Genomic DNA, 1,066,089 nt, shown 5'->3' on the forward strand with positions numbered 1-1,066,089 from the left:
ACCCTGGGCTGAATTTCATCAGAAATTGGCTAAGTGTCAAGTTTGGCAAGTTTCATGGAGGATTTCTCTCTGCTAGATCTAGTGATTTTCTCACACAATCTTCCTAACATGATCTCACTGATTATCTACCACACCACGTGTCATATTCTCCCACATGTCATAGGCATAAGCCACCACTGTCAGGGTATCCAATGGTAGAGGTGTAGAGTCATACAGGACAGAAGATTCTCTTTGGCCCCACAAGTCTGCATTGACCTATCCATCACTTTCCAACCCTTGGCTCATAGCCTTGAATGTTATGACATTTCAAATGCTCAGCCACATTTCATATGGTCATTGAATCTCTACAGTGTGGAAGCAGGCCATTCTGTCCATTGAGTCTAACCGAACCCCCAAAGAGCTACCCACCTGCACATCTTTGGACTGTGGGAGGAAACCAGATCACCCGGACAAAACCCACTCAGACATGGGAGAATACACAAACTCCATACAGACAGTAGCTCGAAGGTGGAATCGAACTCGAGTCCCTGGTGCCGTGAGGCAGCAGTGCTAACCACTGGCTGGCTCAGACATAATGAGGGGCTTGCTGTGTTATGGAATTGGCCAAACCCCTGAACTAGATCCTAACTTTTCTTATTTTAAAGCATAAGGTGTTTTCTTCTGGAGGAAATTTGATTGATTGAAGTCCCAGATTTGAAGCACTTTATTCATAATCTTTAGATAAAATACAAGAAAAGAAAGAGGAAATTCAAATAACATAACTATTGGAAAACTTGACAGAAAAATAGATTATTTTACTGTTCCAAAAATACAGACTTGGCAAAGGCAAAGTAATAAAATAGATTGTCTTACATGTAATTGTAGCAGCCCAGGAGGAAAAACATCATGTTACAACTCTGAGACGGTGTAACAGGAAGGGATATATTATAACTCCCAAACCCTGCCTCGACCCCAGCAACAACTGCTGTTACCGAGAAACTTAAAAGAAAGAAAATCCTGGTTCTCTGAGAGCTTGATCACATCCATTCAGGCTCCTTCTATTGTTCCAACATTTTTGAAAAAACCCAAAGTCTCACAAGCCGTTTATCTTAGGAGTTTTCAATAGACAATCCAGTGCCTCTACCTTAAAACCTCTCAGAACAACCACCAAAACAAAACACACCTCTTAAAGTTGTAGAGATAGTAGGAACTGCAGATGCTGGAGAATCTGAGGTAACAAGGTGTAGAGCTGGATGAACGCAGCTGGCCAGGCAGCATCAGAGGAGCAGGAAAGCTGAAATGTGTATTTGGGGTGGCAGGTTGTGTTGGTGTGTTGGGTGTTTGGAGTTTAAGAGTGACTTGAGGAAAGTTGTTGCAGACAATAACGAGCGTGGCAGATCATGAGTCTTTGTGGGACCTGGGAGCAGTTGCAGACATAGAATGAATGTGAGCCAAGTGTAATACTTATACTGGCACAATGGGAAGGTCACTGCTAGCTGTTCCTCCATGCCATTGATCCAGGTGTTGACCTCAGACCAGGCTGGTGGCATAGCTTCCTCTGTCAATCCTCTGGGAAGAGAAGGGCCTCCTTTGTACCACCTCATCCACCAGGATCTCCACATCACTGTTGGAAAATCATGACATCATCTTGCTCTTCTCCAACATCTTCTCACATTGTGCTGTGACCAAGAAGGCAACTCCAGAATACTGGTGCTTTTCTGTGTGCACAGTGGCTTTTTGATGAAGATACAGACACCAAGGGTGACAGTCCTTTTGGCAAATATCTACCAAGTGACAAGTTCTCCTGGGAATGGTGTATGGTGAGATGAGGCCAGCACTTGATGTGAGGGATCACATGGGACAGGGTAGATACTATTGATATATTGGTGTTCATCCAGCCTCACATTTTATTATCTTGGATTCTCCAGCATCTGCAGTTCCCATTATCATAGATACTATTGAGGTGAGTTTAGTAAGATACAGTGAGCAATATCACTAAGGCCCTGTGATGGACAAAACTCAAGGCAACTCACACGTCACCAAAAATACGTAAAATTTTGCCAAACATGTCTGTCTTCATCAGCAAATCGTGACATCATTAGATTGGGTGAAACTTAATGTAAATTCACAATAAGCTTTCCAACCTAGGGAAAAGATCTTTGCTATTCACCTAATCTTTGCCCCTTTTGATTTTATACACTTTTATAACATCACCACTCAACCCCCTCATTCCAGTGAGAAAAAGGCCAGCCTATCCATCTACATAACTCAAACCCTCCATTCCTGTCAACGTTGTGGAAAATCTTTGCTGAATCCTCTGCAATTTATAGCAGGGCCATCAGATCCACACACTGTATCCAGAAGAGGCCTCACCACTGTCAACATGATGTCACAAGTCTTTTACTCAAAATATGTGCAAAGAAGGCAAGCATGCTAAGTGCCTTCCCAAACATCCTGTCTCCCTGGGAATTTTTCAAAAAATTATGTACCTGAACACGATGAAGTGGTGGATACAGGTATAGTTACAACATTTAAAAGACATTTGGATAAGGACATGATTAGGAAAGATTTTGATGAACATGGGCCAAGTTGCAAGCAGGTGAGACTAGGTGAGTTTGGGGACACTGTCAGTGTGGAAGAATTTGACTGAAGGGTCTCTTTCCATGCTGTATGACTTTATGACATCCTACAGACCTATAGCATCCTTCAAATTCTTAGTTCGTCAGTCTTTAGGCCAGTTTGGAACACCACTTTAACAGAATGGTAAGTTACCTCCAGCCACTAGTTGACCATTTCCTTAAAACCATGCCAGTCACAGAAGTAGATTGGGGGTGTGATCAGGACTCAGAAATATTCCTGCTGTCAGACGTTGGATAGCTAAATGGAAATTCAGCTAATGAGTGCCAGAAAATCGTCAAAAAAACCACAAAGCTCATACTTCATGTGTCAATTGTCATGACCATTTGTGAACTAGTGAATCAGTCCTTCTACTTTGTAACTCTCTTGGATGGTCCGTAACAAAGATTTTTCAATCTTTTAGCACCCAGTTACATCGTACTTTAATTAAAATGCTTCTTTCCAGTTCAATACTACAGAGTAAACGTACATGTTTTAAGGAATGAAAATTCAAGGAATTTTAATACTTTTTGATGAGGAAAAGTAATTAAATACAAATGTGCATAAATATGGATAATTAATTTTAGAAGCGTAGGTTGTCTGGCACTAAAAGGAAGATCAGGAACATACAATTTATATGGTCATTGGAGTCATTGACCACCTATCCCAAATTATCCTTAAGAAAGTAGCGGGGAGCAGATTTCCTAAACTGCAATAGCCCTTAGGGTGTAGGTATAGCTAGAGTGCTGTAAGTAGTGAGTTCCAGGATGCCAATGATTGCAAAGGAACAGAGGTATCAACCAAGAAAGCATGGCATATGACTTTGAAGAGAATACAAATGTGCATAAACGTAGATAATTAATTTTAAAAGCGTAGGTTGATGGTACTAAAAGTAGGATCAAGAACATACAGTTTATATGGTCATTAGAGTCATTGAGGCGTTGATCTTTTAACCTGAGACCAGAATTGCTTAATGAATCTACAGTCGCAAGACAGTAGATATCTTTGAGTTCACAGTGAATGCTTATTTCTTCACTTTGCTTATCGCTGGACGCTGCCTTTCAAGGAGCTAAGAAATTACAAGGAGAGAGAAAGAGTCTATATTGATTCTATTGTTACAAATTGGTTTTTCCCTCCCTTCTCAATACCAAAGCAGTTAACTGTAGTGCAACTTATTTGTGATTTTCTGAGTCTAGACTCATTTTTTTCCCCTCAAGTTGGATATTCTACAGTTTACTTTCATCAGAATGCCTAAAGCTTCTCAAAATTTATATATTAAACAGGGGATACATTTGTGAGTGACTGATTTCAGTTAATTTGATGACATTTTAATTACAATTCAGACTGACCCTTATGTATTGATTGTCTCATGCAATTTGTTTCAACTAGTTATGTGATCACAACAACCATCTTAAGTTAGTGTGTTTATTTATCAAAACAAATCTTTAGACCATTGAAGGTCTCAGGTATTAAAATCAAATGATGGAAATCAAAAACAGATAGTCCATTGCTATTACTTTTGTAACATGTCTGTATTTTTGTCAACTCTGCTCCTTCATTCACTTGCATAGTACAAAATCCCATTATCATTCATTTTCAATTTATTTTTTGAAATTTTTTTTTACACCATACAAAATGTGGCTAATTCAAGATTTCCTGTTAAAGTTTAGAAAAATCAGAAGGCAAAATAACATGGGCCTTCCATTTCTCACCATAGACCCTTCTTGTTTATGATGGTCGAGATGCTTTTCAACATGACAAAGGTCAAATTAGAAAATAATAGGGAGGATAGCACCCTGTATTGACATAGTAAGAATCAGTACTCTCCCATTGTGTGTGCTCCCCTGTCCCAAACCTACTCTTCACCACACATCCCCTGCCATCTCCATCACATTACAGCCAGTGCTTCCAGCATTGCAGTAAAGCAGAATTGACTGTTATATTCCAACAGGAACATGAGCGAGTGCCTTCCATCTCATGTTCTGATATTTCAATTTTCCATAACAAACTTCTTCATGGCCCCTCATTGTATTTGAGATTGACCCATTATACCAGCTGTTTTCTAATTCTGTAAGGTTATGCATTCTGGAGTCATATCTATTTATACCAGATTAAGGTTGACATGAGCTTATTTGACCTTATTTATTTATTAGTAGCTGACAGCAAAAGAATTTTTGTATTTTCAGTATATGCAGGGCTGGCTGTGACCCAAGGTAAAAGCTGAGTTTTCAATTTTAGCTAAAATCACATTGAATTCATTGTCTACAATGTTAAGGGTTAGCTCAAGTGAATGATTATTCTGCTAAACTTTCATCTTGGTGCAAGGAACCAGCCTAATGGGATGTGAAAATGATCTAGCCAGCAACTTGGATTCAAAGAGATGTACGCACATGAAGACGTGACTGGTATGGGAGAAAATATTGTTGAGCCAGAATAAAGTTTCAACATTTGTTTAAAATACTTATCAGCTTTGATTGCTGCAAATTACATCCTAAGTGACTGTGACAGAGGTAAACTTTGCTGCTTTAAACTTCTAAACCCATCTGCAGTTTGTGACATTGTTGACCACATCATCTCCTTCCAACGCCTCTCCACTGACATACAATTTGGTGGTACTGCTCCCATCTGATTCTAATCATTTCTGTCTAATCTTATTCAGAGTGTCATTTGCAATAGCTTCTCCTCCTGCTCTTGTACTGTTGCATTTATCCTTAGCACTTTTTCACATCTCCATTCTCCCTCTGACAAAAGCATCTGAAAGAACGGTAGATCAGGGGACGTAGGCATCACTGACAAGGCCAGCATTGATCACCTATCCCAGAATACCTTTGAGAAAGTGGTGGGGAGCAGATTTCCTAAACTGCAATAGCCCTTAGGGTGTAGGTATAGCCGGAGTGCTATAAGTAGTGAGTTCCAGGATGCCAATGACAGCAAAGGAACAGAGTTATCTTCCAAGAAAGCATGGTATATGACTTCAAAGAGAATTTATAGGTTCCATGCAACAGCTGCCTTTGTATTTCTGGTCATAGAGGTAGAGGCCACACATTTAGAAGATGCTGTTGAAAGTGCCTGGCTCAGTTGTTGCAGTTTGTCTTGTAGATGGTACACACTGCTGCCACTGTGCATTAGTAGTAAAAGGGCAGAATGTTGAAGGTAATGAATGTTGTCCCAAGACAGCTGCTTTGTGTTGGATGGGTGTCAAGTGTCTTAAGCATTGTTGGAATAGCAGTCTTCCAGGCAGCTGGGGACTATTCCATCACATTGCTAATTTGTGCCATACAGATGCCGGACAAACATTGGGGAGACAGCAAGTGAGTTATCCGCTGTACAATTCTTAGCCTCTGACCTGCTCTTGAAGCCATATGATCCATTTTTCAGGTCAATGGTAACCCACAGAATATTGATTCAGGGGGAATCATGATGGTAATGCCATTGAATGTCAAGGATAGATGGTTGTATTCTCTCCTTCTAGTTCAAACATGGACATAAATCTGAACTCCAAAAGTGAGGTGAAAGCAAGTACCTTGATTCAAGAAAGATTTAAGCAAATTTGGCATCAAGGAACCCTAGCAGAATGAGAGACAATTAAAATCCTGGGAAAATTCTTCTCTGGTTTGAGCCATATCTAGTTTAAAAGAAGTTGTTTGTGGATGGTGGAGGTCAATCACTTTAGCCCAAGGACATCTGTGCAGGAGTTCCGCAGGATAGTGTCTTAGTCTCAACCATCTTCAGGTCCTTCATTAATGACTTTCCTTTCGCTGTGAAGTCAGAAATGGAGATGCTTGTGATAATCACACAATATTCAGTACCATTCAAGATGACTCAGATACTGAAGTAGTCTGTGTCCAATGCAGCAAGAACTGTCAATTATTTGCCCACTAAACAAGTTTAACAATGTTCTTTTGTAATTTATTAAAGTCCTCCTCAGTATTGACCAATTCTCCATTCCACTCTGCCCGAAACTTAACGTCATCTGTAAATTTAGAAATTGTAATTTTGACTTTAAAACATTAATGTAAGTCATGAACTCCAGCGATTTCAGAACTCATCCCCGTGGAATAAGATATATCGCCTTCTGAAACTCTGATTAACTAATTTTTACTCTGCTCTCTGTCCTGGAACCAGTTAGTGACTATTCTACTACATGCCTCCATATTTTCTGACCTGGTTCATCAGCCTACTACTGGACAAATTATCAAAGGGCTTTTGGAAATCCAGAAAATTATATATACTCCATTGTCATTGCCTCATGTCCGTAAAAAAGCTATATAAAGTTGACTTAACAGTATTTCCTTTTTTGAAATCCATGCTGACTATATGTTATTGCACTCTTGCTTCAAAATTTTTTTCTTTTAATAAAGATTCCAATATTTTTCTAACCAATGGAAAATTCTTCCCCCAAAGAACAGATAACATACAACATTTTAGCATGTCCAAGTAATCGAGAAACACTTTTGTGATCATTGCTATATTGGTAAGCTTTTGATTTCTAACTGGAAACATAAATTTTAAGGAAGGAATAATGAATGGGAATATTGCAATTGCAGAGCTCTTAACAAGAAAGCTGTGAAGGATTTTGCACATGCACAGAGTTTTGATATGTTGAAGGAAAATTAGAAGGTATCCTGTTTAAGTTAAATAAGATAATTGGCTTCAGAGATGGTAGGAACTACAGATGCTGGAGAATCTGAGATAACAAGGTGTAGAGTTGGATGAACACAGTAAGCCAAGTAGCATCAGAAGAGCAGGAAGGCTGATGTTTTGGGCCGAGACCCTTCTTCAGAAATGGGTCTGAAGAAGGGTCTAGACCTGAAATGTCAGCCTTCCTGCTCCTCTGATGCTGCTTGGCCTGCTGTGTTCATCCAGCTCTACACCTTGTTATCTATGATAAATGGCTGATGTGGGACAGTGCAGCATATTCTTCAATTTGTATCGCATGCAAATGAAAAGGATGTCATGACATAACCTTTGCAGTGTGGATTCAGCTTGGTGTGGAATAAAGGATCTTACTAATTTCTATCAGTCCTCTCACCGAATCCTCGCTCAGTCTATCTTCAGAGAAATTGAAGAAGTACATAAGAATAGCATTCAGCCGGGTTATTTAGAAATACTATTATTAGAGGTCTAGTTATCCTGTTTTACAAGCAGATGTCATGTGATTTTATGCGTGAGCACCAAAGTTAAGATATAAAGGTTTCTAGGAAGAATGACTGACACCATCACAGTTGAGGAAGTATCTAAAGCAGGCCTAAATCTGTAACACTAGCATACCCTGAGTTATGCATGTGATTTACTGTGCAAATTTTCTTTCAATTTCCTGCACCTCAATGTTAGAGGGTGTGGGAAGAATAGACAGTGTTGTTGGCTAGAATTTTGGAAGCTCATTTTATTGTCCTTTATAACTTCACTAAAGTAAATAAGCTACCATCAAATAAAAGCAAAATACTGCAGATGCTGGAAACCTGAAATAAACACAGAAAAGTGCTTGAAAAATTCAACAGGATTAGCATCTGTGCAGAAAGAAACAGAGTTAGCTTTTCAAGTCCACTATGACTGTTCTGAGTTCTATGGAGTTGTATCAGAAGTGAAACGTGAGTTCTATTTCTCTCTCCACAGGTGTTTCCAGACCTGTTTAGTTCTTTCAGTATTTTCAATGTTGTTTAAGTTATCATCAGGCTGGTGAAGTTAACGTTATTCCCCATTTTTTGATATGTTAAGCTAACATTTGTGATTGAAAAACCTCTAAGGTGATGAACAGATGGGTGAAGGTGCATCTCCTACTGAATGCCAAATTTGCTTTGACAAGACCATGGAAAATAATATGGGACATCACCCTTGCAGCATACTCTGATTATACAGGCCTCTGTGTCTCCTCCTAATCCACAAGATGGCTCAAAACAGAGAAACAGACAAAAGATGGAACTTGTTAGCATCTATTTGAAAGCAACAAGCAAATTCAAAGGAAGCAGAAATGTCAGAAAAAATCAAAGGAATAGCAGTAGAACTCAAAGTTGCTAAATTGTTAAAATTTCCATTTTGATAGGAACAATCTTGAGTCAGCATTTTTTAAAGAAAGGATACATAATTGTTAAAGGCCTTTTTTTGGTGATCTAGAATGCTTCATTCAACATTAGAAAATTGAAGGCTTGGGATATCTGTTATATTAAAGGCTTTGATGAGACTCTTGAGCAACTGGGTTCAGAAAAGAAATATCTGTACATGATATTTGGGAGGTGGGAAACATGTTGTAAATATCAGGAGGTGGGGGCACATTGCATTCACAATTACCACAATTCCTTGCCAATCCACCTAGCTTCTTGACACTATCCGCCAAGATAAACTTATTCAATCGACCCCTGAGCCAGACTTCCACTGATACTGCTGAAAAGTATACCTCAAAGGGAATAATCAAGGATGGTAATTAGTGTTCAGAAGCATAGTGTGCCGTGTGAGAATGACAATAGCCAAGTTCATGGCACCATGCATTTGTTCAGGGCCATTGCTTCCCATATCCCAACTATACTCAGGTACAGGAAAAGCTAAGTGTAAATACAGATGTATTTGGTTTGAGACTTTTAGGCTGCATGTTTTGTTGTGTAAGAACTTTAGGACCCTGGGGCAAACTTGTGATGATGCTCTACATTGAGACGGAATGGCATGATGTAAGCAGAGTTAATTCGAAGTGTTTGTGAGATTGATAGGGAGAAGCACATGAAGCAAAAAATCCTTCAATAATGTGACGGTATGTTTGGACCTGGTATATCTCAGGTTGGCATGTTTGGCCACATTTAATATCAAATGCAATAAAGCAGAATTCTAAAAACAAAGGTCCAAATCTAAAGACAGCTCTTGACATTGCCTTATCTTTGATTAGTTTGTCTTTCATTCAGATTTTTAGATGTGAGCATGAAACCATTTGAAAATATATGCCTTACAGTCCTAAGCTCTGAAGAAGGGCCACTGGTCCCGTAACATTAACTCTGCATTTTCTCCACAGATATTGCCAGACCTGTTGAATTTTTCCAGCAATTTCTGTTTTTATTTCTGATAAGTCCAACATCCGTAGTCCCCATCTGTTTGAAATTTGAACTGTCAGAATGTCACACAGAGTTGAAGTATAAAAGGAATGGAATGTTCAGCTCCCAAACTTGGCAATGAAGACGTCCATGGTTTGGTGGAGGAAGTGCAGAGGAGAAGAGATTCAACTGTATCTTTTGGCCAGTCTAATCTTCCACAAATACAAAAAAGACATGGATAGAAATCCCAACAGTGGCGAGTATAGACAGCAATGGATACAGTACTGGCATAGGATCCAAGATCTGTAACAGTGGGAATATTAAATTGTTCAGCACAACACACAGGTCCAAATGAAGGTTTGCACTTACATACTGGAGCAAAGGAGCAAGATCCAATACATACCTCTGCAGCAGCATAGAGTACTTACATCTAAGTAAATGCCAAAGGAATACACAGTAAACAAGTGAATGACCCCCCGTGATGTACAGGCACATACAAGAGATTTCTCCTTGACAATACTCTGGAACAATCTAATATTACTTCATGTTCACTTAATTGTTTAAGATGGTCCAGGACACTGGAGAGCTGGCCCAGATTGGAGGTGAGTCAACAAGGAGAGAATGTCCATGATATCAAGCAGGAAGCCATGGAACTAGTCAGGCCTGTCCAGCTGACTGTCAGTGATGGGTAATCATCTAAATCAGGTGATGGAGATGGTGATAAAGGCCTCAGAATATGGTGGATGTCATTCTGTCAGGTTACTGAACTCAGGGAGATGTTGACATGAAAGTGAGTTCAAAGAAGGGGTTGTGTCATAAGGGCAGTACGAATATGATGAAAGTGCTTTCACAATGCGAAGGGGACTCTAAATAACCACTTTTCTGTCTCTCACAGGTCTCAGTTCTGCTTGCTGACACCCCTCCTGGATCAGCTCATTCAATGTGCATCAGGGTTGAAGAGTAAGAGATGTCCAAAGAGACAGCATTATTTCAGACTAGTCCTCGGGCTGGTATTGCATGTACCAGGATATGGAAGGATATTGTTTGCTTGTAGAGTCCGTGGCACAGGGTGAAGGGCAATATCCCAGAATACATGGGGAAATGTAACAGCCAGAAACATTCAGGCATAGTCCCCCTCAAAGAAGTGAGGAAAATCATGATGATGCTCTAGTGGGCATAAATGTGGATTTTTGGGAGTCACCTTTTGGGTGACAGTATTTAGACTTCCAGCAGTATTGTGTGGACACCCAACGAGTTTCCAGAGGCAATGCAGGCTCATATACTGAGTGGAGGAGACCACCTATAGTGAACAAAGGTTTCATCCTCATGAGCTCCAAGCATTAGGGATTGACCACTCTGCTGAAGTGACACATGCGCAGTTACCCACTTCTGCAAAATTAGCTACCGTGCAATCACTCCCTCATCTCTTAGAATTATAGAATCATAGAATCCCGACAGTGTGCAAACAGACCCTTTAGCATTTTCTGAACCTAGGAAGCTCTAGAAAATTAACACCAATGCAACTATCATCAGCTATAACCTCATTAGCCAATTTTTAAGACCCTTAAGATTAATACCATCAATACCTGGAGACTTGTCAGTACACAGTTTCATCAGTTTGCTTGGTACCACTTCCCTAATAACAACAATTTTACTGAGAGCCTCTCTCGTTTCTACCTTTGATTTGCAGCTATTACTATTCTGTATAGTAAAGACACAAACAAAATATTAATATATTCCATGTTTCATTCTTTATTTTTCATTGTAAATCTCACAATTAAGAGGAACAACATTCACTTTAATTATTGTTTTTCTTTGAGCATATCTGTAGAAGCTCTTACTGTCCATGTTAGTATTTCTAGGAAACATCCACTCATACCTTATTTATTTTTCCTTTTCAACCTTGTAATCATTCTCTGCCATATTTACAATTTTTACAATCATTTGACCTGCAACTCAATTTTGTGCAATCACGTACTTTTTCCTTTGATGTTTTACTTAACTGCTTTTAGTTAATCATGGATGTTGGGTCCTCCCCTCAATATATTTCTTTAAAGTATAAACCAACTTATTTGGCATATTCTGAAAAAGCTGCCAGAATTTCTGCATTGATTCAACCCTTCTTCGAGAACTCCAGTTTACTTCAGCTAACTCAGATTCCATATTCTCACAGTTCTCCTTATTTAGTTTTAAATACTTACCTTAATCCGTCTCTTTCTTTTAAACTTGAAGTAAAATTCAATCATAATTTTACATTTATCATTTGCTGAGATCAATAATCAAAAAGAACTATCAAAGCCTCAGGATGCCATCCAGCCCTTTCTTCTCTTCAGCCTGCAACACTGTGAGATAGTTACAGTCCTCACTTAATTCTGGTCTTATGAGCATCACTGATATGAACTGCTACACCCTCGGCGGCAGTCCCTTCAAAAGCCAGCATCCTCAGCTCTGGAATTCCTTCTTTAAACTGATACCATTAGTTTTGCATTGTATATATATCATCATAGAATCCCTACAGTGTGGAAACAGGCCCTTCAGCCCAGCAAGTCCACACTGACTGTTGGAGCATCCCACCAAGACCCATCCCCCTATAACCCACTTAAAGTGCACATCCCTGAACACTACAGGCAATTTAGCATGGCCAATCCACCTCATCTGCACATCTTTGGACTGTGGGAGGAAACCAGTGCATCTGGAAGAAATGCATGCAGACAAGTTGAGAGTGTGCAAACTCCACGCAGACAGTCGCCCGAAGGTGGATTCAAACCTGAGTCCCTGGCACTGTCAGGCAGCAGTGCTAACCACTGAGCTACTGATTTCCTGCAAAGCAACTTGTGATGTGCTGTTATTCACAAATACAGCTTCTTGATGTTAGAGAATTTGGAGTTTTTCTGTAAACAGAGAATGTTTAGAGGTGATTCGTTCAAGGTTTTCAAAGTGATGAACAAATAAAGAGATAACAAGGTATGGAGCTGGATGAACACATCAGGCCAAGCAGCATCTTAGAAGCACAGAAACTTACAATTTGGGCCTAGGCCCTTCATCAAAAAAGGGGTCTAGGCCCGAAACGTCAGCTTTTGTGCTCCTCCGATGCTGCTTGGCCTGCTGTGTTCATCCAGCCTCACATTTTATTATCCAGTAACCAAAGGATGCAGGTTTAGGTTATTTGGCAAAAGATCTGAAGGGGGCATGAGAAAACATTGTTTACAGGGCAAAGTGTTATGATGTAGACAGCCTGAAAGGGTGGTGGAAGCAGGGTAAGCAGGAATGCACAAACAAAATTGGATAAATTCATAAAGAGAAACAGTTTAGGTAGAGTTCCAGGGAAAAAAAGCATGGGGGATGAATGCTTCAAAGAGCAAGCCATGGTAAAAGTTTTGTACTGCATCAGTTAGAGATTCTCGGTTCCTGTGGAAGTCAGTTTACATTGACAACAGACTTCAATGATTAAGTCTTCTACAGTCATTTAACCAAGGTTTTCAACAGACTTCAGTCACAGTGTGAGCTTTTTTTTTGTATTACTGCAAAATTCCTTTCGTCCTGTCTATCTTTTTTCTTGTACATTCACTTATTATCAAGTGACATCAGCAATGCCTTATACCTCTCAGTCCACGTTCCAGATCAGTGGAAATTCATATAACTGCTTCTCCATGGACAGATCAGGATACGAGAGTGTAAAGCCTTCACCACACTCCAGGTATGCCCACTATGGATCAGATGATGCATCAGCATTATCCAGAAATCTCAGGATTAGGCCTTTGTTCAATTATACAGTTTGCTAGACCACAGGAGGCCACATGTCAGTGTCGCTTTTAAAACACATTTAATAAAGCATATTACAATACAGAATGAGCAGTTATTTTACAGAGAGAATCAGCCAGAAAAAAGATCTAACTTCACACAATAGCTTGATAGCATTAGTATTGACACCCATGGCATACGTGAGAAGCTATGTGCCCTTAACTGAATGGTTGCACTGTTGGCACAGCAGTTACTGGAATGGTCTGCTGTACAGGAAGACCCAGCAATCCGTGGCTGAAGACCAACACAGGTCTCTGGAATTTACTGAGGTGGGTAAAGCAACTGAACACTTCTCAGAGCCCTCATCATCTATCTCCCCAACTCTGCTGCCAAGGTTCTAATCTGTTTCAAAGGTACCCATGATGAGGGATCCCTTTGGATAAATGCAGAGGTCTAAGGTAGTTTCCCAACTGTCCAACCATGATGAAGCTAGCATCTAAGTTCCAAGAAGTGAGCAGCCTGCCTCTATCTAATCTGAGGCAATATCAGAGGGGTGGGGATAGGATGTGTGCACTTCAAGTGACTGTGCACAAGCGCAGGACACCACCTGACCCACAACACTAAAGGGTTCATCTTTCAGTTTCTAAGTATCACAAGAAAGTAGTTTTCCTCACATGTCAAGAAACTTAGGTGGCTCCTGAATATTTTCAGGAAGGAAATTGTACAAAACTCAATGAGAATATTAATATAATTAAAGACATTCTTACTAGAGACACTGAAAACTTCATGCTGATATCTATTTTGCAGTGATATCATAGGAACAAGGAATGACTATACTTGATTGACAATAGAAGACTGTTTCTAATTTTTGACCATTACTTAAGATAGTATCGAATGAAGAGTTAAGGATTGCAATTGTCCTTACATCGCTCATTGTCTATCCATGAATGACTTTAAGGGACAATGTGTAATTAGACTCAATGATCGGATGGAGTTTATAAAGTGCACATCAAGCATGACGACTGAGTGCAAGGTAGTCTTTTGCACATGAGTATGCACTGTTAATAACTGGAGGCTCCATTACTCCTGATACCATATGTTGAGTGTTTTCTCAATGTACCCTTCTCTTAATGACTTCCCAAAATGCATCATCTTGCACTTATTAGGATTAAATTCCCTCCTTGATGGCATTGTTGGTCAATCTACAGCACGTGGACTGCAGCAGTTCAAGAAGGCAGTTCACCAACACCTTCCCAAGGGTAACTATGAATGGGCAAGAAATACTGACCCAGCCAGTGAAGTTCACATCCCATGAATGCATAAAATAAATGTTGAGGCCAATACCATGGGTATTTCCCAATGTAACTATGGCTTCCATGTGAAAAGCATTATAGGTGGAAGCCGCTCACCAGGACTGAGCTAAGTGTGAGATTTCAGGACTACAGGCCAGTTCCCTTTGATTAGTATGTGTCTGGTGATGATTCCCTTTTGCACAGTTTCAGCCACGATTACACAAGTTTCATCATTGCAGCCCTGAAATCACGTCCCTGAGATTGGACAGGGGCATCCTTGTCCTCAGATATTCCAGTCCTTGGCAAGCTTCTTGTATTGCCAGTTTTGGGGCCCCCTGCTGTGCAATGCTGTGCAGCAAGTAACACATTGCTGCTGTTCAAGACATTGGGACAGATCAATACAACAAGGCACCACTTGAGCTGTAAAGCTTATTGTAGTTCGCTGTTGCTTTTCCCAGAGCCTGAAGGCTATCACTACTGTCATATTGATATATTAATTTGCTCAGACATTCAGATAAGATGCATGTCATACATTAGTAGGGATCTTATGGGAAACATATTGCTGTATGGCACGCCAATATGTTTATCTTACACCAAATCATGTGCCAGCTACTGGCACAGAGAATGCAGTGCATGGTTAGTCAACCAAATAGCTGCATCACAAAGTAGGTGAGAGCTAATCCTTAGTCCAAACAAGGAAATACCACTGTCATAGAGAAACATAAGAAGTAGGAACAGGAGTAGGCCATTTGGCTCTTTGAGCCTGTTCTGCCATTCAAAATGATCATGGTTGATCGTTCAACTCAAAACCCTATACCTGTTTTCTCCCCATACCCTTAGATATAGTTATAATTGCTAAAAGGGTCAATTTCCTTCCTGAAAACATTCAATGTTTTGGCCTCAACTGCTTTTTGTGGCAGAGAATTCCACAGGCGCATCACCCTCTGAGTGAAGAAATTCCTCCTCATCTCAATCCAAAATGCCTTACCCAGTATCCTTAGACTGTGAGCACCAGTCTAGTCAATATTGTTCTAACCGCTCCAGCCTATCTTTGTGCAATAGTTCTACGTTCCCAGAAATCAGTCTGTTAAACTTCTTTTTTAGTCCGTCAAACATCCAGTTACTGTCAGCCTTCACATAGTTCCAATGATTTGGCCACGGTCAGACATCCATTTGGATGAAGCAGAGCCTGGGGCTATCCTTGGGGAATGGGCAACAGTCAGTCCTGTTGGGCCGTCACAGGCAGGCAGGGGAATTGCATCTCGTCAGTCAAGAATTGCAAAAAGAGCACTCAAGGTTCTGGTCGGCCATATCTAGAGGCTGCTCATTGGATCTGGAAGGGTTACATGAGTTAAGCTTTAGCCATATAGTCAGTAATAACCAATGGTAGCAAGGTGTAGGGGGTTCTACAAATGTACAGAAATAAATAACTAACAAAGCATTCAGAAGTTCAAGGTTAGTAGCTAGAAACAGTATGATCAGAAGCCTTGGGTGAAAGAACAGACAATGTCTATAAAGGCAATGAGAAATAGAGATAATATGGGACACATGGATGTTGAAATGTGACAATTGTAACATGCATATTGGAATCTATGCAAAGCTTGGAAGTGTTCTGTAATCCAGCAGTATGAGCTTTAGCCTTCAGTATTGAAAGTATCTCTCCATACATGTGTTTATTATTACCTGTTCTCCTGAAGTTGCTCATCAAATCGCCAAGTACACTTGACAATGGTCCATCATTGCTGGCAGATTCTCAGGTCACAAAGTTAGGGCAGCACTGCATTTGGGTGAGTATGTTCTAAATCACCACCCGTAGTTAGGACAGAGAGCTGCACCAGAACGGTGTGGGCAAGATACAGGGATGTGAGTGAGGATTTGGTGCTGGGTGAGGAGGTTGCAGTGTACTGATGGGGCAGGAGAGCATTTGGTGACTAAAACCAAAGAGCTACCAGAGAACTGAGATAATGGGAACTGCAGATGCTGGAGAATCCAAGATAACAAAGTGTGGGGCTGGATGAACGCAGCAGGGCCAGCAGCATCTTAGGAGCACCAGAGCTGATGTTTCAGGCCCCGCCCTTCATCAGAAAAGGGGGATGGGGAGAGGATTCTGAAATAAATAGGGAGAGAGGGGGAGGCGGACTGAAAAAATGGATAGAGGAGAAGATAGGTGGAGAGCAGAGTATGGGTGGGGAGGTAGGGAGGTGATAGGTCAGTCCGGGGAGGACGGACAGGACAAGGGGGCGGGATGAGGTTAGTAGGTGGGAAATGGATGTGCGGCTTGAGGTGGGAGGAGGGGATAGGTGAGAGGAAGAATAGGTTAGGGAGGCGGGGACGAGCTGGGCTGGTTTTTGGGGTGCAGTGGGGGGAGGGGAGATTTTGAAGCTGGTGAAATCCACATTGATACCATTGGATTGCAGGGTTCCCAAGTGGAATATGAGTTGCTGTTCCTGCAACCTACGGGTGGCATCATTATGGCACTGCAGGAGGCCCAGGATGGACATGTCGACTAAGGAATGGGAGGGGGAGTTGAAATGGTTCGCGACTGGGAGGTGCAGTTGTTTACTGCGGACCGAGCGTAGGTGTTCTGCAAAGCGGTCCCCAAGCCTCCTCTTGGTTTCCCCAATATAAATGAAGCCACACCGGGTACAATGGATACAGTATACCACATTGGCGGATGTGCAGGTGAACATCAGCTTGATGTGGAAAGTCATCCTGGTGCCTGGAATGGGGATGAGGGAGGAGGTGTGGTGCAAAATCTCCCCTCCCCCCACTGCATCCCAAAACCAGCCCAGCTTGTCCCCACCTGCCTAACCTGTTCTCCCTCTCACCTATCTCCTCCTCCCACCTCAATCTGCACCTCCATTTCCTGCCTACTAACATCATCCTGCCCCCCCTTGACCTGTCTGTCCTCTCCGGACTGACTATCTCCTCCCTATCTCCCCACCCATACTCTCCTCTCCACCTATCTTCTCCACTACCCATCTTCAGTCTGCCTCCCCCTTTCTCCCTATTTATTTCAGAATCCTCTCCCCATCCCCCTTTTCTGATGAAGGGCCTAGGCTCGAAACGTCAGCTTTTGTGTTCCTAAGGTGCTGCTTGGCCTGCTGTGTTCCTCCAGCCCCACACTTTGTTATCTTAGCTACCAGAGAACCATCAGGAATTATTAGTGAAACAGGGAGGCTGAGGCGTGCTGGTGAGAAGGGTGAGTAGGCAGGCAAAAATAAACCGACCACGGGAGACAGTAAAAGGCGTAAGTATTACTTGGAATATTGTGTTCAGTTCTGGCCACCTCATTATTGGAAAGATGTGGAAGTTTTAGAGAGGGTGCAGGGGAGGTTTACCAGGATGCTGCCTGGACTGGAAGGCAGGTCTTATAAGGAAAGCAGAGGAGCGGAAAAGCTTGATGTTTCAAATCAGGACCCTTCTTCATTTCTGAAGAAGGGTCCCGACCCGAAATGTCAAGCTTTCCTGCTCCTCTGACGCTGCTTGGTCCTCTGTGTTCACCCAGCTTCACACCGTGTTATCTCAGATATTCCAGCATCGGCAGTTCCTACTATCTCTTATAAAGAAAGGTTGAAGGAACTAGAGCTTTTCTCATTGAAGCAAAGAACGGTGACAGGTGACTTGATAGAGATGTACAAGATGATGAGAGGCATAGGTAGGGTGGATAGCCAGAGACATTTTCCCCAGGGTGGAAATGATTATTACAAGGGGGCATAATTTTAAGATGATTGGAGGAAGGTATAGGGGAGATGTCAGAGGGAGGCTCTTTACACTGAAAGTGGTGGGTGCATGGAATGTGCTGCCAGCAGTGGAAATGGAGTCAGATGCATTAGAGACATTTAAGCGATTGTTGGATCAGCACATGGATGATAGTAAAATGTAGGGTATGCAGAGTAATTTGATCTGAGAGTAGGACAATTGGTCAGTACAACATCATGGGCCAAAGAACACTGCAGGCCTTATGTTCTGTAAGCAATAGAAATCAATTGGGGGCCACTGGGCACCATAGCAGAACACCATGGGAAAACTATTCAAGGGCGTACTGAAGGATGGGTGCAACTCACAGGTACACCCACAGATTTGGAAGAATCAGAGAAGGATAAAGAACAGAATGGAAAAATGATCAACATCGCCTTTATATTTGTAATTGTGCAAGTGGATTAATACTAATCTGAGAAGAAACTGTGAGTCAGTGGCAGCAGCAGACATCAAGTCAGATGAGGATAAGTGGAGGCAACTGAAAAATGGGGGAAGATGAGGCCACCACTGTTAAACAAATGACAACTGCCCAATGTACCACACGATGAAGTGACAATAATTTATTTTACAGTTAGAGGTGCAAGTAAAAATGAAGGCATCGTTCACAAACATTAGTTTCAAAACTGGGTTGACAAAAACTTGGATAAACTACTTCTCAATTTGAAAACAAGCTCGAGTTGTTCCCAAAACAGGGTTGAACTGTAGTTGTGGCAGACATCTGATTTAAACACAGTGCTTGGAAAATATTTAAGAGGGAAAATTAGTAAAATATAAGAAATATGTTTCTACTGTGAAGGTGAACCCAAAAAAAGTCAAAGAAAAAACTATCAAATTTAAATGATCAGTTTGAAGCGATTACATTTTGGCAGTTTCTTAAAAAACAAGAAAAAGTTCAACGTGATGTCAACTGGTGATTGGGCCCCACCATTCTCGAACTAGCACAGAATGAAATCCTTCCAATGACAGCTTTCTTTCAAGTTCACCATACACCTTTGGTATTGCTAAGTGTATGGTTTTATTCATTTACAGACTTTCCATTTGGGTTAAAGTGTTTGCTTTTTCGAGACTTGGTCTTAACCAGTCTGGGCATGTGCTATCTTCTGAGACAAAGTGTTTGAGAACAGGACAGCTCTAAACTGACTCCAGCCACTTATATCTCTAATCTGAAAAGAACTGCATAAACCATCAAGCCGGGAGATTTTTTTTTCTGAAATTGGGGTTGGTAAAAATCATAGAATCCCGACAGCATGGAAACAAGTTCACATTGACCCTCTGAAGAGCATCCCACCCAAACGCATCACCCCTAATCCTGCATTTCCCATGGTTAATGCACCTAACTTACGTATCCCTGAACACCATAGATAATTTAGGATGGCCAATCCACCTAACTTGCACATCTTTGGACTATGGAAGGAAACTGAAGCACCCAGTAGAAACCCACACAGACATGGGGTAAATGTGCAAAGTCCACATGGACAGTAGCCCGAAGCTGGAATCAAACCCAGGTCCCTGGTGCTGGGAAGTAATTGTGCTAGCCACTGAGTCAACATACCACCCCAAAAAGAAGTTGATAAAATTTGCTATTTCATTCACTCAATGAGAAAATTAAATGAAATTTAACAAACAGTAGTGCGATCTAATCTATGCATGATCTCCTAACTGCTTCAGGAACCGTTAAAGAACAAATGAGACTTTACTGCATCGCCTCGAGGTATTGGAAGCAGCTGAGTTTGGAACTAGCCTGAATAAAAAATGGAAATGTCCCTGCAATTGGAAGGTGACAATTGAGAAATGGGCAAAGCTTGTGGAGGTCATGGGATTGTTTATGTATTATAGGATTCTTTGTGAAGGACTTCATTAAAATATCTACATCTACACAAAGATTAAGCTAAAGGGGTAGTATTATTTGTAGTTGATTCAGCTTCAAATCCTCCATCAAGAGCAAAAATGAGTATATACAGAAGTAATTTCTAGGGAATTAACAAGTTCTTAAGAAAAAAAGCATTAAAGGGATTCTGTCAGTGTGAATCTGGAATATCTTGAGACACAAAATGTCTACAGGAATTTAGCAAATTTCCCATCAAAATGGAGAAAACTTAACATGAACATGCAAGTACCTAGATTCAGCTGAGAATGTCTGATTTCTCTTGTTAAGAATATTGTAAAGATGTTTCTAAAATTCAGGAGGAGAAGGAAACACTAAGTGTATTTTGTTTTGAGAGCATTGGACAATTTATAGGAACAATCATAAGTGACAGCAAGTTGGATGCAGGATGCCCATTTAAGAGTGCCATCGCATCTTTTAATAGTTCATTTGATTTGGTTAAAACATTTGTGTCTAAATTCCAATAATTAAGAATTAACAACAATTTTTGTTAGGGAATATTATCAAGCAAGATAATCTGTAGGTGGTTAATAACATCACAGGCAATAACCCTACACTTCTTCAGGAAAAACCCATCTGGTTCACTAAAGTCCTTTAGGGAAAGAAACTGCTATCCTCACCTGGTCTGGCCTACATGTGACTCTAGACTCACCGCGATGTATTGACTCTGAACTTCCCTGTGGGCAATTAGGGATGGGTAATAGATGCTGCCTGGCCAGTGATGCCCTCGTCCCATTAAGAATAAAAAAAGGTGGCACAAAGGGAAGAAATAGGACCTTTGAAAACAAGCTGACTGTCGGCTACAGATTAGCAGACAGTCGGCTACAATTTCCATATAGCGTATGGAAGCCTTGAGGTTTTACATGATTATACAGAGTTGAATGGACTATGTTTATCAAGAGGGGACATGAACAACATGAAGAAATAATCACAGAATTAATGGAGGCTGCAAAACTACTGTTAGAGGCAGAGTAATAAAAGTAAAAGCCCAGGCTGACATTTTTCTTTCCCTGGCACACAGGAGGCTGAGAGGTTCCCTTGTAGAGGTTTATAAAACACGAGCAGCATTGATAGCATGAATAACCAAGGTCTTTTACCCAGGATAGGAGAGTCCAAAACTAAAGGGCGTAGGTTTAAAGTGACTGGGGAAAGATTTAAAAGAGAGCTGTGGTGCAACTTTTTCACACAGAGGGTGTTATGTATATGGAACAAGCTGCCAGAGAAAGCGGTTGAGGTGGGTACAATTACAATATTTAAAAGCCATTTAGACAAGTATTTGAATAGGAAAGGTTTAGAGGGATATGGGCCAAAAACTGGCAAATGGGACTACTTTAGTTTAGAAAACTTGGCCTTCATGTTGGGCCATAAGATCTGTTTCAGTGCTCTATGACTTTATGACAGAATCTATGACCAAAGCTGAACAGCCCATTGAAGTGGGCAATAAGTGGACAGATAGAAACCTCTAAGGAGGTTGCAGCAACTGGTCAATTTTATGTGGCAATGTTTCATTGAAGAAAGAGGACACTAAGAAAAACGAGGGCAGTTATAGGCAGTGATGGAATTTAGCAAAAAGATGGGAAGGTAACCACGCCCTGATGCCTATGGCAGAATCTGCTGAAATTATATCAGGGAGCCGCCCAGCATTGGAGAGAAACTATGTTAGGCAGAATGGTCATGTGCTGGTGATGGAAAGGAATGGAAAGAGAAATGTTGTCAGTAATGTCTGACATGTATATTATGTACGCCAGGTAGACCTATCAAATCCCATGTATCACAACAACCGTGACCAAGGGGGCAATGAGAGCAGATACAGATAGATTCCACAGGCCCTCTTCCATCAAGTAGTGATAAACAATACTTAGTTTTTGTGCTCCTAAGATGCTGCTTGGCCTGCTGTGTTCATCCAGCCCCACGCTTTGTTCATTTGAAGCCAGTTTACAAGGCAAATGGAGACTTCTCCCACATGGGACACTTACCACTGTCGTTCGAATAATGGCAGAAGAAGTCTGATGGGGAATATCACTGCATAGAATCCTTACAGCGTGAGAGCAGGCCATTCAGCCCAATTGAGTCTGATGGGCATCCTGTCCAAAGGTACCCCATCTGCCTCCCCCCACAACCTTCCCCCTCACTGTAACCCTGCATTTCCATGGCTAATCCACATCGCCTGCAAGTTCCTGGACATTATGAGCAATTTAACATGGCTAAGTCACCTAACCTGCACATCGTTGGACTGTGGGAGGAAACAAAAGTACCCTGAGGAAACCCGTACAAGCACAGGGAGAATGTGCAAACTCCACACAGACAGTTACCTGAGACTGGAATCATACTCAGGTCCCTGGGGCACTGTGAGGCAACAGTGCTAACGACTGAGCCACCATGCCACCCATTGAATATAATTAGATTTGGACTAGGGAATACATTTCACACGAAGGCTGATCACAGACATTGCTGAGGATTAAACAAAATTCCACATTCCTCACTGCCACTTCCATCTAGAAAGACAAGGGTGGCAGATACATGGGAAGACCATCACCATGGTTCCACTCCAAGCCACTCACCATCCTCACTTGGAAATATATTGCTGTTCCTTCACTGTCACTGGGTTAAAATTCTGGAATTCTCTCCCTAATGGCATTGTGGGTCTACCTACACAGCACATGGACTGCAGCAGTTCAAGAACGTAGCTCACCAGCACCTTCTGAAGGGCAATTAGATATGGGCAATAAATGTTGGTCCAACCAACTATACTCAGGTCACACAAGTGAATCAAGGAAATCTATAGAGTTCAAACATGGTAAAAAAAAGGGGGCATCAGAGAAAGCATTAGCTAAAGCCATGCAAGAAATCACATGGGGTGAGCAGATTTGTTGCTTAGCATCCTAATAAGACTTGGGGTCCAACCCAGCAGAATAACTGGATTAGATAAAGTAGGAACTGTAGATGGTGGAGCATCTGAGATAACAAGGTGTAGAGCTGGATGAACACAGCAGGCCAAGCAGCATTAGAGGAGCAGGAAAGCTGACGTTTCAGGTTTAGAACCTTCTTCAGAAAAAACAGTTTCCAAAGAAGGGTCTGGACCCAAAACGTCAGCTTTCCTGCTCCTGAGATGCTGCTTGGCCTGCTGTGTTCATCCAGCCCCACACCTTGTTATCTCTGAATAGCTAGATTGACTACATGGATGATGATGGGATAGTGTAGGGGGAGGGGCTTAGATTAGTTCACAGGTCAGCGCAACATCTAGGGCTGAAGGGCCTGTTCTGCACTGTATGGTTCTATGTTCTATGTTCTGTGTTGACTCCATACAAGTTGATGATAAGAACGGTGATAAGACTGCCGGGAAATGTTGAGACTGATTGGCGAGCAGGTAGAATTTGCAAGCGAAGGGGTAAACTGATTTGTGAGAAAGCAGTTCAGCAGCATTTGACAGGATACTGGAGGTCAGCAATTTCAGTGTCACTTACGGGCAAAGGCAAAAGCAGAACAGGCTTAGGTACTGGTATAGGTGATAAGGTATGCACCTAGATGTGTGGGACCATACAAGGTAGGTGGGACCAGTAATATGTGTGCATGCATGGACATTAAAAATAAAAAGGCACTGGAAACACTGGTCACTGGTGAAGTATAAAATGTTTCATTTTTGTCTTGCACATCTAATTCTGACTGAGCAGTGATACTGGACAAAATATTTACTTAATTTACAGAACGTTGTTTGTCATGCTGATACTCATAGAAGAGGTGTTTGCAGCAGATGAAAAGAGGAGTAGGACGTAACAAACACCCATACTATAGATTAGACTAGACTGCACATAAACAACAGAATGCAGATACAAACAAAAGGATTGAACAAGTGGGAAAGCAAGTAACCATGTATTTGACATATGGATGATAATTGGGGACTTTTTGGAAAGCCTGTGTCATTTGTTAAATTTTCTGATCGTAATCCAACTATGTTTTAGATTACCGGAAAATTGATTTATGCTAATTAATGATGATGAGATATTGTAGATTATGTATGCCATTAGCTATCCAACAGTTTGACTTAACCCTGCTCTAATGTTGTTCGGCATATACGCAAGCTGTGCATACAATCTTCCCACGTCAGTTTATGATAGAAGTAACTCAGTTGAATTGTGGAACCAGAAAAAGAATTAATCAAAGAGTGATCTGATAAATGATGCCACTTAAGTTTTCACTATAAGAACATCTATCGCAAATTTCAGTGATTTAGTTACTATGGATCAAAAGGCTTGATCCCTAAGTTCTCAACTTCACGAAACTTTAGAAAAGGAGCAAAGGTTTCAAAACACCCAATTGGTTACAGATTGGGTCCTTGCAGAAGTAGTTCAGATCTTCATCAATGTCATGGAAGTGCTATAAACAAACTGATCGAGTAGGGCAAACTCATTTTAGATTATGCAAATTGGGATAATTTTTGCAGCACATATTGGTCATGGATACTTAGATAAATGTAGAAAAAATTGATTTGCCCTCTTGAGGGCATAGTTCCTTTGTGGATAACAATTGCACTTCTTTTCAATCTTTTATGACACAGCCACGGTCCCACTGGTTGAGGCTCACATCTATATAGAAATGATACTGAAAACAGTTATATCTAAAACAACATAGAACAGGTCATTATGTAGAAAATATAGGGGCAATTGGGGAAATTGTAAGTCAGATATCACAATATATTGCTATATACAGTAGATACAGAGTAGATATGATTTAGTTATTGCATAGCCAATAGTGTACTAGACAGATGTAATATAGGAGCCAATTATAACAGAAGAAGCAAGGTATAAATTTAATGCTGCAGTTGATACGATATGGGTAGCAAAAGAGCCAAAATATGTTTCATGCATGCGCAGTGGGAAATATCGTCTTACCACATGGCAGCAAGAGTTTTGATCTTGAAACAATCGATCGCGTCCCATCTACAACCATTCAGCATGCTTACACCTACATGCCAGCGAGAAAGGGAAGGTAAAAGTGGTACAAATACATGAAGAAGGAACAGTTAATAATCAAGCTGTGGAAAACATGAAAGGCAACCTGATGTAGTTCCTAAACCAGATCTCGATTTTAGTCTGACTGTTGGCCGAACACCTCACACGAATCCGAGCATGAGATGCAACGAGAGTATTATATACTCCAGCAACATGCCCAAGGCTCAGCATAAGACATTGAACATCTAGACTCTATCACCTGATGGGAGGAACTGCAAAATGAGGGAACAAATGTACAGATACACCATGGGTTTAAATCATGGCCCATGCCCTAGTTATTGCACAATTGGTATTAATTTTATATCCAACATGCCTGAGTTATTGCAACAAGAGGTCACATAGAAGATGGTGCTGTGGATTCAGAAATTAGGGCATTAGAATGTTAGGCCAAGGACTTAGACTGAAGGACCAAATAGTACAGATAGCTTGGCCTGTTGTCTTCACAACCCCAGCTGGATACCTGGCCATTATTGTTTGTTGGTGAAGCATAAAATAATGAGGTCTCTGCACTGGCTACTTTAGGTTAGGTCATCGGCCTAAAGCAACTCAAGCTGAAAGGGTTAAGTGAGTTAAGCTTTAGCCAAATGGTCAGTAATAAGCAGTGCTAGTAAAGTATAGGGAAACAGCAGATGTACAGAGAAATGAATAATCAAAAGGCATTCAGACTGTCAAGGTTAGTAGCTCGAAGCCATACTATCAGAGGCCTTGGGTAAAAGAACAGGCAATGCCTATAAAGCCTATGGGAAATAAAGATAAAGTTGTACACAAGGATATTGAGGTAGGAAAATTGTATGCTGTAATTTGTATAAAGCTTAAAGGTTTCATGTAACCCAACAATGAGCTTTAACATTCAGTATTGAGGCTTTCTCTTCATATGTGTACATTAAATAAACCTTCCCCTGAAGATCTCCTCTATCAATTTGTCAAGTAAATCTCCAACAAAGTCGATCAGAAATCTGGAGTGAATACAGTTCTGGGGATCATGAGTCGATCATTGATGGATTTCAAAGGGAGGCTGGAGAGGCCTAATGGCAGCTTATTGTCAGAAGGGGATGGGGCAGTCAAGACTGGGAGGGGAAATGGAGAGACATGGTTTGAAGTGGTGATGACAAGGACAGTGACAGGGGAAAAGTCAAGATATAAAAGGGGTTGCAGAACAGCATTAGAGGACATGGCAGACGTTGTGAAGGGTATTATTTATTTGCACTGTCCACCAGCATGGCCTCCAGAGAGGGAGCGTAAATGATCAGCTATCAGTAATGTGTAAAGCTGGGCTCAGGAGTCAATGAAGAAAGTTGAAGGCAAAACTCATGTGTTGGATCTCCACATGGGGAGGGGGATAGGTAGAAATGGGCTGTCAGGGTAATGGAAGATAAAACGGGGCATGAACCATCCAGGAGACAAGCTGATGATGAGGAGGAGTCCAGTGCTGATGGTTCCCATCATTAACTGCATTCCCTGCCATAACTTGCAGCTCACTAGATGCAAACTCCAATCGGAAAATCGCTGGCATAAGGCCCAGAGCGAATGTCGTCAGTAGCAGTTTGATGGTCAAAAACACAGGATCCTCATCTGCTGGATGTTTGGACTCTGAAAGGGCGATTGTATAAACCAGGCATTTGCAAACACCAGCTACATTTAATTTGCAGTCATTTCATTATCCATGTGCGCTCAGTGGACATGTTTAGCTTTGAAATGCTGGTCAAAGGCAATTTATGTCATGCCACTGAGGCACACAAATTGGATCTTTGCATCTCAATGATCCTGAAGTTAGTGGTAAACATTTATAAAGAGGAAAGCGCTGGTCAAAAGCAACCCATTACTTGTGACTTCTGCAAGGGTGCTGTCAAAGGTGGGGACAATCTGTCATCTGAATATTACGATGGATTTAGAACTAAATGCAATGATAAGTTTCACTATGCTTTAGGGTTAGGGTCTGAGATGGGATGGGAAGGTGTTTGGAGCGCAGCGGACACTCCCATTTTGATATAATGTGTTACTCCCTCAATCGCTGTTGCTGTACCTTCACCGAATTGCTGAACTCGCTGAGGCTGAGATTGAAGCCAAGTGAATGATGAAGATATGGCCCACATTGTCAAGACACTATATCTCTCACTGTCAGGAGGGGTGTGTGCAGCTCTTATCTTCAGGGTAGGCCACCACCAACTGTTTTCAAAGGAAAAAAAACAGTTTTTCGCCTTATATTCCCAACTTAGGCTATTGTGAGCACCCGGTTGCTGATGGGTTGTAGATCGCTGTGACATCGTTCCCAAGAAGATGAAGGTAGATGCAAAAAGATCAGGGCCAACAGCAATCCCAGCAGCAGGCTCCATTTCAAGATGGAGACCGAGGAACACTCTGCTCAGGTGCAGATCTCCTCAAGATGGATTATGATTCCCAAAGTACAAGACTCCATTTCCTGAGGATGACCAAGTAGAAGTGTCAACAAAGGTTTTGTAAGTCCTGGATACTGTGACGGAACTGTCCCAGAAGGAGGAGTGAGACCTGAGATCTGCAGGCATCAGCGGCCATCCTCTCCCAGTGCCTATGGAGATGACAACAGCTTTGACCTTCTATGTGACTGGCCCTTTGCACGGAGCAATGGGTGACCTGTGAGGGATCTCTCAGCTGTGCAAACACAATGCTGATAATAAATTTGCAAGATCACACTGGTTCATTTTGTTCTCAGATGACAAGACCAGTGCTGCAGCACAGGTTTTGAAAATATAGCATCCTTCCCCCAGATACAGGGTGCCATCGACTGAAGGCACAGATCACTGAGAGGGCCGTTTCACAACACCATGGAATTCATCAAAGGGAAGGGGTTTCATTCCATTAATGATCAGCTGATCTGTAATCACCTTTACCACCGAATGGGCCCACTATCCAGGCAGACACGCAGGCTCCTACATCCTGAAGTACTCTCCTGAAGTACTAGCGTGACCATGATTCATGACTCTATTAGATAACCCCCTAACTGATGCAGAGCACAGATACAATACTGTCCACTCTAATCAGGGCCATATTGAAGCAGAGTATGGGACAGCTGAAGATGTGATTCTGTTGGTTAGACCAACTCCATTACAGTCTGGACAGAGTGCATTGCATTATCCTGAATTGCTACGCACCTGCACAATTGGAGCGGGCAATGGAGCAGGATCCTGAGAAACTGGGAGAACAGAAACAGTTTTCTGATGTTTGATGAGGACACTGGGGAAGAGGAAGCTCTCCTTGCATATGACAGAGTTCAGCTACATCAGGTGCTACAAGCTAAACAGGGCCTGATTGACACCCAGTTCAGGTAGATGTGAGCCGGATGCAGCAATCATGGAATATAAACAGTTGCTGGTCATCATGCTACAATTTCGTTTGCATTGTGGAGGTAAACTGCAACCTGTATCGGTTTTGTTTTGTGTTCGGTTTTTCGGGCTGCAAATAAAACCTCAAGTTTAAGTATGTCTGATCACTTATCTGTATGTGGTACTCCCTCACTGGACAACGATAAGAAGCGGTTCTACAGTGGACATTTGGGACAGGGTGGTAGTGACTAGGAGAGGATGTTTAGGCAGGTTGTAGCTAAGGTCAGGTAAAGTATGTGATCTGGTGGTTGAACAGCCACCAGGATGTGGGTATGGGGTAGCATGTGCAATGAAATGGCAGCTAACCCAAGTGCCATGAACAGTGCTGTTTTGTTTTTGAAGTGCCAATACTTCGCTGGTAAGAGGTAACACCAGATTGCCAACACTCCTCCTTTTGCACAACGGCCTATTGAAAATAGTATGGGTGTGAGGGATGCCAGACTTGTAGCAGATACCTGGTGAGTGGTGAGTTATTCTGGGGATAATGGGTGGTACAATGAGATTAGAATGGGGCAAGCAGGGCACCGCAGGAGCCGAGTAGATAGTTAATGAGGCAAGTTTGGGAATGTGCTGCCAGAAATCTCATTTAGTGTCCTGGAGAGAAAATCTGCATGAAATCTGACAAAACTGACAAGCAGACAGGAAAGGAAAGATTTAACCCAATTTGTTTCAGTTAGAAGGGTAGTTTTATCTGATAGTTCCTCTGATGTGCCCTGCACCCTACACCATGACAGTCTCAAAAATTATTTTGTCAGTTTCTTCCTCCTTTCTCTCCATTTAATCATCAGTGTAATGAATGATGAGTATGCTAACATGCAATAGACCACACTTTGTTAACAATGAGGAAGTAGTTCTCCTATACCATACTGGACTAAGCAGTTTCCATACTTTCCTACATTTAAAGACAATAGTGGAACTAACCTTCATCAAATACAACAGTTCACACAGTGCAGTGAGCTGGCACCAGTAAGACACATAGAAGACGGAATAATAATGGCATGTTGGCCCACTAACTGGAGGCACTTGCAAATTAATTATTTCCAACTGATGGACACTTGTTGCCCCAGTTGGCATTTTCCCAATATTGGAACAGCCCCTTACCCATCTAGTTTGATTGGAGTACTATATACAGGTAGTCGCTGATTAATAGCATAACTCCCCCTTGTAGTGATTGGAACCAGGTGGATCTCTTTGGCTACAAGGTCCTTGATTGGGGTTGTTAATCTGAACCAATCAGGAAACCCTGGCTGACCAATATTAACTGGAGATTTAGAATCTCCCAGTTCAGGGACTGACTCCAAGTTGGCTGGGCACAGTTAGAGTACTGTCATATGCAAATAAAGGATGACATTAGAATTAGAATTCCTGCAGTGTGGAAACAGGCCCTTCAGCCCAATAAGTCCACACCAAACCTGAGAACATCCCACCAAGACCCATCCCCTATAACCCACCTAATCTACATCTCCCTGACCACTATGGGCAATTTTGGATGGCCAATCCACCTACCCTGCTCAACTCTGGACTGTGGAAAGAAACTGGAGCATCCAGAGGAAGCCCATGCAGACACAAGGAGAATGTGCAAACTCCCCACAGACAGTTGCCTGAGGCTGGAATTGAACCTGGGTCCCTGTTGCTGTGAGGCAGCGGTGCTAACCACTATACCACTGTGCTGCCCCGCTATTGTGATGGGATTCCAGCTTCTGTGCAGTTACATCAGTCCTGAACTAATTACAAACACTTTGGGGATTTAGAGAGGAATTTGAAAACTTTTTTTACCCTTAATTGACTGGTGAGGATATCCAAAGATCTTTTTATTCTCCTCCACCCCCCCCCCCCCCCCCAACCGCAGGAGTTTATATTTCTTCCACGTGAGGTGCATAAGGCATGGTACCTGTGCAAGGTAAGTGGTTAAATCAGTAGGTTTTTTTGGTCATTCAAATTGGAATAAAAGCAAAGTGCTGTGGATGCTGGAGACAAAACAATGGAGTGTGCTGGAGAAACTCAGCAGGTCTGACAGCAACTGTGGATGGAGAAACCAAGTTTTCACAGAGACATGCAGATTTTCTTCAAGATGGGCATACCTGCAAGACAGTGTCAGTGAAATTAACACCAAAATAAAAACAGAGTATACGCAGATACTGGAAATCTTAAATGAAAACAGAAGACATGCAGCAGGTCTAGCCTTGTTTCTCTTTCCACAGATACTGCCAGGCCTATTATTCTCCAGTACTTTGAGTTTATTTTAAATCACTACGATTCTTTTGTATTTCCTTAGGAATTTCTTCAGTTGCAAATCAACCATTTCAGTAGAAATCGCTGTTCCACACATAAACCATTTCAGCTGAAGCTAAAATGGCTGAGTGGGAACAGTCCAAGAACGTCCACTCATATTTTTAACTTTAGTGCTCATGGAGACTGCAGAAACGACCCACTATCTTTTGGGATTTAAGTGAAATTCAATGCGCATAAACTTTAAAAAGGAATTAAGATTCAATGAATGTGTAAGTGACAAGGGTACTGGAACGAACAAGATCCTTAAGAATGCATCAATGCATGATTTGACTCTTTCAGTATCCATTGAAATCCATTAGCTTTAATAAATTGTCTACTAATATCCAACTTATCAAGAAATATTCTACTGTGTTTTAATTCATATTTTGTAGCTAAATTTTTTAAAGGCACACATTAAAAATTATTTTAAGAGTTACAATTTTTGTGTAAAAACATTTGTTCAGCAATTACTTATATGACACAGTTACCATGTCAACCACAGATTGTTTCACCTTGCATTATATAGAGTGGTACCTTTTAACTCTCAACCAAGAGTGCATTGTGTAACTTTATAACTTGAGCAATACATATACCTGAATAAAATTTCTAGAATGGCTTAAATCTGCAAATTAACAATGTTTCTTTGCAGTTATATAACTACTGAGTTGGACACTGCATTTGTCTGGTTTAAGACACTGGCTGTTAAATTATGTCAATCCCAGACTTTCCAAGAAACACATTGAATACACCCAACAATGAGTGTAACACAAATGAAGTAATGTCAGCTTTTTCAGGAGAGATGTTAATGATGCCAATTTTCATCCTACAATTCAACTCTGTGGAATGGCTGCCAATATCTTTGGTTAGCTCTATCAGGAAAAATAAGTGATTTGGAGATGAGGATGCCATGTACTCCCTTGCATGTATACTTCTATATGACAGATTAAACCACCTAACAAATGGAAAAAACACTAAGTGCACTTAAATATACCCAGTCAATGTAATGCCAACAATACATTATTTCTAATCAAGACATCCATACAGTCAACTAAATTCTATCTGAACCATTAAAGTGTAAAGAAATGTTCAATGATTGCTTTTTAGCACTTATTATTCTTCCAAAATTCAGAATATTAAAGCTATATATCTGTACTGACAACTTTATTATAGAAAACACAAATTTGTTGAATATCAAGTAGTTGCAATGCTTCCTGCATCATTCAAGCCTGGTTCTTTTGTCCATTTATGAGTCATTCTATTCCTGCTATGTTCCGGACTCTCAGCTTTAACTAAAGTAACAAATTACTTCCACTGGAACCCTGTGGTGGGGAAGTTGCAATTGATTATCACTGGATATGTTTATGGACCACAAGGCATTTTTTAAATTTTTGAGTATTTATTTCTGCAGTTTAAATTTTTGACTGAATACTTTGTTAAGTCTAATATTAAGAAATTTACGTTTTGGTTATCAATTGTCAAAACTTGGGTGCTTAAAAGAAAATCACTGCCCTGCAAGGGTGCCCTCCCAATTTAAAACAGTGTTCTCTAGATCTGGACTGACCCACAAGAGGAAGCATCCTTTCCATGCCAAGATCAAGATCATTACACATCTTACATATAACAGGTTCAGCATATTGAATCGATAGCTACGCATTCACTTCAGTTATCAATTTAGTAAGCTAAAACACAAATTGCTGGAAAAGCTCAGCAGGTCTGGCAGAATCTGTGGAGAGAAATCAGAGTGAACATTTTAGATCCAGTAACCCTTCCTCAGAACCGTTCCGTAATTTAGTAAACCTCTTCTTAACTGCCTACAATGCATTTACATTGTTCCTAAATGAGATCAAAATTGCAGTGTTCTCGGAAGTGTATAAATGAAGCATAAAGCATTCATATTTTTGGGTACAATTCATCTCTTAAGAACAGAGAGCATCCCATAGCCCTTGTTGATTACATGCTGTTCCTGTGTACTAACTCACTTATGCACCAGACTCTAAATCGCTTTGCTCTCAGAATTAGAACATAGAACATAGAACAGTACAGCACAGAACAGGCCCTTCAGCCCACAATGTTGTGCCGACCATTGATCCTCATGGATGCACCCTCAAATTTCTGTGACCATATGCATGTCCAGCAGTCTCTTAAATGACCCCAATGACCTTGCTTCCACAACTGCTGCTGGCAACGCATTCCATGCTCTCACAACTCTCTGCGTAAAGAACCTGCCTCTGACATCCCCTCTATACTTTCCACCAACCAGCTTAAAACTATGACCCCTCGTGCTAGCCATTTCTGCCCTGGGAAATAGTCTCTGGCTATCGACTCTATCTATGCCTCTCATTATCTTGTATACCTCAATTAGGTCCCCTCTCCTCCTCCTTTTCTCCAATGAAAAGAGATCGAGCTCAGTCAACCTCTCTTCATAAGATAAGCCCTCCAGTCCAGGCAGCATCCTGGTAAACCTCCTCTGAACCCTCTCCAAAGCATCCACATCTTTCCTATAATAGGGCGCCCAGAACTGGACGCAGTATTCCAAGTGCGGTCTAACCAAAGTTTTATAGAGCTGCAACAAGATCTCACGACTCTTAAACTCAATCCCCCTGTTAATGAAAGCCAAAACACCATATGCTTTCTTAACAACCCTGTCCACTTGGGTGGCCATTTTAAGGGATCTATGTATCTGCACACCAAGATCCCTCTGTTCCTCCACGCTGCCAAGAATCCTATCCTTAATCCTGTACTCAGCTTTCAAATTCGACCTTCCAAAATGCAATCATTTTCCATTGAAGTAATATTCTGACTTTTTTATTCTTTCTGCCGAAGTGAACTAATCCAGATTTCCCCACATTACACTCTACCTACCAGATTTTTTGCCCAGCCACTCAACTTATCTGTAACCATGCACAATTTCCTTATATCTTTTCTTCACAGCAAGCTTTCCAACTTATCTTGGTGCCATTGGCAAATTTAGTTGTCATGCTTCTGTTCTCCTCAAGTAACTCACTGATGTTAATTGTAAAAGGTTGAGGTCCGAATGCAGACCCTGAACAATTATTTAAATTAGGCTTACATTCCCTAGTGTATAGAAGCCAGAAGGGTGATTTATTTGAGGTTTTTAAATATGAAAGAAAAATGAGGATATTAGATTAAGATAGTGGACTTAACCTCAAAGCCAGAATAAGCCCATTTATCATAAAAGTGAGAACCATCTCTTCTAAAGGAATTCTCCCACAAACAGTAGATGCAAGCCAAGTAATGTTAAAGGTGAAACCTAATATTGCCAAAGTTCCCTCTTTCTTCTTAGACAGTCTCTTAGAATTGAAGATCACTTTCCAATAAAACATACCAAGGATACACAACCAAGACGAGCATTCAAAGGGGGATATAGATTACGGACTGGCTCACTAAACCACAGAACAGCCTTAAAATGAATGGGCCATTCCTGGTCCTTAGGAAACTTAGGAAACTTCAAATAAATAAATCCACAAATGCATTAGAACTGATAGGAACCAGTTGTTAAAATAATAAAACTTGTGTGGCACAGTACTAATTAGCAGTCACAGGATCTAGCCACATAAACACCACCATATTAGCCATATTCAACAATTTTAAGAACTATCTCACAAACAGAAGTAACTGTCTCACAAATATCAACTTAAAAAACCATTGGAAATTTTTAGCTGTAGCAAGAAGTGATTGAGCACTGGTTTTGATGTCAGTGATGATGTGTCATAAATGTTCAGTTATTGCTAAGAGAGTAAGGGAGAGGTAGAAATGAGGCAAATAACTTTATTGCGGATTGGAGCCATATAAAACTGTACTGCAGATGGTGGCTGAAGTAAGGACTATTATATCGGAAAATTGGGTAAATATATAAAGCAGAAGTGGATACAAGTTTATGGGAATAGAGAAGGTCATTGAGCTTAGTTTTGATTTGTTGTAGCAAAGACCCATCAACAATACAAGTAATTTGCCCTTTTATAATGAAAATATAATGCTAAAGAAGCAATTAAGTTATTACACACAGGGAAATGCAGTCAATTTATTTTATATGGGTAATTTACTTATCAGTTTTCCAATAACTAATATCCAACAAATGAGTACTGCCTGTGTTCGGGCAGTCTCTGGCTAGGTCCTGTACGTCAGCAATGTTTTGCACTGTGTGGGAGGATGTCCCAGGATCTGGATTTAGGGGGAACACCTTACTTCAGGATCCCCTTCAAAAGATGAATCTGATGTTTGGCGCTAAGGTGAGCGGATAGGGTGGCGAATGGGGGAAGAGTGATGGCTGAGAAGGAACAAGGAGTCTGACATTACTGAATTAATAAGAGTCTAGCATCCTGTCAAATTATCAACAGAACAGGTTGTTGCGACTGACTGGGATAGCATGGACCAAGATTCTGTACGGAAGAGGATTGCTATATTTTTCAAGCAATTAGACTCTAACTACAGGTGAAGAGTTAGAAACAATCAGCATAGGATAACACAAATTGAAACTCTGAATCAGCAAGCCAGCAGATTGATATTCATACTTCCTTCACAATAAAGCATTCTCATTTTTGAGTATGAACACATGTTTTGACCCAAATCTTCTTAATCTGGGGGAAGGGGTAAAATATTGCCAGAAAAAAATCACTGATTAATGGAATAATTAGTCAAGGAACAGTCAGTTATGACCTGTCAAAGGACAGCTACTGAGGGACTTCATAGGACTCTTTAGATTCTTGCCATAAATTAAACAGAAGTCAGAATTCATTGAAATGAGTTATGAAATAAGAAATTTGTTTCATACTTGTTTGCAAGATGGAAATCTGTGACTATAATGGGTTGGACTTTTTTTTCCGATGCTATCAATGCTGACGAGATTCAGACTACAAGATCAGTGAAGCTTCTGAGCAAACACAAATGATGAGATAATCAACAGCCATGTACTCCACTGAGTTTATTGACGAATCTTCAATTGAGCTACTCCAATAGAGACACAGCTTGGTGAGAAAGTAAGCGATAGATTCAATACTGATAGTAGGTACTGAGAGAGAGACTTGAGCACAACAATTCATTTCTTTATTTTCCCAGGAAGAATCGCAAGTACTACAACAGAACACACTCAAAACAATAATCAACCTTCAAGTAGGATGACTAAGGAAGTGAAGGTGTTGATTTTATCAATATTACAGCCACAGGCTGAATGGAAATTCTAAGTTGATCATTGACTTAAAATAATGAGACTATTTAACTATGTAAATCAACAGAGATTTATGAGCAGCTTGAGGTTAAAAATCTGCTCTCACTGAAGAGATGGCACATTCAATCCCATGGAAGCCACTCTGAAATAGGATAACCAATGTCCCCAGCTTCAGGACATAGTCAAAAAGACATTGTATGGATCAGAGATCAAGAATGTGGCACAGAAAAAAATTGCCTAAATGAACCAGTCCACAATTCTGCAAAACGGAAATTGTTGAGCAAGAATCAGAACTGAGGAAGCAGACATGATTTCTCCAATATTAGAATCTGTGAGGCTGAATGAAAACATCCAAGCTAAGCAACATATTGAAGAGTTGACATGCTTCCCCATAAATTTATCAGTAAATTGGGGATGAGAATCTGCTAATACAGATTGAAGTTGTGGTGCAAAGCCGTTCTTAGAAGCTACTGCTGAGAAGGACGATCAATGTTTAGAGGTCCAGGACACAGTCAAGAAGAGATGACCTGGTTCAAAGATCCAGGATAGTGCACAAAAGAAACTGTCTGTTTCAACAGGACAGTCCAGACCACCAGAATTTGTGAAGTCAGGAACTTTTAGAGAAGGATATGGTAATTGTTACTGTGTAATTAAGTGAATGTATAAGCACTCATAACAGGGGAAAACGTCTTGAGAATGGCAGATATCACAAGTCTGTGTGAGAATCTGAAATGGCTTATGTTGAGAAATGCCTTAATCGCCACTTACTACGAGGAGCAGTGATTAAGATTCATCTTACAACATCCTCCCTCAGGCTCTCAGAATCCATAAATTTAAAATGTTTCCTGACTATTCTGCTCTCAACCTTCTGATTACTTATTCTTAGTTTTCTCACTGCTATTTTGCCATGGCCTTGCAATCAATTTTCTGCTATTTCAGCTATTGACATCATGGCTGTCGCTAAATCCCTCTCTACTTTTCCTCCTTCGTTTAATTATTGTCTCATTCTGAGCCCTGACTCTACCCACTGCTGGTTTTATACCACTGTTAACATCCTGCAATTATTAATTTTTGTATCACTCACAGCCTGTTCCCATTCTTCACTGTCTTAAAATTGTTCTTCGAACCTGCTATTGCTCTGTTCTTTTCATACTACGTGCTCTTAATCATTTTCCCATATTTTAAATCTAGCAAAATTTGAAAAAACTGCAGATGCTGAAAATCAGAAGCAAAAACGGAAATAGCTAGAAAAACACTGTAGGCCTGGCTGCATCTGTGGAGAGAAAGCAGAAGTTAACGTTTCAGGTCCAGTGAAGGTCCAAAGAAGGGTCACTGGACGCGAGACATTAACTCTGCTTTTTCTTCAGATTTTGACAGATTTGCTGAGCTTTATCAGCCACTTCTGTTTGTTGATTTTACATCTAGTATTTGCATTCTGTGCTCCTCCTGAGGCACTAGTAGTCTCCTACTCTCCTCTTAGCCATGCTTTTCTTTGCTCGTTTCTAGCATTAAGAATTCCAAAATACGATACATGTCATTTCTGCTGCGTGAATCTTTTACGTTGTTCCCTGTTGGATGAGCAATCCATACCATTCCTTATCATGTCATTTGAACTTGTTGCAATATGCTAATGAAAAAATAGTTCTTGTTGCCACTATCGTCTTTCAGAGTGAGGATTGACAATGTCGACTGCGCTAGAGTGGTGGAGGATAACCATCTGGTATTCTAAAGAAAGTAAACTTTAACTTGAAGCAGAATGTTGTTTATTTCATGATGATAACTATGTGAAAAGTTGCACTGTTCTGACAGACATTGTTACAGATGCAAAAGGAAGAGCCAGATGGTAGGTCTTACTTCTTCAAGATCTTAAGCTGTGTCCAACCAAGCTATAAAACAGCATCACAGCGAGTGTCAATAAGACACTCCTCATTATTAACCCTTCTGGACCTTCATTCAGTATGCTCTTTGTGGATTTATTGTGATGTCAGTTGTGACAAAATGTAATCCCCTCTTTTACTGTTCACCATAAGCCAGTACACTTGGAAAGATGGAAACATCACCATGGTAAGATTGTCACTTTGGGATAGTAAGGCATGATTTACTATATTGTTCCTGTTGCTACATCAGGAAAAAAAACTCCCTTTTTTTATTCTTTTTCACCAATTCCAAAGGACAGTTGTCCAAAATTGATCAAGTTTCAACTTACAGTATTCCTCAGAACTTTAGAACTGGACTTAAAAAAAACCTTGAAATAGAACAGACAATGAAATGACTTCTTAGAATATACTCACCATGAGATGGCAGATACAATTAGGTCACAACATGATATGTATCTATTCAAGACAAAATTGATTTGGCTCTATCTTTGAGATCGCATGGCCAAACTATAGAATTGAAAATAACACGTAAAGTTGTCAATTCCAGAATGCCTGCGTGTACACATTCATTTTAATTGAAAATTGTAATCCCAACATCAGTTAGTGTTATAAAGGAGAGGTCGACCCCCTTTGATAACTAAAATCAAAAGACCCAGAGAGGCGCATCTCACCTTATAATCTGTTAACAGAGCCCCAATCTGTTATAAAGGAGTGGTTAAATAAAAATAAACCCCTGACCCTCTCTTTATAACCAACAAGTAGCAATTGAGTTATCTATCGCTAACAGTGGATAATCTACCTCAATAATTTATACACCAAATACCCCTTCTAACTACTAACTATTCCTTAATAAAACAAGATCATAATAGTATGCTGTTCCAATAAATTGAAGTCCCACTTACCTAAAATAAAATTTTAAACATTAGAATTTAGATTCTCGAAATTTCAGTCAGGTTACGTCTTCTGGAACGTTTCAAGACTTCTCCAACAAATTTTTTTGCCAGGAACATCTTCTCAATGAATCTTTCTGTCAGGAACATCATCTCTGTTGAATTATTTTGTTAGGAATATTAACTACTTACGTCATAGGTTTATTTAATTTAGATGGAACTTACTCTGAGGCTTAGAGACTTCTATGAGAGCCAGTGATTCTTTCTTTTAGAGCTGAGGACTGTTCTCTTGGCAGAAGACAGCTGGCTGTCCCCCAATTTTCTAAACGTCCTCATAATTTACACTCTTGATGACATATCAATTTCTTACATAGGATTGGTTCTATGATGTCAAAACCATCAGATTTAAATTTGCTTGATTTTTGGTCCTTAAGGGCCTGGTTTAAATTAATCGACTAAATTTTAAAATCTGTTGTCTTGGTAAAAAATATTGTTTTGCCTGCTAACAGTATGCCCTTTCGATACAATGTTTCAATTCAGGTGCTCTGTACACCTGCAAAACCACAGACATCCTTTTTGAATCTCTAACCTTTGAAAAAGTACAACATCTTTTAAAGGGGCCACACTCTGCTTTCCCCATAGCATTTTACAAACACCAACATTTTACAAACACCAAATGTTAACTTCCTGCCTTCCAATTCACGAGTACTCTACCCAACTTCACAACAGTTAGTGCAATACTGATAGTGCTAATTAATAGAAATCATCTCCATTGAAATATTTTCAGATGAAAATAGACTATTCACAAGCCAGGATTATGAAGTGACAATCAAGTGTGGAAACAGTTTAGGTCAATCATTTCAGTGAATGTTGTTTGAACTTTAAGAAACATAGGTTTAGAGATAGGGACAGCAACTTGCAAGGGAATCTCAGTCAGATGATCTTTTATACCTGGGATAAAATATTCTTCTGAGCAACCAACAGCATGTATACAGTTCAAAAATAATGGGAGTGTGAATGGTGAGAATTGATTCACCTTGAAGAAAGTGAGGTACTGATTTTTGTACGTTATTGGAGGATACTGATGTTTTTAAGTTATTGGTGGTACAATAAACAGTTGATGGAGTCCAAAGAAATACTCATTTATACGCCGACACCATTCTCTCCAACTCAGCTGATTCATATCAGATTTCAGAGTGAAGAACTAAGAAGGGTAGTGCCAGTTCACCTCATTACGCCAATGAGATCCAGCCAAGGTGAAAATGGATATTTAGAGAAACTGTTCCCAAGTAACTCAAATTCCGAGATATCTTGAAGAATATGAATATGTGACAAACATATTTCTGTGATTGAGACTGACCTCTTGTGAATTCTAATTATATTATTTATAAGCATTGCTTTCAAGTTAGAGAGTTTTTAATACTTCATAGTACTGTGGCATTTAACCAGTCAATAGACTTTTCAAAATAATTTTAAGCTAGATGTATCAGTCATGAGGTTTAATTTCTATCTTTGGAAGTTGAAAAAATATTGTTGACACTCTACATATTATGTAGCATATGGAGAATGAGGAAAATCTGTTTGAACTTGTTTCTGTAAAGATTCGATAATTATGTAAGGTCATTACTGTAATTATTGTAAATAGATTCAATAAACAAATGGACACTCCTGGAGAAAGAGTTTGAGGAAAATCATAAGTGGGTATTCAAGTTGGATTTGACAAATCGAAAAATAAGCAAGTTTGCACACATATCACACCATTTTATTCTAGGCATTTTTCATCAACCTGTTTGGTCATGTTATGAAGCATCTCTGATGTAGATGGGACTTGAACTTAGGACTCCTGACCTACAGATAGTCACACGACCACTGTACCACATGAACTCTCACACTATTTTCTCTATGCTGCTTTTAAACATCTTGATTGCAGATGTGTTGATTTATTGGGGATAATTTTAGCTTTCATTGCCTATTGAATGACAACTGAAAGCAAATCAAAGCCCATTTTACACTTTGGATTATTCTCCTTTTAACTGAATTCAGACAAAACCAGTGAAGTGTAACATAGGCTGGCAATTTGCTATCATTTGTTCATCATCTGGCAAGAAAAGACAAATGTAACGCCATTTACAACGAAATCAGCAAACTAAATAATGTTCCTAGAAAATACTTGGGGTTAATAAGGCTGATAACATCTTTGCCAGGAGATTATTTTCACTGAGATCTGGTTTCATTAAACTTTTGTTTTCCAAACATCAATTATAATACTCATCTACCATTGTTTTTTGATAAATTGTCAAGTGTATTGCTCGTAATAGTTTCAGACATAAGAATGAACATTTTACTCAATTTTGTTAATAAATGGATATGTGTTGGGGAATTTCATTCTGAATACTTAAATGTAGTGTCCAGAGAAACAGCTGAATGACTATTCCACTTATTCACACACTGAGCAGATTGGAAATTTGCAAACCCAACAATAGGAACCCAAGTGATGACATACAGGGATATTGATTAGGATGTTCTGATAGTAGACAGCTGTTACTCCAGTGTTGAAAAGAGTTACGCATCGGGACCCTGCACAATCCTTTTCAGAGTACACTCTGCTGGCAATTTCTATATACCTGAAACCGTCTGAAAGTCACTTTCCAAATCAGAAACTTGAGGACTCTTGCCTGTTCTTCCAACAACACTTAAGAAGTTTAACATCATCCAGGGCAAAGCAGCCCACTTAGTTGGTATCACATCCACAAATACCCATTCCCCCCACCACCAATATTCAGTCGCAGCAGTGTGTCCTATCTACGAGATGGGGAGGTGTCAGTGTTGGACTGGGGCGGACAAGGTAAGAGTTCACATGACACCAGGGTATAGTCCAACAGGTTTATTTGAAAATACGAGTTTTCGGAGTCTTACTCAAGTATTAGTGAGAGGGGCAGTGTCAGACACAGAACTTATGTGTAAAAGATCAAAGGGTCACACCACTGATGAGGATGCACTAAACAAACCTAAGATACTGTTAAATATGAGGTTTTAATTGATTAAGATGTGTATGTAAACCCTCAAATTCCTTTGAAGTCACTGTCCTGAGACAACTAAAGGTTTTATCAGTGTAAAGAAGAGGTGACATTTTCGGTCAGCCAATGCATGTTAGGTTTGAGGCTTTGTTTAGAATCTGTTTGTGTTTTGACTCATCAGACTGGTTTTACTTCTAAAGTGTGAATTTGTAAAATGTCACATTGACTGTCTATAAATTGTGTGAAGATTTGCATACACATATTAGTAAATTAAAACCCTTCTAACTAATAAAAGAATTTACAGCATTTTAGGATTAACACTTTGAAAGCTTATGTTTTCAAGTAAGACTATAATCTGGTGTCATGTGGTTTCTGGCCTTATTTACAAGATGCACTGCAGTAATTCACAAAAGATCCATCAACAGCACCTCCCGAGCCCATGACCACATCGATCTAGAAGGGCAAGGGCAGGTGACTGATACGAACCCCACCATCTGCACATTTCCCCTCTGAGACACTCACTCTCCTGACTTGGAAATATGTTACAATTCATTCACTGTCACTGGGTCCAAATCCTGAAATTCCCACCGTAATGACATTGTGGATCTAACCATAGCACGTGGACTGTAGAGGCAAGGAGGCAGCTCACCACCACCTGACACCCTTTCACACCTGACCCCCTTCATTCCCCAACCTGCTAGACCCAACCTGATCACCCCTCCCTACCTCCAGGCCAGATTCCCTCTTTCATTCCCACTCCTCCTGGACCAGACCTGAAACCCTGGACACTCTAACCTACTCCAAACACTTGTTCACCTATCTTACCCCCTTGCACCCCAGCACATTATCCGCTTGGTACCCTATCACTGGTACCCTCTCCCTAATGAGCTGGCACCCTACATCTACCCATCTGGCATCTACCCCTGGCACCCTACCCATCCCGCAGAAGGCACTTTACCTACCTGGCAGCATATCCACATGATACAGCATCTTCCTAATCCATTGAGCACCCCGACTCCACATCAATCTTATGTACTCACAGTTTGACAGCAGCTGTCAAGGTGGCTGTTATGAACTTTACTTTTCACAACCCAGCAGCTGGCTGCTGTGAAAAGAAGACATGGTTTGCCTTCCTGTGACCATTCTGGGCTACAAAAGAGCTATCAGGAATTACAGCTGCATATTTCTGTGGGAGCACTGAGTGAAATCTCCTCTCAGAAATGGGATGCTTCTTCCGTTCATCAAAAAGAAGGACTGGGAGTTGTAATCTATATGAGGAAATCTGGCCCATTGATTGGCCTAGAAACCAATTCCCTAGCCAGAAGAATATGTTTTCCTTATATCACTGATATAAAATTGTTGCTGCAAAATATCTTCAATGAAAATATCTGTATTCCAAGTTGTCTCCTGTTTGATATGCACCAATTCATTTAGTTTTGACCTAATTTATCTAAGAAACTGACATGAAATGCAATAAAAATGGTAAAACACAAAGACATCAATAAATATGTTCAGAGATAATGGGAACTGCAGATGCTGGAGAATCCAAGATAATAAAATGTGAGGCTGGATGAACACAGCAGGCCCAGCAGCATCTCAGGAGCACAAAAGCTGACGTTTCGGGCCTAGACCCTTCGTCAGAGAGGGGGATGGGGTGAGGGTTCTGGAATAAATAGGGAGAGAGGGGGAGGCGGACCGAAGATGGAGAGAAAAGAAGATAGGTGGAGAGGAGAGTATAGGTGGGGAGGTAGGGAGGGGATAGGTCAGTCCAGGGAAGACGGACAGGTCAAGGAGGTGGGATGAGGTTAGTAGGTAGGAGATGGAGGTGCGGCTTGGTGTGGGAGGAAGGGATGGGTGAGAGGAAGAACAGGTTAGGGAGGCAGAGACAGGTTGGACTGGTTTTGGGATGCAGTGGGTGGAGGGGAAGAGCTGGGCTGGTTGTGTGGTGCAGTGGGGGGAGGGGACGAATTGGGCTGGTTTTGGGATGCGGTGGGGGAAGCGGAGATTTTGAAGCTGGTGAAGTCCACATTGCTACCATTAGGCTGCAGGGCTCCCAAGCGGAATATGAGTTGCTGTTCCTGCAACCTTCGGGTGGCATCATTGTGGCACTGCAGGAGGCCCATGATGGACATGTCATCTGAGGAATAGGAGGGGGAGTGGAAATGGTTTGCGACTGGGAGGTGCAGTTGTTTGTTGCGAACCGAGCGGAGGTGTTCTGCAAAGCGGTCCCCAAGCCTCCGCTTGGTTTCCCCAATGTAGAGGAAGCCACACCGGGTACAGTGGATGCAGTATACCACATTGGCAGATGTGCAGGTGAACCTCTGCTTAATGTGGAATGCCATCTTGGGGCCTGGGATAGGGGTGAGGGAGGAGGTGTGGGGGCAAGTGTAGCATTTCCTGCGGTTGCAGGGGAAGGTGCCGGGTGTGGTGGGGTTGGAGGGCAGTGTGGAGCGAACAAGGGAGTCACGGAGAGAGTGGTCTCTCCGGAAAGCAGACAGGGGTGGGGATGGAAAAATGTCTTGGGTGGTGGGGTCGGATTGTAGATGGCGGAAGTGTCGGAGGATGATGCGTTGTATCCGGAGGTTGGTGGGGTGGTGTGTTCAGTTCAGTTCAAATATGTTCAGTTTGTTTACATACATGTAGTGTCATACAATCATGCAACATGGAAACAGACTCTTCAGCCCACCTCATCCATGCCAACCCCATTCACTAGTCCCAGTTGCCTGCATTTGGCCCATATCTCTCTAACGTATTCCTATCCATGTACTTGTTCAAATATCTTTTAATTATTGTAATTGTACTCACCTCTACCACTTCCGCTGGCAGCTTGTTGCATATACACGCCACCCGCTGCATGAAAAAGTTGCCCCTCAGGTCCCTTTTAAATCTTTCCCTCTCACCTTAAATCTTTGCCCCCTAGTTTTGACTCCGCTATTCCGGGGAAAAGATCTTGGCTATTCACTTTATCTATGCTTCTCATGCAACAGCTTCTTTGTAGACACTCTCAGTAATTTATTAACAAATCCTAAAGGCCCTGAATGCATTCTGTTATCCATTTTGTATGTTGTTACTTTGATGTTTGGCATGCGTAGCTGATGGGTTACACTCAGAAAATTGAAAATTTTGATTATATTGGCAAGTGATCCAAACCCATGATGGAGCTTTTCCCATTTCTGTTTTTCCCTCTCCACATGAATTGTAAAATTGTTTTAAGCTCTGAGCTGTTCAAAGCCTCCAGTGCTGACGCTGATCCGTGAAAGAATGGAATATAGACATCATGATGGGTTTTCTGCTTCAGAGACTTGGCTGCCTGCCACGAGATGTTGTTAGCTCCACATAATGGGACTCTTAAAATGTAGAACATGGGGACCCTTCAGTAAAATGTCTCTACATTGTTCGTTGTTTTCAGAAGGGTAAAGAAACTGCCAGGAGCAAAATTGTGACCTTTATTTAAAAATGAACCCACACCAGTGAAATGAACATGACAAGAATGTGTTTGGAAAATGTTATCACTACAATAATTTCCTTAATCCATTTAAAATGGCTATCTGTCGTAGAAGTATGCATAGGTTAAAGACTTCTCATGTATTAACTGCTGCATGTTAATTAAACAGACACCTTTGGCTTGGTGTGGCCCAATTCCCATCGGTTAATGTATCAATCCCAAGATGTTATTACATACAAAAATTCAGATGTCGTTCATGTTGAGTAAAATTTGTTCAGTGTTCTGCTATTTGCATAATTTATTCAGGTGCATGAGATCGCCTTGATTTGCTACTGTGCTCAGTCTCTGAAATTCCCTCATTAATGCTCCAGAAATTATGCATTTTATTAATTCCTTTCATCGGAACACTCGTTTCATACATGCCTTTTATACTGGCGCTGAAAATATGTTTAGAACCAAAATGCTTGGAATAAATTGAGGTAATGAAGGTATTCACTTCCTGGTCATTGACAGTAAGTGATGACACAGATCTTGTGCTCTCCGCATCGTCAGAGACATATACTCATTTAAACCAAGTGAGTAAAGTGATCTGGCATGCCCATACTGAGTGTGGGGACAAGTCAAGAGATAAAGGATACATTTAATTACAATTGGCAACCATTAGGAGCAAATGGTTTGGGCAGAATCCTTCAAGTCAGAACTAAGTCTGGCAGCACGTGCCATGTCATATAAAATTCAGTAAGTTTAAACAACTGTAGAATCAGACATTAATGCAGTCCCAGCAACAATCAATGGAAATCAAACCAATTAGACTGAAAGTAGTTAGTGATTGCTGCTAATGATATTGATGTTTTCAGCCGCATATATCTAAGAGATGACATTAGCTTGAGAGTTGAGCTGTAACATTCAGTGCTGGTGTCAATTCAGCATTGCTTAAGAATTAACATCACACTCTTCTAATTTTGCATTCTTCTAGTGACCTATCCAGTGCACACATTTATTCAAATGGCAGCCAGAGGTGCACTTGTGTGCCAGAAACACATTTTGGAGGGAAAATAGTTCTCACTGTGCTGAAAACCTGTGTTGCACAGAGCTAAATCTTACGCCCTTGTTCTTCTAAGACGTACTTTCAACATGTGAATAAATATATCTCAGAATTGATTGTTCCCAAGTTCAAGTTTCATCCTTACTTTGCTACAGTTAAAGACATCCAGAGGAAAATCCATGCTTGGAAAGGTGAGAATGTTTCAACTTTCATCACCAAGTTAGAATATTTTTAGATAATACCAATCCGCCTTTTCAAAAGAACTTTATGATATTCCTAAAATGTTTATGCTTTCATTTCAATGACTAATACATTGTAGTGATACATATTTTGAAGTATATGTGGCCATTGTTATTCATATGTATGTTGTTTGTACAACCATCTGAGTAAAACGAGCTGATTTGGGATTCCAAAAACCCCACTGGCCAGAAAAATTGCAACAAGCTGCTCCAGGAAAACAAAATTATACAAAATTCATGTGGCTATCAGTATGAAAAAATAAAAATGAGTTGTACAACTAAACATCCATTTCACCACCTGTGGGCAATCAAAAATGTTTCACAGGTAACTGAATATATTTAAACGATAGTCACTGGAGTACTGCAAGGACTTATGTCGGTCAATTTTTACATACCGATCTAGCACAACAGGCAATGCTATTATGACCAGACCTGCTGTTTTAGTGTTGCTGGCTAATGGATAACCATTGGCCAGGACACTACAGAGACAGAGAAATCATTTACCTTTCATCAAATATTACCCAGCGCTAGTTTCCACCTGAGAGGCCATGGTTTCACATATGTGAAAGACAATTCTTCTAATATGCAAGTACCCTTTAATAGTAAGCCATAGAGTCAGTGAGATAGACAGCACTGAAACAAAGCCTTCAGTCCAACTCGGCCCTGCTGACCAGATATCCAATATAAATCCAGCCCCATTTGCCAACATTTGGCCCATATCCCTCTAAATCCTTTCAAATTATATACCCATCAGATGCCTTTTGAATATTACAATTGTACCAGCCTCCACCACTTCTTCTGGCAGCTCATTCCATGCACACACCACCTGCAGCATGAATAAGTTGCATCTTAGGCCCCTTTTATATCTTTTCCCTCTCACCTAAAACCTATGCCCTCTAGTTATGGACTCCCCCACACTGGGGAAAAGACCTTGCCTATTTACCCTTTCCATGCCCCTCATGATTTTAAAAGCTTATATGAAGTCACCCCTCAGCCTCCGATGCTCCAGGGAAAATAGCTCCAGACTATTCAGCCTCTCCATAGAGCTCAAAGCAGAATGTCAGCTCAGATTTTAAACACACCAATTTCGGACTCTGTGACAAAGCTGCCAAGTCAAATACAGCTGACAGAAAGTTTCTTTTTAATTTGGCTTTATCAGTTGGAAAAACTAAGGTCCAACTTCTGGCTTCAGCCAATCATAGTTGTGAGAATAGCATATGCATTGACAGCACAATAATTTATATCTATAACAACCCGTCCGATATAACATCTCCAGTGGTGAGTAAAGAAACAAATGAGGTTTATTCACTTTTTTCATCATGCTTGGTTGGGAACTACTGATGTACGGTCATGTTAGGTCACCATTTTTAAGTGCTAGTATGTGCTGTTGAACCTAGAGAATAGATGAGTTGAATTTCTCCAATTGTTGAATCATGAAGGGAAATGTAGTAAGACATGATGAATTTTCAGATATTAATACCTTATCTCACAGGTGTGTGCTCTACCAAAATCTTTATTTTTGCCTACATGAGGTAAATTATGAGAACTTGGAGATCATCCCACATGTCAATTATAGTTTATGTTGCTTAGCTTTAATTCTGGAAAACTCATTGGATGAAATGGATTGATTACATACAACAAACCCAGAATTTCCTATAAACTGGTGTTGAAATAAAAGGTGCAATGTACAAAGAACAAAGAACAAAGAAACCTACAGCACAGGAACAGGCCCTTCGGCCCTCCAAGCCTGCACTGATCGAAATCCTCTGTCTAACCTGTCATCTATTTTCTAACGGTCTGTGTCCATTCGCTCCCTGCCCATCCATGTACCTGTCCAAATATATCTTAAAAGAAGCTAACATGTCTGCGTCTACCACCTCCGCTGGCAATGCGTTCCAGCACCCACCACCCACTGTGTAAAGAACTTTCCATGCATATCTCCCTTAAAATTCCCTCCTCTTACTTTGAACTCATGACCCCTAGTAATTGAGTCCCCCACTCTGGGAAAAAGCTTTTTGCTATCCACCCTGTCTATATCCCTCATGCTTTTGTAGAACTCAATCAGGTCCCCCCTCAATCTCTGTCTTTCTAATGAAAATAATCCTAATCTACTCAACCTTTCTTCATAGCTAGCACCCTCCATACCAGGCAACATCCTGGTGAACCTCCTCTGCACCCTCTCCAAAGCATCCACATCCTTTTGGTAATGTGGCAACCAGAACTGTACACAGTACTCCAAATGTGGCCGAACCAAAGTCCTATACAACTGCAACATGACCTGCCACCTCTTGTACTCAGTACCCCGCCCAATGAAGGAAAGCATGCCATATGCCTTTTTGACCACCCTATTGACCTGCATTGCCACCTTCAGGAGCAATGGACCTGAACACCCAGATCTCTCTGTTCATCAATTTTCCCCAGGACTTTTCCATTTACTGTATAGTTCGCCCTTGAATTTGATCTTCCAAAATGCATCACCTCACATTTGCCTGGATTGAACTCCATCTGCCATTTATCTACCCAACTCTCCAGTCTATCTATATTCTGCTGTAATCTCTGACAGTCCCCTTCACTATCAGCTACTCCACAAATCTTAGTGTCATCAGCAAACTTGCTGATCAGACCACATACACCTTTCTCCAGATCATTTACATATATCACAAACAACAGTGGTCCCAGCACAGATCCCTTGGAACACCACTGGTCACAGGTCTCCAATTTGAGAAACTCCTTTCTACTACTACCCTCTGACTCCTGTTGCCTAGCCAGTTTTTTATCCATCTAGCTAGCACACCCTGGACCCCATGTGACTTCACTTTCTCCATCAGCCTGCCATGGGGAACCTTATCAAGAGCCTTACTAAAGTCCATGTATATGAGATCTACAGCCTTTCTCTCATCAATCAACTTTGTCACGTCCTCAAAGAATCCTATTAAGTTGGTAAGACATGACCTTCCCTGCACAAAACCATGTTGCGTATCACTGATAAGCCCATTTTCTTCCAAATGGGAATAGGTCCTATCCCTCAGTATCTTCTTCAGTAGCTTCCCTACCACTGACGTCAGGTTCACCGGTCAATAATTACCTAGATTATCGTTGCTGCCCTTCTTAAATTAGGGGACAACATTAGCAAGTCTCCAGTCCTCTGGGACCTCACCCATGTCTAAGGACGCTGCAAAGATATCTGTTAAGGCCCCGGCTATTTCCTCTCTCGCTTCCCTCATTAACCTGGAATAGATCCCATCCGAACCTGGGGACTTGTCCACCATAATGTCTTTTAGGATACCTAACACTTCCTCCTTCCTTATGTCAACTTGACCTAGAGTAAGCAAACATCTATCCCTAACCTCAACATCCGTCATGTTCCTCTCCTTGGTGAATATCGATGCAAAGTACTCGTTAAGAATGTCACCCATTTTCTCTGACTCAGCGCATAACTTCCCTTCTTTGCCCTTAAGTGGGCCAATCCTTTCTCTAGTTACCCTCTTGCTCTTTATATATGAATAAAAGGCTTTGGGATTTTCCTTAACCATGTTTGCCAGCAATATCTCATGTCCTCTCTGAGCCTTCTTAATCCCTTGTTTCAGATTCGCTCTACATTCCTGATATTCTTGCAAATTTTCGTCTGTCTTCAGTCACCTAGACCTCATGTATGCTTCCTTTTTTCTCTTGGCTAGTCTCACAATTTCACCTGTCATCCATGGTTCCCTAATCTTGCCTTTTCTATTCCTCATTTTCACAGGAACATGTCTCTCCTGCACGCTAATCAACCTCTCCTTAAAAGCCTCCCACATATCAAATGTGGATTTACCTTCAAACAGTTTCTCCCAATCTACATTCCTCAGATCCTGCCGAATCTTGGTATAGTCGGCCTTCTCTCAGTTTAGTACTCTTCCTTTAGGGCCACTCCTATCCTTGTCCATGAGTATTGTAAAACTTACGGAATTGTGGTCATTATTTCCAAAGTAGTCCCCTACTGTAATATCAACCACCTGGCCAGGTTCATTCCCCAGCACCAGGTCCAGTATGACCCCTTCCCGAGTTGGACTACATACATACTGCTCTAGAAAACCCTCATTGACACACCTTACAAATTCTTATCCGTCTTGACCCCTATCACTGAGTGAATCCCAGTCAACTTGGGAAAATTAAAATCTCCCATCACCACCACCCTGTTTCCCCTAACCTTACAATTATCTGTTTACATATTTGTACCTTTATCTCACGCTCGCTGTTGGGAGGCCTGTAGTACAGCCCCAACATTGTTACTGCATCCTTCCTATTTCTGAGTTCTACCCATATTGCCTCACTGCTTGAGTCCTCCATGGGGCCCTCCTTCAGTGCGGCTGTGATATCGTCTTTGACCATCACTGCAACTCCTCCACCCCTTTTACCTCCCTCTCTATCCCGCCTGAAGCATCGATTTCCTGGGACAACTAGTTGCCAATCATGCCCTTCCCTCAACCAAGTCTCAGTAATAGCAACAACATCATACTTCCAGGTACCAATCCAAGCCCTACGCTCATCTACCTTATCTACTACACTTCTTGCATTAAAACAAATGTACCTCAGACTACCTGTCCCTTTGTGTTCATCATCTGTTCCCCAACTACTATTCCCTTTAGTCACACTGATTCCATTATCTAGTTCCCTACAGGCTTTCGTTTCTATCTCTTTTCTGTCCAATATTTGGTTCCCATCCCCCTGCCACATTAGTTTAAACCCTCCCCCACAGCATTAGCAAAAGCACCCCCAAGGACATTGGTTCCAGTCCGGTTCAGGTGTAGACCGTCCAATTTGTAACAGTCCCACCTTCCCCAGAATCGGTTCCGATGTCCCAAAAATTATAGTATAATCCAAATATCTGGCATGCAAGTTTGAGGAAATTGGGGTCCAAGAGATATATACCCACAAGTAATGGATTTTTTTTCTGCTGATTCCTCAACACCTCCGTTTAAATCCTCTCCTAACCATTGACATAGTTTGGGTTATACAAAAATGCAGTTCAGCCTGAAGCCCTTTGGGAACCTAAAATTCTTAACAATGTAATTTTACTTGTTCTATCGCAAGTTTTTAGCTTTTTTTCTACTTCCTGTCACTGAGATCTACAATGTGCTTTCAATCCCACAACTGCATCTTAAGGACACAGTTTTTTTTTCTTAAAAGATTGCATTTCTTTTAAATTCCAACGTAGAATAGGTGCCACGCTGGGTACATTCAATAATCTGGGTAAGACTGACACAAAATTTACACCAGTTCCCCAAAATGGCTCAAACTCATTCACATAATCAAATCCAGACTCCTTCCACAGAACTTTCCAGTCATGAGCTATCAACTGCCTAGTACAAAAATGGCAGCAGGTTCATGGGAACACCACTGCATGGACATTCTCTTTGAAGCCACGTTCCATCCTGTCTTGGAACTGTACAGTTGTTCTTTCATTGTCACTGGTTCAACTCCCTCCCAAACACCTATGGGTGTTTATGTAGACCAGATGGACAACTGCAGTTCAAGAGGGCAGCTCACCATCACCTTCTCAAGGGCAATTTGAGATGGAGAATAAATACTGGCCCAGCCAGCCGCATGTACGTCATGTGAAAGATGTTTTTAAAAGCCTGAAGGCAAAATCCACAAATCAGAATGAATGTTTAAAATTAACAGTGTTTATTTTTTCTAGTATTCAAAACAACCCTTAATGTGTTTAAGTATGGAAAATTGGTGCATTTTTGTCAATGCCGACGAAGTTTGGGTTATCATTAAAAAAAATACATTTCACCGTGGGTGTCCAAGCGACTACAGCATGTATCCAGATTCTAAATGAATGAAAATGATGTCTTTAAAATTTACAGAATTTTCTGATTTCTCATGTTTACATTGGTCAGTTCCCTAGTAAATGTAATCACTTTTAAAAGGCTATTAAAAACTGTTACTTCTTTTTTAAATGAAAAACAAACTTAATCTGAAGAAGTCCCTTGAAAAGCAGCAAATGGGTGCACCTTCAGAAACACACCATGCCCATTAATTTGACTTGTGGTCCTTATCAGTTTTGTGCCACTTTGGCTTCTGGCAAAAATATTTTTAAACCAGAGCAAAGGGTGATGGAAAGTCAATTTGCACAGAAGGTATTGCACTTAAAATTCCTCAATATTTTTCCGCTGCTTTTAATGATTTTTTATACCAGTACAACCTAGCAAGAACTTGACCCCTCTCCTTTGATGCTTACATGATAGCTTCTAACTTTATATTTTATGCATAGTAAGTGAATTAACAAAGAAATATCATGTAAGTTTCTTTGGACTAATTGCTTCTGACTTGTTCATAGCCTGCTTTTTATGTTTCATCGTATTTTAGTGAGATTTCTAGGGAATGTCAGAATAAATTGCAAAAGGTAGATCAGCATAACTTTGGAGTATCTCGCTAGCGACAGTGTTTCAAGAAATTTCATTATCTAATCCTCTACTGAGAGGCAAACTTGACTGTTCTGCTATTAAGATGTCATTTGGGCAATAATTTTAAATTTATCATTGTTTGGTATCTTACTCCATCACTTTACTGTATATTCCTGTATATTTATTAACCTGTAAATAAATCACACTCAGCATGAACAAGTGACATGCATTATTCTTGAACTACCACAATGCACAACATGATTCTCAAGGCATGAAAAAAAATGTTAGAAATCTACTTTCTTAAACAGAAAGACCAAGGAAGGCTACTGGAATGAAATAATCACAGGATATTAAATAACATGTAATTATTATATCTGTAACTCGGGTGGCTTTTTACATGACATTGACCCAACAGTAAATAAATGCCATTAATTGGAAACAGAAAAAGCCACTAAAGATACAATACTCAGTGGAAGCTTCATTCTATGCTTCACATACAGAAGTAATTAATTATGTATATGTATATGAGCAATGGGAAGGTCTACTTCTGCTGACTTCAAACAAATGTAGGAAGTGTGGTGCCAGCTTCCTGTGTCATTTGTGCCACTCAGAAGCAACTCCACAACATTGTCTACAGTCTCCAAATCCCTCACCAGGGCTGACATTAAGCTCTAGCAAGACTTCTGAGGAGGGTCACTGGTCGCAAAACATTAACTCTGCCTTCTCTCCATAGATGCTGCCAGACCTGCGAGATTGTCCTGCAATTTCTGTTTTTGCCTGTGATTCTTAACATCTACAATTCTTTGATAACAAAGTGTGAAGCTGGATGAACACAGCAAGCCAAGCAGCATCTTGGGAGCACAAAAGCTGACGTTTCAGGCCTAGACCCTACAATTCTTTGCTTTATTTTTCTCTGGCTTAGACTGTAACACTGTAAGAAATTGGAAAAGTGGTAGGCCATTCACCCCCTCAGGCCTGTTCCACCATTCAATAGGATCATGGCCAATCTGATGCTACTCATGCCTACTTTTCTCCTTTTCCCCCGTAACCTGTCTGATGGAGAGCTGACGCTCACAAACCTATCTCTGCTCTGTTCTATAAATACATGGGCAGAGCCATCCTTGTGACAGGCAGCTGCCATTCTGTCACCTTGAGTAACATATCGCTGCAACAATACATTTATGTTCATGTTCAGTCGCTGTCCAACCTGACAGTGATGGGCATGATAAATGCATCTGTCTTAGAAACGGTTAGAAAGCTTTACAGACTGTGACAGTTTCAGAACTGAGCCATTGCAAAGACTAGAAGGGATTCTGGATGTTAGTATTCTGCAGTGCCTGAATCTGCAACCTGCTTGGTGAAAAACAAGAAGGTGCATGTATAGCAATGTGTGACATAATGGCACTGTAGTCACAGGAAGTAATCCATACATTGTTAAGTCATCTTACAGCTTTTGTAAGTAAAAGTTGTTTGTCAGTTTCAAATGTTACCTGTAAAACATTTAGGGAAATTATGCAAAATAATAATTTTCCAGTTTTGCGACCATAATGGAAATGACTTCCACTGTAAATGCTATTGCAAGGGCACACTTGGCCAAATGCAGCTGATATGTGACACATGTGCATTTTTGTACAAAATAGGTAATTTCAGATAATCAGCACTGTGCTTTTCACATAAATACTATAACATTACTTAAGTTGAAGTATTGATCACATAAAGTATTCAAACTGTGTTTGAATGTGAAAAGCATTGAAAAAGAAGAGAAACGAATTAAAATGAGGGTGGATTTAATATAGAAAATGAAAGGTGCTTCCTGAGAAATGCTGTCATTGTTTGTCTCATCTGATGTTGAATTATGCACTGAGTTTGTTTTTGTTGCTATGGTGATGTTTTCTAGAACCACTGAAGCTGCAATTAACAGTGTGATTGGGAATAATTTTAAGATACGTCTGTAGCATACTTTCTGGTTGCCTCTTTTCCTCTTGAAATCACAGTGGTGCAATCAGAAGCAGGCAGAGACACACTTGGACCACACCATAATAGCTAGAATTAACTAACCAGAAGAACAGAAGGTCAAACACAATCTTGGTTAATTATGTAACTACTAGTCCTGGTCCTATGGATGCAATTTTGTACATTGAATGGTTTATGTTGCTTTGTTCAGGACAGAAATTACAGAAAGTAATGAGCCTCAAACATATAGTGTAATATGGAGGCACATAATAGGCTTGTATTACATTAAAAAGGAAACAAAGATTTGGAAACACAGAAGGCCTGTCATGACTTCAGGACATATCAAACTGCTTTATAGTTAATAAAGCATTTTTAGTGTGTAATACATCGCAGCACTATTGTAAAGTTACAGCACATCAGGCTCAAAATTACACTATTGGACTATTACTCTCTGAACACATCTGTATAAATTTCCTTTCTTTGCTACTTTATGAAGGTTTCTTAGCCACTTTTGGGAATTTCATAAGTCACGTGTTAAATTTTTGCGCCTTTGTACTGAGTGTGATTTGCACCAGTTTTCTGTTGATTCCAATTGACTTGAATTTTACTAAGTATCCTGTCCTCTGCTGCCTTGATGTCAAGGGTAGTCATTCCCACATCACCTTTGGATTTCAACTTTGGTATTGGCATTTGCAGGCAATGCAACACTGCATTTCTGTGCATGTATGGTCACTGTGCCACCGGCAGCGATGGGCATGATAAATGGCCTTGGAAATGGTTAGAAAGCTTTGAAGACTGTGACCTTTTCAGAACTGAGCCAATTGTAAAGACTAGAAGGGATTTCTGGATGTTAAGCATTCTTCAGTGCCTGATTGTGCAACCTGCTTGGTGAAAAACAAGCAAGTGCATTTCTCACCATTTACACTTCCTCATTAGCTCACTCACTCACTTATACACTGTCATTCATAGTCACCCAGACTCTCCCACTCAATCTCGCATGCCTTCTATCACTCACCTGCTCAATCTGCCACATAATCACACAATCTCTCACTCACATGCAGACTCTCCTACACATTCTCTCACTTTTTCATTACTGTTGCTAACTTACTCATTACCCATTCATACTCATACACACTCTCTGTGTCGCTAATAATCTCACTCACACCGTCCCTCAAGCACCCACCCAGTCTCTCATTCACATGCTCTCAGCTTCTCACTTGCTCACATGCTTGTTCCGATTTCCGATTCACACTCTCACTCACATTCTCACTCATACACTCTCACTCACTCATATACTTGCCTAATCACTTCAACACACTCTCACAATTGCATGTGTGCGCGCACACTCAGAAAAGTGCAGAATGTAAATGTGTGAACAGTCTTTGGCTCATTGCCGTAAGAGTTTAATAATGCAAAATACAGATGTGTAATGCAAAATTGGATTGTGACATGTCAAAGGAAATCAAATAAAAATCTCCATTCAATGAACAAACCATGCAAGGAGGTAAACGAGTATCATGAAACAAGGTAGACTTATCTCTCATCCACGAAACATTGCAGAACCGAAAAACCGAAATTAAGAGCAAAAGACAAGCAGAAGAAGAGAGCAAATATGTGTTAGAACAACAGCACTTTACATAATCATGAAAGAAAACAAATATTTACGCACAAGAGAATTGACAATGATCCCAATTACATTGAGACTAGAACAAGAAAAAGTCACCAAATGTGTGTTCAGATGCTCATGAAATGATATCAGCAAGCAATTCAAAACTTAATTTAGCATAATTAGCTAATGTTGACATTGGGTCTGTAATGTCTTGACCAATAACCTGATGTAAATCTGGAGCTTGCCAAATGATTTCAATATGACCTGCGACAACAAGTGTTCTCCCCTTTGTCCCATCAACAGGTAATTAGCAAAAGTGAGAATAACTTTCATGCAACTGACTAAATTCTGTAGTAAGCTTGCTAAGTTTCATAGATGTTTATACATTGGGGTGACAAGAATTTCCACAGAACATGATTGCAATGGATAATATCCCAAAAGGCTGTTAACTGTCAAGTGGCAATAACCATAGTGACTGTGGTCAGAAAACCTGAGACTATAACCCTGATCCCAATTTCATTGAACTAATAAAGAACCGCTTCCACTAAAATTTGGGCACATAGTGGAAGAGAATGCATGATCCAAGGCACAGAACATCTCATGGGCATTGAGGAACATCATCCTATTTGACGAAAACTATAAAGGACTGATGTAAGGTATAGCTGCTCTATATCATCAGACTGGTGTAATGGGAAAGAAATGAATCTTTTTTAGGTCACCAGCAGGTATATGAAAACCTGGATTAGCAGATTTAAGATTGTACATCATGATATTCATTTATGTAGTCAGTCCATCCTCTCCTGAAGCAAATTTAATTTCCAGTTATCTTTCCAAAATTGTACTGTCAAACTTGGCTTGCTGCAGCTGATTGATTGAATCATGTTACAATACAAGTTGTTGAGGCTGAGTTATACCAAAAGGATGCAGTAGATGAAATAACATTGAGTATCATTGGAGATTTAGGGAAATGGCATCTACAAGTCAGAAGTTGCTGTCAAATTCCTCAACATTATGAGCTCACTTGTGACTCAGGGCTAAGTCATGGAGACCCTGGGGAAGTTACTTAATACAAAGCCAGTTATGGCCTCAGAGTCAATACGTTTTGATGGACATTCTTTTAGATTTGCTTTCATTGGATCTCCTCACTGAATCAGTTCCTTGACCTGATTAGCTGCCCATTCTGCTCCAGTGATCACAGTATCTGTGGCAGGTTCCTCGTGAGGGGGCATCATGCGAACAGATTCTTCAGTTTGTGAGTCTGCAAGATTATTGCCCTTTGAATGTACTGAATCAGCGGTGTGTCTGGGTACATGAATGACCTGATAATTACATTTCTCTGCCTGTAAACAAAAGGTGTTCTCTTTTATGTTTAGTGGGTTTACCCTTATGATTTATGAAGTCTGACTACTCCCAGAATACCTTGCTGTAATCCCAAATCCACTTCCTGTTTCCATACAAATTAGTGTGGATCTGCTTTATCATCATTGCCCTTTGAGCATTTTGTGTCATGCATTAGGCTAAGGGCACGGATAGTTAATCACAAAGAGTAGAAGTCCCTAAGGGTTCTCATTATTAAATCCACTCTACAGGAGGATTGTTGGGAGGTGCCTTTTTTATTGACATCATTGCTGATTCATCCCAGTAAACTGTATGATACCCTGTGAGTTGTCTAAAAGGCACTTGTTTGATCCCTTTCCCAAAGCCATCATCTTCCATACCAGGGAGATATTCTAAGACCACATCTAAAGAGAGAGATTTGAAAATAATTATGGAATCATTCAGAAAAGATGTTCATTGTCATGTCAAATTTGAGTTTCTCTCATTGGATCAGAAACCATTTGCTGTCTGGCACATTACTGCAAATGATCGGGAATAGGCCTCAAAGGAGACACTAAACCAGCATTGTTATTACCAATCTTCTTAATGCACCTGATTACAAATGGGCAAAAATGTAAGAATGAAATGTAAGAATTTCTGAAAATGGGTCCTGACTCAAAACTTAAACTTTCCTGCTCCTCTGATACTGCTTGAGCTACTGTGTTCCTTCACCTTCACACTGTATTGTCTAAGAATGAAACAGAACTGGCTCAATGTGTCAGTTATTGCAAAATACAGCAACTGCTCCTTTTTCTGATGTTTTAGCATGTATATTGACAGGAGCATGCAAATTTGTCTGTGCCAAGTTTATAGCCTTAGAATACCTCACAGGCCAGCTACTGCAGTTTCAAGTAAACTTCAGAACAAAAAGTGAACAGACCTATTGTGGCTGCGCCCAGTTCCTTCCTCTTGTATGCTATGCCCCTATTAAGTGTTATAAAGCAGAAGTCAACCCCTGTCAAATAACTTAAACTGAAACACCCAAAGAGGCTCACTTGACCTTATAACCTGTTAAAAGAAGTCTGAAAAGTGGCATAACCTGCCTCCTGCCCTTAAGCTTTTATGGAGGAGTGTTTAAGTGAAATGAACTCCTTTCATTCACCATATGAACAACAAGTGTCAATTTGTTTATCTGGCTCTAACAATGAGCAAATTAACTGAACCGTTGATAAACCGAACAATTCCCCTGGATCTACCAGCTATTCCCGAATACAACAAAATTCTAATGGTATGCTTTTCCAATAAATACAAGTCCCACTTATAAAAACCAAAATAATTTTTTTTAAATGTCAGAACATGGTCCCTCAAAATTACAGCCAGGCTATGTCTTCAGGAATGTTCTGTACCTTCTCTGCTGATCTTCAGGCAAGAACACCTTTCTCTATCAAATTCTTGTGTCAAGTCAGTAAGCTAAGAATGCCACTGTATCTCCAATTTAATGATGGCTACTCTGAGAGCTTCATGACTTCTGAGAGAGCCAGTGATTTTCTCTTTAGAGCTGATAGTTGTAAACTCTATCAGATGGCAGCTATTCTTATACTGATTTTCATTTCTACCCTTGATGACGTATCAATTTCTTACAATAAGATTGGTCCTATGTTGTCTGAACCATCAGATTTAAATTTAGTTGGTTTTTAGTCTCTAAGTGCTAACTGATTGGCTGATATTCAAACTGGTTGTTTTGCTAACAAAACAAAACTACTGCCTGGATTGCTAATCATACAGCCTTTGATACAAATGTTTCAATTTCAGGAGCTGTCTGTATCTTTGCAATCCACAAGCTGCCCTCAGAATTTTTTTTTGAATCTCTAAACACAGAAAAAGCACAGAAAAACCACATAATTTTCCCTCCTCCCCCACCATTTCATTGGCATCAAATTCTAAAGTCCCGCTACCAATCCATACATGCTCCACCCAACTTCGCAACAAAAGACAATTGACAGCAGTGTATGGTCTATCCAACTGTCCTGCCACCATCATGATCTGTGCACATATGCACATTGGCCCATCTGCATCAGTGCCTTCTTTAGAATTGCACCCTTTCTTTGATACTGTCTCTCCACTTCCCAGTAAAATGTTTCACCTCTCACTGAATTCCACGGTGTGTGGAATCAGGCCATTTAACCCTCTGAGTCCACACCAATCTTCCAGAGAGCAACCCACCCAGTCCCACCCTATCCTGTAACGCTGCATTTCCTGTGGCTAACCCACCCATCCTCATTTCTCTGAACAGTATGGGCAATTAATGTGGTCAGTCCACCTAACTTGCACATCTTTGGTCTGTGGGAGGAAACCAAGGCACCTGGAGGAAACCCATGCACACATGGTGAGAATGTGCAAACTGCACACAGTCACCCAAGGATGGAGTCAAACCCATGTTCCTGGTGCTGCAAGGCAGCAGTACTAACCACATCGTCGCCATGCTATGCCTGTCAGCATTAAACATTGTCTGCCACCTATCCATATGCCCCACTAACTTGTCAATGCCCTTTTGCAATTCCACATTATCCTCCTTACAGTGTATAGTGCTTCCAAGTTTCATATCACTTTGAAATTATCCCCTGTACGCTAAGATATTAATCATTAATATACATCAGGAAAAGCGATGCCCTAAAGACAATCCCTAAACACTCCAGCAAAACTTTCCTCCAAACCAAAAAAATCCCATTGTCCATTATTCCTGTTTTCTAACCCGCAAACAATTTTGTATTTGCATTGCTACATTCCCTTTTATTCCATGAGCTATAACTTTTCACACAAGTCCATCATGGCACCATATCAAACGCCTTTTGGAAGCCCATGTGCAGATCAATAGCATTACTCTCATTGACATTTTCTCTAACACTGTTAAAAATAGTGCCGCGATTTAAATCAACACAATTTCCTCTTTAAAAATCTCTACTGGGTCTTCCCAAAAAACCTACTCCTTTCCATGTGCCTATTAAATCTATCCTAAATAATTGTTTCTGGAAGTTTTCCCTTCAGTTAAGTAAACTGGCTGGTCTGCAATTTCTAGGTTTATCTTTGCAAGCTTATTTGAGTGTGTTGTTTTTCTTATTGTTGATCAAGTATCCAGCAGCAATGAGTCAAATTAAAACTTCATGAACAGCCAGAAAAGCTTTTGAGAGCATTATGTGAAGGATAAATGTCACTTACATAAGAGTAACATTGGGTAAGTTGCTTTAAGAGATCAGTGTCCTGAGCTGACAAAAGACTGCATGATATTTATACCTTCATATTAGTTGTGTCCATCAATACTTACAGAAATTTGGCACTATCATCGCTCTGTTTGGCCGCTCGAAATCTCAGCGGGTGAGAGGGTCAGTAGATTTCAATTTTTCCTGTTTAAGACTGAAGAGCATGACAGTCAAATTCTCCTATTAAGCAGTGTGTGGCATGGACACCTTACTCGGGGAGGTATAGTCAACAACTTGCCATTGGTTTGAGGTACAACAAGTAGAGGTGAATTAGTTTAGGAAGACAATTTACTATGAACATCTTGTTCCTCCAAAACATGGATAATGGTGAGAAGATTTAGTTTCCCTTTGTGATTATGAATAGTTCACAGATTCTGGCAGGTTGATTGTATTTAACGGAGGTGCCTGCATTAAGAGGATGAGGTTCGGTGTCCAACTTGCCACATTGATTTGGATGACATTGCAGAAAAAGGCAATATTGTACAGAAGCTGCTCCAGAAGAGCTTTATTATCCCCCTCTTGACAGGTACAATCTAACTGGGCTGAACATAAACCTATCTGTCATCCTGCTCTGTGGATGCCTCCTTAGGCTTGGATGTGATCACAAATAAGTGGTGTATGTCAGGCCTTCTTATAACAAAGCAGGAAACTAAATCTAGGACTAAAGTTTTAGTGAGAGTTGCTGTAAAGTTGTAAATAATAGAATTTCATAGAAATCAGTTTTTTTTTTGTCTTGTGTGTAACCCCCTGATGATAATTGAAACGTGCAGCTCCTCAAATCTGTCCACTTAAGAACATAAGAACATAAAAAATAGAAGTAGAATGTAGGTTATTTGGCCCCTCTAGATTAAGGTTTTAAAAGTTTAAATTCCCTTCCTCCCAAAGGCCTGGATTTTTTCCCTATTCATGCAATTTTCTTTTGTGTTTCCTACCATGAGGACAGATACAAATATGTGTTTCATTTTCCTGTTACCCATTATTAATTTTCTAGCATCATCCTCGAAGGAACCAACATTTATTAAAGCTACTCTTTTATAATCGCAGAAATTCTTACTATCTTCCTTAAACTGAAGAGGTGATTGCAGATGGTGGAATGTGAATTCATTAAAATCTGGATTAAAAGTCTTATGATAACTATAAAGCCATTGTTGATTGTTGTAAGAGCTCATTGTGTTCACTGATGGATGGAAATTTGCTATTCTTACCTTGTCTGGCCTACATGTGGTTGACTCTTAAGTGCACTCTGAAGTAGCCCTGTAAACCACTCAGTTGTGTCAACTGCTAGAAAGTCTCAAAAAGGAATGAAATCAGAATGACCAGCCCATTACCATAGGCACTAGAAACAACAATGGAAACAAGGTGGTGTTGAACCTGCAAAATCCTGCTTAACAACATGGACTGGTGCCAAAATTAGGGCGCCTGCCCAACAAACTAGTCAAGCAAAAGCCTGACATAGTCATAATGGCAGAACCATACTTTGCAGACAATATCCCAGAAAACATGATTCCTGGGCTGATCCAGCAGACATGCGCAAAAATGGTACACAGTAAGAAAGAGTCCTGGGAGACCTCAACAGTTGCTCCAGGCCACATGATGTATTGAGACACCAAACATGGGCTAGAAAATCGCCTGCTGGTTATTATGAACAGACATCCCCCTCCACCCCCATTCCCCCCCAACCAAGGAATCAGACCTTCTCCATACCAAACACCACTTTGAGGAAGCATTGAGGGTAGCAAGGGCACTGAATTTACTCTGGGTGGGGAACTTAGAGGTCCGTCACAAAGAGTGATTCAGCAAAAACACTGTTGACTGAGCTGGTTGGTTCCTAAAAAAAGATAACTATTAAACTGGGTCAGCGCCGAAAGTGAGGGAATAATATAGTTGACTTCACTAAAATTCTGCAACACATACATGAGGGCACCCAGATCTGTCTGCACTGAAGCACCTCAAAGTTTCTCATCATTTAGCTAATATTACCTAAAGATAATAGATAACCTCTCATTTGTCCCCATTAAGCTCTATCCGCCAATTTCTGGTCTATTCTCTTAACCTATCCAAATTTATTTGTAAATTTCTTGTTTCTTCATTGCAACATATTTTCCCACCTAATTTAGTGTTATCTGCAAATCTGACCACAATACAATCTTTCCCTGCATTAGTCGTTGATATAATTGTCAATAGTTGGGGCCCAATGATTGAACCATGTGGCACAGCACTAGCTGTAGCTTGCCAACAGAAAATGACCCCACTGTTTAAATGTTAAATCAGACAGGTTGACTGGGATTGGTTAGGGCATTGTCGCAAGAAATTGACCATGGAATAGCTATCATTATTATGTTGAGTAGAAACAGATGCTGCGCACGAACATGTTTTCTCTGCAAAGAAGAGCATTCATGTATCAATATACATAGTTTCTAGCACACTCGAAGGGGCCACATCCAATTCTGACTGACAAACCTGATTTGGTTGCCAGTGTAATTCTCTGCACTTTCAGGATTGCCCATTTGTGAAACCATAACAAGTGAGGTATAGATCATACCCAAGCATCCTGCATTTGCACATATTGAATACATTGCAGGAATTCTTCATTCACAGTATTGATGCTCTTTAGGTTTACCCAATCTTTATGTCAATTGACATTATCCGTAATTACAGCATTTACCCTAAGTCATGCACCTCTAATTTCCTAAATCAGATTATGCCCTGCATTTCTAGTTTTCAGTGACATATAAATCACATCTATCTTAATGCTTGCTGACAGTTGTAGCTTCTTAGCTCTAACCAAACAGATTCTTCATCCTTCGTCAGAGAGGGGGATGGGGAGAGGGAACTGGAATAAATAGGGAGAGACAGGGAGGTGGACCGAAGTTGGAGAGAAAACAAGATAGGTAGAGAGGAGAGTATGGGTGAGGAGGTAGGGAGGGGATAGGTCAGTCCAGGGAAGATGGACAGATCAAGGAGGCGGGATGAGGTGGTAGGTAGGAAATGGAGGTGCGGCTTGAGGTGAGAGGAAGGGATGGGTGAGAGGAAGAACAGGTTAGGGAAGCAGAGACAGGCTGGGCTGGTTTTGGGATGCAGTGGGGGGAGGGGAAGAGCTGGGCTGGTTTTGTGATGCAGTGGGGGGGGGGAAGAACTGGGCTGGTTGTGGGATGCAGTAGGGGAAGGGGAGATTTTGAAGCTTGTGAAGTCCACATTGATACCATTGGGCTGCAGGGTTCCCAAGCGGAATATGAGTTGCTGTTCCTACAACCTTCGGGTGGCATCATTGTGGCACTGCAGGATGCCCATGATGGACATGTCATCTGAGGAATGGGAGGGGGAGTTGAAATGGTTCGCGACTGGGAGGCGCAGTTGTTTGTTCCGAACTGAGCGGAGGTGTTCTGCAAAGCAGTCCCCAAGCCTCCACTTGGTTTCCCCAATGTAGACGAAGCCACACCGGGTGCAATGGATACAATATACCACATTGGCAGATGTGCAGGTGAACATCTGCTTGATATGGAAGGCCATCTTGGGGCCTGGGCTGGGGGTGAGGGAGGAGGTGTGGGGGCAAGTGTAGCACTTCCTGTGGTTGCAGGGGAAGGTGCCAGGTGTGGTGGGGTTGGAGGGGAGTGTGGAGCGGACAAGGGAGTCGTGGAGAGAGTGGTCTCTCCGGAAGGCAGACAAGGGTGGGGATGGAAAAATAGCTTGGGTAGTGGGGTCGGATTGTAGATGGCAGAAGTGTTGGAGGATGATACGTTGTATCCAGAGGTTGGTGGGGTGGTATGTGAGAATGAGGGGGATCCTCTGGGGGCAGTTGTGGCAGGGGCGGGGTGTGAGAGATGTGTTGCGGGAAATGCGGGAGACACGGTCAAGGGCGTTCTCGACCACTGCGGGGGGAAAGTTGTGGTCCCCTCTACCTATCTTGTTTTCTCTCCATCTTCGGTCCGCCTCCCCCTCTCTCCCTATTTATTCCAGTTCCCTCTCCCCATCCCCCTCTCTGATGAAGGGTCTAGGCCCGAAACGTCAGCTTTTGTGCTCCTAAGATGCTTCTTGGCCTGCTGTGTTCATCCAGCTCCACACTTTGTTATCTTGGATTCTCCAGCATCTGCAGTTCCCATTATCACAGATTCTTCATCTTGTTCTTCTGATCAGAGATCCTCTCTCACTAATACACTAATCACTTTCCTCCTCATTGACCTGACCTTACCTCCTTTTGATTTTTGCCAATCTCTTCTAATATTCAGTTCTCATTCTTGGTTACCCTGCAGCTATGTTCCTATAATAGCAACTATATTGTGAGCTTTATTTTGTACTAACACCAACAATTCGTCTATAGAATAACAGCAAAGAACAATATGGCGCAAGAACAGGCCCTTCGGTCCTCCAGACCTGGCTGATATATTTTACCCTTCCATACTAAAATTGCCTTCACTTATGTTGAGTAGAAACGGACGCTGCGCACGAACACGTTTTCTCTGCAAAGAACAGGACCCATGTATCAATATACATACATAGTTTCTAGCACACTCGAGTGGGCCACACCCAATTCTGACTGACAATCCTGAGTTGGTTGCCCGTGTAATTCTCTACACTTTCAGGATTGCCCATTTATGAAACCATAGCAAGTGAGGTATAGATCATACCCAAGCAGCCTCACAGGACCCGTATCCATCTATTGCCTTTCTATTCACATGCTGGTCCTGGAGCTTCTTGAAAGCTGCTATAGTGTCTGCTTCCACCGCCTGCTCTGGCAGCACGTTCTAGGCACTCACCACCCTTTGTGTGAAAAACATGCCTTGCACACCTCCTTTAAACTTCCCTCCCCACAACTTGAACCTGTGTCCCCTGGTAATTGACCCCTCCACCCTGGGAAAAAGCCTCATTCTTTCCAGTCTTTCCATACCATTCACAATCTTATAAACTTCTATCAGGCCACCCCTCATCTTCCTGTGTTCCAGTGTAAACAAACCTAGTCTATCCAACCTTCTTCATAGCTAAAATCCTCCATACCAAGCAATACCCTGGTAAACTTCATCTGTAAAATCTCCAACGCATCCACATCCTTCTGGTAGTGTGGTGACCAGAATCATATGCAATATTTCAAATGTGGCCGAACTAAAGTTTTGCCTTGTTCTGAATGTTGAAATTTACATTCCGATAGAGCTTCTTTTTAAAGTTTGTCAATTTTTTAATAGCATTCTTGTAATTTGACCCTTAATATTTTTAGGACTTATTTCTGCTTCTTTCTACATTTGTTTACAGGTTTACTACATCCTATAACATGTTTGCTTTTCTTTTAACTGAATTTTCTCATAGCTCCCCCTTCCTCCTGACCAGATATTTTAAACCCCTCTCAACTTGATTGATAAAGCTTGCCATGAGAATAATAGTCCACCTTCTACTAAGATATAAAGCACCTTTTCACAGAATCAGTGCAGAAAGAGGCCATTTGGCTCATCAAATCCACACCAACCCTCCGATGAGCATCCCTCCCAGACCCACCCCCATTCTATTCCTGTGACTATAACCAATTTCCCATGACCAAGCTTCACATTTTTGGACAGTGGGAGGAAGCCCGAGCATTGGAAGGAAACCCATGCTGACACAGAGAGAATGTGCTAACTCTACACAGTTGCCCGATGCTGGAATTGAACCTGGGTCCCTGGCAAACTAAGCAGCAGTGCAAGCCACTGAGCCACCATGCCACCCATGGTACAGGTCCCACCTGCTTACTACAGATTACCATGCTCCAAAGATCTAAAACCTTCCCTCCTGCAGCAATTTTCCAGCCACATGTTGATTCGCTCAATCTTCCTATTTCTACACTCACTTATTCTGGCAATAATCATGGGATTTCTGTCTTAGAGGTCCTGATTTTCGGTCTCCTGCCTAGCTCCCTAAATTCTACTTTCAGGTCCTCATCCCTTTTTCCACCTGTCATTCATGCAAAAATGGGCTTCTCTTCATCAAGAAGCAACATAGCATGCTTCTTCTTTCTCTTTACTTCTCAGAGTGTTATAATTTTGTGATCCATTCAAAACTGTTAGACCAAAGTTAGCATACATCCACTGTCTTCAACTGCTCAGGCAATTTTTTTCATTGATCACAGGATGTGGGCATTACTGGCTAGGCCATTATTTTTGCCCATCCCTAATTACCCAGAAGGCAGGTAAGAGTCAACCAAATTGCTGTGGGTCTAGAGTCACATGTAGGCCAGACCAGGTAAGGATGATAGATTTCCTTCCCTAAAGGGCATTAGTAAACCAGGTGGGTTCAATGATGTCATGAAATTCATTAGACCCTTAATCCCAGATTGTTTATTTTGATTCAAATTTCCCCACCTGCCATGGTGGAATATGAACTCAGGCCCCCAGAACATTACCTGGGTCTCTGCATTAATAGTCTAGTGATAATACTATTCGGCCACTGTCTCCCACTGTGCCTTCCAACGTTTTCATTCTTTTTCAGGGATAGATCAGGATGTAATATTAGTATGTCCATATTGTTCCACTTGATACAAATGCCCCATTGTATGTTGAGTTCTTTATTTAAACCAGAGGGTAGAAGCCCACCCTAATGTTATTGACTTTTCATGAGCTTCTAGAGCCTTCGCACATGCCTTTTCTGCTTGGTGACCCAGACCTTCACATTGCGTTATCAAATCCATGCATCATCATAATCACTCGAAACAGGGCTGACAAATTAATTTTCAACCACATCAGCATTTTTGTTTGTTCATGATAAGTTACTTCTCTTAGGGCTCCTCATAAGGCTGCAATTAAGTTGTTCCATGGGGCTATACAGAGCACTGGAGCCATTCATCAAAGCTTCAGATCTCCTTTAATCAAGTAAGTAACTTTTATATTTCAATATGCAATCAGCCTTCTATCCGTTGACTCCATCTACATTTCCTGCTGTCTCAGGAAAGCAGCCAACATAATCAAAGACTCCAGTTATACTTTCTTCTACCCTCTTTCATTGGCAGAAGATATGAGAGTTTGAATACCCGTATCAACAGATTCAAGAACACCTTTCTCCCCACTGTTTTCACACTTTTTAATTCACTTCTTAAATGCTAATGCTGATCTCTGTCTGCACCTTTTCTCCGGCTGTAACACTGTATTCTGCACTTTTTATGGTACAATCTGCCTAGGTAGTACCTAAAACAACACTGTTCACTGTACCTTGCTCATGTGACAACAATTAATCAATCAATGCAAAGGTAACTGAAAATCCTAACGGTTTTGAAATTTAGATGTTTATTTATCTTAACTATCTATGGAGTTTGTTCCCTGATATTGTGGGGGCAAATGGATGAGTCACATTGCTCTGAGTGAGCTGGGGAATGCAGAAACAAACCAAAAGTGCGGGAGCCATAGTGAGAAATACTGGGCATGGCAAAGCAAAACAAGGATTGGGACATGAGGCATGTGGTCCTTGGGATGGGGGTTGGGAAGAGGTTTTGAGAGCAAAGGAGCCAGGAGTTGGAGGGACAGGGTTTGTGAGTGAATTCCCTTGCAGAGAGAGCAGTGACTGTAGGTGGGGTATAGCAGAGCCAGTGATGCAAGGTGGGATAGGGCTGAGCAGTTCCAGAGGAGCTGAGGTGCAAAATTCATCCGACGTTTTTGCTGCTTTTGCTGCATGTCTGTAGGAAGCATTGCACCCACCAGAGGAAGCTCAAAAACAATCAAAGTGAATAACAGTGGTCACATTGCCAAAATGTATTGACATATCATTATTCGTAGGAACTATTCCTGATGAATGACGAGTTCCAGGTTCCAGTGTGACTAAGCTCACAAGAACCTTTGATGCCATTATAGAATCCCTACAGTGTAGAAGCAGACCATGCAGCCCATCGAGGTCCACACCACCCTCCTGAAGAGCATCTTACCCAGATCCACCCCCATTCCCCTACCCTACCTGATCCCTGTAGTCCTGCATTTCGCATGGTTAATCCTCCGAGCCTACACATCTTTGAAGTGTGGGAGAAAACTGGAGCACCGAGAGGAAACCTACACAGACACAGGGAGAATGTGCAAACTCTTCACAAACAGTCACCTGAGAGTGGAATCGAACCCAGGGCCCTGTAAAGTGCTGCAATGCAGCGCTGCTAACCATTGAGTCACTGTGCCGCTACATTGTCATACTTAGTGTGAACACCACAGCTTCCACTATTGTATTATATATTTGAACTACTTCAAGTTGTTTTCATGCTAATTTCCATATGTCCATATTGATATTATAACGCTCATGTTTGTGCAAAAGCAATACATATGAAACAATAATATTTATGGCTCTTTAATTCAAAGAAGGCAGCCACACAACACTCTAAATTTCAAATAGCCATAAGAATTACCATATGAGACACAATATTTGATGCAAAAGTCTCCCATTTTGCACTTCCTCTACCTGAGGGGGAGGGCAGCATGCTAGTCATTTTGTTCATTCAGTCAGATATGGAACCAAGCAGGACAATGTACTGAACTGTACTTGCTGGAATACTACCACTCCACTGCACTCTACTCAGGAGTGATTAGTGCTGTTACTGAAGCTTAACAGGTTCACGTTGAAGGGATTTCATAAAGCTTTGGCTAAGCTGTGCTGGGAGTGTGGTTTTCATGAATGATTGCTGTTATCAGAGTCGTCTTGTTTTCAGAACAGTGATTGTTAAAACAGGAACTATAGCTCTTTTTTAAAAAGGTTCAGGTCAAGCTGGCTAAGTGTCTTGCCATCCTATTACTTTAGAACTATTAGTCTCTCTAATCATGTAGTGTGTTTGCATAAGAATTTAATCATGCATGCACACAGAAATAAGGAAAGGAGCCAATGCAATCCCAAGATTAAGTACAAATCAATGTATTAATCTATTGTATTATTTTATACCAAATTAAAACAAGCTACAGATGGGGAATCAGATTTAAATGGATTTTATGGGGTAATAGGCATTTCAAGCAAGGGATCACATGTCAGAAGTCTTTTTTACTGACAGGATTCTATGAATTTTTTGAAAACATTTTGTACTACAATGAAGGAGCTGGTCATTGACATTAAGAAGTGAAGTGGAGGGCAAGCCCCTGTCAGTAGTGCTGAGGTGAAGGTGATCTAGTGCTTCAAGTTCGTAGAAGTATATATCACAAATGATCTATTCTGGTCCATCCACATCAATGCTACAATAAAGAAAGCACACCAACACCACTACTTCCTCAGAAGGCTAAGAAAATTCAGCATGTGCACAATGGCTCTTGCTAATTTTCAAAGATACACCATGGAATACATTCTATTCGGATAGCAACTGCTCTGCCCAGCACCACAAGAATTTACAAAGTTGGGAACACAGCCCAGTCCATCACAAAAACTAGTCTTCCTTCCATATACTCTGTGTACACTTCCCGCCACCTCAGGAAAGCAGCCAGCATATCAAAGACTCATCCCACCCCAGTTACACTCTCTTCCATCCTCTTCCATTGGGCAGAAGATACAAAAGTTTGAAAGCCCGCACCAGTAGATTTAAGAACATCTTCTTCTCTGCCATTATCAGACATTTTTCTCTTTACTCATTCACAGGATGAGGGTATCATTAGCTAGGCAGCATTTGTTGCCCATCCCTAATTGCCCAGAGTGCAGTTAAGAGTCAACCACATTGCTAAACCACTCATGAACAGATCTCTCATATATTAGTGTTGATCTTTCCCTGCACCTTATCTGTAGCTGTGGCATAATATTCTGCATTCGGTTCTATTACCCTGCTGCGCTTATGTAAGGTACAATTTGTCTGCTTCGCATGCAAACCAATACTCTTCACTGTATTTCGGTACATTTAACCATAATAAATCAAATCAAATCAAATCAGATCAGAGATTGCTTACAACATTATCTATATAACACTTGGAACTTCTCAGAGAAATATCCATAACAGTGATCTATCCCGTGCGTTGTCTTCAACAGAGTATTTTATCTGATGTAGCAATGTTTATGTCAACTCATGTAACATAGAAAACTGAGCATGGAGAATGTGGTATTGAAGAATCCAAGAGACATTTATTACAACTCTCTATTAAATGTTTGAGATATAAGTGTGAAATCTTTATACCATGAGAGCTCATGCTGTAATTGTGATTACATCACAAACATATGTCTTAAAGATGAACAGATGTACTGACCATGATTTATAACATATTCTACAACTTGCATTTTAAACTCCTTATTATATTTAACTAAATCTGTTGTAACTGAGGCAAAAGAAAAACTGGTTTATCAGAAACTTAAGCGATAAGAGGAGCTGCAGATGCTAGAGAATCCAGGACAGCAAGGTTGAACACAACAGGCCAAGCAGCATCATAAGGAACAGGAAGGCTGACGTTTCGGGCCTAGACCCTTCATCAGAAGGCCAAAGCCCAAAACATCAGCCTTCCTGCTCCTATGATGCTTCTTGGCCTGCTGTGCTCATCCAGCTCTACACCTTGTTATCTATTATCAGAAACATAGCTTGGTTATAAAAAGTCCTTTGATAACAGAAACAATTAAGATCAATTGAAGCTAAAACACTGATTAGTAAACAGAAGTTAATGTTTCAAGTCCAATATGAGCATTAAATACGAAATGTTAATTTTATTTCTCTCTCCACAGCTGCCGGCAGATTTGTTGATTTTCTCCAGCACTTTCTGTTTCGTCTCAGTTCTGAAGAGTTTTGCTTTTAAATTGATAGAGAGAACCGTTTAATCTCACTTCATAGATCTTGTGCAATCTCACATTTGCTGCCTCAAAACATGTTTTCAGAATTCAAGAGCAGCCTTAAACATGATATATCAAAATTTCTCCTAATTATTCCCAAATGAATCTACTCAGGGTCACAGACAGCCGATGTAATAAATACAAATATCACAACTTCAACCTGATCCAAACAAGGCAAATGTTCAGGATTAGTTTTGTAAATACTGGTAATGTACCCGAGACGCAACTGTAGCAACCACCAGATTCTCTTCTTCTGTAAGAATTCCATTTTGTTCTTAGTCTAGGTGGGAGGGTTTTTTTCCACAATGCAACATTGTTATTTTATTTTGTGTGTGAAGCTAATGGTGTGCACTATTCAAGGATTTGGCAAGAAGCTCTATTTTGTACTCAAATTAATTCGGCATTTTATTAAATATTCATGCCAATTAGTTTCTTGTGTAAGAACAGCATATTACAATTCACTTAACTTTATAAACTGAAGTGCAGACATTTACAGATGATTGAATTAGCATCAAATTTAACAAACATTTCTTCACATATTTGATTTCTTGTAAGAAATAACAATAGATGAAGATGGAAATGCAAAGGATAATGGTAGGATGACTTGCTTCCAGCTCAAGATATAGGTATATCTGTTCCATATTTAACCCTGAAGGCCCTTTCTGCAGAATAACTAATGTGACATTATGTGATTATACACAGCCATTTGGGGGAGAATGAAGGGATGTGTGGGAATTGAGCAGTAATTAATGTTCAATACTGAGGCTATTTTTTGTTTAGTTTGTAGTTAGGTCTTTTTGAAGATGTCACTCGCAAAATTGAGAAAGAAGAGCCAACAGGCATAGTAATATCACAAATCAAGCTACTCAGCATATGTCTAGGATGGATGGGACTTGAACCAAGACCTTTTAGCCAAGAGGTACAGATGTTGCAACTGCACCACAAGATTAACGTTAGTCTAACAGGCAGAAACAGAGAATAGGAATAAATGGGTCATTCATACACTAACAGGATGTAACAAGCAGCTTATTGCAAGGACCTGGATTTGGTCTTAGCTGTTCACTAAAATAGTTTGCCATCATAGGTACACAACAGAGATGCAGAGCAACAAACATCAATAAATGCTACATGTATGTATCTACTGCATATAGATTGAAAAACTCAGCTGTGAGTTCTGTTGAAAATTCATTAAGCATTTGCAGTTCCTATTATTCCTGTTGGTGGCGTTGGAGTAGCTGTTTTCAGTGTTCATGGTGTTCGGCCAGCTGAAATTTCAGTGTATCACCCCGAGAGTGCATAATCTGTTCCTCAAATTCCTAGACATTGGTCCAAAAGCTTTAATGATTATTTTTTGCTGCCACTTTGTTTCAATAACTGTAATTCCTTATATTTAAAGAGAACATTTCACCCAAAAAGTTGCATTTTACATGATTTTGTGGTTAATTTTATATTTTGAAGTGCTATTAAATGTCTCTTTGAAAGATTCATTAAAATAGAATGAGGTGGTAGAAGTAAAAGGACAAACAATGTGAATGAGAAGAGCAAATGATGAGGAGAGAGGGTGGAAAGGGAGGTTCTGAAGGCAATATGTTCACCACAAACACAGCTTTGCTGCTGTTACTGCTTTTCATCACATGATACCATACCACCCACGCTACCAAGAATGGAAAAAAAGTGAACAAAAAGACTTAGGAGTGAGAGAAAAAAAAAGCAATAACAGAAGGCAGTAGACAGAAAGGAAAGTAGCAACAAGTAACAGATGCATAAGAGAAACACATTTAATGTTTAACCATCTGAAATGCTGCAGGAGATGAATGGGTTACAGGCCAAATTTGGTTGGAGGGAAATACATTTCATTGCTTTCTGAAATGTTTGAGGTAAAGTTTTCATTTCTTCTGAATCTTCACTGAGCAAGTTTGTTACCTAAGCTAAAAGCAAAATATTTACATACGACTGTTGTGAAAAATATGGTTGTTCAGGAAAGCAAAGATTTTATTCAAGCATATGACATGGAGAAACTCAATCCAGTCAACCAAAGAAGATTTCAAAAATAGAGTATTATAAGGAAAGCAATAAATGGACATCTGGTTGATAGAGATCCGATTTGACATAGATTTTAGAATGGGAAATTGTGCTTGACGAACTTATCAGAGTTTATTTTTGAAGATGTTCCAACAAAATTGATAAAGGAGAGCCATCAGATACAGTGATATCACAAATCAACCTACTCAATATATGTCTAGGATAGGTGGGACTTGGGCCCAGATCTTCTAGCCCACAGGGATATTGTAACTGTGACACAAGATTAATGGTTGTCTTACAGACAGAAGACAGAGAATGGGAATAAATGGATCATTCCACATTTGCGGGATGTGACTAATGGGTAAGTGCAAGGTTCAGTACTTAGGCCTCAGCTGTTCATAGTATGTATCAATGATTTGGAGTTGGGGACCAATTCTAATATTTCAAAATTTGTGGATCATGCAAAGTGAAGTAGGAATGTTTTTTCTTAGGAAAACATAAATTGTGCATCAGAAGGATTTTGACAGCTAAGTGTATGGGCAAGACCCTGGCAAATGAAATATAATGTGGAAAAATTTGAGACTGTTCACTTTGGTAGGTGATGTGCAGAGTATCTTGTTTAAATGCTAAGAGGTTAGAAAGTATAGATGTACACAGTGACCTAGGTGTTCTTTCTGATAAGATACTGAAAGCTAACGTGCAGGTACATCAAGCTATTAGGATGGTTACTGGAATGTTTGTCTATATTACAAGAAGATTTGAGTGCAGGAGTAATGATTTCTTGCTTCAAATGTTTGGAAGCTGAGTTAATCTTCACAGCAGTTTTGGTGTCTTTATATCAGGAAGGATATTATTGCCACACAGGGAAAGCAACAAAGGTTCACCAGACTTCTTCCCAGTATGGAAGGATGGTGACATAAACTAGGATGAGGTAAACTGAGATAGTAGGAACTGCCGATGCTGGAGAATCTGAGATAACACTGTGTCAAGCTGGATGAACACAGCAGGCCAAGCAGCATCAGAGGAGCAGGAAAGCTTGGCATTTCAAGTTGGACCCTTCTTTAGAGGTAAACTGAGACCATTTTCTTTGGAGTTTCTCAGGTTGAGAGGTGATCTGATTGAAATCCACAAAGTACATAAAGGGATAGACGGTTGAGATGTAAGTAAGATGTTTCTCCTGTTTGAGAAGTTTAATACTAAGGGATACCATTTAAAAATCAGGTGGATGTCACTTAGGTCAGAGATGAAGAGATTTAGTTTTAACTCAGCAAGCTGTGAACCTTTGGAATTCTCTGTGATTGTGAACTGTGTAAGCTCAGTTTTTCAGCATGTTTAAGGTAGAGATTGACAGAATTCTGATTACCAATCATGTATATAATTATGGGAATAGAATAAGTTAACAGACATAGTGCAGAGGACTGCTGGGCATCTCATATATTCTTACATACGAAAAGGTAAATGATTCAAGTCCAGAGAACTATAAGCCAATTAACTAAATGCAGTGGTGCGAATGATAACATAAGAGAAAATGGCAAAAAATTGCTTTTGGAGAACGGGAAGATGTAATTTTAAAAAGCTAGGTACTCAAAATGTAATAAAAATAGTCAATATGGATTTCAGAAAGATAAGTGATGCTTCAAATTTATCGAATGAATTGAAGAAATAATAGAAAAAATACATAAGAAAAACATACTGGTTATATTTGGTTGTAGGTGAACTGTCACACACATTCTTAAGTGATTGAAAATAAAGTTACAGATTTATACAGTCATAAAATAAAGCAAATTGAGAATTAGGTTTCACTTAAAGGGGAATAAAGATAACAGCAGGGAGATTATGTTTAAATTGTACTGAATATTGATTGGGCCACCACATAAGGAACATTGAAAGCTCTTAATCCCCCTGTAAGATAATAAATATGGGGCATTAGAAAATATTGCACAAATATTCACAAGAATGATAAATGAAGAGGATATACTTGTCACGGAACAATGAACAGGCTCTGGTTCTTTTCTTAAAAATAGTGAAGGCCAAGGTCTCAGAGCTCTTTAAGATTATGAAAGGGTTTCATAAAGTAGATATTAAAAAATATTCCATTTAAGGATAGTCTAAACTTAGAGATCATAATTATAAGGTGGGCACTAATGGTTCCAGCAGGAAACTTAGGAGAAACCTCTGTGCACAAGGAGAAATTTAGGAGAAACCTCCGGCCTCAGTAAGTAGCTGTGGTAAATAGCACAAATGAATTCAAAGTGGAGCTAGAAAAGGCCATGAGCAACCACGGAATAGAAGGGTTGTGGATGCAATTACTTGAAAACAGGACCGACGAGGTTTCTGAGAAGCATAAATGCTAGTTGACTCTATGCATTAGGTTCTATGTGAATTGGTGTGTACAGAAACTATAATACATATCACCTGTAAAATTGGCCTGTCTTTTCCTGATAAATTTCTGTTTATCTTTGACTATTGACTCAAAGAAAATATCAGTTGAAGGGATAAGCAAAGTCTGAAATGAGAGCAAAGGAAGTATCTAGTAGTTGAGTTTACTTAAACCTAAGTTTTTTAAATGATCAATAAAATCTATTCGGGAGTAAAAAAAATTAATCACAAATGACTAATCAGGAGAACATGATCCATCAACAATCAGATATCATTAGGAAAAAATATTTAAATAATTGCTAGTAATTTAAAAGAGAAATTGTTATGATCCCAGCTGATGGCAATGGTGGGCAAATCATATACCAGAGCAAAACCTGACTTGATAGACCAGAAGTTACATTTTTGCAGTTTGGTTACTAAGTGTTCATCAGCCACAGGCAATGTTTTGTTAAACAAAAGAATATATGTTTAAGAGACAGAAGAAAAAATACAGCATGTAAGGCAATTTAGAAAGATCTTAACATAAACGTCGAAAAGAAAAAAACAACTCTTTTCCCAGCATTATCCTCAATGTTAGTGAAATATTCAGATTTAGATTACATATGTTTGTTTTATTGTTGTATATTCAAGTACAGACTATAAGTTAACAGTGAGAAGTATGCGCTATCATCACACATGGTGCTATCTTAGGTACAAAGTACTTCGTAACCTGAGTTACAGAAATAGGAAAATAAAGGAATAAGTTAAATATTTCATCACTAAAACTTCTTTAACATAAAAGTAGAAAAATAAAGAAATAAAGTTAAAATGTCAAGCATTACAATACCTTCTTGAGCCATGGGCCTGCAGGTGCTCCAAGCTGGGCTTTGCGCAAGAGTGTTGCCTCCTTCCATTGGGCTGGCTTTCACCCATACTGGGCTAAGACCCAGCTGGGCATGCCAGGCTTCGCTACTGCTTGCAAACCTTCGACCCTGACTGCTGCATCGCCACTAACCAACTCTGCTGCTACCCTTTACCATGACTGTCTCCTCACTGACTGCCATTACTGCCACCTTTTGCTGCCAATCACCATCTTGCCACTGCCACTATCTGGGCTCATGCTAGGCCCCAGCCACTGCCACGGTCTGTTCGTACAGCTGTCTTCATGGCCTCCAAAGTGTAAATAAGAAACAAAAAAAAACTAAAAAAAAACTGAGAAAATACAAAAAAGAAGAAAGAACAAGAGGAAAGCAGGTGGAATGGATGAGATCTGGGCTTAAGAGCCCAGACGCTGCCTACCTCACCATTGCCATCTTGTACACAGGCTTCGTATATCAATGTCAATATCAACCTCAATGTCAATATCAATATCAATATCAATATCAACATCAATATCAATGTCAATATCAATATCAATATCAACATCAATATCAATATCAATATCAATATCAATACCAAATATCACTCCTATCTCAGCTTTAAGATTTCTTACTCAACTAAATCTTTCCAGTTCTGATGTCCTACAGATTTCTTTTAGGGCTGAGGCCTAGAGACCTATTACCCATCCTGAAAGCCTGACATCTCTTCAGTTCTCACAACCTGCAGGCTTCCACCAAGTTCCTATTATCTGGAGATTTATACAAACTAAAAACACTCAGCCTGGAGGCTTTCAACAAACGAACTTGTTCTTTGACTGGAATGAAACTGTCCTGTTTGACAGAAAGCTGATTTTGGCTTCTATTCATCTCGTTGAGAACACAAAACTCAGCATTGTAAACATTCAGCAAGAAACCCTCCCAGATACTCGATCGAGGCATTTATGTTAAGTAGGTTAAGTTAAATTGTTTGTTCGGAAATGATGTATTTGGTTCACAGTTCCGGATAAGATGGTAATTTACTGTTATAATACAGAAACAAAAATGTTTTTCACCTCTGCAAAAAAATTCCAGTTTCCAAATGATGACAATATGTTATAAACCCTTTGACAAAACAAGGACAGGTTTCTTTCCTCAGAGGGTGATTGCAACTCCTTTACTGTAGCAGGCTTTTGAGGTAAAAAAACATTGATAATTTGAAAAGGAAGCCAGATGAGTGCAAGCAAGAAAATTGAATGTAAGGCTGGATATGCTGCAGTGTTCAGATCAATTAAGTGGAGAGGCAAGAGCAAAAATTACCAGCACCGACTGGATAGGTCAACTGTTCTGTTTCTGTGATAACAAGGTGTAGGCCTGGATGAACACAGCAGGCCAAGCAGCATCAGAGGAGCAGGAAGGCTGACGTTTTGGGCCCAGGCCCGTCTTCAGAAATGGGAGAGAGGAAGGGGGTTCTGAAATAAATAGGGAAAGAGGAGGAGGCGGATAGAAGATGGATAGAGGAGAAGATAGGTGGAGAGGAGACAAACAAGTTAAAGAGGCGGGGATGGAGTCAGTAAAGATGAGTGTAAGTAGGGAGGAGATAGGTTAGTCCATGGAGGACGGACAGTTCAAGGGGATGGGATGAGGTTAATAAGTAGAAGATGGTGGTGGGGCTTGAGGTGGGAGGAGGAGCTAGGTGGGAGGAAGGACAGGTTAGGGAGACGGGGATGAGATAGGCTGGTTTTGAGATGCGGTGGGGAGGGGAGATTTTGAAGCTTGTGAAGTCCACATTGAGACCATTGGGCTGCAGGGTTTCCAAGTGATGTATGAGTTGCTATTCCTGAAACCTTCAGGTAACACCGTTGTGTCACTGCAGGAGGCCCAGGATGGACATGACATCTGCGGAATGGGAGGGGGAGTTGAAATGGTTCACGACTGGGAGGTGCAGTTGTTTCGTGCAAACCGAGCATAGGTGATCTGCAAAGCAGTCCCTAAAGCTCAGTTTGGTTTCCCGATGTAGAGGACACCACAAAAGGAGCAGCAGATGCAGTATACCACATTAACAGATGTGCAGCTGAGCATCTGCTTGATGTGGAAAGTCTTCTGGGGGCCTGGGATGGGGGTGAGGGAGGAGGTGTGGGGACAGGTGTAGCATTTCCATCTTCTATCCGCCTCCCCTTCTCTCCCTATATATTTCAGAATCCCCTTCCCCCCATTTCTGACGAAGAGGACTCTTGGCCAGGCAGTGGGGGCCTGGTCTGACACTCCTGGCTGCAGTAGGCCTAGTGCAGGGACTCCCGGCATCGGCATGGCTGTGGCTGCAGTGATGGCAGTGTGGTATGCCCGGAGCTGGGATCCGTGGCATCATCATGGCAGCAGCCGAAAAGAAGCCTCCTGATTGCGGGGCAAGTGTGCATTCAGTGTGGGACCTGGCATCATCGGAGAGGCGGGTTGAGCGGCGAAGAGATGGCAGCTAAATAATGGCAACTCCTACATTGTTAGGTCTAGTGCCAGCAGTGGTAAGGTGGTGTGGCAGCCCATATGTTGTTGGTGAGCCAGATCGGAGCTCAGGACTCTGTTTTTGCTGTAACTTTTATCCTTTTTATTCTTAAAATATTCAAAATGGCGCCTGATTGTGGTGACTGTTGAAGCTTTTCACTGTATTTTACTACATTATATGCTGTAAAATGCAAGTGATAATCAATAAATCACTCATCGTTCATTCAGTCATTTTTCGGTTGCACAGTACAAAAAACATTTCAGCTTTTATTTTCTCACAAGAAAGCTTGACTCTGACTCCACATAAGCTCTTTATTTCAGTTTTTTTTGACAATCTCCTCTTAGAATGTTGGAATATGGAGATGGGAATGTCCAGCTGTACTGCTGATTCTATCCACAGTAAAACGAATTGTGTAAATGGGGGGAATTCTGAAATTGCTCAATAAGTTCCATAAGGGTAACAAACAATAGGCCAACAAATACATAAATTAATGTTAAAAATGTCTCAGTCACTATAGCACTCACAATCAATTTACAGCACAATTTTATGTTAACAAAATACACTCTGAATAGATGAAGAGTTGCCTGGAACACATTGTACTATTACAGAGACTACTTCTTGTTTCTATAGCAACACAGAGACATATAAATGTAGCATTCTGAAATAGTTCTCTGAAATGATATTCAAATCTTCACTGCAAAATTCAGAATAAAACTACAGAAAAATAAAGTATCTTCCAAATATTATTTCTCTTTGTACAGATATTGGAATAACAGTAATTAAAAAAGAATCACTTGAAAAATATTTGTGTCCTCTAATGTTGAGAAATACTAACAGCCTGTAGTTCTAAAACACTCAAGTAAGTTTGAAAAATTATTCAAAATGGAATTAGGGATTTACTTATTGTTACACAGTTAGAGAGCCTTACAGCATGCAAACAGACCTTTGATCCAACTAGTCCATGGCAAACATAATGCCAAACTAAACAAGTCCCATCTGCCCGCTCCAGGCTCATATCCCTCCAAACCCTTCTGATTGATATGTCCATCCAAATGTCTTTTAAATTTTGTAACTGTGCCTGCATTCACCACTTCATCAGGAATTTCACTCCACACACAAATCACTGCCTGTGTAAAAAATTTGTCTCGTATATCTTTTTTAAAACTCTCTCCTCTCGCTTAAAAATGTGCCCTCTAGTTTTGAAATTCCCATCATAGGAAAAAGGCAACTACTATCTGCCCTATCTATACCACTCATTATTTTATAAGCTTCTATCAAATTGCCTCTCAACCTCCTATGCTCCTGTGAAAAAAGTCCCAGCCTATCTAGCCTTTCCTTATAACTCAAACCATCCATACTTGGTGACATCCAGGTAAACCTCTTCTGAACCCTCTCTGGCTTGATAGTATCCTTCCCATAAATGGGCAACTAGAACTGGACGCAGTATTCTCGAAGAGCCCTCACCAATGTCCGAAAAGAAGGCAGTTCTGAAATATTGAGGGGTAGCGTGGTTTCTCAGTGGTTAGCACTACTGCCTCACAGTGCCAGGGACCTGGGTTTGATTCCACCCTTGAGCAACTGTCTGTGTGGAGTTTGCATGTTTTCCCAGTGTCTGTGTGGGTTTCCAGCAGGTTCACTCACTTCCTCTCACAGTCCAAAGATGTGCAGGTTAGGGGGATGGGTCTGGGTGGATGTTTCTCAGAGGGATGGCGTTATCTTGTTAGGTTGATTGATGTGATGTGCAGATATCGTCAGCCATTGTTTGCTGTGCATTGCCCTGTAATGCATTCATTTACAATCTGCTCTTGTCAAATGCAACAGAAATTCATTGCAAACACTCTCATTTCAGTTAGTTTTTTAAGTGGTCATGCTTTTAAAGATGGTTTTGCAAATAGCTGTTTATTACTTTTAACCTGAAATAGCTGCAGGTACAAATTGAACTAACCATTTGTACCTACCTCATATGATAATGCAGCAAGGGTTCTTTATCTATAATATGGCTAAAGTGGATTACCAAATCACAGTGAATCACTGAACCAATGACAAACTGTCTGAAATTCACTTTGCTCAAATTTATTTATTCAATTACTCAGAATATGTAGGGAAAATGCACTTTACTGCAATAAAAGGCAAAAATAATCTTGCACAATTAAATTGATTTAGTTAAGCAGTTGTCGATGGAGACTATTCACTGCACAAGATGAAAAAACTCCCTGTGTCTTATAAAACGGGTTCAGAATTATTTAAAAATAACTAAAATTGGAATAGTTATTCAAGAGTATGTGTCATTAAAATATCATCAATAATTTTATAAGAAGAATATATGGAGGATAACGTTAAAAGTTTTATAGAACAGTGAGATTTATCTACAACACTGTGACTCTATCTATGTTTGCTCTCTGTCTCTTTTTGGACAGCAATGAAAGATAATAAAATTCTAAGGGGCTACATAAAAATCCTCCAAAACAAACACTGAGATCACAATATGGGATTGACCTAGGCCCATTACTCTTGATGCAGACTAAAGGTTGACTTTAGCTGCTTGATGTTTCAAATGGGTTTAGCATCCAGCCAATGTTAATCTACAGTGTACAGAAAGTCATGTGAGGCCATCGCCTGCATTACTGAAAGTGCCTTCCTTTAAAGGGGAGCTGCATTGCAGCTACATCAAGTACTAAATCATTCCTTAACCTATTCTGACGAGGGAAACGTTGATTAACATGGGAGAGAACTGGCTCCACAATTTTCTGAAAGTGTACTGAAAGTCTTGATTAAACAGAGATGAGAAGTACCATTCGACAAACGCTCAGGGCCGTAGGACCAAAACTGTTGCTGTCCGTGCTTGGAGACAAACAATGAGAGGCTGCATGCAATGTTGAAAAAGTGCAATTAATTCATATTAGTAGTCCATTGAGCTTGGTCATACTGTCATGGTGCAAATTAGTACCATCACCTCATCACTTCTAAATCTCCAGCAGCTACTCAAATACCCTGCTGCAAGAATAAAAACAAGTGAACAATGTCAAGCAGCTTTTCTAGCCGGCCATAGTAACATTTTATAATAAAACTTTGTGGACAGACTCAATACTTTCTTCAACCAACAGCCTCTAAAGGGTCAATTTGGACTCACATGTGAATGAAGACTGGCAGAGGGCTATGGTCAGTCATATGATTACACAATCTATGGCAATATTTTCATAGCAATGAAAAAATAAGTTACATTCTCTAAGCTTGGCAGAATGTCTGTACGCTGCTCACATTTATTGCAACTAATGGATGGATGGTCAGGATTTGAGGAACAGTCATACTGGCAGCTTATCAAATATGCATGCCAACTTATGGCTACTCTTCTAAATCAATTAAATCAAAGAAAATTTAAGAAATTTATTATAGGCTTCAATTCCCAATGAGCACACACTGAAATATAATCGGTTCACTAATATTTGTCCATTAATTTTTTTTGGACATTTTGAAGAGTGACTTAGCTACAATATCTGACAAAATACTCACTAAGTTCAACATGGGATTTTCAATCCTGAAGCAATTTCCCTGACCCTAGTGTAAGATGCCCAAGGAACTTGGCGGCAGGAAGATTAACTGATCTTACAGTGTTGTATTTTGGTTGCATAACTAAGCCCATCCTCTGCAAAAATTCCTAGAATAGCACAGTGATCAGCATTGCTGTCTCACAGTGTCAGGTTGAATTCCAACCTCAGGTGACTGACTATGTGGATTTCCTCCCACAGTCCAAAGATGCGCAGGTCAGGTGGATTGGCCATGCTAAACTGCACATAGTGTCCAGAGAAGTGTAGGTTATGTCTATTAGCCATGTGAAATGCAAGGTTACATGGATAAGATAGTGGGGCGAATCTGGGTGAGATGCTATTTGCAGAGTTGGTGTGGACTTGTTCGACTGAATGAACTGTTTCTACACTGTAGGGATTCTATGAAAAAACAACACAGTAATTTGTTCAGGAGAATGACAGTTCCTAGATAAAAGTTTTCAAGCACATTATCTTCCTTTCTTTTAAAGACAGTGTCTATTTCTGACTAAAATGAGAACAGAACATCAGGAGGCAAACATTTATGACAATAACAGAAATTGCTGGAAAAGCTCATCAGCATCAGTAGAGAGAAATCTGAGTTAACATTTCAGGTCGAGTGACCTTTCTTCAGAACTTCCTCAGATATTTACAGCATCCGTAGTCCTTTTGGTTTTTATTTGGCAAAGATTTATGAGCCGACATCTTGCCCTTGACAATGAATCCCTCAGTCTTTTGTTTAAGGAGTTACAATAAACAAAACAAACTAAAATGGGCATTGGGCATCAGGAGTAATTGGCTCACAGTGTCACTGTTTTTTTCTCCACATTTCCATACATCACAGAAGCAAATGAGGAAGATATTATCTAACTTCAGGAAGTTTGGAATAGTAAGTGCTTCCAGGATCTGCTTATTCCATGTATGTTCCCTTACTTTGAGTATCACACAAATTTTAGTCTCACTGAAACCATCACTTTATGTAGTGCCATTTAGAATTTAATCTTTCTTTGATCAATCAATTTTGTAAATTGGAAACTGTCAGATTTTGAGGTGGAATTAAAAGTAGATATTGTTGAAAGGTTGCTTTGCATCTTTAACTAAGCGTGACAATCTTTAACTATGTGTAGACACAGTTTTCAAAAGACTACTGGTGAATTTCCTGTGACATGCGACTGATAAATGGTGTAATCCTGTTTAACAAGGGTCATACCACATAGGTACTATACTATGCTGAATGCATTATTCTGTTAGTGAAATTCTTTCTTCTATTAAGGAAAAACAGTAATTTAGTGTTCAAAATACAATGATTAAACTCATGTAGTTTGCTTGCTCTTAAGGTTACAGATTTGAGGCTTTGTTTGATATTTTTGAAATTACAATTAGGGCAATAACCCAAGTTAGAGATATTTTGGCTCCTTTATTTCTTCACACTTCATTAAAAATGAGATATGGAAGTCTGTGTGTGATACATGGACACTACATGATGGGGCATTGAGTTATTTTGATCAGGAAAAATTGATCATCTCAGAGTTCCCGAGCCATAACATTTAGTCAAAACTACTGAAGGTTTTTCCTTGTCACATATCGCAATTGTTAACTGTTTAATTGTAAGACAAGTTATTCGCCTGCTTTATTGACAATGATATGGAGGTCATGCTGGATAGAAGTATTATAGAGGAGGATGATCATCTTTCCTCAGGACCTCCAGAGGAGATCACACATCCAGACCCAGCCAACATGGTCCCAAATTGCCAGCCTGGACAATGAGGTAGCAGAGAGAAGATGATGGCACTAAATCTTGCAGAGCACAAAAAGTCATTGACCTTCTTATGGCATTCCTTCACATTTCTCTGAATCATGGAAGCAGCACTGAGCCAGCTGACTATCTCAGAGAAGGGCAAGAGTATATGGTGACGTGACACCTTCTGCCAGTCCTAAAGGAAGAGGGCAATCCTTCTCTGCACCAACCCACCCACCAGAAGTTTTAGGTCCCAGTTGGCAAAGCGGGGTACCAACGTGCCTTGTCGTCTACCTCTGGGCAATTCACACAAATGGTGCAGGGCAGTTCCAGACTGTCAGCACTGACTTGGTACACAACTCTACAGAAAACATGACACTTGTTGCACATTATGAGAATTGCTTACCCTTGCAAACAGAATCCCTGTATGAACTGACCAGGAAAGTTGATGAGGACAGGGCAATAGACGTAGTCTGTGCAGATTTCAGTTAGATCTTTGATGAGGTTCCACGTGATAGGCTGCTCTGGAACATTAGATCAAGGGAGAGCTGGCAAAATGAATATGCAATTGGCTTGGTGGTAGGAATCAGACAGTAATAGTTGAAAAATGTTTATGAGACTGGAGCCCTGTGACTAGTGGTGTGTCTCAGGGGTCGGTGCTGGGCTCATTGCTGTTTGTCATCTATATCAATGATTTGGATGAGAATATACGAGGCATGATTAGTAAGTTTGTAGATGACACTAAAATTGGCGGTATCATGGACAGTGAGAAAGTTTTCAGAAATTGCAGCAGGATCTTGATCAGCTGGGGAAGTGGGTCGAGAAATGGCAAATGGAGTTTAATATAGATAAATGTGAGGTGTTATGTTTTGGAAAGTCAAATCAAGGTAGGAGTTTCATGGTAAAAGGTAGGGCCTTAAGGAGTCGAGTGGAATAGAGGAGTGCAGGAGCACAGTTCTCTGAAAGTGAAGTCACACGTAGACAGGGCAGTGAAGAAGCCATTTCGTACACTGGCCTTCATTAATCAGGGCATCAAGAACAGAGGTTGGGAAGTTATGTCGCTGTTGTACAGGACATGGGTGAGGCTGCACTTGGAGTATTGTGTTCAGTTTTGGTCACCTTGCTAGCGGAAGGATATTATGAAACTCAAAAGAGTGCAGAAGAAACTTACAAGGCTGTTGCCAGTATTCAGGGGACAGAGTCATAGGGAGAGGTTGGACAGCAAGGGTTTTTTTCATTAGAGCATAGGAAACTGAGGGGGATCATATAGAAGTGTCTAAGAACATGAGAGGCATGGATTGACTGAATGCACTTAGTCTTTCTCCCAGGGTTGGGGAATTGAGGACAGGAGGGCATCAGTTTAAAGTAAAAGGAGAAAGAATACATGGGACATTGAGGGGCAACCTTTTTTACACAGAGGGTGGTAGGCTCATGGAATGAGTTGCCAGCGGAAGTGGTTGGAGTGGATATGTTAACAACATTTGAAAGATATTTGGACGAATACATGGATAGGAAAGGTTTAGAAAGATATAGGCCAAGTGTAGGGAAATGCGGTTAGCATGGATAGACATTTTGATCAGCATGGACCCATTTGGGCCAAAGAGCCTGTCTCTGTGCTGTAGGACTTTATGACCCATTGATATCCAGGAGGTCCGAGCAGTGGTGAGTACTTCCATCTACGGTGAGAAGGAAAATAAGACAAGCAGCACACTGTAGGGGTGTGGTCCGTAGGTAATGAGGCTTGTTTGAGAAAGCAGCATGAGAATTGCTTTCCCTTACAAACACAATCCCTGTATGAACCTTAACAAAATTAATGTCTAGCTGATTTCTGGCACAATGCATCCCTTGTATTCCCCGGACTGTAGAATATCAAAATGAAGTGCTTTAAGGCGACTAAATGATTTGATGGGGGTAATAGAGAAAAACTAGGTCTTCTTTAAGGCCTAAACAGAAGTTCACATCATATATATCGTGGTCACAAATCTGTAAAATTAATCTACACTCAAATTCCCAGACAATTCTCCAATCATACCAATCATGAGACAAGACCTATAACAAATTATACAAAAACCAAGTAACCCAACAAGGTTAATAACGCACAATGCAAAGAAACAAAGATCTGTTTCCCAAATCTCCAAAATGGGGTTAAGCTAGAATCCTGAAATAATTCCTAGATGCGCTAGAAAATGGGACAAAGCCTGCTGCTACCATGAATATAGTACAGGTTTTAGATAGTTGTTTCCTGGAGAACGAAGAATATTTGGGATAGTTCCTGAGCCTCTTTTGCATTTTTGCCAATGTAAAAATCTCAGCAGTTCTCTCAGGCTTTAGTCTTGCCAAGGTTTCAGGAAATGGCCACATCTGCATGATTCTGATGAAGAAGGAGTCCCATTAGAGGATCAATTACCTGCAACAAAGTTCTAGTTAATTCCTGAAAAGCCCACAAGTCTTTTTCCATTGGACCTTTCTACAACTTCCTCTGTTCCATCAGAGTAACATGGTACCATTCTGATATTTTAACCAGCTCATCAGGACAGCCACTACTGGAAGAGTCAATAACCTTACTGATTTGACACAACCATTACTGTATCCCTATCCCTCTATCCCATCACACCCACTTACCATTCTATCACATCCACTGTACATATATGTGTACTGTAATATGTAAATATACATTTGGAGGCTCTGCTATTTTTCTGATGACAATGTGTCAAGTGGAATTTCAGGATCCTAGTTTTTGAATGCACTCAAGGTCAAAAGATCATTTCCAATTTCAGCTAAGGCATTCTGTAATTCTGTCTGTTGTGGACTCGTGAATAATAGCTTCATTTGTCACTAGCGGAACTAAAACAACCTTTTCTGATATTGTTGCTATGTGTACGACACCTGAGGAGCAGAAATAGTCAGATGATAAACGAACCAGTTTGTCGGGTGAGTGTATGAAATTCTTTCCTTGATCTAACAGTGATTAATTGTGATTTGGTAGGCAGTGGTGCGCTTCCTCCCAGAAGTCGTTAAAAAGATTTTGTTTGAGCTTTCTACACTGGTGATTAACTCTTTCCCATGTGGAACTCCAGAAAGCACCTGTCATAGAGGTCAGCTGCTGATCTGGAACTCACATTCCATTTTACCAATTACATATTTAGTTTGAGTTCTTACACTTGCCAACTGGGTATTTTATCGGTTGATCTCAGTAAATCCCAACAGGATTTGAATGGTATAATATCATATACTTCCTCGACAAGGATGAAGTAAGCACAGTCGACTTGGACTAATTATCCTTTACTCCCACCAGGCAGGTACAGGAAAATGCCAGACTGAAATGAGCAACTTTGCAATTACCTTCCCAGTGACCAGCAGGTAGCCTTCATTTCCATTGATCCACAAAATGGGTAATCCCAGTGCCCTCCAGAAACTGCTAGGATGTTTATTAGCCCATTCGAATAGGATCGTATGACACTAAGGGGACCATGATGTAATTTTGAGATACTAGTGGGTGAAACATGAATCATGAATATTCGGCTTTCCACTCTATCTTTTGTATGCTCTACAAGCCTTGTAGTGTCTGCTGTAGAACATTGAAAGCATTTATATCAAATGTTTAAACAATGCTGCCAGAGAAATTGTCTTCCTATGCATGCTACTACGCAACCCTCTTCTGAGGCTAATCCCTCCACCCCACATCAAGCTTCCTGAATCTTCTGTGTTTAAGGTAATTGGCAAAAAGAAATAAGATGCATTTGGATTTGCGTGGAAAGCTGATATATGCTGGATTATATCTGCTTCTGAATGTTTGATTATCCACTGTCTGTATTTCATGGGGAAGGTGTTCACAGATCTCATCTGAAGTCCATAATAAACCTTTCATCATGTCAATCCACTGCATCTCTAAGCTAAAAGTGGTTTTCAGGTCCCAGTGACAATGATACGAATACTGCATTGTCGGCATAGGTATGGAAAACTGTTATGCGGCCTGTTGTTACCATTCACTCAATTATTACACTATTGCCCAGATGTCCATGAAGCACTTTTGGAAAATCAACTAACCCCGTGAGAACTCTTAGAGGACAGCAAGCCCATTTCTGCTTTAGAATGAGTTCCCTTCAATTTATTAATACGGCACCTCCCATACGTAGCTCAAATTGGAAACAACCAAAATCACCAGCATTGCGACCATTCTCTTGCATAGCAAAATATGTTGTGTTGGTTATTTTGCAACTATTCAACTTGATTCTGCAAAGAAATATCTAGCTGCGACCCTAAGCTCATTCTCTCCTACATCACAACTGACACCTCAACTTGTTCCTTATCTTTTCCTCTGTATAATTCATTTGCTACTCCCTATTAACTCTTGTTGTTTCTAAGGAGAGAGATGGATCTAATCGGATGTCCAGATTATTCAGAACACATGTCAACACGCATTGGATGGCCCTGACAGCTACTGGTTTCAGATGGCAAGAACATCTTCAGAGGCCCTACACAGATCAAGATGGCCTCTATATTAGCATATGCCTGCCTAAAATGTGTAAACATACAGGGCCAATAATTGTATATTAATTCTACATGCTGCTGCTGTGCAGATATGTGTGCTAGCTTAAAGATAAAGCAACAAAAAGTAATTTGTGAGCACTTGCCTTATTCTCTTGGTATTTCTTCACAGACAAAGATTTTAGGAAAGTTGTACTTATCAATTTCTGTTCTGCTGAAGGCTAGTCAGGCCTATGCATAAATAACTGTTTCTCTCAAAGTGGGTGAAAATGATGGTGTAGTCACTGCTGGAGCAATTAACCTGTCAGATTTTACCTTCATGCTGGCTTTTTGCTCCACCTCAAAGGAGTCTGTAGCACACCCAATGTAACATCATCCAGTACTATGATCTATGAACTGTAATTTCCACTATGATAGTCTTTGTTGCACACAGAAAGGACCTTCTTCAGAGAGTTCTTGAAGCACATGTAAGGGACAACACTATTTCATTTACAGCTTCCTGTTCAACATGATCTTGGGCAGGCATCTGTCGCCCATCTGAGAAACATTACCAACACAATGCAATTGGCTTTCCAGGAGGATGGTCCTGATGCTGGTGATTTTGGCTGAATCCAATGTTTCAGTGTTTGTGATGTGGATATTCCTGTGAATTCTGAGGATGCTGCAGAGGTAGTGCAAATGAAACTGTTGTAGAAGGTGGACATGACAGCACCATACAGAAAGGTGGTGAGGTCTGCCGTTTCATATATTTTTGAATTTGGTCAGTGCTCTGAGGCTGTGATTACTCCACACGTGCTTGCAGAGTCTGCTAAACGTACCTTTTGCTTTTGAAAATCTATTGCCCACTTCCTTGTTTATGGTGGCACCAAACGAGATAACAAGGTCCAAACTGCTAAGAGACTTGACGACGTTCAGCTCAGTTCGCTCAATGACAAAGCTTGGTGATCAGTATATGTCTTAGGCATTAAGTTGATGCAGGACTTCAATTTTCTTGAAACTGAAGGAACCAAGCAGAGGCTTTGCAGAACACCTACACTCAGTTCACACTAAACAACTGCACCTCCCAGTCGCGAACCATTTTAACTCACCCTCCCATTCCACAAATGACATGTCCATCCTGGGCCTCCTGCAGTGCCACAGCAATGTTACCCGAAGGTTGCAGAAACAGCAACTCATATTCCGTTTGGGAACCCTGCAGCCCAATAGTATCAATGCAGACTCCACAATGTTCAAAATCTCCCCTCCCCCCACCGCATCCCAAAACCAGCCCAGCTCGTCCCCACCTCCCTAACCTGTCCTTCCTCCCACCTATCCCCTCCTCCCACCTTAAGCCCCACCCCCATCTCCTACTTACTAACCTCATCCCGCCCCTTTGACCTGTCCATCCTCCCTGGACTGACCGATCTCCTCCCGAACTCACCAACTACATTCATCTTTACTGGCTCCATCCTTGCCTTTTTGATCTGGCTGCCTCCTCTCCACCTATCTTCTCCTCTATTCATTTTCTATCCGCCTCCCCCTCTATATCTATATATTTCAGAACCCCCTTCCCCTTCCTCATTTCTGAAGAAGGGTCTAGGCCCGAAACGTCAGCCTTCCTGCTCCTGTGATGCTGCTTGGCCTGCTGTGTTTATCCAGCTCTGCACCTTGTTATCTCTTTACTTCAAGGAGTTGTGTCTTGGAAAAATGCATTGTTATGTGTTATAGGTCTTACTGACTGTGGACCAGAAGAGCAGAGTTTTATCAGCAAAAATATGTTCATGGATGAGCTTTTCTTATGTCTTTGCGAGAGCCTGAGACGCCTTGAGGTCAAAAAGGTATTTATCCAGTTCCTTTTAAAGAATATCAGTCAACTGAGCTTTAGCTTGCCTCAGGCATGGAAAACAACTATTGTAGGGCTCAATAAAGAGGAATCGTTGGTACTTGTTGTTATACGAACATCTGTAGCTATAGCAACTACCTATCATCAAAGATATGTTGACTTATTGTGAAACAAATTAATTCAGGATGCAGCACATAGTGAACTGTCAGAGACATAGGAACTGTATGGCTGGCAATATTCTCACCAATATTTCAGTCATCAATGAATTTCCCAGTCTCAATTTAAAATGGTGAACCTACATGAGATTGTAGGTGGATTAAAAATTGCAAGGGGACCTGAGTAAAAGAATAAGCAGTCTTGCTCCAACTTATAGGGCTTTTGTGAGACAATGTGTGGAATACAGTGTGCAGTTTTAGGGTGCATATTTAGGGAAGAACATACATGCAGTGGAGGCAGAACAGTGAAGGTTCATTATATTAGATCGCCCCTAAGGTAAGAGAGCTATCATATGATGAAAAACTGAGTAAATTTGACATTTATTCTCATAATTTAGGACTAATCAGAAGAGAAATTATTTACTCAAAGTATTGTGAGCTTAGAGAATTCTGTACACCAGAAGTTTATGGATGCCCTATGGTTGAATAAATTTGAGGCTGGGAAAGAGAGATCAAAGAATCCTTACAGTGTGGAAACAAGCACTTCAGCCCAACAAGTCCACACCAACATTCAGAGCATCCCACCCAGACCTATCCCCCTATAAACCCACCCAACCTACACATACCTGAACACCATTGGCAACTTAGCATGAAAATTTCACCCTATCTGCGCATTTTTGGACCGTTAGAGGAAACCCACAAGGGCGCAGGGAGAATGTGCAAACTCCACACATATAGTCACCCGAGTGTAGAATCAAACCCAGGTCCCTGGTGCTGTGAGGCAACAGAGCTACGCACTGTGCCATTGTGTCACTTAAAATATTGTCACTTAGGGAATGAAAGGGTGTGGGGAGGAAGTGGGTAAATTGAATTGTAGCCCAAGTTCAGCTATGATCATATTAAAATGCAAAGCAAGCTTGTATGTCCCTTATCTACTCTTGCTCATATTTCTTGTGTTCTTGTTTACTTGTGTTATCATGAGTTGCTTTCAACAAAGTCTTATGTTTTGATTTGCACTGAACAATAATAAGAGGCAGGGAGTTCCAGCAGCCTTTAATATTGAATATACATATAAAAGCTATGAACATTTTAGGTAACGTAAATGACTTATTCTAACACAATTTGAATAATTAATAATTTGCATAGCATTCCTTATGCAACAACTGTTATTTGTGGATAGATTGTATAAGGATCGGCAATACATGCAGGGAGTATTCACATTGTGAGTTTACTGTAGTTGATATTTTAGCTGGGAACACTGAAAACATTCTAGATGCTGTAAATGATGTTTTCTAATACAATTTCCTTGAATAATGACATGTAGTGCACTCCTTACAGAATGGCTGTTCTTTCTAGATAGTTTATCTCAGGATACATAGAACATGTAGGAGTGTACTCACTCTGTGAAATTTACTGCGGTTGATATTTTAGTCAGGAACCCTGAACAAGTTTTTGTTTCTAACTCAGCTTCATCCTTGCTAAAAGTTCAGATAGTAAAGTGATGTAGTTATTTCTTATATTACTTTCCTGTAACCCACACAGCATTCCCTCAAAACTTTTTCCTTCCATTTGTTTGAACAATGAAGGCATGTACTATGATGGCAGCCAAGAATTAAATAGTTCCAAACTTCTAGCCTAGGTTTTCCACAGACAGTCATCTACTGTAGCTCCATAAAACCTATTGTCAATAATAGAAAATTGACAGGCATTTTGTCATCCCAAACAGTGTCCATTAGCACTTAGGATGTAATTGATTAAGAAGAAGATGACCATTGCAGAGTTCTTGTCTCAACCACTTCATGAACATATACACTTGGGGAAGGGATACTCCATATATTGTATTCCTGGTCAACATGGAACAATTGCCGCCATTTTTAAAAAACATAGGAAGCTAGCCTTTCATCAGTGGGAAATCAGTAAAGGGTACATTGAAATATTAGCACTTCAATCACATTGGGAACCATTTAGATTGGCACCTTGGTTGTTGAGGCTATTTACATCGACCGTTTGATGAAAAATCCCACCACCATCTCCTGTAAGTATATGGGTCAGACTATGACTGGATATATCAGAGCTACATCATCGACTACAGGAACATAAGTAGTTTCCAGGAAGCAATGGGCAAGAGAACATAAGCTTCATAGAAGGTGCTGAAAAAATCTCAGCAGGCCAGGTAGAATTGATGGAAAACAGCAAAATCAACGTTTCAAGTCGATTTTTCAGCAGGACTTTGCAGAAGTTTTTGAAAAGTTTTCAGAATATTTGTTCTCTTACTCTAACATAGTCCAACAATTCTACCTTGTAACTTCCTTTTCACATCATTGCTCCCTGTATCTGTTCAAATCTGGACCTGAATCTGTGCAAATGAGCCAATCTTGGAAAACTAATGTCATTGTCACTTGAGTTAGTCTAAAACTTGCAGATAGCAACTCATGACATCAAAGCGCCATCATTGAATCACAGAATCATTAAATTCTTATGGTGTAGAAGGAGACCATTCAGCTCATTGTCCTTATATTGGCTCACAGTGTAACTTTGATTTACTGTCAATCCCCTGCCTTTTGCCTGCATCCTTAGGCATTTACAATGCCATATTAATGACGCCTAGAATACTGTATGCTTTATTAGAAACTCTGTCTACCTGTCCTGTTCCCTTTAATGTCTTGTGCACATGTCTACCAAGGCCTCTCTAAACTCGATTTAGAACAGTATACTTCATTGCACACTGTCTCACCGTGTTCTTTGCACCATTTGAGTTTTAAAAGGCCATGCTCAACCAGTTTATTTATTTTATATGCAAGATTCTTCTTGCTGTTGGGGAAAATGCTGCACATTATGTACCTGATTAATAACTCTGACATTAGTTAGGATTTTCTTCAGTGTCTTCGCCAATTTAACAGTGGTACTGCAGTAACCGAGGTGCAGAAGACAAAACAACAAAATTCTTTTCATTCATTAGATTTTCTAGAATTGGCTAGGTCAGCAAAAAGATAAAATCACCTTACACAGGTAGGCAAATTTAATTGAGGCAATAATGTCATGTTGACATCCTGGATGATTTGTTTAATTTATAACACCAGATGCAATTAATTTGTCTATGAAACAACTAAGCAACATTGCAAGGCATTAGAAAAGATATAGGGGGACTTTAAGGGCAACAGTGGCAAATTCCCAAACAAAGGCAGATACACCAAAGAGATACTCACCCAAATTCAGCTAATCATGGGAAGGCAGAAATGTAGTGGTTATATCTGGCCAAGTAATCCAGGAACCCAGGCTAATATTCTGGAGACACGAGTTCGAAGCAGACCAAGCAGATGATAAAACCTGAATCTAATAAAAAAATTTGAATAAGAAGCTGGCCTGTTGACAATGATGTAACCATTGATGTAAAAACCCTCCTGGTGTTCAGCAATAATCTTTAGAGAAAGAAATCTGCCATTCTTACCTGGTCTGGCTTGCGTGGTGATAGCAATGCAGTTGACTCTGAAGTGTATTTTGAGCAATTTGAGATAAACAATAAATTCTAGTTGCCTAGCAATGCACACATTTCCTGAACAAATCTTTTAAAAAGCAGGAAATTCAATGGGGCCTGCACAGAAAATTCAGTTCTGCTGGTGAAAACAAATGAGACACCTGAATATAAAGGCTTTAATTTTGATTCTAACTACAATTTAATATCAGATTTGAAAGGATTAAAAATGAAACCTTGTTGATAATCGCAGGAGTAATGACAATCTCAATACAGAGGAGGATGTTGTAAAAAGTACACCTTCAAAATGTCATTAGGTGGTTACAAGTTATTTGTCATACTGAATGTGTTTTCAAGAAATGTACTCAATCAAATGTAAGAGACAGTCTAGAAGAAGTGGAGAATTAATGGAAAGGAACACCAAACCTTTTCACATCAGCTTCTGATTCCAAATATTTGAGACTGCATGACAGAAGGAGTCCTTTAAAGGTTCAGGGCATTGGAAGTGTCGTTGATGCTGTGCAGTCTGTTGCATGTTGACATTACATCCTTACATCACAGCATGCCGGATAGCCTGCCACAGCTGGTTGAACAGACTGCATCTCTCATCAATCTGCTGCCTGCACCAGCATGCCAGAACTGAAATTTCCTCCCTCTTTGAATTGCAATTCAGGATCATGAAATTTGCCGATGCAAGTTGTTCTGCTCAACATTTGATGTCTAGGCCCAGAATCACAGCTTTCCAAGGATCTGAAGAATTTCAGTGTCTCATACAAAGTGATCTTGAAAGTGACTTATATACCTTAATCTGATTGTAGAAATCCTTTACATTGAAAGCGTTCCTCCCTGGATATTTCTTTTATTTATGCCACTGTCCAACCAACCCAAGGGCCAGAAACAACAGAAGAAACTGCAGAAATTTGAGTCAGGAACCCTGCTTTATCTAAACAACACGATGGAATGACAAAACAGGAGGAACTGGGAAAAATCTTCTTTTGCCTTTTATTAAAACTAAAATGATAATCAGCTGGGGATATGTTCAAAGAATGAATCTAGTCAAGGGAAAACAGCTGATTCTCTGAACTGTGACTGAAACATGATGCAGTGTGCTGTTCATAGACTCTTTTTCCTGCAGATTTGGATTTGTTTCATCTGCTGCCAGCACCAAGTGTTGCTATTTATTCTGCATTTTCCAATCCTCTGGCCATGTTCTGTTGCCTAGAGTTGGCTCTCCCACAGTCACTGCAACACTGCAATATAAATATTGTCAAATGGAACACACCAAGTGACAAAAGCAGAAGGTCAGGCACTTATTCTTCACAGTACATTAGTCTAGCATGCATTTTCTTGGAAATCACATCAGCGAATTTAATTAACTTGATTTTGTCTTGTGCTATAACATATCCATTCTAAGGTGAAAAGTGAATGTTACTGCTGCCAAATGTAACTTAATTTCAATATGATTCCAACTCACTCACACTGGAAAGTTAAAATTACAGTCATGCCCCAAGAAGCTAAGAAATTATTACTCTTCAGTTGCAAAATTTGGTTTTTAATATTATGCAAAGGATGTTTGGTAAGAAATTATTTTTACGTCAAGAATGTCACAACACTTCACATACCAAGCAGCCATAGCAATCCTGTACTGTCATTAGTTGGAGGAATGAGAAAATAAAATATGGTTTAAATATCACATGCTAGAGTAATTATCCTGCTCAGAAGTGGTTTTGCTGCTATCACAATATTAAATCTGTGGCCCCAAGGAACTACATTCAAAATCTTTCAGTAATGCGGCATTATATTCAACATGAAGTTGAAATGGTTCTGTCAATAAGCTGGGATTTTACCTAGAATGCACAAAAAAGATAATATTATAATCTACTGTATTTGTAAACCACCATCAATGGAGATATCATAATGAAAACTAATGGAAATAGTAAACAAGCTAAGACTGAGATTGCAGGGTTTCTACCAATTCATTAATTTCTCGACAAGTCCTACTCCTGCATACCCATAAGGATTCCCATTTAGAAGCAGGCCTTCAGCACTAGAGCGTAACCAAATTTCATGCTTCCTCCATAACTCACTCCATACCAAGAACCCTAGACGTGACAGCATTAAATGTCTAGATCTGCGTCGACAGTAGGTTGGGATGTGTGGCAAGGGAGCAGTGCACAGTCAGGCAGCTGGGATGACCCCACCTCTGAAAAAAAACATTAGTTGACATCTCAATTAATCTGCATTAAAATCAAAAGAACTGCTGGATGCTGCAAATCAGAAACAAAAACAGAAGTTGCTGGAAGAGCTCAGTAGGCCTGACAGCATTTGTGAAGAAAAATCAGAGGTGATGTTTTGGATCGAGTGACCCTTCCTCAGATCTGATGGTTGCTAGAAAATTTTGGTTTATATATAGAAGATAGGGTGGGGGAGGGGGTATGGGGTAAATGATAGGTGAGGGTAGAGCCCAAAGAGAAAGAAGAACAGTTGGACAAAGGAGTGGATAATGATCTGTCTAGGAACGTGACAATCTGTTAATGGACACTGTTAGTGGCTAACAATGGGTAAAGGTACTTTGTAGTGGCAGACCAAGTGATAACAAGAGCAAAAACAGAAATTACTGGAATCTCAAGCAGGTCTGGCAGCATCTATGAGAGAAATCAGATTAAATGTTTCAGGTCTGGTGAACCTTCCTCAGAACTGGAACCAGCAGGGTCACTGGACCCAAAATGTTAACTCTGATTTCTCTTATTTACAAGATCTGCAGTACTTTTGGTTTTTATTTAGAATATGATAACGAGGCCCAGTGTGTGAGGGATTGGGGACCAGGACATGGGAGAGTTCAGCCCTAAAATTATTTAAATTATTATCAATATTGAATCCAAAGGGCTACAAAGTCTCCAAGTGAAAAATTAGATGTTGTTCCTTCAGCTTGTGCTGAGCTTCACAGGAACACTGCAGCAAGCCTGAGACAGAGATGTTGGCCAGGGAACTGGGTGGTCTGTTAAAGTGGCAGGCAACTCAAAGCTCAGGGTTCTGTTGTGGACAGATGTCAAGGCAGCCTGCTTCCACTGAAACTGGAGCATAATCATCATGGACTTCCTTCCCACTGAGCAAAAATCCTGGGCCCTGCTTTGTTACACTTCAGCAAAGAACATCTCAACAGAAGAGGGAGTACAAATGGAGGGGCTCAGTGCTCTGAATTTTGATTCTTTCAGTGGTTGTCACAAGTTAAATGTCATTGTGGCCAGACAATTTACTGGTAATGTGCAGGTGAGATGAAGGAGTTAAATTTACCTCAGCCTCAAGATACTGAGGGTGGATATGTTTGGCTCTCATCACTCCCAAAAAAATCACACTGTCAGTTAAAAGCATGCTCCCTTTGCAAGGAAACATTTACTATATTAACGTACTGCAAAACAAAGCAACTGTAACTGGAAAGATTCAAGAAGTGTCACTCACTCATTGGCATGCAAAGCACATGAAAGCATTATGTTGATAACATCTTTGTTCATTTAGAAAATGTATTAAACATGTTGGGATCTCTCCTTTTCTAGTTTCACTTGTCAGTTTCATTTGCACTCAGCTCAGCACTGATTGGTTTTATTACAGTCTGCTTCTTTACTGCAGAATTTTTATTTTGGTCCTGCTGATATCTTGGAGTAAATTCTATGAGACTCAACAGTTCTTCCTGATGGAATAAATTCCAGTTAATGTAATGTTAATGCAAAGGCTGTTAGATAATTTCAGCAGAACATGCTGAGCAATCCATGCTTGCTGTTTCGTCAAACAAATCAAAGTTGTAATTTCACTTTTATTTTGCCTGGCTTGTGATAGAGTATGAATATACACAGCTGCTATCTCACACATGGCTATTTTTTAAATCTATGATCTCATTCAATAGGTAGACATTCTTCACAGCAGTGCGGGTGGGAAGTAAGGCCTTGCTAAAGTAGAGGTTGGTATCCCAAGATGTGTCATGAGGTAAAATTTGAGATTTATGAGCTTTATGACAGTAATGACCACCATGAGACTCTGATACAGTTATAAGAGTTGTACTCCCACACTAATAGACAGGTCCCCACTTTTCCAACACCCTCACCCACACCCCTCCCAACACCATCACCACCACCTCAGCATTCTCAGTGAAGGGTCATGAATATTTTCCAGCCTCGAATTGGGGCCACAGTGAACAATGCAGATGGGAAACACTGAAGTGAAGGCTCCATGGCTGAGCATTGGATATTACTTTCCTAAGTGAATCATTAGAAAAGCGTCAGAAATGGGAACCTGACTGAATATCTCCTGCTTGTTCGCAACACCACTGATTAGTGGACAAACTATGATCAGAAGATACTTATGAATGAAGAAAGCCATTTAGCCTTTCTTGTTAGGCCAGAATTTACTCTAAAACTAATTATCTGGGTGGGGTCATCACTAACTATTTTTGCAAGGAATTCAATATCTGAGGAAATTTAAAAGTTTTGACTGTTTTTATGAATAGGGCTTCATTGTAACGTAATTAAAATTTCAATGGATATTAAGAACTTTTTTTTTCATTTCACCATGGCCTCTCATGTATGCCCATGGTGGATGCTGAGTAAGTTGGCAGGGAAGGTGTAAGTACAAATTGTGTTGGTTGGGCAAGCATGAGTTATCATTAAGTTTGTATTAGGGGTGATAAGGACATATGGGCTGTGCAATGGAGGCATGTGATCTCATGGAAGATATTTGGGTCCAATAATGTGGTTGGGAGACAGAAATTTGTATAAATTGGTATAGATTGAAACTGGAAGTTCATGATCCATGTGGGAGAGCGAGGGATGAGGGCTAGATGGTCCATGTTATGAGCAAACATGTGTATGTGTGCCTGTGTGTTTACTCACGTGTGTGTGTGTGTGTGTGTGTGTGTGTGTGTGTGTGTGTGTGTGTGTGTGTGTACAAATGCATGTGCATGCGTACATTTATGTATATGCATTGCAGGCGCAGTGAGCAAGCAAATTTTCCAACTTGCACTGTCCATGTTATTATTGCTGGACTGTTAATCCAGAGATCCAGGTAATGATTTGGGGAACTGCAGATGGTGGAATTTAAATTCAATAAAAATCTGGAATTAAGAGTCTAATGATGACTATGAATTCATTGTTAATTGTCAGAAGAACCTATCTACTTCATTAATGCCCTTCGGGGAAGGAAACTGCTGTCCTTGCTTGATCCAGCCTACATGTGAGTCCAGACCCACAGTAATGTGGCTGATTCTTGACTGCCCTCTGGGCAATAAGAGGCAAGCAATTAATGCTGGCCTAGCTAGCAATGCCCTCATCCTGTGACTGAATTAAAAATAACTCCACCTTTAAAGAAAATGTCTGGGCCTAAAATTTCAAATAATTTGACAAATGCAGACAGCAACTGCGAAGAGTTGGAGAATTTAGCTGTCATAAATATGGACAAAGATCTTCCATGGCACAAGAGATAATGGGAACTGCAGATGCTGGAGAATTCCAAGATAATAAAATGTGAGGCTGGATGAACACAGCAGGCCAAGCAGCATCTCAGGAGCACAAAAGCTGACGTTTCGGGCCTGGGCCCTTCATCAGAGAGGGGGATGGGGAGAGGGAGCTGGAATAAATAGGGAGAGAGGGGCGGCGGACCGAAGATGGAGAGTAAAGAAGATAGGTGGAGAGAGTATAGGTGGGGAGGTAGGGAGGGGATAGGTCAGTCCAGGGAAGACGGACAGGTCAAGGAGGTGGGATGAGGTTAGTAGGTAGCTGGGGGTGCGGCTTGGTGTGGGAGGAAGGGATGGGTGAGAGGAAGAACCGGTTAGGGAGGCAGAGACAGGTTGGACCGGTTTTGGGATGCAGTGGGTGGGGGAGAAGAGCTGGGCTGGTTGTGTGGTGCAGTGGGGGGAGGGGACGAACTAGGCTGGTTTAGGGATGCAGTAGGGGAAGGGGAGATTTTGAAACTGGTGAAGTCCACATTGATACCATATGGCTGCAGGGTTCCCAGGCAGAATATGAGTTGCTGTTCCTGCAACCTTCGGGTGGCATCATTGTGGCAGTGCAGGAGGCCCATGATGGACATGTCATCTAGAGAATGGGAGGGGGAGTGGAAATGGTTTGCGACTGGGAGGTGCAGTTGTTTGTTGTGAACTGAGCGGAGGTGCTTTGCAGAACACCTCCGCTCAGTTCGCAACAAACAACTGCACCTCCCAGTCGCAAACCATTTCCACTCCCCCTCCCATTCTCTAGATGACATGCCCATCATGGGCCTCCTGCACTGCCACAATGATGCCACCCGAAGGTTGCAGGAACAGCAACTCATATTCCGCCTGGGAACCCTGCAGCCATATAGTATCAATGTGGACTTCACCAGTTTCAAAATCTCCCCTTCCCCTACTGCATCCCTAAACCAGCCTAGTTCGTCCCCTCCCCCCACTGCACCACACAACCAGCCCAGCTCTTCTCCCCCACCCACTGCATCCCAAAACCGGTCCAACCTGTCTCTGCCTCCCTAACCGGTTCTTCCTCTCACCCATCCCTTCCTCCCACACCAAGCCGCACCCCCAGCTACCTACTAACCTCATCCCACCTCCTTGACCTGTCCGTCTTCCCTGGACTGACCTATCCTCTCCCTACCTCCCCACCTATACTCTCTCCACCTATCTTCTTTACTCTCCATCTTCGGTCCGCCTCCCCCTCTCTCCCTATTTATTCCAGCTCCCTCTCCCCATCCCCCTCTCTGATGAACGGTCTAGGCCCGAAACGTCAGCTTTTGTGCTCCTGAGATGCTGCTTGGCCTGCTGTGTTCATCCAGCCTCACATTTTATTATCTTCCATGGCACAATTCACCTTTGAATCTAAGTATCCTATCTCTGATTATTAAACATGGCTCATTTCATTTCCATATTGATGATTTTTTAGTTAGCAGCTAGCATTACTTCCACCGGGAAGATTCTGCAGTTAAATGTAATCTCAATTGATGAGCACTGTATTTAGTTCACAAATTAATTTATTGAATGAATGATGGAGAGTAGAAAGTACAGAGAACAGGAGCCCTTTGAGCTTTCCCCTTATCATCATTCTACAAGAAACCTGCACTGCTAGAAGAAGGCAAGTGGTGCCCTGATTTTCCTAAGGTCGTAAGATCATAAGAAATGGGAACAGGGTTAGGCTGTTCAACCCTTGAGCCTATGCTATTCAACAGGATTATGGCTGATCTGACATTCCTCACGTCTACTTTTCTGCATTTTCCCTGTAACCATTAATTCCCCGAATCAACAATCTATCTATCTCACACCTTAAATATACACATGGATTCTGCCCCCACAACTAACTGTGGCAATGCATTCCAATGACTCACAATCCTCTGGGAGAAGAAATTCCTCCTTATCGCAGTCTTAAATTGGTGCTCCTAAATTCTATGACATTGGTATCTGATCCTAGATTCTGAGGGGAGATTTCCTCTCAGCATTTATCCAGTCAAGGACCTTAAGAATCCCATGTGTTGCAATGCATTCTTCCAAACTCCAGTGAATAGAATTGGTCTCTAACTCTTCTCATTTGCTCCCTGCATTTTGTCATAATCGTGGTAATATTGCTGGCCTGTTAATCCAGAAACCCAGATAATGTTCTGGGTACCTGGGTTCGAATCCCACTATGGCAAGTGGTGGAATTTGAATTCAATAAATATCTGGAATTAAGAATCTAATGATGACCGTGATTCATTGTCATTTATTGGAAAAACCCATTTGGTTCACTAATGTCCCTTAGGGAAGGAAACTGCCATCCTTACCCAGTCTGGCCTACATGTGACTCCAGATCCATAGCAATTTGTCTGACTCTAAACTGCTCTCTGGGCAGTTAGGGATAGACAATATATGCGGCCTAGCCAATGACACTCTCACCCCATGAATGAATAAAATAATTTGAAATCTTAGACCCAGATGTTTGCTTTAAAAGTTTTATTTGTTCATCCACAGGATAAGGGCATTGCAGGCTATCCATCATCTATTGCCCATCCCTGATTGCCCAACCTGTTTAGCCTTTACTCATATGACAATACCAGGAGCCTCCCAGTGAACATTCTCTGATCTGCCTCCAATGAAATGATCTTCCCTTAAATAAGGGGAACAAAACTTTTCACAGTGCCCCAAATGTGAATTTACCAGCATCTTGTATAGTTGCAGTAAGACTTTTGTAATGTGATACTCCAACTCCCTTGAAACAAGGGCCAACATTCCATTAACCTGAGTTAACAAGGTGTAGAGCTGGATGAGCATAGCAGGCCAGGCAGCAGAGGAGCAGGAAAGCTGACATTTCAGGCCTAGACCCTTCTTCAGAAAAGGCCCGAAACATCAGCTTTCCTGTTCCTCTGATGCTGCTTGGCCTGCTGAGTTCATCCAGCTCTATACCTTCTATTCTCAGATTCTCCAGCATCTGCAGTTCCTACTATTTCTGATTCCATTGACCTTCCTGATTATCTGCAGCACCTGTGTGCTAGCTTTCTGTGTTTCGTGCACTGGTCCCCTTTGTGTTGCAACTTGCTACAGCATTTTTGCATTTAAATAATGCCCTTTTTTGGTCCATTCCAAAATGAATAACTTCACATTTTCCTATGCTGTACTCCCATTTGCCAACATTTAGCCCACTTACTTAGCCTATCAATATCTCTCTTTAAACTGTTTGAATTCCTCTCACAGCTTGCCTTTATTTTTGTATCTTCTTCAAATTTGGCTTCTTTCTCCCAAGTCATTAAATATATTGTCAACAGTTACAGTTCCAACACTTGTCCCTATGGAGCCCCACTAGTTACAGGTTAATAAACTGAAAAATAACCCTTTATCTCTATTAACGCAGCAGGCCAAGCAGCGTCTCAGGAGCACAAAAGCTGACGTTTCAGGCCTAGATCCTTCATCAGATGATGAAGGGTCTAGGCCCGAAACATCAGCTTTCGTGCTCCTGAGATGCTGCTTGGCCTGCTGTGTTCATCCAGCTCCGCACTTTGTTATCTTGGATTCTCCAGCATCTGCTGTTCCCATTATCACCTTTATCTCTATTTACTGTTTTATGCACCTTAGGTAATTCTCTATGCATGTGAATATACTGCCTCCAACAGCATGGGCTTTTTATCTTCTCTCATATAAGGTAAATTTTAATAATTAAATGTTCCTGCAAGTCTGATTTAAGAACTGACTAGAGGCACCTTTCTAAATGCCAAGTGCACATGAAAAGAAATGAACTCAATGGAATCAATTCAAGAACGTTCTCATGAGCGGGTATTAAATTCTCAGATTCAAAATGCTTAGCATTGTATTATCACTGAAACTAGGGACGACATTTAGTAGGGAAGAGCTACTTAGATTTAGTTCATTGTTCCAGAGTATTCACTGAATCCACATATCTGGTGATATTGGTAATGAATTAATGACTGATGATTTAATTATTAGACAATATCCTTTCTTCTATGTTCCAAGCAATCAAATCTTTGTTTTGCCAAGAATCACAGATGCTTGGCAGAATCTTCCCAGCTTTGAAGACATGAGCAAAAGGAAGAAAGTTGGAAAAATCAAATGAGAGGCCAAAGTAAAGATATCAGAGCAAAAATTCAATCTGGGTAAAGTATGTATCTCCTTCTATGAGGGATGGGACTTCACTTCCAAGTGACTGGAGCCCCTCCAAAGGGCAACAGCATTACACAGACACCCACTCAAAACAGATAAAAGACACTTGCGAGCAGAACATGCTATATGAACCTGAGGCATTAACAGACAGTGTAAACAAAGATATAGTAGCCCCAAGCAGTCTTGACCATATACAACGTCAGGAACATTACCAAGCTCTGAGCAATGTAGGCCATAGTGGGATGTGTGGCACAATCAAGCTAGATGTGAAGTGTAGGGGTAGTACGAACCATAGATGCTGGAGAATCTGAGACAACAAGGTGTAGAGCTGGATGAACACAGCAGGCCAAGCAGTATCAGAAGAGCAGGAAGGCTGACATTTCAGACCTGGACCCTTCTTTCGAAATGGGGGAGGGAATGGGGGTTCTGAAATAAATAGGGAGAGGGGGGAGGTGGATAGAAGATAGATAGAGGAGAAGATAGGTGGAGAGGAGACAGACAGGCCAAAGAGGTGGGAATGAAGCCAGTAAAGGTCAGTGTAGGTGGGGAGTTAGGGAGGAGATAGGTCAGTCCAGGGAGGATGTACAGGTCAAGGGGGCGGGATGAGATTAGTAGGTAGGAGATGAGGGTGGGGCTTGAGGTGGGAGGAGGGGCTGGGTGGGAGGAAGGACAGGTTAGCGAGGTGGGGACGAGATGGGCTGGTTTTAGGATGCAGTCGGGGGGAGGGGAGATTTTGAACCTTGTGAAGTCCACATTGATACTATTGGGCTGCACGGTTCCCAAGCGGAATATAAGTTGCTGTTCTTGCAACCTTCCAGTGGGATTATTGTGGCACCGCAGAAGGCCCATGATGAACATGTCGTCTAAGGAATGGGAGGGGGAGTTGAAATGGTTCTCGACTGGGAGGTGCAGTTTTTTAGTGCGAACCGAGCGTAGGCATTCTGCAAAGCAATCCCCACACCTCCACTTCGTTTCCCCAATGTAGAGGAGGCCACAACAGGAACAGCAGATACAGGCTACCACATTAGCAGATGTACAGGTGAACATCAGCTTGATTTGGAAAGTTTCCTTGGGGCCTGGGATGGGGGTGAGGGGGGAGGTGTAGGGGCAGGTGTAGCACTTCCTGCGGTTGCAGGGGAAAGCACCGGGTGTGGTGGGGCTGGAGGGGAGTGTGGAGCGGACAAGAGAGTCACAGAGAGAGTGGTCTCTCCAGAAAGCAGATAAGGGTGGGGATGGAAAAATATCTTTGGTGGTGGGGTCTAATTGCAGATGGCAGAAGTGTCAGAGGCTGATGTGTTGGATCCGGAGGTTGGTGGGGTGATACGTGAGGACGAGGGGGATGCTGTTTTGGTTGTTATTGTGGGAAGGGGGTGTGAGGGATGAGTTGTGGAAAATGCAGGAGACATGGTCAAGGGCGTTCTTGGCCACTGAGGGGGGAAGCTGCGCTCCTTGAAAAACGAGGATATCTAAGATGTACAGGAGTGGAATGCCTCATCCCGGGAGCAGATGTGGCAGAGGCAAAGGAATTGGAAATAGGGGATAGCATTTTTGCAGGAAGGTGGGTGGGAGGAGGTGTATTCTAGGTAGCTGTGGGAGTCGGTGGGATTGAAATGGACATCACTTTCAAGGTAGTTGCCAGAGATGGAAATAGAGAGGTCCAGGAAGGAAAGAGAGGTATCAGAGATGGTCCAGGTGAACTTAAGGTTGGGATGGAAGGGTTTAACTCAATGCCAGAGTAGTCAAACTCATATTACCTCAGTCTTGCTGGAGCATTTAATGTAGACATAAAGTAAGGAAGTTTGTTGTTGCCAAGCCTTAGTTCAGTCAAGGCAGTATCCAATGCTAGTCCAGGATCTCCTCAGGTCAGGTATGGTCAGGATTCTCTCCACGTAAGGGGTGGGGAGCTGAATGACAGACAGCACACCACCTGTCTTCACTCTTTTTGTTTCTTTATGAGGTCTCCTTGCTTTTCCTTCCCGAAACAAGAAACAGGCAGTTATTACAGAAGATGAAAGTGAGTGGCACAGCTATTATGTTAGTCAGGTCGGATGTGTCCCTTGTGAGTGAGTAGGCATCATAGAAGGCATACAGTTTGATGTTGTTGTGGCTAGAGCGAGTGAGACCAAGTCAGTGGTATGTATTGTCGGCAATAGTGAGAGCGGTGGAACATGAGCTTTGGCAGGAGGTGGGCAGAGTAGCAGAGATAGAGTGAGTGACAGTCACTGGACAGAAAATTGTGGCACTTGATCTGGCAAAGTGAAGAAGGACGTTGACATTCTTTGTATTGTGCAAGGCGTTCTTCCAGACACTGCTATATCCTTGCAATTTTACTCTCATTCTCTATTCTTTCATTCTTAATCAACTTCTTTATTCTCCTTTGCTGAATTCTAAACTTTTCCCAGCCCTCAGACTTGCTACTCTTTGAGCAACATTGTATGGTGCTTTTTTGGATTTAATATTACTCTTAATTTCTTTTGTTAATTGTTGTTGCGTCACCACTCATGATGTGCTCTCTTGTCCAAAAGGAAAGCATAACTACTGCAAAGCAAGCATTGTCATTAAAATTAACCATTTCCAGCCCAATGCCATGCCTTTAAATGAAGCTATCCAGCATATCGCAGTCAACCCAGCGTTCATACTTTCACTGTTTCCTTTGTTTAGACTTAGGATCTTAGTTTGGACCACTTCACGTTCTAGCCCAAAGAAGAATTCTATCACAATGTGGTCTCTTATTCCTTAAAGACCTCTTGCAATGAGATTACGACTTAACTCCCTCAACATTTCATGAAAGTAAATGTAGAACAATCTGCCCTCAGCTTGGTTTCTCAATGTACATGGTGATTTTGGATGACAGTGTAACACAGCCCATTCATCTCCACAAGGTGAAATCCTGCATGAAACTTGTCTAAATGGCAATTAGTTGATTTCTGGTAAGATTCAGCCCTCCATTCTCTTTTTTGATTATGATAGATATATTCAAAATTAACTTATGCTTAATTTGTGTTTGTTTTTAATAACAATGTGAATGTAATTTTAAACCATGTTTGTAAGGAAATCAAGACATTGAACATGGTTGGTACCATGTCCATTTTAAAGGCAGCCAGAAACCAGCACAAAGTAATTGTTAGGCCCTAAACTGTCTTATTCAGCACTGGCTCAAAGAAAATTCCATTTTGTTTCATCGAAAACCAGAGAAATTCAGTTGGAATCTCTCAAACCTCATTTTTACGGACTAATGTATATTTGCTTGCTGCACACTATAGCTTTTGAGGCTGAGACTGATAGTACATTTAAAATTACTATTTTACATTTGACCTTAATTCACTTGGAAGCCAAACTATACTAAACCACAAAATATCCCACTTCTAGTTTAACTTGCATATCTCTGAGCATGACCTTCAGATTCACTTCCAGAAGCTAATTGGAAATAAATACAGACAGACAGACCAGTATTAAACTTGTTTGTGAAACTGTTGACCAGATTGAATGCATCCTCTTTTACATTCAGTACATGATAGAATAACATTGTTCCAAGAATATGCAAAATGTTTCATTCATCAACTATAATTAGGAACAATAACAAATTCTTGACATCTCTGAGACCATAAATTGCCTAGTCTTGATTTTTTTCATTATGAGATAGGTTGCATTCCAAGTAAGTCGTAAACGTCACTTTGAAACATTGGTTAATAATTTTCTTTTTTTAAATAGCCAAGAAGCAATATATATGATTGAATTTCATTTATTTTGTTTAGTTAAATGATCATGTTATATTTATTGATTCAGGTGCAATGCCATGTGGTAAAGACTGGCAGAGGTGGAGAATCTCATCTCATGGCCGACCACATTAGTGCCTTTCTCATTGAATGTAGCTTTTATTGATGTAACTAAATAACTGTGTAGAGAATGGCCTTTTAGGTTATAGCTCTTGTAAGTAGTAGCTCTGAACTCTGCGCAATAGATTAATTGAAGTCAAATTGATTGTGTTTATTTGAGATCTGATTAGGTTTACTTTTTCAGCAATTCTCTGCTAAAAGGATGATTTACTGAGTTATGGTCAGTATTAGCTCCCCAACCCCTGACCATCCTCGTAAAGTTTATTCAAGTTGATGTGGAATTGTTTTTTATTCTGTTGCAATTGAACACAAAATATGATTTTGCTGTGTGAATTTCTGAATATTGCAAAAAGAAGTGGTTGGCAATAATTTCAATCCAAACTAATTATATGCTCAACCCTGCAAGTGAGAACTTTGTTGTGTTACGGTGAAGGTGATGAAAATGAATGATCCACCCAAGATCTATTATCTATCACCAAAGCTGCTTATTACAAATGGTGTTTACATGGAAATTAAACGACTGCAGGCCAGAGAACTGAAACACAAATCGACTTTGATTCCCCAACCCCTAATTATGTCATGACCTTATCAAGTGCTGGCTGCAAGCTAATGACTCTTAAACCAGTACAATATCAAGATAGATTAAAGTAGAGTGGCAACCCTTATTACCATAGTGATTAGAAGCCACATAGGAGTTGGTAGTATATTAAGTGGAGAAGTTAGGGCAATGATGAAAACGAGCAAAAACAATCGTCCCTTGAGGTGCTTTATTATTGTGTGAAACTGTAAAGGATTCAGAAAAGATTTATGAGGATGTTGCCAGGGTTGGAGGGTTTAAGCTATAGAGAGAGGCTGAATAGGATGGGGCTATTTTCCCTGGAGCATTGGAGCCTGAAGGTTGACCTTACAGAGATTTATAAAATCATGAGGGGCCCGGATAGGGTAAATAGACAAGGTCTTTTCTCCAGGGTAGGGGACTCCAACACTAGAGGGCATAGGTTTAAGGTGAGAGGGGACAGATATAAAAAGGACCTAAGGGTCAACTTTTTCACACAGAGGGTGCTGCATGTATGGAATTAGCTGCCAGAGGAAGTGGTGGAGGCTGGTGCAATTACAACATTTAAAAGGCATCTAAATGGGTATACAAATAGGAATGATTTAGAGGGAAATGGACTAAATGCTGGCAAATGGGACTAGGTTTCTATCGAATATCTAGTAAGCATGTAAGAGTTGGGCCGAAGGGTCTGTTTCCATGCTGTATGTCTCTATGACTCTCTATGACCTGGAAGTTGTTGAAGCTGTGAAGGAACTGAGCGAAAAGTCTGTGGTGAAATAAAATGTGTTGATAGTTTACCTGATGTACAAACACAAATTATCATGCAACATTTTAAAGTCTCTCTCTCTTTGACAGGTGAAGTGGTGGCTTGTTTCAGAAAATGTGATGGTGCAGAACTGATTATCTATTAAACATCCACCTGCAGCTTATCTTCGCTATATGTGATGTAAAGACTTTTGTCCTGGATGCAGTACGAACAATAAAGCAGTAAACATACAAAAGGTATGATGACAAGAAGAGGTAAAGCAGAATGCATAACAGAGCAGACCTATACAATAAGTTATGTGAACTGAAGCAGAACAGAAACTGAAGACAAGGTTAGAGCAAAAAGTATGAATTGTACAATTTTATTGCTCCAGATCAGTTTTATTAAAGCTAACCAGGCTTTTTTTTAGCAAAACACATTAAATGGGTAGGATCAAAGAGCCTCTGGCAAATCTGAACCATCAAGTCTATTGCAAACCTAGCTGAGATGGTTCTGCAGGAGTGTACCATCTGACCCAAGACCTCTGATGGACTAGCAGAGAATGTGACTTGAGGCTAAATCAATCAAGTGAGAGATCCTATTTGTCAGAGGCTGTATTAGAGAACTTGTTGCAAAGCATCATAGGTATGCGACAAGTAAGGCAGGTGCTTACGGTTCAGTAAGAAATTAAAAATGAAACATGCATCCGCTGAAGTATCATTTGTCTTATAAATCATATTTAGTTTGTGTGGTCCTGATTGGAACTAAAAGTTGTAAAATGAAATTGTGCTGTAAATTTTCTTCATTTGGGAGCTGTTTGGTCAATTTAGTTACTTTGTTTTGTGGTTCTCAGACAGAGATTGTAACCCTACACAATGTAATGGATTAAAGTGGTAACTGTTAAAAGTGCTACCAGGGCCATCTTATTAGGGATACGTGGCAAATGACACTCTAGACTCAACAGTTACATTAGTTCAATCATGTGCGCAATTTGTAATTTTCCTCGAGGGCTGTTGGTGTTTATAATCCCAGCTGCAGCGAATTTACTGTGAGAGGAGATTCTTCGTTATTAGAAAGTAGTAGCAGAAAAAAATTATCTTGTAAGTGTTTTAGATAAAATATTTCAGCACAAAATGTTGACTTATTATTATCAAAATTCAATTTCTATACAATTACACGAATGTATCACGCATGTCATCTTTAGCCTGAAATGCCAATTCACTGTCTCTGCTTCCTTCTGAGATTACCCACACTGTAGATGCCAGTTTTCACCCAATTTGATTCACAGCACATGCTATCCATAAATACCTGAGTACACTGAACACAGCATCATTTGTATAAATTAAGGTGTTGTTATAAATATGATGGAGTTAATTACTTGTGTATTTTTATGGCTGCTGGCCTGGGGGGATGTAGTTTGGGAAAAATGTCTTGTTGTGGTAAAACTGGAAGGAAAGGGCATGAGAAAGCAAAGATCTATCCCCCCAGAGTCAGGCCCAGTTTCCTGCTGACATCATCCATTGGCTATTGCCCAATGTATCAGGATACAGTCCCTATCTGTCTAGCCAAAAGACGGCCAGAAAAAGAAAAAGATCTGTACAATTCCTGCCACCTGCAACTTGCAATCTCCAAAGATTAGCAACTCAAGAATGTACTGCGAGGGGACAGCATAGCCTAACACGATGTGTTGTCCAACATTCAGTTCATACTACTGCCCAGGAGAACTGGACACCCGGCAATGATTGTGCTTGAATGGGCTGGATCATTAACTATCACATAGATAGGCACTTAGCTAGCCTGCTGTGTACATATGCATCATTAAAAATCTTTCTTTGATTCTGTTTATCTGTTCTATTTGCACTGTACCACCGCATTCTACTTCTGAGGGTTGTGGGAAAATATCGTTGTTCAGTTGGTGATTATTTCACTTGGTTAATAAACACCAAGTTAAATATTAAATGTATAGTAAAGAACCACTTGCCTGTCTATCTTTGGTGGTTACTCCCACAGGTCCTTGAAGAGGGAGCATGTGGTTTCCAACAGTGTATTTGAGGCCTACAGCAACTGGTGAACACTGGGAAATGTGGAGTACATCATCAACACTGGTAATCACATCTTAATTTGAATTTTCTCTAAATATTTTGTTTTAGTGGCACTGTGATAAAATAGAGTCCTTTTCACTTGAAATATTAATTTGGGTTGAAGCTATACATTTGTACCGCCTCACTCTGTGCATAAATTTAATGTTCAGTAACAATTGACATCTGGTTGCCTTCTTTAACAACTGGCTAAATTAAGTTCAGCACACAGAAAAGAGTGAAGGCATTACATCCCCAGTGGCACTGCTGAGGATTTCGATCTCAGACCTAGCCTCACCCCTCCTGTAAATTGCCAAAGTATATCTAATCTGCCAAAAAAAGCAGAACAATTACAATTGAGTCTCTTACTATCCCATCATTCTACTCTCGATCATCAGCAAAGTATCCAGGAGTATCTCTGGCAGTTTTATCAAGTAGCTGAATTCCAAAGATGAGTTGAAAGTGACTGAGAGTGATTAACTGACTGGAAATTAAGAAATCCTTGCCTACTCAAAGCCAATGAGAACCAAGGAAACACTGTCCACCAGGTTGTGTCATACCAGACATAAAAGACAATGGTTGTCTTTGCTGGAGACCAATCATTACATCTCTAGGACATTCCTGAAGGCATTGTTCATTGCAGTCTCCTTAATTTGACCAAATTCAAACACTTCATTCATGACCTCTCTCCGTCATAATGTAAGAAGCAGGAACGGTCTCTGAAGAAGGGTCTAGGCCTGAAATGTCAGCTTTCCTGCTCCTCTGATGCTGCTTGGCCTGCTGTGTTCATCCAGCTTTAGACCTTGTTATCTCAGATTCTCCAGCATCTGCAATTCCTACCATCTCTGAAACAATGTTCTCTGACAATTGTGCATTATACTATACCATTTGTAACTATTCAGATCATCAAGCAGTCATACCCATATGAAAGAAATCATGGACAATATCCAGGCTGTCAAGAAACATTTTATCACACTATTGACAGATGATAATCCCTCACCATTTACCATTCATTAGAACTTTAACTGGGCTAGCCATTTTAAATACTGTAGCTAAACATCTGTGGCGAGCATCCCGGATGCCTATCTACCAAACACACACCAGTAGTCTGGAATATAATGGAATACGTCCCACTTGAATTCAGCTCCAAAAACAGTTAAGGAGCTTGAAAATCACATATCCACCACCATATATATTTATTCCAGAGTGTAGTGTGAGGTGTAGAGCATTTACCATTTACTGAAAGAACTTGCCAAACTTCATTTGACAGCATCTTCCAAAGCAGTGGCCTCCGCAACCTAATAGAAAGACTATTTGAACTTGAACACTTGCAAATTCCCCTCAAAGAAAAGCAACATTTTGACTTGGACATATATTGTCAATTCTTGACCATTGTTAAGCCAATACCTGGAACTTGGTCCTTGACTTCACTCTGGATATCTATACCACAAGGATTGCAGCAGTTCAAGTTGCCACTCATCTCCAAATTCTTAAAGGTCTTACAGATGCTGGCCTTGCTGGAAATGTTTATATCTAATTGACAAATGCAAATGATACATAACATTAGACAACATCCCTTAAGTGGTACAGTTAACTGCCTAAGAATGAAAATAACGCTCCAACTATGTTTCAACAAACGTCTAGTTTGAATTCAACACTATTTATTTGCTTTTATGTGTAGTACTTCTACGTAGGGAATCCTATGTTACTTTCACTTCTCCTTCAATCAACCTAATGGGTAGTTCATGCAAGTAGTGAAGTTTAAATTGCCATATGACATTTTCTTCATAATTTTTTAATAAAACTTAAAGTTCCTCTTAATGACTTCAGTAAAGATAAGAGATGTTTGAGTTGAGAGAAGGTCTTATGAATATTAAAGATCATCATTTTACAAGTATAATTTTCCATCACAAATCCAAATACATTTTGAGTCACCCAAAAATTGTTATTTCTATCAAGATGTCTGGCAAATTATTCTAAATTTCAACGTTCATCAAGAAAGTCTTTTTTTAAAGGTTGGTGTTTGCTAGTTACTAGACGAATCCCAGGACCATTTGTTTTTTGGCTTAGCTTCAGTTCACGTAACAAATTAATGGATTGCATACTGTGAGCGGTGGCATATTGTGACTACCTACTTTCAAGACTCAAAGGCTTCATATTTTTTGTTCCACATACTTCCCTCCTAGACATTTGCAATCAATCCTATTACCCTTCCCAACATCCTTTCCAATTAATGTGCATCTTGTTCTTTCATGGTGACCAAAATTAAACACAGTACAATAACAGAGATAATGGGAACTGCAGATGCTGGAGAATCCAAGATAATAAAGCGTGAAGCTGGATGAACACAGCAGGCCAAGCAGCCTAGGCCCGAAACGTCAGCTTTTGTGCTCCTGAGATGCTGCTCGGCCTGCTGTGTTCATCCAGCTTCACACTTTATTATCACAGTACAATAACATATTGGTCTATCCATTTTATTGTGAAGCTTGAGCATAATTCTTCAAATGTCCATTTGACCTTGACAAATATATCTGCTTCTTTAATCATATCTTACTTTCTGAACTCTGAAAATGTTATATCTATCATTACTCTGAACATTTTTGTTTTCTAAATTTTCTGTTGTTGATTTGATTTGATTTATCATACACCTATAAATGACATGTTTTCAAACTGTATGCTTCACTTTATTTTTATACATGTTAAATTTCACCTGTGCTTCCGTGCCAAATTGCATTTTTTTTTTCTATTCATTTTGTGGGATGTGGGTGTTGCTGGCTGGCCAGCATTTCTTGCCTATCCCTAGCTTCCCTTGAGAAGGTGATAGTGCTGCCTTCTTGAACCGCTGCAGTCCTCCTGCTGTGAATTGACCCACAATGCTATTAGGGAGGGAATTCAAGGATTTTGGCCCAGCAACGGTGAAGGAACGTGACATATTTCCGAGCCAGAGTGGTGAATGACTCGGAAAGGAACTTGGGGGTGCTGGTGTTCCCATATGTTTGCTGCCCTTGTCCTTCTAGACAGAAGTGGTCGTGAGTTTGGATGGTGCTGTCTGAGGATCTTTGGTGAATTTCTGCAGTGCACCTTGTAGATGGTGTACACTGCTGCTATTGAGAGTCGGTGGTGGAGGGAGGGAATGCTTCTGGATGTGATGCCAGTCAAGTGGGCTGCCTTGTCCTGGATGGTGTAAAGCTTCTTGAGTGTTGTTGGGCTGCACTCGTCCAGGCAAGTGGTGAGTATTCCGTCATCATCCTGACTTGTGCTGTGTAAATGGTGGACAGGCTTTGAGGAGTCAGGAGATGAGTTACTTGCTGCAGTATTTCCAGCTTCTGGCCTGCTCTTGCAACCACTCCATTAATATAGTGAGTCCAGTTGAGTTTTTGGTCAATAGTAACTCCCAGGATGTTGACATTGAATGTCAAGGGGCGGTGGTTAGATTGTCTCTTATTGGTGATGGTCATAGCCATTTTTGTGACGTGAATGTTACTTACCACTTGTATAATCAGTTTAAATTCCTTTTGCAAATTGGGTCTCAACTTTTCTCCCTATCTTACAGTCATAGATATTATGCCTTACCCTTCGTTCATCTTAGAATGTGAATCAATCATTAATATTAAAAAGAAATCTAATGAAAATAAGTTAAAGATTTTAAAAGTCTCAACAATTAAGACACATTTACGGCAGAAACATTCCTAAAAGCCAGAGCTAGAGATTTTTATTTAAATAATTGTGTAGAGAAGGAGCTTGGTATCAGATTGTGAAAGGTGGGGTCACATCCATTGTAACTGAATCAAATTGGGAAAAACCCACCTTGGCTGCGGAAGGCTTGAAAATCCCAGAAAAAGTGGATAACCACCATTCCTATCATTAAAAAAAAGAGAAAGAAAGCCCTTGAAAAAGGCAGGGGAATGCCAAGCTATATAGAGAGACAGTATTGCAAAGAAACAGATTTTAAAATCTTGAAAGTGTGAACAGAACAGCCACTAATACAACTTAATGCTACAAAAAGAACCTAACACAGTCATACACTATTAAGGAGTGAAACAAACAAAGAGAATATGGCACAGAGTATAGTAAGCTCAGCAGGAATTCAATTTAAAACAGCATTGGTGAATACAAGCTTCAGGAACAGCAGGTTGATGCAGATTAAAAAGAGCTTTGAAGTAACAAAAAGTCATAATGTTAAAAAGAACTGGAAGAGAATATAATAATTGCTAGCAGGTTTAAGGTCAGAGATGAACCATACAGGGCACAGGGTCTAATTTTTTTTATGGCAATAGTTCTTAAAGGTACATCATTGCCTCAAATTAAAACACTTATGTACAGAAGTATACACAGCTAGAATTGCAGTGAAGGAGGAGATTGCATACATAAATGCCCAATTTATGCAACTCCTTTATAAGAGTCAAAATATAGCTATAAGAGAGATTGGTGATCCCAACAATCCAGGATTCACAGAACTCGTTTATGTCAATTGGCACCCCATGTAATTTAATCTTAGTTACAATATCATTATCCTACCAGAACAGCTAACATGTATAAAAAACCTACAGTCTAGAGAGTTAAGACTACATAGTGTGATTAAACGATCTCCCAGATGCATAGGAATGCTATAAGTTACATCACAAGCAACAGACATAAGAGAGTAGAAAGTATATACTTGTTCCTAAACAACCAATTACTATTTTGAGTGTGCACACATGTCACAATTTCAACTTCCTCTGGAGGCCAGAGAGTTTTTCAACTGCATCCGAGAGAAAATTGACTGTTAACCAACCTGTAAGAAACCTAATTCAGCTTCACAGATTCATGGCAGAACTGAAAAAGAAGAAACAATCTGTTGAGATCAACTATAATGGCATAAAAGAAATGAAGCACATGGCAAGAAGAAACAATGGTCAACAAGTCACCCAAATTCAATAGGATTAAAACATTGAAAATTTCATAGCTCGTTGTGCTATTTGCAATTATACAGGACTGTCAGTTTGGAAAGCAGCTCATGTCATGACTGAAGACAGATCATAAGATAAAATTCAACAAAGTTTGCCAGCAGAAACAAATACTCAGAACAAGAAGGAGCAATGCAGAGTTCATTCAGGGAACTTTTTCTGATGCCGTTCAAACAGAAGAACAGTCTGATGAACAAATTGATACAGCAGAGCAGTCAATGCCAGCTATAAAATAGCGCTGAATTAGCAGCCATCTTCCAGTAATATGAATGAGAGTGACAAAGTCTGCTTCATCAGTCAAACAACCATAAAGGGTGACAGAAGACATCCAACTTGATCAATGCGTTAAGGGAGACAAGCTGCGTATGGGAGCTAGACCATGTGCTTTATGAGTCTATGACTCTGTAATTGGTGTTAACATGCCTTTAGTGGCAGTTACGTCGATGAAGACTCATAGAGTCATAGTGTCATACATGACTAAAACAGATCCTTCAGGCCAAATAGTCCATGCCAACCATGTTCCCAAACTAAACTAGTCCCACCTGCCTGCATTTGGCCCATAACCCTTCCACTCTTTCCTATTCATGAACTTATTCAAAAGTCTTTAAAACATTGTAACTGCACCTGAATGCATGGTTTCCTCTGGCAGTTCATTCCACACACTAACCACTCTCCATATAAAAAAGTTGCCCCTCATGTTCTTTTTAAATCTTTCTCCTCTCTTAAAATTATGCCTCCTAGTTTTGAACGCCCCCACGCTAGAGAAAAGACCTTCGCTATTCACTATATCTGTGCCCCTCTGATTTTCTAAATCTCTATAAGCCACACCCCCGCCATCTCCTATGCTCCATTGAAAAATCTCCCAGCCAATCTAGCCTCTTCTCATAACTCAAAACCTCCATTTCTGGAAACATGCTGGGAAATCTTTTCTAATACCTCTCCGATTTAATAAAAATCTCCCTATAACAGGGTAATGGGCCAAAGAGCTTTTTCTATACTCTATACCTCTATGGCTGTAATATTCAGAAATACAGTAGTCAGTCAAAATGAAGAAGCTGCCTGAACTATCCATCCAGGTTATTATTTTAAAAAGCTGACCTCTTCCATTGAGAAAACGATTGCTTCATCCAGAAATCCACGACACTACAAGGATGATGTCTGTAGCTAACATAATAGAGCAACCACCTGGTTTCATACAGAAGAGCTGTTCTGCAAATCAAATTCAGGAAATTAAGGATCATCCAGCTAAGGTAATGGACCCAACAATAACTATATCTACAAAAGATAACATTGTCCAAAAAAGATATCCAATAGATAAACGATTATCAAACTGACAAATGGGCCACAGATCAAAACCAGGGTTAAAAATCTTCAAGCAAAAAATAGCATTCTTCCAAGTCCAAAAATTGTGCATTCTGAGAGCATTGGGAAACATGCTGTCCACTTACATCTCTGAAACAGAGACTTAGGGAGAGTGATCAGATTCTGCCTGCAGCTAATAGAGACTCCAAGCTACAAACTGGAAACTTCTTTTGTTTTTTTCACTGACTACTATTTGACCAATATATCCTTTCATCCTGTTTTGTCTGCATGAATTTTGATTGTGTGTATGTAGGGAATCCGAGCTGTATTGTATTAACTTACTTAGATCAGTTTAAGTAAGGGAAAATCAGACTATTTCTTGGCTAAGCTGAAGAAAATGTGTCTGATTGGTTCTTTGATCATCACAGTGAGTAATCAGTTAAGCACTGAATATGGGGAAGGCGATGATGTTGCTGGGCTAGTAAAACCTGAACTCATGTAATTGCTGAGGGGTCATGGATTGGAATCATACCACAGCAGATGGAAAAATTCTGGAATTAAATCTAATGATGATCATGGAACCATTGTTGTAAAAACCCACCTGGTTGACTGCTGCCATTTAGGGTAGGAAATCTGCCATCCTTGCATGGACTGGCCTATATGTGATTCTTGACCTCACAGCATTATGGCTGACTTTTAGCTGCCCTCTGAAATGGCCTAGCAGGCCACTGAGAGGTGCCCAAAACCACTAAAAATTCTCAAAGAACAAACAAAATTGGTAGTGATCAAGGTACCAGAAAAGTCCTCCTTATTAATGTTCGGGGGCTAGTGCCAAAGTTGAGACTGCTGCCTCACAGAATAGTCAAGCAACAACCTGACATAGTCATACTTACTGATCAAGACTCAGAGGACATCATCACCATTCCTGAATAAGTCGTACCTCATCGGCACAGCAGATGTGGACTGATAGTCATGTACAGTTAGGAAGGAGCTGACCTAGGTGTTTTCAGCATTGATTCCAGACTCTGATTTCTGCTGATCACCATGTACCACGCTCCCCACCCTATCCCTAGTCGGTTGATGAACCGTTTACGTTGAGTGCCACTTGAAGGAAGTACCAAATCTGGTAAGCGTGTGGAATGTATGTCCGATACGTCCATCACTGAGAGTGACTCAGCAGCACCAGGACAGGTGGAGCTGGTTAAATCCTAAAGGACATAGGTGCTAGACTGGGCAGGTAGTGAAGAGTCCAAAAAGGCATCGGTCCTTCCCACTCTCTCTGCCATAGATGCATCTGTCCACGATAGTGTAAGGAGGAGTAACTGCATGTGGAGGAGAGTTGTATGTTGTTGTTATCTTACTTTTAAGCCCAAATATCACGTGGTATTCCTAAAGTAATAAGGGTGTGTTCAACACAGAACCTTTCACTTCTTAATACATTAATATTAAAGTAAAAGCATTCTAAGCTATGCTTGAGTTATGCTCGCTTAACTTAAGTAACAGTTGAAATGTTAATTTATAATCCATACTAGGAAGGATGTTTAACATAGTGAAAGAGTTTCTTAGTTTCTTCTTATAATATCTCATAACTCCTCAGTAAAATTAATGATCAGCTTAGGGCTTTTATTATATATCTTTACTTTGAAATTTTATGGCTATTTTTCTTCTCCAACTGCTGATAACACAAAATCCTGACTGGTGCACAATTTGTGAGAAATCTTCACAGAGCAAACATCGAATCGGGTAGTCAGATGTGCCATTCACAGAAAGCTAGTGACAGTTAGCCTTGAGTCAGGTAAATGAGCAGCTCTGCCCAACCACTGCAGAATCAGTCCAATACTAACAAAGAAAATTGACGTGTCATTCAGACTGTACTTGGAACTGGACCAGATCTGAAAAAAGTGAAGGGAGTAAGCTTTGACTTCAGTACCTTGTTAGATCACCCCTTATAGGTTACATGTCATCAAGAATAGAAATAACCTTTGCCACTGAGAGTGTGTGCATATTCTATGACAAGCAGAGATGAAAGGGGCAATGTAATTTTTCCTTAATATTGGCAGCGGGCCAGTTGCTTGCTGTGTTGTGAAAGAAACGTGCAATGCTCAACCAAAGCCAATCCTGATTAACACATAATTAAGTGCTGCAATTGATTATTTTATATATCAGTCTATGAATCATGTTCCTGCAGTGCATTCAACGATTCATCATTCTGTTCATAAAAATAGCTAAATATACTTCGAATTAAAATTTAATCCCTTTCAGAGAAAGAGGTTTGATAATCTGAATTATTTTTGGCTCCTTTTTTGTTTTAATTCCTACATGGGATGTGTGTACCACTGGAACTGACAAAATTTATTTCCCATCATTAATTGTCTATAAGAAGATGCTGGTGAGCCACCTTCTTGAACTATTGCAGCCATGTGTTGTAGGGATGCCTACAGAGCTGCTAGGAAGAGAGTTTGAGGATTTTGACAAAAAGGCAATGAAATATTGACATAGTCTCAAGTCAGTATGGTGTATGACTTGGAGATAACTTGTATCTGGTGACATTTCTATGTGCCTTCTGGCCTCGCTGTTCTTGCAGTGCAAGACATGGATTTAGAGGTTGCTACCCAGAAAGCCTTGCTGATTTACTGCAATACATGGCACTTATGCGGCCAAGGTGAATTTTTGTTAGAGACAGCGAATGTGTTTCATGGTGGATGAAGTTGGAGGTAAGCAAATAGTTTTTCATTTAGACCATGTCAGGTTTCTTGAATATTGTTGGAGCTACACATAATTAATGAAAGAGAGAGTATTCCATTCCACGAGGGTCAGTTTAGCTCAGCTGGTTTGCACAACAGATTGATAGCAATAGTGTGGGTTCAATCCCACATTGGCTGAAGTTCCCATTCCCAAAATTGAATGACTTTTTATGCTTGTGTTTGATATAGGGATATTTCAATCCACTCAAGAGGCATTTATTTCATGTCTGAAAGATGACACCTCCAACAGTACACTCAACTAATAGCCTAAATTATGTTCAAGTCTATGGAGCAGGGCTTGATCCATTATAATACAGAAGAAGGAAAAAAACACTTGCATTTATGGAGTGGCTTTTATGAACACAGCATGGCACAAGCACTCTACAACCAACAGAGCACTTTTGAAATGCAGTTATAATGCTGCAAATGAGGCACCCAACTTGCATACAACATGCAAGAGTACTAAATATGGTAAATTGTGGCCCATCTGCCTGCTGGGTGGATGCAAAATATCCTATGACAATTTTTCATGCAAGACTCCCAGTAGCTTGGACAGTAGCAAGTAGCAAATATAATCCCACTACTTAAAAAAGGAGGGATGGACAAACAGGAAATTACAGGGTGATTAGTTAAATATCAGTCAGTAAAACGCTAGAGTACCAAGTACAAATGATATAACAGGATGCTTAGAAAATATTGACAGGATTAGACAAAGTCAACATGGATTTATGAAAGGGAAATTATGTTTAACCAGCCTGCTGGACTTTAGTAGAATAGATACAAGACAACCAGTGAATGACGTATATTAGGATTTTCAGAAAGCTTTTGATTGTCCCACATTGAAAGATAACGTGGTCTGCAGATTCTAAAAATAATTAAAAGGTAGAATCTAAAAGATAGGTATACCTGAAAAGTAACAATGTTTATGTTAATGCATGAACTTTTATGTAATATTTTAGTATATTTTCCATAATTGGGATATTGCATGATATGGATTTATAGTTATTTTTATTTTCTATAAAGAATAAACTTTTTTATTAGATTATGCCACATCTCACGGTGCCAATGCCATTGTACTTGATATGAAAATAACAAGATTTCTTTCAGCTTAACTGTGAGTACTTTATGAGTCAAGAGCTGTTGTTGCATTTTATTTGAAAAGTACTTCACCATTTCTGGAGAATGCACAGAGGTAATTTGTGATGCAATTATATCCACTTCACCAATCATGGTCATTGCTTCATGATAGTTCTTATTCAACTGTATTGTAAAACTAAGAATAAAATTTGAAAATTAGATTGGAGAAGAATGTGTTACAGATTATTGTATACTTTTCCCAACAATCAAAACATGATAAAGTAATTGGATTCTTAACACACCTTCTAAGGCTTTTGTCTGTCTGAAAATGCTCCAAAACATGGCAGCCATGTCCCTTTGAGCAAGAAAATCCTGTTTATAAACAGAATATATTGAAAGCAGTGTGATGGATACATATGAGTAATGACAGCGAGAATTAGTGTTAGCACCATTGCTATTTTGTCTCTATATTAATGACCTGGAGCAATGCATTGTGGGTGATCAGTTTGTAGCACTTACATTGGTGTGAGAATCTTGAATGAGAAAAAAAACACATGACTACAATCAAACCTAGAAGCAATGGGAAACGAGCCACTGTCTGGCAGTTCATATTTGATGTAGATAAACATAGCTTCATTCACTTGTATGGAACTAATGCCAAACGCATTTATACAACACAGGGTTTTGAGCATGAAAGGGACTTCAATGTGACATAACGTGCCCATAACAGGAGTAAGTAATGTGTTAAGATGTACTTTAGGATAACACAATATTAAACAAAAAGCGGTCTTGCATCAAGTACCTACTTAGCTTGATATAGAATAATGAATGCATGTTTAGTCTGCTGGGTGAAACAGAAGCCCTGGAAAAGGTTCAGTGAAAGTCTTATACCATGACTTATGCCATTAATATTTGTCTAATAGATGCTTAAACATGTTCACTGCATATAAAGCCACCCTCATGACATTGTTTATTGTGCCGCTCAATATCTCGCTGACCTTCTGATCCTCACTGCCTCCTCTTCATTTGCCACCCTGCTCCCACTCATACAGAATAGTAAACAGTGAGGTAATAAGGCAGAAAATGGAACAGATGCAGTGAGTGATTTGGATGGGGTGGCCAAGTGTTGGGCATCCGAGGGGTGTAGTCAATGCCCTTGCAATGCCAGTGCCTGTGTTGTCAATATTAACAAGACTAAAGACAGCTTCCTGCACCAAAGAAGAAGTTCATTGATAACATTGAGCAATATAACCATATCTTGGCAAATACAGCACAAATAAAACATATTTTTCTGAGTGTTTCAATTCAATCTATATCATTTTAAAACAGCTCAAATCTTGGGATTGCTTCCCAACCCCAGGACTTGGTATCACACTCCCAACCATTCACTACCTTCACTATTATCATTTCCCATGAGCTAGGGATGTAGACAGTGAAGATCAATGGGGAAAGTAGTGAATGGAGTGATGAGAAATGTGACAAGTGTGGGGCAGGGAGTGGGACTGTGCATTTATCTGGTACATGTCGACATTATCAGTGGCGCTCACCTATCCAGCTCCTACCCCAGTGAGATGGTAGAAGACACTCTGAAGTGAACTTCATTTGCAGACAATGAACATACATGGGGTTTTGAAGTCCTTTCCCACACTAATTCAAAGAATCAGGACAGATGACCCAAACATTTTCAATGTTTCCACAAAATTAGAACCAGGAAATGCTAGAATAAGTACACCAGAAGTGTTTTGCTTGCACTGTTACAACCTTCTCAAGTCCCTACTGGAACCCAGTATCTACTTATGCTCCATTTCATAATTTATAGAGAGGCATATCTATTATAAGCACTCTATTATGGGGAGTGATGGCCAAATGATATTATCATGTGACTACTAATCTTAAGACATAGAAAATACTCTGGATTTGTTGGTTCAAATCCCACCGTGGCAGATGATAGAGTTTGGATTCAATTTTTTAAACCAAAATCAGGAATTAAATTTTAATGATGACCATGAAGCCAACATTAATTGCTGGGGAAACCTACCTGGCTCACTGGTCCTTGAGGGAATGAAACTGTTGGTCTACATGTGATGCCATACTCACAGCAATGTGGTTGACTCTCAAATATCCTCTAGGATATCCAATAGGATTGGGCAATAAATGCTTCCCTGGCCTGCAAGACCCACATCTGTGAAGGAACAAAAAGAGGCAGAACATCACCCATAAAAACAGATAATTTTTGGCTTACTGCTTGCTGATCATCATACCATACAGCTTTAACAGCGGCACTAATTACCTGCTGCTGTCTCATAGTCATCATAGTTGTGTTCAAAATCGGAGCAGTACTATCAGAAAATAAACCTTCTGTTCTTCCTGGCACTATTGTCACAGCTAATTTCCTGGGGTTTCATTAAATTTGATGGACAGAGTGTTACTCATGAATAAATTCAAAGTGGGTTAGAATGATGTCATTGTAATGCCAAAGCTGTTTTACAAAATCTCTATGTGACCGATGCCATGATCCTGCTCACTAATAACGAGTGGTGCCATTTCAAATGCTGTTTGAAAGGAACTCTCAGCCGCTGCTAGGGAAAGCTGTACAAAGATTTTGGGGACATTTCCCAGTGTGTTTGCTCCAATCAGTACTGACCTGTTCGGGGGCATTTGGTGATCTTTCCTAATTACTGGCAGTTCACAAGACCAGAAGCTACAATAAGGCCCCTGTCAAATCTCCCAGACAATTTTGCTTCTCAACACACCTGCAACCTAAATATCTTGCATTTAGTAGTTAGGAAGAATCCCATGTCTTTATATCAGGTCTGTTTTTTTCATCAATCAGACCTTTATTATTAAACCACTGTCCTTGGAATGTCCCTCAGTGCAACTATGCTGTCAATATGCTTACAATTATAGTTTTTGAAGATGATACAAATGGGGATTCAAGGTTTTTAATTAAAAATATTTGCTCAACTTAATCACTATAGATGTGCTATTCTCTAGGTAAGGGCACTTTGCGTGTAATAAATGGTGATGCAATAAAATATCAGTGAAAATGTGCTATGCAGTTTTCAATTGAACAGAAACATAGGAACAGAAGTAGTCTATCCAGCCCCTTGAGCCTGCTCCACTGTTCAATTAGACCAGAGATGATCTGTGTTCTATTTACCTACCTTCACTTCACATCCCTTAGCACTTTAGGAATCTCAGCCTCAATAAGTTTTCCACAGGAAATATTCCAGATTTTCACTTTCTTAAATTAATTCATTGGATGTGGCTGGGCCAGCATTTCTTGACCATCCCTACTTGTGCTTGATAAGGTGGTGTTGAGCTACCATTTTAAACCACTGCTGTCCATGTGCAACATGTTGACCCAGAATGCCATTGACGAGGGAGAATTTAAAGTATGAAAAAACTGGCTTGAAATATAAAAACAGATTGAAAGGTTTCTACAGGTATTTGAAAGGGAAAAGAGTAACTGAAGTAAGCATTGATCACCCGGGGCTGAGTAAGAAAAATAAGGAAATAACAGGTAAATTGTACAGATGTTTTGCAACTTTCTACATTGTGGAGGATGCAAATAACACCTAAGAAATAGGAGGTGAAAGGGAAGGAGGAACCTTAAGCAATCACAATGGCTAGGGTGAGGTTACTCAGAACAGTAATGGAATTAAAAGGTGTTAAGTCCCCAGATCCAGAATAATTTTATTTGAAGTGCTTTATAGGAGGTGGCTGCTGAAATAGCAGAGGCATTAACTTTAATTTTCCAAAATCCCTCAGATTGTGGACCAGTGCCGCCAGATTAAAAAGCATCAAATGTACCTTCTCAATTCAAGAAAGGTAGGCAGAGATAGAAAGCAAGAAACTACATGCCTTTTAGTTGCACATTTGACATAAGGCAAATGCTGGAATCTAGTATTAAAGACGTTTTAGCAGGGCTCTTAGAAAACAAATGAAGTTATGACGCAAAGTCAATATTACATTACGAAACTGTTATTGTGCTTAACTAATTTGTTGGTGATCTTTGAGAAAGGAACAAATAAATGGATAAAGTAGGACCTGTTAATGTGCTGATATATTAGATTTCCAGAGGGCTTTGGGCAAAGTGCCACATCAGTATGTTATTGTACAAAAGTCATGTGGAGTTGGGACCAGTTAGCTAACAAGAAACAGAGAGAAGAAATAATTGACTCATTTTTGGGTTGGTAAGATGTGACACTTAAGAGTGTCTCAAGGATTGGTGCTGTGATCACAACTATTTACAATTATATCAATTAGTTGATTGAAGGGATCAATCAAATGGTTTCTGGATTTGCAAATGATACAAAGGTAAGTTCTGAAATGAACATAAGGAATCTCCAAAGAAATGTAAACAAGTGTGTGGGCAAAAATTGTCAAATGAAAGATAATATGAGAAAATGTGGCAGGAAAACAATATAAAGCAGCATAGCTATGAAAGTTGCTGGAGACTGTAGAATTCTGAAGAACACAGGATCTTGGTATTCTGGTATATAAATCACAAAATGTGCAGGCACAGCAAGTGATTAAGAAAATAAATGTTATGTTTTTGTTTATTGTGAGTGGAATGGAATATAAAAGTGGGGATTTTTTGCCATGGGTATTGGTGAAATCATGTCTGAGTTCTGAATAGGATTTCAGTCTCCATATTTAAGAAAGGATATAAAAGCATCAGTAGCAAATCAAAGAAAGTTTACTCAAATGATACCAAGGATAGGGGGTTGGGGTTGTTATCCTTTAAGGAAAAGTTGGGCAGACTAGGCCAGTATCTATTGATGATTTGAAGAATGACCGGTGATCTTACTGAAATATACATGATCCTGAGGGAATTCGACAGGGTAGATGCTGAAAGGCTGTGGGAGATTTGAACTAGAGAACGCAGTTCAAAAATAAGGATTCTCACAGTTTGATGGAAATCAGAGCACTTCTTTCTTGTGCATCATCAGAACTCTCCTCCCCAGATCAATGGAGATAAAGTCATTGAACATTTTTGGGCAAAGGTAGATAGATTCTCAATGAATAAGTGAGTAAAATGGTATCAGTGCAGGCAGGAAAATAAATCTGAGGCCACAATCTAATAAATTATGACGCTTTCAAGTAGTAAAGCAGGCCCTCTGCTCACATGAGACTTTAGCTTGTACGCATAGCTGATCACTTTAACTATTTAGCTAAGGAAAATACTTTTATTGGCAAATTTTAATTTCAGCATTCGCATCATGTACAAAGTTTCTGGTTCTTGAAAGCATATCCCATTTAATACAAATGAACAAATATCCGTTTCTCTTCTGAGACAACTCAATACCGTGCTTCATAGCCAGTAAAGCTTTTCATGTTTTAATTTACTTGTGACAGAAAAACTTGCTATCTCACTTGTTTTTGGCATTTACACAATGAAGAATACAATAGTACAGAATATATTTGCTTTATAGCCAATAATAAGAATCATGTTGATTGGATTTCTGGGTTAAATCTATGTTTTTTGCTTGTTATATCAGTGTGTTTTACCAAAGGAGTAATGCAAACTCTGGGCTTGAGTTACTTCTCCTTCTGATTCTGGGACTGACAGTGGTTAACGCCACATGGTTTCAGGAAAGTTGGACATTATTGTGATGTCTGTGACTTAAAATGAAAAAAAAATTCAAGGCCATGTTTATTGGTTCAATCAGAGAACATTATGTATTAAAACGTTAATCGGGGTTTTCTGTACATCTTGTTCTACTTTACAAAATTTTGCATGGAGATTATTGTGTGATTGCCCTTTCAACTATTTTATAAGGAATGAAAGGTCTAATCTTTAGTACCCTAACATTTTTACTTATGTAAGCCTTTGATTAATTAACATGTTGTCTGATAGTATGTGGTGGAGGAAGCAGAGTTTTAATTGGGAAAGTTAGTTTTGCTCTAGCAAATGAGTTATGAGATATCGGATGAAGAAATGTCCTCTGAAGGAAAGATAGCCAATTCTATAAATAATGATTATTGAATTTGGTGCAGTTTATACCATACTTATAGGTTTATTGATACTCCAACAAGAAAAATCATTTAGTGATTTAAAAGAAAAGTTGATGTTTTGATAATAATAAATGTTGCTGCATATATCTAATTTCCTGACTGAAAGAAGGAATTTTGGCTGTTTTCAAAGCAATGATTGTGCATCATCTTCCAAAAGAGTTAAACTAAAAAGTATTAGTTGTGTTAGTGTAGATGAGACAGCCTCACTTTTCCTATATTATTAAAATAAATAGATTTCAATTACAGCAGTATGTGTGGGTGAGAATGAATGATAACATACCTCTACTAAATGGACCAATCTGTGACAAAATCATTGCTTGCACAACACAGAAGTGTCTTAAGAAGACTACTTTCCTTGTAATTATCTTTATATAATTTGCATGAAATCATCACATCAGCTGTTTGGAGTGTTCTGCGTCAGATTAATTTCAACCTTTACTCAAATACTCATTTGGAATCATAATTCTGATTTGGCTAGCATTCTAAATACCCTTTAGCCCACTTAAGAGATTTCTGCTTAGACATTTCATCTGTTAATTCAGATTAACATGTTATTTTCTGCATTCATGTGTTTCTTGGTACACAACTATATTTGGTTTGTGATATAAACGATTAACATTATTATTGGGTAAAGTCAGTGTAAGTCAGAATGATAAGCAAGCACTGTTTAGAAAACTGCTTAAACGGCCTTCAATATGATTTTGTTCAAAACCAAAATACTGTAAGAGGGCAGTAAATGCTTAAGAGCAGCAGTGAGCTCAATACAATCATTCTACTTTTTACATATTGATACAAGCACAACACATCTTTATAAAATGTAACATTAGTCTATAATTTAGAAAAGTGAGGACAAGCATATTCTGCTCTGTCTTCTCACATTTCTCAGTCGGTATAGCCTTCTCGCAGCCAAATGAGCACAACAGGCCACGACATGGCTGATTATAGGCTAATAGAGATTCCCCTCCTCTTCCACTTAAGCGGGTGGCAGCTGCCTCCAGTCAGCATCTCTCCACGCAACACAGTTATAATCAGGAACTTAACAATAGTAGGTTGTCAAGCTTGCATCCCTTTATGTCATGGCACCACACATTGGCATCTCACTGACAGAATGACAGTACCAGCATTTTAAATGAACATTAAAAATAAGCGCAATCATTCTAGTTAATTATTAGCAGAATTATTCCATATTTTCTTTGATTGGCACAGAAGAAATAGTCACATCTATCAGTGCATTGACTGACTTAATATACTTACTAAAGTCTTAAATTTATTGTGCTTCAAAAATTTAGTCCTCACTGCTTTCTCCTGCACTTAGGACAATTAATATATGTTTGTCTGGCATGACCACAAGTACCTTAAGTACAATGTTGACATATGAAAACTGTCCTAATGGACTAATAAATAAACGCACTGCCTGATAATGTATTGAGTCACACAAACAGTCCCCATTGTGCTGAGTTAGCTGATCTCAGCTAAAGCAAGAAAATGCATCAACAACAAATGAAGACATGACTGCTTAGGTGATTAAGGCCTCCACTGCTAAATAATCTTCTGATGTTCACTCATAGTACTTAGTCATGAAGAATAGTCACTTGGGATGAAATGTCAAGACTTGACAATGACATAACCAAAGCCCACAATAACTCTTGCAGAGATTGGTAAAAAAAAGAAAAAAGGACATCTGAACAATTTTTTTTAGGAAACTCTGGATTGCAATAAAATGCTTCAGAGTTAATCAAAACAACAACATGTTTATTCTCAGTCCTCTATTGTAAGTTTAAACAGTTTGTAGCGTCTGAATGATCAATGGACCTTCCTTTTAAAGAGAGTGAAGTCACTGTCAAGAATAGAAAAGTGGTCAACAGTCTTCAAGCCAAATGTCTACCAGCCCTCTAAATGCAAAGAGCAGATTATTGAAACAATCATTGGGTGCTTGAGCACAGATCCCTTAGGGCAGCAGGGCAGTGTCAAAAGGGTAGTTAAGAAAACAGACATGACACTTTTCTTCATCAGTCAAGACACAGATTATAAGACCAGATGGTTATGTTGGAACTATACTGGAACTTGTTTAGACCGTAGCTGAAGTACTGTGCGTAATTCTGGTTACGGCACTGCAGGAAGGATATGATTGCAATGGAGTGGATGCAGAGGAAATTCACCAGTATGCTGCCTGGAAGGGAGCATTTTAGCTTGCAGAGAGGTTGGATAAGCTTGGGTCGTTTTATTTGAAGCAAAAATGATTGAGGGGAAGATGTGATACAGATTTATAATGTTATGAAGGTCATGGACGGTGTAGATAGAAAGTAGCTTCCCCCTTAGTTGAAGGATCAACAGCAAGGGGGCACAATTTTAGGGTGAAGGCAGGAGTTTTAAAGGGGATTTAAGGAAAACTTGAAAACAATGGTGGAAGCAGAGTTCTGTGGCCCTCAGAACTGCTCCTGAATTGGAGAACTTTGAGAGCTGTAATTGGATTTCCTCTGTACTCTAATGTAGAAAATATCTCCTTTAGGATTGTTTTTGGAACTTTTAAAGTTCCTCCCACAGTCTAAAGATATGCAGATTAGATGAATTGGCCATTCTAAATTGCCCTATAGTATACAGCGATGTGCAGTCTAGGTGGGTTCTCCATGGTAAATGCAAGGTTACAAGAAATGTATAGGGAGCTGGATCTGGGTGGAATGCACATTGGAGGGTTGATTCAAACTCAGTGGGCCAAATGGTCTCTTTCCACACTGTAGGGATTTTATGATACCATGATTCTCTTGCTAACAAAACAAAAAAGCGTGGAGCAAGATGATCGCAATACCAAAATGACCCTCATCAAGCTTATTTCACAATTCCACAACACATCTCTCCATCGCCCACATCATTCAGACCTCTATAAGATTCCACCCTTTGCAACAGTGTCTGTCATACCAATGTAAATTATACCTGACTGCTGTGATGCATAAGCTACACCTTGTTTAAGACATGAGCCTCTTCTTATTCGCCGCTATATTCATTTGCTTTCAGCAGTAGACTCAACCAGGCCTCTAGGTACTAATCTAAAAGAAGGATGTGACTGCAAATCCCGTGACCAATTAATCTAGCCTGTTGTTATAATAAAGCCTATTTGATTTTTCGCTTTTCATTTTTTAATACCGCCATCCATATTACTTTGTGCTAGAGTACAAACACTTAAAAAAGCTTCTGTCACATGTGGCCAAGCTACTACAAGACTTTGGCACTATGGCAGTTCATTGATTTAAATGATAAGATCACCTATAATGCATAAACAGCAAATAGTTGTTCAATTTTATGCTTTTTCATTCACTAAGGATTGTAGCCATTGTGATATTGTCCCATTAATAACTAATGCATAGCATCCAGAAATTATCAGACACTGCTTAAGCTGCCCCAATGTTTCTCATTTATTCTTCCTCAATACTTGGTAATGAACAGAACTCTCCCAATAGGAGAAATCTGTATTTAATTCCTAATATATTTAGTACTACTTCCTGCAATTCTCCTAACGAAATAGCAATCAGTCTTTAAAATTGAAGAATTCTAAAACTAAACTCATCAATTAAATGTTATTGGAAGAAAAACTGTAAGCAAAATGCAATAAATTGCCGTCTCAAGATATTGTTCCTTCACAAATATTTCTGAACAGATTTGCAGACCATTTATTTTCATTACAGTATCAGGAGTCATTGGACATTGGTAACCCCTTCTCAGTGGTGGCTTCTACGGAGTTGCATACACAGCATATTTAATCTGTGTCAGCAGATATTTATTCTCAATCCGTCTGTAGATCTGAGATGCAAAATGTAATTAAATAATTTTTAAGATTCTACTTTACATTGCTTGTTAATCTTACTTCATTCACTAGAACACATAAATGTGTCTTTTTTTTTAAGAATTCTTGAAGTACCAATGAGATACAATCAATATGTATGTTCGGTAAGTGTATTAAAGGGGAGGAAATCAAAGCAGCTTTGTGGGACTAAAGTGTAGATGAGCTTCAATGTAATGAATTTTCATTGATCTAATTGTTAGCACAAGCTGATAGACTGAATGGCCTTCTCCTACTATTCTTGTCACATGGCATGGGACATATGATATGACACAGAGGACAGAGCATCAGATCTGTTGGGAACCACAGTGACAGGTTGATGATTCCAGGTAGGGAAATCATCATTGACCCTTTGTCTTCACAGATGAAGTTGGTCAAGAACACAGTTGAGAGGATACAGATTTGTGAGAGAATGCCAAATCTGGCATTCCAGGTAAGGAAGGAGGAGAATATCCTGTATCAGGAGACTGGAGGGAGGAAGATCAGATGGACAAGAAAAGTCTGGAGTTAGTGTGAGTTGGCAAATAGAGTGGGGTGAGGGGACTGGTGGTTGTTGGTGAGCATCTAAGAGAAACTTTATTGGACAGAGGTCAGCATGAAGGACTGTGTGTGAGATGGAAGAAGCAAAGGTTATGTGTATGGCAGTGTCTGAGAAACAAATACCTCTGTGGAGGACATCTTCCCTGCTGAAACAGACCATTTATTTTCATTACAGTATCAGGAGTCATTGGACATTGGTAACCCCTTCTCAGTGGTGGCTTCTACGGAGTTGCATACACAACATATTTAATCTGTGTCAGCAGATATTTATTCTCAATCCATCTGTAGATCTGAGATGCAAAATGTAAACATTTCACTTTAATATGCAGATTGATTTGGACTCTTATTTGCCCTCCATGATTATGTTATTGGTGAAACCAACATGATCACTTCCTCAGTTCAGCTACTTAGGGTTTGCTTCTGCTTAATCTCAGTCACAGTTACAGAAGATTTTTCCTGGCGGACTAAAGAATTCAGTTATTCTAAGCATGTCTCTTCTGAGTGACCTCAGTAACTGACATCAGGCTTGAAAATGTTTGGTTTGTTTGATTTAATTTATTATTGTCACATACTTAAACAGAGTGAAAAGTTTTGTTTTGCATGCACTAACGGCAGATCAAAATATACAAAGATCGTAGGGTAATTGAGCAGACTGAGGAATACAAAGTTACACTGCAACCAATGTGCACAAACAGCAAGGTCAACGTTAGATTTGAAATTTGAGAGGTTCATTCAAAAGCCTAATAACAGTGGGGAAGAAGCTGTTCTTGAACCTATTGACACGTGTTTAAGTTTTTGTATCTTCTGCTTTACGGAAGAGGTTGAAAGAGATTATAACTGGGGTGGGAGAAGTCTTTGATGATGTTGGCTCCCTTTTCATAGTAATGGGAAGTGTGGATGGAGCCAATGGAAGGAAGGTTGGTTTGCAAGATGGTCTGAACCACGTTCACAACTTTCTGCAGTTTTTTACAGTCCTGGGCAGAGCTGCTGTTTTACTAAACCATGATGCATCCAGATAAAATGTTTTCTGTGGTGCATCTGTAAAAGTTGATGACTGTCCATCTGGATATATTGAATTTCCTTAGTCTCACGAAGAAGAAGAGATGTTGTTGTGCCTTCTTAACCATTGCATCAATGTTGACGGTCCAGGATAGATTGTTAGTGATCAGCATGCCGAGGAGTCTGATGCATTTGATCATCTGCATCTCAGCTCCATTGATGTAGACAGGGTCATGCCTTCCTCCATGCTTCCTGACATTGAGGGAGAGATTGCTATCTATGCACATGTCACCAAGCACTCTATCCCTTTCCTGTATTCTACCTCATCATTGTTTGATATCCGACCTACAACATTGGTGTTGTCATTAAACTTATAGATGGAGTTTGGATGAAATTTAACCACACAGTCATGAGCGTACAGGGAGTACAGTGGGAGGTTGAGTGTGTATCCTTGCAGCGCGCTGGTGTTGAGGATTGACATGCAGGTAGTGCTGTTGCCTGTCTTCACTGATTGCAGTCTGTGGGTCAGGAAGTCAAGAATCCAGTTTCAGAGGGCAGAACACGGACCTAGGTCTCGGTGTTTGGAGATTAGTTTGTTGGGATTATAATAGTGAAGGTGGAGCTGCAGTCAATAAGTAGATGTCATCATTGATGTCAAAATGTCATCATTATTTTTTACCAAGCTGTTATGCACTTGTGAGTTACACCAGTTATAGTTCTGTTAATTGGCTCGAGTGGGTATGCTATTCATTGACTATCTCTTGGCTTGTTTCCCCTCAGTCTGAGCACTCATGGCTATTGATAACAGTGGAAAACATATGTTCTTATCCAGTATAGTCAAGGGTTCCATCTTGTTGACAGTACAAAGCAAATTATTTAGGCCAACATAGGTAAAATAGATTTTTTTTTCTATAAGTCCTGACATAGGTCTAGGGGACTCTATGAAACCTTGTAACGGCTATCCATTGACCTGCTGTTCCTTTACAAGCTGTTCCTTAACTTTAACTCCTTACACCACCATTTCAAGAAGATTGGGGTCAAAACATTCTGCCCTACTCAAAAGTGAGAATTCTTGATTGCAAAGTATATATAGGTTTTCCACTGTTTGACATCCCTATATTGGAGAGTTGTCTGCATCATACTTTTAAGCTTATGTGATATGTCTCCTGGGCCATGCAGTTTCACTGCCGTAGCTGCAGACAGCATTTTGTTAATGATGGCCTACTATCTGATAATATAGTGACACTCTCCCTGGTGGAAACATTTAAATTTTTGAGATAATAATTGACATAAATAACAGCTTGTCAAAATGTAAATTCCAGGTTAACTGTTTTCCTTAGGACAGTAAACTGTTCTACATCTGTAACCTCTGGAGATATTTGAATTCTAGATTTTCTGAAACTATGTCCCTCTTCTGCACATTTTCTGAATGCAACCTATTCTGTAACAGTCACACCCTTCACACTTGATAGATAAACACTGTCTGTGATTGTGATGAAGGGTCTAGGCCCGAAACGTCAGCTTTTGTGCTCCTAAGATGCTGCTTGGCCTGCTGTGTTCATCCAGCTCCACACTTTACTATCTGTGATTGTATGGGTCCTTTGTCAGACAACACTGACAGGGATTTTTCACATGTCTTCCTTGTGGTTTTGTAGCTTAAGAATTGAATGGAATCTGCTGATCTCCTGTGACAATATAAATCTTCTTCTCTGGGCTTGATCTCTTTTGTTCCAGACTTGCCATTCAGTTACCACTTGATTGGCTTTCTCCAGAGACAGATTCTCTTCTAACTGCAACAACTCTGGCAAAAACTCTTTAGCACTTCCTACAACATTTCTGTCACTGATTATAAAATGTGAGGCTGGATGAACACAGCAGGCCAAGCAGCATCTCAGGAGCACAAAAGCTGACGTTTCGGGCCTAGACCCTTCATCAGAGAGGGGGATGGGGTGAGGGTTCTGGAACAAATAGAGAGAGAGGGGGAGGCGGACCGAAGATGGAGAGAAAAGAAGATAGGTGGAGAGAGTATAGGTGGGGAGGTAGGGAGTGGATAGGTCAGTCCAGGGAAGACGGACAGGTCAAGGAGGTGGGATGAGGTTAGTAGGTAGGAAATGGAGGTGCGGCTTGGGGTGGGAGGAAGGGATGGGTGAGAGGAAGAACAGGTTAGGGAGGCAGAGACAGGTTGGGCTGGTTTTGGGATGCAGTGGGTGGAGGGGAAGAGCTGGGCTGGTTGTGTGGTGCAGTGGGGGGAGGGGACGAACTGGGCTGGTTTAGGGATGCGGTGGGGAAAGGGGAGATTTTGAAACTGGTGAAGTCAACATTGATACCATTAGGCTGCAGGGTTCCCAGGCGGAATATGAGTTGCTGTTCCTGCAACCTTCGGGTGGCATCATTGTGGCACTGCAGGAGGCCCATGATGGACAAGTCATCTGAGGAATGGGAGGGGGAGTGGAAATGGTTTGCGACTGGGAGGTGCAGTTGTTTGTTGCGAACTGAGCGGAGGTGTTCTGCAAAGCGGTCCCCAAGCCTCCGCTTGGTTTCCCCAATGTAGAGGAAGCCACACCGGGTACAGTGGATGCAGTATAACATATTGGCAGATGTGCAGGTGAACCTCTGCTTAATGTGGAATGTCATCTTGGGGCCTGGGATAGGGGTGAGGGAGGAGGTGTGGGGGCAAGTGTAGCATTTCCTGCAGTTGCAGGGGAAGGTGCTGCATCCACTGTACCCGGCGTGGCTTCCTCTACATTGGGGAAACCAAGCGGAGGCTTGGAGACCGCTTTGCAGAACACCTCCGCTCAGTTCGCAACAAAAACTGCACCTCCCAGTCGCAAAACCATTTCCACCCCCCCTCCCATTCCTCAGATGACATGTCCATCATGGGCCTCCTGCACTGCCACAATGATGCCACCCGAAGGTTGCAGGAACAGCAACTCATATTCTGCTTGGGAACCCTGCAGCCTAATGGTATCAATGTTGACTTCACCAGTTTCAAAATCTCCCCTTCCCCCGCCGCATCCCTAAACCAGCCAGTTCGTCCCCTCCCCCCACTGCACCACACAACCAGCCCAGCTCTTCCCCTCCACCCACTGCATCCCAAAACCAGTCCAACCTGTCTCTGCCTCCCTAACCTGTTCTTCCTCTCACCCATCCCTTCCTCCCACCCCAAGCCGCACCCCCAGCTACCTACTAACCTCATCCCACCTCCTTGACCTGCCCGTCTTCCCTGGACTGACCTATCCCCTCCCTACCTCCCCACCTATACTCTCTCCACCTATCTTCTTTTCTCTACATCTTCGGCCCGCCTCCCCCTCTCTCCCTATTTATTCCAGAACCCCCACCCCATCCCCCTCTCTGATGAAGGGTCTAGGCCCGAAACGTCAGCTTTTGTGCTCCTGAGATGCTGCTTGGCCTGCTGTGTTCATCCAGCCTCACATTTTATTATCTTGGATTCTCCAGCATCTGTAGTTCCCATTATCTCTGATACATTTCTGTCACTTATGGGTTTTGATTTGAAGTTACTTTAACCACATTTCTTTACTCATATCCAGAGACCATTAAGTAAATCATCATTGGAATTACCTACATATTGAACTCTTGCATAAAATTTTGATCTTCACAGTTATATTTTTCTAACATTAAAAAAATTCAAAGGCTTTCAGTACCTTCTCAAAAGCGTACTTTTTCTTTTACTCCTTGGTAAGCTACATCATCATCAGCTATGCTCCAAATTGTGTATGGAAGTGTACATCCTTGTCCAGCTTCTGATATATTATCTAATTTGGAAGCTATTCTGTATCTCAAAATCATATTCTCCTAGATGACTAATACTGTGTTTTATTGATGAGGAAGAAGATGGTGCATTAGTGTTGTCACTGAAATGGTAAGCCACAGATCCAGACTAATACTCTAAGATTACAGGTTCAATTCCTACCAGGGCAGACAATGAAGTTTGAATCAATTAAAATGTGGTATGTAAAGCTAACCGAATTGCAGCCATGTAACTATTATCAATTGTTCTAAAATCCATCTGGTTTTTTAATATCCTTTAGGAAAGAAAAATCTGTCACCTTTGTCGAGTCTGGCCTACATGTGACTTCAGGCCCCTAGCAATATGGTTGATTCTTTACTGCCCCTGAAATAGCTGTAGAAAGTCAGTCAGTTCACGTGGCAATTAAGGATGGGAAATAAATGCCTGTTCAGCTGGCCGTGTCGACTTCCCATCATTGAATAAAATAAAAGAATGTCCAACTTTGTACTTAAGGCTTCCAAGCAATATTATTTTTGATGTTATGTCTTCCAAACGTGACTATACAGTTTCCTTTCTTAAAAGGATAAATTCCTAAAAATAGGATTTATGCTGATCTTTGCTGTCAAGGGTTTCCACATTTTTGCAACTAAAATAAAGGATTCCTATCTGCTCACACTTAAAATCAAAGATTCCCACTTTTTCTAGCTAAAACATAAGATTCTAGCCCTTCACAGGTAAACCAGTACATTCCAGTCTTTTTCTTCGCTTCACTGTTTCCACCTTAAATAAACAATTTTCACTTTGGCCATAATTTTAATGGATGATTCCCTCTACTTTTTGTTTAAGGAAATGGTCCCTACCTTTATTGCAACTTTTATGAAGAATCATTATCCTTTACTGACCTGAATAAAGACCCCCAAGTTTGCTGATCCTATTAGGCCAGGGTTGTTTAGGCTTTTGACCTGCCAAAAGTTATCATTGTAATTACTGCCTTTGTGGTGCCTTGAGGTCAGTGAGCTTGGATTACCACCCTTTTCATTGCCTTTTACTTACACTTCCATGGCCATGTTTCATGGTACCCACTTGCTATGGAGGCAGCATCACTCTGAGCTGGAAGGAATTTTTTTAACTACATTCATTTCCAGCATGGATTAGCATACGATTTCAAAGCTTCCTCCATCCTACCAGGGACCTCATAGTGGCTCCCATGTTTCCTAACTCATTGCTCAACTCTTTGTTAGGACTCCATCCATTTCCCACTGCCTCACCGCCTCACCATCTGTATCTGCTTTAGATTTACTTATCTTCACATGGGTTTTGTCAACTCTCCTATTGTAGCAAGTTTCTTAGGTGGTCAGAAATGCACTACTGCAGAAATCTTTCCTATTGAGTGCTTCCTTAAAGGGTTTATTCTGAAGGGGTTTAAACCTTCAGCTGCTGTCCGCTGTATAAGAACAGACAACTTAAAGTTGAGTCAAAAGATCTCTCACACTACTCATCATATGTTGCATAAGCAGTCAAAACATATCTGTACTGCTGTTTCCATGTTTTATAGCCAAATATAACTCACTACACTCGATGAGCCACTGCTCATGATGCAGGTCGCTCTCAGTTTCTTTAAGGAAACTACAATGCCTCGTGGTAGAAGAGTCTCTTGTACTTAACAAGACATAGTTTGTTGCATATTAACAGCTAGTTATAGGTTACACTGATACCCATGACATGATTTTGAGGAGGACCAAATGTTAGGTCTCAATCCTTCAAAGTTCTAAGCTGTTCTGCCCAGAATGCCACATGACAATCATAATGGGAGGTGGTAATGGCACTTCTCAGATTTAATCCTTTCAAATCTATTTACTACAGGTGCTGAATCTTACCACATCTCGGCAAAGTGTCATTTTTGTCAAGTTGCATGGAGGGTTAGTAAGTGGCGAACCACTTCAACTCCCCCTCCCACTCCCTGGACGACATGTCCATCCTGGGCCTCCTCCAGAGTCACAACAATGCCACACAGAAACTGGAGGAACAGCACCTCATATTCCATCTTGGAAGCCTACAACCCAATGGTCTCAATGGACTTTACAGCTTCAAAATCTTCCCACCACCAACCTCATCCCAAGACCAGCCCTCCTCTCATCCTCACCTCCTTGACCTGTCCGTCTTCTCTCTCACCTATCTGCTCCTCCCACTTCACTGACCAAACCCATCCCCACTTCCTATCTACCCTCACCTTTACTAGTTTCATCCCGCCTCCTTAACCTGTCTGTCTTCTCTCCCACCTATCCGCTCGACTATCCACCTGCTATCACCATACATCCCCCACTTATTTCAGAACCCCCTTCCCCTCTCCCATTTCTGAAGAAGGGTCCCCACCCAAAACATTAGCTTTCCTGCAACTTTGATGCTGCCTGGCCAGCTGTGCTCCTCCAGCTCCACACCCTGCATTGAGGGTTTCGCTTTATGATGCCTGGAGAGTTTCCTCAGGTCTCAAATTTCCCTCAGTAGCTACGCACCACACCCTTATTGCAACCAACTCATCTGATGCTGGCCTAATACTCCCACTTGCCGTAGCCAGGGGTACTTGCCATTGCTGGGATGCCTGGAACAAACACCATCTTTAAAAAGCCTTTATGCACCACTCAAGCAAAGTCTGCCCAGAGCTGCTTTATATGGTCCATAACATTTGACTTGGACATTGCTGATAAATAGAAATTGATCCTCCCCTAGAAAGGCACCAAGTCAGTGAGCACTAAGACAACAAACAAACGGCTCTGCGATGCAGCCGAGTCCAATCCATGAGCTCGGTGCCTGCCCATATGCACAAAGTGCCCTTACAGCAGCCTTTCAATGCTAATTGCTGAATTGCATTTCAAAGTACAGTATTGATCTGCAGAAACATACTGTTAGTGGATCGGAGAGGTGCCATGACATTGCAGAGAGGCTGGCATGTGTCAGATACCAATGTCCATAGATGTGGTTGCATGCTGCTGATACCCTGGACTATGTCCTCAGATATTGGCACCAGGTGTCCATGGTGGACGTCTGGAGAAGCAAGTGATGAGCTGGAGCCAGCAGGTACCTGCTCCAAATGGCATGACAGGAATTCCTGGTTTCTAGTGTCCATCTGGGGGGGCAGGTTGGCAGAATAAGAACCTATCTATTAATGGTATGAGATTATGTAGTAATGAAGTTAAAATTGAGCAATAATTCTGTTGAGAAGCCACGATCAAAAACCTCATCGTGATGGCCAGTATTCTGTTGTAATATGTGACAATTGCTCCCAGCATCAAGAAAGGCCATGCTCAGCTTCTCATATGATTCTCCCACATTTCTCGCCATACCCCACATGATTCATTCCACACATCGCACATTGGCTGGACCAGTTGTTGACCCCAGGCGGCAGTCCTCCCCTCCCTCCTTATGTCTTCATCACTTGAAGAGTTTCCATTTGTGTGTGCTATTCCCAGGCCCTATACTTTGTAATTTTCTCCTATCTGTGTGCTCTGTGAAGTTGCCTTCCTGATTGCAAGTGCTTTTTAAAATCACTCCCTTCCAGACGAACCCTTCAATGGATCCCCTTCAGAAGTGTGCATAAAGTTAACTTAACAATTCCTTCATCCCTCAAGCAGATTCAACTGCTGAATTGGTGTTGCTGTAAATCTCTTCCCCCCATATTCACAGAACCTCTACCATGGAGCTTGTGCTACCAGCATAAAATCACATGAGCTGCAACGACCTGCGGTTAAGAGATTCCTTAATCACCTGACTTTGCACCTTGCTCACATTCAACATTATTGTGGATAAAGTTGGGGACCAGGCTCAATATAACAACCAAAAAACCAAAGAATTGCAAATGCAGGAAATCAAAAACAAAAACTGGGAAAACTCAGCAGGTCTGGCAGCATCTGTGGAGAGAAAGAAGAAAGAAAGTAAGAAAGAAAAGAAAGTTTTGGGTCCAGTGCCCCTTCTTCAGAATCAATTCTGCAGAAGGGTCACTGAATCTGAATGTTAACTCTACTTTCTTTCCATAGAAGATACTAAATCTGCAAGAACTTTTCCAGCAATTTCTATTTTTATGTCAATGTAACAATCCCAGATTTTACAGGAGTGACAGCAACGGTATGGCAAGTGTAAAATTTGAGTCAAATGAATTCACATTGAAAAGAAGATACTGTTTCAGCAGCATTTCTTTAAACTAATTTATTTGTCTTATATTCTGTTTGTTGGTCTCCCCTATAATTTTGAAAAAACAATTAAATGTGCCTAGGTAACTGCTATTCTTCTGCTACTTTCTTTAATTCTTATTTCTTTTTTATGGATCTTATCCCTATTCTTTCTTATCCATCACTTAATTCAGTCAGGCCATCAGCTTAATGGCACTGGGAATGTTTGTTCTGCTTGTGAGCCAATGGTAACCTCTCAGCTGTTGTAGGAGAATGACCTTTGCTCAGAGATAGATAATAGGATCCCTTGGCTCTAATCCACCCCTTTTTGGCTTTTCCTCAATGGAATATATTCAGAAACAGACTTTCTGAAAAATGCATGAACAACTCAATGCCCTCTTTACACACATGCAATCACAGAGTTATTAATGATTACAAATTTGTTACTATAGTTTTCTGAAAAACACCTCTTTTTCTGTAATCAATTCATTGATGAATTATTGACAATTTTTTTAAAGATGTAGTCTTCTATCAGAACAGAGTTAGCAGTCATCAATGTTCTATAATTCTAGAGATCCATTAGCATTATTAGTTTCTTACTATACAATGCTGAAGGTACCTGAGTGATGAAATAAAGGCCACCTTTTGGTCCCTTATGTCTGTGAAGCTGGTTTTGTCATCCAGAATATAAGCTTAAGTGTACTGCCAGAACTTCATACTCCAAAACTGAAATACTCTGTCATGGCACCTATTGCTCAGCCATCACCAATTATGTTCGTCATCAGTGCTTCTGCTATGAACCTTGACTCCAATAAAGATGTTAAGAAGATATTCTATCCTGATTTCAATGATGTCCCCACTGCTATCCCAAAAAAGTAAGCAAGATAACCTTCTGGGGCTCTTTAACACCAGGACCCTGAACCAGTGTCACTGGAGAGAATAGGGTCCAAATAGCCAATGCAATTGGAAACCTCCTGCTGATAAAGTCTGCTCAGCGTAGCCTGTTTATAAGCAAACACCCTGCTGTCAGAAAGGCAAATACAAAAGCACATGGAGGCATCCCACATTATAGTATTAGCTCGTCCTAGATCATGTCAATGCTTAGATCAAAGATCTGGGCGACTCATGTGGAGCACTAATGCCTGCTAGACAGATCACTGAGTTATTTGATTCAGGATCAACATCCGTCTAAAACCAATCTATCACAAGGCCCAAACATCCAAATTAAAATGACCAATGTCTCACCCCTGAAGTAGCCTGACCCAAAGAGGGGAATGAAAAGTGCACCTACCAATAGTTTAGAAAATATTGACATAATCAACTCAATTCCAAAGCCGTGAGACCAAATATTTTACTACATTAGTTTACTAGGCCACAGATTTCAGCTGTTTGGACTTGAACAATGTCATTACCAAAACTGATCTAATAGCAATAATGTTCAAATACGTGATCTCCTGGAACAACAAAATGAGCAATTTTCATTACCTTGCAGAATAACCCAAGGTTGTAAATCAAGAAGGCAGCTCAAAGCTGATGCTCAAAGTCAAATCCAGAAGTTAAAGGACATTTTGTGAGTTTTTCCAATACAAATCAGAAACAGAGTGGACAAAAATACCATAGCCATCTGCAAATTATACATTGTGTATATCTATATTGGTCAGTTTGGTACAGAGGGAAGTGATGGTAAAGGGCAATAGATGCTTCAAAACTGCTCTTTAAATTGTCAATAAAGCAATGTGGCACTGATCTCAGCCGCTGGGCAGGGCTTGCCACCAATCATTCAGAATGACGACAAACTTGTCCACCAACTTACATTAAGCTTTGAGACCCAACACCTTAGTGATGAGGCGGAGCAACAGCAGAGAAGGAAGAAAGTCCTGCAGTCTGAATTCCACCATCTCTCACATAAAGACCCATAGCAGAATCTCATATCCCTCAGCAGTTGTGATCCTCAAACTGAGGAATTGTTGATGATGAACTCAATGATGGCAAATGCTAAAGAGATCAAAATTTGAGCAGAAAGTTATGGGAAATTTCTCTTAGTCAAATGTAATAACATTAACTCCAGTTGATTGACATTTCCAAATCTCTTGGAATATGTGGTTGTTTTCATCATCATTATCCCTCAAATTTGGGGGTGATGACTATTCAAGGTTCCTGTCATGGGTTTTTCTGTGATTTAACAAACTGATTTTCGATCCACAAATCTTTGGGTACTGGGTAGGACATCCCATATGGTAGTACATTATGGAGTGCAGGACTTGCTTCATTTATTTTCCTTCTCTGCCTTCGCTCTGCCTCAGGATCAATGTGTTGAGTCTCAAACCATGTTTCAGCTCAATGGACAAGTTGTTGGCATTTTGGAATAATTGATAGAAAATTCCTTCTAGTCATGAAGGTGAATTATACCATACTTCAAGAAAAGCTTCAGAGTATTCTGGAAGTTTTTTTATCCCCTGCCCTGAAATGATGACAATTTGTTAGTTGAGGCAATAGAACCTGGTAGGAGACAGTTCTTTTTCACAAATCAGACACTAAGGCCAATGGATGTTGCAAGAATTTTGTCTGAATGCTTGTGGGTCTGACTTCAAGAAGGACACTAGCGCTTGTTCAATGGTACACCCATTGATTCCAGAGGATGAGGCAGATGCATCACCAACATAATTTCTCTTGTGCTGTTATATATTACTAATATGCTTTCCAGGATTCTTTGCAGCACAGGAGTGTCATGATGACAACTGCTCAAGACACTAGGGCTAACCATTGTACACAATTAGAAGGACCCCAACTATTTGTTGGGAATCACAAAATTTTATTGCCCCCTTCAGTGTGTGCACATTGTAATAATAGTCTACCAAAAGGTATTTATCAACTTCATAAAATTTACAGCACCCTTTACTTCTGCTGTGTTCCAGAATAGGTTAGTCTGCAATTACAATTTGTCAAATACTCCATGCAATTTGGTAGCTCTTGTACTGTTGCAGGAGTGTCAGAGCAGTACATATTGTAGTTCAATGCCGCAAAGTTAAAGATAAATGAAAATCCTGAAGTTTTGTTCAATTACCTTTAAGGATAAGTAAATAACTTGCCAGAAATTTCTAAGCTGAATTAGAGACTGTGCATGATCTGTTAAGGTTTGGATTTACAGGACCAAATCTTTTCTTTTCAATGGTTTCTTTTATTTTTATGGAAGGGGCACAGGGCACTTTTCTAATTACAGACTTTGAAAAACAATTATTTTCAATAGTTGTAGTAATTGGTATTTTCTACCCAGAAGTGCTCTGAAGTCCCAACAATATACACTCGAGTTTCAACCCTGTATCACTTTACTTCTTGAAGATGGGCAGTAAATTCTGCTACAGTAATTGGCTCATACACACTTGGGTCTGAGATGTTGCTGTAAAGATGTTGCATTTAACAGATGTGCTTTACCTTCCATTAGTTATATATTAGACTCAGTAAAAAGGAAAGGACTTTTCTGTTTTACCGTAGTCCTCCATAATAAAACCTGAACAAGTCTTAGGTAAGTCCATTTTAAACAATCAACGAATTTCATAATTTTTTTTTGGTCTCCTGATCTCAACTCATTTTTATTGATTACTGTAGGCATGTTGTTCTCAATAAAGGAGCAAGTACACCCAATGAATCTTAAATGAAATTTAGAAATTTATTGCATTCTCCTTTTGCTAAAGATGTATCTATGTGAATTTTTTGCCACTATTATGAATCGTACTTAACAATGTGAGAATATTTTAACCGGCTTCATTCATCTGGGCATACCAGGCTGGTAATATTTACCAGAAATGTTGTGTTAAATACATAAAATAGTTTCCCATTTCAAAAACAAATATTTGGAAAGTATAAATACTAAAATGTAATGATAAATGCATGAGCATTTTTGCCATTGAGCATTTGTTGCTATCTCACTCTCCTCCTTCAACCAAAACATGACAATTTTTTTCATAACTATCTCCAGGAATGTTTCCATAGCAATAGTATGATCGAAAATTGGGTATTTTCAAGTGTTATAAAAACAAGCATTCTTTAAATAAATATGAATTGAGGAGGTCTACATAAGTTTTAACAATGCACTGAAATCTCCAGTAATACTTCTATTACATTCAAGATAGACAAAATCATCGCAGCATCTGTGAAGAAAATTCAAAAAACCTACAAAGACTGTTAAGTGAAAAAAGTGAATTTTGCTATGTCAACAGATTTCATATGCAGCAGACAACGGTAATACTAGTCACCGGTTAAAATTATCTCGCGGACTTCTGTGGCGAAGTGGTAATGTTTGTACGTCTGGGTTCAAGTGCTGGGTTCCAAATGTCCATGGAGTCATACAGCAGATTGAGTCTGTGCTGATGAATATACACTTACCACTTTCCAGCACTTGGCACAAGGTTCACCCACCTACATTATAAATGCGAGGTTTCCTGCCTCTACTAACTTCCTAGGTAGTGCATTCCAGATTCCCTCCACTATCTGTTCTCCCTGAAATCCCCACCAAACCTCTTGCCCTTTATCTTAAAATTATTAACCTTGTTAATGACCTTTCAAATAAGGGGAACAGTTGCTTCTTATCAAATTTGTCCATGTACCTCATAATCTTATATACATCAATCAAGTCTCCCCTCAGCCTTCTCTGCTATAAAGAAAATAACCTAAGCCTATCTAGCCTGTCTTCATTGTTAAATTGCTCCATCTCAGGCAATATCCTGGTGAATCTCCTTCGCACTCCATTCAGTGCAATCACATCTTTTCTCTAATGTGGTGACTGGAACTACACACATTATTCCAGTTGCAGCCTAACCAAAGTTTTGTACATCTCCAATATAACTTTTTCTGCTTATTCACTGGTGGGGCTGGTTAGACAGCATTTATTGCTTGTCCCTGATTGCCCTTGAGAAGGTGGTGGTGAGCTGCTTTCATTGACCACTGTAATCCATGTGCTCTAGGTACATCTGCAATGTCCTGAGGGAGAGAATTCCCAGTGACAGCAATACAGTAGGATGATGAATGGCTTGGAGGGGAGCTTACGGGTGGAGGTGTTCCCATGTATCTGCTGCCCTTGTTCTTCTAGATGGAAGTAGTCATAGGTTTGTTTTGTGCTTGGGTGTGGGGTCACATGAAGGCTCCACTCCCATCCTTGCATGAAATACAGTGAAAGCCCTTTTCCAAATTCACCCCTAAGTGTTTGTTATTTGTTTCTGAAAAATATAAAATATGAGTGAATGTTAGTTCTTAATTCTATTGCTAACATGTGATGAGCTGCTGCTCTTCGTAACTTGGCTCATGTCTTACACTTGGCATTTTTCTGAATGGACTTTACATACAAAAGATTTGCATCATAAGCAAACCACCGCTAGGAAGCAGCTTACATCTTATCATAAAAACATACTTATTCTTCATAGCTGATCCCTGAAAGGGAGAATTAACACCAACAAAGAATAGCGAGTGTAAATTAGCTTTGTTGTGTAAACAGCAAAGGAACTGTTTAATTTTGCTGAATTTTGTGCCAAAACCTCATTTTAACTATATTGAATTATTGTCCAAGTGAGATAAAACTAACTGTGCACTACATGTTTAACTATTTCAGAAAACCTGCATTAGTAATCAGTGGGGGTGGCATACTTGAAAACAAAGACTAAAGCTGTAGTATTTCTCTTCAACCTTTTTTTTCATTGTTATACGTATAGGAACTACCTGTACACCCTTCTTCTGGAATGTAAAGCACATTAGACATGATATCATCGGGTATTCTCTTTTGACACAACATATGCCAGCCAATTAAGTGTTGTATTAGGTGTTGTACAATATTTATCCTCAAAGTGTTGGGAAATGCTGAGAAGAGAATATGGTTACGAACTTCTGTGCGACATGAATGAAATGGGCATTGCTTTCAAGTTTGAATGTTTGGAAGAAATCAAAGGAGATCACAGAGAGTAAAAATATAACAATGCCACATTAGCTGAGTTATTAATTAACTAGTTCTGCTGAGACAGAGAATACCAGTCAAGCTCTCTATAAACAAAGAGATCGAGGGGTTCAAGTACATGGTTCCTTGAAAGTGGCTTCACAGGTAGGGTGGTGAAGAAGGCATTTGGCACAATTTTCTCCACTGGTCGGAGCATTGAGTACATAAGTTAGGATGTCCACATCGCAGCTATATAAGACATTGGTGAGGCCACTTTTGGAGTACAGCTTATAGTTTGGCTTACCCTGCCAGAAGGATATTATTAAATTGGAAAGGGTGCAGAAAAGATTCAGAGAGTGTGAGCCATAATAAGTGGCTGGTTAGGCTGAGAAAACAGATTGAAACATTTTTTTTAATATTAATGCATTTTTAAACTTGCCTTCCTGATCTTTTGCTAAAGATCATTTTGTAGCCTCATGTGATTATGTTCAGTGTTAAACCAATGCTGTAACTATTTGCAAATATTAAACTCAAGACTTATCAAACCATGTTTGACTCCCAGATGTGACATGTCCAGAATTACCACCAACTTGGATCAGAAAAGTTTCATCTTTCAATGATTTGGATAATGAAGAATAGTTAATTTACTGTAAGCACGATAATTGTCAAAATGTTTGTGTAATGAAGTAGAACTGTTAGGATACAACTATATATCTTTGAATACCTTTATTGGGCTGTTACTAGACTGATATTAATTGGGGAGCGGGGAAGGGTTGATGGTAGTATAATAGTAATATCACTGGACTAATAATCCTAATCTTCAGACTAATGCTCTGGGAACACTTGTTCAAATCTCATCATAGCTGTTGTTGGAATTTAAGCTTGGTGAATGAGTCTGGAATATCAAGCTTATCACAGTAATGATGACCATGAAACTATCATCATTTGGCATAAAATATCATTCAGAAAAGGAAATTTATCATCCTTGCCAAGCCTAGCCTACGTATGACTCTGGACCAGCAGGAGTCGAGGCCCATATTGAAATGGACCAGCAAACCACTCAGTTCAAGGCCAATTTGGGATTGGCAACAAATGTTGTCCTTGCAAGTGATGCCTATATGCCACGAAAGAAAAAATACAACAATTTAACATGAAAAAAGTTAAACTGTGCTGAATTTGCACATATTTTTATACTATTTCATGGACAGGTAAGCTTGAAGTGAATGCACGATTCTGCATAACCAACATAAATTTGAGAATTTCTTTAACAGGAGTGCATTGATGGCAGTGTGTTGACCATGTGACTCTGCATAAGTACTCAGAGGATGTCTGAGGTTATTCAAACAGGTTTGTGGAAATGTCAATGAATTACGACAACATCTGTTAATAAAATCATGCCTCATCAATCTGTCAACCATAATAATCAAATGCCTTTGTTTTTGTAACAAGGGTTTTATTAGCTAGATCTAGCCGAGTTGTATTTCAAAAGGAACACAATCCAACTTAGCCATACATAAAATATTAATACCAATAAGTCGGATCATTACACCAATCTCCAAAAGTTGTACGTTAATAACAATTAGTTAATCATTTCAATTTTATTATATTCCTAAATGGTTCTTATTTATACTAGAAGATGTCAGGCTGCCTATCACCGTAAATATCAGTGCGATAAAACAAATTTGGCTCCTGATGCAAAGGAAGTGGTATCACAGCAGCTCTTTAATATATTTTCTAACCAATCTGTTCAGTGATGTTATTGCACACCACTGGAGCAGTTGGAATTTGAACTGGACTCATGGTCCATCTAATATCTATTTACACTAACTTCAGTAGAAGGCATGTCGTTGGAATGGGTGATAAATGTGATTCTGCTTGTTTTGCATTTCAGCCAAAGTTCAATTTCACTCCCCTTTATATTTTTCAGCACTTGCAAATTTCAGTTTGTTCTTTCATTATTGTAGAAGTGCAACATCAGCAGGAGATGTTCTTATGGTGGAAGATCTCTGAAAAGTAATCTAAATCTCCATCCATGTGGAATCCATGCAAACATTCATTTTTGATGAGTTAGTCACCTTTTGAGCTTCATGAGCTTCATCCTGACTTTATTTAACAGTCACATAACACTGATGCTCTGAGATTGTGGGGTAAATATTAGCGCCAGTGATCCAGAGAAATTAACAGCCTAAACCACAAACCAAAGTACTTCAAAGCAGTTCATTGTATGAACAGTTACAAATTTTAACATTCTCAACATGACTTAAAATGAAGACAGCGGTTAATAAATATTCTCGCAGATTCAATGGTTTGTAGAAACTGTGGTGTTTCCCTCATTATTTAGTATGTGTTAGAGTAAGTGCTTTTTCTCTATGTAAGAATAAATAAGAATAAATTACTCACTTGGGTGGGGGAACATGGTATCTATATTTTTGGGTGGCATAGCAAGAAGCAGTTTGAATATTGTATCCAATTTTAAACACTCACTTCAGGAAACATGTCAAGGACATAGAAAGGCTAAAAAAAGTTTTCAAAGATTATACTAGAAGTAAGAGGTTTTAGATATTTAATTTATTTTTTAATTGACCCTTCCCAAGTTTAGGTGACCTGAAGGCAGTAAGATGTAGGAGCAAAAATATGCCATTCTACCCATCAAATCAGCTCTAACATTCAATGGCTGATCTAATAATTGTCAACCCTACTTCCCTGCCTTATCTCCATAATGCTGGATTCCTTTAATGATTAAAAATCTATTTCAGTCTTGAATATACTTAACAACCCAGCCGCCACAGCCATCTACAGTGAACATATGCCAGCCAATTAAATGTTGTATTAGGTGTTGTACAATATTTATCTTCAAAGTGTTGGGAAATACTGAGAAGGGAATATGGTTATGAGCTTCCATGTGACATGAATGAAATGGGCATCACTTTCAAGTCTGAATGTTTTGAATAAATCAAAGGCGATCGCAGAGAGTAAAAACAAAATATTGCCACATTGGGGGAGGTATTAATTAACTAGTTCTGCTGAGACAGGGAATACATATCCATTACCCTCTCAGAGAAGAAATTCCTCCTAATCTCTGCCTTAAAATGACAACCCATTATTCTGAGATTATGCCCCCATTCCAAGACTCTACCATTAAGTGATATATATACCCTGTCAATCCTCAAAATCTTGTACATTTGAAAAAAGTCGCTTCTCATTCTTCCAAACTCCAATGAATACAAATCCAACCCACTCAATTTCTCCTCATAAGAACATCACTCCATATCCAGAATCAGCTTAGTGAACCTTCTCTGCACTGTGTCCAATGCCAGTACATCTTTTGTTAGATAAGAAGAGCAAAATTGTTCACTGTATTCCAGGCATGATCTGATGCATTCTTTGTATAGTTTTCACAAGACCTCTTTATTTTTATACTCCATTCCCTTTACAATAAAAGTCACCAATTCATTTGCCTTCTCTATTACCCACTGAACTTTGATGCTAGCTTTTTGTAATGGATGCACAACGACTCTCAAATATTTCTGCTTTGTGGCTTTCTGCAGAAAGCTCCCCATTATGTAATATTCAGCTCCTCTAGTTGTGAGGGGAAGGTCATGCCTCACAAGCCTTATTGAATTCTTTGAGGATGTGACAAAACACTTTGATGAAGGCAGAGCAATGGATGTGGTGTATATGGATTTTAGCAAGGCATTTGATAAGGTTCTATATTGTAGGCTCATTCAAAAGTTAGGAGGCATGGGATTCAGGGAAATTGGCTGTTTGGATACAAAACTGGCTGTCCATTAGAAGACAGAGGGTGGTAGTAGATGGAAAATATTCAGCCAGGAGCTCGGTGACGCGTGGTGTTCCGCAGGGATCTGTTCTGGGACCTCTGCTCTTTGTGATCTTTATAAATGACTTGAATGAGGAAGTGGGAGGGTGGGTTAGTAAGTTTGCTGATGACACAAAGGTTAGTAGAGTTGTGGACAGTGTGGAAACCTGTTGTAGGTTGCAACAGGACATTGACAAGATGCAGAGCTGGGCAAAGAAGTGGCAGATGGAAGTCAACCTACAAAAGTATGAAGTGATTCATTTTGGAAGTTTGAATTTGAATGCAAAATATAGAGTTAATGGCAGGACGCTTGGCAGTGTGGAGGAACAGAGGGATTTTGAGGTCCACCTCCATAAATCCCTCAAAGTTGCCACCCAAGTTGGTAGGGTTGTAAAGAAGGCGCACGGTGTGTTGGATTTCATTGGCAGGGGAATTGAATTTAAGAGCTGTGAGGTTATGCTGCAGCTCAACAAAACTCTGGTTAGACCACACTTGAAATATTGTGTTCAGTTCTGGTCATCTCATTATAGGAAAGATGTGGAAGCTTTAGAGAGGATGCAGAGGAGATTTACCAGGATGTTGCCTGGACTGGAGGGCAGGTCTTATGAGGAAAGGTTGAGGGAGTGAGGGCTTTTCTCATTGGAGTGAAGAAGGATGAGAGGTGACTTGATACAGCTGTACAAGATAATGAGAGACATAGGTAGAGTGGATCGTCAGAGACTTTTTTCCCAGGGTGGAATTCGCAATTTTGAGGGGGCATAATTTTAAGGTGATTGGTGGAAGGTATAGGGGAGATGTCAGAGGTACGTTCTTCGCACAGAGAGTATTGGGCGTGTGAAATGCGCTGCCGGCAGTGCTAGTGGGGTCAGATACTTTAGACACTTTTAAGTGACTCTTGGATAGGCACATGGAGGATAGTAAAATGTAAGGCATGCAGGATAGATTGATCTCAGTAGGATAATAGGTCGGCGCAACATCTTGGGCCAAAGGGCCTGTACTGTGCTGTACTGTTCAGTGTTCTATTCTTCATGCTAAAATGCATAATGTCAGGTTTTTCACATTACATTCCATCTGCTAAGATTTTGTCCACTCACTTGACCTGTCTATTTCCTTCTGCTGGCCCTTTGTGCCATCCTTACCTCTTGCCTTCCCAAATATTTTTGCGACATCTACAAAATTAGTAACAGTGTGGCCTCTTCTCTAATCCAAGTTGACATCTTGGTAAGAAGGCCCTGAGTGCCTTCTGGCCAGTCATTATTGCAGTATAGATAGGAGTTCTGGAGACTGTGGAATCCCCATCTTAAGTCTATCCAAAGGAAGTACCCTGGGAATTGATTTTCCACTGGGCAAGTCCACTATAGTAGGAACCCTTCAAGTGTTTCCATTTAATTTGGATACTTCACAGGCCTCCAATGAAATTAAGTAAAAGTTACTCAGAAAAAGTTTGACTGTTAGATAGACAGTTGAACTCCTAAGTAAATATCCAACAGACCCCATACTTACCTCATGCATCCCTGATTACACTTCTTCAGACTCTATACACCCTCCAGACCCTTACCTGCTATCCTCCCAGGACCTAAACTCTAATTTCTCAACTCCCCATAGAGCAGAAGACCATTTGTCCTTCACAGAACCTGACCTGACCCAATTCAACCCCACCAGACTCTATTTCTTCCATACACTACCCTAAACATTAGCACCTTGCCATCTAACACACCTATCAAATGGCACTCTATACCCTTGCTACTTCATATCCTACCCAGTTGCCACCCTACACATCTAGTATGTTACTTTGGTGGTGCACCTTCCCCTAGCCAGCTGGCACTCTATCCTTCTTTTGTGACAAATAAAGAGCCAGAGTGGCAATCTGTATGAGATTGCCACCCCAGAACATCCAGTCCAATTGCTGCTTGGCCTGCTGTGTTCATCCAGCTTCACACTTTGTTATCTTTTGTTTGCTGCTCCAGGTTACATGCAATAGAAAAAGCAGTTATCTTCACAGAACTGAAACATCACACCTATTTTACCTCCACTTCAAAGTCTAAATTCTGAATAGCTAAAATATATTATATCTCTTTATCACAGAACAAACTTATGAGATATCAAAACTAAATCTTTATACTTGAACTTTGAAGTTGCTTCTTCAGTTAAACTGAATCCGGTGACTCAAGGACTTGCTGCATCTAAATGATTGAGGTAAAACTCTCTTCTGAGATGCCTGGGGATATTTTAGTTAATTTAAACCATTATATAAATGCAGAATTACAGAATCATGGAATTATACAGTAAATGAAGATTATACCTTTGACAAACATGGAGTACATAGCTCACTGTGACATTTTGATAATATGGCAGTGTTCGCTATTACTGTGCATAACTATTACATTTTGCAAATTTCACCTGTGCCATACATCACAAACTCCAGGAGGTCTTGTGGTGCAATGGGCAAAAATCGCTGTTGCTGAGTAAGAAACTGTAGGGTTTGTATCCTATTCTGCACCTTGATGGCCAGGGAAGACACATTCATAATGTGACCATGCATTTATCCAAGATTTATCATTCAAGATGGCACCGACACATGGCGATTCCATGCAAGCTTTCTACAGCAGATCTTTTTCTCACATTTCTTACAACCCATTCTGCTTTTGTAAACCTCAATTCTAAGCCTGCTCCTTAACATGGTATTCCTTGCCCTGTTCTATCACCCACTGAATTTTGTATAGTATAATCTGTCTATACTACATGCAAAACAAAACTTTTCACTGCAACTAGGTATATGTGATAATGATAAATCAAATCAAATCATTTTAATTGCCCATCTAAAGAATTCTTCTAACGTGTGAGGCATTTGACAGCCACAGACAAAACAGCCTTCCCACATTAAAAACTCCATTCACAAGCTCTTGTCATCAGTTGCACACCATGGCAACAATCCATTTCCCCTTGAGGGATTGCTGGTGACACTACCACAAGCATCTGTAAAGTTCTATAAATTAAAGCAAAGTATATGAATGCTGAAAATCTGAAATAAAAGCACAAGTTTGCGAGAGAAACTAAGCAGGTCTAGTAGCATCTTAGAAAGGAAACAACAAGTCCAAAATGACTCTTCTTTGGAAGTTCTGCTGAGTTTCCATACTGTTCTATTCCACTGTATTTGAGCAGTACTGTATTTAAAGAAATGAAATATATAAAATTGTCTGTGTAAATCAACATCTACTTTCTGGAGGAATTTTAAAACATTAGACTTCTGCACTATTTAAAATTCCAGAACTGTGTGATATGTGTGTCATAGAACATAGAACATAGAAAAGCACAGCATAGTACAGGCCCTTCGGCCCACGATGTTGTGCCATGGATTAATCCTAATCCAAAAATAAAATAACCTAACCTACATTCCCCTCAATTCACTGCTGTCCATGTGCATGTCCAGCAGTTGCTTAAATGTCACTAATGACTCTGCTTCCACGACTACCACTGGCAAAGTATTCCATGCGCTCACAACTCTCTGGGTGAAGAACCTCCCTCTGATGTCTCCTCTATACCTTCCACCTAACACCTTAAAACTATGACCCCTCGTGGCAGTCCATCCTGCCCTGGGGAAAAGTCTCTGGTTATTGACTCTATCCATGCCTCTCATTACTTTGTACACCTCCATCAGGTCACCTCTCTTCCTCCTTCTCTCCCAAGAGAAAAGTCCGAGCTCAGTCAACCTCTCCTCGTAAGACAAGCCCTCCAGTCCAGGCAGTATCCTGGCACACATCCTTTGCAGCCTCTCCAAAGCCTCCACATCTTTCCTATAATAGGGCGACCAGAACTGGACACAATATTCCAAGTGTGGTCTCACCAGGGTTTTGTAGAGCTACAGCAAAGCCTCGAGGTTCTTAAACTCGATCCCCCTGTTAATGAAAGCCAAAACACCATATGCTTTCTTAACAAGCTTACCCACTTGGGTGGCAACTTTGAGGGAGCTATGCACTTGAACACCAAGATCCTGCTGTTCCTCCACACTGTCAAGAATCCTGCCCTTAATCCTATATTCAGCATTTAAGTTCGACCTTCCAAAATGCATCACTTCGCATTTCGCCAGGTTGAACTCCATCTGCCATTTCTCAGCCCAGCTCTGCATACTGTCAATGTCTTGCTGAAGCCTGCAATAGCCCTCGATACTATCAATGGCATCTCCAACCTTTGTGTCATCAGCAAACATACTAACCCACCCCTCAACCTCCTCATCCAAGTCATTTATAAAAACTACAAAGAGTAGAGGCCCAAGAACAGAGCCCTGCGGGACACCACTCAGCACTGACCTCCAGGCAGAATACTTACCATCTACAACCACTCTCTGCCTCCTGTCAGCCACCCAATTCTGAATCCAGACAGCCAAATCACGCTGTATCCCATACCTCCTGCGTGTTCTTCACTTGTTTATTTGTCATATATATTGCTATTCTCTGTTTTAAAACTCTTGCTTCGTTTCATCCATCAAATTTCAAGAATGCTGGGACACCTGAAATGCTTCTGGTTCTAGAAGTTGTACTGGTAAAGCAAATAGACATCACTTTCCATATCAAAATCAATGACAGCATAGGATCGCTTCTTATCTGAAATTAATTCCTGTGGCTCTGCTGCTTTTCATTTTTAGATCACTTTATTTTTCAAGATTTTTTACACTGTTCCTCCATAATGAGCATACGTTAATGGAGTTTATAGGTCGTCAAACTGATTTTGAGAATGTGAATATATGAGCATGCTAATGAATGAAAATGTATATGGTGACAAACTTAATATATAATTGCCGAACTTGCTGACCGCATGATAGGCAGGAAAATAAGTTGTGACGAGGACATAAGAAGCCTTCAACAGAATGTCAACAGGACAAATGAGTAGCGTGTAAGATTGCTCTAGTCAGAAACCCCAACAGATTGATACCTTTGGAATTGCCCACAAAGTTCAAAATTCCAATGGGAAATTCCCAGCTTTTCAAGAAACTAATGTGAATATTTCTGACCCTGAGTTTGAGTTGGACACGACAGAGATGTTCAACTTAGTTATCTGTCTCCCAGGGAACATTAGATATATTTGAAAATATATCTAAATCCTGTTAAGTACACATCTGACGCCCGACTCTCTACAGTCTTGCTCAACTCCTTCTGCCCTGTGGACATCTCTCCTGACCCTTTGACCCTCTGGGCCCCTACAGCCCTCCAAGCTACTCCCATGACCATCTATTCCAAATCCTGACCCTCTGCCCACCCCGACCCTCCAACTCCACTCCAATTCTCTGTTCCCTTTGATCCTCTGACTATTGCCACCTTGAAATTCCCCTGACCCTCTAACCTCCTTCAACTACCCCTGATCCTTTGACTTCCCCATTGACCCTCCTATTCCCCCAATCCTCCAAACAGCTGTTGAATTCTGACAGCTTTCCTTGTACCCACAGATGCTGATGACCCAATAACTAACCTGACGAAAACCAATTTAACCAACCTGCCACCTCACCTGTTTCTCAACCAATCTGCTCTCCTACCACCCGAGCCAGTTAATAGAAGGGACTGGGGGCATTCTGGTGAAGTTTGTCGATGATACGAAGATGAGTGGACAGGCAGGTAGTACTGAGGAGGTGGGGAAGCTGCAGAAAGATTTAGACAGTTTAGGAGAGTGGTCCAGGAAATGGCTGATGATATTCAATGTGAGTAAATGTGAGGTTTTGCACTTTGACAAAAAGAATACAGGCATGGACTATTTTCTAAACAGTGAGAAAATTCACAAATCAGAAGTGCAAAGGGATCTGGGAGTGTTGGTCCAGGATTTTCTAAAGGTTAACTTGCAGGTAGAGTCCGTAATTATGAAAGCGAATGTAATGTTGTTGTTTACCTCAAGAGGGTTGCAATATAAAAGCAACGATATGCTTCTGAGGCTTTATAAGGCTCTAGTTAGGCCCTATTTAGAATACTGTGTCCAATTTTGGGCCCCAAGCCTCAGGAATGACATACTAGCCCTGGAGCGTGTCCTGCGGAGATTCACGCGGATGATCCCTGGAATGGTAGGTTTAGCGTATGATGAACGGCTAAGGATCCTGGGATTGTACTCATTAGAGTTTAGAAGGTTGAGGGGAGATCTAATAGAAACTTACAAGATAATGTATGGTTTAGAAGGGGTGGACACTAGGAAGTTGTTTCCGTTAGGCAGGGAGATTAGGACCCGTGGGTACAGCCTTAAAATTAGAGGGGGTAAATTTAAAACTGAAATGAGATGACATTTCTTCAGCCAGAGAGTGGTGGGCTTGTGAAATTCATTGCCGCAAAGTGCAGTGGAGGCCGGGACGTTGGATGCCTTCAAGGCAGAGATCGACAAATTCTCAAAAGGAATCAAGGGCTACGGGGAGAGTGCAGGGAAGTGGCGTTGAAATGCCCATCAGCCATGATTTAAATGGCGGAGTGGACTTGATGGGCCGAATGGCCTTACTTCCACTCCTATGCCTTATGGTCTTATGGTCTAATATCCACCCTAACGTCATATGACCATGATATCATAATGTTGCCCTTAACCGCTACTCTCATTCACTAACACAAGCAGTTTCAATACTTCAAAGCTTTCAGTTTTTTAGTGAACAAAGATTTATCAGAATACAACAGCTAATGCCATAAAAAGGGACAGCAGCGACAGTGTTTCAATGTTAAAAGGAACACCTCCATATCAGATATATTTCTGCGTTTCTGAAGAGGCTGGGAGTAGAAATCACAACTAGAAATGCAGAGCCCAGTCAGAGCTGATAATGGTAGGAACAGGAGCAGCAAAGTAATAGTGGTTTTGTTTCCTTTTAGCATTTACCATGTCAGGTCCCTTCAGGACCTTTTGGCTCAAACCCTCTGGGAATGGGAGAGAGAAAAAGAGATCTTATGGGGGAAGCAGGAAACGGCTGCGAAGAGGAGAATCATTATAAACCTATCACCGAGGGAACATTTAGCTAATGGGAAAATATAGTCACAGCATACAGTTGAGACTTTGGGCAGATCGACCATGATCTTATAGAACGTGGAGCAAGCTTGAGAGGGCAAATGGCCTACTCCAATGTCTTATGTTCTTATATGGTTATTTCTGATGCATCCTGGTCATTTTCTTTTTTGGTTTCCAAACTGTTATTGTTAATCTGCCAGTTTTCACCATATGCCTGTTACCAAATATGTTTGTTTGATAACTTTTCATGTTGTCTTACGTTGTTTGGATTTGCAACTGCAAATGTGTAGCTTCACAGCTGACGCTACGGCACACTTTGCTTAAGAATTTGCTTTTCAGGTGTTTCTGTTTGTCACAATATCCCACTTTATAAATAATTAAATTTCACAGAACTGAAAGAAGGCGTTGAGTCATCATGACTGTATAAACACTTCTCAAGAGTTATCCATGAGTCTTGTTATCCTGATTTTGTTGTGTAGCCTTTATCTTTCAATTCCCATCTTGATATTTACTTGAAGCAACGTCTTTCCTGGAGCCTAACATGGGCAAAGAGGCTTAGAATTCCAGACATTGTATTTCAAGCAGTAACCATCAGGTTTAAGACAAGGGAAGTCATCATTATGAGGATTATGGAGCTGCACACAGCAGAAGAAGTCACGAGGATCACTGGAAAGAAGGGTGACTAGAGAGGAGTGTTGGGAAGAGGAGTGGTCAGAAATATAGTCAAAAAATGAACACAATATTGGAATGGAAGGCAGTCAGGACTGCAGAATGAATAGTGACTGCCGTGGATTTAATGAAAAGTCAGAGAAACACTCCAGCTCCACCAGGTTCCTTCATTATTAATCCACTGGGCCACATGAGGTCTTAATTTTCCTGAATGCAGCTTAAATCTCCTGTTCTGCATCCCAGGCATTCCAATTTTGTGCCTTTGTCTTGAAACAGTCTTTTGATTCTTTATTCGTATCTGCAAATGACCTGTACCTGTCTTGGTCCCTGGAAATTGTTTTTATTACCCATACCAAAGTGATGCATGGCATATGTTTGGCTCAGACTGAAGGCACGATTCCAAGTGCAAGATTGGAAGTTTAGGTGCTGATTCAATTTCTCAGAAACATGTATAGTGCCATCAAATATCTTAGTTTCTATGTGTAAAGTGAAGTTTTCCAATGATTTTGCTCTTCGTTCATTTGGTGTTGAGTTTATGCTACCTTTAACTGTACTGTTTTCCTCTGTAGCATGTCCTTCAAGATTTCTCACACTGTATCAGTTTACTTTGGGGCAGCACGGTGGCTCAGTGGTTAGCACTGCAGCCTCACAGCAACAGGGACCCAGGTTCATTTCCAGCCTCAGGCAGCTGGCTGTGTGGAGCTTGTACATTCTCCCCATGTCTGTGTGGATTTCTTCCAGATGCTCTGGTTTCCTCCCACAGTCCAAAGATGTGCAGGCTAGGTAGATTGGCCATGCTAAGTTGCCTGAAGTGTTCAGGTATGTGTAGATTAGGTGGGTTTTAAGGGGATGGGTCTGGGTGGGATGCTCCAAGTGTTGGTGTAGACTTGTTGGGCTGAAGGGCCTGTTTCCATACTATAGAGATTCTATGATACTTTCTCCACATTACCCCATGAAACTTTGCATGCCCAGCCAATGCAAATTTTTGAATTGCTTACAGGTATTTATCTTGGAGTATGTTATTAAGCAATACTGAAACTAGTCAGGTTATCTATTGTTGCTGGTGGGATGTAAAAACTATAATTTTCATGCTATTAGAAGAGAATGCTCAATGTTCAATTCTGAGAAATTGTGAATAATATTATAGTTACAGATTGAAGAGCTCCACAAACTCAATCCAACATAAAATACATTTTTTTCACAAAAGGAAAGTACAGTGGATGGAGAACTGGATATCTAAAGAAGCTTTTGATGTGTATAAAAAAATTACGTAAACAAGATGCAAATTTTCATTTTGCTAAACAATCCTCTACATATATTCTTTGTCATGAAATACCTAACTAGCTGATAAATGACAAGCAAGATGATATAATGATCACAAATTAGGATAGTGTTGATATCTCCACACAGGTGGGAAAGCCATCTGGTAGACCATATGACCTAAAGATATGCTCAATGTTTTTTATGTAACTGTTCCATTATATCTCAAGATTACACCAAACAAGGTAGTAATTTTGAATTTCTTTTTGAGAAAAGTGATTTGATTACATTTTAACTATTATTGAAGAATGGCTACTAAATTGGATTAAAATTCACAAATTGTTCACCTTAGTTGTTTTTGGCATGATCAGGAAAACATAAATTAACATCAATTTCAGCTAATTCACTTTTTAGAACGATTGAGTTTCCAAATCGTGACAGCCTTCTACGTAGAAAATGTTATTTTTATCTCTCTGCTTCATTGATGTACATGTGCACAATTGACCATTAGTTTTTGAATCACAGTGTTATTGTCTTGTCATCATAACAGTCTTTCATCCTGTCTAAACCAACTGCAAAGAAAGTAGGAGTCATGTTTATCTTCATTTGCAAATCCTTGATAACTTCATGAGGTTTATGCATCTTCTGGCAAAACCTGAGATCTATTCTCTTTCGAGTGATAACATTTCCATCATATATCTACACTGAAAATTGTAATTTTGAATTTATTACTATCATGTACAATACAACTCTTCTTTTGTTCACTCTGCACAATTGTAGGGTTGTGGGTTAAAAAAATGTTAGGGATGCAAACACGGACACTAAAATGACACAAATTATGAAGGCTACATAAGAAACAATCCAAGAATGGAAGGTTTGTCTCCAAGTGGATAGAATTGTAAAACAGAGAATTCATGCTAAACTGGTGCCAATACTTAGTCAGGCCACACTTAGACCTCCATAAACAGTTCTCATTGCAATAAGGTAGGAGGAATTTTAGGAGCTGGAGAAGGTGCAAAAGTCATCAAACAATGCGGACATTAGAGAATAATCTGTCACAAAGATGTAATTATCCTTATATACAATAAATAAGTGTGTTCATACTTCAGCCCAAAGAATGAATGGAACAACTTGCGAATGTAAAATCTCCCTATACTGCTGCATTGCTACAATTGGCATGGCCTATGTGCACTGAATGTTCTCATTCACCCCCAACTAACACACAGATGCATGTGCTAGCTATCTTGAGCATTCAATACCCTGGTATAACATTTATGTGATATCTTGATGTAATTCCTTTTGCATTAGGGTATACTTGTCCTTGTAAATGACTTGGGATGATATGCCAAATTTGATGTTGTATGGGAAAAAGGAATAAATCTTCTCAAGTGCTTCACTAATACCATCAGTCTATCCCTGGACGCTGATATTTTACATTGCTCATCTTCACAAGTTGCCGATTGCAACTGTTCATGCTGGTTCTGGACAAAGTGCAACTTAATTAACCTTGACAACATCTTTAAAATCATAATCAAGAGCACCCACATGTAGGTGAAAAAGAATATCTTCATCCTTGAGTTGGGTAATCTTCTCAATATGTCAGATGTAAATATCCTGGTATCCAGCTTACATCTCACTTCAAAGTCACTTTGACTGATTCAATGGTTACATATGTAGTTGGGTCTGCCACGGGAAGTAGTAGCTTGAATCAATACCTAGATCAGTGCATGGCCAGTGCAAGACAGTTGGTATTTACCAGGTGGAAGATTCGGGAGACCAAGAAGAGCTTACACAGTAGCAATATAGTGTGATTCTGTCAAAGCATAAAATTGGTGCTCCATTATTTACTCGAAGATGGCTATAGACTGTACCATGATCACCACTTGCTCAGGTACATCTCTGCCAGGAAACGTTTACTGCAAAGCTTTTATTGCAAAAAAAAAGCCATTCAGCCTATAATGTCTGCACCATTCAGCCAAGATCTGACTGAACTAATCGTTTTCCCCAGCTTTTTTTTTTCATTCATTTGTAGATGTGGGCATCGCTGGATGGCCAATATTTATTGCCCATTCCTAGCTGTCATTAAGAATATGGTGATGAGCTGCCTTCTTGAAAGACTGCAGTCCACCTGCTGGAGGTAGACAATGCCATTCAGGAGGGAATTCCAGGATTTTGACCCAGCGACAATGAAAGCACAGACATAAATTTCCAAGACAGTATGGTGAGTGACTCAGAGAGGAACATGCAGGTGTTGATCTTCCCATGTATCTGCTGCCCTTGTCCTTCTAGATGGAGGTGGTCATGTGTTTGAATGGTGTTGTCTGAGGATATTTGGTGAGTTTCTGCAGTGCATCTTGCAGATAGTACATGATGCTGCTACTGAGTGTCGGTGGTGGAGGGAGTGGAGGCTTGTGGATGTTGTGCCAGTCAAGTGTTGTTGCACCCATCCAGGCAAGTTGGGAATATTTCATCACACTCCTGATTTGTGCTTTGTACATGATGGACAGGATTTAGGGAGTTAGGAGGTGCATTATTCACTGCAGTATTCTTAGCCCCTGACCTGGTGTTGTAGCCACTGTGTTTATTTGGTGAGTCCAGTTCAGTTTCTGTTCAATGATAGCCCTAAGGATGTTGATGGTTGGGGATTTAGAAATGGTAATACAACTGAGTATCAAGGGGCAATGGTTGGATTGTCTCTTATTGGTGATAGTCATAGTCTGGTATTTGTATGATGAGAATGTTATTGCAACTTGTCAGTCCATGTTGTCCAGATCTTGCTTCAGTTAGACATGGTCTGCTTCAGTATCTGAGGAATCATGCTTGATGCTGAACATTATGCAATCATCGGTGAACATCCCCATTTCTGACCTTATGTTGGAGGAAAGGTCATTTTTGAAAGGGCTAAAGATGGTTGGGATGAGGACACTACCCTGAGGAACTCCTACAGAGATATCCTGGCGGCGAGATGACTGACCTCCAACAACCACAACCATCTTCCTATGTGTCAGGTATGACTCTGAACACTGGAGAGATTTCCCCCAATACCCATTGATTCCAGTTTTGTTAGAGCTCCTCGATGCCACACTCAGTCGAATAAGCCTTGATATGAAGGGCTGTCAGTGTCACCTCACCTCTGGAATTCAGCTCTTTTGTCCATGTTTGAACCAAGGCTGTAATGAGGTCAGGCGCTGTGCAGCCCTGGAGAAACCCAAACTGGGCGTCACTGAGCAGGTTATTGCTGAACAAGTGTTACTTGATAGCAATGTTGATGGCAGCTTCCATCACACAGCTAATGATTGAGAGAAGGCTGATGGGATGGTAATTGGTGGGGTTGGATTTGTCCTGCTTTTTATATACAGGAAATATTTGGGCAATTTTCCACATTGTCGTGTTGATGACAGTGCTATAGTCCCAGGGGCTATACATATCTAAATACTGCTTTAATGTTACAAGCATTTCTGACTTAATGCTTTTAGGTAGTGAGTTTCAGACTGCCACCACCCTCTGAGTGAAAGCATTTCTCCTCAACTGCCATCTTAGACTTCTGCCTCTTACCTTAAATCTATGACCCTCATTATTGCGCATTGTACTGAAGAATAAAGTGTCTTCCTTTCCACTTCTATTTTTGACTTTTATAAGGACTCTATCAGGTGTTCCCTCGACCTTCACTGCACCAAGAAAAATCGTCACAACCTGCTTAAGGAGAATGTCGCAGCTGCACTAAGAGAGGACATCTTGGAGGGCTTATCCAGTGTGGCCCTATATGTAGAACTCAGCAATAGAAAGGTTCCATCACTGCGATGGTGTTATACTGTCAGTCTCCTAGTAGCCAGCAGGAGGTAGAGGAACGGAAATGTAGGCAGATCATGGAGAGGTATGTCGGATGATTTCAACTTCCCAATATTGAGTGAGACACCCTTTGTTCCAGGGGCTTAAATGGGGCAGAATTTATTTGGTTCATCCAGGATGATATCTTGAACAAAAGATAGATAGCCCAACCAAGAAAGGGTCCATACTGGAGTTTATATTTGGGAATGATCTGGGCAGGTGATCTAAGTTTTGGTGGGAGAGCATTTTAGTTATAAGATAGCTATGGGTAAGAATATAACTGATTTTCAGGTGAAAGTGCTAAACTCGGGGTAGGCTAATTAAACCAATATTAGGCAAGAGCTGGAGAAACTAGATTGGCGGGGGGAGTGTGACTGTTTGAGGGTAAATCCACATTTGATGTAAGCAAAATTTTAAAGGCCAATTGGTCAGAATTCAGGATCAGCATGTTCCTGTGAGGATGAAAGATTAGGATGACAAATTTGGGAATGTTGGATGACAATAGCTATTGAACATTTATTCAAAACCTAAAAGGGAGTCTTTGTAAGGTTTGGAAATCAGCTAAGGCCCTTGATGAATGTAAACAAAGCTGAAAAAATCTTAAATATGGAAGGATAAATGGGGGCATGAAGTCCTTGTCATTTAGGATTGAAGTGAATCCCAAGGAGCCAGGGGGTACCTAGGGAAACAATGGGTCCCCTCAATGACAATTGAGGGAATTAATGTGTGGAGCCAGAGGAAGTGGGTGAGGTCCTTAATGAGTAATTCACATTAGTGTACAATGAGCAGCAGGACATCGATGATGGTATGATTAGGAAGGGATTTGTTGATATTGCAGGACACATCAGTATTAAGAAGGAGGAAGTGTTTGGTGTCTTGAATAACATTAAGGTAGATAAGACCCAAGGTCTGATGGAATCTGTCCCAGGATACTGACAGAGGCAAGGGAGGAGATCACTGGAGCCTTGACAAAGATCTTTGTATCTTCATCAGCCACAGGCAAGGTCCCAGAAGACTGGAGAATAGTCAAAGTTTTGCCTTTTTTTTAAGAAGGTCAACAGGGAAAATCCAAGATTTTGCAGGCTGGTGAGCCTTACATCAGTGATAGGGAAATTATTGGAGAAGATTGGAGAAAAGGTCTTGTCTCACAAATCTGATTAAGTTTTTTGAGGAAGTGAAGAAGATGATTGATAAGGGGTAGGGGAACTATTGTCTACATGGATTTTACTAAACCACTTCATAAGGTACCTAATGGCTGGCTAGTCTGCAAGATTAAGTCATTTGAGATCCATAGTCAGTTGGTAAATTGAATACAAAATTGGCTTGGTCATAGAATAGACAATAGACAATAGGTGCTGGAGTAGGCCATTCGGCCCTTCGAGCCAGCACCACCATTCATTATGATCATGACTGATCATCCACAATCAGTATCCTGTTCCTGCCTTATCCCCATAACCCTTGATTCCCTTGAAGACAGAGGAATTTTGTGGAGGGGTATTTCACTGATTGGAAGTCTGTGGCCAGTGGTATTCCATTAACTATCAGGAAAACAGTGTTAATTTTCTTTTGATTGGAATGTTTTTTTTAATTTATTCACAGTTCGTGGGCATTCATGCTAGATCAGAATTTATTGCCAATCCCTAATTGCACAAGTATAGTTAAGAGTGAACCATATTGCTGCAGATGTGGATTCACACACAGGGCAGACCAGGTAAGATTGGCAGTTTCCTTCCCTGAAGGACGTTATTGAACCAGATAGGTTTTTCCAACAATTGACAATGTTGGACTCTGAATTCCAGATTTGTTTTCACTGAAATCAAGTTATACCAACCACCATGGGAGGACTTAATGTTGAGTCCCCAGAACATTAAGTAGGTCTCTGGATTAAAAGTCAAGCAATAATTTCACAAGGCCATTACCTCCTCCACATATTCTATGTATTCTCCTCTAGGTTTCTTAGATACCTATATATGTGGGCTAGTATTAAGTTAAAAGTTAAAACAGATCAATATTGAGCAATACATTTCCAGGAGCATATCATGCCTTTAGTGATCTGGGGTGAGATGGAGCATGTGATCTTTCTGTGCTTAAGACACATGCTATGATACAGTGATGTCATGACCATATCTTTTAAAGATAAGCTGACAAACTGATAGCGACTACATAAAACAATAGTGGAGTGTAAATGGTTCTAAAAAATACTTGGATGCTAGTATTTATGAGTATTTCTGAAAAGATACAAATTTTGTTGGACCATTCATCTTGCACTGAATAGCAATGGATAAAGTTGCCTGTTTCACTCTGCTGCTATGCAGTAACAACATAAGTGATATTCATCACTAACAGGCCACTGCATCAAGCCTAAAAGATGTTATGCCTCTCAAACAAATGAATAATTTTGTTATGAATTTCAGTGCCAGTGTGATGCTTGGCATGCAGATTGTACGTATCAAAGATTTGTGGATTATATCAACAGCATATTCCTTTAGCTGTTTGTAACAAACACAATACACAGTACTAACAATACACAACGAGCCTGAATTTACAAAACTCAAAATGCAGTGCCCAGTGTTAGACATGATTCTATAATTGGACAACATTTGCTACAGTAACCTGAGTATATGATGAATCATGCTGATAATGAAGAATCAATACATTGTCTCTAAACTATTAATCGGAGATCCAGGTAATGTTTGGAGATCCAGATTCAAATTCCACCACAGCAGATAGTGGAATTTGAATTCAATAAAAGTCTGATAGCACGAGTACAATGATGACCTTGAAACTGTTGATGGGAAAATTGTTTGGCTTATAATGTCCTTTAGGGAAGGAAAGTGCCATCTTTACCTAGTCTGTTCTACATGTAACTCCAGATGAACAGCAATGTGGTTGACTCTTAAATCCCCTCTGGGCAATTAATGATAAACAGTAAATGCTGGCCTGGCCAGTGATGCCCGTATCCCCATGAATTAATTGAAAAAAAACAATTTAGGATTGTCAATTAGGCTTGGTGTAATGCACATTTGCTTTGACCAGTGGCTACAGATATCATCACACAGCGTCTTGCTCTTTGCAGACAATGGGAACAAGTAAATGCAACAGAATAGGTGACAAATATTCTCTATTTTATTTCTCAGGACAATGCCTTGATCAATCAAATTCAACCACTTAGTTTAAAATTTAAACAAAACTACACAGTTAATGTCAATCATCATTACCTGGTGTATTATCCAATGTTTCTAATGACCAAAGGCCTCTCGAGAAGTGACCGGCATTTTCCTTTCACACAGTATAAATATTGTTTTCTATTTAATTTAAAACTTCTTGCACATTGTCCTGATGATTACAAGATAGAAAGCCTCAACAAACGTATATTTATTTTCAGTAATGCTCAGGTTCTGTACTACCAAATGGCTACTTGTACATATATAAAAGCAAAAGGCTAGAGGTGACCTTGAACCAAACACTAAGGGCAATTCTGAGTATTTTGTTTTCAACAGAATGTCTAGATCATGATCAGAAGTGATTTATTGACACCATTGCAATAATTTCATGAATAGCAAAATCCTGAGAAAACTGTGGAGCTGTGCATGAGAACTAAGAAGTTTAAAGATGAGGTGCCCAAAATTAGGAGTGATTTTGATCAGAAGATTATGGGAAAGTATTTACACTGATTGGTGGATCAGTAATGGGAAGACATAAATCTACAATCATACCGAAAGAATTAAACCAAAGGTCAGGATCAATTTTTAGGATTGTTGTTTGGACATGAGAACTGCTGTACACACAGTAACTGATTTAGAATGGCTATTGAAATTAAATGAATATTTCATCAAAAAAATACAATTAAAATGCCAAATTGCTATTAACTTTTATGATCATTTCTCTCCTGACTGAAATGTTTAATTGACTCAATGAAGTGTAAACTTGGCTCCAACCTGGTAACATTTTTGTTCCTGTGTCAGAACTCTTTGGTTTCAAGTCTCCCTTTAAAATTTAAGTATCTAATCCGGTTGACACTTCAGTGCAGTGCTGAGGGGATACTGTCTTTCAGACGGGATGTCGGATCATGACCCCATTTTCTTGTTAGGCTGGATTGAAAGTTCTATTTTGTTGAACATTTGGGACTCTCTTTCCAACATCATTCTGTCAGCTAACATCACTAGCATCAGTCTACGTCATTTCCATTCTTGGGGACTAGCTCTGTCTAAATTGGCTCTTGTGTAGAAAACAGCAGTGATTATAAGTTAAAAAATGGGTGTGAACAAGCTATGCAAATACAAAAATCATTCTCCTGGGCTATAGATAGCCAAATTATAGGGAATGGTTACTTTATTTTCTCAAGTCCAGACAGAATGATGTCAGAGAACACATGAAAGCATGCCAAATCATCATATTCAATGGTTCAGCTATATAAAAACAAATTCTCCAGTATACAGGCAGGTGCTTAGATTTGGAAATCAGCTAGACACATTATGCGCTATTCAAGGCTTATACAATGACGCATCACTAAGTCATTAATTGGGGATGACAAGCCTGGACACGATGTGAGCTACTAATCAAATGGTGAGTGTTCAACACGCTCCATTTTTTCTTTGAAATTGACTTGAATGCTAGCTTCCTGCTTCAAGGTCACCTTAGACTGTAATAAATGCAAGAAGTTGTGGCCTCCCCCTTTTCTTCATCGTGCTTATCCAATTATCTGAAGTGAGAACAGTGCTTTTTTTTCATCTACAATGCCATACATCTGCACAAGGGTTATTCTCAAGCTATTTTTTTTTCTATCTCTGAAAACTATTACGAGTTCTGAGAAAGAGGATTGTGTGCTAATAGCTTATATATTCTTCAGTAAATCTGCAAGGGCACTCTTCTGCATGGAGACTATTATACTGAGCTGTTGCCCCTCCTAAAATAAAAACTTCAGGTGAAACATAGCTTGAGAATAATTCTGTATGCCCTCATGGATGAATGCAAGTCATTTACATCTCTCTAAAATTGCACTACATGAAATAATGTATTTTGTGATGTGCATGCTGCAAAGGTCAGTGGTAGGTGAAAAGATAGTCAAAATTTTAGAAATCAGTAATGGATTATTTAAAAAGGGAGAAATTGAAATGAGAGAAAACTGGCATGAAAAACCACCTGTAAAGCTTTGACAGCACATAAAAAGGAGAGGAATAGTGCAAAACAGCCCTGGTTCCTGAGGGTGTAAGACAGAGGAATGAAATATCGGAAACAAAGAAAAGTCAGATTTTAAACATGTATTTAGTATCCACATTCACAGGTAAGATGCAAAGTGTATGTCAAAAATAGTAAAAGAGGAACTGGAAAAAGCAAGAGGGGGACTTAAAACAAATATGATTACTGGAGAATACGTGCCAGGAGAAGTAAAAGGAGTTAAGGTTGACAATTCCCTGCACCATAAGACCTTAAGATGTAGGAGCACAATGGTCATTCAGCCTGTTAAGTATGTTCCACCTTTCAATGAAATCATGGCTGATCTGATAACCTGCACTTTCCTGCCTTTTACCCATATTATTTGATTCAAAAATTTGATACAAAAGGAAAATCATTTTGACAAATGTATTTATAAATTTCTTTGAAAATGTTACAAACAAAATGGATTTTTCTTTTGTTTATTCATGGGTTAACGAGCAAGAAAAGAGAACTGGTTAATTTACAGGAAACAAAGAATCGGGATAAATGGTTTATTTCCACTTGGTAAACTGTATCTATTTGGCTGCCATAGGGTATTGCATCTCAGCTTTTAAATATTCTTTTATGGGATATGTGTATTGAGTGACATTTGACATCTGATCTGTAACTGTCCTTGAGAAGCTGATGGTAAGCCAACTCCTAGAATACCATCTTCTCAAACTAGGTGGCTTGTTTCAAAGCTCTGTGGTCTGCAAACACATGGAATTCAGACCAGGTAAGGACAACACACCTCTTTCCCTAAAAGACATAAGTGGCCAAAATGGGCTATTTTTTCAACACAATAATAGTTTCATGGCACCATCCTTGGGACTAGTTTTCAATTCCATAGTTTTTATGAATCAAGTGTTTTTTTAATAAATTAATTGAATTTACATTCCATCATTGCAGGATTTACATCTAAGAGAATTAGCTGCAAATTCTGGACTATTAGTCAGAGTCGGTTGGACAAGGCAATTAATGAGTTAAATGATGAGACTGACAGTACTGTAGCCAAATTATTGATGATACAAAGAAAATCAGAAAAGTCAATTGTGAGAAGCAAAGGGTCACAAACAGATGGAGTGAGAGGGAAAAGATTGCCAAATGGAATACAAAATAGAAAAAGATGGGGTTGCGCACTTTGGTGAAGACTTTGGTGAGAAACGTAAAATTATATAACTGGAGAAAGATTGAAAAATGCTGAATCTGTGTCATTATACAGTATGCACAGAAAATTAATAAGCAGGTACAACAATTAAGAAGGCAGATGGAATGCTGGGTTTAATTGGAGGAAGTATGGGGTGTAAAAGTAAGGAAGCTTGTGCAATGCATTAGTGAAACTACCCTGGAGTGCTTGTCGCACTTCTCATGCCCATACCTTTGGTCAAATATACCTAAATAAATACAAATACTACAGATGGTAGAAATTTGAAGCAGTAAACGTTGGACAAAACTCTGCAGATCTAGCAGAGTCTGTGGAGACAGAAAGAGAGTTAATGTTTCAAGCCCAGTGTGATTCTTCTTCAGAACTGCAGGAATATACTGGTATTGGAAGCAGTCCATTATAGGTTAGCGAGAGTAATTCATGGAATGAAGAGGTTGTCTTACAAGGGAAATTTGAGCAAGCTGGACCTATACTCATTGCAGTTCAGAAGAATGAAAGATGATTTTATTGAAACGTCAAAGATTCTTGGAGATCAACAAAGAGCCAAGAGTTATGGGTAGGGAAGAAGGTGGAGATAATGTCACCGCCATGATCTTGTTGAATGGCAGAACAGGTTCAATGGACTGAATAGCCTATCCCTCCTCTCATTTCTTATGATCTTATGGGACAAAGAAAGTTGAATGGAAATATGCATGAATGTTAAATTGGTCAAATGAAACAAATCTTCATTAAAGATAATAAGATGACAGGGAACAAATCTCATGATGGCTTTTTTTTGCTTCCTTCTCTGTTCAAGTGCATTTCCCTTTTTTCAATGCAGATAATCTCAAAGTGTCCATTATTGTACAGAAGCAATTGTGTACAATCATTTTAATAACACATTGTCAGTAAAATATTATAAAAGCAATTTAGTCCTTTTAAAAAGCGATGAATATCAAAATTTCAGCAATCGAACTTGTCATGATAATGATCTTGCAGTTAGTAGCTTGATTGTAACTCAGAGCAGTGACACAGTAGATCAAAGTACAAATGTATTGCAGCTTGCAATAGTTGGACATGTGTTCCCACCTCCGATTCCTTCACACATGATGTTTTTCTCTTATGGTGCAAACTATTACAAAAAATGTGAGGAAAACTGATAGTTTTCACACATTTTTACCAAGGTGCATTATTTACACCTGTAGCAGCTTTTCCCATTCATGGTGTGTTGAGATGTAAATAATGAAACCGGGGGGCTGTGTTGGAGGGGGTGTATTTTGTTAATTTCTCAGTGTACTGACTGGGTTGATTTGACTGAAAGCAGTTTATTTTCTATTGTTTATTCAGTTGGGGGTAGCAGATCTGAAGTTAATAAACTGACACACTGTCTAAATCTATCTTCTTACTTTCAGTGGATGTTAGTGATGATCCGATTGTCACACATGAACTGCCCTCCACTCAAGGTGCAGCCCTCCACATCAACAATTGTCTCTGCTAGAAATCTTGAAGATGCTTTTAAAGTTCACCTCGATAAAAGCTAACCCAGCTGATCCTCAATAGTTGGTATGTGAGATGATTTCTCAATAAGATGTCAACTGATATTCTTCTACAAAGACACTATAGTTCACCTGTATGGGCTGCCTAATAATTACTACCTTCTCATGTAATGTGTAGTCCAAAGGCATTGGTTTGTAAAACGCCATGAGCATTTGTAACATTATATAACATTACTCCTATGTACTGCTAAACTCTTGAATCCACTCAAGGCTCTGCTGAGTCATTAACTTCAGTAATGAGACAAATTACACTCGCTGTCCAATGTGTCAAACAGGCTTAACAGTTATTATAAATAGTAGAGTTAGTATTCCGAGTCCAACATAATTCTTCTTGAAGTCATATTGCATTCAAAATGTTAACTGTTTCTTTCTCCATAGATGCTCAGATCTGCTGAGTTTCTCCTGTATTTCCTGTTTTCTCCAGTATCTGCAGTATTTTGCTTCTATTTTAAAGGGTGACCTTGTGAATAAAGTGCTGCAATTGCTGGAGCTTAGGATAAAGAGTATTTAATTCAGTCAGCCAACATGCAGGATTTGGAGCTTTTTTTTGATGTGGGCACTGGGGCAGACTTCCTTCAGCTTATTTGAAACCCATTGATGCTGGCACAGAGTTTAACCAGGCATCCTGTCATTGAACAGCACTATTCCTAAAAGTTGCACAAATGGTACAGCTGGAGAGTAGCTTTTGTGTTCTGGTAGTCAATCATTTTGAATTCTGCAGGTACAATGTCACAGATCTCCACATGCTCTACATCTGCAATACATTACATTGTAACTACACTTCAAAAAAAAATTGGCTGTGAAGCATTTTAAGATGTCCTGGGCAATACAATAGGTTACATAAATGACATTCTTTACTCAGTAACCTTATCTGGGAGAAAGAATCTCAGCTCCATATAAATATCTAGCACAGGATTAGCCCTTACCTTGCCCTATCAATGCCTTCTTTGGCCCTTCTCCACTACAGCAATCTGAATCTTACTCTTTGTGCAATGAGGCAGACTTGATTACAGATCTTAACGTGAAAGAATCCATAGTGACCATAATATGATAGGATTTACCCTGCAGTTTGAGAGGGATAAGCTGGAATCAGATGTAATATTATTTCAAATGAATAAAGATAACTACAATGACATGAGGGAGGAGCTGGACAGAGTTGATTGGAAAGGGAGCCTAGCAGGGAAGACAGTGAAGCAGCAATGGCAGGAGTTTCTGGGGTTAATTCAGGAGGCACAGCAGAAAATCATCCGAAGGAAGAAGAGAGATACTAAGTGGGGAATGAGGCAAATATGGCTTACAAGAGAAGTCAGACACTGCAATAAAGCAAGAGAAACCAATGTGATGAAGAATAATGAGAAGCCAGACTATTGGGAAGCCTTCAAAAACCAGCAGAGGACAACTAAAGAAACAATGAGGGGGAAGAAGATGAAATAAGTTAACCAGTAATAATTTTTAAAAAACATATAAAACATAAGGGAGAGGCAAAAGAGGACATTGGACCACTGGAAAATGAGGCTGGAGAAACAATAATGGTGAACAAAGCAACAGCAGAGGAACTGAATTGATACGTTACATCGGTTTTCATGATGGAAGAGATCAGCAGCATACCAAAACGTCAAGACAGTCAGGAACAGAGGTGAATGTAGTAGGTATCACTAAGGAGAAGGGTCTGGGGAGGCTGAAAGGTCTGAAGCTGAATAAATCACCAGGACTGAATGGGCTACACCCCAGAGTTCTGAAGGAGATAGCCAATGGGATTGTGGAAGCATTGGTGGTTATTTTTCAAGGATCACCAGAGTCAAGGAGAATCCCGGAGGACTGTGACACGCCTGTTTAAAGAGTGAGGTTCAAGACAGGACACTATAGGCCAGTTAGCCTGGCTTCTTGGTAAGATTTTAGAGTCTATTATCAAGAATAAGATTTCAGAGTGATTGCAAGAGCATGGTAAAATAGGGCTACATCGGGGTTCAGACCTGCCTGACAACTTTGTTAGAATTCTTTGAGGAAGTAAAGAAAAAAATTAGATAAAAGAGAGCAATGGATTAGGTAATCTATTTTGAATTTCCATGTTATGCAACTTATGTTAATGGGTTGACAGATGTACTGTCTCACTTTGATTCTGGCTCCAGTTTGCTGTTTCCCGCACTTTCATCCATAAGGAGAGATGCACTCCTGCACATCTGAATACATTTTTTTTATATCTGTGCTTATTTTGAAATTACAAAGTAGCTAAACATATTCTCTGTGTTGAGAGTACAAGATATGTATGTTGTTGGCTCTGAAAATCAGAAATACTGTGAACTTTAGGATAATACTGTGTGGAGCTGGAGGAACACAGCAGGCCAGGCAGCATCAGAGGAGCAGGAAAGCTGGTGTTTCAGTTCTGAAGAAGGGTCTAGGCCCGAAACGTCAGCTTTTGTGCTCCTGAGATGCTGCTTGGCCTGCTGTGTTCATCCAGCTTCACACTTTATTATCTTGGATTCTCCAGCATCTACAGTTCCCATTATCCCTAGCCAAACCGTCAGCTTTCCTGCTCCTCTGATGCTGCCTGGCCTGCTGTGTTCCTCCAGCGCCACACTGTGTTATCTCTGGCTCCACCATTGTGTGCTGCAATCTCACCCCTTCAGGGGAAATACTTTTAACCATCACTGTGCCAATAAAAGTCATCAGTTGTGCTGAAATAATTTCAGGGTCTTCGATGACCAGAAGCCACCCTTAGTGCCAAAGTAGAGCATACTATAGGATGCCATCTCTTTTCTAAAGATAACAATAATTCAAATAAACTGAAAGTTATTACGGTAAGGCTGGTATTTTGCAGCATTACCGTTCCTGTTCTCTGTTGGCTGAGAAACACAGAATTTATACTGTTACAGAGTTGCAAGAGATTACAGCGATTTAATCCATCAAGGGCATGCCAACATTCTATAGAGCAATCCAATCAGTGCCATTCCCCTATTCCATTACCATAGCCCTGCAACTTCAATTCCCTAACTTTCCTTTTGAAAGCATTCATTATTTCCACTTCCAGTAGTCTTGAGAACATCTGGCTCCAAGTTATTACAAATCATTTCACAAAAATATATTTTTATATTCCCTCTGCATCTCTTCCACAAAATATTAAATCACCCTCCCCTGGTCCTTGTTTGGCTAGTAAAGAAAAGAGCATGCCTTCATTTATATGATCTAAAACTTAAAGTTCCCATAAAACTTAAAAACCAAAAGAACTGTGGATGCTGTAAATCAGGAACAAAACCAGAGTTTGCTGGAAAAGCTCAGCAGATCTGGTAGCATCTATGAAGAAAACAATCAAAGTTAACATTTCAGGCCAATGATCCTTCCCCAGAACTCTATTCTGAGGAAGGTTCACCGGACCCTAAACGTTAACTCTGATGTTTTTCTTCACAGATGCTGCCAGACTTGCTCAGCTTTTCCAGCAACTTCTGTTTTTGGTACTTAAAGTTCCTGTATCCTTCTGACCAATATTCCTTCAATTTCCTGTGCTCCCAGCTTCTCCAATCTAACCCTGTCACTAAAATTCCTCCATCTTGGAACCATTCTTGTAAATCCTGTCTGCACTTGCTCTGAGATTTATATCCTTCAAAAAGGATGTCAAAAATAATTGGATTCAGTACACAAGTTCTGAAGAAGGGTCATACTGGACTTGAAATATTAACTCTGTTTCTTTCTCACAGATGCTGCCAAGCCTACTGAGTTTCTCCAGTGTTTGCTCTTTTATGTAATACGCAAATGGTGGCTGAACAACAATCTTATAAAAGAGCAGCATAACATTCCTGCCTTTGTGCTTAAAACCTTTATCCATGAATCAGCCATCCATTGGTATCTAGACTACCTTTAAGAGTTGAGACTATTAAGGAAATAAAGGAAAAATGGTGGCAGCCCTTTCTTTATCTAACAGCTGGTGGCTAGTACAATAAATGTGAAATATGAAATAATTTGTAGCCAATAATCTAAACAGCTGTACACTTATCAAACTTCGTTTAAAGACTGACACCATGGAACTGTTGCTAAACAAGTTGATTGTGGGGAAAATGAAGCTGTCTGCCATACCAGGACACTCTACTTTAATAGGATAGCATCACAGTGGGCCTGAGAGTGAAGAGCTGTGAAACAGTAGTGTAGTAGCAACATGTACCCTTGCATGGAATGGGAACACTCCATATCTGTCAGTCTGCTGACAGTCTGCATTATAAATGCACTGAAAAAAGCCCCTTTGAGAATACAACTGACCCACCCATTGCATATAGATCTGTAGCTGATTTGTCTGGTTAACTGTCCAGTTTTGTCACTTTAATACTGATGTCTGACTTCTGAGAAGACCTGCTTGCTGAAGTCACATTTTTTTTGGCCAGTATTGAAACCGCTGTTTAGCATTGTCTTTGGGGCAGAAGGATCAGGAAAATAGCCAAAAAGACAGGTGATATCAGAACTAGCTGAATGAGAAACCATCACCTCCAGCAGCATCTCAGGAGCACGAAAGCTGACGATTAGGGCCTAGACCCTTCATCAGAGAGGGGGATGTGGTGAGGGTTCTGGAATTTTTTTTATACCAGAATCCTCACACCATCCCCCTCACTGATGAAGGGTCTGGGCCCTAAACGTCAGCTTTTGTGCTCCTGAGATGCTGCTGGGCCTGCTGTGTTCATCCAGCCTCACATTTTATTATCTTGGATTCTCCAGCATCTGCGGTTCCCATTATCACTCACCATCACCTCCAGTCTATTTTACTGACTTAAAAAATCTAGGCTGCTGGCCTTGAGAGGCTAATGCTGCTATAAAAATCTCTACCCTTTCATTCCTTGTCACTTTATATTCACTTCATTCAAACTTTAGCGTGAAACTGCCTTTGGGCTGATTCAATACATGCGAGCAACGGAGGTCAATGGTAAAGAGGTTGAGGAGCGCAATAAAATAGGATGGTACTTCAACATTGCCCATTTAGAGATATTGCTACAAAGACTACTAAAGGCCATATTGTTTAGGAAAAGTAACCTTGCTGGCTTTCAGTTTCTACAGGAATGGATATTATCACAAGAGTGATTATAGAATTTGACCATAAAATTTCAAAACAAAATCAGAAGTTGCTGGAAAAGCTCAGCCGGTCTGGCAACATTTGTGGAGTGCAAGTAGAGTTAGTATTTTGGATTTAGCAACTCTTCTTCGGAACTGGATTGATTCTCAAATTCCATCAGCTGACTGGACATTATGCCACAACTTTATTATTTTTCTTAGCATCAGCAGATAATAAATTTGTTTCTTCTTTGCCTCAATGAAAGTGGAGTCACGGGTAGACAGGGTAGTGTAGAAGGCATTTGATATGCATGTCTTCATTGATCAACGTTTTGTGTACAGGAGCTAGGAGGTTATGTTGCAGCTGTACGGAAAATTGGCTCGGCCACTCTTGGAATAGCGCGTTCAATTCTGGTATAGGAAAGAGGTTGTAAAACTTGAAAGGGTTCACAAAGGATTAACAAGGATGTTGCCAGGATTGGAAGGTTTGTGCTATGGAGAGAGACGGAATAGGCTGGGGCTATTTTTTGTTGAATGTTGGAGGATGAGGGGTGACCCAATATAGGTTTATAAAATCATGAGGGACATGAATAGGGTGAATAACTGAGGTCTTTTCCCCAGGGTAGGGGAGTCCAAAATTAGAGGGCATAGATTTAAGGTGAGAGGGGAAAGATTTAAAAGGGACCTAAGGGGAAACATTTTCACATAGAGGGTGGTGCATGAGCTTCCAGAGGAAATGGTGAAGGCCGGTACAATGGCAACATTTAAACAACATGTGGTCGAGTAAATGAATAGGAAGGGTTTAGATAGATATGGACCAAGTGCTGACAAATGGGACTATCTAGACGGCATGGACAAGTTGAGCTGAAGAGTTGGTTTCCATGCTGTAAATGTCTTCGACTCCATGACTCTAAGTGGCTATTTATTAATACAATAGACATTGGACACCTACATTTTGTTTTCTTAGTCTCCCTACAGTGTGGAAACAGGCCCTTCAGCCCAACATGTCTACGCCAACCCTTAGAGGATTCCACCCAGAATCACCTCCCTATAACTCACCTAAGCTACACATCCCTGAACACTACAGGTAATTAGCATGGCCAATCCATCTAGCCTGCATATCTTTGGACTGTGCGAGGAAACAGGAGCCCACCCAGAGGAAACACATGCAGACATGGGGAGAATGTGCAAACTCCACACAGGCAGTCGCCTGAGGTTGGAATCAAACCTGGGTCACTGACGCTGTGAGGCAGCAGTACTAATCACTGAGCCAATGTGCTGCCCATTGTAAGAGTGAGTCTCTTGCTAATAAGATCATACAATGTTTGTTGAGACCAACCAAGGAGTTTGAAAAAGACCATAAGACCCTAAAACAGTGGAGCAGAAATTAGGCCATTCAGCCCATCGAGCCTGCTCCACCATTCAATCATGGCTGCACTTTCTCCTCATAACCCATGATCCCCTTGAACATCAAGAAGCTATCTAGCTCAACCTTAAATGTACCCAATGACCTGGCCTCCATCGCCTTCTGTGGCAGTGAATTCTATCGAATCATCACTCTTTGGCTGAAGAAGTTTCTCCTTATCTCCATTCTAAAAGGTCTTCCCTTTGCGCTAAGGCTGTGCCCTTGGATCCTAGCCTCTCCTCCCAATGGAAGCTTCCAACATCCACTCTGCCCAGGCCATTCAGTATTTGATAAGTTTCAATTAGATCGCCCCTCATCCTTCTAAACTACAATGAGCATAGTCCCAGCATCCTCAAATGTCCCTCATTTGTTAAGCTTCTCATTCCTGGCAACATTCTCGTGAACCTCCTCTGAACCTGTTCCAGGCCCAGTACATCCTTCCTGAGATTTGGGGCCCAAGACTGCACACAATACTCCAAATATGGCCTGGCCAGTGCCTTATAAAGCCTCAGCAGTACATCCCTGCTTTTATATTCAAGGCCACACAAAATAAATGTCAACATTGCATTTGCCTTCCTGACTACTGATTCAACCTGCAAGTTTACCTTGAGAAAATCCTGGACTAGAACTCCCAAGTCTCTTTGCACTTTAGACGTTTGAATATTTTCCCCATTTAGAAAATAGTCCATGCTTTTATTCTTCTTACCAAAGTGCATGATCTCACACTTTCCCACGTTGTACTCCATCTGCGACCTTTCTGCCCACTCTCCTAATCTGACCAAATCCTGCAGCCTCTCCGTCTCCTCGATACTACCTCTCCCTCTACCTATCTTTGTATCATCTGCAAACTTGGCCAATGCCCACAGTACCTTCATCTAGATCAGTAATGTATAAAGTGAAAAGTTGTGGTCCCAACACTGACCCTTGTGGAATACCACTTGTCACCGACTGCCATCCTGAGAAAGACCCTTTTATCCCCACTCTCTGCTTTCTGCCAGACAACCGATCATCTACGCATGCGAGCACTTTGCCTTTAACACCATGTGTCCTTATCTTACTCAGCAACATCCTGTGTGGCACCTTGTCAAAGGCCTTCTTGAAGCCCAGGTAGATAACTTCCATCGGCTTCCTTGGTCTACCCTGCTCATTACCTCCTCAAAGAATTCTGGCAGATTTGTCAGGCATGACCTCCCCTTGCTGAAACCATGCTGAATTTGCCCTATTTTACCATACACTTCCAAATATTCGGAAATCTCAAAAAGGAGTCGTTCCACTCTTCCTCACTTGATTGTTGCAAAAGAAGATTGTTAATTTACTGTTGTTTTTAATTCTGCAGCGCTATGCAGTTTCCCAGCACAAGGCAATCTCTTTACCAGGAATCTATAATTAGATCAGAGTAACCACAGAAACTAATACATTGTCAGTCCACTATGCATCAGGTCAGTGCAAGTTACACAAAAGCCGACTACTGGACAATTCCATGCTCAGTTGGAAAATCTGGGTTAGAATTTTGAGGTACAAATGTAAATCATATGTTTCAGGCGTAGTTGTTGCAACTGTGTATTATTGAGCCCATGACCTTGAAGATACTGAAAGCTAAGTTATAGCTCTACAGTGATACTAATGTGGGTTCTGATATGGATAGGCTATTCACAACCAGTCCAGTGAGGCTGGAAACGTTGCTGAGACTAGGACCAAAAAAGAAAAGGGTTTGGCTATGTTACAGTGACCACATACTATAGTATTACATCAAAGGATAGATATCAGCATAATGTTCTATTGAGGTTTCTGATATCAAAGTGTTTTTAGTGATACCAAAGCCACTTGTTTTTGCAGCCAGGCTTTTAATAAGCTTGCACCAGATTATGGGGTGGTTTTGTGACAGAGATGGTATTGAATCTGAACAGCAGCCTCAAATTTTCCAATGCTCAAATAGAAATGGAACATCTTGTTCTATTTTTTTTTCTCAACAGAATGATGTGTTTGGTCTTCTGAAGGAAACATAAGTTCTGTGTACATTCCACCTACCAGATAACAGTCTGCCTCGTAGATAGCAACTAAACCACTCTGAAGATAAGAACTGCATAGTGTTTCAAAGGATCGAGCAGCTCACTACTGAAAACAGTTAAAAACATTTCTGCTATTGAATAGGAAGATGAATGTCCATTACCACCTGTGATATTTGTATCCTTGAAGGAAATTCAATAGCAGAATAAAATGGACACGAAACATTGACTACTTGCTGAGGCTGGGATGCTTTAGAAGTGACAAAAGGTGCTAATTAAACCTACACTGGTTATCAGGGCAATCACTCCATTTCTGACCCACCAAACTGCTAGTTGACACTACTCAAAATTGAAGCAGCTTGTCATCCACTGTGTTTTATAAACACATCGCTATTCCCAGTATTGGAGATACAGGTTTATCACTACTGAGGTCTGATTTTGACTCCTTCCTGTTTTGGAAAGTATATTGTTTTCTTTAAATGAATGGGATGTTGGTTGGCATGGGTAGTCAAAAGATTAACCAGGGTAGTAAGTGTTTGTAAGATGCATCCATGTGATTTAAGTCACTTCTGCAATGTGTACACATGATTTAAGTCACTTCTGCCATGTGTACACATTAAGTCACTTCTGCAATGTGTACACATTAAGTCACTTCTGCAATGTGTACACATGGCTGTTCTGGAATACAACTTTTGAAAAGAACACTGAATTAGATAAATGTCATCTAACACAAAAGATAAGTGATTATCAGAAGAGGAGGTATTTTTCCAAAAATTTTTGTTTTCTAAATATTGCTTTAGGATATGCACAATATAAATCAGCTATGACATATAAATTATATTGTTTCAGACAGATTTTGAGCCTTGATGCTAATCCGTCTCCCTATTCACACCACCTATCTTTGAACAGGTTGTGATTTAATTCTTCCCTTTTTTAAACAGTTGGGGCATATTTCCCTGCATATTTGTTTGCACTCTTACTTTGTAAGGATCACAATAATATCATTTCACAGTTAAAATAGAAGTAGGGCTTATTTCAAACATTTAGACTGGGGTTGGGGGGTAGGAGGCTGGTGGGTGGGAATTGGGGTGCATACTTCACAACGCAAGTATATTTGCAAGCACACACTGAAAGAGATAGATTTAAAACGGACAAAGAAACTATTCTAATTGCAACAATTTAAATTAAAAATAATCGAGGCCCTCAAGTTGATCAAAGTCCTGACATTTACAATGGAGGCCTGAAGTCCAAAGCTAGAGTTAGCAGTTTGAAATCTTTTGTTGGGATGATGGACTGACAGACCAATATCTTCTCTTCAAAATTTCTTTGAACATTGTCTCAGGAATACTGCTGAAATGTAATTTTTGATTCACTGTTTTTCAAAATTGTGCAGGTTTAGGTGGGTTGACCATGCTAATTGCGCATAGTGCCCAGGGATGTGGGGGTTGGGTGCATTCACATGATTAATGCAGGGTTGCAGTGATTGGGTGGGTTTGGGTGGGGTGCTCTTCAGAAAGTTGGTGTGGACCTGTTGGGCCACACTGTAGGGCTACTATAGTAGTATGGTATTTGATTCCTTGCAGAGTGCATGGATACGGGTTGTTGGTCAATTTTTACAGGCCAGAGGATGTTATTTGGCAGTCTGGAGTTAGGGGCTTTGATATTGCCAGTAATTGTTGTGTAGGCAACTTAGGCCCATTAACTGGCTACTATGTTAAAATTATGTGGTTAAAAGGCAGTTGAGTTCAGATCTCTGAAATTCATGCCACAAAACCTCTTTGTGGGCGATGGGAAACAGCAGTTATTATTGAGACAAAGACCTATTTTGCAGTTAAATAACTATCTATAACTGAACTCTGAGGTTAAATGGAAAGTCATCAGCACACCTACTCAGAGGATAGTGCTAGTTTACAATTGCATGAAATGGTTTATTTCTCTCTATCTTGGAGATAATTTTCTCCATAGCAGTTCATTACGCAATAATTAGCATTCCAGACTTATCATGAATGTCATGGAGCACGAATGATGTCCTCTAGTTATGTTCTGGAATGTCACTACAAAGTCCAGTCACATGATTATACCAGAGATAATGGGAACTGCAAATGCTGGAGAATCCAAGATAACAAAGTGTGGAGCTGGATGAACACTGCAGGCCAAGCAGCGTATTAGGAGCACAAAAGCTGACGTTTCGGGCCTACACCCTTCATCAGAAAAGGGGGATGGGGAGTGGATTCTGAAATAAATAGGGAGAGAGGGGGAGGCGAACTGAAGATACATAGAGGAGACCAACTATATTTATCGGGCTGCCAAATGTGCTTTTTGTAAACAGTCACTAAAACAATTATATGTACATGTGAATGAGTGAGAGAGAGAGAGAGAGAGAGAGAGGTAGTTTCTTCTTCAGAAAGGGTCTAGGCCCGAAACGTCAGCTTTCCTGCTCCTTTGATGCTGCTTTTGCTCCTCGTGGCTTTTTAAATCTTTTTCTTCTCACCTTAAAAATGTGCTCCCTAGTCTTGAAATTCCCCATCCAGCTCTACACCTTGTTATCTGACATGGAACTATATTGCCAATCCTTCACTGTTAATGTGACAAAATCCTGGAACTTTCTTCTTATTAGCACAATGGGTACCACCACACCCTAAAGAATGCAGCAATTCAAGAAATCAGCTCACTGCCACCTTCTCCATGGCCATTATGAGTGAACAATAAATGTTAGGCTAACCAGTGGTGCCAGTATAATGTCCCCTGAACAATTCAATTTAAAAAACAGGAATTAAATAATACTATTTTAAAAGTACCATGGATAGTTGACTGGGCAGTAAATCTGGTAAACATTATTATCAGAGATAACAAATGGCTGAAATATTTAAATGATAAAGGTCAAATTTAATGTGCATGTGATCAAGTCATTTAAATTTATATGTGAATATACAATTAGAAGTCATGTGTAGTAATCTAACAAGCCTCAAGCAAAATTAGAACAGAGAAATCTTGTTGTTCCAAAGAAGCCATTATAAATCTGCGTAATGAACCCCTAGCAAATGCACTTTGAATAATTACTTCAAGTAAGAACAGAATATGTAATATGCTTAAGAAAAGTATGGAAAATTTCTGAGGAGAAAGCGACTGTGTAGTGAATGTGACATGAGCCAGTTTGCAATATGGTCAGTCTCCAAGGATTTCCAGGATTAGCCCTGATTTTGTTGACAAACTCATGCGGCAGAACTCAGAGTTCACCAAAATAGTACAGTGAGAAGGTATGCACTGTCAGGAAACCTTAAGGGAGGGGGGAAAAAAGAAAGCAAGGAAGAGAGCAACAAAAAAAAACTTTAAAAAAAACAAAAGAACTGCTGATGCTGTAAATCAGGAACAAAAACAAAGTTGCTAGAAAAGCTCAACAGGTCTGGCAGCATCTGTGAAGGAGAAAACGGAGTTAACATTTCAGGTCTGGTGACCGAGGGCCCAGCAACTTTATTTTTGTACAAGAAAATAAACTTTTTGGGTTGTAAATTGCACTTCAAAAATTTGAGCACAAAAATTGAGGCTGACAGTTTATTGCAACATTGAGAAAACCATCTTTCATATAAGATATTAAGCTGTTACTCTCAAGGTGGATTTAAGCTACTCTGCTATTATTTTGAAGAGTGGGTAATGTATTCTCAATGCCCTTGTCAACATAATTGAAACAGATTATCTGCTCACGGAGTCATAGAATCACACAGCATGGAAACAGACCCTTCCGTCCAACCAGTCCTTGCCGGACATAATCCCAAAACAAACTAGTCCCATCTGCCTGCACTTGGCCCAGATCCCTCCAAACTTGTCCTATTTGTATACTTATCCAAACGTCTTTTGAATGTTGTAATTGTACCCACATTCAGCACTTCCTAAGGAAGTTTATTCCACACGCAAGCCACCCCTGAGTAAAAATTTTGCTCCTCATGACTTTTTAAATCTTTTTCTTCTCACCTTAAAAATGTGCTCCCTAGTCTTGAAATTCCCCATCCTAGGGAAAACACAATTCATGATCACATTAACAAAGTGTGGAGCTGGATGAAGCGTCTAGGCCCGAAACGTCAGCTTTTGTGCTCCTAAGATGCTGCTTGGCCTGCTGTGTTCAACCAACTCCATACTTTGTTATCTCGGATTCTCCAGCATCTGCAGTTCCCGTCATCACATGATCACATTGCTGTATCTGGAAGCTGATCGTACACAAAGTGGCTGTTGAATTTCCTATAATGCAGGAGTAACGACAGTTCAAAAGATATTTTAATTGCTGAGAAAGGGCTTTTGGAAGTCCTAAGACCATAAAAGGAGTCTTACAAATACAAGCTTGATATTTTTTTCTATGTATCTCATCACAGCTGATTTGCTTATTAAAAAAATCTTCTGCCTGAAACAAGCATTGTTCGTAATGTAATGTATTGCAGTGTACTGATGGCTATTTGCTTAATATATTCTGAGGGGCAAAAACAGAAATTGCTGAAAAAGCTCAGCACATCTGGCAGCACAGGAGGAGAGAAATCAGAGCTAACGTTTCTGGTTTGAGTGATCCTTCCTCAGAATAGAGAACATCACATCACATGTGATCAGGATCAGGAGTGAATTCTTGTTTTCAAGAAGGTGATAAATATAGCTCTTAGGTCTAAAGGTATCAAAGGGTACAGGAAAAAGTGGGAACATGGAATAGGATGATCAGCCATGATTATATTGAATGGAGGAATAGGCTCAAAAGATCAAGTGGCCTAGTTTGTTCCTATTTTCTATTTTTCTGTGTTAAGTGCAGAAACTGGGCTTATGCTTTCTGTCAACGTAAGTCTAAAAGGCAGATAAATTGTGGAATTTTGCATCATTTATAGAGTCCTTAACTTTTATGATGACTGCCAGAATAGTGGGACTTGATTTCCAGTGTACTTCTCCATTGAGGCATAACAATTCTCCTAAAAAAAACACTGTGAGCATTCATGAAGTTCTGGTGAACTCAGAAGAAGGTTTTAGACTGCAATTTACTACTGCAGTCAGCAGCTGGAAGAGCTAAGCATTCTGGAAGCCCACAGAAAAGCAACATATGGCAAGATTCAATGAGGCAGAATTCACAGTAAATGAAAAAAAGTAGTTTACAGTCTTTCTACCCGTGGGCCTATTGAGGTCCTGAAACAGGCTTATAGTGGCTAGTTACAGGCTTCAGCCCATTACCACCAATATTTTACCCATGATATGGCAAAGCTAACCACACAATAATCCAACAGCTTGGGTTGCATGGTCTAGCGTTAGAACAGGAGAGGGAGCACCCAACCTCAAGTAGTTTTCCCTAACGTGCTAAAGTCTGACACCCCTGTCTCTTGCACCTCTCATTGAGGCCATGTTGACCTGCCCTAGTGAGAACTGAAAATTACCTGAGCTCTTCAGAGCAGTGAAACCCCAGCAATGACCTCTGCTTCCAGCGGTGTAGCGGGGACTATGGAGCTGCTAGCTGTAATTTAGTGGCAACGCTGCAAAGTTGGAAAGCCTACAAGGAGAGAGGATGCAGCCTGACATTAAAGCAACCGACACTGTTTGAAGTGATAAATTTTTGCAGGGCAGTGTTCAGAGCATTCATTGGCTCCTGCTGAAATGTTAGGTCGGGAGCAAGGACCAGGGTGCCTTGTAAAATCTAATCTCATATCTCTGCAATGTTGGTTAGATATTAGCCATTTATCTCTATTTGTGCCATTAATTCAGCTAGCTTGGTGCAATTTTTTCATGTATTCACATAATGTACCAGTACAATTAAACTCATGACCTCTTCTGTTCCAATTTGTTGTTTCACTATTCTGCTCTTGACATTTTTTTTCAGATTTCTAAACGTCCCTTTATCTGAACATATCCCCACTGCCCATCCATTAATAAAATGAGTGTATCTATGTGTGTCAAGCATATGAGGACATCAGCTTCTTCATTGAAAGAGTGACCACCATCTTGGAGAGATCATTTCCACAATGAGGCTGTTTGCCAACCAGTTGTATGAACAACAAAATTGGTATGAACAGATTGTATCATAAGTTCTCAGTCCATTATAGTGAATGCCCATGCATTTTGTTTTATTCATTTGTTGGACAAGGGCGTTGCTCGTTAGCATGCACATCCATTGAAATGTTCTCCTGCTCTTGGTAAATAGAAACGAGTGAAGAGCTTCAAAAGGACTGAGACACAAAGGATGAAATAGATTGTTATGCAAGTCAAGGGACCCTGTCGCCTGAATCCAATCTCCTCTGAATTAGTGACATGACCAAGGCTGTCCCTCCGCAAATGCACCTGGCACAATCTGCATCAGTGCCATTACATGTGGACGAACTCTAAGGAGGGGCATGACAGGGCATCTTAATCACTAGGGCACCAGCATAAGCAGCCTGCCTCCACATCTGCTCCAGCCATAGGGATAGCACCAAGTAGGAACTCTTGAAAGAGGGAAGGGAAGTGGAGGTAGCATCACACTGGGGCTCACCTGCATTGTCGATGACAAATCCTTTCCTCAGTACATGAATTACAGTTTGATGAAAGGGACAATAGCTATATTATTTGTTCTGGGAAATTGTAACCTAACTATAAGGCGTTAACTGTAGGTGTAATCTGGACATCCTGAGATATGTATGCTTCCAGGAGGTTTGCAACATCATGTATGCTAAACCCCATGAGAAGTGAATCTGATTAGGAGGTTACTGTGTGTAAATTTGAGACACCAAAAGTCTGTCTATCCCAGCTATAAATACAGTCACTCATGGAACATCTGAACCCTTTGGACGAGAGAATTCTAAAGTACCCCAATCTTCAATCAAGTGATTTCTTCGTCTCAATTATAAATCCTTGTCACCTCCCGTACCCCCAGCCCCAGCCAAACTTTCCTGATGCTGGACCCCTGTGTTTTAGACGCCCTGGTGAGCGAAAATAATCTCAATGCATCCATTTTATTAATCCCTTCAGAATCTCATATATTTCATTTAGATCACCTCTCATTCTTCTCAACTCCAAAGAACAAAGGCATGAATTACTCAGCTTCTCTTCATAAAACGATCAATTTAATCCAGGGAAGATTTTATTGAATCTTAACTGTACTGCCTTCAGTGTTAGTATATCCTTTCTAGAACATCGAAACTAAAGCTCTTTACTGTATTAAGAATATAATCTTAGCAAAGTCCCGTACAATTGTTCAAGGCATTTTTTAAAAATTTCTATACTTCGAAAAACATTACTTGGTTCTATTCTTACAACCTAAGCAAACAACTTCATATTTCCCTGTATCATACTCCATTTGCCATCTGGTTGCCCATTCACTATGTCTCATTGCAGCTTCTGTATCTTCCTAACAGCTTACCAAAGCATCTTATCTTAGTATTATCTACAAATCTAGATTATTTCTCTCTATCTTCACACAATTTGTTAATGTAGATTGGAACTAGCTGAGGCCCCAGAAGTGATCCTTACAGTACTCCATCAGTCACAACTTACAAACTTGAAACCCTCTTGATCATCTCAGTAGAATAGTTATTAAAAGTGAGAAGTAGCAATGTTACTTAACACCAGTATGCTCCCACTAATTGGAAAGCCCCATCTGTCAATATTGTAGATTAATATTATTCTTATCAAAATTGTTAGAAAAATTGGACATCATTATCAAGGCCAAAACATAGTCATTTTATTTTTCTTACATTATTACAGTTGTTTAATATTGTGCCATGCATCTTCTTCGGTCATTAAAGTGAGAAAACAAAATATGCAAATTTTGAATGGAACAGTCAATAAATATCAGTTCCTAATAGCTCCTCACTTAAAATTGTTATCAGCGTGAAATATTATGTAACTATGAGGATGGGGAAGAAGAGAGCAGGCCTGGAAAATAATGTAGGAACCAAGTTTATCTATTTTCTTTAGCTTGATCACTACTGGAATTGGTCATGTGGGGCGTGAATTGGGTGAATAACCAAAGGTACTTTTCCTCGGGTGGGAGAGTACAAAACTAGAGGTCATAGGTTTAAGGTGAGAGGGGTAAGATGTAAAAAGGACATGAGGCATAGCTTGTTCACACCGACAGTGATGTTGAAATAACTTCACAGAGGTCAGGATCCCACCATCAAGTCACCCATGACTTATATGTGAAAAATCCTCAACACTGATCCAGCTCTCTCAGACCTATATCTCAGAGTGAACAGTATCTCTAACACTCCAGTTCTTATCATTCAGCCAGGGATCCTTGATTGAGGCTGTTAACTTGGTCCAATCAGGAAACTCATATTCTATGAACTTCTCCCGGCTGAGATCATTACAATCACAACAAGTGCGTGTATGGAACAAGCTGTCAGAGGAGGTGGTAGAGACGCATAAAACATTTAAATACATCCAGGTGGGTCAATCAAGTGACCATATTCTCATCAGAACATAGGGCTGCTCTATTATTAGCGAGAGATAATTGTTGGTAATTTAACCTGAGGGCCACCATACCTCAGGTGAGAGGGGAGGTTAAGAAGGAGAATCCAAAATGGTAACATCAGCTGGTAAGTGAATTGACTCCATGTTTTCAGCATGGCATTGGTTTGTGAACCAACCTTCTAGCCAACTGAGCTAAAAATATGAATATAAATGGTTTAGAGGGATATGGGCCAAATGGAACAAGGTCGAATTGGAATGTCTGGTCAATGCAGATGAGTTGGACTGAAGGGTCTTTTTCCATGCTGTATGACTCAGTGACTATGACTGTATGATTCCTATAAGCTGTAGTAATTTTCCACTCCTCAAAATTTCTTGAAATCTCTAAACGAAAATAAGACAAAAATGTTTAGGTTCAGTAGCTTGTCACAACATTTCTTGTTTCATTTGGAGAGTCACCCCTGGCAGACTCCCTCACTTTCTTGCCAGAAATCCCAATAATCGTGAAAAATGAGCTGTTTATCCAACTAATTGTCAATAAGGTGAATATTTCCAAACGCAATGAAAGAATCTAGAGAATTTGTTCCCATTAAATTGAATGAATATGCTGTTTATAAATGGCAGTAAATTATTCAGTGTAAAAGACCAACTTATTTTGCTGCAAAAATGAAACCATGGTAAAATTGTATCAGTGATAATGGGAACTGCAGGTGCTGGAGAATCCAAGATAACAAAGTGTGGAGCTGGATCAACACAGCAGGCCAAGCAGCATCTCAGGAGCACAAAAGCTGACGTTTCGGGCCTAGACCCCTCATCAGAGAGGGGGGTGGGGAGAAGGTTCTGGAATAAATAGGGAGAGAGGGGAGGTGGACTGAAGATGGAGAGAAAAGAAGATAGGTGGAGAGGAGAGGAGAGGTGGGGAGGTAGGGAGGGGATAGGTCAGTCCGGGGAAGACAGACAGGTCAAGGAGGTGGGATGAGGTTAGTAGGTAGGAAATGGAGGTGCGGCTTGGGGTGGGAGGAAGGGATGGGTGAGAGGAAGAAGAGGTTAGGGAGGCAGAGACAGGTTGGACTGGTTTTGGGATGCAGTGGGTGGAGGGGAAGAGCTGGGCTGGTTGTGTGGTGCAGTGGGGGGAGGGGATGAACTGGGCTGGTTTTGGGATGCGGTGGGGGAAGGGGAGATTTTGAAGCTGGTGAAGTCCACATTGATACCATTGGGTTGCAGGGGTCCCAAGCGGAATATGAGTTGCTGTTCCTGCAACCTTCGGGTGGCATCATTGTGGCACTGCAGGAGGCCCATGATGGACATGTCATCTAAAGAATGGGAGGGGGAGTGGAAATGGTTTGCGACTGGGAGGTGCAGTTGTTTATTGCAAACTGAGCCGAGGTGTTCTGCAAAGCGGTCCTCAAGCCTCCGCTTGGTTTCCCCAATGTAGGGGAAGCCACACCGGGTACAGTGGATGCAGTATACCACATTGGCCGATGTGCAGGTGAACCTCTGCTTAATATGGAAAGTCATCTTGGGGCCTGGGATGGAGGTGAGGGAGGAGGTGTGCGGGCAAGTGTAGCATTTCCTGCGGTTGCAGGGGAAGGTGCCGGGTGTGGTGGGGTTGGAGGGCAGTGCGGAGTGAACAAGGGAGTCACGGAGAGCGTGTTCTCTCCGGAAAGCAGACAAGGGTGGAGATGGAAAAATGTCTTGGGTGGTGGGGTCGGATTGTAGATGGCGGAAGTGTCGGAGGATGATGCGTTGTATCCGGAGGTTGGTGGGGTGGTGTGTGAGAACGAGGGGGATCCTCTTTGGGCGGTTGTGGCGGGGGCGGGGGGTGAGGGATGTGTTGCGGGAAATGCGGGAGACGCGGTCAAGGGCGTTCTCGACCACTGTGGGGGGAAATTTGCGGTCCTTGAAGAACTTGGACATCTGGGATGTGCGGGAGTGGAATGCCTCATCGTGGGAGCAGATGCGGCAGAGGCGAAGGAATTGGGAATAGGGGATGGAATTTTTGCAGGAGGGTGGGTGGGAGGAGGTGTATTCTAGGTAGCTGTGGGAGTCGGTGGGCTTGAAATGGACATCAGTTACAAGCTGGTTGCCTGAGATGGAGACTGAGAGGTCCAGGAAGGTGAGGGATGTGCTGGAGATGGCCCAGGTGAACTGAAGGTTGGGGTGGAAGGTGTTGGTGAAGTGGATGAACTGTTCGAGCTCCTCTGGGGAGCAAGAGGCGGTGCCGATACAGTCATCAATGTAATGGAGGAAGAGGTGGGGTTTGGGGCCTGTGTAGGTGCGGAAGAGGGACTGTCCTGTGTAGGTGTGGAAGAGGATATGGTCAAGGGGGGTTTTGATCACTGTTGGGTGTAAATTGCAGTCCTTGAAAAACAAGGACATCTGGGATGTCCAGGAGAGGAAAGCCTCATCTTGGGAGCAGATGCAGCGGCGTCGGAGGAATTGGGAATAGGGGATTGCATCCTTGCAGGAAGGTGGGTGAGAGGAGGAGTGTGAGTTAGTAAGCTTGACATAGATATCAGTTTCCAGGTGGCTACCAGAGATGGAAACAGAGAGGTCCAGGAAGGAGAGAGAGGTATCAGAGATGCTCCTAGTGAACTTAAGGTTGGGGTGGAAGGTGCCTGTAAAGTGGATGAACTCGTGGGAGCATGAGGCAGCGCCGATACAGTCATCAATGTAACAAAGGAAGAGCTGAGGCATGGGACCAGTCTACCTACGGAAGTGGGACTGCTCCACATAACCTACAAAGAGGCTGGCAAGCTTGGGCCCATGCAGTTACCCGTGGCCGCCCCTTTCATCTGTTGGAAGTGGGAGGAGATGAAGGAGAAGTTGCTAATGGTAGTACTGAGTTCGGTTAGGCAGAAAAGGGTGTCAGTGGAGGGGGACTGGACGGGCCTGTGGGAGAGGAAGAAGCCGAAGGCTTTCAGGTCATCTGCTTGGGGAATGCAAGTACACAGGGACATTCCATTTTGTGGCTTGTACATCCATTAACTGCCTTTCTGAATAACTTTAAGTTGAGGATACCTGTACAAGTGCTAGTTAAAGGCTTTGTGCTGGACTTCCAAGTAAGGTGCTTTTGAATTTTTTTTTGCTGGTGCAAAGATGAATAAGCACTGCTTTAAGTGGTTTTGGAGGAGATTAGAATAAAGGTTTTGGATTTCCAGGGATTTGTGTTGTACTTTGACAAGGAGGTCAGAGGGATTGCAAGGTCTGTCAGCAGGAAGATTGCTGTCAGTAATGAGAGCTATTTCTATGTGGCACTTGCAGGATTCCCAATGGTGCAGATTACTGTTAATTGCACACACATGGTCCCACTTGTTAACAAGAGCATGTACCACAACTGCAAGGCTCCCACTCTGTGCATGTACAATTAATATACAACCATGCACAAAATATTGCACCAGAGAAAGCCAATGATTAAGGCAACAGCAACAGCCATTTTATCCTTAGGCAGCCAGCCATACCTGCTGAGATCATTAAAACACATGGAATAGCTACTGGGTAACAAAGGTCAATACCTGACACATGACTGTCCTCTTCCACTCAACTAACTTTGGACAGCACCAACAATGATTGCTCTGCTTCCACCAAGCCATCGACATCTGCAATCAACAATTCCACTCTGTGAACTTCCCAGCAGGGTTTGAGATGGGGATGTGGTGCCCTCTAGCACTCAATGGGTAGGATTCCAAATTCATGATAGTCTGTGTGATCTTCATACCATTGTTCCTGATAGGCTACAGCTCTCGCTGCTAGACCAGGAAGAGAAGGAGGAAGAAGAAGAAGGGAGAAGGCATCCAGCACTCTTTCAATGCAGTCAGGTTGTTGGTGAGCAGATACTCAGACTTCACCACTCCCCTGAAATTCAATCGCCAGGTCTCAATTGTTCCACAATTTCCCATCTTTTCAGTCATCTGTATTGGCCCATCACAACACTGTCTTGGTTAAAATGCTTAAATAAAATCACCAATAGGAAAGCCATTCCATGAAAGCTTTAACACTAACATTTCCAACAATGCATACAAAGCAATATTGCTCACCTTTGTGCAATTCCATGGTGCCTGTCCGAGGGATACCATTTCCTGCCCACTTGCTCCTGCACAACATTACCTCTCTGGATCTGTAATTGTTGACTTTCAATAGTGAAAGTTTCAGATATCCTTGAGCAGTCCTGAGCCTTGAGGAGCCAACTACAGACTGCAGCACTTAACTATGGGAGTAGCAGTCTGGGTTGGCTGAGAGGCAACGGCAAGAACACTGGCAGAGTGGCTCTGGTGGGAACTAAAACACTGTCAGGCTGAGAGACCAGTAGGTGTATGTTGCATGGAACCACTGTCACATTTTCAGCACTTCTCAACAATCCTTGAGATATGCTGGAGTACTGATTGTTGGCCTTCTGTGTGTGACCGGACAAATTGCTTTACCCCCGTATAGCAGCAATCTGAGCTCACATGACAACAAGCATGGCTCTCACACTTTCAGTCCGAACTTCAACTGGAGCATTCAGACAGGTTGCTTCTGCCTGTACTGCACTAGAAACAGAAGCATTAGCTATGAGACACTGCATCACAGTTGAGTTTGAACACATAATTGGCAATGATCACACTCAAAGGCTGGACTCTAAACTTTGTGCAAAGTCCTGAGTCAAGTCTGAGCCCAATTCTACTGTGCTCCTGAGAAATGGACATAGTTAGAATCATAGAATCCCTACAGCATTGAAGCAGGCCTTCAGCCCAATGAGTCCACACCAACCCTTATCATCCCACCCAGACCCACCTCCCTACTCTATCACTGTAATCCTGCATTTCCCATCGCTAATTCACCTGGCCTACACCCAGGAACATTATGGGCAATTTAGCATGGCCAATGAATTCACATCTTTGGACTTTGGGAAGAAACTGGAGCACCCAGAGAAAACCCACAGAGACACAGAGAAAATATGCCAACTCCACATAGACAGGGTGGAGTTGAACCTGGGATCTCTGGTGCCATGAGGCAGCAGTGCTAACTACTGAGCCATTGTGCTGTCTTGCGCCTTCTATGGCAAACCGTTCATACGAGTGCCTGATGTGCATCTTGAGCAACTCTTTCCTGTGCATGCAACATTGAAGTCCTCATCTGAGTCTTCAATAGTAGAACCTGTCTGCAAACTCTCAATCTGTGAACTGAGGCAAGTGCTCCCTTCCTTGTTGGCCTGGATGCTGCAAATTAATATACAGTGACTCACTAGAAGATTATCTTAATTCTGTACAGAACTCAAATGCATGTACAGTGGCATTATCTGAATTGGTGGCTGACAGTGTCAGATCACATGATGACACTCCATCAAAGATCTGGTATAGCTTCCAACCTTCACAGTGAGCTGCACCAGATGGTCAGGCAGCATTTCCTGAGTATCAGAAAGCACAAATGCAGAAACAGGATGTTCAGCTGAAGAAGGTGGCTGGAGTAGAAACACAAGGTCCATTGTTAACTGGTAAACTGCCAGCAGCCTCCAATTCATGCCAGGAGCAGGATAAGGATAATGTGGAATTTCAGAATGCACACAAGGCAGGATAACACTGCCAATCTGACTGCTTTCAAGGTGTGGGAGCATGGGGAAAGGTAACGAAGGAGGTGTGGATCCAATGGGGATGGAGGGAGAGATCCCAAGCGAAGCTACATTCATGGCCTTGACCATGCATGTTAGAGGTCATTGAGCTTTTACTGACACTGTAGTCAGCTTCTCTTGACCAGGGTCTAGGAGTTAACTTCCCTTAATTTTTAAATTCACATTACGTGGGCTTCATTGGCTAAGCTAATATTTATTGCCATCCCTAAATGTTCAGCCAATCACATCGCTGTGGGTCTGGAGTCACATACAGCCAGATCAGATAAATACGGCAGATTTCCTTCCCAAAGGGACAGATGAAGTCCTCTTGACAATCAACTGTGGGTTCATGGTCATCTTTAGACTTTTGATTCCAGATTTCAGATCTAACTGTATCAATTGTTGTAAAAATCCATCCAGTTCACTGACGTCCTTTAGGGAAGGACATTGTTACCTGGTATACGGTACTAGATTAATTTAGGATATCTGGTTGCCTGGATGAGTTGGACCAAAAGGTACATTTCCGTGCTGTATTACTGTTATTGGCTGGCCTACATATGACTCCAAACCGACAACAATGTGAGTGACTCTTAACTGCCGACTAGCAAACCACTCTGTCCAATGGCATAAATGCTGGTGTTGCCAAAGATGCCCACATACCATGAAACAGTGATTTATTTTAAAAATCAGTTTAGCAGCAAATAGTGTGACATCTGAAGCAAGACAATTTGATGGTCAGTAGAAATGCCATAATCATTTATTAGGACAGAATTGTTTTATGTGTTATACCCAATATAACATTCTGCTAAAAGTTATGTCACCTATGGTTCAATGGTTGAACTCTCTCTCTAAGTCAGATTTTGTCTATTGTTGTTCCATCCAAGATATTTCAATACATAGTCTAGACTGTCACTTCAGTGCTGTTCCAACGGAATGGTGCCTAACTCAATGCATGATATTGGATGAGTTGTTAATCAAAGGCCACATCTGCCCTCTCAGGTGGATGTAACACTGGCATCTACCCAACAGTGTGGAAAATTGCCCAGGTTTGTCCTGAACACAAAATGCAGGAAAATCCAACTCAGCCAATTACCACCCCATCAGTCTACTTTTGATCATTATTAAACTGATGAAAGGAGTCATTAACAATGCTATCAAGCAGCATCTGCTCAGTAATAACCTGCTCAACGACACCCAGTTTGGGTTTCACCAGGGCCACTCAGATCCTGACCACATTACAACTTTGCTTCAAACATGAACAAGAAAGTGGAATTTAAGAGTTGAGATGAGAATGGCAGCCCAGGACATCAAGACCACACTCAATCAAATATAGCATCAAGGAGCCCAAGCAAAACTGGAGACAATAGTATCAGGAGCTAAACTCTCCATTGATTGAAGTCATACCTGGCACATAGGAAGAGTTGTGACTATCGGAGGTCTGTCATTTCAGCCCTAGGACTTCTCTGCAGAAATTCCTCAGAGTAAAGTCTTAGACCCAACCATCTTCAGCTGCTTCGGCAATGGCCTACCCTCCATCATAAGGTCGGAAATGGGGATATTGGCCAATGATTGCACAATGCTCAGCACCATTCATGACTCCTCAGATTCTGAAGCAGTCCATGTTCAAATACAACACAATCCGGGCAATATCCAGGCTTAGGTTGACAAGTGGCAAGTAACATTCACATCGTACAAATGCCAGGCCATGACCTTCTCCAACAAGAGAGAATCTAACCCCCATACTTGGACATTCAATGTCAGTATTATTGCAGAATATTCCGCTATCAAGACACTGGGGGTTACCATTGACCAGAAACTCAATCAGACGAGTTAAATAAATACTGCAGCTGCAAGTATAGGTCAGAGACTAGGGATTGTGCAGTGAGTAACTCACCTCCTGAGTTCCCAGATTCTGTCTATAAAGCACCAGCAGAAGTTTGATGAAATACTCCCCGCTTGACTCAATGGGTGCAGCTCCAATAACACTTAAAAAGCTTGGCATCATCCACAACAAAGCAGCTCACTTCATTGGCATTGTGCCCTCAAATATACATTCCCTCCATTACCATCATTCAGTCACAGCAGTGTGTACCATGTACAAGATGCATTATAATATTCACGAAAGATCCTTAGACAGCGCCTTCCAAATCCATGACCACTTCTATCTCATAGGAAAAGGGCAGGTTTTGGTGTTCCCATGTATCTGTTACATGGGAACACCATCACCTGTTAGCGCCACTCCATGCCGCTCTCAATCCTGATTTGGAAATGTATCATCATTCCTTCATTGTCGTTGGGTCAAAGTCCTGTAACTCCCTCCGTAATGGCATGGTAGGTCAACCTATAGCACATGGATGGCAGCACTTCAAGAAGGCAGCTAGCCACCATCTTCTCAACAGTAAGTAGGGACAGGCAATAAAGTTAATATAAAAGAAAAGATTGCACATCACTATTCAAAGAGCAACATAAAGGTTTTCCCATGTTCTGGCCAGCATATATTTTTCAATCAATATCAAAACAAATTATCGAGTTGTTTAGTTCATTGTTCTTTGGGAGAGCATTTCTTTCAGCCCAATAACTTAGAATTGCCTCATTAGGTGTAAATCACTTTGAGATGACCTGAACTCATGGAAGGTGTTACGTTAATACAATAATTTCACGAAGATGCACCCTTCACAGTAACTAAGTGCTGTTGTTGTTAAGCGTAGGTAAGGTCAGTTTAAGTTCAGGGAATATTATACGCACTGTTTGGGGAAACTTGAGAATTGGAACATGGTTGGCACTTTGATGTTAAAACTGATAAGCACTCAATATCTCAATTTTGTTTTTCATTTGCTGTGTCGTGTGATATCTATGATTGCTGGATGCACTTAAATGTTTTAGTTATACAGATTATCAAGTGTCAAAAAAAACAAAATTAATAAATGATTTATATAAATGATGTGGATGTGAGCATGGGAGGTATTGTTAGTAAGTTTGCAGAGAACACCAAAATTGGAGGTGGAATGGAGAGTGAAGAAGGTTATCTCAGATTACAATGTGACCTTGATTAAATGGGCCAATGGGCTGAGGAGTAGCGGAAGGTGTTTAATGTAGATAAATGTGAGGTGCTGCGTTTTGGAAAGGCAAATCAGGGCAGGACTTATACACTTAATGGTAAGGTCGTGGGGAGTGTTTCTGAACATAGAAACTTTTCAGCGCAGGTTCATAGTTCTTTGAAAGTGGAGTCAAAGGTAGGCAGGACAGTGAAAGCATTTGGCATGCTCGCCTTTGTAGATCAGTTCATTAAGCATAGGAGTTGGAGGTCAATGTGCAGCTGTACAGGGCATTGGTTAGGCCACTTTTGGAATACTGAGTGCAATGCTGGTCTCTCTGCTACAGGAAGAATGTTGTAAAGCTTGAAAGAGTTCCCAAATGTTTAAAAGGATGTTGCCAAAATTGGAGGGTTTGAGCTATAGGGAGAGGATGAATAGGCTGGGGCTATTATCTGTAGCATTGGAGCTGAGTGGTGATGTTACAGAAGCTTATAATAAACACAAGGGGCATGAATAGGGTGAATAGCCAAGGTTAGGGGTGTCCAAAGCTGGAGGGTATAGGTTTACGGTGAGAGGAGGAAAATCTTAAAGGGACCTAACAGGCAACCTTTTCACACAGAGGGTAGTGCATGAATGGAATGAGCTGCAGGAGGAAGTGGTGGAGGTTGGTACAATTATGACATGGGTATATGAAGACCAAGGGTTTAGAGGGATATAGGCCTAAATTAATTTGGGCTATCTGGTCAGCATGGACTGGTTGGACAGAAGGGCCTGTTTCTATCCTGTACAGTTCTATGACTCTATGAATAACTTTACAATGGTGCAAAGCCTAGAATTTAGCATAAACCTACTAATAAAGGTTTGTTACAAAATAACCAGTGACTCCTCAACATATCGATTTACGGCAGATTAACTGCTTGAAAATTTGCGTGTTTTAAAATTCTTTATGCAAAGATTTGTTTCAAAGTATTAATTTCCTTATCACAAAAATAGAAATTTGGTGCAACTCTATAGGCCGGGCAAAACGGAAGAAGAGTCACGGGACTAGAAACATCAGCTGTGGCTTTCTCCCCACAGATGCAGACAGACCTGCAAACAATTTCTAGTTCTGTTTCAGATCACCAGCATCCGCGCTTCTTTGTTTTAGTTTTTATAAATCCATGTAATTGGCTTTTGGTATCTGTTTGCAACAGTTGAAGTTACAGTACACACTGTCCTTACATCCGTAATGAGTCCAAGGAATACATTATGGTCCCCGCTCTTGAACTCGCATTAGGAGAGTGGTTTCTACTTGTTGATGGCTTTGGGCAGTTTCATATTTTTTCCAGGTATGCAGCATGACCGAGTGTCTGGCAATTGCAGAACTTCGCTGTGAACAGCGCTGGGACTGAAAGAGTGTGTGTGTTTCGACAATGTCAGAGTCCCAGTTGCTAATGCTCTTTCCCAAGTTTGCTGCGCGGTATTTCATGCAGTATTGACAATTAGCAATATAGCGGAGACCTCTGATGAGTCATGTCGAGCTGAATGACAGTTCACCCCTTTGCTCGGGCTCTGTTATATTACAGTCGCCCAGGTTCAGCACAGCCGATCCAGTTCGTCTGGCAGGACGAGCAACCGGTGAGACTACAGCAACGAGGACCAAACCGCCGAAACTTCATTGAAAGAACACCATGAAGCGGCTTTTCCTCGCCCTCATCAGCTTTGTTGCCATCAGTTATGTTTCCACTGCCGTGATTACTGGGGTAAGTTCAAGAATTTCCATTAAATCGATTTTGTGTGGGTTTGACCGTCGGCGTTTCAGCTTAAGGACTTGAAAACGCAGGTCATCCTGGAAGAGGTTGCCTGGAGTTGAAATACACAGACAAGCTTAAAAGTTTGCCATCTGCTCAACATTGCAATCTCTTGAACAGTGGCAATTCTCCAATGACCCTCGCATAGATTTTATTTAAAAGCAACGATTGATATCGAAAATTATAACAAATATTTGCCATTTGAAAAAGTAGGCTTTATTTTTCTGTAGTTTGGGGGCTGTGCTGAATAGATTTTATCCCCTTCAGAAAGTACCACAGCAGTCTGCTTTAATAACAATGCATGGTAGATCGTTTGGCAGGCGTTTCTGGTACATTTGCCCTTCAACCAGTGTCTGAGCTCCACAAACAGCAGAACTTCTGATTTCACTGCAGCTTAGAACAGTCCAGATTTCTGTCTGACTATTGTTTCTTGCAACGACACGGACCGCGCGCTGTTTTACTTCACCTGCCATCAGAAACCTCCAGATTACACACCAGGTAAAATCCTTAAAGCGGAAAAGAAAGTGAGTCAAGTGATATTATTTCGGTTCTGAAGTCACGGAATTCATTTACATCTGTGAAGTCAATCATTTCAATTAATTGTCTCACTGACCAACTAGTGAACTTAAAAGATCATTCCAAACTGCACATAAGTTGCACTGGCAGATAACATCCAGTGCTCAATATTTCACGAGACATTTTATTTTGACTAGAGTGCCTCTGAAATGTTATACGGCAAATGCAGTTGCTTGTCACAAGGCAGCACAACATTTCGGAGTTTCTGTGGTGCAACAGATAATTTGAAAGCGTATTCTATTGTCTCGCCTTCTGTCGCAACCACCTCTGTTGCAGTTCTTCAATGCACAGACAACTATCTAAGTGGAAAATACCTGAAATAACAAATGCTGTAGAATAAATTATAGTTATAAGGTTGCAGCAACTCGGAGATGTGAATTTATATCTAATGTGAATGAAGAATGTGCATTAATATCATGCCTCTCAATGTCAGGCTATTCCGAAGTGTTGTTCAGTACTGTGTCGTCACCGTTGTAACAAGGGATATGCGACAGGCCACAAGTCCCACAAATAACAATGTAATAAGGGCCAAATATTGCCCAAAATTTTGACACTTAGCACAGACCCTGAAGAAAATAGATCTAGCGACCTCTGAGATTTGCACCTTTTCCAAAAGCAGTTTAAAATTGGTGCCATGTCAAGGACATGTCTTGATGTGCGACAGCAGACGACTGTGAGCCAGCCGAGGAGCGACCAATCTCCTTGAAGTATTAGCAGCAAACCGGGGAGTTTGGGCATAAATGTTCTAGTGCAGGAGGCCATTCAGTGCAACATAATTTCACTAACTGCTGAGCATTTTAACTTTCTTCTCAGAGTGTAAGAGCCTTTGGAATTCTCTTCCTCAAAAGGCAATGGATACAGAATATTTAGATATTTGGAAAGCAGCGGTAGGTTGTTGAATACCAAGAGTAGAAGGATCATCAGGGATGTTCAGGAATGTAGAGTCCAGGTTAGAGATCATACCAAACGGCAGCTCAGACTTGAAGTGCTGAATGGCTTACTTTTATTCCTTGTTCTTACATTTGTAACTTTGTATCGTCTCCTGCCTTTTCTCCATAACCCAATATGTTGATTCTACTTAAATAATCAACCAATGTCTAGGTTAAATCTGCCTCCACGTAAAATTTATCATTCATTTCCAAATTTTGTTTTCAGATAGTGAAGTAAATGATTCTTACTGGATTAAGAAAATATCTTTTTAACAGGAAGTTTAAAAAAATCCACAGTAAATATAGCTTTTGAGAGCCAATAAGGATTTTAATAGTACCTATTATGGTAGCCATGAGTAAACCCATTTGCACTTCAGTATCTAATATTTGCAGCAAACTTAGCCATGTAAAAGTCAACATTTTCATCAAATTATGATTGCAATGGAGATTGCAGTCTGTGGAGATCTTTAGTCAAAAGCATCCACGTTCGATGGGTAATAAGGAAGATAAATGGACTGTTAGCCTCTATTTCATTAGGAATGGAATACAAAGGAAAGAAGGCTTTGCTAAAACAATGCGAGGCACTAGCCAGACCAGAGATGCAATACTGTGTACAGTTTTGTGCTCTTATCCGAGGAAATGTATATTGGCATTGGAAGCAGTCCAAAGATGGTTCATGAGGCTGATACCAAGTGTGGAAGGATTATTTTGTGAGGAGGTATTGAGTAGGTTGGGCTTGTCTTCATTGGAATTTAGAAAAAATGAGAGGCAACTTTATTCAACTGTACAAGATTGTAAAGGGACTTGATGTAAAGGATTCAAAAAAGTTGTTTTCCCTTGTGGGATAATCTAGAACCAGAGGGCATAATATCAGAATAAGGGGTTGCCTATTTAAGACAAACATGAAGAGGAATTCCATCTCTCAGAGGGTAATCAATCTGTGGAACTCTTGAGCGCTGTAAAGTTTGGGTCATTAAGTATATTCCAGGCTGACATCAACAGATTTTTAATTAATAAGGGAGTCAAGCGTTATGTAGAAAAGGCAATAAATTCTGAGGATTATCATATCAGCCATGATCTCATTGAATGGCAGTGCAGATTTGATGGGCTGAATAGCCTACTTCTGCTTCTCTGTCTTAAGGTCTAGAGTGCACTCTACTAAGAAGAATGAGTGTGACTAACTAACAACTTCTCCATCTGTAATGGCAATAAATGCTTAATGTTTCACCATTGTTACTATTGCAAACTGTGTGCCCATTTGTTTCTTGGTCATGCTAGTTGAGGAATAAATTTTGACCAGGTCACTGAGAAGATATTCTTCAACATTGTGTCATGGGATTTCTTATATTAACCTGGGATGAAGACAAGGGATCCATTTAACATCCCATCCAAGAGCTAGTGTTTCTGACAGGACAACACTTCCTCAGCACCAATACATCAAATTTGAGAGTTTGTGTTCAAGTCTTCAGACCACAAACCTCTACCTCTGATATTACATAGAACATAGAACATAGAACAATACAGCGCAGAACAGGCCCTTCAGCCCTTGATGTTGCACCGACCTGTGAAATAATCTAAGCCCCTCCCCCTACACTATCCCATCATTATCCATATGCTTATCCAAGGACTGTTTAAATCCCCCTAATGTGGCTGAGTTAACTTTTTAACATTGGCAGGCAGGGCATTCCACGCCCTTACCACTCTCTGAGTAAAGAACCTGCCTCTGACATCTGTCTTAAATCTATCACCCCTCAATTTGTAGCTATGCCCCCTTGTACAAGCTGAAGTCACCATCCTCGGAAAAAGACTCTCACAGTCCACCCTATCTAAGCCTCTGATCATCTTATATGTCTCCATTAAATCCCCTCTTTCCCTCCTTCTTTCCAATGAGAACAGACCCAAGTCCCTCAACCTTTCTTCATAGGGCCTGCTCTCCAGACCAGGCAACATCCTGGTAAATCTGTTCTGCACCTTTTCCAATGCTTGCATGTCCTTCCTGTAATGGAGCGGCCAGAACTGCACATAATATTCCAAGTGGGGCCTCACTAGCATTTTGTACTGTTGCAGCATGACATCACGGATCCGGAACTCAATCCCTCTACCAATAAAACCTAACGCATCGTAAGCCTTCTTAACAGCACTATCAACCTGGGTTGCAACTTTCAGGGATCTATGTTCATGGACACCAAGATCCATCTGCACATCCACACTACCAAGAATCTTTCCATTGACCCGGTATTCTGCCTTCCTATTATTCCATCCAAAGTGAATCACCTCACATTTATCTGTATTGAATTCCATTTGCCACCTTTCAGCCCAATTCTGCAGTTTATCCAAGTCTCCCTGCAACCTGCAACATTCTTCCACACTGCCCACCACTCCACCAACTGTAGTGTCATCTGCAAACTTACTAACCCGTCCACCTATGCCTACGCCTAAGTCATTTATAAAAATGACAAACAGCAGTGGTCCCAAAACAGGTCCTTGAGGCACACCACTAGTGACCTGACTCCAGTCTGAATATTTTCCATCAACCACCACTCGTTGCCTTCTTACAGAAAGCCAGTTTCTAATCCAAACTGCTAAATCTCCCTCAACCCCTTGCCTCTGTATTTTCTCCAATAGCCTACCATGTGGAACCTTATCAAAGGCTTTACTGAAGTCCATGTACACCACGTCAACTGCCCTACCCTCATCCACATGCTTGATCACCTCCTCAAAAAACTCAGTGAGGTTTGTGAGACACAACCTGCCCTTGACGAATCCATGCTGACGGTCTCCAATCAAATTGTTGCTTGCTAGATGATTATAAATCCTATCTCTTATAATCCTTTCCAAAACTTTTCCTACAACAGACATAAGGCTCACAGGTCTATAATTACCTGCGTCATCCCTACTGCCCTTCTTGAACAAGGGCACAACATTTGCAATCCTGCAGTCCTCGGGTACTAAACCTGTAGACAATGAGGACTCAAAGATCAAGGCCAAAGGCTCTGCCACCTCCTCCCTAGCTTCCCAGACAATCCTCGGAAAAATCCCATCGGGCCCAGGGGATTTATCTACCTTCACACCTTCTAGAATTGATAACACCTCCTTCTTACTAACCTCAATCCTTTCAATTCTCGTAGCCCGTAACTCAGTCATCTCCTCTACAATATTCTCCTGTTCCTCAGTGAAAACAGATGAGAAATAATCATTCAGCAAATATTAAAGTGAATTGCATCTAACTTCTTACTTCTAGGAGGGGAATTAAGAAGAAATAAAATAAAGCAGCAGCTGGAATTAAGAGTTATCAGAAAGTAGTATCAAAGACGGTGGAAGAGTCAAATGAGTGTAAACATACTGAAATGTAGCCACAATCCCAACATATTATGAGTCACATTCAACAGCATAGACCTGGATAAGATAGAAATATGACTAAAGCATCTAAAATAGAATGTAACAGAAGCGGAAGTGGTGAATTTCAGGTAACCACTTGGTGTTGCAGACAGTAAAACCTGGCCCAAAAAAGTAAGTGAAAAAAAATTTAGAAATTTAAGCCTAAAAGGAGCAGGAGTATTTCTCTATGCTCCACGAAAATAAAATTGATTGCCACACTGGCCATCATCCATTCCCAAAAACTACCTTTTTACCCAACCTGAGCAGACTGAGCAATGGTCACATTATAATGATACACACAATGAAATGGAATTAGATTTCCACGTAAGGATCCTGAAAACAGTCTGTCGGCTCCCTCAACCAGGCACCTTGTATCTAAAGTCTGTTCAGTGAAAGAAAAGAATCAGAAAAGACTCCCCCAACTTACCCCACCCCTCTACACCACACATCGTCACCACTGGCTCTAAAAAAACTTACATTTCATTAAATAAAAACCAAAAGAAATGTGGATGTTGTAAATCAGGAACAAAAACAAAGCTGCTGGAAAATCTCAGCAGGTTTGACAACATCTGTTGAGGAAAAAACACAATTAACGTTTTGTATCCAGTGACCCTTCCTCTCTGATGAAAGATCATCTGGGCCTGAAACATTAAATCTGTTAACAGAGCTGCTGAGGACGTCCCACGATTTTGTTTTTATATCAGAAATGACTGTACAATCCTTACGATGTTCCTAAAAACTAATATTTCAATTGACAAGATTATTCAAATGCCCATTTGAAAACAGGAATGGTAGCATCATGGTTATGTCATTTGAGCGTTAATACAGGTGCCCAGTCTCAGGATCGGGAGACATGATTTCAAATCACACCGTAGGAGTTGGGGGAATTCATATTCAATTAGCTAACAAAATGTTAAACTCAAAAATGACAATTTTAAAACTACTGGATTGTCAATAAAAGATAATACCACCATTTGGTTATCAATGTCCTTGAAGGAAATTTGCTTTCCTCACCCACTCTGCCCTATATGTGACTCCAGACACACAACTGACATAGTTTGTGTGATTGAATCTTAACTATTGTCTAAAGTCACCTAGCCACTGAGTTGTATCAACTGCTACATACGTTTGATTCAGAATGAAACTGGACAGGCCATCTAGCATCAATACAGACACTAGAAACAATAAAAAAAACCTTATGTATTTGACCCTGCAAAATCATCTTCACTAACATAGAGGGACTTATGTCAAAATCAGTGTCAGATTAGTCAATCAACAGCCTTACGTAAACACATTCATCAAATTATATCATACAACAAATCGTGCTTTCATTGAACTTTCATTTCTCTGTAGTAAATAATGTCAAATTCTCATCTCTTGTCTTGGTACAAATACCTTAAACTACACTTCATTTCATTTACTCTTTTTTGCACTACCAACAATGACTGGATAAGCACGCCGTTTGTTGAGCAGAACTTAAACAACAGTGTAGGCGTGGCCATGTCAGTGTCTTCATTCCCCTCCTTTGAGACTTTTCTTAAAACCTAACTCACAGACCAAGCTTTTGGTTATCTGTTCTAATATCCTTTACTGATTTAGTACCAATTTTGTTTTGTTTGATTAGGTGCCATAGGATGGTTCACTCGTTTAGAGGTACTATATCGATGCAAGCTATTGCTGTTAGACAGACTCATTACTGTGATTCTTGCACTATCCCTCTGGCTATAATAAAAGATTTCCTTACTGCTACAGCACACTGATACTAGGCTCAGTAAACAATTCAGCAATTTCCACAGATCTCGTCTTGCTTTGTGTTCTGCAGCCAAGAATCATTGACATTATATACCTCCTCTATTTCCCTTCTTCGGCAGCTTCATTATGCTGTCCTTGTATATAAGTATTATTTCTAAATCATCAGTTCACCTTTTCTGCCTATCTCCCTTGACTTTGTATTTACCTGTTCCCTAAGGCTCAAACACCAAAATTTAGCTTTGTTTCTGTTCCAATTACAAACATGCTCTGTAAACATCAAGATCTCCAGCATTGATCCCTGTGGCACTCATGAGTGATTTCTAGGCTGTCAAGTGAGTTTGTTTCATAATCACCCTCTGCATTCACTGATCTAGTCAATTTTCAATCCCCTTCAGGAGCTTGCCTGCTATTCCATTATCTTCCTGTCATGTTGACTAATTGAGACATTATACAATTGTGTATTAAAAGCCTTGCTGAAGACTAAATATATCACATTTCAGAATTTTCATTCGACCAAGTAAGTCGGTTAGTGCCACAAAGAACTTGAGAAAATTTTTTTGATAAATTGGTATATGTATAGCTCCATGTTGACTCCATCAAAGCTCATCAGACCTAGCCAGGCTTTTTTATAATTATTATTTTTTCATTTTAGCATTTCTTCTCATATTTTGCCCTTAGCAGATAGGCAACATATATTATGATAAAACAATATAAAGGGTGCAGCCTAGGAATCACACTGTGCAATTAACACTGGTCATTCCTTCCAAACCAGGCAGCATGAGGATCAGAAATTTACAACAGAAAGAAGGCATTCAGCGCATTTAATTTAGACTAGACGCCAATTAGCCATCTGGCCTAATCCTACTTTCCAGCTTTGTAGCCTTGTAAATTACAGCATTTCAAATGCAGAGGGTTTCTGCCACAACCTTTTTTTTTCAAACAAAGAGTTTCCAGATTACCATTCACCCTTTGGGTTAAAAAGTTTCCTTTTCAATCCCCTCTAACTTTCTACTTCTTACAATGAATCCATGCCTCCTAATTGCGGATCCATCATTAAAGGAGAATGGGACCTTCGAATCCACTCTACCTGGACCCCTCGTAAATTGATGTGCTCCAATTAGGTCTCCTCACAGAATCCTTTGTTCCAAAAAAAAGCATACTTGGCCAATCTAATCTTTCTTTGAATAAAAATTCTTCAGACCAGACAAAATGCTCAAAGATTTCCTCTGCACCTTGCCTAGTGCAATCGTGAGGTGGGTTTTGCAGGGGCATGTATTCCTCACTGTGTATGTGCGTGTATCTTGGATGGGAACTTGCAGATCATGTTTTCCCCATCATTCTAGGTGGTGGCGATTGCAGGTTTGGAAGGTGCTTAAAGACCCTGGGTGAGTTACTATAGTCCTTCTTGTATTGTTGGAACTGCATTCAACCAACCAAGTGAGGAATATTCCATCATACTCCTGACTTCTGCTTTCAAATGGTGGAAAGGCTTTGAGGGTCAGTAGGCAGGTTACTCACTATGCCTTTAACCTGCTCTTGTCATTACATCGTTTGTATGGCTGACAATTCTGTTTCTAGTTCAGGTCAACAGTAAGCCCCAGGGTGCTGATCGTGAGGCTTCAGCAATCATAAAGGAATCGAACAGTGAGTCTTGATGGTTAGATTCTAAATATAAGAAAACCAGAACTTAAGAAATAGGAGCAGGCATAGGCCATTTGACTCCTAAAGCCCCTCTCATCATTCAACATGAACATGGCTGATCTTCCTCATGTCTCGACGCTACGTTCAGGCCAGCTCATCATAGCCTTCAACTCACTGATACTCCAAAAATCTATCTACCTCCTCTTTAAGGGATCTAGTCTCCAAAATTCCCTGGAAAAGAGATGTCCAGACATACACCGATCCCTCGGAGAAAAAATTCCTTTGCATCTCAGTTTTAAATGTGTGTTCCCTTATTTTGTAACTATCCCCTTGTGTAAGACTCCCACACTAGTGGAAATATCTTTTCAACATGTACCCTTTCAAGCCTCTCAGAAACTTCTGTTTCAACAAGATCATTCTTCAGTTTTCTAAACTTTAATGAATAAAGGCCTAACCTGTTTAGTCATTCGTGAAAAATTAATCCCCTCATCCTGGGAATCAATAAAGTGAATCACTTTTGAACTGTTTCCAATGCCAGTTCATTCTTTTTTTAAATCTGGGGTTAAAAACTCCACACGGCTCTCCAGATGTGGTCTCACTGACGCCCCGTTTTGTTGTGAAAAGACTTCCCTATTTTTAAACTCCAACACCATAGTAAGAAATATCAAAATTCTATTGATCCATTGACACCTTTCTACAATATATGGCTTTATTCCTCAGTATCAGCCACACGGCCAATTTTTGTATCATCTGCAAACATCTCAGTCATGCTTCTTATATTAAAATTTAAATTATTCATATGTACCATAAAGACTAAATACTGAATGGTATGGAACCCCACTTCAAATAGCCTTCAGACCCAAAAAAAACCTACAAATAATTACCCTTCAATTCTAAGCCCACTTTGCATCGAACTTGACAGTTTACCTTATGTCTAAAGGGCTTTTAATGCCTTAACCATCTACCTTACTGAGACCTTACTGAAAGCGTCACTAAAATTCACATGGATTAAGTGAAGTACACCATGCTCAGCCTGTTTGTTACCTCGTCAAAAAAATTTAGTAATTTTTATTAAACATAACATTTTCTTCATTAATCCATGCTGACTGTCTTTAATTATTCCATATTCTTCAAAATTAAGATTTATCCTTTCCCTCAGCATTTCTTCCAAAACTTTTCCCCCAGCAATATATTCTGCCTGACCTGCAATTACTCCGCCTATTTCTTTCTCCCTTTCTAAAGAATGGCACAACTTTAGCAGTTCCCCATTCCTCTGGCATCATGCCTTAACTGCCTGCTGATTTTAATGGCAGTAATGTGCAGCTCAATGTTAAGTCCACTGCTGACTGGTTGAATGCTTCAGAATGTAGCCCAAGCTTATAGAAGCAAACGCCACTTAAAGCTAGTTTGTATCACTGAAAGCAAGTCTACACCTCCTAAAGGAGAAGCGCATTCTACTTGCAGCAGGGATGGCAAGTGGTTGTTAAGAGTGTCAAAGCAAATTGAGAATAATGGCCCGACAGGGCAGAATGTGTACTCCAAATTATCAGACACAGAACTTAAAAACTTGGGATAAATGGACAGGGTGAGTGTGGTCCTCTGTCTTCAAGAGACCAGGAGGTCCTCCAAACAGACGCTGAGAAAGCAGTGAGTGCAGATTGCTGTCAGTAGAAAAAGATAGCTGTTAATGAGAGTTGGGTAGCCATGAGGAACTAGATATGGCATTGGCAGAGATTAAATAACTTTACACAAGTCATCAAGATCAGTTAAATAATCTTCAAATGCGGTATCCCTTTAAATATGCTGCAAGCCTCATATAATTCTCAACTCACAACTCTCCCGTAGTTTATATTTCAACAATTCTGCCAGCCACGATTCATGCTTCTCATTCATAGCATCACTTTCTTCCACCTGGCACAGCCATAAACCTCATCGCCACATTTCACAGTGGGCGCAACCTGCCAATTCTTTGGCCAGAATGCAAACATCTTGCACCATACTCACTGATAAGTTTCCCTCTCTTTTGCAGGAGAGCATGATGTATTAATGGAAACAGCAGAAGCTAAAGGTAAGCATAAAGTTGCATAGTCCCAGAAGACTTTAGGCTGCTGTCTCATTAGAGAGAGACAACTGGTGTTGGTTTAACCTGAGGCTCATTACACCTCAGCTGAGAGGAGAGGTTGTGAACAAAAGACAATACAGCATAGGAGCAGGTCCTTTGGACCACCATGTCTGCTTTGACACATGATATCTTTCTAAACTAAAAATCTTTTCCCCCTACATGGTCCATATCCCTTTATTCCCTGCCTATTCACATATCTGTCAAGCTGCCTCTTAAAACTGCAACCGTATCTGTTTCTATCATCCCCTCTTGCAGTGCATCCCATGCTCTTAACCGTCTGTATGAAGTACTTACCTCTTACATCTCCTTTAGACTCCCTCCCCACCTCTTTTTGCTTAAACATATGACCCCAGTAATTGACATTTCAACCCCAGGAAAAAGACTGATTATCCATTCTATCCATGCTTCTCATAATTTTGTAAACTTCTTTCAGATCATCTCTCCTTCCCCAACGTTCAAGTGAAAGCATGCCAGGTTTGTCCAGTCTCTCCCTTTAAAACAGGCAAACCTTTGGTAAACCTTTTCTACACTTTCTGCAAAGCGTCCACATCCTTTTAGTAGTTTTGTGACCAGAACTGTACATAATATTCCAAATGTGGCCTAACTAAACATGTATATAACTGCAATGTGACTTTATACGCTATGCTTGAACCAATGAAAGCAACGATGCCGCACACATTCTTTACAAAGTTATGCACTGGTGTTGTCACTTTCAGGAAACTATGGACCTGTATGCCTATATCTCTCTATGGTAATGGTTCTAATGGTTCTACAATTTCCTTTATATTTCCCTTCTGCATCAGTCCTTCTAAAATGTATCACCTCACATTTGCCCGGGTAAAATTTTATTTGCCATTTCTCCAGCCTATCTATATTCTGCTTCATCCCCTGGCAGTCCTCATCATCTGCAACTGCCCTAACCTTTGTTCATCTGCAAACTTACTAATCAGACAACGTAGATTTTCCTCCAGATCATTTATATATAGTACAAACAACAGAGGTCCCATCACTAGTCACAAATCTCCACCCAGAAAAACACCTTTCCACTATTACTCTCTGTCTTCTATGACAAAGCCAGTTCAATATTATCTTATCAATTCACCACAGATCACATTGTGAACTCACTTCATGTATTAGCCTGCCATTAAGGACCTTGTCAATGGCCTTGCTAAAGTCCATGTAGCATCCACCAGACTGCCTCCAATCATCTTTGTCACTTTCTCCAAAACTCAATCAAGTTTATGAGACATGACATTCCCAATATGAAGCCATGTTGCCTCTCTTTAATAAGACCTTTTTTTTTCCAAATGTGAGTAAATCCTGACCTTAAGAATCTTCTCCAATAACTTCTCTATCCACCAACATAAGGCTCAATGGCCTATAATTTCCTGGATTATCACTGTTGGTCTTCTTAAACAAAGCAACAACATTGACTATTCTTCAGTGCTGTGTGAGTAAAGAGGATCAAAACAGAGGATATGATGGAAGGTGAGGCTAGGGAAGGAATATGAGGATATTCTAGGGCATGTTGATTTTTTAAAAAAAGTTGGTGTTGGTTGTTTTGAAAAGCATTTACATAGACAAGTCCCTAGGGGACTTATGGAATCCCCTTATGGGACCCATCCCAGAATAGCGAGGGACAAAATTGCTGGGCTATGTGCAAAATCATTGTATCCTCTTTAATCGCAGAACACTGGAGAGAAAGCTAATGTTGTTCCTTTGTTTAACAAGGGCAACAGGGATAATCCAGGAAACTATAGGTTATTGAACCTTAAGTCATCGGGTTGAAGGACAGTTCTTCATGGTAACCTCCCCAGTGCAGGAATTGAATCCACACTGTTGATATCACTGCATTGGAAACTAGCTGACCTATCTGACAGCCCTTTCACTCTTCTTTAAGGAGAAGCTAACTGATGAAGGACAAACACATCTGCTTTCCCACAGTCATTGGAGGAAGCAGATTTGGAGTGACTACAACTGCCTTCATGGCCAGTGGCAGGGCTAAAACCATTGATTGTGATGGCATTCCCCGACTTAATCCTCCTTCCCACATCTCATTTCCCCTTCAGCTCACAGTCTTTTCTTATATACAAGCTGAGGCTGGTCTAAGAATGCACATCTTACTTTCCCCCTCCAAGTGAGACAATGTAGCGCACTCCACAAATCCAATGCAAGTCAAATCAGTCAAAAAAATTTTTTTTGAAAGAAAATCTAAAAGGAGAAAATGTGAAGTTATTCACATATGCAGGAAGAATGAAAAAAAAACAGCCCATTAAACAGAAAATGATTGCAGAATTCTGAGGTGCAGAAGGATCTAAGTGTTCTAGGGCATGAGGCACAAGTAATGTTAGCATACAGGCAGAGCAAATGATAGGAAGGCTATTCTTTATTACAAGAGGAATGAAGCATAAAAGTAAGGAGGTTGTGCAGCTATACACGCTTCAAATACTGTGTGTAATTTTGGTCATTTTATTTAAGGAAGGCTGTAAGTGCCTTGGCAATGCTTTAGCGGTTTCCTAGATGATACCTGGAATGAGGGAGGTGTCTCATGAGGCAGGACAGGATAAGCAGATTGAATGCTAGAGGAGCTTGAAGAGCCAAATGACATTCTCCTGTTCCTAATACATATGTCCAGATGTTGTCCATGTTTAATTGGGTTATGCACCTGAGTCATGATCTAGATAGTGGGTAGGTAGCCTTGGTCTCCCAGGAGTCACTCTCTGGTTTGGCATGGTGGCTCAAATACTGATGGTACAATTAAAAAAACACAGAAAAAGGAGGCACAATAACTATGGCCGCAATAGTTATCATTGTGTCTTATGCTAAACATGGTCCAGTTGCATGATCAAGGACCACAATTAGTATACATCTCAGCATTTAGAAGCATCACCATAAAACAGTGTTTGTGCAGTGATTGGGACTCTACATCTAAAACTTGCTAACCAGTTAATGGCATTTACACACTCAACTTGGTTTTCTCTGGCCAAAGAGGTTGCAAGTCAGATCATGGGCAGCAGTAATTTGAATGAGTTCAAGTATATCGAGTGTAGAAAATAAGATGCCAGCCATAAAGAATAGAGGTGACAAAGATATACATGATGATTTCAGGAGCAGATGAGTTGAGACAAGAAACAGTTTATGGTTTAGAATACCATCTAAGCTCATTTGGTTCAACAGACTATTACTTTTATAAACTAATTTATGCTAAGTTAATTAATATGAAAAACTGCAGTTTTGAAGAGAGACAGCATTAGGAAATGATCATTCTTCTCATAAATGGTTTATCACATTCAGTAATACAATTTTAGTGATTTGTGCTTGTTTCAGTTTAAAAATAATGTATGTATTCTGACATTAATTTTATTGATTTTTGTTATGTCAAGATTGACAATGTTTTTATACAGTCTGTGAACATCTGTGAGATGGTTTCACCCTCTTGAAGACGCGGTAATGGTTACTTTTGAACTCTCCTGGGCCAAGCCGTTGATTAAAATCTACAATTATATTATGTATAAACATGAATAATTTGGCTTAATAGATAGCTGTCATTGTAATTGTATCAGAAATAATGGGAACTGCAGATGCTGGAGAATCCAAGATAACAAAGTGTGGAGCTGGATGAACGCAGCAGGCCAAGCGACATCTTAGGAGAACAAAAGCTGACGTTTTGGGCCTAGACATGTAATTGTAAAAACCTCATGGCATGTGGTCTGTTTCAATCCACAGTCAGTCAGATTCCATCATCTTGCAATTTTTGCAACTCAGTCAACCACTTCCCAATTACCATGTTTAACTATGCATGCATGGTCATGAATGTTGCAGGTTGATTTACTCTTTATTAGCGGTGCATACTCACAGTCTCAGCATTATTTTTATTGTAAAATACAGGTCAACTTTTCAAATAAGGTCTGCAAGAAACTTTGGAATATGCCACAGATTCTGAAAAGACAAATAGAAGTACAGTAGGATAGCATTAAAGTCGACTAATATACATCTGTTTCTTATGTTTTCCGTTCATGGAATAAAATATCAATGTTGCAAATTGGGAACACAAAGGCGACTGAGATAGCAATAGCTCATCTAGGGCAATGCATGTTGCAGTTAATGGTAATGGAGACGCAGGTAAATCTTCCTGCAAAAATATTAATGGAATAAAGCTCTCAACTCCCAACACACCGTGAAATTAGTCACATGCTTTATATTGGATCTTGAAGTAATTGAAAAGGCAAGATATCTAAATTGGAAATTTATAAAAAAAACTTGGCTAAGACTTATTAAGCCCAGATGGATTCTCAGTGGTGAAGTTGGCAAGCCCAAATCAAGATTCAATAATCTATTTGGGAACAGTACAGGATTGAAATATGTGGAGGGTACCCAAATAGATCAGTATTCTGAAGAAGCAAAGATGTTTGGAGTTGTGCTTCTAATGTTCAAGTAAATTCAAATAGAAGTGATGGAAATATGTGCTCTGCAGCTAAATTGGAAAGAACAAAAAGAAGAAGTGAACTCAATTTAAGAAAAAGTGAGCCAGCAATAAGTCAGAACTTAAGCCAGACAAGAACTGGTCACCTTTCTCTCTTCATCCAGGTGGAATGACATTGAGAAAAGAGGATGGGAAGTCAATTCATATATGCAAAGAGAAATCACACTGCAGTATGTGGATGCATACATTGATCCTAAAGCAGCAATGACCAGACAGACAATAACTCATCTCCAACCCCATTCATTGAACTCTCAACTCAGTGTTAAGCTATTCCTTCAGCTACCCATATAATTGTCAGAGAATTAAAACCCTCAATTCAAAACAATGTATCGGTTCAAAGGAAAAGCCAGACAACAGCAGTATACAACACTCCTAATTAACTTTCTGCTTGACACCTCAGTAATTATTATCCTGCTGGGATTCAGTGAATACAACAGTTTCTTTTTATTAAGGAGGCTGCATCCAGAAAACAATTATTCATCTTCCATTTGAAATAAAAGAATAAACAACTAAGCTTAATGTACTTGATGTAAAATTTAAAAAATTAAATCACTGCTTGTGAGCTTCTGTGAAGCTGAAGGGTGGGCTAATGTTTGGGTGGGCCCTTCAATAAAAGAGTATTAATTTTAACACAACTGCCTCAAGTCAAGGAGCTGTTTACTCTTTATTTGTTGACAATGAAGCAGATATTTACAGAAATATTGAATATCTCTGATGATAATATTTTAATCACTTGATCAGTTTATGACTAGTGATCAACTAAATCTCTTACTGAGTTTGGCATGGCAACACAGAAAAGCAGAAAAATACTGTAATGGTAGAGTTATCATTCCTTTCAAAGTTATGGGAATCATGCACAGATTCCAGAAAAATGCAAGAGAAAGAGTAACAAAAGTGAAAAATGTTTGCAACTGTTTAGTTTGCAACTTAAATATATATAATCAATAGATGAACTGTACGCAATGTTGCAGCAATTGGAAACTGTACTGAAGAGGAAACTTATTCAACTTGAAATGTTAACTGTTTCTCCTGCCATACATATGACCAAACCCAGTGAGTATTTCCAGTATTTTTTGCTTTCAATTCAAGTTTCCAAGTTCTGCTTTTATATTACTGTCATTTCCAAATTTAGTTGGAAATTAATTACTAATGAATTCTGAATCTTAATTGAAAATAAATTAAACAATATTCCAACAACTCAGCCAAAATCTTAATGGAATATCCTTTAGAAAGCCATACTTCTGAAAATAATCGTGCTGGCAGCAACTGGAAATGGACTTGTTTATGCAGCCGGTAGAGAATCCATTAATGTGAATTATGCAATCTAACAATAGATTGTACCTCTAAACAGGAGAGCTGAGATGCTGGACCAGTTGCAAGCTCTGTTGACATGTTGGCACCTAGTTATCTGGAAAATGGACAGAATAATGTAGCAAATATTCCGAAGTCACTGAATCTGATGCATCAACTTACATTCATATAGAACCTGTAAAAAGACGTTCCAAAATGATCCATACAGATGGAACTGCTAACTGATGCTGAGTCAAAGAAGAAGTTATTGTATATATTAGTCAATAGGCTTGTCAGAGGTAGAGTTTAACAATGGTTTTGAAGGAAGAGAGTGAGGAGTAGAAGTGGAGAGATTTAGGATAGAAATTCCAAAGCATAGGCCAATTATAGGTAATTGCACATTCATCAGAGATAAGGAAAGGCAAAAGAATGATACAGAGGAATGAGCAGTTAGAAGGGTGGGAACACTTTATAAAAGAGGATGAAAGTGCCATAAAAGTTGGATCATGTTATTTAAAATAAGATCAGATGAGGCCATGAAGATAAGAAAGGCTGAGGCAACTGCTGAAGATGTGCTGCCCATTTCACAGTGGAAAACAGTAAGGGTAGTAACTACAAATTATACAATCAGTGAAGGATGTTGAAGGATGGTTGTGTGACCACATTAGAAGTTACAGAGTGGTTTAGGCAGATGAAAAGGGATAATGGTATAGTCATAGAGGATTTCAATCGTGACATTGCATATACCATTTTACTGCTCAGTTGGAGAAGGATTCAAGCAGAGAAATGTGGAAACAATAGAGGTCATGTTCCCAGATACCACCATTAACCTATGTTAATCTAGTTTGGTTAGTTTGTTAGCACTAACCCTTCTTTCTCTATGTTGAGTCTAGGACCTGTCCATGACAATATGTTTCCAAGTCAAGATGATGAGTGGCTTGGAGGAGAACTTGCAAGTGGTGATGTTTCCATATATCTGTTGCCCTTGACCTTCCATATGGAAGTGGTCATGCGTTTGGAAGGAACCTTTGTGAATTTCTGCAGTGTATCTCATAGATAGTGCACAATTGAGTGTCAGTGGTGGAGGGAACAGATATTAATGGATGCAGTATCAATTTTGTTGCTGTAAAATTTGCTGGACTACAGCAAGGTTGCAGTGATTTCCTTAACTGCCAGTGTTTTTAAACTCCGCATTGCATTATTACTGTTTAAATTTAACAACAAAGCTTTAAATTTTATTAACGGGCTATTCTGTGATGATTTACTGCTTTAAAGCTTTCAAATTCTATTCCACTGAGATACTGCATTTCTATAATACCCTATGGGTGTTCTACCCTTTTGCAACAATCAAAATGGTTTATTTCCACCTTCTACTGCAAAGATGAAGTTTTCATATCTCTGCCCAAGCAAATTTTCCTGCATTTAATGGTACAAAACATGATACATTTTCTTTTGAACATGTTTTTAAGTAAAGCTGCCTGGATGCAGACTTTAGAAATCTTCTCCCAGAAATCCTGGCTTAATAACTGAACCCTGGTCCGATAAAATGTAAAGCTTTTTTTTCTATTTTTCCTTTTTGCTGTAGAATCTTCGCAAAAATTTGTCTAAATTTGTTCTTTTCCATCTTGAATAAATTCTGCAGCCTTCCTGACAGTGCAACACAGGCAAAAATTATTTTTCTGACTGTTCACTGCCCCTCTCCAATGTCTCTGCAGAGCTTACTCAAGATGGTGACTGTGTTTATTTTTGAGAGATGAGTACTTTCCGAAGAACGGTCCAGACCTGAAACATTAGTTTTCCTGCTCCTCTGATGCTGCCTGGCCTGCTGTGTTCATTCAGCTCTACACCTTGTTACCTCAGACTCCAGCATCGGCAGGTCCTACTATCTCTGACTATATTTTGTTGCTCTTTTTACCCCCTTGTCTTTTCTTTCTGGTCTTTGCCCTGTTTTCATAAAGCATTTTTCCTCTTTTTCCCTTAGGGATATCTAAATCCTGAAATCTTCCCCACTCCCTACAGATATCCCTTCACTAAGACCTCTGCCTTTTTCTTAGTGTGGCTGATTTTTTTTTAACTTTACCCACACCCAGTATGTCCCTGGGTCTCTTACCAGTTTCCTAGTGAAGATTTGTCGCTGTGATCACCTTGTCATATTTTCCTATATTCTGGATTAGCCATTTTACTGCCAGCAAACATTCTTTCCAAATGCTGAGTGCAGAACATGTCGATATATCAATGGTAACATATGGACAACTGGTGAATCTCAACAGAATCAGCACTTGTCTTACTTGAAAAGTTTTTGAGATAGGTACAGGCAGCAATCAGCAGGCTTAATTACTAAGGACTCTTAGGAGTATACAGAATATATCTGCTCTCTGGGTACTCATGCAAATTTAATTGTCTCCAAACAATGATTCTGTGGCATCATCAGATTGGGTGGAGCTTAATGCAACATGAACATTAACCCCTTTAGAACTATCACCCCATCAATTTTGGAGAGAAAAATGTGTCTGAAGATTAGGCTGAGGATGCGTTTTCTGAGCAGGAAAGAGCAGTTTTAAAAAGGAATGAGTCAATATTTGAGAATTCTTATTCAGTTTTCCGCCTGGAATCAGGTCCAATCCTTGGCACTGAATTTACACCATGGACAGGGAAATCAGGCCGATTTCAAATCTAGATGTTGTTGGAAAGCAACTTCTGAAGTAGTTCTGAGGAAGGATCACCAGATCCGAAACATTAGCTCTGATTTTTTTCTTCACAACTCCTGCCAGATCTGCTGAGCTTTTCCGCCAATTTCTGTTTTTGTTCCTGATTTACAGCATCCAGAGTTCTTTCAGATTTTAGATTTCAAATCTATCCCAACCTGAATGAGAATTGAATCACATGGAGTTTGTATTAATTTGTTCCAAATCTATTCAACCAAGTGAGCCAATGGGTTCCTGAAAGAGTCTGAGTTCTGTGGTGACATATATTTTTCCATTTGTATTCCTACTAGAGCCAAGAATAGTGATTGGACAGACTTCAATCAAATGACTGACTAGGAATCACTCCTTGTTTTACAGTGTGCCGTTATATAAGTTGGAAGGATTTGCAGCTTAGTATGCAACCTGTTTGGTCACATCATGAATGCACATTCCCTGGTCATCAGATCCCTAATATTTGCAAATAGAGAATCATTTATAATGTCAGCTTTTGTGGGAATTGTGGAAAGAAGGTGAATGGTGGTAATAGGGAACAATGTACATAAGAAAAAGAAATAGGATTAGACAATCAGTGCTGAAGTTTGGTCCATAATTCAATATAATCAAAGTATATTTTCTGTCTCAACTCCAATTTCCAGCCTGGTCCCCAAATCCCTTGGCATCCTGATACTTAAAAACTGTAAACAATACCTAACATGTGACCTCAAAGACCAATGAAAACATGGTAAGATTTTATAATTCTTCTACTATAATCCTATTGCAATAAAAGCCAACATGTCATTTATTTTCAACGTTGCTTGCAGTAACTGCTTAATAACTTTCAGAGTTCCTCATATGATGCACTCAATACTCTCCGAAAATTAACATCTTAAAGTTTCACACTTTAAGTAGTATTTTCTTGTTACTTTCTTAATACTCAAAATGAATAACCTCATACTTCCCCACATAATACTCTTTTTGCCTATCACTTAACCTGCTTTATCTCTGCCCTCTGCATCTTCCTCATGGCTTCCATTCCCATCAAGCTTTGTATTTGTCAGCAAACATATAAGTATTAATTCTGATCTCTTTCCCAAATGGTTTGTAAATTGCTGAGGGTTCAGCAGTAAGCTGTGCAACACTCCACTAATCACACACTAGCAACTTGATAATGCCTGGTCTATCCCTACTCTTTGCTTCAATCCACTGTCCATGTTAATATATTATTCCCAACTCCATGAACCCTCAAACTTGCATATTAACGTTTTATTTGACACCATGTTGAGTGTCTTTTAGAAATCCAAGAGTTGGATTTTATGGGGGTGCTTTACTATCACCTGCTGAAAAAGAGGTAAGGAGGCCACCCATGATCCTAACAGCTACCGCAGAGCAAATTAACATTTGCAACTATATTAGTTACTTTAACATTGGACTTCCACTCGTATCTTAGAAGCTTGAGACCAATTGAATTCATCGGCTCCTCTAATTCCAGAAGCACTGTGGTAATTTTTAGGATTACAGACAGTTCTGTGACACAAAGGCACCCAGGTAATTCAAGGGTCACAGGTCACAAATGCCATGTTGTGAGACCAGGTTCAAGAAGTAAAGGAGGAGGGCGAAATGGAGGATGCTGTCAATGGGGTTGCCACCAATGCAGCCAGCAGCTGGTAAAGGAGGTCTTCTCACTTTTACATGACACCAGCCTGCACTGCTAGGGACCTTCACCTGCCCAGGTGAAGTATGGCTAGTGGTGAGATGATACCTTTAAGAGGGACTCAATAGACCTATGAGATGACCAACATGGATCCTGCACCCCATCATAGTTCAGACAGGTCAGGAACTGGTTTTCATGTGCCCACAATTTTCAAACCCACCACAGGCCAGGGCAAAATCCAATCCCATGAACACTACATCTGTTGGCTCTCCTTTATCTACCTTCCCAGTTATACCTTCAAAAGCTTTAATAATTTTTTGAACATGATTTCCCTTTCATGTTGATTTTGCCTGAACAAACTGCTATGATTTTCTTAGTACATTATTAAAATAACTTTGAAATCAAGCTCCAGCACTTACTTGGTAAATGATGTAAAGTTAGCTGACCTGGAGTTTCCTCTTTCCCATCTCTCCCCTTTCTTGTATGGCAGTATTACATTTTCTAATTTCAAATCTGTCTTGGCAATTTTATCAAAATTATTACCTCTTTTTGTGTTGTTAGTTTATCTGCCTTGTTACGAATTCTTCATTTATTTAGATGAAGAAGCTTTACTTTTATTTTCTGCCACTATCATTAGCAGGATTTTGTTTGTTGATTTAGTATTGCTGTTAACCTTTGTATTTACCCAAATCTCAACATTGCACTATTGCACTGAAATTGTTCTTTAGACTTCCAAATTTACTTTCACTGAATCACTCTTTTAAGTGATTTGTCTCATGAATGAGATAAGCTTAGTGAGTTTAGGGGATAGAAGAAACATTAGATAGAGAGATTAATATTCTGGTAACAAAGGAAAACATGGGCTTGGTGGGCAAGAGAGCTGACTATGTATTCCCAGTTGTGGCGACAAAATAATCATTGAGACCCTTGACATGACTGTATAAGCTGAATCTGAAGGTAGAGAAACTAAAGGATTCGGAAGGTGGTGGTGCTGGAGAAAATAATCCCAAACTGATGCCCTTTGGGATAATCCTAAACTATTTAGCAGTATTCATTGGTAGGGCAGACTGAGACTCAGAGGTGCTTGATGTGATCCATATTTGGCTCAACTAGGTTTCTGCCACACACACCTAAACCCATTGGGCTTGAAAGGCAGAGACTGTGGCCATATCTGGTGGGGAGACTGAGACTGAAGACAACAAAGTCCTTACTGATTGCCAGTTTCAGAAGGGCCATGTCAAATAAACATCCATGGACTAGGATGATGGTGCAAGGCTCATGACTCAGACCAAAGAAGAAAGCATGGAAGTATTTTCCACAAATGGAAGTAAGCATACCCTGGCATTTGTCAATTAACATTGATGTACTTAAGTTAAACTTATCAAGATAATTTTTGTACAGATATAGGAAGAACCTTTATCCATTCTTGTTGTAATTTCAAGCTCAGTACTCCATGTCCATTTCAGTAATCTATTTTCATCAGACTTAAAACAGAGGAAAAAATTAGTTTTAGGTAGCACACCACTTAACATTATTCAGAAAACTTATTCCTTACCATGAGTTTACTTAAACATGTATCAGCACGTTCTTGAAGGAATATCCAGGAAGCATCAAGTCATGGCTTACAAAAGCTTGGAGTATGCTAATATCTGTTGTGGTGAAATCACATCTAGCCCACCTGAACTTTTTAAATGTGTGATAATAGATGTGCCTAAAAAAGCAGACCACTTATTCAATAATAAGATAATAAAATGTGAGGCTGGATGAACACAGCAGGCCAAGCAGCATCTCAGGAGCACAAAAGCTGATGTTTCGGGCCTAGACCCTTCATCAGAGAGGGTGATGATGAAGGGTCTAGGCCCGAAACGTCAGCTTTTGTGCTCCTGAGATGCTGCTTGGCCTGCTGTGTTCATCCAGCCTCACATTTTATTATCTTGGAATTCTCCAGCATCTGCAGTTCCCATTATCTCTCACTTATTCAATAATAGCAGCCAGTTTGGCAAAAACAGTTGAAGAGGTATCCAGCTCAAAGAGGCTGAGAGCCCCAAGGCCCAGTAACCAGGCAACAGACTTACTCCCATCCTGAAATAAATCCTAGTTTAGTAATTAGAATTTGTGCTACATTAGCCGTGAATAAAAATGTTTGGAGTTCGAAAGTAATTGTAGGGTAATAACCTGGTTATTCTGTATTTGATCATTGTCCAAAGATACCAGAATAGTAAACGATTGATAGCAATTCTTTAAGAGGAGAGGACAGCATTTATGTTGCTGCTTTGGTCACTCTATGTTCATGTGGACAGCAGGTTTCTTGAAATGACCAGCCAAGAAAATTCATTTTTGTGTTTTGTACCTTTTGTACTGGAGCTGTATAAATGTTTAATAAACATATATTGGCACGTGAGGTTTCATTTGCAAGTTGTCCATCTCTTGCAGGATTATGTATCTTTGTACCGCAGAGTGCTGCAGCAAGCTGTTAATTACCCACGATTTATATTGACATCTAAAGCAATGCTTCAAAATGAAACTGCATACTGTACAGTGGTCCTTATCATGCATGTACCTAATTATATCAATGGCCTACTTCTGCCCGGAGATGCAAAAGAATATCATTAGCCATGACTAAAGAGGATCTGTTTTCTATCCTAGAATCCATCCTTTAAATTTTCATTCTCCTGAGTGACCATCTTAAAATAAAGGAAAGCTTGCATTTATATAGCACTTTTCATGAAACTTTGGATATGTCAAAGTACTTTACAGACATTTGATACATTATGAAACGTAATCTTTGTGGTAAAGGTGGAAAAGCAGCAGCTAATTTTCACTAAGCGAACTCCTCACAAAGTGGTGTGATTAAAAAATACTGCCTTTTTTTGTAAGATTGATTGACAGAAAAATTTGGCCAGGAAACCAAGGATTATGCCACCAATATGCCTCAAAAAATTGCCATACAATCTTTTATGTCCGCTCAGGAAGGTGGAAGGGCCTGATGGATTTAAGGGCTAACCATACTTTTATAATGCTGTCAAAATATGTGGAACTGGAGCCTAGGTTTGCAGTGTTCCAGAAGATCTTAATATTCTCTGCATAAGTCTAACTTTAATAAAGCTTTTTAATATTCACTTACAAGAGTGTATACCTGATCTGTCTATACAGTGGCAGAAGCTGATTGGTTCCTTAGAACCGGAAGCAAATAGCTAGAAGAGTATGAAGTGAAGTCCGGAAACAGCTGGTGAAGGGTGAGGCAGTTCAGTGATCTTACCTGAACAGTGGTGAAAACATCTGAAGGGAAATGGAGCAGCAACAGAAAGCAGCAAGTGACCGACTTCAAGGCCTAGCTAGTCGCCAAACCATGGAAAGGGAAAGCCTGTACAAAAGCTGGAACAAAATGGAAGAAAACCCACAGCAGATAGCATGGCAAGCAACTAGGAAATTAGTCACCAAAAATGAGTAAGAAAATGAAGGGTCTAGGCCTGAAACATCAGCTTTTATGGTCCTAAGATGCTACTTGGCCCGCTGTACTTCTCAAGCTCCACACTGTTATCTCTGACTCCAGCATCAGCAATTCCTACTATCTGTGAATGAAGTGATGTTGTCTACTGCTTACACAGAACCCACCAAGGGCAGGCAGCAACTGCAACTGCAACCACAATCACAATCAGATGAAGAGATTCCTCCTTGTAAAGAAGATCAGTGAAGCAGGAAGAAGACCTTACGATATGATTGAACCAGTATAATTTAATTTCACACTGGGTGGCATGGTGGCTCAGTGGTTAGCACTGCTGCCTCATAATGCCACGGTCCCGAGTTCAATTCCAGCCTTGGGTGACAGTATGGGGATTGCACATTCTTCCCCATGTCTGTGCGAGTTTCCACTAGGTGCTCTGGTTCCTTCCAGAGATGTGTAGGTTAGGTGGATTGACTTTGCTAAATTGCCCATGGTGTCCAGTCTAGATGGGTCAATCATGGGAAATGCAGGGATAGGGTAGGATAGGGTGGTGGTTCTGAGTGGGATACTCTTCAGAGGGCCTGAGTGGATTGAATGGCTTGTTTCTTCACTGCAAGGATTCAACATGAAATGAAGTGAAGCTTCCTAAGTTCTACAACTAGCAAAGACATTTGAGATGTCACAGATTCTGGAGTTTGAAAAGCCTTTTCAATCGTATGACAAGGGCTATCACAGCTCCAACACAAAATCATTGACATTGAGGCTTTAGGCAGGAAGGATCATGTCTATCTTCAGTGGCAGAAACTAATTGTACATAACAAATCTTTATAATCATGCACAAAGACCATCAACGTAAACTTGACATGTAGAGAAAAAATATCAAACCTTGGAGACAGCTCGTCAAGTGATTGTTCAACAGTGTAAAACAAAACTATCCAGAGAAAAGGTCTACTTAAATCCAATTTGATCACCCCAGTATTCAATGTTGAGGAACTGTTGATGTGCACAAATAGAAACTGAAGGCTCCAATGGAATGCCACCGGCAGGCTATGAATAAACTCAAGGATATTTTTCAGTCCAAAACTAAAAGACAAAATTATAGGGCTGTCAGAAACACCGCATATCTGACAAAGCACAAATTTAATCACTTAAAGGAGCTAAAATTGATGAAGGGTTAACAATTGGTGCAGTCTAATTACCTCAAAGAAAACTTTGTCCTAAAAGTCTAGCTATTTGCAATCACACAATGCTATCAAGCCTTGAAAAAGAACAAATTTCAAATGCTTTCCAAAAATCTTGTGTAAGTAAGCTTCCAGCCCACTCCATGACAGCGCTGAGCTCTCATTAATAATGAGAGACACATTCAGAGAAAGTAAGAACTGCCGATACTGGAGTCAGAGATAACATAGTGTGGAGCTGGAGGAACACAGTGAGCAAGGGAGCATCAGAGGAGCAGGAAAGCCAATATTTCAGGTTGGGACCCTTCTCAGAAAAATGGACACATTCATCTGTTTCACCCTCCAAAACAACTGCGGATGCATTGCAGAGACTGGAGGGCGTTGGGGTGAAGAATAAAGAGTTAAATATTCATAGTTAAATGTTAAAGATTAAAGGAGCACCGTGAACAAAAACACGAGGAGGTGTGGAGTAAAGGTTCAGATATACCTTTATTATAAGATTGAGGGATTTAGTTAGCATGGATGGCTGATGAGTGATGCCAAAAGCATGGGCTCAGTTCCCATACTGGCTGAGGTTACCATAAAGGACTGTCATTCTCAACGTCTCCCCTTGCCTGAGGCATGGTGACTCTTACATCATCTCTCTTTGACCACAAAACAGCCCTATTGTCCAGTGGAACCATGATAACATTACCTATTTTATAAAGATATCAGAAATCATGTGAAATTGGCACCTGAGACTGTAGGGTTCCAGAAAATCCCCATTCTTAAGATTCCTTGGATACTGCTATCTTTAATAAAGGCTGTTAATGTTCACTTCATATGAGTACAGATCCAATCTTGCAACAGGTCTTGGTTTAATATCCCTTCTGTAAGATGGCTCTCTAACAGAGCAGTCTTCCCTCAGCATTGCACTGGATTATCAGCTTTGGTTTTTATAGTCAAGACCTATATGGGACTCAAACATTGGAATATTGTGATTCAAAGGCAACTGTGCTACCAACTTAACAATGGTTAACAGAAATAAAACAAAATAAAATAAATGGTGTTGTCATTACTGTAATAATACACATCTAAAAATTATTATGAACAAGTAATGATATAAACATTCTGGCAGCTTTTAAACTTTTTGTAACTATCAATGGAAATTTGGACTCAGCCAAGATCACCTCAGGATATCTGCTCTCTGTATAACGTAAACTGTGGAAATTATTTATTTTCTAGTTTGGTTCATTTTTGGTATCAATGTTCGTTCTAAAGTGACATGAAATGTATCGATCTTGAACAACAAATGATTAGATATGGCCATTGGACAAGAATAGGAGAATAAGAAAATAGTGCAATTTGTCACGAATACTGGGTATTTTGTTTTAAATTACACCCTCTAATTTAACGTGAAGTAGAAAATTCCAAAAAGAAGGGGAGTATGAATTCCAGCTTAATAACTCCACTCAACGATAAACCGAAGTCATTCTGCTGCCATGGAGAAACTCAATTTGAAATACATCAAAATAATGGCTGTTCATTTTAGCATCTTTACTCAGGATCTTGTAGAAGAAAAATGCTGCTGTTTTTAGAATGGGGGAGACAAAGAAGCTGCTGCTATAGGGAGGAAAGTGAATTGCTTCTTATTAACAACCAAGCACATTACTTGTGAGAGTTCAGTTTTGCTAAAAAGCAAGGTAAAAGAACATATGGGACTCTTAGAAATTTAAGGAATGGTAAAATGTCTTGCTGGTGATAACTGGTCTGGAAAAAGTGAATGACTGTCAGAAGGCACATGGATGTTTACATGTGGCATGGCCGCGAAAATTGACCATGCTGGAGAGCTAGGAATGACTGTGGAACTGTTTTTTAAGGCTACATTAATATCAGAAGCAATATCTTGCTTCAATTCATTTTGTAAGATGTATTTCAGCTGTATTAGTTAATGAAAAGGTAACTTTACATTATTTTGATGTATTAGTTACTTCTTAATTGTGTTTGATTCATGTTTATATCTGTTGATTTGTTGCAGTAAAAGCCTTAAATCTTCTCCTTTGTTTCTTTCAATCATTGGCTGGGAAAATCATCTCTTTTTAAAAGTTAATACACTTTGCAGGGAGTTTAGCAATTCGGTATATGCAAGAACTGTTTAATACAAGCTATTAAAAGGTAACAACTGTGGTTGGTATACCCCAAAGCATGATCAGGTACATTGGTTGGAATCTTCCATTCTGGAGTACAAGCTCACCAACGGTGGGTAACTGGGAGCAACTTCTGCTTGAGGACAGGTCCACCCTTCTCACTTAATTATGTGATTTTCAGGTTATTACATATGCGCAGATGATGAACGAATTTTGTGATAGGGAAGGGCAGGAAGTCAACATGACTCAGCATTATCTGATTGAGTCAAAGTTCATGACCCCATTGACAGGCTTTCATTCCCTGGAAGCCAAAAGCATCACCCAGTGGATATCAACAGCTAAATATTCAGGGTCTTCCACCCTGCCCTGATCAGCCTACCTCCCTTCCTCCAATCGACATCCACATTGGTCCAGACAGATTTCCACCCTTTGCCAGTCTTCTTGGCCTAAGATTTTTACACTCCAGTCTCCCTCCAACGATCATCTTCTGTCTCCTATAAGAGATAGACTATTGCCACACAATTTCAATAATGGCAAGGAAGGTACAAATGCTCTCCAGTGACTACTCACTTCAAAATCCAGGAGGATGACTATCTTGTCTGGTGCAATCCACTTTTGTGTAGTAGTGAATGTAGAGGAGTGTATTTCTCACTCGTATAGCTGTGAAGGGGAACTTAACTCTGCCAAGATAACACGCAACTAGCATACACGAAACACAAATGCATGCAAAATGGATTCTCAATATATGCCATCAGCAAGCACAAATGACTTTACAATTCCGAGGACTGAATTGCAATGTTTCATCCTTTATTTATTATACTAGTTGGAGTCATACCTGACAGAAAGGAAAACATTGTGGTGGTTGGAGGTCTGTCATCTCAGCTGTAGGACATGTCTGCAGGAGTTCCTCAGGGTAGTGTCTTTAGCCGAACTATCTTCAGCCTTTACATCAATGGCCTCCAATATAAAGCCCGAAGAGGGGATGTTCACCGAGGTTTGGACAATATTAAACACCATTCGCCACTCCTCTGTTACTGAAGCCATCCAGATGGCAAGATCTGGGTAATTTCCAAATTTGGGCTGACAACTTGCAAGTAACATTCATGCCACAAAAGTGCCAAGAAATAACCGTCTTCAACAGGAGAGAGACTACTGATTGCCCCTTGACATTCAATGGCATTACCAACATTAATTCCCAAACTACCAACATCCTAGGGGTTATCATTGACCAGAACCTGAACTGGACTAACCATGTAAAAATAGTGGTTACAAGTGTATGAATCCTGCAGCAAATACATTTAGCAGGTTGAATTTAACATAGGGTTATCCACTCTGGTCAACAAAATAGAAAGGCAACTTATTATCTAAATGTAGAGAAATTTCAGTGTGCTTCAGTGCAGAGGGATCTGGCCAAATAGGTTAATTATTAATCTAGAAATATTTCTAATAGCCTATTCTAAAATTTAAGAGAGAAGGCTTCCTAGAAAGTCATATTTGCCAATCAAGCTGTAGGTTCAGACTAGAAAGCTTCCAAGAAAAATATGTTACAGAAACAGGCACAAATATGCGTTTGTCAGAGATAATGGGAACTGCAGATGCTGGAGAATCCAAGATAACAAAGCGTGGAGCTGGATGAACACAGCAGGCCAAGCAGCATCTTAGGAGCACAAAAACTGATGTTTTGGGCCTAGACCCTTCATCAGAAAAGGCGGATAGGGAGAGGATTCTGAAATAAATAGGGAGAGAGGGGGAGGCAGATCGAAGGTGGATAGAGCTCCTCTATCCATCTTCGGTCCGCCTCCACCTCGCTCCCTATTTATTTCAAACATGTATTTGTGTCTGCCTTCTGCATCTCTAGACACAGGAGGATTCTAAGTCTATAGCATAATTAGTAATTTCACTGAGAAATGATATTAGCTGGTGAATTTAATAAGCATAACTTTGGACTGCCTTTATTATTTTATCTACGTCATTCAGCTTCCGCTGGCTTCCAGTTGGTTCACATTGACATTGCACTCACCGTTCAAGACTGCGTCTGTGTCAGCGAGGATCATTTATAGGGTCAAAATTCTGCGGATGCTGGAAATCTGAAAGAAACCCAGATGATGCTGGAGAAACTCAGCAGGTCTTGCAGCATCATGGAGACAGAAACAGAGTTATGGTCATAACTCTGCTGTGACACTTCTTCAGAGCTGAAAGGTGTTGGAAAATGTTTATTTTTATGCTATTATCATAGACAGAGGAGGAAAAGAAGGCAGATGGTGTAGGTGCCCAGAGCAAAAGATAAAGGCCTTCCTTTTGGTCTGATGTTGAACTCCCAATTGCATTACATTCAATAAATCGCCTTGACCTCATGCTAATATTTCTGCCTTGCTGCATTGTTTCCATGAAGCACAGCACAAGTCCTCTTAGTTGAGATGTCATTAATGTTGGGGCATCGTTTTAAGGTGAAATGGGAGAGATTTAGAGGGGATTTGAGGAATTTTGTTTTTACCCAGAGGGTAGTGGGAATCCAGAATGCATTGCTTGGGATGGTGGTTGAGGCAAGAAACCTGACAATCTTTAAAAAGTATATAGATGAATTCTTGAATTGTCAAGGTTAAGGATGAAGTGTTGAAAAGTGACACAAGTGTAGATAGGTCAGTGCAGACTTGATGGGCTGGAGAGGCCTCTTCAGTGCTGTGTGATTCAATCAATCAATGGCTGTATTTCCATCTAGGGACTTTTAAAGACTGGAGGCCTCAATATCACAGCGTTGTCTTGTTTGGGTCTTGCTTACTTTGCTCTTAGTAGAGAGGACCAACTTTCTCACTTTCATGCCTTAATTTACATGCATTTTACATCTCTTTTCCTCCATCACCACTGTGAACAACAATTTCATCTTTTACACTGGGTCTCTACACTATCTTCCCTTTATCCTTCTCTGCTACTCTCAAAAGTATATTAAAAAATATTTTCCAAAGCCTTTCAGTTTTGAAGACATCAGACCAGACGCAAAACGTTAACTTTGTTTCTCCTCTGATGCAGCCAGACCTGCTGAGTTTCTCCAGCATTCTCTGTGTCTGTTTCATGTGTGGTGAGATTTCTTCTTCAGACTAGACAGCCTGTCTTACCTAACAAGTCCCCAGAATATGTTACCATCCATGTCATCACATTGCTGATTAACTTGTAACCGTGTGAATCCTTGAGCTTATACAAGCCATTGTAGTACATACTATCTGGTCATTTATGTTTCTTAAGAGGAAATCTTGGTAAATCTTTGACAATAGATGTGACATCATTTTTCGCCTGGATGGTCTGTATTTAATAATAGCAATATTTGGACTGCAGCCATTTCACATTTTGGTTATATCATGATCAGTGAAAATCAATACTTATATACAAATGATAACGCTCAAAAGTTTTTCTGCTTCTTGCAAAGCTTAAACTTAAAGAGATAGAAGGAATTTCCGATGCTGGAGAATCTGAGATAACAAGGTGTAGAGCTGGATGAACAAAGCAGGCCAAGCAACATCAGAGGAGCAGGAAAGCTGACGTTTCAGGTCTAGACCTAAACATCAGCTTTCCTGCTCCTCTGATGCTGCTTGGCCTGCTGTGTTCATCCAGCTCTACGCCTTGTTGTCTTAAACTTAAAGGCCTTGGTTTTGACCATCTTGCCCATCTACTTGCCTAGTGGGAATGGTGTGAGTGAGAGGTTAAAATTAAGTTGAGTTGAATTACCAACCTGACAGCATTCTGTGGTCTAGGCCCATTTCATCTTCACTGAAGTTCAAATTAGCTGAGGCTCCTAGTTTAGATGGGCAGAAACTATATTTGCATTTTTTAAAAAATGATAAGATCACATTGTGACACTGGTGAAACAAAACTAAGGTCCATGACAATTCCATGCTACAAGCATCCTGACAGTTGAACCATGACAGGAGACAACAGCTGGCCAAAAGAGGCCAAGAACCTAGCTCTAAAAACATAATCTTATCAGAACTTCTTGTGAAATAAAAGGAACAGATGTGTGACCAGCAGGCTCCACAATAAGTTGTATGGTATCCTCAAACCCTCCCTGCCCCATTTTCCCAGCATCATTAGCAATGGGAACACCCTCCCCCCATGCATATCTGTATCATGATTTTTCCCCACCTACTCTTTCCCTCAATCACCATCACTTCCACATCCTCCAGTTCCTACTAACTGTTCCACAGATTGTTCTCATAGTTCCTGCAATCAAATTACCCATTCAGTGACTTAGCTGTGGATCTAATTGGATTTGAGCAAGGTTCCAGGAGCATTTTAAATCTCTTTTTTAATGGAAGATCATTTTCATCATGACACTTCAACATGAAGCAGTAATGTTAGCAAGGATCAAAGTACTGATCATGCAAATGCATATATAGAATATTTATTACAATATAGTAGAAGCAGGCACACAGATCCTGAAGTGCCTTAAATTTTAAGGAGTTCGAAAACTTACACATTTAAAAGCTTTACTTCTAACTAATTTATTCTACAGAAAGCTTTCTTCAACCCATAGTGTTACTCTGGTTGTGTTCATACCTGATAGGAAATATGTGAAAAATAGAAGCTTCTTGATTTGTTTATTTTCACCCTGAAGTTTGAATGTTGGTAAGCACTAAATTTTCTAAGCTCATTCTTAAAAACACGAATAGACTTTGTGCAAAACTGTCGAACGTGCTGTTAGAACATCTCATCATGCATGGTGTGATTGGTATTAATTAAACATGGTTTAATCCAACAAATGTACACATTTAAACATAGATAATATTTTCAGTGCTCTTATTCTGCTGATTTATGTATTTGGTTCCAGACCTGTGACAGAGACCGACAATGTGGAGGAGGCATGTGCTGTGCTGTCACTCTGTGGCTTAGGAGTCTACGAATATGCACACCAATGGGCAATGAAGGGGACGAATGCCATCCTCTGAGTCACAAAGTTAGCACTTTATATGCTTTGTATACTAAACAGGAGTTAACAAGTTAGAGAAATAATGCATAATGCAGAGTTACCAGTTCAAAGTCAAGTCTGCAATAATGATAGCATTTTCGTCAATTTACTTGCATCTTATATTTAACTATAAATATATGATGTACAGCACATTAGAAGAAATGTTGATTTTAAATAGCTGTAAAAATGCAAGTTAAACCAGTTAAGAGTGGACATCATTATTTATCTTACGCAAACCATTGCAATACTTTTAACCCTTGGACGACCAAGAAATTCTTATATCTTTGGATTAACCTGTTCTGTAATTTCTTTTAGCTTAACTACAATCTCAATGAACAAAACATTAATGTTATAGCAATAAAGCTACTTCAATACCAGGAATAGCTTTACTGCTGTGATATTAAAACTAAAGATGAAAATATCTTCTTAATATTAAACATGTTGCATGCAGCTCATACTTCATGTGGCTTTAGTCCTGTCACATTTGTCCGTTCCCTCTTCCAGTCCACCCTCTTCTTGACTCACAGTGAACAATGCCTCAGAAGAGTCTGCGGTCTATCATTCACAGTATAAACACTTAAGTTTGGTTGTTCCATGCCATTTGCTTCCAATTCTCACCAACCTTTTGCTTTTCAAGTTTAATTTTACTCACTTTTTGTTCATTTTAACATCTCTTTATTTAGTCATTCATGGGTGTGGGCATCATTGACAAGACACTGTTTATTGCCCATCCCTAACTGTCCATGAAAGGGTATAGTGAGCTGCTTTCTTAAACCACTGTAATCCATCTATTGTAGCTATGCCCGAGTGCTGTTAGGAAGGTAGTTTAAGGACTTTTACTATGAAGGAATGATGTTATTTCAAGTCAGGATGATATGTGGCTTGGAGGGGACCTTGCAGTTGGTGATGTTTTCATACATCTGTTAACTTGCCCTTCTAAATGATAGGAGGCCACAGCTTCAATGTCCTATGCATGCAGTTCATTGCTAGCTTCCAGAAACATAGTATACACAGAAGAGAGCTGTTCCATGTATAAATCTTCCACTATTAAATGTGAAAATATGGTTATATGAGATCCTTACTTCAAACATAAACATTATTCCATAAATTTTAAATGGCATAAAATAATTTATGTAAATATTTTCAATTTTGTCATTATTCAGCTGTGTGCCCAAAATGCTCCTTGCATCCTCAGTAAGTAAAATGAAGCACCTTAAATAAGGTCAGGTTTACTCACAGATTTGAGCCTATAGGTGGGAGTCTGGAAAAGCACAGCAGGTCAAACAGCATCCGAGGAGCAGGTAAGTCAATGTTTTGAGCGAACCCTTTGTCAAGACCTGAAATGGTAACTTTCCTGCTCCTTGGATGCTGCCTGACCTGATGTGCTCTTCCAGACTCACACCCGTAGACTCTGGCTTCCAGTGTCTGCAGTACTTATTGTCTTCTAACTCACAGATTTGGCTCTGTTTGGACTGTTTGAGACCACAGATATTTGGCTCCTCTGAAGAGTAAGAACCAAAACTCAAAAGAGAGAAAAGAAGACGGAAAAGGGATAAAAATTGTTTAAGAAAGATTTTTTTCTCTCTCTTTCTCTCTGGAGTGCAATTATGAATTTAAATACAGAGGTTACAATGACACATGCATGAAGACAAATGCTGGGAGCTGTTTTGTAATTTGCACCATCTTAAAGTGAATCATTCAGCTATTGTGTAGGAGGAAAGCTCAAATTTATTTTAACAGCTCCAGAATAAATGTAGGATTAGTTGCACCATTCCAAATAAACGCGTGCAAAATTCCAGTACATCTGTAATTCAAATTTGTGGAAACTTTTAACGATTTGTTTGAAATTTTGCTAACCTGAATAAATTCTAAAATCTGTTCCATTACTTTAAGCTAGATGCTTTTTAAAACCAAATTTAGGTTTTCAATTGTTGCTTGTTGTTTCACTTGCTTCAAACATTTGGCTATATGAAGCTCCTTTTCCTTCTAATGACTCATAGAGAAACAGCAAAGAGAAATGAGGAGAGATCAAGAATCCTAAGACCCAGGCCATTACAATTTTCTGCATTATTCATGGAAGCCATTTCTCTATCAAGGTCCTGCAAAGGCCTAATGTGGCACAAAGTACAACAACACTGTGTTGACAGAATGGTGACAATTACAATCCACTGACAGCTTCCTACATCATTCTTTGAACATCTTGCCTCATTTGTTTTCCATGCACTGCTACCTATGACAGCCATCCTTTGAACACATTTTTACTTTCTACAGCAGTGGAGCATATTTAGTGGAGTTAGCAGTTTGCGTAGGTTCAGAGATAACACATCAAAAGACATTAGGTGACTTTAGTAGGATTAAAATTAAAATTCATTTGTTAATTATCTACTCGTGACCACGTCCTGACAAAAGAAGAGAGACATGGTTGATGCTGCCAGCAGCCTGACCACTACCTCAAGCTGTTCAGGTCATCAGCATGAAATCAGCAAGTTGAAATTACTGTGATGCCTGTCATTGTTCTTTTCTGTTACACAAGTTCTATCAGTAATCAACTGCATCATTCATTCAACTGAAGGCAAGGTATTAACTTCACCTATTCCCATAATACTGAAGGCTAAATTTTCAGGAATATTCATGATAAATATGCAGGAATAATTGTAGATTACAGAATGAATTTTTACTTTTGAGAGTGCTACCTAAAGTTTCCTATCACATACTCTCCATAGGGAGTCATGTTCAAAGATAGTGTCAATCAGAACAAGGATTACAATTTTGTACTGCTGATTCCTTTAACCACGATTCTTTGAACTGATGTTTTGACTGTCCCTAACAGCTCCACTTTGCACTCTGTTTCTTAAGAAGTGCCAAACCAAAGCCTCCTGTGCTTATTTATCCAACCAAGTAATTCGGAATGCAATATGCATCACACCGCTGAGTTTTTCCAGCAACTTCTGTTCTTGATCCATCACACAAACTTGGTTTCACCAAACTAATTTACTTTTTAAATTGTGTAACACAGATTGCAATTCTACAAGGGATGTCTTTAACGATGAAAAAGTGTGAATCACACACCATTATCCAGACGATAGCTTTAGCAGCAGAATATTAAGCACCTCCATTAAAACAAGCTGTTAGCAATTAGTTTCAACTTAAGGTGCTGCCCTTAGCAGCCTCTTTGTACCTTGAAAGATTTTTTTTTCAACTTTAAAGATGAAAGCATGTGGTCAATAACTATGTATATTTATTTTGTAGCAGAAATCACTATCCAGTCATGTTTTTTTCCTGCTATCTTTGCTGAAATATAGAATCATAAAATCCCTACAGTGTAGAAGCAGGCCATTCAGCCCATCAAGTTCATACCAATCCTCCAGAAAACATCCCACCCAATCCCTGTGATGCTGCATTTCCCATGGTCAATCCACCCAACCTGCATATCTTTGGACTGTGGGAGGAAGCCCACACAAACTCAGGGAGGATAAGCAAACTGCATATGGACAATCGCCTGAGAGTGGAATCAAACCCAGGTCCCTCACCACCGAGCCACTGCTGCCCTGCTACAATCTTATCTGCTACAACTGTAGTCCAGGTTATGACTTATTTACTAAACAGCACGTGGCAAGGAAATACAAAATTTATTGAGCTAAGTAAATACCTTTTCATAAATCTGTTATTACCCAAAGTCTTTGTGTGGATGGTTTATGTATCCTCCTTTACTAGAAAACTTACGTAAATTAACATCACTTTTTATATGGCTGTTGAAGAGATGTTTAATAGAATCAGGCAAAAGAAACAACTCACTTCATCATTTCTGAAATGCAACAGTAGATCTTTTGTCTGACATAATATTTCTGGAAACATTTTGAATGATATCTTGGGGAAGAGAGAAAAATCACTTCCTGCACCTAGAGAGTTAAAGATTAATACTTTTGTTCACGCTTATAAGGATGACATAACATTAATCCTATTATTTTTACCTGGTTCACTGAGATGATCATTTTGCTTGCCAGGATCTTCTGTTCTGTTCTTCAATCTCTTGTCTCCAGGTACTTTTCACTTCCTTGCAGGAGGCATCAGCAAGCATGCAAAAATTCCAAAGTGTCTTAGTTACTGTGTAAAAACCACAGCTTGAAGCAATTGGTAAGGAAAATAAGTTTCCTTTCTTCAGGCTTTTGATATTTTACTTGATAGAAAGACACACCATCTACACCTTGCAACTGTCTGAAGGCTTTTGCCAAGCTATTCAAAGATGCAGAACCCAATCAGATGCTGTTGTCAGACTGATGACCTTCACCGTCTACAACAGATCACAACTTCACAAATCAATCAGGAACCTGTCGCTGGCCAAGTCTCACTTTGTACATATCCCCGAGTGCTAGCCAGTCTGCAAACCACCTCTCCCACTGTTTGAATGTGACTTAAGTGGTTCCATCAACTCACTTTTTAAAAGTGCAGTAATTCTTTCCATAATCCTTGGTTTTAACATAATCCTCAACCCATTTCAGTCCCTAATCAAAAAACACAGAAAAATATCAAGGTACAGTCTTTGCACACAATATAGGATTTCTTTACTTTTTGGTTCTATTCACCTGGAAATGATCCCAGGTATATGGTTTTCTTTTAAAAGGCTTCCTTAATGCTTGTTATTATTATTATTCATAATCACAGATCCTTTAATAACCAATTTAGATTTCTATTCTTAAGTAACATGCAACCTCTTTATTTTTATAACCAAAATGTTATGTTTCATATTTATATATTCTGAAGTACTCTTAACAATTATAAGGCAATCTATCATTCAGTAAGTATTTTCTTCTGATTTAGTGCAGTCCTCCTCAGTACCAAGTATCATCCCTAATTTTTTTGTTAGCTGCAGATGTAGTTGTATTTTGATTGCAATGTCTCTGGGTTGAATTTCATTAGAAACAGCTAAAAGTGATTTTGACGGAGTTTCATGGGGGGTTTCTTGCTTTGAGCTCCAGCAAGTTTATCTTGCTATTCTCTGGAGCTCATCTTATTTTGTATGGACTGTATCTCTATGGCAGCCAACTCATGCAATCACGTGTTCACCAGCAGCAGTTGTACTCTTCACTGCCAGTACATCCTGGAAGCACCATAATTAAACCACAGTGCATCTGGCCAAGAGCTGTCAGTCTGGAGCTGCCCTTTGAAGAATTGCACCAGGGATGCCCAACAGAGGCAAGTTAGCCCCCCACTTCGCAGACAGGGACCCGAAGGATGGTGTGATGCAGAGAAGGGCTGACAGTTTTGCTGTGGACCTCCAGAGGAGACTGTGGCACCACACCCTACCAGCGTGGTCTAAGGTCACCATCCAAGCTAGTGCCATTTCCATAGTCCAAAGAAATGCTCAACAATGCTGCACTAATGTATGCACCTACTGCACTCCATGAGGGTAAGTGCTAACTTCTCTCTATCATGTCCGACTCAAACTCTGCTATTACACCCACGTCCACTCCAGGTTCATGGCCTCACTATTGTGTTCAATGTCTTCCTTAAGTCATTCTCCCCCATCCCATCACCTTAGAACACTAAACCTGCATGCTCTTTGCTGTGCTTACTCACTCAGGATACCTCGCCTCATTTCTCCTACTGGAATCACCTCTGAAGGTAATGCCAGCCATATTTGCCAAACATGCTCTCTCTTTTTGTGGGCCAATAGGCACCTGACCAGAGGACGGCCTCCAGACAAATCCTCTCAGGCCAATCCAGAGGTGAATTATGCATGCACCATCAGCCCAGTCAAAGTTGGAGCTAACAAAAATTAACCTACTTCTGGGCAGAACACACTCAGCACGTTTGGGCCCTCTAGCCACAAATCTTTCCAGGGTCTTGCACCCAAAACTCTGTTGTAGGGTAGATTCCCTCTATTCCAACTGTGGAATCTGGGCCAGATTTTGACATGGAAAGAAAGGAAGAGCAATGTTTTCTGATGGCACATAGGTGGAACGGTTGGCATTTCATTGTAAATACATTATCACCTTTGTAAACATACGTCCACTGTTCATCATCAGCTGTGAGTGAATGTCCTTTAAGCTGTAGCTACAAGAATGAAGAGACTGAGTCTAACCATTCTTAGCTTAAATGATGTTCTAACAGTGTCTGTGTGCTATCTTTTCCATAGCATCCATACAGACTTGAAACTTGGTCATTTGAATGAGGGAGCATTGGATGTTGTAATGGTTTCCATTCATGCAGAATTTTAACTTCTATTAAATAACATGAGCTGGTTGGAAACGTCGCTGGTTCAGTCTCGCAATCTAGCTGACCTGAATGTTCAAGTTCCATTCTCCTTTGTTTTTCCTGTCAATTCTTCTACATATTCCAATCAAACATATCTATGTAATTGTTCATCTCCCCACTTTACCCCTGATCCCAAGATATACCATGTAGTCATGCCAAACATAGTAGCGCACTCTCCTCACATTAGAGCTAAGGTACTAATCACTGTTGATGACCCCTCCCCACGACCACACAAGACCCTTTGCCCACCAATGCTCTGTTGCCAGCCCCCACTCATATGTTCTATTGCACCACCCCTGTGCATGATAGTAATCACAGTCATTATTCTCCCTGTATCCCAGCATACTGCCTCCAATCCACACCACAGAGTCCTCCAGCATCCCACTTTCCGCAGGAGTCCTTGGTAGCCCCCTTTGACTTTCAGTGGACAGATCCTCCAGATCAATTTCAAGAGACAGCCTCAACTGATCAAAGCAGACCTCTGACTGCTGTCAGTGAAGCTCCCCAACTGACTTCTTGTAAAGCCCCAGATTGCTAAACTGGACCTGCAGTACTGGCCATACGCTCTCCAAACCACCCAACTCTGGATGTCCCAGTGGCTAAACGACCATGTTCCAGCTGCTCCACTGATGACGAATGACACACTGTGTTGGTACCCCCTGACTGAAGGCTGTCTCCCTGACCTGACTGAGGACTTCTTTCCTTAGACCTTGAGATATAGCCATTGTTTGATACACATGCAGTGTATTTGCTGTATATCTTTTGGCACATGGTGCAGATGTGATAGTAGTGTAGCATGTATCTAGCTGCAAAATGTCCACCCCCTTGTGTTTGCACTGAAAGGCAAGGTGAGATAGAAGGTCAGTGAGTGGAATGGTGGCTCAGTAGTTAGCACTGCTGCCTCACAGTGCCAGGGACCCGGATTCAACTCCACCCTTGGGAAATTGTTTGTGTGGAGTTTGCACAATCTCCCCATGTCTGTGAGGGTTTCCTCCAGGTGCTCCAGTTTCCTCCCATTGTCCAAAAATGTGCTAAATTGCCCATAGTGTCCAGGGATGTTCAGGCTAAGTAGATTGGTCATGGGAAATGTAAGGTTATAGGATAGGGAGAATGGGTCTGGATGGGATGCTCTTCAGAGCATTGGTGTAGTCTCAATGGACTGAATGGTCTGCTTCCTCACAGTAGGGATTCTATGATTTTAATGATTGTGGCAATGTGCGAAAGTGAAGACAGGGCAGAAATACAATGAACATCCAAGTGGGCACAATGTGAATGAGCAAACAACCAGCACTGAGATGCACTCCGGTCCAAACCATGAGATGGGTGTGCCTTGATTCCTGTGCACCAAGTGTTTGGCAACAGCATTAATATGCCAGTGCATTTCAAAGTGCAGCATTAAAATGGAGAACTGTATTGTAAGTGGATCAGAGATGTGCCATGAAAATGCAGAGAGCTTGGTACATGATCAATACCAACATCTGTGACCAGGTGGTCATGAGATATTGGTGATTGCTGTCCGAAATCAAAGCCTGAAGAGGCAAGTATCAGCTGGATTGTCGTAGTCTACTTTCTCTCTGATGTGTGGGAGAAAAAGAAAATACATGTCAATGAAGGTTGATTGGGTACCAAAGGCCTGCTCATAGGCCTCTCGTCATTCACTAGTGAGATCCTCAAAACTTGGTCACAGAATCAGATTCTTTCTTTCACCACGAGAATCTAATGTCTGCTGATCTCACCATCTCTTACAACAAATCCGCCAATTGCACAAATGTTCAGTAGATGGGAATATACTGCATGGGATCATAATATAAATTGTTAACAAAAACAGTTCCAGCGTTGACCCTTATGAAGTATGACTTCCACACTTACTGTTTGTTGAATAACTAGCCCTAAGTCCTACATTCTGTCTCTGCCTTGAAGCCAGTGAGCAATCCATTGTTTGATTTGGCCCAAACCATGCAAACTCTGCCCTTATTCATTAGTCTATTGTATGATTCCATATCTTTGAAGATTACATAGATAACAAATACTGCATCAACATTGTTTACTCACTTTGATACCTCTTCAAAACAATTCAACAGGGTTGGTTGAACAAGTAAGGCTTTTGATTTTAAAATTCATGGTGATTACGCATTATTCTACTTTTGGTTTCTAGGCTTTCTTCTGTTCTCTCCGATCATAGTAATTCCATTATTTTTCCTTCAACCTATGTTAAACTGATTGGTCAATTGTTTCTTTGATGTATCTCCCTCCTTAAGTTTAGATATAAATTTTATTATCCATCATTTTTTAAATGCACTTTTCCTTGATGAATTATTAAAAATGTGTGGTAATACCTGTCCTATATCTTACCTAAATTCTTAAAAAATGTATGAAAACTTCCAGACAAGATGTTCTCTTTAAGTTTTACTTAGGTACATTATGCTTCACTTCATTTTATAACATAGCATCATTTTAAATAAGAGCAGAAGAGTTTTTCCATGTGTCCTAGCCAATAATTAGCTCTTAATCAACATTGCAGAAACAGATTGTCTAGTCATTACTGCATTGTGTTTTCAGAGAGCTCACTGTATTTCCAACACCACAGCAGCAATCACATTTCAAAATACTTCATTATCTATAGTGCACTTTGAGAGATTTGCTTGTCAGGAAAGATGCTATGTAAATGCATATCTGTCTTTTCTCATTATTTTCTCATTACATATGTCATTATCCAGTCTATCATTATCTAGCCCTATTCCCAATACAATCTTCCCTATTTTATATGCCCAAAAGTGTTATACTATTTTGTTTTAAATTGCATAAAATCATGTAAATTAATTTCAAAGTTTTTCTTTGATCTCTTAATCTAATCACTTTTAATGATCATTTGTCATGTTTTCACTTGCTGTCTATGTTAATGTTATATGCCTCTTTACTTACCCTCAATTTCTTCCTACTATCTTTCATCAGTGAAGGTGATTCATTAGCATTTAGCATATTTGTATTAGTTTAACAGAGTTTCTTTTTGACACTTGGCACTGATTTAATAATCCCTATGTTTGCTAATATTGTTACGCATTTTTCCCTCCAAATTTTATTTTCAGTTCCTCAAAGTCACCTTTCTCCCAAACCATTTCCCTGGTCTTTAAATTGATGATCTCTTCAACTTTTGTTTTAAATGCAGTACAGGGAGGTGATAGTTGAGTGGTTATTGTCGCTCAACTGTTAATCCAGAGACCCTGGTAATGTTCTGGGGACTGGGATTTAATTCCCATTATGGCAGATGGTGGAATGTGAAATCAATAAATACCTGGAGTTAGGACCTTAATAATGACCATGAAGCCAATGCCAATTGTTGGAAAAACCCATCTGATTTACTAATGTCCTTGAGAGAAGGAAACTATCATCCTGACTTGGTCTGACCCATATGTGAATCCAGACCCAGAACAACGTGATTGACACTTAATTGCCTTCTGAGCAATTAGGGATGGGTAATAAATGTTGGCCTGGACAGTGGTGCCCACATGCTGTGAATGAAGAAAAAAGAAATGGTGATCACTATTGCTGAGATGTTCACCTACTCTTTTTTTACTGATCTTTCTTATTCTCCTTTCCTTGAAACAGTAGCAAATTTTCCCTCATTGGGCTTCTTACATGAGGGCATAATTGGAATCTTGTACACATTGCAGAAACTTTGTTCTTTATCCTTTCGCTCTTCTGGCCAATTAACACCAAATTGAATGAAATTGCACGTATTATTTTATGCTCTTTACTCTTTTCTCTCATTTATTTATGCATTTCTTCTCCCAGCATTAGGCATCTGTTCTACTATCCCCATCAGTATGCCTGGTTCTTGTTTCTTTCTTTTCATCTCTAGTTTGGGATAAAAGGCTCTTTTTCGGAATGGCAACCGATGACGAGTGGTGTCCCGCAGGGTTCAGTGTTGGGGCCACAGCTGTTCACCTTGTTTATTAATGATCTGGATGACGGGACCGGGGGCATTCTGGCGAAGTTTGCCGATGATACGAAGATGGGTGGACAGGCAGGTAGTACTGAGGAGGTGGGGAAGCAGCAGAAAGATTTAGACAGTTTAGGAAAGTGGCCCAGGAAATGGCTGATGAAATTCAATGTGAGTAAATGTGAGGTTTTGCACTTTGGGAAAAAGAATACAGGCATGGACTATTTTCAAAATGGTGAGAAAATTCGCAAAGCAGAAGTACAAAGGGATCTGGGAGTGTTGGTCCAGGATTCTCTAAAGGTTAACTTGCAGGTAGAGTCCGTAATTAAGAAAGCAAGTGTAATGTTGTCGTTTACCTCAAGAGGGTTGGAGTATAAAAGCAGCGATACATTTGTGAGGCTTTATAAAGCTCTAGTTAGGCCCCATTTAGAATACTGTGTCCAATTTTGGGCCCCACACCTCAGGAGGGACATACTAGCCCTGGAGCGTGTCCAGCGGAGATTCACACAGATGATCCCTGGAACAGTAGGTTTAACGTATGATGAACGGCTAACGATCCTGGGATTGTACTCATTAGAGTTTAGAAGGTTGAGGGGAGATCTAATAGAAACTTACAAGATAATGTATGGTTTAAAAGGGGTGGACACTAGGAAGTTGTTTCCGTTAGGCGGGGAGACTAGGATCCGTGGAGACAGCGTTAAAATTAGAGGGGGTAAATTTAAAACTGAAATGAGATGACATTTCTTCAGCCAGAGAGTGGTGGGCTTGTGGAATTCATTGCCACGGAGCGCAGTGGAGGCTGGGGCGTTGGATGCCTTCAAGGCAGAGATCGACAAATTCTTGATCTCAAAAGGAATCAAGGGCTATGGGGAGAGTGCAGGGAAGTGGTGTTGAAATGCCCCTCAGGCATGATTTAAATGGCGGAGTGGGCTTGATGGGCCGAATGGCCTTACTTCCACTCCTATATCTTATGGTCTTATGGTCTTATAGTGATGTGACTCCTATTTCTGCATTTCTGATAGCTAAGTCACTTTCTCCTACCACCATTATGTTATTCCCAAAAAGTGCAGCTACTCCAACTTACCCTTTCTTCTTCCCTATCTTCCACAAATATGTTGTAACGTACTACATTTAATTCTTAATCCTGGTTTTTCTTCAGATATGTGGCAGTCATCCCTGCAGTAGTGTCTAAACCCTCACAATGATTGATTGTCTCTAGTTACCCTCCTTTATTACAGACATGCCATTCCATTGCTTTTCAGTAAGCTACAAACTGTTTAACTCAATTTTAATCACAATTCCTTCAATTCCATAATTCTGTTTACCCAGGATACCTAAATCCTAATTTAGTTTTTTTTTAACTATGCACTTATTACATTTTTTATTTGCATTTGGCTGATTTCATTTCCTGCACCATCCATGGAACCTGATCAGATGTATCCCAGAACTTTGTGGGAAGCTAGGGAAGAGATTGTTGGACTCCTGCTGAGATGAGAAGGTGTTTGGTACACTTGTCTTTATTGGTCGATGCATTAAGTATAGGAGTTGGGATGTCATGCTATCGCTGTACAGGATATTTACTCGGCCATTTTTGGAATAATCCATTCAATTCCAGTTTCCCTGCTACAGGAAAGATGTTGGTAAACTTGAAATGGTTCAGAAAGGATATACAAGGGTGTTGCCAGAGTTGAAGGGTTTTAGGTAAAGGTAGAAGCTGAATAGGCTGGGGCTATTTTCCTTGGAGTGTCAGAGGCTGAAGCATGGCCATATAAAGGTTTACAAAATCATGAGGGGCATGGAGAGGGTGTATAGCCAAGGTCTATTTTCCAGGGTAGGGGACTTTCTGAGACAAAACTAGAGGGCATAGGTTTAAGGTGAGAGGAAAAAGATTTAAAAGGATCTAAGGGGCAATATGTTCATGCAGAGGGTGATGCGTGTATCAAATGAGCTGCCAGAGAAAGTGGAGGGGGCTGATAAAATTACAACATTTAAAAGGCATCTGAATGGGTACATGTATAGGAAGGATCTAGAGGGATATGGGCCAATACTGGCAAATGAAACTAGATTAATTTAGGATATCTGGTCAGAGCATACGAATTAGGCCAAAGGGCCTGTTTCCATGCTTTACAACTCTATGACTCTATGACATGGATTTTGCAGATCAGATTCAATCCTGATTATTCATTCATTTTTATTTATTGGTTTTTAATGCATTCCCAGATATTTCTAAAGTAAAAATTATCTCTCTCACTTATGTTTAACCTTTGAGCATGATTTCATATTTTTGTTTGCATTCTCTTTCTGGGCCGCAGCAATATCAATTCTTGTTGTCTTAGACCTCGCTCTTGACCCGTTAGGCAATCCGATTTTTCCCTAGGTTTTGAATGTAGTACCTCCAATAAAAACAAGGTTGGTTTTTTCAGAAAAAAAAGTCCTTTAAAAATGTGTTTATTTTCAGAATAATTTCAGAATCAGATAAGTTTGCTGTTTTCTGTCAGTATACTAATCTGAATACAGGAACCAAGCTGTAATAATCCATAATTATTGTAAGTGACAAAATTCACTCATTAAATCATGATGTGTAAGTGTCAGTGTTGGACTGGGGTGGACAAGGTCAGAAATCACATGACACCAGGTTATCGTCCAATAGGTTTATTTGGTGTGTGATTTCTGATATCTTTTATATAAGTGGAATTAACATAAATGAGCACATTTAGGCACATCTTTGATGTTCCATTTGATAACTCTGGGGTTTCACCTCATGACTCTTGTCAAAGAATTTGTTAACCAATCAATAATGCCAGATTCAGTGAAGGATAAAAGTGAACAAGGATCACAGGAACTTAACGATAGCATTAAAAGTAGAAGGCAAAGAAATTTGTGTTTAGAAATGATTGCAAGTAATGACAATTGATTTAATCAAGAATCGTTTTGAAAAAATGAGCCTTAAAGTACAAAAATAACTAAAAATAACTAATTAACTAAGTAATTGTTGATCTTTACCCTGAGTAAGCATCATCGTTTTTACGTGTAAAATCATAAAGCTGTCAGGCGCAGTCAAAGATTGCTGAAGATAGGGGAAACTGAGTCATTCTATGTCACATCCACCCCCACAGACATACAATTTTACCAAATTCCATTATACATTATACAAACTGTATCTTCCTTTGGGAAGACTTGATCCAATTCTTAATAGATATGGGCATGTAGTAGGAACCTCCCAAAGAGAAGTGGCAATATAGTCAGAAATGTAGAAATGTAAAAAGTGCTGTTTTAATTTGGGGGTGAAATAGAGTACCAAACAGTTTCACTTTATTATGTGTGGAATAATATCTGATCTTGTAGTGCTTGACATTGATACTGGACACCATAAAACAGAAAAACAATGCAAAAGTATTAGGTTAACTCAAAGCTACTATATTACAAGATTTATTTCACTCGCTTTTCAAACAAACTGGATGAAGCTGCATGTTTTATTTTTCATCATCGATTTTTCACACTGACCAAATTGAAAAATGTAAGAAATAATTCCTTTCAAAAATTTCTAAACACTCATTCTTTAGTTGAGCCATGCTTGATTGAAGTATAACTGAGGAAATGGTATATAATTTTTTTCATAAGTGTTAGTTTTTAAAGGCAAGTTACATCAAAAAGTTGTTTACTGCATTTGACAATATTGTTTCAATGATCCATTATTTATTCATTGTTGTGTTTCCTAGGTACCATATATTGGAAAACGAATGCACCACACCTGCCCTTGTTTGCCAAATCTCACTTGTGTGAGGTTTGAAGATGGCTACTACAGATGTTTACCACAGTTCAAAATTGAAAATGTCTTCTTTTAGCAAATATAAGCATCATTGTCACCTTCATTTTGTGAAATGGTAGTCAGGCTGATTGTTTAAATTTAAATAAAGACATGTTGTGCTGGAGTATTTTACGCATTTGTCCATCACCTTTTGGGAGTGTGTCCAAATATTCTTGCTGTTACAAACTTCTGTTCATAACAGAAGGAACTTTTCCCTTGTTTCTCATATAAAGCAAACACCAACACAAAACAAACATTCTTTGGGATTCTCTGGGAAGGAGGGCATCAATAATACAGTGCTATGGATCACACAAAACAGCCACACTCCCAGGTCAACATTGTGAGTGTGAAATTTCACAAAGACACTTCAACTGCTTTCATTTTCATCACCCATAGGTACTAGTAGACAAGTTGTCAAGCTTTTCCACTTCAGAGAGTATTGTAAAGGAACTAATTTGCAAGCAGTGTAATCTTTTACATCTTTTCCAGTGATTTGAAATCAAAATATCCGCAGGTGGAAAACTGGACCACTTCATTAAAAACACTTATTTTGATAATTCACTCATTTATTAATAAAACCAGATGAAGTTAAAACTTCTAAATACATCACCAAGTACTTTGCAACACAAGACTAAAGAAATGATTATATTCTATTACACTGCCTGGTTGGTCTGGTTCATAGAAGACTGTAAATTGTTCAAATGATTTTTATCAGAATACTGTACTGAAACTTAATCGGTGGGGAATTTTGAATGCATTTTCAGTGTTATTTCCTGTAAGAGATGGATGGGCAGCATTCCTTGTCTCCAAACATGCAATTCAATTGGAAGGGCTCCTGATAGTAACTTAGCCTACTTGCTTGTGAAAGCAAACACAAGGACATTGTCAAAAATCATGTTCAATCAGACGAGGAATCCACTTTACCTCTACTTTTCCATTATGTTTTATAAATAAAAAACAATTTTTTATAAATACAATCCTATGCTGGTGAGTGATGCATTTGCAGAAACAGGATTTTCCTGTTTCAACTACTCACATACCTTTCTTAAACAATAGTTTCCATCATGAATATAAGTCATACAAATGATGACATTGCCCTGTTACATCGCTTACACTGACTGCAAATTTAATAAATTTGGACAATTTCCCTTTGGTCCTCAATAGCTTATTTTCTCAATGATTATCCTGATAAAGTTATTTTGAGTGACAATCCCTGCAGAAAATCTGATATAAGAGGTACAACAAGTGTTCTTAGAGATAATGGGAACTGCAGATGCTGGAGAATCCAAGATAACAAAGTGTGAAGCTGGATGAACACAGCAGGCTAAGCAGCATCTCAGGAGCACAAGAGCCGACGTTTCGGGCCTGGACCCTTCATCAGAAAAGGTGGATGGGGAAAGGATTCCGAAATAAATAGGGAGAGAAGGGAGGCAGACTGAAGATGGACAGAGGAGAAGATAGGTGGAGAGGAGAGTAGAGGTGGAGAGGTAGGGAGGGGATAGATCAGTCCGGTGAGGACGGACAGGTCAAGGAGGCGGGATGAGGTAGTAGGTAGGAAATGGAGGTGCGGCTTGAGGTGGGAGGAGGGGATAGGTGAGAGGAAGAACAGGTTAGGTAGGCTGGGACGAGCTGGGCTGGTTTTGGGGTGCAGTGGGGGGAGCGGAGATTTTGAAGCTGGTGAAATCCACATTGATAACATTGGGCTGCATTCCCAAGCGGAATATGAGTAGCTGTTCCTGCAACCTATGGGTGGCATCATTATGGCACTGCAGAAGGCCCAGGCTGGACATGTCGTCTAAGGAATGGGAGGGGGAGTTGAAATGGTTCGCAACTGGGAGGTGCAGTTGTTTACTGCGAACCGAGCGTGGATGTTCTGCAAAGCGGTCCCCAAGCCTCCGCTTGGTTTCCCCAATGTAGAGGAAGCCATACCGTGTACAGCGGATACAGTATACCAAACTGGCGGATGTGCAGGTGAACATCTGCTTGATGTGGAAAGTCATCTGGCCTGACTTGGGATGGGGGTGAGGGAGATGGTGTGGGGGCAGGTGTAGCACTTCCTGCGGTTGTAGGGGAAAGTGCCGGGTGTGGTGGGGTTGGAGGGGAGTGTGGAGCAGACAAGGGAGTCGCAGAGAGAGTGGTCTCTCCGGAAGGCAGACAAGTGTTCTTGTCTTCTTCAGTTTTTAGTGTTATCAGAGACAGGAGGTTGTGATTGTGATTGGGGCACTATAGGGATTAACTAGATAGCGGTGATAGAACCTCAGGCTTTGTAATTGTCCAAGAGGTTAGAGCGGCTTGCAGCTGATGCAGAGGAAAGCTAGCTGCAAGGAGAATGAGCAAACTGACCATGATGGCAAAGCAAAGAGACTCAATATGAATGTTTTAGAATGTACAGGCACATTGGATTTGTTGCAAATGTAGCAGGAGGGAACAAAGTAGCCAGTGGAATAAACAGAATATATTGCACTCAAAGGCAAGAACCTGAAAGACTGCATTGCTCTCCAGTGACAAGATCCAAGATATCTGTCCTGGGTTGGGAAGAAAAACGGGAGGCGGAGAATCTAGTTGTCATGATTCACAGAGTACCAATGGAAGAGGTAATTTGAAGAAAGAGATCTAGCTAGGGACTAAATCAGAAAGAAGAACTACAAATGATTATTAACCTAGCCACAGGGTAACAGTTGGCTTTGGAAAGATATGACTAGAAATTTAAAAGTGTCTCAAAGATTGATGAAGGATGAATATATTTCAATTCATGCAGCACTGACATCAGTGCTGGGATGAGTAAGAGATGTAGTATTGGAATGGGAACTGTACAGCAGAGTGGTAGGGAGAGCTTAAACTCAATGTTGAGATCAAGTGAGGAAAAATGTGACAAATTAAAGTGAGAGGACAAGGCAAAAGATCAAAGTAACAGAGTGAAGGAGTCCTTAGGTGGCAGTAATCATAGCATGATTGAATTACAAATTCATTTTGAGGGAGGGAACAATGGATCCAAGATTTGTCTTTTAGACTAAGCAAAAGGCAATTTTGAGAACACAAGGCCAGAGTTGGCTAAGGTGAACATCACAGTTCTGGTAAGGAAAATATCAGTCTAGATACATTTGCGGATGCTTAAGGAAGTAATTCTGAATAATTAGCAAAGATACTTTCCTGTGATAAAGGAAGAGACCAGCCTAGGACATCCAATCTGTAGTTAACTAAAGCAGTTAAAGGTAATTTCACATTGAAGGAAAAAGAAAGTGTGTAAATATATGAAGATTAGTATCAGGCCAGATGAAGTGACAGATTTTGAAAAACAGCAAAGAATGGCCAAAAATAATGAGTGAGGCAAACTAAAGTGCAAAGAAAGCCAACCAGAAATATAAAACAGAAGTAAAAATCTTTGCGGACATTTAAAAAGGAAAATAAAGAGCTGAATAAAAACTGAAAGAATTAAGGGTGCTGTAAATCAGAAATAAAAACAGAAATTGCTCGAAAAGCTCAGCCAGTCTAGTAGCTTCTGTGGAAAGAAATCAGAGTTAACATTTTGACTTCTGAGGACGGGCCACTCGATCCGAAACCTTAACTCTGATTTCTTTCTACAGATGCTGCCAGACCTGCTGAGCTTTTCGAGCAATTACTATTTTTGTTTTAAGAAAAAGCTGAACTTTGGTCCTCCAGAGAGGGAAATTAAGAGTGGCAAGTCAGAAAATAGCAGATTAATCGAACCGATGCCTTAAATCTGTATTCATCTAAAGGATTCAAATAACATCCCAGAAATTTTGTAACCAAACATAAAAAGGTGGGAGAAACTTCAAACATTTACAAGTATCAAGTGAAAGATACTGAAAGCATTGTTTGAACTAAAAGCTATTTGAACTAAAAACTGACAAATCCCCTATTTTTACTATTCTTTTTTCAAAAAATACACGTGACAAAAAATTCCTATTCTATTCTAAACTGCTGTTCTGCTTTAGCAGAAAGAATAGAAAAGCAGCAAATTATTTAAATGAACAGAGATTACTGAACTCAGAAGCATAGAGGGGATCTGGGAGTTGTGGTACATGAATCATTAAGCGTTGGATGCAGGTACAGCAATTGATTAGAATTTTTGCTACAGTTGTACAGCGTATTGATAAAGTCACAGAGTATTGTGTATTGTTTTGGTCTCCAAATTTAAGAGATCACCTAATTACATCAGAAGCAATGCAATGCAGAGAAACTCCATTCAATTGATTCCTGGTTTCAGGGAGTTATCTCATGAGGAAAAGTTGGGTCTGCATTCATTGATGTTTTGAAGAATGACACATGATCTTATTGAAACATAGAACAAAAAACATAGAACATTACAGCATAGTACAGGCCTTCGGCCTTCGATGTTGTGCTGACCTGTCATACCGATCTCAAGCCCATTTAACCTACACTATTCCATGTACATTCATATGCTTGTCCAATGACGATATAAATGTACTTAAAGTTGGCGAATCTACTACCTTTACAGGCAAAGCGTTCCATTCCCTTACTACTCTCTGAGTAAAGAAACTACCTCTGACATCTGTCCTATATCTTTCACCCCTCAATTTAAAGCTATGCCCCCTCGTGCTCGCCGTCACCATCCTAGGAAAAAGGCTCTCCCTATCCACCCCATCTAACCCTCTGATTATTTTATATGTTTCAATTAAGTCACCTCTCAGCCTTCTTCTCTCTAACGAAAACAGCCTCAAGTCCCTCAGCCTTTCCTCGTAAGACCTTCCCTCCATACCAGGCAACATCCTAGTAAATCTCCTCTGCACCCTTTCCAAAGCTTCCACATTCTTCTTATAATGCGGTGACCAGAACTGTACACAATACCGCAATACATGCAAGGTTCTGAAGGAATCTGACAAGGTAGATGCTAAAAAGGTATTTCCCATGTTGAAAAGGCTGGAACTAGGGGGCACAGTTTAAAAATAAGGGGTCTCCCATTTAAGATGGAGGTGAGGAGAAGATTTTTTTTTCTCTCAGCAAATATTAGAAAATGGAATTCATTTTCCCAAACAGTAGTGGATGCAGTGACGCTGAATATTCTCAAGGCAGATGTAGATAGATTCTCAACTGGGAAAGGAGTCAAAGAGCAAGTTGGGCAGGCAGGAAAGTGGATTGATTTTATCGAATGGCAAAACAAATTTGAGGCAAGAAATGGCCCACTTATATGTTCTTATGCATGAATACATTCTCATAAAACCATAAGAGATATGAACAGGAAGAACTCATTCAACCCATTGAGATGACTCTACCATTCAATAGGAACATGGCTGGTCTGACATTCCTCACATCCAGTTTTCTGCCTGTTCCCTGTGACTCTTGATTTCCCTACTGATCAAGAATTTATCTCAACCTTAAATATACACAAGGACCCTGCCCCATTGTTCTATAGTGTAAGGAGCTCCAAAGACTCACAACCTCTGAGACAAGAAATTCCTCCTCTTCTCAATCTTAATTTGGCTTCCTTTTATTCCGAGAATATGCCATCTGATCCTAGACGGTCCCATGAGGGGAAACATCTTCTCAGCAGTCACCCTGTCAAGCCCCTTAAAGAATCCTATATGTTTCAATGAGATCAGCTGTCATTCATATAAACTCCAGAGAGTAGAGTCCTAGTCTATCTAGCCTTTTCTCAAAATCCCTCCATACCAGGATCATCCTACTGAAACTTCTTTGAACTGCCTCCAATGAAATTATATCTTTCCCTAAAAAAGGAGACCAAAATGGCGTGACGTACTCCAGATGGGTCCACTGCTTTTTGTCATTTATCTAACTGATTTGGGTACGAATATGGGAGGTACAGTTAGTAAGTTCATAGATGATAGCAAAATTGATAGTGTAATAGACAGCCGAGAAGGTTATTTCAGAGTGAGACCTTGATCAGATGGGTTGATAGGCAGAAGAGTGGCAGATGGAGTTTAATTTAGATAAATGTGAGGTGCTGCATTTTGGAAAGGCAAATCAGGGCAGGACTTATACACTTAATGGTAACATTCTGGGGAGTGTTGCTGAACAAAGAAACCTTGGAGTGCAGGTTCACAGTTCCTGAAAAGTAGGGTCCCAAGTCGACAGGATAGTCAAGAAGGCATTTGCCTTTATTGGTCAGTACATTGAGTATAGGACTTAGGAAGTCATGTTTTGGCTATACAGGACATTAGTTCGACCATTTTTGGATCACTGCATTCAAATCTGGTCTCCCTGCAATAGGAAGGATGTTGTGAAACTTGAAAGGGTTCAGAAAAGATTTACAAGCATGTTACCAGGTTTGGAGCATTTGAACTATAGGGATATGCTGTGGCTATCTTTCCTGGAGCATCAGAGGCTGAGGGGTGACCTTATAGACGTTTATAAAATCATAAGGGACAGGGATAGGATGACCAGCCAAGGTCTTTTCCACAGGGTAGCATTTTCCAAAGCTAGAGAGGTTGAAGGTGAGAGGGCATGGATTTAAAAGAGAGCTGAAGGGCAACTTGTTCATCAGAGGGTGGTTTGTGCATGGAATGAGCTGCCAGAGGAGGTGGTGGAGACTGGTAGGAATACAACATTAAAAGGCAGCTGGATGGGTATATAATTAAAAAGGGTTTATTGGAATAAGGGCCAAATGCTGGCAAATGGGGCTGGATTAGTTTAGGACATCTGGTCAGTATGGACGAGATGAACCAAAGGGTCTGTTTCCATGCTGTACAGCTCTACGACTCTATACAGTCATACCAGCACCTTGCAAAAGTGCAGTAAAAACTTCTCTATTCTCATGATCCAAGCGCTTTGAAATGAAATCAACATTTCATTAGTCTTCCAGATTACCTGCTTTCTTGTACAAGTCCCTTTGTGTTGCAGCTTTCTGCAGTTTCTTTCCATTTAATATAATATTCAGTTCTTTTGTTTACCCGGTCAAAATGACCACCTTTGTATCTTCCTACATTATACTCCCATTAGTCAGCTTTTTGTCCCCAACTTAACCTGTCTATATCTTTCTGTAAACTGTTTGTACCCATCTTACAGTCTGCCTACTTTTGTGCTGTCAGCAAATTTGGCAAAAGTACCTTCACTTCCTTCCTCCAAGCCATTAATATATATTGTAAACAATTGCAGTCTCAGCACTGATCCCTGCCGAACCCCACTGGTCACGGGCCATGAGCTTGAAAAAGAATCCCTTATCCCTACACGCTGTTTCTTGCTGATGGGCCAATTCTCAATCCATGCTAATATACTACCTCCAATATTGGCTCCTACCTTATGGCTTAACCTTTTGTGAGGTTCCTTATCAAACACTTTTTGGAAGTCCATCTACTGGTTGAGATTTCATCAGAAAACTACTAAATTTGTCAGATACGATTTTCCTTACATGAAGGCATGCTGACTCTGCTTGATTAGATTATGATATTCCAAATGTTCTGCTATTACTTTCCTTAATAATTGATACCAATAGCTTTCAAACAATAAATGTCAGCCTAACATCTAATGCCCATGGAAATACTCCATTGTCACATTATGTTCACTCAAACTTAATGATAAAGCCATTACTGAACTGCCTGATAGTTTTCAAACTTTTAACACCATAACAGCTAACTACAACAGAACAATTCCACTATATGAGGGCAATCCGTAATTCTCTTAATGCCAACTTGCTAATGTGCTAGTTGGAACTAAACAAGGCGAGTAAGCTTGCTGGTGAAAGTTGAAACTTGGCTGCATGAAAATTTGAATGAAGATTTTTTTTCCTTTATCCATTCACAGGATGAGGGCATTGCTGGCCAGGCAGCATTTATTGCCCTTCCCGAATTGCCCAAAGGGCAGTATGAGACAACCACATTGCAGCAGGTCTGGAGTCACATGTAGGCCAGACCAGGTAAGGACAGCAGATTTTCTCCCCTGAAGCACATTAGTGCGCCAGATGCGTTTTTCTGACAATTGACAATGGATTTGTGGCCATCATTAGACTCATAGGTCCAGATATTTATTGAATTCAAATTCCACCATCTGCTGTGGCAGGATTTGAACCTGAGTTCCCAACACATTACCTAGGTCTCTGGGTAAACATTCCAGCGATTATATCACTAGGCCATCACCTCCCCCTTGATTAACTATTATAACTTCTCGGTAAGGCTCCAACTGCAAACAAAAGCACTCCAAGTTACTATCCCAACTACTGTAAAGCTGTTTACATGCAACTTAATGGTAAAATTTACTTGCACCAATGAATAAATCACATCCTAAATCTTACAGCTCATGAAAATCCAGATTAATGTGTAACATAAAGTAAGTATTTTATGTGCTGCTTTGAGGATGAAAGATTTTTAAATCTTGTGTATGCAATAGGTCGTGTTCAATTTATTGCTGGGCCCAGGTTAGATTTACAGAATTCTTGAAACAAAAAGAGTAGAAAATTGGAGATAATGTTAATCGTGATATTAAATGTCTTGTTGACAGGACTTCTGATCTATCTCATGCTTTTTTTAAAATTCATTCTTGGAATTAGACAGTCATAGAAAAGAATGGCTTGAATGCTACTGGGCGCTTAAAATCCCACTGAATGTGGTCTGATAGGGCAAACATTGATTGGATTTGGTTTATCCTGTTTGTTCTAGGCAGGAGATTCCTGTTTAACTTCCCACATCATTGAAGAGAGTTGCCTACTTTAAAAAATGGAGAAGAGATTATTTATGTAATAAGAGATGTATTTGTCTGCATACAAATTGGCAATAAAAAGCTAACTCACTAAAACACAAAACAAATTCTAATACTTTTTAGCAATATAATTTTATATATTTCCAAATAACAGTTTCAAAGCTAAAATTATTTTTCCATAAAATTGTATTTTTTTCAAACAATTTCCATCAGAATAATATTACCAGGCAAAAAAAATGTATGATTACTAGTTTTTCTTTCTTTTTCGCCTACAAGCATATCTATAAATAACTGCGAATAATTGACCAATATTTCAAAATTACTCAATGAGAGTTAATTTGATATTAAGGAAACATTTCTGAAAATATTCACAATTCCAATTCTCTCTCTTGATTTAAGAGGAATCAAAATAATGTAAATTACTTTAGCCATAATAAATGTTCCAAAATTCTTTTAGTACAAAAGTAGTCGTACAGCTAATGGAAAAAAGTGCCATAGCTGAATGCTATACTTGGCTTGTGACCCTCAATTAGAGAACACTTGAATATAAGGTAGAATAAATAATGAACAATTGCTTTGAGCTTTTTGTTGAGATGTTGACTTTTATTGCTAATTAACACACGGCCTTTAAACAAGCAGAATTTGACTAATTACATATCATACCCACTAACTTTCATTAGCGCATGATTGTGTAAAACAAAAGACCATGATTGGCTGAACATCAGTAATTAATTTCTGATAAGAAGTCATAGAGTCATAGAAGAAATTTGAATTGGATTGAACACAATAGAAAGAGCCAGTATGAAAATATGAAAAAACTATGACATTGTTCACAAGAGAAACTTTTGAAATTGAGATTCGTCCCCCAATTGAGTCTGTCTTCTAAAAATGAAAAGGTTTTGTTTGCTATGAATGGACATTGCCAAATTGGGACTAGGCATTCAGTCATGCAAATGTTGTTGGATTAGCTCTCTTTTACAATTCCTAACCCACACAAAGACATACATCTCAGCTGCTGACTGCAGACAAACATTTTTATTCTGTCCCAGGAAATGTCTACTATGATTTGCATTGAATAAAGATGTTATGCAGGACATCAAATGCCACAAACAAAACTGTCAAATCTTTTTAGAACTATATAGCATGACATTTTGAGTGCTCTGGACAAGTAATATGCATTTTTAACATTCCAAGTAATTTCTATTGCATGTCAGGATGATCAATGAATTTGATTGCAGTGTTTTTCAACAAGGCAGCTAGGTTTAAACAGAACAATCATCATCAGTCATAGTTTCAGACCAAGAGCACGTTTGGTTTGTCATGTTTGTCTGAAGTCCGCCAAATATAAAATGTATCAACTGACAGAAACTTACTAACTGTAAAAGGCTTATGCAAATACTCTGAGCAAACCTTTCGATTCATACATATTCAGAACAGTGTAATTTATCTATTCCAGAAAGTGGACAGTAAACAATGACAGGGATGAAAGCATCATCAATGCTGCTTTGGAAAATAATGATCAGCCATAACAGACCTACTACTTCACACGCCTATCTTCATCACAGTTAAAGTAATTTTCCTTTTTGGGGGTGGGGTGAAGGAATTCTGTTCTCCTATTCAACAATTTGATATCAGTGGAAGATAGAGAGAGATCGATGCAGTGTGGAGCTGGAGGATCACAGCAGGTCAGGAAGCATCAAAGGAACAGGAGAGTCAACATTTTGGGCTTAGATTCAGGCCTTAAACAAAAATAATCAAAATTGTACTTTTGAGAAACAAAAATTAATTTGGACTAGATGTATACTGCTTGGAATGTATGCTTCTCGTCCTACCTTTTCACCACAATACTAATGGAAGGTTGGATAAAATCATTTGTTTTTTTAAAAAATGATGCTCACCCCCCATTACAGTAAAATTGAGAATTCGAGAAACGGAATCAAGTAGAACACAGCAGCCTAATAGTAAGTTTGCGTAGGCTCTGTCTGATTCTAATTGCTGAAATTAAGCTGTTCATTAAATTAAAGACTATTAAGATTCAAGAAACTGTCCTAATGTAATCATATTTTAAAATAGATTCTGAGTATGATCGTGCGTATACATTAAATGTTCTTCTGTAAATTCATTTGCTACTAATCCGTGGGACAAACATTGTCGAATTGTTTGTGTCCTTTAAGTTTTAAGATAAAATGAAGCCAAAGCTCTAATCTGTAATGTTTTCATTTTTGTTTTGCTTTTGCACTGACAAGGACAGCACTTATTGACCACCCCAAATTCTTGAAAACAGTCAACATATTGCCATGGGCCTGGAGCCACATGTAGGCCAGACTTGATAAGGATGGTGAATTTCTTCCTCTGAAGCACTTTAGTGAATGAGATGTGTATTTACAATGATGGTAACTTCATGGTCACCATTTCAAAGGTATTGATCTTAAAATTAAAAATAGATCAATTGAACCAGTTTGTAATAGTTAAATTCAGTGATGTTCAAAGATATAACTGATGACCCTTAAGACATTGAAACAAAACTCCTATCTGAATTATTAACTAGTTGTCTGGCAATGTAAAGTCTGCTAAATCATACACCACAAACTTACCAATTCATATGTCTTTTGAATATTTAAATTGCCTTAGCGATGTGTTAAAAATAATTCCAATTTCTCTCAGTACTTTAATCCATAAACATTCTCACCAAATTCCAGACACCGAGTTTTTGTTCCAGTATGGAGACTAAAGGCGCCTACAGGCACTAAACTTTGCACCAATGTCCATCATGCTGATATGCCAATACCCCAGATTGTTTTCCCAAAGACAGGATCAGGTGTGAAAAGACAAACCGCTTGAAGAAACAAGTCATCAGTTACAGTGAATAACAGACCTATTAAGATGACATGAATGAATGAATGAGCCTTATTGTCACACATACTCGAATGAGTACAGTGAAAAGTTTCTAGATCGCCACTTACAGTGCCATCTTAGTTGCAAAGGTACCCAAGTACAGCTTCCTAGTTACAAGTTTAGTTACGATGTAACAATGTCACCAACACTGCAATATCTTAGGTACAGAGCACTTAGGTGCAATCCTCAGTTACAGAATGGAGAAATGAAGAAAAAAGTTACATTACAGTTATACACAGTATAACCATAGGCCAGAAAAACAAGAAGCAAAGTAAAAGAAGGAGATTGAAATAATTTCATAGGCATGCAATCCCCTTTGACACAAGGAACAGGTGAGCTGCCTGAAGGCAGACTCCCCTCTCTGCCTACCTCATTATACTTGGAGGATTTTCCCCTCTAGGTTTGTGAACCAACAACTGTAACAATGTTTCAATCATAAGATTTAGAATGTGAAGAAGATTCCAAGTTGGAGACATCCTCTCTTTCTGTTAGTTGAACTGCAGACTGCAGCTCTGATCAAGCTGCATGGCCTCCTACTGGTTCTCCAAATTTGAGAACCTGTTCATTGTCTTTTGTTTGATGACAAGCTCAAGATCTTCCAGCATCAATGTGCATCAATTCTTTACAATTTGAGCTGAGATGGAAAATGTTGACAGACTGCTCAACTACTCAGAGGCATTATGCCTGAATTTCATATACTTTTGTCCAATGTACTCACATTCACATTCAATAAGGAATCATCAGATAGCAATCAGAAATTTAAAATTTGCAACATATGGCACCTTTAATTGTAATATAACATCTCAAGTTCTTCCAGACATAACTGGAGATGAAGCAACAGTTGAAGAATGATTATGAGCGATCTCCAACACACAGTCAGGGAGATCAAGTTAATGAGGGAGAAAGAGATCAAAAAGACAGGGAGAGAATTCCAGAGACAAAAACAGAGAATGCTTAAGAAAATCAGCCGGTCTGGCAGTATCTATGTAGAGAAAAACAGAGTTCTCATTTCAAGGCCAGTGTGACTCTTCTTCAAAACTGAAAACAGTGTTGAAAAATGGGCTTCTTTTATGTTTTAACAGAGAGGCATGGGACACAATGGGGAGAGATGATTTCAAGTGCAAAAGACTCTCTTTTTCTCTTTCATCCTCACTAACCACCCTTAACAGCACAATCTTAGTCATGATGCTAAGATGGGATCACACTAGGGATGGTAACGTGTAGTTTATTGTTGAAAAGCAATACATTTACTATTGTACGATTGTATTTGCAATGAGTTGCGAGCCATACTACCAGTGTGCCCTCAGAACTATTTCTTTTTGGTTCCCCTCCTACCACATGCATCATGATTGGCAATTCCTGGATGGTAGCTTTTGACTGGCTGCATGGGTGCACTTTAAAGCTGGCACTGTTGTCAGGAATCCAGGGAGCTCCCAGCAAAGGCAAGTACTTCCACTTATGGTGGGAATGTAGCTGGGACAAGTGGGGAGCCAAAGGGGCATTTGGGGTAGGTAATGAGTCATGTTGTACAGAATTGAGTGAGAAATCTCCCGAGAACTCATGTCAAACACTCTTCATGAAACATGCCAAAATTGACAATAACTGATTTGTGGTAAAATTTAACCATGTAACCAAGTTTCTCTCTCCTTAGCGTCTTTCCTGGTAGTGCACTGGAAATTAAGGCCCTACTATTCCTGGAGTTGTCACAGAAGCCTAAAAAGCTTATCAAAGTACACAAAATTCCCAGTCGACCTGCCAGAATGAATTAGGTTAACAGAAAACAAGGACCAGTATTCCAGCTTAACAAGAACTACTGTTTACTATAATTAAATACATTCTAACTGTGGGTAAACAACTAGGAACAGTTGACATTTAACTTGACTAGTTAGAACTGACACCTTTCTAAAACCCCCTCTACATACAGAGAGACTTGAAATCACTCTATGTCTCCTGTATGGAAGTGAAAAGTACTTTAAAGCAAGAGATCAGCAAACAACAAACCCTGATAAGCAATATGATCATCGCAGCAAACCGTGCAGACAGGAGCCATTGATCTGCTTTCCTGATTATGTATGCAACATTTGAGCCAAACAGTAAACAAAGCCATGAAAAGAAATTATATTTATATAGCATATCGCTTTGTTTCAGGATGTCCAAAAAAATTATAGTCAATGAAGTATCTCTGAAGTGGAATCACTGTTTTAATCTAGACAAAGCAATAATCAATTTGTGCACACATAAAGAACTATATTGTAATGATATACAATCTGGTTTAAGTTATGTTGACTAAGGGAAAAAAAAAATTCCTAGTATATTGGGAACCATTACCTTATGCTTCTTTAAATTACTTCAATGGAACTTTTGGATGGTCTTTGGTTTTCATATTATGTTGCAAATATGGCATTACCAGCACAGACATTCTCCCTAAATATTGCACTGAAGTATCACTTAAGTTTTCTGTATTCGGGTCTCTGGAGTGTGACTAGAATCTACAATATTGACAATTACTTTAACTAGAAAGATGGCTCAATAGTTAGTACTGCTGCCTTGCAGCACCAGGGCCTGAGTTCAATTCCAGCCTTGGATGGCTATCTATATGAAGCTTGTATATTCTCCCCATATCTGCATGGGTTTCTGTTGGGTGCTCCAGTTTCCTCCCATTGTCCAAAACACACAGAAACAAAACCTACCAATTACACAGTACTGAAGAGCTATGAACATGTGATCATAGAATCCCTACAGTGCGGAAGCAGGCCATTTGGCACAACAGATTTGCACCAACCCTTCCACCCAGACCAATTCCATCCCTAACTTTATTTGTTTTAATCCTGTGTTTCCTATGACTAATCCACCTAACCTACACATCCCTGGACACTATGGCCAATTTAGCATGGCCAATCCACCAAATCTGCACATCTTTGGACTGTGGGAGGAAACCAGAGCACACAGATGCAGCCCACACTGACAGGGGGAGAATGTGCAAACTCTATACAGTCACCTGAGGGTGGAATTGAACCCAGATCCCTGGTTCTGTGAGGCAGCAGTGCTAAGTACCAAGCCAATGTGCTCCCCTATACATATTCTAAATGGCAAGAATCTGGAAACTGTGGTGGATTTGAGATGTATAGGGCAAAAATTACAGATATACCGAAATATCTTTAAGGATGAATGGAATGTTAGCTATTATCTCAAGGAGGTTGGAATTTAAAAGAGTGAAAACTATTTAAAAGCTATGTAAAGCTCAATTAAAGTTTTATTTAAAGTACTTTCAATTTTGGGCACCGTACCTCATCCTAAGTATATAAAAGTGGAGTTGTGACATAGTGGTAGCAACCCACATCTGAAGCAGAATCTCTGGTTTCAAATCCCACTCCAGGATGCAACCAATTAACATTTTGGCTAAAATTCCTCCATCTGTGAAACCATTCTGGTAAATGCCCTTTGCACCCTCTCAAGGCCTCTCAAATTCTTCCTAAAATTAGTGAACTGGATGCAATATTCTAGCTATGGCCTAAATAGAGCATTGTACAGATTAAATATAATCTCCCTGCTTTTGTACTCAATACTAATATTAATGAAGCCAAAGGTCCCAAATGCCTTGCTAATTCCTCACTCATTATGTCCTGCCATCTTCAAAGATAAATATACATATATCCCCACTCTCTCTGTCCTTACACACCCTTTAGAACTGTAGCATTTAGTCTATATTTCAATGTTTTATTCTTAATCCTCCTTATTCCTTCTGCCAGGAGTTATCCGATAAGGCTCACATCTATCCTCTTTCCCCATAGCTGTGTAAGATTTATCCATATAACAATCTATCCTTCCTTAATCCTTCCTTAAAAGTTGATCTTTATCATAGGGTTGAATGAGAAATCACATGGGCAATGAATCATTACTTTCCAAACAGAAAACAACTTTGAAGCTCCTATGATATTAACATACAATGTTGTAGAACAAATGTATCTAATACCACACAAGAGGTTATTATATAAAATTAGGAATCAGCATTCTCTGTGAATAGCAGACAGAGAACAATCAGCCTGAATATACAGATCATTTTCAGGTCAGTAGTAACCAGCTCGGTAGCCAAATGAATTTGAGACTGATCTTAGCTATTTGCAAACTTTATCCTAAACTTACACAAGGAAACTGGGTGAAAGTTTCCAAGTTTGCTGATGCTCTAAAGTTAGGTGGGAAAACAATTGTGAGGAGGGTGCAAAGCCTTTAAAAACAGGTTAGTGAGTGTGCAAAATGAAGAAAGGTCTAGGCCCAAAACATCAGCCTTCCTCTGATGCTGCTTGGCCTGCTGTGCTCATCCAGCTCTACACCTTGTTATAACAGCAGAAATAAACTCAGCAGCAGCAGTAGCATTCTCCTCAGTCACCAGCCCCTCCTCAGTTGGCTGGAGGTGACACGTCCAACACAGCATCTATTGTAAAGAAGATCATCTCCCTTAGTGTATCTGGGCACCACTGTCTCACGAGACTCAGGATATCATGGTAGGTCATTATTGATAGCTGCAGCCTCGTTGAATAAAGACCTCCCTCCTAGTGCTGCAGCTAGACATGCGTTGCCAGTGGCTGACAAAATGCCAATGATGGGAGGCTCATCACTAACATGACTCCCTTTAACATCACTCAAGAGTCCCTTTTCTGAAGAAGGATTCAGACCTGAAACAACAGCGTTCCTGCTCCTCTGATGCTGCCTGGCTTGCTGTGTTCACCCAGCTCCATATCTTGTTATCCAAGAGTCTCTGATTCTTACTGCATTATGTGTTTTTTCCTTCTCCAGGGTGAGAAAACAAAGATGTTTGAGTGAGCACAGAGTAGTTATAGAGTGAAGCAGATCATTTGCTGAGTTGTGCTTATACCAACTCTCTGAATGAGCAATTCACTTAGAGCCATTCACCAACATTCTTCCTTTCATCCCATGCATTCTTCCTTTTCAGAAAGTAATCAATTTCCCTTTTTGAATGCTTCATTTGAACCTGCCTCCACCAAACTCTCAGGCAGTGCATCCCACAGTGTAAAAGGAGATTTCTTGTGTCATATTTGCTTCTTTTACCCATTACTTTGAATCTGCGCACTCTCACACTCAGCCTTTTCATGACTGGGAACAGCTTCTGCTCTAACTAAACCCTCCCCCTTAACAAGATAATAAAATGTGAGGCTGGATGAACACAGCAGGCCAAGCAGCATCTCAGGAGCACAAAAGCTGACGTTTCGGGCCTAGACCCTTCATCAGAGAGGGGGATGGGGGGAGGGAACTGGAATAAATAGGGAGAGAGGGGGAGGCGGACCGAAGATGGAGAGTAAAGAAGATAGGTGGAGAGAGTGTAGGTGGGGAGGTAGGGAGGGGATAGGTCAGTCCAGGGAAGACGGACAGGTCAAGGAGGTGGGATGAGGTTAGTAGGTAGCTGGGGGTGCGGCTTGGGGTGGGAGGAAGGGATGGGTGAGAGGAAGAACCGGTTAGGGAGGCAGAGACAGGTTGGACTGGTTTTGGGATGCAGTGGGTGGGGGGGAAGAGCTGGGCTGGTTGTGTGGTGCAGTGTGGGGAGGGGATGAACTGGGCTGGTTTAGGGATGCAGTAGGGGAAGGGGAGATTTTGAAACTGGTGAAGTCCACATTGATACCATATGGCTGCAGGGTTCCCAGGCGGAATATGAGTTGCTGTTCCTGCGACCTTCGGGTGGCATCATTGTGGCACCTCCTACACTGCCACAATGATGCCACCCGAAGGTTGCAGGAACAGCAACTCATATTCCGCTTGGGAACCCTGCAGCCATATGGTATCAATGTGGACTTCACCAGTTTCAAAATCTCCCCTTCCCCTACTGCATCCCTAAACCAGCCCAGTTCATCCCCTCCCCCCACTGCACCACACAACCAGCCCAGCTCTTCCCCCCCACCCACTGCATCCCAAAACCAGTCCAACCTGTCTCTGCCTCCCTAACCGGTTCTTCCTCTCACCCATCTCTTCCTCCCACCCCAAGCCGCACCCCCAGCTACCTACTAACCTCATCCCACCTCCTTGACCTGTCCGTCTTCCCTGGACTGACCTATCCCCTCCCTACCTCCCCACCTACACTCTCTCCACCTATCTTCTTTACTCTCCATCTTCGGTCCGCCTCCCCCTCTCTCCCTATTTATTCCAGTTCCCTCCCCCCATCCCCCTCTCTGATGAAGGGCCTAGGCCCGAAACGTCAGCTTTTGTGCTCCTGAGATGCTGCTTGGCCTGCTGTGTTCATCCAGCCTCACATTTTATTATCTTGGAATCTCCAGCATCTGCAGTTCCCATTATCCCTCCCCCTTAACATTTTGAATTGTCCATCAAATATCTATCAAATCACTTCCAAGCCCTCTATTTTGCATGGATAAAAGTTCCAACCTATCCAATATACCTTCATAGAACTGAGCACATAATGGCTTGTGTGGAAAAGACAGAAGGATGACGTTTGAGAAGATTGATCACAATGCACATGAGAGAGCAAAAGGCTGAGGGTGAGTTTGAGAGTTGGCTGTTTAGATGGAGTTGCCTAATGCCTTCAGAAAGATGACAGAGTGGAACTGCAAAGTAAGTTGACCTGAGGAGTACTAAGCAGGTAAACATTGGGCAAGTCAGAATATGGCAACTCAGAATATAATGCCACTCATCTTCCCAATGCTCCTCAGGACCATGATCTTCTTAGTTCACTGTGAACAGGCTGTATTAAGTGCATTTTTTACAATGGCTTCTTTGTCCTCTTCCATCTATCTTAGCTTGGTTTGAGAGGCTGGACTCCTCCTCTCATCTTTGTGAGATCATATCTTACAGCAGCCCCTTTGATTGTGCAGCAGGGCGTCAGCTAATTGTATAAGAAAGATCAGAGACTAGACTTCCTTGGTTTTCTTTCCAATCCTAATTTATGACATCGTCCATTGGATAGAAAGGATATGTCACCCCACCAACCCTTCTTAATTGTTCAGGAAGCCAATAGGTTAATTATTAATGTTATGGTTTTAGGAAAGTCCATCCATTATTAAATTGAGTTCACAGCCAGAAAATGGTTCCACCAGTCCAACAGGAACTAAGTCCATAAGGTTCATAGCAATATGTCAAACAGCTACCAAACAGTTGGCTCGGTGGCTATTTGTTGTCTAAATTACACTTCTACACTTTGGATTTTGTTTTTAAATTCACCCATGGGAAGTGAGCATCACAGGCTGGACTGGAATTTGGTGCCTGTCCCTAGTTGCCTTTGTTCAGGTGGTGGTGAGCTGCCTTCTTGAACTCTACAGTCTACAGGTAGTCCTAAAATGCCATTAGGAAGGGTATTCTGGCATTTTGAGTCAAACAACACCAAATGAACGGCTGTATATTTCCAGGCCAGGATTATTAGTGGCTTGGAGAAGCACTTGTAGATGGTGTTCTCATGTATTTGCTAACCTTGCCCTTCATGGGCAAGATCTCAAGTGGTCATGAGATCTATACTAACATTGGTGTTTAAATATACTTGCAGCAAAAAAATACATATCTAAAACAATGAAGTGTCTCAAAGACTTCAATGCATAATGCACGTCATTTACACTAATCCCAGTTCCACTTGTCATTATAATTGTAGCAGTGGTACTGCATCACCGCCTCCATGCTTGGTATGAGCCATTGTTCACTGATCATGATAAATGAAAGCATCCCAGAAGCTTAAACCAGGTGCACAGAAGTGCAATAGTTCAGATCCTTCTCGGTCAATACTGATGTCAGGAATAAAAATATTTGAACAACTCTGGCTGTACAATGTCTTTTTATTACATTGAAAGAAGACCATTCACCCAATTAAAGCTGATCCCTTAATTACCTTAAGAACCCATTGTGGCATCTAATTGTATTCTGACTACCAGGGATGATTACATTTTTCTGTACTTCCTGGATTTGTAGACATTCTCACACTGTAACAATTTGGAATAGAAAAGCTTTTAGAAAGAAGAAAATGCCGCTGAAAAGAGATTTAATGCCTTCTAACGAGTTCCTGCTGCCAGAGTTCTATGCCACAACATGTTGAATTCAATTGGTAAATAACATTCATACCAGAAAATGCAAATCACTAAGCATCCTGCTTCCTTTAAAAAGGGGTTTAGCTTTTCCTAGCACTTCTAAATGTCCCAACACTGAAAAGCGAAACGATATTTTGCAATGTAAAGAGTCACTAGGATCAATCCACTTCTTTCTCCATGGCACCATGAAGCACAAAGCCACATATCACTTCACCTTCCATATTATCATAGTCTGGTATTACATCTGGAAAAGGACTCTTTTAGTCACAATGTATTTCTTTTTTGTAATTTCTCTTGCATGGTGGTATGGCCTTTGTAAGCATTCAATAAGCCTGATCTACTCTGTTTTCTCAAATGATTTTCCTTTCATAAATATGCAAAACCACATGCACATTTCTGCTAAACCACTTACAATGTACAACCACATCTGAACTAAAGGTAAAAAGAAAAAAAAAAGCTGCAGATGCTGGGCCAAGGTAAACAAACAGGAGGCTGAAAGAACAGAGCAAGCCACGCAGAATCTGGAGGAAAGGAGCGGTCAACGTTTCGGGTATTATTCTTCTTCAGGACTGAAGAAGATAATACTCAAAACATTGACTGCTTCTTTCCTCCAAAAGCTGCCTGAACTAAAGGTAAACTTTAGTTTCCATGGCTACACAGCTGTTTAGTTAACTGAGATATTAAGTCTTAATCATGAATATATTGTCAGTCTATAAACCTACCCACTTAAGATGTTATCTTTTATCCAGGTTCAATTATAGAGAATACTTAAACTCAAGTAAATATATTACCACCTAAATTCACATAACAATACGCATTCTGAAGTGTAAACACCCAACATCCCACATATGCCTGAAAGGTAAGCACTAGCAAAATGGTGAGATATCTGAGGATGTTTCTCTTAGTTGACCTTGAATAACAGAAAAATAGGTATTTTCCTTCCTAAAATGAAAATAGATTTCATCTGCCGTGTTCCTTTTACCTGTTCCTATTGCCTCCTATGATTTCAGTCTATCTGTATGTTATACATGTCAGTATTCCATGTATCTTTCACTATTGCCTTTTCTTAATACTGTTCTCAAAGGAAAATTTGGTCTGAAACGTCAGCTTTTGTGCTCCTAAGATGCTGCTTCGCCTGCTGTGTTCATCCAGCTTACACTTAAGTGGACTATGTGTATGGCTAATTCCAAGTGTTCTTTTGTTATCCCTCATACTTGTGCTGTGCCTAATTAATAAATACCTGAAGAATCACTACATACGAGATTGATATATTTCTTAAAATGAATATACTAAATATAAAAGTTACAGAATATACCTAGATTAAGAGGAATGTGGAGTAAAAGGGCCAAAGCTCACTTGATCTCAACATTCAATATGAGTGCAGACTGTGAAAGTGGGGCCTCATGATCCTTCTGACCTCTTGGGTTTTAAGCAGGATTTTCTCTCTATAATGCTAAAATGAGCACTAAAATTTTGGGACTTCAGAACATTTGATTTTGAACACTATGATATTAATTCAGTAGAAGTATTAATTCCTCTTTTTGTTAAGGGAACTTGATCCATGTCTCTGATATCTGTATTGTTTATCTCTTGACATTGTACATTTTTATGAAGTGCCTTTTGTTCATTTAGCTCTGACATAATTGTAAGACAGAATTAAACTAGGTCTGAGACTGCATCATCTGTCAAGCTGTTACCAAATGTGTGCATGACACTGCTATTGAACGACATCAAGTTTGTCACATTATGTGTTTTCTCAATAGAGTGTAAAAGATATTATGGCCAACATCAAACAGTGGAAGACAAAACAGGCATGCACACTGTCACTACTGTTCTTTGAGAAAATCTGTAATACCTGTTCCCTCAGAGAGAAAATAGCCACCACTTCAGGTTATACCTCTGTAATCTGGCAGGCTCTCAGCTGGGGCTTTGCCAAACTGCAAAATTTGTCAGACAATAGGAGGTCACCTGTCAGGGTCAGCATTGAGATTATTTAAAACCTATTTAAATGTCACTTTGTAGCATAAGGTGAGAAACAAGAGCAGTTATTTTAGAATATAGATGATCTCTTTACCTGTCTGTACAATTTCAGAAAACTGGAAGCACAACAGGGTTCATGCCAACAGGGCTGGCCAGACTACAGAGTTTGCTGGATCAGAGGTTGCTGGATTTGTGAGCCACAAGTTATTGTTTATTAATTTATGGTCAATCCTTCAGCAGGTTTGAATTTTATTGTCAATTTTATGAACTATATCAACGTCACGAGACTGATCCAACATATTTTACTAAAAAAGAGATTGTACTAAACAGTGTGGTTTAATTTTATGCAATTTCCTTCATGATTCACAGGTTTAATTTATCAGCTCACAATATTTCCACCACTACATTCAAGTAGGCATTGAATGATCACTTTTGTTTGTTATGTAGGACTGGATTTTCCAAGGAGTGGCAATAATATTTAGATTGCTACTCTATTCCTTTTTTTAAGTTAGGAAAGTGCTTCATGTTTCTGGCAGGAGGTTATGATCACAGATCCTGCAGAACTGCAGAGTACAGCTTAACTATGCAATATAGTCAGCGAGAGGCAAACTGTGTCCCTTTATTCATGGTAACAGTTGCTATGTTCAGTGATCTAAGTAGCACAGACCACAACTTTGATAGCTCCTGTGAAAGGCTAAGTTTGAACGGTAAGGGTAATGTTAGAATATCAGGTAAGCAGCATGCCAGGCCACCGGGAGGAAAGGATGTCAGGTAAATGACTGAGTGATTAGATAAGACTGAGTAAAATGGAGGTATTGGCTCTGGCAGGGAGGTCACAGCAAAGTGCAGCTCTCTTTCAAAAGCACTCAGCACACACGTTATGGTTGTTGGGTGACTAGAGATACCGTGCATGACTGGCTGATGACACGTCTAAGAGGCTTCAGGCACTGAAGAGAGATATAATTCTGCCCATGCTTTGACGACAGCTTTGTCTATAATGGTCATTTTCACATTGCTGTTTGTGTGAGTTTGCTGTGCACAGGTTGACTGCCATGATTCCTACATTTCAATCAATATGGTGGGTAGGTGTCGAAAATGAGTAAGATAGTTTAATCAAAGTTAAAGATAAGCTAAAGCCAGAGTCTTTCACTTATCACTTTTCTTCAAAGATGGACAAAATAGACTATATACAGAATTAAACGCCCCAGGAAGGTTCACTTTATTAAAGAATACCCAATAAAATGTTATGTTTCTACCTTGAACCTTTGGGTAATAATACAATTTTAATGTTATCCGCCTACCATTAACTTCAGAGACTCTTTTTATCTATCTTCCAACTTTAATCAATTAAGTCTTTATTCCATTCTTTCCTTATCTCACCCAATGCTGTTCCTTATAACTTACTTTACAACTCTGTTCCATCTCTACTCTGGCCTTCATCTAACGTTCAGGGGTTGGTCTGTTATAATTTATTTATATTGTTCAGAAGTTCGTAATGACAATCTGAGCTAAGTAATCTAAATCCACATTAAATCATTGTACTAAAGGGCTGTTCATTTAACTAACTTCCATTCTACTTTAGCAAATCAGTTTACTTCCACATTTCAGCAAGTGATTTGATTAAACAGGGCAAACTGAAAGTCCTATCACAGTTTTGTAGCACAGTTTTAAGCGTATACTCTGTTGCTCTCTCATTACTGCAGAGGCCTCTTATGACAATGACCCCTTTTAAGGTTAACTAAACTGTCTTCACCAAAGAATAGTCATTCCATTAGTTTGTCTTTACGGAAACAAAGCCTAAAACTCTTTCCAGTAAAAAAAACCTTTCAGAACTAAACTATTACTTGGGGTTAACTCATCTTTAAAAATGTAACTGGACCATACAGTTTAAGTACAGTTTAAGGTATTCATATCTGCTTTTGAAATGTTCCACAGTTTATCTTTGGATAGTAATATTTTTCAGTTGCTGTATCAAACAACAAATGCATATTTATCAAGAATGTTGTACATGTGAACATAATAATAGATATCACTACTCGAAAATGCATCTTAATCCACTTATACACACACATTCTTAACAGTTTACGCTGTTGTCTAGCACTTGCATTGCTCTAAATTTGCCCTTCCAGTGTATTTGAAAGTGTTTCTGCTCATTACAGTGTGTTAATTAAAGTGTGAAAATATGGACTAATTTATGCTACCTAATGTGTGGCATTCCAAACTTCATAAAGTGGCACATTGTGGGTTCATGCTAAATCTCACTTATCAGGTTGGTTTGTAAATAGTTATCAGACAAAATCTGACAACAATTTGAATATAATAGCATAACATTTAATAGATTTAGAGAAAAAGTAGGTATGACTAGAAACTTGAAGAGAACATCATAAAAGTGCAAAATATTGCAGTTAAGGTATAACAGATAAAAAGAAATAAATTGGAAATTTTCAGACTTGTATTAATCATTCCCATTTAATAACTGTTATTTCAATTTCCTATTCGGATAATCTTTCTTACTACAGGTACAGACCTTTATGAAATCTGCCACAAGGTTTGGGGCACAGCCTGAAAAACTCTCCATGTGACTTTCCTGCCATCCATCAATCTGCACCAACCTTCCTAATTTTTCTGGGCACAATTTATATTTGGCAAGGACTAGGGCAGCCCATCTGTCGTATTCACAACTGAGGCCCTTAAACAGCCATTGAAGGGCATTTCCGTTCCAATTCAAAGGGACAAAGTCAGGAATATGGGGAATCATGGTAGGTTTCCCCACTCAGTTATTGGGTGGGAAAAGAGTGACAGCATTGCCTCACCTCCATCCCAATCTTCCTTTCCCAAAAAAAATCAAACTTAAACTCAAGCAACAGAATCTGCACACATCCTTACCTAACCACTGCCACCTGTCCCCACCCCCAGCTCTCAACCTTCTCTGTAGTTTCTCCCTGTTGTCCTTTATGCCTTGGAGGCAAGCAGATCGGACTCTAAGTTTTATTTCTGAACAGAATTTTAATCAATGCTTAAAATGCCTTCTCTCATGTTTATCCTTGATTTCAATTCAGGTTCTGTTTCTCTAATCACACCCAGGCTTGACTAACAGCACAAAGAACTGGAAAGATTCAATAGATCGACAGATTTAAAACTGTTAACCATTGAACTTCCCAGCTCCTAGCCTTTCCAGCCGACATCCCATGATCCTGAATCCTCTTCTATGTCCCACAGGATATCTGCATCTATCTAGTTCTGGCTTCCCCCACTTGTAAGATCCATGACATTCCATCTGATCCTTGTAATGTGCATTAATCCCAATGGAGCTTCAGGGACAACAAAGCTAACAGCCAATCAAATTGTCAAGCAGCTCTCTGAGGTAGGGCTTCCTCCTTAAAGTTGTTCCATCACCTGAAAAATGCTCTTTCAGGTATCTACTGTCTGCCATTGTTGCTCCTTTCTAGTTTTACCTCAAGCCAAGGCTTCTCCTAATGCTCTACGTCAGGGAATCAAGCAATAGTTGGCAACTTAATAAAATGTGAGGCTGGATGAACACAGCAGGCCCAGCAGCATCTCAGAAGCACAAAAGCTGACGTTTCGGGCCTAGACCCTTCATCAGAGAGGGGGATGGGGTGAGGGTTCCAGAATAAATAGGGAGAGAGGGGGAGGCGGACCGAAGATGGAGAGAAAAGAAGATAGGTGGAGAGGAGAGTATAGTTGGGGAGGTAGGGAGGGGATAGGTCAGTCCAGGGAAGACGGACAGGTCAAGGAGGCGGGATGAGGTAGTTGGTAGGAAATGGAGTTGCGGCTTGAGGTGGGAGCAAGGGATGGGTGACAGCAAGAACAGGTTAGGGAAGCGGAGACAGGCTGGGCTGGTTTTGGGATGCAGTGGGGGGAGGCGGGGACGAGCTGGGCTGGTTTTGTGATGCAGTGGGGGGAGGGGAAGAACTGGGCTGGTTTTGGAATGCAGGAGGTGTTCTGCAAAGCACTTCCTGTGGTTGCAGGGGAAGGTGCTGGGGGTGGTGGGGTTGGAGGGGAGTGTGAACCTTCCCCTGCAACCGCAGGAAGTGCTACACTTGCCCCCACACCTCCTCCCTCACCCCCATCCCAGGCCCCAAGGTGACTTTCCATATTAAGCAGAGGTTCACCTGCACATCTGCCAATGTGGTATACTGTATCCATTGTACCCGGTGTGGCTTCCTCTACATTGGGGAAACCAAGCGGAGGCTTGGGGACCGCTTTGCAGAACACCTCGGCTCAGTTCGCAATAAAGAACTGCACCTCCCCGTTGCGAACCATTTCCATTCCCCCTCCCATTCTTTAGATGACATGTCCATCATGGGCCTCCTGCAGTGCCACAATGATGCCACCCGAAAGTTGCAGGAACAGCAACTCATATTCTGCTTGGGAACCCTGCAGCCCAATGGTATCAATGTGGACTTCACCAGCTTCAAAATCTCCCCTTCCCTCACCGCATCCCAAAACCAGCCCAGTTCGTCCCCTCTCCCCACTGCACCACACAACCAGCCCAGCTCTTCCCCTCCACCCACTGCATCCCAAAACCAGTCCAGCCTGTCTCTGCCTCCCTAACCTGTTCTTCCTTTCACCCATCCCTTCCTCCCACCCCAAGCCGCACCTCCATTTCCTACCTACTAACCTCATCCCACCTCCTTGACCTGTCCGTCTTCCCTGGACTGACCTATCCCCTCCCTACCTCCCCACCTACACTCTCCTCTCCACCTATCTTCTTTTCTCTCCATCTTCGGTCCACCTCCCCATCTCTCCCTATTTATTCCAGAACCCTCACCCCATTCCCCTCTCTGATGTAGGGTCTAGGCCCGAAACATCAGCTTTTGTGCTCCTGAGATGCTGCTGGGCCTGCTGTGTTCATCCAGCCTCACATTTTATTATCTTGGATTCTCCAGCATCTGCAGTTCCCATTATCACTAATGGTTGGCAACTGGTCATTCTTCACAAACAGAGCTGTCAAATGTATTATGTGTTGAGCCGACCCTGCCCCTTTACAGCAGTGCATTGTGTGGTTCCAGGCTTTGATCCCATTAGTTGGGGCTCTTTGAGAAGTAATATATTGTGCTATCAGTCCACTGGCCTGCTCTGGTCTGCAACCATCTCAGTCCACAGAAACATCTATAAACTGATTTACTTATTTCACTATTGGCAAACACTACATAAAACACCAGCAAAACCGGTGAAAAGACGATCTGAGATGTCAGCCACAGGTTGCCTTTTTGTGAAAATCCCTTTTCCAAAAGCAAATGACAAGGCTGAAACATAAGCAACAGTCTTCAGCAGAACTGTTGAGTGGATGATCCACCTCAGTCTGAAGCACTCATCAGCCAATTCAATTATTTTTACGTCACTTCAAGAAATGGCTAAGTGCACAAATTAGAGCTAAGGCACGAACCACAAAATTTCCCAGCTGCAGCAGTAAACAATTGTGCTCCAGACTAGCTAAATCTCTCAGTAAGCTGTTCCAGTATTGTTACAACACTCACATCTACGTGATGATGTAAAATGTTTTCCAGATATATCTTGTTCACAAAAAGTATAAAAAGTTCAATCTGAACAATTACTGCCTCATCAGCTTATTCTCAATTATTGACAAAGTGATTGAGCATACCAAATAACCATAATCTACTCAACAATACTCTGTTTGGGTTCCGCCAAGATCATCTGGCTTAAAACCTCGTAACAGTTTTAGTCTGAATATAGACAAATGAGTTGAATTCCTAAGGTATGATGGGAGTGGGTACCTTTGATTGATTATGGTATTGAGATGTTTGAGTCACATTGAAGTCAATGTGAATTGGGGGAAATCTCACCCCTGGATGGAATCAGAACTAACACAAAGAAAATTGTTCATGATTACAGGACACCAATGCCTCATCCTTAGGACATTGCTACAAGAGTTCAATATGATAGTGCCCAAGGCTAACCATTTTCGGGTGCTTTATCAGTGATCCTCTCTCATCAGGTAAGTGACAAGGTTTTAAAACCCACTGAATCCAACCAGCCTGAAATGTGGAATATTATGCACACAACTAAAGACAATTACTGCATTTCCCAGGGTAGGCTTATTTTATATTGAATAATGTGTGCTCAGCTGAACTTATGAGAGCTGGTGGGAGCAGTGTAAGGATTAGCCTCCATATCTCCACGGGGAAGGAAACGGAAGGAAAGCAAATAAAGAAAACAAGGGAGCTACCAGCCCTGGTTGTTTATCTTTTCTTCCTGGTAGAATTTAAATTGTGAATGTTGTGCCTGGTGTCATATCCAACGGATGATCTAGGATAGAATATTTCAGCAAATAGACATATGCCAAACTACTGTCAATGGTTTCAGAATACAAAATGGGAGTTAATTTGATGAGAACATACAAGAGACAAATAGATATATTTGGGTACGATGCAGGATGCCATCAGCAATGTAATGTTGTTAGGGATTTACAGTTGTATAGTTGTTAGCTTCCACCAATTTTAGCAGATACAGTAAAACACTGGGCCCGCACAGAATTCTTCTGCCTGATGATAGTAAAATGTAGGGTATGCAGGGGAGTTTGATCTTAGAGTAGCATAATAGGTCGGCACAACATCGTGGGTCGAAGGGTCTGTACTGTGCTGTACTGTTCTATGTTCCAAGAAACTGGCAGTTTTCAGTTGAGGAAAAGCAGGCTACATCTCTTTGATGTCCTGATCAATATAACGCCTCAAAGAACATCACTAAAATGAAAGGGATTACCGAGAGATCGTCCAATTGCCCTTTTTTGTGGCCTTACTGTGTGCAATTTGACTTTTGCCTTTTTACAATGTTTCATTAGATACAGAGCCGCCTGAGAATGTCCTGAAGTCATGAAATGTACTAGATAAGCGCAAATGGTTTCTTTGCTGAACTATCGGAAAGAAGACAAAAACGTACACTATCAGTCAGGATTGCTTTCTTTAGACTGGCATCAAATTATATTTGTGAGGTTGGACAGAGGGGTTAATACTCTCAAGTTAGTTTCTTCAGTATCTGACTTGGGAGTTAGGGATGTGTTTTCTTCTGTGTAGGCCATACTGATGCCTTTCTCATGGTAAGCATTTACTCAAGTATAAACATTTTAAAACAATGTAAATTGAAAGATCATGTTGCAAACACACAGTTGAAGCAGAAGAAACATTCCCTGTAGTTAGGCTGACAGTCATCCAGCAGTTTTTTTTCCCAGAGGAGGCCACATATTTTAAACGTTTAAATGATTTTCATCCAGCACGGTGATATTACTTTTCCAATTAAAAAAAAATTGTGTTTATTGGCTTCCACACAATGAATCTCAGGATGTGTCCTCTGGAAGTTTCTTGTTTTAAACAGTTTAGCAAACAAAATAAGTCAGGGTAGAGACAGCCAATGTTTGTTTCTTCTCTAAAATTCCCTGAGCACCATGAAATATGTTAGTTGTGAGTGGAGGAAGTACCAGAGAATTGTCAGAACATTGCATAGAGTCATTTATTGTGAGCAAATTTAAGCAGGAATATTTAGCCTGGGTATTCACTGGGCGCAGAGGAAGAAAGGGTGTTGCATTTTGCAATAACCCTATCGCAGGAAATGCAGAAGAGCCGCTGCCGAATGGTAAAGGCGGGGTGTGGTGAACATGACCCTGTCTCCACTACCTGGCTATGTGGTGATGATAGACCTCCAACAGCAGGCCAAAAACTGGGGAGCAGACAGGAGTGAGGAAGAGTCTGGGACATGATAGACAATGGTGAGTTGACACAGTTTGTGGAGATATTGTATTGAATGGGTCACATTAGCTGCTGGAGTTATCAGGCACCATGAAGTCATGGGAGACTCAGGCACTGGCAACATAAGATAGTCAGGGATGTCGGGATGATCAAAGGGGATAGATATCAATGACTTGAGACTCTGCTAGAGGGAATTGGTATCAGTGACTGAAGACACTGGGGAAAAGACAGATATCAGTGACTGGAGACACTGGGGAAAAGGATAGATATCAGTGACTAGAGACACTAGGAAGGAAAGGAAACATCAGCGTGCCAATGAAATTAGAAAGCCAAAGAAAGCCAGGAGTCAGAAACGTTATCATGTCATAGAAAGTGGATGTAGAACACTTTAGGGAGATAACAGACATTAGAGATGCAGGTTGTAGTTGGAGAAATGAACATCAGCAATGTGATCACAGACATTGGAAAGGCAGCAGAAGGAAGAATGGAATAGAGTTTGGGAAATCAGAGCTGTAGCTGGTGTGTTTAAGAATGGTGGATCAGTGTTAGGACTACGTTAGTTTTCTATATATTTATAAACTGAATGTACTTTAGCTACGTTTGCGGATAACATGGAAATAGGTGGAAGGAAAGTGGTCAGAGTAACACAAAATGTGCTGCAGACCAATATGGACAGGTTAAGCAATGGGCAAGAACTTGGCAGATGGAATATAATGTGGGAAAATGTGAGGTTATGCACTTTGGCAGGAAGAAGAGGCGCTGAATATTATTTAAATGGAGAAAACTACCGAATTCCATGGAACAGAGGGATTGATGAGTCCTAGTGCATCAGGGAATTATCAAGTTCAGTAGGCAATAGGGAAGGCAAATGGAATATTAGCCTTTATTTCAAAGGAATATAAATGTTAAAACAAGACAAGGCACTCATCAGACCACTGCCTAAACTACTCAACTCCTCGTCATAAAACAGTCCTTCCATGCCTGGGATAGCCTAGTAAACCTGCTCTGGACTGCCTCCAATACTGTACATCATTCCCTTGATAGGGAATGTAAAACTCTTCACAATTTCCCAGCTGTGATCTGACTAATGCTGACCTTATTGAAACATACTAGATTCTTAGTGGGCTCAACAGGGTAGACACAGCTTGTTTCCCCTTATAGGAGAGGCTAGAACCAGAGAATATATTTTCAGAATAAAGGATTGTATGTTTAAGACACAGATGAAAAGAAGTTTCTTCTCTCAGAGGATAATGAATCTGTGGAATTCTTCACTGCAGAGGGCTGTCAAGGTTGTGCGGTAAAGTATATTCAAGACTGAGATAGAGAGATTGTTAATCAGTAAGGAATCAGAGTTTATGGAGAAAGGCAGGGAAGTGGAGTGAGGATTATCAGATCAACCATGATCTCATTGAATGCTGGGTCAAACTTGACAAATTGAATAGCCTACATCTGCTCCTACATCATTGGGTCAGACCATAAGTGTTGATGGGTGGCAGGCGCAGGATTGAAAGAGTTATGTTGTTGAGAATTTTAATGTGGCTGTTGCTTGATTGCACTGAGCTGGGGAGCAGGTAAGGTCCACCTAGCAGAGAGTCAAAGAACATTTACTAAATATTGGAAAATGAAGCCAACCAATGTGAAATATAAATGGAAATTACATCTTAATCAACATCCTGGTTACAACATTTAAGTGAGCAAATCACTTCCAGGGAATGTTTTGGTTGTTGACTTGTTGTCGGTCCTCCATCACTACTAGAAATGAGCAGTTTTCAGGAGCTATAGTTGATTTTGAGATTTTTTCTATTTTGAATCCAGTCCAAACCCAACTCAATCTTTCTGGTGGTTAAAATACCTCGTGTTGTTTTATTTTGTTGATCAATGGGAATTTATCTGACTTCAATTGAAGTTGCTGCATTTTTTTAAAAAAACACAACGTTTTATTAATTGGACAACAATTACAAATGACTTATTCTGAGCTGATTGATTGACACAGAACTGAGGGTTTTTTGAAGTAAAACACATATTCTGTTGTACAAAATTGCTTTGCTGCAGATTTCATGTAATGGCCAGTTGAAATGGGATTTATCAGTTCTAAGTTAAAAAAAAATTATGACAACACAGAATAAAGTCCTTCATCTGAGAAGTTGTCAGACAACTGGCAGCTAGTAAATGACCTTTGAAGATTCCAGGAGGAAGGAAAGAATGAACAAATGAAGTCCCACACATCTGACATCTGAGAAAAGAATAATTTTAAGCAAATTGATGGGAATTGAGTTTGGGATTTTGCACAGAGAGAACAGAAAGTATCCAAATAATCAGGCTTTGTCTGCAATTCATGGAAATTCAATTGTATACATCTCATTGACCCAGAATGACAAGAAAGCTAATGAATTTGCTTTGTAATTCTGATGCTTGATCACCTAGTTTATATTAATGTTTCTAAATATATTCATAACTTATAATGTTCATAGTTAATTGTTTCAGAACAAAATAGTAAATACGTAGGAAAAATACTCAAAGTTGAGCCTTTTTCATGATTCAAAGGCAGTTATTCCAAACTTTATTATTCACTAACTAAGTTCATGAACCTATTTCAATCCTGAGATTTACAAAAATCAGTGGTAAAAATTGGTTTCAGTCTCTTGAGCTCACTGCAGAAAACTCTGTAAATGCAAAACATCTGACATGGTATTGCTTTCAAAAAGATTACCCTAACTAAAATAGCCCAATTACAATTATATTAGGTAACTGACATCTCCTGCAATAAATTACTTGAGACTGACAAGACTGGATCTCTAAAGACCTAATTTGATTCAAGCTCGGGGATGATGGTCACAAATCACCAAAGGCTGTTACATGACACAAGATAAATGAGTTGTGGCAAATTCAGTCTACTCCCAGCAGATCCAAATGCACCACACATACATGTTCCTCATTTAGCACGTCAGCACTGAAGACGTAGGCTGGTAGTCTCCCAAAGTACAATGCCTGTTTGAAGATGTGATTCAGGAATTAATGTCTGTAGATGACCTACTTGCACTTTACCTGAACTGGAAAACTGTGCATAACTAAAGCAAAAGAAGAACAGCAAATCTGTTCACTATCAACTTTGCCTCCTGCTTAATTATGCAAAAATAATGAAAAATCTTCAAATTTTTCAACTTGTTTACAAGAAACAGAACTTATGCCAAAATATTCTAAGTATGTGCATATTCACATGCTGTGCTGACATAATATCAATAAAGCAACTCCATTCTGTGACTCTTAAATAGGCTACACGAGGAAGATTAAAGCTTACAAAAGTCATGTCATAATGTCATGTAAACAAAGTATATAGAGTAAAATGAAGATAAAATTCTGTACAATACAGCAGGAAAATCTTCATTTATGATTAAAAGACAATTAATGAGGTTGCATTGATAGATTAGATTGGGTCTAATGTACCATGTGATTTGAACATGAGACCATATTCATATGATCACTGGATGAACAGCAGTAAAAAAAAATTGAAATTACACATTGCTTTTATGACCCCAAGATATAACAAAGCACTCAACAGGCAATAATATTTTTGAAATGTAGTCATTTATATCGGAAAAGTGGCAGCTAATATGTGAGAACCCACAACCAGCAATACAATAATGACTTTATCATCCATTTTAGTGATACTGGCTGAAGAATTTACATCTACTAGAATATTTGGAGAGTTTCAATGCTGTTATTCACAATATTGCCAAGAAGTCACGTACATCCATCAGAAGAATCTTGATTTAACATCTTACCAAAGGACAAAATAAAGACTAATCAATATGATGTGTGGAGAACAATGACTTCTTGACTATTTTATTAGTTGGAAGTTATTTTATAAGTGGAAGTAAATAGAGCCAAACCTTGAGTTTCATTTAAGAAACTTCACACTTATCACAGTAGTTCAGCCATACTTATAAAATTCTCTCAAATGTACAACATGAAGACAGACTATTTAACCTCTATGATATATCTGATTGTAAAATGAACATTTTAATACTTCCCTTTACTCAGTTTGAATGATCAAAGTAAACATTTAATCAGTTACAAATCAATATCTACCACAAATGTAACAGTAAGAAAATAGGTTTCTTGATGTAAATCAAGAAAGTAGTTTGTGGTGCCTATTATTGGACCAACATAGAAAATAAATGGTACATTTTTTCAGGATCACATTTACCCATTGAGGCTCCTGTAAGCCCAGTTTCATTTCAATTATTTAATTGATTTCAAGCAAAAAAATGCTCAACACTGATTTCATCATTCATTTTGGGCTTATTGAAAATGCCTAGTTAGAAAATTGCATTTGTTTTCAAACATGAATTTCATATTTCGTATTACAGTATACAGTCTCTGATTTAGACACATAATCGCTTAACAATTTAACAACAAACATCTTGAACTGAACCAATAGCCTAAGGAAAACAGCCCCAAATAGTTTTCAATAACTGTCCTAAGATATAGAAAAGCCAAGTATGTGTCATAATGAGAGTTTGTAAACCTCAGACATTAAGGCCACATGCACGATGGTCATATATTTTGGGACTGACTCTAAACGAAGACACTTCTTTAACTGTGTTCAGTTTCTTTGCAATGAATTAAGTCAAAAATTTGTGGGGAAACACGAATCAAGTAGCAAGTCTACTTTTAAAATTGGTTCTTAAAAAAAACCTGTTTAAGGGAGTTGACAGCTAAACATTAATCCTTATAATGAGGTTAGTGAGATAATATGCAGGAGAATTTTGCTTCTGTAAATAGCAAGCTATAAATTAGATGTTTATAATATTGCTTAAAATATTGTTACAGATATTTCCCTTTCAATTTTAATTCATAAGTCAAAGATCAGAGAAACATGGAGATACCTGAAGAAGATTGCATTAGTTCACTCAGATATAGGCAAATGTTTAAAGATAAGAGACATTTTTGCTAAGAATAAAGGAATGAAGATCTGAATTTGAGGTGCACCATTTTGATATCATAGGCAGCCAACGTGAGCATGCCAGAAGTGATTCAGTCATCTATATTAGGCTGTCCTGGAAGGATGAGGTTGTATGACATCAAAGACTTATTGCTTTGGTTGGAAACTCATCAACAATGAGCTAAATAAACCAGTGTTCGAATACATCTAGTAGACATCTTATTGAAAACAGTTAATTAGTCAGTTGTAACGTCAAAGCAATACTAACATGATGACATTATTTCAGTCTTGGGGATTTTGCTTAATATCAGGTTGCAATTGCTAAGGCCTAGTTTGATGATGAATTAATTTGGTTCTTTACAAACTAAAGTTAGTTGTATCCATGCATTACTTGTTTACTCTGTGTCATGCCAAAATGTTGTCAATTGTCACCATAAGTCTTAAATAGGAAACAATAGTTCACCAATTAGATGGTGCTGTCGTAGTAATTTCACTACCTTTAAATTTACAGACTTAGGCTAATGCTTTGTGAACCTGGGCTTCAAATCCTACCGTGGTAGTTGATACCATTTAAATTCAATTGATATATGTGAAATATATTACTAATTCCTCCGGGGAAAGCAATCTGTCATCTTGTTGACCCACACGTAACTCCAGACTCACAGAAATATGGTTGATTCCTAAATGGCTGAGTAAACTACAGCGCAACGACAATTAGGAGTGAGTAAAAAGTTTTGCCAGTAATGTCTGCACCCCATGAAAAGAAAACAAATAATTTTGTCTGATTTATTTTCTTTAATAATTTGATAAAATGTTAACTTAATTCATTTAGCTTATTGGAGAAGGATCATTTATTGTGTATTATTTGATATAAATTTATCTGGCTATGAACTAGGAGTAAGAGTAGGTCGGCCTTCAATAAGTTCATGGTTGATCTAATCATGGTCATAACTCCATGGTTTAACCTACCCCAATACACATTGCTCCCTTGTTAGTCAAGAATACAAAATGTTTAGATATATAATAATTCCTTGGTGATAGCAGTGAATCCCCAGATGATTCTTTGACAAGAAGGTAAAGTGGAAGAGTTAAAGGTTCATCTGGATATTTTTCTTTTGACAATATACTTTGTAAAGATAATAAAATGTGAGGCTGGATGAACACAGCAGGCCCAGCAGCATCTCAGGAGAGATGCTGCTGGGCCTGCTGTGTCCATCCAGCCTCACATTTTATTATCTTGGATTCTCCAGCATCTGCAGTTCCCATTATCACTGATACTTTGTAAAGATTATAGGTTTACTAACCATTACATTCTTCTTACAAAAGAATTTGTTTTTGCCATTTCCATACCAGCAGCCTTGTGACCCGAGTAAGACAACCAATTAATACAAAAATAATACTGGCAGATTTGCACGCATGAATGCACCACCCTCACAGTCAGAAACACAGTCATTTCACATTGAAACACTGCAGTCACAAAAAAATGAAAAATTTCTGTTTGGGTGGGATTCGTTTCAATAAAAGAGTGAAACTTTAATCCACTGTAAAACTCATTCTCTAGAAAAGCAAAACTCACTTTTTCAAAATTCGTAAATTCTTGATAAGTTAGTCATTATTGGATCGAAATTATTTATACATTTAGCATCAGGATCGCTAATACAAGCTGCAAGGAAACACTCATAAATGGTTTTGCAAATGCAGATCAGAAATGGTATATTCATTACTGAGCAAAATCTATTATGACACAAGAAGTTCAGCATTATAATCATCCATGGTGTTGTCATTTTATTTTTGCTTTAATGTTTAATATTCCAAAATTTGCAATTACCTGAGGCTGTTGAATTTCCAAGTCACTAAGCCCATCCTTTTAAAGTCAACTTAGTGCATTCTCAGTCTAGTCATCAAACAATTTTGAGGCAAGTGAAAACTGTTTGGTGTAACCAATGAAAGTATTGAAGTTTTCTACATGATTCTGATGGTTCTCAGACAGCATTTATTATATTTTATTTAAAATTATGCAAATAATTTGCTCTGTATAAATGTGGAGCACAATATTAATCCCATTTGGGAAAAATGCATTCATAATTCACTCCTGGCATATGTAGATGTCCTAACTTAAGAACAGAATTACACAACATTCATTAGAATTCTCTCATTTCTTTAGTTTCAAGTCAAATCAAGAGTTTTGGATGTCTGAAATAGAAACTATGCTGATCAATTCACAATGGAACATGTGGAACTTGCCAATCATCATACATATTTGACCATATTCAATTATGTAATTCCAAAAACAGCAAACATTATTCCTACAGATAGTTTTTATTGTATCAAATCTAGTACCATAATAATACCAATCTACATCATAGGTACTTAATTTAAGTACGTCTTTGTGAGAACTAATCTTCATTTGAATTTCAAACACATCTGCAGCTTTTCGCTTTAACCCTTTAATTGAATTGCACGCTTTATATTTCAGCAGTTCCAAATGCTCTCATTTAATTACTTACTTAACAATTCTTTCCTGTTCTCCTTTATTTATTTTGTTATCCCATTTAATTATGTCTTTTCCAAACCATCACAATGCAGTAATCCACTTTATCGTCAAAATGTAGCTAATAAATTGGATGGGTAATAAAAGGCCTCCAGTATATTTACAAGTTATTTTCATAACCTTTATTTTTTCAACTTTGTGACAGGATTCCAACATGCCAAATAAAGAATTATAATTTTCATTTTAAAAGTGTTGTCTTTCATTTTCACATCAACAAAAGCAAACGATGAAGTGTTCTAACTTTTGGAAAAGAGTTGTATCATTCCAGAATAAGTTACACTGCAGTTTAGTAGGTTGTATATCCTAATTAAATACAGTACACCTTATTTCAAAAACAAAAACAAAACAGAAAGAGCTGGCAAAGCTCAGCAGGTTTGGCAGCATCTTTGGAGAGAAATCAGAATTAACATTTTGAGTTGAGTGACCCTTTCTCAGAATGGATGATTGCGAGGAAAATGTTGGTTTATGTGCAAAAGATACAGTTGCGGGAGGGTGTAAGGAGTAAACGATAGGTGGGGATAGAGCCCAAAGAGAGAAGAACAGATGGACAAACAAAGGAGTGGATAATGATCTGGCTAAGAGGGTGAATAGCCATTAATGTCTGTTGTACCAAGTGTTGGACTATTTGCAAGGATGTTGATCCAAGTCATTTATTCTATAAAGCATTTGTATTGCAATGTGTGCAACAGGCTAAACAAAGTAAGTATATTCTAGTAATATTTACCTGATAAGTGTAGACATTTTTGGCAGTTATTTCTTGCATAATAGTGTGAAAATGGCAAGACATTTGGTAGAATTTAATTTGCAGTTTACCAACCTTGCCAGTTTCTATTACATTTGGAAAGTTATAGGAACCAGAGTTGGCCATTCTGCCCCTCTAGTTAATTCTATCATTCAACTAAATCATTGTTGACAAAAGGTGAAATGATTTGTCAGCTCCAATCTGGTGCTTGACAAATTTCTGTGGATATCATGCCTTTCTTTCTGCAATTGCCACCTTTAATCAATATTGTCATTCCTCATGGATCAAGACAGAAAATGGGGCCTTAGCTTTGTCTTTTCAGCATAAATTATATCAGTAACCTTTGCCAAATGTTTTCTTTATTAAAATGCACCCCAAAGTATATTTAATCTGATATCTGTTAATTTAGTCCTCACTGTGGAGAGAAAAAAAAGTTCTTCTGCTCAATAAATTTATTTTCAAGTAAAAACAGTGGAAATGTACAATAGGAATAAAAGTTACCATCTTGAATCATTTATGAGCACAGTATAACTTACTAAGTTGTTAATTTGTATGACAATAACTACAGCTAACACTAAACAATTAGACTGTTATTTACATTCAGCTAGAGAAAGTAATGTAAAATTGACATCTGTTTTTCAAAGACAGTTTGTAAAACGCACATTAAGATATGAAATTGCAAAAAGTAACGTTTAAAGGTCAAAACATTTTTCCCAATATATTACAACGCAGATAAACAAGCTAAGAAAATATCAAAAGGGAAAGTATATCAGACAAAGTTCTTAACTGGAGAGGGGAAAATGCGTCACCGAATTTTTTTTTTACATTTTTTTACATTCCAGTTCCATTTGGTCTTCTGGATATTCGTGAATAATCTGCCGAGTTTATAGGGCAGCGCAGCTAGCGCACAAACATTAAAATCGTTTGGTGTAAAACGACATTCTGAGGTTGGGGAAAGTGCTTATTCGTGTTTAAATTCCCTGATCAATATGTTTTCGAGCACTCGGTAATACTTCTATCAAATCTGGGCCAACGTGGAGATGATGTTCGAGATCCCAACAAGTTGCCTCGATAAATTCGTATTCCAGAGAGGTTAAATTTGACACTCCACTCAGCGTCTCCCTTCTCTTCAATGTAAACAGAAACCACTGGACGTGACTGTCCTGTGATTAAGGTTAATCCACCAAATGACTGCATGAACATTATTAAGATTAAATTGGATTTTCGTGTGTTGTGCGCAGTGCGTGGGTTTTCAAGCTGTGGGAAGAAAGGGGGATGGGTCCCTGCTCTTCCAATGTCTTTAAATAACGCAGTAAGCTTCCCTAGGCGTCTGTGTGCTTTGAAAACAGGGGAAGTGGGTTCTGAAGCAAATCCTCAGCTCTTTGTTGAAGATAAAGCATAAGATAGGGTTGACCCCCGCTTGGGCGAATGTCATCCACACTGCAGCGGTCAGGTAGACCTGTGGGATGGTACTAGCCTTGACAAAGACCCGCAGGTAGCAGGCGACAATGTAGGGGGACCAGAGCAGCAGAAAGAGGACGGTGATGATGTAGAACATCCTGCCTATCCTCTTTTCCATTTTGAATTCGTCTAAGACGAGCAGTCTCTTGTTCTGGTTGTGCGCGGTCTGCCTGATGCCCACCAGGGTAGGGGGGGTCGGCCCTCTGCCGAAGCCGGCGATCCAGTTGGCAGCCGCTTGGCCGGTCGCCCCGGGGCCGTGAAACGTCCAGTTCTGGCTGATGGCGGGGACGAGCTGCGCCGGTTTCATCTTGCGGTGGTCGTAGACGAAGAAGATGAGCTTGACGTAGACCAGATGGGTGGCGGCGATGATAACCGCCAGCATCAGCATGAAGCCCAGGGTGTCGTTCGCCTTCACGTAGCGGTGCTCGAAGATGCACTGCTCCTCCTCCCGGATGAATTTGTAGGTGCCCACGTCGAAGACGGGCGGGAAGGCCATGGCCACCGACAGGGTCCACACCATGCAGATGACCGCCACGCAAGTCCACACGCTCATCCGCTTGGAGTAAAAGCGGTGGTGGGCGATCGCCATGTAGCGGGTGATGCTGATGCAGAACATCATGAAGGCGGCGTGGAAGCAGAAGAGCACGGCGGCGAACGCGATGATCTTGCAGCTGAGCAAGCTGTAGGTCCAGGCCGAGCCGCTGCTGATGGAGATCATGACGAACGGGAAGCAGAGCAGCGAGCGGACAATGTCAGCCAGGCACAGGTCCAGCAGGAAGTAGTAGGGAGCCCGGTGCAAGCTCGGCTCTTTGAAGATGAGGAAAGAGAGCAGCAGGTTCCCAGTCAGGCTGATGCAGATGATCAATCCCAGAGAAGCCAGTTTGACAGCGGAGGCGGTGATGGCGTAATTCTGAAGAGAACTGTTGGTCTCTTCGAGCTCACTGGCGTTCGCCATCGAGGTGGCGGCGGGCAGTGCTCAATTTCAACCCCCCCCCTCTCCTCCCTCCTCCTTCTGTCAGTGCCTCAAGCTTTCCATTTCCATCGGAAAACCACAAAGTTCGTTCTCATCCTCATCATCAGCGCCGCCGCCCAGGGAAGGACTGAACCAAAACGATGCCTTTCTCTCTCTCTTTTGTGTTGTTGCTCCTCTTTTTTTGGTGTAATATCTTCATCCACCCTGAAGACCGATCATTTCTGAAATAGGAACAGGAGACATTTGTTTAAAGGGATCGATCTGCTTTCTTCAAACGCCCCCAACCCCACTCCCCATCCCTTCCCACACCCCAACCTAACCACAGCAGCAGCCCTCCCTTTTGCACCGTGTTTACCAAACGAGGAACGGTTAAGCCACAGCGCACACGCACGCACACACACACACGAGAAGGTAATACTAGGTTAAAATCATTATCAATACTAATACCTCTTCTTTCCCAGCCATGGCAGGGAACTGAACTTCCGGTGAGTGCTCACAGAATGACTTTAGGGTTAGTGTGAGACTGCGCAGAAGACAAGGTAGCAGCTTTTTCCCCCAGCTTTATTTCCCTCTTTTAAAAAAATCCCTTTGTTTTTAGCCCAAAACATCCCCGACCCTGCTATCTGTCCAGCCCGGGCTCCGAGCTTTCTCTCGCCGAAAGCAAAAAAAATCCACTCCTCGTAGTCTCAACTGCGCAAGTTCCCTGCTGCACCGTGCAAGAATATCATCCCTCAGCTTTCCCCCTCCCTCCTGCCCACCCCCAAGGCAAAGCAGGGTCGCTCTGTTTCGTGATGCTGCTTCTATACGGTAGCCCAGAATGACTGGCTCTAACCACTGTGGATAAATACAAAGAGATGACAGGCTGTTGCCTCCTGTACTTTATTTTGCAGCCATTCTCAAGTATAAGCCATGCCCAGACTGATGACAGCAGAGTCCATTATACACTAGTGGAATTGGGAAATCCTCTTTTGTTGCTGATTTCATTTCGGATTTGAGCTTTTGGACACATTATACAGTTGTATGGTCCATGTGAGGATTACAGAGGTGAGAGAATGCCCCTGCATTTTTTTTTTCATTTCTGCTCCACATTCTCCAGAGTAGCTCAATAAATACAAAACACACACGCACACAACTAAAATCGCGAACTTGCATTCTCGGTTGACAAGAAAAAACACATTTATTTCAGTCAGAATATTGCTACCTTTTGCTTGTTTCAAATCGGGATGGAGGGGGTGGAAATAAGACTTCACAAAATAAAATCGTGTCACTGCCCACCTTATGTTAAATCCGACGCACGTTTTACACTGTACTCTCCTAGAGTACAAAATAATGATGCAACAAAGAATCCATTTTACATTATTGCGACAAAACAGGTTGTGTTTTTTTTCATTGTTTAGGTTGTGCAGCTGCCACTACAGAAGCAATATCAGAAACAAATGACAGGAGGAAGGATAAGTCATCTGCTCGCTCTGACACAAACAATTGGACCAAACCAACCTATTCAGTGCCAGCTTGGAAGAAGCTGTGACTCTCCTCTGCTTGCCTGTCATGTAGTTAATACTCATGCACCCCCTATGGTCACGTTCGCTGTAGCTCTGATCCTGTCAGAAGGCAGGCTTCACGCAGGTTCAAACAGTGAAGCTCCGATAAATTGGGCAAACCACGCTTGAACGTTATTTTGGTTTTTTTTCCCCGTTAAACTAACGGGTTACTATTCTGGATTAGATATTCAGACATAGTGATTGCCATGTGAGCATGTAACCCACTAAATCCCGGTATTTTAAATAGCAAGATGTTCAGAAGCCGTAGAGTTAATAGAATTTAATTCTTTCTAAGGACATCACACTTTCTATTTTATATAAGGCGCTTGACAATGTAAAAGGTTCGAAGACGAGTCACCGCAGCGTTGTCCAACAAAATTTGAGGTGGCGCCACATGAAATGTAAGGAAGATGGCCTTAGTGGGGGGGTGGGATTTAAGGAGAAAGGGAATTCCAGAGTTCAGAGGGTTTTTTTTAAACAGCCTGTTGTGGACTCCATAAACATCGACTATGCTCAAAGGGGCAACATTTGAACAGCATAGATATTAGGGAGGGCAATAGAGCTGCAGGTTACAGAGACAGGAAGGGGCGAGGTCTCAAAAGAATGTAATAGCAAGGACAGATTTACATTTTTGCATTGTTATTACAACTCGTAATTATAGTTTAACCATGAGACCAACTTTAGTGGCAAGAGGAAATAGCAAGATGTAGAGCTGGATGAACACAGCAGGCCAAGCAGGAAAGATAGTGGGAAGAGGGTGTTTTTTGCAGACACGGCTATAGACTGTAATGTAAGAGTCATAGAGGTATACAGCATAGAAACAGACCCTTCGTTCCAATTTGTCCATGCCACCTGGATATCCTAAATTAATCTAGTTCCATTTACCAGCATTTGGCCCATATCCCTGTAAACCCCCCCATTCATATACCCATCTAGATACCTTTTGAATACTGTAATTTCACCACCATCCACAGCTTCCTCTGGCAACTCATTCCAATCATGCACCATTTTCTGTGTGAAAATGTTGCCCCTTAGGTCCCATTTAAATCTCTCCCCACTCACCTTAAACTTGTGCCCTTTAGCTTTGGACTCTACTACCCTGGGAGAAAGTTCTTGGCTATTCACCCTATCCATGCCCATCATGATTTTATAAATCTTTATAAGGTCACCCTTCGGTCTACAGTGCTCCAGGGAAACTAGCCCCAGCCTATTCAGCCTCTCACTATAGTTTATAAACCCTCCAAACCTAGCAACCTCTTTGTAAATCTTTTCTGATCCCTTTCAAGTTTCACAACATCCTTCCAATAGCACGGAGGCCAGAATTGAATGTAGTAGTCCCAAAGTGGCCTAATGAAGGTCCTGTACTGCTAAAACATGACTTCCCATCTCCTATACTCAATGCACTGACCAATTAAGGCAAGCTCACCAAATGCCTTCTTGACTATCCTGTCTACCCATGACTCTACTTTCAAGGAACTATGAGCCAGCACTCCAAGGTCTCTTTGTTCAGCAACACTCCCCAGGACCTTACCATTAAGTGTATGAGTCCTGCCCTGATTTGCCTTTCCAAAATGCAGCACCTCACATTTGTCTAAATTGAACTCCATCTGCCACTCCTTGGCCCATTAGTCCATCTAATCAAGGGCCTGTTGTACTGAGATTTATTGGCTATCCACTTTTGATGTCATCTGCACACTTACTAACCAAACCTGCTATGTTCACATCCACATCATTTATACAAATGACAAAAAGTAGTGGACCCAGCACCATTGCTTGTTACACACCAGTCACAGGCCTCCGGCCTGAAAAGCAACCCTCCACCACCACCCTCTGTTTCCTACCTTGAAGCCAGTTCTACATCCAAATGTCTAGTTCTCGCTGTGTTCCGTGTGATCTAACCTTGCTAACCAGGCTATGATGCAGAACCTTTTCAACCCCCTTATGAAGTCCATATAGATCACATCCATCATTCTACCTTCATCAATTCTCTTCGTTACTTCTTCAAAAATCTCAATTAAGTTAGTGAGACACAATTTCCCACACACAAAGCCATGTTGACTATCCCTAATCAATCCTTCCCTTTCCAAATACATGTAAATGCTGTCCTGCAGGATCCTCTCCAACATCTTTCCCACCACTGATGTCACGCTCACCAGTCTGTAGTTCCCTGGCTTCTCCTTACCGCCAAGGATCGATGAGATTTATGCATATCAGCCTGGAGTTGCCATTTGATTTCTGTTCATATCTGCAGAAACCAGGTGTAATCCAATTAAATAACATAAATATTTGTCAATTTGAGCCTTATTAGCATTTCAAAAGTCATCAAATCCAAAGTAACACCTGCACACAAAACTGGTAATATGTCCAATTCAGAATGATGAGATACTGCTGATTGCCCTCATGTTAGAATTCTCCTGATCTCATACTGACAATCCCTTGTGCACGGACACTAGTATTATTCACCTTTACCTGGTGTTCAGCAGTCAAGTGAAGCCTGACCTGATTTTGTTTGGTTTTTAGTGCTGCTGCAATTACTTTAATTTCAATTAAAGTTAATTTAAATTTAGTCAATAATAGCAAAACAGGATACACCTATATGACCTCACTTAACTGCTGATCACAGATTTTATGCATTGCCTTTTCCCCATTTAACAATTGTAAAAATACATTACAAAACACTTCAACTTGAATATTACAGAATTTGCATTAAAGCTCAACTCATCTTCGTACTGAATATCCTACTCTGATTAATAGTTTTAATGTTTACAATATGCATGCCATGTCAGGTTTACAGGCCACCAGGAGAGCATTCAAAATTGGAAATTCATGAAAATGCAATAGAAATAACCTTTTCTCTGTACTCTATGTTCCACCCTAAGGTGTCTCACTACAATTTCAGTACTCCTGAACTTCATAGTGTACATTCTTTGCAAGGTCTACAGCCCAAGGGGTTCTTCTGTATCTCTCTCCACACATTCTTTACAAAGTCACATTCTACAAAGAGGTGGGCAGCAGTTTTTTCTCCGCCATAGCAAACTTAAGTGCAACATTCCGAGGGGGTAATGGTTGAAATTCTTGGTCAGTAAGATAGACCTGGTGGGAAAGGCCTTCCCCACCACTCGCCAAGCTATGTCTTGGTGCTTGATTTTTGATTCTGCTGATTAAGCATTCTGCCAAATTACTTTTACAGTCTATTGTCAAAGGAAGCCATTCAATTTGACCTACCACTTCATTTACCTGCAGGACGTCTAGGGTGTTATTTGCTGACCATTGTATGATGGAATGACGGCAAATGGAGCATTTATGCATAAATTTCTCATTGATGGACAGGTGATACAGCATCATGTAACTGTTTGGAAAATTCTAATGCAATGTGGTCATACACATCCTTTAAAAACGGTGGCATGGTGGCTCAGTGGGTCGCACTATTGCCTCACAGCACCAGCAACCCAGATTCAATTCCATCCTCAGGCAAATGTCTGTGTCGAGTTTGCATATTCTCCCTGTGTCTGGGTGGGTTTCCTCTCGCAGTCCAAAAATATGCAGGTTAGGTGGATTAGCCAAGTTAAATTGCCCATAGTGCCCAGGGACATGCAGGCTAGGTGTATTAGCAATGGGAAATGCAGAGTTACAGTTTGGGGGAAGAGTGTCTGGGTGGAGTCAATGGCCTGCTTCTACATTGTAAGGATTCTATGAACTGAGGAAAGGTTACTGGACCTGAAACATTAACTCTGATTTCTCTCCAAAGATGTTGCCAGACTTGCTGAGATTTTCCAGCAATTTCTGTTTTTGTTCCAGCCCCAACACTGGGGATAGGTAGAACCTCAACATGCAGTGACACTTTGTGCTTGCATATTGACAGTCTATGCACAGCTCAATGAAGCCATGCATTAAAAATGGCCATCAGGATGAGGACAGCATTGGGTACATTTCTTCCCCCTTCACCTAATGGTCTCTAGATGTGTTACTGTGAATACAGTCTAGTTTTGACCTCCAAATAAATTAATTTTGACTTGGGCGACTGCCATTGTGCAGAAACGAAGAATAGACCATGTCAAGCAATCCTTTACACCCGATGACCACAGAGAGGAAAAAAATGTTTTTTGTTTTATATTTCTCCTTCTGGATTTATCAAACACCCAGGACTCAGCACCTTCAGGTAATATGATCTGGAAATGAAGGAGATAAAGGATCTGTTAGCCCAGTTCTCAAATAACATCCGGATATGATTTACCTCAGCTCCTGAGGCTCATGCAAACTGATTGCAGGTGCTTAGTAGTTAGTTAGACTACAGCTGGAGTATTGTGTATAACCCAATCACCACATTAAGGCACTATTTAATTGCTGTGGAGAGAGTACAGAAGAGATTCACAAGAATGCTGCTGGGACTTTAAAGTTGCAGGTATGGGGAAAAGACTGGATAGCCTAGGGTTGTTTCCTTAAAGCAGAGGAGGGTGAAGATAACCTTACTGAGGTTACAAAGTAATGAGGGACTGAGACAAAGTGAAATGGGATGATAGATTCTCCTAGTAGACAGATAAACTACCAGTGGGCACAGATATAAGGCAATTGGTATATGGACTAGAGGGCCTGAGGATAGGTAGAATTTGTTCCTCAATTTGGTGTCTGAGGCAGAAACCCTCAAGACACTTACAAGAAACCTGGATTAGCACCTGAAGCAGGTCATGTAGCTGGTGCTAGAAAGTGGCTTTAGAATTGGCAGCTAGTTCAGCCATTGCAGACACTATGGTGGAAATACACTTTTGGTGCCATATGCTTTCTATGGTTCAGTGGTTCTGTGACTGACAGATCCAAACAGAAAATGGTGACATCATTCATGCTCTGACTTGATGGCTGTGGTGCCTGAGATAGTTATCCCTCTTATGCACACATCCTCCTGATGGACTCAGCAAGATCTTCTTTGCAATACACAAACAGGACAACGGTGAGAGAGCAGCCCTACCCGACTCTGGATTGTTCAAAAACTTTTCTCATTTCCAACCATTGATTGAAACAGTGCTATTCATGTTTGTGTACAATGTTTTGATCCAGCTGTGAATTTCTCCCCCAACTCCAATCTGGAGAGCTCATTCATCATGTAGGTGTGTAATATTCTGTCCAAGTTTCATACTGCTGATAGATCAAAGAAGACAAGTGAAATCAAATAGAAAGTAAGGCTGGGTATCAAATCAGTCAGTTCCTGGTAAGGCATCCTTCCGAGATAATGCAGAGTTCTAGCTATCAGAGGAGCAGAAAAGCTGATGTTTTGGGTCGGGACCCTGTGTTGTCTCTCACTCCAGCGTCTGGAGTTCTTGCTCTCTCAGACTTCTAGCTACATAATTGTTTGCAATGATTCATAAGCTTTGTTAATAAATTTGCTTAGAAACTTGCTGATAAATTTACTTCAGCAAAAGTGACAGCTTCAAATGCATTCTGGGCAGATTTTATTGATTGCTCCTCAGATGGAAACTCCACGCCATTTTTTAAAGTCATTATTTCATTTAGGCCCTGTATTGTTTTGTATCTGGATTGCATGAATCTCTGGGTCCCATGCAGATTCAATGAAAGATAGTCACTTGAAGGTTGTCTCATGTTAATTGACTTCAATTGACTCTAAAATCAGGTTTGGATTTATATCTGATACCAATGCACACCTGAAGAAAAACCCTTAAAGCATATATTGCAAAAGTGGAAGCAAAGCTGTAGTTTTAATTTAAATAATTTTACAAAGGAGTAAATAATGTACAAACTATGAGAACAAGATTTTAGTAGTGTCTTTCTCAGTATTCTCCAATTCAGTTCCCCAACCTCTGCCAGCTAGCTTGTTTAAAATCATTTTTACATTTTGCGAAACCCACTTTTTTCTAGATCTTTCATTTACAACATTTCACAGTGAGGTGTGTTTTTGCTCTGTTCTCCAGTGGAAAATCATTGACCTCATCTGAAAAATGCTGATATAAAATTCTTAAGATCTTCTTCATGGTCCAATTTGTCTTTAAGGCTCAGCTTTTCCCTGCTCCGTCCAGCGTTGAACTGGTTCGTTGTCTTAACTGCTGCAGTTTCCCAATCATCTACATTTGTAAAATGATTCCAATTACTTATTCACACTATACATATAATTTTAATTTAAGTCAGAATGCTACTTCTACGGCATCTCCACCTCAGACTCATTCTCTATTGTCCTCTCAATGCCCTGATTAAATTACTGGGCAATTCCACCACAGTTTTAATCAATCATAAACTTCTATTTCTCAGTTTCTTTCTAAATTCAGTAGAAACTGATAAAGGGTTTGTTCATAATGAGCTTAGTTTTGTTTTTTAAAGTAAGTATAATGCTTACTACTCACAGTTGAATTTTTTTCAATACTTCACCAAGGAAAACATTAAAAATAGAACAAACTTTTAAGAACAACAATTTGTTACTTTCTGAATAAAATTTTAAGTTTTATTTTGAAAGGCAAAGTAAATTCAATATCTATCATGAGAATCTCAACATTAGAATAATTAAAATATATAAAATTATATATTGACAGTTTTTGGTAGTTGAATCTCAGTAATTGTGTACACTCAACCTTTTATTGAAATGGAGAAGCACAGAAGTAAATATCTATTTGCCATTTCACCCTGTTGTCCATTTGCTAAGATTATATTATTCGTCATCATGTGTAGTATTGCCAAGGCAGGGCAGAGACAACTCTATCCAGATTTAATATTTTATTATGTGCTGATGTTAAATATTCTCTGGAGTTTAATTCACTCATCATATTCATTAGCTGTTAAGGTCCCACGGTGCACGTTTATTATAACTGTGGATTCTTACTCATGTTGAAAGCTCAGAGAGGCCATGAAGTAGGATATAAAAGACTGCACTGTACAGACATAGTCTTCATCTGAACTGAAGAAATATACATCAACTCTACCTTGATTAAGGATTGGAATTATGGGCAGCTGTAGATGAACAAAACTATGGTTGTATATAAGCAGACAATGTTGATACATGTCTTTGGGATCTAGCTTGAAAATATTGAAACATTTCATATGAAATTCCAAAAGCATAGAACTTGAAAAAACACAATTGTCTTTACATTGTATAATCTACAAAATAACAATTTCATGACAAATTATGTCTCATAAAAAAAATAAGGTATAGTATTTCATTTCATGGTTTTGCATTTGTTTGATTAGTTTACAAATTATATATGTTACATCATTTCGCTGTTCAAGTATACTGACATGTTTAATTTATGGTACAGGTTTAATACTGTGTGAAGTTGCCCCAGGTTCTCCATGATCATAAGACCATAAGATATTGAAGCAGATTTGGCCCATCAGTCTGTTCCACCATTACATCATGATGGATATGTCTCTCAATCCCATTCTCCTGCCCTCTCCCTATAACCTTTGATCCCTGCATTAATCAACAACGTATCTGCCTCTGTCTCAAATTCAATGACTACTTTGCAATCTTTCGTGGCAATAAATTCCACAGATTTACCACTCTCTAGCTGAAGAAATTACTCCTCATCTCTAAAGGGTCATTCCTACACTCTCAGGCCCTAGTTGTTCCTACTAGAAGAAACATCTTCTCCTTGACCACTTTATCCAGACCTCTTGGTATTCTGTAAATTCATTGCATAAATTTAGAACGGGGAGTCCACCATCACTTTGGTAAGAAGTGAAATAAAGAGCTCCCTTGAGGCAATAATATACAGGTTGACATTGCTTGAAGGGTTATTCCCACTCAGGGTCACACCTGGTCTGCAAGCTGAACAGGAGACCATTGACCTTAATTTAAGTGCTGAGAGAGCAAAAGGAGGCCTCTTCTCATTCTCGAAACATTGGAATATGTAACTTATGTGAAAGAACTCACTGGTCACATGTATCCAAGCATGTCTGAAGTCGGCTCTATACAAAGAAACTAAAGTTGCCAGGTAGGTGTTCCATGACATGAGCAGAATTTTGCTTGGTTGCGAGTGAATTCAGTACTGTAATCGCAGAACAAATGAACCATTAAAACCTTCTTAGTCTTTCTTTTAATCTGTAACAATTGTAGACACTTGCCTTAGCATGAGATATTTGTGGCTAATCCAAGGAGAAAAATATTGATATTGTTGCTTGTACGTGGTGAGTAAATTGGCCTGAACTGAAATAGTAACATTTGACACTGACAAGTAGACTAATCAACTGGAAAATGTTTTCAGACCTCAAGAGAAAGGCGATAGAGCAGAGGTTTCCTGTAAGAACTTTTCCATAAAAATAGACAGCAGGAATAGTTACAATATAGTCTACTCAGCCCAGCCTGCATTCTATACTCATTCCACAATGTTGAATAATAGCGAAAAGTGATGCCTTTAAGTGAAATTTAAGGGTATCTTTAAGAACTTTAGCTGTCATATCCCAAGGTTCGAATTACTGTCATAACAATTTGCACTTATATAGCTCTTTAAAATGCATTAATGTCTCAAAAGTACCCCACACAGACGTAACCAAAAATACCTGGGCTTCAAGTTAAAGACAAAGCTATTATGTGGAATAAACAAAAACGTGGACCAAGGTGGGTTTTAAAGAAAAGGACAGGGAAGTAGAGAAGCTAAGGCATGACAGATGAATTTAGTGTGTTCATTGTAACTTGATATCACATGGATTGAGTCGAATTAGCTGAAAGCTGGCATTTGTGACACTGAGGTATCTTAGGAAGAAGCTAAAATGGACCATTCACTTCTGGCTAACAATTGTTTAAATTATTTAATCATGTCTTTTAAAGTCAGCTGTTGGCTGGAGGTTTTCATTGAGCTCCCACCTCTTGTTAGCTGTTTAATTGTCTATCACCATTCACTGTTGGACACATCAGGAAGTACAGAGCTCTGATCTAGTCCATTGGATGTGCAATCACTTTGTTCTGACTATCTCATGCTGCTTCCACCATTTTGCAAACATATTGTCCAGCATTATAGCCTCACAAAGTTCTCATTTCATTTTTAGGTTTGTCTGAAGTGCACATGACACACTGACCCGCACATTCCTCATTGAATTGGGATTCTCCACCTTGATTGATAGTAATTGTGCAGTGATGGATATGTTGGACCAAGTGGTTACTGATTGTGATTGAATAAAATTCTGCTGCTGGCGGCCCAAAAATCTCATGGATGCCCAGTTTAGGCTTCTTTATCTATTCTGAATTTGATAAGCTAAATATATTTGATCATATGTTCAAAGAAATTCAGTGTAACTAAATGATATCTACTTGGCACAATGGTCCATATCATTTAAGAATATCTGAAAGGAAAAATGTTCAATCCAAGGGCGTGTTTAAAAAATTATTTGTTTGAATCATACGTGAGCCAAGCAATTGCAGTTAGCAGACACATAAAATTATATAGACAGGCCTGAAATTTTTATAATGATGGATAGTGTTCCTCAGGCAGCTAAAGTCCAGTTCCCAAACAAGAACCCATCATTTTGTCTGGGAGGTAAGGCATTCAAAAAAGTTCCTCATGGTGGCAAGGTTAGATCGCATGGAATATAGGGAGATCTAGCTATTTTGATAGAAAACTGGCTCGAAAGTAGAAGACAGAGGGTGATGGTGGAGGGTTGCTTTTCAGATTGAAGGCCTGTGACCAGTGGTGTGCCACAAGGATCGGTGCTGGGTCCACTGCTTTTCATCATTTATGTAAATGATTTGGATGTGAACATAGGAGGTACAGTTAGTAAGTGTGCTGATGACACCAAAATTGATGATGTAGTGGGCAGCCAAGAAGGTTATCCCAGAGCACTTGATCAGATGGGCCAACTGGCTGGGGAGTGTTGCTGAACATAAAGATCTTAGAGTGCTAGTCCATAGTTCCTTCAAAGTGAGTCACATGTGGATATGATAGTAAAGAAGGTTTGGTATGCTTGCCTTTATTGGTCAGTACATTGACTTTTGGAGTTGAGAGCTCGTGTTTCGGCTGAATAGTGCATTTGTTCAGCCACTTTTAGAACACCGTACGTTTCTGGTAGCTGTGCTACAGGAACAATGTTGTGAAACTTGAACGGATCCAGATAAGATTTACAAAGATGTTGCCAGGTTTGGAGAGTTGGAGCTCTAGGGAGATGCTGAATAGGCTGGAGCTGTTTTACCTGGAGCATCAGAGGCTGAGAGGTGACTTTATACAGGGGCAAGGATAGATTTAACAGACTAGGTCTTTTCCTTGGGGTGAGAGTGTCCTAAACTAGCAGGCATAGGTTTAAGGTGAGAGGGGAAAGATTTAAAAGGACCTAAGGGGCAACATTTTCATGCAGAGAGTCGTGCATGCATGGAATGAGCTGCCAGAGGAAGTGGTAACTTGCTTTAGAAAAGTGATAAGTCTTCCATGATGCTTAGTTTTAAAAATAGACTTTTCCCTAATTCAGTCCACAATTAGAAATACAGAAAATTAAAATTTAGTCTTTACAACTGCAAGGTCCTGTCAGATAGCAGATCTGAATCAAGGGTAACCCAGGTCATTGCCTTGATTCACTGAGCCAGAAGTCACACAACATCAGGTTATTGTCTGATGAAGTGTCTAGGCCCGAAACACCAGCTTTTGTGCTGCTGAGATGCTGTGTTCATCCAGCTTCACACTTTGTTATCTTAGATTCTCCAGCATCTGCAGTTCCCATTATCTCTGATCACCAGGTTATTGTCTGACAGGTTTCTTTGAAATCACAAGGTTTTGGAGTGCTGCTTCTGACTTTGTCTACCCCAGTCCAACACTAGCATGTCTACATCTTGATTCATTGAGGTCAGGCGTAGTTGGGTCAGAAGCAATGCAACTTCCTATCTACTGCACAGCTCCAGGGAAATTAGGGTGTGACAGTTATTCATAAAGTGCAGAAAACACTGCATATGGATTCCATAAGAAACCATATACAAAAAGTTAGAAAACAATAAAAAATGTCAAAAGGAGATAGTTGAGTCATGATAAAGGCATTCAGCCTGTGTTGACGAGCGCGTTAGCCCTATGCCTTTACCATTTCCCCACAATTTAACCTTATTTTTCCCTTCCGACCTGTTTTCAGAGATGTCATTACACAACTCTGGAACAGATGGTATTTTATCAGCAAAGATTTGTAGCTCAGGTTGTGGGTGAGGTTGTTGACTTGCTCACTGAGCTGGCTTGTTTTCATTAAGACATTTTGTCACCATGCTAGGTAACATCATCAGTGAGTTTTACGATGAAGCAATGTTGTTCTACTCTGCTTGGAATTTATACTGCCTGGTCTGTTATGGTGAGTTGTATCATTTCCAGCTTTGTTCTACATGGGTTTTTATATGGGGTCTAATTCCATATATTTGTTGATTGCATTATGGGTTGAGAACCATGCCTCTGGGAATTTCTGTGTGTGTCTATGTTTGGCTTGGGCTACAATGGTTACCTTGTCCAAGTTAAACTAAAGGCCTTCATTGACTGAGTGTACAGATATTAAGGAAAGTTCATTGTGTCGTTTTGCTGCTAGCTGACTTGACCTTGAACCCAAGTCTTCTGGTCTAGAGACACGACCACTGGACCACAAAAGGACTGAACAAATGCTGCTTATTTCACGAAAACCCAGAATCGGGCCACACACCTTTAAGTCTTCAGTCTACTGCTTTCCCAACTGAGCTATTTCAGTTTGGTTCCTTTGGCAAGTTACTTCTGAAACTGTTTCCATCATCAGCAGTGGATTCTAGATCATAACAACAAGCTGCTTAAACTAGTATTATGTTGTGTTCTTTTGTCAATTATTTTAAATCTCTGGTCACTGTTGCTACTACCAGTATAAATTGTCCTCACTAACCTTCAAAACTTTAATAATTCTGCATATACAAAAACAACTACATGAGGTATTTGAGCTGTGCAGAACAGACAAAAGGGGTGGGTAATGAATTCAGATAGGGACAAGGAAAGAACTAAAAAATGTAAGACAAACACACAAATTCCTAATGACTGAATTCTCAGGTATTTAGAATACTTCTTGTGAGATCAATGGCTACTCTGCCCATAGGTTTTATATTGCTGTCTGATTGAAATTGTTATCTCAGTATTCTCTTGCAGTGTTTGATTTTAAGTGTAAGATATTATAAGTGCTGTAACACAATTGTTGCGAATGAGAATTTAAACCAAGGATTAAAAGTAGTGTTGGGTGTTAAATAACTAGGCAGTTATCAACTGTAGGCATGCTATCTGACCTTTGTTTGATGCGATATTCTTTCTAATAGAAAAATGCAACCTCTAATGATGTATAGCACAATTGAAAATCAACACAGTTCCTCTCTTCAACTCACTGTTAACCAGATATTACTTTAAAATGTTATACAAATCAGGGCAAAATTTAATTCTCACTTGTCTAATTTGGGCCAGAACAACAGAAGTCAGGAGTTGAAAATCATGGAACCCATGGGAGGTGGAAAGGGGCATCAAGACTGCCCCATTGATATTTTGCTATAAGCAGTGAGTATCCAACATACCTGAAACAGATCTAAGCGCACGATGAAAATTAAATTTCAAAGGTGCAAAGTTAATACCTCAAGTTATGCTTATTTCTTGTGTTCTGTCACTAATACAGAACACTTATTTTCTACTGGCCTTAGCTCAACCTAATTTTTATTCAACCTGTTCAGACAAATCATGGCACATCTTTGGGGCAGGCAGGGCTTGAACCCAGATCTTCTGCTCCAGAGGTAAGGAACACTTCCACTGTACCTGGAGAGCCTTCACTGCGCTGAATGCTAACATAAATTGCAAACATATCTAGAATAGAAATCACCATGTGCTTGTTAATGAGCATGCAAGAAACCTGACTGGAAATCCTGTTGCTTAACATGTCACCTCAGTGATAATCTCTTGTAATAATACTTGGCAATTGTGATGTTCACAGCAGCTGAGTGATTCCGTGAAATACATCAGCCTTTGACTGGTCTCAGCGGATATTTAACTGTTTGCTATCACTCATTTTGTTTCTTTGATAATTATTCTTTCCAAAGTGGTTTTCATCAGTTTATTACTCTGTTGCGTTTTTTTCCTTTAATACCTCTACATGGTTCAAATTCACTGGCTGATCAGCCTAGTTTCATAAATGAGGTGGGGGGAACAGGCCAGGCAACAATGGCAGTCTAATGGATTAAGTTCCACTGTAGGTAACTGCATTCAGTATTTCCACGTACAGTGGGTGTATGAATGTCACAACAGGTTCAATATGTCCAGCAGCAGTTCTTAAAGAGACTGTATCTAATTAGAAACATGTTGGCAAATATGGAGTATGAAAACCTGCCAATTTATACTTCTGCATGGCTGGTGCCATCAGCAATCACTGTAGTAGATTTACATCATTGGTAGTTTGCAGTTCCCCGTTAACAACATATGCAACATGAGAGAATTAGTGACATTCCCATATAATGAGTTACTTGCTGACTACATTTCCTTCGATATCTTTCACCACTTCCTTGACTTCTCTTTGACTGTGAAGCAAAATACCTTTCTATATATCTCTGCTTTCCTGAAGGTAGCACGAACATTACAATATCAACTATGCACCCTCACCTTTCCAGACTTCCAAACAGTTGTTTTGGGTTCCATCCTTTTGCTTTTAATTACACTTTCATGCAATGGCTTCCAAATTTCATCTTTAATGGCAATTTGTATGCAACAAAATTTTACTGTTAAAATACACAGAAGGAAGAATGTAATGTTTGGTAGAATCAATGGGTAGGTCCACATCGGAAAATAAGAACAATAGACAGCGTATTTAATGACATTTATCCTGCTGCTTTACTGTGTAGAAGTGTCACATCGTTTCCCTTCTGTTTAACATTTCATTTGACACCAGGGCTTCAGAAACAATACCTGCATCCTCCTTCAGTCTCAGAGATGGGCACTCTTGTTAAATTTACCTGATTTGAAAGAGATAACATTTGTAGATATTGAGATTTCCTAGTATGGCTGAAGAGATAGCATCTGCATCTGCTGCACAGATGCTGTACACTTAATTCTGCAAAGGTTCAATATCGTATCATTGTGCTGGTCATGTGAGATTAATCAGGCACCGTACACCTTTGTTGCAGACCAAGTCCTTAAAAGGGTTTTTAAGCTCCGCTGAATACAACTTCATAGATGATTATGAAGCAACCTGTGCAGAGATGTTTTCTAGAGTAGATGGGACTTGAACCTGGGTCTCCTGGTTCATAAAACTTTGTATCCTTACCTGATATAGTACAGGAGATTATTTGGCCTATCCAGCCCATGCCACATGTCTAGAAGAACAATACTGCTTGCCTCACTCTCTTGTACTCCTGACTTTTTTTTTGTCAGTTGCTATTGCAATGCCTTTAAAAAACTACACTTGAATCTTCCTCCATCGTATTTTCGGGCGGTGCACCCCAAATCTTAAGAAATCTGTTCATTAAAAATGTTTTTGCATGTCAGCTTTGGTCTTTTCCAATCACCTTAAGTCTGTGCCCCCAGCTTTTAATTTCTCTATTTCAAGCAACGTTTCTCTTTGCCTAATCTGTTAAGGCATTTTGGATTTTGAAAACCAATATCAAATCTCCATTGAATCTTCTTTAAAGTGAACAATCTCAGCTTCTCTAATCAATCATAATAGAAGTCCCTCATCCCTGGTACCACTCTTCTGAATATTTTCTGCATTGTCTTTAAAATCTTCATACCTTTCCTAGAGTGCAATGCCCAGCATTGGACATAATACTCTAGTTGGTGCTGAATGAGTGTTTTTTAAAGGTTCACTATAACGGTTTTGTTTTCATATCCTATGCCTGGAATTATAATGTGCATCCCACATGATTTTTTTTAATAATGTCAAGCTTCTCTGCATCATTTCAACATTGGTGTCTGAAAAATAACATCACGCTGTTGTGGCTTCAGTAATACTGTAAGCATTTGCAGCACTACAAGACGTTCACTGCTAAAACTTCCGCTGTGAACATGGAATTCAAGACCAAAACCCTATCACTGAAGTTGTCATAAAACAATTGGTACAATGCACTGCACAGGTCTGTTACATTATAGCAGAACATCACTGATGATAAACTCTATCATGTCATTTTAAACTGCTGTTGTACAAAGAAATAAATAATAGTGCGGGCATGCTGGCAAGAGGGTATTATTACCGGATTAGTAAAACTAGATTAATAATCCTGAAAACATGAATACAACTGAACATTTGAGAATTTTAATTTTATTTACAAAGTCTGGAAAAAGATTTACAAATTGGCTCATTAACATAGAAAGAAAAAATATTTTGGATGCGAAAAGTCTGAACTACACGCAGAAATTACTGAAAATGTACAGCAGATCTGACAGATCTAAATGTTAATTCTGTTTATCTCCTCACAGATCCTGCCAGATCTGCCGTGTATTTTCAGCATTTTCTCTGTTTATTTTTATTTACTCATGTATTTTAAGAATCTGCCGTTATCTTGTCAGGCCTTAATGTGACTCTAGTCTCACAGTAATGTGGTTGTCTCCAAACTGCTTTGAAGTAGGAACTAATGGACTAAATATTACATTTTTTTGAGTAAGTATCAGTATTGTCAAGTTTCTTGGAGGATCTCTCACAGTATCTTACCAAACTCATCTCACGAATGGTGTCCGCACCATCCCCCACACCCATGGCATCCACCAGTTACTGGATTTCTACTGAAAGACTGGCATACATGACATCCATGCCATATTTAAAAGGCTGTTATGCACCCACACTGGCATTTGAAACTGCCCTGCTCAATGTTAGACTTCCAGTCAGAAGATATTGTGAAAGAGGAAGACAACACCACGATTCTCTGAAAGGGGACTAGAACTCACAGTAAATGAGTAATGCAGAGGAACTGTGTCTTCTTTCCAGACAACTAGCAGAGGAGGCAATGCCACCAGATCCTGGCAGCCTGGTCTAAGATTGCCACCCGGGCCAGTGTGATTTCTACAATCCTATGGATTGGCCAGCAACACCACAAGAATGTGTTTCATAGTCAATCTATCTCTGCTGCTGCATCCAATTCCTGCCAAGCCTCATGTTCTGTCACTCTCACTACTGCCTTCAACATCTTCCCTCATTCACCCTTGTTCCCCCTCAACTCCTCACATTGCTAATGCTGCACGGCCTTTGTGCTGCCTACTCAGTCATCTGGGCCACCTCACCAACTTTCAACCACTGGACCAGTTCTGACAGCCCACATCACCCACATTCATCTCACTTAATCTAACCCTTTCTCTCATTCCAGGAGAAGACAACACACAGCAGGGCAAAAAGTGCCCAGAGGGGAGGAGGAGTGCCCGATATTGTGCTCTTCACCCTTGGCAAGGAGAAAATTCTGTCTCTCACAGGAGTAGACTAGGACTACTCTTCCAGGGATGCTGTGACATCCATGTCCCACCAACCAAGTTGCAACTCTGACAGTAACCACACTTCCAGTATCAATTGTTGCACATCACTTTTGACTGTTGGCCACATCACCTTCTCTTCCTTTTGACTTTCAGATGTCAGTGGGGTGAGTCATGACCCTGGCAGAGAACAGTCCGCTCCCGCAGAAGCCACTTCCTCGATCTCTGAGGCAGAGAATACAGTAGCCTCTGAGAAAGCATCAGTAAAGCTGCATCCTGCACCCACTGCCAGCTTAGATACTGTCACCTTGGTGGGGACTTCATGTTTAGAAGGTTTGGGAGCACAATCTGATGCTCACCTCAGTGCAACAGCTCCACAGTTGGCCGAGAATGAAACACCTCAGGCTGCTGACACTCACAAGACTGCTGGAGACCAGGTACCTGCTCATAAGCAAGCAGGAGAGGATCCTGTTGAGTCAGTAATCAAGGACTTTGTCCATTTACACAGGAAGAGCAAATTTCTTTCTTCATGACTATTTTCCCGTTTGTATGTTTCTGTGCTCCCCTCATACAAACACAGTTGCCCCCACTTCACAATTGTCATCTCGCCATCCCCCCCGACCCCGTTCCTGCAGCAGTGGCCCTCCACCCTTGTTCCCCCCAAATACTCCTTTCTCCTTAGTTTCTCTGGATGGACCAGACCGTCTGATCCATCATCCTTGGAGGAGAAATGCCCAGACCCCCTGACTGATGCCTGTACATATCCTCGAGCATATTGGCCCTACTTGCTAGATTGACAGCTATGGAGCTACAAGACTGACAATAATCCCTCAGCTGCAGTGGATGTATCTCCTGACTGAGACCCCTCGGACCGGATGCCTGACCATGGCTAATCCCATGAACTAATAAAAGAGACTGCCCTTGACCTACCACGCCAGGAATTCCTCACTGACTTCAAAGAGGTCTACTCCCCTAAGACTTGAGGAATGGCTGCTTGCTTGCTGCACAATAAGTGTGTTTGCCATATAGGCTGCTGGCACATGGTGAAAGTGGAATACTGACACAGCTAACACAGTGTGGAGCTGGAGGAACGCATCAGGACTTCAACATTCCAATTATTGATTGGAAACTTTTCAGTTGTAATAGTTTACTTGGAGCAGATTTTGTCCAGTGCATTCAAGAAGGATTCCTGACACAGTATGTAGATAGACCAACACGAGGAGAGGCCACTTTGGATTTGGTGCTTGGCAATGAACCGGGCCAAGTATTTGACCTATTGGTAGGAGAGCGTTTTGGTGGTAGAGATCATAACTCTGTTACTTTTACAATAGCCATGGAAAAGAATAGGTCCATACAACAGAGTAAGGCTTATAGGGTAAATATAATTCTGTTAGCCAAGAACTGGGTAATATAAAATGGGAACAGATGATGTCAGGGAAGAACACTGTTGAAATGTGGAGATTGTTTCAGGAATGCATACTGTGTGTGCTAGGTATCTTTGTCCTGAGCAGGCATGCGGAAATGCGGTCGAGTGCGGGAGCCTTGGTTCTCAAGCGAGGTCAAATGATTGGTTAATAGGAGGAAAGATGCCCACACAAGGTTTTGGAAACAAGGATCGGAAAAGGTTCTAAAGGCATTCAAGTTAGCCACAAAGGAGCTGAAGAAAGGGCTTAGGAGAGATATAGGGGGGCATTGAGAAAGCCTTGGCAGATAGGATCAAGGAAAACCCCAAGGCTTTTTACACGTATGTGAGGAATAGGAGAATGACCTGAGAAAGGGCAGGGCCAATCAAGGATTGTAAAGGGAATTTGTGCACGGAGCCTGAAGAGATAGGAGAGGTCCTTATGAATACTTTTCTTCAGTATTCACAGTGAGAGGGAACTAGTTATAGAGGAGGACAGTGTGAAACAGGCTGGTAGGTTAGAGGAGGTCAATGTGAGTAAGGAAGATGTGCTAGGAATTTTGAGGAACTTGAAGATATATAAAACGCCCAGGCCTGATGGAATTTATGCAAGGATTCTATGGGAAGTGAGGAAAGAGAATCCAGGGCCTTTGGCAATGATCTTTTCGTCCTCACTTTCTACAGGCATAATGCCGGAAGATTAGAGAGAGGCAAACATCAATTCCCTTGTTCAAAAAAGGGAAGAGGGATAACCCTGGAAATTACAGGCCAGTTAGTCTTATGTCAGTGGTGGGCAAATTATTGGAAAGGGCTCTGAGAGATAAGATTTATGATCACTTGGATAGGTACAGTTTGATTCATGATAGTTAGCATGGACTTGTAAGGGGTAGATCAGGCCTCACAAAGCTTATTGAATTCTTTGAAGTGGGTACCAAATGCGTGGATGAAGGTAGAGTAGTGGATGTGGTATATGTGGATATAAGTAAGGTGTTTGATAAGGTTCCCCATGGTAGGCTCATGCAGAAAGTAAGGCGGCATGGGATAGGGGGAAATGTGGCAGATTGGATTCAGAATTGGCTGACCCTTAGAAGACAAAGGGCGCTGGTGGACGGAAAATATTCAACATTGTGCTCAGATACAAGTGATGTACCACAAGGATCCGTTCTGGGTACTCTTCTATTTGTGATTTTTGTAAATGATTTTGATGTAGGAGTGGAAGGGTGGATTAGTAAGTTCGTGGACGATACGAAGGTGGTTTGAATTGTGGATAGTGTGGAGGACTGTTCTAAGTATCAAAGCGACATTGATAGGGTGCATAGCTGGGCTGAGAAGTGGCAGATGGAGTTTAACCCTAAAAAGTGTGAGGTGGTTCATTTTGGAAGGAGAAATTTGAAAGCAGAATACGGGGTTCATGGAAAGATTCTTGGCAGTGTGGAGGAGCAGAGGGATCTCAGGGTTCATGTCCGCAGTTCCCTGAAAGCTGTCACCCAGGTGGATAGAGTTGTTAAGAAGGCGTATGGTGTTTCAGTTTTCATTAATAGAGGGATTTAGTTCAAGAGCCATGAAGTTATGCTCCAGCTATACAAAACCCTGGTTCGGCCACATCTGGAGTATTGTGTCCAGTTCTGGTTGCCTTATTACAGGAAAGACGTGGAAGTGTTGGAAAAGGTGCAGAAGAGATTTTACTAGGATGTTGCCTGGAATGGAGGGAAGGTCTTATGAGAAAAGATTGAGAGACCTAGGGCTTTTCTCTTTCGAACGATGAAGGATGAGAGGTGACTTGATAGAGGTGTACAAAATGATCAGAGGTACAGTTAGATTGGACAACCAGAGACTTTTTTCCTAGTGTAGACGTAGCTATTATGAGGAGGCATAGTTTAAAAGTGAGTGGAGGTAGATATAGGGGAGACATCAGAGGTAGGTTCTTTACTCAGAGAGTGGTAGGACCATGGAATGCATTGCTGGAGAGGGTGGTGGAGTTGGCCTCATTAGGTGCATTTAAGCAGCTATTAGATAGGCCTATGGATGACAGTATAAATTAGGGGTGGAAGTTAGATAGACCTTAGGTTTAGGGTCAAAGTTTGGCACAACATCATGGGCTGAAGGGTCTGTCCTGTGCTATACTGTTCTATGTTGTATATTCTAGGTCAGGCAGCATCAGAGGAACAGGGAAGTTGACATTGTGCGTCAGTACCCTTCTTCAGAAAATCGCTTCACAGTGGGGTTATAACTCATTTAGAACTGCAAATGCTGGACTCAGAGACAACTTTAGCAAGAACCGTAGATGATGGGGGCGGAGATAACTGTCTGCCTCCAGCATCTGCAGTTCTTACTATCTCATACTGACATAGCTGCCTGGTTGTTTAGCTGCACTATTTGGCAGGCAAAGCAAAGCAAAGCAGGGATGCTGCAACCACATATCTAAGCACTCAGTGAGCAAATGCTACGAGAGCTTGAGATGCAGCAAGGTTCAACCTATAGATGGGTGCCTATTCTTGCATACAAAATGTACTTGCAGCAGCCTTTCAATGCTAGTTGCTATTTTGTCCTAAACTACAGACCTGAGCTTCATTCATGTTTGAAAGTAGATCTGAGAGGATCTACTTTTTCTCTGAGAGAGAATATTGGATGCCGATGTCCACGGAAGAAGGTGCCCATTGATCATACCCTGAGATGCAGTTTGGTGGTGAGCAACATGAACCATGTCCTTGTGCACTAGTTGCTGAAGATAAGCATGCAGGTGCAATAGGTGGTAAAGAAGGCAAATGGTATGTTGGCCCTCATTGCGAATGTTTTAAGTACAGGAGCAGCATTGTGTTATTGCAGTTATACAGGGCCTTGGTGACGCCACAGCGAGAATATTGTGTGTAGTTTTGGTCTCCTTTTCTGAGGAAGGATGCTCTTGCTCTCAAGAGAGTGCAGTGAAAGTTTACCAGGCTGATCCTGGGGATGGTGGGACAGATATAGGAGCAGAGATTGATTGGGTTGGGATTGTTTACGCTGGTGTTCAGATGAATGAAGAGAAATCTCATAGAGACTTATAAAATTCTAACAGGACTAGACAGGGTAGATGCAGACAGGATGTTCCCAATGAGGGTGTGTTCAGAACCAGGGGTCACAGTCTGAGCATTCCGAGTAGATCATTTAGTACGGAGATGAGGAGACATTTCTTCACCCAAACAGTGGTGAGCCTGTGGAATTCATTGCCACAGGCAGTAGTTGCCAAAATATTGAATATATTCAAGAGGCATCTAAATATAGCACTTGGGGTGAATGGGATCAAAGGTTATGGGGTGAAAGCTGGAGTAGGCTATTGAGTTGATCAGCCATGATTGTGATTAATGTCTGAGCAGATTCAAAGGGCCAAATGGCCTCCTACTGTTCCTATCTTCTATGTTTCTATGTTCCAATGAAAGCTGTTCACAACCAATAGTAAGCTTCACCAGGTACATGCTCTGACTCCTATGTCAGGAATTCTCAGTATCTAGTTGGCTCAGTGGCTTTGTAAGATAGGGAGCTGCATATTAATGATGTGTGACGTACAGTTAAGAATATTAAACAAACAATAATCTCCCATAAGAGACAACTCTCCACTGCTAGTGAAAATTTGCCTTGATGAACAACAGTTGTGTGTAAGATGCAATGAGTTGCTCAGTACATCAAGATAACCCTCGCTGGATTTCTCACATGATCCTGATACTAGCCTAAAAAGACCCCATGCTAATCAGGACCTGAGAAGATTCCACCCATATTTCTTCATTCAGTCAAAATAAACTGCTTCAAACTGAAGCCCCACCACAATCTTCATAGGGAACCTGGGATAGCAGGAATAAATGTAGTCCTTGCCAGTTCTGTCAGCATCCCAAAGATGAAATTAAGTAATTTGTGCATGTATATGTAGGCCGCTACAAAGGTGGTCATATAAAGCCGTGTTAAAATCATTGGACATAAACATTTAAAACATCCATCCTGAGGTGTGTAGCATTCTTCTGCTACCAGCAACTCACGTTTACCACCAGCAATATTTTGTTTCACTTTTTCTCCAATTCTTCATTATGCAAAGACACCTTTTTCGAAATGGCTAGAGGACGGTGACGTGATACTATTAAGCAAAGACATCCCAGTTTTCCTATTGCACATTTCAGTCCCAAAATAAAAGAACAGTCCGACTCCACCAAGTACATTTAGCCTTGTTTTGATGATATTGCCATTTAGTGTCAACAGTTTAAAAGACTTAAAGGTTATGAACAAATTGGTGAAAGAGGAAGTAGTTCAGACATTCGTAGGATTTAAAACGATTGAGGGGATATTGGTATGTTGGTGAAATGGGCAAATTTCTAAAAGACATATTAAATTTAGCATGGAAAAACGTAAAGTGATTCATTTTGGTAGAAAGAATATGTAAAGAAAATGTAAAAGATATTCTACAATTACAAAGCAGTGAAGGGGTGAATATATTTGTGTACCTGGGTGTCAATGTGCATATGTCATTGTAGGTAGCAGGATAAATTGAGAGAATGTTTGATAAAATATCTTGGGCTTTATGAATAGTGGCATACAGCATAAAAGCAAGGAAGTTGTGAATAACTTTTATAAAACATTGTTCAGCCTCAACTCGGGTACATAATCCAGTTTTGACCATCTACTTTAGACAAAATGTAGAAGCGTTCGTAAGGGTGCAAAAAAAATCGAGTTTGGTTTCAGGGATGACAATTTCATAAAGTTTGGAGAGATTGGAGCCGAGGTCCTCCAGGAAAAAATTGAGACAAGATTTGGTAAGATTTGTTCGGCTGGAGTAGACAGGAACGATTCGTATTGGTGGAAGGATCGAAAGTGAGGGACAGATTTAAGGCAATTAATGAAACAAGTAACAGCAATGGCAATGTGAAGGAACACTTTTTCGCATAGGGAGTGGTCAAGATCTGGAATGGACTAACTAGTGGTGTATTGGAGACAGATTTCAATGAAGACATCGAGGTGCGAGTTGGAGTATGACCTGGAAAGGAAGAATGTGTGAGGCCACAGAGACAGAGAGGCGCTGACATTAACATTTCGGTGGTGCATGGGGCGAGTAGTTCCTTCAGTGAGACAGCATGGCCACAATGGGCTGAATGGCTTGCGACAGACCATTCTGGGATTCCATTCATTCCCCGCAGAGACCGCGGCCATGACGTAATCCGAATGACGCAATCGGCCCCAGGTGGCCAGCGCCGCGCATGCGTTTCGCTCCCTCTCAGGCAGTTGATATTGAAAATGGCGATCCCGGCGAGTCAGGATTTACAGCAGCAGTTGGAGAATCAGAGGGAGATTACAGAGGTTACCCCGCCGGCCGCCGAGCAGGATACCATTCACCTCAATCAGGGCCACATCGAGGAGATCGACAACCACGACAAGTCCGGCGTCCCCCTTAACTCGTCCTGGACTTTTTGGCTCGATAGGTGAGTGAGTTGGGCCGCGGTGACCGAGAAGGGCCTGGATTGTAGACCAGCGTCGGGCTGTTTGGGGATGGTGAGAGCGAGTCCCCTCGACGTGGAGCAACTCTCACTCCCACATCAGGAGTTCAAGGATATCTGATCCCTCGGCGGGTTTGAGGGCTGCGGTTGGCACGTAAAACGGTGATCCGCGATGATTGAGTTTGGGTCACGGTTTGGTGGTGGGATTGTAGACTGTATTGAATGTTCCCGGGTGCAAATAAAGCAGGAGAGTCGGTTTTCTGCTAAGTAAGTAGTGTTGCACTTTCCGCCATTTAGTTCTCTTGGTTCTGGTGGCCTGTGCCCGGACAGATGTCACATTTGGGCAGCAAAATACTTCATGGATCTTTTGACAAACTTGATTTTTTTTTGCTCTGTTGGAGCTAAAGGAAGATTGTAGTATTACGATGGCTGCTTTCAATGTCGGAACGTGCCTTGGAGCACTATTTTTAGGGGTTTTATGGGTACGTTGCGCAGTCTGCCGCTTCTGCGTTGAGTTTATATACAAACAGCTCTGAATTGTAGAGCGAACTGTCAAAAGCAAATTTTGACAACATGGCAGCGTTCTTGAACCTGAGGTCAGAAGGTTGTGAATTTAGTTCGTTGAGAATTGAGTGCATAATCGACCCTGGCACTTGTGTGCTGACTGCTAGGCGTGCTGTCTCTCAGATGAGAGATGAAATCGAAACTCTATCCAGCCGTTCAGGTGGGTATAAGAAATCCTCTAGTACTGTTTGAATAAAAGCGGAGAATTCCAGGCCAATATTTTTTAGTTCATCATGTCAGTGACAGCTAGGAAAAAAACCGAGCCAGTCTAATTTCACCTTCCACTCCATCAATCCATAACCTTGTAGGCTACAGCATTTCAAAGAATGAATAAGAAAAAAACTCCTGACTTTCCTCTAACCTGTTTACCAATTACTTTCAGTCCTTGCCCCTGTTTACAATCCACTCCAGTTAGCACTTTTGTAATGCTACACACCAGTTCGGTTTCCCTTCTGCTTCCTCTTTACCAAAAGAACCTCACCCTGTTCAATCCTTCCTGATAGTTAACACTCACTGTTGCTGACAACCTCCTCTTAAATTTCATCTGCATGCTCCCTAATGTGATCTCATCTTCCTGTAGTGCAGGCTGATTTCTCACTTCAGGTGAACTAGTCGTTTACAAAGCACTAGCATATACTCTAGCCCTCAATGAAGGAAAGTAGACTGTGTGCCATCTGGACCACCTGCCTGCCACTTTCAGCTCACCTAACCTAATGGATGTTTTCTTGCAGCCCGCGACTTTCCTCTTCACAGTCAACCTCATTGATTTTTGTACCTAATGCAATGTTCTTAATCATGCTTCTAACTTGTCTTACTGTTTAACATGAGCAAAAAAGAACTCAACACCAAGTCTTGTAGAACTCCACTCAGAACTGCTCTGCTGTTCATGCAGATCATAGCTAAACTGAGAGTTCTCAATCATACTTGCCTGGTTTTTCCTGTAACCCTGATTCCCTTACTGATTATCTGACTCTGTCTTGAATATACTTAACTATTAGCCATTACAGTTCTTTGTAGCAAAGAGGCCCAGTAATTCATTTCTCTCTGGGAGATGAAATTCCTCTCCACGTAACTGTCTTAACTGGATAACCCACAAGAAATAGCAGCAGAAACTAGGCCAACCAGCCCATCGGGTCTGCTCCACCATTCATTCATGGCTGATAAGTTTTCTCAACACCATTCTTCCGCTTATCCCCATAACCTTTGATCCCTTGACAATCAAGAACCTATCCATCTCTGTCTTAAATATACTCAATGACCTAGCTCCTACAGCCTTCCATGGCAATGAATTCCATAGATTCACGACACTCCAGCTGAAGAAGTTTCTCCTCATCTCTGTTCTAAAGGGTTTTGCTTTTACTCTGAATCTGTGCCCTCAGGTCCTAATCTCTCCTGCTAATGGAAAGATCTCTCCAACGTCCACTCTGTCCAGACCGTTCAGTATTCTGTAAGTTTCAATTAGATACCCCCCTTCTAAATTCCATCAAGCATAGATCCAAAGTTCTCCAACATTCCTTGTATATTAAGCCTTTTGTTTTTGGGATCATTCTCGTGAATCTCCTCTGGACCTGCACCACGGCCATTGCATCCTTCCTGAGATATAGGGCTCAAAATTGCTCACAAAGCCTCAGAAGTATATCCCTGCTTTTATATTCTAGCCTTCGCAAAATAACTGCTAATGTTGTATTTGCCTTCCTTACTACTGATTCAACCTACATGTTTACCTTAATGGAATCCTGGACGAGGACTCCCAAGTCCCTTTGCACCTCAGATTTCTGAATTTTCTCCTGTGGCTCCATTCTTCCTACAAACTGAATGACCTCACACTTTCCCACACTGTATTCCATCTGCCACTTCCTTGCCCACTCTCCTTACTTATCTAAATCCTTCTGCAGCCACCTTGCCGCCTCAATGCTACTTGTCTCTCCACCTGTGATTGCATCATCTGCAAACATAGCCCGAGTTCCCTCAGATCCTTCATTTAGACATTTAATGTATAAACTGAAAAGTGGTGGTCCCAACACTGACCCTTGCAGAACACCACTGGTCACCAGCTGCCATCTTGAAGGGCCTTTTTATCTCCACTCTCTGGTTTCTGCCACGTCGGCAGTTTTCTGTGCATTGTAATGCTTTGTCTCTAACACCATGGACTCTTACCTTACTCAGCAGCCTCCGGTGCGGCACCTTGTTAAAGATTCTGGAAGTCCAAGTAAATGACATCCATTCGCTCTCCTTGGTCCAACCTGCTTGTTACTGCCTCAAAGAGTTCCTACAGATTTGTCGGGCATGACCTCTCCTTGATGAAACCATGCTGACTTTGCCTTGTTTTAGCATGCACTTCAGGTATTCAGAAATCTTATCCTTCACAGTGGATTTCATAATCTTACCAATGTCAGAAGTCAACTCACTCCTATTAAGTAGCCAGTCCTCTGTCTACATTACTACCGCAAAACTATGGACTCTTGTCTTATTAATAGCCTAATCTGGAGTTTTTTTATTGTCTGCCTTCAGGAAATCCAAATAAATTAAATCTAATTGTTCTTCTTTATCCCTCTGGCTTGTTACCGCCTAAACAAATTTCCACTACATTTGGTCAGAGCCTAGAACCAGAACATAAATTTTAAAAATAAGCGGATGCGCCTTATGTCAGAAGAGTTTTTAACTTAGAGGCTTACGAACCTTTGGAGTTCACTACCACAGAGAGCTGTGGAAGTTCAATCTTCAGGTTTGTTTAAAGTAAGGATTAATAGCTTTCTTATTTACCAGTGACAGGATATGGGGTGGATAAAAGGCATTCTGTTCATTTGGCCATGATCACATTGAAGGAATGAGCAGGCTTTCTAGGCTGAATGGCCAACTCCTCCTCCTGTCTTGGAGTTTTCATATGGCATACAGTGGCACAGCAGTGTCTTTCCCTATGTTGATTTAAGATTAATTAAACTTGGCAGAAAAGCTAAAGACTTACTGAAATGTTTATTTTGGGTGAAAGGTGATCACCAGCTACTTACCAATCAGCAGTTTCTCTTGTGCTGATGCCACTTAGATGTTTGTTTACCTCACTCTTCAGGTTCCCTCTGAAACTGAACTGCACTCCAGTGTGGAGCTGGAAGAGCATCAGCGGAGCAGGAAAGTTGATGTTTCGGGTCAGGACCCTTCTTCGGAAATGTGGGAGGGAGAAGGAAGCTCAAATAAATAGGGAGGAGGGGTGGGGCTGAGGAAGGTAGGTGAGATGGTGACAAGTGAGTGCTGGTAGGCAGTGGTGGTGATTTGGGGATTGGTCAGTGAGGTGGGAGGGGGGGATAGGTGAGAGAGAAGATGGATAGGTGTGTCACGTCAAGGTGGTGGGGATGACAGGGAGGTTTGGTCATGGGATGAGGCCGAGAGTAGGGAGCTTTCAAAACTGGTAAAATCCACATTGAGATCATTGGATTGTTGGTGCCCAAGGAAGAATGAGGTGCTGCTCCCATTTCCAGGTGGCGTCGTTATGACACTGGAGGAGGCCCTGGATGGACATGTTGCCCAGGGAGTGGGAAGGGGAATTGAAATTGTTCGCGACTGGAAGGTGTTGTCGTTTGTCGGACAGGTGCTATACAAAGCAGTTTCTGAGCCTTCGCTTGGTCTCACCGATGTAGAGGAGGTGACAACAGGAGCAGCAGATGCAATAGACCACATTGGATGTGCAAATGAACCTCTGTCTGATGTGGAAGTTTTTGTTTTTGTTTTGGTTCCTTGGATGGAGGTGAGGGGGGAGGTGTATGCGCAGGTGTAGCACTTCCTGTAATTGCAGGGAAAGGTGCCGAGGGTTGTGGGGCTAGTGGAGAGTGTGGAGTGGCCGAGGGAGTCGTGGAGAGAGTGGTCCCTACAGAAGGCAGATAGGGTTAGGAAGGAAAATGTGTCTTTGGTTGGGAGGTCAAATTGCTGGTGGCGGAAGTGAAGTTGAATCCGGAGGTGAGTGGGGTGATACGCGAGGACAAGCTACCCAGACCTATTGCCTATTTCAAGCCCACTGACTCTGATAGCTGCATAGATTATACCTCCTCTCGCCCACCTTCCCACAAAAATGCGCTCCCCTACTCCCAATTCCTCTGCTGAGTCAGGTCCCAAAATGGGGCCTTCCACTCCTGAACATTCCCGATGTCCTCTTATTTCAAGGACCTCATCTTTCCCCCTTCGGTGGTCCAAAATGCTGTCAACTGCATTTATTGTGTTTTCTGCCCTCACATCTCCTCCCCGCAACAAAAACAAAGACAAAATCCCCTGCCGCCTCCAGTGTCACAGTGATGCCACCCAGAAACTGGAGGAGCAGCACCTCCTAATCTGTCTAGGGAGCCTGCAACCCAATGGTCTCAATGTGGACTTTACAAGTTTCAAAATCTCCCCACTCCCAGCCTCATCCCATGACCAACCCTCTGTCTCATCCCTGCCAGATTGATCTGACACAACCTGTCCATCTTCTCTTCCACCTATCCGTTCCTCCCACCTTACTGACCAGTTCCCACCACTGCTTACCAGCACTCACCTATCACCATCCCACCTACCTTCCCAGCCCCACCCCTCCTCTCTCTGTTTATTTCTGAGCCCCCTGCCCCCTTCCCCATTTCTGAAGAAACATCCCAACCCGAAACGTCAACTTTCCTGCTCCTGTGATGCTGCCTGCCATGCTGTGCTCCTCCAGTTCCACACTGTGTTATCTCTGACTCCAGCATCGGCAGTTCTTATTATTTCTGAACTCTGATACCTGTGTTCTTGTCCTCTGAGCTCTCTGAATTAATAAATAATGTGACCAGCTCTTTTTGTTTGACTATAATGTTCACCAACGAATGACTCGCTCACCTGCTGTGCTATGACATCACGTGATTTTTTAAAAAATTTTGCGCTCCTCATTTTGAATCTGCTTATAGTCCCATTCTTGTCACTGCTGTTACCTTTTGGCCTGAGTCACAGTTGTCCTGTAATCGCATCTCTGATTCAGATCCCTCAACATGTCGCACTAGACCTTGGCATGTGCCAGTCTGCAACATATAGTCCGTGTCAATTCCTTCTTCTGGAAGACCAACAAATTTTGAGCAGACCAGTGGGCGTAATTCACTAGGTTGATGGTTCTCCAAGTACAGTCAGTGTTTGTTTCTGTGTGCGTCCTGGGGAACAGACTACAGAGCACGGAGACCTGCATGACTCAGCTTCTGAGGACAAGCCTTGTGACAAACCACTACATCTCTTGCCAGACTTCCTTAGCGAAGGCACATTCCAGTAGGAGATGTGGCAGCCTCAGCCTTAGTCTCAGTCTCCCTTTGCCAGAGCTGCTTCAAGGACGGGGTACAGTGGTGCAGACCAACTTACATGGGCTTACGTGAAGGATCTTGCCACCGGCTGGGGAACACCTGGTGCTCTTGAGGCATTCTGCCTTCTGACTTTGACAGTGTTCAGGGTACCACATGACAAGATCCATTGTCTCCTTTTCCCGCAGGATCTCCAAGGACCCGATGTGCTGACTGTTTCCTGATGTAATTGTGGTCAAAGGTGGTTTTCTTTGCAAATTTTCTCCCCAAAGGACCACTGATAAGGAGCGGTCTAAATACTTGGAGTGTTCCTTGACAGCGAGGCAAGCCCCATCCTGCGCAACACCAGGGACAGTAGAGCATCAGTATGTAGTGACGATTGGTGTTTGCGTACTAAGGCTCTACATGCAGCTTGATGCAGCTGCACACAAAAGTGGCCATCAGGATGAGGGTCTCATTGGGTAGGTTGTTTGCCACCCCCTTACATGGAGTTCCTGCAGACATCTTAGGCCTCCAGGTGAAATGGAAGATTTCGACACTTGATGAGCTTTTATGATGTTCTCTGGCAATTTTATGGATGTGTGGATACCAGCATGTGAAATGACGTGCATGCATTGTGTGCACAGTTTGCTTGCTCATTGATTCAACGATGAGAGAACACGCACATATACGTAAGCTATTGTGTTTTAATTAGAATTACTTCTATAGAATAATTTAGTAACAAGGTGGCACGGTGGCTCTGTAGTTAGCATTGCTGCCTCACAGAGCCAGGGACCCGGGTTCAATTCCACCCTCGGGCGACTATATGGATTTTGCACAGTTCCCAGTGTCTGCGTTGGTTTCCTCTGGGTATTCTGGTTTCCTCCCACAGTCCAAAGATCTGCAAGTTAGGTGGATTGGCCAAGCTAAATTGCCTGTAGTGTTCAGGGACGTGTAGCTTAGGTGGGTTATTGGGGGGATGGGTCTGGGTGGGATTCTGCAAGGGTCAATGTGGACTTACTGGGCCGAAGGGCCTGTTTCCACACTGTAGGGATTCTGTGATCATATGAATAACCTTTTTTTAGTTTGAAACTATACATTTGATATTTTCAAAAAGTAAAGTAACTGCAGATATTAATATTCCCTGCACAATATAATGCAATATCACACTGAAATGCAAACCAGTAGCCAAATCTTGTTGCGCTATTGATATTTAAATAGAAAATCTCCTTGCCTGTGCCGAAATTGCCAAAGGGCCATCAAACTAAACTGAAGTTTTGAATCTTTCTGAACTGGTACAATAATTCATAGTTAACTAAGTGCTTGTCGAGAACAATCGATTGAAGTGAGGCCTGTTGTATGAGGCAAGTGGTTCATAAAGGGATGGGTACTAAAGTGTACTCATTGAAAGGCTTAAGATGCATTTTATATTTTAATCAATGAAACTTGCATTAAACTTCATTTTCCAGTTGCAATAATTCATCTGCATTTCAGTGATCTTCATGTGAATGCTTAACTTTTAAAGTGGAGAATTTTTCCTGAATTGTACATAGCAATTGTTATGTGCCTGTAAAAATTCAGTTTGATTAAAAAAATATAAATAATTCCCTTTCCCTGATTCTGAGATCTCTCTTTTATTTGAGTGCAATATCTAGTTTGTTAAATTATGAAAAAATTGTGACCTTTTAAACAAAAAAAAAGGACTGATGCTAACTTGGGGCCATCACAGGAAAGTTGTCTCACCAAGATTTAAACTATTGAGGTTGTTTCATAAGTTGCTAATTTTAGTGCGGTTGACTCGCACTGAACATTTCTTCTCAGTGTCTGTCTCCTAATCGTGTAGATTTTCGGCATAGACACAAATGGGTAGAATCAAAGAATCCCTATAGGGCTGATAGAGACCATTTGGCCCATTGAGTCAACACTGACCCTCCGAGGAGCATCTACCTAATTTGCTCCAACTAACCTGCACATGTTTGGACAGTGGTAAGTAGCTGGGTTTCCTCCAGGTGCTCCACAGAGACACAAGAAGAAAGTGCAAATTTCACTGTTACTCAAGGTTGGAATCAAGCCTGGGACCTTGGCACTGTGAGGCAACAGTGCTAGCTGCTAAGTCGCAGACTGGTGGTTCCGGAAGAATATAGCACAGATTCTTCTGTTAGTGTTGTTAAAGCTGATGACAATCCATTTTTGAAATGTGAAACAAATGCTTTATTGATGGATATTATATAAACGGCACAGCTGTTGACATTGTTAGTTACAATATTTGTTCAACAAACAGCCCGCATGTGATGGACCTACAGTTTCATGACTGATGTTATTTTGTCAAGCCCGATCAGGGCTTGGTGAATAGTGCCATTTGTGTCCTTGAAGTAACCTGTCGGTTCTGATATCTTGACACTATTTTCTATTAGCTGGGAAATTATATAGCAATGGACTCTTGGGCTCTTTTCATTCCTCCTTTGAACTAAGTTTACTTAATGTACTTTTCTTTCTTAATTTGCTGTAAAAATATTCTTTGCTTACAGTCTGTGATTTCTGTAAAAATAAAGTTAACCTGTTAGTCTTGGTCAATTTTTTAAAAAAAAAATCAAGGCAGCAGAAAACTGGTTTATTTAACAATGCGTCTAAGTTTACACCAATAGTTTTGTATCGTAATAATTGCAGGAAGTTTTCATGTACAACTGTTTTGTTATCGGCAAGGTGGAGCTATTATGCGCGCATGTTCAGGTGCAGAAGCCCAGAAACTTTAGCCCAATTTTGTGTAACATGTTTGTGCTTCAGTTTGATCATGTGTTAAAGATAACACACGCATCACATACCTTTTAGTTACTCAGCTGTTTTATTGTAGCTTCACATTGTCATACTCTGCAGAGTTGCATATTAAAACAGTTTTATTGGAAAAGTGCAATTTCTAATGTTGAGTGCATATTTCAGGTATTTCAATCATTACTTTATATTTAACTCTTTCATAAATTAACCTTATGAATATTTTAAGACTAAAGTCTCATTAGCAATTGCCCTGCACAGTTGCTAGTAATTGCTTCAAAGGTTTAAGGGATGTAGTGTATGCATCTACTAGTTTTTTTTCAGGTAGTAAATTTGGAACATTGAAAAATACCATGTTTTGAATAGTGGACAAGTTATCTTCGTGCCTTTTTGCACTAAGTTAACAGAAGCCTTGCTCCTGAATTTAAGTCCATCAGTCACTTGTTCAAATTACGATTGAGTCAAATTCTTTTACACTACATAGAATCCTCCTTACGCTGTTGAAGCAGGCTATTTAGCCCAACATGTCTGCACCCATTCCATGAAGAGCATCCCACCCAGATCTGACACCCCCCCCCCCCGCCCCAGTCTGTGTAACTCTGCATTTCCCATGGCTAATCTACTTAACCTACCCGTCGTTAGATACTATGGGCAATTTAGCATAGCCAATCCACCTAACCTGTCCATCTTTGAACTGAGAGGAAACTCACATGGACACAGGTCCTTTTTAAATCTTATCCCTCTCACCTTAAACCTATGCTGTCCAGTTTTGGAGTCTTTTGTACCTCCCCACTGCCTCCCCCCCCAACCCCACCCCATCCTAGGAAAAAGATCTTGGCCATTCACCCTATCTATGCACCTAATGATTTTATAAACCTTTATAAAGTCACCCCTCAGATTCTGATGTTCCAGGAGGACAAGTCCCCCAGCCTATTCAGCCTCTCCCTAAACCTCAAACCTCCTAATCCCATCCTGGCAATATCCCTGTAAATCTTTTCTGCACCCCCAAGTTTAACGATATCCTTCCTATAGAAGGTTTGGGGGGAAAAAAATCACTGCCCCGTGTTGTTGTTGTTATTGTTAATTTCTGTTCTTTTAATTTGAATTAAATAACAAGAAAATATTCACTCTTTGGTAAAATTCTGTAGCTGAAGATTAAATAACACATGAATTCAGTTGCAAGTATACTTTGTCATTTTCAAGTCAGAACCAATGTAGTTGAATAGTAACTGTTAAATTGATATGCTGCAGATTGCGAAATTACTTTTCTGTTGTTGTAGGGAAACCTTAGAACGCCGGCTCGGGTTATTGGCTTATACAGAGAAGAGTCAATTCTCATACACTAATAAAGCAATTTATGAGGTTATTCTTCAAGATGCGTGTTGCTTCAATATCTGTGTGGCTTTCCTCTGGGTGCTTCGGGTTTCCCCCCTCAGTCCAAAAATATGCAGGTTAAATGAATTGGCTATGCCTATAGTGTTCAGGGATGTGTAGGTTAGTTGCATTACAAGGGGATGGGTCTGGGTGGGATGCTCTGAGGGTCATTGTGGACTTGTTGGGCTGAAGGGCCTGTTTCCACTCTGTAGGAATTCTATGATTCTCTGTCTCTGTCAGCCAGAGGCTGCATAGAATGTGTGGTTGAATGACTACATTTAAAACAATTTGGCAAGATGCGCTTATTTTACAAACGGGCACTAAAATTGCCCTTGAGTAAAGAACTTTTTAATCCTCATACCATCTATTTTTATGTAATTCTGTGAACTTGATGGCACCTGAGGTCATAAATGAGAAGGCAAAATTATGGTTAAGTGTGATGTTTGATAAAGAGTCAGAAATATTTACACTTTGTCCAAGAAGAATGCGGCTGAATGTTCAAACACAAGTTAAGGAGAGAACAGTTTTTAAAAAATGCTACATTATTACTGTTGCTGTTATTGGCACTGGTTTGTGCTCCCTGGGCATTAGCAAAGAAGAAAATGTATAGAACATCAACATGAAACCAGGTGAACTAAAATTGAGTCATGCAACACGTGCAACAGATAAAGGCTCAATTATGGCAAAAGAGATGTCTTCTGTAGAATGAAATACAAGTTGAGTTTGTAGATATGTTGACAGAAGTCGTCACAAATAGACAAGGCAATGTTAGCCAGGTGACAGCATCTGTAGCTCTGAATCAACTGTAGGAATGCACCTTCTGAATCTGCTGACTTTGCAAACCTACTGCTTTGTATTGAAGCACAAATGCTCTTTTTTTTTAGTCCTTAAAGATGCACAAGGATATCTTTCATCTTATTGGTTGTTTGTGTTTTATGTTGCTTAGTTTAAATATGGAAACATTATGAGGACTTAAACAAGAACCAGCAGCAGTAAAATTGCTGAAAATCACTAATGGAATTGAGTAAGTTATGTACCCCACAAAAAGTTAAATATCATACATTCCAAATATAAATACATTTTCAAAGTACTAAAATCCAATAAAATATTATGGCCACCGACGAAGAAGAGAAAGCAATGAAGTTACATTACTTCCTGATATGTTTTTCATAAGTTTAACTGTATGAAAGCTCACATTTCTACTTGTGCATTACTTGCTTGGATAACTGCACACAGATTAGATTCAGATTCTTGTGTCCATCTGTGATGTGGTTTATTTTTGATATTTGTGCTCCAGTGCTGTGATTGGTATTACGACCTAGTTATCTTCAGAACCACTGGATTAAGCTCACTAATGACTGCCTGTTCAGTTTCTGCTGAAATCATCCCATTAATATTGCAGGGTGTATTTAGCATTTGAATAACTACATGTATTGTTGCTTGCATATACATTTTTGCTTTCTAAAGATAAGATTTTTTGATCCCAGTATTGGAGGAAGGATTGCACAGGCCAGTATTATAAAAAGTGTATATTTAGCATGTCTTCAACACTCTTGCTAAAACAGCGGGTTAACTCACTGAAAATCCCATTCTTTGGCTTATGTTAATCTGTTGCACTGGAAAGCCAATGAATCTGAATGATTCCTGATCCATAAAATTGTGCCGTCTGTCATTCTCATGCTGCTGTGTGCTTGAATCAGATTCTAGATAACCAAAATCCATACGTAGATTTCTGAGCAGAATACTAAGTTTTGCTGCCATATCCTTGTGGTGGAATCAATGTAAATGCTGGTGTCTGTGCAAGGGTGCCTATTTAAAACTGAAGCAGTATAGAAATGGCTGCTATATTTCATGAAATATTTTCATTTTTGTTCTGTTTTATAAAAGTCTGTGTTTCTTTTCTCAGCGCCAATTTTTACCATTACAATGTGTGATCCTGAGATTTAAATTAAGTTTTTTGCAGGAAAAAATCAAGTTGAGCTTGTTGGTTTAGTAGAATATATGCACACTGTAGACAGAAGCCATCTGGATTCCAACATTTCTTCACTTGGCAGTTTGGAAGTTGACTTCTGTGTTGTCTTGATGCTACAATCTGCTTAATAATAAGTGGTGACCTGCTGGTAGGGCTCTTGTGGTGCAGTGATAATGTTTCAACCTCTGAACTGAAGACCCAAGTTCCTGCCTTACCTGCTCCAGGAATGTTTAATATCATCTCTGAGCAAATTGATTTAAAAACTGTCTAAAAAGGAGTGGTACTAATGAAACATGTAGATTTTTATACAATTCTATATAGTTTGGCATTAGCTCAATTTGAATGAAAAACTACAACACTGGAAAGCAGGATTACCGACAGGTTACCTATAGTCTGTTCTGGTCTATTATTGGTAAACAATTTTAAGAAACAGCTTAGACTTGGCCATAAGGGGCAATAAAATAAAGTTTGCAATTGATACAAATATTGACAAAGTAATAATAATGACAATGGTTACAAGCTTCAAGATGACAGGGTGATGAAATAAACAGAAACATGGCAGATGAAGATCATGCAGAGAAGTGTGATTTTAGTATGCTTTTTGGAGGATTATCATGAAAAGAAACAAATGGCAGGATTTTGGAAACTGTGATGAGCATGTCTATAATCATAATCATTTAAATGGCATGGTAACCTAGTAAAGTGATATAGAAGAGAGAAGTGGTGGCATAACTGTATTGTCACTGACCTGGTAGTCCAGTGCCCTAGGCTAATAGTCATAGAGTCAAGGAGGTAGACATCACAGAAACAGGCACTTTGGCCCAATTCGTGTATGCTGATCAAGTTTCTTAAACTGAACTAGTCCCATTTGCCAGAGTTTGGCCCATATCCCTCTAAATGTTTCCTATCCGTGTACCTGCCCAAATGTCTTTTAAATATTGTAATTGTACCCGCTTCTGCCACTTCTGTGGCAGCTTGTTCCATATATGCATTATCCTCTGACTGAAAAGGTTGCTCCTGGATCCTTTTTAAATCTTTCCCCTCTCCCCTTAAACCTGTGCCCTCTAGTTTTGGACTCCCCTACCTTGGGGAAAAGATAATGTCTATGGACGTGGGTTTGAATCCCACCATGGCAGATTGTAGAATTGAAATTCCGTAAAATCTGGACTTAAAAGCTAGTCTAATGATGACCTCTAATTATTGTTTAAAAACCAACTTGCTTCAAGAATGTCCCTTATTACCTAGTTTGACTTCTGTGTGACATTGGGTATAATGTGTTTTTTTTTTAAATAACCTGAATCATTGTATACATTTTACTACTGCTTTCGTTGTTTTTAATGCTTGCTTTTTTTCTTTATTGTGTGTGTTTATCTGAATTTTTACTAAACAAAGAATTGTAACTAATTGTCAGTTCTGAATTGTCAACAAATCCAGTGCATCCATTAGGCTTTCTTACACCTGGACTAGGGTACAAAGGATAAAGGCTGATATTACAGTTGTTTCAATTTGTTGAATTCAGAAATTGACTAAATTACCTGAAGTATTTGCTTTAAAAAGTGTTAATCTTATTTGAAAGATACATCTCAATGGACAGTGTTACCGTTATCTCCAAAGAGTTTGATTAACTTTGAAGTTATTCTCAAAACCACGAGTGACTGAAAATACCATTTAATAAAGTGTGAAGCTGGATGAACACAGCAGGCTAAGCAGCATCTCAGGAGCACAAAAGCTGACGTTTCGGGCCTAGACCCCTCATCAGAGAGGGGGATGGGGTGAGGGTTCTGGAATAAATAGGGAGAGAGGGGGAGGCGGACCGAAGATGGAGAGAAAAGAAGATAGGTGGAGAGGAGAGTATAGGTGGGGAGGTAGGGAGGGGATAGGTCAGCCCAGGGAAGACGGACAGGTCAAGGAGGTGGGATGAGGTTAGTAGGTAGGAAATGGAGGTGCGGCTTGGGGTGGGAGGAAGGGATGGGTGAGAGGAAGAACAGGTTAGGGAGGCAGAGACAGGCTGGGCTGGTTTTGGGATGCAACGTGGGGAGGGGATGAGCTGGGCTGGTTGTGTGGTGCAGTAGGGGGAGGGGACGAACTGGGCTGGTTTTGGGATGCGGTGGGGGAAGGGGAGATTTTGAATCTGGTGAAGTTCACATTGATACCATTAGGCTGCAGGGTTCCCAAGCGGAATATGAGTTGTTGTTCCTGCGACCTTCGGGTGGCATCATTGTGGCACTGCAGGAGTCCCATGACGGACATGTCGTCTGAGGAATGGGGGGGGGAGTTGAAATGGTTCGCAACTGCGAGGTGCAGTTGTTTATTGCGAACTGAGCGGAGGTGTTCTGCAAAGCGGTCCCCAAGCCTCCGCTTGGTTTCCCCAATGTAGAGGAAGCCACACCGGGTACAATGGATACAGTGTACCACATTGGCAGATGTGCAGGTGAACCTCTGCTTAATATGCTTCACACTTTATTATCTTGGATTCTCCAGCATCTGCAGTTCCCATTATCCCTGAAAATACCATTTGACAGGATTTAAAGTTAACTTTTTCTCTGACAAATTATTGGAACGCTCATAGACTAAACACTTTCAATCAGCAGAAAACTACAGTAAAGATCCTCCATGCAACACTTAAAATAACTGAAATTCTCCCTCCACATAATGTGTTGCATCTTCAGGAGAGCTGTTTATTCCCTAGGGACCTGTCTTTGTCTTTGATATCAGTGAAAAATTTTGAGATCCTGTCCGGTCTCCCAAACTCTGAAATCTTTCACTTCATTACAACTCTCACAAGCATTGTCTTCACATCCAGGCATAAGCTCCCATTTACATTCTGCCTGGTGAACAGGCATGCTGCCCTCTTTATAGTTAGCTTTAATCAACCTGTTCAAATGTACTGTGATCCACCTCTGATAGAGGTTGAAGTTGAACATGGACCTGGTGATTGAGGCAGGCATACTACCACTGAACCACAAGACCCACTAACATGTGCCTTCATTCAAGGCAGGATTGTCGATCAACTGCCAATAGATACCCCAATGCCTGTCAATCTTGGAATTTTTGAGATTATAACTGCTTGCAAAACCTGACATTCCTAATACATCACTGGGACTCTGAGACTAAGTCTATCCATAGCTAACATTGTTGTTACTTTGTAACAATCAAACTTGTTGGCAGAATTTGGAAAAATGTCACATGATTCCCTCCATTTTTTTTCCTCATCTTACAGACTGTCATACATACAACAACTTCATAAATTTTCAAACAACCAGAAGGCTATTGATTTAAGTCCCTTTCTAAAATTGACATTTAAAACAATCTAGGCTGGCAAATCAATGAGAGATGCTCTAAGAGGTCTGTCTGATAAATTACATTAACATGTAGCTTTCCTATTAAATGGAAATAAAGAAGCTTCATTGCCCTGCTGTTCTTTGACAAAACTGTAAAACCAAAAGGTTTTGGTGTAAGTATTATCCTTCAATTAATGTAACTGAGAATAGATTAACGTCTTTTTCAGATCCTATGTGCACACATGAGTTAGTCCACAGCTATGGCTACTTGTATATTTTTGTCAGCTGTGGGGCAGTTTGGATGACTAGAAATATCTGTTCTTGTTTCAGTTTGGGTTTTTTTTATCATTTTAAATGAAGCATTATAATGTAATCTCCAAAACAAATTGATATGTTTAAGCTCGTAGTTCTTAGCAAGTTGCTGAGTGTCACTGGTAGAGTGCATGATTTGCTCATCGAATAAAAATATTTACTAAATTTGTAAAGTGTAGAAAAGTTATATCAAGCTAATTCAGATTTCTCACTTCTATACTTACTGAAATTTTGTATAGATTAAGATTGTCTTCACAAAATAGCTGAAAATTATTTTACGGTTGTTTTAATTTGGTGTCTGAAATTAGAAAAGGACTGAATTTCAATGATTGTGGAAGAAATTGACCTTTTTTTACCAACAGCAGGCTCATTGTAAGTCATATTCACACTGCTTTGTTCAAGCAGTGGGGAAAACTGTTTAGTCATGCTTGTAATAATTTACACACAACTACCTTTAATTGTGCAATTTCTTAATAAGTAGGCAATCAAATAGTGAAAGCATTATTTAATTTTTTTTCATTTTAGCAACTAAAATAAGATCCCTCCACTAAGCAAGTTAAGCCTCGCAAATCTGCTATTATCTGATTTCAAGGAGCAGTTTAGCTAAGATTCCAACCAACAGTGTCTGTCTCTGGATATGTCCAGGGTTCAATCCTTGTGCAATGTGGTTCGCAAGTTCTGCTGAAGAACCCTGAAGTTGAATTCTGAAGATTTCCTTTCTTGTTAAACTCATGATGTGACATTATTTATGACCCTTCTTAAGTCACCAAGTTTGTAGTTTCTGTATAAGGAATGAAAACTAGCAGATCTCAACCTAGCTTCTCTGTTCCTTGTTATATTCAGTGTTAACTGTCTGTTCGAAACACTGCCAGTCCAGCCACTAACTCCATTTGACCTTGTGGAATATGGGACTCGGTTACCAAGCAGTCGTTAAAACAATTTGAATTTTAAAAAAGGGGCATAAACATTCACAGGATGAGGACATTGCCAGCTAGGCCAATCCCAAATTGCCCAGAGGATAGTTTAAGTCAACCAGATTGTTGTGGGTCTGGAGTCGCATACAGGCCAGATCAGGCAAAATGCCGATTTCCTTCCGAAAAGAGCATTACTACACCAGATGTATTTTTCTGACAATTGACTGTGGTTTCACAGTCATCATTAGACTCCCAATTCTAGATTTCTTTTTCTTATGGAATTCAAATTCCATTATTCGCCATGGTAGGACTTGAACCCAGGTCTCCAGGACATTACTTAGCTCTTGGAATTAATAATGTAGTGATACTACCACAAGGGTATTGCCTCCCTTTGACTCATTTTCCCAAGGATGATTAATATACACTGGCAACAAGTAGCTTATTGCTTCATGGGTTGTGACCAGATGTGGATATTGAGGGCCATCAGCCTGACAACGTCTCTCTCATTAGCTCCCGGGAGGTTGAACAGCATCTGAGTATGAACAATACAGGCAGAAGCCTTTGGACAGCTATAAGGGCAATTGTTATGTTCCTCTCTAGCAAAATGCCTAAAATTTGAAGAAAACCACCCCTTTTCTCTCACCAGTGACTGTAAACTATGGACTTCAACCAGTAGCTTAAAAAACTTTGCAGTTTATATCCCAGTCTGCCTTTTGGAAGAGGTGAAAACTAACATGGGAAGAAGGAGATTGAAGAATAGCTAGCCCTGGCATTCAAAAAAACAAACTGTGAATCCTGTGTACTGGGACATTGAACTGCTCAGCTTGTTTTCTTCCCCTCCAGCTGCAATACCAACTTTTTTTTAATCTGTATATGTACATAGGCTAGTTTTTGAAGAGGTTGGGATTTGATAGATAGACAGGTAGTTACATGTCCACTATCCACAATTGTCTACTAAAAGTTAAAATATATTCATTTGTATTAAATAGTAGTTCTTAAGAACAGAAACCTTGTCTGTTAACCTCAGTAGCAAAGATGGTTAGATTGGGGAATTTTGTGTCCATTGATTAAAATCGTTAAGTTTTCTGTTGATTCTGGGAATAGTGGAGTGGCTGACTTCCAATTTACTATCCTTGTGAGGCAATGACAGCTTATTCTGGGAGCTTTTTTTTATAAAAAGCTTCTTGTAGCCTATTTCATAGTACCATGATGGCTATATTGGAAACTGGGCACAATTGTGAATCCTTTTTCTCAAATCAAAGGCATTGTTTCAAGTCATAATGATACCACGCACAGGTTCAGAGCACACTACTGCTTCATTAAACTTATAATTTCAAGTGCAGTGTAATAATTAAGTTTTTACCCACACACCAAGCATGTTTCTTTGTTTTAAAGGTTTTTTTGTTAATGCAATCCTACTAGAAAAGGTTGGTGGCTGCAGATGTTAGAGAACCATATTGTTGTAGGCCCCTCGACGAAATTATGTGCTAATTGCAATGTATTAATGCATTCTACTTGGTGGTGAACTAGAATGCTGAAATCGGAGCTTTTTCATGTAAATATATCATAATATTTTTCAATCCCAAAGTTGCCTCCAAGTATTTTGCAACCACTGTTGTTTGCCAAAGAATGCCACCCCACTCCTCTCATCCACTTGCAGCATCAGAACAAGTTTTAACGGCATCTGGGTCAATGCAGTCTTTCATCCTTGCTTTAAATGTTGATAATTGATAAAGTCAAGGGTGAGGACATCAGCAAATTCGAAACAGTTGTAGTGCCCAGGTAATGAACAGCTAATTTGAAGTATGCACGGGATTAAATTTCTCGAGCTCAGTCCTCTGTACTCACTGCTTTAGCTAGCTGAGTAATTAGAGGAACCCTGACCAATTATTGGACTGGTTCTTTTCATATTTGATTTTATTGCTTAGAGAAAGAAATGCCTGTCAAAGACTTCAACTGTCTAGCTGCAAATGGGATTTCTAATCCTTCTGTAATAACTGCTCAAAGTCTGTTTTTAAATATTTTACTGAAATCCACTTATCGTGCCCCTTCCCAGCTTGATGTTGCATATTGCATTGTGGTCGTGTGGAATTATACATCAAAGTCATTGTGTGAAACAGGCACGTAGCAATGTGTGATGCCTGCTCAGCAATAGAGGTCTGCTGCCATCTAGTGTAATTTTGATTTGGTCCATTCAATTTGTAGCTTCTCATTTGTGTTGCAGTAAAAGTTCAAACTGAGCTCTGAAACAAACAACTCGTAATTGAAGAAATATTGCCAGATTTTAGTCTGTGTTGTGTACTGTCTAAAGCTATTTTACATTTCTACAGAAGTAAGACTTTTAAATATAGTTTATTAATTTCTGAAGAAGAGTCTCGACCCAAAGCGTCAGCTTGCCGGCTCCTCTGATACTCCTTGGCCTGCTGTGTTCATCCAGCTCTACACCGTGTTATCTTAGTTTATTAATTATCACTTAAGCATTCTGGAAATTGCTTGAACCTGCTATCAATTGGCCTTTTTTTTTACAAATTCAGTCTGACTCGAGCTGAAATGCAACTTTTTTTTTGTAATTTTGATGGACGTGTTTAAAATAGGATGGTTAAGTGTATATGATTTACATATTTTCTGTCCTTGATTATGTGTCCAGGATGAGAAAGTTGAGTATACAGGCTCAGGAACATGGCATGGTGGGGATCAAGTAGCAGCTAATGGCCAAAGTTGACTTGCGGTGCAATTTCAAAGCAAGTAACAATCAAATCGAGAGAGATCACATTGTCCTGAACTTGTGTGAGACTGTATTTGTCTGCTGCACTGCTGTCCCAAGGCTCTGCTTAAGCTGGAAGAACAGCACTTCATTTTCTCTCACTCTAGCTTCTGCACAAAAAATGTTTTGCTAGTTACTATCAGTTCTCAAGAAGGGTCACTGGACCCAAAACATTAACTGATTTCTCTCCTCATACTGCCAGACCTGCTGCGATTTTCTAGTAATTTCTGTTTTTATATCTCCTTTTTCCAATTGTGGACCGTGTAGCCTTCAGCTCTTAAAATTGAGCTCAACCGTTTTAGAACCTGAACTCTGTCAAAAACATCCAACTGTTAACACTGATGTCATCCTTTATAACATCCTCAGTGCATAAAGATATAGATATTCTTTATCAGTTTGTATGTATGATGACATATCTCTGGACCAACTTAGATTTGAACCCAGACATTCTGACCCAGAGGTGGAGCCATTACCACTGTACTGAGAACCTTGTTTAGATCTTGAAATGCTGTTTCATTGGCTGTTCCATGTTCAGTTTTCTTTAGTCTCATCGCTCCATTTTAAGACAAAAATCTATTGATCACTGATAACTTCCTCTGCACTGTTTCAAGACTGAAATTATAAAGTTATCCGCTTTAATGAGAACATATAATCCCCCCAGTTAGTGAAAACTTCTGGCAACCACGTTAGTTTGTTTTGTCAGGTTCCCCCTTATAAGCCATATTGAGTGAAAATCTATTCTATCACTTATATGAATTGCAGATTCCTTCTGAACATGCGCTAGCTGTTCAGCTGGTCAGGAGCCAATCATTGTTTATTAAGCTGATAACCTCTTGCATTCACAACTGGACCTAATTGCACAAACTAATGAGCAATCTATTGCTGGCCAAATCTCATTTTGCAGAGCCACCCTTGGCACTGTGCTTTCTTGTATCCCCCTGTACCGCTGCTTGTATAGCAACATTATCAACTTGACTCTGGCAGTGAGCTCCAGTAATTGTTTTTTAAAATATGCAGCATTTCTTTTCCTCGTCCTTGGCTGTGAAAAGTTTCTTGTTTCCACTTTAGCCCACAATCAGTGTTTTTAAAAAAAAACATCTGCCAATGTAATTTCCCTCAGTGACAACCCTGTCTAAGAATTCAAGTCTCCAGCATGGGCTTTGAAGATCAGATGTGTAAATCACAGTATTTAGCTTTACACACAGTATGGACAATGGCATTTTAGACTGTAAAATCTGAAAATTATTGCTGCCACCATGGCACTTATTGCTAAAGGAGTGAAAAAGTAGGGAATGGTGCTTGCAACCACATTAAGCATTAGTGTACAATTTTGGTCCCGTTTAAACAAGGTCTAATGTAGTTGTATTGGATGCAGTTCAGAGGAGATTCACTAGATTGATCCCAGCAATATGGGATTTGGCTTATCCTGAGTGATGGAGTAGTTTGGGTCTATGCTATCTGGAGTGTAGAAGAACGAGAAGATCTAATCGGAAATATATAAGATGCTAAAGGAAGTTGACATAGAAAAGATGTTTTTCTGTGGGGTAATCTAGACGGAGAGTTCATAGCCTTAGGATAAAGGTAGCAGATTTAAAACAGACGAAAAATTGCTTCTCCCAAAGTATTACAAATCTATGCAATTCACTACCCCAGAGAGCAGTGGACTCTGAGACATTGGGTAAATTTAAGGAGGAGGTATGCATTTTTAATTATTAATGGGTGGAAGGATAATGGAGAGCAGACAGAAAAATAGTGGTGAGACCAATGTGAAATCAGCCATGATCATATTGGATTGCAAAGCAAGTTTGAACTTCTCAATTGCTTCTGCTGCTGGTGCCTATCTGTGGCATCTTCCCAATTCCTAGGGATTGTCCACAAGAGTTCTGTGTGTTCTTCACTGCTGGTTTTTCCAGTTTGCAACCCGTCTGTTCATTCAATCATTGGGTAGTGAGAAGAAAAGAAGTATAATTTTGGTTCAGTTATTGATTACAATGCTCTACCAAGTCTGTCCCACAAAAATAACGGCCCTCTTAATCTCTGCTAGCAGAGTACTGTAATTTATTCCTATGTTTCATATTGAGGTTGCCTTTAGTATTTTTCTTTACTTGCTCATAACTTCAAGCTTTAACTTTACTGTATCCTTCCGTTAAAACTTTCATTCTTCGATGCATCTGTGCTGATCCTTGAATCAGATTGTTTCAGTATGTTTTAATATGGTACAATTTGAGAAATGAAAGGCCATTTATAAATTTTCAGATTAAAACTGAAGCTGAGCACTGCATTCATGGAATTTGGCTGTGAGACTAATATTACCAGATTCTTCTCAAATCTAGTTTTAATTAAAAATCAACAAATTCATTGATCAAGCAGCTTTACTGCCCCACTGTATAGTCATTAGCTTGTCAAAGGAGACATCTGGTTTGATCTGCTAACCTATTGCTTTTCATCTGTTTCAATGTCATCCATGAAATATCCAAGATAATCCTATAATTGATAGATTTGTACTTTTTTTGGATAGGGAGAAACTGTTCCCTTTCATGAAACAATTGAAAACGAGAGAGCACAGATACAAAGAAGCAAATAAAAGAGGCAAAAAGGGTATGAGAGAGAACTTTTTCAAAGAGCACAGTCAGAATCTGGAATGCAGTAACTGAATCTGTGGTACAGGCTGTTTCAGTCAGGCCATTCGCAAGGCATGTGATTCTGATATTGGAACAAATTTATTAAATAATCCATACTGTGCTAAAAATTACACTGGAAATAAATGTAAGATCATTAGTTGGGCTTGCAGTGTAATTCATTTGCTTGTGCTTGAAGCTGCATGCTAATACACAGGACACTATTTTATGTAAGCATAAAGAAATTATACACTGGTCATGAGGAATATAATCTCTGCATTTCCATGGCAGCATCCTGACTAAAGCCTGCTGGCTTAGTCTGAGAACTAAAGATTGAGAGTTAACTGTTCTTGTTACATCTTTGTTAATGAAGGTCCAAATGATCAACACCACTTTCTCATGCTGCGTAAGTTGTTGTCTTTTTTTCCAAGTTTGCTTCTTGCATCCTAGCCCTGCTGAGTGCAAGACAAAAAGCTCCAACTCTTTGTTTCCTTGTAGCAATATTCAAAAAGGACTTGAGCTGCTGTTTGAACAAGAACGATATGCAGACTAATGGGGAGAAGGCAGGAGAATGGTATGAAATGAAATGTGTGTTTAGCGAACAGGTGCAGACCTGATGGCTGAATGATTGATTGTCTTGTACTGACAGTTCAGTAATTCTGTGATTCAAGAATTGCAACTAGCTCCTCTCCTCAAATAACGTATTGGGTAATTTGAAGCTTAAATCCTGTTTGTAGCTAACCATAAAAAAAATCAGACATTGTTTAATCTTGGCCTTTTTTTAAGCTCCGGTTATATATGAACAGGAAGTCATGATGCAAAACCTTGACAATAAAGCTTTTGTTATGAGACTTCATCTGAGCTATCAAAGTAGTATAGCATCCTCCAGTGTCAAAACATTGTATTGCAGGACTGGACATTTTGTATTTATAGTGTTAGGTACATTTAATTTTTGTATTTTATTTGTACATCATAAAGCTAAAGTGGAAGTTAATTTTAATGACCAGGTTAAGTTTCTCAGGGAACTGAATTGATTTTGGACTGGAAAGAAAGCTCAGCTTGGTAGCATGTTGCTGGACCAGAGCCTACATCTCCTGAGTTCATACTAGCTGTTTGTTGAATCAAAATGTATAACACAAATTCGAAATGTTAAACTCCTATTAACTACAACACAATTTTCTGAGTAGAGACACCAGAGTTAGTTTTACTTGTGTTTGTTTTTAGGTCAGTTCCTGGAACAACCGCAGCAGAGTGCGAATCCAACTTGAAAAAAATTTACACTGTGCAGACTGTCCAGGTGAGGTGAAAACATTGATATATTGAAGAAATCAATGAAATACTGTCATTTTGCAATTACTGTTCTCTGTACTGTTTCAAAAAGACTGTATATCTTAACACTGTGCAGCTTATTGAGAGAGAAGTGTATGTAACTCAGTGAAGTAGCTTAAGAACTAATGGACCATCATTCACTGTCCAGAAGACTGTAGTTAGAAAATTATGATTGTAACATTTAACTAATTTGGGAATTTTCGTATATATTTCTTGGTTTATTTTCCAAATTCCCTTTTCAGATACACCATTTTCAATTGTGAAAACATCAAACATCTTGCTTCACGCAAGCTATTTTAGGCACGTTTTAGGAGCACCTTGCCTTTCACTGAGTTTAACAAATGTTAGCTGCATTAGGATCTGTAAATAACTCTAATTGATAGGTGTTTTGTTTTGGGAGTTTATATTTCGGGAGTTTATACTTCCGTTTCCTGTATGGATATTTTAATTGTTCATCCCAGTTATGCCACACTGAGCAGTGAAAGTAATTAGCCACAATTATAAAGCACATACCGGCCTCTGAAATTAGGAGAAGTAGAGTTTCGTGCATTCAAACTGTGCAGATAAAACTTTACTGTGGTTGTCTTTAATTGCTGGCGAAGTTGCTAATGTTAGAATGGAGTGTAGTTATTTCTGATGAGAACAGAGCTAGCAACAGCAATAATTACTGTTAAAGAGCTCGGAGGAGGAACAGTGTTCCCGTTGATTAAGTATTGTTTCTTTTGGAGGAAAAATACTTCTTTGTGGCAACTTAGAAAAAATTCCAAGAAATGCTGATTAGGCTATAAATGCCAAGTTATGATGGGCAGACCAAACCCAGCACCTGCACCGTTGAGTACAATCAAATTATCAAAATAGATCCTATGAGAAGTATAGGATAAATAGTTGCTGGCAGAAATTCCTTCATCACCAGAACCAAGGTGTTTCCAAAGCTGATGGGACAGATGTCTCTTGTCCACATTGCATTCTCTATTTTCCAAAAAGGGAATAGATGTAATGCAATTTGATAAATTTCATTCTTGTTATTTAGCTCTTTCCCTTTTTGGAAAAAAACATACTCCTTGTCTTAAATCACTTGCCTCCATTTTAGGTCCCTTAAACTGAAAATTGTATTCACTCTTTACCAGCTTTTCCCTTTGTATGTCTGCCTGTATGTTTGCATTAAATTAGTGCTATCAACAGCTTTTTAAAATAGTTTTTCCACATTAATGCTTGCAGATACTGATTAGGATACTTTACAAACAGTCTCCCCATATAATTAATTGTCAACATAATGTGTTATTGTAATCCTTGAGTTTCCTTCATCTATTGCTTCTCTGCTCTTCTCCATCCTGCCTTTGATCTTTATCAACAGTACTCTTCTTCCCGATCCCGCAGTAGCCTTTCTGGTTTCCTAATGTACTTTCTACAAATCTTCCACTCATCTCTTGCTGCCATTGTAGGCCTGAAACTCACTGCCTTCAAACAATCACTCCCTTGGTAGCCAGGTTCGCCTCACACAAAGCATAATAGTGGATGACTGCTGATCTACTGAACCTGACCAAATCTGGTTTGGGTAGACACCCTTGCTAATGCTGAGGCAATTTTGGCTAAAAAGGCAATTACGCTTTAGCTGAGTTAGCTGATCATGAATGTAGGTTGGTACCGTTCTGATTCCCAGTTTTTACTTCTTATGGCAGAGATTTTAAACTTTAGGTCAAGAAGTAAACTTTGGACTTGTTTTTAGCAAAGTGAAAAAAAACAAGTGTTTTTTGCTGGATTATTTTAATTAAAGTTTGTCGTGGAACTGAAACCATGATGATGAAGATTAGTGGGCTTGTTGCAATCTCTATGCTAAACCGATTATTGCTGAACCTTGCTCAAAGCTGTTGATTTGCAATCCTGGTTAAACCAAAAATATATCAAAGCACATTGTCTCACATGATGTGGACATTGCTGGTAGGGCCATCATACATTGCCCATCCCTAAATGGGATTGAACTTATTGGCTGTCAAGGCCATTTGAAAACACTTCAGATTCACAGAAACATGGTTGAACTCAAGCTATAATATTAGTCTGCACGAGGCAAGGATGGTGGATTTCCTTTGGAAGAGCTTGCCTAACCTGAAGAAGTTACCCTCCTCCCTCCGGACCAACCTCAGGGAATCTCTCTCCCATTGACTGACCTATCCCCTCCCTACCTCCCCACCTATACTCTCTCCACCTATCTTCTTTTCTCTCCATCTTCGGTCCGCCGCCCCCTCTCTCCCTATTTATTCCAGAACCCTCACCCCATCCCCCTCTCTGATGAAGGGTCTAGGCCCGAAACGTCAGCTTTTGTGCTCCTGAGATGCTGCTTGGCCTGCTGTGTTCATCCAGCCTCACATTTTATTATCTTGGATTAATACTGTGGTAGGTTTAGTTATGTTCCACTTAGTATACTATCTTTTAATTCCAAATTTATTGCGTTCAAATGTCGTCATTACCAATAATGGAATTTGAACCTATAATCAGCACACAAGTCTGGGCCTCTGGATTGTGAGTCCAGTAACTTTAACACTCTGCCACTTCCTCCCCAGTACAAGCCAACTTATTGGAATAGTAAAAGCTCCCATTATCTCTTATTGAAATAGTAACCATATTTCGCATGAGACAGCTGTCTTAGTGTGTGTACTAGGTTTTAAATTACACATGTCCTGTTCAAGATCAGATAATTGGTACTGAGAGTTTGGGCCTCCTTAGTTTAAGCTTAGTAGTTTAGAAATTGATTAGCTCAGTCACATTAGGATCCATACCTCCAGCTTGCCCCTACATGCAATGGTACAGAAGCAGTATTGGGAGTGTATCGTCTAGGCAGCAGGAAGAAATTTAGCAAACTTAAAATTATGTGATGTTTAAACGGATAGCCCTTAGGAAAACAAATCTTGAACAAGTATCTGGTGCATTTGGTCAAGGAAGAGGTTAACGGATGGATCTAGCAACTGGGAAATTTTAGACATGAAAACAGATTAGAATCAGTAGCTTTGTCACCTTCTCTGACTCTCACTGGCATTTTACTAAGTAGTTGGCAGTGTGTTTGAAACTAAGTTTGAAATCAATTTCTTTCTTTTTTCTAAAAAATAAAGTTTAGCGTCCATTTAGTAACATTCAATACATTACAATTATCCTATCTTATAATTTTCTAAAAGAATTTGATTATTCGTAGTTTAGTAAAGGAGCTCAACCTGCAGAACAGATGTGCAGCAATAATATTGATAGTTTTAGACTTGACTATCATTCCTATGTCATGACATGTAAAATCCTTAAGCAAATAAAGCAGTGTGTGATAGCAAATAAGGCATAGTTTCAGGTGATTTGTATTTGTATATTTACATGTACTTGCAGAAAACCTGTACGTCTCCAGCAACCACAGAATTGTTTAATCTGTAACGGGCACAGAGCTCAACTTTTGACAACTCATCAGGATGGGATCAAATCCAATTTAAATGTAAACTGCAGAAGAGAGGAACAGAGTAGCACTGGCTACCATTCTGATCAATCTATCCTGTATTCCCTTCCAAGCTAGTATATTCTTCCCAGGGCCTGGTGTCCCGGTCTTTGCATCGTGCTTCACATGTGGTCTAATCCAGGATTTGTATTTTGTGATATTAACTGTCTGATATATATAAATACTTATCTTAAGTTTGGATTTTGAATTACTTGTAAGCAACACGGGTGTTTTGTGTCTTAAGTTAATAATTAGCTTTGTGAGTATTTATTTTAAAACAGTTGTGGTGATTTCTTTTAACACAGCTTGAGGGCTACTTTGGCAGCCTAATGGGTTTTTGTTTACTTTAGGATTTTATGACCTAGCAAAGTAGACTGTTGCACCACGAAGTTTCTGTTAGAAATTTCTGAACCAGGACTGTTCTTTTACTGTGTTTAAAATGCTTGGAATTTGTGTTGTAAGTAAATAGATTTATGATTTGTCTTAATTTCCTTTGCTTAGTAAACTTTTGTTTTAATGTTAGAACAAAATCTGCATAAAAATAAATTCACAATAGACTTCACACAGAAAATGGAAAGATGATCAAAATACTCATGTTCTTCTAGTACCTGTGAAGCTTTTTCTTAAAACAAAAATATGAACTTCTGTATTTTGAGATAACAAAGTGTGGAGCTGGATGAACACAGCAGGCCAAGCAGCATCTTAGGAGCACAGATGCTGCTTGGCCTGCTGTGTTCATCCAGCTCCACACTTTGTTATCTCGGATTCTCCAGCATCTGCAGTTCCCATTATCTCTACGAACTTCTCTAGTAGCTCACATTTTAAAATGTGCATGTTAAATTATGGAAACAGAAATGCCAGCTTTCATTACTGCTCTGTGCAGAGTTAGCTGATGTGAACACACCAACAGTTAGGGTTTTTCACTCGACCTCGGTAACTCTCAGCTAAGTTGTTCTTCCTGATCACTAGCAGTGATCCGTTCTGGACACACCTTGTGCCAACGTTCCGTGAGGTAAAGATGTTGCATCACCATGTAATAGTCTACCAGCATTATCATGCTGAGTTTATTCTTAATGATTTTCTGTCTTCTGCTCTACTTTTGTAATTTATTGATGATAATGCACAGAATATTTTTCTACTATTGCAGTTTTTCGTTACATTACTTCAAAATGAAATTTTTGCCATCACATTTCAACAAGGGGAAGTTTTCAAGTTACATCACTCGTGATGCACCCCTAAAAATAGTATTTTGTATGATGTAAATAAAAATCAAATCTACCCATAAGCGTGGCTCCAACTGTCCGAACATACTTGAGACTTGATCCGTAAGATTTCACATTCAGGGATGTCACCATCCCCCATCATTAGGATTACTTTGATTTCATGGTTTTTCCGACTGCACAATACTCCAGTGAGAGAATTCTTTTAAGATTAGCGCAACAATAATATGAGAATTTATTTATGGTTTTGTGCCTGCATTTTCCTTTACTTACTTCCTGACTCTCTTTTTGAAACATGCAAACTAAAGCATGAAGCCTCCTAACCCATCCTGTTGTGGGTAAAGAAACACAGTCATAACAAGTACTTCATCCAGCTTCACACTTTGTTATCTTGGATTCTCCAGCATCTGCAGTTCCTGTCACCTCTCTTCGGAAACATGGTAGCCACTTTTCATACATCAAGGTTGAGGGATAAATGATGGCTGAGAAATCAAATTGAACCCCTTTGCTCTGCTCTGAATAGTGCCCTGTGTTCTTTTACAAGCATGTAAGAGGGCGGGTAGCAATGTAACTTCAATATTTTGTCCAAAAGTCAACCATGAAGTACAGTATTCCATTTGTACTGTATTCTTAGCACAGATTATGTACTTGGGTATCTAGATGGAATTTGAAGATCAACCTTCTGATCCCAAAGGAGAACGTTACCACTGAACCAATATTCAGCATCCATGGATTATGGGAAATAAGTTGCTTGCTCCATCGCCAAGTTGGTAGTACCTGAAGATTCAGCCCAGATTTAGATTTAGTCCCAGAAATCTAGTCCGAGTTCCTCACGCCTGGTGCTTGGGGCCCTTCTGTTATTTAGTCCTGGGACTCATTATAATGGAGTTCATGTGGTAAGAGGGCTTTATTTGAGAGTAATAGATTATCACTTGTGTCAGAGCACCTCTCTTTGGGAAATGTATGGGGTTAGGTTGGGGCTCAGGAGAGTAACTGCCAAGAAACTGGCAGGCTGCACAGCCAAGTTTCTAATCCACTCCTTTCTTTTCCTTCTGCATTATCAGCTAACTCACCTATTCCATTCAACTAGCTGTAAATTTGCTGTGTATGCTTTAACAAATAGATGCAAAATAGAACTTCCAGTCTGATAAAATGGTTTATTATAATTAGTTTATTAGCACTGATATTATTCCGATGAGTGTGATTTTGATTGCAAAGCACGTCTTGAGATTTATGGCAATGTTTTTGAATATTGAATGTTTGATGCACGATGCATTGAAAACTTTAACAGGTTAGTTAATTTGTGATTACGTCATCCTATTGGACACCTGGGGATTTTTTGCAAGATGTTCCTATAGCATTATTTATTTTAATGGCTTAATAAAGTTGACTATATGAAAATGAAATTTCTTAAAGATTTGCTTCCTAACAACCAGTTAGTTGCTTAAAAATGTGACTGATGGCAGATCTGGCATCTGAGTAATGTAGTATCAGTAATCCGCTGGTGTTTTGTTATTTGATTTCTGATAAATAAAAAGTGTTGATAACTGACAAGTATCAAAAAGTGGACATCTGCTTATTGTCTGTCTAATGGAGGAAGCTGCACTTATAACAAAATATTTGGAAGTCTTTGTGAACCTGCACATTAATTGATCAGTTATAATTGGTGACATCCACTTTGATAGAATAAGGTACCACGCGTAGCTTTGAGCCATCTGCTGCATATCTAGGTTTCTACAAAACAGTGTGATCTAGACTCCGGCATGTGTCATTATGGGTTCACAAAGCAATATGCAGATTTTTGCGTTTTCTAGCTGAGACAACAATGGGGAGGCACAAATTACCTTGCGATCTCGGGCTAGGAGAGAAAAAGTACTGGCTGAGGTTCCTTCTCTCGTCCTGATTCCACAGGCACTCAGTGGAAAGCAAAGTTTCTTTGTATGAGAAGAACCACTGATTAGACCGCAATGTTCGCAATAAACTGGGAATATTTGGGCATCATGTCCAACTTGGGAATGCCCATACTCATGAGCGCGATTCCATTCAAGGGTGTAATTTTTAAAGATCCAATGTACAAATGTTTCCTGTACTTACAAATGGCTGTTTTATATTGTCCTTTATTGTATTTCAAATTGTGTACAGGTTGAGTTGTGAACAGAGTCAAGAACTGAACCGGTCTCAACCCGGGGACCGCCTGTAATCATATTTTAGCTTGGCACATGAAAAAGCTCCCCAAGTTGTCCGGTAGTTATTGCTACTTTTGAGATTGGTAAATGAGAATAAATGGAAGAAACCACTCAAAACTATTTTAGGAATGGGATTTAAGTTGAAATGTATTTCTGTTAAATACAACTTTATTAATAGAGCTGAATAATTGAGACCCAGCTAAGCTCTGAAGAGTCGCCTAGACTCAAAAACGCTAGTTTGCTGTCTCTCCATGGATGCTGCCTGACCCTTTTGAGATTTCCAGTATTTTTTGTTTTCAGTGCAGATTCCAGCATCTGCAGTAATTTGTTCCAAGATTATTTTGAAGTCTGTCTGTCTTCTAACTTTTGATTCACACTGCTGGTCTCAGGATAGTAAGGATGGTACAGCAGAACAATGCTGCTTCATTCTCTATCTATGCAGTTCCAAAATTGACTCGATCTGGAGGCTTGCAAGGCAATGTGCCCATAATAACTTGCGCAAAACAAGTAGATTTTGTCCCTTGAAAAGATCTGCTCAAGCATTGTAATACATTTTGCTCCCAAGTTTAAGACTAGTATATTGATTCTTATGAATCATAACAATTATGAGATTTCATCAGTGGTTTACAGATGGCTCTGCGAAAAGGAATATTAATTCTTCAGTAGACAGCACAGCATAGAGCTGGCTGAACACTGATGGCCAAGCAGCATCAGAGGAGTGGGAAATGATGTTTCGGGTCTAGACCCTTCTTCAGAAAAATGCTTCAGTAACTCTTCAGTGTTTTTGTTTAATCTCTTAGCATAAAAATATTTAATATTTGAATACCAAAACAATGTATGAAAAGTTCCAGATTGAGTGTTTTAAGACAGTAGATATTTGCATTGAAGTTCTGTTTTATCGTATCACATGTTGACCATCTGTTCAGTTACCAAGCACTGAGTGTCTCCTTGCTACTGATCATCTATATTACATAGGTTGTGCTGAAATGTGCGTTTTACAAGTCCTATGAATTTCAGACTTTCATGCCTCAATGAATATTAAAGTGTTGTAAAATCAGCCTTTGTTTTTCACAGTATGTTGGCATTTCCTGTTCCACTACTGTAAAGTATAGACAGATGGACCTACATGACAATTGTATTTAAATTTAAGTTTACAGAAGCTCAAGAGCACAGTGGATTTAATTACATGTTTCATTTGCTTCTTCCTGCATTCTGAGATTATTGCATAAAAAAACCCTGAATGGAATTTGTTTGTTTAGATTTGGGACATTTTCCAGTTAATAACAGATCTGTTATTTTAACATTTCATATGTATGCCGGTGTATGTCCAGAGGCATTTCTCAAAAGTGTGCAAGCTTTCACTTTGGAGGCAAGGAAGCATTGGATTTTGATTGTCTGAGGGGAAGGGTGTTGTGAAATGGATTATTAAAATATACTGACCGTATAATGGTTGATTGTGTTTCATCTCAGTCCAAACACAGTTGATGTACTTAATTACTCAAGACAAAGTTAACCTTTTATATTCTTCATCGCTGGACCCTCTGTGCCACCCTTACATTTGCTGGTAGATGTCTTTCTAAATTTGCTGTGAAATGCAACAGAGGAGTAAAAGCAGCTAAAAGTACATTCATGGTGCCTCCAACAGCAAATGTTTCTTGCTTAATTGCCATGAGCTGGCAGAAGCAACACAATTTATAATAGAGTAATTTATGAGCCCAATGTAGTCTCTAGCTCTGAGGTTGAATCAAGAAATGATAAACCAGCGAGATAAGTAGCTTGCCACATTGGTAACCAGAGTATGTGCTGCCATCCTAGTCCTTCAATTTCAGTGCCATTAGTCATTTAAGATTATTGCTGTCAATAAAAGTCAGGGGCAACCTGCCTGAAGTTTCAGATTTCAAACTATAAAGTAAATATAATTGTAAGGACCAAACTTCTATGTACAGGTCTAACAGGAGTCGTATTTGTAGTTTGAAAAAAAAGTTGTTGCATTTACTGCTATTTAGATCTCTAATAATGTGGGGAAAAAAGACATTTGACAAGATAGATAAACACCCCTCATCCTGAAGGCACCCTTTTAACCTATGTTACATGATCTATCTCTTTGTCATCATTTGGGCTTTCTAGTGTATAACTAAGTTCACGCCATTGTACCTGTTCCCTGATTTTGAGAACGGAGACTGGCTGACTAATATGGAAAATAATATGTAATGGTAAAAATATCTGACAGCTTAGAACTACTGCTAGGTGATGCAGCGATGATTCTGACTCTGACTGTTGTCCAAAGTATAAATAATCATTGTAAGAATGCCTTCAACACACTGTCTTATTATTTTAAGTTATTTTCATTAACACTTTAGTTATTCTGTGTTTGCTGGTGGATTTGTATATGCATTCTCACTCTGAAAAGATTTTTGAATATTTTTTGATAGGTAATACCAGATTTATTCAACCCTTCATATTTCAATTATTTTCTCTTTCAAAGATGTGATTTAGCATAAAGTAAAAGTGATTTTTTTTAAAAAAGTCAGAAGTAATAAATTGATAATTTAAATGAATGAGTAATAATAATGGCAATTAAAAGAGCAGAGCTAATGAATAAAGCCTTTTCTTTCCACCATCTTGGAGAAGAATTGTCCAGGTAGAGACAGATGAGGCCTCAGGCTATGAAAAGGGCACATGCTTCAACTTTATTATTCTCGCCTTTTGTATCCTGATCATAGTTTTACTCATTGCTAGGATGTGAGCATGGCAAATGAGACCAGCATTTGTTGCTCAATTGTAATTAAACTTAAAGGTTAATGAGCCTTCTTGAACTGTTGCAGTCCATCTGATATTGTTACACCCACAGTGCTGTTAGGAGGAGTGTTAGAGAATTTCTATCCGGCAAAACGAGCCGGGATGCCCTCAACCCATGAATGGATTAAAAAAAATGAATATACGTTTAAACATAGTATTGTTTATAATATGACATTAACTTGAGGGTACTTCATAGAGAGCTTTATCATGTAGTTTTTCACATTTAGTGCTGTTTGTTTTAAAATAAATTATCAATTGACATGGAAACTATGATACAATTAGTACTTTGTTTAAATGGCTTTTAAAATGTTTAGGTATCCAGGCTGTTCTAAAAGAAAAATGATCATCTGACAGTACTAAATCTGTTTCCACAGTGTTGTTTCTGTTCTTAGGCATCCCATAGAAACTGTTGCAGAAACCCTAAAACTAGCATATAACCATTAATTTGGAGATTAAAGTTAAATGAGCTGCATGTATATTAAATTCTAGGTTGTATGTAGCTTCCTAACATGTCAATATGTGTGATCAAATTTTGTTGTTTAGACGGTTGAGGTACAAAACGTTTTAATCTGTGAATCTTCAAACAATGATTTTAAATGCTGAAGTAAAGTATACCACAAATGCCTGAAATGTTTTTTTTTAGTTGGCCAATTATTAATGCAAAGGTGCTCAAGAAACCATAAACAAGGGAACTATTCAACAATACTGATCTGATATGCTGAGACTTTGATACACGAGATCTAGAAAATGAAAAATGTCTAAAATTGTCTGGAATTGATGCAAATCAAACTGCTGCTGTGTGAATAAACTATATAGTATATTGTCCCAAATCATTAACATCTAATTATTTTCTGTAACTGAACTCTCTACCCCTCTTAGTTTTCATGAACCACCTTCATCCCAATCATTTGCCCATTTAATTTATTGACTAAACTGTCTAATCTATATTTCACATTTTCTGTTTTAAGTTTAAAAAAAACTTCAATGTCCTTTTCTATGCTTCAATCTTTCAAAAATAGCTTTTTACCTGATAGTGTATATTGTCCCTTTTTTAAGAGACTTTACATGGAATAAACTGGAATTTCCACTAGGTATTATAGCAAAGTGCCACATTTGTCAGTTTTTAAATGTGTAAGCCTAAATCTATACGGGTTCACAATCATCTATTTTCATGACTAGGCTGCACAGTTTTTTGACAGTACTAAACTTGTGAATTTAAAGTGGAATATGGTTTGACTAATCTTTTATGTCTTTACAAGTTTTTTTGCTGGTTTGACTGTCTCCATCTGTTGGACACACATGTCGTAAAGATGTCAATAGCTTTGAAGTAAAAGAAACTCCGGTTGTTGCTGGAGGTAACTTAAGTGTTGTTTCTAGGGACACTAGGTTTGACTAAGTGTGTTGTATCACTGAAGTGTAAACCTAATCATATACTTCTTATTACCTTATTTGTATCTTTAAAGTTTACCTACGTGCATGCAGTTAAAGTTGTAATATCAAACATTTTTTTCTAGACTTTCTAATTTGAGTAAATGGGGCATTTGTAAACCGATATTTTTACTTGCATAGAATGAAAATACATCTGATTTTTAATCCATTAGCTGATTTGTGATTTAGAAATCTAATAAAACTACACTTATTTTAAAGTAAAAATTTAAATTAGATTGTGATTTAAGATTATTTTCCCCAATTATGTAGACCTTTAGATATATGAATTAATGTGGAAATTTTGTGGCAGTTTATTTAAAAAACTGTTAATATTGCTGTAAAGTTTAACAGATCACCTATAAAATGTACACAATTTATCTGTGAAATCTTGATGCAATAAAATGAATATTGTCCAATCCCTGTGATTTTTCTTTGTACCATTTTTATAGGAAAAGTTGTATCCATCCATTAAAATTCTTTACCATGTCTTTGCTCAAACTATGCTGATTAATCACAGTTTTACGTTTTAAAATCTGTTCTGCAACTGATGGGCAGTTGTTTCATGTGTGAAGAATATGTTAACAGCAATGGTATGAAATTTTATATAACTCCTTTAATCATAGTAAATGCTCTAAGGCACTCTGCAATAATAGTGCCAAAATTTGGCACAGAACCCAACAGAAAGTGATGTGACAGCACATTACCAAATGCTTTCTCAAGGTGATTGGTTTTGCTGACTTCGTTAAAAGAGGAAAGAGAGGCAGGAGTGTTGAAGCAGCATAGTTTTAAAGTTAAGGTTTTGGAAGCTAAAGGTATGTCCACCAAGGGAGAAATGATTAAAATCAGGAAGGGTCAAGAGGCCAATATTAGAGGAGTGCAGATATCTCAGATGGTGTGAGTAAAGTGTCACCAGCTGAAAAACATGTGAAGGGATGACCTATAATCCGATTAAATGAGGCAGATAGATAATTACAAAAAAATTACAAATAAAGTGGTGCTGGAAACAAACCAAATGACTGGAATAATATGCTAGGTCTAAGAGTTGTATGCTAAGTGTATAACCAAAGTAATAAGTAATCCAAATCTGTAAAAACTAGTAAAGGTGCAGAGATTATAACAATTTATCCAGGTGATTGATGTCCAAACAGGACAGTAAGGACAATTTTACAGATGCAGAACAGTGAGGTGGATCACCTGTAATGATACATAAACCCAAGGTCATGGTTGAGGCCATCGTCGTGGGTACACATCTTGGCTATTAGCTTCTGCTCAGTCATTCTGCATTGTTGTGTATCTCAAAGACTACCTTAGAGGATGCTTACCTGAAGATCGGAGGCAGAAAGTCCTTGACTGCTGAAGTATTCCCCAACTAGGAAGGAACATTCCTGTCCAGCGACTTGTTGCACAGTGTCCATTCATCCGTTGTCTTAGCGGCTGCATGGTCTGCATATGCCGTGCCTTGTCTGCAGCATGTGAAGTCAATAATGTTGGCCAAGTCACATGAGATATTTGCTGTGTACATGGTGGGTGGTGATCCCATGTGTGATAGTAGTATCCATGTCGATAATTTGACTCGTCTTGCAGAGGTTGCTGTGGCAGGGTTGTATGGTGTTGTGGTTGATATTGTCCTGAAGGCTGGGTAGTTTACTGCGAACACTGGCCTCTTTAAGATTTGGCTGTTGTTTAAAGGTGAGAAGTGGAAGTGTAGGGATGATCTTTGGGAGATGCTCTTCATCATCAATGACAAGTTGAAGACTGCAAAGAAGATAGCGTCATCTGTCCACTCCAGGGAAGTACTGGACAATGAAGAGTGCTCTTTTAGTCGTAACCTGTGTCTGTCCTCTGAGGAGGTCATTGCAGTTTTTCTCTTTGGCATGTCGTAACTGGCAGTCGATGAATTGAGCGTCGTATCCCTTTCTTATGAGGGTGTCCTTCAAAATCTGAGTTCAGGAATAGATTTGTTCAGTTTCAGATATTTCCTAGGAGGATGGATTGAAATAGTGGCCATGGAACATAGTTTAGTTGTGTTGGAAGACAATGGCTTCGGTCTGCCTCATTTAGTTCGATGAAATTTCTGTTGAACCAGTACTAGATGTTGGGCAGGCACTCTGATTTGGGACAGTTTAGGGATAAAGAAAGGTGATTGTGGTAATTTCGAGCTAGATACAATCAACAGACTTAATGTCTTATGGTCTTATTTTGTTTTGTCTTGATTGAGCATCATGTTCATTACTCACAGGCTTTCTAAGCATATATTCATTGCTGGTTATGTGTTACTTGACCCTAAAAATTTTATATATCTCCAGCATGTGTAGTTTTTCTGTATCTACGTTTTACTTCTGTAGAGATCACTTTGTTTTATTGTGGTTTCCAGCAATTCCATAACAAACCCCTCTTGCTGCCAAGCCTCATCTTTACAGATATTAATTTTTATTATGTAACTTAATTGCACTCAATCCAGAAATTGTATAAAGAGTATTTGTAAAAATATATTCTTTGTTCCAAGAATTTATTATTGCATTGCCTATAGTGCAACTTGTGGTTGACAGAACTGAAGATGATGCAATAATAAGATACTAAGTATTACCATCCTTAAGTCATAAGTTAGAAATTGTTTTCCGTAATCTTTCTTCCCTCCTCTTGCAAAGCTACTGACAAAGTTGTGTGGGTGGGCGCATTTTTGCACTAACTCTGTCAAATTACCATGCTACATTGGGCTCAAAATGTAGGAAGCATTACTGTCTAGCCTGATCGCTGTCGGCTCAAAGCTAACATCATTAGACTTTTTGGAAGGTGGTCATTTAAAAACTGTAGCATTGACTGAACTTTTATTTGCCTTTGCAAACACAAGATTTTGAGGCCATTGATGCCAGCCAAATTGCTGGATGTAAGCTTGGAATTCAAAACCAGAACTTTGGTCTACATTCACTAATCCCAGAAGTGTTTGAGACCTTCAGTATCTTGGATGGGAATATGATCACCCAAAAAATTATAAATAAGGTGGAACCACTCAGCAGGTCTGGCAGCATCTGTGAAGAAAAAGTCAGTTAATGTTTCTTAGTTGGTGACCCTTCCTCAGAACTTCAAATAAACCTGTTGGACTCTAACCTAGTGTCGTGTGACTTCTGACCTCAATAATTTTAGGAGCTAAGAGAATCCATTAGTGTAATTGTATGGCTAGGAAGTGCTCATAACCTAATGAACCAGATTTTTTTTGTATAAAACAATTTTTCACTTGCTTAAGTTCCAGTAAAATGAGATTAGTAATAAACTAAGACTAGAAGTGTTCGCTGCCCATAGAACTTCTGATTAGATGCCTTGACACCAGTTAACCCAATGGGGGGAGAGAAGAGAAATTGGAAGAAATTATTGATCCTCTTCTCCATCTTTTGCAGTCAAGAAGTCAACATGTTGAGACTTCTATTCTGCTTTCTGACATCATGGCACATGTTGCATTAAGTCTTGTACCAGTGCAATTTTAATAGTGGTTTTTCAACAAATTGTCTTCTCACTTATAGACATTTCTAAATCTTTCTTAAGTTTTCTTCAGTTAATTGACAGGCAGTCTTCCCTTAGCCTGTGCCCAGTACTCCATGCTCTTGCTCATAAGTGCACTAAAAATTAATATCAATTATGTACAAAGTGAATATGTATACAGGTATAAAAGTAATCTTGCAGACTTTGCACACAATTTTCAGATATCAATTCTGTTTAGCTGTTGATGAGGCAGTCCGCTGAGAATGCAAAGATTAAGTGCAGCATGACTAATGTTTGTAAACAGTTGCAAGTATAGATTCTCCCAGACCTGCTATGTCCATGTTTTACCTAAAGAATATGGAGTTTCATCTTCATCTAAATAATGAATCAAAGTGTTTATAGTATGGTATTATTACTTTTTTTAATGTTTGAATAAAATGTTATTCAGAATTAAGTGAATTCATTTTGTATAAATGCTGACAAGCATTTAGGGTTATAGGTTATTTACCATTCAAATTCTATGCTTTTCCTGTGTGAACATTATATTTTAACTTAGTTGTGTTTCCCATTCTCCCACTAGAGTTTTTGGAGTGTCTACAACAATATTCCTGCAGTGACCAGCCTGCCCCTCCGTTGTAGCTACCACCTAATGAGAGGAGAGAGGCGACCGTTGTGGTAAGTAACTAGGGGTAATATCAGACCTCTAAAGGAGAGCAGAGTTCTGAACAGATTGCATACACCTTCTCACTACTTTGAATTTGCATTTACTGGTTTCCATAGGGAAGATGAGAGTAATGCCAAAGGAGGATTGTGGAAAATGAAAATCTCAAAAGAACATACTGTAAGTATTTTTAAAAACAATAAATTATGTATGTTATTGGCCATACTTGGAAATAATCTGCTTTTGTGTGTTTTAAATGTGCAAGATAGTGACGGAATTATGAGAAATACTTCAGAAACTCCAATATAGTCAGTAACTTCAACCGCTTTCCTGATTTAGATTGAATTGAATTTTTTGCATCATTATTATATCCTAGTGAATGTCAGTGTTTTGACCAAAGGTGATAAGTATAGAAATTTAAAGTTTATGGAAATCAAGTTGATTGTGCATTGAATTATAAGCATGAAATGAAGACCAAGTCTAAACTCATGATTTTAAAAATAAATTAGAGGACAAGTGGTTGGAGCATGTTATGCAGATGTATTTTAGTTAAAGGAGACTGTGAATACATTGGAGGTTCTTCAGAGAACAAACTGGGCTTGTTTCCACCAGAGTTTAGAAGTTGTAAAGTGTTACTTAACTGAAGTATACAAGATCATGAATGGTCTTAACAAGGTGGACGTGCAAATGATTTTCATCTGGTGGGGAAGTCCAGGAGAGCACCATTTTAAAATTAGGGGTTATCCTTTCTGGATAGAGATTAGGCAAATTTAAAATAGATTGCATTCAGATCTTTCTGCAGGACTGGCTAAGCCAGTGGAATATAAACAAGGCAAGTCAATGCTTCCACCTGCCAAAGGGTATAACTATGTAGTGACAAGTTGTGTAGAAACTCTATATTATCAATCTAGGCATTTAAATGCAGCTTGTCTTCCCTCTTTGGCAGAGGTAAAAGATACTCTGGAGATGTTTTGAAGAAGAGCAGAGGGTTCACCTCAGTGCCATGGCTAATAATTATCCTGCAGCCAGAATCTTGAATCAGATTCAATACAGTGTGGAGCTGGAGGAACACAGCAGGTCAGGCAGTATCAGAAGAGCAGGAGAGTCGACGTTTCAAGTCAAGTCCCTTCATCAGGAATCTTGAATCAGATTATCTGATTAACATCATGCTCCTGGCTGTGGCACCTTGCTGTACACAAATTGGCTGCACAGATCCTACTTACAAATTTATCAATATTTCAAAAGTATTCATTATCTGCAAAGAACATAAGAAAATTAGAAATTGGAGCAGGAGTAGGCCATTCAGCCTGTAAAGCCTGACGTGCCATTCAACAAGATCATGGCTGATGCGTCCTCGGCCACAGGGTTTGTTTCATGCGAACTCATCATAGCCCTCAACTCCTTCGTTTTGAACATCTGTCCACCTATTTTTTTTAAATACATCCAATGATCTAACGTCCACACCGCTAATGGTGGCGAAAACCAGATGTTTACTGCCCTCTGGGAAAAGAAATCTCTTTGCCCCTCAGTTGTAAATCAGTGTTCCCTTATTCTTTAACTGTGTCCCCTACTTCAAGATTCCCCTACTAGTGGAATCTTCTTCTCAATATCTACCATGTCAACCCCTTCAGAATCTTTTATGTTCTATTAGGATCACGCCTTATTCTTCTAAGTCTAATGAATAAGGTCAAATCTGTTTCGCCATTCTTGATAAGTCAACCCTTAAGGCATGTCTGTCCATTTGATTAATAGTCTGCCTTTTGATTCTTCCTTCCAGTACATGACCTCATATTTCATACATTGAACCCCATCTGCCAAGATTTTACCACTCATTCAACCTACCTACATCCTTTTGCAGATTCCTTATGCCCTCATCTCAACATCCCTCCTATCTATGTTTTTGTATCAACAAAATTTGGGTGCATTACATTCTGTCCCCAACTCCAAGCCAATTAGTTACCTTTTCAACCTGAAAAAGATCCATTACTCTCAATTCTTTCTTCTGTGTGTTAACTGATCCATGCTAATAAGTTGCCACTAAATCTGAGTTCCTGTCTTGTAAGAATTCTTCATTGTATCTGAAAGGCTTGTAAATTGTGTGGAGGACAGTGTGAATCTTCCAGAGGACATTGACAAAGAACGTTGAGAGACAAGATAAGATAAAGGCTGCCGTCTTAAAGGGGTTACAGGAGTAGAGGGACCTAGGTATATGTGTGCATAGATGATCGAAAGATGACATGACAGGTGAAAAGAGCAGCTAATAAAGTATGAAATAACAAGGTGTAGAGCTGGATGAATGCAGCAGGCCAAGCAGCATCAGAGGAGCACGAAAGCTGACGATTTGGGCAAGACCCTCTTTCAGAAATTTCTGCTCCTGCTTTCCTACTCCTCTGATGCTGCTCAGCCTGCTGTGTTCATCTAGCTCGACACCTGACTATCTCAGATTCTCCAGCATCTGCAGTTCCTACTAGCTGAGAACCAGTTAAAGTATACTGTGTCCTCTGCTTTACTAATGGGAGCATAGAGTACAAAAAGCAAGGAAGTGATCTTGAACTTCAAGATACTTGTTAGACCTGAGCTGAAGTATTATGGACAATTGTTTATGCTATAAAATTTTCAAGAAGATTTGTAGCTTGGGTTGTGGATGAGGTTGCAGACAGGCTCGTCGAACCAGCGGGTTTGGTTACGAATGTTTTGTCACCCTGCAAGGTAACATTGTCAGTGTGCCTCCGGTGAGGCATCGGTATTCTGTCCCACTAGTTATTTATATGCCTCAGTTTGCTGGGGTGTTTGGTACCACTTCCGGTTCTGTTTCTCAGTGGGTTGTACACAGAATCTAATTCAATGTTTTTGTTGACGGAAGCCCGGTGAGAATACCAGGCCTCCGGGAATTCCCTGGCAGGTCTCTGTTTGGCTTGTGTGATTACGAATGTATTGTCCCCATGCCATATTATAGAAAAGGTATGAATGCATTGGAGACAGTTCACACGCAATTTACAAGAATGGCTCTGTGAATGAAGAAGTTCAGTTATGAAGATAGATTAAAGAAATTGGAACTGTTCTTCTTGGAGAGAATACTGAGAAATTTGATAGAGGTTTTCAAAACCAGGGGTGGACTATATAGATTAGATAAGGTAAAGCTGTTCCTGTTCATGAAAAGGACAATGATTTAAAGTGATGTGCCAAAGAAACAAGGATGATGTGAGGAAAACCTTTTGCATACAGTAAGTATATAAGATAGAGAGTTCACTGTCTAAAAATGTGATGGAGGCAGTTTCAGTTGAGCATTCAAGAGAGCATTAGATAATTAGTTAGAATAGAAATAATGTGCAAGGGCTTTGGAGGGGAAAAGGCAAAAGACTGGCACTAGGTAATGATGCTCATTTGAAGAGACAGTGCATGCACCAAAGGAGGCTGAATGGCCTCCATCTACACCGCAACAGTTCTGATCATGTAATAACCTTTTTGTGTGGTACCTAAGCAAATGCTTTCTGGGAATGCAAATATACTCTATCTACCAATTCCCCTTTATGAACACTGCTTGTTATATGCTGAAAGTACTCGAAACTAAATTTGTCAAACATGGGCTTCCCTTTTACAAAGCTGTATTGGTTTATTTGATTACAATAAGATTTCTAAATGTCCTGCTATTTCTTCCTTAATAACGGACTGTTACACTAACATCTGTCATTAGGAAATGCAACTGGCCTGTAGTTTCCTGCTTTCACAACCACGCCCCAACCTCATTGAGCAGGAGTGTGTCATCACAAAATAAGGGATGCACAAAGAGCAGCTTACAACTCTTGCATCCATTTATCCTTCCTTCATCCTTATGCAACCTTATAATTTCTTAAGCCTTTAGTTTATCACAACATTTTACGCTTGAGGCAATGCATTTCCAAGTGTGTTATCTTTTCCAGTAATGCGGATAAGCTTCATATCATATGTTTGAAATGAGATCCACTCAAATAGTCTTGATTTTTGAGTTCTGAACTTTACAAAAAAAGGCCAGTGGATTACGATCAGTGTAAATTAGTTTTCTTGTTACTGTTGTCAAACATAGACTTCAAGTAATAATAATCCCAAAGTATCTCTCTATATGTTGTGTACTGTTTCTGAAATTGGTTTGGTTTATTAGAGAATTGCCCAATTATCCCTAGCTCCTTATCCTGGAATAAGATTACATCGACATCTGAAGCTCCTCTCAGGCTGCTTTTTAAAAAAACATTCATAGGATTATGTGTATCACTTGCTAGGCCAGCATTTATTGTCCATCCCTAATTACTCAGAGGGCAGTTAAAGTATCATCCCCATTGCTATGAATCTGGTGTCACACATAGGCCAGACCAGGGAAGTATGACAGTTTCCTCTCAGAGTGACGCTTAGTGAAGCAAATAGGTTCTTCCAACAATTGAAAATGCTTTTATGGTCGTCATTAGATTCTTAATTCCAGTTTTTTTTAATTGGCTTCAAATTCTACCATCTACCATTTCACAAATTGAACCTTGGTCCCCAGAAAGTTATTTGGATCTTTAGATTAATAATTCAACAATCATACCATCACCTCCCCATCTGGCATTCTGCTGATTGCTGCACTTTTGCTTATTTCTGTAACAAATACGTTAAAGGTACAGCTATCATGCTGAAATATACTGACAAATTTCCAGTAAAATATACATGTTCCTGAAAATCTCATGATTTCTCATTTAGCTTTAGGAATAGCGATTTCTATCAGAGTCTTTATTTGGGCTGAACTTGGCAGCATTGTTATTATTTTATGATACGTCCGAGCTAAGTTACTCTTGTTCAGCAATTGTCTATTGGCTAAATTTATTACTTAGGCCAGCCAATTTTCATTGCTGAATCAGAACTCCTACTGATCTCACATGCTGTTCCCATGTATTACAATAAACTATGACAATTTATCAGTGTCACTGAGGTGTTCTTTAACACAAATGACATCACTTAAAATTGGTATAACACGTTTGGTCTGACAAAGCAGATATTTCTTTCTTCCTAGAAATTTGGAATATGCCAGTACTCCTTCAATAGGCCAATGTTGGAAAGGTATGAGGCACTGCCAACCCTATCAATATGGCGTTCTAACCATTGAATTGGGTCTGCATGTGTCTTTGTCACCGTGTTTGCCTTCTGTAGTCTATACAAAAACTTGTTGGTCCATCTTGTTTAGGAACTAACACCACCCGACTGAACTCCAGTTGCTTTGACTGGGTTCAGTCGAGTGGTTTTCCAGCATATATTGAATCTATTTCTACCCAAACTGGATTTTTAGGCTCAACTGATAAGACTGCTGTTTTATTGGTCCTGACCCTGCTGCATCCACATCATTCCTAGCTAATGTAGTACATCCAGATGGCTTTCTATACATAACCTTACACTTAATGTGTAGTCTTACTAGATCCTTCTTTGTCCTTGCTGTAAATATGAGAACACAGTATCTATCTGTCCCGGTATTTCTGTGTTAGCTAGTCAATAATAGAGATCTGTTCTGTGAATTCTCCATCCTCCATTCACCACGTTCTTATTGTTTCTGTCAACTTCTGTTACTCTTGCTGCCTAATACGATTGTTTCTCATTCATCTCTTCCTTAATGTAGTGGCTTTTCAGCATGTTAATAGGACCTGACTGATTCTGCTTCCTACAGTCAAGACACATACCAAATAAGTCTGTTTACTAACCCTGCTAACTACTTTGTATAGACCACAGAATTTTGCTTTTAGAGATTCACCTTGCAAAAGGAAGAACACTAATACTACTGCGTCTGCTAGAAGTGATTAAGTTGCTGAATGTTTATCTGCTCATTCTGTCACTTTTGCTTGTAAAACTTTAGTGTTCTTGTGCTACCCTATATGATTCTTTGAGTCTTTCTAGAAATGTAGACAAGTAATCCAACATTGAGGGTTTGTCTTTTTTTGTTCAAGTCCTTCCCACAATTCCGGTCTAATGGACTACATCTGGTGTATTCATTTACAGAATCTATGGCAGCCGTCCTGTGGGTATCCATGATAGTGTGCCTTAATTGTGGTTTTGAGCGTCTGATGTTATCTCTCCAAAGCTCCATGTGTTTGTGTGTGATATGAGGTTGATGTCAATTGTCTTATACCCAAAGTATTGTGATTTCCTGGAAAACTTCAGATGTAAAGTTAGAGCTCTAATCAGATTGTATGTAAGTTGCATTAGTTATAAAAACAACTGAACTAACCTTTCTGCTACTACATTAAATGTAATTGTTCTCAATAACTTTTGTGAGTCGGATTGTCATTTCCATAATTGTCATGATTTCGTGATGTCCTGCTTTCATTTTTAGTAATGGCACTATGCAATCCACTAATACTTGACTGAAGGGTTCTCCAAAAACTGATTAAAAGTTATCAAAGTTGCTGGTTTAATTATGTGTTGAGTTTTCCCATTCAGTCCATTGGGTGTAAGTTAATCCACTAGTCCAGACAACAGATCTCACTCTAATTGGACATTTGTACAATTGAACCACCTGTCCCATTCACCAACAGTTTATTTTTTCATTGAAGTCTCTGGAGGGAAAAATAAATCCTCCTCTAGCAAGAGAGTTTGAATAGTCTTTATATTCCTTTTGTGTTGTTAAGGGCTTGGATGCTTCCATTGAAGAAAAGGTGTTATTATCCTTTTAGACGATAGCCCTTCACCTCTCTCATCTACTGTATGTAATACTTCTGCACTCTTCGTAGTGTTTACTTCTAGTCTCTTAGTAGTAGTTATAGCTGCAATCTGAATTGTGCCCATTTCCCTGTTGAGTTGCATTTTCGGAATTTTTAGAAGCGTCAATTAAGTCTGTGATATTTCCTCAACTTCCAACATTCTGAATGAATATGTCCAAACTTGTTGCACCTTGGTTTCTGATTTACACTTGCATCCTCAGTACTTTCCCTTCAGATCTGAGGAGGCCATTACCAATTAGCCATTCTTTGCCTTGGCTATTTGTCTTCCCTTGACTCTCCCATTTCTTTTCTCTTTCGAATTTGAGTGTGACAGAGAAATTGTTGTCTTATGGATTAAGCTCATAATTATCAGCAATTACTGCTGCCTGTCCAGTAGTTGCATCCCTTTGGTCCTCAACATGGGTTCTTACAAAGGGTAATAAGTCCTTAAATTCATTTGAAAATAGTCTCTAATATTTGCATGCACCTGTCACAATTACTTTACTGACCCATTTCAAATTCAGTATGTCCAGGCTGTTTCCTAAGTATTGGAATCTTTGCCTATATGCTTCAGGCCTTAGCTCAGTATAGTTTTGTTTAAAACAGCATTATAATCTTAAGAAACTCCTTTGGTAGTGAAGCATGAACCTCCTGTGCTTTACCTGCCTACTTGCTCTGCATGAGCAGTGTCCAGACTTCTTTTGCCCAATTAATTTGTCTGGCTAGTTTCTCAAAAAACACAAGAGTTCCTCCACAACCACCTTCCTCGAATATTGGTCGGGCCTGTGCAAAATTAAATATTTCCTTAGGGGACTTCTATTCCGATTTTTTTGTAGCCTGGTGTAGTGAATTTAACAGATTCAGGACCCTATGAGAGAAGTAATTTCTCTTCATCTCAGTTTTAGGGTAAAGGGTAGCAGCTTTAAAATAATGACCTGTTGTTTTAGATTGCCCCACAAGAGAAAACATCCTCTGCCTGTCTGCTTTGTAAATCCCCTTTAGTACCTTTATGTGCCTCAATTGGATCTCATCCTTCTAAACTCTAGAGCATAGGCCAAAACTAGTTAACCTCTTTTTGTAAGACAAACCCTCATTTCTGGAATCAATCCAGTGAATCTCCTCTGAACTGCCTCCAATGCAATTGTGTTCCGCCTCAAGTAAGGGAACCAGAATTGTACATGCTTTTCTAGATGTGTTCTCACTAATGCCTTGTACAGCTGCAGCAATACTTCCCTACCTTTATACTCTATTCCTTTAGCAATAATTGCCAAAATTCTATTTGCCCTCCTTATTTCCTGCTGTGACTACATACAAGTTTTCTGCAATTCATACAAGAGGATCACTAAATCCTTCTGTATTGAAGCACTCTGAAGTTTCCCTCCGCTTACGTAATAAATTGCCTTTCTAATCTTCCAACAAAAATGGATACCTTATTCACATTAAGCTCCATTTGCCAAATTTTCGCCTGTTTCACCTAATGTATTCCTATCCATTTGTGAATTTCTTAGTTTTTTTATTACTGTTTACTTTCTCAATTATTTTAATGTCATAGAATATATATAAATGTACAATTTATACGAATAGTTTTTATTTTACCAATACTATCCTTAATAATATGATATTTATTTTGGCTGCATTGTATTCATTTTGACTCGGCGTATTCCTTTGCAGTCCAAGAAATTCAACCAAAATTGTAACTCTTTGCAATTTTCATTCTCTACTTATTAAAAAAAAAGTCTGTTTGACATTGTCTGATATAGTAGAGCATGTTTATGGAAGTTTCTTGATATTAAGGCGTAAAAAGGGATGTCTAATTTTTTTATTTGTTTCTTATGATAGTCTGCTGTTTGGAAAGAATTATTACTAGCCACGATTGGTGAACAGTTTGTAGATTGCTGTACAGAAGGTAAGACTAGTCTTAATGTTTTTTTTAAATTTGGTGTTTTTAGTCATTGTTTATTTAAGATTAGAGTTAGACATTCGAAGTATTGCATATTTGTTAGGGACCAACTTTCCTCTTCTTTTTACTTAGGAAATACAAAACATTATCCTGAGAAAGGAATACATTTTCAATAAAACAAAACTGAAAGTAGTAACTGCAATGTTTTCCATACGTGTTTCTGGATCATTTTACTTGCATTCTCATTGAAGAATACTCTTGGAAGGCGCATGTAAAACATGTAACTCTACCTGCCTTGTCAAGTTATTCTCCCCACCTCACCCTCCTCCCAAAAGATTTAAGAGTGGCGTAATTAACCACAGCTCCTACTTTTGCTTTTCCCCCATGAGTCTGTTCCCACCCAATTCCCACCCCAGCCTCCCTTCACCATCCCACCTAACTGCCACTACACCCCATTACCAACTCACCTCACCCATTCAAACCACTGACTACCTGTCTGACCCACTGACATAAATAGACATTCATCCATTTACTCACCCATTCACTGGCAAACTCATTTATTAACACATTGAAAAACCTTTCAAATATCCCAGAGCCTTTCATTGTATTAGGAAGCACTGGACATATCAACTAATGGCACAAAAGGGGAGCTTATCTTCTACATATGTTCCCGAAACTGATGTCTCCAAGATTTTCTGAGCTGTCTGAGGATCCTCCATCAGAAAATTGGCCATAAAAATCAGAGGAAGGCAAATACACTTTTTTCTCGTCCAACCAACATTGGTGAAAGAGATTCAAACCCTGGTTGGTAGACATTCAAACTCTTTCCTACACATTTCTTTCGGTTTGTAAATATATCTGACTGTACATGTCTTTCATTTGTGATCTTTCTGGTTCAGCTGAGGTTCCTATGAACACCATTTCTGGTTGGCTCAGAAAACTGATGATATTCTCAAGCAATTAAGATAGCTGCCTGCCTTAAGATGGCCCTGTAGATGTATAATAAAGTACCCTACATGATGAAGTAAACAAAGTTTTATTTATTCCAAGCAGCTTCCCTCTCTTTCCCAATCCCCTCCCAATTTTCCCCATTATTTCTATCACTAACATGCAGAAAGAACCTGGCATGGCATGCAGGCAAATGCTCACCCTTGCTCCTGATGCATGCCTCCAGCCCACTGTCTGAGTAGGTCTCCTAGCCACAGCCTTGCAGCATCAGACTTCCACTCCCCTGCTCCTGTCATGGCCCCAACCTCCATCTTGCCTCTCCAGCTCCTTGTCCGTGACGCATGCTGATGATGATCTCGCCATTCATGAAAGATGGTGGTATCACAGGCATGTGTGTAGCTGCTTCCTGTCAGATGCAGTCGCTGTGAATGTTCACTGCTGGGTCAGACAGCAGTGTAGGTTTCTTTCTCTGTTGATTCACTTACCACAATGTGATCGCTGCCTTTGCCTCCCTTCCTCCTTTTTTAAAGTGCTGTTGTTTTGATCATCTTTTGCCAAAGTTCCAAAACAATGCAACTTCTAAACTGCTCCTAGAATTCAAGGAAATCCGCTCCAATGCTGAAAATACCTCAAACGAAAAGGAGCAGCTCCTTACAGCCACAATTTTTTTTCCATCCTCCACCTGCATTTTGGAAAGTCAAATCAGGGCAGGACTTGTACAATAAATGGTAAAGCCCTGGGGAGTGTAGCTGAGCACAAAGACATTGGAGTGCAGGTTCATAGTTCTTGAAAGTGGAGTCGCAGGTAGACAAGATAGTGAAAAAGGCATTTAACATGCTTGCCTTTAATGGTCTGTACGTTGAGTTTGCAGTTGGGAGGTCATGTGGCTGTACAGGAAATTTGTTTGGTCACTTCTGGAGTATTGCTTTTAATTCTGGTTTGGCTGCTATAGGAAGGATATTGTGAAACTTGAAAAGATTGCGAAAACATTTACAAGGATGCTGCCAGGGCTGGAGGGTTTGAGCTATAGGGAGAGGCTGAATAGGCTGGGGCTGATTTCCCTGGAGCATTAGAGGCACTGAGGGGTTGACCTTTTTATAGAGGTTTATAAAATCAGGAGAGGCATGGATAGAGTAAATAGGCCAAATCCTTTACCCAGAGTCCAAAACTAGAGGGCATAGGTTTCAGGTGAGAGGGAAAGATATAAAAGGGACCTAAGGGACAACCTTTTCATGCAGAGGTTGGTGTGTGTACGGAATGAGCTGCCAGAGGAAGTGGTGAAGGCTGGTACAATTACAAAATTTAAAAGACATCTGGATGGGTACATGAATAGGAAGGGTTTGGAGGCATATAAGCCAAATGCTGGTAAATGGGACTAGATTTTTTGGAATATTTGGTGGCATTGTCAAGTTAGACCAAAGGCTTTGTTTCCCTGCTGTATTTGACTGTCACCGCCACCTGACTTTGTGGGCCGTGGCAGCCATATTGCATTGTTGATCATCACTTTGTTCTGGTTCAGTCTGCCATCATTTCTGTTTTATGATTAAAATTAGTTATCAAGTGAGAAAGAAAAGGTTTTTTTCCCTCCTTTCTTTTGTATAATGGCTGTTTTTTATAACAGATACATTAAATTCATGCTCATGTCTGATTTAACTCCCTCTTTGTAATCAGTCTTTTCAAAACAGGACCAGTTGCACAGATTGAAAAAAATGTAGTCTCTAAGTGCTTCCCGCATAAAACCCAGCAAAAGTACTAAAGCAAACAGCATAGTCATTTACGTAGCTTTTATAATGTTGCATGACATGCTGTCAACCCCATTGCCAGCAGCACCATCTGCTGTTCCATACTTGGGTATCCCATTGCTGTCCTTCAGCTCCTTTGCTGCTCTGTTGTATGCCTTGGTTGTTGAATACCATTTATCCCTCATCTGGTTTCATCCACACCCTCTTGTCCAGGCCTGTTCCTTTCCCTCACTCCCCACGTTTGCCTTGACTGATCACTCCTTTATTTACATTCATGGCCAATGATGAAACAGTATAGCATTCATAGTAGTCATCTTTTTAAATCTCATTTATCTGCTAGAGCAATTTAAATTTTCAGTGTTGATTTTAAACACTGTGGAAATCTTGTAATATTTCATCTAAGATCAATCATGGGTGATGTAACAAAGAGGCTAATTTTAAAAGAGACTTACGAAGCCATTGTCGCCAAGATGATCAGGATGCTCTTATTTTTGCTTTTTTGCTGGGCGAGAGGATTACCAACTTTGCTTGCATCTCACTTGCTAATGTTAGTGAGGACTTGGAAATGTGGCTTCTGAGATTTCAATAATGACAACGGTGTTCATGTTCAAGTAATATGCATCCTCCCTGCATCCATGCTAAATACTCTTTGATTTATGTATTTGTGCTCAAGTTAAAAGACTTCAGATATATAGGGATGCAAGCTTTAATTTTTACTTATAGTAGTCATTATTTTTCTGACCAGATGATGAGGTAGTCGGTGTCAGTGTCAGCGTCAGGGATCGTGAAGACATTGTTCAAGTTTGGAATGTAAATGCCGCTAGAACAAATGAAGTAACTATTATACAAAAGATTTATGAACTTCTCCCAAAAGTAACTTTTAAGGCAGTTTTCTACAAACGTAAGTATAAATGTCGAAGTACCTATTTATGAAATTCTGCTTTTAAGCTGATGCATGATGACAGTTTAAAGGTTGCTTTTTAAAATAAATAATGATTTGAATTTCAGGTTATGATTTTCAATCATCTGCTGAACATTCTTAATTTTTTTTCACCGACTGAATTATTTTAAATTACTTAAGTGAATGTTACCCAGAAAATATTTTGATCTAAGATGTACTGAGTATTAATGAAAATAAGTATTAGACCATAAGACATAGGAGTGGAAGTAAGGCCATCAAGTCCACTCTGCCATTTAAATCATGGCTGATGGGCATTTCAACTCCACTTCCCTGCACTCTCCCCGTAGCCCTTGATTCCTTGTGAGATCAAGAATTTGTCAATCTCTGCCTTGAAGGCATCCAACGTCCCGGCCTCCACTGCACTCCGTGGCAATGAATTCCACAAGCCCACCACTCTCTGGCTGAAGAAATGTTGTCTCGTTTCAGTTTTAAATTTACCCCCTCTAATTTTAAGGCTGTGTGCACAGGTCTCGATCTCCCCACCTAACGGAAACAACTTCCTAGCGTCCACCCCTTCTTGTATTATCTTGTAAGTTTCTATTAGATCTCCCCTCAACCTTCTAAACTCTAATGAGTACAATCCCAGGGTCCTTAGCCGTTCATCATACGTTAAACCTACCATTCCAGGGATCATCCGTGCGAATCTCTGCTGGACACGCTCCAGGGCTAGTATTTCCTTCCTGAGGTGTGGGGCCCAAAATTGGACACAGTATTAAGAGAAACTGTTGGCATTCCAAAAGTCATTACTTCAAATTCTGGCAAAACACATTCTTGATTGTTAAAGAAAATGGCTTCGTCACTTAAGGAGGAAATCTACCTCTTCCTCGTATATAGAGAAGTAAAATATTGCACATGCTGAAATAATAATAGAAAATGATAATAAATACTCAGCAGATCAGTCAACATCTGTGCAATTGACCTTTTAGCAATCGAAATGATGGGCCAAAGCCTTGCAGCTCCTGAACAATGTGGGCAGTGGTGATTCAATTGGTGACATCAGTAAAGTTATATTCTTGATGTACATATAAAGTCACAATTTTACACAAGGTTTTAACAGCAGTGTTTAACAGCAGCTAGTATTGGTCTGCTTCCATGCATTGACAACTCATTATTACCTAATCTGGCCTCACTTGTGTGCAGTTTGCTATTTTCCCAGGCAGTGGAGAGAAGCTATACAGCAGTAATTCCCAATATGAAGCACCCGAGTATCTAGCGCCTTGAGCTTGCCACTTGCTCCTCCGGGACTCCATCTTGGTTAGCATTCCCCAGTATCTCAGGGTGTGCTCCATGCACAGTTTCTACCTTCATCCTTTGTCCATGGAAGTTGGCATATGTGACATCCATCAGCCTCTCCACATAGAACATAGAACAGTACAGCACAGAACAGGCCCTTCAGCCCACAATGTTGTGCCGACCATTGATCCTCATGTATGCACCCTCAAATTTCTGTGACCATATACATGTCCAGCAGTCTCTTAAATGACCCCAATGACCTTGCTTCCACAACTGCTGCTGGCAACGCATTCCATGCTCTCGCAACTCTCTGCGTAAAGAACCTGCCTCTGACATCCCCTCTATACTTTCCACCAACCAGCTTAAAACTATGACCCCTCGTGCTAGCCATTTCTGCCCTGGGAAATAGTCTCTGGCTATCAACTCTATCTATACCTCTCATTATCTTGTTTACCTCAATTAGGTCCCCTCTCCTCCTCCTTTTCTCCAATGAACAGAGACCGAGCTCAGTCAACCTCTCTTCATAAGATAAGCCCTCCAGTCCAGGCAGCATCCTGGTAAACCTCCTCTGAACCCTCTCCAAAGCATCCACATCTTTCCTATAATAGGGCGCCCAGAACTGGACGCAGTATTCCAAGTGCGGTCTAACCAAAGTTTTATAGAGCTGCAACAAGATCTCACGACTCTTAAACTCAATCCCCCTGTTAATGAAAGCCAAAACACCATATGCTTTCTTAACAACCCTGTCCACTTGGGTGGCCATTTTAAGGGATCTATGTATCTGCACACCAAGATCCCTCTGTTCCTCCACGCTGCCAAGAATCCTATCCATAATCCTGTACTCAGCTTTCAAATTCGACCTTCCAAAATGCAAAACCTCGCATTTATCCAGGTTGAACTCCATCTGCCACCTCTCAGCCCATCTCTGCATCCTGTCAATGTCCCGCTGCAGCCTACAACAGCCCTCTACACTGTCAACGACACCTCCGACCTTTGTGTCGTCTGCAAACTTGCTGACCCATCCTTCAATCCCTCATCCAAGTCATTAATAAAAATTACAAACAGTAGAGGCCCAAGGACAGAGCCCTGTGGAACCCCACTCACCACTGACTTCCAGGCAGAATATTTTCCTTCTACTACCACTCGCTGTCTTCTGTTGGCCAGCCAATTCTGTATCCAAGCAGCTAAGTTCCCCTGTATCCCATTCCTCCTGACCTTCTGAATGAGCCTACCATGGGGAACCTTATCAAATGCCTTACTGCCACATCATGGCACATTTCTGACTCGTGTGTAATATGGTTTACCACTTCACATTTCAAAGCACATTGACACCTTTCACTGCAGTGCTGCTGCCAGGCCACGTTGTATGCACAGACATATACTAAGCACAGGCTTGCTCTTTTAGTGCTTGCTTACTCACAGCGTGTCTGCTTGTCTTTGGTTCGTTACTGCATCATTCTTCACTGCTGAATGGATACTATCAGCAGTCAGGGAGTGATGCCACAGTTCAGTCAATGACATCATCTGGTCTTGGTCCATGAACTTGGACATGGTCAGGAGTTTCATCTGATGACCTTCTAAGCTGTAATCCACAGCCAGTCCTGCAGGTCTAAGGCAACCACTCTGAGGATTAATGGCGAGCCAATTAGGAGCTGTGTATAAATCAATCAGCGATACCATCATTTATCTAATGTTTCAGTCAGTCCAAATTGGTCACTTGGCTGAACAGTCAATCTTGGGAGTCTGGAAGTCAAGGGAGAATTATCAGGGGCCACTTCTGTGGGACAGTAACTGAGCAAGTTAAACGTGAGGATTGAAGCAATATGTTGGGCCGCAGAAGGAACAGTGCTTGTAAAAGAAGGAATTGGGGAAGGGGTAATTCAGCAGTAGGTAACAGTACATTGAGAACGTAGGTCATTATAGAGCAGGTATCACTGACTGTCACCACCATCCTGCCTGCAAAGGATTGGCAGTGCATCACAATAGTTGGCATAGCTTGCCTAACATGTAGGCCAGGCGTCAGGGGAAGCATAAGGAGATAAAGACTTAAGAGTTTGGGAATGTGTAGAAGCTCAGAACTGATGGAGATGTTTGGCTGGGAATGCGTGGGGCATGAAAGTGAGCAGAATGCGTGGGGCATGAAAGTGAGCAGAGCAAGTTTGTTTTTCTAATTTGAGAACACTGGCTTCACTTGTGAGTGATGTGAGGCTTTTCAAGTGACAATTGCATTAACGATTCACTTACACAGTAAAGTTTCCAAGATCTTTGAATTCTGCATGTCAAATGCATGCAATACCCAAAAATGTTGACTAGAAATGCTTGTCATGAGCAGTGTTTACCAAGCGATTAGCCCTTTAAATTAATCTTGGTCTTCTATGAAGCAGAACTAATTGCAGGCAAACTTACAAGTGTAAACTGCAGTGAAAATACCTGAGACAGTCCAATGTTTCATAGGCTGCACAAGGGTGGGGAGCTGATTCCATGGAAATTAGGTATTTACCAAATGCTGGTAAGCAACACTGCTTTTGTTGGGTTTCAGAAGTACCACACAAGAAAGTCTCCTGACGTATTTGTGTGGCGTGGTTTATGTGTATGCATCAGTATAATGTCCTCTATGTCAATGTCTATTTGCAGAAATTCCATGACCCACTGATACAAGGACAATGCTAAACTGTCATTATACTGCTGATTGCTCACATTACTAAGGACCTGTTTTGTTTCTGATATTGCCACGCTGACAATCCCTGCTGCAGTGATTTCAGTCATTGCTGTGGCTGTAGTATGATAAAAAATATAGAGAAATTGAAGAGGACTGATGGTTCAACAAGCCCAGGACCAGCAGCAACCTCCAGTGGCTACTGCTGAGCCTTCACATGAAGTCGCCGCAGCAGATCCCCTGAGGATCCTGAAGAGGTACATGAAGCCTGGAGTCCACCATCTGCTATGCTGTTTTCACCACAAGAGTAAGACATGTTGCCATCATGAACTGAAAATGTCCTATGACACAGTCGCAAAGCTGTTGTCTGTTGGAACAAAATTTGCAGCCCGAAGGGGTGGGTAGCCATGCTATCCGAATAGCCATCAAGTTAAAGGCTGTGCTAAATTTTTAAAGATCTGCTGGGCCCCTGTGTAGGATTTCTTAATCCTCAAGCCATAAACGTATCATGGCTGTTACCAATACTGATTGTGCCCGATCATTGGAGGGCAAATGTTATTGTGGAGGAGGGGTGAGTGTTACTGATGGTCACCCACACACAGGCTGCAAAGTTGGGATTGAAGGCACCTCAGAATGGCTGGCATGGCTAAGTTGTAGGCCTTCATCTTGTTTCTCCACATTGGTGAGGGTAGTACTACATCCCAGTCAGTAGGTAGCACTTCCCTTGTGCAGGGCATTATATATATATATATATATATATATATATGTTGTTACAACACAGACCCAGCAAGTCAAACTGAATGAACTTTGCTATCACTGGATTTGCAACATAGTGAAATGAAAATAGTCAGTGACCCTCAAAATTATCTAGTTGTCCCTAATCAAACTTTGAATAACTGATCTCTGACACCAAGTTTGTAGCTTAAACAAAAATTAGTAGTTTATTATTAACACTAATTTTACCAGAGCACTTCTAAATGACGAGGTAAGCTGGTATATTGCCTGTGATTTAAATCCAGTCTTCTTTGACTGTAATTGTCGCATGGATCAGAGACACGGTTAAGGAATTTTTGTTTTTAAAAATAGCAGAATTATAATTTGCCAATTTGATAGCCTTTTCAACAATGATTACCAGGCCTTTATGGACTTTTTGAATGATGCGTATCCCATTACGGGCATATGGGATTGTGTCTTGCTTGAATTCTGAAGTCACTGCCCAACATACACAGGCTGTCAGGAATATTCACTTATTTCTTATAAACTGGGATTATGTTCTCCGAACATTCCACAATTCTTAACTAAATATAAAACTAGGGAAGAGTAAAACTCAGATGCAGCTGCCCTGTCCAGCAGCTTCTGAGCATACTACCTTCTGCCCAAAAAAAGTCAAAACCAGTTCAATCAGTAGCTTCTCTTTTTCGACTGGCCTTCCCTTGATTGACTGACTAATTGAACATCCATCCAGTTGAACATCTTTGAGTGTAATACATCCTAGTGCCAAAACGTCTGCAGTGTTTTTCCAAGAATAATTAACATGTTATTTTTTTGCAGGCCAGTTCCCAGACACAACCCTCAGTTTGTTATTTTCGTTAAATAAGCTGCCATTCAAAATTCAATTCTCAAGTTCTGCTCTCACTCCCAAACCAGCAATAAGAAAAAGCAATGGTGGTCTCAGCAGTGCCTAGATATATATACCAAGTTATCTGTCATCGTCAATACCACATCCTAGAGGTCTGCTCCAGACACTTTGGAAACTGCCATGATGCCAATACTCATTATGACTCTCAAGTTCCTGCTTCTTTTCAAATGCTGGATGCCATACAAGAATGGCTTCTGGAACTCAAGGGCTATCCTCCACAACCATGATTGATGACTCCATTGCACAAGCTTTTGACGAAGGCTAAATATGGATACATGCAAACCATTTTTCCACAAGCCATGAGAGAACAGGTAGCAAACCTCCTGAAACTGAAATTGAGACTCCAATTGTTAGATTTGTCTGAAGGGGTCTGACAGTTCACTCCAGACAGTGAGTCATGTAATCCTTGCGTGCTGCCCCTGTACGATGAGAGCAGGTAAAGAAACGATGTGATGAATGCTGAAAAGCTGGGAGAGCTGCACCTGCCTTCTGAGGGGGAAGATGAAAACATTTGAGCAGGAGATTCATCACCGTCATAGTGTGGTACGGCATTGGGTACAACAAATCAGACAGGACATGATTGACGTAGAGTTCCAGTAGATTTGGTTTGGGTGGAGTCATCATTCACTGGCAATAAATTTACTGCTGTTCAAAAGGCAAGCAGACCCTGATCGCTTCCAGAAGCAAATGCAGCTTTTTTGTTTTTTTAACTGTTTGATTGATCAAAAGGGAAAGTGAATATTAACAACTGTCAGAAAGATTTCCAACATGTGACATTCCCACTTTGAATAATGACAAAATGTTCTGCTATGCTTGGCATTAGGAAAAGAGCAACACTCATTCAAACAGAGTTTTAACATGGTACTAAGGATAGGTAGCTTCTAGCTTTGTTTCATATGACAGTTAAACAGGTGATGATATAAGAAAAAATGTATTTATAAATGTCATGTTCTGCTTTCAATAAAGTGCCACCTTATGCCATCTTGGTGACCTTAGAAGCTTTTCTTTTGCTTCCCTTTGTGTATTGTGAAGGTCTATTCCTGCTGGCAGTGTTTGTGTTAGTCTACAGCTAGGTTTTAAATATGGCACCTCTGGTGTGAATCCCAGAAGGTACCAGCAGCAATGAGTATTTCCACCACAGGTGAGCGTGATTGCACAAGAGTGTGCCATAGGGCATCTTGTGCATCAATATTGAGGTGAGCAATGGCGAATTATGAGAAAATGGACTGGAACGTTTCTCCACAAACTCCGTGAAATTCCTCAAAGTTAACATTTCGCTCATATTTGCGAAAATTCAGCCTGTTAACTCTGTTTCAGTTTTTGCAAATGCCATATGACCGTTTGAGTATTTCTTGCACTGAGCTTTTGTCACCTGTATTTGGTCTAGCCTAGATGTATCTCTGTGTAAATTTTACTTGATGCTTTCAGGGTAACCAAAAATGAATAATAAATGCTACATTTCCTGTCAGCCACATACCAAGAACAGAATAAAACTAAACTAAGCAACAATGCATTCCATATTCTACAGTTTGCAATTTTTAATATTCCTGAATTATTTGAGTTGTTTGTAAAGAAATATGGATCAGTCAGACAGGAAACAATCCTTACAGATGAAGATCATTAGGATCCCATTTCCTGTAAATAAATCTAAGAAAGAAGAATATTGTGGTGGATGGTGGTTATTGTGGTGTTCAGTGTCTCAAATGAAAATCTGTGCTAAATTGTGAGCAAATCTCATTATGTCTCCTCAAATCACTTTATTTATTGATAGGCAAATAAACAGAGTAGGTTGTTGTTGATCCATGCTTTTAGAAATTTGAGTCCTAAAGTTTAATGTTCCTCCACTGAGTTGCAAAATAAAACTTTGTCTGAGACAGTGTTTCTTTTTCTCTAATCATTGACTAAATATGTTTGTCTGCTACAGTAGAAAATAAGGAATAATTGTGTTTGAACTAACTTCTTGCAGTTACAGGCCCAGAGAAGATGTTACTTTGAAGTTTTGGGTTTTCTAGGCAAATTCTCAAGCTTCTTGTCTCAGCGGTGCCATTTTGAAGGACAACTCACTGAGGCCTATTTTGGCTGAATTAATAATGATCAGTTTGTTTCCCCTCTTCCCACATGATAACAGGCCAATGCTAATCAGCAGCTTTCCAAATTGTATGGAGTTGCACGCTTTCATTACTAAACTAAACTATTTTGTAAGCACAATGCCTGTGCTAAGCTCATACAGGAACTCAACCAGTCATTTGCTGAAAGTGATTCTGGCTGTAAGAATGCTGAAACTTGACTTTTTCAACCAAGAAAATATTCAGGTTTTGTTCAGTTCCTCTACCGTAACGAGAGGTAGGGAATCCAGAGAGAGCGTGAAACATTTCTGAGACAATTCCCAAAGCATGCCCATCTATCCACAGCCCGCAAGAATTCATAGTCAGTAGACAATATTGTATGAACCCAGCTGTCCTCCACCCCTGTTCCTATGGCTCTGATTGATCAGCTAATCAACTCCGACTTCAAACAAATTTGGCCTTTTATCGACCACAGTTACTATCCAGAAATGATGTAACAGTTTGAAGTATTGATCCAGATTAAATCATAGCACAAGTATCATCAAGAAGATTGTTAAATCAGCCCATTATACTTGTCAATGGAAATATCAAGCTGCCAGTTAGGAAACTTTTTTGAACGATTTTTTTTATAAATGCTTTTACACTGTGTCATTAGCAATCAACGTTTTTATTGCCGACTTGAAAATTATGTTGTTTTCTTCCAGTGCTGGCCACAGAACTATTTTAGACAGAGCTTCCACCTGATATGATCATTAATCAGTATCAACCAAAGTAGTGGGACTTTTGGCTTCACCTAAGTTTAAGGGACCCTACACAGAGACCGAGTATAAGATCCACATTCAAGACCAAATGCAAAATGACTCAGCCTTCAAATAGTCTTGCTACTAAGAAGTACTGCAAAAGCAAAAAATAAACTATTGTCAAGATACAGGCAATTACCCACACTGGACTGTACATTTTAAACAGGGACTTGCTCTGTAACCTTGTTTATTGACAGATGGCTGTGATCTGTATTGCATTTGATTGTCAACCCAGCACATTACGACCATAAAAATACTAGAATACAAGAGGAACTGTAACCAGAGCAATCCAGTTGTGTTTTTTTAGACTCTTAGTTTGTTTCTCAGCTCAGTCATTCAACAACATTCAGAATAAGAGACTACAGTGTTTGAGGCTTCGCACAAGTGTAGCGCATTTCTTGGTTTCTTTTCGCCCAGAATCATCGAACAGAGTTTATTCTCACCCCTTTTATGTCAGTTCTGGCCTTTACTATTTCTATTTCATTGGAACCACGATGCGAGAAAGAACAATGTTGCAATCTTCAGAAAGGTATTTTGCACAAAGGCACCTTGTGTAGTGTAGCATTATGAGTGAATAATACCCAACTGTTCAGACCTTCTGGCTTAACTTCATAAGCTGTTTATAGGTGAAGGTTGAACTTCATAAAATGTAAGATTGTATTGCTTGAGTGTCTAACATTTTATTTTTACTTTGTTATATATCTTAATGAAGTCAACATTAAGAAATGGAATTAATGCTGTCCACATCTTTTTGCAGCTCATGAGGAACATCATGCTTTTGAAGGTGGTCGTGCAAAACCATAGTGATTCACCAGAAGCATTTTGTGTGGACAGCTAAGAATTTGTTTGTATGTAAGATTAGAGAGTTGGACTCTAACTACCAAAATGGTGAATGCTAAAAGAATTTTAACTTTTTTTAAAAAAAATTCAGGTGACTAATTTGCAAAAGAAAGCAAGTGAAATATTGCCATCTTAATTATGTTACAGTTGTTTTGTGACTTGCATTAATATCTCTGTTTGGTAAAATCTTTCTCTAAAGGCAGAAATGTTGCTCACCTTCTTAATTTTAATATTAGACAACTTTACTTTTGCTTCTGACTGCATTCCTGTTCTTTCAGGCATGAAGTTTTTAAACTGTGACTTAAGTATTTGTATTGTACTTAGCAAGTGGTTGCTAATATGTACGTAAGACCTCGTGTTTATTAAGGAAAAAAGCTATCAGAGAAGGAATATTGATTCACATATGTAGTTAAACCGATTAATGGTGGCATATTTCTAGTAGATCGTAGTTTTCTATTTTTTTTTAGAAAAGTGATTGCATTATGTAATCATGTACGTCACTGTAATTTTTGGTCTTGTGGATGCTTGCACTGATATACCAATGTTTCCATCTGCAGAAAATGCAGTGGATTGTCTGAAAGAACTGTCAAGTTTGTGTTCTCCTTCATTACCTTGTATAACTTTATTCAGTAATTATTATTTTAGGCCGTTCACTAATTTCATTTACAATGTATTGAAATGCTTCTCTTCATTGCTAGTTATCCACGTCACCTGTTTAAAAACTTAGTTTTACTTGAATTCAGAAGTTTTTGAACGTTCTTATTATGGCACCTTAAACTAATTTTTGTTCTGTCGGTAGAGAAAGAATATGCAGTAAGTAGTGTTGCAGTAGGTTTTTATTCTGTTGCAGTATTTGCTGTCATAAGTGCAGTGATGTTATGTTATGTGACTTATGTGTTTCATTGCTACAGAACCAAAGAATTCTATTGTAAAGCTTTGAGAAACATTGAAGAAAAGTAAGGGGAAAGCTGTGAATGTACACATGCCATGCCAAAATAAGATTAACATTCAAATATTATTTTGGAATTGCACAAAAATGTCAGTTGTAAATTTGAGTGTTTACTGCAATGAATTCACTGTGTGCATGTATATAAGGTAACACAGAAAACCTATTTTTCTTGCCTTGATACTAAATGCAATCATGATAATTGTAACAGATCCGTATGAAAAGTGTTGAGAAATCATCTGAGCTATATGCAGGATATTCTGATTGCCTAAACTACCTGAAATAGTTCTGTAAAATCAAAACAACTTCTTGTCTGGACTTAAATCTAATTCATAAGTTCTTCTGAGAGGTACATTCAGTTCTCAGAATTGAAAGTTGTTGTCTCTCTGTAACAAATAATTTACACGGATGTTTGTCATACTTTTTCTGACCAGCTTATCAATTATTACATCTTTATTAAAACAATCATGCATCAAGTTCTGTAGCATCTGTTGCACAGGTGTTACTCCTAATTTACAATAGTTTAAATAGACCCCTAAAGACTAGGAAAAATAGTTTTGTAAAAGTGAGCCCTTTTCTTTACATAAAGTCAATCTATATCAGACTTAGGAAAACTGCAATGGTTTCCTCCATCTTGCATAATCGATATTACGTAGCATCAAAATTATTGATCATCGCATAGTAGCCATTGTGTTTTAATTGATTTGAGAAAATCAAGTTCTAGGAGGTTACTACAGTTTATAACTATGGTTTTATTTTCCATGCACTGATTGTTTTCTGGAAAAAAAACAAAAGCTGATATTTTATCTCAGCCAACCAGGTTTCTGTGGACAATGGATTAAAGCACAAATGTTTTTGTAACAATCAAAGCAAACTGGTAATTCATAACTGTGAAAATGTATACTTCAGTATCATCAAAACAAAATTGTTTTTCTCTATGCATGAATGGATCAGTAAAAGTACTTCATACTTTCCTACCCTTTCGTACACCCGTGAGAAAATTCTGTAACTATCAGATATGTAAATGTTAACGTGGTATTTTTAGTTTTAATAAAAAACAAAAGAACTGTGGATGCTGTAAATCAGAAACAAAAACCGAAGTTACTGGAAAAGCTCAACAGATCTGGCAGCATCTGTGAAGAGAAATCAGAGTTAATGTTTCCGGGCCGGTGAAGGGTCACTCTGATATCTGTTCACAAGTGCTGACGGACCTGTTGAGCTTTTCCAGCAACTTCTGTTTTTGTTTATAGTACTTTTAGTTGTTTGGATATGAAACTTATCCAAAATTTGAATCTGGATCTGCTGGGACTCTGGTCAGCAAATGACTAGTTTTAAATTGTATTCTGTCATGATTTGAAAATAAAAGCATTTTTTTTCATTCTTAGTCATGATTGATTATTGTATTACCACCATAAATTAGTTTGCAAACATCCATTGCTCTAATTATAAAGAATACTTTCCTTTTAAGGTCTCAACTGATTACTTGTATTTGAATATACAGAAGCCACTACTAAAAATGCTAGATCATATTCAAGTGTAGCCTGTGAGAGAATTTGTAAAACTTTTTTTACACTTTTCTAGGATTTGTTGGTAATAACCTCAATTTAAGAAAGTAATTTATAGATAGTTTAATTGCATAACATGGAATCAGAAAACATGGCTTCAAATTGTCAAAAGATGTTGGAAGATTTCCAGGTTAATTAACACTGCTCTAAATTTGATATTTATATTTCACAATTCCAATTGTGCTACTCTATTAATTTTATACCAGTTTGTTCTTTTGACAACTACTGAATAAAAGAAATACGTAGTGTATCATTTACCTTGCAGCAATTTCCTTAAAAAAAGGCTGTCATAGCTTGACAGTGTTTCGGTAGCTGAAACTACTGTATTTTGTTCTAGCTGTGCAACGTTTCTTGGCATTCTGATAAAATCTAGTCAGCAGTCACATTGTTAAGTTTGCAGCCTCTTGATAACAGATTATCCTGAGGATTTCAAGACAAGGGGGCACAGTTTTAAGGTCAGAGGAGAGAGATTTAAAAGAAGACGAGGGGCAATTTTTTTCACACTGAGGGTGGTTTGCATGTGAAACGAACTTCTGAGGATGTGGGTACAATTACAACATCTAAAAGACATTTGGATTAGTACATAAATAGGAAAGATTTGGAGGGATATGGGCCAGGAGCAGACATGTAAGACTTGTTTAGTTTGGCATTATATTCAGCATGGACTGGTCGGACTGAACTGTCTGTTTTCATGCTGTCCGACTCTGTTTCTAACTCTGGCTTGTTTCTGTTCAGACATTTTGTCGCCATGCTAGGTGACATCTTCATTGGAGCCTCTGTTGAAGCGATGTTCTTCTACTCCACGTGGATTTTATACTGTCCGGTCCATTATGGTGAGTATTATCATCTCCTGTTTTGATCTGTATGGGTTTGTATAGGAGGTCCAATTCTATGTTTGTTGATGTTGAAGTATGGGTGGAGAACAATGCATCTAGGGATGCCTGTGCAGGTCACCACCCATACTTCAATCAATACACATATAGAATTGGACCTCTTATACAAACCCATACAGATCAAAACAGGAAATGAGAGTACTCACCATAACAGACCAGGCAGTATAAATTCCAAGCGGAGTAGAATAACATCGCTTCGTCGGAGGTTCTACTGATGATGTCACCTAGCATGGCGATGAAACGTTTGAACAAATTCAAGCCAGCTAAGCGAGCAAGGCAACAACTTCATCCACAACCTGAGCTACAGGTCTTTGCCAAAACGTTATTCTAACTCTATGAATGATTTAAATGCTTTTGCTAATATTATTGATACCTGTAATACCTAGAATTAGATGTAGAATTTTTGATACCTAGAAACAAGTGGATTTTTGAGCCTGCTTCATCATTCATTTAGATCACAGCTGGTTCATACCTCAGCTCATTTAGCAGCCAAAGCTTCATCTTCAGTTATCCTATAGCCATTTTGAAGAAGACATTATCGGATTTCTAGTACCTGTGTGGAAAAGGTGGTCCTCATTTTGCTCTTAAATGGTCTAGTTCTAATTTTAAGATGTCCCATCACTCATTGTTTCTTCCACCATTGGCAAGTTTCTCTGCATTTTTTTTATCCTTTTAACATTTTGAGCACCTTGACCACATCCTGCCTCAGCCTTCTAAACTCAATTTAATTCACACCAAACCTTAATCTCTATGCCTGTACAGTTTTAATAGTGTGTTTAGGTTTTAATTTCTAAAGCTCTTATAATCCATCAAGAAAAACACCTTGATTACTATCTGGAGACCGATTTTTATAATATCCATAGATTAAGGCAGTGATCATGGAAATTTCTTTGGGGTACGGAGGTGAGGAAGAAGAAGTTGACATTAATAAGTAATAGGTTAGAGTCATTTAGTATGGTAGCAGGCCCTTCAGCCCGACTTGTATATGCTGACACGATATCCTCAGCTGAACTAGTCCAATTTGCCTGTGTTTGGACTATTCCTCTCAACCTTTCCTATCCAAATGTCTTTTAAATGTTGTAATTGTTCCAGTGTCATTCACTTATAGAGCTCATTCCATATATGCAGCACCCTCTGTGTGAAAATGTTACCCAAGATCTCATTTTAAATCTTTCCAATCTCACCTTCAACCTATGCTGTCTAGTTTTGGACTCCTCTTCCCTGGAAAAAGACTTTGGCTATTCACTTTATCTGTGCCCCTCATAATTTTATGAACCACTACACTGTCTTCCCTCAGAATCTGACACTCCAGGGAAAAACAAATCCTAACCTCCCCTTATAACTCAAATTTTCCAACCTTGGTAACATCCTTTGTAAATCTTTTTGCACCCTTTCCAGATTAATAATGTCCTTTCTATAGCAGGGTGACCAGAATTGTGTGCAATACTCCAAATGTGTCCTTACCAATGTCTTGTACAGCTGTAACATGATGTCCCAACTCCTGTACTCTGTATTCTGACCAATGAAGGCAAGTGTGCCAAATACCACCTTCACCCTGTCTATTTGTTACACCACTTTTAAGGAACTATTTACCAAAAACTCGTAGGCCTCTCTGTTTGACAGCACTCCTCAGGGCTCTACTGTTAACTGTGTAAGTCCTGCCCTTGTTTGTTTTACCAGAACACAACACCTCACATTTATATAAATTAAACTCCATCTGCTATTCTTCAGCCCATTGGCCAAGTTGATAAAAATCCCTTTGTACTCTTCGATAACCTTCTTCACTATCCACTATACCGCCAATTTTGATGTTGACCACAAATCTATTAACCATGTCTCCTATAATCTCATCCAAATCATTTATATAAATGATGGACAACAGTAGACTCAGCATCAATCCTTGCAGCACCAATCTCTGACTCCTACTATTGAGCCGATTTTGGATAGCTCTCCCTGGATCCTATATGATCTAACATTAATAACTTACCTACTATGCAGACCCTTGTCAAAGGCCTTGCTAAATTCCATATAGACAACGTCTACTGCTCTGCCTTTAACTACCTTCTTGGTGACCTCTTCAAAAAAAAAACTTCCCATGCACAAAGCCACGCCGATTATCCCTAATCAGTCCTTTGTCATTCTAAATGCATGCAGATCCTGTTCTGAACAACTTGTCCTCCACTGACATCAGGCTCACCAGCCTGTAGATCCCTGGCTTTTCATTGCAGGCTTTCTTAAATAATGGCCCAACGTTAGCCACCCTTCAGCCTTTCAGCACCTCCCTTGTGGTTATTAATGATACAAATGGCTAAAGACCCCATAATGTCTTCCCTAGCTTCCCACAATGTCATGGGATGTGCTTGATCAGAAGAGATCCCAAAGATTCAAAAATCTGAATCTCTGCCCCCTGCACCAGCCACACATTCATCTGCCCTATCCTCCTATTTCTATTCACACTACCATGTGGCACTGGGAGTAATCCAGAGATTAATACCCTTGAGATCCTGCTTTTTAAACCTCCTGCCTAACTCCCTATATTCACTTTTCTGGATCTCGTCTCTTTGTACTCATTGGTACTAATGACATAGGTAGATAATGTCCTCTGGCTACTCACACTCCCCTTTGAGAACTTGCTGCAACCATTCTGAATTGTCCTTGACCTGGCACCAGGGAAGCTATGCATCATTCTGGTGTCTCACTTGTAGCTGCAGAAATGCCTGCCTGTGCCCCAAATTAGCTTAAGAAATGCGTGTCAGAAATTGTCCATCCTTAACTAGTGCAAAGGTAATCTACAATGTAGTATCAACCAAGATGCTGCCCCTTTCAAGTTATAGAATGATATGAGCAGCATCATAGTCTTAAATAGTCATTTATTTGCATCTGCAAACAATAAATAACAGGGCTATATAAATGTCAGCATAAATATCTAAAGGTAGTTTTTTAATAGGATTGTAATTAGACAAAGGTTGGTGTTAACTCTTGAATGTTTGAAAAGGTAGTAAAACATTGAGAAGGGCCTTGAGAAGAAGGATGAAGTAGGGGTTTTTGAAACGATGGCACAATTATGCATGACCTTGGGATAGAGAGAAGTTCTTTAATGAAACAGGTTGCTGCAAGAACTCTTCTGGCCTCAATATCTTGGAGCTGGGTTTAATTCTTGCAACAACATTTGAGTTGGGTAGTACCATGGAAATAATAGAATCCCTTTGGCCCAACAAACCCATGTTGATCCTCGGAGCATCCTACCCAGCCCCATTCCCCTGTAATCCACCTGATCTATGCATCCCTGAACACTTCAGGCAGTTTAGCATAGCCACTTCACCTAGCCTGCACAACTTTGGACTATGTGAGGAAACCTACGCAGACACGGGGAGAACATGAAAGCTCCACACAGGCAGACACCCGAGGGTAGAATCAAACCCAGGTACCTGATGCTGTGAGGCAGTGGTGCTAAACACCATGCCTCCCCTACCCACTGGAGAACTTTTCTATGACTTTTCCTGCATCTTTCTCTCTAGAAATTTTTGTTTTCTGCAGTTATTTCCCCAAGTACCTCCAAAGACCAAAGCTAAACTTTACAGTTGATTCATTTGCTGTAGGCTAAAGTTTGTATGCTAAACTTCATTTTGATGCTGTAGTTTAAATTGCATTTCCTACATTGCCCATTTTGAGCAACTGTGATGGATACCCAGATCGTTGCTGTTCTAGAGATAGTAGGAACTGCCGATGCTTGAGAATCTGAGATAACACAGTGTGAAGCTGGATGAACACAGCAGGCCAAGCAGCATCAGAGGAGCAGGAAAGTTTGACGTTTCGGGTCGCAAAGATGGGTCTCGACCCGAAATGTCAAACTTTCCTGCTCCCCTGATGCTGCCTGGCCTGCTGTGTTCATCCAGCTTCACGCCGTGTTATCTCATTGCTGTTCTATTTTGTTTTTCTAAGAAAGACTTCTGCATTGATGTCACTGTATGCATCCTGTTGACATTTGTTATATTTTTATGTTTCTTGTCCAACAGCCTCATCTGTAAGTCAGCTGTCACATTTTGTAGGAATTATCTTTAAACATTAATCCAGTGTGAATGCTGGTAATGACAATTGTATTGGATTTTGAATTTGCAAAGCAATTTTTGTAAGGAGAATTATGACTCCAACATCTATCAAACCTTCTGCCTGTATAAAATTCTGGAATTAAGGTTGTGGCTAATGTTTAAATTTCATTCGAGTACACACCTAAATCCAGTTCTTTGTGAAAGAATGCCATAGGGTTTTCACTGATGAGTGATAGTATCAGCTGACTCATATTGATTTTTGCATTAAAATCTTATGTGATTATACCATTTATAACCGGAATTTTTTTAACTTTTAGTCTGTGAATTTTGTCCTATTTACCTGTTCTTGGTAAATGTAATGATCATTTGTTCAGCTGCTTTGCTTCATCAGCTTGGTCCTATTGTTTTATCACCCTGTTCCTTCACTCAGAGCTTTGAACTCTCTAGATCGCAAATTTTAGTGCTTTTCTAGATATGATTCCAGTTTCAGCAGCTCTGTTATTGGCATTATGTTAAACGTGCAGTTTTTGATTAACATTGAATGCTTCAAAATCCCATCAGAACTGAGTAGTATTATTCTCCTAGCTATCACCAACTGCTATCATTTTGGTTTTTTAAAAAAATCAAATTTCTGTTTTAATAAGAATCTCATAGGGACTTCTTTATCTTTACTTTCCACATGCTGGACTATGGTATTGAACCATGCTGCGTTAATGCTTTCTGTTATAATACTGCAATTTCATAGACTTCATTCCGTGGTTTCAGTCCTTGAGTCTGTGCAATATCAATGAGAAAACCACAAATGTTAAAACCTGTGGCTCCATAAATTTGCACAAACAAGTTGTATACTTTTTAAATTCACTTGCTGCATGTGGGCTTTGCTAACCAGGAAAACATTTATTGCCCATCTCTTTAACAACTGTGAGAATGTGGTGATGATGGGTTACTTTTGCCAATTTAAAGCATGGGTGAATATACGTCACCGTTGTGATTTATTTATCAATGTGAGTACAATGCTAAAAACAGCCTTTTCCAAACCAAAGAGAACAAACTAGCAAATGAAACCAGACATAGAAGGTAGACCGTGTTTATTGTTCAGGAACACAGTGGCTCAGTGGTTAGCACTGCAGCCTCACAGCACCAGGGACCCGGGTTCGATTCCAGCCTCGGGCAACTGCCCGTGTGGAGTTTGCACATTCTCCCCATGTCTGTGTGGGTGCTCCAGTTTCCTCCCACAGCCTGAAGATGTGCAGGCTAGGTGGATTGACCATGCTAAATTACCCGTAGTGTTCAAGGGTGTGTGGGTCTGGGTGGGATGCTTCAAGGGCCGGTGTGGACTTGTTGGGCCAAAGGGCCTGTTTCCAAACTGTAGGGAATCTAGTCTAAAGAACTAGATTTCCACGGCATAGAGCTCCAAGCTGAATACTTGAAAGTAATCAATGAGTATCCTTTAAGTCAAAAACTGCAATGGATGCTGCAAATCTAAAATAGACTGTAAAACGTGCGAGCAGAAGTCAGCCATTCAGCTGATTGAGTCTGCTCTGCCATTCATTGAGATTGTGGCTGATCTGATGATCAACTCCACTTTCCTACCTTGTCTCTATAGCCCTTGATTCTGTTATTGATTAAAAATCTATCTTAGCCTTGAATGACCCAATCTTGACAGCCTTGAGGTTGAGAATTTCACAAGTTCACTGTTCTCTGAGAGAAGAAATTCCTCTTCATTTCTGCCTATGATGGGTAAACTGTTATTGGACATTAATACTGTATGGTTGTAGATTCTCCCACAACAGGAAACAATGTTTCCCCATCTACCCTGTCAAGTTCTCAAAGAATCTTGTATGTTTCAATGAGTTCACCTCTTATTCTTCTAACTTCCCATGCTAACAAGCCCAACCTACTCATTTTTTCTTCATCTTAGTATCAGTCTAGTGAACTACAGATGCTTTCAACTTTTGTTTTAGACTCTTTCTTGAGAATGAAGTTTATATTAGTTTACAGTGCAAACATAGTTAAGTGCAGCTAACTGAAGGTTTAACATATTACATTTGCCTCTTTCTGTGCTATAACTGCATTCAACACAACAAATCCATGCATGTGTTTATGCTCAACATGACCCTCTCATCCTTCATCCACCATCATCAACACATCCAATTTCTTTTTCCCTAATGTTCATCCTTTTAAATGTATCTATGTACCAATCTAAATACACTTTATGATAGTAAATTACACATTCTAGTGAAGCTCTAGCTAAAGGAATTAAAGATAGGGCACTGAACCTGAAACAGTATCTCTGCTTTCTCTACGCAGGTATTGCCAGACCTGTTGTGATTTTCCAGCAATTTCAGTTGTTGTTTCTGATGGCCAACATCTGCTGTCCTTTGGGTTTTTTTTCCTTACAAAAACAAGGCTGAAGGTTGAATTAATTGAGGTGTATAAAAAAAATGGAAGGCTTGGTTAGAGTGGGCAGGGAAGATCTGTTTTCCCCGAGCAGTGGTGAGGTCAGTTACCAGAAGCACAAATTTATTGTGAGTGGAAGAAGAATTAGAAGGGAAATGAACAGAAAAAAAATGTTCAAATAGAGGGTGGTGGATGTCTGGAATTTCTATCCTGTTTTGATGGTTGAGGTGGAAGCCCTCCACTCATTCAAAGGAAATCAGGATCTACACCTGAAACTGCAAGGCTACAGATCAAGTATTAGAATGGACAGCTGGTGTATTCAGCTAAAACAGAAAGAACGAGCTTCTCTCTGTGCTGTAGTCTTGATTAAGTGCCATGAATACCATCTTAGTTTCCTTGACAAATGTTGTGGTGAAATAATTTAACGTTAATTGACATAACTGTATAATAATATGGCTTGATAGATGAATGTTTATTAAATAATCATTTTGGAATGAAATAAGAGTGGAACGAGAGCTGGAACTGTAACCTAACTAGTTATTTTTTTCATTGATAGGCAATTCAGAGGAACTTTGCGTAGATATAGGAGACCGTATTATTTTACTGAAAGGTGTCAATAAATAATTTGAATTGGCTGGTCTCTGGCATCACAAATACACTCCACTTATTTCCTAATGATGCAAAAATGGGTTATTTAATTAATTAATTGAGCCTGGATCAGAAAGGATATTTGTAGGTGACCTTTCTGGTTTTGTAGCTATGTAACCACTTATTTTAAAAGATGAAGACATCAGTATTGTTTGAAGAATTAAGAGTTGTCTTAACAGCAAGGCTGTTCTTCCTAGTGTCTTGACCAATATTTATTCGTCAAATAATTCTCCTGAACAAATTCTCTGGGGTTGTGCTTCCTATGTTGCAATAGACACACTCCAAAATTGGCTGTAAAGCACTTTTGGGACGACCCGAAAGGCGCTATATAAATGCAAATTTACCAGTGTTGCGCACCATACCCTACCATTGATCCCCACCCTCGCTAAGCACACTCTGCTACAGGGAAATCTGAGCACTTTGGTCTGCAATTTCTGTGAGCTGTAATGTGAAGGGTTATGTTGATAGTTTGGTTAAAGGGGGTGTATAATTAATTGCTTGCTCTGTTGGGAGGTTGCCAGGTCTAATTTTGTAGGAATTTTGTTTTTATTTGTTTTCAGCTGTTTCTACCGTTTCATTTGAGTCAGAAGCAGTTGTTAAAATGCTGGTCTAAGCTGTTGAATTTACTCGTAATAATGGGTTTATCGTGGAGTGCCGTACATTTGCTGCTCCATATACCTCAATAAGTAACGTCATCATGTTGGGAATACATTAGATTGAAGGATACGGTTGGCCACTTATTTGACTTCCCCATTACGTGGGGCACATGGGTGAATTCACAACTAAATTAGAACCTATTTAACACGGGACCTGTCCAAAATTAACGATTGTTCTCTACCATAGAACAACTTTTCGTACTTGGCTTATGCATACTGTTCGGAGGATTGGTGTGGACTCGATGGGCTGAATGGCCTGTTTCCAGACAGTAGGGATTCTATGTTACTACAATTTGCCTTATGACCCCTCAAAGTGCCCAAAATCTCAAACAACTACATCTGGCTTAATCAGCGCACTGTAGATATTTGGTGCTGTATACACAGGGAGTGGAGCAAGTTTGAACTGTGACTAGCCCTAGTACATTCTAAACCATCTGCAGAGCCTTAATGGTGTTATTGGCAGCAAGTAAACGCTAAATATTGCCCTTTACCTGTGTGACAACCACTGATGTTAGAAGGATCTGGGGCGCGGTCACAGAGATAGATAAATGAAAGGTGAAATTTAGAAGGATGAGATGCTGATTGGACTTGCGATTGTCTGTACCTGTTATGGACTAACTGGGCGGTTCCTGAGTGATCTCTAGGGCTCCTAAGAGCTACGTTATCACACGCCTTCTTGCAGCAATCTAAACTCAAGGCAAACTCCAACACACTCTGGAGGTGACAAAGTGACCAACTTGGAAGCGGACATTAAGCAGCAGTGAGCGGGCAGGATGACATCTGTGACTGTGAGCAGCAAGTCATCATTCTTCAGACCGTTTGCAGATGCGGCCCCTGGGCAGCAGGACAGAGCCAGCCAAGAGGGACACATGGCTGGGAGCTGTTCTTCAGCGCTGTACATGGCCCAGCCTGAAGTCGCCGAGAAGAAAGGCAACCCGAGCTGGGAAAATGAGCCGGAGGACAGAGGCTACCTGCATCCAACTGAGAACTTCACACATGAAGAACTGAAGGCAAAGCCAGGCCAGGAGCAGAAACCAGCCATGTCTTACATCGCTCTGATAGCCAACGCGATTCTAACTTCCCCCAACAAGAAACTCAACCTGGGCTCCATTTATAAATACATCGAAGACACGTTCCCCTATTACAAAGGTCGTGGCCAAGGCTGGAGGAACAGTGTTCGTCACAATCTCTCTCTCAATGAGTGTTTCATTAAGGCAGGGAGATGTGAGGATGGCAAGGGCAATTACTGGAGTATACATCCCTCCAACCTCGATGATTTCTCCAAAGGAGATTTCAGACAGCGCCGGAGGTGCCGCAGGAGGGGGCGTGCAAAGGAGCTGGAAAGTAAGCTAGCTGTGACTTACCCGAGCTGCCCGTTCCCAGTGGAGCCCCTCGCCCTGAACTCGCTGTACTCCCCGTACACCGAGCAGGAGCGCAGGGCGTACCGGCTGGATGAGGTCTTATACAGGCAGTACATCAGCAACCCCTTTTGGAGGTGGTACCACAACTGCAGGAACCCTGCAGGCTCTGGCTGCGATGCTGGCCTGAACACAGGGGCTCAGTGGCAAGGTTTGGGGGACAATGGATCCCCTCCAAACTTCTTCAAAACTGTCAACAACTGACTTGTAGAGAAAGCCGAGACTTCCCTGGAATGTTCAGACCATTACCACAGCCCAGGGGCAGCATTAGTAGCTCTGTAACTAACTCCAGTACGCCTCGATGTGTGTGAATGTGAGTGGAGCTCTCCGCTGTATTGTAACTGCTCACTCAATGCTGGGAATAAGTTAGGACAACACTCTCCCATACTAACACCTAGGATTTCCCTGGCGCCTGTAGTCACATCAACGTAGAAACAGTTCAACCTAAGGCGCCGAGCTCCAGATTATACAAGGAACTCCCTGACAAGCTGTAGATTCAGCTATTCCCAACGCTTGTTTTCTAATGAATTTGGTAAAATGAACTGTTGGTTTTACGTTCAGAAGTATCCAGAAGAACTGTTGTCCTCCTCGTCATGTCCAAACAGACGAACCCCTCGATTGTTCCTGAATGATTCCGTGGCTCCGCTCTGTAATCTATTAATTTGTTACTGGGGAATTGATGTGCTGTTGCTTTTGTGGTTAAAAGTCCTGTATTGTGTAAGAAAAAAAATGTATACAATGAAATAAAAACGGTCGGACCTAATGATTTTGTTTCGATTCACATCGTTGTTATTACAATATCTAATAGATTATAAAAACACTTATTTTATATTATATACCCTTAATTAACTAAAATCTTGCCAGTACAGTGCCTGAAGATGGAACTAATCCTGTAATTGATTAAATAAGTGATTGTTTCCAGTCCACTCTATTCAGACGGGATGATCGATGTGACTACAAAGCACATCTCAGTTAATACACTGTTCTTGTCTTTAGTGAGACTGCAGGGAACTTCACAATGAAGTATCACCAGGCAATGCCCATCACATTCTCACTCCCATATTTAAAGTTCCTGTGAACCAAGAAGGAACGATTGCCGGAGATTGGAAAAATCATAAACCTACAAAGCAGAAATTTCGGGAAACAAATGACCAAAAAGAAACCTTCGATATTCGTGATGACCCTCAAGAGACTGGGGTTACTACAGAGAACACGCACGTTGATACTTTAGTTTAACTCTTAACCTCTGATTCCACCCCCCATTGTGCTGGTCATGTAAGTAAGTGGATAATGTTATTGATGTCAGCATTGTGAATGGCAAACTAAACTGACTACTTGCAGTGCTGTACGTACATCTAACACACAATTGGAAGCCTGTTTTTCTTACAATTAAGTTTTACGGTACAATCCCAATTTTTACATTGCCTCTCTGTATAGGTTAGGACTCCACAATCAATCCACACCCTGAGGCATTTTACAGCGAAACTATTTTCCCGACGATTTCCCGCTTTAAGGCGGAGATGCGAGGTGACATTTACATGAAAAGTTGCCAGTTGTTGGGTCTCGAGATTTAAAAAAAACGCCTATAAATTCTAACAACTTCACTATCAATCCTTGCAGCGTTTATAACCTATTTTTTTTTATTTCTTTATGAGGCCCTCCAAATATCTTCAAGCGTTTCCTCTCGGTCAGAAAGCAAGGACGTTCCTCAAAATGAGTCATTTCGCTCAGTTAACGATAGCACAGTGCTCCCCTCTGACCAAGGACACCCGCTAACACTGGGGCCAGCTGACCTCGACACAAGTCAGGTTATTCATCAGGAGCTTCTTTCATACTGAAGTTTTGCAAACCCTGGAATTTAATAGCCACGCACAAAAAAAATCTCAAAGAACCTGATTGACCGTAAAAACATTTCAACATACAAGTGAACAGATATAAAACAAACGATTAGTTTACGTTTAAATATTTGTTTCAGTGTTCTAACGTTAAACATCGCCAAAAAAAGTCTTACTTTTGTTAGAATGAAACATTATTACTGAAAACCACTTAGAATAGAAGTCTGGGAGTCTAATGTACTTTAATGAGAAACATCATTATAGCAACCATCATGCGTGATCGCCAATAAATATAGTTCTGCCGGGCTCCATCAGCGAGTCCGGGGTCAGCTTTCCATCTTTCCAAGTCTGTCAAGGTCGGGTTGGGGCGATCGTACTTCAGATACAGCCTCCCGTCCCAGTCAATCATTCACTTTATTGTTTCCTGCCTGAAGCCAGCGGTTTGTGTAATCTTCAGCAAAAGAGGGAAAACAAAGCATTAACTCTCATCACCTGAAGTTCCATCTCGTGTCTAATGATGGAGGCGCTGTGATAAAACGGTAGCTGGCCAGGAAACGGAGCTGCTGCTAACAGAGCTCAGGTCCTTGGCAATGCTTCTTATCAGCGGTGGCATTACTGCTTGGGGACAATCAATGTAACTGCAATAATCATCAAATGAACGCATCACTAACAACACCAAACTGTCAGTTGCTGTCGTTCGGATTAGTCTCTTTCTTTTTCCTTCATTTGTTTCCACTATTTTGAAACATATACTGGCTGCAACCCCAAAGTTTCTAAACTTTTAAAAGTTCAGAGCACTCGCCGGAGACGTTCCGTTGATGAAATATTCTATTGTTTAAAGGCGATCGCACAGGGATACTGCCAATGTATTATTTACTTCAGGCATAGGAAAACGACTGCCCGTGCTTTGGAGATGAGTCGGTGATGGATATCTTCCGCTTGAAATGTTATTTGTTCATAATAAAGGAGCTCTTCATGGCATCTATCTTTGCTTCAAACTATTCGTTCACTGGCCAAGTTGCCAACGGCTATTCAAATGTATTTTCTCTTGCTGTAAGGGACCTTCTGCAGATTACATCACTGTGCCAGTGTTAGAGACTACAAGAAGATGAGAAGGTGGTCTCTTTCATTTTTCTCTTTTCCTGTTCCTCCTCTGCCCATGACAAAGGTTTTGATTTTGTTTTAATAAAGGTGTTGCCAGCTCAATATGTAGCTTTGCTGATGACTGATGTCAAGTTAACTGAACCACTGTTCCCAGCTTTCTCCTTCAATACTTTATTGAATAGAGGTATTACATTTTCAATCTTCTGCTATGCTAAGACTACACCAGAAGCTAGGGGTTTCTATCTCTGTAGTTACTTCTTTTGGAACTCTAAGATATCAGTTATTACATATTGGGAAGTTGTCAGCTTTTAATCTAAGATGTTTCTCCACAACATTTTCTGATTACTTTAAGCATCTTAGTTATCCTCTATATCTTAAAGATCAACATAAAATATCTGTTTAGTGGCATGGTCATTTCCTTTTTCTACATAATAAGTCCACCTACCTCTATCTCTAAGGGCAAACATTTTGTTCTTTTACATTTTAATAAAAGCTCTTAAAAGTTATATTTTATATTCATGGCTAATTACTTTCATGTGCCGTTTATTTTGTTTGTGAACATTTTCATTGCCTTTACTGGAATTCTTCCAAATTTTTTAAATTTACAATTATTCTTTATAATGTAATGAGCTTCTTTTTAAAATCTAATACCACTTTGAAAGTCCTTAGTGAACCATCAATGGATTTTACTCAATGAATTCTTGTTCTTCATTTAATGTACTTTCATTGAATCATTTATTTCCAAAATTCTAGTCTATTTACCCTATCAACTTCAGTCAGCTCACCCTATATCTTTAAGTTTGAGTTTCTTAGTTATGATCCCAGCAAAAAGACCATAACAAAACTAATCAAATTAATTAAATAGCCTTCAAATGAAGACATTACCAACAAGATTTAACTTCAATACAAATCAGCCAGAACTGACTTAAATTAAACATGAATCAACAACAAATAAAAGTTAATTATGAAAGTTAATTTCAGTTGAAATAGTAAACACAACAGATACATCTTACATAATCACAATCATGCAAATCACTCACCACATCCACATGTGAAATCATGTTCACTCTCAATTATTTCCAACTTGGACTCTGATATATTGGATCTCTCAGTCTTCCTCTCAATGGATTCAGCCCTCAAATTGCTTGCAAGGTCCTCAGGTACAGATTGAATCCCACCAAGATCCCCAAGGACAGTTAACACCAACAGGTATGTATTTGCAAGTCTTCTCTCACTCAAGTCATCGTCAGTCCTGATGGCATAGCTTTCTAGTTTCTTGTCAACTGACCAACCAACAAGACCCAGGTCACGATATGGCCTTCTGATAGAAATGTTCAGCTCTTAGCAATTTGTACTTGTTTTTAGGATTCAGTCCCTTCCAGCACACATTGCACCAAGAGTTTTTGGATTCTACTTTTCGTCTTACTGCCAAACAATAAACAAACCTTTTTTTAAAGAGCTTTGCTGCCTGACTCACATTAATTTTGAGTTCACCTTGCTTCCTCTGTTTGTGCCCTCTTTGTGCCTGTATCTGCGTGCTGATTGCCTTCTGCCTAAAGCTCACGTGTCTAGGAACTCTTCTTTGTGTCTGTCAGTGACATGATTTCTGGTTCTTCCTGTTCTTCCTGTTACTGTTAAGGGTTAATGGTCCTCAAGTCACATACATGAGAATTTCTGCGTCCAGAAAATTATAATTGATTCCTTTGCAATTTATGCAAAGTCTTAATAGTACTTTTTAAGCTTTCTTGAAAGCAATTCTCTTAATGCTTCCAAAGGTATTTTAAATAAACTACTGATTTACCTCTGCATACTGTTTCTGAATCAAGGATTATCATGTCTTATTTTGGACTCAACAATGTGACTCTGAAATGTAACATGGAATAACCTGTATTAAGAATATTTTTCCAGATTATCTTTCATTAATTTTTATCAAAATGTATTCTGGGTGGGGGATTTCAACGTCCCCCACCAAGAGTGGCTTGGCACCAGTACTGTTGTTCGATCTGGTTGGATCCTAAAGGACACAGTTACTAGACTGGTCTGTGGCAAGTGGTGAGGAAAGCAATGAGAGAGAAAAATCATACTTGACCTCATTGTCACTAAACTGCTGATCACTGCACAGTTCTTGTGGAGATGAAGTCCCACCTTCACATAGAGAATACCTTCCATCATGTTGTGTGGCACTAGCACAATGCTGAGTGGGACAGATTTTGAACAGATCTAGCAACTGGGTTTTCATGAGGTGCTGTGAGCCATCAACAGCAGCAGAATTGACCTCCGGCACAATCTGTAACCTCATGGCCCAGCATATTCTCCACTCAACCATGACCATCAAGTCAGAGGATCAATGCTGGTTTAACGGACTGTGCAGTAGGGAATGCCAAGAGCAGTACCAAGCATACCTGAAGATGAGGTAGCAATCTCAGGACTACTTGCACACCAAACAGTGAAAGCAGCAAGTGACAGTCAGAGCTAAGCGATCCCACAACCAACAGATCAAATTTAAGCTCTGCAGTCTTGCCACATCTAGTTGCGAATGGTAGTGGACAACTACATAACTCACTGGGGGAGGAGGCTCCACAAATATCCCCATCTTCAATGATGGAAGAGCCCAAAACAGCAGTGCAAAAGATATTCCTAAAGCATTCACAGCAACCTTCATCCAGAAGTGCTGAGTGCTCTCCAGCATTACAGATACAAATCTTCAAGAAATTTAATTCACTCCAACTGATGTCAAACAAAAAACAGTTGAAGACACTGGAAACTGTGAAGTCTATGATCCCTAACAATATTCGAGCAATAGTACTGAAAGCTTGTGCTCCAGAACCTGCCACTCCCCTAGCCAAGCACTTTCGGTACAGTTACAACACTGACATCTATCTGACAAGGTAGAAAATTGTCCACGCATGTCCTGTACACAAAAAGCAGGACAAATCCAACTCAGCCAATTACCACCCCATCAGTCTACTTTCGATCAGCAGGAAACTGATGGAAGGACCCATTCATGTTGCTATTAAGCAGCACCTGCTCAGCAATAACATGCTCAGTGATGCCCAGTTTGGGTTCCGCCAGGACCACTCATTACAACCACTCATTGTTGACTTCATTACAGCCTTAGTTCAAACATGGTCAAAAGAGCTCTGTTTCAGAGGTGAGGTGAGAGTGACAGCACAGCCCTTGACATCAAGGCTGCATTTGACTAAGGGTGGCATCAAGAAGCCCTGGCAAAACTGGAATCAAAGGGAATCTGGGGGCTAAGTCTCCAGTGATTAGAGTCGTACCTGACACAAATGAAGATGGTCATGGTTGTTGGAGGTCAATCATCTCAGCTCCAGAGCATCTCTGCGCAAGTTTCTTAAGGTACTGTCCAAGGCCCAGTCATCTTCAGCTACTTCATCAATGACCTTCCCTCCATCACAAGGTCAGAAATGGGAATGCTGGCCAATGATTGCACAATATTCAGCACCTCAGATACTGAGGTAGTCCATGTCAAATGCAACAAGATCTGGACAATATCTAGGCTTGGGCTGACAAGTAGAAAATAACATTCGTGTGACAAAAATGCAGGTTATGACCATCACCATTAAGAGACAATCTAATCACCATCTCTTGACATTCAATGGTGCTACCATTACCGAATTCCCACTATCAACATTCCTCGGGATTACCACTGACAAGAAACTTAACTGGACTCACCACATAAGTACAACAGTTACAAGAGCAGATTAGAGGCTAGGAATACTGCAGGATGTATCTCACCTCCTGACTTCCCAAAGCCTGCCCATTATCTACAAGGCACAAGCCAGGTGTGTGATGGAATACTCCCCACTTGCCTGGATGAGTGCAGCCACGACAACACTCAAGAAGCTTGACATCATCCAGCTTGACCGGCACTACATCCAAAAGCATCCACCACCACAAACTCCCCCCCTCCCCCCCCGTCTCACCCAACAACTGATGCTCAGTAACAGCAATGTGTAATGTCTGCAAGATGCAATGTAGAAATTCACCAAAGTTCATCAGATAGCAACTTCCAAACTGAAAACTATTTCCTTCTAAAAGGAAAAGAGAAGCACATTCAAATTCCTCTTCAAGCTCACGCATCATCCTGACTTTAAAGTATATTCCCACGGGCTGCAGTTGTTCAAGAAGGCAGGTCACCACCACCTTCTCAAGTACAAGTAGGGACAGGCCACAAATAATAAAAGAAAACTCTGCCCCATTACTCAATTCTGGACTTAAAAAAGCATTTTCCCAAATTCGCTCCACAACAAACTATTAGACAATAATCTCATTACACCATTTTATAAGCAAATCTTTGAGATTTCCTTTGTCAACTCTCATATGTCATCTGTAATATAGTTTTGAGTGAAATTATTTCTTGTGGCATATCTTCAAATGTGAACTGTTTTAACAACTATACTTCTGGTTTTTCTGCTTAGTTAGTGTCTTCTTCAAGTTTCTTTTACATGTAATCAATTTACTTACATTAATTCACTTATTTACTTAATTTACTTCTTTTCCTCATCTTCATTTTCATGTCTTCCTCTAGCTTCACTGTATTTCTGCAGCTTTCTTCAGCCCTGTATCCACCAGGTGTCTGTTGTCTCCAGCCTTTCGAATATCGTTGTTCCCTTCGCAGCACTATTATTAGCTCAACTTTCAATTACATTTGCCCAAACCTCAGGAGCTCACTCTCTGATTCCCTCATGTCTTCATTTCTGTCACCACCTTCAGTAGCCTGCTAGATATCCAGTTTTTGATTGAATCTTTAGTCATCCCCCCCCTAATATCTTGCTCCAACCCGTGCTATGACTCAGCATTTTACTCCTGCCTTGGAAAGTTTTCTCTGGTCAAGATGCTGTTATCACAACTAGGATAGGAGGGGCTGAATTGACTCCCTGCTTCTTTTTCTCCAGTTGATTGCAATAAAGATTAACTGTTCTTTTTAGCTGGTGGCTATACCTCTGTCAAATACGGACATAGTTACCCAAAGTCTATCAGCAAGAAGCCAATGACAAGGCTTTACTCAGAGCAATAAAAGAGGAGTACTGTCAAGCTTATATATGCACAGGTACGAAGGCAAAATAACATGTATATTTCATAATCTTTAAGGTGTCATTGAGGCTTAAATGTGAAACTTGAGACTGAGTTTGTTTGACTGTTGCCTTGAATCCTCAGCAGCAAGCTTTTTTATCAGCACACTGGAACTGAGTTGATGTGTTACAACCAGGTGAGGAGGCAATATATCAACTTTCTTCTTTTCAAATTCCCCAGTTGGTCAAAACAAAGGTTTAAATTCTTTCGGAGCATGCAGCCATATTTATATCCAATTAAAACATTGTTAACTGATCTTTATTGTAGCAGTAAGGAGACAATCACAAGGCTTCCCTGAGTTCCAAAAGAACAGGTTTATTACTAATCCCAAGAAAAATAATAGACATGATGTCAAGTATACATCATCCTACAGTCTCTCCCATGCAAGTACGTAGTTAGTATCAGGTAGAAAAGTAAGTTAAAAGATTTTACAAATTAGAGTCCTTTGGACATCCTTGAAGTGAATTGGTTTTACCTGAGATTGGTTAGATGGCTATTTGATTTCTGGTACCAGAAATAGCAAAGAATATTGAAGTTATCTCATCAAATTCTCAATTTTCCGGATTTTATTTCCAGAAAGTGTCAACATTGGGCTATCTTTCTTGTGAGGCAGAGAGAGGGATGAAAATAGCATGCTTTTTGCAGCGTGCTTCAGTTCTACAGTCAAAAATGTATCTGTTCTCCTTCTTCTCAAAAAAATACACTCCTTGAAACATTAGCTGACAGTACCTTCTGCTTGCTGAAGATGTTCTTTTTGCTTTTCTAGGTTAATAATTGTAAGTGGTGTAATCATCTCAAATGTGTGAAGAACGGAATGAAGTGGGATGGTAGCTGATTGATTTTGTTGCCCTGAAGATAAATGTTAATTGCAGCTCAGACTGTCTTTTATGAAGCTCAGCCAGCCTTCATGATCAGGTAATGCCTTTGGTCATTTTTAAGTGGATATTTTTGGACCCTTTTAATCTATTTCAGTACGTGGAAGTCCCAGATATTAAGTCGGATGATGAATTCAAAGCTAATAGTCCATATGTTACAGGGAAGAATGGTCTTGACCTGAAACGTCAACTTTCCTGCTCCTCTGATGCTGCTTGGCCTGCTGTGTTCATTCAGCTTCACACCGTGTTATCTCCACATGTTATATCATTGTGACACTATCTATGTGAAAGGTGTTATTTGTTGTTGGGAATTTTAGTTTCTCAAAATAAAATTCTGTCCTTGTTACCGTATTAGCATTCTGAGCAAGTGTTGGTAAAGACATTTTCATGTCTAGTCATGCCTATTGGTGAACCAAAACTCTACAGCTGATACAAAACAGTAAATGCAGCATTGCTACCTGTTTATCAACTGCATATATTTCCAAAGCAGGAAAACATGTTTTTTTGGAAGGAAAATCCTGAATTAACCAACTGTTTACTATTTTTCTTTTACGGGAATAAATGGAAGTCAAGTTAACTAAGATAATTAGATGTAATTATCAGTGTGAACATTTCATGTTTGGATCTATTTATTCTTAAAATTATAAAGTTGAAGTCGTTTCTGTACGAGTACTGTCAGAGCCATACATTGAAAACCAAATGAACTTAATTGTCAATCACTTGTTCGCCACCACAGCTTATTTATATGATGCTATTTGTGATTTGGCCTTTTCCAGTAATATCAGTACATGGTTGCATGCAGTATGATGAATGCTTTCTACAACTTGTTGGTCTTTCATTTGAAATTTGTTTGTAGTAACCAGTGTGTGGTACATCCAGTTATTCAGTTGTGGTCAGGACAGAAGTGGAAGGCAAAGAAATTGTAATCCTGATTGAAGATCTATATCTCTTCCTTCAGTTAAGGAAAGCTACTACTTGGAAATAGAAGTGAAAGAAATCAGCCATCATCGGAAGGAGGATAAAATGTTAAAGGTGAAATATTTCATTAAAAGTTGATTACCAAGACACTCATCTTTAAAACTGGCTTAAACAAGGAGCAGAGTGAAGACCAATAATTGGAGGGCAAAAATGTTTTCAGGTTTTTATGTGCCATCATGAGGGGAGAATGCATTTTACATTTCATAACAGTGAGCAGTGGCAAAAGACTGGCAGGCAGACAAACTAGCATCACTGTTAATTTTACTCATTCGTTCTCAGGCCAAACTTTATAATCTTCATTACTCCACTCCACTGATTCTCACCTAGTCATATACAATATTTACTTCATTAATCCGTTGACTTGGCCTCTGAAGTTGAAATTATGGCAGAGGAAGATGGCATCTAGTCCTTTGTCTGTGCTTTGGTTCTCTCGTGGGAAATTAAACCCATCCAGCTATAGCTTAGCTTCTTCTCATGTTTCAGATTGAAGTTTCCTTTAACGTGCACAATGGTCTATACCTGTATCGTCCAATACGATGAAGAATTTCATGTTAAATCAATCCTATTTTTAAGGAATTTCTCTTCACTATCTTGATCATTTTAAATTATTGAGTTCTTGTCATTGGCTCCCCATCCAGAGTCAAGAGTCTTTCTTAATTCACTCTTTCTAAACTTTCTTACATGTTGATACTACTTTGTATTAAATCTCCAATGATGAAGTAGAAATAGTCCTAGATGCATCTCCTTATAGCTTTAATTCTCTAGTCTTGTTGCTATCCTATTGTATCTAAACCTTGTACTCCCTATGGCTTGAATTTCTCTATAATGTGATACACAAAACTGCGCATGGTATTCGGAGTGCCACAACCAGTCTTTTTGTGTAAATGTGTAATTAATTCTTTACTCTTTTGCTCAATGCCCATTTTTTATATACTCGTGTACTTTTTTTGGCCTTGTCAACCTTCAATGGCTTTAAAGTGCTGTCAGATACCATGAGATCAATTTAGTTTCTTTTTTCTATCTATTTACAGTTTAAATAAATTATGTATTTTAAGTCTGTTTGCAAGAGTCTTTCACAATCTTCACCAGCTGTATATTTCCACTGCTGAGTTATTCCTCCCAAAAATATTTTATATCACAATTATCCTCACCCATGACTTTTCTGCCCTTCCACGAATACATCCATATCTTCCCGTAGGCTTTCATTTTGTTAGATTTCCCATGTTTGTGACATTAACAAATTTGAAAACTTTTCCCTACACTTATGTCTAAATCTTCTGCATGCACTAAGACTAAAATTGGACCAATTGTACCTAACCCTTGGGAAAGCTTTTTTCAACTCTTCCTATTTCTAAACTATGCGTAATTACTGAAGCTTAACGTTACCTATCCCCTTAGAATTTATGCCTAAATTTTCCAACAAGTCACATGTGACAGATGGTGACAGAAGACAGGCAGATCTTCCGAAATGTCATGTATATGTACTGAAAATTCATATGAACTGCAACTGTCCCCTATTATTAAAAGTTCCAGCATAACTTTTCTTTTGCAAAAAAAATCAAGGTCCCTGCCTTTGTTTACTGAATTATCGATTCTGATAAAGACCTCAATTTTAATCAAACAACAAATGGCCAGGAAGGGATTGCATTTGTGTGTTTGGGGTTAAAATAGCAGAGAAGCACAAGTACACCACAATCTGTCACATTCGCAGTTGCTGTGATATTCTCAGCAATAACTCAGATCCTGGCTATGGCTTCTTGAGAAGTAGGACCACCAATGGAATAAGTTCAATGCAAATGCAATGCATTTTTCACAAAGGGAAGACCATGTTGACTGCCCCATTAACACTTTCAGTGATCCCATTATTGTAACACAGGCACATAGTATTAATATAATGACATTCTCCAACACTGTCACACACCACAAAATTATTTAGGAAAATTCCATATGTAATTTGTTTTATATAACTACCTATTGATTTTTAAGTTTCATAATGCTTAGGATGTAAGCAAGTCATGTGTTTAAGTAGACAGAAAACTTACAACATTGTAATTCGGAGCAGAGTGATAAACATATGAGACTGATTTTTACTCTATGAAAACCCTATATGATGAACTGACCAAAAAGAACACGTTAATTCCCCAGATGGATTCTCCACCCCTTCTTGTCCTTCCTAGCCTCGCTGCAATTTTATGGTAAGATAGGTGCAGCCCAGGCTAGCTCAGCCCACCCAGTCTTGCCCCAGTTGAGGGCATTTCCCAACCTCAATTTTGGAATGCCGTGAGGAATTCAGGAGCATGGAGGTAGAGCATGGAAATGCATACTGCTCAGGCTTCGAGCAGGAAGAAAGGGGTTGACCTCTATCAGCAGCATCTTTTCAACATCAGAGAAACCCTTACAAGTTATATTTTCTATATTCCAATTGACCCAGACTGCTGCAGAATCTAGGGAATTTTGAAAAGTCACGAATAGTGCATCACTAGCTTCCTCTACAATTATAAAACATAACAAATAGGAACAGGAGTGGGCTTTGAAGCTGTTTAGTGTTCAGAAAGATCATAGCTAATCTGCCTCCACGTCACATTTTGCTTGTGCTCCTACCTGCTTTCTGAGACTCCCTGATAGAATTGAATCCCTACAGTGTGGAAACAGGCCCTTTGGCACAACCAGTCCACACCAAACCTTAAAGCATCCCACCCAGACCCACCCCTCTATAACCCACCTAATCTACACCTGGATCCCTGGATACTACAAACAGTTGCCCGAGGGTGGCAACTGAACCAGGGGTGCGAACCTGGGTCCCTGCTGCTGTGAGGCAGCAGAGCTAACCACTAAGCAACCGTGCCGACCCCAACTGGAAATGTTATCGACTTATCGATCAGAAATCTTTCTAACTCAGCTTTGATTTCACTCAACGATCAATTTCCAGAGATCCTTGGGACACTGAATTTCAAAGATTAAAAATTCTCTGGATCAAGAAATTTCCCTTTCTTAAATGGGAAACATCTTATATTGCTAAAGTGCTCCCTATTTCTAGACACCCCCATGACAGTGGGGATCTGTAATGTTTGTCACATGAGGTCAGGGTTAACCCATATGTTGGAGTTCATGACATTATGAGACATATGAGCAGAAAGAGACCATTGAATCTGCTTGCCATTCATTGAGATCATGGCTGATCTGATAATCCATTCCATATTCCTGCCTTTTCCCTTGATGCCCTTACTGGTTAAACTGTCTATCGCAGCCTTGAATTTACAACAGCCCAGCTTCGATACCCCTTTGCAGTGAAGAATTCCATAGCTTCACAACCCCAAGAGAATAAATTTCTCCACATCTTTATCTGAAGTATGTGACCCCTCATTCTGCGATAATGCCCTCTGATCCTAGACTCTCATAGAAGAAACAACTTCTCCCACTTCTACCCTGTCAAGTCCCCCAAGAATTTTGTATGCTTCAAAATGGTCACCACTCATTTTTCCAAACCCAAATGAGCTCCATGCAGCCATTTTGAGAGTCTGTGCGTGCCACGCTATGCCAATAATGTGGAGATGCATTGACCTCCCGTTCTGATGTTTTGCCACTCACAAATCTCATAGGTTCACACAGCAGCAGGAAACGTATATCAAACCATGAGCTGAATGTTGGGAAGCAAAGATAGGGAACAGCAAAGTTGAATGATGGAACAAATGAAAAGAAAATTGGCTAGTGCATTTATAGCACGACCTCAGCACAAACCAGGAACTGAAGGTAGAATCTTCCAGACCAGTGAAAGGAATCTTAACTTACGCAAAACCCATTCATTTACACACAAGTTAAAATCATGTCCAGTTACTGATTAAATCCACTTATCTATCAAGAAAGTACACCTCTTTTATCTTTAACGTCAACTATTAATTTATACCAATTTAAAGTGACTTGCAAATATGTGTACACAGACTTCCCCCTAGTGGCGAATGTTTAAAATAGTTTCATTCCCTTTAATTGTGCTGCTCTGCGAATAACACCTGAAAGTCCTGTTTAAAGTGTGTTCTACTTGTGAGATGCCACTGGCACATACTTCATGCAAGTGGCCAACCTGAATCATAATGCTGTTTCTCTTCCACACATGTTGCTTCGCCCACTGAGGATTAACAGCATTTTCTATTTTTATTTCAGGCTTCCATTATCCTGGTGAAAAACTGCAGGATTGCATTATGTATAGTATATTTTTATTAGCTTTAATCATATTTACATTAAAAGTTGCACAATTTGACTCAATTCTTTAATGGGAATGTGAAATGACGGCTATGTCAGATCAATATTGCTATTGTATTCCGAACGGGTGAAGTGAGAATGACTGCCATCAAACAAGCATTTGCCTCTGTGTGGTATCAAGAAAACAAGGGTAACTGGGCATCAGGCAAAACTCCCTATTAGTTAGAGACATAGCTGGCATGAGGACTGATGGCTGTAGTAGTCAGTCAACTTAGCTCTGGGACATCTCTGCAGGAGTTCCTCAGAGTAGTGTCCTAGGCCCAACCATTTCCAGTTGCTTTGTCACTGACTTTCCCTCAATTATAATGTCAGAAATAGGGATGTTCACCAATGATTGCACAATGTTCAACACCATTCCTGACTCCTCAGATACTGAAGCAATCCATGCTAAAATACAATGAGGTCTTGACAATATCCAGAAGTAAATAGGTTCTTGATTAGAGTGGGGATCAAGGGTTATGGAAAGAAAGCCGAAGAATGGGGTTGAGAATGATTTCGGCCATGATCGAATGGTGGAACAGACCTGATTGTCCAAATGGGTTAATTCTGTAGTTATAGCATGTGGCTTGGGCTTACAAGTGGCAAGTAACATTTGCACCATACAAATGCCAATCTGTGACCATCTCCAATGAAAGACAATCTAATGATTGCCTTGAAATTCAATGGTGTTACCATCGCTGAATCCCTACTACAACATCCTCGGGGTTACTATTGACCAGCAACTCAGTTGGACTCACCACATAAACACAGTGGCTACAAGAACAGGTCAGAGGCTAGGAATACTGTGTATGTAACTCTCCTCTTGACTCCCCAAAACATATCCACTATCAACAAGGCACAGGTCAAGAGTGTGATGGAATATTCCCCAGTTGCCTGGATGGGTGCAGCTCCATCAATACTCAAGAAGCTTGATATCATTCAGGACAAAGCAGCCTGCTGCAGATGGTGAGTACTATCTACAAGATGTACTGAAGGAATTCACCAAAGACCCTCAGACAGCACCTTCCGACCCATAACTACTTCCATCTAGAAGGACAAGGACAGCTGATACATGGGAATACCACCACCTGCACGTTTCACTCCAAGCCGCTCGCCATCTTGACTTGGAAATATATCACCATTCCTATACTATTGCTGGGTCAAAATCTTGGGATTCCATCCCTCGTGGCATTATGGGTCAACCCACAGCATATGGACTGCAGTGGTTCAAGAAGGCAGCTTGGTACCACCTTCTAAAGGGCAACTAGGGATGGGTGCTAAATGGTGGCCAGCCAGCAACACCCACGACCAACAAGTGAATAAAATGAAATGCACTAAGAAATGTTTGTTGTTTTTTTACCCCTCTCACTATATGCACAGCGAACAGCAGCTTCTGGCTGGCAGTGCTTGACTAGTTAAATGTCTAGGCATTAAAAATGGTACCGGTACCAGGAACCCTGGAAGATCTCAACAGTGGTGAGTATTTCACCTGTGGTGAGAGGGAAGATAGGACAAGCCGGGTGCTGTAGTCCTAATGCAAAGGTGTTGAAGTGAGTTTTGAGAAAGACAGTGAGAAATTCCACTTGGCTTCATGGGCAAAAACCCTCCATGAAGTTTGCTAAAATTGATCTGATTTATCCAATTTCTGATGAAAGTTTGCCCTTAGTATCTTGAGGTGTCCTACTAAATCACTTACACTTATTCATTAATTAAATCTATATTTATAAACAAATATCATTGCAGTACAATTTCACCTCCAAGTAACACACCATCCTGACTTGGTGCTGTGGGTGGAAACTGGTCGTGACTTCAGTGGTGACCTTGGCCCAGACTAATATGTGGCCTCCTCTGGACCACTCTATTGACCAGAACATCCATCTCTCTCGCTCTCTCTCTCTCTCTCTCAGCCAAGAGGGATGCTAATTTTCCCTTGTTTGCTATGTAGGGGGAAAAGGTGATGTATGACACTTTGGAATAGCTAAGCTTGTACAAGTGCACAACCACCTTTCCAAAATGGCATGGAGCCAGAAATGCTGGGATTTCTAGTGAGTCATGGAAACCTCTGGCTGTGGGTGAGTGGCAGAATTGGGCTAGTGCCAAACAAAAGGGTCAACATAGGGGTATTGGAGGCAGCTAACGAGGTGAGGTTTGGCTGATCGAGTGAGAAATCTTGTTAGGCCTCATAGAGAGAAACCCTCCATGAAACTCGATAAAATCGACAAAGCCAAAATGTTGTAAGATTCAGCCCAATATTGCTGTTACTTCATGGTTATTGGGTCAAAATCCTGGAACTGTTTTTATAAAAGCATTTTGCAAGTCCTACCTCTATCCCCTCATCTGAACAGCAGCGACTCAAGTGGCAGTTCAGCACCAATTTGCCATCTTCTCAAAGGCAATTAGTGATGGAAATGCATCCACATCATGTGAATGAAAAAAATAAAAACAAGACTCACCTTGTCACTTCCCCTGTCCCCTGCCTTAATGATATACTGAGGCAAAGCTACAATCAACCCTACGTATAAGAAAATTATATGTTGAGACTTATTTCTAGGTAGTCTAATGTCATCAGCCATAATGTACTAGTGGGAAGCCCAATGGAATAATTTGCAAGTTTTTTTGTTCCTAAAGACATTTAGTAGGTCAATTCCAGTATGTGCTTGTTATTTTAGAAGACAAAAATTCTGTGACGTTGTTGAAAATAAGAAGTGTACCATGGAGGGTCATACTTACCTGTTGCTGTACTTTGTTGGAGACTATAGAGACTCTGAAGGCATAGGTGTGATGTTCATAACAGATATTTTCTTTACAGACAGTGACCTAGCATTATGGATCCCAGGACTTCAAAACCGGTCAACTTTCCACTAGTCATTGGGGTGACACAGCAGCTCAGTGGTTAGCACCGCTGCCTCAGAGTGCCAGAGACCCAGGTTTGATTCCACCCTTGGGTGACAGTCTGTGTGGAGTTGCAAATTGACCCTGTATCTGTGTGGGCTGCCCCGGGTGCTCCGGTTTTACTCCCACAGTCAAAAGATGTCCAGGTTAGATGGATTGGCCAAGCTAAATTATCCATAGTGTCTAAGGACGTGCAGGTTAGGTGGATTAACTTTGGAAATGCAGGGTTAAGGGGATAGGGTAAGGGAATGGACCTGGGTGGGATGCTCTTCAGAGGATCGGTATGGACTCAATGGGCCAAAAATCCTGCATCCACACTGTAGGGGTTCAATGAATGGGAGCCACCAATGAGAAGGTGGCATGGTCTTTGGTTCCTTTGAATCTTCTGGCTCCACCACCTGTATATGTACACATATCTAAGCTGTGCAGGAGCATGTACAAGTAACAGCAGATATAATTGACTGTAAGGGCATTAAGCAGAGGAACACAAGGCAGGACGCTTTTGCAAGAACTCATGCATCGGTTTGATGTATAAACATTTTCTGTGTTTAGTTCTTCATCTTCATCATCAACAAAATTGTACATAGGAAGGTAATTATGTCCCTGTTCTTCCTATTTTTCATCAACATTATCCGTCCCCTCAAACACTCCCTTTTGCTCCAACAAATGTGCAGAAAGGGAGGACAGACTTTCAGAATAAGAGAGCATGGTACATCTTAGGGTCTGTGGAAACATAGAAGGAAGTGATTACTTTCACCGCAATGGCAGGCAACAGAGCCGGGTTAGTCATTCTCCCAACATGCCCTTGACCAAGCCACAAATAGGGTACCTGCTCTGATGGGTGGCAGACATTGTGTGTCAAGGTCTCTTGCAAGGAAAATAAGTAAATGAAAGGAAACCTAAGAAGGACTTATGTCAAATGACTCAAAAGAGCTGAAGTAAAATATACAGTGATATCAGCCTATTAAAATGGAGGAAGGAGTTTTCAGGTTCTGCATGTAAGTCACTTTTGTGTAGTCACAGTGCATGACCCTGAGTAACAGTTATGAAGTTATAAATTAAAACTATAGCACATTGTGGAACATTAGTTGATCTTTTCAGAAGGCAAAAACTATGCTGGTAACCAAGGTAGTGAAAAGAGACAGTGACCAACTTGTTAGCTTGTCTGCACTGGTGATACCATGTAACTTCTTATGGCACTGGTCGGGAGTGCTGACTGGGAAGACTTGACCCTCCAGCACCACCTCACTTCAGAGGACATGTTTGAGTTTCAGGCAGACCTTTGCTGTAGCACCAGCACCAGGAGAAATTGATGTCATTTTTGTCAAGGAAAGCTTATAGGTCTTTCTTAATAAAATGATGTTCACCTTCTTCTCTGTTGATGTTCCTTATCTAATACTTTGTGTGGCTGTGAATTGGCTGCTCACATACTTATAAAATCAAAGTGCTGCAGATGCTGGGGATCTGAAAGAAATTCATAAGGAGTTGGAGTAAGTCAGAAGATCTGGCAGCATTTGTGAAGAGAGAAACAGAGTTAATGTTTCAAGTCAATGCAAAGCAAATGACAATACTCTGTCCACAGAAATAAAACAAAGAACAGAAATTGCTGGAGAAATTCAGCAGGTCAGGTGGCATCTACAGAGAAAGCAAAATTAATGTTTCCAGTCTGGTGACTTCATCAGAGCTGCTAGCAGCTGGGGAAAAGGGTGTATTTGGGTTGGGGGTGTGGTAAGGAGTAGGTAAGAGGAAATGGAGCTCAGTCAGAGTGTAGCTTTACCTTACAGTAGCTTTGGGTAATACGTGCAAAATTAATCGTAACCCTTTGTTGTTGATAAACTCATATATGCATTGCCTTATACTCTTTCATAGATATATACATAGTGCATTCTGTCACAAGGTAGCTCTTAGGAAACATCCTAATGCAATGCTATTCAAAAGTATATTGAAACAGAAATATCCGATCGAACAAATTTCATTGGTTGACAATATGTCATGCCTTCTTTGTTTGCCTTGCAAAATATTTAGAGAAGGCATACTTTAGCGATCTTTTACATTTACTCAAAGTAGCGATGTTACGTGCAAGAATGGTAGTCTCATAAGTACAAAAGTTCAGTTAGACTGTGCATATTTCTCAGATGCAAAACAAATGCCCAACAATCTAACATGGCAGGGAGACACTCATTACATGACATAAGTGTGACACCCACCATGGTGAGGGCAGATAAAAGGTATGGGCCAGTACTAGAATGAGGCATGCAATCTTTCAAAAGTCCTAACGCTTGTTTTAGATTGTCATCCCACCAGGTTACTTCCCACCCTTTTTTTCACCTGTTCCCTCCCGGTCACCTTGGTATCTCCATCCCATTCCACTCTGAGAATCTAAGTGAAAGCTGCCTCTGGGTGTTGCGGTGATCTGAAATTGAAATACTCTTTGTCAATGAGTTATGCAGGAACATCAGTGTTCGCTGTATTCTTGCTATATTTAAATGAAGCCTGAATCCTAATACTGGGTATGCATTTGGCCTATCATTTGGAAAAATGGATCAGGCCGTAAAGTCTTCCATTTCCCACTTTCCACACAAAATAATAATCTTGGAAAATCAAGATACGTTTATATCAAGAAATTTCAAAATTTCAATGTCAGATTTCAAAGGCAGCTGCACTATACCTTTAGAGGGCATTTTCAGGTTTAACCAAACCAGTATAGCTATTAAGACATTATCACTACTTCAAAACTGTAAATCTGAGAAAGTCACGCCTCTCAATTGACCTGCAGTAATTACTTCTATCCCCTGTGTGATTTTTTTTATTCTTCCCTCAATTGCTAAATAATAAATTAATGAAGCTTCCATTTTATCCATATGACACCAACAAATATAATTCCATGCACAAAATTAACCAAGACGAAAAGAGACTCAAATATAAATGAACTGGGATATTGTGTATCATAAATAACTACCCTGTAGTCAGTCACAGCAGCTGGTTAAATTCTTATTCATTATTAAATCCCATGAAGATATATTAAATGGCTCCAGAGAAACCTCAGATGCATGTTCCTCACTGGGCTTTCAGAGTCATGCAGGTGTACCTTAAGGTTGTAACAGCTGATTTTGTCTAGCGCGCTCTGCATTCTCTTAGAAACCGTACCTTGTGGAAGCAAGCTATTCAGCCCATGATGTCCACGCTGCCCCACTGAAGATCTTCCCACCCAGACCCACCCACCACCCCACAACCTTATCCCTGTAAATCTGCATTTCCCATGGCTAATCAGCCTAGCCTGAACATCCCTGGTAATATAAGCACAGCCAATCCACCTAACCTGCACATTTTTGGTTTGTGGGATGAAACTAGAGCACCCAGAGGGAACTCACACAGCCACAAGGAGAATGTGTAAACTTGACACAGACACCCAAATCAAGCTCAGTTCCCAGGAGCTGTGAGGCACGAGTTCAAACAAGTGAGCTGCTTTGCTAACTCTTGGATTGGTTTGCTACATGCTCGCAGTTACAGCAGCATTTTAATCATTATCTCATATTAAGTGTTTGTCTGCAACTGGAGCTAGGATTGTAGTTGATATGGCAGTTCTAAGAATCAGTAAGACACCTTGAGGTTTTCCAGTTTATGGCTTCATAGGAACCAGGGTATTTATTTGGATAATCAAACATTTTACCTCCTCATGTGAGTGTTGCATTTGATTTATAGATACATCCGGTACAGAAGGATTTGACCCGTAGTGTCCATTGCAGGTTAATGAAGATTTGACTACACTTATTCCATTTTCTAACTTTTGGTCATAGCTGTGGAGGCTACGGTGAGACATGTGAATATTTAAATATTGCTTAATTAACAAGAGGGATTCTGATCCAACCATTCTTTAAGGCAGTGAGTTCCAGACTTCCAGCACATTCTGGGTGACCTCTTATCGTAGATCTATATCTGCTGGTTATTGAACTCTCTACTCTACTGGAGAAAGTGTCTTCCTCTCTGACATATCTATGCCCTTTATAATCTTATACCCTTCTATATCAGGTTCTCTCTCAACTTTCATAACTCCAAGGCAAACAACCAATTCCTTGTAGCTCAGACCTTCCAGCTCAGGCAGCATACTGATAAATTTTCTCCATTCCGTTTTTAGTGCAGTCGCATTCTTCCCATCATGAAGTGAACAGAACTTCACACAGTACTCCAAGATTTTCCATACAGTTCCAACCTAACTTCACTAACCTTATTTTCTTTGCCTCAGCTAATAAAGGCAAGTGTACCTATGCCTTTTTAACCATCTGATCAACCTGCCCTGTGATGTTCAAGTATTTGCACACCATGATGTCTCTTATTTTCCAGGGTTCTACCATTTATAGCATAATCCTCTGCCTTGTTAGTCCTCCCCACGTATATCACCTCATACATTTCTGGGTTGAAGTCCATTTGCTACAGCCAAACCCAGCTGACCAGTCTGTTGATATAGTTCTGCAGTTTATAGCGAACCTCCGCACTATATACCACCCTACCAATTTCCATTTGAACTGTGAGCTTCTACTTTTAAACTCCAAACCATTCATGTACTTAAACATCAAGAGATCCAGCGCTGTGCCCTGACAAACCCCACTGGAAACCAAAGGTTATTGTCATTCTTTGTATCATTTCTGAGGGTAGTATCTTGACAAATGAGAGTTAACTTGCCCTGTTTAAAAGTTAAATGAAGCTTGGCAATTAACTGTCAGTCATTATCTAGATGGTGAATTCTCCACTACAGGGCCTCTACTGCTCTGAATCTATCTGCCCACCTATCAGCACTCTCTTCTCATATAGTATAAGAAGATTTTTTAAAAACTCATTTGTGGTATGTGGACATGACTGGCCAGTCAGCGTTTATTGCCCATCCTTATTTGCCCAGTTAGGGGTCAACCAGATCACTGTTGCTCTGGGGTCATGTAGGCAAGAACAGGTAAGGATGACAGTTTCCTTCCTAAAAGGTCACTAGTGGACCAGATGGATTTTTCCTGACAATCGGCAATGGTTTCATAATCATCATTTGACTCTTATTTCCAGATTTTTATTGAATTCAAATTCCAACATCTGCTCTGAGATAATGGGAACTGCAGTTGCTGGAGAACCCCAAGATAACAAGGTATGAAGCTGGATGAAACTGCTCATCCCCTCCCCCCACTGCATCCCAAAACCAGCCCAGCTTGTCCCCGCCTCCCTAACCTGTTCTTCCTCTCACCTATCCCTTCCTCCCACCTCAAGCTGCACTTCCATTTCCTACCTACTAACCTCATCCCGCCTGCTTGACCTTTCTTGTCTTCCCTGGACTGACCTATCCCCTCCCTACCAATCTTCTTTTCTCTCCATCTTCAGTCCGCCTCCCCCTCTCTCCCTATTTATTCCAGAATCCTCTCCCTATCCCCCTCTCTGATGAAGAGTCTAGTCCTGAAACGTCAGCTTTTGTGCTCCTGAGATGCTGCTTGGCCGGCTGTGTTTATCCAGCTTCACACTTTGTTATCCAACATCTGCTCTGGCAGGATTCAAACCCAGATCCTCAGAACCTTGTCTGGCTCTTTGTATTACAGTCCAGAGATAATGTGACTAGGATGTCACCTCCCCTTCTCGATGGAGGTGATTGTGGGTTTGTAAGGTGCTATCTTTGGTGAATTTCTACAGTGCATCTTGTAAATAGTACGCACTGTTGCTACTCAGCATTGGGTACGGAGGGAGTGAATGCTTGTGGATGTGGTGCCAATCAGGTGTGCTGCTTTGTCCTGCTTGGTATCAAGCTTTTTGAGCATTGTTGGAGCTACACCCATATAGGCAAGTGGTGGACAGACTTCATCTGATCTAATAATGGATGGAAGGTCATTGATGAAGCAGCTTGTTTGAGCCTGAGGAACCCCTGCAGAGATGTGCTGGAGCTGAGGTGACTGATCTCCAGCAACAACCATCTTCCTCTGTGTCAGGTATGACTCCAACCGTCAGAGAGGTTGCTTCCTGATGGCCATTGATTCCAGTTTTGCTAAGATTCCTTGATGCCACAGTTGGTTCAATGCAACCTTGATGTCAAGTCCTGTCACACTTAACTCACCTAGATATTGGTGTTCTATTCCTTGGCACTAGTATTCCTTGTGCATTGTCCTGATGACTGCAAATGTAAAGCTTCGACAAAATGTGTTTCTTTCAGCAATACTGAAGTTCTGTACTATTGAACAGTTACATATAATTTTATACTTTGTGTTTAGGTGTTTATGATGAAATTAATATTTTTACACTTTAACTGTCAGAAGTTACTTAGGGTAAACTGATGCATTAAAATCATGATAGAACAACTCCCAACTGGACAACCCCTTGTCTGCTGCTGTTGAAATACTTATGCATAGTTTCTGGTTATAGTTTCCCAGCTATTGAACTCCAAATTTTTGCTAAGGACAGAGTAAGTCATGGGATATTAACCAGTCACCTTGCTGAGGAAAGCAGTAAAAATCGGAGAATGAGTAAAGAAGGTTGAGATTGGATTTTTTTTTCTGTAGGTTAGTATTACACTGGTTAAGATTAGCTGTCTGAACACAGAATAGGGAATGTGATGTGGGACTTAACCAACAGCATCACTCAATTTAGATAACCAGGTATGTCTGTGTTTTTTTTAATGGTCATTTGCAGGAATTAAAACTGTTCTGAAACTGTATTTTTAAAGTATGTAAGATAATCTACTAACTACAATTCTGTTCATAATACATTCATGTGACTCCATCTACTGTCAGCGTGGAATATTGTTGTCAGGCAGCACCTCCTGTGCTAACTACTGAACCTTAAAACAACACTATTAGTATGCATGCAGCCGACAATGTTCATAGCTTACTCATAATGATGACATTTTAGTATACTAGTGGGCAAGATCTTTGAAAAAAACAGCATTTGCTCTAAAATGTATGAGAAATGAATGCAAACTAAAATCTGCATTTGTTGGTTAGTTGGCTTTTACTTAAACTGGAAATCAAAACCTGCTCACAATAGTGCTCTGCAACTTATTTTTTAATAGATTGTGCATATAAAACATAGGTTAAAGCTCAAGTATATCAGAGAGAACTCAATGGAAACTGTGCAGAAAATTGCCTATTGGGAGCATTTTTACTGGGTAGCTTACCATCATTGGTCTAATTAACTAATTAGTGAGATGCTAATTACTGTACTGTACGCATGAATGCATGAGTAAGGGAAGTTATGTAACAGCTTTAATCTTCAATTAATATAATTTCACAGGAGGAAAAGCTATGTCAAGAGACTAAACTTTAGCCCTCGGATACTAGATTTGCTGTAATCTTTTATAGTGTGGTACATTTTTGTTCTAAAGTAAATTGTAATTTGCAATGGTATTTATTACACAGTGAAACACAGTTCAAAACAAACCATCTGTCAATGCAGAAACATAGAAACAGAAGTAGACCAGGCAGTTCTTCAAGCCTGAGCAACCATTCAATTAGATGATGGCTGACCTGTGCTTCAGCAAGATAGATGAAGCCAAATCAACATGACTTCGAACTTCTGTGTTGAGCATAACAGCACCTCTTATATAAAACAGCAAGTTTCTCAATTCTGAAGTGAAGGAATCTCAGAATTAAGAAATGATCTGACGCTATTCACCCACTGTTATCTTTGATTAGGGTTCGCTACTAGGAACATGGGATGTGTATTTTTGCTGTATTGTGTCCACACCTTCACACTGATAACAGTGTACTTTTAATCTTTAACATTTTTAGATTTGTAAATGCTCTTGGTGTTTAGATCTTTGATCTTCCTTGGGATTTTAATATAAGGAAAGGATTAGCAGGGTGCTCTTCAATAGCATTTTACTCCTGTTTAGATATCTTTTTGGAGTTCAGATAACCAGAGTTCTGTCTTCCCATTTTGAGTGTTGACAGTTTCCATTGCTCTAAAAGCAAGGCCTGTGCTCCCAAATTGTATAAACATAGCTTCAAAAATAGTATTATTAAATAGCATAAGCATCCAAAAATTTACAAAGGTAACTGCTAAATGATAGAATTCCATTCAGATAGTTAAATATTTAAACTTTTGTTTAGAAATGTTTTGCATTTGGAGATACAGCCACCACATAAATCATTTCCAGATAACTGCCTAAAATGGTCATTTTTAAACTTGAGCTGAACCTTTGTTCACTCCAAGCATTTATTTTTTAAACTGTACATGTGTAATTTACTTTGGAACGCTGATACAATTCCAAATGGGTGAACTGTTAACCATACAAAAAGGAGGCATTCATTTTAAGGTCTAGTATAAACATGGTGGATTTGCTATAATTTTTAAAAATGCATTCACAATATAATTAGCAATAAATTAGATTAGTAAAATGTATTTTTACAATTTCTATGCTGTATAATATCAGATATCATCCTACTTGCCCGCACTGATCATATCTTTTTACGCATTGCCTGGATGGCATAGAGCAATGCAATGTAGAGGAGGAAATTGTAGTTCAAATCCACGTGCCATCATATTAAAATTAATGTGAACAAATTATATTCCTAAAATCTGTTTTCTAAGAATTTTTTTCTCTCCCTTCCTTAGTCCCCTAACAAATTAACTCTGAATTAGAGTCTAAGCAGCCAAGTTGATCCCATGGATACACCTTTGGATCTCTGAACCAGACTTGTAAGGAGCAGATTCAAGTATAACACTTTTATGATGTTTCAAACCCTTGGCTGCTGGGAAAGAGCTTAGCTCCAGTTTGGAATTACCCACAGTCAGCTGACAGAGAACAAACTTGAGGAATCATAAACAAAAATATGCAAATGGCATTTTGTCTGTTGACAATCTGGTTCAATTGCCCAGGCAACTTGATTGCATTCGTGCTTATTTTCCTTGGTCACATTTTAATGCCATGGGTCTGAGTAATGATGTTCTTATTATGGCAATGGGTGGACAGTTCCAGGGTTCTAAAATAGTCAAAATGAAAAAATAGTGATATGCAACAATTCAGATGTTGGTAATGGTGACCCTGTGATTTTTCGACTTATATTGTCCTAATATGTGAATTATGATATTTATTTCAATTAGCTTTATTAAACAGTACACTGTTTCATGCTAAACTTGAATTATTTTTGGATCCAGGATAAACTTTTCAAATTGAGATTCTTGATTCTTTCAAATGGGAACCTTTCAATGAACTTAAAGGCAGATCAAAAAATGATCAGATTTGATGACTGATCAAGCTTGGAAGACATGATCAAGAAATGAAAACTGGATTTATATCATTACAACTGTCTAAAGATAAATGGTGAGTTGCTCTTGCCATCTGAAGCAGGCATAAAGTCAGTGAAACAATTACGCCATTGACTAAAGCTGGAATCAGGAGTACCAAGACATTTCTGGTTCAAGGTTTAAGCACTGTGCATAATTGTTGAACCTATTGCTACAATCCCCTGATTCTGGATGGATGGTAATAGCAAAGTTGACCAATGCAATGTGTGTGATAAACATGTCTGACTTAAAACTCTCTGTTGTGAGAGATTGCTTAACGATATAGGTTGGAGCAATTGTAAAATGCTGCTAACTCTGTTTATTAAAATAAACCAAAGTGATTAGCAACTTTTTACTATTAAAGAATAAATTCTGTTTCTGATAGATTTATCATGGAAAGATCAGTCTCAAAAATATGAAAGGACACGTAAAGCTGTGAAATGCAAAGATGCAAATATTGCAGTTGCTGAGGCCTAACTTGAAACAAGATATGCAATCTGTAAAAATTATTACAACAGATTAAGTGAAATAAATGATATTAAAAACCTCATTGAATCATAAAATGAAATAGAGGCAGATCAGTCAGCCCATCATGCTTTCATAATTTACAAATAAAGTTTCAATTTACTGTTGACTTCAGACCCAAATCAGTTCTATTTATCACGTAACTCACTGCCTTATAGCACACTTACCTTGCAATCTTTTCAGCAATGTTACAGTCAGAAGGGGTGATTTTATTAATGTTTGCTAGAGTTGGAATCCCTGGCTATCAGATGGAGTTATTGGGAAAGAAGGTCACTTGACTCTCACTATACAAGTCATAGAAGTATACAACATAAAATAAGACTATTCAGCCTCTTTTGTTGCTGCCATCTTTTTGGAATATTCACATAAGGAATATTCACATAAAAAACATTTACTCGGATATAAATTGACAGCTCTAACCATAATGAAAATTAACATGAAAACATTAGAAGGAGAAATTAAAAGGAAGAAACAAGATTTGTATTTGAATAGTGGTCTTCAGGATGCCCCTAAGAACTTTACAACCAACAAGGTAGTTTAGAAGTGTAACTCAAATGCTATTTTCAGGAAACAAACTTTCACAAACCAAAGTTGAACATACCACCCGGTCATTTTATTGCAAGTGTTGATTTTGATATCCAGAATTTTGAAAGTACGCCTCTATTCTTGCTTGAATAGTGTTTTGAATCTCATGGCACTGAATGACAGCCTCTGATAGTGCTCACTCAGTTTAGCATTTTAAACTCATTGTAAAAATGAGGTGTTAAAATTTTAGTTTATAAACAAGTAATCAGTTTATTATTACATTTGACTATTTTAACATTTGTGTTACATGATTTAATTTAAATAGCTAAAGCTATTAAAGCTACAATTAAGGTAACCCCATAGCTAATAATGAATAGCAAACTTCCCCAGTTGAGGGAGTATTTGCTAAGTTATTTCTATTTGTTTAGTAGCACGTATTTACCATTGAGGGTCACATAGGAGCATAATCACATTTCCCTAGCATGACATATTGTTCTGAAAATGATTTACTGCTTGTCTGAATGTTCTCTTGCACCCTTCTAATACTTTGTTGACATATCTTTTCTTGAATATTGTGACCTTTAAAGTTGTTTGTAAAGCATGTTCGTTCTAATTGGTTGTGACAGAGCAGCAATAAAACTAGTTGTTTCTTGCGACAAGTGTGTGAGACTGTGGATGTGAATGCCTATATGCAGCTTGGTTGAACACAAAAGGGCAGGTAATGGATGAGTGACAAGGAAAGAAAAAGATTGCACATAATATCCAAGGCATAGATATGGATTATATATGTAAGATTATTGCATTTGAAAATTTTAAAGTCATTAGACTTTCCCTGATTGCATTGGATAAACAACATGAAATGAAAACTTGTTGTTGCTAAATAAATGCAATCTCCTCTTAACAATGTTATAGCTATTGGTGTGTAGAAGAACCTTATTAGCCTGGAGGTACAATTTATTCATATCTCGACAGCATACATTTCAACCGATGGCTTTGAGCCAAAATCATGATGTCACATCGCCAAGGAACTGATGTCAGTGTTTGTAAATCTTCTTACAGCAGTGCAGTGTAATATCACAGCAAACAGACTGGAACCTTTCAAAGCAATGTAATTATAGTTCTGGACTGATTCTCCAGAATAAAGCCAGAACAAATCTGCGTTATGTTCATGAAATTAGATTAGCATTGGTGAAACAGTAAGATGTGAAACATAACAGAAGAGAGTTTATTTCAAAGTAATCCTCACCCATATTTATTGTGATTAATCTGATGGCCTAATTTGGGTTCCGACAAATTCGTCCTGGAATTCGGTGCATACATATTGTCCCAACAGTTATGGCTTGATAGAAGAAACAAATTAAAATTATTCCTGTGGGAAGCTACAGGAAGGCAATACTAACCTAGGTCATGACAAAGGCTCTTCAAAATTGTTTATTACTTTTTCAGACAGGACCCTGTATTTGACCAGTCCAAGCACTAAATTCAAATAGTGATTCATGTTGGTTTCTTATTAATACACTGTTCAGTGACATTGCCACTAAGTCCAATGATAGTATTTTATCATAATATTAATGGTTGAACAACTGAAAACATTCTATGTTAAGCTTTTCTCATTCTTAAAATTTAGTACAGATGTATAGATTAAATTGGCATAGAAATTCTGCAGTAATTCTTTTTTTGAGAGCTGACTAGTTGAACTAAATTTTCAATATTACAAGCCAGAAGTGCATGTGCATTTCTAATTGGAGTCTGCCTGCCACAATATTGGTTAAAGCAGATGCACTGACAGCTGTTGTGACAATGACAATATGAAGTCGGCTGAAAATGTAATCTAATTAGAAAGTCAGTAATGTAGAGAGTTTACAGCACAAAAGGAGAGCATTTTGTCAATCATGTTTCTACCAGTCTAATATCACACTCCACCTTAGTCAATAGCCTTACAGTTTGCAATGCTTCATATGCACGTCCAGATTTTGTTTCTAACACACTGAGCATTCCTACCCCTCCCATCTCTTTAACAGTGAGACCCACCAGCCTCTGACATTTGCAAACCTCTGATTTTCAGTGCCTCAGCAACTCACTGACCATGTGCTGAAGTTGCACAACACAACACGGTGCTAACCAGCAGCACTATCCCACATCATCTTGCTCCCTGCAGGCAGGCTGATATCCTTATCAGACAAAAAGGACTTTACTCCCTCGATGAAAACCTGTTTTTTCATCACGGACAATGGATTCTGCAGGTTCAACTCCAAATCATGGCAGTTGTCAAGGGCTGGTTTGTGATGCAGAGTGATGCCAAAAGAGTGGGTTTAATTCCAACGTGATTGAGGGTACCATGAAGGACTCTCCTTTTCAATCTCTTCCCTCACCTGAGGCATGTTGACCCTCAGGTTATACACCACCAGTCATCTCTAATAACAGAGCAGCCCTATGGTCTGCAAGGACTATGGCAACTTTACTTGGACCTTTGTCAGTCATCTGTACCACTTTCACTTCAACAAGGCCACCAACCTGCAATGGTGACCAGATGAAAATCCTTGTCAATTCTAAATATAGCATATGACTCTAGTCAGCATTTGAGCACTGCTGCAGAGTAAACTAACAATGGGAACAATGCTGACATTATCAAGTGACCATCAATGTACTTTAAGTAATATATCCACTGACTGGACAGGTGCTGAAAAGGGCTTGCTATGAACCCCTGAGTGAATCTCCACTTTTGTCATCATCTGTTGCATGCCCTCTTACTTTGTCACCATGAAGAATTAGCTTTCATCACAATTGGCAAACAACAATTACAGGACGAAGAGATGGAAAACAAAATGGCAAACAAATAGGAAGAGGACTAAAGGTGGCAAACATGCATGATTTTACCTGGCAGAGTTCTGATACTGGTTCAGTGAGGATGACTTCATCTGAACAGGCTATCCCATTCCCTATTCACCAAAAACTTCATAACCTTTACAACTTTCCTAATAACCGCCATCTGATTGCTTCTTTCACTGTAGCTTTGTACATCTTGACTCCATTTAATGTCAAAGGCAAACTCCGAAATCATATCAAGAACCGAATTACCATAAAGTATTCTGATGGCATATCATCTCTCTCAAAGTAAGTCATGAGTAAGTCTTGTGCTATGTCAGTCCAGGTTCAGTCAATAGTAAAGAGAAATAAATTGGCTTGGAGCGGCAAGGTAGCTCAATGGTTAGCACGTTGCCTCAAAATGTCAGGGGCCTGAGTTCAATTCCAGCCTCAGGTGACTGTGTGGAATTTGTACATTCTCCCTAAGTCTACATGGGTTTCCTTCTGGTGCTCCAGTTTCCTCCCACAGTTCAACGATGTGCAGGTTAGGTGGATTAGCCATGCTAAGTTGCCCCATGGTGTCCAGAAATGAGTAGGTTGGGTGGATTTAGCCATGGGAAGTGCAGAGTTACAGGGATAGAGTAGGGGATAAATCTGTGTGAGATGCTTTTCTGGGAGTTGGTGTGGACTTGTTGAGCTGAATGACATGTTTTCACACTGTAGGGATTCTCTAGGAATTGGCCATTTTTAATGACTTAAAAAGACATTTCACTAGTAGGGCTTGTGGAGCAGTGTGGCTTGATTTCCAATGCACTCGTTCTGACACACTCCATTGAGGACAGTTCAGATCACCAGCAGGATGTCCTTCAGAATCACAGGCCTGGTAAGTCCAGCTATGTATTGCTGCATCTGAGTGTGAACTGCAGATTTCTGGTCTGTTAAATAGTGTGGTACTACCAAAGGCATAAACAAAGTGAGAGACAGGAAAGCAGCCATCATGTCATCCTGAGAGCAGGTTGCAGAGAACATGTGACATTGAATCAGAGATAATAGAAACTGCAGATGCTGGAGAATCCGAGATAACAAGGTTTAGAGCTGGATGAACACAGCAGGCCCAGTCGCATCAGAGGGTCAGGAATGCTAATATTTTGGGCCTGGATCCTCTGATGAGGCCCGAAACGTCAGCCTTCCTGATCCTATGATGCAGCTTGGCCTGCTGTGTTCGTCCAGCTCTACACCTTGTTACCTTGTGACTTTGAATAATGGTTCATTTACTGTTATCTTGACAAACCAGTCCTACCAGTCATTGTGTAAAAATGTTGTCTGCTCATCATTGTTTTTCAGTGAGATGGTAATATGTTTTAAATATACCTGTTCCACAAGGCTAGTAAACCTAGATCCTGTGTGGGCTTTCAGTGCTCCTTCTTAAAAAAAAATAGGCTGGGGCTTCACAAAACTTGTCAAATTGTGGCCCATTCCATGTTTGCTCTACCCAGTGGAATGAGATATCATCTGGGTGAAGCAGAGATTCATAAAGCTACCATATGAATCATTGCAGCCCTTACACTGTACTATTAGGCCATGCTGCTGACCTTTGTGTGGCAAGGAGAGACGTGTTTGCTTATCCAGGCTTGACAGAAATGTTCCCTCCTGCTGGTGGTCCTTTGTCACCACTCCCCACAGCCCCAACACCTCCACCCTCTCACCAGTGTTTTGATCATACATTCCAGCCTGGCTCTGTGTAAGCAGCCATTGGATTCCTGTGGGCTTTGAATCAGCAAGTTGCTAGCAGTATACTTTAGTACTGACAGTTCACCAAAGTTATTGTTCTGAGATGCACTAATTAACTTCCACAAAATGAGTTTCCCTCCTCAGCACACACTGAATAGTAAGCCGCACCCCCATTTCCTACCTACTAACCTCATCCCGCCCCCTTGAACTGTCCGTCTTCCCTGGACTGACCTATCTCCTCCCTACCTCCCCACCTACACTCACCTTTACTGTCTCCATCCCCGCCTCTTTAACTTGTCTGTCTCCTCTCCACCTATCTTCTCCTCTATCCATCTTCGATCCACCTCCCCCTCTCTCCCTATTTATTTCAGAACCCTCTTCCCCTCCCCCATTTCTGAAGAAGGGTCTAGGTCCAAAAGATCAACTTTCCTGCTCCTAAGATGCTGCTTGGCCTACTGTGTTCATCCAGCTCCACACCTTGTTATCTCGGACTCTCCAGTATCTGCAGTTCCTGTTATCTCTGATACAATTTTAACCCCACTGCAAAGCCTCTTCTAAAGATGCCTAACCTGAAGAAGTTACCCTCCTCCCTCCGGACAAACCTCAGGGGATCTCTCTCCCACTGCAACTCTCTAGTCATCTCTTCGGCCTTGAAACTGCTTGACCATGTCCTGAAACAAACCAGGCACTACAGCCACATCACCTTCCTCAGCACCTGCCTACGGAACCAGATCATCCCCAATGGACTACAGTCCACATTTAGGCCTCCCAGTTTGGCCCCAACCATCTACATTCAGAACTTTGGGACCCTTCAGAAGCATTTCTCCTTGCGAGTCCTGAAACACACACTCGCAGCAATGCACTGGCATCTCCAGGCACTACAATCCAGCCTACCCCAGCTCAGACCCTCCCTCTCCCAGACCAGCAAAGGACCTCTCCTGTTTTTTTATTCTTCGTAGGATCCACAACCTGAACTCACAATTCTACTCAGCTTTATAGGACACTAAAAAACACAGTAAACTTACCGGTGCCTGTCACCCAAAATGGGCTTCCTCCACCTCCCAAATCCCCAACCCTACCCCGGACCTTCCCCAAAATATATCTGCCACCATTGGCCATATGGCCACTGTTGGAGCACCCACAGATGACATCACATCTGCCGCCGCCGGGTACGCCACTTCCGGGACGGCAAACGCCCTTGCTGCTGAAGCCACCGTCTCCATTTCCGAGACCAATACCACAGACACTACCGTCACCGCTGCTGCTGCCACCTATCCTGCTCCACCCACTGCCGACACCGCTCCACCCATCATGGACACGGACGCAACTCCACCCACCGCCAACGCTACTACGCCCACCGCTGACGCCAACGCAACTATGCCTACCGCTGACACAACTCCGCCCACCGCTGACAGCGACTCAACCCCGCCCACTGCCAACACTGACACAACTCCGCCCACAGCTGACACTGACATCGCTCTGCCCACAGCCTCAACAGCCAGCAGCTCCAGAGGAGACAGCAGCATAGAGCCCTGCCAAGTCTTCACCGTCCCCTCAGACCTCCCCCTTACTGACAACAAATAGTCGGTCCACAGTAAAGGGCTCACCTTTGTCCCCCTCCACCCACACATCAACAAATGCCGGTCACATTTGGAAATTGAGCAGTTTTTCCACTGCCTTCGCCTCCACGCTTACTTCTCTAACCATGAGCCTAACCCTCCCTATACTGACCCCTTCTCCCGCCTCCAATACAAGCCCTCCTCCTGGACACCACCCCTAGGCCTCCTACCCTCCCTCGACCTCTTCATCTCCAACTGCTGTCGAGACATCAATCGCCTCAAATTTTCCACCCCTCTCACCCACTCCAACTTCTCCCCCGCAGAACGTGCAGCCCTCCGCTCCCTCTGCTTCCTCCGCTCCAATCTCAACCTCACCATAAAACCCGCGGACAAGGGATATGCAGTTGTAGTATGGCGCACTGACCTCTACATCGCTGAGGCCAGACGCTAACTCTCCAATACCTCCCCCTACCACCCTCTGGATCATGACCCCACCCGCAAGCACCAAACCATCATCTCCCAACCAATCCACAACCTCATCACCTCAGGTGACTTCCCACCCACAGCCTCCAACCTCATCGTTCCCCAACCCTGCACCACCCGCTTCTATCTCCTCCCCAAAATCCACAAACCTGACTGCCCTGGTCGGCCCATTGTCTCTACCTGCTCCTGCCCCACCGAACTCATCTCCACCTATCTGGATTTTATTTTCTCCCCCTTGGTCCAGGAGCTCCCTACCTACATCTGTGACACCACCCACCCCCTCTATCTCCTCCAGAACTTCCAATTCCCCAGTCCCCAACACCTCATTTTTACTATGGATGTCCAGTCTCTATACACCTGCATTCCCCATGCAGATGGCCTAAAGACCCTCTGCTTCTTCTTGTCCCACAGGCCTGTCCAGTCCCCCTCCACTAACACCCTCATCTGCTTAGCCGAACACATCCTCATCATCAACAACTTCTCTTTTAATTCCTCCCACTTCCTATAGACAAAGGGGGTGGCAATGGGTACCTGCATGGTCCCAAGCTATGCCTGCCTCTTTGTAGATTATGTGGAACAATCCCTCTTCCGCACCTACACTGGTCCTAAACCCCACCTCTTCCTCCGTTATATTGATGACTGTTTCAGCACCACCTCGTGCTCCCACAAGGAACTTGAACAGTTCATCCACTTCATCAACACCTTCGGCCACAATCTTAAGCTCACCTGGACTATCTCTAACACCTCCCTTAGCTTCCTGGACCTCTCTGTCTCCATCTCGGGCAACCACCTAGAAACTGATATTCATTTCAAGCCCATCGACTCCCACAGCTACCTGGAATACACATCCTCCCACCCACATTCCTGCAAAAATGCCATCCCCTATTCCCAATTCCTTCTTCTCCACTGCATCTGCTTCCAGGATGAGGCATTCCACTCCCGTACATCTCAGATGTACTTGTTTTTAAAGGACCGCAACGTCCCCCCCGCAATGGTCGAGAAAGCCCTCAACCGTGTCTCCCGCAACTCATCCCTCATACCCCATCCCCGCAATAACAACCAAAAGAGAATCCCCCTCGTCCTCACGTACCACCCCACCAACCTCCGGATCCAAAGCATTATCCTCCGATACTTCCACCATCTGCAATCCAACCCCACCATCAAAGACATTTTTCCCTCCCCACCCTTTCCAGATGGACCACTCTCTCCGTGACTCGCTTGTCCACTCCACACTCCCCTCCAGCCCCACCACACCTGGCACTTTTCCCCGCAACCGCAGGAAGTGCTACACCTACCCCCACACCCCCATCCCAGGCCCCAAGAAGACTTTCCACATCAAGCAGAGGTTCACTTGCACATCTGCTAATGTGGTATACTGCATCTGCTGTACCCGTTGTGGCCTCCTCTACCCCGAGGAAACCAAGCGGAGGCTTGGGGACCGCTTTGCAGAACACCTACGCACAGTTTGCAATAAACAATTGCACCTCCCAGTCGCGAACCATTTCAACTCCCCCTCCCATTCCTTAGACAACGTGTCCGTCCTGCAGCCCAATGGCATCAATGTGGATTTCACAAGCTTCAAAATCTCCCCTCTCCCTACTGCATCCCAAAACCAGCCCAGCTTGACCCGCCTCCCTAACCTGTTCTCCCTCTTACCTACCCCTTCCTCCGACCTCAAGCCGCACCCCCATTTCCTACCAACTAGCCACATCTCCCACACCTTGACCTGTCCGTCCTCCCTGGACTGACTTATCTCCTCCCTACCTCCCCACCTGCACTCACCTTTACTGGCTCCATCCCCGCCTCTTTAACTTGTTTGTCTCCTCTCCACCTTTCTTCTCCCCTATCCATTTTCGATCCGCCTCACCCTCTCTCCCTATTTATTTCAGAACCCTCTTCCCCTCCCCCATTTCTGATGATGGGTGCAGGCCCGGAACGTCAGCTTTCCTGCTTCTAAGATGCTGCTTGGCCTGCTGTGTTCATCCAGCTCCACACTTTGTTATCTTGGATTCTCCAGCATCTGCAGTTCCTATTATCTCTCCCTACCCCAAAGTGTAAATCAGTTTTATGCTTTCTCATTCTCAGAAATCAGAACATGTGAGGACTTCTCCGGGCATCTATGGGCTGATTTTATTTTCCTAAGCCAACACAATGTCTAACAACCACACTACATTGAAACATTTACAGACAGTGTAAGATGTCTTCACATAATTCAGCTCCCTCAAAAGTGGTCATCATGCAAGTCCTGTTTGGATTACTGCAGATGACATGCCTGCATTGTAGGAGGGTGAAGGCAATGATGTTCCTGATGAACATTCTCATTTTCCTACTCAGTACGATGGTGTAGCTCTCACAGATTTTTATCATCCATCACACAGCCTTGTTGCTTCCTCCAGCTGCCAAGAACAAAACATACAAGGATTAAGCAGTGTCCATTGTCTGTCTGTTATGCAATGAACCCCCAGGCCTGAACAAGTCTGGAATCTAATGTTGAGGAGACATCATAAGACCCCCATCGGCCCCAGTGGAAGAGAGTGTTGTATTGCATATATGCATGAAATGGTGATCTGACCCCTAACTCTGGACAGAGCAGAGTACCACTGTCCCTCTCCCACTTCCATGTAAACCCATGAGAGATGAGCCACTGTGGGTCTGTTGCACCTTCATCACTCTGTCATTAGAAAGGTGATTCACATCTGCTGGAGGGTGTTCCTGCTCCTGGGCTTCCAGATATATATGCTCTTCATCCATTCCTGTGCACACTCATAGTGCAGCAGCCACAGGGATGACCACAGCATCTGGGTCCACGTCTACACAGAACAGTTCCATTGAGCCAAAGTGGACAGTGCCAGAAACTAAGCAACTCCTCAGTAAAGTGGCCAGTCAGTGCCTGCAGTGCACATTAATGCCATTTAAACATCATCCTCCAAATATTGGGATATTGGAATGTCTGAGGGCAATGGGATGCCACATCAAACCTTTCACATTAAAGACCTAATTCTGTTATATGTTGCACAAGTCACGTGGCCCTCATATAGTAGTAATTAGTATGGATAGGAAGAATGGAAACTTCACGCCTTCCCCATGCACATTACCCAAAAACAACAGCATTCTATTTCTATAATGCTGTTCACGTTTTATAGTCCAAGGTGTGTGGTGAGAATCTCCTGGGCTTTGGGCAAGTTATAAGACCTTGGAATTTGTGAAAGTTTGTGAATTGTGGAACTTGGGCAAATCTTTATAGCTCACCTCGCATCACCTCTGCTTCACTGTCATTACCAGGATTAGTTTGCACTGATTAATGACATGGTCAAGATTGCCTCTGGCCAGGAAATTTAGTTAAGGTAATTGGTTAATATATGAAGTTCACATCCAGAATTGTCATAGCAGAGTCTTTAACCCATACTCTGTGAGTGTTTGTTTAATGTTATTGCCCCCTGAAGGCCCTCATGTTGCTCACAAGCAAAGCCTGCTCCTTCACAGGTGGAAACAAAGCTACAGTTTCCACCCACTCTGGGTATGGCGACAGTCATTTTCATTTCAATTGCACACTTACAGTTTGGATGAGGATTGAAAAAAACACTGGTCATACTTCATGGAGTGAGTCGGAGTCTTAGCCTCTCAGTCTAATGACTCCTCAAAACTTCACGTCCCTTTCAGTCTTGCCCTCCCTGTTAATCCCATCAGGTTGGATCTTCCTCACATTCCAATTAAACTCTCATTTAACTCTTCAACTCCCAATATACATCTTGAGCCCCAGGCATACAGCTTATTCATGCCAAACATTGTGATGCACTGCTCCCCCATCAAAACCAGGGTGGTGGTGTGACCATCAATGCTTTCCTCCTCCTACTGGTAACTTTTGTCCTGCCCATCTCCTACTTTTATATTTTGAATTGAAACCTTCACAATTATTGTTCCTTCTTTATGGCACAGCAGAGGACCCTGATAATCTCCCTTACCTTTCAGTACGTAGACCCTTAGACTGACCATCGTCTACCCTATTGATGAAATTGGAACAGCAGTCCAATAACAGATGAGTGACCAGACCTCTGACTGCTCTCTGTGGAGCTCGTCAACTGACTGATCACTAGTCCACTGACTGGTTGCACAGGACTGAATAAGGCCCAGTCCTCAGACTCTAAGACTATGTAACCTCTGATTCTGATTACCTCAAACACCTGACTGATAGTGTTCATGTCCCAGCACCAAAACCAAGTGATGCTCTTTTCTGATGGTATCAGTACTCTATGACTTGGTGACAGTGCACCTGGATTCAAGTGAGGGCTGCTCTCCTCAGACTTTCAGACGCAGCCATTTTGTTCAAGCACATGTGCTCTGTTTGCCGCACAAGTTGCTGGCACATGTTGCAGGTGTCAAAATGAGATTGTCATCTAGCTAGTAAAATCTGACGTGGAAAATTAGACTTTTATTTCTTAATGTTGAGAATCTTATTTTCTGCTGTTATCATAATTTACCAACAGACTCATTATTGCCCATGTCAAGGAGCTGGAAAGACCCCACGCAATGTGTTTATATTTTCATATTTAATAGGCAGAGAACTAAAATTCAATGAGAAAACAATTGTTCTCTTTCAATTCTTCTGAAGTAAGTCCTATTCCCAAATCTGGTAAAAGAACTTCAAATGGAGGCACTCTCGAAGATTCCACACAGTACCTAAACTTAGGGATGATGTATGGGGCACTGTCAAAATTGAATCCATTAATTTGGAATTAAGAAATATGGAGAGTATTTTTTCACTCTCTCAGAATATATTATAGTCTGATGAGGAGTGGAAAAAGGTAAAATTTTGGAAATAATGCAAATTAAATAAAAATGCAATAACAGGTGTATAATAATGGATGTCATTTGTTACCTAAAAATGGACTTCTCAAAAAAAAGTGCAACAAAGGCGAAGGATTTTTACTTCCTAGACCAATTCGTGGGTCATTGTCCTTTAGATCCAATGACAAAAGGCAATACTAGAGCTATGTTTCAGAAATGAAATGGGAGAAATAAGAAATAAAATGGTACAGGGACAGCAATGAAACAGTGCCAAAGGCCAGAATTTTACATTCTTTTGGGAAATTCTGGATTGTGTCAAGTTTGTTTCTATGAGGCCATGCAATATTTCTCACCATATCTTGGCAAACTCATCTCATTAACTATCTACCTCATCTCTAGAGTGTTCTGCCCTTCTTATTCTGGCCCCACTCTAAAATAACTCACCGCTTGACAGATCTGCCAGAATTCACTGGCATCTCTTGCAACTATACCATCTTTAAAAATCTGGTGGGTATCCAGATGAGCATTATGAGTCTGGAGCTGCCCTGCACAGTTCCTAATATTTTCCTTGGACATGGCATGCAGGGGAGAATTTACTCTCTGCTTACTGGCAAGGACCTGGAGTTCCTGCTGGACGGGGTGGTGCAGACCTGGGTCATATTCCTTCCCCAGGACCAGAAACAGAGGCTATGGCAATAAACCATGCTAGCTGGTTGCCACCTCGATCAATACAGTCTCAGCCAGCTCAAAGAATGCCCAGCACTGTAAGAAGGCTAATGACATTCTCCATTCTGTCAGTGTAAGTGTCACCATACACTTTCCTACACCTCACACTTACACTATCTGTGTTCCTGTGCCCAACTCCCACAAGGTTCATGCTCTACCATCCTCACTATTTCCTGCAACTTCTTCCTTCACTCTCTCTCTCGCCCACTCCAACTCAACACCACAAACCCTGTGCTAACCTTGGCGCTGCCTACTCACCCACTCAAAACACCTCCCTACCTGCAATAAAAATAACAATTATGCCATGCATTCTCATCTGCTTTAATATCTACCTTTCTCTCATTCAAGGAGGAAATCTTAACAGGGCAGAAAGACTCTAGACAGCTAGTGGGCTGCACGATATTCAGTCCCTCAGCCTTTCATGGATAGCATCCTGGGTCTGACTGCCTCAAGTGGCTGACAAACTATTTCCAACCCCCCGGGGCTCGTATCAGAGGCTTCCCTCGACTTACAGTGAAGGAACCCTGAGCAAAGATCATCCTTCTTGACCTGATTGGGGCCCATTGATAACTATAACAAGTTTCCTTCCCTTGTGTTTACCCTGAACAGAAAAGCAAGACAGAAGCAAATGGGGCTTGGTATTTCTGCAAAATACAAAGCAAGGCTAGGCAGGAATGTTGTGTGAATCCAGATAGGTTCAGATTGATTAAGCCCCCTCAGAAAGCAGTAATTGAGCATCTAAGAGATACAGCCTATTCTAGTCCATAAACTAGATACATACATAATGTAAAATTCTGGCCTTTGACACTGTTTCATTGCTGTGAAAAGGCTTGGCAGAAGGAATCAGGGAAAACACAAAGGCATTTTACACTTATGTGAGGAATAAGAGAATGGTCAAGGAAAGAGTAGGGCCGATCAGGGATAGCATAGGGAACTTGTGTGTGGAGTCTGAGGAGGTAGGGGAAGCCCTAAATGAGTTTTTTGCTTCTGTCTTTACGAAAGAAAAGAACTTTGTAGTGAATGAAACCTTTGAAGAGCAGGTGTGCATGCTGGAATGGATAGAGATAGAGGAAGCTGATGTGCTGAAAATTTTGTCAAACATTAAGATTGACAAGTCGCCAGGCCCGGACCAGATTTGTCCTCAGCTGCTTTGGGAAGCGAGAAATGCAATTGCTTCGCCACTTGCGAGGATCTTTGCATCCTCGCTCTCCACTGGAGTTGTACCTGAGGACTGGAGAGAGGCAAATGTAACTCCTCTCTTCAAGAAAGGAAATAGGGAAATCCCCGGCAATTACAGACCAGTAAGTCTCACGTCTGTCGTCTGCAAGGTGTTAGAAAGGGTTCTGAGGGATAGGATTTATGACCATCTGGAAGAGCATGGCTTGATCAAATACAGTCAACACGGCTTTGTGAGGGGCAGGTCATGCCTCACAAACCTTATCGAGTTCTTTGAGGATGTGACTTGAAAAGTTGATGAGGGTCGAGCTGTGGATGTGGTGTATATGGACTTCAGTAAGGCATTTGATAAGATTCCCCATGGTAGGCTCATTCAGAAGGTCAGGAGGAACGGGATACAGGGGAACTTAGCTGCTTGGATACAGAATTGGCTGGCCAACAGAAGACAGCGAGTGGTAGTAGAAGGAAAATATTCTGCCTGGAAGTCAGTGGTGAGTGGGGTTCCACAGGGCTCTGTCCTTGGGTCTCTACTGTTTGTAATTTTTATTAATGACTTGGATGGGGGGATTGAAGGATGGGTCAGCAAGTTTGCAGACTACACAAAGGTTGGAGGTGTCGTTGACAGTATAGAGGGCTGTTGTAGGCTGCAGCGGGACTCTGACAGGATGCAGAGATGGGCTGAGAGGTGGCAGATGGAGTTCAACCTGGATAAATGCGAGGTGATGCATTTTGGAAGGTCGAATTTGAAAGCTGAGTACAGGATTATGGATAGGATTCTTGGCAGTGTGGAGGAACAGAGGGATCTTGGTGTGCAGATACGTAGATCCCTTAAAATGGCCACCCAAGTGGACAGGGTTGTTAAGAAAGCATATGGTGTTTTGGCTTTCGTTAACAGGGGGATTGACTTTAAGAGTCATGAGATCTTGTTGCAGCTCTATAAAACTTTGGTTAGACCGCACTTGGAATACTGCGTCCAGTTCTGGTCGCCCTATTATAGGAAAGATGTGGATGCTTTGGAGAGGGTTCAGAGGAGGTTTACCAGGATGCTGCCTGGACTGGAGGGCTTATCTTATGAAGAGAGGTTGACTGAGCTCGGACTTTTTTCATTGGAGAAAAGGAGGAGGAGAGGGGACCTAATTGAGGTATACAAGATAATGAGAGGCATAGATAGAGTTGATAGCCAGAGACTATTTCCCAGGGCAGAAAAGGCTAACACGAGGGGTCATAGTTTTAAGCTGGTTGGAGGAAAGTATAGAGGGGATGTCAGAGGCAGGTTCTTTACACAGAGAGTTATGAGAGCATGGAATGTGTTGCCAGCAGCAGTTGTGGAAGCAAGGTCATTGGGGTCATTTAAGAGACTGCTGGACATGCATATAGTCACAAAAATTTGAGGGTGCATACATGAGGATCAATGGTCGGCACAACATCGTGGGCTGAAGGGCCTGTTCTGTGCTGTACTGTTCTATGTTCTATGTAATCCCTGACCACACAATGTCTTTGCTACAGCTTTACAATGAGAGTTGCTACTACAACCCAAGGTGCATCACTGAAGTGAAAAACATCCTGTAAGTTGGCCAGAGATGTGCATGGGGCCTCTCAAAGACTTGGATGTGTCCGGTACTAGTGTCTGTGGTTGTGAGACGGATGAAGCCTGTACCCATGATGCATGTCTTGAGATCTTGTACCCATGTCCATGGAGATCCTTAGTAGAAAGAAGGCAGTGATCTGAATTCTCCAGGTGCCCACTCTGCTTTCCATGTTGTGTTTTCTTGGTGTTTAGCTTGTCTGGTCAGTTTTCTTAAACAGAAAGCTGAATATTGATTAATTGAGTCAGGCTGCCAACAAAGTATTTAGCAACACACGTTCCTCCTTAGTTAGCAACTTGCCATTGCCTCGCAAGAAACTCACCATACCACTAGTGAAAAGCAGAAGGGATGCAGTGAGTTGCTCTGATGTTGAGATGGGCTTTGTCAGATTTCTCATCTGATTCTGCACACATCTCACCACGGCCCATATCACTCAGACCCTTACCAAGATCACAAAATCCCTGAATTATTTCAGTACAGAAGAAGGCCATTCCACCATTCCAGCCATCATGTCTGCATTGTCAGTAAACGTAGCCCAGTTAGGTTTCCTATCAAAACGACAGAGATTGCAAATAATAGATAAAAAATATTAGCCTAAAAATCAATTTCAGGAACATAAGAAGGGAGCCATCTCAAATAAAGTTCAGAAGAAAATAGGCTGATAATTCTGTAGATAAATAATGGGAAACTTTCAACAAGAAGGACTGAATTTTACCACGTTTTGGTCGCATGATGTTGTCAAATTTCGTGTGCAGTTTATCTCCATGAAACCTGGTGACTAGGATTAGAACAATGGACGTATAGGGTAAGTGAGAGTGAGTGAGGGAAGATGTTGCATGCAACAGCGAGAGTGGCAGAGCATGAGTCTTAGGTGGGAGGTGACTGAAGTTGAAGAGATGAAGTCAGTGTTATTACCACATGGGGACAGCAAGCCAAACCAAATCAGCCTTACTACTACTGGATTCACGTAACAATGAAATTAATACATTCAATGACCCTCCAAACTGCCCAATTTTTTTGTAACTAGACTTGATGAATTATAGACCTTGAACACCAAGTTTATAAATTAAGCAAAAATTAACAATATGTTCTTTTAATGTAACCTTAGCAGAATTTGTATAAACAACAAGGTAGTCTAATTAACATCTATGACCTGAAGCCCAATTCACATTGGTCACAAAACTCACTCACACAGATACGGATAGGTAGATATAGTTAAGAGATAAATCAGAAAGGAAAATAAAGGAATTATAATTTGCTACATCAATAAAATGTTTCCACTGTTTGACACGTTATGAAATCCTTGGACAATTAAGTTGTTCACAGGCAATTAGTACTGTATACCTTGCTTGAACTCTGAAGTCACTGTTTAATCTGAACAATTTCAGTAGACTCCTAGAAACATTTATTGAGTCCTTACAGACTGGGATTCTTTTCTCAGAACCTTCAACAATTTGATAAATGGAGAGAAGCTAGAGAGAGCAAAACCAAGTAGGACCATTTCTGAAAGTCTCCAAAGATGGCTCTGCCTTCTGCCAAAACCCAGTCTGAACCAGTTCTCTCTTGATTGACCAATTCAACATCAAACCTGCTGACAGTGGTGAGCATAGCAATGGTTTGTTTGGTTCTGATTCGTTGACAGTGTCTTTAGATCAGTAATTAAGCTTTTCTTTACCAGCCCATTCCCAGCAGAAAACATGTGTCTTTGTTCTTTTCTTTCTAAACTAGCTGCTGTTGAATGTTTACAGTTCAGTCCGTAACTTCAGCTCTCAGTTACAAGCCAAAATGAGAAAAATAAAAGAAAATATAATGAAGGAGGAGAGAAAGATAATGATACATACACTAGCAGAGTGAGCAAGGACCACTGACCTTTCTCCTGTGTTGTTGAATGCTCCTCCACATGTTGACACCACACTGACTGGGGGTAACCTCAGGCTAGGCTGGCAGTGTCTGTCATGGCTTTCTCTGCTGATCCTGGGGGAAAGAACAGGCCTCCTCTGCACCTTCCCATTCAGCAGGCCCTCCAGGTCCCTAGTTGCAAAGCAGTGTATCAATTTCCCCTTCTCTGCAAAGTTCAGGACAAGTGTCAATGAGCCTTGCAGAGTGTCTATGGACTGCTAGCACTTGTTCAGATGTACACTGGCCTTCTGGCACCAGGAATGTATGCTTATTGTGGGATATCCTAGCAGTGGTGAGTTTTTCTAGCTATGCTGAATGGTGGAATCTAGCTGGTATTAGACAAGAGTGTCGCTATAGTGGAGGAATAAGTCATTAATGGTGCAGATTTGGGACAATTGCATGAGGGTCTCAGCATCTTCTTCTTACTTACTCAGGTCACCTCACCATCTTTTCCCTGCCTGCATCAGCAGTAGCAGCTGCACCACTCACCTGCATCTCACGCTATTGCTCCCTTTCTCCCAGTGTAGGAAGAGCCAAGGTAGGAGGTGAGATGAGATGACTGACATTCTGTTCCTCAGCCCCTTCAAGGTCACTGTTCTGAATGTAACTGGCCCAAGCAACCAGATGACCATGTCTCAGACATCAAATGCTTCCCTTGATTTAGTGAGCAGGATCCCCCACTGTCTGAAGGGGGTGATGTAAGTGAACACTTCTCTTCAATTCAAGATATGCCTCTCTGGTTGAAGCACATACAGTGTGTCTGCCACATGCATGACTGGCACATGGCACAAGTGCAACACTAACATGCATAGTGGCATTCAGCAATATATCCCTCCCATGACCATGGATTGCTGGCAACCATGACAAACTGTCTGGCTTTGTGTCTGTGCTAAAAGACAAGACAGGGCAAGGCAAGGGGGGGAAAGATAGTTTGAACACCCACATTTCACAAAGTGAGTGAGTACTAAAAGAGCAAGTAACCCTGAGATGCAGCCTGGAGCAGCCTGTAAACCTGTCCCTGAAAGCAAAATGCTGTCATAGCATCATAGGGATATACAGCATGGAAACAGACTCTTTGGTCCAGCTCATCCATGCCGACCAGATATCCTTGATAAAACCAATCCCATTTATCAGCATTTGGCCCATATCCCGCTAAACCCTTCCTATTCATGTGCCCATCTAAATGCCTTTTACATGTTGCAATTGTACCAGTCTCCACTACTTCCTCTGGCAGCTCATTCTATACACGCAGCACCCTTTGTGTGAAAAAGTTGCCCACTAGGTCCCTTCTAATTCCTTCCCCTCTTACCTTAAACCTACACCCTCAAGTTTTGAACTCCCCCATCCTGGGGAAAAGACCTTGCCTATTTACTTTACCCATGCCCCCCCCCCAATTTAAAATCCTCTAGAAGGTTATCCCTTAGCCTCTGACACTCCAGGGAAAACGACCCCAGCCTATTCAGCGTTTCCCCATAGCTCAAGCCCTCCAACCCTGGCAACATCCTTGTAAATCTTTTCTGATCCCTTTCTAGTTTCAAAACATCCTTCCTACAGTGGACAGATCAGAATTGCACACAATACACCAAAAGTGGCTGAACTAATGTCCTAAACATGACCTCCCAACTTCTATACCAATAAAGCCAATAAACCATTGCAGTGATAGTTGGTGGTAAGCCTTAAAATGCAGCATTGACATGCAGCAGTGCACACTAAGCAGAACACAGATGTGCCATGATGGTGCTGAGAGACTGGCAGGTGACAGATGCCAACATCCATCGACATGGGTACATACAGATGCTGTCTATGGAGCCCTGAGATGATAGTGATCCAGAGAAACAAACAGCTGGTTGGAATCATCTCCTCTGACTTACATGTCAGGAATTCTTGGCATCGAGATTTTGTCTAACCCATGGCTCAATAGGAAGCCACAGGCTAATAATGTGAGATTTGGTATTAATAGCAATAATATTCATTTATTAGCCTTTCGTTGCTCTCTGGTGAGAATTTCATCTCCATTAGAACACACAACTAGTTGTTCTAAATATCAAAAAAAGGCCTCATTGGACTTCTCAAGTGATTGTCCCAGGTCTTTCACCGTGGCCAATGTCGTTCAGGGCCCTATAAGATTCCACCAAGATATTTGAGTCACAGACTTGATTTATTAACACAAGTAAAGAGGACTCAACTGGAGTTCCTTGGATGAACAGATTCATTCAGATTGAAAAAAAGAGAAGTACGTATGGAGAGTGAAATCACAAACAAAAATCGAGCGGACTATATATAAAAAAGAGGAAAACAAAACCAGAGATTACAAAGGCTAAGGGGGGGTGGGGTATAAATGGCTGCTAGTAGGTAACAAAAGGCATAATAAAGCATTATATAGATGTATGGAAAGTAGGACCAATTAGAGATGATGAAGCGAAATCTTATTACACAACATAAACAAATAACGATAGTAAACTTGTACTTCTCCACAGATTTCAATGAATACAATAGAATGAAACTATATCCCTGAAAGAGGTGGATTAATTTTATCATGGGTAAGAAATTGAACTGAAAAATTTGGAAAAATCGAAAATCAAAAGACAGGTTCAGGTGACTTCCAGAACACTCAGAAAGGAAATAGCTGATGTTGTGACTACAACTTTTAAAATATTTTTCCATATTGAAGCAATATTGAAAACCTGGAGGCCAATGTGATGCCTCTGTACAAAAATGGGTGTGGATAAACACGGTAAGACATGTCTAAACTTCATAAAGGCCACAATGCTGTTTAAAATTAATTATCATTCGGTAAATGCAGCTTAATTAATGGCAAGTACCACCTACTGATAAAGGAAATGCCATGTCTGAAAACTGGAGCTCTTTGAAGAAATAATGGAATGTGTAAATGAAAGAAAGCAGTGGATATTATGTGTGTGTATTTTTAAAAGCCATTTGTTAAAGTGTTGCACAGGGACTTATGGCTAAATTAAGGCATATGGCTTTCAGGGAAATGTGACAGCTTGGAAGCTACTTAAGGGAAAGAAAACAGAGAGTACAGCTTAAGAGAATTATTTGGAGCAGGAGGGATGTAAACAATGGAGTCTCCAACAGGTCAGTTTTGAGACCATTATTTTTCTCAATGTATAGAATGATGTAGACTTGTGAATAGGAAGAGGGGGAGGGGATGGCCTAGTGGTATTATTACTAGACTGTTAATCCAGCGACCCACAAAATATCTTGGGGACCTGGGTTTGAATCTAGCTATGGTAGACGGTGAAATTTGAATTCAATAAAATAAAAATATAGAATTAAAAGTTTAATGATGGTCATTGCCAATCATTGGAAAATTCACCTGGTTCACTAATGTCCTTTAGGGAAAGAAATCTACCATCCTCACCCAACATACATGTGACTCCAAACCCATGTCAACATGATTGACTCTTAAAAAACTGCCCTCTGGGTAATTAGGAAAGGCAATAAATCCTAGCCGAGCTGGTAACATCTTCAACCTGTTAATGAATGAAAAAAGTCTATGTCTTAATTTTCAAATATATTGGTACATACAAGGAACATAGTTAACTGAGAAAAATAGTGTAAGAAAAATCTGAAAGGACATGGACAGTTTAGTGGATTGGACAGTTGGATGTCCAATGAAACTTAATGTGAAAAAATATGAATGGAAATGTTGTGACAAATAGTGAAGATAGGAAATACATATTAAATGATAAAATTCTAAAAGCAGTAGGAGATTAAAACGTGGGAGGGGAATTTGGTAAACCTGCATAATAAAAATCATATCAGTTTCCAAAATTTCTGACAAGTGGCAAAGGCTATTTACATACTAAGTGAGGAGGGAATAGAAATTACTGAGCTTCTGTGGTGTCAATGGGTGACAATTGATTACAGTGCAATATTTAGAGGCTTGCACACTGATTGTCACAGGAATGTAAATGTAAATGCACATAAGTTGATGTAATTTAGGCACTGGGATCACTTTGGGTCTATAGCTGCTTTTCCTTCAAAGTGCTCAATGAAAAGTAGCTGTAACCTGACCAAGGTGCAAACAAGCCTATCCTGCTAATAGCAAGTTCTGCCAGTTCAATGTTTAGAACTCCTGAACTTGGTGTGGGAGTGTCACTTGGCTCCAGAGTTGTAGGTTTCTACAATCACTTGCAAAATCGAGGGGTCAATCAGCAAGGTGGTAATGTGATTGCAGAAGATATCTTTTTCCTTGCTTAAAATATATGCCAGAAGAAGGTGGTACTGGTAGAATGCCAGAGGGCAGAGTAAGATAAAAGCCATGGCCTGCATTCACTTACAGTGTGTCATTTGTCTTTTGATAGAAAGTGAAAAATGATATTTGATAGCTTCCTACTATTGGGTAGCCTCTGATCCACAATGTCAGTATACCTGTACATATTTATAACTAGTGTTGAACAGATCTAGCCAATATTTTGATTCAATCCAGAAAATGAGTAACTGCCTGACATCTCTTGACAAGCATGTAATCAATGGCAGCTCCTTCTATAAAATCAGTTTTCGAGAGTGGAAAACCATGAAGGACACTTTATACCTTGTATTGGATTCCCTTTACTTTTGGTTGTTATTACATATAGAAGTATTTCTCTTTGATTTTTGCAGGGCCCATTAACATGTCAGGGCCAAATGGGAATATCATGCCATGACCCTTGCTGGCTTCTACAACTCATCCCACTTGACTGCAATTAGAACAATCAAACGTTCATGACACTAGCATTTGTGAGCAAATCAGTTTCTACACTGGGAGATACCTTTACATTGATTTCTCCTCTGTAATGATTACAGTTAACATCAGAACCAAATACATCTAAATTTGAGTGTATCGTGAAATGGCTTCAGATAAGAATTCATGCATCGTTTTCTTTGACAAAACTGTAGACCACGAAGGATGATATTTCATGCACATGAACCCCTATCATGAGGGAGTTCATTGTTAGTGCAATAAATAACCCAGGAGCTCCCTGTAGAAGACTTAACCAGCTGTGCCCCATCAACATCCACATGTCATAACTGTGATTAGAGTTGCATAAGGGATCACAGTCTGTGAGTATTGCTGGTACAGAGTGCCGTAATAAATGTCATTCATGGTCATCAAGCCTATTTTCCTAGTCGTGAACCTATGCAGTAGATCCTAATGAAAATTAGTTCTCCTGAATATGATCCTTGGCAGTTTCTCTACCTGCACTTCAATAAAGAGTGGCAGCTGCTCACCATTTTCACACAACGTCCCACAGGTTGGATTTGTGCACTGACTAAAATCTCTGCTGTCACCTATGTATATATCACCATAATCACAGAACCTATGAAACTTAAGCAGAGACTTCAGTCTATTGAAGTGTTTCCATAACAGTTACCGAGAAATATTGTGAGAGTTCAGGGGAGTCAATGAGGCAGACATTCCCAAGAAAATCCATGTCTCAGTAAAAAAGTGAATGTTAACAATGCGCTTTCTGAGTCTTAATGGGGGAACCTGCATAAAGAAGCAGGTCATCGTTATCAACTGGTTGATTAGGGATCCTTCCAGTTGCCACATTTGGTTCTAATTCTTGCAAGAGAGAGTTGCTCATATTTCACCTATCTTCAGTGTCAACTGCTAAAAACAAATGGTGTGAATAAGCACAAGAACACGTGCACTTCTTAAACAAGAACTGTGTGGGTCAACAACAGCCATGTTTCTGTCGGTGACATGGAGCTGAATTTTACCAAAAGGTCCACAGTAATACACAATGTTATTGTGTATGTACAGTGCTGATATAGCACTGGCTTCGCACTATCTTGCATTGACTAGCTGTGGAAGTACTCACCACTGCTGGAACCTATTGGGATTCATGACAAAAGCACCATATTTGAAGCCAAATCAATCACTGCCAACCAAGAATAGCCCTTCACAGTTCACATTGTTGGAGGAAAGTAAAAACAAACAGCTTCAGATGACAAATAGATACCACGAGTGGCACTTCATTGGAGCTAGAAGCTCACATTCAGAAATGTATTACTAATTTACATCCTCATCTGTCTGATTCATTGCCATTTTAGTTGTAGCTACAAGAATGAAGCTTCAGAGGCTACACATCTTTAGCTCCATATCATGTTGGAGCCCTGTCTAAGGGAGTCTGACTCTTTCTGTAATGCCTAGGTACCTCTACACAAGATGGTGGCAGAGCGTCTAGCCGCAGCTCCTCTGCTACATTCATTCTTTTTCTTTATCTTCTCTCTTTCTCCTCCTTTTATGCATTTTTTTTCAACTTCTGACTTACCCAGAGGAGAATGGAGGAGGTGAATCCAGACCGGAGGTCACTGCTGGCAAGACCCCAGAGGCCAGTTGAAGGAGCAGAAGCTGGCACAAGGAAGCAAGTCCTAGAGTGGAAACTGGCATGGTGCAAGTTGGTACTGGAGGCCAGTGCAGGAAAGCAAGCCCCCAGAGGGGACGCCAGCATGGGGAAACAAAATGTGGAGTGCTGGCCAGCACAGGGAGGCAAGTCCCGGAGCAGAGGCCAGCACAGGGAGGGAAGTCCTAGAGAAAACTTACCTTAGAGCAACTGAGAGCTGGTGCAAAGCGGATTGGCAACTTAGAGCCATGTGGGGACAATTGTTCGACTGGGTCTAGTACTGGCAGTCAATCCATATGTGAAAACCCCTGAGCTGAGCTATTGCAATACAATGTTTATTTGCAGATAGAGAGTGGGAACTGCTGATGATGGAGAATCTGAGATAACAAAGTGTAGAGCTGGATGAACGCTGCAGGCCAAGCAGCATCAGCGGAGCAGGAAAGCTGACGTTTGGGTCTGGATGCTTCTTCAGAAATGTTTATTTGCAATTGTTTATCTGAGTGTAACATCTATCCTTTCAACTTGCCTTTGAACTATGCCATATTTCTAACTTGTACTATGTATCACAGTAAAGTAATGCAACTACTTTTCTACTTTATTCGTCTTTTTGTATCTAAGATTTGTATCCGGTATTTAGTACTGAAGATGGCGCCATATGAGGTGACATGTAAACTTTTCACTGTGTTCCTGCACTTCTGTACTTGAGTACATGTGACAATAAAGGATATTCTTTTTCTATTCTAAGCTTAAGATGTTGTCATTGGTTCAATGTGGGAGTATCACACGTGGGCAAGACTTCAAACAAATTTAAGTGTTAACTTTTATTTAACAGTTGGAAAAGCAAAGATAAAACAAACAAGAAAAACTGCATTTGACTCTGGGAATAAACAAGAGCTGCTTATCTTTCAAATAACAACAAATGTACGGTCAATGAATGATCACTTCACCCTCCTCTTATTGATTGGAGATGGGTATCAACTAAGTTCTGTCTCGCTTGTTGTGCCTGACACTGCTGTGTTCTGTCATGCTAAGGATACTAATGGTCCTACTCAATGTCATCTGCTTCCTCTTTGAAAGCCTGCTGTCACTCTCCCAATTCTTCAGTGACAATCTCATCCTCTCTTGCCCTACTCCAGTTATGCAGAGTGCAGCCAGCAAGGATTATGCACACTCTGTCTGGATTGTAATGCAAAGCCCCAAAGACCTGTTTGATCTGTGGGAATGTATCTTCAGGATGCTTTTTATGTGCTCTATCATGGTCCCAATGGAAGAATGGCTACACTTAACATCAGTCATAGGTTGCGTATCAGAGTCATTAGCCTTGGCTGCAAAAGGTAGCGCATGTGTTGCTGCACCCATGCTTGTAGGGCATCTGGCCCTTTAAATAAAGCAGGAGTCTGAGAGATATCATGGACGTATGTATCATGGCAGCTTCCACGCTGCCTGGTGCAAACTTCTAGGGCTTAGATTTAAGATGAGAGGGGAAAGATTTAACAAGGACCTGGAGGGTAACGTTTTCACACAGAGCGCGATGGTGTATAGAACAAGCTGCCAGAGGAAGCGTTGGAGGCAGGTATAATTACAATATTTAAAAGGCATCTGAATGGGAAAGATTTAAAGTGATATGGGCCAAAAGCTGGCAAATGCGACTAGCTGAAATTGGGATATCTCGTTAGTGTGGAAGAGTTGGACCGTAGGGTCTTTTCTGTGCTGTACAACTCTATGACTGTAGGAGTCCTGAGATGCACCTTATTGCAATGATGTGTACCTGTGGCCCGTCAGCTGCATTGTAATATGTTACCGATGAACTTTAAAGTGCAAAGTGGACTACTGTATCTCAAGTGAGTTGGAGATGTGCCATGATGATGTTGTGAGCTGGTATGTACCCAAGGCCAACCTCTGTGGATGGGATGGTACAGGCAGTCACCGCCTATGAGCTTGCCCTGAAATGCTTGGGATTGCTGGTCAAGATGGAAACCCAGCGGAGCAGGTAGTGAGTTGGAGCTGTCAAGCATCTGTTCTGATATTCATTTTAGGAATGTCGCCATCTCATATCTCTCCACTGCATTGTAGAATAGCAGACTGCATATCAATGAGGCGAGATCAGGTACTGATAAGATGTTAATACATGCAAATAGGCTTTTTGCTGCTCACTAGAGAGATTCTCAATTCACCATTCAAACCTCAAGTGGAAAATCAGACCCTTTCTTGAAGTCGAGAATCGCACGTCTCCAATCATGCCATACTTTACCAAAAAGACTCCCCATTGCCTGTGGCATCCGGGGCTGGAAAATATCAGCTCATGGTCAAGGGCCCAGATTGCATTTAAAGTCTTCTGCAAAATGTTTTTCCTGATTAGAAATACAGCTCATTACCAGATAATACCAGCTATCAGTGGTTCCAGCCACAGTGTCATTTTAAACCAAACGTGGGGTCATTTTAACATCATGAATACAAAGGATACATGTCAATCTTACGTTGATCCCAACATAATCGAGGATTCTGAGCATAGTTTTAATTGTTTGAAATTCATAAGTGTTTTTGGAGTTGAGCTGAGAGTGGGTCCTTTAGTTTGCTAGTAGGTGCCCCTGAACACTTTTCACGATAACCGTGACTCCTTTCAATACGACTGCTCTTGGAACAACAGCACTCATGTAGTATTTTTTTTATTAAGATGCTGAATCCTTACCATCTTTGGAAACCAGCTTTACAGCTGTTGCATTTGTTAATTCTTCATGAAGCAGGTGCCCTAATTGTTTCCCTGTTGGGTGAATGAGGAGGGAAATCTGACTGTGTCTTGTTTGCCATAAAAGAATTCACAAATCTGAAAATTAAGATATGAATGCATAACATTAAGAACCATGCATACAGCGTTATGTCTTTGAATGATAGGGCTCATCTTCTACATTCTCCCCCATTTTGACCAGGAGACTGACTGACTGAGCACACATCAATAGATCCTGGTTCATGATGCGAGGAATCGTCATTGTTGCCAAGCTCCACCCTTACGTTTTCTAACTCAATACGCATGTCGCTGGCAGCCAATATACCCGGCAAAGGCTAAGTCAAATCTTTAATCATGATTGGGTTTGGTGTGCCAGAACCACAACCATCCAATTTATATGAATTTAGCAACGTTAAAAATCATTGATAGTTACACAGGCCCTTAGACTCAGAATAGAAAGGATGATTTTGTACATCTGTTACAGTGACCTGTTATGACCTATTTAAACCATTGAGTAGAAAGGATGTAAATGCTCAGTGTACTACCCCAACAATGATTCAGCAGGGTTGGCTCCCAAATCTCAATACTACAGAAATCTTTACCCCCAAAGGCTTTTAAATCTGTTAAGGGTGAGTACATACATTATCCAGCAACTAACTATAAAAAAGCAAGTAAATGTATTGCATGAGGAATATTGCCAGGGAAGACTGAGAGCTAGGTGAAGAAATTAACACAATCAGTTTATCAACTCAGGGCTGATGTATCAGCAACTTGTTATTTGCTAGGTTAAAAAAAAGTATTAAGAGGGGCAGGGCACCTGCCACACTTTTGAGATAATATTTTATCATAAGTCATAACAAAGTGTCCATGAAATGAAATCATGCATTTTAAGGGCAGAAATCTCAGCATTCTACTTATTATCCTATATTTTCCTTCATCTGAAAATATATTCAGGCACTGGAATCTGCACCAAAGTTATCCAACTCCTTTGATTTGCTCATCCAAAGATAATTATATGATTTGACAAACAAATACATTTTACCTTTGCGGGCTTGTCCTGAATGAGTGTGCCAGATCTTAACCACAGAATCAACAACTGCTGTGCAAACACAAGTTTGGTGCCTAGCATCCAGCATGATTAAGGTCAAGTAACAGGAAATATACAGCTAATGAAAAACTGATGGGGACCTGGGTTTCAATTTCCTTTTTGTTCTCATTATTTTTATCATCTATATTGATTTTATGTTTATCATTGGTGTTGAGGCTATTTTGTTCATATTGTTCTCATAGGGTGAAATCTTACAGAGAGTTCTGTGTGACATAAGTTATGATGTGTTTTATGGAAAAATCAGACGAGAAGTCCAGCAAGATCGATCTCCATGTTGAAAGCAGCTCACTCCACATTTTATGCTTTCACCAAGCAACAAGTCAAAATTCTCACTAGGCAGCAATGGGTTGCCATTTAAGGAGGCTTATAACTTGCTAAAACTCTTGCTAATGGTTCAACTCATCTCATTAATGTTCAGCTTCTTATCTTACCAAATGCAACCAGCAAGCTAGACATGGAGAAATCTTGATGTGGAAATCAGAGCAGACAACTGGTGACTTTAACTCACCACTTGCTTCTGTTAGTTAGGTCGCTCGAGAAGGTGGTCCATGATCAGTCCTTCAGGTCTATCTATGGAAGCTAAGGGGAAACGGAGTTTGGAAGTGAATACATTGACACCTGCTACAGCATGGAGATATAGAACATAGAACATAGAACAGTACAGCACAGAACAGGCCCTTCAGCCCACAATGTTGTGCCGAGCTAATGGCGAGCTAATTTTTGGGATTGGCCAGGGGAAGGCAGGTAGGCAATTATGAAGGGAGCAAAGATATCTGCACTGGGGGGAAAGGTGGCAAATTCAGCAAAGTGTGGATAGGAAGGGGGTTTATGTAGGGCAATTACATTGATGGTTAGGTGCACCCTGGCCTCAAGGTGTGTGTGTGTGTGTGTGTGTGTGTGTGTGTGTGTGTGTGCGCGCGCGCGCGGTTTGGAGGGGTCAATGAGCCTGGTAATGGTCTCTTCATACGCCAGTGTCTGAGGGGTAAAGGTGGGGGAAGGTGGAAGCTTATGTAGACAGGTTGGGTAGGACCTGTGATGTGAAGGCTAGGGGGGGTACAACTCACAGGAAGGGGATTTGGACGTTTGGGGCATCATTGACACATAGTGGTAGAAGCTGCAATCCACTCTGAGGAACACTCAGTGTCACCTTCCATCGAAGTATACCATAGTAAAGAAAATAAATAATATACAATGTGGCTGCAACCACACCCAAAATGGGCAGGGTAAGTGATTCACCTTCGAAGGAAGGATCTGCAGAATGCACTGATGTGAGGCCTTTTAAAGGGAAACAATATTACATACAGATGCATGCACTGTACAAGACAAAGACTTGTGGAATGTCTAATGCCTGGCCATCCAAAAGCATTTATTCCCCATGTGTGGTGCACATCCCTGCCCCAGATATTGCTGACCATCCCATTCCTATTCTTATTCATTAGCGGGATGAGAGTGTCGCTGGCTAGTCAGCATTTATTGTCCATCCCGAATTGCCCAGATGCAGTTCAGAGTCAACCACATTGCTGTGGGTCTGGAGTCACATGTAGACCAGGCCAGGTAAGGATGTCAGTTTCCTTCCCTAAAGGACATTAGTGAACCAGATGGGTTTTTCCCACAATTAACAATGGATTCGTGGTCATCATTAGACTCTTAGGTCCAGATGTTTTTTACTGAATTCACATTCCACCATCTGCCGTGGCGGGATTTGAACCCAGATCCCCAGAATGTTATAAGCATCTCTGGATTAAAAGTTCGACAATACCACTAGGCCATTACCTCCACATTCACACCAGCATTTATGGACACAGAGGCCAGGAAAGAGTCAGGATGTTCTTGGATAAGTATAATGATGCCAACAGAACCCATTGCCCTAAATAAAATGTGCTCATCTTGCTTCCACATGCTAGACCAGGTTTTCAACATAGACATCGATTCACTGTACATCCTGCATGGACAGGAAGCTAGGGATCATGTTGGCACAGTTACATTTGGGGCTACTCTGAGACAAACAACTACATGTACAGTGCAATTTAGAGAAACATTCCAAATAGCATACAGTGCATTGTCACCCATGCCACCAAAGTGCCCTTAAGTTTCCTCTCCCTCTCCCTCCCACTATAATATAGTCCACGGTTCTGCAGTTGAGGTGCAGGGACCCTTCTTGGCAGTGAAGCCATTGGCCCCTGGAGGTTTGTTTGGGAGACTGCAGAGACCTTTATGGCCATGACATGCTGACACTTTCCTTGCTGCATTCAATGGACTCTTCTCAGTTTGAACTTCCAAGGGTCGGAGAAAGACAGGCATAGTGGAGGTGGACAGTCTTCTGCAATATCCTCGATGGAGACCCTGAGGGAGTTGCTTATGGTTCGTCTTCCATCTGCATGAGTCTCGTCTTTTTGTGAGGAAGGAACATCTGGAGTGAGCGCCAGATTTCCCATACCCCTTTAGTCCTAAGAATCAATGGCTGGAGAAATCGCTGTCATTGCATTTTTAATTCATTTTTATATAGCTTTTACAGTTTTATAGATTTTATGGCACGTGGAGTGAAAAGATGGTTTACATGAAATGAAAAGGTCAAGCAATTCAGTTCTTACTTGCAATTAATTGCATTGTACTTAGTTAATGTGTAGGTTGCTGAGTGCATTTGCTGTCACATTAATGCCTATGACAGTTTCCATTGAAACAATAGAGAGTTTCCCTTAGAAACCTTTGAGAGCTTTATTTTGATGTCTTGAAGATCTTTGATTTAATACTTTTTTTGAGAACTTTGACACCAACTGGACAACTTCATTTTTACGCCATCTAGCACGTTAATAATTTTGAGCTTTTCTCTTGATGCAATTGAGAATATTTAATGTCAAATATGAACATAAATGATACTCAAATTTTCTGTCAGGGTAATAACCTAAGAAGTAAAGATTAGTGAATGCATCCTGGCATGTCATATCTGTCCAACTAGCCTCAAGTGCTGATCCATTCACCACATACCAGAAATCTCCATCAACCATGGCTCAAACACCATATTCACATACTTCACTTCAGTCATTCACACTATTAGCACTGCTAGAAAGTGCGCACCTGCAGGTCACTGTCTGCACACACTGCAATTGTGGCAGGGATATCACCTAAAATTATTGCACCATGCTCACTGGCAAACTTCCCTCTCCTTTGAAAGAGGACGTGACTCAATTATACAGTAGCAACAGCAACTAATTCATTTTGTGGAAGGCATAGCTGCATTTATTAATTTCCAACGGGGAGATGGTGCTTTGATAATTGGAATAACTATCACTGTGGCCATCGCAGGAAGGGGACTGAAACCATCAAGAAATATTTGTACTTTTTCCTTGCTTAATGTTTCTTTGTACATCTGATCTCAGTCTCATTCTGCAACCTGCACAAGCTGGACGGCAAAGACATTGATGAGAAAACAACCCTCATTTCTTCATCTGAAACTTGAAGGCATCAGTTTAAACATTTACAGCCTGCATACTTTAATGGATAACATAGAGGGTCATATCAAAATACTGGAGTCATTGGGACTGAGTTGCCCACAACCAGTGCAGAGAGAAAGAATACGTAGGTATCAAATTACTTTATGGTGAATATAAGAGTTTGATTGTACAAAACTCAGGTGAAGTCTTCAATGAGGTGGCCTGTAGGAAAATGCTAATGGGCATGCACACTGAAATGCTCGGTGCAATGGCCTTCCGTTAGAAAAACAGTTATCATTGTATGTTATCTATTCTAAAATAGCATGCAATGGTAAATGTAATAAAATAAGATAATGTTAATAATGAGAAGACTGAAATCTTTGCTTTTCAGCAGTTGGTTCATTCTGGGCGATTTTCAACAACCTCCAATTCCAGTGTATTTCTTTTTTGAACAAAAGGACCAAAACTATACATATTATTCCAGAAGCAGCCCATATGCGAGGCTTTTAACGAGATTTTTAAACGCCAACCATACCACATCCCCTCCCCAGCAATTAAATCTAAAGTTCTATTTAAATTGTCAATCATTTGCTGCACCTGAAAGCTAACTTTCTGTTTCATGTTTTCATCACCTACCAAGTAAAGACCTTATCCTACCACAGCTGATATTCGTTTATGTCTTTGTTACTTCTTGGTTTGATTCATGCAATCCTGCTGGTCTCTCACTTTCTATCTCCCATGAACTTGAGGTTGTCCAAAATTATGTTGCCCATGTGGTACAGGTGTCATGGCAGCTCAGTGGTCAGCATTGCTGACTCACAGCACCAGGTACCTGGATTTGATTCCAGCCTTGGGTGACTCTCTGTGTGGAGTTTCCACATTCTCTCTGTATCTGCGTGGGTGTGCTCCAGTTTCCTTCCACAGTCCAAACATGTGCAGGTTAGGTGGATTGGCCATAGCAAATATAGGGTGCAGTGTTGGATCTGGGTGGGATGTTCTTTGGAAGGCTGAATGGTCTGCTTCCATGCTGTAGGGATTCTATGTGTTAGTTGCAGCAAGTCCCATTCACATACCACCCTTGTTCACACTGATGTTTGTTAACTCCTGTTTAAAGTCTTTACTTTAAATTCTCTTCCTAGTCCCTAAATTACTTGCACTTCCTTATCCTTGTATTTTTTTGATATTCATTCACAGGATATGGGCTGCTTAAGTCAGCATTTATTGACCATCTCTTATTACCTAGAAGATACTGATGAGTCAACCACTTTGCTGTGGGTCTGGAGTCACATCTGGACTAGACTAGATAAAGATGGCAGATTTCCTTCCCTAAATGACATTTGTGAGCCAAATGAGCTTTTACAACAGTCAACAATGTTTACATGGTTGCCACTGGGCGAACTATTTATTCCAGATTTATTTACTGAATTCAAATTTCTCCATCTGCCATGGTGGGATTCAATGTCCCCAGATCATTATGCTGGCATTCTGAATTAGTCATCGTAACCACCACTACCAAGTTCTTCAGTCCTACTACCCTCTGAGAAATCTGCGCTCCTGAAACTCTGGCATCTTGACCATCAATTTTAGTTGCTACATCCTTGTGGCCATGTCTTAGTTACCAAGGCCCTCCTAAGCTCTGGATTACATTCCCTGCAGCTTTCTGCTTCTCCAGCTTGCTTGCCTCATCTTACCCTGATCATTATGACCTCATCTTTGACCAAGCTTTTGGGACGTGACCTAATATTGGGACGTAAGTGGTGCAGTGCCATATTTTGTTTTACAATGCATTTGCAAAACACTTTGAAACATTTCTTTGTGTTAAGGACACTATGTAAATATGAGTTGTTATTGTACTGAGGCTGCCCAGTGAAATCTGGCAGTCTCCCTAAGTCTGTGGGAAGTAGGAGCACACCCACCTCTAATTGAGTGGCAAAGGCCCACTGCTTTTACGATCTTGTGCCAGTGAGACCACAAACTCATTTCAGTTCCAGGGTACCCTTTGCCATGGCGTAAATCCCAATAATGGCTACCAGTGGCACTGCAGGGACTGATTAGCTGGAATATCATAGAGATGGGGCCTACACTCTTTGGGAGTCTACATGAGGCATAACCAGCATTCCTTAAAAGGAGCACTGCCTGGACAACCCCAAATCGACAATTTCAAATGAATATCATTACAAATGTAGATCTGGGAAAGGCCAGAATATTCTTGACAGCTTCACCTTCAACTCGCAGGCTCCTTCCAACCTCTGATCACTCCTCTTCGAATCAGAGCCGCTCCCTTTCCTGGTTTTCCTTTTTCCAGGACTGGGAACACCCAGAAGCTGCCTGCAGTTCGCTGATCTGGTATAAATAAAGCCAGAGGCTGTTTATTGGGTGTGCCTTGCACCTACCCATTCCAGTACAGACATTGGGCATTATTCTTAGCCTATATAAATACATGTATAAAAATGACTCAGCTACTGACTGATTAATTTTGTTAAGCAATCAAGAGGATGGTGGTAGTGTCTTACAGATCATTTGTGATGTCTGAATGATTGTGGTAACATCCACCTTTACATGTATATTGTAATCTGGAATGATGGATAGTAATGGTACAGGTTTCCAACTGACTTCTGTCACAGGAATGGCCAGGAAACTGTATCCTTCTTAACACCTGCCGTTGTGTTTTGGAAAGATTTGTCAGATGATAATCAACCTGTCAGACCAGAAGGAACGGGAATGTATTTCCAGACCCTACAGGGAACGTTTTGACCTCCACAGCCTCAGCTATTCATTGCCCCACTTTCTATAATAAGAGACTCCCTCTGAAATCTTGGTCCCCTCAATTTACTACACACTGGCAGGCAGCCAAATGCTGTTTAGTTTTCTGTAAATTGACAGCTAATTTCCACCATTTCATGTTAATTAGGCTCAGCATTAAAATCACCATGGCTGCATTCTGCAGCAGCCGGGAAACTAATGGAAACCAATGCTTCTGCCCCCGGGAAACTCACGGAGCAGTTAAAATCCCCCACCCACTGATTTGACATTTTGTTCCAGTCGCGCGCTGATATTGCAATCCCATTCGGTGACACTAGATGCCAGTCCTGTGCCTTCAATTGGAATTCTTCACAGACGAGTCTGAGCACATACTCAAAATAATTTCATGCTGAATATGTTGTTTGCACATGCCTTGGATTTGTAATAATTACATTTTCGGATGCAATGTTCTACGCACAGAAATTGCACTGGCTTCAAAACAGAAAGCTAACTGCAAATAAACCCTCTAATAAAATAAATGGATTTTAATTCTATTATACTGCACACGTGAACAGTTAGATATTAAACAGGATGTAGAGGATAAAGTAAGTATAAGACTGAACCCTTGAAAGGACATTTTGCTTAGATCTATAAAGAGTTTACATAATTGAAATAGCAGCTTTATCGTTTCCTTAACCAACAACATTTTATGGTGTTAAGGTTAAACTTTGATACGAAACCGAATTTCTATTGAACATTGTTCCTGGCATAAACAGCCGTAAAAAAAAAACTTAATTTTCTGTTCAAACACTTGAAGCTTTATCTTTGCAGATGCCATATATGTTTACCTTTGCCAAAGATCCTTGACAAACTGAGTGTCTCATCAAGATCTTGCAAACCGTGGTGAGCGCTGTTACTCCTTAAGTGTAGAATCTGTATCCACCAAGATGCTATCAGGGATGGGGACCTGTAGCTGTGATTAGAAACTTGAGATACTGGGGCTATTTTCACTGAACAGAGAAATCTAAAATGACATTTAATCCAAGTTTTAAAATTATGAGGTAATTTGATGGAATGATCGTAATGAGGCTGATTTCTCTAGTTGGGTAATCAGTGATGTCGGGTCACTGATTACCAAACCAGAGGAAAGATAGAAATATCACCAAGGACAAGAGCAGAAAATCTATCCTTAAAAAGCAGTTTGTTGGTCTATGAAATGCTTTGCCTCAGGCAGAGCCTATTGGAACTTTTAAAGAAAAATTTGATAGCTATTTGAATCCTGAAAAGATTAATAGTTAGAGTGAGAATGTGAGGCAGTGTAATTAGCTTTTGATTGCTTTAGGAAGAAAACAATGGGTTCATTGGCTCAACTATTTCCCACCTTGTCCTGCAAATTTCTTTGGTTTGATGGATTCACCAACTATTCCTTAATATTCCTGCATTCAGTTTTGTATTGTGAATATTGGATATGCAAGGAAATATTCAGCAGTTCCACACCAATAACTTCTAAAGGAACATATGTGTAAATATTTTGGGTTGATCTTTAATTTTATTGATCTAGGTAGTCTCTTCTGAGATATAAATAAAATGAGTTTTTTTTAGTATAGAATCTATTCAATGCAGTAAACTAGGATTCTTAGGGATTCAGTTCAACCAACCTTCTTTGAAAAAAGCTTTTAAAATGGTGCTGTTTGATGTGATTTAACAAGAAATTTCAATGTCAAAATTGACATCAGCCTGCAAGGACTTTGTAACATCCCAGCAGCAACCATACTGGTTTACTAATCAAGTAACTAAAATTTGTTTAAGAAACAGCCACTTCAAGTCCAACATCCATAATTGAACGTTCTGGGAGTGAGAAAGATTAATTGAGGCCCAAATGTAAATTTCACCGATCTAAACTACCAAAGGCAAATGTTTTAAATTCTGAAAGGTAATAACATTTTCATTCCTAAAACTACATGAGCTTGGGTTTTCATAGTAAAAAACACATTAAAATGCTTAGATGAAATTTCTCTTTCTGCCATTGTAATAAAGGCATTAATCAGTCTATTATAAACGAGGTAGCACCTATGTTAAATCATATGAACATGCTAAAGTGCTCCTTATGAATATCGTTAAGTGAAATTCAACACCCCTCCCCAATGATAAAAGATGCTGAATGATTCACTTCTAATTCATAACCAGTTTACAATGCTCTTACTCCTGTCACTAATCACTGAGAATTCATGTGTTGAATCTCAGTCATGCTTCTTGCAATATCATAAACACATTCAGTGAGACAGTTTCCATAAGAACACAAATAGCAGATGTTTGGCAATAAAATGTCTGATATGGTTTAGACTTCTGAATACTTGGTTTAAATAAGAAACATTAACTATCAAAAATGCAAAATTATGTTGTTGGACCTTGAATTTAGAAAGTAAATAACTTAATTAAAATACAGTAAACATCAGTGCAAGGAAAGCAGAAAATATCTGCACTTTCTTTCCATGAAGTTTTGAAAACCTAATAATGAAACAAGTCAGAGATAATGGGAACTGCAGATGCTGGAGAATTCCAAGATAATAAAATGTGAGGCTGGATGAACACAGCAGGCCAAGCAGCATCTCAGGAGCACAAAAGCTGACGTTTCGGGCCTAGACCCTTCATCAGAGAGGGAGATGGGGAGAGGGAACTGGAATAAATAGGGAGAGAGGGGGAGGCGGACCGAAGATGGAGAGTAAAGAAGATAGGTGGAGAGAGTATAGGTGGGGAGGTAAGGAGGGGATAGGTCAGTCCAGGGAAGACGGACAGGTCAAGGAGGTGGGATGAGGTTAGTAGGTAGATGGGGGTGCGGCTTGGGGTGGGAGGAAGGGATGGGAGAGAGGAAGAACCGGTTAGGGAGGCAGAGACAGGTTGGACTGGTTTTGGGATGCAGTGGGTGGGGGGGGAAGAGCTGGGCTGGTTGTGTGGTGCAGTGGGGGTAGGGGACGAACTGGGCTGGTTTAGGGATGCAGTTGGGGAAGGGGAGATTTTGAAACTGGTGAAGTCCACATTGATACCATATGGCTGCAGGGTTCCCAGGCGGAATATGAGTTGCTGTTCCTGCAACCTTCGGGTGGCATCATTGTGGCACTGCAGGAGGCCCATGATGGACATGTCATCTAAAGAATGGGAGGGGGAGTGGAAATGGTTTGCGACTGGGAGGTGCAGTTGTTTGTTGCGAACTGAGCGGAGGAGTTCTGCAAAGTGGTCTCCAAGCCTCCGCTTGGTTTCAAATCATTTGGCTTTGACTTTCTAAACTGTCTCCCTTCCGCATTCTCTTTTTGCAGGTTATTGCAGCGTTGGTAATTTTGTTTCCTTCTTTAATTTTAATGTGAACTGCACTAGAACCCATGCTTATTTGATGGATGTGATCAGTGACTTTTTAATCAATTAATTATTACCACATTTATCGAAAAATTAAAATTCACACAGTGTGATCACACTGAGTAGTTAGGTACAGATGTAGAAACTCCACTATTCACTTAAATTATTCCTTAACTTTTTTAAATTCCTGATGATAATTCTCACTGTGATAGCCCCTACTTACTCTATTCGACCTATTATTTATAAAGAGTTGTTTTAGTGTGGGAAAGCTTCCAAAGACTGAAAGGGCCTAATGAGCATGCCCCTACTGAAATTACAAGAGGGCACAGGAAGAAATCTATTTAAGGAATTGTCTTAAATAAAACAAAGAACTGCAGATGCTGAAGATCTGAAACCACAAAGCAGGAATTGCTGAAAACTGTGAAGAAGAGTCACTAGACTGGAAACATTAACTCGGCTTTATCTCCAGATACTGCTAGACCGGCTAAGTTTCTCTAGCAATTTATGTTTTTGCTAAGGAATTGTCTTGATCCATCTTAATGAAACACCATCTCTGATTCTCTTCTTTCTGCTTTTCTTCACTGCTGTGATATCCCCTCAAAGCCCACATTTTCAAACAAATATCCAGCCTCATCTCTTATCCTTTCACCTATTTCACCTATGACTCTAGGCCTGTTACCCTTACTATTTCTTATTGAAGTGATTTGGGACATTAAATGTGAGCTGATGGCATTGTCAATAGTATGAACCATGGATCATTTCTCAGGATATTACTACAAGTGAAATGGTGGAAAATTGAGTTCAAGCATTGGAAATCTATTCCTTCTCCTGATGCATAGGTTATAAAGGCAATTTTGTAAATAAGAGAAGAAGAATTTTATCAACAGCTACTGTGCAAGTGAATCACCCAAACCAGAAAGCTATGTTAGCAAGTAGCAACAGACTGTAATGCTTCAAAAATTCTTCACTCTTGCGTTGGAGGAAACAAGCTCACTACAATGTAACAATTCAGTTACACACAACAGAACTGTGATGGTTCCCATAATGGGGTAGATTTCAACTTGACCAACAGACATTTATGAAAATTAACGATTTGGATTAAGTATTGAATTGTGAAAAGCCTTTTTAGGCTGCATTTCAGGAAAAAGTTCATAGCTTTTGACAGGGAAACAAACATAGGTTAACATTAGTTTTGATTTGGAGGCAAGAAAATTTTGTCCTTTAGCTGTTGCTGAATATTATAGAAGCATTAACTTCTTTAGCCCGAGCTTTTTTTCCTTCTGATTGCTATTCAGGCATCCTTACAAAAAGTGTGGATGTGGAAGAGTCAAACGCATACAGCATTTGTCTTGGCTGCTCTGTCTCTTATAATCAAATAACTAGCTGATATTGCAGAGTTGGCAGAAATGTAAGGAACCATCTTTTAAATCATGCAACAGAACACTGACCCCATCGGATTTGTCCTCTAAGTGGACCTAGAAAAATCATGAATGTACAGTGGTAAGAGCCAGGTGGTATGCAAAGTCAAACAATTTAGTAAGTTCTTATAAAACCAATATTTTAAAAAACAAGGCTTTTATCCTTAATTGCTCCAAGTGCAAAAGACGAAGTACGCAAAGGGGATTTGCATTTAGTGAGTTTCAATTGGAAACATTTCTAGTTCTACAGAAAATTAAGTTGACTGCCTAAAGAAAGATGCATTAGATTCTTTAAATCTATTGCATTCTTGTTTGATAAGATGATTGTCAAAAGTATTAGTTATATTCGGATTATTTCTGTTACACTATAGGTAAGCTCAAGTCCAAAAATGGAAAAATGTGATTACTACAAAATAGGACACTTTTCTATCTCTTTCAATATCGTGAACAAAAAAAATTTAGCTTGTTGGTGGATAAGATAAATATGTGAACAGAAGGTAGCTAAACCATGAGACCAAGTGAAGAGTTAAATTAGTGTTTGGTTGATATTTAGTTAGTGTTATTGCAGATGCAATTTCCCAAGCTCACCAGATTCAGGGATTGTGCCTGTGGATTAGAAAATTGCAAACATCACTCCATTATTTAAGATAACCCTGGTATCGAGAGAGCTGTTGGTTTAACATCAATTATGGAGAAGTTACTGTAATCTATCAACAGAGACAGAATGAACACTTGAACAAGTATGAGCTGACCAAGAAGTGTCAACATGATTTCTGAAGAGTAGATCATGTCTATGTGACTTGGCTGAATTTTTTGAGTTGGTTGTTAACATAGACAGACAGGGTAGTGTTGATATGTTATTCATTTGAACTTGCAGTGGAAATTTCATACACACAAAACATTAATTGCAAGAATAAGAGCTCAAAAATTGGAGATAATCTTGTGGCACAAGGTGTTAATTTGTTAGGAAGCAGGAAACAGAAAGCATGGATAAAGTGCATTTGTTTTGACTGATGAAATGCCATCTGATGAGATGTGATGCTCCAGAGAGATCTTTGCTGGTATCTAAGCTTTATCGATAAATTTCTTGAAGGATTAGAGAGTTGCATACCAAAATTTGCCAATGGCTATCAGTTAGGAATTACAGTGAATTGTACAGATGGCAGGAGAAAGTCACAAAGTGACACATATAAATTAAGCAAGGTGACAATAGTTTGAAAAAATGAAATTCGATGTGGGAAAGTATGAGATCACCTGTTTTGGATTCAAGAGGGCCAGATCAATTTTTTTTAAAGAGTGAACTGAAATAGAGAAAAGTAACATTGGGTGTCAAGACATATAAATCACTTCAAACTAATGGACAGGTACAAACTGTAATCAAAAAGTGCTAATGAAATACTGGCCATTGCCTCAAAGGTGTGGAATACACAATTTCAGTTGTGCATAATCTTAGTCTGATCGAATCTACAGTACTGTGTTCTGGAATACATTGTTATCTTTCATATAATGTATTGAACCAATCACGCATCTGTCTGGCAACTAAATGTAAACGATCCCACGGTACTACTTGAAAATGAACTAGGGTTTTCAGCTTCCCCAACAGTTATTTCTCAATTAATGCTTGTTACCAGTCAACTCATTTTTCTGTGCATGTCATGTATATGATTGCCACTTTTTCAACATAAAAAAAACAGAAGAGACCACAAATTCAAAAGTAATGAATTAGCTGTGAAGTATTATAGAGTATCTTTTGGGTGTAAAATACGTGATCATAATCCTCTACCTTATTTACAATATGCCTAAAACAATGGCCAAAGGCATGGTGCCCAGAAAGCGTCCCGAGAAAGCAGCAACCAAGAAGCATGTCAAAGGTGAGAAGAAGTGTAGGAAGAGTTGGAAGGAGAGGTACAGCATCTACATCTACAAGGTGCTGAAGCAGGTCCACCAAGACACTGGCATCTCCTCCTCCGCCATAAGTGTTATCAATCTGCTCATCAACAAGACTTTTGAGCTCGTCGGCTGCAAAGCCTCCCACCTCATCTGCTACAGCAAGTGGCAGACTATCTCCTCCCGGGAGATAGAGACCACAGTCTGCCTGTTTCTGCCCAGGGACCTGGCCAGACAAACTGTCTCTGTGGATATCAAGGCAGTCACCAAGTACACCAGCTGCAAATGAAGCATCTCATCAGACAAAATTAGGGCAGAGAATAAAATAACTAAACTGCACTCAGAGATAGCAAGAACTGTAGATGGTGGAGTCAGAGTCAATACAGTGTGGAGCAGGCCAGGCCCAGAGGGGCAGGGCAGTACACATTTCATCAGTCCAGATGAACAGTCTAGGCCCGAAACGTCGATTCCCCTGTTCCTCTGATACTGCCTGACCTGTTGTGTTCCTTCAGCTCCATACCGTATTAACTAAAATACACGGTAAATATTTTCTAAATCAACGTATTCAGAGATACTACTACATATCCTTGCAGCAAATGGCGCTGCAGTGTTTTGCCTATTTCTATCTAAGCACTGCTTAAAATCCAATAGTTTATTTCTCTGAAATTTGATCCCAGTGTGAAACCTGCTCATTTTGTTACTCTAATGAAGGTTGAAGCGAGCGAACGTATTCTTTGACAGGCTGAAATCAACACAATTCAGTTGCTAAAGGATGAAATGACAGCTTATGAATTCAGTCTTGCTTGGATTGTGCACCTCTTCCATCCTCTCTTCCCACTCACCGCTCTATTTTGATACTTCCCTTGAATATAGCTATTGAGACAAAGAACCAGTTTCATAAATATAAATGATTAACAAGGCTTAAATTTCTTGAAGAAACATTTAAACTGCCGAAATATTGATCACGCTTAATATTTTATTTGTGAGGTCTAATTTTAAATGGTTAGCACTGTTTGACCAATATAAGCATCTGCCCTTAAAATCTCCAGACAAAGTAAGTGCTTGTGACAGTGATTGCAAGTCATTTCTTTTAACATTGGGAATCTTTGGTATTTTCTCTGCCAGAGCAGTTCTTGGGAGGTTTTCTTTATACGGTCCATGCTTATATTATCCTATATAATTGCATGGGACAAAAGTATTTATGACAGAAAACTAAACAGTCAAAGGATATCCTCCTCCTTTCCTTAAAGAATAAATTAATGACAAGTTATATAAGAAGGATGTTGTTTGAGGTAGAGATAATGGGAACTGCAGATGCTGGAGATTCCAAGATAATAAAATGTGAGGCTGGATGAACACAGCAGGCCAAGCAGCATCTCAGGAGCTCCTGAGATGCTGCTTGGCCTGCTGTGTTCATCCAGCCTCACATTTTATTATGTTGTTTGAGGTACTTAGATTATAAGGACTAAGGATTTTTATGTGCTCAGTAAGCAAAGCACAGAATCACTATTCTCTATGTTGACAGGCAACTGAGCTCTTGCATTCCCTCTGCCAAATATTTTTCCTGTACAAGGCTTAAAATGGCCAAGATTAAAGGCAGAATACTATTGATGCTGGAAATTTGAATCAAATGTAGAAAACACGAAGAAATTCAGCAGGTTATATCAGACACAAAAGTTAACTTTTTCTCGCTCCACAGATGCTGCTAGACCTGCAGAGTTTCTCCAGAATATTCAGTGTTTATTAAAAATGGTCAGGAATTGTCTATAATCTCAACTATCTCTTCCATTTGCTACTATTTATGATAGTTTTGACATAACTCATTCTCACTTTGCCACTGCTTGGTTGCAGACTAGTCACTTGATTTCCATATTATGACTTGCTTCTTCCTACATTACTGAACTATTTATTGAGGAATTTATCTTTTATATTTTTATCATTTTATAATTGCATAATTTCTCTTCTTATATGAAGTGGCAGGCAGTATCCTTTCTCTGTAAACCGATTGCAGGGGTGCTCCTTCTTCCACTTCAGGTAAATACACAGTGACTACCTCTGCACAATTTGCTCTGGAAGTTTAAACTTGCAATGGATGATTATCCGGCACTGGAAGGCTCTGAAGAGGTCCCGACACTGAGTTAGAGTCAGATAGTTCAAAGGGTTCTGATTGATTTAGCATAACAGTACCCAGGAATTAAACCCTGCTCTGACTCCTGGTTAATTATTAAAAATGATACCTCGTCCTGAACCATCAATGACACCTAACCCCAGGCTAACACTCGAGTTCCACCTGAATCCCTAAATTCCTAACCTGATCCAAACTCTGACTTCCTGATCCACAACCAGGAATCCAGCTCCTTCTGGCCTCAAGGAATCCCCTCAAATCCCCAATTCCACCCACTCCCAGCTCTTCACAGGTCCAAATCTCCTGATAGATTCCACCTGGACTGACTTTTCCCATTCCATCAACCCACAATACCAACAACCAAACCAATCCCTCTACCCCACCATCCCCAATCAGACCAGTGCCAAAATACCATAAGCACTTACCCACTTACCTGCCACCTTGACTCCCATTCACTGGGAAACCAATACCCTCCAACCACCAACACTGAATAATCCCATTCACCTGTTACTCCAACAGCTCATACAGCTGGGACCCTAACCCTTATCCACCTGCCATTCTTATTACCTCAGCTACCTGGCACCTTAATACTAAGCACCTCCCAACCTTAAACCCTCACCTATCTGTGCTGCTGAGGGTCAGCTGAGTTCGAGGTCAGGTTATGTTGGATTGTGGCAAACTCAAGGGAGTAGGTGTCAGTAATCTGGAGGCATTGAGGTGGTGGTCAGGTATCAGTTGAGGTAGGTTCTAGTGGACATTGTGAATCAGGGCTCACTGGGAATTTCTCCCTCTCTGTTTGCTGGTATTAGTTTGCACATTGATAATCAACCTGCTGAAGACCTCATTGTCATCCAGCAGCTCACCTTAAAATCTTAGCAAAGTACAAGAACCTAGCTCAGAGACAAAGCTAAATCCTTGATGCTGCCTCTCCAAAACAGTGTACCACTACATCTTTCAAAAATTCCCCCAATATCAATATAAATAATTTGAAGTCCATCAATCATATTTCAGAGAATTGAAATCAGTTTCAGCGCTAACAAATTGTAATTAATGATTCCTTCTTCATAAAAAAAAGGCAAAATGAGAAGAGGTTGCTAGTTACAATAAAACAAAAGTACTGTGAATACTGTAAGTCAAAAACAGAAATCGTGGAAAATCTCAGCAGGTCTGGCAGTATCTGTGGAGAGAAAGCAAAGTTAATATTGTGCGTCCAGTGACCCTTCAGAATAATAATTTTCTGACCTTCATGTGACCTGGCCAATATCAATGAAGAGGAACTGAGGAGCTGAAAAACTGCTAAAGAACATTTACTCACATTAATTGGCCTTTCATTAACCACAGGATAGCTTGGAGAAATTTGGAAAATTTCAGTAAAAGAACAAGGCAGTAGTGCAGGGCAGCTACTTGTCTAATGAAAACCAGAGAGTCACAGGAGGTAACAGTGTGTACAAACTCTAAAATGCAGGATCTGGGTGCCCTGGTACATGAATCACAAAATGTTAGAATGCAAATGTAAGAGCTGATTCAGAAGGAAAAGGGGATATTATTATATATTGACGGGGAATGGAATATAAAAGTAGGGATATTTTGCTACAGTTGTACAAGGCATTAATAAAACAACATTTAGAGTGTTATGTATCAATTTAGTTTCTTAATTTAAGGAAGTACATAATTGCATTAGAAATAGCTCACAGAAGATTCTCTTGACTAATTCCTAGGATGAAAAGTTACCCTTTGAAGAAAGCTTGTACAGTTTAGACCTGTATCCATAAGAATGTAGTAGATTGAGAGGTGATCTTATGGGAATATTATTGTTGAAAAGACATTGTAAAGGCCAGCAATTACAGACCAGTCAGTTAACTTTGGTGATAGGGAAACATTTACAAACAGTAAACCACAGCAGTCCTGATGAAGTGTGTAAACCTGAAACAGTGACTTTCCTGCTTCTCTAAAACTGCAGGACCTGCTGCGTTCCTCCACCTCCACACTGTATTGAACCACAGCAGTGTGGTTGGCTCTTAACTGCCCTCTGGGATGGGCAATAAATGCTGGCCTAGGCAGCAATTCCCTCATCTCATGGATGAACAAAAAAAATGTTCAGGATAGGATTAATAATCACACAGAGAAATGCTGGTTAATTTGGAACAGTCAGCATGGATTTATTAAAGGAAAATGCGGCCTAACTAATTTGCTGGAGTTTTTTTGAAAAAAATTGTGGATTACAGCAATGCTCTTCAAAAAGGCACTCAAATCAGTGCCACACAATTGACTTGTGAGAAAGGTTATAGCTCATGGAATAAAAGGGACAGTAATAACAGATACAAAATTGGCTGAGAGATGGGAAACAGGGAGTATTGGTTAATGGGTATTTTTTTGGACTGGAGGAAGATTTCTATTGGAGTTCCCCAAAAGCATTGGGACTTTTGCTTTTTCTGACATCTGTATAGAAATAATCTAGATTTTGATATGCAGGGAGCAATTTGAAAATTTGCAAATACAAAACTTGGGAGTATTATAAACTGTGAGGAGGACAGGAGAAAACTGTAAAAGGACATTGACAAGTTGAGGGAGTGGACAAGTTGGTAGCAGTTGAATTTCAATGCAAAGAAATTTGAAGAGATACATTTTGGTATGGAGAATATAGGGAGACATTATGAAATAAAAGACATTATTCTCAAGGCTGTGCAGGAGCAGAGAGAACTGGGTGTGTTTGAGCACAAATCATTGAAAGTGGCATTAAAGAGACAGCAGTAAATAAATCATTCATTACTTTTGGTTTCATTAACAGAGCATAGAGTACAGGAGTTGGAGATTATATTGAACTTAAATAGGACACCAGTCAGACCTTATCTGGAGCACTGTGTATGGTTCTGGATCCATACTACAGGAAGGATGTGAAGATATCGGAAACAGTGCCAAAGAGGTTTATGAGAATGATTCCAGAGATGAAAAATTTCAGGTATGAGGAGAGATTGGACAAGTTGGACAGTTTTTCTTGAATATGAGAAGGTAAAGGGGAGATCTGCCTGAGGTTTTAAAGATCATGAACAGAGTGGCTAGGTATATCAAGAAACAGATCAAGAATGAAAAGAGACAAATTTATAATATTTTGGACAAGAAGCAAATATAAGATGGAAAAAATTTATTTAGTCAGTGGTCAGGGTATGGAAATCACAATCTACAGTGTGATTGAGGCAGGTTAACTTGACATATTCAAAACATTAGATGATCATTTAAATATAAACAAAGTGCTGCATTCTGAGAAAAGAGCAGGAGATTGGCTGAAAGCCAATATGCTCAGAGGGCTGGTACAAGAATGATGGCTGAAGGCCTCCTTCTGCACCATTACAATCCCAAGATTCTGTGATAACATCCTGAATGGACTTGACAGATTGGATACTTAAAATTTTTTTCCACTTGTGGCAGAGACTAGAAGTAGGAGACACAGGATAGAAATGAGAGATTTGCCCATTTAGCATTAACTCGAGGAGAATATTTTTTCCCTCTCAGAGAGGTTCAGTTTGGGGAATTCTCCTCCCCAGAGAGCCATGAAGGCAAGAACATTGACTATTTTTCAGGTAGAGGTGGATAGGTTCAATCTACAAGGAAGACAAAGGATATAGGGAAAAGCTGTGAATGGAGTTGAGGTAAAATCAGAATATCCATGATCTTATCAAATCCCAGAGCAGACTTGAGGGCTCTACTCTGATTGGCCCTTCCTGCTCCTAATTTGTATTCTCAAATGCAAAAGTGGATCAGCAAATGCGGTCAAAGGGAGGAAAAATGGCTTTAATCTCACAGGAAGCAGGTTTGGGTCAAGAGAAATATTCAAGAGCAAAAGTTGAAACAATGGGAATGTATCCAATGTTGGTAAAGACAAGCTGGGGAAGAGAGAAAAAAAAGAGTTTAACAACATTAGTCCATTGAAGAGAAAGATACATACAAGGAACAGTAGTTTCAAAATTATATTTATGTGTATGCATGGACTGTCCACAAAAAAAGATTGATGTACTGGTGGTACGAATAGAAATAACTGAATTGTGCTTAATTGACATTACAGAGACATTGTTAAAGATGACCAAAATTGAGAAATGGAGAGTCCAGGGTGCACAAAAAGACAGAGAGAATGGGGAAGGAAATACAATAGCCATGATAATAATGCATGACGTAATAAAGGATCTTGGCTCAGAAATAGAACCAGGGTAATCAGGAATAGCTAGGGTCAGAAAAATGGATGGACAGAGCATTGAATGAATTACTGGAGTATAAAACAAAGACAATGGAATGGTTGTGCGAGAATCTTTATATGGATTGGACCAATCAAATTGACTAAGATGATCTGAAAGATGAGTTTGTATTGTCTTCAAGATAGCCTGCTGCAGATTATATTTTGGAATCAACCAGGGATAAAGTTCTTTTAGATCTAATATTGTGCAATGACATGGTGATCAGTGATGTCATTGTTAAAAATCCACTGAGAAAGAGGAAACAAAATATATTTAAATTCCATATTCAGTTTGAAAATGACATCCTCCAATCATAAACAATGACCTTAGGTTTAAAGCCAATTACATAGGCATGTGAGGAGAACTGACATATGTTGTTTGGGTTAATTGACTGAAAGATATGCTGTTTAAAAAAAATGTGATAATACAAAGAAACAATTTAAAGGTTCAGCAAAATGCATTCCACTGAAAGGTAACAACTCCACAAGAAAGATCCAAACATGCCTTACAAAAGAGGTTAAAGACAATATTAGTTTAAAGAATGAGGTCTTTGAACATTGCAAAGAATACTTATCTGTCTGAGAATCGTGGGTATTTTAGAAAACAACAGAAGGACCACTAAAAAGTTCAAAATGATTGAAAAAGTAGAACGGAAGAGTAAACTCATCAGGAACATATTTGTCTGTTAGAGGCAGAGGCAGAAGAAATTATCGTGGGGTGGACGATACAGCAGACGCATTGCACAAACATTTTGTGAGGGAGACAGAAGTCAACAGAGTAAAAATACTGGGAGAAACTTGAGGGATTAAAATCCAACATCTCCAGGACCTGAGCGCCATTAGTGAGAAACGGTGTCAACAGATTGGAAGCTAGCAAATATAACACAACTATTTAAAAAAAGTGGGTCAGCGACAAAAGGGAAGCATAGGCCAGTAATCCTGACATCAGTCATCGGGTAAACGCTGAAATCTGTTATTAAGGAAGTCTTAACAATGCATACATAAAGCACAGTACACATAGATCAAGTCAGCATCATTCTGTAAAACGGAAATCCTGTTTGACAAATTTATTAGAGGTCTAGATGTATTGGGTAGGATGGATAACAACATGGAAAAGTTGGATTTCCAAAAATCATTCAATAAGGCTAATACACAAGACAAGGGCTCAAGTAGTTCTGAATGTTATGTTAACAAGGGTGGAAGACAGGAGTAGTTATCAGCTAAACATTACAAATATGTGCATAAAACTACAGGACATGGAAAAGACAGAGACTAGATTTACCCTGAAAGATTTGTGCAGCTCCTGATGTGCTGACTACAAGTTAATTGCCTGAAAAGTTTAAGCTTTCAAAAGACAATTACCTTCGATTGCTGTAAAAAATGGGATGCAATTTGGCCTTTAATGTTGATCATGTGCTGAGTGGTTGCCCATGATGGATGAAAGCAGGACAGGCCAAATGGGCTATAAAAATCACTGACAGGTACGTGGGCAATCTTCAATAGGATGAGCATCAATTGAATCTCTTCTGACAATAACTGGAAGATTTTGGTCATGCTGCTTATCCTAGCGTGGATAGTGGCAATGTTTAGTGCCATGGTGATCAAATCAGTGTTAAACATTTCAGCCACACTCTGGACTAGCAGTCTCCACTGCATTAGTTGCAGAGGAAGACAGTGAGCGGAGAAGGTGTACAATTCACCTGTCTCTGTTTACTCTGGGTCCTCTTCTCACCCAACTGAGCTTTTTATATCTGCTCAACTGATCCAGTGGCCTTCCAAGCAATCATCCTCTGGACAACAGTGATGATCTCCCAGTTGTCAGTGTCAATGTCTGCTATCTTCTTATCTCAATTGGAGGTGTCCTTGTAGCAGAGATATGGATATCCAGGAAGTCATCACACAGTTGCTACTCCATTCTGCAGTCTTTGGATGCGCAGCCATCTTCCATCTGATGAATGTGACTGAGTCAGCCCAAATGAATTGGCTTCATAATGAGTCAATGCTGATGGAATAAATGTGCTCCAAGATCTTTGAGTTGGGTGATCCTGTCCTGTCAAACGATGCCAGGAATGCATTTGAGACAACAAAGATGAAAGCTGCATAGGCTTCTCTCCTGCCTAGCACATGTTGTCCGTGTCTCATTGCCATAGAACGTGTACTGAGGACACAGGTTTGATAACTTTGCAGTTTGATGTTGTCAGTCAGTTTGACATTGTTCCATGCTGTCTACTCAGCTTTGACTTAATAGAAGCAGCTTTTGTGATGTGTGTGTTGATTCCAGTATCAAGTGACAGATTGGTGACGATTGTTGAGCCTCGAAATGTGAAGTCATCAAGCCATCAACAACTTCCAGTCTCGCATTATCAATGCTGATAATGACAGTTTGGCAGCATATCCTGGACAATTGCACGTACCTTCCTGTTGCTTATTGTAAAACAAAATTCTTTACAGGCACGACAGAGTCTATCTATTTGCCACTGGATGTACTCCTCACTTTGGAATGTTAGTCTGGCATCATCAGTGTGGATAAACTCTCTGATGAAGACTCAGCATACCTTTGACATGGATTTTCAGTGAACAAGTGTGAACGGCTTTCTATCAATGTCTGTAGCTGACCTAGAAGCATATGGCAGCAGCCAAGAGAAAAAAAAGGCTAAAGAATGTCTGTGCCTGAATGCAACACTCTTTGGTCCCATTGTTGATCTCAAAAGGTTCTGATTTTGTCCTCTCATAGCTGATTTATCCATCCTGTTGTCACAGAAAGAGGCAATCCCATTGAACAGCTTCAGTGGGCAGGCAGTTTTCTTTGGGAGCTTAAATAGACAACCTCTGCTCACAAAGGTCAATGTTGTTGAGATTAATGAAGTCAATATATAGTCATCTTCAGACAAAAACATAAAGTGTGGGAGGATCTGTGGAGAGTGAAACAAAGTTTGGAATTCTTAAGTCCCAAAGAACCATCAAGCTGGATTTGAAATGTTAACTCTGTGGATCTATTAGGTACTCTATCACTTCCTGTTTTTAGTTCAGATCTCCAGTATCTGCTCTGTTTGTGGTGTCCTTTGTTAATAGCATTTCTCTAGCAGGTACCTGATTAAGAATATCATGTCAATTGCCATAGAAAAGCTAAGACCAATTTTATGGAGAAACAGCAATTGGTTAATATCTAGAAATATATGTCTAGAATTAACAATAGCTCCTTTGATAATTTATACCCCTTTGCAACTAATATTAATAGCTAGCAGGTTTTATTACTATTGCACGGTGACTACAATCACTCAACTGAATGCTAATTAGACATTGGCTTCCTTTATAACTTTAATGGGAGGTGGGAGGTACAGTGTTATTGTCACTGGACAGGTTGATATTCTGGGGATATGTGTTCTAATTCACGGCGGCAGATGGTGACATTTGAATTCAATTTCTAAACATCTAGAATTAAAAGCTGGCTAGTCGGTGACTGTGTAACTGCTGTCATTTGTCATAAAAACCCATCTGGTTCACTAATGGCTTTGAGAGTAAATTTGTTGTCCTTACATGGTCTGGCCTACATGCGACTCCAGATCCATTGCAATCTGGTTGACTCTTTACTGTCCTGTGGGATGGACAATAAATGCTGGCTGTGATGTTCGCATCCCATGAATGGGTAAAGAAAATTGTTAAACTAATCTTTTTCACTTGAACTCACACTCATTATAGAAAACAGTTGAATTTTCACTGGTCAAAGTATTTTACAGTTTGTATTTAATTGAAATCTATTTATTTCTGTATTTCTATCAAGATCAGTTTCTATGAAAAGTTATTTTTCTAATGGACCATACTGTAAGTATGTTTCTTGCAAACCTACAACTATAAACATATACTGAAATAACTGCTGCAAAAATAATTTAACAGTTAATTCAAAATAATCTTGATCAGGATTTTAGAGCTACTTGGTAACCTATTTCCGTCAGTTATACTCAATATTTGCATCATGCATTAGATAACACTTACTCTAAAACAATGGTTTGAGGACATATCAAGCTATTCATTTATAAATAGTTTGATCGTAAAGTAACAAATTTCCTCTTTGTCAAACTTAACAGTATAAGAGGTATAAAACACTGAAACTGTGATTATTATTTTTTATGATTAAAAAGTGCTATATTCTACAGGGAATGGTAAAATTCTAGTTTCAGACTCAAATCAATCCTATAATGTATGTGGTACCACTGGGGGCTGTGAGACAGTGGAAAGATCCACCGGGAACTGCGCTGTAATAAAATAATCAACATATCTCACTTCCAGGCGTCTTGTCACTTGTGAGTACTGCACTCTGAAGTGTTCTGATTATGGGAGGGGTGCAGCGACTGAAACAATGTGGGGTTTTATTGTTTTCCTTGGCTTTTCATAGAAGGGAAGGATATTTACTGTTAAGTGGTTAGGAGGCCAACTTTTTTCCATCCTGTGTATTTAGATATGCTGTTAATAATCATGACAGAATTAATGCAAATCTATTTTTTAATATTGTGTCTGATCAAATCACACAGTTTGAAATGAACTCTAATAAATTACTCAAGGTCATTTGATAGCTGAAGACCAACATAAACAGACTAGTACAGAGATCAATATATTTTGGTGTCTATAAACTATCAAGAAGTTGAATTAAGAGCTAAATAGAAATATAAAGAAGAAAATTTATATAATATTTTAATAGTCTCCAGATTGGACAGCACAGCGCAGACAAAGAACAAAAAATGTTTTTTGATTAAAATGCAGGATTCATTTGAGGTATTTGTAATTTTTCCTTGAGATCTTATTTCATCTCTGATTCAGTTTAGGTTCAGTAATGTGAAACCACAAATGCATATTTAGCAGAATAGCATATTTAGAGGTTGTGGTCAGGCAAGAAATACGATTTATAATCTTTGAATCTATTATTGTGTAAAATGATTTTCCCATCAGTTATATTAATTTACTTAGGTATTTTAACAATGCATTTGTAAGTAAAGAATAGTAACAAAATACTTGAATAAAATTTATAGGAGGTACACTTAGAGCACATTAACTCCTTTTGGATGCAAAGGTTTCAGTGTATTTCATTGGTATTCTGATATTTTTTATTTGGTCTTGATCTGAACATCTTTAAGATTTATTTGATGGATAGTGCATTTATACACAATATTTTAATATGACTCATTCAAACTGCAAGGATCCTTAAAGTTGTTGCATTTACCATGTCTGACTGCCGATTTTCAAGGTACTTACATATTTTATGAACTGTAACAACCTGGTTTTCTGGAAATGTAATGTTTTATTAATTTCATAATGAACTTGAAGAATTCATAATATTAGTCGGAATTCAAGCATAATCAACCACCAAAGATTTAATTAATTTATTTAGTTTGAAAATGAAATGTTAGTTTCTGAACATTGTTCCATCTAAAACAATTGAAGATCACAACATTGTCTGGTTTCCTAACATTACCTTTGCTGCCAAATTTTTGTTATATTGTATAAATTCTGGGCTTTAAAGCCAAAAACAGCTTCATTCCACCTTTAGTATCATAGAATTAAACCTTTATGCCTTAAGGGTGACAATAAGAGAAGTTAATGAGATAGTAGAACCAGTGCCAACTTCCCAATCATAAGGACAATTATCATATTGTTGTACCGCCTAAAGATAAGTCACTGGTTTTAGTGGGGAAATTAATGGTATAATCATCTACAATCACTGGTGAGAATACCATCGAAAACTCACTTTGAACAAATGAGTTTTAAACACTTCGGATGGTTCAGTTATATGTATTTCAAATCATTTATCTTCCTTATGTTGATGTTATAGGGCCTGTCACATCCAAGCACTCTTCCATAGCATTAAATATGAGAATCATATGCCTTTGCTGTCAGGAAGAAGAGCCAGATTTTAGTCATTTACTTGGATACCTGTGTCTGTTTACACAATATACCAAAGGGTGTCAAAGTACTATGATGAGGAATGTGTGTTTCAGACCAAAATGTTCCTTATTAATGATTCTTTTCTGATGTCACTGTGTATTAGATAGTAAAAAGTGATTGTACACAATTGAGGTTTACATAATATAAAGTTTTTTTTAATACCCTAATACAAATTAATTGACAACTAGTCATCATTAGACAAAGTGACTACGTTTTGCATATCACAAAAGGGAAAAACCGTAATTTCAATTCTGATTCTAATTTGGAATGGATTCAACACATTCATGTTTCATGCACCCACCCCCCAAAAAATTAAAAGTTTAACCAACTTTCAGATTTGTTCTTAATCTTGGTTTACTTTTCCACTGAGTTTTGTCTTAAGGATGTAGACAAATGTTTGCTAATGCACAGGGACATGCATATCTATGGGTTTTAGATGTCACAAATATCCAAAACATAAGAAAACATCGTGAGCAACATCGAGGTGGAGAATGCAACTAATTATAAAAGCTAAATCTTTAGAGTCCTTTATCTTAGAAATCAAAATCCTTTCACGTATCCACCATCTGTATTCTCAGACAGTACACAGTTTGGTTCAGCTAAAAACATATAAACATATCTGTATGCTCTCTCTGATGAAAGGTCTAGGCCCGAAACGTCAGCTTTTGTGCTCCTAAGATGCTGCTTGGCCTGCTGTGTTCATCCAGCTCCACACTTTGTTATCGTAAACATATCTGTAGTTGGCCACCAGAACCATGGGGATAGCTTATTGCATAAATTACACCTAACAAGCCTCAAATGAAGTCTCTAAGTGTCCTGCTAAGCAATATGGTATGATAAAAATGTAATACTTGCATCCTCAGGCATTTTATTCTCTTTGTAGTCAGTAAGATGATGTAGATTTGCATGTACCGTTTTGTTTGGTGTTGGCTATATGATCAATAGGAACATTTGCACAGCTGCAAAATTATAGAGTGGCTTTAGGCTGTGAAGTTGTTGATAAAGCAATAGATGAAATTAACAAATTAAAGAAGCAATAGGGAAACTAATGAAGATAAAATTTATAAATAAAATAAATTTAAAAGTAATAAGATATAAACAAAGATGTATAATGAAACTGACAAAAAACTAATTTTTTTCAACTTTTGTTAAATATAGAATTGGAAGTAACATTAAGTCTATTAGCTTCTGAAAAGAGATAAGGAAAAATAACAATAAATTATTACATTGTTGATTACCAACATTTTAGATGTCTGTCAAAATTTACAATGTGTTAGCCTCTAAATTCTATTGTTGCTTTATATGTATGTGGAAATTATTATTTTTAAACATTGAACAAACTTTATTAAGTGAGGAGAAATTTTCTTTTCAAATTCAATGATGATATTGCCACACAGAGAAAATACCCTACTAGGTTCTGTGAAATTGTTATCTCTAGATTTTCATTGATATAATCATGGCACGCCTACAGTCAAACACTTGTTATATGTATGAGTTTCTTTTCAGACAATGAGACGTTTTATTTGGAGAAAGGATGTATATTCTGTTTATATATTGTTGGTTTACCTCTGCTAAATAAGCAAGAAACAATGGAAGGGTACTGGGATAGGAATGAAGGAAAACTGAAAGAATATGGGAAGAAACAAAGGTTATACGGTGAATCAAAAATCTGGAGGAATATGCTTTTCATGAACATCAAGCGTTATGGAATATTAGTTTATATTGTATGGTTGCAATCCTGCTTATTTGAGAAAATGTAAAGAAATTTAATTCACCAGGCCCCAGGAATCCCAGCTTCCACATCTACTCTTTTAAGTAGTCCAGCAGTCATTAATCCCTCTTGTGCTCTCAAATGGTTGCAAGACCGAATGAACACATCATGGGGGCATGAGTGTTTTAGCTGCAAGGGCACTTTCCCTGGATAGATTTAAGGAAAGTCCTGTACATACCCTGTTTGCCAGAGCATCAGGGATGGTGTAATGTTATCCACTGAGATGAAATTCAGGAAGTAAACAATCTGGCCGATCCATAACCTACAGCCTTTGGTGAGACTACCTTTTCAAAGTGTAAATTGTTAAAAGGTAAGATTGTAAGAAAATTCAAATGAAATGTGAGTAAAAAATTTTCAAAAACGTTAAACAAGTCGATAAAAGGGTGAAAAAATTAAGTTGGTGCATGTTTCGGGAAGATGCCCAGCCGTAAATGTTACTTTATCCGCGGTCCTCTCCCTTGAGTTGCATAAATGACCACAACATCAACACGTTCCCTACATGCTGGTATATCCAAAGAGCAAAATCATTCCCGTCAGCGAATAGTTTTGAACAATGAATCCATCCCGAATATTAAACCATTTTTGGTGCAGCATTAATGTAATGTAGTAAGCATGGGGTGGAGAACAAGTACATCGCTTGACAATATAACAGACTGCCCATACAACTCACACTAACTCCACGTATACCAGCCTAAATTGATGCCTGGCTATGTAGGTACAGTATGAGCACAAATAACAACATATAGAATTAGGGTATGCCACTACTGGAGCTTGTGTCTATAAAAAGATCTACATTTCTGGACGTCAATCACGGATGTAGTCTATAGAGGTCAACATTCACAATCCCGATTGAGTACCGATACCATTTGAAGAACCGTATGCTATACAGTTGGACGTCCATGTAGGTAAAACCCACAACAATTTAACGCTAATTTACAAAACATCGTCGATACCCCTTCAGAAAAGTTAAAATGCTCCCTGCGATGTATCCGGGCATAAAGCGCTATTCTTCATAATCATTTTAAAGAGTGGTATAAGCATTAAGCGAGCCAGAGGGGTCAGGGAAAATCAGACTGCACAAGGTTATTCCGAACGATTTACTCCCGGAGATGCGTACCATATGGTTAACATCTCTAGAATACTACAGATGTGGAAGACTGAATGGACACCAAGCATGCTTAATACATGAATTAATCTTTGCAGAAAATCTTTACAACATTCGCGGCTGAAACAAAACTCAATTACTTTGCAACCGTAAGTACCATGGAGACCAGAACAATGGAAATGAAATATCGCGAAAACCCATTTGTCCGATTTTAAAATAGTTTTCACTGGAATTTTAAGATTTTGAAATAAAAATGCAGTTATTGTACGAGGAAAACCCCTCCATGTAATATGATATAATTTGCGAAACCATCCATCAGATGTTCGGTTGATCTTAATGCTATAAAACCAAATACGCTGAATTGGTATAGTTTCATTTCGAATAGAAAAAAATTAAATATAGAATTAATGGCATCATTGAAAAAGAGTCTCATCATGTAACGATGAAATGAGTTGAAAATGCAGTTATCAAATCAGGCATGTGTTTTTTTGAGAAAAGATTTTGAGTCGAAACGCCCATAAAGTACACAGAAATGATAGTTGGATTAACTTTGCAATAAAGTTTAACATTTAGCTTGCATGCCGAATTTGTTTGTTATTATCTCGTTATTTGTTGCCGCTCCGTGCTTGTGCTTTGCATTTCAAAACAACAACAAATTAAAATCAGCAGCCAGGTAAGTCCAACAGGCTGAATTTAGAACCGCTAAATCTCCACACAGTTATCCGAAACGTACAGGGACGGTCACAATTTGATGGAAATCGGATTGAACCGTCGGCACATTCTTTGCGTTTAGGGACGGACATCGCAGTCAGAAACGGTGTTAGGAATTTGCTCGGAAGGGGTTCAGGAAAAGTGCAGTCAATTCAAACGAGCTGGGTTACTTTCTGCTATTCGAAGCTATTCGTTAGGTGGGGGATATATCCCAACGATTTTCGGTTTCCACCTTGTTAACAAGGAGGGGATTTAGTTTATTTGGTGTACAATGGGCTAGTATTTACATAGCTGGGAAGATCTGCGGGGTTCGCCAGAAGATTCATGACTCACGATTTTAACAGTTGTCCAGGTATTTGATGTGATAAACACGTCGTGGATTGGCTTCAACTGGCTCTATAATTGCATTCAAAGTAATAACTTTAATAAAAAGCATTCCTTGTATAATTTGAATGAAACCTAAATGTGACAATATTATCATTAGATTATAAGAATTCTGACTTTTTGTTCTTTTCAATCATGACGCCTACACGCATGAAATATTTATAATATTCCTAACTTTGTACCATTTCATCTGCATCGAAACGCGCTCAAATAATACTGCCATTCTATGTGCATTATTTCCTCCTTGGCGCTTCCCGATTTTTTTTTTGTAACCAGGGGATGGCGTTCCAGGCTCTTCATCTGCACAAATCCATCTCTGAGTAGAACGGAGACTTGAGAAATCCGCCACTCTTCAGCACGGCCTCTGATGGTCCCTGTAATAAATTAAGCGTCATTTATAAATAAATTTATACCTCTGCATTTCAGTCCTTGATCAAGGACAGGCAAGGTTTCAGAAAGATTTCAGTTAAATTGCAGATTAATGTTACGTTCTGGAAGTGTTAATTGGACTACTGAACCGATTCGCAAGCATTTTTTCAAGAAAAGAAAAATCGCCCCATCGGGTTCGTAATTAATGTTATTATTATAAGGCTATCAAGGAAAAAATCTCGCAGTTTGGTGTGCTCGATTGTTTCGGGAAGAGTTATATGTCAATTCCAGTAGTCAGCAGAGTCACAATGTATCAGAGGACGGGTCTTGAAAGGAGACTGAAGGTTTAGAGGACTCTATCCTACTCCGCTATGGTGGAGTTAAGGCTGATCACACCCAGGCAATCATATCAAAGAGGATCCTCTCCGTTCGCCAAAGAGCTCAAATATTGGCACCACAAAGGTGCACAACAAATCGTGAATAGGAAACGACATAAATTACAAGTTACAAACTTTACCCTCTGCATCTTACCCCCTACCAACAACTTTATTTTGTTATTTTACTCGGACTAAACAATAAGTAAACGCTCCTGGCCGTGTTGACTGAATGAGAAAGAGACACACAGAGAGAGAAAAAAAATGACACGTGCAGACCGGCACTTCGCAGCTTGTCCTCGTTTTGCTTTGAACTGGTCAGTGGAGTAAGATAACAGTAGGTTTGGCACTCCACAGATTGACAATTTCTACTTCCTGACAGGGTTGTCCTCTTGCTGAACTTTCACCTCCCGAACCCAACTGCCTTCATTGGCCAGAGAGCACCGAGCGAGCCGAGCCGAGGTGGGGGGAAGAGGAGCGCAGCGCTGCGTCTCCCGGAGTCGGGTTGGGCTGCTTGGCCCAGCAGCTGTCTGCTACAGAGAGAGAGTGGAGCGCTCTCTCTCTCACACACACACTTTCAACATTTCCACAATCACTTTCATTGCTCCTTCAGAGCCCAGAAATGAGAGAGACGGTGAGGTTTTTTTGGTGATTAGACAGAGGACGGGGAGGGGGTTTGTAGTGACTGCTTTATTTGTGGTGCTCACGCCAAAGTTGCTGTAGCCGCCCTGTACTGCAAGCAGAGATCCTGAAGCAAGCAGCAGCTTCCCCCCTCCCCTTCTCTGAAAAGCTCTGATACATGTTGTTTACACAGCAGGTGGATATGACGTCAGGGGCCAGCTTACAGCAAAAAATAACAACATCCAACTCCGCGATTTGTATCTTCCAACCCCCCCTCCACACACACACACAAACCACTACTCCAACAAAAAAAACTCATTAAGTTCGCTAGAATTGTGAATAATGAAAAGTGGAAGGGGAAAGCGCTGCGGGAGCATAGGGAAAGATCTGATCAAGTGTTGAGCTCGGTCCCCGCTTTCTAGTTGGTGCTGAAGGGATTTTTGTGTGTTTGGAAAGCGGCTGCTCTACAACGTAGTGCCCGAGCGGAGTAATATATTGTTATTTATTGTGTGCTTGTTGCATGCTTTCTCGTACACAATCGCATGTGTGTTGCAGGGTCAAATTATCTCCTGGTTGCCCAACAACCTAAAAGCAGCACCAACTGGTAAGTTTGAATTTCATTCTTCTGTCTGTCTCTCTCTCTCCCCCCTTGCCCTTCTCGCTTTCAGGTTTAACTCTTTCGGCTTGGCTTGGCTCTAATTTCCTGCAAAGCCCCACGTGCAGTTTGGGGTGTTTTACAGAGAAGAAAAAAAAATGTTTGTCGTTTGTCAAAGTGGGTTTCGATAAATAATTTGCATTGGCAACGCAGACACAACTGCTGCTGGGGTGGTTGTTGTTGGGGGGGAGGAGGAGGAAGAGGAGGATGTGGGGTGTTAAGCTGAGGTGTGGGAGTCCCCGGGGCTTGTTTTAGCGTGAGGTTATTCACCAAGAGTAGGTCAGTTTGAGGGAGTTGAGTTGCGCGAGGTTTCTCTTTCTCCTCCTGCAATTTCGCTGTTGTTTCCCGTGGAGTAAATCGGCGGAGACTTGACAGGCTGGAGGAGACCGAAAGGGATCTCTCTTCTAGGATCACACCATTCGTGCAGGGGGAAATAGTCACATAGTGTGCGAACCGCACGAGGGAAAAGGGAACTCCTGAAAGTTGTCACTTTTATTTTTTGTCGCCGTCCTGTACTTTTCAGAAAGACTCATGCGAGTTTGGACGGGTTAGGGTTAGCATGTCAGCATCGAGTTACCTAGAAAGTCATCGAAGTTACGGGGGTGGGTGGGGGGAGGTGGAGGAGGTAATTGAGGCTCCGCGGTAATCATGTAGTCATAGTTTAAGCAATCTACGGCATTCTACCGAGTTTTCTCTACTAGAAGTGTATCGGTTTGGGGTGGAGGGTGGTTGCTGGGGCGGGGGTAAGTACAGTAACTTAGTGCGAAGTCTGGCCTCTGTTCGCCAGCTTTTTCAGTGCGGCCCCGAACACACTTCATCGCCACTTTCTCCAGTTGGCGGGCCGCTGGAAGCTCCAACACTGGGAAGTAAAGAAACCCACAGCTCAAGGTGCTGCCGATTTCTGACGTCCTTCAAAAGTTCGATCGAGCAAGAAGCGCGCTGCTGCTAAACCCGGGCAAGTTGTAATTCACACGGCCTCCAGCGTGAGAGAGAGCAAGTCTCCCACCACCTAATCTCCGTAACCGAAACAAGTAGCAGCTCTTTTTTTCTACGTGTTAGAGACACACAGCGCGCAACCTCCTCCTTTCTCTCCCCCCCCATCCCCACCTCTCGCTGGGAGGTGACATTTCCCCACGGGAACAGGAAAGTCCACTCCTCACTGTCCCTGGTACTAGGGGAGGATGAGGTGAGGTGTCCAGCGCTGGTACTACTTGTGGTAGTGGTGGGGATGAGGTGACTTAGAAAGGGGTCGGAGGGGTGAAAGAAGTGGGGTGTTTTCTGCATGAACCCGAAATTTCCCAATACCAAATTGTTTACAGAGATGGAGAGTTGCGCCCAGCACCCACCCACCCCCACTCCAGCTGCATCTGGCGCCTCCGCGACTTTGTTGTTAACTTGGTGTTTGTTTAACTTTTTCTTGTTGATGAAAGGTTGGAGCTGCGGCTGTACGAGTAGCCGCCGAGTCTTTTGTTATGGTAATGCCGGTGTTTGGTCAGATCTTTTCCTGCGAAAACTTTCCTGTCAGAACTGCTCGCGCGCGACAAGCGCTCTCGATCCCCTCTCACAAACACACACAGAATGGAACAGATCTCACGTTTCTTTTTCCCTCAAAAAAAGCGGATCTTCAGTAACACACACACAAAAATAAAACAATTTTTGCATTGGGTCGCATATTTATTCGGCAGCTAATCCCTGACTCAGTTTTTAGCCTGCTCCCCTGAAAGTTTGCTCGCTTGACTTCGCCGAGTTTTGGCGGCTGCTGGGCGGACAATGAGTTTTTTGTGTCTGGCGGGGACGGGTGGGGGGTCGTGCGGGTTGTGTTTAAAGAGGACAGCGTCGATAAAAGCAAGGTACTGCTTCTTATTAAAGACAGGTTCATGACAAAAAAAATGTGGAAAAGCTAAAGTCAACCAAGGTCCTTCCGCGCGCGCGCACACACACATGCACTCTGCCCCCCACCCCCCACGTTTAGGACCTGTTTTTGCAACACCTCTTGTAATTTAGCTTTGGTCACTTCTCATGCCCTCCAAGGTTGTAGGGACTGTAAAGTTGTGTTGGCGGTAGGGTGGGAGTTTTGATGTTTAATGTTAAGCCACAAAGAAGTAGACAAAAATCCACAAAAGTGGAATTCAAACCCCCCCCCCCCCCCCCACCACACACACACACACACACACACACACACAACTCTTCATCTTGGATTACCCAGTGTCTGAGAAAATCGCTCTAAAGCAAACAGCCCGGCGAGAAGCGATCCTTGACAACCCAAGAGCAAAGTCAAACGGCGTGCATATCAAACAAAGTCCGTGCTGGGCGGTTGTCAAGGGTCCGCTCTTCGGGAGGCTTTCAACCGTGAGCACAGGCGTTGCTGTCTCGACGGCTCTCTGCACAACAAACGCCCGCGCACGCAATTGGAAAACCAGAAAGAGGGAGACGATGTGAGTGGAAGCGACCACTTGCTTCACACCAACCCCAAAACCTCCACTGGTCCAGAGGAACTTCAGAAAGTTTCTGTGTTAAGACAAGATTCAACCTTGAAACACCCCAGCATTTGAGTCATCAGAATCCAGTCTGCCTAAGTCCATTCTTAACAAGTTGGGGCATAAGGGATGATTATTTAGACCGAGATTTCGTCTAAGCGTGTCTGTGTAGGCGCATATATAACTTGTATGCAATGAACAGTTTTTAAAAAATCTGCATTATTATTGATAAAATCATATTTATAACCGACATTGTAGTTCGTTTGGTTAAGGAGCCATGATCTAGGCACTGATGATTGGTTTTCGTTGGATCGTGCTGTTGAAGTGCAATTTTGTTATCAGTTGTCAAATAATGGCTGGAATAAAACCAAGCAATACTTTACTAGTACAAAATATAGCATTGCAAAAAATGACTGGTGCAACGCCTGATTTATTTATCTTCAGACTTAACATGCTTTGATAGCTAGCACTCATGTGAACAGATTGGGACTTAGTTAAAATTTAGTTATGGTAGGGACTTTGCAGAACTTTTATTAAGATGACAGAACAGGGTTCAATTAGTGTTTATCTACAAGTCAGTTATGAAGAGACAGTTAAGCTTAACACCGGTTAAGCTTCAATCTCCTGTCAATACTGTACACAGTGTGATAAAGAAATGTAAAACTAAGTATCAATATTTGCTGATACTAATTTTTGTACTACATATGAATGATCCCACTTTCACCAGAGAAACTACAACAAGGCACGTATTTTAATACAAGTAATGTCTATATATTTTAGTGAAACCTACAGAAGTATGTTATGGTTGTAATTTAGTTAAGTATATGCAATTCACTGAATGATGTTTTTACATTGACACCATTTGTAATCACATCAAATGTAAACAATTTCAAAAGCTAACCTAATTTCCTATCTATAGTCATTACATCCATATATCTCTACATCAGTTTTTATATGACAAATTGCGCAGAAACACACTTTTATTTGTAGCTGTTAGTACATGTTCAATTATAAAAATAGATGATTTATAAAAATAGACGAAAGTAACAAAAAAGTTGACATTAAAAAGTACCAGTTGAACAAAATAGAATGATTAAGTACACACTAACATTAAGAGAAATGTAATAATACTTGAAATTTTTTGAAAGAAGTTATTTAGCTATAATGTTGACAAAGAAAAGAATGCTGTGTTTTTGTTAGGCAACATTGACGCGAGTGTATTGAACCAGTCAATCAGCAGTAGAGTCTTCCTTCTTGTGGTAGTTGAGTCACTTACTTGCTTTGCACTGTTGTGGCTGTAGATTTGAGTCACAGCACAAGCTGACATTTGAAAATATCAACTGTGAGGTCTGAACTAACGACTGGGACCCTACTGGGCCATATGAGCAGTTAACCATTCTTTCAACTAAATAAAGCTTGTGGAATTGATGTTCTGTGATTGATTGGAGAAGTTAGAAATTCAAAATCTTGCAAGTTGCATGTTATCTAGGAAACTCATTAGTGTGATTATACCAGTGGCAATTCCCGACAATTCACATTAAGCTAATCTATATATAATGAAAACAAAATTCACACTTTATATAGTGTAAGCCATCGACAGGTTTAAGCCGCTTGTTATCACTATTATGTTATTTCATATATGGTTATCTTTGTGGATGATAATCAGAACTATTTAGAAATTAGGATTTTCCATCTTTAATAATTAATCAGATTCCTTAATTTCACTTAATATGGATGTTACTATGGTAATGAGATTCAATACATTAATATTTGCCAGATATGCTTAGTGAATGCTGATTGTCATGCTGGATGTACATTAACAGCTATTGCCATTTTATGGCAAATAATCAGTATTCATACCTGTACATAAATTCACAAAAATTGCTGGACATGCAATCCATAGTAAAAAAGTAATTGGCTGTTAATGAATAAAGTTGGCATTAGGTATTGGGGAATTAATGATTTTTGAGAATAGTACATTAGCAGAGTGCTGACAAACCTAATTACATATAAAGTAAGATGTAGATATATGGTTTTGTATCTGCAGATCAATATACTTCCCAAAAGAGTACCAGATTCTCTAGGGAATTTTTATATAATGGGTTCAGTTTGACTGTTTGCCAATGGCTTTTGTCAACCAGCAATAACATGAATGGGTTTTAAACCACTTCTAAATGCTGACTAAGCCTGTATACATTTTGTTTTGCATCTTAAATATCTGAAGTACTTTTTCAAAGTTTATTTCCTTCAAATTTTCAACAGTTTACTGCTTTACTATCTAAAAGTTTATTTTTGCATATGACATGCATGGTGTTTAGATGTGAATGCAAATGTGAAAAGAAATCACTTCTCAGATTTTGCAGGCAAGCTGAACTGATAGAGAAAGGGCTAATGATGCATGACTCTTGAATACAAGCAACACATTCTGTGCAAACTAACAAGCCTACATGAGAGCAGTTGCAGCAAAAGTACTATTTGATTACTTTCTTTCTGAAAGATAGTTGTTTATTGAGATCTGACTAGTTTTTATGTGTTGAGGAGTACACATATTTTAAAGATTATTGGAATGGTATATTTTAACTCTGCAAGTGATTTTAATTAATTTGTTTGCATTTCCCCGTTTCATTGAATATGTATTGACTTATGATCAATTTAATTTTGTTGATTTCTTCTTTTAATTTTCCTGATCAAAAATAATTAATTTTTGCTTGTGAGTATCTCTTAATGTTTTCAAATCATGTTTGATTGATTGCACATCAGGTATCTTGATCTGAAGACTGAGGATTCTGCTTTGAAAGTAGACTAAAAATGGTTTCATTCCACCTTTTTGATTATAGTGTTCTTTCACTTTGTTCTAACTGTAAGCTAAAAGCTTATTTCTGTCAAATTTTATGACTTACAAAAATCAACTCCAGTAGTATAACAAATAAAGCACTTAAAACTGTGATTAAAATCCTCTTTAAAACTCTAATGAGTTTAAATTTACATGTTTGTAAGCATAACACTATTTGTTTACACTATGTCCAGAAGGCCTGCCGCCAGTCCATTTATGATAATATGCCATAATAACATTTTTCCATATATAGTTAGAAGGCAGAAGTATTATATATTATTGCGGTTTGTCATTATCTTTGATTGACAACCAGCTTTACAGATCCAATGTAAACAGTGAATGTCATTTGCTGCAATGATTGAAGTTTTAACAGCTTCAGAATGGAAAGAATTGAAATTATGTTCTTTTTCCATTTTAAGAGAATACATAATTTTGTGTGGACTGTTGATAAACTACAGTCGCAGTTGTGTGGGCGATTCAGTTTTAAGGAGCTCTGAAATGTTAATAAAATCTTACAATGTTAAGGGTGGTCCATGTAAGCAGATTCAGAAGTTGAACACTTTATTTTCTATGCATTTTTTTGAACAGTCTCAATGATTAAATACTTGGATAGTTTTTGAGAAAATAAAAGCTGAACAATTTAATTATCACAAACAATATTGTTTAATTTGAATAAAGCAGTATTTATAATTAATAACATTATTGAACTTTCATCAAATATGTGAATTTAGTTGTAGTAAAGTATCCTTTTTTAGAAAGTGAAGTTGAGATTAGGATACTCTAAATCACAAATGACAAGGAAATGAATTTAATTAGCTATTAATTAACAGAATCAAAGATATTATATTGCAGTGATGCGGGCGGAAAGTATACTGTTTAAATGGTATGTATGATACTTTGACATGTTGGAATGTCTTCATAGAAATGTTGAAACGTACCTATGGGAATTACTGCGATCGCTGTATCTGCCAAGGTCACCTAAAATTTCTCCCTAGTGATTAAAATCTTGGTTGTCAGGTCAGCAGGCAACAAAAAAGTAACAAATGATATTTGAAACTGAAAGTTTGCTTAGCTTATACACACAGTTTTCTTTTGGAGGTGAAATGAAAACTGCAAAAAACATTTGCAGCATTGTCACATAATATAACGAGCATTCATGATTGTTGTAGTGAGATATTACTATGATACTGGATCAGTCACACTTTGATTGCTGATCGCTTTCCTCAAGTGAGTCAGTGTCAATTACTGTATGTTTGTCTTAGTTTGAATTTTCCTAAGGTAACTAATTTTTGAAATAAACAATCAACTTTGGTATTGTTCAATCACGCGGAATGTGTGGACAGTTGTAATTCCTCAATAGTTTACTGTTTAATTAGAATTGTCAAACATATTTTGTATCAACTGGATTATTATTTAGGGGATGATGTTTATTGTTTTAAGAAGTAATGAAACAAACCTGAAGATAACCCGTATGTTGTAGTGGAGACCACTTTAGGCTTTGAAAAGCTCCAAAGGATCTTTGCCTGGTACCTTCAAAGCAAGTAGCATGTAATATACATTGCAAAAATTTTATAAGCAATCTGTGCAACCTTGATTACACATGCTGTTTATTTGCACTTCACATTGTAGTGGACAAATTCATTCCTTAACCTGGTGACAAAACCTACATTGAGTTTTTAATATTTATCACACTCTCTATCCCAGCTCACAACTAACTTGATTGATAGAATTGATATCTGGTATAAGAAAAACTAGCCAGTGCACTTATAAAAAATGCTAAATGCTTGTAATTCAGAAAGCACCTTTATGCTTGAAAAGGCTGTTTAGCTGCAAGCAAAATCTAAAGGTTAGAAACACGGGAACAAATAGACACGGTTAATCTAACAATACGTTTAAGTATTTTAAAGCTCATTTAACACCAGTGAATTCATTTTGTTTTAGTTTAGTTTTGAAACACGTTTTATGCACACTCGTCATAGGGAAATCATCCTCTCTTTCATAAAAAGGAATGTAGCCCTCAACTTGTAATAAACTTTTAGGCTGCATTGTTCTGCAACTGGTTATATATGTCTGCTTCCCAAAAATTACATTTGAAACCAAGTTTGTTTTTAAAATTTTCCTTTTTTTCAGTCACGGTTAAGTTCAACACCATTGAAATGAATTCTTATTTGCACAGTATACATTCTGTTATTGGGCCTTCAAAGGGCTCCACAATATAGGACATAATAAGTCATGGTTCCAGAAGGGCTTGATTCTCTTCCAAATATGGTTGATACTCTTTTTGGGGGTGCTGGGTTAGGCCATTCTGTGCCTTGAGAGGATTCTCCCAAGCCTCCTGTCCTGGACAAGCTTCATGGATGTGACCTTACAGGCGAAAATGAACATCCCTGTACATATCTCTGCTATTTTGATGTAAAGGCTCCCTGGGTACCTCAAAGTTCTTGACAACAACAGAACTTTGTTTTGCCATATGTCTATTTATTTGCTTTAATTGGTTTGTAATAAATTACAGGAAGACTAAATGTAGTTATGTTTGGATATACAATTTATGTTCTAAAACAATACCCAAATCTAAGATAAAAATAAAAAATTTCCTGTCACCTCGCTAGGTTACGTTTTTACTGACACTGATTGACCTTTACTTCTGGTGGCAACTGACAGTGTGTAAGCTTCAGCAGTAATTGTTAACAATTTGCTCCATGGGGGTAGAGGGAAAGATGTCAGAGCAGAGCCCAGTCTAATTTCAACTGACTTCCAACAGGGGTCATTGCTCATTTGTGTTTTCCCAAGCAGATATTCTCCTCCCTTATCCAGGGGCAGTGAGGCTGATTATCAAATGCTGTTGTTGCCTAACTGAGGTAAAGTAATGTAGTACAGACTGAGGGCTTGGGTCCTTTACTAGCCTGTAAGACTCAGCTACCTATTGGATAAGTACACTGACTGATTAGGAGACCCCACACAAGTGATTTAAACACAGATTCTGTTGGAAATGGGATTGCTGGCAGGTTGCTTTCATTATGATGTTTCCTTTGGAAAAGTCAATTTGTGGGACAGCTCAGCTTAATAAAAATACTTGTTTGCATGTGTGTAATGCATTAGCTTTTGCCACATTGTCTGTTGTGGTTCCTTACTACTAGTAATGCATTAATTCAACAAGCACAGTATTCGATAGATATCTGTCCAGAATAAATGTGCACATTCAGTTTAAAGCTCACTAAGTGGACAAGAAAGTTTTTGACTGTGGTATGTAGATAATGAAACCAAGGTGCAATTTTAGATTAAATCATCCCCGATGATCAGTCACACAGTGTATTGCAGTTCTTGGAAAAACAAATCTAATTACATACAGGTAACAAAATGTATCATTATATCACCAAATGAGGTGCTATCATTCAGTGATACAAACATTACAACCGTTGTACTATGGTATGTAAGATATACACATTTCCTCCTTCTGCCTGTGCTGACTTTGTTGTTATCAGAATATATTTTCAAAAACAAGATATGTCCTGTTAAACCAGTACTTTTAATTTGCTAAAAATGGACTAGTTGACAAGATGTAATGATTGAAATGTGAATGAGAAATATTGGCAAAATAAGTAATTAATAAAAGATGTAATCTTCAATATTGGACTGTTGTGCCTATTGAGAGGAATTGAAAACTGGGCTCTTGAAGCAACATGAATTTAGACTTTGCGTAAGCCCAGCACGTAGGATACCCTCCTGAATCACCTGATCATAGAAATGAGCAAGTTTTTTTTTACTGGTCACTATATTCAAGATTAGTGTAGCATTTTGGAATTTCTTGTAAATTTTCATTACATAGTTACTTATAATTTCTTGACTAAGCCTTTGAATGAGGTGCCATGAAATAATTAAGGTTATCAAAGGAATTGCAGAGAGATAGAAGAGGAAGATAATTCATTGATTGATGATGTAAATAAAATTGAAAAGCAAAGGAATGAGAACTGTATTTATTGTTGGAACTGGTAATGGGAGCATTATTCTTGTGTCAAGAATTACAGTGCGTGATGATACTAATTTAAATACCGTCATTTGGGCAGAGTTGTAAAATTGTTTTAAAGATTAAGCGGGCAAAATGCAATGTTTGTGACTTTGTGACATTCTTTTAAAAAAGCATGTTAAGTACTAGTTTGCATGAATCTTTGAAAATTGCAATATCTGGAATGCAGAAAAGTATCCTGAATTGACTTTAAATGTAGTTGAAGGAATAGAGAAACATAAATATTACCTGAGAAAGAATATACTCACATGCTGTACACTGTGGAATTAGACTAGTGTGAAGAGTGTGAAGTGCTGAATTGTACCAAGAATCAGCTGTGTCAATTTCAAGGATTTTCTTGGAGGGATTCTATCCATGGGCTGTTACACATAATCACATACAGTTCTCTGCAGGTCACTTCATTATGTCACCACATCTCTATGTTATCCTGTTTGCGTTATCATGTGCTTGTCAGAGGCGGAAATACTTGCCATTGGCAGGAGCTCCTGGCTTTCCTGGTGTTGGGGCCATATTTTAAAGCCCAGCCATGTACCAGATCAATTGTTACCAGCCAGGACCTGCCCTTCATAGTGGATAGAATGGGAGGGAATGATAAAGAAAAGTTGAGGGCACATAGTTGGCATGTCTAACACTTGCTTGTAAATACAAGCTTACATTTGTGAATGAATTGTAATTTTACATAATTTTTCTAATGAACTGTCAGCAAGACAACAGCCACAAGAATCAAGTTACACAACTTACCTGACCTTAGTGTTAACTCAGTTTGAACGCTGTCCAGGTGAGTTCTTCCCTAATGCCCAGCGGAGCATAGTATCTTCTTATTGCTCAATATAGGAGCATCATGTACTGGAAAGCCTGTAGATGGTTGAAAACATGCATTTTTATTCAACAACAAGCATTTCGTATTTACTATGGGGAAGGATATAGAAGATAGATAAATTAGAAAAATAAATAGTGAAATCTTGAAAAGTGTCCATATTACAGAGGAGGAGGTGCTGGATGTCTTAAGTCATATAAAGGTGGATAAATCCCGGGGACCTAATGAGGTGTATCCCAGAACTTTGTGGGAAGCTCGGGAAGTGATTTCTGGGCCCGTTGCTGGGATACTTCTATCATTTATAAGCATGGGTGAGGTGCCGGAGGACTGGAGGTTGGATAATATGGAGCCATTATTTAAGAAAGGTGGTAAGGAACTATAAACCAGTGAGCCTGATGTCAATTGTGGGCAAGTTGTTGGCAGGGATTCTGGGGGACAGGATTTAAATGTATTTGGAAAGGTGAAGTTTTATTAGGGATAGTCAACATGGCTTCTTTGTGCGTGGGAAATCATGTCTGTCTAACTTGATAGCATTTTTTAAAGAAGTGACAAAGAAGGTTAATGAAGACAGAGTGGTGAATGTTGTCTGTATGGACTTCGGCAAGGCGTCTCACAAGATTCCTCATAGTAAACTGGTTAGCAAAGTTACGCATGTAATCCAGGGAGAGTTAGCTATTTGGATATGAAATTGGCTTTAAGGTAGGAGATAGAAGGTGCTGGTGGAGGGCTGTTTTACGGACTGGAAGCATGTGATCTGTGGTGTTCCACAACAATCGTTTCTGGGTCCTCAGCTTTTGGTCATTTACATAAATGATTTGCATGTAAATATGGGAGGCATGGTTAGTAAGTTTGCAAATGGCAGTGTAGTGGATAGTGAACAAGGATATCTCAGAATACAGTGAGACCTTGATCAGATGGGCTGAGCAGTAGCAGATGGAGTTTAATTGAGTTAACTGTGAGGTGTTGCATTTTGGTAAGGCAAATCAGGGCAGGATGTATACACTTAATAGAACAGTATAGCACAATACAGGCCCTTTGGCCCATGATGTTGTGCCGAACTTTTACCCTAAAACTAAGGTCTGTCTAACCTCCACCCCTAACTTATACTGTCATCCACATGCCTGTCAAATAGCCACTTAAATGCCCCTAATAAGGCCAACTCCACTACCCTCTCTGGCAATGCTTTCCATGCTCCTACCACTTCTATCAAGTCACCTCTCATCCTTTGTCTTTCTAGAGAAAAGCTCAAGCTCTCTCAACCTTTCCTCGTAAGACCTTCCCTGCATTCCAGGCAACATCCTGGTAGATCTCCTCTGCACCTTTTCCAATGCTTCCACATCTTTCCTGTAATGAGGCGACCAGAACTGGACACAATACTCCAGATGTGGCCGCACCAGGGTTTTGTATAGCTGGAGCATGACTTCACTTCACGGCTCTTGAACTCAGTCCCTCTATTACTGAAAGCTAATACATTGTATGCCTTCTGAACAACTCTAACCACTTGGGTGGCAGGTTTTAGGAAAATGTGGACATGAACCCCAAGACTTTCTGCTCCTCCACACTGCCAAGAATCTTCCTGTTAACCCTATATTCTGCTTTCAAGTTTCTCCTTCCAAAATGAATCACCTCACACTTTTCAGTATTAAACTCCATCTGCCACTTCTCAGACTAGCTCTGCATCTTACCAATGTCCCTTTGTAACCTAGAACAGCCCTGTGCACTATAGACAGCTCAACCTACCTTCATATCATCCGCAAACTTACTAATCCACCCCTCCACTCCTACATCCAAATCATTTACAAAAATCACAAATAGAAGAGGACCTAGAACAGATCCTTGTGGTATACCATTCGTAACTGAGCACCATGTTGAATATTTTCCGTCCACTACCACCCTGTGTCTTCTAAGGGTCAGCCAATTCTGGATCCAATCTGCCACATTTCCTCTTATCCCATGCCTCCTTACTTTCTGCATGAGCCTACCATGTGGAACTTTAACAAATGCCTTACTTAAATCCACGTATACCACATCTACTGGTCTACCTTCATCCATGTGTTTGGTCACCACTTCAAAGAATTCAGTAAGGTTTGTGAGGCATGATCTTCCCCTCACAAGTCCATGCTGACTATCACGATTCAAACTGTGCCTATCCAGATGATCATAAATCCTATCTCTCAGAGCCCTTTTTGATAATTTGCCCACTACTAAAGTAAGACTAACTGGCCTATAATTTCCAGGGTTATCCCTCTTCCCTTTTTTGAACAAGGGAATGATTTTTGCCACTCTCCAATCTTCCAGCACTATACCCTTGGACAGTGAGGACAAAAAGACCAGGGCCAGAGGCGCTGCAGTCTCTTGCCTTGCTTCCCATAGAATCCTTGAATAAATCCCATCAGGCCTGGGGGTTTTATATACCTTCAAGTTCCTCAAAATTCCTAGTACGTCTTCCTTACTCACATTGACCTCCTCTAACCTACCAGCCTGCTTCACACTGTACTTGCCTACACTAGGTCCCTCCCAGTTGTGAATACTGAAGAAAAGCATTCATTAAGGACCTCTGCTATCCTTTTAGGCTCCATGCACAAATTTCCTTTACATTCCCTTTAATTATAAGGTTCTGGAGAGTGTTGCCAAACAAAGAGACCCCCGGGTACAGGATCATAGTTCCTCGGAAATGGATTTGGAGCTAAGCAAGGTAGTGAAGAAGGCATTTGGTGTATTTGTCTTTACTGGCCAGTGCATTGAGGAGGAATTGGGATATTATGTTGCAGCTGTACAGCATGTTGGTTAGGACAGTTATGGAATACTGCATTCACTTCTGGTCTCCCTTCCAGTAGGAATGATAATGTTAAACTTAAAAGTGTTCATAAAAGATTTACAAAGACTTTGCAGGGATTAGAGGGTTTAAGCTGTAGGGAGAGGCTGAATAAGTTGGGCATATTTCATGCGGCACATCGGAGACTGAGGAGTGACCTTATAGAGGTTTATAAAATCATGAAGGGCATGGATGGGGTGAACAGCCAAGGTCTTTTTCCCAGGGTAGAGGAGTCCAAAACTATAGGGCGTAAGTTTAAGATGAGAAAGGAAAGATTTAAAAAGGGACCTAAGCGACAGTGTTTTCATGCAAAGAGTGGTGCGTGTATGGAATGAGCTGCTCGAGGAAGTGGTGGAGTCTGGTACAATTGCCAACATTTAAAAGTCATGTAGATGGGCATGAAGAGGAAAGGTTTAGAGGGTTATGGGCTGAATGCTGGCAAATGGGACTAGATTAATTTCGGCTATCTGGTCGGCATGGATGATTTGGACCGAAAGATCTTTTTCGTATTGTACAACTCTATGACTCAATGAACAGTAAAAGAAAAGAAAAAGACAGACAAAAGAACAAGCTTTATTTATGTTGGAGAACAGTGTTTATTTCCCTTTTGAGTAGCAACAAATTTATAGTCTATCAGATCACTGCATCCAGCTCACATCTATTGGAACAGGGTGACCATTGGGTCCTGTCTAGCCTGTGGCACCCACCATTGCACTGCTTTGCCTTGCTGAAGGTGTGTTCCTCCCTCTTAATGTCCTCTGGAGCCTGCTCAGAAGACTGCTGCCACTCTTCCAGCTTTTCAATGTTTGTCAGAGCCCCTCACTGCATCAGTTCTGTGGAACATTTTTTGCTAGCCTTATGCAGCACCCTTAATCTGGATTGTATTGCAAGCCCCTACAAATGGATTTAAACGTCGGAGTCTCAATTTCAGTGCTTCATGATAGTCCTGGTCAAGGAATGGTCTGCATCATATCTATGTTCAGCCTCAGTAATTGTAACAGAGGCAGGGAGTGGATCTTGTTTATCATTGACAATTCTTGCAAGTCAGTTGGTCCTTGATACAAAGCAGGAACATAATAATTTTCTAGTATATAGGCATCATGGTAGCTCCTAGGTTGTTTAGTGCAGAATTTTACGATGTGGTACAATAGTCACAGATGACTTGTACATTTATGGACTGGAGCCTTTTTCTGTTGATGAAGTCAGCTGTGAGATATGGCCCCCTCAGTACAATCTACAGTGCCTTGCGCTTGGGTAAAGCCACGTACTGTTTGGGCTGGAGCGCAGACCTCATCACAGTTGAGATGAAGCAGTGTGGCTTCGTAAAAATTGCATCTGAACAGGCCTGATACATTTGTAGGTTTAGGATTGTGAGATCCTCCACAAGTCACAGTAAATCCTTAGAAGCAGCAGTTGCATAAAAAAAATTATTGCACCTGTCACCTCTGCGATCAGTGGGATAGGACGGCCTCTCGCTGCTTCAGGTCACAGGCCCTGTTTGTGTACGTGCCTTAGTTCAGTAACAATGTCCAGGACGATCAACAGTTTTCAGAAGTAATGTGCCTTGCTGATTTGGAGGAAATGACATTGAGAATGAAAAACTCTAGCCTCATGTATCCCAATCGGATCTTCATCTGCAACCCTTTCATGTGGATGTTGTTCAACAACCACTAGGTTTTGCTGCTGACCCTGGCTCGCTGATTCCAGTTCTGTTCTTCCTTCATTTCTTTGTGCCTTCATTGCACCACACCGCAATGATAACATCTGCTGTGACTGTATCCATTGTTTATGGTTGCCAAGGACCTGTGCAGGGAATATCAGAAACAGAACTGGTTCTTTGCAATATGAACTGTCAGCATTCACATCACACACAAATTACAGTTTATCATAGTGTTCCATGATGGACTATATGGTGGACAGTGACAAGGATGGTGGTAGAAATCAGCTCCATGCCTTTGTGAGATCATGGATTGTCTGTATGAATTGTGGCTAGAAGGCAAAACTTTTAAGACTTTCCAGTTGTTTGATTACTTCTGCCTCAGAGAGATGACTATGATCAATCTGTACTGACCAGTGATATGGTCAAGATTGCTTGTGACCAGAATTCGGCACTTAGAGTTGGGCATTGCAGGCATTTCACATGCGTGTCTATTATTGAAGATACCTTTAGCTTGTACTCTTAAGTGCCTACTTAATGCATTTGCCTCTTGAAGGGCATCTCATCGTTGATGAGTAAAACCTGCATATACAGGCAGAAGAAACTGCACCCACTTCAGTTTTGGAGATAATGGGAACTGCAGATGCTGGAGACTCCAAGATAACAAAATGTGAGGCTGGATGAACACAGCAGGCCAAGCAGCATCTCAGGAGCACAAAAGCTGACGTTTCGGGCCTAATGGAGAGAAAAGAAGATAGGTGGCGAGGAGAGTATAGGTGGGGAGGTAGGGAGGGGATAGGTCAGTCCAGGGAAGACGGACAGGTCAAGGAGGTGGGATGAGGTTAGTAGGTAGCGGGGGGTGCGGCTTGGGGTGGGAGGAAGGGATGGGTGAGAGGAAGAACAGGTTAGGGAGGCAGAGACAGGTTGGACTGGTTTTGGGATGCAGTGGGTGGGGGGGAAGAGCTGGGCTGGTTGTGTGGTGCAGTGGGGGTGCACTGCCACAATGATGCCACCCGAAGGTTGCAGGAACAGCAACTCATATTCCGCCTGGGAACCCTGCAGCCATATGGTATCAATGTGGACTTCACCAGTTTCAAAATCTCCCCTTCCCCTACTGCATCCCTCAACCAGCCCAGTTCGTCCCCTCCCCCCACTGCACCACACAACCAGCCCAGCTCTTCCCCCCCACCCACTGCATCCCAAAACCAGTCCAACCTGTCTCTGCCTCCCTAACCGGTTCTTCCTCTCACCCATCCCTTCCTCCCACCCCAAGCCGCACCTCCATTTCCTACCTACTAACCTTATCCCACCTCCTTGACCTGTCCGTCTTCCCTGGACTGACCTATCCCCTCCCTACCTCCCCACTGACACTCTCTCCACCTATCTTCTTTACTCTCCATCTTCGGTCCGCCTCCCCCTCTCTCCCTATTTATTCCAGTTCCCTCCCCCCATCCCCCTCTCTGATGAAGGGTCTAGGCCCAAAACGTCAGCTTTTGTGCTCCTGAGATGCTGCTTGGCCCACTTCAGTTTTGGTTGAGTTACTTTCCATTTCCGTTAAATGTTTACGATTTGCAGAAGGGAATGCAGGTTATGCTTCGCAAAGTGAGTCGGAGGCTCAGCGTGATAATAATGGCCTCACTTCGCCTCCTTCAGCCTCCACGTTTCTTTCTTCAATGTTTGAGTTCTTCAGCAGTGTTCCCTGCAAGCTGGATGGCTGCAGAGTTGCTGGGAGGATCTGCATATGCTGATACATTAAATTCCGGTTGCAGAAACTGCTGCCATTTTCAGATCCTGGAGGTCTGTGCAATGGCGGAAAAAAAGGTGAGCGAATGTACCTCTTCAATATTGGGCTTCAACACATTCCCACCAAATACCTTCTTCTGGGATTAGATTACCTACAGTGTGGAAACAGGCCCTTCGGCCTAGCAAGTCCACACTGCCCCTTGAAGCATCCCACCCAGGCCCATCCTCCTGTAACCCACACATCCCTGAACACTATGGGCAATTTAGCATGGCCGATCCACCTAAACTGCACATCATTGGACTGTGGGGGGAAACCAGAGCACCCGGAGGAAACCCACACAGACACGGGGAGAATGTGCAAACTCCACACAGACAGTCGCCTGAGGTTGGAACTGAACCTGGGTTCCTGGTGCTGTGAGGCTGCAGTGCTCACCACTGAGCCACTGGCCGCCCCTGAGACACTGTGCTGCCCTAGTCACCATCTTCCAACATTACTGTCACCATGTCAACCACCGTGGTACACTGTTTCCCTGATTTGAAGCTAGGGTGATAGGGCCTGTTGATGACCACCGCCCTGCAGTAATCGAGGTCTTCCAGTGCACCATCATCTGCCACTTTTTTATTCCCTTTTTATCATCAATCTGTTCAGAAGCAAATGGAACTTGGGGTAGGGACACTACCACCATGGCACAAGAGAGCCCGAACTCCACTTTTTTACTTTTTAAATATATTTCTCCAAATCACCCTTGGTTTTTATTTCATCTCTCACTCTTCCAGTTGCCTCCTTCACATTTTCCCAATAGCATTCCAGGCTGCTGCCTCCAACCCTCGTAATTGACTTTGTGTCCCTCCCTACCACAGTATTGGTTTTTGCTAAGGCCCTTGACTTTCACTGATAGATCTCCAGGAATGAATGTAGCCAACCCTCTCAGCTAACTTGAATGGACAATCCAATTGTTGATTGATCAGAACCCTGCCTTGATTTACTGCTGCTGCGTGGATTGGTTGCATTGGACTTTCAGGACCAAATGAGGGGCATTCTCCAGACTGTAGTGATATGGAAGTCCTGACTGAACCCTGACCATCCCGAGCTGCTGACTGACTGTGCCAAGCCTTTTGACTGAGAATGAATGCTGCCCTTAGCTGACTGTTGTGGAATCACATGACTGAAGACTGTTTTCCTTGATGACTGAGGACTAATCTCCTTAAGATTTGGTTGAAGTACATTCATTGTGTTTCCCAGGTAAGCTGCTGCTGAGTGGTGTAGATGTCAGATCTTTGGCTCAGCATTGCTGTAAACCATGACAAATTTCCTGGCTTAGTGTCTGGACTAAATAGCAAGACAAGTATTGTGAGCATTTATGTTCTGCATGAGGTAGCAAAATGCAAGAGGATTTGCACAAACCCATGGCTTTAGTACTTATAAGGCAACCCTTCTGTCTTGAATAAGGGTAATACCCAAAATGTTGACTGCTCATTTCCTCCGGATGCAGCCTGGCTTGCCGTGTCTTTCCAGCCTTCTGTTTGTCTTGGTCCTCACCTTCAGCTGATTTTGTTATACCTTGAAATCTCAGCACTTAGATACATTTTTGTACATTTTAAGTTCTGCTGTGGTTAAAACGTTTTTGCTTACAGTGCAAAACAACAGATTCTTAAAGCAATGATTGTGTACTTGAGTTTATAAGGCATCCTTAATAAATATGGTAAACACCACTCAGTTGCTTTTCTCTAATGAATGGCAGGGTAAAGTTTCACATTCACATGAACCATTGTGTTATAAAGGGGAATAAAAGCTCTATTTAATGGGAATGAAATGAAAAGTAAAATAGAAAAGAGAGGTTAGAAAAATGTGAATAAAGTGGAAGGTAGGATCTAGATTCTATGTTTTCCAATGGGGTGATGGAGGCAGAATAGAAACGGAATAGTCCACTTGTTTTTACCACTACTGTCTTAGCTTGTCCAGTCAAGAATTACATGGCCAACTAGTAGCTATCTGGTGGGAAGAAAGCCAACTAAAGGTGTGAGGAGGGTGCTCAGCACCCAATTGGGACTGCAGGCAGGGACATCATGCAAAAGTGGTGTAATGCTGCAAACAGGAAATTAGTCATAGCTACAAGTTTAAAGGCGTCATGTTCCCTGAATGTCTCTTTATGTTCTATTGAAAGCCAAAAAATGAGGTTAAAAAGAACACAACATTGCTACCTTCACCAGCAGAATCTGCTGCTACATTCAGGGGGTGATCCCACTGGCAAGCCGTTTCTTCTGCCCTTGTGCTACCTTGGCATAGCTACGTAAAACACTCCCAAATATTTACATGGCCAACACCTGAAATGCACAACTAAAATTTTTGTACTGTTGGGTCATCAACAAGCTTAATAGCTTGTTAATTTTTTTCAAAATTCATTTTTGACACTGGTTTGCCTTCTGTAATTTTGGAAACTGGCATGATGATATTGAATTGCCAACCTGACATAATCACATTCTGTTTAATGTTTGCATGGTCATGATAGTGATGGTTGGGTGTAGGCTGGGACTGTGCCCCACCCGATTTGCTGATGTAAATCTAAAATCCAGCCGTAGGAGATATGAAACATGGTTTTTTTATTTCAAGTAGCTGCTCCCAGCCTGGCCTGCAGACAGCGGTTCCTTGGATCTTTCGCAGCTGGGTTCCTTGTTAATTCCTAGGAAATACAGACAGTCTTACTCCACTAACACAAATCCAGTCAAGTTCCAAGGGTGTACCAGTCTTCAGCATTCATGGCCAGTGCTGTCAAGACATGCTTATTGATTTGTGCACACTCAGCAGAACAGAAACAATAGCAGGTTTAACTTCTTTGCTGGGATGATGGACAGTTGCCAATCAGTGTAACTGCATTTTTTCATTTGTTATAGTACTGCTTTTATGTAATTTATTGTTAGGGTGTTAGTCATTAAAGATTTTTGAATCATTGTGTGGGTCATACTTTGTATCACAGTGCTTTAAATTCATTCTAATATCTGATCATCACAAGCCTAGATCAACATTGAAGGTCCTTGAAGGTATGACGTTCCAGGTCAGCATTCCAGTCAATGAGTTGCTAAGAATTAGATTTTAATTCAAGTGCAGATCTCAGGTCAGCATGATCATGTTTGAAGAAAATCATTAAAATATAATCTATGTTAATGGAAACTTGTATGTATGAAAATTTTTGTGTACGATATCAGAAGCAAATACAAAATATAATGCTGTTGCACTGTAACCTTATATTTCATTATCTTTCCCATAGTCGACTGATTAAAATGCACACTAACATTTATTTGGATTTGTATTTTCATAAAACAAATGAATTTTTATACCATTTGTTTATTTCCTGGATTCTTAGATATGAACTAAAAGATGACAAGACTGTCCTGACATTGCAGTTTATATATGCTATTGGATTAAAGTTGCAGATATTCAGAAGGAGAAATGAACATATAGTAACAACTGTGAATATGTTTGTCCTTTCTTTCCTTCTTTCTTTCTGTTACTTTGTTTCCACACTTTAGTTCTCTATCTTGTCACGCACCAATTCCAGTTCAAGAAACGTGAATGATCAGGAAAAGCAAGGTTTACTCATATCTGTGTAAATATGTTTTTGAACTGACTGCTGAACATTGTACATACTTCTGCTTTATTTTGCATAGTAACAACAGTGTAAGGTAAAATGTTCCCTCATTCAACACAGGTACTCATCTTATTTGGGGGCCATTACAAACCTGAGCTGGAATTTTACACAGACTTGGTGGCTTTGCCCACCCTCAGCTGTAAAGGCGGCAGTGGGTCCTTGCGGCACTGCTGAGAATTGAAGGGTGATTGGGGGACAACTGGACCCAGCAATTCAACTGGAAGCAGTGACCACTGCTGGGGCCTCAGGTGGAACTCAGTATTGAAGAAGAATGGAGCCGAGATCTGATTTGTGGATTTTGTCAGATTAACAGGGCCTAATGAGGGGGTTTGGGGGTCAATTCAGGAGGGCAGCAATGTGGGGTGTGCAGGTGACCACGCTGCTTGTTTGTGGCATGGGTATGGCTGGCTTTTGCTGGGGTGGCATGGGTAGCTCAGTGGTTAGCACTGCTGCCTCACAATGCCAGGTTTCAATGCCACCCTTGGGCGACTGTGTGGAGTTTGCATGTTCTTCCCAGTATCCCAAACATGGGTTTCCTCCAGGTGTTCTGGTTTCCTCCTACAGTCCGAAGATATGCCGGTTAGGTGGATTTGCCATGGAGATGGGCTGAATGGCCTGCTTCCACGCTGTAGGGATTCTATGATCTTAACCAAAACTGAAGCATCTTTTTCTCACTTTGCAAAAATCCTGAGGGTTTTCACCTCTGTCTTCTGGTGGCAGCAGGGGCTCATATGTTCTCATTTGTTGGCTGCTTAAAGATCATAATAGGCCCAAAGGTGGACAGAATGCCAGTGCCTCCACCTCCACTGGTAAAATATTTGTGTGGGGAAAGGAGAGTAGAAGACAAACCTTCACATTGTTTTTGAAGGAAAGAACACTGGAAATCAACTGGCTTGTCAATTAGTGGGTTGATATGGTACATCACCATGACTTAAATTTAAAGCCTGTCAATAATTTAATTATCATTTCCTTTTTACTCACTGTCAACCACTACTCAGTAATACCACTACCTTGAAGTAATACTGGGTAAAGTTTTCAGCTCTCTCTTGCAAGATATCAGCTTGGTAATTCAACCTGTCATTCTGTGCTACTGCAAGAAATTGGATGAATGTGCCAGTTTGTATTGAGTTATTCAGTGACTTTTGAAGCATAGAAGCCAAACTTAAGTGCTCCCAATCTTGGGACTTATTCATTCCTGAAGAAGAATAAATACTCTTGCATTGCAGTAAATGCACTTGTGTGCCATTAAGAACAAACAGCTGGATTGCACGATGTTACACGGAAACACATGTTTTTAATTTTGAATGAATATCCAGAAAACATAAGATACATAATTGTCTCATTGCTGTATTTTGCTAATTATTCCTCTTCTCTCCTGATGGTATTAAATCTGGGATTTAGTTCCATGGGCACTGGCTCTTAAGTGCCTCACCTAAGCAACTGTTCCTCACCTAAGCGACTGTTCCTCATGTGTGTGACCAGACAGTGAATGCCAGCATATGATGAATTGTGGCAGTATCACATCTGTCCTTGATTCTGTTCTCACCTGATATCCATGCAGGTTTATTTTTCAGTAAGTGTCAGTAACAATCTGGAATATAACCCAAGCTGGCTCCCACCCTACATATTATCCTTTCCTAAACCTGAATTTATCATCATATTGTTGCAGCTAAAAGTCATCTAAGTTGGTGTAGACCGATAACCTTCCTTGTGCTGGTCATGCCCACACTAGGCAGTGCATATATGTGCTAAGCCTTCCAGTGGAGTTTTCTTCAAATTCTGACAGCTATTATTTATCTTGATTCAGGATATTTTTACAATACTGTGTTTCATTCAAGTCTGTATAGTAAGAGTCGGTTGGCAATAACTGTACAGACTGCTCAATGTTGTGATAAAGTAAACACAAACTAATCAAAAGTCCTAAATCTTTAAGCTATTTCAGAAGGCTGAGAATTAATTTCTAAAGTTAGAGAAACAGTCTCTGCCTTTGGTCTCATCCTGTCAGGGAGCTTGACCTCAGTTTCAAAAGACAGTCCACCTGCATGTCCATTCTTGCTTAATAAGTTACAAGATGAGTGCACAATTACTGCATTGTGTGCTGTATTTTCAAAATAGGAATGCATCATTTAAATGTGTTAGATGGGCGGTTTTAAGTGTTTTCTGTTGGGCAGTGCCATGCAGCTTTCCCAGATGCAAAATCTATTGCTTCTATGAGTAGCTATTTTAGAGAGCATTGCCATATATGACTGTCTTGTAGAAATAAATTATTATATATATTCCCAATATCAAGATAGATGTCTGAAAAAAAGTTTTAAAATGTAATAACTGTGATATAGGTTGTTCCTAAAAGGAGCAGTAGTAAGCTTAGTTGAGCAATCTCAAGTACTGAATTATGCTGAGTACAACTGCTGAATCATACAAAAAATGTTTCTGATATCAACAAATTTGGCCTTATTTATATACAAGGAGCTTACATTCTTGGTCTCTCTCTGACCTTCATAAATGTACAAGTACTGTGACCATGTGTACAACTAATGGTTCTGATAGTACACTCCTTTTGGCAGTGTGATGATTCAATGAAGGTAGATACTCTTAGGATGTAGCTGTCAGCTTGGAATTCAGAGACAGTTTTTTGCCTTTGAATTGCTGTTGGCTTGAAATCTACTCCTGAAGTGGGATGACTTGAAACTTGGAACTTACACAGTTTACAGTCAGTGCGAAGCTTAGAAATGTGGGGTTGGTTAAATCAAGTCAACATGCTTAATGGGGTATAAGTCAGAAAAAAACAGATTGGAAAGGGGTTTCTGTGCCCTTTCTCAAGCATGTCACAAAAAGGCTGTGATAATTCAGGCACTGCCCACAATGCGCTTTTGAAACTTTGAGTTCTGTGTCAGCATGCACCAGATGTGGCAGTCATACTTGTATATCACTAACCCTGCAGCCAATCTGAAATACTCCACTCCTCTCTCATATTGTGCAGTCAAAGCACATTTGTAAAGATGTTATTACTTGAATGAATATTACAGATATTTCATGTTGTACTGCAATTAGTAAGATGCTATTTTGCTTTGTTTCACTTTGGAAGAGAGAGTGAAAGAATTTTCTCTAGACTGGGAAACAAACGAAATCGCCTGTCTCAGTTATGCATTAGGGATTTGAGGATTCATATTTTGATGCAGACCTGACACGCTGTGGTTGAATTGTTGAAAATATGAAAGTGCCTGATACAAAGGAGGTTATAGATACTCTCTATATGATGGTCTCACTGACTCGATGCTTTACAGAATGGTAGGCCCAGTGAAACCCACTTCAAAAGAAGCATTGGTTTTAAAAAGGATGTGAGCTACTCAGGTCATGGTGGTCTGCAGTATTACTGTGCCTTTCACATGCAAGAGACCTAGTTAGAATGAAATCACTGCTGACATTTTAACTGTGAATCCACAGTCTTGTTATATTGCTGTTTATAGTCTAAGCTGAGAACGATAATTTAAATGACAGTAAAAATGATGAAACTGATTGTTTTTAGTGTTTTACAGACAATCTTCGAGAATGTTAAGTAAATGATGCAGTTTATTTCCCTACGTTTTCATTCCAGTCTGTTGCAGGAAAGCTGCCAGATTTAAATAAGTGGTACCCAGATGGTATTCTTACGCCTCTGAGTTGGTACAGAATCTGTGAGGGAATAACTATGCTGCCAACAACAGCGCCTACATGCTGTAGGTCAATTGGGGGGAACGCCTGTTGCTTCTGTGTTTTGCATATGTAAATCTGTTCTGTTTTGTCATTTTAATAAACACAAGAAGCTGCTTTCTCTAGGGGCTGTAAATGAATTTGGAATGCAGCCCAGTTAATGAGGAGTTAGGAGAGGTGTTGTGGTTTGTGAAATGCTGCCACAGCTTACTTCCTCTGTGCAAACACATTGTTTCCTGGATGCTCTCATTTTCTGTCCCATACACACCCACAGCTCATGTTGTATTGAGGAAGTCACATTGATAGGCTGCTTCTAAATGGCATAGACAGAGAGGTTAACAAGTGCAGTAAAAGGTTGCAGAAAGTAATTTTTTTTCAGGGCAGAGTGGAATACAATTCTTTGGACAGGCTGTCTGCCACACTACTGCGCTCCCAGTCTCATCAGCTGCAGATGTGGCTAGCAGCCGTCTCAGTGAAGTTGTGAACTGTGTGATCTGTGGAGTTTAACAGCCAACATCTGCTGCAACAGTCTGATGGAAACTACAATGTGGAAATGTTTTTTTTAAGAAAGGGGAATGAGGTCTGAGATCGTGGTCCAACTTACATTGTCATTCTCCATATTTAAGAAAGTTTTGCAGGAACTTATTGCATCATCCACAATTGTAGATAATCACAAGTTTCATATTGAAGGTTTAACAAAGCACCTAAAACTTAATACACATTTGTGAGGAATTCTGAATGCGTTGCAATTGATCTGCTTGTTCTACATAGGTTTGATGTCACAATCTTGAGTGATACAATGATTTGATCAGCATTATTCTTCACATCACTTCAAGTAGATATTTATTCTTACTTGATGTACTTTGTTTTGGGCATTTTCAACTTTCAGAATTTGTTTCAATTTTACTTGTTATTTCATAATATAAAGTTAGGTTACTAGGGATCAATAAATATTATATTTTGTAACAAATGTACAGTTCACTGGCTGTAAATCGAATTTGAAAAATCCTGCTGGCCTGAAAGGTGCTACATAAATGCAAGTTTATTTTATATTCCTATTTCATTCCATTATTCATACAACAGATTCTTTCTAGTTTGCCATTGTAGTAACTGCCAATCAATAAACTTTGAAGGTCATACGGAACTTCTGAAGACCTGCATCTACAAGAGTTTTCTGATGCTTCAATGAGGAGCACATCTTTTGCTGATCAATTGCATGTCATTTTTTTTACATTTGCAAACATAGGAAATTGTAAAGATTAGGGCACCAGTTTTGTTGTAAATTCCATATCAAATTGAGGAAATTGGAATGATGTCTGTATTGATTGATCCATTAACTGTTTCTTACTGTCAGTCATTGTTTCTATCAGTTTAATGTGTAACCTATTATAAACATGGAAGAAATGTATTGTGATTTTAAGTAAGGTTCCAGTGTCACGGTACTTGTCTCCACTATACGTGAAGGATTGGAAACAATGGAATAGATAAGGTGCTTAATTTTAGTAATACATTAGAACTGTGCCTGACGGTGCTTGGTTTGTTTTGTTCAGTAGTATCATGTGTAATAAAAGGCCCTAGCATTTCATTCAACCTGAAAATTACAAAAGTGACATGTTTTTAAGTGTAATGTACGATTGGTGTGTAAAAAATGGGCAGATAAACTGAAAATGTTGAAGTATGTTTATCAATTTCCTGTAGTTTGTTTTGACTTTGCTTATTTTTGTACTGCGAATAAACCTCATAACATGAGATTTCTGTGGTTTGTTTCATTCTGAGTCTATGTTTTTTTCTGTCTTTTACTGTATGTGCCCCATGCTGGATGAAGCTGCCATGACATTTTTGAAATCTGGTGTTCACTGATGCAGCAGCATATTTTAGAATTGAAGGCCCACTATGTGTACTGTTATAAATATTATTGTCTTGGATTTTACATTTTGAGTGAAGCAAGCACTTTTCATAAATTAAGTTGTTTAGTCTGCACCCATACTGTTGTAATGAAACACATTGGTACTGTCAGTTGTGGGTCACTCCCATGAATACTAAATGATGTTTGAAGGCTGGAAGTTAGTCAGAAGCTCAAACTGCAGTGATCACATTCCATGAAGCCAAAAATAGGACATACCTGAAACTATTTTAATCTTATCAGTTTCTGTTAACTATTTGCCTGCTCCCTCTCTGCACATTTACCTTATTTGATTAGTTAAACAATAAATCAATTTTGTAAATAAAGCTCTTAAATAAATTTGTAGCAAGTATTATTTTGACGCAGACCTTAGCAGGAAGAGGCTCTTGTTGAGGCAAAAGATTTGAACAGCCTTGTTGTTTATGCAAAGTGTACATGGCAAGAAGAAATTAAATACAAAAGCTAAATTTAAGAGATAGCAATTTTTAAGAGTTAGAACATTCCTTTTGCTTCTCCTTTCAGAGGCCTCAGGACTTTTTTTTAAAGCCAGCTTTTGTTATACTTACAATCAGACCATTGAAATGATACTGTCATTGTATAAATCATCCACTTACAGTCATAGAGTCATACAACATGGAAACAGACCTTTTGATCCAGCTTATTTCTCCCAAAAGAAATTCTGATTGTGATGCTGATCCAGGATATCTCACTCAAATTGTTTTTGGTATGAATTTAGTAGCTAGTAACATGTGGATATTCAGCTATGGGAGCATTCACAATTTAACAGTAACCCAGTCGATTGTTTTGAAGTTATCACAGAAAAATGGATGGAATCATGAAATTCAAACTCTGGAACGCTGGCAAAAGTCCCAGACTCCCATTTTTGGAATCCCATGCAATAAAAATAGAATTTGACTTATTTGGTCACTGTAAACCAGCATACCTAATTATAAACAGATGTAATTTTGGAATGTGATCCCAAAACTCTGGTCAATATGCTGGAATTTCATGCATGAAAAACTGAATTTGACTCAGTCGCTTTAGCTCAATGCCACTGTCCGTAAACCATTGTCACTTAATGTCCATTTCCCAGCAGGAACCCCTTGGTAGAGAGCATGATGCATGAATTTTTTTCACCTACTGCCTTCTTTAATCTAGTATCTTTGATGTCTATCTAACATCAACTAACTTGGGCGAAGGAAGGATTTTCCTGATTAAGTATGGCATACTCACAAGGTGCACATAATTGACAAAACGTCAAGGAGACAACTGAACAGTATTCATGTATCATTCAGTTCCTTATCAGAAGCATAAGGTTATTTTAAGGGATATCATAGTATTTGAGCTGAAACAGTGTTTTAATAATGAAATTGATAAAGTCATGCAAATCTCACTTTTCTGCTGGTTTTGAGAATTGAATTGGAAAGAAAGATTCCTTCCCAAGCCTTTACCTGATTGAATCCTTTTCTCAAACAACCTTTCTCTACTATAGGAATTTGGGTAGTTTGAAAATGAAATTTTTTTTTTATTGGTTATTTTTACTGTCTTTGACAGGAGCTTTTGTGTTGTCATGTAGACAAAGAGAGAAAATTGACTCCTGAACTTGATTTATTTATGGATGGGTAAGGTAGCCTAATGTTTATGGTATACTCATTATAGATTGCAAATTTAAAACTTGCCATGGAAAATTGTGAAATTGAATTAAATAATTTCATGATTTTTGTTACTGAGCACCAGAAAGTGAGTATGAAAGCTCTGGATTTTGTTGTAAAAATCCAACTGGTGCACAAGTCCTTCAGCAACCTGTTTCTTCTGCTGAGGTTGGCTTGTATAGTACTCCAATTCCACATTAAACAGTTGACTTTTACTGCCTTTGGGACAACCAAACATTGGATGCTGAATCCTGTCTTGGCAGTGTCACCTACATTGAAAGAACAATTATAAAAATGCAATCAAGAATGTTTTACAGACTGGATAATCCTGTGTAAAATTGAGCTGTATTGATTATCAACTAAGTGTACACTCTACTCACTCACTAGATATGAGTGCTACTCATTTGGTCTGCATTTAATGTCAATCCAAATTAAAAATGGTTTGAGTTGTCTTAGTGAATTGCTGCAACCTATGTGGGTGTACTATAATTTGTTGAACTAAAGGCACTGGTTTGGAAACCAGTTTGAACGTGTGAGTTTAATGGGAAATACCTTAATGAATGTTAAATATCTGGGTTTTTTTAAAATGTAAGGCAGATAGATTTGTCTGTTACCAGCCTTCATGCTTAAGGTTTACTGCTGGTGGAGCACAGGTGTTTTGGGATGGAAGCTGAATTTTTGTGATGGCTCTATAACAGTTAAAATTAAAAAGGAACTCTGAAATTATATTTCAGTGGTTATTTCTGCCGTAAGTTAGATTGTGAAACTGCATAGGCATCAGTTTTTATTGAGTAATACTACTTGTGTCATGGAACAGACCCTGAAAACAACACAATTTTTAAAAAAATACTACTTTGGTATTAAAACTGTAAAATAGATTTAGTAGGTCAAAGTTTCTCCTCACATATTCATATGAAATGGTCTGAGCTGACAGTCTAAGAACTGCAGAAATGTATTTTTGTCGCTGAAACCCATTGTTTTGGTCAACTTGAAAGGGTTTCTCACAGCTTCAGATTGAAAGTTAGTAGGACGAACTGACTTGGTAACAACTGTGAAATTAACACCTTTTAAGATTTTTGATACAGAGAGCTTAGACCACTACTATAAATCCATTGAGATGTCATGCACACACATTGATATGTCATTTATAATCCATATTCTTATTGTTTGTGGTGTGAATGACAATTTTATTTATCACATTGTGTGTGTTGCGTGATTGATAACCCAGATGTATATTCAGTAATCCTGCTTGAGTTGTGAAATTAGGTTTTAGTAAATGACGTTTTCAGTTCCCTTCAAAATAACCAAGCACAGATTTTCATATTTATTCTTAAACAGCTTGAACTACAGTCATACTTATGAGTACAGACTCTACCTTTCTCCTTCGTACATCTGATGCTCTCACCTCATTGTCTCTCCTCTTCTTTCTTTATATGTTAGTTTCTTTTTCTTCCATTTAGTATATTTTCTCCTTCTTCATCTGATTCTCTATCTTCTTGTATACATCACAGTTTATCTCTTATTCTCCCTGTGTGGCATCTGTTTATGGTTCTCTTTAGCTCATATACATATCAGCAAATCTCATGACAACTGTATCACAAACCAAATGCCTGTAAATGTGAATTTTTTTACAACTGCTATGGTGTCAAAACCAAATTAGTTGCCAACATACTAATGAGAAATTTGGAAGGAATTTATTCCTTTTGGGTGTATTTAAGTTCTGACACAAGATTTCTGTATACTGTTTGTTACTCTTCTATGCCCACCCATCTCTAATGGAACATAACAGCTAGCTTCTGCTGCCTCACATGAATAACCATTCTTGTGCAAACCTGCGTAAGTGGAGTTTAATTTGGATAAATACGAGGTATTGCATTCTGATAAAACAAACAAGGGCAGGATTTATAGAAGTTAAAGTAGGGCCTTGGATAGTGCTGTGAAGCAGAGAGTCCTAAGGGTTCAGGTATGTAATTCTTTGAAGTTCGCATCACATGTAAACAGGGTGGTCAGAAAGGCATTTAGCACACTTGCCTTAATTGCCCAGGCCTTTAAGTGTAGGAGTCAGGTTGACATATTGAGGTTGTATAGGGGGTTGGTAAGGTCTCTTTTGGAGTACTGTGTGCAATTCTGCTCTCCCTGTTGTAGGTACGATATTAATAAATTGGAGAGGGTTTGAAAAAAAAATACCAGTATGTTGCCAAGAATGGAAAGTGTGAGTTATAAGGTGAGGCTGGATAGCCTGGGTCATTTTTCACTGGAGTTTGGGTGTTTGAACAGTAACCTTATGAAGGTTTATAAAATCATGAAGGATATGGATAAGGTGACTGACAGGCATCTTTTCTCTAGGGTAGATTTCAAAACTAGGAGGTGTAAACTTTAGCTGAGAGGAGAAAGATTAAGAAGGACATCAGGGGCAACATTTTTTACACAGCGAGTGGTTCATCTGTGGAATGAACTTTCAGGGAAGTTGTTGGATGTGGGTACAGCTACAAAATTTAAAAGACATTTGGATAATATATAAATAAGAAATGGAGAGATATGGGCCATGCCCAGGCAGGTAGGAGTAATTTGGTTTGGGATTGTGGTTGTCATGGACTGGTTAGACTGAAGGGTCTATTTCCACATTGTACAACACTATGACATATATGAGTGAATTGTTTGACTATGGGCTGTTTGAGCCAAACCTGTATTCCTGCTGTTATTAAGTGTCCATTACAGTTTGCTAGATTGTGTGATCCAGCACAAGAGTGGACATCTTAGATGATTTTACACTTCTAGTCTAAAGACTACGAAGCCACTTGTGACACTTCCAACACCACCCTGGCTGACTTTCACCAACTCAGATGCACGTTGGAACTTCCTTCAACCGTATGATGTGCAGGTAATTACTATATTGTAGTATTTTGTAGAATCATGGAATAGCAGGCCATTCAGCCCATCAAGTCTACACCTAACCTCCAAAAGGCTTGCCATCCAGACCTACCCCCTACCCTACATCTGAAACACGGCATTCCCCATGGCTAATCCACCTGGCCACCCATCCCTGGACACAGGGCAATTTAGCCTGGCCAATTCACCTAACCTACACATCCTTGTGGACTGTGGGAGGAAACCCAGGAGAGAATGTGCAAACTCCACACAGTGACCCATGAGTGGAATCAAGTCTGGGTCCTAAGCACTGTGAGGCAGCAGTGCTAAACACGTAGGCACCTTGCCACCCCATTTGTGGCCTTGTTTCAGGAGACTTTCATTTTTTAAAGTTGTTGCAGGACTACTAGTGTTACAGGTTATTGTAAAGAACCAGTGTTATTTTTTCCTTCTGTTGAGGAAGTCTAGTGCTCTCCTGTACTTGATGAATCTCTTGAAAGTCTTGTGTTTATTACTGTTTCTTACATTAATGGGTGCAGTAGGTGCACATATTTCAGCAAGATAGAGGAATCAGTGACTTGCCCAATCATAGCAGTTGGTTTGTGTGTTTTGGACAGGATGCTCCCTTCCGTTTGCTAAAATTAATTTGTATGCAGTTCCACATTATAGAACATAGAACATAGAACATTACAGCACAGTACAGGCCCTTCAGCCCTCGATGTTGTGCCAACCTGCCATACAATCTGAAGCCCATCTAACCTATACTATTCCATGTACGTCCATATGCTTGTCCAATGACGACTTAAATGAACTTTAAGTTGGTGAATCTACTACCGTTGCAGGCAAAGAGTTCCATACCCTTACTACTCTCTGAGTAAAGAAACTACCTCTGACATCTGTCCTATATCTTTCACCCCTCCAGTTAAAGCTATGCCCCCTCATGCTCACCGTCACCATCCTAGGAAAAAGGCTCTCCCTATCCACCCTATCTAACCCTCTGATTATCTTCTATGGCTCAATTAAGTCACCTCTCAGCCTTCTTCTCTCTAACGAAAACAGCCTGAAGTCCCTCAGCCTTTCCTCATAAGACCTTCCCTCCATACCAGGCAACATCCTAGTAAATCTCCCCTGCACCCTTTCCAAAGCTTCCACATCCTCCTTTATAATGCAGTGACCAGAACTGTACGCAATACTCCAAATGTGGCCACACCAGAGTTTTGTACAGCTGCAGCATAACCTCTTGGTTCCGGAATTCGATCCCTCTATTAATAAAAGCTAAAACACTGTATGCCTTCTTAACAACCCTGTCAACTATGTTAAGATCCCAGCGATCAGAAGGCAGAATAAAATCCCTACAGGCCCTTTTGGCTCAACAAGTTCACACTGACCCTGAGAGACTCCCACCTAGACCCATGCCCCTATAACCCACCTAATCTACATATCCCTGAACATTACAGGCAATTTAGCATAGCCAATCCATCTAGGCTGCACATCCTTGGACTGTGGGAGGAAACCGGAGCACCTGGAGAAAACCCACACAGACACGGGGAGAATGTGCAAACTCCACACAGACAGTTGCCCAAGGGTGGAATTGAACCCAGGTCCCTGGCATTGTGAGGCAGCGGTGCTAAGCACCAAGCCACCATGCTGCCCCTAGGGTAGGATAGATACAAACTTTAAATTGCTAGATATACCACTGCTTGTCATCATCTTTTGATTTGATTTGAATTATTAATGTCACATGTACCTTAAGGGTGTACACTCCATTTTGTTTTCTGAAGTCAGTGACCGGCTCTTTAGTTTTGCAGATGTTGAAGGAGAGATTGTTATCTTTACACCACACCACCAAGCAGTCTATCTCTTTCCTCTATTCTGTCTCATCATTGTTTGAGATCCGGCCTACAATGGTGATGTTGTCATTCAGGGAGTTTCAGTTTTTTATTATGTCACTTACCAGAAAACAACTTGCTGTAAATCACTGCAAAGACCATATATAACATATTTTAAAAAGATTGATGTGAACTAGCAATTTCCTGTATTACACTGTCCTTTAGATCTCAAACATAAATGCTAGACCACGGCTTGGTACAGCAACTGTTCTGCCCAGGACCGTAAGAAAATACAGAGAATTGTGAACACAGCCCAGTCCATCACGCAAGCCAACCTTCCATCCATTGACTCCGTCTATACTTCTTGCTAATTTATGTTGCTACCAATATAATCAAAGATCCCTCCCACACCAGTTATAGTCTGTTCTAAACTCTTCTGTCAGGCATAAGATACAAAAGCTTAAAAATGTATCACATGGGGCTCATAATAAGCCTGTTCCCCACTGTTTTTAGACTTCTAAATGGACTTCTCAAATCTTAAGTTTCATGTTGACCCCGCTCTTTGTGCACCTTCTTTGCAGCCTTAACATTGTTTTATTTTTAGTCGGTACTATTATCCTTATGCATTTCATATGGTATGATCTGCCTGTGTTGCATGCAAAACAAAACTTTTCACTGGACTACCCCAATGAATAGGTCCGGCCTTGGCAAATATCATCTGTCTAAGCCTTCTAAGTAGATTTTATTAAATTCTAATCTGTGTTTTTGTTTGGGATTAGGCTATTTCTTTTTTTGATTCATTCACAGGAAGAGGGTGCCACAGGCTGGACCAGCGTTTGTTGCCCATCCCTAATTGCCCAATGGGCAGTTAAAAATCAGTCATATTGCTATTCGTCTGGAATCACTTGTATGCCAGACCACATCAAGATGGCAGTTTCCTTCCCTAAAGGACATTATTGAACCTGATAGGATTTTCCTCACCCAAACAATTAGCAATGGATTCAGAGCCATCATTAGATTCCAGATTTTTATTGAATTCAACTTCTTCCATTGGAGAATTCGAACCCAGGTCTCCGGATTAACAGTCCAGTAATAATACTACTAGGCCATACCTCCCCATACCTGATCTGTTGAATGGTTATTATAAAACCATTAAAGCACTATTTCCAAAGCAGTAACACTGAAAAGGGTGTTGCAGAAATCTGTGGGACATTTGGTCTCTAAAATTCATAACATGAGGTCTGAGATGATTTTAAACTTAATGACATAGACCAGTCAAATCTTTGAAAATATTAGTATATTCTCAAAAAATTCTATTGAGGCAGTAATGTACATTATCATAAAACAAACTAAAAATGTAGCACTATAAAATTCAGGATTGTATATATAATGTCTCACTTTGCCAATCACCATTACCAGCTTTGAATTTGATGTTTTATGGTTCACAGGAATGACCTTGCAACAGACTGCACAACTGGACAACTAGACAAATAGATAAATGTAAGGTGCCATACAGTTTCTTGCAGGTTATTTAAGGAATAACTAATGGTACCTGTGGAATGTTCGGAGGAGTAATCCCCAAGAAAGAAGGTAAACACAATAAACAGCAGGGTTCAACTGGCTGGAATATATGCCAGTTATAGAGGGGTCATTTAAATCAAGCCTATATAAATTCATTGTTTACTCATATCTACTGAGCCTTTGATTAAGTTAAATCTGACTGATTCAGTTTTGGTTTACATTTTTCAATGCAGTCAAGGACATAGCAATCTTAAATCATTTGTACTATCACAGTCCTACTAAAGCTAGAACACAATGCTGTTTTTATGGAACTGTATACAAATCATCTCTGATGATATCACTTCAGCCTTAATTTTGCAGCAGTTTATTTCCTGATTGTGTAAATTTCCATTTCTGATTAGAATACTTACATTTTCACTGTTCTGACAAGTTAAAAGATTTTTGTTATGACTTTAATTGGATATCGCCAGTTTTATTTATGTTATAATATTTGTATTAGCCTTTTTCTTTCATATCAACTGGTGTTAACTTCTTTATATGAATGAAGCTGAGTGGAAAATAAAGTCACATATGTTCCTGGGTTGTAAGCTGTATAATTACGGCATCTAATTGTACATTGCAAACATTAGTTTGACTTGAAGGGCATTCTGTTTTTTTTGTTTTGTGGCATTTCAGTCATGCAAGTCTGTAAGTTACATTTGGTGTTTTTGGCGAACATATTTGCATGGCAATTCTCTCTCCATGAGTGGAGGCATTAAACTGTTATTTTGACAATATTATTGTGTACATGTCTGATGCAAATGTATGACATTTCTATCTCCGCTATTTGAATAGAGACATTAATCCATTTAAAACAAATGACCGAGGAACATGTTTCAAATGAGCGGGCAGACATGTGGCACACTAAACTTGTATCCTTTATTTGTGCAAATACAAGTTTGTTCAGCCTTGGCCTTTTAAAAAAAAATCTACTTAATTTTTGTTTTAACCTAAATTTTCAAATTATTGTTATACTTAGGAGTTCATCCGTCATTCCTGTTCTGTCAAGCATAACCCTCCACCATAATGTTTAGACATTGGAAACCCACTAGTGATATTTTCCAATTTTGCCGGACTCGAAGTACCCTTTTGTAGTGGTGCCAGATTAAAGCATTTTCCTATACTACTAAATTCTAGGAGCTCTACTGCAGTTCTGATAAGTACCAAAGCCTCTGGCCTTTACTCCTATAGCCTGGTGCAATCTCCTAATTCTGCTGAGGTGCGGTTAACTCTCCTTACCCAGTACAGCTAAGTACCAAATATCTAACTCCAACTGAGCAAGTGTGTGTCATTTTAGTAAAAGCAAAATACATAAATGCTGGAAATCCAAAACAAGGAGAGGGAGTGCTGGAGAAATTCAGCAAGTCTGGCAGTGTCTTTGGAGTGAGAGAGAGACAGAGAGAGAGAGAGAGAGACAGAGCTTGGAGTCCGGAATGAGCCTACTTCAGAAAAACACTTGCTTGAGCGTAAAATTACACTTGTGTTCCCAAGTAGAGTCACACTGGACTCGAAATGTGAACTCTGCTTCTCTCTCCACAGATGCTGTCTGACACCTGCCGAGTTTCTCCAGCAACCTTAATTTTAAAACTAGGAAGGGGGAGATCTTGTGCAGCAAGTAATGCCCATGCTTCGATGCGTGAAGTTCCAGCTTCATGTCATACCCTTTGGTTAATGGAACTAATGGCAATGGAAGATGTTTTCACAATACAGCAACACACAGGTTGATTAACAGCCTACAGGACCTACCAATGCATGTGTGACAGGAAAGACTTCTAGTCATCCATGCTTAATGCAAAGCAGTACCTCTCAGACTTCAGGCTAGTGATCTGTTCAAGAGAAAATCACCATGGAAAACAGATAGAAGCATGTGGGTTTTGTTTTTACTATGTGCATCTTTGGATGCAGGTACCCAATTCTAAAGGATATACATTAGGATACAACATCTACAGGAAAAACTGAGAAATAAAAGCCTCTCATTTATGGCTTTCACAGAATAATGGACAGAACTATAAAATTTGATCACTGAGTCACCAATAAAAATCATGAAACACTACATAATAAAATTGGAATTTGATTTATTCAATCATTACAAATCAGTTGCTTAGATGTTATCTCTGGCGTGGCTGAAACGTTTCTACTATAAAAAAGCATTGTAACCTCTGATTCACTGTGAGCAACACCATAGGAGAGCTCTTAGATTTCTGGCATATTTCAATAAGCCATATTTGTTTTAAAGGAATGCACCGAGCACTGCCTGTCTAATAGGAAATACATTTTTACTGCTGCACTTAACCTTACCTTTTCTTTATATTCCCTTCTTATTTTTCTCGACTGCTTGTTTTGTTCTTTCTTTTCATGTCATTCAGTCATGCGATCATTTGTGCTTCTGCAGCCAATCATTATCTGCTACTTTCCTGCCTTCATCGGCTTCCCTAGACTTTAATCTCTTTGAACAAGTCCATATTTCCTCCAGTGATTTACATTCGAACCTGATCATCAAGACATCCCTATAAGTAGTAATCTCAAGTGATCAATATTTCTGCCTTGGCAAATGTATTGCTCAGTTTGACCATTGGGCATTAACTTGGTTAATTTCTTTTCTATCCCACTCACTCCAGGCACCATTACACCATCACAGTCTTTTCTGTGGAGTCACCAACAATGTCACTGCCTTTCTCTGCACTCTTATCTAGAATATCCATTTACTTTCAAATAATGCTCTTTGTGGTACATGTCCTGCCTGTTGGTCTTACTGCTGAACTGACTTTCCTGCTGTCCTCCTTTGGCTTCTGTCTACATAAAACTCTTCTACTCAAATTCACACCCACCCTTCTACCTTTCCATCTCATTTAGCCTCTATGCTCCTATTTCCTTGGTGACAGAAAAACTGCCTCAAATTTTGTTGTATCTTTTGCCTCCCATCTCCCTGACCACTGGCTCACTGGTTAATTGGTTCACTCCCAAATAGAGAAAATCTTTGAGCCTTGCATGTTTTCAACTGAACTTTTAAATAGCCAGCTGCTAATCTTAGGTTGTACTAGCTATAGGTTGAAGGGATGCTAGCGGATGCACAACCATAAACTAAAAAGAGCCTGAGCCTAAAAAGAGGAGAGAACAAATTAGAAAAACATTTTAAAAAATCAAAATACATTTATGTTCTAACTTCAAGATGAACATTTTCGGGGACAAATCTGAGACACACTGAGAAGACTATCGCTGTGAACTTTAAAGAGTAAATTTAATGACACAGTGGAGCGATACAATGAAAAATTGTTTTAATTTCTATTGGGAACCGAGTAGAAAAACCCAGTGGGTCATATACCACATTAACAGGTTGTAATTGGAGATCTGGAGGGATTCTAATCTCATTCAGTTCATGTTTTGGCAAACACATTTTGCTGGCTTGTGAATCTCATAATTTTCAGTGATGTTTTTGTGACCCCGCCCTCCATTTGCCATGGAAGATTTATTTTTTAAGTACCACCAGAGATGGGAAGAGATAAGTTGTGGTGTCATTGACATGGGATAATATTTGAATTTAGTTTTTACATTTTGTATAAATGCTCTTCTATTCTGCAAGTCTGCAGCAAGTATACAATAAAAATACTTTAAAATTGAAAGCAAATTTGCTTATATTTCACTTCAACAATAACATGCCCTAATGATACCAGCAAAAATATGGATCACAATATTTACAGTTGTCAATCCTCTATTAGCTGACCTCATCTGCAGACTCTCGAGTTACTCCAGAATGTCACAGCGGCACTGAGCTAATGAAACATAGAGGAGTCAATTTGGGTTCTCATTCCTAACCTTTGTCTGGTGTCCACGGTTGGATGGTGTGAATTTATATGGATGTTGAGTGGAATGAACTGTGATGTATTTTATGGTAGAATAGCTGCTCAAGCAGTGTGCAGTTTCACACAAAAGGATGAACTCATCGGTGTGCTGCTGGAAGCTTTTGGTATCTGTGACCAAATCCAGTCTGCAACATCATCCACTAGAAAGGGTAAAATAAGCTTGGGAAAGAAACAACTAATTAAATTGACTCAGTAATTCTTATTGTGAAACAATAATTTGCATCACTGAATAAACTGGTTAAAACAATCTTCAGTGTGTTGCAAGGCTTAGACACAACAAAGATAATGAGTGGAATTGTCTTAGGTCCTGAATGACATGGGCTATGATGTGCAATTTGGGAGAAGTTGGGTGTTGCCTTTCGTGATGGCTAGAGCAGCAAGTTCCATTTTCCAATTTAGTTATGTACGTTGAGATGAGATTCTTCTGTTGAGCAAAAGGAGGCCTGTTAACACAGACTGTCATTCGTTATCATGCTCACCATTAGTAAATCTTGCCTCATTAATATGCAGTTTCCTATTTTACCACCCGTTAGACAATGAGAATTCCCAAAATTTGGAACAGGGACTTCGCCATACTGGCTTGCTCCTGTACATCTCCATCTTGGACACCCAACACCCAAATTGCATGGCATGCTCCATCGGCAGCAGGCAAACACATGTCCATGGATGCTGGTATCTGATATTTCCGACCATGCCCTCATGGCACATCTCTGGTCAATGAACAATATGCTTCTACATTCTAATGCTGCACTTCAGAGCATGCCAGCAACTAGCATTGGGATGTTGATGCAAGGGCAATTTGTTCACAGGAACAGACACCCGGAATGGACCAGGCTGCATCAGGGCTGCTTGGTTACTCTGTCAGTGCTCACTCAGTTATACACCTGCATGTGCTTAAACCAGTTGTTGAAAGTCCAAGGGTGAAGTCCTCAATCATGTCAGTCAGAGGGTCCTTGTATAATAAGTCAAGAGCAACCTCCACTGTCAATCCAAGAGCTTGGTATTGGTCACTCAGATACCTGCGGCAGTCAGGATTTGGATCCTGTCATCATAGTGGATTATGAGCTAAATAGCAGGCACGCCACCACCTGTTTTGGCTCTTTCTTCCCCCTTTTGGGCCATTTTCCCCTGCACTGAGAGAAAGGGAGGGATTGAATACCAGTGTATTCCACTGGTGCTGGTGCAGCAGAAGGCAAGTAATGACATATCCTGGGTGAATGAGTAGGAGATGCAGCGCCATGCAGAATTAGTAGTGTTGGTGTTGCGGTGGGACAGAGTGGATGAGAGAAGATGTTGCATGCAATATTGAAAGTACTAGAGCAAGAGTGTTTGGGCAGTGAGCTATGCTAGAAGTGTTAAGATGGTTGTGAGGTAGCGTTTACTGCTGCAGAGTGGAGAAGCTCATTAACTGACTCCTTCACTGTAAAGTGTCCCTCCAGGTACTGCTTTGACTTGGACACTAACCTTTGATTGGGCTGGCAGGATATGGTGTTATGGCTTTCTCTATCAGTCTTTGGAAGGAGGATGTTCCTTCTGCATACCATCCTGTCTACCAGGACCTTCAGGTCCCTGTCCATAAAGAAGAGTACAAATTTTCCCTTATTTGATGTGTCTGAACCTGTGCAGGACAGACTCACAGTACTGGGCTGGGTGGAAAACAACATTGATGATGCTGGTACCAGGGATCCTGGGACATCCTGACGGTGGAGTGAACACCCGGCTACATCAATTGGGAGAATTGAGCTAGCCTCGGTCAGGAGGGGCATCATAGGTGGGTGCTAGGTAGTTAATGAGGTGGGTTTGGGCCAATAGACTTCTCAGAGTTGAAACTGAATGCAAATGACACTTTGCCAAAATATCATAAGGTTCAGCCCATCACCCTAAACCATTTTGCTACTGCAATACTATGAGAAGTTGTAATAACTAATCCTCATTTGTAGACACTTGTCAGATTCCAGTGATATAAATGGCTGATTTAAGGCACTTAATTACTGCTTTGTTTTCCTTTCCACAGCTACCAAACATACCAGTTATCCCTGAGCAACATGCAGAAGGTGTATTTCTGCTAGGTGATGCCAAGCTACTTTGCTGTAGCTTGCTTAGTTATTTAGTGTCACCTCAACCAAAAGAATATGTCAGTCTAACCTAGAAGTATGCTTTTGGTACATCGGATGCTAGCCTCACGTTACTTGTTCAGGATATTTGGTTTAACTCGATGTTCTGAGAGCATTTTTACCAGCGATAGTTGTCTTTTAAGAGATATCTGTTTCACATTCAGTTGATACCGTGTACTCTTAGTTTATCAATTCTTGGTCATATTGATTTATGGGCCCGGGTTTTCTTCTAAAATGGGAGGACTTTTTTAGATCATTCTTTCAATAATTCCAGGATACAAGATTAGAATATTTTGGCAGGCTTTGTTTTAATTTTCATTATTATTTAAAACACAACTGCATTAAATTAAGATTAGCATGTGGCAAAGCATCTAACGTTTTGTTTGAATTCCAAATCATGATCCATGATGCAATAAACGTCACTTGGGGCCTCAAATGAGTAGGCCAGACATTTGCATTTATAAGTTCTATGTCTGCATCTAAACTTGATTTTATAAAAGTAAAACCTGAACTGAGGCAGGAGAGGGAGCATTTTTTCCAACTGAACAGTCTTTGCTATCAAACCCTACATCACCCCCCATTCGCCGTATTGCCTGCTTCAATCTGTCCTCCCAGGAATTCTTCCTGAGCACACCCAGTGTTAAAGATCTGCATTGCTCTCCTGCAGAGTTTTATTAAATCATTATTCCAGTTCCTGGATTAAGATTTAACTTAAAATGATTTATTACAAGAAAACTTTAACATAATCTCTGCTAAAACTCTGAAAGTAAAGTAGTATTCAATATTTATTAAAAGGTTTCTTTAGCTCCTCAAATCACAATTAAGAGGAAATAGTCACTGCTCCTGAGCAGCGCAAATTTTTAAATTTTTAAAAGTGGTGCCAGAATTAATTTTGCTGATTCCGAAAGACACCACCTGTAAACAGGTGCAATCATTTCAAATTGAATGTAGTGTTGTTCGTCAAGTTGTATGTGAAAATACCACTGCTGAACATTGTATCAGCAAATCGAAAGAGACCTTGACAAAAGTGATAAAGACTTCGAATTTTATTGCTGTATTTTTGAAAATCTATAAAACAAAATCCTCATTCCTACAGCATTCACGTGGAGTAAATGAAAAAAATCGTTTCATTATTTTACATATTGTGTTAGCAGCAAATGTTTTAAGAACATTTTTCACTGTGCCAATTTTTATTATGTCACTTTTACTCAGTTTTGATGCAGTAAAGCAGCAATTGTGCCAGTTAAATGTTGCAAGATATTTGCATGGCAGTTAATTTGGATAAAATTATATCATTTTCAATTATACCTTATAATAAAAATACTATAGTGGTTCTTTGAATAGTATGTCTCATTTGCAACAATTGTAGAATGAGGTGGTTTTAATTCTTAATTACTGAAATGATTGTTATCTGGGGGATGTGAGCAGATTTGGTAAATCATGTGTCCATTTAGCCATGACCAGCCGTAAACGTTCTCAAGTTGGTTGCACAATGACCTGTTAATACTCACTTTGACCTCATGACCTTTTCTGCCCTTTATCAGAGCATTTACTTGTGTGTTTCTGGATTGTGTCAGATGAAATGAAAATCTTCAAATTGTTTTTGTGTAATTTCTTTCTCTATTTGGCAGGCATTCTAGAATTTAAATATTTTATCTTAAAGCATTGAAATTTTTAAAATGAGAGTAACATTATTAAAAACCTGCAATCAGTCAAAATGTCCTGAACCAGACAGGATAATATTTACATTGTTTGAATGCATATGTTACGTAAAATATCATTTAGGACTTGTTCAACTGTGCAGGAGTATGGTGTGCCAGATTTTATTCCTCATTGTGGCTGTGTAGATCAATAGTTCTACTTGCTGGAAAGGGGCATGAATTTTTTTTTACATTTAACTTGTTTTGATACTAAATTGTGGGTAAATTGAACTATAAGATTAAGTTTATCAAAGTCTTACTAAATTGTAGCTTTAGACACCAGTTTGTCTATTTAGAACAATAGACTTGTCCTTAATAAAGCAACAAAATGAGATGATCTTTTCTCTCCCCAAAAAGTCACCTTTTGCATGAATAGGAATAACGGTCATGTAGTCTTGGTCAGGCTTGTATTTTCACAGGCTGCAAAGAGTATATTCAAAGAACTGTGTGTATATATTTTACATATGGTTTTGATATTTTACCATATATATGCAGTTCTTCTTTATGTTGTGGTTCTGAATAGGACACAAGAATGTGGAAGTCTTCTCTACAGGATATCATTAAAATGAAGGGTGTGAAAAAAGGACACAATTGTGAGGTGTCTCATTGGGATTTCACTAAAGTGTAACGCTATGTGTGAATTTTTGTACCAAATTTGCCTGTCCTGCAAAAACTACTTCAACGATTGTTCTTTCTATATCTATTGCACTCATTTTAAACTAAATGACGCCAAGATGGTACTTAGAGAGTTACCATTAGTAATGGGAATAAGACAGCATATGCTAAATTGTATTGGCATAAGTGTAACTTTTCATGTAGCGTATTGTTACCAACATGCTAATTAAACCTAATGACAACACTCAAGTACACTTGTGTATCAGCACACACACATGGGAGTAGGTTGCCTGCCTGGTATCTATTGTGCTATTGTCTAAAGTATGGAAGTGTAGAGAATAACAAATAACTTATTTTTACAGCAAGTTCATTATGGAGTAAATTAGATAACATTCTCAGCCTATGCTGAATGATTTGAAGCCAATCAGAACAATAGTTTTGCTGCCACAATTGGGCTTTGGAACTTTCACCAACATAGGGAGAATTTAGGGTTTCACCCTCGGATCATTGTTCTGGAAAATACTTATATGCTTGTTGAAGAAAGCTAACCTAGCCTTACAAGCCTGCTTTTGTTACCTTTCACAGTTAAATAATCTATGAATACTTGGTCAAAGCTCAATCATAAAGTATCGTTACTCAGTCAAGGAATTGGGGGAGCTGATGTTTCTTGCAGAACAGTGTCGCATTAAGATTCAGCATTTTCAGTGATGGTAAGACTAAACAAGGAATATTAGCTGCTAATTTTTAAAGAGAATATGCCAAGTAAAGATGATATAATGTGATTTTCTAATTTATTCATCAGTGGGATGTAGGTGTTGCTGGCTGGCCAGCATTCCTTGCCCATCCCTACTTGCCATTGAGAGGGTGGTGGTGAGCTGCCTTCTTGAAGTGTTGCAGTCCACCTGCTGTGGATTGACTGACAATACCATTAGGGAGAGAATTCCAGGACTTTGACCCAGCAACAGTGAAGGAACGGCAATATATTTCCAAGTCAGAATAGTGAATGACTTAGACGTGGTCGTGCTCTCTTATATCTGCTCCCCTTGTCTTTCTAGGTGGAAGTGGTCATGGGTTTGGAAGGTGCTGTCTGAGGATCTTTGGTGAATTTCCATAGTATTTCTTGTAGATAGTACATACTGCTGCTACTGAGTGGTGTTGGTGGAGGGAGTAAATGCTGGTGGATGTAGTGCCAATCAAGTGGGCTGCTTTCTCCTGGAGGGTGTCAAGCTTCTTGAGTGTTGTTGGGCTGCTGCCATCCAGGCAAGTGGGGAGCATTCCTCCCCTCCTTCCTGGTCATCACACTCCTAACTTGTGCCTTGTAGATGGTGGACAGGCTTTGAGGAGTCAGGAGGTGAGTTACTTGCTGCAGTATTCCTAGCTCGTGACCTGCTCTTGTCAGCCACAGTTTTATGTGGTGAGTCCAGTTGAGTTTCTGGTCTATGATAACTCCCAGGACGTTGGTAGTGATAGATTCAGTGATGGTAACACCATTAAATGTCAAAGGGTGGTGGTTAAATTGACTCTTACTGGTGATGGTCATAGCCTGGCATTTGTGTGGCATGAATGTCACTTGCCACTTGTCAGCCCAAGCTTGGATATTGTCCAAATCTTGTTGCATTTGAACACAGATTGCTTCAGTATCTGGGGAGTCAGGAATGGCACTGAACATTGTACAATCATTGGTGAACATCCCCACTTCTGACCTTATGATAGAGAAGGTCATTGATGAAGCAGCTAAAGATGGTTGGGCCTAGGACACTATCCTGAGGAACTCCTGCACAGATATCCTGGAGCTGAGATGATTGACCTCTGACAACCATGACCATCTTCCTATATGTCAGGTACGACTGACCGCTGGAGAGTTTGCCCCCGATACCCATTGATTCTATTTTTGTTCAGACTCCTTGCTGCCACACTCGGTTGAATGCAGCCTTGATATCAAGGGTTGTCACTGTCACCTCCCTCTGGAATTGAGCTCTTTTGTCCATGTTTGAACCAAGGCTCTAATGTGGTCAGGAGCTGAGGGGCCCTGGCAGAACCCAAACTGGGCGTCACTGAGCAGGCTATTGCTGAGCAGGTGCTGCTCGATAGCACCCTTGATGACACCTTCCATCACGTTACTGATGATTGAGAGTAGACTGATGGGGCGGTAATTGGCTGGGTCAGATTTGTCCTGCTTTTGTGTACAGGACATATTTGGGCAATTTTCCACATTGTCAGGTAGATACCAGTGTTGTAACTATACTGGAACAGCTTGGCTAGGGGAGCAGCAAGTTCTGGAGCACAAGACTTCAGTACTATTGCCGGAATGTTGTCAGGGCCCATGGCCTTCGCAGTATTCAGTATTGCGAACTGTTTTTTGATATCACATGGAGTGAATCAAATTGGTTGAAGACTGACATCTGTAATGCTGGGGACCACTGGAGGAAGCTGAGTTGGATCATCTACTTGGCACTTCTGGCTGAAGATCGCAGTGAATGCTTCAGCCGAATCTTTTGCACTGATGTGCTGGCCTCTTCCATCATTGAAGATTGGGATATTTGTAGAGCCTCCTCCTCCAGTGAGTTGTTTCATTGTCCACCACCATTCATGACTGGATGTAGCATGACTGCAGAACTTAGATCTGATCTGTTGGTTGTGGGATCGCTTAGCTCTGTCTGTCACTTGCTACTTACACTGTTTGATATGCAAGTAGTCCTGTTTGGTGACTTCATCAGGTTGATACCTCATTTTCAGGTATGCCTGGTGCTGATACTGGCATGCCCTCCTACACTCTCCATTGAACCAGGTTTGATCCCCTGGTTTAATGATAATGGTTTAGTCGGGGTTATGCTGGGCCATGAGGTTACAGATTGTTCTGGAGTACAGTTCTGCTGCTGTTGCTGACCCACAGTGCCTCATGGATGCCCAGTCTTGAGTTGCTGGACCTGTACGAAGCCTGTCCAATTTAGCACGGTGACAGTGCCACACAGTACATTGGAGGTTATCCTCAATGTGAAGATGGTACTTTGTCTCCACAAGGACTGTACAGTGGTCACTCTTACTGATACTGTCATGGACAGATGCAACAGCAGCTGGCAGATTGGTAAGGATGATGTCAAGCATTTTTCCCCTATTGTTGTGTGCCTCACCACTTGCCACAGATCCAATGTAGCAGCTATGTCCTTTAGGACCTGACCAGCTCGATCAGTAGTACTGCTACTGAGCCACTCTTAGTGGTGGACACTGAAATTCTCCCCTAGAGTATATTTTGTGCCTTTGCCACCCTTAGTGCTGTCTGGAAGTGTTTTTCAACACAGATGAGGACTGATCCATCAGCTGAGGGAGGACAGCATGTGGGGATCAGCAGGAGGCTTCCTTGCCCATGTTTAACCTGACACTTCATGAAGTCTGGAGTCAGCGTTGAAGACTCCGAGAGCAACACCGTCCCGACTGAATACCACACTTCTGCTGAGTCTGTCCTTATTCATGAGATAGGACATATCCAGGGATGGTGATGGTGATGCCAGGGACGTTGTCTGCAAGCTATGATTCTGTGAGTATGACTATGTCAGGCTGTTGCGTGACTCGTCTGAGAAACAGCTCTCCCAATTTTGGCAATAACCCCCAAATATTAGCGAGGAGGACTTTGCAGGATCGACAGGGCTGTTTCTGCCGTTGTCTTTTCCGATGCCTGGAACGAAACCAGGCGATCCGTCCGGTTTCGTTTCTTTGAGACTTTGTAGTGATTGGTCCAACTGAGTGGCTCACTAGGCCATTTCACAGGGCAATTGAGAGTCAACCACATTGCTGTGGGTCGGGAGTCACATGTAGGCCAGACCAGGTAAGGATGCAGATTTCCTTCCCTGAAGGACATTGGTGAACCAAATGGATTTTTCCAACAATTGGCAATGATTTCACAGTGATCAATAGATTCTTAATTCCAGACTTATTCTTAATTATTGAATTGAAATTGCACCATCTGCCGTGGTGGGATTCGAACCTGGGTCCGCACCAGAACATTAGCTGGGTTTCTGGATGAAAAGTCTAGTGATAAAATCACTTCTTCTACCTGTGAAAACATCAGTAAACAAGAATTATTATTATCTTTCTAGTGCTTCATTAATAACTATTGAAACTGTTGAAGCCAAGCCTAAAGCTAAACTACTTTTTCATTATTCATTATTCAGTGTCCTAAATTGATCCCCTGTCTTTGTACTGTTCCTTCCCATTCTTGTTGCTGGAAATAATCTTGTGTTGGCTAAACATACCAGGGGATGGCTTGCCACATAGGTTCTACTCACTACCATAGGACATAAATATTCACTTTGTAATTCCCAAAAGATGATGTGAAATTAATATTTTGAACAAATACATAAAGAATGCCTTCCTATGTTTTTGCACTAAAGTACAAAGGCGGGACATTTTTCCGATTTCTTTTAGGAAGAAAATGCTTTGATTATTCTTGTGAATTTATTTGCCCACTTGTTTTCTGAAGATTTAGATTCATTCAGGAGCCCCTTTTTTCTCCGTCAAGACAAAGATGATCGTAATCATCATCTAGGTGTTTGGAAAGGTTCCATTGGAAACAGCTAAGACTGATGTTCAGAGATTTTGTTGGTAATAGGCCTGGGTACCACAGTTGACTGATGTTCAGATGAGTCACTGACTTCAGATCTCCTCTTGTTTCAATTTTTCCTTGCTCGTTGCTTGGTTTTGAAGATGACCATACTGTTTTTTGTTTGTTTGTGCCAGGTCTATCAATCTGGGTGAGTTTCTGTCATTCCTCCAGGTCAGTTTCAGTGATTTTCTTGTACTGCCTACTTTGATTGTCAAGAGAGTGCAACCCATGAGTGTCAGGCCTTCTGGTACATGACTAGCCCAACTTGACTGTGGTTATTCCAATATGGTGTGGTGTTTTAAGCACCTTGATGTCTGCTATTTTATCCTTCCATTTGATGTCCAGAGCCTTCTGAAGGCAGCTTAAATTGATGTGATTGAGCTCCTTTGCATGATGCTGGTGCATAGTCTAATGTGAAGCAGATTGGGCTGTCTAGACTACCACAAATAAAAGTTCACTTAAGCTTTCATAGATCTTGGAAAACGAAGATAATTAATATCAGCAGGGCAAAAGTACTGGGGAACTCAGGAAACAAAAACCCAACAAACTCATGGGACAAAGCCTTTCAGGTCCTAGGTTCTAAAAGAGATTTTGCAAAGTTCTGTAGATTCTGTAATGGTTGCAGGTGATTGGAAGTTAGCAAATGTAGCACCGCTATTCAAGAAAGTAGGGAAAGAGTTCACAGGGTATGAGCATCACTGGCTAGGCCAGCATTTGTTGCCTTTTCCTAATTGCTCATAGATGGTGGTGATGAGCCTTGTTCTTGAAATGCTATGCACATGTAGTGTAGGTACACTTATAGTACTTTTATGAAGGGAGTTCCAGGATTTTGACCCAGTGATAGTGAACAAACGGCCATATAGTTCTGAGTATGGTCATGACCTGGCTTGGAGAGGAACCTACAAGTGATGGGGTTCTTACGCATTTCAGAGCACAAAAAAGCAAGGGTTAGGTTGGACCACATATAGCATACTGTAGGCAGTGTTAGTCTCCATATTGAAGGAGGGAGATACATGCACTGGAGGCAGTAGTGTACTGCAAACATTCACTGTATTCACTTGGATTGAAGGCCTTCCTATGATAAGAAAATGAGCAAATTATGTCTCTATTCTCTGTGAGGTGAATGTGAGGTAACCATTTTGATACATTCAAGTTTATGAAGGGCCTTGATGGGATGGACCATGAGAGATTGTTTACTCTGGCTGGGGAATCTAGAACTAGGAGACACAGTTTCAGGGCTAAGGGCTGAAATGAGGAGAAACTTGTCCACCTAAAAACTTATGAATCTTTGGAATTCTCTGCATCAAAGAATTCTAGATGTACCATCATTGAATACCATTAAGGCTGAGACAGATAGATTTTCGGCTTTTAAGGAAATTAAGCAATATGGAAACAGGTGGGAAAAGTGGAATTCAACTCCAAAATCACCATGATAATATCGAATGGTAGATCTAGTTGAAAGGATATATCATCTGTTCCAACTCCTTGTTCTTATGTTCTTAAGACCTACTAATCCAGGAATTTTCTGAATTAGATATTGTATGTTAATCTCCTACACATCACCATGACAAGTACTGGAATATTTCTTAAAAATCAGTTATATGTGGTGAAGAGGATATAATAGCTTATTATTCTAGCTGTCGTGTGAAAGACAGTTTAACTTTGTGACTTAATTCCCAGAGGAATTAATTGATTGCCATTCTCTTAAGAGTGTATCAACAAGGGAGGGAGTGGTTTCCATGTCCAGTGCGTTAGCAAGAGGATCAGTCACAGTGGCCTGTTTCAATTTTGTTGAAAGAGCAAAATCTCAACAAGGTAGTAATGCATGTCCTTGTGTCCCATCACTTGAAATGTGATTGAGTAAATTGAGATTAGGTGGATAAAATTGACGTGTATCAAGTGAGAATGCTGTGAATACTCTTGTGATACAGGTAGAGATAGGTAATAAAGAAGCCTTTTTGAGTGTTGCCTATGACCTCAGATCAATTAAAAATAAACAATTGGTAACAAATTTCTCCCTACAGAGTGGGAGCTATATTGAATCGTCTCAAGGAAATATGGTTAATGTCAAGTTAAACTCATGATAGAATAGATTGTATTTTTTTTAAAGGTAAGGTTGTGTGTGCTATGTTGAATGATCAATTCCTGTTCTTATCCTTGTTTAAGTCTTATGACCACAAGACTATTTTAAAACTAGACAGTTCAAATACCCTTCTATCCTGGCTAAATGGAACTAAGGCTGTATTTGTTGAGCCATCAGCTTAATGACATGTTAACAGATTCAAGTTTCAGATAGTTGGGTTAACCCTATTCAAAGATCACGTCTACAACAGATATGGGAGTATGGGGAGAGACAACAAACATAACCATGATGTAGGACAATTAATATGCTAGGAGGACTCAGCCTTGGCCTTGTAGTAAAGCCTGCCATATTCCTTTCGTTTTGCGATTGTTTTGATAAGGATATACATAGATTATTTCAGTAACATCAGTAAAGCATGGGCTAATTTATATGTTTTATCAAATTTAATTGTGTTATGCTGATAATTTGACATTTTGGCAGTGTTTTGTTTCTAGTTGCCAATATTGTATCAAATGATTTGCCCTCTGCAATATTTGTGCCACTTTTTGCATATCGCACTGTACCTGGAGGTTCAGTGAATAAATATGTTATATTTAATAATATATTGTCTATATGTTTCAATAATTTAATATTCATACTTAAAATTATTTGGTTTCCCTCCTGCAAACACTAATCCACAGTAAACAGCTGGCTTTGGTATTCCTCATGAACAGATGCAATGATTTTTGGGCTATTTGGCTACAAAGAGTATCAAAGTGGAGTCTAATTTTTTTCAAAGAAACATCATACAAAGTGTGTAATTTAGGAGAAAGACATTGGCTGAAGGTGTGGACTTGAAACATGGCTGTTTTTGTTTTCTCTCCATCCGAGCCAAAGCTATTAGAACATTGTATCACCAAGCATACTCCTTGTTCTGGACGAGTGCAGCAGTTGCAGCAATCTGGAGATTGAACCTGGGACCTTTTCAGTCTGAATGACTAAGGAATATACTGTCAGTGCAATTATTAATAGCTGGTGATGAAGATTTCCAGAAAGTTCCTGTTGAGTTTCCCATTATCTGAGTAAAACACATGCATTGGAACTACTGACATATGCAACCCTTCCAAAACCAGTATAAAAATTACTATTGTCTTCATAATGGCAAAGTCATTGCTTTGTTGCATGGTGTTTCTGCATGGATGATTGTGATATGAGGGTATTCAATAAAAATTAGATTTAAAATAAACTGGTCTTTTTTTTCCAAGCTATGTATTTCACATACTGATAGATAATCATACACATTATGTTTTCTTTACATTTTAAATTGAAAATATTTTTGGAAATAAAATCATTCTTTTCAGTCTTTATTGATTGCCCCATTGAATGAGTGTCTCTACTTTTCCATTATAAAAAAAAACTTGCATCCAAAGTAGAAAGCAGTCTGTGGTGATTAGTCAGTATAAAAAATCTATTGGAAGGAGCTGAGACAGTGTGAAGTACTAATTCAAAATACAGAAAGTCTAATGATCCTCTTGGAAACACCAAATATTTTACATTCCAAAAAATGAATATCAGTACATTATAATATCAGTTGCCACAAGTTTTATAAATCAGTTTTCAGGTTTTATTTATACATGTGCTGCAGGGAATTCAGTGGTTTCACTAATTTGCTTGGGCTTTGCAGCTCTCCAACTTCCATTTTAGGACTGAAGTGTGTGGTTTATTTCCACGCTGTGGAAATATTGTGATTTCTTCAGAAAATAGGAATGTTTCATCCCTACCACCGCCAAGTGAGGAACTTTGGCTGCCCCTATCATTCATAGTTATTATGATGCCAAACTGAAAGAGACTGCAAGCAGCAGGCATCGGTGAATTGACATACAAAAGAACCTTGACAGATTGATGGACAAGCGGTCGATATATATACGCAGAGAAATGTAAAACTGAGAGTGTGGAACAGCTGTATTATATTACAGGTCTCAGAACAGGAGAGGGATTTGGGGGTCCAAACAGATTTCTGAATCAACAGTACATAGCATGTATTAGTACTGAAGAGAGAGGAAGTAAAATCCCAGGCTGTATGGTCAGTGGAAAATTGTACAACTGCAAAGAATGATTCTGTGTTTGTAGAGAATGCAGATTTGACCTCAGCTGAAATAACTTTGGATGACTCTGATCGTTTAATTTTGAGAGAGGTATTCTGACATTGAAGAAAGTGCAGTGAAGGATAACTCAATTGGTAATTGGAATTAGGTATCTGACTTATGAAGGAAAGCTGAAAATACTGAAGCAAAGATGACATGGGCTAATTTTATTGAAGTATTCAAGTATCCCAAAGGCTATAGACAGGATAATTGTTAATATGCTTAAAGTCAATTCTGTGTTAAAAGGTTGAAACAGTTTTGTTTAACTGCTTTATTGGATAAATGGAGTGGATTGCAGAGGGAAGCTTTGGGAGGTGATGGTATGATGGTATCATCAAATTTGAAAATGTTGGGTAAGTACCTGGAGAAACTAATTGATAGAGCATATAAGAGGCGTTGTGGAATCTGATACTTTACAGTCACTGGGATTAGCTAGTAGACTTTATGATCTGCTATGTCCCTTTGTCTTTCTGAACTTGCAATAATCAAGATGATTTAAAAGTAAGCATAGGTATTGAATATGTGCACTGCATATTTTGATTTATCTCCCTGAACATTAGCATAAGTTCAATATTTCGTTTACTGTTCATGTTGTGGATCATAATGCTGCCTTGATTTCACCCTTGTTTAGAGTTTGGTCTTGCAAGTAATGCTCAAGTAAACAAGAGGTTATTTTCGTTTGGAGATTGTGATAACCTGTGCATAACCAAACATTTATTAATTATTTACTGATAGGCATATTGAAAAATGTGCACATAGCTAAATAAGATATTGTTATTACTTCAAATAATTTTACATCTTATAAAAACTCTTATTTCATTCAAAAAAATTAGTTTGTCCTGTCTGGCCTGATTTGAGTCAGAGCTCTGTATGCACAATGTTTTTACTTTCAACATTATTCTCCCAGTTCCCCAGCTCTCTTGGCATCTAGAAATGAGCTCCGTTCGCAAGTCTCCTTTTAGAACTTCTCAAATTAACTTTAGTTCAAAAGAAAGAAGCACTCTTAGCCTAACAGTTTGCATAAAATTATGATTTCTGGTCACCAAGCACCTTTTTTTTAGCAAAGGTAACGTTTACTTGTAAACTGCATGGGAAGTTGGAACAAATGCTCGATTGGGATAGTCACCTTTTCTTTTCACTTACAACAAAAGCATTATTTCTCATGTGTCAGTTTAAAGTTGCTCAACCATGCAACCGTTGGTTCATTTGCATGTTTTTTTTCACTTTCTTGGACTTGTAGAAAACAAGTGACCATTCCCAATTGATGCATTAGCCTCCAATTTTCAATAAAAATATGTTGTGAATGGAATAATTTTGAGCATGTGACCCATTATACACCATGCTTTGTTTTACATGCCATTGTTTCAATGGGAGAATAAACTCAAATGAAGTGCAACATGGCTGATCTAACCTATTTCCTATCAGGCATGTTCGGTCAAAATCAAGACAACAGTTGAGGCTAGTTTCCTATTTTGAAAATACCGTTTAATTTGATTAAAAATCTGCTGTCTTTAATCGGTGTGAAACTTAGTGAATAGGCATCAGTTTGCAAAGAGCACATAAATGAATGGATTTAAATTAAGCTGGTTTAAGAGCTATAATTAAAATTCTGATGTTACTTTTGCTCACTGACTGGCAGTAATGTGAAACTACTCATCTTTATTCTAATTTGGAATAGAAAATTATTATAAAAACTGAGAAGTTACATTCAGTTTCCATCAGTGTGACTTTTTAAACTGAAGAAGCCCTTTTATAAATTAAGTGTATGTGAGCTAAAGTCATTTAGGAATCTTTAAGCTTGGATTAGTTTTGTGGGAATTTTAATTAATTCAGAGATCTTGTGCGGTACCTTTAACTGTTGTGCACAAGTAATCATAAAATGTGTGGGGCAATTTGGCTGGATTCAAACAGAAGTAGATAAGCTATCACTAGCATCTTATCACAGATTTTCAAAACCAAATGTTGTGGTAGGAATATACTACTGGTGGAAAGTTAGCTTTCAGTAAATGGTGTTACAGTTGAATTCCACTCACATAAATTATGACAACTTAGGTTGGCTGTTCTGTGGTTTGTTGTGTCTGGTTTGGTTCCTACTTTGAAAGTTGCCATTACAGTTGGTCATTTGAGGCTTGTTTTCATAGTCTGGCCCTACCAGCAGGATCCCCATGCACAGCAGGGGAACAGACAAAGCAAATTTAAAGCCATGAATAGTTGAACTGTTGTTAATAACAAACAATGGTAAAATATGTACATGATTTGCAGCTGGTGCTACCTTATCTTCACAGTTGTTTAAACGTACAGCAAATCACTATGAAAAAATTGCCATGTTTTCTTGGACATGTAGTTTTGATATTCTCACTTTCATCTACCATCCAGCAAAGCTGCTGTCCCCACCTCTGCTCTAAGGGGGTGATTTTGATAAGTAGAATAAACAAGATAAATAGCTGCTGTTTGAGGAACAAAGAACTGTGGATAAGAAGACAGAATGTAGTGAATACAGTCTGTAAATTTAGCAGCAGTTGGAAAGGAAAGAAACATAGTGGTAACACTTTAAAAATCCATCAGGGAGTTACAGATAATAATAGAATAATAATAAAATAGAAGTGGCAGCACTAAAATCATCAGGCTGCCTGGCTGTTTCATTTAAAAATTCACACAGCAATTTTGAACACTGTTTAAGTATTTGTAAGAGAAACTTGTGGAACATACCTGCTTACGTATTAACCAGCTTTATTTTCAGTTAGAGGAGACAGATAAATAGTTCATGTTTACCGCATTCAGACAAGAGAATACACAAAGGATTAATTTTCAGTGTGCTACATCATCAGGGACGTACAATCATCCAGCAGAATGATGTGCAATTCCAGATTACAGACAGTTGCTCTAGTTATTTATAGTATGGTCGACATGAGAGATCTGAATAAAATGCCTTTTCTCTTGCATTGTCACTCATCTGTCTGAAATAGATGTCCAAACCTAAAGTTTAAATTCATGTATAAATGATGAGTAGAATGACATTTTGGAAATGAAAGGAATAATAGTAGTTTTTGGCACCCACACATCTTGTTTATTTGCATTTTAAGTTTTAGTTTGATGTCAGAAAGAAAAAATGTTTCATATGTTCCAAGAAAATGATAATTTTTTATTTGTTCTGATCTGTTTTAGGTACTTACCCCACCTCAGACTTTTTATTTTTGTGAGTTACATTTATCAAGAGGAAATTGTGGTTTTTCAAGATATTTCCAATTTAAAATCTTATCGATAACTTGTGATTTTGTTTTGTTTCAGTGTCCTCATTGAGCACTTCTCCCGTAAGAGTCACTTACAATGGTGGCATTATCATCCGGAGGATTGGATCCAAAATTTTGAATGTATGGAATTGAAATTTGTCATCTGTAGAGGGGCAAAAAGGTAAACTATTATAACCTGTATGTGAGTAGGGAAAAGAGAGAACGTGGATGGAGTGGAAATGCTTCAGTTTCCGAGAAGTAAAAATAATCTGTACATTGCTATTAAAATGTTTAGGTTTCTCATAATTACAGATAAGTGGTTGTGTAAGCCCATGGTTTCCTTTAACTAACTACTAATACTGCAGATTTGCTATTCCAAGTTGTACAATTGTTACTCCGAACTAGATATGATTAAGTGAACCCTTTTAAAGATTTCGTTAGATTTGAAATCATTTGACTGTGTAGTTTGGCTTGATAGGCCAAGTAGTAATGTGCAAGTTCTTCCCACTCTCTTGTGTAGAACTTATATTAAACAACTAATTAAGGTTCTGGAGGGTTACCTGGAATTTTAATTCTCTGAGAGAGTCAGCACCTATTTGGTGAAGGATAAGGTTGCCTGAGCACTCCTAAGCAATCAGGAACATGCGAGCTAAGGACTCAGCTTTTGAATGCTACCTGGTGATCCTACTGCAAGGACAAAGGCCAAGATAACAAGTGAGAACAGGCTTAGGTTGAAATAAAAAGCAAAAAATGCTGCAAATGCGTAGCAGGTCAGACAGCTTCCATGGAGAGAGAACAGTTAAAGTTTCAAGTTAATGACCAAAGCTACCTGATGTGCTGAGTATTTCCAATGTTTAGCCTCCCAGCTTTTGGAGTGTTTTGTTTTAGGATTAGTTTGGCTGTATTATCATGAAAAGTCAAATAATGTTTCAACTCTCACGAATGAAATTGCTTTGAAATGAAATACTAGAGGGGTTTAAGCATCCATGTTTATGTAGGAATCGTGATCTTTAGAGAAGTAAAAGGACAAGAGGGTCAGAAACAGATAAAAAAAATTTGTTTACAACTTCAGAGGCTTTCCGTTTTGGAAATCGTTCCGTCATCCCAGCCAAATCAGAAGCACCTGACCCTAAGATATTGCTTCATTCTTGAAGATTATAGAGGACTCCCAAGATTTCTTTTGTTTTATGTGCCATGCTGACCTAATATGACAGCCCTAGTAACATTGAGCACAGCCATACCCTGGGATGTTTGTGGCTTCACCACATGATAAATGCCTTGCCATGATCAAGAAGAAAGAAGGCCCAAAGTAGCAGTTCTTTGAGATGACATATTTGAGTGATATTTCTGTTAAGTAACTTAAAGTTTTCTATTTACATAGTTTTTCAGAAAAGAATGCTTAAAGCATTTTGAATAGAAACGTACTCCCGAAACTTCTTTAAGTTTCGTAAGTTGCCATTTTAGTCTCTTAAAATATTGAAAGTTTCCTGAATCTCCAGCATTTTCTTCACTTGATATGAGCATTACTTCAGCAACTTCTTACTTTCTTCGTCTTGAATATGCCTTCTCAAAAGACAATTCATGCTCTAGAAATATTCACAGAAGTAGTTGATTTAAAAAAAAATTGCTTTATAGGAAGGGTGAAATACAATTTGTTTCAACTAGCAAGATTTTAAATTATAATTTTTTCTATCTACCATGTGTCGTCGTACAAAAGAATGGTTGTTTTTTCAAGTGTATTTATATACTTTTCAGGTGTATTTAACTACTTTTGGCACAATGTAAAACATAGTAACAATTCTTATCATTAATATATTAAATAATTTTAAAATGAATAACATTAAAAGACAACTCTTTTTTAAAATATAATTTCAAGTTATTGAGCGATTATACAGTATATATTTGTCGTTGAGTTGGTAGATTATTATGAATTAAGTTTAAAAATTTCAAACACTAGAAATGTATTGAGGGTATTATCAAAAGAAGCCTTTTTTACAAATGTTTTCCACTCCCCGCCTTTCCTGAACATTTTTTCTTTTGAAATAAGCAGATCTTCTAAAAAGAATATATTGCCAATTGATCGTGGAACACAATGTCAAATTCATTATGCACATCCTTTGAGATATCTTTTTACAGTTTTTATTGTTCTGCGCAAAAAAAATCTTCTGGTGACAGAAAAGTCTTCAGGAGGCTCATTATCCTCATTGACAGTCTGTTGGTCAATTTGAAGCATTGCTGCTGGTAGCTGAAGAAATACCTACTTTATCTGTTCTTCTTCAAGGTATTGGGTAAAATTGTTACTCATTTGGTGGATAACTTCTTTATTCCTGAAAAGTCTATTGTCAAAAGGTTCTAGATGGGTTTGAATGTTGACAAATAAGACAAAATAGCAAACTGTGGATCCGACAGCACCTGTGGACAGAGAAGTAGAAATATTGTTTTGAGTCAATTCTGACTGTTCTTCAGAAGCTGCTACAGATGCTGCCAGACTCTTACCAGCATTTTATATGTTTGTTTTGGGTTTCCAGCACCCACAGTATTTTGCTTTCAACAAACCAAGAGCGTAGGGTTGATAATGAAAACAATAACCTTTTAAAAAATGTGAACCTTCAGCATTCTGAATCAACTCCCATTGTTCTCCTCTCCTCTTCCTGTAAATGCTGGATAATATTTTTACTTTTTATTCATGCTCCTTCCTATTAATTTATTAATCTATTTTTCTCTGTTGCTGTGCATTTACAGTTAGAGAAATTAGAACATTAATATTTAGGTAGGATTAGACAGTTAGCAAGTTTTATCATGTTATGGTAAATCCGTTTTTTTTTTCAAATTCAACAAGTCTAGAATCATCGTTTTATTCACTGTTTCATGTGCTAATACATGACTGTTAATTCCTGCACCTCAAGAACTGATTAAGATGTCATAATAGTGGCCGAATAGCAGGCATAAATCAACTACCTCCCTTAGGTGATCATGTTGATGGCGTGTCACATTTGTCTGTAGATTGAATTGACCTGTCACTTGTGAGTTGCTTGTGTGTATTCTTAGGCTGGCTGCTTCAAGAAGTGACAGATATTGTATACCCAATTATTGGTGCAGCTTTATGAAGTGAATGGATAGCAATAGTCCATGGTGTAAACAGCCTTTCAATGTTGATGGAAACTTAACTTATTTTTGAGAATGTAAACAAGTGATAATAATACAAGCTTTGTTTAATTTTGTTGCAGGTTGAATGGTTGCCTAGGGTTGAAGTAACTGTTTTTTTACATCTAAATAACTTTACGCTATGTCCTGTGCCTTTGCACTTTTTGAAGATTTTAAGCTGTCGTGTTTTTTTTCACATTCAGGGACTTCAAAACTGTGCAGGTTATTGGGTTTGTGCTTAAATTAAACTCTCCTCATATGAGCATATTTGATCTAAACAAACAAAAGAACTGCAGGTCCTGGAAATCTGAAACAAAAACAGAAATTGCTGGAGAAACTCTGCAAATCTAGCAGCATCTGTGGAGAGAAAGCAGAGTTAATGTTTAGAATCCAGTGACCCTTCAGAGTGTTCTGAAGAAGGGTCGCTGGAGTTGATTTTTTGCTGTGAGACCTGTTGAGTTTTTCTAGCAGTTTCTGTTTTTGTTGCATATTTGATTTGTTAATTCTGCTGTAATCAGGTCCTTTGATTTTTCATATAGTGCTTGGGGAAGAATGAATATATACGTCAGTAAATCTCAGATTCTGTGTTTGCATGTCAGTGTAAGTTAGTAGTTTTGTAGTCATATTGAAAGCTTTAAGGTGTTCTGATAATATTTCACAATCCTGCTTTAATATATTAAATTTCATTAGCATTTATTTGAAATTGCTATTACTTTGTGTTTGAAGGTATTCCTTTGAAGTAATATTTCTTTACAAATAAAAGTCTAATTTCACAGTGATTAAGAATTAGTGTGCAGTATGGCTCATGATGCTGGACTTTGTGGTCACCAAACTTGCTGAGCAATTTTTACAAATTAAAACCAATGTAGTGAAAATTTGGTGCAACTTCTTAAGGCTTGGATATTCAGCCTACTAGTTACCACCCAAGAAATCAAATTGAAAACTTCTACCAGTGACTTCATTATACTCAAAAATGGCATTTCTGATAGTTGTATGATAAATGCATTGATTCCAGAAAATATCTTAAAGCTCCAACATTTTAACACTGAGTTGTAGGAACCTGAGAACAAGGTGCAGAGCTGGATGAACGCAGCAGGCCCAGCAGCATCAGGGGAACAGGAAGGCTGACGTTTCAGGCCTAGACCCTTGTTGTCTCAGATTCTCCAGCACCTGGCGTTCCTGCTATCTCTAGGAGTGATCAGCTGTCTGTTGTAGAATCTAACTTTCAGCCCATTGGTAGTGTTTACAATGGGCAGGTGATCAGCTCTGTCAGGGTTATCGCTTAAATCCCTTCAGTGTGGAAGCAGACCATCAAGTCGACACCGAGTTTCCAAAGAGCATCCCACCCAAACCCACACCCGTATCATCCCTGCATTTCCCATGACAGTCCACCTAGCCAACACATCCCTGGACACAGTGGGTAATTTAGCATGGCCGGTTCACCTAACCTGCATATCTTAGGACTGTGGGAGGAAACTGGAGCATCCAGAGGAAACCCATGCAGACACAGAATGTGCAAACTCCACATAGATATCGCCTGAGGCTAGAATTGTACCTTGGTCCCTCATGCTGTGAGGGAACAGTGCCAACCACTGAGCCACCATGTTACTTAGGCAGTAAAATTTTAAATTTGTCTCCAGGTGGCTTTATTCTTTTACATATAGCACAGAAGTTTTATTGTGTTCTATTACATTGTAGTTGATGTGCATCCAGTATCACAATGGATATTATCTTAGGAGTAGAAAATTATAGTTAACTTGTGACAGCAGTCTCAAGAAATGGATGCATCAATTTCTTGATGGCCTGGTAGCAAAGTGGACAGAATGGAGCAGTATCATGCTGTACAGGCTAAATATTTGCTAATTCAATTTCTGAATTACATTGAAACTTTAAATACCATTAGGCTGTGTGACCATGGAGATTATTGTAACTGAAATCGTTGTTCCCTCAACTGACATCAACATATTGCAATTGTGAGAAGTAGTTGGGAGATACCAACTTGGAAAATCTCCCTTGCGTTCTTTGTCCTTTCTGAAGCTGAGGCCAACTGTGTAGTATCCCAATAGCTGTCCAGAAAGATCAGCCAGATCAGCATGTATTAAGGATCATATATAAGCCCATGCTGCTTTATATAGCTGCATACCATGCTAGCTATAGAATTTACCTCGGAAGCTTTTAATGTATCATGTCACCTATTTAAAGTTTTTTTTTGCTCGCACATATGCCTCCGCCACACAGGTGTTCCCTAGCTGTGGAGTGAGAAGCAAAAGCCTTTGTCAAGTCATATGCCTGCCATGATTGCCTTTATGGTTTAGGCTGGCTTCCTGAGGGGAATGACCTGGTTTTCTCCTCAATCCCTATGGACTGGTTGATATTGGTAATTTCTGTTTGAGAGCAATCTGAGGGGAGAATCCACTGTGCATTGCTGCAGGGCAGCATTGGAAGGACACTGTGCCATAGTTGTACTCTTAATAGGGAGGGAGGGAGTAGGAGTGGTGGCTTGGTTAGCTGGATGGTCAGTGTGTGATGCAGAGTAATCCCCACAGCGAATGTTCAATTCCCACACTGGCAGAGGTTACCATGAAGGACTTTCCCTCTCAACTTGTCCCCTCGCTTGAGGCATGGTGTTCTTCAGTTTAAACCACCAACCTGTTGTGTCTTTCTAATGACTCCGCATCCCCATGGCCTGGTTGGGCTATGCCAACTTAGCCTTTACCTTTTCCCAATAGAAGAGATGTTACTATACACTTTTTTTTGGAGATGTATGTGTCAACATTGAAGACATCATCGGTATCACCCATTTTTAACTTGGGAATTATTTCACAGCCATAGTTTTTAATTTGCAATAAAAATAGTTTTACCTCATCAAAAAGCAGAAAGGAAAACTTTATGTTTGGGAAATCTGAAATGAAAACAGCTTATAAAGTAAAATAAGTTAGCACTTGTTAAAAGAAGACTGTTGACATCAGATTCTTGATAGTGCCAATGATAAGTTTTATCTTTTTTGTTAGATAATGCTGCTGCCTCTACACAAATAATTGCTATTAAGTTAAATAGAATAAAGAGCTGCAGATCTGAAATGAAAACAAAAATTGCAGGTGAAACTCAGCAGGTCTGGCAGCATATGTGGGGAGAAAGCAAAGTTAATGATAGTGAAGAATACCAGACTCTACTTTCTCTCCACAGATGCTGCCAGACCTGCTGAGTTTTGCCTGCAGTTTCTGCTTTCGTTGTTGTTAAAGTTAGTTGTATTTTAAATATAAGCCTATTTCTCATGTTCACTACATTAACTGATCAATAAAACCAAGGATTCACCCTTTGAGAAGTGACATTTTTCTCTTTTTAAATGTGATTGATAAGATTGTGAAATTTACTGAAGCGGCAGGAGAACACAATGTTATGGCAGCTATATTTGGTTCAAGATATGATTTGCAAACCTCAGATCTGTGTTTAAAGTGTTTATTCTGTGGAGTTTAAGTAGCCAAATAATCAAGATAGCCGTAAGGTCCATGATTATAGAAGCAGATGAGTTCCTGACAGCATTTAAGTAATGCAGGATGTTGTTCACTTAGATGCCATACATGAGCATAGTGGTATGTTGAGAACTCTTTGAATAATGCATTTGACTCAGTGTTCTAAACATTATAGTAAGCACAGGTTTCAGACCATGAGACTTATTATTTTATGAGGGACACAGATAAGGCTGAATGACAAGGGTTTTTTTCCCTAGGGTGGGTGAGTTCAAATCTTGGGGGAGGGGGTATATTTTTATGTTGAGAGGAGAAAGATTTGAAAAGGACTTGAGGGGCAACATTTTACACAGAGAGTAGTTTTACGTGTAGCATGAACTGTCAGTATAAATGGTGAATGCAGGTACAGTTGCAGCGTTGGAAAAGTTCATGAAAGGGAAAGATTTGGAGGGATATGGGCCGAACACAGGTAGATGGGACTGGTTTAGTTTGGGAATATGATTGGTGTGGGCTGGTTGAACTGAAGGGTCTGTTTCTGTGCTTTTTGACTCTTTGACTATGACTACTTTAAAAGGACAAGAACAATAAAAAGAAATTGCAGTCATTGTGAGAAGACTTTTTTAAAAGTTGATTCTTGCAATAGTAATTTATCACACTGTGGTGTATTGCAGTCTGAATGAGCGCTACAGTAACAATGCTGTTTACGAATTGCTACAGTGACTATGATTAAACCAATTTTCAGTTGCTGCTTTACTAGAACAAAATTAAATCCATCAAAGGTAAAACCTAATTTGGTCCCCCTAAAGAGCTTCTTTATTTGCTAAAGCAGCATGTGTTCAGTAAAGCTGTCATTTAGCATTTGTAGACTCCTCTGTAGATCTCAAAATTTGCCTTGTCTTAGTCGCAGTACTTATCTGCAAAGATACCTTATTTTAACATTTAACATTTGCTTCCCCTTCTCATAGGTCTTCTTCCCAGTTCAAGTCAAGTAATTGGCTGAGTTCTTCTCATTTTAGCTGGCCAGCTGCCAGTGTGAAACCATTGTCTGAGTTGGTGATGATTGAAATTAACATGACATTTGTGCAGTGGTAATGGAATACGTTAGTAATTAATTTCATGACTCTGAGGAAGATTCCATCATCCACCACCTCTGATCAGCAGGAGGGGAGGGGGAGATGATGAAACTCTCCCAGCAGGCACTGTACTGCAATAGTTAGCCCAATTCAGTGTCAAATTTAGTTCTGAAATCTTCCAACAAAATTGAAACAGTTGTTAATTTATTACAAAATATGTCACTCATTTTTGTTTCAAAACAATGCAGCAATTCAAAATGTAATTATAAAAACTGGAAGTGGAGACATTAATGAGGTTGGATTAATGAGCGCAGTGCCACACAGTTAGACTTCACTGTCTTTTGAAAAGAAACTTCCCAAGATACATTTTGTTTCAAAATAATTTCTGTGAAACTCAGCTAACATTTTGATGGCTACTTACTGCAGTGTAGTCTCTTGCATCACATCCTTGTATCCGACTGTCTTAAAAATACCATCCTAAATATTCAGGACGTTTCTGTTCGGTAAACGCAGATAATATTGTTTCATGCTTAGCTGCAGTTGCTCATTTTTTTTTGAGTGATGGACTTTAGAATCAAACAGGCTAGATTTAAATTAGGTTTTCTTTTAAGCCTTTCTTTTGACCAAACATAGGTGGGAAATAGTCTTGGGAATAGTGCAAAACAGGCAATGGTGAATTGGCAGCATATTTATACTCCGCCTGATTCTTTTCCATTAAATCATGGGTGTAAAATAAGTTAGTGATTCACATTCAATCTGTACATGTCCTTCAGTACATTATAAGAGTTAAGGGTCAATTGTTCACAGCACTCGGAAGTTACACAGCATTGAAGCCCAAGTTATATGATAACTTCATGTTTTGTTCCTGTACTCATCATGCCAAACATTTACATTGTATGTAAAGTCAAGAGTTGATCTTCTAAGAATTTTTGATGGATCATGAATGTTGTAGAAACTCAGCTCATCAAACTCCAGAGCCCCATGCTATTAGATTGGTTGTTAAAATTCTACAAAGGGAAAGTTACCCTATCCCCATTCTGTGATTTCTCTAGGAGAGTTTGAAAGTTAGAATGTGAACCATTCAGATTTTGTACAGTTTGTAGCAATTTATTAGCGAGCAGTACTGACTAAGGCTACAAAGTAGGCCACTTGGGTGTTTCACAGAGCTGGGTTGCAGTGTGTGATCCTTCGAAACTTAAGACACAAATACTTAAAGTCGTTTCTCTTAAAATAATTATGCACCTGTCCAGTTTTGAAGAACTGGAGTAGAAACCAAACTACTTGTATATATTTCATGATATTTCCTTGTCATTATGTAATTTTTTTTGGTGATGCAATTGTTAAAGCAAGTATTCACTGCAATCTGAAATAGTTTGGGGTACTAGTTCATTTTTCTTTAACTTAATTCATTATTTATGACAATTTCCTTGCAACGTTCAAATGACATCAAACATTTTTGTAGATTTAGTGAGTGTGATACTTATGGCAGGATTGTATTTGTGAACTCATTTTACAGAACGCTGGTGAATTTCAATTTGTATTCATTAAATTAGTTCAGTTTTTTTTTAAGTGGAAGTGATTGAGATTATTGTGTGTGGCTAAGTAGGCAATTTGTGAATTGATTTAGTAGTGTGAATGAACATGTGTACGCTTGTGAATTTGCCTGTGTTTAAGTTGTCAACTGTTGTCGTATGTGCATTCTAGCTGAAGTAAAATTTTGACCTCTGGTATGTTTGTGCATAGCAAGTATCTTTTTAACTGAATTTAGTCAAGGATGGTGGTGAGGGTTATTTTAGCGAATTTGCTTTAGTAACGGCTTTGTTTTGCAATAAAGTATCTGTTTAAATATCTTAATGTCAGTAGAGATATTTTTGAATTATTGCATTAGCTATTGCATCAGTTATTGTATATTACTTCATTGTGTTGCAATCAAGGAGCTCAGAAATTCTAGGCAGATTAATAGTTGGTTTTGCTGACAAAGTGTTGTAATTTGTTTCAGTTGTACCCAACAGAGTTAGTCTCTGTTCCTCTTTTACAACAGTATTGGGACTTTGAGCTGCAAGCTCAAGAAAGCATGATAGAGTAGACAATAGAATCAGTGAGGAGAGCGATAGAGAAGTGTTGGTGGAGAGACTGAGAAGGGAAAACCTGAGACAATGAACTGAATTTTCACCCAGCCCCTGAATCATGTGGGCAGTGGCAAGACATTTGGGAAAGTACAAAGAGAAAGGAAAAATGAGATTCTCAACATTGAGAGAAGAAAATCAGATTTTACACATGAAGTTTCAGTGGTTAATTGAGACTCTCACTAGCAAGTGGTGAGAGACCTATTTGAATGTATTAAAATCACATTGTTACCTAATCTTGCCTCTTATCCAAGGTAAAAGAGAGAAATTAGATAGTGACAGTTTCTGACATGGAAATCAAAGCAGTTGCCAGGCAACTGCTGCTTGCCATCGACATATCTGGACATCCATCCTGTGGAACATTGCCCAGTCTCTCATTCCATGTTGCATTGGCAGTGACCATGGACGATGGCATCATCCAAAAAGCACCAGCCTGATGTCACGTCTCAAATGAATTTAAAAGCAGTTCACCACTTCAGTACTACAATTTGGACCAAATCAACTCCTTACATCAGTAATGCTGCTGCCAAGACCTTTCGCATGCAGGAACAGGTACTCTTCTCATGCATTGGAACAGGGTGCATCTCAGAGCTCTTAGCTTACTTTCTTAGCGCTCACACACTTTGTGTTTACCTGGATGTTCACAGCATCTCTGCCTTGCCTTGAATTGCTTTTTGTGCATTGCTGCTTCATTCTGAACTTATAGGCTCACTGTCTTGACTGGCCCCTCTGTCCAGACTCGGGTCCAGGCAGCCTGTCATGCTTGCCAGTAATGATGAGTCAAGAGGAACAGACATGTTGATGTATGGCACCATGCCTCTTACCAATCAGCTACTTGCCCTGCACTTCCACTTGTTTATGACATCATTCCACCACTGGTCTCACTGAAGTTATGTCCCTGGATCTGCATCGCTTTATCTCTTCCTGCTTGCTACCGCTTCCTCTGTATCATCTTCCTCAGAGGTAGAGGAGGAAGTTATGTCCACAGAGGTTCATTTATTAATGACAAAGGCTGTGTGGATGCTGTTTGTGCCCTACAGAAGATAGGCGAAGGAATGAGTAATGAAATACAAAAAGAAGGTTGATCATATTAATCATATGTTCACAGTGGTGTTAATGTAAGAGCAGTGTAGGACCTGACAATGAATTTTACCTGATTACCAAAGCATACCAATCTCAGCATTACGCATGAGCAGTCATGGATAACATTAGCATCATATTGGAGTTATTTGCATAAAATAATCTGTACATTCTAACCTTATATGTTGTTCCTGTTAGAAAGCATTTTGAAATATGGTCAGAGATTCCCCTGGAAATTAAATGAAACCATATTTAATTGCTAGAGACCTTGGGACCTCTGGAGGTGCAAGAAATGCAAGTAATTTGGCAAGTTGTCCTTGGAGAGGGACTGGCGCACTTTCCTGCCACCTCGCCAATTAAGAGCTGGGTGAGAATGTCCATTGGAGACAGAGAGGCAATAAAAGTCCCTTGGGGCTCCACTTACAGCCTTCCTAATTGACATGCCATTCAGCAGATGAGAAAAGTGGCTGGTTAGCCAAATAAATAACCACACTGACTTGCCTGCAGGTAGGGTAAGGTAGGGCATTTGCTCCAATCGGGTATCATTAGGACGTATGGATGGGAATCATGGGGCTAGGATCTGAAAACCACCTCTCTGCCTTTGCCTCTGATCTCCCTATCAGTGTCTAAGCCCCTCCAACCCTCTCCCCAACCACAAGAAGCAAAAAGGAGTGTCTACCTTCCCCCTGTGGTATCCCTTGGCGGTGACTAACCATAATCTTTTGGACCCAGAAGTAGTCAGAATTTGATTAGCTTGCCATTTGTCAAGCTGGGATACCATTATTGAGAGCTGTGATTCAGTGAGAGACTTGCTGGTCAGCTCTTAACCAGCTGTTTGACACATAATGTGACATCTTTTCCCAGGAGTGGGCGAGTAAGTCAACATGCAGTAAGTATGCCCTATACTTGGTCTGAAAAGGGGAGATCTTGGTGCTAGGGTGAGAAATTGGTCTTGTGGGCACAAGTTTTTGAATTTGCAATGCCAGTTGTACCCTTAATAGGTAGAAATGAGATACATGACACCCATGCGGATTTATCAAGTGAATTACTGTGTACTTTATGTTAGTGTAGGCATTTGCATATGGACAACATATGCTCTACAGAAAGATGTAGAGTAGTCAGATCATGTCTTGTGTTGTTAGAGCATTTTCCATATCCAAAATTTAGAAGGTGGTTTGATCAGAATTTTCAAGATATGGACATAGTATCTCAAATGCAGCTATCTAAAAACTGAATTATCCACAAACTGGGCAGTTTCTCTTAGTTGTTGCACCTGGCTTAACAAAAGTGCAAAAATGAATTTTCCATTGTTGGTCTTGGCCCACAGGACAGAATCAGCAGGAGGTGTGCACACAGGTCTGGAGTCCATTTCAGTGCTTTAAGATCTGCCTCGTTCACAGCCTCCCTATTCTCTCAGCACAGAGCCTGTTGTATAGGTGGAAGTATTCTGGTTGCAATAGTACTGGCTGCTTTCAGTGTTAGAATCAGAAATCAGACATTTCTCTTTGCCCCCTTACTGCAGTTCCAGTGAATATACTTTTCCTAAAAAGAATCATTCCAATGTAAGATAATAAATTTTAAAAATTTTGCCAAATCAAACTTCTAATTCTTCAGTGTTTCTGCATGTAACGATAGTGAGAATTTGTGGCATATAAGCATTCTGTATCCTGTGATCTATAACCTGGTAACATTTATGACATTAATGATCATGACAAAGTGTGCTATAGAAATAGCCTGTGAGCTGGTTTCAAAATCTGGTAAAATCTACCATAGTCTTTGTCCACAGCATGCTGGATTGCAGCCCACTTAACACAGACATACAGACCCTGCCTCTAACCTGTCTTTTAAAATTCGTGCAGTATTTCAATCTGAGCAACTGTGAAATCAAGTGATTTGCCTTGTCTTCATCATCACTTCCTACTCGGTTACTTTGACCTTTTGTTTATCTGAAGTAAAAAAAATACAATCATACAATACATTGAACATAAATGTAGGATTTGATCATTCAGCCCCTCGAGGCAGCTCTGCCATCCATTATGATCATGGCTGATCATCCAACTCAATAGCCTGTCCTTGCTTTTCCTCCATATCTTTTGATATGTGAGAAGTGAGCTGGTTTCAAAATCTGGTAAAATCTACCATAGTCTTTGTCCAAAGCATGCTGGATTGCAGCCCACTTAACACAGACATACAGACCCTGCCTCTAACCTGTCTTTTAAAATTCGTGCAGTATTTCAATCTGAGCAACTGTGAAATCAAGTGATTTGCCTTGTCTTCATCATCGCTTCCTACTCGGTTATTTTTGACCTTTTGTTTATCTGAAATAAAAAAAATACAATCATACAATACATTGAACATAAATGTAGGATTTGATCATTCAGCCCCTCGAGGCAGCTCTGCCATCCATTATGATCATGGCTGATCATCCAACTCAATAGCCTGTCCTTGCTTTTCCTCCATATCTTTTGATATGTGAGAAGTGGGAAAATGTAAGAAATACATGTTTATGCCATCTGTATCTTGTAAATCTCAAGAAAGTGTGGATGAGGGGTAAGTGGGAAGTGAGAAGGTGGATTAAACAGGTGGATACGATCACCTTTAATTGCTTCAGTCCCAGTGCTGTCCATAACCTCAGAAATGCTTATTTATTTCTGACCATTACCTTCTCTGAAGGGTAAAACATGTAGGTGAGCCTGAGATCTGTAATGTGAATTGGCACTGACAGTGTTCAGGGTTAAGGCCTCGTTGTTGTCCGGAAGTACTTTGCTATGTCTGCTGCTATGTAAAGACATGAAAAATTATAAAAAATGTAGACAATGTGCTAATTAACAGCAAAACAGTTTAGAACGTGCATCAAAATATTGTACAGAAATTAGACCTTGGGTAGATCTTCACTATTTCATGTTTGTATATTTCACTTGTTGGAGTTGCTAACCCCTGAAAGTAAAGTTTAGATGATTAGTTTCATTGGTAGAATCGCCATGTGATTCTAGCTGAAAGAAAACATATGCTGAGTCAATCTTTAGAAGGAAATGCTGACTTACCTAGACTTGTGGTGGCATGGGGGCACAGTGGTTAGCACTTTACCTCACAAAGTTTGATTTCAGCCCTGGGTGACTGCCTGTTTTGGAATTTGCATGTTTCTGATGGCTAGGTGCTTGGTTTCCTTCCTTGATAGATTAGCCATGCTAAATGTGGGGTTAAAGGGATAGGGTGGGTCTGGGTGGGTTGCTGTTCAGAGGGTCAGTAAGATGACACAACACGATGGGCCGAATGGCTGCTATCTACACAGTAGGAATTCTGTAATTCTGATACACTGCTTTGATGTAATTTTAAAACAACTGGACAGAGCTGTGATATTTTTAGCCATTGATAAAATTGTGAGTTGAGATAATAATCAGTGGTAAAACACTTGCAATATTTGGCTGGAATATCAGAAAAATGTCTAACAAAAGAAAGGTATAAAATGCAATTTGAAAAATGTGTTTAGGAAGTTTGAGCTTGTTGGATGAATGATTAGCTTTTTTACAGTCCCTTTCTGATTTTATAATTCAGACATTGTGATGATTTTGAGAGTCCAAAAATTATCTCCATAATTTTTAATTAATGTAACGAGCAAATGTATGGAAGCAGCAGAGCCAAAGTTAAAATATAAAAATAACATGGAGTTCACATTTCACGTCTGTGACCTATCATCAATGAAAAGCCACAGATTTGAAATGCTAATTCTGTTGTTCCTTCCACAGATGCTACCTAACCTGTTGAATATTTCTAGCCTAACAAATACATTTGTATTTTATATTTCCAGGATCTGTAGCATTTTGCTTTTCTATAAAGATAGTTTACCAGGTGTTACAAATCTGTGCAGCCTGATATTTTGAATTTGATCCTCTCAACATGCCTTTTCAATTCAAAGAACTGTGTTTTCACTTAAATAGTTCTCCCAGTGAAGATAAAAGCATTAAGCATTGATGGGTCATAAATGTGCAGCTCAACACTTCCAAACTAATTTCCAATGTGACTTCATTTTAACACTTAAAGATTAACATGTCCCCAGATTCCAACGAAAGCAAATCAGAAATAAAGTAACACTAGTAGTAATCAGCATATAATGATTAAAAATTTGACATTAGAGATTGACAGATAATATATAGTCCAAATATGAAAATTTGTTGCAAAGAACTTTAAAAAATGTTCTTTTTTAAAATACTTACTGGTCTACTACTTCATCAGCAGAGTTGCTGCAGCTCATGGACTTTGGCCAAGGAGTAGTAGAAGTTGCACCTTCCCTCAAAGGAACTTGAGGTGTCTAATGTTGGAGCCAAGACCATTCTGCAGAGATAGGGTGATGGGGCTGGCTCAGACAGACCATATCCCATCAGAGGATGCATTGCCACAGGTTTCATGCTTGGGATCAAGCTTTATAAGGAAAGTTGAGTGCCTCTGAATAAACATAGAACTCTTGTGGCACAGTGGTGGAATCCCTAACTCTGAACAAGGAAGCCTGGATTCAAGTTCCACATGCTCCAGAGGTGTAACATAACATGTCTGAATAGGTTGATTAAAAAACATCTGGAACATAGATTGACAGTTACTGACCATTGAGGTTGTAATGATTTTCCATAATCCCAAGTGACAGAAGACTCAGTGAAGCGCCCATATAAAGAATTCAATAGCGTGGAGAGAAAATCTGAGTGATGAACAGTAGAAAGGTAGAGCTAAACACCATATGGACAATGACGCTCGGGTGCAATCTCAGAGGAAGGAGAGCTCAAGACCTTCATTGCTTCTCATGTAACTCCAATTGGGGTTTCAACCCATAATTTTAGAATAGTTGCTGTACAATTAAGTATATAAATATCAAACTTTATAGAGTGTACATGCTAGATTATGATTGAGTAAAAATCAAATGTGTGATTGTACATTTTAACCTTGGATAACTGTGTGCTAAATTTAGAATGTGAAAGAAAGAAGGAAGGAATACAAATTTGAATACGGTTTATTTAGAAGTGGTTGCAGATAAAGTTTGCAGTGTAATTGTTCATTGAATGTATATTCTTAATAATTAGCCAAATAAAATATTATCAATAATTTAACTTTAATGGAGGAATTTTTAAATTTTTAAAATTTTGTATTTGCAGTTAACATGGTCTTCTAAAAGTGCACATAATAAGAAGAGCTCAGTTAAATCCTGTTTGCGCTGAGTTTACGATAGTGGCAACTTTGTATAAATCACATTTCCATTTGCTCAAGTCTAAAGTAATCTGGATATTAATAAATTATAAAAAGTTTAAAGGTGTTTAATATTAATGTATTTTAATAATTTTAGCCCAAGACCATGAAATTCACTAATTTTTCATATAATAATGTGTTAATTAAAGAGAATGATTTGCTCATCTTTAGCTGTTTTAGCAGTATATGTGTTCGTCTTGTACTTTGCTCATTTGGCAACAATACTTTCCTCAATGAATGCAATTTGAGACACGAGATGTAACTCCTAATTATTACAGTTGATAAGTTACTTCCGTAATCACTCTCCAAATATTCTTCTAGTGCCATATCTAATTCTGATTCCCTGCCTATATGTGGCCAATTCTTGCTCTCCTCACACATCACACCATTATAAATATCCTCCGAATCCATTTCTTCATTTTAAGCCTTGGTCACCCCTCCTAGCACACTTATGATAACTTTTTTTCTATTCATTTTGTCCCCTTTGAAGTGTTTTGAAACATTTTCACTGTTAAAGCGTTGTAGTTTAAAAAAAAACTTCAAAATTCTGTTACAGCCAGTATATTTCACGGGATAAATGCTTACTGCATTTCTGTATCTGTAGAAAATAACAGCGTGGAGCACAGCCTAGGTTAATATCTCAGTTTATTCATAGTTATTGTCATTTTGTTTCTGAAGATAGGAATGTAGAATATGCCTCTTTAAAAAAGTTGAATATAATATTCTAACTGTTTGGCTTTGCATATGTTGAAAATCAATGGAAAGTGATGTTACACCTTCCCAACAGAGAGGGCAGTATAACTAAATGTTCAGCTCTTGCATTGTATTATGTTGCTTCCGATTCTAAGAAAAAAAGAATTCATTCAGATTGAAAATTGTATACAGACATATAATTTATCAGAATACAACATGGCTAAGGCAATATCAACAATACTCAAAATTTAACAACGTTGTGTTGTGTATTTGTTTTAACTGTAATCATAATCAAAACAAACATTAGCAATATTCTCAAGTAATTTTGATGTAAAAAAATTTCCTTTTTTTTAACCACCCAATATGTCTTTAACAAAAATAACATTGCTTGAAAAGAATTAATGAAAAGAACATTTTGTTCATCTTCCTTCCTACATACTTCCAACGATCTAGTCCGGGTACTCTCTCTTTCTGATTGGCTGTCTCATCCATTTACATTAGCTTCACTCTACTTTCTCAACATGTCTCTCAACTTTGCCTTTGTTGACCAGCTCCAGTTAATGGTTGAAATTGCCTCAACCAAACAGTCTAACTTTGCTGTCATGTTGATAATGGCAAGCTTTCAGTTTGTTTATGACTTTGACTTTCACTTGGCGATTTAAGAATAATTTGGACTTTAGGAAGTTGAACATGTTCTCCTCCTTTTGACAGCTTTTCTTTTTCAAGCAAACAGTCCCCTTGTTTCTGGTGATCTATTTCTGACCTTCACTAGTTATGACAACAGACTTAATCACTTTACAACAACGTCAAATGCATACTTCTTATTTTCATATTTGTTGTTTTTCATCGTAACCTTCTGACCATCACTGAACTCTTTACTTTCGTGTTTTCAGTTTCATGATGAGTCCATATTTTGTCTGGCTCTTCTTTTACTTTTGTATACACATCAGAATGAATCTTGTTCTAGGATTGCATTTAAACACCAGTTCTTACGTTGTAGTCAGTGGGTTTTATCTACAAGAAAACAGAAGATTGTCTAGCCTGTGTCAAAGAGGGACACAGATGTAATTAGCTGGTTTATCACCAGGCATTAACTTCTGCAAAGACCTTGTCAAAATTTTTATATATCTTTCTGCCGCATCACTTAATGTTAGGTCATACAGTGGATCTAAATTATAGTTGACTCCATTCTCATTCAGAGATATCTCAAGATTTCATGATGCAAACTGTGAACTAATACCTGACACCAATATAACCCATGAATTGCAAACAAACCTCTTAAAAATTAATAGTTTCAGAGTTTATGCTACCGTCCAAAGACTAAAGTTTTCCAATTGCTATAGCTAGCGACCAAACAAGATGGTGAAAAATTCTTTTCCAACCACTTCAAAGATATCAACATGTCCTTGTGTTTGATAACTCAATGAAATGAACCTTAGGATTATTTATCATTCTGAGTGATAGTTCACAGATTTTCACCAACCATTCAATATCTCTAGCTACTTTGAATATCAGAAATAGTACCTAGTTGTTGCTTTCACGTGGACCAACATGTCTACTCTTGATAGAAATTTCTCTCACAATCTTCTAAATCTCAAAGTTAAACCATGGCCTTTTAAAATTCACTCCTAATTTATTTCAAAGAGATAGCCTTGATCTGCATTCAGTTCATTTATATATATCAAATAATTTTGCCTTTTCTCTTGATCGCACTTTGGACCAAGCATTCATGACATAATTGAGCACTTTACCGATTGTTTCTTCATTAATTTCTCTGACAGCTGCTGATATTTAATTTGTCTATGTAAAGTGATTCTCAGGTAACTCAATGACAAAAGATGACTCAATTTAATCTGAAAATATTGGGAAATTGTGAAAGTGAATCTGCATTTGCATGATCTGCTGACTTTTGATACTTAATATTGTACTGCAGTCTGATTTTACCGTTTGGTCATCCTTGGTTGAAGACCACTTTGTGCTATCCTAGCGCTTCCTCAGTGTCAGACGTACTGAATGATTTCTATTTGGTCTAGTTTAACCTTATTTCATTAAGCCAATTCCTTCCCATCAGGGAGACTTTGATGTCTGCTACTAACACAATGGCAAATTGTAAGTGAAACGTCATAATTAATTACACTAGCTTCATGATACATTTATTGGAAAACTTGTTGGATTCATACCTGTTTTGGGGAAGGGAATGTGACTTGGGGAATTGTTGCACTTCTGAGGTGACAGGAACTGCTGGAGCGATATCAATGATGAAAGTAAGTTCTGAGACTTTGATTTTAATTTTGACAGTGGGAACTGGAATTATATCTTGAGCTTTACTAGTTTCATCTTCCATATGCTGATTTTTTTTTGCTGACTAAGTACAATTTTTGGTCATCCTGCTTGATTACATTGACTTCTGTTTCTGTATCCATATATGTGCTTTCAAGAATTTCCTAATTGCCGAACTAGCTTTCAATTTACCATGACCTCAACCTGGTGCATGGCGGCAGCATGGAGAATTACGGAATCCCTACAGTGTGGAAGCAGGCCATCCAGCTTGCCGAGTCCACTCCAACCCACCAAACAGCATCCCACCTAGATCCACTACGACTATGCTATCCCTGTAACACTGCATTCCCCATGGCTAACCTACCTACCATATACATCCCTGGACACTGTGGGCAATTTAGCATGGCCAAACCACCTAGCCTGCACAGCTTTGGACTGTGGGAAGAAACCAGAGCACCCGGAGAAAACTCACGCAGACACGTGGTGAATGTGCAAACCCTGCACAGGCCTGGGGGTGGAAATGAACCTAGGTCCCTGGTGCTGTGAGGCAGCAGTGCTAGCCACTGTGCTGCCTAATAATGTCTCCTCTACTCTGAAACGTTGACAAGATAAAACCAACCTTCCCAAAGGCATGTCACGTTGACTAGAAATGGGAGCATTTAAGTCATTGGTGGCTGCATGGCAAGGCAAACATCTAAATTTCTGATTCTTGATACTGTGAACCTAGCTAATAAAGTGTGAAGCTGGATGAACACAGCAGGCCAAGCAGCATCTCAGGAGCACAAAAGCTGACGTTTTGGGCCTAGACCCTCCATCAGAGAGGGGGATGGGGTGAGGGTTCTGGAATAAATAGGGAGAGAGGGGGAGGCAGACCGAAGATGGAGAGAAAAGAAGATAGGTGGAGAGGAGAGTATAGGTGGGGAGGTAGGGAGGGGATAGGTCAGTCCAGGGAAGACGGACAGGTGAAGGAGGTGGAATGAGGTTAGTAGGTAGGAAATGGAGGTGCAGCTTGGGGTGGGAGGAAGGGATGGGTGAGAGGAAGAACAGGTTAGGGAGGCAGAGACAGGCTGGGCTGGTTTTGGGATGCAGTGAGGGGAGGGGAAGAGCTGGGCTGGTTGTGTAATGCAGTGGGGGGAGGGGACGAACTGGGCTGGTTTTGGGATGCGGTGGGGGAAGGGGAGATTTTGAAGCTTGTGAAGTCCATATTGATACCATTGGGCTGCAGGCTTCCCAAGCGGAATATGAGTTGCTGTTCCTGCAACCTTCGGGTGGCATCCTTGTGGCACTGCAGGAGGCCCATGATGGACATGTCATCGAAAGAATGGGAGGGGGAGTTGAAATGGTTCGCGACTGGGAGGTGCAGTTGTTTATTGCGAACCGAGCGGAGGTGTTCTGCAAAGTCGTCCCCAAGCCTCCGCTTGGTTTCCCCAATGTAGAGAAAGCCATGCCGGGTACAATGGATACAGTATACCACATTGGCAGATGTACAGGTGAACCTCTGCTTAATATGGAAAGTCATCTTGGAGCCTGGGATGGGGGTGAGGGAGGAGGTGTGGGGGCAAGTGTAGCACTTCCTGCGGTTGCAGGGGAAGGTGCCAGGTGTGGTGGGGCTGGAGCGCAGTGTGGAGCGAACAAGGCAGTCATGGAGAGAGTAGTCTCTCCGGAAAGCAGACAAGGGTGGGGATGTAAAAATGTCTTGGGTGGTGGGGTTGTATTGTAGATGGCGGAAGTGTCAGAGGATGATGCGTTGTATCCGGAGGTTGGTGGGGTGGTGTGTGAGAATGAGGGGGATCCTCTTTGGGCGGTTGTGGCGGGGGCGGGGTGTGAGGGATGTGTTGCAGGAAATGCGGGAGACGCGGTGAAAGGCATTCTCGACCACTGTGGGGGGGAAAGTTGCGGTCCTTGAAGAACTTGGACATCTGGGATGTGCGGGAGTGGAATTCCTCATCGTGGGAGCAGATGCGGCGGAGGCGGAGGAATTGGGAATAGGGGATGGAATTTTTGCAGGAGGGTGGGTGGGAGGAGGTGTATTCTAGGTAGCTGTCGGAGTCGGTGGGCTTGAAATGGACATCAGTTACAAGCTGGTTGCCTGAGATGGAGACTGAGAGGTCCAGGAAGGTGAGGGATGTGTTGGAGATGGCCCAGGTGAACTTGAGGTTGGGGTGGAAGGTGTTGGTGAAGTGGATGAACTGTTCGAGCTCCTCTGGGGAGCAAGAGGCGGCGCCAATACAGTCATCAATGTAACGGAGGAAGAGGTGGGGTTTGGGGCCTGTGTAGGTGCGGAAGAGGGACTGTTCCACGTAACCTACAAAGAGGCAGGCATAACTGGGGACCATGCGGGTGCCCATGGCCACCCCTTTTGTCAGTAGGAAGTGGGACTGTGAACCTCGCTGTTGTGGCCTGAATCTCACTGAAATCTGGTTCAGCTATTCTGCCCCTTCTTAAAAAGATTCCTTTGCAATAAGCCCTCTGTCTGATCACAGGCCTTCTTTTAGGCCCCCTTGTTGCTTTTTTTGAGTGCTTGACCTACATTTTATCATTTCAGAATGCAGTTTGTGTAAGTTTCACTAGACAAATAATTCATTTCCACAGGATGTAACTCTCATTCTTGGGCTTGCCATAGCATCAGTCCGCAGTCTCATTAATATCGGTATAGTCCATTGTATGGAGCTCTATGAGCAACATTAGGCAGACAGTATTTAAATGTACCTAGCTCTATCAGGGTGACGAAAGCATTTACTGTATCCTCATCTTATATTTTACTCTTTTGCATCCAAATGTGTAACCTTTGTTTATAATTACACTAGTCTTCTTTGTTAGGGTTGAATCTCCCTATTGCCCTCAAAGATGACTTTGTTATCACTTGTGGACTATGATGATTCGCCATGTACCTGAATATTTTGTATGAACAGACAATGTTACATCTTAAGTCATTCCAGTATCCTCAAAATCAATTTTTGAAGTTGGAAGAAAAGTCATAGCATTCTCCAGTCCTTAATCTCTCAAAAACTGTAAAAGAAGAATTCCATTCTGTTCTCTTTGCCAGCTTTCTGTCATGTATTGTCTGAGTAGGACTAACATGTGCTCGACTGTAGGCACCCATTGTTGTACAAATGTATACAGGCCTCCTTAAGAGAAGGCAAGGAGGAAAGTATAACAAAATGCTATTGCAATATACTTTTTTTTAAACTTGTACTATTTCTAGAATTAAAATTGTGATATGGTGACTCATAAAACTTTATTATTTCTTGTAACAGGTGATGTTTGGGACTGCTTATTGCAATCTTCAGATCAAGGTCGATGTTATTAGTTTAGAAAGTTTTAGCTCATTGCACTTAAAAGAAAATTGAGTTGTTGGGAGTGCTTTCGCAATAGACACTTAAAGCAGACTATTTGAGGTCATTCTAATTTCCTTCAAGTACTTTGTGCGTGCACTTTTCAAAGCCCATTTTAAGCTCATTTTAGACTGGCATGTGACAGATACTATCAGCCTGAATAGGTGAGCAACCAGTCTGCTCCTTGCTGAGTTGTGATTCCGCTGTTACGTAAGAGTTGCATGAAATGATTGTTACTCTTGACTTTAAGGGGAAGCACTTATTTTCTGACCTGAAGGTAGGACTAAAATTTACTGTTCGATTAGACATATATTGTTGAGTAGTTTGTTGCACTACCATTTTGCCTCGTACCAAGTTATATTTTACATGGAAACAAAACATTGTGAATGCTGGAAATCTGAAATAAAAACAGGAAGTGCTGGAGAAAGTCGCCAAATCTGACAGCATCTTGTGGAGAGAGAAACAGTTAACGTTTTGAGCCCAGTATGACTCATTTTCAGAAAGCATATGTTGTAATGATGAAAACAGTGATACTTTCATATAATTCTTTGTAAAATGTTTTGAGAGCAGACAGGACATTTTGGACAGGGATTTGCTTGCCACAGTGGGACAATTTAGTAATCAACAAAAAGCTAAACTTAAAAAAAAGGTAGCAGTCAATATTCTAGAGTATAAATCGCTGTTGTTTTTCATCAACTTTAGCAGCTACAGAAGGCTTGGAGTCACGATGTCTGTTCTCTCTCTCCATATGTCTTTTTCATGTATCCAAAACAAATCTCTTGTCTTTTTATTCTCTGTAGCCACAATTCTTTTCCATTGTTTGTATTTCTTTTTATTGTGCTTCAGTGTTTAAATCACCAAGATGTAGCAATAGAATAACTGTTGTAAATTGCTACAGCGTAGCAATAGGAGCCACAACTTCAAAAATGTCAGCAAGAGAGCGAGGAGTGAGAAGCTAGGAGGACAAACTTCTTTACATAGACAGTTGTTAGGATTTGGAATGTGCTACCTGGGAGAATGATGGAGGCATATTCCATGTGAGGTTTCAAAAGAGAGTTAGTTTTTTAATATATATATTTGTAACTGATGAACTTAGAGGGCTGTGGAGTGGAACCATCTGGGAAGCTTCTTCAGGAACTGGTACAGACACAATGGGTTGAATGGCCTCCTTCTTTACTGTAAAATTCTGTGATTCTATAAGCATTTAAATCTCAGAATTAAAATTGGAAAGTTTAAGTTCCTGGCCTGTCAGGAACTTTTCAATGGTGCCGGCAGAAGAACTTGCATATTTACAGTGTGGTAACAAAGTTGTAAGAGTTCATTGCATAGCTACTCAAGGGGAGAATGTATGTTTGGGAAATTATAGAATCAGGTACTCATTCGCATGTAGATAAAACAATTCTGATATATTTGGTAGATATACATCTGCTGATTTGACTTGTGTGGTTTTGTAGGAAATGAGAGTAATGACTCAAAATTCATTCCAGTGGAAATTAAATTTTCAACAAGAGTACTACCGAAGGTTCCACTTCCACAGAAGTAAAAATAGTGCAAAGCAACAAACAAAACAAACTTAATATTATCTGTTTGCCATCTTACTTTGATAAGGGTACCACTTTGCATTCTGATTGAGTTGGAAACATTGTTGTCAAAAGCACCCTTGACACATCTTTCACAAACCTCCAACTGATTTGGAACTCTTCTGATCCATGTCTAGTACAATGTCCTTGACGCCCATCATTTCTTCCACCACAAACTCCAGTGGCTTCCTATTCCCAGAAGATCAATTTGAAGATCCTTGTTAAGATCTTCAAATCTCATTATCCTTCTCACTTCATGCAATGGAAATCTTCTTGAGTCCAGAGCTTTAATTGAATAATCCATTCAATTGCTCTGAATTCTATTTGTTAATAGTTCCGCCAATAGTATCACTTTGCTGTCGTGCCCATAATCCAGTTTCAAAACAAAATGCTTTGTTACCTTTTTTCTTGCCTTCCAGATCTTTTCAAAGCCTATTTCTTCATACTGTTAATGCCACCCTTCAGAATTTGTTACTACCTGCTTGTTTCCCCTTCCATTTGTGAAGTGCTCTGAATAGTGCCTATGTGATGTGTAATTGCAAATGCCTATTGCAGAAGCTGGTGGTCTTGCTGCCTAGTTCTTGCATTTTTACAAAGCAAGTATAGCATTTTATCACTAAATCATCAAACCTGTTATTCTTGTAAAATATCAGAGGTAAGTTTTACAAAATTCTTCTGTATACATCATTGACAAAGTTAAATATGAGAAATCGCAGTTGATTTAATATAGACTTCAGACTACTGAAGTTCGAACTTGCAAGCACACATTGTGAAAACTTCAAAATCCATCAGTATCTTAAAATTGGACCAGCAAAAATATACACCTGAGGTATTTCATGTGTCCCACTTGTATTTCTTGTACTTATTATGTGGCTTATCCCTGTCCACTGGTTTAAGATTTCAAATAACTTACAAAGTTGCTTAAATCAGCAGGTATGATTTGTAATAGTAGTGGGTGCAGAGAAAAGTTTATTTCACTGAACAGCCATATTTTATCAACTGCAGAGTTATTTTAGGTTAAGTCTAGCAAAATCTAATAGTTGCATGTCAGACAGTGCAAGTTCACAGATTGGTTAGTTCAAGTATCATGTCACAGACATATCCTGAAAAATGATTTAAAATATCTAAATAATTTTGGGTTTCAAACATGCACTCTTTACCCCTTTTTCCCCTGGAATCTTTTGTCATTTTTGGTCCATTTCTGGCAAACATTTGCACGTTTTGTTGCATGTGCCAATGACTTTAGATTGCTGTGAGTTGCACAGCATGAAAAATGATCCCATAGCTGGGTAAAATCCATCCTTGAAATTTTATTAAAGTGTAATGTTATTGTGTTATTTGAAGTCCTTTCATAATTTGTAAATTTATTTCCTACCAGTGATAAAACATTGGCTATTTGAGAAAGCAAGGCAAGTGTTTTCAGCTGTTCAAAATCTATTGTCAGAAGATGATTTTTGTTACAGAATCCTTTGAATTCTTTTGCATTGAATCTTTTTCAGACATTCAACTTAAAGACTAGATCACACTAACAGGAAGACTGACCAAATGTTTCCAATTGGGTATAAATTCCAGTAAAGCCTGAAATACATTATCCAGTAAGTGCCAAGAAATGTGCTGGTACAGTAGTTGCACAAGTTTAGTGCAGTAAAACGGCTTAGCTACCTATGGCAATGAAATAAAGCAACGTTTTTTTTATTGGCAAGTAGTTAATATACACCAGATGACTCTGCACCACAGACAAATAAAAAACATGTTTGTTTGGTTGAATTTTTTTAAATCCATATGGTTAGATGTGGGGAGGCAAACTTGGTAATGAATTTTAGAGTGGTTCTGTTTGGTTTGTTAGCAGGCAGAGCAGAACATTATGTTTGATTTGCTCACATCTTACCAGAATGACCAATGACAATAGAGTATCTAAACATACAGAATTAATTTTATATCCCATGTAATATTTTTTGCTCAGTTAGTCTGTCTTAAATAATGATTCTAAATACTTACCTTCCCTGTTCTAGTTTCAGATCTATATGGGTAGACAAGGAGAGAAAAAAAAATCACCCACAACACCTGGTTTCTGAGCAATTAAAAAAAAAATTGAAGGAGGGAAAGGAAATTATTCACGTGTCAGTAAAACCTCTGCCAAGTGGAATTTTTTTTGTCAGTATGAATTGATCATCTCCATATTAAATGGAGAGAAGAATATTTTCACCAAGTGTTAAATCTACTAAATTGGCAGCTCAGTTTGAGGGGCTCAATTCAATGTGGAATTGGCATAGTGATACATGATTAAACCCATATATTTTGAACAGAACTTACTTTGCTCACAGCAAATTTCGAACATCTTAGTTTTTTTATCATTATGCTTTCACGGTTTGCTTTAGTATTTTTAATGATTAGAGACTGTACATAAGATTCAATTCAGAAAGTAGTGAAAGACGGGCATGTTAGACACAATATATTAGAGAAAAATAATTGACTCAAAAAAAAATTAGACAGGGACCAACTAATAACATGGCTTAATTTTTATCTTGGTGAGTGAGCTATAGTAGGTGGGTACGTCATGGACAGTCCCAAGTCATTTAATCCAGGTGGGAACTACCTAAAGAAAGCTTGACAGCTGTTCTACTCCTTTTGGTCACATCATTTCTTGACTTGACATGGACTTCCTCTTCTTTTTAACAGTTGCAGTCTTGCCTTCATCTGACAGACAACCTTGACTGCTTCATTAATTTGGATAAACTTTAGAGGCTCCCGTTTGCTCCATGCTGATGCCTTAGCCAATAAAGTACAGTGAGTATAATTAAAGTTGCAAGTGGTGGGAACGGAGCAGCAAGCCTGAATTTTAAAGTTTGTCCAGTCACTTCCTGCCTATCCATGGTTCATCATCTGGACAATGCATATTGCTTTCCTCTGAGTAAATATTTCTGCCAAACCATTCAGTTGTCTATTCAAATCCTCTGACACCACTATCCAGAGTCACAAGTGCTCCTTCTATGAGAACACTCATGTTGCATGTGCAACCTGTAGTCTAGTGTCCTGCACTGCTTACAGTGCAGCCTGTGTTTCGAAAAATTAAACACAAATTTTGCAGTACCTTTGCTGAACTCAGCTGTTCTGTGTGTGACTGCAATGTCCTTCTGCTAGCTGTTTCAGTTTTTAATCTGACTTACACTCAGGACTGAATTATTTGTCTTCTCCACTGTTCAGATAAACTATCTTAGATTAAGCATTGGAAATGTGGACTAAGCAAGCTTGCTTTTCTGGGATAGGGTGCATAGTGTGGACTGGTACGTGGGATGGAGACTTGCTTCAGAATGTTGTAGGCACAGTGATCATCATTCACCATATTCCTGGGTTACTGGATCCTGTTTTGCTTAAATCAAAAGGTCTTTGGCTTTTCACTCTGTATGACAGTATGTGTATGTTTACTATTTTTAAAATTTCTGTCATGGATATTTTTTCTGCTTACTTACATCAGCTCTGCTGTTCAATCATCCTGTGTTTTTTTTCACAAGCACTTCAGAGGTTCTCTTCATTTCCATGCAGGTGTGGGTTCACCTATTCCATTCCATTTCACTTGATTCATTTCCTTTATGGTGTTGATTTAATTATCTTCAATTCCTGAGAAGGAGACTTAGAATTTGTATGCAGATGTTGTCTGACTTTTGAGATGTTTTAATTGGTTTCTTCTTTTGTTTGCCATAGCAAATCTTTTGGCTTCCACATTGCTTATTCTGTGCCTAATTCTCCAAACACGTTGTTGGTTTTGAATCTCAAAAACTTTCTAGTTTTGTCTTTTTTCATCCTTTTCTATGTCCTCTTCAAGTTTGTGAATTAACCAGCAGGTGTGTTTGACTGCAAAGATCAGAAAAATAACCTCTGCCTTATTGTTCTGTATGGTTGCATGTCACATCATGCCATATACTTGTGCATTGACTACATGAGGAAAGATCTGAATCTCCAAATGTGCCTTGATAGACGGTTAGTTGTTTGACTTAGTGTTGATTTTTTAGTTGCTTGTGGTTATGTGCGTTTTCACAAAATTACATGTTAGTATGCTCTGCTAGTAGAAGTTTATGCGTGACTAATTGAGCAGAAAATGGATGAAAGGATGTTTCCTGAACTCCAGTGTAACTAATGCCAAATGTATCTTTTGTATACAGCTGGAAGGGTAATCCTTATGCTGTTCAGAGCCACTAACGGTATGTGGCCCATAGCCCCAAAACTTCATAACAATAACTACTAGTTGTTGGAGTCAGAAGAGGGAACAATGTCTTAACTTGTGCATAATATTTAAAATCCTATTATACTTGCAGAGATGATGGTCTGAATCAAATTCTATCATGGCTCACCCAACTGCTGAATCAGCGTTTAGCATAAAGTAGATGGATCATTACGGCAAAAATGTATTTCAAAGAAAACTTGAAAAAAACCTAGGCCACTACTCATAAATCCTTATCTCAAACCTGTGATTCCACCATAGCATTGCAAAAGCAAAGTAAACCTCCGTTTGACCTCGATACACTGTTGTGGAAAACTGTATCACTGATCAGGTCATTGAGAGCCTGAAGAATACATGAATTGTGTTTAGCCACTGATGTACCTGATCAAACGTAAGTGTGGAGAAAGACTCTGATCGCATTCAATACCCCTATCTCACACTGTAAATGAATTCCATCCAGTTTAAGAAATCATTTCATCAGTCTTTGTATAACAAAATTGAACTAAAACATAAATCTGAAGAGATATCTATTACAGTATACACAGAGTAAAGATGTCAATATCAATTCAACAATTTCTGTGTTGTTTGAAGTGAAAAATGAAATTTTTAAAAAAATTAAAATAAAAAATCATATTGCTTACAATGTAAATAATCATCCATTCTACAGAAGTAGCACTGACCACATGGAATAATTTTCTCATTGTCACTAAGTAAATTTTTAAAAAAGCATTCAAGTGATGTGAGCATCATTGGCTAGGCCAGGATTTCTCGTCCATCCCCTGTTATCCTTGAGAAGATAATGGTGAGCTGCCTTCTTGAAGTGCTGCAGTCCATTGGATCTATTCCATTTGGTTTCTTGGTTGACTCAGTAAAAGTAGAGCTAAATGTTTTGATGTGGTTTTTCTTTCTCTTTCAGCCATAGATTTGGGAAAACTGAGAGATTCTTTGATAAAAGTTATTATACTACCTTCGATTATGTCCTTTACAGGGAGCAAATTAATGTCTACATTTGAACTCCACTTGACTGTTTTGTCCATGTTTTTCAGGATCAGTTAATTGCTGACAATGGCAGTTGTGTTGTAATTAATGCAAGTGCATCAAAGCTTCATGAAATGTTACTTAATAGTCATCTTCACATGTGCTTGTAAATTGTGATTGGTGATGCTGAATACGTGTACTATTCATGCATTAGATAGCAGTCATTTCAGAATTCTAGAGTAACACATTTAACCCATTAGTGTTGCACTCAGCAAAGCAACTGACAGGACAAATTTTATAAATCAGAATGTAGAAGGAGAGCATGAGGTCAATTATTCAAGTTGTCACATCAGCTTTTCATCTAAACTAACTGGTATCATCTCTTTTTTTTCTCCTCCATTATTTCTTTTCCAATACATAACCCATTCCATTTTAAATAACAGATCAATCCCTGATGCAATATCAATAACCTATGGTCTAAAAATTTTGTATGTCCTTAAATCACACTTCTCTCACGATAATATCAGCCTAAAACTCCTGTTATTGATTCAGTGGTTTGCCCAGTCAAAATTTCTCATGCTTTTGATCTCTGTTACATCCTTTAACCTTTCCTGCTTCAGTGTAGAAGCCACATTTGATTTTTAAAAAAATTATAACCTCACATTTATGGTATTATTCTAATGAATCTTCTATCTAAGTTTCTGACCTTTTGTTTGGCAATGATTCTTCCAGAATCTCTTAAAGGCTTCATCTCAATTGTAGTGCTAGGCACATTGAGAAGATTAGAGGTTCTTTGGAAAAAATACTTAACCATTACCCCAGCTAGCCAACAACATCATTATAAAAGGGAGCACATTTCTGCAGGTCCTCTGTTTTTCCAAGAGACCAGATTTTATGCGTGTTGCTGGTTAAACCCACATACCTATTGTATCCTTCATGAACCACTTATTCCATCAGTGAATTGTTGGTATGGAACCACAGCACAGACATTGCAGGGACAGGTTAGTTTTCTTGGAAATTTTTGGATCAGATAATGAAATATTGTGTCTTAAGCAAGCTGGTAGCAAACTAAATCTTCAATCTGTCACAAAAGCCGTTGCTGGAAACCTGAAATTACCGAACATGCTCGAGATAGTGAGATAGCAACAGAGTTAACATTTCAGATTGATGACCTTTTATTGGTCAGAAACATTAGTTTTCTTTCGACAAATGTGACATGACTGACTGGGTATTTTGAGTTTTCACTCCTCGAGTATGAAAGGAATTACAAATCTCCTGCACTTATAAAAGCCAAGTCTTTCCTTTGTTCAACGATACTGCAGATTGTCACCAAATAAGCTACTAAAAGAGGTGCTAAGTAACTGAATTCAATTTAAAGTCTCTTTTGTGATTTTTCTTTTTCATATGTGAGTGGTTGTCAACCTTTTGAATATATGTTATATATATTGTTATAATATAATAGGCATCAACTTGCTGAGTTTACTTTCAAATATTGAGTATCTAAATTATTTTATTACAGCACACAGTTCCAGAAACAGTTAAAAGTTCTATTTTCCATATATTGCTATCATTATTCATGCTAATAATTCATTGCCTCGCTTCTCACATGACACTGCTATCTTTGTTACACTATTTCATCTGATAGAAGAAAAGTCTGACTTTCTTGGGAACCTATTGTGCATATTAACACCTCAGTGCCTATCTTGTTATCTACCATTTTCTTTCTCACAGCCCAACAAATTCTCATTGCTGAGTTCTATCATTTTCTTCTTTTCCAGTTGAACTTGGGAATGGAAAATGAGAAGACTGATGAGTATGGTGATGCCCACTGTTCTCATTTGTGAATTCCCCTATTTGAATAGAAATGCTTCCAGTGCCTGGTCACCAATATGGCACTTCCTTTGAATAGCATGCTTCATTTAACAGGAAGATCACTTCAATTGATTGTTTGTCTGCATTGGAGGGCACTATTTCAGTGTTTTTATGGTTTACTTAGTGCCTTTAAAAGTGATTTGATTTGATGTGATTTGTTGAATTCACATGTACCTAACTACAGTGAAAAGTTTTGCTTTGCGAGCAGTACAGGCAGATCATAGCAGACAAGGACATATAGATCTTGGGATGCTTAGACCGAGGTAGGCATACAGGTTACAACTGCACAGCAGATGTGCAAAACAAGATCAACACCAGCAAGACCAACATTAATTAAAGTTAGAGAGTCCATTCAGCAGTCTTACAACAGCAGCAAAGAAGCTGTTCTTGAACCTGTTGGTGCGTGTATTCTAGCTTCTGTATCTTCTGCCTAACAGAAGAGATTGGAAGAGAGCTTTACTGGCTGGGTGGGGTCTTTGATGATGTTGACAGCTTTTCTATGGCAGCAGTAAGTGTAAATAGAATCCATGAATGGGAGGTTGGCTTTCATGATGGCCTGGGCTGTGCACATAACTTCCTGTAGTTTCCTACGGATCTGGGCAAAGCAGTTGCTGTACCAGACCATTATGCAACCGGATGGTATGCTTTCTGTGGTGCTTCTGTAAAAGTTGGTGAGGATTCTTCTGGACATGCCAAATTTCCGAAGCAGCCTGAGGAAGAAGAGGCATTGTTGTACCTTCTTGACCATTGCATCTATGTGAGAGGCCCAGTACAGATTGTTGGTTATCAGTGCTGGCTGTGATTGCTGGCTTTGTTCCAATGGATGTTGTTATCGTGCACATTGTATTGCCCTGAAGAAAATAGTAAATTGCACTTTTATGAATGTGTTTAATAATGCTGAAATGACATAACCAATGTTTCTTTAAATTTTCATTACTAACAGACAAAAGTTCTGTTATGAGATTGTAATTTGCTTCTAGACTATTTCAAATAATTTTAATTTGTGCTTTGAATATTTTGTTGTTTTGATGCTTGTTCTTGTAATGTTATATCCTTTAAGTATTGTCATGCATGCTGTTCTGGTTCAATAATGTATTTAACTCATACACTTGGATAGGTTTTGAGAATTTCTCTACACTAGTGTGAAAAATGCATCCATTGCTACCTATTCAGAAATTATGTTATGCTGTACATTGTTTTTGCTCTTCTTGAACATCTATTGATATGTTTACTGATGAAGAAACCCTGTAAAATTTCAATGTGCACTATGTATGAACGTTACTCCAATCTGGCATGAATCCCTTGTTTTGTTTGAGACTATGCAGATGTCTTCATAGTCAGTGCTTGCTGAATTACTTGTAAAGTGATGATTGAGGTTGTCTTTTGGTTAGTAGACTTACCATGGATTTAACAACTATATTTTCATGTTTTGCCAGGACATTTTTTACTGCACAGTTAATTTCATCTTAAAAATGTTGTTGTATCAATTAGTGTTTTTGTTTGGTTTTTCTATTTGGATTTATTTACTGAGAAAATGATACCCAAAAAAGCAGAGAAAATCTAAAGAATCTTGACTGTAGTATTACACAATGTATTTCGTAAAAAATGTGGCTTCCACATATAAATATCTTTCGCTGCAAGTCTTTATGGCAATATTGGCTGATGGAATTAACATTAGAGTTTGCTGAGGGAGGTTTTCGGTGCAAGTTGAATATTTCTTTAAAGGGGACATAACTTGGTTCTTTACTGTTGTGAATGCTTGGCAATTTTATTTGAAAATAACTCATAGAAAGTTTAAAGATTGTACCACAGAACAGTGAGGGAATTGTCACTTACTGAACTGGAGAAGTATTGATTTGAAGAATTCATAGAATCCCTATAGTGTGGAAGCAAGTCATTTGGCCCATCAAGTCCAGGCTGACTCTCCAAAGAGCATCCCATCCAGACCCATTCCTCTATCCATGTAACCCCACATTTCCCATAGCTAATCCATCTAGCCTGCTCATCCTTGGACACTATGAACAATTTACCTTGGCCAGTCTGCTTAACCTACATGTCTTTGGACTGTGGGTAGAAACAAGAACACCTAGAGAAAACCCACACAGACATGGGCAGAATGTGCAAACTCCAGCTGCTCAAGAGTGGAATTGAGTCCAGGACCCTGGCGCTGTGAGACAACAGTGATAACCACAGAGCCACCTCCAATTCAGATGTTGAATTCACCAATAAGTGGGCAGTTGTTAATATGGAAGTTTAATTCAGTGATCTTTAGATCAAAAGTCATTTTGATTTGAACATATTTTTTCTAAAAGCAATTGTGAACATTGTCTAGTGACATCACTGAATGCAGACCATGCATATTTATGGCAACTGATTACCAGACTGGACTCAATTGTGATGCAATTCATTGTTAAATAATCTGTCAACATTCACTGCCTGGATTTCCTGAATTATTTGTGATGGTGGTCATGTGAGTAAAGTACTGGAGGATTATCAATACTTTTAAAACTGTGCACTTTTCACAAAGCATGAGAATATTTGTGTGTACTAAAAATCATATTGCTTGTTTTGAAATTACCACTTGCTGCTGGGAAAAAATTGTTCTTTGTGACCTATAAAATATTTTCGATAGTAGTAATGTAGTTCCACAAAGATGTCTTACACTATTAAGCACAATTGAGTGGGGCTGAGTAATTAGTGGTTGGTCATACTGTTGCTCATAAATGAAGACACGATAGGTAGTGGATGATAATCAGATCGAGTGTAAATATATAATCCTGCTCTCCTCCATTAGCCAGGTAGCAGTTATTAGCAGATTTCTATTAACTCGCTGTACAGTGTAAAGTCAAAATAGTTAGTTAAATTGCTTTATATTTTGAAATCTATATATTGCACTAATATTCAATGGAGGGGTTTAATACCCTGATGGAAAGCTGACTGGGGGAGTGTGCAGTCCAAAATTGGCCCCATTTATTTCAATTTTAATATTTGGAATGAAATTTAATATACATCACTTCCATCTTTCTGTGCAGCTGTTGAAAATTTGGATGAGCCCAAGGCTGCTGCTGATAGTTGGGCAGTCAGGTAGTCAGATACTTGACAGAGTTCTTGACAACCCTCTCAGGTGGCAACCTGTGGAGTGGTACCTTAGCAAATACATTTTGGAAACTCAGGTATGCTATATCTACTGGATGCCCTTTATTTACAAAACCCAAAAAGATTCCACCAAATCAGTCAAACGTGATTTGCTTTTCATAAACCTTTGTTGACTTTACCTGATGATGACCTGATTTTCTAACTACATGGTTAAGATTTAGGTGTCTTGTTTTCACTGTGTCATATTTTCAAGGTTCCATCTAACTCTGTGAAGCCACTGAATGTGCTCGTACAGATTTTCTTTTCACTATCCTTGTCTGCACAGACCCCTGGAGCATTCTATTTTATTTATTATATTTTATTACCTGCATAGTTTTTTGAAAAATTATCTAACTATACGAGGTCAGTGTTTCATCTGTAGCTACTGATGCCTAAACTAATCTCTCTAACACCACCACTGGGGGAGACTGCTGCTATGTTTTCTGTCTTATGGTCATAATGTCAAAATGGGTTTTTTGAGGTTGCTGCAGTTTGATTTTTCCTAAACAAAATTGCCCTTCTTCTCATTGGTCTGTGTCAGGTTATATTTGTCACTCTATAGGCTTCTGTTGCCCCAGACATCTCAGCTGTGAGATTTTTCTGAATCCTCACTTAAAGTGCTTGTCAAAGGTAACTTGGCATATCCTTGACTGAGTCTTAAAGTTCTCCTAGGGATGTTAAGACATCTTTCTAAATATTTGTGTTGAATTTTTTTTATTGAACTGATGCTACTTTACATTTATCAACTATTTTTCTAAATTATCTTAAAAGGGAGAGGCATTGTTTCCACCCATGGATATCAACTTTGGATAATATTTATTTTGCACTGGTGGAAATCTGCAGATCTCATTTCTAAGCACAGAATATCAACTGCAGAGAACATTAATTTCATTTATTATGTGATAACATTACCTCACAATAGCTTTGGAGGAGTGCAAATTCTAACATTTGCTCACATTTGGAGTTAATATAGTGGGTCTAGAAAATGCACATGTGCTCTTAAGTGTAGAATTACAATGTGTAGTTTATTTTTATTCCCAGTATGTAGAAATACTGATTCAAGCATAACCCTAGCTGAAATGTAATATTTCATTGCAAAGTAATATTTATTTAACTTTAACTGTAGCACCCTTCTTTGTCGAAGCATAAGTTGCACAAACACAACTGCAAAAAGTTTTTGAACCTTTTAAAATTAATTGTTTACTAATTCCAGAAAATCAGAAAACATGTAGAATTAAAACAGCATGAAAAGCTCATTCACCCCATTGCCCTTGGGCTGGGTCTTCCAATTTTTCCCATAATCCTGTTTCTCCATAGTTCAGCAAGTTTTTCATTTTCAAGTATATATCCAATTCCCTTTGTGAAAAGTACTTTATTGAATCTGCATTGGAGGCAAATTCCAGACCATTATAACATGCCATGATTTCTCGAACATCTGAGTTAAACCTCACTTTAACTACTTCTGTTTTAAAACAATAATCCCAGTTTCTGTATCTATTCACCTAACTAAAATCCCTCATCCCATATTTCCTGTGTATTATTGTCCATCCTGTCAGGTTTACAATGAATTGATCAGTTTAAATTATCTCCAGCACTGTACCTGAAACCTAACCAGTGATTTATAAAGATTAAATAGAACTTCTTTGATGTTGCGTTCTGTCCCTATTTATAAATTCACGTTTACCATGTACGTTTACCAGTCTTATCAACTTACTCTGCTGTAATCAAATATTAGTGTTTGTAAGGCCTAGGGTTTCTCTGTTCTTTTAAATTCCTCTGTCTCTCCTCATTCTTTACTTTCAGAATCCATCACGCCACAGGCAGCTGCATTGAATTTCATGTGCCATTTCATGCTGTTTGATTAGTCTGACCACAGTACTGGAGCCTGGTACATGCTACTATTCTTCTCACTGTTTGCCATATTTCCAACAATGAAGAAGCTAAGGTAGAACAGTCTCAGTTTTCAATAGAATAGGATGACTACCTTTGGTGTCAGCAACTCTGCTTGCATGTGCAGGAGCAGATATTGCCTAACTTTCCTATTTTCATAGTCGAATTACACTTTGTCCTTCTTAACCCAGCCAGACAATCAGTTTCTAAATTAAATATATGTCAAACATGTAACAAAAAAAACTGGTATTTACATATGGCACTCTTCGTGATCATTAAGCAGGTAATGAAGCATTGTTTAAAGTGTGTTTGTTGTTAATGTGTAAAATGCAGCACCCAATTTGCACACAGTGAGCTCCCCCAATAATTTGATAAATTATTATTAGAATATTAACTTCTATAATGCTGATTGACGGACAAATTTTGGTCAGAAAACTAGGGAAAGCACTTCTGCTGTTCATCATAATGATGTTACGGGATATTTTTTGCCCACCTGAAGAAAATAGCTGCAGCATAATTGTGCAGAAATATTTGGTGTTTTATTCTGTGTGTATTTTTGCAATCAGTCGATTGAAATGTATTGGATTTCATCATGTTTAGTGATTTCTAAGTTAAATATTAAGTTAACATTTTTATTAGAAAATTAAGAGTGGACTTCTTTAATAAACTTGTAATTGTAAGTCTGCTAAGACCATGAAGTTGGCATGAAGGAATGGTTTCATAAATGTTGCCAAAGAGAAATAAAATATAATAATTATAGAAATATTTATTATGATTGAATGGTAAGCATAACGTATTGTGGTCAGTTTATGCAGTCTTCCACTTTCAGCATGTCGGTGTGCAACCCAATGTCGATTCATTTGCACATTGGATCTAACTTTTCTAAATACACTTGCTCATCAAATTTAAAAAAAACTCTCTGAAAATTGCTCATTGCTCATCATTGGATCTGCTTCATAGCTTCTTTTTGTACCAGTTGAAAATTTCTCCATATATTGTCTGACTTGCTTTTGGATCAAACACAACTTTGATATGGGTCTAACTGATGGTTAATATTTCAGCCACTTTCTGGACACTCATTCTAATCAAAGAGGTAGAGCTTGCTGGAGGTAGAAGAGATAGTTAGCATCCTACAGTCAGATTGCACTATTGCTGAAGTTGAATTTCACCCTCACTTGGTGCAAAACATGAAGTGCAAGAAATGGCTATTGGTTCACTGTTGACTGCCATTTTTTACAATCCCAAAATCCACAAAACGGACTGCCTTGATAGACTCATTGTTTCTTGCTGCTCCTGCCCGATGCAACTTATTTCTTTCTACCTTGACTCAATTTTTATCTCCTCTTGTCCAGTCTCTTCAGCACATATTTCACCTTTTTCTAGCTAGTACTTGTTCTAATGAAATGTTAACTCTGCATTCTCTCCACTGATGCTGTCAGACCTGCTGTGTTTCAACAGCAATTTTTGTTTTTCTTTCAGATTTTCAGCATAAACAATTGTTGGTTTTATTCTTTAGGTTTAGTTGGAGATTACTTTGTTCCCCTAGCTTTGTGAAAACAAGGTTTATTAACAATATATTTGTTTACAACAGTATAGGTAATATCATTAGCTTGAAGGGATATGTTCATGTGATATTTAGTACTGTTTGTCAAATACCTGTTCTGTATAACATACATAAAATATTCAGTGTTGCTCTGCAGTCTCCACAGACCTAGCACATTTAACAGCTTGCTGAAATAGGTCTGGTAGCAACAATGTCTTGCATTCATTTAGCGTTTTAAAATAGTAAAATGTCACAATACTTACTCTTCACAGGAATGTTGTAAAGTACAATTGGACACTGAGCACATGAGGTGATATTAAGAAAAATGAATAAAAGCTTGGTCAGAGAATGAGGTTTATAATAGCATTTTAAAGGAGAATAGAGAAGTAGAGAGGCAAAAATGTTTAGAAAGGGAAGAAAGATTTAAAGTGCTGGAGACTGAAGCCATTGTTCCAATTGATAACACATCTAAAATATGCAATATTTAAGAGGCTAGTATTAAAGGAGTGAAGATATCTTGTAGGATTATAAGGCTGGAGAAGATTACAGAGTTGGGACCAGGCAGGACAACAGAGGGATTTAAAAACAAGAACGAGAATTTTTAAAATGAAGCTTTGCTCAAGCGCAGATCACTGTATGATCAGTAAGCACAGCAATAGTGGGTGGCATGGTGGCTCGGTGGTTAGCACTGCAGCTTCACAGCACCAGGGACCCAGGTTCGATTCCAACCTCAGGTGACTGTCTGTGTGGGTTCGCACATTCTCCCCGTGTATGCGTGGGTTTCCTCCAGGTGCTCCGGTTTCCTCCCACAGTCCAAAGATGTGCAGGCTAGGTGGATCGGCCATGCTAAATTGCCCGTAGTGTTCAGGGGTGTGTGGGTTATAGGGGGATGGATCTGGGTGGAATGCTTCAAGGGGCAGTGTGGACTTGTTGGGCCAAAGGACCTGTTTCCACACTGTAGGGAATCTAATCTAATCGTGATTTGTTGCAAGGTAGGCAACAAGAGTTTCGGAAGCTCAAGGCCATTTCTTAGTTTGTGCTTTACCTACCTTGTAGCAGAATCATGTTTTCACTTTAGCTGAAAGAACAGCTATATATAAGTCACAGGGGTTGATTTTCACATAATAGATATGGAGCAAGTGGTGAACAATACAACTGTGTTTGATGTGAGATGCTTTGAGGGCCAGGTATCCTTGAAGTTTTAACGGTCAGCACGTGACCACATTAAGCTTATCAATGAGGATGGGCAGAACTTGGATTCTACTCAGTGGGACAGAACAAGGGATGTTTTCTATGGGAGTGAGTTTACCAGCAGGGGCTATCAAAAACCTTTAATTTAGAACATCCTGGAGTAGTTCCTTTAAGGAATGTTAGAATGTTTAATATCTGGTACCATTGGGTGAAGATTGTGGGCTGCATTCTTTGGTCATTGGTATCTCAAAACTGCATTGGAGTCAGAGAACCCCAATTCAATATATGCTGCAGCTTAAAACAGGCAAGAACTTGAAATGACTGTGCAGAGAATTCCTGGATATTGGCTGCAATATTTTTGTGATTTTTCTTGTTCCTGCTGGCTTGAAGGTTTGAAGGTTCATTCATGTTGGTTTGCAACACATAATCATTTTTCCTGTGGTTATATTCTCTTTCACGTCATGTTAGATACAATGAAATTGTGTAATTTTCACTTTATTCCAAATTAACAGAATTTTTAAACACATTTTTCAGAACCTCAGCTTTCTCCCAGGGACGTACGTGTTGGGTACTGTTATTATAAAATGATATTCATGCCACACTTTGGTGCTTTTCTGAGTCACGCAATGTTTTTCTTGATTTTTGCCAGCTCCTTCTGGTTGTTGGCACAACAACATTCACTACGTCTGGTCAATTATTCCCACACTTACTACTTTTTTTCTTTTTCTTTGAGATCTTACGCCCCAGATTAGAATGTGCTTTCAATGCTGTATTACGTGGGTCATCTGGACTAGCAGAAAATACCTTTTTCTTTGCTGTATTTGCGAGTACAGTTGTACACAACAGCTTGATTAACAAATTTTCTGCACTTATACCGGTTAAGTGGCTGATTAGCCATTTGAGAAACATAAAAGGATCATTAATAAATGTGTATCATAATTGCTATATTTTTGTGTGCACTAATGAAATAATCTTCTTTGTAATCATGTTACATCTGCTATTTTGTTAAAGGTTAAATAATTTCTTTCACAGTAGGCATTTACTCATTTTTTTGAAAAACAGTAAGTAGGAATGGCAAAGCATGTGTCTAAAACTTGACACAATAGTGTGACCTTTTTCCTCTCCCAACCATTTTAATACACTTCATCTGGCCATCTTTGGTTTGTTTTATTCCATTATCATGTTATTCTTGCAAATAGAAATGGTATTATTTGAAAGTGGGTTAGGAATTAAGTGGCTTATTATCCAAAATATTATGGAAACAGAAATCTATGTTGTGGAGAGTTTTGATGCGAGACTACATATTTGAGATCTGCAAGAAAAGGCACTTTTTCCTCTCTGTTTCAGAGAATGTCCCAGATATACTCTACTCATTTTCTGCTTATCTTATTGCAAAGGATTACTATTAAGTTAATGAACTCATCAAAAGCTGAAAAATAGTCCTATGATGCTTAATTCACAGTTTACATGTTAGTAAGGTGAACAAGTCCCCATTGAAAATACAAGGTCATTCCAGTTTTAGGATCAACCAAACTTCTTTTGCAAAGTCAAAAAGCATCGCTGCTCAGCCCCAAATAGAGATGTGCTAATTCAGAAAATTAGTAAAAGATGGTGCCTACAAAATTAGACCAATTCCTAACAAATTATTAGCACAGGCTTTCAATTTAAACTCGACACATCCAAAGAGCTCAGATGTAGCAAGAACTGCAGATGCCGGAGTCACAGTTGATACAGTGTGGAGTTGGAGGAATACAGCTGGTCAGGCAGCATCAGAGGAACAGGAGAGTCGACATTTCAGGCCTAGACACTTCATCATGACTGGGGAAGGGGAAGAGAGGTGGCAAATAAATAGAGGAAAGAGGAGTGGGGCTGGGGTATGGTAGGTGGGATGGCGATAGGTGGATGCAGGTAGGGGCTAATGAAGATTGGTCAGTGGGAAGGGTGGGAATAGATAGGTCATGAAGGAGATGGACAGGTAGTGTTAGGTCAAGGAGCTGGGGATGATAGGGAGGGTTGGACATGGGATGAGGCCAGTGGGGTGGGGAAATTTTGAAACTGGTGAATCCTGTGTTTAGACCATCAGGCTATTGTTCCTCCAGTTTGCATGTGCCATCTTTGTGGCATTGGAAGAGGCCCAGGATGGGCATATCACCCAGGGAGTGGGTGGCAGAGTTAAAATGGTTAGCGACTGGAAGGTGTTGTTGATTCTAGCGTAGGGAGTGCAGGTGGTATCTTTGCCCTCAACCGCATCACTTGCATTTCTGCACTTCTGCCCTCAGAACCCTCACCCCAACAAAAATGAAGACAGAATCCCCCTGGTCCTCAACTATCACCCCATCAACCTCCGCATCTAGTGCATCATCCTTGCCACTTATGCCATTTGCAATCTGACTCTACCACCAAAGAGATATCTCCCTCCCTACTCCTACCTGCCTTTCGTAGGGACTGCTCATTCCAAGACTCCCTCGTCCACTCCACACTCCCCGCTAACCCCACTACACCCGGCACCTTTCCCTGCAACCACAGGAAGTGCTACACCTGCCTTTACATCTCCCGCCTCGCCTCCATCTGAGGCCCAAGACAACTTTCCATATCTGACAGGAGTTCACCTGCACATCCTCCAATCTGGTTATTGTATTCATTGCTCCCAATATGGCCTCCTCCATTGGTGAGACCAAATGTAGACACAGTGACAGATTTGCAGAGCACCCGGGCTCCGTATGCTATAATCAACAACACCTTGCAGTGGCTAACTGTTTTGACTCCCCCTCTCTCTCTCCTCCAGTGCTACAATGATGCCACCTGCAAACTGGAGGAACAACAACTCATATTCCACATCAGGAGCCTACAGTTTGATTGCCTCAATATAGAATTAACCAGTTTCAAAATCTCTCCATCGCTGGCCTCATCCCATGTCCAACCCTCCCTTTCATCCCCGCCTCTTTGACCTGACACAACCTGTCCATCTCCTTCCCCATCTATCCACCCCACTCTTCCCCATTGACCAATGTCCATTACCCCCTACCTTCACCCACTTATCGCCATCCCAGCTACCTTAACCCAGCCACACCCCTCTTTCCTCAGTCACTGTCTCCTCTGTTTGTCTCCTCTCCACCTATCTTTTCCTCTATCCATCTCCCATCTGCCTCTCCCCCCTCCTGATTTATTTTAGAACCCCCTTCCCCTCCCCTATTTCCAAAGAACAGCCTAGGCCCGAAACATCAGCATTCCTGCTCCTGTGATGCTGCTTGGCCTACTGTGGTCACCCAGCTCTACACCTTGTTATCTCAGATTCGCCAGCGTATGCAGTTCCTATTACCCCACTTTCCTCTACTTATTGCCCAGCTCCCTTCTGTTTCCTAGTCCTGATGAAGGGCCTAGGCCCAAAACATCGACTGTCCTGCTCCTCTGATGCTGCCTGACCAGTTGTGGTATGTTCACGTTTATTACTGGCAAAAGTTTGCTATTTTCCTTTTCTCCCTAAGTTGAACTTGCGACACTTCAATCCAGTTTCCAAGCTGACTTTTTCCCTACTTCAACTCACATTGCCGCTACAACCCACTTTAAATTTGGTCTTCAATATATTTGTTTCAAGTTACCATTTGGATCATACTTTAATCTTTCATGGGATATTGCTATCCACAGTTGCCCTTCAGAAGGTGGTGGTGAACTGCTTTCTTGAACTGTGACAATTTAAATAGTGTAACTACTCAGCTCTCTAAATGAGTGAGTTCCAAGATTTCAATCCAGTGACACTACAGGAGTGGCAACGTAGTAGATTGGCGAAAAGCTTGCAGGTGGTGTTTCCAAGCACCTGGTGCCTTTGTCCTTCTGGTTGTTACAGGTCATAGATTTGTGGAAGCAGGCTTAGTAAGTCTCAGCAGTACCTCTCGTTTATGGTGTACACAGCTGTCACTGTTCATTGATGGGGAGGGAATGAATGTTTAAATTGGTGGATGGATACCAAACAAGCTGGTCCTTTGTCCTGTACAATTTTGAGCTCCTTGAGTGTTATAGGAATGACACACATTCGAGAAATGGAGAATATTCTAACACCCCCTTGAGTTGTGTCTTATTCATGGTGGATAGGCTTTGAGGAGTTAGGACCTGAATTACTTGCTGCAGGATTTTTTGCCTCTGATGTGATTTCATTGCCAGTGTTTGTATGGTTGCTGCAGCTAAGTTTGTGGTCAAGGGTAACACCCAGGATGTTGGTGATGGTATTTCTACAATGGTAATGACATTGAGTGCCCCGGGAAGATGGTTATAGTCTCCGTTGTTGGAGGTGGATTTGTCTGTTACTTATGACACAAATGGTGCTTTCTATTTATCATCCCAAGCCTTGAAATTGTCAAGGGCTTGGCACGTATGGACACAGATTGCTTCAGTGTCAGAGGAGTTGGGAATAATATTGAACATTCTGCAATGAACAACAATGGCCCCAATTCTCTTTATGATGAAAGGAACATTATTGATTAAACAGTTGTAGATGTTTGGGGCTAGGCTGTTACCCTGTAGAATATGAAGGCTGTTGGGGTGAAGTGGTAGAGTCCTTACGTCTAAAACCAAGAGGCCTAGATTCAATCTCTATCTGCTGCAAAAGTTGTAATAACATCTCTAACAGGTTGATTAGAAAATATCTACCCTGAGGGACAATGGCAGAGATAGTCTGGGAATGAGATGATTGACATCAAGCAATCAGAACCATATTCCTATTGTGCTAAGTATGATTCCAACCAGTGGAAAGTTGGTCCATGATTCTGATTGACTTCAGGTTTGCTGCAACTGCTTGATGTCAAACTGAGTCAAATGCTGCCTTGGTAGCAAGAACTGCCAGACTGACTCTTGAAAATCTCTTTTTTCAAAAAAACTGCCCATCTGACAATTTCATAAAAAGTGTAAGTCAAGCACAGCCATTTATAATATCAATGATAAAGACTTGAATCTGCTTCACACCTCTTAATTTTTGTCCAAATAAACAAACATGCATTGAAAAAACCTGAAAGAGGAAAGCAACTAAGTACAAGGCAATAAAGATGTAACTCAGACAAAGCATAACACCAACCTTCAAGCTACGTAAGCAGACCTCTGCTGAGTTAAGTCCATTACCCTTTCTTGGAACAAAGTAAAGCATTCATAATGAAATAAATACTATTGACTATCTGTTCAAACTACTTCCAAGAGATGTAAAAGCTGGAGGACCTAGCAACCCAGAATTGAAAGGATCAAAAATCCACGAAGCAGAACTTGTAATCTGCCAATCTTGCCCTCTGCCTATTTGGCTGTCACTGCAGGGTTGCCTTGAATAGTGGTGGTAGGTCCACCTCCAGCTAGCCAATACCAGAAGATTGAACTACTTGTTGAGTGGAATGGCTTTCAGAACTTGGAACCATGCCATTAAGAAACAACGTGGTTTCTGAATTTGGGATGAAAATACAGTCCCTTTTAAAGTTATTTCCCTCAAATTGTTGAATTGACCAATATTTGCCCTACCCAGATAATTCAGTATACCTAGGTACAGACCTGGAATAAATTATCCTCCTACCTGAAAGATACCTCCTCAAAAGAAGTTATTGGTTTTCAGAAACACTGTTGCAGAGTCAAGCTTCCTTCTTAAAGGAAAATAATAGGTCTACCAGACTCACAATAAATCATCATATGGCTAGGATGCCAGTGCCAGTGATTTATGGCAAAGGTGTGTGTGTCCAAATCTAAATTTTATTGACATATGGATATGCATAAGATGAGTTTGTGCAAGGGCCTGATTTATGCAAATATATTAAATATGAAACGTGGCACTTTGTGCCATGTAGATACGTGCTGCCAATCTAGTAAACCTGATAATTCTACACTGATGCTAAATTCCTTGAAACAGTCCATTACTGTTTAATATCCCTGTGGGAATACGTAATTCTGCCAACACCGTCCTCACACCAGATTGTTGCATTGCTGCCCTGTAGGACAGTGTTTTAGTGCTCCCAACTGAATAACTTGCATGTTTTAAACATGTTATAGAACAGTACATATGTTTTATCACCATGGAATAGTGGATAACTCCTCGGCAACTTTGATCTCCAGTGTGGAAACAAGCCCTTTGGCCCAACAAGTCAGCACTGACCCTCAGAGCATCCAACCCAGACCCATGCCCCTGTAACCCACCTAATCTACACATTCCTGAACACTAGGGGCAATTTAGCATGGCCAGTCTACCTAGCCTGCACATCTTTGGACAATGGGAGGAAACCACTGAGCCACTTGCCAACAAGCATGGTTTTCCATCTCCTGCAGCGAGTTTTGGTTGACTTTTTTTTGTGACATTTTTGTCCCCCCTCTATCAACCTTTGTCACCTCTTTGCTTTAAATGGTAGCAGCATTGCAATCTGCTCCCCCCTCCTTGACATAACTCACTGTGTAAGGCCAAGGAAGCATATGACATTATAAAGATGAGCCAATTCTGGGCAATTTATTGCGCGCTTGTTCATTGAGCTCTTGTATCAGTTGCTAGCTAACTCATATCTAGGTCCATAGGAACAGGAATAGACCATTCAGCCCATTGAGCCTGTTGTGTCATTCAACACAATCATGGCTTATTGAACCTTGACTGGACCTCCGGTGTTGCACTCTGAAAAAGATATTAGAGGGAGCGATGTCCCACTCCCCATAGTCCATTTTTACAGACTATGAATTTATCCTTGAGCAGTACCTTATTCCTGTCTTTTCAACCTTTGAAAATTGCCTGACTCTGCTTATGGTTCCATGAGACTCAGCTGCCATCTTGTATTGTAACTCAGGAAAGTTACAACATCTAGGCAGTCCAATTGGGACATGCATGCATCCTAACTGAGCCAGATCTCTGTTCACCTGACAATTAAGAATGCATATTTCTTCTAATGAGCAGGAATGGGATGCTGCTTTTTTTCCTTAGCCTAGGGATACTGATCCCAAATACAATGCTTCATACCATCGCATAGACTGAGATTGGCAAGGTTGGCTGTGCATAAATATTTAGAAATTTCCTGTTTTGCAACATTATGTACATTGTGCTGTACATTTGTATAATGAGTCACCTTGGCTGCACCAAAACACCAGGACAATATTTATTTAATAAAAATGATTACAAGCTCATACTGGTGAGAAGGTGTAAAGGGAATGTAGTTAAGAGCTAGACCTGCAGCAATCATGCTGAATCTCCTACCCTTGCTTCTTTTCGGTACGATACTTTACTGGAAGCAAGTGATGGCTGAATTCATTGTTTTCTCTGTATCATAAAGGTACACCTGTTTAAGGAGAAAAGGGTCAAGTGATTTTAAAAGAACTGCTACATGTGAAGATTCACCATTAATATGCTGAGGAGTAAAATGTTAGAACTTTGGGGAAGGATAAAATGTCACCTTGGGTTGTGAAAAAGACATTTGAAATCCAGTGTGAAAAATGATACCCCCGTATCTACAAAGAGTTCAATTTCAACATGTATTAACTAATTATGAACTCTAGATTATGGAATCATTCTGCGGCCTTGAACCATAGAACTAAGAGTGAGGGTATGGAGGGAACCCTGACTACTGTGGACGCAATGTTAAGTCATTCTTTTGTGACCCTCAAAGAGGTAGCAACTTTTTTACATTAGTTTTTGAGAGGCTGAGGAATACATTATCAGAATTAGTGATTAAAAGATTGACCATGACAAATTGAAAAGTAGGTTAGGTAAGTGTTTGATGGAAAGGAGAATAAAGTGGTTTGGAAATTGAGTGGAAAAATGAGATTAATACTACTTATCTGGTGGAGGATAAGCATTAATGTGGACGCGGTGGTTAGGACAGCCTGTTTCTCTTCCATGTTGTAATGTTGTGAAAGGTAAATGGAATATGCTGTTCTGAACTCTGAGCAAACAATGTATGTACAGAACTGCAAATGCTGTGTTTAATTAGCTTACACTTAAGAGAAATCTTTTTCAATCAGCATATCAGGAACAGCACAAAAGCTAAGTCAGATGTTAATTCCTGTTTCTTATGTTTAGTTATTTAAAGTTAAATTGCACAATGCACTAGTATTTTTGTAAAGTGGAATTGATGTGCCTGTTTTAAAACTTTTGTACAAAAAGAAAATGTCAGCTTTTTGCTGGAATTACTGTGCTTGAGTTTTGCTTCAATTTTACATCATAATTTTAATGATTTTTAATTGAGAAATTAAAAAAATTTAAACAAAATATTTACCTTGAAGTTAATAATTTGATATTCTAACATCATAAAATGAAGCAGGATAAAGTAAGCTGATGAGCTAAAATTAATTGTTAACATTGTAAAAAATAGCTATGTAGAAGACAACCAATTGTACAGTACAACCTCCTTGAATCTCATAAAAATTAGTCAAAAATAATTTTAGGCAGAATGAAATTAATTGTAGGCAAGTGTTTTATTTTGGCGAAAGATGCATTGTGAATCAAATAAGCCATCATTTTCTTAAGTAAAATGTGTCTGGTTTATAGAAAAAAATTTCTGCAAATCAGGAAAAAAATCCTTACTTTTTGAGGTACGGGTATTTAGTATGTTAAAACTGCTGATCATCTATATTCGTTACAGCTCACATATAACCGAATTACAAATAGACTACCTGTATATCGAAGGGTACTGTTATCACAGTTATCTACAATCTGACTGTACAAATACTGACCACAGTAAAGCAATTTCTTAGTCAACAACTACAAAGACAGTAAGCCGTAACCCAATATCTGTTTGATTGAAATTCATTTTTAAATACAAAACGCCTTTTAAGCAGGGCTTTAATTCACAGTAGCACCTTGATTTGTGGTTGCCATGGTGAATCAAGTCTGTCATTTGACAAGAGATTCACCCATTTATGACAGCACTTTATCTTGTCTCTCCAGGGGAAGAAAATGTCATAAGTGAGAGCAGGAAAAATTAAAGCTTTGAAATACCAAAATTCCTTGATTTCATTTTCATTATTCAGCTATCATTGCCTCCTGATAATGGCAAGTCTATGGAAATAAATAATGTTTATTCTAAAAAAAATTATCAAATGTTTTTGTGCTGAAACGGGCAAGGCTTTTTGATTGTCAGTCTTATGAAGTCTAGCAAGGAATAGTATTATTAGATAAACCTTCAGTGACCAAATCTCATTTCCTTTTCATTATGGTGTCAAAATAATTACACATAGGTAATTTGTGGTGGGAATTGTGGAATGAGCAGAAAGATCAATTGCTGACGACCACTTGCAGCTCATGTTCTTAACTGGGTTGAGTTAAACAGCAGAATGTGAATGCTGATAGAATAGGTGGCATACTACACTGGTGCGACACAGCATGCAGAACATTACTGATATACTGTACAATTGGAATCCTGCTATAATGAAAGCTTTCACACATGGAAAATATTATTGTGTGTGTTATGTTGTATACAGTTAAAACTGTAGTACCCTCTTGCCATTCTGAGCTGGAACTCAAATCAAGAAATGTTCACATTGTTTCCTCTCAAATAATGCAGATATTTTGAGAACAGTTGAGGTATTTTAAAAATTTAAACAAGCTACTATTTGGCTATGCCTGTAACATAGAAATATCATCATTGCCATTTTGTTAGAAAAAATCACTAATAACTTTTCCTGTCTTTGGCAAGAAGATTTGAGTAAATTTAACTGTGTTTCTTCATATTATATGTTGTGAGCTTGCAGAATTGTCCTAAAACTGTATTAAACAGCATGTCAAAGCTAATTGATGAAGCAAATCAAGCAACTAATAAAATTGTATTTTTCTTGATATGGTACTTGTTTAGGTATGTTGTGTAGCATGTATTTAAGCCTATTGCTTTTAAGTATATTGTTTTTGAGAAGTGGTGTATCAGAAGAACACCAATTTGGATTGTGCACTTTGAGCATAAGCAGGGGTTATGAAGGAAATCCAGCTTTGGTGCCTGTAGTATATATATGCCAATACCCTTATCTATTTTCATATATACATTTAGTATAATCACTTCAAAAAAGAAGTTAATCTAGCTCTTATATTTTAGTAGATAAAAATACATTCTGAGTCGTTTCCATTTTAAACTTCAAATTATTTGAATCTGAACGCAGATTCTGACAAAGACTTTTTTTTCTGAGTCCTAATATGCCTCATCATCTGCTGTTAAAGCTCCCTTGGATTTGCACGGGTCTTGGAGTTTATTTTTGCATTTATGTGGGGTGGCCACATGTTTAACATTCAGCATTTTCAAGTGACATTTGATAGGACTTTCACAATCCTTTTATAAGGGAGCTGATCCATTAGTATCACCCGTTCCTGCTGTAATATACAGGATGTTCTTCCTTCCAAAGAGCTGTACATAATCTTTTGTCAGGCCAGTAACTGAATGATTTTTTTTAAGCCCGGTGGGCAATACTTGTGTCCATGCGTAACATAGACCGTAGTAGTCAGCAGCTGCATGCAATTTTAACTACACTCATTGAGCTGTAATAAAACAATATAAGCATTGCTCGGGGGAAAGATTGTATGCAGTTATCCTTAGACAACGCTTGAGCATATGAATGCAGAGCTGGATGACAAGAGGATTTTCAGATTGTGTTTTGATTGAATTGCAGAATTGAACAGGTCCAGACTGTCAGTGGAGAGCTAATGTTTTTCAGTATTACAAAAGTTTTGCTCTCAGAGTTTCTTATGGTAAAATATTCAGCAGATTTTTTTTAGTGGCTGAGAACAATAAAGGGGTGAGTCCACATTTGGACAGGAGCACACTTTGCTGGGCTCACCCATAATAATGCTGTTATGACAGAGAAATTATGAAGGTTAACAGGAAAGACCCAGGTCCAGGAGTGATTCCAGGCAGCTGGCAGCCAGGAGAATCGGAAACACACCACCAATGAAAACTGCAGTGAAAAGCAAATTAAATCCCGTATCTGCCATCTCACTTGCTTTTCTGTACTTTCCTGTTTGGACTTGAAGGTGATTACAGTCAATGCAGTGACAGTTGACGGAAGCTCTGCTACAAGAGTATTTATTTACAGTGAATCGTGGTGATGCTGTGCAGGATGCGGTTTCACGCAGGATGTGCAGTCCCCACCCCCTGGTTTGATCATTTTTTTACAAGAAAGTAACCTGATTGCTGAGTCCGTAGCATTTTTGGAGAAAGTATTGTGTAATATCCCTCTGCTTGGAATATACTTGTAGTGCAACATCATAGGAAGTTCCTTTATCGTGTTGGAAGCTCAGGATCAGGGCACCTTCAGTTTTAGAAGTGAATTGTACCAAAGTTATTGTTAGGACAGAGAAGTAGGAAGTGAGCATCTTGAATTTGCTGCTGGCTCTTAAAATTATATTTGCAGAAAGTTTGAAATTTACATTGGACAGTTTCGGATAGTCACTGCAGTAGTATTTATAGTTCCTTTCTTAAAGAAAACATACTACTCATAAGTGTAAATGAAAAAAAAATGTTTAACAATGTTTTGAAAACAAATAAATAATTAGGCAATCATCTTACTTGGCCTGGGCTTGGCAGAAGATTATTCATGTGTCCTACATACTATAGTTCCTGACAGTGCGGCAGACCCAGAAAGGACTGCAGGCTGCATCCTGCTTAGAAGGAAAATGCTTTCTTTTTTTAAACTGTGATAACAATGTTACTTGATAAAATTTGAACTTCATCAATGTGAAAAATCATTGCTTCTTCAGAAAATTTTTCACACATGATCCTTTTTAAACTTTATTCCACCTTTTCAAAGTTTAGTAAAGCTGTGAACATTTTCTGCATAGTAGTAACGCTCATTCTGGAATTGAAATGTACCTGAAGAATAGTTTTGTAGCATATATAAAAAGAGACGGTTATGAATCATTTGAAATTACTTTTGAAATTTTAAGACTTTTTTTCTTTTGTTCACTCTGCTGATAGTATCTGGGCTGTCTTAAACATCTACTGAGCAGACATTTGCACTTTTAAGTTGACTCTATAGCAGCGAACCTGTGCTTTGACATCTAATACCTACACAGTTAAAGAGCATTTTTACATGCAATTAAGTCCACAGCTGTGAACCTAAAAGTCATTGTTAGTATTGATTACAATACTTCCCATGTACTGAATTTTCTTTTCCAATTGCTAATGTTCTTTCCCTTCTCTCGTCTAGATGTTGACTCTTTGCTTGTACATGATTCCATAGAACACTCCAGTATTGCACAAAAGCTCTTTATTCATAATCTTGGTACTCTGCCTTGCCAAGTTTTTAGATTGTCTGTGTAGTTAGCTCAAAAAAAGCAAGCTGTCTGTCTCCTTTCCACTTCTTTGCCCGAAAGTATTGAGTTAAAATTTCCTCCACTCCCTCTGTTTTAGTTAAATTAACACAAAGCCTGGATCATGCCTAAGTATCTTTCTGGTTTTTGGACGTGACCTATTTACTGGAGAAACTCACTGAACTATCAAAGGAGCCAGAAAGACTTAAAAAGTAAAATGTTTTAAATTTAAAAAGCAGGCCTTGATTTATTGTAGTTGGTAAATTTGCAGTTTTATTGCAGGGCACTATGTGCCACCCCCATACAATAAAGGGAACTTTAATGTCGAGATTATTTGGCCCAACAAGAACTTCCATCAATTGGGAAGAACGGATCTAAAATACTGTGGAGTCCCCTGACCTGGTAACGGGTAATATGCTTCAAGTGCAGCCATAACATCTTTCCTTTGCTGTACACATAGAAAAGTGTCATTGATTACAAAGTATCTAGCTGTTGAATCATTAGCTTGATCATAATCTGATTCAGTTTTTTCCAAAATTTATTATAAACCTTGCTTCCAGCTGTATGTACATCCTTATCAGCATGCAGGTGTCACATTTTAACCCTTGTATTTCCCAAGCATTGTGTGAATGTTCAAACATTGCACATATATGCCTCTTTAAAGATTGAGCAAACTATTATTTGCCATTAAGGTGATAACTGAGTCTTTCTATTCATGCATGGGTGCATAATGTTTGTGTAGTTTATAGTTTGAGTTCTAATATGTTCCCCAAATGCATGGGTGAAACTTAATTTCACTTTGCTACATGATGAAGATTCGCTTTCGTCTAGGTAAGTTGTAGCACAGATTAGCAAAACCTTAACAGCTCTGACTGACAATTGAGGGAAATTTGTTTGCATTTGTGCTCAGAATTTAGCAATTGCTCTTTGTTGGAACTCAGGTAGGCTGTCAGTTGAGATGTCTATGATATTCTTTTGATCTTTTATTGACAAGTCTCACAGCATGGATACTGTAACAACATAATTGACCCTGCTGTTAGCATTTCCCATTGATGGAAAGTGAAATAACTCCACAGAAACCATTATCCCATTAGAACATCTCCCTTTATTTACACATGGAACACCCATGACTCTGATCCAGTTCCTTTGGAGTCAACTCTCAGAGTGTGAGGATGTCTGACACTCCTGTTTACATCTGTCAGCCAGGGCTCCCTGATTGGACCAGGTTAACAGCCACTCAGGGAACTATGAGGTCCACCTGTTTGGCCTCATTACAATCACTGCAGAAAGTAGTCATGTTATTGCCTTGCATGTTCCCCGAGATGTTATGTGATTCCATCTTTGTCTCTGCCAGCAGCTGTAATTCATGTCTTATCAGAAATTCATGCACATTTGGAAATGTTTCTGTGTTGAATTCCTCTACGTATAGTGCCAAAGTTCCAGCTGTCTTGCCATCGAGTCAGTCTTGTCAGCGACATTGGAGATAATTATGTACAACACTTGAAGGCCTAGAAGTGGTTCATACAGCCGCATGAATGTGACTAACAAGTGGTTAAGTGGTGAGGGCCAGAACAGGTCAGGCAGGCAGTAGAACAGCAGAAATGGATAGAAAGATTAAAGGGTGAAAACAATAATTTCATCTCAGGGTGATACACCTCACCATATGACTGTGATCAAATCTCTGGAGTAATACATTGATATGCAGTCATAGAATCATTAAAATCTGACAGTGGGGAAACAGGCCATTTGGGCCAGCAAATCCATGATGACCCCTTGAAGAGCATCATACCTAGATTCATCACCCGATCCCTGTAACCCGACATTTACCATGGCAAATATACCTAGCCTACACATTCCTGGACACTGTAGGCAATTCAGCATGGCCAATCCACCTGACCTGCACATCCTTGGACTGTAAGGGGGAACTGGAGCACCCAGAGGAAACCTATCCAGACACGGGGGGAATGTGCAAACTCCACACAGACAGTCGCCTCTGACTGGACTTGAGCCCGGGTTACGGATGCTGTGAGGCAGCAGTGCTAACCAATGAGCCGCTGTGCCACCTTTCACTGTCATCCATCACTGGATGCTTCCATTGATTAATGAAAGGCACAGGGTAGTAGTTCACTTATAAAATGGCCCCTTTATCAATTAAATTGATAAACCCTGACTTATCAATTATCAATTGACTTATCAATTAAATGTCATAGGTTACAGAAAATGCTGAAGCTGAGATAAACTTCAAAATGCCTTAAAGTGGCTTACCCATTTAAGTGGCTTATATGCTGACTTCCCATTTCATGATACAAAGCAAAAAATCTTCTAGACTTTAAGGGCCACTCATCTAAAAAGTTTGTCATCCTTGCAACAATGCCCAGGATCTCCTTCAAGTTGTTTGCATAACTATGGCCAGTGCTACTCCATGTATACTACAGTACAGCAACATTGCTTTCAAAGTGACTGTTCTGATAAGTTCCATTGTTTCTTTCAGTCTGTGATTTTACTCCACTCTTCAGTTGCCAATGTATTGTACAAGATGATATGATATTGATCCATGAAGCTGTTAAGCAACTAGAAATTCACATTGGCCATTGTTTGTCTAGGCAGCAAAAATATCCTCCTGTGTTGCATCTTCTTATACTCACTTCAAGAACACTAGAAGGTGAATTAACCCTGTCATATTTGTTGATTTGTCTAGCTGCAGAACAAAATGCTGGCTGAAAATGTTCTCATTAAACTTTGCATCCACAACCCAATGTAGCTGTGCACAAGTTGGCTCCTTTGCATTGCTGTGCATGCTGGTAAACGATAGTGAATTTAACCTGAAGACCGCCATACCTCCGGTGAAGGACAATGTTGAAAAAGTAGGGTTCATGGTATCCTCAGCAGGAATTGAGCCTCTGCTGTTGGTATCATTTGCTATCAGAGACGACATGCCCAGCCAACTGAATGTTACAAGAAATGTGGCCAATTTATAATGGGTTAGGGTGTCACTGATAATCATGCTGACTGAATTAATTTTGGGATCTTATTTCCAAGCATTGTGCATGACTCCAACCACAGATAATTGGATAGAAAGCCCCAGGTTGTGAATGGCTTCCATTCCTCAGTCTGTTCTCAAGTCAATTTTTATGCAAGTTAGAACATAATGAAGGACAGCGTAAAGTAGCTGTTCACAAGTACAGGAAACGTTTGTATGTTGTTGGATCTTTAAATTTATATCACTTTTTGGGACCGAGTTCAATAAGGCTCATCAAGTTGGTAATAACGTATATTATTAATGTATAATAAATTAAAGACTTCAGGAAGGATCACCTGGGCGAGGCAAAGAGCCACACCATTGACATATTTCTTGAGGATAGATGTAAGTTTGAAGCTATAGTGGCAGACCAACAACAGTTATATGCTTTGGATATATCCAGCTCTACTGCTATGGTCAGCAAGGCACAACAAATCAACAATGTGCAGCAGAGATAATTTGTCATATCTGCCAAAAAACTATCCAGTTCTTAATGTCTGGAAAGCACATGACACCAGGGGCATTGGTTTTGTATTTGATGGCAAAATATGACTTTGCTGGCTGCTTTCGCATATTGAGACAATAGTCATTGCCTCATCAGCAAATTTTGCTGATGCACTGGGAATGACAAGACAATTTACAACCCATTTAATGTCTCCCCCCTGATACTTTGTAAGTTCTTAACACTTACCCTGTTTTTAGCTATTTTATAATGTGCCACTGTTATATTCAAGCAGATATAGTTATGCTGCAAAATGAACAACCAAAGAAAAATCCCTGAACTCCCAATCAAACATCAAGCCCCACAGGACTTTACAACTCTCCTGAGATCGAGAGAGGAGCTTCATTTATTGAGAAATAGTGTACAATAAATGAGCGAACAGCAGCAAAAAAAAACACATGCAAAAGAAGATAGAGGAAGTTTGGGAGAGGAAGTGTGAGTTGTGGGAGCACATGAATGGAGGGTGTATGAAAAAGAAAGCCACTGTGACAAAGATGCATTTCCACCAGATAACTTTTGGTTTATGTTGGGAACCCCAATCTCACTGATGTAAACAACACAGGGCTTCAGAATGATCTCCCTCAATTTCCATTCATTACATCAAATAATATTTATAAACCTGTGGGCTGTTATACTCAATAGTACATCAATATATTTGGCATCCCCCACATTTTCCAATCTATTTGTTTCCTTGACATCCTGCAATTGGTTATTTCAGATTTTGAACAACGTATTTTGTTCACTAATGTTGGTGAGCTGCGCTAGTTGTTAAGTAAGTAAATGTACTGCCATAAGCAAAGTTGCTGATACCACGTAGCCTTATTCTGTGATAAATGGCTCATTAATGACTGCACAAAACATGGGACCTCCCACAATGACTGGATTTTAAAGGGAATCCTGGTCATAATTTGGTAAATGGTAATCTGTTATTAAAATATATATTCAAGCAAATTCTAATTTTCTATTTTCTCTCTGTGCCAATTAGCTGATCTGAATTGGGAATACATTTGCAATTTTGAGCACTTTGGGTTAAGGAGAGGAAGAAAATCTGTTAGATCATTGGTTATTATTGTCCAGTAAAGCAGTTTTATGCATTTGAAATGTGGGCAGTGTTGAGCAGGTATTGGTCAAATTACAAGCTAATTTTCACTCTTCTAGCACCCACACAAAGCACATCCACATTAGCTAAGGACTAAAGATGAACGGCACCAGTGGACATAATATACTAATATTAGTCAGTGTTGTCAGGGTAGAAGGAGAGAAAATTGGTTTGTTAAAGGCCTTTTGGCTTATGTTTCAACCATTGACTTGTAGTTGCAATGTAAATATCAACACTATTTGGAAATTCAAATGTGCCATCCAAGAACTTGCTCTGCAACAAAATTGTGAAGAATTATGATTGCATTATATTTCAAGCATGCTTTTGCAGCCTGAGTAATAAATAGTGCCTAAAGGTTACTATTTTAGGAGAATAGATCCTATCAAATGAAGAGACCTCATATTGGGGAAATCGAAAACAAAGTGCATTCTTTTAACCTAAACATTTTAATCCTGCCATTTCGACATAAGTCATGCATTGGAAGTCTGCAAAACTATTCATGTGATAACCTGATAAAGCTTTGGTAACAGAGGAAGAAAAGTTTTAAGTATCCTAAATGATTGGAAACTTTAATTTGTAGAAAACATATAATCCATTGTTGATGAATAATATACCTTAACAAAAACCTTAAAGGTGCCAGGTAAAACTTGATTTAATTATTTGAAGTATATTATTATTTATGAGATTGTAAATGACAGCTTCATTATCTTAATGAATAAATGTAGGTAGTTCGCTGATCAGTTGTGTTATTACCAGCTGTGTAATAAGATACAGCACTTTGGCTTGGCATGCTGTCATCTACACCTTCGCTTTGCTAATTATGAGACTGAGGCACAAAGTGAGGTTGACTATAATATACATAGAAATATCCTGCTTGGTTTTTGTGTAGACTATTGTTGAGAATGTAAATGTTAGTGTATAAGTTGCATCTGTGCCTCAACTTGTACCTCTTCCAAAATTTGTGATGTTTATGATTTCAGAATAGTTGTTCTTGAAAATTTAGTTTTAACGATGTAATAAAATGGGTATGTCCAAGTAATCACAGTACTATCAGTTATGTGCATACATGCTTCATTAGCGTTTAATCGAAGATGGTAGAATTGAGCTCAACATCCCTTCCAAGGCAGGCATTGGCTTTAAGTTTTGTTTTAGAACATTAATTTTACTTGCTGGAATCACCAGTTGAAAACTCAAAAGTCATAAAATGAGACCTGTTGAAAAGCTGATTTCCCTTAATACATCTTGAACAGGTTGTTTACTGCATACTTATGTTCTTTCAGTGAACAAACATGGTTTTGTGGTTTGATCACAGGGTGTAACTATATTTTGATATTTGTTACAAAATATATTTGACTCTGGTAATAACAGTAGCATTGAAATGTCAGTATGACTACTACCTACATGTCGGCACTAGTCCAGTGATTTTCAAAGAGATGTTTTATTGATTCAGAAATTGCACACCGTAGAATGGACATATTCTCACTGCCCAAGGGCAAGGAAAGCCCCTGTGTTGAATACATCTGCTATTTCCACATATACATTCAAAACATTTGACATTTCTGGGTCGAAAATGCTGCGCTTTTGAACTGTTAACTACCCCATTAACCTTTCTTTTTCTGAACCAATATCTCATTGAGAGGGGTAAGACACAGTAAAATACAAATGCAAACTTGTGTCTAAAAGTTCACTGCAGACAGTGCTTATTTACTGTAAATGTTGCCGTGGTCTCTGGCCGACCCACTGCTGTCTGAAGAGAACACTCATTGTCAAGGGACTCTTGTCTTCTCTGTTGGGGACTATACATGATAAATAATAAATGTACAATTGTGTTCTGTACATTGTATTTCTGATACTACATAAATCCATCTTTTCCCTTGAGTGCATGTGCATGTCTTTGGATCCTGCTGCTGTACCATTCCTCAACACAGTAAGCACAGCATTCTGGTGAAAACTGAAAAAGAAGCTTTCTCAAGGGTCTAGTCTGTGAGTATATTCACAGTCTGTATCAAGGGATGCAGCAGTTCTTATTCAGAAGTGACTCTGTCAGGTAATTGAAAGAAAAGGAGAGACAACACATTTTATCCTCTGGTGTAGTCAGAGGGCCCAAGCTTGTTAAAGAGGGTTAGACATAAACAGTAATGAAGAGGAGTGTTATAATGAGGCAAGACAGACACCCTGTAAAATGGAAAGATTTATTCAGTCGATTATGAGCTCCATGCAGACCTCATTTGTCTTATTTACACAACATTACAATTGGTTCACCTTTACTGGGTGTTTTCCCTTCAGTAGTTTTCACTTCAATAGGCAACTTCCAGCAAAAGCGAATGTGTGCCCTTTTGTTTTAATCTGGTTGTGTCATTGTCCTTTACCAGTACCAAAATGCAAAACCTAACTAAAGGTTTGAGAGAAAACAAATCCATGACTCACTTCCAAACATTTTGAGAAACCAAGTCACCTCCTTTGCTGGTAACCAGCATGCAAACAATATTCACTAAATATGAAATTTATCATTAAGTCCTGCAGTACCAGCATTTTCTGTCCTGTTTTAGCACACAAGGAAGATAGTTTCAGTTCTGATCATATCGAAAGAAATCAACAAGCTCTAAAAAACTAAATATAGCAAAAATGTTTCCATCTGATTTGATTGGGAATGTAACAAAATAGCAAACATATTTATAGTTGGTTTATAATTTTCTACTCCTGTCCCCTTAGCAAGGTTAACATTTAAACTTTATCAGTGAAGGTATTGTCTGAAGAATTTGAGAAAAAGTGTTGATATACCCTTTTTACTGGCGTGTTATAGTATAAAAATATAAATTAGAATTTGTCATGTTGGCCTTATCTGGATTTAGATGTCTGAAATTTTAAACTTTCAAGCAAAAATTGTTCACAGGGCGTAATAGAAATTCGTATAAGAATGATTTATCAGGAATCACTGTGAATAATCTTATTTTATGTTCGAATTGACATTTCATTTTTTTCAACATGTCTTTGCAGTTGACAAATAAAATAACAATTTTGCAATAGAAAATGGTTGGTATCTATTTTTCTAAGCATTTAAATTAATAACATACCAATGAAGAAACTAAAACAGTATAATTCATTCAGAAAAATAATCCAGGTATTGATAAATTACCATATGACTACTATGTACAGTATTTTGATCTGATATCGAGCAGGCACTCCAGCAAAATCTGATTGTGGGAGCTGCTGTACTCACTCAGGACAATGTATAGAAAAATCACAGAGGATATTTAAGGACCAAAAGTGAAATGTAACAAAGAACTGCAGACACTGGAGATCTGAAACAAAGAAATTGGTGAAACTCAGCAGATGTGGGAAGAAAGAAGAGTTAATGTTTTGAGTCCAGTGACCCTTCATCAAAACTGTTAGAAGCGAGAAAAACATGGTATTTATGTTGAAGACAAAGTAGAGCAGGGAGGTTGGGGGAATGTGGTGTGAAGGGGAAAGGTGCATGGAGCTCAGAGAAAGAGGGAGGCAGAGAGAGAGAGAGAGAGAGAGGTGAAAGGGTTAGTTATACAAGGAGATTATAATTAGCAGGGAATGACCAAAGAAAAGCTGAATAAGTGATAATAGGAGCTAAGAGTCGGAGAGAATGTGTGAGCTGTACTGAAAGCAACCCATATAATGTGGTATAACATGGTGGAGAGCTGGATGAACACAGCAGGCCAAGCAGCATCAGTGGAGCAGGAAGACTGACGTTTCGGGCCTAAATCCTTCTCTAGCATCTGCAGTTCCTACTATCTCTGAAACACTTTTAACCCCGCATAATGGGATAATGGATCTAGGAGTAGGTGAGAGTGTGTGACTATGCTAAGAGTGACCCATGTCCTAACAGGACTGGGTGTAGGTTGGGTAAAACACGTGGAAGAATGGAATCAGGCTCTAAAATTATTGAATATGATATTGAGTCCCAGAAGCTGCAGGGTCCCCATGTGGAAAATGAGATGCAGTTCTTTGAGTTTGAGTTTGCACTGAGCTTCACTGGAACACGGTGGCAGACTGATGACACAATGTTGCTGGTGTGTTGAAGTGGCAAGCAGCTAGAAACTCAGAGTCATTTTTGCAGACCACACTGTGGACAGCAAATACAGTGGACTGGATTGAATAGATTGACACAGGTAAAGTATTGCTTCACCTGGAAGGTATGTCTGCCACCTTGGATGGTGAGGAGGGAGGAGGTAAATAAGCAGGTGTTACACCTTCTGCAATTACATGGGAAGGTGCTGTGGGGTTAAGACGAGGTGATGGGAATAGAGAAGGAGTGGACTAAGGTGTACTGCTTCCTTCTCTGTAGCAATTTAGTACAGTAGCTTGGAAGAGTATACGAAAAATGAGATTTTTATTTTACACATGTCACTTATTAAAATCTTAAGTTTAAGTGAAACAGAGTCTCTTTTTTTCTGATTTACGGGGCATAATACAATGCACAAAAATAAGCCTTGAACACGTAGTTTACATTGTCCAATTGCACTGTTTTCAGCCTGTCAGACCTGTGTTGGCCTTGATTTTTGTTGTATTGCCCCAATTTGGGAAGCTCTTAAAAATGCAGGCGGGTCCCAACTCTTCAGATTTCCGATCCCATTCTCAGGCTTTCCAATTTTCACCAGAGTGCTTTAAGGGTGCGAGTTGGTTTGCATTTCAAACTTGCACCCGGCAGCTCAGGTCTGGCTGACTCTATAGCAGAGATGTACATGTTCTACTCCTTCACAGTTAGCATGAAGCCAGGCCAGATTTTTAAAGAGTCATGTTTGAAGGCATTTCAGAGATATCTGAGGCTATGCTCCTCCACCCATCATTAATTTAATTTAGACTGTATAAAACAATGAACCTATAGTGACAATAGAGTGTGTTAAATTACTTTAAAATGTCATTCATTCATAACTTTTCACTACATTTTAAAGAAAGATTGTGGACAAACAGATAAACCTACAAGTCTTTGCAAGAGAATCACAGAGCGTTAACATGGAGATACAACAAGCAATTAGAAATACACAGGCTAAGTTAACCTCTATTACAAAATTATTGGAGTTTCAGAGGAAGATTATAACTTTATGGGGCAGTGGTTGACAACCTTTTCTACCTGAAGTTCCCCCTATTGAAAATCTTAAATGAAATTTAGTGGGAACAGCAAGTCAGAAGAAAAGAATGAAGCAAAGGCATAACAGCACCTTAAGAGGACAAAAATCATGAATTGAAGGAACTCTGTTCACCAATTTAAGGCTGTAAAAGTCATTGCTTTACCTTCTCTCTGACAGTCAAAGAATGACTAGAGTTATTACTGAGATTGATGTAATTTCACTTGTGTATATACAATGACAAAAATTTAATTTTGTCACCCCATTGATAAGCAAAAGTTATCTCTCTTTTGCAGATGAATCTTGTTGCTACTAAGATTTTGTCATTTCTTTACTTCCTCCTGAAGAATTCTAGTGCCATGTTTTTCACTTCTAAGTGCTTTTGAGCTTGCTAACAAATATGTGTGTGATAGTTTCCCTAATAGTGTCTAATTTACCAAGTTCTAGCATTAAGTAATAGTGGATGCTAAATACTTTAACATATAAGCATTTATTGACTCATGAAATAAATTGTTGATTGGAGGTATTAGTTTACCTTTTTAAGACCTCAGTTATCATATATTTTCCCTTAAAAGTAACAATATCTGATGTTTTACTAAGCTGTACAGTCCAGCAGTGATAACAAGGTGTAGAGCTGGATGAACACAGCAGACCAAGCAGCATCAGAGGAGCAGGAAAGCTGACGTTTTGGGCCGAGACACTTCTTCAGAAATGGGGGAGGGGAAGGAGATTCTGAAATAAATAGGCAGAGACGGGGAGGTGGATAAAAGATGGATAAAGGAGAAAATAGGTGGAGAGGCGACAGGTCAAAGAGGTGGGGGTGGAGTTAGGGTGGGGATAGGTCAGTCCAGGGAGGATGGACAGGTCAAGGGCTCGGAATGAGGCTAGTAGATAGGAGATGGGGGTGGGGCTTGAGCTGGGAGGAAGGACAGGTGAGGGAGGTGGGGACAAGCTGGGCTGGTTTTGGGATGTGGTGGGGGAAGGGAAATTTTGAAGCTTGTGAAGTCCACATTGATACCATTGGGCTGCAGGGTTCCCAAGCGGAATATGAGTTGCTGTTCCTGCAACCTTCGGGTGGCATTGTTGTGGCACTGCAGGAGGCCCAGGATGGACATGTTGTCTAAGGAATGGGAGGGGCAGTTGAAATGATTCATGACTGGGAGGTGCACTTGTTTAGTGCAAACTGAGCATAGGTGTTCCGCAAAGCGGCCCCCAAGCCTCCACTTGGTTTACCTGATGTAGAGGAGGCCACAATGGGAAAAGCAGATGCAGTATTTCACATTAGCAGATGTGCAAGTGAATGCCAGCTTGATGTGGAAGGATTTCTTGAGGCCTGAGATGGGGGTGCGGGGTGAGGTGTAGGGGCAGTTCCTGCAGTTGCAGGGAAAAGTGCCGGGTGTGGTGGGGCTGGAGGGGAGTGTGGAGCAGACAAGGGAGTCACAGAGAGAGTGGTCTCTCTGGAAAGCAGATAAGGGTCGGGAGGGAAAAATGTCTTTAGTGGTGGGGTCGGATTGCAGATCGCGGAACCCCACCCTAGGCTCACCTTAACTGTCTCCACCCCCACCTCTTTAACCTGTTAGTCGCTTCTCCACCTATATTCTCCTTTATCCATCTTCTATCCACCTCCCCGTCTCTGCCTATTTATTTCAGAATCCCCTCCCCATTTCTGAAGAAGTGTCTCGGCCCAAACTGTTAGCTTTCCTGCTCCTCTGATGCTGCTTCGCCTGCTGTGTTCATCCAGCTCTACACCTTGTTATCACTGCTGGACTGTACAGCTTAGTAAAACATCAGATATTGTTACTTTTAATGGAAAATATATGGTAACTGAGGTCTTAAAAAGGTAAACTAATACCTCCAATCAACAATTTATTTCATGAGTCAATAAATGCTTATATGTTAAGTATTTAGCATCCACTATTACTTAATGCTAGAACTTGGTAAATTAGACACTATTAGGGAAACTATCACACACATATTTGTTAGCAAGCTCAAAAGCACTTAGAAGTGAAAAACATGGCACTAGAATTCTTCAGGAGGAAGTAAAGAAATGACAAAATTTTAGTAGCAACAAGATTCATCTGTGACTTGGAGGATGATGCATTGGATCTGGAGGTTGGTGGGGGGGTACGTGAGGATGAGGGGGTTTCTGTTTTGGGTGTTATTGTGGGGAGGGTGTGTGAGGGATGAGTTGCAGGAGACATTGTCGAGGGTGTTCTCAACCACTGGTGGGGGGTGGGGCGAAGAAAAACCAGGACATCTGAGATATTCGGGAGTGGAATGCCCCTTCCTGGGAGCAGATGCAGTGGAGGCGAAGGAATTGGGAATAGGGGATGGCATTTTTGCAGAAAGGTGGGTGGGAGGAGGTGTATTCTAGGTAGCTGTGGGAGTTGGTGGGCGGATATCGGTTTCTAGATGGTTGCCAAAGATAGAAACAAGAGAGGTATAGGAAGGAGAGAGAGGTATCAGAGATGATCCAGGTGAACTTGAGGTTTGGGTGGAAGGTGTTGGTGAAGTGGATGAACAGTTCAAGCTCCTTGTTGGAGTACAAGGCGCCGATGATACAGTCATTAATGTAATGGAGGAAGATGTGGGGTTTAGTGCCATAGTAGCTATGGAAGAGGGACTGTTCCACGTAACCTACAAAGAGATAGGCATAGCTTGGGCCCATGCGGGTATGCACAGCCACCCCTTTGACTGTAGGAAGTGGGAGGAATTGAAGGAGAAGTTGTTAAGGGTGAGGATGAGTTTGGCTAAGCAGATGTGGGTGTCAGGCCTGCGGCACAGGAAGATGTGGAGGACCTTTGGGCCGTCTGCATGGACAATGTAGGTGTATAGGGACTGGACGTCCATGGTAAATATGAGGTGATGGGGACCAGGGAATCAGAAGTTTTGGAGGAGGTGGAGGGCGTGGGGGCTGTCATGGACGTAGGTGGGGAGTTGCTGGGCCAAGGGGGAGAAAATAGAGTTGAGATCAGTTTGGTGGAGCAGGAGCAGGTGGAGACAATGGGCTGACCAGGGCAGTCAGGTTTGTGGATTTTGGGAAAGAGATAGAAGCGGGCGTTGCGGGGTTGGGGAATGATGAAGTTGGAGGCTGTGGGTGGGATGTCACCTGAAGTGATGAGGTTGTGGATGGTTTGGGAGATGATGTTTTGGTGGTCGGGGGTGGGGTCATGATCAAGGGGGCAGTAGGAGGAGGTGTCAGAAAGCTGGCGTCTGGCCTTGGTGATGTAGAGGCCAGTGCACCATACTATAACTGTGCCTCCCTTGTCCGCTGGGTTTATGGTGATGTTGGGATTGGACACAGCAGTGTCCTGGGTTTGACTGTACTCTGTGCTTTGTTTGGCAATCTCAGCTACTTTGTTGTATCAGTGCTGTGAGTGGCCTCAGTGTTTTCTATTAGTGGCAGGGAAAATACTGGCACTGATTCCTATTACTGACTGCTAAACAGTGATCCATGCTGGGGAGTACATGTATATGAATCTGTCGGAGAGAGTTGAACTCAGCAGTGATGCCCTATGATAAAAATAGCTTACTCGTGCAGCATGTCACTTGAACAAGATACCAGAAGGCTGCCTGTATCAATAGACCTAAACCTTAACATTCTCAGAAGAAAAGCACTGAACGGTTGGCAGTGGAGGGGGTGGGGGAGATTAGGCAGAATCTGTACTTAAGGGGTGGGTGGTGCACAGTGACAAACAGGAGGAATTTAAACTCTTCAAATGAACGATGTTGTTCATAATTCATTACTTCTGTATCACATACCAAGCTTTCGTATTTCAGCATTTGACTTGGTTACCTGTGCTTTGGTTTGGTCTTTAACCATTTACTTCACACTAATTTTATGTTGTAATTGAAAGCAATTTTGCAGGCTTCAGTTCTAAATGCACAAAATTGAATATTATCATTATGACTTCAAGTCCCCACATTAAAACAATTAAAGAAACTAAAGGGACAATGAAGAATGTAAGATCAGGTTTCAAGTCACATCAAGCTACATTTTCATATGAAAGAAGTAAAAAGGAAGCATTCTGCTGAAAGATTTGCCAAAAGTATTTGTTCTAATATTATATATATTTTCTTCATTATGTTTTCGGTGCAGTTTGAACGGAAATACTATGTCCAAAGTGTTTTGCCCATCAGAAGTAAGTAAATGGTTGTCTTTTGTTTACTTATTCTTCAATCCACAGGCATTCATGTAAAAATTTGTTAAAGATCTAGAGTATCTTAAAGCGAGAAAAAAAGTCAGAGAAGTTAGTAATTTGATTTTAGAAGCCTAACTATATATATAGAGAGAAACTAGTAGAAAACAGAAGCACTGACAGCTCCCTTTTAGTGTCAGGAAGAAAAGAGCAGAGATGGGTTAGCTCCTCTCAGAATTCACTGAGGTCACCCGCAGAATGAGTAATGGGTTACAGATGGGCAGGTTTGATCAAAAACAACAAAATGCTTGGTTTGCAGAAAGATAAATTAGTGCTACAGGTGCAATAGTCTTGATCCCCAAATGCTGCATCATGGGAAAGATGTCAGTGAAGGCACTGTTGAGTTTAATGATGTTGTGTCATTGTTAAGAAAAAAATTGCATGAAGTTAGTTTTATTTGGGGGGAAAAAAAGCATCTTAAAAATTTTTTCCTGTACTTTGTTTTATGTTTGACATGATAGAAGAAACAAACTTAAAGAACTACTTTAAGATTCAGAGTGAGACAGCAGCTGTTGTGATAATGTTATTGCATTTCCTTCTGGAGGAACTGATTAAAACCATTGCTTTAATTCTCATTTGGAATTGACTGCCTTCAGTGGGAAAATTCTACCAGTTTGCTGCTGAACAGCTAGACTGGAGACTTTGAATGAGCAAAATATGTGATTCTGTGAATACACCATTAGAGTACCATATTTCTATCTTTGGTGAAGCCAACAACCCAGACTGTATTGCTTCCTAGCTGAAAGAGGAAGTGTATTGCTGGGGAACTAAAGGGGGAAATGAAGGGATGATTCACTCTCAAATTTCCATTTTTTATTTACCAAGATAGACTTTTTTTTTCTCTTTTTCTGGCAAACTCAAAGGTCATGAAATACTTTTTATTAAGAGGTACTATCAAGCTGCAAATAGAAATGCTAATTTTTCTGACCCAGTGCTGCAGCAGATCAGTGTACCAAAAGGATACACATATTTGTACATTTTCACACAATGTTCACCAGCTGCTTGGGAGACATGTAGAGTAGAGCCAGAGAACACTCTTAATGGGAACAAAAAATTGGATATGTGTTACCTTGAATCAGTTTAGCACATCCTTTAGTGTTAAGATCTAGCCCTTTACTGTTCAGATGTAGACCAGCCACAACTCGAGCAGAAACAAGCAATTTATCCGTTTCATCTCCAAGTTAGGTAATGGTATTGAAGTAAGAGAGCATAGAAATAAGGAGAGAGATTTTTGCAGAGGGTATTTTGTAACTAATTTTTGCAATAAGGTTAGCACTGTGATTCACCTCAACCTTGCCACAAGTCTATCTGCTTGAATAAAAAGAACAGCTATGTATTATTAAACTGCAAATATAGTGGACACTAAAATGTTATTGAGCTTGGAGCACAGCATGAAATATTTGATTTTCATTTTTCTGCAGTATCTTCCTGTGCTAATCATTCTTCTGCAGTGCCTCTTTGATCTTTTGTTTTATCCATGTTTTGACTTACTTTTCGAAAGCTGCCAGTGGTTTTGGGCTTTCTTATTTTTCTCACAGAATGTGAGTATCACTACATAGGCCAGCATTATTGCCCAATCTTAGTTATCCTTGAAAAGGACATGGTCAGTTGCCTCCTTGAACCACTGCAATCTGTATGGTGCAGCTGAACCTCCGGTGCTGTTACAGAAGGAATTTCATGGGGACTGTGGGAATCTTATCAGGTTCTGAATGATGTAGCTTATAGAGAGCTGAGCCGGAGAATTGGACGAGATGTTCAGCGAGGCCAATCACCAAATCGAAAATTTGAACATTTTGCCAAAAACCTATAACATTCAGCTCTGTGATCCAACCTCTGTTTTGTGCACAGGTGTTGAGTGTCAGGAGAGATCTCAACTATGCATAGAATCACAACTAAACATGATCCTGCCATCTTACTTCACACATATGTATTTTCATCATTTTTTCTTGACCAGGAGGGAAAGCTTCTGCCCTAATTACAAAAAAGTTATCACTATTCCAGAGACAATCAGTGGAATTATCTCAGGGATCTGAGTGATGAAGACAAAGGCAAGATTTGTGGCACAATGAGACAGGAAGCCCTGTCTCGACTTTGGGAGCATCTTGCTGCATCTTTTGTACTTCTGAATGAGTTTCTTGCTAGGTAGCGGAGAGTTGCCAACTAAAAAGTATTATAGCTTGTTACATGCTTGATGAACACTGCTGTTCGTCTCATTGACATCCAGCTTCCTATCTAACCAAACATGTCTAACAGATTTGATTTCAAGAGTTCCCAATGTGAAAATAAAGAGTGGCAACTTCAGCTCACCACTGACTCTGGTGATCAGCAGCAAACAGCATCTCACGGCACATTCCATGGCCACCAGCTGCAAGCACAATGTTCAATGACACTGGCTAAACCCTTATGACTATTCAGGCACCTCTCTGATACAGGCTGTTTAGGAAGCACAGACTTGTATTATGAGGTGCACGGAGTTGTCATTGAAAGTCCGCTGTAAGGACTCCTTGCATACAGGAACAGGCACCCAGCTGGCAAATTGGCCTAGACTGCATCTCAGGGCCGCATGCTTATTCTCTCAGCACTTGCTTACTGAGCCACCAAGCTGCATCCTTGTACCATCTTTGCCTTGCTGTGCCAATTAGTATAGAATTAGGGTTAACGCTAACCCTATCAGATAACTAGGCAGCTTGCCTTGCTGGTTAGCAGTCCTCTGTCATGGGCACAGACACCTTGACAAATGGCAGTCTGCTATGTCAATCTTACATCTGCACCATGTTCCAGCAGCTTTCTGTAGGGGCGTAGTTTTCACTGATGTCCATGGAGACATCTGTCAGTCAGGGATTCCAGGTGCAGTAAGTCAGGGATAGCCTCTGATACTAGTCCAGGGGACTGACCATGATCAGATATCTGGTAAGGGTGACTTCAGCCAAGGGGTCAGTGTCTCTACACTCTGAGGAGCAGGTCATGTTCAATCCTGTCACTCCACAGCAGCTAACTGTGTTGTAAGGCAAGCATGTGTGGGATATGTACAGGTACTAGTAAGGGCTCTTGTCTGTGGTTGTCTGAATAGGTCACTCAACAGGGTGGGCCATGCTAAATCTGTTGGATTCATCCACAGATACTTAGTGGAAAAAGGGAATGCTCAGGCCAGAGGGGCCGCTGCTGTGGGAAGTAGTTGGGAACCTATTCTTCAGGGAGGAGAAAGGTGGATGACAGTTGTGAAGGAAAGGGCAGACAGTAAAACATAGATGAGAAAGTGATCATGAAGGAGTGGGTGTTTTCCTGTGGAAGTTAGTCATTATGTCCACAGTAAGGAGCTCCAAGAGGGTTTGGGGGCAATCAGGCAAGTGAAGACTCAGGTAGATGGGTTAGGTAGGGACCTGGGGAAGTGCAAAGCATGTTCGATGTCTGGGGCCTCATCATCACATTGAGGTCGACACTGTGAGCCACTGGGCCAAGAGCCGCCTTCCTTGCTGCTGGAAATGGGAAGTGCAGAATGGGAAAGGAAATGGCTGCGCTCATGCTCAGAGGGATTGAGTTAAGTGTGAGGGAGGGGGGGTTGCAGGGCTCACTGAGAATCAATGAAAGGAAACCACATTGCACACAGACCAATACGCTGCACAGGGCACAGACCTGTGGGGCCTCTAATGCCTGATGATACATTGGCTTGTTGTTTTCTGTGAGCCTGCTTACTCCAGATATTGCTGACCATCTCTTTCATACCAATTCTTTTGGACACAGAGTCCAGAGGAAGAATAGGAATGTTGTAGATGAGGACAATGATGGACAACAGGACCCATTGCTCTGTAAACATCTTGTTTTCTTTGCTTCCCGATGCTGCAGCAGGCTCATGGCACAGGCATCAATCCTGTGTGGCTATGAAGTTACGTATCATGCTGGTACAGTTGCATTGAGGACTATAGAGAAACTCAAATTTATACAAATGTGAGAATTGATGTAAACTGCAATGTCACCTGTACCACAAGAATGTCCTCAGTAGGTTTTCTTTTTTCTTTTCCCTCTCACTACATCTTGGTGTAGACCATGATTCCTGAACTGCAGTGGAGGAGACCTGGTCAGCAGTGGAATGGAAGTTTGGTCAGGCAGCTCTTGGGACATTTGTATCTAGACGGGCTCAATGTGTTGAGGGCCCCCTTGCCAGAATCTTCAACTTTCAAGGGTTGATGGGAGGGACGGAGGGAGGAAGGCCAAGTGGAAATGGAGGGCCTGACCACTGCTGGATTGTCTTGAGAAGAGACTTCTGAGGGTGAGGTTTCTCATCTGGCTGGGTGCCTCCTTGACAGGAGTGGGCATGTAAACTGAGTGCCAGTGTTCCTGTCATCATGCCTTTGGTTGTGAGGAATCAATCTGAGGTGGGCAGTGGGAATGCAGGTGTATGTGTGTGTCTGTCCAGCAGACCCTGAGGGCACTAGGCTTGGGTCTCCATGGCAAGCACCAACCTGTCTGTGGAGGCAGACGGGCGAGTGCATGACTTGCTTGCTGCATTGCTTCATAGGCACCAGAGATATTGGACTTACAGTGGATATTGTTGAGTGGTGAGTTGTTCTTGGAGTAGCATGTGGTTAAATGGAGCTAGAATCAGACATGCAGGAGGCTATAGAGGCAGGGTCAGTTGCTAATGAGGCATATTTGGTAAGATACTGCGAGAAATCTCACTGGACCTTATGGTGTAAAAGCCACCCAAAAACATGATTCACCTCTCTCGTAGCCAGAAAAAAAACATGTAACATGAGCTCCATTTTATAGTGTTTCTATTGCATAGATTTGCTACCTTAGCATGAATTTAATCAAACTCCATGCATTTTTGGTTTCATGCTGGATCAGTCACTTATCTGGTTGACCATTAATCCTGCCTGATCCTACAATACTTCATTGTAGGAAACAATTCAATGAAACTGCCTAACATATTTTAAATGATTGCCATGGTTACCATTTAATTCCAGTCCCCACTTTACCATCATATTTTAAAATTTATTCCTAATGTTTCAGTCCTGTCCAACCAAGAAACGGTAGGAAGACCATTTAAAGGAGCAATAAAGAATCTAAACTTTGTTATTTTTGTTGAACTGTGTTTGTCTACTCTCAAAAACTTTGACCTTCACATCTGAAGTCTAAGTGATATGCTACTACGACTTTAGTAAAAACCTTCGTTAGATTGAGCCATCTCATTACCGTGTTCAGTTTAACATTTTGATTTTAACCAATCTTGTAAACAAACGTGTGAAGAATCTTTGAAACAATCCTAAAAATCTGCTCAGGTAGGAACTCAGCAGTAAGGAGATAACATAGATCATAGAATCCCTACAATGTGGAAACAGGCCCTTCAGCCCAACAAGTCCGTACCAACCCACAGAGGAGCCCATGCAGACCCACACCCCTAATCTATACAGAATATAGATTTGAACACCACGGGCAACTTAGTATGGCCAATCCACCTAGCCTGCACATCTTCGGACTGTGGGAGGAAACCGGAGCACCTCGAGGAAACCCACGCAGACATGGAGAGAATGTGCAAATTCCACACAGACAGTCACCCAAGGGTGAAATTGAACCCGTTTCACTGGTGCTGTGAGGCAGCAGTGCTAACCACCAAGCCACTGCGCTACCCCTAATCAAATACTTATTAAAACATGTAAAACAGGCGAGAAGGGATTATTGAATCACTCGATGATCAGGGCTGTTCAAAGGGTCATATTATTCGTGATTTGATTCTCACCTAGGCTAGGTGCATTTACATGTTGAATTTAGGTTAGTATATTTTCATTGAGATGGTTTATCTTAGATAGTGAATGGTATTAGAAAATCTCTTATTGTGACATAAACAGTCTGAAATTATTTGGGAATGTTAAACAGGAAGATTGATGTTTTAAGATTGTGTGATGATCAGATTCCAGATTTCAACATGCAGAGATTAAATATTATAAATACTCCACTGTGTTTACAATATGTTCTATGCCACAGTTGAAAGAAGATTTAGAAGCTGCTTATTTTCCCTCGTTCACTGATTTTTATTTGCTCTAGTTCTTATAAGCTTTATTCTAAAACAATAATTTGGATAAACAATTGATTTTGGTCTTGGTTTCCTTAGCTCTTTCTACACTGTTGGACTGAAAATCCATTGCCTCACTAGCCACTGCTGGCACCATCAAATATCTCTCATATCAACATCATAACTGAGGTACTTATAAAGGTGTGAGTTTAAGTCATTTCACAAATTCTTTTGAAAAACTGCTATCTTTTCTGTTAAAAGTATGGAGTATTTGATCAAGAAAAGCCTAGGTTACTTTCCTGGCCTTTGGTAAAGTTATCTGCTTTTAGCCAGTGTGATAGAATAAGCACTTAGGAAACAAATGATTACTGTTCTTGATCATTCTCGAACATGTGCATATGGACAGTGATCAAGGAGAATATTTGGCGTAATTGTAGTTAGTAGAGAGGTAGGTTGAGGGTTGGAGTAAAGAAATTGTGTACCATATATGAAGATGCAAATTTAGCATTGGATTTCATTTTTTCCCCTCTCATCCCTAGTTATACTTTCTCTGATTCATTGTTGTTTAGTATGATTCCTGATTAACCCATCACAATGAATCAATGGTTGGGTGAGTCAGAGTTAGCTTTCAATGGAAATGCTTCATGGATACACTGGCAGGTAAATGTGCTGTCTATGGTAGAAGATAAATAGATGGTCAGTTTTTCCTGTGGTTGGATGTCTCACCTTGTGGATTAGTTGGAAACTGATGAGAGTGCCTACCTGTACTAACAAACCCAAATTCTCTGTAGTTTGATCTTCATCAAGATTAATGCAACATTGCAACATCTATGGTTGTAATAAGCAGACATTTTAAGTTCCTTGCCAGTTCATATGTCAATATGTTTTAAGTTAGTCATAAATTAGGCACTCATGGGAAGTAGTTCATGTTTGGTGTTCAAACCCTTTCTTGCCACTTTTAGCTTTACTGGCAAAGATAAAAGATGGTGCTCCCAGGACTTTTTCACTGCACTTCCCTACCTGTGCATAAGTAGTTTTGCAACAAAAGGCTTGATATGTCACTGTTATTTCCCCTCCTCTTAGTTGACGGAGTTGCCTCTCTCTGCCTACAGTTTGTTGTGAATTGCAAGCTCAAATCTGAAACAAACTGGATGTGTCAGTCTTTTTCTGTCTCTATGTTTATATGATCAAAGGTTGTTAGATTAAGGTGCAATGCTAGTTTCAACAATCTTTTTTTTAATTTTAAGCCACTTATTCTAATTGATGAAACAAAATGTTTAGACTGTGAACTGCTTGCTGTAAATTCTGTATTAATGTAGATTAATATACTGAGATGGCTCAAAGCGTTTCACAAAATGAATTACTTTTGATGTAGAGTCCCTTTCCTTGTAGGCACCTGCTAACGAATGTTTTTCACGTCAATTAAGAACTTTGAATGAAATGGAGTAAGTTTTACAGAAAAGTTACTGTAGTAACTGACATAATGACAATTTTTCATTTTTTTGTTGTGCCTAAATTAAAAAGAATGCCTAATAATAATGCTTCACTATTACTCAAGCCATCACAAAATGTATAAAATCCCAAATGGACCACCAAGATTACCAATTTGCCTGACTGACTGCTGTTCAGGACAAAGGCAGTTCACACCAGGTTCATCATTAACCGAAAGTCACATCATTTATTCTAACAGACAGTTTTAGCTAAAAGCAGGGAAGATGAAATATTTCTAATTTACTACTATAAATCTTAATCTGTACCCCTTCAAATATCTCAAATACACACACACCCATTCCTGATTAAGACAGATAAACTGCATGGAAAAGTAATGTAGACAGGGTAAATAAAGGTCCAAAGGTCAGAAGTCGAGATGTGAAGGATAGCTTAAATTGTCTCACACAGTTGCTCTTGATTTTGAGAACTGGTGACACTGTCACTTTCCACGAGGTTATTGGACTGGAGATCAAGCCCCACTATTCCTGGAGTCATCTGCGATTTAATCCAAATATCCAAAATCACTCATTTACCTGACCGACATTCCTAGGTGAAAAGAAAACACTTGCCAGGTTTCTGTTTTAACGTGAAAACAACTATTTATTGCAAACAGATTTGTTTTTAATTGTTGGCAATCAAGAAACATGAATTGCTAACTTATTCCCCGCTGTAACCTAAACTCTACCCCTTTTACAAAATTCCCATACACATACAGACACAGACAGAAACAAGACAAGGCACAGATATTATAGATGGGGAAGGAACAGAAAAAAGCCTGTGAAGTATAACTTTGACACCATTCTGGATTGTAGGTGTCGTTGAGATATTTTACTTCAGTTATCTTCCAGTCCCTTTGAAATGCTACATGAGGACATGAGATTGTGGACACACAATCTATTACTCACCTGTTGAAGATTAATTCTTTCTGAAAGTGATGCTTTTTTCCCTTCTTCTTTCAAGGAGGAAATTTGTAGACAGAGAGAGAGAGAACAGCCAGAAGCTTGGAATTGTCTTTTACTTCTCCACTCAGAGGAAAGAGAGGAAACGAGAAATGTTTTGTCCTGCATGGGCCTGAACTGCTGTATTAAGCAAACGCAAAGCTGTTGCCAATTGCCAATGGCCAGTCAAGAAGTTGTTATAATATCGGGGTTCTCCTAAACACACACACACACACACACACACACACACACACACACACACACACACACACACACACACACACACACACACACACACACACACAGTGTACCAGCCTCTTCCACTTTGATATAAAGTTTTCCGTCTTTAGGTTCACAGTACAGAAAATAAAACCTGGGTGGTATGGTGGCTCAGTGGTTTGCACTGCTTATCTCACAGTCCTAGGGACCTGGGTTCAATTCTAGCCTTGGGAAACTGTCTGTGTGGAGTTTGCATATTCTCCCCGTGCCTGTGTGAGTTTGCTCCCACAGTCTAAAGGGTGTGCAGGTTATGTGGATTGACCATGTTAAGTTGCCCATAGTGTCCAGAGATGTGGAGGTTAGGTAGATTAGCTGTGGGAAATACAGGGGTAGGGTGAGTCCAGGTGGGGTGCTCTTCAAACAGTCAGTGTGGACTATTTGGGTTGAATGGCCTGTTTCCACATTGTAGGCATTCTAGTAAAGTGACGGCCATTCTTCACTTCATTAGTAGATTTAGCTTACATATATCTTTTCTTGTTAGTGTTTTTACTTCTAAGTTTTCTTGGTTTTTCTACCTTTTTTCTCCATATGCAAGGAGATTGATGCTTTCAGTTTTCAGAGTCCTGTTGTTACTGCTGCTACTGCTGACCTTGTACTTACAGTTTTGTAAGAAACTACTGCTCAGCCAATCAGAAGGTTGTTATCAGGCAGAATTTCCTTAACTTAAACACTGCTGATGCCATTTTGTTTCGACTTATCTACCTCATTGCTTCAAAAAGCAGCATTGTATGGCATTGCTGAAAATATGCTGCACTTAATTTTTCCAAACTGCAAGACTGTCCAAGTATTTCAGTTGTAGCTGTGAAACCACCATTTTTAGTTTATCATCCCAACTGTAGTTGGCACTGCTGCCTCACAGCACTGGGGACCCGGGTTTGATTTCAGCTTTGGGTGACCGCCCATGTGGAGTTTGCAAGTTCACCTCACATCTGTGTGAGTTATCAACAGTTGCTCTGGTTTCCTCCCACAGTCCAGAGATGTGCAGATTAAGTGAGTTGGCCATGCTAAATTGTCCTGTAGCATCCAGAAATGTGCAGGCTAGGTGAGTTAGCATGCGAAATGTGGGGTAATGGGGATAGGGTAGGTGTCTGGGTGAGATGCTGTTTGGCAGGTTTGTACAGGCTCGATGTGCTGAATCTTTCTGCACTGTAGGGATTCTAGGAAAAGTATATTATCTCTCACAATTCATAAATGTCATTTTTTGTGTTGGGCCATTTTAAGACCTAAAATTCGCTGCTGCCCTCCTCAAGGTGCAAGGGACCACTGTGATATTGGAAAAGGACTTTGTTAACATTGAGCAAACTATTGCTCCTCCACAGACATGTCACCAACTTGAAAAAGATATATTCACTGACAATTCTGACAGTAGATTGAGTGTAGGCTATGGAGCTGGCTGTGGTAAGGATCAGGGAGGCATTGCAATTCTAAGTGTCTTCACAGGAACATTTAAAATTTCAAGGAAAAAGTAACCTTTTGCTTGCAATGGGTAAGGAATCTTAAATGATCAGTGTTGGGTTTTGCACTGGTAGGGAAGGCCTAATGCAGGTGTGAAATCACTGCAGTGGTTGCATATTTGTGAAATGCCTCCACAAAGGCCCACTGATCCAATTCCCCAGTGCCAGCTCTCAGAATGAACAGGATGTCTGACACTCCTGTTCTTATCTGTCAGACAGGGCCCCCTGATCGGATCAGGTTAACAGCCCCAGTTAAGGAATTCATATTCTATGAGATCGACTTGGCTGACCTTGTTACAATCATTACAATTAGGCTCTTGATAAGGGGACCTGACGTTGACTCTCATGCAGACACCAACTCTGAACTTTTCATGATTGCAATCTCCTTCAAGTCTTGATCTTTTTCTCACCTTGGTGCGATGATGGCACAGTGATAAAAGTCAGTATGATCCAGAGGCCCAATTTCATGTTCTGGGTACACAAGATCAAATCCCATTATGGAAGCTGATAGAATTTCAATTCCCTCCATAAATCTGCAATGTATAGCATGTATTAGTAATGGTGAATACAGAAACTAGAATCGATTGTTGTAAAAACCCATGTGGCTTGCTCATGTCCTCTCGGGAAGGAAATCTATTGTGGTTATCTAGTCTATCCTACATGTGATTCCAAACCCACAAAGACTCTAAAATGGCCCAGTGAGGAGCTGGCTGCTCTCTTGAACAGCAGCATTACCAGGGAGGCAGTAGCTCCGACCAGTGCAACAATCAGCCAAGGCCTTGGATCATTGTTTTATACCAGGCTACAGGTGATTGATAGTGAGTGTTACAATGGAGGGAGTTGACAGTAGAGGCAAAGGGTAGCTCTTAGCAAGTCTCTTTACCATTCCCTGTGCACTCCCTCTCCTGACATTGGGTTTTTTTTCGCAGGTGTTGAATGCCTTTGACTAAGGGCACCCTGGAATCCCACAGCAACCCTGCACAGATTTGTTTGTTATGCTTCCTGCAGTGTAATTTCCCAGCCCACCATTGGGTAAATACCAGTGATGCCAGATTGAAACCATTATATCAACATTTATGAGCTTATTTGGGGATGCCACCTACCATGCTTACAACTCACCATGGGGCTCACTAATTTTTGCCTTTTGGGGTAGCAGTATGTTTAGGCAGCCATTCATACAGAGGGTTTCAAAAGCAGTGACTGAAAATCAACTTGTGTTAATCAGTGACATTGATTAAATATTGGCAAATTTTGTTTGGAGTTTATTTTTGCCAGTTACTAATCAAAGAGTACAGAATATCAGTAAGGTACAGCATTGCATATTACATCCTCCATCAGGAAGTTATCAATATTACATGTCATCATGCCTTAGAAACTTTCTCAAATGAGTTCTGGAGGAAGAGTTTGGCAGGAATGCTACTGGTATTATTAAAGACACTTTGATAATTTATATGGAAGGCATAGCATTATGTGAGTTATGAATTAAAAAAATGCACTCCTGTTTTGAGTTCTTGCTTTGATATGTTTCCATACAAAATTCATGCTGAATTTCAGTATTATTTTTGCCCAGAGTTCAGCAGTTAAGTAAGGAAGTTTCCTTTGATCATTACAATGTTGCATTGTTGTAAAGCACTACAACAGTGGAAAGTTGTGTACTTTTTTGTGCATGGAATGAATTAAAACATTTGTCATGTAAAGTACCAGCAGTTACTGTAATTATAAATCCAAAAAATACAGAAGAAGTAAAGATAGAACTGTACTTTTGTTGATCCTGTATGAAAAGTTAATTAATGGTCTTCTTTGGTACATTTTCATCTGTTTAATACACCAGTATAATATACTCGTTTGAGTATGCCCAAGCTGTAAATCATTTTACCATTATACAGTCATAGAGTTATCTAGCACGGAAATAGACCCTTCAGTCCAATTTGTCCGTGTCGACCAGATAACCTAAATTAATCTAGTCCAGTTTTCCAGCATTTGGCCCATATCCCTCTTAAACCCATCATGGGTTTATGTACTCATGTAGTTGCCTTTTAAGTGCTGTAATTGTACCCACATCCAGCACTTCCTCTGGTAGATCATTTCATACACACACCGCCCTCTGCAAGCAAAAGTTATTGCTCACGTCCTTTTTAAAGTTTTCCCCTCTCACCTTAAACCTATACTGTCCAGTTTTGGACTCCCCTACCCTGGGAAAAAAGACCTTCATTATTCACTCTATCCATGTCCCTCAGGGTTTTGTAAACCTCTATGAGGTCATCCCTCAGCCTCTGACGCACCAGGAAAAATAGTCCCAGCCTGTTCAGCCTCCCCCTATTGCTCAAACCCTTCACTACTGGCAACATTCTTCTAACTCTTTTTCTGAACCCTTTCAAGCTTAACATCTGTCATGACAGAAGAGACCAGTGTGGGATTGGCAGAGATGCTACCTGTAGCTTTCCTGTAGACACATGTATGCTGCAGGCTTTGTGCCGTTCACACTCAAAACATGTTGGGCCAATTTTCACTGCTTGTCTGCACAGTGGTCTGTAGTGCAGAACTTTGAAAGGCTGTTTTTAAGAGTGACTTTATATCATTTTCACTGACCAGGTTGATGTCTTGAGACAGTTTCCCCAAAAATTTACTTGAGGCTCCTGTAGTCATCAACGTATGAGAAATGGCCTTTTCCAATGAATGAACTTTCTTGGAGAGCCCAGTGTGATGACAGACCTCATTGTTTGTGATTCTGTCCTGGCCTCAAATTGTCAAGATATATCTCATGTGTCTTTGGAAGAGTTCCAGAACCTTGGTGCGGCACTTAGAACAGACCAAAGATTCTGTACTATTCAGCAATGTCCTAAAGAGAACAGGCCTGAAGGATACAATGTTTGCCCAGTACTACGGACTAACTATTAGTCATTGGCTGACATTTAGAAAAATAAAAGAATAGCTACAACGCAGAAGGAGGCCATTCAGCCCATTCTGTCAGTGCTGGTCTTCTGCAAGTGCAGTTCATCATGTGCATTCCCCCCTGCTTTTCCCTATAGTTGACAATATTTTCTTCCTTTGTGAACTTTTTTGGAAGTACAATTGGATCTGCCTGTGCCACTTTTCCAGTAGTGCATTCCAGATCCTAATCATTCACTGCATTTAAAAAAAAATTGTTATTCACTTCTCTCGTGTTGTTTCTGTTTTCGAATGTCATAACCTTTAAATTCCATGTAAATTTAATCTTGTATACACCTATTTCTACTCGGCATTAATTAAAGAAACGCTTCAAGTGGTTGGTGCTGTAGCATGCCAAAGGAAAACAAGATGTGTACATAAATATTCCTTCTGGACTGAAATGCTTCTGTAAATGTAAATCCTGAAATGTTTCTGTACATGTAATAACCAATGTACATTTAATTCATTCCAACTAACTGTGAGGATATGCTGCCATTTGGACTCCTGCCATATTGTACTTCAACGCTCTTTACTCGTAGACCACAAAGTGGCATTGACAGAGGCTCTAGAGGTTCCTGCTTTTGCCCACAAGTCCTTTTGGTCACTGTTTAGGGTCAGTGGTGTAGAAGACAGTGAAATTAAGGCTATGAAAAATAGTGTTGATTTACAATTTCAGACCCCAAATTGAAAATTGAAAAAAAAACTTGTAAATGTTAGAAATAAGTTAAAGGACTAAATTTCCAAAGTCATAGCTGACTTTTTTTTGCCATAATTGCTGACTAATCTAATATGACTTTGCTGCATTCCCAGAACTTGTACTTCCTTTCAGGCCCTGGTCCTTTTCCTTTGATCACTGAAGCTCTCTTTATTGAACACCTATTTCAATCTGTCTACCTCTATCCCTAACATGCTGATTCCTGCATCAAGAATAGAAATGAGCCTCACTGCAAACATTCAGCAGGTCACAAGTCTCCGACGATTTTGGAATTACAAAATTTTCTAAGTGTCAGCCGGCTGTGCAATTATGGAAATCGCACTTCAGCCAAGTGTCATTGAATCCAAGATTGAGGCAGGTAAAATTTTCAGCAAGAAATCATTGGATACCAATCCGGAATATTAACTGTTATTAACTTCTTATATCCCTCCTCCCTTGAGCAGGACTTTGAGATGAAGTGTAATGCAACTACTATTCAATTATTGGCCCCTCTTCACCTTGCTCCACTTTCTGCCATCTACTCTCCCCAAGCTAGTATGATAGGGACTGTATCAGAAATAATGGGAACTGCAGATGCTGGAGAAACCAAAATAACAAAGAGTGAAGCTGGATGAACACAGCAGGCCAAGCAGCATCTCAGGAGAACAAAAGCTGACGTTTCGGGCCTAGACCCTTCATCAGAGAGGGTGAAGAAGGGTCTAGGCCTGAAACGTCAGCTTTTGTGCTCCTGATATGCTGCTTGCCCTGCTGTGTTCATCCAGCTTCACTCTTTGTTATCTTGGTATGATAAGGATGTTGCCTTGGTCACAATTCAAATCTCTACCACCTTTCTTTCATTACTTTGCACTCCTATGTTTTATGTGTCTCGTTAAAAACTTGTTTTCGGCTGAACCCCTAGCTCCACTCCTGGTTTGTCACTTAGCTACTCCTCTTTATTTTCTCAGCTACTGTGCTACATGGCTGCTTATCCTTCATGAGATTAATTCTATTTTAACTCGTCCTGTCTCTCTGACCCTTGACTTTACAGATCTTTTGTCCTTGCTGAACGCTTCCCTTGCCACCTACATATTTCCAGTCACCTTATCAAACTTGCTCCCATTACTGCCCTCTTCCAACTGTCTTAATAACAGATAATGCTATTTGACTACTTCTTGCATGATTCATCACCTAAATTCCACTGCTCCCCATCCAACTTGCATAGTTTCTACTTCTGGAATACCATTTCCCTACTGCAACTGCTAAGCTGCTTACAGCAATATAGTAACAGGAGCAGACCATTCTGCCCCCAGAACACTTTATGCCATTTAACTTGATTATCGTTAATCTGAGCTTAACTCCATCTATGTGACTTGGTTGTGTAGTCCTTAATAAGCTCATCAAACAAAGTCGTAGATTTGAAATATTTAGTTGATCGAGTCACAATAGATTTTTCAGGACAAGAGTTTCAGATGTTTACTGGTATACAGATGGTAGCTGGTCCTATTGCTCTTGACAACTCTGCTGCCTTTTGTTGTCTGATTGCTTATCCAAAATCCAGACCAGAACAAGCTGAACTCCGCCTTACTAGATGCAAGTAACATATTTTGCCTTACCTGGAATTAGCTATTTACAAATGCTTCAACTTAAGGGACAGCAGAATTTTTCGCTTGGTCATCATCATGTTTATAATGACAGGATTAGTTAAACTTTTATTGTGTCCTGTTAAACTAATTTTCAAGGACAAGTGTAGTGAATGTAGCAGTATCCAATCTAAGGTCCCCCAGCAATTGGAGTGCAGCAGATCCCCTTTCAGCGCCAGCTGTTCTTGCGGATATAAATTGCTGCAGTGAAATTTCCTTAATATAATTCAGGAAGCTCAAGAGAATACTACAAAACAACTGTGCCAACAAGGAAAATGTTGAATTTTTCATCAAGAGCCCAGCACGGTTAGTTTGTAGCCTTTCTGATCGTTCGTGGCCAGATGTTCAGTGCTGTTCTACTCCACAGTCAGCTTGAACTTTGTGGCCTTAAGTACTATTGGCTACAAGGACATTTACAATCAGTTTGCACTGGAGAATTACAGGATTTAAACTCAAAGACTGAATGTGCTTGTTGGGCTTCTTAGCCTCGTCTCATTCAGTAAGTAGACAAGGTAAGAGGTGTTGAAAGAAAAATAACATTGCATCAATCATCATGAACAGACATTGATGAAGTGCATTTAGCATTAGAGACTTCAGAGATTAGACTCCTTTTCATTTCCTTTGCATAATTTATTTGTAGTTCAAAACTTTGAAAATTAGTATGTCAATTGATTAAAAAAACTTGTTTATAAAAGAATAGTTTATGAAATGCTATAGAACACATTTACAGCCCTTTAAGAATACCTAATTTAAACAATTCTGTTTTAATTTTAGACTGATCTATTTATTTTAAAAGATATGCACAGTATACGTTTTAACATTTTTTATACACAAACAGCATCGTTAGCATGGAGCAAACAGAAACCAAATTAAGGTATTGCAGATGCTGAAAATCTGAAATAAAAATAGAAAGTACTGATAACAATCAACCAATCATGCAATATCTCTGGACATTAATTTCAATTTTTTTAGGTTAACTTAATTTTGAGACACCATAACATAATAATGAAGTCTTTAATTTCCATTCACTTACTGAACTACAAGTTTGTGTTTGATGCTTAAAAAAAAACTGTGGATGCTGGAGATCTGAAATGAAAACAAATTGCTGGAGAAACTCAGCAGGTCTGGCAGCATCTGTTGGAAGAAAGCAGAGTTAGCATTACAAGTCCAGTGACTCCTCAGTTCTGATGAAGATTCAGTGGACTCAAAACATCAATTCTGCTTTCTTCCCACCGTGGTGGCCGGACCTGCTGAGTTTCTGAAGCAATTTCTGTTTCTGTGCTTAACACTGTTTTATAAGCCAAGAACCATTAATGCAAGCACAACAGAGTGGTTTCAGTTCCTTCACTGGCTGAGGTTATGATGAAGGACTGTCTTTCTCCACCTCACCCCTTTCCTGATCCTCAAGTTAAACCACCACAAGTCATGTCTCTCTCTCGGTCTCTCTAATGAAAGGACAGTCTGTGATTCTTTTGACTATGTCAGTTTACCTTTAATAGAATGTCACTTTTTGGATCATGATCATTTAAGTAGTTAACTTGTTAATTTTCCCATTTTTGATTTGCTAATCAAAATGTAATGGCCTAAATATTGCTCCACATTTAATTTCTCTAGAGATTCCCTTTATTCTAACGTAATAGAAATGGGAGAAATTTAAACAAAATTCAGGATGCAAGAACTTCACTTGAGCATGTTCTTTTTACATTGTTTACATTGTTTATTTCTTTCTTTGGGAAGCAATTAAAAGAAACACAGGTGTAATTTTTAGAACCCCAATTTTTTTGTATTGTAGATGACCTGTATCAGCTCCCCACCTTGGTGGCAGAGTGGCTGAGTGGTTAGCACTGTTGCCTCATAGCACCAGGAACCTGGGTTCAATTTCACCGTCAGGCCACTGTCTGTGGAGAGTTTGCACATTCTCCCTGTAACTGTATGGGTTTCCTGTAGGTGTTCCAGTTTCCTCCCACAGTCCAAAGATGTGCATGCAAGGGAGATTGGCTTTGCTAAATTGCCAGTAGTGTTCAGGGGTGTGTAGATTAGATGGGCTATAGCAGGGTGGGTCTGGATGGGAAGTTCTGAGGTTTTGTGTAGAATTGTTGGGCCAAAGGGCTTGCTTCCATGTTGTAGGGATTCTATGATATGAGAAATACAATAAGGTATTTGCAGTTTCTTTTTATCAAACCAACAACACTGACTTGCATATATCTAAAATATCTTTAATGTAGTAAAACACCCCAAGTGTTTCACAGGAATTTTATCAAACAAAACTTATGCACAAAATAGCAGTTCACAGTAGCACTGATGCTGCATTTACCTTTGTTCACATTGCTGCAGCTGCAGTGAGCCCTCAGGAAGCCTTTGGTGTGCACACAGTTTGTTCTTGGGTGTGAAAGAAAACTGTATTTGAGTTGGCAGTGACTTCCCTTTCAAAAGTTTGCTGCCTCTGCAAGAAACCACAAGTGGGCTTTTTGCCTTTGAATGTTTCCACTGGCAGTATGGACTTTTTCCATGTTTCCTTGGTTTGAGGAAATGGATTTTGATTTTTTTTTAGACAAATGCCATCATTTAACAGCTGTAGCAAAAAGAACTCAGAATTCTTAACTTGAGTTAATGTGAGATCCTTATAACAAAACAAAAACCACAGCCACTCTTAGGTTTATTGTTCAGACTTAATTTATTTAAATAATGAATCTTATTTATATAGTGCAGGAATAAGGATTTGATTGTCTATTTTCAGCATTGAATGAATGTATTGTGTAAATTAGTTAGGGACTTCGCTTATAATGCAATTAAACCCTTTTCCAATTTCCAAAGTTGTTTGCGCCAAACGTAGGAAGAATTTTACATTAGTCCTGTCATTTGAATCATAAGTGTCTAATATCCACCTTCCATAATTTGACAAGAGGTAAAACAGCCTATTGCCAGTTTGTAGAAATTTTATTGAACAGTATGATCTTAAGAAACTGGCTCCTCTGTGTACTGAACTCCCACAATCTAAAATAGCAGAAAATCACATTACAAATAGATTTCTCCATTTCTTTCCCCCGTCTGAGCATCAGTTTTCCTTCAAATGAGACAGCAGAATAGTCTTACAGACCACATGCACTCAGGTCTTGGAGTGGTACTTGGACCCACAAACTTGTGGCTTAGGGGTACAACTGCTACTATGGCTGACTGCATTCATACATTATTGAATCCCTACAGTGTGAAAACAGGCCCTTTGGCCCAACAAGTCCATACCGAACCTCAGACCAGCCCACCCAGACCTATCCCCCTATAACCCACCTAATCTACAACTCCCTGAACACTATGGGCAGTTTAGCATGGCTAATCACCTAGCTTGCACATCTTTGGACTGTGGGAGGAAACCGGAGCACCCAGAGGAAACCCATGCAGACACAGGGAGAATGTGCAAACTCCTCCAAGATAATCGCTAAAGGCTGGAATTTAACCCAGGTTCCTGGTGCTGTGAGGCAGCAGTGCTAACCACTGTGCCACCATTCCGCTCATGCATTACCCTCCACACTTTCATAAAAGACCGATTCAACAGCATCATCAATGATTTCTTAACCACCTCCTGTGGTCCAGTGCAATTGCCTACCTACACCCTTGAGAAGAAAGTTTGCCGCTTTCATTAACTAGATCCACCAAAACGTGACTGAGAATTGTCCAATCATCAATTCATTTCAAGTTTTACATTCTCTGCATTCTAACCCACTGTTTTACTTATTACAGCTTTGGGGTATGTTTTATATATCAAAAAATAAGATTAGTGTATTATTCAGTATATGTTATATGTTAAGCATTACTAATATAAATAGTAAGTACTGAAGAAATTCAGTGGGTCTGGCAGCATCTGTGGAAAGAGAAACAAAGTTAACAATTTGAGTTGAATATCACTTATCTTTGGAGCTTGATCATTGGTAATGCTGCTGCATATTTCTCTTATAAAATGCAGTCACCTTCATTTGAGTGTCAGCAATGGCTCAATTGGTAGCATTTTTCCCTCTGAGTCACCAAGTTGTGGGTTCAAGTTCTAGCCCAGAATCTAAGGGCACCCAATATAAGCTGCTGTTCTAGTTCTGAGCTAGGATATGTTCCATTGTTAGGGTTATTACTTTTTCAGATGAGATGCAAAGTCAAATCCCAGTCTGTGCTGCTGAGAGCGGGTAAAAGCTTCCATAGAGGCATTTTGAAGAAGAGCAGGAGGTTATCTGTGGTGCCTTGACTACTATTTGTACTTCGGTCTGTGTTACAAAATTATCTGGTCAATATCTACTGCTGTTGGTTGGAGCTTCCTGTGGGTAAATTGGCTGTCGCATTTCTGTATTACAATTATTGCACTGTTATAAAGTTCGTGATGTCTAGTGTTTAAGAAAGACATTAAATCTATGCAGATACACTTTCAAAAGGCCTTTGAGAAGGAACCTCACATTCGACTCATGACAAATATTGGGAAATATGGTGTTGGGGCATACACAGTCAAAACAAAAAGCTGAAAGGATTATCAAATTTGGTGAAAAAAGAAAATAGAATGTGTACTACAAAGGATCAGTGCTGGGAATGCAAATAGTCATAAATATCTTAATGCTTTTGATTTGAAGGAAAGGTTGCTCAATTGAATTTGCATTTTGTGTCAAACTGGGGAGGGAGAGAATGAGGTTCTGTCTGACACTGAGGAATTGTTTACTGTGCACAGTTTGATCTTCCAGCTCCGAGTGTTTGTTTCTATAGGGCCTTTTATTTCAGATGCTTTTCATGTAAAAATAAGTTATCAATCCTGACCTCAAGATAGTTAAAATGTGGAACTCTTGACTACAAGGAATAGCTAAGTTGAATGCCACAGGTACATTTAAGAAGCTAGCTAATTAACATGAGGAGGAAGAGAAGGATTCTTTGAAAGGTTTACATAAAGAATGGCTTTATACAGTATAAATTCTGACATGGAATTGTTGGGCCAAATGACCAGCTTCTGTGCTGTATTCACTTTATGATACCATGTGATTAATTTGTTACTTGTTTGCCACAGGTATCTCTACCAACATGGCTTCTGGCTAAGAGAACAGAATTTAAAATAGTTACATGCACTTGCAGTGGTACTTGAGGGAGAAAATCTAAAAACACATACTATGTAGAAACTGTGCAGGTTTTGAAGACAATTTTATTCTAGGTTTCATCATTGACAGAGCCCAATGGAAGAGTTTTGTACACCGTCAGGTAGCTAGAGCTAAACAAGTGCTACAAAATGTAATGTTAGTGTCAGTATTTTTACCGCTTCAGTTCAACAGCATTTCTAGTGTTGACCGTGGCAGGTGCCATTCTGGTGCAAGGAGCCGATGCCAGCAGTATGCAGAATTATTAGGCCATGATATCCGTCACACTAGAACCCTGATTTGGTATTGATGTTTCCATTCCCAAGTTCAAATCTCCAGCTAATCCCTAATCTTAAATTTGTGCAACTGAATACACATCCTTGAACAGGGATGACATTCCCCCGACATTCCCCCTCCTGTTTTGTTATTTAGTGGCATCTTCACCTTCGTTCCGCTTAGTCACTTATTGATGTTTGCCAGTGGTTGCAGAGTTAGTTGAAGTGATCAGTGATTTGTCCTCTTATTGAATGTTGGCAAAGCCTGCAGGGAGTGTTATAACTTGTAGTAAAGGCCTTGGCTTTCACATTAAGGATTCTGCTCAGACTGTTTGCTCCAAGACTTATGTGTCGTACTTCATACCCTTGGCTTGCAGCATGATGGGCAGATTGAACAAAGGTAAGATAGAAGATGATAAGATGCTCTAAGAGGGAGGAGGAACACAATAAGATGGCAAAGAGTTCTCAATAGGAGGCAGTGCCTGCACAGGGTGACGAGGGAATAAATCTCTTACCTCAGTGACAGCATGAAACAATGCTTGAAAACAAACATGTTTGAAACAAAGCTCATTCTCAAATTTTAAATTTTAGCAGCCCTGGGAATCGAAGAACTAGGAAAAAATACTCTGTCAACAAGGATTTAACGATGCTGAAACGCTTGAAAGCCTAAATGCAAACAAGAAATTCATTACTTGTCAAAAACCTACAGAACAAGATCCCGTACAAAAACACAAAGAAAGGAGTAACATCTGGAATGATATATGCAAAAACACTGTTGTTCAAAACTGGTGAGAGGAAAGGAGGCATGTTCGAATGAAATATGGAGGAAGTAAAATAGGGATTCTGTTGCTTTGGTGGTCCATGATTTACCTAACTCTATGACATCGGAGATCATGGGTTCGGATGTTCCAGTCTATGTTGGCGAAATGGTTAGGCTTACGCTCCCAAAATGACCTTTCCAGCTCCCCTTGCTTACATTTAATGCTGACTAAATCAATGCTCCAGCAAGGGTTAGATAGGGAACCCCACTGCAGATTAATATCTCCTGCTATAGAAGGGAAGAAAGTAGATCAGATTTAGTTGCAGCAGTTCAAACGTTGCTGCTGATAAAGAGCCAGCAGCCCCACAGGTTGACATGGAGAGAGAGAGAGAGAGAGAGAGCGGGAAAGAGGTAAGAAAATAAGCTACACATTAATAGTTGGCTAAGGAGGAGGATGTCAGGAGACATGTTTGACTAGGAGTGGCGGAAGAAGTAAAGAACATGATAATGAACTCACTCAGGGGCAGAGCAATCCACAAAGTCTTTGCATTATGAAATTGGAAAGGCATGAATTAGCACAAGTTTATTGGTACCGTTGCACAAATGAACATATTAATGCTAAAACTTTTCAATGCAAGGTACTGATCCATAAGTATTCTACTTACTTTGGTATTGACTGCTTCAGCTGCTCAAATGCTGTTTCTTTAACATCTGCTTGACGCAGACTTGACTGTCTTTGAACTGGCTAAGCTACCATTTAGCATATCAAAATCACTTGGTCACAGTCATTTGATCTTGTCTGCATCCTTTTGTATCCGTATTCTCTGTTTGCACATACACATCACTGAGTTCACAAAAAATAGCGAGATAAATGACAAACACAATGGAACTTTGAATTCTTGTGACACATATGGATCTTTGATATATCCAGAAGCCGGTGACCTTATCTCAATCCTGATTCAAACCTTGATTACATAGAGATGCATAATTAGCACAACTTTTGGAACATTACCTCAGTTTACGTTTAAATATTCACGTGACATTTTTCAGTATGGGCTCTTGAGTCTTTTGTTGTGGTCACTGCTTCTTCAATTGCATTACTTCCAGCATGAACCATTACATTATCTACTTTGACTCAAGTTGCCCGATGACTTAATGTTGACATAGAACAGTGCAGCACAGAGCAGGCCCTTTGGTGCACGAAGTTGTTCCAACCTATTGTCCTACTAAGATCAAACTACCCTGCATCTCCCCTACATTATACAATCATCCATGTGCCTATCCAAGAGTTGCTTAGATGTCTCTAGTCTATCTGACTCCACTACCACTGCCGGTAGCGCATACCACACACCCACCACTCTCTGTGTGAAGAACCTACCTCTGATATCTCCCCTATACCTTCCTCCAATCACCTTAAAATTATGCCCGCTCATAACAGTCATTTCTGCCCTGGGAAAAAGTCTCTGGGTATTCACTCTATCTTTGCCTCTCATCATTTTGTAAACCTATCGCTCATCCTTCTTCGCTCCAATGAAAAAAGCCCTAGCTCCCTTAACCTTTCCTCATAAGACCTGCCCTTCAGTCTCGGCAGAATCTTGGTAAATCTCCTCTGCACCCTTTCTAAAGCTTCCACATCCTTTCTATAATGAGGTGACCAGAACTGAACACAGTTTTCCAAGTGTGGTCTAACCAGGTTTTTTATAGAACTACAGCATAACCTTGCGGCTCTTAAACTCAATTCCCCTGCCAATGAAAGCTAACACACCATACGCCTTCTTTACAACTCTATCAAGTTGGGTAGCAACTTTGAGGGATCTGTGGACGTGGACCCCAAGATCCCTTTGTTCTTCCATACTGCCAAGAACTCTGCCATTAACCCTGTATTCTGCATTCAAATTTGACCTTCCAAAATGAATCACTTCACACTTTTCTAGGTTGAGTTCCACCTGCCACTTCTTTGCCCAGCTCTGCATCCTGCCAATGTCCCGTTGCAACCTACAGCAGCCCTTCATGCTGTCCACAACTCCACCAACCTTCGTGTCGTTGGCAAACTTACTAATCCACCCTTCCACTTCCTCATCCAAGTCATTTATAAAGATCACAAAGAGCAGAGGTCCCAGAACAGATCCCTGTGGAATACCACTGGCCACCAAGCTCCAGGCTGAATACTTTCCATCTGTTACCACCCTCTGTCTTCTAATAGACAGCCAGTTTTTTTGTCCAGACAGCCAGATTTCCCTGAATCTCATGCCTCCTTACTTTCTGAATGAGCCTACCATGTGGAACCTTATCATCCACTGCTTTGCTTTCATCAATGTGTTTTGTCACATCATCAAAGAATTCAGTAAGGCTTGTGAGGCATGACCTGCCTCTCCCAAAGCCATGCTGACTCTTTCTAATCAAACTGTGCTTTTCCAAATAATCATAAATGCTCGCTCTCGAATCCTTTGCAATAATTTCCCTGTCACAAAAGTAAGACTGATTAACCTGTGCAACATTTTAGAAGTAATTGCCTGTGTGTCATCTAATGAATGCAAGTTTTATTTACTATCGTCTCTTCACTAGCGTATAACCACGACATTTATTAACAATATGAGAAAGCTTCAGACACTTCACAGTGACCTTATAAAACAAAGTAGGACAATTAGCAGTATGGAGAATATTCAGTCAGATGAGCAATAGTTTGTTGTAGTGGTGTGTTTTAAGGAGTATCTTAAAAGAGGGAAATGAGGCAGAGGCAAAAAGAGGTGAAGAGATAGCATTCCTGATTTTAGGGCCTGTGCAACTGAAGCGTGGTGATTAAATTGGGTTTCTGAAGAAACTAGAGTTAGAGGAGTGCAGAGATAATGGGAACTGCAGATGCTGGAGATTCCAAGATAATAAAATGTGAGGCTGGATGAACACAGCAGGCCAAGCAGCATCTCAGGAGCACAAAAGCTGACGTTTCGGGCCTAGACCCTTCATCAGAGAGGGGGATGGGGGGAGGGAACTGGAATAAATAGGGAGAGAGGGGGAGGCGGACCGAAGATGGAGAGCAAAGAAGATAGGTGGAGAGGGTGTAGGTGGGGAGGTAGGGAGGGGATAGGTCAGTCCAGGGAAGACGGACAGGTCAAGGAGGTGGGATGAGGTTAGTAGGTAGCTGGGGGTGCGGCTGGGGGTGGGAGGAAGGGATGGGTGAGAGGAAGAACCGGTTAGGGAGGCAGAGACAGGTTGGACTGGTTTTGGGATGCAGTGGGTGGGGGGGAAGAGCTGGGCTGGTTGTGTGGTGCAGTGGGGGGAGGGGATGAACTGGGCTGGTTTAGGGATGCGGTGGGGGAAGGGGAGATTTTGAAACTGGTGAAGTCCACATTGATACCATATGGCTGCAGGGTTCCCAGGCGGAATATGAGTTGCTGTTCCTGCAACCTTCGGGTGGCATCATTGTGGCAGTGCAGGAGGCCCATGATGGACATGTCATCAAGAGAATGGGAGGGGGAGTGGAAATGGTTTGCGACTGGGAGGTGCAGTTGTTTGTTGCGAACTGAGCGGAGGTGTTCTGCAAAGCGGTCCCCAAGCCTCCGCTTGGTTTCCCCAATGTAGAGAAAGCCGCACCGGGTACAGTGGATGCAGTATACCACATTGGCAGATGTGCAGGTGAACCTCTGCTTAATGTGGAATGTCATCTTGGGGCCTGGGATGGGGGTGAGGGAGGAGGTGTGGGGACAAGTGTAGCATTTCCTGCGGTTGCAGGGGAAGGTGCCGGGTGTGGTGGGGTTGGAGGGCAGTGTGGAGCGAACAAGGGAGTCACGGAGAGAGTGGTCTCTCCGGAAAGCAGACAGGGGTGGGGATGGAAAAATGTGTTGGGTGGTGGGGTCGGATTGTAAATGGCGGAAGTGTCGGAGGATAATGCGTTGTATCCGGAGGTTGGTAGGGTGGTGTGTGAGAACGAGGGGGATCCTCTTGGGGCGGTTGTGGCGGGGGCGGGGTGTGAGGGATGTGTCGCGGGAAATGCGGGAGACGCGGTCAAGGGCGTTCTCAATCACCGTGGGGGGGAAGTTGCGGTCCTTAAAGAACTTGGACATCTGGGATGTGCGGGAGTGGAATGTCTTATCGTGGGAGCAGATGCGGCGGAGGCGGAGGAATTGGGAATAGGGGATGGAGTTTTTGCAGGAGGGTGGGTGGGAGGAGGTGTATTCTAGGTAGCTGTGGGAGTCGGTGGGCTTGAAATGGACATCAGTTACAAGCTGGTTGCCTGAGATGGAGACTGAGAGGTCCAGGAAGGTGAGGGATGTGCTGGAGATGGCCCAGGTGAACTGAAGGTTGGGGTGGAAGGTGTTGGTGAAGTGGATGAACTGTTCGAGCTCCTCTGGGGAGCAAGAGGCGGCGCCGATACAGTCATCAATGTACCGGAGGAAGAGGTGGGGTTTGGGGCCCATGTAGGTGCGGAAGATGGACTGTTCCACGTAACCTACAAAGAGGCAGGCATAGCTGGGGCCCATGCGGGTGCCCATGGCCACCCCCTTAGTCTGTAGGAAGTGGGAGGAGTCAAAAGAGAAGTTGTTGAGTGTGAGGACGAGTTCCGCTAGGCGGATGAGAGTGTCGGTGGAGGGGGCCTGGTCGGGCCTGCGGGACAGGAAGAAGCGGAGGGCCTTGAGGCCATCTCCATGCGGAATGCAGGTGTACAGGGACTGGACGTCCATGGTGAATATGAGGTGTTGGGGGCCAGGGAATTGGAAGTCCTGGAGGAGGTGGAGGGCGTGGGTGGTGTCACGGACATAGGTGGGGAGTTCCTGGACCAAAGGGGAGAAAATGGAGTCCAGATAGGTGGAGATGAGTTCGGTGGGGCAGGAGCAGGCTGAGACGATGGGTCGACCAGGGCAGGCAGGTTTGTGGATTTTGGGAAGGAGATAGAAACGGGCTGTGCGGGGTTGGGGAACAATGAGGTTGGAGGCTGTGGGTGGGAGGTCCCCTGAGGTGATGAGGTCATGAATGGTGTTGGAGATGATGGTTTGGTGCTCGGGTGTGGGGTCATGATCGAGGAGGCGGTAGGAGGTGGTGTCGGAGAGTTGGCGTCTGGCCTCGGCGATGTAGAGGTCAGTACGCCATACTACCACTGCGCCACCCTTGTCTGCGGGTTTGATGGTGAGGTTGGGGTTGGAGCGGAGGGAGCGGAGGGCTGCCCGTTCTGCGGGGGAGAGGTTGGAGTGGGTGAGAGGGGTGGAGAGGTTGAGGCGGTTAATGTCTCGACGGCAGTTGGAGATGAAGAGGTCGAGGGAGGGTAGGAGGCCTGGGGGTGGTGTCCAGGAGGAGGACTTGTGTTGGAAGCGGGTGAAGGGGTCAGTGGAAGGAGGGTTGGGTTCCCGGTTGAAGAAGTAGGCATGCAGGCGAAGACGGCGGAAAAACTGCTCTATGTCCGACCGTGACTGGTATGTTAGAGGAGTGCAGATGTTTTGGACTGTTGAAGGGTTGGGAAGAGGTTACTGAAATGAAGAAGAAAAGGTACTCTCAACTTACCTAAATGATTTAATGTTGCATATATTTCAATGAACGAATTTCCAATTCTTTAATATATCTTTTGTCTCAATAAGCATTTTCATCTTTTTCTTGAATGTTTATATTGTTCTACTTGTTCTTTGATGTTTGAACATTAGTGGTATGGCGACTTGAAATTCACAAAGTACTTGACTTATTTGATGAAACCATTTCATGTGCTTCCTGCTCAGGACCTTTTCCTTTTTGCATTTATGGGTTTTGCCCAAAGTACTTAGACTGTATTAACACTGGCAACTGTTCCTGTGTTCACTTCTTGGACAGTTGCTTCTTGTTTGGCTTCAGCCTCACTTTCTGCTTTAAACCTTGAACTGTGACTGTGCTGTAGACAGGTGGATACATTCTTCAAAAAAGGATGCTCTGTAACCTCTGACGTAATTTTCTAAATCTAACTGTTCTGTTAAGAAATCTTTACCTAGTGTGAATCTCTAATTTTATATAGGGTGTGATTGCTGGTTAAAAATCTCACAACTTCAAAAAATTGTAACCAGCGATTTAAAATTCCCAAAAATTGAACCTTCTTTTCCAATTGCTGCCGTACTTCATGTTGCAGGAAGAAAATGTTTAATGTGTTCTGTTTCTTAAATAAACATACCACCTTGTGCTAATGAAATGTTCTCAAACAAAGAATCTAGCACAGTACAGCATGGGAATGGGTCCTTTGGCCCATGATGTTGGACCAAACATGATGTCAAATTAAACTAATCCCTCCTGCCTGCCCTTGGTCTATACCCCTCTAATCTTTGCATATTCATGTATTTATCTAAAAGTCCCTTAAATGCCCTATCATATCTGCACCCACCACTACCACCCCCGGCAGCGTGTTCCAGACACCTAACACTGTCTGGCCCCTCAAATCTGCTCTGAACTTCCCTGCTCTCATATTAAATGGCCCCTAGATTTAGAAATTTCAGCTCTGGGGCAAAAGATTCTGACCATCATCTAATAATTTGTTTTTGTAGACTTTTATCAAGTCTCCCTTTAACCTCTGCCGCTCCAGAAAATACAACCTGAGTTTTTCTAGCTTGTCCTTAGCGCTCATACCCTCCTATCTAGGCAGCATCCTAGTAAACATTGTCTGCATGCTATCTAAAGCCTCAGCATCCTTCCTGTAATTGGTGACCAGAATTGAATGCAGCACTCTAAGTGCGGCCGAACCGAGAGTGTAAAGATGCATTTTAAAAAAAGTTTATAAAAATGCTTTTGGTGCAAAATTCAGCTATGGAGCATCTGTGTTTTTCTGGCATCAACAGTACAAGCTTTGAGAGCGAAATGGTATCTGAGCAGGAATGGTGTTGCCAGTGGGATCGTGCACAGGCGTTAACTTCTCCATCATGAGGTCCTTCCAGGCTTTAAACCACTAGCAACTTAGATTTTGCCTTCCACTGCTTGTCTAAAGGAGGCCATTATTGATCTATATGCTAGGAGAGAGTAATACATTTGCACTCTATTTCTGTGGGTAAACAGGTAAAGCATGTGTGTGACTTCATTGGGATAATGTCTTCCATATGATGCAGGATGCAATTGACGATAAATTGATTGTTTTGTGGATGGGCACATCAAAATGCTGAAATGTACTGCTGCGCCTGTCTGCTATTCCTTTAATACATATGCTATCATGTCAAACCAGAGAGGAGGGACGACTGGGGTTAAAATTGTATCAGAGATAATGGGAACTGCAGATGCTGGAGAATCCAAGATAACAAAGTGTGGATAATAAAATGTGAGGCTGGATGAACACAGCAGGCCAAGCAGCATCTCAGGAGCACAAAAGCTGATGTTTCGGGCCTAGACCCTTCATCAGAGAGGGGGATGGGGTGAGGGTTCTGGAATAAATAGGGAGAGAGGGGGAGGCGGACCGAAGATGGGTAGAAAAGAAGATAGGTGGAGAGGAGAGTATAGGTGGGGAGGTAGGGAGGGGATAGGTCAGTCCAGGGAAGACAGGCAGGTCAAGGAGGTGGGATGAGGTTAGTAGGTAGGAAATGGAGGTGCAGCTTGGGGTGGGAGGAAGGGATGGGTGAGAGGAAGAACAGGTTAGGGAGGCAGAGACAGGCTGGGCTGGTTTTGGGATGCAGTGGGGGGAGGGGAGGAGCTGGGATAGGGGTGAGGGAGGAGGTGTGGGGGCAAGTGTAGCACTTCCTGCGGTTGCAGGGGAAGGTGCTGGGTGTGGTGGGGTTGGAGGGCAGTGTGGAGCGAACAAGGGAGTCAAGGAGAGAGTGGTCTCTTTGGAAAGCAGACAAGGGTGGGGATGGAAAAATGTCTTGGGTGGTGGGGTCGGATTGTAGATGGCGGACGTGTCGGAGGATGATGCGTGATCTACAATCTGACCCCACCACCCAAGACATTTTTCCATCCCCACCCTTGTCTGCTTTACGGAGAGACCACTCTCTCCGTGACTCCCTTGTTCGCTCCACACTGCCCTCCAACTCCACCACACCCGGCACCTTCCCCTGCAATCGCAGGAAGTGCTACACTTGCCCCCACACCTCCTCCCTCACCCCTATCCCAGGCCCCAAGATGACTTTCCATATTAAGCAGGGGTTCACCTGCACATCTGCCAATGTGTTATACTGTATCCATTGTACCCGGTGTGGCTACTTCTACATTGGGGAAACCAAGCCAAGGCTTGGGGACCGCTTTGCAGAACACCTCCGCTCGGTTCGCGATAAACAACTGCACCTCCCAGTTGCGAACCATTTCAACTCCCCCTCCCATTCTTTAGATGACATGTCCATCATGGGCCTCTTGCAGTGCCACAATGACGCCACCCGAAAGTTGCAGGAACAGCAACTCATATTCCGCTTGGGAACCCTGCAGCCCAATGGTATCAATGTGGACTTCACCAGCTTCAAAATCTCCCCTTCCCCCACCGCATCACAAAACCAGCCCAGTTCGTGTCCTCCCCCCCACTGCATCCCAAAACCAGCCCAGGCTGTCTCTGCCTCCCTAACCTGTTCTTCCTCTCACCCATCCCCTCCTCCCACCCCAAGCCGCAACTCCATTTCCGACCTACTAACCTCATCCCACCTCCTTGACCTGTCCGTTTTCCCTGGACTGACCTATCCCCTCCCTACCTCCCCACCTATACTCTCCTCTCCACCTATCTTCTTTTCTCCATCTTCGGTCCGCCTCCCCCTCTCTCCCTATTTATTCCAGAACCCTCACCCCATCCCCCTCTCTGATGAAGGGTCTAGGCCCGAAACGTCAGCTTTTGTGCTCCTGAGATGCTGCTTGGCCTGCTGTGTTCATCCAGCCTCACACTTTATTATCTTGGATGGACGACTGGGCACCTGTTCTCCTTTTTGTTGTCAGAGCATTTTGGTTCTGATTGAGACTAACACCATGTCTAACCGTCGTGCAGACACGTTGAGAATCATCTTGGTCTATAACACTCCAACCTTTAGAAGCTTCACTGAAGCATACATATGCAAAACATGAACATTAAGCTAAAGGGAGAAATCTTGTGAAAAGAGTCAAACAAAATTTGTAAAAATCCAAACGATTAAGGAGGGTCAAAGCTGAGGGAGGGAATTCAAAGTGTGGGTCTTAGACAGTTGAAAGTGTGGCTTTGAACAATCGGCAAAGACAAAAAGAATAAAGAAGAGACCAAAGTTGGGACACTTCCATTTTTGGGTTTTAACAGACCTGGAGATGGTGGGGATTAGTCCTTGAGGATGTTACTTCTGGCCTGATCATCTATAAATATCCTTCCAGCATGCATGTCTGCCTCTAGAAAACAGGCAACATTTCTGGTGCAGCTTTAGTACCATCTCAATTCCAATTCTCAACAAATATTTTCTCCCAGCAGAGGAACAAGGGATTTTTGAGTGGAACTTTTTAGATTTGTACATATGAAATTTTTTGATATTTGGTTCTGGAATGCCCCTGGTTGAATTTCCATGTACATGCAATAAATTCTGTAGCAACACTTCATAGTCAACAATTAACCCACTAAGCAGGGGAGATGTTTGATTATTTGTCTTTCAAAAACTTTAATACATTTTCCACAGCTTGAGGCTTTTCTAGGTCTGTGTAAAGATATTTACCCTGCAATAAACCAGGTTTTTCCTTTGACACATTGAAATTTCTTTGCACTATTTGCAAACCTTTTTTTTGCTTTTTGTTCACCCCTTTATTGCTTCTTCTCACCTGTAAGTGCGCAATATGCATGCCTTTATAATCCAATTGTTACTGCTTCCATTTTGACATTGTTTAGAATGGAAAATGCCTGGGTGTGTAATTAACAGCAGACTACCACTTTACATGAAAGAGGCAGAAAAACATGTTAGCAGTTTTCTGAACAGGGTTTTGATGGAGAACTTTTCTACCCTAATTTTCTTTACTTTCTATCGTTGGCATCACCCAGTGGCAAAGTGGTTCAATGCTACTGCCTCACAGCACCAGGGACCTGGGTTTGATTTCTGCCTTGGCTGACTGTCAGAGTGGAGTTTGCACATTCTCCCTGTGACTACATGGTTTCCTGCTGGATGCTCTGCTTTCCTCTCACAGTCCAAAGGTGTGCAGGCTAGGTGGATTGGCCATGATGAGTTTGTCCGTAGTGTCCAAAGATGTGTAGGCTTGGTGGATTAATCATGGTAAATGTGGAGTTACAGGGCTAAGCTAGAGGTTTAGTGAGATGCTCTTTAGAGGATTAGTGCAGACTTAATGGACCAAATGGCCTCTTTCCATACAGTAGGGATTCTGTGATTCAGTGTTGCACAGAAATTTACAAGAAAATTCACGTGCTTTGGTATTTCTAAGCAGGACCATACATTAAACCCTTTGCTATATATATTATTTCCAGTGACTCCTGCAGCTAAATACATGAGTAAGTACAGCTAATTGCTTAGTTGTTCCCTAGACAGAGACCTTCTCAAAATCACTAAATCAAATCTATATCATGAGATAACTATACATGAGAGGTCATTTGGCTTAATTCATCACAGAAATCTAGAATAAAGTATCCATCATCATTACAATGCTTAACTGATTCCCACAAATTATTCCAGCGTTTTTAATGCTGTTATTATAGCCCATTCAAATGTTGATCACTGATATATGAAAATTCCCCTGATATCTCTTTGAAATTTGCTTTGGTGGCCTTTCTTTGTTATTTCAATGATATTGTGGCTGACCTCCCATCTTCTATTCTTTGTAAAACCTAACTCACTCAAAACTCTACTGGTCAAACCATAATTTGCCCTGAAACTGCTTTTGTTTCACTTTATTTGGGCGTTCCGGGCTATACAGGATTTATTACCTAACCCCAATCATAGAATATCTACAGTATGGAAGTTGGCCATTCGGCCCATTGAGCCCATACCAACCTTCCAAAGAGCATGTCATCTGCACCCACTGCCTCCTACCCAACCTGATCCCTGTAACTCTGCGTTTTCCGTGGTTATCCTAGCCTGCACATCCCTGGACATCACAGACAATTTAGTATGGCCAATCCACCTAACGTACACATTTTTGGACAATAAGAGGAAACCAAAACACCCAGAGGAAACCCATGCAGACATGAGTAGAGCTTGCAAACTTCATACAGACAGTCACCCAAGGTTGGAATCAAACCCAGGTCCCTGGTGCTGTGAGGCAACCATGCTAATCACGGATCCACAATGCAACCTCAATGCATGCATCTGCTGCTCCTGTCCTGCCAGGAGTTAGATATTGTGATTTTGGAAGATGCTATTGAAGTAGCATAGGTTAGTTGCCACTGTATGTCTGGTAGATTGCACAAATTGCTATTATTGTATGTCGATGCTAGAGACAGAATGAGGTAAATTATAAAGATGGAAATAGTGGCAAGTGAGCTGTTTTGTCCTGAATGATATTAAATTAGCCTCTTAAGTGTTATTGGAGCTGCATTCATCTAGGAAAGTGTTGAATATTCTTTCACATTCGTTACTCATGCCTTTTAGATGATTTTGGAGAATTTGGAGGTGAGATATTTATTGCAGAATTGCCAGTCTTTTACCTGTTCTGGTAGTGGCAGTATTTGTGTGATGGGTCTAGTTCTGTTGCTGGCCAATGGTAACCCCCAGCATGTTGATGTTTGGGGAAATAGTGAAGTTAATGCAATTGAATGTCAAAGCTGACGGTTGCCTTCTCTCTCACTGGAGATAGTCAGTCAGTTTCTGACAGTTTGTGGTTTGAATATATTTGCAACTTATTAGCCAAAGCCTGATTATTGCCTGGGTTTTGCTGCATATGAAATTGGTTGTTTTAGTATCTGACGAATCGCAAATGATGCTGAACATTGTGCAATCATTAGAGAAATTCTATGCCACTCAATTCTATGCCCCTTGTGCCTCCATAGTGGTAGTCATGCCATCAAAGGTGACTGTACCTTCAGATAGTGAGGTCCTATGTTCTGGAACTCTGTCTTCAAGCCTCTTCAACCCTGTACCTCTTTGTCCTTTAAGATGGTCTTCAATACCTGCTTCTTTGATAAAAGTTTCCAACCACCCATCCTAATATTTTCTTAGATGGTTTGTTTTTGATAGCAGTACTGTCCTATGATTTTGTATGTTTCGTTGTGGTAAAGGTGTCTGACTTGCACTTCAGCTTAGATTCTTTTGAGCTGGCATCTCTTAAGCCAAAAACTCCAATGTAGATATGGAAGTCTGGACAATCTCACTGTGTTAAAACTGTCACATATTGGGTACCAGTAAAGAAAAGGCTGTCATTTTTGTTTGTTCTTAATGATTAGTTTAGTTCTCACTAAAATGAAATTACTAGAAACCTAAAATATCTTCAGCACATTTTTCAACAAATGCTCAGTTCCATGGTTTTCAGTTGACTATAGTCACCAGAAATTGAAACAAACTTCCGTAACCTGAAAAATGTTAAAGTGTGGAATTTGCTATAACAGGAAGTAATTGAAGGGTACACAGGAAGAGTACTGAGTAAGATGGTCAGCCATGTTCATATTGAATGGCATAGCAAGCTTGAAGGCTGAATGGCCTGCTTCTATCTTGATTTTCTATGTTACTATGTTTAAAGTGAAGCCAGAAACACAAGATACAGGTGGCGTGAATAGATCGTTAGAAGGTTTAAATGGGGAAAGAAGGGAGAACATAAAAGTCAACGAAAGCATCAGAGACCGCTGTTTGGGCCAGGTGGCTTGTTTTTGTATTGTCTATCCCATGTAAACTTATTACTGCAGACCATTTAGTGAAATTAACATTGTCCACAAGTAATTAAGTATAATTTCAGGTAATAGTGATGGAGAGTTTTAACAAATCAGATACTCCAAAGCAGATTTTTATTCCAAGATTCTACACTAATGGGTAGCTGATAAAATTTTAATTCAATACTTGTGGTTCTCAGAATTCACAGGTAACCCTCAAAATATAAAGTTTTAAGACTTACATTAAATTCCTCTGGTCCTTCGTATTTAGAGAAGCCAGTTCTCAAGATAATTCATTCATCAAATGTCAAACGTTCAATTGAACTATTTAAAATCCCTTCTAATTTATTGTGCTAGTGATGGACTCAGTCTGGAATGATTGGCTATTCACAGTTGTGCAATATATTTTTTTCAAGGGATTTAGTGAAAGAAATGACAAAAGAAAATCTCAAACAGTCGTCACTCCTACATTCTTATACTGTCTTATACTATTCAAGTCTTGGGTATTTGATGCTCTCAAATCATTTCTGCCATATCATGATCTTATCAATTATCAACATTAGGCTGAAGCCTTTTTACATGAAGCCTTGCTATCACACACTATTAGGGAATATGAACATTGGTGCTTCTAATGTTTGGCATTGTAGCTGGGTATATGCTGTTCCTTCCTACTGGCTTCTAGGTCTCAGGTCTCCCACTGATACAGATAATAGTGCTGGATTTTGTTAGACAAACAGCCTAACTGCCAGATGAAGGCACTCCACACAATGATGGTGGGAACTTCTGTCTTTGACCTTTGTATTTCACTCTTGTAATTCTCTGCATGTAAATAACTTATTGGTTTACTGTCTAAGTACACAAGATGATACAGCCTCTGTTGCGAAAACTTAAATCTTTACATGAGGCATAATACTTGTATAGAAGCTAATTCCTCCAGTTCATTGGAAAGAGTAATTGTGACTTTTTTTTACTACAGCTACATCAGATCTATTAAATTTGGTTCCAAATTGTTATTTAATAATGATTGACATTTTTAGAAACTTTAAGTATTCGTGAATATGTTAATAAATTCGTCACCCCTTTATAATTTGAAATTTATTGGATCAGATTTATACTTCTATTGTTACAAATGAATGTTAGCATTGAATTTCTTCCATAAAATCTTGGAGGATGTCAAGGAGAAAATATAACAAACATATCTTACATTTAAGGGAAATAATGTGTTATATTCAACAGTAATGTATATGTATAATCATGTGAGAACATACCTTTATGTTTATTCTTGCTTGTTCAGTAAAGGAATGGGCAAGTTTTAAAATTGATTCCAATTTTTCTGAAGCATAGAATTAACTGAGGAATTTATGTCTATACTGCAATATTGCAAGCCCAATTATTTCATTTTTGTACAAGTACACATATTGGATACCAATTATCAACCAGTTTATTCTCTTTCTAATCGTGGTGTTAAAGGTATATGGATGTGTTTGCGCTGTGTATCACTTTATGGAAAATACTTCATTGGCACATTCATTTTCAGCTAGAGGAATGATCTGCAGTACAGATAATTTCATGACATTTTCTAATCATTGATTGTAGTCTGAGTATGAAGGATTACTTTTCGATCCCTGCTGAATGGGAAGATTTTGTTCTGACAAGACATGCCGTCTAGTGGCCAGTATGGGAATTGACACAACTTCCTGCAGTATAGTTTGAGTGACGGGCAACACGTGACTGCTATCAGTTTGGTTTGGAAGGTAGCTTTTCACACCATCATAGCTTTGTCTCTTTTCAGGTACTGCAAGTGCAATGGAAGTAGTTTCCCATAGGATGTTTTTGCAACCTATCCTAAAGGCATTTCTGTACAGATCAGAAATTAATGTATTATTTCGAATACAGCTAGTTATTTCATTTTCGTAACATTGATGTTAAGAAATTTATACTTTGATTTGTAGAAGGTCTGACATCACTCTTTCACTCACCCAAAGAAAACAATCCCAAACGAGTAGAGACAAAATTTTATTCAAGCGTGATTACCATGTGAAACCATTTGCATTACTAACTATTGTAATGTTGGATTTTCAGTCCATCAGGGATTCTAGCAAACCTGGAGCAAAGTAATTCTGGCAATTTATTTTGCCAGGTTTCAACCCCTTTTCCCATTGAATCAAAAAACTTTCAATGGAAAAGATGGCATTTCTGGCATCACTGCATCCGTTGTGATGTATCTGGTTGAGTTTTTGTTTTCTCTCAGTTTGTCAGTTATGCTTTATTTAGCAGCAGGAATGTATGGATTCACAGTTGTCCTCACTACACATATATGCAGTTCCAGACAGACCATATTCAAATAAGAATCAATTTCATTTTTAAAAATTCAATGCGGTTTGAACAAGGCCCTTACAGCAAATAAGCAGCAACACTGAACATTTGGGCCTTCTAGTTGGCAAGCATGTTCTCTCTATGGCAAGTTTTTACTGTAAAACCCTGCTGAGTCTGTGTCTTGGCCTTGATATTTAAAAAGTCTTCTCCCTGGGACAGGGTCATTGCAAGGCCAGATGGACATGGCAACATTGCAGTTGGAATTTCTCACCCCATTTCATTCTAATAAAATAAAATAAATCAAATCGTAACTGGTATTGTGAAATTTTAACTTTCAAAACAACTGGAGTCATTCTTGAAAGTTAGATTACTTGCCAGTCCCGGTTGATAGTGTTAATATGGCTCAATCAGAAGACTGTGACTGGGGCACTTAAAGGCTGGCACTCCAGCTCAAAACTAGGGGAGTGCTGTCCTATCGGAAATACTATTCTTCAAATAAAATCTTAGAGCAGAGTTCTGCTAATTCAGATGCATGTTAGAGCTTCTACTGTATCTGATATTCCCCTCCTAAGTAGCATCAAAACAGATTAAAGTCGATTGTTGATTGTTTTGCTGTCGACAGAACCTTTCAGTGCACAAAGTGACTATTTTGTCTTTTGGCATCATAGCAGTTATGATATCTCAAAGAATAATTGTGTGAAAAGTGCTTTAAGATGACTCTGAGAGTTGGTGTGGTGCTAAATGAATGGACTTTCTAAAGAAATTCCACGGGGTTAGTTGTTAGGTTGCAGTGGGAATGATTTTTGCATCCAATTTCCTTTGGCAAAAAAGCCTCAAGTGTCTGAAAAAAGGGCAACAGCTGTTACATTTTCATTATCCTATTTATTCTGTATCAAAATTGTTGCTTATGATGATGAAGAGATAAATTCTGACTTACCCACATGCAAATCATGCGTATGGTTTAATGTAGATCCCAGCAGTGGTGAACTGCAATCTGTACGGTTAGGAATAATTTGTGATTCTGTCAGCCAGGGGCCTGGGCATTGTGCACTCTCTCATTGTGGAATTTCTGGTATTGCTGCCAAATGAGAAATTCTAAAATGTCAGGAAATTTTGCCTTGTTTAGAATGGTAACTTAATCAACCTCAATTCATTGGAATGAAATAGTTTTGGAAACATTGGAAAGGTTAGCCGACATTTTCCAAACTGTAAAAGATTGTTTCCAAAACTTGTTAATTTAAATTTGGATTGAAAGTGAATGCACTCTATTGTGGCTATGGAGACCAGATGTTTACTTTAAACCCATACTCTGCAAGAAAAGAAATGAATGTTACACCCAACTAAAACATCCAAGCTTGCCTTGCTATATCAAATTTTGCTGTGTTGAATTCTGGAAGAGCAATTATTGTTGACCGCATTCTAGTCAACTGTCAAATTTGTAACTTTTGGATAAGTTGTACTTTGCGAAATTGAACAGAACAGCTGCAGCAGATCCTTACAAATCATAAAGCCATAATGAGCCGCTGTAAAATTGCACATGCTTACGATCCATTGTTCTGCATGTGAAAAAAAAGTGTTGAAATTTAATTATTCACAGGATAATTAAACATTTATTGGAATAATTTTGGGATGGAAATTTGTAGATTTAAATGTCTTGTGTTTTGGTGTGGGTAAAATGAAGTCCTAGTTTTGAAAGTATAAATGTAGTGCTAAAATGGACCTTGACTTCCATTCAAACCTGTTAAAAGCTGTACTAATAGCCTTCAGAATCTAATTCAATTTTAACAAGAAAATATCAAAGAGTTTGCATTGGATAGCTGTGGGGAGGATTAATACAATGTATGTACTACTGTAACAAAAGGAAATATTGCAGATGTTAGAATTCTGAATTAAAAGCAATTTTATTTGCATTGTGTTGACAATGTGTGTCTTGGATCTGGAGTTTTACCATGGCGGATGAAGCCTGAATTGGCAAATCTCCTGACGTGGCAGAGCCATCTTAAGAGAATAAACCCCAAATGCACAGGTTGTGTTCAAAAATAAGTGGGGGTGTGTAGTGAGGTGGTGGTTTGCAGAAAGTAAGTGAGTGAGTGGCTGTCGGTGGCAGTTTGTAAATGGCCATGGAGGAGGGGAATGCTGTGGTAAGCTGCTTTGAGTCTACTCTAATTTCCTGAGGCTTTAGCCCCATTTCATAAAATGGATTATGCCCTCTCTTTAAATACCACGTGCCACCTCTTTAATAACTCACCCAGTACCCACTATGGCTAGTTCTTAGAAACTGAGTGGAGATGCAAATTGATTAAGCTTCTGATGATACAAGGGAGCTCACAATCACATAAGATACTGAAAATAAACTCATTCATGAAATTCAGAGATCTTAAATGCCCTCATGATCAATTTGTAATATAAACAAACAAATATATTTCTCTTGAGTGACCACATCTAAGATGGATAATTCCTTAATAGCCTCTTAACTCTGTCAGTCAAAATGTGAACAAGATCCTCTGCTGAGATAAGTCAATTTTGGGGCTCGTCAAACTCAATCAAGCATTCAAAGCATACTCAGCTATAATAACTGCCTTTGGGAATGACAACAATTAAATCTATTTAAATCTATATCTATATCTATATATTTAAATCTATATACGCTTGTCCAATGACAACTTAAATGTACTTAAAGTTGGCGACTCTACTACTGTTGCAGGCAAAACGTTCCATTCCCTTACTACTCTGAGTAAAAAAAACCACCTCTGACATCTGTCCTATATCTTTCACCCCTCAATTTAAAGCTATGCCTGCTCGTGCTCGCCTTCACCATCCTAGGAAAAAGGATCTCCCTATACACCCTATCTAACCCTCTGATTATTTTATATGTCTCAATTAAGTCACCTCTCAACCTTCTCTCTAACGAAAACAGCCTCAAGTCCCTCAGCCTTTCTTCGTAAGACCTTCCCTCCATACCAGGCAACATCGTAATAAATCTCCTCTGCACCCTTTCCAAAGCTTCCACATCCTTCTTATAATGCGGTGACCAGAATTGTATGCAATACTCCAAGTGCGATGTTCAAATATTTTTGTGCAATTCTGTCTAAAATTACATTTTTCAATATGTTCTTGCCTGGTTGAAGTGGTTCTTGTTCCCCAGTCAGATGAACTGCATGGGTAGTTTGCACTGTCCTTCATTAGAGAGGATCCAAATAATACCCCAGAAATAGTTGTAAAATTACGATCAGCAGGGAAGGGGTACTGAACAAATACATTTGGACTGGGAAGTCCCTGGTTCAGAACAGACTGCATCGTAGGGTTGTAAAAGAAGTGGCAAGTGAGAAATTTTATATGTTGGCTTTAATTTTCCAAAATGCCCAAGATTCGTGCAGGGTTCTACTAGATTGGAAAACAGCAGATGTAGCTTCTTTACTCAAAATGGGGTGCAAAAACCAGGGCACTGCAGGCCAGTTAAAACAGGAAGCATGTTAACAGCTCCTATTAGAGACATTATTGCTAGGCATGTAGAAAATGTCAAGGTAATCAAGCAAACTCAACATGGTTTGCTGAAAGGGAAATCATGTTTAACCAATTATGAGAGTTCTTTGAAGAAATAATATGCTGTGAATAAGGATACTGGTCAATGTACTGTACTTCGGATTTGAGAAGAAATTTGACAAGTAGTACTTGTCATAAAATTTAATGATATATTGGTATTATTTTTAAACTTGAATCTGGAACGGACAGACTCACGAATAGCTCCAAGTTTGATTTATATTTTTGTGTTGTGTGTTAAGAAGGGAAGTAGGAGATTTAGTTTAATTTTAGATAATTTTCTGAATGGTATTGGGATGTAATAAGTTTCCATAGAGGTTTAATGGGGTCTTACAGCCTTGTGGTTGAGTTTGGGATGAACAGTTCAGAGCATTGGAAACAAGGGAAGAACAGGAAAAAAATTGGCTTTCACTTAGCAACAATGTATCTTTATGACATAAGGAGAAAGATTAAGTAGTTCAGAAGATAAGGCAGTGTTTGCAGATTCAGTCAGAGCAAAAAGGTGCTGCAGTCTCTAAAATGTTTAGCCTCCGGCTGAAGTCCTGAGTAACTTAGAAGAAAACTTCTGGATGCTGAAAGTATAGGAAACCAGTAAGTCTGTTCTAAAAGTATTTAAGAAGCCAGTAAGAAGAAAGCTGCAGAAGTGAATTAGAGGAATGCCAACTAAGAAAAGAAAGTTTAAAGGACAGGGTAACCATCCACTGATTTCTGAATATTTGTAAGATTGTTATTGAGGGTAAAAGGTTTGAACTTCTATTCCTGATATTTATAATATGGCCAATTCAACTAGTTTGTGTACATTGTAATATATTTCATTCTTTTTCCTTTTGTTTGTAATAAACCTTTGATGCTGTTTTATTAAAAATACATTTGTAACTTTTATGTATGTGCTTTGTAACTGATTTTCATGGTAATCAAATAGCAAAAATGAAACTTATGGTGTATAAGCCAGGTTTTAGTGGCTGATCTGACTTTTCCAATATTGCCATAAGCTGGCATCGCACATCAATGATACTGCAGAAAATGAAAACTTATGATGTAGAGGGTAATATATTGGTACAGATAGAAGATTGGCTAGCTAAAAGAAAACAGAGTGGGAGTACCAGAGTAGTAGGTGTCCTAGTGCATGTTTTGCAAAGAAAGGTTAGTATGTATGCAGGTACAGCAAGTGATTAGGAAATGAATAGAATGTCATTGTTTATTGTGAGGTGAATTGAATACAAAAGTAGGGAAGTAATGTTTCACTTAAAGAGGTCATTGGCAAGACCATATCTAAAGTAAGATAACAAGATGTGAAGCTGGAAAGCTGGAGATAAAGGGTCTAGGCCGGAAACGTCAGCTTTCCTGCTCCTAAGATGCTGCTTGGCCTGCTGTGTTCTTCTAGCTCCACATCTTGTTATCTCAGATTCTCCAGCATCTGCAGTTCCTTTCCTACATCTAAAGTAATTTGGGTATTGGTAAGACCAAATGGGAAATAATGTGTTCAATGGTAAGGCATACAGAACACGGCATATGAGGTTACAGTCCCCAAGAACTGCACAAGAGCATGATCAACATTTGATTTGGCATTGGAGAGGTCCATTCAGCAGTCTAATAACAGCACAGAAGAAGCTGTTCTTGAATCTGTTAGTATGTCTGTTCAAGCGTCTGCGTATTCTGCCTGACAGAAGAGGCTTTCGTGGTTGGCTTTCATGATGGTAAGACCATATGTGAAGTAATGTGGTCAATGGTGAGCCCACATCTGGAATACCCCATTCCTTAAAGAATGTTGTGAATGCTTTGGGATCAGTTCGGAGGTTTACAAGACTAATACCTGTAATGGGCAGGTTGCCTTATGAAAAAAAATGGACAGGCTGAGCTTGTATCTGCTGGAGTTTAGAAGAGTAAGAGGTAACTTAATCAAAACGTATAAAAGCTTTGGCGAGGTGAATGTGTGCACAGCCCAGACCATCATGAAAACCAGCCTCATGGCCATGGACTACATCTACATTTTTCGTTGCCGCAGAAATGCTGCCAATGTCAGCAAAGACCCCTCCCAACCTGGTAGTACTCTCTTCCAGCCTCTTCTGTCAGGCAGAATATACAGAAGCTAGAACAGACTTACCAACAGACTCAAGAACAGCTTCTTCTGTGTCGTTATTAGACTGCTGAATGGACCTCTCCATTTCCAAATCACATGTTGAGCATGCTCTTGTGCAGTTCTTGGGGAGCTGTAGCCTTGTATGCCTTGCTCTATCTAAACACCTTATGATCTGTATGTCCTTGTATGTTATGATCTGCCTGTACTACTCGCAAAACAAAACTTTTCACTGTACTTAGGTTCATGTGACAACAAAAAATCAAATCCAGTCAAGTGTGGAAAAAAATGTTTCCTCTTGTCAGAGAGTCTACAAGGAGTAAGAGGTTGCTGTTTTAAGACAGAGGAGCAACTTGTTTTCACCAGGGTTGTGAGCTTTTGAAACTCATTTCCTCCAAGAATGGTGGAAGAAGAATTCTTGAGTATTTTTATGGCTCAGGTAGATAGATTATTTTTAAGCAAGGGGGTTAAAGCTTCTCAGGGGTAGGTACGAAGATAGAGTAATCAGACCAGCTATGTATGATCCTGTTGTATGCCTGAGCAGGTTGAGGGGCTGAATGGCCGACTCCTCCTCCTAACTCATAAGTATCCTCTCAGAACACACATCAACTCCATTAAAATATTCTATTAAATAGTGTGTGACTAGTCTCAATGAGCTGGTTTCTCACTTTTGTACAAGAATAGCATCAAGGTTTTATCTCTTTTTTTCCCCTCATGAACTACTTTGGCTCAGCTTGACTCAGTAAGCTTGGTTGATTGAGCTCAGGAAAACAGTCCAGTTGGTGGCGCCGCTACATGGTGTTACAAGAGGTGAGGTGAGAGTGACTACTTTTGGCAGCCAGGCAGCATTCGACTGAGTGAGACATCAACAAGCCCTAGCAAACCTGAAGTCACTGGGAGTCAAAAGGAAAACTCTCCACTAGTTGGAGTCATAGGTAGTACACATGAAGATGGTTATGTCTCTTGGAACTTAATCGTCTCAGTCTCAGCATATTGCTGCAGATGTTCCTCAAGATAGTCATTGAGGCCCAACCATCTTCAACTGCACCATCTGTTACTGTTCATCCAGCTTGAGGTCAGAAGTCAGAGTGCTTGCTGATGATTGCACAATGTTCAATACCATTAATGACTCCTCAGATGCTGAAACGGTCCTTGTCAATATGCAGCAGGACCTGGACAAAATTTAAGCTCTGGCTGATAAACAATTGTGAAGATTTTATCCATTTTCCCTTGACATTCAATGACATCTACCATTACTGAATTCCACATCACCATTTGACTGGAACCCGCACTTGACCAGCCGTGTAACTGTTGTGACTACAAGGACAGGTCAGAGGCTGAGAATTCTGTGGCAATTAATTCGTCACCTGATTCCCCAAACATTTTCAAGGCACAAATTAGGAGTTTGATAGGATGCTGTCCAATTGCCTGGATGAGTACAGCTCCAACAGCACTTCAAAGGGTGTGGCCGACATGCTCCCGAACAAAGCAGTCAACCATTATCTTAAACATTGATTTCCTATGACCAAAGCACATTGGCTGCCATCTGCAAGTCACACTGAAGCAACTTGACATGACTTCTTCAGCAGCATCTTTGAAAAGAGCTACCCCCATCACTTAGAGGGATAAGTGCAGCAGATAAATGGGAATACCACTATCTGCAAGTTTCCCCTCAAAGACACACACCATCTTGATTCAGATCTATGTAGGTCAAAATCGTGGAACACCCCTGCTATTAGCACTTTACCACATGGGCTGTAGCAACTCAAGAAGGCAGCTCACCATCACCCTCTCAAACGCAATTACAGGAGGCCCATTAATGTTGGCCCAGCCAATGACAACCACATCCTGTGAATGAGTAAAAAAACTGCACTGATCATGATATGCCATTTTAGATTTGCATGATAAAAAAAGTTCGCCTGCTGTGCACCTTAGGATTTCTCAACAGATGGGTGTTGTTTGTAAAATTGTTTGTAAACTCACTAAAACACATTGTGAGGATGGCAGTACCCAGATTCTTCTCAACCGTCTTAATGCAGTTACAGAAATTTGTTCTGTATTGAAACTGTGATAATATTAAATATTGATTTTGAACTTTTCTTCATGATTATCTTGTGTCGCAAACTTTCCAAATGCTAGTTAATGCTAGCGTACATCAATATTAAGCTCAAACCAGTACTTTGTTGGCGTCATTAACTTGAATTTTAGATTAAATGCTTGTTATTTACATTAAACATAATTTAAAGACTGTTAAAAGGTTTATAAATATATTTAATCTTTAAAAACATTTGCTATCAATCTATAAAGTAAGATTAAATAGTGGAGCTTTTTCATTGTTATTGTCACCTATAACTAGTGTTAAAGTGACATCCTGTGTATAATGTTAGGTAGATGTAAAACTATTTTAGAGCATATTAGATGAGTTATCCTGGTGACCTCCTGGTCAATGTGCACAAATTAGCCATCACATTCACTACATTGTAACATGAGAACACTTCAAAGATGTAGCATTGTGAAGGCTTTTCGTATGTCCATGTGGTCATGAATGGTGCAATGTAAATGGAAAGCCTTTCTTTTTGTTTCAGTGATGAGCTAGACAGTGAGATACTGTTTTTGCAAAGATAATCACTGAGAAGTGCAACTTGAACAGCAGTTTTTGGATACTTGAGTTACCTGATGCTGCTGTAGCATTTATGCATAAATAACAATCAGTGCCATTAGCCAAAGGCATTATTTTGACAAAGGTTTTTCCCATATAAAACAAGATAGCTAGACTTTACCTCAGATATATTATATCACTGACAACCAGGTGTAACAAATACTATCTAAACCTAGGCACAAGTACATGGTGCCGTATGTATTTGCAAACTCTGTGCCTCTTTCATTGGAGGTGCCGGTGTTGGACTGGGGTGGAACAAAGCTCAATGTCTGACCTGAGATGTCACTTTTTGTATATTCCTGTGGCTCTGCCTGATTGTCATGACACCCCAGCACTGACATTGACTTTATAAACAAGTTGCACACTGTCTAACACTCTTTGTCACCTGCAGACACTTATTATCTGACACTTCTCTCATACTGTTTGTATGGTCTTTTGATATCTCTGCCCTTGATCTCTCTGCCTGTAAACTCTTTGTTGTGTGCCCCATTCTCTCACTACAACTGACAAAGAGATTGCGCTCCGAAAGCTTGTGTGATTCTAAATAAACCTGTTGGACTGTAACCTGGTGTTGTTTGACTTCTGACTTTACCTCTTGCAGTGCAGTGGTTGATTTTTAAAGTTGCTGCATGCCCACAGTTTAACAGTTATTCTTCTTGCAACCTGATGTAGCAAACCCCATTAAAAATAATGTTCTGACCCCATTCCTGTAAGCAACAAATATCAATTCATTAGAAATTCAGCTAGTATACTTGTGCCACTTTATTATTATTCTGTCCACTAAGTTATTGTTCAGTTTACCTAGCAGGAATCCAGGGGCAGGAGTATAGCTCAGTAGCTTAGGTGCCCCAGGAACCTATCCCTGATTTTTGATGGCGAGACTCAAACATCTTGAAAATTGTTAACTGATTTGTTTTTTTGAGCTGTGATCAAATATAAAAGTTTAATTATGGTTTAATTTGTTTAGTTTTGCTCTTTTAACCCATTAACTGCTATAAACTTGCAGATCCATTGCTTTATGATTGGATTTATTTAATATCGTATGCAATGGGTTACAGTTTTATATGAAACAGAAGGGAGGAATAAGGGAAAAAGTATTCGTGACTGAAAATGCTAAAGTAAGATAGGCTCATGTGGCTATTCCTTAATGAAGTTGCAGGAAAATTCTTCTCTTCAATAAGATTATTGTTTTTAACCTAGTATTCAGTAGTATCATTCTTGACTATACATGATTGCAACAAAAAAGGAAGGAAAATGCATTTTATGATTTGTATAGTTTAAATATCTTTATTTAAGTAATGGGCTTTCAGAATGTTAATTGTCTGCTAATAGCCATATTATTTGCATAAACTGAATGAAACAAAGCTGTGTATGCTCAGATCTTTTCATTGTTGCCAGACCTCTTCAATTCTTGGCAAAACCACTTGCATATAAAGCGGTTAGGTAATGGGGCAACATCTGAACAGCAGCCTTCTACTTCCGGTGCCTATTATGTGAATTTTATTGATTGACATAAGAACCCTCTAAGGCGTCATACACCTGAGCAGTATTCATGATTCTCTATACAGGCCTTTATTAGCTCTGGTTTAATTGATGGGAGGTAGAGAGATATAAAAAAAATTAAGATTCCCTGTACATTAAGCATTGTAATTGCCTGTTACTGATGTATGACGATCCTGCAATTAAAGTATCTTAGGTACACACTGCAATGCAAAATAGATAGTGTAAAGCTCGTCTTACAGTATTTGCTCAGTATTACAAATGAAGATAGAAATTTTCAAACTGCATTTTGTCCTAAAATGAGAATTAAATAGGTCTATTTTGTTTCACAGATTCTTGAGATCGTTATTGATTAAATGCTTGTAATTTTGTGAGCCTTTCTTAGCCTTTTCCTGTAAACTGCTGCATGTTATCTTTCAGTAAGTCATCCTGCAGTAATGATGTCACAAATGAGCGCGATATTTGCCTGTGACAGAACACATCATTGACCACTGCAGTGCGACACTGGAACGCTTGTGAAAATGGCAAGAAATGCCTGAAGCTCTCTCAAAATCATAAACGTTTTAGCTATAGAATTCTATATTCTTCATTTATGTTATAACTCGTATCATATAAGGTAATAGGACAAGCTAAAGGTAGTAACCTAATCTCAGAATTCGCATGACCTCTATCTCTTTACTGTCAAGGTTCATAATATCACCTGCACCCCTTGATTCGGTTATAGTCTTGTGATGCGTTGTGAGGTATCCATTATTCTTGAACCTCACTGTTTATCAGATTTTATACTGTTTCATAGTTGAAAGATTGAAACTCCTCAAGGTCTCACCAACTTTCATTGTTGAACTGCTTCAGTGGTTGACAGGATTCCGTCATTGACTCTCACTGACACTTCACCAGCAACATTCAAAGTTTTACTGCCAACATTTGGATTGTGTGACATAGACATGTTGGAAGAGCTTTGAAATTAGACTTCAGTAGAACATGTATCTAACCAGCAATAACATTTCAACATTGGCCATAATATGTAATTGATGGGATCAGGGCTGCACACAGGAAAAACTAGCTGCTTTTCTTCAGAATGTCTGTTTGCTTATTTCATTTGCATTTAAAAGAAACATTTGCTGTAAAACAATTGTGGTAATGTTTTACTGCTGTTTAGTAATGGTGATATAAAAGTAACATTGTATTCCTTGGTATGCATTTAACAAACAGAACCTTTTCAACAAATATTTATTTTAGTAACAGTTAGAAAATTGTATTGTTAACTTTTTTTTGAAGTATGTCGCCATAATCATTTGTCTTTGCACAGAAAGCGAACAAGTAATTAAAGCCATTTCCATGATAGGTTGTATTAATCTGGTAGTTGGCAATTTCTAAGCCAAATTTTCTTCCGTGGAATCAGGTTTTTTTAACTTGACCACAGTGAACAAATACTTATCTAAGCAATGCTCTCAAATGATAGCCCAGCTAATATTAAAAACAGTGGCATACATACAAGCATTATTATATTTATTGGCACCTTGCACAGAAACACAGTTTCTGATGTGTAATGCACCGTTTATAGATACATGGTTATGTGTGAATGAGAGATTATGCTGTATGCCATATCTCTACAATCCTGCAAATTCAGTTCATATGGTGACCTTATTCTAACTCGGGCAAAAAGTTAATTAAATGTACTGTGTTGATTTTCTACTGCTTCTGGGACCCCTCTTTCTTCCATTCCAAGCTCTGTACATTTATGATATCTATCAGACTCTGCAGTTCTATCTCCGGGCCCTTTCATTGAAATATGGGTGTTCAAGACTCAAATTCCAACAGAAGCTCCCATTGTGGTTTATTGTGTCTTCTGTGAGCTGAATAAGGGATAGCTGCCATAGATTAAAGCCTCAGGGGACCAAATCTGGCTTCTTTCTATCTTTGTGCAGTTTAAATTACTACAAAGTGGCAGTTGCTAGATGTGGCTGTCATGGCAGGAATTTCAGTCAAAACATTTCTTGCATTCGTTATAAAAGTTTTAAGATAAAGAAAATGTCGGGCAGCTTTTATGTACCAGTATCGTCTATGGTAAGTGGTTAAGGTTTCCTTAAAGATCCATGCGTATGTTTCTCTAAAATTGTCAAAACTTTGTAGCTTTGTTTATTTACTGTAATTATAAAGTGCCGTCAATGCATACACTTATGGTAGAAATACGTTTGTCACCATTCTGTAGCCAATTAATTTTTCAAATTCTAATTTGTTCCGTTTATTGTTCAACAATACTTTAAGGATTCATCATACACAAGTAACTTGTGGCATTTTGATTTTGAGTGGGAGGGTGGTGTTTTGCTGGGTAGTTAGTGATAAAACTAGTTAGTTGTCTATGTGACATTTGTTGCAGCTGCCCACCATTGAAAGCACACTCTTTAAAACACTCAAAAGATTACATATGGCAGAATCAAATCTGCTAAAATGACCCCATCTGTAGTCTGAGCCGTTGCACTGAGGACTGTTTGACTATTTGAGATGACTCTAGGATTTCATCATCTGTTGGACAGCAATGGAGTGCATGAAATAAGTCAGCAACTCTCAATCCATCTGTTGTTATTATTTTCCACTGATAATTGGCTTCAACAATGGAATGCCTGTATCCCTTCCCTTTGAAATACTACACTCTGTTTATTTTTGAGAGGTCCCACTCTCTCCCTGCTTCTAGCAAGTACAGCTTGCATGAAAATGACATCTTTGACTCCTTACATCAGTATGTATCAGTCAGTATCCAAAGCTATGCAGCTGATTTTCTTCAGGGCTGTGTTTCTGTTTTGTTTGTTTCAATCTAGGCTTTTCAGACTGGCTAATCCAGACTGCCTGGATATTCTGGCCGGAATGTAACACATTTGCATGTCTCTGGCCATTGAGTTGCTGCTTTGAAAACATTTTTTATGCATTGATAAAATTTAAAAGATACACAAAAATGAAACTGGGGCATTGGAAATTAGATCAAAGAGTGACTGGAGTATCAGAGAGAGAACAGTAAATTACTGTTCAGGCAAAGAACTTAGTTTACATTTAGGATAATCACAAACATTTCAGTGACTTTTCACCTAAAAGTAGGACAGGTAGATGGTTCAGCAAGCAGCTGACTTGTACCAGTTGCTCATTTGCTGACTGTTTGTGTTTATGCAAAGGGGCCTCTTCCTGAATATTTAATGTAGAGCAAGGCAGTGGCTTTTGTTGTGTTTAGATCACATACCTTCAGTCCTTCATTATACTGCAGTCTGTTGGAGTTGATGTTGAATATTGGAGTTAGTTTTTTAAAAAAAACTCAGCCTCACAGCCCCCGGAGATTCCAGGACAATCAAAAGCTTTTCTCATGTCACAGTTAATGGGTAAGCGCTGTTGGTAGTTATATTTTCAGTATGTTTTTTGTTGTTTAGATAAAAGTGTGAAAAGACATTCATAAGCTTTAAACTGCTAACAGATTGAAGTTTCTGAAGCGTACTTGAATAGTTCTGTGTAGCTTACGGTCTCAGGAATGGACAGTATGTACTTGCATGCAGGTGGTTTCAAGGAGTGCTTAAAAGCATATGTCCAAAGTAATTTTAACCCCTGTGTCCAAAGTATTATGTGTTTGTAGTCATTAAAACATAAATGGTACATCAAACTAGTTCATTATTTTTCCATCGCTAGGTCCTGCTGGTATCATTCATGATAAAGCTGCCTTTGTGCACTCTCCTTGAAAAGGATAATACACAGCAGTCTGAGGCAGTTAGAACCACCAGTTAATATTGTTTTCTGACTCTGTTGCCTCAGTGAAATGACTACTGTAACATGAAGATTTTCTTACGTGGAAATGGAATCTGCTGTTCATTGATATTAATAGCACACTAGAGATGTTAGTCTGTGATGCTGTGAGTAGCAGGACCACAGTTTGGAAACCTGATATTACAGAACAGAACTGACAGAGCTGCTGGCCTGTTGTTGGGGAGACAGTCATCCATAAAAATAGTCTTTGCATAATGGCACTGTAGGTTATCCATTTTGCATAGGGCATTTTGTGCAATCTAGATCTGTTCTCCTTTTCTGGGAGTGAACTCGGCTGTTACTTAACTCATTTTGTATTTGCAGTTTCGATGGAAGAGAATTTTTTTCATTGTCTAATTCTGAAAATGCCCCATAATATGAAACGAACCTAATTATTTTCAGTCTATGGCTTCAATAATAGTATTGTATTCTGTCAATTGACAGAGATTACTCATCATTATAACTGATAACAAATGCACTTAATGGCTTTATGATAATTGTTTGCATCACTTTCCTATTTCACACATACTGGTTGAGGAGGGTGGAGGGTGGGTGCTTGCTGTTAACCATTGCATTGCACAATGTTCCTCAAAGAAATGGTACTGCTTTAAAACCCTTGTACATGTAAATATTTAAATGCCCAACAGCAAAGGTCAACAAAAAGACACACCCAGCAGCTATACTCCAATGAAATTGAGAAACAGACCAGTTTTTCAACCTTGTGTTCAAAGCAACTCTGCATTGTACTAATTGTGTTTCTGGTAGTGTTTCCAAAGTGTATTTATAGCTGTAAAACTCATCAATTTTGTAAATCAGCTCATCTGAACAAATTGAATGTCGTATGAAAACTGGGGAATGCTCTGCAAATACCAAGGTTAATTAATAATCCCCAGGCACATATCTTCATAAATGATACAACTGCTGCTAGACTATTTGAGAAGAAAAAAGCTCTGCATTTTTTACATTGTAATCATTGGAAGCGGATAATTAAAGTAGTTCCAGAGTTCAATACTCACCAGTATTTGCGCAGTGTAAACTCAACTCAGTTGCTGATTTGTGAGTCAAGAAATAGTCATATCATTAATATGGGATAGTGCAAGTACTACGATTGCCTTGGATTTTGTATGAATTTTAATGCATTTTTTCTGTTGGTGCTTTTCAAATGTCACATATAATTTTCTTCTTACACGTATACTGTACATTTTAAGATCATACAGTTAACTACATATTTTTTGCTCTTTTTATGCATCATATGAGAATTAACCCTTAAAGTGTTAGCTAAAAGAAAACATTTGCTCAGCCCAACCTTCGGGAGTTCCTGTTTGTTTATTTTTCAGGGTGAAACATCTGTAGATATGCATCCAATAGTACGTGGGCCTTGTAGTCAGGGTCAGGTTCTGGTTTCTAATCAGAATAGAGCCAAAATGGTTTTAAAGTCTGCTTTTGCATTTTTAAATTTCAACTGAAAGCAGATTTGTGACTGATTAATGCAAGAAAAAGTCTGTTTAAAATCGTGAAGACAAATAGGATGTCCAAGTTGAACCAAAGCAAACCATCCCCCCATGTGTATATATGTATCTAAGTTGCATATTTGTGGCTACTGTGTCATGACTTGGTTGCTGTCTGAAATTATAGGTCCAACAGATGTTCAGAGATTGACTCAAATGTCTCACATGGTAATATACTGAGCAAAGTGACTACATTAGGTGCTATGCAGAATTTGAAGTTGTGAGTTTTTTTGCAAGATGCTGTTTTTTTCATTTTGATTACTTTGGCAGTTTTTTGAGTCAATGCTGGATCAACCATGTGGTTATTTCGATAAGTATGTTGGATGCAACTTAATGCAATTTAATTCTTAGCTTTCTTGCTGCTTGTCTTTGCACTGTAGTTAATACAGTGAGCTTCAAGTTCTAAAAATGCATTCCTATAAAACAAATCCTGTTTTGCTTGGATTGTGGGAGAAACAGAAAATGAAACAGCTGGCCACCTTACATATTGTTTAAGTTATTTGGTGATAACTGAAAATAGTTCTATTTTTACAAACACTACAATATTATTGATGGATTTTCAAACCATTTGTTTATACTCAGGAAGTATAAATCAGCCAGCTAGTCCATTTGCTCTTGCTCATACCTTCAATCTGAAATCTTAAACAGCGTGACATTTTCCTTCTACAAATCTACTTGTAGTCTGAGCAATAAGCTGCAAACAGAGTCTGAACTTGGAGGGACCTGAAATGAGAGAACTCCAGTTAATTCTCAAATACCTGAGTTTTACCTAATTTGGATAACTGTAAACTTTGTTGGGCCCTCTTGATGGATGTAAGAATCTAAATTTACATTTGTGCAACAGATGTGTAATGAGTTGGGGGTGGGGGGAAAAGCCTAAGGAAGAAGCCTGGGATTTTGAGCAGTTAAAAGGGTGAGACATAACCCTAGCAAAACATTTTTAGAGTGACTCTGGTTGTGTTCGTTCTGAGTGGTTACATTTATTCCGTTGGTGGCTTGAAGTGTAATTGGGATGAAGGGAAGACTGCACAGTCAAATCTTCCTAGATCACTAGAAAATCTACACTGTTCCTGCCCTACTAACTCAATAAGTAAGATAATTTTCATTCAGCTTGATCTCTTTGTATCAATACAGAACTGAGCAAAACTTAAGATATGTTTGTAAGAGCTCAAAACGTATATTTAGACAGCAGAGATATAATGATTTTGGGGTGAGAAATTTTAAGGGGTGACCCAGGATTTAGGCAAAGGAAAAGAGTGGTGAAAGAAGCAGGTCAGTCTTGAGCTAACTTTGGTCCTCTCCCTGGCAGTAAGCTGACCATCTTTTTAAATACTCACAGGATTGTCCCAAGTTTGTATTTCTCATCATGGAAAGTCTCTCCATTTGGAATGACACATGAATGGCTGGGAAGTTAAGTTTGACTTTTTCTTTAATAATCTGACCTATCCATTCCAGAAAGAAAATATTTCCTTGACCCCATTTGAGTGCTCATATGAACTTGTGGAGCAGGCTATGTGCAGATACAGCGAAAGGGACAATACAGCTTTGTTATAGGGAAGGCCCATAATATAGCAGGCATGTTAAATTTTGTGCACTTCTTGCAGCTGCCTTATTAACTAATGTGACTTCATGTAGTGTGGATGTTTGCATATCTGCATACATCAATCAGCCAGTGATTATCAGCTCACACCTCCACTTTTATCACTTCAGTGAAAGTAACTTACCTCTTTTTTGGCTAAGCCTAAATTGAATCAAATTTTTGGGAAGGTTTATTGCCATGAGAACTATCTTATTTTACCAAACTCACCTTATTAATTACATTCCATAAACCTCTGGTGTCTCTCACATCTGACCTCTGCCCTGACTCCTGGAGATCCTGATGGATGGGGTAGTGCCAAGTAGGACTTCTTCCTCCCCCCCGGGACCATCAGTGCATTTGCAATGCAAGTCTGGTCAGAGGTTTCCAGGTTAGAGCAGTCTTGGTCATCTTGAAGAATGTGTAGAATTGCAGGAAGAAGGTCAGGGTAAGTTCCTTCTCTCTGATACCTCGCGCTCAGCCTGTCTGTCTGACTATACCCACCTCCCCGCAAGGCCTATGCTCTACCATCCTCAATATTGCCTACAACACCGTACCCACTCACTCTCACTCAGCCAAACCCCCAACATCACTAGCCCTGCATGCCCTCTGTGACTGTCTACTCACTCACTCAGCACACTTCCCACCTGCCCAAACAATAGTAGCTGTGCCATCTGCTTTCATTACCTGTGTAATACTTGCCTCTTCTGACTCCATGAGGAAAACAGTCCACAATAAGGCATTGTTGGTATTGTGTAACCCATCATTTGGCTCCTTGCCCATTACGAAGAGGGAATCCTGACTCTGAATGCCCCAGACAGGATTTTAACTGGTATTGGACGCTGTGTGAGTACAATGATGGCAAGCGAAGAGCTCAGAAATGTAGCTTTGTCCAGTAAATGAGCTGGGGGCTCATGTTGCTGAGTGCATAGTGTCCAAGCTGCAGCATTAAGTCATAGTTGCCAGTGCAGCCTGAGGTACAGCATTAAAGAACAGAAGTGTCCTGCAAATGAATCAGAGATGTATCTTGAGAGTCATATGAGGCTGGCACATCACATGTCAATGTCTGTGAATATGGGGTGCTTGTGGCCAGTACCCATGTTTTGTGCTCCAAGCTGTTAGAGCCAAAGTGTTGACTGATTGATTGGATCAAGCAGAAAGTTAAATCTGCAGGTGCTCGCTCTGGTCATGTTTTCCCAATGTCTAGCTTGTTTGGTGAGTTTGATGGGAGTCTGAGTATTAATGAGGCGAGTTGGGCTGTTAACATGGTGTTTATCACTGTCAATTGGCAGCTTGCCACTGCCTAGTGAGAATCTAGCCATGTGTTTATGAAAAGTGTAAAAGTTGCCACATGTTGCTCCTGATGTTGAGATCAGCCTTATGGACTTGTCACGCAATTCTGCCCCATATTTTGCTGTAGCCAATATTGCTCAGATCCAGATAAGGCTCCACCCTAAGTGACCTGCCACCAGAAGAAACTCACTCCAAGGCATCTATTGTGGGGTTAAAAAGTAAGAAAAAACTTTTACATTTCTAATGTTCTCCAGTTGGACAGCAAAGCATCATTGACCTAAAATGTAAACTCTGTTTCTGCACAGATGCGGCCAGACCTGTTGAGCATGACCAGTACATTCTGTTTTTACTTCATTTTTCCAGGCTCAGTAGTATTTTCCTATAATCTGAAATTGATGGTGTATTGCAACTTAGAATTGGTAAACCAAACTGAGCTAACATCCCGTTTTCATGGCACCAAGTCTGCCATGGCTCACAGAGATATTTCTCCCACAAACCTCTGCTCTTCACTTGATTACGTATCCAGTGCCTGTGGTGCCAGTCTCAGCGAATCATTCGGCAGGCCAGATAGAAACACCTGTCATTGCTGGACATTCTGGAGATCACACCGCTGGTGTTGGCTTTTAATTCCAGCTGAACAGTACTTCAGATGCTGCTCACTAGGAACAGCCCCTCACAGTGTGGTGTACAAGCCATTACATTCAGGATATGGCTCAAAGACTCTGTAGTTCAATGACAGAAACCTGTTGTATAGCAGAAATAGTCAAAAGTACTTCAGCCCAGTTTTACCCCTGCAGCAGTGAAAGCATTGTGACCGGGTTGCAAATGCTTGGGATCAGAATTCAGCCCAGATTCCATCTGTTCAGAAAAAGGATACAAAATAGCCACTATGTATTTTGCAGGGAAGTTTCCTCACATTTAACTGTGCAAGTGCCCACATATCTGCTAGAGGCAAATTTTAATATGTATATTCAAAACAGTCAGTTGTGGCTTTTAATCATCTAAACTACTTTTTAATATGGCTTTCTTGTGTACAAAGTTCAATCAATTCCATGCAAAGTAAATTGAAATGCAAAATACTATACTGTGGCATTTCTTGACTAGCCAGTCTCCTGCAGAGAGTAAAGGAGAAACAAAGTAAAGGTATCACAGGAAATGGATACAACACACCTTTGCCTAATCTATTGCATATTCATATGGGTTGAAAACTGAATCAAAGTGCTGAATGATATTGCATATATTCAATTTCACATTTACAACTATTTTCTGTTTCTGAATTTTCTGGCGAGGGCCAGTAATCTGTACTAGGTATCTAATAAACGGGAGACTGTATTTGGAAATACAGGCCTGAAAAGACAAGATTCCTGCCAGATTTTGTTTTATTTCACCTTGGATGCCTTTTCATGTCTCTTGAGATCTTAAAGTAGAAACAGTTGCTGTTACTAAACTTTGAAGTCAAAGAGAAAGGCAATGTGCAGTGAAAGCATTGCTTTTCAGAGCAGCTCAAGCATTGATGTTTTGTGTTTGAGGATTATACAGGGAGAAGAAGCTGTGGGCTTGTACATATACTAGAAAAAAAAGATTTTTTTCCTCCTTTCATTTCATATTTTCATTTAATTTAATAAATATGGAAGCATGTAGCGTGAACCAGTACAGATGGCATCTGGTTCCACCCATTTTATTTTGCTACTGTGTTGCAGGATTTTACTCATGTAATCTGTATGTATGGGTCTTACTTATAGTACAAGAAGAAAGGGCTAAGTTCAGTGATACATGAAGTGATTTGCACTGTAAAGAAGTCCAGAGGCATCTGGAGTTAGAAAGCATAATCAGATGAAAAATTGTTTCATCTGCTGTGTTGTATAACACACACACACACACACACATATACACACACACACACACACACACACACACACACACACACACACACACACACACACACGCTTGGGTTTGTTATGGGAATACCTGGCACTAGCTGGTACTGATAAGCAGTCGTCCTGTAACTTTATTGTTTCTATTAACTTTGCTGCAAGTCATTCGCCATTCAGTACAGTTGGAAGCATTTTGTTTTATTTATATTTATACGTAGCTTTCTGGTGCCAGTAAAAATGCTGAGATGTGGTAACTGCAATCAAACATCCAATCAGACTCTTATCATTTTTTGTCTGCAGGGTAAGAAGCGTTATTGCAAAGGTGGCAGTAACAGAAGATTGCTTTAAATAAGCAAATACTACTCAAAAGAAGGTAAATAAGAGGTTTGTTCTTTATGAGAGATTCCTTATTTGGAATTTACAATGGTTGTTTAATGAGTAACTTATGCCCACTTGGTTTAGTAATGCAGAGCATTGGAGAATTTTTGAAAGTACAGATGTGTGTATTTATGTAAAACATCCATGATTATTCTCCAGCAAAATGCTTTAAAATAATTGGAAAACCTGTAGAGTCCATTTTTATTTTAAATGCTATACCCTCTAGTTGCACTGAGACATCTACTTGGAATTCAGCTGTCTGTTTTATAATCACCTTTTGTCAGAAATTAATAGTCAGTTAAGTGCCATAGCAACGGTGATGTAACCATCAAGCAGTGACTGCAGAAGCTTGTGATGTAGGCACCCATTAGTGCTGTTGTCCATCTGACCTTGCCAGACTAGAACATTAGAAATAAATTTATGTGATATATTAATTGTGAAAGAATCTAAGATGCAAAAAATACATCAAAACTAAATACTAAGAGAAACATTTTTTAAAAATTTGGCAGAATTAATTGTTCTACCTGTGTTGTTTTGTGCATTTATAATACTTTGATTCTTAAGAACTTTATTTAATCCCTTTGCCTGGCACAGAACTTAATAAACAACTTGCTAGTGCTAAAGTGCCACATGGGGGTGACTGCTAACAAGAGAGTTTAATGTTTCTGCCACTAGCAGTTTTGTCGCTATATTTTTCATGAGTTGTAACTACTGGTAATGTACTTCGGTAGCTCCAGAGCAGTAGTTAAACATAGTGACAAGTTAAACAGCCCCCAGGCCCTTGCATTAGGAATAAGAGAACACATAGAATGTTACATTGCTACAGAATGATTGTAAGAAATCGAAAAAAAATGACTTTTTTGTGATTTGTCAAAATAGTGGTTGCTTTTGTTTTTTCAGCAGCACAGGCAGAACTAATATTTCTTTAACTGCAGTACCTTTGGATTTTTATTGACATCAATTCAAGAAACTATGGTGGTTTGGTGAAGGATGTGGGGAATGGATGGTGAGATGTTACTTTCCAGGATGGAAAGAATGGAGGTTTTGCATTAGCTTCATTTTGTCACAATGAAGTTTGTGTATCTGTAACATGTACTTAGTTCTTATGGAAAGTAATTGAGAATATTAAAGGGATATGGATTCGACTGTGCTACTTTCTCAATCTGTTACTAACCATCTGGGTAAAAGGCCCTTTAAGTTTAAAAACATTGTTTTCAAGAGCATAGTGCAGCACATTATTTAATCATTCTAAATGATGCATTACTTCCCAATGAAACAATGTGACAATTGTTCAAATTCTCATTCTTATTTTTAGATCTCTCTGTGGCCGTGCTCCTCCGTAACTCTGCAATTGGCTCCAGACCTAACACCCTCCAAAATATCTGCATTCCTTTAATTCAGGCCTCATGAACATCCCAGATTTTAATCTTTCTGCTATTACCAGTGATATCTTCAGCTGCGAAAGCCTTCATCATTGAAATTTCCTTCTTAATTCTCTTTCTTTAAAATTGTCTTAAAACCTACCACTGAGCCAGTTTTTGATCATCCTTCCTAATTAACTATCTTTTGTTATTTGGTGTCAGTGTTTGCTTCATACTGCCCCTGTGTGAACTACCTCAGATTGTTTCGTTCTGTGAATTTGCTTTATGCATACAAGTTATTGTTGACATAATTTTGAAAGAAAAGCTGGCTGCATTTTACTTGAACTTCAGTTAAATTAACACCAGTTGAGTGCTAAGCATGGATAGAAGAATAAGTGACTTTTAACTTGCAGACAAAAAAGCTTCTTACATACCATAATACATCAGTAGTACATTTAATCAAATATAAAAAATTGAAATGCTCATCGAAAGAGACTGCAAGTTGGAATGGTGTAGTATTGTTTATTAGCTTAAAGAAATTGCCTTTTATGAGAAACTAAATGGTACAACAAAGTCCCAGCATGACATGATTCACTGTTTATATTTAAAGTCTTAACTTTGGAAAGCAGTATCTAGCTGTCTCACACTTGTGATTTTGTTGGCTTGTTCAATATTTTTTGCTTGTAATTGCACAGCAAACTAAAAAAGGCTGGAGCATCCTGCACCACATGTGCACATGTAAACATCTGCAAGATCCTAATGAAAAAATGCCCCTTCCAAACCTGATTTTGTCCATAAAAAAAGAGTAGTCAAGATAATGCTGTGTGTTAAGATGCAGAGACGTGGCCATCATGGCTTTGAACTTGTGAACTGATATGTGTTACCTTGATTTATCGATTCTGATATGTCTGCATTGTGCATTGAGCTTTATTCCAGCACTATAGTTGGGTGTGCATTTTTATAAAGTGACTTCCAGAGTAGTTTATGTACACCATCTTCTCTTCAAAGCTGTAAGTGTGTTTTTTGTGTGGTGGGAGTACAAAAAGAATGAATGAATTTAGCATTTTTGTAACACTTACATTGATTAATAGAGCTACTGCATGCGTAACTTAATGATCTAAACGTGATTTTCTCTCACAGTAGAGCAATATTAAAATCTGTACTTGTTTATTTTGTATAAAGGTTTGAAGCTTGTCTTAAGTTGACAAAAAATTCCTACATAAACAAAGCAGTGTTTCAAAAAAGAAACACAGTGGGAAAGGCTAAAAGAGGACTGACAAACACCATTAGCTGGAAAAAATTCCATTTCATTGCAACTATGTTATTGTTTACTTTACCATACATATCCTAATATGGTTACCTCCCTGTAGAGGCAGTATGCAGGGTTTGGGGGCCCCCAGAGGGAACATCTTCTAGCAGCTTGTGTTTAGAGCCAGCAGTGTGGACAATAAGAAACAAACTGTACAAATCCACAAAAGGCTTCCCGGAAAAAGGTGTCACATAAATCCTAACCAGCTCTCTTCCTCTGACATTGGGCACTGTGTGTGTAAACCTGTTATTCCGTGCTGCCCAAGTATTACAGTTCCCTCTAGCTGCTGTAGTTTATATGTCTGGCCATGTGCATCACTTGTGTCTCTGTTGCACTATAGAGAGCTTTCAGCGAATGCCTGCTTCCTTGAGATGGAGCTCTGCTTACACCTCAGTTGAGTTATCAAGAGTAGTAGTTTGAAGGTTCCTTTTATTAGGAACATTAAGGTAAGCATGCTGATTTAGGCCTGAACCTCTGTCACCCCTCATGCTACTCACCAAAGACATATCCCAGTGATTAAATACTGATTTTGTGTATCATTGTCCTCAGTCGCCAAAACAATCACAGAGCTGTGCGTTTGTTTTAATTGCAAGTTGTAGAAAAAAGAAGCCATCAGTTCTGAACGTGATCGGGCTGAGGTGTATTCACTGTAGTGTAAATAGTGCTGTAAATACTTGCTTTTGTTGGCAGTGCCTGTCAGCTAGTGCTGAGTTTATTCATGCCCATCTTCTCTCATCTGCTTGCAACTCATCTGAGACCTCACATCCGTTCCAAAATCCTCATGTTACTGAGGCTCGTAAGTTATCTGTACGCTAGAACAAAGGTAGGTTGTTCCACAATGGGACACTGTGGGAGGGACAAATGGTTTTTGGAAGGTTGTCTTCCTAGCGCTTGACTGTTCGACCCACAGTGAGAAAGGTTTAGAGAGAGGAATTAACTGCTAGGACATGTGTCATTGTAAAGAAAGTGAATTAGACAACTGTATTTAACTACTGCCTGTGTGAAACTCCTTTTCATCTTCGTATTTTTCAAACTGTTTTGCAGAATTATTGAATAGTACAAAATTAACTTTCAACTTTTTAAATTAACATTTAATAGCCACATATGTAAAACATGTGGTTAACCTGCAAAGCAGAAGGAAAGAGAAGGTCGTGATTCCAAGGTCCAGTTTTGTCAAGTTAAGCTGGAATAGGGTTTTGATAGTAAACTTGTTAATATAAATTTGAACAGATGTTCTGTAAAGAAGTGGTGCTTCATGTTGACTGTTAATGTAAAGGAATGTGATGAAGGGTGTTCTGTCATAGTCATGCTTTTCAGCTGTACATTTTGCAGCTCCTGGTAATCTGTGATACCGAATGCCAGGCTTCTTCTTTAATTACCCTCTTTGATTACTTTGAGAAATTGGCATTCAGATTAGAGCAGTTCTTAGCACTCGAATTATTGGTGCTTTAGTAAAATGTATTATAGAAAGATGTAACTGGTTGACATGATACTTTCAGTTTACAAAAGTTAGTGTAGTTAAAATGAGCTGGGTTTCACTGTGGTAATTATGCACCAATTATAGTAAAATATTTAAATAGATGCCAGTAATGATGTGACTAACTCAGATATAAAACCTGTGTTTTTTTTCTTATAGAGTTATGATTATTTCTGTGTCGTTTTTGTTTTCGATTCATGTGATTATGAAAATGCAGTCTAATTATTCCAGGCAGACATTTCTTTCCAGTGCACACCTGATTTTTAATACTGACTTTGAAGACTTGGATAGTAGGATTCTGTATTCATTACTGTAAGACAAAGGTTTCATTTCTGTCAGTTGATTACATTCTGTAGTCACCAAAAGCAGCAAGGAGGCAAAAACTGCAAGTGCTCTTACATTTTTCTAAAAAAATACCTATGTATGTGGTGCTTGTGCAATGTTCTATTAAAGCAGAAATTTATTTTGCTACTTATTACCCATGAAGGCACATTTGGACTTGGTAGTCTCTAATTAGAAGTGAGATATTAACATTTCATAGGGATTTATGTTAGAATGTGGAATGGCGGGCGGCTGCTTCCTCATTATGAATACTCTCTGCATGTAATGAGGTCCATCATTAGTTGATGGAGTGGATTTGCCCCAGCTCTACCTTGAAAGGCAGATAATTTACATAGTTCTCCAGAGCTTATGGTTTAATGGGTTCTTTAGTGAATAAAATGAAAAGCTACATCTTTAAATTTTGTATCATCAGCCTTTTGGTAATTTACTGTTTCAATTTTGATTCTCATAGCTTTTTCAGCATTAGAATTTTGAAAACTGATTGTTAAGCATATATTTGTTTAGGGTGTTTTCATTGGAGTGTACATGACAATTACAGCTGTTCATTAACAAAATTGGGTATTTGTTTTAAACTTTAACCAATCACTTTGATATGCTAATTATGGTGTAATTTAATTTGAGCCCTGTAATGATGATGCCGTTATTATGGACATAAATGATGCAGTTAAGCTGTGTAATCTCATTTGCATACTGTACACGCCAGTAAATTAAAGCCTTCCTAGACAGCTTCAGCTTTAATTTTCCACTTCTTTTCACACAGTGCCTTTTGAGTTGCTTTCTGATGAGCCCACTTTCTAGTAGTGGTGATGGTTGTTTGATGTGGAGAGTAGGCACACCACACTAAAGCTACAGACAATATGTAACAGATAAAGGAACTCATTATATACCAAGTGTTTATTTTGAGGATTTTTTAATAGGTGGAGGTGTCTTGTATTTAAAACATTGCCGTCGCTGGTACAAAGAGGGGTTAAGTACTTTTTGCCAAATCATTTTCATACACTTTTCCATTCCTTTTTTTTGTTGGGATCTGCCAGGAAAACAACATATTTTATTAAGTTGTTTTGTGCCCATGTCCTTTAGTGGGGGACTTTATTTGTTGTACCATAAAAAATATGATTTTTCTGCCAACCAATTTTCTCTGTTAGTCACTAATTGGCTACATAAATCTTGATGTTGAGAATGAGGAATGTTTCTGTGTCATAGAGTGTAATCTTCACCCTTATTTACCAATTCATTAAGATTCATTGATGCAGGATCGGTGAGAGGAAATGACAACATAAATCAGACCTCCAACATAATGACCCTAATCAGTTGGGAATAGCTAGAAATGTCATGATGAACTATGTCCTTGTATTACTGCCACTGTACATTGTCATTGGTGTGCTTTATGAGTTGGACGCATCCTCCTGACACCAGCTGTATTTAACAAAAAAGAGTTGTTTAAAACTGATTTCATTAAAGGTGGGAGCTTCAGACAGGGTACTTCTGTATTTAGCCTTGTGCCCTACACCTCCATTTTATCTGCTTAACAGATTGCAATTTAATGTACGTTTAAATAGATGTAAACAGAAATCCCAACCAGTGACGATGTTGATTCAAGGATTGCCAACTAAATAGACAGTAAGTGATCAGCAGGGTCCCTGCAAAATATCATTAAGACATTGCCACGTTCCTTTGTAAGTCAGCAATCAGCAAGTGAACATCCCAAACCCAGGAACAATGGATTTCAGGTATAGATGTGTATTTGTTATGATTCGTTTTGTGCTTTCAAATCTTGAAGTACTTGTAACATGTAGATTTTCCGTGTAAGTACAGTGATGTTACAGCAGAAGTTGATCGTTGTTTGCTGTCTTGTTTTTTTTAAAAAAACTGTTAATGTTTTGAAAGTGTTAACATGTTTTCAGTGTTCATCAAAAAAAACTTTTAAAAGAAATTGAGACTTTTTTTCTGAAATATGAGATAGCTCTGCAAGATTTGATATGAATCTAACAATGTTACTGTTCCAGCAGAACAAGATAAGTTTTCCTAATCTTGACAGGTTTGGATGTAATCCTGCTTTTCATTTGACAGGCTAGACTCTGAGATTTATAACATATTAATCAACTAGCTGGAAAAATATACAAACATTTTGCCATAGAAAGATCCCGTGCTGCATGTGCCAATAGATGTCTAGTCTGTTCCACGATGAAAGCATGTTTTTAACATTTGTTGAGGAATTGTAGAAAAAGAGAGTTAATCTAAATTAATTAATTTAGATATAGTTTCACCGAATTAGGTTTTGTGTATGTAGGTATGTTTCCATGTGGTAGCTCTGTCTGTTCTGTCATTGTTAGTAATAAATGAAAGAAGGTTGGTTTGGTTTGCTGTTTACAGAAGATAGGAATAGAATGTATTTACTGTACTGAATCCTCCACAGTTGTGGAGAAATAACCTTTTTACTAACTAGCTTCAGTTTGCAGCATACACATATAATTTTTTTTTAATTTGTCTTAAGTACGTTCCCACTTTATTGTGTTTTTGCACTTCTAGGTTTACACATTACCAGCTTATAATTTTCCCCTCATTCACATGCTGACTAGGTACAAAACCCTAACACTAATATTCTGTGTCAAACTAACACTTCTCCTTGCAGTTTTCAGCTTTCTTGGCTGAAGATTGACTCATATGGGAGAACCTGCGCTCCTTTGGTACCTCTTCCAAATGGCTGTTTTTAGGAAGTGAATATGACGGTTGACTATTAATTGGGAGAAGCATCACAATTGAAGTGAATTTTATTCTCTACTAAAGCCCGCATGTTTTCACTGTTCAGTTGGATAGATTATTGGATAGGAAACTGAAATAGGATTTGTGGCTTGTTTTCTACTTCATAATTCTGAAGCAACTTTTGGTTGACTCTCCATTGGCTGCTTTAAACATTTGTTCCCAGTATCACCAATTCAGAGTGGCTGCAGTCTGTATCATCTACAAGATGCATTGAAGCAATTCACCAAGGCTCATTCAGTTACACCCTCCAAGCTCATGACCTTTAGCACCTAAGACAGTAAATTTATGGGAGTACTGCCACCCATGTTCCTTCTAATTTTCTTTCTAGCTGTGTGGGTCTTGAGTCCCTGCGCAGAGACGACGTCCAGAACCAGAAGTCATTGCTGCATTGGTGTGCTAATGCCGATTGCCTTGCTTACAATTTTGGAGTTGCACAGCTTGAGGCAATTTTGACTGTTAGCTGCATTTTCTCTGTAGCCCACATATCAACCTGACCTGGAACTATCTGAGCATTCCTTTACTGTCACTGATTCAAAATCCTGAAACTTCTCAGTAGTATGTGTACCTATCCCGTGGACTACAATGGTTCAAGAAGGGAATTCACCACCAGTTGATGCATGTTGCTAAAGCTTTTTGTCTTGCATCATCACAAACGCCTGGTTCTTTACAAATGAAAGGAATATGTTAAAGCCACGAGTCTTTGATTTTGAATGACCTGGGAGGTTCAGGGGGCCTATAGTTCCCTGTTGCTTTCTCTGTTGCAAGCAAACTCTCAGTGCAAACTCTCTGATGAAGGGTCTAGGCCTGAAACGTCAGCTTTTGTGCTCCTGAGATGCTGCTGGGCCTGCTGTGTTCATCCAGCCTCACATTTCATTATCTCAGTGGACTTGCCAGGCAATTGTTATACTTTTCTGCTGTAACATGCATGTTTTTAATCATTTGGAGTTTGGTTTGTCCTGGAGTGCAAGATTAAAAAAAGACTTCAGCAGCATGTCTTTCTTTTCAGCAGTATAGGTTTCAAATTGTCTTTATTAACTGGATCATAAAGGACCTTTTTGCATTGTTAGTTTACCTGTAGTAAATAATTAATAAAAAAGATCATGTATGTGACTATATAGGCTGAACAACTGGTTTGTGATCAGGCTTGATTTCCAGTTCCAATTTCCACATGTTTTTAAATTGGCAATTTTTCTATCTATTGAGTCATTCTGCCCATAGTTAGTTCATACTTTCAACCTATTTGTCATATCTGGTGAGAAAATATTACCTGTCTTGAGATTATCAGAACTTACAGAATGTACAAGCACAAGTACAAGCACTGTTGTTTATCTGATGCTGTACCAGTGATCATTGCTTGTATCATTTATGCACTAATATGTTTTGATGCTGACTCTGTGAACGTAAATTTTATTTGATAATTTTGGTGAGCCAAGTGTCAGGTTATCCAGTTGGTATCATTCTTGACTCTGACTCACCATGGGACTTGAACACAAAAATCAAGATGACACTCCAGTACAAGACTGAGGGGCGTTACAGTGAACACTAATCTTTCCAGTTTCCTGCAACACCACCATATTAACTTCTCCCAAAAATCTCTCAAAGTGCATTCTAGCATAACTTCAGTTTGCTTTCTTTTTCTTTTCAGGTACTATTTTCATTCTAATCCCTTTGTTAAACTCTGTACTTAAAGGATGTTGCCTCTCCCAAAGATGCATGTTGACATTTTTACAATTAACCAGTTGAAGTGATGATTTTTCTTTGGTTTTGGTCGCTTTTCCCAATTATTTATCAAAAGTATTTGAAGTGAAATTGGAGGATGAATTTAAAAAGCTTTAGTCAATTCAGTTTATGAAATGTTTAAAAGAAATACATGTGTGTGTACATGAGAGAGAGATGTATTGTGTAGCTTTTATGGTTTTATCTTGAGTTTTATGATCAATAATAAGTAAACTAAACTGAGAGGGGGAGAAAGAGAGTTAAGATCTTCCATCTTGTAAAATTTGAATTAATAATTCGAAAGAAAAACTTGTATTTTGAAGCTGGGGTAGCTGTCTTATTCTTTCTGTTGTCGTGTGAAATTAAAAATGTAGAATTTGTCTTTTTGATAGTGTCTGCTTCTTAGGTCATATCCATGTCTGGAAAATTGGCAGGGTGGGCTACTTCAAGCAGCTGTCCACAGGCAACATGGCATTGTATGTTTTGAGTCTCTCCTGTGATATTGATCATTTTTTTGTTGCTTCTTTTATCTAGATGTAGTACGGGAGGAGAGCCTTCAGCAATTCTTGTCTCTGCTGAGTTTTGATCTCCTTTTTAAGTGTTTTAATCTTGCTTCCTTCCTCTCCATTATACTCTTCCACTTTTTAAAGTAATTATCCAATATCTTTGTGGATGCCTGAGTTGAAAAAGCATTTTGCTAACGATACCAAAGCTTTACATATGTTATACGTACCAATGGAAAAAAAAAGCAGTGCCAATTTTCATTTTATGTGCCTTGTACTTTTTTGACAAGCAGCCTCTCAGTTCATCTCCATTGTTATGGAACTCAATAAATCGTAGCTGTTCTTTTTATTTCTGAATAGGGCTTCCCCTTATTATCATGGTTTCAAAATGTACAAACATTTTTGGTGTTGAATTTCCTTGTAACTCTAATTCAGAGTTAGAATAATTCAGTTACTCTAATTCAGAAACAGACACTATCAAAAAGACAAATTCTACATTTTTAAGTTCACATGACAACAGAAGGAATAAGACAGCTACCCCAGCTTCAAAATTCTAGTTCTTTGTTTGAATTATTAATTCAAATTTTGCAAGATGGAAGATCTTGACTCTCTTTTGCCCCCTCTCAGTTCAGCTTACTTATTGTTGATCATAGTACCCAAGACAAAACCATAAAAGCTACAGAATCCATCTCTTTCTCTCATGTATACATTCACATTTTTTTTAAACATTTCATAAACTGAATTGACTAAAGCTTTTTAAATTCATCCTCCAATATCACTGAAATACTTTTGATAAATAATTGGGCAAAGCGACCAAAACCAAAAAAAAAATCATCACTTCAACTGGTTAATTGTAAAAATGTTGGCCACACTGCACCTATTGTGGAGAGCTGGTACACCTATTAAGGAGGTTCTCCAGGACTATTCTATTCCTTCTCCCTGGAACAATTTAATTCTATATTCCAGGTAGTCAATGAAAATATGTATTCAAACCAGAGGAGGCAGTTTCAAACTCATGTATTGATAGTCTGTTCTCTCATCCTAGGCTGATGAGTCACTGGACTCAAAATGCTAACTTTGCTTTGCTTTCCAAAGATGCTGCTGGAACTGCTGAGTTTCTCCCGCACTTTCTGCTTTTGTTTCACATTTCCAACATCTGCAGTTCTTTGTTTCATCATTAACTAGAATGACTGTTGGCTCAGTGACGTAAGGGATGAAATTGGACCATTTGACAGCTTGGCTCAGATAGCCAACATATCATTTGGATAACGCCCACCAGTTTCCTGGCGTCAGACTGAATAGAGTAAATCTCTTGTTTGTACCAGTCAAATTTGAAAAAGCGTAGTATAGATGCAAGATCATGTGTTTGAAGAATATTCAGGATTGCTTTTTGCTGGTTTTCTAGTAAGAAAGGTAATGTCAAAAACAAGTGACTGGGGGCATTACATTTTATTGTAAAAGCGATAAGTACTGTTGATGCTGTAAATCTGAAAAAAAAAAGCAGAAAATGTTGTAAAGAACAATGGGTTAGGTAGGATATATTGAGAGAGAAAGAGTGAATACTTTGGTTAATAGTCTCTTAGTAGAGAATGTTTGACATACAACATTTTAAGCAAGTGCAAATGGAGGGAAATAAATCCAAAGAATAAAAAGAAAAGTCTCAGAAATCAGCTAAGATTCAGCACCAAAAGAGTTATGGGCGTGCAGGAGTAAAGGAGATAGTAATGGGAAAAGCTAATAAATAAAATATGGAATGACAAGTGGTGCAGTTATGAATTGCAAAATAATCACCGATTGCAATTTGAGAAAATGACGCTGTGAAATTCTTGACTGCAGTGCTGAGTCCAAGAGGCTATCAGGTGCCAAACCGATAGCTTCTGGTCGTAAACATTTAGTTATCCTTTACTTGAACAGTGGAAGAGACAATGGACGGAGAGGTCAGACTAGTGACTGGAAGCCTGTGGCCATGACTGAAGACTGAACAAAGGTATTCTGCAAAACCAATGCCCAATTAAATATGGTCTTCCCAGTGTAGCTGAGACCACATTGAGAGCAGTAGAAAGCAGAACATTAAATTGAATAAAGAAGCAGTAAGTCAATGTTTCACCTGAAGGAACTTCTGCTGCCCTGAATTTTGGGGAGAGGGGAGATAAAGGGCGGTCTTGCATCTCCTCCATTTTCAGGTGTGAAGTTTAGGGTTACTGGGCTGAATGGTGGGAGGTGGGGTGCATATAAATTGATGTGTATATCAAAGTACTATAGAGGGAACGGCACCATTGAAATGCTAGGAGGGACGACGCGTTTGGTGTTGGAATCATGTTAGAACTGTCATAAGTTGAAGTTGGTTGAATAATGGAGACTGGTCGCATAGAATATCATGGCAAGGGGAATCCTGTTTTGATTCTGCGAGGGTTTGAATGAGTAAGACCAGACGTGGGGAAAGTATAACATGCATGGTTGCACCAGATAACCACTGTGAAGGAAATCATTTGTTAAGGCAGAAAAGGAAGACATATCAGAAACACTGTTACTTAGTGAAAGTGACATCACCGTAACAAATGTATCAGTAAGTGAAACTGTGACAATAGAATGGAGTTCTTACAGGAAGTCTGGTAGGACAATCAGAGTAGTGGGAGATGGACCATGCAGAAGTGAGGGAAAGGTGGGAAATTTGAGATAATTCATGGAATTTTCTATTTTGTGATGAGAGCAGGAAATGGCACCAGCCCTCAATGACCCATCAAGAATTTCTTGAAAGGGAGTAAATGAAATGAGAGAAAGCTATCTTTCATATAAAAATGAACACCAGAGCCTCTTCAAATATATAAAAAAGAAGAGAGGCTAAATGAATGTAGATCTCTTATAAAATGTGGTTAATGAATTGTGTTAGATAACCAAGAAATTGTAGAGGATTGAACAAATACTTTGTATCAGTCTTCACAATATAGGACAGAAATGCATTACAAAAATACTAAACAGACAATTAAAGTCAGCAAAGCTTTGTGAATGGGAAATCAAACCTGAAACATTTATGAAAATTCTTTGAGGTAACAAGCAGGAGAAAACGGGAGAACTTTAGATGTAATTCATGTAATATGCTTGGATTTGCAAAATGTACTGCTCATTAGGCTGTTTGATAACGTGGTTTGGGGTCAGTTTATTAGTGTAGATAGAGGATTGGCTAGCTAACAGAAGACAGAATTGGGAAAAAGGTCAGCAGGTCTGGCAGCATATATGGTGGAGAAAACAGAGTTAACGTTTCGGATCTGGTGACCTTTCCTCAGACCTGAGGAAGGGTCACTGGACCCGAAACGTTAACGCTGTTTTCTCCTTCACAGATGCTGCCAGATCTACTGAATCTTTCCAGCAGTTTTGTTTTTGCTCCTGATTTACAGCATCCACAGTTCTTCTGGTTTTACTGGGAAAAAGGTGCCATTTTCAGCATAGCAAGTTATAACTAATGGAGTGCCACAGGGAGCATCACCATTATGTACAATATATATTAATGACAAATGAGTAATACAAGACTTTGCATTTGCATGGATGAGTGCAGATCCAACGATAATTAAGAAGCTTGATAAACTCTGGGATGAAACAGCCTACTTGATTGGCACCTGCCCATCACCTTATATGTTAACTCTCTCCGACATTGCTGCACGATGGTGACAGTGTGTGTCATCTACAATGTGTTGTCCTTTGCCCCAAGGTGCCAAAGCACCTTTGACAGAATGTAGTTGCAGGTCAGGACAGTAGCACTTGGTGTTCCCAAGCATTTGGTGCCCTTAGTCTTCAACATGATGGAGGTCATAGAAATGGGAGGTTCTGTCAAAGGAGGTTTGGCACGTTGGGGCAAAGCACAACACATTGGAGATGACACACACAGTGCGTCAGTGTTGAAGGGAATAAACATTTAAGATGATGGACTGGATGCCAATCAAGTGGGCTGATTTGCCCCAGATTATATCAAACTTACTAATTATTGTTGGAGCTGCACTCATCCACGCAAGTGCACAATCTAGCACAGCTAATTCATCATTAATATATATATTGTTGTGGCACTCCATTAGATATAACTTGTCATCCTGAAAATGGTACCTCTATCCCAATTCTGTCTTCTGTTAGTTAGCCAATCCTCTATCCACACTAATATGCTGACCTCCAAACCATCTTATCAAACAGCCGATTGAGCAGTACAGTTTGCAAACCCAAGCATATTACATCAATTATATGTAAAGTTTCTCTTTACTATCTTGCTTGTTACCTCATCAATGAATTTTCATAAATGTTACATAATGTGAGTATACTCTATTCCCACTTCTCCTTTACCTGTAATGGTCTGCAATGGTTTAAGAAGGCAGCTCACTGCACCTTCCCCAGGGAAATTTCACATGGGGAATCAATGCTAGCTTACCCAACAACATCCATGTCCCTCAATCACACAATAAAACAAAAAAAAGGCATCAGATCTGCTACATGTGGTTGGGGAGAGACTGGGCAAAGAGAAAAATGTCAAGAAAAAATGAAATGAGCTCAGTGGGGCAAGGTAGGCTGTACATTTCCTTTTAGATGTATGTGCATTCGGCCACACAACAATTATAAAGGAACTGTAATAAAAACAGGCCGCACACCACAGTAAGAAATTGAAAGGGAACATTGCTCCAGGTGGAGACAGAACACCAAAGAATATCTTGTCTCAAATAGCTAACAGCTGTTTTATTCAAAATGGCAATTCTGCTGCTTGGAGTTAGAGTTCAGCTAGAAATAAAAACACATCTTTGCAGCCAGTCATTTTCAAATCATGAGTGGACCTATGGCCATGTGCTAGAACAATTAGATCTCTTTTTAGTGTTATAAATTGCTGCCATTGTGCCTCAGGTGGTTGAAAGGCTAGGATCTCAAACCCGAGACTAAGGCACTATTTATTGCACATCAGCGATTTCCATGCGCCTGAATGCTTTGGAAACTTTAGCAGCTGGCAGTAGGCACCTCAGAAAGTGTTTGAGAAGTACCATCAATATTGTGTTCGCAAGATCCTCCAAATCTGGTGGCATTAAGTTCAGTCCAATAGCTGTGTTCTTTCCCAAGCTAACATACCCGGCCTTGAGGTGCAAGTCAGTCAAAACCACTCAAAGCACTACTCCAAACTTGATCACAGCAGGCATTTGCCAAAAGGACAGGGGAGAGCTATAGAATATCTACAAATTCCTTTGAAAAGGATAAACAATCCTTGACAACTCATGAGAGTCTCTGGTTTTTGATCAGTCATCGTGGAGAGTTTCTTTTGGGAAGGCATGGAACATATTGAGAGTCTTCATCAGGAACTCACAGAGGCAAAGTCAAGGCATCGGAAGAAGCACACAAACTTGAAACTCGTCTACCCACCCTTCAAGCACCACTTGTCCTGCATGTCCCAGAATCTGCATTTGACTTTTCAGTGCTCTCAGAGTTTGCTAAACCAAACTGGAAGCAAGTCAGCCTTCATCCTAAGACTGCCTAAGGGAAGGATCACTAGAAAGAAAGAAAGATAATGCAAAAAGATAGTGGTTCAGCCCACAAAAGCAACAAGAGTGATGCGTTATTGTATTAATAATCAGTAAGTTGCCCTAATGTTCTGATAGCCAGATAGTCATTGGAGAAGCGCAGTCTGGAGTTGCATGATGGAACCCTGTGAAATCCTAGTTGGAACATATACCATAGAATTTAGTGAAATTGAAGATTTGATGGGCAATTCTATTATGTATATCTGGAACCTTCTGAGAACATCTCTTAATGTTTGAGGATTGATATTAAGTCAGTAGTTACCCAGTAAACATTAGAAAACAGAAAACCTCAAATAATTCTTGGGTAACTACTAAAATCACCAACCCGACTGAGCACATATTCTCACAATTACATCTTCCCTACCCCTTATGCCCTTGGGACTTCTGACTACAGCCCCCAGCCACCCACCCTGCACAACCCCACCTCCTTGTAGCACCCACCCCCTTGTACCACCAACTCCTTCGGCTGCCCCATTTGGCCTCCTGCCCATCTGCAATATTTGTAATTCCCGATAAATACAACCATTTGCATGTGATTTCTGTCAACCTATGTCTTCAAACACAGGTAAATATAGAGCATATAACAGTACAGCACAGTACAGGCCCTTCGGCCCACGATGTTGTGCCAACCTATTATCCTGCTGAGACCATTCTACCCTGCATACCCTACATTTTACTCTTCTTCTTTAAAAGTCTTTATAGTATCTGACTCCACTACCACTTCCGGCAGCACACTTCACATGCCTACCACACTCTGTGTGAAGAACCTACCTCTGACATCCCTTCATGCCTTCCTCCAGTCGCCTTAAAATTATGCCCCCCGTAATAGTCATTTCTGCCCTGGGAAAATGTCTCTGACTATCTACTCTATCTGTGCCTCTCATCTTGTACACCTCTATCAAGTCGCCTCTCATCCTTCTTCACTCCAAAAAAAACCCAGCTCCTTTAACCTTTCCTCAAAAGACCTGCCCTCCAGTCCAGGCAGCATGTTTTTACTGGTAAATCTCCTCTGCACCCTCTCTAAAGCTTCCACATCTTTCCAACAATGAGGTGACCAGAACTGAACACAATATTCCAAGTGTGGGTCTAACAAGAGTTTTATAGAGCTGCAGCATAATCTCACTGCTCTTAAACTCAATTCACCTGCCAATGAAAGCCAACACACCATATGCCTTCTTTATAAAGCTATCAACTTGGGTCGCAACTTTGAGGGGTCTATGGGCATGGACCTCCACACTGCTGAGAATCCTGCTATTAACCTGGTATTCTGCATTCAAATTTGACCTTCCAAAATGAATCACTTCACACTTTTCTAGGTTGAATACCATCTGCCACTTCTTTCCCCAGCTCTGCATCCCGTCAATGTCCTGTTGCAACCTCCAGCAGCCCTCCACGCTCTCCACAACTCCACCAACCTCTGTGTCATTGGCAAACTTACTAATCCACCCTTCCACTTCCTCATCCAAGTCATTTATAAAGATCACAAAGAGCAGTGGTCCCAGAACAGATCCCTGTGGAACACCACTGGCCACCAAGCTCCAGGCTGAATACTTTCCATCTGCTACCACCCTCTGTCTTCTAATAGACAGCCAGTTTTGTATCCAGATGCCCAAATTTCCCTGAATCCCATGCCTCCTTACTTTCTGAATGAGCCTACCATGTGGAACCTCATGGAATGCCTTGCTAAAATCCATATACACCACATCCACTGATCTACCTTCATCAATGTATTTTGTCACATCCTCAAAGAATTCAATAAGGCTTGTGAGGAATGATCTGTCCTCACAAAGCCATGCTGACGATTTCTAATCAAACTGTGCTTTTCCAAATAATCATAAATACTATTTCTCAGAATCTCTCCAATAATTTGCCCACCACAGATGTAAGACTGACTGGTCTGTAATTTCCAGGACTAGCCCTATTCCCTTTCTTGAACAAGGGAATGACATTTGCCACCGTCCAATCATCTGGCACTACTCCAGCAGACAGTGAGGACACAAAGATCATTGCCAAAGGGCCAGCAATCTCCTCCCTTGCTTCCTGTTCCGGTAGTAACCTTGGGGATATCCCATCTGGCCCAGGTAATTTATCTGTCCTCATGGTTTTCAAAATTTCTAGCACATCCTCCTTCCGAGCAACAACCTGTTCGAGCAAATTTGCCTGTTTTATGTTGTCCTCACAAATGTCGTGGTCCCGCTCACTGGTGAATACCGAAGCAAAGTACTCATGAAGAACCTCCCCTACCTCTTTTGACTCCGCACACAAGCTCCCTCCACTGTCCCTGATTGACCCTTCCCCCCACTCTGGCCATCCTCTTGTTCCTCGCATTAGTATTGAATTCCTTGGCGTTTTCCTTGATCCTACCCGCCAAGGTTTTCTCATATCCCCTCCTAGCTCTCCTAAGCCCTAGGAATTCTGTATAGTTCTTACAAAACTTCCAATTTTATGATGGCTGTGGGAATAGCAGGAGTTGATTTCCGGTGCACCACCCTAGGGAGCTACAGCACCTGTTCTTGCAATGGGAATGTCATTTCAATTCAGGGGAACATTGCTCTTTCAGTTAGGCTTCTGCCTTTCCCTGAATTTGCTTCAGCAACCCAGAAATCAGAAATACCTTCTGTAACAATTCTTAAGCTTCATTGATGTTTTGAATCTATTTGTCCACAAATGGCCCAGCATAGAAAGCTTTAGAAGAGGAGGGAAATGGGAAGAAAATAGCAGAAATTATCTGCACAAAAATTGAAAAAGAACAACAAGCTTCTGAAGTCTATTAAGTTGCCTGTGGATGGAAATGGTATCAGCTACTAAACAATGTTTGCTAATCCTTAATATTCCATGGGCCATAGCTTGTTGTGGATCCTGCCTCCTAGTTAGTATTCAATATACCTTTAAGATACATGCTCACAATATCATCACTGTATCACGGCATGTTACCTGGTGGTACAAAGATATCAGTCTCCATCTTGCAGGGATCACTTGCTACAGGAAGAGCTCAGGGAAATATGCAACAGTGTAGCCAAACTTGGCCATTCTAACCCAACATGGCAGTACCTGTGATTATAATATATGTAGATACCAGGATCTTTGAGAAATGATAGTCGAATCTTTTGGTACCATGTTACTCATGTCTAATTCCTGTGTTACAGAAGCTAACGTAAGTATTGATTGCCTCATTGGGTGAAAATACCCTTGTGAAGATAAAAAAAGATATCTTTGCACCTTCAGCAGGTTCCAAGGATAGATCAAAACAATAGCTCTTTTCCTTGCTTACTATAAACTTCTGAAAAGCAGTTCAAAAAAAACTTCCACCATCACCCTCAACATATCTACGAACGTTTTCATACCTTACATGATTCTGATAAGATCATAAAACTAATGTCTGATATTTGCAATATCATGGTCATTAATTACAAAGTGGAAGCTATTTAAAATGACAAAATGCTACAGTTGTTGATAAGTGTTCGAAACTCTGTGATGGCATTGAGGAAAAGATCTACCTTTGAGTTATACATTTTGGAATTGATTCCACAACCTACGCTGAATAAAACTGATGAGTCGGGTTATAATTGGCTCATTGTCCCCAGATTAGCTATTGGTCAGTGAGCTTTTCCAGTGACGTGTTTCTGAATATTTAAGACATAATTTAACTTGGCTGTGTTTTCTAATATAATCTCATAGCCGTATGTGTGAGAGTGATCCATACTATTTGAACTGAACATAGTAGAAGAACAGCTAGAATGGGGAAGAAACTAATTTGGAGAGAACTTTTTAAAATATTTCCTGTCAAGCTTCTATCTGTTTTGAAGATTTTGCAGCTTTTATAGTGGCAGCCAATGTGCAGAGTATGTGACTCGTGTGCCACTTCAATTATTGGATGGAACCCAACGATGAAGGGTGGAGGTCAGTTGTTTGAGTACTGTCCAGTTTTCATAAAATTGATCTACATTGGTCTTGCAAAAATACTTGTTTTGTTTTCAGTCCAGAATCCTTATTTCCTCCCAGTATGTCATAAAAAATAATTACAGGACAGATAAGGGGGGATGGAGTTGTAATCATGTAACATCCCTGTGGTAAGTGAAATGTCGAGAGTCTTTTTCTGAGGATGATGATTTCAGCTGGTACAAGGGGACACAGCTACACATTGAGGGGTGATGGATTTAAGACAGATGTCAGAGGCAGGTTCTTTACTCAGTGAGTGGTAAGGGCGTGGAATGCCCTGCCTGCCAATGTAGTTAACTCAGCCATATGAGGGGCATTTAAACAGCCCTTGGATAAGCAAATGGATGCTGATGGGATAGTGTAGGGGAATGGGCTCAGATTAGTTCACAGGTCGGCGCAACATCGAGGGCCGAAGGGCCTGTTCTGCGCTGTGTTGTTCTATGTTCTATGTTCTATTCCAATTAGGCAGACTCAACAGACAGCGACTCTGTGGAATCTGGGTAAGGCCATGTCCAGTAGTAGGATAGTAAAGGTCACCAAACATTTCTATAGGTGTTTTTTGCCTCAAATTTAAATTTTAAGTTCAGAGAAATGGGCGATGCATTATGTTGGCACATATAACCATCACCTCTGAGTTCAAGTCACAGTAAGACTGATGGAGTAAAAGTTTCTGTTATTTATCAGCTATAAGGCCCCAAGTGAAATAAATTTTGACAGCTTTAATCTAGTGAGCCTGCATCATAGAACTGCTTTGAGTTCAGCACTAGTTGTACAGTGTCTTTTACAATTTACTGCATGTTTGACTTGTGATGCTCTTTTTATTTTTCTGTAGAGCTCCACTGTGGGTCATCTGAGAACATTCCTGCTTTCCCATTGTCGTTTCTTCCCAGCACTACTCTTTAGCCACACAAGATCCAGCTAAAATTAGTAATCTCTTAAATTCACTTTTTGCCTTTCCCTTAAAGAAAGAGAATTAATCTGTTTTGGTACCTAGCTGTTCTACTTTGTATATAGTGTGAATCAGATTCAAGATGCAATTTCTTTTAATCTGTCTATAAAGTATATGTAAGATTCTTGTAAAATTTGTTCTCAGGATCTGGATGCCACAGACAATATTGAATATCTCTAATTGCCCTTGGGATAGTAATGGGTGAGGTATAGTGATAATGAAGTGGCAGACAGAAGACAGTAGCACTCACCCATGTGAATGTTCATTCACTTTCTTGCAGAACTGCTGCAGCTTCCTGCACCTTGGCATTGCATTGACCTAGATGGCTACTTCAGACCAGGCTGGCAGCATTTGAAATGATGCGAAGTAGCATTTAAATAAAGTGCCATGTGAATATCATAAAGCTGTAGGACTGACAAGCTCTTCCATTGCTGCCCAAGTGTGAAATTGTATGAGAGTGGCACCATGGGGAAGGGCTGCAATCTTAATGAAGTTGGCAGCATAAAGTTAGCGATGAAGTGACTGAAGATGTTTGCACCTCAGATATTAACTCGAGGAAATCCAGCAATAATGGCCTGGGGCTAAAATGGATGATCTCCAACAACCAAACCGCAACCATCTTCTTTTGGCCTATGTATAACTTCAACCTGTAGAAAATTCTCTTCCATTTTGAATTGAGTTTGATTTACTAGGGTTTCTTGCTGCGCCAAATGCATATCTGGTGTCTTGGGAAGACTCTGTCATTCACCATAAGAGCACTCGAATTCTGTTGTCTTGTCCATGTTTGCACAAAGGCTAAATGAGGTTTAGGGCTGAGTGATCCTGGCAGAATGTGAGCCTTGCATTAGCCAGCAAATCATCATAAGTGTCATGTAATAGCAAAATTGATGATGCCACCTATCATTTGTCTAGTGGTTCAAGAATTTGAGAATAGACTACGGAAAAAAATGATAGCTTTCCAGACCATGTGCTCACTGTCCTTACCAATCAAAGTGCTTGATACACTCAGGGTCCCTTTGGGCTCCAGTGGGGTCAGAGCATGCATTAGTAATTGGCAATGCGCACCTGTGGGATAGATGTGATACTTTTTTCTTAGCTAAGAAACTTAAGATCCCCAAAAACAGGACAGAGCAGTGGGATTTGTAGTAGTTATCTGGTTCCCAAAAGTCCAACCTGTTACTTTGAGCACAGAGAATTGAAGGCAGTTTCACATAAGCCAAACCTTTCATGATTTTGAAAGAGCACCACTCTTTTCAATCTGCAACTGGCATGTGACCGTTGTCTACAAATTATGCTGTATCTGTGTTGTTAGCAATAATCTATTCATCTTGCATCAGCCCATGATTATGAGCCGCAGGTCCATGGATAGTCATTAGGAGACAAAAATGATACATGTCATCATCCTAATAAGTGTTGTATGTTACTTTTGAAGTGCAGTGGGAAGATCTTGCTCTGAAAACTTTGGAAATTCCAGAACAGCATGGATCAAGTCATTAGCATGCTGAAACAGCAAATTCAGGGGCCTGGACAAATTTCTGACGTTCATGAAGACGGAGATCTGCTTCTGCACTGCCCTCCAGTTATATTTTCACTATCACATCATTGAACCATGAAACTCTTCAAATTCTGCAAGCACGTCGGGAAATGGTACACCGCTTTCTTCTTGTAGCCCTGAACTTGCAACCCACCCTGAGAAATGGCAAAAACAAATCAGCAGAATAATTTCTCCTCCGGCTGATGTGACACGGTTCTTCAATACTGCAGATCTCAAACCTATCCTGCAGCTGGGCTGGTTATGCCATTAGCAATCTTAATGTTTGGGCAATCAGTCAATATCAGCTGTCCTTATTGTGAACCACAATAAGTGGCCAGAAAAATTGCTTCAGCCGATGCACACTCAAATACATGGGGGAAGGTGGACTTTTATATAGTCTAGCCATCACTTCTTACTGGCTGAAATGGCTTGTAATTATCTAGTGTCTTGCACAACCTCAGGACATCCCCAAGCACTATGCAGGTAATTAAATACTCTTGTAGTGTAATTACTGTTGTAATGTAAGTAATAAGGAACCAATTTGCACACAGCAAGGCCTGACAAATAGCAGACAGATAATAATGAGATAATCTGTTTTAGTGATATTGATTGATGGATAAATATTGGCTAGAACACTGGCAAAACTTTTTTTAATATAGTGCCACGGGATCCAATATTTCCATCTGACTCTTGTAATACCATCTTATCGAAAGTCAGTGCTGTTGATATTTCAGGACTGTCTCAATTCTGAGTTAGTCTATTGGCCTGGTTCTTGAGCTCAGGTATTCAGCACGTGACTTGATTTCATTATTACCTTTAGACTGAGAAGTGGGTGTTCAAATAATTCTGAATCACTCTGACACCTGAGCTAAGTCCATTCACCTGCACTTAATTCAAAAGAATTGAGTTTGGATAATTTATAGTGGGCTCAAGAAAGGTGGATTTCAGAATGAAATGATGCTACTTCTATTGTCTGTGAAATGAGAAAGGTGACAAGGGATGTACTTTTGAGCTCAGAATAAAAACCTTTGTTTGTGGAACAGTATCAGTGCAGTTTGCCCTAAATCTAATTTATGTTTACTTTATCTGGGATTACATGATGTAGTTACACGTTGTCAACAGGTGCCATATGTTTACTCCTTACGACTGACATCCTTGACTTTGATAATTGAATGAAAATCACCCCTTTGGGTTGTTAGAAAAAACTAGCATACATTTAAATCATTAAAACAATTGTTTCTAAATGCCTTTAAGGTAATGTTATGAAATTGTATTAGATTTTTGCATGAAAAAATTAGCAGCATTGAGGCTGTCATACAGATTCTCTTTGATGTTATAGTTTATTTGGGCTCAGTTTTACTAAATATTTTCATCTTTTCGTAAGTAGTGGGAGGAAACAAAATAAAAGCTTAGAGGTCACAGACGTGCCATAGGTGACACTTCATTGGAAATAGATTCTCATGAACATAAATGCATTGCCATTTTGCATCACCTGTCTGATTGAATGTCATAGTAGCTACGCCTACATGAATGAAGCAACTGAGGCTACCTATCCTTTGCAGCATACCATGTTAGAACCCCTTCTAAGTGAGTGTTACTTGTTTCTTAATGCCCATTGTAGCCTAAATCTTGCCTTTTTTTCTATAAGTGCACCACATGTTGGAAATCCTTCAGACAGATGAGATTGTTAACTATTATAAAGTAACAGCAAAAGCAAAGATAGAACAAACATAAAATTACATTTGTTTTGGGGAATAAACAAGGGCTACCTGCTTTTCAAGCATCAACAAATTTACAGTCAAATGAATGATCACTTCACCCAATCCATATCGCTTGAAAGCAAATGTCACTTAAATCCATTGTTATGCCCAATTCTGCATTGCTGCATCCTGGTCCTTGTTCTTCTCAAAGATCACTGCCACTGTCTCAGGTCTTTAGCATCCATCACATCCTCTGTTTGCCTGCTGCAGTTGTGCAGGCCACAGCATGCAAGGATTGTGTTCCAGTCTCTGGACTGTACACCTTGAGACATGGAACCTCAACTTCAGGAATCCTGTAGTCTGCTCCAAAATGGCTCGACATGAAAGAATAGGCTGCTTTGTATCTATAAGCATCTTCAACCATGGTCTGTAATGTGGACTTTGGCCATCGTTTCAGAGAGTAGCCCTTGTCTACCTGCAGCCAGTCTTGTAGGTTATCCTGCTCTTGATGCAGGAGCAAAAGTTCTCAATGATTTAAGCATCGTGGTAACTTCTAGGTGCCTAATGCAGACTTTGAAGATTTGACAAGAATGATCACATATAGCTTGTACACTGATGGAGTAGAGTCTTTTTCTGTTGATGAAGTCAGCTGTGTTATGCTATGGTACTCACAGCACAATGCTTGTACCATCTATAGTGCCCTGCACCTGGGGGATGTCAGTTATCTTGGCAAAACGCTTTACCCGGGGTACAACACTGACCTTATTGTGGGGAAATGAGATGAAAAGGTCTGATCTAGCATAAATTGCATTGCTAACAGCCTTAATGCATTTGTGGGATGGGGACTGTGAGATCCCACGCAGTTCTCAGTGGATACTTAGAAGGAGCCAGTGGCTTTTATCTGGACAGCCACTGGGATGGGATGGCTCCCCAACTTTTCATGTCACAGGTCCTGCTGCAGCAGATGACATTGTGCTATAATGGTGTTCCAAGACATTCACAGTCTGGCACAGCCTTGCATATCTGCAGGGAATGGCATCGAGAATGATTTTCCATGGGTCTTCTATAACTTATCTGCATTCTGATGGGACCACGAACTGTGCCTTGTTCATGTGGAAGCTGTTTGGCAACTTTGGTGGGTGCGGCTGGTCTGCGATTGCTGGACAATTTATTCCTCCTCAGTTGCCCTATGGCCATAGCGATGATAAGCCCTGTTGTGGTTGGATCTGTTGCGAATGGTATGAATAATATGAGTGGTCAGCATTTGGGTCACTCACAAATAACAGTTTACCATAGCCCTCCATGCAGTGGGACATGGGGCACTCTGACAAGGAGAGCCGTGTCTGCACATGAACCTTTGATATGAGGAGCCTTATTTTGATGTATACCTCACAAGCTATTTCATACAAATACAGTCAGAGATTGTCCCGCTCCACTCCCTACATTGCCCAAGAAAGGCTGTATTGATAGCAGTGTATGTTGTAAATACTTAAAGTTCAAGGTGATGTGAAGTCTGCTCCATGCCTTGGAGACCTTGGATTGTCTTTGTAAATTGTGGTCCATAGGTAACACTGTCAAGGTCATCTATGATCCACATTCATGGTAATTTTGTTTTTTCCTGTGTGGACCTAGAAGATCCAAGCACAGTTGAGATTTCTGAAACTCTGTGGTCGGGCAACTAAGAGGGAGCTCTGCCTGTAGCTACTTCTGCTTGACGGAGATGGCTACTAGCAATTTGTAATAGTCAGTAGCTTAGTCAAGATTGCTTGCAAGCTGGATTTGTATCTCACATAGTTGGTCACTGCATGCATTTCACATGCATCTCTAACCTTTATTGTGTAATTGCCTGATTAATATAATTGCTCCTTGAAGCAGGACTCGTGTTACTCACAAGTGCCTGTTCTGTCATACAGAGGAAAAACACCTGTGCATTCTGGGTATGGTGACAGCCATTTTTGGTTTCATTGTGTATTACCAATTCAGATGAAGTCAGAGAGTGCATCACAGGATCTGACTGTCATTCTAGATAACCCTATAAATCATAATGCCCCTTTCTTTCTCTCACTCCCTGTCGATGCTATCAGGTTTCAGTTTCGTGATGTTCCCACTATAGACTTTTATTTGAATCTTCATCCTGCAGACTAACTCTCCTGATCCCTTGTCTAGAAACTAGTCATTCCAGCCATCATGCTGTGTTGCCCCACATTCCTCCATGGACACTAGGTGGTAGTGACTGTCAGTGCTCCCCCCACCGTAACCCATGCTCTCCAATGCACTTGGACTCCCAGTTTTATATGTTGAGTGCCCGCCCCCTCTTAAAAATTATTAACCCCTCTGTGTCCAAGCCTGTACCTCCAATCCCAACATTTGTCTTTCCCAATTTCCTTTACACAGTGGTGGCCCTTCATAATTCCCCTTGAGTATCAGTGGGCATTCCCCAAGGACTCACTGTTGTTCATCCTTGACTGACAAGTACAGGTCTGATTGATGAGGGACCAAACCCCTGGCTGATTTCTCTGAAGTTCCTGAATCAATGTACTGCTGATCCCCAGACTGGTTACTGCATCTGCCAGACTGGCCATATCCCAATCCTCAGAATGTGATTATGCAGAATCCCTGATCCTGAGTGCCCCAAGCAGCTGATTGACTGGGCCCAAGTCCCTGGAATGAGATTCAAAGTCCTTGATTTACTGTCAGTAGTAACAAATAGTATGCGGTCTCGCTAGCTTTAACTGAGGGTTACTTCCCTTACATTTTGCGATAGGGGGATTTGGTTGAAACACATGGATGTGCTTGTTGCGTAAGCTGCTGGCACATGTTGCAGGTATGACATTAATACAGTGTTAATACAAAGACATATTTGCCCTGCTGACTGGCCATTGCTGGCAAACCTGACAGGCAACTACCTGTGAATCTATGCTGAAAGGCACGGACAGATGTACTGTGAGGCTGTAAGTTCTGAAAGAGGCAACAGCAAGACAAGGTCGAGATGCTGTGACCATCTAAGTGGCACAAAATGAGTCCGTGTTAAGAGGCCTGAGATTCATCCTGCTCCGATGCATCAACAATATTACAGTGTAATGTGTTGGTGAGTTCTGAATGCAGTATTGGTGAGCTGTATCATATGTGAGTCAGAGAAATGCCATGCTGAGATGTTGAGGCAAGTGTATATCTGATGCCAATCTCTGTTGACAGAGTGTACAGTCACCAATGGAGTGTGGCTGGAGATGTTAGGGACTGGCAGCCAAGGTGGAGGCTCAGAGAAGCATTCAGCGAACTGGAACTACCAGGTGCCCATGCTGCTGTTCATGTCAAGAACTGTCAATGTGTGGATTCTCTCTGCCATGTGGGAGAATAAGAAATTGCATATAATTGAGGTATGGTTTGGTAATAATAAGCTGTCAATGCACGAAAACAGGCCTGTGGTCACTCACTAGTGTGAGTCATATCATTCACAATTTAGGTCGAAAATCAGATTTGTTTCCTCAAGTGTTGAGAATCCACTTTGCCAATCTCGCCATATTTTCCCAGCTGACTTGCCATTGACCATGTAGTTCAAGCGCTGGGAAAATTCCACCCTTTGTTTGAATTTGATATGCATTCTCCAAAGCATTTTATCAGAAAGTTCACTGAAGATTATTTTAAAATTTTTTATCTCGATGTGCATAATGTGAAATATAGTTGGTGGAAATTGTTTTGTTTTGAGTTATGATTACTGTATCTGTAAATTTAAACATGTATATTGGGCAACAGTGAACACAGCAGGAATGAGGAATCATTTAATAGTTGATGGCAATCTGCATACTCTCAAAGACTTAATATGATACTGCAGGAAAAGGTCGTGTATGCTGAATTGCAAAAACTCAAATTAATTGCAAGAAGAACAACCTTTTGATGAAGTAAAAATGGAACTGAAATAACTTAATGATATATTTTTCTATGTTTGCCAACAAATTGTGACTGCAGTTCATAATGCAGAACTTGTGAAGAAAATTGTCTCTTTTGGTACAGTTATAGACTGCATTTGTTTTCCTCAAATCTACCCTCTTTGTGATGTCTCAACACTGCAAGACTGCGATAATATTTTGAACTACACATGCTCAGAGAGACCACTTTCCCACATGTTGACGTTTGATGAAATGATTCAGTTTTGCCTGAAGCACATTGCTCTCCATGAGTGTGTTTATTTCAAACGAGTTTAAATGCACACTTAAATCATATTTGTGTCAGACAACTTAAAAAGAAAATTCCTTAATTCAAGAAAAATCTGTAATCCTTCATGCTCCCTGGTTGTGGCATCCATATTAAGGCTGCAAAAAGCACATGTGAACTGGAACAAAGGAACATTGAAAGATTTGTTTTAACATACAATAGATCTGCAGTAAAGAAATAGATCAGGTTTCTGGGGTTAGCAATGGATGGATAAGGCTAAGTTGTTGATACAAATGATTCTTCCTTGTGAGTAAATAGAATCTTGTGTAAATAAATTAGTCTGGTCTCTCACTTGACTGATTTCATGGTGGGCAGCAGCTGATAGATGTTAATATACAAAAATCACCACTTGTATAAATGTCAGTGGATGAAAGAAGACTGACTAGTTGTTTGTCTTAAGTTCTTCCCACTGTTTACTCAAGCCACAATGCATTGCCTCAACCTTGATTCCCTGAGAATGGCCCCTTTCTCCTTCTCAATCTGTTTACATTGTCTTGGTTGAGTGTCACCTACAAAATCCCTCGATTATTCCACCTGGTTAATGTTAAATTGGTCTTGCAAGATGATGTATTTGTTCATGAACACAAATGCAGGCACGTTGTTTACTGTAGCTATGGCAGCAATCAGTTATTAAATAAATATACCTCTGTTTACGGGTGTGAGCAGCAGTTTATCCTGTATGGTTGAACAAAACTTAATGTGGTGTTTTGATAAAGCAGAAGGGAGCTTGTCTGTGGAATGCAATTCAAGCAGACTTGGGTTTGCTTTTCTTATCGGAGGCTTGAGTGAAGGGGCTAGCAGATTAGCAAACTGTTTAGTTCTTCACTAGATTTCCTTAGAGTGGAATGGTATCTATGCAGTTGTTTGCTTTCTTTTCCTTCCCCAACCCCCAGTCTACCAGCTGAACAGAAAGTGACATAGCTGAACAAGAGGAGCAGAGGCACATTGAGTACATGAGATGGACAGAAAGTGCTTTGTTCAATGAATGCTGACTTAACAGGCCGTTGTCATATCGTGCTGTAAGAGCAAGAGACAGTTGCAGGTGACCGTATGCTTAGTTTGTTCCTTGTGGTGTTTGGTAAACAAGTTAGAAACCTCCACAAGGACTCTATGTTATTGTACTGTATGTTGTTGTTGTTGTTTCGGGATATTTGTTGTTCATTTAAACCTGACAGAACCTGTTAACATTGGCAACAGAATGCTACAACAGTTCAAAGATGAGGGAAAAAAAACTACAGACATTGTGACCTTGACGAATCATATGTGTTTGTGAAGCAAGCCCTTTCCCCCCATTAATTAATGCACTTTTGCTCTAGATGAGTATTCAAAGAAAATCACATATTTTTATCTTCAATAATGCTGGAACTCACATTATGCATTGGAAATGATAAAACATTTATCATTTTTACCAACAGGTAATATACATAATTTATGCTGTTTTAGTGCTACCCTTTTTTGATATTCATGATGGATAACACTTAAGGTTTCTTCTCGATATTGCGGCATGGTATTACACCACAGTAAAATTAATGAGAAGGTAGATTTATGAGTTTCATTTGTTTGTCGATTCAAAAATTAATTGAGTGTTAATTTTAGCTGTTCTTCATCAGAATAGGTACTTAGCATTTGGGTATAATTCTGCATTCATTGTGGGCTACCTTCAGTTTATTGTGGGTCAGTAGTTTTGCATACATTGAAATAGCCTTTAGGCTCATTCTCTTGATTACTTTTTAGCTGCTGTGCATTTGTAAATTTACTCCTCTTTTATAATTGTGAAAATTCATTATGGGGCGGCAGTGCATGTGTAATATCAGTACAATGATGTGTAGTATTTTTAAGCTGCATTACAGCTACATTATATTTGGATAATTTTGTTTCCAGTTTACAGATTTAGAAACACTCTTTTACTATTTGGCATGTTCTGTCACACAGCATTTGAAATTGTTTTAATTTAGAATCTTTGTCAGTCAGCTTTTATTAGTCCCATTTTGGTTCCAGTGACTGAGCTTCCCACAGGAGTAAGCATGTGATATTATAAATCTGTGTTTAGTTCAATTTTCACTTCCTTTGATGATTAGGCAGAGTGTTTTAAGGGCATTTTTTCTGCTTCATATAAATAATTGATCAGTTAAGTTAATTTATTTCAGCCTGACTTGGTCAGCCTTCATTAACTGTCCTGGAATAAAGTGTCTTTTCTTGTGAGAAGAGCAACTTTCCTAAAAAAAAAGGTTAACTCATCAAAGCAGAGTTATTGTTGGGTTTGATCACACAAGTACATCACCATCAAGGTGTGAAATGAATGAAAAGCCAAATGCTGAAGGCAAACTAAAGTTAAGGAGGTGGTATTTCTTTTGTCAGACTGATTAGGTTTTATTTCTTAACGATCAGAAAAATTAAACCCATGTAACCTCTGGCATGTTTTCCATACCTAGTCAATTATCTGTAGTAGTTCAGAATAGAGCTACACTGTTACAGCAAAAGCTAGCTTTCCTTAACAGTGCTTCTATAGTTTAACTGAATTTAAAGCTGCGGCAAAATCAGAAATTGCTGTCAAAACTCAGCAGGTCTGGCAGCATCTGTGGGGAGAAAGCAGAGTTAACATTTCGAGTCTAGTGACTCTTTATCAGAAGCTGATGTTAACTCTGTTACCAGAAATGTTAACTCTGCTTTCTCCCCGCAGATACTGCCAGATGTGCTGAGTTTCAACAGCAATTTCTGTCTTTGCTTCAAACCTTCAGCGTCTGCAGTTCTTTCCTTCATTAAAGCTGCAGCACCTATCCTGGAGACATATTTACTGACCACCTTTCTTAATTACCTAACACTCTTAAAAAAAATATAGAATAATTTTCAGCCAAAAAAAATGCTGTCTAAGAAGAATGTGATGAATGCAGCTAAGCAGAAGCATATTTAACAGTCACACCACCATAGCTATTGGCAGACTGCTGTTTTCAGACTGAAGATATACAATTAAATGGACCAGGACCTAGCCTGAATTGCTTTAGCACTTACACTATTTCCCCTTGTCATTTGAAGATCGTGTTTCTTGAGGTATATATTTCCATATAAACCAGATGACCCCCGCTGCATTTTGTGCACATAGTCATTCTACATGTACCAACCTAGAAACACATCAGAAAGGTGCAGACCTGGAAAGAGAGAGGTTTTTCATCAGAACCTTTGTTGAAACTGGTCCATGCACAAAATTACTTACTCTAAATAACGCAATAGAATAATGCAATGGGAGTACAATTATGTGGCAAGTCTGTGGAGTACAATTATGTGGATACGAGAACTACAGCTTCCAAGCCAACTTCAGGGTACCAGCGTAATACTGGATTTTATGTTGACACCACATGATTCAATGGGACGTTTTCTGCCTTCCCTCACTAATATGAGCAAAAAATGCCAGTGCAAAGGATGAAATAGGTTTCTGCCTTTTTGTTCACATTAGTTACTGAAGGGAAATGAACCTAATTGACTTTTTATTCTGTATTGTTGGATTTTAATCATGTTGTGTAGCACTGATACAAAAGAAAGCTAAACTAAACCCTTAGAAATCTTATATTCATTTTAGTTTTATGGCTGTTTCAATAACACCTGTGAAATTAATTCCCACAAAAATATTATGATCCAGTGAATAGAAAATAATGGTGTGTAGCATTAATTATATAATATATCTAAAAATCAGCCAGTGTGACTTACTAAAATAGATGTTTTTTGCATCAGTAATCAAGTAACTGTAAAGTCTATGCACAGCAATTTAAAAGAAAGAAAAGGCTTTGAATCACTACCTTTTCACGGTTTTGTAAACTTAGAATCTGAGGACAAAATCTCAGATTACTGTGTTAACAGCTGTTGTTCTGAATTATTTTTCAGTTTTTTGAGTCATGATGCAAGAATCTGGGATTGAGGCAGCAAGCAACGGTTCAGCCAATCAGAACGAAGTTAGCAGTGGTAACCACTATCCAGACAGTAGCACAAGGGAAGGGAGATCAAACGGCGACTCATCCTCGATTGAAGTGACTGCTGCTGAATTGGTTCATCTCCAGCAACAACAGGTATAGTTAATGCTGTGGCTTTTCTTGTTGATCCAGATTGCAGTTTGCCTCAGTCAACATAGATGTGCAGGTTGTTGCTTGAAATAAATGTGCCATAACTTAGAGAATTGCAGTCATGCTGAATTTATTACAGCTGTAGTCACACAAAACCATGGATAAAATTTCAATAACTGCAGGCCACAGTTGAGTAAACAGTTGCACTGAAACTTAATTCCTGTTGACTTTTCCTCATTCTTTGCCAGGGGCAGATTTGATTCGCTGTGCAAAGACAACAGGGTATAGCTTTGATTAATGTGTGGCAGAAAAACAGAATCCAAATTGTTCAAAAAAGACTTTACTTAAAATCTTTATTTTATCACCGAAAAACAGTAATTGCTGCCCTTTTTTTGAAATAAAAAGAAATATATATATATATAAGGCTGTCAACTGTGTATTTATGGTGTGTCATGAAGTCCGGATTGCTACTAGCATAAGTCCAGCTTCTACTTTTAACTTTTATTTTAGTCAAAAGCATTTACGGTTTTCTTTTAAAAGAATGTTTTTTTTTCAAAGTGCCGCCATGTCAAATGCGGTTTTTCCATGTAAAGTTAAGGCACAACAGTCACAGTCTAGTTAGTCAATTTTTTTATTGCCACCCTTTTTAAGTCTACAGTCATATATTCCATACCTGTTGAAAGGAAAAAGCCAGTTGTTTTCCATAGAAGACATTTTCAATGGACTTTAAGTCATCAGAAAAGAAATTGCCGCAACTTTAAAATTGTTAGCAGTGCATCTTTGTTTCATACTAACACGCGAGAGAGAAGCAAGAAGTTGCAGATTCAAGCAAATAAAAGGCTAAATTTTATCTCTCGTGTCAGGAAGTCCTTCACGCAGAGTGACCACCACGTTAAGCGAGCTCCAAAACTGGCAGAGGCAGTGAAAATTTTAAGAATGACTATTTGCTTTTACAGGGAACAGGACTTTATTGTTTCCGGGGTAGATGAGCACTTCTTTGTTAGAGAATGTTCCTTATTTGAACTTGTGAACAGACCAAGGCCATGGTTCATCAGGTTTTTGAGAGAAATATCTAGATTATTTGAATCTGCATGATGATACAAATGAATTTATTTCAATTCTTCATTCATTCTCCACACTGTTGTATGGGATATATATGCACAAGGATAGAGCTGGATTCTGTTGAGCCTTCCATCCTCCCATACACCCCTCTTCCCACCCCACACAAAATGTAGGGCACCAGCCAAAACCCCAGTGGCTGCCTGCAGAAAGTCAACACTGGGAACAGTCAGATTGGCTGGTGGCTCTGTAGCCCATCAGCACGAGTGAGAGTGTTGGCAACTGCTGGAACTTCTGTTCATTCACAGGATGATGATGCCATTGGCTAGGCCAGTATTTAATGCCCATCTCCAATTTTCCAGAGAGCAGTGAACAGTTGACCACATTGCTGTGGGTCTGGAGTCACCATGTGTGGCCGGACTGAGCAATGGCAGTAGTTTCCTTCCCTAAAGGACATTAGTGACCCAGATCATTTTTTTTCCAGCAAATGACAATTTATTTCATGATCATCCAGGTTTTTTTAAAAAAAGTCAAATTCAACCTCTGCCATCAGGCGACTTGAACTCAGATACCTGGAACATTACCTGGGTCTCTGGACAATGAGGAACCCATGTAGATTTGGTGTCAAGGTTTGGGAAAGGTTTTGGCTCAAGAGAGTTAAAGAGTTGGAATGACATTTTTGGGTAGCGGTATCCCTCCTGGTCTGGAGGCTTACAAAGGAGCCCCCCCTTCACCTCTGATTATCTGATAGCTGCCAGGTAAAGAGCTGGTGGTGATGGGACCTGGCCTTTAATTCGTCATCAGACAATTAATAGGTTCAAGGGTGGGCAGATTGCCTATCACCTGCCCCCAACTCTTAAAATTTCAGACAATTTAGGGCTACATGACAAAGTGAGAAGGGAAGACCCACACAGGATATCATGTAGCCCCACCTTCACATCTGCTTTTGGGGGAGTGTACAATCTAGCCTTGCATTTCACCTTTATAGTGAAAGAAGATTAATACTTTCTGGCACTGCCACAGTAAGGGTTCAATTTTATCAAAGGACATTGATTCTCATAGCCATTTTGACAGTGGCATGTTGTGCCCTAATGCTTTGTATATAGTAATTTTTTTTAATCACGTTGCATATCTTACTTCAACCATATATTTTACTAGTAATTTGATATGGCTTGGTGCATGTTTCAGTAGGCACTCTGGAAATAGTAACCATGTCTAATTCAGTTCAGAATGACCTGATCAACATATAATTCAAAAGCTATTTACTTGATAGTGACTGTAAGGAAAGTAAGGTAAAAAAAACTGCTACCATTTTTACTTAGTAGAGGTGTTTAAAAGGGTGAATTTTCTCCTAGATTTCTTCAGCATTTGTATCCACAAATATGATCACATGCTTTGAGTTATTGTTTAATATCGCTGCTATTTCACTGGAAATCTTTTAGTCTTGGCACATGAAGTTAAGATGCTTTAGAAAGCTGAGAAAGGTGAATAGCTTTTCTGTATTGCCAGTGTTGTTGGTGATATAGGAGGGAATATGTGCTTTGGGATTGTGAAGGTGGTACTCATAAAATCCTGTCATAGGAAAGAATACTGTGAATAGATTTAGTCTGATTTCATTGGAATTATTAAGCTGAGCAGTGGGAATGAATAAAGACCGGAAGCTGGTGCAAGAAGACCCCAGGTTTAGTGAGAATGTAATCACGGCACTGCCTGTGAAAACTGCCACAAGAGGGCCATAGAGAAGGGACTTCATTCTGTTGCAGGTACAGAAGATCTTCATGATGTAGACGGTATTGCCAAATCCTCTGAGTCATGGCATCAAACAGCCAGTCTCATAAGATAGTTATGTATATATTTCTCTGCAAAATTACAAGAATATTTAAGAGGAATGAGTATAGTTTTTTAAAAAAATTCAGATTGGGCTGAAGGTTGATGTGCATTTGTTCTGCAATGCTTGTATATTGCACCTTGCTCGTATCAGTGTTCTAGGGAAAATAAACACAGGTATTTTGCAATTGCTAGCATTTGTTGACAAATAACGCTGAGCAGACAGTATTTAAATGTTGGTAAAGTGCATGTCTGATGGATCTGAAGTGTACTTGAGCTGGTATAGTACTTTATTAGTAAAAGGTTAAATGCTGACTGTTTTCTGTGAAACAATATAATGCTGGTGTTGTGCATGCCAGTTTACCCTGACGTTTGCTTACAGCGCAAAAGAAAAGAAGTGCACACAGCTGCTTTGGAGCTGCTAAATGGCGGAGAGTTTCTCACTTTGTGAGCCAGCATCTTCTTTCACACAGGGATAGTGAATTCAATTTGGTTATGTTGATCTGATCCAAATCCATTCTGCTAGCGTTTGGAAGTTCTTTTATCCAAAACAGCTGGGTTTGATAACACCTAGGTTTGATAACACCTACCTAGTTCACACACAACATTGCTTGGCAAATGGTGGAAAGATTTGGTAGCTGGGTGATGGGTGTATGTGGTCAGGCGAAAACGTGCTTCAGTTTTCAGCTTGTTATCTCATTTGAATGTCCATTCGAGGCACCAACGGCCAGGACCTCCAAGAAAATTACAGATCTGCTAAACTGCTTATGTGTGGCCAATTTCACAGAATCATGTGAAACGCTTTGTGAACCAGTTAGTTTACCTTTGCAGAAGGCTGAAGAAGTTTTTAAAGAACCTTTTTCTTAAAGGTGAGAAATGGAGTAGAATGAAGGCTATTCATTTTGGAAAGGGCATGGTGGGGTGTGGTGATTGTAACGAGGTCAGCCAGGTAGACCTCATTTTCTGATGAAGGGCCCTAGGCCCGAAATATCAGCTTTCCTGCTCCTCTGATGCTTCTTGGCCTACTGTGTTCATCCAGCTCTACACCTTGTTAGCTCAGACGTCATAGAATATGAGTTTCCTGAATTGGGGCTGTTAATCTGGCCCAGTCAGCGAGCCCTGGCTGACGAATATAAACAGTAGTGTCGAAGGTTCCGTTCACTCTGAGAGCTGGCTCTGAAGAAGGGGGATCTGTGTCAAGGACTCTCCACATTTAAAGAAAGGGTAACTTTTTAATGGGATACCAGCCTCTCTGGAGGTATTTCAGTGGTGATAAGAGAAAAGCAGGCTTCTGAAGAAATTCACTCACAAAAGTTGTGTTTAATTTGGGTAAGCATTTCTGGCATCATGCCATTATTTGGGATGCTTGGCTCGATTGATTCCACTGTCGAAGACTGGGCTCAGTATGTGTAAAGAATGCATTATTTTTTCCAGGCAAATACATTGAGGCAGATGAAAAACAATGAGTAATTATCCTGATAGCTTGTGGGCCTGCAACTTTTTCAGATATTAGGAGTACAACTGTTCCTGCGGCACCAGACACGAAAACCTTTCAAAGGTTGACAGATTTACTTAAGGAATATTCTGATTCCAAGCCTCCTGTAATTCTGAGATGCTTTTGGTTTAACTCAGCAATTCGAGAACCAGGGGAATCCCTGTTGGGATTTTTGATTAGGTTAAGCTGACTGGAAGAAGCATACAACTTTGTTTTAACCCTAATGAGTTCGGGTGCGACCATTTGATATGTGAGATTAATGTTATAACCATGCAAAAATGCCTGCTAGCTGAAATCCAACTGGCTTTATCATTGGAAAATGCAGCAAGTGGAGCATGTGTGTTGCAGGGTATGGAAGTTCCACCCTCGCCAATTGCACTGAGCTTAGGGAGCATTACTTGAGTGAAGGCAGTTGCATAGCCTCACTCAAGACATATCCTGAACAGAAGGATTCTTAGTCAGCCTGCAGCAAAAGCCCAAAACAAAGTCAAGGCTCGGCCAAGTGGGTTAAAATTTTCTTCAGGATCCAGGTCAACAAACCATTGCATTTGATATGGACTCAAGACAGCAAACACGTCCAACTAGATCCAAATTGAGTAAGAGAACTCACATAAGCTGGTATCCAGGATAGTACACACTCTGCAAAGTCCACTTTCATCTGCCTTGGAGCAGTTAAATTGCTTAGCAACATCCAAATCAGAACCACTCAAAATAAAGATGCCAGTTTTAATGGAGATGAATAATAGTGTGGCCATTTCAGTAAGATCGCAGAATTGGTCTTTAACAAAACTCATTCTGGGCTCCAACCTTTACGTTTGCTTAAGATCTTGGCTAGACTGAGATGCTGATTGCACTAGGTATCCTTTATAGATTGAGGGTACAACTTCAGTTCTAGTCTCATGAGAAGCAGCTGGTTCAGTTACCGCTGATTGTAGTAAAAGGATCTGGCCCAAGCTTGATGGAACAAAATTGGTTGAGAAACATTCACCTAGATTGGCTGAATATTTTTCAATTAGAAAATGCCTGCCTGAGTGAAGTCCTAAGTAAATACCTGGAGGTTTTTCAGGAAGGTCTAGGAACTATCAGAGGAGCCAAGACCACCTTGCATGTTGACTAGGAAGCAAATCCATGATTCTGCAAAACCTGCCTGGAGCTATTTACCTAATGGGCAAAAATTGAGGAAGAAATCAGAAGTCTGGAAAGTGAAGCAATCATCAAATGAATCCATTTGGAGGAATGGTCGGCACCGGTCATACCAATTGGTCAGGTCATCTTTGTAGGGATTTTAAACAAACATTAATAGGTGGATAAATACCCCATTCCTTGCATAGACGTTTTATTAACAAAGCTGTCAGAAACGCTGCCCTTCACAAAGCTGGACATGAGTCATGTGTACATGCAATTGTGGTTCGAGGAGGAATCCCAGACGTCTGCTACAATTAATACACAATTCACAAGACTGTAATTTGGGGTACCATTAGCGTATGGAATCTTTCAGCAGATGATGGAGAACAGCTTACAAGGTCTACCCTAGGTCGCCACTTATCCAGATGATGTGCCAATAATAGGGAAGACCAAAAATGAGCACTCACAGAATTTGTACATACCCCTTAGATTTTCTCCCAAGCAGGCGTGTGCTTTAGAAGGGAGAAATATGTGTTCTACACACCCCAGGTAACCTACTTGGGCTACAGAGTTGACAAGACTGGCTTATACCAGTTTCAAGATGAACTGAGGGCGATCAAAGGTACACCGGCTCCCAAGTTTGTACCAGAGCTTAGATCTTTCCTTGGTCTGGTGAATTATTACAGAAATTTCCTGCATAACCTGGCTTCTGTCTTGGCTCCTTTGCACCAACTCTTAAAAAAGGGTTAGCTTTGGAAATAGTCACGTAGTCAAACCGTAGCTTTCAGGAAAATGAGAAAACAGCTATCATCCTCTAAGGTGTTGGAACACTATGATCCAAAGTGAGATTGGGTATTGAAAGATAGGATTAGCTCATTGCTGGCCCAATGGACAGGAGCGATCAAGAGCGTATGTGCCCAGGATTTTGCAAATGCAGAGCTTAAATATTCCTAGATAGAGAAGGAAGTTTTGGTGGCCATACTTGGAGTCAAGATGTAAATTTGTAATAATAACAGACCACAAATGCCTGTTAGGCCTACTTAAAGAGAACAAGCAGTGTCGTCCATAGCTGCAGGCCAAATTCACTGGTGAGCTCTAATGATAAGTGATTAAAAGTACAAGTTTGAACATCGTCCAGGAGGCCAAGAAGCAAATGTGGATGCATTGAGTGGCCTTCCGCTGGCAGATACACCACCGCTGGCACTGAGACTGGAAGAGTCTGTAGTGGTTTTAAATTTTTTGGACACACTTCCAGTCACAGCTGACAATATCAGATTTTGGGTGCAGAAAGATACTCTGCTGGCAAAACTAAAACAGCTGGTAGTGATGGCGAAACCAAAGGGCTGACGCAACCAGAATGGAAAGCTTTCTGGACCTGAAGAGATCAGATCACAGTAGAGGACAATGCAGGTGAGTGCCCAGAGTGCCAACAAGGACAAAAGTTGCCACCAGCAGCACCCCAGCATTTGTGGGAATGGCCTGGTAAACCCTAGACTCAGTTACATTTTGGCTATGCAGGTCCTTTCATGGGCTCAATGTTCTTAGTCATTGTGGCACCAACTCAAAGTGGCTGGACACGCATAGAGTTTATTAATCAAACACAGGAACGATGGTAGAAAACATGTGACACACAGGCTCCCAGAAGTGTTGCTCACAGATAACAGGACCATCTTTTACCAGCAGAGGATTTTAGGATTTCGTAAATTCGAATGGTATTCGTCATATAAGGAAAGCTCTATACCATCCATCATCTAATGTTCTAGCGGAAAAAGCAGTCCAAACTTTGAAGGCATGCTTAAAGAAGTAGCTGACAGCTTCACTGAAACCAAATGTCCCAATTCCTATTTGAATATAGGACCACTTCTCATGCAACTACAGGGATAGCTCTAGCAGAGTTGCAAATGGGGAGGGGACTCCACGCTAGGTTAAATCTGATCTTCCTGGCCCTGGGGCAGAAGACTGAAACAGCATTAGGAATGCCAGTGTTGGACACAAGATACTGCTAAACTAGAGACATTGTTTAGTAGTCCAGGTTTGCTGCAGGAACCACGGGAATGGCCCTGCATGGGTAAGATGCATGTCCAGTGATGTGTAAAGTTCAGGTAGGTACGATGGTCCTGCACAAGGACGTGGACTGTATGAAAGCTGCAAACTTGCAAGTGGTGCTGGAGCAAAACGTACTGGCTCTTTGACTGCCTTTCCTACTGTTCTAGAACCCGTGAGTTCTCCCTCTCCATCAAGCATTGAAGATACCTCAGAGTCTGAGATGGACATGGTGGATGTTGCTGTGTTGATGCCTTTGTTGGCTGAAGAGGAAAATGAATCTCTTCCGTAATGTTCCGGGTGCAAGAAGCGAGTTACTGTGCATTACATGTCGCCGGTATCATTAGCAGAATTGGAGGAACCTGACCTGGTGCTATAATGCCCCAGGAGGAGCTACAAAAAAAGAACCAGCTATCACCTCAGACTCAGACGGGAAGTGATTGTATTGAGGTCAACCAGGTAAACCTCAAAGAATTTGAATTCACTGATTGGGGCTGTTAATCTGTTTGAATCAGGGAACCCTGGCTGAAAGATATAAACAGGAGTGTCAAGGGTTCTGTTCATTCTGGGAACTGGCTCTGAGAAAGCCAGACCAGTGTCAAGAAATGGCCAAGTGTAAATTAAGAGTGACTTGGTGATGGGATCTGTGGAATAATTTCAAGGGGAATTTTTATATGTTAATATTTGAATGGACTCCTTGCATTCCTCTAAGCAGTGTTGGATGGTGTTTAATTACAAGCATAATGTATGCTCTGAGGTCTACTTTGCTGCAGGAGGTTTGTATTAGCCATTTATACCATCCTGATGTTGAAATCCTCTTCACAATCCAGGTCAGTTCTGAGGTCAAGAGGTGGGAGTTTTTACTCTAAAATAGAATCATTGGAAATAGCTGAGCACCATTGTCTGACCACATTTCTAGATTCAGCTGCAAATTCAAAACAAATGTGAATTTGATGCTGAAATATAAATGGTGCTTTTGATTTAAAACAGCTGTGACTCCTAAACCAATTTTACCCCCATAGTGTAAATGAGAGTTCAGTTACTTACAAATTCTGCAACACTCTGATTGTCTTTATCTGATTTAAAGAGTTTGCACGTAGTCTTTACAAGGATCCTATTTGCAATATTATATAATTAATAGAGACAAATTGACACAAAAACAGAACCTTAAAAGACTGTCATTATTTTCTAGTTTCATGAGTATTCATTTTCAAAGGCTCATGCCTTATTCAGTTAGTAAGCATCCTGAGTTCTTATTTCAAACATCAGCCTTTAAAATTCTCTCTCTTTCTGCCTGACAAAAAGGAGTTTTCTGCAATAATGTTGGTCGTCTTTATTAGATTGGTTCAGCTGCACATTTTTTAAATAAGTTATTTTGCTGAAAGCTGTTGAAAAACATAGCTTATATTTCCCTTTGTTTGGCCACTGCACCTAAATATCAGTGGGACAATTGTGTTGCTTTGAAAGAGGGTTAACTTCAGCTTTGAGAAGCAAATACAATGCAGTCTGATAGTACACAGTTTAACTTGGGACAATACAACAATGGTATTCTGTGAATACAGGTATCCCCTTTTTTTAATTAGAGGGCCCACAAAGCAATATTTGAATGCTTGGGCAAGAGAAGTCCTGCGTCAGAGTTCCTTTGAAGCGATATGTTGATTTTTAGTTAGATAAATCTGAGAGATCTTACCTTTGCGTACTATATTTGAACCTTATTCATGACACAGAACCTTCTCTATAAATTGAATATTTGAATGTTCCTTTTTCCATAATTGCTACAAATTTTTCTGAAGCCAAGATGGTTAAAAAAAATCATCCTGTAGAACCTCTATGATTACAACCTACCTAGGAACTAAGAATCGAGAACCTAAGTGTCACAACTATATGTGAAAGACTATTTAATGCCATGTGATACATGGAGAAAATGTACTAATATACAATCCTTCTCATTGATGATCTGGAGCCCGCTAAACCCTTTTAAATGTGCTGAACACATATTGCATAAACGTTGGCCTGGATTTTGCTAATGGTGTTCACTATTAATAAAACATGGATCAGAAGCAACTTCTGGTGTCTGAACTTATGCATGTAAACACAAAAATCAGAATGTAGCTGTCTAAATTGTTCTCATCTTCTAGCTGTTTCACTATAATGATATCTTGCTTAGAGAATCCACATTGAAGCATGTGGAACAGTATGAAGCTGTAGTACATGAACTAGATTTCATCAGAAATACCAGTGTAACAGCATTTTTAATGATATGATTAACCTTAATTGCTGCCAAACAACTTTGTGAACTGAAAACTCACTTTTACAATTGTGGCAACTCATTCTTTCAGATTTTAATTATGGCTGCAGATTTCTGCCTCTTTTACTTCTCCTAGTCCAATTTTCTTTCCCTCTGTTTCAATTTATGCCCTTGATTTGACATCTTACATCCTAGTTTAGGCTCTGGATATTATCAATAACTCTTTAGTATGATTGGTTAAGGAGATACACAGTTATTTCCCTATTCACAAAGGTTATAGTTGCTTGAAATGGCGTGCTAATTACAGTTGCAAAACCCTATTGAAATTCATATAGATAAACATAAGTATGATGACCAGCTCATACTATTCATTTACCATTCATGTAACAAACTCAGCCATTTAAGAATGTGGCATCAGTTACTTCCAGATCAAATCCAACTAAATTCTATGTTCTAAATAATAATGTTAGACCTATCTAAACCCAGAAAATTTAGAATTGTAATCACCAACTACTGAACCTTGATTTTTTTTTAACGTAGGTAAATGACATTGTGAAATTAGTGACACCACAGTCATGAGTGCATATTTTTATTTGCTGAACTAATGCCCCAGTCTGTAGACTGGTAGTCTTTCTTATTTTTCTTCTGTTTTCTTCTCCTGCACATCCATCATTTTCCTTTCTTGTGACACTTTGTTATGATCCCACTTAATGTTAATACCAGACACATCAGATCCCAGTGTGAAATCTACCTTGATAGGCCTTAAGCTTCATCTTTGCTATTTGTCAGTCATTGTACATACTGAGAAGAGGCTGCCAGTGTACTTATAACAAAAGAACATAAGTTTATTATACAAAATAATAGGAAACAGGACAATTTCAGAAGAACTTGTCACAAACAGCATAAAGAAAGATTCAGCTTTTTTTCCTAGCAAACCCACAACAGACCCTTAATCCCAACAAAATATCACTCCTATTCTTCATTCTAATTTTTTTTTTACTCAACTGGCTTGGGTGCAAGTGGTGTTCTTTCAATGCATTTCTGCACATTAACGGAATGTGGTTCACTTCATTTCCCTGAGACGCACATATGCAAATTAACTCACTGATCTTTCTTCACTGAGGTCTAAGTAACAAAAAAAAACTTTTCCCAGCTACTTTGACCACTTTTAGGCTGGTATGAAGTATATTTTTCTGAACAGGACCTACTGCTGGCCTTAATCTTAATTTATTAAACACTCAAACCATTATCTCTCCAGGTAGTTTCTGTATTTATTTAGCTTAAGTCAGATGATTTCTTGGCAATGCAGTTTTGACTTACAGCTAAAAAACAAGTTTCTGACCCCTTTAAAAAAAAGTCACCTTCCCAGACTTTTGAAACCAGAAACAAACCTACCTTCACTTTAGAATGCAAATTCCCTAACAATATATTATAGCCTTCATAACCAGTTCTGTATTTATAAGCATATTCTTTCTCAGAATGATGTATCGTGCTTTGCTATCTTGCCATATAATCTTTCCTTCTTACAGATTTTCACTTTTTCAATCACTTTTCTAGAAATTATCAGTCAGATACTCTATTTCTACTTTTACTTCTCTTTTATTTACAAGTATTTTTTCAGATACTCTTATGTTTGTAGTCTGTATTCTAGATCTATTTTTTAGAGAATCATCTGCTCATCTAAATGCTTCTCTGGGTAGTATTTTTTGAGTTAACCTTTCTTTCTCTTGTTGATAGTTTCTTTCCTAGTTTAATTGTTTGGTCATGTGAATCCATTTCTACAATATCAGCACATCTTGCTCTGGGCTGTGATTTATTTTTGCCTTAGTTTTGCTAGTTCTTTTTAACACTCTTTTAGGAACTCACCTGATGACTGTAGCTGTTAGCTTACTCAAATCTCAAATAACACCTACTCTGTAAAAATACCATAAATTAGTGTGCACTATTGCATTGTAGGTTGAATCCATCTCCTTCCATCTGTACATGTTGCTCCACTAAACTGTTTCATACAAATATTTTGAGCTTGCTGAGTATGGTTGCCTATCCATAATCTCCATTCTCTTGAAGTGGGCTTTAGTTTAATCCTTACGTTTCCTTTGATCCTTGTGGTGAATTGAGCCTCTCTTATTAGTGACAACACCAATGAAAATCCCAATGTTGTTAAAGAACTTCAGACACCTCTAAATGTTTGAAGTCAAAGGTGCTAGTCATACCACATGAGAGACTTAAAGAAACAGAAATATAGTGAAATACAAGTAAACCACAATCAAATATGAAATACCAAAACAATTGTTTATTTTAGTTCATTTTCCCTTATTTATTTATGTCTTACCATCCAGTCAGCTGCCTCTTTTCTTCTCTGACCCAGATCCCCAGGTAAAGCACCTTTATAATCCAGTTGCACCTTGGAGCGCTGTACAACAATAGTGAAAGGTTTTGTAATCAGACAGCCAGCTAATAAAGGATAAAGATGGAAGCAATCTTCTTATACCTTTATAGGGATCCATTTACTCCATTTAGATGTTACCAACGTCCATCTCCTTATCCATCAACCACAGTTATAATCTTAGTCTATTAAGTATAGAGGCAGAAGTGAGTTTCAAATTAATGAGCACCGTCCACACATAATTAAACATAACTAACATACAATTAACAAAGTGTTCACTTCATAGAGATAATGGGAACTGCAGATGCTGGAGATTCCAAGATAATAAAATGTGAGGCTGGATGAACACAGCAGGCCAAGCAGCATCTCAGGAGCACAAAAGCCGACGTTTCGGGCCTAGACCCTTCATCAGCTCTCTGATGAAGGGTCTAGGCCCGAAACGTCGGCTTTTGTGCTCCTGAGATGCTGCTTGGCCTGCTGTGTTCATCCAGCCTCACATTTTATTATCTTGTTCACTTCATAGAACTGTAATTAGAGCATCAAAAAATATTGGCATCAATCAAACAAAGGAGATTTTAGGACAGGTGTCCAAAAGGTTGCTCAGAGAGCAAGGTTTTCATGAGTGTTTTAGAGCCGAAGGGATTAGGAAGGGAATTCCAGAATTAAGGGGCTAGAGAATTGAAAGCACAGCTACCAATGAGGAAATTTGGGGTTACATATATTGCTGAAATTGCAGGATTGCAGAGATTTTTACCAAAAGTTGTAGACCTGAAGGGACAAGACCTCAAATAGATTTTAAGATGGAGGTTAGAATATTAAAATTGAGTTGCCAATCTAGGAGTCATTGTAGTCAGTAGACATGGCTGATATAAAACAGTAGAGTACTGCATAACTTTGGAAGTTTATGGAGCTAACTCAATCCCTTCTTTCTCATTCCTGTCATTACGAGGCTTGCCTCAGCATGACACCTGGGATGGGGGAATGGCACGGTTGGTACAGGAAGGCTATTTCCCCTTGTCACAGAGTCTGGGACCGGAGGACATAATTTAGTATAATATCACAAATTTAAGACAAAGTTGAAGAAAATTTCTTCTCTCTGAGGGTAATGAATCTGTGGAGTTCTTTACTGTAGGGGGCTGTTAAAACTGGGCTGAGATAGACACATCTTTAATCAGCAAAGGAATCGAGGATTATAGAGAAAAGGCAGGAAAGTGAAGTTGAGGATTATCAGATCAGCCATGATGTCATTGAGTGCCGGATCAGACATGATGAGTTGAATGATCTATGTTTGTTTCTACATCTTTTGGTTTTATGATCTCATGACATCACTTCCATTCCGTGACGTAGATGCATGTTGGTTCATCTTCTTGGCCCAATTCCTGGTCATTTTGTCAAAAGCTGTCTTCCTTGTACATCTTTCCAGACATCAAAACTGATAGTTGCTACCTACCTTGAAATACCCTCTGTTGCTCTCTGTCCTCATTAGCTGCATTTTTACCTGTTACTTTGATTTCGTTCTAAGATTTTTTAAACATTTTGAACATTCAGCTTTGTTCCCATTTCTGCCGTTTCTTTCTTTTAACCGAATCAGATCAATTCAAAATGCTGCTTAATATTCCCCAGCATTCTCTGAGGCACAGTCTTCTGTCACAATTTTTCTTACAGACCTTAGTTCACTTTTTTTTCCAGACTATTGTGAACTTAAAAAGCTGGCCTACAAATTCCATCTTAACCCTTCCCATCCTTCCTATGCAATTTATTCTAACTCATGTTTTTAAATCAGTGAGGAAATCAAGGGTTACAGGGAAAAGGCAGGAAAGTGGAGGTAAGGGTTATCAGATCAACTGTGACCTCATTGAGTGGTGGAATACACTTGATGGGCTGAATGGTCTGTTTCATCTTCTGCCTTATTATGGTCATGCCATGCCATAACGTGCCATCCCTTCGTCCTGCTGTTTGTTTTCCATTTGTCCAACCCATCTTTCATGGCTTGCCCTTCAGTCATGTTGATACCATGCCCTTTCATAAAAGGTACCACCTTGCCTGTGTTCTCCATTTAGTTTAGTTTATTTCCCAACCTCTTTCTCCCACAACAACTACTTAGTCTGTATGAAGTGCAAGCTGATGTATTAATATATGTTAAGCAGTATAAAAATGCAGGGTGTTGTTCTTCTCCTCATCCAGCAAAGCATCTTACCTCTGCTGTTTCCATGATACAGCTTGCCAAGACTTAAACTCATGGGAAGCAACCACGTTATCTTTTATAATTTGAAGTGTCAGTGCACTTGTACTGTATGCTGCTCCCATATTGACTGAACTTACTAAAATAGTAGCAAGATGCTTGGCTAGTGTTTAACAGGTTTGTTAGTTGTTTAAAGTAAATCTATATATTCATTTGCATTCTTAATGGCTTTTTTTTTAATCTTCTGCCATTTTGCCTTTCATTGGAATTGGCTAATCCTCCTCCATCATTTCATCTAGTTTAACAGGTTATGGTTTCCCAATTAATTTGATTTTGTGTAGGTTAATAGTAGGGTATGGGGCTATTAATGATCGGCATTGTTTGTTGTGGAGAGAATGTTGGAGGAGCACATCAGTTCCTAATGTATGATTGTAAAGTAGTGGGAAATAGGGAATATAATTTGGTTAAAGTAGAAGTTTTTTTTATTCAGAAGGAGCACAGTCAAACACTTTGGATGTGTCTTTGACAATATTCAAGAGGAGTCCCCAGCAAAGCAGTACTGCAATAAACAAAAGCATTTGGCAAAAGTAACTTAGCATTCTCTAGGCATAGCGAGATATATCTAAGCACTTAACAGAATGATGATTAAACATTAATATCGAAAGAGGGGAATTGAAAGCTCAGGGCTGGAGCAACAACTCAGGTGAGGGCACAAAATAACAGTTGAATGTAAGGTTTTCTGGGAATCTCAAGAAAGCAGCACACAAATTTAAATGAAGGTATTTGAAGAAAAAATCAAAATGTGGAGGCAAAAAGAAAGGAGCGCTGAGTTTTGTTTTATGCTGAAGCTTTTACAACAAACTCCTTCTGAATTATAGTCACTTCTGTTATGTAGACAGGCATGGCAACCATTTTGCAATTGACACTGTCTCACTCTAGAAAGTGAGATAATTGAGCAGATTACTTGCCTTTAGTGGTGTTAGTACAGAGCACAATGTTGACCAGCTTCTCCTTGAATATTGTTAAGAGACAAACAGGGAAGTGGGACCCATTTAAAATCTCATCCAAAATGCAGCACAGTAAATGTCAGAATAATTTCCATTGGTGGACTGTAAAGAGTAAAAGGAGAGGAATAAACTTGTTGTGGAGAAGCAAGGATCGTGTGTATATTGAGGGTGGGGAGATCAAGAAGATGAGGTTAGGTGGGGTGATAGAGCTAGCTGAAGGTGAGAAAGATTTGGAAATTGGTTGTTTGGGAATAACAGGAATTTGGGAAATCTTATGCACCTGAGTATGTCATGACTTTTTGTATGGGTTTTGTTTTATTGCCCAGAATGCCAGCAAGAAGAGTACTGGCGAAGTTGAGTCTTGAAGTCACAAAACAAAAGTATAAGGTTTTCACGGCGGTGGAGAAAAGTAGGAGACATGATGGGCAATGTAAAGTTTGATAACAAATTGGATGTAGTAGGAATGTGGGCTCAGGGTCCAGCACACTTTGGACTTTGATGCAATGGCTCGAATTTGTTAGTGATGGAAACAACCAGAAGCAGAAAAGAACTGTTTCAATATTTTTGAAGATTCGGCCTAGTCATATATTGACATTATTAGGCAGTTAGAAAATTTAGTAGCATTCTTGTGATCAGAAGAACAATTGTCGGGATTTTCGTAATGATACAGCGCCTCAGTCATGGTGGAAGTGATAGGACAAGCCTGGAAATCTCAAGTCTGGTCCTCAAACATGGTACATTTAAGTTTTGTGGGGAGGGGTAATGGGCTTGGTTTGGCACTTAGACATTGGAAACAGATGTCTGTTTAAACCACAAAAATCCTTGACTTCAGTTCAATTTTGGTAGACTAAGCCTGTGATACCCACAGTGTACAATGTAAAGTAGACCTGATTAGAGCATAACATTTGTACATTTCAACCCCTTGGATATGGTCCCAGTTATATGTGGGAGAGGTTCAGTGATGTTTGGGAAAACTCAGGGGCCTTTTAGGATTAGAAATACACATGAATGTGTATTTAGAAAAGCACATTAACTGCAAAGCTCATGAGAACTGTGAAATGACCTGCCCATAATCAATTGTCAAGTATGTCAAAAGCTCATCCAGGCAAATGGAGGGTGTTACATTACATTCCTGACTTGTGCATTGTAGTTGGTGTGCAGGCTTTGGGGAGTCATGAGGTAACTAACTCATCACAGAAATGCCAGTGTCTTGACCTGCTCTTGTGGTCATAAGTATTCGTGTGGCAGGTTCAGGTAAGTTACTGGTCAGTGGTAACCCCCAGGATGTTAACAATGCAGGAATGCGGTGATGTGCTGTTGAATGTCAAATGGAAATGTTTTGATTATCTCTTGTTGGAAAAGCTGCTCATGTTACTTGCTGCCATCAGTCCAAGCCTGGATTTGTCTAGTCTTGGTATATATAAAAATGGACTGTTTCTGAACTAGAGAAGTTGTGAATGGTGCTGAACATTATACAACTCAACTTTGACAAATCCCTTTCTGATCATATGATGAAACAGCTGAAAATACTCGTGCAAAAGATACTGTCCCCAGAACTCCTGCAGCAATCTGCTGATGTTGTGATGATTTCCTGCACCAATCACCACCATCTTTCCCTTTCTGGATATGACTCTAATCAGTGGAATATCTTTCCCGTAATTCATATTGAGTTCAATTTTGCTAGTGTCCCTTGATGCCTCACTTAGTCAAACACCACTGTAATGTCAAGGATACCCACTTGCACTTCATCTGTTTAGTTCAGTTCATTTGTCCATGTTTGGACCTTGTCTATGATTGCACTAAGGGGCAGAATGGCGCTTTGGGATCTGAATTGAGCATCTGTCAGCTGGTTAATGCTGAGCAATGCCACTGGATAGCACTATTTTTGACACCTTCTGATTTGTTGCTGACTGAAAGCAGACTGCTGCGGTGACAATTGACTATATTTTATTTGTCTTGCCTTTAGTTGGCAGGGCATTGCTGGGAAATTTTTCACTTTATTGAGTGAATTCCAGTGTTGTTGCTATGCTAGAAAAGCTTGCCTACCAGTACTGCTAGGTGAGGAGCACAGTCTTCTGTAATACTGCAGGAGTGTTGGCTGGGTCCATAAAACTGTTGAATAAAATTGTGAAAATGCTGAATGCACAGAAAAATCCGAGATGGTGTAGAATATGCAGAAAATAATTGAACACAGTTGGAGGTTAATTATATTGATTGAAAAACATATCCACATTAAAGTCTCATATTTGGAAAGTGCCATTATTGGAAAAAAATACTGACTCGGATGCATAAAATTACCTTTGTGTCGTTGCTGAAAGCTCTTGTTATAAACAAAAGTAGAATGCAAAAATGTTCCAAGGAATGAATCATATCTTTGTTTTTGTAAAGGGTTTTCAACAAGTTGATAGAAGATGCTGGTAGTGATAGTTGTTGTGCAGAACAGACGTAAACTGAGTTGAAGGAGCCCATTTTCCATTTTAAAGCTTTCCCATTTATTGTCATTATCCATAAGTATGTGGAGCTTGAAGTTATGAAGTATAAACATTATCCAGGTGCCGGGGAACAGCTGCCAGTGAATGACATGCTGAGGGAATGCTTTTGTATGTTTGTTCAGTATTGTGTGGCTTGTTGAGCTCCTTTCACAGCAAGAAATATTTTGACTAAAATATTTCCGATTCGTTCTGTTCTAGGAATTCTTCACCAATTTTTCATATTAACAGAACAGATTGCCCAAAATCGACTATTCGTTCCAGTCTTTTCAGACTTTGATTCCAAAGAATGATACTTTGTTGGCCATAATTGGTTATGCTTGTCGATTATTTCATTGTGTCTTGCTCTTTACTAATTTGGTGCTTTTTGTTGCCTTACTTGGGTCACTGCAAACCACCTGGTTTACCAATTTCATTCAGAAATCTGGCAGTAAACCTCCCTTGCAATAAACCAGTTGTGAGGTGCTATAAGCATTCTATCTTTTACTCTTTTGGTGATAGATGATGATGTTGCAGACTTCTATTCCTATTGAAGATGAGGTGATGGACAGTGTCATGCAAGTTTGTTTTTGTGTTCTTTAACAAGTAGCTAATCAAAAATATGACATTTCCCCTCGGAGTGTTCCCATCTGCCAGTTAGAAGTGTTAAATGTTAATAGTGTTAAATGGAGTGCTTGAGTGAGTTATCAAGAATCTTCTGAGGAGTTTTAAATTTCGCTAATTCCCTACAACACAAATGTGTTCACTAGTAAATTTTAGAAAAATTGCCAATCTGGAATCAGATTTTAGTTTTAATAATTTGGCATTGTCTGAAGAATCTTGAAAATAGTCATGATGGAATCCTGTACATGCCCAGTTGCATTTGTAGACAGTTTCTTAGAGTAGTACTTCCATTATCTTTGACATCATACTGTGCAACTCTTACCCTTGTGTTTCAAGTGCATTTGCTTCAGGTTAGTTCTCTCCAGCATCTGCTGAACTGCTGAACTCAATTGCTGAAACTAACTGAAAATTGCCATTGGTCTTATTACTTGAAAGTAACTTAATCAAAGGAAACTTGAAATTCATTGTTCTTTTTTTTGAAAGGAATTCTGCCATTTGTGAAGACTTAATATTAGTATAGTCATTGAAAAAAAAATATATTTCTTGTGGCATATTTGAACTGAAGAAATTGTGATAGGAATGATTTGGAAATTCAAAAATTCATAGTAAAGAGATCACAGTAAAGAAAGTCTCCTCCAGAACAAGCTGCTCATTTTATATCTCTTGTATCTGAAGCACCTTTGTGGTGAATTCATGTGAATTTTGAGTGTTCATTTTGAAAAGTGACTGATAAAACTTCTCAGTGTTTGATTTTCTGAGAAAACTGGGTCTGTGAAGATGCCTGAGACAATGTGATTTGAGATTTGATTACGTACAAGAATTTCAGACCATCAGACTTTGGAACATTGTGTGCCTTATTCTTCTTGCCCTTGAGTGTAACCATGCTTGGTGAGAAAGAGTTTAAAAAATGCTGTTTTTTTCTCTGTTTACCTGAAAAGAGAGAGAGAGAGAGAGTGTGTGTGTGTGTGTGTGTGTGTGTGTGTGTGTGTGTTTTGTTTGATAATATTTCAATAACATATTACATGAACCTGGTTGATCAATCTTTTTGCTTCAGTTCTAATGTAGAGACAGTTAACATTAGTGAAAGAGGATTTGACTTAATATTTCTATATTTCAATAACATATTACATGAACCTGGTTGATCAATCTTTTTGCTTCAGTTCTACTGTAGAGAAAGTTAACATTAGTGAAAGAGAATTTGACTTAATATTTCTATCTTGCAACTCATGGAGAAGGAGGACTACAGTAATAGTGTATTCTTTCCACATCTTCTGCGGACCTGGCCATCACACTGTCCTTTCCCTTGGCTTGGCTAGTGACTTGTTTGTACCCATTGGCTCACTGTGTGCTGATCTCACTTCTGTACAATAAAGTTTGAGCTGTACCTATATCTGAGCTGGTAGCTATGACTTTCAGATCAAAGAGAAGATGCTTCATCATCGGATATGTGCCAGTTTGCATTTTTCCTCATAAGACTGCTCTGGCTAGTTGGTGTGCAGTACTTGTGTATCTAAAAACAGCAACATCGAGGGGGTAGGCTACAGTGAGGAAAACCTGGATGGAACACCAAGGGACCATGACCATATCATCTACATCTTGTAATTTATGTCAGCCATTGAGATGAGGGTGAACTCACTTATTTGGATGAAGCATTGAGGCAAAGCATAAAATATACTCCAGGTAGATTTCAAGGCATTGTTCAGTGGCATTGCTAGTGATTGAGCTTGAAGCGCCGTGAGGAACATTTTTGCAAGGTAGCATTTGCAGCTGACAGAGGGAGAGAATTAATATGAGCGAAAAAATAATCAACTTGATTTGATCCTCATCAGTCCAGCTGTTTTGTAGGTGGAAATGGTCATGACTGTCTTTATGGCCTCCATACAGTCCTGTAAAGATGAAGATCCATCCTCACATTGAGGCCATCCTTCAGTTGCAATGGAGAGGAAAGTCCTTCATTGACTGGAGTTGTACCTAGCAAAGGAAAGAGGCTAGCAGTTGTTGGCTGTGATATTAGAGGCCAATCATCTCAGCCAAGAGTCAGTACAGCGTAGAGCTGGAGTAATGCAATGGGTCAGGCAGCAGCAGAGGAACAGGAAAGGTGATATTTAAGGTTTAGACCCTTCAGCAAGACCGGATAGACCTGGATAATCCATTTGGATGAAGCATTGAGGCAAGGCACAAAATATACTCCAGATAGATTTCAAGACCACCTCTATGTTCCATGGCATCGCTACGGATTTGAGCTTGAAGTGTCCTGAAGAACATTGTTACAAGGCCGTATATAGCTGCACATTTCCTTAAGGCAGTGTCATCAGCTCTGCCTTCTTCAGCAGCTTCATCATTGGCCTTCCCATCCATAACAGAAAAGAATGTCGGGTGATTATTGCAATGTTTAGTTCCATGCACAGTTCCTCAGATGATGAAGTTGCCTGTGCCCACTTGCAGCAGAATTGGTCAGGATTCAGATTTTGGTCGATTAGTGGCAAATAACATTCTCCTCTGCCAGTAAATTACCATGTCCAGTATCTTCTCATGTCATTCAATGGAAATAACTATTGCCAAATTTCTCACCGTCAACATTCTGTGGGCTACCAATGATTGAAAACCTGACAGTACCCAGTAGAAGATAATAAAATGTGAGGCTGGATGAACACAGCAGGCCAAGCAGCATCTCAGGAGCACAAAAGCTGACGTTTCGGGCCTAGACCCTTCATCAGAGAGGGGGATGGGGAGAGGGAACTGGAATAAATAGGGAGAGAGGGGGAGGCGGACCGAAGATGGAGAGTAAAGAAGATAGGTGGAGAGAGTGTAGGTGGGGAGGTAGGGAGGGGATAGGTCCGTCCAGGGAAGACGGACAGTTCAAGGAGGTGGGATGAGGTTAGTAGGTAGATGGGGGTGTGGCTTGGGGTGGGAGGAAGGGATGGGTGAGAGGAAGAACCGGTTAGGGAGGCAGAGACAGGTTGGACTGGTTTTGGGATGCAGTGGGTGGGGGAGAAGAGCTGGGCTGGTTGTGTGGTGCAGTGGGGGGAGGGGACGAACTGGGCTGGTTTAGGGATGCAGTAGGGGAAGGGGAGATTTTGAAGCTGGTGAAGTCCACATTGATACCATTAGGCTGCAGGGTTCCCAAGCGGAATATGAGTTGCTGTTCCTGCAACCTTCGGCTGGCATCATTGTGGCAGTGCAGGAGGCCCATGATGGACATGTCATCAAGAGAATGGGAGGGGGAGTGGAAATGGTTTGCGACTGGGAGGTGCAGTTGTTTGTTGCGAACTGAGCGGAGGTGTTCTGCAAAGCGGTCCCCAAGCCTCCGCTTGGTTTCCCCAATGTAGAGGAAGCCACACCGGGTACAGTGGATGCAGTATACCACATTGGCAGATGTGCAGGTGAACCTCTGCTTAATGTGGAATGTCATCTTGGGGCCTGGGATAGGGGTGAGGGAGGAGGTGTGGGGACAAGTGTAGCATTTCCTGCGGTTGCAGGGGAAGGTGCCGGGTGTGGTGGGGTTGGAGGGCAGTGTGGAGCGAACAAGGGAGTCACGGAGAGAGTGGTCTCTCCGGAAAGCAGACAGGGGTGGGGATGGAAAAATGTGTTGGGTGGTGGGGTCGGATTGTAAATGGCGGAAGTGTCGGAGGATGATGCGTTGTATCCGGAGGTTGGTAGGGTAGTGTGTGAGAATGAGGGGGATCCTGTTTGGGCGGTTGTGGCGGGGGCGGGGTGTGTGGGATGTGTTGCGGGAAATACGGGAGACGCGGTCAAGGGCGTTCTCGATCACTGTGGGGGGAAAGTTGCGGTCCTTAAAGAACTTGGACATCTGGGATGTGCGGGAGTGGAATGTCTTATCGTGGGAGCAGATGCGGCGGAGGCGGAGGAATTGGGAATAGGGGATGGAATTTTTGCAGGAGGGTGGGTGGGAGGAGGTGTATTCTAGGTAGCTGTGGGAGTCGGTGGGCTTGAAATGGACATCAGTTACAAGCTGGTTGCCTGAGATGGAGACTGAGAGGTCCAGGAAGGTGAGGGATGTGCTGGAGATGGCCCAGGTGAACTGAATTTTGGAGTGGAAGGTGTTGGTGAAGTGGATGAACTGTTCGAGCTCCTCTGGGGAGCAAGAGGCGGCGCCGATACAGTCATCAATGTACCGGAGGAAGAGGTGGGGTTTGGGGCCTGTGTAGGTGCAGAAGAGGGACTGTTCCACGTAACCTACAAAGAGGCAGGCATAGCTGGGGCCCATGTGGGTGCCCATGCCCACCCCCTTAGTCTGTAGGAAGTGGGAGGAGTCAAAAGAGAAGTTGTTGAGTGTGAGGACGAGTTCAGCTAGGCGGATGAGAGTGTCGGTGGAGGGGGACTGGTCGGGCCTGCGGGACAGGAAGAAGCGGAAGGCCTTGAGGCCATCTCCATGCGGAATGCAGGTGTACAGGGACTGGACGTCCATGGTGAATATGAGGTGTTGGGGGCCAGGGAATTGGAAGTCCTGGAGGAGGTGGATGGTGTGGGTGGTGTCACGGACGTAGGTGGGGAGTTCCTGGACCAAAGGGGAGAAAATGGAGTCCAGATAGGTGGAGATGAGTTCGGTGGGGCAGACCAAGCAAACCAAGTACCCAGTAGAAGATTACTTTGGCTACAGTGGAGGTCAGAGACTGGAATTTACACGGTGAGTGACTCATTTCCTAATCCCACAGAGCCTCCATCTAAATGTCCACCATCTAAAATGTGCAAGATTGGAATCTGATAAACTATTCTCCAATTGCCTGAATGAGTAAGTTCAAACAACAATCAAAAGAATTTCAATATTGCCCAGTTTATCGAAACTTACAACACCCTGTCCACCACTTCATGTATTCAGTACCTCCCACCTCAGGTGTACCTTAGCAGTTATGCATTGTGACCCCTGCTTCCAGAATCAGAACTATCCAGTTTTTTAATGCAATGCATGTGAAGTTCTAGAGCAGTGGTGAATCCTGGAAGTGCTACAGGTGCATAAAAAATAGTTTTCTGTATAATGCAACAGCTTGCTGTGGAGCCATCCAGCAATGTTTAGGCCTGTCGCCTGGAGGACTGTTTAATTGTGTGATGTAATAGTGAGAAATTCACAACACAGAAACGTGTGGGAGCAAATACAGTAAACATTTTCAAAACATTAAATGTACAGCAAAGTAAATTAACCTTTAACACTGTGTAGCACATATTTTTCTGTGTACAAAAAGACAGAAGAGCCTAATAATAAAAAAAATGACACTTTGCTTTTAATTTGTTTCCTCCCTGCCCTTATTTGGAGGGATGAGTACTCACCATGGCAACTTTTTCTGCAGTTTTAAAAAATGGGAATGCCGGGTAGTGTGCAGAAATTGACAGTCCTTCCAGCTCCTGAATACGTGTACACTTCCTGCAAAAAAAGGCAGAAACCTTCTGAGTTTTTAAAAAAAAATCAGTCTGTGTGATTCAAATTTAGAGGCCCTTAATATTATTGAAGTGTTTGAAAAGTAATAGCAAATGTGTGTCAAATAGAGTGGAGGCAGAGAGAAAAACATCAATAGCAATAACATGATATGTCCTGGCCTGAATGTTGATGATGCTGTATGCATCTTCTTGTTTTGCAAAACAAAGTTGCTCCTTTTGTCTTTAAAATGCTAAAAATAAAAAGAAATTTGGCTATTATTTATAAGATTTGATGTTTTAGCTTGAATTCACATATATATTTTATGTATGCAGTTTATTGTCAAATTTCATTAGAGCACTTTTATTCAGAAGAGGTTTGGAATTCTGAATCCATGTATCACGCAAATGGTGAAGGAATAAGAGGTCATGTTCTACTGCCGTAGAGAAAACAAGAAAGTGTTTCAAAATAAAGCATCTTGTTCCTTAAGTTCTGTTTTTAAGATGTGAAATCAATTTGGTTTTCAAACACCAGTATGAAGAAAAAATGAGTAATTTCCAATGAGGCAGAGTAGACTGGCTGATATCACAATGATTTATGCAAATTCACACCTTGCAAGTTATTTTCTCCTCTTATAGACATTTTAAGAGATTCATCAGGAAGAAGTAAGTTCCCTTTACGCTCTGTATTCCAACCAAAGTAGAAAAGTTAATAGATCATCAAACAGTAAACAATTCCAATAAGGTTTTAACATTTGTCATTGTTTTAATTTTGCCTCCTTTAATTTTAATTGTTTAGTGCCCTGAGACAAATAACATACAAATTTTTTTTGTACATTTTTCAGTTTAAAAAAAATCATGAATTGCATGCTTCTAAAAATAAAGCAGCAGATATAGCTTCCATTTTGTTTTCTAATTAATTAATTTGAATCACAAAGACAATTGCAAAATAATTATTCTCTAATTCAAAATGTTCGGACAAATAACATACATGACTTGTATTCATCTGCACCTAAAATGTAAATTAGCATTGCCCAATTAGCAAATAATATGCCTGTTGCATTGATTATTAAATAGTCAAATTCAGTTGAGACCATGCCCAATATAAATGCCTGTTTGTTTCCCTGTATTACGTCAGGGGCATTCAACTGCTTATTCATTCTGTGTACAGAAAGCTTCATTAGTATTAATAGCAATGAGTAAAATTTAGAGTTAGAGCAACAAAGAGAGAAGGCAGGTATTAATGTGGAAGTAGTGTACTGAAAGCCACTTTTGTTTCTTATTTATAATGTACATGCACTGTCTGAATTAAGGATGACACCACTTTAACTTCAGAGCTCTAGAAGGGAATGAATGACGGAACAGTGAGCTGGAACACGAAGATACTAACAAAAAAAATGACTGTTTGTTTTCCTTTGCATTAGCTTGTCTTCAGATATCATTCCCATAGGACTGTATATGAAATATACTTTGAGAGCTGAGCTTTATCAAATGGAAACTAGTAGTTGAGCATTTGGAATTATTCAGTGACATAGTGATGATAACTGCTAGGGTTTTTTATTCTCTCTGGTTTTGGGAATGGTTATAGACATAACTTTTACAGGTTTCAGTTAAGCGAATCAACTGCAGTCATAAGCAACCTTAATGCAGGGCCTGCACGCTTATGCAGCTGGAGCACTTGTTGTTTGTCGAGTCTTTAACTTAAGAGACCAGTGGGAGTTTTTAATTAATATCTGCGAGAAGTGTATGCTAGTCTGTTGAAACCATCTTGGCAAGTTTGACTCATCACCCCTTGCAGTTGATGCAGTCACTTGAGCCTTTAGGGATTCACAAAATTGAAAGTTGTGTTCCATACTGTTGTCTATATAGCATACATCTCAAAATCTGATGCCACTGGTTTACTAAGGAGCTTAATTTTACTAACAGGAATCCCAGCCTCAAAGAACTCACCCTTTAAGTGCACGTTGAAGCCGCTTTCACTTCATCAATCGCTATAGAAGAGCTGGGCTAATTGTTTGTGAAATAGAAGGCAAAGAGACTGAATAGAAAAAAAAACGTATTTTTTCAGATTAAGTTAAGCACTTCTAATATTTAAAATAACAATAATTACATGGAACCAAGTAAATGTAACTCCAAACTTTTACATTTGAACTCATCAAACCGAATTACAATTTGAAATTCTTTACTGTGCACTTAGGTCATGGTTATGATATACTTTACAATTTGCTCATGCATAAATAAAGACAAAACACTGCCAAAGTTAATTACTCACAGCTTCTCTTTTAGAAAATGGACTAAGATATTAATTTAGTTGCTATTTTGATTTTTGTTTATTAAATATTTAAATTGCACTATCTATGAAAAAGATGAAAGGGACTGCTAAGGATTTATAGTAATGTTTGTCAGCATCCATACAGTATATAATTTAGTAATATTTAGGTATTTTGCTGTGACAAAATGTGTATTTGGTCAGATTTTGGAGATTGTAAATGTTAAGTGTTAAATTCTATGTAAAAACTACACATTTGTCCCAAAGTATCAGACATGGTTTATACTCATAATTCCCTGCATGGCCAGTACCTGAAACAATCCAGATCATCAAGTAGAGACATTTCCCTGCATGACGACAAGGAAACTCAGAGGACTAGCCACCTGTCCAGATGTGTCATGTTTTTAAAAAGTGCTTTTAAAATCACTGTCATCTGTGAATGCAGTACTGATCACTTGCGACGTAAAATAATCCACAAATTGGAGAACCTAACAAATGCATTTTTTAAACCAAACCTACAAGACTGAGTTACCAAAATGAAACACTAACTTGAAAAAAATCTATTTGCGCAAAACATGTAAATTGGATAAAGTAACATAGAAGTATAAATCACTCTTTAGATTTTCTTAATTGGTTTTGCTTATTATTTAAAAAAGGAATATAATGTAATGCTTTTTTGGAAAAGGTAATGTATTGCACATAAAAGTTGGGAAATCAACATTCTTGTGCTGTATTGCATTTACTGAGCTGAGAACTTGCTTCCCTATTTACCATAGGAACATGAGTCATGAATGTAAGTCACTGTTTTTTGCATTAGGTGCTCCCTGGAGGTATTAGAAAATATCATGCCCCTGCATGAAATGTAGATGTGAAATCTACCAGAAAGAAATATTTATGACCATTTTATGCTTGATTAGATTTGGATGACATCTGTTAGAAAAAAGGGACTGGACAAAGAGAAAAGCTGCTGCTGGGCAAATGTTAACAGAGTTGTTTAGATGATGCAGGGGCAGAACCTTCCATTATGGCTCAGTAAAACAGAAGAATACTGTTAGTGTGAATACAGTTGACAAGAATGTGCTGTGATGGGGGCAAAATAATCTGCCTTATAATATAAGATGCAACTGCTTAAAGCTAATACACTGGCTACTGCATTGAACCAGGTAATACATTTCTCCCTTTTGTGCTTCTAGTTTGTTTTAGGGTCAGTGCAATCCATTTGGGTTTAAATGGCTTCATAATTCAATAAGACATGATATCCACATTTGCTGGATTTGTTTTATTTCTTTGTATGGAGTGCATTTTTTTTGTTTCGTAACCTTCATTCTAACCTTTGTATAATTTTAACTGAATTAATCAAAGGACACATTATGCTTTGTCTAATAGACTGTCTTTTTGGATTTTTATGCTTTAAAAAATCTTTTTTTTAACATGTAAAGTAAAATCAACAAATATATTTGGAAATTGAATATTTGACAAAAACAGAAAAAGCGCACGTGAATTTTGCAACCTAAAGCTTTTAATCTTTAACTTTGTACTCTGTGAACCTTTTGTATCTTTTGACTCTTATTTCCAGTTTTAGCACCTAGAAATACTTTTAAAGCTGAGATATCTCTTTCTAACTGTTCAATATATGACCAAAAGAGCTGGATCAGCGGGTGGGTTCCTATTATGTAAAGTCGTTAAACCCACCATCTTTTCCAAAGAGTTAGTTGTTTGGTCTTTATTGTTTTGGGTAGTTTAAAGCAAGGCATGGCTAAGTAAGAAAGTGGTTTTGATTATTTAGACCCCCCTCTATGCCTGTAGAGCTTAAAGAAGGGGATTACATAAGTTTCTAAAGGTTCTCGCTCGTACATATACTTCAGTAACACTGAACAAAGAAAGCAACTGAGATATTGATTTAAAACAAATTCAGCCTAGAATGATTGTAACTGCTCTGATAAAGAAGTGCTTTATTGGGACATGGGCAGACATTTTATATTGAGTGGTTATAGTTTTGAAGTCTTTATATTGTTAAAAAGTTTAGTCAATAAGTAAAAAAAAGTAAGGTTTAAAACTTTAGTTATTACTTCAACAGTGAAGCCGAAATGACTAGCCAATAGCAGCCAGACCATTTCCTTTGTTAAATGATTTGTAGCAGTTAGATCAAACAGTAGAATGCCTCCAGAGCTCTGTTATTGGGAAATCTTTGATGTCGGATCCTATCCTTAAGTTATCCATAGCAGCTATTGCAGTCCTTTTCCTGCTTTTGAGTTCATGTTTTCCTTTTACAATGAAAATCCTCCTATCTTACAGCAAAAATCTGATTGATAAATAAATGAGTCTGATGTGACTTATAAGCAGTTTGATAGCAGAAGTAACAGATGGATGATTGGTCTGCTGATTCAACTCCATGGGTATCTCTGTTCAGACCTTTCACATTACATTTAACCCATTGATTACTTTGAGAATTGAAATCCTTTAAAGTTTTAAAGATTTGTTCAATCTTATTAGATATCTATTGCAGAACATCAACTATAAAAATTCTGACTATTCCTGACTAAAGTCAGAAGAAAGTTTGTTGTAGTTTAGTTTGGCTTTGTGGATTTGTGTCAAAAATTTATAAAATATCATTTTAAGAGCCTCTTGTATGTTGTCCCTAACTTTGAACGAGGAGGCTTGGATTCAAGTCCCACTTGCTCCAGGGGTGTATTCCAGAGAGTAGTAACACCTGTCAAAACAGGTTGATTGGAAAACATCTATAAAAATTATTTTCACATAGAGCTTTCTGCAAATTGTAACTCGCTAATTATAAATGTAATTGTAAAGAATCTAAGTGCTCACAGCATAAAGATTTGTAGCATTTGTTAGAAAATCATAAAATTTATGTAGTTGGATGATATCTAATTATAACACAAGAGTTTTATTTAATAGGTATCCAAGTTTTAGCTCTGCACTGCATAGAATGAAGGATAAACAACACAAAATGTTAATATTGAGAAGTATTTCATTTATTAAAAATGCAGTCAATCTTGTAATGCTGTCACAATACAGGAGGAATACGCCAATTCCTAATTTACATTTGGAATGCTATAAACCACAGGAGCAAAACTTGAGAATTTGGTGTGACACTTTGAATCTTACAATGAGACATTGTTCACTTCTTTTCAGCACTTACTAGTGAAGAAAGAAACTAAGCTGCAGAGTATGCTGTCTTTGTACATCTCCATGTCACATATAACCCTTCTCGGAGGAAGCCCAGCAGATCTGGTTGTCAACCTCCACAATCTTCCTGTTGTGCCTCCAGTGGGAATTCGAGTTGTAGTAATGTACACCTAGATTCTCAGAGCAATATTATATTGATGCACAACTTTTATACAGATGCAGTTAAAGGAGACTCATTTTAGGAAAGACATAACTCACTTGTACCAGTTCTCCACACTAATTTTGAAAAACCAACTATTTCTTACTATTTTTAATGTGGCTGTTTAAAGTAAAACAACAGTTTTTATATGTACAGTATCTTTAACATTTAAAAAACCCAAATAGCTGGGGAGAATACTTTGTATTATGTGTTTATGATGAATAGAATCTTATATTTACAGTATATTCCTCCTATTGCTAAATGTTCAGACTGCTTACTGAAATCTGTTGAAACATTTTCTAAATCCACACCCACTAACACCCAGAAGGACAAACTCCGCAGACACATAGGAACACCACCATCTTCACTATCTTGCCGTGGTCAAACTGTTCGAGGATTTCTTCCCAGAAGCACTGCAGGTGTACTACACCAGATGGATTACAGTAGTTCAAGGAACTCGCAGAAAGTCTTGTTCCCCTGTTACTCCTTGTGCTTTCTGATCTACATTGGCTCCTGGGGAAGAATGTCTTGACTTTAAAATTGTTCTAGTTTCATAATCCCTCAATGGCTCCCCTCCACCCTTTGTAATTTTATTCAGCCATTCAAACTTCTGAGATGTTTGTGCAATGGAGTCATCAGCCATGCATGCAGAGGGTAGACTTTGGTCTCCCAGTAATCATCCCTGTAGTCATTAGGTCCTTGAGATGAAGCAAGAACATGAGAGTTCTTCAGAATGTTCACATCATGGCTGCTTCCACGGTACCTAGCTCAGGGCCTCTGGGATGATCACAGATGACTTGTGTGTCAACTGAATTGAACCCTTTTCTGTTGTTGAAGTCAGCCACTTTATTGATGATTTCGGTGCAATGACTGTTCAGTCAGTATAGTGTGCATCAGGGGAAAGCCGTTATGTTGGCACGGCCTACTGTGACCTCAGCAAGGAGAAATGAGATGAAGTGGTGTTATCTGGCACCAATCGCATTGGTAGCAGCCTTAATACATTTCTTTGTTGGGAATTGTGAGATCCCACACAAATACCCAGTGAATTCTTGGAAGCAGCTCGTTACATAAAAATTTAGTGTGGCTATCACCTTGGGGTACACTGGGATAGGATGGCTCCTCCCTACCACTTCAGGTCCGAGGTCCTGTTGCAGCATCTGGCATAGTTCTGTGGAGGTGTCCTGGGCCATTGACAGCCTGCTGTGGGAACAATGTGCCTTAATCTTTTGGAAGAAATGATATTGAAGATGATAGACCGTGAACATGTTGTACATCTGCTGCGACCTCTTCATTGGAGGCTGTTCAGTAGTCACTCATAGATTTATTGGCATATTTATTCCTGTTCAATTTCTATGTGCCATGTTGCACCTTGTCCATAGTGATGATGATCCTACTGTGGCTGGATCCATTGATCATGGTTCCAAAGAACCTGTGTGAGTAATATCAGAAACAGAACAGGTTCTTAGCAATGTGACAGTCAGCAGTTGTATCACTCATAAATAACAGTTTACCATAGTCCTCCCTGCAATGGTTCATGGAGAGCTGTGACAAAAAAGGCTGTGAACTATCTCTATATGGACTTTTGGTATAATAAGTTTTATTTCATCATATGCTGCATAAGCCATGTTGTAAAAATACAGTTAGAAATTATAGGTGCAATAATGAAAAATTTCAGTCCATCCTCCTCATCACACAAGAAAGGCAGAATTGCATATAAGTGGCATGTTGGCAAATACTCAGCCCCGCAACTTTGTGCAGTCTATGAGTCTTGGTGAATTGTGGCCCTTAGGTAACACTTTATTTCTGTTTCACAGAGATGACTGTAATCAATTTAGTGACCAGCGACATGCTAAAGATTGCTTGTGGCCAGGATTTGTATCCCACACTATTGGTTACTGCAAGGAATCTATTCCACATAGTTTATGAATACAGATGTCTTTAATCTGTACTGTGTAATTGCATGATCAGTGGCCCCCAGAGAGCCTCACATCACATCCTCAAACAGAATAGAAAAAAAAAGGTCCATTCTGGGAGTGGTGACAGCATCTTTTTGAATTTCCATTTCGGATTTACAATTCGGATAAGAATGGAAAGCAACAGAGATCATGCTTTGCAGAGCCATTTCCAGGCTAAGCCTGTTAATTTAATTGATTCCACAGCCCCCACCTCCCCCAACCTCCCGCCACACCTTCATGTTCCTTTATTCCTGTCATTCCTCAGCTATTTCATCACTTCTGAGATTTCACATTTTGCCATCCAGCGCTTCTGTTTAGATCTTCATTCCTCAGCATTCAGTTGTGAACCATGATGATGCATTGGCCTTTCACTTTCTGCAGTAAACTTTTCTCTCCAGTGCAGTATTGTCTCACGCCCATATTTGTTGTGTTGCTCCCACAGCATTGCAGCATGCTGCTTGTAGTCACCACAGTTGACTGTTTTCATTTCCCTGTTGAAAATGTGGAACACCACTGACAACAGCCCCCTCCCCTTGAATTTCATGGTACAGATATCCATGTCTAACCGTGGTCCGTCCACTCACCTACTGGGAAAGACAGCCCAAATTGCTGAATGACCAGACCGTTGACTAATATCTATACAGCTCCCCAGCTGACATACCATTGTGCCCCTCACTGATTGCCCTAAACCTACAGGGCCAATTCTCGGAGAAGAGTGGACTGGAACCCCTGAGCCTGACTGATCCAGGGGTCTGACTAACTGTTCCAGCCCTGGACTGCGATCAAATACTTCCCTTGAATGGCTGTACCGGGATGTTCTGACTGGACTTAACTGATGACTACTTCCCCTATACTTAGAGACAAGGCTGCTTGGTTGATTTTTTTTTAACTGGTTGAGCTGTTGGTCTATGCTGTAAGCACGCCATTTATGGATCACGATGCTATACAGCAATATTCTCAGTCCTTTGACAGATCACTGCTGAGAAACAGGGCAAGCTTCCTGGCTTTGTGTTGGCATTTTGAGGCAAGGCAAGGTAAGCCACTGTGAGTCTGTACGTTCTGGATATTGCAGCAAAATGCAAAAAGGTAAAGTGAAGGTGCTGTAACTGTCTTAAGTTAGCATGATGTGAGTCAGCTCTAATTAAACAAGCAAAGAGCCTTGAAGTGCACTCTGTTGTGGTAAATGAGCTTAGTGCCTGTACTTGCGAGCAAAGTGCCCTAACAAACTATGATTTGTTGGTGGGAGGTTCTGTATGACCTAGTTCTAGTATTAGATGTCTAATCTCTCTTCTACGGTCACCATTGGTGATGATGTGGTGTCATTTGCCATGGCCACACTAGATAGTTTTAAAACTCCAACCGCTATTCCTGGAGTCCTTTTGACACTCAAAGTAATGTCGGTTCTACATCTGAATACCCATTGATCTTAAATCCTGCCACACTGTACCAAGAGTTTTCTTTTCACTGCTGACCACTTCTAATGGAAATGAGATGAAGTCTTCAATGAATCAGTCTCAATATTGAACTGCCCAAATGCAAACATCAAATGAAGAAAACAAGACCAGACCATCGAGAGCCAAGTAAAGCCAAATATGATACAAGTTTTGAAGTAAATGTATGAACAAGGAACGGACAACTAGTGTAGTAACCTGTGTACATTGGGCAAGCCAACTATACAATTATTGAGACATACGGACAATAGGGATACAGTAAAAGTCAATACCAAGTAAATAAGGAAGGCTCATAATTGAAAACTAAAATCTGAGGAGATGCAGCAAAGATGCCTAGATTCCCCAGCTGTTGCCTCCATTCATCACATATCCAATATCATAATGAATTACAAACTCATCACAGTTTTGTATCGAATTGAATTACTTTGCTTCCAAGCAGTGCAGTACCGAAGCTTGGGCTCTACCCCATGAACCATCTATTGTTGACTGATCAGCTTTACAAACATATGCTTCCGGCCAATGTCAAACTAATACTTTTATAGGTATAAAATTCTATAAATCCTTCTAGTGTATCTGCATGTAAAGTGTTTCATTCAGATTGTTTTGCAGGCACAAATGTATTTATTGTACGCAAGTTTTCTATCTGCACAAGACTATGTTACATATCTTCAAAAGCTGTATTTTCCTGCCAGTCTTTTTCATTATAAATCCTTACAGACAAACCTAAAATGAAAACAGCCAGTGTAAACATGTACTGCCATAATTGCACTCTCTCACAGGTAAAAGGACAATAATATCATACTCACACGGGTAAAATTACAGCATGACAAACTTATATTGACGGTTTTCATTCACAACTGAGATGCCTAACTCATGGCTCTTGAATTGGCACCTACACTACCACTTTGAGGGGAAACCTGAGTTCTGAGTCACATGAAGCTGTCTCTATGAAGCTGCAGGGCTACTTTTCAGACGTAATCTATCACATTTCTCACCTTCCCTCTCTATCCTCTGTACCATTTTAATCATGGAATGTTGCTGATCATGGCTCAGGCTGTGATAACTCAGTAGGACAGAGTGAAGAGTAGGAATCAGGAACTACTTCAACTAGTTCCGAGATTGAAGTCCCCCTCTCTACCCCATGGTGTGCCTCCTACTACTCCATTTCTGGAATTTGTGATCAGCTTGTGCAACTTATTTGTTACGGTTTCTAGACCAAGTAAAATGAGTGAACTCAAGCCACACCATTTCAGTAATATTCCTCTCATATATTCTGCGGCAAAAATGTAATTTGACTGAATCATCCTATCTTATTGGTTTCCGTAATAAATTGTATGTTATTTTTACATTGTGGAAAACAACAAATTTTCTGAATCACAATGCAGTGCTTCAGGGGATCTGCTAGTAAGATATTGAAACTCTTGTGTTTACTGTTTGCTGCAGTGCACTTCCTGCAATGCTTCCACCTCACTAGGTTGGTCTAAATGCTGGGAAAACGTATTCAAAACTTAGTGAACTGTTTGGGTTATTCCTGTCACATTAACTGATGATTTATCAAAGCTGCAGCATAAGTAGATTAAAACCACCTTAAATTGAATTGCTTCAAGTTATTTGTATGTCAGAACAGTTAACATTTTTTTAAAACAACAGATTTTATAATTGAAATAATTTACACTTTTGAGCTCTGATACTTGCCTCTTGCAATTTTAAAGTTTATATATTTTGGCTAGCTTTGTCCAGGGACAAACTGGTTCTAAACTATCTCCTTTTTATTAATTAAACTGTCACACAATTCGAGATTCGTATTTGCAATCTGACTTGTGAGTGAACTGATCCATTCGTATAAGAATGCTCTGCATTTAAACCTTTTAGCCTTAAAGGGACACTTTTAATTTAAATATTGTAGATTATTGTTGTCTTTCTAGGACAATAAAACCCTAGGATTCCTTCTTCAAGGCAGTGTCATCAGAAGTAATAGATTAGAGAGATTGCATACAATATTTACTGTCAAGCCCCTTCTGCATGGCTTTATGTCCTGATGTTTTGTGCTGTGCTTAATTTCTATATTTATGTTATAAATATCTTGCAGTTAGTTGGAAGATATTTAAACTTTTCCCACTTAAGCTTATTCTTGACCGGTAAAGGTAAAGTCACTACAATCTTACCAGACCATAGGGCTGCTGTCTCATCAGAGAGAGGTTTAACCAGAGAGTTACCATGCCTCAGGAGAGGGGGAAGGTCGCGAAGGAGAGTCCTTCATGGGTACCTCAGCCAGTGTGAGAATTGAACACATGCTGTTGGCATCACTCTGCATTGCAAACCAGCCGTATGGGCGAAATGTAAATAAAAATATGTGCAAATTAAATATACTGTAAAGCACTGTTAAATTTAACTGAATTGTTTTACTTACTGTATTTTAATTAAAGTTCGCTGTTTTCACATTAAGAATAATATTACCTGTGAAAATCACTTATTTTTGGATTCCATGGAAATCTGCCAGAACCATGAGGCTGGATTTTTCTACCTGTGATCCCTACCCCCACAAAAAAACTACGAATTAAAACTAGGGGTCCAGTCAATGTCATTGGATCATGATATTGGACACCACCAGCAGTAGGTGGCTGATTTTAACACCTGTGGATCTAGGTAGCTGTTTGGAATATCTCAGCTGTTTTGTTTCATAGGTTGTGCACACTCATTCAAGGGGTATTATTCTAGCTGTAAAATGAAGGTGATCTTTAAAGTGAAACATTAGAGGATTAAAGACCTCAATGGTAGTATCGTCTGGCCCAATGTGATACTTCATGTCAGTTAATCCAGAATTTTGACTCCAGTGGCCAGCACATAGATTTCCAAAACTGTGTGGAGAGAGCATAGCAGGAATGCTATCTCAGTGCATCTATGCAGTTTGCAATTCATTTCCTCCCTTTGAACTTCCTTTGTCACCTTACAAGTGTGACACTCCAGAGTCTTCTCCAGGCAGCTGTGGAATATACATCTGTGGTATGGCTTAGGAGAAGTCCGTGTTTTTCTTCCCTGCCTCTTTGTTGAGAGCAGAGACAGCAGCAATGCTAGCAGCAGTCTTCAGCCTTCTTCAGCTCCTTCAGCTGTGCCATTGCACAGATTGGAGGAGATGGACACAGAGACCCAGGCTGATAAAGTGATCACTAACACAGGGTCTAGAGAGAGGATGCTGGCTCTTCAACATGTGTGGGTACTAGTTCCTCAGGCCGCTCAAGTTTTCATGGTCATTATTGGTATCTGCTGTTTTCCGAACCTAGTCCTCCTTTCTAGTGGAGCACTTGTAAAGGCAGTTGTCACTGGCACCCATACATCCTTCATTTCCTGGTTCTCTGCAGGTCCAAGGAGTTCTCCAATAATAAGAGAAAGCAGAGAGTCATGAGAGTGAGAAATAAATTGAATGGAGAGGAGGGAGAAACAGTATCCGTGGAAGGTGATTGAGGGGCTTGAACGTGAGCTAGTAAGAAGCTGTCGGAAGGTGAGATGTGGCTGTTCAGTTGCTGAAAAGAGGAATGAGTGGAGCTGCATGGTATGTTGTTCTGGGAAGTCCCTTGTAGTGGAAAGCTGGGAAAGAAAGAATGGAGGGTTGGCAAGTTTAAGTGGCTGTTGTACTGTGGTGGTAGTATCTCTACCTTTTCAGCAGCAGGCCCAGGTTCAAGTCCTACCTGTTCCAGAAGTGTATGAAAGGATTTCTGAAGAGGTAAGAAACTAGCTTTTGTTTAAAACTACTTACCTTTCCCACCTTCCTGTCTCCAGGTTAGGGAGCCAAATTTCAGCTGCTGATTTTCTCAGCCACGTGAATCCATGCCTGATTGTTTAGAGAGTGGTCCAATCAGGGAGCCCTAGCTGACTGATATCAACAGGAGGTTTTGATCACTCAGAGCTGGCTCTGAGGAAGCTGGACCAATATCAAGGACTATGTATGTGCAGGTAAAAGGTTACTTGGTGACAGGATACCAGCCTCTGTGGAGTTATTTCAGAGAAGCTGGTCAATTTCTCCTTCCTTGGTAAACATCACCCTGAGGGGCAACCTTTTTACACGAAGTGTGGTTTGTGTGTGGAATGAACTGCCAGAGGAAGTGGTAGATGCTGGTACAGTTTCAACATTTAAGAGACATTTGGACAGATACATGAAAAGAGTTGGAGGGATATGGGCCATGTGAAGACCATTGGCAAATCAGAATATATGAGTTAAAGATGCGTGGTCAGTATGGACAAGTTGAACTGAAGGGTTTGTTCCTGTGCTGTATAACTCTATGTCTATATAAATGGGAATAGTTTAGTTTGGGAAACTTGGTTGGCATTGATGAGTTGGATCAAAGAGTCTGTTTCCATGCTGTGTGACTCTATGACTCTATAACATCACTTCACTCACTCAGCTCCAGCAGGAAAGTCTCTTGTTAATAGTCAAGGAACAGGGGCAGGGTAGGGCAGACTAGTGTGGTGGCAGCCTTCCCAATTTCTGTCTGCATTCTCGCGGCTTGCTGAGGTCACTGGATTCAATATATAGTTTAACCATTCTGATCCCTGCCTTAACTAAGCAACCTTCATTTTAATATTTGGCCCATCATTTCAGAAAATAAAATGCAAGTGGCATTCCAATAATGTGGTTGAGTTAGAATTATGGCAGAGTCTACTTCATTCAGGAACAGGTTCCTCCCCTACAACTGGCTTCCTTCTTGCGCGCAGGATCTAACTTTAGTGACAAGCAAGTATAATGATGGTGTGGCAAGACCAAAGATGCAAAGTCTGTTTCTATTACAACTGCCATGTTTGGTCAATGTAAATGTGAACACGTGCTAAATTGATGACAGTACTAGAATGAACTATTATTGTCGGTTTAACATTTCAAATGAACCATCTTACGACAGGCTTTTAGGAGATGGACAATGGCAACCCTTAGCATTGATCACTATAAAAATCCATCTTGTTCGCTAATGACCTTTAGGAAAGGAAATCTACCATCCTTACCAGGTCTGTTATGTTACACTACATTTTACTGCAGATTGCAGAAAATGTGATCGACTCTTAGGCCCTATCGGCAAATATGGATAGGCAATAAATGCCGTTAAAGAATAAAAAGAACTTCTCTGGAACAGAATTAAATCTAAAAGAATATTGGAAATATTTCTTGCACACAAATTGTAAATCACAATTTGTTCTTGAAAGTAATTCTGCTGGCAATTATTGGATCTACTTTGCAGGTCTAGAATATTCTAGCATTAAAACATCAGTTACTTGGTCAAAATGAAATGGTACAGATTGTAAATGTTACCATATTTTGTCTTCTACTTTCCAACAACAAACAATATTTATTTAGTGCCTCGACCATAATGAAACATTGTGAGTTATAAACTAAAGTATGACAACTTAGAGATATTAAGACAAATACCTAAGAGCTTGGTATAAGAGGTATCTTTTTAAAGCAAGGTAAGGAGGCCAAGAGGTGTAGGAAGCAATTCCAGGGTTTGGGGCTGGAGCAGCTGAAGGCCTGGACCAAATGGCAGAGCACTTCTAAGTACGATCACAATAAGTTCAGAACCAGAGTACGCAGATATCTCAGAGGGACATGAAATTGGAAAAGATGACAGATTTCTGCTTTAATTGGTAATGAATCATTTTGTTATTAGTTAATTCATGTGCATGTACTCAGTAGCTGTTTACTACAGTAAATGTAATCTATTGCAATCTCGCATCAAATGAGCAATCCTTTCAGTCTCACACGTCTCTACCAAGCTTGCACACTCCTCTATCAGCTTTTTCTTTCTACTTGCCTCTCAAAAACATCTTAATACAAAATCTTTACAACATACAGAATAATAGATGTTTAATACAGTAATGCAGATGGTAGTAGTATTCTATTTTACATTTAATTTCTTTGATTGGCGAAACAATTAATTTTATTTTAATTCGGTTGACTCTTAAGTCTGACAAGTTTCACAAAGGATAATTAGCAAGGTTAATTTACGAACCACACTCACTGCTGTTCATATGACACTGATTTCCAGAATGTAAAGGCTATATATAGAATGTATTATGGTAATGGTGGAGATTGAATCTTGTGATTAATTTACTGATTTTCGTCAGAAGATATGCAATTTTTTTTACCCACAGATCACTTAGGGCTGTCATTAAACATTTAAAATTTTAAAAAGTTAGGTTCAGAAGATGATAGTTTTGACTGAATAATGTAAAATGACTGTAGGGCAATGGAATAGCAAGGTTATTATTGGTTAATAAGTTTCTGCCACTATTTGGCATGTAAGACTACATTTCTGTAACAAAAGGCTTTATTGTTTCAGTCTAAAAGTTTGTAGGCTCTTCCTTCTCTCCACCTCCAGTAAGCATGCATGAACATGTTTGTGGTTACATACACAGCTTATATTCCCCATCTGTCTGTGTCATAGCATTGGTGGTTGGAACCAAAAGGAGGGAAACTGAAATGAATAAATACTAAACTGTCAGCCAAACAGGAATGTTAAACAGAAGTCAGAGGAGGTGTTGAAAGTGAATTAAATTTTAGTCAAACTATGTTACCAATGAACTGGTGTTTATTTGTAACAAAGCGTGTATGGAGAGGCAGAATGACAGTGCTAAAGAGGAAAACTGAATGAGTAAATGCATGACGGAATGCAATCATAAAGTGACTGTATGGTATTGGAAAAAAACACAAATTTGGTGCGGACCCCAAGATAGGTTATGGCTGCAAGCAGCAGTGAGGTCAACAGAGGAAATGTCAAGCAAAGGCAAATGGCGGAGACGCGATGGTAACAGTGTAGGATGTGAGACAGATAAATAAAAAAAACTAGAGTAGAATAAATTCGAAGTTGTTCATCTGGAGATCAACACAACTCAGGTTGGTGTAGTTTGTGTTTTTTGTGGACTTCATAGGAACTTCCTTTCTTAATCCTGCCTTCTGTTGGAATGCTAAACAAAGAATAAAAAGTGAACATTATCAAGGTTACGATTTAAAAAAACAGAAAGACGTGCATTAGACAGCATTATTGTAAAACATCACTATCATTTGACTGTTGGGCTGAACAGAGGCCGTGGACTTTCTTATAACCAAAGCAAAGAAGCAGATTTGAAGAGAGATGAAATCTGCTAAAAACTTCACTTTACATTCTTACCTGAATTTCAGGATAAATGAACTCTTGTCATTGCTGAATTATGCATTTTGACCAAGTAACTGATGTTTTAATGCTAGAATATTCTAGACCTGCAAAGTAGATCCAATAATTGCCAGCAGAATTACTTTCAAGAACAAATTGTGATTTACAATTTGTGTGCAAGAAATATTTCCAATATTCTTTTAGATTTAATTCTGTTCCAGAGGAGTTCTTTTTATTCTTTAACGGCATTTATTGCCTATCCATATTTGCCGATAGGGCTTAAGAGTCAATCACATTTTCTGTAATCTGGAGTAAAATGTAGTGTAACATAACAGACCTGGTAAGGATGGTAGATTTCCTTTCCTAAAGGTCATTAGCGAACAAGATGGATTTTTATAGTGATCAATGCCAAGGGTTGCCATTGGCTAGCTTTTGCAAATTCAGATTTTATTGAATTCAAATTTCATCACCAACCATGGTGGGATTTGCAGCTGGGTATTCAGAAAATGAGTTTGAGGTTCTGGATTAATAGTCCAGTGACAGAACTACTACACCACCTTGTCCCTAAAAATAGCATGTATTATTTATTATGAGTACGATTGAATACAAAAACAGGAATGTTATGCTTCAGTTGTACAGGGTACTTGGTGAGACTATGTCTGAAATATGGCTTACAGCAATGTTGCCGTAGTTGCAGAGGGCCATAGGGCTGCTCTCTTATTAGAGACATGCAATAATATCAACTGCTGAAGAGTTAAAGCCTGTCATAAAATGGATCATTTGAAATGGTAAACTGACAATATAGATAATTCGAGTACTGTCATCAATTTAGCACGTGTTCGCTTTTACATTGACCAAACATGGCAGTTGTAATAGAAACAGACTTTGCATCTTTGGTCTTGCCACACCCGAATCTTCAATAACCCTCAAAGCCAGAACCTGATGGATGTTTTAAAAGGAATAAGAAATTTGAACACCTGGTAGGTGAAGCCATTAAGCTGACAATCTTGCAATTGCAGTGTCTGCTGTGGGAATAAGTGCAATACAAGGATGCACTTGGCTTTGTCATGAATAGCATCAATTTATTGGAAGCATTTGACTTTGTGTGTTTTGCAGATTAAAACAAACCATTAGACAGTTTATATATTGCAGTAGAGAACAAGCAAATTACCAGTGTGTTGTATCCCATCAGCCACTTAATCCCGAAAACATCTTTGCTTGCCCAGTCATGAAGGATGCCATTCAGGTCCATCTAAATCCCTGTGATGTCTGGTAGCAGTTAGTATATTCAGATAGGAAATAGGCTTTTAGTCCTTGAGACTATTATCGTAATACTCTCCTTCCTTGACCATTCTGGACTCTCTTTTCTAATCATGTCTGTGAAGAAAACCCGTGATCTCAGATCAGACTAGTAAGTATCTGAAAGTTCAGATGAAACTGATTTGTGAGACTTGAGTTGTCAAAGCTATTAACATTCATTTATTTTCAAGAAAGAAATATTGGATGGTATTACTAATTCCTTTCAACTGTAATGTTTACACATACATTCATTCTTACACAATTATTTCAGGATATCCTCCAAAAATTAAGTCCTTAAAGACTTACTAATAAATTATTAATTAATATGGCTGGAAATTCTGACTGAAACAATGCCTTTAAAAAAATATGTCATATCATTATAAGATGTAAACAGCCTGAATGTTACACATGTAGGTGTTTTGATCTTGCTGAATTTATTTCTAACTAGCTCCAATAATGATGGTGATAGGACATTGGTAATTATGAATTAATATCATATAAACTAGTATTTTTTCTGTCAAATAAATGTTTGTCATTTTTGAATAATTTACTGATTTTGATTAATTATTAGGAAATGGTGAATGTATCATATTAATTCACCAATAAGATAGTCTAAACAGTGAGTAATTTGGTTCTGAAGTTAATTAAATATTGAGATGTGAAAATAGGTCACTTGTTCATTTTTATGACAAATTTGAACATAATCTTGCAATAATTCTACATCAGGTGTGAATATTTGTGCTCACCAAGGTCTAGCACTAAGGATTAGTACACTTCCAATTTGAGATACCCTGTAATCATTATTGAGCACTTCCTGGCATGTTTATCAAAGGCAGCTGGAACTGTTACCCCTTCCCCTCTCCAACAACAACCCTTCCACTCTGAAAACACAGTTTAGCAATGGTAAATGGTTCCAATCTCTTACTGTACTGCTGTAATATTTTCATTTGTCACTTATTGAGTAGTGTTGCCAGTTTTGGGTATCCCCTTAAGGAACTGGTTTGAAACGGTTTTATTTCATAAGAACCTTCCAATCAGCACAGGGACCTAACCTGTCCACTTCCTACTCACCTAACTGCTCCACCCTTCCCATGGACCAATCACAATAGTCCCCTACCTGTACCCACCTATTGCCATTTTTCCTACCCTTCTCCCAGTAGCCCCTTCCATTTATTTCTGGGCTCCCCTCCCCCCTCCCAGTACTGGTGAAGGGTTTTGTCCAAAACGTTGACTTTCCTGCTCCTTGGATTCTGTCTGACCTGCTGTGCTTTACCAGCCTCGCACCAATCAACTCTGGCTTCCAACATCTGCAGTCCTTAATGTCTCCGAGTGAAGGGCTCTTCTTAACTATAGGGTGGCTGGATAAAACCTTTGTTCTTGGGGTGATGGCTGGAGAATTAATCAATCCTAAAGGCATTTGTTCTTGTATAATTATTGAACAACACCAGAAAAAAACTGTAATCAGCAAATCAGTTGGAAGTTTTTTCAGGGGAGAGTCATGAGTTTCTAAATTAGACAGTATCTTTTCCTGATGAAATTCTGCATGGTTCTAGCTAGAATTAATGTTTACTTCCATTAAACATTATTAGTTGGCCTTGTCAACAAGCCTGGTGTTTTGTCAGGTAGTATGTTCATCATCCAGTTTCTGACAGCTTCAAATGAAGAACCATTTCACCTTCTTCGGTACCATTTTTGTAAGAGCAGTGATGTCGAGAAGTTAATAGAAGTGATGGACACAGGTAGGTTACTTGGCAATATGGTAACTCATTCTTCTGCAGATTTGATCATTGACCACCAACACTTCTTCATGCCTGTTTACCTTATGACCTAGAAATGAAAAGGTATACAGCAAAGTGTGGCTAAAGCAGAGCTAAGATAATGGTACTGCAGAAAGACATGGACACTGAAAATGAATTGCATCTTGTAGAAGATTATGATTTTCAATGCAAAATTTAAAGTAGGAGGTAAATGTTATATTTCCATCAAGGAAGCTGCTAACAATGGGATATGGTGAATGGGCAGGAATTATATTAGATGAATGGATCAGTATGACATCAGGGAATAATCCACATTTTTTGTAATTTATTGCACTGCTGAGTTGTGAAGTGGATTTAAGTTTAAATGGCAATTTGTATAAAATATCTAGTACAGTTCTCTTAAGTATCTGTCACAGTTTTCACTTTAGAGCTTTCAGTCTATCTTTAAGCCTGTATTTTACTTTCTTTATTTGACACCTGATGTTTGTAATCTTATCACTCTTGAACTATAGTTTTAAAAGAAATTCTGGAACAGAAAAGCTGACCTTTGGTAATATGGAAAAAAAAATTCAGACTACAATGAGTGTCCAGCTGTGCTTGTCTTTTTGTGTTCTGTTTTCATCACTTTGTTCAGTTTCACTTAATAACATCTTCGTCAAGAGATCACTGTGGTGCAGGGAACTGCATTTGCTGATCAAATTCAGTTGGATAGCATTCTGATCCAGTAGCGTAAAACAGCAAGGATGTGCTTTGAATATAGAAGGATAAAGCAATGTGATTGATTGATTCTGCTTGTAACAAATAATGATAACGACATCGATAAATATTATATTCCATTCAGCACAATCCAAAAATCAGCGTTGAGGGCAATACAGAGCTCCTTAGAACTGAGGAATGATGGGAAGATAGGACAACAGAATGATGGAATGAACAGTAACTGTGCACAAGATTTCTCAATCAAGATACTGTAGGATTAAAATATATTTAGAAATATGGTATTCTTTAGATTAGTCTGTTTATAGGACAATAGATAAGCAGAAAACACAGATGTGAAGAATAAAAATGGAGACACCAAAGAACTATGGAGAAAATATGTATGATTAAGCTGATACGTAACGCAGTGTGTGGATTATAAACTTTTCTTGAAAAGAATGGAAAAAATGGCAAGAAATCACATCCTCTCTCTCCACACAACTTGGCTTCACCCCAGAGTACAAATGATACAAAGTGTACGAGACTTGTCAGTGTTGAGTTGTGTTGTTAATTGCAGAGAGTATCAGAAAAGTGCTGCATAGTGTTCACATTGATACAGGTCTCTTCGGTATAGCTTGTAATTAACTCCTAATCATCTGAAAGAATCAGAAGAAGTGTAAAAAGCTGTGGCTTTTTACTAACAATGGCACAAGTATGTGAGGAAAATTTATATCACATAACAGTGCTCCAGATGAAAAACAGTAAGACTTTAGTCATGGCATGGTGAGTATTTTTTAATGTAAATGTGTCAGATAATCAATGGACTTAAAGAGTTACCAAAATCCAGTTGAGTGACGTAAGTTAAATTGAAATAGGTGCCATGGGGAATTAAGGCCCACACTCTTCCCCCACCCCTACCTTGTGCTGTGCTGGATGTAAGCCTATCCTAGTTCCTGTCCTTCCCTTTTTCTTTTATCCTGCGGTGCTGCTAGACTATTCGGAGTACTGTCTGGGGTAATCTTTATAATACAGGTATTGTTTTGTGAAAAATTCTTACATTTGAATGAAATGCATAAAGTGGAAGAGTTCAGTTTTAATGATAACAGTACACCCCTACACTGTATGACTTGTTTTCATTGGCAGGGCCTCCTGGATAAGAATGACATATTTATGCAGAAAGCTGGTATTCAATTTGGAATTTATATGTATGGATGATGAACTAAACAGAACCTAGTTGTATCTTTCCCTCCCTTGCCTATGGAAATGTGAAGTTATTGCAGACAAGTCTGAACTCATCTACACAGTACTTGGTCACCAGAATTAATAAATAGCGAATTCTTGGATGATTCCAAGGGGACCAAAAGCGGTGATACTCTGTTTGCAATGCTAGGCAGTTAATAAAAAAAAATCATTGCTGGAATAAAGTTTATGCACAGTAGACTGTTTGTCCTGTATTTCAAACACTTGAATATGAGCCAGAAACACAATTGGCTGCTGTTTATTTCAAACTGATGCAGAGGGAAACATAGCAAATAATGGAAATAAAAACTTTGAATTTAAAGTATTTCACCTGTTTGCACCATTTTTGGCATTACTTATAGCTATATCTGAATCTTGGTTAGTGGATTTTGTATTGCAGCTCATAGAAAAGTAATGAGTAATAGCAATTTTTTTAACCATAATTTTCCTCTGTACGTTATTATGATACAAAAAGTCATATTTCTTTGTAGTATAGTTATCTTTATATTTTCTCCCTTTATATATTGAACATCTGTACTAAGTATGACACTTGGAACTAACTTGAGTGTTTCCATTCTGAACCAGCAATAAGAGAGAAACAAATGATTACTCAGCATCTTCAGTGTAGTAAAAATGAGTTATAATGGAGCAGAACAGACAATGACACGACAGGCATAATAGCGCAAAAGTGATAGATTTTTCTATGTCATTCATTCACTGAAATTTTCATCTTTGACTATATACACCTGTTTATTACCTGAAAAAAGATCTATAACACTGATTTGCTATGGAAATTGCTGTATTTTCAAGTGTCATTAGCTGTGTAAGAAACAAGTTGGGCTAAAGGATCTGTTTCCATTCTGTACATCACTATGTCTCTAAATAAAAGGCTATTTGCAAAGGTGCAGCTTTTTCCATAAAAATATATAATTATTTATTTCACAGCCACAATACTTTTGTAGTCTTAATTTCGTGCAAAGAATGACTGACAAAACCCAATATCCATTAACCCCAATTCCAAGACATAAATATTTGAAATACCTGGATACTTGTAAAACGTATCGTATCATCAAAAGATTTCACTTTTGGATAAACATGCTTTCTGAAAAGCACCCAACGTATGCATTTGTGGTGCCATTTTAATTTCCGATAATGTTCAGTTCTTCTGGACAGACTGTTGGTTGTTAGATATGACTGCAAAGGCATTACTTTCTAGTTATCATGATTCCATTTTCATGGCATTTTACTCAGCATGTGCTCAGTTATTTTCTTAAAAATAGCTTATTTCTGGTTTCCTTGATCGGAAAGATTGTGTTTTTACTTTTACTGCTAATTTATTGGTTACATCTCTGATGTTCTAGTCATTTTGATGCATATGTGGAATATGCCTGGTTTACTTATTGGTTTCATGGAAATATACTGGTTTCCCAATGGTTGTGACTATGTTCCTGGTGACTGAGTCAGTTGTGTGTCTGATGTATATTTGGCGATCAAGAATATATTTGGGTTTCTTGGATGAGTGGGAATGTCCCTGAGTTTCTTGATGCACATTGGCTATGTTTCTTGGATTATAGTTTATTAGATGCGGATACAGTTTTCTAGGCATGGTGTCCATTGGTTTTATATTTGTTCTTACAAAGGTCCATCCATTTTATGCCAATTTGTACCCATCTTTCATGGTGCTTTGGTAACTACACATCTGATATATTTATGTTCAGTGTTTCTTGCTTTGTTGGTCACAGGTCCAGTTTTGAATCCAAATTGTTAGTGTGTAAATATGACTTGCATATTGATTTGAGGATAGATGAGTGGCTTAAAGAAGGGACAAATGAAAATACATTTGTATAGTTGCTGCACAACTCCAGGAAATGGCAAAGGGCATCAAGTAAGTGGTTAGTTAATCAGTTCTGATTGTTTGGGAGTGGGCTAAATGTTGGTCAGGAAACTAGGAGGACTTGCCCTCTCTTTCAGTAGTGTTACAGTTGTGGACATTTCAGCCCTTGATGTAATGCAGTGCATTTCCTGTGCCTTTGAGGTGTGATATGCATGTATTTTGATTTTTCATGATGGGTATTTCTTTGGAATTCTTTTGCAGTAAAGTGATGTGCGTACCGTCCAATGTTTATTAAATTTATATTCAAGAAGTGAGGACTTTGGATGATATATTAGTACTATTTTAGTGAATTGTACTTTGCACTTCTCAGCATTCAAAATTTGGAAAATTTTAATTTGTTAATATTATTTTACAGAGACTGCAAAGTGCTTTGGAAAGTTATAATTTCAGTTCAGTGCTTAATTCAGGAGAACACAATGTTAGTTTCTGTTGAATATAAAGTATTTGCAGTATTTCTATTGAAAATGTATTAAATAGTTGCTTTATTATTAAAATTATATCTTTGTACTAATCCAGTAAAATTATGAATTGCATTTATTAGCTATCTGAAATTGAACTATGAAAGGTGTCAACTGAATTGGTCATCAGCAAATCTTTGAAAGTTGAGCCCCTCCTTCCAGAAGACTGCTTTATGCTCCTCAGCTATATACCTTGAATATAAACTACTTCTATAAATCAGTACAAGCAATCTGTAAATATAATAAAGGATTTCTGACTTTCAGGTATGGCTTTGGCTATAGGAGGGTTAATGAGTTATTGAGTGACTTCTTGCTGGAGGAAATCTGTGTTGTTACTTGTTTTGCTGCCATGACAATGTCATTCTTCATGCTTTATAAATAACACACAGTAATACAGAAAAACATTTCAACACATAGGAGTTTAGGTTCATCACAAGGCCAGAACAGAAGTCCACTCATGTTGTTATAATGCCCCCAACTGCTTATGGAGGAGGTTAACCTTTGTAAACTTGGAACGTACTCTGTATTAAGAGTATTGACTGCAGGGGATAAAAGAGAGTGCATTGGATCATCCACTACTGTACATTATGGGACTTCGATCATGTTTAGTTTTGCTTGAATTTTTTTTTGTAGTTTTTGTGTCAACTGCAATATCTGGAAATGGTTCACAGTAATTTTTGAGTAATTATAAATATATTGCAATTTCATTAACAAGGATTTAGATGTTTACTCATTAGTCTATTTTTTTCAAGCACTATTGAACATTCCTTTGTGTTTACTTAGAGAATATTGTAATAGAAAAGAAATTTTCCAGTATTGATAGCAACAGCTTGCAACTAATTAAAGAGTATAAATGTTGAAATTGTGTGAGAATAATAATGGATTAAACTAATTAATTTTATCAAGAAATGGATTATCAGCAAATGTTAGCTGCAAATATAATCATCAAAAACGGAATATATTTCCTTCTACTAATGCTGCACTATGTAAATATACTAGTCTGAGATGTGCAAGCAGATATATTGTGAGAAGCAAGCCAGCGTGATCTTGATAAAAGATTCTGCCTGTGAACGCCTAGCACTGGCTGGCAGAATGCAGGGCTGGCATATTCTGGTATTAATTCCACAATTGTGCAATGTTGGTTTGAAGGCAGGCTAGCATTTTGGGCCCTGTATATCAGTTTATGCTGTGCCTTAACCTTGCAAAGCTGAACATGTGTTCAACAAAATATAAACCTCCTGTCTGCTCTATTTATATGGATTAAGAGCACTTTTTTGTTTAGTTGCTGGTTATTTCTTCTGACTGATGGTGTCAGTCCAAGCTTTCCCATACTTGTTTGAAGTTTAAATGCTCTGGTAACTTTTTAATGCATTGAAGGGGCTGCATAAATGAATTTGTTGTTGTACTGATAAAATTTGCTTCTAGAATGTGAGTGACACTGGTAGATTTTTCTCTGACAATTGTACATGACTGGGAGAATGAAAACTGTGCATGCAGATTAAATTGTTAAAAATGGGAGGGGGTCCAGAACAATGGGCTGGGAGCAGGAGGCCATATCAACTGAGGAACTTCAGGGGTGATTTCTCTTAACCTTAATCTCAGTGAGGACTCAAAATGTCTTCACTTCACAAGAAGGTTGTGACAACTTTCCCGATTGCTACACCACAATTGAAGATTCAGAAGACCAAGGATTACATTGTAGGGTGCAGTGAAGGCGCTCATTGTCCTTAAGCTGTATTAGTTGCATTACTTCATCCAGTTTCCACTTGACATGTAAGCAACCACTAGCAATCCAATGTACAATACCACATTAGAAATGTGTAACTTTTGATGAGGCTGGAGTGGACGGGGCTTGGAGGTGGGAAGAGGGTGGGCTTAATGTGAAATACTTTGGGTGGCTCTCTGGATCACTCTAGAGGAGTTCTACATAACTGAGTAATATCAAGGTTGGTGGTGTAATGAAGTAACAGCTCTTGCCATTGACAAATCAGATGAGAATCTGAGCAGCAGAAGCATATGAAGAGAGAAGTGCGAAGAAGGCTGAGAAAAAGAGGAAGAGAAGGTGGCATCCCCTTTGTGCTCAGGCTATCTGTGACAAAAGAAGTAACAATATGGGCAACCTGAACCACACCTTCTCATCAATGAAGTTTCTTCTGTTTCTTCTGTCACTGACCTCTTGCTAACGAAGAAAAATAATTTTAAAAATCAAATTATACGTTAAGTTCCTTTCTGCATGCCCTTTATACCTGCCTTTTTGTAACTGTTTTCTTGTCTTGTGCCACTTTTTTGAGCTTCTGTAGTGGTTGCGCCACAGTTGGCCAAAGGTTGCTGACCATCACAGTTGATGGCCTTTGAGGCAACCTCCAGCTTTAGGCCCAGAAGAGCTGGTTTAATGCAGCAGCTTCTCAGTTTGGGAACCCTGCATTGTCTTTTAACATACATTCGACTAGGACGTACTTTGTTTTTGTTAAGTCATTCTAATAAATCAAGATATGGGAGACACCTCAGCTCTGAAAAGAAACTCTGCAAGATGCTTATATGCAGGACATGCCATCAGTTAAAGGAGCTTCAGCACTGGCTTTTTGAGGTTGTGCTGCACCTGGTATCCCTGTCATGCTTCAGCAAAACTATGAGCTACTTTTTGAATTTAACAATTCCACAGCTTAAGGTTCTGCAGGATTGAATGATTTCCACACAGTCTTGAAGACGAAGCAGAAAGCACTACAGCTCCCTGGAGCATCTCAGACATGGTTAAGGGCGATTGTTTCTTCCAGATATACAGTCAGAGCAGTCGGTAACTGGCTCAACTGGAGGAGATGGCGGTCAGACAGAGCAACAGTAGGAAGAAGGTTAGGACAACAATATTGATAGTAGTTTCATTTGTTAGGGGAGCAGATGGGCATTTTGTGGCTGACATCATGATTCCAGGGTCAAAAATGCCCACAATTTGAGAGAGGAGAATTAATAGCTGGAGATCATTATCAATGTTGACACCAGTAACATGGTTTGAAAGAAGGAAGAGGTCCTGCCAGTATCTTTCAGGTAGCTTGGAAAGAATAGGACTTTGAAGACAGTAATATCTCGGTTAACTCCCTGTGCCATACGGTAGTGAATGAAGAGGCTGGAAGGTAGTGCAGCTGATTGTGTGCTTGTCTGAGGAGATGAAGCTGGCTGGATGGCTTTAGGTTTCCATGGAATTATGATGGACATTTGACAGACTGAATCTTTATAATGGGGCCAGGAGCAAATTGTTTGCAGAGAGGTTTGCTGGTGCTGTTTGGAAGCATGTAAATTAGCTTGCTAGCGAATGGTAACCAGAAAATAGATTTATAAGTCAGAAGCAAAACTAGAAATAACTAAAATGAAGAGGAATTTCTTCAGGCAGAGTGTGGTGAATGTGTGGATTTCATTGCCACAAAAGGCTGTGGAGGTCATCATTAAGTATATTTAAGACAGAGACAGAAAGGTGCTTGATGAATAAGGGGATCAAAAGCTATCTAGAGAAGGCAGGAGAATGGGGATTTCGAAAGATATCAGTCATGATCGAGTGATGGAGCAGACTTAATGGACCAATAATAGAAGGCAGAGAATTATTAAGCAAGATTAGAAGGTTGAGGGAACAATGGAAGGTTGCAGGCTCAAAAATAGCCAATTAAAGGAATTGTTCATTATAAGTGGTATTCCTTTCAATACAAAAGGACTAGCAAATAAGATAAGTAAGCTGAAGACGGAATAGCCATGTGAAAACATAATACTATTCTACAATAAAATGGCTCAAAAAAGTACAGGAAGATGATTCACCTTCCTAGTTCCATGATTTTTGGATGGGATCGAGCATGAAAAAAGAAGAGAGTGATCACATTGTTGGTTTGAGGAACAATGATTGCAATGAGGACAGATAATATGCCTGAAAGAGAATCAAAAGAAGACACAAGAGTTGAATTGAAGAACAAAATCAGGACAGTCACACTGCTGGGAATGTAATATAGATTCTCAACAAGTTAGATGGAGGTAGAACAATAAAATGTATGTAAAATGCTGAAAAGTGCAGAAATGGCAGTAATATTACAGGATTTAAACTCCTTAATATTAATTGGAATAAATTCATTGTAAGAAGTACAGAATTTTTAAAATGCATTGAGGAGAATGTCTGTCTGCTTTTTATTTTATACTGGAACCTGCAACAGAAAGGCCAGCTTTGAACTCAGTTTTAGGAAATGAAACTGAACTAATGGGAGGTGTGTAAGTGAGAAAACATTTTATTGGCAGTGGTTATAATTCAACTTGACTTAAAAATTGTCATCGAGTCTGTCAAAGCTTGTATTTGTTGAGGCAGACCTTAACTGAGATCATAAAATATGAAAGAGAAACAAAAAATAGGAACTGATCATTCCAATTTCCACAGAAATGAAGACTGAAGCTAAGTTTAGAAGCCAAAACTCTGGGCAGGCTAAAACTGATTGACTATATGTGGGAATGTAGAATTATCCTTACTTGTGCAGTGATACAGTTCAAACAAGCAGAACATCACAGAGCCCAAATCCAGAAACTGAGAGTAAGTTGTTGAAGCTGTTTCTGCTACTTGAAGATAACATCAGTGAATCTGTATTACCCAGATCAAGTTGCCAAGGCTCTGCAGACACCAGTTTTGGTGGAACTGATGCCCATGGAACTTGGGTTGGTTGTGCACTACTAGTGACCGAGAATCAGGCTAACTCCTTGAAGGAAAGGAGCTGAAATTTCCTATGAGGAAGACAGACTTCTGCAACTTGGTTTAATGACCTGTGGACAGTTGAGCCAATTCATAATAATCTGTTTTATTGTATTACCATTAATGTGCTATTTCTAGTTTATGTAATCATAACTTGCTTGTTGATTCATATTTTTCTTACACGTTGGAATATTGTGGCTTCATTCTTTCTTGTAAATAACTGATATTTTGTATTTATTGAAACAAAAAAAACACACTATTGATTTGTATCAAGATTATAACAATGGTAAAGAGCAGAGATAGATCATGAGTAAGATTTTTAAATTGAAGAAAGTCTAATTTTACTGAGCTCAGAAGTGTACTGTGGCAGCTACTTGAAGGTAAATCTGGGAAAATGCGATGGGAAGCTTTCAAAGAATCGCTGTAAAGGACTAAGGACAAATATGGCCCAATAAATAAAAAAAAAGAGGGTAAGAATCATTAATCTGCACCTTTGAATGCCAGAGAAAATATTGAATAAATCAGCAGGCTCAGATATAATGTATGAGAGTGTGTGCTAAGGGAAACAAAAGAAACAATGGTGGCTTTGATCTTTATAGTCAGATCTTACCTAGCTAGAGACATTGTACTGGAGGACTGTTGACATTGTACGATTATTTAAAATTGGAGGAAGGGAATTTCTAAATGTTAGAAGGCTATCACCTTGTTGGTAAATAAAGTTGGCAAATTATTGGAAAAAAAATGCAAAGAGGTAATTTAACAAATTAAAGACAACCAGACTGGATTTGTTACATGGAGTGTAGGGAGGATGGTGGTGGTGGGGTGAGGGGGAGGGGAAGTGTCAGAGCAGAGGCTAGAAGCAAAAGTTTATGACTAACTAGTGGTCTGTGGCTACTTCCAGTTGGGTTCCACAGCATGCTGTACTGGATGCTGCTCATGAAGTATATCAATGATTTTAGATTAAAACATAGACAGCATGATTAAAAATGTTTTAAAATGATTTGATAATTGATCATCTGGTTGATAGGAAGCAAACTGTAAGCTGCTTGAGGAGGGTTTTTGTGGCCAGTGGTAGTTTTCCTATTTCTGGTCCAGGAGCTCAAGTTCACATCGTATTTGCTACAGAAGTGTTTAATAAAATCTCTGAACAGGTTGACTAGAAAAATATCTAAACTTCTGAAGAATATCAGTGGACTGGTTATGAGGGCAGAAAAATGACAAATGAAATTCAGTCTGTAGAAACGTATTTCAGGAGGACTAGAAGCCAAAGCAATGTGTATAAAGGGGTAGGATTCTGAGAAACGTCGAGAAAACGGGGATCCTGAAGTGTAATGGCTCTAGATTCTTGAAAGTAGCCGGACAGTTGGGAGACATAGTCAAGAAAGCTTAAGGGAGACTTTATTGACTATTGAATATAAGAAGAGGGAGGTTATGCTAGAACTGTGTAAGCATGTTAATTCAATGTTATAGTCGGGAAGATGTGATCACATTTGTAAAGCTGTAGAATAGATTTATAATTGCTCGGAAAGAAAATCTTTAGTTATATGCATATTGGGTGAGCTCAGGGTGTTTGACGTGTTAGAGGTTGAGGGGAAATTACCAGGGGCTGTATATTGAAAGTGGCTGAGGGAAAGATTGCAACAGGAATTGTGATTTTTTTTCAACCAGAGGGGAGGGCTGGAACACACTGCCTGAAAGGGTGGTGGAAACAGAAATTCTCACCACATTTAATAACATACTTTGCTATGCACTTGATCTGCCATGTTCTCAAGGGGCTGTGGACTGAGAGCTGGAACACAGAATTTATCTGTATTAGTCTTTTTCAGATGGCATGAATGAAAATTCTGTAAATCCATTTCCATTTCTGTGTTCTCTGATAGGGATACACTTGAATAAAAACAACAGAATGTTTCTATTGATAATTGATAGACTTTCTTTTTGAGTCATTAACCCAAAAGTAGACCTCAATAACTTCATGAGGTTAGTCAGTCTTTGTCAACGAATTATAAAATGACATTATTAGGCATATGTTTCACAGGTGTTAATTTAGGTGTGAAGAGTGCTCTGTATTGTCATAAACTAATGCAGGAGCAGTACAGAGAAACCTAAGGCATTAGGAAATTCATCGAAAAGATGCCTTAATTAGCAAGATTTTATGTTTTTAAAGGTTGTTATGTTTTTAAAGGTTGTAATGTTCTGTGAAAGACTTTGTTTAAAGATGAATGTCAAATGTGTCACTGTTTTAAATTGATGTACAGCAAGCAGAATGCTAAGCATACGTATGGATTAAATGTGAATATCTGTGTGGATCAGTTGTTCACTGTATATTTGACATTAAAAATATTAGTGTCAAGAACACTACCCTAAGAACATATGAATCCCACAAGTGCTACATTTTTTACAACAGTAGATTATCTTTTTCACTAAGATTCTATTAGATTTTTTTGCACACGCAGATCAGGTGAATTAAATTGGGATTCTGACATTTATTTTTGTATTAGTGAAAGTCATGATGCAGTTATTTTCTGGTGCCTTGCAAAATGCATAGACCAGTTTTACTTTTGCTTTTATTTCTTTTTTCTTTAACTCCTTACCCTGCTGCATTGTTCCTCAAATAAGATTGATGAGGGACCCTGCTTTTAAGCAACTATCGTTTCCTTTTGAGCAACATTGGAAAGATATATGTTTGCAAAAATATGAAATCAAATGGTTAATTTTTAAAATACACGCCATCCTTAAACGCCACCTTAGAATAAATCTAAGTAATTGCATTCTTCAATATGGACCTGTATTGAGGGCTTTCATAAACCTTGTGTTGGTGACATCATTTGAAGGCTGGATGAAGATTGCTGGATATAAAACCTCTATTGTATTTGGTACATTTTACTACACGGGCAATTCAGCAGAAAAATTGTCTTCATTCAGTCTATTAAGCTTCATGAAATTGCTTTAAAAAATAAAGTCTCCTAAAAGCTAGTGATGTCTTACTAACATAATACCTTTCACTTGAATATTTTCAGTTAAGTCAGAGCAAGAAATGTGTGCTACATTACTCTGTGGCATGGGATGTTGGATAATATATTCTGTGGCATAGGCAGATATCTCTCAAATGTGTTTCTATAATATTTAAAATTTTTTGTTGTCTTGATTTAGTGAGTTTTAAAATGTTTCAGCCATATTGTGCAACCAAATTTTCATGTTATTCACTTTTCACATTCACACAAAAATTTCATATAATAGATCTAAGATATTCACACAGTGCAGTAAAACTCAGCTTACTAGTTGCATGAAGTACAAATAGTAATAGTCAAATGATGCTGATTTCCCCCCTCCCTTTGCTTATTACAGAGGCAGATTTTTTTTGTCATTAATGAAGGTAATTTTCTGTGGTTGAGGGATTGCAATTCAAAAGAATTAATTCAGCATTCCCACTCCAAGATTTAAACACATCTTAGACTTTTTCACAGGTCGTCTGTTTAGTGAATGGTGTTACTCTCGCATAGCAGCTAATGGGCTTGAACCACAGCCTGTCATTTATTGTTACCTAAGTGTGTAGGTCCTTTGCCCTTGATAGTGTCTGTGCTTGCCTAACAGAACAACTGTGTTTAGTACAGTATTGTACATATATGTGGCATTTTAAGTACACTTTAGTAAGTACTAAAGTGACTTCTATCCAGTGTGGTCGATGAATTGTGTTAAATATCTAAAGTAGGATGGTTGAGGGGAGGTGCAACACGCAACTCCGAGATTAAAGTTGAAATTGTATTTTTGTACTGTGTCCTTTTGTTGGAACCATAGATAGCAGGAGTTTGCTTATGCAGGTAATGAGCAGTATAACGAATGCAAAAATGAGAAATCAAAGAAGCATTTTACATGTAATAGGCTTCCAGACCATTTTCATGAACAAATAACAGCCATAGAAGCTTGCTGCCACATTAAAGAGAGCTTCCTTTTTAATTCCACTATTTATTATCTGTAAGATTTCTGACATTGTTGAAATAAGATGCATTCTCATTCTCAATTAACTTAAAGCAGGGGTGTTAAAGATGCAGAAAGCAACTGTGGATGACTACAAGTATGTAAAAATGCAGTACTTTAATGGTACATACTTTCATGTGGCAGGTCTGTTGCCTTTCATTTTGCAGCTAATATGTCTATTCTTATGAGTCATTTACTTCTTTAATTACCTTTTGGAACCGAGGCACCATAATGTATTAATGCGAATGATTTTTACAGCCAGTTTATCATACAATGCCCCTGAAGTTGAAAGATATAATTGACTTGGAAGAGCAGCTCATGAATGAAACAATATTTAGTTGACAGTTTCCTTGTAATCTCAGATGGAGTTTAACAAATATATACAATGAAAAAAGAAGTAATGGAGTCAATTAAGGGACAAAAAAATATCAGGATCAGAGTCCCGAGTAAATTAGCAGAAATGAATTACTTTACACATTATCTTTCTTAAAAAAAGAGAAAATATTCATTACAGTTTGACATGTTTAGCATTGTGTGTGCTTTGACCTTCTTAACCCTGCAGTACATGTTCCACGTACAATAAATGCATCAAGTAAATTAACAGATTATAAACAGTAAATGAATTTATATATTCAAATCTTTATTAACCCATACAGCACTGATCTTAGTTATTCGCACATTATGTAACAATGAAATAATGTAAGTATTTTCAATTTTCCAATGTAAGACACTTGAATTCAAAGCATGTTAAAACACTGATTTACTGATACAGTTTTTTTAAAGCAAGGTAACATCCGTACTTTCAACTGATGTCCATTGTAATTCAGCTAACATAATGGAACTTTTCTCGCCATATGTTTCAAGACAGTGGTGAGCAAGGTCAGGATATCCAAACAAAGTACTGGTCTCCTGTAAACTGAGCCTGTCAGCTAGACATAGCTTTGCTGACCTGGTACCAGGCACTCACTTCATTTATAGCTTACAGCAGGGGACCGGTGAAGGGGAAGATGTTTACTTGTCTTAAATTCTTTCTCTAACACAAATAATTTGCACAATACTCTTAAGCAGTTCATCAAATTACTTGAAAAAAACTAAATTTTTAAAAGTTGTACTTCCTAAATTGCAGTTTTATTTCTACTTTTAAATTATTTATCCAGAACTTCCAAGCTTTCGAATAGTGTAATTTGCTTATATTTTACCTTTTATGATGGAGAAACATTTCTGTAAGAGGAAAGAGAGAGCCTGATGGAGTGTTTTCATTATGGTTTGCTAATAAAACAATGGAAAAGGTGAAGAATGACTAATCCTTGTAAACATAATAGTTTATCAATAACCCCCGGTAAATGTTTCATTATTAGGCCTCCACATTTTAAGACCAAAATCTATGAACCATGTCTGAATCATGCTCACAAGAAGAAACAAAAAGACTTTCAATGAAAGTTAGTGAGGGACAATGTCTTTAGGTTGCCAGTTAGGAGAATTATTATCTTTGCGATATTATCTAAATGCATTTTCCAGGAAAATGGCATCTCGCTATGAGACCAATGAAGAAAGTGAACTAACCTGATACATGGGGGTGGATGCAATTTGAATTTAAAAGAAAAAAAATCAAAAACTGGTGATGCAACACTAGTGATGTAGAAAGTCCATTGGATTATTAGCAGTGCAGGTTGTTTGGTGTACTGTACTAAATGTACAACAGTCCAATAGTGTTCCACTGACCGTGCCTGGGAGCACTGACTTTTCTTGGTAACATATTCTTGTTCATTTGTTCATCCCAAGCCATGCACTTGCTGATTTTTTTTCTAGTTTATTTGGCAGTGTTGGCCTTGCTCTGTTACTGAGAGGTACATGGTAGATGCTTTCTTTCTAGCATTTGGTATCCAACTTGTCTACACTAGTTACTTCTCCATCTGAGATTAGAAACATTATTATCTTCATTTGTGACATGTAATATATTGTTTTTGATTGTTGCAGTAGGCTACACATTTGACATTTTGTTAAAGAATAAGCTTACGTAAGTGACTCAAATTTTGGATTTTTTTCAAAACTAGGTTGACTTTAGGTCGTAAGGTTTGTTAATGAGAATGATGGATTTTCTTTGTCAATAATAGTTTGCCTAATACCTCTAGCTTTGACTTCTGTGATAAGCTTCTATTTTTACTGAGTTTTTTCCTTTAGTACCTTTTTCTTCCATTTTTAAAGGTTTTCTTGGGAGCTTGCTTGGTTGTTGGTATTATGAGTGAGGGGCAGGATTACTGGTCCAGATAGTTGTTTGATGTCTTTTTATTTTTCATACATTTATAAATGGTAATGTAAGATTTCCATTAGTAATATACAATACATTCTTGAATTTGGACTAGTTTTTAATTTCTGGAATTTTAAAATGATGGTCCACAATTTGAAGATTAAAATAGTAGTAATTTTGTTTGTGAAGATTTGTATACGAATCCCTTTGACAGATTTAAACACATGTTTCAGACAAATTCTTTGGTTTAAACCATAATCTTCAAACGATAGTAGGATAGAATTTCTGATGTAAATGTCAAGTTCCCTTAAGTACTGAAGAAGTGTGAAACGCCTCAGAAAGTCAAGCAGATAACCTTGACATTTGGGACACAGGCTGCCAGGATGCAAAGCCATACTTTTAAAAAGAGCTACATTAAGAGGTCACCTATTAGTGATGTTTTTGCTGACTGTCTGAAAGCTAGGCTTGCCTGTCTATTAAACTCCAACCATTGTGTAAACATTCCTCTGTTGTTCCTGGTCTCGACAATGGCCTAAGGGATCAGATTTCACCTGCCTGCACATCTTCAAGCAATTATATCAATTAGTTTCAAGTCCATTTTCACATTCGAGGTCTAAAGTGGTATTCAAAATGAAGCGGTCGTTATTAGGAAATTCAGAACAACCTTTTAGTTCATAAAACAGAACATTTTATAGAAACAAGATGTTGGTTGAAATGCTGTCTTTTAAAAATATTTATCTCAGTTGCATGAAACAACATCACAATAGTATCTGAAATTCAAACTGTTGTATATGGAACAGCTTTTAAGAAGAATGTGCCTTTTCTAATTGGTATTGCATCTAAAAAAATGATTCATTCTACTATGCTGCATTCTTGGTTCAATGGGATTTTTATATTTCCGGGAATTAAGTCGGTAAATGAAGACTATTTCATTCATATTTTATATGTTAAATAAAAGGATTTTGTTGTGATAGTGACTGATATTGAAGTAGAATACCATAGCACTTCAAATCCCTTACTTCCGTCAATATATTTTAGTGACAGTAATTTGCACTGGTGACCCCCTTCTGTGATGTCCAAAGTGCTTCTTTTTGAAATAGTCACTGTTCTAATATGGACAACTACAGCTCTTAATTTACACACAATAAGATTCCACAATTAACAATGAGTTAATTAACCAGACAGTTTACTTGATCCGAGATAACAAGGTGTAGAGCTGGATGAACACAGCAGGCCGAGCCGGACGGCTGACATTTTGGGCCGAGACCCTTCTTCAGATTCTCCAGCATCTGCAGTTCCTACTATCCCTGAAACAGTTTATTTGATCTGTTTGTTTCTGTAAAATTATTCCAGAAAGGTCACCAATTTTAATCATTTCTGTTACTTGATTTTACAAGCACAATAAGTGAATTATAAATTGTAATCCTTGTGCTCTTTAACCTAAAACCACTCAGTTGATTTCAGGTATGCTAACTCACACCTGTCGAAACAAAACAGTTAACTGTTGATTGTACTTACATCCGTCATCAGTGCAAAGTCTTGTGGAGGGTGCTTTGCAAATTTGATCCCAATGTAACCACCAGGTGAGATTTCAATCCCGGTAGGATTTTTAAAATAGGTATTGATTGATTTAGAGCATTGATAGATTTAGAGCATTGATACACAGGGATAGGCTGTTAAAGACTTGGGTAATCCTGGTCAATATCACTTACCTCTCACTCATTGTTTACAGGGAAATATTAGAAGGTATCTGTGAGAAGATTACTAGTCTATTCTCATGCCTGGAACATGTTTAACTGGAATGAAATTTAAAAGAGGGGACGGTAATGAAACTCACAAAGGGTCTTCCACTGGCACTAATATTTGATCATCACAATATCTTCTGGGAAAATGTAATAATCCAGATTTTCTGATCAGCTGATAGGTGTGAATTGGGAACCCTGTGGATTCTCAAGCATAGTAGACTGTAAAGGAATAGCTTGAGAAATTTTTAATTCCACCGGGCATTTTCCCTACCTCCAAAGAGCGGTCTCGTTATAAATGGAGAAATTCAAGAGCTCTGATGGAATCGAGTAGTTACTCAGGAAAAGTAAGACTGTGAAATGTTCCAACTGAACAATGGAACTGACTTTTCTAACCTTTGATCCCATATTCACGCACAACAAAATTAATCTCCTACCACTTAACCTTCCACCTGCTCTGGACTTGTCCCCCTTCACCTTGCTTTACAACTCCTCTCACACTGACACCCCTCTACCTGCACCAGGCCCAAACCCTTTCACCTGCTGTAGACACTAGCGCCCCTTCACACATGGGATCTGACCCCTTTCCCTGTTTATCCCTGTCTTTGGACAACTTGAGGTGTTTTGACAATTAGTTGCATTTAACTGTCACTGCTATTCAATTTTTTGTCAAACCTCTGTATTTCTCAAGTGGACCAAGCAAACAGTGCTTGTGGGCTTCCTTCATTCTTGTTCTTAAGTGCAGTGAATTATCAGTGGCTCCCTGTGCTTCTTCTTAGCTCTGTCTAACACAGTCAATGACATTCCACCACCAACTGTTAAGTTTTCAGAACTTTTCCTGAACCCTGACTGCCTGGAGTCTGCTAATAGTAACACCACTGCTGGACAGGATCCTCTTTGCTGTGTCTGAAAACTATGACTGATAAGTAGCCCAAAGGTAGCAGCCTCCTGCTTTGACAGCCACTAACCAACTGCCTGGTTGTCATGGGTTCCCCTTCCAATCACTCCCTGGTCTTCTTTTCATCCTTGTCTCCACAGTACAGAAGTGCATTTGATGCTGTGAACATGACATTTCTCATATGTGCCAGAACTCCCAGGTCATGTTGGAAATTGTTGATCACAGCCATAATGGCAACACCATGATAAAGCATTCGCCTCAGCCTCTAAAAACATGTTATAATTTCTTCAAAAATTATTTTTTCAATCTCATTTCTTAATCTTGTTATAATGACGATCTCTTAACATTATTCTACCAAAATTTTCATCATGTTAAAAATGCATTAAATCTCATATAATCCTTTTCAACTTCAATGGAAATTTTCATTTGCCACAATTTTCTTTTAAATCAAAACTATTGTTTACTATTTCTAACACCATTTTGGTGAATTTAGCTATATAGCTCCCAATGATCTTTATATAGTGGGGTAGGCAAACTAAACATGCAAATTGAAGTTTAGTTTGGGTCTAGGCCTGAAATGTCAGCTTTCGTGCTCCTGAGATGCTGCTTGGCCTGCTGTGTTCATCCAGCTTCACACTTTGTTATCTTGAATTTTAGTTTACCAATGTTTTGTGTAAATTTCTATTTATTTGTTGACAGTTATGCTTTATGTTTTAACAGTAAAATCCAAAATGTTGGTCCTTGTATCCATGTTATTAACCATTCCACTAATTTGTCTATATCTTCCTGATACCTTTTACTGTCTTTTAAATCATTTACTGAATTTCCATTTCTCATGTTAACAGCAGATTTGACAATTATATTTGCAAGCACAAAGATTTGTACATGTGAGAGCAAAATAAACTAAAAATGGAACATGCAATAACACCCCTAATGTTCATCACATTTTTCAGTTCAAGCCAGTTAGTCATACATTTTCATCATTCGGTTTTCAATCATACTCATATATCTCTTGTGCCACACACCTGAATTTTTCTAATAATCCTCTTGTGAGATGCCTTAATGAGTAGCTTCTGAGGCACCCATGCACTAATTAGTTTTATTTCTGTTTCTTTGCTAATGTTATTTAAGAAATTAGCAAGTGTAAGGTTGTGGAGTCTGCCTTATGCTCATTCTAATATTTTCACAAACAGTAAATGGTGAAAATGAACTGCAGTAAAACAAAAGCAAAATACATTGTATATTTCTGTGATACTAGTTATTAATTGGAGTAAGTGCAGTAGGTAGTGATTACTCAATTTATGTGTAAGTGTTTTCACGATGTTGGCTGTTGTATTTGGTAATACTCCAATATGGTGTGATGTTTGTAGTAAAACAGCAGTTGATGAATTGGTGGAAGCAATGCACATATTTTGAAGAAGCACATTTTAATGTGTCTTTTGTTCAGTGATAATTTGCACAAATGCTGCTAACGTGTAGTAATTCTGAGTTAATAAATTATATCTTCCTTCCTTTCTCATTCTGGGTTAAGGTACAGACATACACTCACCCAAACTGTTCTTAACAGTTGTTACCTATTTTGAGCCATGATTAATATGGCACTTGGTAGACCTCTTCAATTTTGTTCCCTCCCTAACAGGAATTTCCTCATTTTGTATCTGAAATATTGACTCAGTATGAAGGATAGCAATGTAAGTTCAGCATCCTTTGGCCTGGTTACATTTTGTTGAATTTTTCAGAGGGCTGCAATACAATCATAGTGAAGATAGTAAAGCTAACAGTTGGCATGTGCATGAAGTCACAAAAATGAGGTTTGAAATTTTTATGTTTTGGGATTGTGTTTTTAATTTAGGCAAAGATGAAGGGAGTTACAAGAACCGTTTTGAAGTTTGCCTGACAACAGGGCTTAGTGGTGTGACTGTTTAAAAATTAAAGAGATACCAAGCTTGTATCAAGCCATGTACCAAGCTTCTGCATCAGATTGTCTTTTTTGAGTCCAAGATATAAGAGCATTGGGCTGTAATGGAGAACTAAGCAACATTTCTACCAGGTATAAGGCCCGTGTGATGGGCTGGCATGAAGATCGGATGGTTTCTAGGATATTCCTGAACTCGGTCAGCCCAATCAGTCTGGCAGGATTTGGGAGAAAGCGAGAACATTTACAGACCACAAAACTCTGTGGTTCACCATGCAAGTCTGTGTGGGAGCTTGTGCTTGGGTTGAAATGATGTGGTTCATGAAGAGGTAAAACAATGCCGGGAGATTTTCTTAATCTGTCGAGGAAGAATTTCTGGAAAAGAAAGCTCACAATAAAAGCCAATTCTGAGATGATAAGTTCATAGGAACAGAAGCAAAATCCCAGGATCTAAGAATCACCTTGCACTGGCTGCAGGAGAACTGAATATCTAAAGACTCTACAAAGAAGGTTTGTGAAGTGTGTTTTTAAAAGTGCTAAAATTTTTTTAAAAAACTGCTCTGCTTTATGGTGTTGAGCATAAATTGCACCCATAAATTGTATTTAGACAGAAGTGCTTTCATGTTTTATGAATATAAATGTCTTAAATCAAGTAATTGTGTGATGCCACCCTTTCATAATTATCTGGAATGTTGAATTTGTTTTAGAAAGTTACTGATCTTTACAGATGCAGCTGCAGATGCACGAGATGTGTGTGTGCTTGCGCCTCCCTGCAACCAAGCAACCTTACAGAACCAGGCAAGGTGCAAGTGTTCCTGAGCTTCAAAATGAAGCTGTGAAGGGAAGAAGTGATGTGTAATTTGGCCTGAAGGCAGCCGTAAGGATGTGGTGAGAATGGCCTTTTGCCAAGGCATATTTGTGCAAGCAAAAATTGAAAAGAAGTGTCCATGGAGCATGTAGGGAATGGTGGTGAAGGTGTAACTGGAAGAAGGGCTGAAGAAGCAAGCAGCAAGTTGCTGTCGCCAACTTGCTGGGAATTGGTTGGAATCTGGATTTTCAGGAAAGGAGGGAAGAATTGGAAGCCACATAGAAAGGAGGGGAAATTAGCTAATGATAAGTTTCAAATACAGTGGAAATAAAGTGGCTAATGTTTAGTAGCATAATTCAGAACTTCCAGTTGAAATCTTATGGGGAAATCAGAAATAAGAAGTCGTTTTTTAAACTTTCACTTTTTAAATAATTTTACACCATTGCTCATGATTCTCAAGGGTGAAAATTTCCTCAAGAAAATTTCACCATTGGAGTTTTGTTTTATTTCTCATTGGAATGTACTTTCTCTGAATGCTCTGAAATACCTCATTCACTGCATCTCTTTTGATGTATTCAATAACCTAATTTCCCAGTTTACTTTAACCAGCTCAACCTTCATGCCTTCGTAATCGTCCTGATTTAAATTTAAAGCACTAATCTTAAATCGACTTTTCTCCTCCCTTAATCTGAATGTAGAATTTAATCATATCATGATCACTATTAGCTAGAGGTGCCTTCACTGTTAGGTTATTAACTAATCCTTTCTCATTAAACCTTACTTGAGCTAGTATAACCTGCCGTTTTGTTGGCTGTAATGCATGTTGCTCTACGAGACTGTCCCAAAGATGCTCAGTGAATTCATCATCTAGGCTGTCCTTATCCTCATCCAGTCCATACATAGACAAAAATCACCCACAACTTTTGCTGTTCCTCTCTCACAAGCACTCTTTAGTTTTTCCTGTATACTCCACCTTATCTTGTGCCGACTACAAGGGAGCCTATATGTGACTTCCACAAGTAATGTTTTATCATTATTATTGCTCACCGCTGCAAAATTGAGTTACAACTTGATCTCTGAACTATGTTAATTTCTCTTTATTGTACTGTTATCATTCTTATTTAACAGATGTGTCCTCTGCAGTTTCCTAGTTTCCTGTCCTTCCATGTCTTCTACTCTCGAATATTCCAATCCCAGTCTGTCATCTTGGAGCCATATCTCTGTAATGGCTACAAAGTCATACATATGCAATTCTCTTTGTGCTGTTTTATAACGAATGCTGTGCATTTTCTGTCTTATTACTGTTTTTGAAACCTGTAAGGTTATGTACTGGTGCATTCTTAGGTTTGTATACTCTGTCTCTTCTTGCAATGTCCTGATCATAACTGCCTCAATGTTACATTACGTTCCTTGCCTTGTTTTCTGTATTTAATTTATCACACATTCCCAAATTTGATCTTCCGCAACACTATTTGAGCTCTCTTTATTGCTGTCATTATACAGTTCACCTAAATATTGGTTCCATCATATTTTCAGTGAAGATCCTTCCAACAGTACAACTTCCACAGTTCTGGTGCCAGTGCCCCCGGAATTTTGGGCGGCATGGTGGATCAGTGGCTAGCACAGCTGTCTCACAGCACCAGGGACCCAGTTTAAATTCCACTGTCGGGTGGTTGTCTGTGTGGAGTTTTCACATTCACCCCCCTGTTTCCATGGATTTCCTCGAGGTGCTTCAGTTTCCTTTAACAGTCCAAAGATGTGCAAGTCAGGTGGATTGACTACGCTAAATTGCCCCGCAGTGTTTAGGGATGTGTAGGTTAGGTGGGTAGCCATGGGAAATGCAGGGATACAGGAAGAGGGTGAGTCTGGGTGAAATGCTGTTTGGAGAGTTGTTAGGGACCTTTTGGGCTGAGTTGCCTGTTTCCACACTGTAGGAATTCCATGGAGTTCTCTGGATTCTGTGGGATGGAAACCCATTTATCCCACATCAATATTTGACCCACACATTTAATTCTCATTACATTTGGCTTTGGCTAATTTGCTCCTTGCTCAGCTCGCAATCAAGAGGTTTGATGTTATACTTTTTAATTTAGCCTCTGGGCTGTTCATACCCCTTGAACAGAATCTGTTTCTTGGTTCTGCCTACATCATTTGTGTTTATATGGACCATGGTAATTGGCTCCTCCCCTTCCAGTGTAAGTTGCCATCAGCCCCAGAGTAGATGTCCCAAAACCTGCTCCCAAGTAGACGACATATGTATTGGGTTGCAGAAAACCATGTCACTTCCCTGATTGTCTTGTCCTTTACTATCACTACAGTTCTGGTTCCATAGAATGTATCATGGTGCCTTAGCCATTTTGCTTATCTAGCCTGAAACCACTGCTTTCAACTACATGGGCTGTGAGAATGTCAGACTTGTTGAGCAGTTAAAAAAACTTGAGGCTACTGCCCTTCTACCTGTGAGGAAGAGGGTTGATGAGTGCAGAGTAGTGGATATGATTTCTATGCACTTCAGTAAGACAATTGACAAGGTCCCTCGGTAGACTGGTAAGCAAGGTTAGATCACATCGAATACAGGGACAACTAGGTATATGGATACAGAATTGGCTCAAAGGTAGAATACACAGGGTGGTGCTGGAGGGTTGCTTTTCAGACTGGAAGCCTGTGACCAGCAGTGTGCAACTAGGATCGGTGCTGGGCCCACTGCTTTTTGACATTTATATAAATGATTTGGATGTGAACATAGCAGGTATGGTTAATAAGTTTGCAGATGACACTAACATGGCAGTTATAGTGGACAGCAAAGAAGGGTACCTCAGAGTACAATGGGACAAGCAGCAGCAGATGGAGTTTAATTTAGACAAGTGTGAGGTGTTGCATTTTGGAAAGGCAAATCAGGACAGGACTTATACATTTAATGGTAAGGTCCTAGGGAATGTTGCTGAACAAAGATACCTTGGAGTGCAGGTTCATAATTCCTTGAAAGTGAAGACGCAGGTAGATAGGATAGTGAACAAGGCGTTTTGGTATGTATGTCTTTATTGGTCAGTGCATTGAGTATAGGAGTTGGGCGGTGATGTTGTGGCTGTACAGAACATTGGTTTGTCCACTTTTGGAGTATTGCATAAAATTCTGGTCTCCCTGCTATCGGAAGGATGTTGTGAAACCAGAAAGGACTTAGGAAAGATTCATGAGGATATTGCCAGGGTTGGAGGGTTTGAGCTCTAGGGAGGGGCTGAGTAGGCTGGGGCTATTTCCCCTGGAGCATTGAGGTTGACCTTATAGAAGTTTATAAAATCATGAGGGACAATGATAGGGAGAATAGCCAAAGCTTTTATTTCCCTAGAGTGGAGGAGTCCAAAACTAGAAGGCATAAGTTTGAGGTGAGAGGGGAAAGATATAAAAGGGATTGAAGTGGCAACTTCTTTCGTGCAGAAGGTGGCATGTGTATGGAATGAGCTGCCAGAAGTATTGGCAGCGTCAGGTACAATTACAACATTTAAAAGGCATCTGGATGGGTATATATGAATAGGAAGGCTTTTGAGAGAATGGGCCAAATGCTGGCAAATGGGATTAGATTTATTTATGATATCTGGTGGCATGGATGAGTTGGACCAAAGGGTCAGTTTCATGCTGTAAATCTCTATGATTCTATGACTGTGTGTTGGGACCCATACCTGCCTCCTGTCACTGAACACTGACCAAATCAGAAGACCATAAAATACAGGTGCAGAATTAGGCCATTTGGCCCATGAGTGTGCTCTGCCACTTGATTATGGCTGATGTAATATGAAGACATTTATGAAGAGTAGTTTGCTGCTTGGAAGGAAGTGTTCCAAAAGTAGGCACGTTGCCATGATCGCTAAACATCCACATGTTTGATTCAGTATGGCTCCAAATGTATTTTTAATTTGAATAGCTGTGTTTGCTGCAGCCTAATACACGATTTATTGCAGCTAATACATCATCTTGAATAGCTGCTTCAGCAGTGATATTGCCATAACTTTATAACTATATATAAAAACGTACGTTATAGATAAACTACTGTTCTGAAGTGTTAAAAAATACATTGGGATATTTGCTTAAGCAACTGAATAGAAATCTTGGAGCATCGTATAATTTTTAAATATCTGAATAATTATGGATTTATCTTACGACAATAATTAGGGAACACTAGGTAGTATAGGAATCATTTTCTAAATGCACAACACACACCTATGTATCTCTACCAAACTGATTATCAAAGTGAAATTCTACCAGCTAGTGGCTTTCCTTGAAAATGTTTTCATGTTATTAGAGTGGTGGCATCTTGTTCCCATAGACACAACTGCTTCATTTTCAACTATTTGTGTGAACACCCACTATTATGAAATTAATCAAATGTACTGCATCGTCGTTGCAGGTTGCACATGTCAAAGAGCCGCTAACTTAAATGTGAATTTTATTTTGAGTTAACTGAGTCAGTGACAAGGATGCACAACTTGTGTCAAGAAGGAGAAAATTGGCTAGTGTTTCCATTCCTGGCTGCCAGTCAGCAGACATTAGAGTACCAGTATTTGCAGTTGAGAAATAAAGTATTCTGGGAAATATTTATCAGAAATTTCTTAAGTTGGAATGGCAATCATGGAATCCACCATTTATGCAAATATGCACCAGTTTTGAACTGCTTAGAAACTTGACCCAAACTTGTGTTGGCTTCAGATATACAGTGAGTAGAAACCTTTCTATATTCACTGCTTCAACTTCATTTCCCATCTTTGGTACAAACTTTTATATTTGCATTATAATGATGGATCCAGATTCAAGCAACTTAAATGGAAGGGCTTATCATTTTTATGCTGTTTAATATATGGTTTTTATGGTTTATGTCAGTGTCTGTTGGATGTCTCATGACAGATATTCATTAAAATTACTGGGAAAGTATGACCAACTCTCTAATGAACTATATGGTAGTCTTATGTGTTTGGCTATAGAAGCATTAACCTAATAAGGAGTGTGCATGCATTTGAGCCCATGGCACTGTGTATAAATTTACCCAGTAATTTTATTGTGAGAGTGCAGCTCAGTAATACAACATGTGCAAAAATGCCTATGGACATTGTGGCAATTTGCTGGAAGCTGTATTTGCTTCTTGGAACAGAAATGGACCACTTTCCTTGCAAACAAAAACATATCGATAGTTACTGAGTGATCTCTGGATGCAGCTCTCATCCATTGGAGCTGAGTGTTAGTTAAGTCCCATCTGACTGCTAGTATGTGACACTAATGTGCTGTATAGTGCTGAAGATGATGTTCCTCTTGCTCAATGTGCTCGTGCTCCTCATTAGAAAACTGTTTGTACTCTCCCAGCTTTTTCACCTCCATCAAATGCCGTCTTTGTCAGCTGCACTTGTACAATGCACAACATGCAAGGATAATGTGGCAGACTGTGTAGGGAATGCACTGCACTGTCCCCCTGGACAGAGCCAAGCATCAGAACCTCATCTTCAACAGCCCTGAATGAAGAATGGGCTGCATTGAATTGATGCTTACCCTCAGTCAGGGGTTTACGCATTGAAGTCAACAGCTGTGGTCACCAAGTGTAGCTGTTGACCCTCAGTAACCATTCCTGTAAGACATCTGGCTTTCAAATACAGCAGGAGCAGTACTTATCAAGGACTAACGAGTGATGGCAGCTCCGAGGATAACTGGCGTCGATTTCCAAGATAGCGGGAGCAACAATCACAGATGATTTGCCCATTGACACATTGGAATCCATTTCTATTGATGAAGTTGAACCTTTGGTCCAAAGAGCATTACTGAAGTGCAGAATCGTACCGTAAGTGGCACGGAGATGTGCCTTGAAAATTCAGTGAGGCTGGTATGTATAGAATGCTAATTTCTGTGGATGGTGGGCTGTGCCCATAAGCATGTCCTGAGGTGCTGCTGCCGGGTGTTCAAGATGGAGGTTCAGAGCAACAGGCACTGAGCTGGAGTCCCTGATTTTCAGAGAACCTCATAGGTTGGAAAAATTTCATTTTTGGGTAGGTCTTGCTCACAACCCAATTGATTTTTCTCAAATTTCTTGTCATGGCCCATGTCATTCAGGGCTGTGAAATTCTACCCATTACTTCTAAGAAGCATAAAGAAGAAGAAAGGAATAGACTAAGAAGGGAATTCCAGAGCCTAGAACTAAGGCAGCCTGAATCTTGGCAAGCAGTAATAACTGGGGATGTGAAAGAAGACAGAAAAGCACAGGGATCTCAAAAGATTATACAGCTGGAAGAAGTTACAGAAATCGGGTGGGATGACATCATGGTAGAATTTGAAAAGAATAATTAAGACACCATGGTAGAATTTGAAAAGAATAATCAGAGCTAGATGAGCTACTTAACATTTCATAGTGATAATGGGAACTACAGATGCTGGAGAATCCAAGATAACAAAGTGTGGATAATAAAATGTGAGGCTGGATGAACACAGCAGGCCAAGCAGCATCTCAGGAGCACAAAAGCTGACGTTTCGGGCCTAGACCCAACATCAGAGAGGGGGATGGGGTGAGGGTTCTGGAATAAATAGGGAGAGAGGGGGAGGCAGACCGAAGTTGGAGAGAAAAGAAGATAGGTGGAGAGAGTATAGGTGGGGAGGTAGGGAGGGGATAGGTCAGTCCAGGGAAGACGGACAGGTCAAGGAGGTGGGATGAGGTTAGTAGGTAGGAGATGGGGGTGTGGCTTGGGGTGGGAGGAAGGGATGGGTGGGAGGAAGAACAGGTTAGGGAAGCAGAGACAGGTTGGACTGGTTTTGGGATGCAGTGGGTGGAGGGGAAGAGCTGGGCTGGTTGTGTGGTGCAGTGGGGGGAGGGGACGAACTGGGCTGGTTTAGGGATGCGGTGGGGGAAGGGGAGATTTTGAAGCTCGAGAAGTCCACATTGATACCATATGGCTGCAGGGTTCCCAAGCGGAATATGAGTTGCTGTTCCTGCAACCTTCGGGTGGCATCATTGTGGCACTGCAGGAGGCCCGTGATGGACATGTAATCTAAAGAATGGGAGGGGAAGTGGAAATGGTTTGTGACTGGGAGGTGCGGTTGTTTGTTGCGAACCGAGCGGAGGTGTTCTGCAAAGCGGTCCCCAAGCCTCCGCTTGGTTTCCCCAATGTAGAGGAAGCCACACCGGGTACAGTGGATGCAGTATACCACATTGGCAGATGTGCAGGTGAACCTCTGCTTAATGTGGAATGTCATCTTGGGGCCTGGGATAGGGGTGAGGGAGGAGGTGTGGGGGCAAGTGTAGCATTTCCTGCGGTTGCAGGGGAAGGTGCCAGGTGTGGTGGGGTTGGTGGGCAGTGTGGAGTGAACAAGGGAGTCACGGAGAGAGTGGTCTCTCCGGAAAGCAGACAGTGGTGGTGATGGAAAAATGTCTTGGGTGGTGGGGTCGGATTGTAGATGGCGGAAGTGTCGGAGGATGATGCGTTGTATCCGGAGGTTGGTGGGGTGGTGTGTGAGAACGAGGGGGATCCTCTTGGGGCAGTTGTGGCGGGGGCGGGGTGTGTGGGATGTGTTGCGGGAAATGCGGGAGACGCGGTCAAGGGTGTTCTCGATCACTGTGGGGGGAATGTTGCGGTCCTTGAAGAACTTGGACATCTGGGATGTGCGGGAGTGGAATGTCTTATCGTGGGAGCAGATGCGGCGGAGGAATTGGGAATAGGGGATGGAATTTTTGCAGGAGGGTGGGTGGGAGGAGGCGTATTCTAGGTAGCTGTGGGAGTCGGTGGGCTTGAAATGGACATCAGTTTCTAGCTGGTTGCCTGAGATGGAGACTGAGAGATCCAGGAAGGTGAGGTATGTGCTGGAGCTGGCCCAGATGAACTGAAGGTTGGGGTGGAAGGTGTTGGTGAAGTGGATGAACTGTTCGAGCTCCTCTGGGGAGAAAGAGGCGGCGCCGATACAGTCATCAATGTAACGGAGGAAGAGGTGGGGTTTGGGGCCTGTGTAGGTGCGGAAAAGGGACTGTTCCACGTAACGTACAGTCTCCATCTCAAGCAACCAGCTTGTAACTGATGTCCATTTCAAGCCCACCGATTCCCACAGCTACCTAGAATACACCTCCTCCAACCACCCTCCTGCAAAAATTCCATCCCCTATTCCCAATTCCTCCGCCTCCGCCGCATCTGCTCCCACGATAAGACTTTCCACTCCCGCACATCCCAGATGTCCAAGTTCTTCAAGGACCGCAACTTTCCCCCTACAGTGATCGAGAACGCCCTTGACCGCATTTCCGGCAACACATCCCTCACACCCGGCTCCTGCCACAACCGCCCCAAGAGGATCCCCCTCGTTCTCACACACCACCCCACCAACCTCCGGATACAACGCATCATCCTCCGACACTTCTGCCATCTACAATCCGACCCCACCACCCAAGACATTTTTCCATCCCCACCCCTGTCTGCTTTCCGGAGAGACCACTCTCTCCGTGACTCCCTTGTTCGCTCCACACTGCCCTCCAACCCCACGACACCCGGCACCTTCCCCTGCAACCGCAGGAAATGCTACACTTGCCCCCACACCTCCTCCCTCACCCCTATCCCAGGCCCCAAGATGACATTCCACATTAAGCAGAGGTTCACCTGCACATCTGCCAATGCGGTATACTGCATCCACTGTACCCGGTGTGGCTTCCTCTACATTGGGGAAACCAAGTGGAGGCTTGGGGACCGCTTTGCAGAACACCTCCGCTCGGTTCGCAACAAACAACCGCACCTCCCAGTCGCAAACCATTTCCACTCCCCCTCCCATTCTTTAGATGACATGTCCATCATGGGCCTCCTGCAGTGCCACAATGATGCCACCCGAAGGTTGCAAGAACAGCAACTCATATTCCGCTTGGGAACCCTGCAGTCTAATGGTATCAATGTGGACTTCTTGAGCTTCAAAATCTCCCCTTCCCCCACCGCACCCCTAAACCAGCCCAGTTCGTCCCCTCCCCCCACTGCACCACACAACCAGCCCAGCTCTTCCCCTCCACCCACTGCATCCCAAAACCAGTCCAACCTGTCTCTTCCTTCCTAACCGGTTCTTCCTCCCACACATCCCTTCCTCCCACCCCAAGCCGCACCCCTATCTCCTACCTACTAACCTCATCCCACCTCCTTGACCTGTCCGTCTTCCCTGGACTGACCTATCCCCTCCCTACCTCCCCACCTATACTCTCTCCACCTATCTTCTTTTCTCTCCAACTTCGGTCCACCTCCCCCTCTCTCCCTATTTATTCCAGAGCCCTCACCCCATCCCCCTCTCTGATGTAGGGTCTAGGCCCGAAACGTCAGCTTTTGTTCTCCTGAAATGCTGCTTGGCCTGCTGCGTTCATCGAGCCTCACATTTTATTATCTTGGATTCTCCAGCATCTGCAGTTCCCATTATCTCTGATAACAAAGTGTGGAGCTGGATGAACACAGCAGGCCAAGCACCTGAGATGCTGCTGGGCCTGCTGTGTTCATCCAGCTCCACACTTTGTTATCTTAATCATTTCATATCCTTGATTTGTGATTCTTTTTACATCCTCTGGTTTCCCTGATATCTTGAATTTAATTTTGTATGCCTTTAATTTTTGAATTAGCTTGTGTTTCTGCCTTTCAGATTTCATTTAATAAATTCTCCAGTTTTTCTGCTGTTTCCTTTCTTCCTGCTTTGGTTCATAAAAAGCAACTGGAGTGTTTTAGAGAAGCTTAGCAATAGGGACCACTGGCCTGTTTTTTTTCTCTCCTGGGAAAGTGACTTGCTTCAATTCTGCACACCTTTGTAAGCACTAGATCAAGAGCCCAAAGAAGGAAGTGCTAAGCAAGATCCTGAATGTTATCACTTATTTCTTCTGTTATTTTTACTTTGCTTTTACATTAAGTAAAGTAAAAAAAAATCAGTATTCGCACTTTGACGAAACAGTACAAGCTGAAAGACCTCTGCAATGATGATGTTACGGGTTTGCCTCTTGGTCTAGTGTAGACTATTGAAATCTGGAATTTGTCCAATCACTTATCTGTCCCACTGTTTTTTACTACATTGTGACACAGAAAATGATGTATTCACCATTATCTTATACTTTTTTAAAGCAAGATGAAAAATGAGGTATTCCAAATATATTTTGTATTCAAATCTAAACGTCCCACTAAAAATGGTGAAACTCTGTTATTGTATAAAAAAGTAGTTACCTTATTACAAAATAATAACTTCTATTTAATTAAATTTTCAAGATAGTTTGTAAAAAATAGTTTCAATATTGATTGTTTTATGAAAGCATTTAATTTTGCTGATCTTTGCATCATCATAAAGCAATGTAGTGGTTGATGCTGGCAACTAATGAATATGTATTCAAGGTTGTAACCTATTCAGCATAAAGGCATTCTGTCAATATAGACACAACAGCAAATTGTGAGTTAGATTTACATTGTTCGAGAATATCTATTTAAAATTATAAAGGTTATTTAAAGTCAAAGACTGAAAGAGCTGATACCAGCAAGAAGGATGACCATCAGGCTGCTGTAGGTGGCGATTCAATCTATTACTTACTTCCTGCATCATTAAAACATACATCCATGTTTATTGTCAGCAGTTTTTATTCAGTATTAACAGCGAAAGAAAATAAAGTTTTTTAGCCATCACAAATACATGTCCAGGCACCCTCGATGTTTCAACAGGTGTACACTATGTCTTGTGCACTAAGCATTTGAGAAAGATGTCTCAGTTTGATACCTCACCCGTGCTAAATCTGCTAATGTTAAGACGAACAGCAATAAGACATTGTAACAGAACTCAAGCACTCCAATTTAGTACGGGGGATAAAAATCAGCCGAGGTTCCTGCTCTTGATTGACGTCCAATTACGTTTGCTCGTGAGTGTGTGAATGTGTTTGTCAAATGAGGACAAAATGCCCTTTGGCAGATGAACAGCTGTCTCGGCTTGCAGGAAAAGAATGGTCACGTGTAAGATGGCCAAGCAGTGCTGGGATCCACGAAGAATTGTCCGCCGTGACTCGGTGCCTTCAAGACTGAACTAGAGAGAATTCATTTGTTCATTTTGCATACTGTTGAGTGAGGTTTTAAGCCTCACTTCAAATCTAGATTTTGGATCTGTAATTTGTTTTATGCATTCACAGTCAAACCACTAGATGGCACGTCCAACTAGGGAAAATACGAACTGCTGAAAGTACAGGCTTCCTGATTACCAAATTAGAAACCAATGTTGGCATCAGAAGTTATGGGGAAAGCCTGTGGCCTTCTCACATATATTTCCAAATGGATGAGAATATAATTATGATCAGCTGGTGTGAGAAGATTTTGCAAGATAAATAAACTTTGTCAGTGATCTTCACAGCCAGCATTACAATATGTCACCTGTATGCTGGAGTTACTATTCGGCGTTTTCAGAATCCCACGTACATGGATTACCAGTTGTGAGAACAAAACTTCTATCATTATGATACAGTTACTTTGCCTTATGCTCCCTCTGCTTTTCTAAGATGATGTACTGCTTATATAATCACTTTCTTGAACTTTAATACATGGACAGTCAGCTTCATCTAATATATGTCTTTCTTTTGCCATAATACATATTCAGACAACATGCTGTTACCCCCATTTGTGAGCTTTAGATGCTGCTGTCTGTCAGCCTCTGGTGATTTATCTCTAGTGTCTGGATTTGCTTTAAGACTTGTATGTCTATCACAGTGGTGTTGCTTTGAATGTGAGATCAAAAGAAGATGAATTCCAGAAAAATTTTCCTTGTATGAAGAAAGGAACAGTCTTGTGTAAACATCCCCATGACAGCTCCCAATGAGTTATTTTACTGGAGCATTAGCACCCAGGATGACAGACAGGCAGAGACTACGTGCAAAATAGCAAATCAGTCCCTGTGTGCCAGCAGGCAGTTGCCACAACAGAAATAAGATTTCTAAAGGAATTTTGCTCCATTTTTATTGTAAACATTTGTGTGGCAGCTCATCCTTTTACAAGCTGTCTTTCCTTGCAGTCTTGCAAAGCAGGCACTGGATTTCTTTACGGGGAGCTGTTGTATTGAGGCACTCACCTGACAGAAAGCAGCAGTATCACAAAAAGACTCAAAGATAAATTTGAGAACAAAGTCAAGATGGCTTATTGTACACTTATGTTTGTCATTTACTTATATGGGCATTGCTACTGTGGAAACAGGCCTTTTGCTGGCTAAAAAGGGCAGCCTTCCAGTTTATTTTCATTTCAGAGTGCTTCAGCTGCATAGCACTTCCTGTTTATTCAACATCTTTACACCATTCTTCAGCCCCCGCTTTACAGCAACAGCCAAAGAACAACTGCAAGCCAACGGAAATTTAGAGGCATTAAGATCTTTCGGTAAACTTCCCCACTCTGTAATTATTTGTGTCATATCCAGAATTAAATCTGTCAATTAAACTGTCCCAAAGAGCTGAACAGGGGAGTTGTCGAAATATGCAAATATTATGATTTAACCTTAAATTGATGGTAAATTAGGTCATGCTGATGAATAAGGAAAATGTTACAAAGAATTAATTTTATATTTAATCATTCATTTTGTATGTAAATAATGGAGATGACTGTACAACCAAAAAAATTCTGCTTACTAGAATCAAATAACAGGTAGTGACAAAGAAGAGCCAGTCTGCCAAAGCACGCACAATAAATGTTTGTAAAATAAAATTTAACTCCATAAAAGTTGTCTTTTGTGATCAGCAGTGGTCAGATGTTTGGAACTGGTCTAAACTATTTGTTTAATAGTAGGGGAGTAATCACATGGGGGAGGGGAATGGAAAGAGTGACTGAATTTATTTACTCAGATGTTATGCTGATGTAGGTGTGGAACTGAAAGTCACTGTGGGAACTGTGGGTTGTTTTTTGTTGGTATCTTCATAGTTCTGATGGTCATCGAATTTCCCAGCTTGTTGGTTTTGTTTATTCTGGACAGTGTATGTTTGATTATTTATCAGAAGGAAAAGGGAGTAGCTTGGGCATAAAACCGACTGTGCTAGGTTTTATTTTTCTAGCAGTGTATAGTTTAGTACGTTGCAAATCTTTTAAAGCCAGCATTCTATGGTATGATTTCTTTTGCTGAAATCTTTAATTCAATTCGAATTATCCAAAGTATCATTGTATTTTAAAGTTACCATTCAATGGTTTGGCCTTTAATTTTCTCTAAATCCAACCTTTTATATCATTAAGGTTGGCTCTTTTTTTTATTTATTTGTAAAATATTCTAATACATCCGATTTTCTTAGTCTCCCACTCACAGCAATGAGGAATACTTGGGTTTAGCTATATTGTAAAATGCTAGCCAGCTCTTCATAATGCATTGTTCCTTTGGAAAATTTGATATCTCCTGACAATCATCCAACAATATAGTCTGAAAATGGAATACTCTTCATGGAGAAAGGAGACAGTGGCATGCAACATTCTTTGTTGATATACCTTTATGGTGAATAAAAGCTCTGTTTAAACTTAGAGACTTATAGAATGTAATTTGGTAGAATTATATGTGGCACTGTCGTCAAACGAAATAAATCTAATGTATCTATTTAAAAAATAGGGTGTTAGCTCATTGGTTTAAGCGGCAAAACAAACTGCATGAAGTGCCAGTTGTGGTAACCCTTCTTTGTGTGATGGAGTCGTAAACTGTCCCATTGGGTCCATTTATGGTTAAAAGGTGAATGTTATTCTCTTTTTATGTAGGCTTTTCAAGTTGCACGACAGCTCTTGCTGCAGCAACAAGCCAGTGGGCTAAAGTCTCCCAAGGGAAATGACAAGCAACCAACCTTACAGGTAAGTGTCTATTTATAGATTATATACAGTGTGTGTGTTCGAATCATTATGGAAGAATATGTCAGTGTATAACTGCCATGTACCATATTTGTTAGAATAATGCAACATAATTAGTATAAAAGATTGATAAAAACTCAATATGATGCTAGGTACTGAGGAAGTGGTTTGTTATGTTAGTGCTATTTCATTTTGTAAGGGAATTTTTAAAAATGTAACTGTTTTGACCACCTTATTTGAGCAAATTCACTTACTTTCAAATGAGCAAACCAGCCAGATTCATAGTCAAACTAAGAATGTTGTCAGAGGACGTTCTTTTATAGTGGATTCTGTAACAGAACCCATGTGAATTCTTAACAAGTCTGGACACCGCCCCCCCCCCCGCCCCATGTGAGATCATTATTAATATGAGTTTTAATAATGCATTCAAGAAGAATTAAATGTGTACCATATTTATTCTAATGCTGCCTTAGATCTTTGGCATTTATATTTGCATCTATTCTGTATTAATAATTTTTGTTCTCTTCATTGTCCCATTCAGAATCCACATTAAATGAAATGCTCTCCAGTCGTATGAATTCCTACCATTTTATTGGTCTCAATAAAATCATAAATTAAAAATATTCCATATTTCCCTAAACCCAGTTTAGGATTACAACATTTTATTGGAAAAGAAGGACTCATATCAGCTATTATACTTTCAATCTTAAGAAAGAAAGCTAAATATGAAGTTTCAATTATGTGTTTGGAAATTTGTTCTCACTTTTTAAGAATGTGCATCTCCCCTAACTTGTCCTATCCTCTACTGACATCTGTGCACATTGTGGTGAATTTTCTGGACCTGTTTGTGCACAGAAAATGAGTCCAAATATACCAGATAATAAGGTGTGGAGCTGGATGAACACAGCAGGCCAAACAGCATCTTAGGAGCAGGAATGCTGATGTTTCGGTTTTCTGATAAAGGGTCTAGGCCCAAAATGTCAGCTTTCCTGCTCAAAGATGCTGCTTGGCCTGCTGTGTTCACCCAGCCCCACACTTTGTTATCTTAGGAACTGCAGATGCTGGAGAATCCATTATATCTGATCCAAATATACCAGTACTGGCTGGCTTGCCAATTGCCCACTGTTCTTGGTGCCACCATTCTTGTGAAGTAGTTTTGGGCTTGAGTAGATTCACTAAGAGCCTTGTTAGCCAGGGTAAAGAAGACTGACTAGGACTTTCCTGTTGGCTTCCAACTTCCTGATATGACAGGAAGCAGTTTGACTGCCTGAAGGCATGTAGCCATTGGCCAACAGGCCAGGAACACCCTGGACAGGCCTACAAACCTCCCTGCCTGTCTGGATGTAGGAGGAGGATAAAGCCATTCAGCAAAGTAATACAAAGCCCACCTGCAGTGATGGCCTGGCTGATTTTTCTGATCCATAATCACACTTATAAAATAAAACAATGAGCAGTACCTTCAGGTTGAAGCATCCTCTCAGTAACTTAACTTTTGCTGCAGCCACGTGCTCTTTTCAAGCTAAACATCATTTAAATGACCCTCCAGCCTTGACAGCCTGCCTACTGCCCTTAATTGGACAGGGAGCCTAACTCCATGCAATTAGGTGGAGCTGTTGTCACAAGCTCAAATATGACAGCTTTCTCTCTTCCCCCATCCCCTATTCCTTCACCAACAATCAGGACTGAGACCAAGAACCAACTCCTGTTTACCACCCTAAATGTCAGAGATCAGGTAGTTTTCTCACAAACCAGCAGTTGGGCTTGGATTCTCATTGGGTTAACTTTACAGTTCTTTTAAAGGAAGATCAAATTTCATTTATAATCTATACAGATTTCTTGACAGTGAGCATAACATATGTTGGGAAAAGATTTTTAGTTAAAATCAGATTTGTAATTCAGGAAATTCAAGCTTCAGGTTGTCAGCTGCTGAAGGGCTAATATTGAGACTGTTTATGAGTGGGCAGCAAACTTTGAGTGGCTGTTACAAAATATCTCACATTGCTGACAGATGCCATCCTTCACTGAAACATCAAAAAAAATTAGTAACTTAAATGGCAGCAAAGAAACTCATTTTTGCAATTAATTGATTGGCACAATTGAAACTGGATTTGAACCTTACTTCCCTCCTCCTCCAACACCAGAAAAACCTCAGCAGCTGAAACAAGACAATACATACAAAAATTCTGTCATGAACTATAGCTGCATTCATTTTTGTGCACACTGGAGAATCTTTAATATCTTTACCCTCAGCACCCTACCAAGAATGGTAGGGATAATGGACTTACAATTTCAACTGTAATCGTGAAAGTGAGCTCATCATTTAGGGTTTGCTGTTGCATTTGGTTGCAAAAAAAATGTTATTTACACTGAACTAATATTCATGTTATTTGTTGAAAGGTATAGGAATATTCATTCTCTAGCGTGAATTGGATCAATAAATTGTTGTTTGCTGGTCTGAATTTTTGATCAGCTGACCCTTCTTTAGCTTAAGACTTGGGCTTTTCTTGCTTTAAGTAAATAAAGTATCATTCTTCTTTTGCCATCATTAGTTTTCATTTGTTGCTTGCAGAAATAAATTTGAATACTGTTGGTGGATTATATGAAGCAGATATTGTGTAAAATGTATCAGCTTCTCATTTTGGAATGTGAAATATGGCCTGGACATGTATGACATAATTCTCCAATTTGATGTACAGCATAACATTTTTAGGAAGGGCAAAAGACAAACTAACTGTGCTGGACTGGTCATAAGCGTGCAAATTGCTTACAGTTTTCCTCAAATGTCACGTGTAATTATGGACATCCCTTCCCCCACTACTTGGTTTACCCATAGAATCTTACAAAAGAGACTCCCACCTAGCTAATTAACATTATCACTGAAATGGTAGGGTTGAGTCATTAGTTCCATGTGCATTTAATTAGAGGCAGACTGAAATTGGATTTAACTTATTACTTTTCATGGATCACTTTCTTGTCATCACTTCAAATTGGATTGCAGCCCCAGGTAACTAATTATAGGAGCCACAGGATCAAGAGTGAAGAAGAAGGTAATTAGGAACCACAGCGTTGGACCCTTGCTGATAGTCCACTAGTACTGTGGAAAAAATATAGTTTTATTTTGTAGCACTGCTACAAGCAGGGGCATTAAAATTGTGGAAATAATATTCTGCTCTGTCTGGAATCATGGGAAGGCTGCTGCCACCTATTGCGGTTTATGTGATGTGCAGCTGTGTTGAAGATGTTATGTCCACATGGTTCCACAATGAACTTCTTAATGCGTAGTTTAAACAAGTGAAGTCAACATATTGCATGTAGGCATGAGGTAATGCAAGAACTATGTACTCTGAGGCTTTTTCGTTTGTGTGGAAACAAAAAAGCTATCAAACAAAACTGGGTAGCAGGATGTGGAACAAAATCTCATATTTTGGACTAGGGTACATGAAAATTGTCTGTACATTGAGACGTGACCAAAAACTGTTGTCTGTTAAAAGCACTCTTCATTTTCTTAAGGGGTTAAAAAGTGTCTGCTGTACAAAACATATGCATAGGCAATGATGACAACATCATGATGTGGTTTTTTTCAGGCAATGCTCATTGTTTCCAAAATAATATTAGTGGATTTAAGAACTAAACTGAGTTCAAAATATAGCCTGTAAATTAGCCTTCAGTATTGTTTAATTTTTCTTTTTATGAACAGAAACCCACAAAGTTATTTTTAAAAAATCTGAAAACATGTTTTACATTTTAATAATAATTATGTAAAACCTTTGTGCGGGTTAAAGGGTTTCACATTAAAGTCAAATGCTGTAGTGGTTTTGCCTTTTCTGAGTGCTGACTGAATGGAGATCACAGTGGGCAATGAAACCTGACCTTTCTTCGAAGTCTGAGGCTTTTTCTGTTTAGAACTGAGGGTCCTTTTCCTTCAGCTTATGTAGACAGCATTTGAACTACTGTGCTCTACATATCATAGCATTGTCCCAGCATATACACACCAACCGGTTCAAATCTGCAACTCATTACTGCACAGCACTGGAGCCCATCCAATGGTTAGAATATTTCCTGAAGCCTACAATAACAGCAGTTAGTGCAAGCGCCACACTATAGAAGTGACAATGAGGGGCGGTCTACCCCTGTTGGCATGATGCCCAGTGAAGAAAGCTAGTTGAGATAGCAAGACAGTAAAATTGCTGCTATCCATATGTGTCGAACTTGGATGAGACTGATTTTTTTTTGAAAGAGAATGCATTTAAGCAATGCGACAACATCAGTCTGCTCTGTTTCTTGCTTGTGTAGTGTAGAATTTAGTCTACAATTATGTATTTTTAAGATTTCTCTCAAGTGCTGCATGTAGCTCATTTTTAATGACTTAAATTGGTTATTATGGATATACAGTTACTTTGCAAAGCTGCATACATTTTCACAATTATACTAAACTAGTAAAGATTGGGGACTTAAAAAATGTTTTTCTTGTCAAAAACAATTTAGTACATATATCAGATATTAGAACCAGATTTTAGAAGTTCTGTTTGAATTAAGCAGTTTTTATTGTTGTATGTTTTCTTTTATAATTATGGGTAATCAATTAAGTTATAAGTTTGTTCCCCTCCTCAAACACACACATCTTTAACGAAAGGTGAAAATTAAATTTTTGCCCTTTCTGAGATACTTTGATGTTTGTGTTAACAGCCGTTGTCCATTACATAAACAGATCGGGAAAGGGGTGTGGCTCCCATCTGTATGTTTTGCCGTTTTGAAAGCTTTAGGATTCTTCATGAGACTTTAGAATTATGTCACTCAGAGTAAGTATATTTTAATAAAAAATGATTAACGTTGGAGAATCTTAGCTCTGCAGAAAGAAATTTCAGCATCTTTTGCACATTTCTGTTTTCTCATTTACAGCTAAAATTGTATAGCAATAAAGTATATAATTACTGTTACGAAATTATTGCGGTTGCCTTGTGACTTGTGAATGAAATTCCCATTGGAAGAAGATTTTTGTTAAAATAATCCAGTATAGATTTGAAATAGGTTAGGATTATCCAGAAGTGTGAGCAATGTATTGTTTTCATCATTGTGATGTAAAATATGGACTACTGATCTTGAATCACATTGTCTGATTTAATACCTGGGATTTTCATGGGCACAGGAACGTAAGAAAAGATGAATTAGAAGCAGGGGTAAGGCACACAGCCTGTTGCACCATTTGCTGATCTGATGTGTCCCCATTCCTACCCACCTCAATAGCATTCCACACTTATTCTTATCAAGAATCTACCTACCTTTGTCTTAAAAAAAATTCAAATACTCTGCTTCGACCTTTTGAGGACGAGAGTTCCAAAGACACATGATGCTCTGTGAGTGAAACCTCTGTCTTAAATAGTTTTTCAACAAAGACCCCTTGTTCTAGATTCTCCCACCAAAGGACATACCCACATTGCTAAGACCACTAACAAGTTTTATATTTCAACCAAAATGCCTCTTCTAAATTCCAGCGAATATAACTCTAGCATGTCCAATCTTTGCTCATAAAATAACCCTCTTAATTCAATGTATTAGTCCAGTAAACCTTCTATGAACTGCTTCCAACATACTTACATCTCCTTAAATAAGGAGGCCAGTACTATTCACAGTACTCCAGACGTGGTCTCACCATTGCCATCAAGATAAAAAAAATCTCTAAAACTTGCTAATTAGCTGCTATATAACACCTTTTGCAATTCATGAGCTAGAGCACTCAGATCCCTCTGCATCTCACAGTAATTTCTCAGCATTCAAATAATATCCTTGTTTTTGGATCCTTTCTATCAAAATGGATAATATCACATTTTCACACGCCTTACTCCAATTATCAAATCTTTGCCTACTCACTTGACTTATCTATAGCTTATTGTGGCCTCCTTATGTACTCTATACAACTTACTTTCCAGACTATATATTTAATTTTTTTTCCGTTTAAATCAATTACATTGTGTTTAAAAAGTTTAGTACCCAACACACTGATCTATGTAGTATGCCTTGCCAACCGGAAGATGCCCCATTCATGCCTGCGTGCTTTCCTCATAGCCAACCAGTCTTCTGTCTAAGCCAAGACCACGAGTTTTTATTTTTCACAATAACCTTTGATATGACACCTTATCAAATGCCATCTGGAAAACTGTGTACGGTATAATCACTGGTTCGCCTTTATCTACAACACATGTTGTTCATAGAACTCCAATAAAATAATTAAACATTAATTTCCCTTCACAAAACTATATTCATTCTGCATGATTACCTTGAGATTTTATAAGTTCTGGCTATAACATGTTTTACAATAGTCTATAACTTCCCTAAGACGGTTTTTCAACTAACTGGCCTATAGTTCCCTACTTTCTCTCTCCCTCCCTTTTTGAATAAAAGAGCCAGATTTACTATTTTCTAGTCCAACAGAACCTTCCCTGACTCTACAAAATACTGGAAATTTAAAACCAATACACTTGACACTGTAGACTAAAAGCATTGGAAGTCACAATGGGTCAGGCAGTGTCTAGTGCAGTAGGAGCAAATTACTGCAGATGCTGGAGTCTGTGCTGAAAACAAAAAGTGCTGGAAATCACAGCAGGACGGCATCATCCATGGACAGAGAGCAAACTGCTGTTTCAAGTCTAGATGACGATGAAGCTCTGATAAAGAGCCATTTAAACTCAAAACATTAGCTTGCTCTCTGCCCATGGATGATGCCATCCCGCTGTGATTTCCAGCACTTTTTGTTTCGGTACAGACTGCAGGATCTGCAATAATTTGCTTCTACCACACTAGACACTGCCTTTAATGCCTTAGGAGGAGATGCATCAGGATTCACGGATTTATCAGTCTTCAGCTCTGACAATTTGTTCAATATCAATTCCCTTGATTATCGTTTCTTCTTCTATTCATCCATGAATGAAGGCATCACTGGCCCGGCTATCATTAATTGTCCCAAGGGCAGTTATAAGTCAATCATGTTGCTATTGGTCTGGAGTCACTTGTAGGCCAGGCTAGGTAAGGATGGCAGTTCCCTTTCCTAAAGGACGTTAGTGAGCTAGATGGTTTTTGTTCGACAACTGACAATGGATTCATGGTCATCATTAGACTCTTAATTCCAGGTATTTATTGAATTCAAATTCCACCAGCTACTGTGGTGGGATTTGAGCCCCAGAGCATTACTTGGCTCTCTAGATTAATAGTCCAGTAATAATTACACTCAGCCATTGCCTCCCCTCTGTTTTTTATTTGCTGATTTATTGCAGTTTCTGTGATGTTATACCTAACACTCAGTAGTGAGGGTTATTGCAAAAGATCTGTTCAATTTTTCTGCCATTATTGCATTTTTCATTATTAATTTCCCAGAGTCACTTTTTAATTCTTTATAAATATGTATAATTTTTTACCATTTTTTGGTAATATTTCTAACTAACTCTACCTTATACTGTTTTGCTGTCCATATTATTTTTTGCTTTTTTAAATTTTTGTGTTTAATCTTCCACCCATCTTTGTGCAAATATGTGCTTTTTCTTCTATTTTGAAACTTCTTTAGTAAAGAAGACATTGTGGGTTTGCCAATTTAGTTTTTTTTCAGGTGGAATGTATCTATTCTGTGCATTCTTAAATGTTCCATTTAATGCTTGCTGCTGCATCTTTATTCTCTGATTCCTTAACAGGATTTGCCAGTTTATTTTAGCTGGCTCTGCTTCATGCTGCCATGCATTTTTAAAGAAGTTTTAAGCACTAATCTTATATCCACTTTTCTCTCCTTCAAAACGAATGTAAAATTCAATCATATCACGATTGCTGCTACTGAGGAGTACCTTAACTGTGAGGCTGTAATTAATGTAATATGAGGTCTGAAATAGCCTGATTTCTGCTTGCCTCCAGAACTACTGTTTAAAAATAAAACTGTCCCTCATACATTCTGTGAACTCCTTAGCAAGACCACCTTTGCCCATCTTTTGCAGCAGATGTGTAGGCCCTGATTGTACCTTTCTCACAAGCTCGCATTATTTCTTCCATTGTATCTATCATACTGCGTGGTTTCTCTTGGAAGGCCAGTGCACCATGCCCACAGCGACTTCTTGCCTTTTCCATTCTTCCTCTCTAGTCAAACTGCTCCTATATCCTGGTTGTTTGAACTTAGTTTATCCCTCTTGATTGTGCAAATACCATCACTAATTAATGTAGTCGGTTCACCACCAGTTTCTACCTTTTATTCCATCACAAATGCCATTGACCATTAAATATTCTAGTCCCAATCTGTGTTAGCCTGCAGTAAAACTTCTGTAATGATTATACAATTGTATTTCTATTTATACCTTCAGTTCATCTCTTTTGTTTCAAATGGCATGTGCATTCAAGTATAGAGCCTTTAGCTTTGTCCTATTATTGTTTTATAAGCTGAAATTTTTTGGGACTTGAACAATGTTGGTAATGATGACTTATCTCCATTCCTTCCTGTCATGGTCTGTCTATAATTAGCCATATTAACACCATTCTTTCATGTCTGTTGGCTTTGGTTTACCACAACTTCCCACACTTGATTCCTTCATAGAATCATAGATTCCATGCAGTTTGGAAGCAAGCTCTTTGGCCCATCAAGTTCATACCATTCCTCTGAATAGCATCCCACCCAGATCCATGTCCTACCCAATCCCTGTAATGCTGCATTTCCCGTGGCTACTCCACCTAGGTGCACATCCCTGGACACAATGGGCAATTTAACATGGCCAATCCACCTAATCTACACATTCGATCCACTATAAAAAGTCTTCTCTACTACTCTAGTTATTCAATTAAAATTAAATTAAACTCAATTAAAATGACCACAAGCATCACGTGACCACACAGTGTAACCATTGGTCATAAATCCAATATGGATTAGACAGAGGGAAGCTTGTACTGAAGTTAACATTTTAGCCAGGCTAGGAAACCAGCCAAGATAATAAAATGTGAGGCTGGATGAACACAGCAGGCCAAGCAGCATCTCAGGAGCACAAAAGGTGACGTTTCGGGCCTAGACCCTTCATCAGAGAGGGGGATGGGGTGAGGGTTCTGGAATAAATAGGGAGAGAGGGGGAGGCGGACCGAAGATGGAGAGAAAAGAAGATAGGTGGAGAGAGTATAGGTGGGGAGGGAGGGAGGGGATAGGTCAGCCCAGGGAAGACGGACAGGTCAAGGAGGTGGGATGAGGTTAGTAGGTAGGAGATGGGGGTGCGGCTTGGGGTGGGAGGAAGGGATGGGTGAGAGGAAGAACAGGTTAGGGAGGCAGAGACAGGTTGGACTGGTTTTGGGATGCAGTGGGTGGAGGGGAAGAGCTGGGCTGGTTGTGTGGTGCAGTGGGGGGAGGAGACGAACTGGGCTGGTTTAGGGATGCGGTGAGGGAAGGGGAGATTTTGAAGCTCGAGAAGTCCACATTGATACCATTAGGCTGCAGGGTTCCCAAGCGGAATATGAGTTGCTGTTCCTGCAACCTTCGGGTGGCATCATTGTGGCACTGCAGAAGGCCCATGATGGACATGTCATTGGCAGATGTTGAATAACTAGAGTAGTAGAGAAGACTTTTTATAGTGGATAGAATATGTGTAGATTAGGTGGATTGGCCATGTTAAATTGCCCATTGTGTCTAGGGATGTGCACCTAGGTGGAGTAGCCACGGGAAATGCAGCATTACAGGGACAGGGTAGGACATGGATCTGGGTGGGATGCTATTCAGAGGAATGGTATGAACTTGATGGGCCAAAGAGCTTGCTTCCAAACCTGCACATCTGCCAATGTGGTATACTGTATCCGCTGTACCCGGTGTGGCTTCCTCTACATTGGGGAAACCAAGCGGAGGCTTGGGGACCGCTTTGCAGAACACCTCCGCTCGGTTCGCAACAAACAACTGCACCTCCCAGTCGCAAACCATTTCCACTCCCCCTCCCATTCTTTAGATAACATGTCCATCACGGGCCTCCTGCAGTGCCACAATGATGCCACCCGAAGGTTGCAGGAACAGCAACTCATATTCCGCTTGGGAACCCTGCAGCCTAATGGTATCAATGTGGACTTCACCAGTTTCAAAATCTCCCCTTCCCCCACCGCATCCCTAAACCAGCCCAGTTCGTCCCCTCCCCCCACTGCACCACACAACCAGCCCAGCTCTTCCCCCCCACCCACTGCATCCCAAAACCAGTCCAACCTGTCTCTGCCTCCCTAACCGGTTCTTCCTCTCACCCATCCCTTCCTCCCACCCCAAGCCGCACCCCCAGCTACCTACTAACCTCATCCCACCTCCTTGACCTGTCCGTCTTCCCTGGACTGACCTATCCCCTCCCTACCTCCCCACCTACACTCTCTCCACCTATCTTCTTTACTCTCCATCTTCGGTCCGCCTCCCCCTCTCACCCTATTTATTCCAGTTCCCTCTCCCCATCCCCCTCTCTGATGAAGGGTCTAGGCCCGAAACGTCAGCTTTTGTGCTCCTGAGATGCTGCTTGGCCTGCTGTGTTCATCCAGCCTCACATTTTATTATCTTGGAATTCTCCAGCATCTGCAGTTCCCATTATCTCTGATACTATATATCAACTTTGCTTGTTTTTCAAGGAGCCTTTTGGGAAAATGCAGTGGAGATGATTTTTTGCAGAACTGAAACAAGCTGGAAAAGACTTTATTGAGAGAGAAAGAGAGCAAGAGAGTAGAAGCCTGGTGACCACACCCACTGTAAAGAAACATGAGGAAAGTGAGATATTAAAAGATACCCGTAATATTCCCTCTTGCCGGAGGCTCCAGAAATCAATTAATGTGTTCTCAGAGTCAACATTTATGCCTTAAGGAGACCCAAAAGGCTGTAGGTTACTTGTCCTTTTATCTTCCTTTCTGCTTAATACTGTATCCTTTTTAACTTGGCACGTGTGTTTGTGTGTGTGTGTGTGTGTGTGCGTCTTTATTATTTTCCTTGGCATTAACTGGTAATAAACCTGCTACGTCTAAACTTAAGAAAATCTTTGATTGTTCCCTTACTGTTACAGTATAATTTGGTTAACTACATTTTACTTGGCGAAATAAATAACCAAATGCGAAGAAAAAGAGCATAAGCCTTCATCCTGAACAAACAGGGAGGTTGAATTCAGGGAAACTAAATCTCCATGCTCGCATAATTATGACACATCTTTTAATTGAAACAAAATTCAAAAGGAGACAGCAGAGTTTGTAATAACAAGGAAAGATGAAAAAGGATTAAGAAGTCCATTTGAAGTTCCCTATTTAGAATTAAAAATTTCTCCTATCTGTACCAAAACCAGGAATAAAACCTGTTTTGCTTGGGACAGTATTTGTTAAAGAAAACAACTGTCCATGCAAGTAGAACATCTCCATTATTATTCTCAAATGTCAGGTTGTCCACTTACATACACATCTGCAGAACTCCGTTTAAAATGCAGCAATCAAAAATGGAGAGGAATTATAAACTTAAACAACCTTACCCAAATATGTCCATTCTCATGTGTGTGTTGGTGGCATTGACGGAGTAAAGGCAGAATGTTTAAATCTTAAAGTGGAATTCCCAACCAAATCTGTTAACTTTCGTGCCATGGGCTTTAAATCACAACACTAGCCTCCTGTTAGCATCTTGGCTCCTTAATTGTTTTATGAGCTTATGAAGAAGGAACAAAGCTAGGGCACTCAGCCCTTTGAGCCTGCTGCATCGTCCAATAAGCTCATGTCCTACCTGATTTTAACCTCAAGCCTACATTCCTGCATACATCTAATAACATTTCATCCCCATGGTAATCAAGAATCTATCTACCTCTGGCTTCAAAATGTTTGATAGAGGGTCCAGGCTTCCTGGACCCAAGTTGCTACATCCAGGTGTAAATTCTACTACTGCCTCAACCCATTCTGCCTGCCTCAGCAATACCTGAATAAGGCAACCCCCAACTTTCACCAACACTATCTGCTTCTGTTGTACTGTAACTTTCTAAGGGCCTGCTCTGGCAGTGGAGCCAGGGACTGCTGGTTGCATTAGGCACAGAACGGGGACTCCCGGTGTTGGTAAGGGCAGCAGCTACAGTAGCAGCAGTATCCTATGCCCAGAGCTGGGACTCCTGGTTTCTGGTGAGGCAGCAGCAAAGCCAGGTAATCCTGGTTGCGGATTGAGGGTGGGTTCAGCATGGGACCTGACATTGGCAAGGTGGGCTCAGTGATGAAAAGACAGCTCCTGAAGAGTGGTGATTCCTATGTTGGTTGGTCCAGCACAGGTGGCAGTGAGGCAGTGCAGGCGTCATTGGTGAGCCAGCTCAGGACTCATTGCAGAAGCAGCAGAATAAAGATAGACTCTCTTTCAGTTCCATTCTTAAATATTCAGAATGGTGCTAGATTGTGGGTGACAGTTGAATCTTCACACAGTATTTTACTTGATGTTCACAGTTAAATACAAGTGATAATAAATCATTCAAATCAGCACATTGTTAGTAAGTTCAGCTATAATAAACATTAACTACAACGAAACAGGAAGTGATACTTTTCTTCTAACTCGCATGACTTCTGTTTTCCTGCACTTTTAGTTTCTAGTCACAGCTGATTTATCCAGAGAAAGTATGTGTATGATATTGTTCCCCAATTAAATGGGGAAGAAGATTGATGTGAACTCAGATCTCTAGCATCAGTGGAGAAATAACAATATCTTCAGTGTTCACTTCAGAACTTAACATCCATATTGTGGCAAAGTTCTCCATCATGCTATTAATGGGCTGTTTGTCCAATGGTATTATATAAGAATAAGCTAATGGTAATTGACTACTCAATTTGCTGAGCTTGTTTCATCTTCAGTTAAGACGCTTGTTAATTTATATTTACCTCCCCTTTGTCTCGTTCCTTCTGGGCTTTGAATTTTTCATGCTCAAAAAATTACCATTAGAATGAGTTAGATGGAATTGAGGAAAATAAAACTTTTTAATGAAAATGCTGAAAAGAGAATTTAAGAAAGAAAACTAAGGAGAAAAGACAGAATTGACAATTTTCAATACTTATCTGTTTTAGTTTTAAGTTGTGTACGATTATTACATTAATAAAGTTACAGCTGACATTAAACCAGCAATTGTTTCGAATTCTAGATGTATTTATTTTTAGAACTTATTTTAAAATCTTAAATAAACTTAACTTACACCATACAATTATTCAGTTTAAACATTTACAACAACATCTTATAATTAGACAAAACTTACAACAAAGTAGAATGAATTACTGCACAGAGACAGAAGAAAATAAATGAATGGAAGGTTAAAAAAGGATCTGATAGGAGTGTGTTTAAAAATTTGGTCACACACCTGGGTTCTAAGGAGGATCTTAACACAGAAAAGTGAGATGGAGAGGTGTAGGGCTTTAAACTTGGAATTCTGATGTGTAGAATCTAGGAAGCTAATGCTGATAACCCACAAATAATTTGCACAATTTATATGTGTTCCAAGTATTGAAAACTCATATGTTAATATATGACTAATGCATATCATTCATTCTTAAAACTAATGAATTGCTAGTTACTAGACCAACATTTGTGAAGGTGAGAACAGGAGCTATTAATTTCATGACTAAAAGTGCATTGTATATGTATGCTGTCACAACCATACAGTTGTGTGTTTGACCTTGACCATATATTTAACAGTAAGCATTTAATGGAAATAAATAAACAGAAATAATTGTTTGAGTAACAACATTTCAATAAATAAATAAATTCAAAATTCTCCAGCACAAGTGCTGGAGAAACACAGCAGATCTGTTAGCATCTGCGGAGAGACAAATAGAGTTAAATTTTGAATTTAACATTCCTGTTCTTTACGTCAGTACTCTCAGGCGGGCTCAAACATCAGCTCTGTTTCTCTCTCCACAGATGCTGCCAGATCTGCTGAGTTCATCCAGCCCTTTCTGCTTTTATAATGTTTAAACAAGATTTGTTTGCCCTTTAAATTTCCAATGGTTGTGACCACACGACTGCTGTAATTCAGGCAATAGTTTGGCATAAATTAGGTTAGTTTCCACCAAATTTACAGTAAAATTATGGAGATGGAGCGAGAGCAGCACTCAGCAAATTCTAGTCTTGTAACCTCGAGTTCAACCTAATGTCAGAATGGAACATTTTGAGTTTGAATATTCAGTTTACATGCTATTCAATTTTTGGCTTCATCAAATTCAATGGAGTGTGAAATCATGTTGGTGTAACTCAGGCTCCCACCTACACCTCTTTACCAGACGTTTAGACTAAAAATGGTTTATCAGTCTTTTCATATGTGTGGAAATCTGGAATCTGCATAAATAGTCCCTTTTTCATTTGTTGTTACGTAGAATTGCTTCAAAACCACTTATTGCTTTTACACTCAACAGAAGTTTCTATATGCTGCTAGGAGACATGTTGCATCTGCCTTCTCTCCTCCAAGCTTATTCAGGAATTTCCCAAGCATGTACAACAGAGTTTGCTAGCGTGACACAATTTACATTTGACCAGATACACTGGTACAGTTAAGGTACTGAACTGACAATCCAGAGAATGAGGGTTCAGTTGCACCATGGCAGTTTTAGACCTGTCAGATTCTGTAAGAACCAACTGGTTCACTGAGTGAAAAATCATCTGTGGCCAAATCTGTCAAGATAAAGATTCTTCTCAATACCCACTTGATCTTTCCACTGTCACAGATGCCATCTTTAGCTTTACTCTACTTGAATCTTTAGATTCACTCTACTTGATAGCAAGAAATAATTATGTGCACTGGACACACCAAAAACTGTTGAAGACATTGCAACATCTCTAACCAAATTGTTCCCATACAACAAAAGCCCTCAACTGTATGTAAAAACTTTCAGGTACATCCTGTCCACAAAAAAAGCAAGGCAAATTTAACCTAGACAATTGTTACCCTAATAGTCTACTCTGAAATATTAGCAAATTATGTAAGGAGGTGTCAACAGTGTTACTATTTTCAACAGGTGAGAGTAACTTATTAACAATCTGCTTAATTCAGTTCTGTCAGCTACACCCGGCACAAAAATTTCATTACAACCTTCAGCAAAGATAGACATAAAAGATAAGTTCTCTAGGTGACGTGAGAGGGTCATTTTTCAATGTAAAGCAGCATTCAACTAAGTGTAAGCCTCAAGAATCTCAAGTAAAACTGAAATCTGTGGTGATGATAGGGTAAACTCTTCAGTGGCTATTATCATACAAGATATGTGATTATGCTTTGGTCATTGGAGAACAATCATTTCAACAGCATTGGAGTTTCTCCAGGCAATGTCCTTGACATAACTGTCTTCATCTGCTTTATCAAAGATTTTGTTAATTGTGAGACCTAATGTGGGCCTGTGCACTAATGCTTGCTGTGTCCAGCTCTGTTTTTAGTTCCTAAAGCAATGAAACCTTCCATGAAGCTAATCACAGACAACATTCTGCGCATTGGCTAATAAGTGGCAAGTACAATTTTCACCATACAACTTCCAGCCATAATCATGAAAAGCACGAAAGAGTATAAGCATCTCATTATGACATTTAGTAGCATTCTCAATACCAAGTTTTACACCATCTGCATCCCAGGAATATTATTCTTTGTGATGAGTTTAGGCACATGAATACCAGTGTGATTCACACAGATCATAGCCTGGCACGTTTTTTGGAGAATTCATACCTTTCTGGCTCCTAAGTAAAATTCAGGAACTTCCAAAACAAGAGCTTTCTTAGTAGTCATTGCCTAATGCCACCCGTGGGGAAAATGGACACATGGATGTTAAATAAGCAAAGGATTGTGATTTTCCTCCAGTGAAACATCCTCCTGGCACTACCGAAGCTCACACACAAAGAATGACCACTGATGTGAAATACAGGAAAGATCAATCAGCTCTTTGGATATGTGTCACAGCATGAATTAGTGCCTTAAAGATTGTGGACTCGAGTTCCACTTAACCCAGAAATTTGTGTGGGGCTCTCTTGATGGGTTACTTTAGCTGTGGTGAAAGATCAGGGTAAACCACAGAAACGTACGTCTACAGGATGCTGTCTGAAATTAGAGCAGCTGATTGGGTGAACCTCTGAAGAAACCTCCAGCGAAAACATGAATTAATAGTATGACAGTAATGGAGCTTGTCATTCTCCAAGACAGTCTTTCAGACCGAAGACCCTTGTGCTTTGTTGCATCAATGTAAAAGATGCCTTGACAATTTGTTTGTAGAAAACAAAGGGGTCTCCCAGTGACTTTGCAATGATCTTTATTCTTTATCAGTACAAAATTGGGAAATAAACATACATCTCCATGCTGTCAAGCAGACCTTGCCAGGGTCAAGTTGGTTATTTTTCTACAAAGCAATAGTATATACAATGGCAAATAATTTAGGACATTATGAGGGAATATATAACGCTTTCTTTCTGTTGAAGAACAGAGAAAGTTATAGTTGATTAAATTGTCATTAGTTGACAAGTGTGAAAATAATCCATGTTAAAATGCTAAGACTTGGATTTTTATCAAGTGATTATATGCAAATTTCTTTGTTTGCTGATATGAGTTTTCATTGTACCTGTAGGAGGCTTGCAAGAGCAACCAAGAGAACATCCATTTTCTCCTGAGTCTGATTTTTGGCTCAGTGCCTTCTTTCTGATTGCATGATTTTTGGAAGGAAACCCCTGAGTTGGTAATCGTAGAGGCTGGTTCGCTGATTTGACTGCACTGCTGGTTTGTGATGCAGTGACATCAAAAAAATGAACGTTCAGTTCACCTTCTAAGCCTAACCTGTCACCTAGGCATGGTGACCCTCAGGTTAAACTAATATTAGTTGTTTCTGTCTAACAAGAGAGCAGCCCTATTGTTCTCTGGGATTTTAGTGACTTTACCTTTTTAGTACAAAGCATATTCTAGCACAAAACCCATATGCCTCAAACCCATAATCAAAACAATATCACATTGTGAAGAGGAATGGTTACGTCTGTAAAGTATTATTTAAACTGGAAGTGAGTTAATGAGAGGTTTTGTAATTTTACTACCTTTTGCTCCTCAACCTTCTGTGCCAATTTCTCTCCTTGCATAAGGGCTTTGTCTCTTATGCTCCGGTTTGGTTCATAAGACATGGCTTTTGCTTCTCCACCAATTCACGTGTGAATATTGACAGGCCAGCTTTAAAGGATATCTATGGGAGGAGTCATAGCTGGTCCCAGCCTATTCTCACCGAGAATCCACATGGATATAGTTTCTTCTAACTATTACGAGATAATACTTAAGATAATTAAACTACGGCTAAACTGCCTCTTGTTAGAAGTGTGAAGGGAAATGACCAAGTTTGCTTGAAATGTCTTTGCTGTAATCTTGGTTGAGAACATCAAACTTAGCATTGTCTTGATCTGAATGGCTCAGTTACACATTGGCTAAGCTTTCAGGGGAGTTGAATTTAATCATGATGATCTTAAATGTGTGCTGCACTGTTCTTGGTTTTCCATCATAAAGTAAATTAAGCCATTATTAAGTTTTGATTGAACAATATGAAGATTTTGCTTTATGTGCCATTACTTGAGCGATCTGTAATTGAAACAAACAAAAAAAATTAATCAGGCCATTAATTTTTCAAACTTGGCAACATTTCAGAAAGCCTAATGAAATAATGTTAGCAGCGTTTAGCTAATATGAATTGCAATGGTCTAAATTTGATCATCACCTCCCCCCCCCCCCCCAAATTAAAATCCAGGCATCATGATGCACTGTTAACCAGTGCTATAGTCTGCAGTGCAAGCAAAGATAAAAGTTATGCTATTTTACACCACTGAACATCCAGCCAGTACTAACAGCATGGGTGCCTGAGCAGGAGGCCAGTATTGTGAGTAACTAATGCAGATTTAAACAAGCCTGCAAGCTTCATTATGGCTAGAGCAGTGCTGGAAGTACTTGGAGCTGCATCTGACCTAGGAATGACAGGAAAATGGCACACTCACAAGATCATGCAGGCTCTAAGATTTTGCAGAGGATACCTTCCTGGAGGATGTAGCAGAGGATCTTTCAAGTACATATATACAAAGCACAGGCAGCATATTGCTTGAAGGCCAAAGCCAGGAGTCGGGCCCTGAGGATCTGGATGCATTGCCTTAAGACATTGAGTGGCCTCACACAGGCAGTCAGAGTCAATGAACACATCTTCAAATGCGGTATATTACCACCTGCTCCAGACATTGCTGAATTCACTCATTAATCAGTTTACCAACAATCTCTGCTAAAACTTATAGCTAACGAACATTCATATACTTCACTGGAACTCTAATTTGTCAATAAATCACCCTCACATTCACATTTCACAGCATAATATACTGCTTTTCTCTACCCCTTCTTCCCCATTAATCAAAAATAAAAGTTACCACAGTGAAGTAGATTGAATAACAATTACTGACACAATGAAAAGATCTTTCTACACTGTGTAATGTATAACAAGAGTTGGCAGATGTACCTTTATAGCTGGATTCCCAGGGAGGAGATGGTGATGGCAGTTGTTAGAATATTTATGGCTGAGACCACGGCCAACAGAATGGCTAAAACTACTGCAAGTAGGGGTGTCTTTAGATTTAATTCTACCTCTCATATCCTGCACTCCAGATCCCACAGACAGTTTGATTTACAAGTTACAGATGATAGAAGTATGCATGTCCTACTTTCTCCCTTTCCATGTGCAACAATTTTGTTCATTTGCCTTTGTTCTCCCTATTAGATGTCTGAGAAGTGGTAGTTTTGACTCCATCAGCAATGGCCGAATAACAAGGAAATAGTGATCATGAGACCCAAATGCCCACGTATTGTTTGCACAACACCAATCTCCAAAACTGAAACTGTTTGTAATGTAGATGACGACTTTGAGTTGGGAGCTGCAGATATGAGATACTAGGCTGGCTCTGGATGCAACTAGCACAGGGGCAAGAATACTACATGTGCCAATTCACTGGAAGATGAGGCCACACACACTCTGTTGAAACCTTGAGTAGGAATACAAGGCCGTCAAAGGCACCCATGATAGTTATTAAACGAACAAGTGTATTTATTGCCTTTCCAATGCAATTTGGAATTATTTGATTAAAACGTTGATAAAATTGTGTTTATTCTCTTATTTTAGTCACAAGCATATCTTGTCAACATGGACATATGAAAGGTAAGCTGTTGGTTGGTTTGTAAACTGAGAGTTTGGATTGGTTTCATTTCTGTCAGTTTTGGATAGTTCTTTGTGGGCAGCACAGACAGAAGGGTCAAGTCGAGATAGCCTTCCTCCTTCTCTTTTCTGTTTCCCTTCCACTCCACTTGTTTCAAGGGCTGCCCCTTTATGGTGTGAGGTTCTGTCGCATGCAGCAGAGTTGAATGAAGCCGAGCCAGACGATGAAACAGGTAACAGGGTCTTTGTTTTCCTTAGTAGTAGGTTCAATCACAGAATGTAGTCTTACACATCTCAGCCTCCTAATACTATTTAGTGTAAAAAAAACAAAAGAACTGTGGATGCTGTAAATCAGGAACAAAAACAGAGTTGCTGGAAAAGCTCAGCAGGTCTGGAAGCATCTGTGGAGGAGAAAACAGAGTTAACGTTTTGGGTCCGGTGACCCTTCCTCAGAACTGATACTATTCTAGTGTCCCACTTGTGACTCTCTTTATACTCTTTTGAGACTGATTTGTCCTTATATATGATCTTAGGCCTTAACCAATGTTCATTACCTCAAAATATTTAACAACGTAGTCAAAAATACCAATCCTGTTTCCACACTGTAGCGGTTCCATGACTTCCCCCCCCCACTCTTGGTAAAAAACCTTGGCTGTTCTCCCTATTATTGCCGCTCATGATTTTATAAAGCTCAATAAGGTGCTCCAGGGAAAATAGTCCCAGTCTATTCAACCTTTCCCTATAGCTAAACCCTCCAGACCTGGCAACATCCTTGTAATTTTTTTCTGCATCCTCTCAAGTATAACAACATGCTCCTTTAGAACGGTAATCAGAATTGTCTGCAGTATTCCAAAAGTGGCCTCACCAGTGTCGCGTACAATTGCAACATGATATCCCAACTCCTATACTTGGTATTATGACCAGTGAAGGCAAGTGTGCCAACCTCCTCCTTCACCATCCTATCTACCTGTGACTCCAATTTCAAGGAACTGTCTGATGGCCAAGAGCATCTTGGCAAAATTCCTATGAGTTTTGGAGGTCCTCCACTAGTACACCTACAGACTTGGTAATTGGAACGAGTGGCAGTGTGTGTGATATTGCCTGTGGCAATAGCTGAGAAGTGGAAGCATTGTAATCAGTTTTCCCTTTAAGCTTTGTGCATAGCTGCTCTAATGTACCACACACGGCAGATGGCATCAGTACGCCACTTGCAGCATTCTCCTTACCATGCACAGACCTTAGAGGCCTGGGAATAAAATGAGACAAAATGCTGATTGTGACTAAACTCACCACTTCCATGTTCTCTTTCACAACCATCGCCCTGATTGTCCACCCATTCATGCCTGCTAGGAATGAAGCAGGAGAGCAGTTTTCTGCAGATCAGTGAGGTGGTGAATAGCCATGGCTAGGACTTCATTAATCTTATTTGAGATGTTATTTATTGTGTGCAAACTATCGATTAAGGTCAATGTGATTTACTTGCCATGTTTGATGCTTCATGCACTCTTGTAATGGAGAAGGTCCATTGTCACTGATGCTCATTATACCAGCACACTTGAACTGCAATAATGCTGCTCTCAGAGTACTCACCTCCCCCCATCTGCCCACCCATAATGTTCAGAAGATACATCTAGCTGAGTAAAACTTCGAGCTTCTTATGTCCTTCTCATTGTTGTTCCTGCCTTCACCTTCTGTCCTGTTCATTTGAATTTTTGGAATCCCCAGGTGTAAACCCAACTAAAGCATGAGGATATGTTTCTGCAGTAGATGGTACACCCTCAGAGCTCACCTCAGAGGGAGCAACACATCCAAGAGGTCCTCGTTGTCCTCCTAGAGTGCCTCCTGTGAGATGTTTGGAGGCCTTGTGGGAAGCTAAGGGCAATAAATTAAAATTGTCAAGCCAAAATTGTTAAAAACACTTCTGGTTCTCTGCCTGTTCATGGTGTTTTGTGCTTAATTCTAAATGGAGGGAAGAAGAGACCAAGGATGGAGAATAATGGCAAATCTTGAACAAAAGAATGAACAGCACCAGTTGAGAGTGACAATGAGGAAAAGCATGTCATTTCATAAACACGAAGCTGAGTTTCAGTGTTGGTTGACATCTGTGGGTGTAAGGAAGTGCATAGACAGAATATGTTTAGCGCAACTGTAGGTAAGTTATTGTGAGGAACGATGCCCTAGAATAAACTTGAGAATTTAATGAGGTGTGTATTTGATTGGGTGGGTGGGTACAGAGTGGATAATCTGCACCACCTCTGTACGTCTAAGTGCAGACAGAAAAGCTTGTGGATCACTTCTGGAAGCTAATTAAGGTTCTTAAGTGTTTAATTAGTCAAGATTTAAGGGTCTAGTCCCATTTCTACTGTTAATCAACCATGGGACTACTGATTCAAGTTTGGTAGCAGCTGTGGAGTTAATTGTATTGTCTTAGTTATACGCTAGCAATAGCTATCATTGTGTTTCAAAGGATCTATGCCATAGTGATGTCAGATCGCAGGGAACTGGAGTCTGAGTCTGCAGGACTCTAGATGAGGTATGCTTTCGTACTGACCTGCCTGTATGGTTGTATTCAATAAAGCCTGTTGCAGTTAATTCACCAGAATATAGAATTCACGTTATTACAAGATGGCGGTAGTGATTAAACAAACAGAGCTGGAGGTAAGGCGCAGGCAGCACTATGTGACAGACATTGAGGTCCATCCAGATACTGATCTACGGAGAGGAGGAAAGCCCCACAAACGTCCACAGCAAGGAGCATGGCATTACAAACAGAAGAGAGGGCATTTAAGACGACCTGAATCACCAGATCAAGTTACAGATTGAAAAAAATAACTGCAGGATATCGACTATCATGGGCAAGCTTTGAATTCTTTCTTAACCTGACAATTGTCTTTCTGGACATTGTAGGACTCCAGATTGGCCAGGCAGCACCATAGAGGGTGCAGAACTGAATTCATACCACAACAGAAACCAAGGCAACTGGATAGAAAAGGTGCCAATTGCTTTTGTAAACCTCGCAAGGCAGTGTGAAGAAGTTCCACAGATGGAAAGAAGGCTCTGTTCAAATTACAGAAACACATGGACTCAATTCCAGCATTTCTCATTCATCACAGGAGTTCATATTAGAAGAAAAAAAGGCAAATATTTTTGAAGGCACACCTGCACAGCAAACGTTCATTCTTGGGGACTTCTGAACAGGATAGTTAATAATTTTGCCATCTACCACAGCATACACTTTAAGTTGGATACAGGGACTGCAGTCCCTGTTTTGTCAAACAGCCCTAAATGGCTGAGAGACATTACCATGCAATCTGCATCTGTCCAACTATATGACCAAAGAAGAATTAACCTCATGTTGAAAAGCAGTATTAGTGAAGATTACAATACGCAAATAAACTTATTATCATAACACTCTCTACAAGCAGCTATGCTCACTGCTCAGCAGGGGAGCCTGCACAGCCCTCAACTTCCTTCTTAAATTCGTGATAGTTGCCTGCCAAGCACAAACAAGTGAGTTTAGACAATAGCCCTCAAGACTTATTAGATGGCTAGAAAAGCTGAACACTGCATACCACATTACCCTCAAGGCAGTTGCCAACACTCATTTGCTTGTGAAAGAGGAGATTGAGACATGGTCCATAACTATTTTATTTCAAACATCACACAGACAGCCACGTAGTGCTCTGCTGTTGTGCCAGTTGCCAAACTAAGTAGATTCATTAGAATTTGTCAACCTAAATGTTTAAACGGGGTTCCTGCACGATACCAGCCATTGCTCCATCTGACCCTGTTTAATTTTCCCTATTTTACGGATTTATGTGCTCAGGGTGTACAAATGGGTTGATCAGCGGAGTCATCAACCACGTAAACAGCATTTCCATGTTCAGTTGTGTCTTCACAATTCTTTTTGTCAAGTTTCAAATTAGCCTGCATTTTATTTTGGGTTTGGGATGTGGTTTTTCAGTTGGAAATCCTTTTTGCTACCAAACTTTCCAACCTCCCATTTGTCCAGACTGAGAACCAACATTGTTGCATGCTAGCTTGCCTTCACCAGCAGTGTTCTTCGATGGAGGATAAGTCCTGAGGTGCAACTTGAAACTGGGCTCTTCGGTTCAGCAACAGGACTGCTAGCCACAGAGCCATTATCACACCCTAGAAGTTAAAATTTTCGCAAGTTATGTTAAGTGGCATTTAACAATCAAAACTATTATTGTGGTGAAGCAGACTGGTGTAAGAAGGTACAAACGTTGAACTTCTTATAATTGGCTCTATCTATGCCAAGATCTGACAAAAGAATTTCAAGATAACAAAGTGTGGAGCTGGATGAACACAGCAGGCCAAGCAGCATCTCAGGAGCACAAAAGCTGACGTTTCGGGCCTGGACCCTTCATCAGAGAGGAGGATGGGGAGAGGGAACTGGAATAAATAGGGAAAGAGGGGGAGGCGGACCGAAGATGGAGAGAAAAGAAGATAGGTAGAGAGGAGAGTATAGGTGGGGAGGTAGGGAGAGGATAGGTCAGTCCAGGGAAGACGTACAGGTCAAGGAGGCGAGATGAGGTGATAGTAGGAAATGGAGGTGCGGCTTGGGGTGGGAGGAAGGGATGGGTGAGAGGAAGAACAGGTTAGGGAAGCAGAGACAGGCTGGGCTGGTTTTGGGATGCAGTGGGGGGAGGGGACGAGCTGGGCTGGTTTTGTGATGCAGTTGGGGAAGAGGAAGAACTGGGCTGGTTTTGGGATGCAGTAGGGGAAGGGGAGATTTTGAAGCTTGTGAAGTCCACATTGATACCATTGGGCTGCAGGTTCCCAAGTGGAATATGAGTTGCTGTTCCTGCAACCTTCGGGTGGCATCATTGTGGCACTGCAGGAGGCCCATGATGGACATGTCGTCTGAGGAACGGGAGGGGGAGTTGAAATGTTTCGTGTCTGGGAGGTGCAGTTGTTGCAAACCGAGCTGAGGTGTTCTGCAAAGCGTTTGTTGCGAACCAAGCGGACAACTGCACCTCCCAGTCGCGAAACATTTCAACTCCCCCTCCCGTTCCTCAGATGGCATGTCCATCATAGGCCTCCTGCTGTGCCACAATGATGCCACCCGAAGGTTGCAGGAACAGCAACTCATATTCCGCTTGGGAACCCTGCAGCCCAATGGTATCAATGTGGACTTCACAAGCTTCAAAATCTCCCCTTCCCCCACTGCATCCCAAAACCAGCCCAGTTCTTCCCCTCCCCCCACTGCATCACACAACCAGCCCAGCTCTTCCCCTCCCCCCACTGCATCCCAAAACCAGCCCAGCTCGTCCTCTCCCCCCACTGCATCCCAAAACCAGCCCAGCCTGTCTCTGCTTCCCTAACCTGTTCTTCCTCTCACCCATCCCTTCCTCCCACCCCAAGCCGCACCTCCATTTCCTACGTACTAACCTCATCCTGCCTCCTTGACCTGTCCGTCTTCCCTGGACTGACCTATCTCCTCCCTACCTCCTCACCTGGACTGTCCTCTCTACCTATCTTCTTTTCTCTCCGTCTTTGGTCCTCCTCCCCCTCTCTCCCTGTTTATTCCAGTTCCCTCTCCCCATCCCCCTCTCTGATGAAGGGCCCAGGCCCAAAACGTCAGCTTTTGTGCTCCTGAGATGCTGCTTGGCCTGCTGTGTTCATCCAGCTCCACACTTTGTTATCTTGGATTCTCCAGCATCTGCAGTTCCCATTATCACTGAAAAGAATTTCAATGTGTTTTGATTGTATTGTTGCATCCCACTTAGCATTTTTACTGTATATTACATTGTATAAAAGTACTGTATTAAAGGATATACAAAAATCAAAAAAAATTTATTAATGGCTTACAATTTCTAGGCTCTGCTTAGATCTTACCTTCATATCCAAAATCATAAGCCATTTTTCTAAGGAAGCTCTTGTTTTTAGCAGTGTCTGTAATATTTGGTGAGACTGTGAATGGAGCAAAGCACTTCAATTTCTGTCACTTGTTCATTGCAAATGACATGAGCCTCTATGTCAGGTCCTTAATTTGGTAACTGAAGAATGATTATTTTATTTAGTTGTGATGATTTTGTTTATAACCAGGTGTCACCTTTATAAGAGTAAAAGCATACAAGTAGTAAAAAATTAACCATGGCATTTTCCTCTAGATTACATTAAATTTATAGCTCTTATTCCATAAAAGGAAGATATAGCTATCCTTTATAACACTGGATTTGGACTGACTTGTGAATCCAAATCCAGTGTTATAGGAATAGCTCTATCTTCCTTCTGTGAAATAAGAGCTATAAATTTAATCTAGTGGAATATATCGTGGTTAATTTTTTACTACTTTTATGCTTTTACTGTTATAAAGGTTATACCTGATTATGAACAAAACTTTACGCATTATACTAACATCTCAGAAGCATTTGTTTGCTCGTCTGTATGTAGTCTGTAGCGCAGGGAAACCGTGTGAGTGACTTAAACAAAAGGTTCCAAGTGTGTTTCTCTTCCTCGGTGTGCATCTTGTCATCACCACCAGACACCTAGACATGCTGAGGCATTCACTGCCATATGGAACCAGTTATTTTAATAAAATTTGTTTTTAAAAAAATTGAAATTATCTCTCATTTAGCAAAAACAAGATGCGCCATTTCAAACGCATTTAAATGGAATAGCAGACATTTTTAGAGGCTTTCAACCTTTTAAGTATGGGGCTTTTTCTATTCATTCACAGGGTGTGAGCATTCCTGGCAAGGCTAACATGTTTTGACCATCGCTATGGTCCCTAATCAAGTGGCTTGCTAAGACATTTCAGAGGAAGGTAATATTTTGCCACATTACAGTAAGTCTGGAATCACATACAGGCGAGGCTGGATCAACACAATAGATTCCTTTTCTAAATAACATTAATAAACCTTATGGATTTTTACATCCATTGGTCCATACATTTCACTGATACTCTTTAATTGAACAATTTTTTAAAACCTCTACCAAACATACATTCCTCAGGTACCATGGTAAGGTTTAAATTTCTACCTCCAAATCTCCTAGGAAATGTTTTGGGATTACTAGTCCAGTAGCATTACCTCAACACTATTATTCCCTATAAAGTATTTCTTCATTTCATTACCGTACAGTGCTAATGCTCCACCAAGTTACTAGTGGCATCACTTGAACCTAGCAAAGTGAGGCTAGTGGTGAAGCAACTTACGTTTCCCTGATTTGGACCACTGCAGCATTTGGGGCAGTTTATAATCAGGAACTGCTGTTGAAAGGAGAAATGAGGAGTTTTTTGAATTCATATTTCTGTAGAAAGAAATATAGAAAAGTATTGAGATTTCCTTTTGCTGTTGTGCACCTTAATCTGACTTTCGCAGCACTAACTTGATTTTTAGCCTTCTCCACACCTTATCCACAGGAAAAGGGCACTTATTCTCGTCTTCAAGATGCTATTTGGGACTCAGATTTATAGGACTTGGTTGGCTGCTCATTTTACACAAAATTCTTATCTTCACTTGATTCTCGGTAACTTGTTGTAGCTTTCGCTGTTGCACTGCTGTAGTGCTATGAAACGTCCATCCCAGCTATTACAGATGATGCTATCACGTAGCTGCAATTCCTGGTCAGTGTGTTCCTAATTATCCTCCTCAACATTATCATCATTTAGCTTCTTCCTCATGTTTGCCTGTTGTTGTACTGGATCTGCAGACAAGAGGAGATAAATGAGAATTGATGATCCTTATCTTTGGGATTAGGGAAGTAGAGAAGATGCAGGGCTGTGCAAGTTGGAATATTGTGCAGTGTTGTGCAGCTGCTGTTTTAAGACCAGCTGGTGATCACATGTGGAAAGAAGAAAAGAGAGAATTGTAACTTGACTGCTCTGCTGAGACTTAAGGACACCTTCACTTAGGGATTTATCTATTCTTTCTTCAAAACCGGCTAGTAAACTTTGAGGTAAGGCTGCGGACTTGCTGGCTGAGCCGGTGTGTTTGGCTGCAGATATTTCGTCACCCTGTGAGGTAACATTGTCCGTGTGCTTTCCGGTGAAGCATTGGTGTTCTGTCCCTCTTGTTAGTTATATGCCTCGGTTTGCTGGGGTGGTTGGTATTACTTGCGGTTCTGTTTTTCAGTAGTTTGTATTTCGGGTCAGGTTCAGTGTGTTTGTTGATAGAGTTCTTGTTGGAATGCCAGGCTTCCAGGAATGCCCTGTCAAGTCTCTGTTTGTCTCATGCTGTTATGGACATATTGTCCCAGTCAAATTTGTATCCACCTTCTTTGTCTGTGTGTATTGAGACCAGTGAGAATTGGTTGTTCATGTATACTTCTTGTTAGTTTTCTTCCAGTTTGGCCTATGTAATGTTTTCACACACCTTGCATGGTATTTTGAATATTACGTTAGTTTTATTGGTTGTGGCTATACGGTCCGAGCTACAAATCTTCTCAAAAACTTTAAACTTGGAGGTAGTTGCATTTATCATCTCCATTTTGATGCCCATACCTTCTGGCATTTGATCCCAAATGATTCTCAGTGGATAATTTTGTAGAAATCTAATACAAATGTAATTTTAATAACGATTAATTTTATGAATATTGCTGGCTTCTTTCACCTGTCTGTAATAGGTTACTGGAGTTAAGTGATAGAATCAAACTGTATTCTTCTCATGCCTGTTTGACCCCTATCAGCTACAAAAGATTGCCACCGAGCTGTCTTCTTGTATACTGCAAAGAAATTTCCAAGTAATTCTGAGGTTTTAGTATGTTTTACACTAATTCTTGCACAAATGGGAATGTCAGTGACTAGACCAGGAAGGCCATGTGCGTTGATCTCTGGAGACTAACTAAGAGTGTAACACCTTTATTTGTGTCTTTGCCAATTAGATACATACTTTTGAGTTAATGTACTGTGGTGACTGTGAGAAAGCCTGTTCGACAATTCTAGGAAATAGGTAGAATTAATTCTTAACCATTTGCCCTGCTGTCCACTCCAATCCATCCATGTTTACTGCTCTGATCTACAAGGCTTAATTTTCTCTCCCCTCAACCCTGCTGACTAGCATCCTCCCAATAAAAAAAATCTGACCACTGTGTTTTTGTCACCCAAAATCCCACATCTCATTGTACTCACAAGGAAATTGAATTTTGAAGCACTGAAAGCTTCTTTAAAAGAAATAGAATGGATGGGTAGTTTGGAGAAGAAAGAGAACACAACAAAAGTGAGATGAATTGTGAGTTGTTGAATGTAAAGTTTGAGGCAATAACAATGAAGTAAGTGGTAGAAGAATATACAGGTATTGATTAGTATGAAATTGGGAGAATTTAGCAAGAGAAAAAACAGAAGTTGCTTTCAGAAACAGCTGTCAGACTCTGGAAGAATGGTGGATGGAGAAACAATAAAACCAAGATGACAAATAATAAGGTTGTTTTATTCTTTCATTTATCGTGTATTCAGCATCAAACAGATATGCTGTAATAAATATCAGTATATCTCATGCATGACTTGTTAATCATCAGTTTCACAGTTTCTGTTACTCCTCAGTTTCACAGTTCCTTGAATCATAATTTTTATGCGCAAAGTTATTCCAATTCGCTGTAAATGTATCCCAGCTGATTGATTTAATATGCTTGTTTATTAATTATCATTAACTGTAATTTAATCATATAATTTTCTTATAAATGAGAAGACAGTTCAGAATCACAAAATACTTGTTGGAAGACCTTTGTCCATGTTAGAAAGAGAACTAAATCAAGGCAGCATGTTTTTTCTTTAAAAAATCACATTCTACCATATATAATTATGTTTTTAACAATAAAATTGTCCCTTGTGTTTTCGAGGACTTGTATTATGGGTATTTATGTGAAGGCCTAGCATCTCTCTAAAGGCTCGTTTTGGAGTTCCTCTTTGTTCCGTACCTATCAATCACTCTTGTCAGGCAAAGTAAATTATCAGCTGCTTCACACTCCCCTCCTCGGTGCCTTCCTAAACATTCCTCCCAAAAGCTGTCAGACCATGACACTTGCCTAAGTGACACTTGTCATTTTCAAATATTCCTGTGCTATTATAACCATTCCCACAGTGCTGAAAGATTCCAGAAATCCTCCACCGAACAAAACTCACAATCTCACATCCAATCGCCTGTTTTACCAAACAGTCCTCCCCCAGAGATCCCTCTGTTCAGTGTCGCCAGCGACAGACCTTGATGCTTTCAATCTCATGTATTTTCTTCAGAGTGTTGCTAAATCCCAGGAATCACCTATTGTTCTACTAAACTGCGAAGTGTGTGATATCGAACCTGTAAAACAGAAAAAAAGTTGCCATGTCTAATGTTCATTAACCCAGTTTCTTGATTGCCTTAAGTGCCATCAAAACTCCATAATACATTACGTGTCATGTACACTGAGGAGTGACAGGTGCCACATTGAGCTTTAGTGCATATAGTGAACATTCCAGCAGGTATGCAGAGCAGCAGTGCCATTTTAGAGCTCAACACTCCAGTCAATGCAGTCTCTTAACCTTGCATAAACAAAAAAGGTTCAGCAGCAGGAAGCCCCCCCCCACCAAAAAAAAGACCTTCACTAATTCTACTAAAAATTACACATCCACTGCATACAAGTTAGTTGCTGGTTGATTCCTTTTGGATAAAGTTAAGATTGTATGATTATTTAGTGCTTTCTGTGATCGCTTCAATTGACAAAATTCTACAGTAAAAGATTTTCAATTAAATAATGCAGATGCTGATTAAGTTTTTGCTGATTTCACTGCCTCTGCTCACACCAGTTATCCCCAAGTGTGGGCATTGTAGGAGAGATTCTCGTTGGAATACAATTTAAGTTGGAGTATAAAAAGAGGATACTCAGAGCAGAATGGGGTGCTTGGTTCAGGATAAGTAGCAGAAGGAAAATGAATAAAAGCAGGGGGGAAATTCCCAATTTCACCAGTCTGCCTGTGAAGAACACATCTGAGGATGATATTGGAAAAAAAAGTTCCAATTTTTCTTTCACCAGCATTCCATACCTTCTCTTCCGTCTGCTACTAACTATGACAATAATTACTTAGCCACAATGAAAAAGTGTAAATCATCGTAAAATAAACAGTAAAAACAAATTTATAAATAAATGAAATCTTACCATATTGCATACAAGTATTAATGAATAATCCATGCCTATTCCCCTAGTGTCTTTGCATGGCCTAGTGTTTTCACACAGGATTACCTACATGGCTGATGGAAGATTACTGACCTTTGGTAGGGGGAACTGGAGGTGACCTTAGAAGACAACCTCAAGTAGTTCTATTTTGCCTACATTTCCCGCAGGCAATGTTCTCCACTGTGGCATGGATGGCAGCAGTTTCAGCCGACTGTCTGACAGAGATCTATAAAGGGACTGGCAGGGGGTGGTAGGATGAATGGTACTATTCTGAGACAGGACAGCGGGCTCATGCTCAAGGTGTCACTGCCCCTGCCCCTAACCTTGATAGTGCATCAAGCATCTTATTATTCTGTTGGAGGACAAGTTGTTGGATGGCTCTGAGGCTCTGCAAGCTCCTTTGTATACTGTAACCCACAGCCATGCTGACAATGAACTGACTTTGCATGACAGCAACTTCATCTTCCAGTGTGACCATTAGCTGTCAGCTGGCCTCTGTTGGTGCTGCAGTGGAAGCTGCAATATCAGCCAGCAGATGTGGTATTGTGGTTGGGTACAAGTTGGTGAACATTCACAAATTGTGGACTGAACCAGGAAAATAACTTGTAAAATCAAGGTTTTCTGCATGTTTCAAAAACAAATAACCTGTCACTCGGGGAGACATTGTTTCTACAGCTCCTTTCCAAGCAGTGAATTAAATTTAGTTTGGAGCTAATGGCTGTACAAAGATTGAGGTTTGGATGGTAACAAGTAGCAGATTGGTTTGTGACAAGTGACCTGTTATGAATGGCAAAGACCAACTGCCTGACAGTATCTCTGTGATTGGTTCTCTGGTAGCTAAACAGCATGTGGCTGTGAGCAAGGTGTAAGAAAATTTTGGAGCTCTTTCAGCTTAGGAGCTCCCTCTTGGTTCTCTGCAATAAGCCACTTAAACCTGAAGGAAACTAATGTATTGTTCTTTCAGTAGTTGTTCTAAGCCATGACTTGTATCAGTCAACCAATCAGTCAGTGCCTTCTGCAAACTAGTGGAGGTATCTGCAGAAGGATAACTGAGAAGCAGCATTCCGACCTTACCAGAATGAGCTCAATGGGACCAAAAGAACTGATTTCCCAGTTATTCCATTCTTCCATAACCCATCTTTATTTTGTGGGGTGGGTGTGTGTGTGTGTGTGTGTGTGTGTGTGTGTGTGTGTGTGTGTGTGTTACAACTTGGAATAGTACAGAAACTTATGTGTGCTTTCTGTCAACTTTGGTCTGTAAATCAGATAAATTAGGGAGGTTTTGCATCCTTATCTAAAACCTTTACCTTTTGTGATGACTCTAGGAATAGTGAGGCTTGATTTCTAGCATGTTACCCTAGTATACCCATCAAGTCATCTTCTGTGATATTTCCCTTGAGACTGCCAGGAACAACTATGCCACCTGCAGGAAATCCTGTGCTGTTTCCAGTGCCATGTGTTGAATGCAACATGGAACCTGGCATTTTCCTTCACCCGTTTCAATTACTCCTCCCACAACTAAATCCTTGATGCCTCTGTTTCAAATCATTCAATCCTGGATGAACCCCAAACTTTGTCATGAATCAGGTGGTGCATTGAAAACCAAGTCTTGCTATCCCATTGAATTAGAGTGTCATAGAGTTCTAAAGCAAGGAAACAGACCCTTTTGGTCTAACTCGTCCATGCTGACCAGATATCCGAAATTAATCTATTCCCATTTTCCAGCATTTGGCCCATATCCCTCTAAACTCTTCCTATTCAGATACCCATCCAGATACCTTTTAAATGTTTTAATTGTACCAACGCCCACCACTTCCTCTGGCAGCTCATTTCCCCTATACACGCACCACCCTCTGTGTGAAAAAGTTAGCCCTTGGGTCCCTTTTTAATCTTTCCCCTCTCACTTTTTAAACCAAATGCCCTCTAGTTTTGGTCTCCCCTTCCCTGGAAGCTAAGACCTTAGCTATTAACCCTCCATGTCCCTCATGATTTTCTAAACCTTGATAAGGTTACCCCTCAACCTCTGACGCTCCAGGGAAAATAACCCCAGCCTATTCAGCCTCTCCATATAGCTGAAGCCCTCCAACCCTGGCAACATCCTACTACATCTTCTGTGCATCCTCTCAAGTTTAACAACATCCTTCCTAAAGAAGGGTGATCATGATTGAACACAGTATTCCAAAACTGGCCTTGCCCATTTCCTGTACAACCTCAACATGACATTCCAACTCCTATACTCAAAGCACTGACCAATGAAGGCAAGTGTACCAGACACTTGCTTCATAGTCATGACATCTGTCTACAGCCAACCTATGAACAGCTTCTGACAAATTGCAAATCATCTGTTTAACTTATTGTATGAAGTCGAGGCAGCATCACTATCTGAGATGAAATCTGCAAGTGCAAAATCAACTGATAGTGCCATGCCTTCTTCATAACTCTTGCTGTTCTTCCCCTGCTAGTACAGGTGGTACCTTGAGGGTATCTGAAATTATAAGAGCACAGCTAAGATGCAGGAATGTACAGAAAACCAAAAGTACATACTTGCATCACCTTCAGCTTGTAAATCAGAAAATAATGTAATGGGCCTGTTTGGGGAGTCAGATATGAGAAAGAGCATGAGGCTTGAGAATACGGGTATCTTTCATGTTTTCAGTTCTGGTATTGGCCAGAGGTTCAGCAAATGGCTGACCCTATTATAGTTAGCATAGTTTCCCCACTGGTGTAGAACATGCAGACACATGTATTCCCCTCAGTTTATCTCCTGGCTGGCACTGTATCAGTGAGTGCCATGCAATCTTGTGCTGCCATGGTCAGATAGCATTAGTGTGTACAACCCTATCAGCTGAGTACATGAGGCTTGCAGCAGTGTTGTGTAGAGATTGGATGGTAGGAACTCATGAATGTTGGCTTGATTCCTAATTGATAAAGATTGTTAATGGTGTATGGTTTTTCGAGGAGCCTCATATGCCATTCGTTCATATGGTCGCATATTTCCTTTCAAGATGCATTCACAGGCATGGCTAGTCATGTGAGGTTATTGAATCTTTGGCAGCATTGAATCCACATCCTCCGGTCTTGACTCCTGGCATTGGCCTCTACCTTCCTGTTGACCATGTCTTTCGGCCTCTTGGTCCCTTAAAAGTATGGAACACCTCTCTTGTTTTCCACCTCATCCACCAAGCTTCCAGTCCACATCAGACAACCTTGGAACATGCTCTCTTTTCTCTCTCATTGTGTCATTCTTTCCTGTTTCCAAAGTTACATTCACTTGCTGCATGATTGCTAGCACCTGCCCTAGCCACAGTATACCTCCTTTTTTAAGGCTGCAGGCTAGCTTTAAGTGATGTTCGGAAGTTAAGATGCTGGCCACCTGCTGATATGTGCAGCCAGCGAAGAACACAATTAGTGCTGGCTGTGCCTTGGCAATCATTTTAATGAGCATGCAGAATAATGCTGGTGCGGAGCCTGCTTTACAATCAGTTGCTAAGGGTTAATGTCATTGTGAACACCAGACCCTTTTCAGGGGCAGTCCCATGCAGTGCTGTATGTATTTATTTATTTTCAATCCATTCGTTAAGAAGTGCCTGATTGTTGAAAAACTGGTCATTTCAAACTTCTTCCTCAGTTGTTTTTGTGCAAGTGAATTTCTTCACCACATTTATATAGAACATGTAAATTCCTATTCATGCCAAACAATACTGCAGGAAACTACTGACTAAAATAAGAAAAGCTTTCAGCAGGACACATCAGACTTTTAATGATTTCTTAAAAGTATCTGCCATTAAAATCCAAGTAATGGTTATCACAGCTTCTCATCTGGCCAGCTAGTAACCCAGGATTGCATTCATGACATTTGTACCCGAATGCTCAGAACTCTTAACTACCTCTTAACTACCTGAGTTAATGAAAATGGGCGGCACAGTGGTTAGCACTGCTGCTTCACAGCACCAAGGACCCCTGCTTGATTCTAGCCTCAGGTGTCTGTCTGTGTGGAGTTTGCACATTCTCCCTGTGTCTGTGTGGGTTTCCTCCGGGTGCTCCGGTTTCCTCCCACAGTCCAAAGATGTGCAGGCTAGGTGGTTTGACCATGCTAAATTGCCCATAGTGTTCAGGGTTGTGTAACTTAGGTGGGTTATAGGGGGATGGGTCTGGGTGGGATGCACTGAGGTTCGGTATGGACTTGTTGGGCCAAAGGGCCTGTTTCCACATTGTAGGGATTCTATGAAGAAAACCTGCACAGTGTATTTCACAGAAGTGAAAATGTGCCTGCTATGTAGGTTCATCTCAGCGTAAGACTTTTGCCATTGATACCACAGAGTTTGAAGGGTCAGTTGGATAGACATAGATTAACTTGCCAGTGATAGTCAACTCCACAACTATGTTGCACCTCATGCTCTAGTCCAATGAAGAACCCAGTTACAGCATTAGAATGTTTGTTTCAAGGTGGGACTTGATGTCACAGCTTCCCAGAATGGCAATTGAATTGCTTTGTTGGTTCTGTTTGAACGAATCTTCTTTAAAAATAAGAATGTCTTGCCAAAAAAATCAACAAGCTTACAAATCCCTGCATAGAACATAGAACATTACAGCACAGTACAGGCCCTTCGGCCCTCGATGTTGTGCCGACCTGTCATACCAATCTGAAGCCCATCTAACCTACACTATTCCATGTACATCCATATGCTTATCCAATGACGACTTAAATGTACTTAAAGTTGGCGAATCTACCACCAATCTACCATCCCCTGAGAAAAAGAACAGGAAATGACATCACCAACACAGGAAATGACATCACCAACCCAAGGAAACGTAACCAGATAAATAGAAAGCGGGACATAACACCAGCGCTTCGTTGGAGGCTCACTGTTGATGTTGCCTAGAATGGTGACAAAACATCTGGGAACAAACCTTACAGCTCAGTGAGCCAGCTTACATCCGGAACAAAATAAAGACCCACTCTTGTGGACCGAGAGGAGGAGCGTGCTGTCTTGGAGGTAAAAGGAGGACGTCGGGTTGGCTGTGCACCCTTGCGACCAGTGGATCTTAATGCTGGCTTCGGCCTAACGCTGGCTCAGGGGAGCAGCCAACCTGCAACGATGGCTGCGGCAAGTGCCCATGCCCCAGGTCGGGGGTCCGGAACACCATCCGTGTTTCTGTAAAGAAGGTGGATGAAGGTGCACCTGTGGACCACACCTTCTTCGTGAAGAGGGTCCTTTTGGACTGTTGTGGGTTTGCTGCTGCGGACATTTACTGCCTGCAGGATTTCCCCGGAGGAGGTTTTTACGACGTGACCTTCAGGAGCGCCAAGCTTTGCGAGCACTTGCTGGAGGTTTTCGAGGAGAAAGAAGGTGAGGGCCCCCTCTCTGTATTGACCGCTGTCCCGCTGTTTGTGATGCCAGCACAGAGGAGCCGTATGGTGACTGTACATATGTACAACCCGCATGTGCCAGCAGTTGATGTCCTGACCTTCCTCGGAAGGCATGTGAAGGTGGAAGGGAACCTAACTGACATCATGGACCCCTTTGGCATCTGGACGAGTAAGAGGCAGGTCAAGGTGACGCTGAGGATGGGCGCGGACGGGAATGTCGTACACCCACTGTCCAGCTTCGCGATCGGCGGGAGCAGGGGCTACCTGACCTATGCAGGGCAACCTAAAGTCTGCCATGCCTGTGGTAGGTCAGGTCACGTGGCAGCCGACTGCAAAGCCACCATCTGCAGGAACTGCAGGGAGGAGGGACACCTTGCAAAGGATTGCCCCCAAGAGAAAAGCTGCAACCTTTGCGGGGAAGCGGGCCACCTCTGTGGGGCATGCCCGCGGCGGGGGACCACCTACGCCCAGGTCGCCGGCAGGGGCAATGCGGGGCCAGCCACCCTGGAGGAGAGGAAGGCACCAGGGCCCAGCAAGGACCCCACTAATGTGCAGGAGGGCCAGGCCGTGCAGGGGGCCCAGCCCCGCAGGATGGGCCCGAGGCCAGCAAAGCACCCCTGCAGGCTCCGATTTCCCCCCTGACAACCCGGAGTCGATGGAGGCGGTGACAGGCGACCCAAGGGAGTGGACAATAGTCCGGAAAGCAAGGAGGGAGGTGCGTCGACGGACCCAGGAACCGCAACCATCAGGCGGGAAGAGGCAGCTACAGGGGGGCCATAAGAGCTCCTCTGACGAGGGGGATTCGGAGAGGGCCCACCCGAAGCAGAAGTTAAAGATCTCGAGGGGGAAGGAAAGCAGCACCCCGCTTCCAGGTGACGGGAGGCGTCCTGAGGCTCCCTCCAACACCCAGTCAAGTGCCGCTGGAGCACTGGAGGGCCCCCCGGGACTTCCAGGCGGGAAGGAGGAAACAGTGCGTCCCCAGCCTGACCCGGAGCCGGACCCTCCTGCCTCCGCACCCTTGACGGGGGGATGCCACCCAGAAGGCAGCACCGTCGGTTTCCTGAGCCCAGAGAGCGTCCAGCAGTTAGCCCGGGCAATGGGCATGCAGGGACAGATGGAGGGGCTGGACGTTGGACTTGGGGAGGGTAATGCGGTCACTGCCCACAATGGGAGTATGAGTTGCGAGCATTAATGTGCACAGCGTCAAGTCAACCGCAAGATGTGTGTCCATGTTGGCCTACCTGACCACCGTCAAGGCAGACCTCCTGTTTCTGCAGGAGTGCGGGATACCGCACCTCAGCAGGTACGGGAAATGGTCCGGCGCCTGGACGTGTGGGCCTTCGATCTGGTCGGGGGGTAACGACTGTCGCTCCTCGGGCCTGGCTATTCTGCTGCGGGGGCGCAACTTCACCATCTCTCAAGTTCAGGAGGTGGTGGTGGTGGGGGGGGCGCCTCCTAGTGGCTGACATCACCTTTGGGAACGCTCCCCTGAGGCTGATCAACGTGTACGCCCCAGCGGTACGGAGTGAGCGGTTGGCCGTCCTGCAGCGGCTTCCACCCCTGCTGGCTACGTCCAGGCCGGTCATCCTAGGCGGAGACTTCAACTGCATCATTGATGCAGATGGAAGATCTGGCATGGGGACAGTGGTTGGGGGGAGTCAACTGGACGTCACGTCCAGATTCCTGATGGGCACGGTGAAGAACGCCAAGCTGTTCGACATCTTCAGCACCCCTGCAGATGGAGCGCAGCAGAGGTACACCTGGTCGCGGCCAGACGGGTCTATCCACTCAAGGATAAACTTCCTGTTTGTGTCACGGATGTTCTCGGTCAGGTCCACCTGCGTCGAGCTGGTGTTCTTCTCTGACCACTGCCTCCTGCTGGCCGACTGTCACTTACAGGACGACCAGCCGGCCGGCAAGGGGACGTGGAAGCTCAACACGACTCTGTTGACCCCAGAGAACGTCGAGGAGCTTAAGAGGGAGTATGCCGGTTGGAGAACTGTGAAACCCCTCTGAGTCTCCAGGCGACTGGTGGGAGACAGTGAAGGAGAACATCAAGAGGTTCTTTGTACTCAAGGGTGTTCAGAAGGCAAGAGAGAGGCGGGGAAAGCTGTCGCTACTCCAGAAAAGGGTGCAGAACCTGCTCCTTCTGCAGTTGATGGGGGTCGATGTCACGGAGGACCTCCGCGAGGTGAGGGGCCAGCAAGCCTCGCTGTTCGCCGCGGAGGCCTCCAGGATAATCTTCCGGTCCAGGGTCCACTCCGTGGAGCAGGACGAGACGTGCTCGCGTTTCTTCTTTCAGAAGGTGCACAAAGAGAGCTCTGTGCTTAGCCGGCTGAAGGAGGACGACGGCTCGGTGACATCGTCTCGGCCCGACATTTTGAGGATCAGCAGATCCTTCTATGCCGGACTGTACGACACGAAGCCCACGGACAGCACGGCCTCCGAGTCGTTCCTTTCGTCTATCACGGAGGTCTTCGACGGCACGAGGGAGTGGCTGGACCGGCCGATATCCCTGGACGAGTTGACGAGAGCCCTCAAGTCCTTGGAGAGGAATAGGACTCCCGGAAGCGACGGCTTACCGGTCGAGCTGGATTCCGCTCTGTGGGACCTGGTCTGCCAGGACCTGCTGGAGGTGTACGATAGTGCGCTTCGGGCAGGGGAAATGTGCAAGTCCATGAGGAAGGGTATCATCACCCTCATTTACAAGAGGACGGGGGAGAGGGAAGAAATTAAGAATTGGCATCCCATTTCACTATTGAACGTGGACTACAAAATCCTGGCCAAGGTCATAGCCAACTGGGTCAGGTCTGTCCTGGAGTCGGTGATTCACCCTGACCAAACCTGTGCTGTGCCGGGCAGGAAGATCGCTGAGAGTCTCGCGCTCATCAGGGATACGATCGCCTACGTACAGGACAGGCGGGTGGACACCTGCCTTGTCAGCCTGGACCAGGAGAAGGCCTTCGACAGGGTCTCTCATGCTTACATGAGGGACGTCCTCTCCAAATTGGGGTTCGGGGAGGGCATCCGCAATTGGATCCGGCTGCTCTATGCCAACATCATTAGCGCAGTCTCGATCAACGGGTGGGAATCAGACAGTTTTCCTGTTAGATCTGGAGTCAGGCAGGGCTGCCCGCGCTCTTCTGCCTTGTTCGTGTGCTGTGTGGAGCCCTTCGCCGCATCCATCAGGAAGGACATGAGCCTGAAGGGCGTGACTATCCCAGGCAGCGGAGGCCTTCAGGTCAAGACCTCCCTGTACATGGACGATGTCGCCGTCTTCTGCACCGATCGTCGGTCGGTGAGTAGACTATTGGACAACTGGCCTCGGGTGCCAAAGTCAATAGGGGTAAGAGCGAGGCCATGATCTTCGGGAACTGGGATGACCGCTCCTTCATCCCCTTCATCCCCTTCACCATCAGGACAGACTACCTGAAGGTGCTGGGTGTTTGGTTTGGTGGAGCTGGGGCGTGCACTAAGACTTCGGAGGAGCATATCACCAAATTGAAGCAGAAGCTGGGCAGGTGGACGCTCCGGTCCCCCTCCATCGCGGGTAAGAACCTGGTTGTCAGGTGCAAGGGGCTTTCGGTGCTGTTGTATGTGGCGCAGGCCTGGCGTATTCCCTGGGCCTGCGCCGCTGCAGTCACCCAGGCCATCTTCCACTTCATTTGGGGGTCAAGGATGGACCGGGTCCGCAGGGACACCATGTACAAAGACCTGGGAAAGGGTGTACCGAACGCCACCCTCGCCCTGATGGCTACCTTTGTGTGCGGCTGCATCAAGCTGTGCGTAGATCCTCAGTACGCAAACACCCAAGTGTCACTACTTACTGAGGTTCTACCTGTCCCCGGTGTTGCGAAGGATGGGCCTGGCCTCGTTGCCGCGGAACGCTCCGAGTAGTTGGACCGTTCCGTACCGCCTGTCCTTCGTGGAGAAATTTTTGAAGGGAAACACCTTTGACCACAAGGCCGTCAGGCAGTGGGTAGCACGTAGTATCCTCGGGACCCTTCGGGAAAAGGAGAGGGTGGATCCCGTCGTGTGGTTCCCCACGCAGACTGCCAAAGTCGTTTGGCAGAATGCCTCATCGCCAGAACTTTCAAACAAGCAGAAGGACATCTCTTGGCTGGCGGTGAGAGGGGCTCTGCCAGTGAGATCCTTTATGCATGCCCGGAATCTCTGCACCACCGCACGCTGCCCTCGAGGTGGCTGCAGGGGGGACGAGACTGTCGATCACCTCCTTCTGGAGTGTGCCTATGTGCAGGAGGTCTGGAGGGGGATGCAGTGGTATTTGTCGAGGTTCGTCCCGAGCAGCTCCGTGACGCGGGACTCCGTGCTCTACGGGCTGTTTCCCGGGACGCACACCGAGACCAACATCAACTGCGCCTGGAGGACCATCAATGCGGTGAAAGACGCTCTTTGGGCTGCCAGCTGAAAGAACTGACCCCGACCGAGTGTTGCAGACTGGCGCATTCCAAGGTCCAGGACTACGTGCTGAGGGACGTGCTAAAGCTTGGGGCAGCCGCCGCCAAGGCGCGGTGGGGAAAGACCACGGTATGAAACCCCTCGTCCAGAATAGAAAAAAGAACCCTATCTGGTAACTGGGCCCAGCTGGCGCCTTCCCCAACTGGTCAGGGGGCCAACTGGGACTGTGCGGGGTGACGACTGTCGGGGCGTTTTCTTTGCTTTGTTTTTTTTTCCTTCTTTGTTTATTTCCTTTAGTTGGTGTATTTACCCCCTGAGTAACCTGGAGCGGCTTGCATGACTGGGTAGGTGTGTAAATGTGTTTTATTTTTTGTACATCTTACGAATAAAGTATATTTTTTCAATTTAAAAAAAAGTGACGAAACGTCTGAAAACTAACCTCCCAGCTCAGCGAGCAAACTCACATCCAGAACCTCAACCTGAGCTACAAATCTTCTCAAAACTCGCTAATAGCCTACTGTGGGGAACCTTATCGAACGCCTTGCTGAAATCCATGTACGCCAGCATTTGGCCTGGATTTCAAGATGAGTTTGACTATGACCATTTATTGGCCTGCGATGACTTGCCACAGTAACAATGATGCCGTCTGAGTTTATGGAACTCCAGTTAGTTGAAGTCCTTTCCTTTAGACACATTATAAACATTACTGTACATGCACAATCTAGATCACACAAGGCTATATGGAATCCCTAATATGAAGCTGAGGTCTAGCAGTGACTATTTCAAACCATGTACTTCTAGTGTACTCCTGGAGCTACAGGAATGGACAAATGAATGGCTACAGATATTTCGTCCCAAAAGTTATTTGCCGGAACATTTTACTGCTTTATGTTTTCATTAATTTAGATTTGGATCCTCTGGCCTGTTTATAGTAGGAAATTCTGTGCTGTTTTGAACTGTAAGTTATTTCATTTTCAGGATCACAATTGATAAACAAATAACACACACAAACCTCCCCCATTGTTGTTAAATGTAATATATAGTTTTAAATAAATGAAGCAAATGTAGATTGTGATCTCAGCACAATAATGTTACAATTTAAAAGATCACTTGCCATTTTGCAGTGCATGTTAAGTTACTGCTAAGTAGTCTAGACATAAGGAAAACGATGCCAATATCTTTCATGTTTTTTGTCGTAACTGAAAACTAAGAAAAGCAAACTTGGTTGTTACATGACTTATCACAGTCAAGGGATACTGACATCATTGACAGAGATTGGTTTCTCAGTTAGCAATTTGTGAGACAGAGTTTTGAAATATATGTATTGAATTGGATTGATACTATAAACAGGTTAGAGCAAGGAACTAAAGTTAGTCAAACTATTTTCATCCTTTTCCAAAAAAAATTGTGTATTTAGCTATCTAACTCTATATTATTTGAAGCTATATTTTGTAATGACCTATAAGATGGGTCATGGATGTCATTCTAAAAAGTTAAAAATGAAAAGCAGCTGTTGTGGACTTACAATACATAACCCTGATCTTTAAAAGACAACTGTTGTCCTGTTGGCATACCACTGGGGGCTGTGGCAGGTGTGGGGTGGGTGTGCCCAGTTACTTGTCTTTTTGTTTAGTGTGTACACCTGCCAAAGCATTGTATGTAATTATACTTGCCACAAACCATTTAAAAAATTGTAAATTTGACTGAACAGCTTACAGAGCACAGTGTCTTAAAAGCCATATTGCACATCAACATGATTGCGGTACAATGACTGAGGTGGTCCAGTCCGAATACTGCCAATGCAACATAGTATCAGTGAAGGATTTTCATTATGTCTTTGCTTACACTGGACTTCCTTTGTCATCAAAAATGTAAAAGTGAATGCTTACATAGATGTAGTTGAAGACTTTCCATAACCATGAATGATTTGCCACGAGCTATATTAACAGTTTGAGCTATGTTTCTGAGTTTAGATTTTTTAAATTAGCTTTTGTCCTATGATTACTCATATTAGTATTTGCAAAGAGCCAGGAACTAATTCTAATCTGAATAAATATCCCAATGTGCCACATTCGCTGTTGCATTGCAATCATATGTCAAGTAATGTATCGCTCCATTAGTCTATCAGCCCCATGGAGAGCTGAAAAAAATATATTCAATGTAATTGATAACATTTCTAAGTAATAGAAACCAGAAGCCATAGTTATCATGCAAACCATGACATATTTTGGGATCTGGTTGATCAACAGTCATCAGGAATGGTATCTCATGGTCCAAATCAAAGTATGATTCAAAGTTCACCTTTATCTAATAGGTGAAAGAGTTGAGAGGTAGAACAATCATCATAGCGGTATGAATTCAGTTTGCTAAGCAAGGAATTCATGAAAGGATAACGAAATGTGAGGCTGGACGAACACTGCAGGCCCAGCAGCATCTCAGGAGCAGAAAAGCTGACGTTTCGGGCCTAGACCCTTCATCAGAGAGGGGGATGGGGTGAGGGTTCTGGAATAAATAGGGAGAGGGGGAGGCGGACCGAAGATGGAGAGTAAAGAAGATAGGTGGAGAGGAGAGTATAGGTGGGGAGGGGATAGGTCAGTCCAGGGAAGACAGACAGGTTAAGGAGGTGGGATGAGGTTAGTAGGTAGGAGATGGAGGTGCGGCTTGGGGTGGGAGGAAGGGATGGGTGAGAGGAAGAACAGGTTAGGGAGGCAGAGACAGGTTGGACTGGTTTTGGGATGCACTGGGTGGGGGGGGAAGAGTTGGGCTGGTTGTGTGGTGCAGTGGGGGGAGGGGACGAACTGGGCTGGTTTTGGGATGCGGTGGGGGAAGGGGAGATTTTGAACCTCCCCACCTATACTCTCCTCTCCACCTATCTTCTTTTCTCTCCATCTTCGGTCCGCCTCCCCCTCTCTCCCTATTTATTCCAGAACCCTCACCCCATCCCCCTCTCTGATGAAGGGTCTAGGCCCGAAACGTCAGCTTTTGTGCTCCTGAGATGCTGCTGGGCCTGCTGTGTTCGTCCAGCCTCACATTTCGTTATCTTGGATTCTCCAGCATCTGCAGTTCCCATTATCACTAATTCATGAAAGGATATGTGAGAACAGAAGCCCCTTCAGTTACAGAACTGAAGAAATTTACTGAACAAAATGGATGACCACAGTACCCAATGGGATATGAGTATATAGAAAGATATATCCAGATAGTTTATGACCCTTAAGTTGAATACACATTTCTAGGCTGTTTGCTTGGATGCCAAGTCATTTAAGAGGGCTTTTAGAATCATTCACATTGCTTTGAAACTAGATTCACATGTGGGCCAGACTGGGTGAAGATGACAGATTCCCTTCCCAGAAACATCTTGGTCATGCAGGTGGGGTTTAACAATGATCAATAGTAGTTCTCATGGTAAACATGACTGAGACTGGCTTTCTATTCCAGATGTATTAATTGCAGTGAAGTTTCATTGGATACTATGATGGGATTTTAGCCCATTGCCCCACATCATTAGGCTGAACCTCTCAGCTACTAGGCCAGTGACATTGCCAGTATCTCACCATCTAATCTCCCCACACAATTGTTCTGTGTATTTTTATCACAGATGTCACATTCATTTCATGCGCCAAGGGACATGAAAAAGCAAATAAGAGAAGCAAGAAGAATCAAGAAAAACGTCTGGCATCTAGCATCCAGGAAAATCCAAAAATCGTCTTTAGGCACAGAAGTAGTTAAAGGATGAAAACGGAGGCATAGGACCGATTAAGGACCAAAGAGGGGATATAAATATGGAAGCAGGAGGCACAGCTGAGGTGTTACATGAGCACTTTACATTTCTTTTACTTACCAGGCAGAAGCCACTCATCATCGTGACAGAAGATGAAATTCTGTCACTAAAGGGTTTGAAATTAATGTTGAGGATTGTTGCTAATTAAGGTCAATATTGTACTGGGACTGGATGGAGTGAACGTTAGGATATTGAAGGAAGTGAAAGTGAAAACTGACCATATTCTTTCAGTTTTCTCGGATCTGGGTGATGTGAGAGTTATGGAGAATTGCAAATATTATATGCTCGTTTAAAGAAGGTTGTTAAGATAAACCTGGCAATTACAAACCAATCAGCTTAACTCCAGCGGCAGGGTAACTATTAGAAACAGTTATTCAGGATAGCATTAGTAGCTGCATGGAAAAATGTGGGTGAATTTGAAAGAACCAGCATGGGTTTGTTAAAGGAAAATCATTTTTTAAAGAATTTACTGGGGTTTCTTGAAGAGGTAACAGAGAGGTGATGTGGGTAACGCTGTTGACGTGCTATACATGGACCTCAAAATGGCATTTTAAGAAATGCCACCCAACAGACTTGTGAGAACAACTATAGTTTATGGCATAAAAATGACATTAGCAACATGAACACAAACTTGGCTGAGGGACAGGATGCATTCTGGTTAAAGGGTATTTTTCAGACTGGAAGAAAGTTTGAGGTGGAGTTCTGCAGAGTTCAGTATTGAGTCCATGCTGTTTCTACATGGGTTCACGTATAAGTATCTACATCTTGGTGTGCAGTGTATGATTTGGAAGTTTATGGATGATACTAAACTTAGGAGCATTGTAAACTGTAAGAAGGATGTGGAAGCTTTGGAAAGGTGCAGAGGAGATTTACTAGGATGTTGCCTGGCATGGAGAGAAGGTCTTACGAGGAAAGGCTGAGGGACTTGAGGCTGTTTTCGTTAGAGAGAAGAAGGCTGAGAGGTGACTTAATTGAAACATATAAAATAATCAGAGAGTTAGATAGGGTGGATAGGGAGAGCCTTTTTCCTAGGATGGTGACGGCGATCATGAGGGGGCATAGCTTTAAATTGAAGGGTGAAAGATATAGGACAGATGTCAGAGGTAGTTTCTTTACTCAGAGAGTAGTAAGGGAATGGAACGCTTTGCCTGCAAAGGTAGTAGATTCGCCAACTTTAGGTACATTTAAGTCGTCATTGGACATGCATATGGACGTACATGGAATAGTGTAGGTTAGATGGGCTTGAGATCAGTATGACAGGTCGGCACAACATCGAGGGCCAAAGGGCCTGTACTGTGCTGTAATGTTCTATGTTCTATGAGGATAGTGTAGAACTTCAAAAAAGGCATAGACAAATTAGCAGAGTAGTCAAATTAGGTGCCAAGTGACGTTCAATGTGGGGAAATGTGAGATGATATGTTTCAGTACTAAGAAAATGAAGGGACAGTATAAACTAAAATGTACAATTCTAAAGGGTGCAGAGGAGCAGAGAGACCTGGGTTTATATATAAATAAGTAACTAAAGGTAGCAAGACAGGTACAGAGAACAGTTAATAAAGCAGTCAATATTCTAGGCTTCTGTTGTGGAGGAATAATATACAATCGTAGGGTGGATATGCCATACCTGTAAAGGACACAATTTAGACGTCAGCTGGAGTATGGTGTACAGTTCCGGCCAGCATACTTTAGGAAGGATGCAAATGCATTGAAGAGAGAGCAGAAGAGGTTTACAAGAATAGTACAGGGTTGAGAAATGTCAGTTATGAGAATAGATTAGAGAAGTTGGGACTGTTTTCCCTGAAGAGGATAAGTTGTAGAAGTTTTCAAAATAATGAGGGCTGTGGACAGAGTACTTGGGGAGAAACTGTCCCCACTATAAGAGCATCAAGAAACAAGAGGGCATAAATCTAAAGTGCTTTGTTTCTAGATTGAACAAATGCGAGATGAGAACAAACTTGCAGGCAGCGAGGATTTAGAGTCTATAATGCACTGCCTGGAAATGTGGTGGAGGCAGGTTCATTTGAGGCATTTGAGAGGACATTAGATGATTATTTCAATAGAAACAAAGTGCAGGGTTACAGGAGATTGATAAAATGCTCAGAGTGCAGATGGACTGAATGGCCTCCTTCTACAATGTGACAGTTCTCTAATTCTGAGTAACAATTTACTAATCCACCAGATACATGGGGAGTGAGAGAAATAACCTCACATTTGTCCAGCAATACAAGTGATAATGTGATATTTCTTTCCAAAATGAACCAGAAAACTTAACACTCCATCCTACATTTGTGTGTTGCTTTTACATTAAATCAGTTTTGATATTTGGGACCAGGAACGACACACATCATTCTTCCCTGTTTATACTGCTGCTGTGTTCAGATCCTGGTTGAGACCAATTCAGGGAGATGCCCAAGAATTCAAAATTATGTCTCATATCAATTATGTTGAAACAGCTTCTGATATGGCCAGAGTTATTGGAAGGCCTTGCATTCTTAAACAAGAGAGATTCATACAAAATTTGTTTCCAGACCACAAGGTGTGTAGACTGGACCTTGAATGAATTCACTTGTAGACCAGAATCGAAATACGATGACTATTGTAAATCTGAAATTAGAACAAAATATGCTGGAACTAATTATTAGGTGACATCTGTGGGTGGAGAAACAAAGTTAATGGATCATCAGGAAGTTTCTTGACCTAAAACATTAACTTCTTTCTCTCTTTACGTATGTTGCCTAGTCTGCTGAATAATTACAGCATTTTGTTTTTGTTTCACTTGTGGATCACTTTGAGTCTGCAGACGCATGGGTTAGCTTTACCAGTTTACTATGCTGGATATGGTTATCTTAATTCCACATCACATAAGATTCATATTTTCATGGGCTCGTGCTGTTGCTCGTACTTGTTTTTGTTTGGGAGTTAGCAATGGGAAAATTATGCATTTGTGGTTGATAAAATTCCTACAAAACCTAAGTGTTGTTAGATTTCCAGCACAGAACTCCAATAATGTTAAGGAGCATGAGTGGTCTTCCCGGGTTGATCCTTGGTATAGCTACTCTTGAGCTGATTTTGGATATCACTGGCTATATTAGCCTTCTGTAACTCTCAGCGATGAAGCACAGAAACAAGGTCCTTTGGTCCTATGAGTTTGTGCCAGTCTTGTGCCTCTGCCACCCTTACAGGCAATGAGTTCCAGAATTCTACAGCCCTTTGAATGAAAATATATTTTCCCTTCAAGCCCTCAAAACCTCTTGCCCCTTACCTTAAACCTATACCACCAGTCATTGAACCCTCTGCCAAAGGAAAAGTTTCTTTCTGTCTACCCTGTCCATGCCCTCATAATTTTATCCATCTCATGACCTGCCATAACTCCCTCTGCTCCGAGGAAAACAACCCCAGTCTATCCAAACTCTCGATAATTAGACACGTCCTGCCCAGGCAACATAGCAGTAAATCTCCTCTGCGCTCTTTCCAGTGCTGTTTTAAAGGAGCAGACGAAATCCCCTGAAAATATGTTAAGAAGCTAACCTAGAATCTGACTTTTTCTTATTTTAAAGCTAAGTGTGAGGCGTTGCATTCCAGGTGCAATTCAATTGGCCATACAATTTGACATTAAGCACAACATATTTTATTTTAACACTACAGTTAAAATACAGAAAACAAATCAAAATAAAAGAATTGGCTGAACTGTAATTCTTTCAAAATGCTTAAAAAGTATATATATATCCCATATATCTTTATATATATATAAAACTACCACTAATTGACTGTTGCAATATAACAACATTTCATAAACGCACCTTTGGCAAAGGCAAATTCAAATTGCCTCTCTTGCAATTCTAACAGCAGGAAGAGAACCCCAGGTTTTAGCTGAAACAGAGAGAGGAATTAGAGCTTCCGCATTCAGCTTCAGGATCCCCAGCAACTGCAAAAATCTAAAACTAGAAACCCTGGTTTTATGGGAGCTTGATTTTACCACCCCGTCCCATGCAGTCTGTTTCTATTATTCTAACTTAAAAAAAACCTGAGGCCTCACATGCTGTTTACTTTATTGGCTTTGAGCAGACTACAACTTATGCCTGTCTCAATCTTTCTGCACAAAATACAGGACAAAATACACTTCTTAAAGCCATAGTATCGGCACACTATCTCATCCCTTCTATAATGTGAATTCCAGAGCTGCACACAATACTCTAGCTGTGGCCTATATCAACATTTTTTTTACAGTTGCAGCGTAACCTTCCTGTTCTCAAACTCTAAACTTGGCCAATAAAGGCACATCTGTGGCACATAACTATTTGATAATGAGAAGGTGGTGATGAATTGCCTTTTTGAACCTCAAGTCCATTTGGTGCAGGAGCACCCATGATAGTGCTTGGAATGGAAGTCCAGGATTTTGATCCAGAAACAATGAAAAGGAACAACAATTTCCAAGTCAGGATGGTGCGTGGTGTGGAGGGGATACTGTTCCCATGTATCTGCATCACCTGTTCTTTTAGGAGCAGACGTTGTTAGTTTGGAAGGCACTGTCATTGGAAGCTTGTTGAGTTGCTGGAATGTATTTTGTAGATGCTACAAAATGCTACCATAATCGTGGAGGGAGTGAGTGTTTAAGATGGTGAATGGGGTACCAATCAAAGGGGCTTCTTTGTCCTTTATGGTGTCAAGCTTTGGGTGTTGTTGAAGCTGCACTCATCTGGGCAAGTGGAGACTACTGCATCCATTCTTGACTTGTTCCTTGTAGGCGGTCGATAGGCTTTGGGGAGTCATCAGTTGAGTTATTCAACACAGAATTCCAACGCTCTTACCAGCTCATGTAGTGACAGTATTTAAGTGGTTAGTCCAGTTAAATTTCTGGTCAGTTGTAGCCCCCAGGATGTTCATTATGGCCGTTTCAGCTATGATAAGGCCGTTGGTTGTTTTGGGGCAATGATTAGATGATCTCCTGTTGGAGGTGGTCATTATTTAGCACTTGTGTGATGCAAATCTTACTTGTCACTCAATATCCCAAGCCTGAATGTTTTTCAGGACTTGCTGCACATGGAGGCAGACTGTTTCAATAGCCGAGGAATTGTAGATGCTACTGAACACTGTGCAATAAAAAACATAACTCCAACCAATGGAGAGTTATTCCCCAATTTCCATTGAGTCCAGTTTTCATTGCGCTACCTGATGCCCCATTGAATCAAATACCACCTCGATATCAAGGGAAATTACTCGGACTTCACCTCTTGGGGTCAGTCCTTCTTTCTACATTTGGACCAAGCCCTTATTGAAATCAGGAGCTGAGTGACTATGGTAGAACCCAAATTAGCATTAGTGAGCAGGCTATTGCTTTGTAAGTGCAGCTTGATAATACTGATTATTAAACCACCTTATTGATGACTGAGAATAGATTGATGGGCAGGATTGGATTGGTCCTGGTTTTTGTGGACAGGACATATCTGGATGGTTTTTCATGGTGAGGTAGATGCCAGTTCTGAAGCTAGACTGGAGTAGCATGGCTCGGACTACCACTAGTTCTGCATCTCAAGTCTTTAGTTTTACTGCCAGAATGGTGCCAGGATCTATAGCGTTAGTGGTATTATCACCTTCAGAAATTTCTTGATATCACGTGGAGTCACCAAATTGGCTGTCAAGGCTGACATCTGTGACCCTGAGGACCTCAGTTGAGGCTGAGATAGTTCTTCCACTTGGCACTTCTGGAGGAAGAAGGTTGCAAATGCTTCAGCTTTGACTTTTGAAGTGCTGGATCCTTCTGTCTTTGAGGATGGAGATACCTTTGGAGCCTCCCCATCCTCTTGTAAGTTAATTGTCCAACATCATTTACAACACGGCAGAGCTGTGATTTGATCACTTGGTTGCCATTAGGAGATGAGTACAAGTAGTCCTGGAGGCCTCAATCTTAACTTTTCTCCTTTGCACAGAAAGATGGGCTGAGACAGAAGTTTTGCACAGTGGGAACCAGGAACATAAATATGTGCATCCATTAATATGCAATCAGCAAATTTGTCTGCATTGGACGCTCGGCAGGGCATGAGAGAATTGAGTTTTTTAATGTCAGAATCCCTTCTCTAAATCAATTACATATTTATCGAGATATGATACAAGTTGAAAGGCTGGGACATCCTTCTGTTCCCAGGGAAATCTGAGGGGAGCAAAGAGAACAAAATGATGTCAGCAAAGAAATGTGATAGTCAACACTTTAATTGTTGCTTTGTTTGTACAAGTGTCATAAATCATGTAACAAATGATAATTCAGGAGTTGCATTTCAACAGAAAAATTGTCAGTAAAGAATAATTTGTAAACTTTGCCTTTGTGTTGTTGCTATGTTTAAATCATCTGAAACGTCAAATAAAGTTTTAAAATTCCACTGAAACATACATTCACGAAATCTGTTCTTTCCACACTTGTGTGCATGTTGGGCATTCAAAACCATATATTTGGCGCAAAAAAGGCAATTTGTTTTTAAGCAAATGCTCATTCAGAAAATTATTTACAAAACAGGAAGTGGGAACAGTTTGACATTAGAAATGCAGCGCTGATTACTTTTAATAAAAATGGTTGTACTTCAGTTTTCAGTACAATGTTGTCATTGGATTATTAAGCTGTAACTCTAGTAGCACTTGGAGCTGGTTGATGTTAATTGATAAAACTATGAAGCAGCATTTTTCTGTACAAAAATACACTGGAATTCATATTGTAAATAATTGGCCATGAAATCTCAATTACACAAGGACTTTGTTTTACCTGTCGTCTCAAAAGAGGAGGGCTGCTACAAAAGGCATCGGAATCTCAAGGATTGATTCTGGTGAGTAGTTAACTATGATTGGTGAGTAGGGTGTGGCTGATTGGCTTTCTACCATGTCAGTCTGTGCTCACTCTTGCGAGTGTAATCTGTCTGTATCTGCAGAAAGCTGAGTTTATACAGGAGGCTTATTAGTGTTTCATGGCCCACCACTCTGTTTACTGCGGCAGCTAAATGGAGTTTGTCAGGTTTGTCAATATGATTGATTCTGCAATTTTAGTACCTTTCCTCTGTAAAACTGACAATTTAATTTATCTAGGAGAAAAGAAGCAGCATAACTTCCTTTGTGCAATATTTTACCATTGTTGCTACTTTATTCATCAGCTTCCTTTAAGAGTTCTTTTCATCATTGAAACCATTGTCATTTACTGTGTCTTTCAATAGCAGGGACAGGTTTTGTGAGAATTCATTTACGCTGCATTTAATAGCAATTTATAACGTGTCTGAATCATAAAAAGGAAACAAACAAGTATGTTCTTTGTTGCTAGCTATAACCTTCTTTAATCTATTTCAATATTTTTATATGGTCATTCAGGAGCCAACTGCCCATGTGTCAAATATTGTACATTTGAGATAATAGTGAAAATGAATGGATTAAGTTAAAATGAATGCAGAATTTATGTCAACTGCTGTCTCTTGTAAAGTATACACTATTCTGTATGTATTCTTTGACTGAACGTGGTCACATTCCTGATTGCCCAATAGGATGTGAGATGCCAGAAACTTGACTGTCAATGTTACATTGTTTAGAATCAACTGGGATGTTGTCACAGTTAAGGAAGCCTTCAGGAAATGAAGTAATGGAAGGATGGTATTTTTGAAAATTGCATATACAGTTTAGATGATGCTGCTTTTCAACTGCAAAAGAACTGTTATAGCTCCATTTGTTTTTACAGAAGGGAGTTTCCACATTTTGTGTCATTTTATCTTGAGTTGTCAGCAATCATTTTAAAAGTCACATCAAAAAGCATTAATTAGGAGACAGATAAGTGGCATGTTCTCTTGTGCCTGCACTGTACTTACTGCAAGGAAATGGATAATCCTATCTTGACCATTTGAATTATCATCTGCTGGAGAGATTTCTTAAATGTTGTTTGTTTTTAGTTCATGTGCACTGTGTGCTTTGTTAGCTCAGAGTTTTATCTTTTGAAGTGGGTTTTGACTTTCAAATTTCTATCACTTTTTTTTAATCTTAAACCAAATACAGTGTTAAGTTACAAGTTGCTGTATGCACTAACTCTGTCTAGAGTGGATTGCGATTGATATGAGGAGCTTTAAGCACCACTTAGATGATAGAGACATTGCTTTTATGTTATGGAGCACTGTGGTTAAAGAATTTACATGAGCCCCCAATTCACAGCTGGACTGAAGCAGACAAATTATACTCTCTGGGGTGGGGTGGGGCGGGGGGATTGTTTGTTTTGATTTTCAGCTTCTACTTTCAATTTGAAATTTCATTGTTGTGTGAACAAAACTAAATGTAGATGATGTATTCCAGCAATGTGCAGCTGACTTGGCATAGAATCTCAGAGTGCTGAACTGAGAACTGATTTGTCTGACAGTTTATAATCAAAGTTGATTTATTGTTCATTAGTAGTGCATTAGCCCTTTCAGGAAAGGCAGTTATTTGTGCAGTGGCCTGTCAACCAAAGAGACTGCTAGCACCTGTCATTTCTTTACCACGACATTGGCAGCCATATATTATGATACTGAGTGGGACATTGGCACTGTAGGACAGAGTTTGATATTTTCTTTGGCTATTGTTTTGTGTGCATTTTTTAATTGATGCCACTGTAAGCAACAACAACAGAATGTTAAATCAAAATTTGACAACATGTTGTCATGGAAATGAGGATTAACTTGTGTTGTTACAAATGATTGTTTTGATTCTATGTGTGATGTTGCACCAGGGTGCATTGTCTTCTATGAATTTACATGGGGCAAGGATTTTAAGGGCTGTGATCTTAATTAAATCTCAACTGACTCAAGTAATGCTTCTGAAGGGATGCAGTGTTGCATAACCTTACTGAGCAGATGTACCATAAATCATCTGCCTACATGATAGGAAGAGGTGTTGAACATGGCTTTTCCTTAATTTTTATGTGTAGTTTTAAGACAGTGAATGCCAAAAAAAAATCAACCTGATGCACAGTATAAAAATCCACCTTGACATGTAAAAGCGGGGTTGTTTAAAACAGTCTCATAAGAGAAAGGAAAGGCTGAAAAGAAAACTGCTGTGTTGCCTCTTATTATGTTGGTTTTAGTATACATTTTGTCTGCAGCCTTTGAGTCTCCAAACATCTGAGTGCTGAGATAAGATGTTAAACCAACTGTAGCTTGTGTTTTCCCTTTCAAAATTGCTAGTGCTGGAGCTGTAAACACCTGTGGGTAACAAGAGCTGACTGTGGGAAAGTCCTGACACCACTAACTACATTTGTTGTTTTTAGGTGAAGGGCTTAGCTAGTTCCTTTTTAGTGGTTTGCTTGTTCAAAAGAAAACAAAAATGACCTTCAGAGGAAAATTATTTGTTTGTTTTGGGAGATTATTAAATGAATGCATTTGACCATTCACAGTGAAACTCCATGCTAGCATGATTTTTGTTGTCAATTTGAGCTGAAATTAAAATCTAAAGCTATGTTTAAGCTACATATCTGTGCATATGGTTTCCTGTTTGTAAAATGCTATAAGCTGAAAAGTTAAATGAAACAAATTAAGGCTTTATACTTTATTTGTCCTAAAGTATAAAGCAGGTGGTAGCGATCTTCAATTATGGGGCCATAAAAATAATGGAAGGAAATGAATAAAAACCCTTCTAAAAACATAATGTATTTCTGATTATTCCAGTCTGAGAGGCTGTTGAATACTTGCGCTTTAAAATGGCATGATGCTCTTCTAGGAAATAAACGTAGTTATATTATTAGATAAACATTACACAGATGCTATCATCTTGCTGTATTTAGTCATGAATTGATGTTTTACCATTGAAAATTTATGAAGATGCAGTAGTCAGTGTTTCTATTTTTTTAATGTTGTGCACCAGCTTTCATGGAATTTCACAAGTTGTTGTAAGCATGCCTGTACTTAAGGAAATATTCTTTTTTAAAGGGATGAAACAAGACTTGTTTGCATGACTTACTCTTGCTACTGAAGTCAACTTCATTATTATTAAAATATTTCTGAACATGGTAAATCAACAATATCAGAAAGGTCAGCCTCTCTGATTTTCTCTGGGGCTTGTTATTTTGTACTTTTCAATTTTATTTGATGTCCTGACAAAACAAGATGACATGAGGAAGCATACATTAAAATCTGATTTTCATCTAACCTGTTACAACTTTGGCAGCTTAATTTCTGCTGCCATTGATAGAAGTTGTCTCTTTGTGCAATTACTTTAATTGCCACACCACTCTGAAAAAGGTTTCTTTCAGTGCTTCCGATTTTTGTCTTGATTTGCTTTTGGCTTTTTGAATTCATTTTGACCTCTGACAGTTCAAGAGCATTCTGGATAGAGTGTGTCTTCATTAGGAGTGAATCAGTGAATAGTGAAATCATCAGAGGAGCGACTGATGTTTTCTCATTAGAATCTAATTTGCACCCTTTTGCTTAGAAGTGATGTATAGCCCATCTACCCAAAGGATATGTCTGGAGCAGGCTGTGTGCTGCACTTCCTTTGCATTTAAACTAAATAAAAGTTTAAAACTGTTCAATACAGAACCTGAAATATTCAGCTTTCTAATGTCAGAATGACTGAAATGAGCAAACTGTTATGCTAAAATTCTGATTGGAATGTCATAATTCTGATGCATGCATGAGTACATATCTGAGATTTGTAGCTTCTGACTGCATGTCTTGGCTGTCCTGTTTTGATTACCAGTCGTCTCGTACTTTCTGCTTTGAATACTGCTCCCAGAATATTCTCTAGCAGCCTTTCTATTAAAACCTAAAACAGTACATAATTATTTGCAGAAAACCTTTTGGTTTTTGTTGCACTTCTTCAAATTAAGATTGGCATCTTATCATAATAGACAGATGTATACCATTTCCTTTGCAATATAGTGCTGTACAGTGACTTTAAGCATAGAAATTTCCCTTGCAGTAGCAGTTAGAAATATGCATTTTATATGTTGCTGTAACCAATTAACTAAAAATTATAGCCCCTCATCTATGCTTCCAACCATTGATTTTGTCCCGTAACTTGTAAATCAATACTGTCGGAGTATTCTATTAATTACATCATTTACCTTGTCTTCAGAAATATACGTAATATATTTTCCTTATTATAATGGAGGCTATTTTCAATTAAATCTTCTGCAGGCATGTAGAGCAATGCAAGGCACATACATAGGCTACTGTGTACATGGCCCATTAACTGTTCTCCATTTAATGATGATTGAATGAAAATTAAAAATTTAAGAGACTGATTAAACAGCTGGGGTAAACTTTCCTTCATCAAGTAACAGTATACAGCTTTTACTGTTGTGATACTAAAATATTTCAGCAAGGTCTGAACTATGACTAGCAGAATAATAGAGTGAATATCCAGCATGAAAGGAGGTGTGGATGAACCAGATTTTCACGCTAGGCTGATGCTGTTTATATTGTTCTTACAATGACATCTAGGATATGTACCTTTTTTAAATATTTTGTGCGATATATTGGGATAAATTTAGCTTAGTTTTTTTTTACAGATTGCATTTGCTACAAATCTGCACTCCACATTTGCTTTTCATTGTTTCTTTTGATTGACTATTTGGCTTTTCCACTTTTTCAAATCCCTTTGGTATAATGTTTGTGCTGAAATGTAATTACTATTTAGTATTATAATTGAAGTCAGCATTACTGAATATATATACATATTGACAGACCATCGCTCTCTTGTGATATTTGCATTAGTTGCCAGCTGTGAGTGAAGCGCACTTGAGCCTATATGAAGAGATTACCTGGCTGTAAAGATCACCAGAAATCATTCTGATAGAAGGTCATTTTAGATGATCATTGTTGTAGATATAACATATTTAAGAGCAATTTAAACATATCTTCCCAGACACGATAAATTGGATCACCATATCCCAATTTCACAAATGCCTAAGAATCTACCATGATAGATTCTTGTGTGCGCACTCATTCTGTTCTAGAAGTTCTGTAACTGCCCTATTGGTTCGGACTGATCGGTAAGTGCTCAGGGACTCCTGCCTGAGAAAGGTTTTAGGTTCCCAGAATGCATATGCAATGGATACAATGTCTACTTCTGATCCCTTTGTAGAAAAGTTCTGCAACTAACCACAGTTTGCACAATATGCTTACTGTATTCAATTTTTACAGATGCAGCAAAGCCACACCATTGTCCTGAAAGGGAATTCTGAATATTTCCACCCATAACAAAAAAGTTATTTTACTGGTCCTTATTGTGGAGGCAAAGAAAGCAAGAGCTAAAGTATTTGCTTCGTATTTAAACAGTCATTCATCACTCACCCCCTGCTCCCCCCAACTTGAATGACCTGTGCCCTACCCAATCTCACTAGGGTGCTATAGCCACCATATGAACCGAATGAACTTTCTGGACTCCGTCACCAGCGAAATGTCTTTAAAGCTGTGACTGTAAGCTGCAGTTGGCCATTACTTCCTTAGTGAAGCTGTATGCCACTTTGCTGTGGCTGTACAACTGGACCCGTTAGAGGGATGTAACAGTATGCGGGCCCATGCCCCAGATTGGACACAGTCAGACATGTTTCTTTTAATGACAATGTTGGAATGGCAATTATAAGCTCAGCAACTTATGCTAAAATCTTGCTAAAAATCTGTAAACTGCCTCATGAATTGTTAAAGATTTCATGAACAATATAATATTTTAATTTAATTTGCTGAAAGATTTGAATGATGTTTTTCTCGTTACTTGAAAAAAGCTGCTGAAGGGGCACTTTCTGCTGCCGTAGTAAAATATTTGGCACACATTCACCTTCTTTTAATGGTGTCATTTTTTCAGAATCTATATTTTGTCTTTTATAGATGGCTACATTTCTGCAAAAATGTGGTTGATCAGCATGTTTACAGCTAATCTGCCTTGTAACAAAATACAGTATGATGGTATCAAGGTTTTTTTAGTGACACAGGTAAAACAAATATGCTTTGTGTAGTCAGAGAGATCTTCGATTTTTGATGACGTTCCTAGGTAATGAGTTTTGTATTTTCTCTTTAAAAACAAACCTGCAAGCTAAATATCATTAACTTCATTATACAGGATCTGTAAATGTCAAGAATGCACGTTGCATTTCCTTTTTTTTAATAATAAAGTCATTTCAATAAGGTCATTCTTAAAAGTTTACTGCCTTTGTAAATAATTTCTCTGTCTGACCTAGTGCAGATTATTTAAAGCAAAAGCCTGAAAAGTATGTCTTATTTATTAAATAGGTAATTATTGATTGCATAATAGTATTTCTTGGTTTCTAACCGTAATGGAATCTACTGTTTCTCTGATTGCCTTGAATGTTATTACGATTAGAAATTTACCTGACATAAAAACATCTTGTGCTTTATTTACGTTGGAACAACTTCGATTTTAGATAAGACCAGTTCTGTTGTTTTAGATAAGCTTGATTCGTGACAAAAAAACTTTAGTTTCATATTACGTAATTGCAGTGACATTGAAACCTCAGACTGACATAAATTGGAATGACCAAGTCATTGCTTGGATTATTGAAAAAGCAGATGCGAGCAACATTTTCTTCATTAAATCTATTCCAGTGCATACTTGCTTTAAAGTAAGCATTTAATGATGACATCTATGTGTTCATTAGTAATTTGTGAAAATGATTGTTGATGAATTTCTGTTGAATTTTAGAATACAGTCATTTGAAAGGCAGTGAAATCTCTAAATGAAATGGTGTTTATGCTTTTGATATGGTAGAGAAGATGATTTCAATATTGATTCACTTTTGAAATAAATCTCTTCACTTCTTGTGCTGGAGGTTTACGTTTATGAATGGAGGCAAGAATGATACCTTTGTGGAGGGCATGAATTTTGCTAAAAGAAAATCACACACTTTGGCACAGTTGTAGAAGAAGGCATAATAAGTGAAGCAGTTCTCCATAGGAAAGGAGGGAGGAAAAAGTGACCACATCACTCCAAGCCAATTTTTTGTACTCCTTGTCATGCAGATGATGAAGGATCATCTTTTGGTACAGGATTTGGAAAATCTAGTTATGTTCCTTTCCAACAGAAAAAGTAGTGAAGATATCACTTTAGATCAATGTATAGTTACTCCGATCTGTCTCAATTATATGGCCAACCCATATGATAAAAACAAAAGTGAGCTTTTACTTCCCCTTTTTTCCCTTGTATGTTATGAATTCCAATATACTATTCATTTTGTTGTCTTTCTCTTGCAGTTTCAATATATCAGAGCTGCAATAATATGCAAATAAAACATATTAAATTTTAGAAAAGATGTGTAATCCAGATGCAATGACAGCCAAATGTTACCAATCTAGTTGTATAGTTGTCATTCTTCCTTCATTTTTATCAGAGATTGATTGGGTGTAACTTTCTTGTGTTTTACTTGTTTTCATGAATCAGGTTTTAACTTTTAACTTCTGAAAGATTACGAAAAATGGAATTAGCACAGATACACATTTTTACAAAATAAGTCTGCAGCACCTCAGTCAAGTATTGATACTTTACCTGATTGAGTATTCACAGACTACATAATATATAACTAGAAATAAACTACTGCAATTCCTAATCCATTGTAAATTAGTCCAGCCACTTCAGATGCACTGGCATTTACACTTTTTGACTAAGGATGGCACTAAAACTATTAATTTATGTAGAGCAAGAGTCTTCTTTGTGCCCGATAGTATGAATAAAGAATGTAAAAAAAAGTTATTGCTTAAGATGAACACTACTCTAAAAGCTTTAATTGATTCTGTTTCTATTTTTGGAGAACTGAAGAAAATAAACTCGTGTTGAAGATTCAAAGAAAAACTATCAGAACTAATAGTGGTATAAGTGATTCCTTGATCTTATTATGAAAAGAGATATATGATTAAGAAATATTTGCAGACTTCACAATAAAGTGAAAGCTGTAGAAAATAATTTCTGCAGTATTCAAGAAACTAAATATGATGTCAGTGTTCTTAGTGAAGTCTCACAATCTGAAGATTTTGGCAGGGTTTCATGAATGTGATAAATGTCTCTTAATACCAGTTGTAGTTCTCTACTATTTTAAATTTTCATACATTTCTTTCAACATTACTAAATTAATTGGCCTATTAGCTTCCCATCAGTGATAGGAAGAAGTTATATCTTTTGTCTGGGGTTGTTTGTAATTCTCTTAGATTCACAGTAGAAATTTGGGAATTTACAAAATGGCACTGTCCTCTCCCCATTTATCATGCGCGTCTAGCAAAGACATTCTTTGTTACATTTTTACATATTGGCACTTTGCTTAAAAACTTCACGGAAAACTTGGTAAGCAACTTTATATCATTTAAAGCCTTTGGTTTCATTTTACATCATTTGAGTTATCATCACCCTCATCAAATAAGATACTTTTGGCTATTTCCTGTAACAATATTCACCTTACATATTAAAGATGCCTACCCTTTAATCCATTGATTTTAAAGTTTTTACTGTGCATTTTAGTCAATCTGATTTCGATTTTGACAAAGCTGCATGTGATCTTCACATATGCATTTGATGGCCCTGACCTGTCAAATTTCCAGCGCTGACACTTTCAGTTCTGAAGAAGTCATATCAGATTCAAAAGGTTAATTCTGATTCTGTCTCCACAGCTACTGCTAGACCTGCTGAGTTTTTCAGACACTTTCAATTTTTGTTTGTTTTATGATCTATCTCTATTTGGTGGGTTTTATTTCTGTGCATGTGCTCATTCTACATGTGGGGCTAAAATTTGGGGTCAAATTTAGAGTAAAAAGCAACTGGAAAATAGAATTTTTACTTTGTTAGGTAGCGAAATGAATCTGTGGTTAAGTTTTAAAAATAAAGTTGGCCATATCATGTCTTTTTCACACAGCCCAATTTGTAAATTTGTTCAAAAGTTGCATTCTCTGAATGGTGAACTGCAGTTTGTTAAAATTTAAAGGGTGAGCAGGAAATGTTTTAAACTTTAATGTATTAATTTATAAGTCAAGTAAAATATTTGAACCTTTACACAGTATCAGCTAAACTTCATTAGCACTTTCTTTAGCTGTGAGTCAGAAGATCTTGGGGTCAAGACCATATACCAGGTTGGCACGTCACAGAATTATTGATGGAGGTTGTTTTGTCAACAGTGTGGAACTAATTCAAGGTCTAATTCAAGTTACTTGTCACGTGTATGTAGCAGAACTCATTACAATATTTGAAGTTAAGCAGGGAGTTCTGGTACCCTATCTAGCTTTCTTCCTTCACCCTCTACACTCCATTAATTTATTGGTTATTTATCTGTTTGTAGTTTGTGGGATCTCGCTTTACAGATTCCCTGTTGAGATAGCCTGAAAAAAATGCTAATTATATCTCACAAGTATTTGGTTGGCTTTGAAGCACTTATCATGTTTTCAGGGGCTTAAAACTCTTTTTTTCTTTGGCTGTGGCTTTAAAGTTAAAATTTAAAATGATATTTATGCATCAAGGTATTTAGTTGTTCTTATTCCATGCACATATGGCTTTTAGCATGAGTGCAACCGTTCACTTGAGGCAGGTTATTATTTGTAGTTTCGGAAATCAGTTTTTTTTAATTGAAGGTATGAGTGTGGTTACAATCTTGTGTCACGCAGCACTTTTAATTTGGGAACATTTGTTTCCAAATTCCAATACACAATGCATGTATAAAGCATCTACAAATACAAGTTGTTCATTCTCATAAATGTGATAGTATTTATGAACTTTGTGATGAATTAAATATATGATTGATAGACAATAACTGCCTGGTGAATTGAGCAACTCATGCAATTAATGAAGTCATATCTGGGCTGGTTAACAATTGAGCAGACCTTTTTGGATTTAAGAACTTAGTTCTATCACATAACTTTCATTATCTTAAAAGCAAATTGATTTTTACATTTCTTAAGGAAGTAGAGGTATAAGTTTGCAAGACAGCAGATGAAAGATCTTTGTTTTTAATGGATATATGCCTTTGGATTCTGTTGCACCACTTACTGCATGATATAAATTACTCTTGAAAAACTCATAAGGTCACAAATAAAATTTCATACAGGAAAATACATCACTCTGTGGTTGTTCTTTTAACTTCAAATCATATTTTAACTCTCAAGTTAACTCGTTATTATCTGTCTCTGCTTTTTAAGCTGTTTTTATCAGAATTTGATCTCGCATATCTGATTATCACCAGGCATGAACTTAAGGTATGATGTATTTTAGCGTACAAAATTGAAGAATTTTATTTCACTTTGTGAAATGAAATGTCTTTTTTTCAAAATCAACAGCAAATCTTTGAAACAAATGTTAACGGTTTTTCAAAAATGTTCATTACTAAATTATGATGAAGTAAGTTTATTCAGTCATTTATTGCAATGCTTTTACACATTATTATGCATTTTATAAACATTATAGCATTAAATTTAAAATCTTGCAGAAGAAATGTTACATTGGTTAACTTTTTTTATTTAGAATTTATTTTGTTTAGTTTCATTTTGTAAGCTGGAAATCTTTTCAGAGTGTCTTGAGTGTAGGTTAATGTTGATGAATGGTTACTACTAGACTCATATTTTGATTTTCTTTTGTGTAAATGAACCTTCTGTTACAACTTCTCTACATTTGTTTATGATGTTCAAGGCTTGGGTTATTTGTTGCCTTGTTAAAGGATTCCCTTCAATGTGCCTTAAAGCAGTTTTCAGTCACTCAACAAGGGATTAAATGGCAGTAGTTGGAGTGATCAATAGGTTAAGAACAATACAATCACTCTTGCTGCTAATGACCTCTGTAGTAGTGTGTAATAATGTGTGTGCTATAATAGCCTACTGCCAATGCTGCATGCTCTTTGATTTCTGACATTAGTTATTGCTGAAAAGACAATAGGATAGCACTTGTACATTTACAGTGAGAACTTCCATTACCCCTCCACCCTGAAAATACTAGAAAGCTTGGTGAGTCCAGCTATTTAATAGAAATGAATTAGTACAATGGAGAAAGAAAGCTGTGTGGAGTTTAGAATGTGCCTTCGTCTGTCTGACCTTCATCAGTGCTTTAAACTTGTCGAGATTAGTGATGCTGAGAAATCAGGGCATCAGTGCATAATGACTGTGAAATTAGGAAAGTGAATGCGCTATGCAAATGGAAGAAGAAATCAGTGACAAAATAGAATAAGAGCTGTTAACTACAGAAATACTGAAATGTATCATCACAGCATCAAGATGCAGAACTTTGTTTGCTGGACCCTGTATTAGGGTTTGTTATTCAATACCTTTTTAAATCCTTTCACTGGCACTAGCCTATTTTTAGGGTTGAAGATACTCCCTCAGAATGATATAAATCAGGTTACACTTCCATATTCCAACTATTGTGTGATCAGTGGAAATTTTCATTTGTGTATGAAGTGCATTGAAACCAAATAGAATTTAGGTGTGCAAAAATTAAGCTGTATTTCTTTGAAATAATAGTGACACTTAAATTAATTATACAAGGAACCAAATGAATTTTAATCAGAAATGATATTAATACTTGCCATCTGATAAAACATTTTTAAAAATCTGTTCAGTTTTAGAAAAAACATTGAAAAAGCTTTGTATTTTGATGAGCTTGAAAGTTATATTCAATATCTCAACATTTCAACAAAACATAATGATTGATTTGAAAACTGAGTTTCATTCTACAAACGTGCAAAATTTATGATATTGTTATGAAATGTTAGCATGAAAATAACAATGCAACGTTGTTTGAGACAGACTGTCATTTTAATGTCGGCTTCATTATCAGAACAAGACATCATTTTTCATTCATAATATGCAAGTTACTCAGTTTCAGTTTAGAAGGAGGTCCATGCACTTGGACAAGTTAATAGTTGCAAATGTGAAATGCTATCAGGTTTATCACTGTAACTGTTTGTCACTGAAATGTCAGTGAGAAAAGTTGCTTTGGGTATGTCAGCAATATGAAATATCTGGTACTATAAACAGCTATATAGTTTAAATCAGTATATGAACAATTGAGATCACATTGGAGACTTCTTCTAAGAAATAGCAATGTTCGTGTGCAGAACCAGCCTAATACAATTTCTATTAGTGATAGATTGATATTAGTCATAGAAATATCACCACTGTTTTTATCATTTATACTTTATATGGTAAATCTGCACATTTCATAGTATTTTTCGAAAGCTAGAGTACTCCATACAGGATTTCATATTTTTGAATACTGTAGTTATTGAAACATGCTAATTGCTAAAACTCTGTTTCAATCATGGGGCTTGGAAAGATTTTTTTAATATGTCACATGTTTAAGAGCCACCAGCATCTGTCCTTTGGCCCAATTCCTGTCAAGCACTGGCACAGAAAGTAAGGTCAGTGCCTTTAAAAAAAACATAACTTAAGGGGTTAACCTTTGTTAAGATAAAGAGAAAGACGTTAACATACTGCATTCCATTGCAGTTTTTGATTGAATCATGTTGGGATACAGCTTGAAACTGATTTGACAATCTCAGCACTTCACTAAGCAAATTTCTGTTCGATGATAATTGTTATCGGTCCTTGTACAGCTTTAGAAATATTTTGTCCCTTATCTTCATGTGTTATGTCTTTAGGTTCCAGTATCAGTGGCTATGATGACACCTCAAGTGATAACTCCCCAGCAAATGCAACAGATTTTACAGCAACAAGTATTGACTCCTCAGCAACTTCAAGCTTTGCTTCAGCAACAACAGGCTATCATGCTACAGCAGGTAACTTCACTATCAATTATTAACTCAAATTTACAGTCACATTACCTGAACCAGTTCAGTTCTTTTTCAGTCAAAACGGGATAGCATTATTTATATAACTCTTCTCACGTTGTTTAAAATCAGGCAGGCAAGCAATTTTTCTAATGTAAATAGTGAGTAACATTGTGTAACTGTCTACTTCCACCTCTATAACATTGCCTGTCTCCATACCTGCTTTAGCCCAACTGTTGCAGAAATTCTCTTCTGTGCCTTTGTCACCTCCGCTTTCAACTGTTCCATTCCTTTCCTGGCTAACCTCCATAACCTTCAGCTCAACAAAATGCTACGATCCATATCCTATCTGGAGCAAATCCTACTCATTCACCTGCTGTTTATTTACTGACTTATACTGGCTCCTAGCCACCAACACCTTTTGACTTCTAATTCTCATCGTTATGTTTATTCATAACTATGGCCTTTTTCTCGAGCTTCAGTCCTGACAGCTACTCTTATTCCGAAAGAATCCTGTATTTTTATGACTTTAACTCCATTTGCATCCATTTTATGGACTGAAATATCTGTATTTTCTGTACTGTAGATTCACTTCCAAATCTCTCCTGTTTCACATTTCTATTTCCTCCTTTAAGACCGCACTTAATGCTCACTTTTTTTTACTATCTATTGTCTAATTTGTTTGGCTTGGTGTCCATTTTTGTCTGATTACACTATTGTGAAATGCCTTTGATTGTTTTCCTGTCTTGAAGGCACAATTTATTTGCAAGTTGCCATTGAGAAAACCAAAACATTGGCCTAATTTTCTGATAGAGCGGAACGTCTCTGGCAAGGTGGAACTTCTACCCAGTACAGAGCTACCTCGCTGAGTCCAGTTTCAAGGTCATTGGCACATCAGGGGCGGGTCTCCTTGAGTCTAATGTGGTGTCATACCAAACAGCCAAAACAGAAGGCCAGTAATGCCATGAGGCAGAGTCATCGATCAACTGCCTAACAGATTGGACTCCTTTAAAATAACATCGGCTGTAGCTCTTCGGAATTGTATATTGTATAATTATAAGACTAATACCACAAGTTCCAATATCAAAAACAACCTAACATCTCCTCTATAATAAAATTTGGGGCTGGATGAACACAGCAGGTCAAGCAGCATCTCAGGAGCACAAAAGCTGACGTTTCGGGCCTAGACCCTTCTAGGCCCGAAACGTCAGCTTTTGTGCTCCTGAGATGCTGCTTGGCCTGCTGTGTTCATCCAGCCCCACATTTTATTATCTTGGAATTCTCCAGCATCTGCAGTTCCCATTATCTCTAACATCTCCTCTATTTAGGTTTAAATGTTTGGCACTAGGACCTGACAAACACTTACACAGTTCTGTGATCAACATTATAAAGCTGTATTGACCATTTTAAAATTTGGTTTACATTTCACTGCTGTCTACAAATCTGGCAAAAAAAACACTTGGTTGAGAGGGTGTGGAATATCTAAACCGTTATCTTCCATCCAGGATGAAAAATCTTTTGTTAAAAAAAGATAAACCATGTCAGGGTGTTACTTATGCACACAACTTTGGTTGATGATACTATCCAATTCATCCTGCATCAACATACAACTCAACTGTTTTCTTTTAATGATTCAAGTGCTTTGCTGAACTGAAGAGCTTTTACAGCTGTTTTGCATGAATATCTTGCAAGGTATTATGGCTGCTTTATCATATGCTATGCAACTATTCATCTGGAAGAAAGGTTTTAGACTCTTATGACATTCTGCATAATAGTACTTTCTTTTACCTTTGCTTGGCTCAATTCCTACATTGCTTTAATCACTTGTACTCCAGAAATAACCAGCAAATTCTACTTATAAATGTACATGATACATCATGATCTTTAACAGAATACATTTTAAATAACTCCTTTATTAATAAAATAACAGGTAAAATACCAATGGTCACATTTTGTCCATAGAATAACTGATGGCTGCTTTTGGCAAAAATGTTATATTGCAGTATGCATTTAGCAAAAGGTTGGTCATAACTCTACATGTAGCAATAGAGGGAGAAAGTATTCACTATAGTTGTACTTTTCTGTCCTTTTCAAGACACATTGTGATCTTGTCCAAACACTGTCTGGCAATAAGCTCACCAAAAATTATACTCCACAGGTTGTTATCCACTGTACATACTGTAGGATTCTCCTTCAACCCATTATCAGGTTTTCCCGTTAGTACCCTGTTGTAAACATTTGGTATCACTGATATACCTTAGATAATTCACTAATGTAGATTTGGCACAGGTCGGATTACTCGGAATTTCATTGTATTCTTGGCAGAAGGTAGTAAGTTTAAAAGGCTGTTGATGTCCTACTCCTCTTTGCCCACAAGCACTAATGCCTAACTAATTACATTCTTGTGTCACATACTGATTTCCATATGATTAGCCATGTTGTCTGAATCCTGGTTGTTTTAAACTTCCTTTTTGTGTTTTTGCTTTATAATTTTTTTAGGTAATTCCTCAGACATTTCCAGGCTTGGGGCAGCACTATCACATAACATAGAAGGCTGTGTGGTCTGCCAATCAAAAATTCATGATGCCACAATAACGTGGCTGCAAAATTCAGCTCCATCACCTTGGTAGCATTGGCATCTTGGTGACAGCATTGGTGTGAGCATTAATGTGCATGCAGTAACAGTATGCAGAGTTGGCTTATCATGACATCAGCCAGCCGGTCATACTAATTTGATATTAGACTGGTAATTTTGGACCTCTCAAATCTACTTAACAACCAGTCCTAAACATGCATTCCTGAAGATGTGTTCCTCAGCTTGCCAAATCCACAACTTGCACAATTTAACAGGATTATTTGCTGATTTCTTTCTGCTGGCACTGTTTGAGTTGGTGTAAGTACTAAGCATTTGGAGAGTTGGACAGTACTTGAAGGAGTATGCAGAGAGTGGTGCAGCATGTGAGGAAGACATTACTTGTGACTGCAGGGGCACTGAGTGCACTATCTGCTCTCAATCATAGGATCTGTAGTAGCATCATGAGAGTCAGATGGTGCAGAGCCATGGACTAAGAAAACCAGCTGCTCTTAGAGGCAAGAGGATGGGAGAAGCACTCTTAACAGGAACTCTTACCTACCTATGTCTTATAAGACAGTTTCTATTCCCTAGCTCATGTGTTTGTGATTCATCAAGGAGATGGTTAAGAAGTACTCTGCAATTTCTTGGAACCAGACCTGCAGCCTCAGAACAGGCAAGGATGGTACTACCGTTGACTGTGAAGGGGTCTGCAGCCTTCAGTTTTTTTTGTAACTGGTTACTTTAAGACTGTAACAGGAAATATGACTGTCATCTCTCAGTTTATTTGTTGTTCCCACTTCAGCAGAATGACAAGAACTTCTTTCAGGAGAAGAAATTTTATTGTTTTCTCTAAGCGGAGAGGATGGAGAAGACTGCACATACCCCATGGTGTCACATGCTGTTGAATAGACCCTTCCAGCTTTATGGACACTTCATCTCAATGATCAAATGCATAAAAATAGTAATGGGATGAATGCTCATTGAATGTGTTGTTGGTGACTGTGTTTGGCACATCATGCTGGTCATACATTTCATGCTACTCCAGACCATTTCAGTCTTTCAACAGGTCAAAGCAATGTGGACTGGCTTTAAGTATTTCTAGCTTTGCGTAAACTTGTGTGTCACACTGAGGCATACTTGGTCACATGCTGCAGCCATTATAATGAACAGACAGCATAAAGTTTTCAATTGTTTGGGCTATTGAATGTAGACCATCTTTAAACATTACACACACCCCCAACCCCACTGCCCATTTGCTTCCTCCACACCTCCCTGGCTATCTGCCTGTTGCCTACCAGGATATAACAATGTATGATTGGGAACACATTGCTAGGGGATTTGCGAACCTTAACCCCTGCACTCCTGTTTTTGTAGCATAGTACTTTAATTTACCAAAAAGCCAAGTCACAAAGCAATTCAAATAACACATTTATGTACATACATTCATGACAAGCAAAATTAAGAAGGTTTATTACAGTAATTAGACAAACATTCTAAATCAGCTAATAATTTGAATACTACCCTGGAGACTTGTGTTAGGCCCAATTAGTAGCACAATGTATTCTGAATTAGTAATCACTTGCATGAAACTGTACAAAATAAATAATACAAATTACCTTTGAGTTTTTTTAAACATTAAAACACAGTCACGGGTTTAACACCCGCTATTCTGCTTCAGTACGTTGCTGATACTCAGTAAAAGTGATTTTTATCATGCAAGTTCAAGAATTGGCACCTTTTCTTAATGTGCTGTGAGTATCTTGTCCAAAATGATATTCGCACAACCTGAGCACACTGTTGGTGAATGATGCCAGGTGCTTTTATGCTTTAGTAAATATCAACCAAAGGAAACAAAATAGCCAGACCATGATGTCAATCACTGATGCAATTAGCAATTCAGTGCACCAGTTGGTGCTCGCCCTTAACTTCACACAGTTGAACACACTTATTAGTGCTATTTAAAGGGATCAGCTTCTGACTGGTTAGTTCCTGATTGAGTTTTTCAATTTCTATAATTTTGTAAGTATTTAGTGCTTTCTGTAGTTGTTGCAAGTTACAAAAGCAGTCTGGTAGAGGACTTCTTGTGGACTTTTGCGGATTCCTCACAAGCCACTTTGAGTGGAGTAGTAGCTATTCACCTTGAAACATAGTGTCACTTGCTGAATGAAATGGAGGCCATGCACAGCAGCAGGACAAACTGTTGGAGGATGAGAGAGTGGTGGTGGGGAAAGAGCTCTGTGCAGATTGACGTATTTAGCAAAGCGTTCGGTGACCAGTTCTCCTACCTGATCATCAGCAAGGAGCAAAGTGAAGATGTCTGCACTTCACTGAAACCTGACATTTTCTGCACTTGCAGATGCAACCTCAGACCAGGGTGAGGACCTCATTACTATTGAGTTATTATTGTAACAGTGGTGATGCACTTTTATGTGCATGGCTCCTGCAAGCACCGAAGCTGAAGTTATTTGACACAGTTGCAGTTTTCTGTGCAATGTGGAATAAAGGAGGTCATGAAAGTTCACTATGTAAAGACAGCTACCTATTTCATTCCTTTTTGTCAGATATTGTTAGACAGTGCAAGATTACAATGTTGCTGAGATTGCAAACATCTTTATGTTGTCAAATGCTATTTGACTACACGCTCATCACTTTGCAGATGATACATGTACTGAAATTGAAGGGGTTCCACCCCTTTAACACCTAGCCAGTTCATGATGATAGGCATAGAATCATCCAGACCAATGCCTTGTACCTAGTTTCATGCTAGTAGTCATGATACCTACATTCTGCAACAGCCCACAATGCTGGTTACATTAGAACCACCACGGCAAACCAAAAGTTACATCCTAGGCATCAACATTATCTATTGAGAGACTGAATGATTAAAAAGAGACTGCCTAGAAGTGGGCTGTCTAGCCTATTATATCCATGCAGCTGTGAAAGAGCTATCCAGACTACTCTTACTTTCTGACTCTGTCTGTAAACCTACAGTGTATGCTGTATCAGATGTTAACCAGAGTGTTTTACTGTCTGATGAGGGTTTTGACTCTACAATCCCTTCAAACAATAAGTTCCAGGTTTTCACCACCTTCTGGATGAAAAACATTATTTCTCAACTTGTCTCTAGTCATTCAACCGATTATTTTTGAATGCATACCATCTGATTATTGACCTCATTGCTCATGGAAATTGGTCCTCCTATCCACTCTATCTATGTCCTTTTGCAATTTTATACACCACAATTAAATCTCCCCTTAGACTCCTCTGTTCCAAAGAACACATCCTTAGCCTAATCATGCTTGCTGCATCATTCAACTTCCATTCTTGGCATCCTTCATTGTGATCTTCTAAAGTGATCACATACTTCATTACTACAGTAACCAGCACACTATGTAGCGTGATAATTATAGTCTAACTACCATTCCCTACAGTTCTAGGATGACCTATTATACTCTAGCAAAAAAGGAAAAGAATCCCGCATGCTTCCTTGACCACATTATATGTCTGCCCTGCTATCTTGAAGGCTGTGTAGATGTGCAGTCCAAAGTCTTCCAGCTCCTCTGGAGTTCTTGGAATTCTATCTTTTTTGTGTTTTAATGGCATTTGACCATCCCACATTACTCACCTCCAATTTCTCCAGTTTGAATTCTTTTTTGCACTTTACTGCCTATCTGGCCTGTCAATGTCCGGCTTTCATACTCACCAAGTTCCTTATTACCTGCAAACTTCTAAATCGTGCTGCCTGTGATTAAGGCTAAATTATTAATTTATATTCAGGGGACCCTATACTGTGCCCTGTGAAGCCCTCACGGAAACAACTTTCCAATCATAAAAATACATAACCACAACTCTTTGCTTTATGCTACTCAACCTGTTCTGCTTTTGCTTTGAATCCCTAAGATTTTTAATTTTCTAATCAGTCTGCCATATAAGATCTTATCAAAAGCCATGCTCAACTCCATGAAAGATGCTACCTTTTCCATCTTCCTCATTAACTTGTCTCAAAATTCAATCAAGTTAGTCAGACATAAGATTCCCCTCGTAAATCTAAGTGCTTGATTAATTTGAGGCATCCTAAATGACCATTTCTATCATCACTGTTTTTCCCTTATAATTAGCCTTTTAGACCTGTAATCGTTCAGTATGATCCTTTCTTCCATTTATTACAATGCTAGCAGTCCTCTAGCGTTCAAGTACTGTAGACACATAAGATTGGAGACTGATAGTCAGAGCTTCCACTAGTTCTGCTTGACTTCCTTGCCACACATTGATGCAGTTCATCTGAACTTGATAATCCAAACACTTTCAAGAATGCTGAAACTTTTACTATTTCCCTTCTCGTATGTTTAGCCCATCAGACCTTTCACATTCCTCCTCCGTAACTTTATCCTGCCTCTCATACAGTTGCAGAATATTATTTGAGAATCATGTCCATGTTCTGCAATTCTACACACAAGTTATCTTCATGGTCTTTTAATGACCCTGTTCTGTCTTTACTTATTCCATTGCTCTGTATCTATTTATAAAACGCCTTTGGACTTCCCTTGATTTTATTATTATTATTTATTGTTATTATTTTTTCAGACTTTCTCTCTGCTTTGATAGTTTCATTTTTTATCTTTATCCCTGAATTTTCATTACTTCTCTGTTTCCTGTTGTATTAAACTTTTAAGACCAAACACAAACTTTCTTTTTATGCCTAACCCTACCTGTTGTATGCTTTTCAAAATCCAGTGTGGTGATCTAGATTTGTGAAATCCATTCTTTTGATTTACGGGAATTTATTTGTTCTGAATCTTGATTCTTCCCACTGGTATGACATTAATTACCCTTCAATTGCTTACAATCTGCTTTTGCTAAATCACACCACAACTTAGTAAAATATTCTGTCCCTCATTTAAGACTTTTATCCTTGGTTTGTATTTCTTCTTTCCCGTTATTTACTCTTAGTACGGTAAATGTTACTTCTGGTAAATGTAACTAAATTATGATTGTTACCAGTTACAATTAGGTCCGTGCCATAGAAAGGCTACTCTTCCCCACTAATTATTGAGTTCCCTACTGTCATTGCTTTCCTGACCTTCCATCCTTACCCACACCTCCCCTACCACAAAAAAAAGCAGCAAAGTTAAGTCACCCTGATACCACGTACGTGATTTTGGCTGTATTGCAAAAGGGCCGTGGCTAATGACTCTAGTGCACAATACATATGCATCTGTGCATAATCCATAAAATGAAAGGCAACCCCCCACACATACAATGTGCCATACTCCCAAAGCCTGATTTGCCCTGGAACAGCCCTGCAGCACTTGGCAGAACAGATGTCGAACTTTATGTTGTTCTGCTGGAGATGCCCAAACTCATCATCATGAGGCCACAGACTTTGTGAAGGATAAACAACTGAAGAGCATGAGCATTCGTAGTCGAAAAAGGGTAAGAGCAAGGCTTAGGACAAGTGAGATAGCTTTTGTCCCAGTGGACAGTCTGCACTAACGTACCAAAGTGCAATTCCAGTGACTGTAACCCCAGTTCCCCATTCAGTACCATTAGCAGGTCTTCTATTCATTTTTTTTCCACTGGCTACCACAATGCAAAAATAAATAAACCATTGACTAAATTTTCTAATGCAAACTTACAATTAATGTCATGCCATATTATCTGCAAAGATCAACTGATCACCTCTGTGCATTCCCTGACTGTTCATTATCTGTTCACCTTAGTTTGGCTTAGTCCTGTTACATATTATGATATACCATTATAACTACAGCAAAGCCATTTAGTGGAGGAATCTTTAGCTGGCCTTGCAGGAGGGCCTTGATATGCTTTCAGATTAGACAGGCTATAGTCTATTATCTCAGCATGGATGGCAGCTTGACTGGTTGTCTGACCTGACAGCAACAATACAGGCAGAGAGCACTGTTGAGAGAATTAAAACTGTCTTCCTGAGAATTGAAGAACCTTCATTCCATGTGCAACCTCAGCAATCCTAGCAATATGTTGATGGACATAAATTGCTGTGACAAGTTGCTGACTCCTTTCAGTGCTAGAATTCAGAGTCACAATCTGATAGCAGCAAGGTAACCCTGCATAGCACTATTCTGATCCGCCCTGCAGCACTCAGACATTGGGTGGCTTTTGCTTGTGCTGCTACAGAAACTTGCTCCAATTCCACTGCACTTTTTCTTGTGACATGGGAGGAGTTGCCAGCCTCGACCAGTCAAACCCTTTAAGTGGCCAATATCTTTTCATTTATGAAATGTGGACACTGCCTGTTTTGCTCAGGTTAATTGCTCACCTCTATTCTTTAGTGGGCAGTTAAGAGTCAACCATATTGTCACATGTGGCCAAACCAGTTAAGGGAGACAGATTTCCTTCCCTGAAGACCAGTAGTCAACCAGGTTGCTTTTACAACAATCAGCAGTGGTCCCTGGTCTCATTTTATTTTGTATTCCAGATTTGTAAAATCAGTTTAAATTTCACCATCTGCATGGTTCAATTTAAACCTATGCCTCATTGCCTGGGATTCAAGAATATTACTTCAGTGTTATTACTACTACACCATCTTCTCCTGCGATTAATCTCCAGAGAGGGGTAGCTCCTTTGCAGATTCTCACTCCCAGGTTCATTAGAATTGGCGGATTGGTGCACTTTTTGCAATGGCCACTGCTTCCACTGTCATTTGATGGACCAGCTTCTCTCTTATTTGCGTCATCTATAACCATGGGTGAGGTGCCTGAGGACTGTAGTGTGGCTAATGTTGTACCTTTGTTTAAGAAAGGTTATAAGGAGAAACCAGGGATCTATAGACCTCCGAGTCTGACTACGATTATGGGTAAATTGTTGGAAGAGATTATAAAAGACAAGATTTTACAGACATTTAGAGAGGGAAAAATTGATTCCGGATAGTCAGTACGGTTTTATGCAAGGAAAATCATGTCACACAAACGTGGTTAGGTTTTTCGAGGAAGTTACCATAAAGATTAATGATGGCAAAGCAGTAGACATTGTTTATTTGGACTTTAGTAAAGCCTTTGACAAGGTTCTGCATGGTAGACTATATAGTAAAGTTAGGTCACCTGGAAGTCATTATGAGCTTGCCAATTGGATATATAATTGGCTCAACAGCAGGAGACAGATTAATAGTGGTGGATTGTGTTTCGAACTGGAGGCCTGTAACCAGCAGTGTTCCACAGGGATCAGTTCTGGATTCTGTTTTGTTTGTCATTTATATAAATGATTTGGATGAGACTATAGAAGGCATGGTTAGTAAATTTGCGGATGATGCCGAAATTGGTGGCATAGCAGATAGTAAAGAAGGTTTTCTGAGATTACAAAGGGGTCTTGATCAAATGGGTCAATGGGCTAAAAAATGGCAGATACAGTTCAGTCTGGATAAATGCAAAATATTGCATTTTGGCACAATAAACAAAAGTAGAGCATATACAATTAATGGGTAGTGTTGCAGAACAGAGAGACCGAGAGGTGCAGGCACATAATTCTATCAAGTTCATTTATAGACTGGGTGGTTAAAAAGGCATTTGGCAAGATAGCTTTCTTGCTCAGTCCTTTGAATGTAAGAATTGGGAAATCATGTTGAGGTTGTACAGCACATTGGTGAGGCCTCTTCTGGAATACTGTGTTCAGTTCTGGTCGTCCAGTTATAAGAAGAATATTGTCAAACTGGAGAAAGTTCAGAAGAGATTTAACAGGATGTTGCTGGGTGTGGGAGGTTTGAGTTATGAAGAAAGGCTTGATAGGCTGGAACTTTTTCACCGGCGTGTAGGAGGTTGAGAGGTGACCTGATAGAAGTTTATAAAATAATGAGAGACATAGATACAGTTAATGGCAGTTGTCTTTTCCCTCGGTTGGAGGATTTCAAGACTAGGGGGCACAGTTTTAAGGTGAGAGGGGAGAGATTTTAAAAAAGACATAAGAGGCAAATATTTTTACACAGAAGGTGATGCGCATAGTTTAGTTTGGAATTATGTTCGGCGAGGACTGGTTGGACTGAAGGGTCTGTTTCTGTGCTGTGTAACTCTTCTGATTGTATGACTCAAGTAGATTTCCTTCTGAGAATTGAATGACTGTCTCACACTGAAACAAACAGAAAGTGTATGGAGAAACTCATGGAAGCAGGACAGGTTCACTGCCAACATTCATATACGGTTGGTGGTGGCGGATATAGTAACCCGAGCACAACATACAGTTTTGCCCATATACCCGTGGTTGCTTTGGGGGACTATCCAATTTAGTCCTACAAATTGATTGATTTATTGTTGTCATATGTGCCAAGATATAGTGAAAAGTTGTGGTTGGCATGCTACACAGGCAGATTGTACCATACAAAGTGCATCAAGGCAGCAGAACAGAGCACAGAATAGTGTTACAGCCACAGAGAAGGTGCAGAGAGAGATCAGAATTAACATTTGAGAGATCCATTCAAATGTCTGTTAACAGTGGGGAAGAAGCTGTTCTTGAATTTGTTTAGACAATATTCAAACTTTTATATCTTTTGGCCAACAGAAGATAATGAAAGAGAGTGTAACTGGGGTGGGAGGAATCTCTAATATATTGGTTACTTGCCCAAGGCAGTGGGAAGTAGAGATGGAATCAGTGTGTGGAAGGCTGGTTTGCTTGACAAACTGGGCTGTGTTCTCTAGTGTTGGAAGATCTGCAGAGTGTTCTCTTTGAATGCTGTTGAGTTGGTCAAGTTGTAGCTTCCCTAATCATCATTCATGTTTCAGATTGCCTGAGTCCCTAATACTTACCATGCGCTCCCCTGTAGAAAATGTTTTCTCTGTTGCAGCACAAGTAGGGATAAGTATTATAGTAAGTGAGTCTGGACCATGCTGATCAAAACTGGATAACTGCTATTAACTCCATCTGAAAATGGAGCCTTTGTCAAATTCAGACTTTAATTGAATTCACATTTCTTTTCGGTGAGTCTGCTGCTGAAATAATGCTGCAAATTCTGGTGTTATGCCCTTGTGCCAGATATATTAGAGGAGCTTGACTGCTCGTGCTTACAGATCACTTTTGAGTGACCTGTTTAGAAAATTGCTAATAATTGCTCCTATGAATTATTACGTTGACTGCTCCGTGAATAACCATGTATTCTCAGCAAGGGCATATTTTGGCTTTCTTCAGACAGACAAAGGTCATTTCTTGCCATATTTTAATTAGTTAGTGTGGAAAATGGCATGTTTTCATCAGTTCATTTTGAAGATTAGTTCTGAAATGATAATGCTAAGAATAGTCCACACACTGAGGGATTTATTGGCAAGTTTTGATTCAAAAGGTCATTCAAGTGTTGATAAGAGAACGTGACTGTGTATCTCTTTTCATTTCAGGCCTGTGTGTTACGGCATTTAAAAAAATGTTTTAAATGTTTATTTTGTTCTGATGTAATTATTTTATAACCTTTTCACAACAGCAACAGCTTCAGGAGTTTTATAAGAAACAGCAAGAGCAGTTGCATCTTCAGCTTCTGCAGCAACAACATGCTGGGAAACCAACTAAAGAGGTATGTAAAATGTATTGAAAAGAATAACATTCAATAATTAAAATAGAAGTGGCAGAAAAAAGAAGGGGCATGATGTTGAGATATGTTGTAGTGAATGCTGTTTTTCTAGTGGTCTCTCATCTTTCTTTCCTTTCTGTTTACTCATTCAGAAAGGCCTACATCAGCTGCAGTTCAATGTGCAGTAATGACTTGGAGTTGCAGTCTTCATAATGGACAAAGATATGATTATTATGTCGTCAAAAGAAGTTCAAAGGCAGACAGGGAATTTTCAGTTTTCCTTAGGTACACATTTCAGAGCGCATAAATTAAAGCAAATATTAAAACCCCACAGTCCGAGTGTAGTCTTCAAAGTCACAACGATCTAATTAATGAACTGTGAGCTTCAGTTTGGACAAGTTGCAGTTTGATGCACTCATAAATCAACATGACAAGCTGACTTCTCATGCCCAGACAGACTTGTCATTGAGTCACATCAGATGTAAACATGATAGAAAAAAGAAAGTCTGAAGAAGGTGCAATTGATCAACTGAATTGGTAGAAAACCAACTCTTGAAACACATTATGCCTGATCACAGGAAATGGCTGTAACCTCAAGAGGCTTTCTCTTTCTGGTGATGCTTTTTTAAATAGAATTTCTAACAGCCATCAAAAGTGGATAGGAATTACTTAGCATTTCTCCTGTGGTTTACAAGCCATAACCCCCTGTTGTTACTTTGTATAACTATCTTTTAAAGGCATCAGATCTTTCTTTTCAGATCCTTACCATTATATTTGAAGCTGAATAATAAAAAAATTGTTGATGTCATTCATCTCAAATGTAAGGCGCCGTAGACTTGAAATTCAGGTCAGTAGCACCTGATGTTTAAGCTACTGGTGTCATTTTGGACCCAAAATGACACCTAATGTTTGTAGACACAGCTGCAGTTGAAATTGTGCTGAATGTATTTGGAATAAATGCATTAGTGTGCAGCTTGTTCAAAGTATATAGAGAAAGCAGTTTGTGATGGTTGTCAGTTGTCCTATGCAACACTGATTGCATGTCAATCAACAGTGCCATTTTGTCTCTTAGCGCTCCAACCAACATCATCACTAATTCACATGATTGAACGTGAATTAAGTAGCAGGAAGAACCCCCACCAATGCTATTTGAAAGAGGTCATCAGTTAATTGATGTTGGTTTTTGTTTGCTCTGGCTGTAGGAACAATTTTACAAATGTTTCCTGCCTTCCATAGTTATTATTAGTTGCAACGGTGTACAAGTAATGGTGTGACAAGTGTTATAAGACTTGGCCTGAATTCACAAATCAGGTGCACTAGACAACGACTCCTTCTGAAAGAGTGCTTGACTGGGACAATGAGCGAGGCTGGTTTAAAGCAGGATAAACTGCTAGAAGAGAGGAAGGTGGAGGAATGCGGAAAATGACAACTGAGAGTGCTCCTTTCACGGTTGCTGTACATGAAAATGTACTGTCTCTGAAATACTGTTGGTAACCGTAATTCCAATTTCTTGCTCATGAGTAGTCCCACAGTTTTTCATTTCCTCCATTAAACAATCAAATTGTCATCTGGGTTGCAAATCAAAAGTAAAAGTGATCACAAATTAAGCATTCTGCATCAAATTTAAAAAGTATATGCCATGCATATACATATAACTAATGACCATTGTGATTTCCATGGTGCCTTCCAGGTGGGACGGTGGCTCAGTGGTTAGCACAGCTGACTCACAGCGCTAGGGACCCAAGTTCAATTCCAGCCTTGGGTAACTGTCTGTGGGGAGTTTATTTTCCCTCCACACTCTCACATGAATTTCCTTCAGGTGCTGTGTGGGTTTCCTCCCACAGTCCAAAGATGTATAGGTTAGATGGATTGTCCATGCTAAATTGCCCATAGTGTCCAGGGATGTGGAGGCTAGCTGGTTTAGCCCTGCAGGATATGCTATTCAGAGTTAGTGTACACTTGATGAGCTGAATGGCCTGCTTCTATGCTGTAGGGATTCTATGATTCCGTTGCTCCTACAGAGTGCTACTCCAAGGATTTTCAAATCATAGGCAAAAGTCTATTTCAGTGGTGGAGACTGTAGATGGCCACGGAAGACAACCTTCCTGGTTACAGCAACTTGCTGTCTGGCAACTCACCAAGGCTCTTCAGTAGCACTTTCCAAATCACCAGTCTCCACTATTTGGAAGGACTAGGAGAAAAGATGCATCGCATTACCACCTACCTGCAAGTTCCATGCCAAACCACTCATATTCCCCAAGGGAACTAAAGTGTTGTTCCTTAACTGCAACCGAGTCAATATCACAGAACACTCTACCTGACACCACATAAACTAGTTCAAGAAGGCAGCTTTCACTCTCATTCTCTGTGCACTGCATCATTTTCACATAGACACCAACAGCCTGGGCTAGCCGGCTGACTGAAAGGCAGCAGGAAAGACCCCTAGTAGAGTGATGGAGTTGGAAGCACTGATACTGTCAAACTGAGGGAACACAACAGATTCCTCTCCACAGATATGCTGCTGCTACCCTCCAACACCATTGCAGGATAGGTTGCTGGATACCTGCAAAGACCTTTATACACAACCATGGTATTAAAAAAGCTGACCAAAACGATTTCACTCTGTGCTCCCACTTTTTGGTCAAAATTGTGAAATCAACCTTCAGATGTCACAAAGCCTGCTGAAGGAGTTGCCACCACTTTCAAGCTGGAGTTAATAGACTCTCAGTTTGGCACAAACCCCTGTGCCAGGTTTGTGCATCACACTAGCAAGCTCTTTGATAGTGAATGCAGCTTTTTATGGGGCTTTTCAGAATGAATACACATCAAAAGTTGTCTACTGTTGGTGATCGATTGCAGTGCTCAACATATATCTCTGTTGCTGAATTAATGTGCCTACATGCCCTCTACTGAGCTGGCACACAACTATCATTGTATTCTGCTCTGACTGCCACACACAGGCACAATGTCTCACCATGTGCACATATTGCCCCATGCTACCATGTAAATACTGCACAAGTGACTATCTGTGCTGCTGAGAGTTTGAATTTGAGTAATGTTGTTTTCATCATCACTCTCTCATTTGACGTTCTTCCATTGCCTGCTGAGGTTGCACTTTGTGAGTAAAATAAAGGAGAAAAGCACAAGAAGCGAGATTGAGGGAGTGTAAGAATTGTATGCTAGTGTTAAAAGTGTGTTGACTGCGATCATGTGAGAGTGAGGATGAAGATTAGATAGAATATCTTTACCTTGAATTGATTTTTTTTTATTCCTGCTCCAAAACCTTTTCTTCACGAGCTGGTTAGCTGTTGTTGCCCCAGGTTGATGGATGATGTAAATTGAATGGTGTGTTTAAATTCTAGGATGTTCTTTTCAAGCTGGTAATTCTGTGACTGCAATGAATCATTTGAATGTTAGGTATGAGGCCTGATTGATGCAGATATTTGGTATTTGACTCATGGAGGCATGGTGAATTAAGGACCCTCTCAGGCTAGAGGTGGAGTTAGGAGAATGTGCCTTTTTGAGTTGCATTCAATGACATTAACTATTCTTTTGAGTTACCTGGATTCTGCAAGAAATTCAATTATCTAGACTGCTTGCACTAACCTTTACTGCAGTAGTCTGATCCAGTTTGACCAAGTGACTGGTGGCCTCATGATCCCTTGTGGATGTGGGCCACCTCTCCTATCTGCTTCTCCTTCACTTAAACACACTATGCAAAGTGGAAAAATATCAGTTCCATTTTTCATTCTTTCCCAGGTCAGATTCACTTCCTGCATGACTGCCAGTGCATATTGCAGCCACGTTGCAACTTTCCATTTAGAAGCACAGGCTAACTTTAAGAAGAGCTGGGAGGAAGTTGCTGAGCAGCTTGCACACAGCAGCGTGGACCCCCATCTGAAGTTGGCATGCTGCCTGCAGTTCAATCAGTAAGCAAGGGTTAATTGTGCACCATGACCCCATGTCCATTTTTGGGTGCTGTTCAGTTGATCAGCATGCAATTTTCTTACTAATACCACATCTTATTTACTTACACTTTGATCTGTTATAGTTAGTAGCATGTAAATATAAATGTGCTGCCTGTGCAATATTCAGATGGTATTGAAAAAAATCAAAAAATTGAAAGAGTTTAAATCACAGTTGTAAATGCAAATTAAGGATTATTATTGCAAGCCTCATGAAGCCTTTATAAACTGACAATTTACAAAATGGTTATGGGAAGTAACGCAGGCAAAGAATGTAGACCTTTGACAAGTATTTGATGGAGGAAAGTAAGGTACAAGTTTATCTGGATCTTTCAGTATTTCAACACCGATTATTGACCTGACAACAGAGCTGTGCAAGGACCTTTTTTGTATGGATTCAATTGTAAGAAGTAAACAAACTGTGTTGTATCCTGTGTTTGATAACTGGGTGGGGACTACAGTTTGGCAGCATGTTTGGTGCTTTTAAATTCTTTCCCTTACAATGGGTCCTGTATATTTTATATCCTGACTTTAATTGAAAGTAATTTGAATTTACCAATAGTCAAATGTATTAAACAAGAACAAGAGTATGAGAGTTAATACAGAATTGAAGTGTGTAATTTGTCCAATTGTGTACAATTCAAGGTAATCAAAAAACAGTTTAACTATTGTAGCTAATTAACTTGCCAGAATTGTTTGGCATGATTTAGATAACATTGTCTGTTGTGAATTAAGTTAGATTATGCATGTTAAATAATTTCCTTCCATTCTTTATAGTTGCAGCACTCTATTATCTTTATATCAATCAGATAATTATTATAGGAAATCTGTAAAAAAATTCTGTCTATATTGTAGCCAGCATTGTGACTTATTATTCTTGGACATTTGTTCTGCCGTTGCTTCCATTGTCTTCCAAATCTCTTCACCTCTTCCCCCAGTAGTATTCACACTTCTGTATCGAAGATAGTGAATGTAAGTTAAGTCTGCCCACCCAATGCATTCTCCACTAGGGCAGATCCTAACTGATCATTTGCATGGGTACCTAGAAATTGGATTGTGTCCAGGCAGGGCTGCATTCCAGTTGTATTTCATAGAGTGTGCACTTAATGAAGGGGCGTTGAAAAAGTGGTCTGTCGGCCTCATTAGGATCTTACTGGAAAACACCGTCTCAGTCTCAGAGAATGTTTATCACTCAGTAGTGGAAAGGAATAAAAAATGACATGTAACAGAGGAAATCTGGAAGGTGGGAGGAAGAAAGAACATCAGTATTTCGTCTGGCAACATCTGTGGAGAGCAAAGAGTTAACATTTTGGATGCGGTGATCCTTTAGAATTCTGTTCTGTCTGAGGAAGTGACTAGACCCAAAACTCTGCTTTCTTTCCATACATATTGCCACACCTGTTGTGTTTTTCCAGCAATTTCTGTTTTTGCTTCTGAATTCCAGCATCTGCAGTTCTTTGGTTTTGTTTTGTCAACATTGATTCTATCATTGAACCAACTCCTTGTTGTGAAATGGTGGAATTATTTAGCAAAGTGTTCTTAAGTGCATTTTTCTTTTTGATGGCAGCTTTCACTGGTTACTTCTAAGGATCAAGCTTAAAGAACACTGCTCATCTTTGAGGGTGAACAGGTTGGGACATTGAGGAACTCCTTTTGTATCCATTGTATGCAAATACTTTGATAATTCAGTATTTAGAGACCATATCGCAGAGCAAATCCTCCCATTAGCCAAGGCTGTGAGTGCTTAAACATTTTTGCCTTCCGTCTTGAGTTGGAATGTCACCAATTAAGCTAAAGGTTGTCTCTCATTATTTTTATATAGCAAATTAAATATTCCAAAAACAGTTCACTAATTTCACATGGGTTCACATTTCAAGAATTGTTTGGAAAGAATTCATAGATACTGCACATAAGACTACTTCATAAAATATGATAGCAGATAAGCATGGGTAGAAGATTTACTAATAGAAGACAGGAAGTTGGAATAAAGGGGCATTTTCAGAATGGCAATATATAACTAGCGGAGTGCCACAGGGATCAGTGCTGGAGCCGCTATACTATATTAATGACCATATATTACTGACTTGGATGAGGAAAGGGGATGTATTACAGCCAAGTTTGTGGATGACAATATAGTGGTAAGGATGACACAAGGAATCTGTAAACAGGTATGTTTCACCAGCTTCAAAATCTCCCCTTCCCCCACCGCATCCCAAAACCAGCCCAGTTCGTCCCCTCCCCCCACTGCACCACACAACCAGCCCAGCTCTTCCCCTCCACCCACTGCATCCCAAAACCAGTCCAACCTGTCTCTGCCTCCCTAACCTGTTCTTCCTCTCACCCATCCCTTCCTCCCACCCCAAGCCGCACCTCCATCTCCTACCTACTAACCTCATCCCACCTCCTTGAACTGTCCATCTTCCCTGGACTGACCTATCCCCTCCCTACCTCCCCACCTATACTGTCCTCTCCACCTATCTTCTTTTCTCTCCATCTTCGGTCCGCCTCCCCCTCTCTCCCTATTTATTCCAGAACCCTCACCCCATCCCCCTCTCTGATGAAGGGTCTAGGCCCGAAACGTCAGCTTTTGTGCTCCTGAGATGCTGCTGGGCCTGCTGTGTTCATCCAGCCTCACATTTTATTATCTTGGATTCTCCAGCATCTGCAGTTCCCATTTTCACTGTAAACAGGTATGGACAGGTTTAATGAGATGCTTAAGAATTTAGCAGATGGAATATAATGTGTGGAAAATGTGACCTTATACACTTTGGTAGGAAGCATAGAAGAGCTGAATATTATTTAATTGGGGGAAAGACTGTAGAAAGTTGCTGCACAGATTGCTTTTGGAGTACAATGTACATGAATAACAAAAGTCACCTAGCAGCCAAATTCAATAGATAATAGGGAAGGCAAATTTAATGTTGGCCTATATTTCAAAACTACTAGAGTCTTTTATAAAAAGGGATGTCTTGCTAAAACTGTACAAAGCTCAAGTTTGACAACTGCTGAAGTATTGTATTCATTTTGGCCCTCTTGTCTAAGTAAAGGTATGCTGGCATTGGAGGCAGTCCAGAGAATGTTCAGTCAGTTGATCCCAAGCATAGAAGAATTCTCACAAGCGGAGAGTTTGAGCTTGTACTCATTGGAGTGTTGTGGAGAGACTAGAATGTATTATCTCAGAATCACCCAGTTAAGGCAAAGATGAGGAGGAACCTTCTCTGTGAGGGTTGTGAATCTGAATTTTTTTTCTCCTGCAGAGGGCTGTAACAGCTGTGGTGTTAAGTATATTCAAGGCTGAGGTAGACCGATCATGAAGAGAATCAGGGTTCTAGAGAAAAGGCAGGTAACTGGACTTGAGGATGAATGGATCAGCCATGGTCTAATTGAAGGGACCAAATTACTTAATTATTCTTTTGTGTTTTATTGTTTGATACCAACTTGTTATGTCACTATTCCTGTTTAAACTATTGTATGACCTGTTGCTTTTTCTTTCATTGATTATGATTTAATACATCCTATTTCAAAACAAAATTCAGGGCCACACATAACATCAAATCTGTAAACAAGTTTTCCTCAAAATGTAAAGTTGGGAAGGGAAACAATTGCCAACTGTGGTAATGAGATTCAATAAGTTGCTTAGTCTTTGAGTTTACAAGCTTGACTTCACCTTGTTTGTAGAGGGAAGTAAATCAGAACTGACATTGTTTATCCTTCTATCAGAAGTGCTTCATTAAGACAGTTCAGTTCCTTTTGGAAAAAAAAAATTAATGACCATCCATGTGACTAATTTCCAGAATTTTATTACAGTCTTTTTTAATCAAATTTGTTTAAGATTATCAGCCACTAAGTGGTCACCAATTTCAAGAGTGATACTTGAATCAACAGCTTTAATTTCTTCCCATTGTGAGTAGGAAGAAGTGAGTTTTGACTAATATAGTTGTCTTTTTGTTTCTTGTTTTGACTCAATACCCAGAATTTTGTTTCTAATACATGATAAAATAATGAAACCTTAAGCAAATATTCTACTGAAAGATCGTTAGTTTACTGTTGTATTTGCATGTGGCTGTATTTGGTTTTTTGATTATATATAGTTCCCACAAGCACCACTGTTGAGTATACAATTTTTCTACATGTGGGTGAAGGTTGTTGGTGGGTGTTACTTTTGATAAGCCCGACGTAACTAATAGTTCTTAGCAAATATCTTTCTCTTTAAATTGGTATACAATGTTATTATTTTTGTTACAAATTTCTTGTTATGTTGAATACATGAATTATTCCTTGACATCATTCAATGCACACACCTTGACATATTTAATAATTACACAATTTCTTTATGGTGTTAGTTACATTTCAGGTCTGTTTGATTATTTACCCTTGAAACACTTCAATGCCATTTAATTGCTCTTCAGTTCAAAACAATTAAAAGTACTCTTGATGTTAGGATAAAGCCCCTTCTATTTTGTTAAGCTTTTCAGTAACAAATTGGACATTGATCCTAAGCTACTGCAAATTTCTACACTTTTTATGTGTCTTTCACATAATGAATTAAACTCAAGGTCAGTTCAGTAAACCCAACAAACCAACACTTGCTAGATAAGAGTTTACCTTGGAACGCTCTTGATAGTTTATATATTTAACTTCCTTGATTTGCTCACTCTTTGGCCCACCCATTTAGTCTATTCCTGCTGTTAGTTAAAGATTGATGTAAACATGCTGGTTGGCTTATTTTATCTAATTGCAGAGAACCATAGATAAAGTAGCATTGAATGAGGCCATTCAGCCCATTGTACAAGCCCTTTGTTACAAATATCCAATTACTTCTGGTCACCAGCTTTTCCACATGCTCCCAAACAAGACCCTTTAGGAACTTAAATATTTCAATCATGTCACCTCCTATTCTTGTAAACTTCCGATCTTTCCTTATGAGACAACCTGGTCATTTTAGTGACCCTTCTCCGAACTCCAATGCACTACATCCTTCCTTAAGTAAGGTGATCAAGATTGTACGCAGTATTCCAGATATTGTCTTAGCCGTGTTGTATAACTGACCATAATCTCCTTACCTTTTTGTATCCCACTTCTCTCTCAATGAACAGTACCTTTCTGTGAGCTCTCTGAATTACTCATTGTACATACATACAAACCTATTGTGGTTCATGAATTGGGACACCCAGGTTCCTCTACATCTCAGACCTCTGCGATCTCCCACCATTTTAATAGTTTGTTTATTTTTAATTCTTCCGAACAAAGTGGATGATTTCAAATTGTCCCATGTAATAATTTGTAAGACCTTTGCCCACCCACGCAACTGATCTGAATTTCTTTGTAACACCCTTGTGTCATCTTTACAAAGTACTTTCCTACCTATCTTGGTATCATCAGTAAATTTAACAACCATGGCTTTAGTCTCCCAACTCCCTTTATACCTTGCCAGGAAGAATGTGGCCCATTTACACCAGCTGTGTTTCATGTTAGTTAGCCAAACTTCTGTCAATGCTAGTACATTGTTCCCTTTGCCCTGAAATTGTATTTGCTGCAAAATCTTTTGCTGTGGCACTTTATCAAATATCTTTTAGAAATCTAAATACAGTACATCCACTGATTCCTCTTCATCCAGAATACTACAATAATTTGTTTAAACATAATATCCTTTTCCCAAAAATGATGTTGACTCTGCCTGTTAGTTTTGAACCTTTCTAAGTGCCCTGCTGTCTCAAATAATAGCTTCTAATATTTTCTCTGAGATATGTTAAGCTAACTGGTGTATAGTTTTCTGTTTATTGTCTCCTTTTTTGAAGAAAAGATATTAATTTCCAATCTACAGAATCTTCCACACATCTACAGAATTTTGGGAAGTTAAAATAAATACACCCTTTCTTTTAAAACCTAGCTGATTGGTGCTGAAGCTAATGCTTAACTTGGATTTTATAAAGATTTAGCATAACATCCTTTCCTTTTGTTGGAAGAGCTCAGCAGTTCTGGTAGCATCTGTGGAAAGAAGGTAAAGTTAATTCTCGAATCCAGTGGACCCACCCCACCTCGCCTTTAGAACCGATTGTAGTTAAGTAAAGGTTGTGGTTGGTTTGCTTGCAAGTTGGTTCATTAGTTCGCAGATGTTTCATTACCCTGTTGAGTAACATCAGTGCAGCCTCCGATGAAGCGCTATTGTACTTTCCCATCTGGTATATAAACTCTGTAGCATTTGATTACGTCATATCTGGTTTTCCTTTGCAGTGATGTGTGTATATAAGGTCTAGTTCTATGTGTTTGTTGGTGGCCTTCTTGGTGGAGAACCAGGCTTTTCGCAATTCCTGTGCTTGTCGCTGTTTGGCCTGTCCTAGGATCCTGGTGTTGTCCCAATCAAACTGGTAGTTCTCCTGATCCATGTGAATGGAGATGAGTGAGTATTGGTCGTGTCTTTTTATTGTTAGTTGCTGTTCATAAACCTTTTGTGGCCAGTTTTCTTCCAGTCTGTCTGATTGTAGTGTTTGTGGCAGCCCTTGCATTGTTGGTATTTTGGCTGAAGATTGGGTGGCAAAGGAGTAAGTGATAGGTGGAAATGAGCTGAGAGAGAGAACATAGAACAGAGAACATTACAGCACAGTAAAGGCCCTTCGGCCTTCGATGCTGTGCCAACCTGTCAAACCAATCTGAAGCCCATCTAACCTACACTATTCCATATACATCCATATGCTTCTCCAATGATGACATAAATGTACCTAAAGTTGGCGAATCTACTACCATTGCAGGCAAAGCGTTCGATACCCTTACTACTCTCTGCGTAAAGAAACTATCTCTGACATCTGTCCTATTTCTTTCCCCCCTCAATTTAAAGCTATGCCCCCTCGTGCTCGCCATCACCATCTGAGGAAAAAGGCTCTCCCTACCCACGCTATCTAACCCTTTGATTATTTTATATGTTTCAATTAAGTCACCTCTCAACCTTCTTCACTCTAACGAAAACAGCTTCCAGTCCCTCAGCCTTTCCTCGTAAGACCTTCCCTCCATACCAGGCAACATCCTAGTAAATCTCCTCTGCACCCTTTCCAAAGCTTCCACATCCTCCTTATAATGCGGTGACCAGAACTGTACGCAATACTCCAAGTGCGGCAGCACCAGAGTTTTGTACAGCTGCAGCATAACCTCATGGTTCCGGAACTTGATCCCTCTACTAATAAAAGCTAAAACACTATGTCTGTCAACCTGGGTGGCAACTTTCAAGGATAAAATAGTATCAGAGATAATGGGAACTGCAGATGCTGGAGATTCCAAGATAATAAAATGTGAGGCTGGATGAACACAGCAGGCCAAGCAGCATCTCAGGAGCACAAAAGCTGACGTTTCGGGCCTAGACCCTTCTTCAGAGAGGGGGATGGGGGGAGGGAACTGGAATAAATAGGGAGAGAGGGGGAGGCGGACCGAAGATGGAGAGTAAAGAAGATAGGTGGAGAGGGTGTAGGTGGGGAGGTAGGGAGGGGATAGGTCAGTCCAGGGAAGATGGACAGGTCAAGGAGGTGGGATGAGGTTAGTAGGTAGCTGGGGGTGCGGCTTGGGGTGGGAGGAAGGGATGGGTGAGAGGAAGAACCGGTTAGGGAGGCAGAGAAAGGTTGGACTGGTTTTGGGATGCAGAGGCGGAGGAATTGGGAATAGGGGATCGTCCAGTCCCTGTACACCTGCATTCCGCATGGAGATGGCCTCAAGGCCCTCCGCTTCTTCCTGTCCCGCAGGCCCGACCAGGCCCCCTCCACCGACACTCTCATCCGCCTAGCTGAACTCGTCCTCACACTCAACAACTTCTCTTTTGACTCTTCCCACTTCCTACAGACTAAGGGGGTGGCCATGGGCACCCGCATGGGCCCCAGCTATGCCTGCCTCTTTGTAGGTTACGTGGAACAGTCCCTCTTCCGCACCTACACAAGCCCCAAACCCCACCTCTTCCTCCGGTACATTGATGACTGTATCGGCGCTGCCTCTTGCTCCCCAGAGGAGCTCGAACAGTTCATCCACTTCACCAACACCTTCCACCCCAACCTTCAGTTCACCTGGGCCATCTCCAGCACATCCCTCACCTTCCTGGACCTCTCAGTCTCCATCTCAGGCAACCAGCTTGTAACTGATGTCCATTTCAAGCCCACCGACTCCCACAGCTACCTAGAATACACCTCCTCCCACCCACCCTCCTGCACAAATTCCACCCCCTATTCCCAATTCCTCCGCCTCCGCCGCATCTGCTCCCACGATAAGACATTCCACTCCCGCACATCCCAGATGTCCAAGTTCTTTAATGACCGCAACTTTCCCCCCACGGTGATTGAGAACGCCCTTGACCGCGTCTCCCGCATTTCCCGCGACACATCCCTCACACCCCGCCCCCGCCACAACCGCCCCAAGAGGATCCCCCTCGTTCTCACACACCACCCTACCAACCTCCGGATACAACGCATTATCCTCCGACACTTCCGCCATTTACAATCCGACCCCACCACCCAAGACATTTTTACATCCCCTCCCCTGTCTGCTTTCCGGAGAGACCACTCTCTCCGTGACTCCCTTGTTCGCTCCACACTGCCCTTCAACCCCACCACACCCGGCACCTTCCCCTGCAACCGCAGGAAATGCTACACTTGTCCCCACACCTCCTCCCTCACCCCCATCCCAGGCCCCAAGATGACATTCCACATTAAGCAGAGATTCACCTGCACATCTGCCAATGTGGTATACTGCATCCACTGTACCCGGTGCGGCTTCCTCTACATTGGGGAAACCAAGCGGAGGCTTGGGGACCGCTTTGCAGAACACCTCCGCTCAGTTCGCAACAAACAACTGCACCTCCCAGTCGCAAACCATTTCCACTCCCCCTCCCATTCTCTTGATGACATGTCCATCATGGGCCTCCTGCACTGCCACAGTGATGCCACCCGAAGGTTGCAGGAACAGCAACTCATATTCCGCCTGGGAACCCTGCAGCCATATGGTATCAATGTGGACTTCACCAGTTTCTAAATCTCCCCTTCCCCTACTGCATCCCTAAACCAGCCCAGTGCATCCCCTCCCCCCACTGCACCACACAACCAGCCCAGCTCTTCCCCCCCCACCCACTGCATCCCAAAACCAGTCCAAGCTGTCTCTGCCTCCCTAACCGGTTCTTCCTCTCACCCATCCCTTCCTCCCACCCCAAGCCGCACCCCCAGCTACCTATTAACCTCATCCCACCTCCTTGACCTGTCCGTCTTCCCTGGACTGACCTATCCCCTCCCTACCTCCCCACCTACACCCTCTCCACCTATCTTCTTTACTCTCCATCTTCGGCCCGCCTCCCCCTCTCTCCCTATTTATTCCAGTTCCCTCCCCCCATCCCCCTCTCTGATGAAGGGTCTAGGCCCGAAACGTCAGCTTTTGTGCTCCTGAGATGCTGCTTGGCCTGCTGTGTTCATCCAGCCTCACATTTTATTATCTTGGCAACTTTCAAGGATCTGTGTACATGGACATCGAGATCTTTCTGCGCATCTACACTACCAAGAATCTCACCATTAGCCCAGTACTTTGCATTCCGGTAACTCCTACCAAAATGCATCGCCTCACTTGTCTGCATTAAACTCCATTTGCCACCTCTCAGCCGGGCCCTGCAGTTTATCTATGTCTCTCTGTAACCTACAACATCCTTCGTCACTATCCACAACTCCACCGACCTTAGTGTCGTCTGTAAATTTACTAACCCATCCTTCTACGCCCTCATCCAGGTCATTTATAAAAATGACAAACAGCAGTGGATCCAACTCCAACCCTTGCAGTACACCACTAGTAACTGGTTTCCAGGTTGAACGTTTCCCATCAACCACCACCCTCTGTCTTCTTTCAGCAAGTCAATTTCTGATCCAAACTGCTATATCTCCCACAATCCCATTCCTCCGCATTTTGTACAATAGCCTACTGTGGGGAACCTTATCGAACGCCTTGCTGAAATCCATATACACCACATCAACTGGTTTACTCTCATCTATCTGTTTGGTCACCTTCTCAAAGAACTCAATAAGGTTTGTGAGCACAACCTACCCTTCACAAAACCGTGCTGACTATCCCTAATCAAATTATTCTTTTCTAGATGAGTATAAATCCTATCTCTTAAAACCGTTTCCAACACTTTACCAACAACTGAAGTAAGGCTCACTTGTCTATAATTACCAGGGTTGTCTCTACTCCCTTTCTTGAACAGGGGAACCACATTTGCTATCCTTCAGTCGTCTGGCACTATTCCTGTAGACAATGACGAGTTAAAGATCAATGGCAAAGGCTCAGCAATCTCCTCCCTGGCTTCCCAGAGGATCCTAGGATAAATCCCATCCGGCCCAGGGGACTTATCTATCTTCACACTCTGTAGGATTTCTAATACGTCTTCCTTGTGAACCTCAATCCCACCTAGTAGCCTGTATCTCAGTATTCTCCTCGACAACCTTGTCATTTTCTAGAGTGAATACTGTCAAAAAATATTCATTTAGTGCTTCCTCTGTCTCCTCTGACTCCCCACACAGCCTCCCACTACTATCCTTGATTGGCCCTAATCTTACTCCTGTCATTCTTTTATTCCTTAAATACCTATAGAAAGCCTTAGGGTTTACCCCTGATCCTATCCACCAGCAACTTCTCATGTCTCCTCCTGGCTCTTCTGAGCTCTCTTTTTAGGTCTTTCCTGGCTACCTTGTAATGCTCATACGCCCTAACTGAGCCTTCACATCTCATCCTAACATAAGCCGCCTTCTTCCTCTTGACCAGAGATTCCACTTCCTTCGTAAACCACGGCTCCCGCGCTCTACAGCTTCCTCCCTGCCTGACAGGTACGTACTTATCTAGGGGACACAGGAGCTTTTCCTTGAATAAGCTCCACATTTCTAATGTGCCCATCCCCTGCAGTTTCCTTCCCCATCCTATGCTCCCTAAATCTTGTCTAATCTCATCGTAATTACCTTTCCCCCAGCTATAACTCTTGCACAGTGGTATACACCTATCTCTTTCTATCACTAAAGTAAACATAACAGAATTCACTATCACCAAAGCGCTCACCTACTTCCAAATCTAACACCTGGCCGGGCTCATTACCCAGTACCAAATCTAATGTGGCTTCGCCCCTTGTTGGCCTGTCGACATACTGTGTCAGGAAGCCCTCCTGCACACCCTGGACAAAAACTGACCCATCTATAGTACTCGATCTATAGTGTTTCCAGTCAATATTTGTAAAGTTGAAGTCCCCCATGACACTACCCTGTCTCTCTCACTCCTATCGAGAATCATCTTCACTGTCCTTTCCTCTACATATCTGGGACTATTCGGAGGCCTATAGAAAACTCCCAACAGGGTGACCTCTCCTTTCCTGTTTCTAACCTCAGCCCATACTACCTCAGTTGATGAGTCCCCAAACATCCTTTCTGCAACTGTAATACTGCCCTTGACCAACAATGCCACACCTCCCCCTCTTTTACCGTCTTCTCTGCTCATACTGAAACATTTAAATCCCGGAATCTGCAACAACCATTCCTGTCCCTGCTCTATCCATGTCTCCGAAATGGCCACAACATCGAAGTCCCAGGTACCAACCCATGCTGCAAATTCTCCCACCTTATTTCGGATGCTCCTGGCGTTGAAGTAGACACACTTCAAACCAACTTCTTGCTTGCCCGTGCCATCTTGCGTCCCTGAAACTTTATTTGGGACCTCCCTACTCTCAACCTTTTTTATGCTTGAATGGACAATTGGACAAACAAGGGATGGGTAAAGGTCAGAGATAATGGGAACTGCAGATGCTGGAGATTCCAAGATAATAAAATGTGAGGCTGGATGAACACAGCAGAGCTTTTGTGCTCCTGAGATGCTGCTTGGTCTGCTGTGTTCATCCAGCCTCACATGGGTAAAGGTCAGCTTGGGAGAATCAGTAGCTTCTAATGGGAACTCTTAGTGTCTGATAATGGGTGGATGTGGCAGCAGTCATTTGATGAAAAAGCCTGGTATATCGGGTTAGGGTAACGACATGGGTGTAGGTGCTCAGGCCCAAATGATGTGCTTTAATAACTTACAGTTGCTTACTGACACTTCTCCAAATGCTAGTGAATTCCTAGAAATGAAAGCTTCCTCTATCACCTTGACACTACACTGACAGGCTGATATTCTACCAAGTTTATTCCATTTCTTTTAATCTAAGTGCAGCATTTGCAATCACTAATCTGCTGTGGCAGCCCACCACCTGAACTGCCCACACACAATTCCCTAAATTGGCTTGGGAAATTGTGACCAGAAGCTCCAAAATTTTCATTTATTTCCCACTGTAAATGAAGATGCATCCCGTCTACTCTCAGATCTACTAGCCTTTTAAATGTATTACGGTAGAACTTTATTACGGACAGTCACACAGAAAGGGACATATTAGATTGCTGGCTGTTGTATGCAATGCCTAATGCAAGATTCCATTTACAACAATGCCTCATACTAGATTCCTTTTACTCCGATGAAACTGAATAACTAATTCTCTCCGTAACCTGCGTCCAAGCAAATGTCATCCCCATTATACCACTGTCCTCTGAATTTCAACTACATTGTGTTTATTTTTGTTTTATTCTACATGTTTACTTCTTCTGAGTTTCTGTTGCATTGTCAGCATCCTAATTTTCCATGAATACCTCAGCTATGCACTCTCCATCCACAAAAAAATTTAGTTCCTACTTAATTTCACCCTTCTTTCGATTACTGTTCTACTGTTTGTGTTGAGAAATATATCAGTGTTTTCTCTGATTCAAATGCAGATGGCCCTGAAGTAATTTTTTCAGCTATCTGACATTCATGGCCTGCAGAAACGACCATTTAATTTGCATATCTAATATCGCCTTTCAGATTTCAGACCCAATCAAGCCCGTGGTGGAAAGAACCATGAGCATTCTTCCGAGCCCACTCCCAATTGAAGCCCCTTTGAAATTGATTGATTAATCCGACTAGCACTGGTGTTAACAATGTGCAAACCTCTGTAGTTTACTTGTCACCCTAGTGCATGCTTTGTTTAAAAGCACAACATCCCATCAAGGGATGCAGCAACCGATGGGGTGAACCCACTGAGAATTGCATCCCTGTCATTACCTTAAAAACAGTTAGTACCAGCTCCCCTTCTACAGTGATCTTGGTGCCATCTGATCTGCCCATTGTCAACACTGTTAGAACATAATTCGCTTCTGGCAAAGGAATCAAGCTTATTATTTTCTCTGCATCAGAGAATGAGTGCCAGATTGCAGATTGTTGTGATGGTTTCAAAATTTTGTCTAGTCAGTCTGCAATCTAAGCAACTCTTACCCATTTTGAAGGGTTGGATCATTGAGGGGGGAGGGGGTGTGGTTGGGGGGGGGGGAGAGTGAACAGCCAGCTGTTGTGATGCGTACATGCATCACATGATGTAGGTAATAAATGGAATGAGGTCCTACAAGCAGAATTCAGGGAGTTAGGAGCCAAGTTAAAAAGTAGGACCTCATAGATAGTCATCTCAGGATTTCTACCAGTGCCACATGCTAGCCACAGTAGAAATAAAGGAATAGGCAGGATAAATGACTGGCTTGAGAGATGGTGCAAGAGGGAGGGGTTCAGATTTTTGGGATGTCGGGACTGGTTCTGCGGGAGGTGGGACTGTTACAAATCAGACTGATTCCAGTCCCGCCCATGTGTAAACAATGTTCTAGGCGGTGCTTTTGCTAATGATGTTGGAGAGGGTTTAAACTAATGTGGCAGGGAGATGAAACCAAATGAGGTGATTAGTGGACAGTAAAGAGGTAGTAAATAAAACCTGTAAGGAACTAGATAATGAAGTCAACGTGACTAAGGGGAAGAGTAGGCAGACAGCAGATGATGAATGCAAAGGGACAGGTGGTCTGAGGTGCATTTTGTTTTAGTGCGAGAAGTGTAGTAGGTAAGGCAGATGAACTGAGGGCTTGGATTAGTAACTGAGAGTATGACGTTATTGCTATTACTGAGACTTGGTTGAGGGAAGGGCAAGATTGTCAACTAAGTATCCCAGGATAAAGATGCTTCAGGCGGGATAGAGAGAGAGAGGTAAGAGGGTTGGAGAAGTTGCATTAGTGGTCAAAGAGGATATCTCGGCTGTGCTGAAGGAGGGCACTATGGAGGATTCGAGCAGTGAGGTAATGTGGGCAGAGCTCAGAAATAGGAAGGGTGTGATAAAATGTTGGGGCTGTACTACCAGCCTCCCAACAATGATCATGAGATAGAGGTGCAAATATGTAGACAGATTATGGAAAGATGTAGGAGCAACAGGGTGGTGATGGGAGGTTTTTAATTTTCCCAACATTGACTGGGATTCACTTCGTGTTAGGGGTTTAGGTGGAGCAGAATTTGTAAGGAGCATGCAGGACGGTTTTCTAGTATGTAAATAGTCCAACTCGGGAAGGGGGCTTATTGGACCTGGTGTTGGGGAATGAACCCAATCAGTTGGTTGAAGTTTCAGGAGGGGATTACTTCGGAAATAGTGATCACAATTCCGTAAGTTTTAGAATACTCATGGATAAAGATGAGAGCGGTCCTCAAAGAGTGCTTTGTTGGGGGAAGGCCAACTATAGCAAAATTCGGCAGGACCTGGGGAATGTGGATTGGGAGCAGATGTTTGAGGGTAAGTCCACATTTGATATGTGGGAGGCTTTTAAAGAGAGGTTGATCAGAGTGCAGGACAGACATTTCCCTGCGAAAATGAGGGATAGAAAAGGCAAGATTAGGGAACCATGGATGACAGATGAAATTGTGAGATTAGCAAAGAGGAAAAAGGAAGCAATCATAAGGTCTAGGTGACTGAAAACAAACGAAGCTTTGGAAGAATATCAGGAAAGTAGGACCAATCTGAAAATGAGAAATTAAGAGAGCTAAAAGCGTTCATGAAACATCTTCAGCAAACAAGGTTAAGGAAAATCCCAAAGCCTTTTATTTGTACATAAGGAGCAAGAGGGTAACTAGAGAAAGGGTTGGCCTACTCAAGGACAAAGGATGGAAGTTATGCAAGGAGTCAGAGAAAATGAATGAGATTCTTAATGAGCACTTCATGCTGGTATTCACCGGGGAGAGGGACATGACGGATGTTGAGGTTAGGGATAGTTGTTTGATTACTCTGGGTGCAATCGGCATAAGGGGGGGGGGGGGGGGGGGGAAGTGTTGGGTATTCTAAAAGGCATTAGGGTGGACAAGTCCCCAGGTCTGGACAGGATCTATCCCAGGTTACTGAGAGAGGAAATAGCTAGGGCCTTAACATATCTTTGCAGCATCCTTGAGCATGGATAAGGTCCCGGAGGACTGAAGAATTGCTAATGTTATCCCCTTGTTTAAGAAGGGTAGCAAGGATAATCCAGGTAATTATAGACTGGTGAGCCTGACATCAGTGGTGGGGAAGCTGCTGGAGATGATAAAGAGATAGGATCTATTTACTTTTGGAAGAAAACGGGCTTATTAGTGATAGGCAGCATGGTTTTTTGTAGGGCAGGTCATGTTTTACCAACTTGATTGAATTCTTTGAGGAAGTGACAAAGTTGATAGATGAGGGAATGACTGTAGATGTCATTTACATGGACTTCAGTAAGGCGTTTGATAAGGTTCGCCATGGTAGGCTGATGAAGAATGTGACATCCCAAGATGTACTGGCTAGATGGATGAGGAACTGGCTGGGCAACAGGAGACAGAGGGTTGCAGTGGAAGGGAGTTTCTCAAAATGGAGAACTGTAACCAGTGGTGTTCCACAGAGATCCGTGTTGGGACTCTTGTTTTTGATATATATAAATGATCTGGAGGAATGTATAGATGGTCTGATTAGCAAATTTGTAGATGACAGTAAGATTGGTGGAGTAGCAGATAGTGAAGGGGATTGTTGGAGAATGCAGCAGAATATAGATAGATTGAAGAGTTGGGTGGAGAAATGGCAGATGGAGTTCAATACCAGCAAATGCGAGGTGATGCATTTTGGAAGATCCAACTCAAGAGTGAACTGTAAGGTAAATGGAAAAGCTCAGGGAAAATTGATACACAGTGAGGTTGGGGTGTTCAGATTCATTGTTCCCTGAAGGTGGCAATACAGATTGATAGAGCGATCAAGAAGGCACATGGCATGCTTTCATTCATCGGTGGGATATTGAGTACAAGAGTTGGCAGGTCATGTTACAGTTGTATAGGACTTTGGTTTGATCACATTTGGAATACTGTGTACAGTTCTGGTCACCACATTACCATAAGGATGTTATAGTGATAGTAGGAACTGCCGATGCTGGAGAATCTGAGATAACACGGTGTAGAGCTGGATGAACACAGCAGGCCAAGCAGCATCAGAGAAGCAGGAAAGCTGACATTTTGTGTCGAGATCCTTCTTCTCACCAAAAGGATGTGGATGCTTTGGAGAGGGTGCAGAGAAGGTTCACCAGGATGTTACTTGGTGTGGAGGGCACTTGCTATGAAGAGAGGTTGAGTAGTTTATGATTAGTTACATTAGAAAAATGGAGGTTGAGGGGGGACCTGATTGAGGTCGATAAAATCATGAGAGGTATAGACAAGGTGGATAGCAAGAAGCTTTTTCCCCAGAGCCGGGGACTCAATTACTAAGGGTCATGATTTCACGGTGAGAGGGAAAAAATTTAGGGGAGATATGCGTGGAAAGTTCTTTACGCAGAGAGTGGTAGGTGCCTGGAATGTGTTGCCAGCAGAAATGGTAGAGGTGAGCAGGATTACTTCATTTTAAGATCTATCTGGACAGATACATGAATGTGCAGGGAGCAGAGGGATTCAGATCCTTGGAAAATAGGCAACAGGTTTAGATAGAGGATCTGGATTGGCGCAGGCTGGTAGGGCCGAAGGGCCTGTTCCTGTGCTGTAATTTTTTTTGTTCTTTGTATTTCCTATGCAAAGCCCCAGATAACTCTGCGGAATACAATCGTGTATTTACATAGTTTTGGGCTGTGACAAAATTGACAGGGAAACTGATCAATTTATGCACAGAATGCGAAATGTCACTGCCGCTGGTCTGATATCAAACAGGAGTGTAGAAGAAAATCTGACTTAGTGAGACTTGCATTCCAATCATCCCATCTCTTTGAGGTGTGTGTGAGACTGAAGAATTGCAGTCAAACTTGTATCCATCTTGCATAGAATACTCTGCATAATGACAGCAGTCAAATCAGCACTTCCCTTTAGAACACTTGTGTCATGTGACAGGTCAGAATGTCAGTGTGCCTCGAAGAGATATTCTTCTGCTGATGTCACTGTATCTCAGCTTGTTAGCTGAGGGTACAAAGGACTGATTCTCCATTTTACTGCAGACCACATGAGCATGGCTCTCTACTGGAGACTTGGCTCTCTGTTTGTAAATTAACAGCTTAGTGTAGCTCAGACACTTCTGTACGTGAGGAATGCATTGTTTGGACATATTAGGTAGTTGTAATAAATGACTTTTGGATTCTTAAATGCCACCATCTCCACATCCACATTCTTATTTTATGGGATAACATCAATATTGCTGCATCAGATAGAAGGACCTTTGGAAGTAAACTCACAGTACAAACAAACCAAAATTTGTGAAGCCTTTCAGGGAGAAGTTTTGGTAACGGAAAGTAGGCTTTCAAGTTCAAAAGATCTGTTTTCTAAGCGACTTGTTCAGAGATGCTATTACACACCTCTGGAACAGGTGGGACTTGAATCTGAGCCTCCAGGCTCTCAGGTAGGGATACTACCACTGCACACCACAAGAGCCCAAGTTCAATGAGGAGATGCCTTCTGATAGAGCGTGGAACTCTGGGCACCATGAATTATTTTAAATCCTACTCCCGTGCTCATCTCTAAATTTTCCCCAAGCAGGGTAAATCCCAGGGTAAATCCTGAAATGTGGACTTCAAAGTGACCACAGTGTTAGAGTAGCATTCACAGGAAATGTGCTGCTGTTGTGCAACTGAGATCAATACTGCAGATGCTACTGACATTGCCAGTGGCAGATTTCAGTGCAGACACCCATTGTTGTATGACCTTGAAATCTTTACTGAAACATCTGGGCTAATTACAAATAGAGATCCACCAGTGGATCCTTCAACTAGAGGAACATTTAAAGCTAGTACTCATGCAGAACCAGTAGAAAAGCCCACAACACACAAGGGGCAGTCTCAGCAGCAAAGCACGTAATACACTCGCCTGCCATGCAGAATCCAATGAAATTAATTAAATAACAATAATACTGCTATCTTATATAAGCCTGTTTAAATTTCTCACATTATGAGCTGCCTCTGTCTTGTAGGGAAACTTCTAACTCCTATTAAAAATCAACTAACACCTTGTAGATTTTTGTGTTCAAACAAAGAATTAAAGGGACGGCTCTACTAATCTTAGCAACCATCTTTCTTTCTCTGAAACCACTTCAACCATAAAGTCCTTATTCTAAGTATATTGAATCTAAACTTTCTTTGAGGAAAGAACAGAAGTAGTCATCAAAATATTTTGTCAAAACCTGGTCATTATAACAAAAAAAACTGCAGTGAAAATGCAACATAAATATACCAAAACAAGTCTCCCTTGACTATTTAAGTGCTGCTGTACATGTGGAGCTTTCCTTGCTTTCATTCAAAATTAGAATACAAAATAAAGCATTTAAACAAGTACAAACACCACTGAATTCTTCTGAGTGCTTGTTTGAATATAGCAGCACGGCGGCTCAGTGGTTAGCACTACTGCCTTACAGCATCAGGAACCTGGGTTCATTTCCACCCTCAGGTGACTGACTGTGGAGTTTGCACATTCTTCCCGTGTCTGCATGTGTTTCTTCCAGGTGCTCTGGTTTCCTTCTACAGGATAGGTGCATTGGCCATGTAAATTACCCATAGTGTCCATGGAATGTGTAAGTTAGGTGGATCAGCCCTGGGAAATGCAACATTTACAGGCATGGGGTGGGACTGAGTGGAATGCTGTTTGGAACGTCAGTATGGACTTGGTGGGCTGAATGGCCTGTTTCTACACTGTAGGGATTCTAGCATTACATCTGTGGACGTAATGAGGCTTGTGTTGACAATTCATGTCATTGCATTAGTTCACTAAGGAAGAAAAGTATAGAATTACCAGCCAGAAACAGCTGAGGAATGTGGATGGGATAAACAGCTGACTATTGCAGTCATTACTCCTAGGCAAAAAGGAAGTTGGAGGTGACTATACCACTTCCAATCTAATTATATACCACTCTTGTATTATCCCGGCGCTTGTATTGCACTGGTGCTATTTGTATGGCCTCTGTCTGCTGTTTATCATGTAGTGTAAAACCATTCTCCTCCAGCTGGTAGTGTGCTTCGGGGTGTCAAGTTTTCCACCAGAAAGGGAACAGTAAGGTGTACTTTCAGCCTCATGCTTCCTAGACTGACAATCAATATATAATAGTCCTAGTTAGTGTTGGGTCCAGTGACCCTTTCTCAGAACTTGGAAGTTTCGAGGAAGAGTCACTGGACCCGAAATGTTAACTCTTGACTTTTTCTTCACAGAAATGGCCAGATATTTTGAGCTTTTCCAGCAACTTCTGTTTTTGTTCCTAATTTACAGCATCCGCAGTTCTTATGGTTTTCATAATCATCCTAATTGACTTTTGCTCCCAGTTTTCTCAGGAAGCTGTAAGTAGTGCAGGTTTAGTAAATAACAGAGCAGATGTGGAATCTATCAGTAACTAAAAGAGTGCAAAATCCTTCCACAATACAGCAACACTACATGGATATGGCATCTATATACACAAGAGAATATGCTTTTAAATACACAGAGGCTACTAGATCACCTACATGTGAATGACTGACATTAATAAAAAATGCTTTAGTTCCAGGTCCCTGGATCCCAGAGCTGTCAATCTGTTTGTAAAGAGACCTGTTTGTATGTATATCTCCAATTCATTTTATTTTGCTGGTTTGCTAGGCTAGTGAATGTTAATAATCCTCATTGCTGTAAAAGTGAAGGACACATATATATTGTGGCCTTATTTTTGAACTTTGGTGGATTACTAGCATTTTCTTTTCCCCAGAAATATGTATCTATTCAATATGAAAAGATATTTGTGCCCAAATTTTTCCAACATCTTGGGGAGTACTGTGACTGTTGATTACAACAGAATCCCAGGTCTTTAGCTGGTGCGACATGAGCAAGACTGTTGTATCCATAATCATCCCTGCAGTTTGCTTTATTGATTACACTAAGAAGAATACTTGTCTCCATTATTATGCGAGTTCACTGTGTTTTAATTTGAATGATTCTAACACATTTGCTTAGTACAGTTCAATAAAAGTCTTTTCAACAGTCATTTCAACATTTCACGTGTCTTTACAAGATTACCTGAAAGTGGTTTTGGTGGCACTTGGACTTCTTTCAACTGGAATTTAATGACTTGGACCATTGCTACAATTATGACTGAAGATAGTTTCAAAGATATAGAATTGACAGGCAGCAAAAGATCAACTTATCTGTCAACTTACCTCAAAATGCAGCTGACTGGAACTGCAGAGCTAAAGATTTGTTTCTTCCTTCTTTCCATGTGCTCTAATCCCACCATATCCTTACATGCACCTGGGAGAGACAAACAAAAGAAAAACCATGGGCCAATAATGGAAAACATACCCTGGAAATTCTTCTCCCAACCACATTCAGTGATCAAAGCTTGTCCAGGAGATTTTTTTTTGCAAATCTAGATATTAGCCTTTTAAGCTGTTAACTCCTTCTGATTTTGCATTTCCTGTTTTAACATTAGTATCAGTGTTAACTAAACAAGTCATGACTTGTTTAGTTGTAAGTTGGGCAGATTTTTACTTTGGGTGATGTTGTGAAACAGATTGCAGTGAATCTTCCGCCAACTTTACATCTGTCCTAAATTTTATTTCCATTTTTGGAAGAGTCGCACAGCAGACCGGACCGTCACTCAACTCATTCACACCACCGCAACTTTTCAACGAATCTGAAATATATGTTGCTTTTACCTAAATATAAATAATTTTGCACGGAGATGGTGGCAAAACCATGAGCGAATAATCAATGATTATAGACTGAATGCTTGGCTCTATTTTTATCATTTCAATTAATGGATGGGTATGTATCTTTCAAGCTTTAATATACTTTATCTCATGACTTTGAATGGCTGAGCAAGCTTATCCTTACTGAAGCTACCTGCAAATGGATGAGAGTTTTTAGTACAGAGGTAATCCTGCTGTGATTCAAGAAAACAATAGTTTAAAACAGCTAAGTTATTTACATCAAATAGTCTCCTTTATTAATGTCTCCTGAGCTGAGTATCAATCTTCATTTCTAACAAGACCGACTGGTCAGGTGACAGAAGGGGCATCTTCCTTCATTCTTGGATGAATATTTACTACTTAACTGTTTATATAAGCACAGAACTTCATAATGGCTTTCAATTAGAGTACTAAGCTTGAAAATTGAATCATGTTGAAGAAAATAAAAATGATTGATTTTGATGGCAATCTTGCAATTCTTGTTTTACACCTTAAATTGGTTTAAGTATAAATACATGTAAAATACACAATAAAAAATTAAAATTAAAAAGTACACCCCTACGAGTCAATATTAGCCCATTAGCACTTTGAGCAATTTGAAAAACTTTGTTGTGCGAATATACATAAAGACAAATCCTAAATATGCTGCAGTGTCTCCATTACAATTTTCAGCCATTTTGTAAATGATTCCAAGTCTCTTGAATCTGTACTTTATCCAATAGTCTTTTATGTGTATGGATTACTCTTCTTGAAGATAGTCCCACCCTCCTAATTGCACATATGCAAAATTCTGTATCATTTTTTGCGTCTGGCTCACAGTTGCTATTCCTAATGCATTGACATCTTGCTGCAACAATTATTTATGTATAAATAAAACACAAAGAAATCTTATAGGAAAATTACGTATGTGATACAATGAATCCTGCATTAATACTTACCTTTATGTAACGGCTTCTTCTTTAACTGGCCAAAGCAGTGTCAAGGAAGACACGAGTGTTAAATGCAAATACAGTAGTAACAGAAGTTCACAAAACACAAATTATGAGGATATTTGTTCAATTTTTCTTTTTGGATTTAACAATAATTTCTAATAAATTGTAATTTCTAGCTTTCATTCAGTTGGCTTCATCCATTTACTACTTGCTTCGGACAGGAATTGTGTATAATTTTCACCATGCCACGTAGCATTTCAACTTAAATTCATAATGCAATATTATAGATGAGTAGATGTGAAAATAATTCCAGAAAGCGTAAATACTACTTTATTAAACACAATTTTCATTTCTATTTCTATATCACTGTAATTACCTGTTAAACCTGTTTAATGTGTCTTTCACTACCAAGAAAATTTGGTATAGATTAGCTAAACAGTGTACTTATTGATATTTTTTTTTTAAAAATCAGTTGCATAGTTAAATCAATTAGTGGAGGTGGAAGGGGGAGTGGAAAAGTAGACTCTGAAAAGTAAAATTAATAAATATGAGTATATTACTATATGCTGAATCAATATAAGGGCTTTGAGAAACTGAATGACATATTGGGATACCAATATTCAAGTCAGATGCTGTTTGCTAAATTATAAATGTCTGTAATTAAAATCCAGAGGCTGTTTCTATAAATGATTTAGTAAGTTATTTCATGTTTTGTCATGGCTGATTAACAACATTAAATTAACTTTCTCTTATTTAAGTCTTTGACTTTTCTATTTATTTAAAGGGCCATTGTCAACAGGAATTTTGGATTGCAGACCAGTCAGTCCTGTAGACAAAATGGTTGAATGAAGGTCACATTTGTGGTTCATAAATAGGTTGAAAATTTAAAAGATAATTTATTTAGGGCAATCTTCTGCTCCCTTTAATGGCATGGACAATAGCAAGAGAGTTAAAACAAATGGCAAAAACAGAAAAACTAGATTCTTGTGATGAGAAAAAATGTTCTGATTTTTCTCCTTGTGATGAACAAGGAGATTTCTGAAGCTTGAAAATGAGTGACAGATACCTTAATTCCATGCACATGCATCTGATTAAACTCACCTGATTTCTGCCCCTCTCCCAAATCTGCTCTCCTTCCCTGAAAAACTAGATGCTGCCAATTCCCAAAATGAAATTCAGAGTAGGAACCCGATGGCTGTAACTTTCCACTTGCATCTCCCAAGTTTTCATCCAAACGTGTGTTAACCACTACAGTCCTGCATTGCTCCATTGACCCTGTTTCCTTTAGCCCTTCATCCAAGCAAATTGGCAATGGTAAACCTCCAGCCTCAACTACATTACCATGGCTGTTTTCAGACCAACTCTCTCTCCATTTCATCCTTCAAAGATTTCTCTTGGAGTTTCATGACACTTATGATGTACATGGTTCAGCCAGGTTGCTTTGCAAGCAAGCTCACCCGTTCCTGGAGTCCTTAGCTTTATTTCTTAGTGCTCATTCTTTTTGTACTTAGAGGCTGCCAGCACTGTGGCTTCCATTGCTTCTTATTGTACACAGAGGCAACAGCTTCATGATGTTGGAGCACTGAACAGTCGGGAGGATGAGCAGAGATAGTAGGAACTGTAGATGCTGGAGAATCTGAGATAACAAAGTGTAGAGCTGGATTAACACAGCAGGCCAAGCAGCATCATAGGAGCCAGAAAGCTGATATTTCCAGCCTGGACTCGTCTTCAGAAAATTAGCATGTTGGTTTACAATACTATTATTTCAATGTCACACTTGCAGCATGTGCCAGTAGCTGACATGGCCAACACACTGAATGGGATTCAATCAAATGGTCAAGCGTGAAGGTTAAAGGTGAACATTCTATAATGGGGTCGAGGTGGACTTCAATAAGTCAGGCAGATCTGCTGCAGTCAGCCAAGGGTTTTGTCAAATTCAGCCTGCAGAGTTGATTGCAGTTATGTACAACCAGTCCAGGATTGCAGATTTGTCTTTCAGGGTGCTGTGGAAACATCAGCCCCCAGAGTGGGCTAATCTTCCCTGCACTGAGACAAAGAGATGGTCTGCATCTGATGATAGTGAATAGGAAAGAAGCTAGAGGTGATGTGTAGCAGGCGAAACGATAAAGTGTCTGCAGTGAGTGAGTAGAACCACAGACTGCAGGAAGGGTTAGTAGAATGAGGAGCTGTTGAGTAGCATGATGCATGCAATAATGAGTTGTAGACTAGGAGCCATGGTGAACTGTGTGCGCAGATTCAGAGTTACAGTGAATGGTGGCCTTTTGCTTTGTCGCTGACAGAGTAGCACATTCCTTTGCATAGTAGAGGTGGTCATTCTACCTTACTGTTTTGCCTTGTTTTTCACCCACGACATTTCACTGACCTGGTTTGCTATTTCCTCAAGCTGGTTGAGTCTGCTAACGTAGCCTCCTTTTGCCACTCATCGGGATACTGCACTGCACTCCTCACTGCACCCAATCGTCCCAACGCCTCCAGATTCTTAATCACCGAACCGAGGAGTTAACTTCCCTTTTCGGGCCCGTTTCTCGGAGATAATACCAAAGCACCAATGTTGAAGGGCATTTCCTAGCTCTGTGGGATTAGTTCAGAGTTAGAGTTTAAATATGGTACCAGTGGTTAACCATCATAGAATCCTGACGGTGATGTGCATTTTGCCTAACTTACTAAAGAGGCCAGCTATATAAATTTTTGAGCTGAAGTGTGGAAGATTGCATAAGAAAAGTTGCCATGCGTCATGATGCACTGGGTGCCATGAATAACTCGAACCAAAAAATGGTAAAATTCAGCTCCAGATATTATTGATGGCTGTTATTATGGTGGATGTTAAGATAGTTTTAGGGGTCATTGTCATTTCCAGTCAACAACCCTCGTACATAGGACATCTTTAATTAGCAGATATTATCAAAATAGCTCAGTGAACATTTAGATTCAAGCATTTATAGTTAGATCAAACTTGTATGAAAGGCCGTCCATGTTCCCAGGACAAAATTATTCTGATTCCTGTCAAGTACAGTAATACTTTAAAAATAAATCACAAAAGCTGCTGCGATGTATCCAATCTCTAATTCAAAATCTTTAACTTTTGCTTTTTATTTTAGCAACAACAACCACTAGCTGCCCACCACTTAGCCCTTCAGCAGCAGCTTCTTCAGGTGCAGCAGCTTCAACAACAACACATCATGACTATGCAGCGTTGTGGCTTGCTCACAGTGCAGTCCGGACAGCCAGGTCTCTCTCTGCAAACACTGGCACAAGGTAAGTGTCAAACCTGGAGAAAGGCTGTTTTAAACAGGCCTCTAAGTTTGGTTGTGCAAATGGGAACTGCTGAGCTGTGGCAGTTAAGTTGTTCAGGAGAGGGCAATTGAGCAGTGACAGGACACACCAGCGTATAATATGAAAGCTGTGAATGAGACGAAGCATGAAGTGTAATCTGTGCAGCAACACATCAGGGACACCCTTAGGTAATTCAACAGCCATGTCATTGATTGATTTGAATAGTTGTATGTTACAACTAGCCTGCTCCTTTGGTGTTTAAGAAGCATGTTTAAAGCCTAAGGGTGTCTATCTGCAAGCTATTGACCAAAGAACCCACCGAGTGACTTCAGAGTTACAGTTTTGCTGGTGCAGTAAACTAATAGCAGTGACATTTCTCCCTGTGGAACTGGGATTCTTTGGAAAGCAACGGAGAATTTGGACAGGCAGAAATACAAAGCAATTTTTTATCACTGCGATAATAGCCCAAAACTGATGTCGTTATGGACCTTAAATCAACTTTATGCTTGCTTGAACATGGTCACCTGAGTATAGAGGTACAAGGACGAAAAAGGTTGAGCAACTATGTTTGTCTTTCAGCCAGGACTACCTGGAATTGAGAAATTGAGTTCTGTGAACAGTAATCAATCACATTTTCCAACAACGTACATTTTTCAAAGTAGTGCCTTTTTTTATAATGAGGAACACCAGTGAATGTGTTTAAAACGAAATGAAATAAATATAGGATAAAATCCATCATAGTGGATCCTTTTCAGGGTAATCCAATAAAAATAACATGTGGCATCTACTTTCTCAGATTGTACTGTAGTGTGTTATCGGCAAGCATGTGTATTAACTTATGTTCTCAGCAAATAATTTGTGGTTTAATGGTCAGTTGTGGCAGTAATTATTAATAGACAAGCGTAATATTCAGCATATTTGCTGAAACAAAATCTAGTATAATGACTGAAAATTAAAGGACAGTGCAAAAAAAAGGACAGACTGTGGTGTGACCTTCCATGTTGATTTGCTAGTTGTTATTGCTCGGCTAATGCTTGGAAGGTTGTTCTACTGTCCTGTTATAATTTACTATTCTTTGATATGCAAAATATCTGCCCAGAACATGTAAAAATCCTATCAGTCTCATTTCACACTTCTTAACCACTCAGACTCTCAGGAGTCTATTGCCTTATTAGACCTACACTCTCCAGTGCTACCGTAATTAAAATCTTTAGCAGTAGTTTAGTAAAGTAAAGATATTTTGGCTGATCACTTTGAGATTATTATCCAATCCTTGCACCCAAAATGAAAGTAATAAATTAGATTCTGACCTGGTATTCTTCCTGATCTGAAGTGCTTGAATATTTAATTGTGATTTGTAATTAAAATATAGTTAGAACCACAGTTTTTTTTTGCTTTCTGCTTTCAAATTTGCACATTGGTTTTTGAATGAAATCAAATTTTAATGATAAAGACAGGTGATTAAAAAATAATTACTGACATAATATTCTAATTTTGTAGTAAAATTATAAAAGGCCTTTGAATATGGTGCACATGAATTGGTTACATTTACAGCACATTATTTTCAATTATACTTTTCATATTTAAAGAGGAATGCATTTGCCATCAAGGTATTGCAAAATCTCTGTGATAATAGGTGGCCTGATTTCAAAAGGAAAGTAGCTACGTAGAGCAGACTGGTTGTGTTGCAATTTGAACAGATCAATTATTGCATACATGTGAAGAATTTACTTTTAATTACCAACATTAAATTAACATATGGTGGGTTACAGTGTGCCTTGTTAGAGATATTGCAGCTTATAGTTAGGAATTGCCTAATTAAAATCAGACCTTGTTTACATACACTTTGGTTTGGTAATTAGTGTGTGAAAAAGGATAAGTCTGCTGTTCATGAATCTAATTATACAGTACGGAACTATTATTGTTTGTTTGATATAGGCATGACTCCAACAGAACTACAGCAGCTATGGAAAGAAGTCACTGGAGCTCCCACAGTGGAAGAAAGTGTAACCAAAAATGGCAGCCTCGACCTTTCTACTAGTTCACTTTGCTCTCCCGCTGCACCACCTAAGACCTCACTACCAGTAACCCTGATGAATGGACAGTCTACGGGTCACACTCCAAAAAGGGAATGGTAGGTATTGATAAGACAGTTTTGTTAACATTTGGCACTAATCTAACTGATTACTCTTAAATCTGAAGTCCTTTTATATCCACCCACTTGTCTAACTGGTGGTATGTCTATTCATTCATCATAATCTATTATGTGTAATGATGCTTGATTATCCTGCTAGTATTTCTTTTTTATATGAAAAAAATGAGATCTCAGAAGAATTGTGTGGGTAAGTAGCCATGCAATGTTAATGGAATTTTGCACAAAGTAATGTATTAGGACAAAGAATGTACAGTTTGTTGCTGTCCTATTTTCTGAAGAGAATGGTACAGCAGTAACGTGACCATCACCGCCATTAACAAATTGACTTCCACTAATCTCAAGTTGAAGAATTATCTGAGTTATGTTGTGATGCTTAATAATTTACCTTTCATAACAAATATTTAGAATCAAGTTTAAATCATATTTCTGGCACCCTTCACTCATCTTTCACTCCTTAGGTTTGCATACATAAACTTAAGAGAGTCTTTATTGCATGAATAAACAAATGCAAGTTTAATTGTGTAGCATTTTGTAATGCTGCGTGATATCTATAAGCACTTTGCAGTGCACTAAATTGCAGTGACGTTTATCTTATAGGCAAACCTAATAGCGAATTTGTGCAGAGTAAGATCAAAGAAGCGGCAATTGATTGGATGACCAGATCGTCCAATTTTAGTGATGGCTCTTGAATGAAGGACATAGAGCCTTGGTGAAATTGGGACAGTGATGGATAAATGACTGCTGAAGTCACTCACTTCTTATCAAGCCTGCTGTCTCAGGCCTCTGCTGGTTAAGCAAGGAAGGTAGCTGAGCTCTACCCACATGACATGAGTTACCAAATCCTATGCCATTTCCTAGTGCACCTATTTGGAAAAAACGTTGAACAGTGTAGAATTACTGCAATATGTAATGGCGCCTTTAAAAACCTACCTTACTATATCCCAGTCAGACAGGCTTTCAGAACTTTCAGGTCCAGAGTGTTTTTTTTTGTTTGTAGGCATAAGCCAGTTACAGTTATAAATTTAATTCTCAATGTCCTTCAGTTTTGATTAGCTACATGATAGTTACAACTATTTTTTCATACGTTCATTAGAATTGGTTAAGTTTATCACAATAAGTGCAAAAGAATGAATACTTAATATAGATATTGGTTTAATCTGTTCCCCTCAGTTTACCCAGCTTGTAATTAATTGGGTGTTTGTCTCTTGCTGCACTGTTTCGACCAAAGTTGTTATTTCGGCTTCGTTTTTTTTTCTGTTGTGCATTGGACTGCTGAAGATTTGCTGCTAATTAGCCCTTACTCACCACTACTCCTGTACACGTTTAGCTGGGAATTTGTTTAGCTCAGTTAGCAGAACGGCTCATTCACGATGCTGGTTAATGCCAACAAGGTGGATTCAGTTCCTGTACTGAGAGGGATTGGCACAATGGTCTTCACTTCTCAACCTTGCCTGTCATCTGAGGCATGATGACTCTCAGAAACCCTGTGATAATGACCACTGGATTCAGTTACCACACTGTGGTCAAGCACCACTTCTCTCTTTTTCTCTCAGCATTCACACAGAGTTGATATGTTAGACAAAATTGTGGGCATTTAAAGCCTATGTGCTTTGCACTGTAATAAGTAAAAATCTGTTTTTTTTTCTGCAGACTTATTCTTGTTATCTTTGTTTTGAGAATCGCTTGAGGTAAATAATATATTATCTGATGCAGCAACATTTGTCTTCAGTACCATGCTGCTTATAAAAATGTACTACTTTAGTGAGAACAGCATCTTCTATTTGTGGAATCAAGTGCGCATTTTAGAACACACCTGGTAGGTGTATGCTACTTATTTGCTCAAAGTATTGAATTACAGCTGTGGTCTGGAAGTAGTGCTGGAGATGAACAAAGGAAAGATGCCTACTGTTGCATTTAAGACTGTAGTTTCATTTTTGTCAGGCATTGCAGTGCCTGACCAGACTTCAAATGATACTGAAACTTTCCATGTTTGGCTGAAAAGTACTCAGTTCTGTTATTAATGAAGATAAGTCCAGGAGCAAACACCCTGTCAGGAGGGCAGATCATTTTTAGCTGCCGTGAAAAATGTTACAATGATGAAATTTGCAAGATGGTTATGTTTTGCGGGACTGTGTCTTTCAGGGAAAATGGAGGGGTTCTGTGACCTTTTCCAAAGTCCACCTGATGACAAGACTAGGTGAAAGGGGGGCTGTTTACTATTAAAGGAAGCCTATTTTGTATTGCTGGGAAGAAGGTGTGAGGTATTCACACTTGGAGAGAATGCGAACAGCTTTTGTGTTTACAGTGACTAGTCTTGTAAGTCCCAGAATAGAATAGGGTTCTAAGGGATTACTAATTAACTTTTCCCCCTTGATATGAGACCCTTGTAATTCATATTGCCATGGAAATTAACATTGACAGAGGCATCCCTAGAAACTCTCAGATAAGTTAGTCTGTCAGGATTCGGGAGAGAGATAGTAGCTAGAGTTCAAAACTACAAATGGTTCAAAGTGCTGAATTGACATGGGAGTTTGCACTCCATTGGAAGGACCAAAGCATGAGGCTTTAAACTAAAGCTGTAAGATTCTAATTTATGTTGAAGGAAGGTGCTCAGTGGGCAAAAAAAATGTTACTATAAATGACATTTCTAAGATTGCAACATACCAAATTGAGAAAGGAAAAGAACTGTAACATTTGCAAGCCAGGAATCGTCCTAAACTGGCTGCAAAAAAGATGAATGACTACTAATCGGATCCTGCAAAAGTAAATCTGTGAAATCTGTTTTCCTTGTGTTGAGAGGAGAACAGGGACGTTCTGATTTATGGATGAAGCTAATGTGATATTTCGACTATATAGTGCTTTGAGTCTGTCTATTACAGTGAAAGTTTTAAAACACAAAATCTTGTCATGTTATTCTTTCAGCTATCACTGGAAGTTCACACTTGTTTTTTTTAAAATGTCGTCAGTCTCTACAGGGATTATAATAAAATCGACAAAACGGAAGACCATCTTTGATGTATTAGAGGATGACAGTCTAAAAAAAAATCATTTTTATTCCGTTGTGGACTAAGTAAGGAAATATTTTGATCTTTCTTTTCTGCCCAGTAGCTTAGGTTTTTAGGGCTGTTGAAATCTGGTAAGGAGAAAAATAATCTGAATTGGCCTAACTACCCTACTCATCTTTCTAATTTGCCTTACAGAAGGAAAATTATAATCGAATGATTCAATGTAAAACCCTTTAGAGTATAGTAGGAAAACATCTTGATGGACGTTGCTGGTAAAGACTAGCATCCATGTTTTTTTAATGAAGATATTTGATTAGTTTTATTATTAAAATTAAAAACATGGGAGTGAATCGCATTTCTGTAGTAAATGAAATTTTTCAATTCAAAACTCTTAAAATTAAGTAATAAAAATGGTTGGTTGATGTGCGAAAGGCAACCAAACAGCTGAAATAAACCTTATTAGCTTGCACAGTTTGTGTTTTTCACCAAAAACTGCATTTTTTTATTATGTGTATTATTTTGGTTATAAAGAAGAAAAATCATTTTAAAACTATTTCTGTCAGTTCTATCAAGCATACTAGAATGGCACTGGGCACTGATGGGTGATTTTACTGTATAGCTGTTGACTGAGCAAAGCTGTGGCTTGATTCCAACAACTGTTGGAATAGGAATAGTGAATAGGAAAATAGTACCCATTGAATATTGCAGATAGGAACGCTGAAAATATACTATGACAGAAGAGATAAAACAAAGTAACATTGAAATTGATCTTCTACATATTTTACCTTGAGGTCCGATACTACCATTTTACAATGCATGTCTTAAATAACTGATTGTATAAACTGATTAAAATTTAGTGTGTACATATTGCGGTTCACACATTAATTCTACGTAGTTTTTCTGATGTTTAATTCTATATTCCTGCTTTGCACAGTCTCAATAAACTTGTCCAAAACTGATTTCATCAATGCTTCTTTTTAAGTTTGGATACTCTCAGCAGTAGTATGTTTGGTGTGAATCAACAACTACAATAATTTGTATTTATATAACACCATTAACAGAATAAAACATTCCAAGGTGCTTCATTGGAGAAGAGTTAACGAAATGTAATACTGAGCCATTTAATTTGATGTCAGAAGAAATGACCAAAAAAACCTTGAACAAACCAAATGGTATTGAGGAATGTCTTAAAAGTGGAAAGTGAGGTCGTTAGGCAGAGAGCTGATCGGAGGAAATTCCAGAGCATTGAGTTTAGGGAGCTGAAAGTATGGTAACCAACAACAGGACAATTGAAATTGTGGACGCTGAAGAGGCTGGAATTTGATGAGGGTATGGGGCTCCAGGAGATGCCAGAGGTAGAATAGAATATGGAGCGTTAGAATTTTAAAATCAAAATGGAAGTTGACTGGAAGCCAGTCTTGGTCAGTGAACACGGGAGTGACAGGTGATTGGGAGATGGGTGTGAGTCAAAATCTGGGCAGCAGAGTTTTGAATGACCCCATCCTTCTCATTATCATTAAAATATTTTCAGCTCAAAACAATACTGTAAAAATCATTCAATGATGCATAGAATGAGGCTGCTTAAACAATCCAGTGCCACGTCTTTGAAATAGCTATCCAATTAGCCTGACTCTTCCAATCCTTCGCATAAATATTCTCCCTTGAAGTCTTTAACTAATTGATTAAAGATAACTTACTTAAAATAATTCAAAATGATATTCCTATTTCTACCAAATTTATGGAACAGGCAAAATATTATAGTGAATTCAATATTTTTCTGCTTGCAGGCCTCTTTACTAAATCACAATGTGCATTCTTAATATGTAATTGTCATTTTAGAAATGATTCTCTTGGAAAAGTATGGTTGAATACTTTTGTAAATGCTTCAGTAGTTTTTGATTGCACTGCAGTTATGACTTGTTATGCAATATATCTAAAAGTAATTATACATTTTGTAGTAAAGCTGTTACAACACCTTCAATTAAATACTTGCGGTACAGCTTTATCTAGAGTAAATTTTATTTTGGTGAATTCATGCTGTTTCAGTTAGCAAATCAAAACAAATTTGTTGTTTTCGAAGTGTGGCAGTCTGTGTGCATTTGACCTAGCTCAAAACGTGAAATATGTTCTTGAGACCCCAGTAGCCAGTTCAGACTTTCAAAGCGATTTGCTAGCACAGGTGATACTAATATAGGACAGACCCCTAGGCACTTGTAGTCCAGAAATGTACAGATTGTAAGCTGTCTGAGCCCATATGGCAGTATGTCCCAGTCTGCAAAAGGCACTGGAGTCCTGCCTGCAGGTGGAATGGTCAATTCTAGCTCAGAAAAGACAAAATACGTTAGTCTGCTGAGTTTAATATATTTTAATATTTGCTTCCTTATTAGATATCAGCACTTCTAACTTTTTTTGTTCAATATGTAATCTCCTTAAGTTTCTGTATTAAAATGGTTTTGGTTGTATTTTCAGAATGCAGCATGATGAATAAAATCTGTTGCTAAAATATTAGGCAAAATTTAATGTTGTCAATGACGGTCCTACCAATTGGTGGGAAACCCATCTTTTTTTTCAGTGGGAAAGGTCTGACAGCATTAGTACATTCCGGTCGTGCTTTCCTTCGGATTTAGGACAACTGCAAGTGCAGAAATCCTGCCCGTTTACAGCTGCTGACCAATCAGAGGCTGGTACTGGGCACTTTGCCAGGGACTATCAGTTTAGCTCAGGATTTAGGTAACGGTGATATAGGGGGGCAGGTGGATCTGAAGCTCGGGCAGGGTATTAGCTTTCAGCAGGCACCTCATTTCCTAATCCCAACTCCCACAATGGGGCAGTAAATACCTTCGAAAGAAGGATGGCTTCTGGAAAGCCACAATGAGATTTAATTCACATTTAATTCCTGAGCCACCACTAAATTTCAAGAGACTTGCAGAATATTTGGTGTCTATTGCCTCAATTATGAGTCTAATTGGGATTCTGCTGCAGACCACATTGGCCTGTTCCCACCTTCAATTTAATCCCAGGTGGATTTTTTGCTGTTTGGAAGCTGAGATATGGCCACTGTTGAAATGGATCAGTTGCCATATTTCCTGAAGTGACAGGCTGATTTAAATTCTGCTAGTACTATCCAAAATGTTGCGAACGCAGTTTATCAAGTTAACATAGCCTCCATTTGTTTCCCCCAAACTAAATTAAATCATATTTGGATTTAAGAATAGTTTCATTTTCATTATTTGAAAATTGTAAAATATTGTATTCAATAAACAAACCTGTTACCTTTGAATCTATAAATTGGCCTCAGAGTCTTAGCCTAGTTTTATTTGTTAGTGATAATTGTTCAGGTTTTTATTCCATTTTGAACTTGTAGCTTAAACTTTGTTACAGTAAAATATTTTGTGCGTTAACTTTGCTAGTAGCTTCTGAGTAGGGTGGCCTTACTGCAACTGTATAAGGTGCTAATGAGACCACGTCTGCAGTACTGTATGCAGTTTTAGTTTCCTAATTTAAGAAAAGATATTATTTCATTGGAGAGAGTTCACTAGGATGACCCCTGATATGGAGGGATTGTCCTGTGAGTAAAGGCTCTAAAGATTGTGATCCTACTCACTGGAGTTGAGAAGAATGCAAGGTGATCTTATTGAAATATATAGGATAATTAACAGGCTTGACACAGTAAATGCTAAGGGAATGTTTCTCCTCATGATAGAGTCTAGGACTAGAAGGCATAGTCTCAGGTTTAAGGGACACCTATTTAAGACTGAGATTAGGAGAAGTTTCTTCTTAAAGGGCTGTGGGTCTTTGGACCTCCTTGCCACAGAGAACTAAGGGGCTAAGCTCTTGTGTATATTTAAAACTGAGATAGATACTTGATCAGTAGGGAAATCAAGAGTTAAAGAAAAGAGGCAGAAAGTAGACATGTGGCATGACGGATCGGCCATGATCCTGTTGAATGGCGGAGCAGACTCGATGGGCCGAATGGTCTAGTCTTGTTCCTATTTCTTATAGTCTTATGGTCTGAGTAAAGTAACAGCACTGATTCCAGAATACTCATGAAGTAGATTTGACACTTTTCTTTTTTCCATAAATAGTAGTCCTCAGTCATCAATACACAGTCATCTATCATACAGCGCTGATAACATTCAGCTTTATCTTTCTTACTAGTTTCAACTCACCCTTCATTATGTCAGACTTTCTATTTCACATCAGTGCTGCTGTCATCTTCCTTCACTTGCACATGGGCAGACAAAAGCACTAATTTTGTTCCCCTTCAAGAACTTTGACTCTTCCTTCACACACATGATTAGTCTGAACCATGTCAGCAGCACAGTGGCTCAGTGGTAAAAACTACTGCCTCACAGCACCAGGGACCTGGGTTCAATTCCACCCTCAGGTGACTGTCTGTGTGGAATTTGTATGTTCTCCCCATGTCTGTGTGGGTTTCCTCTGATTGCTCTGGTTTTCTCCCACAGTCCAAAAATGTTCAGGCGAGGTGGTTTGGCCATGCCATATTGCCTGTAGTGTTCAGGGATGTGTAAATTATATGGGTTTATAGGGGGATCAGTCTGGTTGGGATGCTTTGAGGATCAGTGTGCACTTGTTGGGCTGAAGGGCCTGTTTCCACATTGTAGGGATTCTGTCGAAAAATAAAAGAAAGTCTGACATGCAAAGCTTCCATTATCAGGTTAAACTAAGAGCTGGTCCATAAGCCATACTTTCTGTTATTACTGGCATCATCACACCTGCCTCTTTGTTTGCCTTAATCCCTAACGTCACTTTTTTGTTGCCAGAATGCTTATGATTTTTGTTACTTTTTTAATGTGCATTATTCTAGAGGTAGCCTTACCACCCTCCTGTCCTCCATAAGTTTGAGAATGTGACTAACTGCCTGTTATTTCAAGTTCACAAACTTGCATACCGAATTGTCTCCCACTGTCCCATTGTACTTTAGATGGAAGTTGTTTATCCTTCTTTTCAAATTCTCCCATTGGGGGAGGCAATGGCCTAGTGGTATTATCACTGGACTGTTAATCCAGAGACCCAGATATTGTTCTGGGGATCTGGGTTTGAACCCTGCAACAGCAGATGGTGGAATTTTGAATTCAATAAAATATCTGGTATTAAGAGTCTAATAATGATCATGAATCCATTGTCGATTGGTGAACCCGATGGATTTTTCCAACAATGTCCTTTAGGGAAGGAAACTGCCATCCTTACCTGGTCTGGCCTACGTGTGACTCCAGAACCACAGCAATGTGTTTGACTCTTAACTGCACTCAGGGTAATAAATGCTGCCTAGCCAGTGACCCCTTCATCCCATGAATAAATAAAGGGAAGAAAAAGGGCCATATCTGCAAACTGGTCCAATTCTACATCCCATTCCACATGCTTTCATTTCCTGTGATAGATTCCTTTTTCTTACCCATTTCACCTTTGGTGGAATATCAATTTCCACTGCAACATTGCAACAAATTCTCTAAACCTCTCTACCTTAGTATTTTTATTATCCACCTTTTAAAGCCTCTCAGGCACCATTCGGCAACATGCATTTATGTAGAAAAGTTTCGCAAGATGTTTTAAAGGTTCATGGGAATGAAATGGAAAATCAGTGATCAAAAGGTGGATATTATGGAGGATCTTAATGAAGGAGATGCAGATGAAAATATTTAAGGATGGGCTTCAAGGATGTGCAGCTCAAGGGGCTCTTGTTGTGCAGAGTCAGAATCCCTACCCCAGACCAAGAGGCCTGGGTTCCAGTCCCATCTGCTCGAAAGGTGTGCAATAACATCTCTGAACAGGTGCTTAGCAGAATAGGATAAAATAAAAAAAAACTGGAAAAGAATGTGAAGCTCGGGGCTTTTATGGCTTGGCAGAGTGGTAGTGCCCTTATGCCTGGGCCAGAACAGATTGTTTCAAAAAAGCTGTGCAGCCTAGAGAGCTGATGACTAAGCTTTTTGTCACTTCTTCATGCTCTTCTTTCATGTCTTCCCTTCTCTCTCCATTTCAGTTGCAAAGAACATTGAGAATTTTTAATATTGAAAACATTATATTCTTGAAGTTACCCCTGCCTCATCGGCACCTTTGCATCCTCCTCCACTGTCTCTGAATTATCACAATTGTCGAGATGGGCTGCAGATTCCTCCATCTAAATACTAGGAAGGCTGAATCTTTTTCTTTATTCATTGAAGGACTAGAAGCATTTCTGGCAACACCAATATTTATTATACACCCCTAATGAAATGGATGTGGTGGGCTAGCTTCATTAATACAATGTTAATGCCTGACAAGGCCATTTCAGAGGGCACTTAAAGTCAGTCAAACAATGGGAGTCGCAGATGGGTCAGAATAGGTAAGGGCAATAGCGAACCTCACCAGTTTCATAGTTATCTGGTAGTTTTGTGGTTACCAATACTGATCACTGCTTCTTATTTCAGATATGCTAAATAAGTAAATAACTTTCGGTCACTGCCACGAATTGTCCTGAAACCATTGACTCCACCCCCTCTTGAGATCATGCCAAACCTTTTTAACCCCTTGTGTCTTATTTTATACTGTGAGTTTCTGACCATATGCCCGCACCTTCTGTAAAACCATCCATATCCACCACCTGACTCTGCCCCTCAACTTAATTAGTCTTGGAAACCTTGTTTATCTGTAGAGTTGACTTTTCCAACCCTCTCCTGGGCTCCTTCCCATATTTAAACGTCTGCCTTCAGCCAAGCTTTTCGGCATCTGGTCTGATAGCTCCTGATGTGATGTGATGACAATTTCTTTTTGATAGCTCAAAGCATTTCATCGAAGCATTATCTTATTATTTTTCAGGCATTCCTTAAATGCACGTTGTTGGTACAACCTATGACTTAGGGACAAGAGGCTTTTTCTCATCTGTTCACTCAGGCTGATTAATTTTCTGATCTGATATACTGGTTGGCAACGTTGTACAATGCCAACATATACACAGAAAATTAGCCCTTGATACCAGTTTTCATTTTTGAAATGCAGTTCAGATGTAAAAAATATCAAGATATGGACATTTTACTATGTGCTATTAAGCTTTGATTGAACAAAAACAGTCTGAATCTCATAGGAGTTTTCCTTGCTATTTCAGTGTCAAACTCACCTCTCCAAAAGCAGACGATTGAGTTGAAACCACAGCCCTGACGTGAACATAAGTAGGGACTTCAGTACAGTATTGAAGGAGTGGGGCACTGTTTGAGGTGTCCTCTTTCTGATGAGAAATTTAATTAAGGCCTTATCAGAACTCGGGTGGACACAAATGGCGCTTTTTAAAGGAGAGCAGGGCAGTTCTCCCTATACATATAGAGACTTACATCGCTGAACCAGCGCCTAAGGACAAGTGAGTTTATAAGGTCATAAAGTAGGCTATATAAATTTTGGTTTTTTTTGCACTGGCAAGAAACTGTCAGGTACATGAAGGTGGTATCTAAATGGCTGGTTACGTTGTTTTCCAACAAATTCCACTGAAGTTATGGTGGCAAAGAGGATGTGTGTAGAAAATAGAGTATCATAATTAGTACTTATTAAATCTTGAGCCAGTGATCTAGAGACCCAAGCCAATAGTCTGGGAACATATATTTGAATCTCACTATGGTGAAATTTTAATTAGGTAAAGTTTAGAATTTTAAAAAGTAGTTTAGTAGATAACTTGTAACTGTTGTCAATTATCACAAAAATCTGTTTAATTGATTTAATAATGTACTTTCAGGAAGGAAATGTGTCATCTATATCTGGTCTGGCCGACACGTGAGTCCAGACCTAAGCAATGTAGTTGACTCTTAACTGCTCTGTTAACTCTCTGACCCAGAAAGCCTCTCAGTTATATTGTACTTCTACAAAGTCTAAAGAAAGGAATAAAATCAGACAAACTGCCTGGTATCAAAAACAACAACAGGAAACTCAACTCTGATAACCCTGCAAAGACCTCTACTGATGTCTGAGGCTTTGTGCTAAAATTGGGAGACCTGTCCAACAGACTAGTCAGCAACAGCCCGACATAGCCACACTCATGAAATCATGCCTGACAGTCAATGGCCTAGATTTTCTGATGGCTAGACAGTTTTCATTGCAGCGTGCATGTGGGGAACACTGCAGAATTTCCAACATGCAGTTGCCCCAGAATTTTCTGCCAGGCAATTCCAGTACACCAGAAACCCTCTGAAAGTCTCCATCTAATTCAGAAACATTGGAAGGTTTCTAGCACCCTAACATCACACTTATCTTGTGTACATGTGGTTTCGACAACAGCTGTCAAAGTAGCTGTCGGGAACTTTAAATGTCAGATTACAAGAGCTGACTGTTGTGAGAAGGGACATAATTTGCCATCCCCTGACAGTTCTGTGCTACAAGAGTCATGTGCTGTTTGTGGTCATACCAAGCACAAAGGAAAATGGTTATGGTTTGTGGGAAGTCAGTCATCTCAGTCAAAAAACGTCACTGCAGGTGTTCTTTGGGATGGTATCCTATGCTTGATCATCTTCACTTGTTTCAGCAAGGATCTTGTTGATAATTATACAATGTTCCATATCATTTATGTCTCATCAGATATGGGGCAGTATGTATCCATATGTAGCAAGACCTGGTCAACTCTCAGGCTTGATCTAATAAGCGGCAAGCAACATTCATGCCACATATGTGCCAAACACTGACTATATCCAACAGGAGACAATCTAACTGTTGCTTCTAGAAGTTTGTTGGCATCGCCACCACTGTTAAAATCCTAGGTGTTATGATTGACCAGAAACTTCACCGGACCAACCATATAAGAAAATATTTTTGCTGAAATTATAGAAAAATCAGGAATGTGTGTGGAATGGTTGCTTAGTGGTTAGCATTGCTGCCTCACAGTGCCAAAGATCTTTGGGCAACTGTGCAAACTCCACACAGACATTCTGTCCTTAGGGTGCTCCGGTTTCCTGCCACAGTCCAAATTTGTGCACGTCAGCTGGACTGGCCATGCTAAATAGCCTGGAATATCTAGGGATGTGTTGGCTGGGGGGGTTAGTCATTGGTTAGTCATTAGTCACCAGGATATGGTAAGCGGCTGGGTCCGGTTGGGATGCTTGTTCAATGGGTCAGTATGGACTCGATCAGCTGAATGGCCTGTGTCCACACTGTAGGATTTCTATGATTCTGTGTAAATACTGCCTACAGGGAAGGTCAGAGGCTCAGAATTTTGTAGTATATAACTCTCTCACTTCCCGACTCCCCAAAACCTGTCCTCCATCTCTAAGGTGCAAGTCAGGAGTGTGTTGGAACATTGTTAACTTGCTTAGATGGAACAGCTCCACCAATACTCAAGAAGCACAACATCATCCAGATTAGAGCATCTGTTAACTCAATTGATGCTGTCCACTGGTTTCCAATATGGGAACTGAATGCCAAAAGAAAACATTTTCACTGAAGGTATAGAAAAATCAGGAATTTGTTCTTTTCTCCATTGTGGCTGATACACAAACAATAAAGTTGGGTGTGTGTTGATTCAAAAAGGGAACGTATTCGAATCCTCTGGATAGCATCAATTGCAATTATAGAATTTTTTTGCAGATGATGTAACAGTGAAAAGGAGGTGGAAGAAGAAAATGAAGACAAATTGGAGAGCCACGTGAAAAAAACACACCATGGGTGATTTCACCTATCCCGGTTATTAATTAGACAGAAGATTAGACAGTGGATAAAGAGGATAAGGAAATAGAGTTTCCACAATCTGTACACAATTCCCATGAAACCAGAATGCAAGACTCTGAACAGGGCAGTTTTTTTTTAATGAACTGTGTAATGGGACGTGAACCAGAACAGATCAGAGAACTAAAAGGATGGAAGCATTGAAGTAATAGTGACCGTGGTAAGGGAGATGCACCTAAGTATGATGAAAACCAGGTAAATAGGTTGGACAAAATCTGATTTTGAGGAATTTAGGATAGAACTTGTGAAAATAATAGGCAACCATGCAAGCAAACAGTAAAATCAGACAGCAATGAAAACATTTTAAAACTGTTAAATAGAGCGCAGGAGAAATATAGTCTGCTCAAAAGAAAGGTAAAGCTGAACACTGGTGAGGCTGTGTGGATAATTGAAGACCTAGGGAATAACTGAGCGTCACCAAGAAAAACTGGAGTATATGGCCACGAGCAGAATGTTATAAGAGAAGATACGAAGATATTTGCTGGAAGATAAGTTTGAAAAAAACAAGAGGCCACAGTGAAAGTAAAACAAAATAGTTAAATATTTCACGTGTGCAATAATTTACAAAGAGGAAACTAAGTTGGAAATGTGACTACTAGGAGATAAACTGGATGACACCATAGGCAATAATAAGGAGGGTGCAGTATTATTAAATAGTTATGTTGCTGAATTAGCTGAGTTACAATGAGGTAAACGAAACATTGAATAACGAGGTGAAGAGAAAGATCAGTTCATTCGAAGAAATTGGATGTACCGAACAATTTAATCAGGCTTAGAGGATAAAACCCCAGGTCTGGATGGAGTGTATTACATGCATTTTAAAAGAAACTAGGGAAGAGATAGCAGGGATATTACAACATATATTTAATAATTGATTAGAAAAGGTTATTGTTCCAAATAACTGGAAGCTAGTTAATGTAATTCCTGTACTCAAAACGAGGGACAAAATATTTCTGGTGAATTATAGAACACTCTGTTTTTCTTATCACTAATTTTAAGCAATGAAATCCCTTTTTAAGGAGAGAATAGCGGAACATTAATAAAAGTAAAAAAAACTTGTAATGAATTGTCAAGATTGAATTTTGAAAAAAGGATAATCTTGCTTGATCAGTTTTATTGAGTGTTTTAGAGGAAGCAACATAAAGGGCAGAAAACAGAAAAGTAGATGATGTATCGGGAATTTTAAAAGACCTTTGATAAGGTGAACAGGAATATATTAATGAAAAAAGTTAGACAATCTGGTGTAAGGAGATGTGGAGAAATGGTTTACTGCTTGGCTTAAGACCGAAAACAGAGTCGTTGTACATTCAGAGTGGCAAAAGGGACTAAAGCTGTTTACAATTTGCATTCACTTTGAAATCAAAACACAAGTTTTAAACTTGTAGATGGCACTAAATTGGATGTGATATGGTCAATACTAAGGGGGGCTGCTAGAAATGTTATTGATAAAGTGGCAGATTAGGGAGATCAGTGGCAAATGAAGCTCGGCAGAATGAGATGGCCCATTTTGGTGGAAAGAATATTTATAATTTTGAATTTACATTTCTTGTTGGGTCAGAGGAACAAATGGATCTTAGAGCCAATCATAGATTGATGGATCGCAGATTAACAAGATCCTTGGAATCAAAGCTCACTAAATACTCAATTTGATTTCCAGAGGGATAATGTTAAAAAGTAAGCTGTATAATTTTAAAATAAAATATGCAAAAATGCCTTTCTATAGCTGGATAAAATCTAAACCTCCCAGCAAACATATCAGTCACTTCCATTGTGTTTTGAAGTTTGAATGATGCTCGTATCAACACTGGGGTCAGCCAAAAGTTGCCAAAAATTACAAGAATGCTACAGGTAAGAGAAACTGAAGCAGTTTTCTTGAATGTTGTGAAATGCTCGGGGTAGTCCAACTCAGGATCTGTCCTGCACAAAGGGTGACTAGCCAATAGACAAGCTGCACATCACCCTTAACTCTTTCTGGGCTGTTTTCCTCATGAAATGGAAGAGAAGTATTACATGAGCTGTAACAGGGTGCCCCAGCTTTGATTGTTGGTACACCTAGGATGGTATCCAGAGTGAGTGAGTCGGCAGTATAGAGGACATGCAGGTTTAGTGGTGTAGCGTTTAAGGGAGGGAGAATGAGTGGGAGGGATATTGTCAGCAATCATGAGTGTGCTAGAGAATGACTTTTGGAGAGGCCGGGGTGGAGGCGGTATTGAGTACTGCAGCCAGCATTGATTGTGAGATATTGTCAAAAAGAGGATGTAAATTACAGGAGTAGAGAAGGACATTGATCTTCTTCCAACTGTGTTGGGCATTCCTCCAAACAGCTCATAGACTGCATAAACTAAAGTGGGGGAAGGAAATAAACATAATAACTATCACTAGAGAAGAAGTTCTAGGGAAACTAATGGGGCCAAAGGCCAATATTCTACTGATCTGACGGGTTGCATCGAAAGGTTTTAAAGATTATAGCTTCAAGGTTAGTGGGTGCACTCGCAGTGATCTTTCAGTGATCCTTAGGTCCTGGAAAAGTCTCAAAATTGGAAAACTGCCAGTGTAACACCCATATTTAATAAGCAGATAACTGTAGGCCAGGTAGCTTAACGTCTGTCGTAGTGAAAATGATGCAGTGAAAATGAAAAAGCCTATTATATCGGATGTAATAGCAGAGCATTTATAAACACACAATAGGGTGTCTCAGTGGTTAGCTCTGCTGCCTCACAGCGCCAGGGACCCTGGTTCGATTCCAGCCTTGGGTAACTATCAGTTTGTACATTTTCCCCATGTCTGCGTGGGTTTCCTCCAGTTTCCTCCCACAGTCCAAAGATGTACAGGATGGCTATATTAAATTGCCCATAGTGTTCAGTGATATGTAGATTAGGCAGGTTATAGGGGGATGGGTCTGGGTGGGATGCTCTGAGGGTTGGCATGGACATGTTGGGCCAAAGGGCCTGTTTCCACACTGTAGGGATTCTATGATGATTCAGTAATAACCAAGTCTAACCCAGGTGGAAACCTTGAATGAGGCCGGAATGGTCTGGTGTTACAGCCATTGCTGCTGGTCCTGGCAGACGTAGAAATCCTGAATCTACATTATTCCATCTAACAGGCCGCCCATGTCACTGCTCGCAAAATGGAACACTGATATCCCCCATCTGCCACATGTGAGCAAATCTCAAGAACCATGTGAGAAAGCTATTGAATGAAGTACTTCTCTGGGTGCACAGCATGCTTTTAAATATGATAGCATGGGGTGCATGTAATACTGATGACTTCTGGCATGTGTGCTGAGTGGCGAATTGTTCCAGGAACAGTGCATAGTGAGATGGGACAGAAATCTGATGGGAGTGACTCCATTGGGTTATGATAGGTAATTAATGAGGTGAGTTTGATCAGTTAAAGCGAGAACTCTCAGTAACAAACCCTCCAAGAACCCTTATCATCATTTGTATTTCAAAACTTTGCTCCAGAAAGATGTCAGTCAGTTTTCAGCTATGTTCTTGAGTCCTAATCCATCCCCAGCAACTGACAGAAACAGTCTCTTTTTATCTAACTTACCGATTTGTCTTGATGTTCTGAAAACCTTGATTTGATATCTGTTTGTAAATACTACTTGTTTGTTCTATCTCTTGGAGAGCTATTAGCATAGTCCATGAACATGAAGCCTATCTTCATCAATCTGAAATTGTCTGCTGTAACATTGAGAGATGGTGCTTGTACTAATATGTTTGGATTCCAATGCTCTGCCACAGTAGGCTCGTTCACAGTTTATAATAAACAGACTTGCCATTCTTAATCTTGCCCTTGCAGGATGCTGTTGTGAATGCCACCTTTCATCAATAAGTAAAGTTAGAGATCAAAAATAGTAGGAACTGCAGATGCTGGAGAATCTGAGATAACAAGGTGTAGAGCTGAATTAACACAAGCAGCATCACAGGAACAGGAAAGCTGACGTTTTGGGCCTAGGCACTTCTTCAGAAATGACCTTTTCTGAAATAGGGTCTGGACCTGAAACATTAGCTTTCCTGCTCCTGTGATGCTGCTTGGCCTGCTGTGTTCATCCAGCTCTACACCTTGTTATCTTAGGGATCAAAAACTTTAGTTTTCCTTGTGGATGATTGAATACTCAGCAACTGATTGTAAAGCATCATTGGCTTAAACCTGGGAACAATTCAAAGACTCAGTGCAATAAGTCTATGCAATAATAATAATGCAGTTAGGATTAATTGTGTTGCCTGTGTCATGATTTGATTTATTGTCATGTGCATCTAAGTACAGTGAAAAGCTTTGTTTGTGAGCAGTCGAGGCAGATCATAGTAAGCCAGGACATACAGATCATAGAGTGAAAAAGAAACTTGGACAGAATGAGGCATACAGGTTACACCGCACAGAACGTGCACTAGCGAGATCAACATTAACACGATCAGCATTATTTGAAATTGGACAGTCCATTCAGCAGTCTAATAACAGCAGGGAAGAAGCTTTTCTATCTTCTGCCTCGCAGAAGAGGTTGTAGGAGAGCATTACTGGGTTGGATGGGTCTTTGGTGTTGGCAGCCTTTCTGTGGCAATGACTTGTGTAAATGGAGTCTGAGTGGGAGCTTGGCTTCCATGATCGTCTGGGCTGTGTGCACGACCTTCTGTAGTTTGTTACAATTCTGGGCAGAGCAGTTGCCATACTAGGCTATTATGCACCTGAACAGTATGTTTTCTGTGGTGCATCTGTAAAAGTGCATCTGAAGAAGGGTTTAGGGTCAAAATGTCAGCCTTCCTGCTCTCTGATGCTGCTTGGCCTGCTGTGTTCATCCAGCACTACACCATGTTATCTCAGTTTCTGCAGCATCTGCCGTTCCTACTGATTTTGATCTCTAACTTTGTTTATTCATTATTATTTATTACAGACATGCCAAATTTCCTGAGCCTCGTGAGGTAAAAGAGGTGTTGTTGTGTCTTCTTCACTGTCACAACTACATGAGAAGCCTCGGACAGGTTGTCAGTTATCACTAATCCTGGGAACTTGGCACTCTCAGCCCTCTCAATCTCTGCACTGTTGATATAGATGACAGCAATGTTCTCCTTTATTTCTGAAGTCACTAATCAGTTCTTTAGTTCTGCCAAATTGAGAAAGAGGTTGTTGTCATTGTACCACATCACCAAGCCCTCTATATCCATTCTGCATTCTGACTCATCATAGATGTTCATCCTGCCATGGTAGTGTCATCAGCAAACTTGTAATTGGCAGACATTCAGAATTCTAGAGTGTACAGGGAGGACAGTAGGGAAGGCTGAGGATGTATCCTTGGGGAGCTCTCATGTTGTGTGTTGTCATGGAGGAGATGCAGTTGTCACTAATTGCAGTCTGTGGGGTCAGAAAGCTGATCCTGTGGCAGAGGACAGAGCTGAGAGCTAGGTCTTGGAGATTTGAGACCAGCCTGGAGGGGGATAATGGTGTTGAAGGTGTCCTCATTGTCCCGTTGGTCTAGGGATGAATGCAGGTCTAGGGAAATGGTGGCTGCTGTGGACCTGTTTATGTCAGTAGGCACAGTGTAGAGGTTTGACGCAGGTTGGGAGACTGGAATTGATGTGGGTCCTGTCCAGCTTCTTGAAGCACTTGATGATTATCGAGGTCAGAGCCAGTGGACAGTAATCATTAAGCCATTTTCCATGTGCGTTTGTAGGATGATGGTGGTCTTCTTGGGGCAAGTTGAAACTTCGACTTGGAGGCAGAAGTTGAACATGTCATTGAATACCTTGCACGAGATCTCTGTCTGGCCTATCGGTTTCCTTGGGTTATCTCCCAGGAAGACCAATCTGACAGCTGCAGCAACAGAAGAAACAGGTGCATCTAGGGCTGTCAGGGCAGGTGACACCACACTGCTGGCATTCTGCTCATACTGAGAATAGAGAGTATAGAGTGCATCAGGGAGGGATGTGTCTTTGCCTGTTATCTTGCTATGCTTCATTTTGCACCCCATTATATTGTTTAGGCCTTATCACAGGCAGTATGGAGTTTGTATAGTTGGTTTGGGCCTGTACTTTAGTACAGTACTGCCTCTTCTCATCCCTGATGGCTTTGCAGAGGTGTCCCAGTTCATCTGAGGTTTCCAACACCCAGATTGACTTCTTTGGCACGCAGTCCTCCACACATTTGCTAATGAAGTCTGTGATGGTGGTAGCATACTTGATCCAGATTTCCTTTCCGTACGTGAATATGGTCCAGTCCACCGAATCCAGACAGTCCCGGAGAAACACTTCTGCTGCCTCAGACCAGCATTCTGTTCCTTTCTGTGAAGGATCCTACCGTTTCAGAGTCTGCCTGTAAGCTGAGAGGAGGAACACAGCATTGTGATCTGATTTTCCAAAGTGTGGATAGTGGATGGAATGGCAGACAGGGATGGGTTATCATTCCAGTTGCAAATGTTAACCTGGCTTTGATTGAAAGTTTAACTTAATTTCATGTTTTATCTTGGAAGCAAAACCTACTATTCTGATTTGTCAGTATGCAGCTGACATTATTGTTGAGCTACAGTTTGAGTAAGCTATTTCAACTAGACTTCTGGAATATATTTTACTAATCAAAGCCCTGATGGTATTGAAATGCATGAAAGGGAATATCGTTTATTACTCAGTTGAACAGAGATAACATCTGACCATTCACCACATGACTTGGATCAGTTGTGGCTTGTGACAAGTGAAGTCAAATTATTCTTACAGATTGGCTATAAAACATGAACAATATAGATAATTGCACTTAATATGAAGTTATAAGTAGAAGTTTATTTTTACAGCCCCACACATTTATTTTAGCTTGCCCCGATTTCCTCAGTGTCTCACATCCCAAGCATAATTCTCCAGTATGAAGGGCAGCTGACAAAAGTAAGTATTCATTCTGTTGCTGACTTGTAATAGAACCCATGAAAAAATCACATCCAGTTGCAAACTGGCTACAGGTTAGCAGAATTTATCTCAATTGTCATACAGAAACGACTCTATCTACAACTATCAGAGATGAAATTCACCACAATTGTTTTAGGCTGAATAGATCATTAATGTTTATCAAGACCACATCCAGTGATGTTACCAAGTCATTACTTCTTCAGAGTAAACATAGTGCTTTGTTTCTGGAAAAATGAATAACCTAATATTTAGAATATGACAGACGTAGTCTTTTATCTTTGCTGTATTTGAAATATTCCTAAGTTATGTAGTCTATTAATAGCCTTGCAAAAGTTAACCTTCAGCAGTAAATAATTGCTTCCTGACCTGAATGCTGTGTAGTAAATACAACTGGAAACTATTCTGAGAAATCTCTGAAATTCAATATTTGCAATGAGTGAAAGATTGCAAAAAAAATCTTGAAATCCAGTGATCTGGGAGAGAGACTGCAATAAATGACCAATACTGATTTATGAAGTTTATACTGGAATGATAACGGCTGTTGTTACAGTCACATAGCAAATATTCATAATCAACCTTTTACCAATTTCTGAATTACCCAATGTGCATTGATGTTATTAATCTATTGGTAATTTTAACTACTGAAAATAGATTATATGCTAATAAGTTTTGAGCTTTTGAAAAGGACACTGACATTACATTGGTGTAGTTGAACAAGCACGATGTGTGGACCACTTTCATGGAGTTCTGATATACCACATTGTTGCATTCGTAGCAGATGTCTGACTGGGAAATAATGTAAATGCTTAAACTATTAAAACCCTGGTACAGCACAATCTTGGATACATTATTTTATAGCACTATTGCCTGGTTTAAAGTTTCCTTGCTGTAGTATGACTTGTATGACTTCTGTACATTTCAGCTTGATGAAGAGACTCTATTGTGTGTATATAGTACTAGCTGTAGCTAAAATGTATATATTCTGCTTTCTTCTCTTCAGTTTATCCCATGAGGAGCATGGTTGCAATCATCCTTTATATGGTCATGGTGTGTGTAAATGGCCTGGTTGTGAAGCAGTCTGTGAAGATTTTGGACAGTTTCTAAAGTAAGTCCAGCCTTCTCTTTTGCTCAAGATTGATTGACATTTGATTAACTTGGGACTCTAGGAGAGAATGCCATTGACCCAAATAAAATACCGTCTATGGTATAGAGAATTGCAGTAAACTAGCTTGTAAAATTAGAATGGCAGTCATGGGAGTGATGGTCAGAATCAAACTGATAGTCCCATGTTTATACTAAATGGAGGGTAAATTGGAGGGAGGGGGAGGAAGAAAAGTACAGTATACTTGCACTATGCCCGTTAATTTATGTATCTTGGCTGATATATACTTAAGCTAGTTGAAAAGAAAATGAACATCCGCAATTCTACATGTGAGTAATGGATGATGTATCAGGGAAAAAAAAGCAGACATTGTAAGTAGCATGCATATTTATTTCCTTATTTGTTTTTTTGAGCAAGCTGCAGTGCTGGTTCATAAACTCCTGGTTATTAATTAACTGCTAAACATAATTGGCCAACTGTTGCAGTGCAAGCAGGAACTCTTATTCTATACGATAAACAGCATTGCTTGAGAACCATTTCTGCACAGGAATTAAAATATGGCATTCTCAACAGATCCATTACTAAAGCTTGAATGTTATTAATTCTTACATTAAATTAGTTTTTTTTAATGTTACCAGGGTTTTTTAAAAAAGAGCTTGTGTACAAAGTCAACCAAAGTTATAGTGTTTAACCATTTGTGAACTACATTCATACATAATAGATGCTTGGTAGTTACAGAAAGTGTTCATCGTGTTCAAATGATGATCCCTGTCTTGAGTTAAGAAATTGTGACTTTATTTAATAATTGTTACTTCATATTCACAAAAATTATACTGGTTGAGTAATCAGACCACTGTCTCATTTTGGATACTGAAAACATTTCAGTACTGAAATGGCTAAGAGATTAGGTCATTTTGCAGACAGTGATACAATCCCATCTGTTTTTAATACTGAAGTATACAAACAGCTTTAGAGAATGGAATGTAACACTTAAAAACAAATTACTGACACTTGACCGTTGTATTTTTTTACACCAGCTTCTTTTAATAAAATTTCACATAAAATGCACCCAAATAAGTTTTAAGCTGTATGGAAAATGAAAGAAAGACTTACTATGAGTGATTTTTTGAACTTGTTTTTATTAGCTCACTATGGTGTAGTTCAGTTGTTTGTCTAGACTATTCAAACTCAGCAAGCATTTAAAGAAAAACTTGAATTATAAAGAGACTTCTATTTAATATGTTCCATGAGCATAAGGCCTTCAAAATTTTCTGTAGGTTCGAAACGCTTCCGTATGAGCTTTTGCAGTATTGTTGTTTTTAATTTGAAGAAGACTGTGTTAGACTGTTATGTATGTGGAAAAATGTTAATCTGTATAATAAATTCTAAACTTGCTCAACATTTCTCAAGAATTTGACTGTCAGGACAACAAGATAAATTTTTAAAATGTTTCACTTTGTTTACCTAGCGTGAGTTTTTTTCCTCCCCCAGATAAGTTATTTTAAGCCATGTACTTGAGGTCCTCAGCTTCATCAGGCATATTGGTATTAGTTAAGATCTTGCTGTATACAAAACCAAATATTGATTGGTTAAACCTTTCATGGAGTGGTCTAAAGAGGTCAGAATGACCCGTATGCCACAGTGCCCTCTAGTGATATCAGACTTAAAAGGAAGATAACTTTTTTTTATGTGGTAGGTTTCCTCACAATTTTAAAAAGATCCTGTTCACTTTATTTAAATATCCGTAGGTTTTGTCAGGGAAGACAGAATGTTACACAAAATCTTAGCTTACTTACTTTCCTTAACTTTTATTTTAAACAAAACTTTTCCTTATTTTAAGGAAAAGTAGGAGAAACACATAAACTGTTGGACAAAAAAGTCATATAATATGTTAGTATGTTTGCTTAAAATGGTGTTCTCTTGGATTCAAACTCTTGGAATCTCATGAGCACAAGCTTTCATTGGCACCCAGCTGATGGTACAGCCTGATCGGGTACAGAAGAATGATGCTAGCAACAGGGAAGAAAAGATTTCAGGAAATATGCAAGAAAATATGATGGAGGATAATAAGAAGGCAGGGCATTAAAGGTCCAGGGCTCTAAAGGGAACCTGGCATTTGGCCACTAAATAAGGAGTAAAGGAATATAAATAGATATAACACAGTGTGGAGCTAAGGGAATACAGCAGGCCAGGTAACAGCAGAGGAGCAAGAAAGTTGACATTTTAGGGAAGGACCCTTCTTCAGAAAAGGGGAGAGGGGAGGTAGCTCAGAAATAGAGAGAGAGAGAGAGAGGAGGAGGAGTAGGCTCGGAGAAGGTAGGTAGGATGGTGACAGGTGAGTGCTGGTAGGCAGTGGTGGGGATTGGTCAGTGAGGTGGGAGGAGCGGATAAGTGAGAGAGAAGATGGACAGGTTGTATCAGGTCAAGGAGTTGGGGCTGGGAGGGAGAGTTGGTCATGGGATGAGGCTGGAGGTGGGGAGATTTTGGAGTTGGTAAAATGCACGTTTAGGCCATTTGCCTGAAGGCTCCTGAGGCAGGTGGCGCCGTTGTGATATGGGAGGAAACCCAGGAAGGATATGTCTCCCAGGGAATGGGAGGGGGAGTTAAAATGGTTTGCGACTGGAAAGGGTTATCGTTTGTCATGAACAGAGCGCAGGTGCCCTACAAAATGGTCTCCGAACCTCTGTTTGGCTTGACAGATGTAGAGGAGGCCACATGGGGAGCATCGGAAGCAGTAGACCAAGTTGATAAATGTGCGTTTGAACCTCTGCCTGATGTGGAAAATTTGGTTTGTTCCTTGGATGGAGGTGAGGGGAGAGGTGTAGGGGCAGGTGTAGCAATTTCTGTGGTTGCAGAGAAAGGTGCCGAGAGTGGTGGGGCTAGTGGAGAGTGTGGAAGGGACAAGGGAGTCTCGGAGCGTACGGTCCTTATGAAAGGGAAGGGGAGGGAACTATATCTCCTGTTCCAACCCGATATTCATCTGGACTTTCTTTGGGTTAGGAAAGTCTTGACTACAAGTGCGCAAGCACCTTTCTGATGTCAGTTTCCAAATGTAGGGACAATTGGAAAATTACATTTTCTTCTGAATGTAATTTTCATGTGCTTGTGTGGTTATATTTGGAAAGTTCATAAACAATGGGAGAACACCTGCTGGAGGGCCAAAAACATTCTGAAAGGCAAGTGAAATTTTTCACACCTTCACATATCACCATAAGATGATTTTTTTAATATTGTAGATTTGTTTACAATTTGAGGTGATTCCGCATAGGTATCTTTCCTTCAGTGGTGTTGACCACCATCGTGTAAGCCTTGTCATGCGTTGCAGTACTTTTTCCATCAGAGAAAGTACCATAACGTTTTACACTTTTATTAAAATGTTCGAAACTTCTATTTGTAACGTTCCTGCAAAGCTCAGTTGTCATGTTTTGTGCCATCATTGAAATTGCTCCAGCAATCTAATATAATCCAGCTTTTGTGGGTTGAAGAAAATCTGTCTGTTTGCTCTCCTCTAATGATTAACAGGAATTGTGCTTTGAAATAAGAATAGGACCCCATTCTATTCTTCCCATTTTTCAGGCAACATAGCTGGCGGAAAATGTTCCGTCTAAACTGCGTGGCCAGTCTGAGGGTCTGTGCATCCCAGATGGCATGTCAATACTGCCCTCACTTGAGTTCTGCTTTCACACTGAAGAAAATAAGAATGGAGGGAATGTAGGCTGTATGCTTGTATAATGGCAGATGTAGTATTGTGTGACCGTGGTCGGCTTTCAAAAGTTCTAATGATTTTAGCTCAAAGTGGTATATTGATCCAGCTTGAAACTTATAAGAGCAGGTCAGCTGGTGCGAATTCTCTGCTGACCAACTCACCTGACTTTCAAGAGCCAGGCACAACTCAATAGTGTAGTAGAATACTTGGCAGTTGTATGTGAGTGTAGCTCCAACAGGACTTAAAACTCAGTATAATCCAGGACCTTTATCAGCACCTCATCAACCATCTTCCCTCCACTGCTAATGCATAGTAGCAGTAGTATTTACTATCTACAAGATGCATGGCAGCATTCACCGTGGCTTCTTTGAAATCTTTCAAACTTTACCGCCTGGAAGGACAAGGGCAGCAGATGCAAGATAACATCACTGCCTGTAACTCCTCTCCAAGGCATACACTATCCCAACCTGGAACCATATTGCTAGCCCCTTTTGCTGGATAAAAATCTTGGAACTCCCTTTCTTATGGCATTGTGGGTCTACCTACATCACGTGGACTGCAGTGAATCAAGAAGACAGCTCAATACCCTCTTATCAAGGGCAGTTAGGGTGGAGCAGTGAGTTTTGTCAATTGATGCTTACATCCCACAAAAAAAGGGTAGAGTCGAAATTTCAACCAAAGAAACAAGCTGTTGCTGAAGACAATATATGACTATGTTAATGACTTTATTAACAACTTGTTTGTGAATGGAGAAGGCATAATTTGTAATTTTGCAGATGATACCGAGGTGGATAGCCTCAGGCTGGAGACTGATATTTATCAGCTAGGCAATTGGGCAGAGCAGTGGCAGAGGGAATTTAATCCTGAAAAATGTGATGTGGTGCATTCTGGGAGGTCTCGTCAGGGAAGGACATATACAATGAATGGTAAGTTGCTAGGGAGTACTAAGGAACAAAATAAACTTGGAACACTAACCCATAGATCCCTGAAAGTGTCAGTCCGGGTAGACAGGGTTGTGAAGAAGACGTACTGAATGTTTGCTTTCATTAGCTGGAGCTGAGGGTATAAGAGCAGGGAAATTTCACAACTTTATAAAACATTGCTTAGGCCACGGATGAAATACTGTGTGTAGTTCTGGTCACCAGATTATCAGGAGCATGTGATTGCGCTAGAGAGGGTGCAGAGAAGATTCACCAAGATGTTACCTGGTATGAAAAGTCTTGGTTTTGAGGAGCGACTGGATAGGCTGGGTTTGTTTTCCTCAGAGCAGAGGGGGGATTCTGAGTTATACAAAAGAATGAGAGGCAAAAACAAAGTAGATTATGAGAATCTCTTCCCCATGGCAGACATGTCTAACCAGAAGACATAAATTTAAGATGAGGAGCTAGTGGTTTAGAAGTGATATGAGAAATTCTTTTTCACCCTGAGGGTGGTTGAGGCAGGTACTTTCACAAAATGAAAGAAGCAACTGAGTGTACTTCAAATACCAAGGCATAGTAGGCCATGGACCAAGTGCAGGCTAATGGGATTAATGTAGTTTGGTGTTTGTTGTTTGCCATAACTTGATGGGCTGAAAGGTCTGCTTCTATGCTGTGCGACTGTATGACAATCAACAGATTTGTCCATCAAATTTATGACCTATGGATAAATGTACATCTTAGTATGAAGCAAATTATGCAGTGTTGCTGTATAATACTCAGAAATTTGAGTGTCAAACCTGGGGATGTAAAAGCTAAAAGGGGGCCCTCCCTCTTCACCATATTTGAGTCATATCTGAAGTATTTGAAATTGCACGATGAGCCTTCCATATAGCTCTTCAAAACCACAATTTTTGCATACGTTATCAGAAATGTACAACTGGAAATTTTTAACTGGTTTCCTGAAGGTTTTAAAAGCGTCTACAAGAGTTAGCTTTATTAAAGTAGGGACTGGAGTTTTACCAGGACACCAAACAAGATCAGGGTGATAGCAGGTTAAAATTGGTGTCAAGGTAGAGAAGTATTTTCAGACAGGGAATACTGTGTTTTTTTAAATATCCCTGGGTAGTAAGAACTCTGTAGCTAAGGTTGATGTTGTCAGTTTTCTATTTTTTGCCCTCTTGTCTGTAACCTATAAATACAGTCCAGCCAAAATAAATAGTCGTATCAATCAGTGCTCAAGGAAACCTTTTCCTAGCTTTAGGTTTCAACTGCTATTCTCATCTAATATGTAATTAAAAATAATTGTGGCTTAATTATTAAATTGGAATTGTTTCCTACGTTAATAAATTACCTTGGTTGTTTGCTGATATTAACTGATTGGAAAACCACTGAGTAAAGATATGTGCAACGTTTTTGTAGATATATTAACATTATTATCTGTACTACGGTAAAATTATAGAAAAGCCTTGGTGGTGATGATAAACTGACTAGAATGGAAGAAAGCCCAGCTTTGTCCCATAAAAGGGTCTTCATTTAGTTGGTTGTTTTATTGTAGCAATTTACATTAGCAACTGTCATTTCACTAGAAAGCTTTTGCATACACTTCATCTGAGGTCTAAAAAGTGACACATGCCAACATTCATAGTCTCTCTTTATGTCAGTTCCACTCTTTTATAGCCTTTTTATTTCAACCACATTTCACTGAGCTGCATTAGAGCATATTTGAATATTTCATTTCCTATTAATTATGCACTGTGACCCACGCTGTCATTACGGGAAGAGAGTGACCCATCTAATGTGACAAAGTCCATAAAGAATTGTTGGACATTCCTGCTGATGGGAGAAGATTCCTGAACGGTACTGTAACCATGGCCAGGTATGGTCAGTCCACTGCTGTGATGTGTAGTAAATGACAGAAATGAATTTTAGAAAGCAAGCACAAACGACATTTTGCTAAACTGACGAGCTGAGCATGAAGGCATGCTTAGTGACAGTGACCTACATGGTCATTGAAGATCTGATATAATTTATGATATATATAATATATTGGATCCATTAGTGAGCATAATGAAGTAGTGAAATGAAAGGGTATTTGTGAAATCAGTTCAAACATCCTGCTAGGATTATGATTAAATGATTAATGAAATGCTACTGCATAAGCATTTTCAAACAGTAATTCATGCAGAGGCTGATAAAAATCCTCCAATCATATTTCCTTCACATGTGAACCTTATCTAGACCATTTTATATAAATCATGAAATATGCTGTCTGCTGGCAAGGTACTTATTTAGATTAGTTATAAACGTGCAGAAAAAGGGAACATCTTTGCAGTATAAAATAATCATGCATAATTATATTCATAATTCAAGCTTGTGACAGATTCCATCTTTCTTATTCTTGTTGTCCTTTGCCTTCATTCTGGCTTCATTTGATTTCTGTTATCTTGATGACATAATTAACTGTTAAAGCTCAGAAAATAAGGAGACCTTTGAGAAGAAAAAGGTTGGTTGCTTTTTAATGGCACCAAAAGCTTTATGTGCCATACATATTCAGTCATACATTTCTGGAAGAAAATCATTCTGTGTCATTTTGGAGAATTACAAAACAGTACTTTCACAGGTTGATGGGATTTTACCTTCTCTTCACATTAAAATGTTGATTCCAGCTCATTTTTGTTGTCAATTTTTGGCTTGTTAGCTTTTTTTGCAAGTCATAAAGACTCTTTATGGTCAATTTTGAAATATTAAATGCTTTTCTTAAAATTAAAAAAAATTAAATTGTGCAACTGTGTATGAGTTGTTTCTGTCTCAGCAGCTTTTCTATGTTTTTAAAATGTTGATTATCTGAATATTGCACATTTTTGTTTCTTCTCAGACACCTCAACAATGAGCATGCACTGGATGACAGAAGTACGGCACAGTGTCGAGTACAGATGCAAGTTGTACAACAGCTGGAACTCCAGGTTGGTATTCTTCTGAAATAGACGTATTCACCAAATTACCTAACTGGTTTACCATCATGAAAAGTCTTGCATTAACAAGCTTGCAAAACCCATCATCTGTTTCAATTTAAGTTCTTTACCGTAGTCAGGGGTGAGGGGCTCTTCTGGAATACTGGTAGTGTCTCAACCTTTGAACCAGGAGACCCAGGTTCAAGTCTCACCTTCTCCAAAGATGTATAACAACATCTCTGAACAGGTTAATTAGAAAATATCTACAGACTACTGTGTTTGTAACAAAAGGAGATAGTCAGGGGCTAGAGTTCTCTGGGCACAGAGACAGTATCACCACTTCTGGCTCAGATGGCCCAGGCTCAAGTCCTACCAACACCAGAAGTATATCCTTATATGCCCAAACAGATTGATTAAAATAATATCAAGAATTGAATAATCAGGGACAGGAGGAGCTCTTGGGCCAGAATGTCTGAATTCTAACCCCATCTGCTTTGGAAGTATGCCCTAGCATCTCAAACAGGTTGTTTAGAGGATATCTAGTCAGAAGTCTTCTGGCACAGTGATAGTCTCCCTGCCTCTGAACCAGGAGCCCAGGCTCAAGTCCCAGTTCCTCCTGCAGTGGGTCCAACATCTTTAAACGGATTAATTAGAAAATATCGACTAGTCAGGAGCTGTCACTTGTAGAGCAGTTGTCCCATCACTTAACCAGTAGGTGGAGATAGGCTGGGTCATGAAGTAAATTCAAGGCTGAGATAGACAGATTAAGAGAATTGGGGCTTTATGGGAAAAGGCACAGAAGTGGAGGTGAGGATTGTCAAATCAGCCATAATCTCGTTGAATGGTTAAGCAGGTTCAGTGGTCTACTTCTGCTTCCCTGCCTTATACTTTAGAAGTGTGTAACATCTTCTAACATGTTGATTGGAAAATATATAGTCAGGGGGTAAAGAGGGCTTTTGTGGTACAATGGATATGCCTCTATCACTGAACCAGTGAGCCCTGGTTTAAGCCCCACCTGCTCCAGAGGTGTCTGATAATATTTCTGAACAGGTTGATTAGATAACATTTAGTCAAGAATTATTATTATCATTCTGATTTATGTATGACCTTCCACCCTGTAGGACTATGAAATAATCGCCACTCTTCAAATAATGTACTTTGCTGAAGTCTTTTTTTTCATTCTGGCGTATACATCTGTTCAATTTACCATCAAGAATTTGTATAAAAACAGAAAACCTACTGTTCCTCGGTACTTCGCCCTCCACTTTAATATCTGTGCTTTCTTTTCCTGGCCTGCTTGACTTCCAGTGTCAGTTACTTGGTCCTCTTTCTCTCTTGGTCAATGACAAAAGAAAGGGAAGAACTCCATATCCTTAGTGTCAGTGAAGACGTTGTATTTATGCTATAATCCCATTTAGTAGTAGTCTTTTCATTTGCACACTATGATTTGAAGAGGCTTGAAATTGAACAGGGCAGAAGCAAAGAGAAAAACAGGGTTGGGTGCAGACACCGAGAATTAGTTGGACAAGACATTAAATAATAACTTGGAGGGGCTGAGTTTGAATTCTGCCTCAGCTGGAATAAAATTCAACATTTGTGATCAATAAAAAGTCTGAAAATGACTTATTGAGGGGAAGAAAGAAGCTAGACACAAAGAATTGCTAGTCACATTGGTGTACAATATCACTTGTGAAAATTTCAAAGCTTTTAAATGCCTTGAAGGACAATGCACCCAGAAGAAACAGTTCAATTTTAAGAGCTTTCTCAAAAGAGCATAAACGTGAGCAATTAGCTGAAATTCTCAATGGTGATTAATTCATTTGGGTGGGGCAGCTTCGAGCAAAGTAATTTATAAACTAATGAAAGATTGTGGGAATTTCTGCAATATTTTTACACTGCTATGATCAATTATGGGCTAATTGCATTGGGAATAATAGCATATTCCAGCCGAAACTCTTACCTGTATAAATCTTAAGGGATTCTGAGTGTGCAGTGTACAACTGTTGCACAAAAGATCTGAACACCAACAGGCAAAATCACACTTTGGAATAAGGCAGTAAATTTAGTATTATAATAATACAGACCTTTCACTGATTAGCATGTAAAGAAAATGCAAGAAAGATATTAGATCACAATAGCCTTTGCATTTCTGTCACTCTGATGGTTTTATAGAAGCTGCAAAAGAAAATTAATGAGAATGAAAAATCCAGAGGTAAGTGGTACTGTGTTTAAGGATAATATTCCTGACAGGGCAACACACCACCTTCAGTGTCAGTTGTTCTGTTGAAGCATCTAAAGTAGAAATTGAAACCATTTCCTATTAATTCGGAGCTGAGAGGGCATCCCATTGTGACGTGGCTGAAGCTTAACAGAAGTTTGGCAACTGATCTCAGCAGTTCAGGATTGGAGGTGGTGTGTAAATGTTTGTTGTGGGAACATGCATATCATAGTTTTGAGCTATCAGTAGTGATTGATAGTGGTGCCAGCATTCTTAATGTCACGTGGCTGAGCAAGAATCTGTCCCCTTCTTAGCACTTGCCATTGTTGTGTGCTGGAAGGACTTGCAGCTTGGCACTGATTGTTTTTAGCTTCATTGTTATTATTTATTCACTGGATCTAGGCATTCTTGGCTTGGTTAACATTCATTGTCTGCCCCTAGATGCCCTTGGAAAGATGGTGGTGATTTGCCTTCTTGAACCGCTACCATCCATGTGCTGTAGGTAGCCCTTCAAAGATGTTAGGGAGGTACTTTCAAGATTTTGACCCAGTGACACTGAAGAAATGACATATTTCCAAGTCAGGATGTTGGATGTCTTGGATGGTATTCTCATGTATCTCTTGCCCTGGTTCTTCTAAATGAAACTGGTCATGTGTTTGGAAGGTGCCTTCTAAGAAGCTTTGATGAATTTCTGCAATCAATTGTGTAGATTGTGCACACTGTTGCTACTGAGCGTCAGTGATGGGGGGAGTAAATGTTTGTGGGTGTGTTGCCAATCAAGTGTGCTCTTTGTCCTGTATGGTGTCAAGCTTCTTGTGTTATTGGAACTGCATCATCCAGCAAACATGGAATATTCTTGATTTGTGCTGTGTAGATTATGGTCAAGCTTTGGGGAGTCAGAAGGTAAGTTATTCACTGCAATATTCCTCGCCTTTGACCTACTTTTGTAGCCACTGTATTTATGTGGCTAGCCCAGTTCAGTTTCAGGTTAATGATAATGCCTTAGATCGTGGAGTATAACACCATTGAATGTCAAGGGACAATGCTTAGTCTACCCCTTCTTGGCGAGGGTCATTGCTTGGGCATTTATGTGCTGCAAATTTTAATGCTACTTTTCAGCCGGAATATTGTCCAGATCTTCTTACATTTGAATGTGGGATGTTTCTGTATATGAGGAGTTGCGAATGGTGCTGAACATTGTGCAGTCATTAGCAAACATCCCCGTTCCTGGCCTTACGATGGAACAAAGCTGCTAAAGATTGTTAGGCGTAGGACACTACCCTGAGGAACTCCTGCAGAGATGACCTGAAACTGAGAATCTCCAACAACCAGACCAATCTCCCTAAGAGCCATGTAGATTAGATTAGATTCCCTACGGTGTGGGAACAGGCCCCTTCAGCCCCACAAGTCCACACTGACCTTTGGAGCATCCCACCCAGACCCATCCCCGTATAACCTACACACCCCTGAATACTGTGGGCAGTTTAGATTAGATTAGATTCCCTACAGTGTGGAAGCAGACCCTTCAGCCCAACAAGTCCACACCGCCCCTTGAAGCATCCCACCCTGATCCATCCCCCTATAACTGACACACCCCTGCACGCTACAGGCAATCTAGCATGGCCAATCCACCTAGACTGCACATATTTGGACCATGGAAGGAAACCGGAGTACCCGGAGGAAACCCACGCACACGCCGGGAGAATGTGTATACTCCACACAGACAGTTGCCTGAGGCCAGAATCGAACCTGGGTCCCTGGCGCTGTGAGGTTGCAATGCTAACAACTGAGCCACTGTGCTGCCCCACAGTCTCCAAGAAGTGGAGAGTTTATCCTTGATTCCCATTGACTTCAGTTTTGCAAGGGCTCCGTAATGGCACACTCAAGGGCAGTGCTGGTCACCTCATTTATAGACTTCAGCTCTTTTGCCCACGATTGAGCCAAAACTGTAATGGACATGGATTTCTTGGCCATCAGGTTCTGTGGAAGAATTTGAACCAGACCTTCTTACTCAGAGGCAGGGCTATTATCACTGAGCCACAAGACTTCCACAAAGCAGCAAGTGGTTTCATTTGTGGCTATGATTAAGCCGCCAGTCTTCAGGTTAGCAACAGAATGCATTAACCACAGAGATTTCCATTAAATCTGAGCTGTCACTTGTTCAGCTAAACGTGTTTGTTGCAGTGCCTGAATCGAGAACAAACTGAAACTTTGGCAGTGGTGGGACTCAAACTCATGCTTCTGCAGAAACTGGAATCTAAATTAATCTCTTAAACCACTTGGGCATGCTATCACAAGTGTATTTCCTAATAAATGCATAGTTCCTTGGAGATTGCCACATGTAGACACCTTAACTTATACAGTGAGCAAATGACAGCTTAAAAAAATACAAACAAAAATATTTTCCCTAAATGAGACAAAAACAAAAAAAAAAGTAGAGCACTGACCAGGCCACGTGCTAGCCATAGAGCATGTGATGTGCAGGAAAGGGAAAGGACCAAAGGAAATGTCAATGATAAGCTGGCGGGCAAGAGATCAGGAGAGATTTAATGACGAAAGATTTCTTTGGTACAGATAATGAGGAAAGAAAGAAAGATATGTTCAGATAGGGTGTGAATGTCTAGCCAACAGCCATCTAAACGCAAAATGAATGAGTAATGACAGAAATGAGAAAAATCAAACCAGCATTAAAAATGAAGATTCAAAAATGTTTTTAAAGAAGTAAAAATTGAAGCAGAAGCTATGCTCTTGCAGAATACTGCAGTCAAGTCAAAAGGTTTATTGCAAGTGTGTTAAGCTTTTTTGGAATATTGGAGGAGGTGAAGGAAAGTAAGGTCAGATTGGGTACAAGGTGGAGAATGAATTGACAAGTGACAGGAAGCTCAGGGTTATGTCGACTGATAAAGTGGCAGCAATGGTAGATTTTTCTGAGGGAGAACCTATAGGGCAATGAAACTGTAGAGATTAGAACTCCTATTTCCCATGTTCCATGCCAAAACTCTTTAACACTTCCAGACTCAGTTATGTCAATGTTCTACTTGCCAAAACCTGAGTCCCTTTACATATTGCAACTTTTCCAAACATGTCTCCACGTGCTGTAGTAGCTCCAGGATTTATGCAGTTGTACCAGGTGTCCTATGTATATGAAGAAGGCAGAAAGGAAAGTGACCTTTGTAAGGGAGGAGGAGAATGATCAGTGTGGCAGGAATCATGTAGTAATATCTTGTGCTGCAAGTTCAAGTCAAAAGTGCAGTGTAAGTCTGCTATTTATGCCCAGTCAGCAGTAACTCATCTGTAGACAATACTCAGTTCAAATCCGTTTCAGGTATGGCTGAAATATTGGAAGCAGTTGCATTATTGACCTCGCACATAAGCCGAAAGTACACTGAGTAAGCTGCTGAACAACTCAAATAGTTCTGCTTTCAGAGTAAATACAAGGAGGTTGTATTGTAAAAATGCCACAATACAGTCTCAATATCTTTCATAGCAGGTAATAAAATAGTTACATTTTATGTATAACAGTTAAAAAGGAGTAGACGTTTAGAAGACTTTGCATTAATTCAGACAGAAGTGACACACTTTAGGGCTGTTTAAATGTGGTTTATTCCAGTTAGTGGCTGAAAAAAAAAATTGTGTCTGAAAACACAGACTGAAGTATTTCCTATGGAGCATTTTACCAGATATGTATTTTAACCTGATGGCTTACTAATGGAGCATAAAAGATTTGCCTCTAGGACTGTTTGTGGTGTTTTGTGTTTGATGTCTGTCATAATCACTGTGTCCTCTGTATATCCTCACAGTTAGGAATGGTATACTGTACATACTATGAGTTTAAAATTGTTATTTCCCGGGCAGCTGTCTTGATGCAATTGCTCTGTGCTATCAGAATTTCAGCCACCATGTCAAATCAGAGTGGCTGCTGCGGACAAATTATCCACTGATCACCTAGTTCATAACTTTCTTTCAATTCCAGATTTCACTTGAGCAGAGTGCGTATATTGAAAGTCTTGTTACAGCATGAAATGTCATCAAGCACTCTTCTATGGTAGTCAGTGATTCTGCTGTGTCGCGGGAGAAGCCTAATAATTCCTGCCAGAGCATGGCACAGTTCATTGTGATCTGTTGTATCCTGCACAAGGGAGCTACCACGAGGTCAAAGCAAGCAGCTGAGAAAGAAGGAACAAGGTCACAACACACTCCAGTTCTGTCCAGGATGTCTGTGACTGATTGATCTGTCTGCACTAGCAATAATCGCAACTGCAATTCCACATTCTGCAACAGCCCCACACCTTATCTTCCCTGTGTCACTGATTTTCACAATATCCTCTTGGCCACAATACTAAAAGAAAGGCCACTGCAAAACATACCTTATATACCAACTTTCTCAACCAAGCCATCTAATGTTTCTTGCAAAGCTCAACCAATCACCTTTTTAATATAAGCAAAGTACTGAAAATGCTGGAGATCCAAATTAAAACAAAGTGTTGGAGAAACTCAGCAGGTCTGGCAGCATCTGTGGGGAGAGAAACAAAGTTAATGTTACAAGTCCAAATACGACTTCTTCAGAACTCAAGATCTCAAAACATTAACTCTCTTTCTGACAGATGCTGGCAGACTTGCTGAGTTTCTCCAGCATGTTGGTTGTAAAAGCAAAACCAGCTTTTACTTGTTTACTACTTACATGCCTTTCTCATACCTCTGCATGTCCTAGTGCTCCTGAGCAGTGCTGTCTAGATGCTGGAGCATGGCTGGAAGAAGGCTGCTGACAAATGGCCTTGAGGGAAGATTTTCATGCAGTTCTGGCCTGAGAATAACTGCAACAAATTATGCTGGCTGACAGGCTCTGGTGAGGGTCAAAGATGCACAGGTTATGTGGATTGGCTGTGCTAAATTGCCCCGTAGTGACAAGGGATGTGCAGGCTGGGTGGATTAGCTGTGGAAAATATACGGTTGTAGGTTTAGGGTTGGGGGTGGCAGCGGCGTCTAGGTCGGATGCTGTTCAAAGAGTCAGTGCAGACTCAATGAGTCGAATGGCTTCTTTCCATACCATAGAGATTCTATGAGGGCAATGGTGGTAGCAACAGGAGGATGCATGCTATCATCCAGACAGTGGACAGCAGTTTTGTGTTTTGAGGAGCCACAGCCAGTCTTGGTAGTTTCAGTAACTTGTTGGAAAACAGATTGCTAGACTACTACACAACGTTGCAAAACATTTGGACATCAGCAGAGGAGCCATGATTGCAGCCATTTGAGCCTACAATACAACATGCTTGCACTGCGTACGTTCAGTCTGAGATTCCACAACTTGCTCAGATGTTGGGTGGCTTCTGCTTGCACTGCAATGACAACTGACACATCAGCCATCAGACACTATAGCATGGCTGCATTCACAACTGTTTTTGTAAATTGAGTCCCTTAACATGCTTTCTGTCAGGCCTGCCAGTGCACTTACCGCGTCATGGTGCAAGACCATCAGTCCATTTCAGTACACTTTCCATCAAATACTTCAACTGAGGCCTCTGTCACAAAACTGGTGTGTAGACTTGCTCTCCATGGAGCAGGCAACTATTCCATCTTTTGCATGGACACTCCTTGCGTGCCATTAATGCCTGGTGGCTCACCACATTCAGACATTCTAAAGTATACTTAGTGTCAGTATCTGAGCTACTGACAGTGTGTGTTTTTCTCAGCAACTTGCTGTTCCTGTGCCATTGTCATGCCAAATGACAGTTGTCAGGTATCTGAAAGGAGAAAGGCAGTTCCAATGAGGCAAAACATGAGGTGCTTTTCTTTTCATCATCTGAATGCTGTAAATCAGTGGAGATAAGTAGGTTGTGAGAATGAAAACTGGGTAGGAATTCACCGGCATCATCAATCATTCCCAGCATGCCACTGGCCCTGACCTCTATTGTCACTGTTCCAATGGCACCAAGTACTGTTTCCTTTATCAAAGTGTGGAAATGCAGTTTTATCTGTCTCCCACTAGTTATAAGACAGCTAATCCTGCAACAAAAAGGGAAATTGTCAGTACGTTTGCTGTAATATATTTAGGTGATGTGGCTACCGTGTTGAATTGCTGCAATATATGTGAAGTTGCACTGTGAGGCAGAGAATTAAAGTCCCAAACACACGTAGTAGGTGAGTGAAGAGGGTTAATCATGCATCATGATAATTTTTGGCCCTTATCCAATTTTTCCTCTTCATATACAGGACAATTCCTTAGAGCTTTGAGGAAGCATTGAGTAATTGTTTTGTTTTGCAAACTGTGAAATTTAGACTGAGCGTATCATTGTTCATCAGCTACTTTGTATCATCTTTGCAATAGAATCCAAAATAAAACCCAAGAATAAAGATAGAAAAGGGAACTTAAAACAATCATTAGCACTACAGAAAAAGTAATGAGAAAGAAAAGGGACAGAAAATAGGAAATCTTAGGCCAGTTTGCTTAACATCTGTCATAGGGAAAAAGGTAGACTCCCGTTCTAAAGAGGTAGTTACATGACATTTAGAAAATCGCTTAGAGGCTGTTCAGTTTTTGTAAAAGGGAAATAGTGTTTGACAAACTTTGTAGATTTCTTTGAGAATCTAAAGTGGGGGGATATGAAGTTTGAATTAGCAGCATGAGTCAGTCATTTGACCCCTCAGGCCTGCTCTGGCATTTAATAAGATCAAGGTTGATCTGACTATAATCTCCGCTGCACATTTATAACTACACTAAATAACTAATCATTCCTTTGCTTATCGGTCTGAATGTATCTTACTACGCCTTCAGCATATTCAAGGATAGAAGGAAACAAGTAATGTATTTTTGGTTTTCCAGAATTCTTCCATCTTGAATGTTTCTTGGAAATAGCATTCACTATGGGGCCACAAATGATTATCACAAAAAATCATGTGTGGCTCAGTGGTTAGCACTGTTACCTCCCAGTGCCAGGGACCTGGGTTCAATTCCACCCTCAGGCGACTGTCTGTGTGCAGTTTGCACATTCTCCCAGTGTCTGCGTGGGTTTCCTCCAGGTACTCTGGTGTCCTCCCACAGTCTAAAGATGTGCAGGCTCAGTGGATTGGCTGTGCTAAATTGCCTGTAGTGTTCAGGGATGTTTGGCTTAGGTGGGTTATAAAGGGATGGTCTGGGTGGGATGCTCCAAGGGTTGATGTGGACTTGTTGGGCCGAAAGGCCTGTTTCCACACTGTAGGGATTCAATTCTATGTAAAGCCAAAATAATAGTTCACCATATTGGAGGGGCTAGATTAGCAATAACAGAGAAGTAGCTAATTAGCAGGAATCAAAGAATCAGGATAAATGGGTCATTTTCACCTTGACAAACTGTATCTATTGAAATGCCATAGGGATCAGTGCTGTGCTTCAACTATTTGTCATGTGCTAATGACATGGATGAAAGGACCAGTTGTGTGAATGTCCAATTTGGCATGAAGAATAAGAGTAGAATATTATTTGAATAGTGAAAGACAAACAACAAGATGGCGCAGTACAAAGGGATCTGAGTGTCCTCATGCATATGAATCACCAAAACACAAGCATACGGGTGCAACGAATGTTTAGGAAGGCAAGCTAAATGTTGGTCTTTATTGCAAGGCAGTAAAGAAGTAGGGAGGCCTTGGTCTTACTGTACAAGGGCAGTGCTGAGACCACACCTGAGTACTCTGCAGTTTTTTTTCTCATTTTCTCTAGAGAGATTTTCATTGGAAGCAGTTAAGAAAAGGCTCACTCAGCTGATTCCTGGGATCAGTTTCTGTTGTGTATAAAATTGCACATATAATCATTGAATTCTGGAAGAGTGAGAGATAAACTGATAGAAATGTACAAGATTCTGAACGGGCTTGATAGGATAGTTGCTGAGAGAATGTTTACCCTCATGAGAGAATACGGAACTCGGAAGCATAGTTTCTAAGTACTGTCCCTTTTAAAAGGAAATGAGGGTGCATTTATTCTCCCAGAAGATTGTTAGTGTTTGGAATTCTCTTCCCTATTGAGCAATGAGGGCTGTGTATCATTGTATATTTTCAGGACTGAGTTAGACAGATTTTGATCTACAAGAGCGGAGTCTCGGGTTAAGGGAGGCAGTTAATAAAATGGAGTCACAGCAGCCATCAGATCAGCTATTACCTTATTGAATGGCAGAGATGGCCTGATATACCAAATGGTCTAATTTTGTTCCTAATTCTCATGTTACGTTGTAATTTTTGATTTCAACTGTTAAGCTATTTTACTCTGATCAGGGGTTTAATTCATTCTAGGAATAGATGTAAACCAGGTAGTAATTAATACTCTTCACTGAATTCCATGGAAAGTTCCGTATGATGTTCTTGCTCATATAGTACACTCATCAATATTGAATTTGGTCTGCACATAAAATCATCTCATGGTGTTTGATAGTCTGATGCTTTGCAAATTAATTGACATAAAATGATCCATATCTGTATGTATTTTGTCATGTGAATAGCCAAATGACCTACTCCTGCTCATATTTCTTATGTTTATATACAATGTGTAAATTGGAAAGTAGAAAGCCTAAAATCTCAGTTTCCATTAAGCAACCCATTGATTAATTGTTGACATAAAGGAATATGCAGCAGATGTCAAAGAAAAAAAACTGGTTTGACGCAGAGGCTGAAAGTTTTACTAAGGATGATTCATAAGTCCTCCTTTTTCATGATTGTTGTGGTTTTACTTCAGTAGCTAAAATGTTTTATTTCTTCAGCTCGCAAAAGACAAAGAACGCCTGCAAGCAATGATGACACACCTGCACGTGAAGTCAACTGAACCAAAATCTACTCCTCAGCCTGTAAGTAGTGATTGAAGAGCAAGGTGACAAATGCTTAGAATGATCGACTGATACACTTGCACCATATTTATTCTTTTTCTGAATAGGTTTTAGATTAAGTCTCCTGCCAACTTAGTGTAACCTTTATTTTCGTTTTCCATTATTATTTTCTTCATGTATACCACTGGCTCACAGTTGTAGACAGATTCACAAGTACATTCAATTTGAAAAAAAATTGTTCAAACTCTGGTCAGGAGTGTATCCTGCTGTAAATGATTTATAATCAACTAGTTTATTTACTTACCTACTCATTGATATTTAAACATACCAGTTTCAATGCATGAGTTATATCTTCTCTTTGCTGTTTTGCCATGTGGTGTGGTAAGTACTAAATCCGGCTGGTACTCTGTATCAAATGCAAAATACTCATGTTCTGATTCCATCCATAGTGGGGTGTGAATGATAATCCTTGAAAAAGCATTCAATCCTCCTAACTGAAGGAAGCAAACATTTTAACAATATTCCTGTGGGGGAAGGTAGAAATGAGACATTCAGAAGGGAAAAAAGGTGAAAATACAATTGTTCATTCTTTTTTAAGATTTTTCTGACGCCTAAAATCAAGGAGCTATGTTTGACCATTCCAAAGAATAAGGTAAATAAATAATTTGTAATCGAATAGTTATACATAATACAGTTGTGCACTGACATTTGCGCACAGACACACAGAAGGAACCAGCATTCTTGGCCTAGATCAGGAAGGAAAACAAAAGACAGAAAGACCTAATAAGAATTTAGATAGAGTTCAATAAATTTCTAATAATGTTCATACAAAAATGTCATTCCATTTAATGTTAACAGGTAACAGATTACATCATAATCATTATTCTGCTACAGTCCTGTAATTCTTTAAATGAACTAATCAATTATAATGGAAAGATTACCTTATTTCTTGTTTGAAACATGTATTATTCAGTCTTTGAAGGTACCCAGCCAACAGTATCATTCGACATCAATATGTGAGAATTAATTGAGCATGACTGGGCCTTTAGTTGCCACTTGCAACTTTAGTCAATATGTGTTGATGCAAGATAGGCTAGTGGCTCATCTGTATAGAGTAGTTGTCTCACAAGTAACGGACTGAAATGATACACACTATATTCTTATATTATTTATAATTAGTAAAATATCATTCTGTTAATAATCAAAGATTTAATAACAAAATGTTCCAGTATTAGGAGTAAACTGTTAAATTTGTTTTACAGTGTGAAAATATAATCACTACGTGGTGACAGTTCATAATTAAATATACAAGTATTGAAAAAGATATGAAAAACAAGTCAGCATTAAAGGTTGCCTTGCATGACCATTGTTCCTTTTGCCAAAGACTTGCACCATGAACTATTTATACTTTCTTAGATCTAACCATTAGAGAGAAAGTTGAAACAGTTGGAAAACTGAAAACGGCTAAGAACAAAGCAATTACCCCAGATCAGAAGTGGGGCATCACAGCAGTCGTTCCTACCAACACACATAACCTTTGTGCTACCTACTCATTACAGTGATTAGCACACGTGGGCAACTCCTAAATGCACTGTTGAGTGGCTGTAGGCCTCGATAGGTGCTTAAGTTTATCCAAGATAAGAGAGGTTAAATCTTGACTGCAATACTTCAAGCTGTGGAAGATGCTGGATTTGGGTGGGGAAGATTTTGAACAGGAATAATGAATAAGTGTGAAAAGTATAAAGACCATTCTCCAAAGCATCATCAGTGCCAAGGTACAAGTGGGGAATGGGAGGAGAGAAGCCTTCTACACAGAGGAATCCAGAATAGTGAAGTGAATATTGTGAGTTGGTACACATCACGGTTGTTGCCAGCAATGTAACCCCAAGAATGTGAATACTGTACTGCAAGGTCAGTGACCTCACAGGTAGTCACAGTGAATAAATGTATCTTTAGATGTGCACATGTGGGTGAATTCACCACACCTACCTACTCCACTTCACTCCTGCACCAACATTCTCTGTTAACCTTGACCCACCTGGCTTCTCCTCACCTCCAGGCTTTGCACAGCTTCATACCCACATTCAATACCTTGCACTCATTTCTGGCTGTAACACTGCGATAGGCATGTCACCCAAACAGATTTGATCTCCGGCATACTGCTCACATGGTAATGTGGTGTCTAAGTGCAGGCAGCTGCCCAAGACAAGCATAAGAGCATGCTTCTGTATCAACGGAGGAGACAATATTTTTCATAAATGTAGTGACTATGTATGATCCTGTAGCTGGTAATGTTATTGCAACATTAAAGGTGACGGTATACACATACTTAATCCTCATGCCCACATCCCACTCCTCCATCTTGTCCCATAATCTTTTTCTAATTTACAAGTTAGAGTAGGTCTAAATATGCACCTCCTACTTTTTCCCCCTCCTCTCCACACCCATGGCTTTTTGCCTTTCCCATTTCAGATATCCAGGCAGCTCCACCTGGCCAGACAGTGGCACAAGAACATGAAGTGGAACAGGCACAAGAGACTAATGGTGATGAAAAATCGCCACTTGATCTGACACTTAGATATGTACTTGTGTTAGTAACTTTCATGTACTTCAGACAGTTACTGAGGGGTGACATCTCCATTTGATTTGTAACTAGGTATTAGTGGACTTCAGTCAGGACAAAGAAATCAGATGAAGACTTTGATGACACAGAATACATAAAAAAAGCTGATGAATGCATTCAGATGTAAATGGTAGGAGGTTTAGTAGCCAACAGTCAAAGAGCATGGTAGGACACCCATAGCCCTTTCACAAGGCTTGGCACAAAGTTTGGAGACCACACTTTCCATCATTGTGGAACTTCTTTACTCCATATCTGTTTGATGCTAAGTGAGAGGGTTAGTGATGTATTTACGTTTGCAAAGTAGAGTGATGTCAACAGTGTGGGTTCAATTCCTGCACCGGTTGAGGATGCCATGAAGGACTCTCCTCAACCTCTCCCCTTGCCTGAGATGTGGTTGCCCTCAAGTTAAACCACCACCAGTCATCTATCTCTAATCAGAGAGCAGCCCTCTGGTTTGGTACAACTATGGTGACTTAACTTAAGTCATTGACTGGCATTTATGTGGAGCAAATATTACTTGCCACTTGTCAGCCCAGGCCTGGATATTGTCCAGGTCTTCCTGCATTTGAATATGGACCGTTTCAGTATTGAGAAGTCAGGAATAGTGCTGAACGTTGTGCAATCATCGGCGAACGTCCCCAACTTCTGATGTTCTGATGGAGGGAAAGTTGTTGATGAAGCAACAGAATATGATTGGGCCTAGGACACTACACTGAGGAATTCCTGCAGAGATGTCCTGGAACTGAGATGACTGACCTCCACCACAGTCAACTTGTATGAACTGTGTATGGCTCGAACCAGCTGAGAGTTCGCCCCTAATTCCCTTTGACTCCAGTTTTGCTTGGACCGCTTGATGCCATTCTTGACGTCAAGGGCTTTCACACTCGCCTATCCTGCTGAATTACACTCTCTTGTCTATGTTTGAACCAATGTTGTAATTTGACCTTGTCAAAACACAAATTGGTGTCAGTAAGCATGCTATTGCTGAGTAGATGCTGATTGCACTGTTGATGACATCTGCTATCACTTTCCAATAATGAAAGGCTTTTCTGAGATGAAAGACTTATTTTATGAGGAGAGATTGAATAGTTAGGCCCACGCTTGCTGGAGTTTAGAAGGATGACAGGAGATCTCATTGAGGTAAGTAAGATGCTATAGGGGTTTGTCATAATAAGCACAGAGTAAAGCTTCTCCTTGCAGGGCAATCTCGAAGTGGAGGTCTTAGTTTTAGTCTAGAAGGTGGCAGATTTTTAAATAGCAATGAGAAGGAATTACTTGCCTCAAAGGATCACAAAGCTGTGGAAGAGTGTTGGAACACTGCATATATTTAAGGAGATGATAGACAGATTTTTAATTAGTAAGGAGTTAAAGGGTGTTATCAGGAGTGGTTGGGAAGGTGGAGTTGAGGTCATTGTGAAATTAGCAATAATTATAGTAAATGGCGGAGCAGACACAAGGGATTGAATTGCCTCGGCCTCCTAATTCTTACATTCTAATGATTTAAGAGTAGACGGTGCACTAATTGGCTGGATTGGATTTGTCCTGCACTTTGTAATCAGGATTTACTTGTGCAAATTTCCACATATTTGGGGAAATGCTAGTTTTGTAGCTGTACTTGGAACAGCTTGGGTAAGTTCTGGAGCACGAGTCTTCAGTGTTGTCAGGGCCTATAACCTTTGCATTATCTAGTGCCTCCCGTCGGTTCTTAATGTTGCATGTAGTGAATTGAATTGATTGAAGGCTGTGGTAGCTGGGGATTTGGCTGTTTTTGTCTATGTTTGAACCAAGGCTGGAGCTGAGGGGTCCTGGCAGAAGCTGAATTGAGTGTCAGTGAACAGATTACTGCTGAACTTTGCATGCTCACCCAGAAATATACCGCTGTTTGATATGGAATTGATTGCAAAGATTAGTTCGTGGATAGATCTGAACTTAACCTTAAACATGGAAAGACCCTTTTTTCCCCCAAGAAGACAATTTCCATATAACAACAGTATTTCTAAGTCCTCAAATTTATAACAGCTTTTGGTAAAATTCAGCTAATGCCTTTCTGTATATATTGGAAATTTCAGTGGTCATGTTTAGTGTAGGTTTTAAACACCCTAGAAAAATGCAACAGATAAACTATCCAAAAACTTTGTTCATCCAGAGGAAATGGCAACACAGATAATAGACTTTGAGCTTCCTGTAGCTCCTCAGCATCCAGAAGTCACTGGCAGTTAGGATTTCTTCATTTGGAGGCTGTTTAGCATTGTTGACAGTTGTTGCTGGCTCTGGGCTTGCTGGCATACTTGTTCCAGTGACAATAATACTACTGTGGTTGGGCCCATTTGGTCTCGGTTCTAGTGAACTTATTTCAGTGGGGAATATCAGAAATCAGAGGCTCTCATTAAGGTCACCAGTCAGCACCTGCATCACACACTAATATCAGTTCAGCATTACCCTCTATACAGTTGTTTAGGGAGGCTCCTACAGGGGCTTGGTCCATAAAAAGTTGTGGAAGGACCTTTGACAAAGTAAATCTTATTTTGATGTCTGCTGCACAAGCCAGGCTGTGCAGATACAGTTGAAGATTATAAATGTGGTGGGATTCCTAAAACATTGACCCCTCATCTCCACAGCCCAAGAACATCATCTGTATTTGGCTGAAGGATCTACACTGTGTTTGCTGTATAAGCTGCTGGCACACAAGGTAGGAGCAGGATTGATAGAGCCTGGTTCTGTACAGCAAGATGCCTGTCTCCTTGATTGATCACTGCTGAACAGTGACAAGCAGCTTATATTTGTGCCTGCGATAAAAGGCGAGACAAGAGAAGAACTTTGACCCTGTAAGTTCTGAATAAGGCAGCAAAGTGCTAAAAAGGTAGGGCAAAGGAAGCGGGATAATAGGAACTGCAGATGCTGGAGAATCTGAGTTAACAAGATATAGAGCTGGATGAACACAGCAGACCAAGCAGCATCTTAGGACCGGTCTAGGCCCGAAATGTCAGCTTCCCTGTTCCTAAGATGCTGATTCGCCTGCTGTGTTCAACCAGCTGTACACCTTGTTATCAGGGCAAAGCAAGGTAGTGATTCTGTGAACATCCAAGTATTGCAAAGTGCCTAAATGTAACAATAACATGTGAAGAACCCTGAGGTTCATGACAAGTGTTTGCCAGGCAGCAGCATTGCAATACAAGGTTTCCATGAGTTCAAAAGTGTAACATTGAAGTAGATAACTGTATTCTAAGTGAATCGGAGATGTAATATGTTGAGTTTTCTGCATATCTGCTACTAAACTTCATCCCTGATGGTGGGGTGCAGGCAGTTGTTGCCCATGAAACATGCCTAGGGTGTTGGTGACTGCGAACCAAAGGTGATGCCCAGACGAGCAAAGCAATGAGCCAGGTATCCACTCTGACTTTCACGTCAATAGTTGTCAATGTCTAGTTTTTTTCTCTGCCATGTGGGAGAATTGCAAACTATATATAAGTCAGGTGATAATAGATATGAAGGAGTCATTAATGAATGCAAATAGGACTCACCATTCAGTAGTGAGGCCCTTATCTGGCCATTCCGAACCTGTGTAGAAAATTGATATCTTATTTTATCGACTGAGAATCTAATTTTTCTGATCTCACCATATTTTCCAGCTGACTTGCCATTGGCCATGGTGTTCAGGAGCCTTTCGGACTTACCATATTACTCAGTTTTGATGCTGTTTTTTTTTAAATGCCCAACCAGGGAATGACTGAGTAAATGGGACACTAAGGGTTTAACATATTATTCAATTGGAGAAGGTTCAAAACGATTTACCAGGATGTGGCCAGGACTGGAGGGTTTAAGTTATGAGGAGAGGCTGGATAGTTTGGGACTTTTGTCACCGGAATGTCGGAGGTTGACGGGTGAACTTTATAGAGGTTTATAAAATCATGATGGGCAGAGATAAGGTGAATAGCAAAGGTCTTTTCCGTAGGGTGGGGAAGTTCGAAACTAGGGGGCATATTTTTAAGATGAGAGGAGAAGGATTAAAAAGGTACTTGAGAGACAACTTTTTTCAAAGAGGATGGTTTATATATGAATGAACTGCCACAGAAAGTAGAGGGTACAGTTGCAGTTACAACATTTTAAAGACATTTGGACAGGCAAGTGGGACTAGTTTCATTTGCAAAACTTGGTCAGCATTGACTAGTTGGACCAAAGGGTCTGTTTCTGTGATATATGAATCTATAACTTAATTGTTCAGGGTGAAAGAAAAGAATTTGCCTGTAACATTTCAAAAATAATTAAAGCTGTTGCAAATTGAGAAATGCTGTCACAATGTGTGGAGAGGTTATATGTGGAAAAGGTCCAAACTTTTCACTTTGAGTTAAACATGTCCACAACACATTACATTTAACAATTAAAAATATGCACAGGCATTATATCCAGGGCATTATAATCTTTTTGCGTAAAATGGACTTTGCCTTAATGATAGGCATTGACTTTTAAAATAGTATTTTCCACTCCATTACGCATAAACCAAATAATAAAAACGCCAATCAGAAATGTAAAACAACTTAAGAGAGTAGCTTTCCCAACACAGGTTGTCAGTGTCACTCATTTATTTTTGTTTTGAATTTGGAAAGTGGGGTGGGTTCTCCCTTTTTTACCAACCCTGTTCCCATGAAAAGTCAGATATCCTCGTAAGTTGTGGTGCTTTTTCTCACATTTGCCTCCAATGTTGTTAGCTCACCAAACTAAGCCAAGTGAATTTGAGAAAGAGACAGTGCTCAAGATTCAGAACTGTCGTGGCTCTGTTTATGGATTAAGCAGTGCTTTGAATGACAGCCTTTTAATGACATGTTACACAAGTGTTTAAAAAAGTAGTTTCAGCAAAAATAACACAGTGCAAGCCATACACCACTATAACTAAAACAACCATATATACAATTTAATATTATAGTTCTTTTTATAGTTGTCAAATAATGGAACTTCTAATGTAGAGAAACAACAGCCTCACAGCCTAAGGTATTCCATTGTCAAAAGTGCAAATTATTTGTATCGTTGTATTTTTTTAAACAGATCTCACCCTGTATGAAAATGTTTTGATCTTTAGATCTGTATTTCATATCAGAATAAGGATTAAATTCCCAACATTGTAAATTCCATTAAAGGAAAGCTTTGTTTAACAAACATGAAATATATCTGTCTCTGTGTGCTGTCTAGATTTTGATGCCATTTTATGTCAATAGGCTGAAATGTCATTGTAAATAGGAGTGCAGAATACTTGGCAGTTACAGTTCAGAGTATCAAACGAGCACACATTGTTTTGTTACAAACATTTTGCTTTGTAAAATTGAAATTTATGTGGCAATTTCAATTGACACCTCAACACAAAATATACTGATAGTTCACCTATATTTCATAGCCAGTGAGTTTGAGCTTGCACACTTGGTAACTTAGTAATTATTTTCCGATGACGAACAGTATAACCCATGCAATTGATAAATATTAATATTGCCTTATTACCAAGGAGAAGTGGGCTCTGATGATTAATCATTGTCCTGGGTAACAGATGTCAGAATGTGAGCATACTGTTTTATTAGCAGAATTATGCATCATTAAGTGTTACCTTTAAAGCAAGTTGAGAATACCAATTTTTGTTGTTGAGAGATTTCAGTTTGCAAGTTACTGCTTCATTCAAATCTGGAAGGTTACAGACAGACCAGCATTAATGTTGAAAATTGTATGATATTTCCACTAGCTGTAATACATTTCTCATTTCACATAGTTAATCATAAAAATGATATCTGTAGCAACAGTTAAACATAAATACTTGCCAGGGATTTATGGACAATTCAAGACACTTCTAAACCTGCTCAACACCACCTAACAGGTGATCAATATAAAAATTAATATGTTTGGCTTACAGAACTGTTTCAGCTGTAGAATGAAATATGCAGTATATGTTGTCTTGAAGATTAATTTATTTCCAAACTAAATTTGCTAAACTAGTGGAAAATCTACAATATGGTAAATATCTGCACTTGAGTTGACTTATATAATTCTGATGGAAAATGCAGTCAGGGATACGACCTAAATACACAAAATTCAAAATGGGTTTTCAAGCAGCTTAGAAATTTAGTCTTTGTTTTGAAGTGTGACCAGTTTTATTCCAAAGAGCCTCATTTTAAAGGTTTATTAAGGATAGTGTAAACAAAAATAAGTGCAAAGGTCAAATCCTACCAAAAATGTTAAGAAAATAGTGGTGCTGTGACTGGCTTGAAAATAGCGAGAGGATGAGGCCATACCTCAGTTTCCTGGCTGTCTATAGTGACTCTTCTTTAACCCGAGCACACAATCAGCAGCTGGTTGAAATTTTAAAAAAAAATATTCTTAGATATTGTTAAAAGATTGGGACATATTTTTAGATGTTCAGCATTAGCCATTTGAGATCCTAGATTTTTATATCAGTGAACACAACACCATCATATTGTACTAACAACACATTAACTATTCTTTTACTGGGGAATGTAGCCATTATTTTAAAAAATTACAGCTTTTGTCCTTATTTAAATATGCATTAGTCTTTTTAAAGCTGTGTTATGAAGACTTATTTTTATTTGTTTTTTTGATAACAGATCTCAGGTTTATCTCATTACATCATGCTTCCATAATCTTAATATTTGATAGAGGACAAGGCATGTGATTAAAATTTTATTTACTGTGCAGTGAGCCAGGTGATCGAAAAGAAAACCAAATAGCTTTGAAAATTACAAAACTAAACAATGTCTGTTTGCCTTTATAGTTCTTCACTTGTGTTTGGAAAGGTTATTTAATAGGCCTGATCTGTGATGGAATTCTGTAATTGTGTGGTGTTTTTAAGTAAGCAAGTGCATAACCTCCAGATAATGACTATTAGCAGGACTCTGGTAATTGGAGAACTTGTGAACAAGGAGGTGCAGAAAGGTGAGGTGTTAAACATGGGTTATACACTTTTCACCTGAACTCTTCTACCTCCATTGCTACAGCAGGCTGATTCTCATCAGCAGTAATTGATGCCAGTATCAAAAAAAATTGAAAAGTGACACTTCCAAAAGCAATTGACAGAGTTGACATTCCATTAATTTGTTAACGCAATTCACAAGATGAAACACCTTTCCCCGCGATGCCTGTATTGGTGTATTCCTTTTCCAGTGACTTCAGTCATATTTAATTTGGAAGCACTGTTCCTTTTGGCAAATTAGCAATTAAGACAATTTTGTGGGACTATGTATATGTGTCATTAGTTTTCCTCTAAATTAATAGCAAGTGCAGAGGTCAGTCTGAAATTTTCCAGTTGACTGGAGAGCCTCTGTTGAGATTTGGAGCTGGTTTGGAATGGCTGCAGCTGCAAGCAAGGACAGAACAGCTGCTGACAGCCACCGTGGCTTCAGAGCTCCACTTTAATTAGTTTACCTCAGCTATTATTGCTAATATCATTGCCTCCTCAAAAAAATTACTGTTTCAATAAGAATTCTTCAGACATCTTGTGTCACCTATAAGTTGATGATGGGGTCAGTTTGCTGCAGCGCTTAATCATTAGATCACCTCTATAAGCATCCTCTAATTAGAGTCCTTTCAATACAATTTCATCTTTTAATTAGCTCTGAGATTGTCTGCTTCCTCTGTAGCTTATTAGTAGCTGCACAGTGGTAGGTATGATTCATACTGTTATTTGTCAAGCCTATTAAAGCTTTCCTTTTTTTCCCTTTTTTTCCCCACCATTACCCAATCTCACCCTCAAATCTATCTTTGTAGCTGAACCTGGTATCGAATGTCACATTATCAAAGACTGTGTCTGAGGCATCTCCACAGAGCTTACCTCACACCCCTACCACACCAACAACCCCTATTACCCCTGTCACACAAGGACCCTCTGTTATTACCCCAACCAGCATGCATAACATGGGACCCATCCGGAGGCGGTACCCTGACAAGTACAATGTGCCAATATCCTCAGGTAGGACCTTTTCTTTCCTGTTGTCATTGAAAGCCAAAAACACCACTTTGTAATTATTATCTGCTGCAACGTCACTTTTAAAGTTATAATGGGAATGTGTCAACTCCTAATTTTTTTGTAATGCAACTTTAAATATATCAGAATTTAATAAACATCTGTGGCTATCTACAGACATTGCTCAGAATCAAGAGTTCTACAAGAATGCAGATGTTAGACCCCCTTTCACGTATGCTTCATTAATAAGGCAGGTGAGTGAAACGGTGTAATTTTTTAGAACATTCCGAATGTTTGGATACTTAACTTTGAACACAATTTTGTCAAGTACTTAAAGCCCATGAAAGCAGATGTGTGAATCGACAAACAACAAATAAATTATTATTGTAGTCAAAATGTTGAAGTATTCTTTCTGTAGTCACACTTTTTCATTAATAGAAATGCATAATTAAGTCACTGTAAAAATAATCCACTCGAGGTCTATTAAAGCTAAAGTCACCATTGTTCCAAAGGACTATAGGGCTTCCCTCTCGTCAGAGAGAGATGACCAGTGGTGAGTTTAACCTGAAAGTCACCATGCCTCAAGTGAAGGGAGAGCTTTTGAATATGAAACCTTCATAGTAAACTCAGCTGGTGCTGCAATTGAATTTTGTCCTGTTGCTATCACGGTACATAATAAATCAGCCAATCGGTCAACTGAGCTAACCAACCCCTAATATCTTTGTAACTGATTTACTTTTCTCTTTCTGTGTTAAAACACAGTGTTGAAATCAAGTAATTTAAGAATATTAATTTCTTTCTGTTAAGTTCATATAATTCTGTTGATTAAAAGAAACATCTATCATATCACCAACTGTATTTTTGTCTCAGGCAATTCTTGAATCTCCAGAAAAGCAGCTAACACTAAATGAAATATATAACTGGTTTACACGAATGTTTGCCTACTTCAGACGCAATGCAGCTACATGGAAGGTAATTATAATTTTTAAAAAATGTTCTGAACAAGTTTCTTGCTTTAAAATCTAAGTATCCCAGCTACTCTGTTGTTCAAAGCAAACAAAATGTTGCATCTGACCTTCAGGTATTTGTCTCACATTTCAGCTATCTAAACACGTATGATGTGACTCACAATTAAATTCCTTTGATCTATAGAAGATGATGAAAGAAACTGCAGTAGTCACCATGGTCTTTATTGTACTTTATCTATATAATAAACATGTGACACTGCTAGTACACCGCAGTACTAGATAATCATGCTGTCACCTGAGCTAAATGTTCAGGCGTGATACACTAATTAGATGAAAGAATGGCTGTTTGCCTTGCAATGCAAACAGAAGATGCAGTATTTGTCCTTGTGTTTCACGTCCTCTCCACGTGCCATAGTTCATTCCATAGTCTGTACTTGCACAACTGTTGGAGCTGTGCCTGTTCATCTGGAACCTGTAGAATAAAGGATAAAGGTATCAGTACCAGCCTCAACCTTCCAGTCAATGGTGATGCCAGGGCCATTGCCGAATGCGCAGATCACCCTCACCCTTATTTTATTGTGTCCTTCCTATGCAGACTTCCTGCAGTAGTCATGTGTCAGCACAGCCATCCATAGAGGATGGGGTAAGTGTTAAAACTCCTCAGGTGTTTTAAATACTGCAGTGTCTAGATGGTTGGATAAGTGTAGTGAATGGTTTAGGGGCAGTTTGGGTTCGACAGTCAGCTCAAGGGTTGTAGGGATTTGTGGCAGCGGTGGATGGGTGGGTCAGATGGATTGGCGGTAGGTTGGAGTGGATAGTTGGGTTAGAGATAGCAGGGAGATGGATACACACATCTAGGGGATAGTTTGGGTATGTACAGCATCATACATTAACATAAGCACATAATCACTGGCCTGTATCTTAAATAGTGTAACAATTCTATGCGGGTGAATCGGATCTATTTACCCCAGAGCCCCAGCAGGGATATCAATGATAGAAGCATTCACAGAGGATCCTGGGTAATGCGAATCAGCCTGTCAAAATGTTAAAGTTCTCAGCAATTTCAGCACCTGTGCGTGCATCAGGATTTCTGATCATACCTGAACTGAGTTCATCAGCAAGCGCCACTTTTCTATCAGAAGGTCTGGCTCATCAGGTTAATGCAGAACATAAAATTCATTTGGAAAAAAGCTTTCAGCAATCCCTAAAAGCAGAAAACTTAACAGCTGCATAAGATCAACAAAAAGGTGACTTTTGTGTAATATTTTCACCGGTAGTGGAACTTTTGGGTTGCAAACTTAAAACAGAGTGACCTGGTAACTTTAGTGTTTCAATATATTAACATAATGTCATTGCTCCATTTTATTTTCAAATTATAGAGCGTAATGCCACTCAACTGAGCCCTTGCCTAAAGGAGTTATTATCCAAGGAAGTATCAGTTATCCTATCAATTGACAGGTTTTCATTTTACAGGATGTGCACACTGCAAAAGTTTACAGCTTTGAGCTTAGTTTCATTTTAATGGTGCGAATGGTAACGTTTATAGAGACCAGTGCAAACGTCAGTGGCAAAGCAGGATTTGTAAGCATGTAGCTTGCTACACCAACCCCAATTTATAACATTTCACTTTATTCACATCATGACAGGAGGGCAGAGTAACAATTCTTGTGCTAAAATCGTATGGCCACACCTTGCACCACAGTTTATGCTGACACTGGGAATCCATGGCTCCAGGCGTGCGCATATTGTTCATAGGAAGGGCTAAAGATAAACTGATACAATAAGCAGCTCCACCACATCTTTCTATGGTATTTCTGATAGTTCCATTGCCCTGCACTCATAACCTGAAGAATCAGGGCTCCGCTCTTAGCTGTGCTGATGGTGAATCACTGGCTAACTATTGTTATTGGTTAGCTCCTTGTAGTTGACGGATGATCGTGGCTAGGTGGCCTTTCGAAACTGAATGGCTTCTGATTCCTGGCTGATTGCACACTGGCTGGCTAACTGGCCTTCCAGGTGTTTATAGCTCAGTTGTTCTTCAGTGATCCAACACAACTGCTTCTGATTGTATTTGTATTATGCTGTGTTTTCATTTTGCACATCACAAAGTAATGTACAATAAATAGATGATGTATGTTCCAAATTCTGGGAATGCAAGTAAGTGGCTTTTTTTTTGGGAGGGACATGCTCCAGCTTTCCTGGAAGCTAAATTTGGGTATATCAAACATGTATTTGCATGTAGCAACACTTCTCCATCTATTTTTCTTTTTGTCCTGCATTTGCTAATTCTTTGTCTTTTACATGTCCTCTGGTACTTTTTGATTTGTTTAAGTACCTTGTCTGTTAACTCTACAATCATGTCCTTATTGTTTTGACCATAACGTTAAAAAAAGTTTACTACTATTCTGTAAAGCTTTAGTTCTAGTATTCTTTCCCTTATTTTTGAATACTTGATTTATATATAGATCACCTGATTTCTCTTAACCATACATATTGTCTGTCTCTTTCTTTTTCTCCATCTCTTTTGATTCAGTTGCCTTTACACTTTGTGGAGGGCTTGAAACCAGTTTGAGTTTAGGATGCACTTTTCCCACAATCCGTCTCAGGCCCAAACTTCGTGCTGTTCACCACTGCAGACTGACTTGCTGCATCAGATGTTGCTCGATGCACAACCAACTCAATGCTGTACTCTTAATCTGATTCCATTAGGTCATGAGGTCAATTCTGTTATTTGAACAGTGTACAAAATTACAGCAAAAACACAATTTCTCATTCAGAAACAGTTCCCATTCCAATTATAGAGAATCTAGCCACAAGCTTAGAACTCTTAGGCTTATGTCTAACTTAAAAGGTGATTGTCACAGATAATGCCCCAGAAATTTCATTGCAAATGAATTAATAATGTTACATAACAAATTCCTAGTTCTTGAACAATTATGATTGGAAAATCTTGACTAATGTGTGAAAATAAAAGCACCACTCATACTTTTGGAATATTATGCTCAATTATATGACTATCTGCTTTGCAGTTAGATCTTTTTGCTTCATATTAGAAGTAGAATCAAATGAGGTTTTAAAAATCAGAATAAGTAATGGAAAATTGATCTTTTTTATGAAGCAAGGGTAAGTCCCTATTTTGTTTCACAAGGCCTGGAAAATCTTTGTATCCTACATGACAAAGCAACTAATTTCCAAAGTTCCCGTCAATTCACTTAAGGTTTTTGAAGCCCAGAATGTCTTTTGTTCATTCAAAATTATACAAAGGAAGTCATTATTGCATACCATAGAGCAGGTGAGTTCAGTTGCATTCATTTACCTGCATTAAGTTAGTAAATAAAAGAGTAATTAAATGTTGGATACTGTTTCTGTAATTTTGAATTTTCAGAAGGGAAGATTATTTTAAAAGTTTGAGGATACCAGAAATCAAAAGTTTGTTGAGCTTCCCTTGCAGGAGAAAGATTTATCTTGCATACATGGTTTTTCAGATACTCTTTGAAAAGAAGCTTAACAATTCCATCTGCACTACCTACACTGTGTTATAAATATAGCTTGGCAGGACACAATCACAAAAAGTGCAGTCCTCTTCAAAGCAAAGTATCCAATTTTGTTGGCATTCATCAAACAGAGGTGACTTCGCTGGTTTCTCTATGCCCACAGGATAGACAACAGGCACGTAATGAGGGGCCTTCTATCTGGTGAGCTAGATGGAGCCAGGTGACCTGTGGGGTGCCCAAATCTCTACTTCAAGAATACTTTCAAGAGTGGCATGATAGTAAAAGATTGATCATTGCACCTGGGATTACTATTGGTATCAAAAGTAAATGCAAAACCTCCTATGGGTTGGCATGCACCACCAAAATGACCAATGGCTTTGCATCAAATGTGGGTGTCAAAAGAAACATCCCATAATGTCAGCTAGTAGCTTCACATTCAGTTCTTTTAGCAGAACCTGCCTCTTTTGGCCTCTTCACCTTGTGAAATAGATTTGTTTGCTTTGTGTCGATCATCTTTCACAGATATAATGATGCCTGAAAACATAGTGACCATACCATGCCTCCTCGAGAAAGGATGAGTTTGACTGACAATTAAAATTCAGGTTTTTAACTTGGTAGCTGGTCATGCCTGACCTTTAATATTAATTAAAACTGCAATGAAACTACCCTTCAGTTTTTTTTTTGTCTTAACACATGCAGTGCTATCAGTTTGATATTTGTTTCTTAAATGCTAAATATTGCTTGTACCAAAATGTAGCTCCATTTTTTTCTAGTATTTTGCAGCCTGCCCATTTGTATAAAAATGACACGTATCACGTAAAGATTGTATACCTTATTTAAATAACATAACGGATTTAGTCCATCTTCAACATGTCACATCTACAGCTGTGACTTTGACAAGTATCAACTCAGTAGATTCATTCAACTCTTTAACAGAATGCTCCACCAACTGCTGACAGTCCTTCCGTGGGGCACATTTTAGTGATGAGCATTCATCTTTCCTACTGTGACTCAGTCCTGCATGGCAGCATGCTGCATTGCAAAAACACAGAATTGGTTAGCTACGTATAACAGTGGCTTCCATCTATTTATGAAAAGCCGGCCTGAATATAAATAGCCTGTGAAAAGCAAATGTATATATGTGTGCCTTCAGTAATAGCTTGTGATCCATTCCTTGACATTTCTTTAAACATACTTCTGTATCGAAGAAGCCTCAAATTGGAAGCAATCTTCGTTTACATTAGCCTTATGCAATTTCATTAAGAATGGAATATGGCCTAACAATTAGGTTCTAGTGCTGCAAGATTATGGGTGAGATTTCTGTAGGACAACTCAAAATGAGTGATCCTGCAGTTATTCTGAAGTAATAATTTGGAGGGAAAGCATAAAGACTTTTGAGTCAGTTTATTTTGGTATTAAGTCTTTGATAAATTACTGCAACTTATTAAATAGATTGGCAAAAAGAAGAGATTGAAGAACATTGCCACACGTTTATTTTTCAAACCATGGCTGCGTAATGCACACGAACTGGTCTTACAATTAGATATATGAACAAATGCCAATACTTTTACTTTATCCAACAAGAATAAGAACTTTCTCGATACAGGCACGTTTCGACTATTAATGTAGTGGCTTTATAAATCAACCCTGGGTGACATGGTACATAAACATTGTTTCCCAACATGGTGAGCAACATTTAAGTCCTGTTCGGGCATCTTTTGAAGGCTATTGGATCTTCAGTAGAATTAGTCTGGCCAATTTAGTTACCTGCTCACAATGACTCTGAATTCTGCTCTAAATTGGTAATCAGTAGTTCGATACTAAATAAAAACCAATAGAACTGTGGATGCAGTAAACCAAAGACACACACACATTGCTGGAAAAGCTCAGCAGATCTGCCAGCACCTGTGGAGAGAGATCAGAGTTAACATTTCGGGTTGGGTGACCCTTCCACAGAAAGTGGTGTTTATCTCCACAGATGCTGCTATACCTACTGAATTTATCCAGCAATTTCTGTGTTTGTCATCAATTGTTCAACATTTGCAAAGGTAGACCACTTGGGTTAATGTAATTTAAAAAGTAAAGTATTTCAATAGTATTTAAACAGCATGATCGGAACAATGAAAGGTACCCATAATGTGGTTTGAATGACTTGCCACTTAGGAGTGAGCTTCAAAATTAGTCTGAGTTAGCAAATTCAGACCAGTTCATGATTTTTTCCCCTTTACAGACTTCCTCAGTTCATGTATCATTTTGGTTATCCCAAAGACGTACAGTAAAATAAGTTGTGACCACCAGTGCTATAAATAATCAGAAATATAAAGTTGAACTGCATATTCAGATTCCCCTTACTGATTGCTAATGCCAGACATTGAATGGAAAATACTGCTGTCTCATGCGTTGTCATTTTTTTTGAATTTGATAAAAACATGTACAGGAAAAAATAGATTGTATGTTACAGCATTTGTCACAGTGGTTAACAATAAACCATGTAAGCTGTACTTTTTGACTCTAGGAAAATGGCACATATGCATTCCTTTCCCATAAATTTCCGGTGAAGACCAAAGACTTAATTTTTGATGAAATATGGTTGCTTGACAAGACTGCCATTATTGATACATTTTCAGCAGAATTGAATTCAATGATTTTTTTTAGCCTGGCCTTGGCAACACTTACAATTTATACTTCCTTTCTTTTAGATACAATATTGAATGTTCTCTTCTTTGTACTCACTATAGAATGCAGTGCGCCATAATCTTAGTCTTCACAAGTGTTTTGTTCGAGTAGAAAATGTTAAAGGGGCAGTATGGACAGTGGACGAAATAGAATTCCAAAAACGAAGGCCACAAAAGATCAGTGGGTATGTCCACCATGTTTGATTGCTTGAAACTCCTAGCATAGCTAGCTCCCATGTAGTTTAATCTACAGCTAATGGCTGCTTGCAGGTGATGGAGGGGAGGGTGTCGCTTGGTTATATTCTTGCTATCTAGGAAATGTGGGGCATGGAAAGCAAGTGCTTTGTCACAGGGTCCTTTCCCCTTGTTTTCCAGTCTGTGTATGCCATGGTGCCTACCCTGTGTCCTTTCCATCTGCTTGCCTAGTGTTCTGCATCATATGCTTCTGCTTGCAGGCTACACATATTAACCCCACAAACCATTTGCTTATTTCATTTTTTTTTCTCCTTTCCCTTACCCAACCCTTGTGTGTGATCTTTTTGTTCTCTTCCCAAATCCGATTACCCTTGTTTGTCTTTTCCATCGCATCTGCTTGACTGCTGCTATAATCCCAGGGTGCCATACGCACCAATTTGTCACTACATAAGTGCTTTATCAGAGTAGAGGATGAGTTTGGGTCCTTTTGGACTGTTGATGATGAAGAATTTAAACGTGGTCGCCACATTCAACGAGGCCGTCCTCGAAAATACTACCCTGATGAAAGCTTTGATGAACAGTTTGCACAGTAAGAGCTTTTGCTTGCTACTATTTTGCTTCTGCTTTGCATTGCATGGTTACCATCTGTCAGATTGCCCTGAATTAAATATGAATAATTGTTTCTATACTGTAGTGTATGTTGTTGCATTAAAGTTGATCCTGTTATTGACCAAGTTGCAGTTTATTTAAAGTGCAATATTTCTGTAATAAACCAAGCTCTATTTTAGAAAGTCTTTCCAGTAATTCATTAAAGAAAAGGTTCAGGTTATGTCATGAAATTTTATTCCAAACTCAACTCATTATTAGTACTGTTCTCCATTATTTACACAGTCTGATCTCAAGGGTCTAAATGTACAAGAAGCATTTCTTATGAGGAACTCTTAAGAATCCTAACAGCTGAGTTTTGGTAAAGAAGGAATTTAGCCTTTGACTTTTGTGGACAATACAGAATAATCATCTGTGAATGACTTTTGAAAAATTGATCAATGAAGCAAAACATTAAATTATCAGAAGATATCGTGAGTGCAATTTAATTCACACACGTTTCAACAGGTTGCAAATACTCATCATGAAAAGTGCAGCACAATGCTTTCAATATTTGTATTATTCCACTTCAAGTGTGAAAAGTAACAACATATTATGCAGTGTCACTTTCACCCAGTGCAAGGGTTCAACAAAGAAACATAGCCTTTATCCCACGATCATGTATGATGTAAAAATGAAGTCAAACACTAAAACTAACTAGTCATGATTTGAAATGCAATGATTCATCAAGTCTATTAGGGTAACATGATCACATATCTCTAAACTAAATTTAAAAGATTCAACAACTTTGTTCATCAAGTAGAGCCTACCTCACTACCATGCAGGCACAGCCATTGATCTACGCTTACACAAATATTCAACTGTTTTGCTAGGTGACACCACAATTTCTACCATTGGAACTGTAAGTTATAAAGTAAATTCTGTACAAGTTCATTCATTTCATTGCAATACACAGCAGATTGTACACAGTGAAATTTTCAATCAAAGTTTTAACATACTGTGGGTAGTAATGTATTTCAGCCATTTGCCCCATGCAGCAGCATATCATTCAATACATTTGTGCTTAATTTCAGAACAGCTGTTTGAGGAAAAAAGATGAAAATTGTGGAAAGACAGAATCCTGGAATAATCCTCTATTAAAATATTCAAGTCTTAATCAAATGTACTCCTTCAAATTGCTACAGGACATAGTGAAGCTTATTGTCAGATTCACTAGATTCTGTCCAGCTATTGATGGAGTTGTTTAAGATAGTGGAGGACTTCACTTTGGGGGAAGACAAACTGTTAATGGTAGAACTACCATTGTATTCCATTATATGTCTGTAAGATTTCACATCACACTCCCTGCTGGGTGAGTAAGTCACTATGTGATTGCAGAAGCAGAAAACCTAAATAAAGTTGGGGGGGAGGTGGGACGGTTGGAAGCGTGCGTTCTAGGATATGGGTATAAATAGATGGTGACTAAGGAATAAATTCTTATTTGACGAGGTAATTAGACTAAAATGATAACATGAACCTTTTCTTTAATACTTTAAAATCCATATGATGTACAACCAGTCCATTCCAAACAGTGAAAAAATACTCTGCCTCAGTAAATATTTCAATTACAGACATAAAACTGTTTTGTGTCCAGGCAAATACAAATTAGGCTGTTATGGTAATCCAATTGTTTCAGACTTGTAGAAAGTCTTCTTATTATCCCATCACTTTTTTCTGTATTTTTTAAACTCAGTCTCTGGCTCAGTAGTAAATGCACTGCACAATACACCAATCTGATAAAGAAGTCCCTTAAATCAGCTAATGAAATGTGAGGCTGGATGAGCACAGCAGGCCCAGCAGCATCTCAGGAGCACAAAAGCTGATGTTTCGGGCCTAGACCCTTCATCAGAGAGACCTTAAACCACCTTAAATCAGCTGCTTAGTCTCTGTATTGCAACTGATAATTAGGAATTGCTCTACATACAATGCTGCTCAGTTTACAGTATAGGTAATTGGAGGCATTATCATACTTGATTAGAGTCATTCTTCCATCTCATGCTTCTGCTACATCTCAGGACCCTGTCCTCCCAATGTATTTTGAGACTTCAGGACTCCTCTATTTTTAAACACCACAATGACTTCAGTCCTGGAAAATATCAGCGTCTCCAACAAAATGCTCCCATGTTGTCCTTCTTTACACAACCTTGAGCTATATCCATTATTACCTAAACCCAGGAATTTCCTATCCTTGACCTGACCACTACCAAAACCCAATGCCATCCACTACTGTATTGCCGTTAGATGCCTGGTAGATACTTGCAATCTGCAATATCAGATAAAATATTATAACTTCTAAGGAATGAAGACTATTTCTAGGTACTAACACAAGTCTGCCCTCCAGTGCAGTGTTCCACTAGGTGATAATCTAACCAGTTGCTTCTGTGTGTGCATCCTAATGTAGGATTTTGTGCAGGTACCTGAGCCTGTAGGTTCAAACCTGAGGCTTACAGATAACAGCAGTTGGCAGCCCTGCCAGGAGATCACAATACTGCTCCAATCAGATGGAGAGCTTGAGTGCACTTCAAAATGAAGTTGTTCTTAGAAATATCAATGCAGTTCCAAAAATAGGGAGCCAGTGCTGTGAAGACTTTGCAGTGGAGGGATAACCTCTCTGCCAAATTTGTTTTGTTCATGCCTCTAGGATTTCCTCCACACGGCCCTGTCGTTGAATTGCAACATTCTTGCAACCTGTTCCTGGGAGGTGCCCTCAGGGAGCTCAATTAGTAGGCTGGCAACTCGGCAACACCAGTGACTGAGTGCTGGACTGCAGCTGCCTGTTGAGGACACATTGATAGCTGTCACCTGAAGACAGATAAATGATAAAATGGAATTGCTGACAGCACTCGGTGTCAGTAATGTGGAGCAGCCCCTGATCCCAGGTGGCTCCTATTTGGGGTGCAGAGTGTCAAAAAGGAGTCTACTGATCATGAATGTGGCTCACTTGGGCTCTGGGTAGATGGCAGACCTACCTACTTTCTTTCCCCGTGCCATTTTGCTAATGTTGGAAAGTGTTGAGCATGCTACCTGATGTCTTCTACACTACTTTATCACTCTTTTTGCCATCACCTCATGCACAAAGGAATGAGAATATCTAGTTGAAGATATTTTATGATATAAATTTATCTGAAATAAAGAAAAATCAGCATTTTTCCTAACTGATCATGAACAACGTCATGGAAGATTCGTTTGTGTATTGTGAAAGTATATATTTGATTTATATTGGCAGAAATTCCTCCAAGCCAGTCAGTTTTTTTTTATCATAGTATCTTAGTAAACCTCTAACAAAGCAATGATGATGGTTAGTGTAAATATAAATTAGCCTGCCCCATCCCACATAATCTTAATTTTTAACATCCCAATTTTTGCATTTATCTACTATTCCTATTGTGTTTATTTTCTGCCAGTCATCTTACAAAATGTCACCTACTTAATATCTGTATCTTGCAGTATTCTTTCTCATTCTCCATATAACTGTTCCAATTTCACTTTTATAAATCTGGTTAATCTAATACTGTCCCTAATCTTATTTATTTGTTTGTCAAAAGACCAAGGTAATAGATAGGCTTCAGCATGCAACCATTTCATGCAAAAAAGTGTCCAGCACCTTTATACTCTGAGCCATGAAAACTAATACGCATCAACTCCAAACTTTTTTGAATAGTTGCAAAATCTGGAATCTGAACATTGTTTCTGTGAGACATATCCCTGAACAATATCAGAATTCTTGCTAACGTTACATATACAGCCACTTTTTTTACTTTGAATTATATGCATTTGGATAGCGTGCCACTTTATTTCTGGCACATTACTTTGAATCAAATTATATAGGGATTAAATAGGATTATGTTTTTGTCCTCTGTCTACATCAAAGATCTACAGAGACAAATCCATTTGCTGAATGATATCCAAATAAGTTAATAAATAAATATAGTTTGCAGTTTAGTTTAAAAAGCTATTTAAAAGCTTTTCTTTAATAAATTGTGCTTTAACTGGAACCGCAACCATTACTGTAACTTTAAATTCAAATTAATTGGCCAAAAGATTGGCAGTGTCAGTTAAAGAGCTTCTTTCAATTTTGAGACCATTATAAAGGTATTTTTTCTCTGTTAGAAGAATGGGACTTAATACACTAATACCTACAGTACATAGTTACTTATTCAAAATGGATTATGAATGTTACTAATCTTTTGTCTCCTTATACACAGCAACCCTTCTATTATAAAAAATATACAAACCAGCCTTGCATATGGATCACCACTTAATGCTGCTTTACAGGTAAGATCAACAAATGCCTTCAGTCTGTAAAGTCCACAGTACCCATAGCCTTTGCTCCACATTGAGTCTTTCACTAATTAGATATTAAAATTTAATTTCTTTAAAACTTTTTAAGTGTATAAAGCAATAAGCCTAAGGGCAAATGTGTTGTAACTCACTAGAGAATTAGCTGGTTGTTTCACATTTTGAATATTGTGGCAAAAATTAAAAGTTCACTTATTAATATTTATCAGTGGTAACATAATTTCCACCATCTTATTTCAGAAATTTGCTAGAGGGAAAAGAACCATAAGTGTAATTACTCCAGCACAACTATTAATGACTCAATGATGGGATACAGTGTCACATGACCCCCTATTGTTACTAGTGCTGTGGAGGAAACGTGAAGACAGCTTGAATTCTGCTCGGCCTCTTTTATCATTAACATAGTTTGTGTTTTCTAAAGTAACAAATATTACTTAAATTGGAATTTTGGCACAAGTATCTTTTTCTTCCACTGGTGTGATTGATTCAGCCACTTTTGGCTACAGGTAATGTACCTTCTCCACAGTGTCCTGTGATTGTTTGTGATATGAAGTGCAATTGCAGTAGGGACAGCTCATGTCCTGCTACATATTCCTCCCTCTGTATTGGAACACATCACCATTGTACAGCATGTTTAAATGCTGACAGCCCAGCTGAGGCAAGGGATATAGACAAACAAGCAAGGGAGCATTTCAAGTAGTAACTTTTTCTTGCAATTTTAGGGGATTAGCCAAACTGCTAATAATTAGCATTTGTAAAGAATGCTTTATTATTGCACTGTTTTCTAGGTGTTAAGATCTTGCAACACACACAACTGCATTGGGGCCAAGAGTGAGTCGGGGCTTGAGTAGATCTGACGAGCTCTCAGTTTGAAGTGCTGATGCTTTAATGCCCTTAGCCTATGAATCTGTAATCTGTATGGCCCAAAGGACAATCCCCTGTTTGCTTACGCATTTCATCCAGTGCTGCACAGCGTACAGATCCACAACATTCTTTCCCATTGGCAGGCATGAAAAAAAAGCTGCACGGTTGTGTGACTCATCTGTAGGGTTTCCAACTAAACTTTTGAAAATTCAACACTGCTGCTGCCCCTGAACGCGTGTTATAGTCAGTAAAATACATTCACTTTGGGTAAGCAGCACTTTTGTCTATGAATGCCATCAGCAATGTACTTAATGATTCTTTTGGTGTTTTGATTACCAAAGCATGTGTTGACCTCTAACATTAGGAAAATGAGAAAAAATGTTAATAGGTGCCTTGAAAAACAATAGTAAATATCTTTTGCTGTCAGCTTGCAATCTCTGGAGACACATGAAACAGCTTTAAAGCTTGTTTTATCTTGCAGGAGATATTTAAAAATTGTAAGCAGTTTTGTAGCTTTTTATATATATGAGCCATAGAGGCATAAAATAAAGCTGCCAGCAATCACTAACCTTCATGCATATCGTCTTAGTGTTTAACCCATGGATAATCATAGCATTTAACATACTTGCTACAATGCCAAAGTGCAAATATATTTACAATTGGGTGCTGCCCCACTGAAGCAAATAATATAATGGTTATGTGGTTTAAAACATTCAATAAAATATGCATATTTAATAGGCATACAATTGGAAACTATTGAAAAAGAAAACATTCAGTAATAAAATTGGGCTGCTGACCACGAAGTACCACATTGAAACCCGATCTAGAGTTTCCAAAAAGCAATAGGCCATGTTTCAGATCAACGTTCACATTCACGATAAGTTCCTGATTTCTGCCTTTTCATATTGGCTAGCATGTATCTTCCTGGCAGGCCAAATTCAGTTCAAGATGAGACATTTCTAGAACTGGTCCTTAAATGTTTATAACCTATTATTCTTAATCAATGATAGGTCAGTGAAAAAGACAAACTTATCTGCATAGAGACACAAAAGAAAATGCAATCCCGATTGGATCCCCTGAGGACAGAGAGTTCATCCCTTCATACTGAATGTTTTATGGTAATGAAAGGAAAGGAGGGACTAGTTTCCAAAAAGAAGCTTGCTTCAGCATTTTGTCAGTTTGTACTAAAACCATGATATGGAGAAGATGCAGCTGATAGGGTTAGGGGGCCAATCTGAACATTGACATCTGAGTACTGTGACATCCAGAGTCAGAGATATATGTATATATATATAGCACAGAAACAGACTCTTTGTTCTCGCTCATCCATGCTGACCAGATATCCTAAATTAATCTAGCCCCATTTTCTAGCATTTGTCAGATATCCCTCTAAACCTTCCTATTCATATACACATCCAGCTGCTTTTTAAATGTTGTAATTTTACCAGCCTCCTCCACTTCCTCATTCCTTACATGCACCACCCTCCGTGAGAAAAATGTTTCCATTTAGGTCCCTTTTTTAAATCTTTCCCCTCTCACCTTAAACCTTTGCCCTCTAGTTTTGGGTGCTACTACCCCGGGGAAAAGACCTGGTCTATTCACCCGATCAATGCCACCTTTGATTTTTTGAACCTCCATAAAGTCACCCCTCAGCCTCTGATGCTTCAGGCAAAATCGCCCCAGTCTATTCAGCCTCTCCCTAGAGCTCAAACCCTGCAATCCTGGCAACATCCTTGTAAATCTTTTTTGAACCGTTTTCAAGTTTCACAACATTTTTCCTATACCAGGGAGACCAGAATTGCATACAGTATTTTAAAATTGGCCTAACCAATGTCCTGTACAACCATAACATGACCTCAAATTCCTATACTCAATGCTTTGACCAATAAAGGCAAGCATACCAAACACCACCTTCACTATCCTATCCACCTGCAACCCCACTTTCAAGGAACTACAAACCTGCACTCCAAGGTCTCTTTATTCAGCAAACTCCCCAGGACCTGACCATTGAGTGTATAAGCCCTGCCCTGATTTGTCTTTGCACTATGCAGCAGCTCACACATTTATCTAAATTAAACTCCATCGGCCACTCCTCAGCCCATTGGCCCATCTGATTAAGAATCTGGTGTACTCTGAGGTACCCTTCTTCACTGTCCACTTGGTGTCGTCTGCAAACCAACTAACCATACATCCTATGTTCACATCCAAATCATTTGTATAAACAATGAAAAGCAGTGGACCCAGCACCGATCCTTGTGGCACACCACTGGTCAGAGGTCTCCAGTCTGAAAAGCAACTCTCCATCACTAACCTCTGCCTTCTACCTTAGAACCAGTTCTGTATCCAAATAGCTAGTTCTCCCTGTATTCCTGTCATCTAACCTTGCTTACCAGGCTACCATGATTTGCTGTGGGTTACAAAATATGTGCATCTTATGCAGGTACATTCGAAATAGTGTGAACATTAATTAGGATGACACTAAAGTGAAATAATGCAGATGCTGAACATCTGAAATCAAAGCAGAAAAGTATTGGAAATACAAAACTGGCCTGACAGTGTTAGCAGAGAGGGAAAGTGAGTTAACATTACCTTTTATTGAGCAGAACCAGAGCACTTAAGGGTTATTTAGTCTGACTTCCGTGTTGGCACTGACTCGTAAGAGTTGCAATCAAAACCCAAGAAATAGAAAGTTGAAAAGTGTTAGTTGATGAATTTTTGCTAGGATTTTGTTTAATTCTTCTACTAGAATTAGCACCAATGATGGAGAGAGCCCCTTGAAAAATTCATCTCATGAAGATTAGTTGGAGCTAAGTTTCCAAGTTATGATTTGCTGGTGCCAACCTTGGTTTATAAAATACTAAAGATTATAGGAGGCATAAAATATTGAGTTTCAAGTCTTGAGCACTGTAAAGAAATTGTGAAATGTACTGTGTTCTGAACCTTAACCTTAGTAAGGTTGTAGACCATGTAGTTGTGTGTGACATGTGTATCATAAAGAAAAGCAATGGCTTGACGTTTCTTACAGACACGGTTAGTTTATGCTACCATTCAAGCCAATCTATTACAGTAATAAGGTGCAGACAATAACTTTAAAACTGCTTGTTGTGTTTTCGGCAGAAACACACTGGTAACTTGAAGCTACAAATGTTTGGCAAGTGAAGGCTGGGTTGGAGCAAGGCGTACGGTTTTGTTCAGTTCGGTCGAAGGAACCAGTTGCTTAGTTGTCTTTAAACATCATGATACGGGGCCATGACAAAAGATTGTAGCCATTCAATTTACAGCAAAGTCTGTCATCTCTGTAATCATAATTTGCAAATGTTAATGCCATTAAATCTCAAAAATCAGTCTCTAAATTCCTTGTTTATATGTACGCCGGTCAAGTTTATGTTTGAGATAAGATGTATATTTTTGAAGAATTTTCTCTACAATTTTCCACAGGGACATTGATTCACATGTGACACATTTCCAGATCTATAGGTTACTCGCTAGTTCCTAACCTCACTCTCTCTAACAGTGAAGACATTCAGCAAGTTCCAACAGGCTATTCAAACATAATGGGCAGTTCCCCTGTGAAAATTAATATTTTATTTTGCTATGGGCTTTTACTCCTGATTTGTAATTCTAACAAAAATGTAGACAATCAAAATTATTAGCAAACTATCAATCCAAAAATACATTTCATAAAGTTTTGTAAATCTAAGAGGCAAGTTAAGTTATTACTCATTAAAGCCTATTGATGAAAAACCCATACATTTGGACAATGTGGAAAATATTTCTAGCAGGCATTATTGTCTAAGCCTGATTTCAGAATACTGTCTTTGAGAGCAGGACAGAGTTTTTGACCTGCACACAAGCAGCTGCCATTGCTGAGTATCTCCCAGTAGATTAGTACTATGCATGGAGAGAAAAGGAAGTGCATGACTCATGTCGGGGACAAAAGCAATGCAATCAGCTGCACAGGCATGATGACAAACTGATCACTGTTGAAATTAGGTTCAGTTGGGAGACTAGCTGAAATTTGCTATCTGACTGAAGAAGACTTGCCACAAGCCGCATTTAAGAACTTATACAGGACATCTCACCCATCTGTCGCTTTGCCAGGCACTTCATTAGACAGTAACTTAAGCCCTGTATTGATGAATGGCTACTTTAGTAAAGCTACGCATCACCGGCACAGTTAGTCAATATATTATGAATTAGGACCTTTGCAAAGTGAAGAACATCATTGATTGTGTATAAGTATTTTTGTATCCGTTCTATCGCATACCTAAATAGGAAAGACTTTTACCTATTTTCAAAAAATACGCAACCCACATAAGAAAATAACTAAATGCCTGATGCTTTTAAAATATACCTGGTATTTTCATTATTGAGACTGCAAAGCATCCAGAGCACTTCAAAGAAAGACATTTAACATTATGGCATACACTTATACCGCTGCGCAACTCTCACAGCACTCTTGTACTAGCAGAACATGTGTTGACACAAATTGATAAACCAGAGATCACCAGTTTTGCAAAATACAGTAGTAGAGTATAGACTGACAGTGGTGATTTTCATAGTAGATAATAATGCCATTACTAAATGCCTCACAAAGAACTAATTGAATAAACTTGAGCACAACAAAGATTATGGCACAAACAGCAGTCAGCCAAACTTCCATTCTAATTAGGGACATAGTTGTGTCGAGTTCTGCTTACACAGTTCCTCCAGTAAGCTTTTTGCAGTGATACTGAATGTTGTTGTTGAATCTCTGAATTTCTATGCAGTCGCAATACTTCTCTATCTGTTGCATGGAGCTATTAATGCAGCCTTTGGTTTGCTTTTGAACAGTTGACTTATTTTCTGCATGGTAGAAGATAGTTATCTGCAAAATCTAAAGAGTGAATTTACTTACTTTTAGTATTGTGTTTAATGAATTTTGCTTGTGTTTTTTGTTGGTTATTATGTGGCCTCTTATCATGAGTCTCTGGTTAAATGAATATGTTAAGTAACTGCATGGCCAGATGACCATCTTTAAGAGACACCTAAGGTTTGTTACCTGTGCCTTTAATTAACACACATCTGTATCAGTTTCCTTTGCTGGAATCACTAACTCTTATTTTCTGACTTGGCACCAGTGTGATAACCTTAAGGGTACATGTTGTTAGGGATAGGTAGGAATGTGGAATCGAGGCTATAATCAGATCATTATGATCTTTTTAAATGGTAGGGTGGGCTTACAGGGTTCAAATGGTTCAGCTCTGATTTCTTTTATAACTGCTGGAGACCAACTGTGTTGTCACTGAACTCTTTCGTCACAGTGATGTGTAATCCAGTGATTCATGTGAGTTCACATTGTGGTTCTGAGAAACAATCGCAGCAGAAGTTTCATAGCAATTGGCACAAAATTGTTTGAGAGACACCATATGTGTCAGGCTGTCTTACTGAAGTTAGTATATCCAGTGCTCAGCAGCAAATGGCTAGATAAATCTTCCAAAAAACTTATCTCTGTTGTTTTTATGAAGATAATGTGGACAATTTACATACATCCTTCATTAAAAAAACAGGCCCGTTAAACACCATTGAGTTTGTTTTTGACTTGGGTTTTCCCAGAGTTCACTCTGTCCACTGGCAGTCATTTTTTGTGGGGACATCATTTGGAAATTGTGAACTTTACATTTCTTCTTATACACTGTCAACCTGTGTAACCTGAGTGTAGAATCAAAAATGATTCTTCCCATATTCGTGAAAGATCACCAAAAGAAAGTTGCCATGAATAACAAAGTCAGGGAACATGTCATTTTTTTCACCAATATTAACAAACCAAGAAAAATATATTTCTACAAAGTAAGAAATACATGCTATTTTGAGCATTGTATTTTTAATTTTTTTTTAACTTGTTACATACCATCTGTAAATATTGACACATTGATATAATTTACGTGATATATCAGAGACATTGTGACAAGTATTATATGTAGCCTCACAAAGTAAATCTGTTTTTCCTTCCTTCTGTTTAGTGAGAGTTTTTTTTTGCTGATAGACATCACTATGTGTTATAGTCTGTGCTTGACAGTCTCTTGTAAGTTTTGCTCTTGATAGACAAGCAGTGTAAATTCACATAATAGGATGATTTGTCCTCTTGGAGTTTCTTCCTATAGGATATTTGCTTGCCATACTGTTTTATATTATGTGATTTACATTAGCCTGTGATTTGCATTTGTAAAATCTTTCTCGCTATATCCCTGTGAACATTTCAGTGTATTTCTTGCATATGACGTTTATAAAGTTCTACCCTTATTTCCATATGTATGTTGTGTTGATGCTTCACAGCAATATTCATATTTTATGCTTATTTCTTTTTGGTTGTGCAGATTTGCTGTCAGATTCTCAAAGGGTTTTGGATAAAGGCTGTATTATCTGCATTGTCGTATTCTGTACCACATTTGGGACTGTCCTACTATATCTTAGAAGTTGTGTTAGACACCTATAGTATAGTTCACAAGTTCATGTTGAACATCGTAGGGGAAGAAGAATTTTAAAGTGTGCACTAAGTAATGTTGTAACGATATTGTGCATGAAGTGATCAACTGTTCTGGATTTTCTCTTATTCATCCTATAATTTGCTGCTACATCCTGTGTTCTGGGACATGCTTGTCCTGAATTCAATCAGTTGAGATGGGCTTTGATTGTGTTCCAGCAGTTGTCCAGGAGGAGGTTACCTGCTGAAACTATCAGTACCAGGTTGGGCAACACAGGTATCAAAGCCAGGCCAGTAGTCAAGGAGAGACTACACACCCTCCCCAGCAATCCCGTAACCAATTATACTTGCTATTTATACATGAACTGATGAATTAGTCTCCTTGAGCCTGCTCCATGGATGGAATGTGCAAGGTCATGACTGACTGTAACCTCAGGTCCTCATTCCTAAGTACCCTCACTAATCTTTCAACCCTTGTTTACCAAGAATCTATCCACCTCTGCCTCAAATTAATTCAGGGGATATTTGGCTCTTCAAAAGAGTTCAGATGGAACTCCTGAAGATTCATTGTTAAAGGTGTATTGTAGGTTATACATTTTTGCTTCCGACAACCAAAATTGTATTCAAGAAAATTGGACATTTTTAATCCATCTATTTGTGCTTTTCTAAACAAAATGCCATAAGTAGCAGTGAAAAGGGCATAAATCTTTTTTAACAAAGGAGAAAACTATAACACAATGCATTTATTTCTGTCAGCAGTTTTAAAGAGAGTGTAAACCAGAGTACACTGCAGTGTTCTCATTTTAATAATCTTTGATTTTCAAGTAGTTTTTATATGATCCATTGTTGAAATGGGAGATGTGCCAATTTTTAAGAGCAGTTTTATGAAATATAATTTAGTTAGCAGTACAGTAAAAATAGCAGTCAATCACAACACACCTACAATAATGATCCATTAACGCTTTTCAAGCAACTAACGAGCCACTTTACCGGTAAAAATGATGAGATGATCATGAATCCAGTGGTAGAGTGTGAAGGCTGTTGAGAAATGACTGAACAGCAAGGTTATGAAGCCCACTTTGCAGACTGGGCATATTGGAAAATCTGGCAGCGTAGTATAGTGCAAGAGCTGTGCATTTTCATACATTGCACTATCTGGTAGGAAGGCGTATGTAAAGTTGACACAGGTTGCTGTGACTGAACTAATCTTAGTGTAATTTGCAAGAGATGAGGTACGATGGAGTTTTCTTCTGCATTTGAATTGCAAAGCTAGGGAATAAAGAACGTTGTGACAATTTTTTGGAACTTTTAGAATCATAGAATCCATATAGCGTGAAAGCAGGCCATTCAGCCAATGTCAACCTTCCAAAAAGTATTCCACCCAGACCCACCTCCCTATCCTTTCCCTGTAACCCTGCATTTCCCATGGCTAATCTACCTAACCTGCACATCCCTGGATACAATGGGCAATTCAGCATGGCCAATCCATCCAACCTCCACATCTTTAGAATGTAGGAGGAAACCCAAACAGATATTCAGTGAATGTGCAAACTGTACACAGACAGCCACGATAGGCTGGAATCGAACCCAGATCCCTGGCGCTGAGACAGCAATGCCTAAGCATTGAGTCAACATGTCACCCTTCATGCTGAATTTTCTCAGAAATTGGCTAAGTGTCAATTTTAGTAAGATTCATGGCAGCTTCAACTCCATGATACCTAGGATGTTTTCTTGTTCTGTGTTCCCAAACTTCCCTTATTACCTATGCATCATGGCCCTATGGTGCCCAGCTCATTGCATTCTCAAACTAGCCATAGGAGCTAGCACTCACCATTACAAGGATATCCAGGGATCCTTGGTGCTGGGGCCATCCTTGGACCCCAGCCATGTACCCGATCAAGCATTGACAGTGTAGAGTTGCACTTCACAGTGCACATAGAAAGGAGCCACAAACAAATGCTTCTCACAGATGGCATGCTGACACTCAGTTGCATGTAATGTGCACACTTGTTATCTATTGCACTTTAAGAACCAAGCCATACAGCTTACCTTGGCCTCATCCCATCTTTCAACCCTGTTTAAGTCAGTGCTATTTATTTTCCAATGTTGAATGTAGCTGAGCATCTTCTCCATGTTTGGTGTGGGATCATTATATGCAGAAAAGCCTTCCGGAAGTTCATAATGTTCACTTCTGTTCAGTAACAGCAAAAGAGAACCAAAAAAACCCAAACACAGAAACTGTTTGTCTCTGGGAACAGTATTAGACTGCCTTTTGACTGTAAGTTTGTTGTTAGTTGATCAGTGCATCTAGCTATCAGCTACTGGAGGTGCATGTCAATTAACTCCTGTCAGGCATATTGCCCTTGATGCTGACCTGCTGTATTGTGCTGACGGTGATGTCCCTCCTGCTCAATGTCCTCACTTCCTTCCTTGGAAGATGGCTACTACTGACTAGCGCTTCGCCATCCAACTCGCTCACAATTTTCCTGCTGCTGTTGTGCAGGACAGAGCATGCCAGGGTCAATGGAATCTCTGCTTTGGGAGGCTAATTGCCTACTCCATCAATGCCCTGGTTGAAGGATGAGCTGCATTGCAACTGCCTGCAGCCTCATTCAGGGAATTGTGAAATAACCTCACCCGCTATGGTCACAGATTATAACCCTTGACTCCAGTAATGATCCTCGTAAGGCATGCTGCCCTTAAAGTGAAGCAGGATCATGAGAATTTTTTCAAGATTATATCATGGCAACTCCTGGATAGGTGATGCACATTTCTAGGCTGCGGTGCCAGTGATTACAGGCGAATAACACATTGATGGAATGGAATCCTTTTCAGTGGATGAGCTCAGCTGTGTTATCATTGGCCCCTCTCAATGCAACGTACATAGGGTTTATCAGGTTCTGCATCTGGGGGCAGACCCCTGTGCTAGCAAAGTAGACAGTCCAGGCTGCAGCCCTGAGCCCATCAATAGGGAAATGAGATGAAGTGATGTATTCTGGCACAAATTGCATCGCTAACAGCCTAGTTACATTTTGTGGGCTAAGGGTTTCAAGGTCCCAATCAGCTCTAAGTGGGTTCTTAGAAGGAGCTGGCCACGTCAAAAATTTAGTGCAGCGGCCATCTTGAAGGCCAGTACCCTGGGCACCACCGCCACCCACCAACAACACTACTACCACCACCATCCCTGTATGTTGCAGGTCCTGCTGCAGCACGTGGCACCGTTCTGTGACAGTGTGCCTGGATATTGTCTGTCTGTGACAACACTGCATCTCATTCCTCTGCAGAAAGTGGCATTGAGGATGATGGATGATAGATTATGAAGCTGATCTGCATCATGAGGGGATCTTCAGATGCAGTATCTTCATGTGGAGGCTATCTAGCATCTGCTGGAATGTGCTGTTGGCTTTGGGCTTGCTGACTTATCTGTTTCTCCTGCAACTGTCTGTACCTTCCTAGAATGTCAGCAATAGCAGCAGTTACCCCTGCAGTGGCTGGATGCAGTGATCACATTTTTAATGAAGCTGTGTAAGTATTGTAAGAAAGAGAACAGCTCCATAGTTATGAGGAATTAGCACTTGCATTACTCTAAAACAATGGTTTGTCATCGTCCTCCATACGGTAGGACATGGAGCACTCCAACAAGGAAAGGCTTCTCTGTGGATATTTGAGAAAGGGACCTTTACTCTGAATGCAGCATATTGTGTAGCAAAGACACTGTAGTTGCTGGATGAGTACTGAGATTCCTCCCAGCCCTAATCATCCAAGAAAGGGATTATTGCACATGAAAGCACATTTGAAAATACCAACGGTGAAAGGGAATCTGTTCTGTGCCCATATGCAGCCTATGAGATCTCACGTTATCTTTACAGTTGTGCTCCACAAGTGTGTGTTTTAAAGTCGTGTGTGGTTACACTTGCTTCAGAGATGACAATCTTCAGTCTTCATTGACCACTGACCTGCGCACATTTGTTTGTGACCACCATTTGTGCCCCACACAATTGGACAATGTGTGCATTTCACCTTTAATGGTGCTATTATTAATGATGTCACCCTGTGCTAAGTAATTGCCAGATTAATGATTAAAGGGCCTCACATTCATAATAAATTGAACATACACATTCAGACTAAAATGAACTTTTGCACCACCCAGTCTAAGTGTGGTGGCTTTAATTTTTCATTCCAAGTGTGCATATACCAGTCACGTGAGCACGGAATGCAGTGTTGATCCCCCATAGCACAGAATGTCTCAGGATCGGCCTTTGATCATCAAAGGACCTCCAAGTTCCTTCCTTGCTGGCCGTCCCTGGCAAACTCACCAATATTCCTCCACACATTCCCACCTACAACACTTGGAATTGTGTCTTCAGCTCTTGTCATTACACTCTCAGACATGAGCCTCTGATTTTCTTACGGCCACTATTGTACTGTGAAGGTCTCCAGTACCATCCAATTGATTATAGTTGCCTTCTATTTATATGATGACTTTGCCTTCTTTCAAATTATTGTCCTCTCTTCCTCCTGGTTTGCAGTCTCTAATCCCCAGAGTTGAATTCTCCCACTTCACACAGCAGTGGACCCTGATAACAATGCTTAACTTACACTGAGCTGATCCCTACATCTGACCATCAGTGACCTGTCTGATGCACATTCCTGACTGATGAATGACCAGACCCCTGACTGATATCTTTCCACTTTCTATATGATGAACCATGAATCCCCTGCCTGTTTGCACTGGACCTGCAGGACTAATTGTGGCCCATTGCTCACATTGTCATGATACGGCACTCACTGTCCTCAACGCTAACACACAAGCATACAAATGACTGTGTTTAAGCCCTTGGCTTGAGATTGAACAGTACATTTTGGCTTACACTGCTGGGACCCCCCGATTAATGACAATTTCCCTTGATTGAGGACCATTCTCCTTAGACTTTAAGACATACACATGTGTGTTTGCCCTGTTCTCTGCTAGCAAGTGGTGCAGATTTGACATGGACACAGTACGGCGCCATACTGTGATTATACACACCCATCGGACTGGTCACTGCTGATGACCATGACAACTGCTTATTCAAATGCTGTTATTTTTTATGAATGATTCATGTTTTGCTGCTCGATAAACCATTCAATTAATGGATGACCTAAACAGTGCGGTGATGAGAAATTTCAAAAGTAATGTTTATGTTTCTCTCAGTGCAGACTAGACAGTTTTCTCTACTGACAGAGTAATTCCACAGTGTGCAACAGGTTTCACATTTTGCAGAATAGTATTAAAACATACTCCCAGGACACGTTTAGTTTGCTTAAGCCTGACATGAATAGCAAGTCAAATGTAGGAAGGAATAAATGCATTTTGCCTTTAAAGACAGATAAAAGTAAGGCAGAAGAGTTGGACATTTGATAGGTACTCCACTGTTAGAAAGTGATCTTAGATTTGTTTTTAAAAAGCAAAAGGTTTCAGAATATCAGGGTGTAACAAGCTATGTCTTGGTAATGGATTGGGGTGACTATTGATAAGAAAAACACAAGCACTTTTCTTTAACGGTAAGGATTCTAAACCACTTCCTCCCAGTCTATAAACCTCTCCTCATGCACGAAAAGAACAAATAAATGATCTGTTTTGGTGACATTGTTTGGTGGGAAATATTGACTAGGATATCAAGTGAACAAATTGTATCAAGGAGCTTTTTAAATACAACTTTTCAGAGCAATACAAGACTCAAATGACAACACCACTGGCACTGCAACGTTCCTCCTACATACTGAAGGCTCTTAGCTTAACAGGCAGAAACTTATCACTACTGTACCACCTTTAACCACTCAATCTGGCAATAAGTGTCAGAAAATGCATAAACGTCTTGCCAGTAATGTATGTGGTGTAGCTAGGAAAGCATAAGGCAGTGGAAAACCATTAGAAATGGCTATGCAAATGAATTCAAACAGCACATAGTTTGCTCAGTGTTCTATGCGCAGTCAGATCAATCCCCAAAGATGTTCTTCAGTCGTGCAATTACAATAAAGCGTAGGAATTGCCAGCTGACTGTGGGCTACTGTACATGTGTTCCACACATGAGTGCAGGCATCACTTCCAAAAGCTGTGGTGTTAGCAGGTCAGACTCCTGGGAACTGATGTAACTGCATCAGATTTAGTCATGTCAACAGTTGGTGAGCTTTTTGTATCCTGTTTGGTTTGCCAGTTGGTCAAGTTATAACCAAACATTGTTATTCCTCAACAAGAAAAGAAGACACCTTCCTTCTTTACAACACTTTTCATGGCTTCACATTGTCTACATGTCATCACTGTAAATCATAATAGGACAATGTATATGTTTAGAAGTATGCTTGGAGCAGGATCTCATGAACAGTAATGTGAAATGACCTGATGGTCTGATTTGTTAAAGTAGTGTTGACTGAGGGATTAGTGTTAACTAGGTCATCAGGAGAATTCCCAACTGTTCACTGTCCAGGAAATCTCATGTCTTTCTACCAGGGCACAAAGGGTTTAAATGTAACTTCTCATCAACAATGCAGTGTGCTCTCAGTTGTGCATGTAAGTGTCAGCCATTGCACAGTGGTAGGACTCAGAATCTTGGAGTCCAAAGATTGCAGTTTCATGGCTTACGCTAGAGAGTCTCCACATAATTCAAGGAATATGTTGATGTAGGCTATGCCAGCCTTGTGCTGTAATTCATCTTACGAAAGAGAGTGAATTTTAACATGGAAGCAATTTTCAGGTAGCAAGGTTGTGACTAATGCGACTGATGCTTGCCTCCTCTCCATGTTGAATTGCAGGAAGCTCCTAAACCCATCCCAACCACAGAAGGGACATAGTGTGCAGCTGGAGGAACACAGCAGGCCAGGCAGCATCAGAAGCAGGAAAGATGACGTTTCAGGTCGGGACCCCTTCTTCAGAAATGACCCAAAACGTCAGCTTTCCTGCTCCTCTGCTGCCTGGTCTGCTGTGTTCTCCAGCTGCACAGTGTTATCTCATACTCCAGCATCGGCAGTTCTTACGATCTCTGAGTGACCAACAATAGAAACGTTTTAGTGTTGGAGTTGTCTGCTTGGCGCTGAAGTGAGGATTATAGAGAAGTGCTTTGCACCAAGTGTGAAAGAGATATCTCTGTCCCAAAGCCTTCAACCTCTGAACTTTGTGCCAAAACCTGCAGTTGGAGGAAAGCACAGAGCAGGGAAAATTTAGACCTGGTGCAGTATGAAGCCAATACAATAACTGCAAGGAAAGTAGACCCAGAATTGCATGATTTGCTGGACATAAATGGAATGAAAGCTGTTATGATTCTTGTTCGTTGCTGGCTTGCTGGGCTTGACATTACATGGACTCAATCTCTAATGCTCCATACAGAAGGTAAGCCTGTGATTCTGGCTTTTGCAAATTAGGTGTTGGTCATGATTTTTTTTTGCAGGCATAAACTGCAGCCTGGCTAATGCTGCTATCACCTGTCACAAGAAATTCAGTGATAATTGTGATAGTTGAATTTAGTATTAAGAGGCAGCACAGACCTATACAGCTGGTAGAGATGCTAGCTCCTTAAGAACTTCTTTAGAAAAGAAGTAAATGGGCTAAATGGCTTTTGACGTATTGAACCTATGATCTGGCCAAGTAGGCCCCCTGGCTGGCCTTATCTGTGCAGCCTTTCTCATAGTTAACTGCAACGCACTGAGGCCTAGTCATGTTACAACAGTTCATTTTTCTGCTCTTTCCAATGTTAGAATGGAATGACCAAGATGAGTTCCATCATCTGCAGTAGCCAGCATCTCCCTGAGCTTGCTCAAACAGAAATACAAAGGTTTCTTTTCTCCACTCCCCCACATTCTCAACTTTGACTCTTCACAGAGGTCAAAATTGACTGCTTGGTATTCAAATGATCTCCTGGCTCAGTGCAATCAAAATGATCTCCAAAAAATGTCCCCACAGGTTTGTGTTGTTTTGAATAACACTATAAATGGCTGATTTGGCCCTGTACAGGCCATAGCGAAATCCCTGACCTGTTTTGTATCAAAATGGCACTAATTTGTTAACAGCATCATACAGTCAGCATTTATATTGCTGAATAGTGCAATCTCAATAGAAAATACATTGAACATGCGTATCACATGCTTTCAAATGCTGAACAAAACTATGTTTATCTCATTCCATCTATGATGGCTTTCTCTATAATTAATTTAAACATCAGTTAGTCATTTGATAGCGCAGAAATTGAACAGATCTGAAAAAAAATTGTCAAATCTTTTCATCATAGTTTGCAAGGATGCCAACGTAAAGAGGAACAATATTTTTGTAGACCAGTTGAGAGGAGCATGTTGAATCCACAGCTGCATGCAAAAATTTCCCTACATCTCTTAAATAACTGCATCTTGTGATTAAATTCATCAAGTAAAATGGAGGAGTCAAATGAGTTCCCTTTCTGTGACATGCTTGTTGCAAAATCTGCCATCAGGTTCTCTAACACTGTCTCCTGCAAATCTACCATCACTGGGCAGCACAGGCCTTTGGATTCCCACAAGTTCTTGGATTCCCACAGGTTCCACCTTTACCAGCAGTCTCATAAATAAGGCCATTTTCAGGCCGTCCCAAACTTGATACTGAATTAGGACACGTCAGGGCCATCTTAAAAGATAATGCCTACTCTGATCAGTTCATTTGTCACTGTATTTAACACAAATTCAGGATACCTCAGAAATCAGAGTAACAGCTGAAGCTACCTGTTTCACGCTGCTACTAGACAGTATCATCAAGAGTGACATACATTGTTGACGTCACGCAGCCATCAAGCCAAAAACACATTTTGCCTGTCACACCAACGAGCAATCGTATACATCAAATTTAGTGCCAGTGTGGTGCTAGGTATTTGGCCTATACATCCCATAGATTGGCAGATCATATTAAACTGCATGTCCCTGCACTGTGCAAAAACAACATTCAGTATACTGACCAAACACAACCTTCCTGTGTTTGAAAAGCTCTTGTCACTGTGTCCAACATTTGATTCTGATTCTGTGATTAGACATTTGGTCCAGACCTGAAATGTCAGCTTTCCTGCTTCTCTGCTGCTTGGCCTGCTGTGTTCATTCAGCTCTACACCTTGTTGTCTCAGAGTTAACTGCCTGGTTTACACTTACACAAACTTAGCGGTTAACTATCTGTTATCATCTCACTGGTTCATTCACTTTAGCAATGCTTCTGCCAAAGAGAGTCCACTTGCCACCAGGACATGCACTTTTTAAAATTCATTACAGTGCAATAATGTTCCTTTATTTTGGTAGTGAATATATCCTGATGGTTTCAGTATGAAAAGCTGTAACAAAAGTGTTTTGTGTCACAATACTTAACAAGTCAGTTGTTCAAAAGCAAACTTTATAGAGAGTACAGACCCTTTAGCTCAAAGTAATAAAGCCTAACAAAATAGCTCACTAGTACTGGGAGTTTCACACACCTATAACACAAGTGTCTGAGCTCTATTGCTAGTGGTTACTTGGAATTTGTGTGTCTTTTCTCGACATGTTACACGATCTCCACTCACCATTTCAAGCATCTGTAGTTTTAGCACTTCAAAAATTAATATCCTGTATTTGTCCTTCTCTACTTTCCTCGCCTAGCAATTGCAAAATCACCGGCATTATTCCCTGCCATGAGTTTTGTATAATATGCCTATCAGTGATGCAATGGTTGGCTGTGTTTAAATTATTCAGGATTTTTGGGAGGAGTGTGAATTTCTGTGTGTGCATCAAATATGCCTTGGACCCTTTAAACCATGATTTAGAAAGTTTAAAGTAATTTTCTTGCGTTGTTTGTGGGTGTTCATTTCTGCCATACATGCTGGTACGGTACCTCAAGAGACAGGGCTTCAATTTCATGAAGAGGACAGCTCTGCTTTGCATCATCCCATACATCGGGACACCCAGGTCACTGTTTGGGGAACTTCTTTCTACACCGGAACCATGAATAGCTATAACTTGCTTGTAGACTTTAACTGGTGCACATCTGGTCTTTAAGTGTAGTGCCAGCATCATTGAGCACTTGCATCTTGGTAAAACCAAGATAAGTGCCTTGGAGGTGTAATGCATGGAGGAGGTCACAGGTTTTGATGCTGTTGAAGGAGCATTGGTAAGTTACTGCAGTGCATGTAGATGGTACAGACTGCTGCCACTGTGTGTCACTCGTGATGGAGTCAACGTTGAAGGTGGTGGATGGGTGCCAATCAAGTGAACTGCTTTGTCGTCAATAGTGTCAAACTTCTTGAATATTGTTGGACCTGCACTCTTCCAGGTACACAGAGTATTCTGTCAGCTAGTGCCCCTTAATAACATTGGCATCACATGCTACCTTGGTGTTAAGAGGAGTGTCTCTCACCTCACTTCTGGAGTTCACCTCTTTTGCCCACATTCAGATCAAGGCCCTGGTAGATATTCCACTGTAAGTGCTGTTTGGTAGCCCTGTCAGTGACCTTTTTACATCACTTTGGAGGCAGTTGGCTGGGTTGGAATTGCCCTGTTTTGTTTGTGCACATGATGTATAGGGCCATTTTCCATATTCTTGGGCAGATGCCGATTTTGGAGTCTTAAAGATGCATGGAGCATTTACAGCATGAAAGGAGGCCATTTATCTCATTGAGCCCAAACTGGTCATCAAGCATCCATTTGTTTTAGTCTTGTTTTCCACCACTTGGCCCTTCGCTGTGAATGCAATGTCATTCCAATTTTTCATCTAAATAGCACTTAAATGTCTTGAGGGGCCCTGCCTCTTCCAACCTTTCAGACAATGAGTTCCAGGCACCTAATCCTCTGGGTGAAAAATATTTTCCTCAATTCCTTTTAAACATCTTGCTCCTTACCATAAAATTATGCTCCCCAATTAGTGACCTCTTTACAAAGGGATAACGTTTGTGCCTATGTTTCCTGTCAATGCCCTCAGCATTGCATAGACCTCAAATATATTCCCCTCCCCTCAGCTTTCTCTGCTCTGAGGAAAACAACCCCAGCATATCTATGTCCTCTTAATAGCTGAATCATTCTGAGCTGGGCAGCAGGCTAGTGAATCTCTTCTGGACATCACATTCTTTCTGTAGTGTGACAACTGGAAATTTACACAGTACCTCAGCTGTGGCCTAACCACATACCTTGACTAATGAAGGCAAGTATCTCATATGCTGCCTTAACCACTTTATCTATGTGTCCTGCTGCCTTCAAGGATCGACAGACACAAAGGTGTCCCTTTGATCCTTTGTACTTCCAATTTTGATCCAAATTGCCTTGGATCCCTTATGCCAAACTCACCAAACCAGTAACTATCAGAAAACCTCAAAATGGAAACCACAGTGGGTTTTTTACGTGTTCAACTTGCCACCTTCCCCATTTTGTGCATGGCTAAAATACAGAGCAGGGCATTAGCCACGAGCAGCAGTCACATATCATCCATCATGGACATTGGCACCAGATGTTCGCCACCATCTTGGTATTCTTCATTGCGCATCATGTCTGCTCTGCAAGGCCAGGCACATCTAGTGGGATTCGTTGGCAGCCAGCAGTACCTAACTACATTGAGTACAGGTATCACGTGGATTCGGGCACCTGTGCTGAGCTGCGCAATGGTATTCAGTCAAAGGCATGTTCATTTATTGTACGCTAGTGTGCCACATCACTCTAGCACCTGCAACCAGTTTAGCAGGAGGGACTCAAAACATCAGGGTGGAGGAGCCTGGATCCAAGCCTATGACTCTGCTAGAAATGGGAGCTGTTGCAAAGCCCACCTCACTTTACTGAGATAAGACTGTAAGATGAACTTTATTGCTTTATTTTTCTGGCTTTACATTCTGTGTTCAAGACGGCTCCACGAAACAACACTTTTCACTGTATTTGTGCAAATAAATATGTGTAACAATGAATCAGATCAGATCATAGAATCCATACAGTGTTGAAGCAGACCATCCTGCCCATCAGGTACACAGAGCCCAGAGTTATAAACCTATAACTCTGCATATGCCGACATCCAAAATGGCACTACTTGTATGAAATCAGCATAGCACACATTTATGTCATGACCTACGTTCTCTGTGTAGCTCTTATGGGCATTCACTCCCTGGAATGTGCCCCATCAGTTAGACACCAAGCATCCTTGATCCCCCAAGTATACACACATGGTGTGCGATGCCATTTTCAAGCAGTAAGGGGACATGTAACAGCAAAATCATCCACAGAGTGATGCTGGTTTCTCACCCAGTGCATTTAGTTTGTCCTAATTTTGTAGTTTGTATAGATAACCATTGCTAACATTGTAAACTAGTTCCTAAATATCCTTTCACTGCCTTCTCAACAGAAATATAATTTAAGGATGAACAAAAAAAAATTGTTGTTGCCTACAGTATTGACAAGAGCAACATGCCCATCCTTAATTGCTGTTACGGTAGTGGTAAGCCTTTGTCTTGAACCACTGTTGTCCTTTTAGTATCGGTACATCTAGGGTGCTGTTAAGGAAAGAGTTCCAGGACTTGTCCCAGTTACAGTGAAGCAACAAGAATATATTTCCACACCACCAGCTGTGAATTTGTTGGAACTGCTGGTGCCTGCTGTCCTTGTTCTTCCAATTGTTAGAGCTTTTGTGGGTTTGGAAGGTGCTGTCAAAATGAAAATCTGTGTAGCCTAAAAATAAATAATTAACTGTCTGAAGGCACTGTGCACTTGTAAGATTTATTATAATTGGAGTTGTAATGAAATTCTTGAATATTGTATGAATACATTTCTCAAATCAAACTAAGGAATCTTAATTGTTCTAAAACTGAAGCCAAGAATGTCAGAGAACATTTACTGTTCATTTGAATCAGTTTTTAAGCTTACTTTCATTGTGTATTTCAATAGGCTTCAATGACTGAGAATAACATACCTCTATACACTACTGCTTCCATGGGAAATCCCACTGTAGCCACCATGGTGGGTGCTATTCATGAGGAGCTAAATGGTGCAGTGGAGCATTCAAACAGCAATGAAAGTGACAGCAGTCCAGGACGTTCTCCGTTGCAAGCAATGTGAGTAGTCAAGCATTGCTTTCTGGTTTTGTCTTTGCCTTAACTGTGTTTTTCAATAATTTTCTCTGAAATGGTCATGATTGTGGAATGTCTAGGCTTTGCAGTGAAGAACTGAAAAATTGTGGAGAGCCATTTTCTCCCAATGACCATATGCTACCCTTCATCCCTTCTTGACACAGCATTAAAATTTCAAGGTATTAAATGTCCAAGTCTTTGTCACTGCCCCTCAGAGTTTTGTTGATATTTATGCAAAGGTTCTTAACTGAACACTGATCCTTAGTATTTGAGTGTGCCCATGTTAATGCATCTAGACAATGCTGTGTCTACCAAATGACTCGGCATCTATTTCTCTCTCCACAGATGCTGCCAGCGTTCTGAGTATCACCAGGTTTTTCTGCTTTGAGCATCTATCTAGGAGTATATATGTCTGCGTGGCTCAGCTAAAACCAGATGTTTATTTACAGTTTCCTTACATTGTCTGTTGAAAGTGTGCAGCACTTGAGAAAACTGCCTCAGCTACTTCACCTAAGTAACCATGCCCATGTGTCTACTGGATGTAAATGGCATCATGGTTGAGCTAGCCGTATTTTCACTTGACATCCACACACTTGTGCTTTTCAGCATTAATTACCATTGTAATTAGGATTGGGAATGCCTGTTTCTTTTTTCCCCTGTACTCCAGAGGTACTGAGGTCAGCTTTAATACCACAAAGGCTGCAGTGCTTTAAATTGTCTTAACAAGCCAGGAGCTTGTGATCATCTGGGTCAGTGCTATACTAGGCCATTGAAGAACTGAAACAGCATTTATTGCTAAAGGTCACCCATTAAACTCTGTCAACTAGTCGTAATAAATCTGATTTAAATAATATGGAAGATGCACTCTCATAAACTTAAATGATAGGTGCTTAAGTACTTAACAAAATTATTTTTCCACAAATAGTGAATTTAGTGTTTGCCATTTTATTTTTAGTAGTGATTTAATAAAAATATATACTTATAATTATTGTAAAAATGCTGGTCTCCAGTGATCAGACACTTCTGACATATTTTCACAATTATTTCAGATCTAAGTGCGTGCTATTACTCAGAATCCTCCTGTCTTGTGCTATAAGGCCTAGCCAGTGATGCTCTTAAAACTTGCCATTTCCTAGATTTTCTCTCGCTTGGGACGCCAAAGTCAATTTTTAATGTTATTTTTGGCGGGCTGTCTTTAGTATAGTTTTATATATTATGGTACATTGTTCTAAGTCTGCAACACTCTTCAAACAGGAGGCAATTATTTTGTCATCTCTTTAGATTCCAGTCGTGGCTGCCTTTACCTATCTGTGAAACTCTGCAGGCCCGATCATTGTTTTCAGCTAATAAAGCAAATTTATTTTTCTGGCAGCAAGCTCATCAAGTCAGAAAGGTAGTCTCCTTAAAATTAGGCCTGTTTGAAATAATTGAGAACAGTTGTTATGTCTTGGAAAAGCAAAGTATAGCTTTTCATACTTTGTCCTATGAATTCTTGACCTATGAGACTTCTTACAGTCTGAGTGACTCAATTCTTACTGCTGCAAGTGTGAATAACATAGGCCTTAAGCTGGCAGAGCATTGGTATATTAGTGCATGAGTATTCACGCTGATTAATGTGTTCTGTGGAAGTTTACCAAGGAAGCTCTGACAAAAGTTAAATCAGATTATTTACTAATTTTTGGCAGCTATCAATTTAAAAAAATAAATTTGTAAAGTATGTTGCTGTGTAAGCACTTTTCTGAGTGCGTCACTTATAATCTCAAAACATTCTGAATGTATTTGTACACCCCAACCCTTTTTGTTTTTCAATTTCTAGGTCCTGTTTCTGAGCTCAGGAGGATGGGTAGGAAATGTTGGCCTCATCACCACTGATGTGTCACATAAATGTCCACTAGAAAGTGTATTAATGCTGTTTGGCTGATAATTATTCCTTGCCATTTGCCAGGAAGGCCTTGACCTCCATTCACCAACTCCCCTGACAATGTAATTGAGATCAGGAAGCCAGCATGTGGGGAACTTCCAAATACAAAACCATATCCTACCGCACCCTTGGCAAGGCCTGTTTGGTGTTCTAATGTACTGCACCACCCGATACAAAATGTTTTTTTTAAAAAAACACACCTGTTGGTAGAAATAAACTCACCATATGTTAGTGCTGAAGTTGACATTTGCAAATGCTGTGAGGAAAGTTTTTAGTTTTCTACAACGGGCATCAGTATGAATGTTAAGCTTTTTTTTGTCATTTCCTTACTGCAGTTGTACCAACTAATGATAATGCAAAAAAAAATTCACAGCCTTTAGTGACTTAGCTGGCTTTTAATCAAATTCCCTACTGTCCGATATGAAATTTGTGCTGGATTTCAACTGTAGCAAGAACCACCAAAGAACACTTGATGGATTTTAAATTTTGTTATTTAAGTGATATAAATATAACTTTGCCCTGCTGACAATCAAACTGCTAACATCTATGCTATTTTCATTGCAACATTGCCTACCTTTGTTAAAAGACAGGTCAGATCACTAGCCCTGGTTATTGGTGCTATCATTCATTCATTGCCTATCAGTAATGCCTTTACTTGACATCATAATCTTGTGTCATTACAGCTGTGGCAGAACAATGAATGAATCTGTCAGTAAATGCAAGGAAACATTTTTTTTCTTTATTAATCTCCTTCTTGATATTGCTTGTAGGTGATCTCAGGATCAAATCCAGTTGGAAAAACCTCAGATTATTTTAAGCTGTACTGTAGGATTCTTTAAAAGGTGTCATGCTTCGAGCAGTAGTTACATAAACAAAATGTGTTGAACTTGACAGAAGATGAACAACTATCATGTTAGCACGTGCCACTCTGTAATGAGCACTTTATGTGGCAGTGTGCGTATGTATTCCACAGATACAGCCTGTGATCTTGTTGAAAAATAACCATTCAAATAAGGTTGAGTACACAAGTTCAAAAGCGGAATGATTAGATCCAACATAGCCTACAGCAGAGCCTTTTGTTTCTCATTTTTGATAGAACTTGGTTAGACTACGATCCTTTGCATCATTTTGCATAGCAAATTGTATCAAACAATGTTGATAACAAAACAAGCACTGAAACAAAGGTGTTGAATAATTTTGCCTGTAGCCACTGTAAACCTAAAAGTTGTAATAAATTCTGCAGAATAAAATCACTGATTCACTTGCTTACATTATAAGCTTAAAATAATATCCTGCAGACAGCATCATTGCCAGACATTAATGGTGGCTCATATGAAAGGCTACATGATTTATAGATCACTCTTAAAATATCAAAAGGAAAATTAATAGGAGCATTATAGTACCAGACGGCAGTATAATGAGCGCATATATAACAGTATGAAGTAATGGGAGATTGCTGTCCATGTTAAGTATGGATGGTGTTGAGGGCAGAATGCTGTAACAGGAAGGGTAAGGCAGGATGGGTGGGTGTGCAGTCCCTCTGGATATTCAGTATTTATGGGGATTATTGAGCATATTCCCCAGCTGACTCTGGAAAAATGTATCTAAATGTAATCTTTAAAACTGCCAGTATAAGAGGAAGTTTCCATATATATAAGATTAGATTCTGTGATTAAATGGTGTTCTTTGTTACATTGTATGCATCTGCTTTATGTCCAATGGTTTGAATCCCATGCAGAAATTAATCCGGTAACTACATTCAAACGGAGAAATAGTCTTTAATAATATTTTTGATACCAAGTTGAGTGATGATGTCCAGTATACAACGCTTGGCTTTCTATGGGGAATTGTTATACATACTTCAGCTTGTTACCAGGCATTCAATATTGGTTAGCGTTTTGCAGAAGCATTAGCTCTTTAAACTGTGTACATCTTGTTTACTGTGTCACATCTGGTATGTTGTGCATGAACGGTAGCATAGATAAAATCAACATAGCTTTGTACCTAATGTGAAAACTACACAGGTGAAGTGTTTTGTGAAGAATATGTATACAGCAATCGTTATGTCAAACCACTTGCTGGTGTTGCAGCACTCTTTAAAACCCCCCTCGAATGCTGTTAAAAGCTTTGCATCCTTCTTCAAACACATCAGTAACAAAGTAGATATTGTCAATCGAGACATTTTCTCATTGTGGCTACAAACCACTGAAGCTTTTTGTTTTGTTTGAAATTCTGGAAAGTACACTTGCATTAGAATAATCACTGCTCCAGGATAGTACTTTCATCCTGACGTGCTGCAAAGTTAGCTACAAAGCAAACATGCACAGTATGCGATGGTGAAGCACAATATACAGGCTCCAAGCAGAGTTTCATTGAAAGTCATGCCTCCTTAGACTGAAGAAATAAGTGAAAAATTACAGTGCAGAAAATAAGGGTTGGAAATATAGCTTAGGCAGGGCGATGATTACTACTTGAAATGAAGAACAGAGAAGTCCACGGATAGTGGAAGTTGGTCAACAAGCAGTGAAGGGAGGGAGACAAAATCATTTACTTCAGCTTAAAAAAAACAATGAATGCCTTTTTAAAAAGTGAATTGTTTTGAAAGCAGCAAGGGCGTTCTCTGCTTTTCGACTTAACTTCCTGTTTCAGTGCAAGATAGTTAAGCAAAAGAAACAAAATTATTTGACCATACTGTCTTTTTTTTTAAAAGTTCTGGTCACTCAGGAAGGCACTGTTTGCTCACTGGCATGTTTACACGAGCTTCCTGACAAAGCCACCCCAAAATCTATTTGTGTTTCTGACTAGATTGTTGTAAATGTGATTTACACAGGACATTTTCAATTGTTATCACTGTGGTTTCATAAAATCAACCCACATTCCCCCTATGGGTTATTCATGTGCTATTCAGTAATGAGAATTTGGCAGATCTCATCTCCTTAGTGCATCCCTTGCCCAGTCCAAGGGCTGGGATCATGTTCTGCCTTGTTTACAACTGACAGCATTATTATTCTCGTTAGGAATGCAGTTTCTTATCACACTGTTATGTTTAGCAGGCTTTTTCCCCTCAGCCTGTGTTTCCTGGCAGTGCTTTTCTTCCATTATTGACAGTTTGTAAAAATATGCATTAATTTGGAGTTTAAAACATGTATCATGGTGTCTAGTTGCTGTGTTTGGTTGAAGTTGATTAATGATAGAACCTCACTCAGGGTCATCCTCTAGAGAGAAGGCTCACAGGTTCTGCATGTTAACTAGAGCAGCAGTACTCAGTGTTTAGTGATCAGCCTCCACAAGGTTCTTGACAAACAGCTGCTTTGTTGTACTTATTTTCATTTAATTTATGTTTTCTGAATGTTGCAAAATATATTGTTCTCTGAGCTAAAAAATCCTCGTCAGGTACAAATATTTTTGTTTGTTAGTTCATCAGTTTGTTGGAACTCTTAGATTGAATCAATAATCAACATTATTTCCCAAATGCTGTGATGATTACTTTCTTAATCAGTTATAAAGTGCCTGAAATACATGTCCGTTTGTTGCTTTCTAACTGTAAAATGGCTTTGTTACAGGTATCCTATCCATGTTAAAGAGGAGCCAGTGGACCCAGAAGAAATGGAAGGGCCTCTGTCCTTAGTGACAACAGCAAATCACAGTCCAGAGCTTGACAATGACAGAGAATTTGAAGAGGACCCAGGCAATGAAGACATGGAATGAGCATGTTTCTCATCTTTCCCTGAGATGGAATTCATATACAAAGAGAGCTCGTCAGATTAACCTGTGAAATCTCTCCATGATGTGGAAGTTTGGAGGAATTTTCAGCCCTTTTTGACAAAGTAATGAGATGTTTTAAATGACTTTTAGTGCCATTAAGAATCCCGTTGGGGAATGTTTCTGATTTTTTTTCTACTTTTTGTTGGAAAAATGGAATTTGTATTCTACATACATTGGATGGACTTGTTTGGTACTTGGGATTTTTCTCTCCTGAAGTCAACATCAGTGTTGAAAGTTACTGAACTGTACAGTCATACACACAGACTTTGCAGCAGATTTGGACTGCAGTCCTGCCAAGTTGGACTCATGGGTCTGATCAAAGCTGTTCATAGTTCAAACTGCAGGTAGAGCTCTTCCCAGAACTTGCATATTCAAATGGAAGACTGAGGCTAAAACTGATTTGCACAGTACTGGAAGTGGATTATTAAAATATCACTGCCTTTAATCCACATTTGTTTCCATGGGGCAGGGGAGAGGGAAATAATTTGTGAAAAATAATTAACCGAAATTTTATTGTGACACTGTTTGCTTCTGCTGCACCCAAGCAGTTTTATAATCGTAGGCCACAGGCCTCTGGAGGACCTCATTAAGCTCTATGTTCAGCAGTAGTGGTTGAATGTTAAAGTCTTTTTTTAACCAATGGGACAAAATGCCTGACATCAGTTTGTAACACACGTGGTAGATTTTCTGTCATTCATTCCCCTTAACTTCATTTTTTTTATATATATATATAGAGAGAGAGAGAAATTAAACCTCAGACCAGCTTTTATTCTGTTTACTGATACTGCTTTATTTCATTTGCTTTCAGTCAGCAATCAACAGGCCCAACTTTTAATATCAACTGGCGGAATCAATGTTCCATGACTCCAGAGAAAGGTTCACTTTTAGGAAAGCTGCAGAAATGAACCAGGGGACAGAATGACAGAAATAAAAAGATGATATTAGTAACTAGCCCTTGTCTCCTGCATAACGCCATTGAATGATTCCTGTTTTTCAGGTTCAACGAGTACTAAGGAGACACAGGAGTTGAGTCAAAGAAAGTAGAACATAAAAAATTTTGTCTGTATAAATATTAATTCACACTGCAGCAAAGCTTTTCAGTTAAGGTTTATGTCTAGTGCTGTGTTAAGTAGCTCTATAGGTAGAAATTTGTTATTTCAGCAAACTTAGAAAACTTCACAATAGATGACAAAATTGAAAGCAATGTCACTAGAGCTTACTTTGCGAGCTTATAGTGATCCTGAAGCAAACTTTACGTACAGAAAGTAATTCTGTTAATAGAAGTCATTGAATTATTTTCCAAAACACTCAACATCTTTGCTGTTTCAAGACTGCGACTTGGTCACTTTTCTGTCACTCCCCTCTTCCCCCATTGTATTTATTTAGGACTATATAGTTTGGCAGTTGAAGAAGCTTTCAGAGCTTTATTTATTTTTACTTTTTTTTGAAACCAGATAAATTTTTCTGAGATTACCAAAGATGATCTAAAAGGTAAATTATATGTTCTCTGTTTGATGCTTTATCTGATGAAGCCAAATATCCTCTTATTGTTGATCAAAGGAGGTAGCAGAATCAAGAGGGGGAAATGGCTAAAAATGGAATGATGCACAGACAGTAACCTGTGATGTTTAAGTCTCCTTTTAACAATATCTGCAACGGGCCAGGTGGATGTTTGAACCAAAGGTATTATCTCTGAAAATCCAGCTTTCTCTTTCCTATAATGACCAAGTTTGCTCACTGTAGGAAGATATAATTGGAGACCAAACTAAGGACTGATATCACGGAGGCCACAAAAAAGGGAGCGTTCCATCAAGGGAAGGTGAATGTAGATCCTTTCTGTGCTGATAAGAGTAACATGAAAAGGTGAAGATGCAAGATTCAAATGGTAATACAGAGAGAAAAGGAATAGCTTCCATGATGGAACTGGACCATGTATTAGTGTTTTAGGACAATGCTTGTTATGGAAGCTGTAACTGAAAGATGGTGTGCCACTTTTGTTTGGAGACCAATTTTCTTTACTGTGCCAAGATTACTTATTTTTGGTTTGCCTTGGCACACATCTTCAAATTTGTTCAGTTTTGTTCCCGCATTCTTCATGCAAAAGCACTCTTAGGTTGATACAAGAGACATTACAGCAGTTTTTTTTTAAGCTTAATCCAACTTTCTGTTAAATGGGCAGTCTGTGGTCTTTTGAAATATATATTTGTAATGGCATTCCAGGCAGCTTCATGAGGATGTGCAGGCAGTAGCTAAATGGGATCATGAGAAGAGATCCCACGATTTCAAACTGAGTGGCCTGTCGGTTAACTCTGTATTTGAGGGAATAGAAGATGGTTAGATTAGTACATTCTCAGCATGTGTAGCTAGACATGACTAAAGTTAACAGCATGAGAAACTGTTAGTACGCATACCTCAGTTCAAACTTTTAGGGAATGATAAATAAAACATTTCACTCAGTTGCACTTAGTTGTATGTCTTGCATGTTTAGTCTAAAGACTAGCAAAATTAGAGCTTGCATATCTAGCAGGTACCACAGCCTTTCAGCAGAATCAACTCTGAACCTCAGGCTCTTTATGTACAGGATTTCAATGATTGAACATTGTCACCATATCCGTTTGGATATACGGTTGCTTCTAAAGGGTGGGGGTTTGTTACATTGTACATAAATATCCCAATGTGTTGGTGCAAGCCTTTGTCTTTTTCTGTTTCTTTTTAAACACTGTTCTTTTAAAAACAAGAAATCTCTGTTAAATCACATTTGCTTTTGAGCAACTGCTTTGTATTGACTATATTAAAAGAAAGCTTTGAAAACTACTGTATGTATTGAAACTGCAAATGTTCTGCACATGTATTTTACTTATTAATCCTTGCTTTAAGAATAACAGAAGTTATTTGCTGACATTTGGGAGAAAATCCCTTTTTTTTGCTTTAACTGTAGTACAGTTGACAGATTTTTAAGTTACCATTGAACGAAGCATTTTGTACAGTTTTGTTTGTGTTAGACTGTTTTGATACTTCCCGCTTACAAAGGTCCAACCACTGCCCTCTGCAGCTGTCTTAAAAGTTTGAAGGATTTGGAGAAGACAATTTTAAAAAAGTCATTTCTTTTCCTGCTGTCGTGAATACTTAGCATGATGAATTCCAGGGCCAGTTGCAGTGAAGTAATGATTATTAAAACTGGGGAGTGTCAACCTGTTGAATATTTTTTTTTAAATAAGAACTTTACAAGGTGCCAAGATGTAAAGATAATTTGTTACATGCTTTTTCTCTAAGAAAAGCATACATTATCATGATCGAAGTACCATGATTCAGGTAACTTCAATGTCAGGAATGAGTGTCACAGCCTTCTATACTGTCAAAAGCCAGTGAATACAAATCTGATTGTTTGTTAAAGGTTGTTTGGAAATGGTACAGAATGAGGACATTGTGTTATCATGGTGCTTTGAACGATGTTGCTGCCAGTTAAGAGATTATTGTAGAGGCATACAGGAACTCATTCCTTACATCAGTGTAATCCATCATTCCATGTCTGTTGATGCAGACAATAAAAAATTTCATGTGTGTAGTCAGTACTAATTACTGACATTAGCATTCTCAAATGCAATAAAAATGCTGGTTGTTCACACCGTTTGCAGTGTTGTCATTTTCAGGATGATGTTGATCTCTCCCAGGCCCAAAGTTGTTTTTCAGTATTGTTACCATTTTCATCACACATTATTTAAAATTCCTCTGTAACAGATGAAATGGCTAGTTATCAAGCACTATTCTGACATTTTCCTGACCTAACTATAAAGATGACCAATACAAGTGCCAGTACTTAAACATTAAATTTTCCCGTAATTAATAATGGTGGTTAAACTGTCTCCTTGTAACAGCAATTTAGGTGACTGCATTTGATCAGCTATAAATTCTAACTGCATTAGAATTCTAGAAATATTAGAAATATGGATTTCTTGATGGAAATTATTGCTGACCACAAGTGGTTTGTTTTAACGACCAAAGCACAGGTCATGTTGGGCACAAAACTGAGTACACAGGTCAGGTCTGTACACTTTTAATCTTGTGAAACAAGCAATTACAAATAGTTGCATTGATTTGTTAAAAAGCTTTAGGTGACATGAATTGTTTCCAGTTTATCTTATTGCTTAGTATTATGAATGTCGGGGGTATAATTTTAATTTGGGTCACAGAACGATCAGGGTCACTACAGGAAATGTGCAATCAAATATATGATTAGCTCACTATTGTTAAAAACCCCCTCTGCGGAATCCGCATTTTGCTGGATTGGCAGGTTGCTCAAAAAAATATCTTTAGATGTTTTGCACAAATGTTCAGAAAATTTGTTTAGCAAATATTATCACATGTTGTAATAGGATACTGAAGTAACTCTATACTTTGTGCATTCCTCATTAAGTTGACCCCTTTTTAAAATACACATGCTTCTTATTATTCTGAGCCCAAGTAGAAAATCCACATTCAGAGAATTTCCATGCAGTGCGGAATGTTTCTGGCACATGCACAGCTGAATAATTCAAAATACTTGAGCTGAAAGAGAACAAACAATTCAAGACTCAACAGCTGCAACGTGTCTTATTGAAAAGATCTGTTTTAAAATGGAACTTAATCAGTTTTGAAATTAAAAATACTAAACAACACACGAGGAGGGTTATTAAATTGTGTGTTTTGAAATAAATCCTTATAAACATCTGTTGCACTGTAACTGTGCAATAATTGTTAATAAAATCTGATGCAAAACTGTTTTTCTTCTATTTTATTTGCATCTATTCGGTGAATGTTGATTATATGGCAGTAGCATTAGCCAACATTCCAGATAAAAACACACTAAATTCACGAGACTGCACCTGTCAAAGCAATTAGAAAATATATATATAGACCGGTTTTCTCGACCTTAAATAGACTACAAACACCCAATTTAGTAAATTGAGGTGAACGGCACTAAAAAGGAAATCTATGTTGCCCATTAGTGGTTAAAATTGTTTGATACACATATAAAGTTCACCTTGTACTGATTGAAGTCCTATACTGATGGATTGTAAATTTCTGCTAAGTTCTTGGATATCCTTTTTATACTTAACCAGCTAATACCGCTGGTTTTAGTTTGCATTTGTACTAAAAATAATTAATTATCATTGAACATACATTATTCACAAATGTAGAAATTACTCTGGTGTCAGCAAACATTTACCTGCTACATTTGAATTCCTCTCTGCCTGCTATTTTAATAGTTAGCACTGCTAAAGTAAAGTAGCTAACGTACATTAAAATTGCAAACAATGGACTTTTATGTGGTCTTGAAAAATATTTAATCAATAATAAGGAGTAGTATTTTATATCATTTACAAAACACTTTGACAAAACTTGACATTGTGGCACAGATGATGGGGTTAAATGATGCTGTTTTTTAATAGTGTAAATTAACATTGAAAAATATCCTTTAATTAGAATGTGCAAGAGTTGTTTTCAAAAGTTAAAATCTATTCTCACTTCATTAGGTTTTATAATTATTCTCTTACAAAAGCCAGAGTGGCGCAGCTGCTCCTTGGTTATGAGCCTTACACCAAAGAGTTTAGGAATGTGCATTCAGAGTTAAGCTTACTAAAAGTTTAAAAGGTATAGGCAGTTTAGAAATGGTTATTAGTTTTAGTTTAATGTCTGTTATGGTTACAATGCATCAAATTAGGATGGAATCTTTCAGGAATGATTAATCTTTTAGTAGTTTAAAAGTGTTTAATTAAAGTCTAATCTATAATTGTCTCAGCAAGTGGAACCTGCAGAACTTTTGCAATTGGAATAATTATTGCATTTAAAAGACAACACTTGGACATCTTTTTACAAGAAAATTCAATCTAAAATAATAAGTTCCTTGGTGATTTAGCAATACCAACAACCAGTTTTACTAGTTTATTGTGAATATACGCGGACCCATTGTCTGCCTGCCCTTGCCCCACTGAACTCATCACCCTTTACCTTGATTCTCTCCCCCCCCGGGTCGAGGAACTGCCCACCTACATTTGGGACATTACCCAGGCCCTCCACCTTCTCTAAGACTTCCAATTCGCTGGCACCCAAAACCTCATCTCCACCATTGGCACCCAATCCTTGTACACTTGTATCTCCCACTGGTGTAAAAGCTCTCTGCTTCTTCATCTCCCGCAGGCCCAGTCAGTCTCCTTCCACCAACATCTTTGTCCACCTAATGCAGCATGTCTTTACCCTGCATAACTTTTCCTCTTAACTCCTCCCACTTCCTAAAAACTAAGGGGGTGGCTATAGGCACCCATATGGTTCCAAGCTATGCCTGCCTCTTTATAAGATTCATGGAACAGACCCTCTTCTGCTGTTACACCGATGAAATCCCTCCCCACTTCCTCCGCTGTGTTGATGACAGTATCGACATTGCCTCATGATCCCATAAGGAACTTGAACAACTCTTCAACTTTACTAACACCTTCATCCACAACCTCAAATCCACCTGGACCATCTCTGATACCTCCCTGCCCTTCCTGAATCTTTCCAGTTCCATCTCTGGTAACTGTCTGAGCACCAACATGTATTTCAAACCCACCAACTCCCATAGTTACCTTGACTACACCTCCTCTCATCCACCCTCCTGCAAGAATACAATCCCTGACTCCCCAATTACCCTGCATCCGCCACATCAGCTCCTAAGATGTAGCATTCCATTCCCGTAAATCCCAGTTGACCTCCTATTCAACTCCTCAACCCTCCAACCACTGGTGATCAAACATGCCCTCTTTTGTATTTCCTGCCCACCAACCTCTGCATCCAGTATATCGTCCTCCGCTACTTGCGCCACCTACAATCCAACCCCACAACCAAACAGATACTTCCCCGCTCACCCCATCCGTCATTTGTGGGGACCACTCAGTCTGCGACTCCCTTGTCTATTCTACGCTCCCCACTAATGCTAGCACACTCGGCACCTTTCCCTGTGGCAGCAGGAGGTACCATACCAGCCACTACACCTCTCCTCTCACCTCCACCCAAGGCCCGAAACAAACTTCCTACATCCAACAGGGGTTCACCTGTACATCCTCCAACCTGGTCTACTGTAGCCACTGCTCCCGATGCGGCCTCCTCTACATCAGTGAGACCAAGTGCAGACTCGGGGACCAATTCGTGCAGCATCTGCACTCTGTATGCGACAAACAACACTACCTTCCAGTCGCTAACCATTTTAATACCCCTTCCCACTCACTTGGTGATATGTCCATCCTAGCCATCCTCCAGTGCCATAATGACACCACACACAAACTGAAGGAGCAGCACCTCATATTCCACCTCGTGAGTCTATAGCCTGATGGCCTAAATGTAGAATTCACCAGTTTCAAAATCTCTCCATCCCTGGCCTCAACCTACGTCCAACCCTCTCTCTCATCCCCCTCTCCTTGACCTGACACAATCTGACCATCATCTTCCCCACCTATCTGCCACAGCTTTTCCACTGACCAATCCCCACCACACCTAACTTGCAACCACCAATCACTGTATCACCTACCTTCCCCCAGCACTACCTGTCCTCTATTTATTTCCCAGCTCCCTTACCCCTCCCCAGTTCCAAAGAAGGGCCCTGACCTGAAATGTTGACTCTCCTGCTCCTCTGATGCTGTGTGACCTGCTGTGATTCTTCAGCTCCACACTGTATCAACTCTGACTCCAGGATCAGCAGTTTTTGCTATCTCAATCATTAATAATTGTTTTCACAACATGGCAGCTTTGTGCAAATGCTATTATTTAATGACCATACTTTACCTTAAGGTTCCAAACTATTTGTTCTCGCAGTCGGGATGTATTTTTGAGAGCAGAGTGTTACCATCCAGGTGAGACAAGGTCCTGAGCATGTGGGGTGGTTAAGGTCTGGAAATTGACATTTGGTCATGACTCCAACATGTTGGAGTGGACTTGATGGGCCAAATGGCCTTACTTCCACTCCTATGTCTTATAGTTTTATGTTCCCACCCTCTGTATCTCATGAGAAAGCAATTAAGATAACTGATAAAGCAATGAATTCCTTCTATTCAAGCATTTCTGTGCTTCATTGTTAGATCGCCAGGGTCACCAAAGTGTGTACACACTCCACAGCCTATCTTGAGTGGAATTAATAAGCTTTAAACACTTTGCCCAGTTACACTGATCAGCTCCAGCCATTGTCAGGTTAACAACTGCTTTTCAAAGTACTTCTCTCCAAGACTGCAATTACAACTTGACCAGTAATTGATAACTTTGTGGAAGGCACTTCATTTATGTAGCAGTTCACTGGTGTCAGCCTTCACCGCAGTGTGGGAGCAGTGCATCAAGCCCTGCCTTCCACCTCTGATGATGTAGAAGAACATTAGCTACTTGATTGCCATCATGTGCAGCAGTTGTGGGAGCTGCACCAGCAAATGGCAACATCTATCTGCTTCTAGTTTGCATGCTCCTCTGCAGCCAAAGAGGATAGACATTGAAGGTAAGTTCTCTTGAAATGCCTCCAAACACCCAAGCTCACGTGGTAGGAAATGACCAACGTTTACACCTTAAAAAGACTTTTGCAGGATAGCAGAGAGATATGCATTGCCAGTGACCAACATATTCTTGATGCCCCTACACCTTTTCTACCCCTAGTTTGTATCTTTCATCAGGTTACAAGAAAAGAAAGTAGTGAGGTATGAGTGATCACAATGACTGTTTTGCGGAGGAGACACTACTCACGTAAGCTGAATCTGAAGCACAGGGGCAAGAGAAGCAAAGGCTGAGTGTGAGAGTTGACTATTTTGTTGGGGGTTTAAGGATGGGGATGAGTAGACCTAAGTAATGGCCTGAGGAGTGTACACAAAAGAATGCTTGGCAAATCAGAGAGTGAGAACAAACCTGAGAGAAAATGATTGCTGGAGACTCCGAGAAAAGTGTCTGTGAGGGGAGTCAGCAAAAGACAGAGAGAGAATAGTGAGAACAAATCAACAACAAAGATATGAAGGGGTGACATCACAGGGCACTGGGTAACTGATTGGGTATTCAGACAGCTTTAAGGTGAGGAGTACATAGCTGCAAGCATTCAGGGATTGGACCACAAAATGGAATAAATATGAGCAAGAAGGATAAAGGGGAAAAAAAAATCACATAGTAAATCACGGTAAGTGAATTTGTATGTCTAAACACAGAGCAGATCTAGATGCATGAATTGAAATTGCTTGAATTCAAGTTCAAGGTTTCTGTCGGTTAAGTGCAGTTAGAGTCATTGCAGGCTATCAGGAAGGTTGACAGTTTCCTGGATTGGACATCCCAGTAGGTGGCAGTTAGCCCACAGATGCTAGAAGTTTAAGATGGTGGATGGCTTGCGATGTGTCAGTGGGATGACACGACAAGTGCAGAATTCTTTGGCGTATGGCCCACTGTTAAACCAGTACTCAGCACCAGATTCGGTTGAGAATGACAATCCTTTGAAGGAACCCAGCCCAGACCATTTCACAAATGCACAAGAGACTACACAAGGGAGGAACACAAAATGGATAAAATGCAGTCATTATATGAAATTAATTATTGATTAAATATTTAGGCAATTTGATAAACAATATTGTGAATGTTGTATGATTTGTTGCCTCCCAGGATAAAGGACATTCAGGGGCGTGCAGAAATATTCAGTAAAGCGAAAGGAGTAAGTCAAACATTTTGATGCATTTTAGTACTAACATCAGACAGAACACAGTTATTCAGGTGTTACAGTCAAATTTGCAGAGTAGGAAGGGAGTTAAAATGTAGTAGCGCAAAGTAACTTTTAGATTACTCCAAGTGCCACCCATTGGAAGGTTTGAAATAGGAAGCTTGGGAGGATCATTGTACAGCTTGAAGAATGGTACTGAGGAACTTGTTTCAGATTCCTGGGCCATTGAGATCAATTCTGGCCCAAGGCAGATCTAGGTAAAAGGGGAAGATTGGGTCTCAGTAGAATTGGGACAAATGTCTTTGTGTGGAGTTTCATTAGCACACTTGGTTTAACTTACAAAAGGAGATTTGAATTTCCAGTTGACAGTTGAAAATAAATTATACAATTATATTTCAAATTTTGAAACATTTTATTGTAACAAATGAATAAAAATGCAGTAAAATTCTTTTTGCAGGCATTTTATACTTGGCAAAAAATGATAATATGCCTTTATATATACCACATGTTGCGAAAATGACTGTAATCCCATGGAGAGTGTAAATATTCCACTGTTGCCCCAGTCTCTAATTGACTACCAAATCCTAGATTTGCCAATTACTAACTTAGACTGGCTAGCTCGAGATACTTCCCTCAGTTTTCAGAGAGTTGCTTAAATTCATCACCTATGCTAAAACCTGTTTGCAAGATACTTCTTACCACTGACCATGCTGTAGCAAATTTCTCAGAAACCATCAAAGGCTGCAGGGTGCATCACTTCGTTCATAAGACTATCTCCCTGCAGTACATGACTGTGGAGCAAAATGTATAGGCCATCAAATATCAACACCATGGTGGGGTGGACAATAAGCAAAAAAAACTGATACGTGTAAAAATGGTATGGCAATTATCATGGGAAATTTTAATTTATATATTGATTGGTCAAAACAAATCAGTCAAGATAGCCTTAAAGAGGAGTTCATAGAATACATCCATGATAGTTTCTTCAAGAAATATGTAATGGAGTCCACAAGGGAGCAAGCCATCCTAGATCTGGCCCTGTGTAATTTAAACAGGAATACTTAATGATCTCATAGTTATGGATCTTCTCGGAAGAAGCCGTCACTGCATGGTTGAATACAGAAAAATACAGATGGAGAGTGAGGAGGTAAAATCCAGTACTGTGTTTTGTGCTTAAACAAAGAAGACTATGTGGAATGAGAGAGGAGTTGCCTAAGGTAGACTGGGAGCAAAGACTATATTGTGGGTCTAATGAGGAATAGTGGAGGACTTTCAAAAGGATTTTTCATTGTGCTCAGCAAAAAAATTAAGCTTTCTGTCTGGCACAAAAAACCCTTTGTTATGATATTTATTAATTTGGAGGGAAGCCTGTGACCTGATCTCAGAATGGGTTCCTCAGCCCTCTTCCCCCCCGCACCCCCCCACCCCCCGACCCTTGACAACGTAAAACACATTAAACTTGCGTTCAGGTAGAAATGCTAATTAGCTATCATTGATATCAACTCCTTTTCATCTGACAAGTAACTGAGTAACTTACAGCACAAGAATTTACAACCTGATACTTACACCACCTCTCGGGGACCTCAGGAAACTCAAGTTCTACTCATCAAATGCTCAGAGATACTCTCTCCAAATAGAAAAATCTCACATCTTTTCCCTTTGGCTCTTCAATCAACCTGCCTAAACTTACTATCAGGCAGACTTCAGCAGACCATTCCCTACATATACCCTACATTTAAAGCTGCAGTTCCAAAATAATTCATTTTATAAATATCATAAATATAACATTAGGAAGTTATAGACACCAGCATATGGAATTAAAAAAGAGAAATACTATGCATAAAGCAAATGTACTTGAGAAAGAGGTAGTATCATAGTAGAATTGGATTCGGAAGGGCTACTACAATATCAAAGGTAAGCTTAGAATGCATGCATGCAGTGCATATGTGGTGAATCATTGTGCATGAACTTTGATGAACTATAATCTCTCTTAAGCTATGTACGAAAATGACATAATGCCAATAATGGAAATGTGATGTAACAATTGTGAGGACAGGATACTAAGTATGCAAGGCTGGATTTAGTGACAAGGCTACAGGTCGTGGTAGTCGCACTGGAAGATGGTGGCATTTCCATCTGAACATCCAGGGGGCAGCTGCACATGATCTTTTGGCAGCCTGTGAACTAACTCATGCAGGAATGGGGACTGTCTAATTACAGACCCAGCAGGCAGTCAGAGAGTGAAGTCAGCGTCAGCTGATGCCATGACATATGCCAGGTATATATGTGAAGGGCAACCCAAACTGCATTCACTGCCACTTTGCAGAGTTGCTGCAATGCTTTGGTGCCTGTAATCCTTCATGTGCTCTTCCCTGACTGCTGTCTGTACAACCCACCTGCTCAGCAGAAGCCTTCAGCAATATCAGAAGGAAGATCCCAGATGGTGCCAGAATTCAGAGATATATCCCTACATGTTCAACTCCAGGCAGTCAAGGCAAAGAGACCCCACTATTTAGAGGAGATGTTGAGCCTACCTAACCAAGCAAGTTCCCAGGTGGCAATGCAGAGGAAGTTGGCAGCACTTCCTCCACCACCGTCTTAATTGAACCTGGATTCAGTAGTGCACAGTGTATTAATGACCATATATGGATTGCTAAGGAATGTACTCCATAGCACTTTGGGCTTCAAATGTTGTAAGTAAGAAGGTGCATTTGGTTCACATGGATTGATCACCCAGTCAGTGACTGTAGGGGTTCAGGCTGGGTTGTATGAAGAAGCATCCATCTGTTTGATCATTTGGTAGAGGAGAACTTGAACTTTGCTGAAAAAAATGGCAGATATTGTTGAAACCTTTTGACCTGCACTCATCGGGACATTTTGCAAGAACACCAATTCGAAGGGAAAACCAACACTTATACTGCATATGAGATCAATGCCGATTGGTTGGCAAGTGGGCTTTGATTGGTAGAGTGATAATGGGAACTGCAGATGCTGGAGAATCCAAGATAATAAAATGTGAGGCTGGATGAACACAGCAGGCCAAGCAGCATCTCAGGAGCACAAAAGCTGACGTTTCGGGCCTAGACCCTTCATCAGAGAGGGGGATGGTGTGAGGGTTCTGGAATAAATAGGGAGAGGGGGGAGGCAGACCGAAGATGGAGAGTAAAGAAGATAGGTGGAGAGGAGAGTATAGGTGGGGAGGTAGGGAGGGGATAGGTCAGTCCAGGGAAGACGGACAGGTCAAGGAGGTGGGATGAGGTTAGTAGTTAGGAGATGGGGGTGCGGCTTGGGGTGGAAGGAAGGGATGGGTGGGAGGAAGAACAGGTTAGGGAGGCAGAGACAGGTTAGACTGGTTTTGCAATGCAGTGGGTGGAGGGGAAGAGCTGGGCTGGTTGTGTGGTGCAGTGGGGGGAGGGGGAGAACTGGGCTCGTTTAGGGATGCGGTGGGGGAAGGGGAGATTTTGGAGCTCGAGAAGTCCACATTGATACCATTAGGCTGCAGGGTTCCCAAGCGGAATATGAGTTGCTGTTCCTGCAACCTTTGGCTGGCATCATTGTGGCACTGCAGGAGGCCCATGATGGACAAGTCATCTGAGGAATGGGAGGGGGAGTGGAAATGGTTTGCGACTGGGAGGTGCAGTTGTTTATTGCGAACCGAGCGCAGGTGTTCTGCAAAGCGGACCCCAAGCCTCCGCTTGGTTTCCCCAATGTAGAGGTAGCCACACCGTGTACAGTGGATGCAGTATACCACATTGGCAGATGTGCAGGTGAACCTCTGCTTAATGTGGAATGTCATCTTGGGGCCTGGGATAGGGGTGAGGGAGGAGGTGTTTGGGCAAGTGTAGCATTTCCTGCGGTTGCAGGGGAAGGTGCCGGGTGTGGTGGGGTTGGAGGGCAGTGTGGAGCGAACAAGGGAGTCACGGAGAAAGTGGTCTCTCCAGAAAGCAGACAGGGGTGGGGATGGAAAAATGTCTTGGGTGGTGGGGTCGGATTGTAGATGGCGGAAGTGTCGGAGGATGATGTTTTGTATCCGAAGGTTGGTGGGGTGGTGTGTGAGAACGAGGGGGATCCTCTTTGGGTGGTTGTGGCGGGGGCGGGGTGTGAGGGATGTGTTGCGGGAGACGTGGTCAAAGGGCGTTCTCGATCACTGTGGGGGGAAAGTTGCGGTCCTTGAAGAACTTGGACATCTGGGATGTGCGGGAGTGGAATGTCTTATCGTGGGAGAAGATGCGGCAGAGGCGGAGGAATTGGGAATGGAGATGGAATTTTTGCAGGAGGGTGGGTGGGAGGACGTGTATTCTAGGTAGCTGTGGGAGTTGGTGGGCTTGAAATGGACATCAGTTACAAGCTGGTTGCCTGAGATGGGGACTGAGAGATCCAGGAAGGTGAGGGATGTGCTGGAGATGGCCCAGGTGAACTGAAGGTTGGGGCGGAAGGTGTTGGTGAAGTGGATGAACTGTTCGAGCTCCTCTGGGGCGCAAGAGGCGGCGCCGATACAGTCATCAATGTAACGGAGGAAGAGGTGGGGTTGGGGGCCTATGTAGGTGCGGAAGAGGGACTGTTCCACGTAACCTACAAAGAGGCAGGCATAGCTGGGGCCCATGTGGGTGCCCATGGCCACCCCCTTAGTCTGTAGGAAGTGGGAGGAGTCAAAAGAGAAGTTGTTGTGGGTGAGGACGAGTTCGGCTAGGCGGATGAGGGTGTCGGTGGAGGGGGACTGGTCGGGCCTGTGGGACAGGAAGAAGCAGAGGGCCTTGAGGCCATCTGCATGCGGAATGCAGGTGTATAGGGACTGGACGTCCATGGTGAAAATGAGGTGTTGGGGGCCAGGGAATTGGCAGTCCTGGAGGAGGTGGAGGGCGTGGGTGGTGTCACGGACGTAGGTAGGGAGTTCCTGGACCAAAGGGGAGAAAAGGGGAGTCCAGATAGGTGGAGATGAGTTCGGTGGGGCAGGAGCAGGCTGAGACGATGGGTCGACCAGGGCAGGCAGGTTTGTGGATTTTGGGAAGGAGATAGAAACGGGCCGAGCGGGCCTTTGTAGGTTACGTGGAACAGTCCCTCTTCTGCACCTACACAGGCCCACAACCCCACCTCTTCCTCCGTTACATTGATGACTGTATCGGCGCTGCCTCTTGCTCCCCAGAGGAGCTCGAACAGTCCATCCACTTCACCAACACCTTCCATCCCAGCCTTCAGTTCACCTGGGCCATCTCCAGCACATCCCTCACCTTCCTGGATCTCTCAGTCTCCATCTCAGGCAACCAGCTTGTAACTGATGTCCATTTCAAGCCCACCGACTCCCACAACTACCTAGAATACACCTCCTCCCATCCACCCTCCTGTAAAAATTCCATCCCCTATTCCCAATTCCTCCGCCACCGCCGCATCTGCTCCCACTATAAGACATTCCACTCCTGCACATCCCAGATGTCCAAGTTCTTCAAGGACCACACCTTTCCCCCCAGAGTGATCGAGAACCCCCTTGACCGCGTCTCCCGCATTTCCCGCAACACATCCCTCACACCCCGCCCCCGCCACAACCGCCCCAAGAGGATCCCCCTTGTTCTCACACACCACCCCACCAACCTCCGGATACAACGCATCATCCTCCGACACTTCCGCCATTTACAATCCGACCCCACCACCCAAGACATTTTTCCATCCCCACCCCTGTCTGCCTTCCGGAGAGACCACTCTCTCCGTGACTCCCTTGTTCGCTCCACACTGCCCTCCAACCCCACCACACCTGGCACCTTCCCCTGCAACCGCAGGAAATGCTACACTTACCCCTACACCCCCTCCCTCACCCCTATCCCAGGCCCCAAGATGACATTCCACATGAAGCAGAGATCACCTGCACATCTGCCAATGTGGTATACTGCATCCACTGTACACGGTGTGGCTTCCTCTACATTGGGGAAACCAAGCGGAGGCTTGGGGACCGCTTTGCAGAACACCTCCGCTCGGTTCGCAACAAACAACTGCACTACCCAGTCGCAAACCATTTCCACTCCCCCTCCCATTCTTTAGGTGACATGTCCATCATGGGCCTCCTGCAGTGCCACAATGATGCCACCCGAAGGTTGCAGGAACAGCAACTCATATTCGCTTGGGAACCCTGCAGCCTAATGGTATCAATGTGGACTTCTCGAGCTTCAAAATCTCCCCTTCCCCCACCGCATCCCTAAACGAGCCCAGTTCGCCCCCTCTCCCCACTGCACCACACAACCCGCCCAGCTCTTCCCCTCCACCCACTGCATCCCAAAACCAGCCCAACCTGTCTCTGCCTCCCTAACCTGTTCTTCCTCCCACCCATCCCTTCCTCCCACCCCAAGCCGCACCCCTATCTCCTACCTACTAACCTCATCCCACCTCCTTGACCTGTCCGTCTTCCCTGGACTGACCTATCCCCTCCCTACCTCCCCACCTATACTCTCTCCACCTATCTTCTTTTCTCTCCATCTTCGGTCTGCCTCCCCCTCTCTCCCTATTTATTCCAGAACCCTCACCCCATCCCCCTCTCTGATGAAGGGTCTAGGCCCGAAACGTCAGCTTTTGTGCTCCTGAGATGCTGCTTGGCCTGCTGTGTTCATCCAGCCTCACATTTTATTATCTTTGATTGGTAGAGATGCTTTCTTGAATGATGATTGACAATTACCAGCCAGGTTTGTTTAAATTTTAAGCTGGGCATGTTGATGCTTATTGGTCAGAGCATTTCTCAGAGAAAATGGGTGATATTCTTAACGAGTACTTTGCATTGGTATTCACCAAGGAGAGGGACATGATGGATGTTGAGGTTAAGGATAGATGTTTGCTTAGTCTAGGTCAAGTTGACATAAGGAAGGAGGAAGTGTTAGGTATCCTAAAAGACATCAAGGTGGACAAGTCCCCAGGTCCGGATGGAATCTATCCCAGGTTGCTGAGGGAAACGAGAGAAGAAATAGCCGGGGCCCTAACAGATATCTTTGCAGTGTCCTTAGACACGGGTGAGGTCCCAGAGGACTGGAGACTTGCTAATGTTGTCCCCTTGTTTAAAAAGTGCAGCAAGGATAATCCAGGTAATTATTGACCGGTGAGCCTGACGTCAGTGGTAGGGAAGCTACTGGAGAAGATACTGAGGGAGAGGATCTATTCCCATCTGGAAGAAAATGGGCTTATCAGTGATAGGCAACATGGTTTTGTACAGGGAAGGTCATGTCTTACCAACTTAACAGAATTCTTTGAGGACGTGACAGAGTTGATTGATGAGGGAATGGCTGTAGATGTCATATACATGGACTTCAGTAAGGCGTTTGATAAGGTTCCACATGGCAGGCTGATGGAGAGAGTGAAGTCACATGGAGTCCAGGGTGTGCTAGCTAGATGGATAAAAAACTGGCTGGGGAACAGGAGACAGAGGTTAGTAGTAGAAGGGAGTTTCTCAAATTGGAGACCTGCAACCAGTCGTGTTCCACAGGGATCTGTGCTGGGACCACTGTTGTTTGTGATATGTGTAAATGATCTAGAGGAAGGTGTAGGTGGTCTGATCAGCAAGTTTGCTGATGACACTAAGATTGGTGGAGTAGCTGATAGTGAAGAGGACTGTCAGAAATTACAGCAGAATATAGATAGACTGGAGAGTTGGGCAGATAAATGGCAGATGGAGTTCAATCCGGGCAAATGCGAGGTGATGCATTTTGGAAGATCTAATTCAAGGGTGAACTATACAGTAAATGGAAAAGTCCTAGGGAAAATTGATGAACAGACAGATTTGGGTGTTCAGGTCCATTGTTCCTGAAGGTGACAACGCAGGTCAATAGTGTGGTCAAAAAGGCATATGGCATGCTTTCCTTCATTGGGCGGGGTATTGAGTACAAGAGTTGGCAGGTCATGTGGCAGTTGTATAGGACTTTGGTTCGGCCACATATGGAGTACAGTTCTGGTCGCCACATTACCAAAAGGATGTGGATGCTTTGGAGAGGGTGCAGAGGAGGTTCACCAGGATGTTGCCTGGTATGGAGGGTGCTAGCTATGAAGAAAGGTTGAATAGATCAGGATAATTTTCATTAGAAAGATGGAGATTGAGGGGGGACCTGATTGAGGTCTACAAAATAATGAAGGTTATAGACCGGGTGGATAGCAAAATGGTTTTTCCCAGAGTGGGGGACTCAATTACTAGGGGTCATGAGTTCAAAGTGAGAGGTGGAAAGTTTAAGGGAGATATGCATGGGAAGTTCTTTACACAGAGGGTGGTGGGTGCCTGGGACGCGTTGCCAGCGGAGGTGGTAGACGCAGACACGTTAGCGTTTTTTAAGATATATTTGGACAGGTACTTGGATGGGCAGGGAGCAAATGGACACAGACCGTTAGAAAATAGATGACAGGTTAGATAGAGGATCTTGATCGGCGCAGGCTTGGAGGGCCAAAGGGCCTGCTCCTGTGCTGTAGGTTTCTTCTTCTTCTTCTTAGAGACTCAGCGAATGGCAAACTTATTTTGTCAAGTTGAAAACAGCGCAGTGTGTGTACATTTTCTTCCTATCTGCTTGAGGGCACATGACATCCTCTGTGAGGAAATTCACGACTTTTATGTCAATCTAGATCCAGCAAAGTCGATAACCAGTGGATAGTGCAGATGTTCATAGACATGTGGGCCACCACCTCATCCATAAATTGAATTCAACCAAGGCATTTAGAGTTTTCCCCAGTTGCTCATCCATCTTAAGTTAGCAGGAAAGTGCAAATGAGGAACATCCACTTATTTCTTCTGGAACACTTCAGTGGGCAGTTTCTTAAACTCTCTGCCAGTGCCTCAAGCAGACATGACAACAGAACAGGGTGAAGTTAGTGCAATACCAGGAATTTCTAAATCTCAAGCAACTGGAGGAAAGTTGCCATCCCTTGCCACAAAGCAGCCTGATTGGCAACTTTCCTGCACCTAACTGCAAGCACAGACAGAGCATTAGGTAGGAATGCCAGTGAGTGCTAAGAAGAGCCTGCATTTGGCTTTCATAGGTGGAAAGATTATGTAAATATGAAGATTTAGTTCTGTTGTGCATCTCAATAAATCTTTCATTCATACTAGCTGCTTCTCATTCCCATTCTTGCTGCCCAATCTTGTCTCAGCTACAGCCTTGGACTCATACAATGGATAAAACATGTCCACTCAGTGTGTAAGGATCTTGCGACATCTGCTGAGCAATGAGTAGTGAGCAATGGAGTGTAAAATGAAGGAGACAATAGCAGGACTGATTAAATTTTAAGATTCATTTGGGTGTACCAAGTCTTCTTTGCTCATTTTTCTTTGCACCTTGCCTGTGAGCCAAAGTGTTTAATTTTTATCTTCCATCACTTGGTCAGTTGACCCCTTCATATCTCCATCCTGGAGGAGATATCATGGTCAATGATGTCCTTATTAATCAAAAGCTCCACCTCCCTGCAGAAAACTGCAATATTGAACTGGGAAATATTAAAGAGCTTCATCAAATTGGTCTAAGAAACTGATTGGCCCACTGTTTGGCCTTTCAGGTATTGTACTCTCCCTATGCATCTCATGGGCGTGTATTCTCATGGACATCAGTGACCATGTCCACAAAGGATAGCCTTTGTCTTTGACTATGTATCCCAGAAGGCATGCAGTAGGGATTCCTAAAAATCTGTGGCATTTGCATCTGCTGCAATATGTGGATCATCATTCTACTTCCCAGATAAAAGGTACAAATCTAAAGAAATTAATTTTGGTGGCTGTAGAACAGTAGAATATTGATGGAACGGAAGGCCTTCCTGTTGATGAAAGCCACTTGGTTGATCTTTGGGTGCTTTGTTGGCCCCATGTGTACAATCAGTGATATTTTTCACCTGGGGAATCCAGCGCTGGTCCCAAAGATGATGATCCTCTCCACCTGACTGCCCATGATGTAGATCAACTCCGTGATGGGCTGCAGCCTGGGAGATCCCATAACAGTTCCCAGTAGATTACTAGAAAGAGCTGATGGTGGACCATTGATCATCAACGCCATTGCCATTGTGTGCCCACTAATCCACATGATTATCTTGCCGATTGGCACAGGGGACCAGTGCCCTAAGCAACTACAATCTTGGCTCACACTGCTGCTCAGTTATTTGAAGAGAGTGTCACCTCAGGGGGTGCACTTTTGGAGAACATCTCTGGAGAAGGCAGTTGGCATTTCCCTTATAACTTTCTCCAGTGCTGGACCCCTAGACTGCCGCTTTTGTGGCTCCTGAGGTCCTGATATGCTCCTACTCCTTCACTCTGAATGGCCCTTCTTTCACAATGGGAGGAGACCCAAACCCTGGGTGGATAAAACCCATGGCAGCTGGCTAAACATCTTCACTGAAGAAACTGAGTAGATGTCACATAGCTACAGATCGTACAAACGAAGCAGCGTGCATTTGAAAAAAATTATATGAGGTGGCAGTTATAAGCCGTGAGAGTCAAGGTCAAAGCATGTACCTGATGTAGTGAAGCATTGAATCTGTGTATGTTATTGTGTGATGAACGAATACAAGCTATTTATATGGCTTAGTCATAGAATCATAAATAAAGGACAATACAGAAGTAGGCCATTCTCCATTGAGAATGCACCAGATGTAGGAATGAGCAATACAGTTAGTCCTACTATTCTGACAGCTTTTCCTCCTACAAACAATTGTCCAACTCCTTGCTGAAGCTACTATTGACTCAGAACCAAGCATACTATTAAGCAGCATATTTAAAAATATCACCTAGTCTGAGCATAAAAATGTTGTTCTCATGTTGTATCAGGTTCTTTTGACCATCACCTTGATGTTATGCCCTTTGGTTATCAACTGTCCAACCATTTTCTTCCTATTGATTTTTTCTCCATCTTTCCTGATGTAAACATCTCTATCAAAGATCCTTTTAGTCTTCTTCTCTATGAGAAGAACATGCCTAGCTCCTCCAGTCCACCCATACAATTGTAATCCTTCATGCCCAGAGCTATTCTATGTAAATTAATCATTCATTGTAAATTTCTTAGATACTCCTGTTCCCAATCCCTCATGTCTTTCCCCAAAGTATGGTATCCAGAATTGGTAAATGACCCAACTGGGGCGACTGTTTTATATTGGTTTAGCATAACTTCCTGACTTTGATAGTCTATACTCCTTATATAAAATCCCAAATCCCATTTGCTTTAGCAACTACATTGTGAACTTACCCTGAGCCTTCAAAGATTTATAATTTGTAATCACACTCAGGCTCTGCTCTACTTGCACAACATCTTAAGCTCTACCATTTAAGTTGTATTGTCTCTCTTCATTTTTCCTATGAAACAAATCACCTAAGTTTTCTGTTTCAAGTTTTCTTTTCAGTTTTGAATTAACCCGTCCCATGCATACTGACTGAAGTCTAGAAGAAGTGATGACTTGATTGAAACCAATAAGGTCCTGAGGGGGTTTGACAGAATGGATGTGAAAAGGATGGTTCCTCTGCTGGGAGAATGCAAAGCAAGAGGCCAAGACAAACGGCTTCCATTTAAGACAGAAATTAGGAAGTATTTTTTCTTCTCCCTTAGAGGTAGTGAGTCTTTGCAATTCTCTTTCTCAAAAGATGGTGGAAGCAGAGTCTTTGAGTATTAGTAAGGCAGAGGTAGATAGATTCTTGGTAGGCAAAAGGCAAAAGATTATCAGGGAACATAGAATTGAGGCTGTAATCAGATTAGTCATGATCTTATTAAATGGCAGAGCAAACTTGATGGACCAAGTGTCCAACTCGTAAAACATATGTTCATATGCCCACACATTCCTTCAGCGCCTCTACATCCTCTTGAAATCCATTAGTATCTTGCTCATTGTTATTACATTTCCAAATTTTAAGGTGCATATTTCAAAGTTGTATTCCGTTCTTCCAAGTCCAAGACATTGATCTGTATCGAAGATGTCAGTGGTCCATATACTAAAAGTTGGGAAATGCTACTGTTTATCTCCCTCCAGTCTGAAGAGCAGCCATTTTCCACAACTTTGTTTCCTCTCCATAGTCAATTTTGCAATACTCAGCAGCTGCCTCTTATATCCTGTAGGTTTCAATTTAGCTGAGAACCCTAGTGCATCATACTCAACTTATTTATTGTACTCTTTCGCAGAATGTGGGCTTCATTGGCTCGGCCAGCATTCATCATCAATCCCTAGGTGCCCTGGAGAAGGTGATGATGAGCTGCATTCCTGAACCACTGTGGCCATGTGGTATTACCATAGCCACAAGTTAGGATTTTAGTCAGGATTTTGACACATTGACATTGAAGGAATGGCAATATATTTCCAAATCAGAATGGTAAGTGGCTTGGAGTGAAACATGTGGGTGGTGGTTTTCCCATATATCTGCTGCCGTTGTCCTTCTCGACAGTAGAGGCTGCACGTTTACAAGGTGCTGTCGAAGGAAGTTTGACAAGTTGCTGCATTGCATCAACTGCCTTTTGAAAGTCCTTTAACACAATAGCGACACACTTCAACAAATGGGTGCTATCTTGCTTTATTGGTCCTCATTCTCTAAGTGGCTGTCAATTTTCTCATGGTTAGGTTCTTTTTTAACCCCTTCCACTTTGTCAAAGTTAAACTGACTGATTTTTTTTATGCTTCCCCCCACTTTTGAACAAAGTTGTAACAAATTCTTGGCTTTTGGTACCACATTGCTGTCGAAGAATGTTTGAAAGATTTGTGGCCAGCATTTTCCCAATTTCTATCCTTACTAAAGATAAATCGTACCACTTCAGGGTTTTTCAGTACATACTTTTTAAAACTATTTTCTCTCCTCCAGTATTCTGGTGACCTCTTCATTGGCTATAGGTTGCATTCCTTGTAACATACCAATGCAAGATAATTAACAGGAATTCTACGCATGGATTCAACCTCCAAAAGATCTCAATTTAGGCTCTTAACTGACGCACCACTCCACTGGCAACTTTTTAACTGCTAATGTGCTGACAAGCGACATTGGGTTTACTCTTTGTACAAATCTATTCACACAGTGGATGTGAGTTTGCTCGCTGAGCTGGAAGGTTAGTTTTCAGACATTTCGTCACCCTTCTAGGTAACATCATCAGTGAGTCTCCGATGAAGCGCTGGTGTTATGTCTCGCTTTCTATTTACCTGTTTAGGTTTCCTTGTGTTGGTGATGTCATTTCCTGCATTGGTGATGCCATTTCCTGTTCTTGGCATCACCAACACAAGAAATGACATCACCAACCCAAGGAAACCTAAACAGGTAAATAGAAAGCGAGACATAACACCAGCGCTTCACCGGAGGCTCACTGATGATGTTACCTAGAATGGTGACAAAACATCTGAAAACTAACCTTCCAGCTCAGCGAGCAAACTCACATCCAGAAACTCAACCTGAGCTACAAATCTTCTCAAAACTATTCTCACAGTCTTTAGTTTCCATTCCTATTTCCTTTTACACTTCTCAATGATTTCTTTATATTCATCTCGATTCTTCTTTTTATAACCAGGCTGACATTTGTCAAATGGTCCTGTTTTCTGCTCCATCCTATTATAGAGCTCTTTTGTCATCAATGTTGCTCTGACTTTGGTAGCAATACCTTACCTCCTTCTGGGAATGCACTCAAGACTGTAATCAAATTAAATCCTTTTCAAGGTCCTTTATTGCTCTCTGCCTGTCTGTGCCTCCAAATTATCCTGGCCAGGTTCCCAATCAATTTGGTAAATGAGACTTTGTCCGTGTAGGGATTTTCATTCTGGTTTGTTCCCTGGTCCTTCTCCTTAAACTTTGACACTATGATCCCTATCCCTGACATGCAGCTTGATTGTGACATTCCCCAATCAATCCATTTAATTTCTTAGGAATAGATCTAGTAACACTTCCTTTCTCATTGGGCTGGAAACATACTGATCAAGAAAATAATTCTTTTGGTAATATGGAAAGAAGCTTTGCTCATGGTGAAGAGCATCCTGGTTTCAAAGGAGATATAATAAAAGACTAATTGGGGATGAAATCATATGACATAGTTGGGGTGGGGGGAATGGTGAATGTGGGGAGATGAAGACTCAAGTAGATGTATAGTGTAGGTACCCAGGGAGGTGCAAAATCTAGGGGAAAAGCTATCAGGAATGGGTTCTGGATGTTCAGGATCTCACTGTTATTCTTGAGAAGATGCTGGTGAACTGCAGCCTGTATATCTGTGGATGCTAGTAACTTAATTTTCTTCTGTCTGTAAATCAAACTTTTCGATAGACTTTCACAAGTGTATTGCACAAACAAGTTAGAATGTTATTGGTCAGAGTTACACTGATTATTTAGCATATAAAAGGACTTTCTGTTGTTATATCAGACTTAAATCTTATATTTGATTCTAAATTGGTCAAAAATTCCTTCATAACTGGAATATTAAGTCAATCTACAACATTGCGGAGTTTCAAACAGTTACAGTGCCTAGTGGAATCATTACTGTTGTCACAAACCACATCCTTAGAACAAGAGTGCAATGAGTAGCACAAAATCCCCTGTCAAGTATACATTTATATTTAGAATGCAAAGCAGGAAAAGCAAAGAGTTTAAGGTTATGAGCCATAAGTACTACAAAATAACGCTATAATGTATCCACTCAACAGCTCTCATTGCTTTTGCTCCTATAATTTTGGTAACACATGCTGAACACCTACTTCCCTTTCTCAGACCCAATGGTATTGATCCTCCTTTTAAAGTCATGTGCAGTTGTGTCGGGACGGAGTGGGTGCGGAATGGGGCAAGAGGAGAGGAGGAAGGAGAATGATGTTGGGGAGAAGCTGGTTAATCATAGTAACAATTTAGAATAGCCTCTGCTGTTACCATGGTGATGACAACAGCTGGGGATCAGTGAAAAAAAACAATGACAGGAATGCAAATCCTGTACAGCTTTGATGTTGAAACTTTTAGATTTCCTTTGTTCTCTTGTATGTATCTATTCACAGAATAAACGTTTTGTATTTTCACTGAATTTTATAACTGTCATGTAGGAAAATCAATATTCTCTTTCAAGTCTTCATTTCTGCTTCAATATTGGGTGTCCTCACTTTGTAGAGCGTAAATAGTGAGGCCACATTGTAAGTGTACCTATTCTCAGAGGACCTTCCTGCCCAGCTCTTGCTGGGTCTCATTCACAGACTTTTATGACTTGGTATTTAAGCGTGTGTTTCTGTCACCTCAAATGGGTTGACTCAGCACTGCAGTTCTCCTCTGACAGGCAAGTGCCATTTCCACCATGCCTCATGGTAAAATAACAGACATTTTTATAAAATTTAAGGGTAATGCTCATGGACAAGTCTCCATCTAAGAGCTTAAAAATAGGGCAGCAGTAACAGTGGAGTCTGGCCGAATGCCTGGAATAACGTTACTATTCAATAAAAGATACCAAACACTTTGGGTAAGTCTCCATACAATTGCCTAACAGTATACTACATCACCATATATTTTATTATTTGTTCATAGGATTGATGCTGAGATCTAGGCACATATCCATCACCCTTCCCTAAGTGGCCTTGAGAAGGTGATGGTGATCTGCTTCTTGACTCGTTGTGGTTCATAAGGGGTAGGTACACATTATATGACATCTCCTTGACTTACACAAATACTCTCAGACTTTCTATCATCATTTTCTCCATCAGTGGCATCAGTCCTTTAACACTCCACCATAAATGAAGAAAGACAATACTTTGAACAAGATGTCATTTTATACAGCTTCTGTGAATTTTATGAGGTTCTAGCTGTTTCTGTGCGGTTGTACTTTTCCTCCACTTAAGTGTTGATTCCTTCCTAAATTACATTCCTAAGGCTTTTGAAATCCAAGTTGGATTACAAATTTCTGAGTGACTGACACATCACAATTTAATGGTTCTGCATTTAGCAGTGCCTCAACTTAAGATAAAAGCACCAACAGTGTAGCAAAGTAAAATATGACCGATGCTGGACATTTGAAATGCAGAAAATCTCAGCAATACTCGTCTAGTCGGACAGAATCTTTGAAGAAGCAGTTAACATTTCGGATCAATGATTCAATAAAAACTTGGATAAGCTATAAATGGAATAAGTTTCAAGTAAGTGAAATTTCCAAGGATGGAAAAGAGAATAAGGGGTACGATCCTTGGTAGGGTAGAAAACAGGGCAGATTAGATAATAAAACAGAATGTGGTGCCTAGAAAAGGTGTGAATGGCAGAACAAAGAGCAGCTACCATCAGAAAACAAAAACAAAGGACAACTCTGAGGCTTAAAACTTGCTTCCTTTGAGGGTAATGAAAATGGAAACTATCAATGATTTTGAAAAGAAATTGGGTGGGCACTTAAGGGAAATAAATTTACAGGGTTACAGGTATAGAGTCAAAAATTGGAACTGACTTGATTAGTTCACAATACTGAAAGCAAGCATAAATGTAATGGACAAAATGGCATCCTTCTATGTGTCAATGGCATCTTGAGCCAATTTTACAAATGAGTTTGGTGCAACGATCTGATGTGATCAACATTGGCAAATTGCAGTCCCAGAGGTCATCTTCAGACACTTTGAGGAGACCTACGAATTTTCAAGAAGCTACCAGGGTGGGGAAGGTTGCTTGCTGCCAACTAATGGTTCATGAAGCTCCTTAAAAAGCTTATTAAGGGACCGGAGCATTAGAGAATGCAGTCTTAAAAACCTTGTTTTGGTGGATTTGTCCAGTCTGGCTGTAGGGATTGTTGAGGGTCCAAAGAAAAGATCATTATCTGACAAGGTAAGTCACTGGACCCTCAGATAATCAGTGCAGGATGATGGCAATCGTTTATCCTCTATTGCCTTCTGATCAGCTGCCTGTCTTATTTGTCAGGATGTGTTAGGCCCCACTATGGCCGTAGCCTTCCTTTGCTGGCACCAGTTAGGGAGCTGACAAATCGTGGATGCACCAGATGCAGCCAGAAACATTTATTTGCCGATGAGTTTGCCTCTGCAGATTAGGCATTAATGTTTTAAAATAGAAAAATGACAAAATTACAGCATGGCTGATCAAAAGCTCTAGCTCAGGGAGTCTATGATCCTTTGAAAGATTCATCAACCTGAAATATTGACTCTGTTTCTCTCTCCACAAAGGTTGCCAGGGCTGCTGAGTGTTTCCAATATTTCTAGCTTTCATTTTGAATTTAAGACTGTTCACACGCATTGTGGTTAAACCAGCTGAACCAGCAAAGATGTTGCAAGGTGTGATTTTGTTCAATAAAGTGCAAAATTACAAATCAGCACAATTAGTAATTCATACCATTCAACTGTGATTAGGTTTATACTATGTAGAACAAAACCAGAAATTGCTGGAGAACTCAGCAGGCCCGGCAGCATTTGCGGAGTCAAAGCTGAGTCAATGTTTCAAGTCCAACGACCCTTCTTTAGAAATTCTTTTTGTACTATATGGGCAGTGGTTGCTTATTAAACAATTTTCTTTCCTATTACCTAGCCTTCCCAACTTGTCATTTTGATTCTCTGGTGCTAATTTTTGCAGGGTTTTGTTTCGTCACAGGCTGTCAGTCTTCTAATACTTTTTCAAACAGTTGCTGTTCGCATGTGTGAGTTTTAGCTGTTTGTTCAATTATGGAGAACAGTAAGCTGCCAGCAAGCCTTCTGGTTTATAGCACATTGCTGCATTATGTATAGTACATTTAGCAATTAAATCATCATTGGGGGAACTGCAGCCAAAATATTTATGCATATGAAAAGTATTCAGATAAGGATATGTTTAATTCACAGATTACCAAAACCTTGAGCTTCCATTTAACATTGCTTTAAAAAATATCTCCCCTCATTTCAACCTCGAGAAGAATTATTTTGAAACAGAAAACAGCTATCAAGGTTAAAATATACTTTGGAGACTACAAATTACAGTTGCTAGTCTGTTTTGATGTCTTCTCACTAACTAAGGTGGATCATTAAATTGATTTGAAGTAGGATCATCAGTTTCAACATAAGCATCTCCAAAGAAACAGCACATTAGAGATATATGTTCTCCATATCTTTTGGACCATATGATGAAAGATAAATATATCAATGTTTACAAGCAGTGCACTGGATGGATTAATTCCTAGCTCTAGCAGTAAGTATACTTCCTGGCTGGAGAACTCGGACGATTGAAAGGATAGCTATTACAAAAGCATTCTGATTTCTAAACTTGCTCGGACAACCTCATTGCCTGTTGTATCAGGAAGTATACTGATTCAGTGTATGAGCCCAACAAAATCCAAGTGCTCGTCCAAAATCTGCTGACTATATTTCAATCTCATTCAGCTGATGCAAACTATCAGTGAAATATATTTCACACACACCCAGCTAGTACAATCAGTTATCTAGTAACATTTAAACTAATGTGATGGATATTTTGTACTGTCCGATCAAATCAAGTCAAAAACACCCCAGAGCTTCATGAGGTGTGGCTTCTAACATTGCTGTTCTCTTCTGGCCAAACATCCACACTATTTCAGTCCAGTCTAAACAAACTCTCAACAGGAAAATGCAAAATGTTGATTCTGTTCACCATCTTGCAATCAGTGTGCCTGAGGGAGTAGTTGTACCTCATATATTTGAAAATGTATACTTCCATATAGCCATCAGAGAAACCTACAGGAAATTCCTTTGCTTCTAAATAACACACAGCAGACCTGCTACCAAGTGTTAACTTTAGGGATGGCTTCTGTGAGACTTCTCAGTTGCCAAGGAGAACTGAGGAACATAGATAGTATGTTCAAGCAAGGCACTTACCTGACAAAGTCCCAGATGGAACCATCGATGGCATTAATTTCATAGAGGACAGGTTTAAACTGTTGTAGGCATAATGTTCTTGCCAGAAAATGTTTTTGCTAGAAATTCAGAAACTGGCAGCTTTCATTGCTGGGAACAGGATCAGAGAGAGCAAAGAAAAACTACTTCAGGGGTTTGGAATTAATGACTGCAGCCATTTTTGCACATAAGCACACCAGCCTTTTCATGGGCCCTTTCAGCCAAAGCTTGTAGTCATTTGAGCTTTGTCCATTGTTACAAACAGTGAGAAAGGAAACAAAATAAGACTCTAAATGTCTCAAATTAAATTGACAGTTGAAAAAGAGAACTGAAATAATCTTCTCCATGACAGGAAGCATGAAACCAAGTTAAAATTCCTTCAGCTTGAAACAAAATTCTCCGTATATTGATCTCCCTAAGATTTTGACGTTTATGCTTCTATGTGTAACAACAAAAACTGTCTGAAAATCAGGGGTTTTTTTCCCCAACTAAGAAAGAGCACACCTTTGAAAAACAATAAGGAGTTGCCAAAAATTAAGTAAGAAAAAAGAAATTTAAGTGTGGAGAAATAACGCTTTGGATTTAGTTCAAAAGGAATTGATGACGGATGAGTTGGGGATGCTTACTAGGGCATGGGAAGGGAACATTATGTGATTGGCTAAAACTATGCAGTCTTGAAAGTCAAACCTCCTGGAAAAACTACTGCTATGGAATTTGCTGTCTTTGGATCATTCCCACAGTATGTGGAAATGACCACTGGAAAAATAGAATGCAGTGCTATACGTTCAGTGATTAATCAACCACTTTGGAGGTTTTCCAAATAGCATCGCTCTGAATCTTTTGTACGACATTGTTACATTTCTCCAAAATGATCTTAACACTGAGAATTTAACTGAACTTTTATACCCAGGGCCATCTGCGCCAAGCCAAACCCATTTTGTGAGAAAGAAAGATCTGTTTTTACAAATGGAAATCTTATGATCACATATGGCCTTTAAACTGGAGATCTGCAACATCTACTTTGCATTAAAGGAGTGGTATGGCTATTTTTTGTGATTTTTATTTAATGAGCAAAAGGCACTCCTCAATCTCCAGATGGGATTTTTATTTTAAAAAAGTACTCTAGCAACTGCTCAAAAAAAAAAGGTAGTTTCTTCAGCACACTGTGAAATTTCCAAGTCCTACTTTCCTTCCACAAAAAGTGGAGTTAATGATGGGATAGTGGTTAAACTACTATCTCATAAACTTGTTGGGTAAAAGTGTCAAACTACAACTTGGGAATATCGGCCTTGACAAGTTTGCAGGAGACTCATTATTTGAAATTTTTTTTAAAAAATGAAGAACTGGATATTTTTGATTGACATGTCATTGGTGGTGAAACTAGAAGTTAGTCATTCTATTTATTTCAATCTTGAGGAGAATTTTATTGCTGCTAAGAATTTGGCAGGATTTTCCTATATACCTCTGCTTGGCGTAATAGTTTATTTGTAAGGAGAATCATTTTCTGCACATATGTTAAAGCACTTCTGTTAGTAAATGTGTATGAGCCTCCCATTCTTGCCACTGATCCCTGAGTGCGTCTATCATTTCTATACGTTAATTGTATGTGGACAGTAAATTACTCAACTAAATCACACATTTTCTGTAGATGGCAGAATATCCTTATCAAGCTGAAAACAAAGGCTCTGCTTCCTGCTCATATTCCTGATAACTTATTGCACATAATACCAACAGCTCAGTTTGGTGTGAAATGACATCTATATAGAAGCGAGGACTAGACAAATAATGAAGCTCGGAAGAGCCAATCTGTGTTGAAACTATTTGCAAGTGTCCATAACCTTAGATGCTGGCATGAAATTACAAACTATATACATTCTTTCAATGTGCAATTAGAAGAGTCAAAAAGCATTGCTTCAGTTATGTACAGCCCATCACGACAGGTTGATGTGGGACATGCTGTCTAGGCAAGTCTCGCCTAAAACAATCTAAGAAATATATCCTGATTTTCAGGGGCTCTATGGTCTATTCCATCATGGCCCTAGTCAAAGCACTGTGTCTATGCTTGGCCTCAGACAGGGGATTCTATGTTGGAGATACCAGTCATTGTCCCAGATGGTAACCCTTGTCTCCCAGTAACCATGCATGAAAGTCTTTGATTGTTTACCATACTCCTTCACACAGTGGGACATGGAGCATCGATGAGAAGGCCCATGGACTACCTCTGCCTTTGACATAGGGACTTTATTTCAACAAACTCTGCACTAGCCATCTTGAGTAAAGAAAAGATCGGAGTTTGTAAATACAGTATGATCACCCCCTCCTTATCCTCCTTCTCATCCCCAACATCATCTTAACAAAGTCAGCATTACATTTTAGAGCATTTTGGTGAATAGCTACAATTTAAAGTAGGAGGGTGTCAGTGCTGTGCCTTTGTACAACCTATGAGATCTGAAGATGAATCATATTACACACAAAATACTAACTCTGTTTCATTGTTCTCAGATGCTGCCAGACCTGCTAAGTTTTTCCAGCATGTTTCATTTTTATTATCTATGAGATGTTGTATTGTATTTTTGGATTGTGGCCTAAGACTGAAACTTTAAACATCATCTGTGAGATGCAGCCTGAGATGACTATGTTCAATCTGCAAAGACCAGTGGCAAAGTGAGAATTACTTCTGATCAGCAGTTGTATCCCATACATTTCACATGCAGATTTCAATGATTACTATTGTCATACTTGCACTGTATAAGTGCCTGATTAATGTAACTGCTGCTTGAAAGACCCCTCTCATTGCTTGCAATAAAGTCCTTATGCTCAGACAGGTAAAAAATACTTTCTGTGTTCACTCCAGGTAGGCCTACAGGCATTTTCCATTTCCAACATGCTTTGGGCAAATCACATGAGGATGGAAGACAACACAGGTCACACTTGGCAGAGTGAGCCACAGGCTCAGATAACTTTCATACTGTGATGTGTTGCCAAAAAGGACGGTGTGGCCATGAATGTCAATGACCCCGACTATCTACATTGAACCTTATCTTCCAATGCTCTATCATCTCCATTGCTTTACATGTTGAATTTACCCCATCACAGTTATTGAGTTTCCCCACTTCCTTACCACAGCAATAGCCCTGATAATATCCTCCCCCATCAATTTTCATTAAGTTGACCATTGGCTGACCCATCTGATCAGCTTGGACAGAAAAGCCCTGACTGACGTGTGTTTGGACCCCTAACCGATCTGTGTGCAACTCCTTGGGTCTTTTAGACTGGACTTGCATGACAGTTTTTTTATGGCTTATTCGCAGATAGCAGCGGTACATACCCATGGACCAAGTCCACCCAAGCAACCGAATGACTGTGTCCAAACTGCTGGATTGATTTCGGATATTGCCCTTGATTTACTGCAGTAGGACCACACTGAGTCAATGCTGTCTCTCTTGGCCTAACTGAGGACTACTCTTCTTAGCCTTTGAGACATGGCCGTATGGTTGAAGAAAATGCAATATGTTGTATATGTTGTTGGCACATTGTGCAGGTGTGTGAATGACATAGCACAGTGCCAGACAACAACATGTCCATCCCCTTGACAATTGACAAGTATGATAAACCTCCCAAACGCACAAAAACAGCAATTTCTGGAGAAACTCAGCAGGTCTGGCAGCACTTGTGTAAAGAAAACATAGCTAACATTTCAAGCATCACTCCTGGATTTGTGTCTGTACTAAACCATGAGGCAAGACAGAAGCACTGTGAGCCTTTAAGGTCTGGTTGAGGGGGTAAAGCAAAATATTGCAAGGCAAGACAGAGAGACGGTGAGGATCCAAGTAAATAGAAAGTGAGTCAGCACTAAGAAAGCAAGTGAGTATTCCTGAGATGCATCCTGTCAAGTTCATGGATTGGGCGCCTATTGCTCTGCATTAAGTGTCCTGACAGCAGTTTTACTGTGAAAAGTGCTGATGTCCAACACTGAAATGCAGAACTATGTTGTAAGTGAATTGAAGATGTGCCACGAGGATGTGGTAATGCAGGTTTGTGTTTGATGCCAACATTCATGGAAGGGGGTGTATGTGATCACTGCCATGAAACATGCCTTGAAATGTTGCTAACTGCTGCCCAAGATGGACGACTGGAGAAGCAAGAAGCAATCTGGAGTCAGCAAGTACCACTCTCGCTGTTCAATCTGGCAGGGAGAACAGGGAATATTCATAGGAGGATATAAATATGAGGTGTGATTGAACTAAGAATAACATGCCAACACATGCAAACATTGATGGGCCATTGATCAGAGGTTCCACGTGCCTTTAATTGCAAAACTACATGAGAAGCCATTGTTCCCCAAACCCGCACGGCCCGTTTCTATCTCCTTCCCAAAATCCACAAACCTGCCTGCCCTGGTCGACCCATTGTCTCAGCCTGTTCCTGCCCCACCGAACTCGTCTCCACCTGTCTGGACTCCATTTTCTCCCCTTTGGTCCAGGAACTCCCTACCTACGTCCGTGACACCACCCATGCCCTCCACCTCCTCCAGGACTTCCAATTCCCTGGCCCCCAACACCTCATTTTCACCATGGACGTCCAGCCCCTATACACCTGTATTCCGCATGCAGATGGCCTCAAGGCCCTCCGCTTCTTCCTGTCCCACAGGCCCGACCAGTCCCCCTCCACCGACACCCTCATCCGCTGAGCCGAACTCGTCCTCACCCTCAACAACTTCTCTTTCGATTCCTCCCACTTCCTACAGACTAAGGGGGTGGCCATGGGCACCCACATGGGCCCCAGCTATGCCTGCCTCTTTGTAGGTTACGTGGAACAGTCCCTCTTTCTCACCTACACAGGCCCCAAACCCCACCTCTTCCTCCGTTACATTGATGACTGTATCGGCGCCGCCTCTTGCTCCCCAGAGGAGCTCGAACAGTTCATCCACTTCACCAACACCTTCCACCCCAACCTTCAGTTCACCTGGGCCATCTCCAGCACATCCCTCACCTTCCTGGACCTCTCAGTCTCCATCTCAGGCAACCAGCTTGTAACTGATGTCCATTTCAAGCCCACCAACTCCCACAGCTACCTAGAATACACCTCCTCCCACACACCCTCCTGCAAAAATTCCATCCCCTATTCCCAATTCCTCTGCCTCCGCTGCATCTGCTCCCACGATAAGACATTCCACTCCCGCACATCCCAGATGTCCAAGTTCTTCAAGGACCGCAACATTCCCCCCACAGTGATCGAGAACACCCTTGACCGCGTCTCCCGCATTTCTAGCAACACATCCCTCACACCCCAGCCCCGCCACAACCACCCAAAGGGGATGCCCCTCGTTCTCACACACCACCCCACCAACCTCCGGATACAACGCAACATCCTCCGACACTTCTGCCATCTACAATCTGACCCCACCACCCTAGACATTTTTCCATCCCCACCCTTGTCTGCTTTCCGGAGAGACCACTCTCTCCATGACTCCCTTGTTCGCTCCACACTGCCCTCCAACCCCACCACAACCAGCACCTTCCCCTGCAACCGCAGGAAATGCTACACTTGCCCCCACACCTCCTCCCTCACCCCTATCCCAGGCCCCAAGATGACTTTCCATATTAAGCAGAGGTTCTCCTGCACATCTGCCAATGTGGTACACTGCATCCACTGTACCCGGTGAGGCTTCCTCAACACTGGGGAAACCAAGCGGAGGCTTGGGGACCGCTTTGCAGAACACCTCTGCTCGGTTCGCAATAAACAACTGCACCTCCCAGTCGCAAACCATTTCCACTCCCCCTCCCATTCTTTAGATGACATGTCCATCATGGGCCTCCTGCAGTGCCACAATGATGCCACCCGAAGGTTGCAGGAACAGCAACTCATATTCCGCTTGGGAAGCCTGCGGCCCACTGGTATCTATGTGGACTTCACCAGCTTCAAAATCTCCCCTTCCCCCACCGCATCCCAAAACCAGCCGAGCTCGTCCCCTCCCCCCACTGCACCACACAACCAGCCCAGGTCTTCCCCTCCACCCACTGCATCCCAAAACCAGTCCAACCTGTCTCTGCCTCCCTAACCTGTTCTTCCTCTCACCCATCCCTTCCTCCCACCCCAAGCCGCACCCCCATCTACCTACTAACCTCATCCCACCTCCTTGACCTGTCCATCTTCCATGGACTGACCTATCCCCTCCCTACCTCCCCACCTATACTCTCTCCACCTATCTTCTTTCCTCTCCATCTTCGGTCCACCTCCCCCTCTCTCCCTATTTATTCCAGAACTCTCACCCCATCCCCCTCTCTGATGTAGGGTCTAGGCCCGAAACATCAGCTTTTGTGCTCCTGAGATGCTGCTTGGCCTGCTGTGTTCATCCAGCCTCACATTTTATTATCTGAGAAGCCATGGTATTATGTTAAAGAGAACAGAAGAGTTTGCCTGGTGTCCTGGGAAAGGGTGGATAATCATCACAGAAACAGATTATCCAATCATTGCTAAATAATAAAGTGTGAAGCTGGATGAACACAGCAGGCCAAGCAGCATCTCAGGAGCACAAAAGCTGACGTTTTGGGCCTAGGCCCTTCATCCAATCATTGCTGTTTGTAAGACATAGCTATGTGAAAACTGGCTAATGATTGGTTAACTCATTAAAGCAGTGAGTATAATGAAAAGCATCTCGTCTCCTCTAAAAGGCTTCAGGCTGTTTTAAGATTAAGGTGCCTTATATAAAGATCATTTTTTTTCCAGCTCTCATACATTTGATTCACAAACCTTCAGAGATAGTAAGAACTGCTGATGCTGGAGTCAGAGATAACACAGTATAGAGCTGGAGGGACACCGTAGGCCAGGCAGCATCAGAGGAGCAAGAAAGCTGATGTTTCGTGTAGGTGCCCTTCTTCAGAAAGAAGATTTCTGAAGAAGGGTCCCTTGTCTGAAGAAGGGTCCCGACCAGAAACGTCAGCTTTCCCACTCCTCTAATGCTGCCTGGCCTGCTGTGTTCCTCCAGCTCAATGCTGTGATTCACAAAGCATCCTGTTTGATTTTAATAAGAAGAAAATTGGACAGGTTCTGCAACAGAAAATCTGTACGATCACATTACCTCCCAGTCTCTAAAACTTAAAATTACCCCCAAAGTGTTTCACTTTAAAGCAAGCAACAAGCATTAAGTTCAGAATACATTCCAGATTTTGCAATTGGCAACTAATATATTTACAGGCTTGAATCTCGGTGAATTTTCCAAGGCAGCCTTAGCAAATGTAGCAGTCAGTGTTTGATTGTAAACTTAGTGTAGCTGCCCACCTACTCCATCACTTCACATCCACCCCTTGGGTGTGCACAGCCATAATTGTCCCAGAATCACAAAATTAATGCCACAACTGCTTTGTACCAGTTTAGATCTTTAAGGCTGAAAACCTGAAACCATCGAGAAAATCTATGTCAATTGCTTAGGGGATGCATTGTTGGACATGAAGATATTTTTAAAAATATTTAGTTAAAATCTCTGAATATTTTTAATTGCCAGATATTTGATGAAAAGATTGAAGTATTTAGGAGATCTACAGCCAACAACAACAAATGAAACACAACACTAAAAGTTCATAACAATTTTCTGTTAACTTGACAGAAATATTACTTGATATTTTTTGACTGGATGAAACATTTATTGAGCAAATTATTATTTGTTTAGTTAATAATGATAAATTAAAAAGTAATTCCCTTTAAGGATAGCGTACTGTGTCTGAAAGAATAATATTGAGTAAGAACTAGACATCTAAGGTTGATTTTCTCTATAGTTTGGAATTATTTTAAATGAAATTTCCATCGATTCTTTTTCTGTATTTTATTGGCCAATATTACGGCATCCTTTCCTGCTGTAGCTATTCTGAATTATCATCTGCAGCCATCCTTTGTGTCTAGTCATGTAACCTTTTGGTATGGCTTAATTAAATAAGTTTAAACCTACCAAACATGCTTATAGAATCACATAACGCAGAACAAGTCAATTCAACACACTGTACCCATTCTTTGAAAGAGCTATCTGGTTTTATTTTGGTTCATGGGATGAGACCCTCACTGGCTGGGTCAGAATTTAGTGGCTGTTCCCGGTTGCCCAGAATGTAGTTAAGAGTCAATCACATTGTTATGTGTCTGAAGTCACACTTATGTGAGAACAGGTAAGGATAGCAGATTTCCTTCCCTAAACATTGGTGAGCCAGATGGGTCTTTATGGCAGTGATAATGGGAACTGCAGTTGCTGGAGAATCCAAGATAACAAAGCGTGAAGCTGGATGAACACAGCAGGCCCAGCAGCATCTCAGGAGCACAAAAGCTGATGCTTCGGGCCTAGACCCTTCATCAGAGAGGGGAATGGGGACAGGGTTCTGGAATAAATAGGGAGAGAGGGGGAGGCGGACCGAAGATGGAGAGGAGAGTATAGGTGGGGAGGTAGGAAGGGGATAGGTCAGTCCAGGGAAGACGGACAGGTCAAGGAAGCGGGATGAGGTGGTATGTAGGAAATGGAGGTGTGGCATGAGGTGGGAGGAAGGGATGGGTGAGAGGAAGAACAGGTTAGGGAAGCGGAGACAGGCTGGGCTGGTTTTGGGATGCAGTGGAGGGAGGCGGGGACAAGCTGGGCTGGTTTTGGGATGCAGTGGGGGGAGGGGAAGAACTGGGCTGGTTTTGGGATGCAGTGGGGGAAGGGGAGATTTTGAAGCTTGTGAAGTTCACATTGATACCATTGGGCTGCAGGGTTCCCAAGCGGAATATGAGTTGCTGTTCCTGCAACCTTCGGGTGGCATCATTGTGGCACTGTAGGAGGCCCATGATGGACATGTCGTCTGAGGAATGGGAGGGGGAGTCAAAATGGTTTGCAACTGGAAGGTGCAGTTGTTTATTGCGAACCGAGCAGAGGTGTTCTGCAAAGCGGTCCCCAAGCCTCCACTTGGTTTCCACAATATAGAGGAAGCCACACCGGGTACAATGGATACAGTATACCACATTGGCAGATGTGCAAGAGAACATCTGCTTAATATGGAAAGTCATCTTAGGGCCTGGGATAGGGGTGAGGGAGGAGGTGTGGGGGCAAGTGTAGCACTTCCTGCGTTTGCAGGGAAAGGTTCACACTCCCCTCCAACCCCACCACACCCGGCACCTTCCCCTGCAACCGCAGGAAGTGCTTTGCAGAACACCTCCTGCATTCCAAAACCAGCCCAGTTCTTCCCCTCCCCCACTGCATCCCAAAACCAGCCCAGCCTGTCTTCGCTTCCCTAACCTGTTCTTGCTCTCACCCATCCCTTGCTCCCACCTCAAGCCGCAACTCCATTTCCTACCAACTAACCTCATCCCGCCTCCTTGACCTGTCCATCTTCCCTGGACTGACCTATCCCCTCCCTACCTCCCCACCTATACTCTCCTCTCCACCTATCTTCTTTTCTCTCCATCTTCGGTCCGCCTCCCCCTCTCTCCCTATTTATTCCAGAACACTCTCCCCATCCCCCTCCCTGATGAAGGTTCCAGGCCCGAAACATCAGCTTTTGTGCTCCCGAGATGCTGCTTGGCCTGCTCTGTCCATCTAGCTCCACGCTTTGTTATCTTGGGTCTTTATGGCAATTGTTTTTATGACAATGGTTCCATGCTTGCCATCAGGCTAACTTTTTAATTTCAGACTTTTATTGAAGTAAAATGACACCTGCCAAAGTGGGATTTGGACAGCAGCCCAGAATACTAGCTTGGTCTTGTTACAATTGTACCAACACCTCAGTGCTTTGCACATTGTGCTGTGAATTGTTTTCTTTTCACGCATTTATCCAATTGCCTTGTGAAAGTTTATATTGAATCTCTTTCTAGTAATAATTTCAGACCATCATTGCCCACTGTGCAAAAACAGTTATCCTCATCTTGATGCAATTATAAGGTTTGTAAGCGTTGTTATGTTTCAGAAATGTGTTTTTGATTTAGTATAAAGTGAATGGAGTTATGTGTCTTTTTCTGAATGTTGCCTGGCAGCAAACCTGGGGGATTCATTATTAGAGATTAAAGGAGCCCAGATGGTTTCATTAGGAGGAAGGTGCAATGACGGCAGTCTATTTACTTACAGTGAATAAAGTGTGAGTGTCCATGTCCCAGCAAAATGTGTTGACATTGTCAGATTGGAAACAGTTGTGCTTTAAAATGAACATTTAGTTTTAAGCTTAAAATGATTTAAGATCCTAAGAACAGCTAGTCAGCATCTCTATGTTCTATGTTCTATCTGGATACAAGGCCCATGTGATTTGTATTGCCACTGTGATAGGATTTAGGATGAGAAGAATGCAGATTAAACTCTTGTGAGATTGGATTATAGGCTTTCCTGAATTATTACTGAATATTACATTTAAGTTAGTCTGTTAGGAACCAGCATAGGAAGAACAGCTATTGGCAACAACATATTGTGGTTCACCATGTAGGAATGCAGATGGGAGCTTTCCCTCAAATTGGAAATGCCAAATTAATGTAGAGCTAAAATGAGCCTAGAAGATTTGTCCAGCATTAAGTAGAGGAATAGATCAAAATGAAAACATGCCCATGAAAGTTTAGGAAATGAAAAGCTTGGAAATGAACTCTCGACGGATTTGGGGAGAATTTAATGTCTACTTAAAATGCAATGTAACAAATGTTGGTAAAGTGTGTTTTTTTGTGTGCTTTAAAATAAAAGGGGGGTTTTCAGTTCTGTGTCTTAAATTATATATTACCAATAAAGATAGTGTTCAGTCAATATAGCTTTTAGTCTTTTGATAAGATAAATGCCTTAAGTCTTGCCATTCTTTAACCAAAGGCTGGAAGTTCCAATTTCTTTTAAAAGTCATCACTTTCTTTTCTGAGATTGTAGGAAATCTCTTTTCTGTGTGTATTCATGGGCATGGGTATTGCTGGCTATCACCATTTCTAATTTTCCTGGAGAAAGTGGCAGTGAGCTGCTTTTTTGAACCACAGGAATTCCTGGGATGTAGGAATGTCCACAGTGCAGTTTGGAAAGGAGTTCTGGGATTTTGATGCAGCAATGGAGAAAAATGATGATACATTTCCAAGTTAGAATGCTGTGTGGCTCGAAGGGAAACCTCCAGGCGGTGGTGTTCCAATGCATCTGCTGCCCTTGTATCTATGGAGATCATAACAATCTGTAAGTAATGAAATTGTTAGTAATGAGGATACTGACAAATCAGCATTCAGTCTGTCACAGATGCTTGACTCTTTCAAGACCAAGCATATAATTCTTGCTTGATTAATCTTTTATTGCCCTAAATGCAATGGACACTCAATTCTCTAAATCCTGGGAATGTTTAAAGAACTCAGGTATTTGTGTAGCTCAATGTAACAGAAATGTGCAAGTGTTTATGATTTGCAAAGAACATTACATTGATTTGAGTCCAGCACCATGATGAGTAAGGAGTCAGCCGTGTCGTCTAGTATCCTGCTGTTAAACAAATGCACCACTGATATTGAGTCACATGATGACCACAAAAAGCCTAATATCTGCAAGTCAATGACTATTGTGTGGTTCTAGGTGAGCATTGTTTGGAATAATTGACCAGGAAAAGTACAGGAGAACAAGGCAAATATAAAAATAGAATAAATAGTTAGACCACTATGCAATTTTACTTGAGTGCATTAGGCAAGGTAATTACTAGAGGGAATTAAACCTGTAATGGGTTTTAAAATGCAGTTGGATTCTACATAACTGAATTTATGAGCTTCAATGGGCAGATTAGCCCTTTTTTGGTCTTGTTGTTCTCATGGTTTCTAGATCTTTAGATTTTGACATGGCTGAGTCTAAAATTCAACTTGGAAGATGCCTCTGGACTTGACTGGCTGTGAGATGCCAATGTACACTCCCTCATGATTGGAACGAACCTGTGACACAGAAATTCATCACTGCAATTACCTTCACATTTGTAGGTGAAGATGTTGCTACTAATTAGGGTAATTACAAATCAGCATTTAATATTGTATGTGACAGATGCCAATGACAGTGTCCCTTCTGAGACCAAACCAGATTGTGTCAAAGCCAAAAAGTGCTTGTCTGCTCAAGGTAAACCTCTCTTCCTTTAGATCACCATTGTCCTTTATCCCTTCTGTCATCTTTTGCATACTTCAGTGAGCACACTCATAGGAAGTTGTGCTGACCACAGTTCTTGGTTCAATTCTTTTTGAAGTATTATCTCAGTAAAGGAGCCAACCTTGATCGGGCTTACTATTGTTGTAACGGTCATGGGATACATTGAAAACAACAGCCTGTTTCATTTTACTCAGATCCACCCTAGTATTTGGGCTTTCAGTGTCTTGAGTTATGGCGTACTAATCCAGCTCAGTTGAGTTAATTATGCTGTGGCAAAGCTGGATTTGCAGTGACTTTTGATAGGTTGCACTATGACTAATATAAACAAACATGTACGTGGTAAGCATCTAATATTATTTTTACATTCCAGGATGATTCAGCAGTTCTTTACAAAGGTACTAGGAAAGGACATTCCATCTTCTCCTATACCTACCAAATGAAATGAAGAAGTCTTATTAGACTGACAAAAGAAGTTTTTAATTACAATTAATTCAAGATACTGACCAATCTTTGCAAAATAATTGATGGCTGTAGCTTAACTATCCATCAACCACTATTGCCAGAATATGAGAAGAAAATACTAGGGAGTTCTGTTAGTCTTTGGGGAAAAATTGATGGTTCATATAATTTTATATTTAATCAGGCTAAAAAGACAACTCTATATTTTAGGGAATTTGACAACTAAATTTGAAAGTTTTCAATAATTTGTAGTTAGTGTTGTTAAGATTCACCTGGGAAGCTGTAACACTTCATCTGGGTTGCTTTATTCTTGCCACTTCCTCCCACACATTCTTGGTACAGCAACAAAATTGTGGGCTGACCTGTTTTCAAAAAAAAAATCCAAGGAATTTGATGTTTACTGTTTTTCAAAGAAGTTGAAGGAATTGCCACAGGTTAGAAATGAAAAGTGCAAAGCGAAATTTCATATCAGCCCTTTTCTTCGTTGCTGATCATTCTTTTGATATGTAATATATAAAAGCACCAATGCCCATCTAAGAGAAGAAATTAGAATATTTTTGAGTTTCTTGTCCAGATTTAATCTTGTTGTTATGCAAGTTTTCATTTCACCTCAGAAAAATGGAACTGAATGGGAAAAAAACAATAATTCACAACCAGGTTCAATCACACATTTGGTGCTGCTGCATTAACGTTGTTAAGAGCGTATACTGCACTCTGTGTTAAGTGATCTTATAAAGCTGTTTCTCAACGTAGCTGACAAAACTGTTGAATATAAACTATTTGAGGGATTTTTTTCACTTAACTGAGCAATAAATAGTGTTGCATTAATAAGGTTTGCCATCTTTAACTTCACTTTTGTAATTAAACAATTTCATCTTAGATTTCGATGAAATCATTTTTAAGTTGATATACACTGCTATATTCACACACAAACTCAGCACAGGAACTCAATAGACAGAAGATGGATTTGTAAATGCGTGTGAGAAAATGTAATGGAACTGTGAATGTTGTTTAACTGGATTGCTGATATGTATAGAATCTTTGCACAGTGACAAACTATTGCCAAACAAATCATGAGTTTGTCTCATGGGCAAAGCATAACTATTAGGAAAATTACATAGTACCACAATCCAAATGAAAAATGGCAGCACAAATTATAGGGGACCATTTTTATTGATCAGCTAAGTAAATCCCAGTTAAGTATAATTTAAATGCCTTTCCACACAGATTGGGCTATGATTGAACTTTAGTAGACGATGTTAAACAGACACACATTGGAATGCTCAATATTCACTGGTAATGTACACAATTCGTAGTAATACTATAGTAGGCTCTTAAATGCTCAACCTTTCACTGCTTGTATGAATAGCTTTCATTACTCTCTGGCATTTATGTCAAGGCCCTCATGTCCCGTAAGGGTTTTTTTTCACCATTTACTTGTATGAAAGGTTGTTTCTATCTCAGCAGCAGAAAAATTACAACAAAGAACATTACATTCCTTTTCAATTTTCAAGAAAACACAAATGGCTCACACCGATAGTTATTTGTTAGTAAATTAAAATGAGCTTCAAGTATGATTAATTTAGCCACTGCTTTTGAGAAAAATATGGTCTGGAGATACACAAAGATAATATCTGACACAGAAGCTTCTTTTTTTTTCTAGAGATTGTCTCTGCTAATGTTCTAACCTCTAAGGAATGCTCTTGAGCCAGCATTTAATTTCCACTTACAGTTTTATGGTAGAAAATGAAATGGTATAACAATGTAATGCCAGAACACCCCCTCCTCCATAGTTTATACACAGTTCATTACATTTAAACGGCAGCTTTTTAATTATACTTTACACCATACCATTGTTAAGCAACTGACACAGCCTTATCAGCCAAATGGCATTCATGTTTATGCATCATCAAGTATTCCTTCTTAATGAAGCTTGGCATGTTGTTTAATTCAAAGTATACAATATTTATTATGTACTTCTACATTTTAAAAACACGTTGTTTGCAAGAATTGCAGATTTTTGCTTGTTTTATATCAATTTCTACAATTAAACTGGAAATCCAGCTAGCAGAACTGACACAATGTGAAATATTAATAATATGAAGCAATCTCTGCGCATTATTAACAGCTTTTGATTTCTTTAATTAAATGGCCTTAAATGCTAATTTGTCATTTAAAAAGGTTCCCTCACATTTTGAGAAGTTTACTATTAAAATTAAATTGTATTTAGGGACATGCTTGGTAGTTCCAGTGTCTGATGAAAAAAATATATGCAGCTTGAAATACAAGGATGGGCCCCAGGACTTCTTGTCACACAACCTTGATAGGTAAATTCACTGTAAGGCTGGGGGATGGAGAGGCCAGAGCTGATGTTTTCAGACTCACTCCATTGAAACCGCCTCCTGTTGGTGAATCATGTAGTGACACTGAGTCATTGATGGAGATGTGTAGTTCTCTCAGGATTCATGATGTAAAGAGCTCATGGAAAGGACTTATCACAGAAAAGAAAGTTAATTAGACATTCAAAATAATCCTTAGGATATTGTGCCATGTATCCTTGTTTAGGAAACAATCTATATGATGAACTAATTCGTGTTTCGGGGATAACAGATAATTGAATAAAATCCTAATGAATGAAGGCATGGTTTGTTAATTAAATTTGCCTGTCTCCATTCAATCTCTATAACCTGTTGTATTGGAATCTGCTGTAAGTTACGGATCCAAACAGTGTAAAGCCCTTAGAGATAGTTGGAGCTGCAGATGCTGGAGAATCTGAGATAACAAGGCGTAGAAGGCTGATGTTTTGGGGTCTAGGTCCGAAACATCTGCATCTGCTCATCTGATGCTGCTTGGCATACTGTGTTCATCCAGCTCTACACCTTGTTATCTCGTGTAATGCACACCACTTGCATGAACATCTGAGACATGTGTGAACAAAGTAAGCAATTGTGTGTCTTGTTAACCAATTAGTTTGAGGCAACCTTATTAAGCAGCACAGAGTCTGCACCAGGAAATGTCAAGTAGAATTTTTAAGAGAATTTAATCCTATTTTTCTAATCAACCAGTTCAGAAATGTTATTATGTATCAGGTGAGACTTGAACTTGGGCTTCCTGATGCAGGGATAGACATAGTACTTCTGTGCCACAAGAGGGACCTTTCATTTAGAATATTGAATTCTATGTCAAATCAGTCTCAGAAAGTTAAATAAGGATGAATTAAGGGCCATTAGATTAAGGGGTTGGGGTGTGGGTGGTAGAATGATTCTTTTCAAGAAAATCTCTGAACAACAATTAAAATCTGAGGATTGAGAGTTCAGACTTGCATACATTATTTTTCAGTGTCATAGAGGTTATTTAGTAATACTGGAGATTTATAATGTCACTAAACTGGTTGAAACAGACAAGCCAGTATTTGTGACCTATCCTTGATTGTCCTTGGATTTATTGGCACCTTGAGCCATTTCACAGTGCAGTTAAGAGAAAACCACATGTGTCTGGAATTACAGGTAGACCAGGCTGGATAAGGACAGTAGACTTCCTTCCTTGAATGACATTAGTGAACTAAATAGGATTTTACAATCATAAGTAATAGTTATGTGGTCACCATTATTCAGGTTTTTTTAATTCCTGATTTTATTAAATTAAAAAATAACTACCTGCCATTTTCAGATTAAAACCCATGTCCTCAGGCTCTAGCCAGTGCTACTACCACTACATACGGATGAGCACTGCATCTTGAACAGCAACTTCTTGATTTTTTTCACTTAACCGGGTATCTGTGGTCGCCTGAAGTGGCTGTCCAATCTGCACATAAATAATGGTCAGTACTGTTAGCCTCACCATTATTTTACAGTAAATTCTGGCCCATTATGTTCAATTATTGCTTATAATGATACAATTTAAAAGAACAGGAACAATTCTATTAGACTTACTGAGTATTAAATTCACGAATATTTTACTTAAGAAAATAACCTGATTTTATCCTTCTGAAAGGACCATAGCACAATTTTAATGCGGCATCATGATGTATTTGTTAGCTTTGACAATATCCAATTGATTCCATGGATAATTGCTATCAAGACAATTAGTCAAACTGAACCGTTGATGAGAAACAAAAACAAGCACAATACTCCTTCAAAAGGTCACAGCACAACTTAAACAACATCTATTATGTAAAAGAACAGAGGGAGTTGTATATCTTTTTGGTTATTAAATGGAACTTTCATTAGCCCCTATTTCTCCCGAGAGCAGGTTTGTGTTTTAAATCTCCAGAATTAGAAAATTGTCCCATTAACGCAGTAAATTCAACCTCATTGCATCAGATCTCTTGATTAGCTAGTTTGACAAATGCAACAATAATCCAATCAGCTGCCCCATGTGACCGGGTCAGGTTGTAAATGGATGAGGACATAAGATGAATTCAAGTCAGCTGCCCCATTTCAAAAGTGACCTGAAATAATTTTATTATTTTTAAAGCTATTTTTGACAGATTGGTGGCAGCAGAATTACAAGATTGACAAATCCAGTATCATTTTGATCCTACCAACAACAATATAAAATTTGGGAATGTTATTGCAATATTCAGCATCAAGAATTTTGCTAATGTTTGTAAATTGTCATGGTTTGCAAGATCATAACTTTTCACTAAATTATAGTCATTTTATTTCACAGTAACATTTACTATTTAATATATTTAGTTAGAATATAATATAAAATTACATGCAAATTAGAAATATTATATTTATGCTACCTAACTAAATACAGTCATATAGAACAGTTTCCTAATTAACCTTTAATGCATTTTTCCTATGTCTTTTGAATTAACAGCACCTCAGATCTTAAATCTTTAAAATGGCTTTGTTCACTTCATAATATTCAATATTTAATTAATCAGACAAAGTTTGCACATAAATGTGTATTCAAATACCCAATAACATATCAGGAATAGTTAGAAGCAGTCAGAATATTCAAAAATATAATTTTTTCTTAAAGCATCAATAAGAGTGCTAAAAATAAAATAACATTCTTAATTACATGCAATTATTTTTTACCCCCTCTTACTCCAGGATCAGCAGATCAGACTTTTTCAACCTCATAACGATTACCACCTGAATTACAGTAGTCTCAGCCATTTGGAGATGCTGCCCAGTACTGTAAGAAGATCAATGGCCGTTTCCACTCCACTCCACCAGTATAAGTGCCATCATCATCTCCCTGATACCTTACAATCACTCTATCTCTGCCACTGCTCCCACTCCCACCACGGCTCATGCTCTACAACTCTCACTATTGCCAGTAACATTTTCCCTCACTTGCTGTCACCCACATCAATCCCCAACATCACTGACTATGTATGCCTTCTGTGTTGCATTCTCAGTCACTCAGGAGACCTCCCCAACTGAAGCAAAAGTAACAGATGTATCACCCACTTTGATCTCTCTTAATATCTCTCTCTCTCATTCCAGAACGTGATTCTGACTTTAACTGGCTAGAACTGATCACGTTCTAGCCAGTAAACTGACATGAGATGCTGCCCTTGACTTACCGTGCCAGAGCTTCCTGAACAAAGACTAAATTCCTTGACCAGGCTGAAGTCTGCTGAAAACAATGACAGGCTTCTTTCGTTTGTACCTGTGCTAAACAGCCAGGCAAAACAAGAGTAATATGAGCTTGGTAGCTTTGGCTTATAGATCATGGACATGAGCTTTGTATGGCTGGAATCCATGGAACATGCCCTGAGATGTTGGTGTCTCCTCCCTGAAACAGAGGTCATTCAGAGCAAGCAGTGAGCTGAATTCATCAGTTATCTGCTTTGATTTTCATGTCAGGTTTCCTCAATGTTTAGCTAGCTTGGTGCATTTGATAGGAAGTGAATATTTCTGAAAATATTAAATTTGGCCGTATTCTGAAAAGTTGAATGTTGGGTGATTATCAAGGCCTTTAACAAACAACAAACTCCCACATTTGACAGAGATAATGGGAACTGCAGATGCTGGAGATTCCAAGATAATAAAATGTGAGGCTGGATGAACACAGCAGGCCAAGCAGCATCTCAGGAGCACAAAAGCTGACGTTTCGGGCCTAGACCCTTCATCTGATGAAGGGTCTAGGCCCGAAACGTCAGCTTTTGTGCTCCTGAGATGCTGCTTGGCCTGCTGTGTTCATCCAGCCTCACATTTTATTATCCCACATTTGACAATTTGCCATGGCCTAAGGTACCTACCACACCATTTTTCAGCACTATGAAAGATGCAGCAAGATGCTCCTATGTAAAGATAGGCCTCACCAGACTTCTTGTCCAATTCTGCCACAAATCTCACCATAGCATTTATCACTCAGCCCCCTATAAGTTTCTGCCACATATTTACATATGCACTTAACTCCATGTTAACTTATAGAAGACAATTACGGACGATCTTTCAGACCACTTGTTCTGCACTTTACATAAATAGTATCTCATCATTTAACAAATATATGTGGAATTCAATTAATTGGATGGAAAAGCACCAGCTATTAATCCAATTATCATAATACACTTTTCTAAAATGCAATGAAATACCTTTAATTCAAGTCATACAGCTGACTTTAAAAGTTTAATTAAAAATAATAATAAAAGCTCTTGAAATATGAATAGTTTAACATAAGTTCACTGCAAATTTTTTTTCCACAATCAAAATTTCACAATATATCTTGCAATAATGCAGGCCACCTTAATAGCCATTGTAAACACCTACGCATGGAAGGAAGCTATTATCTCTAAATCTTTCCTATAATCTCAGCTGTTGGTTTACCTTCTTTTATGGCTCACTACTGAATAGTGAATTGTGGATTGTGTTGAAAAATGAAATTGTCTGCACTATTCAAAACAGCATATGAATACGGCGTATTCGATCAAATCCATGTTTTGAATGCTTTGTTCATTATACTCCAAAGGCAATATACAGAATTCCAACAGTATATACTTCACCTGGGACTCAAGAATTTTACATCCAGTGCATGCAGTTAAAATGATAATGAGTACAGCTATACTTTAATGTCATAGAAAAATGACTGCTAATGATATGGATAGGACAGGGATTTCAAAGGAATAAAAAATCAATTTCTTTGGTATTCTGAACTACTTGCCTCAGAAATTTATGCTAAGATAATTACAATATATAACTATTTTAAATTATAATAAATTTCATCTTACTGTTTAATATCAAACTCAATTTATTAACACAATTTTGCATATATTCTGTTGCTTACTGAATCATTTTTGGCATTAATTATCAGTTAAAAGATTTTTATTGTGCTTCCTCTGATGGTGCAAAGTAGCAGCATATAATGTAAACTAAATTTTAAATTGCAATATTTAATACTTGAATACATATCCAGGTATATTCTAGATGTGTCTGCAATTACAGATTCTCCAATCCCAAACACGGGACTTTAATCCTTGAAGCCATCCCATGGATATTTTCTGTGATGTATTGGAAGATTCATAGATTGGTGTGAGATGTTTGTTTTGTGCCTGTCATATAAGAGGCTAACAAGGAGTATGCTCTGTTCTTGATATAATTTGGCATTCATGTTGAATGATTAATGATTAAAATGCACTTGTTGCAATACATATCTAGCAGAATTTGGTTGTGGTTACATCATGTTAGATATTTCTATTTTCTCAGGTTTTGTTCATGATTTTTAAATCTGCTTCTTATTTTTTTGTTTCATTCAATACTGCAAATCAAATGTTCACATTAAGTGCCACCTGGAAATATCTGGAGGTTTACCACTCTTCCACGAAGATGGTGGCCTATTCAGATAGCATGAAATTAACAGGAGATAGTGGAGTTGGCTCAATCTTCAATTTCACTTACTTTCTCTAATACAAATGGCAAGATTTTTCTCAATGAGCAACATTATATCCTGTACTGTAATACAATAAATCTATTTTACTTAAGATATCAAGATTACTGATTAAAACATGTTATGCTCAGCACAAAGGATGCTTTGAGGGCACCATTGTAATATTAAAACATAGAGAAACATAATTTAAACGTGCACTATGCACCTTTGTAGAAAAGACGTGCTGTATCATACTTTGATACATCATTAAGGCAGAGCAAAGTTTACTTTACTTATTTTAAATCCCCATCTCAGTGTACTAACTGTAATTAGATTTTCTAATTTATTATTGGAACATTAGAATGAATGATTTCGTTTTGTACTTTTAATTTATATTTTGTAATGGGAGCTTGCCCATTACATTACAGTGACAGTCTCTGCTGCAGATTCCCTCTGTCAGGTTGATTAGGTGTTAATTTATTGGAGGATGTGGATGCCTAATTTTAGCTGTGACAACCATCAGCACCAGTGTGTTTGATCAGTTTATTTGGCAGGTCAGTATATTTGTGTCTATAAACATATATGTACGGCATCCATAATCGCCCTCTCTATATAATATATTATATATTACACCCTTGACTGACAAGTTCTGATGGATAGGTACTGATTAATAAAGAAGCAAGCTATGCAGACAAAGCAATCTTAAGGGAGTGTTTGCCTTAGGGTGTGTGCCGAGCAACATGCAGATGAGCAGGGTACAGGCGTAGGACTAAACCAGTAAAAACACTACTGGCAGAGATAATGGGAACTGCAGATGCTGGAGATTCCAAGATAATAAAATGTGAGGCTGGATGAACACAGCAGGCCAAGCAGCATCTCAGGAGCACAAAAGCTGACGTTTCGGGCCTAGACCCTTCATCAGAGAGGGGGATGGGGGGAGGGAACTGGAATAAATAGGGAGAGAGGGGGAGGCGGACCGAAGATGGAGAGCAAAGAAGATAGGTGGAGAGGGTGTAGGTGGGGAGGTAGGGAGGGGATAGGTCAGTCCAGGGAAGACGGACAGGTCAAGGAGGTGGGATGAGGTTAGTAGGTAGCTGGGGGTGCGGCTGGGGGTGGGAGGAAGGGATGGGTGAGAGGAAGAACCGGTTAGGGAGGCAGAGACAGGTTGGACTGGTTTTGGGATGCAGTGGGTGGGGGGGAAGAGCTGGGCTGGTTGTGTGGTGCAGTGGGGGGAGGGGATGAACTGGGCTGGTTTAGGGATGCAGTGGGGGAAGGGGAGATTTTGAAACTGGTGAAGTCCACATTGATACCATATGGCTGCAGGGTTCCCAGGCGGAATATGAGTTGCTGTTCCTGCAACCTTCGGGTGGCATCATTGTGGCAGTGCAGGAGGCCCATGATGGACATGTCATCAAGAGAATGGGAGGGGGAGTGGAAATGGTTTGCGACTGGGAGGTGCAGTTGTTTGTTGCGAACTGAGCGGAGGTGTTCTGCAAAGCGGTCCCCAAGCCTCCGCTTGGTTTCCCCAATGTAGAGGAAGCCGCACCGGGTACAGTGGATGCAGTATACCACATTGGCAGATGTGCAGGTGAACCTCTGCTTAATGTGGAATGTCATCTTGGGGCCTGGGATGGGGGTGAGGGAGGAGGTGTGGGGACAAGTGTAGCATTTCCTGCGGTTGCAGGGGAAGGTGCCGGGTGTGGTGGGGTTGGAGGGCAGTGTGGAGCGAACAAGGGAGTCACGGAGAGAGTGGTCTCTCCGGAAAGCAGACAGGGGTGGGGATGGAAAAATGTCTTGGGTGGTGGGGTCGGATTGTAAATGGCGGAAGTGTCGGAGGATAATGCGTTGTATCCGGAGGTTGGTAGGGTGGTGTGTGAGAACGAGGGGGATCCTCTTGGGGCGGTTGTGGCGGGGGCGGGGTGTGAGGGATGTGTCGCGGGAAATGCGGGAGACGTGGTCAAGGGCGTTCTCAATCACCGTGGGGGGGAAGTTGCGGTCCTTAAAGAACTTGGACATCTGGGATGTGCGGGAGTGGAATGTCTTATCGTGGGAGCAGATGCGGCGGAGGCGGAGGAATTGGGAATAGGGGATGGAGTTTTTGCAGGAGGGTGGGTGGGAGGAGGTGTATTCTAGGTAGCTGTGGGAGTCGGTGGGCTTGAAATGGACATCAGTTACAAGCTGGTTGCCTGAGATGGAGACTGAGAGGTCCAGGAAGGTGAGGGATGTGCTGGACTTCACCAGTTTCAAAATCTCCCCCTCCCCCACTGCATCCCTAAACCAGCCCAGTTCATCCCCTCCCCCCACTGCACCACACAACCAGCCCAGCTCTTCCCCCCCACCCACTGCATCCCAAAACCAGTCCAACCTGTCTCTGCCTCCCTAACCGGTTCTTCCTCTCACCCATCCCTTCCTCCCACCCCCAGCCGCACCCCCAGCTACCTACTAACCTCATCCCACCTCCTTGACCTGTCCGTCTTCCCTGGACTGACCTATCCCCTCCCTACCTCCCCACCTACACCCTCTCCACCTATCTTCTTTGCTCTCCATCTTCGGTCCGCCTCCCCCTCTCTCCCTATTTATTCCAGTTCCCTCCCCCCATCCCCCTCTCTGATGAAGGGTCTAGGCCCGAAACGTCAGCTTTTGTGCTCCTGAGATGCTGCTTGGCCTGCTGTGTTCATCCAGCCTCACATTTTATTAAAACACTACTGGCAAATTGGATTCATCTAGCCAGTGATCTGAGCATTTAGTCAAAACCATCATTTCATCATAATGTCAGGAGATTTAAAAAATACTTCTTGTACAAGATGGCAGTATCTATATTCAAGGACTTGTTCTGAAAGCTCATACAAAAAGTATTTAACACTTTAGATGTGTACTTGCAATGCCAAGGTATGCAAGGCAAAGGGCTAAGTGCTGGAAAATGGGGTTAGAATAGTTAGGTAACAAGTAGAGCTGGATAAACACAGCAGGCCAAGCAGCATCAGAGGAGCAGGAAAGTTAACATTTCAGGCTTAGACTCTTCTTCAGAAAACTGTCTAGGAATAGTTAGGTATAATGGGAACTGCAGATGCTGGAGATTCCAAGATAATAAAATGTGAGACTTGGGGACCGCTTTGCAGAACACCTCCGCTCAGTTCGCAACAAACAACTGCACCTCCCAGTCGCAAACCATTTCCACTCCCCCTCCCATTCTCTTGATGACATGTCCATCATGGGCCTCCTGCACTGCCACAATGATGCCACCCGAAGGTTGCAGGAACAGCAACTCATATTCCGCCTGGGAACCCTGCAGCCATATGGTATCAATGTGGACTTCACCAGTTTCAAAATCTCCCCTTCCCCCACTGCATCCCTAAACCAGCCCAGTTCATCCCCTCCCCCCACTGCACCACACAACCAGCCCAGCTCTTCCCCCCCACCCACTGCATCCCAAAACCAGTCCAAACTGTCTCTGCCTCCCTAACCGGTTCTTCCTCTCACCCATCCCTTCCTCCCACCCCAAGCCGCACCCCCAGCTACCTACTAACCTCATCCCACCTCCTTGACCTGTCCGTCTTCCCTGGACTGACCTATCCCCTCCCTACCTCCCCACCTACACCCTCTCCACCTATCTTCTTTACTCTCCATCTTCGGTCCGCCTCCCCCTCTCTCCCTATTTATTCCAGTTCCCTCCCCCCATCCCCCTCTCTGATGAAGGGTCTAGGCCCGAAACGTCAGCTTTTGTGCTCCTGAGATGCTGCTTGGCCTGCTGTGTTCATCCAGCCTCACATTTTATTATCTAGGAATAGTTAGGTGATTGTTTTTGACCAGCACAGATGCAATGGGCCAAAGGGTCTTTTCCTATGTTCTAGACCTCAATGGATCTATGACAATGACTGGCTTGTGGATCTTGTCTGATGTACACCTTTGACAAAGTCAAAGTCATTTGTCTTTGACTGAAATTAAACAAAATCCATTGATCCAACCCTACTTCCCAGCAGAATAAGGCATTTCCTCCCTAAGAAGTCAATAAATCTTGAATCTTAGTTTTGAGCATGCATGTTTAATAATCTTGTTGGTCTGCTTTGCTGAAAATCTGAACAGTATCACCTTTCTACATACAGGGGCAACATTCATCGCCCTGTGATTGAAGTTTGTCAGGTATTTGGGGTCAAATTTGTCCCCTGCCCCCTTATATTTTGAACATTAGCATTGGGTCAATGAACATAGGTCCTCTTAGAGCATTGATTACCCTCCTAACGCACTTCTCCAAGGCCCTGCATTGAACACACTAAGCATACCTGAGCAGTTTTACAAGATATAAAGGGGTTAAAATCAGCCAAGGTTTCTGTTAGTAACCAATATGTTGCAAAGATGCAGTGAAAAGTTTGCAAACAATTTGATGGAGGACTATTTGCGATTGTCTCCATTGTTGCTAACAATCACTATCTGGATTACAGGCACCAGAAAGTCAATGTCATCCCATTGTTCCCTGAGCATAAAAAAGAAATATTTTTCCCACGCTACTTTTGACAAGCCTTTACTATGATGTTTTAGTTCAGCATCTTGACCCATTTTTTCCTTTCAAATCCATTAGCAGTTTGTCTTTCCTCCTTTGTTTGTATTAATGTTGGTGTATTGGGACATAGCAGTGGGTTTATTGCTGACTTAACTGGAAATACTGAGAGCACTGACAGTGCTGCAGTTCAAATTTCAATCCACATTGTGTGAAGTGTGACAACGAGAAACTGCCATTGACTGTCACCTCAAGGTGAACAGGTAGAAAGCAGTTGGTTTAAGCAATAAGAGGCTGCAGAAAATGTGATAATCACAAGTGAATTTTAATTCCCCAGAGGAGAAGTGGGCAAATAAGAAGAAGAGGTAAAAGCACAATTTCATTGACAAAACAAAAGGAACACAACATGTGGAGGAGGGTACAGGGAAGATATTGGGTTAATATTTAGCATTTCACCAGAAATAATTAATAACATGGAAGGTGGGTGAGCTTGTAGATTCTAGTAATGATCAGAGAGCTCAATTTGATATTGCAATTAAGACTTTAACAGTGCAGATATGTCAGCCTTTAAAAGAGCAAACTTTCAGGCGATGAAGAAGGTTCTAGGGAGGAATAAGTAGGAGGCAGTGTAAGAAAATAAAATGAATGAAGTAAAATGAAGAATTTTAATGACTAATTTAAGGGATGTGAAAAGGAAGTGTATCCCTAAGAGGAAATGGGGGAAAGTATCATTGTGTCTGAATGAAAAGGTTCAGAATAACCTAAAGGCTGAGCAAAATTATTTTAAAAGATTCAAGTCATCAAAAAGTAATTAGGACTGGGAATCAGAGTCAGTGGAGGATAACTGTATATTAGAGCAAGAAAAGTATAAAGAGAAAAACAAATTGTAAATTGCAGCAGGAATAGTTTGGCGACATGCAAAGATGGCAGAATGTTAAATGACCGAAACGGTCCTTTTAAAGAATCAGTTAGAGGAACATATTTTGGGTAACCCAAGAAATGATTAATGTATTTACCAAAGATTTTACATCACTCAAATTTGCTTGAGAATGTATAGCATTGGTATAGATTGGTAAATCACATCTAATGAAATTAAAAGGTAAATTTATTAATCCTGCAGGGATCTATGCTAGAAAAAAAATTCTCAGGGATAGGGCGACAGCAATTTAATAACAATCATGCAATTGTTCTAGTGCCGTGGCTTCGCTGGAAATGGAGGATGAATGATATTCCAATCACAGTGAAAACTATCAGTATTCAACTTTTACCAATTACCTTCAATAAGTGCACATTTGTTGACTAAAAATGGTTTAAAAATAGACACTGCTGACCTAAAAGGGCAGCTATGATCACCTGACAAGCCCAGGTAACGCATTTGGCATATAGGAAAATGGTTGCCTTCGAATTACTATATTTAATCGCGAGATGCTGAAACTCAGTGAAATCTCAAGAAATTCCCCGCATCTTGTTTACCTCACACATGAAAGATACCTGCACAAACTGAAAATAATAAAAAGTTTATCGAGATCTATTCATCTTAAAGTGAAACAGTCCATCAGAATCTGCAAGTATATAGTACATAAACAGCAGATTGAAAGTAAAAAAAAGGAGATGAAGCAACATGAACTGATAACAGCAAAGGTACTGGAAACTCCTCTCTGTCTGTCTCAATCTCTCTCAATCTCCCTCAAGGTCAAAAATTAGCAAATAAGAAGAAATTTGGAGCAACACAAATTCAATGAGAAATCCATAAAATCTGCACCTTTAACGTTACGGAGGGCATAAGACGGCAGCTAAACATTTTGATTCTGGTATTTTCATTCTTGCAACCCAAAGGAATCTTAAAATCTGTAACTGCATTTGCCTTTACCTTTCTGTCTCATCTAGACTTCCACCCCCACCACTTACATTTGCAAGTTTGTCACCTGTATTTGTCTATGTTATTCTGTTTAATTACTTTTTAAGGGTAGTACGTATTAAAACCTCACTTTCTTCCATCTAAGAAAACCTTGGAATTAGCTTTTCTTCCATTTTGATCTACCTACCTAAGTCAAAGAAAGGTGTTAAACAAGCGCCAAGACCTATTCAAAAAAGGGCGAGGGGAATGAAAGTGTTCAATATCTAATCTTGTGAATTTTCTAACATCATTCACAGAGCTGGATTTGTGGAAGTCTTGGCAATGCATTCATTGTTGGAAGCTATCAATTCCATAATGAGAAAACTCAAAGTGCTATAAAATGCAGGTTCTAAATTTTACCCTTATTTCAAACAGTTTGGCTCTTTTGTTAAAAAGCAAAAGAACTGTGGATGCTAGAAATTAGAAATTAAAACATAAATTGCAAGAAAACTTTAGTAGATCTGGCAGCATCTGTGGAGAAGAATCATAATTAATGTTTCAGGAACTGGACCTGACATGTTAACTCTGACTTCTCTCCACGGATGCTAACAGACCTGGCGAGTTTTTCCCAGCAATTTCTATTTTTGTTGGCTCTTTTGTCATCTTTTCGGAGCTCTTACTGTTCCTGTTATCATTTCTAATGATGTATAACTTTCATTTGTCTGTCACAGACATAACATTTATGAGGCAACACTTACTTTCTTTCAGTTTCACAATAAAACTAAACTAAGACTATGGAAAGCAAAACTAAATTAATTAAATCTGGCAGCATAAAGGCAAATGGGTAATCATCAACTGGCTAAGACTACAGCAGGGAAAACTTTAAATGCTTGTTAATGTTTTCATGCTGGACTTTGCAAACACCAATCAATGAGCAACGACCCAGCATTAGCAAAACTTCTTTCTCAGGACTGATTGTTTCCAGCATGTAAGCCAGTTAAAACAGCAATGAGCATAAAAATCAATAAACAACTGCAGTTGCCTTAGCTCGAAATCCAGCTCTCGTTTTATTGCACGAACGTACACAGTGGATTTAATTTGGTTCAGTGGATTCAAAGATCAGTAACATACAGCATAATAATCGCATATTGCACAACTTTAAGCATCACCTCCTGCACTTGACAAGTCCATTGTACCATGTGGAATACAAACATATAATCGAAGCTTTAGGAAAAGGTTTACTGATCAGTGAAAACATATTTCAGAATGTGGCTTCCCTTTGGATGGTTATTGAGATCAAATTGGTGCAGTCTGGAATACCTGCAAAAAGAGTTAATATTCATTGGCGCTCCACAGCTCCACTACAGAATATGTGTTCACGTATGAAAATGACTCCATGAAAGTCACAGTTATCCTTACAGGAGATGGCACAGCTTAGCTTTGCCACTCTGGTGATACAAACACTGAGAAGGAAGCTTCCAACAGTTGTTTCCAAAACTTGCTTTGCCGTGCAAAAATTGTTGTTGGTTTCATGACGTTTTGGTTAAACAGGCAACACTGTCTCCTGACCATTGGAGGCAGGCTTTCTTTTAATGAAGTAACATGACCCATTGTGAACAGGCAACCTCAAAGCTGAAGAGCTTCCAGTTATTGAGTTATAAGCAGTTGTGCTGCAAACTGCCCATTAACTTCGAAGGTGAGAGGAAATTGAGAGAACTAACTAGCACTTATAGTCAGATACAAAGCTAATACATTTCCCATCTTTACAGGAAGAGGAGCAAGGAAGCCAATTTGACATCAGGTTATGGATTTCCCTGTAATGTATGAATATCACAAATAGGCAGCAGTTTTGTCTTGTGCTGTCTTCAGCAATTTAAGAGGTAGAGAGCATGAAACAGAAACAGCTAGAGTATCTTAAAGCAGAGGAGATGCAGACAGTAGCAGATTAAAATATTTGCCATTGAGTTCCATTGAGCATGCTAAGGAACTGTCTGATGCAGTACACCCACTGAATTGAAACTGGTATAAAATCCATCATGGTTATAATGGTTTTGATATATGCTAATGTGGATTTTACCTGCTTCAGGTAGAACTTTCATGCCCCACCCATGACATGGTCAGAATTTTCAAGGGGTCTTGAAATGAGCAGGAATCTGATAGGACTAGTCTGCAGTGCCCATTCTCTGCCCAACTGGAGTAACAACGTTCAGGAATTGAAATTGGTATGCAATACAGTTATTTTAAGAACCACAATTGGTACTTGAATCACTTAATTTTAATTCTTACTGTACTCAGTGTCTGTTGGAGAGGAGTTAAATTCCTCAAGTTCACATTCAGCATGAGAGTGTTAATGCAATTGAACAAGTATTTGAAAATTATGAATATATACAAATACATAATAATAGTAGAGTAATAGATATTTTGGAAAAGTAGCTCCTGATCAAGAGCTAAAACCAGCCTGGGCACAATGTGGCAAAATTGTATAGTTTTGTTTCATAATATTCAGGACTTCTATGATCGTGCACTGATTCAGTCACTAGAATGGTGGCCTTGGTGAATTATACATGGCACAGGTGTGTAATTATTATAGTTGGACACTGAGTTGGAGACAATCTATAATAAAACAAAGAACTGCAGATTCTGGAGATCCAAAACAAACAAATACAAAAATAGAAACACAAAACAACCAGCAATATCTCCAACAATTTTGGTTTTTGTTTGTTGGAAAGAATCTATGTTAGATGAGTTGAATATTTGTCACTGTGGTTACAGAATTAATTTGCTGTGACTTTGAGAGCAAAGATTTTCTTTCTAAACACATTACAGAACCTTGCAAATTTAATTTCCTAGACTGCAAGGGGTATTTTGTAGTGCACAATTTGTTCTGTGATTTAAAAAAAGGGAAATGAATATTTCGCCAAAATATCTGACAATTAACACTTACAGTGGATTTATACCAGCTATTATAATAACATAGGTTCTCAATTTTGTGAAAGGCAGCCCTGACCCAAGAGACAGCCATTAAGACTGGATTCAAACTACACAAGATAATCAGTAGAAGATGGCTGTTGTCATGGTCATTTTCAAAAACGTACCTCTGGGGGCAACAGATAAATGGCACAACATGGAAACAATGAGCTTCTTGTCATTAGTTTAAATCCTGTTAACTGTCAGCAAATAGTTACAATGATTGAAACACGATCTTTCGAGCTGTAAAGGCTAAGTTCCTACATTTTTAATGCTCTACCTTTGTGTAATTTTACATTTTAATTACCAAGCTGATTTTGAGTTTACAGATTGCAGATTTTCCAACCTGTGCAGTACACAAAGGTGAATAACCAGAATTTTGCATTTGAAATTCAAGTATTTTGTTTCCTGTTGGTGTTCCCTTTCCAGGGAATGAGACCCTCCCTGTTACTAGCACTGAGGTGGATAATGAAAAGGAGGTTTAAAAACATTCAAGTCTTTGAAAAAAATGAAAATCACAACCATCACTGCCATTCCTCCCTGACGGATTTTATCTGCCAATTGCACAAATGCTGGAAATGGATGTTGTCAGAGCGCAAGGGAACAACTGTAAATGAGAATTGCTGTAACAACATAAAAGCAACAAAAGTTATGGAAGGCGAAATTAAGCGTAAGCACTTAAGACACCAAGAATAAATTCCGTAGGTCAGTACCTCAGCAACCTCTCCCTTTAAGCGGAATCTCTAAGTATTTTCAAACATTTGGCTCACTGCTAGAAGTTGAAAGAATTTAGAACTTGCGCTGCTCTTTGATCAGTTTGATGCATTGTTTTTACTTTAATAATGCTGGGAATAACCTAGGGGAGTAAAGTTCTTTATTTTCCTCAAAATAGAAACAATGCAAGTTGTATGATTTCTATGAGCAAAAAGATATTTTAAGAAATGTACAGTTCATTGACTGCCCTGAAAGACTTTAATACAAAACCATCATAGCAATTTGAACTACGAAGTGTTTCTGCAAATTTACTGATGTTGACAGCTGTTGAAGTATTATGTAGATTATGTTGATGCTACAAACAGGGGTCTGGCATATTGTCAACAGCAATTCCTGTAAAATAACAATATGAATTAATTATGCTAAAGGCGAAAACATTTGCTGTCTAAAACGAAACTAATCTGTAATTAACACATAAAATATAGTAAAATTTTCTTTCTCCAGTAAATGTAATCACAAGGCTGGAGCTCTGACCTACAAAACCACTAACATTCAGTAACTAGGGAGAAGAGAGGAGGGACATAAAAGAGGGGAAAGATGTTCTGGTGTAGACGTGTTAACTGTAATTTGGCTTGCACAAATATTGCATTATATTTTAATATGCAGTCATGCAGTCAGTACAGGTTACCCATCTATTGGGATATCTATTGTTTTGATGCCACTTAAAGGCAACAACACCTCTTAAAGGAATGGGGAAATTTGCCTTTGAAAAAATGAAAACAATCAACAATAGTGAAAAGGCTGCATAAGCACTGAGAAGCCAATAAGTTTCCCCGAAGCTGTATTTTCCCCTAGCCGGTTTCAGTTTCCCAGAACACTGCTGTTTTAAGGTGGATGCATAGTTTTTGCCATACTTTTCTGTGGGTCTTCCACTAAATGAGACTTCTCCTTCACTTTCTCTAGGCCTCTCTGAATCATCCTGAAGTACTGCATTAAGCTCACATGAAAAAACCTGCCATCCAACTGACAGCTCTATCTGTAATCATTTGTCATGTTCCCTGACCTTCTTTTGCTGTGGTTGACATAACTCCTCTGAGCAATGCCCTCATCTTTTCTAATACTTATAGAGTGTTTCATCTGAGTGACCCCTCCTTAGTCATTTTCTCATAGAATCCCTCCAATGTCGAAACAGAACATTCAGCCCAACAAATCCACGCCAACTTTCTGAGGTGGACCCTATCCAGACTCACCCACCTACCCAATCCCTGCAACCCCCGTGGCTAATCCATCTAACCTACACATCCCTAAACACTATGGGCAATTTAGCATGACCAATCCACCTAACATGTGCATACTTGCACTGTGGGAGAAAACTGGAGCACCCAGAAGAAACCCAAGCTAACACATGAGAACGTGCAAACTCCACACATTTAATTGCCTGAGGCTGGGATTGAACCCGGGTTCCTGGTGCTGTGAGGCAACAGTGCTGACCACTGAGTTACTGTAACGCCCTTACCAGTAACTTCACGGGTTTTATTGCCTCTTGTGGAATTGCAAACTTCATTCTTTTCCTATTCTTTCTGCTGCTAGCTCTCTCCATTCTTCCCAGATGGTCTAGACTGCCCTTTTCTATTTGGGGAGAGTATCACACTGATAGAGAAATCATTTCCCAATGAAACATCTGTTCCTGATATCCCTGACAAATCAGTACTGGGTCCCTTGTTGTTCGTGAGATACATATAAATGACCTCAAAGAAAATGTGGAGGGTGGTGGGGGATGATATGTTTATGGATGATGGTGGTTAATAATGGGGAAATAGGTCATAGAATACCGGAAGATGGGTTGGTTAGATGGACAGATCAGCGACAAATCAAATGTAGCCCTGAAAAATATGACTTGATGCTCTTTGGAAGACGTAACAAGACAAGGGAGAACTCAATGAATGGCAGGAACACTAGGAAGATCAGAAGCTCACAGGGATCTTTAGATTAGAGGAACAGTGGGATCATGGGATTAGATCCTTGAATGTGGCACGTCATGTTAATAGGGTGGTTTGAAGAGCTATGCGATAATTGCTGTCATCAGTGATTGGGTAGATTAAAATAATAGGAGGTTATGTTGGTGCTATACAAAACTTTGGTTAGGCTACAGCTGGAGACTGTGTGCAATTCTGCTTGCCAAACTATAGGAACAATGTGACTACACTGGAGGGGGTGCAGAGGTGATTTGCCAGGGTAACGCCTGGCTTTCAACATGTTAATTCTGAAGAGAATTTGGATAGCCTCGGGTATATTCTTTACAACAGGGATAGCTGATGGGGCATCTGACTGAGGTGTATAAGATTATGAGGGGCATGGACAGAGTGGAAAGCAAACAGCTATTTCCCTAACACCTAAACAAGGACTGAGGCTCTGAAAGCTTGTGTTTTCAAATAAACCAGTTGGACTATAACCTGGTGTCGTGTGATTTCTGACCTTGTCCTCCCCAGTCCAAAACTGACACTTCCACATCTTCCCTTAGCTGAAGGGAGGGCATAATTTTAAGATGAAAGGCAGGATGTTTAGAAGGGATTTGAGGAAGCATTTTTTTGACCTGGGCATGGCAGGAATCTGCAAGGCAATATATCAATACTGTGATAAAAGCCGAAAGATCTGCAGATGTTGTAAATAATGAACAAAAACAATGTTGCTGGAAAAGCTCAACAGGTCTGACAGCATTTGAGAAGAAAAAAATCAGAGTTAGTGTTTTGGGTCCAGTGACCTCTCCTCAGAACTGAAGAAGGGCCACTGGACCCGAAACGTTAACTCTGATTTTTTCTTCACAGATGCTGCCAGACCTGCAGAGCTATGAATATTGGGATCTTGGTATCTCTGGCTGAGGGACAAGATACAAAAAAAAAGCAAGGCATGTAGGCAGGTTCAAAATAAGGGAGCAAGCAAATAGCCTGAAGGTGCAGCCTGGCTCAAAGCACAAAATGTCCTTGCTGCACTATTCCAACAATAGTTACACTGCACCCTGAGGTGCAGCAATAAAGTGCAGAAGTGTGTTGTAATTGGATCAAAGATGTGCCATGAAGGAACTTAGAGGCTGGCAGATGTTGGGTGCCAATGTGTCCTATGATGAAGGGTGCACATGACTGTTGCCCATGGCGTGTGCCCTGAGACGTCAGTGCCTGGTGTCCCACTTAGAGATCCTTTGGAGAAAGCTAAAATTGCCAGGTACCAGAGATAATGGGAACCTGCAGATGCTGGAGAATCCAAGATAATAAAGTGTGAAGCTGGATGAACACAGCAGGCCAAGCAGCATCTCAGGAGCACAAAAGCTGACGTTTCGGGCCTAGACCCTTCATCAGAGAGGGGGATGGGGTGAAGGTTCTGGAATAAATAGGGAGAGAGGGGGAGGCGGACCAAAGATGGAAAGAAAAGAAGATAGGTGGAGAGGAGAGTATAGGTGGAGAGGTAGGGAGGGGATAGGTCAGTCCAGGGAAGACGGACAGGTGAAGGAGGTGGGATGAGGTTAGTAGGTAGGAAATGGAGGTGCGGCTTGGGGTGGGAGGAAGGGATGGGTGAGAGGAAGAACAGGTTAGGGAGGCAGAGACAGGCTGGGCTGGTTTTGGGATGCGGTGGGGGAAGGGGAGATTTTGAAGCTGGCGAAGTCCACATTGATACCATTGGGCTGCAGGGTTCCCAAGCAGAATATGAGTTGCTGTTCCTGCAACCTTCAGGTGGCATCATTGTGGCACTGCAGGAGGCCCAGGATGGACATGTCATCTAAAGAATGGGAGGGGGAGTGGAAATGGTTTGCGACTGGGAGGTGCAGTTGTTTATTGCGAACCGAGCGGAGGTGTTCTGCAAAGCGATCCATTGTACCCGGTGTGGCTTCCTGTACATTGGGGAAACCAAGCGGAGGCTCGGAGACTGCTTCGCAGAACACCTCCTCTTGGGAGAAGCCTCCGCTTGGTTTCCCCAATGTAGAGGAAGCCACACCGGGTACAATGGATTGCTTTGCAGAGCACCTCCTCTCGGTTCGCAATAAACAACTGCACCTCCCAGTCGCGAACCATTTCAACTCCCTCTCCCATTCTTTAGATGACATGTCCATCATGGGCCTCCTGCAGTGCCACAATGATGCCACCCGAAGGTTGCAGGAACAGCAACTCATATTCCGCTTGGGAACCCTGCAGCCCAATGGTATCAATGTGGACTTCGCCAGCTTCAAAATCTCCCCTTCCCCCACCGCATTCCAAAACCAGCCCAGTTTGTCCCCTCCCCCCACTGCATCCCAAAACCAGCCCAGCCTGTCTCTGCCTCCCTAACCTGTTCTTCCTCTCACCCATCCCTTCCTCCCACCTCAAGCCGCACCTCCATTTCTTACCTTCTACCTCATCCTGCCTCCTTGACCTGTCCGTCTTCCCTGGACTGACTCATCCCCTCCCTACCTCCCCACCTATACTCTCCTCTCCACCTATCTTCTTTTCTTTCCATCTTCGGTCCGCCTCCCCCCTCGCCCTATTTATTCCAGTTCCCTCTCCTCATCCCCCTCTCTGATGTAGAGTCTAGGCCCGAAACGTCAGCTTTTGTGCTCCTGAGATGCTGCTTGGCCTGCTGTGTTCATCCAGCTTCACACTTTGTTATCTTGCCAGGTACCAGCCCTGGTTTCTATTTCAAGAGTTCTCAACATCTGGTTTACTCACAGTTGATGTAAGGAAGGGAAGTTGCACCATTAATGGGAAGAAATATGCAGTTAATACATGGTGAACAAACATCAATCCCCTTAATTGGTAATGTGCCACTGCCTAGCAAGAATCTTGTCTTGATCCTCAGAGCTAAGTTACAAGATGCAGTGAGTTGCTCCTGACATTGAGATAAGAATCATTGGATTTCTTGCATGATTCTGCCAATTTGTCACCATAATCCATGTCATTAGGCCCCTTTGAGATTCAGCCTGTAGTTTCTTTCATTCTGTGCAGAGGCACCTGTAAGTATTGTCCTATCCTCCCGGTTGTTTGTTTTGGCACTAAAACAACTGCCTATAGCAGTTTTGCACCACCCCTATCAAGGGAATACAGAGCAGGAAGTGAAAGCAGAAATTCTGCATGCACACAGATTATGTGCTCCTGCTCATTTCCTACTCCAAGTAATCCCTCCCTGCTCTTTTTGACCTCATCAACTGATTTGACTCATATTTAGCTTGCAAAATTCACTGCAGCTAGGATGAGACACACCTCTCTAAATTGTAAAGTTTGGTTTTTGTTGAAGAAGAAAACAAATCAAGTGCTTTGAGCCTAATTAGGACTAAGCTACAGTCCTAACTTTTAATACAGTGAGCTACCTATTTTTTAACGTATGGAAGAGCTGTTTAATTTAACATAATCATAGCTGCTAAACCTCTGTTGGAAAAGCTAATGAACAAACCTGTAATAAGTTTGAATGGTATCAGAGATAATGGGAACTGCAGATGCTGGAGAATTCCAAGATAATAAAATGTGAGGCTGGATGAACACAGCAGGCCAAGCAGCATCTCAGGAGCACAAAAGCTGATGTTTCGGGCCTAGACCCTTCATCAGAGGGGTGATGAAGGGTCTAGGCCCGAAACGTCAGCTTTTGTGCTCCTGAGATGCTGCTTGGCCTGCTGTGTTCATCCAGCCTCACATTTTATTATCTTATAAGTTTGAATGGTATTTCTTTGTTCCATTATATTAATGGAGGTGTTAACTTATTTTCAAGTAAACAGTTTAACACCTCAAGACAGCTTAATATCATAAGCATATGAACATAAAAACAGGAGCAGAAGTAAGCTATTCAACTCAAGCTAGCTCCACCATTCAATAGGATTATGGCTGATATGTTTTGAATCCCACAGTCCCCCTACCTAACAACTGACCATCTACCTTTGTCTGAAAACAATATTCAATAACACTGCCTCTGCTGTATTCTGAGGCAGAGTGTTCCAAAACTGAACAACCCTCTGAGAAAAAGAAATTCTTATCATCTCTGTTCTGAAAGATGACCACTGATTGTAAAATAGTGTCCCTTAGTTCTGGACTGACCCACAAGAGGAAATATCCCTGCCACACCACTTTGCCAAAATGATTCAGGAGCTCAAACACTTCAATGAAGTCACCCCTACTCCTCTCCAATGAAACAAGCCCAGCTTATCAGCTTGTCATGAGGCAACCTACTCATTCCAGGTATCAATTTTGTCAGCCTCCAGTGAACGACATCCATTGCATTTATATCCTTCTATAAACAGAATTTGAGATCCGGTTCACAAAGGCGGAGGAGGAGTAAGTGGAACAGATGCTGAGGGTACCTAGAACAAAAGACAAAGTGAGCCGTAACAATGACATAGAAGACATGGAAATGCAGAGCAAGTGTTCATAGTAGGTATGAATGATAGAATATAGGTTACCTCTGCGAAGATCAAACTCTGATAAATAATACATGGAGTTAGCTTGGGAGAGGGGATGTAATCAAATTGGAACTCAACGTTCATGGTCTGAAGTGGATGCTCTCAATGTTGGTCTTTGAAAGCGACATAAAGTACCCAGTTGGAAAATGAAGTGCTATTCTCCCAGCTTGCATTGAGCTTTACTAGAAAAAATGTAGCAGGACCAGGACAAAAATTTTCGCATGAGGTGAAGATGTATTAAAATGGCAAGTTACTGGGAGGCTCGGGGTTCATTCTTCCAGAGAGTTGAATGCATTCTATAAAGCAGCCACTTAGTCAGCATTTAGTCTCACCCTGGTAGAGGAGTCCACATTGTGAGCAGTTAATATGTTTGACTCGATCAAAAGAAGTATACTGCGTCACCTGGAATGACTTTTTGGGGCCTTGCATAGTGAGGGGGGTTGCGGGGTGAGAGGCAAAAGAGCAATGAGTACAACGTCTGTGATTGCACGGTAAGAATTCATGGGTTGTGGTAAGGGGGTGTTGGTAGAATGGAGGAGCGGACCAGCGTGTCATGGAGGGAATGATCTTTGAAGAATGCTGACAAAGGAAGGAAGGGGAGATTTATTTGAGTATGGCATTCTGCCGGAGGTTGCAGAAATGGCTAAAGATGATCCTTTGATTACAAAGGCTGGTAGGGTAGAAAATGCAGAAACTCTATCATGGCTTTTGGATGAAGGGGAAGGCGTTGGGTCAGAAATGCAGGAAATGTGTTTGACATGCCTGAGGACCCTGTCAATCACAGTGGAGGGGGGCAGTGGGGAAGGGGGAGGGCTGAGGCAAAAGGAAGACACGTGGAAAGCATCCCTGTGGAAGGTGACATCATCTTAACAGATGCAAAGGAAATCATGAAACTGGGAGAATCAGATGGAGTCTTTCCAGGGAGCATGTGCGGAAATGTTCAGTTCCTCTCGTAGTAAAGAATAGCATCCCATTAGCCTTCTTGATTTCACACTGTAAATATGTAAAAATATTTTGCAACTCCTGCATCAGAACACATAAAGCCCTTTGCATCTCAGAATTCTGCAGACATTCTCTATTTAAGTAACACCCAGCTTTATTTTTATAATTTCATCCCAAAATGAATAAATTCACATTTCCCCACATTATATTCTGCCAGATTTTTGCCCACTTACTCAACTTATCAATATTCATCTGCAACTATATCTCTTCACAGCACACTTTCCTACTTATTTCATTGTTTTCTGTGACTTCAACTATCAAGCCTTCAGTCACCTCATCATAATCTTTGGTGTAAATTGTAAGCATTTGATGCCCCAACACAGACCCTGTTGGACTCCACTGATTATATCCTGCCATTCAAACAAAAAACCTTAATTACATAATCTCTATTTTCTGCCAGCTAGACAATTTTCTATCCATGCTAATATATTAGCCATTACAACATTAGCTTTTGTGTTTTGTTATAACCTGTGGTACCTTACCATGTGATTTCTACAAATTCAAGCATAGCATGAATACAGGCTCCTTTTTATCCATAGTATGTGCTACTTCTCCAAAGAACGCCAGTCAATTAGTTCACCACAATTTTCTTTCAATGAAAACATACTGACTCTTCCCAAATATTTTGAGTTTTACCAAGTGCACAGCAATAACCTGTTTGGTGCTCAATTCTAAGACCTTCCTCGGACAGCCATTAAACTAACAGACCTATAGCTTCCTGTTTATCATTTGCCTCCCTTCTTGAATAAAAAAGGTTATATTTGCTACTTCTTAGCCTGAAGGGAACCTTTCCTGAATCTAGAGATTTTTGGAAAATGGACACCAACTGATCTGTTACTGCACCAGCATCGTCTTTTAAGGCACTGAGATAAAATCCGTCAGGGCACATAAGACTTGTTAGTTTGCAGCTTCACAGAATCCAAGTTACTATCCTCCTTCCCTGAGGCATCACAGTGCTTGTGGTTCAGACTCCAGCTCATAAACTCTGAACTGAAGCTGCTTGAACTTATTGAAAATCTGTTTACCCTGGATCAGAATAGTATCCAAGAACTCCCATGTGCTGTGTCTTGAAACATCAGCTGAAATGCCATCTTTAATGAGTTTAATTATGTTATTCACTAACTTATGCTTTTATATGTTTTATTTACTTTACCACCAATTTGCCATGAACATTATGCTAACATGTAAGAATAGAAAAGTCTGTAATCATTTGTCAGGACTCAACAACAAGCTAGCTATTTTCTCTGACCAATTTCAGCCCCAGCCTCAATCCCAGCCCCAATCCCAGCCCCAGCCCTGTTCCCAGCCCCAGCCCCGATCCCAGCCCCAGCCCCATTCCCAGCCCCAGCCCCAGCCCCAATTAGCTCCAACGAATCGAACTCTATCTCTGACTGCTTGCCATGGAGTTCTTCACTCACCTACTGCTAACTGTCTGTCTCAGCGTCCTCCTCTCTCCTGTTCCTATCAATATTTAAATACTTACTCATTATTACAGTCACTGGTAATTTCTAGAAACATTTCATACATTTACCAAATTCTATCCTTACAGCTTCCCTCCTGATTCTAATTTATTTTCACCAATTAAATACTGATATTACATTTTTTTAATGCTACTCGGATAATTCTTATACATGCACACTTCTTTAAACTTCTTTTCCTAAATGCATTGAATCTTTGGTGGGACACCACTATTGACCCAAGCACCATTTAGTACTTGTCCATATGCTCATTATTGATATGAGCTTTTACAATATGAGCTTTTGCCAGAACAATTTATGACAGATGTGTTGTGTTATAACTCTAAGAGGGATTGGGCATGTAGGGTACAACATGTGACTGGCAGCCATGGCATGGTATAGTTTGTAACATGTGTGTGAGAAAGTTCAACTCTTCTTTCTTGTAACAATAGCTGCTGAATGTCTACAAGCAAAAATATTTGCTGAGCAACCCTATATTTATCCGCATGTAAAAAGTACCCTGGTGTGAGACTGGTGAGTTTCTGTTAAGCAAATGCAGAAGCATAAGATGATAATATTGTACAACAAAACCTCATTCTGATTCCAAGATAACAAAGTGTTCAGCTGGATGAACACACCAGGCCAAGCAGCATCTCAGGAGCACAAAAGCTGACGTTTTGGGCCTAGACCCTTCATCAGAGAGGGGGATGGGGAGAGGATTCTGACATAAACAGGGAGAGAGAGGGAGGCGGACCGAAATTGGGTAGAGGAGAAGATAGATGGAGAGGAGACTTTAGTTGGGGAGGTGGGGAGGGGATAGGCCAGTCCGGGGAGGACGGACAGGTCAAGGAGGTGTGATGAGGTTAGTAGGTGATAAATGGAGGTGCGGCTTGAGGTGGGAGGAGGGGACAAGCTGGGCTGGTTTTGGGGTGCATTGTGAAGCCCACATTGATACCATTGGGCTGCAGGGTTCCCAAGCGGAATATGAGTTGCTGTTCCTGCAACCTTCGGTGGCATCATTGTGCCACTGCAGGAGGCCCATGATGGACATGTCGTCTAAGGAATGGGAGGGGGAGTTAAAATGGTTTGCGACTGGGAGGTGCAGTTGTTTATTGTGAACTGAGCGGAGGTGTTCTGCAAAGTGGTCCCCAAGACTCTACTTCCTCTACATTGGGGAAACCAAGTGGAGGCTTGGGGACTGCTTTGCAGAATACTTCCGCTCAGTTCGCAACAAACAACTGCACCTCCCACCTCAAGCCGCACCTCCATTTCCCACCTGCCAGCCTCAACCTGCCTCCTTGACCTGTTCGTCCTCCCCGGACTGGCCTATCCCCTCCCCACCTCCCCAACTATACTCTCCTCTCCACCCATTTTCTCCTCTATCCATCTTTGGTCAGCCTCTCCATCTTTCCTCATTTATTCCAGTTCCCTCTCCCCATCCCCCTGTCTGATGAAGGGTCCAGGCCTGAAATGTCAGCTTTTGTGCTTCTGAGATGCTGCTTGGCCTGCTGTGTTCATCCAGCTTCACACTTTGTTATCTTGGATTCTCCAGCATCTGCAGTTCCCATTATCTGTGATCTCATTCTGATTCCTGCCTTTTTCTATATGGATCACTACAGGACAAGTCGCACCAGTCACATTCTGTATTATCTCTTTTCTTCTAGATATGTAGGAAACCCTTTCGATTCTTTCCCTCTCCATGTCTTTTTTTCAGATGAACTTTAAAAGTTAAACTTTTGTCCTTCATCACAGCCAAGTATATCCATCTGGCTTATTTAGGCTCCATTGACCACAAAGTATGGCATTAAGTGGCTTTTGATGCTTTGTTGTTTGTGTGAAAACCCTTTAATGAGGTTTTGGAGACTTTGGTACGAAGCCACTAGTACTGAAAGATTTCTGCTATTAACTTTGGGTGAACAGAGAGGATCTCACTCATGTAACAATAATGGCATCAGCATAACTGAATCTGCAATCACTGAGTCACAAAATAGTTGTTGAACAGTGAAGGAGCCAGCAAGATCCTCAACATAAGGCATCTATACAGCGTGAGCTGCATTGAATTGCTCATTGAAAAGTTTACAGTATTTGCATTTTTTAATATTGAGGCCAAGAATAGGAGAGAGCTTCACCATTTGTTGACCATTCATGTCTTGAACAACAACGCACATTTAGTAATATTTTGGGGACAATGGATGAGGTGATTAGCTCTTGCTGGGTTAGCATAAAGTTGCTCAATTTTTTCAGGAAGAATAACAAAGCAGTGTATAACTTCAATGGAGACAGACTGCAACATTCTGGCACAGAGTGCTCGAGGTTTCCTATTGCATGAATCACAAAAAAAGGTACATCGAGCTAAGGGAATGCTGATATGTATTGGAAGGGAACTGGGGCTTTAAAGTAGGGAAGTTGCTACAGCTGTACAGGGCCTTAAAGAGACCACATCTGGAGTTGTTATTACAGCCATAGAGCCATAGAGTCATAAACATGGAAACAGACCCTTTGGTCCAACCAATCCATGCGGAACATAATTCCAGACTAAGCTAGTCCCAAATGTCTGGTCCTGGCCCATGTCCCTTAGTGGTGTTCCACAGGGATCGGTTCTGGGTCTTGTTTCATTTATCATTTATACAAATGATTTGGATGAGAATGTAGAAAGCATGATTAGTAAGTTTGCAGACAACACCAAAATTGGTGGCATAATAGGCAGTGAAGAAGATTTTCAAATATTACAAAGAGACTTTGATCAAATGGGTCAAACGGGCTGAAAAATGGCAGGTGGAGTTCAACCTGGATAAATGCAAGATATTGCATGTTGGTACAACAAACAAGGGTAGGGCATTTACAATTAATGAAAGGGCCTTGGGCAGTGCTGTAGAACAGAGGGACCTAGGGGCGCAGGTACATAATTCTTTGAAGTTTGCATCACATATAGACAGGATGGTTAAAAAGGCATTTGGCACACTTGCCTTCTTTGCTCAGTCCTTCAAATATAGAGGTTGGGAAGTCATGTTGAGTTTGTAAAGGACTTTGGGGAGGACTATTTTGAAATACTCTGTCCAGTTCTAGTTGCACAGTTATAGGAAGGATATAATCAAACTGGAGAAAGTTCAGAAGAGATTTATCAGGATGTTGCTGGGTGTGGAAGGTTTGAGTTATAAGAAAAGGCTGGATAGGCTGGTTTTTTTTTTCACTGGAGAACAGGACGTTGATAGAAGTTTATAAAATAATGAAAGGTATATATTGAGATAATGGCAGTTGTCTTTTCCATAGGGTGGGGATTTCAAGATTAGAGGGCACATTTTTAAGGTGAGAGGATGGGGATTTAAAAGAAAACCTTTTACACAGAGGGTGGTTCGCATGTGGAATGAACTTCCTGAGGAGGTGATCGAAGCAGGTAGATTCTTTCATCGGATGTGAACATCACTCACTAGACCAGCATTTGTTTCCCAACTAATTCCACTTCAGAAGATGTTGATGAGCTGCCTTCTTGAACCACCATACTGTATTCTCAAAGTATTATCCAAAGTTCTTTGGAAAAGAATTGCATGATTTTAGTTTGTCAACAGTGGAAGAGCAACAATGTAGTTTCAAATCAGGATAATGTGAGACCTGGAGGGGTACTTTGCAGTTGATGGTTTTTCCATGCAGCTGTATATCTTGTCTTTCTAGGTGATAAAGGTCCTATGTTAGAAAATGTTGTCGAAGGAGCCTTGATGAGTTGCTGCAGTGCATCTTGTAGATGGTACACACTGTTGCCACTGTGCCTCAGTGGTGGGTGGGTTGTCAATCAAGCAGGCTTTTTATCCTGGATGATGTCAAGCTTCTTTGTGCGTTGTTGGAGCTACACCCATCCAGACAAATGGACAGTATCCCTTCTCACTCATGGCTTGCACATTATAGATCATGGACAGACATTGGGGCATCAGGAGATAAGTTACTTGATACAGAATTCCCACCCTGTGACCTGCTTTTGGACTGGGGGGACTTGACTGGGTGAATCCTGAAATGATGTATCCCTCATTGGGAAAACAAAAACTAAGGGACACAATTTAAAAATTAGTGGTCTCCCATTTAAAACAGAGATGAGAATCCGATGCCCTGAGTGTTGCCTGTGGAATTCTTTTCCCTAGAAGCGTAGAAGCTGGGTCATTAAATATATTCAGTGCTGAGCTAAATAGAATTTTGATTGACACAAAGTCAAAGATTATAGTGACGGATAGGAAAATGAAGCTTTCTTGTTGAATACAGAGTGGACTTGAACACTTGTGTCTGTGTTTAATTCTTATGTTATGGTAAGAACTTGGTTGCAGCAACTTGAGCCTGGTTAGAAATGAACATGTTCCTTTCATACAATACCTTCAGAGATAGAGCTGAGATGGGCCAGTAAAATTCATCAGTAATTGAAAAATGTGGGGATGAGTGATATTTGGCGATAGATGATTTTTAATGATTTCCACATCCTTGCAAAGGATAATGACTATTGCTTCATTTCAATATTTTGGTGTATTCTCAATCAAGGAGAACAGCAGCCTTAAGATTCAGTACTCCTATTGCATGTTATTGATCAATACAGTGGCTCAAAGGCTGAAGTGTCGTAATAGAGTGTGAGGAGACTCATGTACAGAATGAACATGAGCAGGTACTAGAAGGAACTGGTGTATTCTAAGCAATACTATCAAGAAGTTACCGGATATTTAACAATTGATCTCCTAGTATAATCAGTAAGTTGAAGTTTGTTAAGTAAACCTTTATATTATTCACAGATATTTTCCATAATCAGCAGCCATAACTGTTTTCTGTGCCCCTACCTCAGGAGGAATGAAACTATTGAAAGTAGTTCCACTGCTGCTCAAACTGAAAGCAACTAAATTAGCTGAAGCCAGGGATCAAATCTGAGGTCTTACTGATGTGCATAATTCAGCTATTCACTGACAAACTGCTATGAGACACTAGGGATTAATTTCACGAACACAATTTAAGTATCAGGAACACTCATTACTATCACAATGCTTATTTCATAATTCAACTGCTAATGTTGATACTTTTGACACTGTTGACAATAACTGGTGGGGTTGTTGGAATTGGTGTGAGTAAAAGCAGCAAAATAGCCTTTATAAAAGCATTTGAAAAAGAAAGAAGTGAAAGAAAAGATTAATCATGATTAATTTTACAACTCTAAACAATCCCATGTCCAACTTACCTGTCTGTTTCTTCACCAGCTAGTTTAAAATGTTAATTTCTTCCTGGTCTATCATTTGAGAGGTGTCAGGCGTCTTTTATTGACTGTCCAAGCAGCTATTTTTTGTGCAGACATTCAGGCATGCAGGACCAAATTTACCCAGCCACTGCAAGTGAGTTTTGGAGTATACAAAGTGGAAATGTCCCAGATATTGATGTCAGATTGGCGTCACCCTATTTTCCCACGTTTTCTCAACTTTCTCCAGGGTGGGGAGTGCAGTAAAGCACCTTGGATTTGTCACATCAGCAATTTTAGGAAGTTGTTAGGAAACCTAAAATCCTAGATGTAGAACATATTTCCTGGCCTGTCAGTAGCTCTGCAGTGCACCAACCTTCCCAAGAAGTTCAAAAGTAAGGTATGATGATTTGCAGGTGAACAATAGTCCACTATCAGGGAAAACTCAAGGTCATATCAATTTCCTGCTAGAAAATCTTCTGAAATTGTTAAAATAGCTGGACGAATGGAAGATAGTGTTCAATGCCAAAATTGCCATTTCATGTGCATCACCAACAAAATAGGATCCACTGACAGGTAGTTTTAAGTTCTATCATCAAACTCTCCAACAGGTAGGATCAGACCTGAAACTATCTTCAATGGAGATTCCACATTCAGCAGCTAATATCCAAAGCAAACAGGGTTTTTGATTTTCTGATTAATATCCTTTAGTATTACAACAAAAATATCAGAGTTTTGGTTTCCCAAATATTTGTCCATCTACTCCTGGACTGTGCAAGTTATGTATGGGATACTTACCTGATAAGAGTTATAAATAAATTTGAAGCAATCCAAAGATGCGCTGCACAAATCAAAAGAGGAAATACACTGCTGTCACATCCTAAATCAAAGATTAACAATGAGAATCATGATAGCAAAAGAGGAAAAAAAGTAAGTTGACCATGTTTGACAAAATGTACAGCAGATGAGTGGCAAATGATAGAAAGGAATACCTAATGCCCTCTGGTAATGACAAAACAAGATATAACTATCCACACTAATTCCAAGATATATATTAACAATGTTTCCTCCTAAAGAAAGTCACATGATGGAATACACTTACATAATTAATAGTCACAGCCCCATTCTTCAAGATCCTTTCTTTGGAATCTCTCCTTTTAAAAGTTTTTCACTTAAGGACCATTACCTCAGCAAGTCATGTCTAATTTAGCTTGCACTTGCTATACAAATGTTGGCAGCATATGGATGTTAAGCTGCCACAAGCAAATCAGTTCACAGGGTTACATTTCTTCAGTCAAACTGCTGAGCCGGGAATGTTTTGATCCATTTCAATGAGATGTCTAACCATGCCCATTGCAGGAAACAAGAACTGAAATTGCTGGAAAATTGCAGTGGATCTGGCAGCATTTGTGGACAAAAAACAGAATTAACATTTGCAGGCCAGTGGCTCTTCTTCAGAACATCCTTCCCAGTGACACACACCTACCCTGAAAGAAAACAAAAGGGAAGCAGCAGCAGCAAAAACAGCCAATTTCTCCTCAATCACATGTCGCTCCCACAGGGCAAAGACAATGGATATCATAGCAACTTGAAGGATGTGCAAGACCAATAGGGTTGACAGAGCAAGGAGCTGCTGTCATGAATAATGGGAGAACCAGTTCAGGCTGTCTTGGCAGATAACAGCTGACATTTGCAGGCTCCTGGAAAGAGTTCCTTCTAATTGGAGCAAATGAGTATTGCCATTGACTTAACTGTGCCTGCCAGTTGGAAATCTTTGTACCAACCCTCTCTCAACCTTATCTGCCTGTTCTGGGTTTCTGTCTTGCACCAAGTAATGTACTTTCTTCTGCATGGATGGAAAACAGAGTGGTAATAGTGCCATGAATGTACAGGGCACTATTTGTGGAAGCTGACTGTGAGACATGGGTGAGAGCAAAACGGACTGAGGCTGAGTGTGAGCATTGTCTGCTCAGCAATACTAGGAATCTGGAGAAAAGAAGAAGAATGATTGGAATGTTGATCAGCGATGACCCAACACAATTGAAATTGAGCAAGTCAGAATGTGGGGTTGACACCACTCTCCATTTTTACATGATGTGGAGGTGCCAGTGTTGAACTGGGGTGCAGAATACTCACATTCTTAGACTCATGCATCTCCATCAAGGACAGACACCTCAGAACTTCACTCTACTGCAAGCCCATGGATAGCCATGTTCTTTGCAGCCTTCATCGATGACATCAACCATTTCACCAGGGCCATCCCCATGCCTCACTTCTTGCCTTCAACAACCACCAAATTTCAATCAGACCATCGTACGCAGCAAACTACCCAGCCTTCAGGAGAACAGCGACCACAACACCACACAATCCTGCCACAACAACGTTTGCAAGGCATACCGCATCATTGACATAGAAACTACCATCACATGTGGGAACACCATCCACCATGTACACGGTAGGTACTCTTGTGCCTCCGCCAATGTTTTATCCTTCAGACATCACAGGAAAATTGCCCTGAGGCACGGTATATTGGTGAGACCATGCAGACACTATGACAACAGATGAATGGACACCACGAAACAATTGCCAGACAGGGAATCATCCCTACCAGTCAGAGAATGCTTCAGAAGTCAATGACATTCAGCCTCCAGTCTTCAGGTAAGCATCCTTCAAGGTAGCCTTGAAGGTGCGCAACAACACAGAATCATTGAGCAGAAACTGATAGCCAAGTTCTGTACCCACAAAAACCACCTCAACTGTGATCGGGTTCAAGTTGCGCTACATGTAATGCAACCATACTGTTTTGTATATGTAAAATGATTCTTACTGTTCTGTTTTGATAACTTATTATGATCTCTCTGCCTTAATTAGTTTATACAGTATTAGATTACTTGTTACCTTGTAGGATCCTCATCATGTGACTCTTATGCCCATCAGATTATTCCAGCCATTTGGTTTGTCTCTAGTACCATCTTTTTAAATTTTTTTTGTAATTATCTCCCTTTCTTAATTAATCAGATCATACGTCATCCCTTCACTTGCTATTCCCCTGTTGACTCTTTACTCACAATGTTTGACACTTTTGGTTATCTGCAAAGACTTGTTATTCAGCCTATTGACACTCTTACTCACACCATTTGTACTATCTTTGACACTATTATTCACCTGGAATCATCTTGCAATGATCTCTCCACCTATAACTTCTGTGCCTCTGTGGTTCCCTCCACTTCATCTGACAAAGCAGTAACGCTTTGAAAGCTTGTGATTTCAAATAAAGCTGTTGTCATGTGACTTCCAACTTTGTCCATTTTTACACTCCTGGGGTGACAGTCTGCATGCAGTGGGAAAAATCACAATTCTGTACAAAATTTCCTCAGCCATTTACATCCACGCCCGCTTGGATGGAAAGGTTGCCTTCTTCCTCTTATTGTTGAGAGAGATCACCTCATTGTAGTTGCTCGGCAGCCTTCTCAGCTCTGCTCTATTCTTGTAGTTGCTGCAGCCTGAAAAATCCAAGTTGGTTAGGTCTTTGCAAACTATTCTGTGATCCCTTTAGTTAGGAATCGCTCCTTAAAGAAAAAGTTGAATTTTCCCACCCTCCTTAATGGGTAACAAATGGTTTGCCTTGATAAAAAGCAACTGTTGGGTGCACCAGTCAGTGGATTGTGTTTCAGAACTGATAAAGGTCATTCTGGCAGGGACAAAAGTGAATTGATTTAGCCCCAGATGTCAGCAGGATATTCTCTGCAAGGTTCTGTTCTCACTCAACAGTCCTATACATGTACTTCTTAGTCAGATGTAGAGCTTTGGTTGAATTTTCTTCCCCTTGGCACAGAGCAATAGTGGAACATGTAATATCACAGAAAGATAAGTAAATTTAGCACATAATCAGACCTCTGTATGTATGTCTTTGCTTTATACTGCCTTTCTTTAACCAATTAAACCATCAGAGTCTCTAAAACTAACTTTAACTGAAGTTACAGAAGGCAAATTCCGGGTCAGGAAATGCTCATTATCTCTGAATCTCATATTCCTATTCAGTGTATGAATCGGAGAAGGAAACCTTGCAAACCAGCAAGAATCTTTTAAGTCCCTTGAAACAACGTTTTTTTTCCCCTTCTGTATTCATGAGCAGTCATAACTCTTTGCTTCAATACTTTTCGATAATTGATATTTTAAATACCCTTTGGGACTTGACTGTTTGAAGAGTGGTGATCATTTGGAAAATTGACAGACAATCCTGAAAACATGTTACATGAAAACATCAAATTATTATTATCGCAGAATTATTCTGACGAAATCTTTAAAAATTAAAGTGTAATCAGTCAGTGAGCAGTAAAGGTAGAGGATTTTTAGCAATTGAGAAGAAATGAAAGACACAAATAATCTGCAGGAAAACAAATAATGAAACATATGGAGAGAAAAGAACTGCAAACCTATGTGTTACCATTTCAGGAATATTTTATTAGTGAATCTCTTCCCTCTTATATTGATTATCTTGCTGCATCGAATCTTGAGTTGTTACTTGCTTTAGCAAACTAACTGAAAATGACTTGGAAATAAATCTACTGGTTAAGTCTAGAGCTTATTTGTTATAGAACTATCAAACGTGAAACTATATACATTCTATGATGTAGGTAACTACAAACAGTGGAAACAAAACACAGAACAACCATTTATTGCAACACCAGGATTGTAGAAATAGAGTTTCTACTTGTGGATGTAAAGATCAACAAAAAAAAAATCCAATGTACAAATGTGAAACAATTTCAGTAGAAATTATTAAGGTCAAGAATAGAATGGGGTAGCAGTTTTGAAATGAATGTCTAAGCATTGAAACTGAACCTTTGGAGACTGGCATTGGGATTGCTCGATATATCTTAGTTTGAAGTTTATGCTCCTTCAATTTTAGCATTTACTGCTATACTTTAAACTAGTTGTCCAACAGTAAAAATAGCAAAGAAGGAAACTCCAGACAAGCGCATTAAAACATTTGCATAACAGGATCCCACAACATTATTACAGGCCACGAGAAAGAGTCCCAAAGAATTAACATAAAATTGGTTGGACTCTCACAAACTCCACTAGGTGACTTAACAACTAAATCTCTTTTTAAAAAATTATCAGAGTACTCAGCTGCCAATAGAAGTATTACCTGCAAGAAGAATTGAGTTTGCTCACTGTACTGGAAGGTGACTATCAAGATCTAGAAACTACTTCAGACCATCAATATTTAAAATATTTCATTTTAAAGTTCAGGAATTCACAAGATTGAAAAAAAGAGAAATTGCCTTTGGGAATAAAAGATAAATCTTCCTGACTATTCAGCAGAACTGGAAAGGTAATACACATTTGTAAATTACAACTGGATACTTCTTAGTATTACAATTCTGCTCATTGTAAATTAGTTCTCAGTTGAGTACCAAAAATGTTTACAGCTCTTGAAATGGTACCCTGTCTTTTTACAGACAAACACCTTTCTCCAACAGTCTAAACATATAAATAAAAATTAAAGACCACACATATAATCTTTAAATTTTAACATTAAAATGAAGTAAACAAATATATATACAGCCAAATAAAGACTTCAGTCGTCATTCATTTACAGCATTCAGCCCATTGAAGTCACATGAAAGCACCATTACTTTTCTTTGAAGTTGATCATTCAGTTAGATTGTACCTCAAAATGACACTAGTTACATTCTTCTTGTCAAAGATAATTCTAGTTACAAGGGAAATTAAATACACTTGAAGCCAGTCATCTTTTGTCACTCATTTTCAGGAAGGGAACAGGAATGTCAATGGAAAGGAAAGATAAAGAAATATGCAAGACAAATGACGAGAGGTCCTCATGTTATCATGGAAACTTCAAATCATAAGAACTTTTTATACAGAGGGAGGCCAATTGTGCCATTGTGTCTGAGCCTGCTCTTACCTTTGAGCCCTTGGTCTGCCACAAAATAAATTGCAACCCTTCTGGTGCATATCTAAGCACTTTTGGAATGCAATAAAACTTTCTGCTTCTAATATGCTTTTGGGTGGTGAGCTCTATATTCCTATAATCCTCCAGTAGACAATACTTTACGATTTCTTGCTAACTCTACTACTAACTATTTTAAATCTATGCCCTCTGCTTATGGGCTTCACTGCTAAGGTTCACTGATCCTTTTTATACACTCTATTTAAGGTTTTATGCACTTTAGTTAGAAATGACCACAATTCCTTCCATCTCAAACAATTTGTCTTTGTAAGTTCATACCTTCATAGCTCCCCAGGTTCGGGGAGTCCGCTACTAGAGGATATAAGTTTAAGATGAGAGAGAAAAGATATGAAAGGGACCAGGAGCAACTTTTTCATGCAGAGGGTGGTGTGTGTATGGAATGAGCTGCAGAGGAGATGGTGAAGGCTGGTACAATAATAACATTTAAAAGGCACCTGATGGGTACATGATTAGGAAGGGTTTAGAGGGATGTGAGCAAAATGCTTGCAAATGGGACTAGGTAAATTTAGATTATCTGGTCGGCATGGGCATGTTGGCATGAGGGTCTGTTTCTATTCTGTACAACTCTCAGGCTCTATAAGAGGGATAACGATACACTGGAAAGAAAGATTCTGGTTTAGATGAAGACTGATACTAATATGAAAATTCAGAAACTAGCCAAAGTGGACAGTGAGCGCCGAATTGTCAGAAAATCTGCTTCAGAGCAGTGAGACCATTTCAAAAAGAAGATAGTGAAAAGGCAACTATGAAGGCAAAGATTGGGGCATACAGTCTAGAGAACCCTGGATTTTGAGGAACGTATAGGATTGGATATGGAATAAAGGGAAGTATATGGTAAATCATGAGGGTTTAGAGAACCAGAAATCATTGAGGCATATAGAAAGTACAGTGAATTCCTTAAAAACAAATCAGGAAACTGATTAGCATAAAAAAGCACTTGTGAGTAAAATGAAGAAAAATAAAAAAGGAATTTTGTAAGTATATCAGGTGTAAGAGAATAACCAGGGAAAAATTAAAGCCACCTAGGGACCACAGTGGCAAACTGAGAGTGGAGCCGAACGATATAGATGAGATTTTAAAAAGCTATTTTACTTCTGTATTTAATACGGGGAAGATTGATGTGGATATTGAAATTAGAGAGGAGAGCAGTGTTATGCTTGAATTAATTACAACTGGGAAAAAGGATGTATTATTGAATGTAAAGGACTGAAAATTGGATAAATACCAGGCAAGGGTCAGATGTATCTCAGGCTGCTGTGGCAGGTGAGAGAGAAGGTTGAAAGGGCTTTGATATTAAATTTCAGATCCTTTCTCTTCCCGTGAGATGTTTCAGAGGATTGAAGGACAGTTACTGTGGTACCATTGTTCAAGAAGGATGGCAGTGAGTCTAACAATAATGAGAAGGGAACTGTTGGGAAAAAGAAGTATCTCCCATGGTCAGAATTAATCTCAACTTGAAGAGGCAAGGATTAATCAAGGATAATCATTGTCAGGACAGTTCACATTTGACAGATTTTATGAGAGCAGTGTAGTTAATGTAGACCCGATGAAGTACAGAACATCAGAAGAATATTTGTGTGCAAGTCCACAGACCTTTGAAGGCAACATAAAAGGTGGATAAGGTGGTTCAGAAGGCATATAAATGTCTGCTTCATTTGTCAAAGTATTGACTACTAGAGCAAGGAGGTTACGATGAAACTGCAGAAGATATTGATTAGGCTATTGTTGGAGTACGATGCACATTTCTGGTTGCCACTCAATAGGAAGGGCGTGATTGCACTAGAGAGGTTCCATGGATTCATCATGATGTTACCTGGGGTGGAGTGTTTTAGCTTTCAAAAGAGACTAGATAAATCGGGGCTGTTTTCCTTGCAACAGAGAAGACTGATTGAGATATGAAATTACAAACAGCATAGAGAGGGTAGATGGGAAGAAAATTTGTCCCTTAGTAGAGGGTTCAATAACCAGAGGGCAAAGAGTCAAGGTAAGGGGCAGACGAATTAGAGGGGATCTAAGGAAGAACACTTTTACTAGAAGATGGTGGCTATCTGGAACTCACTGCCTGGGAGGGTGTTAGCGGCAGGAATCATAACAATATTTAAGAAGTATTTTGATGAATGCTTGAAGCACCATAACATATGTTGGAAAATGGAACCAGGGTAGGTGAGTGCTTGATGATCAGTGTGGACATTAACGTCAGAAAGGCCTCTTTCTGTACTGTACAACTCTGTGACTCTACAACTACAGCAGTGACAATTCAATACCTGTAGATACTGAATAAGATTGTGAAGAGTCTGAAGGCTTATCATGAGTGAGCATATCTCAAAAATCAAATATTGAAATGGCACTTTTCAGGAAGATACCTGACTGTAAAGAAACCTAGCAAACTAACATTAGATTCTCTAAACCAATTCTTCAGCTTCAGCACACAAATCTGTGCATCTGATTCTTTAACTCAATCAATTATGAAGCTTACCAGCTACTTCTCAAATTTCCTTCTGAACCTAAGCGCATAAAAAGGAGGGAGAAAGTGCCTTGTAATTAAAGGGGATGGTGACAGTGTGACTGGTTTATGGGTATCCATATAATAAAACTCATTTAGATATATATACTCACTTAACAATACAAGGATCTTACATCTTGTTTGCTAATTATTTTAATAATTCTTTCATTTGATCAGGCGAAGCAGATTCTGCAATGCTGTCCCCATGGGTGCACTTACACTGTAGCACATAATGACAGGAAGAGGCCTTTGAACTCAACATGGCTGTACTGAGTCTGAGGCAGTGTTGCCAGACCCGAAATGTTAGCTCTGATTTCTCTCCATAGACGCCGCCAGACCTGCTGAGCCTTTCCAGCAATTTTTTATTTTTATGTTTGATTTCCAAGATCCACAGCTCTTTCGGTTTTTATTTTTTATGCTTGCACTGTCATTTAAGTTAGATATAGGCTGATTGTACCTTAACTACATTTAGGCCTTTTTGTTCCATATCCTTGATGCTCTTAGCTAACAAATGTATATAGATTTCAGTAAGAACATTTTCAAAGGGTTTGTCACCTACAGGGGATTCAGCAAGGGAGTTCCAGACTTCCACCACAACTTCTGTGTGACAAAATGGATATGACTCATCCATTGCTTACTTCTAATATTAAAATTGTGTCCTTTCTGTGATGAGAATCCCTGTCAAAGGATGTAGTTCCTTTGTATCAGTGCTGAATGATCAACCACTGCCAGCTTATGGTTAAAGTAAGGCACTGCCACTAATCCTCGTTCAGAGATATTCTTGATTAACATGTTCAGAGACATGTTCTGGGCAGGTGGGACTTGGACCCAGGCCTTCCAACCTAAACATAGGGATACTGTTACTGTTCCACAAGGGCTCTCAATCCCCCTTTATAGATACTTTGAATTAACATGGTCTTGAGATGAGGGAATGTTCTGGATGAGCTCATGGAGATCTATGTAGAGGTTATCTTTGTCAGCTGAATTTGCCTTCAGGATTAAAGCATAAGTATTGATGAGAGTTGAATGCTGCTGGTCTTGAAGTAGAGTTGCAGGGACAGGATTTATTTAGAATGGCCATTCAGCAGGGTTGAAAGTTCAGTGATGCAGGCTTTCTTCACCATGAAGCTGACACCAAAGAGACCTCCCTGACGGGTTGAGGGTATATCTAGCGTTGCGTTCTTCCAGGCAACCTTGTTCCAAGAAAGGACCTTAGTCAGGGCTATTGCATTGATGCCTAGTCTGACGAGCTCATGGGTCACTTTAAGGCATTGCTGGAGTGAATCTTGCCACCGGAGTTGTGCAATGTTCTATCTTCCAGTTGATGAATTTTAGAATCTTTCTACCTTTCCCACCTTTTTAAGCAAGGTTACGACTTTGCATTTTCTTCTGTCACAGTTTGATCAAAACTGATGAAACATCACTGGACCCAGGCCTGCTCAGCTTTTCCAGCAACTTCTATGTTTGTTTCGGATTTACAGCATCTGCAGTTTTTTCGGTTGTTTAAAGCTTGCCTTTTTCACCCCCTTCCCATTGCCACATGGCTTGCTGGCATTGCATTTGGATTAGGCAATTTTCTTCTTCCAACATGAAGGAGCTTTAAGGTAGAGTATAACTCACACCAACTGACCTCACCATTTGAGCGTGGAGTTCATCTGTCACAGGTGAATGATCTAAGACAGAATCAGTGAGGTCTCTCAGCTGTTGGTGTGGATTCAGAGTTACTCTCCCCTTGGTGTTTTGCCGAACAAGATTCAAAGGTACCTTCTTTTCCTAGCTATTTAATCCATAGCTAGGAAACCAATTACCATTATCCAAATAATATGGTGCAGTTCACCTTTGGTCCAAAAAATGATGATAATATTGGTCATCTGGGCTGCTTTGGATCATTTTCCTCTGCCATTATCTGCTCAGGTGATGTAATGTTAATAATTTGTCCCCGTTTACATTTTGCCCAGTGAGAGTTGGGTAGAAATGGGGGCCAATCCATCTGTTGTAGGATGCAGATGACAGAAGTACATGCGAACCAAATAGACCTGAATACCCCATAATCTTTTCTCCTCAAAATTAAGGCCTAATTTGTCTTGTGCACCTTCAGACGACAATAGAACTGGACCTGCAGCTACTCCACGCAGTTTCTTTTATAAATTTGTAATTCTTTAGTTTTGCACATTTTGGTTGCTAGTGCCCAGTATTCATCTTTTGTTTTAATCAGGTTGAAACTTCAGAGTTGCAGCTCAGAACCCTCAGCACAATTCAGCATATTTTACACAAGGTTAGGTCTTCCTGTACACACATGTGGCTTGGGAACAAGAGGAGCTCTGTGCATGGAAGGAATTCATAAAATTTGACAGGCTTTGCAATATTACAATGCCCTTTTAAAATAGTGTTTTTATAAGACATTTTTTGTAGTTAATACCTTTTTGAGAAAACTGTCAAAAGCCTTTTTTTTAAACTGCTTAGGATAGTTTGTTTTTAAAGTAAAGCAAATACTGTATTTCAATGTGCAGATGGTTCAAGCTGAAAAACAAAGAATGCTCGGTAAAGCTTCAAACCATAAATGTGTATCTTGGCACACTTACCTGTTGATGATTAAGAAGTACTACTTCAACTATACTCAGGTAATCAGGCAACCAATTGTGGAGGTTTGCCAGCTAAAAGCAGGGGCATCTGCAGCCAACTTGCAACAGAGGGTTTGCAGCACACTCAGGGTTGTCATAGATGGAGTCTCAGGTTCAATGGCATGAGCTACACCATTAAGTGGCCTATTTTACTGTTATGGAAAACAATTCACCTTGCCCTGGATCAGTTTTTGTATGATGCTATTGTCCAAGGCAGTAACAATAACATTGCTAGACAGGATACTCAGGTCGCTCATATGTATGAGCAAATTATAGCACATGCTGGAAATGGAACTGAAAACAAAAGATTTTGGAAATCACCATGGGTCAGACAGCACCTGTGGAGACAAAGCAAGCTCACATTTTGAGTCTAGGTGACTCTTCATCAGAGTCGACTTGGATCTCTCACAAGTATCTCCTTTTATTAGCTACACAAGGCAAAAGTTTGGTTGAGAATATTCCTTATTCCAGTAAGGAATAGATATGATCAAAATATTCAATTTCACCTAATGAAACAAAATGAAAGGGACATATTGCTGCCCTCACTTTGGTTGGTTGACATATTTAATTTCGATGAAAAAAATCTTTCTGCATGTTGTCCTTTAACCCAGAGCAAAACCATCTCTCATTACAGTTCCCTATCTTTTTAAGCCTCTTACCATTCTATGTGCAGCACCCCATCTCCAAAGTACTGACTGTTCTTATTACGTCTGTGTTCTGAAGTTTAATGCTTCTATTTGCTGTGTCAAAAAGCTATGACTTTTTTTTACACCACACAAATCAACAAAGAGGATATCATTTTACGTGATATGGACAAGTATCATTCTAAATGCACCGACAAGTTAACAGATTGTATCAGCTTCAGTTATTCTACATCCAGCAGCATGGTAGGGTTTTCTGAGTACATCTGATTAATTCCCACCATACTGCAGGAAAGAGCCATCTTTATTGCTATACAACAATACACCAATGTGTTATTGTACAACTGCCTTCTCAATAGACCTTCTGAAGAAGAATCTCAACCTGAAACATCTGCTTTCAGGCTCCTCTGATGCTGCCTGGCCTGCTGTGTTCCTCCAGCTCCACAGCATATTGTTTCTACCTTCACAACAAGTTTATTCAACTTACCACAGGTGCAGTTAGAAATGAAGACCTGAAGAGCATGAGACAGAAAAGGTGAGAGCCAGAATACAAACAAGCAACAAACAAATATACATTTTATATTTATAACTGGGGATTTTGAAAATCTAAGTACACAAATGCCATTTTATTATTTTCCACGTTGGAAAGCAGAATGAATCAGGATAATTTACATTAGTCTGATAAGGATGTTGAATAGGGCACAGATAACCCATTCCACACATAACACAGTCCAGGCCTTTAGTTCCAGTGAAAAACAAAAACAGATAGTGTTGAAACAATTCAGCAGGTCTGCTGGTGCCTGCAGAGAGAGAAAACAGAGTTAACAATTTTAAAATGCATTGATTATAGAACAATTCTGTCTGTATCTGAGGGAAAAGGTCCAATGACTGTTTCCAGGAAATGTTGAAGAACTTCACCAAAATATTAACCCATCCAAATTATTTTATTTTAGTGCCCTACACTTTTAAATTGTTAGTTTTTCTTTGATTATTTGGGAACTAAACAACAATCACAATGAATAAAGTAAATGAAATGACTAATCATGGAGTTCCTAAACTATCCATTTATGAAGAATGATGTGAAAATATGAAACTTTCAATTGCAATACCTTTGAAATTTGATCAAAACAAGTAAAATGAACTTGCATTTAGTTTACAAGTCAATAATCTGACTATTTCTTGTCTCAAATAAATCAGGATTCACTAATTAATCTGGATAATGAAACACAAAGTTTAGGAATCTTCAAAACTTGTTACTCTTCTGTGCAAGTTTAAAACTAATATAATCAGCTACAGGGAAACCCTACTGAAAGGCTCCACTGTGATTGAGAGAGGAAGTGATTCAGAATTGTAGGATCATAACTTTCTGCACCCAGAAACCTCTAAAATGTTGTGATTAATCCAAGCTCTGAAGACATATTGCTCACATTTCTTCAATCACACAGGTACAGTATCTGGTTTCCCAAATGCCTGATTTGCATGCAACTCCAAATTAAAAATGTTTTGTTTTGAAACAAGGGGCCCAGGCTCCGGGAGGAATGAAAGTAATAAAAGAAACTCATGGCTAACAGTGCTGAAGAAAAAAAAATCAACGTATGAGATCTGAGATAATGGGAACTGCAGATGCTGGAGAATTCCAAGATAATAAAATGTGAGGCTGGATGAACACAGCAGGCCAAGCAGCATCTCAGGAGCACAAAAGCTGACGTTTCGGGCCTAGACCCTTCATCAGAGGGTCTAGGCCCAAAACGTCAGCTTTTGTGCTCCTGAGATGCTGCTTGGCCTGCTGTGTTCATCCAGCCTCACATTTTATTATCAACGTATGAGATCTGCTTGTGTTTCAAACAGTAAATACCAAACAGCTGTTTTTCTTTCAGACTGCCAATAATTTGCAAATAGTTTCAAAGCTTTCTCCCCAATTTTTCACTCATTTCCCTGAGCATTCTCTTAAATAGCTATTCTTCCTGAGTAAGTCCAAGCAGTGATGGCTGTCAAGCTGCTCAACCGTGGGGCTTCACAGCAAATCCCAACCTGCTGTCGCCTGCCAGATTTTCGAGAAGAAGTCACTCACTGGCAGTCGGATGTGTAAACCTTAGCTCATTGTTTCCCTCTGCTGCAACAAAGGTGAAGAGTGCACAGGATATAAAATGGACTATAGAATTCCTATTGCACTACCACTAAAGTTGAATTTCACACCAATAGTGGTCAATATCCGATCCACTGCTGCTGCAGCTCTCTCTTGTCACGCCACTTTCAGGTCTGTGTGGCTCAGTTCCTCCTTGGATAGTTTACGCCCCAGCAGAGTCGCTGTTGGCACAGATCTGTATCATCTTAAATGAATGGAGTGTAATTTGTTTTAAGAGTAGGGAGACCTTAGGACTTGCAACCCAGAATCAAAATCAACTGCGGAAGTTAATCCACTAAGTAGAACTTTACGTGACTGTAGAAGCACAGTTCAAGCCTCTGCACTGGATCCATATTATATGTTGATGTACAAATAGGTACACAGGTATAGAGATTGTTGGGACCCCACCCTGGCAGCAAATGCATAGCAGACCAGAGCCAGATTCTGTCATACAAACATGTGATGCCGACCATTGGATAGATAGGTGCCACCATCCTCACTTTCTATCTCTAATCACTGGGCCTACTTGGTGTACTGTACTAGAAGAAAACCATTAGGTAGTCTAATGAATGGGGGGCTCTTATCTGAGACAAGATGTAATTTACTCAGGATTCAGGTACATGTTACACTGATATAACAATCATTGTTATTAAGATGATTTGAAGACACAGGATAACGAATCTGTCACTATTGAGACCCTAAGATGCTCTGATTGATTGATTTATGGTTTCCGCATGTACTGAGACATAGGGAAAAGTGTTGTTTTGTGTGCTATACAGGCAGATCATACCATACAAAATGCATCAGGGTAGTAGCAGAACAGAGTGCAGAATACAATGTTACAGCTGCAGAGGAGGTACAGAGAGACAGAGATCAGAATTAATACTTGAGAGGCCCATTCAAAAGTCTGATTACAGCAGGGAAGAAATTGTTCTTGAATCTATTTGTACATGTATTCAAACTTTTATATCTTCTGCCAGTAGAAGAGGGTAGAAGACAGTATAACAAAGGTGAGAGGGGTCTTTGACTATGTTGCTTGCTTTCATGAGGCAGTGGGAAGTATAGGTGGAGTCAATGGATTGAAGGATAGTTTACATGATGTACTGGGTTGTGTTCACAACTCTCTGTAGTTTCTTGTGGTCTTGGGGAGAACATCTGTCATACTGTGCTAGGATAGATCAGGTAGGACGTTTTCTGAGGTGCATTTGTAAAAATTGGTAAGAGCCCATGTGGACATGCCAAATCTGCTTAGCCTCCTGATATAGTAGAGACTTTATTGTGCTTTCTTGACTGTAGCATCAACGTGGTGGACCAGGACAGATTGTTGGTAATTGGTACTCCCAAGAATTTGACATTCTTAACCATCTCCACCTCAGCACCATTGATGATGGCAGGGCATGCCATCAAGTCCACTCCCTGAAGTAAATGACCAACTCCTTCATTTTGCTGATGTTGCTGGATGGATTATAGTCTTCACCACACTAAGCAATTAATCTCTTTCCTGTATTCTGTCTTGTCGTTGTTTGAGCTCTGATCTACAACAATGATGTGGTCAACAAATTTATAAGTGGAGTTGGCCAGAATTTGGCCACACAGTCATGTGTGTATGATGAATGTAGGAGGGGACTGAGTATGTAGCCTAGCAGGGCACTGGTGTTGAGGATTATGGTTGAGGAGATGGTGTTGCTTATTCTTACTGATTGCTGTCTATGTTCTGCCTGTCTCCACTCAAGTCCTTATAATATCAGATTTGGCGGAAGTCAGTTTTCAGTATTAATCCTTTCGGAATCATTACCTTAAAAATAGCACCTTTATGTCAAACAGCAATAATGTCTGAGGCTCAAACAATAATGTCATGGGTACCTCAGTGAACTGAGGAGTAAAATCATAGGAGCTTTAAAAGTAATTATACATTGATTTTACATTAAGTATTTTTTGTTTGTGACTTATATAAAAGTTATAGAAATTTGTGTAAGAAAAAATGTGTAAGAAAAGACCAGCTGGGCTGATCCATTGGAGACAGGACCAAATGTGATGAAACATCCAAGAATACAAATTCCACTGATGTTGGCAACGATAACCTAGTCCCAAATTCCATAGATACTTGCTTGATTAAAATGAGGTACTGGCACCTGCAAGCGCAGATCAGTAACAGGTACTCTGGCCAATGATATTGATTTCATAGGAACTAATTTTCAAAGTATATTATTTTCTGAACATGCAGACTGTACCAAGAAATCCCCAACAGAGGAAGATTTGTGTGGAGAAGTTCACTGAAGCACCGAGACAGTGATGAAGATAGATTTGCAATAGCACTGTCCACTATCAACTTTTTAATCGTCCACAAATATCAACAGCAGAAATCAATCAAACATATTTTATGAATGGTCAGATTACTGCCAGAGAAGCTTCCAGTTTCATTGTGGAGCAAAATGTATATGGACAACATTAAAGTTAGTGTGGTTTTTACAGGTCTTCATGGATGTCACTGATCTGTTATACACATTGTTTGGCATGGTGCTACAGTGCTCAGCAACAGGGCCATGGCTCAAATTGGCATGAATGAAAGAGCACTCTCACAGGAGAGTACAAAATATAGAGTTCCTAATATTGCTTAAATATCTGTATATTTAAAAAAGTGCAGATCAAGTAAACTGAATAGTTAAATTTATTTTAAGGCAGTAGCAGAATATCCCAGTCCCAAAAGACAATTGGGCAAGATTTTTGCTGTTGACCTCAGGACTCTGCAATCCAGCTTAAATGGGGGTTAGCAAACTGGACTATGTGGGGTGAGCTAGGACTTACCACAAATTGGTCAACAAATGGCCAGAGACTGAACTATCCATCCATTGGGTTATCTCTCAAAGCAGGAGAACCAATAGGAAGCAGTTTAGCACTAAAAGAGCAGAGGATGGTCCTTTCGAGTTGAGTAAGAGAGAGCTGTTAGCCTCCCTCCGATTTCAATAAATTTAAACCGTAAAATGCTCTAAGCATCTAAGAAACTATTCCCCAGACCTGTGGCTGGAGCTCAGTAGGTAAGGTGGGCCTGAACGTAAAAGAAGCTCCCCAGGCCACATCTAAGCAGCTTCTGAACTGTATGGTGATCCAGAAGACAACTGGAAAATTCTAGACTGCCTCTGAAATTAGACCTTACATAGGGTCACTCACCACCTGAATTGGCAACCTGTCATTTGTGGGTGAATAGCTTTGCCACCATGAGCAGCCCCATCGTACCTATGAGAAAATGATTCACGAGTGGATGGACCAGGGAACTGGTACCCTAGCTCATGGCAAAAAGTTCTGCATCATCCACCCATCCACCCACCTTTGTTGAGAGATGCAAGTTGATTGTGCAGGACATTTCATTATAACATCAGCTCCCTAACATACCTCTTCTTCCGCCAAACAAATGCTTTCAACTTAAACAACATCAAATTCAAATTGATGTCAAAGGCTTTAGTAGACTGAATTAGGAAACAAAGTGAGGCAAAGCAAGACCAGAAAGAGACATCAATAATGTTATGCCACAAGCTCAATAACTCTTAAATTCACAAATGGCATTTTACTGGTAGACCCTTACACTATAGCAGTCAGAATAAGAACCTTGAACTTGAGTTTCATATAGTTAAGAAACACAGGGGATTGCATAGGCTTATCATAATTTAAATGTCTTGATAATATAAATGTAAAGCTCCCATCTGCTTTCATCAGGATCTTTCTGCCCCCCCCAAACCTGCCCAGTCTCAAGTGTGCAGGGAATGCATCCAAAAATTCATCCAGCGTGATCTCTAGCCTGCCTGCTCTTTCTGCTTATACTACCTCTGATGGTATACACCATTAGAATATCCTTGCAATATTACCAGCTACTTAATAGTTTCTCTCAGTAACTCACCATTATTACTGTTTAGCATACAATGCATTGAACAAAATGTGTTTTGAAGATGGTAAGTCTGTTTGAGTTTACAAAGTCCATGAATTAACTAACTCCAGCAGCCTGAGGCCATTCAAAGATTTCAGGTTTACATGTGCTGGCAAGTTTCACAATCATCCCAATACTTAAGATTTAAAACAAAGTATGATGGCTGGCATGTGACTTTATAGAAGTGAGATCTTCTATGCCACATTCGTTTTCAAAGCATTGGCCCAAGCTACCTGGACTCCGGAGACTGGATATATTCTGAAAGATGTGTGTGAAGATCTCTTGGAAATCCAAATACACTATGCAGTAGTTGCCCAGGAGGTTGAGAATCCGATGGGCGGTTGTCCAGTGTCTTCAGCCTTCAAAAATGTGCATAACATTTTTGACTTTGGAGAGTTATGATTTGCTTATCTTAATAGCTGGCCAGGAAAGGATATAGGGATTAAAACCTGCTCTAATTCTTGGCTAACTATGAGATCGACCCCTCAAATCCTCCTCCGTCAATCATTGACACTGATCACAGCTCCCCTTTCCCAAGCATGCAACATAGCACTCTCTACCATGGACAATGGGCACCTTTTATTCACCCCTTCAACAGATACCCCAAACCGTCCTCTGCACTGCCATACATTCACGATCCCCACCCTAAATGAAAAGCGGACTTAGGTTTTTGTCATGAGTGATAAAGCAACAGCGCCCACTTCTGATTTTAAGGAAAATTGCCCACACAAAGATTATTGATCTCTATGATATGCATCTCAACTTCCCAATGTCAACTCAAGTCTTGCACCAAGTCAAAGGGATTGCCGGGTATCCAAGAACAATGATAAGTAAGCATGAAGAAATCTAACAGACATTAAACTTGGAAGCAAAACACACTGATCATTTTCCTATTTTTCATAGGTTGAATACAGATTGTGAGAGAAGTTTGTAGTATTGTAAACAAACTTAAAAAAAAGTACAGATATCTTTTATCATGGTGGAAAATCATTGAAAGCATTAAGTTCAGCACGTAGCAGGGAAGGCAACTGGAACATTGGTTTTTACTTCAAAGGCAATAGAGTATAAAGGTAGAGAAGTTTTACCTAAACAAATCAGAATTGAAACACTGTGATAACACAGTGTGAAGCTGGATGAACACAGCAGGCCAAGCAGCATCAGAGGAGTAGGAAAGTTTGATGTTTCGGGTCGTGGACCCTTCTTCAGAAATACTGTGAAATACCGTGAACAGTTTTGGGCCCTTACTGAAGGAAAGATGTTGGAGGAAAAATATTATTAAAATGGAGTAAGTTCAGAAAAGATTTACAAGATTGCTGCCAGGACTGGAGGGCTGGAGTTATAAGGATGAGTTTAATGGTAGAGCAGAAGCTCAGTGGTTAGCGTTGATGCCTCACAGCATCAAGGATCCTGGTTTGATTCTATCATTGAGTAACCGTCTGTGTGGAGTTTGCAGATTCTCCCTATGTCTGTGTGAGTTTCCTCTGGGTGCTCCGGTTCCTCGCCCGGTTAAAGGATGTGTAGGTTAGGTGGATTGGCCATGGGAAATACAAGTGAAAAAGGAAGGGGTGGATCTAGTTGGGATGCTCTTCGGAGTGTCAGTATGGACTTGAAGATCCAAATGGCTTGCCTCCACACTGTAGGGATTCCATGAAAACAATTTTCCTAGGCTGATACCTGGTAAAGAAGAACTGTCTTGTGTGCAGAGATTAAGTAGGATGGACATGTTCTCATTGGAATTTAGAAGCATGAGAGACACATTTATTGAAACATGCAAGATTCTTATTGGGGGCGGATGTGGAGAGGTTGTTTCCACGTGGGAGTGTCTAGGAGTGGAGGACACAACCTCAGAACGATGGATCACCCATTTAAGGCAAAGATGATGAAGCATTTCTACTCTCAGGAGGTGGTCAATCTGTAATAGTTTTTTACTGTAGAGAAATGTTGAGGCTGGATTGTTATGTATATTCAGGGCTGAGGTAGATGAACTTTCAGCCAGTAAGAAAATCAATAATTACAGGGAAAATGCAGGAAAGTGGAGTTGAGGGCTATCAGATCAGCCATGATCTCATTGAATGACAGTGCAGACTCAGTGGACTGAATGGTCTACTTATGTTCCCTTGTGTTATGGCGTGAGGTGTAAAAGGGGAACTTCTCATCAGTGCTTTCTGAAGATTGTCATCTGCAGGGCATCTTATGGAGGAACACTGTATTTCTGACAATAATTTTTATACTCTGCATTTAACAATGGCAAAAGTATTTCATTTTATTCACAATATCCAGGCAATTATTCTGTAGAACTTTATCCATGTCCCTGTAAAGCTACAAATTCTACGTGGTGTCAGCAAGCATATGCACAGACTATAAAGAATTAAATTACTACTTGGATAAGGACCTTTGAGAATCAGATGCACACTTTAACTTTGGAGTTAAGTGTTGCATGTGCATCCAATCACTGTACATTAAGTTCAGAAACAAATTTCTGGATTTGTGTAACCTTTAAAAGTTTAATCATTAACAATAAGGTATGAAGTTTGTGGAGCAATTTTTATTTATTGTGTGGATCGAGTAGTTGCTGAGCAGTACAGTCATCCATTTGTCTGGTGACAATGACAGGACGATCAATTGTCATTGTCAGGATTCATTTTCATAGAATAGGTAAAAGATAAAGTCACCATAGCCCTATTGGACCATACAGTTGCTCTGCGATTACACAGGGATCACTGTCGGTGGTTCAACTTGAGGCTAACCATGCCACAGGTGAAGAGAGAGGTTGAGAAACAGAGTCCTCATGGTAACCTCATCCAGTACAGGAATTGAACCCACTGTTGACCTTACTCTGTATTGCAAATAAGCCATCCAGCTGCCTGACCCCATACAAGAGGTATGGGGCCTACGTAATTATTCCCTTTAGGATTGTGTAAAATCCGACGGGACTGATCCCACTTTATTGTTGAGTAAGTCAGCAGGAGAATGAAAATCTCTCTCTCAGATGAATGAGGCATTCCCTTTGCCCAAGGAAGGATTTTTCATATAGAGAATGCAGCAGAATTTAATCAGACTGATTCCTTGGATGGTGGGACTGTCCAATGAGGAGAGATTGAGGAGATAGGGCCTGTGTTCTCTTGAGTTTAGGGGAGTGTGAGTGACACAAGTTTTAAAGGGTTGTTTCCCCTGTTTGTGGGCTCTACAACTAGGAAACACAGATTCAGAATAAAAGAAAAATCGTTTAGGATTGAGCTGAGGAAGAATTTCTTCATTCAGAGGATAGCAAATCCTTGGAATTCTTTAACCCAGAGGGTTGTGGAAATACAGTCATTAAGTAAATTCAAGACAGAGATTGATAGATTTCTAGTTACTATTAATACCAAATGATATGGGGATTGGACGGAAATATATCAGTGAGGTAGATGAGCCATGCTCTGGAATAGTGGAGTAGTATCAAGGGACAGAATGATCTATTCCTACTCCCATGTTCCTAGATTCCTTTGTATCTGCAGATAATTGCTTTTCACACCAAATAGCGGTATCTCTGAGCAGTTTTGTGGGCTAAACATTGGGTGCAGATGGAAGTTGCTCTGGTAGGTGTTCATGTTTGCATGGTGTGCTATTAGTTATCATAAATCAGTCATTTGCATATGCGGAGAGTGGAAGCATCTGTGGTGGCATTTTTGATGGATTATGGAACAATGGATACAGCGGACTTGGGGAAAGCCTACAAAATTTATACAAATTCTGAAGCCCTTCCCTGCTGTTTCCTGGATGCGATAGGGAAAATAGCAAATGACTAGCTATGGCCAATATACCATCAGTTATGTGATTGATTCAAACATGGACTGTTGCATAACTAACTGGTGCTACTACGGTCCTTGTTAAACCTTTGTAGAGCTGGAGGGAAGAGCTTCAGGTCATATTGATCTTGTCTGCAAAGGCAGGCTTTGTTAGTTCACTGAAGGTCCTTCTGGGATTAGAATTGACATGGTGCTACAGAAAAATACAGACTCTTTATATACTGAGATAATAAAATGTGAGGCTGGATGAACACAGCAGGCCAAGCAGCATCTCAGGAGCACAAAAGCTGACGTTTCGGGCCTAGACCCTTCATCAGAGGAAGGGTCTCTGATGAAGGGTCTAGGCCCGAAACGTCAGCTTTTGTGCTCCTGAGATGCTGCTTGGCCTGCTGTGTTCATCCAGCCTCACATTTTATTATCTTGGAATCTCCAGCATCTGCAGTTCCCATTATCTCTTTATATACTGGTTTGAATAGATAAGGGCCCAGATCTTGCAGTCAGAAGTCAAGAAATAGAATTCTTATTGACCTCGAGAAAGGAGCTCACAAATCTTTAGCAGATTTGATATGATTGTCCTTATTATCATGCTATTTTGAATCATCTGCCCTCAAGAGTGATATGTGACAAAAAAGTTATTAAGCAGGCTGATCATCCATTCAAATAGAAGAATTCTCACAGACAGCAAATCAAGAAGTAAAGGTATGATTTATAAGTCACGTTTTAAACATTTCACGTAAAAGCAAACTAAAGATTGGTTCACGTACATGGGTTTGAGGTAGAAACTGAAATATCATACATGAAAAAAAGTAAAAATTGTGCAGCTTTACATTAATATTGAATTATTCTGCAGGAAAATTCATTTTTAGGAGATAGAGAGGATGTTCAGCAATAGTTACAACTTAGTGCACTATTTATACTTCAACTACAACTCAATAACATTTTATTTTCTTCTTACAGCAAGAATTGTATTTAAAAAGTTACATTCAAATGAAATTATAAATTGCTAATATGTGTCAATTGCACTTGTATAAACTGTAAAAATGCATCCTGAGGAGGAGCAGTGTAATACTAACAGCTTCTTCCATCTTTCTATGTCTAACTGCAAAATGTAAACACCAGATGCAGTTGTCAATTTTATTCATTTATGTTGCAAATAGTGACTATAAATTCCAGCCTAATGCTGAAAATTTTGGGAGTGTCAGGGCAGGGAATTGTTGAAGGACAAAGTAATTGAGAACAGATATTTTTAACATTTTATTCTGAAAGATTTTTGATAAACATGGAGATGAAGGTTTATTGGGGAGCTGGAGTAAAGTAGAAAATATGAAGTAATCAGATCAGCTATGATCTTTTTGAGTGGTGGAGCAGGTTTGAGGGGCTTATTGGCCTACTCCTGCTCCTAACTCATATTTTTGTAGAAACAATATTCTGAAAGTTTGATGACTGAAAAGAAAAGTGTGAGTAGGGGAGATTGAACTTATTGGTGGATTGATTTCTTATCTTGGGCTCGGTTTTGTTTTATGAGTAAGTTTTATTTGCTGCTTTTAACTGATTTATTAGCAGTTTACTTACTTTTGAGATGCATTTTTATGAGCTGCTAAGATCTGATATGTTGCCGTTTCATTAATTTGAAATTTAAATAAATCAAAAGATTGATTACAAAGTACGATGTCACTGACAATCATAATGTCTTAAAACAATTCACAATGGATGACATGTGACAGCATGCATGGTGAATTGGGAGGATCCTTTTCCTTGATAACAAAGTGTGGGGCTGGATGAACACAGCAGGCCAAGCAGCATCTTAGGAGCACAAAAGCTGATGTTTCGGACCTAGACCTTCCGTCAGCTTTTGTGCTCCTAAGATGCTGCTTGGCCTGCTGTGTTCATCCAGACCCACACTTTGTTATCTTGGATTCTCCAGCATCTGCAGTTCCCATTATCTCAGATCCTTTTCCTTGATCCCTTTCTATTCACAGGCTACTGTCCTTTCTCACCTGCTGTTATGTATGTCCTTTTCTGCTCGACTCTATGTTGTCTCTTTTTACTTTGGACAGGGAATTGGTCAATGTGAAACACAACGTATATTAACAATGATATATCAGACTTTGATTGATTCTGTGATAAAGTTATAACCTTAGAACTGAAGTAAAGTATTTTTTATTGTACCTAACCTTCAAAGTGCCACTGCAGGAACACTGGTGAGATACTAACTTGACTTTGTCATTTCTTGTGCTTGTACATCAATTATAAAAAAGAAAATTCAATTTCTGTCTGAACACCATCTACATATGAAGTATTGTTTTGTGTCAAAGCAATCCTACAGTGAACCTAATGGTGAAGTAAGCTCTGCCATAACATTGATTCAATACTATGGATTTGATAATTAAAATTTTACCTCCTTGCTTTGGAAGATGGAGGTTGTTTGCCATGTAGAAAGCTCAGCTAGGTCTCTTTCTGAAGATTAATGATAGCTCCCAGCATGGTCTGAGAGAGTGCCAAGAATGTGTTTCAAGGGCACATTATTTGTGTCATCTTGTTCAGAAAAACATTAGTTGCAACTTCAGCAATCCTCTCATAATCATTGGAGTTATCAAACCTTATACAAGTGTGGATATTGTTCATCTGACAGTCCAATATCACATTTACACAGTCTATTCAGATGCTAGGTTGAATATGAAATCAACCTTCATTGCTCAACATTATTCAGGTGAATTAAATGTGCTCAATCTACATTTGTTCAAAAAAGATCCAGCTCCTAAGAAAGCTGTATTTTATGGGTGACTTGGAATATCCACTGAAAACAGGGTGCAGGCTCATGATTTAATTTTTCTATTTTCTTTCTGTACATCCAGTACACCTAGTTTACCTATTGTCTATCCAATCTACCTTTCCCTCAATCCAACATACCAATGCAATTTAGGGGGAAGCAGGATGTATTGTTATTGTTACTGGACTAGTGATCCAAAGACCCAAATAATTTTTGGGGATCTGGGTTTAAATCCCATCATAGTAAATGTTGTAATTGGAATTTCATAATTGCTGTTTTAATAATGAAAACATCTACTGATCACCATGCAACCATTATTGCAAGAATTCATCTACTTCACTAATTTCCTTTATTTTACAGTAGGGAAATTGTCGACCTGATCTGGTTTGGCCGACATATGACTCTAGATCCACATCGCCCTGTCATCTGAAATAACAAAGAATGCCATTCAGTTGTATCAAAATGGCAAAAAGGCTCAAAAACAGAGGGAAGGAAACCAGGCAGCCCATCTGGCACAAACGTATACACTGGAAATGTCAAAGGCAAACTCAGACATACTAACCCTGCAAAGTCCTCCTTACCAGCATCTGGAGGCCAATGTTAAAGTTGGGAGAGCTGTCTCACAGCCTGACATAATCCTATTCACAGAATCGTAACTCACACGCGATGACAAAGGCAACACTATTGCTATCCCTGCGTATTTCTATGTCCCACTGGCAGGATAGACCCAGGAGAGATGGCATCATAGTGGAAAGAACTTACTCTTAGTGTACTCAGTATTGATTCAAGACCCCAAGAAGTTTCATGGCCTCAGACCAAATGTGGGTAAGGAAACTTACTGATGATTACTAAATACTGCATCCCTTAGACTGTTAAACTCATATTCCCTCATATTGAGCATCACTTAAAGGAAATACTGATGGTTGCAAGGGCCAAAAATTTACTCTGTGAAGGGCACTTCAGAATCCATAGCTGCCCAACTGTTTGTGGCAAGTGGCGAAGGAACCTACGAAAGGAAAAGCAAACTTGGCCACTTCCTCACCAATCTGCCCATCACTGATGCATCTGTCCAGGATAGCATCAGTGACCATTGCAGAGTTCATGTGAAAATAAATTATTGTCTTCACATTGCACATACCCTCCATTGTGTTGAATGGCACGACTACTGCGCTTAATGGGGTAGAAATTCTTTTGTCCTGTTTCCTTTGGACTGGCTTCCACACAGAACAAAGGAGTTAATTACCTCCAGTAAAACTAGTCAATGGTTTGAGACTTTCATAATGCACTGGTAGACATGATTCCTCAGCAAAGTACCAGACACAAGCACCTCACTAGCACACTCCGACCAGACTTGAGGCTGGCATTTAAATCTTGTTCCTATATATTCTTGAAATGAGAAAATGCAAACATGTCTCTTGCCCAGACTTCTGTATTTTCTTGTATTATTTTCACAATCTGACAGGAAATTACAGTTCCACCCTTACTGCATTTCTCCTTTCGAATCTTCCTTTTCATCCTCAGGTGTCACATTCCAAAGTTCTGCCAGCGACAGAATATACATCCATAATTATCTATGGGCTTTCTCTCTTTCTAAAAAAGTATTGCATGTCACAATTAGAAATTCATTATGTCCATCAATGATCTGGATCATAACCTGTTGCATTGTTAATATATAGACACATTTACATACAAACTACTTTGGTGAAAGTAACCATTATTCAACTATAACACAGAAAGAAAGGAGATTACTGTGACAATTGGCTAAAGTTTGATAACATAACAGAACCCTGCTGTATATTTAATTTATACAACGGTTTGGTTTAGAAGCCCATGGTAAGAAAGGACAGAATAGACTTAAAAATAATTACAGGTCAAGAGTGAGCTGACACTTCCAGTTGGTGAATTTGAATAATGTGATGTGTTGTGTGGGCTGTACAAATGTGCATCAGCAGGCCACAGAAGTTCAATGCTTAGTCGCCATGACGCGCGCTCTTCAGTTCACTGTCTAAGGATCATTATGTGGGTTCTGCAGTTCACAGAAATGCATTAATATACTTTTTCTGTACTTTATGGTTAGATCCATTTTATATTTTGACTGAATTACTACTTTTTAATTGGTGTTCTGTATGTCTCTGTCAAGTAACCCTCTTAAAATGATAAACATACAATAAATAGAGTTCAAAATGTAATGGCTGCTGTATCATTAATGATGAGAAACAATGACACTATATCTTGAAGGTAATTTGATGCATTCGAATGCCAAAAGGCATCAGGACCTTTATAGGGTTCTCTTGGCACTGGCATGCTAATAATCTTGTTATTATACAGTTACCAAAGGGGCAGTGTCAGGTTGCCATTACATTATGATAAGGCTCCTGCCTTGACATTCTTTCTCTGATGCTTAAACTGACAGGTCATGATTTTACAAACTCATCTGGTCAGCTAACTGTGTGTGAGGAAGTAAGAGAGACTGTGTGGGATCTAAGTGGTTTCAGTTTTTAGAAAAGAGTAGGTGAAATTATGTGACAATATGAGTGTGTGCAGTGGGTTAGATTTGAATATGTGTCACTGGTGGTTAACTGTGTCTCTGGTGCTTTCAATCATACTCACCCGACACTTTCCGTACTTGGAATAAAGTAGGGTCATTTAAAAATATTTATATTTATTATGGTGCTCTACAAAGTCTATGTGTTCTCCCACACTGTTTTATAGTACATGCTATATGTGACAAATTATACAGCGCATATATTTATAGAAAAATTGTTCAATGTTTTTGGCAGTTTATTTTGCCATGGCAAAGGGAAGGAAGCAGAAAAGATCATGTCTTTCCAGTCATTGAAGGCAGTCAGCTGAGAAGAGAGCAGTTCTCTTCAAAATTTCTTTAGAACAAATAAGCTAGGGATATATTTTGCAATGTCAACCAGAAATGAAGCAAGATCATACATGAAATATGCTCTATGTTCTTTTTCCAGTCCACACCAGTACTATTGGCCTCATTTGACAATAACATGCCGAAAAATCTGCAAAAGTACAGTAAAAAACAGAATTACATCAAAATTATTTTTAGGCTCCAGAAAGACTTTGGTTCGTCAGTCAAGTAAATGATGCAAAAAATGTGCACTTCTTTAAAATCAATTTAAAGAATTAGATGTATGAATATTCGATGTCTTCCCAAGCCTGCAGTTAAAATGGCACTCAGTGAACAACTGAATATAGATCTATCCATGTCATGTCAAGGCTTGATCGGCTGGGTCTTACTTTAGTTAAGGAAACGGAGCCTGACCTTCTGGTTCCATAGAAACCTAGGAAAATCTCCATACTAATAGGAGTGATGGACAGTTCTGAAGGAACATGTAACCAGTGACTGTTCACTTATAATTGTAAAGAATCAAATGTCAAAACCTATTCATAGAATTTTCATTGCCTCTCTTTGGTGTCAGCTTTAGGGATAACTGTGAAAAGTATGCAGAAGGACATACAATCTTCATACGACTAATGAAGTAATATCAATTTGTTACATTTTAAAATTACATCTCTCAAGTCATGACATCTTTCTGTATCTTTTTGAGAGAAAGCATAGAACAGTAGTTCTTGCTTGGAAACTGGAATTGTTGCATGTCACTAAAAGTTATAGAAGAAATTAACGAATCTAAATGGAGCTCTACAGACCAAGCAAAGGCTTTTCAGAAGTACATTCAGGGCCTCAAATTCATATTTTGAGTCCATATGGATTAGAATTGGCTGAAAATTAACTCTTCTCTAATGCTTGTGCCATCTAAGCTTCAATCAACCGAATGTGGAATGAAGGTGCCCTAGCAAAACTGGAATCAGTGGATATCAGGGGGAAAATTCTCCAGTGATTAAAGTCATACCTGACAGGAATGAAAATGGTTGCGTTTGTTGGGGGTTAATCATCTCAGCTCCTGGACATTTCTGCAGGAGTTCCTCAGGGTGGTGTCCTAGGCCCAACCATCTTCAGCTGCTTCATCAATGACCTTCCCTCCATCATCAGGTCAGAACTGGGGATGTTCACCGATGATTGCACAATGTTCAGCACTATTTGTGACTGCTGAGGTACTGAAGCAGTCCCTGTTCAAATGCAACAAAATCTGGACAATATCCAGGCTTGGGCTGACAACTGGCAAATGACATTCGTGCCACACAAATGCCAGGCTATGACCATCGCCAAAAAGTGACAATTTAAACACAGTCCCTTGATATTTTATGGTGTTTTCATCACTGAGTCTCCCACTATCAACATTCTGGATGTTATCATTGGCCAGAAACTCACATGGACTCACCACATTAACACAGTGGCTACAAGAGCAGGCCAGAAGCTGGGAATCCTACGGCGAGTAACTCAGCTCCTGACTCCTCAAAGCCTGTCCACCATCTACAAGACACAAGCCAGGAGTGTAATGGAATACTCTCTACTTCCCTGAATGAGTACAGCCCCAACAACACTCAAGAAGCTTGACATCATCCAGGACAGTGCAGCTCGCTTGATTGGCATTACATCCACAAGTGTTCACTCCCTCCACCACCCCCGCTCAGTAGCAACAGTGTGTATTATCTACAAGATGCACTGCAGAAATTCTCCAAAGATCCTCAGACGGCACCTTCCAGACGCACGACCACCTCCATCTAGAAGGACAAGGGCAGCAGACATAAGGGAACACCACGACTTCCAAGTTCCCCTCCAAGCCACTCATCATCCTGACTTGGAAATACATCACCATTTTTTCACTATTGCTGGGTCAAAATCCTAGGATTTTCTCCCTAATGGCATTGTGGGTCAACCCACAGAAGGAGCACAGCAGTGGTTCAAGAAGGCAGCTCACCACCACCATCTTAAGGGCAACGAGGGATAGGTGAGAAATGCTGGCCAGCCAGCAACACCCAGATCCCACAAATGAATAGAGAAAAAAATTGAATACAGCCCTCTAATTTAGACTCCTCTACTCTGAGAAAAAGGTCTTGGGTATTCACCCTATTCATTTCCCTCATGGTCACCCCTCATCCTCTGATGCTCCAGGGAAAAAAAAACACAGCCTATGTCGCCTTTCCCTATAGCTCAAACCCTCCAATCCAGGCAACATTCTTGCAAATCTTTTCTGCACCCTTTAAGTTTAACAACATTTTCCAACAGCAGGGAAACTGGAACTGAATGCAGTATTCTAAAAGTGGCATCATCAATGTCCTGTATATCCCACAGTTGGGGCAACCAGTTAGGAGATATTTCTGGAGGCAGTTGAAGAGATCTGACTCTCTTCTCAGCTGACTGCAGCTGATAGCCAGAAAGCAATGTTTATTTCTGCTCCCGTCCTTCGGCCACAGCAAAATAAGTTGACAACAGTTAAGAAGCTGCTTCCTGGTCCACCATCCAAGTTGAGGGCAGTGTTGTGTTCCTGAGGCTGCAGGTCTAATCAGTGGGCTTGTACAATTGGAAGGATGATAGCAGAATTGGCAGAGTTTAGCACTGCCTATTGGTACCGCCAGGTTTCTTCATCTTGAGACACCCTGTCAATTGGGATTGAATCTAATTAAATGAACAACATCCACAACTACCAGGTTACCCTGCTAGACAGGCCAAGAAGAGAGATCACATGCCATGGTGCTTCTGCCATTTCTACCTCTTTGCTCGCCCCATCCTCTCATAACCTTCAGGTGGCATGAATCACAAATGACTTACAGTTAGATTGAACTGTTGCAATCTAAGTTTAAGAAAATTTCTTTTTTTTACTTTCTGCCTCTATTTATAAAGCCCGTCAGATGCTCAGGTTTGCTAAGCAACAGAAAGCTGGGATAAATGTGATTTTTTTTCTGCCTGGCAAAATGTAATTCAGGCTCATGGTGCTCAGTGGCTAGCACTGCTGTCTCACAGTGCTAAGATCCCGGGTTCGATTCCAGTCTTGGGCAACTGTCTGTGTCACATCCTTCCCAAGCCTACTTGGTTTTCGGCCGGGTGCTCCAGTGTCCTCCCACAGTTCAAAGATGTGCAGGTTAGGTGGCTTAGTCATAGGAGATGCAACACTACAGGGATAGGGTAGGATGTTCATCTGGGTGAGATGCTCTTTGGAGGGTCACTGGGGACTCAATGGGGCAAATGGCCTGCTTCTACACTGTAGGGATTCTGTAATTCACATAGTGGGGTGCCACAGGATTTGATCCTTGGGTTCCAACAATTTACAATCTTTATTAATGATTTGGAATTCAGGGACTCAAAGTTGTACAGCCAGTTGACACTAAAATAAGTGGGAAAGTAAATTACAATGAAGAAATAAGAAATTTACAAATGCATTAGATTAAGTGGATGAGCTGAAATTTTCTAGCTGAAGTTTAAAATGGATAAATATCAAGGCTATCTAATTTGTTCAGAGGTATTGAAAAATAATTTACTATCTAAATAAAGAGAAACTTCAGAGTGCTTCAGTGCAAAGGGATCTGGGTGTCCTTGTGTATGAATCGCAGAAAACTATAGTGCAGGTACAACATGTAATAAGGAAGACAAATAGAATTTTGACATTTTTTGCCAAGGTAATAGAGTATAAAAGAAAGGAAGTCCTGCTGCAACTGTATAAGACATTAATGAGACTGCACCTGGATATTACATATATTTTGGCCGCCTTACTTGAGGGGGATGCAGTTGTCATGGAAGCAGTTTAAAGGAGGTTTGTTAGATAGATTCCAGAGATGAGGGGTTTGTCTTATAAAGAAAGATTGAATATTTTAGGCCTATACTCTCTGGAGTTTAGGAGAATGAGGGGAGATCTGATTGGAGGTATGTAAGATGCTAAAGGGGGTTGACAAAGTAGAGATCGAAAGGATATTTTCTAATGCAGGTCAATCTAGATAGAGAGGTCATAATCTTAGGATAAAGGGTAGCAGATTTAAAACTGAGATGAGGAGAAGCTTCTTCTTGCATAGTGCCACACATCTGTAGAATTCACTATCCCAGAGTACATTAGATGCTGAGACGTTGAGTAAATTTAAAGGAGGAGGCAGACAAATTTTTAATTAGTAATGGGTTGAAGGGTTATGGAGAATGGAGAAAAGCAGAGATGAGACCAAGATGAGATCATCAATGATTGTATTAAGTAGCAGAGTAGGCTTGAAGGGATGAATTGCCTGCTCTTGCTTTCAGTTCTTATGTTTCATTATGAGACACTTTACAATGATAGTTTTTTCAGAAAATTGCACACAACTTTGTTACTCATAGAGTCACAGAGATATATAGAATGGAAACAAATGCTTCAGTCCAATTCAAAAGCATCGACCAGATATCCTAAACTGATATAGTTCCATTTGCCAGCATTTGACCCATATCCTTACAAACACTTCCTATTCATGTTCCCATTCAGATGCTTTTGAAATGTATGAATCTGGTCCTATGCAGCATTCAGAAAACACAATCCAAAATACTTTGGCTTTGGTAACTGAAAAATTTTGCCCCGAGTAACATATATTTTCTCATTTTAAATTGAAACCAACCACACTTACCAATATCCAGCACTGAGCAAATAATAGGAGAACAAGATGTTGTAGATGCTGGAAGTATGACAAAAAGAACAGAAAGTACTTGAAAAACTCAACAGGCCAGCAGACCCATAGAGAGAGAAACAGAGTCAATATTTCAAGTCATGATCTTGGGCCATTGATCTTTGCTCCTCTCTGCACAGATGCTGCCCAAGTATGCTGAACATTTCTAACACTTCCCGTTTCTAATGGGCTTTAGTAAACCCTTTGCAGTACATTCAAAATCAGACTTGCTGAAAACCTCTTATCTGCTTTTAGGAAGAAACCCAGTTTAAAATGTGGTTAAACATGATGTTAAATATGATATAGAAAATACACTAAACTTTGAAGAAAATACAATATGCTGAACAGAAAACAAATCAATGGACCAACAATAAACTGATAATTCAGAAGAAAGAGGAATGAATAGGAACAATAATTATGTAATGCCAAGCAGCAGTGTTAACTAATAAAACATTTACTTTGTGTTTTCACTTACAAAGTGGCATTGTGGAGATAGAGCAGGCCCCATATCCTTGTCAACAGACAGAGTCTAGATGAGGATGAGTTTAACTAAATCGACCTTGCACACAGTCTGAGCTAGTCTTGGCGGAATTCATATACATGTGCCCATCAGAAGAGGGCTGTCTTTCAGCTGGGTTTCCCGTGATTTTCCTGACCATTGCATGCTTACAATTTTAGGGAGGAGAGAGGGCGTGTGTTTATCCACAATTTAGCTTTATGTGTGCAATGTGTGTCCAGTTCACACTATCTCAGTGTTCTCACTCATTCACTCACATGACACACCTTCAAGAGACAGAAGGTTGGCCCAAGGACACATGCAGTCAAGAGATAATTTAGTTCAGATTTTTGTTCTAGTTTATTTCGAAATGGTGTCCAAATGGCCAGTTAAAATGAAAAAGAAAGTTAGAAAAAAGTTTGAGAAATTGAACATAAGCATAGTTTTCAAAAGCATTCCCTCTAAAAGCACACATATCTGGAAAGGGTAATTGAATTTTAATGGCTAAAAATAGTGAGAGAAATAAGAACAATAGCCATTGCAATGGTCAGTTAATTATATATAAATTATCATGTCTGGGTAAAATGGAACAATTTTAAAACCATGGTAATAAAAATGATCAGACTCTCCTGGTGCCTCAAATACATGTAAATTTAGTCTTGCTTGAGTAAGAAATGCCTTGGGTTTGTTTGTTCTACATGCGGAAAGGCTGTATGCAGAAGTAAACTGCTCTAGTGACTATATATGAAGATTTTTTTGAATAAAGTGTATTATTGAAATTAAAAGAGGTTCTACCAAGATGCGGTATTCAGCCAAATGACTTTGACCGTCTGCTCAGCAAACAACCATACAGGATCAAAACATTGGTAGTTCCCTTCTCACCACCAGCCAAGCTGTGAGATCCTTCAGACTCTTTGTGCCTCCATACGTTGCCCTCAAATTGGCTGCATTCAGTAGAGGCTGTAACACACTTCCTTCTGCAATGTGCCTCTGGAAAGGAACATTGGAGAGAGATACAATGGGTCTTGTTGAGGTTTGTTTGGAGGAACTCTGTGATGCAGGACTCTGTGCTCTACAGTCTGTTCCCTGGGACAGACACAGAGACAAACATTGACTACACCTGGAGGACCAACCATTCTTTGGTTTGTCTAAATTTATTGATCTTCCAGAGCAAGGAGTTGACCTTGATCGAGTGTTGCAGGCTGGCACATTCCAAGGTCCAGGACTATATGCCGAGGGACACACTGAAGCTTGGGGCAGCTGTCGCCAAGGTACAGTGGGGTAAGATCACTGTCTAACTTCTTTCTGCCGAAGTTAAATGGACATCTGTTCAGTTTTCACATCCGACTTTTGCCTCAACTATATGTAAATATAGTCTTGTACAAATAAAAAAATGCCTTTGGTTTGTCTGCTCAAGAGAGTAAAACACTGATGTTTGTTTTTCCGTATGCTACTGTACAGAATCAAACTGCTTTAGCAACTGTATGTATATGAATAAAGTATATTTTTGAAATAAAAAATATCAAAATTTTTCAGGAGGCAAAGTAGAAACTTTAAACCTGTGAGGATTACTTGCATCTTTACTCCACCAAGCTTGGATGCAAGTACTTCAGTTTGTCGTGAAGAGATGTACACCCTGAAAACAACTCATGGAGTCCTTTAGTGAGCCTATGTCTCTACACAAATCCTTCTTTCCCAGACTTTTTTTAAACTTCAGGGAGATTTCCTCCGCTCTGATTGGATGATATTTGAATGCCCTGATTGGTCAATCAATGCAAGAGCTCCACTTGGCCCTATAGGCATTCCACCCATTTACTTAGTTTGAACCTTGCACATCCACATTCAAAATAATGTGACATTTCAACTCCTTCCTAACAATAGTTTGCTCACATTAAAGCGTGATATCAAAAATAAATGTCAACAATTATCATGGGAATTATCTGCAAACATGACATCTGAAACAATACCTAGGGAATGTCAGTGCAACAATTCACTCCCTCTGTGTTTTTGAGGGAGTTATACTGACCTCTTTGAATTTGACCGAATGCCAACCCCAATTCCAGAAATCACCAACTTCACTGTGCTCATTTATCTACTGGCCATTGCTTTTATGGAATTTAATTGTGTAGGACATTGATCATGTCTTTTCTCCATGACAGTAATTCTCATCCAAAATAATGAATTGTACTTGACTCATTTCAAAGGCGATTAAAAAAAATACCACTCCTACCACTGACATTCGACTTGCCCTACATTTATTATATTCCCATACCAACCCTGCCCTAGCATTGCAACACACTCAGTACAACTGATTTACAGCTAGAGTAAGGCACACATTCATTATGTGCATTACAATAGAAGTGGTGACACCAGTGTGAGAGCCTGAATGTCCACTGGTACCACAGATTGTAGACCCAATGAAATACAGTCTTCTATTAGTATCCCTCATCACAAGAAAGGTTCAGGGTCAATGGTGAAACAATCACAGTCAATCTCAACTGACTGAGACACATAATCCTATGATATAATTTCAATTTGGATCTGAGCTTTGATCATAGAAATCTAGAAGATTTCAATCATAGAAAACTAGTTTGGAGTCAGTGAACTTTTTGCTGCCTTGTTGTGTTGTTCTCACTCTTCTTCCTGTTCCCACTAATATCAAATATCTGTCAATTTCTTACTCAGACTAGTTTGGCAGACCATACCAAAAAGTTATTTCACAAGCATTTTGCACTTAAATCACCTAAATTGCTGATTTATTTTTCTCCAGAGAGATTTGAATTGCAACTCTGAATTGTAACTCAGTAAACATAATTTATCTTTAATGGAGTGAATTGTAAAAAGGAAAATTTCATTTGGCCGCATTCATGAAAGTACAGGATTTAAACCAAGTGAGTCCCTGAAATGATGGTGGGTGTATTAGAGTGCTTGAGCCAAAGATCCAACCAAGGCATTGAAAGATTAACAATCAGAGAAGCAAGAAGCTCTTTGATGCCAAATAAGTCAGGGAACAAAAATATCAACATCTCAAAGGAAACTGAGAGTGCGGCTAAGAGCAGACAATAGCTATATCACCAGAATGGCTCTCCAAACAACTGGCCTCACAGACTTGAGACCTTGGCCCAGGACATCCAAATCTCATGCACTGTGACTTTGTCCTAGATTGGTGTGTTAGCAGTGTACTTGTTTATGAGAACATTGAGGACACTTGAGAGTGTGGTTGGAACTTGTGCCCAGTGCCACCTCCTCTATCTCTGCTAGATCTTGTCCTTATATTAGGGGAGCTTTCTTCATTAGCTGGCTGGCAGCAACAGCCAGGACTGACTAATGATTTTGACTCATTGGTGGGTCTGATTAACATAGGAAGTCTCTCAGAGCCTCCAGGCCAGCAGTTAGTAGGATCCATCCTGGGTTTTGGGGGGGACTGTCCACCACCTGGAAGATCCCAGTGGAATGTCCAGTTAATATACAAACAGGCATTTAGCTAGGTAAACTGGCTACCAACTACTTCTTGTAGTGTCACTGTTAAACAATAAGCAACATGAGCTTTAGCGCTTCTTTCTGGATCTGTCAGTAGCGAGCTTTACATGAGGTTCAAATCTCATAATGTCCTTCATTAAGCTGTACCTTCAGAGCAGGTGAACCAGCAGAAACCTGTGATATCTGAACCCAGTTTTAGACAAGCTTCAGTTTATGGAAACACCAATCAATAGAGACTTCAAATCTACCATAACAATCCACCAAATATATGTTTCAATCTATTTACCAAGATTCAGGATGAAACGGATTTACCACAGGTAAACAATTTTTTGCAAAAGTCTGGTATATTCACGAATCAAATTGGCTCAAATCAAGATGATTGACGATCAGTGTTAGCAATTTCTACTTTGCTAGTGCTGATCACTTATAGTGATATAGTAAGAGAATTTCTATCTCACACATCTTGGTTTAACAAATAATTGGAAACCAATGCTCGTTTAAATGCTTAATTTCCCAATGATGTACATGAATATAGACCAGTTGGTTCAAATAACCTGTTTCTCTATTGAAAAGTCTAGATAAGTCTCTGTAACTCTAGTATATGAATTTAGTCCTGGCATGGGGTTTAAATTTGCAATCCTCTGGTTCACATGTGAGAATCTTACCAACTGAGCAAGGGAACAGCACAGGACAGAAAGTGGCCTGGCAGAGAAATAAATAGTCCGACTGATGGGGATATTTCACCCAACTCCCCAGAAATAGCATAACTGGACTTATCTGACACACACCTCAACTTGTATCCTGCTCGTGCTCAGCCATTCTGCATCTTGTGTGCAGCTACAAGTCCCTCAGATTCCACACTATGCCAAGCCATATTTTCATATTTGTCAGAATCAACTCGTCTTTTTAGACCTGAGCGAGCCAAATTGAAGACAATTTTGTACTGTGGGCTCAGGGGACTGCAGAAGGAGTGCCAGATCGCATTTCAGTCATGCTGTTCAACAGTCATGAAAAAATGGCCATTTACTTCATCTATCCCTGAGCTGGAATAAAACAAAGTCCTTCAAATGCCCATGGAATGCTTTTGTACAGTTTACCTATTGTAACATCAAGTACAGACGATTGCCAAATCGAAACTGCCATTTGCAAGTAGGCTGAGATATAAAATAAAAATGACCCAGTTATCTTATTTACATACTGAGTTGTAGTAATACACCCAATTTCTGCCTCTCATTTCATTCCTATTAAAGCGTAGCAGAGCAACTCCAATTCACACAAGAGCTTACTTTAATAGTCAAAGCTGGCAAATTCCCAATATCCAATGTAGCAATTAGCAGCCCTGCTCTATTTGCTATTCATGGTTTGATGTAAAAACTTGTTTATTAAGATGGGCTTGAGGCACTGGTGTGCAATAGACCTGGATGTAATTAGATTGCAATTATTTGTCTGTTTCTGATATTGTAAACTGGCACTTAGCACATCAGTTAATTTGACACTGCACTGCATGGTTTACTCTGTAATTAAAACATGTTCTGTTAATTAGATGATGACCACTTTATTTCAGGCTCTTCTGTTTTGGTTTTGTTCTATGGTGTATTTGTATCATAGGCAACCAGACGCTGCACTAATGAGTTCTTGTTTTGTTTCAATTACCACCTGCTATGTAAAGCAAAGGCTTTGCCTCATCCCTACACCCCCTACTTCCTGTTTTTTTTTGTTGCTTTGCTTTATATTAATGAGGCAACATTTTTCTATGAGAATGCTAACATTAAACACATTAATTGGTACATTTACAAAGTGGCATGCTGTAGCTTTAAATACAGTCTTTGCAATGGAAAGACACAGTTTAAAATCTGCAGCTATCTGTGAGTTTGCACGTTCTCTCTGCATCAGTGTCAGTTTCTTCCCACAGTCCAAAGATGTGTAGGTTAGATGGATTGGTCATGCTAAATTGCCCCATAGTGTTCAGGGATGTGTAGACTGGGTGGGTTAGCCATGGGAAATGCAGTGGTAAAGGTGTGGGTCTGGTTGAGAAGCTGTGTGGAAGGTCGGTGTGGACTCAATGAACTGAATGGCCACTTTTACACAGTAGGGTTTCTATGATCTTCTGCGTTGCAGACTGGCACATTCCAAAGTCCAGGATTAGATGCTGAGGGATGCACTAAGGCTTGGGGCAGTCGCTGCCAGGGTGCAGTGGGGAAAGACCACCATCTAATGTATTTCTGCCAAAGTACAATGGAATTCAGTTAACAGACCCTGCCAGTGCCTCAAATGTATGAGAATATCATCTTGCACAGACAAGAATGCCTTGGGTTTGTTCTATAAATGTAAAGAATTGAACTGGTCTATTAACCATGTGTGTACATAAAGATTTTTATGAAATTAAATTGAAATTAAAAGAAAGGATTTTGGAAGGAGAGGAGAGACTGAGTTGATCCTCCAGAAGATTGGGCTCACAGGTCGGCACAACATCGAGGGCCGAAGGGCCTGTACTGCGCTGTAGTGTTCTATGTTCTATGTTCTATGTTCTAAAAGTTGCCAAATATGCTGCTGAAGCGTCAGAATCTCACTTGTACCTATCTCTGTGTATAGCAAAGATGGGTCACAGACCAATTACTTCTGGTATGAGTTGGTACTAATGAGAATATACAAAAAGGACCAGTATTTTCATCTTACTTTGAAAGATTCTCCAATCAATGTTTTCAGAACACTTTTTGAGTTTGAATTCCAGATTATACATAAAATGCTTAAAAATTACAGGTACCAGTAGTTCTTTTTTTGAAGAAAAAAACAAAGCAAAATGGTACATGGAACATCCATCATAAAATTCTGCAATTTGTGTAGTTATTAATTTACATATATGATTTTATTTTTGCAGCAGTAAGCTCTTCAATAAAATATTCACACATCAGACATCCAATAAATTCTTCTTGAGATAAAAACATGTCAGATATAATATGTATGTTATTTTGACACAACCTTGGGGCTAAAACACCTATTGCTTTCTGATGAATAGGCTCTGTTTCCTAGAGCTGCTTTTATGTAAAAAAAAATCTGAAATTCTGGGAAGAATCCATTAAATAACCTTCAGAAACAGTGTTACAGTTTCAGGGTTAAAGTTATGGAAGAATCCTTAAGTCTTAAGTCTTAGAAGCAGGTTAACAGTTTGGGATTAATGTTTAGTTACAATTGTGAAATTAAGATAATAGTCAAGTAATTTTCAATGGTAATGTTTGGACAATATTTTCTACTCAATTGAACCAGCAGGTTTCACTCTACCTACACTATTTTTATTGGTATTAGGTCATTTTGGTGCTAATATGTTTCCAGGGTAGTTTAAGATTTTTAATTTTTGGAATTGCCCGATTCTAATTAATAGGTCCTAAAAGATAATTATAACAAAACTAGGAAACATGTTTCCATTACAGAAATAGTCCCAGTTTTTTTCACAAGGCCTTTGTACCCAGGGAGCAAGATAAATGTCCAAACCTTAAGGATTAAAGGAACAGAACTATAATAATGTTAGAGTGGATTCCACTAGCTTCACAATAGGACAAGCCTTTTCTTATTTCTTTAACAATCAGAAGATGACTAAATGGTTGCAGGTGGTGATGAAAATAAGAGCCATCCATCATTATTTATTAACCATGAAAAAATACACAATAATGTAATTTAATCTCAAAGAAAAAGACAATTATTTGCACATATTGATAATATAACTTGAAAACTGTCGAAATATTAGCTGTCTAATATGATGTTTGAGTTTTTATTGCTTTAGCACCATTAGGTACAAAAAATAATGTGATTTCATCAGAAAGAGAAAATCCACAATTATTCAGATATGCTAACAACATGAACAGCACATTGTTTTGAATAATTGCATTCTGATATCCTATCTGGTTGCCTGTTGTTACACTGTTATAAATTCATTCATAATGCCTAACTGCGTAGGTTAGATGATTGTAACAAAATGCATTGGAAACTTTTGCTTTAAATTAAACTAACTTGTCTGGGCAAGTTAGCAAAAAGAACATTTAATGTTTGACTGTTAAAGTTGCAATATCCCCTTTCCTGGAGCTTTTTATAGGTCCACATTGGACTCTTTAAAAATATCTCCACTTATGTTTCTAAAATGATTTCATACTGATCACTTTTCCTTTAAAAGGCAATTAAATGTTAATGCAGTAACGTTGTTCCTGACAGTCCTGCTTTTAGATCAGCCTGAATATCCACTGATCCCTGCTTGGATGACTTTGAACTGTCGTAACTGATCTGTGATTGACAAGCAGTGCTTTAGAATTGGGACAGTGCAGTTTTCCAAAAAGGAAACATAACCGTTTGTATATTTTGTACATGCTAATACCTAGCAAAATATCATCTTGTTGTTCATAGCTTTTTTTGTTTCAAAATAATAATGGCGTATGAAATTAAAGCTGTTTTAAAATATACTACTTGTAGATGCTGGAATCTGTTATGTGCAGATGTGTATTTATAAGATTTTTTTCCCTCAATGTTTTATTAAAGTGAGTTGCTTGGAATTGCATTAATAAAGGCTGAGTGAATGACCAGGGTATGCATGTACAAATATGCAGAGTTGACAATGCAGCTAAACTGTAGCTAAAGCATACATAACTGAAAAAGAGTTCCAGATCCTGCACCTACCCACTAACTGACATTACTTTCCCTTATTTTACCCTCATAACAAGGACTTGCATATTTATAGTTGCTTTATGGTAGGAAAATGTTTCAAGGTCTTCACAGGAGCTTCCCTTTCCCAACCATTTCATCCAGATGTGCTGTGTTTTACGTATCTTGCCCTTAAAGTGACACGGATGAAGATGCTCTCCCCACTCTGTTGCAGCTGAAGGTATGCTAACCACAGGTACTCCATCAAAATTTGTAGCTTTTTCTTATCATAGCCCCATTGTAATGATTCATAACAGTTTATCCTGTGCAGTCAATCTTGGAAACAAAGAGCCCAAAACACTTACCATGATTGCCCATGTTATGGCATCATGCAAATAAAACCTGAAACTGTCATCACTGTTATCAAGGACCAGACCTAGAAATCTTAAATTTTCATTGATGTTCAAGACACTTGACAGCCTAAAACAGACAACTAACTATTCAAAATAACAGATGCAAAGCACGTGCATAATCTGTGCTAAAAGTATGTTCTTTCCATATTCGAAAAAGTTCCAGTATAGGCTTCCGGGGTCTACTGTCTGAGGAGGTGCAGCAGACATATACAGCTTGCTGGTTTGATTTAATATGATATTTAAAGTCCAATTTCAATCAGACCTTGGGCTCACCTTTTCAGGTGCAGGGAAATTGCCCTTCAGTTGCACTAGCAAAGTAATATTGTCCAATTTCTCCCACCAATAAATTCTTGTAAAACAAGCCAACTGCATGATGGATAATCATTTACTGCCATATAGGATGGCGATGTGCGCTATCAGCTTGCTACATTTCAAGACTTATCCATTAAATTCAAGACAGTGGTGCACATGGGATAGTAGCTACAGTTCCATGACATACTTGACATGGTACTCTGGAAATAATTGGTCATAAATTGCACTGAGGGAATAGAGGAGAGTAAAGTTGAAAGCCATCCACAAGCCTAAAGCTTTCATCATTGCATCATAGGTTCTAAAACATAAATCAATATCCAGTTATAATCTTGGTAACTCTCTTATGCAATATTGGAATTGTTAACTAATCCTTATTAGTTAGTCACAACAGACTCGGGCATGAGAAAAGGAAACTGTGAAATGATAGAAAGCATTGAGATCCAGTGCCTGAAGTCACCTCTTCCACGCAAGTATCTTATACTTACATCTTTTCTTGAATTCCATATTTATGTATCCCAAAGTATTATTTTCTGAAAAAATGCAATCTATTTTGCATGTAAATAAATTATTATTCCCCACTTTCATTACCTTCATAAGGAATCTTGTTTCTTAGATTTCCTCTTACTAATTTAAACATGTTATTCAGCAAGTTACTTTTTATTTTACACCTGTATGAAGAGAGAGTATCATCCCTCATTTACTGTAATGCATGATGTAAAATATGAACTATATTGTCTAGCATGAGTCGGAGAGTAGTGGAGAAGCACAGCAAGTCTGGCAGCATTTGTAGAAAGAGAAACAGAGTTAACATTTTGGTCCCTAAACTGACCGATTTGGCCCTTTCTGAAGAATAGTCATATCAGACTGGTAACGTTAGATCTGTTTCTGTCTCCACAAAAACTGCCAGAGTGCCTGAGGTTGTCCATTATTTTCTGTTTTTATTTCAAAATTCAGCATCCACAGTGTTTTATTTTTATTCTATATTGCCCTTTGAATCTTAAAATCAGGAATCCATCGCCTTTTTTCCAATAAGTCAATATCCATTTTACATAATCACTTGGCATAATGCAACTTCTCCAGCCTAAGTGCTCTCTTCTATAGCGGCTTAATGACCTTCTGTCTCTGTGGTGTTAACAAAAACTATTCATAGTATTCTCACTGTGGTTGCAACCCAATTGATAAAATGGTAGGATTGACTCAGTATTTTTGGCTTCATGTTGTCATTTTAATGCATCTTGGCATCCGATCTGCTCTACTCACTTCAGCTGATTGATGTGATAACTTCAATTTATTGTCAATCAAGATCTTCAAACACTTTCATACACATGATTTATTTTACATTTAAAGAATAGAACTTCCTGGATTTCTTTGGCCACCATGTGAAACACCGCATTTCTCAATGTTGGTTTTCAATTAGCAAACTAAATTCTTAAGTATATCCAAATGCTTCCTGTCGCTGGTTCTGCCCAATTTAGCAACCTATCACCGACATTAGCTTTGTGTCATCTGACAATTTGGCCACAGTGCTTGTGGTTCCAGATCATTTATGAAGATATTAAGTAAAAAGAATTCCAAAACCAGACCATCACAGACTCCACTGTCAACATTTTTGCAAGCTGAGAACAATCAGAGCGTCAATTATAAATATATTGTAAAATATGCCAGCTCCGTCCATGCTTTCAGTAATTGTTTTTCCAGAGAAATAGCAGAGTTGAACTTGCTGAAACCGATGTGCAGTATACCCTTTGACTTATCCAGGTCAGGCTCTTTTTAATCATTACTTTGAAGAAAAAGAAAAGTAAATTTGATTCTTAGACTTCTTCATGAACCATGTTCATTACATTTTGTGGTTTTATTTCTAGATTCTTCATGCTGCTGTCTTTATTTACGCAGTAGATACTATTGGTATGCAGTATTTTTTAGTCATTTCTGGTATCTTTTGTACAAAAAGTGGAATAACATCTGCCCTTCTTCAGTTACCAGGCACGTCTTAGTTGCTCAGAATATTTTGAAAGATTTGTGACAGAGTTCCTGCAATCTCATCCTTTACTTCTTTGATGACCTTGAATGCATATAATGTAGCCCACAGGATTTATACGTTTACGTTTGCACAGCTGTTTAGCAACGAAATTGGTATAATATGAATAGTGCCACTACTTATCTCTGCAACATATGCTTGTTCCTTTTCCTAATCAAATAAATTACTTTTCTCCTCCTTGGTGCAAACAGAGACAAAAAAAAATTAGCATGTTTCCAAATTGTGTAGTTTCAGTTGACAAGCCCTCACCCAACCCATTTTCAGTGTTTCCACTTCACCTCTTACTTTTACTGTTTAATTAAAATAAATCTAACTATCTTTTACATTCTTGTCCTATCTAATGCAACAAAAATCTTTCTTTGCCATTCTGATGCATGTGTTATAATCCTGGAATTAGTTTTCATATTATATCCTCCTTAATTGTGGTTCCATTCTTCCTCATGGCCCTTCTAGATGTGTGGATGAGTCATATTTCAAGCATACAATGCAGCACTGCATTCAATATGAGATCTTTCTTCAAGTGAGCTCAAGGTTTTTGCCTGCAGAATGTGCCTCCTTGTAGGGGTTACTTAACAACAGCATATGTGGAGCTTTGTACATGTTTATACGCCAGTCTAAACAAGTCATGCCAGTCAATCAAGAAGAACTGCTTTTAGGTTTCCAGGATTTCTTGTCCCTCAATCCATTAACTAGCACATCTACATGTATTTAATTACATAGATCAATCTAAGTATTGATCGAAGTGAACAGTTTGAGATAGCGCTCAGGTAATGTCTATATCTTTTGATCAAAAGTACCAATGTCACTAATCAAGATGAGTAGGCATAAAAGAAGTGAAATTGCAGAAACATAAGATTCTGAGGGGGCTATTAGGGTAGATACTGAGATGTATATCACTTGTGGAGAACCTAAAGCTAGAGGGGACTATGCTTCAAAGCATAGGGTCTTACTTAAGTTGGTAATGGGGAGAAATCTCTTCTCTCGGGGGTGTTCTGCATTTAGAATTCTCAATCGCAGGAATCCATGGTGGCTAAGCCATTGAATTTAGAGTTAGTTTCTTGATCTACAAGGCAGTCGAACAAAATGCAAATGAAGTTAAGGCTGCAATCCTATCAGCTATCATCTTACTGAACAGTGGATTAGGTCCAAAGGGGCAAATGGCCTACTTTGACATGTGTCCCTTATGAATAAATTGTGATAAAATATAATACAAATCAGTTATCAACTCCAAAATTATTGAAATTAGACAATTATCTAATCAATTCTGGTGTCTCTGCCAAATTAAACCTAGCTTACTACATGGAATATAAGGGCAGAAAAACATCCATTCAGCACAACCTGTCCATATCAATGCTTATACTCTGCTCAGGCTTCCTCCTAGCCTTCATCTAACTCCATCAATGTTATGTTCTGTGCCCTTCTTTCTCATATCCTTAAATAACTTCCATTGAGATATATCTGTATTATTCATCTCAATCAAGCAGGTTTCACTTCCTGGGCAAACAGATTCTTTTATCTGAATTCCCTGTTTGATTTCCTGGTGACTATCTTATGTTGATACCTTCTCTGTTTTTCTCTTTCCTCAAGTAGAAGCTCTTTATCTACTGAAACTCCCAGTTTCAACTTCGGCTAAGAACAGAGACACCTGGCAATGTGTAGAGATGTCAGAAATCTATCATAACATGGCCAGCCTAAGAACTGGGTAATTTCATTGTTTAAACCCCATTTTAACATGGGCTAGACAGGAATATAGAGAATCTACAGCTCAGTAGGAGATTATGCGTGCCTGTACCAGAAACCAATCACATCGAAAATCAGATATTCCACTCACTTTCACAGTGTAATTTCCAGGAGACTTCCTAAGGTCTATTTATGCTGGTGGTGTATCTCAAAATGCAACGACACTCCTGCTTCCAGATTTCACCATCATAGTTTTGCAAAAAAGGGAACCTCAGAACTGAGTTGTTGGGAATCCCTAAGCTTTTCATGCTTTTCTGGAGTTGTTGTAGAGAAGGTTAAGGCAACTTTTCCCTCTGACCTGAAACAGCTTACACAGGACTGCCAATCAAGAGGCCTGGACAAGGGTGGCTGAAAAGGTCAATGTGACCAGCACTACAAATATATGGTCAAACTATATATTCAATTTAGCATATATATTCCAGTTCCAAGCCCCATGTAACACATCTCTCTTGAAAGAGAATGAACTCAAACTTGATCACTTTGACATTATATTAAATACTTTCATCTATTATGTGTAGAATGGCATTGGAAGGAATGACTTCTGATTACCTGATCATTTAAAAAAATACAGAAGTGTTCCATCTCAACTTCAGCATTGTCAATCATGATTAGTGCCAGGGATAGTAATCTGCATAACTGTTCTGTGTATTATTGGTTAACAAAGTGCAGATCCAGGGCTTGGACTTGATGAGTTTTTTTTAATGGCCTAATACCAAATTGTTTGGTTCACTTCTGATTCAGATCTGACAACTGGATATAAGCCAATTTAGGATATTGCTGACACGCAGCTTTATCGAAGGCTTCATCATCAGTGGGGTCTGGTGCAATCTTCCTGCTGGTGGTTTCAGGGCTATAGCGGTTGCGCCATGGTGGTTCTGGTTCATTTCTTGTTGCTGTCGCAGCAATGCAGTGGTGTCAGGCAGCAACTGAAGTGGCAATGGCATGAGTGACAGCTTCAGCATCGATGGCTTCTTGGGTCTGGTCTATCCCTCCTTGCCATGCCAATGAATGCACTGTCTTCAGGGTCAGCTTTGGTGGTGGCAAAGTGGTGAATTCGGTCCAGAAATCCTCACTTTGTTTTTGGCAGCGATGGCCCATAACTATTCCAGAAACCCAGGAACCATGGAGGGATCAAAAGGAACTTTGGCTCAATTATTTCTTTTCATAATTTCTGTAATTAAAATGGCACCACCATTAAATTGTGGTAACTTATACACATCTCATTGTGTTTTCTTAAATACAAGTGACAATAAATTACTTATTCTGTTCTATACTGAACATTGGATCTGGTTCCAGTGTGAAGCATCCAGGTTGGTTGGTTAGGGACAGGACAGAAAAGTTGCAAAGTATGTACATA

At 39.9% G+C, this 1,066,089-nt stretch overlaps 5 protein-coding genes across 18 annotated transcripts; 4 read left to right on the top strand and 1 right to left on the bottom strand.

The window, feature by feature from the left end:
- Nucleotides 1-111,596: 111,596 nt before the first annotated feature.
- Nucleotides 111,597-244,889, top strand: prok2 (prokineticin 2). 2 transcript variants are annotated; one of them, XM_048548203.1, is made up of 3 exons: nt 111,597-111,675; nt 230,696-230,821; nt 244,748-244,889. In XM_048548203.1, exons 1-3 carry the CDS (start codon nt 111,598-111,600, stop codon nt 244,871-244,873), a joined length of 330 nt encoding a protein of 109 aa, XP_048404160.1. In that variant the 5' UTR covers nt 111,597; the 3' UTR covers nt 244,874-244,889. The 2 variants fall into 2 exon arrangements, with proteins under 2 accessions (XP_048404160.1, XP_059505630.1); XM_059649647.1 differs by lacking the exon at nt 111,597-111,675 and adding an exon at nt 198,352-198,573.
- A 35,405-nt stretch (nt 244,890-280,294) lies between these two features.
- gpr27 (G protein-coupled receptor 27) lies at nt 280,295-286,260 on the bottom strand. Of its 3 annotated transcripts, none has more exons than XM_048547244.2 (2): nt 286,047-286,260; nt 280,295-284,992 (listed from the first exon to the last, which is right to left on the bottom strand). In XM_048547244.2, the coding sequence occupies exon 2, from the start codon at nt 284,751-284,753 to the stop codon at nt 283,638-283,640; it is 1,116 nt and encodes a 371-aa protein (XP_048403201.1). In that variant the 5' UTR covers nt 284,754-284,992; nt 286,047-286,260; the 3' UTR covers nt 280,295-283,637. The 3 variants fall into 3 exon arrangements, with proteins under 3 accessions (XP_048403201.1, XP_048403200.1, XP_048403202.1); XM_048547243.1 differs by lacking the exon at nt 286,047-286,260 and adding an exon at nt 285,219-285,488; XM_048547245.1 differs by lacking the exon at nt 286,047-286,260 and adding an exon at nt 285,127-285,200.
- Nucleotides 286,261-309,226: 22,966 nt separating this feature from the next.
- On the top strand, nt 309,227-371,694 carry eif4e3 (eukaryotic translation initiation factor 4E family member 3). Its single transcript, XM_048547777.2, has 7 exons — nt 309,227-309,483; nt 332,549-332,621; nt 347,810-347,904; nt 348,010-348,070; nt 356,425-356,491; nt 359,921-360,076; nt 369,288-371,694. The coding sequence occupies exons 1-7, from the start codon at nt 309,227-309,229 to the stop codon at nt 369,332-369,334; spliced, it is 756 nt and encodes a 251-aa protein (XP_048403734.2). The 3' UTR covers nt 369,335-371,694.
- A 9,490-nt stretch (nt 371,695-381,184) lies between these two features.
- Nucleotides 381,185-382,149, top strand: LOC125460504 (forkhead box protein D3-like). The gene has a single exon (XM_048548041.2). It carries the CDS (start codon nt 381,301-381,303, stop codon nt 382,147-382,149), a length of 849 nt encoding a protein of 282 aa, XP_048403998.1. The 5' UTR covers nt 381,185-381,300.
- An 84,822-nt stretch (nt 382,150-466,971) lies between these two features.
- foxp1b (forkhead box P1b) lies at nt 466,972-950,480 on the top strand. 11 transcript variants are annotated; one of them, XM_059649922.1, is made up of 19 exons: nt 466,972-467,249; nt 521,199-521,321; nt 674,080-674,261; nt 751,587-751,676; nt 815,067-815,204; nt 827,204-827,293; nt 856,330-856,486; nt 858,443-858,638; nt 879,254-879,358; nt 886,857-886,944; nt 897,874-897,957; nt 898,535-898,588; nt 908,318-908,519; nt 908,691-908,767; nt 909,384-909,485; nt 915,714-915,835; nt 920,696-920,765; nt 940,990-941,156; nt 946,656-950,480. In XM_059649922.1, the coding sequence occupies exons 3-19, from the start codon at nt 674,091-674,093 to the stop codon at nt 946,798-946,800; spliced, it is 2,058 nt and encodes a 685-aa protein (XP_059505905.1). In that variant the 5' UTR covers nt 466,972-467,249; nt 521,199-521,321; nt 674,080-674,090; the 3' UTR covers nt 946,801-950,480. The 11 variants fall into 11 exon arrangements, with proteins under 11 accessions (XP_059505905.1, XP_048403244.1, XP_059505904.1 ...); XM_048547287.2 differs by lacking the exon at nt 898,535-898,588 and adding an exon at nt 547,833-547,940 and having other exon boundaries at nt 466,974-467,249; XM_059649921.1 differs by lacking the exon at nt 898,535-898,588 and adding an exon at nt 586,029-586,071 and having other exon boundaries at nt 466,974-467,249.
- The last annotated feature ends 115,609 nt before the right edge of the window (nt 950,481-1,066,089 follow it).

The sequence above is a fragment of the Stegostoma tigrinum genome, chromosome 11, assembly GCF_030684315.1.
Source record: "Stegostoma tigrinum isolate sSteTig4 chromosome 11, sSteTig4.hap1, whole genome shotgun sequence".
Lineage (NCBI taxonomy): Eukaryota > Metazoa > Chordata > Chondrichthyes > Orectolobiformes > Stegostomatidae > Stegostoma > Stegostoma tigrinum.

Coding starts and splice junctions, on each gene's coding strand:
- prok2 (XM_048548203.1), top strand. CDS start 111,598: ATGTGGTTTCCAACAGTGTATTTGAGGCCTACAGCAACTGGTGAACAC. Junction 111,676..230,695: donor GGAGTACATCATCAACACTG/GTAATCACATCT, acceptor ATTTGGTTCCAG/ACCTGTGACAGAGACCGACA. Junction 230,822..244,747: donor GCCATCCTCTGAGTCACAAA/GTTAGCACTTTA, acceptor TGTGTTTCCTAG/GTACCATATATTGGAAAACG.
- gpr27 (XM_048547244.2), bottom strand. CDS start 284,753: ATGGCGAACGCCAGTGAGCTCGAAGAGACCAACAGTTCTCTTCAGAAT.
- eif4e3 (XM_048547777.2), top strand. CDS start 309,227: ATGACGCAATCGGCCCCAGGTGGCCAGCGCCGCGCATGCGTTTCGCTC. Junction 332,622..347,809: donor ACACTGTGCAGACTGTCCAG/GTGAGGTGAAAA, acceptor TTCTCCCACTAG/AGTTTTTGGAGTGTCTACAA. Junction 360,077..369,287: donor TAAGGCAGTTTTCTACAAAC/GTAAGTATAAAT, acceptor ATCTTTTTGCAG/CTCATGAGGAACATCATGCT.
- LOC125460504 (XM_048548041.2), top strand. CDS start 381,301: ATGACATCTGTGACTGTGAGCAGCAAGTCATCATTCTTCAGACCGTTT.
- foxp1b (XM_059649922.1), top strand. CDS start 674,091: ATGATGCAAGAATCTGGGATTGAGGCAGCAAGCAACGGTTCAGCCAAT. Junction 879,359..886,856: donor GATTTTGGACAGTTTCTAAA/GTAAGTCCAGCC, acceptor GTTTCTTCTCAG/ACACCTCAACAATGAGCATG. Junction 897,958..898,534: donor CAAAATCTACTCCTCAGCCT/GTAAGTAGTGAT, acceptor TTCTTTTTTAAG/ATTTTTCTGACGCCTAAAAT.